The sequence below is a fragment of the Vidua macroura genome, chromosome 2 (assembly GCF_024509145.1).
Source record: "Vidua macroura isolate BioBank_ID:100142 chromosome 2, ASM2450914v1, whole genome shotgun sequence".
In the NCBI taxonomy this organism is placed as follows: Eukaryota; Metazoa; Chordata; class Aves; order Passeriformes; family Viduidae; genus Vidua; species Vidua macroura.
In genome coordinates this window covers 8506684-9660116 of record NC_071572.1, presented here as the reverse complement: position 1 = coordinate 9660116, position 1153433 = coordinate 8506684, and the positions used below count along the sequence as shown (strand labels likewise).

Genomic DNA, 1153433 nt, shown 5'->3' with positions numbered 1-1153433 from the left:
AACATCCTAGGGGATCACTAAATTTTCTATCTTTTCTTAAATCATCTATTTGCTACCTTTTTTCTTTAGCCAGAAATTCTCACTCATACACTCAAAAATTGCAAACGAAAAATTGCTCACCTGAGAATTTCTCCCCATGTGAGATCTTGTATTGTTTACTTTAGAACACAAACTGGAGAGAATCAGATGTATTTTCCACCATTTTTAATTCACATCATGTCTAGAATAGCTTTCCTTAAAATATTGTGCAAATATCCAAGTAAGCCTGATGTTTGTTCTCATTTTTCCCTCATTTTCACACTTTGCTCTGTAAGTCCCTTCAGCCCATGACCCCTAGAATGCAACTGCATCCCCTTCCCAGTCAAGCACTGCTTTTTTTCCTAAGGGAATTGATCAAAAGCTGCTCTCAATCAGCAGGCACGTTCCATGCCCAAAAAATGTTCATCTGCTCAGGAATATTAAGAATGCACCACAAAGGAGGATTAAAGAACCAACTACCTGTAACATGAGTAGCAGGAGTCATCATGACTGAAAAGTGATCAGTGAAATGAAAACAGAGCCTGGAGAGTGATTCCAGCTTACAGCAGAGAGCAGAAACACCCACCGAGGGAAGCTCAACCCCATCTGGTGTTAACACGACCTGGGTGCTGCAGGGTGCAGGGTGCACTCAGGAGCTGTCTGAGAAGGCAGAATTGCACTCCAGGGGCACAGCTTTCAGTGGATGACTGGCAGACAAAATCCTGAGAGAAAAGCAAGTCAGGCAAATCTTACCAGGCAATCCCTTAGAAAGATAAAGGTGTTTTGGTTTTTTTTTTTCAAGAAGGTTATGTAAATATGTTGAGCTAGTACTCCCTGTTGAGCTATTACTCACTGTACAATTGGCTTAAGGCAATTACAATCCAACACAAAAGCTAATCTGCATGTAGACTCAATTCAACAATCCAAAATCATGTTCAACAACATTTTTTTTCCATACAGTCCCTCTGAAAATCACTGAGAAATTACTGTACAACTTACACTGTACCTTTGTGTCATAAAAATGTGCAAGAAAGCACTCTAAGCACAAAATAACTTACAATAAGCCATTTGAAGTATTTAGAATTTATTTTCTTTAGGGGAGAGTTATGAGAAAAACACTATTTAAAAAACATTCCCTCAGTGGCCATGTGTCTCACCTTTACAGAAAAACCTCCACAATATAGTGGAAAAACTATTGGACTATTCACCAGTAGAAGACCATAAACTTTTATTTTCTTTCAGCTCCAGTGGTATTTACAATGTCACAAACATTGTTGGTGTCTGTACTAAAAGGTCAAGGAATAAGATTAATGCACTTGGAAAGATCCTTAAATAGTGTTGTAGCCTCATGAAATGTCACCTTTTTATAGCTAGCTTTTATTTTCAATTCTTGGATTTAATGTGATTTTCTATAATTGAGCTTTAAGAAAAAATAAATTGTTGTTTTCATTTTCATCATTAGTAAATGATATTAAAGCACTAGAAATAACCTGGAGATAAAAAATGATGTCATGAAAGCTCGACTTGTTCTCATGATAACCAAGTGCAACACACAGCTTCAGTTTCAGCAGTCCCTCTGTAGCAATCCGAATTCAGAAATCCTGGTTATCATTGAAATATCTGTTCAGCTTCTGCTGTCTCTCTGAAACAACACAAACTAAAGAGCCTGGACCATTTAAGAAATAAATTATTGCTTTAAACTTTCAAATGGAATACATTAGTTGAACAATTTATTTCTCGCATTCTTACACAGTTTAAGCACATTGTAAAGGAACTTCCATCAAGAACTGCTTAAGATTTAAACCAAGTAATTGTGCAAATGCCACAAAGATCAGAGTAGGAGGAAAAAGGAGACAGTATGATTGATCACTCAAAGTCAGCAGTGTTCATATCCTGAGCAAGGCACATGCCTACTGCTCAGTGGAAGGGAAAGAAAGCCAATGGGATGAAGGAAGCAGGGAGTTATTTTTGCTTTCTTTTTATATCACTCATAATTTTGAAGACATCTATCATGCTTCTCTCATCCATCTCTTTTGTAAACTACATGCTTTCAGTCTCTTCAGTGTTCCTTACTGTGAAAGTTCAACCAAATCTGCAATTATTTGCCCTCCATCCTATTTTTTGCTATATTCTTTCCTGGTAAGTTAACAGGAACAATTAAAAAGAACTATGTTAGAACATCAATATTGTATTAGAGAAGCAATCATTATCAATATTTATAAATTATTTAGTATGCGTGTGTACACGTGTGGGAATATATCCCTAATACAATATATTCTGGTTTAATTTACATTGAAGCCTTGATTACATCTTATTATGAGAAAAGAAGCAGTTGGACCCAGGAGATGTTGCAGACCACAGTCCTTTATGCCATTGTGGAAAACAGGAGACAAAGGCAGCAACATAACTTGGTGCTTTGTGTTTGTCAGCAGGAACTGTGCAGAAGCCATTTTGACACTGGAATAAATGGCTATGAAATACCAAGTATATCACTGATTGTCTTCAACTGTGCTCCTGCAGAATGAGAGCTGTGTCCTCGAGCTTCACTTACCTCTTCTTGCCCATACTGGCATAAAATACTTTGGGCTGGAAACTCCTGTCAGGGTCTCCTGTGCATCTCACATGAAATCAAATCTCATGAACTCTCAAAGGATCTGTACCTGTCACCCCCAACAGCATATGCCTGAAATTTTGTTATTTCATTGGTCCCTATTCAGTTTTTTTAGGCAGACTGCCATCCAGGAATTTTTGGTGATGCATGTAATAAGCTTCAACACTGATCCTTTGCCCAAGCAATACCTCATTGCCTGATAGCCTTTTCTGACATACAGAGAAACAAAACAAAGGGATTTCCTGTCTCAGTATTTCCATAGGTGGTAGAACTACTGAAACGTCATAAATTCCCCACATTTGCTTCACATTTCAAAACAGCAAAAATGGGTTAGGAAAACTAATTTCTAAAATCAGATGTAAGGAATCTATATTGGCCAGACTTACTATCAATTTCCAAGATTTTGTCTCCTGGTGCAGGTGTCTGTGAGGTTATTTCCCTGTCTGTGATTACTCTCAGGGGATGGATAGAGTGTGCACATGACCTCAGGCTGAGTGAATTAGAGAAATGGCAATGTTTACAAGTGGAACAGCCACATTTCATGTCATCCTACAGCAATAAAGTTCACAAAATATCATAGTGGGATATACAGCTGTAGAAACCAGTCAGGCCAGACTGCAAAGCTATGGCAAACTCAGCAAACAGATCACTCTGGGACAAAGAATATGCCAGATGTCATTACAGGAACTGTCAGAATGTCCATCTCTAAATACAAATAAACTACTACCAATAATAATTCATAAATTAATTATGAGAATAATTATAAGCAGTTTGATTAAATAAGAGATGAGCTAGCAGGAAGATTGGCAAATCAGTTTCCTTTGGAAGCAGCAAATGAATCGAGACAGATATTCATTTTACTGTCAAAGCACACCATGATAAAGACAATACACGTCAGCCTTTCACAAGATTCCTCATGAGAATCCTAAAGAATATGTTCTTTAAAAGAATTTATACAGACTCCTAGCACAGACACCATATTCCACATGTAAAGAACAAAACCTAATTTTCTCTTGGACTAATATTGATAAAAGTTACTGCTATTTGAAAGAATCCTGGTGCTGAAAAGAATTTGAACAAGGCAATTTTTGCTATTATGGGCAAAGCACGATTCTTTTCTGTTTGGCTTTTGATTCACTTTGCAAAGCTCAAAAATGATGTGTTTGTTGGATAGATATCTAAATGTTAATCCTGTGAAAGAGATCCAGAAAGAAACTTTGATTTCTATGCCTTCTGACCCAGTATTTCTCATAATCCAAAGTTGTAAAGGGAGATTAAAGTCTCTCCTGCCTGTTTGTGCCCATGCATAGCTATCAATAATTACATCCTTGCCCTCATTCATCCATCTAAATTTACTTTTACCTATCTGAATATACGTAGGTCTTTTAAAAACTGCTGTGGTCCACCCCTGCATTATACATCCTTTAGGACATTCACACACATACCTACTTTTGTGTGAGTCTAACTATAAAAATATAGTAAGTTGCCTTAGATGTCAGTCATAAGTATTGCAGAAAATGCTCATAAGTGTCCCAGGAAATTCACATAGCTATTTAAAGATAGGTCTTACTCCTAGCAGAGTCACTGGGAGACTTTTGCTAAGTGTCTGGTTGGGTTTTGAACATCTCCAGTGGTGGATATCCCACAATATCTCAGGATATCCAGTGCTTGAGTGTTCTCTTAGGAAAAAGGTTTTTATATTCAGACTTCCTATGTTTCATTTTGTGCCCATTGCCTGTTGTGCTTTGCTGGGATGCACTGAGAAGAGTCTGACTCTCTTATGTCCCCTCATCAACCTATGCGTTGGTAAGATCCCAAAGCCTTCCCTTCTCCTGCTGAGCAGTCCCAGCTCTCTCAATCTCCCCTCACCTGAAAGGTACTCCAGCCCCTCAGTCATCTCTGGGCACTTTGCTGGCTCACTCCAGTATGCCCATGGCCCTTGGTGTTGGTTGAGTAGATCCATGGAAGGATCATTTCTCTTGCCCTGCATGTGCTGCTCCGCCCCATGAAGCCCAAGGTGCTGTTGGGCTTTGCTACAAGATCACGTTGCTGCCTTGTGTCCAGCTAGGTGTCCTCTGGGACATTTTCTGCAGAGTTGCTTCCCAGCTGGTCAGCCTTCCACCTGTGCTGGTGCCTGGTGTTGTACTGGTGTGTGCTGTTATTCCACCCCCAGTGCAGGACTGGGCACCTCCCTTTGTTTGTCTTCATAAGGATCCTGTAGGGTCACTTCAGCCTGCCGAGGTCCCCCTGAGCAGCAGCACACCCATCTCTGGATCAACCACTCCTCCCAGTTTTGCATCACCTGCAGACTTGCTGAGGGTACACTCAGCCCCTTTTTTAAGTCGCTGCTGCAGCGGTTGTTTTACCTTGAGCTTGGCTATTAGGTTTGGTGATCTGGTCAGTATTACTTTTCATGAATCGCATCCAGAGGATACAAATCCTGGGTATAACTATAATCATGCACTATCCCTGCACCCCTGAGAAAATCTTTCTTGTGTGAAGTACAAAACTTCCCCAGCTACTCTGTTCCCCAAATTCCCCAAATTCCCCAAATTCTCTGTGTTTGATGAGAATATGAAACCAAGATTTGGCAACTGTGTTTGTATGGCATGGTTCCAAATAATTCACTGATTTCCCACAAATTTATAGTCTGGACTGGGGGAAGAAGTCAGCATTTTCAAATCTAAGGTCCTGGTAATGAGTATTTAGCATGATATTAAAGTCTTTGATGAAGCTAATGGAGTCTTAGATGTGTTGAGCATTTCCTGTCCCCTGTGAAGGCTGCAAAGATTAAGACCAGGCTACTTACTAAGATACAGAAATATGAAGATAACTGTCAGTCTTAGTAATTTTTGTATATTTAAATAGAGCCACGATTAATATTAAAAGGATGTGATGTTCCCATGTTTAGCTCATTTTAGCTGAAGGCTGCCAAAACAGCACTGTAAATGGGATGAACTTTCTACACTGCATATCTCAATGGGACATGAGCTTCAAAGGCTGTTCAGGCATCTGAAAACCTAATGCAATTAGTTAACCAGTTTATTGTTCCTTTGATTGTAGGCAAGAATATATTGATTTTTTTTCCTCCTTTATTAATTCTACATTTAGAGTTCTATATTTGAAGGACACAAAAAGGGGGAAATGAGTATCTGCAGCTCACCCTATGTCACAAATATTGCATGTTTTGTAAAGCATTTTTAATATGACATTTCTTTCAGCGCAATGAAAGATGTTTCTGTGGCATACTTAATTTCTTATTTCCTGCCTGTCACATTTTTGTCATTAATATAGCTTACTGAGTATTTAACTAAATGATAATGAAAAGTAAAATGTCTGATTTCCTTCATAGTGTATTTCTGGGAAAATGGCACTGTGCTTTACCCTACCTGAGCATTTGCCTATAGTTCTAGTGGAGAACCCATTTCAGAGTGGATTTTGCATAGTTCTTGTATTCCTGAGATAGTTTCTTAGAACCACTAGGCCACCTGAAATCATTATTCAATCTTACTATGAATAGTTATTACTGTTATTACTATTATTTACATGTAAGGGAAATATTGAATCTCTACTTTTGCAGACAGTGGCAACAAACAATACTTAAAGTCTTCAAAGAGAAGCAATTGCCATCTGGCAATTATTGTTACTCTCCTCTCACATACCACATATTTTCATAAGGATTTTTTATTTAATTAGAGTTTTCAAATTTAAACAGAAATGTGCTTCCACTTCTGAACTCAACCCCTTGCTCCATGTTCTGCAGGTGAACATGTGAAGTTTTCTGTACTAACAAAGGGAAAATCTGTCATTTGCTTCACATCACATCATTAGAATCATGCATCATAAAATATTTAAGACTCATACTTTTGTTTATTTCTGTTGGAAAAACAAAATACATCTACAAAAAATGGATGGAGCAGCATGTTAATCACTAGATAGAGTGGAAAAAAAATAGATAAATGCTTTCAAAGCCAGCATGTTGACTGGCAACTTCCAATATTTCTGTGAAGAATTTGTAGTCAGTGTGATGTCAACTCAAAAGATCATGTGACATGTTAGAAAAAGTGCATTTAAAAATTCATATTTCCTGCAATTTATATGGCTATCAAATCTAGAATCTTTTGGTCTTGAAAATTAATTACCACATGAATAAGTCATTATAAAGATGAATAAGCTTGTAACCAATCACAGAAATGTCTTGCTAGTGAAATTCAATTTTGAGGACCTCTTCACACATTGTCAGTGTTTTCATTTATGCAAGCTTGATCACAAGAAATGATGAAAGAACAGTTTTTATAATTTCCGGGTGACTGCCAAAACTTCAAATCCAAATCCAAGTCTGTGAGAGTGAACAAAACTCTTCACAAGCTAATGGAATTGAACCCCATTATGTCAGGCTGAATTTGGTCCAGAGACCAAATTGTTAACTCTGTGCAGAAGCAACTTTCCCTTCAGGTTAGGGAGAGCTGTACAAAACATTTATGACTGTAGGCGAAAGCAACAATCATCTCTAGAAGATTTAATCCTATCTTTGTCTCCTTTTAACAATTTTCTCCAAGTACTATAATAATGCACATGTGAATTCTTACTCTGTCTTCCCATCTTCCCACACATACCCCCAAGCCAAAGTCTTGAAATATTTTCTAAGTCATTGCAGTAATAACATTGCTAGATAATTTACAGAATATTTCTTTCAAGAAGAACAGCAATTTTTATTTAAGTATGTGTCATGTCCTGTGCTCTGCTATTGGCTAGGAAAATACTACCATCTCCTTTGCAACACTGATTAACTTTCATGGGATTATTTTTGTGGAATTTTTCCTACTGATAATTTACTAAAAAAACCAGAATCACATAAATTGATAAAATACAGAAACACAAAGTGCACTTTAATTTGCAGTATTGACATAATTGTAGATCAATTAGTTTCTGTTAATGATGAGTGATGCTCCTTAAGAATACTGTAATAAAGATTAGCCAGAACTGGTTTTGTTCTTTGCTGCAAGACCTTCAAAGTTCAGATTTTTCAAACTGAAGAAACATAAAAAGAAGCTACAAAGGATATGAAATCTTGCTATCAGCAGAAGACATAAATTTTGTAGAAACTACTTTTACATTATTTTATGGCATTTCTAAGGGATCTTGATTTTCCTTTATTCTGTTGCTTCACTCATCTATTTGCAAGCATTCAATTCAATTAAGGCAAAAAATTCATGGATTAATATTCCTCAGTTTTCTACCACAGGCATATTAACACCTTAATCACTTAGAGCAGAACCACCCAGTTTATGCTTCCATTAAAATATGGACTAAGAAGACATCCTCCTTTGCTGTGAGAATAGTTTAGTTCAGGTACTTGTCATAAATAGTATCAGCTTTTTTCCTAATGAAAAAGGTACTCACTTCGCCTCTCATATGTCCTCCTATTAAATCAACATATATTTTAGAATATTTGAATAAATAGTGAAGATAATTTATTCTTAACAGCAGTGCTGGTGACCTTTCTCTTCTACCATGCAAAACCAAACAATCAAACAAGAGCAAATCCAAAGGGAAGTCAACAGAAAAAGTGTGCCTAGCTCTTTTTCCATGAACAATCTGTCCTAGGCTTCAGCTTTCCTGTCCACAGAACTATTGTGACTAACATGCTCTCCTCCCACAATGGGGTTACATGGTGGCAGCATGGCAACAGCAGCAATTAATGCTAATTGGAATCCTTGCATTTATAGGAAATCAGCTGTGTGTCAGAGCAAGGACACACTTTGGCACAAGGAATGGTAGAACCCAAAAGTACAGACACACATAGTTATGTTGGCAATGGACTGCCCAGCTACGTTTGTACCAGGATATTTCTCTGGCAACAACCTAGATCTGATCATCTGAACTAATCATTACATTATTTTTATTAGACATGTCAAATTTGCCATGTTTAGTTTCCAGATGAAGAGGCTGTAGAGATTCTTAACAGAATCTTGTAAAGATTCTAAGTAAAGAATTTTCTTTTTCCCACCTCTCCCAATCTGCTTTTGGCCTTCATACTTCAAGTCAGCTCATCTGATGCCTTCCTGAGCATGAACACAGACAAACTATGCAACTGGCTGAGGTTTTAAAACTACATATCCTCTCTTCAAGGATTCCCAGTTAATTATTGACTAAGGCTGCTGGAGAAAGGCCAGTGTTCCATTTCAGAAAAGCTGTACCTTCAACTCACTGGAGGAAGCAGAACCATGTAGGCACTGAGTACCTCAGACCTGCCTTGATGCTTTCCAGCACTTGGACTGTGCCCTTGCAGGGCAGACACGAAGGTAGAAGCAAAGACTCCTCATTTCATTACAGAAAAAAGGAACTAAAATTAATGAAAGGTGATGCTCTTTCCTCTGGTTGATAGTGGGAGGGGTGGGATATGCAACCACTCATTTGGGGGGATTAATACCCACCCATCCCTGCTCCAGTGTTACCCTGGTGCCTTTGTCTGTGGCACTGAGACCACTGAACTGGACCTCTCAGTACTCTCTTGAAAGCCCACTGCAGAGAAGAGTCATTAATCATTTTGCTCCCCAAGATACTTTGCCTCTGTCAAGAGCAGCTCCTCATTACTTGAAGGATGCTCATGGAATTAAATGAAATTACCCAAGTCAAAATGAACAATCTTATTATATAATAATGAATAATATTATCATACAGGACAGGGGGTAATGGTTTTAAACTGAAGTAGAGCATGTTAGATTAAATATTAGGAAGAAATTCTCCATTGTGAGGGTGGTGAGGCACAGGAACAGAGAAGCTGTGGCTGCCCCACCCCTGGAAGTGTTCAAGGCCAGGTTGGATGGGGATTTGAGCAACCTGGTTTGGTGGAAGATGTCCCTGTCCACAGCAGTGGGGCTGGAATGAGGTGGTCTTTAAGGCAGCTTCCAACTCAAGTGATTCTATGATTCTATGATAACAAACTGGTTTGAAACATTAGTTTCATCCATGCCTTCCTATTAATCCATGTATTTGAAAACACTTTGTATTTTTGAAAAGCGTTAAAGTCTGACAATATAAAGGAGTGGGTGGGCTTTCAGTCCCCCTCTACAAAAACCACACAATAAAGTGATATATTCAACACACTTATTCACATTAACAGGCACACTTGAAAGCACAGGAAAACCATTTGCCCAATAAACTACCTATAAACAGCTAAATCAATAGATGACCAGTCTGAGGAAAAGCTATGTTTGGGCCTGCATGTAAGCACCTGTAAGTAATTTGCATTATTTTTCAAATTAATAAAATATATATTGATGAATTAATGGGATTTTATGTTTCATATGTCTAATTATAAATTAAGTATTGATATAGGAAATTATATCAATATATTTGAATGAAAATTGAAAAAAAACCTTAATTATTATTTAAGTGGTTTTAAGTGCTGTTGAGTCAAATGTGATTCAGTTATTTGCCCCACTGCCAAAGCAGTAGGGTTTTCAGCATGACACTAAGGATTTCTTACTGACAGCACACAGCACTTTGCACCCACTCATCCTACCTCCTTCTATCTTCGTCAGCTGAGACAAAAAAATTCACATGCATTAAATCTGAAGGCCGCTTATTAAGTTTAATTCATTGATCACTACAAAATTTAATTTGCTGGTTTTTATGGGAAAAAAGACTCAACGCCTATACAAGTATAATACCAATTTCCAACATTTTGTAATACTTCCTGATCTATCTACAGATTTTAGAATTGGTTTGTCAAACTGCTGAAATTTAAAAGACTGGGAATTTCTAGTTCTTCAAGTCAAATAAGAATGAATATTCGTGATGGTCAGTAACTATTAGTCAAGTAGAAAAAAAATATTGTTAAAGTCATCGTCATCATTTTTTTAAGGTAGCTTTAAAAGAAAAAAAATCTCTGGAGGTTGGCCAGGCTGCCTTTGTGTGTTTATAACTGTGTTATCAGGCCTCTCAAGCTAAATTGTCTCAATGAATGGATTTAGAAAGATCACCTCTCCTTTCTACACTGCTCTGGATAATAATGGTATTTATCTCTCCCAGGAAAGTATTTAAGGATCTGGTTAATTATCCATTATCTGGCATCCAAAGGCAGGGTAGAACTGTAAAACATTAATAGAAGCAAGCAATACTGACCACTTAACTATTTAAGGCATAGATTTACCTCTCAAGGTGTGGAATTTAGACACCGTTATTTGAAAACCCTGTATGTTTGCCAGCACAACCAGAAACTGAACATAATTACAAGAGGCTTGGGTGACTCACTAATAGTGCTTCACATTAAGTAAAGACAACAGCTGGCATTATCAGGGCTACATTTCCATGTTCACCGTGTTTTGAGAGAAAATGGCCACAGCCATGGAGAGCATATCATCAACACCCTAGCTAAGTAATTAATTTCTCATTTAATATTACCACTGTTGTGAAAAGCCAGCATGTGCTTGGATGGCCACAGAAGAGAGCAACAGCAGCATTTAAAATGTTGTGGGTTTTTTTGGTTTGGGTTTTCCTTGCAAATCATTCAATTTGTAGATTAAAAGACTGGCTATGCAGCTAAATGACCAGTTTTCTGATTTACCTACCAGCAACAGAAACATTCTATTCTGTTAAGAGAATGAATTTAGATGCTGTAGCATTTTCATTAATTTCTCTTCTTAAAGTAGCTGTCTGCCAGGGACCTAAAAATCTAGAGAAAAGCTTGCTATCTCTAAACAATTCATCCTGGAATTTTAAAAGTAAAGGTAAGCTCCTCACAGACTAATGGAAAATAAAGCCACGGTTTAAAAACACAGTATAAAGTTTAGCTAGCTTCTAACCAATGCCCAGATTCACAAAAGGATTTCAGCTATTTCAGCTTCCACACGGGCACTCAACACCTAAATCCTCAAGTGTTCTCCACAGAAGTTGCCACTTAAACATTGGGCCTCCTTGGATGATGACAAATAAGAAGCATGTCTGCTTATCCTCTGTGGATGTTGCAGCTTCCAGCTCTGCTTCCCTCCTCCAACCAGGGCCTGGCAGGGCTGGGAATGCAGGCAGTGGTCTTGGCAGGGGTTTGGTGCTGGTCTAGCAGGTGGGAGGTCCCAGTGCTTCAGTTGCTGCAGTGAGAAAACTGCGTGGAAGCTGTGGTTCAAAGAGGTGCCTGACACTTCAGATGCTTCCTGCTTTGTTTTCCAGGGCTGACACATTTCCAGGGCTGCAATACCAAAATCGATGGCTTATCCATAAGCAAAGAAATAATGCTTCTGATAGTTCTGATGATTTTCAGCAGGGGGGGAAGGAAGTAAAAGGAAGAAACATTTGCAAAACACTGCTCTTGCTGTAATTGATGGCACACCCCCTTTGACTGAAGAAGGAGTGAAATGAGATTAAGAAAGCTGACGTGATGTGCAATCAGAAAAGAAAGAGAGGTGAAAATACAATCCCAGACACAGATGCCAGTTCAAGCTTTTTCCCTGGCATCACTTTTCTGTTAGAATGTATGGGGACATTGTACAAGATTAGTAGCTCCTGGTAGTTATTCCAAAGTACTTACCAAGGGCCAGATTTCTGATCTCTGTTAGCATGAAATGATATTCAAACCAGTGCATTGTTTTTTAATATACACTGAATAGTATTTTAATGTGTTTCAATATATAGTTTATTGTTACAAGACCCTTTCATTCTGTATGAAGGTAAAAACTCAAAGTTGGAGAGGGAGAAGATGGTAAGGCTATATATATTTTGAAGAACAAAATGAGGAAAATGGAAATGGATGTTAGAGTGAGATAGGAGACTAAAAGTGAAAATTAAATTACTGCAGCTACATGACTCTTTATGGGAATTCCTTTCTCATTTGCCACCTAACTTTAATGTTAACATTAGGATCTGCCATAACTGTTGCATATAGTAATTAGACACATTTTTTAAATTTTGGGCAATACCTACAGCTTCCTTCCTCCTCTTGTGAAATGTAGTTGTTGGCAATATTTTAAGAGCTGCAGCTTCTACAAGAACATCATTCCCTGTCTTAGATCCAGGGTTTCCTAGCACTCAAAAATTCAGAGATTGCTCAAACTGAAGTATTTACTTTAGGTTCTAAGGGACATGAGGAACAAGAAGGTTGTTTGCCAGAGACATGGAGATACCTGAAGATGTAGCTCTCACCACACTGTTTGGTCCAAGCAACAGGAAGGTGATGTTCAACAGAGAAACAAGCAAAGGAGATAACAAAGAGGAAAAGAATATTTAAAACATCACAGTAGAAGTAAAACTAGGAAAATCTTTCAAAAATCTTCAATAGCATTCCACCATCCAATTTGACATGTCAGTTTCAATTTTTAAATACTTAGGACAAAAGTTTTTAGATATTTGTTATTTCACTTCTTATTTTTCTTTTGAAACATGCACAGGAAATTTTCAGCTCATCTCTGTCATCAGCCAAGTAACAGAGTCCCAGCTAAGGCCATCTGAACAAGAAAACTAATCAGAGCTGGAGCTCCAGACTGTCTCTGCTAGAAGCAGCATTTTAAAAGAGTAAGTGAAGCTCAAGGAACTTGAAGCTGCCCAAGGCAGCTAATTTATTTTTTTTAATGTACTACTATTCATCTCCATACATGAAAACAGTCATTACTGATGATATCATGTACTACTGAGTTCTCTAAATGCACAATGCACAAAAAACTGTTTTGGTTCTGACCATATAAAGTCTACTTTAGTACTTTTTTGTTCATTTTAGTTCGTATTACGGCACCAGACCTGTGTAAAACATGACCATAACCAGAATATGTTTTTCCTGACCTAGATTTCAGTTGTTTTTATCTCTCCCCCTTTTAAAATGGTATTTACATAGCACTTAAATTAACCTCTGAACACTGCAGGTTTACCTCTTCTGTTATGGATAATTTGTTATGATCAAAAAATAAACTTCCATTTCAGTTTTGGTGAAATAGTGGCATCATTTGCATCTGTCCCTCAGCCATGTTGATGTTAGTCTAACTGGAAGCTTTCACCATGAAGGTGGCTGCTGTGATTACATTTGATCAGCTGTAAAAGGGATTTCCCAGAAAAAGGAATAGAAATGCTTTTATAGCCTTTTAGGTAATGTCAGAACTTTTTTTTTGTTTTGTTAATATAAGCTTTTGCCAATCTCTATCAGCATGATCCAAATCCCATTTGAAGGCAATGGAATGTCTCCCATTGAGTTTGATGGCCTTTGGATCAGTCCCTAAGTGCATCTAGACTTAATGAGATGTTAATGTGAATTTTATGCTGCTGTGTATAGGAATAGATTCTCCAACCTTTCTTTTTCCCACTAATGCAAAAAGAGTGATCTGCCTTTAAATTTTTAAATTTTATTTTCCTGCTGTAATCGGTATGCACGCAGAAGGAGGATTTATGCAGCTCATTGTGTTCCCTACCTCCTCCCCCTCCCACCACCCTCTATCGCTGACACGTTGCAAACTGCAGAGAGCATCACCCGCTCTCGGGGGCGTCTAAAGGAGAAGTAAATCCCGGCCTCTCCTTTCGCCTCAGCATCGCCCTGAAACCCCGGGTTGAGAAAAAGGCAAAATTAAGGGCGGTGGTGGGCGGGAGTGGGGGGGGGGGGGGGGGGGGGGGGGAGAGAGGGAGGGACACACGACACCATCAATAAAATAAAAGAAAATCAAAAAAGGAGCAACTAAAAAGCACCAAACCTCGGGGAAATTGGGAAAGTCTAATCCTGGTTTCTTGCTCCACCTTGCGGGAGACGCGCGCGGGGCCAGCGCGTCCACCCCGCACCTGAAGCGACATCCCGGGCGAGGGAGGGGGGAGGAACCCGCCTCCTTCTCCGGTGGGCTTTGGGGTGTTTTACGGAGCCCGGGGGAGGCAGCCGGTGCTGCTGTGGGGTGTCGTGGAGCGGGTCTCGGCTCACGCACAGGTTTCTCCATTCGGGAGGTTCCTTTTTTTTGGGTGCCAAAAGGGACTGATGCTTGTTCTGCAGCTCCTCAGGGTTGTCACGCGAGTTTGGCTTCCCTAGGGACGCGGGGACCTTGTGTGGCTCACAAGATTAACCCGTTCCTTTCTGTGGCCTGGTACCCGACCGGAGGGCCGTGCACAAGCTTGCAGGGCTGTTGTCTGTTGGACAAGAATTCCATGTACAAATACACAGAAATTCTCAGAAGAGAGAAAGTGTATCCTGTGGGAATGTCTCAGTCACTCTAAGAAGAATAAAAAACCATCTGCTTCGGGTCAGTGACATTGCTGACCTGGTCAGGAACACTCACTGAGTGTGGGAAGTTGGAGCCGAAGCACAACATGTACCTTAGGAAGTGATTTTGATCAGTGTGAGCAATTCCAATAGTTCTCAGAAGCTGTTAGCACATCTTAAATCTAGTCTTTTATAAATATTTGGAACACAGACAGGCGTTAATGGCAACATTTTCATGCCCTTAGGTACAAAGTGAGCTTTCTCTGGAACACTCTGCTCTGCATCTTTGCAAGCCTCAGCGGAGGATTCACGCCAAGCTGAAGCACAAGGGAAGCCACAGCTCCACACCAAGGCAGGCTGCAGGAGGAGCAGCTGAAATCCCATCCTCCCGAGGACAGCTGTCCCAGCAGGAGGGGGGAAGCAGACTCCAGACTAATACTGGGTTGTTCTGGTTACTCAAAACCTAATGACCTGGCGACTTTCTTGGGGCTACCTTGAACGTGGCACTGTGAGGAGGTCCAGGGTCTCAGACTCTCTGCCAGAGAGGAGGCATTTTGTCTGTCAGTGCTAACAGGTGATGGTGACATGTCAGGAAAGCCAAGGACTGCACTGTGAGCTGAAGAACAAGCAGAGAGAGAGATCTGCACCTGGCCATGCGAGGGAGGATATCCAGCTATGGACAGCCCGAGCACTGGCAGCCAGGGCTGCACAACAACGACTTTGGACATACAATTAGACACAGGGAAAGAGGGTTTTCCATGGATTCATAGCCAAACTCTGGCAGAAGTGGCAAGCCCTGATCTTGATATTTGACACCTCTGGGATGGAAGTAGCTGCAGAGTTTCACTGTTTATTAGATTTCTCAAGAGCCCATGAAGGAAAAAAAAAAAAAAAGTGTTACCAGTAGAGAATATTTATAACAGCCATTAGTTATTTTCTCTCCATTCCTTCAATAACTGCTTCTGCAGTAAAGGCCAGCTATTTGACAGGCGGCAGAACATAGATTCTCATTGTGTTGATTGATAATTGAGGTATTTGTAAGTCAACCTTGATTATGTAAAAAATTCTTGGCATGTCTGACTTTTAAATAGAAACTTTCCTCAAACAAACATCTTGGGAGACCATTAGAAACCCTCTTTCCCCAAAAAGCCTGAAAAGAGATATGCTATCTATCTTCCTTTAAATGTCATCAAACCAAGCCTATTTATTACACATTTCAGATCCAACTTAACAGTTTCAGTGTGATGTATTTTAGGAAAGTGGTAATCTCTTAGATTGCTTGAAAACATGCTGTTCTTCAGTGAAAAGAAAGAAAGATACATACTGCATTAAAAACCAAACCAGGAAAACTTGCATTTACCAGAGAATATGTCCTCTGGCCAAGAATTTTCTGATCTAGCTAAGACCAAGTAGCTTTCAACATTAACCATTTTCAAAGCATACTAGAATATGGCCATGGGTATCCAAAGTAAATTTTAGATCTGAAATCACATCATCAAATAGATAATTTCTGCAATTGGCTGGTTGCAATAGCTCTATCAATTCAAACATTTATCCCACCTGGACTGTATGGATATGTCCAATACTTGGTTCATGAATCCTGCCAGCAGTGAAGGAACAGCAATTGTGCATCAGGTGAGCTGGAGCAGATGACATCTTTTATCTGGATTCACAAGCTGATCACCCCAGCTGTTTGGTACAGTTTGTTTACTCCCTGAATTCCCCCTTGTGCTTCCCCTCTTTGCCCTCATCTGCATTGAGCAAAACAAGTATATAAATGAAAAGGAACTCAGGCTGACAAACCACAGGTTCACTGCCAAAGGAAGATTAGACATGTATAACCACAAGACATTACATATATTGTCATAGCTGCACTCAGTGTGCAGAGATTATTTACCAGGTCCAGGGTTTAAGTGTGGCAGATGGATTCAGGCTAGCAGCTCCCACGAACAAAGATGCTGTTTCAGAAAAAAGGTGTGTTCAGCTTCTGGAAAAGAAATTTACTTCTCAGCAGGCACTGGCAACTCTAATCTTATTTGCATTTCTCAAAACAGCAGCACGCATCTCCCTTTCTCAGCCCTAAGTCTCCCTGCCAGCTGAAGCTGTGCTATACAGATAGGTACTAAATAATGTAGGATTGTGCAGGTTGTCATGAGGCCTTTTCCTTCTCCTGTGCTGCAAGCGCCTTTTCAGAAGCAATAGTTAAGTTGTCAGCAGAGGGGGATTACAAATCTGATATTCAGCACAGTTTTGGACAGTTTGAGCTTTCAGGCATTTTCCATCAATGGGTACCAATCATTTCACTGCCATGCTGGTGAGGTGCTCTATTGGGTCAGGTGTTTTTTAGATGGGGATCAGAGAAACAAGCACAGGAGGGTGAAAATAGATATAATTTTGTAGATTCATGCAAGGTACCAAAAAAACTAAGGTTAGCAGATAATGGCATTTTACTCCTAGACTAAATTTTACTCCTAGACTTTGAATGTCCTAGACTTTGTGTCTTTTAACTTTATTTAAGGGATTTGCATTGTCAAAGCAAAATTCCTGAACATAAACACTTGTTGCTATAAATATTTAAAATTCTCCTCAGTGAAAATACAAATGAGACATATTAGCAAACACAGCATTGTGTCTCATTATGACTTCTATGCATAATGAAAATGTTAAAAGCAATATGGTTTCTTTTAAAATAATACTAGCACTTAGAGTATAATGGTACACCCTTGAAGATGTTGTTATTTCACAAATATTCAGCGTGCAGACTCTCATACTAATGCTTGTTGTAATACAGTAGAAACCTGTACTGCTATAAATTCTCACTAATGCAAATTACTTAGAGGGATGGAAAAACCTGCCTTTATGTTATGTTGTCCATTTTAATGAACATTTAACATTTTTAACAGAGATATTTCTCTGTTAGGTGGAGATGAGGAAACAGCCCAGATTAAAAACACTTAAGGTGCAGGCAACTGCACAACCTGTGCTTCTGGGCAGCCACCTCTGCTTGAGAGACTTCAGCTCACGCCCTGCAGGCATGAATAAGGTTGGGAATCTCAGGTACAGTAATAAGGGAGGAGTTCCCAGGTTTTGAAGGGCCTTAGGCTCCGTTCCACCTCTCAACAGCTGCTCCTGGTGCAGTTCCAGCATTGCCCTGTGATGGAAAAGGACTAACCCTCTTCCATAGGTCAGAGGCTGGAATTTCTGGGGCTCAGGTATATCACAGGGCAACATTTTTCCTGCCAGTAGCCTGCACAGAGCCACCAGCCATCCCTACACACCAATAGGATCTGGGCCCACAGAGCTCCCTCTCCATGCTGTGGTGCTTTGAAGTAGAAACAAGAGATGTTACAGGCTTCATGACAAAAACCTGAAATTTGGCAACAAAGTGCCTCCTTTTGGTTTTGATCAACAGCATGAACAGCAGGTACGAGCACAGAAGGTGGAACTCTGGCTTGTGCTAAGAGGTCACACAGTTTCTCCTTAGCTCCAAATAAAAACGCTACAAGGATGGAGATGAAAAAACAGAAAAACAAAGCAAAACACACATATGCATTAAATAAGTAAACAAACAAAAATTAACAAAAAGAGGAACCATGAAAGTTTGAAGCCAGGTATAATCAGAATTTGTGGGGTTTTCCCCCATCATAATGCAATCAGATTCACTTACCATCTACCCTATTACCTTATATCCTGAATAGTTCAGCATAATATTTACAGAGAGAAAAAAGTTGGGGGACGTGATATGTCATATTCCAACAATCTAATCAATTTTGTTCTGCTTTTGCTGAATTAGAAAGTCTGCATTTGATTTTGTTAAATATTGCCATTAAATGAGTTTTCTAAAATAATGTAGACAATTTCCTGGGAAAGACATTCCATAGTTTCTATAGTGAAAATGCCCCAAAGAGAGCAGTCTTTCTCTCTATTATGCTTTTCAAAAGAAAAGCTTCCCTAAGGCTCTGTGCAGAAGATGATAGTGAAGAGAATGTATCTTCTAATGTTTGATTGGTTACCACAGAGAAAATGTGAATTCCAGTGAAAGTGAATCAAAGTTACAGTTAAAGGAAAACATGTTTCTGCTTCTTTGTCCTTAGTGCCATATATGGGAATGTAACACTGAAGTGGAAATGTGGAATGTTGCAATAATTTTAACCAAATATTTTCTCCTCCACATCAATCACATTCTCTTTTGCTAGTGAACTACTACTCATTTTTCTGCACCTTTTCTTCACACCCATGCACTATGGTAGAATTCTCAAAACATTGCCTCTTGTCTTTAATGATCTGGAAGAAGAGTTTTCACAGAAATACTCTGAGTTGGAAGGGACCCACAAGGATCAATTACAGTATGCCATGTTTTTTGAATTACATGGGAAACATTTTTTCTTCAGTGTCTCTGTGCATGCATTTCTACAAATAGTGAATTATATCTGTATTCAGTTTTCAACTCCTGATAGTAATGACAACTCCTTTGGCAACTCCTGACAGTAATGACATTTCCATTATGTTCAGGCCATGATGGGATTCCATCCACTCCATCATTTCTTAAAGCTACCAGCCATACCACACAATCAAAGCCATAAAAAACCAAAGCCTTTCTACTTATTTTTGGTTTTGTTATATGTGGGAGCCATTCTAACTGCAGGTGTGCTGCATCCCGTCCCAACTTCGCAAGAGCAGATCCCTTGCTAGCCCCAGCTAGCTCTCCATGGGGCGATAGGGCAGCGAGAGGCACTCCCTGCTGAACCCAGCTGGGCTTTAGAGAGTGCCTTCGTGGGTCCAAGGACACTGCTGATCCCACCGGCAAGGAAGGAGGCGACACTCTTCTGGGGGTACGTCCAAGATTTATTGTGACTCCGAGGAGAGCCCCAGAGCTCAACACCACTCAAAGAGGTCCCAGAAGAGAGTGAGCTCTGGGCCTCGAGCAGGCCCTGATATAGGGTGGGCGGGAAACCTGATCAGCCAAAGGGAGAAGACACGGGAGTGGCCCCCCGAGGGAAGGACAGCCGGGGTATCCACTGAGCAGGGAGCAGGGGAGGGACCCCAGGCCATTCTCCGGTCACCCAGAGACCCCGGCAGGAGGCTCCAGACAGAGGGGAAGGATGGACAAGTCAGCTGGGAGGGGTCAGGGGCCTGAGTCAGGGTTTTGGGATTGATGGACACACAGGTGCTGATGGGAAAACCTGGGATGAACCAAAAAGGCACAAGGGGGGTACAGAGGGATAAACCATCTTGAACATACATACAGTGGAACCTAAAAACACAACTCCACACAGGTGTTCCCTTGAAATCTCTGGCAAAAATAAAAATGCAATCACATAACTCTGGAGCTTCTTTAGAAAGTACTTTAGTCACGGAGAAGTTTGAGCCTTGTCCATATTCAAGATTTAAAATATAAAAAAACATTATTACTAGACTCTTCCCTTTTCATATTATAAACTTTTTACTGCTACAAAATTAGTGCTGAAACTGATGAAAATGCTACATCATGGAGAACTTTCTGCATATGCATGCCTGGGAGAAAAAGGAAACCTTTGAGCAAAGGAGGTACTGACTGACAGCACAGAGCAGAAGTGTGAGAGAAATTGGTGAATATCAAATAGCAAAAGCTTGTGTTTTTACTACCTCAGAGTTCTGGATTTTTTTCTTCTTCTTTTTACCATGTATCTTCTCATTTTTTAATCACCCAAGATCTTCTGACTGACAGAAGAAATCAATCTCTATGCCACTATTATGGGTTATTTTATTATGGGGAATTATTTAATAACAGGGTATGTCTTATCTCTACCTATGTCTAGGTGATCTCAGTGAGAAGCTTGCAAAACTCAAAGCAACGTAAAGAAAATGCAAAGGTAAGTGTCAAGGGAGAATGAAGTTAAACTACAAACACTCCTTGGAGGAATGTGAGTGTATTAATACATTCCTTCTAAACACAAAAATGAGACATGACCATGATGTCAGAATTAGTGGATGTACACAATGTTTCAGGAGTGAGTAGTAGAAACAAGACTGCATTTTGTTTTTCTATAACAGAAAAAAAAAAAAATAGAAAAGGTAAGAACAGTGTTCTAAAATCTGTTCTCTATAGACTGATGAAAACTGCAGAAGAAAAAAACCCCACATTATTGAGCTGAATTATATTTCCACGACATGTTTGAGGAGTGAATGAAGAATTTTTGCAGTTAAGTTCCTAAATTCACTCTCACTGCAAGCATATGTTTGCCAACATGTCAGTGCTGCCTCAGCTCTCTTTGTCAGCTACTTTTCTTCCAGGGCTGTGTCTGATATTCTTCCTTTCCATTACCATTTATCACCTGGCAGATAAAACTCTTGATTTCTGAGCTTGATAGGCTAAATTCAATGCCAAATATCCTGCTGGTCAGAGCAGTGAACTATGGCAGGCTGAACAGCAACATTATATTAGTTAACCAGTCTGGGTTTTTCCCTAATTCAAAGATAATCACTATAAATCTAAATTAAAATATTTCTGGCTTGTAAGTGTGATAACATGGACTTTTTTTTTTTTGTTTGGCTGGGTTTGTTTTTTTTTCCCAGGTTATTAATCATATTAATGATATTAATCTCCACCGTAATTTTCATCTTGAAAAGTTCAGTAACGTATATTAGTAGCTTGTATTTCTGTAACTTGAAAATAACTTATTCTATGCTTTCAAATGTAGAAAACACATTGATTTGGCCTATACATGCTAAGTATGCCAGACTTTTATAACTGAAATAATCGATTTCTTTGTTCTCTGCTGCATTCCCTTCCTCTGTCTAACCACTATGGTGGCAGCAGGATTGACTGCATTCTTATGACATAATGGGTTTGGGTTTCTTTAGCTTCCTGTCAGGAGAAATAAAACCCAGAAGGAAAAACTGGCTACTGGAATGACTTTGTTAGGGCTGCCTAGTAGTTACTTCTATGGATTTGTTTGTTTTTATGTCAAGAATTTGTGAAAATATTAGTGAAAATGAGAAATTGCCTCATATATCATGACTCTGTGAAGGGCCTTCATTCAGCTTCTCTGAGATTCATTCCCTGTTTCGTGTGATCCTGCTGGGCAGTGTGTGTGATTCCATTTGCAGCTCTGCAAGGATCACACACTGCAAAATAATCACACAGGTAACAGAATATCACTCTTAAATAGAAACAACCACCCATAATCCTACCTATTAATTTCATCAGACATTTCAGTCTGCTCCTGATGTTTCAAAAGATGTAACTAGAAACAATTAGAAATGTTAAGCACAAACATAGTGGGTTTAGTCACATTTTTTGAAGCCAAATAATGCAAGATAAAATTAAAAGATGGAGTTTCAGCACAAAAGAAATGTGCTTAGTGGAAAAATATGAGAAATTTCCTCCTGGTAAAGTGTTGTGACTGTACAGCTGCCATGTGCCTGTGCACACATTTCCTAGAAGTGTTGAGGCCTTGATTTTTTTTTCTCTCAAGCAGCAGAACTCTTGGGAAACTGCAGCTAATAGAGAATGCAACCACACGTCTCCTTGGCAGCACTGCTACTGGGAGCACATTAAGCTCATCCTTTGCTCTTTACAATTGCTTCCCATAGAATATCAAATAAAATTCAAGGTTTCAGCACTTATCTGCAGTGCTTAGATACCCAAGGCTGTAACCAGAGTGGTGAGCACAAAGCACACAGGAGCTTTCATGTCCTGAAAAGACCCTGTCTCCACACTTGGGTAACATCAGGGCATGCAGAAAATCTCACTCACCATTTTGTCTAGGTCTCCATAGCAAAGAAACTGCTTTGGATGAAAAACAAAGCAAGACAAGGGGTGTAACTATGTACAGACACAGGACTGAAATTCTGGATATCTTATTCTGGAGCTAAACAAGATATCTGACAGATACTTTATTCTGAGCCTGGCCTGGATCAGCAATAGTGTGGCAGCAGGACCAGGGCAGGGATTGTCCCCTGTACTCGGCACTGGTGAGGTCACGCCTCAAATCCTGTATCCAGTTTTGGGCCTCTCATTACAAGAAATGGGCTTGGAGTGAGTCCAGAGAAGGCTGGGGGAGAGTCTGGAGCACAGGTCCTGTGAGGAATAGCTGGGGGTGCTCAGCCTGGGGAAAAGGAGGCTCCAGGGAGCCTTATCCCCTCTCCACAATTCCCTGAGCAGAGGTTAAAGCAAGGTGGGGGTCGGGCTCTGCTCCCAGGCAACCTGACAGGATGACAGGAGATGGACTCAAGCCACACCAGGAAAGTTCAGGCTGGACATCAGGAAGAATTTCTCCACTGAAAAAGCAGTTAAGCATTGGAACAGGCTGGCCAGGGAAGTGGTGGAGCCACCATCCCTGGAAGTGTTCAAGAAACTACTGGAGGTGGCACTTAGCGCTGTGGTTTGCTGGACATGATGATGTTTGGTCAGAAGTTGGACTCAATAATCTTGAAGGTCTTTTCCAAGCTATTATTTTGAAGACCACATAAATAATGCCCCCATTAACTAAGGAGCATCACAAAAATGTCAGCCCAATACAAAAGACATAATTCCATGCCATCTTTAACACAATTGCTGACACAGATAAATGCTTGTTAAAAAAAAAAAAAAAAAAAAAAAGAAAGAAAAAAAAAGAAAATATATTGCAACAAAAAGTCCTTTTGGAAAGACTAAGTGATTGAACACTGTAGGCACTGAGGCTGCCTTGCTCTTCAGTGTAGTGTGCAGAACTCATTATATATTTCATACAATTTCAAGCTACTTTTTCATTACAGACAACATAATAGATATGTGTTATAACTGCGGACTAATTATTCCTGATGTACTAGATACTGTTTGATTTTAATTAAAAATATTTAAAATTGCTTAATAATGAAATGTAACAGGGCCATGTACTTCTCCAATCTTAATTGTTAACACATTTTTAACTCCAAGAAATAACATTATAACACAGTTTAAAATGCTTCTTAGAAAATTAAAATACAGTTTGGAAAATTTTTCAGATTCCTAACCCACAATTTAAATGAGCTTTCATCATTGTGACCTGTAATATCCAAGTCATGAGATTCTTAATTCTATGAGTAGTTCCACTAAACTTAGTCAAAGCTACTTGTGTGAATGGAAAAAATAAAGAGTCAATCTCTTAAAGCTGTTTGCAATTTTTGTTCTGGCAGAATTCGAAATAGGTCTGGTTTAAAGGATAAGCATTTTTTTCTGCTGAATATAAAAGTTTAATTTAGGCCATTAAACCCAGACATATAGAAATGAAAATGAAAATGTGAATCTTGAACAAAAAGTTACAACCAGAAAAAAGACTTGGGTTTTGAAGAGTTGTGTTTAACTTTATAATACTAATTAGTGCAGATAATAATTCCTGGAACCAAAATTGTGAGTTCTTCATTTGATTGCAAAATTGGGCTACAAATATCTCGGGTAGACTTGGGCAACTGGGAGTTGGATAAGTACCAATATTTTGTGATTCTTTGATTTTCCGTTTGCAATAATGAATGAATGGAGTTCTTGAGTAGTTTCTAAGTTTCTTTGTGTAGATGTTAAAGTGAAACATTAATTTTGCAAAAGATCACCCAGTTGGGTAAGAAGAAATCAGTGATTTGAATGAATTACTTTTTCAATGCCACTTTTGTGGAAAATCACAAATGAAGAAAATAAGATAATTTTAACTAAGGACAAAATTTTTTCTTTCTCTTTCTGAATGAAATGTTGCAATAACAGGTACAGATCTGCAGCCAGAAAACAAGATATGCCCTGTCATTTTTGGACCACTCAAAATTGTATCACAGCCTGAATACCTTTCACAGATGCTTCCTTATTTTGACTTCCTTTAAAATCATAGATCCATTAGCAAACTTTTGCCACTCTGCTTGTAATGCCATGGGAAGTGAAAGGTGCTTTCTCCCACTTGGATCTGACTGGGGCTGTGTCAGACCCAGTGCAGCCCCTGCTCCTGATTCCTTGTGAAGGCTGACCTAGAACAGAGGCTAGATGGAGTTAAAGAATAAAATAGATCTTTATTAGGAGGCCTCAATAGATCCATCGTGGGCAGCATAAGAGCCCAGCCAGGGCTACAGCCAAGATGAACCAGAATGGTCACAAAATGGACAACTGGTCATGGGATGTCACTCTTTTATAAATTTTGGTCCATTCGCATATTGGAGTTAATTGTCCAATTACAGCTTTAGCCCATTAAGTCCCATCCTTCTTGTTTTCTCTCTTCAGTCCACGTTGTTTATGCTCTTGGGCCTGAGATCTGGATCCCCAGCTAGAGAAGGAATTGTTTTGTCTCCCTGCTCTGTGAAGAGAGCTCACCATCCCCTAACATGGAGCCTAGATCCACATACTAAAGCACCACAGAATCTGAAAAATATAAAAGCTAAAACCTGAGGCATCACTCCCTTCCCACAGAGGCCACCCTTGCAGCTCCTCCTCTGCCCTTATCCTTGCCACCTACATCTCACACACTTTGTAAAACAACAAAACCTTTTCAAACAAACTGAGGACATTCTCAGCTCTGGCATCACAGTATTATGTGATCAGGTAATGCAAATTGTAGAAAGATTAAAAGATTCTGGGAAACTAACAATAAGTGATTCAATGATGTCCTTTAATCTTTTTTATGCTTATATTGGTGGTTTTTTTTTTTTGTTTCCTTTCTATAAACTTGTCATAGGAAAAATTAAATGCATAAAGCAATTCAATCTTTTATGATTAATGCCTCAAGCAAGAAGAGATGTTCATCAGCAGCCATTCTATTTCAATCCTAATTGTACATATGAACAGGTTTCATATTTAATTTCAATGTAAACTATTGAGCTAACACTTCTCCATGCATTTTCTCTTGTTTTCCTTCAACAGTCTGTCTGCAAAATTTGTGTTGTTTTTTTTTTTTTTTTTTAATTGCTGAAGGCTCTAAAACAAATCAACTTCCTCCCTGAATCATGAATCTGAAGATAATGAACACCCCTCGCCCCTTGTCAATTCTCTACCCTTTGTAGACAACTGCCACAATTTCTGCTTTATGTAGGATCTTAATTTTCTTAAGAAAGCCTCTGGACAGTGGCTACACATAAGGTTGGATTTCCCTCTCTCTGGGGAAATGCAGTTCCTACTGAACACACCTGTGTGACCCAGTAGGGGCTGCAGCAAAGTCAGTGTGAGTGAGTCTCTGTTATCTGGATTAACGTTGCCTTTAGAGGTGGGGGATTTGGGGAACTCCTTATTTAAATTCTGAGAGCTCACAACCAGCCCAATACTTGGGTTGTATATACCCTTCAATTAGCTAGCTTTCCAAAATGCTTAAAAACCCCAAATTAAAACCATATAGGAGGGGAACTGTGGCAGAGAGAGAAGATAGGTAAGGTCATGTCTGCTGCCAGTTGCCTCTGGCAACAGTGTTCAGTGACAATACTGAAGGGCACAAAAGCTAGAAGTGAGCTAATGTAAAATTAACATAACTTCCAACATCAGTAAATATTATCAAAAGCCCACAGGATTTGTATTTTCACTCTCACCTATCTCCTTATAAATAAAAATGCAACTATATCATGTTCCCTACAAGCAGCTTTAAAAGTGCTGCTTACAGCCTGCAGAATTTTTAAATCTTTACTTTCTGTCTTTTTGCTAAGCCTGAGATCACTATCATCAGGTCATGTTTAAACACAAGGGTCAAAAGTTGAAACAGGAGAAGTCAAATATAACACCAGAAGTCTGACATTTTCTCATTTTTTTGGATTAGTACATGTTTTTGCATGGGAAAAACATGCACGGGAAGATACCCTTACATTATTTCACTTACAAATTCTGTTTGTAGACAAGAATGTAATACAGCACTGAGGACAGAAATACTGGTGATAGCCAACAATTGCTTTCCATAACAATTTACTCAGTGAAAAACATTTCTAGGAAGCTGTTGCATAATTAGATTGAATTACAAAAATAGGCAGATATTTTAATGCACATGCCATAAGGGAACGGATAATGGAGTGGATGACACTATACAACAAAGTTTTGGCTATTATCTTGTCTTTGTTAGATTTTTATTTTGACACATTTTAAAAAGGACACAACCTAGGGGTTTATTCTATTAAAATAAAGCTATCTAAAAATATTAAGTGAAATACTTCTTGTTTTCCAAAGATAAGATTGAAAATCTTAGGATTTGTCATGAAATTAAAATGCTTACAATATTTTTGAAAACCTAACCTATTGCCCAGAAGAATAAGCAGTCTTTAAGAGTGCTTTAAACAGTTAGAGTGTTTTACATTAATATAAATAGTTCTGTCTAAAACTATGCATAAATTCTATATCTTCAGGGTAGGGAAGATATAACACTTTTTTTTTTTTTTTTTTTTTGGAAAATACATGTTGGCTAGGCACAGAAGGATCAGCTAAATAAAAAAATCCAGAAAAATCTTCAGGAGGATTAACCACCTGCATCAAAAAGAAAAAAAAAATCCATATACCCTGCTAATCCCTGGGACATAAGCTCCTTGTTTGTAAAACACATGAAATTATAACGGCATCATCAGAATCCATCAGTGCTAAATATATCAGTGTTTATCCAGGCAAGTGTACACAAGGCAGATGTTGGACTGACCCTTGTCTGATGGTTTAATTGCTCTTCTCTACTTGTTTGAAATATCCATGATGGAGAAAAATGTCAGTGGTGAACCCTTAAATTTCAGGAAAAGAGCTGCTCACACACCTCCTTGGGAAGACACCAGATCCAGTCTGAGACAATGCCATGACAGCATTAGTTTAGAGCATGTCTCAGACTTCTGCAAAGAGTGAAGATTAAGGAAAAAGAATTTGAGAACAGTGGGGTTATAACATTGTTTTTCAAATACCTAAGGCTTGCTGTTTCAGGCATGGTTCAGGAAGAGATAATGGGAGATCTTGTTATCCTAAAGATTTCCTTCTCAAACTGAAATCAATGATGGCTAGATGAACAGGGTTAGTGAAGGAGGAGAGGAAAGTAAGAAACAAAAGTTTAAAAATGTCCCAAAATCTCTACTGCTGAAAAAACAACATGTACTCCCAAAGGACTGCTGCTCCATGTCACTTCAGGTATTACTGGTGAGAAAACAATGCTGGAGAGTAACAGGCAGGCTATGGGAAAGGAGTAAATGTGTCGAGAAAGCAATCCAAAAACTAAAATCACCAGAAAGTGTTATAAAGGACAAGGAGAGGAGAAGGGTGGGTGAGGTTGGCCTCTTGAGTTTGATGTATCTCTGAGTGAACAGCACCGTGTGTGTTTGGAGCAGTGTACATAGCAGGCCTTGGGGCATTTCTGGGCTATCCATTGTTTGCCACACCAGTCAAATGTGGCATTCAATAATAATCCTTGAGGCAAAAGTATCACTATATGCCAGTTAAATTATCATGGGTCAGTGAGCAACAGTCAACTGCCTACCAGTTTTCTATTCTTAACATGAAGGAAGCATTTAATTCTCTGGCAACTCCGTTATTTGCCTAATGTATAAGAAACGTATCTTGTAATTGCCATTTATTAAACTTTGCCTCTGTAAGTATACACAACATAAGCAAGGTCCATAAATGAAAGTAGTGTGCCATATCTTCCACTTTGCCTGAGAAATTACCTTTCTCCAGAAAACAGGGAAAACATGCACCCAAAACAATGGCAGGTACAGGCTATCTACCTCTCTGGTGATTTGCAACACCATGAGGGGAAAACCAGAAACACACAGCTTCATTTTTTATTTAAGTGATAAGAAAGAGGCAGTGGAAGAATGACTGTGAACTCTATGAAGCAGCCAATAGTTGCATGGAATTATTATGGAAATAATTTTAAGAGGAAGCTGAAAGCATCAGAGAAGCTGTTGAAGACAAGCACAACTACAGAATACAGCTTATGTTTTCCAGATACAGTTTTATTTCACTGCTCCATTTATGCTCTTAGCAGATGGTGTTTTCTTCTGAAAGCTCAAGAGAGCCAAAGTAAAAATAATATCATATAGGAGTAGTGCTTCAAGGGAATTTTTAGAAGGTTGTCTTTTCCTTCACCTGTATATTTCCTCATTTGTCTGAATTCATTGTTAGCTTTCAGCTCTCAGCAGCACATTCCCATAATTACCCTAATGTTCATATGGTCACTTCTGACATATTCACTGGAGTTGGTTTTCAGAAGTTCAGGAAAAAATCTGACTTGAGACCTTAGAGAGCAATTTAATTTCTTCTACCTTCCTTACTTTCCCACCTTCTCACTGCAAAGCAACAGTGTCTTCCCATTTCTCCTTTTCATTTTGATGAAAAACTTGTTTATAAAATGTTCTATTGCCTACGTATCTTGCAAATAGATAGATGAGAGTGTGAGTTATATGAATACCAATGACTGGTGGCACTTGAAATAAAAAAAAATACAGAAAGGATAGAGAAAGTAAAACAAACATGGTACAAATACAGTTTATTTTCTTATTTCTTTACAACAGAAGAACCTATGTCTTCCCCCTCTATTTTAGCATTGTCTATAATAAAATATTGCCTGCACTATGAATCAATACAGAATGGAATGGTTATCCATTAAACACTAATTTAAAAATTCTCTTGCATTATGTTTGTATTACTGCACCAGCACTATCACAGCAAAGACTGCATAAGTTTCCAATAATAACAACTTACTGAATTTGGAAGAGATCTCAGCCAGTGGAAGTCAGAGGAATGGTTCACAGGTCAGCAACATAAAAGCATGAAGGGGGTTTTTGAAGGCAATATTCTCAGCCAGAAGCATCCAAATAGCTATCAGTCTCAGCTTTCTGCTTCACTTTTTTCACTCTATTCCTGAACAGGCACTGAAGAATTTAGTGGCATAGGAAAGAGCTCTTTTACAATCACAGAAATGTGATCCTTGGTTGAACATAATACTCTGCTCATTGCAGAAGTGGGATACAGCATTCTTTTCAAAGCTTGTTGTGTCATTTCCCATTGTCTTTTCCAAGGAAAGCACAGTTTTCTTATCGACAATATAGAATGTAAGAGACCATACGCAAAGCTATGCGAAATGGGGCTCTGTTAACTCTCCAAAATGTTCTCTCTGAACACCCTGCCCTTCATGGTACTGCAGTTATTATGGGGAAAATCTACACATCTCCACTCTCTTGCAGGAGCTCTGGAGGTCTTTGAAATCTTTATGTGCTTGGGGCTGCCTGTTCAACAGCAGAGTTAGTAAAAATGTGCTCATTCCTTCAGTATATGGGAATGTTACCTCTGTGAATCTCACTGATTTGGCAGAGTTTTTCACTGCGGTTTTGTCTCGAGATTAATCTACATCACATGAGGTCTGAGACAACCTGGAGCTGGAGGGAGTAGTCAGAACTGTCCTGTAAAGCCAAGGCCCTTTTCTATATCCCTTTTCTTCTTAAGCTGATGAGTCCCCCTTGAAAAATTAAGTTAATTTTTCACCTCAGTGCTGTTTCCAAAATTACATCTCCAGAAGTTCCAAATAGGACAAGTCTTTGAGGAAACAAAAACCCATTCTTTAACCTGAAGTTTCTATTAATGATGGAACATAATTAATTCTCTATTTTTTCATACATACACAGACACATGCATGGATTTGATTAATAAAAACTACTGCTAGATTTTTAGAAAATACACAGGTGATATTAATAGTGAAATTCATAATGGAACATGGGCTAAATTCTGTCTCCAGGTGATAGGCTTTGAGAGAGCTGTGCTGTCAGTGAGGATTCTGGATTCTGGCATACTTCCAGGAGATGCTGGGATAGATGAGGGCTGCTCTACCTTCTAACTATAATTCATTTATTCCTTTAAATTAAGTGGTTCTATGGAACACAGCTTACCTCTCCAACATCAGAGAGCAAGAAAAATTTGAAGGTAATAATGCTAGAAATTATTTTGATTTTTACACTGAGTTTGCTGTTTTCATACTTAAAAAAGAGTTTTTTCTCACACCCTTCTGCTTTTTGACCATGACAACATAGACTTGTTTTAGTAATATTACAAAAAGCAGAAAAAAGATATAGTAGCCAAATGTCCAACACCTTAATCAATAAACATCCTAATTCACTAAGACTTAAGGCACATTCATTACTTCAACCACGTTGAACAATTACTTGTGTTTTAAAGGATACCAGATATTTTGATCATTTTCATACCTCTCCACCTGCCCAATACACCCCTTGAAAAGTTAGGTCTTTTGAACCTGAAAGAGCTCAGGATCTGAGTGAGAGAAAAAAAAAATCCTCACATATAATATTTCCAGACTTTTAAGTTCTACTTTCTGCTAAGGTCTTAAGAAGATTTATATAAAGCCTACAAGTTGTTCCCAGTTCAGGTCCTTGGCAGCATGCTTTAATTTTAAATCTGCTCATTATTTTTTGGGGGTTTATCTGCTGGGCTGGGAGGTGGGAAATGGTGACACACTTCTTAAACTCCTGCTTCTGCCCTTCCCTGTCAGAATTATATGTAGCTCTGTAGTCTTCCTGAGAGCCATCTGCTTCATTACTTGACAAACCTTATCCTTGCATTCTCTCTGGCTAATCTTCTGTCTTTCTTCTTTCATGTATCCCTAATGCTCTTAGGAACCCTTCTCAACCTTACAAATCTCACTAAGAGGCAGAAGTAGCCCACAGTGAAACATATGAAACATATGAAACCCTGTTTTCATATTCATCCTTACTACCAAGAGTGCCAAACTCTGGAGCTAATATTGCTCTGACAGGGCTATTAAGAGTCTTTGAATGGAATTTTCACTTGCAAAGGGTTTGTTTAAAAAAAAAAAAAAGAAAATATTTTAATAAAAATATGAGTAAGAACATTTTAAAACACAAAGTAGGAGAAGCAGCCAAAAAAGAGTAATGTTTTGTTCCACTGCTTTTCACTTTTCAATGCTTCCAACATAGGATTTCAATAGTTTATTCCAAATTATTCCATATTGAGAAGATTCTTGCTTATTTGAGGGTTGTTTCTTTGACGTTTCTTTGGCTTTTTTTTTACATATTTCCTTTTTTTCACCTGCTCATCTTTTTTGTCCTTCTAATATTACAAATTGCCAGCACATCAAACTTCCAGCTGGACATCATGTGCATCTAATTAAGATGACTTAAGGTGACCTCATGTAGAAAAGAGTGCTGCACATGAGTCTTCCTGTTGATATACTGCATGGTATTCTAGGTTTTAGGCATTACCACCATCATCTCTGGATGCAAGAGACACTTTCTGGATGCAAAAAGCACTTCAACATGTTGATGTTAAAGGAGTCACCAGAGGGTGCTTTTCCCTCTAGTTTTACAGGGTATATCTTTTCCATATCTCTTGGAACAAAAAATAATCTGTGTTGACAATATTTCTCAGTTGGACTTTCATACAAGGCAGATTTGAAAAATAAGCACTTTTTTTTTTTTTTTTTCTAATTGCTATTTTAATCCTGGACCTTTTCTCTGACTTGTTTTCCACTATGGCCGAAGAGAGATTGGCAATTCCTCAGTCAGGGATGCAAGACTTGATTTGATAGAGAACTTTTTTCTAAATGCTTTCACAAAGGCTGGAAACTGAACTGGTCCTGTACCCAGGACAAACAATTGAAAACTGTATAATAAAATATTGTTTAGAAATATAAGTCATTAACCAATAACTACTTTTATAGAGATAGTCTATCATGCCAGAAGCCAAGAGCTTTTTGTTCTACTGGTCAATCACAGCGTGATTTTCTGTGTTTTAGAATTCAGTCTCATCAGTCAATAAATTGAGATGCAAAGATAATGTGTTCATTTTTAAGCTATTATTGCTATAAAAAAACCCAAAACCTTCAGAAGATCCAGCAAAACCCAGTTTCCAGTCAGAACCCAAAATATTCAATATCTAGATTGAGATGGGTGTCCTGAATATGTGATGTATGGCTTCAGCATCATGTTTACCTTTTCTAACCAGAGTTGGAGTTATGATCCAGAAATTTTCCTTTTTCCCTTGATATATTGTCTACTGCAGTCTGTCAGACTCTGTTCCTTTACAGCCCCCTTTTCAGGCATAATCCTCAGGTTAGTGCTGTTTTTTTTCTTCCAGAACATCATGCAGTTCAGTAGCTTGTCATTCCTTGAAAAATAATTGTGCAATTGCCTGTAAACTGAGAGGGATTTTCTACCTGTCAACATACGAGACTTACTGAGATAGTGTGTTGACAATGTGCTTTTGAAGTAATGCATGCTCCCAGCTTTTTTGGCATTTGCTTTCTCTCACCAGGCTGACTTTGTACTTGTTTGCATCTGATTCTCCTAGAAGCTCTTTTCAAAGAAAAGTGATATCTTACACAGCATTTTCATGTCTAAAGAGGTCATGAAGCTGAGATAAGGGCAGATGTGACAGCCACCATATTGCCAGATACTGGGAACAGAACTAAAAAGCAACAATTTCTAAAGCATTTACTAAAGTGCAAAGTTGAATAGGTAGGACTGTTGCAGAATTTCATCTCTGATGAAATGGGCACAGAGGTGAGTATGTAACACTGTCATTTTAAAAGATGAAAAATCTCACCCCATATGTTTATTCTAATCATAGATTCACAGAATGGTTTGGGTTGGAAGTGACCTTAAAGATCATCTCATTCCAACCCCCTACCATAGACAGGGACACTTTCCACCTCACCAGGATGCTCAGCGCTGCATCCAACCTGATCTTAAACACACCCATGGATGAGGCATCCACATCTTCTCTGGGCAACCTGTTCCATAATATATTGCTAGATCAGGATGCTTAATGAGGGTGCCAAAATTTATTATGCAGCCTGTTGAGCTGCATGAGCAGACTACAAGAAACGTTAAACTTTTCACCTCCAAGTTCCCAGCAATTTAGAAAACCTTCATATATTTTTGTTTAGTAAAATAAATGCATACCTGGGCATACGTATCTATTTTTCCCTTTCCACATAAAAAATAAATTGGCCAAACTATTCCAAGAAACACTAGTATGTTTCTTTCTCCTGCTGCAAGAAACTTGTTTCTCTATTCCACAATACTGCTTTCCTAGGGTGTTATGATGTGCATTTTCTTAAAAGAGTCTTATGATTTTCCTGTACTATGTTATGTTCCTCATCACTCTCCTTAAAGCCAGCAGGTTGTAGACCAGCAGCCTTATTAATATATTAAAAAAAAAAAAAAAGCAACAATATTAGAAATAACTTTTCTCTGGTCATTTGAAACAAACATTAATGCCCAGATATTGCTGACTGCCTGAAATCCATATGATAAAATCTATACCACTGAAAATCAAAAAATATTCTAAAGTGACAGCAGAATATTGTCAATGAAATATGTTTTTAATAGCTTGGGAACTTCAAAAGGAAACAAAAAAATGTTCTATTGAGTTTTGAAAGTTTTCCAGACCAAAACTTTGTATCAGCATATGCACAGAGCACATTAGTACAGAACTGTCAAAGCCACAGGATGTTCATAGACCCAGCTAGGTAGGTGACTGTCTTATTTACATTATCTCATTTGTTCAGAAAAATGAAAGACACTGCATCAACTCCAAGAGTGACTGAGCAGAAATATGTATATATAGGATGAATACCCTCCACACTTTTTGTGGGACATGAGCAGCTTTGTTGTAGATAGAGGGAGATGAAGTTAATTAGATGAGTTGAGATGCAGTGGTTTACAAGTTTCACATGGAAGATTCTTTTACATGCTACAAAGGAAATAGACCATGCTTTGTTATATACTGTTATGTGCCCTATTATGTGTATGGCTCTATGTATAACACTATAAATTATTTTTTATGCTAAAGAAACTTTCAGTTTGAGTCCACTTTAAATGTACCAACACAGAGCTCACAAACCCAAGTGCCCAACCTGTGGCATTTAGGAGCAGAGATCCATACATGTGATGGCAGCATGGGAGAGGTGAATCACAGAAACTGGCTGTTGCAGTCTCTGAAGTTTCTACTTGGTCAGCATCAATGCAGTAGATGATCCATAACAGCCAGTCTTTCATCACTAGCAACATCCTTCACCCTTTCCTGCAGAAAAAAGAATTGTATCTGCTTAGCAATACAAAATGAAAGGAGAAAGGCTGCTTGTATCACTTTTTATGAGACAGATGTTAGATGTCCCATCTGCTGCATGCCCTGTCCATGTCAGATATCCTGGAGAAAGGACTATGTCTTCCCTGATGTTTTTTACTGCAGCAAAGTAGTCATGGATGGAAAATTAAAATAATAACTAAATTAGATGCAACCTTAAAGTACCTTCTCTGGTGTGGAAAGGATTTTGGGACCTGCTATCAGAAGATATAAAATAATTATTTTAATTTGGATAGGTACATTCTGGCCAAACTTGAACTTCTAATAGGGATTATTTGGGGGGAGGAGGGAAGGGGTGGAAAGTGGGGAGAAAACATAAGTCTCCATGCAAGGCTAACAAGAATCTGCTTTGCAGACACTCCAGACACAAAAGTTGACTTGTTCAGTAGGCAGTGGGAGTAGCTCCCACCAACATAACTGAGAAATAAGGGTGCAGAAGAGAGCTGCTCTGTCTCTGCAGCAGCAGTCAGAGCTGGTTTATCACTGTCTGCTCAACCCAGGGAACATTAGAACAGTATTACCCAGATTTCCTCTGATTGGGGAACTGTAAATCTGTCACAGCAGGATACCTCCTTAAAATCCCTGTGGTATGGTGAGACTCCACTCACATTCCTACTCCCTGGGTCTTACAAATAAAAGTAAGAATCCAGTCCTGATAACAATTCATCCTCAGCTGCTGGGTATTTTTCTAAGTGCTTCTATATTCTTTTTAGTGTTAGGAATGGTAGTCAGTCCTCAGTACCATTTTAAAGACACAAGAGTTTTCCATCTTCCTTCATCTGCCTGTAGGAAATCAGTCCTGTATCACCAATGAGTTACATTCAAAGTCTACTCTGAACAAATTTCCTGGTGAGGAATTTTGTCTAGCTGAACCTTAGTATAGTCTTGGTACAGATAACCTATGTAATGCTGTCATCTGAACATCTGTCTTTTCCTGGGGAGGACAGGGAATATCTGTTTTGAACTGTGAGCATTTCCACAGCCTGTGAAAGCTGTGCCATTTTGTCTTCACCCTGATGCAGTGCTGAGTGAGCGCTGGTGATGAGTGCATTGCCCTCCATCATGTTTTGGGAGAGGATCATCACTCAGGTGCACTCACTAATGTCTCTCTGGAGTTGATGACAAGCCCTGTGTGGTCAGACTTAATGAGTCAATTAGAGTATTTGAACAGGCAGCATAGTTCTGAGATGCAGGGACTTGGCCCTGTCTCATTACAAGCTAGTGGAAAATAGCCTCTGATGCAAAGGAATTAATTTTCTGACTCATGTAGGTGGACTACCTGACAGCTTTCTCCTGTTTGCTTCTGAAATGGCTTGACTTAGAGGGAGAAATGTCACTCGATAAAGTGGTGAACTGTTGTTTTTGGGTAGCAATTTCCACAGAAATGTAGATTCCTTTGATTTTCTTCACTACTTTGGTTAAAGGAGGGTTGACCAAAGGTCTGGCACAGCAATCTTTTGTCATGCAGACAGACCTGATAACTAATTCCAAAGTGTTGGAGGCAGTCAAACTGTGGTTAGATAACAGAATTCTGAGAATGAGATTAATCACTACATCTTCATTGACAGCAGAACAAGTCTTTGACATGCTCTGGTTTCTTCAGTTCTTGTGCTCATGTCTAATATTAACTACTCAAATTCATGTTTTTATTTTTTAAAGAAGGTCTTATTAATTGGAAATAAAAACCCAGTCCACATTCAAGTCATAAACTATCGGTAGTGATTTACCTCTTTATCTAACCTTCTTCATTTTAAAAGAGAATTCTTTCTTTCATCTTTGGAGGCAAAAATTAAAGTTAAATTACTACCTGAACAAATTTTGGAGTTTTAATCTTTAGTGACACCTCCAATCATAATATATGAAAGATTTCTTGCCAAGCTGAACTAGCCTTTCATCAAAAGAAAATCCTGTCTACAGAGCTGCACTTAAAGCATAGGAATGTTATATGCTTTTTGTCAGCAGACCAATACAGTCTTTTTAAATGAACTACCATTATTATGGTAGCTGACAGGCTAGCAGACAAAACCACAAACATTGCTACCTGTCTGAATTTGTTGGTCACAGTTTTCAGTCACATCTACCTAAATAAATAAACAGTTAACTGCCCTCTTCATTGCCGCTTTGATTACAATTAGAGCAACAGAAAGCCACTGTTCAAATGGACTTCTTGAGGCTATTTGTCTTTGGAATTTAAGGGATTTCTCAGGAGCCTGTAAAAAACCACCAGAGCAGGGCTTTGACTTCATCAAAACAAGGCATCAACAGGACTAGAAACAGCAGTGAAAGAGACACAGGAACCACAGAAGAAGATGAGTTGGAAGGGACCCCCAAGGATCATTGAGTCCATCTCCTGTCCCTGCACAGGACAGCCCAAGAGTCACACCGTGTGCCTGAGAGCATTGTCCAAGTGTTTCATGAACTCCCTCAGGCTGGTGCTGTGACCACTTCCCTGGAGACCCTGTTCCAGTGCCCAACCACCCTCTGGGGGAAGAACCTTCTTCTAATATTCAAACTAAACTTTCCCCTGACACAACTTCAGGCCATTCCCTCGGGTCCTGTCCCTGGTCACAGAGCAGAGATCAGTGCCTGCCCCTTCTGTTCCCCTCACGAGGAAGTTGTGACTGCAGTGAGGTCTCCCCTCAGTTTCCTCCAGGCTGAACAGACCAAGTGCCCCCAGCCCCTCCTTGTACGGCTTCCCCTCAAGGCCCTTCTCCATCCTCACTGCCCTCCTTTGGATGTTTTCTAACAACTTCATGTCTTTTTTATATCATGGCACCCAAAGCTGCCCCCAGCACTGGAGGTGAGGCTGCCCCAGGGCAGAGCAGAGCAGGACAATCCCCTCCCCTCCCTGGCTGGCCATGCTGGGCCTGATGCCCCCAGGACAGGGATGTCCCTCCTGGCTGCCAGGGCCCTGCTGGCTCACATCCAACTTTCCATCAACCAGGACCTCCAGGTCCCTTTCCCTGGTGCTGCTTTCCAGTCTCTCATTCCCCAGTCTGTACATCCAGGGTTGCCCCATCCCAGGTGCAGAATCCAGCACCTTCCCTTGTTGAATTTCACATGGTTGGTGACTGCCCTGGCCTCTCATTTGTCCAGGTCTCTCTGCAGGGCCTCCCTGCCTCTGAGGGAGTCAACAGCTCCTCCCAGTTGTGTATCTCCTGCAAACTTGCTCAGTATCCCTTCCAGTTCTGTGTTGAGGTCCTTTATGAAGATGTTGGAAGAGCACAGGGCTGAGGATGGAGCCCTGTGGAGTCCCCTTAGTGACAGCTCACCACTCTGATGTCCCCCTGTTCACTGTAACCTTTTGTGCCCCATCTGTGAGTCAGCTGCTCACCCATCACACGGTGTGTTTTTCCAGCTGGGGGCTGGACATTTTGTCCAGGTTACTGAGAGAGACACTATCAAAAGCTTTACTGAAATTAAAAAAAAATATATTACATCAACTGGCTTTCCTTGATTAGTTAGGCAGGTTACCTTGTCATAAAAGAAAATCAGGTTTGATAAGTAGGACTTTCCTCTCATGAAGCTGTGCTGACTATGATGAACGACTGTGTTGGCTTTCCTGTGTTTTTAATACCTCCCAAAACAATCTTCTCCATAACTTTAGTCACTGAAGTGAGACTGACAGACCTGTAGTTTCCAGGGTCCTGATTCCTGCCCTTCTTGAAAATCATGAAAACATTCATGAGTGTCCAGCTGAGACCTCTATGGATTCCCAAGACCTCTCAAAGATCATGGAGAGAGGTTTAACAATGAAAATAGGCAGAAAAACACTTTCAATCTGAGAAAAAAAGAATTCAGAAATATTTTTTATTAAAATGGAGACCACCTTGTAGAGGGAAAAAAAAAAACATTTCTGGTGTTGCTTCTTCTTCCTTCCATTTTTCTAACTTCAGTGAGGCAGTGATAAGTTGTACCTCTGTTACCTGTCACAGACAGGACAACTGCATCAAAGAAGTCCCTCATCAATTTATTTTCCTAATGGATACTGCACAAGAACTGAATTTTGGTTAATGATTTGTGTCAGAAGAGGTAGAGCTGGATGCATTCACAGCCTGTATATGTGCTGTGACTCAGAGACAGATGGCCCCAAGGTACTATCCAGGGTAATGAAATGTTGTTCCCCTCCTCCTAATAAATTGTGAGGAGAAAGGTTTGCATTCAGCATTCAGCATCAAATTCCTTCCACATCTCCTTGTTATTTTTGGGGGGGGACAAATTTTGCAGCTCCTGTGAATAGGAAAGTCCAAAGGCTTGTGTTTAACAACAACAAAATGTATTTTTCAGCAACACTGAGACAATAGTTTCAGGCATCAATGCTTCTGGGGTTTTCATGTCTCCAGCATTCTTTTAACTTTAATGAATAGATACAGAGCAGAGAGCCTGAGAAATAAGTAATTTGGAGAACCTCTGAGTGTCAGATCCAGGCCAGAGAAAAAATAAAGGAGTTTTGCAAGAATCTGTGTAGAAATTCAGAGCACCCCAGTGACAGCTGAACTTGGAAGGTGCTTGGGCACCATCACAGCCTCTCACACTGATCGTGGGTGGAACTGGAGGGTACTTGTTCCATCTATGAAGAGCCAGAAGATAAAATCTGCTCAAAGGAAGCCTTGTTAAGGCAAAGGAGAGTTTCACACTCGATTCAGGGTGTATTCACCTTCTTTTGTCCCACTTCTGCTCTGATTTCAGTTTGGAAATCCAAAGGCCAAATGAATATCATGTTTACCTAGCATTAAAATGCTAATTGAAATGGGCCCATGGTGTCTTTTAACATTTGTCCACCAAATGTTCACTAAAATATTTCTAAGCAATGCGCAATTCTTCCCCAGCTCAATTGATTTTTATTGTTGAACAAACACATATTGTGTTCCCCATCTCACATTTCAAATTTGGTCACATATGGGTTTAAGATTCCAGCCCTGAGTAATAGCCAACACATGAAAACGTATTTAATTTCATTGCCTATGCTTCTTTGTGAAATGACATTTGAAATGTTTTTTTCTCTTTTCTATTCCTTTCGTGATGACACATTTATTTGATGGGAGACCAGTGGATACAAAAACAATCCCAACAAATATGACACTTAACTGCAGTTAATGTACCTATTTCTTAATCAGTATATGTTGGGCCACCTATTCTTTAGCTTTTTAATATATTCTCCTCTTCTCACTCTACCTGCACCTGGGTGGAACACACCCTTTTGTTGTTGTTATTGTTGTTTTTATTTTATTTTTCAAATAAGTTACACTTTTTTTCCTGAAAACATACTAGGTTCTCCTTTACTTAAAAGTGATAGCATAAATTTTGAAAAATACAGAAAAATACACTCAGTGAGGTGATTATATTACGAGAGCACTAAGGCTTTTTAGGCAGTGTGGGTTACATATGACCATACATGCAGAATTCTTCAAGCAAGACAACATACAAGTCAACTCTGTTTCTGTACTCTTTTATTCTTTTTTGCTTGCTTGAAAATCATACTGATTGCCCATAAAATTTTTGTCAAGGAATGTAACCAATAGTTTAATACAGCTTTTTTCTGTAAACTTTTTTTTTTTTAAGAGACAGCCCATTATTTTGCATTAATAAAGGTTCTGTTCCAGTTCTGCTTTGCCACAGGGCACTGCTCTCCACACACAGCAGAGAATCAGCCCCTGACATGTGCCATTCTGCTCCTTCATTAACCACCATTGACCATGAATGTCATCTATGAGGTTATAAAGGAAACTAAATGAAAACTTCATTCCTTTCCCTGTGGCAGCAAAGAGGGGTGGGGAGGGGAGGATTTTTTGAAAGAGCTTGACTGTCATTCCATGAGAAATTTTGCTTTGCTAATAAAAATCCCTCCACTTCATAAATGCATATCATCTTAACAGATGTAAGATGATCAAGAGGATTCTCATCATTAAAGCCTTTCCAGGGGTTTCAAAGGCAGATGGCCACCACTGCTGCTGCATCTTGCATTCTTTCCTGCTGACTCCAGGATACCAACTTGCAGAGCTGAGTAACCTTCTGCTCCACATATAGGGTGTTTGAAACTTTTAGGGGTTTGGGGCTTTGTTTTGTTTTGTTTTGGTTTTGTTTTATTTTTTAAAAATTAATTTTATTTTTGTTTGTTTGTTTTGTGTTTTGATTTTTATTTCAGTTTGGGTTTTTTTAAGATCATAAAAACTGGCAAAAAAAATTCTCTTTTAAAAATCGCAGGGGCCTGCCTTATACAAAATGCAGTGTTAAGAGAGTAATACTACTTCCAAAGGATTTTAAGTTTTCCACATTGTGTTTTGGTCTAGTAACAGAAAATACATCCCCTCCAACCCCAAATTTGAAATTAACTGAAGAATCCACCCACAGCTTTTAAAAAAAGCCAAAATAAAATCATTTTACATGCATCAAACCATTTAACTTCAAAAAAGCTAAAATGTGCACTGAGTTTTAACTGATATTCTTTAAACCAATTTGAAAGGAAATTTCAGTTTGATCAATATACTCTTTTTGTTAGTGCCTTTAAGAGAAAGCCAACGCACAGCATTTCAACAACACTGAGAAAAATATAGAAGTAGTCACATAGGAATGGATTCACTGTACTCTATTAATATGTTTGTCAGCTAAAGAAGTACTTCACTAGTACATCACTAAGAAGTAAAATGTATAATACGTATTGGTCATAAGTGTTTATTCCTATACTAAATCATTTTAGATTTATTTCCAGAAGAGAGGGCTCAGAATTACTCTTTAGATGGTACCAGATACATAACTGCAGCCTGAACACATTTCAGTGTCTGTTTTAAGAGGGATGGATTGGGATGGTGATCTCCAGCCTAGATCTTCATTTTTCTTTATTTATTGTCAAATCCTGCTCATCTGATGGAAGAGTACTATTGGAAAATCAATCCTTACAGCTTTAAAATACCTTCTTCACTGGTAAATTTATATTTGCATCTCAGGGATAGTAACACATGTTACAGGATGCTTTTGAGACCCAGGTTATTTGCTTGAATGCATAATAGACTGGCCTTGAATAAGTACAGTTAATGACAGATCCTTGTTGAAATTAAGTAACAAATTACCCATAAATGGGTTTTAAACAGGTTTGTACATACATTTAATGACAGGAATGTGACAAATTTCTTTTTGTCTTATGTCTTTATCACAGTTTCTAATGATATTGCATCCATTTTTAAAAGTTGCCATTTAGTTTTAGTGTGCCAACCTAATGGAGTTCACATCATGTCTCAGGGCTGCTGAACCAGCAGAGGCAGCACTCGATATGATATGTATGCTTAAGCTTTAGGGTGCATAATAAACATGAGAGCTTCATGACCTGAAAAATAATCACTGGCAACACAGTGCATAAACTGTGAGCTAGAAATTGCAAGCTAGAGACATGTTTTCTTTTGGGCTATTTCCCAAAAGAGGCATCAAACAATAATACAGAATATAGTGTACCTAAGTGCTTATTACTTGAACTTTAGATTTACTTTTAAGAATAAAATATTTACACTCAGTTTCATAGTATTTTTTTTTCTTTTCCTTCTCCCATCCATGTGATTTAATATAGCAGACTTGATTACAGAGGAAAAAAATCCCCACTGCATTTTTCTCTTTGACAGGAATATCATTCTCTTTCTAGTGACGATTCTTTTCCTTACAGCACTTTCAGAGAAATTATGCACATGGGACACCAAACACTCTTGAAGTAGCAATGAAGTCCTTTAAAAATACGACCAGAAAACCATGCAAGGTTACAGCAGGACACGAGTAATTCCCAGCCCTTGCCCTGGCCTTCCTGAAGGTGTGAATTTCCTCTCTCAGGATGCTGCAGAGGAGCTGTATGTTTGTGCCCAGGCTGCAGACACGCAGCCTGCCCATGCCTGAGCCCTCTCTGGGGAGTGGTGGCTCTGCCTGAGTTACCTGCACTATCGTGAATCAGAGCGTGTCTGACAGAAACGAGACAATTTAACAAGCACCCATTCCTCACATTAAGCCACTAACATCTGAATAGTGGCTATCTTCTCACTTTATTTCCTATTCTCCTTACCAGTCTCACTCCCCTGTCCCCAGTGCTTTTGTAGTTCCCATACCAGAAGCTTTCCTCTCCATGACTCAGCCTGCACACCTCCACATTCCCTGTCGATAACTCCCCATTCCTCTCCAATAAAAGTTACCTTGTGCTTGCCTTTCTTTGTTGTTCCTTGCTTTTTAAGAGCTTGTATTTGGGGACAAGCACCGCTTGATAACCATTCATTTACATCTACCCTCAAAACCTAAATGCAGACATATTCCTTTCTAATACTTGTCTTTAACAACAATTTCTTACTCTGTTGTTCTTACCAGAAAGTATTTTATTTAAAGAGTGTCGAGAAAAAGAAAAAAAAAAAAATATTGGTTTAACAACTCTGGAGTTGACTCCAGAGGCAGCAAACAAGTATTGGAGGCATTGCTAGGGAGGAAAAAAGAGACCACAGACAATTTGAATAAGATCCTGTACTATTTCTTTTGTGTTCATCAGATCATACTGATGCCTAGAGAGGCTACCTGGAATAGCCTGGAAGAGTTAAATGAATAAAGTAGGTATTTATTAAAAGGCCTTCAAAGGATACACCTTGGGCAGTACAAGAGCCCGGTCATGGTTCCACCCAAGATGGATCCAAGATGGACCCCAAGTCACAAGTTTTCACACTTTTGTAAGTTTTGGTCTGCTTACATATTGGGGTTAATTGTCAAATTACAGCTTCAGGTTATGAAGTTCCATCCTCCCAGTTTGCTCTCCTCAGTTCTCTGTTGTTTATACTTTTTGGGCCCAAAGCTACAACGGTGTCCTTGGTTCTCAGGCTGGAAAAGGATTTTTTTGTCTGACTAAACTGTGAAGAGAACTTGCTAACACTTTATATGAAGTTCAGAGTCACACACTAAGGCAGTACAGAATCTGAAAAATGTGAAAGCAAAAACTTAAGGCATCATTACTAACAAATGCTGTTCATTGACAAAGGGTGAATTCATTTCCTGGGCATTTCACTCATCTCCTAACAGATGAAGCACAGAGAGGACAAAATCTCTTTAGCAAGTAAATAAAAAACAAACCAAAACAAACTGAATAAAAACTAGTTAGATAATTGTGCTGTTCACATTCACAACAAAACCCCCAGCAGAGTATAAATGTGTATACTGCACAATGCCAGTCCTGTCCTCTGCAGGCCTGTTTCACGCAGCACAACATCATTTCCTCCCTAATGCAGCCGTGCTGTGTCTAATATGTGGGGAAGCACAACCTCCTCTCCCATTCCTCAATTTGCCTGATTCTTCAGATACCCTGTCAGAGGGTGCCTGTCATGCATGCTAAGGCACAAAGAGTAGTCACACATTTGTCTTCAAAACAGAAACTGATACTGTTTAATCACTGTGCCCGAGCTTTTGAAATAAAACAGGACAGTGTTGGGCCATTTTCCTTGTAATCCACTCACTTTTGCCTCAGTTGGCTTCACAAACTGTTGCTTGGTTATTTGACTTAACGAATCCCCAGAATGTACTGTTTTACTTGAGTGTGAAGTTTTATGTACTGCCATAATTATTATGGTCTCAGGATAACTGTGTGTCCAATTAGTCATTGAAAATCTATCTACATAAATATTTGAAGAGGTGCTTCTAGTAAGCTTGAAGGGAAAGGGCCAGCCAGCTTCTCTGAGTCTAAAGCTCCTTGGAGAGGCTAATTACTAACATGTCTCACCTCAAAAAAGCTGGTAATGAGATCTTCCATTTATATGTTTTTACTGGGTTCTGTGAACTACAAGATTCAGGGTTTCACCCTTGGTACTAAACCTGAGACTCTTCTGTTAGAAACAGAGGGAGGAGGAGAGATCGTTATTATTTCTCACTGTAACAGGGGGTCAAACACAGGAGAAACACGGCTGAAATTCTAACAGGGTAATGCTGATATTAGCAAATGAAATGAACAGTTTGTCTGGGGTCTTTTAACTAATAAATGCAATAACTTTATCTCCTCCTTGAGAAAAATAAATACATTTAAAGGTGAAAAATTAAATCCACCTATAAAAGTTCAGTCATGGAGAGACATTGTGTAATAGGTGCCAAAATACACGGCCCCTTGTGTGACAAACAAGTTACGTAAAAAGGAGAGAGACATTTCCAATTATTTTCATTCTCAATAACAGTCAATTACGCATCATCACCTTTCATAAACATTTGTAACTGTTATCCATTTTGGATATTGCAAATAAATAATGCCACTTGCATGTTACCTTAGTCTGGTTGAGGTAAGAGAAATTTCAATGTAACTGAACAGCAACAAGTTACCTGCTATCCAAGACATCAATAAAACAATAACTGGGAGGCCTTAAGTGTTCTGGTTCCTCACCATACTCTCCCGAGTATTCTAATGTGGCACAATCAATCCCTTTAGAAGTGCATGACAGGAGAAAATATAATTTTATAATGCTCAGGAAGAGAAGAAGGAGGAGAGCGACCTTACAGTTGCAGATGATAACCAAGAAGTCCTTCCAGCATGCAGTGAGGTGCTGAGGAGCATCCTGGAAACAACCTGCACCAGGAGCATGGCCAGCACATCTTTCCAGCCTTTTCTATTCCTCTTCGTGCCAAGAACAGCACACAAGCTGAAAAGGAGAAAGCATGATGTCATTTGATGGGCGCTTATTAAAAAAAAAAACAAAACATAAAGAACAGCTGTCAAAACATGGAAAATTGCATGTGTGCAACACCAAAGTATTTGTGAGATTCTTGTTGCACAGGGGATTGTAAGAGGTGTAACGAAGGAACAAGAGCAAAAAATGCTTGATGTTACCAGTGAAAATTGTTATTAGTTCAGGACTGTAAACTGAGCTACTCTTTATACCTGTAGCTATCTACTGATATAGCTCAATTGAGCCTTGTGGTCTTATTAGCAGGACAAAAGGGAACTCTGCTTTTTCAAATCACAGCCTCTGACTGACTGAAGCAGAATAGCTGCAGCCTGCAATGTTTGGGTGGTTAAACACTTAGAGTTGAGAGGAAAACTGCTGAATTCTCACACTTTCTTTTTATTTTGACCTTTATGAAACAGCCACAGTGTGATCAAAGGCAGCCTCCTATCTTCTCAGACCAACAGTCAGAGCAGCTTTATTTGCTCAAGAGAATATATTTACTTGCCAATATAGAGCATTTGACAACAGCTGAACTAACACATGCAGCAAAGTTTGGCAGCTGAAGGGCAAATAACTGATTAGCAAAGATGAATGGAAAAGTTTTATTTTTGTGGTTGTTGTTGTTGTTACCAAACAATGCCAGCTGCTCATGACAATACTATTTATGAAACTGGAGATTTTTCTCTGCAATTTTTAGTGTGTATTTTTTTTAATGGGAAAGTTGGATGGTATGCAATCAAAATAACCTTTTGATATAAAAAGGAGACAATTAAGCTCCAAATAGTTTCCAATAGCAGCTCAGAAAAAGATGATATTTTGGTTCTGTCATGATATTAAAAAAAAAGGTATAAATAAAACAAAATTCACTTAAGCTTATGAAGTATAGACAAATAGTTTTCTTCTGTGATTTCCTGCATTATCAAAAGTAAATAGTATAATTAATCAATCATGTTAAAAGTGCATGGAATAAAGCTTTTTTAAAGCCTAGAAAGGTGTTTTATAGCTTGTGTGTTTCCATGGTAAGACAAAAATGCTACCAGACAGATATCCAAGGCTCTCTCAGAAATACTTTTAGCAGGACTTTAAACTTCTAGAAGGAGTACAAAATAGATTGAAACACTGTCAGAAATTTCCCTTCTCTCCTCTGTGAGAACACTTGTATCAGCCTTTAGTACAGGGCTGGCTTTTAAGGGTGGCACTGGCCCAGCACTCAAACCAGCAGTAGTCTGGATCCTCCAGAGACTTCCCAGCAAGGAACACTGGACCAGGCTTAAGGTACAGAATATTCTTGAAAATTAAGTGTACTTGCCTTCACTTTGAAAAAATTAGTTCGCTGCAGAAACAAATATTTGTCAAAGCCATAAAACCACTCAAACTTACATCCTATTATTATTATTTGCAGCTCTAGATGCAAACACCCCCAATAGAAAGAGCAACAGTTTTATTCCAAGATATTCAGGACACATTTTGAAAGTTTTAATAAACTAAGTCCCTGGCCATGCAAGGAAAAGGAATTTATTTGAGTGGTACCTTTGATGCAATGTTACAGGCAGCAGAGCTTGTTAAAACATAAAAGTTTTTACTTGAAAGGGAGATCTGATGAAATATCCTTTTAACTTCAAATCAAAAGTAAATAAGTAAAAAAAAAAAAAAGAAAAAAAAGAGAGAAGTCATAGCTTTCCAAGAACAGAGTCTTTACAAGTGGGGCGTTCAGACAAATTAAGGTACTTATTATAAAAAGAGCATTAAGAAATCCAAGTTCCTTAGGTAGGTTTGATAATTAACTTTTCAAACAATATTCTAAAAATAGCCTTCTCTTCTCATGTAGCATTAGATTTTGTTGAACTGACATTTTCTAGTGAAATACCATTCTTTCACAGTTTTCAATTGGTGTTCTGAAATAGCTCTGTCAGACCCTGTACATGTTGGCTTAAAAAGCAAAGCCCACAGTGATGAGCTATTGTTGAACTCTCTTTCCTGTGAAGCAGCTGCTGAATTTTCCCTCTTATTAACACTGCTGTCTGTGCAGGGGGAGGTAAAGGATTTTGCAGTGCCTCCTTTTACAAAACTCATAAGGCATTCCTATTTTGGGGTGGGGTGTCCTTTTTTTTAAAGGCTGTAATGTCCATGTTAGACCAAGAGAGGCACTGGGGAATTTCATGAGGCACTTCACAGCACTTCACCTACTGATTCAACCTGGGTGCTCCTGTCAGCAGTGACAGAGGAGGGGACCTTCCAGAGGGTGCCTCAGAGCCAGACCCTACTGCAAGCATTTACCCTTGGTGGTTCTCCACTCACTGCAGTGGGAATCAAGGGGAACAAGACAAACTACATTATCTGACTTTTTAAGTACTGGAATTTGGGTAGTGTGGATGTTAGAGCTGTAAAAACCATTGTTAAGTGGCAATTGTGCAATCCAAAAGACCCTGGAGCTCTATGCTAAGACTTTAGGACCATCTTGTGGAAATCCAGGCTTTATTCAGGGTAATTTTTAGGGATGTAAGAGAGACTAAATAAGTTTTTGCTGTGTTTCTTTTTTATATAAACAAGCTTTTCTCTTTTCCCCTTTGTTAGGAACAGAACAGTATTTTCATCTTTCAAAAAAACTCCTCTACTTCTTTGTTCCCAGTCCTGATGGCTAATTCCTGCTGGTAAGAAACTCTTCTGCCTTGTCTCATAGTGTCAGAACTATTCCTGGCCACTGAGTAGAGCTTTATCCTTGAGACCTTTGGGGTCCAAGTTTGAGGTAGAATGCTTGGCACAGCAAAGCATGCCAGCACTTAGGAATAAGAAGCCTGAATGGTTTTGGGGTAGATTACAGAGCTTTTGGGACACTAGTCAGACTGAAATAAAAGTGTAAGACAAAACCAGCTTCAAGCTTCCTCTTGGTCTCTTTTTACTTTCTATCAGTTTCTCAATTTTGTTCAAACACCAGATTTTCAAGGCAAGTTAAACAAGAAGCATTTTCATTCTGCCTCTACAATCATCTCACAAATAATGGCCTTAGATTTCTACTTCCTTGAAAGTAGATTTCTACTTCCTTAGGTGAAAATTGCTCTTACGCTCACTTTATTAAGGCTTCTATTGAGTGTTAATTCATCTGGAGAGATACCAAGGCACAACACCATTTCAAGCAGAGGAGTAGCTCATGTCTCAGATCAGAGGCTCAGAGTGTTCTCAACATAACCGAGCCAAACAGTGTCAGAAATATCTTGGGAATGGTCTTTCCTGGTGCTGGGCTCATCCCTTTGCAGCCACTGTCAGTGAGCCACGTTTTCCTTCAGTGGGTGCTCCAGGAGCACTCCTTTAACCAGCAGCAAAGCCAGCTCACACGTTCCTGCCTTCCCCATGCACCTCTGCTGCAACTGCTCATTTTTACCCATCCACCAGAGCTTCCCTCTGCTGTGCTTGCACAACAGTGTTCTGCTGCTGGGAAGAACACCCTGAGCTACACTCCCAACATCACTGCAAAAAGCACAGTGCCAGCCACTGTGTTTGGTGGCAAAAGTTTACCTTCACCGAGCATTCCTCTTCCAACTATCTGTGAAAAAGGACAGATTTCTGAACTTTTAGGTTAAACCTTGCTATGAATTAGGTAACACAGTGGAAATTAATTTTATGTGACACAAACAAGAAAAACAATCAAAGCTGGTCACTAGCTCAGTTTAGAAGCTATTTTTACATGCAAACAAATTTGGAGATGAAAAGTCTGGAGGATGACACTCCAAAGCCTGCTTGCAGGAATTGGGAGAAAGTGTTTCAGATTGCTAATGAACTTGCAATTCTTAGCAGGTGCTTGCACCATTTCAGAATTTAATTATTACAAGTTATTATTAATTTAATTATTATTTAAATTGCGCTGACACGTTGAAAACTACATTTGAGAATCAAGTGTTCAGTTCTCACCAAGATGAAAGAGTGAAGCAGTAACACTTTGCATAAATACTGCAGGATAAGCAAAGAGGCCTGTGAATGGGGTGAGCAGAGCAGGGGAGAGCAGCAGAATATGCCTGACAATACAACAGTGACAATAATAATATTGGTATAGTTTGACACAGATAATTTGCTAGAAAGTGTTAACATTTGACCCAACAAACACAGCAGAAACAAGGATTCCTTATGAAGAGACTGCACAACCATTTTTAAATTGGATTCACCATTGGCTTAATTGTCAAGAGCAGAATTTGCTTGGTAATCATTTAAATTTGGAATTCAGCTATATGTCACATTGCTTAAACATTTATGACACACTTCTTCAGGTGCTTAGGCCTGAAATAGACTTGCATGAGGCCTGAATTATTAAATACTGAAGTAATGTTCCTGTATAATAAATAAGTGTTTTCAAAAAGTATTTTAATCATGCCTAACATTAGAAATATCATGAAATCATGGAATGGTTGAGATTGGAGGGTACTTTAAAGGTAATCTAGTTCCAGTCCCCTGCAGGGACACCTTCCGCTAGACCAGGTTGCTCGAAATTCCATCCGGGCTTTTTGTTTTCCAGTTTATACACAGATCAGAACTCAGTGTAGTCAAGTTCCTTTTATAATTTTTGTTTTTTCTTTTGCTGCAAACAACAGTAGGTCCAAGTCCTTCCTCGGGGATTGCCCTCTGCCCTCGGTGCTCTCTGGTGAGCCGGCAGAGCCGCCGCCCCGCGCTGCCGCTGCCGCAGCTCCCGCTACCCCCGGGGAAACGCTCCGTGCCTTTTCCACGAAACACTCGTAGATCCCGGCTGCAGAAGCTCTACTTGGCCGCGGGATGGGGCTCTCCACACACAGGTGACATCTCCGCACAAAAGTGACATCCCCTCCGCACACAAGTGACATCCCCTCCGCACACAAGTGACATCCCAAAGTCGCCGTGCCCACGAAGCGCTCCCCAGGCAGGGGCGGCCCGGGAGCGCTTCGGGGACAGCGGGGAGGGTACGGGGAGCGATCCAGGTCTGCAAGAGGCAAAAACAATGCAGAGAGAGAGCTGCTCGCATTTAATCCTTCAAAACGGGCAGATCTATTAGAGCTTGTGTTAGCCACAGAGAAATGAACGGGGTGGTGACACTGAAAGTATGTACTACATGTGTTCATGGCCCAAAGCAACACCACACGCCTACTAATATCTAGGAACTCACCAAAAGGACTCAAAAGCAGAAAAACCATAAATAGTTCAGAAGTAAGGGATGTTGAAATTCTGCTCCTTCACCTTTTTTTTTTTTCTTTTCTTTTTAAATCTGTATCACTGAGTCACAGAATATGATGAGTTGAAAGGGACCTCCAAGGATCAAATTCATCAAGTTCAACTCCCAGCCCAGCACAGAACAGCCCCAGGAGTCACACCATGTGCCTGAGAGCATTGTCCCAACACTTCTCAAGCTCTGTCAGGCTGGTGCTGTGACCACTGCCCTGGGGAGCCTGTTGCAGTGCCCAACCACCCTCTGGGGAAAGAACCTTTTCCTGATATCCAACCTAAACCTCCTCTGACACAACTTTAGGCCATTCCCTTAGATCCTATCAATTTGTACAGTTTATAAAACCATAAAAATCGAGACCCATATGGCTTTTATTTTACCTCGGGAAATAACTTACTTCCATTTTACACTTGCTGAACAGACACACAAAGGGAGTCTTTTGGTAAAGGTCACAGAGGAAGTTCATGATAGAAAAGCAAACAGTGTGAGCCTGCCATGCATCAGGCCTGTGTGTGCACCACTGAAACACCCTCGTTCCTAATGGTTTTCTCAGTATTCATCTCTCGTGTAAAAAGAAGTCCTTTTTGCCCCTGCTGTTCAATACCACTCATATGCACTGTTTATTAAAAATAAAGAAGTTGCAATTCCAGTTTGACCATCGAATGCTGTATGTGGGATAACTCAAGGCTGCAAATGTACCAAGCAGGCTGAGCTTGTGAGAGAGGAATAAACACATGGGGGAGCTGCATGGCCTGTGATGGTTTCTAACTTTAATAGAAGCAAACATAAAAGCAGCTGAAAAAATTGTCTGATACACATTTTACCTGTGGCTTCTATTTCTTTTACTTTTGCTATGAACTAATATGGAGGAGTTTATTTTAGTTTTTTTTTTTTTTCTGATGAATGTTAGGTTCTTCATCCACCCCAACCCAATCAATTACTTTTTTTATATAGTTGTTCTTCAGCCTCTGTTTCCACTCATTTTTCCTTGTACAACCTTGTCTATTTTCTGATACAGCAAGTTTAACTCTATTATATAGGATGCCACACACTCATTCCTTTTTATATTGCTAAAATGTCATTTCTATATGTTGTCCTCTCTGAATCTTCTTCCTTTCTCAAGTCTGCCATAAACTCCTGCCATTTTGGGAAAAAAAAAATCAAAATAAATCTGTCATATTTTAACCCTAGCCAAGAACCAAACACCATGAAGATACTCACTCACCACCCCCCACCTCCAGCAGTAGGATGGGGAGGACAATCAGAAAAAAAAAAAAAAAGTAAAACTCACGGGTGGAGATAAGACTAGTTTAAGACTTGAAGTAAAGTAAAATAGTTCTAACAATACAGTGACAGTAATAATATTAATAATAACTCTAATGGAAGATAAGAGAGATAAATAAAACCCAAGAGAAACAAATGATGCACAATACAATTGCTCAGCACACACTGACCAATGCCCAGACTTTCCCCAGGTAGTCAGCCCCTGATGGCCAGCTCCTCCCAGTTCATGCACTGGGCAAGATGTTCTGTGGTGTGGAATATCCCTTTGGACAGTTCAGGTCACCTGTCCTGGCTTTGCTCCCCTGTGTTCCGGCTCACTGGCAGAGCATGAGACACTGAGATGTCCTTGACTTAGGGTAAGCACTGCTCAGCAACAACTGAAACATCACTGGGCTATCAACATTACTCTCACACTGAATATGAAACACAGCACAATATCACACACTGAGAAGACAACTAGCTCTATTCCAGCCAAGACCAGCACAAAATCTCATTTCACTGAATCTAGAAATTAAATTTAGTTCCTGAAAATGTAGCTAATTAAAAACTGGAGGCAAAAGAAAGACAGATGCATATAAGCTTTTTCTCAGCTCTCTCTGTGGAGTTGATTTTACCTTGTGACTGCTCAGTAGACTTCTGTTTTCCCCATCTGTACCCTCAAAATGCACAATTCCCCTCACCAGCAGCGTAGTCTTCCCTTCTAAACTGTCCTTTCCATACAGAAATTTCCTGTGACAGACCTATGTACCATTAGAAACCTGTATACTTTGGGGCTGGAAACGTAAAATCCCACAAATCACATATTCATAGTAATTAGGAGCTTAAGGTTGATCTGTTAGCACAGAAATATTTCCTGAGAGAAAAACTTAAGAGTCAAGGGCAATGACTGCTATTGGAGAGCCAAGACCCACTGTCACAGTGGGGAATCATAGGATGGTTTGGGTTGGATGGGATCTTAAAGATCATCTAGTCCCAGTCCTCCCATCATCAGCAAAGACAGCAGGTATTTCTTTTAGAAGAGAGAAAAAAAAAAAAAAAAAAAGAAACTACAAAAATTTTCAGCTTTCAAAATTGTTTTAGGTTTACTTATACCTTCAGTAATTCAGCTTCAACAACCAAAATATACTTGCTCTGGGAAAGTACCACCATTCCAATTAATGGAAATGGACTGCCTAAGACCCAAGGGCAGCCTGGGGCATCCACAGCCCCACTATGGACATGCTGCCAGAACTCCAAGTTGTATTTGCCTGTGGGCAAATACAAGGACTGGATCTTCTGGGAAGCCTGGGAAAATGCTTGGTAGGTGATCTGCAGGGAGCCAAGAGTGCAAAGGAGCAGCATCTCTTTACCAAGCGAGCCCTCGAAACAATGAGGAGTCACCAACCACTGTTAGGCACTACCCTCCCAATTCTTGAGCGTTGTGAAAATTACTTTTGTGGTCAGAGACCCATTGCTTTAGGCAGCGGTTAGTATGATTCCTTAAAATATTATCCCTTCCACAGACTCTATAGAAAAAAACCTAGTTTTTTTCTGGTCTGCTTAAATTCTTATTGGAAGCCTCATACAGAATCTTGCTGTATCTTGAAACTTATTTCTGATGTTCAAACTGACCTTATGAATGGTCACTGTATAGGCAGCGTCTTGTACCATCCTTTCCTCAGCAAGGAACACCTGACAGTAATTTACCATTAGTTAAACTGTTGCTATTTAGACTAAACTTACTGCTTTTATGCCTAGCATAAGTTAATTACTTACTAATTTCTCTTTTAATCCCCAGAAGGTCTAAATTGGTGAAAATTTTCAGAATTACAGAAGTCTTCTATACAGTGCAAACTGTTTGAAACTGCTGGATCATAGGCAATACAAAATAAGTTGTACAAAACCTGTTGTACTTCTGGTCAATGCAATATTCTAACTAACCCATTTCCAAGGAGTTCTTTATTTAGGTTTTGTTTGGGTTTTTTTTTCCTCTCAGAAGTGCTGCATACTACTGATACCATAATAAGTCTGGTATTCGGCCAGATTTATTTCCCCTTTCTTAAAAGTATTGACCACATTTTTTGTTTTTCAGCAGTGCAGTACCACTCTGATTTGGATTTGCTGAAAGCTCTCTTGCCAGCTTTGTGTGCCAGCTCCTCTAGCTTTCTGTGGTAGAGGTTCCCTGACACATTCCTAGTAAATGCAATGCATGGACCACGGAATTTTGCTTCTTTTCAAGCTGATCATTTTTGTTTCCACATCCTCCTTTTAGCTAGCTGTCCTGCCTTATCAAAACATCCTTTGAAAACCAAGGCAGTATTTGTGCTTGTTTATAGGAAATAGTAACTGGGCTCAATTAGAGACTGAACACGTTTTCCCCCCTTCACTGTTAAAAAGTTACAGAATTCCAGGCCTGTTATGACTTATTTTCTTTACATTGGCAAAAGAAAAGTGAAAACTTCCTTGTAAAAGGGAATATTGGATTTCTGAAGCTTTTGTTTAGTTTTGCCTGGCTATAAATAAAAATAAGTGCTCACACAATATCCACAGAAAAACAGCTGGATCAAATGTCTTGTTCAGCCACATCAGAACTCTGCCATGACTTGTGCCAGCGGATCACGTACACTGCTCGATAGAGAAGGATTTGACATCTGAAAGGTGCATTTTTAGTGGCAGAGTGTTTGGAATAGTTCAATTACGAACAGTACTTTTCAAGGATACAGCCACTCAGTGTAATGATTTCATCTGTTTCCTTGGGGGAATTATGTGCTGAATCCACACAGAGCATTTGATTGCATTTACCACCTGCAGGTGTTTTTAAAGTCTGTTCCTGGGTTTAGGAACTTTAGAGCTTCACACATCCAATGGGTCTGATTATGGGTTTCAGAGCGGGTAGCAAATTATTTCTCCTTTCTAGGTATTACTTCACCAAAGTCTATTGATGTATCAGATGGCACATCAATTCTGTACATAGTTTACTACAAAGCTCTACCAATAGAGAAATATTTGTACTGTGGATCCATTATTATAACACAATGCTGAGTTTCTCAGTGAGCCCAAATCTACTTTTTAAACAGAGTCTGTGGAACCAGCTGTATGGTAATAAACCTCTCAGCAGAATATTTTGGGCTTTCTAAGAATTCCGTAACACATTTTGGAAGAGGTTTATTTGCACTTCTGCATCATGTCTGCTCACATTTAAGTGAAGGAAGCTCTTTCCTTGGTACTACAAGATACATTTCCATCTGTTACTGTACACTCGAACCATTATATATTATGCAGTCAAGAAGTAGAGCTCCATTCTAACATTTTACACTTTTACATTAGGCTATGGTCTTTGAGCACAAGTATTGCTTCAGTATTAAGATCTGTGACTTAACTTGTTTACTTAGATTAAAGAACAAGTATTATGAGCACAACTCTTAGAGACTTATTTTAATAACCATTAGGGTGTATTGTGTACCTACAAATAAATACTTTAAGCCACTGATTAAATCCCTGCAGGCGCTGTAGTTGAAATTTACTTGTGGACTTCTGCAGAGCCTGTAGAAGCAGCTGAGCAGGCCTTCACAAGAAAAAACTTCACTTTTGAACACTATCCTTCCTTTGTTTTGACTCCATACAGACAGTATCCTTATGATTGTGCAGATTGCAAATGTGCAAACACAAAGGAGCACAGAAACATCTAGAAACTCTGAACCCTACAGAACCTTTCTAGATCATGAGTCTGGCAATACGTTTTAGAGCCCTTTTGGGAACTTTCAGTACTGTAATCCTCCAAAGACAGAACAGGTCTCTTGTAAGGATGACATTTAAGTCAGAGCTCTTTTAGCAGAAATGCTTATAAATTTGAGCATTATGAAATATCACAGAAAAAGAATTGTGATGAACAGTCTATATCCCCATTAAGCTGCTCATTGTAAGAGGCACTAAAATAGCTGTGATTGGGGGTCACTCTGCTACTAAGCAAAGAATTTAATTCTTGATTTGCTAGATTCTGCAAATATGAATTCTCAAATTACCAAATCAGCTTTATTCCACTTTTCTAACAAGAGCAATTTAACAGAACACTTCTGCCCATCAGACCTTCAAAATGTCTCTCATGCACAGCAATGTACTGGGTACTTCACAAAACTTACAATTATTAAAGTCTCCTTTTTTGTGCTTTTATAATGGATGACCTCATATAGCATATTTTATTACCAACTGCATTACATTTGAAGATGTTAATGTATTTCAGTTGATTTTTTTCTTCCCATTCAGGAGCCTGGAAAAATGTGGAAGTGAGAAGAATGGGCTTATGTGTCTCCTCTCTGTAACAGACAGAACCACAGGAAACCTGTACTTTGGTATCCTTGATACCCACCTACTCATACAAACAGCCAGTCAACCAGTCTAGACTCAGTAAATCCCTATGCAAGTGTGCAACCAGCTGTTCTGACACTGGGGGACAAAAACTCATTCTGAAATATGAGTGGAAATGAGAGTAGGTTCCTTCATATTCTGCCTGGGATTTTCCACATACTGTAAGTCACCGTTTCCCTCCCATGTCTGTTATCTCTCTCAGCTCTGTGTCACCTATAAGGCTTCCCTTCTTAGATGGGACTATTGAAAAAAAAAAATCAGGGAAATTGGTTCCAACTCCCTCTGCAAGTTCCTCTCTAATTCCTGTTAATTGTATTAGTGTGTAACATGGATGGGGCTTGTTTTATTGAAAGTAAAATTGAGCAGATTCTGCATGGATGTATGATATCTGCTACATCAACAAGTAAACTGCTTCAACTACTTCATGGCTACATTCATTTTTCATTTTCATAACTTTAGGGTACAGCTCAGAGGGTGAGCTATTCCAGGAGCTGGACCTCAGCTTGGCTCCAGCTCCTTTTTTGAGTGGCCTGTGAGGCTGCAGTGGCACCTCCAAGCATGAAGGAACAGGTCATGTGCCTGTGAAACAGAAGTGTCCCAAGTCCCATGCACCCAGCCATGGGCACAGCTGCAGCCTGGCAGCTTTTCGCTGTCTTCTCCAAAGCAGAATTCACAATCTGGTCTTGACAGCCTGACACAGCTTCTGGGAGAGACTGAGAATGACAGAATACAGATACCTGTGCCTGACTTTAACCCCCAAAAGCAGTTTGGAATGACAATGGAGGGAAAGACAACCCTTCAGGACATGATCTGTGTTATCTAAAAGATGTGGGAGTTGCTGACTGAAAAAACAGCTAAGGATGAACTGTGCTCAGATGCAGACAAAGCACTGTAACTGTCTAAAGTTACTGAAGATGAGTTCCCCTTCATTTCTTGTACTTTTTTGAAAACCAGGGGCCTAAATAGAGGAGACACACCCAAGCTGACTTTCCCACAGGTAGAAAAGTAGGAACATAAAGTCAGCAATCACTGACTGATAGCTGAAAGCCTGAGCTGTGGCCAGGGTTTACTACTGCTTGTGGTACATAGTTTGAGTGAACATTTACAGTGACTGGCCCCGGTCTCAGCAGGTAAACTTACTTACTTTCTTTTTTTAAAGTCATATTTGGAATATAATACACGAATTATACATCTTCCCTTGAAATTAATTTCAGTAGCACTCAGACCTTTAATCATGATCTGTAAGATTTACTGGACCATGAAATTCTTTCTACTTACTGAGCTGTGTCAGGCTATTTTTATTTTATATTTCCCAAGAGAGGCTATAGTGGGATATACCTCCTTATGTAGCAGTAGACAATTTGTCCACTGCTAATTCCAGTTTCTACAATCCAACATCTAGGACTACATAAGTTAAATAGCTTCAAGAAGAAATTAACTATTAAAATGCAGCTCATGTTGTGTTATAAAGATGTTATACAGATAATAGGTTAGAGTCTTGGTTCTTTATTTCCACATAATATGTTTCATATTTCTAAAATTCTTATTCTTGCCATGACCTAGCTTGGTGCATGGAACCAGTCTATATATGAGTCATAAAACTTATCCATGTGTCTAAAAAATAAGCAAAATATCCTTAAAATATTTTATTCCTCTCTAAGCAAAATCACATATATCTAAATAAATATCTTCCATGTAATAGAGATTGAATCAGAAAATTTAATAACAACATATTTGGACATGATATTGCTATTTAATGTATATTGCCAGGTTATTCAAAGTTCTTATCAACCCACTCTGTATTCAAAATTCACCATTTTTCATGCAACTTTACATTTTTATGAGTAACAATTTCAAGTCCAAATTTCCTCCAAAACTGAAGTTATCTTAGATATTAATTCCAGGCTCTTGTTTTATCTGCTCACATTCACGTGTCTTCCTCTTAAGTGAGTTGGAATAAACAGATTTTTTCAAACTGAAAGATGAAGTTGATGCAAGAAGGTCGACTGGTTTGTAGAATTTGCAAAGCCCAACTTTTTCAAGAACCAGCAAGGCTTAAGAGTAAAGGAACAATGTTGTGTGTTCAACAAAACTTAAAATCAAATATTTAACTAAGGATTAGTGGAAAAAGTTTACAAGCCAAGAAAGGGGCCTATAATAGAACTTTCACCTCAATTTAGCAGTACATTTTTTGTACTCTTGCCTGTGAGAAGCTATCAGAGAAAGAAAGACTCAGGTTACACAGTTTGACCTCTTTTTAGATTCTCAGTTTTACAACTCTTTTCTTTACTCTGAATTTTTCAAATATCTTTGAGTTCAAAAACTAAATTACAAATGTAAAGGCCTCTGCAGTCGCCCAACTGCTTTACAGCCTAATCTGCAATTTCTATCCTCCCTATTCTACTTATTCTGCTGGATAAATATAATATGCAAGCTATTGTAAACATTATGAAGTATTTGGGTGTCTCAAGAATTTAAGCCCAAACTTTTTCCTCTCTGCACTTTCTCTTCCTGTAGTTACCACCATGTTCTTCAGAACATGAAATGTGATTCCAGTCACATGCACACATGGTGGAGTTCAGCATCTTCAGTACGTCATCAGTTTTGTTCAATACATGACGCATTTTCTTCAGTCCCATTTCCAAATATGCACTGAAATTTTTAGGGGTCTGTTGTCAGACACAGTGAAGTGAATTAGCTATTCTGAGCTATTTGTTACTCAAACACTTAAGTTGTTTTTCCCTAGCTGTTTGTTGCAAAGGCTTTTTCAGAGTCCTCCTGAATTGTTTGACTGAAATGAAATTATTTTTCCTCTAGATCACACAAAATAAGTAGAAGATGTGATATATTACAACACCTTGGAAAATAAATTGAATTTCATTCCTTTCACCCCCTATTTCTCCTTGTAATCTCATCACAGCCAGCCATTATAGTAAAATTTTATTTCATGGGAAATTAAACATGATCTTTTTTACACAAAGAACAATCTGGGCAGAAGAACTTGCAGGCATTACCTGAATTCTGGAGTGGCTGAGTTTCTCTGATGATTCAAGTAGAAGTATGGAACTAATATTTTAAATGTCCAATGGATTAAAGGGCTTGTTTCACTGACATCTAAAGCTGTGATAGTCAGAACAGATGCTTTAAAGTGGTCCCAAAATCTGTTGTACAATTAGAAGGAATACATAAACTAGTTAAGGAGAGACCTAAATAAAGCTTTCAAAGAAATTTAAAAAATAAACCATGCCTTTTTTTTTCTTTCTTTAGGTTTATAGGATTTCTGAAATTATTTTGCCAGTATTCAATATTTTGTGTCTCAATATCTGGAAATAAACTGAATGACAGTTGGCAGTAATTGTATAGTACATCACATCAACTCATTTAATCACCAAGGAAAAAGTGCCAATAAACACAAGTGAGAAATCTACTAGCAACAATTGTAATTCATGAAATTCACTAGCAATTACTGTAATTCGTGTGTTTGTAACCCTGTGCAGCCTAAGAAATCAGTTCATACCTTCTACCATGAATATTATCTTCTAATAGTGTTGGATAAGAAAGGTCATATATGATTGTGAATCCACACCTCAGAATGAAAACCAGTAACTACCACTTTTCCCTCAGACTCTTATTCAGAGCTTGTAGGCCTTCCTAAAAAATTTCCAAAAATGAAAAAAAATATTAAAAAACAGGGAAAATTTAACAACAGTATTTGTATATTTAAAATTTAGCAATCTCATCAAGATCAGGCTGCAGTCTACTGAAAACATGAACCATCAGAAGCCCAGCAACTCACCTTCCAACTGGTTTACATTCAGCTGGTCAACTCCTGTTATTTTAACCAACTACAAATGGTGCTGCCCAGAAAAATGTCAACCTGTTAAAAAACCCCAAAATTCTATTATATGCCAATTTCAGTAACAGCACAGTTCCAACACCTCTTATTAGAATTTGGTATGATAGATTTCCAAAGCTCAGCAGTACCAAAGGTAAGGCAGAGAGTTAGGAAAAGATAAGCAGAAGAGTTGAGTGAGTTTCAGTTACATACTCTGCATCTCCATCTCATAATTCTGCTTCTATTTTGTCATCATTAGAGAGCATTGACCTACATGATTCACTGAATAAAAATAAAAATCCTCTGAGCGTGGCTACTTCCCTGTCTTACTGAGGTGAGCTCCTGCTGCAGTCACTTTCTTAAGAAAAGATGGTAATGATGGCTGTCTTGTGCCCTCTCTCCTTTTTAACTACACCCTCATAATATCTATAAAAATGTAGCCCCTCTGGAACCTGTGCTGTCAGGTTAAACATATGGCAAATGTGTCAATGTTTGCAAACTGGGGAAGAAAACTGAGGAAAGAGGATGACTGGAGACCAGCAATGTAAATGTCCATCTCTGTTTTCCTTTAGAAGATGAACTAGATGGGAGAGAAGTAACAAACAGATGTAGTCAAAGATGAACCAATTTATACAGTAGTCTTAATATTAGTAAAAAAAAATGATTTTATGACTGCTGAAAGATCTTCATCTGTACTGAACCTACTTTGGAAGCAGAAAAGCTTTCTGTGTTTTTTCACTGTGGCATATAATAGTATCTTGGAAAAAAAAAAAAAGAAAATGAAAAGGAGCAGGGAATTTTTATTTCTTTCTGTTCTCCAGAGGTCAGGTAGTCCTTAAAACACCCCATAAAACAAATACCCCCATCTGCCCTTCCCCCAAAGAAAAAAATCATCAGGCCAAAGAAAGCATACTACCCAAAACACAGAACTGCAACTTTTCCCATGCTCATAATCCTGATATAAGAGGGAATTTTTCTTCCTGTATTTTCTGGCTGTATTTTTGCTTTTCTTTTTAAGAGATATTTAGATTAAAAACTCCTTTGAAATTACACTCATTTGTATGCTTTGACAACAGAAAGAAGTAGCTGAAATCAAAGAATACAAGACAATCTCCAGCTCAGCCTTCTAGAGAATGTTGTTAATAACCTACCACTTATTTCACTGAAAATAAAATAGACACATATTCTAAATAGTAAGACTGAGGCCAGATTTTGCGCAGCTTGGTATAAATTCTTTTCAAAGCCTTATTCTGGGTTGTGGGGGGAAAAAAGGAATTTGTGTTTACTTTAAATGAGCTCATTGCAGCAACAAAACTTAAAAACATTATCAAGCCAATAATCCAAATTAAATTCAGAGTGCTATATTCACCATCCAAAAGTTTCCACAAGCCTAATAGTAAATCACTGTAATCTAATTTTTAACCTGTGGCAGCATTATAATAAAAAGAAGGGCTGCAAGACCAGCTCTTTAAGTACTACTATAAAATCACGAAGATTTGAAAAGAGCTCTAACTCCAACCCTTAGCCTAACACTGCCAAATCTAACACTAAACCATGCCCTAAGCACCACATCTACATGTATTCTAAATACCTTCAGGGATGATGACTCCACCCCTTCCCTGAGCAGCCTGTTCCAATACCTGGCAACACTTTCTGTGAAGGAATTTTTCCTAATATTCAAACTGAAAGAAACAGAAAAAATAGTTAAAACTGATTATTAAATAATTTTAATTTGAAGAAAATATTTGGTATATATATCACAGAAAAGGTGCAAGAATTCACATATTATGTTCATTCAGAAAATAAAACAACAATCACCATTTTCCCCCTATAGTTTCTTTTCTACATTAGAAAAGAATTTTGCTGTTTCATACATAGCAGGGGACCATTTCTATGCCTCAGGAAACATAAAAATGGGCTCGCAGGTTACATCTTTGAACTCAGCATTTAAGGTACAAAATGCACACAAAACAAATCTTGAACTCAGACATATATTTAAGAGGATTCCTTCATAATAGAAGGCTGAGGTGTGACAGAGAATGACGTTTACTTTTTAAGAGGTTAAAGAGAAATGAAGAAAGCGATTTACTTAGATACTATAGACCTACATGAAATAACAAAAGGAGAGCCTGAAAAATAGCACACACCAGAAAAAAACAGATTATGGTGTCAGCATTGGTAGCCATATTCCAAGGGTCTAAATTCCTCCCAGGTCTTTCAGGGAGTCAGCATTTCCAGTACTGCTTAGCATTTCCAGTATTGCTTAGCTGGCTGCAGATCTTCACAGAGACCTGGCCAACAGCTGGTACCATGCCACAATGATTAGACAACCTCAAGATGTCACAAGTATCATCAAAGTTTGCATACTGTGAATCTGCTTTTAATATAATGACAGCATAATGAGACAAATCACTGTTGTCCTCCAGAGCTCGCAGACTGACTGAAGCAGTATCTCAGGTAAGCTGTGACACACCCCAACACACTTTACTCCAAAATAATCTGCTTTCCCCAGAAGAATACTCTTCCAGGGATTGTAAACAAAATTTATCAATTCTGAGTCCCAAAATCAGGGGAAAAAAACTTGGTATCCTAGTTGTGCCTGTAGTAATAGAAACAAAATTAGACTCTATCTGAGCTAGTGAAGAGGGGGGAAAGACCAGAGGGCACAGAAAAGGCTGCAGATGGCTCTACTGCCACAAATGACAAGCTCAGATGGCTTACCAAAAAGTTAAATTGCTACTCTAACAAGGATAGAAAAGGCAGGTTTATAATGAACTTCCTGAGTTACCTTGGAATAGGCCTTTTGAAGGAGCAGGGAACAGAGTTAATTACTTGCCTTTTTCTTGGTCTCTTTTTTTCCCCTATGCAAACTTCATATGCAAAATGCACCTGTGAAATAACAAACCTCCTGTTAAGTATAGTTGTGGCATATGTGCTCACAGCCTATCAGTATGCTTTTAGTGTGCAAACTAATTCCAAACAGCTTTAGGCTTAAACAGGTTGCTCCTCTCAACTCAGGAGCAAAAGAGCAAAAGAGAAATCCCTTCTCAGTCTCATTTTGCAGACTTCTAAATAAGGTGAGCAGAACCAAACTTTCACATCTTCCCTCTTTGTATGCAAGCGATCACAAATCAACAGTTGTTGATGTTGCAACCCCAACAGTAAGAATCATAAATGCTGTAGGAACAACCAAATACAGCTTTGGAGGGGGAGGAAGGGGGAGCAGGATAAAGGTGACCTTCAGAAAGGTCCATCTGGGCTGAGCTGCTCCTGGCACCTCCTCCTGCCTGCTGAGACCCCCAGGCACTGCAGAAGCAGGGCAGGCAAACTCCAGTGAACATTTCTTTATATGGTCTTATATGCCTGAAGCAAGGGGACCTATTTTATTTCATTCTCTGGGCCTCTTTTCAGCAGAGACTGCTGCTTTTGCCAAACTGATGAACTATAAAATGATTCTGCAATATCCACCAATGGGATGGAATGAGCCACTCCAGCTTTATTTTCACATGATGGGGCTTAAATACTGAGCATAACTACTTAGAAATCAAAGACTGATACTAACTCTCTTTGCTACAATTTTCCCTGCCATATGTGGAATTCCTGTATTGACACTTCCTTTTCAGGATTGAATTAGGAATTTAAATTGGGTGCACTTCAAAACAGGTGAAAATTGTGTTTGCAAAGAGACAATCGTAACATAATTAGGTTGTCTGTTGAGATCCAACTTTATTTTCTTTTTTATTCTGAGACTGACAACAGAAGTAACTGCACAAAAATTTATTTTCTCTGTCTTGGAAAGTAACAAACATTAACTGGCTATAAAGTAAACTGTGTACATTACTTTACAAATATATTTAATCTTGTTAAAATAAATATGTGTTCTATGTGCAAGGCTACTTATCCTTTCAAATAATGTTCTATTTTAGAGTTAAAAAATGTTATGCAAGCTGTTCCTTGTCTATGTGCTTCTCATAATTTCTTCAGTTTTTATGTAATTAAAGTTCACTCCCTTAAAAAAAAGCAAACACCTAAGCACTGCAGTCCAAAAAACCCCAAAAACTTTGGATGAGTCTGTATGTGCTATAGTTTTTCCATTCAGACAGAATGATAAAGCATTTTTCTGTTGAATAAACAAGATGCTACTGTTTTATGAGGACATAATTTAACTCTTAATGTTTTCCAGCTAACAATTAAACAAGAGAACATGACCCAGAGACCAACAGTTTGTGTCGACAGAAGCAATCATGGGATAGTACCCACATATTATGTCAAGAGTCCCTTACAAATTATATGAGAAGAAAAAAAGATACCTCACCAAGATACGCATCAGGCATTTTTGCTTTTTTTCACTCCTTTAAAACTGTTGTGGTTTCACAGGTTACCTTTCACTCCTTTGAAAAACAAGATTACTAACACAGCTTTTGGTAGTTTACCCAAGCATTAGATCTGTTTCTATGTTTATCCTGGAATTGGAAAGTCAGATATATTGCATTTAAAGAGTGAATGAAAGAAGAATATTGGAGGAGCTGGAAAAAGAAAAGGCTTCTTTAGCTCTAAAAGATACTGTGGGAAGGTCAGGAATGTATCAACCCCCTGCTTCATTACTCTGTTAGCTGGCATTGCTGATGACATCAGTGGAACAGTCTCTCTTTTAATGTGAGGATGGGATAATTTTGGTAAAGCTGTCTCAAGAAATTTTAATTCTATTCAAAGGAAAGGCTGCATTAATGCATTCATCTCAGAAAAAAAAATCTCATTCCTAAGGTCACTGTTTTGTGTTAGAGGGGGAAAGATCTGGAAGCTCAGACTTTGCTTTATTAAGCATTTGGAAACAGCTGCAGATGTTGGTGCCACGTCTGTGCAGCCAAATTTGGTACAAAATTTGGGTTGTACCCATAGCTGAAAAGACTGACAGGTAAGAATTCATCTTCCAATTGGTTCAGTTCTGTTAGTTTGATTGTATTAATTATCAGCCTACTTGCAGAAATTTTACATTGGATTTTCTAGAAGAGTAAAATTATCCAAATTATTAAATACATAACACAAAGCGTGGTACAGACACAAATATTCAATTCCACTGTTTACATTGTATTTGATTACTCCAATTCTATTTCTTTTGTAACTCTACTACATGGTTACTCTGGTTAGAATTTAGTTCAGGATTCAGTAGAGCTGGCCCTAGTCTGTTTCTCTGAAAGAACATCCAGCAGCCCCTTTTCTGGAGACTTTTCTCCTGGAGGATATGAACGGATACCTATTTTAAGACTGTGAAAGCATTTCCACGTAAAAGTGGGGTTTTTTGGAGGGGTGGGTCAGTAAAGCTTTGCAAAAGCAGAACACATTTTTTTAAGAACTTAACGTTACTGCATTATTCACTACTATCACTTCAAGTACCAGCAAAACAATCAGACTGCTATGACGTGATTGTATAACATTGATAAATCCTGATATTTTCCCTCATTTTCCCCCACTCTCATCCTTCTTCCCCCAAAAAATTACCATAGGTCAGGATAACAGTTGTTCTGCACAGGCATACACTGTACTTCAGTTCTTATTATTTGCAACTACAATACTTGATTTGAAGATCATTAAAATAGTTATTGTCCTGTAAACACACACACAAAACCACAAAATCAGTAATTACATTTTACAACATATGTCTGAGAATACACTTTTAATAAAAATATATTTAACATGGCAAATACCGTGGTCAAGGAGGCATTGTCAGAGTTCGACTGCACAACAGTTTCAGGCAACTGGAAACTACTTGGCAGTAGTCCCACACATGTACAATAAGCATATAAGGGTAAATTTAGTGGAACAGTACAGCTTCAGCAGCATCTCAAGAATTCCAGTAAAAAGTACAGTTTGGAAATCCCTTGAGCTGCTTGGGTAAAGTTAAAGGGTTGCAGAGCAGCGTTTCTGGCACCATTCTGCATGAGCTCACACGTTTAGAGTGCCGTGTGAACAGGATCAGCATTGCACACAACGGGTGTCTCAAAAAGTTGCAGTGCCAGTGTCCTTATGCTTTTGGGTCTCTGCCTCGTGCTCCTTCCCAAGAACCTCTGGTGCCATTTGCATTTAAGGCAGAACTGAGAGGTTAAAGTCATGGAAATCTTTCAGGAGGTGATGCACTTGTAGAGCCTTCACAGCAGGAGCTGAGCAGCTAATCCAGGTAATGCACCGACAGGAGCCCTTAGGTGCATTTGTATCTCTGTATTCAATACTATTATCAAGTCACCAAGTTATTGTTGAAACAGAATTATAAACTGGTATAATAAAAAATAACAACGACTTGAGTTCTATGGAGCATATTCAGTTAAGGTGATCCTATGTCTGTTTTATTTGCTTTATTAATGAGTCTATTCATAACCTATATGAACAGCAAGAAGCAATTGTTAATAATGTAGGTTAATTGGATCCTACTTTTAGCCAAATAACCTTTGCAAAGAATTGCAGATAGCCTTCTGTCTCCAAAAAGTGTGACATGTCAGAATTATTCAGCTAGTTCAGAGAAATAAGTAATTGAGTTACTGAATTTCTTCAAAGGATCTAAAATTTTAGTAATTTAAATCAAGACTGATGAATAAAATTGGAAATGTTGAGAAAATTAATTTTTTACACAAAGAATAAATGCCAGTGAGCCAGAATGATATGCTGGATTTCTGCATAGATTTAAATGAAAATATATTTAAATGAAAATTTTAATGAAATTTCTGGAAAAATTAGATGAGTTTAAAATTACATGCAATGTGAATACAAACAGATTGAAGGGCAAACTCAGAACAATTTACTTGCAATGGTAATCTCTCATAACATTTTACATTCTCACATTTGCCAACCTTCAACTTTCATGTCTTTTGCTATGAACTTTGCAGAATATAGCAGCTGTGTGCTCATAAATAATTACTAGGGAGAAAAGAGCAAAGTAATCTGAGCCTTTATGCAGTTCATCTATTTCTTCTTTAGGCATAAGTTCACCATGGAGAAATGGAAAATAAAAACCTGTTTAAAAAATGATAAATCAATATTATGCACACTTAGACTTCTAGAGGAAATGCAGCATGCACCTGACTTGATTCAAGATGAAGGGATGATATTAAAAATCTTCAGTAGCCATGAGTCCAGCAAGAGCTCATCAGTCCACAGAATGACCCAGGGATGGGCAGCACCAGTGCAAAATGAAACTATAAATTGTTCCTTAAAACTTAACTATGTGCCAATGGTTCAGTTGTGGTTTTATATAATTCAAGACAGATTCTTACTGGCAGGATTTTATTCTAAAGTGTAACCAACTGGGAGAGCTGCAAGATGCCCCAAAACACAGTCAAAATGATATTTACTGATGTAATTAAAAAAAGAAAACAATTTAAAATCTGTCCTTCCAGGGCAATTGAAGATATGTCCTAGAATCTTGACTAATTTATAAAGACTGACTTTGAAATAGGAACTGACTCAGAAGGACAAAGGAAATTCAAGCAAAACACCTGCATTTAACCTTACACCTAAAAAAACAGAGTGTGTGAAATGTAAATATGAACTTCAAATTTGACTCTCAGTGTGGTGACTCCCATAAAACACATCAGAAGCAAGCAGGCTTTTATCCACATACCTACAAACAAATTCTGTACCAAGATTATGACTCAGCAGGCTTTAAAGAGTTTGTGTTTTTTTTGCTGAAACTTTCAGATATATTTCTTTCTCTTGCAATAAAGGGAGGCTAAAGCTCATTTTATTTTCCTTTAATTTATATATATATTGATTGCAGAAACAAAAGCACGGCAAAACAAACAATATCCACATGATTTTCTGAATGAGATTGTTCATTTGATGAGCACAAATCAATATAGGGGTCAGGAAGCAAATGTTAGTTCTGCTTTATATTGTTGTCTGAACCTGCTCCACATTGTTATAATACAGCGTTAAAACACTCTAAGAGATAAGGCTATATATTTCCCTTAAGGCAGTTGGAAGCTGACCCACTTCTGGGATAAGGAAATTCAGGTCTATTTTGCTGCAAGATTTTCTTAATCCATATCTACATCTTGAGACATACTGCCCAGTGCTGCATCCCTGCCTTTTTCTGCTTTTGATGTTTAGACCAAATTCCATGGGGTAAAGCTAGGACTCTCTCCCAGTTTTCTTTCTGGAAATGCCAATTCTTTTGGCTTCACAGAAACATTCACTGAATGGGAGTTTTTGATACCTCTTTTAGACTTATTTATAAAAAATCTGGGATACCACACCATCTTTATTCCCTGTGGACTGTTTTCAGTTCCTTTGCTGCAGTGCTTGTGTCCAGGGTAACAACTGCCCAGGCAAAAACTGGTGAAGGGCAACAGTTGATGCAGTAAGTGTTAAAAAAACCCAAAAAAATGAAAAAAACAAAAAACCCCACAACAACACCATACCCACATGCAAACAGAACCAGTAATAGGCTCTCTCAAAATAAGCAAGAGCAATTATCTGTCCTGACTAATTAGTAAATTCACCGTGTAATGCTCAGGAAAAGAGGAATGCAGTTGTTTCCCACAAGGAGGATCTCTCTGAAGCCCTATTCTTTGACCATTTAAACAGCACATTAGAGAGAGAAACAGAATTTCTTTATTTTGCAATTTAATTAGGTGCATGTTTAAGAAAAACTAATTATTTGGCAGACCCTCGATTTGCAGTCCTCTCATATGAGTGCATAACTGCCAGACAGGTTCCTAATTACATCCTATCTACTGTTCAATCTATTTCATGTCCAAAAGAGAGAGGTGAATATGTAGTTCCTTCAGAGCTGTTATCCTCCATTCTTTCTATTTCTTCTGGAAGTTTGCTAGAGTAGAAATGCTAAATAAAGCAGTTCAGCATAGCAGACCAGAGTAGCTTATTGTGCTTCCATGCTTTAATTTTTTTGTTCTTTTCCAGGCACCTTATGTCACTTTTGATAGTGGTTCTTACTATATTGCTTGAATAACCAAGGAGGCCTCCTGCTCTGCTGTGAAAAAGAAGTGTTAATAAAGCTACCTCTGTAACATTTGTAGTGTCGGTCACTGGAAAACTGACAGAGTAATTGGAGCTGGGAGTGACATCTTTTCAGTGAAAAAAGTCAAATGCTACAAACATTAAGTGATTTCTTCCAGGCTTTGGTTTTACTCTGAAATATGCAAGATAATTTCTCCTATAGTATTTTAAAGCCAGAAATGAATCATAATATCTATAATGTTCAGACACACACTGTAATTTAACTGGTCTTTAGTACAATGAATCTCTAGTGTGAAATTTTCCTTGCTAATGATCAACATAAGATATGGCTCTTAAAGTAATTATGAATCCAAGCCTTGCCATCTATAGGCAACTGAGTAGCAAGACTCATTATACAGATATCATTAGACCTCCCATTTCATTCACTCATACCTATAGGGAAAAAGCAACCATTATTATAAGCAACTCACTTTTTCTATCACCAGAAGGGACCCTAGCATACACTGAATCACATATTATAGGCTCTACATTCTCCTGGGTAAGTAAATAAACTGTTCCAGCTCTGGCAGTTTCTCTTTTAAATGGGTTTTTTCTTTTGAATAACATTAAAGAAAAATAAGGCATCCTAGATGAGGAAAGAACCTTTCTTGATGTCAGAAGCAAGCAAGTCTTTCAGTCCCTTTGGAGAAATTCCTCCCTTTGAGGTGCCAACCTATCCCCCCATCAGTTACCTGAGGATCCTTTCCCAGCCCTGGGCTGTTTCACTAAGGTCTGGGAGCTGGCTCCATCCCATAGAGTTTTACAAACAGCTTGAGCAGCTGCTTTCCAGAGCCTCCAAGGTCCCCAGAGATGCTGTGGGATGATTTCCCACATCACCTGACCCAGTCACTTGGCGGGAAAGGTGTTAAATCTTTCCCATCAGCAGGAATGTGCAGCACTTCCTTGGGGTGAGCCCTGGGCTGATAAGTCTGTGAAGGCCTAGAATAGAAGCATCAGCTACTGATTGTCACATAATCCCACAGTCAGCAGCAGAAAGTCTGTCCAAAAAGTGGGCCCTCTCTAAAAGATTTCAGAAATTCACTCTATAGACAAGCACCCTTTCTCTGTTGGGTGGAAAGTGGGTGGTTTTGCCCCTGGAAGGAACTTAGAAGGGGTAGTGTGTTTCCTGTCCACACCCTCTTCCCAGAGAGCCAAACCAGAAGTTCCTGCACAGCTCAGACATCTTCAGGACTGACAGGTTTAAGAGCCAACAGCTCTACAAGATGGGCAGTGTGGGCAGCACGTGTGTGTGCTTTGGAAATCAAAGGGAGTGTAATCAAAGTGGGAAAATAAACACTGTTCTGTCTACTCAACCTTGCTCTATACCATGTGTCAAGACTACAGTTTAAAAAAACTAAAACCCCAAAATATGTGTATAAAATACGTATACACCAGGAATATTTTGCCTATCCGAACAGACTGCAGAGTATTTGTTAGTAGTTCTGCCTGACAATCCCTGTGTGACAGAGGTCAGTCCTGTGATGGCATTTCATCACCCCTATGATGGCATTTCATTACACCACACAGCACTTCTAGAAAAAAAAAAAAAAAGTTATTTCTTTACCTTTTTTTTTTTAATCTCCATAACCATACTTTTATGTTTCATAAGAGGACAACTGACCCGCTTAGCAGCTAATACCTCACACCTAGGAGGTTCCCTGCAACTGCTTTAATGATTCACCTGAAAGTGAGAGTAGCTTCCTCTAGCAGAGATGGTATTATAAAGGTCTGCTTGAGAGACTGTGCAGTGGGAGTTTTGGATTAAGGGTTCTTTAATATAACAGCGAAAAGAAGAATGTTATTAAAGAGAAGCCAGAAGCTGGATGGATATGTTCTTACCTATTGACATTCTTATCCCAAAGTAAAATTAATCCTAAAGATTCACTCCAAAGATCTGGTGGTTGGCTTTTGGGGGGAAGTTGTGTTTTGTTGATTTTGAGGGTGGGCTTTTTCCCCATCAGAACATTGGGATTGGCATTTTGCATAATCTTTTTCTTAAGACCAGTTGGACTGGGAAAGTCACTCACTGCTGATTCAATAGAGCAGTCCTCATTGCTCTACTGTTCAGATGGAAAATCTGTGTTGCTGGTTTGTTTTGTTTTGGTTTGGTTTTTTTTCAGTTTTCACAGAAGACAAAATTTGAGGTGTGGGGTATATTTTTCTGGACTGTCTCCCTGAATCCAACATTTCTAAATCAGAAGCTGAGTAAATACAGAAGGATCTTCAGATGACTTTTAGCCAACTAAATGTCAGGTAACTGGTGGATGATTGCTTAAGCTTTTCTGTACAATCTCCAGTGATTTAGACTCTGTCACCTTGTCACCTGTTTATCCTCACCCTTATAGTCAGCACATTTTTTTTCCTGTCATCTAATCTACATCTTTGCTGCAAGTTAAGTCTGTTAGTTCCTGTCCTATCCTTTGGAAAAGTTTATTGCCTTTGAACTTGTAACAACCATGGCTTTATATAATTGAAGATTATTATTACAGTTTTCTTTGTGCATTGTCCTCTAAGTTAACAACTCTTTCTATCTTTCTTTAAACATTTTTCCAGGACGTCGGATCCACTTTTTTTTTGTCTGTTCAGAATTCTTTAAAAGGTCACAAATAACCCAAACACAATACTTCAGCTGCAGCCTTATTAAAATGGAAATACTTTGCACTTTACACACTCTATAGACAGTAATATTTGGGTTTTTGCAAGCAACATGACCCTATTGATTACTACTCAGTCTGTGATTCACCTTATTCATTCCATCTCTTCTTGTATTTAAGGATCTTACACTTTGTACATGTTCTTAATAAATTTTTTTTGTATTGTTTACAGACAGTTTATGCAGTTCATGACTGGACCTCATGTATAGAAAAATTGCCTGTAAAGTCAACATGTAAGCTGACCACAGTGTGGCTGAAAAAGGGAGTGCTTGCCAAGTGACCTGTTTGAAACCTCATAAAGTCAAGCTGCTGGGAATAGGATATTCAATTTAATAGAATATTGTTATCTCTGGGTGACTTCTTCATAAAGTCAAGTTTGAAAAACAGAAGGTACCACTGGTGCACTAAAGTGACCAAAATTTATACAGTACTCTGTTAAACTAAGGGAAGAATGCTGTAAGCACTAACTAACACCACTAACATATGAATTTTCTCAAAACATTCATCTAGCATCTCATATATAAATTTACTAAGGATAAAGACATTTTACCCCAGTACCATGAGGCTAAGTAAAGAAATAAACAGAGTGAGTGTACCATAATAATTTCTGGCTTTGCACAAAGTATAAACCCTTTCATGTTTACAGCACCTAATGACTGATGCTCTCAAAATCTGCTTTAATATCCTCCTTGTAGCATCTTTCTGTTATTTAATTTGTCGTTTTAATTTTTTTCAGCTAGGTGCATACAATGTGCTTCTTTTCCACCAGTACTTGAAAGAGTAAATGTAGATCTATTAAAAAGTTGTTAATTTAAAATAAATTGCACACTTCCATAAAGAATGCTCTGCTACTATGCTTTTACATTAAATGAGATGAGGTGACTGAAAGCTATTATCACAGACCGAAGGCAGCATCTTGTAATGTGTTAAATAAAAATATTCTGGGTCTGCTGACTCAGACATACTGAATTCCTGCAGACGACGCTTCATGCTATAGTGAAGCACCAAGGATTTGCAAGATGGTGTTGGGATTTGAACATATCTGAAAGCAAAGGGCACAGTCGGTGTTACAGAGCCGATATGATAATGGTGTGTGGTGTGAACACCCCAAACTTGAGCCTCTGGGGTTTTGGCATGTGAAATGAATGGGTTCAGTTAACATTTCCATCAGTAGGAAACAAGGATACAAGATATCCAACAGAATTAGAATCATGTCATCACACTGGTAATTGTCCTAGGGCTGAGAAATTATTCTAGGAACATTTTTATTGAAACTTATATCAATTTCTCAAAATAAATAAAAAGTAAGTACTGTTTTTTATTTTAAAGTGTTTTCTCAAAGAACCTTTAACCAGTACCTTATTTGGTTTGCTTCCAGGGATGGCCCATCCCCAGCTTCTCTGGGCAAACTGTCCAATGCCTCACTGCCCTCACAGTGAAGAAACTCTTCCTAATATTCAATCTAATATGAAATACTATCAATAACTCCTTGCTGGTAACACTTTTCATGTTAAATTCATCATTTAGCAACACTATGACTATGTAAGCTGTAGTAAAACTGTTAATAATCTTCCTACCTGAAGAGTAAATACCACACCCCATTAATACATTATAAGAAATGTAAAGACTACAAAACATCTTGAGAGAAAGCTCTGAAATTGCTAGTAAGTCTTTTGAGTAGTGAAGTGACCTCCTAAGTTCAGAAGTTCTCTAAGACATCCTGGATTAAAAAATTATAGATTGACTTTGTCAATTGGAAGGACTGCCTTGAATATATACAACCAAAATTAGCCATTTTGTTAGTCATGTTTGAACTGTTTTAGGAGGAGCCAGGAGAATCCCTGAGACAGAAAATAAGTAATGTAAATAATGCATGGGAAACATTTACACCGATGCTCTCAACTGAAGATATGTGATTAGCATTTCACTCCTCAGTTGGCAGTTTTAGGTCATTGGCCTAGTCTAGCATGAATAAAATCAGAGAATGGAAAATGACAATCATGAAGCAAAAATTAAAGAAAGGCGATTTGGAAAAGGAACTTTTGCTACATCAAGTAAAGAAGATTAAATTTAATACCTCATTTAATGTCACCATTAATCTGTCATTGCACTGGATCAATATGTGCAGAGGCAAATGGAGACAAAGAAGACACCAAGGGCAATAGGACTTATGTGCATTCCCTTCATTTAGAAAGTTTGACTTGGTAAAGGTTAAACAGACAAAAAAGGATTATTCTTGCCCTATGTGGTGCCCTTCAGCTCTGGAGTCCTCCTCAAAATAACTGAGTAATCGCAGGTTATGTCATCAGGCTCAGAAGCAAAACTCTCAGAGAAACATCACCTTAGTACAGAGAAACCCTCTTGCCAGTGGTTTCCAGGTTCTGGCAGAGCTGAGGATATGAAGCAGCCCTCCAGGTTATATATTAAGCCAAAAACCAGAAATAGCTTTTCATTATCAATGACTTGATGTGCTCTTAGTTTGTACTGTGACTTAACTCCCTGCAAGTCCATGTGTTCCATCTATAGATAGGTATAAACACACACGTATGTATACACACAAATATCCCCACTTATAAATACAATTTAACAAAGAACATCTGCCCACTCAAAATCAGGCACATCTTTAGATCACAATGTCTTAAGTGTGTGCATAAAAATGATTTCTAGAACAGGGCCATGCTGTGACTTCCAACCCAAACCATTCAGTGATTCTGATTCTATGCTACCTTAGCCTGTAGATGTTGCTGAGTAGCTTCCAGTGTTAATAATAGTATTTGTAGTAATTATTTATAGTAACAACAAATCTTTTCCTATATCTTAGAATAGCGTACTTTAATATCATTAGTTCCTGAAAATGCAAACTTGGGTCGTATTTTCCATTATTTTTCATATGGAATAGCTATTTGAAGTTTTATTTCATGTTTGATTATAAATATAAATGAATATACTCTAGCAGCACAAAAGGTCGCCCTAAATACACATTTAAATGGGATTTTTTAGCATGTGATGGCAATAACGATAAATTCTGTTTTACATAGAGCTGCAGATACAGAAAGAAAAAGATTTTCTGGAAGTAACTGCAATAAATTGGAGGTAATTGTGGGGAAATAATGGTAGTAAGCAGTTTGTAACAAAGAGACCTCAGTAATTTTTAATGGCTTATCACTTGAATTTTTGAGTATTTGTAAATATTGTTACATGTGTTTGGTCTTGGACATCCTGACCTCTTGGACTTTGTAGAGTTAGAACTAAGTTCTCCAAAGAAACAAAAGATGCTACTTCTAAACCTTTATTGATTCATTTACCATTAAGGGTTGCTGCATTCTTCTTCTAGTATAAAAGGGATTAGGTGAATAATAAAAGTCACATTCTACAGATAAAAAATTTGAAGACAAGGTGTCCTGGTTTGGGACAAATTTGGAAAGGAACTTCCAAAGGGATGTCTCCTTATGGGACAGAATTCAGTGGCCCTTCCCCCCACCTGTCTGGGAGATAAACCTCCTTCGAGAAAAGTGGAAAAAACTGTTTAACAAGCAAAATACTCACAAACATAAAAAAATTGAATTGTATTAAACAATGGAACCTCTCATTGTTCTGAAGAGATGGCAAATTAAGAGAGAGAATCCTTTTCATGGGGTGTAACTTGGTTTTTCAGTCTCTTATCAGTCCCTGCTGTGCTGGAAAATGCCACATCCTGGGCCCTGGTGGCCACAGGCATGAGCTCCTGGTGTTTTTCTGGGGTTTCAGTCCAGAGCAGGGCTGATCAGTTCCAAGAAAAAGAAAAGCCACAGTCTGGGGAACTTCTCTGCCTCAGCTAGCTAAAAAAATGAGCTAAAAGCAAAGGAGAGCTCTCTCCTGCTCCCTGTCCGAACTGCAGACAACACACACCAAGGGAGAGCTGAAGCTCTTATCTCTATATTTTTGGATACATCCACCTCAGACATTCCATTGCTCCTTCTTCTCCCCATCTTTGCTCTTAGATCTAGGTTTAAGGGTGCAGAATTTACTTCTGGGTTAAACAAATGTATGGGGATACAAATACAGTACAGCATCATAAAATCACCCTAGGACACAAGGGAAAACTTTTTTTCTTACATTAGAGAGGTAACAGATATACACATATGAAATACAGGAGCACAAAGGAATTTTTTTTAGGTCCCAGTTCCCTCAATTAAACCATTTTCTTGAATCAAATTAGAGAGATATATTAACACAGTGTTAGAGAGTGTCAAATTCCATTATTATCATCCACTGATTTTCTGAAAACTGGCCAGAAAAGTTTTAGAATCAGTGTCTTCTGTTTGTTTATTACACTGTTTGAAAAATTTGTTGGAGAATCTAAAGGCAAAAGAGGCATTAGGAACATATACCTTTGTTGTTCCTCTTTTCAGAACAGAGTGCTTTCCTGTGTATGAAAAAAGGTAATAGAAAACACCACAGGCAAAGTAGAAAAAAGGATACTAAGAATCAGTGGTTACACAAAAGATTAGACTTGAATAGGTAAAAAAAGCTATTTTTTTAAAGATAAATGAGTAGTTTTTTCACTAGAAAATGTGGTTTCACTGATGTGTGTGTGGAGCAAAGTAGAGAGGAAGTCTAGAAGTATATAACTTTCTAGGTAATTATAGTGAGTCAGCACCTTTGACCTCTATGGGCACTTGATTGAGAGATTCTCCCAAGAATTTGTGGACAACTTTCTATATCTTCTGTGGAAAGGCAGAGACAGTCTTACACCTTGATTTTACTTGACAAATGCTCTTAGTCTGTATGGCTGATGTTTTGACGTGATCCAATACAGCCAACAGCACTGAAAGGCACAGACATTTACGTACTGCACCTCCCTATAAACTGGTACAGGTTGGTATGGGGTGGCAAATTAACAAATCTACAGTGATAATACAGGGTCAAAATATTCATTCTCAGCTTGCATTTCCAGGGGTGTTTCCTCCTCAAACCTACATCTGTTGTGCCAAAACCATCAAGGCCTGCTTCTTTCCAAAAAGCTACATTTTTTCTTTCAGTTATTATATTAAGAAATTGTTCTCTGTTGTTGCTTGTTTTGTTTTTACTGCGACCTATTTTTCCCCAGTTAGTGCCAAATGAATCAATAGACAGAAGTGAAAATTTAGGGCCTGATTGGCCTGTGCTGGTGCAGCAACCTGGCTCTGTCCTCTTGTAACCCTCCCTTCAGACATTTCTATACCCTGATCAAATTCCCTCAAAGACTTCTGTAGCCACACTCCACCATTTCCTCCAGCCCTTCTTCTTCTGAGAGCTGCTCCAGCCTGTGAATCATCTCCACAGCCTTTCAGTGGCCTCTCTCCAGTGGAGACACAGCACTTCAGATGTGTCCTCACCATTGATGAGGAGGGGACAAGGATTCCTTCCCTCAGCCTGCTGGCAACACTCCTCCTAATACAGCCCAAGCTGCCCTTAGCCTTTTAGCTGGAAGATCATGTTGTTGGCTTGTATGAAGATTGCTGTTGACCAAAACCTCCAGGTCCTGAAACTGTGTGGGTTCCCAGAGCAGACAGCAAATGTTTGTTTGCTGGACATTTTCAAGCACGTTCCCAGCTTGAAGCAGAGGGAAGTGAGAAGCTGACAATCATAGAATTCTTGCAGCTGGAAGGGACCCCATGGAGGTGTTATGATCCCATTAGGGAGAGGTGTCTCTGCCCGAATGAAGGTGCAAATGAGAGCACATGACAACAACATATAGATTTCATTTAACCTGGATTTTATTTAACAAGAAAGGGGAGGTAGAGAGATAGAAAGAATTAGGAAAGAGGTCTCAGAGAGAGAGAAGGAGAAAAAGATAATAATTTGGAACTAGGTGATCTTTAAGGCCCTTTCCACAGAATCATTCTATGATTCTAGATGTGTGGATGTGTATTTTATTTTTATATTATTTGCTACTCCTACTATTTCATCTTCTTCTTCATTTTATTCTTCTTCTTCTTCCTATTTACTACTACTACGACTATTTATTTTTCTTCATATTAGACATTCTTATTTTTCTTATGGTTTTTCTTATTCTATTTCATATTATTAATTACTACTATTATTTCTTTTTCTTCTTCTTCTTTTCCTTTTATTTGCCACTATTATCTCTTCGTCTTCATCATTATCTTCTCCTTCTTCATTTATTACTACTGCAACTACTAGGATTCGTTCTTTGTCTTATTCTTCTTATTCTTATTCAACTTACTATTTTTACTATTATACTTTTTCTTATTATTATTACTTACTACTACTATTTCTTCATTATCTTAATCCTATTTCTGTTCTTTTTTTGGGGTGGCCTTTTTTTTTTTTTTTCTTGGGGGAGGGGGGTTTAGCATTTTTCTTTCTTACTACTAATGTTTCCTAAACCAAACTTTTATTGTAATGGGAGAGTGGTTTTTGTTGCAGTTCTGCTCTGCCTGGAGAGCAGAACTGCAACAACATCCAGGCAAAGGTAGCCCGTGTGGCTCGCTCAGGACGCTGGGCAGGCTCCGGGCCAGCCACCACCAGCAGGGCCCGGCCTGGCGCAGGCAGTGGGCGCTCCTCGTCCGGCTGTGGCCTCAGGTGTGGCGGTTTGTTGTTTTACAATTGTTTTCTGTTAATAAGTTTATAATGGTTTGTTCCATGTGCCCTGTTCTGTTCCCCTAATGGTTTAGCCCTAAGATGTTTACCTCAACAATTTCCGCCAAGTGCCTGTCAGTCCTTATGTCAGCCTCCCCAGTCCCTCCTTTGTACCTCCCTTGTCTCCTTATATGCCCATGTCAATCCCCAGTTCTCTGCCCCCTACCCCTGCCTGTCAAGTTAGACACACCCTGGTTGTTCTGGAAAGTTCCTTGTCTGTTACCCCTTGCACAGTTTCCCATTGGATTGTTAAGCCTGCTCCCTCCCCTGTGCTGTCTCTATTGGATTACCCCAGTTGTGTTCTCCTCCCCTAATGTCCCCTCATTGGATGTCAGTTGTTTCCACCCCTTGTACCCTCCCCTCTTTAAAAGGTGATTCCCCCTTCATTCCTGTGCCTTACTTGTCCCTGAACCATCCTTGGGAATAAAGTACTTTGGAATTCATACAAGTGGCCCCTTCCTGTTTCTTCACCTCAGCCCTTTGTTTCTGCTTCGGAGCTGTGCAACCCACTCCACAGCCAGCCACAGGGAGCAGCAACTCCCTGTGAGAACTGCCACCCGGGAGGTCTCGGAAGAGATCTGGGGGCAGCCCCTCCTGTTGTGCCCTCCAGCCATAGGGAGTGTGCTAGCCGGGAGATCTCCATACCGTGGCCGCAACTGGGCAGAAACAATTGGCATGCCACTGTGGGGCTTTTCTGACGCTTCTCCATCTTCGTCGCCATGGGGGACGCCGTCACCTTCACGGAGAGAAGCCCCCCAGCTGAACAGTTCCTGTGGCATCGGCCTTTGGATTTTACAGTCTTGGCAGCACCAACGCCTCCGTGTGAGCACACCAAGTTTTATTTGGTGGTGCTCCCAGAGGAGGAAGACACAACCTTCCACCAGGTGCCCGGGAAGGCGTCTCCAGGACTGAGGACCCCCTCTGCAGCCTTTGTTCTGGGACCCGACAGTCTGGTGAGTGCCCTGGTGGCTGGGGTGGACCCGGCCAGGGACTTGGGTGTTGGGCAGGCACATCCTGAGGGAGGGGGCACACTGCGCATGGCGTGAGTGGTCTGCCCCCATCAGCTTCCTGGGCCCTTTTTCTTTTACTTTTCTTGCTTTCCCTGCAGAGGGTGGGTGAAATAACACTGAGTGGCCAGGATGGGCGCTAAGCTGTCTACTCAGCAAAGGGAAGTTTATCTCCAAGTTCGGGATATCCTAAGGGAGAGGGGTGTGAGTTTTTCAAAGGGTGTTTGTAAAAGGTTTATTAGGTGGTTGTTTTTCAGATTCCCAAATGTTACACTATCTGAGGTACAAAAAATTGGGTTTTGGTAATTAGTAGGAGTCAAACTAAAGGATGACACCAAGAGGGGTAACCCCTCAGTTAAAGATGGTTTCATGCAATTATTTCTTCTGATCTGGGATGTCATCAAAGAAAAGGAGCAGGGAACTAAAACACAGCCAACAAGTTTGTCCCCAGTTATACCCAAACCCTTTCGTTCCACACCTTCTTCCCCCACTCCCTCTTTCCCTACACCAGGTGGGCAGGGGGGATCAGCCTGTCAAAAGATTCAGGGCTGCTACCAGCACCCTGGCTCTCCCATACCCCCTCGGTACCCTCACCCTGACAGTGCTGGCCACACTGTCAGGGATCTTATCCCAGACCATCAAACCAATCCCTTTGCCCCAGCTGTAAATCCCAGTTTTGAGTTCCAAGGCAGTTTTGTCTCCCAAGATGGTTCCCCTTTCTATCCTGGAGAAGCACCACAAAATGGCCACTGCCTCATGGCACTTCACCGTGTAATGGCCGACGCCTCAGGGCGGGTGCTTTTCCTTCCCAAAATCCTTTCCTCCCTCTTCCCTCTCAATCCCTAGACCATTCCCCTTCCCTCTCAATCCCTAGACCATTCCCCTTGCTCTTCCTCTGCAGCGGGCGGCCTTCCCCCCTCCTATGGTTCCACCCAGGGTTCTGCCCACAGCTCTGCCCCCCAATGTTACATCAGTTACCTCCTCCCCATCAGTTACTACCTCTCCCATGTCACCCCCTGCCTCCGCCCCCAACCAACTTCCTGTTTCCCACGCCCTGGCTTCCGGTTCCCACGGTGATGTGGGACCTGGGGGTGTGGGGCCTGGGGAAGCGGAAGTCCCTGAAGACAACAACCCACTGTTCCTGGCCCCGGTCACCTATAATGCGAGGGGGGATCACCCTAGGTGGGAACCCCTCTCATATCAAAATGTCAGAGAACTTTGCAGAGCTAAGCGTGAATTTGGCCAAAAATGCAATTTTTTCCGGAGCCTTTTGAAAGCAACGTTTACATCGAACACCTTGGTCTCCACAGATTTAAAGTGTTTGTTCAGTTGCTTGCTTCCTCCATTGGAATATAAATTATGGGAATGCACGTGGAAGAGATAAGCAGGGGACCTCCTTCCACAACTCTTGCAGAGTTCGGATTATTCCATCAATGCTGAGGGTAACAACCTCACACTTGATCATTTAATCAGTGAGGGTGACTGGGAACAAGCCAGGAAACAAGCGGGAGGTCTTTCTAGGGTGGTTCTGGATAACATCAAAGACATTGCAGAAAGAGCTTTTCTAAGTATGCCATCAAAGGAGCCTATTCAATCATATATTTCTCTAAGACAATCTGTTGCAGAACCTTTCATAGACTTTGTAGATCATGTGCGGGCAGTGGTGGAAAAAAGGGTTGAGGATTCCAGCTTCCAAGAACAATTAATCTTAGAAGTCATCTCCACCAATGCAAGTGAAGCGTGCAGGAAAGTGATCTTAGTGCTGCCATCTGCTCCTACACCAACACTGGACCTGCTAATAGAAGAATGCACATGCAAAGCAATGACACCTGCAGAAGAAACAACAAAGAAGATTGTCGCAAGAGAGAGGGCAGTGGCTCCTGCAGTTACTCCACTGAGGAGCCAGTTCCCGAAAAGATGTTTTCACTTTCAGTGAAAGGCACTTTGCTAACCAATGCCCTTTCCTGGGGAGGGTGCCACCCAGTGGGGGAGGAGCAGGGGAAGGGGAAACTCCCCCTCAACAAAAAAACTGAAGGCGGAGCACGGGTCTATTCCGCATGTGGACAAAAATGGGGCAGACTGCAGTGGGGCTGCTAGTGTCGCCATTAGCAGCACTGTTGACACCCATGACAAATGTTTTCCATATCGGCTGAGACTTATTGACCCACTTTTCTTTCCCAATCAGGACTGGCAAGTTATCACTGCTGCGCCTGGACTTCTTCCCCATATCCATCAGGCAGAAGGACGCGAGAACACCACTTCATCAAACTGCAAGTGCCTTGTAGTTGCAGACACTAAACACACTCCCCTTGAGACTGAGATCGCCTCAGGGATCCTGTCACCCGTCCCTGGGCGATTCAGTCTCATCGCGCGCTGTGTCCACCCCCCCCGTTCCTGCCAAAGGGCCAGGTCATTGTCCAGGCTATTCCAGTGCCTTATGCCACCAGTGATGACCTGGACCTTTCCATTTATTTCACAGAAGTGCTGGGAGAGGGCAAGCCCCTCGTATGGTGTGGCCTTAAGAGTGGGGGGCATTCCATCCAGTTGCAGGGGATGATGGACATGGGGGCAGATGTGATGGTCATTCTTCTACAAAAATGGCTGTCACAATGGGAGCTGCAAAGCGTGAGCAGCAAGGTTCTGGGTGTTGGGGGTTCCAAATTGGCGAAACGTTCTAAGAGCATTGTGCAAATTGAGGGACCGAATGGGCAATTGGCTTCAGTGCGCCCATTCGTTTTAAATTCCAAATTTACTCTCTGGGGGAGAGAATGCCATATCCCAATGGGGGGCCAAATTGGAGCTTCCGGTCCCTCAGGATTTTTAGGCGCGGCCACTGAGGAGCGCCCTACCCAAAAGCTGAATTGGCTCACAGATACACCAGTGTGGGTAGAACAGTGGCCGCTAAACAAACAAAAATTGAGTGCGCTCACTCAAATTGTGGAGGAGGAGTTGGTCAAAGGCCACATTGTTGAGACCAATAGCCCCTGGAACTCTCCGGTATTCGTCATCAAAAAGCTGGGGAAGGACAGGTGGCACCTTCTCCACGATTTGAGAAAAATAAACAATGTCATTAAGGACATGAGGTTCCTCCAGCCAGGGATGCTGTCCCCTTCAATGCTCCCCCAAAATTGGTCTATTACTTCACTGCACAACCTGTGTGTGTGAATTTTAAATTATTCCACTGCCAGAATAACATCCTGGCCAGAATAAAGTGATGCCTGATTCTCTGTCATTTAAAAGATGTTGTTGGAAATATGCTTTTTCTACAGTTTTGGTGACAGCTCCGTGTCTAGCAGCAGGTCTGAGTCGATAGTGTCCCTTTAGGGCTCCCTTTGGCCCCAGGGGCTCTTTAGTGGCTTCCTCAATGGCACAGACACTGGATTGGGCTCAGCACGTTTGCAGGGGACGGGAAGCTGAGCAGGGCAGAGGCACCACGGAAGAAGAGAGCGGTGTACAGGATACTGGACAAGCTTGACAAGTGGGACCATGAAAACCTCACCAGTTTCAACAAACTGGCCTGGGGCAATCCCCAAGTCCCGGATTCGTCAAGGTCGGAAGAGACGTTCAAATGCCTCAAGTTAGCACTGCCTCCCTGGCCACTCTCAGCACCTCCAGAAGCAGTGCTTCCTTGGGCCTCGGGGCTCTGCCCTGCCCTTGCCCACTTCCAGCAGGGCTGGCCCGAGGGGAGCAGCCGCAGCCTTTTCCTCCGCCCCACAGCCCCTCTGGGCAGGCTGTCGCCGGCATGCGCGGGTTCCACTGGGGAGTGTCCTTCCAGGAGAAAATGCCGGAGAAGGCCAAGGGTGAGAGTCTGCCCTGCAGGCATGGCTGCTTCAGGGCTGAGCAACAGCTGGAGCCCGGCACTTCCTTGCAGCAGGCAGGGGCGAGCCCCGCGCTGGATGGAAATGGGGACTCAGAGCTGAGGGCGATGGCGCTGAGGCCCCTCCCGCGGTGTCCCGTTGCCTGCGCGGCGCCCCGGGGCCAGAGCCGGGGCTGGGCTCCATCCCGGCTGTCACAAGGGTGCTGCCGAGAGCTCCCTGCCCGCCGGGGCCGGGCTGGGGCTGAGGGGCGGCCACTGCCCGCTCTGCGCCCCTGTCCCTTCCCCATCTGGAGCAGGGCCCCGCCGAGCTGGTTGTGCAGGACCACGTCCACACTGATGGCTTCTGAACATCTCTCTGGGCTCTACAACCTCTCTGAGCAACCTGTTCCTGTTCCTGGTCATCCTCCCAGAGAAAAGCTGCTTTTCCTCCTGCTCAGAGGGAGCCTCCTGTGTTTCAGTTTGTGCCCGTTGTGTCTTGTTCTGTTTCTTGGGCACCAGTGTAGCAACTGCAGAGAGCAGATTTTTTTTAAGTCACAGCAAGAGAGAACACTCAGCCACGGTCAGGAAAAACAAACTGTGTCAGACACTGGAGTCAACTGGATCAGTGTGGCCACAGAGGACCGGGTTCACTGTAACTGAGTTGGGACACTTTCCTTCTGCAATACTCTTTAAGCCAGTTTTAAATGAGAATAACAATAAATGTCACTTTTGAGACAGAAAGAGCTACTTTCTAGGGGAAATAATACTGGATCTTTGCCATTTCTGAATATTTGAGTGGTTAAAGGTCAACTAGATAGTCTTGAATTTTAAACAAATCCCTAAAAATAAGTGAGAAAACTAAAAAAAAAATCTATTAAAATTAACTTTGTGTATGATATAGTTAAAGAAAGCCAGAAATTTTAACAGTCTTATCTTCTTAATTCAACTTTTTATGTAAATGCATACCTTTTAGCAGATCCCATTTTATTGGCCAGAATTGAAACCATGGGGTGGTTGGGACCTTGGGACCCTCTCTACTGAGAAGCCAGGGGTGAAGGGCCAGTGAGATGCTGCTGGATCCACAGGTGGTGCCTATCTTCTGCTTGTTGTCTCTCTCTCCTCCACTTTCTAATTTTTTCTCTCTACCTCACATTTTGTTGTTAAATAACATCTGTATTATTGACTTCATTATGTGCCTTTGTTTGCATTAATTTGGGCAGAGGCAGGGTCTTAGCAGGGCTGTGAAGAATCCACATGTTGCAGTGCTTTTACCAACCTGCTCAGGGAACAGGCCACCCACCACGAGGGTCAGTGTTCATAGTACACCCAAGTCTGTCTCAGATTGTGAACCAATGAAAGCTGCATCTGCAATAAAATTTTGAGAACCCGCTGAAATACATACCTTGGCTCAACTAATTCCTCCTGTGCTTAGCTGTGTCACAATGAATGGCTTCAGGCTCCCAGAAGGAGCCAAGCAATCCTCCTCATAAATGTTTCATCATTTTGGCCCCAGTAGCTGAAGTTAATAATATTGGTATTAAAGGTTTTGAATTGAAGTGCTTTAACTAAAAACTCAAACAAATGCCTGTTAGCTGTCTGCATCTGAGGATATTGCAACCCAGTGTTACCCAAGCAGCTGAAACACAGTCCTAGGGGCTGCAGTTATGACAAAAAATACTAGAGAATACATCCAGATTTGGGGTTGAATCTGACAACAAGAAAACAAGACTAGAAGCTTCCTGTGGATTTAACAGCATCTTTATTCAAAGAAAATGTCTTTCCTGAAAGAAAGGTGAAATAAATTAAAGACAGGATAATTTGGAGTATAATCAGCTAAATGTCAGTAGGCAACAGGTATTTAACAAGCACTGTGTGACTCTCAAGTAGCTGATTCTTTGTTCTGAAAATGGACAGAAGAGAATGAATAATCCCAGGTAAGTCTGTTAAGAAGCCCAAAGAAATATCTTGGGGAAAAAAAAAGAAATGTAGCAACAAATTAGGAAAAAAGAGCAAAGAAGGGAACAGTCAGATGGGCTCAGTTGCTGTGAGCTGGAGTTTCTCATTCATCTCCTGTGGATCATGAAATATGGGGAATTTTTGATAGAGGAAGTGAAAACTGTCAAACATAAATGTTGGAAGCTAGGTTCTAAGTGCTAAATATTTAAAATATTTCCACAATACGTGAGGCTAATAAAGGTTGTAAATTCTTAATTTTTAGGCCTGTTTAAAACATGTATATCTCCAACTTGCATTTGCTATGCAAATTTGTACTGTTATCAAAAAAGCAGAAATATTTCCAGTTAAATTGCCATTATTGCAAGAACTCAGTTCTCTACTTCAAATATTAAAAGTGAAGAAAAACCCTATAGCAAATATATTATGCTTTACCTGGTGTAAAACTGAGGGTCAAAAAAGCTTCTAGGAGCTTAAGTCTCATTGAATTTGTTGACACCTGGGCTCCAAAATGTCCTGTGCCTTTGTGTGTCAGCAGATACTATCTTCTACAAGACATGCTGCCAAAATAAGAACTGCAACATGCTTTTAATAGTTTAGGTAAAAAAATTCTTTACTCCCAGTAGATTATTGTCCAGGAGAACCTGGACATAAACCTTTCAATGTGACTTACTATTGGAAATAGTGTATATTTCAAAGTTTCTCCCGCAGAAGCCTACCTTTTCCCACATTAAAGACCATGCTGTATAAGAGAGGTTCTCTTAATTTTTTCCATTTTGGGCAGAGTAGACATTATGAAGGTATATTCTGTGCTTCACAAAGTCCTCATGGCCCATGTTACTTTTTCTATACGCAAAATCATAATTATTTTTCAACAACTATCTCATGCAGGATTCTCTGTGAAGTTCATAGTGGGATTTATAAGAGCCTCTGAGTCTGTCCACAGAGGCCTTTGCTGACCTGCCCAAGAACCTCGTTCATTGCCCAGTGCAGCAAATCCTCTGTGAGCAGGTACTGAGTGGAGAGGAAATTTATTATACATGCTAGAAATGGTGCAGTCTCACCTCAGACAAAAGACTTGAGGAAAGGTCAAGTAAACACAGTAAGGTACTTTATATATAGTGTTTTTCATTGTCTTGGTAAATTTTAGAGCATAACAATGAGAATATGGCTTTTTGGTTAAGGCCCCAACCAACTGCATTCTTCAAAATTTCCATTTTTAAGTATCAACAGTCTCATGTTTGACAAGATGCTGTCCAACTTACATCTCCTTTTATGTGGGGAAAGTAAATTTTTGTGGCCTTGTACTTGGTTCAAAAGGAAAGCAAATATAAGATTCATAATGGAACTCTCTTTATCTCAAATGTGTCTTTTTATTGAGCAGCTCTGAGAAGGGACTTGAGTACGAGGATGAAAAGATTAATTCATGCATATGACCTCCTGTCTCCCACCTACATCTTGTCTGCATGACTGCAAAAGCCAAAAATGCTTTATCTTCTAAACCCAAGAGGAGTTTCACAATTAAAAGCTTTACTCTCAAGTTTCCCATTACTTTTTAATTTGATACTTTCCCTTCACCTTGTCCATAAAAGTTCTCTCTGCTTCAAATTTAGTCAGTCACTTGTCCATTCATTGATATCTTCATTGCTATTTTATTAGCCATTACAGAAACACAGTAACTTAGCTAAACTCCTTAGGTGAATTGCATAGGGCTGCTGTGATATAAAAATGCAGAGAAATCATAATTCTTGCATATTCTGCCTTTTACACATCACCAGAACTACACTGTTGATCAAATGAAATAGTATATTCAGCAAAATTAGTATCAAAAGAGACAGAAGCAACTCCACTTGTTCTGCTGGCCAAATAAAGCAGACAAATTTCAGTGTCAGTTTTAAACTGTCTTCTTCAGGCCTGCCTGTCAGCTTGTCTCTAGCATTCTGTGAAGAAAACCTCTAATTTGTTCTAAAATTATACTCAATAAGCATCAAAGTTGCTGAGATACAGTGTCTAAATGCATAAAGACCATTAGCATCACTCAGTAAGCCTCTCTTGCTCCAGCCATGGTGTCTTGTTGGACAAAATAAATCATAGTTCAGGCACTGCGAGAGTTACAACAGCTCATTTTTCCAGCAGGGGCTATTACTGCCCATTTATCCATATGTGTGATAAGTCTTTTCTGAGCAGGAGTTATCTCCTCTTCTGGAGTCTTAAGGAACCATCATAAAGCCATCTGGCTTTGCACCAGCTCTCGGGCTCTGAACAGCCTTTTCTACTTCAATGCACACAAGCAATTCCTCTCCGGTCTCAGCCTCACTTGTGACATGTTTGGGAAATGTTAACTCTGTCTTGCAATTTTGTAGTAATGTTTTTCAGTCTCTTTATTGAGATAAATACAAGTTAGGACAGAATGCTTGGGGTGGTTTTTTAGGATCTCTTGGGTCCATATCTGATATTCCTGCTGATCTTTGTGCTGACAGATGGCCTGCTTCTCAGTTCCTTTTCAAAGCTTCTATGTCAATATTATAGTAGCTGTATACCCTTCCTTCTCCCTCCTTCCCAGAATTCATTTTTGGGAGTTTCATCTATAACCTGTTTTCGTCTGTTAAGCCTACAAAATTTTAATTTTTGCATTAATTAATCTTACACATATGTCGTATTCCCTGTGTATTCATGGATACTGTTTATCGTAATGATTTTTTACTGTAAATGTATCTGAACAGAGGCATCATGCTGACCTGCAAATACCACCCACATTAGTGGCCTGTGCAATTTGTTTTTACTAAGAAAGAAGTGAACATCAAAATCATAGTCTCTCTTCAGTCTTGACTGTTTCTGGCATTCCTTCTTTGCTCTTCATCCCACCCTCCTGTTTTTCATAACAAGCTTCTGACTTATTTTTGCCTGTAAGAACCAGCAAAATCCATGTATCTTTTTTGTTATCTTCTGATTTATCAAGGAAATAGATTTAATCCCATATTTTTCCACTCATGCCACAGGTCCTTTGAACATGCTGCTTCTTTGTTTCTGTCAAAGGCAGCACTTTTCACTTCTGCTGAAATCCTTGCTGGATTCAAATTGCAACAATTTACCACTTATTTATGCAAAACTTACTGACATAGCAATAATTTCAATTATTTTATTAATCTCACACTGTATTTGCAATGCACTTGTAAAATACACTTGGATTTTCTATGAGAACAATTAGATTGCAGTGTAAAATTCTATATCTCAAATCCCCTTTTAATGTGCTTCTTGGTAATACTATTATTTCAAGGCACATATTTTGAAATTTTGAGTCACAGTTCTTTGATTTCTTCCTTTATCAGCATGAAGTAGATAAACTGAAAACAGTAGAATTACTCAGTAACAGCCTAAATTTAGGAGAAATATAGTCTTTGACTAATGGTGAGAAATCAAAAGATACCATTGAACTGTGTTCATTCTACTTTCATGAAGTAACAAACAATATTAAGATTATTAGGCACAAAAATCAGCACTGTGTCTTGCAAACATATTTTGCCCTGCTCTGTGCTCCTTTCTGTGTCCCTGTCCACCCTTGTTCTGTGTTGTCTGGTCTAGCATTACCTCTGTGTGTTCACCTCTACCCCCTCTTGACCTAACTTCCATGGAGATGTTAAGGGTTTGGATGTATTCTGCACTTTAAATCCCATGACAGATCAGACTGGCTGAATCATGAAGGTACAAAGCCACCCTGAGAAATGCTTAGGAAAACAAACATCATATACAAATATTAAACACAGACATATTTGATAAACTATAAATATGGGAAATATTTGTGCTGCATTTCTAGAGCATTGGTTCCATTAACATAGATATTGAACTTAAAAAAACAGATTCTGAAAACAACCTGCAGCAATACTACCAGAAAGTCAGGTACAACAGTTACATGTGTACACTGAGATAACACTTTAAAAAAAGCCCCAAAACCTTAATAATTTTTTTTCTTATGGAGGAGGTTGTCATTGTTTATTTTCTTTTCAAAATTGACTCCTACATGAGAGACATGATTTTAAAAGCTTTTATCGGGCCTTCTGAATTAATAGAAATGTGTACTACCTAACATAATTAGTATTTTTCACTTATCTGCTTTGCCATTAATTTTTTTATTATGGTGGCAAACTAAGGATTTACTGGCTGTACTGAAATTTTAGAGCATCATTAAATCATGGTCTATGTTACACAAGTTATTTGCAACCTCCAGTACAAAAAAAAAAATGTTTTCCTAAATCTTGAAAAAGATGACATGTAAATTAGTGTTTTGCTCCCTTTGAAGGCATAGGGTGAATACTCCTGCAAGCACAGTATTGAAATGTTAGAACTCAATGGTAGCATGTGTCAAAGAACTGTACCCTGCACACTTCTCACTTTTCCTTTTCATTCTGTCCAACTTCTTCTTTTCTTCCTTATATGTTTCTTTATGATTTTCTCGACTCCAGGATTCACTTCCAATCCAAAAAAACGCAACCCAATAAACACACCACATTTAAAGTAAAATATGGAAGCAAAATTAAAGTCAATGCTTCTCTTTTCGGTCCACAGGAGTAATTGCCTAGAAGCACCTTATGTCAGCATGGGCACTTTTGACACTCTCCCCTATTAATTTCCAATCTCCCTGATGTAGGTCAATCATATCAGTGCTGCCCTTTAGCCAGTATTAGCAGAAATAGTCCTTACTTCTGTTTCACATTTGCTGGTTTGTTTTTTGCTAATCATTTCTTCTCTCCCTGTTAGGCAGAAGTCTATTTTTCTATCTTCATATAGATTTTTAGTGAAGGACTATGTAAGGAATGGACAGAACGCAGGTTCTGAATATGGTTTAGGATTTAAAGAGTGCAAATGAAATGGATAAGGTCCACTAGTGCTGGGCTAAATGTAATACAAAGCACACATTTTGCAAAAGTCTGGTATTATTACTGATAACATTAAGCTCCCCTTAGGGAAAAAAGAAAGTATTCAGGTTGATGCCATGTTTCTGCAACAATCTATTTTGGCCAACAGAAGTGAAATACTGCTGGACTTGTATTGGAGGACAAGTCCATGCTTTCAAGGGATGGGTAGTTTTCACTGAGTTATAGGGAATGAAGTTTCATTCCAGAATGTATTGTAGAGACCTACAAAATATAGGAGACCCCATACAGTGAGCTTGCACACTGATGACAGAGACATCATCATGTTGATAGTAATGGAAAGAAAGCAAGAGAAGTAAAAAAATAGCCCCTAATTTCTATAGGGATAGTAAAGCTAAAGAACTTAGAAAAAGTGATAGGTTTGTTCTATAAAGAAAAGTGTGGTCTATTTATAAAAATCGAGATATAAATTCTGAGTTGCCAAAATTCACTGCATGGAATCTTCATCCTGAAATTTTACTAAAGGAAAATTGGAAGAAGAATTGGGTCTGAAATTTAAAAAAGGTGTGAGGCAGTAAGGGAAGAAAGACCAAAAAAGACAGTCATGGAGATAGGAATTGTGAAAAAGAAAGGGAAAAATATTCAAAGACAATTATGAAATATAAAATGAAAAAGAACTTTAAAAAATCTTTTAACCTCTCTGGACATTTTGGAGAGTGAGACTGCATAGCTCTTGAATATAAAATTCTGATTCATTTTTGCAGTTCTCCAGGGAAACTGTTCTGATGCTGTAGTCTTCTTACATTCAAAGGACAGCTGTCAAGAGAAGCTCTTTACTTTTAGTATGAGCAGACATATATTGTATAGATCTCAGAAGTTAATTTTATATAAAACCAGCATCTGATTGTACTGCAGGAGCAGTAGGTCTTTTCATGGGATTGCATTATTAACAAAATAACCCATTTCCTATAAGAGAAGTGAATTTTTTTTTAATCTTCTAGCTAGCTAGCAATTTTTTTTTTTGAGTTTTACTCAAAACTCCATTTTGAGTCCCATAAATTCCCTATTGGCAGTGATTAAGATTTGTCCACTGTTAATTTTTTTGTTACTTAGTAGACCCCTTTTCTTCACAGATGTTTGAATTGTCTTTGTTACTGGTGGTCTGACTGGGAGCTGTGTGGCCCAAGAGCTGCTGCTGTTGCTCAGGACTGACTTCATGCTCATTTTACTAATGTTACTTCTTTACTTTTCAGCTTAGAAAGCATCCCTATTCAACTAAAGGCTATAATGCCCTCGCCTTACGAATTATGATTTCTATGGAAGGATTTAGAGTGGACAGAGAGCATTAGAGAGCCATGAGCTGTTGTGCTGAGATGCTGATCCCTGAAAGCAGCCAGCAACACAGCTCCAGACACCTGGCTCCCAGGAGCTGCACTGGCTGCTCATCAGCACTGCCTGCCTCACACACTTCATGCTACTGAACTGGTAAGGGGTGAGTAAAAGTATTGGATGAGCAAAAGTTCTGAAAGAGAAATGAGAATGGCCTTTACAGTGGTCACGTTACTCCGAGCTGAGAAGTGAGCTGTTTACTGTGGCCCAGCAGTACCATTCAGCCACCTGGAAGTCAATTGTCTTCCCCACATAATTCTTACAGAGGCTGAAGTTGAAAAATAGAAAAACCAAAGACTAGAAAACTGCATTTTGCAACTAACTCTATAAGGCAGTGTAAGAAATATTTCTGTGCCTGATGCAATGAAATGGTTGGCCAGAATTTGCTATTGTAACCAGTCACAAGCCAAGCCAAGACTCTTCTTAGAAGCTCAAATCCTGCCTTCGAAGAAGTATAAATGAAAAAAATGGTGTCATATTCCCTAAACTTCTAAGATCTCTAGAACCCAACCTGGATTTCTGGTAGATATGCACATTTCTTTCCCTACATATACTTCCCAAACAGGACCAAGAATGTTATGAAAGAGTGTTCTTAGCAGCATTTTTCCTGAGACCAGAGCTAGTAAGCACTCATGCTAGAAATCTCATGTGAAAAATCTGTCTCTGAAAGCTTTCCAGCTCATTCCTCCAGATTCAAATGACTTGGATGGTCTTCACATAGTCATCTAAGCTTTCAGCTGTTTATCCAAAGCAAACAGAAATTATGAAAATTCTGAAGTTGTCCAATGATACTTGCATGATACAAGCACATGTGGCTAATCCTTGCCCCACTTAGCATTGCTCTGGTCAATTCCCACGAGAAATTTCATTCTTGACATGATTTATGAGCATTTAATCTGATCTGACAATGCTCAGTCCTCTTTCCAAGTCTTTGAATGATTTATTTTGATTTGCTTTAGTAATATGTCCACTGTTTTTTTATTAAGACACCAGTATTGTATGTGACCTACATACTTCCTCTTCCTTTTTCATTTCAATATCCACAGACCATTTGAGAATCCTATCTATCTTAAACAGATCAAATACTATAGTAGCTGTTCCTGGCAGTTGCTGTTGGAAGCAACATTTGAGATTTAGTGCACTATAATGACTGGTTTTTTTCAAATTACTTCAGTGACTTATACACTGAAAAGTTAGATGTAATCTAGCATACTAATAATTTTCCAATAATAATTTCATTTGGATTCTAGCACACTAAAGAGTTTTAAGCAAAAATAGGTGTAGAATTCAAAACGGTTGATGGTTGAGATCTATGAACTAAGGATTGTTTTCATAATCAATTTTCTGCTTTGAAATCTTTAAAGCTCATCATGTACAGTTCATAGGAAGCCTGAACCTGACCCTTGGTTCCACCCAAGTTAGCAATATTACCAATCTTGCACTACAAGCATTACTTTCTGATGCTAAGCTCAGTAGACATAACTCCTTAATGGCAAAAGCCCAGTTGTTGAAAAATGATGTATATCCTTCAATCTTTGTAGTAGAGATATAACTGAAGCATCACAATCTCGAGACACATTTGTAGTAGAGCAGAGTTCATAAATTAATCTATTAGTGCATGACTGCAGAATTTAACATCTTTTTAAACAATGTAGCTATGTGAGAGCTTGTGTTCACACTGAAATCTGCTCTTCAGTGCATGAGCATACAGCAATATAGTACAGCAGGAATAAACACGTTGTTGTCCAACCTAATTAAACTAAAGATGGTCAACAACTCTGTTGGCACATAAAGAATAAAAATTAACATTACTGAACCTTCCAAGCCCTTTGTGGCCTTCTGTGTGCTCCATAATTTAAACACATACTCATACACAGCTTTTTTGCCCTGGTGGGTGTGGTGCTGATTAAAAAAGGTAAACTCAAGCCAAATACATCATTGAGTTTGGCTTTAATTTTCTAATGCATTGCAGAAGGCCATAGGTAATTTCTACTGAACAGGATTAAAGAGGTTAATCTGTGCCAGCAGTCAATGACAGGCTTGTAAGGAGAAAAATCCAATGATGCTAAGCCTTCAAAAAGCTCCTTATTAACTGCATTGATGACTGACTTCTCATTAAAGATTACTAATTCTGTCTTTCTTGCATTTTCCCTTTGACCTGAGTAGTTAGTGAGTTTTTAGAACTTCCATGGTTTTTCCCACAAAGAGAAGAAAGCTCTCTGCAAGGCAGGCAACATCCAAGATGGTTTTCAGCTGGAGACTTGAAGAGAAGTCCTCCAAATTAACAAAATTAACATATTCAGAACAATACATTTGGCTCTAAATAAATCAAAGTCTCATAAAATAATTGTTTCCATGTTGGGTTTGGCAACCGAAAAAAATAAGATACCTAAAACAACCTTAATGAAACTGCCCAAAAATTGAATACTCCCACATTAATCATGATCCCCTCACTGTGCCCTTAGCGACAGCTGCTACTTCTCTGTGCCAGCTTCTCTTTGCCACTGGTTGCATGTCTCAGGCCAGCTCCTCTGCTGAGGGCTGCACTGGAGGGGCAGCAAAGCCTCCTTCTCACAGGAGTCTCTGCATATATGGACAAATATCCCCATAACCTTCTGTGGCCAAGCTTACAACTCACACATTTTCCCAGTTTTCATTCTCCAAAAGTATGTATTACTGAGACATGAATGGAGAAGGACTAAAGAATACATGGGAATTCTTGGCAGGGGGGACGAGTTCAGAATGATTTTGCATCTACAAGAGGGCTTCAGTACTTGTTTTAAATGATAGAAATGTTAGAAAATGATAGAACAGACTAGGAGAGAGCAATAGGTCCCTGCAGTGGGGAGGGCTAGCCAGGCTGGTCTGCTGCAGAAATATTTCACTGACAGTTCAGCCCAGGAAGGATAGAAAAGTGGCAGTGAATGCCCTTGTTAATAGCATGTTTTGTCAGGACTGTTTTCTGAAGGCAATTATCTGAAGGCTGATCTGCATTGGCATTCGTGGATGGAAAGAAAAATACTTTCAGCTGAGACTAGAGCCAAATCTATCCTCTTCTGCCACTGCTTTGAAAGACAGCTGCCAGCTTGAGTACCAAGAAGTGAAATACGCACCAAAAGCCAGGACAGCCCCATGCTGTAGGTCAGAGCAGCAGCATAATCAGGAATTTGTGAGTTGATGCATGGTTTTGAGAACGGTCACAAAGGGAAAAATACATCTGATCTATTAAATAAATTGCAGTTCCAAAATATTTTCTCAGTCCTAAAATTTTCTCTGTCTGAAACAGTGCCTACAGACAAGCAATTCACTCGAGGAGCACAAATGTGCTGGACACACCATGGGCTTGTGGAATATTTTTCAGTGTTAATGTTGGTTCAATAAAAAAGTGCATAGCCTTAGAAATAGTTGATTAAACTGCATTGACACTGCACTTTCTAGAGACCCTTTTCCCCATTTTGTTGCAATTCTGTGCTCATTGCTATGGTATCCTAGTACCTGTGAGAATAATTATAACACGGTTCCATTTAGCACAATGTTCAGAAGTATTTCACTGAGATTTTTATTTGTGTTTCAAGCCTCTAGCTTTCTCCACTCACTCCTTTTATCAGGAGAAATTGATATCAACCTGCTGTGAGCCGGCTTAGCATTTGTTCTTTCTGAATAGTATTATTTGATTTTCTCTATTTACATTAATTAGGTTTATGCATGATTTTAGCTTAGCAGATCATGAAAAATAAGTGGAAATTGAGGGCTTCTCTCCTCTGTTTTCTTTTTAAATGTTTAGCACTTTACTTCTAAAATTAATTGACAGTCTGCACAGAATAAAATATATTCTTTAATATCTGCTCTTTTAGGTTGATCCAAATACATTGTATCTTCAACATCGTCCATATATATCCAAAAACTGCTAACAGAAAAATTCTTTCTTATTGAGCCCAGCCCATTTCTCTTGAGATAATGAAGGCATCTTATTGAATAATGACAAATCACATTAGAATAAATGGTGCAGCTCACTAAAGTATCTACTAAATTCTCTTCTGTCTGCTTTTATCAATTTCATTGATAAAATTCATAAACAAAGTCTCCATTTGTTTATCTTGAATTATATCTTTTAATACCTAAAACAGAAACAGTGAAAGATTTTTCCAATTTTCCCATACTAATTTTCATTAAGCACTACTTAGAGGGATGGGATTGATTAATTCTCTGATAGCAGCTTTCTTTAGAGAGATTTCGATCCAGCTGAAGGATAACTGCCTTTCCCTTGTTTGATGATACTAAAATCATATTATTTTCACTAAGCCTTCCCAATCTATTGTTCACAACCATGCCTCCTTCTGCCCCTCTGGTTTTGAAAGCAAAAGTCCCTTTTAGGAAGTAAATTTTTAATGGGGTTTTTTGTTGGTTTTTTTGTGGATTTTTTTTTTTTTCTGGTACATTTTCTTATTTAGAGGGAACTGTAAAAAGAGGAAAAAATGGATCTGAGACTTCCACAGACCTTCTAAGATTATGTTGATGATACTTACTCAATCACCATCATTGCCAGAATGTTCAGAAAAAAGGTTAAAGTAGGTGAGAAAAAAAGCAATTAGTCTCTCTGCTCTAGGATGATTAAAACACTCATGAAATAGATGAGATTACAGAAGTGGAATGAAAGTGAATGAATGAACATGTAGTAACAATACACAGATTATTTAAAAGAGCATTTATGGAAGACAATGCCAACATCATGAGTTTTCTAAAGCTGTCCATGGCATTTAGCTTGCTTATATATAGAAATAGACAATGCTTTATTCCTCACTGTTAGATTTCAACTCTCCAAGGCTTCGTACTGTTTTCAAACATGCCATGATGCATCTGCTCCATGTCTCTCACAGAGAAGCTGTGCTCCATGACATGCAGTTAAAACGAACTTTTTTTTCTAACTGATATTTCACAGTCAACTGTATGGCCAAAGGGCAATTCAGATCTTGTCTGAACTCTTAAGCAGGCAAAAAAATACCATTTTTTTCTTCTCACCAGTACTGTGTGGCCTTCTTCCCCCTCAGCTTGTTTAAGCTCCACTCAGAGAATCACAAATTACTAAGCTCCACTGCTGCTTTCCAGCTTGAGGCACACATTCTGTAGTTTGCCCTTCCTCTTAATGTGAGAGGTCTATCCCTGCACTCATGATGAGTGAAAGACAATGAAACCTTGTAGTTGAATATCAGAGCTGGGAAAATTGGAGAAAACCGGTGTTAAGTTTGAAATTTGAAAATAGTCCAATAGGTGAAATGTCAGGTTGAAACAAATAGCATCTTATAAATATTCATAGCCCTGCTCAGAACGAAAAGGAAAGTAAACGGTTAACATCAAGACATTATCTCCAAGAAAAGCAACATGTGTCATGGAGGCCCATTTTGTTAAATTGTTTTCACAGAGTCTAAGTTCTCTTTTCAGACCCTATAATAAATGCTTTTTCTTACAACTAAAAATGACCACAGGAATCAGAATATATGGAAGCAGAGAGCTCTTGTTCCCAACAAAAGGAAACTTCTGAGGGAAAAAAATGACTTGCACAACAGGAATTTGTGGACTTGCTAGAGACCATCATACTGACCTTAAGTTGGCTCTCTTTTCTTTCTGGCCTATGATTGCCATTCTTGTGTAATTATCAGAGATATTTTAAGTTATGCTAGAATTTTTTAAAGTTATTGCATTGATAACAGCAAAAGTGTTCTTCTGCAAGCTTTGCAAATGAATCAGGGGATAATAGCACAAAGAACTTTTCACCACCATGTCATCATTAACTTGATCTGGTCAAAAACATAATGACAGAAAAATGTTGACATCCAATTAAGAGTGCATCATGGCATATATACTACAAGTATCTGGTTTTAGCCCAGATCCTTTTCACAAGATGAGAAACAATCAATTTAATTGGACACCCAGTTTGCCAGCCTTGATAATCTTTAGCACATAATTTTTTATTTTGATTGCAAGCGCTTTAGGGGAGACACTGTTTGTTACTGTGCTTGAAAAATTCTGCACCATCATCCTGGTGAGTACTGTGTCTCTCACAATCTTGAAACAACTTACTGTGCTATACTTATAATTGGAGACAAACAAAAGAGCTGGTTTTAACAACTATCAAACTACTGCCTTTGAAGAAGTATATGATGTGTAACTGTTATACCTAAATTATTAAATACTCATACTAAGTGCAGAAGTTCAGCTTTTGATTCACACAGATTCTGAGTTTGTTCAAAACAGTTTGCTTGTCTGCTGTTTTCATGTTATACAAAGTTTTTTTTGGAAGCAAACAAGTCTGTCTCTAACAGAGCAGGAAGAATGAAGTAAAATAGCCAATTTCTAAGCCTTAGAGGTCTAACAGTATTTTTGTACTAATGGGAGATAATGCAAGACTTTGAGCAGATTCTTACAGCATTCCAGTCTGTGAGGCAGAAAATTGGTGGCTCACAGTGACTAATCCCATGAGCACTAACCAAACTGCATACATGACCAAATGCTTAATTCAACATAATTAAAATAAGTAAGTAGCAGAAATTAGAGAAACTGAAAGAAATTATCTAATGCATGCATGGGAATTTTCTCAGATAATGTTTGTTTTCATCTCCACAGTAACATACCTTATTAACTCACCCTCTGTGTTACTCTTAGGTTTGCTGGGCACAAGAGGGCTAATAAGACTAAATGGTCTAAGCCTTGTTTGACCTGTGCAAAGAATTTTTTCTCAGAAGATCTGATGAAAAAAAACTACATCTGATAAACATCAGATAAACATGGCTTTGGTTTTATGGCTCTCACAATGAGCTAGAGAATGAGGGCACTGATCAGACTTTGGGCACTATATGAATTTGACAGTGACTGAGAGAGAAACAGAGGGGGAAAAAAGGAGGGGATTAAAAAAGCAGTGACCAAGTAACAGTGAGCCAGGGGAAAGGAACAACCATTTTCAACATAAATTTGTGACTGCAGGGGTCTTTAATTTTGGAAAGTGAGTAACAACTGGGTGAAGGAGGGAAGTCAAAGCAGTGGTGAGATGAGAAGGGCCGGGCTACCTACTGCAAACACAGAGGGAACACAGTTGGAGGGAGGAGTGGTTAGCTGTGCTGGCAGGCACAGGAGCTGGGACTGCAGAATACTTCAAAATCTTTTTCTTTTTGAAATCCGTCTTTTGATGATTCTACCAGTAATTAAGGTCACCACACTAGGGCACTTAGTGTTTGCCATGAGGAAAATCATCCTGAATTTGACAAATAGTGTTTGTGTTTGTCTCAACTCCTCATCAAACAAGATCTAGAATTTTTACTCAGCTGCAGGAACAACTTTTCTTACCTCTCTGAAAAATCAGAAGAGCGAATGGTCTCACAAGATTTCCAACATATATACGCCTTCAGAAATATCAGCAGAGACTATTTCCAAAGATTCCATTTCAGTACCGGAGGTTTAACTTCAGAAAGAAGAAAGTATACGTATGAGATGGAGGATATGATTACAAAAACCCCATGCTCTTTATAAGCTTAATCATTTAAATACATGGTTGGAACAGAGTTTTCACCACCCAGCCTAAAGCATGAGTAAAAACTTTTATCTGCTACAAAATACTTGTTAGATATGCCTTAAATGGCATCTGTGTACACAATACTTTTTTAAATGTAACTTTTTGTCTACTAGATTACTGTTCTGATTCAGAAGAGACAGGAGAGGAAGATGGCACCAGAGAACAAATGAAGTGCTATCCATGGAAAATAACATACAACTCAGTTTCTCTTAAGATAAGATGGAAAATTCTTGAGCTGAGTAGGTGGAGCACCTTCAACTTGTTAGAGCCACTGGCATTTCATTTCTTTCTAATCATCTCTTCTCCCAGCACCTCCATTGGCAGCAGAGCGGGTTCACAGCTCAGCAGCTCCATGTAAAGCATGATTGGCTCCTCAGAAGTCCACTGGAAATAGGGGTCAGCCTGGGCTCTTAAGAGAAATATCCCTTGAAAAGAAAATGGTTTCAAATGATGTATTGGCAGTGTTCATGTTAGAAGCCAACAGAACAAAAAATTGCTTTTAAATAAGAACAGGCTCCAGACTACAGATTCAACTAGATCCTTATTCACAGCTTCAGCTTCAATGTGTGATTTTGCTAAGCACACAGAGGATCTCCAGAAGACATCTCTAGGTAGGACATGCAGGGTACATTTTTAAAGCTGATTCTACAAAGGAAAGCACAGCTCCTGGGAGGGAACAGATTTTGCAACCACAGAAGTACTTTCTCTATTTTTAATGAAAAAGAAGACAAGAATGTAGGACAGTAGCTTTGCATTAAATACAGCTTTTAAAAATATTTCTTTCTCTGAGCATCAATAGCAATTAAACATTACTATAGCCTCACTTGAACTCACAGTTCATATATCCTACTTTTCAATGCATTAGGAGCTTTTCTTTTCTCACTGTCTTGACAACCCAGAGCCTAATGAAGTTTTAGTCCATGACCTAGGCTCCTGGATATTACCTGCTGATGACAGATATTGTCGGCTAGGTGTATATTTCTATCCAGCAGAGTATTTTAATAAACATAATGTTCCAGTTTAAGAATATTGGCAGAAAAACTGAAACTTATCATTTGAAACACTTTATAAGCAAGATAGTTGTGAGGATGGAGAGGTGAAAAGTTGCATATTCGTATTTGTTACTGAAGAAGAATCTTCAATAGATGGCTTTACTCACTAGATTAAAGTTGTGATATGAGGACATGACAAAGGAGGGGCAAAAGGATTTTTAGTTAAATGGCAAGAACCAACTGAAAATGATTATATCCTTTGAATAGGATTGGAAGGAGTCCACAGATTCTTGGGCTGACTAGACAGTGAAACTGACGTCTCTGTCGGTTATCATTCCTGCAAGAATTTTCCCATTTTCTAAAGAAATCCATCCTAAATATTTCAGATCTCTTTTATAACTGTGAACTGTAGCTCTTTGGTTGGGTAGAGCTTGGCTGAAGCCCTGACCTTGTCCTGCTGTGCCCTGCCCAATGCTGGTTTTCACCCCATCCTGGGGTCGTCTGCTGGTCCTCTGATTTTTCCTCTGCTCTGCTGCTCCTCTGCTTTTTCCAGCTCTCCCAGGAAATAAGATGTAGACACTTACTCAGCACTACTTTTTATCCTATGCTTTCTGCCACCTTCTTATCATCCATTCTTTCTTCCCTCTCTCCTCTCACTCTTTTGTCTGGGATTTTTTGAACACAAGGAAAAACTTGCAGATGCAACAAAATACTGGATGTACCCAGAGGAGCCAAAAGGTTGGAGAGTCAATATAACAAAATTTTGGCCAATCAAAACTCATTGCTGCAATTTTGAACTACCTGTACAGGCTTCATTGCTTTGTTTAGAGTCTGTGGGAAGTATTTAACAAGCAAGGGTGCTCAGACAGCTATTCCCTCCTCTTTTTCGTGTTCCTCTGAAAGTGGCTTAAATAGATTTCTCAAAACAGCACTGGTGTCAGGCACCCACTCACCATTTATCTTCCCAAGCAATTAATCACAATCATGTGCAGTTTAAAGCAGTTCCTGCTCTTTTTCCCTGAAATTAAAAAGTCAGTCTTTTCATGAATATTATTGGTCATGAATCACAGTGATTTCCAGCCATGCCATCAATTATAAACACAGCTGATTGAAGTGCCGATAGAGCTGCCTCTCTTCAGTGAGAATCCTGCCATGAGTTTCACTGGCCATCAATCACTGTGTCATCAAAGAAGTGACTCCCCTTCATCCCCCTCCACTGATCTGAAGCCAAGGTACCAGTATTGGCTTCTTGATGTTACCAAGCTATATGATGTCATAAATACATCTCTAATCAGTTAACCAAGTCAAATGCTGCCTCTCCCTGTGCCTATATTGCTTTCAAATCTCAGATCTTTGCATTAAACTTTGCATTATCAGATCTTTGCATCATCAGGGAAATCAGCAGATCTTCCTCTTGAGCCTTAAGATCTCATGCCAAGTCAATGTTCTCCATACTTTTTACGGGGGAGAGACATGGATTCAGCTGTCTAAAATGTGATTCTGTTTTCTCTCCTCGGACACACGAAAAGTGCTGCCTCCAAGCTGTTAGTGAGTGCTTTTGGGATGTACACTGCTGCACACATGATAAGTAGTAGCCAAAATCTATCACTTTTGTTTCTCAGAGATAGCAGTCAAGGGAAATGAATCTTGTGCTGGACTGTGTGCAAGGAAGAGGAAGACTGGGAATTTGAATCATTCCTAGCAAAAGAGCAAGAAAATGGATTGCCTCTGCTGCCTGTAACTTTAAACACAAAGCAGTGTGAGAGCAGAGAATTCAGTAATTCTTCTGGATGTTGTGTAAGGGAAACCACAGTAAAAAAAAAAAAAAAAAAGAGGCTGAATTTGTTTCCTCTTTAGATGGTGAAGTATCAATCTACAAGTGATGGAGGAAATCTGCACTAATATGAATGAATTCATCAACTATTACAACATCCACTTGTCACCCACACAAACACATTAATCACAATGCAACAAATTTTACTTTCATAAATTGCGTTGATACATGATCAGCCTGTCACTTTCAGAACCAAGGCTACCCAATAATGTTACTTCCTACCCAGTTTACTGCTTCTGGCACCTATGGTCGCTTCCATCACTTTCAGCTGTGATCTTCAGGCAGATGTGAATGATCCCTTCCCCTATTTCAGGTGCCATTGATTGTTCCACATAGAACCAGCCATCACCATCTCTATTAACCAGCCAAGCATGACCTTTACTCATCACCTCTGGTTTTCACTGACCAAGAATTCTTCCTCGTGACTTCCTGATATTACCATTGATTCCTTCAACTACAGCAGTTCTCTAAATCATTCTTTCAATAGCTGGAAATCTGAGGCTTGGCCCTCATCCATCTAGGGTATCTAGTCCTTACAGGTACCAAGAGAACTGCAAGAGACCTGTGGTGTATCTCTAATGCCACCTCTGCATGATGAGACATGGCATGAGTGGTCTGGCAAAGCCAGGCGCCCTGGAGTCTGAAGGATGCTTAGAGATGCACCTGCTCAAGAACCATCCCACCAGGGCCTCCCTTGAGGTAGACAACACTAATTACAGGTTTTAAAAAAGCTGGAGTAGCTGGTTTATACAGACAGCTGGAGAGCTGTCTACAGCCTGCTGTTTTGTCCTGTCTTTAGAGGCCTCCCTGTGAATCCCTCCTTCCCCCTGCAAAGCTCATCCAAACACAGTTCACTTCTGGTCCTTAGTGTTCTACTGAGTAAACTTGGACTTGCCTGGTCCACAAATCCCCATACCAGCCCAGTGACTCACAAACCACATTCTAACTACTGGCCCTGTCAACTAGCAGAGCAAGTGATCTCAGCTGAGTTAAACACAACAGTCAGCAACTAACAAAATTCTAACTCTCGCTACTGCAGTAGACCCACCAGAGCAGCATGAGAGAGCACTTCCCTCTGTGCTATCAGTACCTCATCCTTCTTGGTTGGTGTTAGGTGGGGAAAGGGACTGGGAAGAGATTTGACAAAAATATTTTTTGAGCCATTTTCTTGGGTGAATGGGAGTAATTACCTTATGTGAACTTGAAAGATGATCAGGCAAGTACAAGTCAACTTCACATGCATGTAGGAAACACTCTGTACTGACAGGACCAAAAATGCCAGTATTTCCAGTAAGCTGAGCAGAGTGAGTTATGACTGTCTGTTATGAACAAAAGAACTCTCTGGTCAGCTAAAACATTTTCCAGTACCTATTTTAACCATTTTCCATACCTTCCAAAGTGATTGAGGTAGTAAATTGTTCTCTTTCCCCAGAGAAGTTCATGGGAAGTACTATAACTATATCAGAATACAGATTCAGAAATGACAATTCATGTGACCTTTTCCTTCATTCGCCTCGTGAATAAATACCCATTAGTTTAACAATAATGCAGATGATCACAGGCTATTGCCTGTTTTCAATTCGCCTGAAGCATTAAGCTTACTGGAAAAAAATATTCTGAACATTTTAACATAAGAGATATGAAAAAAACAAATCACTATTAGTCTAGGAATAACCTAAGTCCCATACCTGAAATATTTTGCCAAAGAAAGAACTCTTGACTCAGTCTCAACAAAGGGTGAATGACCTTATACTTAATTTCAAATAGATAAGGTCTGTCAAGATTAGAATAAGATTATTGAATGTCTCCTTTCTTTTTCCTTGAATTGATATAGTACATCGCACGACACAAAATCAATAGTGTCTAAAAAATGTAGACTGAACAGTCTCCAAGAAAATAAGAGCACAAGGAATTATGAATGCATCACACAGAACTCCCAGTACACGTAATTTAGAAGTGAAAGACAATGTGCTTTGGTGCAGAACCCAGTGGATTACATTCCTCTGATGGGGAAAGCTGCAAAATATTGGACTATGACAACTCCACTGAAAGCCTGGGAAGGAGAAGCACTGAGACCTCTCTTCCCACTGTTATTGCTATCACATATAGTGCCCATCCCCTTAAGTCTCATCTGCAGTGATCCCAAAAACCAACTCTATTTCTCCACTATCCACCTGCTGCAAGGTTTGAACACATGAAAATTAATAATAAATGGTAGGCAATGGCCACTCATTTAGAAGTAAAGAATACCTTGTCCAATCTGCTTGAGTCTACACAGAAAACTTTCAATGATTACTTAGAGTATATAGATTTATATAAATTATAAACATACCCATATAATCTTCTTTGTAGAAGTGCAATGGAAGGATATCAGATTTGAGTGTGACAGATTAAAATCCTATTTTTGGTACTACCAAGTTAAATATCCCATCAGGTTCTTTCTGATGGATGCAGATAACTGTTTTCTGTGTTTGGGAACTAAAAGCTGAAATTGCTCTTCTGTTACTTTTTGTTTCTTTTCTTCTTTGTACACATGTGCACTTTATTTCCTTTGCTCATCAAATGACTTTAGAAAAAAGATTATGCAATCAGAGCTGATTTAAGGTGAAGAAGGGTGATTTAAAACTTTAAAAAAATGGTCTGTATAATATTCAGTCTGATCACTGTTCAGTAGGTGTGCCATAACAAAATATCTACACTCATAAAGAAATCCTCTATCTCCAGCTAGGTCCTGGGCCCTTCTGGGTTTCTGATGATGCCAGACTGTGATTCAGCCTTGGTTTAGTATTATTTTTTTTGCTTGTTATTACTCTCCCCTATTCCCTTTGGCTTAGTTCACCTACCCAGGAAACCCTGAACCCTCAAAGACATTTCCTTGCCTCCCACTAACCAGGCAGTCCCATTACATGGCTTTAAGCTTTTCCAAGGTCGGAGCTTTTGGTTACACATTTGAATCAGGGGAGGCCCTTTTGTAGGTAAGACAGCCTGCACAACAGGCTGTGATCCCAGCCTGCAGCTCCTCACAGCACTGTAAGGCGGATAAATAATAGTCACAGCACAAAAGAAATACCTTCCAAGCAAAGACAAAATGCACAGAAGACTGCATTCCTGCACAGAAGACTGATTTAGCAGCTGGTTTCCCCTTATAGCAAGAAAAGGCATATAACAGATAAGAAGCTGTAGAAAAATAACTTCACTTACTATATGCACCATTGGAACTTGTTGCAGATGTACGTTTTTAGGAAATTATGTCCTTAGCATTCCTATTCTTGCCAGTGTTTGTATAAAGGGGTATTGTGTTCTAATTTATTTTTAATGTGCAACTTACCCCTCACCGCCAGCCATTCTTTGAATGAAATGTTGCTTCTCCATGAGTATTTCTGCATAAATATTTCATAACTGAACTAAATAAAAAATCACCTTATAACTACTTGAGGTTAAACTTGCTGAAAAATTGCAAGGATTCCATTCAATTTTCCCGTTTATTCATTTTTTCACATTATTTAACATAACATTATATGTTATTTTGTAAGGAAATCTCATTGAGGCAAACACTTCAGTTTTGCCCCAGTTTCCACTAAATGACAAGACCATAAGTTCATTTTCAACATGAAATGGAATGAAACAAATCTGTTACTGATACAGGGCACTTGTGTTATAATTTAAATTATGGAGTAATGGCTGCAGACCTATTTAAACCTTATATTAAAAAAAGCAAACAGCTTTCTACACTGTACAGACTCTCTAGTCCCTGAGTCCCTTTGAAATCAGTGTGATAAAAAACCAAACACATATAGAAAATTTTTATTTTTAATGCAAGAGAAATTACCAGCACAGAAAATCATCAAGAATCCATTTTTTGATCAAACTGAATGCTGCTTCAACATACTGTGAAAAAAAAAAAAAATCAATTTTGTGTCAATAATGTTTATTTGTATTTGGTTTTAAACAGGTATTTGAAAAGTGGCCCACTTACCATCTGAAATCTTGTTAAATCAACACAAAAGAAGAAAAAGAAAATTATGAAGATGCAGAGGTGTTTAGGGAATACACCTGTGAGGACCTTATTCCTCATTTATTTATCTTTGTGATTGAGAAAGTCCAAATAAAATTATTTCCATCAAATTAATAAGATAATTGGGAGTTATAAAAAAGTTTCATTACAGACTGTAAACAAACTCTGGAAGTACAAGCACACAAACTGTCACCAATATAAAAGTACAAAAGAAAAAAGAGAATTGCTGCTAATCACAACTAATGCCAATTGAGGAAGTCTGTTGCTACTGCTGAATGAGATCCTTTTTCTTCGTCTGTCATCAGAATCAAAATCTCATAACTAGTGTCTTTAATCAGTTTTGCCACAAAGAGTAAATGCCTCAAGGGTCTACACAGCAAATCCTTTTCACAGGAAAGATTTACTAGAAGTGTGATTAAATTGAACTGAAATATATTTGTTTTGCTCTAAACTACAGGATGAGAGCACCATCCTCTTCAGAAGCCAGGAGCATCTGGGCCTCAGCCCCTGTAGACAAGGTCAACTACATCTCATGATAAATAATTGTAACAAACTCAGGGTACTTTGGCAAATTTGCAGAAGCAAAGATCTGCTTAATGTAAGAAATCCACTTATGAAGAAATGTCAGTAAAGATCATCATGAGTTCACTGTCTTGAGGAATACAAATCTCTCTAATCAGAGCAGAAAGCCTAACTGGCATGATGAAGACTCACAGTATAGTTTGGAGTGCTACTTAATATTATGCAGACACACAAGCAGTGAAATGAAGCAGCTTTTCTTCACTGTCTGCCCTGTTAATGAGCATCTTCCTCCATCTTGAATAACTACAGCCCCTGCCAGGTCTTGGATGACCGGGGTCTGGGTTCAGTGAGTCTTCCCTGAAATGCTCAAGCATCTGTCAAAGGAAATAGAAAATCATGTCCTGTGTTTAGAAGGTGCTGAACTGAGTAGGTGGGCAATGAATTGCACTGCATCTTTCCAACTAATGAATAACATAGGTTTAACCAGGCAGGAGAGGAGCTTTGCTCCTCAAAGAGAGAAACATCACCAACAGGAAAACCAGTGTCCCCTCTCAGACTAAATATATATGAATTAATCCCCTTGCCTTGTTACAGGAAAGTATATTTGCTGTGTGTCAGCCCAAGCACATTTCACCCTGAAGCTGTATTGCCTATCTACCAATGCCAGCTTGGGCTTCTGGGCAGGGAGGCCTCACTGGATTTAAACTGGACTTGATGACGCTCAAACTGAAAGTATTTACTCTACTTACTCCTTCTGCCTTCCTTGCTAGGTGTCCTCATCCCCGTTGCTGCCACTGGTTCCTCATGTGAGGCCCTTTCTACAAGTTATTTCTGCTTCTTTATCTATCCCTGTTGCCCATTGATGCTTGTGCTGCTGTGCTGTGATACTGACTTTTCAAGGCAAGTGCAGCAATCCACAGATGCTTTTGTCATGTGAACTCTCCTTTGTCATCTTCGAAAGGAATTAGCAAGCATTAGATTAACTGTTTAGCCCAGGCCCTCCAGAAATAGTGGGGTTTAATCAGTGTTTTGCCACAGCAAGAATAATTCATCCAAATGTTTAACTTTCTTTAAAAGCACAATAATTTTGTGTGAAATGCACATGAAATTTCTTTAGGTTAGTTAATTATTATTAATTTTATTCATACTCCTTTATCCCAACCACATATCCCTAGCATGTAGACTGCCTCTCTGTGGGATTTTTCTAGGATTCTTTTTAATCCTGACACATAAAAACATACATGTACATTTGCAATAATTAATGTTAAAATGCAGCCTTGTATGCAGTTAGCACAACAAAACACAGGGTAACCTGGGGTGCAGGTGTTGCAATATGTGGCCAGTGGGGAAAACAATGAGACCCTCACAAAACAGCTTTCTCAAAGAAAAAAATGCTTGAAGGTACACTCTCTCTCCATATTCTGTACCTGAGTGTTTCAGAAATTGCCCTGGACTCAGAGCACCACTAAGCAATTACGGCCATAAAGCAGTTTCCAGACAACTTTCCAGACGCATGTCAGACTTGAACATGCTTTGAATTTATCTCCAGACCTTCACACCTACTTTGAAAACATTTTGGAGAAGAGGTGTGCAGAAGTGGATCTTTTCCATAAATAATCTCCTGGACCCTGTACATATACAGAATTTTAACGCTCTCTGAATTAGTTTCATGTGTAGCTGCAAGGATTTAGGGGCAGACACTAATAGAAGCACCACTGGCACAGGGGAAGCTGTCTGGCCTTCAGAGTAGCTGGAAACTCCAGAACTCACTGAGCAGGATTAGCACAAATCTAGATGTTAACAGACTTGAAAGACAAGGCTCATTTGCTGCCCCTTTAGGCTCCCAGAGCTTCTCGTTGGTGAGGAGGAGCTTGTGAAATGAGGCTTGCACTTCTGAGGAAAATATATCCATAGGCTGCTGCACTGAGGAAAGCAGAAATTAACTCAACAGCTGTAGAGCTGTTTAGAGCTGTAGGTACTGGAACAGTTTATGATACTGCTGGCACTTGAATGGAGGTATTCACACAGCAGTTTCAAAGCACCTGCCCTGTTCTGTGTGCATCAGTTCCTGCTCTGAATGGCTCAGTGTCCCTCCAGTCACTGCAGAGACTTGTCTGGGTACTGCTGTAGGTACTGCACTGTTACAGCAAGGAACTCTCACGTTCAGGTCTAGGTCTTCACTCCTGATCAGCCACACCACTGCATGGTCTGGCTTCATTTTGGCACTACAGCTGGCCCTCTGGGTGGAGGAACAGGTCATGGGTATTTGAATCCACGTACAGTTGCAATGTGGATGCACCTTCACTCTTCCAGTGTCCAGCTGGCTGCCCCGAGGTACCTGAGCATGTCACTAATCTAAACAAAGCTGTCACACCTACCCTGAGAAACAAGATGTTCAGCTCTATGCCACCCTTGCCATCCTACCACAAGCCAGACATGACATGCTGAAAGCAGCCCTTTCATGTCATAAACTACTCAGTTATCACATGCATAGAGCAGAGTTCATGAATTATGTGTAAGGCAAACACATTGCTGTGCAGTGCACATATCTGAAAAACTCTGCAGACTGCTCTTTTGTATGGCCACATCCCTTCCCAGCCCACCAGTAACATATTGCCTCTGACACAGCAAAAAAGACCAGCTTCTCCTCACTATATTGAAATGACAAAAGGTTTCTACTCTTCTCCATTAGTCTAATCAGTGAGCTGATCATTTGGGTATATTTCAGAGCAATGCAATTTCTTTCAGAATCCTGAACAGACTCATTCAAAGTTCTGAAATAGCTGATTTGTTATCTGTTTCCAAACAGATGTTTTGGGAACTCATTTTACAAAGTATGGTTTCAGTCCATTTTTTATTTTAGCCTAGTTAAGCCATTATTTGAAACAGATCTAATAAAGGTAATGCTTTATTAATATTTTGGGGGCACTGAGTTTTTTTCTTGTCTCTTTTTCAGAAGGTGTCAGTGCTTCAGTTTGCTTTGGATCAATTGTTGTTCCCAACAATTTTTCATTCAGGCTTTGTAATAAATAGAAAGGTGGCGCAGTCATTGCAAGGAAAATCACCGAACAGCATAAGGAAGGCTTTGAGACATATTTTATCAGAGGCATACCTAATCCAGAGGACCAGTAGGAGTCTTTTAGTAAGTGTTTGTGTTCCCAGGATTTAAGAGGTCAGTTCTCTGGCTTGAAATCAACTAGTGTGCTGTGGAGAAATTTGAAAGAAAAGAGAAGAGACTTAACCAGGGCACTGTGGATAATCCCCTTCATTCTGGTGTTTTACAAGTCTTTGGTCATCTTGAATGTGATGTCTATTGGCTGCCTGTGCCCCTTGTCAAAAATCTTTTAGCTGAGAGTGAGCCATGGTCATGAGCTTACTACCCTGAAACTCCTGCCCAAATGAGATATAGACTAATTTTATTTTAGGTTGGAAAAGACCTCTAATATCATCAAGTCCAATCATTAACCCAGCACCACTGTGTTCACCACTAAACCACGTCCCCAGATGCCAGATCCACATGTCTTTTGAACGCCTGCAGGGCTGGTGACTCCACTGCTTCCTGTTCCAAAGCCCGGCCACCCTTTCAGTGAAGATGTTTTTCCTAATGTCCAATCTAAACCTCATCTGGCACAACTTGAAGCTGTGTCCTCCTGTTCTACCTCTTGTTACCTGGGAAGAAAGACTGACCTCCTTTGCTACAGCCTCCTTTCAGGGAGTTGTCGAGTGCAATGAGGACCTTCCTGAGCCTCCTCTTCTCCAGACTGAGCACTCCCAGCTCCTTCAGCTGCTCCACATCAGGGCTGTGCTCAAGCCACTCCCAGCTCCATTGCCCTTCTCTGGACACACTCCAGCCTCTGATGTTTTTCTTGTAGTCACAGGCCCAAAACTGAGCCCAGGCTTTGAGGTGTGGCCTCAGCAGTGCCCAGCACAGAGGGACAATCACTGCCCTGGTATGTGCTGCCTGACTGATCAACTCCACATTCAGGTTGGTGCCAAGAGCAGTAGTGACTTGCCTTATGTTCATGTACATTACCAACGTAAAAGACTTTTAAAGACTATTTAAATACAGAATATTTAATCGCTGAATAAGTGAAAGTTATCTGAAGTTTAATGTGAATTTCAAAATCTTTTTCCTACTTATTTTATGCTTTCTCAAACTTCAATATTTTGTCAAACTAGAAAGTATGCTTTGAGTGCTGGAAGTTGGCGCAGAAAAGTGGTACAGGCAGTTTTGCTGTAAGGCAGATCTGAAATGTAGAGCAGTAAATTTAAAGGGAAAAAAAAATTCTCACCAGAGACTGTCTACCCATCCTTTTCAATTGTAGCCATGCCATTGAGCAGAGAAAGAATAAAATTCACTCTATTACTATCTCAAAGAGCTCCAATTTTCAAGGCACACCAAAAAAAAAAAAAAAAAAAAAAAAAAGACAAAACCAATATTTTCCTTTTTTTCTTGCAATTCTCTCCCATGCTTATCTCCAGCTAACTGATGCTTTTCTTTCTCCCTCCACAGTAGCAGAAATATATATATTAGCATTATATAAATATATATATCTTAGCATAAATATTTTCCATAACGCAACTTTGTTTAAACCAGAGTTTTCTCTCAGATTTTGAAGCAAAGTGAGCATCAACCATCATCCAGAACTCTTCAGTACCTCCACAGTACTGCCAGCACTGCAGCTTGCTCCGCTTTGCAGAGATTTGCTTGGTCACAGTCCTGCCAGAGTGGACCAAATTGTTGCTGAAGTTCCACTTCTTAAAGTAAACAACTGTCTTAGTGACAGGATTGACACTGAATTTACCTAAGGATGAAAAAGCAAGCCACAACCTATCCTTCTCTCCCTCAAGGAGCATTCCCAACTTCAATCCAGGCACTCTGCAGCTCCTTTGGGCATCAGGAGCCCCATGCCTGCTGCCTGAACCCACAGGCACAATTTCCTGGCACTGCTTGTTCATCAATTCCCCAGATAGGGATGTATTTTTAGTGAGCACCCAGCATGTTCAAAAGAAGTACGTTAGTTTCTTTTTGCTAGTTTAATCTCCCTATCTGAAATGATTCCTTAATCCTGGAATACAGTGTGATTTATGTGGCAATGCAGTTTTAGCAGTTTTGCTTGAAATTAGCCCTATGTATACCAGTGATAATTATGTGTATTAGCTGCTGTTTACACTGGTACAAGCTAAACCCAAGTAAATTCTATCAAAGCTGCTCCAGAAGTTTCCAAATGAGACTATACATCAGTTTAATTTTTTTTAAGCAAGTGCAAAAATATATACCATCTAAACTGGTAGCATTCGTGTTTACAAAGAAGGTAAACATGTAAAGCAGATATCTGTAGTCTTTTATCAACAAAAAAAAAATTACAAAAAACCTTCCTCAGTCTTTGATACAGATTCTCTTTTATTCAGGTTTTACCATACCACCAGAGCATTACCTACTAAGAGATGAGGAAGACAACAGTTGGAAAAAAAATTACAAAACAAGCAGGGTGATTCCAGAATTCCTCGAGTATGCTAGTAGCCATCTTTTGTCTTGAACTGGACTGAAAATTATTTTTAATACATATTTCCAGGGACATTTCACAAAATACTATAGATCCTGGAAGAAACTTCAGAAAGCCAGTCTTGAGTCCCTTAAACAATTCAAAAAGCAGGTAACATTATTTATAAAATACAATATATAATGATCATATTCACAATAATACATATTCACATCTTCACAATAAATTATCCATTGAACTTTCCTTACAGAGCAAAAAGACACTACTTAATGTGGTATGAGGTCAAATTTCTCCCTGCACAATGTCAAACATGTCAAAAATGTCAAAAATAGTGAAAGCAAATGAGCCCAGTTATAAAGAGGATTATTTGTGCTATGAGGCCAGTACTAATAATAAACAGCAAAACTATGGCAACTACAGTTCTTTTACAGGATCAGTCCTTGACTTTTGCTGAGCCATAACTCAACCCTGTGGAGTAGAGAGCCAGCTTCGTACAGGACTGAATCTGACTCTATGACCAGATAAAAGCAGAGCTCTGGATATTGACACAGCATTCAAAAGGTTAATTCGCAGCATAATTTACCATCAGAGGAATAGATACATGTGCCAGGCCTGTTACCAGAAAGACAACTTTCAGACTAAACCAACCTCAAATAACAAATTAAGAATTGGAAATATGAATCTTATTTGCAGCAAAGTTGCTTTTCATTTGAGTGACAGTGCAAAAGCATTCAAGTGTGTATGAATTACATTTCCTACACTTTGAAAGCTTTTCATCTTGTCAAAATGGTATTAAGAAATTTCCATATAAATATGGATCCAATGACTTAACCAAGCACCCTGCCTAAGTGGGTCACCTGATTTTTTTCCTACTCAAGTGATACAAGAATGAGAAGGTCCAAATGGCTGGTTTTTTGCCTCTAAAATTAATATTGTTAAATGTTTTCCTTTCTTTTTTATCCATCCTTCTATCTCCTGTGAGAAGGGGAAGAGGGAAGGAGAGGACCATGTTCTAGTATATTCAATAGAGTAATAACTTTCTGCATACAAGGTTTGTGGCTTGTTATTCTCTTTTCTCGCTTAACAAAGAGTCAAACTGTGTTTTTATTTTCTTCATAATCAACCAAATTAAACTGCTTTAAAAACATTTAGGAAGCAAATGGTTTCAATGAAACCTTAAGAGGTTTGGGGACTGTCTGACCTCAGGCTGTCTGGCCCAATAGGACAGAAAAGAGAGAGATCCTTTGAAGATTTTGTGTGTGGGTTTTCTCAGGCAAGAGGCAAAAGTGGCTGTTTGGAAAGATCTGATTTCCAAGCACTGCCAAAGGGGAACTGTCAGGCTGAGTCTCCACCTTGGTACTGCCACTTTTTAAAGGTAGAAAATTGGCATGCACATTTGGCTGGCTGAACTTTATAAGAAGGGCTATTTACCTTAAAAAGAACTAGAGCTTATGTCTACAAAGATTGAATCTTTGCAAATACTTACATGCATGCATATTTAAAATTGTGTTTGAAGTCAATTGCACTGCTTTTATGCGTACTGCTGAGTGTGTATCCATGAATTTGCAGTTACACAAGCATTTGTTGGTAGAGAGCAAGACATATATTTGAGAATATTTCTCATGAATCATATAGATGTGCTTTAGCTATTTCTTGGGAAAGGCAGTATACTGCCTATTTTAAGATATTCTTTCTCCTAATTACAGTTCCAGGCATAGTGCCCTTATCAGAAGAGCAGCAAGTGGAAGCACTATCAAGACACATAATTTTTAGAAGGTCACTTAAGTAACAAGAAGGCAAAACAGTCCTCTACAGTTTCAGTAACTTATTATTCAGTTATCTCTTAAGGGAAGAAAAAGAGCACACTTTATCCTTTCATATCCCCAAATATGCAAGATTCATAATTCTCCTAAGGTTCAAAGACTTATTAATTATTTGTATTTCTAGTTCACTAAATTTTTTTGCCCTGAGACACTTCATCACCAGAATGACAGTCAATCCCAAGAGTGCTGCAGGGCAGTCAGTCTGTTTTGTCTGGTAACCAAACTATTGGCATTAAAGCAGTGCCCCAGTACCAGAGTATTAGGATAGAAGCATAGGATTAGAGAATATTCTGACTTGGAAGGCACTCTAAAAATCAGAGTCCAACTCCTGGCCCTGCATAGGACAATCCTACATGCATGATAGGATGTGTGAGAACACATGTGCAAAAAGGACAGAGGGACAAAATACCCTGCTGGAGGTACTGAGTTAATGATGAGGTACTTGTTTTATCCATGGCTCGTCTTCAACAGCACTATCCACACCCTTCCAGGCTGAGAGCAACATCTGCAGACCTAGGTGGAGAGAGGAAGCAAAGTGTGTTGGTTCTACCTGTCCTCTTACAAGAATGGCAGATATTCCTGTTTTCTGTTCCTCTTGTACTTTTAGCCAGATGTCTTAGCTGGCCATCAGCAAAACAACTCAGAAAATGTCCTAATGTACCCCACTCTTATACGGTGCAAAAACCAGAACGTACCATTTTTACAACACCTAGAAGATGTAAACAATGTATGAAATGGTAGTAAGGCTTAATATTTCTTGGAAGAGATTCAGGAAATTCGAAGTTTAGATTTCCTCACACCTTATGAAACTAAAGACCATACATACCTTTTGTGCATTTGAGCAGCACTCCCCTCTTGCAGAAAACTCACATTTTGAATGACTGAATAAATAATAGCTGCAAAATTAAAGCAGAATATGGATATAAAATTATTGCAAGTTTTGGAAAATGGTGTCATGAGTTTTAAAGTTTAACTTAAAGTTTGGCATTAAGTCTAGCATTGCATAAAGTTTTGTATTTTTGCCTACTTTTTGTCTGCAGTTGCACTTGTCATAGGCTCGCCACCATTTCGGATTAAGTCAAAATGCTGACTGTAGAACAGTATTTGTTCTTTTTAGGAGGAAAATGAAGGAGTTAGCAATATTCTGAGAAGCTTGTCACTGCTGATGACACACTACATAAGCTTACACAAAACAAAAAGGACTGGAGATAACAAGGCTCCTTCCAAATAATGACTAGCTGGCCATTGCCATCCTGCAAGAGTGAGGCATTGCTTCACTAGGAAACAAATAGCAGTTAACAGTGTCAATAGAACAGAATCTATCTTCTGAGATAATGTAATGTGTCTGCTGAGATAATGCCACTTGAGTGAAATGAAATATCCCACATATTTTCCTGCATTTCTTATCACTTGGCTACTCTTGAAATGTTAATTTCCATTTAACCACTTGCTTTTACCTCAGTGAAGCAAATAGCAAGTAAATCTGTAGCATGTTGAAGAGTCTACATTCCTTTAGAAAGTGTAGTGAACGGTGTCTTACTGCTTGCAGAGATATCACAAAAATATTTTAATTTCCTTAGAACTTGTTTATAATTTGAAATTACTCAGCAGTTTAGAAACTACTTGTATGAGTTTCCCAAATGAATAGTGCTGAAGTTTTTGATACTCCAAAGAGAAAATGAGGACCTAAGACTGAAAAAACGTTTTGATTTATCTAACTAGAAAATAAGGTAAGCTACTGGATAGAAATTTTCTTTTAAACAATTGAAAAGGGCAAATTATGTTTTTGTTTTTTTTTTAATGGTCAATTTTCATTCATGGGTTTTGAAAGAAAAGTTTGAACTTGTTTCTTTTGGAAGCCTAATATGCCATGTTGTTCCCCAAAAATGAAACTAAGTTTAAGAGCCAGTAGTGTCTGGAAGATTTGTAAACAACTGATATGGAGACCAAATAGCTTCCATGCATGGGCTATTCACAATTTCCAAAACAATTTAAGGAAAAGTTACCATGTGAAATCAGTACATTAGTCCAAAAGTTTATATTCTGCGATTTTTAAAGCTTGAACAAACGAAAAGGAGTGAAGCAGAGCTTTTTCCAGATTGACTAACCCAAGCCAAGAATTTGGCTTTTACTAGGTGTGTTGCTTTGAAGATCAGTTGCTGAAGTTTTCTGCTGAGATTCGTCTCCTAAGCAGCTTTTATTACTGGCCCTGTGGCTACACTAAATAGATATTTCTTTAGCTGAAATTCATGTTGAGTACATCTTTCAAAGGTTCCTATGAAAAAAATTTTGTTCACTGTAAAATGTTTACTGAGTTGCACTCTAAAAGTTAAAACAAACCCCCAAAGATTTGGTGCTAATGATGTAGTGGAAAAGTCTAGATTTTAAATCAGAGCAAAATATTTGAGGAATAATGAGGCTGAATGGTTTTGTTGAGTTTTGTCGTTGTTGTTGTTGCTTTTAATCTATTCACCAGTCATCTTAGCACTTCAATTTTTCATTTGTTTGATCTTATATACAGTATTTCAATAGAAATTAACATAGTACTATTACTGTCACAATGTCTTTTGCCTTTTGTGTTTTGTTCCTTCCTTTTACTTTTAAACTTGTGAGCATAAAATAATCATTTTCTGTGTACCCGGAGAAAGTAGAAAAGGGGAATGAGTAAGGCTATTTTTGTACTTCTTGACTTCTCTCTCTGTATTCTCTTTCCTAAGAATACAGTAAATGATTTAGAAAATATTACATGAACACTGTATTCACAACTTCTGAAAAAAAAAAGGGGGCTTTATTGCTTTCTGCAGTGTTCTGTTATTTTGTTATATTATTTACATTATTTTAATATGTGTTGTGAAACTGATAAAATGGCTTATAATCTACCCTAGACTTATTTAAACTTCAACAATGGTATGAAAGAGGGCAGAAAGATATATATGACATAGTGTTTTCCATCTGGACAACATTTTTCTGGATTCTCCCTTCTCTTGTGGACTGCCTGTGGGGGGAAAACAAACAAACAAGCAAACTTGGTCCAGTTCTATTGGCTTCATGTGAAAAACCCTTCCTGGTAAAGAAAGTGCAAGTTTACCTTTTTTTTTCATTTAGCAAATGTCAGTATCTTCTTTGGTGCTTTCTTGCATTTCTTCAATGCTAAAATGTCTGCATAACATGAAATGCAGCATTAGATTTCTACACATTCATTCTTGAAGGGACTATCACAAACATTTTAATCATTCTTAATAATCAGTGCATGAAACAGCAAATTGTGAGCATGACCAGTCAGGGAAAGCTACTGTGAAGCTTATCCATGTGTGAGTTTATATATATTAATTTCCTTCTTACTCTTAGTAGGAAAGTGGACTCTTAGGGAGAATGTCATACCTGAAAGCTGATGAATATTTTCCAGTCATTGCTGAGTATCTGTCAGAAGACAGAAAAGGGAAATGAGAATGAGGAATTATAATCAGATTTTTTTTTTCTTCCAGAAGAGGTTGAGTTCACTAGTTTTTGCTGTGAAAGCATTTGATGTTGCTGTATGAACATGACCTTTTTGAACATCCTCCTTTAAATTTGAGGACTGCCCACCTGTCTTATCTTCTTTTGTAGTCAAGGTTAGAAGTGGATACTTTTGTTTTTTCATACTATTTCTACATAAATGTAATATAACAAAAAGCAGAAGTCTATGACCAGTTCTCATTTTCTTCCATGCAAACCAGTTGCCAAGTGATGTGAAGGACCCAGTTGTGCCATAGGAGGAAAGGTGAGATATTTTCATTACAAGAAAAACTGTGGGTAGAAATTCCTGGTACTTCCTCCTGTTCCTAATAAAAAAAGGGATACCAAAGGGATATTGTTTGTATACTAAAGCATGACTGATTTAAATTATGACAATGTGTTCATGCTACCTGTATTATCATGTTTTTGTAAGACTTCAAAGCTATGAGTAAATCCTTGCATACTCAAAAATATGAAGGATACTGAGGGCTAAAAAACCTGTGTATGCCTCTCCTCTCAGCTCTGTCCTTGGATATGATTTGAACAAGCTTTAACAAGAGCTTCAGAAGTAGATTCCTATGACTTATTGTTATTTTTTTTGCCAGAAAAAAAGTGATGGATTTTTCACAGTGAGCTAAAGCAAATACCAGAGACTTCCCTTACATTTGTAAGTGCAATTTTTGACATTTATTAATTTTCTGAATAAAGTTGAAAGAAGCAAGGAAAAAAACAGTTATGAAACTGAGTCCTGCTTCACAGTAAGTTCAAAATGGTTGATGCTTTCCTGAAACTCTTTATACATGCATGTATTTTTAAAATTTATGATTATATAAAAGTGTTTACTGTTTTATATTACATTCATACATGTGTATTAATATTCCTACCAGAATTGGCATACATTGATTATCTACCTTCTCTTTTTAAAGAAGGGCAAGCAGTATTTAAAGGACTAGATAAGCAAGTAGGCTCCAGGTAGGGCAGGATACCTCTTCTTTCAGCAGCAGAAATGATATGCAGACAATATTAAGGGTAATTCCACTTACCTCTCAGTCCAGGCTACAAAGGAAAGTCTGTTTATTCCCTGATCCTCCCAGATGTCCCTACAGAAAAATTACTGAAACTGCTGAAGACATGATTTTGAAATCAAATTACCCAAACAATATGTTAACATACAATACATGTTAATACTACTAAAGATAGAGTGGAGTTTCAGTTTAAGTAACCATTAACATCTTACATTTTAGGAAACTGGGTGTAATTAAATGCATATAAGCCATGCAGGTATACTACATGATAAATATTTTTATTAAGATCAGTATAAAAACTTTTGCATCAGTTAAAATGAACTAAGATATTGCATGTGAAATTTGGAAATCCCTTTCATAAAGGACAGGGTACTTGGGTTTGGAAAAATTAATTATAGATAGATTTTACAGGCAGCATTAAGTATTTTGCCCCTTTTTAAGCCAAACAAGCAAGGTGGCCTATTAAAATAATTTTAACGCTATTGTAAGCTATTTGGACAAACTTTTCCATGATTTAGGTGTGTTAAGTCATAAGTTGGACTTGATGGTCTCAAATTATCTTTTCCAACCTAGTTAATTTTCTAATTCTATGATTCTGAGTAAGAAAATTTCCACATTATCAGTTAAAGAGACACACTAATATTGCTAAGATTTGGAAGGAGATATATGAGCACAAAGGAAGAGCAATTACAGTCCAGTCAGACAGATACCTGCAAAGCTGTGAGGGAACTGGAGATTTTGAAATGGCAGAAGTCACTTCAGCACAGGTCACTGATGGGATGTACAGAGTTACTCTGCACTGGTGGGAACCCCAAAATGGCACAAAAAAAGTTGTGTAATGGGTGTGTGGGCTGCACACTGACCAGAGGAATCACCACTGTCCAGCTCAGCCTGCAGTTAGACTGATTTCAGTGCAAAGTGGAACTGAAATGTTTTGTAGCTGTCGTTACCACGGCATCTCCAAACTTCAGTTGCTTGAAGTGTTAATTTTCTCAGTGTTAGCATGAGATGAAGAAGGGTCAGTTCAGTTTTATGAGAGGAGAGTTGGGGCACAAAGCATTTTCCCTAACTCTCAGCTTCTAAGAGTCCAATAAAGTACACTACAGCCAGAAAGGAGGCTACTGGTAAAGCAATATCTGCGAGCACTCCTATTGCAAAAGCAGCCTTTACTGACGCAAGGCATCACAGTTCCCCAGCTAAATAATACATAGCAGTGGAATTTTCCTCTTTTTGGTATCACTGATACCAAAAATATATAAATATATATATATGCTGATATAAAACCAATAGTTGACAAAACACACTAAACATAAGCAACAGGAATGTGTGGTTTTCACTGGTGCCGATTTAGCCTCTGCCTATCGTGCGAATCAAACCCTCCCTTTCCCATATTCTTTGTGTACATATTCCCATCACCTGCTTTGTGTCACACTGTGTCATCCCAGACCCTGAGGGCCCTAGCTCATTTCACTGGCTTAGAAGAACTCATTTTGCTTGTCCTCAGGGCCAGCTTTCCCCTGACCCCCATCATGGCAGTAGGAAGAGAGCCATGGATTGAAGGGATGGGGATGATATGAGGGAAGGGTGACTTTTTAAAAAGTAGTACAAGCTTATTTCTTAACCTATCATATAACAGCACCACTGCTTTTATAGCACAAGGTGTTTCTTTAGCCATCCCTCATTCTTCTGAATATAGCAACTGGCAAGTCTACGGGATACACTTTTCTCCAGAGAAATAAAACACCTTGTCCAAGATCCCACAGGATACCTGTGGACCACTTCAGTGATTGAGACATGCTCTGCAGAGGGCTTAAACTTCTTATGCTGTATGTGAAACATTTATCACCCTCCACTGCAGTGTGTAGAACATTTTGGTAGGGTTTTTTTTTAGAATGTTTGTCTGTGAACAGATCTATTTGTAGTAAATAATAATAATACACCTGGGGAACTTCAATGGCATATCTCCATCACACTCCTTACTGAAATACTGAAAGCTCTCTGGTGATAACTTTTGGGTTTATTGGCACTCTGACCTAATTTTGATGCCTAATAATTTTTTGAATTATAATTTTTTAATTGTTAGAAGATTGAATGGCAAACAGGAAACTCATTCAGCTACTGTGTAATGTAGGATGCATTTCTCACATGTGGTGATGAATCACTTGGGGGAAGAACAGCTGCATATGACTCCTCTAACATAATAAACAAAGGGTTCATCAATTCCAAGTGCAACAACTTACAGTGTTAATATGTAATAGAACAGAGAGCTGATTTTGATTATCAAGGACTCCCTGAATTGCCTAGGAGGAGAATAAGTGGCAACAGAATTGAGAATTTATTTTTGAAACCAGCTGACCAAAGAAGTCCAGATTGCTCTGTAAATTACATGGCTTGCTTCTCAGACAGCAAAGGAGTGCTCCGTGTGTAATCACCTCCTTTACTAAAAATGCACCATGGCCTTTCTTTTAATCTTGTGCTCAGTGAGTATGGAGCTAAAATGTTTTCCATCTGCTCCTACTTTCCTCAGATAATGTCAATGAAGTTTCACAGATGGAGGTACAGACATCAGGCAAAATTTATTTGGGCAAAGTAATAAAACCAACCCATTACCAACAAGTTTGAGAAGAAAACAATGGTAGAGCAACTTTGAATATTTATTTATGACTTCTTAGTTCAGATGCTAACAGTCACTGTAACATATCATAGAATAATTAAGGTTGAAAAAGAACTCCAGGATCATCAAGTCTAACCATTAACCTAGTCATGTTCTCCAGGTATCATTAGTTTTCCAGCAATAATGATATTTTTTCTCCTTAGATTTTGCTTTTCTTGAAAGTAATTTCTAGGACTTACAATATATAGTAAACACACTCTGGTAGAAGGCAGTGAGCTTGAGAAGATACGCAGCATCTGTGATCATACAAACAAATTACCTTCAATATACTTAAAATGTGAAAAATCACAGGAAGAAAACAATTAATCACCATTTAAGAGCAAGTACTGCCAGCAGTAATTGCTGAAAGAACTGCAATTGAGGCAACTGGTGTCCAAGTCTCTTGAGAGCAACGGAAGCTGGATTTTAAAATAAAAGAGCACTCAAAAGATGCTTTGAGTTAGAAGGATGGCACTGGTTTTGGAGACTCACATCATTCCACTAACCACATATCAACTTTCTCTCCTATTAAGGCTTGACAGCCTAGAGAAGATGAGGCTGTGCAGTCAGAAATTGGCACATTGGGCTGATATGGGGGAAATGTGGGTTCAGATATCCTCAGAAACAGCTCCTGCCAAGTGCAAACCCCAGTGCTAGGGCTTGGGGCAAGGAGTCAACTATCAGCTCTTCCTTTTCTGGTGCTGTAAATGAAGAACATTTTTCTAAACTTTCAGAGTTCAGCAGAACAGAAAGCTTTTTTTCTTGCCGCTGCTGCTATTCTTGGCTCCTACAGATGCAGAAAAGATCTTTGGGTATCTTTCAGATTAAGACTTAAGACTTCAGTTTCTGGGACAAAAATAGATAAGGTATTTTAACACTGTAATTCCATGTAGCAAATGCTCTTGCTGGAAGCTTATGGCATTGTAAGAAGTGAGAAGCAATCTACTCTGTATAAGGTGGCCACAACTTTATGCCTTCCAAATGATAACACCACCTGCTAATTTGAATAGATGGCTGTGGATCTGATGGACCACATGCAGTTCCAGATGGTGTCTCGTGCTAGACAGCACAGAGATCACAAAGGAGGAAGGGGTAGCAGCTCCATGTGCTGGCACCTGTGAATGAGAGGGAGCAGCATCAGTGGTGGAGCTGCAGGTTGTCTTCTCAACAGAGCATCCTGCAAAGCTGAAAAAGGCTGGCTGCTCTGCTGGAATAGCTATCACTGTTTCTCCACAAGAAGCTTCTAAAAAAAAGAGGGTTTTTTTACTTTTTAATTATTTTTTTTTTTTTCAGAAAAGCACCCACCAGTCCTGCCTCTGACTTTTCCACCAAATCCCAGAAAGCAGGTCAGGAGCACTGGCCACCAGCCCAGGCTGGGCTGCCATGGTTGTGCGGGCTGTGGTGTGGCTCACGGCTGGGGATGCTCCCTTCTCCACTCTCCACTCTAGCCAGGGGCAGAGCTGGAGTCACAGGGCTGCAGACTAGCCCAGAAGGACTTATACCCTCAAAGGGTACCTTTTTAAACTCAAAACCCAAGACACTCTCATAGTGATATTTTTAAGGCCTGATGATCATCACTTTTCCCCATTTCTGCTGGCAAATCTCCCCTCACATCACCCAACACCAAGTGCAAATGAGCTGCACTCTTCTGTCTCTCCTCACTTCATGTCTGCCTTGGTGTGACTGATTGGTAAAGAAGGTGGGTAAACAAACTGCATTCCAGCTGAAATTTCCCTTTCATTAGGAATACTCCCAGCTGGACAGATGCGGCCAAAGGCTGACTCCTTTATGCTGCCTAAGCAAAATAATGGAACTGATTCAGTTGAAAGGATATAGCCCTACATACTTGATATTTAAATAGCTTGCAAATTTAAAAGCAGTCTCTTGTTAATTTTTAAAGTGCTCAATGGACATGAAGTAAGTAATGCAAAAATAATTTCATCTTATTAGGGGATTTCGGTATGCACCGGGGATAGTGGGCATTTAGTAAATTCACTTGGCAAAGAACATTCAAAAACAAGACAAATAATAAAATATGGTGTCTGCAATTCCCAGACTTCACTGTAAGACATTGTTTTGATAAACAATAGTGCTTAGATAAACTATTGTCTGTTTTAAGTTCAATATCTAGAAGATATTACTGGTAGATACTTAATTTTATAGGTTTTTTTTGTTTCAAAAAGACAGGACATTGTTAGATAGAATGGAATGCTTTATGGGGACATCTAATGTTCAGACTGTTAAAGAATAAAGGCATTTTTATGGTTATATTTTTACATATACTTTAGGTCCCCACTTTTATATTCATGTTAAGAAAATGTAATGGATAAATTATCCTGATTATAACTGAAAAATTCCACTGCTATCTCCGTCCATTTGTTATTCAGCAAGTTTGCAATAACTAAGATTCATCTTAAATCCAACCTCCCAAAGCACAACGTGTGAACATTCTCAGTACCTGGCAGTCAGTTTTTATTACTGCATCTTTTCTCAATGTGGAAGCAAATCAACCCCACCTTCCACAGCTTCTTTGCAAGTACATTGATGTAAAAACTTCAACTTGAGCTTATCTATCATGTCCTAAAATTAGTAAATGTCAGTTTTGAAGTAGCCTAAACAATGGCATTGCTTCCAACACATAGAAGATAGAATTCAACAAAAAAGGGTCTATGAGAAATTTTATCAGTAAAAAAAAAGTCATGCATGAGTTGAACAGTGTTTAGACAAAGAGTTGGAGAGAAGACGGAGCTATAACCTAAATATTTATATTGAATAGAAAACTTTGGTTCTAACTTCTGACCTAAATTTTCTTCTGAAAGGCTATTCACAAGGGTAGGGACACCACAATGGAGAGACATGTAAGAATACCAAGAGGAAGCCACATGTGGAAAAGGGAAAAAATATTCATTCCATGATAATTGAATGTTGCGTAATCAAAGGGAAAACCCCAGTATATTTATCTTTGGCAAGGAACACATCTTCTTGTGTTTCCAAGGCAGGACTTTGCTCAGTGCCTTTCTCCACACAGACCCTCTTCTCTTCCACAAGCATGAAGGGAACATGCCAGCACACCTCACAGCTCCCCTCTGCTTCCAGCCAGGCCACCTCGCTTCAGCTGGGAGCTGTGAGTTTGGGCTGCAGTGGCTGCTTTAGGCACACCTCACCCCCCTTCCCCAGCTCTTGCAGTGTCCCCTGGCCACTCCTGTGACAGTGGCTGCAGCCCTGTCCCTTAGAGCTGCCCTCCTTGCACTGGCCCCCTGTCAGCCAGCAGCTCCCAGCACAGCTCAGCACCAGGGGTGCAGGCACACAGGATCCTGGCAAAACCCAGATTCTGGGGCTAAGGTGGCTGAAAGGCTCCCTGGCCTGCAACAGGCACTGCTGCCCTGCTCTTTCTCCTGCACTGCCAGTGCACTAAATGGACTTCCTTACTGAGCCACCTGCAGTGCCAGCCTCAGCTCTCACGTGCCCTCCAGCCCTCTCTGAGCCAGGAGCAGCTCCAGGCTCACTCTGCTTCCACAGGCAATTTAATTCATGAAAAGGGTGAATTCCACCATACTAAAAAAAAAATAGGAAATAAATAGGAACAGTAGCTCTAATGTCCACATGAGTGATTAGTTCATTGCTTAGCTCAATTTTAGATGATTCCTTTACCTTTCTCACATCTCAAGCACAGCTTAGTTTATTTCTTACCTCATTGATTCTTTAGTTAACATAACTCCACTTTGCAGGTATTTCCTAGCACACTGAGGCATAATGAAGTGGTTCACTGCAATCAAATATGATTAACTACAACAGTCCAGACACCCTGAAAATGTGAGTATGCTTGTTTTTGAAAGGATTGAATTAAAGAATCGTAGAATAACATGGATTGAAAGTGACCTCAAAAGATATCTCATCCAACCTTTTGTGGAAAAGTCCGCCTAGCTGAGATTATCTAGCACCTTGTTCATTTGTCCCTTAAAAAACTCCACCATGTCCCATGGGGTTATTCTGAATGACTGTTGTCACTGTAAAAAATTCTCTTGTATCGAGATGAAACCTCTCCCAGTTCAACTTGCACCCACACCCCCTTGTCTTCTCCATGTGATTTATGGTGAAGGGAGAGCCTCAGCCGTCCTTGTAGATGACCTTAAAGTACTGGGAAACTGTGATAAGGTCCCCTTATCTTCACTTCTCCAGAAGGAGAAGACCTTTTGCCTTCACTCATTACTCACAGGGCAGGTCCTCCAGCCTGCCTTTGGACCCTGTCCAGTCTGTCCACCTCTTCCTGAATTGTGGGGACCAGAACTGGACACAGCACTTCAGGGGCAGCCTGACAGGTGCTGAGCAGAGAGGGATGCTCCCATCTCTATCTCAGCCAGCTGTGCCCCGTGGGTGCAGCCCAGGATCTGCTTTTTCTCATTGCTGTAGCCCTGCTCTGCTGGCTCAGGGACCCCTTGTTGTGCACCAGGGTCCCCAGGTCCCTCTCAGCAAGGCTCCCCAGGCACACGGGGCCTGTGCTGGGCTCTTTGGTTGTGTCATCCAGTGCAGGAGCTGCTACTTGCCTTTGTTAAACCTGATGCTGTTATTGCTGGCCCACCTTCCAGCCTGTGCAGGTCCCTCAGGATTAGGAGGCTTAGCTCTGAGAACAGAGAGGTTGCTCTGAATTCCAGCAGCACTAGAGGCATGGAGTTGAGCTGGGATCAAGCTCTCAGGGTAGCACAGCTTTCCAGAGTAGCCCTTGTTTTACACTGAGATCGAGCAGCAAAATGAACTTTTAGTGCTCTCCCTCGATGAACCCCACTGGCATGTGGTATGTTCACAGCATCAGTCTGCAGAATGGAAAAAAGATTAATTTATCAAATTTAAAAGCAGTGTAAATCAATGCCTGTATTGTTTTAATTCCTTTTACACTCTGTGATCTCCAAAGGGAGGATCTTAAACATCTGTAGTGTGTTGAGCTCTCTTTGACAGGAGGAACTTTGCAGGAAATTTAAGGGTTAAGTCATCTTGCCTCTGTTTTATCTGAAGCATAAACAATAAAGTAGAAATCTGAGGTACCTAATGCAAATAAAATAACTTAGTCACAACATTATAAAACTTCTCTGCTCCTTCCAAAGCATAGCAGGATAAAAAAAAACAAAACCAAAAAAACCCCAATGTTTCAGACTCTGTAAAATGAAATTCAGACTCTGTAAAATGAAAACTTATCAGATTTATGCTTTAAGTCATAATAATTTAGAAAGAATAATGAACCTACAATGAGACACACCATCTCCAGAAATAGTATTATTCTTACTTGTCCTAGAAACTGGCAGGGTGTCATCTAATTTTTCCATTCTGGTACAAGACAGAGGATTAAAACAAGGCAAAAGCCAATCTTAAGTAAAACAGATATGGCTCAAGACTTAAACCAGAGACAGATCAGTTATCTTGTGTCTCCATGCTCAAAAAGCCTGGTAAACAGAAGCATGTTAAATCACTGTTTAGTGCACAAACCTTGGGCTTGCAAAAACTGTTTTCAAAGATTTCTGTTTCAGCCTTTTATTTTCCTTATAAGTTGTGCTATTCTTATCTCTTTTAGGTATATGAAATATCCTTCATCATCAGTTTATGTACATGCAGCCCTTCCATCTAAGCTGGGAAGGATGAACTTTTCAGTTATTCAAATGGTTTGCAAGCACTGACATCCTGTTTACTGTTCAAGTCAGTTCAGATGCAGTGCTGAATTTTAGGATTAAATGTGTCCATTACAGAGGTCACCATGGCAACAACTATACTTTAAAACAGAAATGTTAGTTTCATTACAGACTCCCTTTTCTTTTTCTGGTCATATGTGGCTTTTACCCGCTACAACCTCAAGCAGTTGAAAAGCCCCGACTAGAGCTGCCTTTGCGAAATCGTAGCCTCCACGTGAACGGGCACTCCAGGGTTCTGAGTGTCCCAGCGTGGGTAGCACAGCTTCGGTAGCTTCACGCTGAGAGGAAGCAAAGGGACAAGAGAAGGACGCTTTGCCTGTGAAACTGAGAACTTTTATTCCATGCATGGTCGCAGCGATGGTCGGAGCGACCGTTCCCGGCGCGGTGCAAGGCAAAATGGCAACGGGACAAAGAAAGCATTGGGTTAAGTAGGGGATGGGTGGACAGGGGTGGAAAACCCCCTCGCCCAATAGGGACAGACAACAGGGGAGTGGCATAGATTATAACAACCTGTGGGAACATAATAGAGGTGGGTACAGTGTTCTGGGACAAATAGCATTGCAAAGGTGGGGTGATTGATGCAGAATTTTCATGAAGAAGCAGGGAGTGGTTACAATATTGGCACCCCAACAAGGAGTGACAAACCTTGACTAACAGAACCACATAAGGAGAAAACTGTGTGAGGTGAGGAGATTGACATGTCCGAGTGACAAGAGCTCCTGTGGTAAACAACTTGGAGCAAACCATTGTGAGGGGAAAATAGGGGTACAGAGAACCAACTTAACTAACATTAATAAAATCCCTAACTAAACCAACCCAACCTACAACAGTCATAGCCAATAACCAGCTCATCATGCCACTTGTTTGGGATATGCCAAGTCAACTGATTTAATTTTGGTCATTTGCACAGCATCCACCCAAGCATCCCTGAATTCTGTGCTTTGTTTTGAACACAATGCAATACACCCCTCGCCTGTGCATACCAACCTCATTTGTGTTATGTATTTTGATACAATGTTCCATGCAGAGTCCAAAATTTAAGCTCAGGTTGTTTTATAGGCCTCAATTCAAGCAAAAGGCTTGGAAAACTTTGAAAAAGAAGAACCAAACAATTCTGAACCAATTTTTTCTTCTGACTTTAGTGTTCTAGCTGTTTCAGAGGCCTCTGAGAAAATCAGATAGGCAGCTACTGCTTGGACTTCAGGCACTGTTGATTATCTCTGCATCATAATTCAGTGCTTTTGCTGCTTGGCAATCTCTTGGTATTATTTGCACTCATGTGTTTCCCCTTTCCCTCCCAAATCACTTGAACTCAAACAACTGCCCTTGGTTTCCAGCTGCTAAATCAAACAGTTTGTCTAGGGTGGCTAACTGGGAATTGCAGCATTTAGTAGAGTTTAGTGGCATTTAAAACTATCAAAATCCTGGTGAAGAGAACTGCAGCAACTCCCTGAGACTTTCCAAGTAAAGGCTGGCACAGGCAGTCCATGGTGTGCCAGCAGGATTGGGTTATAACCCATCATCCTCTCTACATTATCTGTTCCCACTCTCTCTTTCCATTCCATTCCATTCCCTTCCCTCTCCCCTCTCCCCTCTCTGGCTGCCAGGAAAGCACCAGTTCAGGCCAGCACAGCCAGTTCTGCAGCTGCTGCAGCTCCTGGGAGCGTTGCAGGGCCAGCAAGGGTTTGGCACCCAGGCAGCAGCGAGGAGGCAGCGCCTGCAGCATCCTGAGAGCCAGGCCAGCTCCATCTGTGAGCTCCTGGGACCCCTCTGCCAGCACAGCTCTGCCACTACTGGTGTTGGTAACACCTGGGCAGAGGGAGAGCCAATAGCATTCCATGCTGTGTCCCCCTGAGCAGCATCAGTGCCATTAATTCTTTGTCAATGAGACAATCTTTAGGAAAAATCAACCCACCCATCTTAATTAATTTGCCAATCTTTGTATTAAATTTTTAATCATACTTATTCCAAGTGCCTTTTGTTTCAGATTGAGTGTTATTTTTAAAATGGTCACATTCTGCTGATAAAAATAACAATGTGTTTCTTCAAGATGACCTGCTATGGCAGTTCTATTAATAACTTCTTAATGAAGTGCAAGGTTTTTAATATGTCTTAATCTAAGCTGTGCTAACATTTCAGTGTAAGTGGAATTAATTCAGGAACTTCAGATATGGCTTTCATTTAAACAAGATTCAGTGAGTGATCCAAGATTCGTGCATCAACACAGATTTCTACCTAAAAAGGAATTTTACAAGAGAAGACTTCTGTTTTATTGTTTCTTTACTTTGAAGAAACAAAAGCTATCCATTAAAAGGATAAATTCATATTTTTTGTCAGGAGCCTGAACACAATGTTCTCACATTCCTTCCGTTTCCTTCCCCCAAACAATGCTCTAGACATTGCTGATACACAGCCATGGCATTCACAACCATATTAAAGTTATTTACAAAATTGTTGGAGGCAGAGAAAGTCTCGAGTACATGTCCCAGAACATATTGCCTTCAGAAACTCTAGTTATAAAGTCATTTCCTCTAGTTTAATCAGAGCCCTGAAATATTTCAAATGACACTGTATAAACAAAGCAAAATATTAAACAACATCCTCCCTGTTTCCCTCAGCAAATGAATAACTGTATTTCCCAAGGCTTCATAAAACCTGAAAGAAAATGATGCTCAAAGATTACAGTAGGACCTTGAGAGAATTACTGCAATCAGAGTATTGCCACCCTGCATTTCAGTTGCAATTAAAAACACCTTAAAAACTGAAAAAAAATATAAATTTGTGGCTTACAGATGAGCGCTTGCAACTTAAAAATACTGCTGCATCTAATTTCGACCTGTTCAATGGAAATATTATCAGCACTATCTATTAATTCATATATCTAATCTGTTCTGTGACAGGAAAACCCAGTTTCCTTTCTCCTTGTAAGCTGGTTTCTTAGATGATAGAGGAAATGCCAAGGGAAGAAAAGAAAACTATATAGATAAATAGAAAGAGCTCATGTGTAAAAATAGTTTCAGGAAAAAGCAAACTCCACAGGTTTCAGTTTGTTCAATGGATCCAGCCTGAAACACACTTACATCAATTCAAGCAAAAGAAAAAAAAAAATAACCAACCAAAAAAAAAAAAAAAAAAAAAAAAGAAAAAAAGACAACCCCCCCCAACAACCAACCTACCAAAAAACCACCAACCCCTTTCCCTCCCCAAACCACATAACAAACAAGCAAGCAACAAAAAGCCTCAGCTGAGGTGTGACCCATAAATTCAGTTTTTATGCAACCAGGATAGCTCCAAAGCCATTTTTTTGCATTAAGAAAATCCTGAATATGTTGCTTTCATATTCTTGAGCATAATTCAAATGTGTGTCAAAAATGGAAGGGAAATGGTCACATGGTGCAGTATAGATAACATTAATGAAACCTCTTAATGTTTACTTTTTATTCCTTTTTTTAATTTTTTTTTTTTTTTCTGAAGGGAAATTCTGCCAGAAAATTACAAGGAAAATTGTAAAGGAAAGTTATCGTTTGCCTTATCCTTCACCAAAATGTGTCTCTTCTTGTGGCTGGGAAAGAACTTTCAATGGTGAACTGGGCAAATAAAGGCAAAATATAAAACCACAATTCCTTGCTATTTTTTGTGTTTCTTCTTCAGGCAGAGACAACTTAATTTTTCCATATTAAAATAAAATTAAGTCTACTGTTAGAGAAAAGTAAATAAGCCAGTGCCAAAATAGAAAGTCCCAGCTTGACGACCACTGATCTCAGCCAGAAGCCTTGACTTGGTCAGTAAGATTTTGTTCTCACCAAAACTCAGCAAGGAAGTAGCAGTACACATGAAAGATGATCATGTTCAGATGCAAGACCAGAGCTTTCTGATGGCACAGAATTTTGACCCACAACTACTATCACAATAGCTGACTATAATTATTTTAGTACTGCTCACGGCCTCAAAGGTGAGCTATATAGTTACTCCTTTGCATCCCACCTAAGGATGTGTAAATGCAGTGCAATTATTCATGGAATAACTTATTAAATGGTCGTTTTTGTTTGGGAGAGTAGTAAATAGTCACCTTTGACAGTATGTCTGAAAAAAAAAATTATGGAAATCATGCTTTCCTCTTTAAGAAAACTAGCCAATTCCATAATCCAAAATAATCTGGATGTGAGGAAGTGAAATAGTTCAAACAACTTCATATTCTGAGGTATGAACCTATTTACTGTTTTCCTTACAGCCAGCTGAAAGAACTGCAGGGTAAGGGCGTCTGCCATGCTCCTTGTGGGGGTTCAGGCAGCCTTAGGGAGATAGAGCAGGATGGGGCAGCCTCACCTCCAGCACTGTGTGCAGTTTTGGCCTCCACAATATAAGAAAGATATTTAGCCCTTAGAGAGCATCCAGAGGAGAGCAGTGAGGATGGTGAAGGGCCTTGAGGGGAAGGCATGTGAGGGGCAGCTGGGGGCACTTGGTCTGTTCAGGATGGAGGAGACTGAGGGGAGACCTCACTGCAGTCACAACTTCCTCATGAGGGGAAGAGGAGGGGCAGGCACTGATCTCTGCTCTGTGGTGACAGTGACAGTACCCAAGGGAATGGCCTGGAGTTGTGTCAGGGGAGGTTTAGGTTGGATATTAGGAAAAGGTTCTTCCCGCAGAAGGTGGCTGGGCATGGAACAGGCTCCCCGAAGCAGTGGTTATAGAAACAAACCTGAGAGTTCAGAAAATGCTTGGAATCTTGGGGATGGTCTTGTTCAGGGCCAGGACTTGGACTCAATAATCCTTGTGAGTCCCTTCCAACTCAGGACATTCTATGATTCTATGATTCAGGCATGCACATTAAATACAGCCACTTTTTCAAAGGGAATAACTCTGAATGGTTTCTTCTGAACACGAGTAGGCACTCAAGGAACAAAAAGAAGACTCTGTGCTGCAGACTCCTGTCTCAGACAGCCCTGGAGAGCTAAGTAAACGTTCACTTTTTTATGTAATTTGAAGAAAAAATAGCTGGGATTCTACAGAGAAAAGCTCACCTCCCCTGCTCCATCTACCCATTCACATCTGTAGAGGCACCAGTGACTCACACAGCTGTTCCCTACATAGTGCAGAGCACCTCACAAAATCTTTTAGCCCAGTTACAGGAGAAACTGTGTTCTTCCTGCTGTCTAGAGAGAGGATTTCAATATATTCAACTCATTTCAATATATTTGCACATGTAAAAGACCTTTTCTGTGCTGTCATCTTCCAAAAGCTTCTGTCCAGTGACAGTGACATGATAAATCTTGTAAAGTGACTGTGTGCACATCCACAAACAGGCAACACAAAGCATCACTTAGTGGTATGTACTCAGTTAAACCTTTTTATATGGGTTTCCAGAAAATCTATTGTGTGAAAGTGAAAGCTGTCTGTGTCCTGACAGATATTCACTGGGCTTGGAGCACCAACACGTAGGACAGATGTGAGCAGGGCTACACTCAGGATTAATGAGCTGCCTCAGAAGCTGTGCAGTGACAGGTGACTCACTCAGTATTTAGGTGTTTACAGGTGGGATGCATCAAATTAAATGTAGAGCTTTACAGCTGAGCTTTTAGGGCATGAGTTCTCAAGTAAGAGCCTGAAGTAAATGACAGCAATTGGTCGCCAAAATTGTCATTTATTTCCTTTTACTAGAAAGTTGATCTATTTTGTAAAGCTCTCAAATAAACCCTGAGTGATTGCAGTAATATACGGGGTGGGGGGGGTGGGGAAAGGGGCTTGGAAGAACCTATCTTTAGATAGGTAAGACACTTGTCTTTACAGATAACCTGGGTGTGATGTTTAGCTGCCTCTGGATACCATTGATTGAGTACTGGAGACAGAGCATCTTCATTAGCCTTGTCCTCTTCCAGAGATAATCAGCCCAGGTGATTCAAAAACATAAACTACAAACATAGCCTTCAGGTCAGCAGTTTCAGTGGCTGTTTCAGAATCTCCCAGGCAACTAAGAATTTCATAAATGTGGTCTTGAAGCCATTTTAAATCCTTCTGGTTACTGCTAGAGTAAAATATTAACTTTCTTAATATAATTACTATAAGGGATAAGGGGAAGTAGTAGCTGCTTTTAGTAAAACACAAAACAAGGAGCCAATTTTTATTAATGTTTTGTGTGTGAAAATTATGATAGTTGAAATTATCCTTAGCCTGCCTTTGAGGATAATAAAAAGCACTACAGCAAATGCTGAGTACTTGAGATATTCTCTCTCTACTCTGTGATTTTTCATTTCACAGACACTTATGAATTACCACAGTTATTTCACAGCCTCAGTACCTGTTCTCAGCAGCATTATGGAAGGAATATAATTTCCAACCCTTTTAGTATCATGGTGGATGTGCACTTAGCATGAAGAGCATTCTAGGTATTCCTTAATATATTTGTATAGGGTTAACTTGAAGTGGAAAAGAGTTTGAGAAACTGTTGGCATGCAATAATGCAGCACAACAGTAGAGGATGTCCTTCCCATCAGAAGTGGGCAAGTGTCAGATCTAACAAAGAAACACCATGATCTTCTCAAATCAACCCAGGTCACTTCAGCAGTCTTCTGGTGAAATTCTCAGCTGGAATAAATGGGTAGGATCTACCAAACCTCCTTCTTTTTTTTTTTTTTTTTTTCCCTTAGCAGTGGAGTGGAGCCTCGCTTCTAAATTAATGTTGGATTGTGTAATCAAATCTGTTGTAGGAGTTAATCCTTTACCCAGAGGGAATGCATAAATCTCACAGCATACCACTGTCACAAGGAGAAAAGTTTGTCCCATAACATCTCAAGTAGAATACCAGCATCCCTGCACTGACACCAGGAGGGAGTTCACAGCAGGGCAAGACACATAAAAAGGAGGAATATTGCTAGGATGAGATTTCTGCCCAGGGTTCACTTCTGCTGCATGACTGTATTGCAGCAGAATAGAAAGAAAGACTCACTCATGTATTCACAGGAATTTCTTTTTAATCTGTGGTTAGGGAGCCAATGGTCAAGCATCTTTCCCCCAGTCTACGAGATGGGTTTTGGTAGCTGTGAAATTTCTGTCAGAGGTGAGGGAGGGGAGCAGGATCTGTTCACCACTGCTGGTTAAATGAAAGCCCAACAGCACACTAGCTCACACTATGAAGTTTGCTTGTGGAGCTACTCTCTTTTATCTTGGACATCAGTAAAGCTTCACACATTCTGACTCAGAGGCCTCCCTAATGCTTGGAATCTGGTTTTTCAGATGAACCTAGTATTCAAGAAAATATACATTCCAACACCATGGAATATGAAACAGTAATTATATTACGTTTTTATTTGGTGAGAAATAGTTGTGGGAATTTGATAACTTAAGGCACAATCTTATGTCTTCATTTATCCAGCACTGGTTACCATAACTCCTGCTTCCACCACCTCAAACAATGTCTTATTTCAGAGCTACAACTGGCAAAAAAATTCTGCAGAAATTGTTTGTAGATGACTGCTATGATGATACTTTTCTAAAAGACACTGGAACTTCACAGTTGTGTAAAAAGAATAAAATAAAAGAAAAATATCCACAGAAGTCAGGGAAACTTTCAGCAATACACGAATGTGCTAAGTGAGCCTAGTTGTATAGAACCAAAAAAGTGCTTTTCAGCTACATTGTTTTCAAACATGTCTTACTTAAAAGTCACTGGGACAGAGATTCCTAAACCATTACAAGAATGAGAAATTTAAAAATTACAAAACCTAAGAAAAGAGGCAAGAAATACCTAAAGCAAACAGTAAAACTGATGGAGCAATTAAAGCTTTTCACCTATGCCAAATTATAGGCCAAGCTGAGAAAATAAGATCTTGTTTTCAATATGGAAAAATAGGCACCCTGGAGCCAGTCAATGGATTTTAGTCAGTTAATTGGAGCAATTCCCATACAACATTTTTTATTTCCTGAGATTTCTTTATGAAAATATTGCAGAACTAGAAATCTTCATAGAGCATAACAAAATCAACTTTAGTAGGTATTGCTTGAGGATGGCCCCTTGAGAAACATTACTTCACATTTAAATGAAGCTCAGGAGAACTTTTGTTCATTAAAAGCTCAATTAATTTCTTAAAATATGACATTTATTTCAAAAGCACAACTAGCACTGGAATCAACAAGTTGGCAATTAAGTACTTACACCTTTGTCAATACAATGATAAATTATAGTTTATTTTTCTAACAAAGGGATATTTTCAATAAACATGAAAAACAGCATGCTAAGTGCTATGAGAAAAACATAATTCTGAAGAAGATTAGTCAATAAGTAATCATCAAGGCTAATTTTCTTTCCTAAACATGAGCTCCATATATATTTCTTGTTTCAAAAAGGTAGCTGATTTGTACCAAAGCCTGACAATTTTGAAAGAAGTGTCTTTTGATGACATAACAACTTTCCAGATCAAAGGCCTGATGATTTCTATTGCAAAAAAACTGGACCATGCTCATTTCCCAAAACACTGCATTATAAATGGAGGTATAGCAAATTTGAAGCATATTAAAACAAACTCCATTCAAAAGGGACAGGGGAGGAAGTATTCCTCCTCATCATTATCCTTCGTATCAACATGGTGATGTTGGTTCTGAGCCTCTCAAAAACAGACCACAGAAAAAATGTCATCAGGGAGGCCCCCCTGAACAGCTAACAAATTAAAGAGCAACTACTATATGAATTATGGACCCCAGCAACATCTCTACCACCAACCATTAGTTGCAAAAAAAACCATTGTGTAACTGATACAGAGAAGGGGAAAATTCAAAATGCAGTCTGATTTTCTGCTGGTTTTCCTAACAAAGTGCATGTGTTAATCACCTTTTTAATAGTCTCATAAAGAAAACATCAAATTGTCTGCACTAAGGTAGACTCCATGCCATATTTAGTGCATTTAAATTACAGAAGCAAAAATGTCTGGGTTGTCACTGGCAGGTATTTTGTTCAACAGAAAGCTGAACACAAGGACATCTGCTATCCAAAACCTGGCATCAGTCAGTGACCCTTGCAGACATGCAAAGACATGCAAGTGATAGATAAGGCAAAGAAATTATGGTGGGAATTGGCATCACTTCGTGGCACTTACATTGCACATTTTAGGGTGAGAAGCAGCACTGCTGCAGCAGCCAAACAGATCATTTTTTCTCCATTTGCATAAAGTCAAAATAACCACACTCCCATGGGGAGCAGGTGATGTGCCAAAACAGGGGGGAGATCAAGGGCAACAAGTTTGACATTTTTGCCTCCAGACAAGCTCAGGCAGACAAGAGGCAGCAAATCAGGGAGACATCCTGGGACACAGCAACAGCAGGTCCCAGGTGACAGCACATCACAGTGATGCTTGTCAGGGTCCTGCAGCAGTTGGCAGTCTCAGGCCTGTCACACAGTGTCACCTGCTGCTCCTTTTGTCTTTCTTCACAATATTTGGTCACCCCAGATCCAGCCAACATTACTGCTGCTATTATGTTGGCCTGGCTACAAGAAGGCTGTGTGCTTAGCAGGTGAGAAAAAATCTTGTGCCAAGTCAGATCCCAAACCACAAAGCAGACTCCTAGCTTTGGAATAAGGTGTCACTTTTGGAATAATGGGTGTAATATGTCTCACATCAAATCCATGTCAACATCTAAATCATGTTAGGCAAACTTCCAAAATTCACTAGTGATTTTTCAAGATTTGTAATAAATCCAAGCTCTGTACCAACAACAGCCAACAGTAATTGTTTGAAAAATGCAGTGACTGGGGAAGGGTAAAGCTGAAATGTCTCTTGTTACTAAATAATGGAATTTTGCATGTTATAATTTCAATAGTTCAGTGCTGTAACAGAAGTCTAATGTAAAGATGGGGGGAAATTCTCTCTTTTCCTTCACCCTCATTAGACTGAATTGCCAGTCTTGCTCTTGTTTTGGACCCCTAATGACATAAGCAGGGCGGGTAAATAAAAGTGAAGTATATGCAACAGCTAAAAGTTGGCTTGGATGGTTTTAGGCCTAAGAGAATTATTTAACAGTGACTCAACACATCTCTTCCCCGAGAAGGAATAGTATAACAATTACAATGGGTACTGGCTTTTTTTTTTTTTTTTTTTTTTTTTTTTTAATTCCTGATTAAGATAATATTCTGGTTTTGGCTGGGATGGAGTTAATTTTCTTTACAGTAGCCAGTAAAGGGCTGTGTTTTGGATTTGTGCTGCAAACAATGACAACACAGGCTTGTTTTCACAACAGATAAACAAGTAAGAAACAAAGTTACTGCCTACTTCCAAAGCTGTGAATAAATCTGCGAATTAACATCTACTGACAATATCCCTTGAAGATACTTTTAGATGGCTTTTACTCTCTTATTCAAAATGAAATGCATTCTACTGCAGTCAAGAATACAAAAGGGTTAATAGCAGTATCTTTCTTTGTTTCCTCATGTCATATTTCTATTTCTGGGTACGAGTAAGACTGAGTAGGGATATCACACTTAACATGTTGTAGAAAAATAATGGATAATCTCAGAACAAAAGTTAATTTGAATTTTTTATTGCTTTCCCTTATAATGCTCTGGATGAAGATAGAGTAGCAAAAAAGGATACAGATTCTCCAATACAAGTCATTCCTTTTCTAAGTTAAATTGGAAGAATTTTATATCATTAAGAATTATGGAGGGTTTTGACACATGGTTTCTTGTATGAGCAATTATTCCCTATGTACTCAGATATAGCACTTGGCCTTCCATGCCTAGAATTTATATGAGATTTTAAAATCCTTAAAAATGGACAAAGCTGCTTCTGTTCTATCATTTGCTTCAAGACAAAAGCAAAAACCTCAAAACACTGGCTTTGCATTTTTTTAATCGTGTAACACAGGTACAGGACAGTAAAATGAGAAGTTCAAGAGACTTTCCTGCTACAGAATGGCAAGTAAGGAACTTGCCTGAGCTCACACATTTTGCACTGTGGTAGTTTCTTTCCATGGATCAGGTGGTCAGCAGGGTGTGGCTAAGTATGAGAGCTTATTTCTGCTCTTACCTCAGAGGGCATTCAGATGAATTCACATGGGGGTGCAAAAAGAAGTGGAACATATGAGGAATCTTTGCTGAAGGGTTCCCAAAGTTGTTGAAAAGAGCCAGATTATAGGAAGAGCAGATATTTTATATTCCCACCTGGCCCTAGATGCAGACATACAGAATAAGCTCCTGTTCATGGGAACAAAAGGGCAAAGAGGAAAATGTAGAGTTGGGAAGTGCCCACATCCTCCATCACCCTTCCAGAGCACCATTTCCTTGGGATGGGTTATGTAAACCTATCCAAAAAAGCACATATTTTTCATGATAAACTCATAATCTAAAAAGTCAAGACAAAGACAGGAAGAATAAAAGATAGAGGATAAATTATTTACACAAGGAATTAGCAATACTGTTGTTCCCACCATATTTCAAGCTTGCTGGTTTTGTTTTTGACCCAAGGAAACCCTTTCATGCTCAGAGTTGTCTCTTTTCTGGTTTAATAAAATCTGATTTTGTACAGGTATGCAGACTTTTCCATTCACATTTTGCACTAACCAATTAGCTGAAACAATCCAGTAATGTCAGGAAGGGATCAAAAACATTTTTGGGATACATTCTAACACTGTATCCATATCTTCCCATATTAATGGCGTGTCTTTTAAGACTCTGGACAGATATTTCTGGGGGATGAATTCATACTATTGTTTGGACCTCTTTTTCCAACTAACCTTTCAGGGGACTCTGGGTGTGGGGGTGAAGGCTGTTAACAACTGTTAGTGTCTGAATTGTAGTGAATTGTATCCCTAAAGCAACCCAAAATGGAAGGACAGAAGAGAAAGCAGAGCTAAGCTCTCATGTGAGAGATAAATAAATGAGTATGACACGCTCAAAGCAGGCAGGGATTACATCTGTTTGCAGCCCGGGCTTTCTTGCTGTAGCACAGGGTGGTCCTGCACCTTGTCAGAAACCTTCAAGGAGCTCCAAATTAGCTCTTGAATGCCTGGTGTGCTGCATAAAAAAAAAACCCAACAAAACCCAAACCTAAACAAGTAAGGACACCAATAAAATTCCTACTTGGATTTTATGGAATTTGTTTAAAGTGAAACAGCATCAACCCCCAAAACTGTCATGCAGGACAACAATAAACTGAAAGTATCAGGAGAGTTGAACCATCCAGACAGAAACTATGACTCACTACAGAAAAGTCAAGGCTTAAACCAATTAATCAAAAACTTAATGGGTTACTTTGCACAGGATAAAGAAAAATAAGAACAAAATGGGGAAATTGCTAATTTTAAAGCAATATTTGGGATCTGAGGCAGGTATCCATAATTAGGCAAGTTCTTTAAGTAATTGCCCATTAAGCCTTGTGAAAGAAAGGCAAGACTGATAATCTAACAGAGTGAATTTTGTAAGAATTTCTGGATAAAAATCAAAGGCAATCAGTGTTGAAAGAGATTCACAAAGAAAATGTGTTTTGGGGGGGATCATTTTTTTCATTATTGTTGTGTCTTAAGTGCAGAAGAACCAACACACAATAATGGAAGGAAAAAATGCCTATTAGGTGATCATAGCAAGTGCCACTGGCTTGGAGGATACCTTTGTATTGGTGTACTGCATATCACTTTCTGTTTTAAGAGCCAGTTTAAAAAATCTTTACACAAGATGCTTTAGGATCTACCCTGAATTAGGATTGATTTCTTTAATGGCAACAGCAGAGCAAGAGAAAGAGAATGATTCAGACAAAGGGGAGTCCACACAACCAGAATTATATTTTATAATACCACTCTGTAGCTGCAGAGTACTCCAACTTGCAGGCAAAGCCAGTGCTAGCTATCAATTGATTTTTGTATGCTGAAATGCAACTTAACTTCTACGGGCACCACACTGCACTGTAGCAGACTGAGAGATTTGTAACCCTCCCAGTTAAGTGAACTGTACTGCATAGAAAACCCTGAGAAGTCATCATAAATCACCCATAAACAAAAAAAAATCTTAGATAGTAAAGCTCAAGATAATTTGCTATGATGCATTAATTTATAATAAGTCATAATTCTAACACAATGAATGAACAAACATTCATTACGGACAAACAACTCACCTTATCAGACAAGACACAAAACCCCATAATTCCATAATACATTTCCTCATCCTCCCTTAAGTCCCATTAAGTGTATACATTTTACAGGATAACTGTAATAACCAAATATTCAAGGGCATGCAAGAAAATAATTAGTTTTTAACAGAGGGAGGCAGAAAAAGCTTCTATTTTAAAAGAAGAGTTAAGGGAAAAGGAAGCTGGACAAAGCTGAGTTTACTTTATTGTGTTCACAGTCAGTGGTTGCGGTCCTTTAACATCATCTCCCCCATTTGGGAATTACAAGGAGGAAAAAGCAAACAAGTGCATTTCCCTCAGGCAGTGGTGTTTGTTCAGCATTTTGAAAGTGCATAAGATTGCATCTATCTTCTATAGATCCAAATAAGTGTCTTAAGAATGAAATTTTATCCCAGCAACTGCATGGCAAAAGCAAAAAAAAAAAAAAGCTGTTGAAAAGAAAATGTGCCCTTTAAAAAACATATCTGCCTGGGGATATTGTTTGAAACAATGAAAGCTTTATCAGAATCCCAGAACCACAGAACTTTCTGAGTGGGGAGGGCCCCATTGGTGCTTTTAGGGAAGCCAGGAGCATGTGTGCCCTGTGTCAGGAAAGCAGGTCTGTAGTCTGAGAACTCACTGGAAGGCCACAATCAACACATTTCCTTCAACAGAGGTGACACAGAGCATGCTGGAGGCATTGTAAGGACTGCAGTGGAGAAAAGCACAGGGAGGATATGTAATAGAGAAGAGTATAAATACAAGTCACACATAAAGATGTTCACAATGGGTATTTATAGTAGCTAGCAAAGGTTCCTCTACCTCTATGACACTGTGTTCACCTTAAAACAAAACAAAGGTAGAGATTAAGCATTTAATTAAATTTACATAGAGTATTTCATCAAGTTGCTTCATTAGCAGCTACCCAGTTTTGTTTGTGGTTTTAATCTGATTGTCCAGCCCACCCCCATACTTCTAGCAGTACCTGGAAGTGTGCCTTACATAGCTGTGATGTTTCTGACTGCAGAATGATCACAAGACCACTGCCACCACTAGTAAATATAAAGAAAGCTTTCAGTTAGTGAGGCATCTGAGTAAAACTTTACTTGATGTATTGAGAAACTCTTAATGAATCATGGCCAGGTGTTTTCATTTTCAGCTCCTTAGAGGAGCTGTCCACACTAGAGCTTTGCTAATGGTTTGTCAAGCCAGAGTGCTATTCCTGGATATTACATCAACAGCAGCCCTTCTGTGTATCACCACTTCCATAAAATCCTTTACATCACAACAAAGAGTTTTCACAGTGACTGGTCCTAATACTCTTGAGCTATATTTGGTACTCAGCTTGAGGTCAGTCAGAGGTTTTCATGGAAAGCCATATGTCACTTTCTAAAGAATGGCGTTTCTTCAGATCTCTTCAGGTGGAATTATAAGCTTTTATACCTGGAGCCACTTATGAAAAACTGTAATCCCAAATTTTTAATAATGGGTACCTACAGAGAGAATGTCCCCATATTAACAGACCTACATGAGCAGATCTAGGAACTATGTTGTTAGTTCCTTGGACATGAGGAAAATTGACCCTCCTACAGGAGCAGACCATCACATCAGCTAACATGGCTTAACAGAAACTCCAAGAAACAAGAAACTTCAAGAAACACCACCTGCACTTCTGATAGTAAGGTTCATGGCCCACAGTTCTGGATTACTCTCCTTCTTAAATACCTCTTCTTGCACCTAAAGAAAGGGAGGGAAAAGTAAGGATTTGTACTCATGGCAAGATGTGATTAATTTAACACCTGTTCACTGGAAATTACACAGTAGATGGATTTGTTTTATTGAGGCTGCTGCATGGCCATCTGAACATAAAGATTTTTTACCACCTCTGACTTGAGTGTGGTATAATCAGCTGGCCTAGAACAGAATGACTCCACTTTACTGAATGAACACACCTTTGAAACATATAGATGCCTCCTGCCTGCATTTCCTTTTTCTAACATTTTCTACCTGGAGGTGCTTAGAGAAGTAGCAGCAGAGTTATTTTTACTTCGGAGACATTCTAGAAATATATTAAAAAAAAAAAAAAAAAGAAACAACAATCTAAAAAAAAGAGTCATTTTCCAATAATAAAACTAAACAATTGCTCCCTAACTGCACACACTGTTCTCTGGAAAGAACAGTGAAACCATTCGCTGCTATTTCCTAGGTAACAATCATATATACAGAAATAAAACCCCCTGAATTCTTGTGAGTTAGCCTTAAAAAATAGATTACACATAAATACAATCCATAGCATAAGTCATGCCATGCAAAAGCTGAAGGAATTAATAAGGTGTTCTCCGTACTTTTGATAAGGTACAGCAGCAGCCTGTGCCACTTAGCAACTTAGAGGGAAAGGAAGGATTTTTATTCCCCTCAGTCTCCTTCAAGTATACTTGCTGCAGAAATGGGGATTTGTTAACCTTATAACACTGACATTTTAAAAGTACAGATAATTATAAACAAGGTGAGAAAACCCTACCAAACGGGTTTAAGTGGAATACTTATAAGGTTTCTTTTTTTTTTTTTTAACAGCTAAATATGTACTAGACAACTTTAATGAGGCAGCACACACAGGAACTATCTCAAAAGACATTCACCCAGAGATAACACAATCCAATTTCTGTTTGGTTCAGAATTTAACTCACAGTAATAAACACTTATCCTGTTTAATTAAAAGAAACATTCATATAAGGAACATGAAGTTCTTGAATATGAATTTAAATATAACTGCCTAAGAAAACAGTTAAGATTAAGAATGGACTACAATTACAAGTTAAATTATCTGCAATCCTTACACTTCAGAAAATTCAATAGCCGTACAAATATTATAAGCTTTGAATACAAGGTATCAGATCTCAGCTAATGCAATCTGTTCAGATCAGTTGATAGCATATCTTTGGCTCTGTGTGTATAAGAAGCCTAAAATTATTCCTGCTGGAATTGTTGCCAAATCCTTCAGTTACCTCTGTAGTTATGTGACTCTTTCTACCATAAAGCAAAATATGGTTCTACTCAGAAATAGCTCAGAGGATTTGCTCTGTCAATGTTTAACCAGATTTTGTAACTTTGGTACCAAAGTTATTATTAGACTTCACTAAAACTAAGGCTTAAAAATAAAGCTTAAATTTTTGGTTCCTTCCAGGCATATCAAGAAAGTATCTGGGAACAACCAGACAGATTTATTGGAAATGAATCATACTTTACCAACCTGATTGTCTTCTACCAGTCATCTATCCCTGGGATGACTGGTAGCATGGATGATGGGAGAGCTGTGGATTTTGTTTATCATGGATCTATTAAGGTGGTGTATTCTCCAGCAGCCCTAGAGCAAAATTAGAGAGACATAGGTTTGAAAACCAGACAGTAAATAGACTTGAAAATTGGCTGGACAGCACAGCTCAAAGGTTCATCTCCAGACTTCAAAGTCCACCTAGTGGCCATTAACCAGTCAAACTAATTCTTCAGGACCCAGAACTGGAACCAATAATGTCCATTAGTTTTATAAATTACCTGGATTATAGGACAGAAGGCGCTCTCAGCAAGTTTTCAGGTGACACAAAACTGGGAAGAACAGTAAAATACAGTGGGGAGCAGGGCTTTCATTCAGAAGGACCTCAATAAGGTAGAGAATCTCACTAAGTTCAACAAAATCAAAAGCAAATCCGTGCACCTGGGATGGGACAGCCCAATACAGAAGATTCAGGATAGGAATGACTCATCAGGGAGTAGCTTTGCTAAAAAAAAACCTTTGAGTCCTGGTGGACAAATTCAACATGACCCTGAAATGGGTCCTTGAAGACTAACAGCACCTTGGGCTAGTGGAAATGCAACCAGGAGGTCCAGGAGGGTGATCCTTCACCTCTGCTCAACACTTGTGAGAGCACAACTGGAGCTCTGTGTAGTTTTGGGCTCCCCAATAGAGGACAGGGAAATCCCAGAGCAAGTCCAGCACAGGCCAGCCAGGGTGGTCCAGGGGATGGAGCACTTGGCAGAGGGGACGAGCTGAGAGATGTGGGTTTGTTAAACCCAGACAGAAGACAGGTGAAGGGACCTACTGCAGTCTAAAGCTAATTTATTGCAGGATATGAAGACAGAATGTTCTCAAAGATGAACACTGGAAAGATGCAAGACACCATGGACACACTGGAATACAGGAAATTAGACACAAGTTAAATGGGTGGTCAGACACTGGAACAGAGATCCAGAACTCCATCCTTGAAGTTATTCAAATTTTATCAGGGCAGCCTTGTCTAGCTGACTCTTTTATGAGTAAGGACTGGACCAGTAGCCTTCCAGAAGACCCTCCAAACCCCATTACGACCATGATTCTGTGATTCTAGCTGTGGATTCTGCAAACAAAAGAAGTAAATGAGGTATTTCTCAGCATATCAGCACCTTGGTGTTTCTACCTAAACTGTCTACAGAATTGTTTTATAAAATTCTGGTTTGTGTTACCCTTAGAAATGTGCTCTGTCTGCTGAAATTATCATTGAGCCTCTTTACTTTGCTTATGGTCATGTGGCGTATATCCTCTTACTGCTGCCTCCTAAAATAATTAATAAAAAACCATCACCCCATCACAAGAATGAGGAAGACAAATGTAAAAAGATCCAGAGATGCTCACAGAACCACAGAAGAAATTTTTGGGAAATCTTGGAATTCCACATATGCTCCCTGAATCTTTAGTGTAACCCTAAACTTACAGGTGTTCTTTCTTCTTCAGGAGGTGGACATAATTTTGCAAAGGTAAAGCAACTTCTGAAAATCCACAGGTGTCTCAAAAAGCAGGCAATTTAGTGGCAGATTATTGTAGGTGACATTGTGTGACTACCATGGCCAGGATGTAGGACTAGAAAATGAAGGTAGGAATGGAAGCAATGCAAAAGCAAAGTGGAGAAAATACCACAGGACACTGCACATATGGCAAGTCCCCATCATATACTTTTATAGCATTTCCGGAGTCCAGTCTCATTTTAAGCTCTGTATGTTGAATCAGCCAACCAGTCAAGGATGCCCCTAGACTGAGTGCATCTGTTTCAAAACAGAACCCATGGGTTTTGGCTCTGCCTTTCAAAGGGGTGACTGGCCCAGCCAAATGCCTGTGTAGCCTCATCCCTTTCACTATACCAGGTAATGTGGAAAGCTCTTTAAGGTAAGCTTGCAGCTGTTAGCTAGCAATGATAAATGCTTTGAGTGCATTAGCATGAATATATTATCCTCACCCTCTGATTCCCACAATAAATTAAAAACTGGATCTGTTCAAATTGTATGCATGTGGGGAGAAAGTCCAAAATCAGCGAAGTGTGACTGTATTGTAAAGTTAAATTTGTAGGTAGTTCTCATTTAAAGTTTTATGGGCTTGCAAAGATTGGATAATATGTCAGAACAGTGAGGAGGGGATTGGGAATCCTATTTGCAGTTCTCCAGCAGGCTCAGCCCTCAGGCTGATCTGCTAATAAAGGCAGCCCTTGGACCATGGAAGAACTACTGAAGCAAAGCAAGGTGTAATGGCCAGATGCAGTATTAATACCAATTGTGAATTACATATCATTTAGGCCAAGTAGTGATATAAAAAAGGATATTGCCAGTGCTGGCTAAATGAGGAGAGAGAAGAGGAAACTGCTGACTTCAATCATTACTTGGTATGCTTGGTTTCTCTGTTTATGAACAACAGGAAAAAATATACATTTCTCACTTAAACTTATTCATACAAAAAAGAAAGGCCAATAATATCAGGGTGATACATGAAAGACTGCTGAATTGTTTCAAAAAAGATGATGTACTACTAGGAATTCAGTTAGAGCAAGGCAGAGACAAAGAATGGTGGGGAGTGGAACCAGGACAAAGAGGACAAAGCTTAGAACTGTATTATCAGTCAAGTACCTGTAGTATCTGTTCTATGTACTAAATATATGTGACATTAAGGTTAATTATCAGTGTGGGGGCTTGTAATGAATCCCTTGACACTCACAGAGGGACCTGTCCAGCCTGTGGTTGGAGACAGAGGAAACATCCTAAACGAAGGCAATTCACCTCAGTGTGCTGTACTCTGGTGTTTCACTTCACCCAGGAAACATCAGGCTCCTCTAAACACTGTAGCCTTTGTATTGTGCTGTAGGAGAAAACTTATAAGACTCTACCTGTGCACAAAAAGGAATTTGCACCAGACTTTTATGAAAAAAAATATTCCCAGCTCTAAGCAAGCAAGATAGGAGAAACGCTATGGGATAAAGATTTGAAACAGTGCACAAAGCGCCAAAGCTATAAAATCCTAGTTAATATACATGAAAAAATAATTAGTATGCATTGAAGCCTTGGGAAGAAAGCAGATGCACAAGCATTTTTACTGTAGATAAACACAGTGTGGCTGCTGCTGAATGTAAAATACAGAAGACAACTTTTTTTCTTCTTATTCCTCGTCATGCTTGATGATCTTGCAGCAGTTTGGGATGATAATTAAGTAACAAACTCATGGAAATTAATATTTTACCTAGTCCATTTAATCTCGTTCCTAGGATGTGAATGTACGGGATGAAATCAAGCATCCCTGTGGTGTCCCTGTTGTCTGAAAGATACTGTTGCTCTATGCTGGGAAAAGATGCAGATATAAAGATTCTCCACATTTAGGATATAAAAAATTTCAGTGAAGTGTGTGGAGAGGTTCTGTACTAAAGGTCTGTAATTAACTCTGGCAGTCTTCATCACTTTTATAAAAAGTAATAAGAGGTAATAGTTTTAATAAAAGGTAATAATAATAATGATTTCCTTTGTTTTCTCTTCTTTCCTTGTTCAGTCTTTTTCTTGTTCTTCATTGCTCACATTATTCGTTGGTCCTTCGAGGGTGGTTGAAGACCATCCTTACAAACTTCCAGCCACTTGAAAGAAAATTCACTCTAGCCCCAGAAAATTCTATGGAGAAAACAATTTTCTTTACCTTTCCCAGAAAATTAATGTGCAGACTACACCAGAAATAGATACTCTGAGAAGCTGCTATTATCTTGGTATTTGAGCTTATTACAGATTTTCACAACATATGGGGTCAAATATAATCTTTCTCACTTCTCTTGACTGTTACTATTGGATCCATAACTAAAAAGGGGTTAAGCTATAATAGCTGCCTTATCTCACATGCTAAGCAGAAGCAGGATTTGGCTTGTTTCAAGACTTGAAGTGCAAGACATTCATTATATGCCATAGTAGTGGGAAATTTTAAAAGTAGATAGAGATCAAAAGATGCAGCCTATGGCATATTGGAATACTCAAGAAGTATTGAAAAGCAAAAAAGGGAATTAAAGGTTTGGTCTATTCTCTGTGTCATTGCTGAAGTTACATCAAAGAGAAAGGAAATTTAGGGTCAGACTGTAGCTTACACTGGGAATTAAGGTGATTGATTTTATATCGTTTGCAAGTGCTCATGTTTGAAGCCCAAATTAAGTCTTGAGGTAAGGAGCTTTCATCGACTCTCTTGTCTGATGAGGCTGCCCAGCATCCAACACACCCAGAGCTCAGCTTCCCCCACTCATGCCTGATGGCAGTGCACTGTGAGAAAGGTACAAACCAGCAGAGACAAAGGGCTTTGGTGTGGAGAAAAGAAAGAGACAAAATGTGATTCTCTGACAGACTGTATAAATCTGACCATATCTCTAATTCCTTAGCAGCCCTGGCAAGGGGAGCGGCATCAGAGTCTGAAGAGAGGATATTGCCCAGTCTCCTGTGAAAAGCTTTGCCTGTGCCACCCACAGTCCTGCTGAAAACCAGCTCTGAAATGCAATCACTCGTCTTGCCAAAAGCATCCTCTTCCCTGCAGGAGTCCAAACCTTCCTTCTCTCTCCCCGTGTCATTAAGCAAACATTACAAACCCATTCAGCACTTTCTATTGTTGCCAGAAGAGCATTTCTGCTACTGACTTATACAGCAGAAGAGGTACAAGTAGCCACATGTTCATCAGACACCTTAATTTACACTCCTTCCAAAACCAGCACATATCTGAGAGCTCATCAGTTTCTAAAACAAATTATACATCACTTATGACTTATATCAAAACTGAAGCAAAGATCAGCAGGACTTATTAATTCTCAGCAAAGACTAAATAGCGTGGTGAGAGATTTCTAATGCCTGTTTAAAGGGCTTTTTTAAAATATGCATATGGATACCTTTAGCTAGAACATTTCATCATCATGAGTATCTAGAGACAAACTGCAGCTCTCGAAATCAGAGGACAAAAAACACCATTGTGATTTTTATTGTTTTGTGATAAATTTATCAATTGCACACAGAACACCATATCTATCTTATCTTACTGGTATTTCAGAGGACATTATTGTACCATATAGGAGCTGAATTCCACATTCTTTGTGACCCTTCAAGTATCAAGACAAATTTGGGGTACAAAGAATTTTCCAATACCTTGAAATAAAAATGGAAAAAAAAAAACCCAGCAGGTGAAAGAGGAAAAGAGCTATCTCATGGTCTTTGTGTATGTATTACAAAGAAGAATCTGCAATTTTGATTCAAATTGCTGTTAGTATCAGATGCAACTGGAAGTGAAGTTCAGCAGCTCTTCCAAATATTAACTAATGTGCATTTGCTCTGGAAAAAACATCTACCTCAAAATATCAGTGTAATAAAAATGTAATAGAACACAAATATTTAAAATCAATGTCTCTGCAGACAGCATCCATTACCCATTGTCTGCACTTTGTCTTGGGAAGTCTCTGTTTTCCTCAGTGTTAGGCTTACTTTCAGATTCTTCAAACACTGGGGAAGATGGCTGAGAAAATAAACTTCTGCCTCTTGGAGATGTTCGAACCAGACTCAGTCATAGGGGCAAAGGATACCTCTTCTGATGAGCCTCATGTCTTTTCCAGCATCCAGTGACTGGTCTCCCAAATACCATGTTTTTTTCTTCAACTGTATCCTGAATGCTGTTAGTCCAGTCACAACCCATTTGGTATAATTGAGATTAGCATTTAAGGTTCATTTTAGGGTTACACCAATATCTGGGAAGTCTCATTCTAAGATGATAGATAAAATTTTCCTCTAGCCTCTCTTTCTGCCACAGATTTTTTTTTTTTTTTTTTTTTTAAGCCCATGTTCTACAGGCAGCCATGGAAGTCAAGGTAGGAGGATACATGCATGCATCTCTGAAATTAAAGACTGTAGTTTTGTTCTATGTGATTAGGTTCATAGAAGAAAAGGGTAGGAAATTGCTACAGGTCATTTGGGCCAGAGAAACTATTCTTCACTTTGTTGCAGGATTGTGTAACCAGTTTACATGGACTGGGCAACTTTCACTTCACAGATGTTTGCTGCTCTAAAGCCCCTAAAACCAAAAGAAATCTTTTCATTGACTTCAGTGGTTTTGTATCCAGTTCATACCCTACAGTACAATCTGTATTTCCCACTCAGATCAATAAAACACACAGCATAATATTCACTATGTCGTGTAATCCATCCTGTTCCAACTCTGTAGCAGACAAATGAGATGTCCTTTATTGAAGCTCACAATGAATAAATGAGACTTTCTGCAAATTTTATATGTTCATCAATGATCATTACTTCTCAATTGATTTTCTAAGGTCTGAGATATTATTCTACCTGCATTTAAGACATGCCCTTGCTTTAGTTTTTTTGACTGCAGTTGAAAGTCTCTTGGCTCTGATTCCAGGCTGAAAGTTCCCTATTTTTTTTATGACTACAAGATGAAATAGAACTAATTGCATCCTTCACTAAAGAAGAGTGGATACCTTGTAACTCATCAACAATGCCCATTTTATAGGCAAATGAATGAGCTTACTGAACAGAATATCTCTCCCAGCAAAAAAAATTCAAATTACTATTACAGAATATTCACAGAAAACAAAAAATTACATCCACCCATAGGATTGAAATTGAGAAATCCTTTTTTATTAATCTTGTGCATTGAATCAGGGAACAAAAATGGTGGCACCGTGAGTCACACAGATAATTTAAATTACCTTAAAATTTCAAAGCCAAACATTCAGGATGGCTATCTGACTTGCATTTTTCAGACCAAAAGTTGCAAGAATTATTAACTAAGTATTTTTAAATATAAGCTAGCTTCCACATTTTTATCCATGGTACAGTTTGTTGAGGCCACTGATGCAATAGCATATCAGTAAAAAAAATGACAGGTTTCCATAAAAAGTGAACCTTTGGGGAGAGTTTCTAGTGGCCTGTTGGGTCAGACTGTGTCAGAATATCTGATTCTTGTTTCAGACTCTCTGATTTTTGCTTTTTTAACATTTTCCACCCTGGGAAACAGGGACAATCTGGGACTTGCAAGAGCAGCAGTGAAGGATACTGATGTCTGCAGTGAGGGGTCACAGCCGAGGCTGGGGGTGTGACAAGGTGGTGCAGGGACAGGGCCCCCTGCCCAGCAGTGCAGCTGGGGCCAGTTCTCCCCTGCCCCTTGCTGCTGCCCACCCCTCCTCGTGTGCTGCAATGGTCAGAGCTGAGGACACCTCCCAACCACTTCACTGTGCAGTGGATCACTGAAATTATTCGAATTTACCATGCAGTCCTGGAAAAATATTGTATTAGAACAACAGAGGTTGTGGACATGGGATGGTAGGCAGGAACAAGAAGCCAGAGGAAAATATGGCATTTCAGCCTTGAAAACAAAATCTGTCTTAAGAAATCAGGAAAGACCAGAGGCCCCTTTTCTATATTCTCTCTTTTAGCTTGAAATGAATTTTTGCCTCCAGATGGTAACTAATTAATCCCAAGTAAATGTCAATGAAGGTGGCTAAAACACTTTTTGGAGCAGCCATTCCTCACACAAGTCACCCTTTTCTCTTTGACCAGCGCTGCCCTACTTAGAGAACAAATCTCACTGTCATCTGAATTATGAATTTGACTGGAAACTCCACAGTATAGCGGGACTGGACATTTTCAGGGGCTCTCCTTTGGTGTTGGTTTGATTCTAGCACAACAGAGTCTTAGTCTCAGATGGAATGCCTAGCTATGATGAATTTACCAGTAACTAAAAAAATATTAATTTCAGTAATAATAGGACCCTTATTCTGATTGACCTCAATCCAAGAATACAAGTCCCAAAGATACCAGAGGAAAATTTAAACACTCTTTTTTTAAACAGTGCTGTTTTTTGTCCTGAAAATAGACTCTTACAGATGCTATAAATACATTCAGCATAATGGTCAACAGTTTCTAGCACTGCTCTGTGAATCCTTTTAGCTATGCTGCTGACTCCTAAAATGGAAACCAATTTAATTGTAATTTTACTTCATTTTGCTTGGAAAGATTTTTCAACATAGGATTTGGAGTTTTCTTTTTTGGTTTCGGTTTTTTTTTTTTTTTTTGTTTTTTTTTTTTTTTGTTTTTTTTTGTTTTTTTGTTTTCTTTTCTTTTTTTCTAAAGCACTGCTGTTTCAGGTTTTGCTGGCAAATAGTGCTGAACTCATTCAGTCTGTTTGCCAGAGTTAAGGTCACTGCAGCTTTAGTTTTACAAAGAACACCATTTCTCTGTTTCTCTGTTAATCTTGGCCTGAAAAGACCACACAGTACCCTTCCCAACTGAACAGTTTAGCCTTTGTTCCTTTGTTTGGGTTATACTATTAATCTGCTAGGTCGATAGCAAAAACGTGTGAACGGCTGGTGTAGCAGATGATTGACAGGCAATTAGCAGCTTCTAGAGAGCCCTGCTTTCAATTCCCCAGATATGTGACTGTTGGGAGGCACAGGCTGCTGATCTGACTTTTTTTGTAAACTTTCGCTGCAGCGCTAAAAACGAGATCTTTGACAGAACTAGTGTAACTATTATCAGGAGCTTCCGCTGCATGAGACCCACAAAACCGAACCAGAGGTGTGAAAAGCTTAACTGTAAGCAAATAATTAAACTGTATCCCGATTTCTCAGAAAATAAGGTTTGTCAAGCAGCATTAGTTTTAATCTTCGTCCAAAGAGCAAGTAAAATTCCTCTTTAAAACCCAAATCTGAGGAAACATTCTTCTCCAAATGTCTCTATGTGGGAAAAGGTGTGTAGCTCATGTACAATTAAACTTTTACGTTTTCTAGTTGTTTGTGAAGTTCTCATTTTTTTTTCTTCCTGTTGTTAATTTCTTATTAAGATGATCACCCACTTTATGTTCTGTTAAGCTCTGCTAAAAACTAATAGTGTGAATAACATTATATAATGGCATTTCTGTACGCTCTGCTGATATATATTCTGATTTTTTAAAGTTTATACATTTGAAAGCATGTATATGTGTTCAATGCTATTCCATTTCTCTGTATGTAGAATAAGTCTAAGACATGAGAGTTCCATATCCTTCTCTGCCAACATTATAAAATATTTTATTTCCTCGGAAGATTTTTCATGCGTATAAAGCTTCATCAACTGAAATGTGTGAGTGTAGGTTATTTCTTACAGACACATATGCCCCGAGAATAGCCAAGTGACAATTTCATCATTTTTTGATGGGGTTTGAACTTGGTCAGTCACCACCAGAAGAGCTGGTTACATCTTTACCAATTCACAGTTAATGTGCACAAATCTTCACTGAGCCATGCAGGTGAAAATCTGACAATCTGTGAGAGCTGCTGGCCAAAGCTCTCCAGGAGCAGAGGTCCACAGACATGCACAGCTCTGCAAATCACTGCAGGGCCACAGTGGGAATTTGTGATGTGAGAAATGCTGCTCACTTCCAAAAATTTAGAAAGGTTTATTAAAACCTTTTCAAAAATACAGCAGAAGACTGAATGTAGAAAGTCATACGGTGCCAGTGCCGCCGGGAGCAAAGGATTTTCCCCACCATGTGCTCGCCCACACAATGGAGGTTTCACCTTTTAACCCTTTAGCCCCTCCCAAAGTTCTGTCCATTGACCCCTTCTCTGCTGTCCAGTGGTGGAGATCACTTCCTTAAATCTTCATTGGAGGTCAGCTGTTGCCATAGTAGCAAGCTGACCCTCCCAGGTCTCCCAAACCCAGGCTGTCCCCTGATAAAACATAACCATAAATCGATAAAACTTTTTTTTTAACATACATACACGATATTTGCCTTTTAATTGTGAGGGTCAATCATCGCATTACTCATCTATCACAGTGAGAAGGTTGGAATGGTTCCCCCCAAGCCCCCTCCCACTGCTGCAATGGCTGCTTTTGTGCAGACCCACAACAGCCGAACTCCTGGGGGTTTAGCTTCAGTCCATGAGGCTCGAGAACCAGAAGGTGCAAAGAGCATCAAATCTACTTTGCCAGGATGAAGGCAGGAGCTGAGGGAAGTTCGGTTCCCAAGAGAAATGGCATTTTAAAACCTGAGGCCTAAACCTCCACATTGTCTCATTCTTACAGCTTTAAAAACAGCCATAAAAATAAGCTGTGTTAGAATTACAAGATGTTTGGAAGGGAGTATAATAGCACTGCACTTCAGGTGAGGGTTGTTTTCACACAAATGGAGCACAATCTGTTCACTCTTACGCTTCTCAGAATATCTTTGCCTGTTCCTTTTGTGAGCTGCATGATATTTTATGTTAAAATGCCCCTGTGTTAAAAGATTCAGAAAAATTCAGCAGTGTTTCTTTTAATCCAACATCTGCAAAGCTTTTCAGATGTTCTACAGTGAAAATAATTTTCTCTTTCTATTTCATTACATGAATCCCTTTTGGCTTTCCCTCAAGCAAATTTTATTGATGTAATAATTTAAGTTGTTTCCAATTAGGCCTCGGAAATTAGGTATTCTAAACATTTTCATTAGAAATTCTTGATATTAGTTTAACAACTACTTTGTTATACAGCTTTGCAGCAAGCACACTTACTTCAAAAGATAACCAGGACAAATCCTGAAATAAATTCTTCTTTTCTTGTAGCATCAAGGGAAGAAATAGGAACAGATAGAAACAAAGTGTGTGTGCTTAGGAAAGAGAGGCCTTTTTTTCTCAGCTGCTATTCATTTCACCTATTTTTCAGACATTTATATTACTGAGCTATCTGCTGATACAGCTGAAATTAGTCCCCCCACACTCCTGTTATTCCAAGATAAGTATACTGTTCAGCCTTGCCCTCCTATTCTCTTAACTTACGAGTGGCTAAAATGTTTCAGCTTTATTTTTCTGACTGATGTGAAAAATAGATAAGTAGTAGAAAGGGAAAAGAGAAACCAAAACCTAAAACAGATGTACCAGCCAAGAAATTATTTTAGAAGAGATGAAGTTTCACAACCTGAATACATTTAAGTATTTTAAATAATTCCAATGTTATTAAATTTCCTGAGGAAAAAAATTTGACTTGCTCTCAATGAAAAAACTTTAAGAAATGGCTCAGATTCTGCCTCTTGTGACACCAACCTGAAGACAAAGGTATTTTAAGCCCACAGCAGCTCTGAGTCAGAAAGTACTCATATTGAGGAGGGCATTTATGAATCCATTCATCATTGTTATGTACCAAGGCTTGTCTTGCTGAAGAAATTCCTGTGTACCTCACGTACCCTTACAATTTATCTCAGTTACAGCTGGTTTCACATTCACCAAGAGTCACAGCTGTCTGCATCTAATCTTCATCTCTGGGATCTTGATCTGTGGCAGGACTGAGGAGCATCCCAGACCCCTCCATGTCCTGCCAGCCTCAGTGTCCCAGCACAGTGGGCACATCTCCCCTCAGGACAGGGTTCTATCAGTGGTGCACAGTGCAGGGCAGAGAGCTGCTCACAAGATCCACAGTGACCAATGGCACCCACAAGGGCAAAAGCACCACAGGAAGCTCACATTCAGTGGGAATGCATCAAGGGTTTGAGCTCACAAAAGCCTCCAAAGCTGCTTTGTCGTCCAGTTCCTCTCAGGGGATTGAAACTAAGATCTTTGGTGTGTCTTTGTCAGCCTTGAGGCTCAGCTCCACAGGCAGGAAGGTCACTTACTTCTTTCAGGTGTCTGTCACCTTGATCTGAGCCAGTGGGCTCCCTGTTTAACACTCACTTGTGCTCCTGCTGTTCACTGTACCCCAACTCCAAAACCTTATCCATGTCTGGCTGACTGCAGGGAAGGGCAGTGTCCTTTCAGCCGAGGATTAGATCCCTTCCAGAGTGCAGAAGGTAAAAACTTCTCTCCCTGCTATCCTATTTTACAGACCCTTTAGTGTGATATAACATACATGGTACCACAAAGTAACCACAGTCAGGTACCCAAAACAGCTCAGCTGCCTGTCCCAATACTCCCACTCCAGGTGTTTTAAGTTATACCACATTCAGCAGCTTTGATAGAGAAGTGCTGAATTATTACCTCCCTTCTCATTGGAGAGAGGGAGGAGGCTGCAAGATCTTGTGCCAACAAATTACCTAAAATTTGGGCATTAAAACAAGGTCAGATCCTTGGGTAATATATCCACTAAAGCCACAACTACAAGAATTTTAATGACTTGATCCCTCAATCCCAGTGGATTCACAGTTCCCTATGAACATCCTCTCTCAATGCATTTCAGAAGAAAACAAAGCTTCAGACACCTCCCATCCTTGTTCACTCCCATCATGCTTGTTCCCTGCTCCGAGTTCCTTTCCTGAGTTGATTTCCATTCTGGGCACCCATCCTTGTGCCTGTACTCACTCAGCACTCATCTGCTGCAGTCAACCAAGGCTTTGTCTCCCATTCTCCTCCTGGTTTCTGCTGGCAGCCTCAGGTTGCTGCCCACCCACTTGGGGGATATCCAGCAATGCAGTGGATACATTACCCAATAGTATTAAAAACACAGTATCATGTCTTTAGTGCTTTAAACAGCTTTTCCTTTTTTGCAACACCACCTTTCAGGTTCAAAGCATCTGTGTTTTTCCACAATGAAGAGCAACAGAGCTTTCAGAATCAAAATAGACAAAAATATTAGTTATTGGAAAATCAAAAATGAAACCTGTATATTATGAATAAATTCTCCCACTGGAACAAGGTGCTCGGTACAGATTCCCATTTCAACACATGGCCTTGTTATTTACATTTAAAGCATTTGGTTTTCTGATGTTACAATACTTTCATCTTTATAAAGGCAGTGTGGGCTCTGTGACACTCAGAAACTCACCCTGTGCTACTGCTTTATGGCCAAGTGAGATATAGGAACCTGCCAATGACACCCCTACATCTCTCCCTCTCAGAATTCCCTTAGTGTATTTTGATAAGACTCCTTTAACATGGAATTAAATGAATATCAGGAAGATTCATTAACCTAAGGAGCCTGTTCCGCCTCAGAAAACCACACCACCTGAGCTGCATACATCTTCTACCCAGAGCAAAACAGGCACATTTTCTTAGTGTAACAATTTTTTTTTTATTTCAGTTACTTTTTCACATAAAACTTTATGTAAGCTACAAAAATTGTGAAATGCAGAAATGTATTAAAACTGCAAACTTAAAAGTTTAGATTAAAAAAAATCAGTCTTTCCCTGCTAACAATGACCATTTAAAACAAACCATATTTTGATGGATTCATTTAATAAACATACCATACACTTCTCAAAAATAAATAAAGAACAACATCAGAAAAACCAATACTATCAACAACATGAAGCATTTAATCATCTTTTTTCTTTTCTTTGAAAGACATAAATGAAATTTCTAGGCACAGTTTTAGGCATTATAGAGGACACAGAGGCAATAGGTTAGTGTGCACTGCGCTGTACAAAAATACAGTCTGAATAAATTACATTGCTAGCCATAAGATTAGACTTCACTTACCAGTCAGTTCATTGCATGTTTAATAATATACAGTTACATGCTAATCCATAGATATCATTTATATTTCAAACACATAGGTCTCTCTATATTTGTTTTTAAAATTTACAAAAGCTAAACGAAGGTTGTGCAAGAAATCCAGAAGAGGTGCTGGGTATTTGTCAGCACCGGACGGTATACTTTAAGCTTAAAAAATACAAATAACTAGCCCTGCTTGCAAGTTTCCTATATATATATATTTATTCATATATATTTGGAAGAAAAAAATGGATTTGTTGTGGGAGAGAATCATTCTGCCAGTGAGATAAAGTCAAATAACTGAAATAATGGTGACATGACACAAGTACAACATACAAAATTATTAATTTGTCGTACATACACTCAGGACACAGACTTGCATCTTTTTTGTGGCTAAAAAAACCCCAAGAATCAGCACAAAGTTGCATTTCCCTTTAGTTCTGTTCTGAGAAACAGAATGATTGCCAACATTTGCAATGGTAAAGAGATAAAAGAAGACACTGCAGTAGCAACCTAAGCTAAAGGTAGGTACCTAAATCCACATACTAAATGCCCAAACACAAAGGTCCTGAGGAGTCTGAGGTGGGTCCTAGTAGAATGCATCACCTTCAAGAGAAAAATCAGATGTTGGGACTGAAAATCAGATCTCTGACTCAACTGTGAATCAAGAACTTTGTCTTTAGGCATTCACGTTTGTAAATTGTTGTGCCTGAACACTTTTCACATTAACAGCCAGTGACTTGCAGAGCACACACCATTCATTTGCATCTGCCTTAGGCCTGGCAGCTGCTTTCACTCAAACTCTACATCAAGAAAAACAATTTGATAAATTAGTGGCTACGGTGTGGGTTCAGCATTGTACCTTCTTGTCAGCACAGACCAAGTGCCACAATGCCAGCCCCAAAACACCATCTTAGAAAGGTACAGACATCTTCTCACAGTGGGCTTCTCTGCACTAATCTAATTCCCATGCCAAACTACAATGTTCTCCATGCTGCTAAATAAAAGCAGAACTACACAGCTGTTCAAAAAGATACTGGGTGAACTATATACTGAATATCTGCCTTAAGTCAGGAAATAAAGCAGAGTTACAAATGCTCTCTTGGTGCTTGTGAAATAACTGGATCCAAGTTTTCCTCCCATCTTTTTTGTTCTCCAGGCATTGCCATGCAGTCCCTTCCATGTCAAGCTGTCATTTTGCTCCATCTAATCTAATTAATCACTGCTAGTTCTGCAAGTTCTATTCTGCCACGGTAGTAAAGACTGAACTCCAGAGTGCCAGAGTTTTATAAACCACCTCCACAAGCCAGCAATATTTGCACAGTGACCTCCTAAAGGCAGCCCTGTGGTCATTGCAGACCCTCAGCACCCTGGAGATGGTGGCCCAGTAGAAACACAAGAGATGCCACCTTAACACCCAGTAATTCAGGAACCTTCTCTGTGGAACCAGCAAAACCATTTGTGTAGAGGTGGATGTGCAACCCCAGCATATCAGCTTGTGCAGAGGTCCACATAGAATATATTTTAAACTTCTCCATTAAAAAAAATAGTTATTTCTAAAGATTACTATTGTATAAAAATATGCTTATAATTAATTGAAAATATCCAAATAAGCAAATTGTAAACAAAAATAAAAGTGATGCGGATTTAATTCATGTGAAGGTTCTCCCTATTTTATCTTGGGTTTCATTTCATGAGTACAGTCTCTGGATGTTTTAAGTGGGAAACATACCAAGCAAGGAGTAATCAGATGTACATAATCACCAAAAAGTCCATTAGAAACTCAGTTTTTAAAAACAAGAGATTACCTCCTGAAGTGCTAATGTTTTAATATGGACATGATGGGGTCTCAGCTGCATTCTTGATGATCAGAGACACTCACAACCTAACCAGATTTTTAAAAAATGGCAGTTTTTTAATTTGCAACACCCTTAGAAAAGAATTTTTAGCAAGTAAAATATTACACATGGAATAGCAAGAAGTTATTTTTGTCCAGTTCTACCTTAACTTGATGTGAGCTTTTAAGCATTTCCCATAACACGGAGTCTGTACAAGGGCATATACAGAAGACAAACCATTGTGTGTTTATTTTGTAACACCAATCAAAATTGGGGGTACCAATCCAAGACTTTCAAGAATGTATACAAAGTTAGTATTTTAACCACTGCATCACAGCTCATATTACAATTTTAGGATGAATCATTTCTCTCCCTCTGCATATATATTTGCATTATATATATTCATTTATACTAACAAATACCTTTCAAAAATATAACTGAACTTGTTCCATATGCATTCTTTTCATGACAATGTTTGCAAGCTAAATGGTTACTCAGGACAACTGCAATTCATTCACACATTTTAGATGTCTCAGGGACAGAACAGGTCTTTTTCTATTCCCCTTTATCTTCACCCCTCCAGCAAAACACTGAGAGCTGAGACAACTTCCAACTACACAGTCAGAAGCACATGTCTCTGGGTTTGGACTTCCTTCAACAATCTGCTACAGCTGGCATGGTGATGTGGATTACTAATTCATGAAATCCTGTGTGGGTTGGTGGCTTGTTTGGGTTTTTCTTTTTTTTAATTATTCTACCAGCACACTGTTGAATGCAGATATTAGACAAGTCATTAACCAGCTACATTCACTGCCCTCAACACAGTCCCTTGCAACTAATTCCTTAAGAGTGCTTTTGAGCAAGTAACAAGGGCCCAAGTCAGCCTATTGTACAAGATGCCATTGCCAGCTTATCAGACATCTGAATCCTCTATGATACAGGGAAACTTCTAAATGGAGCCCATACCAGCTGCTCCCCTGAAGGCAATAGCAGATGCTGGCATTGCATTCTCATTCCAACTACTTTTCTTACAATGATCGCTGTCACGTAGATCCTTTTGCTTGTTGTCAGGAAAAATGAAGTTTATGTATCAGCAGCTTGCAGCATCTGCCTATGTAAGATCAGCAATCCTAGTGTTTGCAGTCCTTCTAAATGGTTGTAAAAGCTGGTTACAGTGTTCACACCCAAAAGGCAAAGGCTATTTTATCAACAGAGCAGACTGTTTGGTGCTCCACAAGTGTTCTAAAAAAACTGTGAGCTAGAAAAGATGGGGTAATCCTTTTTTTTGTTTTTTCTTTTCATTAAATGATTCTAGTAATAGTCTTCATAGTTCTTAGGGTTCAGGCAATAAAGAATGGCACCCCCAAATGAAAATATAGTTGCACCCCACGCCAGGCCATAGCCCCAGTTGAATTCATGGTATATTTTCAAGCTGACCGTTTCGATGAACTTGATTGGGTAAAGGACTAAGCTGCAGACCTGGAGAACAACTGAAAGAGAAAAAAAAAATACAAATGTCAGAAAAAGCTTTAGTTTGTTTCCCTAGAACAAAGAAAATATCAAATAACTGAAATTAACATTCAAAATGCTTTTGGTGATTTTTAGTTTGTAAGTGCTGCTCTTTTTAAATCACCTTCATTTCATTCACAGAGAACAGAGCAGCTCTTCCATATTCCCTCACTGATGAACAAATAATATTGCTGTGATATAATGATGACCCTTCAAATGTTTACAATATAAACAGTTAGTGTTTTCCAAATTATTTTCTGTTTCTCCTTTATATTTTAGTTTGCAGTCATTACTCCTTCCATAACAGCAAAATTTGTTCTATTGCCATTATAAATAAGTCAAAACAAGAAGCGAGAATACATATTAAGAAATGTTGCTGAGAATCAAATAATATACTTAGCCTAGAAATAATTCATTGTCATAGGTGATGTATACTTGTGCTCAATAGAGACTCAGTGAATCACATATTTCATATTCATTACTGTGTTCTGTAAGCAGAATTAATGACATTCTCGCACAGAATACCAAGGAATCTATAAAATTTGATCAGTTACTAAACTTCAAACTGGCAAACTAGTATGAATTTAGGGGGTGGGTCAGAAATACTGTGTGATGAAAGAAGATAATAAAATAGGTCAAATCCAAGACATCAAAAAGCTTCAAAATCATTACTTCCTATAGCACTGTCTCTGAGATCCACAGACATACATTGGCCATTTCACTCCCACACACACCCTTGTCCAACTGGCCCCTTTCATTAGCCCTGGAGAGAAACGCTCACCTGTCCTGAGGACATGACTGATATGGGGAGATCATATCCCATGTTCATCAGAACCTCAGTGATAAAACTCTTAGGTAAGACTCGCAATGGAAATTTCAGCTCATCCACCTGAGCCTACAGAGTAAGTCTTTGGACCCTTACTTGAGACTGACAATCTGAACAATGTTTGCACAGTGGATTTTCTGATGTGGGTATCAAAATCCACAGGACTTTTTTTTTTAATTCTACAGTTATTGAAGTGTTACTTAATGTTATTCCATTTGAATATAATTTTTTGTCTGTCAGCTCACAAAATACTGTGCAACATTTGAGAAACTCTGGCAGGGTACTCTGGGAAAAGCACCTACTCTTATGAAAAGATTATGTATTCCAGTTCTGTAAAATTAGACCATCTTTACATCCAAAAGCACCTCAACATATGCTCAGCTTTCAGAAACATCTTTAAGACCATTCAAGGTCAAAAAGGAAAGAAAATGTATGAGTTTTTCTTTAGTGCCTTCCTGCACTGGGAATGCAGCATCTCTGCTGAGTCAGTGCAGAAACTGCTTCATGTGTGCCTGTGTCAAGTGCAAACCAAGGAAGTCTCCACCTTCCCCAGTGTAACATATGAAGTATGCTTAATTTCAATCTACAGATTGTACTTGTCAAAACACAACCAAAAAAAAAAGTGATTCTCTTGGAAGAGGAACATGTTGCTAAAGCAGCAACACACACAAGAGGGTTTTTGACATTTCCATAGTGAGGGTTCCAGCTTTTCCTACTATTGATCCAGATACACTATTGTAGAACTCAGAGGAAGTGCTGGCAGCAATTGGCTGGTGGGAGCAGCCACCCTACATAGCACTGTCATCATTTTGCATTGATTTTGCCTTCTGTCATTGTTTTTCCCTGTAGAGCAGGAAGGGAGCCGTGTAAGCTTGAGGCAGCAGTCAGCAAAGTTATGAGAAATGACCAGCATGACCCCAAAAGATGTTGAAAGCAATGCCTGCAACTACTGTTTCTAATGAATTTAAAGGAACTCCATGCTATGCTGATCTGCTTAAGGGAAGTGTGTACTATCTTTCTTCAGAAGCACAAGTCTTTTCCTGTAGAAAAAACAGGCTGCAAAGGAAATCTTAAAAAATCTGCTACTCAAATGCTGTTCAGAAAAGACTAATCATCTCAAACTTCATTGTTCACTTCAAATGTAGACATGTTTTTATGAAGCACTATGATGCCTGCAGTATGGGAACAGGAATACTAGTTTTATGCCATTCACATGAAATATAAGCAATTATACATACTCATCAATATTAACCATGCAGAAATTGTAAGAAATGCTTTAAAAGTAGGAAAGTATAATTTCAATCATCTTTTTTTTCTTTGTACAAATGTTTGACTATAAGTTTTGACATCAAAAAAAACTCCACTTATGATGTGGCTTTCTAATTTATCTGTAATTATGAAAATGCTGGTGCTGGCTAGTAAGTTCTGCACTTCTGTTCTCTACCTCCTGCTCATTTCAGATGAGTAAAGCACTTCATTAATAAGTTTCAAAGATTACCTGAAAATGTAGCTGCAACAATGATAGAAAAAAAAATTCCTCTTTGCAGTGCCAAGCAAGCTGGCAGTAATGAGAGTGGACACTAATCTCAGAGATTCAGGATGGACATCAACAAAGAAAAAAGTATCATAAGGAGGGTAGTATGGGCCCAGGACAACATGCTTGGAAAGGCTGCAACATCTTCATCTTTGAATTTCTTCAAAACTGGACTAGACAAAGCTGTCACTGTTAGTGATCATCCTGCCTCAACAAGGAGATTGGAGCACATAACCTACAGAGTATTTTCCCCAGTAGTATTTCTTTGATATTATGACTCTTTTTGCTGCCCTGTAGCAACCTGCACTACATTCTACTGAAGTCAGTCCTACTTTTTCAGACCATTCCATCAACTTCACAAAATCAAATCCTGGCTTTCAATGTTTCCACATTTTTTTCTACTTCCACTGTAAAATTTGACAAGTAAACTTTCATTTCTATCTTCCACATCATTATGAAAATAGGCAATAACACAGAACTGAGGATGCAGTCCAGCTGGATTGTGCTCGCTCTATCAGAATTAAAAGATACCTCCCTAAGTATTCTCCAATTATTACCTGCCACCATTTTATATTACTCTCTTACCTTATCTAGCATGTAAAAGCATCTTGTGAAATGCACTAAAAGCTCACTAATGTCAACAGGTTATTCTTCCAAACACTGTCACAATTGTTAAAACAGCACCAAAAGGCAAGCAGCCTTAATTTTTCTTTTGTTTCTTTTATGGACTTTCAGCAAGCACACTTTCTCTTTCTGCCCCTAAATTAGACTTGGTTAGCACTTTGTTGAACAGTAAGTGTATCATGAAACTTCTGCACTCACAAGTTTGTGAGCCTGCACTTTGAGGATGCAGTTTCCAGGGCCAGTTTTGTCCATGAGCTCTAAGACATCCCAGCAGGTTCATGAGCTGGAGACCTCCACTAGACCAAAGAGCCACACGAGCCAAGGTGGCTCCATGCAAGATTTCCTGCAACTGCCTCCCTGTCTGCTCCATATTTTTCCATGACCTGAGGCATTCTTCTACCTCTCAACATTAAAGTACATACTGTCAGCTCAATGAAAACACATTCACATCTTTTCATTACTTGCTGGCTTATTCTCAGCATCTAGGTTGAATTTTGTTTTTTTTGGTCCTTTTCTTTCTCATCTCTTCCAGTCCTAGTCAGTCAATCTTCTCCCTCACCTACAGAGTTGCTAACTGAAACCTGAAGCTGAGGAAAAAAAAAAAATCAAAACTTGAAGGAAAAAAAAAATAGCCTGGAGCCAACTGTTTAGACTCTTATAAAGCACCTGGAAATAACTTTTCCATTTTGTCCTTTCTTCCACACAGAGACCTTTTCTACCCAACACCCACACATCATTAAATGTCTCTGGGCAATTCATACTTTGCCCTTTTTCCAGAGGCAGCTGATAGACTCCCAGCCAGAGTTACACAGAATATTTGGTCTTGCCAGCACATTCACAGGTCAGGGTGGTGTTTATCCTGACAGATTTGTGAAATCCACAGATGAAAGCTTGAATCCACAGAAAGCTGCATAAGGCACAAACTGCTACAGTCTTAACTTTCCCCTCTTCAGTGGGGGATTCTTTCCATAATTCTTTCAAGATATGCCATCCATATTCATCTCTACAAATTGCTGACATCAAAGATAAAATCTGTAGGAAAGAAATGTCTTTTAACAACGTAAGTGTCAAATCCTGAAAGGATTCTCCTCAGATTTGCTAGATAATGAAGAAGAATGGGGCAGGTTGTCTTGGCCTCATCATCTCTCCTCTCATATGCTTCAGGTTATGGCTGTTCAAAATGCACATGCATACACACAGAGGCAAAGGGAAGATGTAAACACCACCATAAGCTAAAGAACCAATTTAATTTCCTCTTAGATTTAAGTAAGCATTAAACCCCTTCACCATCAACCTTTTGTAGTAAAGACTAGAAGCAATCTTATGCAGAGAAGAGCACATGAAGACAAACAGTAGGATTTGAGGAAATCTTTTCTTGTGGAAAGCTATTTCTTTTTTTAGTACAAACTTAACTACTAAATGAGCGACACAGCAAGACAGGCATGTATGGCTGAATAATTACCAAGTTACTACACGATGTTATGAGAAACGTAGCCAAAAGCCAAACAAGAAACCACTACAAAAATTAAATAACCCCATTTCCTTCAAAGTTAAATGCCCAGCATACCTTATAAACCTCAGAATTAACACTAAATTTTAAAACAATGGCACCAGTACCTTTATTCATTTAACCAAGCAAGCAATGACAACAAAACCAGACGATTTCCACTCAGGGAACCTGATCCTAGGTTGCTTTAATTTCCTAAAAGCAAATGAAATGTAATCTAGGAATATGTCTTGAGCACATAAAAGTGCATCTTGAAGGGCTTGGTTCCATCAAGGCAATGTTATCAGCAGGGGGCAGCAGGAGCCTTCCCGGAGTTCTGCTTCATCCCAAACTGCTTCATCCCAAACTCCCTCCAATTCCACGCTCTCATCCTCTCATATCCTCCTAAGTGGCTTTTTTTAATACATCCCAAAGGTTCTGTCATCCTCTTCATTATGGGCTATCAGAAGGGGCTTAAGCTGCTGGCTCCAATGCAGATGTGAGTGACAGGACGAAGGCAAACCATGGTTGGTGAGTCTCAGGAGAATCTGAAACATCCATGCTGACGAAGCCCCAGGGCACCAGAATATATAAAAGGAGATGATTTGATATTGTAATTGTACCTCACTGGACCAGTCTTACAGACAACTCAGATTCTTAGGTCTCCCTTAAGATTTTGTGATAGTTTATATAAACTGTTCCATTTTTGTGGTTTTAAAACCAAATAGGGACTACACTGTGACAGCTTGTTAAATTAATAACCAAGCGAGATGACACAACAAAATTAATTCCTTATGGCACAGGGGCACATATAAACACCTTGAAAGATAATCCTATTTATTTTCACATGTAGAGCTTCCAGGGTTCACCTTTGGGTATTAATTTCCCTGTTTTAAAATTGCAAAAGAGAGAACATTAAAATAAAAATGGCTTTGCATGAAGAATAAAAATGGGGACATCAAGCATCACAAAGTCACAGATTAAAAATGGTATTTTGAGATTTATCCTCTTTAGTTTCCCCTGCTGCATGTACTTCATAAATATAATGCAAATAAATAATTGTTTATGAACTAATAATGCAACTGCAAAAATGATTAATGCTGTGCAGAACTTACAGCCTGAGAAACCTCACTGGAGTTAAGACAGAAGTAACCAAACACCTCTGAATTAGTATGCAGAACGAGGCATATCTCCCTCCATGAAAGTTCAGCTGCTCTCAGGAAACCTTTTTAATGATGCCAGAGCTTACCTGCAGCAAAGAGCATGACTGCAACTGGTCTGTAGAACCGCCTCCGAGATCCCACGCAGATGGAGATCAGCCCAACCAGGAAAGCTATGAGAATAATGGCAGCACCACCCAGTAGCAGAGCCAGAGTAGCTATCTGCCAGTCTAAAGGGAAAAAAAACAAAGAGGGGAAAAAAATAATAATACGATTTCAGTAAAACAAGCCCACAGGCCTGACAGAAACAAGAGAATATGAGGAACACAGAGGCTGCATGAAGGCTTGAGTAAATAAAGAGCTGTGCCTTGAATTTCTTTTTCCCCTAATTAGTGAATCACCTTCATAAAACAGATGTAACTCAGAAGCAAAGTGCCACAACCTCCCACGCTTACTCAAGCCTCAGCTGGCTTCGTTGGGATTTTGTCTCAAGTAAAACTGAGTCATTTGGTCCCCTGGTTTTTATCCAATTCACAATGAGAAATTGAGGCTGGCTCAGATTTAGCTGGTGTTGTGTTAGCTGCCCCTCAGTCTGCTGTAACTTTCTCACAAAAGAGAGTGAAACTCAAACCTCTGCTTGAGCTGATTGGGATGACACAGCAAGGGAAATGCACAGAGCCTCATCACTCACCTGTCCCTTGGGAAATACCAAGGCCACACAGTATGAATAACAAAACTGAGGAGATACTCAAAGGTTCAAAATATTTTTTTTTTCAACACTAAAAGACAGCTGGAAATCAAGAATTTCTAAAGGCAGTAACAATCATTAGCCTCAGACCCAGTCAAATCTCAAGCCCATTTTAAAATGTCAGTTATCCTCAAGCGTCAGGTTTTCTTCTCCCAAAAGCAACCTCTGCACTTGGCCCAGGGTATTTTCTAGCTATTCTCATATATAATGGATGCAGTTATAAACAACATATTTGCAGTCTTAAATCACATAAATCACAATCCATTTGTAAGCTGATGGCCATGATGCATGTATACAACATCCAAAATCTAACTTAAGAGCTTCTGTGGGACTTTAGAAAGGCACAGGCTTTGGGTTGTCTCTTTTCCCAAAAGAATATTTAAGACCTTTCATCTCTCCAGTAGCAGGCATCAAGAAAAAGAATCAGATCACTATTTACTGCTTGTCACTACTATTTACTAGGTCAAGGAAGATGATATAAATTCAGCATATGGGAAAAGGACCTATGAATCCTTTGCATCTCACTACTTTGAAAATACTACCAGTCACGTGAAACTCAGAATAAAATGTCCAAGTTCAAAGAAAATAAGATTATTATTTCAAAATTCAATTTAGATATCTTAAGTTTTCTAAAACAACAACAACAATGAACATCTTCTTTTGGGAATGAGTAAAAAGCACTGTTTTAAATTAACAATGGATGCAGTTTCAAGAGGATTCTAATCAGCTGAAGATACAGACAGTGCAGCTGTGGAGTTTGGGAATGCAATGCTGGCAGCTGTTATTACCAAAAAGCCTTCACATATTACATGAAAAAGGATGAAGGAGATTAAAAGAAGAAAGTGGGTAGAAGAGCTATAAAAGCATTGCTTGAAAAGAAAGTGATTTTAAAGGTGTGTTTGTACAAGTACACACATTTATTTTCATTCTTTTCAGAAATCCAGGCATGTTTTTTACTAATAATTTGATTACTAAGTACTCAACCTTCCAAGATATTTTACTCCTTGTTTTCTTACTGGACTAAACCCCAAGGCTGGGAACAATCTTTCATTCTATCATCAGCATGCAATCTCTAATGCCAGTTTGCTGTGTGTCCCACTGCTACACTACCATTATTGGCATGGGAATATGATTTTAGTACTAGACAGAGATGTTTCAGTGAGTGGTTTTTAATATTAACATGAGCCTTCAGAAACACCAAGAGGTTAGCGTACTGATGATTTAGAAAGGATTTTTCCAATATCAGAGTGCATTACAGATATAAAACTGAGAAATAAATACACAGAATGGACCACTTTGGAACAATATGAAAGGAATCCTTGCAGTAGAAAACTACACAGATACAAAAACCAGCCACATAAATCCATATCACACCAAAGCTAAAAGGCACATAAAATTGATGAAATAAATCAAAGGGCCAGACAGGAAAACTCAGAAACTAAGATTTTTTGAAAGTCACCACAAATAATTAAATATTTAATGTTATCTTTGCATTGATCAGGTGCCAAACTCTAATGCAAAGGGAATGTGTTCAACACTGGAGTAGCAGCTAAATGAAAAAAAAAAGGTTAAGCATCCTAGTGCTTTCCAAAACCACACTGGAAAAATCACCAAACAACTGACAATAAATTAGGCAAAGATGATATAAATGTGGGGATAGAATATAGTTAAACTTCCAGGACAAATATACAGATTTTGGAAAGGTTAAAAAATAAACAAACTACCTTACTATAGTACTGATGTAGGAGGTAAAAGGACAAATGAGTGTTGGGAGACACCTACACTCCCAACTAAAAAAGAACTGCCTTGGATAAACAAAATTAATTTCTTGAGTAAGACAACCTACTCAGCGATGCTGACAGCAGGACAAAATCAGGGCTCTTACTGCTCCTCACTACCAGCTGGGGAGCAGGTACTGAATGCTGTGCTCTGGGCCACATCTGGAATTGCCTATTTATTTTGGTCCCTTTCACGGGAGCATACAATGCTACCAGCCTTTGCCTTGAGCTGCAGGGACTTTGGTTGAAGAACATCATGAAGGTCAGACATTAGTGCTCAAAGAATACAGGACTAAACTTTCCTATAGTGGCTACCACAGTAACTACATGTTTAAGTCTCCTTGTCATCTTGGAAAAATGTTAACTTTCAATTCCAAAAGCCATTTGATCTGGTGACAAAATAAAGCTTATGGTGGACTAAGAAAGCAAAATCTTCTGGGTCTTCTACTTAAAAGCATTTTTTTTTTTTAAATCCATGCCATTGGACTTCACACAAAATAAAAGAAAGATCCAAAGAAAATAGAACCACTACCTCTGGAGGCAGAGCACACTGTAAATCAGAGAGCTACAATATAAACACATACAGCAAACAGAGTTTTTCTGCAATAAAGATCTGTAGTGCTTCTCAGACTACCCAAGAGTGATTTACAGGACACAGCACCAGAATGGGATCAGGAGATTGTTCTGTTACACAGTGCTACTGGTTCACAGAACATAAACATCATAAACCTACTTCAGAGCATCCAAAATATGCTTGTACCTTTTCTAGGCATGCACCAATCTTGCAAATAAGTTACTAATAAGAACTGTAAGTTCAGGAGCCTCAGCAGTTCAGTGAGAACTGCTTGTTCTCATGGAGATAGAAATATTCAAAAACACAAGTAAAATGGGGCCTTATAGATGATAATTATTAGTTTTCTGCATTCAAAACACAATTGGTTACACTTGAAGAGTACATAGCAGTCTTTTTTGCTTTACACCATTACAGTTTTTTGAACTACACATCCAAGAAAAATATTAGTAACTAGTAAAAAAAAACTAGTAAAGCTCACAGAAATGTTAATAAACTTTTAGACTTTAAAAAGTACTGTGACCTAGTGTCATGCCCAAGTAAAATTCCCTTTATTGGCTTAGATAACTTTAGATTTTTTCAGTGTTCCACCATTTTAGCAATTCATTAAGAACTACACTAATAGTGCCACCTATCCCATCCAAACTAAAATTAAGACATTTTTGACAATTTTTAAGTAACTCGAGAGATTTCTTAAGGCTCACTTAATGTATCCTATTTTTAAGTCTGAAAACCCCCAGGAAGCATCCCAATGTCTATAACCATGAGAAAGATACACTGCAGTTCTGACAGCGATTACAGTGTTTGCATATTTTTAACTATAACAATCTGTCCATTAGTTTGGAGATGTGGGCTTCAGTATTTGGAAATATATATAAATATGAAGCTAGGCACCTAAGATATATTTTCAATATGTGTTTGGTGAAAAATTTATTAAAATTACCATCTTCAGTTAAAAAAAAAAAAAAAAGCTACGAAATCATAATGATACGGTTTCTTTTCAGTTAGTTCCTCATACAACAGTCAGTGCCTTTCTTGCCAGTCAGTGCTTGATCTCCTTGCTATTTGGAAATTCTGCCTGTTTCTTAGTGACCCAGAGGCACAGTGCCAGCTGTACATTGACATTTCTAACTCTCCTCCCTTCTTTCCCCAAAAGAAATGACCCAAGGCTTTAAGCTGTAATTTTTAATTAAGAACAGCACTATTTCCTCAACTTCTTGGATAAAATAATACTTCACTACTAGGAAAAAATCAGGGAAAGCCATAAAAGAAGAAGAAATCACATCAAAGTCCTGAAATGTGTATTTTAATAACTAGGTCCTTTTTTTAATACGAGAAAGATCAATGCAAAAGGCTAGTATAGATGTCATGTCTTCAGTAAGGTACCCCATAATTAAATTTTTTCAACATGGTATTCAACCAAGTAAAAGAAGTAGAAGAAGTGGTGGGCATAGAAACATACTGTGGAATATGTGAAGCATTTGTGTATAGGGCTCTTCCAGACAGTGCATGTGAACTGAATTAATTTCTTAAGAAGCAATCAAATATTCCTTTCTTCCATACAACAGCTCTTCAACAAGTCTTCTCATAAAGGCTGAAGTACCAAAATGCATGCAGCTATTACATGATGAAGACAATGCCTGACCTTCTAAACAAAACAAAATCTTGGTAAGAAACAAAACCACAACACTCAAGTAAGTTGTTTTGAGTCATTGCAATGCTTCTATTTATAAAGTACCTGCCCTCAGACAAAAAAATACTCTAAGAAATTGCAATATAGCATTTAAAATCAAGAATAATGATTTTGAAAGAATGTGTGAAGCAGAGAAACTTGAGGCACCCACACATAAGAAACTAAATGTAACCCACTGAGTATCATAAAAATCAACTTAAATAAATATGATAGCTAGAGATATTCCGAATTGCTTCATATTCAAATTTAGATATCAAATAGCCAACAAAGGTTTAAGAAGTGTAGTGTATATATAAAAACATAAAGGCAAACTCTAGTTCCTAAAAGTGCTTTGGTTGCATGATCAATGAGATTTCTTCTTTCTTCAGCAGGATCATGAGCACAGGCCTCTGTGCAAGGCAAAGGTCCACTGAATTCTGTGGAAAAGCTGAGGAACAGCGGGGGCCATTAAGTTCTCACATCAAATTACTCCACAGAGGTCTCCTCTGGAGACTCAACTTGAGGCAAAATGATAGTTCTCAAAGAGCTGCTCAGAATTCTGCCCTGGGTGAAGGGGATGTTGGCTAAAGCTGGGAAGCCCAGTGCCTGCAAGTTCCTGGGTCCACACTCCTCTGCTCCTGTACAGCCAGCCTGCAAGTGTAGCCCTTTGGGATCCCACAATGGACGTTTCTGCACGCTGCAGGCACAAGTGCTTCCTGGCAAGATCCACACCAAACCTCCATAAATTGCTCTAGCCACAGCTTTTCACAGTGGAGCCTTGTACTAAAATGACAATAAATATTTTCTGCTCATTGATTAGTATACTATGTTTACTAGTGCTGGCTGCTGCACAGACATACTCTGGCTTTTATATTTTCTTTTTATTTTATGGGTTGAGAATAAGATTTTTCTGAAGTAGGAAAATTACTTGTGCATGTGGCTACTCTCAAGTCACTCAGACACTTGAAAAGCATTACCAGAGCTACAGGAACCAGCCAGCTCTGGCTGAAAGCATAATTTCCTTAAAAGAGAACTCACTTTACACCAAGGCTTTATTTTAAACCCATAAATTTAAACAAATGAAATAACTATGTTAAGTCACAGATATGTTAAAAAGCAGGACAGGACATTTTCCCTAAGAAATCTGTCTTTATCCACACACAGCAGCACATGGGACAAAGCCCTGGATAACCCGAGTGCTGCACAACACCTGTGGGACTAACAGGAAGACTTTCCCAGAGCTCCAATTCACCAGGACACTGACAACACCCAAAGAGAAATTTAAGCATTTTATGTTGGGTGCCAAAATCCCTAAGTGCCTCCTAAGGATAATTCAGAGGCTCCACATAAGGCATAAGTCATTCTGCATTTACTGTACAAGAGGCTTGCAGGATGATTTAGTGCTCCTGATGCTGAGTGGAGAGTCACTTAGAATCAGTCAAAGAAAAAGAGAACAAGCAGAGAGATATCCAAAAAACAGCTTTCTGGTGCAGAGCCTATGTCTTACAGAGATGCAGAATGCTAATGGAGAACAAGGGTAGCTGACCAGTGCAGGAGGAAAGGCAGATAACTCCTTAGCTGCCATACACCAGGGGCTAGAGAGCTTCTCAAAAGCTGCAAGGCCTTTGCTTCCCAGTTCTGGCTCCAGACTCCAAACTCACACCTCTGCTCCCTTTTCCCAGTGGGATTTCTTGATTGCTAGGATAGACTGTAACTGCCCTCCTCCATCTGCTAGACCCAAGGCACAAAAAGATTTATGAGGTCCATGAACAAACAGGTACAAGGAAATCCAGATCTGAGTCTTGCTCCAGAGAGCCTCTTATTTAACTGGTCCCTTCTGTTGCTGTTGATGCACCTTTCCCCTGATGCACAGGAATGCTGACCATTACTGGATGATGGCCCAGACTCAGGGCTCTCTCACCTTTGAGGGAAAAAGGCCTTAGCAGCCCCCTACAGAGCTGCAACCCTCTCACCTGGGCTCCTCCTATGGCCTTCCTCTTCTCAAGAGCAAGGTAACTGAGATGAGAGAGGAAGAGGTTGACAATTCCAGGCAAGAAAACAGCCCACTGGCAGGGTGCTCCAGGCAGACGATGCTCTCCCAGCTACTCTCCTCAGCCTGAAAAGTCTGGGAGAAAAACTAGGCAGCCACTATGCAGACTGCTCACCTCGCCATGGAAAGCAGTGCCCCTCACCTTCCACCCAAAGATGCCATTGGGAGTGCAGGGGACAATTTGGTTAGATCTGTAAAAATATGGTAAGCAACTTTACTGCTGTGTGAAAGAGACGGCAAGACAACAAAATGGTCTAAATGCCTGGGGGGAGTGCAGATGCATGAGCAACTTGAAACGCAGCAGCTGCTTGCTCATCTGCCCACGGACACACACCTCTCCTGAAGAATAAAGCTTGTATTCCTTATTTATATGAAATATATACACTTTGCAGAGGTGTGGGTTGGGGTAAGGTATGTTGTATGTGTGCTCTGTGGCCCGCCTTTATTTCTAAAATCACCAAGTCCTTTAAACACAGAACTTCAAATAAAAAAATAAATGGTGCCATTAAATAGATCTTTATTTTACCATTTATAAACAACACACATTGCACACTGCTTTTGCCAACAGAGGACTTCAAGACAAGCACAGCATTACAGAAAATCATGTAATCTATAATTCATTCACAGAATAGTACAGCATGTACTCAGGCATTTCCTCTATTGGATACACAGCATTCTACTGAGATTAGCTTGCTACTATGTAATTTTAATTATTGGATATTCATTCATTCAATAAAAATAATTAAAAAAACTCAAACAACTGCACACCCCCACAACTTTGAGAACTTCACAAAAACCTGGAACTCTTAGAACTCTGCCATTAGGAAAGAAGTGTGGGAGATGTGTTATACAAGCTTTCCACAGTAAGCTCACTATTTCTGACCTCTTCTATAAAAGCTACTACTTTTTAGCAATCTGAAATACTATGTTTTGCATTGGAACTGGAATGTAACTATTTTCCACAGTTATCAATGTTCTTCCAGAAAACTGGCAATCTTCTGCAACTTTCAAAATACATTCCATTCTTCCTTGAGAAAAACAAGTAGCATTTAAAAGAGTTTGAGGTGTACTTCCCATCAGAACAATGACTTTAAGGAGAACAAGCGAAATACATAAAGCAATACAGTTGGTTGGACTTTTACCACTCCTCCTGTTAGCCTGAATCTTATGTGGTCATCTTGGGCCACAAATCAGTAGCAGAGGCAAGGCCACTCTCTATGCAATTCTAAATATAAAAATCTCATCAAATATTAAAACTTCTTGCACTATGCCTAACTCCAGGGACATAATATTTAACAGACAAAACTTAAAGCAACAGGATACATTATTGATTTTAAAATTGCAATGAACAACAGCAGTAGCAATAACCCACTATAGCTACAAGTCTTTATTTTTTTTTAAGAGTATTATCACGGATAAGGTGTGTGGTGCTCTTGTCCTGATCAGATGAACTCACACAAACATCACAGATGTGCTCTAACCATGTCTCTTACTGCTTGGAGAAGGGTGACTGCAATGGTAGCCGCCAACATACTAAAAGGTTCAGACTGCTGAAAAAGGATCTGCTGCTCCCATGGCCTTGGGAAGTCTGAGGCTAAAATAACTGGTCCATCTGTAAGACAAGGAGCATTCATTCCTTAAAATACTCTATCAGGGGCTGTTGTGAGAGGTAGTTAAGCCAATTCAAGGCATTCTGTCTTCTCAGTTTGAAGAAGCCAGATAGACATCAGGCATAAACAGAGTATCAGTCATCACAGAATCACAAGAATAATTTATGTTGGGAAGGGCATCTGGAAGTCACCTAGTTCAGCTCCCCATGGAAAGTAGTGCTAACCTTCAAGTCAGACTCAACTTCAAAATTAGATCAGCCTGCTCAGAGTCTTAGGCACTGAGTGTGAAGTAGTATGGCTTTTGATTTTATATCCATCTTCAGATACAGTGCTGGGGATGATTATTAGAGTTAATACACAAAAAGACAGACTACAGTATTCAAAACCAGAAGGAATGTTTTATTAATTCTTCCTTAGATTGTATGAGCCACTTTTTTCAGGTAAGTAAAATCACATTCATTTTTCTGTTATTTTATAGCAAACTACCAGCCTTGCTGAGCTTTTCACAAATACATGTCAACATCAAATCTGAGCAATGATCCAGATCTTCTAATGAGGAAGCTGCTTTTGAGCTAGCAATTTCCCCTTGGAACAGCTCCTTAGATTCTGAACAAGGAGAGACCATCCAAGACTATTCTGGCATATCAATTCAGATATCTGCATCCAGTGTGTAATTAAGGTTAAGCCCCTTGAAATGCTACTGAATGAACAGCCTCTGATGCTGTTTTTATTTTAAGAACAAATTAGAACAAAATTACAAGCATAAAACTAGACTCAAGTTGTTTTCTGCACTATGCTATAGGCTAAGCTTACCTTCATTGTTTGCTCATCACAAAGTTTAATACACATTCAGAGACTCTGCTGCATGTATTTCCTGGAGATGCTTTGTTTTTCAAGTACTCATGGGCAGTTCTAAAAGAGCATAATATTCTTGAAGAAAACTGAATGTTGCATAAAGAAATCCACAGGTTGTAAAGTAACAAAGCCATATACCCCACATTCACAAAAATGAATACAGTTAATCAAAACCATTCAAATGTATTTTTATATGCTGTTTTCACAATAAATTGAAAGGCTGCAAAGGAACAATTGTTTTCTATGAATAGCATATACACATAGTTAAGTCAAAATAGACAATGTTCACCTGCAGGTCAGATTCTATGGAGCCCTTTATTTCTTCTACATTACTTTTGTGTATCTTTGATTTAAAGAGCCATATTTGCTGCAGTCTATTGCACAAATTCAAATTTACCGTTATTAATCTGCAGGAAGAAGACAAGTACCTGTGCAGGTATAGATACACTAGGCAGTTATACACAGGATGCATTTAATTTTAATTTTGTGACAGGAATAAATATCCATATATAACTCTTGATAAATCTGTAAATGAGCCATCACAAACTAGATATAATGCATTTCAAATAAGGTCTAAAAAATAAATTTGTTTAAAGACACACAAGTTTAAAATACAGTTGATCTAAAGTCAACTTGTGCATTAGCCAAGATAGGCTTTGACAACAGAAAATAGCTACATGCCAAGACAGGTGGTGAAACTTCAAAGTTTTACAACTGCATTTCTGAATTTCAAGATTTTGTAATGAGGCTTTCCACACTGGCAACTTTGTTATTCATCTCCTGAAGTTGCTGCTAGTAAAAGATTTATACAGATCCGAAAAAAAAAAAAAAAGAAATGCAATTTAAGATGAGATAGTTTATAATTTTCATATGTCAAAAAATTAATTAAATTAATTTGATTCACTATTTTACATACTTGAACCATAATTATGGTGAAGTACTTACACAAGTTTAAAAGTAGTATATGACCAAACAGTATTTGCAAGTTACAAAAAAGCCATTGGAATAGTGAAAGAACAAATGTGAACACATGCTCCAAGTACTAGCAATGCTCCAGGAAAAATGAGATTATTCCCTGCTACAACAGCCAATGCAATCATGCTCTGTGCACTTCCTTCCGCTCTCCACTACCAAGTTGCCCTTCTGACAGCAGTCAGGGGTCCTACATCTAATTACAACAGAAGTTTTTAATTAAACCTCGAATATGCTTTAACAGCTTCTAGTATGAGCTTGCCCTTGATGGTGCCACTTGAGGTGCTCTCCTTCAAGAGATGATGAAGTAAATCTCTTAAAACCACGGGTGAAGATACCTTTTTTCCTGTGTGTGCTGCCGCTTCTCACAGCTAGCTGCAAAGCTGCCTGCACCAGTATCAAGCTAGAAGAGCTTTCCCTGTGGGAGCTCTCCACTATCTGCAAAATGCTGCTTGCTGGATTCACAATGTAGGCGGGAAGTGCACTTAAAATATTAATGCCAGCACACATAATGGTCTCAAATATGAGCCCAATCCTACTTGGTGAACTTAGTGGCAGTCCTCCTATTGCCTTTAATGGCAATTGCACCACACTAGCAGAAGGCAAGAGGAAAACAGTGCAGTTTCTCATATTTCAGGTCTGGTCAGAATGCAGTGCTCTGTGCTGAACACAAGGAAAGTGAAGGGTTTATCCCAGTCACCTCAAGTAAAACAATCATTCACCTCTTCCACAGTAGCTTGTGAAACTTGGCTCTACTAGGCTGGAAAGTATTTGAGGAAAATGGGTAAAGCTCATTCAAGGAACTTGAATAAAACTGGATAGGCAGGAATTTGTGCACATGATAGAAGGCACCAGCAGAGGACAGATCAGATTTTCAACACACAGCATCCAATGAAAAATACATCTCATTCCTATCTATCTTCACCCATTCACCTTTGACATACCCACAGACAGAGAGGTGATGAATAGAGGAACAAGAGAGATCAGTGTCCTTTTATGCTGTTCCATAAGCTGTCCTGCTTCTCTCCCCGTCCCACTTTTGTGTGCATGTGTGTGTACACACGCATGCGTGACGGGGAGATGGATGGAGAGGGGAGCCCAGTAAAGTGTGTGGAGCTGGGGGGGATTGGAAGCAGGTTCTCATTCAAGCCATCTGAAAAGTCTTTCTGTAATCAAGGGGATACTATTTCAGGAGACAGGGAGAAGGGGCAAAGGATTCACGTTGCTAAGGAGACATGCAGAAGCTGACATTCCTACATAAATTTCCATTTATACCAGGGAAGGAAAAGAAAGCACTCCAAACTTTGTGCAGATACCCTGGTAACTGACTGACACCGGCATTTCTTTACAATTCATTTTATGTTACTTAAAACAAAATCCCAAACAACATTTAAACCCTCAAATATTACTGCGCATGACAGAAAAAACAAAATAAGCACGGTAGCAAAGGAACATGTGTAATTCCAAGTCAAACTGAGAACAGTTATTTCCCAGAACCTATAGAAGGACTTCAGAGAAGAGAGGAAAACAAAACACACCAAGAATATAGTCAGTCCTTTGCTTTCCCTCCCAAATCACACATCTTGTCCCTGCACGATTTACCCAACCAAAGAGCACAGCAATCCAAACAGATGATTTATCAATGCAAGAGTGTGTGTGTGGACAGGAACGGGGATGAAAACGATGTTGGGGGGGGGAGGCTGGCTGCATTTGTCAGTGTTTCTGTTGGGGCTCCAGAAGTTGCTATCAGGCATAAAGTAAATAAAACCACCCATGAAAACCAAAACAATTATCACACTACAAAAGAATTTACTGAAAAATATTCAACAGGCAGCCTGTTTTTATCATTCACAACCCGTTTTTGAAGTACTCCAAGTAATAGTGAAATGACGGTAAAAAAAAAACAAACAATCTCTGATCAAAGACCTAAAAAGGTGAAGAACGAATGAGCATCACGAAATCACAACGGGGAGTGTGGCATGAAGGCAAAGGAGCGTGAAAGACGATGGGGAGATCAGTACGTGCTAGAGAAAGACACACACACGCACACCCGGCGTGATGGAGAGAGTCCAAGCCCAGGCGTCCCCACTCTGGACAAAGTAGCAACCGGTTCTGGTTTAGGAAGCCCCAACTTTCCAGAACCAGAGACTTCTCAGATGGGGGCGGAGGGGAAGTATAAGATACTCGATCCCAAACAGTTTCTCACTCTTTGGGGAAGCCGCCACACGGAAAAAATAATCAAAACTAATTCAAACTCGGGATCTTTTATGACAACACTACAGCATATACGGAACCAGTCACCATACGTGACTCGCTTCGCTCACTGAAGCCTCACACCTCCCGCACCCTCCGAACACGATCCGCACGGGCGCTCGGCGCTGCCCCTCCCGCACACGCCGCTCGCTGGGAGCGCCGCCGCCTCCACCCCAGCCCGACCGCCGGCGAGATGCGGGTCGGGGAGGCTGGGGGAGGACGGGGAGGAGTAGGGAGAAGAGACTCGGGAAGGGAAGGGAAGGGAAGGGAAGGGAAGGGAAGGGAAGGGAAGGGAAGGGAAGGGACGCGGAGGACCGGCGGGCGGACAAAGGTGCAAGGGACTCTTCGCGGCGGTAACGGCGGCCGGCGCTGGGAGCCGGGCGGGGACCAGGGGCGGCAGCGGGCGAGGCGGGGAACCGGCGGCGGCAGCGGGGCACAGCCCCGGGCACTGCTCCGGTCCGGGGGGACTGGCCCCAGGAAGGACTGGCATACAGTCCCGAAGGAGACAAGGGTGAAGGAGAGGCAACTTGAGGGATGCTGGTGGGTCAGCCAGGGCACGGCGAGGGGAAGGAATTCTCATTGCCCGGGTTGCGGCCAAGGGAGCGGGAGGCGGACGAGGAGGGGGGAAGCAGCAAGGGCAAGCGGCGGAGGGGAGCGGGGCAGCGGGGGCAGCCAAATCTCACCGCTGTGCAGCGTCGACTCGCAGAGCCAGCTGTCCAAGTTGCCGGGCTTCCGGCAGGACTCCCAAAGGGACAGGTAGTACTGGTGGTCCGCCGTCACCCAAGCGGGGCTCAGCACAGCTCCCAGGTCCAGGCACAGCGCCAGAAAGATGCACACCAGCCCCACCAGCTTCAGCGGGGTCAGCACCGAGACGCGCACCTCCTCCATGCCGCTGCCGGCCGAAGCCATGGGGCCCAGGGGAGACGAGGAGGAGGACACGCTGCTGCCGGCCCCGAGGGGAACAGGAGCGAGAGCCCAGCTCCGCGCAGAAGGGGCGGGCGGAGGGAGAAGCGGCGAGACCAGCGCTGTCTAACGGCGGCGAGAGGCGTTCGCAGGCGGCGGCAGCGCCGCTCCCTCCCGCCCTCCTCCGCTGCGCTCCCGCCCCGGTGTATCAGGTGCAGCAGCTCCCCCGGCCCTCCGGCGCCGCCCGGCCCGGCCCGGCCCGGCCCGGCGCGGCGCGCTCCGCCCCGTGCCCGCCCCTGCCGGGGAGGCCGGGCCGCGCTCCGCGGGGAAGGGGCGGGGGCGCGGCCCCTGCCGGCCCCGCTCCGCCCCGCCGGGGGCGACTTTGGGGAACTTTGAGCCGCCGCAGGCGGCGCGCGGAGCCGTTCGCATCGCCTCGTGTCGATTCCCGCTGCCCCCGAGCGGCCTCCCCGGGGGCCTCGGCCGCGCCGGGAGCGGGAGAGACGCCGGCTGTGCCCGGCGGCCCCGCGATCGCGCCGCAGCCGCCGGGTGCGGCCGGGCAGTGAGGGGGGCCCCGGCCGGCTCCCCCGGCCCCGCCGCGGCATCGCTGCGGCCAGGAAGCGGGCGAAAGGAAAGGCCGCCTCGGATGCACGATTAGCCGTGCCTGACCTTGATTCTTCTTCTGGAGTGACCTTTAAATCACAAGATATTAGTGGAGGGTTTAAAAAAAATAATTCAGCGGTTCATTATTCGTGTGTGGACTTACCTGCGATTCGTGCTTCTGTCTCCCGTCAGCGGCGTTGCTGATACCAAATTAAATCTTTGAGGAAGGATAAGTACTTTGCCCGGTTTCCATTGAGTCTCTGTTTATTTTGTTTAATTAGCACTGAGGTGCTGAGAATGTCAAGGGCAAATGTTTAGGTTAGTTATTAAACTAGGTACTAGTGTAATTCACTGAAGCAGCTCTTCCTCAAGATACAAATACACACAGGCACGAAGGTGGAGTGTAATGCCCATAAAGGATTATTAAAAAAAGAAGAGCAGGAAGATTCAACCTGCGGATTTTAAAGTGAATGTTGCTACTTACGTTTGAGGGAGAATTAGAGAGTGGGAAGAGAAAAGTTAAGCCAGAAAAGCCATTATCTAGTCAAGAAACAGGGGAAATCTTGTCCATAAGTGCTAATTATTATATCCCTATTAATAGTATTTAGAGGGTTTTTTACCTTCTAACTATAGGAATGGTCACATTAATTTCAAAAGGTGCAGGATTAAAACCTAGTGGTTTGCACAGCTTCCTTCCAAGTTTAATTTCATTCTGTTCACAGTTTAAGGCTGAAACAGAAAGAAAAAATATTATTTACATGATGAATTTCTCAGAGCACAAACAGCTTTGCTCTTACAGCTGCTCGTAGGAGTTGGCATATGAGGTCTAGTCCTGGTTTCTCAGTGGTGTTATGTTAGAGAACACTTACACAGCATATTTCTCCCTTTCATTTGGATGTCTCTTCTGCTAGAAGCGCAACCACCAAAGCTCAGTACCCTGATTCCATAGCAGGTGGATCACAGTGCATATAAGGACTATGATGTTAGCAGAAGTTTGGTGTATTTCTAACGGGCTCTTGGCCATAGGTATCTGTAAATTCAATTACCTCCAGTCTGTCACTAATCCTGAAAAATAAATGCATTTCCTTGACCTGTTGCTGCTAGAACTTGGAAAGAAATTAGAAATTTGGGGGTGGAATTTTGTGTAGTTTGTTGTTTTTTGAATTGTTTTTAATGTGTGGTCTTACTTCACTAGGTATGTACCAAACACTAATATGTTAACCTCTTTGTTTGAGTCATGTTTCTATTGCCCCCCAAACATAAAGTGTTAAGAATTGGAAGAACATAGCAAAAATAATTAAAAAAAATGAGAAAGGAGTTAAACAGTAATTGATAAAGAACATAGACATGCCAAGCTAAAGACTTCAAAACCACATGAAGTACAGGATCATAGTTCTGATCTAGTATTTCAAATAAAAGATAGGAAAAAAGTACATAATTTGCTAGAATATATGAAAACTTGTGGTATTATATACAGAATAACACTGGCACCTATAGTTAATATTGCCAGTACTTTCTGGTGGCAAAAACTCAGTTTTTACTTAATTAAACCTTTGCTGTTTGGGCTGGAGTTGCCTCTAAAAAATACCTGCCTCAGGTTGATTTTCTTGTTTAAGAGTTACAGCTAAAATTCAGTCATATGCAGTCTGAAAAATAGACATTTTCACCATCTACCAAAAAAAACGTCCCAAAGACTTCAACATTTTACTCAGTGAGAAGCAGAAGGTTGATATACAGCCTCCCCCAAAAACAAAACCCAAAGGTACAAACACTGTACCTCAGTACAGTGTGCTGCGCTCGAGAGAAATGCTTTGGTATCTTACAGTCTCCAAAGAATTCATCTGAGGTGAGTGTCTTGCATCCATTTACAGCTTCTCTGTGTCAATGAACGATGTATCAGCAAGTGGATGCTTGGACAGGCTCCAGCCTCCACCTTCTGGCCGCCCACTGTTCCCAAAGTACCTCAGAGAGTGCTGGAGCCCACCCCGGGAGTGGAAAGGAACAGGGACGTGTCAGCCCACCTCAAACACACTCTGTTCACAGAGTTTATTAAAAACAGCCCACGTGGTGCGACCACTTGTCCTAAAGCACCATGCAACACTGGGGGTTCAAGGGTTAGGAAAGCCTGGGCTTCACAAAGGGCAAGGAGGGCTGGAAAGAAGGCAGAGGCAGTATAAATGTACAAGGAAGGTTAAGTGAATAGAGGCAAAATGGGAAAAGACAGAGAGAAAGCTAAAGTAGCAGAGTTCATAACAAAGTAACAAGCACCGTTGCTTCAGAAATTTCTCTTTGACTTAAGTATTGTGACTCTCTCTTTTCCTACGGCCAATGGATGTGAAATCAACCGCAAAAGTCTGCCCTGCCTCCCTGGGCGGTCAGTCCAGAGAAGGAACAGCCACTGAAGCTATTAGTTCAAGTGATAAGGATCTCCTCTGTGTCCCCAGGAAGACCTGACCTTTGCTGATGACATAAGTTGTGGTTCAGTGCAATTTCACACAGTGTGCCTTTCATCTGTACAAATAAGTAATTTTTTGAAACATCTGAATGACTCACCTGGTTTCATTTTCAAAGCTCAAACTGGAAAATGAAATCAATTACAAGGATGTTTCTAACATATAAGATATTAAAAGCTTGTTGAATATTTCCAAATACCAGGTGCAAAGCACTGCCCACTCTTACCATCAGTGCGCAGTTCCAATGAATCTCAGTAAGTCTGTACATGGAATCTTTCTCAGGAAACAGGGAAAAATACACTAAATCTTAACAGAGTTGTTCATTGCTGTTTATGAGAAGCCATATGCTAAAGTCAGAAAAACCATCAAAGTATTTCAAGATAATTAATACCGTTGTATTCAATAAAAAGTCAGTATAGAGATAAAATGCAATGAATTAATAGTAAAGGTTCTAAGACCTACTGTCTGCCTGCTTCATTTCCTTGGAGAGGCAGGGATCCTCGGGAAACATAGCTCATGCTCATGTATTAATTAGTATGCCACCATTTACGTTAGTCACAGCACATGTAGAAACAGCTGAATTAAATCCATCTAAATCTTGTCATTCCCATACTTCTAAGTGCCACACTTTGGAGCAACAATATCTTTTGAAGTACAGACTGTTATTCTGCATATAACTTGAAATTGAACAATTCTAATTTAAAGCACTTCCAATGAGTACTATTTTTCCAAGATACATAAAGATGTTATGAAAGTGAGCTGCTACTACTATTACTGTGGTACTAGTTCATGTGTCTGGCACCACCATTTTTGTGTCTTCAGGTAAGGAAATAGTGAGATGTTCTTAAGCCTTTACTTCTCCAGGCTCAACAATCCCACCTCTCTCAGCTTCTCTTATATAGAGTGCTCTGACCATCCTCATTGCCATCAGCAGGACTCATTCAGCATGACTGTACCTTTCCTTCACTGGGCAGCCAAAATTCTGGACAGAGCTATCCAGAAATGGTCTTACAAATCCTGAATAGAAGTGGTGAATCACCTTCCTGGACCTACAGGTTGCATTTTTACCAAGGCAACCCAGGATGCTGTTGGCCTTCTTTGTTCCAAGGGCACATTGGTGGTGCTTGTTGACCTCGCTGCCCATCTTGATCACCAGGTCATTTTTATTCAGAGCTGATCCCAGCTGTTCATACCCCAGCCTGTACTGGTGTGTGATATAACACTCTCTAAGGTGCAAGGTTTGCATTTGCATCCTTGACCTTTGTGAGGTTCCTGCCAGACCATTACTGCATCCTGAGCAGCTCCTTCAGAATCCCAGTCCTGCCCTCCATTGCATTGGCTGCTCCTCCTCTGGCTCAGTGCCACCTGCAAGTTTGTGGAGAGCTGCTCTTCATGCCATCCTAAGTCACACACCTTGTCAAGGGTCCTTCCAAGTCACAGAGCTGAAGGAATTGGCCTGAATATGATGGGCACTGCATAAGGAAAAGTGAGGGATTTAAGCTTTTCCCTCTCCTGTCACGAACATGACTCTTACAGGAGAGCAGTAGCAAGCAGTCAAAGCCCAGTCCTACAGCTGCCTCTATTATCAGTTTTTTGCAGCCTCAATAGGAAAAGCTGTGTGATAGAGGTCCCCTGAGATGGTTCCAGCCTTGCAACCTTTAAACAAGGATCCAAGCAAGCAAGATGTTGGTTTCTGTGGGACTTCTGTTCTGCATAGTGTCTTAGCACCAGACTCTGTGTTAATATCAGGAGCACTGAGGCAGCAGTTCAGTTCTTTTTCTCTGAAGTGGGGTGGGGTCTGAATTATGGATGGGCTGAGGTCACTGCTGCTGACATGCTTGGTTTTAAATTAGACTCCAAAGCCAAATAGCACCCAAACTGGGAAGTACAGCACCACCTAAGAGCTGCTGCATTTCCCTTATCCATGGTGAACCTGTCACTACGCGGCAGAAGAAAACCTTGGGTGGTTTAGTACTGGCTGTGACACAAAATGCACAGTCACTATGAAAAAAATGCGGCAGATACTGAAAAAGCATGTGAAAACTTTATCTTAGCAGGAATGGAAAATAGTGTTATGTCCATGCAAGAAAACAAAATGTGTTTTGAAAACTGTGATGAAATGGAATATGACATATCAAAGAAAATAAAAAAGGTAAGTAGAAACTACTCTTTGCACCAGGTGGTAGACTCATACCAAGGGGAAATATATGGTTAAGCTAGTGACAAACAGAAAATTCAATGTGACTGATTCATCCAAAACTAAGAAGAAGAGCATCATTGCTACAAATTTTAATATCCTTTTCATTTCTTTTTTCTTATTTTTTTCTTTTCTGCAGAGGCTGGCATTGTAGGAACATTATCTCCTGATACACTGTCACCTCATATGGCCAAATGAGCTACTGTGCAACCTCCCAGACATCATATCTGGGAAAGTATATTTGTTCTGCTTGTTGATGCCTGTTGGAATTTCTTTCACAATGTTTTGAATCTTTCCCCAAATCGTTGTCATTTGTACATCTGACTGAGTGCATTTCCTCACTCATATATTTTAACACTTTTCATATGCCCTCGAGCATCAACAGAAATGTATTTTTCATTGGCTGAATTGATGTTGCTGGTTTTTTCTGCATTTGTAATGTTACATTCGTTTTTGTTTTGTTTTGTGTTTTGTTTTGTTTGTTTTTTTTTCTCCTAGTACTCCACTTTAAATGACAAGGTATTTAAAGAGAGCAAGCTGGTTCATTTCATTCTGCTGTATTAAGAGGATGCTTCTAATTCTTCAATGTTAGAGCTAATCTAATTAAAATTAATGACAAAACTCAGCATTTGAAAAAAGGGATATATTGCTGTGCTCTTTGATTACTTTGGTTAACATGAAGGTCACCTAGAAAACCAGTTCCCCCCATCATCCATCCTGTGGTTCTAGGTTTCCTGCTAGTGGGAAGGACAGCCAAACCTGGAAGTTTTGCTGCAGTTCCAGGTGTGACCGTGCCAGTGCTGTGCTCCCTCAGGTTTTTGTTTTTTTTTTTTTCCTTCCTGTGGTCCACTTGGCATTTGACAAAGGCACCAGGCCTGTCCTCCAGCAGCAGTCCTGCAGTTCCCTCTCCCTAAACTCCAGCCCTTCTGTGCCCTTGCATTTCCTCTCTTTCTGCATTGCCCTTAGTAGAAATGCAGATGAGGAAGGGGAAGGTTGATTGTTAAGGACAACCCTATTACTAATCTAGCAAGGCTATTGTATTATTATAATATGTCAGAATTTCAGTTATAGTCTTTGTGCTGCATTCAAATCAAATTGTTCAGATCTTTCTCCTAAATGAGGGAAAGGACAGTCACCTGGCTGTGTTTTTTTAAAACTCTGGCATTTTTTGGATACCCTGAGAATCTATAAAAAGTGTTTTACACCCATTTCTTGTAATCTCCTCTTCTGTCAGACTAACTTCATGCATGTTTAACATTTAAGAAAAAGAAAATTGAGACCTGGCAGTTCCCTTTCCTCTTTCTCCCTCCTCCACACTGTACACTCACCACTTGTTTTTAGCCAAGAATTGGTGCTTCACAGCTCCAATTGCTTTGTTATTCATATTAAGACTGCCAGTAAAAGAGTTTCATTTGGCTTCTGTCAGTCATACAAGAAGTAATGAAAATAAAAGTGAAGGGAAGCTTGCAATCAGAAATACAGACAAGAAAGTTTTGCATTGAGAAGTCTCAAAACTTCATTTCTTGACAAAATTGAATGCAAAGCAAATAAGGTAATAAATTTTTAGACAATTGAGAAAATAATGGATATTTGCCAAGACTTTTCTCTAGATCAATTTTAAGTGTTTTTTTTCTCAAAATGCTTTGTTTCACAAGGAAAACAAAAACAAACAAAAAAAACCAAAACAAAACAAAAAAAACAAACAAAAAACAAAAACAAAAGAAACCAAAACAAAAAAAAAAAAAAAAAAAAAAAAAAAAACCACAAGACCAAGATTCAGAATGAAACCAGAAAAAATACTTTGACTCAAAAAATCAATTTTAGACAAAGAAAATAAATTTAAACTCTGTGATGGAAGGCAACTTAAATTTTCCTTTAACATGTGTATCTCTCCACTGGCTGGCCAGGTAAATTGCTCAATCCCCTAGTCCACTTAATCTGGACAGTGAAATTCCACTCTTGAAATCACTGAAAAAACAGTGACTCACTTTTCCTAAGTCTGTTTACCACAGTCCTGTGTTTCTTCCTTTTCTAGATGTCTCCACGTTAAGAAATATGGAGAATGAAAGAGGCTGTCATGATCTGTTGAGATATGTTACAGCACCTTTGATGTTTTCAGGATTCTTGTTCACTTGAAGGAAAACATTAGTTATGAAATGATGGGCCAAAGAGCTGGTGAAGAATGTGAAATTAGTAGAAAAAATAGTACAATACATCTTACAAAAATTAAATTTGTCATTCAAAAGACAAAAATAATTCATTCTGATGTCCACTGTATCAAATCTACCTTCACTGGAGCACAAAGCATGTACCAGTCAATTACTGATTAAGGGAAAAGCCATGTGTCAAATACAGTATATGATAGATTGAAGAAAAATCACTTTGACTAGCATAAAAATTCAACCCAGTCCCAGATTCTTTGCATACCCCAATCTCTTACTGAGTTGAGTAGATGAATACATTAGGAATGCACACTAGTTGGGAACAAGCACTGGTAATAAATAACCCTTCTGCAGTAGCAGTTCATTCCTCTTTCTCCCCTCTTATCCCGTTACAGGGGCAAACATTTGTTTGGGTGTTGCTTTTTATAAATTGATACATTTTTAAAAAATCAACTTCCCTTTTGGTTTCAGGAGTGCAGGGTTGCAGCGAAGTTTTCCCTTTTCATTTATCACTTACAGACACTTTATATAATCCCCCAGCTTTCTGTCCTTATGGGACCACAGTGGGATGGCAGCCAGCTGCTGGCAGCGGCGTGGCTGGTGTTGCCCCGCTGCTGGAGCCTTGGCTGTGAGCAGAGCCTGCACAGGCACACACAGAACAGATGTCTGTGGCACGCTGCTCATTTGGAGATGAACCATTATAGACCTTTCACACTGCTCTTCCAAAATGTGGGTTGGAAATTGCCTCTCTGTTTTGAGTGGGATTCATCTATCTGAAGAGCCCCACTGGTGCAAAGAATGAAGGGACTGATTCACAAGCAGATGCAGCCTGAATGTACAAGGAGCATTAGGAAGCCAGGGAGCCAAGTGCTGAGGGCCTGCCTCTGCCTGAAGGCAGCTGCAGCTCTGGGGGCTGAGAAGGAAAGGTTCCATGACCCTGTTGCATTGCATGTCTGGCTCTCTAAAAATGGCATTTGGGATCCAAAAACCCACTAGAAACAGTGGCACGATACTGAAAGCAAATTGATTCCCACCACTGTGAAGTAAGGATGTGAGATGGGAGTTGGTTGGAAGAGTTAGGTCTTCTTTTCAGCCTACATCACACCTATCCCACTGCCCTCCCACTGAAACAGCGTGCCTGACAGGGAATTCTCTGTGGGAATGCCAATGATTTTACATCAGTGTTGGGTCATCCTCTCATCGATAGCAATTCACTTTGTTTTGGTAGAGAAGAAAATACTATCTAGCCTCTTCCTGTGCTTTACAGCACCAATTCCCACTCTGGAAGGAGTACTCACATACTTTAGGTTAGATGTGTCTTCAGTGCCCCAGCAGACAGAGTCAGATGTTTCCCTCCTTGTGCTCCATCTGCCAGGAGAACAGGGCTGGAACCAGTCTCACAAGCTGCCAGAAGAAAGCTAGCAGAGAGCAGGAACTTTTAAATGCTGCAGATTTGGGCCTCACTATTACCAAAGAAAACAAAAATGTATTTCAAAATATTTTCCCATAAGTCTCCATTCCTTGCTATTTTAAGCAAGCTACGCTGTTTTGTTGTGTATGACCACACAAGGTTTTAAATTTATGGGGTTGTTTTTTCTGTTTTTTTTTTTTTTTTTTTTTTTCTTTTTTAATAAGTTTCAGCTTTATGGAAATTCTGTGACATCCTTGAAGGCTGGGATCAGATCCAAATTGTCTGTGCCATAATTATTTTCAAAACTTGCTGAATTTTGTGTCAACTTTAACTCAACGCCAATATTTCTGTTTCACACAAAAGCATCAGATGGTGCTGTGTATGAACAAGTGCATGTGGACATGATAAACTAGCACCTCCATAATGACTTGGAGTGACTCCATGTCCCTCACTTCAAAAATATGCAAATTTGGGTTTGTCATAGTGAATTTTTCTCTTCTTCCCACTCCAAGAAAGAAGCAAGAATGTGAATTTCAAAATGTAGTAGCAAAATGTGTTGTTTTTACAAATTGACTACTTAATTAAAATGGATTAATTTTATGGCAAGAAAAATACTTCCCAGTGTGAGGAAGACACAAAGGACTGTTGTGAAAATTAGAAATGGATATGCAATTTGGAGACAATAATTTCTGTCCAATATTCAAGAGTCTTCCTATCTCACATCCCTTTTTGAAATGATGACTCTAACTCTATGCATTGGTTTATTTTTTGTACTAATGAGCCATATGGATTTGTTCATGCCTTTGGTAGCTGTTATATTTGCATTTGGGAACCTTAAAAACAACCTAATGTGTAGCAGGAGTTTAATAAGATTTTATGAAAGCTCCTGGATCAGGCTGACCTTTCCTACTCAGGTGTCTGGGAGCTCTGCCTTTTTTCCATGCTTCAGAACAATGTGGTTTTTCTTTGGAAAGAGTCTACAGAGAAATTAAAAGAAAATACAACAACCTTCCAAATCCCTTTGCACTGCTAGCTGTGAGGAAAGCTGATGAAATGTTGGGGAGATAACAGGGAGAAATGCAATGAAAAGTTAAGAAGCTGAAGATGGGTGGGGACTGAATGTCAAGGGTACTGTTAGAAACTGTAAAAATGAAAAAAAAAAATAGAACACCAGAAATACCTTCAAAGTGATGAAAAGAATTATTATGTTCAAGGAGGTATTCAGACTGTGCAAGAAGTGGCAGCAAAGTTGAAGTGCTAACATGAAACTACAGAAATGTCACTGCAGTACAATGGGATTTGTAATCCCTATCACAATGGTAAGAGTAGTCAGTTGTGGAAACTCAGATACACACAGATGTTATAGAATTCAAAGGTTTGGACACCTGGTAGTCTGTATTCTCTCTATCACTGACATGGAAAATATGGATTACTCATAAAGATGCAAAAATTAGTGCTCATTTAATAGGCATATCATATTAAACATGTAATGTTCAAATGAGATGGAATGAGCAAAAACCACATGGATTTTTTTCAATGCAGTTCACAGTGAAATCAAACTGTGAGTATAAGGCTTTAAGAATAACATGGCTAGGATAGATAATAAACGAAAGGCATCCTAAGTTGTCAAAGTCTAATACTAGTGAAAGCTGTAATTCAATTGAAAGTATAAAATAAACCAAAACAACATAAAAAAGCAGCACAGGATTGTAAATGGGACCATCAGAGGAGATACCTCATCTGATAACAGTGAGGCTGTAAAATATGAGGATGACAGAACTGAGAGAAGCAATGGGACTAAGCTCATACCATGGCAATGAAAAGCCATAAAGTGGGAGGGCAAAGAATATTTATGGGAGGAAAGACATTGAAAACTGAAAAATATATGGGAAGACACCAGCCTATATTTTAAATAATAGATATGTCATGCAAAAGAGGCAGAATGAAGGAGATGAAATATTGTGCAATAACACATCCAGGTTACCCAGAAACCCATGGAACTGCTGTGAATTAAATGCTGTTACTGGGGGATTATTCTATATTTCTTTATGTGGTACCAGCAACAAAGAAGAATGACAAAAAATGAGTCTGCATTTAGGTAAAGGTCATTAAATTTGATTTAAAATATAAAATTGCAATCTGAACAGCTGTTAACCACTATCAAAAATACCAGCACACAATGTAAAACCACATGGAAGAAAATATGTGACTATTCATTAGGGCATTAACAAATTAATTTTTTTTTGTCAAGCTTTCAGAATACTAGGCAATGTGGCATTGTCTGTAAGATCACTACCCATATTCTTCACATATCCCCTGAAGAATCTACAAGACAGTATAAAGCAAAATATCTAAGTGATGTATGTGCAAATCTTTCATGGGTTTGAAAGAAGTGAAAAAAGAAAGGTGATACTATCAGCACTGTCTTTACTTTAAGCTTCCTTGATTTCTATAATAAAGGTGCTTAAAATAGAATTTTAGTACTAAGAAAGAAAATATCCTTTAAAATATTGTATTAAAAACTGAAAATTATTTTTTTCCATTTGCATAACTGAGGAACTAAAACAAAAGGTAAAAAATGTTTGTAGAATTAAAATGAAATTACAAAATTAAAGGGTCTTCAAGTCCTTGAAAGATAATTTAGGATTGATGGACATAGATAGAGCAAGGGACAGGAAGGAACCTTTTACAAAAATAGGAAGTTTCTTTCTCAGGGGAACAAGAGCTACAGACTATTTCCAGTAACTTCTTATCTTACTAGAATGAGGCCAAGAAATAAGGACTAACCTCTTACCAGACGACTCACCTCTCTGTTTGAGGCAGCCAAAGAAGACGAAAAAGGAGCAGAACGATAGGAAGAGAGGAAAATTACTATTAGCTGCATATGCCAAATTTCTGGGAGGCACATTTAGGCTCCCTTTCTGTATGGTGAAGAGATCAATATAATGAATTCTTGATTTCCTTTCAGAGGGACTATGAAGTCTAAATGACATTGTCAGCCATCCTATATATCTAGGTCATAAAGCTTCTGACAATAGCCATCTAGAAGATGATGAATTGATAGATTCCAAAATATTGTAATTGAAATTATATACATCCTATACAGAAGAGAAGAGGATAATGCAGCAGGAGCTTTTAATTAGAATTGCTTTTATTGCATTAACAACTTGTTTAAAGAACTCTGGTGTCTTACATTTCATAAAATGAGACCTCTATATTATGCATATTTTGCTGTATTTAAAGAGTGATAATATAGGGACAAAAACCAGTGCTAATTTGTTAGTCCAAAGTCTTTCCACAGCAGATAATGATGTGTCCTTCCTAAGAGCTGAATGTTGATTCTGCTCTGAAAACAGACTTGCAAAAGCCCTCAGTAAATAAGTAATTCTTCTATTGACTCTATGCCCTAAGAAGCTTCTGTTTGCTATTTACTGCTACCTGCATACTGAATAATTACACTCAATGAATTCCTTCCTGCTATGCCTTTCTCAGATGGTTGGATAAGATTAGTCACAGCAGAAGGTACCTTCATCCTTTTAAAAAGGCAATCTATTTTTTTCCAGTAACACAGGCATTCATTTAGATGTCGGAACTGCCTTATAATTTATTTTAAATTACAGTGAGTTTTTAAATCACCATTTCACATACTTATTGTTGTGGAAAACAGTGTAAATAAATGAAAAAAATCATATTTTATAGTTTTACTTTACTTTTTAATGTATGTATGCATATATATATAAAATACAACATTTATGTAATATACTTATAAACTGTGTATATATATGTATACCACACATTTTCAGTGGAGGAAGAAAAGAGTCAGAAATTCATGTTCTCCTCTCTTGGTTAAAGCCCCAGATGTATGCATAATGTAGAAATAATTTAAATAGCATTGATGTCCACTATTCCTTTCAATTTTACTTCATTGTGGTTCAGAATCCAACATTTCATTAAACACTGATAAAAATGAATGTCTGCACTTCAACAGGGAGGTTCTAATAGAGCAATGTGTACCCAGCAGCAGGACCTGCTAATAGTCCCTGTTTAACTACATGTCAATTTTTTAGTAATTATATTCATAGGCAATGAGACTTGCTATAATTCTATTAACCTTTATAAATAAGATAAACAAATCAAGATATATGGGCCTGTATATAAATGGCAGAAATTTTCACAATTGACTATTAACTTTGTAACTTTGTGCATTTTTATGGAACTCCTAAAACAAGATCAGATATCTTAGGCTCTCTAAAAAAGCTCACTTGGAATGAAAGTGAACTTCAGTTTTCTTGAAAGTGGGATTATCATTGAGTAGTTACTATCCCTGTTCATTTTAAAGGTGTGGGATGGAAAGTACATCCCACAGGACAAACTGAGAGGAACTTCAGTCCCTTAAATGAATCATTAATATATCTTCTTGTGACCACCTTGGTGCTCTGGTCCCACTCAGATAAGTTTAGCCACAGGAAGTACAACTATTAGTAGGGATCCTGGTATTGTTATCTTCTATCAGACTTTGTCTGTCAGCCAAAGTTCTTTTATAATAGTTGAACTAATAATTTTAGACCTGAACATTTTGCATAGATTGCTATCAAATGGTTACAATGAAGAAATAGATTGCAGTGCTTAGCTATGATACTTGGCATGGCAAAAGTTAATCATCATTTCTGCTAAGCATGAGTCTCTAAAAGCGTAGTGGCTCTCAGATCAGAGTCCTTTCTAAGTGTTTTTTCCCTATGCTGGAATCCAGTATGCCAGAGAAATAACAAAAAGTACTTTGAGCACAGGTAAAGAGGGTCACAACATTGGTTCATCTGGACTTTTTTTGTTTGTAGTGGCAGTAATTTTGTACAGATAAGAGAAAATACATATATTCTTATTTACCTGTGGTAGTCATACATACCAGCAATGGTAGGCTCATTAATGCATCTCTTTTCAAGATTTTTACGTTCTAAATCTTTTTACAGCTTCACACATCTTCTAGTTAATTAAAAACAACTACTTAGCAGAGGCTTGGAAGGTCTCTGGGTATCTCACTTTAAAAACATTTGTTTGGGTGTCAGAGAGGCTTAAGAATATTATTTATTTAAATGCTTTCTTGTAGATGTTTAGAATCAGACTCATCATGATTAGGGGTCTAAGTCTGCTAATTTTCATGGAAAAACCCAATTAAACTCCTTTTTAAACTTGGAAAGAATACCAAGTCCTGGTGGCTTCACTACAGCTTATGTATACACACACAGAAATTGCTTCATCCATCACTGATGCTCAACTGTCAATGTCTGTCTAGAGCTGACATCATCAACAGCAAATCAGGGTTTTATTATTTGTCTTTAAGGACAATCCCCAGACTTCTTGCTGGATTAGTGGTTGCTGTATTATTTCCAGTGTTACAATGTCTTTAAGTGTACATCTTCCAATTTGAGATATGATACTTTCTCTCAAAAAAAAAACAAAACCAAAACAACAACAACAACAAACGAAAATAAAATTAATCTCTTCTGGAAAAAGAATGGATTTTTTTTTCACTGTATAAAATAAGTACAAAGAAAGTAACCATGTCTGATTATGTGAATACTAACACTGGCAGGCAAGTGCTCTATTTAGTTCCCCACAGAATGAGGATAAAAAGAATTTGCTCTAAGCATCATTTACACATTGGGCTTCTCCTTAAAGAGTGCAAGAAGCAATTCTCAACCAACTCTCTGGGCAGCTTTAAAATTATGGGTTAGGCTTGTGCTGAAGGGAAAGGAGAGAATTGGCCCTAAAATACTGCTGGGTGAAGACATACCCAGCCAGCCATGCAGAGAGGAGGAGATGCAGATGCTGGATATGGAGCTGGTGGCTGTGGCTGCAGCCCCTGCTGAGGCTCACATGTGGGAAGGAAGCAGAAATCCACTTTGCACTTGCTGGTGACAAGTGTTGGAGGGACAGAGCATTTTGCCCCAGCAGGAATACAACAGCACATCTCCTCAGAGAGGTGTCTCTCAGATTAAAGCTCCAGCCCAGGGCTCTCAGACAAACATCCCCAGCTCCAGGAAGGCAACTCCTGGGGATGCATCCAGTGGCACATGGGGTGCAGGATTGAACCCCTCACAGCAGCAGGCAGGGCTTTCACTCCTTGGAAAGGAAGATCTGTTTTATAAATCCAACTGTGACCAAAACAAAAGGGCTGTTTCTCTGTAATCACTTGTCTGTTTTCTCAGTTCTCATGTCGCAGCATTTACTGTGGGTTTTTTATCTTTTTTGCTGTGTAATAATTATCATTCATCTGAAAATTAGAAACAAGCTTCTTAAGCTCTCAACCTCAGCTCCACAGGATTAGATATTATCACTAAGTTTTCTGACATCTATGTTCAAATGTTTCCTTTATTTGTTTTTTTTTTAAGCTTTTCTTCTTTGAAACCAAAGGAGACATTCTTGACTTCATTTTCTCCTTCACTAAATGAAGAGTAATACACTTAAGATTAATGGCCTGTTGGGTCAGGCAGAGCAGACAACATTCCCATGACTTTGGACACCAGATGGTCTCTAGGAAAATGTTGTGACTTATAGGCACATTTTAGTCCTAACTATTATGAGTTTAGAGAAAATACTGTGATATAAGCCTGGGACCTGAAAGGAGAGCCGAGCAGGGTATAATCAACCACACTGGCAGTTGACATCAGGCAATGCTCATAATCACTCAGTGAGATGGGAATTTGTAGTGTTCTACAGCAGAAAACCTTCATTTCCTGCCTGTCATTTAAAAGGTTTCCTGCAAAAGTTGCTTCACAATGAAAACCAGTAATAAAAGATACTTATTGTTTCCTGATTTGATATCGTCTTTAATTTGCAACTTAGAACACACATTTCAAAGACACAGCTCAGGACTTGAATTAGAGGTTGGTTATGCATTTTCTAATTCCTGCTTTTGTGAATTATAATAGTTACAGGGAGAATTCAAATGAATTTGACAGCTTATCACAGGATATTGTGCTAATAAATGTATTTTAGTAGTATGTTCTTCAGTACAAATACGTAATTGAGATTTCCAATATTTGTTCTGCCAGAGTATTTTGAAAGTACCCATTCAGATCTAACAAAAACTACATGTATCCCTCAATTCAGCAGAAAATGCATTATTTATAAAAGGTTGGGTTTGGTTCCTATGTCTAATACTTTCATTTTGACTACTTGGGAGATTTTTTTAAAATCAAATACCTATCCAGATTGCCCTTTTTTTTTTGGTCTCAATTAAATCTCAGCCATGGCAAAGGTGATTATCACATATCATGGAGCTGGAGCACTAAGTTGGCATTACTTAATAGTCTTTGAAGCTATTTACCAGTTCCTTACATCTGAAGAGAAAGCTAAAGGAATAACTGCTTGCTTTCTTTTTTTAGAAATAAAATTGGAATTAACTGTTTAAAAATAAAAGGTCAGAATTAGAAAAAAGCACACATTTCTTAGCAGACAAGCAATTAGATGATGGAAAAATGCTTTCTACTGATGAACCTGAGTCACTTTCACTAATGGTGTTCAGAAATAAGTTAGGTGCATTTCTTTTTGGCTTTCTGTACAGGAACATTGTGCTCCACATAGGAGGTGGTACCGTGTGATCTGAAGGATCTTCTCCAGCTCAATAATCAAAGCTTCTGCAAGAAACAGGAATCATTACAGATCAGTGAGTTTTCTACATTTTTTGTTCAAATGAAATATAGTGATTTGCCACAAATACTACTTGGAATAATCTCAGCATCTGTCATTTGGCTAATTAAAAGCTTTTGCAGTCCTATATACATTCACTTCTTTCAGCTAAGTTCCTGATGTAAATTTAGGGTCATAACCTGTGGTGTGTGTATAGTACTTGTGGCACAGAGGTGATTAGCTGATTCAGAAATGGAATAAGGCCTAACATGAAAACCATCACCCTGCTGTATGCTGCCTGCTGCCATCACTACTTCTAATGGTGAGAGTTTGCAAAAAAAAAAAAAAAAAATCTGCAAAGAGGTTACAGTTGGAAATTAATATGCTAATGTGCTGATTTTGGCTGGGGTGAAGTGAATTTTCTTCCAGTGACTGGTGTAGGGCAGTGGTTATGATTTGTGCTGAACACAGCATTGATAGTGTAGAGATATTTTCATTATTGCTGATCAGTGCTTACACAGAGCCAAGGCCTTTGTGGCTTTTCACACTGTCACACTGCTGAGGAATTGAGGGTGATTGGGAATTTGGGAGGAGTCACAACTGGGACAAGTGACCCAGCTGACCAAAGGGATATTCCAGACTGTGTGGCATCCTGCTCAGTGTAAAAGGTGGGACCTGTTCGGTGTTCAGAAGTGGGGGCCTGGCACTGGGCAGCGGGTCGTGAGCAGATGTATTGTGCATCACTTATTTTTCCCTTTTTCATCATTCTTATTATCATTTACCATTATTACTGTGTTTTGTTTCTGATTATTAAACTCTTCTTATCTCGAGGGAAAAGTTTTACTTTGATTCTCCTCCCCATTCCAGGGGGCTCAGGGGAAGAGATGGCTGAGCAAGTGGCTGAATGTAGCTTAGTTTCCAGCAGGGCTTAAGCCATGACAGCTGACAATTTCTGTTACTGACATCTCCTGCATTGTAAAAAGTACATTATAAAAGTGATATTTCCTAACATCCTGTGCATTTATAAGTTGAAAAAAAAATGAAGTATTGGAGACTCAAGAAGTTCTAATCTTTTTGTTAACTTGTGTTCTACACTAGTGACTTAAAGCCTGTCTGTCAGGAAGAGTGATGGAATTAAACAGAATAACAACATTTCTTTGTGATAATTCTGTCACTGGGGTTTTTTGTGTTACAGTAATACAACAGAGTTACATTTCTAAAATGTTATATATCTGCTTTTCTTTCCTCAGTCTTTTGTATTTATAATTTTACAGCCAGATACAGTGCTTAGAAAAACAAATTGTGTGTACTAGCCTGATTACTTATTATTTTTTGCTACTTGGTAAGCAAGAATTCCAGCTTGGAACTGTGAACACGCAGTTTTTGTCTTTGGATCAGAGGGAATAATTTTTACACACTTTCCTCTGGTACTGGGTGTTTATATAAATCTAGATATATCTGCAAAAATATGAACTTTTTTCAGCATTTTATAAGACATCAATTATGTCATTTTGCATGACAACCTAATCTTCTCACGTTCACTTATTGTATGTGGTAAGCTACAACTCCATTAACTCTTACATTAGATACAACATGAGTACTCAGAAAAATAAGAGATATAAATAGAGCTAAGTTTTCACTGAAAACAGGATTATAAATTTAGCAACTCAAGGAAAAAACAGCAGCCTTCCTCAGTTCTGATTTTTAAATTAAAGATTGTCTTCCTGAGTTTGTCTTCCTTTGTGAATTATAGGAGAGTAGAATATAGAGAAAGAGAGATATAGATACAGATATTCTCACTTTTGCTTAACTATGGACTGGAAGACTTGTCCCATTTAAAAACTGAGAAAGTGCATTGAAGCTTCAGAAAGCTTTCATTTCTGTTTCTTAAAAAAATGTTGGTCTGTGTCCACTGCTGGAACTGAGTAGCCAGTTCCCACTGAACTGAACAGAAAGTCAAGGCACTGAAAGGAAAGTCAGGACAAAGTGAAAAACTAGATTTACTCAGCAGGAAAATCAATTCCGGGGAAATCAGGAAATAATTTGATCTCAGGAACTGAAGGAGACTTGGAACCTCCTCATGCTGGCTGCCAGAACAGGTGGGAGACAGGGCCCTGCTGCAGCTACCCTGGAACTCGTCCTCCTTCCAAGTCCTGCATCCCCTACACTGGCTTCCCACTCAGCCTCTCCTTTCTCAGCACAGCCATGGCTCCTTGCTGAGGGAAGGCTGCTGCCCCGGGCATTGGTCTGGCAGTAGAAGTCTCTTTCCTTTTTCTAGATCAGCCCCAGGTTAAGAAGTTGCTCAAGGCAATGAATCCCCCATCAGATATTCGGTGCCTCCTGTGCAGTACCTGCAGTCCATTCTGTTTGCACAGCAGAGGAGACTGCCCCAAAACACAAATCGATGTTGTTCAGTTGCTCATAAAATGTGGCTTGTTAATGCACATATAATATTTTTACAGACAAATGTATTATTTACATGGTCCTGAGAGTGAGCTGCATTATTTGATCTATACCATGCATGCTGCCTTGCAATACCTGGTGTTGCAGACTTTAGCATCTCTGCTGAATCTGTAGTTGAACACAGTTACTTCTGCTTTCTTTTCAATCTGAGGAAGATTTTAGGATAAGAATTACATATGATTTCTTCAGCTGGAGTAGCAGTTCACCCAAGTCAGCCCTAGAAAACAGACACAAACTGTGCAGCCTTTAAAGCCGAAGGCTTAAAACAGAATAGCTTGACAAGCAAGCATTCCAAATAAAAATCAAAACCAAAAACCACAAGAAACCAAATCAATCTGAACAATATTGGCTGGTTTTGGCTGGTTTTACATGAAACCTGTGCAAAAATAATTCATTATTTGAGTGTTATGAAATTGCTATAACAGGAAGGCTAGGAGCAAGGGGAGGAATTAATTGTAATGTTAAACCCTATAGCCTGGCCCAAAATGATCAGGGGTGGAGATTGTATTGGATATGCCTTTAAATTGTTGGATAGTGTAGAATGTGAGCATGACATAAATGGCACAGAATAAAGGGTGGAGAACTTTATTCCAACCAAAAGCAGCCCAACACATTTGCTGAGCCAAAATGTTTTAAGCTAGCTGTGTTTCTAAGGGCAAATCTGAATTATTTTTTGCTAAACACATGTAAGGATTTTTTAAATTTCTTTTACCCAGATTATGCTGGGGCTGGATGATAAGATCAAACAAAAAAACTATTCATATACACATGGGAGATTAATCTCTGAATACAAATCTTTAGCTCCGTATTTAGAATAGAATCAACATTTTCAGATTTTCTTCATATGCATAGATAGAGACACAGTCATGTGTACACATGTGCATGCACACAATTAGTACCCATAAATATTTAAGAATTTCTATATTTAGATGAGGATTTTTCATATAACAACGCTTTGCAAGCCATGTTTATAGAATTACATCTACAGTGTAACCTGCAGCAGGCCTGCTAATCAAGCAGGAGAAGAAACCATCTAATATTTGGTGATGAAAATTGCTTTAGAGTGACTGATTGTGCTAATCAATCTTTGCCAAGTAAATAACCACTAAAAGATAGTCAATAATTATAAGATCTTTCCCTGCAACTGGGGAAGAAGAGGAATAAAAATAAACTTGCACAGGAAAGCTGTCCTCTTCAGTAAACACAGTAGTTTGCTTTGCTTCCAACATGTTGGAAAGAAATTTGGAAAATGTGTCCAAGTTGTCTTAGCTTCAGAAATATAATTCTTGTGTTGATTGAGCTAACAGTGGTAAAAATGGCCATTAAAAATAATGTATGCAATGATCCACACGAGACATCTACAAACAGGTTGCAATCTTACTAATTTCTTCATGATTCACAAAACTTTGACAGCTTTTATAAAAATGAGGCCACTTATCACATTTTACAGCTTAAAAGAAAGAATTTTTCCTTTCTCCACTCTTCACAAAATTCTTAGATAAAAGTAATTGTTGGAGACCAGTTCCAGTAGGAAGTAAATACTTTTTTAAAAATTATTATGCAGATTAAGATTAATAAGTATATATAAATAAATCAGTGAGGTGATAAACTCAGAAAAACAAATTCACAGGCTTCAGCCACAAAAGATGCCCTAAGCAAAAGAATTAGTTGGATTGCCATTAAAAGTACAGGACACCAACGAATTGTAAGAACTTATGCAGACCAGAGCAGAACCTCATGTGGGCAGGACAGAAACACTAAGAGTTGCAACAGGGCAGTGGTCTGAAGGAATTGTGCCTGGGCTCTGTGACTGGTGACAGACACAGCTCTGGGGCTCTCTCACTCTTACACTTAGCACAGACAGAAGTCTCTTGGCCCAGGCACCTGGGAGTGCCCCACAGATCCCCATTCATGCCCATATCCCAGCACAAGAAGTTCCAGTCTGGGTGGTGACATTTACCACATCAGGGATGGGAATGGAAGGAAGGTCATACATGGCTTATTAATGATCCAGGAGAGCTGCTGTGTTGATTGCTCTGTGAGCTTCCTGCAGACTTTTATGCCAACCTAAGGTTCACTTTCAACAACTTCAGCAAACTAGACAAGTCTTTGACTATATGTGTCAAGGTGGTTGCAATCTTGTGGGAAAAGTTAAGCTAAAGAGCCTGTTTCAAAGTATGCAAGAGAGGAATATGTATTATTTCAGCTGAAATATTTAGTTGATAAATGAACTTCCAGACTAATGATGACATTCAGGAGGTACTGCAGGATTCTCTCTGGAGCAGCTTTTTCCCCATTGTTAAATTAATGGGGGATGAAGAAGAGTAAAAATGCCATATTTACCCAAAGCAAAACCTGCTTAATTGGGAAGCAGGCTCCCAGTAAGGAGCTTACTGTGCATATATAATTACCCAGAGAATGTCACAAAAATTCTAGGAAAAGCAAAAGCTCAGAGAAACCTGCAAGCTGTATTGGCCCAACTTCATGGAAGTGTCACTACTCTTTTGTAGTAGTAGTAGTAGTACTCTTTTGATACAGTAACAGGTCTGACTTTATTGCATAGTCATCCATCACAGCAAAGAAACAAAACTTCCAAAACTTATATTCTTAAACCAGCTTCAAAGGTGGCTATCACCCATAGCATTAAAATGCAGATAACATTTTTCTGGATGAATAGCTCACACTGCATTTTTGTGTTGCTCCATTAGCCCACTTCACTTATCTATCATTCCTAGAGATGACAGGGAGGTCATATATCTTATTCCCAGCTTCAGAACAAATGCTGCCTTGGCATTTTTGAACATTTCCTGTCTCTCCTTGTAATTTGTAGCTCCTGAATTCCATTGTGAAGATACTACCTTGCTATGTGAGGGGAAATTTCAAGTAGCAATGAGAAATATTTTCCACAGGTGAACCATCTGTGGTGAAAATCTTGAAGATCATGGTCCCCTTCAGCCATTTGAACATTTTGAAGCATATTGAACATGAAAGAGCTTAGCATGTGTCTGACTCTTAGATTAAAGAGCTATTTTAATAGGTGGGTGCAAAAAATTGTGCCAGTTTCTTTTTTCTAAGACTATTGTATTGGTCTTTCAAGTTTCTATTTGTGAAGGTGAGAAAAAAATGCGCAGTTACTCTTTTATTTTGCTGTACTGGAGTTGAAAGCCTGCATTTTCCCTTCAAAAAGTAGCAAAATTTCCCATTTCTGTTCAGCTTTGGATATGAGCAATGATGCATATTTCCCCTTTGTCCTTGTGGAACAAGGCAAACATCATGTTTAAAAGCAATTCCAGTGCTGACAAGACTTTTTTTTTCCCCCATACTGCCTTTTCAACTGTCATCAGACACAAGATCCTGGTTACTGCTTTTGGATGACAGCACTGACACTTTCTTGGAAGCACCTGCTCTGCTCTTGAGTTTCCATTGCTGCTCACTGTCCTTTGTCAAAGCTGCTGCTGAAAACTGGGTCTGCAGAAAAGGTATTTTGCCAGAAATTTATAGCTAGATTGCAGCTCAGATTTAATTTTCTTCAATGGACCCTTTTTTCCCTCCTTCAGCTAGCCCTTGACTGTGCCTCAAAGTCCAAATTTCAGCCCTCAAAGCCAAAATTATTTATATTTTTAGAGATCAAACCCCACCATCTCTGGAGGCTCTTTTCTCAGTGTACACTTTACTAAGTGGTACATTTCCACCTGTGACAATCAATTACATGCCCTTGTCAATTATCAAGCTCATCCTGCTGATATTGGCAACTAAGTAGAAAAGACCATTAAACAGGGCATCATTGGCTGCATTAAAATTAAAATTCTTAATGTGCAACAGATGGTTGATGTTGACTTGTTGTTGTTATTTATGCATCAAAGAAGTACATGAAAAGAGTTTTAAAATCCTGTTTGACAAAAAAAAAAAAAAAAAAAAAAAAAAATAAAGATGAAAGAAATTAATAGCTAAGCGTGGGTCTTTCAAATGTGAAGCATTCTCGACATAATTCTCCACATGCCTCAATTTATTTGCATGATCAGATTTTAACTCCAAGTCTTCAACATTCTTTGTATCTTGTGCCACGTCCTTATATGATTGCATAAAATATAATCCCAGGTAAACAAATTTCCTTGCAGGCAATAACACAATCACTTCAGAGCAGTCTAAAACATTTCCTTTCTCAAGGGCTGAGCAAAACCTGAGTGTTCTTAACAAGATCAAGAGACAAAGACCTGTCTGTCTTATGGCTGCTGGGAGCAGCAATCATCCAGGCACTAGAGGAATCTCCTAGGTTTTATGCTATGCATCAGATTCAATAAGAGGCTATATTTTGCCTTATGAAAGATAACCATATTGCCTCTGAGTTCTTTAGGTCTTTGTCAGGGAATTTACTTCAGCCCTGGTCTTCTCTATTTTCAGATTGCATTCTATTTTCTCAACACAATTCACATAATTCCCAGATAAATTTTTCCATTCTTCCTCTGACTGTTTCCTTCTCTCTTAATATACTGACAGATGAAAATAATTCAAATGCTGCAAGTGAAACAATGAATAAACATTCAAGAGCTATTTTAAATCAAAAATTAATAATTTATAATTGTATATTTGAACATATATAATAATAATAGATTTGCAAATTGAAAAGCTGAGTAATATCTGAAATTTCTTAATCTTTTGCATTCAGATTAAGAATCCAAAGCTAGGCTCTCATCTTTGTGCTTAAAAAAGCAAAGGCAAGAGGTTTCCAAAATCAGTGGTTTACTAGAATTTTCAGTTAAAGTGAGCAAAGCATTCATCCACAGGACTATAACAACTTCTGTAGACAGATTCCAGTGCTTGTGAAATGGAAAGAACTGGCTATCTGACAAGGAATTCTAGTCCCTGCAGAGCTGTGAGCTTTTGCACAATACCCTCTCCACATGACCATTCCTTCGTTTGACGGCTGAAAAGGCCATGTAGCCCACAGCCCACAGCAGGTTTGTGCCAAGGGACCTGCATGGTGCCTTTGCAGAGAGCTGGGAGCCTGCTGAGGACACACAAGGTGTGCCCACAGCCAGGGAGCAGGTGGCACATTCCTGAGAGGAGCACCACGAGCCAGTGCCAGTGTCCTCACTGGATGGTCACTGTCACGCCGTTAGCTGGAATTTCATAAATGGTCTTTCATCCAGGGATCCCTGCAGCTGTTACTGAACTACCCTGAAATTTACTTCTAAATGTTTTTCTGCTTGATAGGCATGTCTTTTAATCTGCTTTAACCCAGCCGGGCTGTGCAATGCTTCCCTCCAGTTTTGGGATGGGGCGTTTCTGAAGAGCAGCCATTGCAAGAGGAATGGCTTCAGTTTATATGGAAGCTGATAGCTTTTAATTTATGAATAAAATTACAGATTTTAAAAATATATTCAGTATGGAAAATATACTGGCAAAAATATCTAAAGTGATGTTGACTTAACCAAAGCTTGCCTATATATATTTAGCTGTCTTTTCTTAATGCATTCTGCTCTTTCTAAATCCATAGCTTCTGCTGTGCTGTCTCTCCTGTCTTTCTCATTGTGCTTTTACTCTGCAGTCTAAAAGAAATCAAGGTATCTACCCACCAACAAATCACCCTGCTTCTGTGTAGAAATATTTGCATTCTAATAAAAATATGGAGAAATTAATTACATTTATACAGCTTCCAGACATGTAATCACAATTTGGCAGCGTGAGGGATATATAATGTGTTAATATGTGATAATAACAAGCTAATTTATTTTGCAGGGAATGTCTGAATTTGCTGGTCTACTCTGTTATCTGTCCTTTGGAGGTCACTTAAACACTAAACAGCCTAATAAGCCTTTTTTCACTTAAACCTTTTAAATACTCAAACAGCTTAATATCTTATTTACATTTTTAATTCCAAAGCTTATAGAAATAATATTAATAGTAATAAGTACAGAAAGTAATTAATAGCTCCACTAAGTTCATCCAAACACAGCTTTTGAGATGTCATAATAAACTATTTAACAACCAATATGTAATCCTTTAGAGCTTAGATTTTACCTACCTTGAAGATGTTATTTGAATGCTAAATCCACTGAATTAATTCTAGAAAATTACCAAAAATAGTGCCAAAAGTAGAAGACTACAAGTTACAGTGGTCAAAATATCAGACTTGATAGACAGAGCATAAATGCTTACTGCCCCTTGGCTTTCAGAGTTCTTTTAGCATCATATCCTTCAACAGTGGTACCTTTTGTGCATATCATGCATTTGTGTGAAAACAAAAACCAAAAAATACCCCCCAAACCCAGTACTTCACCAAGAAACACACAACATATTTCAGTTTTCTACATGCTGAGAGCTGCATGGCTGCTGTTTCAATTTTCAGGCTTCTACAAGAAAGAAAAGCTTTCTCTATGAATAATGACTCCTTTAAAACTGTAGGTTTTACAGGTGCTGATTAAAGACAAATGAGCTTAGAGGCCTGAACCAAGCACCTCAGACTGAAGAACAGAAACCAACTATTGCAAATTATCTTTATTACTATTGTAGTATTTCATATTTATGGATCAGAGCATATCCTAGCCTGGACATTTTCACAGTCTGTACCTGTAAGTAACTCTCTGTCAACTTGAACATATTTTAAACAAAAAAAAAGAAGGTGAGATTTTGCTTTGTTTTATATAACCATGACTGGATTTTTTTTTTTCTCCCAAAAATATTACCTCTAGTACATATATACTAAAATGAAACAACCAGTAGGGAGATAAGCCAACAAAATTATCCTGGAACACTTCAAACCTCTGTGGAAATGAACTAGGACACAGTACAAGAGACGACACCATGGCATAAATAGTTTTGTGGCTACAGGATTAAAAAATCTTGACCTTCAGTCTCCACAACAAGATGAATAATAATAAATTAGCTACAACCAACAATAACTAACATGATCTTCTCACCAAACTTGCTAAGTGTGTTAGAAAGCAATATGCTTATTAAAAAAAGGTAAGAAAAATAAAAAGCAGCAGAAGAGAGATGAAGCCAGTAAATAGTGCTGCCAGGCAGATATCAGAGCATGAGAAGATGACAGCTACACCCTGCAGTGAGGTACACTTGAAATATGCTTTTGTAATAATTTGTGTATTTCATTGTTTTAGTATTCTTGTCTTAAGGCTTCTTAATAACACCAGAATTGAATAGAACCCAGGATTCTTCACATCTAATGCACATGATAAATTGGCCAGTATTCTACTTGCTTTAGGGGACAACACGAAGACCAGGTTCCAATTTTTTGAGGTAGGATACATGCAAATAAGCCCTTGCCACATCTCATTTCAGAAACAAAGCTTTTTTAAACAAACTAATTCAGCCAAAGCCCTTAAATGCATGTTTAATTTTCAGTCAATGCAACTCCAGTAGGAAGCAAACACATACCTAAATAAGTAATGAAATGCAGCCTTTATGTGAACCAGTTGCAAAACTACTGGCCAGCTAATGCCTCAGAAAACCATAAAGTGACAGCTGATTGTTTATATTTTCCCTCCCACTCCAAAAGCACCTGGAAATATGCAAGTAATGTTCACCTTAATGTCACTTATTACTAACAACAAAATGAACAAAAACTAACCACCACCTCTCAAGCTAATTTCTCAGTTAACTTCTAAAGGCAAAAGTTAATGTTCTATGAACTTGGTGTTATCCTGTGTAATGGCTGGCTTCATGCAGATTATTGCTATTATAAACCATACTCAACTGTTAAAAAAATCAATAGCATATTAAAAATACTCCCAAAAAAAAACCAAACCAAAACCAACAGTGATATGTCTGGAGCAGCTCCCATGGCAAATTGATTGTTTTCCCAGACACTAAAGGTGGTATTTGTTTAACTTCCTTTACAATGTAACATTTACTACTTGTATTTCTAATTTTTATGTTTTCCTGCTATCAAAATACCATTAGACACACTGTGAGGTCATATTCTTTCAGGTAGCAAAATCAATTTGAAGTAATGGACTTTAGAATAATTGCAGAAAATTACAATAACAGAAAATTACAATAGCAGAGACAAATTACAAAAATCTATGTGAAACATTTTTTCCCCAAGAGAAAAATCTGTCCAATGCCAATCAAAGGCAGAAAAACATTGTCAGCAATCTAATGGTTAATCAGAACTCCATGTACTTATTTAATGCAACATTTAGAAAGAGTGCAGGGCTGGGTAGGTTACTAATTATCCAGCAGGGTGTGGGATTTGCATTTTCTTCCCTTGTACTGCTTCAGTTGTGTGCTGAAGCATTTTGCCTCTAAGTTAGGTTAAAGTGTTGTCTAAAAGCGATTGCATCTCCTGCCTTCCGTGTTAAAAAAATTATGAGAACTGTATTTCACCATCTATCAATGTAGTTTTTCAGCCAGGCAGATGTGAGAAGCTCAGTACAGGGGAATTTGTTTCTTCCCTCTGCCTTTTAAACCACTCAGAAACAGAAGAGGCATTAGGGAAGTGCAAAGCACGTGCAGCTGGCTCTCATGGACATGATGAAATCTTGGCCCTTCTAAAAATTACTGAGCCTTCAGTCAACAATTAAAATTATTTTTTGTTATTGATTCATAAAATGCAAATACTCCACTAATGAGGGACAGTGATAGCACAGTGTATATGCCCTTACTGGGGCTATTATTTATGATGCTGTTTACACAGTTGTCTCAGAGCTGTCAGTTGTGGAAATGCAGGCTCGAAAAATATCTGGTAATGATGGTTTCAGTGTGACAATACAAGCCATGTTTTGTCAGAGAACATTGAATCCCTCATCTTTAAAAGAAAATAATGCAATTTCTTTCCTGTCACTAGATGAGTAGTCACAGTTAGATGAAATTAGAATAATTGTTCTCTTCCAGTTAACCTGTTAAATTAATGGCCTAATGAATATATAAGCATCTGTAAATCGTGAATTGAACTGACTAGTTAGAAAAGTAACATTACCTGCATACGTGTTATGATAAGCAGATTGTAGGTGTATCTGTATTTCTACATTTAGTAAATGTGCCTATGTATTTTAAAATAACACTTCCAGCATAGTATAGCTTACTCATGTTTTCTTCATAAGTTTTGATTTCTGCCTTTGATAAAAGGTGACAGTAAAATTGATCTGAGTCAGCTGGAATTGCAACCTTCCCCTAAAACCTGCTGTCTCTGAGGCACATTCACTCACTTGCTCATTCAAGAAGATTCACATGGGAGCCTGTGACAGTGGCTGATCAAAGAGGCAGGCATCAGGTAATGGCAAATAGCAAACAGAACATACTGCGAGTTCTGATGCTCCAGGCTGAGACATCTCACTCCCAGTCAGGGATGCTCTCAGCACGTATGCACGGCTGGGAGTAGAAAAGACGTGGGTACCACACAGGGAGGGAGAGATGGGAATCAAACAGGGATTCTGCCTGGCTCTCACAGCCTCTGAATTCACACCTGAGTGAGCAACTTCTGGGAGGCTGGGCGTGCTGCTGGTTGCACGCCATGGTTTCACAGCGCTGCAACCGCAGCTCTGCTTTCCCGGGGTAAAGAAGGGATCGGTTCCCACCGCGGCTCCCCCGGCTCGGAGGCTGCCTGCTCGCTTCTCACCCTGCGCAGCTTGTCTGCAGGTGATTTAGAAGCCTCTAGATCTATTGCAAAGAGAGGTTACAGGAGGGATTAGGGTCCTGTGACCAGCGCTGAGGCAGATGGCTCAGATAGTGCAGGGTGAACAGAGTGGGAGGGACATCCCTACTAACAGCTCTGTGATGCCACTGAGCACCGAGGAGGGACTCTCTGAGCGTGAGGGTGGCCGAGCCCCATCCAGCCCCTCTCCTCCATCTCCCTGTCTTCCCCTGGGCTGCTGGAGGAGCTCCAGGTAGGAATACCTGGACAGTGCTGCCCCCAGCTCCAGCTGACACCTGTGTCCCACGTGGGATTTGGCTGGACCAGAGCCAGAGCCACCCCAAACAGGATTAGACATAGGGATTGCCGTTGTGGAAAGTGCTCTTTATGTGCCTGTCTACCAGGGGAAAAAAACTGGGAGAATGAGGGTGGGAAGGTGATGCAGATATTCCTATTCCAGTCTCCGTGTAGGGTTTCAATGCAAATGTATTTAAGCAACTAAATTTCAAGTGCAGCATATGTTCAACAGTCAGTAACACTAAAAGCCTTCATTGGAGACAAATAAATAATCACCAACTATTTATCATGTTAACTTGACCAGGAACTTTGCTTTTGGTTTTCATGTCTTTTTGATCAGAATACATCAGTTGACAGGGTTGATTTAATCAAATTAACATTTGGTAAAAATGTCAGAGCTGTCAAAGTACATTGATTTGTCATTTTTGGAAAAAAGTTGGATTAATTGAAAATCAAATTATCTTTTATTTTTAAGTTTATTTATACTGAGAATTAAATCAAAGCTGAGAAAATATGACTGAGAGATCCTTATATTTAAAAACAGTAGACATCTACTGATCTTGTTTTATTATATTGTTTCACTATTTGTAGCCCAGAGAGAAAAATCAGGTGATAGGTATCATATTCTCAGTGACAGGTAAAGATGAAAACAGAATATACATTTATTAATTTTGGTAGGTCACCACTCAGCCCCTTGCATCCTCCTGACTCATTGTACAAATAGGTCTATGCCTGTTCATGGGTTTCTACTAGATAAACCTAAACCAGTTTCTAACATAAATTAAAAAATACAAATTAGAAATCCACCACTTCCAGATTAAATAAATCTAGAGCTGAAAGGAATGTTTTTTCAAACCCAGACATCTGTACTGGCATTGGAGTCCTGGGGTTTGCTCAAGTTCTCTGCATGATTGCTGATTCTTATGAGGTGCAAAAATATATATCAAAAGGCATAAAATCTGAATTTTAAGACTCCTAGTATTACTTATGTAAAGTAAGTGAAAAATGATTCATGACTATGCCTTAATGTAATCCCCCAAAAGAAAAGAAAAGCCCTATTCACTGATTCCCCAAATTGCTGCCTGCGTGCTTAGGCTTAGTGGCTGGTGTTCAGCGCCTGTGGACACAGAGATAACCTTCTCTCAGCCCTCCAAACATGTTATGTCAGGTTGCATCACGTCATACGTGAAATGACTTAATGGGATGTGACACGGTGTAGACCAGCACTGCTCCTGGCCTTGAGAGCTGGGGAGGGAGTGGGAGCGACTCTCAGCCACACCTGGGGCAATTTGAACCCCCGGGTCTGGAGGCAATGTGTGCCTAAAATGTGACACTGATTTTAACCAGGTTTCTCTACTCCTGTCTTATTGTCCTGATGGAAGTCAATGGTACTACCTCCAGCTGGTGATGGAGCTCCTCGTGAGCTTGGCCACATCATCTTCTCCACTGCAGAAACCAGAGAATAAAGGGAAATCACTACATCACTTCTGTAGCAAAACATTCTGGGCACAACATTTCACTGCTTGCTGAAGCAGCAGTACTGTGACCCTATAGAGGAAGCTGAAGGTTCTACCTTGGATGCAGTAGCACTTTAATTGCATCAAAACTGTCATGATTACAGTTTTAGCATTTGCATATGATGTTGTAAGATGGTCTGACTCCAGGGATTTGAGTTGTGCTGCTATTGCAGTATTAGCTCCCATTTTTGACTAGTACCTATCAGAGTGTTTTACCAATCTCTGCTGGAGAAGGGCTAAACTAGAGGTCCATCCCAAGTGCATCAAATAACCTGTTTTGCCAGATAACATTTACCCAAATGTAAATCTGGCAACAATTTGCAGATTGATAGAAAAAAAAAAATCACTTTCTCTCCTCAATTTCTTCTCCTCAATCCTCCTACTTTATTTTTTTTTCTTTTCTTCTTATTTTTTTATATTTTGCTTGAAATGTTGAACTATGCAGTGTCAGCTATGGGGTTGTTAATTTTCTCCACTTCCCTTTTCATTTTTGACCCTTCCACAGGGGATCCAGAAAGAGAGAGATCACATATTCCTCCAAAAACCTGTCTTTTCATTTGGATTACCAGAACTGGGGAAGTTTTGTAAGGTTCAGATGCTGACACATCACTACAGACTTAACAGCACCAGTATACACCAGCAGTCACCTTGGCTGCCCCCCTCACAGAGAGAAGTAGGAAATATAAAGCTCCCATCCTTTTGCTCCGTAATTAGCTAAATTAGGGATGCATGGCTCTCCCAGTAAAGTGAGGCCACTGTGCTTGTAGACAGCACATCTCCTGCTGCCTGAACAGGGACACTTATCCATGTGTGCTGATTACATAAATGTAAATGGGAACTATTCCAGTGTGGTTCCTCACCCATGGCTGCCCAGAAATCTTTATATTAAGGGTACTATCCATTTTCATAGGTGAAATACAGAAACTGAAAGTAACACAATCAGCTTCATAGAGGAAAGAAAAAACATCCATCTATGTATAATCTTATATGATTTACTACAATTTAAATAATAGTAACAACATAGAATATTAACATATATATAATAAAATAAAAGTAAATAGCATTCTTAAAAATAAAATATTTTCAACTATTTTCTGTTTCTAGTGGATAATTCTCTGTACATGTACAGCCTTTTTTTTTTTTTTTTTCTCCCCAAGACTCTGTTCCCTAGAGTCCAACAAACTGTTGAAGTTTGTGTTCAAAATAACTTACTGAAACTACTTTCAATGATTAGGGCAATTTGTCATATGCTAACTGTGCTCATCCAAACCTCAAATGAGCTGACTGGTACATGAGAGTGATATTGTAGGACTGACATCTAGGAAACCTGGTTAATAATCAGGGTTGGCATTTTATACTCTATCCTATAAAAGACAAATAGCAAATCCTAGTTTAGGAGATGGAGACCCTGGAGATGGTTAGGATACAGCAAAGGAGTAAAAGAAGCAAAATTTTGACAGAAATTGAACCTTTCATTTTGCTACTGTTGCATTTCTTTCTAATTCTGGTCAGATATTCACCTGGTATTTGGTTCTCTGTGTAACAGCAACCAATCCCTGGCTGGGTATATAAGCGGGTGCTTCTAAATTTTTATAGGGTGAATAATTTGCAGAAAAATTCTTCCTCATTGTGTGGACTATGAAGTATGAAAATACTGCATTGCAGGTCTCAGAGGCTGGTAATCAGTGACACAGGGTCCAGTTGGAGGCCTGCCAGCAGTGGTGTTCCCCAAGATGTCACGCTGGGCCCAGCACTATTTCACTTATTCATCAATGACCTGGCTGAGGGCAGATGCCTCCTCAGCGAGTTCTCTGGTGACACAGGGCTGGGAGGAGGGGCCAATACCCCAGAGAGCCCTGCAGCCCTTGGGAAGGACCTCGACAGGATGGAGAGATGGGCAGAGAACCTCCTGAAATCCAGCAAGGGCAAACGCAGGCTCCTGCACTGGGGAAGAACAACCCCAGGCACCAGGACGGGCTGGGACTGACCTGCTGGGAAGCAGCTCTGGGGAGAAGGACCTGGGGGTCCTGGTGGACAATGAGCTGTCCCTGAGCCAGCACCGTGTCCCTGTGGCCAAGAGGGTCAATGGGATCCTGGGGTGCATTAGGAAGAGCACTGCCAGCAGGTCAGGGAGGTGGTGCTGCCACTCTGCTCAGCCCTGGCGAGAATCACCTGGAGTGCTGTGCCCAGTTCTGGGCTCCTCATGACAGGAGAGACATGGAGCTCCTGGAGCAGATCCAGTGGAAGATGACAGAGATGATGGAGGAACTGGAGCATTTCAGTGAGGAAAGGCTTGAGGGAGCTGGGCCTGTCCAGCCTCGAGAAGAGAGGGCAGAGAGGGGCCCTCATCCCTGTCTGTCAGTGTCTGCAGGGAGAGTCAGGGGATGGACCAGGCTCTGCTCCGTGGGGTCCAGCAATGGGACAGGAACTGATGGCCAGGAAGTTCCACCTGAACATGAGGAAGAATTTCTTTCCTGTGCAATGACCAAGCACTGGGACAGATACCAGAGGGGGTGTGGAGCCTCCCTCACTGGAGATATCCAAGAGCTGTCTGGACACAATCCTGTGCCATTTGTTCTAGAGTAACCCTGCTTGAGCAGGGAGGCTGGATCAGATGACCTCTCATGGTCCTTTCCAACCTGACCCATTCTGTATTTCTTTACAATCTTAAAGCTCTCATGCTAAGTGGAGGTTTTCCTTCAGAAAGGAGTATTGGTTTCAGTAGCAAGAGAGAAGAGAGTGAGCTCGAGTGCTGACACAGCTGCATTTCCAGCCTTCCCCAATCCATGACCTCATTTTCAAAAGAAACCATTGATTTATGTTGCTGTTATGTTCCTGTTTTCAGCTTGGAGCCCAGCATGTATTTGTCCAGTCAAGCACTCAAAATTGGTGGCTCCTGATGAATTACTTGTTTTCAGCCTCCTTAAGGCTGAGGTTTCTCCACCTGTTAACCCAGGATTTTGTTTAGGCATTTGACTTGGAGTTTGCAAAATTTATTTTACTAGAACTACTAAAGTGCTTTGAAGTTCAGGCTCATGTCTACAGTCACCTGTTTTGATTGCTTTGTTTTCTCATTCTGGCCTAAAATTCATTTTCCCAATTAAATGAATCTCTTCATCAGGCCTTCTCACAGCTGAAAAAATTACACAGAGACAGAAGGTGGGAAAGGCTCCCAAGTCCCATATGTTCTACAGCATGTTTCTTGCATAAATATGTCATGGGTATTTTAGTAACCTGCTGCCTTCTGGCATGAGACGTATTCAGCTTTCCATTGTTTGCACAGACAGAGCACAGGAGGGGAAGGATGAAAATCCACAGAGGAAAGTCTGATACTCTTCTGTCTTGTCAGGTCATGTTCATGTTTTGGAGAAAAACATTCTCCTACTTGCAGATATGCTTAATAGTATGAACCACTGTCTTACAGCAAATCATACAGCAGTGTATCTCTTGCTGCAAATCTTGCAGAGAAAGCAGAACAAAAGCTGGTATTGTGGCCATTTAAATAGGAGAATCTAGTCATGCTTCTCTCAGTCTTTACTATGTACTCTATTTGTATGCTAAAGAGGAGACAATTTAAATTCAATGCTTTTCTCTTTTTCTTTAGGATGGGCTTTCTGAAACATGAACATCTGAGGAGAAAAACATTATTTACAGCTTTGATTTATAATAGTTAACTATCATCTAATCGAGGAATGTAAATTTGTTGTAAATTTGTTTGTTTGGTTACCTCCAACACTTGTAAATCCTTATTTATCATCAGAAACCACACACTTTTAATTTAGTGTGTTAATTTATAGATCTTGCTCAAATCTTATTTAACAGACTGATTTATAAACATTAGACAAAATGATCCAAATTATAAGCGTTAACTTTGCCATCAGATTTATGCATTCCAGCTAAGAACATGGATGTATTTCTTTGGTTGGTTTACAAATTATAGCATTAATTAGTTCTCTAGTTGACTGATTAGAAAATATCTTCTATCCTGGCCATTAAGTTCTGATTTATCTTTTTTACGTATAACTATGCCTCATAATTTGTTTTCACAGGGTTCTGATTTATTAATGCAATGTGCTAAACTTTAAAACATAAATTTCAAAAGCTCTGAAAAAAAATGTAAAAAAAAAAATTCTGACTGAAAAATAATCCTTGGGAACATAGAGTAGACTTTTTTCCGCACTTTTGCTCAAAACTTAGGGAAGATATTGAGAGAGTTTTCCAGCAAAATTTTCCTCTTTTATTCTTTTTGCATAAAAAGACTCTGCATTTCAAAGCACTGGCAACTTCTAGAGACAGACACACAATTCCAGTGTTACAAGCAATGACATTCCAGTACTGGATCTGACTGAACGGAGACAATTAGAGGCTACTGGGCTCAATTTAGGGAACTGGGTCACAGTTTGTTTTCAATATACCAGCACCTCCAGTGTTTTCCTTCTTTAGGAGAATAACAACCAAAGTGTTTTTTGACTTAGCAAGAGCTGTGTATTTTTTCCCCAGACACCTGGTGCAGATTTATGTTTATCAGTACCGTGCTCTCACCTACTGAGCACTGAGTTACTGTTTTCTCCAAAGGCACCTGCTGCTCTAGGAATCCTGGGCAGTGCTGGAGAGCACTGGGCAGGGATTAGCCCAGCAGACCCCCTTTCTAAGCTGTTTTATTTTAATTCTTCTTTTAATTGAAGCTACAGAAAAATGCTGGTCTGCACTTAATTTTTTTTTCTGAAAATTCTGACTTGTATAGTGTTTCTATGCTTTTGGTTTTCACACTTGGCAGAGGACGGATGGTGCTGCTTTGTGCATCTGGTATGTGCTTAGATAGAAAATTTTAATGCAAATATTAATACAGATGTAACTATATAAAAATACAACTCCCCATACATGACTGATGGAAACTCTTACAGCTTTGCTACTCCATGATTGGAAAGCTAATGTTGATTCAAGTAGTAGAACAAATTAGTAAGTTCCCAGTTTTATGCTTAAATAACTACACAGTTTTTTATGCTTGAGCTAGCACATTTAGAAAGAATTTGAGATTTCTGTGGGTATATCTATATTTCTAAATTAAAGAAGAAAGAGGAGGAAGGCTGAATACTGCATTCCAATCCTCCAGATTGACCTCCCAAAACATGATATAAAATTTGGTAGACTGTTCATTCCCAGAGCTGGTTCAAAAAGATACTGTTGAGCAGATGATTACACTGTTTGGTCTTGTTCACCTAAAAAAGTCTTCTAACATGTCTCCAGGCTTTGTGTCCTTAAATACACCTGTATATCCTTTTGTCATGTCCTACAGCATGCAATTCATACCCTCCTTTACATGTTATAAAGAGAACTCTCCAAAGACCTGTAGTAGAGACCAATTCCTTGCAAGCCTTTGGTCTGCAAAGAGCCACACACAAAATAATCCCTTTGTTTTAGGACCACATGAGTCTCAGATGAGATGTGGAGCCTCAGGACAGGTCAGAGATTCAAACTATCTGCTCTAGTGGGATTTGGTCTTGTGGCCACAAGCCTGCCCATGGTACTTGGACCTTGGGAGCCAGAAATCAGTCCCTGTTCCGCTTTTATTCAGCAGTGTAGGCAAAGTCAAGATGTGTTATGCAGTACTGTGACCACTGCCCTGGGGAGCCTGTTCCAGTGCCCAACCACCCTCTGGGGGAAGAACCTTTTCCTAACATCCAACCTAAACCTGCCCTGGCACAACTTCAGGCCATTCTCTCAGATTCTGTCACTGTCACCACAGAACAGAGATCAGTGCCTGCCCCTCCTCTTCCCCTCACGAGGAAGTTGTGACTGCAGTGAGGTCTCCCCTCAGTCTCCTCTTCTCCAGGCTGAACTGACCAAGGGCCCTCAGCCTCTCCTCATAGGGCTACTTCTCCTCAAGGGTCTTTACCATCCTTGTGCAAAGAAAAACACATGAGGGCAGAGAAAGAAAGGCAGGAAGAGGAGAAAGATCAGGTACCAATCAAATGGATTTGTTGAATGCCAGGCTATCACTGATCAGAAATTGAATAAAGGAAAACATTGAAGAGCTGATGCTTGGAGAAGATGCAGTAGAAAAAGAGAAGAAGCTCACTTGTTCTGGAATTGGGGTAGCTGGTAGTTATTTCAATTAAACCATGTAGGTCCTTTAAGACACTAGCAAAGCACAATACATCTCAGCCTAAAATAGATGTTTTTTAAATAGGTTAAACACATACTGTCCTATACTGGATTATAAGAGGCTTTTAGACATAGACATAGACATTTGCATTGCATTTCCTCCCCTTTTACAAAAAAAAACTGGCCACAAAAACCCCAATATAATGTCATTGATTGAGATGAACCCCACGTCTATGGACCACCAAGGAGATGGTTCAGGACTAACACCTGGGAAAGATCAACCGCAACAGCTTAGAAAGTGTGGGTTGGGAAAGGAGCAATGAGAGAAATGTCTGTCCCCTGGAATGTATCACCCCTTGTGGAGACAGAACCACAAGTTCAGAGTCCCAAGTCTCACTGTTTCTTTGCTGTCCAATAAATGTTTATGAAAAGCACTGGCAAAGCTATTGTAGGCTCACACCAATATTGCTGCTGGCAGTGGTAAATACTTCATTAGCTTAAAGTGACACTTTCTGCTGCTTTAATGATTCCCAGTCTACTGCTGACCTATGCAAATATCAATATGAATCCCTGAGATGAAAATAGTTTCGAGAAACAAAATACCAAGTAAATTGCACACATGCACAGAAATGCATTAAAGAACATTATTCATCTCCACAAGGTTAATAAAGTCCTTTTAATGTTGTTTGTGTGCACAGTAATGGTTTAAATTTCTCTGGCTCTTGAGCATGGAATTATAAGTATCCAAAATAAAATTGGGATTTCAATATCTATCACTTCAAAAACTATATAATGGGATTCAAATCCAAAAACTGAACAGAGCTGCAGAATTCATTATTAGCAACGTTCTAATACTGCTGCACAAGGTTATAAACCGGTTCCTTCCCCTCCTCCTCCTCCAGTGATCTGTCCTCTCTGCCCCCGTGTCCAGATGGCTTTATCAAGAATCTTGTACTGTGCTCCAATCCTTCAGCACTGTCCATGTACTCATTAAGGTAACTGTCTTTGCCTGCAAAACCTGCTACGTTTTACTTGTCCTCAGCCTCTCAACTCCTTAGAGCCAAAATTGTCTCAAACTCCAATGAGTGTAAGCGCAGCGGCTGACTGTCATCCTTCTCCGATGCTAATGAAGCTTTTTAATTCCTTTGTTAACCCTTCGAAAGCGCCAAGTAAAGATTTACAATCTCCTTGTCCCTGCAGGGCCTCTGGAAAGGAAACCATCCAGATGGCAAAATGCAGTTCTGCCTAACCCTCTCCCACAACTGCCAAAGGCAGGAATGTGCTCAAGGCACTGAATGCTCAGCACAAGACATTTCACAACTCATTAGCAATGCCACATCAAAATAATAAAGAACAAAACCCACACTGAAACCCAGCAGGCTGCAATCCCAGAGGTTAGCTGGCAGCAGCCTAGATGAGAATTTGATCTCACAATTTGGTTTCTTGACCACTGTTTTGCACTTCAACAATGTTACCAGTGTAAATATGCAAAAAAAAGTTTCCAAAATTATTGACTCAGTCATCTTTTGAGGATGCAGCAGCTGAAGGATTTAGAACTCCCATGGTATCTTTTTAAGAATTGGAAGCCAAATAATTTGATTATTTTTTCCCAAAGTGAAGGTACAGCTGCTTTTGCCACCCTAATTTTTACATTACTCTTCCATGAAAGAATGCTGGGGGAGTGTGAAACTGATTTTAAACTCCTTTTGGCAAAAAGAAGTAGCAACTGAGCTCTGGGAAATCTGAAATTCTTTCCCCTAGAAGTCCACACTGTAGTCTGACCTTTTTTGTATTGAGCACTGAGGACACCATGCTATCCAGTGGTTACCCACAACAAACCTGTTTTTCCCACCTCTCCAGATTTTCTGAAGGGAGAGAAATGAGTATATTTTAAAACAAGCCAGAATATTTACCATTTATCATTTGTATTAACTACTTGTACTTCAAACTTCAGATTTCTGAACTCAATTGGGATTGAACTGGAGTCAATAAATACCTTCTGCAAATGTATTTCAGAAAGTGGGGGGCTCTTCAGCTGCTCAGTACAGTCATTTCTTGTAGAATGCATACAATTATAATTTGATTTTCTCACTAAAGGGTTAGGGACCCACTCACAAATCACCATCCCTGATGTTTGAGTGATTATAGGCTTGACAGTTGGCCAGTTTCCAGTTATTCATCTGAGCCAATGTATGCACACAGCTGATTAGCACGGAGCCATGGACCTGCACATCTCCTGGTACCCTCTGATTATTATTTATTTGATTTGTGAGGTAGCAGCTTTAACTGGCTAACCAATAAAACATTTTTTTGAGCACAAGACAAAGTTATTGGTAGCACAGAAATGCTTGTCTGACATATTTTAAAACAGTAGTTACACACTGAAGTTTGTATTTACACATTGCTTCCCTGGTTTCTCAGAGGATTACCTGAGGAAAGCAGAGCACTCCAGGTGCTTCAGAGTCAGTGGGTGGTTTGCATCACTATGGAATTTATATGGCACTTAACTTGCATGAATTGAGGATGCTGTCACTTTTTTCTTGTTCTCCTACTTTGGTCCCCATCCTCCTCTGGTTCTCTCTGTTATCCTCTTCTCACTTGCTGCCTCTCTCCATCCCTGACTCCTTTACTCTCACTTCTGATGCATCCCCAGGATGCATTATCATCTTTCCCCTCTAGGTCCTGCCTCTGTCACTGGCACAGAGATACCATGAGCAGAAGTCAGCTCCTGTTTCATTCTGAAAAGTGTGAGCCCAGGTTCCTGGGGATTCCAGTCATTACAGACTCTATGGCTAACTTCATTATATGAATCAATTACTAACAAAAATTCCTTGTGGGAGCATGGGCTGGTTTGGGCTGGGGTAGAGTTAATTTTCTTCATGGCAGTGTGTATGGGGCTGTGTTTTGGGTGTGCTGGAACCAGCACTAATAACACAGGGATGTTTCTGTTACTGCTGATCAGTCCTTGCACAGTGTGGAAGGGTGGCCAAGAAGCTGGGAGGGGACACAGCTGAGACAGCAGAACCTAGCTGACCAAAGGGATATTCCACACCAAATGGCATCATGTTCAGCATACAGTGCTGGGAGAAGAATAAGGAAATGTTTGGAGAATTGGTACTTGCCTTTCCAAGTCGCCGTCACAGGGGACAGAGCCCTGCTTTCCTTGGGGTGGCTGAACACCTGCCTGCCCATGGGAAGTGGTGAATGAACTACCTGTTTTTCTTTGCTGGTACACAGGACTTTTATTTTACCTGTTAAATTGACTTTATCTCATTCACCCTTCCAATTTCCTCACTCATCCTGTCAGGGGAGAGAATGGGTGGCTCTGTGGGACTTAGCTGCTGGATGGGATTAAACCTTGACAGAGCATCGGAGCTGATTTCCATGATGGATAAAGGAGTAATTCCTACACTGCTCTGTGAAAATCAGCTTCTCACAACTTCTAAGTGAGTCCTCTTGTGTGAAAGTTGGCATTTGATTGCTGTCTGTAGTTTCACGGGTGCCTCCTTGGGGAATTCCTAAATTACCCTAATATTTTGGCAGGCATGACAAGGACATCCTCGAGGTAGAGTTTTAATTAGGTCATGTAACAGGACCAACAGTAGATTATACAACAGGAGGGCTGCACCTTTTAATATAGGTACGTGATCATAATGTTAGAGTAAGATTATAAATCTTATTTATATTTCCATTATAAATCTTATTAATGTTTGGGGTTGCTATCTCGGTTGCAAATATTTTCTTCAGACTAAAATCTGACTGACAAACCTACAGCTTGGAAGCAAATATTTACACTGTATGGAAAAAAAAAAAACCTGCAGCAAGGTGCTTTGTTTTTTCATTCATTGCATTCACAGACAAAGAAAATCAGCTTCCATTTAAAACAGTGATCTGAAATGATGTCTCTCTGGGGAAGCAAAGAAAGATATTCATAAAGGTTAACATTAGCCTTGGGAAGAAAGTCTGCTGTATTCTCTTTAAGACCTGAAGTAATGAAGGCTTCTCCACAGGATGATTTGGAGCAAGAGACTAACTTTAGGAATGCTGAATCCACCCCCCTGGAGTAATCTCCCTCTCTGCTGCCTGTAGGCACTTGAAGGCTGCAGGGAGTGTCTCTGAATATGCTTCTTAATGTTCTAATAATGCACTAATAAAAGACAACATCCAGTGTTGGAAGAATTAAGCCATTGCAGCAGTTACAAGGGTTTAAGGAATAAAAAAAAATCACCCCTTTTTCTTCCTTTGTCTCAGGTGTGGGCTGAGAACCTGCCTCACACAGCACTTGCCATGCTCTTACTCCCAACAGAGCAGGCAGTGAGGACTTGCTAGGTTATTGATCCTCAAACACTCATTTCCATTAGCAAGCTGGGTATTTTGGGGGAGAGCAAATGTATCCCAAAGTTAATCACATCTGCCAGCTTGCTTACCTATAAAACCTTAAATGACAAAAACGGTGGCTCAATTTTTAGTATTCTTAAAGGAAGAGCAATATCCCAGAGGACTGGAGCTTATCATGGCAGCACACACTGAGGTCCTTTTGAGGAAATGCCCTGAAAGCTCTTTCTAAGCCGACTTACAGAGTGTGACTAGTATTAATTCGTGGGGATGTTTTGTTCAAGAGAAGTATCTATTCAAGGAACTCTGCACTTCAGAGGCAGGAGCAGACTAAGCTTCCTTCAAAGCACTCTGCTGGGCTGTAGAACATAACAGCAGGGCTTGTGACACACGTGCATTTTCAATTCCAGTCTCATAATTGTAGGAAAGGACTCGCTTTTAATTCTTTGAAGGTAAAGCAGAACAGAGCCCAACCCATGTATTTTCCAGCTTCAAGGTGCTTAAGAGCTTCCTCTTTTTCATGTATTGTTTTTATTACTGAAACCATCAATTCTCCCTTAGCCCTAAACCACTGATGCTTTGTGCTTTGAATGTAAAATAAGGGAAACTCATCAAATTATTTTGACTGGTTGATCAAAATTTCATTTCCCTGAGTCCTGAAGTCTTTTCCTGACATTAAATTGCATATAAAAAAGATTCTAATATCCCTCATTTTCAGATATGGTTACACAAATAGTTTTAGGTTAATACAGATGGCAAACAAATGCTACAAATAATAAGATCTTGAACCATTTTATGAGATTAGTGTTCCTCTAACAAGGCAGAACACAAGTATTGCACAGCACTAACAAGTAAAGCTGAAAGACGTAATCAAACATTCGGGGCTATAATTGAGGATTTGGGCAAAACAGGATTAACACATACTTTTCTGGTGAGTTGCGGGACTGGAGGAATCTCTAGACCCATGGAGAACTGTAGGATTTCATGACACCTTAGCTACACTGAAACTGTGAAAATCCAAGGATAAGCAGAATTCACATGACCATTTTTTTTTTCTCTGCAGCTTTAGCAAATCCCCAGTGAGAGAATGCTGATAGTACTGGGTCATGCAGAAGATCTGCCCTGGATCAGACCTGAGGTCACACCTGGCTCTGTTTCCAACAATATACATGCTGATTTCTGAAAGAGAATAAAAAGCATATTTTGCTACTCCCCCATTTCAGTCTGGCAGTTTCAGACAGTTTTCAAATCAAAGGTGATTTGTATTTTTTTTTTTTTAATTCAGATGTGGATTCCAGTAAGCTCAGTAAGACTGGAGGAGTTGTCTGGACTCCTTGACTTCATTTAAACATTTGGGGTTTCTTTGATAGCGAGGCCACTGGTATTGTTACAAATTGTACATCTGTGGGAAAAAACTTACTTGCTCAGCTTAGGTCTCTTCATTATCTTATGCAGGCACTGACATCCCTTCATTGACCCCTTCTCTGATGCCCCAAACTAACTTTGGCACCTGTAGTTAAAAGCATAAAAACAGAATAAAGTTTGTAGTGTGAATACCCACTTTATGTAGAAACAAAACTAGTTTGTGTGAAAATAAAACTAGGAGTTTAGTTCATTTTCCCTTGATGTATGGTGGGATATGGCAGCCTGGAGTCCCGGGGGTCCGTCCAGCCCCCGGGGCAGCAGCCGCCGTAGGTGTCCCGGATAGCGCTGTGCTGGTGAGGCGCAGCCTGCCTGGGCCCCCCGGCTAGCTCCGAGCCGCTGGCTACTTTAGCGAGCACTTGTGGAGTGATTTCAGCTCTAGTGAGTTCAGCTCTCAGTGATTTCAGCTCTGTGCTCGCAAAGTGCCTCAGCAGACACAGGGAAGGAGAGAGGTGAAGGCTGTGTGGAGTTCTGCGGAGATGTCTTTATTGGCAGCTTCTGCAAAGGGTTCCAGTGACAGCTCTTCCACTGAACTGGGCAATGGTATGGGTTTATATAGGCTATGGAGGGATCAGGATTTGTCCTATGGCTGAGGTCGAGGAGAATACGACCTATAGCCTTACAGAGAGATAACAGGGGTCTGAGTGCGGAAGAGGGGCAGCTCTGGTCCACTCATCATGACTCTGCATTTCTTCTCTTAGGTGAGTGACCACCATGGAGGCCTTGCAGGGCCTCTGACTGCTACAGTGGGAAGGGAGGAAAATTGGAAGGTAAAGGAAGATGATGAAAATAATTTCTCAGAGTTGTGGTGAGCTAACCACAGGTGAAATGCCCTACACAAGGTGTGCAAAGGTTGGGAGAACAGCTCACCCAACCCAAGCCTCATTAGCAGCAATATCCATCCCTGGCTGGCCTCTCAGCACTTGGGCTCAGGAGCTCACCTCTTCCTGGATGTTGGTTACAGCAAGGAAATTTCTGGCCTAGCACCACAGTCACCAGCCAAAATCTGTGCTGGAATCTATATTGCAGCACATAGCCTTATAGCTCTATATTGCAGCACAGTTGCTTAGGAAGGGAAGGGTGAAGAGATTATCTTTGTTTTTTTCATAGACACTGAATGTATATGAAGAGTTGACATTATTGCCTGGAGTTATTAGTTTTATAAGAAACTGTGAATAAGCCTTAGTAATTTTTATATTTTGCTTTCTATATTGTATGATGAACTGAGCTGTATTAGTTGGAAAACAACATACTTTGTAAATATACATAAGCTCTAATAATTACAGATCCTTCTCAATGTTTTTTCAGTAAAAACCAGTGAATCAATAAAAATAAATTTAGAAACATCCTTTAATTTCATTTTTCAAAAAAAAAAATATATTTCTACTGTACCAAAAAAAGAAAGAAGCATACACCACATCTAATTTTGTTGCAGTGAAATCAATTCCACAAACCACATTTAGATTGTTCCTTTAGTTTGTGGATTTAAATTGCTTCCAAAATCTCATTAACCAAACCTCTGTATGGAAAGATTCTGGCTTTGCTATGACAATAGGAGGCTGTTCCCCACCCATATACACCGTTCACAATCATTTTCACACCTCATGCTGCAGAGATAAAAATGTCCTATTTTTGGCAGACATGATCTGAACGTTGTGATGACCTTAAATTTTGGGACAGCTTTAAAATCAAAACATGCAATTTTACATTAAATAAAGTGTACTAGAATCATAAAATCATGTATGCAAGTGGTTATTTAGGATTACTATTAAATTTTCAGGAATCCCTGTAGGTGGATTAACTCTACTTGTATGTTTCTTACCTTAAAGATTTCTCATGTGGCTTCTTTACAATTTCAGTGTTGGTTTCTGTTTTTAACTTGTCTGAGATATTAAAATTATGGGAAAATTTATATAAACCTTGCACTTTTAAAATTGGTATATCCTTATTCTAATTGTAGAAGGCAAAGACTTCAAAATCCAGTACACATTTAACCTTCATACATGTAACTAGCAATATAAATGTCTGAAGTATTGCAGAAATTCTCCTTAGGAGGACAATTATTTTCAGTTGTGCCCCCCACCTCCCAAAATAATTATTTGCTACATGAAAGTGTCAGCTTTAAAATATAAGTAATTTGGAAGATTCAATCTGATTCAAACCAAATCTCTGCCTTTTCTTGTTTTGCTTCTGCTGGATTGTAGTCAATCCTGGATGGTAGTCAATCATACAATCAGATGGTCACAGTGTCTTTCCTGATGGTTTGTTGCCTTCGGTATTTATTCCTGTATTGACATGATTTAAAATTGCTGAAGAACAACCAGGTGCCTTATGCCTAGACTGAGCAAATCTACAAACCTGAAATCTGAGAGATTATCATCATGCCTTCTTAAGATTCTACACTTGCAGTTGTATACTAACAAGAAAAAATGGTTACCTTTAGAATAGCAGTACTGGGTCACAAATGTGTGATTTCTAATAACTTTATTTTCACAAAAGGTAAAAGATAATATTTGTACTTTAAAGATAACATAACCCTGGACCTTCCTATAAATATATTAAAAGTTCTTTGCTTATAGTGATAATTTACCCTTGATTCATCTATTTTAAATAGTAATAGAACATGCAGAGCTGTATTTAGGGAGAAGACATCAAGAACTAAAGCAAAGGCAGAAGAGTTCTGTCTATGATCTCTGCAGGAGTAGTATGTCAAAACTGAAATGACTATTTAATGAATAATTCCATGAAGTATTTTTAGTCTTTAAAATATTGCTTTGATAAATGAATGCAGCTCACTCTAGGTGTGCACCAAGAAATAGGTTCCATTCATCTGCTCTTTCATCTTTTCTATCTGGTGTTCACACGCCAGATTCACGTAGCATTTGAACATAAATTAACTCCGTGCTTCCTGACAGTCTCTCTTGTGTTACTGCTGGGCTCCATCTTCCCATTCTTCTCTGGAAGCTGCTAATTTCAGTTCTCTTCTCACATTCCTGTCACTCCAGGTCAACGTGGATCTCAGCTGTCAAGTTCTGCCTTGGCCATCCTTGATATCCCCTTTCAGAACGGAGCCATGAACATTGAGTTCTCTTAAGGTCCTAACCCTTACTACAAGATTTCTTATCCTACTGCAAAGTCAGATCCTACCTCTGACTTAAGAAACAGATGAAAATCTGTCTTACACAGTATTATTGATGACCTAGCAACAAGAGAGAATGGGTCCCTTAACACTGCTTTAAAAAATGGCTTCACATAGCAGAACCAGTGGTGATGGATTGCATTTTAAAGAAGCAGGAATTTTAGAACTGGAGGAAGTTTTAGATGTTGTCAGAATGATTTTTGACATAAGGATCAGGGGTTACAAAACTGAGTTAAATCCTGTGCAGGGCAAGGAGCTGGACTGAATGATCCTTTTGGGTCCCTTCTAATTTAAGAGATTCTATGACTCTACGAATGGTTAACAAAAGGATGGTGTGGAATTGTGAGGGCTGTTCTCTCTGTCCCCTCTACCTGCTTAAGAACTGGATCCTGAATATGTGCCCTGATGAAACCACACAGCTCTGATGACAGAGGTGGTGAGAGACAAATCTCTGGGAAACACGCAGGAGTGGTCAAATTATCTCCAGGTCTAACACAGTTGTCTGGTAATCCTGCAGGTTATTGCATGAACTACTGGGCTCAATCTGAGCATGGGAGGGGGTGGGCTGAGCCCAGGAAGAAAGAGCTGTAACACAGCTCTACAAGTAGCAGAAATTAGATGAATTGTAGAAAATTATAAGGGGGGAAAATTGCCAGAAATAGTCAAAATAGTTTCCCAAGGTACTGGCTGAAGACCTACAGGTTTAAACATAGTGAGGTAAAATATATAAATTTAAATACACAGTGCTGGGTTCTCCTACCATTCTGATCCTTCCTTCTGTTCCTCTTCTGTCCCTAAACCCACTGCACACCCTCACTTGCCATTTGAAAGCCCTCCAATGAACACCAAGTACCACCAGCACCTGCCATGTTTTGTTTCTTTTGTCTTCTTTTCCAGAATGGGAAGATCTCTTTCAATTTATGCCTTTTCCATCTAAAACTAATGACTTGCAACATTCTTATTCCCTCCTAAGTTTGAAAATGTAGAATAGGAAGGATGTTATTTTTTTCTCATTTTGCATAAACACATGCATATTTATGACGACAAAAGTGAACCAAAAGAACAAATAAACGAGAAAACAGAAGAGGAAGAAGGAGGAACAATTGTTCTATTACACTGACACTTGCTTTCTGCAGCCACAACATTAGCAATTGCTGTAATAAGGGTCTCTCTGCCTGTATAGGAGCCTTGCTCTGATAGATGTAAAAGCATGAAAAACCTCAGAGAACAGGATTCTCAGGATGATGTCCCAAATAAAGAACTAGTTTCAGATATCTGAAATGGGGTTTTTCTTCTTTTAGGACTTTCAGATCTCTACATCTATTTAACTCATATTGATGGTTCCACATTTTCTTTCCACTGCCTAAATGAGATTTTCCACTGATACAACATTCAGAGAAGCCCATTTTATCTGTGCATATAGAATCTCTTTTGCATTTGAAAAACTGTGCTAATGTGCACAGGATGTATTATTCATATCACGCCTGCTGTAATTTACATACCTCAGGAAAAAGTATTCACATTCTGGGGTTTTATTGGTTGCACAGACAATACTGATAATGCTCACTAGACTTGTGTGACTATCTTAAAGCACAGTTGTTGGTCACCATGGAAATTTAATGTAACTAAATAATCTCAATACACAGTTCACATGTCTGTATACATTAGTAGAGCATTCCTTATACTTAGCAGCAATATTTCCTGAGCACTTGGCAAATGCTGTGGTAATGGTATCCACTTACTCAGAAAGAGAGAGCAAAAGGGTATCATTTTGAGAGCAGACATTTGCAGCAGGTATTGTAGGGCTCCATGCATATTTCCATAATGGATCAAAGATTCATAGTTTGAAAGCAAAAGAATATTTGCCTTCTACCTTCCTAATTATGAATTCTGCAAATTAAATCTGAAATTTGAAATTCAAGATGACTGTTTCCAGCCTTAATTATGAAAAATGGTGCCACAAGAATTTAATAGGGTTTTCCACAAGAACTACAAGACAATACAACTCTGTAGCCCTAATGAAGTTCCACTAAATTATAAAAATTACAAGACTAAATTTTTGTCTTTTAAAGTGAGTAAAGCAAATAAAAAATTGCCATCATAACCTGAAAATGAAACCAAGAGAAAATACTCTTGGGCCAGAAATAATCTTCCACTTTTTCTGTAGCCATATAAATAAATTCCAAAGGAAAAAACTGTCATAGCTCTTCCTCTTCCTTCTCTTTTGATTAGTGAAGAGTACAAAGCTGCTCTTGGGCTTTAAAATTCTATAGAGAAAGATACTGGGACTCATGATAAGGGTTTCTGGTATTCCTCACCGCAAGAGTTCCTTTGCCATTAGAGATTTTGTTTCTCCTTTCCAGTGCTGAGGTGGCTCTAAAATGCTGGAATAGCAAGGACCTTTCTCTCTGTGGGCTTAGCTCGAGCCACAGATGATGTGCACTCCTCTTCTGCATCCCACTAGATACCTTCAGGTCAGAACCTTTCCCTGGAAGTTTGTAGCAACTCTGTCAGATGTGAGGAGTTGCTGCTGCTTCCTCTTCTTACACATCAACACCTGCTTTTCCTGTCAGGAGTTGGTTTGTGCCTTTTTCTGCCCCTTGGCAGACTGACAGACACTCATTTTCCTCAAGGCATATTCATTAAAGAGGGCTCCAGGCCTGCTTCTGCTGCATATCAGCAGCTCTGTGGCTTACACTGTTCTCTGCTTATGCCAGGTTTCCTCATCCCTGCCTTCCATGCCCCTCTTTCCCCATTTCCTTCCCTCCATCCATCCCTAACTCTGTCTGCTATTCTGGAGTCTGATTTTGAAATCTACACTTAGTTATATTTTTTCAAGAAGTATGCAACCATGACATTCTGAACTCAACCCTTTTGTGCATTCAAACTAAGCCCAAAAATCCATCCCACAAACTGCATATCTGTCACCCAAGCTGCTGCTGCTTGCTGAACACTCCTCTGCTGTCTTTGTTATTCTATTGGACCTCAGAAACAATCTGGTCACTATCAATCAAATGCACTTTAAATGCAGATTTTGCTGTTCTGCTTTAGAAAACCAGCTAATATCTTTAATACCACTGGAGGCTTATCTCTTTTGCCTGAATTCACACTCTATTTGATGAGAGGTAGATGAGATCTGAGCTCCCTGTTTCCTGATACTATTCTTGGCTCAATAGATTCTCTTTTTGCCAGGACCTGTAAGTGTGAAACCAGATGTTCCCTGACTAGAAACTAATGTCTTTTAGCAAGAATTGTTTCAGGCAGTAATATAAAAAAAAAAAAAAAAAAGAAAAAAAAAAAAAGAGCAAAATGTTCTTCTGCAACGACATTTAAACAAGAACTCATCTAAGTCAGAAATCCTTCCCCTAAACCACCTGGCCCTGTTCACTTGAAAAAGTTTCTCTTTCACACATAGTTTTTAAGGTACCATTTATGTCATTTAAGGGTTTTCAAAGATCAGGCACAAAGATCAGGCTGTCCTTAATCAGTGTTGACGCTGAAGACAATGGATACAGACTGTTCCTGCAGCTTCCTGTGGCTGCACAGCTTTGTGGGGAAGGAGCCCTTGGTCAGAAAGCAGGTGCTTGTCATTTACCAAATTCTTCTTCATTTAGGGGATGAGCAAGCTACTAAGCAAATCCAGCTGTAAACTTAAATCTATGCACATTGACAAATATTAATACAGCCTCGTAGAAAGTACTTGCCAGATTTGTTCTCGGACAGAATATGTAGAACTGTCTCCCATCATTTGTTATTCTGGCATAAATAATTATGGATATTTGTGAGTTGTTTTCCATTCCCAATCCATTTAGAAGAAAAACTATCACAGTTTAAATTAAAGAAAATACAGGCCTCATGTGAATTTCATTCATTGCACTGCAGAAGAGTTTATAGAAGTTTATACTGCAATAGGGTCTTGCTTTGCACCAATGACCAGAGTCTACTAATAAACTATTTAAAGCCAATACCTAAAGAGCATCAATAGAACCTTTTAATGAACCCATTCAGATTACTTTTTTCCCAGTTATCTTGACAGATGAGCTGAGTTTAAGCAATTTACACCATGTAATACTATAAAGGAAATGTGCTGTAGCATATCTTGTAGGACTAACAATCTCAGTAAGATCAGCCTTCCCTAAGCACACTGCTGTCAAATATATGCTGCTATTTTTAAAGTGTGTTTCCACGTTACAGAAGAAACATGGTAAAGAGAAGCATCCAAATTTCCACATTACAGAAGATGACCTAGGAAATTCCATTGCAATAAACAAATATTGCTCCCATTGACATAATCAAGTTCCTCTCGGTGCAATCATGTTATTCCAGTTTTATACCTGTTTAGCCAAAAAGGGAATTGGTCTGTTTATCTTCTTCAGGCTGATATTCCTGCAAACTGCACTATGCCCCTGTATAAAGCTGGGATATTCATAGCAATTTTCATAAACACTCGCTACACTGAAACTTACAAATCCTTTAGAAAGTGCTGGTGTCGCCTTATATTTACAGTTAATGCTTGTGCCATTGGAGTGCAGTTTTTTTTCTAATCATTACTGCAAAACTGGTGAGCCAATGAAGAACCCATATGATCAGTTTTTTCCACACCATGATTTTCCCACTGCCTGTTTAAGATCATGAGGAATATTTTTGCTACAACCTCTGGATGCTTTCAAGCAACATTAAAATGAGGGCTTAAAAGTGATTGCTCTAAAGTCCTGTATATTCAGCAGAGAAATGGTGAATACACTACTTTTTCAGTATCCCTAGTTTTAGTCACAATGTGATGGCAAACAAAGCAAAAGAAACTTGGAGGAAAATAAAGGAAATGTGGATTTATTTCTCAAACTATCCACAAGTTCTGCCCTATGGAGGCCTTGGAAGGAGCACACATTCTTGGGAATTTGAATCTAAATTATGGGAAATAGGGAAAGGTACATCTCTTGTATCTTAAGTCCATTAGCAGCAACTATCCTGCCTTTCTGATCCACTGTAGGTACAAGTTCCTATTTTGCAGGGAAGCTGGTACAGACTCTCATGCCATATTTCCATCACAGTTTTTATTTATGCAGATAAATCCTAGTACTAAAGGGGAAAAATTTATGTCAGCTTTAAGTTTTTCTAAACAAGCCTGAATAACAGGCTGTTTTTGTTACTTATTTTGAATTCATGCAGCCTTGGTGAAAGATGTATTGCCATGACACATGAGGAGACAAACACTGCGGAGTACCAGAAGGAACAAAAGCAATGAGACCTCGCAGTATCATTTTTGCACCCTGGTGAAGGATCCTGACAGCAATCTAAGGACTGAAGCATTCCCAAGTTATGTCAGGGACCAGCAGAATCAGGTGGCTCTGAATAGGATCTCAACAGACACTGTCATGGAGTTTAGCAACAGATTTATCTCAAGGACAGGTGTTTCTGATCACTTCTAGAAGCATCTGTGTTCTGTTTTCCTGGCAGAAATTTATCAAATAATTATTTCACAGGTTCCCCAAAAGGCTTTGTATCATCCTGAAAGAATTAATGTAGACCAAAGCATTAGTTCAGAATGAAAAATTGACTATGATAAATGATTATGCAACAAAGTAGTAATGACTTGCAATGCACTGCAGTAACAGTTTAGGTGCCTTTATCTCTTTGATTCATCTCAAATTGGGCACTGAACTAACCACTACTAATTTGTGTTGTATCCTTGTGGATGTCATGTACAATCTCAGGAGACTTCTACTGCAGCTAAGCAGTAATTTGACTAATCTTTAGAAAGAATATCTTAGCCTAGTGAAATTCTTTCATATTCATCATAATAATACAGATCATAATGGATTCATGTGATATTACTGTCACTGTCATATGTATTGATATAAAAATTCCATTAAAATTTTGTTATACCATAATATTATAATAAATTATCTGTAGTAGGAGGGTGAGATGGCATTTTGAATCTGTAGGACATTGTATTTTCATACAGTATCATTATACCCTGAAAAAGCACAGAAGTGCTTATTTTCAGAGAGCACCAGCTGTAAAGCAGCACCTATAGGTAAAATATTTATTAAAATAGGATCTCTATTACACCAAGATGAAATCTGAGAAAGAACAAGTTTTGCATTTGTTTTACTTTTGCTAAAGAGGAAAGAGAGTGCTTGGAGAAACTATTAACCTGTTATTCAGAAAAGGTTTGAATCTCATGTCAAACCATTCAGAAATTTTTATATTCATATTGTAGCAAGTAACTGTAGTCCTGAGAGTGTAGCTCAATAAAGCCCAATCTGTCCAGAGGCTAAAAAAATCCTTCCCTGAGTCATGAACTGCAAGCCTATGTGTTAGGTCAATAACCTTATCTCCTTTTTATGTTTTTACCATTGGTAAGGTTTCCTTCTCTTTGTTGTCAACACTACAGTGACTTTGCAGTTTAGTTTTGTACTTACAGCTATGAAAGTAGAGCCTGTTGCCACCTACGTTCTTTTACTCAGGCCTGGACAGCTGTCATCTCACTGCAGATGACAAGGACTTGAAAACAAAATCCAATTAATTCCCAGGTAAATCACTGTGAACTTTTAGTAGTGAGTAACTGTAATTAGTGAGCAACTGGTTAAAGCATAAGGAATTCTAAGCCAAACAATTCAAAACACTATTTACTGATATGTATTAAAAGATTAGTCAGTGGAAAATAAATTATTAAGTGCATATAAAATAGGGTAGGAATCTGCCTGATGCACAAAGGAGAGTGCTCCACTTTAGCATTGTGCCTGTTGCAGTCTCCTGTCAGGTGTCCCTTGATCTTCTGCCACGGGATATTAACTTTCCATTCCTCACCACTGACCTTACTACTACTCTCTGACCTCTCTCTTTCTTTATACTTAACCATTTCTCCATTTGTTCTCCTCCACTTTCTCCTGTTGCCAAGAAATATCTTATTTCTGTCCTGGCTATTAATTCCCTTTTTCTCCACCTCTTCTCTAGTAGCTCATTTTTCTTTGTTCAATTATCCCCTTCATCACTGTCTTGCCACAAGTAGCTACAATCTTTCTTATTTTTGAGACTATGCCACCTTGGCAAGCCTGAGAAGGATCAGGGCTGTGATATTTCTCATTTTCTTCTTCACTGATCGCAGAGGAGTTGAAGTTGTTGAGGGGGGGGGATTTCTTTAGCTGGAACTCAGACAGGCAGCTGCCATGACTGTGGTGATCCTGCAGGGACAGGTTTCAGTGATGCAAGTGACAGCTCCAGCCACCATGCCAGCACAAGTCAGTACAGGTCACACTGGGAGGAAGAAGACCGAATTTTACTGTCGTTGCTGAAACTCTCATTAGCCAGCCTGGTTATCAGTGCAGGCAGACACCAGTGGGGTGGAGAGAGACACCATCTACCACAGGCTGTGGACTTTTTTGGGAGATCTGCCTGCACTGCTGCCTCACTCTACTTTTCTGAAGTATTATGAGCAAGGAAAAAAATGTCTTGAGGCTGCAAGAATGCAGAAGGAAAGGCAGAGGTATCTGGCTCCCAGTGTCTGGCTGCAGTCCGAATGTTGGGTCAGAGATTGTAAGGCCAGGTTAGGAGAGCCTGCTGGTATATAAAAGGAGAATCAGGTGGATATCAGACAACCATTACCTCCAGGAAGAGGGGATTTGAAGCTTGAGAAGTCTTCCAAAGACTGATACTGATAAGACGTGCTGTAAGAGAGAAGCTGCAAAATCCTAGTGGGATCTCTAGCCAGAGATTCACAAGTTTTAAAGGTCACTGGGTGACTTAGTTTGTAAATCCCTGGCAAAAGTATATAAAGATATGTCAGAGAAATGATCCAAACAGCATTTGTGTGCTGAAGTGAGTCATGTGATGACATGGGTTACAGCAGCAGCCAGAGGCACCAGCCAGAGCAGGGTGATGTGTTGGTGCAAGTGCTACTGGCTCTGAAGGGCAAAGACCAGCACTGCAAGCCCTGCAGCTCCAGAGGTGTACCTGACCTTCCAAAGTCACACCCCTGACAGGTGAGAGCTAGGGATAGCAGCCCTCAGGTGGGATAACTCCTTGGTCAGAGCCCTACCTGCTAGACCATATTTCCCAACCACAGTCACACTCTAATTAGTCTTGTTTCCTTGGAAACCCACAGACCCAATTACGGCTTTGTTGAAGCTCTCTAAGGCCAGCTCTTGGGATGGCAAAAATATTCAAAGCCACCAATAGCCCACCAACTAATGTTTCTTTTTTTTTTCCTCCCCTCTCCTAATTTCCTTTTTTAAGAAACATAAACAGCTGAGGACACTTAGGTATTTTTTCCCTTCAAAAATCAAGAGAAAAAACATTTTGCTTTTTGCTGTTGCCTTTTCTGGACAGATGATTCAGACATGGTCAGTAGGTAAGACCCTTTCCATAAGATCTGCCTTCTGTGGCATCTCAGTGTCAACATAAATGCAATTTGTAAGCTGAAGCGGGATAAAATTTATAGAGAAAGAGAAAATGACCCCTGCCTCCCTTGAGTCAACCCCCTCCCAAATATTAAGCTTCCATAATGCTTCTGTGGATGCTACAGACAAGACATTTGAAGAAAATCATTGCTGGCATAAAGATATGGTTTTGATTTGACTAAATTTATTCTGCAAGTCAAACAGTTTACACTGATCTTGGCAGCATTGTAAACAAGACATTAACTAAGAAACAAAGGCAGGATGTAAATGTTGCATGCCTTGAGACTCTCAGGACTCTGGACCCACAAATCCTATTCTTGATAACACACACTAATACAGTTTATTTGAAAAATTCTAGTAGATATTACTAATATGCACAAAATGTCAGTGTGTTGGGATTCAAGGTTTTTGCTTGGAGCCTATTATATTAAAAAAAATTCAAAACCAAACCTGGCACTTTAATCTTTTGTAAACAGATTTTTCAGGAATGTTATTTTGATTTAGAATGTTTACAAACTGCAGGCTTTTCAGCCATTACACAAAGTATTGGACATTGTCATGTTCAGAGCAGTTACAAGTCACATCTGTTTAGGGTGCCAGAGGACAGGAAATTTGCACTGTAATTTTGCAGAAGATAAGAAGCTATGCTAAAAAAACAAACAAACAAACAAAAAAACCATACTGTTCCTTTTGGTTTTCTTGCTTTTCTCCTCCTGTTTTTCAATAGGAATTGGGGCACAGTGTTACTTAACTGATTCTGACACATTGTGGGTAGCATAAACTTGCAACTTTTTCTATTCCAGGCAAATTTTACAGGCAGAAGAGAGTCATATACAGTATCTGAGAGGTGAGTGTTTGAGATTACTTTCAGGAATAGCATCCTCATGTTTAAGGCCCATGACTTCAGATAAGTTACCTGAAACAGAAAGCAGAGGCAGAGCAGAATGAACAAACTATACTGAATTGAGAGTGCTGCCAATAGGGTGTGAAGGTCTGGAATAAAATTTCTAGCATGGTTTTTACACATACATTTAACCTGTAACAGTAGCAGTAGTAGCAGAAACCCTGCAGCTACTTTTTTTTTTTTTTTTTTTTTTTTTTTTTTTTTTTTCTTTTTTTTTTTTTTTTTTCCCCAATAAGGAATAAGGAATGCTTCAGATTAGACAGGGAAAGCAAGTCCCTTTTGGGAAGGACCATCTTTCATTTTGATGTTCCTTTGAACACTGCTTTAGAGAGTCTCCACATTTATTTTTCTAGCAAGCAATAATAGCCAACTAAATAGCCCTGTCTATTCCATTGTAAGTCACTAATTTTTACATAATTTTTCCCTATTTCTATTCAAGATATCACTAGGCAAGGGTACACCCCAGTTATGTACTTATCTTTTTCCTGTTTTCGCTCTCACTCTGCGCTTTGCAGACACACCATCCCTGCACAGCACTGCAGACTCAGCAGTGCCTTTAAACAACCAGTCAAGCATTGAGAAGGTGGAATTCCATCTGGGCAGGCTGTTTCACACTGACACCTCCTAAAAGATGCACTAACCAAGAAAAGAACAGCTGAAGTAGCTAAAGACATGTTTCATTTTCACTTAAGACAACACAGACATTAAAATTCTGTAATTTATCCTGTCAGCCCCCTTATACCCCACATGACAGAGGCAAAATCCCCTTCCTTGATAGGAATGCTGAAGGTACTGATGAAGATGCACATGAGGAGAAGGCTTGTCTCTGGTATTTCTGTTAGGCTTTTTGCCAAGACATGAATTTCAGCATGACAAATTTCTAACATAAACACATATTTTCTCTCACACGGCTGTCTTCCAACAATGGAACTGACCATGTACCCAAACCCATTCCAGAATATATGCACACCATAACTCTGAATCACATCACTGCAGTGTCACCCAAACAGACTATTGTTGTATAAACATTCAGGTAACAGCTCCCTGAAACACAGCAAAATTGGTATCAAACTAATTATTGTAATGTGAGTGTGCATTAAACAGGAGATTGGAAAAGTACTTCAACATGTATTTCTATTTATTCTGCAGGCACACAAGAGAGCCCAAGGGGTGTGCAAAACTCCTTATTTTCTAGTCCAATGCACATCTATATTAGGCAGAAAGAAAGACTGGAAAGGAATACATGGCAGAGGGAGAAAATAGCTGAGTAATGAAAAGTAATGCCTAAAGTAGATAGATAGATAGATAGATAGATAGATAGATAGATAGACAGAGGAATGACAAAGCAAGAAAGCAAAAAAAAAAAATCAAGAAGGAAAAAGAGGGAAGAAATATGAGCAAAGAAGAGAAGCTGTCTTATGGCATCCCCTGCCTTAATATGCTCTTAGGAAGGCTGGCCTGAAAGAACAACCAAAATTTCCCATGGAATCATGCCATGAGAAATGAAGCAGAGATGTTCACTCTCACCCCCAGTTCCAGTATTCATTAACAATTTTGCACAAGAATGATGAATGTGTATTGACAATGTCCCTTTGGGATAGGGAGGCATCACCCTCAGTCCCCAAAGTAACACACAGTGAGGCTAAGCAGCTTGTTATAGGTCATCCAGGACACCTGTGACAAAGCTGGAAACTGGCCCAATCTCCTGGGTTTCATGTAATGCTCTTAACAAAAAAATCAACTGTGGGGGAAGCACATCAGCTTGGGGACAACAGTCACAGCATTGCACACTCCAGTGCACTGCAAAGACACATATTTCTAGAAGATTGTTTTGTTAATGTCTGCACATCCCTAAATCAAACAAACTTTTTCTGAAACACCTAGAGTTAAAATTTTCCAAACTTACCTTGCTCCTTCACAGGTGCTGGAGCCAGTGGGGGAGATGTGGATTTGGCAGACAGTGTAACAACTTTGTCCAACAGGAAGCACTGGCCCAGGTGCAGTGACATTCTGGCTGAGCTCCTGCAGTGCAAGAGGGACAGCAGTGAGCACTTGTCACAGGCTGTGCCCAGGGCTGAGCCTGCCTTCTGGTAGTCCCATAATTACCCTTCCAGTAGACTTCCCTTATTCTTCTGAAAATGGGCTCACATCATTGACTCTGAACTCTTCTCTCCCAAAAGGCTGAATCAAAGCAATTGCTGATGGAGTTGTTTTTCTGGGATCCTCTTCAGGATCTGGCTCAAATCAAACATCAAAGGTTTGAAAAACCACCAAGGCTTTTCCAAATTCTTCAAAGCTAGAGCTTTCCCCTCTCACCATCATCAAGCTTTTATTCTCCCCAAATGATTTCTTTGCTTCAAACAGCAATACCCCTTCCTCTGTTGTGCTGTTCTTGTGGGGAAAACATAGGCAGACTCCTGCTTTTCCATGTAACTGGGTTTCATCCATGGACAGGCCTGTAGGCACAGGATGCTTTATTGGTCAGTTCATGTACCATCCTCTAGGACTGATCCCACTACTGCACACTCTATTTTTGCTAGGGCAAAGCCTCCAGTCTGAATGAAGGGCCAGACCTTCAGGCATCAAATCAGGTGTTTTGGAGATACTGAATTATTGTCTACACCTGCTATATAGCTACTACAAATAAGGTGATTCATCTTATTCTGAATGAACTCTTTTGAACAAAAACCAGTTTCAATCTGTAGAGGAAGAGGCTTCCTTAGACTGATACCTGTTCAGATTGTTTGCCAGAGGGGGTTAATGAAAGAAAGGAAAGACCATGATGCTGCTGCATTTTGATTAAGGAAGTGGTACTTATAGTGAGATATGTTTTAGTGGAGTGTTGGACTTCATTACCAGAATGTAGGAGAAAAATAATTTGAATGTAGACTTTTCAATATCTGTTTTTTTGAAAGGGGATACAAATGCCTTGTTTTTAATGAAATATGCTTCCTACATTTTGATCTATCCCCCCTACTCTTCATGCTACCAAATCCTCAATCCTATCACAAACCATCCTAGTGCTTTACAGTTTTAAACTACTTAATGGAGAATTACAAAATACATAAAAATTGTGCAGTGATAGCTTACAGGACTAAATTTCAGATTTCACAATGGTCAGTGGTCAGACTGACTTTTTTTTTTTTTTTTTTTTTTTTAGTTTGTTTTGGTTTTAGAAAGCAGTATTTCAGGGAGGAAAGCCTCAGAGCAAGTAAAACTTGCAGGGAAACTGAATCTGTAGTCTGCCAGCCAATGATTCTTTACTGGCACTTCTAAGTTTATATAAACCTCTCCCTCTATTTCACAGTAAAATCTGGCGACACAGGTTTAAAGACAAGCCAGTATTACAGTCAGCCAACAGTTTGTAGCAGCCTTGTGCCTTTACCCAAAGAATATCTAGCTAGCTATGACTTATCTAATTTAGGAGTGATATGAACTGTTATTTTAGTCTGCAGTTACGAACAACAGCAACTAAAGAAATAGAAAGCAGGCAAGAAACCAGATTTATATTGAGATCACTGTAGCAACAAGAGCATATTTCTAAGTATCTGGAGCCAAATAGCAGTTGGTACTTCAGGAGATAGGATTTTGTCCCAGTGAAGGCTGGCATTGTGTCAAACCACAGAAAAGTGCTGTGGTAGATAGGGAAAAAATACCTCTCCCTGAGAACAGTAACTCTGTCTCATTCTGCATTTATGAATTCCTTCGCTTAGCCAAGAGGGAGGAACTCTTGTCACCCTAAAACCTCTTCCCACCCTAAAACCTAGCAGTGGCTTTACATAAATTGTTCTTTGTATCTCTCCATCAAACATAAAAGAAAAATCAAGTACTTTAAACCAGGCGAGATTGGTTTAATTTTTTGCCCCTAACATTAGTCAAAATAAATATCCCTCAGGAAATAGTTTTGGCATGTAACTGAACAGCTTAGCTATTTTTTTTCCTTTAATATGGATGTAATTATGGACAATATAGTATGTTCTTATTGCAATCATTGTGATAGAACTGCATTTGCACAGTAAGCTGCTCTGAGACAGATTTTTTTTGTATCACAGCTGCAGTAAATGTCTTCTTGCTTAAAAAGAATGACTTTTCAAATAATTTCTAATACTGGCTTTTGACCCAGAAGCATCTAAGGAAACTGACAGCAACCAAAACCTCTAGCTGCTGGAATGTGAAAACTGAAAAGATAAAAAATAAAAATAAAGGAATTTCAAGGTCCCTTCTCCCTTAGCCCAGCTACCAAGTGGTTTAGCTGTGGATGTGTGTTCATGGAGCTGTGTGGTTACAGAAAATAACAGACAAAGGTTGCATTAATCACCCCTCAATCCAAGCTGAAATTAGACTTGTGGAAATTTTTGGCTGTAGCTGTGTTTCTGCCTCTGTCTTTTTAGTACTTGTCAGGATATGGCACTTAAAATAGTTTTACTGCATCAGTGATCTGTTCTCCATGAATCTGGATACACTTCCTCCACTGTGTGATGTCTCCACCTTGTGAAGGCCTCCTCTTCAGTTTCCAAACATATAGATGGCAGCTAAAAGGTACAGAACATTGGCAACATTTTTGGCTATTAATTCAGTCATGTAATGAATTTTACCCTTTCAGTACATAACACTTCAAGTTTTCATTTCAGTAAAAGACGTAGGGGAAAATTGTTTGAAGAAGTGCTTTGGACTCAGTTCTTGTTGGATGAATGAGTCCTGGGATAAACCATGTCATCCCCATGATTACATTACCTGTGCTAAGCAAATCCCTGGCTGATAGTGCCCTCATGGCAGGGGAGAAGTTGAGCTTGGAAGAGCTGGACAATCCTCTCTGAGATCAGCAGTACTGCAAGGCAGCCAGCCCCGAGGCCAGCCCCGAGATGAAGAGTGTGTGATGGCATCGGGTTCAATGCTTCTCTTCTCTCATACCTTCATATCTGGCAGCAAGGCAGCTCACACTCTCCTTGCTGAAATGAGTCACAGCCAGGGAATGACCCTTGTATACAGAGGATTTCTGGCCCCAGAAGAAACTGTTGTTTCATTCTCAATGTTTTGGCTGCTTGTCAGATGACAAGGCCTAGGAGGAATGAGGTCAGACCAGCTGTGGCTGAGTTGTGTCATGATTTTTCAATGAGTCCCAGCTGACTGATAAGGAACCATGAAAACAGCCAGACCTTTTCCATCTCCTTCTCTGAGGCATGACCCCTTTGCACTTCAATCTGAGCCCAATGACCAGTGAGTTCCTGCTGGAGATGTCATCTCTGGCAGCAGGAGCAAAGGAATCTCAAGACAGAAGCACAAGTCCTTACCTCAGCTGTGTTGTTGGATCTGATGGAGTATTTGGGTTATGCTAAAGATGCTTATAATGACAATACCTAATGACTCCTCCATTATATATGAACATGGAAAAAGCAAGATTCATTCTATTTCTCCCTGGTCACCTAAGCTCATTAAGTCCAGAGTTCCATGCATTCTGATTTTTCATTAGAGGTACAGTGATGATGGCTTTAGGCTCCTGCTTCAGACTGATGAGTATTATGTGAACCTTCAACCAAAGGTTAAAGCCTTGCAGTCTGAGATGGGAGCTGGTAAATCAGCCCAAACAGAGAAAGAAGCCAGGACAGCGACCAGCCTGGCCTCAGGTCCAGCTGACTGAACTAATGTGGGAAATTGGGATGTGAGAAATTGCTGGATGTGACAGATAACAATGACAGGAGCTACTGACAGCACCATGAAGAATGGCTCAGTTTCACAGGTGGTTCAGAGGGAGTGATGTGAGAGATGGACAAATCTCCCTGAAAAGGAGCTTTGGGACCTTGGCCAAGACAACAGCAGCTTGATGCCCTCATGAGCCAAAGGATATAAAGCTGAGATTAAATGTGCACTAATGGGGCCAGGAATACTGACAAGGACTATGGATGTAGTAACAACAGAACCAATAGTAAAAAAGTAAATGAGGCTGGGTTGTTTATCTGGAGAGGGACAACGATGGTGAAAGAAAACAAGTGGAAAATAAGGTGACAAGATATTTAAAAGGTGTCATTGTTGTTATCCAAGGGTACCTGCCAGGCACCCCTGTGCTTCCTCACTGCAAATACAGCAGAACACCACAGGTGTCAGGCATGCTTCCATGGCCTGGTGGACCAGGGGATGTGGTGGATGCCTTCCCTTGCTGGCCAGGGTACGGCCAGAATGGCTGTCTAGGGTATCGTGGTGTCAACTGAGTCTATTCCCATTTCAGGCCTGAGAGCATCATAACACCATCCTCAAGGGAATAAGGTGAATAAAAATGAGGTGAGCCCTGCACTTGAGACAGGCAGCTGTGGGGAGTGGCAGGGTTTCAGGATTCAGTCCCTTCAGAAGATGAGAGATGAGCACTGCAGGTGAGTGAGAGAGCCATGGGCTAAACTGCTGGGTTATGAAGTGAGAGTGGGGAATTGTCACAACCTTGATCCTCTTAAAGAATTAATGGCTGTAACTGCAGTTTCTGCAAGCCAGACTTTGTTGGAATCTTTCAGGCAAGCTTTGAGAATTAAATTTTAATTTAGTTCCCTCCAGGATTTTATGATTCTTCTGATCCCATCTGGACTAAGGATGACTCTACACAGCAGTTTATTGAGCTGAATCTCTGCATTGTCTCCACTTACTGAGCTTTACTTCAACTCATGGAGAGCCCTCAGGGAAAACCAAATTGGATTCTCTTCAGTTAACACCAAAGAAGGACTTAATTGAGGGGCAGCTGGGAGGGTTTCACAGTTTATTTTTACAGGCAATTAAACCCCTCTGTCCAAAAGTATAATGTAAGCTGCACAAGTCCTTTCAGGTCCCTTTTTGACTGTCAGCCATTTTTCTAAGGTGGGTTTCTTCCTTGTGGAAGGGATGCTCATCTCCTGAGTTAGTGAATTCCTCTGTGCACCTCCATTTTTCGTTCTCATCCCACTGAAAAAGTTCAAAGAGCAGTGGTGTGAATCCGTGAAGCTTCAAGCAAGGTACTTGAAATAATAACACAGAAAAATTTTAGAGCAGGTGTGCAAGGAGATTACAGAGAATATGGGGAGCATAAATGTAAAATATCAGCATTCTTCTATTTTCTTATAAAAATTGTTTTTATGAATCAACATAAAAAGTGAGTTTAATAAAGTGATATTTCTCTAAAAATGTTATATATCATCACTGAGGGCAGAATGTTTCAAATTTTTTTTTCATATTCTTTTTTTCCTCTTTATTGCACAGAATAAATATATGGGCCTTCCCAATTGAAAAATTTCTCAAACATGATTTCAGGGGAGTCTTTTTTCAGAAATATACCACAATTCTGCAGTGTCTGTTACTCTAAAAATGTAAACAAAGCCAACTTGTTAGTTTTAAATTTTGTCAGCTTCTGTTTCAGACATCATTGAGGAAACACATATCTCTAAGCCCACGTTGAAATAAATGGTCAATAATGTATTTTAATTTAATTTAGTTTTTATTTAATTTTATTGTTTTCTATCTATTTCCCTGGGTTCGATTAAGCCTCTCTGGATGAAATTAGAACTTCTTCCAGAAAGCCCTCTTTTCCCCACTTTGAGTGCTACAAGAGAATCTTAGTCACTTACTGGATTCTTAGGTACTGCAATTCCCAGCCATAGAACAACAGAACCCACAAAGGTAGAACCCAGAGGGTTCAAAGCTGATCCTTTTCACATTCAGCAAGTCCAGATTAATCTGCAGCACTGACTCAAGGGTGCAGCAGCCTCTTTTCACAAGCCCTACACTATGCCAGACCGTGTCTTTCTCAGTCATAAACAGAAAGAAGAAATATGGGAGCCATGCAAAGACCTTACAAACTGTGTATAGAACGAGCTACAGCAGAATGAGATGGACATATGGGGGACTACAAGATGGATGGTGGTCTCTGCACACCTGCAGTTCTTACTGAGTGGGCCCTGACAGACTGGCTGAGAAATGGTTATTGTAAATGCAGGTGAACCCAAGTGGGAAGAAATGATGATGTCTGACTCCAGTTCAGAAGGCTGAATGATTTCTTTATTATAACTATACTATAATACATTAATATACTATTTAAAGGAGATACTAAAACTACAAACCTACTTTTTCTAACTACCCTAACTAACCAACCCACAACTCGTGACCCTCTCGAGAGTCCAGACACAGGTGGATTGGATCGGCCTCATCAGGCTCAAACAATCTTCACCAGAATCCAATCAAGCAATCGCCCCAGGTAAACAATTCTCCAAACACATTCCACATGGGAAAAACAAGGAGCAGAAATAGAAATTGTTTTCTCTTTCTTCTCTCTGTAGTCCTCTATGAAAAAATCCTGAGAGAGAGAAGAATGTACCTGCCACAATTGGTGATGATGAAATCTTTTCCTAAAGATCATCAACTAGAGGGTAATCCAGCTTGGAAAGTCAGAGCTCCACTGAAGAATACATTCTTTATGTGGAAAAAGACAAGCAGAGTAGCTGGAGGAGCCTAAAGAAGAAAGGAAACCTTTCACTGAATCTTTTAAACAGCAGAAGAATTTACAAAGAAACAAACCATGACTATGCAGGAAGCATGAACTGTGTACTGTGAGCAAATCAAAAGCAGAAAAATATTTTCACAGTGAAAACTATTTAGTAGGTATCTTGCCCTTCGAGTGACTAATACTGATTGTTGTGCTCTGGTAACATGTAATTTGCTGGATCAACTCTTGGTTGGCAAAACTGGAGTGAAGGTGGAAAGAATGTTTCCTCTTGACATGTTCAGCAGCTGAAATTGCTCAGAAAATTTAGAAATACAGGATTATTTCTTGTGGAGAAGTAGATAAGAACATTTCAAAAAATAGACTGAGAGGCCAATATTTTTTTTTTTTGTATTATAAGTTTTAGAATCCAGAAAGAAGGGTTTTTTTTTGGTCTTTTCTTTTGATTTTTTTTTTAATGAGGAAATCCTCCCCTAATCCTTTGTGTTAGAAACAGAAATAGGTGAAGCAAATTTATCAACAAATCTGGTACACTGAAAAAAAACCCACATGTAATTATAATTACTGTCTGATTCCTGAGAGATAAGTGATTCTTTGCCTCTGTCTCTTCTTGTAGTCTTAGACTCATTAAAAAGCATCTGATTGATCACACTGACACATTTAAAATCCATCTCTCCACAGCAGAGATTTGAAACAGAAGGAGAAGGATTTTAATCTAACACATGATCTCATGTTCTCCAAGCACATACCACAAAGCAACCAACTGGGGGAAAAGGGGGAGAACTCAGCATTCCACAGGTTGGGGGTCACTCTCAGCCCCACAGGCACAGCAGGCAGGAGAGTCCTGACCCCCAACCACCACAGCACACACAGAAATAATAACTGAACTACAATATCCCAGACCAGCTCTATATATGAGATATGGACCAAAAAGATGCCAGTCCCAAGTAGTAGCCAGCAAAATGATTCTGCTTTGGACACTGAAGTTCTAAAAACCTTTAGGAAAGGCCAGACCCTCACCATTTAGCACGGCTGTTCTGAATATATACAATATTAAAAAAAAAAATACTCATTAAGATTCATTCTTTCAGCCCCTCCTGGCAAAAGGCTAAAAATGAGCCAAGTTGGAGGAGATGTGGGTGGGAGGAACTCATGTGCTGGGAATTGCAGCTGTAGCTTAGGTGAACCTCTAAAGCTGCAGGACCCAGGGAGTGCTTTCACTCATCCAGAGATGACAGAAGACCATCTATGTATGCTATGGCCTTGTCAAGGTTTCTGACTGTTAGGTTTCTTCAAAGGATTTTTCTGCCTGGAGTAGCTGTCCCTGTTTCAGTCTGATTCACAACTCCTTTGCTACAGTTTTATGCTGATATAACCCTTCTGAAAGTCAATCAGCCAGACTGGCGCCGGTATAAAAGTGGAGTGATGCAGTGGTGAATCAGACCTATGGTTACAAAACAGTGTTTGTAGGAAATTACATAACTGGATTGGGAATATTTTGAAGAAATTAATCACTTAAAAAAAACCCAAACCAAACCAAAACAAAAACCCCAATAACAACAACAAAAAAAACAACAACCCAGATATGATTATGTTAAACTTTCCTGACAACAAAACCATAAGTATATTGCCCCTTACATAATCACACACTGACCTGTTTTAAAAAAGAACTAGTTTTGTTATAAAGTTGAACAAACCCAACAGATATGAAGAAGTACTACTCTGTCTAGCATTCTCTCACACTGGAAGGCAAGGCCTTGCCCTTGCAGCACATTTAAGAGGGGAAATCAACACTTTCCTCAGTAAGTGAGGATACAAAATGCATCAGGAGGAGACTTAGTGCTGAGTTGAGCTAGTTGCAATGAAATAAACACCCATTTGTGTCTCTGTGATGAGATCTACTTTGTATGACTGAATTGAAAAGTGATATCCTGCTTCATCTCATCCACTCCATCCTTCTGGCTCTCCCTTAGCAACAGGTGTTGATCACCAGCAGAATTCGATCTGCACCACTCTCTGCTCTCACGAGTAGAAACCTGGGGCAGGATTCAGTTCAAATCCTTTTGTTAAGGGAGGGTTTGCTGTCTTATCTGCACACATGGGAGGATGTTCATCACATCAGTTGGTACTGCTGAGCAGAAGTCCAATCTAGTCCAGCCTTCTGAAAGTCACCAGTCATCAGCTCAAAAGCTTTGTTATCTATTCAAAATGAGATCAGAGAGAGGGTGGATGTAATCCTGTATTAAGCATAACTGAAATGATTACATCACAGGTGCTTTGGCACAACGTGTCAAAGTGCCCAGCTTTTTTCTTCAGGATGGGTCTGTCCTCTCACACATGGGTGTCTCAGGACACAGCAACATTCCAACACAGCAATGGTGGTTATTTGGGCCCTATACAGCTGCTGTGTCTTCAGGTATCGCAAGGGGGTATTTCTACATTGCAGTATTAAAATGTCTCAGATATCTGTGTGATTGTAGTATTTGCTGCTTTTTCAAACTGAAAACCCAAATCTGGATCTCCATACCCCCCTTTTGCTGAGGCTGTACTTTACCAAGGGCTCATGATCCATGTTCAGTCTAGCTCACCTCCCAAACTGACAAGAAGTGACAAGTTTTACTTTCCTATTATACTGACAATTATTTTTTTAGCTGCATTAGGTACTTTTTAGTTATAAATCCTGGAGCACCCTGAAAGTGCTTATCTTACTAACTCCTTGTGAGTGCCCACAGTAATTTTCTCAGCTGTCTTAACCTATGATGAAATTGAAGAAGGGGTTTTGCTCTTTTTGCCATAGAGTGAATTCCCAACTTTAGGCTTGGAAGTGAACATGGAGCTCTTGCACATGGAACCCTTCAATATTACAACTAAGGTATTTTTGAGGTAACTTGGAAGTAGTAAAAGATTGGTTTAAACCATTAAATTAAGTCCTTTTGTTTTGCAGAGAAAATAGGCATTTCCTGGACTATATTGCCATGGGGGTTGCAGATAGAGATATTTTTATCAAAAACTCAGGAAGGATTAGACAAATTTATGGACATTAGGTCTGCAAAAAGACATGAAAAATGACATGAAAAAGGCAGCATTGCATTCTCAAATATCCCTAGTATAATTGTTATGGATTCTAGAAGAGAATGATGGACCAAAAAGCCTTCTCTTGCTGTTTGTTGAAGATAAATTCCTGGGTTAATAATTCTAACAGGAATTATTCCAGTTCCTGTTGGTCTGACTCTACAGGACATTTTTTCTGGTTTTATAGAACCTGTTTACTTTCACCAGTTCCATTTTCACCATGAACACAAACACCATGAACTTTGGACTTATGACCCCTCGCCCCAAAAATTTTCAGAATGAAAGCCTGTATTAGCTTTAAATACAGCAAGACTGTCTCACCTTCTTTGCTAAACTTCAGCCCAAGAATTTCACTGTAAGCTGGATATTTTGCTTTTTATCCCATGTGAACAATATCCAGGCTACTGCTCTACTGCAGTCTGAAAGGGAGTGTGTTTTCCATCCGCTTAGCCTTTGTACTGTGTGTTCTGTTCTCATCTGCAGTTAGTTTTTAAAAGATTTCTTTTCCTTTCTTTTTATAAATTCCTACTCTTTGTCCTGTCTGATCTCCATGTTTCTCAAATCCACTGATTTACTCAGAAAGTACTTTAGAAATCAATATACAGTGGTTGCTGCAGAAACTTGCTAAGTTGTTCGTAAAACATCATCTGGGACCAGGCACGGAAAGACAGGGCTTTTGTCAATCATATTCTTTTATTATTGATTGTCCTCAGATCAAAGTAAATATGTTGTAAGATGTACTAAAATACACTCTCCCTCTCCAGCTGCTGGGAGAGGGAGAGTCCTTAAATGCTTGACAGGTAAATGTGAAGGCCAGGAGCTGAAGGCTGCTCTGGTGGGTGGCACACAAGCATGCAGAAAGTGGTCTTTCCAAAAATATTTCTGCCATTGCTGATGAATGCATCATTTCACTAGTTCTAAAACTGTCCTCATGTGCTAATAAATACTTGCTTACTTGGAATACTTGCCCTTCATTCTTGCAGGCCCTAATGATTTTAATTCACTCCCTCGTTTGCCCTTTTCTTCCTTCTCTCTGAATAGGCATGGGAGGAGCCCCTGCATATTAATCTTGTTAAGTGTGCTGGAGCTGATGGTCTAAAATCTAAACTGCTTGATTTAGCTGCCAGAGGTAAGTTTCCTCTTTATTTAATCTTTCTCCAAAGACTGATGAACTGCTCTGAAAACACAACAAGGTCATACCTTTGCATAACAGTGAAAGCAAATTAAATGTATCCTTTTACAGATCTAGTTCAGGATTTCTTATAATTTCTAAATCCCATGGAAAAAAATATTTCTCAGAGAAGTGTGTTTTGGGTTTTTTGGGTTGCTTTTGTTTTTCTTTTTTTGACTCAGTGAGTTGTTTTCACTACTTAAGACATTAAATCTTTCCTTTGTGGTACATCTGTCACAAGTATCCTGCCACTTGTTGGCTGTGGCTGTCATCCCAGGGTAATAGGCTGCAGCTGTTTTTAATAACTTATAGCTGAAATCCTCAATATGTTAAATCACCAACTCATTTCATGAGAAAACACTCAAAAATGCAAACACTTACTCATTGTTACAACTAATAATTCAGTATTCACACATAGCATTCCATATCAACATGACTATATTTTGGGTTTGCTCTGAAGGAAAGGAACAAGTGTTTGTTACAGGATCAATTCTAGGATGGCTCATTCTTGAGAATAATTTATCCCACGGTGATGAGTCATGGATGTGTTCACAAGTTTACCATGATGCCCAAGCTGAAACAATTACAAACTTCTTGTATCCCTTGCCTCCCTGCCTCTCTTCAAAAAAAAAGAGCATATTTTTCAAAACCAAAAAAGACATTGCTTTGGGGTGAGATCTTGCTTCATTTACTCTGTCCATGAGCACTTCTTTATATTCATTCATTCATTCATATATTCATTTCATTGTTTCTGTTGTATAATGGTACTGAAACACCTCTTTATTTTGACTGATTGTAGCAGCAGGGGACAAAATTAAAATCTCTGTATGTATTTACATGTATACATATATATACACGTATACCTTTATATGTCCATGCATATGGGCATATATCCATATATATGCCAATGTGAAAAATCCCAAACTGGACAGGAAAAGTGCAGGCACAGGTGTAGAATTGGAAGCCACTACACAGGGGTAACTATATAAATCCCAGTGAGCTTGTAAGACAGAAAAGCCCCTTCATCTTACTTTTTGCTCTAAACGTAGAGAAGACAACTTATCCTGCTCTTTATTCTCCCCACTAACTATAATATTGATACTCTGCACAAAAGCATTCCTCAGTATCTAAATTTCCCTAGATAAAACAGAGTCATTTTCTTTCAACTCATCCTGTTGTGATCTCTGTCCCTTTGTTCAACCAGGAAAAAATATTCTGTAAGTGCAAATGTATATTTTTTATAGGAGTTCTACAAGAAGGCTATTTTATATAAGTAGTGATACAACCAGCTCTCCATTTCCCATCCTTGCCAGTCTGCTGTTCCCTTGGCTGCAGGCACAGGGGGCAGGTGAGTGTTTACTCTGCTGGCAGCTCATAGGCAGGGCCATTATGCAGCTCTCTTGGATGGTTAATGGGGAATATTATCCAAAATTGACCTTGTTTAGACATTGAGTGCCTTTGGCCTCACTTCGAGACACTTAACATGAACAAGTATCTGATTATATGCTTTTAAAAGACTGTTGCTTAAGCAATATCTCACTGCAAGAAGCCCTAGTGTGCACCAGAGTTTTCCTTTCAAAAGGTTGCATGAAGTATAAGTTCATGTCATTTAGTTCATATTTGTCAGACTGATGAGAATTGAGGCCCAGGAATTTAGACCCAATAAGTGCATTTTAATCTAGGGCAGAAAGAGCTACTCAGTGTCTCTGTTTCTATTGCCCAGCTTTCTTAGCACACAAGCAAGTTTTACTTTTTTGGCAGACATGCTGTGCTGAAATTTCAGATTATGCAATGGTTTGGACAAAAACAGAGATGAGACCACATGAGCACACAAAAAGGCTGCTCCCTGTCTCAGGTACATTTTGTATCTTTTTCTAGAGGCACAAGTATCTGCTGTCAACAGTACATTCTCATGGGGCTCCATTTCTTAGACACAGGAATTACCAAGCAAGCTGTTTGAACATCTTGTTTCAGGACTGATATTCAGATATCTAAATAAAGTGGCTCTTCTTAGAAGAGACTCATGACAAAAGAGAGGATGATAGTAATTCTAGTATATTATCATTTCACCTGTCTTAACTAAAAAAAGCTATATCAGGGCTGTCAGTAACTGAGACACATTAGGCTGATAGAAGTTATTATTACTTGAAAAAAATAAATATGCAAACAGTAGATTAAATTTTCTCTACAATATGTAATTATCAATTGTGACAGGTGAGATGGTGCTAAGTATGGTGAAAGTACATGCATTTAGACCATTGATGGAAAAACAGGAATCTGAATATTCTTTGTAGCTGAAGCAAAGAGAGCAGTGCAACCCCAAGCTTCTCCTATAGGAATATTGAACTCACCTCAGAACATAATTACAGTATAAATCAAAAGCCTGAAAAATGTTGTTCTGGGATCCAAAATAAAAAGAGAATCTCCTAGACTTTCAGCTTACCAAATGAAGATTGCAGATTTTTTTAGAAATGCACATAAACATGCTTGAATTCCTCTACCACAGGGAAATATAAAGTATATGGTGCCTATGTTCTTTCAGCAGTGTGCTTCACCTGGGATAAGCTACAGGTCTTAGTTGCCCCATCATTCTTTTCTGTCAGGCATTGCTTTGCCCCTCTATAATGTTTGGGTTTCAGTTTCAAGCAATGTGGATTTATTTAATTGTAGTTTTTCTGTAGCACAGCTTCCTTGTGCTTAGCATTTTTTCAGGCTCTCTCCAGAACATGAATGATCTGGGGTAATATACCCTCAAGAACCTCTCTTACTCAATTTAAAAGGCCAGCATATCTCATTGCAGAAGTGGTCATGTCTTCCTAATCATTAATGATTTTTTTAAATAATAATTTATTCACCTTTCCAGGCTATTACAACTACAGTTCATAAAGTCTCCAGTAAAGAGCTAATTCCCATTTCTCTAACCACATACAGTATTTGACTGCAGGATGGTCAGGATCTAAGTAATAAGAAAAATATTGGGCTGAAGAAATGTCCATCATGTCTGGCACAAGAAGAGCTAAAGGCAGATAAGTTGTTCAGTCAAAAGACTACGGGAAAACTGATAATTGAAAGTGGACTTTTCAAATCCCAGGCCTGTGCCTTAAACAAAATTGCTGCCTTCTTCTAAAATATCAGTGCTTCATTTCAGTTTTATCTCATGATTCCGTATCAGAAAGGTGAAGCAGCTTTCACATACTTGTACTGAAAATAAATTTGCCACACAGCAAAACCAAATTATTTAAACCCATTTTTACAGTTTTTATTTCTTCCATCATTATTTTAAAAACAATTAAACTGCCTGATTATGTCAGTCATCAATTAAACACTTATGGCCTGTCCAGTGCCTCTTTACTCATGTGCTGTGCTAAAGTACATGCAAGAGAGGTATGACACAATGCTACATACAGACCCAGCAAAGAGCCATTACTCTTGTCTCTACCTGGCATTTGGGAAGGATTAAAAAAAGGGGGAAATTGTAACTCATTAATTCAACTGTATTTACAACATCACAAGCTCTAGTAGATGAAGAATTGCAATCATTACCTAGGAACCTAACAGCCCATGAAACCAAGAGCCAAGGTTAAACAGGCTGTCTAAACAACAGGGTTTTATTGTCTAGTACATCAGATTTGCTAAAAAAAAAAATAGGAATACAGTTTATGTGAATTATGTGTTCATCAAAAGGCAGTTGCTAGCAGAGCATGGGGTGCATTACTCCCAGTGCAACCTAAACAGATAAACATCTACTCTGCCTTTTGGGGACAATTTAAATGTCTGCTGAAACATACACTCAGGCACTGGGGAGACTAAATTATTCCAATTCATTTCACATGTTCCACCAATAGCAATTTTATTTCATTAAGAGTGTGGACAGACCCTAGAGATCTGAAATGAACTTCAGTTATAGCTCAAGGTGTTCTTCAAAACTTGCACATAAAAAGGAACACAAAACAGAAAGAAATTAAGTACAAGGTAGGAATAAGGTTAAAGAAAGAAACAATGCTTCTGACAACAAAAATAACTACATCAGAAAGAATTTGTGCAGAACGTTAGAAAATTGTTACATGTTTATAATATGGGTACTGGAGAAAGGATCAGGGGGCCATGGTGCAAGGTACCACACAGGTTTTTTTTAATAGCCAGTTCCTCCCTGTAGCATTCTTATCTTCATTTGTTTGCTTTTTCTCTCTCCATCCATACCCTAGTCTCTGAGGGCCAGACTGCCATCTGTCTGATGCTCTGCCCTTGATGGGACTCCTCAGCATAACATTCTTTTAAATACAAGTTAGTTTGGGATAAGGAGGTGAAGCCAGGTAACACGTAGCTTGCTGCACAGTGAGTCAGAGAAAGGCTCATGTCCTTGGCTGAGCTGAAAGCTCCAGGCTACCTGGCCAGCCTGATCCCTCTGCACAAGACTGAATTCCACCCTGAGAGAACTTGGGTAGCAGGATACACTGCTGATAGGACATGGGGCTGGTCCATCTGTTTGCATTTCTACCTGAAATATCTGAAATTTATCATCAGTTGGGAAAAAATATACTACAGTTTGCTCAAATGAAAACATACACCTGAGCTTAAAAGGAGGAAACAAACTCAGATGTTCAGCTGAACCCTGAGTCTCTAAGTCTTGAGGGTCAAGATGAGAGATCTTGGGAAATATGTTTGTGGCTGGTCATTCTCTAGCATCTCTTCCCTGTGACTGACAATGCATTTTCAATATCATTTTGTCTGCTTCCTGCTAGAGAAAAAATAAATCTGTGCCTATGCAGAAGAATTACCATGGATAATTCTTTATTCCTGTGACTGACATGATCTAAAGAACACCTTAAAAGTAGCTAGAGAAGCAGGAAGCCTCTTACTTTTTGACATGGCTATAGAAGTTTAGATATTTTTAATCGAGCATAAATAGCTGACAGAACTCAAATTACCATGACACATCTCAGCTGTCTGATCCAGTGGGCTAATGCCAACTTACAGCAGTTTAAAAACTATGCCAATGATACAGGAACTGAATATAGCTCCTTTTTGCAAACCAGGATATAGTTCTAGATCTACTTAGATGACACTTAGTGCATCTACTTATGCTCACTTAGTGAGCATACTTATTTTAATATTAACAAACGAGACATTTCAAATGAGGCTTTTTTATAGGAAAACCCATGACTCACTAAGAAGCCAGTGTAATCACTGCTGTTCTTGAAATAATGAAAAAAAACTTTGATTTAATGTGTTGATTCACCTCAAGAACAAAACCACACACTTAAATTGAATGAGTCCAATCCAGACCTCATGATTCTGAGGATTTGTCTCTCCACAGAGATCACTAATTGTGAAATTCCTCACAGGCATACCTGTGCTTTACAGGAGAGTAGCCTGATCTGCCCAGCCAGTGTTGTTAAGATCATCACAGACAGAACACTATTCATGTAAAATAATAGGCTCAGAAAGAAATAGCCAAGAATTTTAGCAAACAATATCGTTATAAGCAACTAACAATTATCTTCAAGCATTTCAAAGCAAATGAATCACCCTCTTGTGATTTCTCTTTCAGAAATGCAGGCAAATTGTCATGGTTATTGTGGTTGTTTCTGTAATTGATCTAGTTAAGACTGTAACAGTGGAATGGATATATGGGTTTAAATCAGCTGCTAAGGAGGGCTGATTAACCTACTGGGTTTGTTGAAGCAATTTGGAAGGCTGGAGGCAGCAGGTTTGCCAAGAGAGTGCTACGACACAGAGTTGCTTTACTTCTTGTTCTTCTTGACACAACCCCCAAATGCACTCAATACCAAGGCAATGGAAAATAAGCTGGTTACTAATGAAGGGGTTAATGCTTTAGGCCTCCTGCAGCAGTGTCCTACCTGTCCTTCTGCAGTGGCACCTCTCCCAAAAGTCCCCAAGGAAGGTGGACACTGAGGAGAACAGGCTCTATTCCCTATGTTCACAGCCTGGCTTTCTGCTCCATAACCAGGAGCTGAAAACTGCATTTTGGAGTCAGAACGAAGCCCTCTGTAATTCCGTATTTTCCAGAAAAGGCTCTAAGAACACCAGGAACAGAAATGGGTATGGGTGCAATTCACCACTTTTATATCTTATTTCTCCTGTTTCTACTCAACAGAACTGCAAATAAAGAACTGGATAACTTAGTCCCTGGCTTAATCAGCCTCAAACTCAGTATTCCACCAAATTTTTTGCTGTGTGGAAAAATGCTGGGTTTTTTATTGCAATGTTTTCCAACATTTTCCCGTGTAAAAAGCCTTCTTTTTACACTGTGGTACAGGAAAATCCAGGTTCTCAGGAATCTTGCTTTCTTTTATTTTCCTCAGTAATTCACAGAGAGCTTATCAGATGTCTATATTATTTGTCACCTCCTTTTCACAGTTAAAAAAGCGCCCATTTTGAATCTCTTTTTAGGAAGAGTTTTCCATAGCCCCAGTTATCTTCCTGACCTGCTTTGGTGCCTGTGTTATTCTGAATTCAGAGGCATTATGAACATCTATATGTACATTTTTACATTCCTATTCTATGCTTCATTTCATTAGTTAAGTGTCTACAACTCAGCAAATCAACCTGTGTTTAACAGTGCTTCAGTCCCTTTAGTAAGGCTCAGTATAACTTACTTTTCTATGATAATTTTATTAATTCCTGGTTTAGTCATCTACATATCATCTTGTGTTCATCAAGTCCTAAGTTTTACCCATGGAATGCTGAAGTTTCTCTTGTGCCACCCCTCAGAGGCTGAAAACAAAGGAAGGTATTTGTCCCATCTGCTTAAAGAAAATTCAGATGCCTAAAGGACAGTTCAAAATGTCAGAGTTTAATATTCATGTCTCTCTCATGCAGGCAAGAAAGAAAAGTAAATTCTCACCTGGTGGTTCTTAAGGGCAGACCAATAAAATGTCTTAAGCATAATTATTTGCCAACCTGAATAATTTTATCAGATGCATAATGTTCTATTTGATTCCCTTCTTCCAAATTAGCACATACTTTAAATAGAGAAATTAATATAGAAATAATTATATTTCTTGATGGAGGGTTCTTAAATTTTGTTTTAATTTTCTGTTGCTTGTGGTTGATTTCCTGTTGCAACTGAGTTTCAAGGAACTCAGTTGAAGGTTCTTGGATGCCCTAAATAAAGTATTGCCAGTTATTTCCCCTTTTTCAAAAGGGATGATTACAGAACCATAGAACCACAGAATGGCTTGGGTTGCAAGGGCCTTAAAGATCATCTAGTGCCAACCCCTTGACATGGGCAGAGACACCTCCCACCAGACCAACCTTCAGCTTTCAGGGACGATGCATCCACAACTTCTCTGAGAAATGTATTCCAGCGCCTCAACACCTTCACAGTGAAGAGTTTATTCCTGATAGCTAAGCCAAATCTACCTCTTTTCAGTTTAAAGTGCTATCCCTACATGCCCATGTCAAAAGTCCCTCTCCAGCTTTCTTGTAGGTCCCCTTTAGGAGCCATGAGGCTGCTGTAAAGTAGATGCATACAAACAATCTAAAATGTTAAAAGTTTAGCCATGATTTCAGAAAACATCAGAGAAACTAGCTGATTTGAGAGTGACACAGTGATGCTTTTAGATAAAAATGGTTGTTTGCTATTTTGGTGGGGAGGTTTGCCTTTACTGTAATTCTCATTCAGTCAGGCAGAACAAACAACAGTATTTTCAATGAGCAGCCCCACGATTTGAGCTGTTCAGTGTGTATAGGATTTGAGGGGAAAAGCAGAAGCTGCAGAAGGGAAAATTCCAGAAGGAATTGGATTGCTGTGTGTGCACCCAGGTAGCTGCTGTGGTGTGCTGAACCAGATCTGCAACACAGTCATTTCAACAGCCAGTCTGTGGCACAAGAGTGAGCCTGTGAGGGCAAACTGAGTCATTCCACAACAGGTGAAATACAGCTTGAAAGCTGTTGGGAACTTCAGGGGACTTGATGTGAACAGCACAGAAATCCATGTGCAGAAGACTCAACAGCAGTTTCTGAAAAAAAAGGGGAGGGGCAGAATTTTATCTTATTTTCCTTATTGCATTAATTGAATGGATTTTTCTATTAGCTCAATTCTAACTCTGTATTGCTGATCAGGAAATCTGAGAGTCTCTTGGTATTTTGTGAGCGTAGCTATCCATGATGTGTATAACTCGATGACTAAAATGTAAGTTTTGTTGGTTAAGGATTATTAGATTTCATTTTCATTAGGGTTTGCAAGGATATAATGTTACAGCATATAGGGAGTTTTGTGTCTCATCACAGCTCCAAACACTCAGGTAGCAGGTGCCCCAAGACTCAGAGCACATCCATGTTCAAAGCCTTCAGTCCTACTCTGAGAGTAGCTAGGAATCAAAGTTTTTGTGCACTTGATACATTCAGTGGCCATAAACCCAGGGAATTAAACTCTTGTGTGAACGCCATAGTGGTGCCTTTTTTCCACAGAAGGAAGAATTAATAATGTGAGGTTTTATTTAACATAGTTATTTCTGGTAGTAATTCCAGTACATTAAATGATACGAAACATAAACCAGTCCCATTGTGTTCCAGGAGCAGCCAATTCATACAGCAGCTGGGAATGAGACCAAAGTAGTTTTTTCTGTCTGACCAACAAAGCCACAGGACACACAGACTGTATGCTGGCTGCTGCCACAGCACTGTGTATGGAACAGCAATACAGAGAAAAAAAAGGTTACAATGCACATATTTTGGGAGGGTTTGTGCTCGTATTGCAGCACAGATGCTTTTGTTCACTGTAGGCTGAATGAGTGGAAAAGATGACAAAGCTGCATTGCAATGGCAAATTTGCACCAGAGCACCACTGCAACTGAGTACTCAGAGTCAGAAGATGCAAGTGGTGAAGCTCTCACAGTCACTGCTCCAGAGTACAAGATGCCTGAGGCTGCAGATTTGGCAGTGCTCTCCAATGCCAGTGAAAAAGGACCCATGAAAATTATCTGTTTCAGCTTCTTGGTTTGGAATGCTCACACTGGACATTTTGGATTCTTATAATCTGTGTATTTCAAAAGTCCATCTGCCATGTAAAATTTCTGATTCTCTCAGGAACCATGTTCAAAATTACAAGGAGACTATAAAGAGAGGTTCAAGTGCAAGCAGATGCAATTTCCTTTCTTTTAGCAAAACCAAGAAGTGTAGTTGCAGTTATTAATAAATCAAGTAGGATTTGGAGAACTGCTCTTATGTGTACCCTCTGTTCTTTTAGTTGGAGCACCTGCAAAGGGGAGAGAGCATCAAGAGGTGTAAAGGGGATAGAATTAAACCCAAATTTTCCAAACTGAAAAAAGCTGTCAACACCTAATTGCTTCACATTACGGCACTGAAAGGTGGGCATGTGGGACAGGTTGTCATTGCCTGGGTGCAAAATTGAACTCAGGGTTTGTTTCATTTCCCTCGAGTCACTGAGGGAAACAACGAGAGGAATTCTTGTGTTACCTCTCTGTACTGTCTTGTGAGCCCATGCTTAGCATGAAATAAGAAAGAAAAAGGCACTGCAATTAAATTTGTTTGAGTTGGCAAGCTCTTAAATAGCAACCTCTTGGGGAGGCAAGGAGAAGGTGGCTGCAGATACAAAAGACTGAATTTCATTAACAGTTACACCTACAACAGTTCAAAAATAATTACCACGCAAAATGCATTTTTGTTAGAAACAATTATTTAATAGTCCTGGAACAAAATTTGCTACTTAATTGGGAATAATGACAGGTAAAATAGGGAGAAAATATTTCAGCAGTGTGACCCTGCACACATATGCCCTCTACTTAAATGCTTCCCAGCCTTCTCTTATAACCACAGAGTGGCTATAAGCTAATTTAACATGTATTGCTCAAATTCATATCAGATCATAACATGCTAGCATCCAAACCCAGCACAAACCTTTTGAACTGTCCCTACATCCATTTCTACTCCTGCAGAGCAGATCCTTTGGATGGGTCAGCAGTGCTGATCCCACTGTACTGGCAAGACCAGGACCTCCATTCCTCCTCCCCTGCTGCAGTGGTTTCTGCTCCGTGTGAGCTCAGGAAAGGAGAGAGGCTATGCTGGGAGGCCACGGGACATTTGTCAGCCAAGCTCATTCAGAATTCATGGTATGGACATTATGAACAGCAGAATCCAGTAAAAGGCACCAGTGACACTGAAAGAGTGAGAAAAGACCACACAGGTAGAAAATAGAGTACAAACGCCATCCATACTAAAATGCTTAGAATTTTTAAGAAGTGTATAACTATAGCATTTGAGCACTTTAATTGAAATATTTTTTATATTAAAAGCATATTTCATCCCTTCTTTAGAATCACAGACTTTGAAATAAATGGGTTCTTTTATTATCAAGTTCACTTCATGTTATAGCAAATTAACATTCAGTGGTTTAATTACCCATAATATATTCAGTTTTAAAGAAAAGAGCATCCATTTTGCCTAGCACAGCAAATCATAAGTTCTCATAGAAATGGACTGCTTAATGCAGAGAGAATTCATAATTTTCTAGCAGTGAAACCAGTTATCCATGGTAGTAATACAAAATATTTCTGGCAGTATTGGAGCAGATTAAATGGACCAGATTAAATACACCTGATTCTAGCAATTTCTGTGAAGCACTGAAGAAGCACTGAAGATAGAAGAGTAGCCCCATTCCTAATCCTCCCACCACAGGGGAAAATCATGCTCATCTATTTCCCTTCTTTCTGTTCACTGAATATTTAGGATGCCTGCAGTGTTTCTAGTCCACTTAATTCCTGACTTCAGTTAATTGTAAGGCTCTAGTCATCAAATCTTAATATGCTCAAGACAAAATTAAACTGTGGATGATGTCTCCACAGAATGCCTTTTCTGGCAGTTTTTCTTTGGAAAAAGAGGGGGTTTAAATCCTAATATTAAAAGCACTTCCCAGATTGTGAAGGGGGGGAAAAAAACCCCACAATAAAATCCCTCAGAGACAGAAACAAATATGTGGAGAAATTTGGTAAAAAAAAAAAAAGTTAAAGAGGGATAAAATAGGGCACCATGGATCTCTGAAAGTATTTTGCATAAAGACTTGGACATACTGAGGAAGGAAAACAGATATCACAGAGATCCTGACTCTCCCTGTGAATATGATGAAGAGGCCACTTCTTTGCTGCCCCAGAGTGAAATGAAAAAGGAAGATGTTGGGAAGTGCTGTTGCTAAGTTCCCTCTTGGAAGCAAAGCATTTCTATCAAACATGCAACTGACTTCAGGTTCACATAGAAGTGTCTGAATTACTTTTGTCTGACTTCAAACTGTTACAGTGTCAGAAAAGAACACGTTACTCAAATTGTAAACAGAAAATGTAAATAGAAATGGAAACTGCTTTTATTTTAAAATAAATCAAAAGGTTTTCAATTAAAACTGGAATTCAGTTCTTCATTGTTTCTTCTCCAGCTAATCATTAAATTCCCAGCATATTTCACACAAGCCTCCAAGAAATACTTTATTTAGTTTGAATAGGTTAGGGAGTTACTGGTATGAAACTTATGGAGATGCTTATGACTTCTTTCTCTGAATTAGTATGGATAAATACACTCCAAGTGACATAAAAGTCTTCTCAGGTTTCTCCTGAGACAGGTGAGCTCATGCAGGAAGTAACACAGAAATTTCATTCCTATTTATTTGCATTTAAGCACCGCTCCACGCATAGGCTCAGGTTTCTGTTGCCGTGGCCCTTTGTGGATGTCCCAGTGTCCCTGAATCCTGTGCACTCATCTGCTGTATCCAGAGGGGAGCACACTAACATGCTCCATGGTTGGTGTGGTTTGACTCCCTATCAATATTAACTCTTTGTTGTGTCCTATGCTGCATGATAATAATTATTAATATTCTCCAAGACCCCAGATATTTGTATTCACTGTTCTTCTATTATACTAAAAAGTAATATAGTTCATTATGATATTTTAAATATTAATAATAGTATTAATATAATTAAAATAATGAAAATGCATATGCACTTCAGAATTTATTTATTTGGAAAAAAAAAATCTACTTTTGTCTGGAGCTTGTTGGATGACTGCATCTACAGTGAAGTTCCAAAATGCAGTCTTTTCATTCTTCCCTCCAGAGACCAAAAAACAAAGCAGGACTCGGTTATTTCAACCACACTGAGCAATCATGTTGAGCTGTACCAGGACAAAATAATTTTGTGGTTATAGGAATTGTGAGCCAGCCCTACAGTACATACTTATTTGCTCCCTGTAGACAGACAAGAGCAGTTCAAAAGTGCTGATTTCATTGTATCAGTCAAAACAGAGTCCTCACACTAAGAGTTACACAAACATCAGTGAGGTGTGAAGGATTGCCTATACCAGTGACTCTCTTCTCCCTCTTCATCATATACAACAGCTAAACAGAGACAGTTAAAGTGATGGAAAAATATTGGGGGGTGGGAGAGCATTTCAACTCATTTAAACTTTAAAAAAATATTACTGAAAGCTTGAGTTTCAAACATATCTATGTCAAAGCAGGTAGTAATTATTAAATATATATCATGTCTTTGATGGTCATCAGATGGAGCTCTGTATGTATGAATCATTTTTTTCCTGGGTTGTGTTCAAAAGTGGAGAGGTCAGTGACTAGATGAAACTCCAGAACATTCAGATCAAATATAAAGAAAGAGCTAAGATATATAGGATCAATTAATACTTTTTGGTTTTCCTACGGTCAAGCAAGTAGTGTCCAAACACAAATGTCTAAATGGGGACACAGATTTAGGGATATGAGAATTACAGCTGGTTCTAAATTTCCCACATCTACTACCTATAAATATATTCTTCAAAATTATGTACAAGAAGTAAGTTTTTGCTACCATGTGAAGCACAAGAAGTGTCCTTTCTCATCATAAAGGAGCTCCAAAAGAACTCTGCTTACTGTTCTGCTGCTCAAAAATTAAAATTTTTGCACTTTACGCTTTTTAGAAAGATCAAATTCAAGCCTGGTTGTAAAAGGAAAAAGAATTGTATAAGTTAGATAATAATCTTATTTTATATTCCTTAAAATGGCATAAAATCTTGCATCCTGCACATTTTAAATCTAAATGTTAATGGAGGTGCACTGAAAACATTCTCTCAGAAATCATCATCTATAAAACACCATTTAAACAATTCCAAAATATTGTATTAGACAATTTTAAACCTCTTTTTAGGATAATAGGATGATTCAAATAGCTGTCACTGAAGTAAATATAAATCACAACTTGACTAATCATAAACAAGCATTGATATTAAAAAAAAAGTACTTTTTTTCTAAGTGAACCTTCCAATGCAGTGCTGAGGTTGTTTTTTTGTTTTTTTGTTTTTTTTTTCTTTTTTAATTCTGCACTGGGAGAAGTGCTGGTGGCTTTATCTTTCATTCAAAGTTGAATGGAATCTAAAGGTTATCTTGAACATTCAGGCTTTAAAGGGGCTTATATTTTCCAAATATTTTATTTAGACAAAAACCATGCTTTTCCTCAGTCACAACAGCTGACACGTCTTTCACATTTATAAGGTGACCTTCCAAACAGACACTTGAAATCTGTGTAGGTGAAGTCCCCATCTGGAGAATTTTGTTTGCTTGGGTTTCTTGCTTTCCAGAACAAGAATGTATCTCTTCTCCCTGCTTTTATTTCCTGATTTGTGACTTGATCCCTTGTTAACAACTGGTTTAAACAGCCCCAGCCCAGTAACAGCTGTGTGTTTATGCCACTGCCAGTGCTGATGTGTGTGTGTGTGCGCACAGAGGGGAAGATGGAGGAGAAAGCAGTGAGGAGATAAAACCAGGATATAGCCTTATAAAACTTTTACAGTTAAAGACTCAACAGAATTCCCATTTCAAATGGCTTCCACCCAAAAGAGCTTCTCTTCTCCTACCCGCAATGTGATGGATTGTTATAAGCCCATGATTTACTCACAAGAGAGTATTTACAGCTTTCCACAGAAAACAGGGTAATTTCAGCTAATGGAGTCATCTTATTTCTGAGAGTAAGAAAGGAGAACTAGTTAAGAAACTCTGTATAGCAGCAGCCCCCATGCCTTCAGCTGAGAATTACTAATTTGCACATCAGTATTGACTTTGAAAGTCAGTTCACTACCAGATTTATTACAGGATGTAATCAAACTCTCACTCATCTGCACGTTCCACTGGTGACATGACATAATCCATTTTCTGTGTGTTAGCACCAGAGCAAGCTCTTTCTAGTGTTGAAATGTCAACTGTGCAGCCTGACACATGTTTTGATTGAGTTTGGACGTCCTGTTGGGCCACCAGAGAAACTGACTTTTAAAGCGGCGCTTATGAGGAACCTTTGGTACTTTTATCTTTGCAACCGTTCCTTTGTTCTGCTCACACAGCATGCTGCAAAGGGAATTTATTCATCTCAGTTCATAAAGTAAAGCCAACCAAACATGTTTCTATGTAAAATTTAAAAATAAAGTCCATAATTAGATAAGAATCAAATTAAAAACTGACAAAGGATGTTCTGCAGCTCGTTCCATTAGACACCGCAAAGGAGCAGAACAGCAGGACAGATCAGAAAAAGATAAGACATGAAGGGACTTGGGAAGAGTGAATGAATAGGAAGAACTGATTATGAGATGAGACAACAAATTGCAATGGAATTGATGGACAAGGATTTGAGAAGACATAAAAAGTAAAAAGAAAGACTGAATGGAGACTGGTATTGTTCAACATACAAAGCTAAAAAAAAGGTGGGGAGGAATTTTTTGAGTTCTTACAGTTACAGTTCTGGCCATCTGATTTCCTAAAAAGACAAAAAAAAAAGGTGGAGGGGGTGATCTACTTGTAAAATCTTAACCATTGCTATGGCTTACTTTGTAAGGGTAACTGTAAATGGCTGGGAATTAAGGACAAATATTTAATTTTATGCATTACATATTGTCGCAGTGTAATTTTTCTTTAGAAATTTTCACTTGTGTATTTATCTTATTCTGGATTAAGATGCAATCAACTTTCCTTTTCTTTTTCCATGTAGAGACCATTCAATTATAAAATAATCAGCAACAGGAGTTCTATCATAACAAAAACATCATAAAGGATTCATCATTCAGAACAATACAAATTTCTATGATGTACAGCAAAAGATTTTGCACTATATTCAAAGGAGATGCAGGAGGAATTTGTAGCAGAATTGGACATTCTAGCTTGCAGTATATAAAAACTGGGACAAAGTTTGTCAGGGTCTCTTTCACAAGCCTGTTAAGAGTCTTGTTTAGTTTCAGAAAGACTTTGGGAAGGTTAGTTTCTACACAGTACTCTTCTTTTCGCTTTTTGTTTGTATTCCTGCATTGTCTTTACAATAATTCAGTGGATTTTGAATAAATCTTCTTACTAAATACCTATAACCTGTGAATGCTGCAGCAGGTCAGGCTGGTTTCTGTGGTCATTGAAACATGGACACAACTGCCATCATCCCAAAGCAGAGCTAAGGTTAAACACGATCATCTCTGCTCTTACAAGACTTGCATTGGTAGCTCTGTGACCTAGGACTGTGTTTGGTTGGCATATACAACATCTATTCTTGTGGTACAGGAAAAGAATTTCATCTTCTTTTGCGGTGAAGTCCTTCATTGTACGTCTAAGCATAGTGATTTTCATCCTCAGACAGATATCCTGCCTCCTGCAAGAAGACAGAATTTAACCAAGTGTGTCACTGAGTCTGGTAACACAGACTGAAAGCTCAAATATTTATGATGAACAACTCTTTGAATGCTTAGATGTATTAACCTACTCCAAGGTACTACAAGTATGAAGAGATATTCATAAATTTGTAAGCCATTCCAATGATTCTTCCTGTAATTCAAATAAAAAAATCTTTTATCATTTACACTTGTAATGAATCAAAAGATCATAAAGGGGTTGGTGTTGGATAGGACCTTAAATGTCATCTTGTTCCAACGCCCCTGCCATGGGCAGGGACACCTTCCTCTAGACCAGGTTGCTCAGAGCCTGATCCAAACTGAACCACACTAACTCTCTTGAGTAAGTTTACAAGTTACCCTGAGTGCTGAGGAGGGGCTTCCTTAGAATCCCACAGCCCAATCGAATGCCATCAGAAATCCTGTTCAGCAAAGGAGGCTATGGAAGAACACTGCCACTTCCTCTTGTTTTCTCACAATTATGCAGTGAAAATGAACTTTTAGTTCTCTGTAGGTGTATTGACTGAACTTGTTTTGATTTTAAGTAAACAAGCAGGATCCCCAGACATACTAGGATAAGATTATTTGGTTATATTTTAATAAATTAAGGGTTTGATTCTATTTTTTAACTAGTCAAATAAGAGTAAAACTGGCAGCTTGGAAAAAATGCTAATGCATAACAAAATTTGGGCTGTATCCCGAGTGACTAAATCCTATCTAATTAATGCTAGAATAAATCCAGAGGAATTATATGGAAATAAAATTATTTACACATTCTTTCTTTGGCCTAGTGGACTGCAACATTCAGTCCACATTGTTTAATGTAATAGAATTTACTTTTGATATGTAAAATATTACAACTGGCAGCACTCTCCTGCAAGAAGGAAGGAAGAATCTGAATAGCTGCCAATATGAACTCTGAATGCAGTATATTTTCATCACATAGTCTCAACAAACACTTCTTCCATTAACTTTACTCCTCAATGAGAATAAATATTTCTCACAGTTTCATCAGATCAGAGGAATTCATTCATTTGGAGCAAGCATAATGATATTTAATGGGAAGCTTGAACTATTTGTGTCATAGTATACTTTTTGCAAATGTTACAAAAGAGACAGGTGAAAATATTTTGAATTTTCACTGATTGTGCCTATCTATTGAAGCATGAGCTTATTTCATGAGCAGGCCATTTCTGCATGATCCATCACATATAAAAATAACACAAGCTTAAAAGACATTGTGTCAGTAGTAAAAAAATAAGGAAAAAAATCATTATTCAAGACCATATATATGTGATAGAACTGATAATATTGTAATTTTTCCCATACAAAACAACAAAAAATCACAATCATTCAGATATGAGCAAAGATTTCACTATGCTGTTTCTAAAATTCACATGAACAACAGTTAAACCTAAAAGACAATGAACCCAATACCTCAGGCTTGCATATATATTCAGATTAAATTCTATTTTCTACAGCCAAGCTTGGTATTTGACCATTTTAATGATTCAATCATGTGTAATGAACTAATTTGCCACAACATCTCATTGAATTCCTTGCTGATGTGTGTCTGCTGCTGCCCTCTTCTTGCCCCAAAGAATTTTTAATACAGATTATGAAGACAAATAAAAATACACACCCAAAATAAATGAGGAAAAGTTATTTCTTTGTCATTGTGTCCTGACATCACCATCATCCACCCCTTAGAGAAGTCCAGAGGTGTATGTGGAACTTTGCATCAGGTCCCTTGCTCCAGACTAACACATTCCAATGATCAGAGCAGTGTTTCCAGCTGGAAGGGCCAGTGTTAAACTGTAGTTGATGTGAAATCTTGGTCATGAGGAAGACTCTCAGAAGCTCAAGGTTTCCAAGGGGGCTAGGCAGGGAATCTGCCTGCACAGAGCCAGAGCTGCTACAGCAGCCAGAGCAGGAGATAACAAACAGGCCAAGGATTTACAAGTAGAGAAGCACGTGGGTGAAGGTAACAGAACTGCATGACTGCTTGGATAAACCACCTCCCATTGTACAAAAAGTCTGGTTGATTGTAATAGGTGTTAATAAAAATGGAAAACTATATTCTGAGACATCCTTGGAGGCTTTTTTTCCTCCCCAGTCATTCTGCCTTTGGTCAATAGGATCTGTTCTTCTCCTGCTAATGTTCTAGATAAGCTACCTGTGCAAACCTAGCAAAGAAGATGTTAAAGTAAGACCTGACTGCTGTGCATTTCCACAACTCAGGAAAATAAAATGGGTTCCCATTAATGAGAACTTTCCATTTATAGGAAAAAAATATAAACACTAAAGAAAGGGAGCTGATTAGATTTCATGACAGACAAGGTGAGAAAGTTAATAACACCATGAAGCACTTATATACCCAATTAATGAAATTAATATCCCCTCAGATAACACTCTTTTGTCATGTGAATTATGAGCAGTCTCTTCACATCTATTTTGCTGAAAGTAAATTGGTTTTGTGAGGCTTGAAGGTCTAGAGATTTACTATAAACAGTGATCACCACCATCCTGATTACTTTACTGAACATTGACTATGAGAACTAATCTTGAAGCTAGTAAGATGGTCTAGCAAGTGCCCAAAGTAGATTCTTATGTAAAATACATGGTTGCAGATAAGTCAAATGAGTAATTGTAGATGGAGAAGTGACCACCCAGAAAAGCAGTATTTTTTTCATAAAGAAATAAAAATTAATAAATAATCACAACTTATTTTTCTCCATCTGCGCCTTCCTTATGAGCAGAGCATGGTTTATTTAGCTGCAAGTCTGAACTGTCTTGTCATTGGAGTATCAAAAACAAAGAGTTTATTAGTAGTAGGTGCAGTCATGCTCTGAATGGGGATACATGTGTGGAAGAAGAAAGAAGTAGGTTTTGCTTATGATGCCAAGATACCAGGTGAAGACACCTGGGCACCCTGTGCATGCTTTGTTCTTAGACAAGAGCTCACTGGTTTTGGAGCCTTATTTGGCTCCCTCCTCCACTATGCAAAAAGGGTTAGTGGGTGCTTCTTTTATGAAACACACAAGACAAATCTAAAAATTAGGACTCTTGATTTTAATAGCCACTGCACAAATACAGAGCTAGGGATAGTCTCTGTGCTAAAGGGATTATTTGAAAAATAGATTAAATAAAGATTACTGTATCCTTCTTATTTAAGAAGGTAGAGGAGTTAAATTCTTCCAGTCATAAAAAAAAAATGAAATAGAGGAACACAGATTTAACCCTAGATGCCTTGAATATTGCTCTCCTCATTTTTATTGACAATATTTTTCATTAGGTTTGTGGAGGTTATGTGTTCATGAGACTTCCTCTCACCACAGCCTCCTCACTGCCAGAGACTCACAACTCAATTTTATGCAGAAATCTGCAGAAAATAATGCCTCGTGTGTAAAAGAAGAAACCACTGAAAGCTTAAAAAAACCCCTTGTTGCTCTCCAGATATATCTTTCATACACTGCCCAGTCATACATATTCACATGTGTGTTAAAAATAACACATGTGTGTGTTAAAAATAAAATCATATGAGTCACTAGATGGCATTTCTGCAGGAAAGGTACACCAGGGAAAGGCAGGTCAAGGATTTGAACTGTAATGCAGAAAATGGGCTGAAAGCAAAACTGAAGCATTTGTTACAAAGCTACATCATTGGCTCTGTGGATGTGGGAGCAGCACACCAGGGGCTATTTCTATACATGAGACCTTACAGGAAGCAAAAAAAAAAAAAAAATCTGACATTCCTCAAGATAACTATAAAGAGGAAGAAGTGATCAGAGGGTCTGGCCTTTAGCCATGTACATGAAAAACTAGGTGGGGGTGACCTTCCTCACAGGAAAAGAAAGTTGCTACTGAACTTATGTGCCTAAAAAAATGAGTGAATTAAAATGCTAAATCTCACATATCATCCATAAAAACATGCCTTTACCAGGCAGATGCAATCTAAGCCTTGAAAAAAAAAAAAACAGTAAGGGTAAAATCTTCAGCTGAGTTGAAGAAAATAAGTATACTAGCAGGCAGTCAAGAATTTTAACTCTGCCTTAAGATAAAGGTCTGAAAAAATACTCTTGCAAGAAAACAATCCCCTTCCTCTCTTGCACCAAAGCTGCCTGCATTAGAAGAAAATGAAGTGAAAGGAACATTCACCGGGAGGGAAGGTACCAACGTGTCACCATCTAGTTCATCAGGGATTAATTTATCCAACTTACTCCTTGATGATAAAAAATTTGGAAGCTGCAGGTGCTAAAACGCAGAGTTATGATGCTGTCACTGTAGAGAAGTAAACATTTAAATCTCTGGATGCTCAAAGGAAAGCTACTGAGCAGTGTCCTGGTTGTAACGTGTGACACTCGGCAGCGTGAGCGGCGTCGTGGCTGCTCGTGCCTGCCTGGATGTTGTGATCAGGAGTGGAACACCCACACACAGGTGAGCCTACACCTTCAAACACCTGTGATATTCTCAGCACCCATGTGGGGCAAGAAAAAGGCAGTCTGTGGAGCACTGGGTCTCAGGAAGGTGAGACTACTGTTCCCTTGGGAGGCCAAGAGCCTCACAGTGCAAAAATGGACCATGCCCCTGCTGCCACAGCAAATCTCTAGAGAGGGGAGAAGGGAAGCAGGGTACAAAATGCCCTGTACCCTGACTGCAAAAGGGAGGATTTTATTAAAGCTCTTAGTAATCTGTAAAAGAAATATAATGATACAGAGAGACCTCTTTCAATTCCGAAAGAAGGAAGGAAATACAATGCTTAAGAGAATGCGGATTTATCAGGCCCACCACTACTAAAGAGGAAATTTTGCTTCTGCAGGTTGGCTAATGTGTGTTTGGTGTTTTCTTATAGAAAAGAAAAGCAAATACACACCCCAAAGAACAGACTAGGTGGAGATAGGTGGAAGAAATTTCAAGTACTGACAATTTCAAGAAATCACATGGGAGTTTCCCTAATGCAGTGTAAAACTTTTCCTGCAACCTAGTGAGCAATATATTTTTAACATTTCTTCCACAAGTTTTCAAGCCCAATACAGACAAGACACAGCTGTACTGCCATGAATTATAATGTTGTGGTTATCCACTTGAATTAACAGCAACACCCCTCAAAAGCAACTTGCACTTCACACAGCTTCAACAGCAGCAAAGCAAATAAACTATACAGCACTTAAGGAGAGCACTGCTGATTGCAGCCAATGTATGAGAAAAAACATGTGCCTACTACCCAATTTCTCATTGAGAACATGGAGAACAAACACAATGAAACCAAAAAAGCCAAATTACATTAGAAAAATACAGTTTGTTGTGTGACTGCATGCAAAATAAACATGTGAAAAAAGTTATTCTGGGGCATAATAGTAGTAATAGTAGTCCCTTTAGTCTGGCTGTAAAGTATAGACCTTTTATCTTTGCAGAAGCACAGGAACTTACTCACTGCATTCCTTCCAGTGTGTCTGTGCTATCACCATCACCCCCAGCTATTCAGATGGCCAAGATCTTCAAACTCTTCATGTCTTCTAAGACCTCCTCTTTTAAAATGTGGTACGGAGAAAGAACAAGTGAAAAAGAGACTGTTCAAGCTGAACAGGAAGCACCTTTGCGTTTCATGAAGTAAAATCTAGATTAAAATCCTGGTGCTTGACAGTCTAAAAAAAAAGACCTAGAAGCATTTTGAGTGTCTGAGCTCACATTGCTTGTACATTTGCATAGTATATTCACTGCAAGCTTAGAGATAACAGAAACCAAATGTGGTTTATGTCTGGAGTCAAAATGAATTATGGACTGTTAAGAAATAAGCATTTTTAAAAGAAGAGAAAATACACAATCATGTTATTTGTAGATTACAAAGGATTGTCCACAGTATCTGTAGAACAACAGAACAACAACTGTTTACAGTTCTGACTTTTGCACCAGCCTCTCCACACTGATATGGGGCAGTCAGTGATACGTGTGCAGCACGAGGTGGTTGCACTGGTCTGGTTTATCTCAAAGTACTGCACAGCTGCTGTGGCTATGGGACCATGAATTGGCAGGTAAAAGGGAAATGGAAGAACAAAACACTTTTGCTTAACAAGCAGAAGTTGTTAGACAGAGCTATTAACACCAGTGTCTGATGCAAAGAACTTTCCCTTTCTCAGGAGTATTTTAAAAATCACATTTAGAATAGACAAAATGCTATGCAATAGGATCTCTGTCAGCCAGAATGTTCTGATGGGTCTGTCTAGAGGGAACCAAACCCAAATAACTTTATTACCAGCTTTCTGATTCTGAGGTCTTTGCTCTCTGGTTTGCTTTCAGCCAATTCATTGGCTTCTGACTTGCAGCAAACTCTGTAGTCTCCTCTCTTTGTCTTTAGAAATTTCTCTCTCCAGCCTTTCAGAGACCTCAAATTCCTTTCACTCTTAGCTCCAGAAGTTGTCACTCCCCAACCAGGCCCTATCCTCCTGTAGAAGGCTTCTGAGAAAACACCCACTGTTTGACTGTCACTGTTCATCACAAATAATTTTAGAAACTAAAGTATTCTGGCTGAGAACCAAAGGAAATGAAAGTTTCTCATGAAATTTTATCATTTTGGGTAGAAAACATTCCTGCATCAGAAATTCAGTTTAGCACCAGGAGGTTTGATGGACACATTCTGACAAATTCTCATAAGGGAGAGTGTCTTCAGAAGAGAAAATTTCTGTTTTAAGCAAAGTTACTCATTTTACTTGATATTACTAGTGCTGCTTTGGAAAAACAGTATGTCCATCTTTAATGCTAACATATAGAAGGAAATTTGCATTGCATGTGAATATTCTTTTCAAGTTTCGCAACTACCCAAAAGCAGAAAAGTTAAATGTGACTCAGCTAAACAAGTTGCAAACCATAAGCATGAAGACTGCAAATGAAAAAGGGAAGAATATTGATTTAACCAGGTACTTATCCAATACATTTGTATTAATTGCTCACTGCAGTTGTAGAGCACAACTCAAGGCAGCTCAGTTATTATCCCAGGATCCTGAGGCATATCAGAATTTCACCCCTATTAAATAAAAGGAAAAGTCCAAATTTTAAGGCATACATTCATTTTATTGACTCCAGGGCAGACACCTCTGAATCTGGGTCATTATGAAGAAGACAACACAGAAGTTATGATGCCAGGAGGAAGAAAGAAGTTTGAGTGGCTGAGTGCTGATCTCTCCTTGTGAAATTCTCATATCCTTCATCCAGCAACTTGTTCATGCATGAGCAATGCAAGGAAGAGGAAGATAAATCTCAACCCTTCTGAAGTCTCTGTTCTCTTCTCTAGGCTGGGGACTCCTGTTCCTTTGTCTTGGTTTCAGTGGGGATAGAGTTAATTTCCTTTACATTCTCTGGTATGGTGCTGTATTTTTTTATCTGTGACCAAAGCAGTGTTGATAACACACTGGTATTTTAGCTGTTACTGAGCAGTGTTTGCACAGCATCAAGGCATTTTCTGCTTCTAAGACTGCCCTGACAGTGAGCAGGCTGGGTGTGCCAAAAAACTGGGAGAGGACACAGAGGGAACAGCTGACCCCAACTGGCCAAAGGGATATGCTATGCTGCATAACCTTTTGCTCAGAAATAAAAGCTGTCAGGAAGAAGGAGGAATGGGGGTATCTGAAGTTATGGTGTTTGTCTTCCCAAGTCACTGTTACGCACGAGGGAGTCCTACTTTTCTACCAGTTTCCTGGCTGCCATTTGAAAGTAGTGAATTAATTCCTTATTTTGATTTGCTTATGTGTGCAGCTTTGCTTTACCAATTAAACTGCTTTTATCTCAACCTTCTAATTTCTCACTTTTGCCCTTCAGAATCTTTTCTCCGCTGAGTGGCTGTGGGGGACTTAGCTGTCTACTGGGGTTAAACTAGAGCATCCTTCAAGCTTATTTATCATTAGGGTCCAGAAATTTCCTAGCAACAGCAAGCAGAGAATGCCTGATTATTTTAGCCTTCTTACCAGTTTGCTGTCTTGGGAAGACAGGCTACTTATATTGATAATCTCATGCTCAGGAAAATGTAAGTCTGTTTTCTTAGAAAGAGCTTTAACATCTAGGCTGTAATATGAAAGCTGGGTTCATGCTGCCGTCATCAACTTCTTTATAGCAAAGGGAGGATACACAGTTAGTTGTTGTACCCTAACAAGGCAAATTTTATGGGCAAATCTGTGTACCCTTTAAGAGCAGATGCAACATTACACTGCAGTGAATACCCTAAGCCACACACGTGGAATCCCTTTGCGATCCAGGGCTTGGTAGAAAGGACTGGACATGCTGAGTTCATGTAGCTGCCCTATGTGTGTCATTTACCCATCAGCTTGAATCAGATTTGGTACTTACATAGGAGTTGAATACCAAAGTGCCAGTGTAGACTGCATCCTTTCTGTCACTTAACAAGTGTGTAAATCATATCCCAAGTTCTGGCTGTTATATTTTATAATCAATTGTATGAGTATCCAATAAAATACCATCAGTGTTTACACTAGGTGTCTTTATCCCATATAATGTTTCCAATGTAACCAAAATAGAATCAATTCAGTTAATAAACACTATTATTCCTGTCAGTGATAAGAGATAAACATGAGGGTGGGTAGAAAGGATAGAAAAATAACCTCATCCACTCCTTTTCAGTTGAAGATCATGTACCTGCAACTTTATGATTTTTTACTGCTGGAAGTAAACTAAAACTAAGTATCCATACAATCATCTCAAAATTATTCTTTTCAGTTTGAACTAATAACTATTTAATTAAAATTAACTGTGTGAAAGTAAGATCAACTTTAAATAATAAAACAAAAAAGCAGAATTCTAAAAGCCATAAGTAATCTAGGTACATTCTGTCCTCTGTTCATTCATTAGATCAAAACTAATGACGGTGTTCAGTCTAGGGGCAGTGAACTGTAAAACAGCACAGCATTAAAGCTCATATACTTCCTGGCAGGGTGTTTGCTTCCCATCCTGGGTTCCCCAGGCAGGATTGCTTCTCTGGCCTCAACACAGGAAAGATGCAGCCATGGATCCTTGTGGGCACTCTGTCCTTGGGAGCTTCTCAGTGTTTGATATGTCCTGCTCCCTCGAGACATTCACTCAGAAGGTTCCCTGTGCCATGGCAGGAATGCAAACCAATTACACAGAGCTGGTGACACTGGCCTCAGAGAAACAAAGCTCTGTCTGTGAGGAGAGCTGTCACTCAGCTCCTGACAACAAGTGGGTTTCCTGACCAATCTACATCTTTCCAGCAATAACAAGAATAGACACACACACACACACACACACACACACACACAGACACAAAGTATATACACATTGTATGGTCAAACAGAAATACACACACACACTACACATCTATATTTAGATACAGATACACAGGCAAATGTATATCTCTCTTTTAATTCTAGAAATGAGAGTCCCTGAAGTCACAGATGATCTTATGATCTGCATATGGATGTGAGAGGATGGGAATGGATAGAGAACATTTATGGCAATTTCAGAAGTTACCCACCTGATTTTCTGTGAAAAAATAATACAGTATTTATGAAGTTTCAAAAATGGGTGGAAAGAATTGTAAAAAACACGGTCTCAGACTGTCTTATTATAGATGGCCACAGGGTGTCTAGACTTTATAAACAATCAATAGTCGTGGCGATAAAGAAGTGAGTCAGTTTTTGAATTGTAACCTTGTTAGACAAATTCAGCGTGCTGCAGAGTATAGCTTTTTGACCAGTCTTTCCTTGGGGGCCATTTCTGGTACAATTACAGAATCACAGAATCAACTATGTTGGAAAAGACCTTTGAGATCATCGAGTCCAACCTATGACCTAATTGACATTGTCAGTTAAAGAGTTTGCATCTCCTCCTCCCCTCCAGCCAAGAGTTTCTCCCTCTTGCCTCTGGCAGTGGGTTTTTCATTTAACACTCCAGTGCCTCACCAATGATAAAAAAACCCAAATCACCCAGACCACTGAACAGGCGATGTGTTTTTTTATCCAGGATGTGACCTTCAAGCTGTTAAATTTACAAAGCAAATTGAAGTTTTCTCTTTCAGGTTTACAGTTTCAAATAGCAGGTTGTTATGTGGTGTATTCCACTCAGGAGCCACACACACCACTAAGGCCTACCAAGCTACTTCCATTTGTACCTAAGTATGTGAACATTCTCTATGATTGTTATGGGATGAGGCATCCTTAGGTGAACAGGGATGGAGTCAAGTACATACCTAAAATGAGCTGGCACTTAATCTTTTTTAAGCTTTGGCTAAACATGGGAACTATGAATATCTGCATTGTTCCAGAGATATTTAATGGACTGAGAGCTTTCCACTGTTGTTTTACAACTCGTGATAATTCACAACTTTAGCAAAGTTTGGCAGGTTTAGCTCTATAGAAAGTTAATTTGCCTGACAGATCATAAAAATGCTTCTGATATGCAAAATCCTCTTTCCCTACATCACAAATTCTAATGCAACTTACCACAACCCAGTGGTTTTTTATTTACTTTGCAAAATGTACTTTTGATCTGGGTAAATTTCACTATGGTCAAACATCCATATGGGAACACATCAGTACCTTTTCCAGCAATAACTTTAGAAAGGCATGTCCAGAGTGACTAATGAGCTGCCTCATTAGATGAGGGTACTTCACCTCAGAGTCAAGAGCATCAGCATAGAAATGAGGAAGAAGCTGGTGGTGGTGATGGTGGTGGTAGTGCTAGGCAGGTCTCCCAGAAAAATAAACTATTCTGCATTATCAGCCCAGCATCTTTTAAAACACTATATTCACTCAAGGAAAAACCCAGCAAGGAGGATTTTTCTATTTTTCGTTGTGAGACATTTCAGATTTTGGTGTCATCATCTACAAAATTCATATTTCACATATTACAAGATTTATATAAAAATGTCATGTAATAATGCTTATCATAAACCAAACCCAGACTACATTTAGGGAAAAATATATACAGAAAATGAGGATTTAGTATTGAATGAATCAAAAAGCTAACTGAGAGGCACAACTTCAAACTGAACTAGAAGTAACTGGTTTAATTTTTATTCAGATGAGTGTTTTTACCAATTGCTAAGGTATTGAAATCCATGACTGTAATCAGTAAGCAAGAATAAAAAAATGAGCAAGTCAATCTGTTTCTGAAGCAATCAATATAAAAACAACAAAGCAAAAGCCCAGGTAAATAGTTGTTGAAGACACTAAATGTGTGGATCCTATGTCACTGTTGAGTTACTTAATTTATGTTCAAAGAGGAATGAAAATATAATAAATATATTTTAGCTTCATCTCTGAATTAATGTTATTTAGTGTTCCTTTTATTTCTATCTACATCATAAGAATTTTTGTGTAGATATATTAGAGTCTGATTAGATATATGCCCGTCTCACAGGAAACAGCTTTAGGTGCCAAATATTATGAAACATTTTCCAAGCTAGACAGCTTGGTAGGGAACCAAGAACTTCAGTTCTTAGAAATGCTGGATTTTACTTGCAGGGTGTCTCTGCAAGTGATGGGAACTCAGTACATACTAAAGGCAATCCTATTAAAAAAAAATATTTTCACTGCCACACTGAAGTAATTTAGACTAGGAACCATTTTTAAAATCCCAAACACTATCTGAAATTATCCAGTGATGCATAAATAATTCCATTGCACCAGGAAAAATAAAGAGAGAAAGAGAATGGTAGGAGGAAGCTTGAATGCATTCTTAGCTGAAATCAATTCTTGAGAAAAACACAAACCAATATTCAAAGGGTCATGAGCTAAGTATACAAAAATTTACAGACTAGCTACAATAATTGTGCCAAAATCAGCAACAGCTAAAAAATTGCATAATAAAACAAACACAACTAAAGAAGACACACATTTTAAAGGCCATATCTATCATCACTTTCTCTTCTTTGTTTTATGATCTGTCTCTAATGTTCCTCATTATTTGTTCACCAAAAATATACCCTTTCCTTTTTTGGTATTGTTAGCTTTCTGGGGAAGAAATTACAAATCTTTGTACCCATGATGTCTTTTCCAGATGTTACCTACTGCAAAATTAACACGCAACTTAAGAAAAGGAAAAAAGAAAGATAGTTTTGCTCCAGCCATGTCTCACCACTAGTATGTCAACTATTCTTGCAGAGGGGGCGTTCTAGGAGCTTTGTGAAATGAAAAGATTTGTGCAGAAAATAATTTATTTACTTTGACATTCCTAAGAAGCAGCCTTTGTTGTCCATCCAACATAAAATTCTGGCAGAGTTTCTCTGCTCATCTTACCCAAAATTAGAGTTTAGAGCAAGATTTCTTTGTACAAGGTGACATCTGAGACTGTGTTATGCTGTGACAATGAGACCCCACTACCTAGACTATGAAACCATTGCTTCCTGTGGGTGTGGAAATGGATTTCCAGGGGTACTGCAGGGATGGCAGATGCAGCCAAGAGGCGCAGATATCCCCGAAGCCATGTCAAGTGCTGCGAGAACAGCTCGTTATCACACAGCAGTACACACGCCCCGACACACATTTCTATTCCCACTGTGATTTTAAATGCCTCCTTACAAATAAGCTTCTCAGAGGATTAATAGTCAGATTTTTCTGCTATATAGAACAAGTTCAAATGAGGCAACCTCAAAAGTCCCTGAAAGTCTTGTGCTCTGGCATTTGTTTGTCAGACAGGACAAGGAAACCCTAGTGGCACTTCCTGAGTACCAGTGTGGGCATGTTCCTTGTAGTCAGAATTTGATTTCTTGGCCTAGTGAGGCCAAGACATCAAAACTTATGGGGATGCTCCATCCCTCTATCCACTGGTGGGTTTTGTTGACAATGCCTGTTTCTCATTCCATGGGACAATGGTTCTGCTGGTGGAAGATTAAACCAGAGTGGGTTACTGAGTTCTGCAAGGTTCAGAGTGCTCACCCAGAAAAGCTCATATGAAGCACTTTTCATATTATTATGTCTGGTGAAATCAGCTTTGAAAAGTGAAATACATCTTGTTAAACTAAATTTTGATAGCAGGATGATATTCAACACACAGTGTCTCCATCTCCTTTTGAGCTTCCCTTTGGGACGACAAAGTATTTCTAAGTACTCTTTGTTTGCTTCATTTGTTGTATGTACAGTTATTTGGTCAGGTTACCTCACCATGGGCAAACCCATCATATAATAAAACAATTATTTTGTGCTTCAGTTCATAGATAAATAACATATATATTTATACAGATACTTGCAAACACTTAAGTGAGTTAAGTGCTCAGTGTGACAGAAGTTTTGTGTGCTCTGGACAGAAAACAAATACCAGGGCCCTATGGAGATTCCTGATTTAGAAGTCTTCCAGAATTAAATTTACTGGGAATGTAACTTCTACTCTAAGAATTATATTTTCAAAGCTGTCTATGTAAAGCTGACCAACAAAACAAATGACTTAAGAAATGCTGTGTGTTAGTGCTGCTGATTTATAGCAAAGAAAGCATGTGTGAAAATCAAAGACTCATTACCATAAGCTTCTTGCCAGTTTTTCCCAGATGTCCTATTCGATATACAATAAGTTGGGTCAGGCAAATTCTAATTTATTTGAAGGTATCTTTGGCCTTAGCAGTTTGTGAAAAGACAATACCTTGTAGGCCCAACACACTGACCTTGAGTAATGAAGCTGAAGAGATATATTTATATAAATGTATACAAGCATACCTATATGCCTATATTCATGCAAATGTCTGATTTAAAAGAAAGAGTAACAATGATCTTTCCTAACTTTTACTTTCGCAAACCATTTAATCAATCAATAAACCTGCCAATCTATATCTGCCTGTGTGTGGGGAAAGTTCAAGACATTTAAGCCAACTAGGAATACTCAATCTAGCAGCTGTGGCACTGCAAAACCGCGTGCACTCTATAAATTAAAAGAAAACAAGAAAAGAGCATTAGCTAAAGCAAGCAATCTCAGCCTTTTTGCTGGGAGTCTTAATTTAGAAAATCTACTCGGGAAGAATAATTGTTCCCATTCATTATTTTGCTTGGATGACTTTTACAGAACTGTTTTTGCCGTCAACTGGTAAATTCAGTGGTAGAAACAAATTACCCTATTATTAAAACATATTTGAAGCAAACAATAGATATTCCATATAAGATGTGCTTATCCAGCCATTTTTCCTAACAACTTCTAAGAGCATTATGCCTTCATCCCAATATGCCTTTGGTGTTTCATGACAGGGTAGATTTCCAGCAGAACACGGCTCTGCTCACTCCACATGTACCCCACTGGGCTTGGCTCTGTTCCAGGCCAGGGCAGCCTCACTGACTGAAACTTGTGACCTTCTCAGTGGGTTTCCTGCATTGTTCACAGTTTCTCTGCACCTTGATTCCAGCCTCTCTCACTTCTTCTGCTAGGGTTGTTTTCTGTCAGCAGGCCTGTTACAGGCTGACCCTGTTTTCACAGGTGGCAATATAAGAATGTTTGAAAGTTTCTTCTGGGCTAATATTTTGCTACTTTTCCCTATTAATGACAGTTTGATTTTTATTTCACTTCAGTGTTTAAAAAGTTTATAAGAAAAGCTGACTTGGGAATTAACATGAGTATAATTTTCAAAGTCAAGTATTTAGAATTAAATTAATCTTGCTTAATTTTTGGCATGTATGTGTCAGTTAAGTTACTTGTGTACAATACCTCCACACTTAGTGGAAAAAAAAATAATTATCTTTTGGGCTTGCAGCTTTTTCTTCCACTGGTGGTCAAAGTAGTCAAGATTAAAAGAAACCATGAACATCTAAATAGGAGTCTTTGAAAAATAGGGAGTTAAAATCCAAACCTGTAGTGCATTCACCTCATTCATCTTGTTTTCCTTGCAAAATCTTATACCTTTCATTCAACTTTCAAAGGAGATGTTGAAATGCAGGTCGCAACACAATATTTATTCCTCTCATTTAAAATGAAAAAGTTTTAGTAGATCAATAACCAATGGATTAATGAGTCACTGATGATAATAACAGCAATTTACATCAGCAACACCTATTATCAAGAGCAATCACTCTTGCTTGGGAAGCAAATTAACAAACTATTTCTGCTTAAGTGGTGCCGGAAGCCAACTTCCTTTGGAAGCCAGATAAAGAAGGATAGAAAGTAATGACCATCAAAGCAAATATTGAACTACAGTTGCCACACAATTGTGTAGAAGACAACTCATTGCTCGCTTCAAGAATGTAAAAATAGCACTATTTCAGCTGCCTGAGCATGGCTGTTCCCTGTCACAAAACAGGCTGGGCACTGAAGTTTACTTTGTGCCCCAAATGCCACCAAAGAAGAGGCGTGTTTGCACACAGTGTGTTCCTAATTTGAAAGGCCCTCACATGGAAGATGTGACCAGTCTGTGAACCAGCCTCCACGTCCTATGTCATGCCAAGCCTCATCAGTTGAAAAATGAGCCTTGCAGTCTTTAGGGATGCTTAGAACTGCAAGCAAATAGGCACCATATCTTTCCATAATGGTCTAAAGTACCAAGAGTTCTTTATATTTCCTACCAGAAGCAGCAAAGAAAAAAGACAAAGCAATTCAACACTGGCATGCATTTGAATTTTCTCTATCATCTGATCATTTTTGGATCACCTTAGCAGATCAGGAGTTTTTCTCTCTGTGAAACTGAAGGTCTCCCTGCTCTATTCTCCACCTCTTTTATGGCTTGCAGACCATGTTTTTCCTACACACTATATCCAGAATTAGGCTACATTCCCTTGTTGTGAAAGCACTGTGCTGATATTCTCCTTGTTCATAGTTCTTTTACTTCTGTGAAGGCAAGCTTCCTTGTTTTTCAGACCCAATGCATGTACTGACCTCCTCATTCTGGTTTTTTTTTTTTGTAAATCCCCCAGTTCCAACTCCCCTCAGCTGTAGTCTCAGCACTGGTATCCCTTCATGCCATGTGAACAGTGAAGACTTACACCTTCCCTTGTCACTAGCCTGGAAGTGGCACCCCATGACCCCAGCTGCAGGCAGCTGGCTCTTGGTACCCTGATAAACTCTGTAACACAGCAATTCCATGAACACAGGTGGTATTCCCAAGATTCATTTAAATATTCTTCACACACAAATAAGTATTAGTCATTGCTGCTTGTCATAATTGTGAAAGTATTCAAGATGCTAAGTTTGGTAACAAGTGATGATCAGAAAGGCAATCATCCACCTTGACTGGAAAACATGGATAGTAAATTCAGTATGGTCAGGCCATGTAGGTCTCATGTCCTCTGACAGTCATTGAACATATATGGCAGTGATCTTCAAACTAAAATTTGTTTTTAAGTGGCTGAAGGATAAAGAAATGGTCCCCTACATTTTTTTTCCCATTTCCACTGGAAACATGAAGTGCCCTTGTTCATAGTTTCACAGGGAATAAGAAATGCAAGTTCACTTCCATAAAGCAAAGATACAAGAAAAGAGACAAACACAGTACAAAAAACAATGAAGAAAATGCTGTGAAATGCATAAACTTTTATAGTCTGTCTAGGTTGGGAAAAAATAAAAGCAAACAGACAAAATATTTGCAAGGAAACCTTCCATGCCATAGTTTTTTTTCCAGAAACAGCATGACTGGCAAACTGTGACCTGCAGTGACCAAGAGTTTGCATAAAGGTGTGGATGGACTGCAAGCTAACAAACTGTACTCACTGAAGCTAACAGAAATTTTGCCACTGAAATTGACTGAGTTTCATATATCCTTGTAATGCAATGCAGTTACATGTAAATGTAAGACACCGAGAACATCTGCATAATTTTGCCTGTAATTCCACAGATCTTGAAGAAAACTGTCTCAGAAAAGACAATCTTTTAAATATAAGCCCTTTGGAATTTCACAGGAGAGATTCTTACCTTTAGAATGTATTCACTTACCACCACCAAAGACTTAAATACAAAACAATAATGACAAGATGCCCATAAAAAAAATAGCTTAAGGCCTATAACACCATATAAGAAACAACTCTTAATTTCCCCTGTGGTTTTCTGTAATCTTTGACACTACATTTACATTCTGCATAGCTCTCCAATGTGTGCTGGAATCCCAGCACAGCAGTATAAAAGTAAAACAGTTCCAAGGGGTTATATTAGGATACTAAGGATCTCAAAGACAAGACATGAGCTATTGACAAGTTTCATGAATAATTTTAGTGCATTTTTATTACTTTGTAGTAAAAATATCTGTACAAGATGCAATATCATTATTCTTTTCCCTCTACTTGCAAATGATTTTTTGATATGTCTAAAAAAATTCCCTTTTCACTTATAGGTCTAAAATTCACACTTCTAGTTTGCATCTGAAATGTAATTAAAATGCACACTTCTCTGTTAGAGCTGGATGGGCATGAAAATAAGAAATTTCTTTTTACTCCCTTTCATAAGTTAACATTGCTTTAATTTTTAAAAGGCTTTTCTTTAAAAAAAAAGCAAGAATATTTTAGTTAATAATTTAGTACTCACTTCAATTAGAATAGTTATTAAAACCTTCAATGATGTTACAATTAAAAGTTTGAAAATAGTTCTATAATTTCTAGCTTGATACAATTTTCTGCTCTGAAAATAAAGCTAATGCAAAATCACTTTTATAATCTTGGTACTGTTTCAATATAAAACTACCAAGGAGGACTTATAACTGACAGTGTATTTCAAAATATCTGAAGATGCTCTGCTTACAACGGGTCAGTTTTTCAGTGGCTGCAAACTGAGCCAACCCTATTGCCTGAAGGAAAGGCACTTGTTCAGGATCTTGTTCATGCCACTCAGCAGAGAAGGGACAGCTTGTCAACACAAGAAAACCTTTGTCTAATTTGTATGTTCCATCTTAATATAATTTGCCATGAGGCCAATCATGCCTAATTGCCTTAAAATTGTAAGCCCAGCATGTCCTGCCTTAAGAAAGTCTGGGAACAGGACCAGATGCAGATGGGAAGCAGGATTTCCCCATGCTCAGCATCCAGGTATGCACATTTTTTCAGGGTAAACACTGAGAAGTGATGTGATATTGTTAAGAGGGAAGAGCAGCACTTTACAGAAATCTTCTGGATTAGACAAGAAGCCAGGCAGGAGTGAGGTTGACTTAGAGAGCAGCACAGCAGCTCTGACAGCCTTCAGAAAGCTAAGCCTACCACCAGCCTGGTACAGCATCAGCTGTGCTGAATATGTCTGAGGTACTCTAACCAAGGCAAGACAAGAATATCTCATGTATATTGCAGTGTTTAAACAGCTGCATGTACTAATCTAATTTTACTAATGCCACTAATAATAGTAGCTACAATAACATACAAACCACACTCAGTCCCTAAGGTTCATTAAAAGGTTGTCTAGTACTGCCTTTTAGCCCTTTCTACCTGTACCTTGTTTTACATGGTACTTTTAATTTAAATCTGCAAGATTTTGCTTGGCCATTTTGGACTGAAATTTCCCATGTCATTGTCTGTCTCACACTTCATTTCCTCTTTGTTGGAAAGTCTCAGCTAGCACAAAGTTAGTTATTCCTGAGAAAGAAGCCGGGAAAAATTTTATTCTGAACTTTGTAAGGACTGGATGTCTCCACTGTGCTGAAGTTGAATCACAAAGAGGGCAGGAAGGACTGGTTTTGTACTATGAATGAGAGTTCTCCAAAAGATGCCAGGTTGTCAGGTACCCTATACTTTTTAGAGACATGAAAGCTAAAATCTCTTGACAATTTTCCTAGACTAAGGGTCTCCAGGCTTAAGCTTTGAGGTATTGAATTGGGACTTTCCCTGCAGTTATGGGTCCAAGCTGTTGCCTGTGGGCAGCAGTGCAGCCATGAAGTGGATAAATAATTTGTGTGGGATTTCTCCCTTACTCCTTGTAAAATTGTATTGAAAGAAACAAGCAGAAAATTTCAGGAGAAGCAAGGACATTCTCAAGGAAGTCAAATGTTGAATGGAAGAGCTGGCTTTTAGCCCTGCCTGATCCCCACAGTTCTTCTCTGATGCTAATCAAGTCACTAAACCAACCAGACTTGTCATAATGCTTGATTTTATATGGGTTTAATGCACAGAAATGCATAACCTTCCCAGATGCAATTGAAGCCTCTGGGTGCTAAGCTTTGAGAAAAAGCTGAAATACAACATGAAATACTCTGCAATATCAATTTCTACAGAGAGACTCATCTAAAAGAAGTGTATAAATTCTTAGCTCAATGCCTCTACATAATAGAAAAATTCAAATAATCTCATGCATATTTTGTGCAAATATATGGATTGGTTTTTCCTGCAGTCAGATGATGTGGTGATAAACCCTACAGAATTTCACTTTCAGTGCAGTTTGACTGATTTGAAGTAATGGGATATAGAGATATATTGAGAAATGAAGGTGTTAAAAAAAAAAAAAAAAAAGATTGATTAGTTATTCTCATCCAGCCATGAAAAAGAGTTAAGCTACGCTTGCACTGTTAACTTTAATTATAACACTTCTCAGTTTCTTACCTTGCAAATTCTGTAACATTTTCAGGTGTTCTTAGTTTGTGTTGATTACAATATTTGCAACACTTATGTGTACCTTGTGGAATTTGCCACATCTGGTCTGCCATTGTTTGGTTTTTCTCCTTGAAAATAGAACTTTTAAAAAAATCTGTTATGTTGCTTCCTTGTTTGTAAAGTTTCTCTTTACCCTTCCTTAGATGGAAAAACAGACCATGCTTAGCTTAATTCAGCGTGGCCTCTACATTCCTGGGCACATATCTGAACATCAGATAAAAGAACAGTAACTTGGCACTTTTCCACTGTATCTTGAAAAAAAGCCCAAAACAAAATGCTGAAAGCTTAAGCATTTGCAAACCTTTCTGTTCAGCTTTGAAATGAGATTTCCACTTATTTGGTCTGAAGACAGGAATATAAAGCAGTTAAAGTCCCTGAAACATTTGTTAACTGTGTTGTTTCCATAAAGCACAATGGAAAATGTGAATTTCAGATACTGTATTAAGAGGTGCAGTATTCTTCCCCTGGTCAGGATCTGCTAGAACAGGCTGCTCAAAGCCCCATCCAACCTGGCTCTGAACACTGCCAAGGTTGGGGCATCATATGGAGTAGGTAAGAATGATTTGCAAAAATTTAAACTGTTACAGGATGAGTTTCAAGCTACAGCACTGCAAAAGTGTTTTACACTTCAGCATGAATGTTCCTCATGCCTTTGCAGAAAACAGCTGCTTCAGGCTTTTTAAGTTTGACCTGACCCAGCATTATCTCCCTCTTGGGAAGCCCCCTCAGACAGTGGTACTCTGCATAAGAACAAAAGTTGATTTGCATACACCTCTTTTCAGGAGTGCAGGCTTAATTAAAGGACCACAAACATGAAAATAAAGCACTTTTTTTTTTTTTTAATTTTAACATTTAATTACACACAAAGTAGACACTTGGATACAGAGCAATAGGTGCCTAACACTAGAAATAAAGCTTCCACATATTTTCTTGCCACAAGTAAGCATGAGTTGAGGTTAGATCCTCTTGCTGGATTTTAGAGAAAGGCTGGAGAGAGTTTTGGTAACTGATGAAATCTCTTAAGGAAACAAGTATTTGATATCTGTAATAAAATCTCTTATTTCACAGCTTCTGTCCAGGGGATCAGGAAAGAATATCTCATATCTTTAGAACATCTTGTATGTTTGGTTTCCTCCATTATAGATTTTTTTCAACTTCTTCAGCTCTGCAAGATGTAGGGGTTTGGAACTGGAGCCCAGTGTCTATGGGAGCTGCAGACATAAACTGCAGAGCTCTGCCTGGATGTTTTCTTCTTGTCCTGCAGCACACAGGGAAACCAGAGAGCTGCTGGTGCAGCTGGACTTGTTGTGGCTTTCCCGTGGCTGTTCATGACACAGCTGCCCATTTGGCAGCTTGACCACCACATAAATTTTAACAGGTTGTGAACTGAACCCAGGGGCAATAGGCTTGCTCTATCATGACAATGCTTTCTAGATTTTTATTTTCTGATGTATAGCTTTATAAATATTAGATTGCTGAATGCTTGCTTTCCCAAGCTGCATATAGATGATTTTATTTTCTTTATTTTTTGTTGCTAACTGAGACTGTCTCGCAAACATATGACTATGAAAATGTGCTAATTATGGAATTCGTTCCAATTTAATGTCTGGTTTATCATGGACCTATTTATGGATAGGCCAAAAGCTGTTCTGGCAAATTAGCAGGAAATGGGAAAAAAGAATATCAGTATGAGCTTCATAACTGTTGGCACTAACTGTGCCTTACTTATGCTCTACTTTAATGATGTTGTTTTATTTTTCTCAACAAAAAAGCTGGTATAAGAGGCCTCTAAATTTGTAGAACTATTAAGTTCATGATGAAAATAACATTAAGCTAATGTTCCCTGCTTATTTCAGCAATAGAGTATTGGTGTTATTGCATCATTAAAATGTTTTAGTAAGTTTATCAAAGAAATAATGGTGACAAAACATCTTTAGTGCCTGTGGAATCTTCTTCACCATCTTATAAAAACCCAAATTACAGCATCATCCCAGCCTGGAAAGCCCACAGCTCCCTTCTACATTGTAGATGCATTTTAAGACAGTAATTCAAGCTACCTGTGTCTTTTAAATAATGTGTGAATTAGTATTATACAAAGTTTGGAAAAACTGATTTTTCTTCCATGAGATATTTAGAATGCATTTCTTATCTCTCATTTACTACTGTGTTGGGTAAAAGCAATTAAGAATTTCAAACCTACCAGAGGCTAGATAATTTAGCATTGTCTTGCCAGCTGTGGCCAGTACTTGGTCACACACTTTCTGTTGGCTCCCATCAAGATGAAATATCTTATCCATTTTCTTTTGCATTAATATTAATGTTCACTCTTATTTAGAACTGGCTGTGTTTTGCTGAATTTTCTGTTGTATCCACAATGCAGACTAATTGTGCTCAGCTGCACTCTCCCCGGTTGCTGCCAGCCTGCATGCAGGGGTTTGCATTTCATGCAAACCAGACAGCAGAGGTGTGGGGGGACCTGTGCCATGCTGTCAGGCTGCAGTCGTGGCAGGTACCCAGATCTGGAACCTGCAGAGCTCTCCCAGGATCTGCCATCTAGATAAGGCCTGCATGGACATTCTGAACAGATCTGAAAGTGAAAAAAAAAAAATAAAAATCACTAGCTCAAGACTTGGAACTTCAAAATAGTAAATAAATAAATTGACCAATCTTCAAAGCACATGTGGTTAGCTCTCTGATTGAGGTATTTTGCCCTATAGATTCAGAGGTGGGAAAATGCCTTTACGCAGTATTTAAATGGCTTCTTTTGCTTTTCTAGTGGAAGCTGGCTGCAATGCACAATGTCTTTAGGGAAGGAAGAGTCACTCCCTCATGGCTGGCCAAGAAAAAGTGAAGACAACAGCTGCAGAGGCAGCTGGAGTTACCACCCTCACAGATGGAGCATAAGTGCTGGGCTGTAGCTGAAACAGGAGGGAATGAATGAAACCAGAAGGAAGGTAAAAATGGGGAAATAGCAAACCAGATAATGTGTCTTAATAAGATCTGAATATTTCTGCATATTCTTGTGTAACACAGCCTGGAAGAATTCTAGGCTCTTAATAAAGGCTGTATGCACCACTGTTGGACAATACTCTTTTCCGCCCTAGAGATGGGGTAACTGAGAGGCATTTTAAAAACTTTTACTCTGTTTTCAGTTTCATGAGAAGGGTGAGACAACACAGATGTTATAATTCATGCTATCACAACCAGAAGCCAATTATTTCCTAATTACAAAGCACTCTAAGTGTTTCTTAGCCTATCAGCTTTTGCCACACATGCTGCAGATGTCTTAAAGCCAATCATCTAAAACTGCCCCTCGTGGGTCCTACTACAATGCATCTTTCATAGTTCTGTTTCTCCAAAGTATCTAGTCTTATTTGCAAGGCCATCCTTTGAACCTTTTTTCTAGTTCCATTTCTCTCTCAACAATATCTGTCCTATTCCATGGCATTTCTAAGTCAGCATTTCTTATCTCAAAGTTTGCATACAGATGCAGAGTGTGTGGGTCTTCTGTCAGGCCCTGAGAACTCTCTACAAATCCATTTCCTACACACCACAAACTCTGTAGAAAGTGTAGTTTCTCTGGACAGGACTGTACAGAGACAGAAAAATCTTTAATTATCCAAACTGGAAGAGGCTGTGGATGCCCTATCCCAGGAAGCTGTAAGCCTTTGCTAGGCAGCAGGCTGAGTTCTAACAGCACAACCTATGTTGGTTAAATTCGAGAGAGATCAGTGGCTGTTCTCAGACAGTGGCCAGCAGCACAAACAGGAAAATATAAAATGATCTGGTCCCAAGCACAGTCTTGTAGCATTCAGTAATTTAAGGCCTACTGGTCTTACATAACTTGTTCATTTTCCTTGATATCCAAGATCTGACAAGATCTAAGCACTATAACAGAGTGGAAATTGGAACCTCTTATTTTTTCTTATTTTTATTCTAGTGAAAACTCAAATAAAATGTATTTTAAGAAATTGGTTTTAAGCAGAAATTTGAACTAATAATTTGGGGTAGCCCATTAAGTAGAAATGGCTATTTGTGTAAACTCAGATCATTTTAACAGAAGGAAATAACCCATTGAATAAACATCAAAATAAGGATAGTCTTTTCTATTTTAGACTTTCTTCATACTTTCTTAAAAATGCTGTAAGGAAACAAATTTCATGCCAAAGAATTTAAGTCTAACAATAGTAGGTACACACACTTATGTGCTTATGAGAAAGCTGCTGAGGGAAAAGGAAAAAAGAGAAATATGAATATGTAAGCACACACCAAGAGAATGTGCTTTTTGGGGGGACAGAAAATATTAAAAACAACATGAAAAATACCATTTCTGCATCTGGGCATAGCTAGGATTTAAACATTTAGTCAAGGTTTGAATACAAAGAGTTATTTTCTTTCTTAGTTCACTGGTTTCCATGTCAGTAGGCTCTCCTCAGAAAAAAAGTTTCAAACAAAAATCTATACATGGACTCACAGAATGAAATGCACATTGAAGTAAGCAATGAAAATGATATCTTCTTTGTATAAGTGACCTATATTAAAAATTGTGTTTGATCATGAATATCATGTTTTTAAATATAAAAAAAATACATGTTTTAAAATTATAAGTACTAGTTTTTTTATCAAAGGAATCTAAAAATAATTACAAAATGGTGATTTTGGTGAACAAGTATACATGGGAGTCAAGTGGTCCCCCAAATGCTTGTGAATCAATTTCACTGAAGGTGAAAATCCATTTCAGAGATCCAGAATCTCACAACTGAGAATGTTTCATCTCATTATAGGACTTGACAGATAATCTGCATCTTCCAAATACCATCTGCAACAAAACTGATACCAGATGCCAAGCACTAAATCTTTATGAGCTGGGTGACCCTTGTTAGGAAAAATGTTACACAGACCTGGACCTGTGAAAAAATATACACTGTGGAGGGTAACTGTCTCTGTGGAGGGTAACTGTCTTAACTTCAAGGATTAATTAGTCACCAGCTGATCCTTCCTAACTGCTCTCATCAATCTCCAGTTTAATTTCTTCCTAGAACTCCTGCTATTCTGTAGGGTTGATAATGGATATTAGCATTCTAAGTTCCCATAAGAGAGCGTTTGTTTTATGGGTTTAGTTCAGTTAGACTCAAATTTCTGTACATCAGTCCTCAATCAGGCCTTTTAAGAAGTCCTAACTTTAGGCCATAGCTCTGCATAAAATGGATTGTGGATGAATGTCAGAGCTCACAAGGATATCCTCTTCCTATTGACTGAAGCAGCAGGTTGACAGATATAGTTGAGCCCTCGGTCCCATATGAAATAATCACATGTTCCAGTACTTCACTATGTGGAGCTCATTCTCAGATCAGGTCTCCCAGATAGGAAACCTGTCAGGTTTACATCTTTAGACAGGCAGAAAAGTCTGGCAGCCTGAAGTGAGGCAGCCAAAACCTCCCTTGTATCCCCAGAGGTACAAATAGGCTTCAAAATCAGTCTTGAAGAAATAGGTGAATAGGAATTCCAGTGTGTTCCATGGTTTTGAAGGAGAAACAAAAGCGTGTATGGTTGTCTTTTCCAGACTTGCTCTAATACTAGATTAGAAGCTAATTTTAGACTGTGTTTACTTTAAATAAAAAACAGTCCCTGGTAAATGAGAAAACGGGGATTTCATTTCCCTGGAATACTAAACTACCAACCATGACAAAATGCAGTTACAAGTGACAGTGAGACAGACAGCAGAATCCATGGTATTTACAATTTTGTCAAATGAGTCCCCTTCTGCAAATGTTTTGGCCTTTGCATATTTACATTCCTTGTGCTTGGTGCATTGATATGCCTCATGTAGCACAGCTTCTGCACCCCGTCACTGCTGCTCTTCCTGCTTTCCAGTCTGCAGGTTCCCATCACTCCTTTGTTTCCTTTTTGAATGCAATACATACTCATTTTACAGTAAATGCCAGTTTACATTAGCTCAGCTGTCCTCATGACATAATTTGACTTGAAGTTATGCAAATTACTTCTTTCCAGATACCTCTGATTAGCTGTAAAAAACACTCCCTAATTAGTCCAGGGATAATCAGGGAGAAATCACACTTGATTACATATATTGAATTTGCTACTCCAGTCTGAACTGCCTTATTTCCTGCCACAGGACCTGTGAGCATTCTTTGGAGTTTGCACCTTCCCTTCCCTTGAAAAATACTCCAACTACTCCCTCCCAGTTCCATCAAATCAAACATTTCTTTTCATACTGACTCTAACCAGACAGCGAGAGATCCCTGCTGACAGCTGAGAGAAATTGGCCAGCCAGGTGCAGTGCAAATTCTGCCTATTGCTGGAGACACAGGCTGCTAAATCTTACTGGGAATACACAAGTGTCAGAAAGTTTTACAACTGGCAGCAAAGAGACAGGGCACAAAAGCAGATCTTCTGATAAAAATGACATTGTCAGCTGCTATTAAAGTGACAATTTTAGAGGTCAGTAATTTATACTGAATTTCCAGTGGAGATTGGCTGGCTTGCCTCACGCTGAACTCTTGTCCCTTAGTGATGGCTCAGTAATTTATCCTAATCCATTTTTCAAATAAACAGGGACAAGTGAACTTCAGAAGGCTCAACATTCAGGTTCAATTTGAGTAAACAGTTCAAAGGTTTATTCAGAGTTTGTTTTCAATTACCCAATACATCTCAAGTCTTTGAGTAAGGAGGGCTGGTAACCTTTTCTGCATGATCCCTAAACTCTTCCCTATACAAAGTGCCTTGACAAGGTGAAGAGTAGGTCATGTGCCTCTTAACAAAACCTCTTTTTTCAGAAACAAGGCCACAGGCTGATATTCTCTGTAAGGAAAGGGGGAGTTGAGCTTCAGGTCTTTTATTGAGTAAAAACTCCAGACACAAACACAGATGAAAAAGACACCAGATTTTGGGTTTAACTTGTGTAAGTTCTTGATGATGCTAGGAATTCAGACTTGAATCTGAAGTTTCTAAAGCATGTCCATCCACAAGGGATGTGATTTGAACTTTGGATTTGTATCTCTTTCAGATGGAGTCTAAAACTTCCCCTAAAGTGAAGTACTTTTTCAAAATTCAAGGAAATTGTAGCAATACAAGGGTGAAAATGGAGATATTTCAACTTAAAGTTGAAATGAACTGCAGATTTGATGAGCTTGAGGGACCCAAAAAGGAATTTTCAGCATGTATCATGAGCAAGAGGAGGATTTTGCCCCTTAATGAACCTTGCAATGCATGAAAAATCTCTGCAAGACAAAAAGAAAGAAACCCAGAACTTTCAGTTACCTTAAACTCCCTGAGATCTATGGAATAAAGAGATAGGACTAAGTTCTTCCCTGATTTGTGACAATGTCAGTCTGAAGCAGCGATTCAAGACTGAATCTTACATAAACCTGACATCAAGATGTTATACTACTACTAAAAGGAGTTGTGATCAATTTTTCTTTCTGAGAAAAAAAATGGTGAAGTTTCTTTGGGGTACTGGTAGGAATTCTGTTCTTTCAATGAGGAATTCCTTTGTCTCCTTGTTGCTGGGAGATGTTCTGGAGAAACTAAGGTCTACCCTGAAGATTTCTGTGTCAAAAAAGGCAATACAAAGTGTTTAGAATGGCACTGTATCCTTCCACATACTGCCTCTGGGTTCTCAGGGCCACTGCTCTGCAGAGAACAGCAATGGCAAGGACAGAATATGACCATGAAATGGATTCCACAACAGTATGGAACATAATCATTCTGGGATTCCTTTGCACACTTTTTATTACAACCATGAAACCACGGTAGCATAAATTAAAGTATTCTGTAGACGTAGTAATTTCACATGGAAATAAAGAAAAATCACATGGAAAAAAAGAAAAATCTGAACAGGAAGAGGAATTATCCAAGCAGGTATTTTGTTAATATTTGAGTTAGAATTTTAATACATATATCAACATTTAAAATTATTCACATTTTTTACACTTTTTTTTTTTTCACCTAACCTTTTGTCAACAGCCTTTTTACAGTTTTTACAACAAAACCATCCCATCAGAACAACCACTACAGCCACAGTTTTACCTCTGCTGATTTTTTCATGGGCAGCTGGGGCATAGTCACAGAAGGGGGTGCAGGTCACACAAATCATTCTAGACCTGCAGATTCCCTTCTCCATGGCTAAATTTCCTGTCAGAATCAGAAGTAAACTTTTATGACAAATTTCCTCACCTGGCAGAGCACGTAGAGTAATTGAAAGTGATGATAAGTGACAGTTTCTATGACTTTATTACAATCTAAACGTATGTAATACCAAACAACACCAAATTATTACATGCTCACACTGTGATGTAGCCAACACTGCAACACTTGCTTTGTGTCCTTTCCTGTCAGAGCCTGCACAATAATTTCTGGTCCATTTCTCTGCTGTACAGCTCTCCTGTGCTTCTGCCAGAGCTGCTGTTTCTCATCCGCAGAGTCAGGGCGCAGTTGGAGGGAAGGCTGAGCTCCCAGCCCCTTTTCACCACTCTGCTCTTCCTCCCTTTTCTCCCAGGGATGCTACAGCACATGCATGATTAGTGGAGAAGCTGTCCAAGGGGAGGAGAAAGGACAGGCGACATACTCCACACCCATGGGATTAAAGAAGGAGGAAAATGTTTCCACACCCCTTTGGTGTTTTAGAATCTATCACAAGTTGAAGCCTTTCAGGGACACAGCCCAGTCACAGAAAGGGAGATAGTTGTGAAAGAAAGGTTAGGTGGGTACAAAAACAACAACAACAAAAAAATCTTATTATTTCCAGACACCACTGACTCTTTTCTAAAGTCTCCACATGTGGAGGTGCAATACAGATTTGGGTTTGGTATTAGAAATTATTCAGAGTTGTCTCTCAGTGGGAGGTGGAACATTGTGGAGGCTCTATAAAGTTGTGTCATGTCAGTCCCAGTCACTTGCAGGTGCAACATGCACAGTTATCCTTCATGGCAATGTTCACCTTTGACAGTGAGAATCTGTACCTTGTCTATAAAGTCCTAGTGGTGCTTATACATCTCTACCCTGGTAACTAAATAAACTCTACAAGGGATTTTTTTACTGTTTTCTTTGCTTTCCATGAAAGAGTGGAGGGAATTTTACTTTTGAATGAATTCATCTCCATGATGCCTTTATTGTTAATACAGGATTTCACAAAGGACCCATTTGCAGGCAGATCAAATATACAAGTTCTATGGCCTCAGACTTGAGCTATACAAAGGAAATCCCACTCTGCCTTTTAAAAGCCACATTTGACCCTATCACAAAATAATTCATTCTAATAACATGGACATTTTCACAGCATAGCAATCTGTTTTTCTAAAAAATCCAAGACCTTTTTCCATCTTACCTTATGAAATAAATGGTGAAGTGAAGCCAAAACCCTTGATGTCAAGGCAAGAAATATTAATCTATGAAAATGTTTTGCAATGTGATGACTTTTTTGCCATTATACTAAATGCTTGTGATGTAGACATTATTTATTACAGATTTTTAGGGGAAAGAGAAGCATCTGATCGTTGCAGTCTTGACTATATGGAAACTAAACTGCTGCTGAAATATAAAACTGCATGTTAATGGTCACTGAGGTCAACAGGAAAACTCAAATAGAATTTAGTAATGCAGAATCAGGATTTCAGCATTGAAATGTTCCTTTTTTTTTCTCCTGATGGATTGTTAAAGGTACTGCTTTGCATAATATTTGACTGGCTGTTGGGTTACCAGGACAGAGATAGGTGCATAAGAAATGAGAAAATTCTCATGAGCAAAAGTAGCCACTTTCCTCAGCTTGATCATGCAAAAGCCATCCATTCAAATGCAAATATTTTCAATTGTTCTTTTATAATTTACGCTTTTAGTCTCTCCCAGTGGTAATATAAACACTACTGAATGATAGCAGCATTACTGGCCACTTACACTAATAGTCTTGGCATTGGTACACTATACCCTTAAATAAAAGCAATTGACCAGACTGGCTTATTATTACAAAGTGAGCATATTTTAATGATCACACTTAATTATTTTCTGTTTAGGTCAGAAATGTTCCTGTTTTGTTGTCAGCAATATTCATATCCACCAGCTAGTTATGTTTTAAGTGAGTTCCTAAATAGAATTACACAAGTATTTAAATAATTTCATATGATGAGAAAAGTCTTATAAAATCCAAACTGCTTCCTCTTAAATAAGGCTTATAAATATGTAAAGTGTGAATTGGAGATATTAATAATCTGCATTTTTTGCTTATTCTTGACTGATGAGTACGTTGCAGTTAAATCTTTGCATGAGACAATGCAGGATTTGATCAAAAGAAAGAGTAGAGAAAACACTGCTATCACAAATACTTTGCATGATGTCACTGGAAGAAAATACAAAGTTGGTTTCTTAATTGTGAATTCATCTTCATATAAGCATTATTTGACTGGAGTTTTCCTCAGTAATTTCAGTACAGAAATGAGCAAAGGACAGGCCTGGCTGCTACTGAACTTTGATGATGCCTTCACAAAAATTAGGGTTTTTTTCTCTGTACCTCACAGTATCGGCAACATTATGCTGTTGGATTTGTTTTGAGCAGCTGACAGAAGTTCAGCTTAACCTTACACTCAGATGGAAGGACTGACTTGCCCATGAGACTGAGTTAAGTCCATGAGAAACACTGAAATAAAACATGTTCTGTAGTGGCCAAAATGCCTGGTCCAACAAGGCAGGTCACCTCAAAGTCACTGGACTCATCAGGTACCTGACTTCATCAAATGCTGAAAGAATATTGAATTATGTGATCTCCTAAGCTATTAGCTAAGCTGAAGGACTAGGAACTCTGAAATTAGAGGTGGTAAGTTCAAGAAGGAGGAAAGAAAATTCCTCTGCTTGTCTGTATGAAGAGGAATAGTTTCAGATTGGTGAAAGAGACAAGATGAAAGACATTTAAATAAGATTTTTTCTCTCCAGCATGTTGAAATACACATTAGGGAGCTGCAAAACCAGAGCAATTTCTTTAACAAGATTCATTTTTGAATGACTTCTATCAGGGAAATTAAAATTACCTGTGTAGAAATCATAAATTACTTGAGATTTGGAAAAATATTATCTGCTCTCAATCTTGATTTTCTACTTGATGAAATGAGAAACAAATAATTTGAGAGACATTGAAATATTTAATAACAGTAAGATGTTATTAAATATAATTCTGAAGAAATCCTTAAATAATTCTGGATAAAGCTTGCAGTTGACAAAGCTGATCCAAAGATGTCTATCTAGATAATTTGGTAAATTGACTCCCAATATACAAGCATTTGATACAGCTAAAATTCATAATGTTATTGCAGCTGTTGTGGCTTAGTTGTATAAAATGGAGGCAAGGTTTGTAAGAGGAGGCACTGTTTTTATATTGGATCAATGGATTTAAGTGGAAAAGCACTCCAACCACAAATATAATGCACAAAGGCTTCTTTAGCTGAAGGACAACTCTTAGTAAGAGAATGTAAAAAAAGAGCAAGCTGGAAATGAGGGAGAAAAGCTGCCACAGAACAGACAATATGCCCCAATAATTAAATATGTTACCAGGGACATGAGAGATACATCCCTTCCTGTTTTGAAATATATGAGTGCCTCAGTGTCTGGGCTTTTCAATATTCAGGCCCATATCTGTCTGATTTTGATCAGTTTCCACACAGAAATGAAGAGAGGTTTTTTTTTTTTTTTTTTTTTACCTTTTCTGAGTATATATGCTGATCTCAAAAGAGATATTTCTCCTTACAAAACTTACCTGAAGTTAAGCTAAGTGCATTATTGACACAGAACAGAGCTAAAGGAAGTGGGACTTTATCCTGAAAAGCAGAAATTCTGGCAAGGTACTGGGAATTGTGGGTATTTGCAGTTCAAAGCTGTGACAAGCAGGACTCTGGCACTCCTTGAATGTGAAACAGGATTGTTTTCAGGAAGGAGGGAATGGGCACAGTCTCCATAGACAGGGCTGAAGAGGCCACCACTGGTGAGCTGTATGTAGTTCTGACGTGCTTCAAAGAGAACATTGCAAATATAGCAGCTTCAGAAATGATTCAAAAAGGTCATTGCAGAAATATATCTCTGAATGAAACTGTTTCCTACAGAGAAGGAGTATATGTGATTTTGAAACAATCTATATGTAGACTTGACAAAAGAAAACCATCATTAACTTTTAAAAATAAACAAAACACAGCAAGAATCACTGACTGGCAGTTAAGGCTAGAGTAATTCAGGCTGAAATGAAGGTATAAGCTTTAATAGCAGACTGTTAACCATTGGAATCATTGACAAAGAACAAAGAAAAAATATTCTATTGTTTTATTAAATGTGTGTTCTTAAAAAGATATCCTTTGCTTCAGCTGTGAGGTATGGGGCTTGAAAAAAGAATTTTTTTACAAAATTACTTGGACTGCTTTGTGCAGGGATTCTCCAGGCTTCAGAAGCTGTTAATCTAGGAACCCTGCAACCACATGCACACTGAAAATAACATCTCATAATAGCATTCCTTTTGCAGGCTTTAACTCTGAAAGGCACTCAGCAATGAGCAGAAAAACAAACAAACAAAAAAACAAACAAAAGAGGAAAGTTCACAGACTGATGGGTCAGGGAGCTGGTGAAGGAGGAAGTGGCCACAGCAGTCCCTGGCCTCAAGGATGGTGTCAATGGGCACAGCACCAGGAATGAGCTCAGCTCACTGAACTGATCATTAGCAATGCTCAGGAGCTGGGGGTCACTGACAGCATTCTGCAAGCTCTGACAGAGAATGCAGGGTGGCTCTTCCACACCCTTGCTCAAAATGGGTATTACAGAGTTATTAAATGTGTGATCTGTCAGACATTGCTGCATCCACCTTTATCAGAAAGAATTAGTAAGGACTGACACAGGGGAAAGGGACTGAGCTATGCAGCCATATGCTTTTCTGCTCCTTATTACAGCTGTGCAGTTTCATTAGCCCTAAACTAACTTCATTAGTTTTGCTGTAAGTATAACAATTGGTATTACCCATGATTCAGTGAGAGAGTCAAGGGGACGAATAATCCAAATTATATGTTTGAACCTGAGCACCTGTTGATACCCTTTGCTGAATGAGTGTCATACAAATGAATTTAGGCAGGAAGCAGCCATGGTCAAAAGGAAAGATAGAATAACAGCCTCAAGTCCCTTTCAGATTTTCATTTTTTAATATAATTTTAGCAAAGTTTTAGGGATTGCTGGAGCCCTGAGCTTTCATTTTTTTGCAGATTTGGCCTAAATGTCCTTGCAGTTTACATGCCAAACTCTCCCTCCCCCTCAATGTTGCAATAAGAGCTGATGCTGTACACAGTCTTTCCTATCCTAAGCCATTATTAGCACATGGAATTTCCGCCTCCTCCTCTGCTTGAAAGCCAAGAATTTATACTAGAAAAGAAAATCCCAACCCCATCCTACAACCCTTCTTTGTTATTTAATCTCAACAGAGCTATTTGCCAAGAACTCTTTTTTCTTTTTCTAATGTCTCCAGGTCAACCTTAGTCTTCAGCTTGCAGAGCCTGCTTTGATTTTATGACCAGGAGCTGCTCCAAAGGCATCATTCATTCCAGTGCCTGTTGCCCCTCTTAGCCTCAGGAGCTTCCAGCTTCTTTCCTTTGCTGTCTTCTGATGGTGCCTTATTCAGTGGAAGACAGTTTCTCACAAAACTCATAGAGATCTTAGACCTTTTGCACTGAAAATATTAGTACTTTTGTTCCTTGTGTGGTGACATCTGTCTTTCACATATGACCTGGTATTATGTTTGATTGCAGAATCTTTTTATATTTAGAAATAGACTGTCCTTACACTTGGTGAACATTGAAAGCAACACACTGTGATAAAACATTTTAAAAAACCCCCACCTCACTGAAAATTATTTTAGCAATATAAACAGCAGGAACAAAAAAAAAAATCTCCTACAATTGTTTAAGTACAAGCCCTCATATTTGTTCTCAATTTCAATGACTCCTGAATAAGCCTAAAGGCACAGTTCAAAGATTTTAGGTATTGGGCTGCCCAAAAATTAAGGGTCTGGCCCAGCAAGATCATTCAAAGAGTGAGTCAGGTGTCTTTGCTCTAAGCACTACTAATGGCTCTGAGCTCTAAAGGCTTCCCAAGGATAATGCACAGGGACTGGTGAGAGTTTCATGCCTCAAAAGGATAACAGAGTAATAATACACTGAGCAAGTTACTGAAAAACTATAGAAGCAGCATGAGAGGGTGCTGAGCTCTGCCCTTTTGCTGAAGCTCTGAATGCAAGGTTTATCTCTTCATGGGTCCATACACCCACCAAGACTTTTGAAGGGGATTCATCAGGGAGAAGGGTAAGCTGCCTAGATAAATCTGTGACCTGATTCTTTATCTGCCATCAGCAGATCTTCATCTCCTCTGCTTCCTGTCTAAGATTTTTGTACAGCAAAGAGGAGTGGATTATGACTGGGCACAGATGCAGCCTTTGAAGTCAGCTCCCTCTTCTCACATTCTCAGCCTTCTTTTACAGGCTGTGGGTAGACTCCTAAATCCTCTACAATTTCAGAAATGCCTGTTTCTTACCATGGCTGTGAAATAATATTCGGAAATTTTTAAGGTATCCTATTAGCTTTAAAGGAAGCCAGCTTGCTTCATTACAGATTTTTGCATCACCCCAGCAGAGACAAACACAATTTTAAGCACTGATATAGCACAGCTAGGAAGGCCAAATTGATGTCTCTGAATTTTCTATCCTATATGAGGAATTGTGATTTTGTTCTTCAGGTGCTATTGTGATAATGATGTCAGCAATGCTGGTAAGATGGTTCCTTTTCAAACAGGACTGTGGAAAAAATGGATAATTGAAATTAATTGTAAGCTATATTTACATTAACATTATTACACTATGGTAATATAAAATATAAACAAGGAGTCCCAAAACTAGGACAATTCAACAAAAATTCACCTCTTCCACTGGTTTTAACCCAGAAGGAACAATCAAACAGAGCATTCATAATTCCTTCCACAGTAATAATAAATAATGTATCTTCTTCACAACCAAAGTCCATTTTGATACATCTTTCCCATGAAAACAATACAAGAATAAAAGTCCCACTGCATTTAGCAGCTCTCTTGCCTGCCTTCTCTAAAGCAACAAAACTCCTTGTAGAGAAGGCTGTCAGAAAGAAAAAAAGTGGATTAAAGCAACAATGAAGCCACTCTAATGTCAAGATAGCTAATTTGTAATTTTGGAATGAAGATGCATAGCCCTTTGCATAATTTACACAATTTGGGAGATATATTGCAATTTTTTTTTCTTTTTGTGCCTAGCAGTACATAAATACTAGGCCTTAAAGGCCACTCCTTTGAGTGCTGGCAGTTATACAAGTAGATTTTCTTAACAAAAAATAGACCTCACTTAGGAGACCTTGTATGGAGTTATACTTCGGAATGATAATCTTCATATTAGTTGATCTCAGTACAACAGGGAACGTGACTCATACTCATTTATTCTTTATTCTGATGTTAACAGCTGAGAAAATGTCCATTCATGGCCCATTTGCATAACTCTGATTTTGGATAATAATATTATAAAGTGTGATCTATAAAAGTAAATTATTTAATATTTGTACTATAACAACAACAGCTGAAGAATTTAGACCCAATCCATATTTGAAAAATAAAGAGGGCAAAACCCTTTTTAATCATGCTTTTCTTTAGCTTCAGCTTTCCATATTCCCAATCGTATTCTTTCTTCCTAAGGACTTCCTATTTTTCTATTATATTAGTGTGTTCACAGAGCTGATATCACATATTGTGGTATCTGAATTGAAGTTATGAAGTTTGCTATTTATACAAAGCATTGCTAATGTGCTTCCCTCACATTTTAAAGCATCTCAAAAGAGTAATGATTTCCTAAACTGCAGAATGGACTGACACTGAAATTCTGTGGAATATGTATCTCCACAAAACATGTGTCTTAAAATTTGTCTTTGTTATCAATGATGAGGTTGCCATTAATTTTTGTTTTGCATAATCCACAGAAAATCAAAGTCCCCAGATTCCCCTTATCTTTGCAGTGAAGTGTGAGGTGTGTACATTGCAGTAGTCCTTGGTGCGTCTTCCTTCTCAAAACCACATTGTACAAAGTTCATCAGATCCATCAGAGAAGTCCTGCACAGACCAAAACAGAGGAGCACTGGAGGGACTCAGGGACCCTGCAGGGAGAATTAAGATGTTTCATCTTTTCCTTTCAGCTTCCTCAGCGAGACTTGCTCTACCAGCCTTGAGATTCTGCTCATACCACTTTGCAAACTGACGACCTCTAAATATGTTTCATGCTGACAGGCATTCCTAATGAAAGAGGCAAGTTTCATTCCAGAGACCTTATGCAGAGCCTCACAAAGGAATTTTGGCACTTCAATTTCATTTTAAGCTTCATTCACCTACTTTGCTCTGAGGGGATTCACACACACACACACAAAAAAAAAAAAAAAAAAAAAAAAAGTGCTTTTCTGTTAGAGTTCTTGAGCATGCACAAGCACCAAAGTTTTCAACACAAAACTTAAGTAGGTACTTTAGGTTTTGCTACTGTGCATGCTGAGATAGGCCACCAAGCTGGCTGAGCTGCATGATTCAGTGCCTAAGGCTGTGAGGAATTCACAGCTTAGGCATCCCTCGACCACAGTCCCCTGAGTTCTGGTCTGGTAAACTTCACAGTACACCTAATACATTCTGACAGCATGAAGGTCACACCACAGCACAGGAGCCACAGTTATTTCTATTCAAAAAAAGAGATTATTTCAGGTTCCTGTCCTTTCCAGAACTGCTCAGTCTTTTAAGGAGCTTACCAAAGAAGGGAGCTGTGCTAGTTCAATCATGGTCACTGATACACAATGCAATTTCTGTCCAGTTTCAGGGATTTTGTATACTTTGGAATTAAAGAAATGAACAGATTGATCCAGCCCTATCTGGCAAAAAGGATAAATTGAAAAATATTCTCCAGTCCAAGTTGTAAGTTTATACAAGGCATTTAACTTCCTGGCAATTCTGTATGACTCAGCTTACCTGTTAGAAGTCATGTTAAGGAACATAATTCTCCTCAGTCTGTGTAGGTATATGCCTACCTACATATATAAATTCCTTAATATGTGACTGTGAACAGGTGTTGATTAAACCATACCTTAATTGTAGGCTCTACAACACTCACCAGGACAACTCCTAATAGGATTTCTGAGCCTGAACCTTCATGTCTGTTCCATGAATGGGAACAAAGATTGTGGTTGATATGTAGTCTCAAGGAGCCTTTGCTTGCAATGGGAGTGAAATTTCATGATATTTCTTTTGTGATATATTTGGTCTGCAGCATTCAAGTCACATAACACTGGGTCACTCAACTAGATTCAATATCTCCTTCCCAATTAAAGACAAAACATCTATGAAATTAGATTTTGGTGAACTAAATGCAGGTGATGATCCCTGGACTGACCCTACTACATACAGATATGTATCATTATTTTTATTGGAAAGAGTCTGAAATCCTGATGTGCACAATGACCTGTGAAATTTATACTTTGCTTCCACTGAATTGCTTGAAACCTGCTTTTGCAGTGATATCTTCTAACCATGCACAGCTCTGTGTTGTCTACCATAGCAGTCAGACATCACTGAATATTTATGCTTGGAAAACACAAGATTCAGCTCACTTTGCAATCTCAGCTGAGCTGAAATTGTTATTATGCGAATTTAAACATACAGAATCATACAGTCTCACTCTATTAGATGTCTTCTGCAATCTATTTCTACCTGTTAACAGTTTTAGTGCTCTCTCTAAATTTCATCATTTACCTCATGTATTTTTTAGTTATTTGGTGGTGCAGCTAACCCAACAGTAATTTTCATTTTTATCTGAAACTTTTTCTCAGGATATCTTGTACTGACTTTTCACAGTCTTATTCTGTGAAGTAGATGAGAGTCCTGCTTGCTCCTGCATGCTGTCTACCTTTTAATTTAGCTTCCTCTAGGACAGCATTAGCAAACAACAAGCAGAGCCACAAAGACTAACAGCTATTAAAAGTTTGTCTAACTGTCATTGGTACCATAAAGAATAGAAAATAATGTGAAGAAATTCTTTGCCCATTGTCACTGCTTTACCTAGAAAGACAGGATTCTTGTGTAAAAATTTCTTACACATTGTTTGCACTGAGAACAAAGAGTACCAGATATGATTTGCTTTAGAAACTATTGAATGCTGAGTAAAATCCTCTCCCCCTTCCCAGGCTGCAAGTTGTTCAGATGTAGGTCAGGCAGTACACAACAACATCTTTCAAACCAGTCAGCATTATTACCCACAACTCAGCTGCTTGTTCATCAGTCAGTCCTTTGTTGCCTGCAAACAACTTATCTGACGTCTACAAGAAAAAAAAAAAAAATTTTTCCCAGGATATAATGACAATATCTCATTCTTGTTTTCTTTCTTTTTTTTTTTTTTTTTTTTTAGGAGGTCAGTGAGACCTGGGAACTCATATTCTTAAATTTGCATAATAAACCTGCATGTAAGTAAATTTAATCCCCAGGTATGCAGTGAGACCTGGCTAAAGGATTTAAGAAGATGCAGCTTTTAAAATGTCATTCACATACTTATTCCATATATACAGTCTTTGGGTTTGCCCTTTTACTGCCAGTAACTTGATTTTATTTGTCAAATGTTAGTCCAGCGTACATTTTTTTTTATTGTACCAGCCACATTAAAAGGGAAAATATAAAGCTTCACAATAGTGAAGTTCAATGACTTCAATAGTCATTCTTAACTCAATGTCTCTCTTTCTCCAAGGAGTGTGGGAGCTGGAGGGACTCCTGAATGTTCCCCATGGATTCCAAACAGAGACTGTTAAATCTCACTTGTACAGAAATCACTCAGGAGAAAAAATTTTAAAAATCCACAGACAATCCAAAGATGTATGTACTGTGAGGTAAGTCTTCATCTTCCTAGGTTTTTGACTTAAGAAAGATATCTTGCTGTCTGCAGAGTGGCAAATCAGTCAAGAAATTGTTGCTATTTTATTGTTTTCTGCCTTCTTCTGCTTAACAAGTATCTTGATCTTCTGGTATATGCTATAATGTGCAATTATTTTTTATATGAGCCATAAAGACTGTTTCATGTATCACACCTTTATTTTAAAAAACGAAAGAAGAAATAAAAGGAAGAGAGAAATTGAAGACACTAATTGGAAGGGGCAGTTTGCAAAGTGATTGGAAGATCGCCAGAAACTGAATCTCCAAAAGTTGCCTAACTGGTCCCAGGTCTTTATACAAAGAGCTATCCTGGGTCTGGTCCCTACTCTTTTAAAAAATGTAGTTTCTTCCACTACAATTTCAATGCAGACTTCTTTGGTTTAGCACTGCTTAAATCAGTGATTCAGGATTAGCCCATTTCAAACAGGAGCGGTGCTAGCTCACAAAATGATGCTGAATTCTGTGGACTCTTGCTGGAAGTCACATGCAGAGGCTGGAAAAAACTGTTGAAATGGCCTTATTTCCTCCAGCAGTTCTACACAGTGAAGGCCTCTTGAAAAAAGACACAATAAAAATCATCTGTCAAGCTGCTGGTGTTTATCATGGGTGACCACAAAATGAGTGGTCTGGAAACAGGACAGAGAGCTCACAGTCCTACTGCCCGTACATCTTTTCCCTGTGGGCTCGCTGGAAGGTCCTTTTGCTGTTTTCTGTTCTGCTGAAGCAGTACACAAAAACAAGGGGTGGTTGGGGGGTCTTCTGTGACTGTGCCCTTGGAGAAATTCTCCTGCAGTCATGTGTTGCGGTTGCAGCAGTTAAATCGAGTTTGGGGCATCATTATGATACCATTGTGCCATTAGCAGTCCAAGCCCACACCTAAGTCTGCATTCTGCTTCAATTTATCAATTACCTTCAAAAATGCTTATATTAAATCTGTTCTGCTTCTGCACTATCATTGGGTGGAAGGACATTCCCTGTCTGATGCAGAGAAGGTTTTTTTCTACCAGACTGGATTATTTCCCCACTCCCAAAGGCAGATTTTATCATAGCTTTCAGCAGAGGATCTGCCTGGATAAGCATGGTCAGGAAAAATGATGTGGAAGTGATGGGAATCAGAGGGGTTGCAGGGAGGGGAATGCTACAAAACTGAAACTAGGTACAAGGAGGCTCAGGGAAGGTTTCCAGGAGGCAAAAAGAAGTAAGATAAGAAGCTGCTCGCATAGGTCACCCTTTCTGACACAGTCTGAAATAGCAACAATTATCAAGACAAAAACATGAGTGTGAGAATGTGTGTAAATCAACATTTCAAACTGCCTGAAAGCACACTTAGTCCCACACTTTTAATCCTGTTAAAAGGAAAGCAATCATCAGTCAGATTAAATAGTAACCAAGTAATGTGCTGGCCATCAGCTTCTCCTGATGGAAGGGACAGTGGCAATGTGTGTGAGCACATACACGTGTGTGGTTGTGACTTTTAGACATCAGCTCTGGCAAGGTATTTAGAAATGTGCAGGTGTATATCAACATTTGTACCTGTCTAGAACTATGTTATTGACCTTGATCTTGAGTGTATAGTTCCTGACCTGTCATTAACAAATCAATAAATCACTTTGATCATAATTTGTTTTAAACTATGTGAACTGGGTTTTTTCCCCTGAGACAGAGAGTAGGACTAGCAGCAGATGTGAGAGACATAGAAGATGAACTGAATAGAGAACAAGGACAGGTTTGGCAAGAAAACTGAGAAAAGAATCAGAAAAGGCAAGGCATACTGGAGGGAGGAGGTCAATAAAAGGTAAAAGGTGTTTGGAGGTGATGTGAAAGATTGTGCAACCTTTTTACTCAGTCTGAAATAAAATCTTTGATTCCCATAACTCATACCTGCTGTTTAAGGAAATGTATATCTCATCCATTTTGATGTTGGTCCAGGAGGAAAACATCCTGCTGCTGCTGTCCTTTACTTAGTTAATTCATGGAGAAGAGAAACAAACACTTAAGGTCCCGATTCTGTTCGTGCATGAAGTAGGTGACAAGACCACACCACTGATTTGGTTTTGCTTCTATTACATTCACACACCATTTTCTTTCAGAAGAATATGGTCATGACTGTGAGGCTGCCAAAAATTAGAAATGGACAGAATCCAGGTTAGCAGTATGACCTTAATTTGGCCACCTTTTTCATATGGAATGTAGTTTTTAATTACAGGATCACACATTCAGTTCTCTCAAGAATACTCCTACTTAGTGCATCAAAAGGACTTAATTAGCAGCTGTTCAATATTTTCCTTGGCCTCATTGTTCAATATGTTGCCCTGGTTCTAATTTAAAAAAAAAAAAACACTGTTCAAGCCCTGCTCTGAAAATAAAATTATTAATTTCCTCCGGGGCTTTTCTATGATGCTCATCACCCCAGAATCTGAGTGCTTTGCAGACAATTAATCCATCATTTTAAAAATCATGTGAAATTTGAGGGCATTATCTCCATTTAGGAAATAGAGAGCTGAGATATAGGCAACCCACAGATGTTGAGTGTCCAATCTGAAATACTTCAGACTGTTGAAATGTTGTAGCGTTACAGAAGATCTTACATATTGATGGATTAGTTCTCATGGACTTTGCAGCAACTGAACCTTTCAACATTTTGCAGAGCAGACCTACAGGTACAGACCAGGCAGTCAAAGATGAAGTCTATCAGAGTCTCAAATCATTGCATACTGAGCTCTCAGAAGGGACAGGTATAGAACTAATTTTCTGAGGAAAAATGTCACATTTCTATTCCTACAGTTCCCTGCCTCAGCCACTATCCATCTGTCAGTTCTGAAATGAACAAGGAAAAAGGATTTATTTAAAAAAAATGCCATTCTTCCACTTCATTATTGAGGCATCTGTGTGTTAGCTGAGGCCAAAGTCCTGTAGAGGAAATATTAATTGATCTTTGGTTAATTTTTTTTTTTTTTAATATTCAGACACAGGGTGACAGGGTTGCTTGAAGGCTGGGGGGTACAATGTCAATGGAGGTGTTCTGCCATTTCCAAATTTTAGATATTTTAATTGTATTTCCTTATATAAATTCATGTATGAATGAGTGTATGGCCATTTACATATGCAATATAAAGTAGATTATTGTTGATTTACCAACACTGAAAAATATGAGATGTAACCAGGAAAAAGTCACTACCAAGTGCTCACTCTTTGGAGATAGAAAAAAGCTTTTGATTATTTTGCATATGATAAGCAGTAATATGCAAAGCTAAAGATCCATTTTCTATTGCTTTCAGGCACAATTAATCTTGAGCAGCCTGGACAGGCAGCTCTTCTGGATTACAGAACTGACAGAAAAATATGAAAGCTCCACAGATTTCTTGCTAAGGCTCTCTGCTATTCCAGCTGTGCACTCACTAAGAACATCAGCAAACTTTGTAGCCTGGAATTTGATTAAATTAGTCCCCACATATATACAAGAAAAAAATACAATTTCTGTTTCCAGCTAAGCAATATAAACCTGCTCAGTTTTACTATATCTTCTCAGTAATTGTTAAAAACAATAATTAGGGACTGTAAAGAAGTTACCCCACTGTTCTAATGTAGTGTATAGGTCCCCTAAGATAATTAAATTAAAATAATATAATTGTTTTCAGTATCTGTTTTGTCTCAGGGTGTCTCCCATGTTGACTGCCCTCAGTTTATTCATCCTTTGATTCAGGAATTTTCTTCTCAAAAAGTCTGTAGGAGAGATCTAATGTGCTTTCTTGATCCAATGGCCTAACTCAGTTAATTAATTTATCAGCAATTAATTTAATATCACTTTATTGAAACAATCTTTAAAGGGAGCGGAGACATCTATGAAGGGACTCAGTTCTCAGGTCTTTAAAGAAATTTGTAGCACTGAGGGGACAGGAATCACCAAACATGCAACCTGTCTGTCTGGTCTAGCACAGATATACACGTTTCCTCCCACACTGTCTATTGGTACTGGGATCCCTGACGTGGGAAGAATGATGCACAGAATTCCATGCTATCAGATGGCTAATTAATTACTTTATTATTAATATAATAACTATTATATAGTTATACTATAACTATATTACACTAACAAGAACTATCACTAACTAACTAACTAGAAAACCCATGACTCTCTCTGCCGAGAGTCCTGACGCAGCTGTGGATCCAATTGGTGAATCAATCCAAAACACCATCACCAGAATCCAATCAAGCAATCACCTTGGGGAAACAATCACCATACCACATTCCACATGGGCACAACAACCAGCAGCAGCAAGTGAGATTAGAATTGTTTTGACCATTCTTTTCTCTGCTTCTCTCACAGCTTCTCTCAGGAGAAATCCTGAGAAAGCTAAGCCTCTCTCTGTTCAGAGGATATTTGAATACCACACAGTGTCTACAAAGGTCTTTCAAAATGAGGCCCCAGTCAGGCCGCAGCCTTGTTCTCTCCAGGAAGGTAAAAAGCACTCCCCTACTACCCCCAGTACTTCCTCAGAGTGTAAAACAGGCCCTGAGTAGGGCCGTGGTGTCCAGGTGTGCCAAAGCAAGCAGTGGGAAGGGGAATGTTCCTCCCAGTCACAGACATTCCATGCACCCATCAGTGTCCACACACATCAGCCTGAATAATACTGCAATGGTTCAAAGGTTTATTCTCAAATAAAGGAGTGGCACCAACACCGAGGCACCACAATAAATAATGCAATTTTCAAAGCTGCCATTTTACAGCGTGTCTAGGCCAAGCCAGCAGCTGAAATCTGGAAAAACCCTGTAAAAGGCAGCCCTTCAGACAGCCCTTGCAGCATTTCAACATTTAATTGAATAGAACACCAACCATAACTCAGATTTCAGAATTTTGGGCTTTTCTGATGCAAATTACCTCCAGTGAGCTGAAACAGTTATGGACAAAATTAAGCAAAAAATTTAAGTGAAGTCTTCCAAACTATTGTCTATGCTTTGGATTATCATCAAAATTGACGTCCATGCACAAAATTTCAGAATGTTTTTTGCTTGCTTCCTAAGAATAGTTAATTTTAAAATCTGTTTATGGGTGTATAAATTAAGATTATTAATAAAACAGCATTATTTTGCTAGTGTTTTCTTTATTTAGAACTCTTAAATTCTTTTACTTGAGTTGTTACTTTGTCTTTTTTTCCTTGCTTTCACAACAGTGCAGGTCATGTACTTGTCTTAGGCACTCAATATAACAGCTTAAAATATCTACTAGCTATAATTAATTTTTAAGAAAAAATGTGATGCCTTTTTGTCATTTCTTCAATTAATTATTCACCACTGTTACTAAATAAAAAGCACCCATGGTGCATTTGCTTGTTTCTCATTCCATTTTGACTCGATGCTGAGGTGTCTCAGTTGATTAAAAGAAGAGCAATCCACTAATAAAGGCATTAATCTGGTTCATGAGACATCAGAGCATAATTCTGTGCTCTGCCACAAACACTTTGTGTGTTCTGGTGCTGGTCATTTATCGTTCAATCTGATGACTCCAAGATGAAGATTAAAACCCTCTCTAGTTCTCTGTTCCTGCTGGAAATAATACAAACCCTGACTATCCAAGCCCCTGGATGTACAAGGCACGGCATTACAGTGCCCTGATCTCCCTGCACAAACAGGAGAAGGGTCACAGAGCTGTGCACACCTCTGGCACTGCATGACAATCCCAGTGCTGCTGGGATTCTGTCCTGCTGTCCCCTGCATGTGCAGCCACCAGTGCAGTGTTTATAATTCTGGTTAATAGCTGGTGTTGTGACTCATAAATGTGTCAGTTAGGCACAACAGCAGGTGCAGAAGTGTTTGAAAGGGTATGAAGAGGATAAATTGTAGGAATCACTGTTTACCAAGAGCAGACAAACTGCAAAGCCCCTTTTTTTTTTTTTTTTTTTTTTCCTGAGATGCTGCCAATGGGGGTGTACTAACACATTTCCAGAACTTTTTTGCATCTCCTATTTCTGCTGAAGGAGAGAGCTGTGGCTGCTGCCCCCACCCCCCAATATATACTATTTTATTGAGCCTTCCTTATAGCTTGTCCATTTTTCCATGTGTTGGTAAATCTTTTGGGAACAGGGAGACAAGGAAGATTTTCTAGCCTTGTGCCACCACAATATTGGATCAAGTATTTAATAAATTAATTCAGTAGCAAGTGTCCATAACTACTCAGATATCCAACACAGTTTGACTCTCTCTGAAATTATCTTTGCAAGGGACCCAGATACATTTTCAAAGAGTCTGAACATAAGTTTTGTGAAGTATATTTTTGAAAGAGTGTAAATGTATTTTTGGCCAGTGATTTGGAGAGCTAAAGTTAAATCTCAGTCTCTCAGAAGGACCTAGGAGTCACAATCACATAAGCATAACTGAAAATATGCCCTTCTTATTATTATAAATTGTTGCTACTTCCAGGGTAATTAATCTCCTCTTTAGCCAGAAATACCAAGCACTCCAGCTAACTCAAAGTGATCCAGCAGCTGTTCTTAGGCACTTTCTACTCATCAGCGAAACATATGACTGAGTCTTAAAAATATTGCTGGAGATACTGTAACAAAATTCTATTATAGCTGGATTCCATTTATCCAGGAACTTCTTACATGCATCTAAAGACTGACCAGAGTGGCAACAGCAGGTATGGGGTTGATCACTGAGTCATAGAACCTCTATGCATGCTGCAGAAAAAAATCAACAACAAAACAAACCAACAAAACCAGACTGGAGAGCTGTTTCTTGAACATGTACGTCCAGAAATTTCTGAAACCAATTCTGGCAGTAACACTGGCTGTGATGGGCTAGCCCTGGCTAACCAAGGTTCACCCACCTGCTCACTCTCTCTGGTGTGATGGGAAGAAAACAGAAGGAAATTGAGAAGATATGTAGATCAAGTTAATGACAGTTTAACAAGGAAAGCAAAAGCTGCACGCAGAAGCAAAGAAGTGGAATTAATTCAATGTTTCCCACTTGCTGGAAAGTTCAGCTTCAGCACATCCAATAGGGAAGAAAAACACCCTTTCCCCTCACCCTTTTCACTGAGCTTTTCTTGTAGAGCATGACATCATCTGGTATGGACTATCCCTTTGTCAGTTTGGGTGGAGTGCTCCAGCTGTGTCCCCTCCAAACCCCTCATCCACCCCCAGCCTATGCAGTGGATGTGCATAAGGAGAGCAGGGCAGACAGAGACGTGATGCTGTGCCAGCACAGTTTGGCAACAGCCAAAGCCTTGGTGTGGTACCAGCCCTGCTCTGGCCACTCAGCCAAAGCACAGCACCTCATGGGCTGCCATGAGGAAAGTTCACTCCATCCCAGCCAGACCCAGCACCCTTACAAAAGGTCTGAGAAACCTTCTTCTGACCAGGCAAGACATTATTTACATTGAAGCCTGAGTCATACTGAAAGAGTTTGCTATTCCCTTTTGGTTTGAAGACATTTATAAATGTCAAATTTTGTTTGTAGGGACTAACCCTGTGGTGAGATGTTTCTGTTAGATATTTCTGTTTCTGAGATGTTTCTGTTAGATAAAACTGAGATCAGGGAGTCCCATGCAGAAAGAAGCTGCCTGTATTGGAAGGAATAAGTGGGTCAAATATATAACTTTGCTACTGTTTCTGCCCATTAGTATGCTTATTTTACTTTTTTGGCCATAGAAATAAATTGAAATACTGGTCTTTTTCTTTCTGGCTTAAATGCTACTCATATTTAGTACAAAATATCCCAATTTCTGCAAAATATACCATTTCTAAGAATGTTAAGGATAGGAAAATAATGCATTCTCCATTATAAATAATGAAGCTGAATAAAGAGAAACACATTTTTCAAGATGCAGTGGATGAGTCAGAACAAAAAGTAGTGTGAGAAGCTTATGCCTGCATCTCTGTGGGTGGGTACCATAGTGAAAGGGTGCTTTTAAATTGCTGCTGGTCTGCAACCTGAAGCCTTGATAACAGGAAGAAAATTCTGATAATGAGAAAATTAAAGCTTTAAAGAAAATGAGAGATGATCTTTTCATTGACTTGACAAAGACCCTTCTTTAGATCTTCTTTGCAAGTGTAGGGGAAAGAACTAAGCAATAATTTCTCTGCCCTTTATCTGTATTATTAGGTTGAGAACAGTTTTAATGAGCATATAGAATTGAGAGTTTTATTTTGAATCCTATTTTGTCAAACTAGACACAGGGCAGAGGGTTCTATGGCTCAACTCTATGTCACTGCAAAGAAAATCTTACCAAAAAAAGTACACTAATTACCTATTTCAGATGCTGACATTAAAAGCATTTACAAAATGCAAAATTTTTTTTAAAACTCTGCAAAAAAATTTAAAGTGCCTTCTTAACCTTTTCTTCCAAACTAAATGTTATTTGTTCTTTAGTTGATTGCCATGTAGTAAACAACTAAATGGCAACTACTGAGGGTGTGTACTGACATGGTCTGAAGCTATCCTAGGATATCACTGCTAGAGTATAACAGCAACCAGCAACCAACCAAAAGAGACATGCAAAAGGTCCAAGGAAAGGAAAATCCAGCATATTGCATAAAGAGGGAAGATTCCAGAACTAGTGTAGGAAGGAATTTCATTTAAAAAAAATGAAAATCCTATTTGTAACTGAGAAGGAATCTTGGCTGGTTGCTCATTTGGGGGACCCACTGGCAAAAAGGGGAAGCATTCAATTTCCTGCACCACTATGCTCACACTTATTTTAATAAGTTGCTGATCCCAGCCAATGAACTCATGCTTATATTTCATATTTAAGACTGATTTTGTGTGTAGGAATAATCCCTCATGGGATTCCCGTGATCCTGAGAGTGTTGCACTGGAGTGTCTGAGAGCTGACTATAACCAGGAGCAGAACAAGCTGACCTGGGCTGTGTCCTGCTCTACTTTCAAATATATGAAGCTGAGAAGAAATGATAGGACCATGATTTCTATGGTCCCAGTGTTCCTCTATAGATTACCCTCTGCCTTTACCTGTATCAAAGTCTATCCCAGCACTATTCCAGACACTTAAGCTTAGTTTAGAATGACTCTGCCCTAAGTCCTGAGCAGAATCAATCAATCTATCTATCTATCTATCTATCTATCTATCTATCTATCTATCTATCTATCTATCTCTATATCTATCTATATCTATATAATCTATATCTATATATCTATATAGATATATATCTATATATCTGTATCTATATCATCTATATCTGTATCCCTCAGCAGGAATCCACCTGCAGAGCCCTTTCAGAAGCCTGGCTTTTCTCGTTCAGCAGACCTCATGTTGCAATGCAGAGACAATTCTGTGCTCCCCCAGCCTGGGGCAGGGTGCCAGTCAGGGATGCAGCTCTCTGTCACTAGAGAAGAGGCCAGGAGAGGCACTGTCCAGCCTGCTGCTTCTCTGAAATGTCACTGGTGGGCGAGGGTGCGAGGCTGAGGATGGGAACTGAACTGACAGAGCCCTGGCTCACAGGCACAAAAGCTCCAAACTGAGCTGGAAGGGTAACAGAGCAGCTTTGTAGAGCTGAAAAGAGCTGGAAAGGCGTTATTTAAGGTTCAGCATATAACCACCTCTGAAAAAGAGAGCTGAGAGAGGAATATTACAAGTAGGGCAAGGGATCAGGGACACTATTGCTTTCATGTACATACACTCACACGGTTAATAAACTATCAAGAGAAGACAGACACTAGAGCACAGCAGAAAATAAAAGCCATAAGGAGAACATTATTTTTAATATTCATGTCTGCCAATCAAACACTGTACTGGTAGTTTCAAAAGGTGACCTGATTGCTTGGCCATTAGCACAGCAGACTGCCTTGTGGGGAAAATGAATCCAAGTCCAGTTGTTGAATATAATAGAAACTTGGCAGGGGAGAGCTAATAATGACTGTAACTATGTTAGGAGAAACAAGGGGGAAAAGAATACAGTCTCCCAGCGCATTTTGGAAGACCAGATGATTTTATATGGTTAAAAAAATGAATGCAGAGATCATGTTTGTGAATTAAGAATATTGAGACAAACAGCTAAAAGAAGTATTGATGGGATCTTAGTATCTTCCAATTTTACTATAGCTCGAAGCATCTAATATCAATATGTGCCTTTATTTTTCCCATTTGTTGAACCTTTTGCACTGCTACTCCATGACTGCAAAGCTTCTAAGTACACCAGGCTAAAGTAAATGTGTCACTTACGCAATCAAAAGAAGGATTAAAATTGCATTGCACAGCCTCCATGTAAAAGATTTAGGTTGCTTTCTGATTTTAACCAAATTGTGCTATAAAGTCTTTCTTTTTATATGGCACATTAATAACATGATAACATTAAGAGTTGATGAAGAACAATGCCCTATATACCAGAATAATGCCTGCATTAATTACACAAGAAAAAAAATTAATTTCAAAATAAAGGCTTCTCAAACTGAACTTTTCTTTATCTTCAAGAGGTTTGTGGGTGGAATATCTTGCTAATACTTTGCCTAGGTTAGAAAAACTTTCTTACTTTGATTAGTTTTCCTAAGTTCTCATTCATGATTTTAACTCCTATATCTTGACTGGAAAAAAGACTTCATAATTAATTTCTGATAAGAAAACACCATATGCTAGTGTTACTGATGAAAGGTACAGAAAACACATTAAAAGTTATTTGCTGCTCAGTTTCATGTAATAAACTCAATTCAACTGTCTAAATTGAATTTATGGTCTAAATAATATTCCCCAATAAAATTAAAGACCCCTGCATACCAAAAGAAATGGGAACAATAATATAAACCAATTTTTGTTATATTGACTACATGGGAAGAATGCTACTAAAATATATATAAATATATTTAAAACATCTCTCCTTTTGCTTTCCCACTTAATGACCCTAGAAGTTTTACTACTAGAAAATAGATTATGTACCAACCCATATTGTTCGGACATTGTCATAATATTGAAGTTCTTGGCAGGTAGAGAATTATTTTTATAGACAAGATGTTAAATTCAATTGGGACACTGGATTTCCTTGGTATAACAGGACAATTACATGAAACTGTGCAACTCTTACTGCTATCTCTATCTCTTGGGCCTTAATCTCAAGTTTATATATGAACCCACTGAGCTTTTGTGATGAAGTTTTGAGTGAACTGGAATGAAAATCAACACAGAAATACTACAGAAAACTAAGAATGTAAAATATAAATCTCTTAGGCTATTTCAGTTTCCAAGCTCCAGAAGGAAAAATAAATTTTATATATATATATATATATATATATATATATATATATATATTCATATCTATTAAACTGTTAAACCACACAGGCATTTGGATTTTAACTTCTAGGACAGCAGTAGAGAACAGAGATTTTAGGAAGGCAGAGAAGCAATTTAACCTTTATGAGCACAAGGCAGTACTTTCTAGATAAAACACAGCTGACAGATTTGCTGGCACAGTTATGATTAGCTATGCATCACCTACCATTCAAACTGGCAGAAAAAAATTTATTCAGACTCAGTGTGGGGTTTGTGGTGTTCAGTTTTTGTTAGATTTCTTTTGTGGGTTTTTTTTTTTTTGGTTGTGTGTTTGCTGGGTTGGTTGTTGTTGTTTGGTTTATTTTGTGGGGGTGTTTTGTTTTGTTTTGTTTTGTTATTAGCATCTAGACTCATCCTGGAGGCCATCAGGATCTCTTTAATGCTGCACCACTTGCTCCACAAAACATCAGTCTTTCCTGCTTTAGGTCATCACTGTTCAGCACAGGGTTTATAACAAGGGCTTGATAAATACTTTAAGAGTTTAATAAGCAAGATGAACATTACAGGACTTACCATATTGAAAACTAAAAAAGCAAGTTCCCCTTCTTTATTTTGTTCTGTCAGTGTGGTTTAGAATTTAGACCATTGAGAAATCAAAAAAACATGCAAAAAAGATGGAGAGTTGTACAAGCAACAGCACCGGTAACCCCCTGCCAGTGGTGCAGATCTAATTTCAGTGCCAGCTTGAGTTGTTACAGCAAACTAGACTCATCATTCCCTGGTCCTCTGCTGATCATAAGAACTGGTCCCAATTTATTGCCTCCTCAGTGCCATGAACACCATCACTATGACTGCATGTTTGTAACATCCCATCCTCTTTTGAAGGATACACTTCCATATGTATGCACCATGGTTGAAAATCAATGTGGTCTTTTGTAGAGGATGAGGAACAGCAAAAAATGGAAAACGTGATGGCAAACAACTGAAAACATACAGAGAAGCTTGAAAAGAGAGAAAAAAAAAAAAAAGCCTGCATCAGACTTGGATAGCAACTAAGCAGGGAATCCTTCTAGATCCAGACTCCTCCTGGGCTGTGTATGAGTGCAGAGAGGAAAGGACTAAAATGAAGAACCCAAGCCACGGATTTCACTCACCCTGAAGAACCAACACCCATGCAGGAGCTGTGAGCCAGGCCCACAAGGGATCTGCAGAGCATTCAGAAGCTGGAGGCTTTTGCAAGTGAGAGATAAGGCACAAACCACAAATTACAGCCTTAGCTGTGCCCTTTCTTCCCTTGAAGAGGAAGGGAGCTCTTGTAAGAGGAGGTGAGTTCTGTAAGAAAGGAAAAAAGAAAAACCACAGGGATTAACAACTGAGATTTGGAGTAATGAGACATTGTGTCTGCTCTCTATATGTCCATGAGAGAGGAGACTCAGTGCCACTGGAGAGGAGGCACAGTGCCCCTGGAGTGGGGACGCAGTGCCACATGGAAGGAATGGCAGCATTCACGTGTCCCTGCTGGGGACACAACTGGCAGGCACCATAAAAAGCAAATTCTGCAAGATTGCAGCATAACTTTTAATTGTGACTCAGAGATTCTGGCACGAGGCCTGCCTGCATTCTTTCTTCTCCTCCCCACCCCACATAATGAGAAAAATATTATTAGTCTATTAGCTAATAGCTCTCATTATTACTCACGAGCTTTTTTTCATTGCATCCCACTGTTTTCATGGGAATAGTACACAGGTTCCTCTCACTCCGCAGCAGCACATTTCCAGGGCAGAAATATGAATGCTGTTTAGAATATTCTCAGAAAATTGCAGACATTAAAATCAGAGATTCATTGATCATGAAGCCCATTTCTCTGCTAAGGGAGGCTTAGTCCCAAAAGCACATTTTCTAGAGTTTCATACAGAATAATGTTAAAAATACTGGTGGTGAATCATCCTCCAGGTTATCTCAGGAGGCAATTCCTCTAGTAGAACACACTTTAGTGTTTTGCGGTTTTGTTTTTTGGCAGACTAAATTTTAATTTCTTTATTTTATTCTTCTCTGTATCTTTGCACAAAAACATTAAATACTTCTCTCTGCATGCAGCTAACAATCTTAACACTTTTCTCACCCATCAAGTCTTGCACACTCACTGTAGGACTCATGTTGCTCCCCCCTTTCATGCTCTCCCTTGGCTGAGCTCTTACTGTGGGGCCATTTGTGGTGCAGCATCAGAACCACAGGAAGCTCTGAGCAGGTGACAGGGGTGTCCCAGAGCAGGAGGGACACATCCTGTTTTATATGACCCACGTAGCACCACCTCAGGCACTGAACCTGAGCAAATCTGGGAGATTTATCTGAACACAATTTCTTGCTTTCCTTAATCATCACAGACCTAATTTAGTACCATTAATCCATCTCCTAAATCCTCATTCTCCCCATAAATTAATTTTGTTGTTCTTCACTAAATTCTCTCTAATTGATCAATATCTTTCTAGTTAGCATAGTGCTGAATGCTGCCCCGTATTTCATGAGAAAAGAACTGTTATTGTTTATTGGACCTGTGCCTGGCTATTTTTATCAGCTACTATTCTCTTAAAAATACCCAGGGATCTTGGCTTCAGCCCACTGAATTATGCCCATATCCAAATTTTTAACAAACAGGTGCCCTGTATTACAGACAGGATGAGCAAATAACAGGTGAAGGCTCACGGTGAATGCTAAAACCTGCTTATGTTGCTATAGTTATTTTGAGTGTGATGACTAGAAAACCTCTGCCAGCTCAGAGAGGGCATTCTCACTTTATTGTCAGGACACAAAAGCACCAAGTGCTTTTTGCTTCCTTAACTTTTTTAATTTTCTCCCACCACTTCCTCTGGACACACTTCATGGTGCTTCGATTCTTTAGGATTTCACTGAAGAAATTAAAAAATACTGTGACACAAAAATACTAGTTAAACAATACTGGGTTTTTTCCCCTTGGTCCAGTTCTATGTGCTTTTGTAAAAGTTCATACATATTTATCACAGGTTTGGTCCTTTTTTTACATTAATAATTACATAATTAACAGAAATACGTGAATACTCAAATCTGGGAGGATATTGGGCATCTGTCAATAATTACTGCCTCTAAACTGGAGTGTGTATTTTACAAATCACTGAAGCTCTTTTCCAGACATTCTTGCTGCTTGCTATAAATATTTCCTATCTTGTACCACTCAGATTTATTCACCCAGGGGGGTGTGTGCACATGCATACACACATATATTTATCCATCCTTGTATTCACATAAATACATTCATCTGTGTGTGTGTCTGCATGTGGGTGTGCATGCATGTATGTTTAAATTCACAGTGTATGCTACCAAGGTGTGTGTTACTTCTGCATTTTTTTCTAGGTAAGTGATTAGAAGATTTAATTTGCAGCAATTTTCTTACAGCTTCAGGTGCTACGATTATGATCTCACTCGAGAAGCTCATTTTTCAATTGCAAAGATTTAAAAAAGCAGATTTCTAACCCTTGTGGTGAAAACCTTGAAGACATGAAGCAACTCTGAAGACATGAAGTAAATGAGCATCAAAGACAAAAATAAAACCCCACACATGAGAAGAATATAGCATTTTTTAAAATATCAGAATATTTACTATCTTTTAATTTTGATTAATGCTTGGTTTTCCTTGCATTCTGATCAGTGTCCATGATAGCAGAAAGCTAGTCTCACATGGGGAACTTCCTTTGTTTCCAAAACATGCAAAAATAACAGTTGTCATCAAATACAATGTAATCCACCTTGCCCTTTCTGCAATAGGCAGGGGTCTGATGTCTTCTGTGAACGATATACATGTAAAGTAGTGCACATTTACCTCGGTGAAATTTACATCTATGGGACATGCCAAAAAGATAATTATTTTTTCTTTCTTGGATTAATTAATACCTGACTTTCCAGTAATTTGGTGTTTCTGCTATTTGATGAATAACATATCTAAAAGTATATCTGGAAGGATACTCACCAAGTTTTTAAACAGTATAAATTAGTTTCCTGTGAACCAGGAATTTCATCAGCTGATGACCTTTAGGTAAATAAATACATCATCTAAATCCTCCTTTCTAAACAGAGCTGTCAAAATGGGACCTAGAGATCAGACAAGTAAATTTAAAAATGATCTAATCAATCTTTACAGATATTTTTTCTCAGTCTACCTAGTCCTGTCCTTCCACAAGCCTCCCTACCTCCAATATTTTTCTATTTAGTTAGACTATTATCCATTTATACCTTTGCATATAGTAAACCATAGAGAAAATATAGAGAAGGAAGAGAACAAATTGCCTGCAATCAAATAACAGCACTGAAAATTGCAAGTAGCACCATAGGGAATTTGAACTTGCTGCTTCAGAGGTTTGGGGAACACGACAGTGAGATAAATCTTTGCGTAGTTTCAAGGGAAATATTGCACAGTTGAACCAAGGTGTGCTGATTCCAATGTTCTGACCTTCCCACCCATCCCTGGGTCAAAGTCCATGACTGAAGGGCAGATACAGCTCCATGGTTCTCCAGAGGCAGCACATGGCTGATGTGTCACCTCGCCATCAAGTGGGACAGCTTCCTCTGACTTGTGTAGAAATATCATCAATACCTTGTTGTGCCAATGGCCCCTTCATGTGGAATGTGATGCTGTGACAAAATGTTCCATTGTTTTGTGCTTTAGCAAGGTGCTCAGTAGCCCCCAAGGATATCTGAAGGTACTCTGTGTGCTGGAAGCAGTCACTTGAGTAATAACAATAAAGTCTATAGGATTTTTATGGGTTTTACTTTGGAATATTGAAATCTGTGACAGGGCATCAATGCTGAAGCCCTATGGCTGTGGGTATTGAGAACTGTGGGTGATTAGTAGAGAATAGGAGAGTGCTTTGTACACTTTATAAGAGGTTTTCAAAAAATATGGCAAATAATCTAATTCTAGAATTCATAACCTTTGCAAGGTGAAAAGAGAGTCTGACACAACATATTTCCACATGCTGAACTGGGAGCTGGACCAGAACCGATTAATTAGAAATTAAATAGAGAACACCTGCACTTAGTTATTTATATAATTTTGAGTTCAGCTAAAATCCAGGGCTCAATTTTTGATACTCTTATATTTTCCAAGTCATAGAATCATAGAATCATTTAGGTTGCAAAAAGGCTGTTAAGATCTTCAAGCCCAGTTGTTAACCCAGCACTGCCAAGTTCACCTCTAAACCAGGTGCCCAAGTGTCACACCTACACATCTCTTAAATACCTCCAAGGTGGTATTCAACCACTTCCCAGGGCAGCCTGCTCATGTTTGAAAATCCTGTCCATGAAAATATGTTTCCCAATATCTAATCTAAATTTCCCCTACCGCGACCTGAGGCTATTTCTTCTTGTCCTATTGTTTGTAACTTGGAAGAAGAGAGCAATCCCCACCTCATTACAACTTCCTTTCAGAGAGTTGTAGGAGGGGAACAATCTTTCCTGAGCTTCATTTTCCCCAGAATAAACACCCTCATCTCCCTCAGCTGCTCCTCATATAACAGGACTGGCCCCAAGGCTGAGCCCTGGGGAACATCCCTGGTGTCTGTCCCCAGCTGGATGTGGCTCCATTCCCCACCCCTCTCTGGGCCGGGCCCCACAGCCAGTGTTTCACCCAGCAAAGAGCACACCCATCCAGGCCATGAGCCATCTCCAGGAGAATGCTGTGGGAAACGGTGTCTAAGGCTTTACTAAACTCCAGGGAATCAGGACCAACAGCCTCTCTCCCACTCATGTGAGTATCTCACCATGGAAGGAGGTCAGGGTAGTCAAGCAGGACCTGCCTTTCATAAACCCATTCACAGCAGCAGACAGAATCACACTGGTGAACTACAGGTGAAGGAGCAGAATCAGAACATAAGAGCAAAATTTTGCCAAAAATATTTAAAATTGAGACAAAAGTGAATGGACTGACTGGGCAGACATCTCCAGTGTCACAAAGAAGAAGGATTTTTTAATATGCATATTAAACACTCCAAGCCTCAGAGAAATGCTACATCAATAACATCATGACTTGTTTTGACAGTCTTTGTAAAAATCAATGTAAAATGCTTGATGTAGGTTTCTTTTTTTTTTATATAACATTTGTACCATGCTATTTGAGATAACATTAGATTGGGAATAGACTGGTAGGTTGACTGGTAGATCTGGGCACAAGAAAACATGATTATGAATACATTAACATTTGTGAAACCGATATATTGAATTACCAGGCACAACAGCTTGACATACTAGACCTCAGCAAAAATTAAAACATTAGCAGAAATTAAATCTTACTAGCTTTGGGGAAATAAACAACCCACCTGGTCTACAGATGATACTAAACAAAATAAAATCATGCTAACTTCTTTTTTTAGGTCAATAGCTGAATTTTCAATGTACATTTGGGCCTCCAGAAGCAATTTTTTTAGCCTAAAATTCTGTATCAAAAAAGTTCCCTTAAAATCAGGAAACATCATACACACAAATATAAATTTTCCTTCCTATGCTCAGAATCATCATGTATAAAAGAAACATTGTTTTTACTGCAGTTAAGATATTTATTTTTGGAAAACAAATCATAAAAGCTAAACATTTCAAATTTGTGGCCTTAAATTCCATAGGTAGGAAGGTATAAATACATATGTTTAGGTCTAATCTGTCTTGTAAAGAAAACTTTCAAAATGCAAGTAGTCACTGATGTACCTGATAATTAAAATTATGACTGCATCTTACTTCCTGTTAAGTGTTCACCTCGGAATGGTTTCAAACTTCAGTGTGATTTGCCAGCCCCCTGGAATGCTGATATTTCTCCTTCAGAAGCCAAAGGGAGTGACACATTGCCCATCTGTGCTTGTGGACAAGGACTTCTGGCAGAACTCCTGTGTGAGCTGCTCTGCCCGGCTGTCCAGGGCAGGCCACTGGCACCGCACAGCTCCAGCCGGGCAGGGGCATGTCCAGAACTCCCATGGAAATTCATGACCATACTCTCAAGTCAGACTTTGTCTTCCAGGGACATTGAGTGGATGCCACCAACACAGTGTGGCCATGGGTGAAGCTGAATAAGTTATGGCATCTGAGAGGGAGAGCTAGAAGGTTTCGTCAGAAATACTCGATTTCTCTCTCTCTCCTTCTATTCCCCTCCCGTGAACAGAAGATACCATATTACTGAGATCCTCAAAAGCAAAGGTGCAGCTGACATTCCTCCTTCTGAGAACACACTGTTACTTTGATGTTGGAGGCAAAGTTTTGCATGTAGATTTTGAGCCACGCTGCCTTAAGCAGGGGGCAGTCAGGGCAGTACAGCAGCACCTCTGCTAAAAACCCTGAATATGACTTCTAGATGTTAGAAAATGAACTGCCCTTCTTTCTTTGTCTGTCATGGACACATTGATTTTTCTGAATGTGGTAGTGTCTATTATTCAGTGTTTTCCTAAGAAATGGGGTGAGAAAAAGGACAGTACTTTTGTGTTTTGAAGAGGAAAAAGTTCTTTCCTGAAGACTTAGTCATTTTAACATCCTACCTTCCTTGTTAAAGAATGAAGTGAGATGCCATAATATCTGAGCAAAAGAAAAAATTAATAAATATATCATTACACACTCACATGCATGCACACAGATATGAAGATGCCACACTAGAGAACAGTTAGAAAGCTGACACTTTTATTTATTATAAGTGCTTATTTTAGTAATTCAAATGATGTAACATCAACTGATTCCTTTATGCACTCTCGCATCTTCCTATCAATCACACATATGAACAAAAGAAAAAGTATAAATAAATAATTGTAGGCAAAATAAATAATTTTATATTAATTAAAAATATATGTAGAAAGTAGATAAGTAAGAGATAGTTCTGAGTCATCTGGTCAAGGTCCTAATTTGTCTCCAAAGTTCTCCAAAGTTCAGAACTTGGTTTTTGGTAATGTAAATCTGATGCATTTGCAGTTACAACAATTCTTTGCCCTTGACCAATAAAGCATGAATAGGCATAAATAATTAAAACTAAGTAGCAAATAAATTAGGGGTAGATTTGTGATACATTATCCTGAATTTTAAAATTGTAGTTGCTCATTTATAAGCTTAGTAGTAGATCAACCAACTAATACAATAAATTAGAGAGTTTCAGTTAATTAATGGCCACCAGATGTCTCCCATATTGTTTTCTCTATACAATAGAAAAACACTCACAATCATGGAAAAATCAATGCAAACAAATGAATAAGAGCTAAAGAGTTCAGCCAGTGCATTCCCCTTGATTCATGCCCAAATCTACAGTATGTTCTTTAAAAATCAAACACAAATTACTGTGATTTGTACTGTTCCTTGAACAAAAAAGCAACAGTTGCACATAATTACATTCTGTCGACACCATATCTCTGAAAGAAGACATCCATTGAAATATTTACTTTTAGAGCTATTAGCTTTTTTAGTCTCTGAAAAAAAAAGTTCAATCCAGAATTATTGTCTATGTTTCTTTGGTCTCTGTGTCAGTAGCTAAGTATAAACCACTTTTTGGTGCTTTCTCATAAATTTCTTGCTTTTAAAGTGAAGAATGAAGGGGGAGTAGGCTGTAGGCTTGTTCTTGTTTTCTGTTCTTTACACAAACTGGTGAAAGGATGAAGGGAGTAGATCTGTAGATTGAAAGTGCTGGCATGGAGGATCAAAGGCAAGTGAGAGTCATACATACCTCCTTTAGACTGGCTCCAGTTTGATCCTGTGGGCTCATTTCCCATTTGCAGTTAGCACTCATTTGGTGCTTTCCCAGAGTAGTTTTCTTCACGTTATTTTAATCCAACTAAATATCGTGCAAACCCTCTGAAACCACTCAGTAGTACAAATCACATGAAGGCAAGCATGAGCAGTCAGGATATTAACTTCAGAAGAGTAAGGAACCGAACTAAAATACTCATGTAGTTGCATGTCTCCCTGTAGAGATCCTATAAACCCATGTTTAGTACAGAATGATCGTGTTCTGGGCATGTTCCCAGGTACATAACATCATATGGGCTATGTTTAAACAGTCTGAGAATGTGAAGGAGCTGCAGAGCCTCCATCCAAAGCAGCCCATGATGGTTTGGAATTTCTGTTCCTACTGTGGCTGATTGCTCAGTGCTACTTGTGTGGGTGTAAGTGCATGGTCAGTTCATAAAGTGGTTGCTAACAGAGGAAGAGTGATAAACTTCCCAAACATGAAAATTACATTCTACCTTGGGGCTGTTCTGACCCAACCAGTGCTAAAAACAAGGAATAGTTCACAATTTTGGCAGTGTTGTCCCATGGTTTGTTCTCAGGATTGCACATTATCAGTCACAGCAACTTGGCCAGGTGAGCTGACCTCCCCATTCAGAATGCCAAAGTGATTTCTGGCTTTGGTCAGGAGGGAAAAGAGCTTCAGTATGAATGCATAATGTATTCTCATCCAAATCCCTGGGATGAATTTCACCAGAGCCTTAAGTTCTGAGGGAATTTTCTTCCATAGCTCTCTTCACTAACACTGTTGCTGCTTTAGCATCAGAGAATTCCCTCAGGCCACAATCTCATGTATCTTTGTGTGCTTTCTACTTCACCACTTATTTATCAGTAAGCATCTTTGTCTACAGGTGATGGACATTCGGTTTCCGAAAAAGAAAACAAAGAGTTGTTATACTTTTTAAGCAAAATGAGACAATTTTCAGAAAAATATTTAAGTGCAAGAGTAAAATTGTTCAGTGTGCTTATTTCAAATGTTAGCAGCAGCAATTTTCCTTTTAGCTTGCACAGTGAACCCAAAGTTAACCTTTCCTTGGAGGTTGCTCTAAGTCTGTTCAGCTCTTTTGCACTTAATGGATTCATTCCTGTCATCTGAATTTTGCTCTAGAAGCAAAATACCTAGCTTAAGCAGGTACTGTGTAACTTGTCCACTTGTTGGGGAGGGGAAAAAAGGGAATTACTTCTGTGTTAAACCATATCCAATTAGAAAACTATTCAAATTCAAATCAAGAGGAAAACTGGGGGGGAAATTATGTCTCTCCATTGTAAACATTATCTACCAAATTTAAAGTGAATCAAAGATGCTGACCTACAAAGACAGCTTGGTATTAAACTACAATCAATATTACGCTGTTGAATTTTAGACCAAATTGCAGCTGAGAGTTGATTTTTTTTTATTTTTAAAAATGAAATGTTTACAAATTTTGAAGAAATGATGCAAAATTTTACAAATTTTGAGAAAATTATGCAAAATTTAAAAAATAAACTTATTGAAGAATGTATATAACTAACTTCATGAAAAAAAAATCATATTTTCTCCAAGTAAGGAATATGGATTCCTTCAGTGTGTCTGCCAAACGCATGAATTTCTGATAACATACTGAAGTTTTAATGAAGCTGAAAGTTCCTGGCATAATAATACTTACTGCTTGGCAGGCTTGCAAGAGGGTAAAAGCTAAAGTTTAATGCCCAAATTGATCTTGCCATGCACTACTGAAGCAGGAACACCCAGAGCAGCAGTCATCCTTTCCTCTTCAAATGACTTGCAGAAATCAAAGGCTTGGTTTAAAAAAATTAAAGGGGAAAAATAAGAAAAAGCATAAACCAATATTATCAAGTGATGTTTGTGTAGGATATAAGAGAATCTAAAAGTAACATTGAAGACAGAAATTAAATTACCGTTTCAGTTAAAAATACAGCATACTATGCTTGAAATAACCCTCTCCTGGAGATAGCACAGTGTATCACAATTATTACAGCATCTTAATAAAACTACAAAATTACCAGTGAAAAGCTGCAAAGAGGACAGGTTAAATTCATGCTATTCCCTATTCACGTTATATCCTCAGTATAGAAGTGGTTTGACCGGAGAAAATCATGGCTTGTTCTTTTCATCTTTCTCAGTTTACACAACAAAGTGGATTGTTTTCTGTCTCACAGTTTACAGTTGGTTTGTTTTCAAATTAGGAAGAAATAAATCTTTCCATTACACTTCAGCAAAAGCTACAGATGGAAAAAAAAGATTCAATACTGAAATGCCCACAATTTTAGAATTCCAAAATTTCAAGCATCATGTATCACATGGAAATCATGCCTGTCTGTATGCAATCATAACCCAGGGCTAGGTACTGGAGATAGAGTTATCCATAGGCCGTTTACTCTTAGAAGAGCTGGGGTCTTATTTTCTTCTGGTGACTTTTGTTGCAATCTGGTGTCCTCAATATCAGCATTAATGTATAGAAAATCATGGCAGCTGAAGACAGAACATTGCACAGTTTTTTTATTTTCATGTTTTGGCTGTAATGCACTTGATTGTGTGAGGTGGTGGATTGGGGTGATTAAAGAGCAAAAAATCTGCTTGAGACACCACTTCACCCTAATTTGACTGAAAGAGGCTTTTTGTCATCCATTTCCATTTCCTGAAATGCACCATGCTGAGCTTCAGTATCTATAGCATTGCCCAAATATAGAATCATAGAGTCACAGAGTAGTTTGGGTTTGAAGGGTTATTTAAAGATTATCTAGTTCGACCTGGGCAGGGACATCTATCACTAGGTCAGGTTTTTCAGAGCCCCTTCCAATCTGGCCTTGAACACTTCCATGTACAACTTCTCTGGGCAATCCATTCCAGTGTCTCAACACCTCACCTTAAAAATTTCTTCCTCATGTGCAATCTATATCTAGCCTCTTTCAGTTCAAAAGCATAACCCCTTGTCCTGTCACTACAGACTTTGATTAAATTCTTTCTCCGTCTTCCTTATACTCCTCTTTAGGTATTGAAAGGCTGCTATAAGGTCTCCCTCGAGCCTTCTCTGTCCAAGCTGAACAACCACAGCTCCCTCCGCTTCTCTTCATAGGAGAGGTGTTCCATCCCTCTGACGATTCTTTTTTTCCCTTCCTCTGGACCCTCTAACATTTCATGTCTTGCTCTGGATGAAGACACCAGAACTGGAGCCAGCACTCTGGGTGGGCACCTCACAAGAACAGAGTAGGGGATGAAACCACCTCCCTTAACCTGTAGATTACATGTCTGAGCTACAGTGACTGAGACCTAGGAACAACAAATCATGAAACCCAGAGAATGTGAACATACAAATATGCAGGGGCATAGAAAGTGGCAGGGAAAATAGAAAACACTGGGAGACTGAACTAAATTTATCCCATTCCAACTAATGCTTCCACATACACCAGTTTTAAGCATTACTGTAAGTTATCTCACTCCTATTCCTCAATTTCAGATAGATTCAGCAAGTTTCCAATCCTCAAAACTGAGTTTTCATTTAGCTTTAGAATATTTTTTTCAGTTTATATATATATATATACACACACACACACACACACATATATATATAAGAAAACAGTATTTTTCATATTTTTTACAGACTGTATCCAAGGTAGCACATCTGCTTGCTATGTATGCTATCTGGGTTCTTTATCCTTCATATTTTCATAGGGAAAAAAAAGGAAAACATGACCATTCATCCATTAATTAAGTTTATCTTATTATAAGCTAAACTAACATCAGCCATTTCCCATTTATCACCACTTCTGATATCTTGCTAATCATTTGTTCTTCTCTGGCCCAGCAGTGATCAGTACTAGCATGGCAGAGGGAAAGACAAAGACTGAGCTTGACTCTCCACACCCATGAAAATCAGATTGCCACTGCTCTGACACGTACACCAGTTCTTCTTCAAGTGATAAAAAATCCAGTCACAAATAATATTTTCCCATTATTCTACCAAATAAATGGAGGAAGATATGAAAAAAGGCTTGTGCGTATAGACTACAGTTTTCATATTAGCATGGTATTTTTTCTTATTTAATGAAAGTCATGCTCGTGTTCAATCTGCCACAGCAGAATTCTGTGCCTGCCCCCTGCCCTCAGGCTGTAAACAGACTAAGAAAACAGTAACTCTACTCTCATCTGCAGGTGACCTGTTCAAATTCTTTTCTCTTTAGCAAAACCAAAGATCCCAGATAGAAACAGATGCAACAGCTATTCCATGCAGTGGGAAAGAGCAGAATGGCCAAGGTTGTATTTCCTGGGTTTTGTGTCTGGTTGGCACAAGTTCTGTTCATAAAACTGTCATGTGAGCAGCCCCTCGGAGTATGCAGTTTGAAAGAAAGTGGGTGGCCCCCTGCAGCAGTTTTAAACAAAACTGAGAGGAAAAATAGATATTTAAAAGTTACTCCTTTATAATTTCACTGTCTTGGAGCCCTGCACCAGCTTCTAGGTTTTTGTTTTGTAAGTTTAAGTCATGGTAGGATGCTGAAAAAGTATGATTCATTATTTCTATCTGAATAAGTAGCTATGAATGTAGCCAAAGTGATGGTCTATACAGTCAATTGGCCAAGTGAAAAGCATAATATTTCAATGTGAAAAATAAAATATTCAGGTTTACTTGAGCCTACTGTGAAAATGTAGACTCAACAACACCTTGCAAAATCCAAATAACTAGAGCCCTAGAGAGCCAAGATCAAGCTCAGAGGATCACACGTATTGAATACAGCTTTGAGTTTTTCAGAATGGATTAAACTTTCCCCTTACAATATGTTCTTCCCTATTAGAGCAGGTTTGAACAGAGCTCCATCTGAAGGAAATTCCTCATTACTGGGTTTCTCTGAGATGATCTTCTGCTATTTGGAACAGTTCTATCAGCAGGTGGACACTACTTATTAGCTGTCAATCTGAATATTTTCAAGAATAAATGTGAAAAGTCTATTTCAGGGTCCCCTAATTAGGCTTCAAGTGAGAAAGTTTCATTGGGTGAAACAGACAGGCTGCTTCTGCAGAACTGGAGGCATCACTGGCCTTACAATGGCCTTCAGCTACTTCTGCCTTCCTCAGAACCTGCTGAGTAAAATTACACCAGTAAAACCTTAGAAGGGAGGCTTATTTCATAACACCTGACAAGGGGACACAGGACCAGACATTCTTTCCACTGCATGAAAAAAAAATCAACAACTACTAAAGGCTGAAGAAAAGCATTGTTGGATTCATAGCAGCTTGCTGTCACTCTGGATCTAAAAGCTTGAGGCAAATCATCTCCACATCAAAAAATAAGAGTGCCATTAATATAGAGATTTAGTTGTCAGTAATTTCAGTTTGTGCTTTCTGGCTAAACAAAACCTTATCCATCTATTCTTTTGAACTTCCTTTGCATCATGTATTGTGTGTTCCCACAAAACCCCACAGGCAAGTCTCCCCACCAGCTCTGTGTTTTGAAGCACCAGTGATGTTAATTGCCACATGGCATCACATTTGTTTTATGGCTTCTAGACACACTATGCATGCTCTGACAGTGTGTCAGGATTTCAGATCCCACACAAGATGACAAGTGTAAGAATGCTATCAATAGTTCTGTTACTGTGGGCTATCCCTGGCAGCTGGCTCAGTAAGTCTTGGAGCCCACTCCACAAGGCTGTGATCAGATGGTGAGCTGGCACTGCAGTTCTGTCCCAGGTTCACTTAAATGTACAGTTCTTAGTGACAGCAGAAGCTGCGATTTCATGTTTGGCAGGGAAAGAGCATTAATATTGATCTGGTATCCATGCAACTCAAGTACACAGGACTGGTATGAAAGTGAAGGACCCGTTTTTCAGAGATGGTACTAAAATAAAGACAGTGATAATGATGCAATAAAATGCTTGAAAAGTAGAGCTGAGCGTGGCTTTACTAGAAGAACAGTGTTGTTCTGCTTTTCATACATCTAAATGAGTATTAGTTCTGAATCTCATCCTGCAGTCTTTGGATTCAACATGGATCTAAAGAGATTGTGTATAGCATAAAACATTTTCCATTTTTTAACTCAGGCTTCTCTTCACTGCCATTTCTAAACTGTGGGGGGTTTTTTTCCCCATTGTAGCTGAGGCATTGCATATGTGACTGGAGAGAGCACAGTTTAGTACCTCTCTCCCTATTAGAACAGCACAGCACTCAGCTGTCCCCTACAAGCAGCATCTCACAGGGAGCTGTGATGTGAGCTAAGCCCAGGAGGGCAAGCAAATGAAGATGACAAGGGAAACAAGGGAAAGCACAGAGAGAAAAAGCAACATTAGAATCTTCTCTGTGCTTTTCTTCATATTTTTTTTTTTCATATTCGTTTTTTGGCATTAAAAACATACAAAATCTAGGAGGTAATCAAGTTGTTTTGCAGAACAACTTGAAGAGTGCATCAAACCAGGCAAAACTAGAGCAATGGCAAGTGAAGCACTGGCTCTACTGAGTCAATGGTCATTTCAGCATGCTCCAAACTACCCCACATCTTATCAAATTAGGCTAATTGTTAGGATTTCAGTTGGATTTAATTGACTTACTTATTTCATTTGTTGAGATTAGAACTACTGCTGAGGAGGAAAAATAATTCCTGGGGAACATGTAGAATGAACCCCAACACCCCGTGCATTACATTACATTCTGGGAGATATGGCAAGTATGGATTACACCTCTACACCAGAAAAGGTTCCCATCTCTTTTTGTGCTGGGTTAGTCAATGTGAGCTGCAAATTATAGCCACTCCTCTTCCCTGTTCCCCACTTTGCCTCCTGGACCTTCATGCATGAATTCATCTCCATTGGCTAAAGGAAAAGAGCAAGGAAATGATTAAAACCTTTCTCCCTGTCCAGCCACATGCTCTGTTCCCAAGCACGCTGCATAGAAACAGCATCTCTGTCAGGCATCAGTGGCAAGGAACAGCCAAGCCCTTTCACCTTGAATTCCAGACTATTCATCTCCTGCTTTTTAATTTTAGTTCTATTTTCCTTGTAGCTGTGATATGAAAAGAGAGTAAAAATCTGAACTCAAGGATTTTGAGTTAATACCTATTAATAAAAAGAGAATAACTAATATTATTAAATTTTCATTTTTTCCTTGTGAAAAAATTCTCAAATAATTAAATAATTCTCACCATTTCCAAGTTTTGATTTACTAACAGTAAATTGCTATTTACAGTTTACTTAAACAGTAGAAATTTGATGTGGCAGAATTGTGTCCATACTTGCTGTTATTTATTTTAGACTAATATGAAGTGTGAGAGCTGTTAATGCATTTTCCCCACTAAATACTTGCAGACTTTTCTTTAATCTTAATACAGTAGTCTTGCCTTTGTTCAATTTTTTTTTCTTGAACTTGGTGAAAATGGCCATAAATCTAAAACCCAGGAGAAATCAGGCAAGCTGTCTCAGTGACCTTCAACATTTTTAGAGTTGTCTTTCTTACTGAAATATAGGAGAAGGTAGTGATACTGGAAGTGTTATTTTGAGGCTAACAACTTGAAATTATGAATAGGCATGACAGAATATGAAGAAAACTCTTCTGATTTGTTCCAGAGAAATATGTTTTTCTTGAATACTCTATTCACAGTGGTATTTTTGAGACCTCTACACATAAAAATGTGAGGCATACTTTGACTCTGAAACTATTATGATTTCCCGTATTTATTTCATAGAATGGCCTTGTGCAGCATGTAGAAAACTGAAAAATACTCTATTTGCTGTTTTTCACATGGCAGATATTTTCTAGTACTGGAAGTATAATAACAGAGCTATCAGAAATAGATATTTTGATTGCTATGTTTTAAAATTATTTTGGAGGGAATTTCTTTTAACAAACAATAATATAAATAAGTCAATGATTCTGGCTCTCATTGTTTTTCCCCCTTCTTCAGATATCTTTCAATAATATGAAAAAAGGCAGTTCCTCAAAAACGGAGATTAAAAAAAATAAGTGAATGAAATTTTGATCTTCCTAAAAAAAAAAAAAAGTCTATATCTCCTCATCTTGCAATGCAATAAAACATTTAAAACATTTTGATATTCAAGATGATGCTTCCTATTAAAGAAAAAAGACCCTGCAAGTAGAGAAAAAAAGAGGGCAAATACTTCTAGCAATGACTTCACAGCACTGGAACATCTGATGCTAATATCCCAAGCTCCCTCCAGATCGCTAACTGGGGAAATAATTGCTCTGAATTCAAATCAATTAATAAACGAGCAACAAGCTAATGGCAACCATGGAGTTACTGGGCAGCCTATGGAGGTTACCAGGAGTTTGTCTAATTCTGACTGTGTCACCTGATGTAGTAAAAACTTAGAAATGAAAAGTATTGGTCCATCTATACAATTTACCAACATATCTACTATAATAATAATGTTAGGGCAGGATACTTGTCTTTCATGTTTTTAAGAAATCTCTCTTTCCTCTGCCTGTTCACTAAATAAGTGATTTAGCCTCCATAATGACGCAGGCAATGGGATTTATGGCTAAAAATTAGAAAAAATAGACTTGTGAAGGGAGTAATTGAAACTATGGCTCATAAAGAAAAAAATATCTCCAAAAACATTTCCTTAAGATACTTTCCTAGAATCCGTTGGTGCAGATACAGATGTAGAGCTTATCAACTGGAATAACATGTTGCCTGCTCTGGTACTAACCTTGCCTAACTACTAATTTCTCCAGAATGTCTGAATACGTGCATGTTTGCAGCTATTATTTAAAGAAATTCTGACTGACAGACACTGAAGGATACCCAGATGTTGCAGGTTTGTCATCCTGATCCAAAAGGATCTGGAGTGGGCTGAAAATTTAGTTCAAGTTCCTTCTCTTCTCTTTTCTTTTTTTTTTTTTTTAATTTCTATTTTTAATTGTATTTTTTTTTTAATTGCATGAATGCAGTTTGACCATAGTGGAAAAAAACAACAACAAAAAAAAAAAAAAAACAAACACCAAAAAAAAACAACCAAAAAAAAAACCCTAATAATTTCCTCATAGTTGAGCTGGTTCACATTGAGATGTATTCCTCCAAAGAACTGAATGTAAGTGTGGGTAGGGTACAGTGGTGATGGATGGTGGGGGTTTAGCATTTGTGTACAGGGATGCTCGAGTGGTCCATTAATGGGGCATTGCCTGCTGTGCTCTGGTTCTTTTATGATCCGTGAGCAGCAGTAGTGAAGAATTCCGCTCTAGGATATAATGAAATGGGAATCAACTGAATAACCTGGAAAACATTCCAGGTTTGACAATCAGGTCTGTGGGATAAAATATTTATTGTATAAGGTAGGAAAAAGGGAGACAGCTATAGTCTGCAAAAAGTGCATCCAAAATGCAAGATGCAAATTAACTCCTTATGTCATCCACATTAAATCCAAAATGTTGTGATGGCATTTCTTCACTACAGCATCTATTATTAGTATTATTTATTTGGATACCCCCAAAATGAGCTTGTTTTTCAATGGATAGATACTAAAAAGTGTCTCTGCTCAAAAGATCTCTGAAGGGAAGAAAATACAGGGAGAATATTGCTTTAGAGTGCTTGTCTTTGCAACCTTAATGCTTTTTAACATAATAGTTTGTGTGTAATAAAAAGCAAAGCTTGAAAATATGTTTCAGTGACTTCATTGAAAGTCCTCAAAATATTATCCCAATTTTATGGTTAATATCCACAGAGAGAGCTGTACAGCTTTATGTTAGAAATGCTAAGTTGCAAGAAGCTGAGGTGTGGAATGAAATGGTGAAGTATTCACCAAATCCCAAATGACATTAAAAATCAATCCCCTCAATGTCTCTCTACCTGACTCAAAAAATTCACCCAGCCCTAACTTTATGTCTGTTTGGTCCTGTGAACCCTGTGAATGGAACCCTGAATTTTGTGCTGAATCACTCCAGGATCAATACTCAGCTCTAGCATCCGAAAACTAACGCATTTTGGAAAGAAGGGCCAAAAGGGAACACTCACCAGAAAGTTAAGCAGGGATCATGAGAATTTGAAAAAACGAAATGCAAATTATCTCTGATTTCTGTGCAGAATCTCTGATACCTTTACAGAGGTCATAGCAAGGAATTATTTTACAAATATTTGTACAATATTCTCTTCAGAAAAGTGAGGTTTAATAGAGTTACAGAGGGGTTTGGCTTGGAACAGACTTTCAAAGAGCATCTAGCTCAAACTTCCTCCAATGGGCAGGGACACCTTTCACTAGACTGAGTTGCTGAGAGCTCCATCCAACCTGACCTTAAACATTTTCAGGTATGGGTCATCCACAACTTCTCTGGCCAACTGGTTCCAATATTTGAACACCCTCACCTTAAAAAAAGTCTTCCTCATGGCCAATCCAAATCTACTCTCTTTTTGTTTAAAAGCATTATTCCTTGTCATGTCACTGCCTGTTTACAAGCCTTGGTAAAAAAAAAATCTTTCTCCAGCTTTCTTCTAATTCTCCTTTAACTACAGCAAATCTGCAATAAGGTTTTTCCCCACCCATCTCTTTTCCAGGCTGAATAACCTCAACTCTCTCAGTTTTAATTTGTGAGAGAGGTGCTCCAGGTCTCTGACCATTTTTGTGGCACTCCTCTGGACCTGCTCTAACAGGTCCATGATTTATGCTGGGACCTCCCAACTCTGTCAAGGTCCCTCTTGATGGCAACCTTTCTTCAAATGTGAAAATCACACCACTCACTTGCTTTTTCTGGGATAATTTCTCAATTACTCTTTCAGGAGGGAAAAAATATAAGGAAATCCTTACTGTAAAGTGGCCATCTGAGAGGCATAATTATTGCTGAGCTTCTGGGGTATTTGCATTTTCTTTAGTGATTTCATGTAAATTTAGTATTTACATTAAAAATCTTATTGTACATTAACTGTGTTAGCATCAAAGACTACAGCCCATGTAATTCTGAGAAATGGCACTTATGCTCTGGCAATTTATTTCTAAGTATTTTTCCATTGCCTGTAGGAGAGAAATGCAAGTGAGAATAATTCTCTGCCATCATGCTTTGTAGTTTATCAAGCAAAGTAAATAATAGTGTGGGAGGTGAGTAGAATTAAAATTTCAAGGACTATCTGAAAAGGTTGACCACAGTACCAGTATAACTCAGCTTTTCAGTAAGCCTTTACTTGGTTTTCCATTTTTGACAAACCACCTAGGCAGGGTACTCCCTTGGGCTCCTTCTGTGCAGCCAAAGGTACTCACAAAAAGCTGATCAGAATGTGCAGCCTCGTAAGGTGTTTTTGAGAGTCTACCAAATGAATGCTAGAGTGAGAGCATGGCTCAACAGAGCTCAGTATTTTCTGTTACAAGGAAATATATACAGATGTTCCATGCATAGCAGCTGCAGATTGCTCAACTTGACTGAAAGTGGATATCATGTCCTATATTAGCAGCCTAGCAAAGGCTTAAGATATCTGAAGACAAATTGGAGACTGCAGAAAATAAATTATATTGCAACCCAGGACAGTGTTCCATAAAAAATAATAAATTGAATTATTTTTAGTCCTGATTTTTTGTCAGTCATTTTTCCTTGTATTTTCTGGGTTTTTCCTATATACCGTAGATCAAACTAGGAAGAGGATTAATTACTTTTAAAATTACATTTGGAATATATTAATAAAATACATGTAATACTCTTACAGCTGAACTATAAATTACTTAAAAAGTTTTAAACCATAGCATTTTCTTAAGAATTTTATATATAATACCAGGTTTATGATGCCATTTATAGGTGAAACGTTACATTGTAGTAGATCTAATAGTTTCATCATGAAACTAGTTGCAGAAACAAATGTACATGCTTCAGCTTTAGGAATAATGTTTTATTAGTAAATCAACATTATTTCTCTTGTTGAAGTTCAGCTGCCTCTTCCCCTGGCATCTACCCATGCAATGACAAATACACCATGCTTGTTGTTGGCCTCAGATATCAGTAGTCCCCTCTATGACAAGACATGCTCAAAAATGACAGAGGACACAATGGCGATTATATCTTTGTAAAAGTGTGTGTGCTTTTTCACAGCATGGGTTTGGCTTTTGCAGTTACTATTGATCCATTTTCTTGCATAATCAAACCAGTTCTTTACACCTTGTTTTCTGTCCAGTGCCCAGACTTGCAGCCAGAGAGTTTGTGTACATATATGTGAGAAGATAAAAAGACAGTATATAACTCCTTTCAGTTCGTTCCCCAGAACAAGACTGCTTTACTGGAAACTCTCCATCAGGAAGAGAGATTTCTCCATCTTTCTCCCCTTTCTCCCCTCCACTCAACACTGCTTCAGTAGAACCCCATGCTGCCATGCAGAAATTTAGCTCAAGATTCAGTTTTGGACCAAATGAATGAAGGAGATTCTTTCTCTTTGCTGCATCCACTCTGACAGGGAAACCAGAATTTGTCATTCCCTCAGGTTTGCTCCAGGGCATCCTCTTCTCTTGTCTCATGTTAAGGCTTCAGTCATTTCCTGAGCCTGGAAAGCAGGAAGAGGTGAGATGAGACCATCACCCACCACTGAGTTAAACAACAGAATTAAGAGACACATTTAACCATCTTAATGCAATTTTAAAAGACCTGCTTTTGTTTTACATTAATCTCAGTCTTGAAAGCTTTTTCAGTCAGGCAGATATCACTGAGCTTCATAACCTAGCTCTCACTGATGGATTGTATCACACCACTTCCAAAAAGGGACATAACTTCAATTAACTTCCTATCTGTTTGCAATAACATGAAAGTAGATAAAAGCAAATTATTCTTTTTATTTTCCACTATCATCTTCATTATAACTGCAGAGACATCTTCTATGTGTCAGTACTGTGAGTCACACTGAAAAACTAAATGCACCCATTTAAATTTTCTCAATTAAGTTTATTAAGCAGAAAAAATAGTTTCAAGACTGTGTTAAGAGGTAAAAGTAGCAGCAGAGATACTTTCCAAAAATTCTCTAAGTGAATCCAGGATAGTACAAAAATAATTTTCTAGTTAAAATGAATTTTCATTAGACACAGAAATCACAAAACAATCACCTGTCAATGGCAGAAGACAATTATAATCAGTAGCAGCATGACAACTCAGTTTAGCAAGTATGTGAAGTTCTTGGTGTGAAATAATTAGAATCTTTGCTTCTGGCTTAAACACTTTCCTACATTCATTTCTACCCATTTCCTCTTGATGGATTGAGACACACCATGTCTGACACAAGAGCAATGTAATATATTCCGTTCAAGGCTGCTGATTATATGCACATGTGCACAGTGACAAACAATTAGTGTAATGATGCAGTGATTGCAAAGCTTATCACAACATTGTATAAGATCTCATGCACCAGAAATTACCCTGACCACCTTTTCATGCTTTCCATTCTACACTGCTGTGAAACACAAATTTGTACATCGAACCTGAAAGGCTGCAAAGGGATTGATCTATATGAAGCCTGTGCTGAGGAAACATTGCCTTCCAGCAAATCTGGAAAAATAAATTAAAAGTGATTAGGATGAAGGGATGGAAATACAGAGGCAGGGTTAAGAGTTAGTGCTCTGCTCAGTATTGATTGAAGCAAGATGTTTCCAATGTAACCTCACTGCAGGAAGGCTGATGGTGAGGAGTTTGTTCAGCCCACATCACCAGGTACTGCTGCCTGCCCAGACAGCCCCTCCTCAGCCAGAGGCAGGCTCCATCCATGCCTAGAGAGCCAGCCTGCTGCTGGCACAGGCACCTTCAGTCAGGAGCACTCACCAGCTGCACTTCACCCATTGGCACGGGCTGTTTGTGGTACTACAACATCTCTGAATGTGCTATTTATACCCCCAAAATCCTCCAGCAAAGGTAAAAGAGGAACAGTGCTCTGTGTGTGCTCATTTCTGTCTCAGGAGTAATGTGCAGAGGCATGTGAAACAAGAGCTGTGAGGAGTGCAAGCTGATTTCTCCCCTCCCCTCTCCTTTTCTCTCAGGACTGTGAGCTCACAAAGCCAAAAAAGGTGGGGAGAAGATTTTTCTCCTCACCCCCTGCTTGAGAGGGCAGCCAGAGCATGGGGCACACAGGCCAGCAGCAGAGGTTTGTGTCCCCAAGGCTGCAGGTCTCCCTGGCAGGGAGGAAGTACAGCTAGGAGCAAAAGTATCATTGTCATAGAATGGCCTGGGTTGGAAGGGACCTTAAAGATCATCCAGCTCCTACCCCTGTGCCATGGACAGGGACACCTGGCACTGGATGAGGTCTCTCTGAGCTCCAGGCATCCACTTGATGTGCCCACAATGGGAAAGGACACATGCAAATAAGGTCACAGCAGCTCCCCACATATTCCAGACATGGACTTTTCCATTTTTCTTCTATAAATTCTCCCATTTAGCATTTCTCTCATTCCTTCCTGAGCTTTTTTACCTTTTGCTGAACTTAGTTTCTCATGCAGAGCCCAGCAAGGAAAGATGAGCCCATGTTTTAAGGGGCACAAGTCTCAAGGTGATGCAGCTGGGAGCATCAGTGCTGCCCTGGGCAGGAGGTCACCTGGCCCGAGATGGTTGCAGCTGGCTATAGCCAGCTCAGAGGCTGAGGCAAACCCCTCCCAATTTGGGGGAGCAAAGCTGAGGAGCATGTGGTGCTCCTACACAAGCATATTTTGGAAAAAAACTGTCACCTGAAGGGGAGAGGCTGGAGGAAGACATGTGGAGCCAAAAGGGACAGGGAGTCCCCTTAGGGACCACAGCTGTGGGCAACAGTGCTGGTTCTAACTGAGATTGAGTTAATTTTTTCATACTAGATTGTATGGGGCTGTGTTTTGGATTTGTGCTGCAAAACTGTGATGTTATCACAGGGATGAGCTGAGCAGGACTTACACAGAGCCAGGCCTTGGTCAAGCAGGCTGGAGGTGCACAAGAAACTGGGAGGGGACCCAGCCAGGAGAGCTGACCCCAGCTGATCACAGGGATATCCCAGAGCATATGGAATCATGCTCAGCATGCAGAGCTGGGAGAAGGAGGAGGGAAGGGGGTATTTTTAGACTTACGGCATTTTTCTTCCCAAGTCACCATTACCTGTGATGGAGCCCGGCTGTCCTGGAGGTGGCTGAACACCTGCTTGCCCATGGGAAGTGGTGCATGAATTTCTTGTTTTGCTTTTCTTGTGAGCAGGGTTTTTGCTTTATCTGTTAAACTATCTTTATCTGAGCCCATGAGGTTTTTTTTTTTTTTACTTTTACCCTTCGTATTCTCTCTTGCACTCCAACACGGAGTGAGTGAGCAGCCATGTGGGGTGAGCTGCCAGCAGAGGTGAAGCCAGGGCAGAGACACTGAGGAACTGTGTAGGAGGGAGATAAGTGAGAAGGAAAGAGTGGAAAAAGCATCACATGCACAACAACCTCAGTCTATTCACTGTCTGTTTTCTCAGTGGGAACGAGAATGTGGTTTTGAGGATTGGTGCAGAGTGAATTGATGTGTAATTGTGCACTTCTTTCCTCACTATTCAAATTAGTGATCAGAAGTTTTATTTGGATTGGCTACAAACTAGGCTTCCTGGACTTGAAACTTTTTTGTCCATGATAGTGCATAAGTAAATTTTTTTTGGACTATAAAGTGTATTATTGTGATCCCTGGGTATACTTAATGGTGCACTTCATCTTTCTTCCTTTTGTTCTCCTCCCTCTCTTATGATTCTTTCCGCAAATCCTCTGGAAATGAATAATAAACCACCCCAGTTGCTTCTGGATCCAAAGTTTTTTTGCAGTGGAAGGACTGTGGGCAGTGACTCCTGGCTTGTAACTATATGAAAATATCACATGCTGCTTTTTTAGGGGGATGTTATTGAGAAATATAAGTTGCAGTTTCTTTCCTTACTGAGTAAGCAAACAGAAGAGAGAAAAGCATAATCTTTGCCTTCAAATACAAAGGTTCTGTGCCATCTCTTCCCTGTTCCAAGCTCACACTGCCTTGTGGAGCAGAATTGACACAGGTAGGATCAGAGTATGCACCAACTGTATGCACAACCAACCCACTAATTGCAAGTCCCTATTTGTGTGTCAGAGATCTCAGTTCCTGAACCATCTCCCTGCAGAACGTAGCTCTGCTCTGTTGGAGGAAGGCTGGCTCCACAGCTGATGTGTCAATCTGTGCAGCAGAAAGAAAGGTCTAGTTCAGGAAATCTGTTCTTGGTGTTTTCCTGCTAAAAAGCATTGCTCAGTATATTGCTCAGCTCTCCTTTGTCCCTGCATGGAAAAGTAGAGAACACTAGTCACAAGGAGGTTATGATTTTAGATTCTCAACCATCATTCACAGTTCAGGCATTACTTTTTAAAAACTATTGTATCAGACTCAGTCTATCATTCAGGTAGAAAGTTCTTTTCTCCCTTTCTAATAGATAGCCCAATTGGCAGCGATGGGCAAACAGTTAAAATAAGTTCTTTAGCATTCTGCCAAAGCAGAGATGGGACAACAGATGCTTTCAGACAGTCAGGGGAGGACAAGGTAAGAACAAGACATGTTTGGGCAGTATGACACGACAGCTGTCTTTGTCAAATGTTTTGCATGCATACTTGGAAATGTAAATTTTAAAATAATATATTGCACACAGATCTTTGAAGGTGTTTACTATAAATCTCTTCTGAGTTTGAGAAACTGAATAGGGGAAAAACCCAACCAGCATTGATATTCAGGTATTAGCTGACATGGAGGAGCTTGCAGGAGCAAAGGAGAGGCAACAGATAAACGACTGCCAAAGCAAAAGGGTCATCTCCAGACTGAGCATGTCAGGGCTGTGCATGTTCCAGGAACAGTAACAGAAGAATACCAAAACCACAAATGGAAAATAGGTGGTGTGCCTTTGAATGGGACATTAAATGGGAGAATTACATGGTATTAACCTTTATTGTTATATGGGGATGGTACAAAAAACCACCAGTGTGTTCTGCAGGAGGACAAGAACAGAACAATAGGTCTTGCTTCATCTCACTTCACTTTTAAGTTACTTTTCTGTCAGCATTGTGATATACACAGATGGTGCTGTTTGAGGAGTATTTGTGTGGTTGAGTACTTTGCAGCACATTCTTATATTAAAGCACTAGCTGAATTTTCTTTCTGAAAGCTCACTCAAAACTTCATTATTGCTGAAGTGACCACGGGAGTCACGGGTCTGAAAAGAACTGTGCTCTGCACCTCACTGACATAATCTTCCATCTAGCTCCTACTGCTCAGTAAGTTCAAGAGAAAAAAACAACTAATAATTTAAAGGCCATATCATGTGGTATTGCCTAAATTGCTCCTAGTGCTATTTATAAATAATTCAAAATAAAATGAAAGCCACAGCAAACACAGCTGTCGTTTATTTGCCGTCACCTTCCTGCTGGTGAATCTAGCATTGAGCTGTAGCAGTTGCTTCTCAGCTTCAAGCTAAAAAAGAAATCTATTATTGTTGTTTATTATTGTCACTACTAAACCCTCACCTGGATACCTGCAATTTGCAAAGCCTGGTTCTTGACGTGTTTTTGTTAAGTGTCACACCAGAATTTTCTTCACTGCCAGTCAGGACACTCATCTACAGTGTGACTCAAACCTTCCTGGCATTGCATATCTTTCAGAGGCAGCCTAAAGTAGGCTACCATGCAGTGGAGTGTGCAGAGTTACTTGAGTAGAAAAGATTAGGGATGAAAATTCTTTAAATTCAACATTAATAGAATATTCTTGTCTTTACATGTCCTTGTATATGCCATCCTTTGAAACACAAACTTATGAAGATTATATATTTGACCTTATTCTGTGCCTGTCCCAACACAAATTTCTTGCCACCACTAATTAAACACAATACTCCCACTAGTAACCCACCCATTTGTTCTTAAAATACTCCTGATAATATGAATTTTTTTCCTCACATTTCTGATCTGTATGGATTTGTAGGTAAATATCCAGGTGGCTTTGTTCCCTGACTCATTAAACTCCTTTTCTAACTATGTACCCTGACTATCTGTTTGATCTCCTTGTAAACCCACCTTAGGATGCATGATGACTTCTGGAGTGAGTCACTATAAAGAGAACATTCTTTGGTCCTATGGGACTTTCTAACTACATGAGCAGAATGAAAAAAAGAAATCCACTTATCAACACAAAATAAAATGTTGTGAAAAAGTATCTTGTCCAAAAGCAGGAATAAGTAAGGGATAAAGGAACTACCCTTTGACACCTATTGTAAGGAAGTTTTAATAGCCAGGTCTGCCGTGTTGGTTGTCAAGGATGTCACTTGTCTGTACATCAAATCCTCACTCCACTACAAAAGCCACACCTAATCCATAAGCCTTTCCTGCTGGTCTCTCTAGTTCTTCCTCCTACAACTTCCTTTTCCTCAAACACAAGGATTAGATCAATTATTTACATTGGCTACTTGATTTTATCTGGCCGCATACACAGAATTTCAAAGGAAAGGTTAAATGAAAGTGTGCTTTCCCCAGGCTCAACTGTTAGAGAAGGAAAATGGGAGCAGGAAGGCTCTGCCATGCTGTGGGGAGAGCTGCTCTGGAAACAGTCATGGAATGGGTACAAAGATGAACAAATGTTAGTGTTAAAAATAAAATATTCCAAGGAACAGCTTTAAAGAGCTGTGGAAGGAATTTGTTTTTCCCTTGGTTTTGTCCAAGAAATTAAGAGACTAGGGGGAGGTGAGCTGCAATAAATCACACAAAGTGGTTTCCTATCGGAATGGGAGCGAACTGTCCCAACTGGTGGCAAGAGTTCACTTTTTATTCTGTTTATGGAACATATCTTGCTAATAGACCAAACAGAATAAACAGACTCTTCATACAAATAAGAAGGGCTGGGAAGGAGGAATACCAGGCAAAAGGGGAGAAGTGAATTGAAGCCTTACATGCTTTTGAAGGCTTCTCTATTTATAATCACATCCAATTTAACTGAAATACTTGGCAAAAATGCACATAATTTCTAAAAAAAAGCTGCATCTTTGTAAGAAGTGTTTTCCCTGAGAAATTTTAGGAATATTTCTCTTAAAACACAAAAACTTGTATTACTGTGCTAGCAGACCATGCCAGCATTATGAAATCAAAGCTCACTTTGAACAGTAAAATATAGGTTACGGAATGCACAGTAGGGTTTCCTGGTTTAGATCTATTGCTCCAAACTATGGAGTAACTTGCAATTATTTGACGTATTTCTGGAAGATATCTTCTTCCCTCAGCAGCAGAGAAGGGGGTGTTTGCTTAATGTGTCAAGGTTTCAACTCCAGGTTTTTTAGTTCTCTCTCTCCTATGAGCAACAACTGTGTCTACAATCACTGATTTCCCCCAACATCTCACATTAATATATTCAAATCCAGTAAAAGTCACTTCCAACTGTGTGTGATTAAAAGAAGAAAGAGGAGGATGTTTGAAGTGAGAGAACTAAATGTGTTAAATCACTTATATTGCTAAAAGAGTAGCCAAGAAAAATTATAATTTTTCTTTTATACTGACATTAGATACCTTTACAGATTTCAGGATACTTTTTTTTTAATATGAAGTGATAATATTTTACTACAACCGTTACTATTTATTGAGTGCATTGGAAATATTATGAATTACTGAGTTTTGAATCACTGCCACACAACTCACTGCTTGGCATTGGAAATGCATGTCTTATTTCAAAGGAAATTTCAAAGAGAATGTTCCCTTCCACAGGAACTGGAAAGGAGAGGACTTTGGAGGGTTCCCTAGAGATCAGAGGTGGGGGAGGACCCTGTACAATAGGATTTTCCTAGTAATCATTGATGGGAGTAGGACTGCTGCATCATGTTTATCAGGCTGGCTGCCTGGGGAACAGGGGATCAAATAATGGAGCTTCAGGGATTCCAAGCAGGGCAGTGCAAAACGTTCATGTGAATTCTTCCAGAAGTAGTCAAATGGATGTTTTACTGCAACTCTGTGTGCAGCACCATGATACTGAGACACAGTAAGAGGAATGAAGAAGGATAGAGCAAAAAGAAGGCAGTTTCAGTTCCCATGAAATGCCAGGTGGTAACTTCATGAGAGAAGCTGGTGGTCTTAACATTCTGTTTTAAAAACAGAACTCAGTGTTGCTGTGTCTGAGATTTTTTTGGGAAATGTTCCTCACTTTGCAGACTTTGGACAAATCACAGAGCTTTCCTGTAGTGGAAAAAGCCGTGTTGTTTGTGCTCTTGCTCATTCCTGTGGTTGTAAAGTGAAGAATCATGCTGGGCTACCCTTGCACCCAAACTTTGTTAGTGCCCTCATCGTATAAACAAGATATCAAAATGTTCACAGCACACACATCAGAGAGCAGCACCATTAATGCAGCACCACAAGCCCTTTGCACTGTGTGATTCACTCTCGGAATTCTGATGATCTGAACTGTCAGGTGTGAACCACTCCCACATTGTTAGGAGTGGAAAATTGCATAATTGAAGAGTAATTATTCCCTAGTATGCAATAAGACACCGACTCAAATATTTAAAAGTTTTTCTTTGCCTTTGAAACTGAAGTGCTGTTTCAAATCAAGGAATTTCTATTCCTAAATCATTTTGTATTTTGTGAAAATTTATGCATGGAAATAATATACTATTTTAGCTACGAAAATTTTTAATATATTCTATTCCTAAAAAAAAAAAATTAACTTACATTTCAGTTATTGTCATTTATAATAATATCAGCAATGTTCCTTCTACAGTTCTGAAAATGTTCTGCAGTGTTCAGTTTCTGCTTCTACTTTTGTAGTTCTCTTCTGATGGAAATGAACATCATGATGCTTCATTTTCATGACAAAGACCATAGCAGAAAATAATACAGACCAAGTCTTCTCCTGACATTGACTGAGGCAAGTAAGGAGATTAGGATGAAAATAAAACATTTCTCACTCACATTTTAGCACTGTTATAAACAGGAATCCACAGAAACCAGTTACAGAGGAGATATTTATATGCAACATGTTCAGCATTGCAAGCATTGCATGAATTATATTTTAAGGGTGTTTTTCACATCCTGAAGTACTGACATGTATTTCAGGAAGTATCAAGCGTTCTTCTGCAGAGAACACTGAAATATGATTACATTTGTCATAACTGCAATATACCCTACCACCACAAATTAACAGAAAAGGTTCCTCATACTTTTTCCTTCTGTTGAATTTTGTGAAACTGCCATTTTTACAGCAAAAATTACTGTCGCAATTCTGTGTGCAAACCACTTGTAACAGGTTCAAGTTCAGCAGATTAATTTTCAAGGTTGTGCTGCTGCTTTTACAAGTACAGTGACTTCTTTGAGGCCAGAGAGAAAGAATAGGAGCTTTTCTGCTTTCCATTAATTATTTTTACTTAACAGTTTTAGGAAAGAAGCAAAAGTTTCAGTACCAAGATGAGTTTATTTGTTGATTACTCTGTTTTTCTCTTTACCATTCTCATTGGTTTATATTCAGTTAATAGTATGTGCTTCAAAGATTGTGGAGTTTTCTTCATTCTACAAAGAATGATATTGAGACTATGACTGCATTTATTTTTTGCCACTAAATTCTTGTGTACATGTAGAAACTGAAATGCATTTCTAAATAGGAAAATAGCTAGATACTGATCAAGTGTATAGTATATTAATGTCCATTAGAGATCATTTAAGGAGTCTCTGAGAAGTAACAGAATTCTTTCTGTTCAGATTCTTTTTGAGTATTCTTTCTCTTTACCTTTTCTCATAATTTTGCCACATCTCACATTTGGAATTTGTAGATAGGAAAAAGATTGTCCAAGGAGGACACTAATCAGTGACAGAAATTTTGAATTTATATGTAAAGAAACCAAGTTTCTCTTTGAGCAGGGAAGACTGAGCAAATGAAGCAGAAGTGTTGTTGCCAAAACGGATATCAGCAGCTGTCAGGCAGGAAAGAAAAACCTTGTAGCTGAGGCAACAGAGTAAATGGATGATCGCCCAGAAACAACAGAAGGATCTGGCAGCAGAGCAAATGCTGCAAACATCTGCCTGGTATCTGTGATACATCAGGGCTCTGCAGTGTTTCCATCAGTTCCTTTTATCGCCTGAGCACTGATCTTATGCTCTGTCACTCTGTGCCCACAAGGATCCTTCGTCCCTCCTATGCTTTCATGGTTTGTGTGCTGCAGCCTACTTCTCTTCACTTTGCTTTGCTCAGAAGGCATCACAAGGACTTGTTCCTGTGTCCTAATGACTGGAAAATAGTTGGGGAAAAAGGAATCTTCCTCTGTGAGGCAAGAGGCAGATCAATGTCCCAAGAGGCACTGTATGTTCTTGTGAACTTGCAGCAGCCCATTTGTGTTGGTAGTGCTCATCCCTTTCAAGACTCCAGACTAGCAAGTGAGTCTGAAAGTCACACAGCATTTGACCTCCAGATGAGCCAGTGACACTGAGAAAAACTGCATCACTGGAACAGGAACTTTTAAAAGAAGGCAAAATTCGCATTCATCATAATGCCTGCCTTTCAGTAGAAATCAACAAGCCTTCCCTGAGTGAGTTATATTCTCTCATTGCACTAGAAAATTGCTAAAGCAATTCTTCAGTTGTCTCTTTCATGTAGTTTACATAAGCTGAACACAAGTCTTTTGGTATTTCTAAACATGAACACACAAGGTCAATCCATCTTATTCAGCTAGCATTAGGATAAAGCCACTTCCAGAAGTGCTGCAATAAACTGGCACGTATTAGCAATGCTCCAGTTTGCTTTCTTGCCCTTTTTTTGTCTCCTGAAAGAAGTGTCAAGCAGGGGTTCCTGCTGATGGAACAAATAGGTCTTCAAAGTCTAGGTACAATGAGAAATTCTTTCAGAGGGATTTTCCATTCATACAAATTATTAGAAATTTCTAAGCTTCATAGAAATAAGTGTTCAGTGTGTTCTATTAAATCCAGATTTTCTCTTAGCCTCATGTTACAATTTCTCATTCAGTGATTCATGCATCTCTCTTCTGCATCCTCACATACTGAACTCAGTTAACAGAGTTAGGAGACTGCTGAACTTTAAAACTCAAGATTAGCACTACAGAAAACAACAAAAAAAATTATTTACCTAAATCAGGTGTAGGCTTTCTTTTTTGATGTGTACAGCACTGTCCTTTCTGCTAAGCAGCCAAGTTCCTTATAATTCTCCAGATCAGTACCTGTTTAGTGCATATAATGGCATTCCCCTTGAGCACTGGTTTTATGTACAAAATAAGATTTGTGGAAGGAAAGATGTTGCAAATCTGTGCCTTGTCCTCACAGAGAACAATGATATGACCAGAGAATTCTTCAGATTCAAGATCTGGGAATCACTTCTAGGAGCCATAAAGCAAAAGTAGCATCAGTATTGCACCTATAATTCACATCAGAAGACCAACATGTAACATCTGTTGCCCAAAATGGATCCATAATTCTTTAGCATCTTGTGTAGAATATAAGCAGTCAGGCTGAGTGAGCCAAGATCAAAAGGGTGGAGTACACTGCAGACTAATAGTAGAACAATATTCTCTCTAAAAGTCTTTCAAATTAAAACAGCAGGCACTTGTACTTGAAGTCTTGAGAACATGTGGAGGAAGGGATGAATTTTTTTTTAATGCAGCTGGTCCTAGGAGCTGCAGAATTTCTAGTAGGGGGAAATTTTTTGATGTTACCTTCCATGAAAGAAAAAATCCAGTTAAAAATTTTGCAGTAAAAGAAATGGAAGGAAATTATGTTTTTTTTCTAGAGAATAACTATGCTGCTACTGAAGCTAACATCTACTGGAATGTAGATACCAGAATGCAGAATATAGGGGTTTGAACAAGAAGGTATGTTCCTATACCACCAATTTGCTATACATATATCCCCCACCAATGTGTGTGAAATTCTTATACAGGTAAAGTGTGTATTAATTTGCTCTTGGATGGAATCAGGCCTGTACTAAAATACTTATGTTTTTCTTCTTTGGACAAATACCTTAGCACTCATGTCAGACTCAGGCATCAAACTGGACCTTTTTGTTTCAGCCTGTGAGTTCCATCCCTTTGGCTGGTCTATATTTTTTTGTAGATCTAACAGAAACCAAGCTGGCAAAGCTTAGAAAAGGTCAGTGTTTGCAGTGTCCTTGCTGGCCAAGACCAAGAAACAAGATTCAGCTCTCACATAAGGTGTCTGTTCAATGAAACCCGAAACTTTTATTTTACTTCCAGAAAATGGATCAAACATTTTTTTTTTCTTTCTATCTCAGACTGATTAGCACAAGGGGGGAGGTCTGTGAGTTGAATAAACTTGGTGTTAAGTACTCTTCAGTACTGGAGATTTTTCATAATCACACTAGCAACAAAAAAACTTCACATAAACTCTTGTGGAATCCTGGAACATGCAAGGACATTTTACTGGGTATTTTTGCTTCTTTCCACTCATAGTCTTGAACTTCTAAAAATACGTGGAAGAATATAATGAAGAGACTTAATTCCCTAGTCAGGCACTTATGTGTTTGAGCACTTAATGATGTCACTGAGGAAGCCTCATTTGCTCAAGTTCCTTACCCTCACTTCAATTCACAGGCTGAATGAGATATCATTTTTATGTATAAACATGCAAATTTTTTATCTTTCTCGGTCTTCTGCTTATTTGGGACCATTGAGATTATCAAATTCTGAAGAATCCACCAGACTAGCAAAAAGATTGATTTACAGTTTGTATTTTCTACTGTGTTTTTAAATATTGAATAAGCAAAGTTTGTGCAACTTGATTGTTGTTGATAATAATGATAATAATTTTTAGAAACACTTTTTTTCAGTGTCAGCTTCATGGTGTCCTATGCCTGTAAGTCAGACAGAAGACAAAGAGCAGGCTTAGCTGTGTAGGGCAGGGTGGCAGCTCTGGCAATTAGGCAGAGAAGCCCTGCTGGTTGGAAGAGGCAGCTTCACAGTAGAGCCTACTCCTGGAGCTTTCTTTCTGCCATTTCCCTGCCTTGAACCAGATCAGGTTAAAGGATAAGGACAAGGAAATAAATTATCAACCTCACCACTGCTTCCCCACACCTACCACTAGATCAGGGTACTCAAATGCCTAGACCAGGTTGCTTCTCCATACAGATGGGCAAATTTTTCCTATTCAAATTTAATTTTCCCCCTTATATTCTTTTCCCCTCACAAGCAGCACTATAAATCAGTGGAATGCTGGCTTCACTAGTGATCCACAGCACCACGAGGTGGCCACTTGACCTGAGGGGTCACAGTGACTGTAAGGCCTGTTTTCTATTCCAGAGCAGAGGGAAAAGACGTCAAATAGTGGCTGGTATTGGATTGCTAGAGAAGATATAAAATAATAAAAGCATAGATGTGGCAATCCTTTATCTATCAGACTCCTTGTTTTCAGCAATCTGTTGTTCAGTGGGTAGCCTGGACTTCTCATTGGATTAAGATGGCATATTTCCTTCAAAAATCGGTGAAAATTTGTGCTTATACATATACTGTGGCCAACACCAGTCACTGTTTCAAAGAAATAGACATTTATACTCATCAGTACTCCCAATAGCTATAAATTATACAAAATACTTGCAGATTTCTAAGTGTTTTTAGGCAACTTGTGTGCTTGTGTTGAGTAGGTGGGTGGAATCAAGGTAGAAAATCATATACCAAATTGCCATGTACAGTTTCAAGCTGTAGAAACCATCCTGTGTAAAGTAATGTGATGTGAGGGGAAAGACATAGTCTGGTATCATAAATCTGAACAGGGTCAGCAGTGGAGAGGGGAATAAAGCAAAGCACTTTCCTGAAAACAGAACTGAAATCTGCCCTTTTGATTTCTTTTCTTCTTATTACAATAACCTGATTATAGTAGTAGATATCTGACACAATTCATTACAGGACAGTAAAACAACTAACTATAGGTGCAGGAACGGAGTCTTCTGTGCTTGGCCTTCACTAAAACTTTGTGATTGATTTGTATTTAGCAAAAACACTCAGTTGCATTCTAACTGCCACTCCAGAAACACTCAAATTAGGGACAGGACATAAGGGAGAGTTCTGCTCTTCATGTCTAGAAAAAGACCACTCTGCTGTCTGACAAATCAAGTGGCTGACATGCCAGGGGGAATTTGGGTTTCTGCTGCTCTGGGAGGCTGGAATGCAGAAAAGGAGAAGTCTGGGCCATGGCTGAACTCCTGCTGCCACTGCCAATGATAGCTTCAAGACTGTAAAGATCCAAACCAAGGCACGTGCACCACTGAACTACAGTGTTTCTTTTGGATAAAGGCAAATCTTCTCATTATTGTTAAAATAAGAAGACCTCGGAATGGTCATGTTAGTCCAATTTATATCATAGCCACTTGAGCATAAACACTTTGAAATCACTGCATATTGGTATTAAATTCACATAAGCTGTAATATTAGTTGTGGTTTTTGTTCAACAGAATGGAGAGCAAATTACCTGAAATTTTTCTGGGGAGAATCCTGTTAATGTGCACTGTATTTCTTCTTTGTTGCATTTTAAGAAAATATCCTAATTTCAGCTTCTAGCAAATTTAAAAGTTTTATTTCTCACTTGACCCAAACCAACAAAATTAAACACATTTCATTTATAAGATGCACTGTGAAGTCATTTGGCTTCTCTCTCAGAAAGTAAAAATTTTATGGGGAGGTGTCACATTTTCCTCTTTCTTAAGGCTTTCACAACATAATGTAAAACTGTTTGAGGGAGGTGATTCTCCCTGTCTACTCTGCCCTTGTGAAACCCCACCTGGAGTGCTGCACCCAGCTCTGGGGCCCCCAATACAAAAAAGGTGTGGACCTTTTGGAATGAGCTCATAGGAGGCCCCAAGGATGATCAAAGGACCAGAGGAACTCCCCTGTAAGGACAGACTGAGAGAGATGGGCTTGTCAGCCTGGAGAAGAGAAGACTCTGGAGAGACCTTAGAGCAGCATTCCAGTACTGAAAGGGGCCTTACAGGAAAGCTGAGTGGGACTTTTGACGAGGGCATGTACTGGTTAGATGAGAGGGAATTGATTTAAACTGAAAAAAAAAAAATGTTTAGACCAGATGTAAGAAAAATTCTTTACTGAGAGGATGTTGAAGTACTGGAACAGGTTGCCCATAGAAGTTGTGGATGCCCCATCCCTGGAAATGTCCAAAGCCAGGCTGGATGAAACTCTGAGCAACCTGATCTAGTGGGAGGTGTCCCTAACATGTCCAAGACAGGGGCTGTTGGAACTAGATGATCTTTAAGGTCCTTTCCAAACCAAACTGTTTCATAATTTTATGAGTTATGAGTTAATTAGGCAGAAAATGTCCACGGGTTTGCTGTGCTTTTGATGCTTCTCATAATGATGTCTCTCACTCCTTTCTGTGTCTTAAATTTCAGTAAGTAATAGCTATATGCAAAGGTTTGAGAAGACTTAGTAGGTTTTTGTGTTTTATTCAGTCACTAAAGTTTTGGGTTTTTCCTTTTTCTTTTACCACTGAGAGTGCCTGACATGTTTGAGCTCTGTTCCCTGTAGTAGTTCTGTGACTACCTCCTGTCTAGACAGAAATATCAACATATTCTGACCATAAAGGCCAGGAAAGAGCAATAGAAAGCAGAAGACAAAGAGTTCTGGGGTTTGAGGAGGTCTCTCAGCAAATGTTCATACCTATATTTATTGTGTTTATCCAGATAAAAAAATCCTCCCAAGAGTGTGTTGGAAAGCATATAGTGCTTACATAAATTTCTGCTTTCACTAGGTTCTGTGATACTGTCTTTGCATTTTAGATGTTTCTTCCTTGAAGAAACTGATCAGCATCAAACTCAGGATTTAAGTAATTTCAAAGGATTAAAATGCGAACAACGAAAGAAAAGTTACCACTGGTATATACAAAACCTTTGTATGCACAAAATAATAAAACAATCAAAGTTGAATGCAAAAAATGTCACCAGACTACTACCCCTACTACAGAAGTTTGTAGACTGAAAGTAGAGCTCTGGTGTAACTACATGGTGCAGATGTTCTTCATTGATATCTTCAAATAAATGTATTTTTTATACTGTCTTTTCTTTCAATTCTGGACCACATTAATGAAGCCAACATTTTGAAAAAAATCCATATCATAAGTAGAAAATGTCAATATTAGGAAATTTATTGAATCTCAAAGATATTCTGTTTGTGTTTGTTCTATTTTTGCTTTTATTATATTGTGTCTCTTGATTTTGAAATTTATTTGGGAAACTACTCATGAGAAAACAAAAAAAATGATGATGTGGATGAAAATTTGGCAGCTATTACTGAGGCAATTTAGTAGTCTGTGACATTCACAAAATATATGAAAATGCTCTTCAAGAGAATAGTAATTACTGACCTAAATATGTATTGGCAGTCACATTTATCTGTGTTTATATATGCATTATTTTATTTTGTAGTTCCTATATGAAAAAAATGCATATAAACATTAGTTCTATTAAGTACTTTGAAGTAGAAATGTATCCAGGAAAACAGTGAAAACTTTAGAGGAAATAAAAATTTTGAAAATCCAAGTCCACAGAAGACAAGTTTTTTTTCTTTTTTAACTATTCATCTTTTCCCTTCTAAGAAAGTCAATCAAATGTTTGAAGAATTCACATTTCTACATTTACAATTTTCATTACTGGTTATACAGACTTCTGATACTTTTAAAATGCTGACAAACAATTGATAAAGCACTGAAATATTGGTGTTAAAAGATCACTGGGTGAAGAGATGTCTGTGTGTTCTAGCACGTACTCATACTGAAATTATTTTTTTCATTCCAATAATACTTTACTGTTTCATACACAAAGAGAAAACAAGTATCTGCTCCCTTTTTCTACCTATTGAAGGACTCACTTAAAGTCTTTGAGGAAGGCATTTGAAAAGAAAAATAAAAAAGTGTAAGGACTTTAGGTTTGGCTCTGAGTAGAAGAATGGGTCATAATTGACTCTCCCCATATAATTCCAATGGGCTGGTTCAATCCATTCTTTTGCAAAGATCATCTTTCCTGCCCCTTCAGGTTTACTATTACTTTTAAAATTGCAAGTCTTGGATTTTTCCTGAAATAATTTCCCTTATTCCCCGTCACAATTCCTGCTTTTGGTAGCTGGTTTAAAGTACTGTGACATCATCCTGCACCATCTGAAATTGCACAGCAGCCTGTTAAGACAGTTTAGCTCTGTGGGAATTTTTATAGAGCTGCCTGTGCATTGAAATCCTGCCATGAACAAAACAGGCACTAATCTTTTGGGGATCTACATGATCAAGTCAAATGCCAGCACTGACACTGGTTGTGATTAGCCAGGCTGCTGTGCCTTTATGAACTGATTATACAGTGCTGCAGGTGTTCTGATGGAGAGAGGTGGCATTACTGCTAACACTGAGCCTCAAAACAATTTTTTTTTTTATCTCTAAGGTCAGGTTTGCTATGACACTGATGTCAAAGGGAAAGCTGACACTACCACAGATCCTCAAACTACATGAACATATCACTACTAATTTAATCCCTCATAGTGTTGATGCCGGTTGAATTTGCCTGACATCCTGTGATACATCACAGAAAGAGCCATCCTCAACCAAACTCTTTCTGCAACAGGAACAATGGCAGTCATGACAAGACTATTCAGGAAAATGAATTGAATTAATATTTTGTATCTGATAACGTTGACATCTACATTGATGCTTGATGCAGGTGGAAAAAAGCTTTCTAAAAAGCAAAAGAGTGAAGAATTTCAAGAATTAGTCTAGATTTTTATTAGGATTAAATGGTTTCTGATACTAATTACATACAATTTCTTTTCACTGCATTTCTCAAGAACAAAAAGTCATCTGTTAGAGGACAGCATTTGAGGGTAAAAACTAGGAGAAGTTAGAAATATTTTATATTCAGGTCACAGGAGCAGGGTCTGGTTTGCCTTATTTTTCTGACTTGCACAGCCTGTAAGCTCCTGGACATCATTTCAATGCTCCTCCATAAAATGTGTCCCTTTTCTACAGGTTTTTCTGTGTCTCCTTATTTCTCCTCTCTGCTTTGCCTGGCTGATCATTTTCTGGAGTCCAACAGCCACCCCTTCAAACATGGATTCAGCAGGTGGTTTGAGAAACCCAGAGACTTCACGTGCAGGCTCTCAATACACAACAAGTTGGTGATTTTTATTCAGTAAGACCTGGGAAAATCAATAGCAGAGAAATCACTGGGCAGTGCTACGGTAGTGCTGTGAATCCTATGTAATCTGTAGGTTGCTGGGTCTGGCCTAGCACATTTCAATGTCACCCTTTTGTTTATTAAAACTCTCCTGCTACAAAAAACCTATCGTAATACTGGTATTTGGCATGACTTGTCATAGGGTGTTTACATATAATAAAAATATATATAGTTTAAGTTCTCAAATATGCAGAGAACATGCAAGCACTAAGATCAGAGGGTCTCATGAAAGTTTTGGCAGATGTTAAGACTACTCTTGAAATATGACATGGTGAGCTTGAAATGGAATTTCAAGTCATTCTGTTAGTTCTGATGCAAAATAATAAAATTTTTTTTTGGGAGGGACTTTTATTGTTAAATTTTAATTACAGTCTCACTGTAATAGGTTTTTTAGCTACTCTTGAATTACTGCTCTTGACAGTTATAAAACAACTTATACAGTTTCAAAACTGTTTATATTAGCAGAGAGATTTCCAATTTAAAAAGTGAAGAAGTACAGAAAATGAATTAGTTCTTGAGCCTTTTAAATTTCAGGCAACTTATGTAACCAGGAATTAAAAGTTTTGTAGAATGTTTATGTTCTGTCATTTTCCCTTATGAGGAAAAAAATATATATCTTCCTCCCTGCTTATCTTCAGCTATTTGGTAACCATAATTACATCCCAGCATTGGCTACTTAATAGAAAAAAAAAAATTCTTCGGGACATCTGGTTTACATGCCTGTTCTTTTAATATCTTTGAATATATCTGCAAGAATTCCCAAGAACTTACTTAAAATTAGCAAAAATGAAATAATTTCCCAGTTCACAATTTTTGGCCTCATCATGTTCAGCCAAGAACCATTTCTGAGAACTTCTTTTGTCCCATGCAGACAAGTGCTGAATTCAGTGATCTTCCTGGGATGTCTGCAACAACAGATCCTGAACACTGACCCAAACAGAAAATGGGTACCTCTCCTTGCCACCACGGTTTAAATCCTTACTAATGCATCTCTGAAACACCAAGGGTTGAGGTTAGGCCTTGAGGTTGGGTCATCCAGTCCAACCCACATGTTCAAGGGCTGCCCATACATCATCAGTCACCAAGACATCACAAAATCAAGTCCAGCATGATCTCTTACACAAAGGCTTTCTCTGTTCCATGTGAGAAGCCAATTCAGTTTTCAAGTCAATACTGACATGAAATATTGTTGACATTTTTAGATGAGTAGATAGGGTCTTAAAGGGATTTAAGATTTAAAAAATCCAACAAATCTGAGTCTGTAGTCGTAGCAGTCGCATTTAGAGTAGGTTCCCAAGGGTGAATAAAAGTGTCTGTTTAGAAACTTGTGGCATTGGATCTACAGGCATCAAGTTTTCATTTCTACATGCTCGTAACTCCCATAAAAACTGAGCTCTTGGAAACTGAGTCCCCCATTTTGCATTTCTTTCTTAACATGCCCTTCATTTTAAAACAACATAAACTGGGGTTTGATATTCTCCAGTTTAAAACCAGCAAGAAACCTTCAAACTGATCTCTGATGTCTAATTCTTGTTCATTAGCCTAACTACAAAAGTTTCACTCTTGGGAGAGTTTTTGATGCAGATGTCCAGCTGTTCTGAAGTATGTCCCAGTGAACTTTGTATGAGGAATGTAATTCTGAATTTTGCATTTAGACAAATGAAGAAAGTCAGCTGTTAATTTAGTTGCATACTGCTGTAACTGGCATCAACAGGAAACCAAGTCAGGCTGCCATCTTCCATCTTCATGTGCTCTTAGATGACAGCACCACTTTTTATTCTATTCAACTTCTCCTTCTCTTTACTTCAACTCCCTATTCCACAAATGTCTTCTATCTATAGAATGTCTCCTGTTTTACTTCTTCTTCCTGTGCTGCTCTAAACACATCTGTCTCTGTCACACTCCAGACTCAGCTCCTTTTTGACATACCTGTCAGCCAAGAAAAGTAATCACAACCCATGGGGATGTGGTATTTGAGAAAACATGCTATCAATTAAGATAAGGATCTGTGTCAGGAAGGAAATTTGATAAGAAGTCTTGTCTAAACAGCTGAGGGTGAGAATGACAGAAGATGTCTGAAATGTTTGAGAGCTGTATTGGGTTACACTAAAATAGGAAATTCAGTCTAGGAAAAATAAGAGGAAGGAGATGTGCATTGGGGGCTGTTTGGGGTTGTTCAAAACACAGGTAACTATTACAGTCATCCCTGCTATTGTGGAAGGATTACATTAGGACATTTGGGGGTTTAAAACTTGTCTTTACATTATACAATATTTAATCTCTACGAAGGAAAATGCAGGAGAGGCAGGGGTTAATATTTGTTTGTTCTATCAGACTCCCTCAACCAGCCAATATGTCATCCCAAACTCAATCCAAATTTACATCAACAATAGATAACAGCAATGGACAATTTCTATGCTTTTTTAATTTTTTTTAACATGGCAACATTTGAGTCAATCAGATTCTTAACTTACAGTACTACAATTAAATTCCTATTGATTAGCCAGAATTATTGCTGCACAGTAGCTACTGTTTTTAAGCCCTTATAGTAATTTTCTCAAGAATAAGTGTATCTGGTTTTATTTTTTAGTTCCTGATTGCTAGTATAACAACATGATGATGAGTGAAACATTTAAATTAGTTTATTTCTTTGAGATAATTTAACAATCTTGTCTTTGTTCAGGTCCTCAAGTCCATCGTTAAGCACCAAAATATTAGTAACATTTTCTTCAGAAAATATTCAAACTATGCTACTAACATTTGCAGGAGCTCAGAAAACCTTCAGATAGACAGCCTCTATTCTAAATTAAAATCCAAGTAAGAAACAAAACATTAAGCACAAAAAACTCAAATAAATTCTAAATATACGAGCTATGAAATTTAAAATTTTCCCATTAAAGTCATACCTTTTTTTAACAGAGAGAGAGAAAACATTAGAAGTTAAATTTTCAAACAGCCCTATATTGAGTAAACCATGAACACTATAAAGAATGCTATACTAAGGAATAGAGTTTATTAATGAATTCAGTCTTCAGTATTTTGGCTTAGAATATGCTCATTTATTTTATATCACCAACTGTACTGACGGATGGAAGATTAACAAGGTTCTTTCTCTGCAATCTACAGAACCTCTAACATTTTTGTTTTTATTTAAGTATGGTTTTAGTTTATTTCTCCTTAGCAGTACTTGCAGTATTTTCATCCCTGCCAGACAAAGCAATCACCTTTATTTTTCCTCATAGCAGCAACAGCTATACTTCTCCATTACATCCTGTAAATACTTAGATTTTTCCTTTCTTGACTTTTGTTTTTATCAGGGAATTAACTTGATGGCATTCTGAAAAGATCTTAGGATTGGAAAGTAATAGAAGTGTTTCCATAGGATTCCTTAACAAGAATGTTGCCTTCTTTTGATTTTCGCTGTGTCTGACAGGGCATAGAAAAGTCTCTGTGTACAATACCATAGCATCTTGGATGAAGCAAAATTCAAAATTCTCATAAACAAAATATATATTAAAAAAACCCCATACTTAGGAGTGTGCAGTGGCAAGTATATATATCACTGAGCTGTCATGATCCTCAGTAACTGACAGAGTTTTTGCAACTTTTTACATCAAGAAATCTCTTGATCAGCACTTTAAAAATTAAAATAATGCCAAATTGACAAGATTCAGTCAAAAAATCAATAGAGATGTGTTACATATTCCTTGGTTAATACTAGCTGTCAGTTGAAGCCTTCGTTTCCATCTCCCCTAAGTGTTGGTACTTCTCTGTGTCCTCAGAGAAATTCCAGCTATGAACAATTTTTTCTCTTTGCTACTCTGCCACTCAAAAGCTGAACTGTGGTTTCTAAAAATAACTGGTAAGTGGTAATAAAACTGTGTCTAATATAGCTGCCATTCCACCACAAGTTCGTGAGCTTAGTGTTATTTTTACATGAAAGCCTAGCTGAGTCAGAAAGACACCAGTAATGAGGGGAAGATTCTTTTTTTTGCGACAAGATCAGTGAGAAAGCTTTCTATTGAACACATAATGATGTTCCTCATTAAATTCCTTCTATTACTGCATCACATTTTGGAAAATGGGTTTTAAATAAATCTGTAGTATTTTTTAAAATGTTGGAATCCTTCCAGAAATAGGGAGTTGTGGGAGAATAAGGAACTGAAGTGAATAAAGATTACTGGATTATTGTAAATAGAGCGCAGGCATCTTCAAATGGATTTGAGTCAAAAATCTATGGCTTGGTACAACCAAGATTCTTCACTAGCTGTATTAGCAACTATTATTCCAAGATTAGCAGTGATTTTTTTTTTTTTAAGGCATGATGAGTCACATGTTTGGTTTTGAAAATCTTTGCCTGAAACCCTGGATTCCTTTGTTTGTGCAGCACAATCTTAATTAAGTGCAACTTCCTCAAAAATCTGTCAATAGAGTATTTTGTTTTGCATCCACTTGGCATCACTGCCACCTTTTCTATACTTTTGTATCATAAAACATGTCAACAGTTACTTGATTTCCTCGTGCAACTCTTTAATAATTATTAGAGTACCATTAGGGATCACTGTTGGATTTTACTTCCAGTGCCTTTCTTAGCACAAAAAGTACCTGAACACTGCTGACAAAATAGGTGTCCATGACTAAGCACAGTGTGAGAAACAGGGATATACAAACTGCTTCATGGAACTGAAACACAAACACCTTTGTAATGATTAGGGGAAATAGAAATTTCAGGAAGAAATTACATAGCAATGAAAAATAATGGAAGCATCAATGAGAACTAATAATGTTCACCTATAAAAAATACCTTTAAAAAGTAAATACAGGCCAATCCTCTATTTTTACTTTCACTGCAACCTTCTGATAACTTCTAAATCTGGATTGAGGTTCACTGCTTGCTAAAATTATGATTTTTTTTATACTTTACTCCTATATATTATATAGTCTTTTCTGTACTTATTGGTTATAGTCAGCATCTGTTTTCTCTACACATACATTCTATAGCTTATAAAATAATTAAATAAACCAGCTACTGAAGGTTTTCTTTGAAGAATATAATTCTTCATCTTTGTGGTCATTAGCAATTACTCAAGTTTTAATTGGGCATAATTTGTATATTTTAGTATTTTCAAAATGCAAAACCTGCAAAATATATTAAGCACTGGATTATACAAACTACTTTTCCCTTATATTAATGTTAAAGTAATGAAGGGACATATTTGTTAATGTATGGTGTGATGTCATGATCAGTCATTTTGCTTGTAAAGTCTTAATATTTTGCTCTGCCAGTATTAAAATTGCCGGTTAAGACAGAAAACAGGCTTATAAAATATATCCAAAATTTAATTTTGTCACCCTGATTGGACAAGGGTGTGTGTTAGTATGACATTACTTGCATCACACAGAACATCTCAGTCACAGCTCTAAACATAAGAATGACTGCAAGGTGATTTCCCTAAAGTCACTTAACAAGCCTCTGGCAGTAGTTAGAGTAGATCCGAAGACTACTGAAACACATCCCACGCTGCCCTGACTGACTAGGAATGTTCCCTGTGTGTAGAGAAATTAAACTTAAGGGGCATTTATGCATTAGAACCAAACTGCAATAACCTTGCATGATGGAAGTGATTTATCTTCGTCAGTGAAGAAAAGGGGTTTTCTTCGTCCACACAAGAACATTCTTAAATGGAAGCTAGGCAAAGTACTTAAAGTTATGAGAACCATCCTAAAAATCTACAGACTGCTTAGATATGCACCATATGTGCACCTCACCATAACATCCTCTCTTCCTTCATTTAAAAGGAATGAGTCTGTTAATGTAATTCCCTCTTGCCTTTACCTTAAAATCCCTCTTAGAATTAAGCAACCACTGATTCAGTGCTTGCATTTGAGCTTTTAAGTCAAGTCACAGGTCTCATTGGTGTATTAAAACCTCAGCTTTACCATTTTCACCCTTTTCCTTTCACTGATTCTTGACACAAAATGTCATCTCTCTCATCTGTCTCCAATTTTTAGTACATAAGGATTTTTTTACCATCACTGTCATGATCATTGCTTCAGATCACATATAAATGTGTAGTTTTGTACAGACAGTGATGTCACTACATCCTTTTTCCTGGTCCTAAAAGACTAAATAAAACAAAAGTAACAGCAATTAAAACAAACCCTACTGAACTCCAAGTGCAGGCTGGAGACAGCATATGTAAGGGCAATATGATGTAGGTATCTGGCTATGTTCTGTTTGTATGTAGGATTCCCCAGTACTGTGGGAATATCTGCACTTCATTTTGAGAACTCTAAGGGTGCCTCTTGACCAAAGTTGCTGGGATGTGCTCTTCAGAACATGAGGCAGAATTTCCCACACTCAAGTTTACTTTCAAAATAGCTCTTTGTAAGTGATAGGCACATAACAAACCATTTGATCTCCTTCGAGGGTAAGAAAGACAGCTAAAACCAAGTGTTATTTTAATAATGCCTGTTAGACCTAACACAGATGAAAGTCTTACAGTACTAAGTGCTGAGTAGAGCTCTGATCTGTTACTGAAATGTGTGACAAGAAGTTTTCATATCACCATTCTCTAGAGGAAGAAATAAAACATCACGTCTAAAAGCAGGGCCCAACCTCAAAATTCCTGCCTATAGGACCCAATGTTTAGCCACAAAAATTTCTCCTAATCACATTATTTTAATGGATGGAGTATCTTTTTCCTGATAAATATGTATCTATAAAAAATACTTTTTTATATATCACAAATAGGATCTGTTTGGGATAGATGTGCCCTCTCACAGAAAATTAAGTCACATGGAACCCTCTGGACTTCTGAACTCAATCCATCCCACAGCACAAGTGTAATCTGAATCCCTTCCACACAAGCACTGTTATTACCTGCAATTCTCAGCTCACCAAGAATAAGCCCTTATAACCCCATGCAGTCCCCAGATTTTACCTGTGCAATAAAATGATCTGTCAAATAGCAAGAATTAATTACCTTAACTATAGATTTGGTTCAGGTGCTGATAAAAAGTGTTAATTTTTCATGAGTTTCAGCACAGGTGATAAAACAGCACAGAGTTTTCAAAGTACTGATCATCTCAAAAACTCCATGTGCTCTAGTCCTGTGATACAAAGAACAAACAAAACCTCTTGCAGGGGAAAGGAATCATCATTTTCTTCTAGATTTTCTGAAAACTCATAACAGCCCAAAAGTCCATCAAGTACAGTAAAGCAGACATCAACAGAAGGATTAACAGTATCCACAATTACAAAAGATGTTTCCCTGGGGAACTTCAATAATTTTTGAAAATACTTCTGGAAATTTACGTAGCTGAAGTTTCTTTTTGCAAAATGTAGATATTTTATTCCAGCAATTTTGAACTGTAAAACTGTTAAGTGGTATCCTGCATGGAAAAAAAAAATCAATCATAATACAATTCTGTACTTTATACTGTATTCTGTGTTACAGCTTGCAGTGAGGTATAAAAAAATCTTCCCTGTAAATAATTTTCAGACACAAATACACTTTTATTTGTACAACTGAAGTTCTACAGTAAATATTATCTCTAGATGTCCATTTTCTACTTAGCTCCTATCCCATTTAGTAGTCTTAATAAAAAAAAAAGCCCACTGTTCTCTCTCAAATATACTTTCATTGTATTAGATAATATTTTAACAAATAGATGAACATCATGACTTATTTGGTGACTTATTTGATAACTTATTTGGCAGATTTGGATCTACTGCTGAAAGGTGAAATTAGTCAACTAAAGCAAAGAAGACTAATTAGAATTTGTAAAAAAGTTTTATTGAATGCTTTTAAGGTCTCAGCTTGCCAACAATTAACACTCCTTACTGTTCCAGAGCAACCACTTTGTGCATTCCTGCTCCCTACCAACAGCTCCTTCCTATGGAAGCAAAGGACACAACCTTTGAATGTCTATTCAGAGATGGAATTCCTATTCGAAATCATACTGGTGCAGCCCACATTTAGATCTTTGTTTCAGAACTGAGCACAGAATCCAGAAGAGGACCTGAAGGAAATTAATTTTAAGGTGAGCTCATCCTTTCCAGAGGGAAAATAATGTTTTAAAACTCTTCATTGTCACTGAGAGCTAAAATAAGTAGGCAACAAAAAAAATAGGACCTTTAACATCCAACAATAGAGAATTAGAAAATTATTTAATTATTCACTTAAAAAACAGAGGCAAAACGATTGACATTACAATGAGATTCTGGAGTAGGAGCTGGGAATAGAATTTCAATTATTTTCATTGACTGTGACTTTACAGATCTTCTTTCCTCCTAAAATGTCAACATATTAATTATGGAAGAAATTCAATTTGGGAGTATTTATGCAGATTACTGCATATAAATCTTATTTCATGAGACCAGTGTTCATAACTGTATTTCCTCAAAATGAAAAGATATTTTGAAAATTAATTTAGTCCTCAAGTAACATCTCTCAAGAAGATGCATTACTGAGAAGTTGCCCCAGAAATTTGTTTCATTCATACAGCAGCGAGGGACACAACAACATAACAAAAGAAACCAAGAAATTCTGTGACTCTTGAAAAGGAAAACAAAACAAAACAAAACAAAACAAAACAAAAAGAGCACATCTACAGGAACACAGTTTGAAAAGAAAAACTAATCTGAAGACCTAACAAAAAGGCAGAGTTTTATTAATGAGTGTACTGAAAGCAGCAAATGGTACCTACATTGCTTAACAAACTCTTGCTGTTCTTGTTGAGAAAGACTCTTTCAGCTCAGAACCATGGCGTGGAAAAGCTTTGTACTGTGTTTACAGCTTTCCAACTTGGTTACTCATTTTGTTGTCTGTCACACTAATCTACAAAACTGTACCAAGGACTCTTCACTTCCCCCTCACGAGAGACATTTCAGTGCCAGCGAGCTCTTTGGCTCTAGCAGTGTTTCCATTCCACAGAAGTTGCCAGTGTTGCTAATTGAACTGTCACTGCTCCTGCTGTTCAGATTATTTCATCCTGACCCTAAAAGCAGTGAGACAGGTTCTCCTTGTGCAATTTAACTATGAAGAATTGTTCTGCAAGTCAACAGAAAGAAGCTAATGAAGAGTTGAAAGAAATTTACTAATAATGGATAAAACTTGTTGAAATAAAACACCTAAAAGCATTCAATGTTTTAACTGAAGAGTGCAAACTCTATTCCCTTTAGTGTGTTTGTGTTTGGCCTGTTTTATATAGACAAAGAATGGAAGAAAACCTGCAGTTTTTCCCAGAGAGTTTGAAATAGTTTGCTCCTAAGTGAATAATGAGTGCCACAGCTTCCCCCTAAAGAACAACACAACTTGTTCTGCCAACCCAGCCTCGCTCCCTTTTTCTGTGCTGTCAAACACGGCATTCACACATCCCATGAAAACGATGAGACCTCCCTTTTATAACTGTTCTCTTCTCGGTTCCAGCTTCAAGCCAAGCAGTTCTCTGGCAGAATGGCATTTTAAAGATATTGCTTCTCCACCACCTTCCTGAACTGTAATTTCACACAATTATCCAACCAGGACCTGGGGAATCTGAACTAAGATTGCATCCTCAGTGAAGAGGGGACAGACATTCACAGTAGCATGGGGCATAAAAATCACACCAAGGTTCAAGGCTGGACTTCATAACACATTTTTAGCAGCTGTTGGATTGGGTATCAAGCCTTTCCCAAGACATCCCAAAATATATTAAACACATAAACATATTTAGTTCCACTAATGGAATTGTCCTGACTACCATCATGTGGAATCACCTTAAAATATCAGAGGAAAGAGTTTTTCTGGCAGCGTGCTTACTGTAATTTGTTGATTTTTATTTGAATAAGAGATCTAGGAAGATTGCTCCTGGCTGAAATATTTTCCTGGAATATCAGACATGACATGATTGTATATTTAATTATCTCTTATTTCCCCTAAGTATTTATAGAATTATACAAGGCAAGCTGGTGCATATCTATTAATATCCATATCTATCTATATATTTATCTTTTTATCTATTCAAATACACCTATTTTATCATAAAGTAACTCAATAAATCACTTACCTAAGGATATCCTATGAGACTACCTAAGAGACTGAGTTGTGAATCAAGGACAAATGCTGAGCTCAACTGAAGTGAATAATAACTGAAAGAAATGCTGAAGAGAATGCTGAAACAGCAGGTGAAATGGAATACTCATGAGGCCGGGGTGGTGCATGGGAAAGAGGCCACTGTCTGGGGAGCTGTCACCATGCAGAGTTACTGAAAGAGAATCTCTGCCTTCTGCTCTTAGTGTGGAAAAGTTTAGGCAGAGCCTCTCAGGGAAAACATGTCATACTTATAAACTTAGGTCCAGTTTAGAGGAGTGAATCATTTGCTACTTGCTGAGTAAAAGGTCCCCTTATAATAGCAAGGCTAATCTGACAGTATTTATTTTCCCCTGGGAATAGAGGTAAGACAAAATCTTATCAAACTTGGCCTTTCTTAGACCAATAACAGCAAAGGGCATGATTGCAAAATATTGTCTTCTGGGTTTCTTGCCAGCATTTATTTAACGTTTTGCCCTACCTATCTACAAAGTTCCTTTGCCTTCCCTTCACATAGCATAACTAACACAGAATAGGTAATTTAAAGTATTTAAAATGTGAGTTTCCTGGACCTAGTTAGCTTAGGAGTGGTTGGCACTTTACCAGCAGTGACAGCCATGCCTGACTTTCTGACAGGTGAAATAATAAAAATAAAATGGTGCTCACTAAAGCAAAACCTCCCAACAGTGGATGTTTATGGGAAGGTGACCATAACTTGTGTGATCATCCAGTGTGACCTCTTGAATATTGTAGAATATTAAAGAACTAAATGTAATCCAGAATATGGCATTCACTTGATTCCTCAATGTTTCCCACTGTTGTTTCACTAGCAAGTGGTAGTGTAAAAGAATGATTCGTCTTATTCCTGTGAATTAAAACTGCAGGAAAAATGCAGCATTGATGAAAAGTAGTAAAGAAATCAAACAGCTTGAGCTGAAGCATGAAACAATGTGTGTAAAACGATCACTTTAAATAAAACGGGAGAGAACAAAAATATTCCAAAATAATTGGACAGCAATAAAAATCAACATATTAATACAACATCACCAGTTCTTTCATCCACCCCATCACTTAAAAAGCATTAAAAGTATCAGCTTAAAGTCTATAGTACAATGGTAATCTTTATTCTGACAAAAAAAAAAAAAAAAAAGTCTTTGAGAACCCTTCATTTCTTCAGATTTACTAGGGACAATTTTCACTTGTGGTTCCTGCAAGCACCTTCTCTATCTGGAGGATTCCTTATGCTTGGATATGCAGTGCAAGTGTTAGCTTGATACCACTGGAAAGTCATTCAAAGATTTAAAGGAAAATTTCCAGAGTAACATTTGGAAATAATTTCTTCTCTTTGAGAGGATTATTTAGGACAGCATGAAAACAGGTATTTAAGAAATATAGTCAGCAGGATGACATGATACAATGCTGGTCTTTGGCTAAGAAAACTAGAAGGCAGAACATAAAAAATGTCCTTTGTAATGTGAGCATTTTGGACCAATGTGATAAATGGGTTTGTGGAGCTCCCCATGTTTCTTAAAGGCATCACACTCCACAAGAAACAGCATGTCTGTCAAACAAAGCTGAAATGAATCAGACCCCAACAAACAGAAAGAAAGACATAAATCTGTAGTTGCAGTTTTTCTATCTTTTTTGTAATTTCTTTTTTTTGTCTGTGATAAATTAAGATGTATACAAGAAAAATATATATAATAAAAACAAATATATTTTACTGTTAGAAGAGATTTTAAAATCCATTTAAAATTATTTAATCTGCTAAATAAATTATCAAGATTTATCCACTGCTGAAGATCAGACCCTAGAGCTTCCAAGAGAACTTTGTACCAATTTGAGACAAAACCAGTTTAGCCTACTTTTTCATACTCCTTAAAGTGTTGCCTTTAAAAGGTTTGTCTGAAAAATTGTGTCCAGCTGTTGCAGAATCCCTGTTGTCAAATAAATTAAGTGCAACTACTTCAAAACTTCTTTTGCAATTCTTCACTGCCTGGACATAGACTGTATTTCTGTGTAGCTTAAAGATATATCTCCTCTGCTTTTCTGAGTATTGTGACAAAAGCAAAGTGAATCTTTTATGCTTTCTTTTTCCAAAACCTTAAGCTTACAGCTCTCCATATTTGTTCCACTTACTGTGGCATAACTGCTTATGCTAAGGAGTGATCAAGGTATTTCTCAATGTGTTTCTCTTAACAACGTGTTCTTTGTCCAGAGATAACAGCAGGTTGATAACAATACTGAAAAAGGAGATAAGAATTCCTTTAAAAAAAAATTGGCTGATTGGTGTACAAAATGAAAAGAAAGAAAAGAATGACAGCTGAGCAGAGCAGTTCAAACTTCAAAGCATAAAATTTTATTATTTTTGTAATATTTATAAATTCTTTCATGTTATGTTATAAGCTCAAATCCTACAAGTTCTTCAAATATCCACAGTCCCATTAAATACTTTCTCAGAAAGGAAAAGCTTACTAAAGTGGCACACAAACGTTGGAAATCATCTATCTTTTCAGCTTATTTTATTTACTTTCCTAATGCAGTATTATTGGTTTCACCATATTTTTGTGAACTATCAGCAAAAGAAACAAGCAAATTATCAAACACAATACTTTTCTACAAAAAAAAAAAACCTTGAGAGACAGATAAATATTCTGCCACAGCACAGGAATTTTCTGCCTGTTAAACTCCACTCACCACAAGCAATAGTTTTGCACTTCAAGGTCACCTCTCTCTTTTCTTCAGGAGTCTCAAGTTTCTTCCAGTTAGTAGCTTGGCAACCCTGTCCATCTTCCTTTCCTTACTTACTGGCAATAAAAGCAGTGTTGGACAGTTTGAAAAAATACCCAAAAACCAAACCAAATCAAAGCACACAGCCCTCCAAAACACACTGAAAATATTATTTAAAAGATAACTGTTGCTCATTTCCATAAATCCTGGATGTTTTTAAATGCCAGCTTGAAAGAGGATGAAACGCCTTTCTTTTATTCTTCATTTTCTAAATGAAAACATTCAAAATTACTGGAAGCATAGGGAAAATCCCAAGTGTGATGTGTGGAGCAAGCCCCACCAGCTGGCTTTTTTGGCCACTATGTTGTCCTTAATGTTTAAATGGATCTCAAAATTAATCATGTTGCTAGATTTGCACACAATCTGTAACAGGGAGGTTTTCTGGTTTTTTGGGAGGTATTCACCCCATTGCATTAGAATCTGGAGAGGGACTAATTGACAGGTAATATTAGGAAAAGAAAGCCTGAGAGAGAGTGCTCAGCCGACACGGCCAATTAATGTGAGACAAACTGGCAATAGACCAGGAGATGGTACCTACTTTGGGAAGTTTAATTTAAATTAATTAACAGTTTCCTATAGGAAGGATGAAAAAAGTAAACTTGCTGTACTGTTTCTTCACCTGAGGCTCCTACAAAGTTATCTAACCTACAGATCTTCATTGCTGAGAGAATTGCACCTTCCTTTATTTTCACTGTTTGTCTGTTTCTCTGTTTTTTCTGTGTCTGGCCTATTGGCTTAGTTGTTGATACGTTTCATGGTTATTTTTCCTTTTTTTTTTTTTTTTCTGTTTGCTTCTTAAAAACTACCCCGCTTAATTTTTATCCTTTCTGCTCTGAACTTTGCAATCCTTGCTCCAAGTTTTCTGCTTCCTGGCTGGGGATCACATATGTTTCTTTTCTGCCATGCAAAGAGCCATGGGAATATACAACTTGGACTGGTTATGTCCTATCTGAGTGCCCAACACATAAGCCACTCCAGCAACTGCCTGCACGAAGTGCTGCTGTGGAATCAGGATTATGGTAGGTGACTTTCAGGGAGCAGAGGATAGCTTTGCCAGCAGCTGCTGGAGCACATTACAGGGTGGTAGCTGGAATGTGTCCAGGGTCATGCAGATTTATCCACTCCCATGGCATTTCTCCACTGCTCTGCACATTACTCTCATCTTTCAACCCTCCCTGGGAATGCTGAACCAGCCTGGGGAGGAAAGATATTAAACATATATTTAGTGCTGCTGGAAGTGAAAATTACAATTGGGAAGTTCATTTCTGTGCAAGTGCATTTTGTTCAAGCTTTGCTAAATTTTTGCTGGGACCACCCCCCCCCCCCCCCAAACACAAACAGTTAAAACCTTCCTGTATCTTTATGCAAAGTAATAAATGGATTTTATATTAATTCAATACTTGTACACTATGGATTTATACATGCCCATATACACCTATATGTATGGATCACTTAGTCACTGAAACACAGGCACTTGTGTAATAGAGCACAGTAACTCTTTAAAAGAACTGAAACATTTTGAAATAATATTTTAGAATTGAAAACTAAGGCAGAAGGGAAACTGCTAAGAGAGTTACAGGCAGAAGACCTCCATTTTGTTATCTAACCTGAAATCAGTGAAGGGTGTGAAGAGCAGCATCTCTGCTCCTAGGTATGATGGCCTTTTAAAAGAGAAAAACTAAAGAAAATATGAAACCAAACTGATTTTCAAAAAATAAAAATAAAAAAAAAAAAAAAAAAAATAAAAAAAAAAATAAAAAAAAAAACCAAACAAAACTCTGCAGTTCTTTCTCTTTATTCTATTTCTTTAGTTTCAATTTCTAATTAAAAATAAAGTGAGCCAGAACTTGAGCAAAATAACAGGAGTGAAAAAGGATAATATAAGAGATTGGAAGGCAGAGGGAGAAGGCAGGAAGGTTTTCACATACATATATATATGGACAGGGAAAATAAAAATGATTAACATTCTAAACCCATAGCCTATTTCACAATCAGCTATCTAGAGTGACTGCAAGGTGAAATGCAAATTAACACTACTTGTATCTCCTACCTCATCATTACTGATGTGTTGGAAAGACAGGACAATAACTATGCCTTGTCCTAAGGTAGGAATCCTGTGCTGTCACCCACAGATGCTCCCTGCATTTTTGGTCTTAATCAGCAACACACACTGATGCAAGTATCATCACCTGCAATGCATTAAAAGCACTTCTGTTCCTGACATAGGTTTCTGTATATCCATTACTTTCTTGTATATCCCCCTTTTCCCTGTATCAATTTCCATCCTCACTTTTAATGTCTTCCCTGCAAGACTTTATCCCATCTTTCATTTATATTTTAAATTAAATAGGCAATAAATCAAACTGATTTCCTTAACTGCCATTAAATAAATGACTTTTCAGATGTGCTTTAGTTAAGGGAGAGGGGTAGAACAGTTCAAAACATGCAGTCACTCTGCAAATGCCATCTAGAAATTGGGATGGTGCCAGTGCCAAGGTACAAGTGAGCTAGAGGACGATAGGTTTGAAAAATAATAGGGTGAAAATAATGTAAGACAGCTGTGGTGATGTTGAAAAAGTTCATTTGATAGCATTCAGGAAAGGAAAAAATGCAGGGTGATATAATTAGCAATGGTTACTGGGACTCTGTCCTAAGACACTGAGACTACTGTTTCTGTATATGGGATCAAATTATTTAAATGTTGGGTTTGGGGATTTTTTTCAGGAAACAAAATTAATTGATAAATTAACAAAATTCCACATATCTTTTTCTGCCTTTAGCAATATAAACAAAAATAAGTTCAACAAAAAAACCCATTGTGTCAATGGTTTGGGCAGGGAAGGATACAGAAGTTACATTCATTGTTGTTTCAAATGAGAAAGTGTAGTTAACATGGTACACCAGATGAAAATAAAATTCAAATTATAGTAAATAGAGAAACAAAGAGACACTTAATACCACTCACTTTGCAGCACAAATATATGTAAAAATAATGCATAATAATACAAAAAATGTAAAAATAGTGTATAATCCCATTACATCTCAAGAACATTTATCAGGGACATATTAACTATCATATAAGTCTTATTTTCCTGCATGAAGATATTGAAATGGATAGGTTTGAAAATTGTAGTTTCTAATTTTCTAAGGAAATTAAGGTTTTGGGCAGAATTCCATCAAGAAAGAACGATAACATGGAAGGCAGAGGAGGATGGTATGACTGTTAACACTAGAGAAATTAAAGTAACTACTATGTAAGGGTTGAGGAAACATTCCTGAATGTGCGTGGTTGCAGGATGTTCCTACCTAGGCAGCTCAGTAATCACTTCTATTTCTATATTTATGTTTTTTTAAAATCCTTCAAACCATTTCTTTGAACTATATGTAGTAATAATGTTGTTACTACCAATATAAAAAGTAATTAATATATATGTTACATGCTTATGTTAGAATGTGGGTTATTGAGAAAGCATGCTTGGTATCAAATGTGTGGAATTACATGTTAAGGTAATATACTCTATTTTTAAATTATTTAAATAAAATTTAATAATTTTCTTTTTCTCCAAAGATTAGTATTTCATAGCCTCTTTCTAGTAGAGAGAGTGAGTATATAGGAAGAAAAATATTTCTAATGTCAGAGGGAATCAATCTCCGTGACTCGTAGCTCCACTGGCATTCCCCCTCAATCTTCTTGCTTCTCCAGATGATTATAGATCAGTTTGGATTTGTTAATAATTTCCATGCATAAAACTTTATTCATTATTGGATTTTAGCCACCAGTGATGCATCACCTAATTCCACCTTTACTACACAAAGAATAGTGTACAAACCCTCCATGCTGTATATCTAGAACCAAAAAAAAGCAAACTAGAAAATCTATAAATAGAGTTTTGGTTTTCAGACATTATCCCCAGTTCTTTGATTATTTATATTGACTATAATTTCTCTCATTTCACACAAATCAAATAAAGATACATATCTTTAAATAAAACATTTCTCTATTTTGACTAAGAAAAATGGAATAAGGCTGGTGGCTTTTATCAACTTGTTTCTGAAAAATTCAGCAAAGCATCAATCAAATGCTGGCAAACTGGTAAATCTCCCTTAACTTTTTGCAAGTTCCTTCATTATTTCTTGTTCTTGAGCTGAGCAATGAAATAGTGCACATCTTCCCCAGGCTTCATTTCACGTCTCTGCTCTATTAAGCCCCACCCTAAGTCACCAGCTTCTTATATTACTGTGATTTGTTTATAATTTCCACAACAGGTAGACTGAATTTAGCAATTTGGTGCAAATGTGTGGATCAATAGATCAAAGCAGTACGTGCTGAGCACTCTCTCCCACTACTGGGGAACTGGCAGTTTATTTCCAATTGGATTTCTTATTACAAGGGAAACATTTTGTGATGGAAAACTGAAGGAAAGAGGCAGTATCCCACACCAGAGGCCTAAGTCAGAGCAAAAACCATGGTTTGGGTCTAAAGTTCCTCTCTCAGAGTTGGAGCGCTTTTTGAAAAGAACTTCTGTTGATTTTCCTCCAAAATGAACCAACTTCTGGCATAAAAATCTACAGTGGAAACCAAGGCTGCTGTTACCAAAAGGGTTTAATTTCTAAGCAGCACCACAGCTCTGAACCAGCTCACTAATGGAAACACAGCTAAAGTCTACACAAAGAGCCTCTGAAAAAATTTCTGCCAAGGCCATGAAGTAGACCCAAAATTCAGTGGAATATATCTTCCCTTATCAACATCTCAACCTACTCTTCCCTTTCATATGATTCTATGATTCTATGATAGGCAGCATTCACTCTCAGTATCTCTTTAGACAGCACAAAATCGGGCAGGGTGCTTGACAGAGCATATGAGTGTCCTGCCATTGAAGGACCCTCTCACAGACAGGAAAAATGGGTCAGCAGAGAGCTCACTAAACTGAGGAATTGCCAAGTCTTGCATCCTTTTTTTCCTTTGTAGTTACAATCAAAAATCAAGTGCTCCATATATAATTTAAAAGTAAACAAAAAAAAAAATAGAATTAAGTCTGAATTTGCAGAGATTTAAGAACTGAATTAGAAAAAAACTAAAGTAATAGAGTTTGATTTTTTTAATCATAGGTATTTTAAGCAAAATAAAAGATAGGACATAACAAACATATGTTATAATATACTGTGATTAAAATATAGCTAGGTACTGCAATTTGCCCTGGACAGAAGCAGCCCAGCAAGTTCAGAGTCAGCAGAAGGGAGATGGTGAGGGGAAGAACAGCACCCTAAACCCCTGCAGTGATTTCCTGTGGTAATTGGTAAATTTTAATCAATAATCTTAAAATGTTTTCCTGATATGAAAAATGTTTAGGTATCTTTTGACTGATGCCACCCTACAGATTTTTCACAAAATATAAACACAGTGATATTTCTCCTGTTATTTCCAGATGCAGAACACATACAAAAAGTCAAATATGCCATGTATCATGCATGATTACAGCAAGTATAACAGATCCCCTTTTACAATAAAAGGTACTAATGAAACACTATTTTTGAAAGGGACTGTAAAATCATCCAGTACTGAAGGAATGGAGAAAGGAAAAAAACAAGGATGGCTTTTAATGAACTGGAATAAACTGTTCTGACATGGCTTTCAGCTGCAGGTGGGTCTCAGAGTGGGCAAGTTTATCAGTGATTATATCAGGCACAACTGAATCAAATGAAAGGTGGGAGGAAATAACAGGCATGTCAGAGATCAGACTGGATTGATAAAGTCATCCCAAAATCTGGATAAAGACATGAAAAGGAAGGAGTATTTTAGAATAATGTTATAGGAACATGAAGTCTAAGTCAGAAGCAATCATTTCACTGCATAGCATGACCTTCTTCATGGCTCAGATTGCCAGTGTCTTACACTTCTTATGGGGTCGATGCATAAAGTAATGGTAGAAAATTAAGAGATTGCTTTCCAGCAAAGCAGTTAAATATGTTTGATGAGCAAGACTGATTTCAAAACACACTTCTGTGAAGCAATGGAAATGTACAGATGTAGACACACTTCATGGTAACCTGACCTCAGGCTCCTTTTCATGCTGTTTTGCTGTACTCTCTCTGAAAGCAGCACTGAAATAAATTTTTCCCTAAACCTACCAATTAGCATGATAAAATGTCCCCAGATTTTGTACTCTTGGCCATCAAAACCAGCACATGGTCAGAGTGGGCTCTCATGTGGAACATATTCCCCTGTTCACTTAGCACGGAAACATGAGCGAGAGTGCAGAAGAGCCAGTATGTGTCAAGTCTTGCCTGATATGAAGGTATGAGGTGGCCAGGGACAGCAGTAAGGGCATCACAAAGTACTCTTTGGCTGTGTTTTATGGACACAGTGGAAAAGACTTGTTTGTTCTCTCTGGAATTTTTCACACTTTCACAAACAGAGTATGTCCTACCCAATCTTTTTCCAAAAAGCCCTTGAAAGTTTATATCTGAAATAGAATATAATGAGAAAATACCCATGCAACAGCCAGCTGTCTTGGATGTGTCACTGATGCCCCAAACTACCTGTGTGCTGTATATCACCTTGATATGTTCATGAAGCACTGGCCTCCCAGTTTCTCATGGGCTCACACCAGTCCTTTCCATACAGTAGTTTACTAAAAAAATAGCAGATTTATTGGTCACCACTGGTCTATTATCTGGTGGGGTTTTTCTAATGCTCTTTGATGCTCTGAATTAACACATTTCCTCTGCAGCATCCTTAAGAGTCAGAACCTAACAGACTGTAACTTGTCACCACCGTACTAAAAGCCTACCTAGTTTCTGCACTTGCATGTGTAATTAGGACTATCAGTCTCTTTAATTGCCCTCCACTAAATAACCCCTTCTCACTTGAGCTGGTATTTTTCTTCTGGGACTTTCTGCCTGCTGGTATTGACAATGTGCAGCCATCTCATCAGGCTGATGTACCAGAGCTGCAGGAATATCACTGGTGACTGCCATTTCATGCTTCATTACAGCTGTGCATCTGAAATCATAACACTAATTAGCAAACAAGTCTCTTCTACACCTGCCTGCATGATGCAGAATAAGAATACTTATTCACACAGCCAAATCAAAGCACTTTACCATACAATAGGATGGTCAGTACGGTGGCCTTATTCTGTCTGTAGCAACTGTACCATTTTGCTCTTGTAAACTCATCATTTTAGATGATGTTAGGACAAGATTTATCCTGCTCCTGTTTTCCCTTAATAATACCTTTGCAACAGGTATTTTACATGTGAATTGAGTATTAGTTATTGTAACATGATCATTTCAACAACCCGCTCCTATAGTCATGTATTCACCAGTATCTGTGTATTTTCACTAATTTTTAGTCAAAAGCAGTTCAAATAAGATCACAAGTATCTCATGCCTATTCATACACCAGAGAAGGAAACCATTTATATAATATTTTTACTTTGTACATTCACTGGAGAAGAGTAAGAGACTTTCCCCACATTTGTATATATTAAAAGTGATTTCTCTGTTAATTCCATTTGTAAATTAATATCACCCATTAATAAAAAAATATGAACTGTATCCTACAATCTCATATAATTTAACCTCAGCATGGCTGTGGAAAATAGCACAAGTCATCACTGCCATTTTTCATGTTAGCATTGGGGTACAGAGTCTCTATGACTTGCCTTAGGTATCAAAGTCAGGCTGAGACAGAGCAGGGAATAGACCTTAGATTTACAGTCTCACAGCCCAGTGCTCTGACTGAATAAATCTCTACTTCTCCTTTATCCAGAGTGGTTAAAACTGCAGTGCCCTAGCCTACAAAAGGAACTTTCAGGAAAAGATGTATCTATTAATTATTATCTGTTAGGTGGGGTTTTTTTTACAACATCTGTGTAACAAGTAATTTCTGTTATGAGCACTTTCACAAAAGACTGCTTCTAGAAACCTTTTTGTCCCACAGTGCTTATAATGATGATACTAAAAGGGAAACAGGTGAATCTAAAATTTCAAATCATTCCAAAATCCAAAGCCTAATTTTCTTGACTTCTGAAGAAATATCTTCATCTTAGAATGCAGCAAATACATGAGCAGTTATCATGTAGTCCTGGGAAAAAGAAGTCATTCCAAGTGAAATTGTTGTTGGATTTCCTTTAATATTAAAAAAAAAAAATTAAAAGAGTAAAAAGTCCCCATCACCAACCAAAACAAACAAAACAAAACTAAACTCTGAAGAAATACAGTTTTCTGCAGAACTTGAAGACTGAGAAATTTGTCCATCCTCCAAAAATGGAGGAGACTTTATACCTCCAAAACACTAATGAAGTCCTTTCCAGTAGCCTTTCTAAGGACACATTTCTTTCTCTGTAACTCCACTGAGTTTTCTTGCCATACAGAGAAGAAGCAGCCACAGTTTTGCCCTCCTCTACCTCTTGGAGCTGTTGCTCTCATCTGTGGCAGGACTCAGCCACACCAATATATCTGCCCTGCCTCAGTGCACAAGACAACAGAGGGAAGCAAAGTCTTTTGTATGAACTCATTAAGACCCCACAGAACTGAAACAAACACAAGAACTCTGTCACAGCACTGAGGCTATAGCAATGTACATTGTCAGTGGCAATTGTCAGGATATTGCCCTGCTGTAACTTCTGGCTGCCATGAGAGGAGGTTGTGGTTTTGTCATTTCATCACCCTAAGAATGTTGACATTTTAAAGCTAAGCAAAAATACCCACATTTTAGAAAAAGCGGGCTTCTCATTCATGAAGTAATTTTCCAGCCAGAGAAATCCATGCATTTCACTAAGGGATATATCAAGAAACCAATGGGTATGGTGGCATTTGTTGTCTTTTTGTACTTTCAAAGGGAAATATATCCATATTTGTACACCATGGACGCACTTAAATTTGGATCCACATCAGCCAGAAAAAATAAAGTAAGAAAATAAAGGAGCCAGGAGTGAATTCTTATGAAGGAAGTCAAATTATTATATAAATCAAATTATTTCAGGTAGACTGTACAATCCCTCTCTTAACTGGCTTTTCTCCTTGAAGGATTTTTGATGGCAGTCTTCTTCTATTTCAGAAATACCAAAGAAAAGTTGTCCAAAACCCAAGTCCCTCATTTCACAAGAGCCATACTACATGACAGCAAGGGAGGATGGGGGTTTACTTGCTAATGGGGCACTTTGAGTTCTTTGAGTGGAAGCCACAAGGGAACTGTTGTTCTCCTGAAGGTCTCTGAAGCCTGGGCCTAGCTCAGGTGCTTTTGCATCTCAGTGAAATCGCTGCAAGTCCCTGGGATGTGGTGAAGTACATTCCTGCCACCACACCAGTGAATCAAGCCACACAAGGAAGTCTCACAGCCCTGACCCTACATGTGTGTCCCCACTGCCCCTGCTCTGGGTCAGGACAGTGACAGCTGAACAGCCAGGACAGCACAGCTGTGTGTCCAGGACCCTGACACATGACCACAGCATGACTGCAGGGGCCAATATTGGGAAATTAGGGAAGTTACTCTTCTTTGGCAGTTTTTATGAACAATTATCTTCCCTTTTTGCCCCAGCACAACAGCTGGATCCAGCCAAACAATATTTAGGGTGAGCAGCCCCACAGTCCCAGTGCACCAAAGTGACATTGGGCGCTGTTAGCAGTCTCCATAACTGCTCTACTCTCCAGGCATACGTGGGTGTGTTGTCAGAATATGACAGCAATAACAACTTCACCATAAAGTTTTCAGTATGAGGACACCTCCACTAATGTGATACAGGAAGCAATTCATTATCCTCAGCCTGCTGCTCAAGGGGCCAGAGACCGGTGCTGGAGGCACTCTCTGCTCAAGCTGTGTGCAGAGAGGAGCAACAGCATTTTACATTTGTAATTCTGCCCCGGGAAACGGATCCACGGGAGGCTGGTGAGTCAATCCCCATAAATATGTCTTTGAGAAGAGCTACATTTGGGGGTTTTATGCTGGAAAAAAGCGCTTGATTTTCCTATGCCATACAGAGTTTAATCCTGCATTCAAAAGTCTTGCTCTACTCACCTGTAACATAAAAAATACCAGCTAATGCAGTGGCGCCTGATAAATGATGACAGCGATTAGACTGCTTACACATTTGTTCTCCTGAGGAGACTCCAATGCTGCAATAGACTCTCCCTGAGACCTCTTTGTAGAAAGCCAACTTGCCAGACTTAATCAAATCTATTGATTATCTGCAGCAATATAATAAATAAAATTTAAAATAACTTGGCTCTAAGAGAAACAAGTCAAGAAAAAAAAAGTAAAAGATTTCTCTTGCAAATGTTTTTGAATTTCCTGTGGATGAAAGAAAATTTGGTATAAACTTTAGATTTTTGACCAAAACATTATTTGTTTCTAAATGACTTTATACTATTTTAGGCTTCTATAATTTTTAAATTGTCTCACTATCATTGAAGCTGAAATAAGACATACAATATTTTGGTGTTCCTTACAGTTTCTGGGATGTCTTTAATGAGCCAAATATATTGCAAAGATTTTAGGGATGCAAGACAGCCCTTTCTATCCACAGATCATTTACCAGAGTTATTCAGCATATTCTGTACTTTGAAAATATAAGGTCACTGCTGGATAAAGGAATGGTACTCAAATGATTTAGCTGATTCTGAGACATGACCACAAATGTCATCAGTTAGATTGTGAAATGGCTCCTAAGGGATTTTAAATCTGTGAATATAGAAGAAATTTATATACCAGAAATCTGTAATTGACTCAATATTCATTCCTTTCTGATGGTTTTATGCAAAGCACAAAACTACTGTAAAAGTGAAAACTTGTTTTATTTGAAAGGAAGCCCACATATTAAAAAAATCTATGCCTACATAATGTGAGAAATATTATATTTGCAGAAGAAGTATAAGTTGCTTTTGTAACCTGCGAAAAGGAATTAAGTTATTTCCTAAAGCAGAATTCATTAATGTCATTTGCGTAGTTTACACAGAGAGACAACATTGAGACTTTGGAAGCAGAAAAATTTCAGACTTGTTTCTTTAATAGTTTTTGTTTCCATTTGCCTGAGCTCATTTTTATTAAAGCCTTTGAAGCAGATTGCCTATGAAAAACTGATCTAAATTTCTTTAAAACTATCAGTTGGTCCATTCCAGTAAATTTCAGGTTTGCATATTTGTCGATCTAAAAGGTGAAGGACCCGACAGAAGCAATGAGTTGATTCATCCTGTGATACACAAGGCTGCTGACACAGGCAAACCCTCTGGATGCTGGAGAAATGCAAGCATGCCTCATTCTACAGAAGCTCCAGCTCATCCCAGCAGGGTGAGTTAAGGATATTGTTTATTCAATAATTCACTGCTTTAATTGCACTAAGCATGTTATGCAGCATGGATTTTAACTTGGGGTTTATTCGCGTGCTCATGCTACCGGCAAAGCACATCAAGATCTCTGCAAAAACTGAGTAGGAAATGTCAGGTGCTGCCTATCAGCTATTTGGAAATACCTAGCCACTGCTTCTCCTCCATTTGCCTGCTCGCCTATAGAACTTTATTCACTGAAGCAGAAGCAAATAAGACCTATTAGGGCACTCATAAATAAAAACAGCACTCCAGTGACTGGACAAGCTGCTGGAATTTTTTTTCTCCACAGTATATATAAATTTTTTTGTCAAGGGAAAATATTTCAGAACATGAATGCATTTTTCCTTAGGTCAGTAGCACTGGGTTCTCCCCCATCTTCCCAGCCTTGCATTTAATAGCTTCAGTGGATCTGGGACAGGTCCCCAGTGCACATGTGCTGTAACCTGATGTAGAGCTGCTTCAGCTGCTTGCCTGTACATTTTTCTCTGGATTGTGCCTGTCAACTTGTCACTCTTTAATTACATCCTTTATAATTATTCTATCTTCATCCTCAGTCCCAAAGACGCTATTTTGCTTTTTCAAAACTTGCAGAGATGTAATTGGAACTTATAATACTCAGAATGGAATAGTAAAAGTGCATCTTCTAGGAAAATCTCTCCACTGTTTTCAGTAAGCAGCTACCTCTCCTTGTTGACTCAAAAACTGACTGTCAGGCAATATCTTTGACTGAGGACCAGATCTGTACTTTCACATCTCTGGATCTTTCATATTTTTTGTTTTCTTCTCTCCTTATTCCCCCTCTCCTACAAAAGTAACAATATTCTCTGAAATGGATGGAAAGTGAGTCCAGATTCTTGATATTTTAATCTAGATAAGTTCTTCACATGGCATATGGTGATACTTTGAAAAGGTGTTGTAAGCAAATGTTTTATTGAACTACTTTTGTATCAGCTACACAAAGTGGCAAGTTTTAAGGAAAATGAAATACTAAATTAAACCCATTTTTTGCTTCTTAACAGATACCACAAACTTCTTAAGTGCAAACCAGTCTTGGCTTTGCCCCACAGAATATTTCAGTTTGCATACTTGTTTTCGTTCTTTTGTTTTGATCATCTCTTTTCTCCTTCAATAATTTTTGCATTATTCCATAAAAATACTCATCTGGATACCCAAAATGTCTTACTTTTCTAACTCATCAACTCACACTTCACAAATAATGGTTTTCAGCTCCATCGGTCATGCTGAATTGCTGTAAGTCTACAACGTTCATGGCTGTGGCATCAAAATATATTTGCTCATTTGTTATATATTTCATGAAATAAATTAGACTGCTGAATAATGCAATATATCTGGTTTATTTATCATTGTGTTCTTTATACAGATTGAACTTCTCTGAATATGGAGAGATTTGGTTAGTTAACAGCCTCAGTATCTGAAAGCCTGCAAACTCATTTTTATATGAGTTTCACTGAAGTAATATGAAATGGCAATGAGCAGAAAAAGAACAACGGGGCACAGCTCTAAGAGAAAGAAATGAAGTTCTGAGAGCTTCTTGAATCTTTAACTGAAGACTTTAGGGTTTGATTTCTATTTTTTCCTTCTTTTCTGCTTTCTGAAAAATGGGAATATGGAGTTTCTTGAATCTGCGGAAACTTAAATTGCTGCAGATTTGCTTTAATATTTGTGAGGGAACAGCTCTACCCAGCACATGACAGTCTCAAAGGTTCATTTAACAATACTATAGCAACCAGTAAATAATTAAACACAGTACTCTATCTCAAACACCAAAGCTAAAGAGACAGGGATAATGAGAGGGTCCTTGGGCAAAGGACACAGGTTACATTAAATCATTGTTATATAATTTTATAAGGGGATTTTTCTTGCTTTCTCTCATTTCAGCTGTTCTCTTTTAACTAAGGCACAGAAACACACATGTAGGAGGTACATCCTAATGTCAGTGAAATAAGAAAGGCTGAATTCTGCACGCAGAGAGATGTTGAGCATTGACACCAGCTGGGGGAAGCTTGAGGGCAGACATGCCAAGGCTGGCTCAACTGACAGGTGGAAAATGTTTTAGCTGAACTAAATTAATTCAATGCAAAATTAACCCTCTAGATGATCCCCTGCAAATATTATGCAAATATGCAAATATGATCCTTTGCTGTTGTGAGAAGACAAGAGCTACACACATACCTGTAGTAACTCCTTGTATCTGAATTGGCTTCTGTTCAGTTGGTGACACCAGCCACAATGATTTACTTTATCTACAGAATGAACAGCAGTGAATCAGAAGGAAAATGCATTTTGGTAGGGGCTTTGGCCCCTTTCTTTGTGAAGATGGAGTGCAATCACATAACAGTTGGTTTACTTCAAGAGGGAAGCTGGCAGCTCATGAATGCAGAGGTTTCTCCTCGAGGCCATCCAGTGAAGTGCCACTGGGAACATCACAAGAGTTTGCACCTGTCCTGAAGGAAGGGGACCTTCTCTGCACCTGCCTGGAAGGAGGGGGGTATGGATAGCACCAACACCTAGACTGCTGGTTTAGAAGGAATTTTTAAAAGAACTGAGCAATTATTAAATACTTAAATAGCTTTCCCCGGGGTTTTTACCCTACATAAATATGCTATTACAATGTTATCAAGAAAGATAGAGGTGAGGGGATTGAGTTCCCAAACACACAGGGTGTCAGGCAATGAACATTAGTGCTGCTGACAGAAAGAGAGATGAGTCACAGAGATGCAGCTGAGAAGATTTTTAGAAAGAAGATATGAAGATTTGTAAGGTACATGACTTTTACATCTAACAGGCTGAATTAGACAAGAGAAAGAAGTTCAAAAAGCAATCCAATTCTTATTTCTCTCACAACTATCTGCTAAAATGTATGATTTTCTCTAAGACATTTGGCCTGCAGGACCTAATTTTTCATCCAGCAAATCAAAAATAAAATAAAAATAAGAGAAAGAATAAAACTTTTTAAAAATACTATGTAAGGGCAGGCTATTAAGGTTTAGTGCAGGCTCACACAATTTTTTCCCATAGATTATCTGTTTTCCTTCCTCTTCAGCAGATAGAATTTGTCAAACATTTGCAGTGGGATGAGGTGTTCTGACTATGTCAAGAATCTAGGAGTGTAAGGCAGAATTATACTTTTTACCCCCAGTGTAATTGGAAAGGGATGATGGACTCTGCCTTCAGAGGCACATGCTATTTGCCATAAACAACAGAGCATCCTGCCTGTGTGCTGTGGGTTTGGAATGATGAAGGAGGTGCCCTGCTGCTGCTGAAGGAACAAAGCAGCTATCCTTGTTTATGGGTGACAACCAGCAACTTATCCACAATGTTAGAATCTTGCTCCTCTGGAAAAACATGTTATAGTGGCTGCTGACTTCTGATTTCCTGTAATTTACTTCACCAAAAGGTGACAGATTGATTGCTTAGCATTGGTTATTAACGTTTACAATTCCAGCAGCTGTCATGGACAGTCAAGTAATTCAGAAATTTTGAATACTTCAGGGTTCTTTTGGTCTTTGAGGGAAGAAAAAGCATATATAATTTGTCCCATAAGGTAATGACATGTTAACAGTGTGACATCTTGCAACTGAGTGCAGGGTGTAATGGATGGGACTGGCATTCTTAACAACATGGTCATTGTGAGAGCACTGATGTCTCTGAAAAGAAGTCCATGTAGCCACACATAAATGGAAGCCACTTCCAGAATTACCTGTCCATCCTGGTAATTTATAAGTCAGGCTTTCTACTGATGGCACGAATTGAGTTGTCTCCTCTGTTTACAAATGTTACAATAACCTGAGCCTTGGGGTTTAACTAAACCTGATTTAGTAGACTTCAACTTCAAAAGCAAGACATTAGACATCTGTTTCTGCAATTCAGAAGGTCTTTATTATGCTCAAATGCTGTTGATTCTTTTGTTTTTTCAGCCTTTACAAGAATCCTAAGTCAAAGGGATGCAGGGAAGTATTGCTGAAATGCAGAGATTTCACGCAAGAAGCTTCTTGAACTACCAGAGTCTAGGTATTAACAGCCAAATTGGAGAGGAGAGTATTTCCTCTCAGATTTCATGCCTTGGTCTCACCTTGTTTTTAAATTCCTTTTTGTATTACAGAGCAAATTTTTTTTTTTCTATTTGTTTTCCTTTCAGGTAATTCACGAGCAGTTTGTCTTTGCTCTGCAGATAGAATAGACCAATATGCTGCACACAACGAAATAAGAAACATATCAGGGAAAATGTAGACTAAACATGGACAGAAAACCTGAGGGAAAACTTGTCTATTGTAAAGTATTCCCACCAGATATCATTAAACTGTACAATGCAAATCTCTTTTACGAGCCTTGCAATGTGGAATATTGCTTAAAAAAGAAGAGCTAACATTTTCTTAGATTAAGATCTTATCTAAATCTTAAAGCCTGAGCTCAGGGTATGGAGCTGTCTACTCATTCAGGTGCCTGCAAAGGAAGTCTTGATCACAGTGGGGAATAGTGGAACGAGAGGAGGAATGAAACATTTAAGATGATCTTCACTAAAAAATTGAATTAATTCTTCATTACATTATTAATTCACTACTAAGCATAATTAATTTATTGGCCATTAATACTGCTATTTGCATTACCATTGGGTTCTCTGGATAGAAGCACAATGTGACTTTCCTAACACATTTCAAATGCTGTAATCAGACAGTGAATTGCTCTTCAACAGTGCTATCCAGATTTAACTCATGGATTATTTGGTCTCTCTAAACTGCTTTCTGAGACTGGTAACAACTTAAGAGACTGCATGAATTATTTTGAACAGGTCTGATACATGGCAATAGCAAAAAAAAAAAAAATCACATTCTAAACACATCTCTGTTTATAGGATACCTGAGGCTGTTTCTAAGTCATTTGCCCTTTCTCCATTGTTCCACTACTTAGAAGATCCCACATTAAAATACCTCTTAAGCTCTATGTCCACTGTTCAAGATGTGGACAGATGTGTGTGAGACCTCTGCACACAGACAAAGTCCTCACTTAGAAAAGAAAAACACGAATTGTAAATTATGCAGAGAAGTTTGAGAACCTGCATTTGTTTGACAACACCATTTCTCAACACTTATGTTCCTATTTTCATTACCAGTATTATTATGGCATTTCACATGTTCCCCCACTGTTATAAGGATTTCCATATATGCACTTGGAGGTGGAAGAATAGAAATGTCAACCAGAAGAACTTTCCATTTGGGTCTCAAGTATTTACTTGTGCTCCTTCTTTCCCCAGATAGTAATAAAGCACTCTCAAGTCTTAAATATAATCACTGTTGTTTTCTTGATACTGGAGTACGCTAATGTTACACCTCTACAGTCTTATCTAAATGAGCTCACTGAACTGCATAAATAATATTGGCAATGGCATGTAAGAAAAAAATTCAAAGGAAAGGTATTTTTTTCCACAGTCTAGACTTTCAAAAATGAGCACTCATATTTTAAAAACCTTAAGGTGTGGTGGATAAAGTTTCATAGGAGAAAGGGACCAGGCCACAATAAGATGAAAAATGTGGGGGAGAAATACGTTTAGCTTATAAATAGGTGTATTTTTGTTTAAAACTTTGTTGCTCGTGAAAGCTATTTTAAAATTGCAGCATACATTATTTTACTATATTTCATTAGATGCCAAAAGGCAGAGTTAGAGGCCAGATGATAGCTGTCAGGTGATTAGTCTGTCTTTCAGTGTCTGGCTCAACTCTGTTTCTTATAAAGGCATTTGAGAAATGTGACCGTAAACATTTGACATAATATCTAAAATGACAGACTAAAATTGCTTATGCTTGTCTTCCACCTTCTGTTTGAATGCACAAATCTTCAAGAAATAAGAGTAGACTGCTTCCCCCAAGGATTCTCTTCAAGTGTTGCTTTTGTGCTATGACAGAATGCAAGAAAAAATGAAAGATTCCTCCCAGGACCAAGACCATTAATGACACAGGGAAGCACTCGACTCTGAGTCACTTTTTGAAACACGACACAGAATCAGGGCTCAAGTGTTTCTACAAAACTGATGTTCATTCCCTGACACTTGTGAAATGAGGCGCTGCCTCAGCCCAGCAAGCTGCTTTGATGTGCATCAGCTAACTTTTGCCATAGAGTCTGATCCTACTGCTCACTTGCCTGCTTTTAGGGGTGCCTTCACCCCCCTTCCAGACCAGAGGCCTGATACACTCTGTGATCACAAGTGACATGATTTGTCTGTAGTCTTTTGAAGGAAAATATTCATCCAAATCTGAGGCAAATGAAAGTTATTCTTGAAAGAATTGTGAGGGAAGTGCACAGCTACAACTCCACAATCATAAAGACATCTGATATTGGCACTGCCATTGTAGAGGGCTTTGCCCTTTTGACCCATCCTTTCCTAGATAGCAAATCCATTCCTGGATTAGACTAATAGTAGCTCACATTAGTGGAAGATGTCTGTTCTGCAGTTGAACACCGGTTTGGAGATTCTAGATTGTACCTAGAATACTTTCCCTAGTACCAAATCAAGTTTTGGTCTAAAAGAATGATATTTCCACATGCAGAGGAGCCAACCTAGTATCCCATTTTCAGCTGCTTGCAAAGTACCAGCTGAACCAGTATGACCCAAGCCTTTTTATGTAGTGGCAGATCGTATCAGCAGTCCTAGGAAGGGCCACAAAAACACATTTTGCCCATGAATGGACAAAGAGGAGGAAAACAGGCTTTGCAGATATTCCCCACATGAAGTGGAAGTGTAAAGGGTAAAAGAGCATAAGTGGTAAAGGGAGTAGGAAAAATCACATAGAGAATAAGTACTAATAAGACAATATAGCAATGATATAATGAGAGAGAGAAAGACAAAACGAGGAGCCAGAGGGAGCTGAAATAATGAGAAATTAGTAATTCAGAGCTAAAAAGATGGACAAGAGAAGAAAAGCAGCAACTAGATGTGAGACAGGATCCCACCAGAAGCACAGCAATGTGTAAACATTGAATGACTTAAACCACAGTTACAAACTGAGTTCCAGGTCTTTCTCTTTTCTCTTCCTATGTTCAGCAAGCAGGCATGGAACTCAAAGGCTAAGTGTGCATGTCTCCAGTGATGATGATGATGAATCCAGAAAATCCACTTTGATAATATTGCAAATTACCAGCTTTGTATCATTAAACTAATAATCACAGCTACATAAGACAACAGAATTACAGAATTTGAAGGATTTCTTATATGAAGTGAAATAATTGATAAGTTTAGGAAATCATTTTAAAGCACAGGCTCAAAAGCAATCTTATGTCTGCTAAATCAAGCATTCAGATGATACCTCATATATCCAGCTTGTAAATTATTAAATAGTATTTATTTATATGATCACATAATGTTTTTCTCTTCCACTTTATCCATACCTCCTCCAGAAGCCAAGTGTGCTTTTTTCAACATAATGATGGAATGCACAAACAAAAAAAAGCTCTCCTGGGTCAGAGGAGCAGTCTGTCCTGCTGAGCCTTGGGCACACTGAGTGCTGGTGAGATGAGCAGCAGAAGGAAAGCTGTGAGCCTGGTCACCCTCCACTCCCCCATTGCTTGGTGCACTAGGGATAGTTGGGGACACATCCTTGCCTTTCCTATTTAATATTCAGGTATGGACTTGCTGTCTACAGAGTGGAATAGACATCTGGAAGTAATCTGTCTCTGTCTGAGGGCAGGATTAGCTATCCTTGACAGATAGATATCCAATGTATTCAAAAAATCCCTGGTGAAGAGCTCTCCTGAGCCTTTTCTAATATGATCTACTTGCTCTGCTTACCTTCAGAAATATTTTCTTCGTAACCTAACCCTCCTTTCTTGTATTTTAAGTCAATATTTCTTAACCTTCACAGCATCAACACAGCAGTAAACTTTTCTGCCTTTCCCAGAACGCTTATGGAAGTAATTTGCAGCAAGCTAAATAAACTGTTTTAATGTGATAGGTGAAGTGAGCATCAGCAGCAACAACAACAAAAAACTGTGCTTTAAGCTGTCTGCAGCATTGGCACTGTGCCTATATTCACGTGAGTGTACCATGGAATGTTCTCTGGGACTGGGGCCAACAGGGATGGAATGGCCTGGGTGTGCTAAACACTCTCTACAGCATCATGGCCAGCAGCAAAAACAATGCTGCCTACTGCTGTAATACCTGATCAGCACAGGAGTTGTATTCCTTGCCCTGGTGGTCTAACCTATGCAAATCAAAACAGGATAAGGAGGCCAGCAGTGGTACAGCTGACTGAAGTATTGCATTTTTAAATTTTTGGTTTACTTTATTGATTACAGAATGCTACTTGTTCTCATACTGAGCCTCTAAGTACCTCATGGAAAAAGTAGCATTATTACACATGCACAAATATATATTTTGTGTGCTTTCTTTTCTCCCAGTTCATTACTCACAACACAGCTTTTATGTATGCCTCCAGTCTCCCTTTGGTTTTGAACTCGTTTTCAATCACTTTGCAGTCCCAACCTCATATAATTTTTATTTCTTATTTTTCAGGATTTTTAAGAATTGATCTGACCTTTCCACTGAATCCATGCAACATGCCTATAGTACTTCCACAATGGACCTTTGACCCTTTTATATCTTCTGAAATGCAGCAGCATATATGGTCTGAATGCTGTTTTCACCAGTATTTTTTGTATGAACACAGGTCCAGTTTGATCCAGCAGCCTCATTTAGTATGCCCTGTTCCAGTGGCACAGGAGCCTGTAGATAGTTCTCTTCTGTTTCTTTTGGAGGAGTATTTCCTCCTCCATGTTCACAGCAAAGCCTCTCTGCCTCTATATCAGTGGTAATCCTCTACCCTTTTCCATTCACTTGCTCTACCAAAAGTAATTTCCTTTCCCAATCATCAGATAATATTTATGCATTAAAATCTGTGAACAAAAATAGAAATACCCCATTTCAAAAGCAGAGAGGCCAAATAGACAAAATTAAGCTGTTTTGCTTGATAGGAACTTCTTTCTGTACTGTCTTTTCCTTCAAATATAATTTCAGCCCTGGTTTAGCTTTTCTCACTGAACAAGAGTTTGTCTATCAACTGATAATGTGAAAGTTTGAAACTTTTCATATCCAGCCTAGATAGTACCTTAGAAGCAGTCCTTTGGCTTATAGGAAGAAAACATCAATAGAAATACAATTTATCTTGTGCACATCACCCAGAGGGGTTCTCAAGCACTCTGGAGCAGATCTGTAGCTCACACGTGGGCAGAGCACCAGCACACAGCCCAAGGTGTGTGTCTGCAGGAAGAGGGATTGGTCAGGCACAGACAGACACTCGTGCAGCTCTGCACATATGCCTCTTCTCCAGTTTAAATCTGAACCTTACATTCTGGTAGAACATTTTAATCAGGGCAAAAGTCAAGGAAATGTGTTATTGCCTCCCCATTTCCATTACCTGGACTGTTGTGACTGAAAGATTTTATTTGCTGGGCTCCCCTAATCCATGGGCCCCTCTTCCTCCTCTCTGCTCAAGCCCACTGAGCTCAGGAGCCCAGCTGACACTTATCACTCCATTTCCTTATCAGGCTCGAGGTAGCATGGGCATTTCTTCTCATCACTTACACAGATTTAAGAAGCAAACTAGATCACATTCCACTTTCATGTTTCCTTCCTAATGTAAGTTATTTCATTAACACTCTCATGTCCACTTCAGACGATTTCACAGGCCAAAATACTCTCACACATCAAAGTAAAACTCTCCAGGCTGCTCATAAATAACTCCACAAGCATACACAACCATATTATGCAACTATGAAAACACTTTTTCTGTACAAAATCTTCAGAAGATTAACATCCTTTCATATTTGTTTCATCTTTTGTATCTCACAGAAGATGATCTAGGAGTACAGACATGTTATGATGCAGAAAATGCAGGAAAAGTCTCTTGGCTGATCAGGTTACCAAGGCACTGTTCGTTATGAGGAAGAATCATTGATTCAGAAGAATCAATTTTTCTGGAAAAGGTTATATATGTATTGAGAAATAAAATAAAAGGAAGAGATGGGGAAATCACAACACAGGCAAAAATAGCTTTCGATAAGCTGCCCTTGGTTGCCATGGTTCCTTACTTGCCTTGTCAATAAAAATTATGAATAATAATACCTATATGAAAGTCAGACATAATCACATTTCTATTGCTGCCCTCAGAAACATACAGAAATTGTTACTCCTACACTATATTGATTCTTTCTCCACAGTGGAACCACTTCAAACAGGTCTTGAAGTTCCCAAAGACTTTGACACCTCAGAGTACAAAGCTATGGGATCCTTTTCCCCCATACTCAGTGATGCTCTTCCTCTGTCCCCTTCAGAGGCCACATGGTGTCTGCCACCCAGCACAGGTCCCCACTCAGGGCTGTGTCCCCAGTGCTCCCACAGGGGCTCTCCAGACATTCCCTGCAGGGATGCAGCACAGGCATAGAAAGAACAAGGAAAAACAAAGGTTGAAATTTGTCCTCCTCAGGACAAAATTTTCTGTGGCAGAAAAGAGGGACACAGAAAATACTCCTTTTCTGGGGCAAGCACCTGAGGCTGTCACACCTGGTCAGACACAGATCTCTCCCTGCATTGCAGTGAATCCACACCCCAGCATTCTCAAGAACAGGTTCGCAGCTGCTAGATTTCAGTTGCTTCAGAAATTAAATGCCACAACAAAAGCACTTTCTTGGTTGTGGGAAATTGTGCTTACCACTAATCTAGGGCTCAACTCCTTTCCTTCACACACCCCTACACACTCACCCCCTTCAATTTCCCTCACCTTTCTCCTCCCAGGTTTAGCAGGTATGACCTCAGAGGCAGGTGTCATGCTCAGCAGTAGCTGGCTTTTGACATAATCTCCCATTTTCCTCTGAGTTCTGAGCTATAAAATGATCCAGAAGTCACTGCATTGCAAGCAAGAGGTACTAACTTGAACCTTTGAGAAGGGAGGTACATACCTGCCAAAGAAACTGCTTTTTGAATGTCAAATTACCCTTTTTTTAAATGGAAATTTATTAATAAAATTAGTAAGCACTCCTAGGCTATGTTTGCCTTCTGAAAATATTTAATTTGGAATTGTATTTTAATTGTCAAATAATAAAATATTTAGTTAGGTATTCCTCCAGAATACCAAAGAATTCCAGACTGTTCTGCAAAGATCTCAAAAAGCTCTGTAAGGCAGGATACTAAGGGAGTACATGGAGACTTGACTACCAGACTCAAACTAGAAAGTATTTTCTTTGGCAATCTTGGATGAGTTTGGGATTTTCCAGAGTAACTTGTGATATTTGGTTGCCTTTTTTTTGCAATTTTCTTTTTTTTTTTTTTTTTTTTTTTTTTTTGGCAAATATTTAATGACTTTATCCTCTAAAAGCAGTGTGCTTTACAGTAACTGTAGTTTAGGCATTTGCAAAATTAAAATGTGCCCCTTTCTAGATCTGTTCTGAAAGAGAAAGCTCTTCTCATCTTTCACCATACAGAGCAAGGAAGTATTTTAGTATAGCATAAGAAGACAAAGACTGAGACAAAGCCCAAACATTATGGATAAAGCAATTCGAAGCCTTTGATCCTGAACAGATTTTAGACATTGTCAGTTGCACATTTATGAGAGGAGATGGGAGCAGGAGAGATTCGAAGAGCAAAATACTGGGATAGAAAAAACATGATGTTCTGCTTATGCTTTAACAACATAACCACTCTCATTCTGATTTATAAACTCCCTTGATTTGCAAGAATCATTGAAAGTGGCAGCCAGTCACCAAAAAGAAGTTGTTTTTCAGAAAACACATTTTCAGGCAGCTGAGGAACATGTACCTCTATAAGAACTTGGGTCTATACTCACTATCAGATTTTTTGATACTCATTACACTCTCCATAATATTCAGTTTCATTGTGATTACTCTAATTGCAATACTAATAATTAATAGTTGACTTTATATCTTGCTTGCAAAGTACTCAGGGGAATTTAACACAATAAGCACAAATACGACATAGATGCATATGCTTTCAAATTCATAATCAGAGGGAAATTATACATAATTTAGTATTTGAAGGATATTATTAGAAGGATGAGATCACCAGCTTGTTTCCAGATCAGAGCTCTTACTTCAGGAACAAAAGTGTTAGATATGCACTCAACTAGATGTGAATTTTTTAAGGAACACTGAAGATGATCGCTCCCCACAGCTGATAAGGAAACAAGGACATCACGTACACTCTGAGGTAAAAAGAGATGTTCCTCTGTTTTTCCAGATGAAGAATTTGACTTCACCTTTCTGTTTTCTAATTGTCAGAAAATGCTGAAAAATACATTCATTTACAATGAGTCTGTTCTAAAAGCTTGGTTTCTAAGGTATTCTTTATAACCTGCTTTTTCAGCTCAAGGTTTTTTATATATCATGTGTTTTTCCAATTCCAGAAAGTTTTCTTACCACATATCTGAAAAAAAAATCATGTCAAGACCACTTGAAAAAGAACGAACAACAAAAGTGGACACCAGATAACCTGCCAATGTCTATATTTCTGCCCTTTGACTTTATCTATTCCAACATAGCATTTTACTTTTTGTGCATGACAGGGAGGTATTTTTACACTAGGAAACAGTATTCTTCATTGTCATCTTAAATTGCTACTACATAGATATGTTTTTTTAAAGATTTTTAGGGCCTTATTCTGCCTAATATGTTCTGTTCCACTTATAGCAAAAGAGCCTGCTGGAGAACAATTGGTTGCATAGTACACATCACAAACTGAATTGCATTCCATTTTATCAGAATTTTTTAAAGCTGTAGCCATCTATCCTATAGGCTTCTTGTTGGTATTTTGTTTCTGACCTTGCACTGGCAGAAGTCTTACAAATAAAAATCTGTCCAATATGTTGTTATGGCCAGGTTACTGCCACCACCCCACACCTCTGGTGCCACTGTGTGTGCTCTTTTTGCATTGGAATTGCCTGTCAGGTGGAATACTCTGCAGCCATTGAGAGCTCTTCTTGGCAATCAATCTTCAGGAAAAAAACCAGACCCTGATATTTCTGCTATAACTGAAATTAGAAGAAGCCTCAGCAACCAGAAGTAGTGACAGAACTGCACAATACACCAGCAATGCTCACTGGGGAACTGGGGAGTTTGATGGTTCTGTTATTTTTCTCCTGCAGCAGACTTTTCGGGTTATGCACAATGATGAATAAGAACTTTGAAGAGATGGAGGATATCAGAAGATTACCCCCAGGAAGTTTGCAGAACGCAAATGCACATTACTGTAGTTATTTTTAATAATAAATAACATTTCTGTGATATTGTAGGAAACTTGCACAGTTTGCTAGAAATAACCCTTTCTATTATATCAGGTGTTGTTGACCTTACTGTGTCACCAAGGATAATAATTTTTCCCATTCTGCTTGCATGCAACAAATTCAGATCCTAAGTAATTTTTTCTACTAAACCTAATATAGAAGAGAAAAGTTGGGACAAAAGCGCACTGAAACTTTTTTTCTTTATTTATATAAATTTCAAATTATCTATACAGGCATCAGACCAAGACACTAAAGCAGCAGCTCACAGATAGCAGAATGAAACAAAGGAAAAAACACAGGTTTCTTCTGAAGGGATTTGCATGTGTCCTTCATGGAATAATTCAATTTTGTATAATACATTTAAATACTAAATAGTTAAACTGCACAAAATTTAAATCAGAGACAGACTTCAGAAAAAAATGTGAATAACTTTTCAGTTATGGAGTCAAGATTATGACCTTCACATAGCAAAGGGAGCATATTCATTTCTGTTCCTTTGGTAAATAATGTTTTTCTACTTGTAGAAATTAAAATGCCATTAACAGAAAAATCTTGTGTATTCTCTTTCTCATGACTTTCAGGGCATAGTGCACAGAATGCAAGCTACAGCCCTCTGAAAAATGTACAAAATACAGGAAGGAACAAGCAAGAAGAAATTTAAACACCAGTGATTATTTTTTGGATGCTCAGAACAAGTAGTGAATTCACATTTATGTACAGGCTTCAATACAGTCAGCTGAAATGAGTTTTGAGCAGGAGTCACAAGTCTTTCAAGACTGTCCAGTTTGCAGCATGCAGGTTAAACAGGAGCAGCACACCTTTTCAGTAAAATGCTGCTGAATCAACCCCACCATGAAATGCAGCTGCACCTCTGCAACGAGAGGCATTTGCATGAGCAATAAATGCCAAATGACAGAATAATAAAATGCACTTATTGCAGAAGGCTGGCTTTCTGTCACACCTCTGAACAGGGGGCTTTAGATTCTTGAGGGATCACACTGAGTAAGGAATTAGAAGAAATATGCAGCAGAAATGGTGTGGGAATCTTATTAGGTACCACTCTAGTGTCTTATGTCCTGATAGAAGAGGATTAATATCCTTTTCCAAAACGCTATCATCATACCCTTGATACCTATACACCTTTACTGATTGCTTCAGGAGAGCCTGTGGCCTTAATTTCCTGTGGTAATGGTTCCCTACTCTAGTTGCATACTGTATGGAGATGAGTTTGCTTTATCATGCTGAAATGTCCTGCTTCTCATCTAACAGCCTTTCACCTTTTTTTTGCATAGCAAAAGAAGAAGAAAGGAAGCCCCTACTTTCCTTTCACTAAGTCATTTGTCATTTTATATGTATTTTTTCAGGCTTGTTATTGGGTTTTTTTCCAAGTAATCAATCCTAATCTAAAACTCCTCTCTGGCTGTTTTCATTGACTCATTTTTCATTTTCTTTGACATGCACAAATGTACTCCAATTCTGCTATATTATTTTCCAGGTGGAAAAGCAGCAGCAAATGCATGAACAAAGACTGCACCACTGATTTATCTAACATTTCTGAGCTTATCTAATGTGCTCCTTTTTCTTGTACTTAAAGGTTTTTTCTTCTCTGCACACTGGAAGATGTACATAGTACCAATGCTCATATAAAGCCCAAGGTCTCCAGCTGAACCGTGACACTCACACAGGAAGAGGGAGCCCTTTGTGCAAAAGCTGGGAAGGGCAAAACAAGGCAAAGAGCAATCGATTGATTTATTAGCATTGCCTGTTTAGGTTACAGTGCATTGTCCATTAGATTTCAATAATGCTTACATATGTTCCATACACCTGCACAATTGCTAACACAGCTGCACATTTCTGAGATACAGTTTGTGGAACTGCACAACCCTTAGGGCATTCCTTATGACACCAGAGATTAAAGAAGGTATTACACCAGACACATAATAGTGTATTTATATTGTGCTGTACAGTCAAAGCTGTGCCATATTTAATGTCCTATTGCACAACATCATTAGCTATTGATTTTATAAATACACTAACTTGCAAGCTTTATTAGCAAGCAGATTGATGAAAATATTTTTTTAGAGCTGAGTTTCGGCTGTTTGTATTCAAGATGATAACAAAAGAGACATATAAATGATGTCTTGATGAATTCTCTGTGATGTGAAGACATCACAATGAAAATAGATTGTCTCTGAATCTGGGCCATTTGATCACTTTATATTCACTATGTTTTCTAGGGGGAAAAAAGTCAATGTGAAACAACAGGAATACAGGCAATGTGGACCAGACTTGCAACTACTTAACGGATTAACTTCCAGTGATTTAGGCCCCGAATGAGTTTGAGAATCTGAGTTAACTCTTATTTTAATTGGTATTTCAACAAAATGCATCCAAGATGGTGAGAGCACAAAATAGCAGGGAGAACTGGAAGCATATGCAAAGCCAGAGGGAAGGATTGCATAAAGCCTGCAGCGCCTGTCATGCAAGCTAGAGCAGACAACTACCATATCATTTACTTCAGAAAACTTCACACTTCAATTTTTATTTATATTATCTTATATTTCAATGCAAAGCGAATATGAGGAAATTATCAAGCTTATGAAATTGTATTATCTGTATCAGAAGCTTTCCATTAATTTAATCTGCATATTTCTAAGTTACTGTAATGGATATGCACAAGTTCCTTTAAGAAATTCAGATCTGTTGATTATACAAAATACATGAGCTCTCATTTTCTGAATCTCTACATAAGTGGGATAAGACATGCCAAAGGCCCACAGACCTCTCTTCTCAGAGAACAGCACTGCAAAAGACTACTTTGTATTAGGAATTAGGTCAAGATGCAAACTGAGATGCCATATTCATTCATTATCTGTAATTACTTTCAGTGACTTGCTGAGCATTGTAATGTGTTTAGTACAAGGTTTGGTTCAGGATTTTTTGAACAAAAGAGCATGACCATGAATATATCCATTAGAAACTATTCTGTTACTTCCTCACTGTGTTCCATTTAATTTGTTTTGTCAGTGAAGTTGTATCTTTTGTCACTTCAGGTATCTACTGCCTCATTTCAGGTTTTTTTTCTTTATTATTTTACAAAGAGTACAGATATTTGGTAGAGAGACTTGCAAAAGAAACATTTTTAACAAAAACTAAAGTCTTATCAAGACTATGCTTATATTAGGGAATCATCAACCTCATAGGAATGGATTAGCAAACAGATGTTGGTGTTGAGAACGCGATGTCATCACTATACACAGTCTTCCAAACTTTACTTCAGACTAGGCTTAGTTTGGCCATCAAGACTGAATGTCCTCTCTCCATGCATCAGTCAAGCAGCAGTGCAAAGTAGCAGTGGTTGGAACATTTCTATCTAAAGGAGAGCTAGAAGTGCAGTGGGATGCACACCTGAGGCAGGATTTGTTTAGTTCCTGTAAAGAGGCTCATTCCCAGACACCAGGAGAGCAAAGCAGGTAATGGGGGATAGTTAAGGAACTTGATTTGAAACTGCACTGCCACTTCAAAGGAAAATGTGGATTCAACCAGGTATTCTTCTGCCTAGAATGACATCTGCCTGAATATGTTCCAGATTTAAGAATTGAATAATCCCTCTGTTTGCAATTCTGCACTAGTGCTGGTGACAAGGCTAACTGATGCACACTTCAGGTCTTGCAGGTTCATGCCATAATATGTTTCTACATTCAGTAGGATCATAGAAAGTGTTTATTCACTCTGTCAAAGGAGGTTTTCATTGACAGCATTGGATTTTTGATCTAGTCATGACAAAGTCATGGTTATAGTGTTGCACTAATATCTGAAATACATTTTAAAAAGCATTTATGTAAAGATTAGGTTAACAAAGAACAGAGAATTATCAAGAAATATGTTAATTTGGAATAGTCTTCAAGATTTTTAGCCTGAAAGTAGAGGTAATAATCCAGGGAACCAGCAGAACAAAGACACAATACTGCTCACAATTATTTTCCATTTATATGAGTGATAGGCAGAACTGCTCCTGTAGCTTCCACTATAAAAACAAAATGTTGTCATATTTTAAAGTAATAGCCCAAGATTATATAGCTGCATAAGCATAGAGTAGCTTTCTGCAGTGTTTCAAGCTATTTCTGTAATATTTTCATACACAATTAAGAGTTGTCTCCTACCCTACTTCAGTCAATAAGAAATTTGCATTCAAGAAGGATTAGGAACAGAGGCCCCAAATCAAAGCTCTTAAGAATTTCTGTCTCATTGAGGTCAATGTAAAGCAAGCTTGCACTCGAGTGCTTTGCTTGGAAGAGGAAAATCACTTTTTGTTTTTATGTTTTGCCTGTTTGTCTAAGTAAACAAAAAAGGCAGTGGAAGCTGATTTTTAATTTCTGCCATCACGGCTCTGAAATTGAATGGCTCAGCTGGAAGACATGGAAATTAGCCTGTGGCAGGAAGCTATAGAGACACAACAACAAGTGAAAATGCAGCACAGTATTTATCTTCCTTATAAGTTAATGTTCTACTTCTGGCAGTGAGTAATGTCAACTGACTCTAAGTTTCTGTGTTGCCTCATATATACATCCAGGGTATTTAAATATGCTGGCAGCATAAAGATGTTTATGCATTAATACTTTTTAAATGCAAAGTTGTCTTTACCTAGAGCCTGATAAATGATGACACATGTCAGTCTACCAAACCTAACATGGAAAAATTGTAAAATGTCATTATGAATGAGAAAAATTTCTATTAGAGAATCAACAGAAACTGTTCAATTCATACTGGCACATGAAGATAAACAAAAACTTCTGCAACAAAGCAAAGATACCAATCCCTGATTCTTGTAAGAGAAAGGTCAACATCATTATAAATCTCCATCCTTTATTGGATGTGGTGAAAAACATAGTGACAAAACATGAGGATGAGGTACTTAATGTCTTTGCCCCACTATTCAATAGAAAAACCAGTTGTTCTCTGGGTGCCCAGCCACCCTGGCCTGGAAGGCAGGGATGGGGAGTGGAATGAAGCCTCCATAATCCCAGGGGAAGTGGTTACCTTTTAACAACTACTTAGACACACACACGAGTCTGTGGGGCCAGATGGGATCCACCCAAGGGTACTGAGGGATCTGGCAGAAGAGCTCACTGAGCCACTTTCCATCATTTACCAGCAGTCCTGGCTAACCAGGGAGGCCCCACGTGACAGGAATTCAACATGATGCCCATCTACAAGGGTTAGAAGGAAGATCCAAGGAATTAAGCCCTGTCTGTCTGACCTTGGTGCCAGTGAAGGTCATGGAGCAGATCTGAGTGTCATCACAAACAAGTATGGGACACCAGGGGATCAGGTCCAGACAGCATGGATTTGGGAAGGGCAGGCCCTGCTTAACCAACCTGATATCATTCTGAGACAAGATGAACTGGTTACTGGACAAGGAAAAGGCTGTGGATGTCATATACAGAGATTTTAGTAAAGCTTCTGACACCATTTCCCACAACATTGTCCTGGAGAATCCAACTGCCTGTGGCTTGGACAGGTGTGGTTTTGGCTTGGTGAAGAACTGACTGCATGTCCAGGCCCAGAGAGGGGTGGGGAATGGAGTCACATCCAGCTGGGGCTGGACACCAGAGGTGTCCCCTGACTGAGGAGCTGGGGGTGTTTTTTCTGGAGAGGAGACTCAGGGGAGACCTTACTGCTTTCCACAACTCCCTGAAATTAGGGTGTAGCTGGGTGGGGATTGGCCTACTTTCTCAATCAGCAATTGACATGACAAGAGGAAATGGTCTCAAATTGCACCAAGGGAAGTTTAGATTGGATATTACAAAAAATTTCTTTCGAGAAAAGAGTTGTCAAGCATTGGCACAGGCTGCCCAGGGAAGTGGTTGAGTCACCATCCCCAAAGGTTTTTCAAAGATGTCCCTAAGCACTTGTAGTGCTTAAGGACACGGCTTAGTGGTGAGCTAGGCAAACAGTTGGACCTGATGATGTAAAATGTATTTTCTACCCCAAATTATTCTACAATTATAAAGATTAAAACTGAAGTTTCTATATTACAATGTACAAATATTTTATGTGATAATGTAATGACCTAAAATGTGATAACTTAGAATACCTGCCTTGGGCTGTACAATGATCTTTATATCTATCATAAATCCATTCCATATCTTTCTCTGATAAGGGTGTTTTCTCACTGCTCACCTTAGACTCAGAACAAGAATGCTTACATTTCTTCTGCTTACAAAGGGACCACAAGAGAGACTATACCAAATTTATGATATTTTCCTTTAAAAACAAAATATTGTGGAATATCATTGGAATGATATTGACAGATCATTTCGTTTTGAGTCAGTTTACGCTTACAATTTTGTGCATTTGATCTTTAGAGAGTGAAAATCTTATCAGGAGAGTAAATCAAGACCCAATTCTCAGTCCACATTTTAGCAGAAGATAACACACTCCTGAGAAGACACAGGCACTTCTTAAGCTTTGATAGAAACGGAACAAGTGAGATTGGACAGAATTAATTACTGTACTTCAAAGCAATCTGCTATTTCTGGACTCATTGACTGACTTCGATTTTACTGATTGCAAACCTTCAAATGCTTAGCACCACTTAAACTTTTGCCTGCTGTGTTAATGCCTTTGTGCACAGCCTGAGGAACTGACCAAGGCTCCTTGTAGAACTCAGCAGTGGCAAGTCAATTCCATTAAGAAATGAAAAAGGAAAAAAAAAAAAAAAAAAGGAAAAAAAATCAAGAAAGGAAAATTTAAACAAAAAGAAAGGGACTAAAAGACATAAGTGGAATTTTTCTTCTGTTTTGCAATTAAATAGTTTGTAAAATGCAAATACGGTGATTTTTAACTAAAAGTAGTTTCTGCTTGCTATGAAAAAGCTGGTTGGAATTTCTCTGAAAATATATGTTCCATGTGAAAGTGAATTTCCTGATCAGTACATACACATCAGCAAGCTATCCTGATCATATGAATATTGAAATAGTTATCTCTGACAAAGGAACTATTGTACAGTTAATTTATCTTTCTCCTGAAAGATTTTTCAGAGATAAAACCATTTAAACACAATTTACATACCTGCTGCCCAAGTTATCTTAGGGGACAGAAAAATGTAACTGTTAAAGAAATCTGGCCTAGGCATAAGGTATCAGATTTTCAGCTAAAATTTCACCAAAATAAATGGTGATAAATCAGCTTGCTGACTTCTGACAAACAAGTAGACTGGATTACAGAATTGCACAGTTGTGAATAACTAGATTGCACAGAGACAAAGCAAAGACTAGCAGCAAAATATAGCATTTCCTTTCTCCATTCTCTACAGGAGAGCCTTTCATTCATTTTGTCCATTTCAGCATAACAAACTCTTTTCAATCACAATTCCAACTCATTCCAGTAAAAAAAAAAAAAAAAAAAAAAAAAAAGCTACCAATCTGCTGCACAACTAGACCATTGTATCATTAAAGAACTCAAAAATCTTATTCTTCTTTCCATTAACCAACCCATTTCCTAGGGTGGTAATGAAAGCAGTTCCCCACACAAATTTGTCATTGTATTTCTGCTCCCCAAATACCAAACAATTTTACTCATCAAGAAGAGGCAGCATAGCAAGAAAACTTCAAAAGCTCCCTTAAATACATAAGTAAAATTGCTGATTTTTGTTGTGAACTCCTGAGGAACTGATTTCTCAAGCAAAGACACAGAACCAAGGAATGAGGGAATGCAGAGGACAACAGATAAGGGAAGTAATATTTTCTCAAGCAAAGCCAGAGAACCCAAAACTGACTCTTGCTGGCCAAATCCACCCCATCTCAACAACCTTCTACCAAAGCTATGTGGCCTTTGTTTCTCGTGTGTTTAAAATCATCCAGGTGGTGTCAAAGCTGGTCTTGGCAGGATCTTGGCCATCCACTGTGGGTGCAGGATCTGGACAGCATTTTCAATGCCTTCCTTCTTTTCCTTCATGTTTTCCAGCTGCAGGCTCCCATCCTACCTCCTCCAAAGCAAAAGGTGGTTTTGCATTCCCTGCTTTTGGGCAGAAACACCCATTCTTAAGGCTACTTTTCCTCCTTTGCACTCTTATCAAGGATCCTCCTGGCTCAAAAAAGCAAACACCAAAATCCCCATCATTTATGCAGAGCAATAGCCTACATCAGCCATTCTGACTGCAACTGCAAATCCACACAGTGAAATGCTACCTACCTTTAAGTCAAGAGAACCCCTCATGTTGACAGAATAAGGACAAAAGTGCACTCAGGTGTAGTAGCAGCCACAGAAATGTGTGGGGCTGATCTCCAAGTAATTTGGAATAATCCATATCTCCTTTAAATTGTCAACATAGTTCAAGTGAACAAGTCAACTGGCAGTAGGTACTGAATTGCTTAAAAGGATTAATATTTTATTTAATTTCCAAGCAAATCAATCCATCCACCAGCAGTGTTTCAGAAAGGTAATTCTATATTCACCACAAAGCCAAACAGCTGGATTCTGCCTCCATATATTTAAGTCAAATGAGCTTACAAAGGAAAGTGATGGTGCCACAATGTAAAAAATCCCCACATCAGAGCTTTAAACCATAAATGCAACATACATCCCAAAATCTGCTGGACTGAAGGCAACTCCTGTCTTTTGCCAAAGCCATACTACTTGTAAATGCTCAAGAGACAGATGCTAGCTTAATATTTTTGTGTTCAAATCACTGCTTAGGCCAAGTCCAAAGCACAAAAAAGGCTAGTAGGTATGAATCAGATCCAGTGCAATCCTCTCTCCCTCCAGACAATTACACAGTCCAGGAAACTATTGCGTACATAACTTAAAATTATTTCCACCTCCTATTCCCTTCCTCCATTATCTCATATCTTCTCACCTTTCTTACCTCCTATTATTTTCTCAGGAGTCAATAAATTGCTTCACAGCAATTTTACTGTATCTTCTACTATTCCCTTGTTTCTTTAGCAAGACATAAATAACTCTGCTTATTCTGAAAGTGTCCTACAGAGACCCATCACACAGGCTCAGGTTAGAGTTTCAGTCCTGTCTTAAAATCTGGAGGTCTATAGCCACATTATCTCTGTTCTGGAGAAAAGTGCTGTGGTGCTTCTTTCTCCCATGATTTGGGGAAGCAATATAAGACAGGATTGTTCAGTAATGAAACTCAGTGGAAAGCTAAAGCTTTCATCTTAATACCATCAAAAATAGCAAATAAAAAAGTGTGATACTCACAAGTAACGTTACTGATTCCAAAGTCATGGTCCCAAATTTGCATTTGTGTAGAAGAAGTTCATTTCTCAGTCTTGTGAATTTTTTATGGTGGTCATTGTATTACACATAGAATGATTGCAGGTTGTAGATATTTAAGTAGGACAAATATTTTAATTTCTCTGTCTCTGTGAACCAGACATCAGAGCTGTATATACAGGTGTATTTGTTAATAAATAAGACTTTATTGAAAAATTTTACTAAATTTGGAACAGCTTTTAAAAATGAGTATTCCATTCACCCAAGCCGTTATATATAACTGACACATCAATCTAGTGGTTCTGAAACAGCTTAAGTAACTTTAAAATATAGCAGTAGATGTGGGTTTCAATGTAACATAAAGCTCTGCACAGAAAGTGTTGGAGAACCTGGAATATAGTTTATTTTGAGCTATTTCCCCCACTCCTGTGCAACTATATATTTTACTACATTTTTTGAACTAAAACTAGTAGAGATTTATTAGTTCTGTTTTTATAACATTGCCTATTAGCACTCTGTGGAGGCCAGAAAAGGCAACTTTCCGAAGGCTACTTCCAGCAGACTGAAACGACCTCATGATGAGCAGAGAAAAATGCATGTAAGATAAACATAAAATAAAAGCCTATTTTTAAGCTCCCCACCTTGTTTAGAAGACTTACAAAATGGCAACGTCTAGCCCACATCTCCTGGTGGCTTTATGTTGTTGTGGGGTTGTTTTTTTTTTTTTTGTTTGTTTTTTTTTCTGTGCTACACAATAAAGTTATTTACTTGTGAGAAATACTAGTCTATGTTAGCCCCAGCCTAAGAGACCAACAACTTACTCTGTCCTTGGCAACATGACAGTCCCTGCCACTATATCATCCTGAACTGCTCCTGAATGTCTCCAGCATATTATGTACAAATGTGCTTTCCTTTAGTGCTGGGCCTGTAGCCTTCCTTGGCTCCTCTTTTGTTATCCCTGAAACACACACACTGTTCTTGCACCTTGTAGACAGCACCAAGATTGCTTTCATAGAAAATGGGATTGTTACTTTGACAGCTGATGAAGTTCTGGGCCATGTTCTCTCTCAGTAATAACTGCAATGCTTTATTTTTCTCCCGATTTCCTACAAAAATTATTTATGGTGGCAGGAGGGATAAAGGTACACAGTTAACCAAATCCAGCTTTAACCAACTTTTTTACTTGCTAAGATTTTGAGCACACATAGCTCACACATTCATCCCTGAATAGTGCTTGTGTTTCTGGGAATGGTAGAGTTGGCAGTGGGTAGGTCCCAGCAATGTCTCAGTAGTGCTGCATTTGCAGACACATTTAAAACACAATCAGATTTGAGAAATTTCCTGCCTTTCTCTCTCTGATATATCCCGGAGCATTAACCTGGACAGCCACACTGGGAAATCTTCCAGCACCAAGTGAGATGGACTCTGTAAAGATGAGGAAGACTCTGGGAAAGGAAAAATTGCAAAGAAAATTGGTGAACTTGGGACGGCTTACTGTCTTACTGGTTTATGTGTATCTCTAGTCACACCAAGGTGTGGTGAGAGGTCTACACCTGGCCTCCTTACATTCCCATCTTTTCCTACCTAACACTTTACTTTCTATCAAATGACAATATGATGGCAAACTTCAGCCACATCCTGCAGGCAGAGGAGAAGAGACACAGCAAAACCTGAAGCATCCCACTGTAATGTAGAAATGCAGTTGTATTTCTATTTCTGGTACGCACCTGCTCAGCTCTCACAGGCAGAGGAGCTCAGCCCTGTGTGCCCCCTACTGCAGTTTGCCTTTCTGTGCCATTCACTTTAAGAACTGAGATAACTGTGCATATATATATACATATATATACACATATATATATGTGTGTGTGTGTGTGTAAGCAAGTGTGTGTTCAAATGTACAGACACACATGTAGAACTTCACACAATGGCCACCAACCCCTGCTAAGAGTGCTGGTTACCACTCCAGTGCAAAAGCTCACGATTTGGAGAGGGGAAGGGTGTTTTTTAAATTTTTCAATGTTATTTTTTTTTGAAAGCAGTGTTAGCTTTTCAGGATAGCCTGTGGCTGCATGCAGGGGTGTTTCTAACACTTCTTAAGCTGGTGAGAGCCCATCTCAGACATAGTGAGGGTTATTGCATGGACACTGCATGCTACACCCATGTTTCAGTGGGCCATTCTGGGTCTATTTGTGCTCACATCAAGCACGATGTGAACCTAGGCACCACCCATGCTTAATGCAGCAGAACAATAATATTCTGAAAGTGTTTTCAGATAGTTTTTAGAACTCTGCTGGATCTAGACCCACACTATCCCAAGGTGTGTGTGGAAAGAGGAATAAATACAGTGAAGCACTTGGAACAGCCAGCAAGATCAGGGGAGTTTTTCCCATGTGTCTGTATTCCTCTAGCATTCTTCATTGCAGTTATTAAACAACAATTAAAGGAAATCTCTTTGGAGCAAGGACACTGTTAAAATGAGCATTTGTTTAGGACTTTGGGTCCTTGGTGCTGAAAGAGAATTTGAAGTGTTATGATGTATTTAAAGAAATGCTATTGCAAGAGCTGAAGTTGCCCATTTAACAGCCTGTGTTTTATTCTTTGCAGCATCCTTTCAGGATGAAACTCTTTCATACAGGGCTTATATATATATATGGGTGTGTGTGTATATTTATATAAGGGGTTTGTGCATGGGTAACATATTTCTTTAATAAATTCTTTCTTCCAAACCATTTTTTCTGAAAAATTTGCCAGTAACTATATATACCAATAGAAATTTTTCAGGGAGATAAACCCCATGCAGAAAGATACTTGAGCTTTCCAGTGAAAAACTGTCACAGCTGAAACAGGGAGAAGGCTTAAAATCTGGTTTTGAATGATCACAATAAGAAGGGATGGATGAAATTTTAACAATATTCATTAAAACAAAAAAAAAGGTAGCTTTATTGAGGCTGACAACCAAATAGCTTCACTGCACAGTAAGAGTGTGAGCAGCTCACTGTGAGAACAGAGACATGGCTCATTCATTACTGCCTTCTTCTCTTTAATGGAGTGAGTCTGACCCCTGTGCATTGAACAGGTTGCAAAATGAAAGACAAAAGAGTGTCTGTCATGACAATTTCTCCTCTGTTTTGATGTGACAATGCAGCAGCCATCTTATTTTGTTCTCCCTAATCATTATAAAACACAAGACGTGATTTTTTTCCCCCATTCTTTATTTTGTAAATACATTTAAAATTATTATGATGGATTGGAGAAAAAAATCTTTGATTCCCAAACTGACTATAATATGAGTATTGGATATGGCTGGAAAAAGAGGCAGGATTTCAGCCCTCAGGTGAAATGGTTGGATAAGAACTATATTTAATATCTGCTTATTATGATGAACTTCACCCTTGGTTTGCCTCCAAAGCTGGATGTGGGAACCTCACAAGTCATCAGTAATTATCATGTTGAATTTGCAAAAGATGGGTGAATGCCAGACCCTTAAAGAAGGAAAATGCAGTGCCCATACTTCAGAAAGGAGGGAGAAAGAGACTTGCAAAGGTGAGACTTGCAAAGAGTTGCAAAGGTGTCAGCTTAGTTTCAATTTCAGAAAAATCATAGGTTAAGAAATCATCAAGCCAACTATTTTTAGGCACCGAGAATTAGAGGGGGGAAAAAGCAAAAGGAAACATGGATTAGTCTGAGAAATCTTTCTTTTGCCAATCCTAATTGCCTCATGTGACATGGAAACACTTTGGTAGAAGGGAAGCAAAAGATGTCAGATCTTGGCTTCTAGCAGTGTTTTGAATGACATGTTCATCATCCAGCTGGGAGCCACAAGAGGCTGAGAGCAAAGATAGCTGGAGGAGTGTAATCAAACCACAGTTATTCATGAGCTATTGCCAAAAGGAAAGACTCGAGCAGACTCTTTGGAGTCTGGAAATACTTAATATTTTCTTTACTGTTCTAGATGTCTCGACAGGGTATTCAAATTAAATTTGCAGACAATACCAAAAATAGGGATTAATGGGACTAAATGGGGACCAGCCACTCTCCTGAATGCAAGATTTAGAGATCAAAATATTCTTGAGACTTTTATATGAAAAAGTATGATTCAGGGTCTTACATTTTGAGAAAATAGATACATAAATACACATAAGTGAATTGCAAAATGGTAGGATTTGGTGATTTTTGACTCAAATTTCAAATTCTGTCTGATATGCAACCTCAGGTTGCTGCAATAGTTGACTGGGATGCAGAGAAAAATGCCAAGCTGGCATGTCAGGTGAAATGAGTCTCCTGGTACTGTGACAGCCACAGCTCAGTTATTTCAGATTTTCAGCTTCACATTTCTGAGCAGTTGTCCAAGATTAGAGGAGAGATTAACCAGAGAGTTGAAGAAGGTTTGCTCTGAGGAAAGAAGAAAAATCACATGAAGGACAGAAGTCTTTATAGGTGTAAAAGGCAACTTCAGAGGAGTGGAGAATCACCTCCACATTCAGACAGGGAAGGTAAAGCAACAAGTTAAATGGCAAGAGGTCATGTTCCCAAGTGAAAGAGGATATGTTCCCAAGCAACACCTAGGAAGGTTTCTAAGGGTGAAAGTTAGAACCAGTTGCTTGAGAAAGTTGTGGAAACTCCTTTAAAAGAATTGGTGAGACAACACCCTGCCAGGACTAACAGAGGCACTGCTGATTTTCCTTGGGCAGCGGGAGGGTCTATGATTTTAGGCAGGCCCAGTGGGACTGTTAGCAACCACTGATCCCACCTGGCCCTTCCTGGGGGAAATAACTGATCTGTGCTCCCTGCCTGGAGTCCCTGCTCTGTGCAGGGATGGGCAAATCTCTGGTGGTGGGTCTCAGAAGGGCAACAGAGCAGGAGTTGCCAACATTGCAACTTGCCATTGCTTTAATTCAGGATGAGTCTCTCCAAACAGGATTTTACTTGTTAAAACTCTGCATTAGCTCTTTGTGTGTCTCTCCTTTTCCTGACTCATATTTATTCAACTGCTTAAATCAAGTTCTTTGGGTTCTTCCATTCCTAAGATAAATAACACTTATTGCTTTCTGACTTCAATAGCCAAGCTAATAAAAATCCAGTTGGTAGACTTAATTCTTTTTAAGCTTTTATGAACTGAAACAAGAGAGCAGACAGTTTTATGCTGATGCACAGTCATTGGTGGTACATGAGCATAACCTGTATCACATCCTGCCAGACGATGCTTTATTGTTGTTATTGTCATTTATTGTTTAGACTAACAGGAAGTGCTGCCACTGTTTGTTTAAAATCAAATTTAGTAATTCTGCATTGATCTGAAAGAAAACTGTTTAGAAGAAAAACATGGCATTTACAGAAACAGTAAAGAATTTATAAGCTATGCTAACAACCTTGCCTAGACTATGCCACTTTCAATGCTGTTATTTAGTTACATTATTTTATTGTAAAACACGTGAAGAAACTATTCTGAAGCTTAGAAGAAAGCTCTAAAGTATCATTAAAAATACTGCTCTGAGGTATCATTGCATATATCTACTCATATCCAGAGGAATAAAAAATGTAGATGGTTACCAGAAGCTTAAAATCTAGCCGCTATATAATTTCTTAGATAAACAAAAGTCAGCAGCATATGGCTCAAAGTGATAATTCTCAGAAACCAGGACCTCCCTACACCACTAATACCAATCTAAGCTCAAAAGTAGCATTTCTGGTATGAGAATCCCCCATTCAGCCTCCTCTTTATTGCTCTTTCGACATCATGGCAAAAGCATAGAGGCCATCCACCCTTTGCTTGCATTCCCCAGATTAGTTTTCTTGGAAGCCCTAAAGCTACAGTAAACTTTGCCCAAAACAAGAAGAGTTTGGTGGGGCTGGGACAGCCTTGTCTGTCCTGCTGCCATGACAGACCAAGGTCTTAGACCTTCTTATCTGAAATGTGGGTGACTTCACATTAACTTGAGAGGATGCTTCATCCATTTGAATATGGGATCTAGGGAATGTGAGCAAGTATAGAGGGAAGGAGGCAAAAAGCCAACCCTGCTATAGCCATACTCCCCAGTACAGCTCCCAGTCAGAAAAGCATTAATAGCTCCACAGCCTCAAATGCCAGAGGGTTTCAGAGTCACAGCAGAGGACTGGATAACATTTAATGATATGTTAAATTTTCTACCATTATCATGCACCTTCAACAAGTAAGTCCTTTAGCCTGTAGCCAGTGTACCTCTGTCTTTTTAGATCTTGTGAGACTGCAAGGTCTTTGGGGTAGAAATTTTATCTCCATGGTAAAATATCCTGTACATTTTAACATATGATTTAAAAATAATTATATGGCCAAAGGACTTCAGTGTCCTCTTAGCTGCACACATTTAGAACTGCTAAGTTTTAACTGGCATTTTTCAAATCAGAATTTAATCCACACTTCACATTCCTATTCTGGGAAAGTTTAAGGGCTATTGCAGAAAAGTATGGCTAGTTAATTATGAATCTAATTGTCACATAGGAAAAAGGGACACTACACACCTTTTGGCTGATTAAGACAAATAACACTGCAAGGGAGAGCAACAAACTTGTAATAAAGGGGAGGGCAATGGGTGCAAGGTTAGGTCTCTAGCAGCCTCTGGTGGCTGTTCAAATAGAGATTTATTATTTTTTATGTTCATGGTTATGCAAAGGTTTTTTGTTTTTTTTTCCAATTTTGATTTCATGCAGTAATATGAACAACTTTTGTGTTATGAAAAAAGTGTCTTTGCTTGTAAACTCTTTGGTTATCTCTGAAAGTCTATTGTTGGAAGCTTTTTAATAGAAGAGGTCACCTAAATACATTGGTTAAGCTAGCAGCATCTAGGTGAGAGGTAGTCATGGTAAGTGACTAATTACAAAGGTTCATTCAAATGGTTTTGAGCACAGATTTTTGGGTTGACTATTATCAATGTAAGCTATATCAACACACTACCTTGTAAATTAACAGTCCTGCCCTTTAATTTTATTGAATAATATTGTTTCATAGTAGCAGTAGATTCCTATAGTATGATTTATCAGCTTTATGTCTCATGTCACCCCAGTGATTCCTATAGTATGATTTATCAGCTTTACAGGCAGTAGATTCCTATAGTATGATTTATCAGCTTTATGTTTCATGTCACCCCTGGAAAATGCAGTAATTTTTGTCAGGCTGTATTTCTTAAACATTGCAGCTGTCATCCACTGCAACTGCTGCAGTAAAGACTGCAAACTACTAACACTTGCAGCTCCCTATTTTCACAGACTCCTAATTTTCTAGCGCAGTCTCGTTTTAGTAGTCAAATTTTCCATGTTAGGTCTATGAACACAGGAGTGAGTGTCTGGAACAGAACACCCCATTAAGATATTTTTTCCAAGGAAAAGACCCTAGAGAAGGTTACAACACTCTTTTGTGCACATAAACTGATCCAAGTGTTTAGACACATAATTGCTTGCACAAAACTCTGCCTGTGACTCCTGTGTACTGCCCCAACACGTTCACACTGCTGCACTGCTCATTTCAAGGGAAATTAGAAAGGTGAAAGTCTGTTCACTTAAACAGTGCCTTTCTGTATCTTGGAATATCATCAAGATCCTACCTTGAGTGGAATGCATGCAGGGCTGGGTCAAGGCAATGTGGCAAGGGTCATGTCCTTTTCATCTTAGCCCTAAAACCTAATCCTAACACGTGGTCTAATTCCTCCTCTGTCCTCTAAAAGAGGCATATGTCACTCCTCCTTACAAACTGAATTTGTTCTGCTCTACCCAGATATAAAGAGTGGCTCATGTTTTGTTGACTAAGTCAACCTGACCTCACAGTTAGATATTTATAATCAATGTATTTCAATGAATGCTTTTCCCTAAAACTGTACATCAGATGATTAACAAAGAAGTCTTTAAGGACTTCCTAAAATATCATCTTCTGATCTGTTTTTTTTCTTTGCCTCCAAAGATAGGGTATTTTTAAAAGTGGCCAAGCATTTCAAACTGACCTTTTCTTTACATTCATGGGTCATTGAACGGTAAGCCTTTCAGACAATCCTAAAAATGCTTGTTTATAAAGCAGTAAAGTTGTGTCACTTAGAAAACATGCATTCTATATGAATAGAAGAAAGCCATGTGTGATTTTAAATAGGAACCATAAATTCAAATTTACCTGCTGATGTATGTTCTTAAAATTTCTGCTAACATAGATCAATATGGCAAAAAACATCATTAGAACAAGTCAGGAAGATTAGAGCTCTGCAACATAGAGCTAGAGAGACTCAAACCTCCCTTTCTGTAACGTGGCCCAAGAGGAATTCCACTCTACAGAGCAGTTTGGCATTTATCAAATCTTTCACAAGATTGTAACAGCAGGTGTAGAACCACAATGAGACAGAAGCAACCTTTAGCATCCCAGATTAGAAGAAAATGACCTGCCTGGTTTTAGGTTGGAAGTGTTTAGCCTATGGGCATGCCTGCAGCATCACTGCAACAGCACGTGGAAGGAAAAGCTTGGAATATTATCCTGTGGCTGACATATTTATTAAAGGAACTTTCCTTTTTAGACACTGGTGGAGGATGAGATTTCCAGTAAGAGTCTGTAATGAGTTTTACGTGCACAAGGTCACCCTGTGTGCTGTGCAGTGCTGGAGAATTAAGGGCAGTGGTGTTTGCACAGGGAGGAAGGACAGTGAAATTCTAGCAGAGATCTTTGGGCAGGACAAAGGCCAGAGTTAGCACCAGCTGTGTGCCTGAAAGAAACCATTATTTTAAGAGCTACTGAAGTACTTTATTCTTACTAATCTAGGTGATATAATGGGGATCTATGGTGATCTAGCAGTCAAAATCTTACAAGAAAACCACTAATCCTACACCTTACTCCCAGTCACACAACTTGTCTGTCATTGTTCTGCTTCCCAAAGCTATTTTTATTATTGCCTAGAGCCTATGTAAAATTATTTTCTGCTTCTTTTGTTTCTTTAAAGAAGGAAAGGTAGACACCACTGACTTCTCAGTCCTATTAATGGTTTGTCCAATGGACGATATGAAACCATTGTTTAAAATATGTATCTGCATAGGAGCATTTTGTTTTGAAACAGCTTGATTTTAAGTGTGGCCTGAGAAAAGAGCCTTAGCAATTAAATATTATGGAGCACAATGGTGGGAACAACTAAATTACATTTTCTTGACAGGAAAAATTTTCATCAAAAGCATGTTTACCCACTCAAAATACAAGCTAGAAGTGTGAAAACCACTTGCAGGCAGCTGTGGGTGTTGTAAAGATCTATGCACAAAGGACCTGCTCTCGTTGCAGCGTTGTCCTGCCAGCCACTGAAATCACTGCTCAGGGAAGCAGCCCCTCCAGAAGACTGTCACAAAAGGCCTCGCTGTGCAAGCAAACATGAGCAAGCTTGTCTGCTCTGCCATCTGTTACTGAGACCTGCTGTGACTGCTGAATCATTCGCTTCTCTCAGCTTATTTGAGGTTCTTAGCTGGCATCTTCAGAAAGGAGGGCTTGCTCGTCTCTCTGTCTTGGCTCGGGGTGTGAGTGAGGATTACAAAATGGCATTTTCTGTCACAGTCAGACTGGAAGAGAGATACAAGAAGACAAATGTGTCAAGCCTTGGTTGTTGAAAGTTTGGGACAGAGAAAGAAGAGACTGAATTTAATGTGAATCTTAATCTTGAAGAAGAGGGGAAACAGGAGCAAGAGTTGAAAGGCTCCAGCCTGCTGTTCTGCAGGCAGAGAGAGGAAAATCTAAGCAGCAGCTGATTGAGACAGCTGAGTAAAGAGGCTACAAGGTAAAAATAGCAGCAGGTTGTCAATTAATCTGCCAGTGTTTGGCATGAGTGAGAAAACAGCACGAGGCTTTGGGAGAAGCCGAGTCAGGAGTCAGGAATGCTGTGTGGGGAAGGGAAGCTCTGCTGTGAGCCATGAGCAGGAGCTCGCAGAGGAGGAGCAGGCTGGGGGCTGGGCTTCTACGCTCAGATTTAAGTCTGGAGAGACAACCCAAGTCTCACTTTATCACAACTTCAAATTGAATATTTGTGTGAAAGGGACCCTTTTATCACTGAGATATCCACAGTTATTTTATGCACTTCCTTAGAAGGGACACTTGCAGATTTCTGAAGTGCCCTCACGAGCACAGTCTGTCTACCCCAAGGAACAGGGATGTCACCTGCCACTGCCCCACCACAGCCACTGAAACACATCACTTCTAAACGAGATGTGTAGCACAGGAGGTGCTAAACCCCCTGGAGTACTGTCGGTGCCATAGGGCTGGGTGTCATGGATTTTTTTGTAAATGCTTTTGCTCATTGAGTAATGACTACAGTGCACAGGCATATCTGATGGATGGCCTGCTCAGCATGCTGATGGGCCAAGGATGGAGCTCTATGTTTTGTTTGTTCTTTCCTGAATGCCAATGCTAGTGAAGGGTTTTGCAGCGAGAGTCTCAAGCTGTTTATTTACGCAGTCAGAATAACATAAATATTTTGAAGTGTGGCTCAAACCAGCCTTCAGCAGAGACAGTAGACAGGCTCAGCAGAAAAAGCTTGGTATGAGCAACTAGGGTGTCATCTGTGATTGACTCCAATTGCAGCTGCTGTGAACTGGGGCATTTGAACCCGTGATCTTAATTGTGCTGCACACATTCTTGGATAAAAAGTGCTATAAAAATGCCAGGAGTAGCTATTCTGTATTTTTAATAGTATTTTATCTGTATCTTTTCACTCTCCCTGTTCCTGAACTACCTGAGGTGAAAAAGTCAGCCAGTGCCTGTTCAGAGGAAAAGGTACAGCTGTGGTTGTTGTTAAGCTCAAGTTTGTCATTTCAGAACAGGAGGCAGGGATGGAGTGGGCAGGTCACTTCCTAAGCCTGCAGCTCTGCACAGGCACTGCCTTTGAGGCTCAGTGCTCTCTAATTCACTGTGCAGCAGTCTGGCTCACATTGGCTCTGTACCAGCTTCTCTAAACCCCCCACTGGAGCAGAGCCAGCCTGGCACCAACACTGGCTTCTGGGTTGGTAGGGAATGTGGGTACCCACCCACAGCACAACATCCACAGATGAGAGCTGGGCATTGCAATCCCCTGTTCTGCAGCAGGCAGAAACGGCTCTCAGAAAAGAGGCCCTGACCCCCAGGCAGGGGGGTCTGACAGAATGAATTTGGGCACACCTCAGGAAAGCAACTATCCCAGTGCTGCCAGACATTCTGCACCAGTGCTGAGGACTGGGCTCAGAAGCTCAGAAGGAAAGCAGCAGCATCCCCCAGTACCACAGCTCAGCCTGCAGGCAGGGCATGTTTAGCTCCATGAGCACAACTCTGCTCCTGGCTTGGGACAGCTCCCCTGGTACCACCAGCTCTGGCAGCAGCTCTGCTCTGCCCATGACTTCTGTCAGCCAGGACGTGGGGACTGGCTTAGCAGGGGTCTCCTCCATTCATGCAAACCCATCCATCCTACTCCTTTGGGAGATGGATTCATTTCTGCTGTTTAAAAGGCAGAAGCAAAAGCAGGCTGTGCTGGGCTGTGAAGATGGACAGCTTTTTAGAGATATCTGTAATAACAAAATCCATTTCACCCAAAACAGCTGAGACACTGTGGCCAAGCAAGAGGCTAGCAAGGCAGATGGTCCCCACCCTTCAGACACCTTGCAGCACAGAGCAGGGGAGCACATTTCTCTAGTCCAGAGATCAAAGCAGTTTTCACCTCTCCTTGAGATTTTATTCCATGGCCATTTAAGAGCTGGGCCAAGTGGCATCATTTGCAAGCACATGCCTTTGCTGTTTAGGGATCCAGCCCAGAGGTGTGGAGAGCTTGCCTTAGGTTGGCTGTCAGAGTGACAGGCTCTCCCTTCCTGGCTGTGCCCAGCTGCCTTCACAGGAGAGCTCATCTACTGGTGGGGTGTCTCCTGAACTTGACAGAGAACATTCTGCAGCAGACAGCAATCAGTGGCCAAGTTATCCCAAAACATTGAGCTCTGATACCCAAAATCCTTGCAGCACTGAAGGGAGTGCTCACTACATTTGTGTATTCTGGCTGTCTCATGGGCTGTGTACAAAAACTAGAGAGATTTAAGTGTTAAGCATTTCAGTAATTAAGCAAAAATCACACTTTTATTCACTGGCTTGTTGCAACAATCTCAAAAAAGAGTTCTTCCTATCTCTTACTCGTCCTTATGGAAGACCTATAATGTGAAACTTGAGCTATTTCTATTTCATATTAATTAGGAGAAGTACCAAATGCAGAGAAAAGATGCCTTGCTCAGAGCTTAGAGATGTTGGGAGGGGAATGGTCCCAGACACGCAATTATCTCCATGACACAAATACCCTGTTAGAAACCTTTCATCACCAATGTATTAGGATCAGCTGCCCTCATAACCACTAACTATATCACTACCTGTTACATCAAGGGTACATATGGAGTGGCTGCTCAACTATTAAAATTGGTGTGGCCACCATGGCTTAAAATCTAGAAGTTTTGGGTGCATTTCAGAGCACATCTTTGTCTTGAACTTTGAGAGCTGCAGTGTCCATGATCCCTGTTCAACCCTGAATAAAGACTCATGCAAAGATGTGCCAGAAAGATGAGGGCCTCAGCTGGTGTTAAATTACCAGTGCAGAGTGCCCCATCTGCCACTGAAATACAGCTGCATGGTGCAAAGTGACAAGCACTTGGTGGCTGCTTCCTCTCAGAGGTGTCCACAGGATTTCAATCCCAAAAAAAAAAAAATAAATAAAAAAAAAAAAAAAAAAAAAAAAAAAAAAAAAATCTGTCCTGTCCACATGGCTATAATTCATTGGCCATTAATCTCCCAGTGTTTACATGTTGATTCCTCCAGAGCCTAATCTTAGCCTGTAGCTGTCAAGCCACTGCTTGGAGAAAAAACAGGACTGATCCTGCACTTGCAAGGACTCTCTCAGTGTGTAGGCAATAAACAAGTGTGAGGCCATATGTCAGACATGTCAAGTCATAAGAACTGTGTCATTTTTACCAGCTTCCCACATGTCTGCCTTGACATCCAAAGGCATCCTCACAGCAGTTCTTCCTCTGCTTCACTTGTAGGTGCCACTTAACAGGGACTGAAGAGGAAGAGCTTCCAGCTCTACCCCATTTATCTCCTTCACAATCAGGCACTTAACTAAAACACGGAGGCTTGCAGGTTTTTTTCTGATAAGGAGAAATTGATGATGAAAAGGGCATCTGTGACATGAAATCCAATTTTCCTGAAGACAACAGGAGAGAGGATATAGGTACTCACTCCCTGTTTCAGCCAGAACTCCCATCCCCAAGGATTCACTCCACATTGCCCAGCCAACCAAACTCTGATATCAGCATTTGCCATTTCATGCTTTTACTTCATGAGTGGTGTCAAGGAAGGCTCAGACTAGATATTTGGGAAAATTTCTTCACCAAAAGGGAAGCCAAGCATCCCAATAGGCTGCACCTGGGCAGTTGATTTACCATCCCTAGAGGTATTTCAAAGACCTGTGGATGTGGCACTCACAGACAAGGTTTAGTGGCACTGTTGGGTTAATGAGTCCAACCTAAATAATTTTGTGATTCTCGATGGTTTATGGGCTTTTCTCAGGCAGGTATGCCTTTAGTGTGAAAACTCTTACACAGAGTAATGGTGACACTGCATAAAATAAAGGTTTTTTACAGTTACTTAATAAATTAAGGATAATGGTTCTTCCTGACCCCTGAGCTCCAGTTTTAACAGGTTTCCCATTTGCAGTCAGGTGTTGGTCAGTCATTTGAGCTCAGTAGTTTCATCCCAGCTTGTACATGAGACAAATTACTCCACAGCAGCCTGTATTGCCTCACTGGGGTTTTGTAGGAGGGAACCACATATGCACAACCCTTTTATGCCTCCCTGTTCTCAGAACTCTTCCACTTTTTTTCCTCAGCCTCTTCAGAAAACTAGTTTGGTTTTGCTTTCTTAATTTAAAATTTCAGTTCTTTCAAAAGGGAAAATATTCAGGGATTCTGAGGGGGAAAGTGGGCAGATACCTGTTAAGTCTCCCGGCTCAGACCTGTCTTTTTTCTATGTTGCTGGTTAGTTTGCAAGCTGAACAATTGTATTTTAGATGCTTGGAAACATATCTAGTTTGCCAGAAGAGCTGATCAGCATGGCTCTACATGTGACCTAGTGCTTTTCCCAGCAGCAAAAATCAGGTGTAGCTCAGGCTCCTTCTTAAAACATACATGACCTGTGTCACCAAAGGTGTTTTACCAACAAGCAAAATGTAATTATCACTTTTCCAAAGCTGAAATGCTTCTTTGGCATCGTTTGACCTTCTAATGAGAATAAATATGTTACTAAACATTGCATTCTTTGGAGATAAGAGTCAAAATATTAAGCACTTGCTGGTGAGCATAAATTAAGCACTTGCAAAGGGGGTGTCTCTACTCTTACGGTGTTATTTTTTTCTTATGTGACACTGAAAAGTGAATCACTCATCAAATCCTACAGAAATCTGGGTACTGAATTCTGACAAACTCTAGGGTGGTTTCATTTCTTTCCTCTAGTGCGAAACCATACCTGTGCTCTGCACACCCACCCAAGCAGAAACTACTACAAGATGACTCCAGGCATCCTCTCCAGCACCCACAGCTGATGGTCCTCTTCACTGGGCACATTAATTATTTGCTAGAGTAATTAACTGGAAGCCATATAATCAATGCCAGATGTTTTAGAGTTGTTTCATGTTGGATTGCAACAGCTACTGGGTTCCCAAGCTTATAATCCTGAATGTTTTTCCCAGGGAAGGCCAAACTCTTCATCATCCAGTCAGAGCCCTCCATCAGCAGCTGCTCGTATTCTTCCAGCCCAAAGCTGGGGAGGTATGACCTCACCAGCCCCACACCCCACTGCTGGCTGGACTTGGGTGAGATTGGAAACTGCTGTTAACTTTCTATTTCCCTGTGCATCTTCCTCAAGGAGATGTTTCTGCCTTGGGAAGAAGCATTGAACTATGTCAGAGTTGGTGTATTTACATGCTAATGTTTAGATCCATGTGACATTTATAAAGGAGAACAGTGAGGGATGGAAGGAGGTACTTGTGTCAGTACTGTGGTGGCTTTCTGGGGAGAAAGCTCTGTGGCTTCTTCAGGTTCTACTAAACATTGCAGAGTGGAGATGTCTCTTTTTTCACTTATTGAAATTATGATCATTATCTGCTCATGAGTTCAACACCAGGTTTGTGGTTTTTTTTGTTTTTTTTTTTTTTTTTAAATGTTACCTTCAGACTATATTAAAAATGGTAAATTTTCACTGGTCTTGAACTACTTTTCATAGACATAATTATATAGTGTGCCAAGATATGGCCTTGCTAATTTTATCCTGATATGGGCTTTAATTATGTTGTATACTTACCACAAATTAACCAAATGCAGTGGAATTTTGCTGGGGAACTGATTTCTTCTTAACATCCTGACTGTCTATAGCCCATCAAAGACATTGATAGAAGTTTATCAGATACAGGTGTGTTTGATTTAATGGAGAGGGGAGCATTTGTTCTTTTAATTGTGTCTCTTCAACATTGTGAATGCAGTGTGGTTTCTTTAGAGCCAGCAGCTGTTGGTGTCACACTGTTAATGTGCTTTCCCTCTCACAAGCCATTTGTTCTTGCACCCTCATCCTTCCTGGCTCTCCTCACTGGCCTCCTCCCCACCAAACACTCTCTCAATCTATTTTTATGGAAATGCCATGGCATTGCACTGCATTTAAGGAATATTCTGTCTTTACTTTACAGACAGAATTACAACACTCCTCTCAAGGTACTGTTCCTTGGTGATACGGTTTTTATGTTGTTTCTATCAGTTCTATTTGAACTGTTTGGTATTTATTTCTTGTTATTGTTAGACTATTTCTTGGGCTGATTTTCCTTGATGGACTTCTGGGATCTGCACTGGTCCTTCCCCTAGTTTTACCATAATTTTTCATACTTATTACATTGTGACAGAGACACTTGTCATAGGATTGACAGTCCTGGCAGATGTCTGTGACTGGCTCAAGTGTTCCTCAACACCTGCTGAATTTTTTCCTCCTGTTTCTACTTTAAATAATCCCCCATAACCTTGTCAGCTTTCTGTGCCAGTTGATTTGTACTACTTTCTTTAAGGTAGAACTATTCCTCACTTAAAAATTTTTCTCTTCCCAAATAATTCTAGTAAGGCCCTTACATTCATGTTTTTTCTTCTTCATGCTGCTTTTAATTCATTAATTCAGACACCAGTAATCTATCTGATTTGGTTATTTATCCTCTCTGTTAATAATCAAGTGATTTATTTTCTTTTACATTTTGAAAAGTGATAGGAACTGCACCCAACCATCATTCTCAATGCATTAGATAATAAGTAAAATCTTCCAAAAGCAACATCACAATTCACTATCAGCTATCATGAACAAGCTAAGTAAGCTAAATGCAAATTTCCTCTTTGTAATTTATTCCTTTTAACACAAACCTGGGGAAATGTGCAGAGATAATTTGCAGCTTACTCTGAAAGTTATGGATTATATCAGTCCATGAACTGATTATATTTAAAGCTATGGGACCCCCACTGGCAATATCCCCCAGCTGTTCCTTCTTATTTACAGCAGCACAGCTCTGGCTTCAGCACTGCAGCTGATCTGGGCAGCTGAAGCCTCACAGCACAAGGGGAGAGTGAGGGGGAGGGAACTCCAGGCAGCTCCAGTGCTCCTTTCGTCCTCCATGGTCCGAGGGAGGAGCATGGGGATGTCCCAATTCCAGCCACCTCCCACCCTGGAACTCGGGCACTTTGTCTTCTGTGACCTGCAAATGACCAAACAATTCTTACAGATGTTGAACCCCTAATTAATGACATTTTTTAATGAGCTAATCCAATGTTTCTGCAGCTGATTTGTGTTTCAGTACAGTGACATGCCATCTAGCAATTAATTCCTTATAGGGCAGTGATCACAGCCACTGTGTCTAGATACTGTCCTCTAACTGAAAGGAAGGTTCCTTAGAAAATATTTCTATGCAATAAGATTTCTTTGCCATGAGGATTTACTTAATTTTGTAGCTCTGAGTTCGCTTGTCTGTGTCTCCCCTTCACACTATCTACTCTGTGTAATTTAGATTCAGGTTCAATAGGAAGGAACTGCTTCAAAATGAATAACTGGTAGCTGAGCACAAGAAAGCTCAGATCTAGGCAGGATAGCCTTGTTATTGGTTTGATGTTGCCTTTTTAATTACCTTTTATTATTGTTTGTTTACTTATTTTTTAAATAGCAAATATTAGGACAGAAGTAAGGCAACAATAAATGGAATGGAAGTACCAATTAACACTCGCCATGCGGCTGCATGGCTCAGAAAAGCATTTTAAAGTCAAAAGTTTTCAATGCATTTGAAAAGTTTTGAATCATATTTGAATGCAACAGTTCATGCCAGGAGCAATGCAAGGCTGCTGAGTCAGTGCTGTTCACATATTTACTATGTATTTGACCCAAAACTCACAGGTATGCTCTGAACTCAGAAGCACACATCTGACTGCCTGCACATTCAGCTTGACTTTCCAAGTGCAGAGTTACACAAATACAAGTTTATTTTGCATTCCAAGGAATAAAAATAATCACGATTTTATTTTTACTTAATATGTATATTTGTTAACTCTGTAATATGCCACACGCTTCAGAAAGCTATTCCTAAATGGAGTTAGTGTGCTGGCAGTACAGTTTGTTGACATAGTGGATTTGGATTTGTTTTCTCCATTGATATTAAACAGTCAACAATGTTTCAGATTGTTGACAGGAGTCCCCAGTACACTAAATGCTGTATCCCAGGTATCAGTCAGGATATTTATGGGGGAATTGACTGATTGTCCATCTCTGGAGTTCTGAGGAGAGACACAGACCTGCTGGTGTGAGTCTGGAGAAGGGCCATAGAAACGATCAGAGGAATGAAACATTTCTCAGGTATGGAAGGGCTGAGGAGCTGGTGTTGTTCCACATGGAAAAGGCTCCAGGGAGATCTTACTGAAGCCTTCCAATACTTAAAGGGCATTTACATGAAAGATGGGGACAGACTTTTTAATAGGGCCTGTTGCAATAGGACAAAGAGTAATGGTTTTAAACGAAAAGAGATTTAGACTAGATAAAGGGAAGAAATCTTTTACAAAGAGGGTGGTGAAACACCAGAACAGGCTGTCCAGAGAGGTGGCAGATCACTGTATCTGGAAACATTCAAGGTCAGGTTAAATGGGGCTGTGAGCAAACTGATCGAGTTGAAGATGTCCCTGATCATCGAAGGGGATTAGATGACCTTTAAATGTCCCTTCCAACCCAAACTGTCCTATGATTCTATGATACTTAAACCTAAACAATATTAGAAAAATGGATACTATACTCATCAAGAATGTGGAAGTTTCACACCTCACCCTGAAGTCTGTTTGTTTATTAATAGATCATCAGGAATCTTCCTTTTCATAGGCTAGTTTACGCTTCTTTTAGAGAAGCGTGTGAGTGGAGAAAATTGTTTCTTATGTATTTTTTTCTTTTTTTTGGTTGTTGTTTTGTTTGGGTTTGTTTTGGGTTTTTTGTTTGTTTGTTTTTTCTTTTTGAATGACAATTGCAGGTTTTATTGATTTGCAATGTATATTTTGCACTTCAGTGTTATATATATGAAAACACTGAGGAGTGGGAGAGGTGAAGTCAGGACACAGCCACCCTTCCCACCCCACACTGACAATGTCAGGCCAATGCTGTGGGCTACAGCAAAGGCACCCTTGGATACCTGTTCCAGTGAATGGGAAAACCGGGCCTTCCATTTTTGTAGAGATTGGTGAATTGGATCTATACATTTAATAAACGGAAGGATTTTACTTTGTTGCTTTACCCTTCTTGATACCTCTGATTTTATTTTTCCACTTAAGACTTGGGCTAGACTGGTTTGTTGGCATCTGCTGTGTACTACTATGGTGGGATGAGCAGTGAGTTGCCAAGTTTTCCACTGACAGGTTTATTTAATTTTTTTTACCAGGAGAAGCTGGGTACTTTGAAGAAGGGAGGTTAATCATGTAATAATGAGGGAAATAGAAGGTCAAAGACAGTCCTTGCCCCATATGTCTTTAGTTCCCTAGTCACCAAGCAGTGATTTTTAGACACATTTCTGTGCAGTGACCTTGGCATCAATTCCTGCCACGACTTCACCACATTGGCATCATGTCATGGTCTCAAAATGTAAAATATCCTTCTACAGGAAATCTGACACCAATATTACAATAACTGCAGTAAACTGTAGAAAAATATGTTTCATGACAGTGGAAGCAGAAAAGCTGGTAGATAAATTGGATTCCTTTTTAGATGAATATTCTATGGATCAGTAGGTTTATTCAGAGTTACTTAAAAAGCAGTTAACATTCCATTAGCAACAAACTGTGATCTGTGTCAGCAGTAAAGCACTGTTCAGTCATTTATTTTAGAATGAGCAGTCGCTGCAGGGAGAAATAAAATTATGAAATGCCTCAGAAGCAAATAAATAGTAAGGCAAAGCCAGGGATTTTCTCTCTTATTCTAAATATTAAGCCTTCCTCCTAGGAATATCTATTGCAGTCTATTCATATACAGCAATTCTTTCCCTGATGATTGCAATGTTCAGGGTGAGTCAGAACTTTCTATATCTTCTCCTAGTTTGGGTTTGTGATCAAAGAGGAAAAAAGTGCATGCTCAGATTTGGCTGCTGCTATGGTATTTCACCAAAGTAAGAGCATTGTTGGTTCAGCATTTTGTCCTCTGCTAACCTGGCTTCAGTCCCAAAGAGCTGCATGGAAAGAATCCCTTTCCTTGCAGAAGGAAAGGATAGGGCACCGTGCCCCCGAGGGCTCTTTAGCTGATCATGATTGCCTCCTGTGCTTAAAGCAGCCTTTATCTCCCATTCTCCTGACTCACACAAAACCTGCACTGGCACAGAAGTTAATGTTTGACTCCTATTATTTTCGATGGGCAGTTTTGATACTTCCAAACCTTTTTATATCTTGTGAGAGAGATCAGGTATAAAACAACCTTCAAGTGTCACGGTGAAGCCAGACATGAATAGAACAAGCATTACTGAAATTTGTGCAAAACCCTCTCCAAGCTGAGCTGCTAATGGCAGCCATCCTAAAGACATCTCCACATTACCCTGGTGTCATTCTCCTGTGTGCATTGTGCCAAATAAAGCTCAGCCAAACATCAAACAATTAGAAGGCCGATTGCTTTGTACTGCTTTGAAGCCATTGCTCTGGCTGTACAATGCTGAAACCTGCCCACGGCAGATTGTCCCCACTACTGGACATGTCAGATAAAACCAGGAGATCAACAGCTGCAAAAGCTCCACTGTATTTTAACAAATTTAAACGTAGACCTCATTCCCAAAGTAACAAATTCTGTGCTACACAATAATGTTGCCTAAGGTTTTAGTTCCTTGTTTTAATTACCCTGTTAGATGGATCATTACAGTGAGGCATCGAGAGAGAAGGGAGGAAGAAATATAAATAAGCACATGGTGACTACACTGGTTAGACAATCAGCATTTCTGCTAAGCCACTAACAAGAGATGCACAGCTGACTCGTGTGTGGCATGTGAGACTATGATTAAAACATTTGGCCATAAATGCCATAGTGACTTTGAAAAACTTCTTGTGTTTTATGAATTAGGTATTTCTATAAATCAAAATATATAACTGGGGTCAGTAGAAGTAATTCTAGATCACTAATTGATATTAGCATTGAGAAATTAGGAGGTATTAGTTACAGTAATAACCAGTACCTCCTCATTTCCCTGAGATTCTGCTGTGCTTACACAGATTAATGTGAGGAGAAAAACTCCTTTTTTTTAATCCTTTTCAGAAGAAAAGGATCCTGATGAGTGTTTTAATGTGGAGAAACAAAGTTTTGCGTTTTTTCCCTACCAGTTTCTGATAGTGGCTGTTCTGATGTGGCATGAGGGCACAGAAATCATTGTGAGGGCATCTTCAGAAGCCATAACTTGAGGCTGTGTTCATTCTCTCCCATTGCCTTTTAAGATTACGATAATGAATAGTAATTTAGAATGAATTCAAAGCTAAATGATTTGGGCTGCTTTTTTCCAGACCTGAGCCCTGACTGCAACAGTTGTGTTTAGGTCTATCATCTACAAGAGCTGAATTTTTCTGCAGATTACATTTTTAGGGTGCAGGGTGATGGTGAGCTTGCCCAGCTCTTCTGAAGTTCACATTTAATGTTCAAAAGCTTTGAAGTGAAATCTTTAAGTAAAAAAACCCAGCATTTTGTAATCTTTTCCCATGTCAGACCTTTTCTTCCAGGAGTTGAAACACTAATATTTTCAAAATGGCTCAGTAATTCTATTAAAAAGGAGGAAGCAAGTAATGAATACAAGTTATCATTCTGGAAATCTTCCAGTGCTGCTGCTTAGAAACAGTTTTTAAGATATATACTTGGAATTAGTCCTAGCATTACAAATAATACAGTCACCTCAGTGATGGAAGTGAAAATTATCAAGCTAAGAAGCAAAAATGAATTTATTTTTAACAGTTTATATAGTCACTGTAATCCATAGATGCATGCAGATATTACCTAAAACACTATGTAAGTTACAACCACATAGCTAAAATGGTCTTTCTTTAAATCATCTTTGCAAGTGTATTCTTAATAGCAGAAGAAATATGCTTAGATCTGTTTAAATGATAAGAAACTAGAAAAATACATTTTTAATATTACTTCCAAATCCTGACAATGGCCTATATTGCATAGCTCAGAAGTGACCTTGTACACATTGAAAAAAAACCATAATTTTGTCCCGCAAGAACAGATTATGCATTCATCCCTTTTAAAACAGGTAATATAAATGGTTCCTTTGCAAACACCCCTCTGGTACTATTTTATTGCACATTTACCCATGGATGTTTAAAATGTTTAGATGTATGACAGAATTTGAAATCTAATACATATAACAGCAAGTGCAGGCAAGTAAATCGGGCATAACATTTCTGGAGTGAGCACCATGTAATTTTTAGATGATTCACCTCTACGCTACCTGCTAATCCATTTCTGAGAGAATTAGAAAATTTTGTGCATCTTGCAAGAAGTGCCATTTTAAATAGGAAAGCATAACTTTAAAGGAGTGAATCAAGGATAAAAATGCTCTTACAAAAAGATAGTCAATTAAATTTTTCCTGAACACCAATCATTAGTTGTGAAACCATTACTGATCCATAAATTCTGCTTTCTTACAGTCAGATAAACACTTGCTTCATTCATATATGCAGATAGAGCCTTCCTATGAAATCCAGCTGCATTTGTGTCTCAGCAGCATTTAAGGTAAATATTACAACAGCTTCTTTCTCAGTGTCTTCTAAAGATATCAATATGGACAGTATCTTTCCAGTGTTGTACATTGAATTTATAAAGCTGATTTTATTCTCACTTCAGATTACCTGGTTTCTGACCAAAATGGGGCACCCTGCATTTAGAAGAGGTATTAAACAGCACCATTGCTGTTTTATGTGTTCCCAACATTTTCTGTAATTGCTTCTCTAAAAATGTGCGGCATAAACAAAATCCTCAAGCACATTGCAGTAAAAGGGTTTTATTGGTGCTCATTTGCACTGACCTACATAGGTTGTTCTCAGACTCCCCATTCCTGAGTAGTGATGCTCATTCTGTATTGGAGCCAAGAAGGCACTTAGTCTGTGCCAAGCCATCTTTTTGTCAAAGTACATTTCGCTATCAAAATAAAGACACAAATACAATTTATGTTCTGTTAGTAAAATCAGGAAAAATTATCTCAATGAAGAAAGGAGTCAGGAGTTACCCATCCAATGATCTTACAAAGCATGTCTGCATAGACCTAACTTTCCACATTATATGAAGAGCAGAGAAAGCCTGAATTCCCATCTAAAGAATGGAAATACAAACACACTAGGAACAGCACCTCTGATTTGTTTATTCTAGGAAAAAAAGGAAAATCTGTCTTCATTCCTCACTGAATTCTCATAACTTTCTATATGTTAATATTCTGAAGCACTCTATAAAATATACCTGACATAAAATTACTGCAGCAGGACATTTTATTTCACTTCTGTGCTATGTATATTTATCAAAGATTTGAAATGTTATGGGATGAATAAAACAAGATCGTTATTTTATATGCAGCAAAGATGTCCTAATTAATGAAATTTGCCAAAGCAAGAAAAGGTAAGGATTTTCTTGTGGAAGAGAACAGGGATTGTTTTTTCTTGCTTGTTTTGCATGGGTGTGATGTGCTGAACATCACACACAATGTTCATTGAAACTTCCTATTAGAGTCTTATTAAACCAACATCCTCTAGAAAGCAAGGCATTAGTCTGAGTTACCCAATCTTCAGATATATATTTTTTTTTTTAATTAAAGCTTTTTCTCTGAACTTGCTGACATCTGCATGACATAAATAAACTGTTAGATACCAAAATCCCTTATAGAAAAACAGGAATATTACTAGGGTTGAGGTGCTCTGAATCTTCCATACAGAACATATAATCTATGCATACCATATCTGTTCAAAAAAATTTAATAAACCATATTTACTTTTTATCTTCAGAATTTATTTGTTCTCTCACTAAAAATGAACAGATTATAACTTTCTCTGTTTATTCCTAAGGACTAAAGGTGTTCCTTTGATTGGTGAGGATGCTCCAGTGGTTATAAGTTTCAGATTTTCACGTATAAAATTGCGCTGTCGGACGGTGAATGATCCTGTGTAGCTGCTGGTGCAAACTACTTTTGCTGCCACTGTAGGTGGTACAGTCTGTGGAGGAAGTCCATTGATTACATATGTCCACTGCATTGATTGTGTCTGAAAATAATGAACAGAGAAAGGAAAAAAAAAATCAGTGATCAAATACCTTGAAAGTTCATCCGTGATTTAAGACGCAACATTGATTTCAAAAGATATTTGTCCTTTTCCATGTAATGCACTGGAATAACACAGAATGAGAATTGCACTCCTGGAACAGAGAACTGAATCAAATTCAGCTTTATTCAGGACCAGGCATAACAAAGATGAGAAATTTACCTTCCCTGGCTGATCTAAAATTCCTTTTTTATTTAAAAATCACAGAGGTCTGTACATTTTTCAAAGAGCTCTGTATGTTTTTCAAAGGTGACTATTCCTTGGCTATTAAAGCATAAATGCCTCAAGTTTGTACCGTAGGATTCACTTGCAGCTCTGCTATCTGTAACAATTAAAGTATCAAATGGTGGGATTTTCACATTAAAACAATGAACAAAACTAAGACAAAAAGACTCAGAGTATGCACAAGAGAATTGAAGCATCATGTTGGAATCTCTAGTTTGAGGCATATTTATATGGATTGAAAATGACACTCTTCATTTGCTCTCTGTTTATAACTGGTCTCTAGGAATGGAACATATGTTTCCATGTCATGTCTTGTAATGCTTGAATACTTGATTCTCCCCGAGTACATGATCCTTATTCTTACTACACATCCCATCTACCCATGCTTAAAGAGTTTTATTCCTATGAATATTAGGATATCCTGCTGTCTATTTCCCATGCTTCATGTGTGTCCTGAAACAGAATTTTGATTGTTAAAAACTCATGTGTAATTTTTGCAGATCTTCCAATACATTTCCTTTCATAACATATCACTTTAATTTTTGAAAGCAGGTCTTTATTCTAAGTCTCTAGCACTTTCCTGTCATTACATCTGGAAAAAGGTATATTCCTGGGTTTTAGTTTTCTATTCTCCTTTCCTTTAAAAAAAACCAACAGAAATATTACAAACCTAGAAGATATTACAAATTCTCAAATGATGTTTCATTATGCCCAGCTTTGTACTGTGCAAAAGGACAAAGTGTTGCATGACCCCTTTAGGCATAGACTGTCATAAATTCCCTCACATTTAGTGACCAAAAATCCCAGTTTTACATTTGGGGCTTTTTTTTCTCCTTCTGAGATAAAACTAATAGAGGAAGACTGAGTAAAAATATGATAATATATTCATACAAGTGAAATTTGGCTTTTATACAGAACACAGAGCATGAACATAGTACACAGAACATAGCAGATTCTTTGGCTTTGCAGTCTCAGAGCAGGGAAGTCACATTAAATGAGTGGTATTTCCAAATTCCCAAGGTCTGCCTTTCCTCAGGACACAGCAGTGCAATCACGCAGCTGTGCTGGCTGTGGTTCCAGAGCAGGTTTTGGTATTCTCCTGCTGTGTTGTACTACAGGGGCACAGCTCATAGGGTCACCTTTCCCTGCTGCTTCCAGTTTTAGCATTATAGCAGGAGTTGTACTTCATGGAATTCATCACCCATTTAAAACTAACTTAATCCTTAGAACAATCAATTGTAGATAGAAACATTACACCTAACACCAGTGTCATTCTTCATCTGAGGAAACAAAAGGTCAGAAAGGCTGATATGGTCTCAAATTGCTCTGGAAAGCAGTGCTACAGTCAAGCCTCAAAGCTCAAGGGTCTTTCCCTCAGCTGGCAGTCCAGTTTCCCACATGGCTGGATTTGTGACCCATTCGCTCATTCCAGTGTGAGCTCTCTGCTCCTGGGCATGTCAGTAACCCAACCAGATTTGGCATGTAGAGAGGTGCCACAACACCCACACAAATTGTGTTAGATTCTTGCACACCTTAAATACTATCAACCATCTCCAAAGCACAGTGTATATATTTGTCTTACTATTTATTGCATTCTGTCATTTAATTATACTCTAGGTAAAGCACTACAAAAGCCACAGAGATGAACACTGAACCTTCTCCACCTCCAGCCTTCTGTGGAGGCATCCCATATTTACAGCAACATACAGAAGAAGGAAAAAAGCATGATAAAATGTTTCTTGACTTTACTAAGTTTTGTTATGTCAGTTTTATACTTGCCACTGAAAAAGTTTGAATCTGTTATGTTTATCTTTGTTATCTTTCATATGCTTCTTCCTACCATTCTAATTGCTACCCTGTTCAGTGATAAATTATATTTAAGGAGTATCATTACAAGCAGTTTTGAATTTATAATACAGATATTCAACAAAAAGAAGTTTCAGAACATTAAACCATAAACTCTTTGGCTCAGGATTTGTTCTCTGCTGTGCACTTTTATAGAGCATTTACATTATTTTACAGATATACTGCATACACTTACAGCTCCTAAATGCCATCATCCTAAGACTCTATAATTGTAATTTTAACCAGCATTTTGGCTACTGAATTATACTTTTCTACCCCAATGCAGAAAGAATAGATGAGGTTCTTTTTCTGTGGATTTTTAAAGAAACCTCTGCTTGAAAATGGGCAGTACTGATTTTACATGGTGTCTGCTGAATACCTTGTCTTATTCCAGTAAGATTAATAAATGAGAACTCAGTAGATATTTCACCATGCATGCTTAGTTTTTAAAAAATTTTGTTACTATCCTACTAAAATCAAAATCTAATTTAAATTTGATATTATTTTGTGTAAAACAGGCAGATTAACTCATCCTTATTCTCAACCTTACTTAATACTGCAAAATGAACTAGTAACTCTACTGTTTGTAAAGGTAACAGCCAACAAAAGCAGGTGTGACATGAACCACCATCAATATCTTATGTCCAAAGATAAAGCTGTCATTTAAGACAAGTAAGTGGCTCTCCAAAATTAGCTCATTCTTTTATTAGCTTCAGTACAAAATTAAATAGTTTATCTTTATTTAATAAAGCAGATGAACAATTTAGTTTAAAGGTAATTTAACCTCACTGTCTTATTCACTGTGTGAAAGTCTCATGGATTATTTCAAGGTCAGAGAAAAGATCTGAAAGGTGTTTCAGCCAGTGATTTAAACCAATTAGCAAGTTAATAAAAAAAAATAATTTTGTTCATTAAATCCACACATATTGTGACTTGATTGTCTGTAGTATTAGTAATAGTATGATTTAAATAAAAATGGTGGGCTATTCCATCTCTCCACTTATCATCAGCATCAAACAATAGATATAGACTTCTGGGTAGTAATAACTTTATGTTAATTTCCTGTTTGCCACAGAAATATCCTGGATTGTGAGTCCAGTGGTAAAAAATGGATTATGGCTTGAGTTGTTGAAAAAAGTTGCCTATTCTGTTGCTGTGTCAGGTGTTCTGTAGCAGGAGACATTGCAAATCCACCCTAATATCTTGAACTATGGTGTTTCACCTATTGTAAATCATGTGCTATCATCCAAGACTACTGGAAACAATCATCAAGAAAAAATTGTGCATTTATGTACACATTAAATGAAAAAACTACTGTTGTGTAAGGTAAGCTCAGCATTTGCTGCTAAAGGGAAATGAGTGTCACACACATGGAAAAGTTACTGCAATTGTCAGCATAACTTGGGGCTCTTTGTTTAGCATTAGAACCACCCAGAAATCAGTAATTTTCAATGCAACCTAGATTTAAGTAATTTTCAGTAAAACTTAGGCAACCACAAATGTCTATTTTACTACAATACTTAATTTCCAAGGGCACAATATTAGTTGCTCAAGCTGCAAGTAATTTTTTTGGGGATAAGCCTGTAAAGATTAACTTCAGTAATTATTTTAACCAATATGAAAACTGCAGCAAGAGCAAGTCTATCATTTACAAAATTCATGCAAGTGCCTCAAAGCTTCTGCTTTGGGTTTCCAGGCCAGACATGTCACAGCAAAGGAAAACACGGATCATCACAGTTTCAGACTTTCCTGAAATGGTGGAGAGGAAGAAGAGAGACTTTCAAAGCTCATCCACATATGACCATAGAATTATGACAGAATATTTGATTTACAAGCAGCATTTACTTGCCTCCAAAGTGGGCCAAAATTTCCCAAATCAGAGGAACACTTCTTCCTATTTTTAAGGCAATGCAGTTTATTGTATCAAATCTGGAATAATTCCAATACTAGCTCTGGTAGTAGCAAAGTCTAAAGATGAAGGTATCAAATCTGCTGCAATCTGTACTATGACTAGAACACAATTCCAAAAGAGAATCTCTATTAAGAAGATATATCTGATATAAACATAGGTAGTTAAGAATCCAGGCTCCCTGTGATGCATATCTAGGCCTATTTCACACACAATTTAAAAAGAAAGACCAGATCATATTCTGAATGTCCTTGACAATCTGAGGGAGGATTTCTTGTTGAAATGAATGACTTTCTTTTTTCAAAACCTCAGTATTCCTGAATCAAAATGTGAAGAGAATAACAATTTGTCTCACCTAACTGGAGTAATGGCCATACACTGAGCTAAATCTCTCTGAAAAATGTTTTTAACAATTAAAAATGAGACACAAACTGCCAGTTCTTATTACATAACCTAAGTTATTCAAGTAAGTCATTCAATCATCTTGATGGCTGATTGAGTAATGTTCATGAAGCAAATTATTCAGCCAATACTGGTAACAGTCACCAAATAATTTATATAAAAGTCTATTTGTTTGGTATCTAACCCATTTTTACTGATGCCTTATGATTCATAGGATTAATTTGCAAAACACAGATTATCCATGGGTGTTCACTGTAGGCTGGAAGTGCTACTGAAGGACATGGTAAATAATTGCCAAATCAGTCTGTTAGGAAAGTGGATTGGGAGCAAGGATCAGGATTTTCAAGGAATATTGTATTCCAGTTAGCTTCCAAATACTGTTAACTCAGAAAAATCAAAATACAATTCACAAGACTTCCTAAAAAGTTAAAACCACAGGAAATTACAGATATTGCATCAAATATTTCCTGGCTGTTAATTCATACTGCCAGGTTTTGTTATACAAACAAAAAAGACCAATTGCAATCAGTGTATACAGAACGAAATTAAAGCAAACCTTTATGTGAACAGTGTAAGGGAAGAGCAAAGGCAAGAAAACTCGTGGATCAAGACAATGATAGTTTAGTAAGTGATGGAAAGAAGGGAGAAAAAACACAAAACAGTAAGAACCACCTCCCACAAGCAGACAAATGCCCATCCAGGCTCTGAACAATTTCTCGTGAACAAGATGGATAAGACTAATTTTCTTAGTTTAAAGAACACTTCCAGATATAATTAAAATTTACTTAATTGGTTTCTGCACTTCAAATATTAGGTGTTTCACAACATTGCTTAGACATTACACAATCAAAATCCTCCAGGACCGACAGTGTTCTGAATGCCCTTTTACATCAATGATTCCCACATTATTAGCACTATTAGCATTATTAGCAGAATGATAAGCAAAGTAACCTTTCCTCATGCTTGTGAATCAAAAATGTTGAGTACTGATTCTGCACTCTGCTTCTAATCCTACAACTCAAGCCAGCACCAATGTGTATCTTATTTAATGGGAAACTATTTCAATTATTCTAGTAAGTTAGTTACATTTTTCCTTGCTCATTCTTTTCAAAAGATAAAATTTAAAATAACATTGAACTATGGTAATTAAGAAATCCACCAGGAACAAGGCAGTTTCAGCAAGCTGCTGAATATGTAACAGTACTGTTTGCTGTTAAGATATGCAAGTTTGCATAGACAAGTTTAGAGAAGCCACACCTGGGTACTGTGGCTGGCACACTGCATCATTTATTTGCAGAACAGCATGACAAATGGTTTTGATATGCTATCTTCCATAGGCTAAGTTAGTGATTATTCAGTAATAAAGGTGCACAAGCCTGACTTCTGGAGGGCTTGATAATGTTACCTGCAATCTGGTTCACTCTGACACCTATTTTATCATTTAAGACTTATTGTGTGTGCCTTCTCCTTTAGAATATCTCAGAAGTCTCACGCATGAATTACAAAGCAATTGCTCTGGTCTCCAGCTGAATTCAGTACCGTGGAAGGAAATTAACTGCAAGCCTACAGGAATATGCCCTTTGCCAAGGATTCCCAGCCTCCTGGCTGCTCCACCTTGTGCCTGGCTGTGATTCCTGCCCCAGCTGCACCTTGACATCCCTCAGCTCTGTCAGTTTTCTATTCAGCCTGACTGGCACACCAGAGCTCTGGGATGTCACTGTGGCTCAGGAAATCCCTTCTGTCCTCAGAGCACTTTACAGCTCATCTAAGTAGTGTGCTCTCTTCACTTATTTATCATTAGGGATAATTATTTTTGTTTTTCATTCAGAACTGCACTGTTTATGAAGGCAATTCTAAATTTAGAAGTTTGATTATGGAAAAATAGCTATTTAAAAATGCTGTTCAGGCACAGTTTCACTGTTTCTTACCTGTAGCTCAATTAGGTTGTGATGTCCTCATTCAAAGCTACAAGCTTTTTCAAAGAAACGAGCATGATTATTTTCCTTACTGCCTTTTTGTAATAGTTCATTCTTTGATCTACATAAAATTTTAAAGTAATTTTCTATGTCACTTCTGCAAAATTAAGATTCCTGGCAGCTATTTAAATAATTATCTAACTTCAATTGTTTTGAGATGTAGTTGACTGAGAACAGAAGTTTTAATGATGGTTAAAGAGCTTTAACTGCGTCAGCAAAGTAATTAAGGTTTCTTGCCATTAATAAAATCTACTGTAAGTATTCATGAATATTAAGTCTCAAAGAATTCATACCATATCCCACAAAAATTGTGTGCAGAAATATAAACTAGTCAATATGATTTCAATTATACATACATATATATACGTTCAGTTAGTAAGATGTGCACACTAAGTTCTGGCAGAGACAGACTATTACATATATGTTAATGTTAATTAGCTTCTCAGCATTGGGTTCTCAGCAGGATAATAAAATAAAAAAATTGCACATACAATACTTGGGTTTAAAATTTAAAAACAAATGAGAAAAAGATGACTGTAGGATCTTCCTCCATAATCCGAACCTCCCATTTTCCATTACAACACAATTGTAATGATGAACATAAACAAAAGAACTTACACTGCTATCTCTGCTACTTTACAGCTTAATTATCACTGTTCATTGAAACACACAAAAATTATAAATCTGATACTCACTGTTCAAAGAATTTAATAATAAAAATATGTTCGTGTTAGGACTATGAGTTTACCCTTGGAAATGCAAAAGACATTTTAAAGCAAGAGCACTGTAATCTTTTATTACAGCAGCAGCAGAAGAGAGGCACTGCAAAAGAAAAGAAGCTCCTTCAACATTTCTAAAAATAGCCCAAAGCCTCAGCCAATATATTGGCTAGAGAGGATACATGTAAGAAAAGTTCTTCAGTGTTAGGTCAAACACTAATTGCATTTCACCACCTCCACTCTTATTCCCCAAATAAGAATGATTTAATACAGCTTTTATTTAATATATCTTCCTAAGTCTGTCTCCCTCAGGTTACTAATGGAAATGATTTCAACAAACACAAAAGGCAGAAATGAGTATCAGGTATTCTCAGCATCTCATCAAATCTTACATCAGGTCAGTGCTGAGAGAACAGCAGCTGAATCACACACAGCCACAGATGCTCTGCCTTCCATCAGAAGTGCAGGAATTAAAGCTTGTGTGGAGCAGAAAGGGGGAAGTCTGGAGTACAAAAAAAGGGCTACCAAGAAGAGCAAAGAGAACACAAGCCTCATCAAAACATTACTGAAACCACTTAATTCTGCAATTTGAGTGAGAATGTTAGAAAAATCTCTAAAAGACTGTGATGGAGATAACTCCAACTGGTCCAGAATGTGCTTATGAGCATCAAGAATCCTTCATGCATTTTTAAATGTCCAGAAATAGATCCTGATATATATATATATATATATATATATATATGTAATATGTATGAATGAGTGACTTACTGCAGCCACACACAGTATCAAAGGTGGAAATGAAGAGCTGTCTGCCTGGATCATAACCAGAGACTGAGGTGTGCGTGCATGTAGCTTAAAAATCCAATTAGAAACCAGCCATCTATACTGAAAAATTCCTAAAGGGAAATTCTGAATTACTGCCTGAGTTCTTTAAGAGCTAATAATAACCTTTGATCATTGTGTTTGTCCCATTCCAGACAGATTTATGGTAAAATCTCCTTGTTAGTGATGAAAGCTAAGCCAAGGACAAGCATAGCTACTGCATTTGTATGTGCCATGCCTAAAAACAGCAGTTCAGTTCCAAAACTTCAAGTTTCTGAGCTCTGTAGCTGTGTCATACAGTACTTTGTAAACACAAAATAGCACAGAATATATTCAGTAAGCTATCTTATTTTTCAAATGGAAGAGTGATAAGCATTATTGCTGTTTATGTAAAGAGATTCTATTAATCAGACATCTAAAAGAAAACAAGTAGGAGGGATTGAAGGACCTTGTTTTTTCCAGGATTTGAATTTCTTATTCACTGTTATACAAGTTGTCACTTATAGAGATAAAACACTTTAGTGATTTGCCATGCGTCTTTTTATCAACTTTGTTCTGACCATCTTATTTCTGAAATCAATATTGCTGTTTCACTTCTAATACAGAGGTCTGAAAACGCTACCAGCATGCAGTGAATAGAGTGAAAGTACAAACCATGATTTATAGAGAATGTGGGGTTTTGCTCCTGCTGTGTGTTTTCAACATATTTCTTCTAAAGAATAACTTAAAATTTGAAAATTGGTTTCTGAGAGCATTTTTACTGCTGAAGGAATACATGCCTTCAAATGTTTCCTGACCTTCACACTTACACAGGCTACTTGGTTGCAAATAATTTTTGTTTATTTTGCATCTTGCTTCGAAAGAGCTATTCCTGGCTTTGTGCTCTGAAATTCTCTCCTCCACAGTTTGGCACCTGCCATCTTGGAGCCTTTGATCATATAAGATGTATAATACAATTAAAATCAGTAACTTAGGCTTCACAACTTCAATTACTTTTATATTCTCCACCAGTTCTTAACAGGATAATATTGATTCTCTGTGAAAGTCATGTTGTCTATGGAGTTGGGGCAAACATATCAAGATTAAGTATCTGCCTCTGGTGCTGATGGCAAAAGGATAATTATAATATAGTGCAAAATACAGTGTAAAATACAGTATGTTTTTCCAGCTTGTCATCAGTCAATTCTCCAAATTTAGTTTTATTCTTGTCCATTGTGAGGAGTAGCAAAACCATCACAGCACATGCATGGTGTGTTCCAGTGCTGCTCTTTGGTGCAGGATTTCTCTTCCTGCCGGCACTCCTTCAGGAGTATTTGTGGATTTGTGGATTGCCCTGGGGAAGGCTTACCTCGATGACCAGTGTTGCTGTGTGCTTCTTGCCATACATCCTTGGCTTGTATCCCACTGTTATGTGGGTTCCCACAGTGCCTGCTGGGAGAAGCTCTCCAGCTTGTGGCATCACATGGAAATCAGGATCACTGCCCGCCAGGAAATGTGCAGTGAATGGCTCTGGGTACCTGCAGAAAAGCACAGGAGACTGTTGTGCCTTTTACAGCTTCTGCAATCTAATTTATCTGCAATCTAACACTTAGACCACCATGTGCCATGACTCAGGAAACATGGCATGGAATGAATATGGAATAGTAACAGCATTCTTACTTACAGAATAATTATTCTGTAATAATTTTTTATTTATACACAGGGACCTGCATACTGGTATTCAATTTCAAACACATTTACATGCTATTATAAATATTATATTAACTATGGAATAATGATAACATTTGCCACTAGGAAAAAAAATAATAATTTGACTTGTAAAGATATCATAATAGTGATAGAAGTAAATTCCGTATCAGACTGAAAATCCATTTCTCCTATTAAAAGTACTCCCTTTTCCAGTCCCTAATCAAATAAAACTGACAAGCTACCCATTTTATTAAGGTTTATGACTAGAACTGAATTTGCATTCTGGCAGAGTGTTACTAGATTAGGAGGGAGTTCTGAAAGCCTTGAAATGAAGATATGAAAAATAATAATTTTTATCATTGTTTTCACATTTTTCATATACCATAGACTGAACATTTTAAGATTTTGCAGTAACATAATTAGGTTCCTGTATTGATAATATTGTGTATCTCTTATCTCAAAGAATTTCTGTCACAGGTACTGCAGATCTTGCCTAATGCCTTGGTTCACAGCAGAGCTGTTGGACCCAAAGAAAATCCCTAGTCCTGGTGAAGACAGTGGCTGAGCACTATAAAACAATCCTAGGCCAATCCCAAACTAAATCCTGTCCATCACAGTTCCTCAGGGACTCCTTGCCATAAACATTCTCAGCATGAAAAGAATGTACATTTTTCTATTTTCTGGTGAGGCATTCTCCTTTTAGTCTTTATATCTGTTGCTGAGGACAACTCTATCACTCTCTGAACAAAAGGAGAACACAGGAAATTGGAAGTAGAAATTCAATGGGATGGTCAAAATTTAATCCACAACACCCTGGCACTGTACAGCAGGGCAAGTATTGTGCATGCTTAGGGGGAATACATTTTCCTGTATTGAAAATGTATTGAAAATTTTCATTCCTGAAGAATGAAAAACTAACAGCATCTCAAAGAAAAGCTGTTCAAATCCACTTATTCATGGGCTGTCACACCAGAAATAACACTTTTCAAAGAAAACACCCACAAAGAAATGAAACTTAATATTTTATGGCAAGTTATATCTCTGCGGAAGTGTTCCGCGCTTCCTGGGCAAGCAATATCCTATGGGTGGCACGCTGGGCCTGTGTCATTTTGTTGAAAAATAGCCCTCTCTTGGAATATGTTCTCATGAAAGGTTGTTCTATATTCAAAATGCTCTTGTGAAAAAAAGGTCATGCCACCAGTTTATAGAAACAAACAGTGAGAGTGCAGAAAACAGAATCCAAAAAGCTTCTGTTGCCTCCAAAAAATTAACTGATACTTAGCAGTGCTGTTGGACTTGGGTGCATTAGCAGATTTAGCCTGGCTCTTCCTTTAGGTGACAGCATGGTGGGCAGAAGTACTGAATGTCTGAAACTACATTTCCAGTCTTCCAGTCTTGACATCAAACTTATGCTAACAACCTTTTTTTATGGTGCCTAAAGCTGTGCCGCTGAGTTTATAGCCCTGGGCCATAAGCACTAATCCTGCTGGGCCTGAGCTCCCATTCATGTGCCTTGAATTTTCACATCTTTGTTTCCCAAAAGGAGTGCTCAGCTGTGAATGCCTAGAGCACACCTACTACACACAGACAGCAGGTATGGGATCAAAGAGAAGTGAGGCATCTAGACTGAGCAGCAGAGCAGAGCACTCATCAAAAATGCCTGAGATAAATATTCAAACCCTCATGCTGAAAACAGACCTGGACACAGGTCTTCATTTCCAGCATCACTGCTCTATTGACTAGCTTCAGGAACATTGCAAGGCAGCTCTTTCTGTGTCTCCCGTGCTCCGGCTGTTCTCCAGTGAACAGTTAGGGATGAGAACTCCTAGTGCGTGCTTGGTGTCTTTGTAAAACATCCAAGAGCATGACTTGGACCACAGATGTGATGATGAAGTGCTAGGGGAGATGAGACAGGGGAGAGGCTGCTAACATAGCAGACACAGGAAAATACAGATTTCATTCCTGCAGAAATTGCCTCTTAGCAGGGAGTTATGCAACAGTAGCTTGCTTTGGAATTTTTCAGAGACACCGAACAGTCAGAAAACACAGAGGAGAAAAAGACACAGTTTTTGTCCAGACAAGGGAACCAGACAGTTTAAAGTGAAACTGTCAAAAAACTCCCCTATAATTATTTACCAAGATATAATGCCACAAGATATTTACCAAGTTAGAGAATAAATAATGTTATTACATCACTCTTGTCAGATTTTAAAAATGGAAAGGAAAAAAGTAAAAATCTTTAAATAAAATCTGCACACTTCTCAACAGCATTATCACAAGGTACTAGAGGCTGCTATAATTTTTGAGTAAAATGCATAAAGGCATATGAACTTGCATAAACATATAAAATCAAAGCTAAAACATCCCTGTTTCCAAAGCCTGTCAGTTTTAAACAAAAGAGTCAGAGTGTCTACTGGATGCCAAATGTTTCTCAGAGTAGAAACTATGTCCAAGTAAGGAAAATAAAAATCCTGACAAATTAAATGTATAGCCATAATATGACAGGCCAGCAGGGATTGTGATGAAGATAGTACAAAAACCAGCAATTAAAAAATTATACATAATCAGAAACAGAAACCTTTCACTGATAGATCTTGCATTGTTTTAAAAATAAATCTAAAGATGCCCCCTGACACAAAAGAAGCAGTGCTTTCACTGCTGTTCACATTTGGGAAATGAACTGGCATGCTGGGTACCTCACAAGCACAAGTAAATTGCTTTCACTTTCTCATTTTTTAGAATAAAGAGAAATCTGGAGATGAAATTCCCAGAATATCACCTGAATTTCAGACATTACAATTTTCTGTGTCTGTATATTTAGTGTATAATTAGTAATTATGTTTTTTAAAATTAAAATTTAATTCCTCCTTTTTGATAACTCCTTCAGGTGAAGCAGCTCTGGAGTCAATGTTTGGATTGTCATTTCTCAGCCATGAAGGTCGGTTGTGAGGCAGTCTGCACTTTTTCAAGAAGGGTGGCAGATATGAACATACTTTATAAAGCTTAATGATGTGTAGAGTTTTGAAAACACACAAATTAATTAGAAAATGTAAGGGCAGAGGCCTTATAAAACAAAGAAAATAAATGTGTTTTCCCATTTGTCTTTCCTTAACTCCTCTCATAATGGTTTGATACTGCCATCAGACAACATGAACTCTGTCCTTACTCAAATAATGAACAAGAGTAAACAATAACTTGAATTTAAATAATAATTGGACAATCAAATCATGGCAACCTGGAAAAGAGGAAACTGAGCTGGTCTTACATAGACATTTTCATAATTACTCCTTTAACCTTGTCCTTATATAGAAGTCTATGTTTTTCAGTGTTCTCATGCTAACAATTTTCAAATTATTAAACTAAAATATAATAGCAGCAACAATACATCTTCAACTAAAGAAGAACTTAAAATTTATATCCCTGTAGCAATCACACTCCAAATCTTATAAAATACTCAACAAAACTAAAAATATTTATTAAATTTTATTAAATTACGGCTCAAAATGTTTCTCTTCCCAAAACTACTGAAGCAGTAAATTATTCCTGTAGAAATGCATTCCTTTACAAAACTCAGCATTCTGAAAAGCCATGCATAAAAATACCAGCATGTAGTCCTTTTGGTCTAACACTTGGGTATTTTTTGCTAATAAAAGAAGAGTAACAAAATGCCTTAATCTGTAAAGTACGTAACTGCTGCAAGAAATAAGGGATATGAAAACGTTAGAACAGCTGTAATTGGAAACATTTTTTGTTGTTGTCTTCCCTTCAAAATAAGGGAGGGCACAGAAACAAAATGGGTGACCCACTAATTCCTCAGAATTAAAATCAATTTTGTGTGACCAAGGAATGTTTTTACTTGAACATTTATTCTATGCACTATGAAATGTGCAAGGAAGAAACAAGGAAAATCTCCAATGAAAAGTAGGTTAAGAAAACTAAATCTGCATGTGCAGTTGTTTTAAAGCCAAATTTCATCTTTATTCTCATCTCCCCAGTCCACAGTTTGAGGCTTTTCTTCCTCTTTATTCTAGCTCTGTTTCCATAATCAGGTGGAGTCTTAGATTTTGCAGATGCCCCTCTGTGGAGATCACATCAACATGAGGCTGTTTGCTTTTTTTGGAGGCTGTGATAACAGGTGCCACATTTTTTGGAGGGGCAGTTTGAGTTTATCCAAGAAGCTGCCTTATTGTAACGAATATCCTGCTTGTGATAAACAAAGGATTGGAGTGACAGGGCAGGATGGAAAGATGGAAAAAAATCTACTGTATATGGGAAGCTATCCATGATTGTAACAATCACTAACAGCTATGTGGGAAGACAGAACTAAACTGGTGAAAGGAAATTCTGTGTATGAGAAAAAAGCAGACAGAACAAATAGGAGAGAATTATCCCCCAGCTTGACTAAACCTTCAAATGTAGTGTAGTTTACAAAAGAATTCCAAGTGAATATAGTGTTCACAAATATCTATCTATCTATCTATCTATCTATCTATCTATCTAATCTATCTATCTCACACATCTCATGTTGGCTACTGAAGTATTTGCCCTGGAAAACATAAGGTAACATTCTGCTGTAGCTGGATATCAGTATTTTAATGTGAAGAAATAAATCCAACATCAAAATAACTCTGTACAGGAAGATAGAGCAGTAAATAAGCTCCAAAACCCACTTCTGTATTAATGTAAATGTCCTGATCCCAAACTTAATTGATTAAAAATACATTGTCTTCAGTGTGCCAAATATAGAAATGGCTAGTTTTCTTAAGCAAAGTATCATTTTGAGAGTTTTTGTTTTATGTTTCAGTTACAGATTTCAACATAAAATAAGAGACCAATAATTTAAGATCGATATCAAATAAATTTCTCTAAGTTTTATTTCCAAGGATAATATTCTATCCTTTTTGGCTAACACTGCTGTCATTCTGTAAAACATTGGCATTCAATAATGCATTTGGTATTAAAACAAGCATTAATATTATCTCAAACATTAGAGGTTTATACTAAAACAAATTACTCCAGTGGAAATGCTGCCAATGATTTCAGCTGGTGTTGAATTAATCCCACATTTATGATAAAACCCAGAAAAGGTCATCCATGAATGTTAAGAAGTAGTAGATTTTTCTTATTTAGGAAGTGAAATCTGCTGTTTTGACTCTAATCAAGCTTAATGCCAATACAACAAACCCTTCTACAACACGTCCCTTTGGAATTTTTAGAGCTGAGTAAAATACTGGTCTACTCTATTCCAGCTGACATAGGTGCATATAGTTTTAAAAATACACTTGTTTTCTTCATACAATAAAACTGTTTAGCTGCATTCTCAGTATCTCCCATTTTCTGGAGCAGATATTGGGCTATTTCTCATTGTGTGAACTTTAAATGTATTGAAAGGGTGCTTTACATGTTTTCATGAACTGCTGGAGCTTTCATTATTGCAGGTCATTGGGAAGTGTAGCAATGACCTCCCATTTGTAACTGATCATCCTTCCAAAATCATTAATTCATTCTGAGATATCCTGTACACACTGAGGATTTTTTTTTGGGGGGGGGGGCAAGGAAGGGAGGGGAGGAGTGTGGAATTTAAGGAGGAAGGCCACATTTGAGTTGCACTAGCTCTAAAGAAAAAGAAAGCTAAACCCATTGATTTCACAGATTTATTGTGGAGCACTGAAGATCCTCATTCAATGTGGGGTGTATATATATCATCAAGTCATCAAGTATCTGTACATGCAAGGAGTAAAAAAAACCCATCTCTCTTAAAGTGACAGAACTGAGTCTTTATGGATTGTGCTGCTAATTGATTACCAAGAAAATTCCAAAGGGCTGATCATTTTTTTTTTTTTCAGGGAGTATCTATAGGATGGCACTTCTATCCTATTCAAAAATTTTAAACCATGTTTTAATATTTCATTGTTTTGTTTTTAATCAAAATAATTTGAGTTATTCAGACATTAAATTATACCTGTTATATAATGTTTTTCTTATGTAATTGCTTTTAATCTGAAGGTCCACTATCCTATGTGTTGGTTGGCTGAGTGTTCTATTTCTATACAAAACCTCCACCACCAAAATCTCCTAAGCAAATCACAGGTAAGATAAAGCAATATATAACTTATAGAGCAATTCACAGAATCACAGAATGGGTCAGGTTGGAAGAGATCACAGAGGGTCATCAGGTCCAGCCTCCCTGCTCAGGTGATGTCATCCAGAGCACATGGCACAGGATTGTGTCCAACAGTTCTTGGATATCTCCACTGAGAGAGACTCCACAGCCTCTCTGGACAATCTGGTCCAGTGTTTGGTCATTAAACAGGAAAGAAATTATTACTAATGTTCAGGTGGAACTTCCTGGCCATCAGTTCCTGTCCCATTGTTGGACCCCACGGAGCAGAGCCTGGTCCATCCCCTGACCCTCCCTGCAGACACTGGCAGACAGGGATGAGGGCCCCTCTCTGCCCTCTCTTCTCGAGGCTGGACAGGCCCAGCTCCCTCAGCCTTTCCTCACTGAGATGCTCCAGTCCCTCCATCATCTTTGTCACCCTCCGCTGGATCTGCTCCAGCTCCGTGTCTGTGCTGTCTGAGGAGCCCAGAACTGGGCACAGCACTCCAGGTGATCCTCACCAGGGCTGAGGAGCAGGATCCCCTCCCTGCCCTGATGGCAGTGCTCTTCCCAAGGCACCCTCATGAATGGAGTTCCTGGTACTGTTTATAACACAGAGCTTTTTTACTAATGTAATGCAAATGTTACATTTTTATTTGAAATGTATGGGGGGAGCAGCTGCTATATAAAATAAAGTTGGAATTTGTTTAAGGGCAAAAGAGAATTTATTTTCCATCACAGCCCTTCCTTTATATAACTATAATGACTCAGGTTTTATAACACCTTTCTGGAGAACATCAGGTATCTTCACTGCTATCAAACACCTACCAGGAGATTACAGCATTGCCAGAGCAATTGCTTCACTTTTGTTCCTGAAACAGCCATTCTGTTGAAGCTGTTAACTTGAACACTGTGATAGCAGTCTTTGTCAGAGTCCTCAATAATTAACATCACTGACAGACATCTAAAACCTGGAACAACTGTCCATCTTAGAGACACAGCTTTTGGAAATAAGCTTAAAAAAATCAGTTGTAACCAAATATGCTTCCTGATGAGGATGAAACCAAAGGATGTATCCACAATGGAAGTGTCAATCTGCGTATCTGGCACACTTTCTAGATATATAGTAAATATCATTAATTTAAAAGAAAATAAAATAAATTTTAAAAATTCCATAAGCTACATGGGTTGTAAACATTATGATTCATTCCGATTCCCTGTTTAACATTTTAAAACTTATCTATCACTATGACACAATTTATTCCTTGACTTCCTGCTGTATACAAATGACATTGTAAGTTTACTATAATATTGTAAAACTCTGGGAAAATAACTGAAATATGTGAATAATATATATTAACAGAGGTTTCTGCAGGAATTTAAAAAAGGAGAGTAACAAAAAAAGGAGATTAACAAAATACTGAAGCATTAGACCATTATTTTAGCAAATGGAAGTAGAGATGAATTCATAGCATATTACGTAATACAATAAGAGTACTTTAAAAAGAATGGCACATATAAAAATTTTTAAAGCACAATGTGAAGGAATGTTTTTAACTTGGTGTAAGCATAAAGTACCTTGAAAAAAAATCTCCTAGTAAAAGCATTAGCTTTTAAAGCTTTACTAGTGAGCCTTTAATATGACAAAATTGTTATCATTCCTTAACATTGAATTACACATTTTAACATCCTCCAAAGCCTTTTAGGGCAAAAAAAAAAAAATCATAACATAAACATCTGTATCTATTCCACAGATTTTCTCTTAAGCCAAAGCCTAAATGTAGAATGCTTCTGTTTTCTACAACAGAGCTTCAAAATCACATTTGTTACTTAAACAATGCAGCTCTTGAAAATAATGATGAAATAGCTGCATCCCAGTTATGTGTCTGTTGCCCAAATTTATTCTAACCAATGTGCTTGAGTAGGAGTTGTACCCTCAGAAAATGGCATAAATTCTTGAGCATAAGTGTTTTTACCTTGTCTGGCTTGTGAGCTTAAAGCTAACTATGGATTCCTTATTCAGGCCAACTGCTTCAATGTTGATCACGTCATCCACTTCTGGCTCTGTGGCAATGAACACCAATGGAAACTTCCAAAGGCCTCCTGCATTACACTGAATTACAACAGTTGCCTCATTCCTTAAAATTTCAGATAAAAACAGTCAATACATGGAAAAAATTATAAAACAAGAACTGATTAATGTAAAAAAAAAAAAATCTTTGAGTGTGTAGCAGTAAACTGCAGTAAAATGAAAATACGAATTACTTTAAACCAGAATACATCCTTAATTTTGCCTGGCACAGTTTATGTGAAGTAAACTTGACTGGAATTTAGATTAAATAGCACTAGATATTTACACAAATTACAAGAAAGAACATAATATGCAAGTAACTAGTAACAAGTGCTATTCCTAGCACAGCCATGAGATTTTATTTTTCTGCTTGCTCTCTTTGGAATAAAAAAAAAAACAAAACAAAAAAAACCTAAATTTATTTTACTCATTATTTTGTATTTACTGTGATGTTAGAGCAGAATTTCACCCAGAACATATTAGCAGTTCATATTAGGATCAAGATCTGACAAAGGTGTATGTATTTAAGGAAAGGCTGGACTCTGATGCCTTCAGACTGTCTAAGAGAGTTGGTGCTGTAGATTCTGAAGATAACAAAACTAATTAATTGCAGTCACTGAGTCCACTGCAGGAAGCCTAAGTCTCAAGTACACAAAGATAAAAAAATCCAAACCAAATTAAAAAATAATAAAATAAAAATGAGTAGAAATGAAAAGGCTTTCTAAATTCCCCTCCCTCTGGCACAATGACACTGAATCAGGTGGGCGGATCATTCTTCCTAAAGGTTTGTTCTTTGTTTATTTCATTAATCTTCTGGACTACTGCAAATAAAGAGTAATCTCCTGCCTCCTAAAGATATCTCTTTTCATGCAATCCATGATACTCAGGAGTGACTGTTCCCTAACAGTCCTGGTATTGTCAGGATTCTGGATTTACTTTGTGCCAGCAGGTCACAAAAGCTTCTTTTCAGCCTCCTCCTGACCCACATCTGACTGTACCCAAAGGAAGGGGCAACTTCCCTCTCTCCAAAAGGATCTCCCTTCAGCAGTTTCTTTTTAAAGAAGGGGGATGTTCTTACATTAATCAAAGCACATCCATCATTTGTTACATCAAAATAATAAAAAAGGAGAATAATTTCCTGTGGATCATTGTTACTGGGGCAATAGAAACTAATTTCAAATTCAACTACCCCACCCAGTCAAAGAATATGTACATATGCTTGTCTAGGAAAAGTTTTCCACGACTGATAGACCATCTTGTTTGTATGCTTTTTATGAATTATGAGAACAAATAATTTTAGTTGGAAGTCTTTCAATACTCCAATGTTTAGAAGTAAAACTATGCACACACAGGCTATGGAAGTAACTCAACAGAACCATCTCAGAGGCACTAAAAAGAAAAACTGTCAGTTTTAACATCAAAGATATCATACTGAGAAGCAGCAAGGGAGAAAATCTAAACCAACAGATCTCAGAGGTGAAAACAAACGAGGAAAATAATACAGGGAAATAATTATATAAGTAAGAGTGACCCGACAGGATTTCATTATGCATTCTTTTGGTAGTAAGGAACAGGACCTTACCTCATTGGTTTGCTAGGTGCAAACACTACATTAAAGATCAGTGTTACAATTCTGGATACTGTATCCCATTCTTTTTCAACCAGCTCCATACCAATCAAAGATTCAAGCTGAGATCTAATTTCATCTGATTGATATTGCAATTCATACAGAAACTCCAGTGTTGAAGAGGAACCTAAATGATACAGAAGAAAAATATCAGCCTGTGTGCACTGCAATTTCACACAGTTGGTTGGCTCCGTGTTACAATTCTTCCATTTGTTAATAAAAATGACAAATAAGTAAAACTAGCAATTATCTGAAACTTAAGTGATTTCCTTCTGACTCCATAACAAAATCTTCCAATTTCATATGACAGGCTATACAGTTTCCAGAAAAATAGAAGCTGGAAAACTTCCTTGGGATATGTGAACAGTAATAGCAATATTGCTCTGGCTGGTGAGATGCCTTCTAGTTCATCAGCCAAATGAAACTTTCATAATACTCTTCTTGAGTAATACCATTGGGACAATTGGGAAAAAAACCCAAAAAACATCATTAAGGACATCAATGACATTGATGGCTGCAAGCCCAAGACACAGAATGCAGAGAAATAGTGAAGATGTCACCAATAGCCTCTTCTCTCATTCCCTGAAGTAGCTATGAAAAGGCCAAGTAGTAATGACATAAAAATAAACAGCTGAGATTCTTGAATCAAATGTCTCCTCCAACTGTAATAAAGGAAACTGAGATATTCAGTATACAATAGTAATTTGTGCACAGGAGGGAACATTTCTATGAGGAAAAGAATCTCAAGCTGCTATCTATTTAAAAATTTTACACATTTCATGGATGAGAAGTGTTTTAACACAACCACTAACTCCTAGAGGGGATTTCATTTTACTATGACCACCTATCTCAGGGCACATTTTGAATTTGCACAGCTGAGTACAAATGTACAGAACTGCTATGTGTGCATCCCTGTACACATATCCTGGCTTCATAGTGCCAAGAGCTGCAGAGTTAATTCCCAAGGCCTTCTGACCCAGAATTCTAAAATACAGATGACAGATTTGTTTATATAAAAAGTTCAAGTGACAATGTTGAAGAAAAGCTTATTTTGTTGCTGCCAATCTGTAAAATCACCCAAATTTAAGTGAGTGTGGAGATGCCTCCTCACACTTCTAGTCCTTTGGCCTTCTCTGAATTGCACAATTTCCTCTTCCAACTTCAGCAGCTAACAGGAGGCATGACCTTTTGCTGCTTCATTTTTACAACACAAAGATTAAGAAATGTAGCAGCTTATACTGAACCATTTGTAACTCTTTAAAGTAGACTGTTCACAGACCTCTGTACCATATATATCAGATTAGAGTCACACAGATGTAAAGTATTATGACCAGGGATTATTAATCATAGTAGATTAGATACATACCGGGTACCAAAAGACAGGATTTCCATTTATTGATCCATATATGCTGGGACTTCCTTACAATAAATGTAATTTTTATGAACACTATGAATATTTTCTCCTACAGTCTATAAAATTTAGGACCCTACAGTCAATAAAACTTAGGAACCTCCTACATTTGTTTCAACCCTGCTGTTTTTCCATTTGAAAAATGTAATGTTTATGTAATGCATTCAGATTCCAACACAGCCCAAGGGTGACTTTTGGGAGTCACCCTTGACAAATGTTAGAAAATGAAGATTCAGATGCTGACAATGGAAGAGAAAGGATGACACAGTTTGGAGCATTTCACAGTGAAAAAAAATTGCAGATGTTGAGCAGATGCTTCTTTCAGCAGTTATATCACACAATGTTACTCAGGAAAAGCTTATTTTATAGTTCAGATGCTACAAAGACAATGTTGGGAACTGCATGCTGCTTTTAATATCCAAAGACATTTGGGTTTGGTTTGACATATCCATACATATACATATATATACATATACATATATACATATACATATATATATATATATATATATATATATATATATGTAAAAAAATTTTCAGTCAGAAGCAATGAAGCAATTAAATATTTCTTTTCTGTTCCAGGCTGATTTGCAACCTGTTCTATGCTTATATTAAGTAATTAGTTAAAATATTTTATACTTCCAACACTTAAGGAAAAAATGATGCATTTATGAATGCCAATATTTGCTATAATGTCCCTTCAGCTCATTTCGATCTAGACTACTGATCTAGTTTAGCACTGCTAAAAAATGTAAAACAGTTATATTTTTCATCACAGCTGCCCTGAAGACTCCTATATTATCGTGCTGTGGGAATTCTCTGTGGAATGTTAATTTTTGATTTTAGCACTCCTGTAATACACTACCTAAACAAACTGGCAGAACCTAGAAGAAAAAAAAAAAAGTTATGAAACGGCTAGGAAATTGTCCAATTCTTCATATATTCGAAGTTCTCTTGACTCTTAGAATTCCTAGTTTCAATTAAAATGGCACAAGATATAAAACATGGAGATAGCACTAACACTTTCTTTAAAGCAAAGTCAAATACAAGATAACATACTGCTCAAATAGGCCTTGACCCTTTAGGCCAGGTTCTTTGTATGCTTTCATTCAATTTTCTCTTCATTTCAGTTCAGTTTTCTGAATCACCACTTTCAATACAGGTAAAATTCTTGTTTTATCTAATGCAAAATGTAAAATACACATGCAAATATAAAAGTATACCCAAATTAATCCACTCGTGTTCTGTAAATAGAGAGCAGCAGGGAGAGCTTTAGCCACATCTGACTCAACATAGAGATATTTATCAATCTAAACACTGGGAAGATATAAGCATGCTATTTACATACAGCTAGTTAAATCTAGGGAATAGAAATTCTGATTATAAAAATTATTGCTTCTTCCTATTTTCTGAATAATATTTTGCCTTATTTAAGAAGAGAAAATATATTCTGAGGTAATAATTTCAAAACAATTTTTTGAATCATTAAACATTTCTTCTTTTGAAAGGCAATTAATCTCAGTCTTCAAGCATTTTCATTTGTGCAAATAAAGATATCTAAAAAGGTAGTGTGCATTTAAGCAACACTTGTGTATACAGAGCTACTGAAGCACCTATGTTAAAAACCAACCAGGCTTTTCAGCTATACACTACTATGACATGGCTGTCATTTATTTGCAGACGCTAGTAAGGACAATGGAATAAAAGTGTTGGGGTTTGTTTAAATAGCCTCAAAGAAGATGAAAGGATATAGATCACTTAAAAAAATATTTTATGACTCATAAGACTTACAGCATGAAAACTCCAAGGATTTTACACTCTGGGCATACAAATTGGGGAAATGTGAATTTTTGTGACTGCTAGATTTACTGTAAAACTAATAAGCAGATGCATGCATCTAAAATTAATGCATCTAAAATTTATAGAACTATTCCAACACATTCACAAAATAGGAATCTTAGACATTTTAATAATATTTTAGTGGGAAAGAACCTGTATTCAAGGTTCAAAAGAATGAATAACAAAGACATTCGTAGATGGGTCTATTGCCTACAGAAGGCAGTGAAAGTCCCACTAGATATTACTGACCTCAGAGTTTCACAGTGTCAGGAGAGAAGTGTTTGTGCCTCCCTCCTGTTTCAGAAAAGTGAGTGCTTGATTTCACTGAGGACCAGCTCATTATACACTGCATTTCCTGATGATAAAAATGTCATGGCCACTGGCCTGGGAGGCTGCAGTGCCCTGTGGACACCCAGGGGAGATCTGGCTCTGACCTCTCCACAAACAGCGCTTAACTCGCGGCACACTTGGTGACACAAACGTGGCAAAGGGGAGAACCTCCCTAAGGGACCCCCTTCACTTTCACACTGTCTCCCATTTCCAGTGAGACAGATGGAAATTAAAAGTGTGATGGAAACATGCTCAGACTGCAAAAGTGCTTGTCCTCACTGCAGAGGCTTTTCCTTGGATGGACGCAGTAAAACAGAGATACAAGTGAATTCATTTTAGCTGCTCTTATTTGTAGTCATTTCATAAAGGAGGAAAGCACCATCACCAAATATAAACATGTAATTAAAGCACAGGAATTCATAAATTTGCAGTTTCATGCTTTGCATAAACCAGATTAATGATTTTCACTTGGTGCTGAATGTAACACACTGCACTCACACTGATTTTTTCTGCTGGTTCTGATAATTTTCCAAGGCTGTGTCCACTGTGGCCCTGACACCCAACAAAGATTTCTTCCCCTCTTGATCTAACAATCCCCAAACTGCTAACACAGAAACTACAAAACCAAATGTTAACTACTCATTTCTACCAGGTATCTGGCATCTGATCTTCACCTTCCAAATATTTTGAAATATCTTCCTACATAGTCCCTTTCAGGTCTCATCTGACATTTGTCCCTTTCCTGCTTCTCCATTGTCTTCAAGAGTTTTCACACAGATACTCAGCAGGCAGTGGGGAATGAACATTAAATATGCAGTTCTGCCTTTCCAGCAAAAGTAGAGGCAGACAGAACACATTATTGTACAGCAGATTCAATAATTATAATACTGTTTTCAAGTACATATTCAAATACATATTCAAATAAAAAGCAAAGAATGAATTGTGCGAGGAATAAAGGAAACAAGTAAAAAAAGTTTAGTGGTCAAGAACATCCTAACACTTAAGTAGACATCATGTGGGTAGTAAGACATGAGATCTCAGCTGAAAATTATGCATCTGTTTCTCACTGTAAAATGTCACAACTATGGGACAATAGCAGTAGAATAAGTAAATTGCACAAACCACCCCCAAAGACCTGGCTGTAGTTAAATATGCCTTTCACCAGATTTCTTCATACAGGTACAAAAGAGCTGCATGTGGAGCATTAGGAATATAAGTAAAGATAACATAACTTTACTAGATACCAAATTAAACTCATAGAAATTAATGAATAAAAAAGCTGATCTCCTTCTGTTGATAATGAAATTATTGATCCTCATAGAAATTCAAGCAAATTCTCAATATAGTTCTGCGTATATATATTTGTATCTCTTCTCTGCAAGTTTTTCTCTTTCCATATCCAGCCAAAAACTTTCATCTGTATCTTCAAGGCTCTACAAAATTCCACTCTTATCCACATCTTTTACCCTGCATCCCACTGCCTATTTCCTTAGCAACTAATTGGAATGCTTCTTTCTTAAATTTTCTCTTAGATTAAATTTTTCTGTTTCCTAATTTTTCTCTTTCAAAACACTTATTTGAAAAAGGTGTCTACTTCTAAACCAAGTTTCTACAGAAGCAAAGAAGCAGCAAAAAGCAAAAAGCATTGTTCCCACTTTTTTTTTTTTTTGTTTTGAGAATGTATTTCTTCAAAACACTGCATAGTTTAGTGAATGAAAGGGAAGCTTGTGAATCCATTTTATGTATATGAAACACATGGTGTGCATCCAGTATTGTTCCTTGCATATTGTTTCCATAAATTCTCTCTCCCTGAATCCCTTTTTCACTAATTCTCTTTTTACTCTGCCTCCATACATCCCTTTCAATGCTTTCTTTATTCTCATATTACTTGCATAATAGAGTAGAAACAAAAACCTCAGAAAAATCAAAAGGATTCTCTTCAGCCCAAAGGATCTCACATTATTTGCCTTTGATCTGGCATTCTACTCAGATTTGCATGCTACCTACAAATGCATGCTATGAAGGAAACAATTAAAATTTATTTCTTCATAACCATTATAATAATCCTTTTTTAACAAGTTCCTTTTTTTATTTAGCTGTGTCTTCATTTAGCAAGAAACTTTGGCAGATAAAGATCACATCTGTACCTTGGCATAGAAACATCAAAGCAGCTTCTTCAGGAACATATCTCATGATTTAGTCTTAATTCACACAGACATTATTTTTTCCATGACATCCAGAGTAATTTGCCTCACTTTCAATGTTGCCCAGAGAAATCAGTAACAACTCAAGTTGACTTTTAACCTGACCATTCTATTTGAACTGGCACACAACGGAGGCTCAACTGAAAACCCACGTCACCATTTTTTCAATAGTTCTTGACAGTTTTACACTATACTATGGTCTATTACAAAAGCATGCACTTCTTATCTTCTGGCTTTTTTAATATACAAAACTGAGCTACAGAGAGTGGAACACAGCACCTGATCACTAGGGTCACATTCATTTGCTTCCTTTTCCTTACCCAACAGATTGCATTCAGTTACACGTACAACAGAACATTTATCACACAGGGTAGTGTAAATTCCTCTACTATAAGACATTTCATCTCATGGGAGGTACCCACTTGTGTTATTTTTTGGATACAAATCAAGTTTCAGAATTAATAACAGTTTTATGTAGTAAATTTACAAGTTTTCACTCTTGTCTTCCTCAGCTGGCTTGAAGAAAGAGTGATGGTTCAAGGTTATCACTTCATTCAAAGTTCTGTGGTGATTCTATGTAACTTCTATTTACTTGTCTTATAGTTTTAATATCTTCCTGTGTCTCCAAAGCTTCAGATCAAATTGTTCTTAAACTGTCAAAACAACAGGTCTGATGCAGTAATTTACGAAACATAAAGTTTTATACGTTCTACAAAACAACAGGGGAAGTTTGTTGGGGAATTTTTGTATCATGCTCTCTTGGAAATGTGTAGTGTGGGAGAGATGAAGGAGATCTAGAGATAATAACTTCATTTTCTGTAAAAACAACAAAACTTGAGCATTGTAACTTCAAAGACAGAAGATAAGGATAAAGAATTTTATTACAGAAATGACAATAGGATGTAATAACCTGGAAATGGAAGAGCATTTGGGATAAGCTTGTTGAATGCATGTGGTTTTTTACTACGGTGACTGTCCGATAAATTTTCTGAGCCAAATTTAGGTGCATAAATCCTCTGCTTCTCTATGACAAAAAGCAATCACACACAGCTGAGAGGCACAGAGCCACTGTCCCAGAAAAATCAAAGAAGTTTGCATCTTATGGGGTTGGACCAGCAATGCTTTGTTGGTGTCCCATAAATAATGAGAAAATAATTCAGAAAAAAGTGGAAATTAATGCAGACAGATCATTGTTAGGTATTATGATGTTCCAGAAGAACAGTTAAGGTCCTATAGAGCTGTGTTGGTCACGGCTCTGATTTACAGAAGCTTCCCCAAAATATCTTTACAAAACAAGGGTGTAGTGGTTCTGTTTCTATTGGAAGTAATACTTCCTTATCACCCAACCAAAGAGATTACAGGAAATTCTGTGAGCAAGAAAGGGGAGAAACAGCAATCACAAACACAGAGCAATTAAATTATAATTGCTACAGCTAATTATATTGTCTAGATTTGTCTTATCCACTAGCTCAAATAATTTTAAGGGATATCTATTTGTGTGTTCTTGTTTCAGACATTTGGGTTAGTCAACCAGTTCTTTTGCACTTCTCATATTCCCTGGATCTATATCATACTGAAGAGCAGCACATGGAAGAATTTCATTATTTCTGGTTTTGTATTATTTATTATTTTTGCAATTTTATGAAGCTGAAAAAAATAACTTCAGATTAGGTTCTAATAGATCCGGTTCCCTTTAAGTGTTGACTATTTAAAGTGAGCATGATTTTGCATAAATATCAGAAAGTAATTTTGATTAACATCATGATGATTCTCATTCCTAAGGCTTACAGATTTTAACATTTTATAAAATGGCAAGGAAATAGAAATAAGTAACAACTAAACAGAAATAAAAGCAGTTCCCAATTGCCTGCTCACAATTAATGAGATCTTTTTTTTACCAGAATTTGTGGTTATTGTTCTAGTTACATTCAGAAATGGCAGTAGGAGGGTTTACTTATGAGATAAAAATTGTGCTGTTTTTTTTTCTCTTCTTTAATGGACCCAGTGATATCCCTGTATATCAACAAGAACTATTTGACCTTCTTCATTAAAATGCCTGGCATTATTTCAATTCAATAACGGAAATAAACAATACATCAAATCTCTTCCATGCTTCACTCATAAATAAACAAACAGGCAGATGTAAACAAAAATTATGTAGATGACAAAATAACCCATCTAAGACTTTCAGTTCTCCTCTGATGTTTTATACTTTGACTTCTACTAGTTCTCTGTTTTACATCAGGAATTGTCACCCCTAACAACAAAGCAATAATTCATAACCAAGTTTCTCAATTATTGGTTCACCCCCTTGTCAACAATTTCATTTTGCCATTGATCACTGCTTTCATCAACTCTTAATCCAAAACAAACACTTTGTTATCCTTTCTCTTATTTCTTGCATAGGAAAAAAAACTAATTTATATAGTTATAATTTTTTCATCCTCAAGGATAATTTCAAAAATAATGCCACAGTTATTCTGACAATACAGAAATGGCTTAAGTAGGATATAGGGCCATCTTCATCATTATTATCCTCTTCATACTGCTTTCAATATTAACCTGCTACACTTTATCAGCAATCACATTAACATCTCTGGATGAGTGATCAAGTCTATAAAGATACCTTGTCTCCAAAGATTTCTTTGGTCATAACCAATTTTATTGACCTTTTATCTTAAAGGTGAGCCTCCTGATTCAGATCTATCACATTAAATGGGAATTTAGTGTAATCCATACCACTGGCTAACACAAAATCCTGCTGGGGATGGAAAATAGTTTTTTAATGTGTGTTTGGATATGTTTTTATTCTTTGCTGGTTTCAAAGAGCGGCTTTAGTGAAATGAAAGAAAACAGAGCTTTTTACATATTCTGATGAGTTTCAGAAATATTAGGTATTTGCTATAAAGTTTTTATTAACAGTGAAACAAAGGGTACAGATACACTTTGTATAATGATGCCAATGTACATTATGGATTAGCATATCTGGAGAATGTTGTTTCACTCTCAGAATGTTCAGAATGGCTCTAAACTTGGTCATAACATAAACCAACCTCGTACCTGTGCTACCCTGCAGAACCTGGGCAGCACTATTCCCCTCAAGGTAACTGTCATGAAGCCTTCCCAGAAATTAGAACTCAGGAGCAAGGAGCTAAGACCAGCTGCTGGGCTGTGAGGAGAGTTATGAATTAATAAAGATGAGGGAAGTTAATGAGAAACATTCAGCCCCCATGGTTGGCATATGAGATAAATTGAAGCAATTGAAAGGGAAAGGTTATAAAGTTGTGAATGTCAAATGTCAAACATCCACAACTGATTCATGAATGTTTGGGGTTTTTTTTTTAGAAGATTGTGGAAAATTAAATGTGTTTGTATTCCCCACTGAATACTTAAACTAAAAAATAGCGTCACACTTGTTTGGGTGAATCTCAGGTCTTAAATTTCCTTTAGTGAAAGAGATATCTTTAGAGCCATATGTAAGAAAACAGATGAAAAATACATTTAAGGTGAAAATATGCATTTAATGCAAGTGAAAATTATTTTTAAAAGGGCCATACTATATTTGCTATGTCTAAAATATTAAGCTTTCATTATTTGATCACTGGAACTTTGCTGACTTCTGAAGAAACTATGTCATTGGAGCTAGACAATATTTAGATTGCATTTTCTTTCTTAAAAAATTGTAGTAGCTTTCTGTGTCAAGTGCACTCCTCTGTATTGGATGAAATTGAATTTTTATGTAAAAGATGTGTTTGAAGATTTTTCACTTTAAAAGAATTTATACCTGTCCAAATAATTTAAATACTGAAGCACAGTATTAGCTGTTTAAATCTGATCTGCCAGTAATTATCATCATTTATCCTTGGGTGTAAAAACTGCTTACTACACATCACATAGGCACTCTGATGAATCACTCTTTCACAAGAGAAAAAAATGAAGAACAGTGTGCCAGACTGTTATCTTAAAGGTTTAAGCTTTTATTTATGTTACTACTGGTAGACTGCAGAAAGTTCAGATAGTATCCTTTAATTTGCTTCCTAACAGGCCTCAAATTCATCTATCAATAATGGCATTAAAATGTCATTGAAAACGATGAAAAGCACAGTGTTAAAAATGATTTTACAACCTATGGTGCAAAGCATTTCATTACCAGACTTCTTACTTAAAAAGATGCAATGCCCCAAATCAATGTCTTGTAGCATGTGCAGAAGCCAGTGTTAATAAATTATTCCTATGAATAAAACAAGAACTAGACATCATGAATCTGCAAGACTCTCAAAATGCTGCCTCAGCTTGCTCACTGCATGTTTTTCTTGTCAATTCACATGCCACCATTTTGGAGGGAAATAGCCCAGCTGTGTTTAAGGCAGCTCACTCATACGTGACCAGACAATAATGAGCTAAATCTGTTACTCTATGATAAAAAAAAAGTGCCTTTGTATCTTGATGGACAGCTGTCCTCAAAAAGCTGAACAAGTTTTTATAATAGTATTTAGAATTCTTCGAAGAGGAAAGAATGTACACTGACAACTTCACATCTTTTTGCTTTACTGGATTTACCACTATCACTTTGTAATATGGTTGTGTAAGATTATAACATGCCCAGGAAATAAGTTATCTTTGACACTGCAATATGAGTAAATATAACATTTTAAAAATTAATTATGTATATTAGCCAATCAGTAAGCATATGCTCTTAAAGCTCTCTTTAACAGCTCCACTTCAGATCTCCTATTTTAAAAGCTTTCAGAAATAAAATCTCTTTAAAGATCTGGACAGTAATTGTTGATATGACATTACACTGATCAATGTGCAGAGCATATGCACGTTTGCATGAAATTTGGCCTTCTAGGAAAGATGTAATGCATCTTGATTTACCTTTTACAGCTATTCACTTTCTCTGTTATTTGGCAGGATATTTTCTGTAACATGGTATTCCTGCACAGCCTCTGTTGGAACAGACTGTAAATGGCAGAAATGGGACACAAAAGCCAAGTTTGCCTGCCCTTACAACTGATTACCTGATAGTCTGCAATTATAGCAACATCTGTAAACTCATCTTTTACCACTTTGAACAAAGTCAGAGTACAGGTTAAATCCCTTCCCTCATCTACAGCTAAGTTAAACACACATTAGTCTGTCTCATGTTATGTGTCATAATTTTTAAATAACATTTTCCTTATAAAGGATGATGACTTTGAACCCAAAATGGAATGTTAAGTTTCCAAGGTGCACAATTTTAAAATCTGTTGTAGTGACTATGACTGATAACAGAAATACTGGTGTTACAGCAGTAACAAGCATTCTTTCCTTACTACTTATATGTTGTGCCATTCTGTTTCAAGGAGAGGCATATTTTGAACAGCTGCTGTATCTGAATAAATTGATTTTCACTGTGTTCTCAGCAGATTAACAGTAAGTGGAAGCTATCCTTTTACAAAGCTTTATCACTTGTTTCAAAAAGTCCTCCTTCTTCAATCCATTATGATACCAATATTGACCTGCTGATGGGAATGCATCTTATAAACCTGCAGATAAATGTCTCCTGGCAATGCTTACACAGATGTATTTTTTCTAGCTGAAGACTTTGTGCAGGCTCTCTTTTAAAGGAGAGATTGTGTGTATGCAAGCCTAATATCCAGGAAAATTTAAAAAAAGGGAAGGTTCAGGTTTATAGGTGCCTATAGCTGCAGACAAAAAGTTAAACAAATACCCTATACTTGCAAAATGATAGAAATATGGACTGGGACAATTTGCCTAAACCTCACTTAGTGTCATGGCAGAGCTGCACATCTGGTAAAGTAATTATTTGAAATTTTCCTAAAATAGTATGACATCAAAACTATTCTCACCATCAGCGACTTCTGGGGTGTTGGACGACTCTTCCGTGTCGACCACGGCAGAGTTCCCTGCATCAGGCAGAGCAGTGGCACCAGGCATGACACCAATCAGCAGCAGCTCTACTCTCTGCTCCAGCCTCTGCCTGGCTTGACAGCGTAACACAACTACAGAAGAGCAAAAACATCTTATTTGCAAAGCTCTGGCATCTTGACCTTAACAAAGAAATTAAACATAGAAGCTAAATGTGCTTAGAGGAAGACAGAATTCCAATAAGGAGTAAGACAACTAAAAGCTTTTCCCAACCTTCACTTTCTATTGTTCTGTTGTGGTGAAGTAGTAGAAAATATTGATAAACAAACAAAAATCTGTTCAATTAGTTCCCAACAGCACTTTCAAGTTTCTCTTATTTCTAATCATGAAATGTATCTTCATTTCAGTTCAACTGCTAATAGGAGTTATGGCATAGTTTGAAATATGCCAGTAAAAAGAAGACTGAAGCAAAACCAAAAAAATAAAAGGTTTTATGATTAATGAAAGAATATTAAGTTACTCTTTGCTTTCTTAGTTTAAGAATACTGTTGCTGAAACTTCAACTTTAATTGCTGAAACTTCAACTTTAATTGAAATATGCCAGAATAAGAAGCATTCTAGAATGAGTTTCTCTTTGAAGCATCATAGAACTTCTTTCAGTTCAGTAAGTGATTTTAATTTACTGCTTTCAAAATATGTCTTTTTCATTACAAAGTTGTTAGGTTTTAGCTTTTACACTTGTTTTTATAAAACCTATTTCAATAGGTATTTTTTCTGGTTCTTTCATATTTATTGGCACAGAAAAATGAGAGAATTACATAAAAGCACTGAAAAAATTGTTTTCCCAAAGAAAAGACCTAGAACTTCCTAGAGTTCTGGGAATCAACATGAAAAAGAACACCTGACCATGTACTTTTCAGTTTCAAGGTCTAAAAGTAACTTTCATCAGAGTTAAACCCAATGTTTCTTCAAAAATTAACTCTGAAGTTAACATCAGGAATTAATGATCAACAATTTGGAACCATATTGTGGTGAATCATTATGCAGTGTTTAAAAAAAGAAGGAAACTCCTTTTTTGATATTTTGATATTTATTTTATTTAACTTTAACTTTCAGTTCTGCCACTTTATCCACTATCGTTACTCTGCAAAATAGACAATTACACAAATTCAGGTAATTTCCTTTCTCCCTTTGTCTTTCCCTTTTTAACAGGGTGTAAGTAATTTCTAGAGATCTCTTAGAATTTCCATGAGGGAGAGTTCCTGAAATAGGTTAAACACACATCTTTTTGTTTAAATGTATGACCTTATATATAAAAATAGATTACATTCTCTATATTCCACTAGTTTACCAAATGTTTCAGATTACTGTGTGCACATTGTGTCATGTTCTATTCTACAGTTCATCTTGCTACCAAAATTGATTTTACATTTTCTTTTTCCAAATGGCTATGTAATATTTATGAATAAAATTCAGATATGTCTAGGATTTGACTGGACAAGTCCCTAAGCAAGCTGCCCTTGAGCAGGTGGTTGGATTAGAGGACCCCCAGGGGTCCCCTCCAATTAAAATTGCTGTATGCTTCTTTGACTCTATACTCTACAAGAATTAAAAGAATATTCCTAATGACCCTCCATTTGTAATCACTTCTATAAGATAGCCAAGGTATCATCTACTTAACATGTACTACATGGGTTGTGACCACTGATCATTTTAATTGGTCTCATGAGATAGAAAGCTAAGTGACTTCTAGAAGTTTAAGTATATTAAGATGCAAATAAGAATGACCCAAAGATGAACTCCTTAATAATACCAGCAAAACAGCTTGGGTTTTTAACACAGAAACTTGTAGCCTCCGGGCAATTCTAATAAATGTCTGCATTTAGAGCATTTAGAGAGATGACAATACTCTTGATCTTTTTTTTTTTTTTTTTTTTTTTTTTTTAAAGTAGATTTCTTGTTATTACCTGCTTTGGATTTATACCTTACAATGTAAGTTTTCTAAATGCCCAATTATAACTGAAAACCATAGGCTTTCAGAATCAAAGCAGGAATAGAAAATTCCATAAACACACTTACAAACACCTGTGTCTATTTTCTGGGACATTCTTGAAAGACCTAGTTTTTCCTTGAGAAAAAAATATTAGCCCAACATAACATAGTGATGGCCAAAGAACGATATGTATTCAAAATCTGAATGCTTTTTTATGTATTACAAACATTTATTGAACATAAACTAATGGGTAACATAGTTATAAATATGCTACAATTTAGTTTTGCTCTTTTAAAAAAGCATTTAGGAATTTGAAATTATGTAAGAGTTGATAGTATGTGAGCTTCTGATCATATACAGAAGTGATGTCACTTAAGCAATTCATGAATGTTAAACATTTTAATTCATAACTTATACAGAAAGTATTGGGTCCTGCACTTGGGGCACAAAAACCCCAGGCAATGCCCCAGGCTTGGGCAAGAATGGCTGGAAAGTTGCCCAGTGGAGAAGGCCTTGGGGATGTTGATGAAAAATAGGCTGAACATGAGCTCAGGTGTGCCCAGGTAGCCAAGAAGGCCAGTGGGACCTGGCCTGGATCAGCAATAGTGTGGCCAGCAGGACCAGGGCAGTGATTGCCCCCTGTACTGGGCACTGGTGAGGCCACACCTCAAATGCTGTGTCCAGCTCTGGGCCCCTCAGTTCAGGAGGGACATTGAGGGGCTGGAGCGAGCCCAGAGAAGGACAGTGGAGCTAGGGAAGAGTCTCGAGATTAAGAAGAGTGACTGAGGGAGCTGGGGGTGCCTAGTCTGGAGAAAAGAAGGTTCAGGAGAGACCATCTCCATCTCTAGAACCACCTGGAAGGAGGGTGTAGCCAGGTTGGGGTCAATCTCTTCTCCCAAGTAACAAGTGACAGGACAAGAGGAAATGGCCTCAAGTTGTGCCAAGGGAGGTTTAGATTGGATACTGGGAAAAAATTTCTTAATGGAAACGGTGGCCAGGTGACGGAACAAGGTGCCCAGAGGACTGGGGAATCTTCACACCTAAAAATATTCAGAAACCACAGAGATGTGGTACTTAGGAATGTGGTTTAGTGGTTAATGGTTGGACTCAATGATCATAGAGGTCTTTTCCAATCTTAATGATTCTGTGATTTTAATGAAAGCAACAGATCAATAAAAGGGAGATTTATCTTGAAGAGTGCCACTGAACAAAACAGCTTTAAATAACACAACAGACATCCACATTAACATACATAGTTCTAATGCTAATAAGACTCATTAAAGCCATCATTTTGGGCAACAGTTGATTACATGATAATACTCTGTTTCATTCCTTAAGGTATTAAAGTGCAAATTAAAGAGATGAAAGCTCTAATTAATTCCACATCATTGGCATTTGTCTACAAGTAAAGAGTGCTTAAGCAATATAAATTAATGACAATACAAATATCTATTTCTATGTTTTTTTTCAGAAATTATTCCTATACCTTAATACATTTAATGTAGAAAGGTATTATATTCACTTATTCAGTCAACAAAAGGTAAGCTAAAAGGACAAGCTGGTATAGAGCTGGTCCCTCGTGTACACATTGAGCTGTAGTTTCAGGGTTTCAGATTTAAAAAGCTGTTGACAACTTCCTGTTTCATAGCTCTGGAATTATACCACACCTTAAAAATACAGATGGTCAAATATATAAGCATTTACTATCCCCAAAATAAGCAAGAAACCTCCAAGAATGTCTTCATCTTTTAATGCAAGTTTACTTCTAAGGAGCAAGGGGAAAGCTTACTGCTGTTCACACTACTTTATATTCTGGTTTTGATTAAGAGATGAAATTCAAGGCTGGGAGAAGCAGTGATTTTTACTCCAATATTCTGCACCCTGTAGACTCTCCAGAAGGGTGTTCTGGGTATGCAAGAAGTCTTCCCCTGAGTCAGTCCTTTCCTCAGCTTCCCTTCAGTTCTGCTCAGTTCTCAGGATTAATTGGGACACTGAAGGGCACAGGCCTTAAGATTTACAACTGCCCCCAATTCCTTTTATCCAAAGTAAGAACAAAGTAATGATCTATATTTGCTTTGGAAGTGGGAGAAGATTTTAATATGTGATTTTATCTTTTTTTAAGATCTAGCCAAGTACTGCTGCAAATTCTTGTGATCAAGCAAGTGAGAATATAACTGACTATTTGATTTTCTTAAATATTCTTAAATATACTGTTCAAGCTTTTTTCAAGCATTACCTACCTGATTTCTGCTGTGGTGCTTCAGATGTTCCACTAATGGGATAGATCCAGAGTATTCCCCGAGTTTCCCCATTCTCTGCTACAATAACATTTCTAGAAAAATGTGAGTATCAATTAGACTGTTGAAAATCCTGTTTCCAAAGTAATCTAGACTTAAGAGTTGTTGGAAATATTAGATTCTATTCTATTGTATGCTGTAATGCTAAACATATCTGAGAAAAATATGAAATAAAATCCAGCTAAATATATCAGCTATAAATTGTATCAGTTATAACTTAGATCCACTTAGTGTATTGAAATATTATAGATCTGAAAACATTTGGCCTGATCTGCATTTTGTCAGGTTATGTTTACACTGAGATAAAATTTCTGCAATTTATGAATTACATTAAAATATTGGGATGAGAATCATTATTACCCCAAATATATTGAAAAAAACAGAGGTACTAAGAGCTTTCATTTGCTCAATATCCATAACTGCACCAGCAGCTAGTTCTTTACATTTTCTTTATTTAAAACAAAAATAGATAGGTATTAAAACAGACAGATATCTTACTCCAAATCTGCATACTTTACAGGGTACATTGATGGATACCCACTGGTAAAAATCAGACACTGGACTGCCCTTGGGAGCTTCACATGAATAGTCAATGGGATAAATGGTGACAGGATTGAGCATCTCAACTACTTTTTCCTTTCCTATTAGAATAAATTACCTGTTTAAATCTGTATTTGATTCAGCATAAGGCCAGTTCTCACCGTCTTCCCTCATTACATGAATTACTACCACTGCTTTATACATTTTCATTTCAGCTGGCATGAATAACACAGGGATTTCCAGTTTTTCTTTTGGAGCTAAATGGATTCCTGCAAGACGAAACAGATTGTTGTGGTATTTTGAAAGTTTTCAAAATATTTTCTATTATTTTATCCATATCTTTCCCTTTTTCTTTTTTAATCACTGTTTAACTTTTTATCATATTGTATGATTGTCCCTGTAAAAAATTCCATTTTACCTTGCCTTTGCTGCAAAACACAACAAAACAAAACAAAACAAAAAAAAAACAAAAAAACAAAACAAAACAAACAAAAAAAAAACCCACATTAAGTGAATGTCCCACATTTATATTCAGAGATCATGTGTAACATATGCATGTCAGTCTCATGATTTTGTAAGGCCTAAGTTGTGTTATTTTCAGCTGTGAGTTACATCTGTGAGTAACACTGTATTAAAAAGATCAATCCAAAAACAAATGCTCACATTCAAGACAACTATAATATATTTAAAAGAATCTCCATTATTATTATACAAACCATGCCTTTTCCATATGATTTTTTATCTGATTGATTTTGCTGTTTAAAAAAAAAACAAACTAAACTTATGTTGTCTGTAATGAAGGTAGCCTGATATTTTCAATCTTTAAGAGCCTTTTCCCAGTGACTTGCCAATCTGCCAAGTGTAAGAACATACACCTCAGTTATTTCAGAAATAATCGAAAGATTATACAGAGTAGAACAAGTAAATCAGTCTTTTAACTAGAAAGCTCTTTGTTTGAAAAGAATTTTTGGAATTTGCAGGAAATGACACCTCAGGGTTAGGGTTTCAGCTTTAATTCTATCTGCAGAAAATCCTCTTAGTTATGAGTAACTACTTCTGTATTAGGCTTTGAATCAGTTTTTGTGATAATATTTCACACTTTCTACAATGGATACAATCACTCCCTGAGAATGACTGGATCTGCTGGGACATGCAGAACCCTCCTGGGGATTGCTTCTTTGATCACCACAGGTGGCTTCACGCTCAAAAAATGTCAGCAGGGAAGCTTTACCTGGTGCTACAAATGGTCACCTTCCTACAGCCAGAATTCCTCAAGGGTGAAGACCTCAGTGCTGACAGCTGTAGAAGAATGGGTGGTAGGGAAATTGTAATGCAGTCGTGGGAAGGATGAAATGAAAAAAAAGGCAGATGCACAGAAGTTTGGGAATGAAGGTGGAAGTGTTGGGAGAATAAGTAAAATTATTTCAGACAGGAATACAGGAATAGCCAGAAAGACAAAAAAAGTTCAAGTCATATCAGAGGATAGAGAAGGATTTGAAAAACAGCTCTCCAAATCACAGAACATGAGTCTGGACTCCTCATCTGCACTAATTCCTTACCAGCATTTAATTATAAAGTCTATGGATGTTAAACTTTTTGCTAGAAACACTCTTAAAATAAACTAACCAAATTAAGATGGGAAAATCAATTTTAAATTAGGAAAATTGTGAGTATTTAAAATCACACAAGGATTCCTACTTCTCCCAGTTAAAAAGACCTCAGGACATCAAATAGAGACCTCTGCCTCACTTTATTATGAATGTGAAAAGCCATAGGAAATTCTTACCTAAACGTATTTGTATTTCTGTGTGTAAGAGGTTTATCATATGCTAATTATGAAAATTAACCAGCTGCTTTGCATTTGTGATTGCTTAATTTTTGTGTATTTGTAGAAGTTCATCATGGCAAGAGCAATTTGCCTTTGGAATAATTATTTGAAAAGTTTTGTATCATGAAAGAGCTTGAAAATATCTTAATTAAAAATCCATTAACATGCTAATATCTAAATGAAAAAAACAAACTATTTTTTTTCTCATTTTGATGAAGATTTAAGATTTTTCTTTAGATCTTTGAGGCATTATCTATCAAGCCCATACCCAAATTTAAAAGGTATACCAGACATACATGTATTATTGGCAACTACATGGTCAAAGTGAAAATCTTTTAAAATTAGCAACTCATTTTTAATCCAGTATCTGAAATAAATAAGCTGGTATCAGGCAATACTTGGAATACTTCTGAAGACATCTGGACTGGGATCAACCCCACTGGATTAGAAACTCACCACAGCACTGACACTATTCTCCCCCAGTGAGAGAAGAGTCAGCTCTCTGCTGGGATTTGCCCACTTTGGGCTTACTTTGGTCTAGTTAAGACAAAGGCATGTAATATCTTTAAAAGAGAAGAGTATACTTCAGGATATGTTTGCAATTAGATTGCCTTGAATCTACACATACATGGATACCAAAATAACGTAAACACTTTGTAACACCATTACAGCACATCCTTAAGTTTCATTTGCAAAGCTCTTAACAGATGGCAAATAGAACAGACTGTAAACTTAAAACTAGTTATATACATTACATTACATATTTTGAACTGTAGCTTAATGATGCCTGTTACAGGACAGAGCCCCTTGGTTTTTTAAATAGATTTTCATACAGAATCCATATGATAGCATTCTGGGTCATTCTGGCAGAAAATTGGTTATTAAAGATCATGAAAAGACAAATTTTATAATATTGCTGTTGAAACAGATTGTATTCACATTTCTATTAAAAAAATCTTCTTATTAGAAGACGTTCATAATAATGATAATTTTTATATCACCAGGCTTGCATGCAGCTGTCAACTAACCAAGTGATCATTAACTGCTAATACAGATTAATTTCATTATGATTTTGGCTAGTTAATAAGATAGATAAAATAGGCATAATGGTAAATGTAATTTGCTTTTATTTTTTCTTTCCCATTTAGAGAATGTGGGCTAGCATACAGAAAATAGCTCTGTGTACAACTTTAGTAAAAATCAGTGTTACCTGCTCCTATTTGTCTGGGGACCTGAAGTACTCTGCCAGGGATACCAAAAACTAATACCCATGGCTGATCCCTTGCCTTCATGTAATTATTTTACTGCAATGAGTATCCACAAATTCCACATATCCACAAATGTGTAAGAAATCCACAGTAAGTCCCTTTTCTGAACACAGGTACATCACATTTGGTAAAAAGCTTTGGGCCAGATTTTGGTAATACCTCACTCCTCTTTCACTGCCCTACAGCCCATTAGGAAACAGTTAAATTTAGCAGAGTAAGCTCAGTGACCCTTTAAAGACTGAAGGCATCTGACTCAAACCAAGGGCTGCAGTTTGAGCCAACTGCTTTACAAAGAAGTGTTTGGAGCTCTGCACCCTCCATCATTTCATTTTTAGGTAACCTTTTGTTAAGTCTTGCCTCTAGCCTCCCCAGAGGCTGCTGGAGAACACTGATTCTGTAAAAGATTCCTCAGGCACTGAGCCTAGAACTCAGAACTGGATTAGATAATATATCAAAAGTAGTGTATTTCAAATTCCTGGCTACAATTCTTTGGGACACTGCACTGTGGTTGAGTTCTGTGTAGCTTTTGTGTCAGCCCTAGAAAGCTCAGCACTGTGAGAGCTAAAATTCAAGCAGCAGTGGATGACAATAGCTGGGATGTTATTTGGAAAGAATACAGATGAATAAAAATGCATTTTTTTGCCTCTACAGTAGATTAGGAAAAATGTCAAGAGCAAGCATACCAGGCAGTGCTATGGTAATAAAACTGTGATGGCAAGGAACAAAATATTCTGCAATGTGTCATCTTCCCACTGAATTTTAACCTAAAGCCATGTATTTTTCGTATTAGTAAGTGCTTTGCAGGTAGATTTTCTAGATGTTGAAGTGCATCTCCCTGATTCACTGCTCTTAATTCTATAGCATCTGAGTGCCTCCCATTGATTTTACCCAGAAGAAGAACACTCAGTTCAGTCTCCTCTAATTGAAAAAGAGAGATGAGACAGAGCTCCGAATATCTTGCTGAAGTCTCATGGAGAATCATTTAGGAGGGGGTACTTTTACTTGTTTGTTTTCTTGATCGTTTCTCCATTAAAATTACTATAGCAGCATTTTGATTAAACCCACAGACAGCTGTGCTAAAATTAGCACTGGCCATGTAAATGTCAACTCACTGTAATTAGGTCTGTTTTCTCCTATTATCCTCAGAATCTGGCAAGGGCAACCTCCAAAATATTCATACACAGCAGCTGCTGGTGAGGAATTATTGCTAATTCCTTCTCAAGGAACTCATCCAGAAAAGAACTGATATCAGATAGCAAAGAGTGACATATTGCCAGCACACCAGTATCCAAATGCATTGAAAAAGTCAGACCTAGGCACTAATTTCTTTTCATCTGCTGCAAGAGATAAAATCCTGGTTCACATATGAAAACTAAGATCTTTTATAGCACCTCTCCCAGAAGTGTTTCATTGCTAAATCCCAAGAGTCTAATAAAGAACAGACAACATTTCTACCTTGACTCTTATCAAGTGTGGGTCCATTTCTGTTTGCATATTTTTCTTTTTTTTTTAGTGTTTCCAATGAGGCTGCTTGAATTTTTTATTCCTTTTCATTAAAACACGATCACAATCCCTTGTTATGGATTCTAATTAAAAAACTGTGAGAGTAGCAGCCTGTTAGTTTTGCTACATCAGTATTATAATTATTCAGTCTCAATGAGTAAATACAAATAAAGTTTTCTGAATTGGCAGTAATCATAAAACAACCAACAGCCTCCATCTGTGGAGATATTCAAAATTTGACTGGACATGGTCCTGGACAACCTGACAACTTGAGCCACAGAGGGTTTGGATGGACAAGATGATCTCAAGAGGTTCCTTACCACCTAAACAGTTCTGTGATTCTGGAATTCTGAGGTCATGATAGATCACTAGGCTTTGTCGTATTTCTGGTTTTCAGAATTAATATAAAATGCATCCTTCTTTGCAAAACCAGACACAGATACTTTTCTCAGTGAATTGCAGGTGATATGAAAAACAGTGCACCCTACAAAGGGAAAGGACAAAGGCAAAAACAAGAGATCACCCTGACATAACAACTAGATTTTGGGTGCAATTAAAGGCAAAGAAGCGGGATGCTTCTAATTGCATCTTCTCTGGGACAAATAAAATGGAACATAAGGCACTTCAAGGTATTTCAAGTTCCATACATATAGGTAAGTAAAAGAACTAATAAAATAACCATGCAAAATGTCAAAAATGAAATTCACCTCATCCTATGTTTTAATATTTACATCATCATTTTACTTCCTTCAGTAAAGTTCACTTAGGTAAGTGGGGTACAAGAGAGGTTCCTTGCACAGATGGTCCACAATGATTGCATTTCTAGGGGACTCTCTGTTTCATGAATTATGGATACTTACACCAAGAGGTAGTGTTGTGTTTGCCCTTTCCTCTGGCAGTTTCATAAAACCCCAGAATGCCTGAAGCTGGAATGGACCTCTGACACAAATGTCCCAATACTTCTCTCGCAGCAGAGTCATCTACCTGGACCACGTCCAGAAAGGCTTTGGACATCTCCAAGGATGGAGACTCCGTAATTTTTCTGGGCAACCTGTTCCAGCGCTCAATCTTCCTCACAGTAAAAAAAGCATTCCCTTTGCTCAGATGAGAATTTCTCTGTTGCCTGTCATTGGGCACCACTGAAAAGAGCCTTTTTCCAACCTTTTTGCACCCTCCCTTCTGGTACTTATACAGAATAATAAAATCTCTCTGAGCTGATGAATTACTTAGTTGTAGAAGTTAAGTCATGAATATGCAGCTCAGATGCTAATAAACAATTTCACAAATGACTGGTTAAAACTTTATAAGTTGCTTCAAGAAAGACATGGCACAAATAAAGGCTTCACAACATCACTACCAGAAGCACACAATAAAATGTATTAGAGCATGTTTATAAGATTTGTTCACCACTTCATGGATCTTGTATTAATACAATTTTGCATACTTCTGGCAGAGACTTTCTGGATTATTTAATTAAGATTTTTCATTTAGAATAATTTCTGGTACAAAATAATGGATACAAGTTAAACACTTGCTATTTAGATTAAAATAAATGGATTGAGAACAGGGCTCAGTAATTAAATATGTTGTATCATTTAATGCAATTTATTTTGTTTTTAAATGAAGCATGTCTGAAAGGCCAAGTATAAAGTTTTCCTTCCATTTATAAAATTATCCTTCTCTAACTAATAGCTTACATTGCAGTTTCAGTAAAAATCAAAACAATTATTTTGACAGATATTATATTTTGACCTATTATATTTATTTATTGTTGAAGTGCAGTAACAACTATGCTTACAATGGTTAAACACACTGAGGAAAAAAAATGTTGCCAAGCAGAGTAATTCATTTCTCTGCTGACAACCAAAACAAGCAAAATCATATTTAAGATCTTTAACTCTGAGAAAACTTAAAAACATACATGAAACTGAGATCATGAAAGTCACATTCTCTTATTGAGAATAAAGTTTTTTAAACACCAATATAAAATTGTCACTTAATATATTTCACAACAAAGTCTCCATCACTTCCCAATCACACCTGATTATAAATTTTTATGTAATAATCTTCTGCAGTAATACACAAATCATGTAAAACCCCAAACTGATTTATCATAGATCACTCCTCTTATCTCTGAACTCTGATACCTGCAGCTTTGACTTCAGACCTTACTACAGACCTGTCTAAAAATCAAACAGAAAATGGACCAACATTCATATAGGTGCCAATTATATTTTCAGTTATATTTTACATCTATGCTGTTACCTTAAGCCCTTGTCTTGACACTATGGGCTATCTTTGCAATTTTCCTTCAGAGGTGCTAGGGTGATGGGATTGGGGTTCATTTGACAGAAATCCAGTGGGTGGCACATCAGGAAAGCCACATTCAAATGAAGGACATGAAAACAGCAAGGAAGCAAGGTTGAACTAAGCAGTACAGAGCAATACAAGGCAAATGTGAGAGAAGGAAAATCATTGTAAAGCCAGGGAATAGTTCAGCAATAGGGATGGAAAAATGAACAAACAAAGCACTTGAAGAACCAGCAAAAGGGTAACAGTCATAGACAGTAACTTGCAAAATGAAGTCATGCCAGACAGGGAGCAGAATGTGTGGAGAAGGCCAGAATATTACACTGAAGTTATTTCGCAGAGGCAATGCCAAAAAAAATAAGAGTAAGGAGTGAAGAATAATAAGGAATGAAAGTAGTAAATTTTCTATTTATCCTATGGTCCAACACTTGTCTTAAAACTTCATGGTATAGTGACAGTTTCTCTTGTTTTCTCCTTCCAAATCTATTTTTTCCCCCAATAATCTGACAGTTGGTAGATCTACCCCATCCTTCTTTGACCAGTTGATATATTTAAAAATTGTTTATCATCCTCATTTTCCTGATGACAATTTTACATTGATAAAACTCTGTAGATCATTCTGTAGATCATTTAAATGTCTGCAGCATAGTAATGCCTTAGATCCAGAGCCACTGAAAACAGGAGGCAAACTTCAAAGTTGAAGAAAAAGATGCAAAACCTCTTCCAAATCAACACTGTAAAAAGATGCAATAATACACCTCTTCTCTGAGTGATTCTTTTTGTGACAGACTAAACAAGAGAAAAGTAAAAACTCAGTTATGTTAGGTCAATTTTCCTTTCCTAAACTAAATATTAATTTTAGTTCTGCACTAAAGTAAGTATAATTGACACTCTCAGGAGAGATGAATTGATAAGTAATTATATAGAAGAAAGACCATAAACTCAGTGTGGATGGAGAATGCTGAGCTGAGTGGAGTGATAAGATTGCCATATTTTTTAAATTAGGATCTTACATCCTCTACTTCAGTAACAGAAAATTTCTCAACCCACTCAACCTCTCTGCTACAGTGCGCTAGTTGTGTTCTGTGTACAAAAGACCACTCTACAAGCACAACCTGCCTACAATCTCAACAAAGTAGACAATCACCACACAAATATTTTGAAAATGCAAGAGCCATACTAGAAATGCCATATGCTTCTTAACCAAGTAAAAATGCGGGTGTTGGAATAGTGGTTGCTGCTGCCTATAATCTGTCCCCACCAAGCCTTTCCTGTAGAAAAGCAAGTTGAGATAATCTTCAGGCAAGGCAGTCAGACCCTCACTCAGCACTAACTGCAGCTGGCTCAGAAAGGCTCTTTTTGCAGGGTTTTATTCCGGTGAAGAATAACACATGTGGCTGAAGGGAACCCAGCAAGGTAAAAAAAGAGGACGACCACATGGAGGAGACAGCTTAAGAAGGGGAAGGGGTGGGGGGCAGAGCTAAGGGTTGGGCAGAGGGGGTTGTTCTCCAGGAAAAACCCTGGTCTCCAGGGTTTTGGCCTCCAGGGTGGCCACCAGGGATACCAATCCAGTGAGAGCACAGGGAAAGGAGAAACCGGGGGAAGTTACACAGAGGAAGTTGTAGCACAGAAGTCCAAATGGGAGTCTGCTTTTCTCCCCAGGAGGACTGACTCTGTGGTGAGTAGTTACTGCTGTTGCCAGGGCCAAGGACTTGGGAATTGACCGAGGTAGGAGAGTTCATGAGATGCTACAACTCCACCTTTTCTTCTTACTAAGAAGACCTCCCCAATGGACTTCTGCAAACACCTAACTGGACAGGGAAACATGACCAACACGATAAAAACAACTATTACAATAGGTAAAACCAACAAAAAAAAGGGGTTCATGGGATGCTACAAACAAGTGTGACTTTCAATTCAGTTCCCAGCCACAAAAAATACCACCAAACTTTGGCCTTTGTCTCTTAAGTAAAGTTCATGTCACCCTAAGATAAAGTAATAGCAAGTAAATTACAAATATGACAACTTGCCTATTTCTTAATCTTTTTCTGGATTGAAGCATACACAAAAGTATCTTGAGTTCATGCCTGGAAGGAAACTGTAATTGGTTGAGTTCAGATGTAATTGCATTTCTGACATACATCAAATATCTGATTACTTTTGACAGATGTGTTTTTACTTTCACTTTGAACTTCATGGATATACGTATCTCTTCGTTTGATCTCTGAAAGCACAGTCAAATTCTGAAGCTATGGCAGATTTTAATCAAAATCTGCAAAGTGTTGTGAAATCACTAATGTCACCAGTGCTGTTACATCCTTCTACTTCTTACATACAACCAAAAATTGTACTGCTTGCTACAAGTATTCAAAAGACATATCACACTTCTTACAGCAGACAGCAACTGAAAACAGTGTGACTGTGAGCCATGTTTTATATATATATACACCAAGTTATGCATTTTTATAATCCTGGTAAGTACACTCTTCATCATTTGAGGTCTTACAGATTTCTGTAGTAAGGTAGAATTGATTTCTGCAATTTTTTTTTTTTGGTCTCTTCATACTCAATAAAATAGATAAAGATGGTAAGAGGAATCCCTCTTTAAAAGTAACATTTGCCCATGAATTTGACTTGTGTCGTAAAACAGTAGTTCAGTGAATGACAGAGCCCACCACATGCTACATGTTATTTCATAGCTATGAACAGCAGTATTATTGTAAGTGGACTAACAGTAACTTCTTCTTAGCCTATCAAATTAGACAAATATTTTTATTGCTCCAGTTTTGTATCCTTTTGACCCACTCTGCTTTGTGTGCAACATGCTAAAATCTAACATGTGGCAATGACCGCCTCAATGTTAAACCATGACACTTGACAGCAGGTAATCTCCAGATTCCAAAATTCTGAAGAAATTAGTTACATTTATTATTCCTTTTGAAAATAAATCTGGCTTAAATGAGAATATATATCAAGCTCCTACCTACAAAGAAGAACAGCAAATAAAATACAAAAGAAAATTCTTTTATTTCATAAACAATCCCTATGCAGAACACCAGTTTTTAGAGCTGCAGGTTAAGTCTTTAACTATTCTAAACGTTGGTGCCTTAAATGAAACTTTTCTCCTATTCACAGTTTTTCAGCAAGAGTTCTTTGTCCTTGTCCTTACAGGTAAAATATTCAAAGGTCAGCCAGGATATTGCTGCAATGTAACTGAAGCATTCGGGGCTTAGCTAGGAGCTGATGTCTTCAGAGAATGTGGACTTCACACAGAAAATAGCCCAAGACATTAACAACAGCAATACACAACTTGGTACTTAAACCAAGCATTCTTCTCTTCCTAATGCCAGTTACAAGTTCAAGATGTTTCCTGTGGTCTATGGAGGTGAAAAGGAAAAGATAAAAATCATGGGCTCAGAAAACAAGGTTGCAGGACTCAATTCATAAAACTTTATGTATGAATAGAAAATCCCTGAGAGCAGATGAAGACCTTTCTTTTTTTTTTTGCTATTTATTAGGGTGTCATCTTGATTACTCCCTTGGTCAGGAGAAAATGCGGTCAAAAATAGCCTAGATGTCACTGCTGTTGGATTTTATTTTTAGGAACGTGTACTGACTTGACTGCAGTGGCCTCATACAGCGGCTAGCAATCATACCTCTAGATGACAATTTATAGAATACATCTTATGTTCTGACTGCTCTCATTGACATGCAAAACCTGCTCCAGAGTTTATCAAGACCATCACAGAACAATAATTTGTCCCTAGAGGAAGTACAGAAAAAAACCATCAGCAATATTCTCTAGCACGAAACTCTGTTGAGCTGTCAAGTGCCTTTCTACTTCAGCAACATTTTTATGGACAAACTTATGACTCACATTGACTTGTTCTTTTTTTGACAAGTAATGATTTCTGACAGAATCCATTTTTTCAAACTCTGAAAATTCACATGCCTACACAATATCATCTTTTATTGTCAGTGTAATCTCACATGCTGGTTATGTACATTCCTGCTACTCAATCATTACACCATGTCAGGACACATCAGTTTAGAAATATCCAGAAATATTTTAACCCTGCTACAAAGATCTGGGAGATGCTGGATCAGTGAATGTGACACATGGCTACTCACCTGTCAGACTCAGGTATAGCTGCAGATCATATTTAAATTTCATTAAGACTTCATTCAAGTAACACAATATTTTATCCCTTGAATTTCTGTAGTTAATATGATAATTATTACAATTCTCTTGGTCCCCTGAGGGGCAGCTGAAATGTGGTATGAGTTTCCAGCCATAAAGACAATTAGCAGCTCATGGCTGGGGACTGTGCATTGATTCCTGTTGTGTGAACAAGGTTAAAATCACCCCTGCAGCTGTAATTTAGAGCAAACAGTAATCAAATATCCAATATATATACAAGCTGGTGACCTCTGAAATTCAGAGATTAATATAAAGGGATATACTTCAGGGCCTCATGAAAAAGAACAAAATGTTCAGAAGCAAACATGTAGGAAATGAACTAGATTGAAAAACCAAGTAAAATTAAGCCTAAAAGTGGGAATTAATATTAAGATATTCTGGAAGGGATCAAGGACCCAAATTACTTGACAGTGTCAGGATGATTCTGAATCATACAGAAGACAGGCTTTGGATGACTCAATGGTAATTGGGAGCTGCAGTTTTTCTGAACAGGGGCGGCTGCTGCAGATCCTGTACCGCTGTGTGAATCCAGAAATGAAACCATACACTATCAGCCACAATTCGGAAGGCAAGAGGACTACTTCATTTTCACATGAAATACAAAACAAATGTCTAAAATTTAGCTTTTACTTATTTTTTTGCACAAACGGTTCGAGTTCCCAGTAAGAGACCAGTTTCCTTTGGATTCAGGAAGGAAGAAAACAGATAATTTCTGATTCTTTTCTAAAACTTAGTTAAAATATAGCCATAGATAAAACTACAATACCTTTCTGGAATAGAGAGGAGACATTTTAGGTCAGTAACTGTAACTTCCTCTGACAACAACCTGTGGTGAGATAACTGGGAATGAAAATTTTCATGCAAGTAACTTAATAGAGATAATCCATTTAAAATCTGTCAAAACAAGAAGCTGCCAGCCTTCAAATCTAAGACATGTTTTCTCTCCATATGGTTTAGTCTCTAAAGCAGCTCAAGGCACAAGTGATTTGCAGCCAAACACTGAACAAATGTAGGGACAAATGCATTTCCCAACAGCTGTTTGTCATAGGTGTGAACTGAAGAAAAGGCAGAGGAAAAAAATCCTGTATATAAAGATGACAAGGAACAGATCTTTATAAACTGTCATTTGGTATCAATCTAAAGGCAAAAAAAAAAATTCTGATACATGGCAGCAAGGAGTTGGAGAAGAGCAGAAAAAAAGAGTTAAAAAAATAGTTCATTTTCCTACAATCTATAGCTCTTTCTGGTTGAATATATTGAGTCTCAAAATTTAATTTCAGTTTTAGATATCTTCCTTTTGTATGTAGACTAATGAAGAAAAAGCTTAAAATGCTGAGGCAATAGGTTACAATGGTAAAGAAAAGAAAGCTTGTACAGTTTGTATCTATTGATGGTACTTGACTTCTTGACCCTGTTTTCATGCTGATGTCATAAAAGAATAAGAAAAATAATATGGAAATTCTGAAAATGTTAATTCAGAAACTTCAAAGTACTTTTTTTTCCTTTTTGGGTTGTATTTTTAAAGCATGTTGAAAGCATATTTGATTATGCAGAACTCTGCAGAGATCTTTTTTTGTTTCTTCACTGCTAAACATTTCAGTCACTATGATTACCTAACTTGAGTTAAATACATAGAAAAAACTCATTTGAAAAAATCAAGGTTCAGTCTCAATAAGTCTTTTTGAACAAGAGAATTTAATTAGGAAGAAACCACAGCCACTTGATTTAAAACTTGTCAGCGATAGTGAATCCGCCATGTTTCATTGAGAATTGTTCTGAGAGTTAATTAAGCTCATTGCTAAAAATACGTTTCACTTTTAATCTGTCTACTGAATAACACTGATTTGTTTTCAGTCCCTGCTTTTTACTGTGACACTAAATGCTTCATGACCAACATTCAGCTTTTTGGAGAGACAGGACAGACAAATTTCCACCAAAATTCTCTTTGGTCAGTTAAGTAATTAAGGATCACTGAATCTCTCACTCACATCTTGAATCATTTCAACATGCTTTTATTGCAAAGACAAATAACAACTGCAGAAGGCAACCCAGGCTAATTAACATTGTATATCAAATAGAAGGACTCTAGAAGTAAATAGGCTTCAAGAAGTTTGGGGAAAAAACCCTGTATTTCTTCAATCAATAAGACTGGCATCAAAAGGCAGAGGTACCAAAAAGCAGGAAAAAAGCCATTTCCACTTAATTCAGAGTTGGGAGAACTGGGTAAATCTATAGATCAAAGAAAGAAAAATAACACAAAAATTAATTCTTGATTTGGAAAAGGGATAAATCAGTAAGAAGAAAATATTAACAGGATACAGCTTGTGATTTTTCATTTGAAAGGATGTAAAGTAAGCTGGAAAGATAAAGATTATCCAAAATTTCCTCAACAGGTACTGACAAGCTATTATATTGTCTAGTGTCATTTGCTATTATGTGTGATAAAACTGATTTGCTTGTTTGTGCACGTAGAAAACATGTTGTTGACACAGGTCTGAAAAACAATTGTTTTCAGCAATCAAATTCTTATTTTCCTATTTAATGGAAAAGAGAAAATTGTATACAATGGCTAGAAATAAAGAAATTGGAACAGCCCCTAAGAAGAAAGCATGTAATTCAAGTTTTGGGTTCTGCTGAGGTAATAAAAAAAGGTAACAAGCCTCAGGCACTTATTGTGAAAAAGGCAGTGCTACCTGTAATTAATAGATATCAATCTTTAAGGGCATATAATCTTTGTTTTATCTTAGTATGTTTCTGAAGGAGAAAATTACATAATTTACAAGGGATTTTCAGTGCTTGTGAAGAAATCAGATAAAAGACAATTCAACATCAGAAATTGTTGCAATACTATAGTTTTCACCTCAGTGTAAAAGCATTTTTATAACACAAGCAGGCAAACAAGGCAATCAGAAAACATGATTTGCATTCTTTAAGTTCATCTATTACCAAAAAACCTCTCAACTTAATTACACTGAATTTAACACCTTAAAGAGACAGTTAATAGCTCCAATTTAGAGATAAAAGAAACAGTCACATCACGAAGTTTCACAGACCTCTTGATGGTTGCAATGGATAATTTTCATTTTACATCTCCTTTAGGACTGTGTGAAAATTTGTTTTCTCAATGCTTCACCAAATGATTATGAGAAAGAGGATCTTCTTACCTTTCAAGCCTCTGGGTTTTATTTTGAAACAACCATGGCTTTAGTAGGGGAAAACCTTTATTACACTTATACCACTTTTCCCCTGGTTTAAAATGAAAAAAAAAGCTAAATTCCTTCTCTCAAGTAAGAGAAGATTTGTGAAAATAAAATTATTAAGTACCTTAAGAAGATGTGAATGCAGAAAGTACTTAAGGTTCAGTCCACTTTCACTACCCACCTAAATTTCAGAGGTTTTAACTATTTTTTGCAAACACACGTTTTACCTAATGTAGTAAACAGTAAAAAGAATAAAATCCTTGAACATAAACTACTGCATGGTAAAAATAATGTCCTAGCAAGAGGAGTCTGAGAAAGAAAAACCCTCTTCCAACGTTCTCATGACCCTTTAAATGTGCTGTCATCTCAAAAGATGCCATTACTGTGCAAAGAAGTAAGCTTAATTTCCCTCCATTCAACAGATGATACTAGACCAAGTATGTGGTACTAGACTATAAGTGTACTAAAGCATCTTATGTACATTGTTAAGATAAACTTTGATGTTCAATGAAGAATTTTGTGCTGCATGCTTCAGTGGTTGTGAGGTATTACTCCTTCATATAGTAAAGGTTGCGATTCAAACACTTTTCAGCTATTTGCAATTTCAGTCCTGGTTCTGCATTTCTCTACGAACACACAAATGTTGTTCAGTACTTAATACCAAAATCCCCTCTGTTGACTGACAGAAAAAGCATCACATTGAAAAATAGGCAAAGTCTGGGTTACAGTTACAGCACATCCTCATCTTTCACACACAGCCAAAACAGCAGAAGTGCCCACATTCTCTTTTTCCTGTGTTGGTTTGGGGCTTGCATGGGTTTTCTGAGCTTGGTATCAACGTGCATTCAAAGAAATAAATATTGTTTAAACCTAAATAGTATTGTAAGATGCAAGATTGTTAGTAATGTTGATGACTGAAGGTATCAACCTGATCTTCAGGTAAACAAGAAGGATTTCACATAAATATTATAAAAGCTGAAAGTAAGATCCCGTATCCAACATAAAAGGCAGGGAAGAGAAAGATAAATTTTTGCTGAGACATATGAAGAGAGAAGTGGTACTAGTGATATGCATTCTTTTTGCAAATACACTCAGGCAGGTACAATCCCAATGGCTTTATCAAAACAAAACGGTCTCTGCCTAATCATTCAGGCTTTGTGATAGAAAAGTAAATCAGGGAATCCAAATTCCCTCTGGTAACTGAAAGATATAAATTTTAATGAGATTGTGAATAATTTATTATCTTTCCCATAAAAAATATTTTGAATAATTTGTTAATCTTAGTAATAGTATGGCAAAATATCTAGGGAAGAATGAAAGCAGCAGAGTACAAAGAGTATGATGTTCATTTTAATTAAATTATTCCCCCCCTTCAGAGAACAGCTTTAAAGACCCCATTTGGCAAGAAATTGAGCTATAGCATTATCAATCCTGGTTATATCTTAAAAGCAAGGAGAAATATATAATTTTGAGGTGAACATATAGATTATGGGCAAACCAAATTATTTATCGAAACAATTAACCACACAAATAATCGCACCTCTATTCACACCACAGCAGTTACAATAGATGCCTGAAATACACATTTACATTTCCTGTAATTAAAGTGCAAGTGAGGCAGATGTTTAAAATTTAAATTCTTTGCTATCTGGGGATTGTCTTACCTACCTGAAATTCATCAGATTCAAATATGCTACTGAGCTGAGACTGAACAACCCAAATGCATCTTTCCCTGTAATGAATAATCTGACTTGTGAATCCAACTGCTAGCAGCTCTTATTTCAAATAATCACATATCCTACCACAAAACCAAATATATTCTTTAAGAGTGTATAAACTTTACTATGGAATGTTTAGGGGAGAGAACACAGACCCTCTTAAATGTTAAATCTCCTTATTCAGCAGGACCTTTTCTGCTACTTGTAAAAAATATTGGCTCTAGCTATCACATACAGTGCAAAACTAAAGCTCAGACAACACTGACTTTACCAAGAAGGAGAAAATGCACATCTGCATGCCCAGAACATTCTGACAGCTTTCCTAACCAAGTCAACTAGTCCTGACAATTTTGTAACTAAAATAATGAATAAAAAATAATACTTAAAAAACACCCTCTTCTTTCCTTTCAATTAGTTCCTGACTGCAATTCAGATTGAGATTTCACATAATTACAACTCAGAACATTTTCAGACAGCAACAGAAATATGTATCTATTGAAGGGTTGTAGAACTCTGAGTAGAGAAGGTAGACAAAAGAATTTATAGAGCTGTGGGAAATTTGTAGAAGCAAGTTAATTGTCTGGCAGGACACTTACGGAATGACCAGATTGTATAAATTTGACTTGTGTGATTGGGTTTTACAGAAATACAAGATAAAAAAAAGACACTCCTGTGTAACACACCTGAGTCTATGCTACGTTGCACAGAATTCCAAAAGAGATTCCAGGCACATCCTGCTGCTCACAGCACTTAAAGACTTTGAGTACCAAGGGTTTGCAAAAACATCTCACCCTTATCTTCTAAATACCTGTGCCCAGTGACTCCTCACACTGCACTGGAGCATGGACTTCTAAGAACATCTCATGCTACTTGGAATGAGAAAAAAGGGTTAGGACAGGGACTATCATAGATATGCAAAAAGCTTAACACTTGGGAAATAAGACCTTTAAAATCAAGCTGAAGTACACAATGTTCTACAAGTCAAATGCTGATTAAGAAAAACCTTAATTGTTTCCTGACTTTAAAGTGTGTGCCACTATATTGAGAATTCTGTTACCACTGTGGGTAAAAAATTGTTTAACTACTGAATGCATACTACATATATATATGTATATATATAATTTTATTTTCTCTTAGCTTCTGTCTTATACTTGACACCCATTCTTCATTGACTAAAAGAAAAAAACAACCAATGAAAACATTTGACAAAAAATGTTCTAGACAAACTCAGTAAATGAAAAAAAGAACATTAGTTCAACAGTGTAATTATTATGTGCTTTTAAGGCATAAAACATCAAGTTTTCAAAGTTGAAAGATCAGTTTCAATAATGCCTTCTAGCATTTATGCTTTAAAACAAAATCTGTGCTTTGGACAGTTACTTAATAAGGTAAGTTTAAATTGGCTTCTCTCTTGGAAAGTATACAGTAATTAAAACAAACAAAAAAGCCAACTAGCTCTTCTTTCCCTCAAACCCTGAGACATACTTTTGAAAAACTTAAAATTTTATCATGATCTTTCACCTCCAAATATTTTTTTCCCAAACATACCTCCCCTCCTCATTTTAAAATGTTAAGGGAGTATTTTCAAGAATTCTGTAATTGTTTTCAACCTGTATAGGAAAAAAAATCTGTAATTTTCAAAATTTCCATACATTTTTTCTGTTAATACCAATGCCAGTTAGGATGGGGTGGGTTTTTTGTTGTTTCTTTCCTTTTTAATCTTTTATCCTCTCTCAGTAAGGTTAGATGAGCATCTCCAACATACCTTCAATGTTTCTCAGAACTCAACAGCTGGATAAAGAAGGAAAGTCAACTCAGAAACACAAATTAAGAAAAGCTACAGCAAAATCAATGATTATAGTTCTCAGTCAGCAAATTAGCTAGTTTAGGAGAGGAGGGAAACCTACTCCTCACTGTATGTTTGGAGTCCAGCATGGATGTGGAAGCATCTTGCACAGATGAATTAATGAGAGACAGAGATGTCATTGTTCCAAGAGCAGAGGATGACGGGGAAAATGGAAATAAAACAGACATACAGAAAATTCTCTGAATTCACTCAAGAAACAACTGATCAATACTTCTGGTAATTTCCCCACTGTGCATGTGCTGCTGGAAACAAAAGATTAGTGCAGATAATTTTTATAGGCAATTTAGAGCTAGACATAGATTTACTGAGTAATTTACAGGTTGAAACAAATCTGTATCTCTGGAGTTTTCACTGGGTTTATAACCTAAACAGGTGAAGGCTAGAATCAAGAATCAGGAAGCTGGGAGGAATTAAGCAGTTCTGTCTTATTCAAGGGCACATCCTGACTCCATCTTGTCCATCAACAGCTGTTATCAAATAGATTACCAGCAATATGCTATTCTAAGTCAAAATTAATCATCTTTTCATTTTCTACTTCTATTGAAATTGAAGGAGATAACTTCTTATCAAGTTATAAAACAGAGCAGATATTTTTAAATAGAGAAATAGGCCAAGATAATGTGAAATAACAGCCTCCCCTGAGGCTGATCTGCATAGTTTAAATGCTCTGAAGTACTGTACTCTGGATGTTCAGTAACAAATCATGATATTCTGAAGGCAAAATACTGCACGGCCTAGCTAAAACCTGTGAGGCAATTGCAGCCTGAAAATCTGTTTTTCATGATAAATCCACATGGGAAGTCTTCTGTGCATCTGCGTGAGACTATGCAAAATCTGGCTTTCTGATGTCTTCTCTTCTTTTATTTGCATCCTGAATATCTTTTTTCTTTTCTCTTTTTTTGCAACAGCAGGAGGGCATGCTGAAATAGGTAAATCATTTCCTTACCCAGCCAAGGGAATGCACTGTTCTACTCCTTCAACTCACAGGATTGTTTTTAAGAGAACAGTAACTGATAATTTTTGCTTATTGTTACAGTGCTGCCTTTTGCTTCCTTAACTTATTTCACTAGAATGGATTCCTGGCAAACACATATAAAGATTTGTCTACAACATATAATCCAAAAAGAAAGTAAAATTCAAAGGTAAAAAGAGGGCACAAAACAGGCCAAATAAACATATGTAAAGCATGTATGGCCTGAAGAGATTGCAGAGAAATACAAAGAAAAATCTTTAAGCTTTGTCCTTCTTTATACAAGAAGGCATGAGTGCCTTAAAATGACAGAAAAATTTCCCTACTGATTTTCCCTATGTGAGGGCAGCCTCAGGTGTGCTGTGGCTTTAGAGAGCTCTCTAAGGTTTTCCTTGCTGACAGCAGAGACAACCAGCACTCAGGAACGCCACCAGCTTCAACTCATTGATGTCACCAGAGGACACAAGGAAAAACAACGCACCACAGCCTTGGTCACGATGAAGAGACTAATTTATTTCTTCTGACTCCAACATTTATAGTTTTCAAAAGGTGCCAGTGGATTGGAAGGTGAACGTGCCACCTCTCCAACGACACTGGACAAACTACCTGTACATCAAATTTCTCCGCCTCTATGAAGGAATGCAAAACAATAGGTTATTTACAGAAAGTTGTGTGAGAAAGTTTTCTACAAGAATGTAAACTCAGAAGGCTTTAGAAGATCTTAAAAAATCAGGACGATATATTGATTTTGTCAGCACATCTCTCTAGAGAAAAATATGGCTTAGACCACATCATCGGTGCTGTCACGTCCCAGGACTGAGTAATTACACCCTGTTTCTCTGTCAGCTATAACATGAGGACACTGCTCTTTCAGAATGGTTTCACAGGGGAGAGGCAAGCCAGGGTGATTCAGCAATCAGGAAAATGCCATGTACATGGATTAGGCAGGGATCCCACCTTCCTTTCTGCTGGAAATTTCACAAAGCCAATCTACATCTGTACAAGCTTCCAGGTACCATGATAGTACATCAGAGAAAAATGAATGAGGGAAAATGCCAGCTGGAGGTTTAAAGAAGGAACAGGCATACAGACAAATACCCAAATAGGGCCAGGAAGGGAAGTCATTGTGTCTTGCACAGACTAGGTTCAAGAAAGCTATTTTGTGGGGAGCATAAACAGCAATTTCTTCAAAAGCACATGTAATCATTTGAGTAGCAGTTCAGCTGTCAGTGGTGCAGAGTCTAACTAGGTACAGCAGAGCACCACTACTTTGGATTGATTCTACTGAGAAAAGTCATAAAGTATGAGAAAATAGTTAAGAAACAACTCAAGGAGTCAGTAAAAAAGTTCTGAAATGATAAGCTATAAAAATATCTATGGAAAGAAAACAAAGAATCAGAAGGTGGCAAGACAGCAATATCCTGGATGAACCCATTCCAAGACAAAGGCTGACCTGGCCTCAAATGACTGATGACAACCTGGGCAGCAAAGACACATCCCAAGTCTCACTGGGAATACTGCCCATGGTAATACCTACCCTAACAGTGTGCTAGTCCTGGTTATCTATTGCAGGTATCAGACCATAAAACCAATCTGTGTATTCTGAAATTACACAAATCCTGCTTGCAAAGTCTCCCTCTACACAGCAAAAGATGCCCACACCAAAACTGAACCCAGAAGAAAGGAATCTCATACTCTAAGGAGGAGAACAGGTAGGTTTCTCACCCAGAGGGCAAATCCAGTGAAGATGGTATTAAAATATTCTCAGGAAGCTCCTGGTTAAGTGATCACCAACTCCATGGCACCTCCAACCACCAATTCACAGCAGAAAACCTTTCTCTGACAGACTGGTGCTGAGGACATACGGATCATAAATTTTTCTACCAGATATCCAACAGCCAGTAATTCCCCATCTAGATGCAGTCTCCAACCAGCCAGTCTCTGTTCAATACTCATAGTAACATAACAGAACTGAAGTTAAGCCTGACTTTGTGCACTGAATTGACCCTGGAGTTAATCCTGGACCTTCTCACAAAGCCAGCCCTAACAGCACCTCAGGAGCAGGGACAAAAGTAGTAGGAGGGTGTAAGAAAAAATTGAGATATTAAAGGCAACCTAACCTAGCAAACTGTGCCCCTTTCCAAAAATGACAGACAGTAGAATAGAAAGAAAAGATGATTTGCCGTCCTAAGAACTGAATATACCCACAGATGGAGGAACACTATCAGCAGGAGCCACTGATGTTGGCCTTCACCACCTTCAGCACCTCTGATGAAACTTATAAAGTGTAAAATTATTTCTGCTTGTTGTGAGGGACCAAACCTTGGTCATAAAATGCAGTAAAAACACAGAAGAGGAAAGAATACTTAGTGTTTTCCAACATATTTTCAAAATAGTCTGCTAGAATGGAGAAATATTTCTCACAGCTCTTTATCTTTTTTTCCTTTTCTCTGGCTCTTCAAGTCATTTGGAGATAATGAAAGCATAATAAAAGAAACAGAGAGGAACTAAGGACAACCAGGGTGACCACGTATGTCAGTTTTGATATTTTTTTGAAAGAAATAATAGGAAAAAACAGACTGTGCACGCAAAATTACTGAAAGAAAAACACAGATGCAAATAAGTATAGGATTCAAGAAGCAAATCTTGAAATCTAAAGTTTTGGGGAAATGGCCTGAGACCTGAACAAAATTTATGCCATTTCTTAGGTGAAAGTAGTTTAAAAGCTAAATTATCTGTAATCACAGTGGACTGTACATGACATTAAAAGTATGCTAAAAGGCTTTCTGAAAGAATGTTGAATGAAATATGAAACTGCAATAGTAACATGCTTCCATAGAGCATACACAGAATTTTAGTATCTCAAATTTGATTGTCATCAACTGGTTTTACACTGCAGGCAGCTTTTTGGAAAATAAATTTCTCACATTAAATACATTTATCAAATATATTTCTTCTTTCCTTCCTAAGTGGTCAGCAAAGTTAACAAATACATATATTTTAGACAAAGTTAGAAGAAAAAAATTAAGGAGTTAATCACAGAGTTCTCCATGGGGAAAGAGACAAACATGCTACAGATAACATGGCAGCTTAAAATATAGAAGTTTTAAAATATGAAACTTGTGCTGAAATATGGAGAGAGATAGCTAAAAAGCATGTTCAGCCAACTGCCCTGTTTACTGCTCCTGTTTATGCTGCACCAAGTGGTTACAACAGAGAGGCTTATTGATCACCCAGAACAGCAGCTAAGCCATAAAATGTGATGACTGGAGGTTGAATGCAAAATGAGATCAAACCTTCACTCTGAGGACTGGGTGAAGTAACAGAGTTTGTGTTACTGGGAAGCCAGGGCAGGAAAAAGGATACTCTGCTCTGAGTACCAATTCCACAGCAGGGCTAGTATTTTGGATTTCTTGTGAAAGGATGATGAAAAAATGTCTCCTAGGTTCTCAGACTATCTCAGTATCTCTGAATTTCTAGCCCCAGCTTTTAGAGTGAGTGAGGAAAAAACAAGCAATTAATTAGCAACAAGCACAGGTTTTCCATGAGTGAATTTTGCTCATAAAATGATGTAGCAATCATATTCCAGTGAGTCTATCAAGAATATTTAGTTCGAACACATTTTCAAAGTATTGTTTCTTTTTTTATAGAGAATAATGGTAAGCAGTAACACCTGCATCTAATCTGATCTTCATCTACTGATCACATCATTAAGATATTTCAGACATAAAAGATGAGGAAAAGTACAACTTTTAAAGATTCACTGCTTTATATTTCTTATATTTGTGAAGGGATTGCACTTTCAGTTTTACTGTGTACATGAACTAGATTGTTTTGCACAGTTCTTCACTGCTTCTGTGGAAAAAAATATATATTTAACGTAATGGCAAATGTTACAGCTTTTGTATTTGTCTGTATAAAATGTGCTGGTTTCAGCTGGCATAGAATTAACTTTCTTCTCAGTGGCTGGTATGGGGCAGTGCTTTGGATTTCTGCTGAACACAGTGATGATAATATAGGGATGTTTTTGTTACTGCTGAGCAGGGTTTACACAGAGCCAAGGCCTTTTCTGCTTTTCCTGCTGCCATGCTGATGAGGAGACTGGTGTGCATGGGAGGCTGGGAGGAGACACAGCCAGGACAGGTGACCCAAACTGACCAAAGGGATATTCCAGATGTGTGACATCATGGATCAGAGTGTGAAGTGGCAGAAAGAAGGAGCAAGGGGGGATGTTTGGCATGATGGGGTTTGTTTGCCCAAGTCACTGTTAGATGTGATGGGGTCCTGGAGATGGTTGAACACCTGCCTGCCCTTGGTGTGAACGAGACGTGGCACCTTGGGAAGCAGTGAATGAATTCCTTGTTTTCCTTTGCTTTGCTTATGTGGCTTTTACTTCCCATATCAAACTGTCTTTATCTCAGCCCACGAGTTTTCCACCTTTTACCCTTCCAATTCTCTCCCTGACCCTGCTCCTGGGGGAGTGAGTGAGTGGCTGCCTGGGGCTTGGCTGCTGGCTGGGATGAAACCACGAAAAATGTATATATATAAAAATGACATGACATGCAGATCAATTCTTACAACTCTTTTTCTTCCAAATCCTTCTTTCTATAACCTCTAGAAATGTTTTGAGGCATAGTAAGCTTCCAGAAGGAAAATCAAAAATAGTTCCTTGCTGGGAACAGTAAGGTCTGCAATATCCTTTACAAAATAAAAGTACAAGTCAAGTACATCTACAGGAAAATCATAGCATATGGCAATTGTTTTTTGAACAAAATTGTAAATAAGTGATCCTCATTTCCTATTTCTAAACAAGGTCTTTAATGTGAGATAGACAGTATTCTTCAAGGAAAATGGTATGGCTTATTCTGATATCTATATTAACATGAAACAGATTCTCACACATATTTCTGGGGGATATGAGCAAAGAAAATTAATTTATTTCATAAATAATTGAAGATATAAATAATTTAACCGTGTGTTCTGAAATTAGAAAGCATATCTGAGAAGTAATCAATAGAAATAATTAGTAGGAAAAATATTTAAAATAGGTACAGAAATCTACTTATCTTCTATACTTCATCAATGAATCATTTTAAGTCATTGAAATATCCAATTTCTGTGATAATCCAAGCCTTATAATAACATTAGATAAATCAAATAAATCAATTATTCCCACATACAAGTCAAAAATAAATTTTGCTAAAATTAAAGCACTAAAGGCAATTAATTCCTTTCATATTCCATCTCAGATCAGATATGACCAGCAATGACATCTAAAATTTGATTCAGGATAATAAGCCAAATAGTTTAATTGTTTTCAGATAGCTTTTTAATTGAAAAGTACTGTTTTCTGTATTTTCCTATGAAAATTTTCCCAAAAAATATAGACCAGAATTATCTTAAAAAACCCCAGACAAACAACAAATAAACAGAACCAAAAAACAATTCACAATCTCCCCGAATAAAACAAAAATGAGTTAAAGTGACTGAAAAGGCTGAAGAGAAACATACATGTATTTAGAATTAAATAGTTTTCTTTTTTGTTTTCTGTTAATTTGGTAAAAAATTAAAAGTAGTTACAATTGTCCAACTCTTTCATTTTGGAATTTCTTTCCTCCTCTTTTTCTTCTTAACTGATCCTTCCAACTACAGAAATTTCATTTTAAAACAATTTTATTTAAAATTGCATATTTTTTCCACTCTGCTACTTCATGTTTTAGGAAACTGTGACTTGTTGCAGGTTAAGTCAATAAAATAAGTAACAATAATAGTTTAAATATATATTAAGGGTTAAGAAGCTACACACCTTGTGGCTGTTTAACCAGAAGTTGAAAAACAGATTCCTCATACGTGGCCTGGGACAGGACAGATGCACTCAGATGCTGATTCAACAGCCCCTGATCTAAAAAAAAAAAAAAAAAAATATTTTTGGAAACCCATTTAGAATTCAAAACTGATGGAACAATTTCCCCAAGAAAACAGCTTCACAGACAGGTTTTATAAAATACATCCTTGAATGAGAGCACATGGCCCCTTTTTTCCATGCTCTGCTTACAGGTTCTCTCAGTATTTTCCTCATTGTGAAGTATAGATACAATATCAATATGGATATCTTTTTAAATAGAATGAAAAGGAAATAACACAGCATCAAGAAAACACAAAGTTTAAAACTTTTTCAATTAAATAACAATTGGAGATTACAAAATAAACTGTTTTCTAAATGAAAAAATCAAGTAGCAATGAGAGCCAATGGTGACATGAAATGTAAAAGACACAGGTTCAGGACCAGCAGTACAGATACAGCTGCAGACAAGAGCTGCTTTCATGTCAGCAAGTTACTGGATCAACCAACAGATCACTTCATAAAGACAGAGGATTTAGACATTATTTAGATTGTTTCAATGATCATTGTCAATACTGTGGATAAATGAAAAATGAGATTAAAAAAACTGGTATGAAGTCCAATTTTATAAACCAGTTTTGCAACCAAAGGAAATTCCGTGCAGGAAATATGTCTAGCAGCTAACTCAAAGAACGTGAGACCAATAGATAGCCCATATTTGTCATATCAAAGTGTGGTAACACTACATGATGAAGTGCTGACAGGAAGATGGGATACACAGGACTCATCCAACAGCCAGGGAAGACTGTCATTTGGGGTTATGGAACAAAGTAAAGATAGCTTTAAGAAAAAGAATAATGATCAAAGGCATTAAGGAAGGTAGAGAACAGCTCTCTTGGCACTCTTATTCTTGGTTCTTAGAAGAAGAGAAACAATCCCAAAATTATTTCATCTCAAGAGCAAGGTTTCAGGTTTCAGAAACCAGCTGGAGGTTCAAAGATTTGCAAACTGTGAGGAAATAAAAAAAGAATTGAAGGGCCCTTGCCAAATATTAAATGATAGGTGCATAAGAAAAGCTAACACACTCATTTCAATATGTCAATAAAACAACTGTATCATCTTTCCTGACCTGAGAAACTGCAGTGGCAAAAACATGGCTATAGTGAAATCTTCCTCTATAATGCTAATTATTCTGTAAGAATTATTTTCTATCTTATTTTTCAGGATGCTAATAAGCTGAATACTTTAAATTTCCCCTACTAGAAGATTTTTTCAAACCTTAAAATATATGGTATTTATTTTTAGTTTATATCCTTCTACACATTCAGCTAAAAAGTAATTTTCACACAACTAGCTAACTAATCTCAAGATCTTTTTTTATCTGAAATATATCGTTTCACTGTATGAAATTAAAGGCACTAGGTTATTCTTCATGATGCTTCAAAATTGCATTTATCAGTTCAGAGCTGCATTTATACATTGCATGTTATCCTTTTAATCAGTAGCTAAAATAATGATTTGAATTATGTCAGAATGAGCACAAAGTGATGCTAGCACTTGTATTCTAAATTGACTAGATGACTAAAAATAGTATTTCTTCACATCTTTACTATTTCACTCTAACACTGACATATATATATACATATATATATGCAAGAATACTTAGTCCAGTATATTTTGTCTGAACAAAAAATGACCAAATAGCAGACTTGTCTTTGAGTACTTAGTTGAATTGCATAAAGTCCCAGAAAGCAGTTTGAAAATATTTTGCAAAGTACATTTAAAAGGTTGCAATTCCAGTTTGGAAATCTTTGAATGGGAAAAGACACAGCCAACCTACTGTGAATTCAGCCTTATCTTGGACATAGGGTAAGTTTTAATAAGCAATCTTATACACTGCCACAGATATCAGTTTTACTGCTGCAGGTAACACTGGATTCCAGAGGAACCAATTCACCTCCCTTATCCAATTCCTAATTACAGCTGTAGCTTTAATCTTTTCTTTGAGCACAGCCCTTCAAACTCTGAAATTAATACCCTCTACAAAAGCTGTTGAATTTTTTTTTCTTGAGCGATGTATTTCAACCAGTGAAAATATGAAATAAATTGTCCACACTGACTGAAATAAAGCATTATGGTGTTGCCCTGATTTTTAAAAGTGTTTTCTTTTATAGTTCTTTTGAAAGTGTTAAAGTTCTCATAAAACTTCTTTAGCCTTCTGATGTTTACATATTTGAGAGTCAGAGTTCCCACACAATTTCATGTCTAAATAGAATAGTTTACATATTTCTCTGTGGGTAGAGAGAAATGATTGATTGATCTTTAGACCAGTGCGGTTAGAGAGGTGGTAATTCCATCCTCCAATCCACGGTCACCTTTGGAATTCTATAAATACAAGATGTTCGAATAAAACTTCCTCTTTTTCTCCTTTGAACTTACCTAGCTTCTGTGCACTCATTTCGTGTCCAATAGCAACAATTACAGTATTAACAAACCATTAATACTTAGGGATAATTCTTATTATCCCTAGATAATAGGGATAATAGATCCCACAGGTTAACTCTGTGGACTCTGGTTTACACTGGAGATTTCAGTAGTTTCAATTACTTATATCATTTCTGTTGCTTCCAAAAAAAACTCTTAGTAGAAATACCATACAGTGGTATTTACAGAAAAGCAGTATCATTCAATCTGAAAGAGCTGAAGTAGTGCAGGTTGCTAAACCATCTGTGACAAGAGTCTGCATACTCTGCAGTTCTGGTCACTGGCTCATTTTGGGGAAAATCACCTGCTGTTAAATAAACATTACTCACATGACTATTCTTAATGTAGCTGTGAATGCCAATGTGAATTAGTGTTGCACATTTAAGCATCCATGTGTCTAAATCCTGGGAAGAAAACTTATTGGTATTAAATTCAGTAAGAAAATACTTAGTTTAAAGAGGTCCAGGGTGGTAGTAGTAGTAGTTTTACTTTCTCTGTAATTTTCCCAAATACAGAACTGTTTATACTATAACAGCAGTCAAAATTCACAGAAAGAAACATTTCTGAGGAATAATGCTCTTAGGTCTGACAAAGCCTCAGAAATGCAAATGGGAGCTTCAGAAATGGTCCAGATAGGACAATTCCCAATTAATGTCTATTTTAATTCCTGAACTCTGCCATTCTAAACATAATTTCACATCTATATAGGGCTAAAATTGCCTGTGGAATGTTACTTGAAAATAAGAGAGATAACTTGTGTAATTTTCTCTAAAGCATGAAGTAAATCTATAAATGTCGATGCCTATTGCTGTTACACCTTAATCAAGATGGCCTATGTTCAATGTTGACAAGCTGAATTCTCATAAGGGGCCCAAGGTCTGAAATACAATTTCTAAAGATCAAGATCAGTCAGGCATGTCACTCTGATTTCTGAGTTGCTGCCTTCTGTTGACTTCCCCATTCCACCCTCTTTCTGGCCTCCAGTAACACCAGCAATAAGCCTGACATACTTCTCAAGATATGTAAGGGTCAGGAACGCTAAACTGAACTTGTGTATACAAAATTTTGCTTATAAGACTAGATTTCTCTTCCTCTGGAAAGAAGGAAATAAGAATTAAATATTCTTATACAAAGCAAATAATAGAATTAACAATATCTAAATACAGCTTGAATCAACTATCTTGTTGTAATTAAAACAAAGCAAGCTTTATGTACAGGTCACCAAGAGCAACTGAATTAGAAAATTAACATTACAATTAATCTGATTTAAAAAAAATCAAGATAGATTTTAAAGGACAGGTATTATTACCCTTTCATAAAGTTTGCAGTATAGAATTTATTTTTTCAAAGATGACCTTTTGTAATTCTACGGATCACAGAAACATTAGACGATCGTGATGCCAGGTCTACTGATGGGTAATGAAAAATGAAGACTGAAAATTTCTGATGCATAAAAACAAATATTAATCCTTCATTGTCAAAGCAGATACTTCTGTCTCTGTCACTATTTCTGAACAATTTCCTGGGACAAGTTCACGCTCAATAGAAAGATGACTTTTCACTAGAACAATTAAAAATGCAGTTTCTCTTGTTTCTCAGAATATCACAATATACTAGGCTTTAGTTGCAATATTTAAGCTCTATAAATAATTTTTTTTATTAAGTTGCATCACAGATAAATTTGATTATTCTTCTCCATTATTTTGTGAACAGCACTCTGGATTAGCATTCTTACAAATTACACCTCATAGTAATGGAATACTATCTGAGCTGTCTGGCACTAGATTTATTCTCAATAAGATAAGCAGTTTGCTTATCTCTGAATTGAAAATCTCTGCAAATCTCTGAATTGCTCTTTTGTACAAATCAGAATCCCAGACTGCAATTTCCGCTAGAATAAAGCTTTCTGCATTTATGATATGCAACAGGAATCTTTATACCACAGATGTAATACTCTCCTACACTTCAAAAGTTTACATAACTAGTTATTTCCTAGTCAAATAGGGTGGATTGCACAGCTAATAATTCACAACACATCTAATTCACACAGGCTGGGCTAAGATAAGCACACAGGGTAGATGGAGTGAGGGAAAAATACAAAGGGTTAACATTTTAGCAAGAAAATTGCATTACTAATAATGCAAAAGCTCACTTTGTCTTCAGCTGTTCCAGGAATGATGTGTTGATGAACAAAGCAATTCAAAACTGAGGTACACCAACAATTTATCAAGGTACCTCTGAACTGAAGCTCTACTATCCATCATGTCAGTTCCTCTCCCTAATTTGCATTGCAATCTCTATCATCATCCATGTCGTTAATAAAGGTCTTGAATAATACGGGCCCCAAGGCTGACCCCTGGGGTGCAACACTCATTACCAGCCAGCAGCTGAATGCCAAGATGCTGATCACTATCATTTGAGACCAACAGTTCAGCCAAGTTTCCAATTCACTCAGCAGTCTGTTTATCAGGCCTAGACTTCCTTAGCTTCCAAACAAGAATGTTACAGGATTCAATGACAAAGTCTTACTAAATCATAGTATATTACATTCACTGCTCCTCCTTTATTTGCATAATCACTCATTTCCATACAGAAGGCAATCACATTTGTCAATCATGATTTGCACTTAAGAAATCCATTTGACTACTCCTGATTACCTTCTTGACCTTCATGGGCTTGGACATGGACTGTAAGATAACGTGCAAATCATGGGCTACCCACACTGCAAAAGGAAGTGTCCAACTCCCACCAGGAGTTCAGGTGAGGCTGATCATCCTACTGCTCCTCCAGTCTTCCTTCTATCACTTTTCAAAGGAAGAAACAAGCCTTTTCCCAGTCAACAGAAAAATCTGATCAACGTGAACCTTCATAGAAAACAACAGTCTCACAATCATATTGGCCAACTGTTTTATTATGTTGTGAATTTCACCTGGATTTGTGGATATGAAAACCTCCAGCTGCTCTAAGTCCACAGCCTGTCGCTCCCCTACAGGCTGCTCATTTCCCTCTCCAAACAGGAAGGTCACCTACCACAGCATTCATCCAACTGGTGAGCTCCTGCCATTCACACTGCAAGGCCAGGGTGTGAGAAATGGCTACTCACTTTTCATAATTTTACAAAGGTTTATCAAACCATACCAAAAGTACCACAGAAGACTGAACAGAGAAAATGTTAACGGCGCCGGGAGCAAAGGATTTTCCCCACCATGTGCTCACCCACACAATGGAAGTTTCGCCTTTTAACCCTTTAACCCCTCCCAAGGTTCTGTCCATTGACCCCTTCTCCGCTGTCCAGTGGAGATCACTTCCTCAAATTCTGACTGGAGGTCAGATGTCACCACAGTGACAAGCTGGCCCTCCCAGATGTCCCAACCCTGGCTGTCTCTTGATAGCAACGCGAGAGGGTGAAACATAATTATAAATCTGTAAAACTTTTCTTAACCTATATACATGATAATTGTGAGAGTCAATCATTACTCATCTATCACAAGGGAGAAACTTTTACAGCTCCTGACTGCCTCAGACCAGAGTTGCAGCTTCCACCCTCCCACCTTCCATTTGGATTACGGAAGCAATGGCTGCACAATCAGAATGACTGCCCAAGAGCAGCTCCTGTGGTGTGCAGTCAACATTTACCTTCCTTTTCTAACTGTGAGAAGCACTTTGGAGCCTTGTGTACGTGCCCTGAAAGCCACCTGCTGCAGCAACTGCCCTGTCTCTGTGTGCAGAGCCAGTGTGCAGTGCCCCTTGTCACTTAAGGACACCTAGATGCCAGATAAGTAGGAAGCTGGACAAGATTCTGTTTCTTTTGATTCCAGGATCCCTCCCTCTCTGCCAGCTGTCCTGCTCAGCACCTGAGGTGTGGTGAAGTCCCCAAGATCCTGGCCATTATTCACTTGGCCTGTAAGCACTGAATATTTTGCATGCTGTTGCTTCTTTCAATGTTTTCCAGAAGAGAACATCAACTGAAATTCACAAGAGATCTGCTCACTTACAAATGGAACTCTCTTTTGTGACAGTCATAAATGAAAATATTTCAGCAGTTAAACAGGGGAAACTGCATTGAAGTCTGACAAAAAATCCTGGTCAGCAAAAGTAAAGTGTTTAGTCACAAGAACAAGATACTCCTGACCTTTTAGGTAAACATACTTCCCAGATTCCCCATATATGAACGGTGGGCATGGACAAAGCTGAATTTGTTTATTTCTAATGCATATCCAGAAAGTAGGATATGGCATGAGTTTAATACAACAAACATACATGAATCTACAGATTTTAAAAAGCGTATTTCTTTACTTACTCTATATGCCTCAAACCCTGAATCACAGCACAAGTATGTTTGAGGCATATTTAAGCAAACATGGCTTAAAACTTACCTTTGAACAGACTTGATTTTACTTTTCTCTTATGGTTTGGTTGCTATTTCTCTTTTATTTATTTATTTATGAAGATAGAACTGGAAGGTTTATCTTCAATTTTTGTTATTTGCAGATGCCAAGACATGCTTTGGCACCTGTTTTCTTATGCTACCTACATGTTATGTTCAAGTAGGCAGAGATTCAGAGAATCTTTTAAAGCCTTCTGATGTACTTGAAGTGAAATTTCCTTTTTGACTGAGTAAATTTTAGTCATTAATGAGATTGAGAACCTGAGTTTTTACAGCATTTATGAAATCCCAGTAGGGACAGTTAGTTGTTGATCTCTGATAATTCTGGATCTCATATTATCCTTTAAAGCATGTTTGAAAATATTGATGAAACATACTTGCTTGGAAGGTCATCAGAAAAAAAAAAACAAAAAATCCCAAAGAAAACCTTAAAAATGTTTTGCCCTTGCTCTCTTACTAACTCCTTTAGTTATACAGAATCTGACCAAATAATATAAAATATTTGAAGGTAATTGAGGAACAAAAGCAAATCAAAGCATTAGCTATGTGGCTTAGGCACAGCTACCAAAACACATCCCAGGAGTCTCCTGTTGCCAAAGTGCTGCAGTGCAGTACACAGCCAGCCAGCAGCTGCACGTCCACATGAGGCTGCATGACTTGAGAAGTCTGTGAAAAGTTGTTACAGGTTTGTGTTCTTTCCTATCTCTCACAGCACACCTTACAGAGTTTTCAGGGTGGATGTGGACAATACACAAGAACTCTATTGCCAAAAAATGGAACAAGGAAAATTTAATCACATCCCTTTCACACTTCTAATGAAACCCAAGGAGCTTAAATTCCTTCCCCCACTCCAAAAAAAAAAAAAACAAAACCAAAAACTTCCAAATCCCTGTACCTGCCAGCACGATATCTACTACCACATTCTCAGCAGTTGGATTTTTGAAGGATATGATGGCAGAAGAGTACTTTCCAATGCAGGCACTTATGGTGGTGGTTTCCATGTGCTCAGGAGGAACCCCAGACCCCGTCAGGTGGAATATCCGCTCTCCAAACTGTGAATGGAACATGCCATTATTTATTATTTGATGAGTCAGAGCTGTAGATTTTAAAGTAATTTGCCTACTTCTTTCTTCTGCTGTTCTGTGTCTCTGCTACAGTGAACTTTAATTTTTGCTTTCTTTTTTCCTTCTTCAAGCTGCTGTTACTCTAAGTATTGCAATCTGAAAATCAACAGCTTCATTCTGGAAGCTGTTCACATCTCCTTTTTGTGTTTAATTTCTGTCCTATTTCAAGCACACAGTATTTAACTTCCATTCAGCTACTCAGAGCTTTCAGTGTAGGGAACGGAAAGATGTAGGTAGTTGCAAAAACAAAATTCAAAGCACATATATTAAAACCTGAAAGCAGAGGAAGTGAGAAGTTCTCTCCGGCAGACAAAGGAAGAAAGAAAATAATTTTTTGATGGGACAGCAGTAGAATCACACAACAAGCTCCAAAGATAATAATGAACATTAACCTTTAGACACAGAAAAATCAAGAATATTGGAAAGGAAATAGTAGATCTAAAATTTCTGTGGACCATCAGGTTTCAGAGAAGATAATGACATTGTGTCCTCTTGAACTAACCTTGGATACTATTCATATTAGAATTGCTGTCTCCTTGTTTTTATCCTTACTAAATATTTAAGAGAGATTCTGAAAAGAAATGCTGTGCCAATACCATCTGCAAATAACCTGTCTGTTCAGCATACTTCAGGATAAAAAAATTGTCACATGACTTCCTTCAGTATTTGTTTTCTTCATATAAAAGAATATTTGCTTTTTTAGTATTACTTAAAACACTAGTGAAAGGTGCTGGTAGCACTCAACTGGAATAATTCACAGGTCAGCAGTCTTTTAGGATATCTGAAACTAAAAAAAAAAAAAATACAGAGAGGAAATTGCACAGAAAGCAAAGGCTTCATTTAACCACATCTTGCATGATGAAATATTACCATTTACATTGTACTCTCAGTTTCTCTTTTTTATTCCAGCTGTAATTTAAGAAAAGTTAGTAGGTCATGTTGATGACTCATGTCTCTTTATTTACCTGTTGCTTGTTCAACTTCAGGAAAATTCACAGAGAAAAAAGAAGTCAACAATTCTAAGGTGTTCAAAATAAAAAACATTTTCAGATCTAAAATGAAAGGAAGAATTCACTTTTTCAAGTGTGTGATCTAAAGTTCAGATTGGATAAAAAAAATGAAACAATTTAATTTTTTGGAAATTACACAGAATAAATTCTGTGTAAAACTAAGGATAAAATAAATTACAAGTTTTTAACATCTTCACATTTGCTCCTTCATTATGCATCCAGTCACTAAACTTCACCTTGACCTACAGGCTGAATCGTTTATTTCCTTGCCTATCATAAATAGTATCTAATCTGAATCCCAAGTGTTGTGGGTACAAGCACATTATCATACCTTTGGGCATTTGAAGGTTATTGTTGCCTTGTGATTGCGTCTTCCAAGGGCAGAGGGACAGAATCTCACAGGCAGCTGAGTGGTGGAATGAGGAGGAATCATCAGCTGTACAAACACAAGAAAGAAGCAAAAGAAAGGAGGGGTAAGGGAGAGGAAATCCATTTTTTTGAGTCTCTGTTTTGTGCTTTGCACCAGCAGTGCTGATGTGTATGTGATTAATGTGTTCCACCAGATGTATTTTCCCCCTCAGCCAGCACGGGCTGCGAAGGCAGCGAGTTACTGCAGCAAACAATGCCAGAGGCAGTCCCTGCACATCCACTGCCCAGCAGCTCCAGGGCTGGGGCTAGAACTGCTCCAAGGACATGGGCAGCAGCTCTCCAACACCATTCCAACAGCGCTGCGGTGTCTGATGGCACTGAAGGGTTATCACAGTGACCCCCAGGGACACAAACTGCCTTAGAAAGGAAATACATGCTAGGTTTTAATAAACCAGTGCTTTGTCTCTCTTCTGCTTACCTTTAGCAAAACCAAAACTGTAAATAACACTTTTGCAGGTTTTCTCTTCACCTCAAGTATTCTACTTGAGCCTCAATTGCATAGGCAAAAGCAAAGTAGCTGACTACAATGGATTAATTTCTGTTTTCAAGAACCAGATAAGCAGTAAATTAATTGAATTATGAAGAATTAAAAATACAATGAATTTACTGTTATCAGCCAGAATCACTGAATACACAATTGCTAGGACTATTTCTTTAATAAAAAACAGGTATTTTAATAGTATACATGTATAAACTGCGTTTGCATAAGCAACGTTCTCTTGTAAGAAGAGATAAAAAGGTAATAATTGATTGATATCATGAGCAGTTAACCTGTGTTGCATAAAATGAATATAATTTGCAATAAATGAAGGTCAAAACAACATGTTACAACAGCTGGGACTGACAAAACACACATAAAACTGCTAACTCCTACTGTTCAGCATGACCGCCATAGAAACTCCAGCAGAAGGCACTGTCCCCCTGTGCGCCATCTTTTAATCTCCAAGGCCTTCCTTGGCCCAGCCCCCCAGGTGGGCCTTCCAGCCAGTTGGCCAATCAGAGTGCAAATAGCCCTGCCCAGTGTGTGATTGATGGATAACTCTGCCAATCAGAGGCTGGGTTAGCACCACCCCTGAATGTGATTGATTGATTGATTGATTGATTGATGGATTGACAGCTCAGCCAGGCTGAGGGGTCTGGGGTCACTGTCCCCCCACAAAGCAAGGCCTGGCTCATTCCCAGCCCCCCTACACTGGCATTGTCTTGGGACATTGACCTCATCCAATCTCTGTTGAGATGGATGAATCCCATCCATCATCCAAGCCTTTGCTGCTTTTCCTCACTGCCCCATGGCTTTCCCTGCCATCCCAGAGCTGCGCTCAGGCAGGAGCCACGCTGGTCCTGGTCTTGCCAGTCATCCCCCTGGGTGCATTTATAGGGTAGAGTTTCCTGGAATAAAACACAGATCCTTCCAACCACTGTTCAAATGATAACATAGAAAAGGAAATCTTTAATTGAAAGGCCTTCAGGGTGCACCATATGACAATATGCACATACAGTAGTTCTACAATTTTTATAAGGCTATTTGATTAGGATAGCTATCAAATATTGTCCAATTAGAAGAGCAGTTGCTTATGTAATTTTACCCCAGCTACTGCCCCACTGGAATTAGTCCAGGGGCTTCTTTGCTCCATTTCTTGTGTCTTCTCAGATTCTGGTTGGAAAACAAAACGTCATTGTTGTAGGTTGTCTTCTTGAAAATAAGACTAAACAGTATATCAGGAATGTGTTAGAAGGTTAGCTTATTGTTCTAAAACGTAGGGATAAAAGGGTAGGAAAAGTACTAGAAGCTACAACCAGAGCCACAAATATATGAAAATATATAAAAAGCTAAAAATCTTTAGTCATCAGTAAAGATGATTCAACGAGGGACAAGGGTGCTCATGTGCCTCGAACAGATATTCCTACTGATGGCAGTGGGAGGCAAGTTGTGCAGAAGAGAGGACAGAGCTCAGGTGTGCTCAACTAACACACCAAACTTGAAATGTTATTTTCTTTTTTTGTGGGAGAAAGTTTTAAAGTAATTCATCAGACTACTGCTGTAACACTTAATTATACTTTTATTTGCAGTCCAGTTCCTACCTACTTGTCAGACTCATTTATCAAATGAAGACCTACAAAATGGTGAAAGAAACATAGTAGAAAACAACCCCTCCCAAATACTTTTTATTAAAATGAAAAAGTAAGTAAAACACAATGGCCTAGACCAAGACTACATCATTAAATTAACACTAAGATTTTAAAATATTGAGTAATTTCAGTATAAAACATCCACATTATTCAGAATTAATAACTCTTCCACAGAGATGCAAACAGGCAGGAATTCAATTTCCAATAAGTATTACTCCACATATTATCATTACTCAGAAAATGCACTGCCACAATGAATCAAAATAATCAACATGGAGCTATGATAATCTAGCAGACTGCCTGCTCTGAAAGCAGAAAGGATTTGTAATTTTTACACTATGGATTTGGTTTTAAAAATTCATTTTCAATTTTACAGTATGATGTTCTGTGAATCCAAAAAGTAATTTGTTTTGAAGTAAGCTAGGCAAAAAAACCTACTTACTTTCTACTGAAATCCAAAAAAATAAATTGCTTCTAAAACTAGAATTGAGAAATAATGCTAAGCAGTATATTTTAAGAAGGTCATAGAATTATACAATTAAATATGCTGATGCTAACACATCTCCTGCCTTTCACTTTATTTACATAAACAAATGCCTTCCACAATAGTCATGTGAAAAGGAATTGATATCATTGCTCTTCATAAGATCTCAGATATAACAGTTCAAATACAGAAACTGAGTCTGAAGTTAACTACAAATACATTATTTCTGTTATAAAATGAAGAAAGGAGGGGAAATATTCATTAAATGTAAAAGCTTGTTCCCTACTCTGTACAAAACAATACTCGTGGTCATTAAGAAAATTCTTAAAGCTTGCACACAGAGATTGCACTCCTCTCTGCCAGCCCTTTTCTATTAAGTTATTTGTCCTCAATAAAAATTGTGTTTCAAAGCCAATCAGGAAAAAATACGGCTTAATGGAAAAGGTTTAGGCTAATTATAAGCCAGGAGAATAGCAAACTGAAGAGTTAAAGTGAAAATATGTTTGGTTTTGGCCATGGAGATGATCCTGTTTTTAAGACTTTTTTGTACATTGTAAATATATGTGTATGTCAATATAATACACATATATGTGAAATACATCAATGTATTTATATAGAGGAAAAGTAGTAAATTGGGGAAAATATTATTGATGATTGAAAATTTTCAGCTGTTAAATGCTGAACCTGAATCCTTTCCTGCTAAAGACAAAGAAAGCTGCAGTCAGGACGGAAACACAAAACTCAACATCCCAATGACTTTTTCCCCAGATACTCCTAATACCCAATATGCTAATAAAAAATAAGATGGAATTTTACAGTAAACTTATGAAAATTCACTTTCATTCTGGCTTTTAGATAATTTGGCAGCATTTATAAAGTTATTAAGTTAGTTTAAGGTTTACAAGAAGGGAAACAAAAATTAAACGTAGCTTGTTAAAAAAAAAAAAAATCAAATCCAAATCCCATTACTGAAAATCCTTGAAAACTTTTATCAAAATTTTGAAAGAAATCCAAGATGTTATATTCCATTTAAACTGACTTAGGCTACAATTGCAAAGCCACCAGTAAGATATGCAGTATTTCTCATTTTTATGACTTTACAAAGGGTAACAGAGCTGCTTCTAATTGATATGAAGCTGATGAAGGATTTAAAGCCTTTGAATTTCATTTAGACTTTATTATACACCCTGAAGTTCAGGAATACTTGAACCTAATCCAACTGGACCTCAGGAAAGCATGTTATTAATGATGTCCATACTTGAGGTTGAATCAGATCTATAGAAAATAATCCTTTGTGATATTTCAGTAAAGCCCTTTGTTCCAAACTGAAATGGAACAAACAAACTTCCACACACATGGAAGTATGATAACAATATTGGATTTTTTTTCTGAAATATTAGTCAAAATTTTGGTTATTAATTTTAGGCAAATATCTTAAGAGAAGAAAAAAAATTCTTTGATACCACTGTTTAATCTGATTTATTTAACATAACTTTGGGACTGAAGAAATCGATTTGAGACATTTTCTAATCAACAAGCCAGTACATTCAAAAGTCCTACATCTTAGATGGCGTTAAAAAAAATGGAAATTTACATGAAATATCAATGTCTGTACTAACTGCCTTCAAATATAATGTATCTTCATTGGACAACCCCATCTTCAATCTACTGTTCTAATAGTTTGCTTTTTTCTGTTGCCTTTCATCTGAGGGTCACACAAGTCATAATCTTTCTGCTGACAAGAAAGCATTATTTGCTTTAAAGAGAACAGAAACTTGAATGATTAAGATGGGAAACTTCTTCCACACATAGCAAAGGCTTTGAAATGGTTTTTTTATTAATATAAACCAATACGTGAAACACGGAGCATGGTTTATAAGTAGTAATCTTCTGGAAGCTGAATGCAGTGTTGTGTGGAGGTACTAAGCCTAGGATGCAAAATATTCAGCAGAAGCAAGAAAACATGGAGTGCTGTGTCCAGTTCTGGGCTCCCCTGTCCAAGAAAGACAAGGAATTACTGGAGAGGGTCCAGCAGAGGCCACAAATGATTGGGGGTCTGGAGCATGTCTAATGAGGAGAGACTGCAGGAGCTGGGCCTGTTCAGTCTGAAGAAGAGACAGCTGAGAGGGGACCTCATCAATGTATACAAGTATCTTAAAGGCAAATGCCAAACTCCTTCCAGTGTTTCCCAGTGACAGGAAGTTCCATCTCAATATGTAGAAAAACTTCTTTCCTGTGAGGGTGAGCACTAGAACAGGTTGCCCAGAGAAGCTATGGAGCCTCCATCTCTGGAGATATTCAGAACCTGCCTGGAGGTGATCCTGTGCAACCTCCTCTGGGTGAACCTGTTTTACCAAAGGGGTTGGACCAGATGGTCTCCACCCCAATCATTCTGTGATTCTGTGATATAAATGCCACTCCCTGACTTTGTCACCAAAACTGAAGGAAATCACATAACCTTTCCAAAGATGGATCTGTAATGGAAGAAATAGGTTCAAAAAGGGACAGCTACATGAAATAAATATTAAGTAGTTGTATTTAGCAACCAAAGTTATCTTGTAACTGGAAGAACTACTGCAATTAACAAGGAACGGTTCAGAATCCAATCCATAATGATATACAGGACTGAGGATTATAATAAAAAGGAAAGAGAGAAAATTACTGCAGTTAGTGTTGAATGTGTCTTTTCCGACACAATGTAATGTAGCTATTGTTGATGTGTGAATCTCTGATTATAAATTATGAGAGCAGAGAGATTTTTTTCTTGTTAATTTCCTGCACAAGGTAATATGCAATCTGCAGCAGCCAAAAGCCACTACAGTTAAATCTAACCCGTTTCTGTGGCCATGACCCAAACATAATACGTATATAATAACTCCCAGACAATTAATATAGTTTGCACCATTATGCTTCTAAACTCCTATTCAAATACCAATTCATTAAATAATTAGTAATAGCACTTATCAAGGTTTAACATAGTGTATGAAGATGTGTTATTGTGCATGACAGAGAGGACAGATTAGAAAAAACTTCATGTTTTATACTTTTAATTTAATGGAATCCTATGTAGCAATATATAGGGAAGCTGAGTAAATAAGTTTGATCTCCTTTAGCTGTTACCATCAGAGCCCCTTTTAGGAACATTTAGTCTGGCTGTACTGCTTTATTTGAGGCTGAAAGCTGTTTAGTTTCTTAAAACTGAACCTATAATGACTATGTATCATTCCTCTATTTTCCCCATATGGCCTTTTGTGTCTTTTTAGCTTTATCTTATTACAATATTCCTCTCCCCTCTCTCTGACTCTTAAACCATTTTGCAGGAATAGAATCATAAAGTTGTGGAATAGTTTGTTTTGGAAGGGACCAACCAATTTGGGTGCCTTCCCTGGATTACCTTCTTCATGTCTAGAAAAGGCATCATTTCCTTTCTGTCCAGCACAAGTTTCTTTTTTTTTTTTTCTTTTTTTTCTTTGTTTTTTGTGTTAAAGGTTCTGAATTCATATCCTAAGAGGCTGTGATGGAGGCACTCAGTGCCACTCATTCAGATGTAGAATTTCCATGCATTTGCCCTTCCTTTTCTCATCTCCCCATCAAGAAAAGGTCACATATCTCAAAGAATTAACTAAATAATACTCAAAGAATTGCTTGTGGGGCCTGTACTATTAACTGACTTAATTGACAGTGATCAATAACAAATATTTTTCTGAAGCCTGATCATCTAAAACTCTAGCAAATCTCAATCAACATACAAAAGTTGAGCCAACCTACACCGTTGTTATTCCTAGAAAGGACATAAATGTTAGGCAGCAAGATGGAAGGGCTTCTGTGATGGAGGAGGAAAAAGTGGAGTACATAATAACAAGAGGATTAAGAGAAATCAGTCTCAAGGTAACTGTGAGTTTGCAGAATAAAATGATTCTAGGTATTTGCTTGAAGCTTCTTTGCAGCTATATTTTTTGTTATTATTATTGTTATTATTGATTATTATTATTATTACTTGCAAGTTGCTTATAAGATTAGATATTCTTGTATTCTTCCATTAATCATTTATCTACTAACAAAAATATTTATCTACTAACAAAAATATTTACCTAGTTATTTTGTTGATTATTAGATACTTATGAAGCTTCTACCCAGCTGGTTTGTTTACAACTTCTCCTTCTAATATCTCCTGAATTATTTACAACCTACGTTGCAGTCCTGCTCAAAACCATTCCACAAAGCATTCCAGGAAAGAAAAAAACATCTGTACTTCAGCTTGAGTTGCTTTTCAAGTTTAATTGTTTTCTTCCTCAGGCTATAAAATCTCTAAACTATGTACTTAAAATGTCTAAAAGATTGTATATTCTGAACCCACAATACAATACATTATTCAATTTGTTTTAAAAAGAAGACTATCTTCTATCTTTTTTGTGAAAACACAGAAATCTTACTTACAGGTTGTTTTGGGTCAGTCTCAACTGCGAAATGGCTGGGATCACTGTTAACCATTTGTAGCACCAGAGTTTCATGAGTAGGATTAGCAAGAGGTATGTGTATGTAAGCCCATCTGGAAAAAATCACAATGATGACTTATTACAAAGCTCCTTCCATTACACATCATTATGCATAGGGGTTTTTTTTAATTTCCTGAAAAATTCTGGATTTTTTATTTTAAAAATGATAATTAAAAATAATTACGTTTTATTGCATTAGCACTTCCCCACTAGTGTGGAAACATATTTAGTCACTTCAATTATTATTAATAGTCATTATGAATAAAAATAAATCCTGAATTCATTCAACATTTCATTGTGTTAATTTGTTGTGTTGTTTATTACAGCATAATCATAGAATCATTATATTGCATATGTAGATTATATATATTAATGAGAATAGTGACCCTCCCAGAACAAAGATTAGAGAATGCTGATTGCTTAAATCAGCTGGCCCTCTATTTTACAGACTTTCCTTCTTTATTTTCCAGTTAAAGAATATTCATTAGATACTTTCAATAGGGAGAAAATTTTTGAAATCATTCATAAGACTCCCAAAATTTTTTACATTTTTTATTTTCAGAGAAGTTATATGACCATAAATCACACTCTTGTTGTAATACCAATGGACACAGAGAAGAAGTTCAAGGTGAACAAGTGAAAACAGTAAATAAGAAAAGTTTGAAAAATGAGATAGATATATTGGTTTTGCTGTAATTTATCTCCTAATGGATATTCCCTCTAGTCAAAGCAGTGGCAGGTCATCTGCCAGATTGCTCCACATATTTATCATCTGGAAAAAATTAGTCCATTAATCCTGGCTAAATGAGTAAGGAAAAAGAATATAAAAAGCAACATTTCAGCTATTTCAGTCCAGCTTTATGACTGTAACTTCAGACCCTAAAACCTGTTCACAGGTGGACTCCTTCCAACCCATGCAGTGACAAAAATCCTCAGCAGTGAGCACCAGACTTGTTTCTAACACTGTCAAAGCATTGAATCATTGAGATCTCAAAACCTGAGAGTAAAGAAATATTAGGAAACTTCCACACAGGAGCTTCAGACTTACTTGGTAATTCCCATTTTTCACATTTACCCTCTCTACTCTTTTTTTTGGTCTGGTCTCTTTCATTAGTAATACTTTGTCAAAGGGAAAACTAAGTTGGAATATCTGAAATTTCAGTAAGGATTTACTGGACTGTTAGAGGTTCTTCAAGTCATCAAAATCCTGCCACCCCACACAGATCGACTATCATGGTTATGCTGGAAAAATTGTTGCATGTGGCAGTAAATTCCAGATCACTGTGAACATCATTCAACTGACTCATCTTCACTGGAGCCCACTGTGGAGATGGGTAAGGAAAGATGAAAAGTTTCAGGGAGAAGGTTTCTCTCCTTAGAGACATATGCTAAGGGATGTGTTAAATCTACCTTGACACAAACAAAAAGTAGATCTGACTGTGACAGCCCCAGAATTTTAGGGAATCTGAAGAAGGATTGAAGGATAAATTGTTCGAATTTTTTTTTTTTTCCTCTTTCAAGAATTGGTTAGAAATTGATTCTAAGTTATCAGTGGGGTCTTGGCCCTAATCCAATTCTAGGTAATGTTTCAAGGACACAAATACCTACATTTTTCAGATCAATAGAAAAAAGAATACAGCGAGGACACAATGAAAAACATTATTCTTATATTCATATGCTAATGCTTCTTCTGCATTCAAGGAAAAGGTGGTAGAATAGAAGGTAGTCTGTTAAATAACTACAAATCTTCACCAACCAGAAATGCTTCAAACACTTGATGTTTACAGTTCACATCTCTGGGTACATAGCAAGGAAGTACATACTTTCAAAAAACTCCCAAACTGATATCATTCTTATACAACAAACAGATGTCTATCTACCTGCATTGCTTTTACATGTTCAACATGCATTAATGCAGCCAATTTACTTGGACTATCTCACTTTTCATGAGGCAGAGAAGTTCCCAGTAACTGAACTGTAACCTCAATGCCATCACTGACTGCCATTGTCCAGCAGTATTGCTGGACTTTGCACTTCAAGAAGAGTGCTGATGACATTATGCTGACACTGCTGGACACCACCGAAAAGAGCCTGGCACCCACATTTGTGCTATTTATATGTATTGATGTGATCCCCTCCCAGCCTTCTCCTTTCCAGACTAAAGGCACAGCTCTCACAGTCTCTCATCAGAGAGATGCTCCGGACCGCTCCTCATTCCTGTGGCCTTTGCTGGACCCTCTCCAGAAGTTCCTTGTCTTTCTTGTACCAAGGAGTCCAGAACTGTCCAGAATGGGACACAGTATTCCTCCACATATTTACAGATACACAGGAACTACAATATGTATGTACTTGTAAAGGGAAAAGAAATCTCATTTGAAAAAATAAAACATGGGCTTTGAGGAGTTTTAGATAAGAGTTTTGACAAGAAGAGTTAATGGAGCTAATCTTTTCCAACATTCATTTTACTTGCAGTAGGAAAGGATGACTTGCCATTTTCCACTAGACCATTTGTGCATGTAGTTTTCAGGCAGTGCATGTCAGAGAAAATTATGAGTGCCAGAAAGTCTGAATAAAAGGGTTTTAAGTAATTCCTAACTCCTAATAGCAAAAGCCTACATAGTAGAGAAAAAATATGGTTTTTACTCCAGTCAGCCCAGAATTTTAAAATAAAAGCCAGGAAATAGCACAGGTTTTTTCTTGAGAACATAATAACAAAGACATTATCAGTTATCTCCAGTCTGTGCATCATTTGAACAGCAAAATATATTCACTTACAAAAAATTAATCGGGTAAAATTTCATGTTGTGCTCTCTAACATTTCTGCTCAGTCTGTAATGTATGTTAACTACAGATTTAGTGAAAGATACACAGAAGTAAGTGGAATTTAGCATGCAGAAAAGCAGTGTGTCCACAGAAATTATTAGGAAGTGGAGGTAATATATGGAAAAGCACTACTGAAATTTTGACATTCTTCAAAGTCTTATCCTCAAAGTTTTAGTTTATGTCTTGAAAGTCAGAACTGAACTGAACATTATGCTGTCAAAATGCACATTGAAATTTTGTTGAAGGATGGTAATAATTGGGTTAATTTCTCTAAGGCATTCATTTTTTTAACACTTGCAGTGTTTCAACCATGTCTACCCCCAGGACCTGCAGGACAGAAGTTGCACTATTTTGCCATGTCTTGAGAGGTTAAAAGATACTGCTAACTGGTATACAAGCATTTGTAAAGAAGGATTGTCAGTAAATTCCTAGTTCAGAGAGAAAGAAAGAAACAGAAAATAAAGCAAACCTACAGAGCTCTGTACAATGGATCTTGGTGCTTAAATTCTGCAGTATTGTCAAAATGATTTCTACAAAAAGAATTCAAAGGAAGTTTACATAGAGGCTAAAATTGCTTTTCAATTGCTTTTCTGTAAGGCATATTTCACCCACCTGCAAATATATCTAAAAAAATATTCTGCAATCTACTACAGCAGACATAGAGCACTATTCTGAGTTTAAACTCTTCATATGTTTTCCATGATACCTAAAAGCAGAGACCCAGTCCAGCAGGATGAACTACTCACTTTCCAAGCTCACATCCTATATCAGGCAGCCCGGCTGGCGATGGCTTCTCTACATTGAACTTCAGGGCATACCAAAATTCTCCAATCATATCTGACTGGAACATGACACTAAAAACAGATACATGAGCTTAACATGACAGCTGTTTTTTTCAGGTCATTAAAAAAACCCAGATTAAAATTCAGGAGAAACCTAATAAGTTCAACACAGTGACTTCTTTAATTAGGTCATATTTTTCTTCTAACACTTTTCACTGGTATCTGAATTCAGCCAGCAAGTCTAATCATATTTAGAATTACTGATGCAACAAAATCTCTTAATTTTTCTTAAATTCTACCAATAAAATCCATTTATTGCTTGTAGTTTTTGTTTGTTAGCTTGCTTTTATCAAAAATACATCCCAAACATATTTCAGCTTATAAGAGTAATCTTTAATTTCATTTCAATATCCCAGTATTTTCTTTTTAGTCATTTTGAAGGGCAAAATACTATACACTATAGTATTACTATACACTCATTTTAAAAAGGAATTTTTTTTCAAATCTAGTGATAAAGTGAGAAATAGATATTGACACATTCCTATGAGCATGGCAAAGAGATACACTTCAAGTAATATTAAATCTATTGTTTTGATATACAATCAAGGATTGTCATGATTGAAAATTGTGTCCGGCTAGGTGAGATATCCACAGAAATATATTTCAGTTACAGACATTCTAATACAGTCCTTTCCTACTGCAGAATTTCTTTTCTATTTTTTTGAGGATTTTTGAGTAGATGAGTCATAACAACATTAAACCAAAGCACTGGAAGCATATAAAAACTTAGAAATGCACTGCACAAACCCATGACCCTCTAAGGATGAGTTCTTTTTCTAAACTATAGATAACTATGTCTATTCCATGACTTTATGGTTCCAGACCATCCCCTGTGCCAACAGAGCTGTTAAAGTGAGCATAAAACAGCTCTAGGAAAGAATCAACCATTTGAAAAGGTACACCTGCCACAATCCCTTCTTCCAACAGTTCTTCCCAGCTGCTAACATAGCAAAGGAAACAGACCATGGCTTCAGAAAAAGAACTTAATAGTGTGGATGTAATGTGCAAGTAGCTCTGTCCAGCTGTAACTGCAGCCTGTGGGAGCTACTAAAATTTAAAAGAGCTATTACACACTTCTGGAACAAAACTGCAAAACCATTTTGAGAATGTCCACATGTATTTATTTCACCTCTGCATATATCCCCTAAGCCCCAGCCCACCAAAGCTGAGCCCAAAATTTTGTCCTGTTAAAACAAACATTTATCTTATTATTTGGAAATTCTGCACTTGAAAAATACCACAAATATTACCTGGTATGAAAAAAAAAAAAAATGAGCTCTTTACTCATCTTCAGTTTAAGATAGCATAAATTCTATATAAAAAAAAGATACTTACTAGAGTTTTTTATAAAACTCTAGTTTTATAAAACTTCATTTTTATAAAACAGTATTATAATTGAATCTGTATCACTCAATGCTACCTGACATTATTCTGGTCTTTGAAAAAATCAATACAAGCAAATTGAATAAATCTCTGAATGGATTTTGACTTTGTAAATATTATTTCAAAACTGGTCAGATGTCTCTGCCCTCATTTTAAATTACCACCCCACACTCCACCCCATCCTCATATTTTTGCCAGTCAGTTGAGACAACTGAAAAACAGGGAATTGTTTTTAGACTTTAGACTAAATAATGCTTTGGTAACCAAATTCCAGGAAAACAAGCTTTGCAATTCTACATGGTTCAATTACTTGCTGACCTGTTTTAGTTGAAACTAAGACCAAGAGGTCATCTGACTTTTTATTGCTAATTATCATACCTGCATGTTTTCGCTGTGATTTCCATTGTAAGGGAAAAAATTAATTTAAAACCTCTCCATATTAATTTAGTGGATCATGGTTAAGTAATGGAAGATCATGAAGGTAAATAGATTTAAGTGAAGACAGTTAAAGGGTTCTCCCCCTGCTTTAGTTATGTTTTTTACAATTTCATTCCTTCTCAGAAAAAAAAAAAAAAAAAGAAATTGTGCTATTTCCTGTACAGAACTTAAAAATTCACAAAACTAATTATTAATCAAAAGTTTTCAAGGGGGGCTTCTAACATTAAGTAAGTTTCTAAAACATTGTTCATTAAATTGTAGTGAACTAGAATAGCAAGGAGTTATTCTATTGCCTGTCAATAATGCTTTTCCCCTGAGAGGAAAGCTACTGTTAGGGACACAATACATTTAAAGCTGGAAATTTTCTTAATTCCATTTATTAACTTTTGTGGGAGTTTTTAGGGCAATATTTTCATCAAGGGACGTAGGTTTCAATGAAATTAGTTAATTTATTACAAAAACAGCCACAATCACAAGTATCAAAACTGTACAACATACCTTCCAGCAAAAGAGCCAAGAGCAGCGGCAGAAAACTGTAGGTGATATGAAAATGTTTGTTTGGGCTTGAGAATGAAAGACTTTTCTCCAAATAGGGATGGATGGTCCAGCAGCACACTCATCTTGAGAACTTTATTGGTAGGATTAGTGATGGGAATATTAATTCCAACAGTATCCTAGAAAGAATTAAAAAAATCCCAAAATCACAAAATTAATTATGAGCGATTACACTTAAAAGATATTTCTCAAAAATCTGTAAGGTGCATTGGCTGCACCTTTGTTTGATGTGTGAACTAACCAAAAAAAAAAAAAAAAGCCAATTTGCAGCAAGACACATTTCAGACAACCTTCAAACTGCAAACTATTTAATTCCATAAATATGGAAAAATTCAAATCTTCCTGGCTGGTCTGCATTCTAACAGCCCACTTCACCTTCCAAGGTATGTCCAAGGCGTGCCAAAATACACCTTTCAAGCCCATCTGCTGTAATCCCAAGCAGGTAAAAACTCCAAGACATCTCCCAACAGCCAAGCATATTTAACTGGAAATATCCACTTTGCAAGCTGGCAGATGATTAGGCTGAATTCTGCTGGATCTGGTCCCTTAATTGATTAATTAAGTTACATCATAATACTTGACATTAAAACAACACCACCACAATAAATTATTATTATCTTATTCCTTTAGGCCATTTCCCTCACTACTGATCTCTGTATCTTTGTTTAAAGTCTAAGGTAAGGACCTATGGGAAGGGACCATCTTTCCTTGATCACCTGGAAAACATTGATACAATTAAAGATGCATAAAAAAACTCCAGTTGCTGTAATAAAACAGAGCCAAAATATGGCCTCATTAGAAAAATCTGCATATTTTACACATGGAACACCTTTAGGATGAGCAGGAATTGGGCAGAGACAGCTCACTCTGCACAGCTCCTACATTTCAGCAGAGTTCCCTTGGCTGTAAAGTTAGAAATGGTGTCAGTTCATCCCATGTGCCCTGTGTGCATCAATATCAATACACTTTATGAAACAAAGCACTTTGATAGACCAGAAGGAATTTACTTATGAAGGCAGCACACTGTGATAATCCAGGAGGCATATCTGCAGCTTAAAATATATATGTTCTATTTATATATATTCATCCATAGAAAAGACACAAAATCCAAAAATAAAGATACGTATTTATTTCTCTGTACCTATATTTGTGTCTACTCTTATTTTGGTCTCTTTTCTTTGCTCTAACCAAGCAGTTTATTTCAAAATCCATGTTGGTTTGGATTCTTAACATATAGTGATTTGTTTCTCACAGCAAAATTATTCCACATAGCTTTTTTTTTTTTGAAAAAGTAAATAATTCATGTTGCAATACGAAAGGAGAAAAATATAAAATGCCTATTAAAATTAATAACACACTAAAAATGAATATGAAATACATTTATGACCCCATACAGAGCTGCCTCCCACTGATTTCAATCTGCCTATGATTTGGTAAATTTCTATACATTTCCATTTATAGACAATGACTACTGGAATATATATAAAACACATTTAATGTTCTACAGATGGCAAGATTACACCAACAATTTAAATCATTTAAGTGCCTTGCATCAGTAAAATGGGATTTAAATTTGCCATAAAATATTTTAAAGCTCAGATTAATAGTTTTTACTGGTGTAAACAAGTTTCTAAATCTATCTACCATTTTATTGCCAAAGGGTTCATAACAATTTCATAGTAGAACATCTACATGCTGTGTTGAAGAAATACTTTTACAGTAAAAAGGAAATATGGGACAGCTGATTTAGGAAAAAAGCAGCAACTATGAAAGAAATCTTTTTAATTTTGTACACAAAGGCAATTTTACATTGCCAGTATTATGATAAAACACTTTTCTCTTGCCAATATAAAATGAATGCTTAAAATTATGTATTTCTCTGGAATTTCCCAGGAAGTTTGCCTGGAATTACCATACACATTTCAATGATCTGCTACTTCATATATGGTAATAAGAGCAGATGTATATTTATCAGTAGAATATATATATATATATTATATATATATAATATATATATATTTTTTTTTTAACATTTCTAGGCCTTATTGGATTGTTATGGAAGCATAGAATTAGGATAAATAACAAAATACCCATCCAATTGCTAAGAGTCTTATATTTCTTGAAAGTGCCATTTTATCAGACCTAATGTAAAAGAGGAACATCACAGGCAATTTCCAAACACATTTATAGTCATTAATTTAGTTCCACATTCCAGTGCTGAGTATTTTATAAACATTTTGACAGAGGAGAAATGTAAAAGTTGAGAAAAGAAGGAAATTAATCTCTTTCCTCAAACATTTCTTATATCACGGCTGCCAGTCACCAAAATAGAGCCACTTTTGTGCAATATGTCACACTATTATTCCTTTAGAACTTTCAATTACCCACTTCTTGTCCAGTGCAGGTTATTTAAAATAATCTCACCAGAGTTAAAATTAAATAAAATGAAATGCAAATATGAGATAACATTTATTCTCTATGGAAATTGAAAAAAACAATGGACTGCTAATCCTCAATCCTATGTTAATAGCGTAAGTCTATGCACACGTTTAATACTCTGTAAACCAGATTCTTGTTTCAAAAGATGCTCACCATCAGCAGTTGATCATTTGTGATATTATACTTGTTTGCTGAAATATTTTCCTGACGTATGTTTTGCCAAAGACTTTCTCATCATTCCTCTCTCTATTTCCTTCTTTGAGCAACTGGATCTAATTTATTTAAGTCCATAATATGCAATTTTACTTTTATTAATGTATACACAGCACTGAGCTATCAACTAATCCTCTTCTAAGTTGGACAGGGTAATTTGCAGGAAGATGGACACATTCTACAATTAATTTGCATAACAATATTCTGCATTCCATCTTCAGTAATAATCCTATTCTCACCATCAGCAGGTGTCAATAAAAGCCCTACCTGGCCAAAGTGTCTAAGAGACTGACTACAATTCTTATTCTTTAGAAGAATGGTTTTCAATTAAAATCCAGTTTCATTAAGGAGATGGCATTCATTCCACATTGTTTGAAGTTTTTTCAATCCATAGACCTTGAGGTGAAAGCATTTCTATTTGCTCCCACGTTTGCCAGGCTGTGGCTATAGAAGCAAATTTTCACGTTGAGTAAGCAGTAAGAAAGTTATTTTTATAGGCCTGGTGAGATAATGCAGCAGAAATTCTTCCCTTTGTAGGTCCTTGTCCAAATCATGGTTCTTCCAGATGGACAAGTAACAAGTGCCTTCTTTCTCTGTGCTGCATCTGACAAGCAGGAATGTTGCTCACACAAGGACTGAACTTGAAATGGTGGCAATATTGTTAAAAAAATTGATCTTGGCTTCTCTCTTCCATAGGCTCAAAACAATCAGATCTTTCAACATTCCCATCAGGGTCTACATGTCAGTAGCAGGAGTTAGAGCCTCCTGCTGTATTATTATTAACTCATTTTTGTTTCTTGGAACAAAAGAGGCTCCAGTGAGTTGAGCAGCAGCAGTTGATAAAGCAGCTGATAAAGTTTCGGGGCTATGCTGAACAGAGCTCAGCCCAGTTTGGTCAGACTCCTTCTAGAAATCAGTTCTGGCTCTGGAACTGCTTGGTGCCAAGTGTCCCCAAGTCACACCTCACTGCCCTTTTCCACACACACTCCCAACCCAGACACGCACATCCACGTTCAGCTGGGCCTTTCTGGCACTCATCATTCACACAGAACTCCTGACCTCCTCTGTCCTGAGGGGCTGAGTCCTTCAGCCTTCCTATTCACTCCTGAGTCAATGAGGAAGATCTTTATGAAGTGAACCATTGTCCTCACTGTGCAAGCTCCTTAAGCTCCTTTTTTTGGTTTGCTTTTTTTTTTCCTCTCTGAGACGCAAATGAATTTCCAAGATAATCCTCTCCTTTCCATGTAGGGTTATGAGGCTAGAGAACCACAACATTGCTATTCTCTTGATACTGTATTATTTTCCCATTTTACTTGGCATATTTTGCCTTACAAAATATCAGCTCTCAAAAAGACACCAACTGTTCATCAGCAGTGAAGTCTATCAGAACAGCAGATTGAACTGCTTGAATTTTAGGACTAAACACCTTAAGCAAATTATATATTTGTAAAATCTGCTTAGCAAGGAATCCATTCTTATTGCAGCACAGGAAATTAACTAGAAGGGGAAAAATTTGCACAGAACATTTAATATCAGAAGCTAAAAGGGCAGTGAGTTTCAGGTTTAAATTTACATAGAAAAATCACACCGAATTGAATTTCTTTTAGCTGAAATGTGCATTAGTGTCTAAGTAATAATGCCCTGAGACAGAATACAACATGATTAGTTCATAAGTTATTACAATAATTCTAAGTTCCCTGACTAAAAATTACAACATTGTTAACCTCTTAATGGGGTCTACATATTGTACCAAGCAAACTAGGAAAATAATATTTTGCAGGAGGTGATTACAAAAAATATTTTTCTGAAATGGAAGGAAAGAAATAGACTGGAAAAGCCTTACATTTAATGACTGAATCGATCTATGATGTCCTGAGGTCCACCAAAAGATACCACAACCCACACTAAACTGATATTACAATTATTTATACACATATGGGAAAACTAATGAACTAAATAATAGACATATATTTGGATTTCCATGTAAAGACAGATAGAAAAAGATGCATCAAAGATGAGTTGAATGCTAAGTGAAGTACTATTTTAAGATAATTATAAGTATACCTGACAAGGGGATACAGACTGAGTTGAAGTAAAATTAACATCCCAAATTCCCACAACTGGGAAAGTAATAACTATGCTCACATCTTAATGAATACTTCTTTGAATTTGAAATCAAGGGCACCTCTGCATCCATGGAGACTGAAGCTCAATAACTCTCCATACTCCTGAGATACAAATCGTGAGGAAGATTTTCTTCTCAGATTCAGCAGTGTTAGAAGAAATTACCAATTACAGCTACTTTTTGCCAATGTCTATACTGAAGATTGGCACTTCCAGTGATCAGCTCAGTTGCCTAAATCACTTCATACAGTAAACTGGCTTATCAAAGCTCAGTTGGGTTTGACAGCCCTACTAAAATATGTAGAAGTCAATCTTTTTCATTACCAGAATCAATGGAGAAGGAGATGACAGAATCATAGAACTGTTTGGGCTGGAAGAGACCTTAAAGATCATCTCGTTCCATGGGCAGGGACACCTTCCACTAGACCAGATTGCTCAGAGCTCCATCCATCCTGGCCTTGAACACTTCCAGGGATGGGCATCTACAGCTTCTCCAGGGAACCTGTGCCAGGGCCTCACCACTCCCACAGTAAGAAACTTCCTTTAATATCCAATCTAAATCTACTCTCTGTCAGTTTGACATCATTCTCCCCTGTCCTATCACTGCATGCTCTTGTAGAAAGTTTCTCTCTGTGTTCCCTGGAGGCTCCTTTCAGGCACTGGAAAGCCACAATTAGGTCACCCTGCAGCCTTCTCTTCTCCAGGCTGAACAATCCCAATTCTCTCAGCCTTTCCTCATAGGAGAGATGCTCCCTCTAATCATCCTGGTGGCCTCTTCTGGGCTTTTTCCCAGAGGTCCCTGTCCTTTCTCTGCTGAGGACCCCAGAGCTGGACTCAGCACTGCAGGTGGGGTCTCACCAGAGGAGAGCAGAGGAACAGAATCCCCTCCCTCACCTGCTGCCCACGCTGCTGTTGATGCAGCCAAGGACACATTTGGCATTCCAGACTGCAGAAAGATGGGCTGCTTCTGATATCTGACACTGAATTAATGTAACAAAGGACCAAATTAATCTTCAGAGGATTTTACAGGAAAATCATTTACACCTACTTTGTCAACAACATTTTTGGAAAGCATGACTCAGCAAGTGACAGATTTCAATACAGCTCCTATTCATCATTTTTATGGGTCACTTTGCTGTGCAGATGCATGCACACAATATATGAGTTGCCAATGACAGAAAACAGTTTGAATCAAATCAATAGATGTATTTACACTCCTTGGATGATAGGACTAGTTTGTGTGATGTAAATCCAGGCTGCATCTCTCAAAAACAGACATTTCTCTTCCTTTTCAGATTGTCCTTTCTCCTTCAGAGACTGTCATATCCACAACAGCAGAACAAAATACTTAAGGTCAGTATCACTCAATAAAAATCACTAGAAAGTGCAACATTTCCAAGTGAGAAATGTACTGTTCTTAGATAATGAAGTCAAGAGAGATATTAGTGACCACTGTATTTTCAGAGTCACTTATGTCTCATGGGATTATAATATGCAAACTCTGCTGCAATCATGTCATCACACTGAGATACCTGCCCAAAATCAGCCTCAAAATATTGAAAATCAGCATTTGTGAGCCTTTCTTTCAGGGAAGTTAAGGAGATGTAAAATTTAGGATACTTTGAATTTCCAAATAGATTCTGATATATCAGGTAGACAGTTTGCAAAACCTGTCTTTTTCAATCATTTCTCTCTGTTCTAGGCTAAATCTCAGAGATCTTTTTGAGTGTAATTCAGGTTAAATGTTTAAGTAAATCTGTGTCCTTTATTTACCTCAGAACTGCACTATTATCCCTGGACTCTGCTGTGTACAGCACTTCAAGGTTTAGTTCCTGAACTAATTTTATCTGCCCATGTAATGCTACAACACCTAGCTGTAATTATTTTCTGCTGGTCTCACTGATTTGTTTTCAAGTGCTACATAAAGTCACAATAATGCCATAAATTCACAAATCCAATAGACTGGAACATACTTTGGAAGGCTTGGTGACTGCTGATGATTTCTGCATATTTATAAAGAAGTCAGTAACTGAAACCACAGAATTGCTTCCAGGAATTTAATCTAATTTAATTAGTCTATTAGTTTAATACTGGATAAATATTTAGATCCAACTGTCTTGGATTGAAAATTTGATGTGATGAGGTTAGATATCTCTGACATGCAACTACAAACATGACAAAGTCTGAATCAGTGAAATGCTGAATACAGCTCGCTCAGAACTGACCGGGAAAAGGCAATGACCAGCACTGCCCATGCTCCAGTGCTTCAAAGACTTTCCAAAATACTTGGTAAAAATAAACTTAAAATCACCTATCAGAATCCAAATCTAGAATAGCAGCAGGACTAATTATTACATTATTTTCACCAACTTTAAGGACTCCTGATAAATGTGGAAGCAAATATTCTACTATGTGCCTCTACTCACAGCTCATGCTGGTATGAGCTAACTAAAAGCATTTCTTTACTTTAAAAGTAGTAACCAACTCCAATAATATCTAATTTTACTGAATTTTTATGACCATACTAATGAGGTGCATTACATCTCAGCTACACCACCTACCATCAAGTTACTCAATCAGTGGAGGTAAAATGCTAATTAATTTGACTGTCTTAGATCTTGGACCTACTGTGACTCTCTCATTCTGTAGGTCTAAAAATTGATTTTTAAAGAAGCATTTCTTCACAATTTTAAAGACTGATACCATAATTATCACTGGGACAAAATATGTAGAGGTAGAGATAATTCTAATAGAAAGCTGAAATTGTCAGAGTTTCTGCTGAGAAAAACTTTTTCTCCTGAATTTTCTATAGTAAAATTCCTCTGGTAAAATCTTTCTCTCCTAGATTCTAGACACTTGGTTTTTTTAAATCCAACTTTTATTTTTGGCACATCTCTGCAGGTTCAGGAGCCAGACAGTGTTATGATATGAAGAGAACTTCTTAAATGTGCATAGCTTTTCTGAAAAAAGAATTATATATAAATCAAAAGGAACAATCTCTATAAGAGTTATCTCATTTTCTGTTCTGTACTATGACTCATAAGATCAGATAAACTTTGAAAAAAGCCTCATTGCTAGTTGTTGCTCCAAGAAAAGTTAACTTTTAAGCCCTTGAGGTTTGCTCACAGATTACTGTCTCACATGAAACAATAAATTCTGCATTATAAATACTGACATGTGTGACATGCTAGAGGTATCTGCAGTTTGTCCCACACTTTCCCTTAGCAGTTACTCTACAAAAGTAATGCAAACTCACAACATCACAAGCAATGCTTATTAATAATATTAACATCTAGATATATATATTCTTACTGATGTTATCTGTTACTAGAACCTCTTAAAAAGCAAAAATTAGAGCAGTCTGAAGCAAGGCCCGCACTTGCATTTCCCTGGGTCTGTGCAGTCTGACTACTTCTGCTGTCAATCAGAAAGAAGCCTCTCTGTCTGTATGGGGAAGAAGTTGAAGAAAATAATACAGATCATCATGAATCCATGAATCATGGACTGATTTAAATACTGATTTCTCCACATTTCTGTCTGCTCAGTTTTGACCACCTGGCAGATCATTTTGTGAGGGAAAAAATTGCTACTATATTCACCTGAAATATACTTTTTTTTTGGCATATCCACATATTTGTACATTAGCCATTATTTCATCCTTTAACTTTTATACAGTAAAAGCTATCCCCCGAGGCTGCAGCTTCAAAACATGGATAAGTATCAATGAAATGCTTTTCAACTGTTATAGTCATCCTACAGTCACTGTGTGTCATCTGCTGTGCAGGGCTCACACAGAAAAGATCTGCTGCATTCATTTTTCTAGACTGCCAAAACCAAGAAGATTTGAAGGCTGGAATCAATAATGGGAATACCCTGCCTCTGCTTAGATCTGCATGTGAACAGCAACACTGTGCCAGTGACCTTTTAAAAGCACCACAAAGGGCTCAGAAGCAGTGTGTGAGGTGGTTGGGAGCCTTCACAAACAGCAACAGCAGCACAAGTTTCAACTCACAAGAACAAGTCTCGTGGAAGTGTGGGTGGGCAACATGTTTCAGAGATACACTACCAACTTTGGGGTACTCATGTGGTTCTAAAGGACTTGAGAGAGAGAGGAAAAAAAGACAGATTCGGCAGAGAAGAGACAAAAGTATTGTCTCCACACTTATGAGGAAACCAAACTCAATCCCTTGCAGGCTTTGGTTTTATTAAAGCAGAAACTAATAATTCACTGCTCGAAACAGACCTTTCCCTCTGGCTTATCTCCCGCTGTACAGATCCTGCTTGGAGCTCACATATTAGATATTTCCTCTCAAGAGAGAAAATACTACTTTTCAAGTGCATGGATGGATTAAAAAGTCTCTTGACATAGTGACCCAGTGATGTACACTTAGAAATTTCCCCATGAAATAGACAACTGCTAATGAGTAAGTGCTTAAAGCAATAACAAACAGCCTTTTAGACACCTGACATCAAAATGCAAGAATCACCTTCCGTCTTGACCTCTACATTCACCCTGAATAAATCCATTAGAATATTTGCAAGGCAAAGTAACTACTGCAGTTCATTTTTCTAAACAATTTGAGATAATGGACCTGAATTTATCAACCTAAATTCAGGTTTTAGGTTGATAAACCTAATACCGAAATAATTGTAACAGTATTACAGAGGTGTAATACTGTTACAATGGAGGAAATTGTAATTTCCTGTAATACTCTGTAATACTGTTACAATTTAGGAAATAAAAGTAAACAGCAAAATAAAATACAGTAACAAAAGTTTTAATTGTAAATTGTAACAATGTTTAAATGGTTGAAGATACTAATAATTATCAATTGATAAAATTTATAAAATTAAAATATAAATATGGTTGTTTTCTCTGCATTTAGAACTAAAAATATGTGCCAATGTACAAACGACTCACAATAACTGAAAGCGTTATATAATTAATGAATAATGAACATGAAATAAATTTTAATTTGACTTGAAACTTCCTGCTTTCACAGATGATTCCTTTGAACAGTTAAAGTTCTTTGTAAATTATCCTTTCCAAATCCCAGAGAAATAAATAAATGATTATTGAGTAAATATTCACTACCTCCTTCCATGTAAAATGAGTAGTGTTAATTTTTAGTCCCCATTTCTCTCAAATAGCTTTAGCTGGATATTTTCAGTAGAAATATTTGCACAGGGAATCAATTTAATGGCCTTCAGGTTAGATAGTTTTATACAAAGAGGTCTGCAGATTCAGCTGAGGTAGTCTCTATGACCCCTGAGACTTTAGCTTTTCTTTAGTCTCCTAAAATTTCAGTTAGAATGATTTTCATCTACCTTTACACCAGGAATTCAAATCAAGCAGCAAATTCATTTTTACAAGGCTGGAGAAAAGTCTTCAGACTGTAACAGACACTGGGCCCTCCTTTCTGCTGAGGGTGATGACTTGAGCAAGTGCCAAAGATTGTCACATTTACACAGTCATTCCTTACGCTGATTTGAATAGAAGAGGAAAAATCTTGATTGCTTTTTCAGTAGGCCAAACCACCTAAAATAGGTAGGGCTGTAGCCTAAAGTCAAAACATCCAGTAAAACTGTATAACTTAAACCAAGTAATTCCTGACTTAATGGCATTTTTCAAACTTCAACACAGCACCTCTTTTCAAATGAAATCCTTACTCAACTAGCTTTATGTACCTACTTGAAGTTCCTAATTCAGATGTTATGGATATTTGTATGTGTGCATTAACTTGTTGCTCATTGCAATGATCTAATTTAATTATCAATGGCTGCTTCAGAAGCTGTGCATACTGTCCATAGAAATCCAGCAGAAAAGAAAAACTAGCTGCTTTAACCCATGTTCCAGAGATGCAGAAAAATTTTATTTGAATAAATGTTATTTGATTTGAATAAAAAAATTATGCTAAATATTTGCTATTATAAAATTTTATTTGACTTTCACTCCATATTTTTTAAATAGTATTCTGATCATGGGAACACAGCAATACTATTTTAGAGAAGCAGGGATATTTGTACACTTTTTAAGAGCAGTAGTACCCCTGCCAAAACACTCTTAAAGATAGAGCTTTCTGTTATACAGATGGACAAGCTTCATAGGAATTGAATGAATAATAAAGATCCCTTCCTCCTATTCCCTTCATCTTACACAAGGAAAACAGAGATTTCTCACCAAGTCACATTAATCACTGCTGGGGGAAAACAGTGCAGTAGCACCAGTTTTCTTGGCATCTCTAAAGAATAACAGGACAGGTTTTAAAGATCAGACTTCTGCAGAAAAAAATCACAGGTCACTTTTAAGAGCCTCCAAACATAGTTGGAAAATTTACACAACTACATCTTTTGGACAAATTCTCACTGTTCTCTTTCATGTTCCTCTCACTGTTATTTATTAAAAAAAAAAAAAATCAAAAAGCAAACCCAAACAGAAATAAAAAAATACCCCACCCAAATCTAAGACTGTACATACAACCTACATTTTGTCTTGAGCCAAAAACCTAGCATAAGTTCCTAGCCTTGACAGAATGACAGAGAACAGAGTTCAAACATTACATTTTCCTTTCAATAATGTTACTTTACTACCTAGTTTAATCTGTACTCCAGGCCATCAGTGAGCATTTTTTTCTTGAAAAGAACTTTCTCCATGGACTTGCTGTGTGCAATGGTTGAGAAAAAAACCCTCTTGTTTTGATTGCTAAGCCCCAGGGGAGCAACAGCAGTTATGGACTAAGGGAATTGGTAGCTTCGTTATTCAGAGCCATTCTCTTTCCTCACATAACAATTATTTTTCATAGATCGGACCACTTGTCCAGATGAAACATCCCCTCTAATTATTTGGTTTAGATCTAACCTCACATTTTTGTTCCATAGCAGTTAGTGACAGTTCAGATGTCATTTTGTGATCTACATTAGCTCCCTGCTCTTATATCAAAGAACTGATTATTCATCTGTAGGGACAAGAGGAGGGGGTTGGCAGCTGCTAAATATTTATCCAAAAAAATCACTCACATTTTTATACTTCTAATAATTTTCCTTTGGTTTTTTTAATTTATTTTTTAAAATGAGCTATACAAATATGCTCTGGTCTCAGTTTTTTGCTAACTGCTTTTAGTTAGAGTGATTAATAATTACTACCTTCTCAAATTTGGTTTCCTTCCCACCAACCATGATGCCATGGTTCTTTTTATACTACCAACTGTCATGAAAGCATATGATAGAATTTAAAAAATCTTAAGGCATGATTCATAACTTCAGGTTACTCAGTTTCTGAGAACATGATCCAAGTTTGAGCCATATATGACAATATTCGGACTACAGTTTTGCTTAGGATTTATGAAAAATTAATGTCCCACAGCTATGAAAACAGGGTGCTACTGTCTTCTATCGCCAAGTAACATTACAAAACATTCTTAATTATACGCTTTTTACTTTTAAATAAATAATGAAAAACTTAATATGGGAGACACTGACACATAATTTAGATTCTAAGCTGGTTTTGCTCTAACACTAGTGACACTTGTAACAAGATCTCTGCATTATACCTGTGAATTGACATAATGCAGCTGCCACAAAATACAAATTCCTGCTAGAATAAGCACGATGCGTTGCTTTTTGACAGCTTTTTAAATATCCATCAGTGGTTGAAGAACATCAGATGAGCACGTGGAAGATATTCTCCAGTTAAATTATACCCAAAACAGACAGATTTCATCCACTCCAGGACGGCTGTGTGATACAGATGAAGGAGTGGTAAGTGGGGGCAATCAGGAGAGACAGCCTAAAAACACACTATTTCTGTCTACTGAGAGTTTAACACCAATGCATATTTTCTTGCGAGTTCCCTTCAAGTAATTAAACAGAAGAAGGAAAGGTGCTGAAAAGAGGCATGGCCTGGGGAAAATTAACACATATTTTCTGAGATTTCTTACTGCTGTGCCTCTCTGTAAAAAAACTATAGGTTTAAAACAGAAAGCCATCTCCCACTGATAAGTTCTATTTCTGCAGTCCCCAAAGCATGATTCCCAGATTCTAAAGATCTACCAAGGCTTTTGTGGGGAACTATTCCTTCAGCCAATAAATCCTATGAGAAGAAACACATCACAGAGCTGGCAAAGGTGAAACTTCTGATCTACAACTTACAAATCCATTAGAAGGCAAATTTATTTCTGTATGAGAAGAGTTTGAGGAGTATCACAGAGTTGTTTGGGTTGGACAAAACATTAAAGAGCACCTAATTCCAAACCCCCTGCCTTGGGCAAGGACATCTTCCACCAGACCAGGTTGTTCAAAACCCCATCCAGTCTGGCCTTGGACAATTCCTGGGATGGGGCAGCCACAGTTTCTCTGGGCAACCTGTGCCAGGGCCTCACCACCCTCACAGGAAAGAATCGTTTCCTTACATCTGATCTAGACCTACTCTCTCTCAGTTTACAGTCACTACCCCTTGACTAACCACTACCTGCCCTGTCCTCCAGCTCTCTTGTATCTCCCTTTAGGTACTAGAAGGCTGTTCAAGCTCCAACTCTCTCTGTCCTCACAGGGGAGGTGCTCCAGGCCTTCTGTGGACTCTTTCCAACATGTTCATATTCTTCCTATTTTGAGGACCCCAGAGCTGGACCCAGCACTGCAGGTGGGGCCTCACCAGAGCAGAGGGGCAGAATCCCCTCCCTCACCTGTGCTGCCCAAGCTGCTCTTGATGCAGCCCAGGACACGTTTGGCTTTGTGGGCTGCAGATGCTCACAGCTGGGTCTTATGCATAAACACCCCCAAGTCTTCTCCTCAGAGCAGCTCCCAGTCCATGTATTTGTGCTTGGGAGTGCCCTGAGCCCAGTGCAGGACCTTGCTCTTGGCCTTCTGAACTTGATGAGGTTTGTGCAGGCAATTCTTAGAATTCATAATGAATTTGAAAATCTGTCAGCTACTAATGAACAACAGTTTAGATGGCTTGTGCTATCTAGATGTCACTAACAGAGTAAAACCCACAGAACTACTCAAATATACTTCAGAATTTTTAAAAAATAAAATATACATGTGAAAATACATTTCTGCATCCTATACCACCCACACTCTTACAAGTTTCTCCCTTTGCTTTTGTGATTTATTAGACTGCCACAGGTTGGTCTAGACAAGACAAAATTAAATAAAAATATGTTAATACTTTCATAAGAGAAAAATGAATAAATTCCTGAGCAGACTGTGATCACAGAGCATACTTTCTCCCTTTTTCCCTGAACTACTTTTCAGCTGATCTCTTTTAATAGACTTGAAGATCTTTGTCAGGGTGAAATGAAACCTGAAATTTGCATTGGTGGAAGGAAAGCCAAAGCTGACAAGTCTCCAACATCATTCTCCTTTACATCATGCAGTTCAAAACAGAATGATTTTCTAAAATGATAGAATAGAAATGATGCCTAACAAATCTGAAATTTCTTTACTGGAATTAATTCCAGGACAGGGCTATGGAAATGCTTCTACATATAGAAAAACTGATGGGGTATTTAATAACTGTGAGGAAATGTTCTTTACAGGCCAGCAGTTCCAATTGCCCAAACTGGTTATCCAGGTGGACTAGATGGACTAGACAGAGGACACCAAAAAAAGACAAACATCCTTAGAATTTAGATTGGTTTCTTTCATTATGACAGCTGGCAAAAAAGGAGGTTGAACCTGGGCAGTGACTGCTGAAGTTGTAAGGTAGAGTTGGAGGTGTTCATTATAAGCAGCACTAGGACTGACTGGCTTATTTCAGTATTACCAACACTTGATAATATCCCTCCTCTGAAATACAGGTTTATCCTTGACACACTTGTAAGGGTTCCCCTGTTTACTAAGCTTTAGCAATCATTCACAGCTGGAATGCATCCTTACAGCCCTTCCAGGCTTCACTAATTATCTCTTTTCTCTTAATATATACAGAACTTAGAAAGTAAACCTGCAGCTGGATACTCTCCCATTTTTCAGTCGGGTTATTCTTATTTCTGCAATGGTTGAGCACTGGATTTCAGAGCATTCAAGGCTTGGATTAGAAAAAATATCCAGATCAGCAGGCTATAGGCTTTAAAAAATCATTCCTTTTAAATGAGAATCAGAAATCATGTACTAATCTGTCCAAGTTGGAAAAAAAAAAAACCCAGCCAAACATGAGAACACCCAGCCTTCCCCCCTTTAACCCAAAAAAACAAACCACCAACAACAAACACCACCACCACACCATAATAACAAAAACAAAACAAAAACACAAACTCCAAAAACCTGGACAAGAAAATGAGAAATAAATCTACCTTCAAGAAGTTTAACTGAACACTGAAAAACAGACTTGGAAATAGAAGCATGTGGAATTATCACAAGGAAAGTTAAAATCAATATTTTATTCTGCTATTTGCAAAGTAATGGCACTAAGCATTTATCCAACACAGGAGATACCCATGAGTACTAATGACCAGGGAGAAAAAGTGAAGTGAAACTGCTTCTCTGTCCCAAAACTTCTAAACATAACAATATTAAACAGCACCAGCACTAGTAAGAGCCAAGTTTGTGGCAATTTTTCCTTTTTTACTATCATTTTCCACACATAGAAAATGAGATTACAATATTTTTCTTATTCAAATGCTGTATTGACCTTTAAAGCATTTTATTATACCAAACAACTTGTGGTGGGCATTCTGTTGACCACATGGACCAAAAAAATTAAATCTAATTCAATTTAGAGACATTTAGAGGTGTGCCTCAAAATGGGGGAACTACTGTGCTTCTAAAAAATTAAGAAGAAACTACTATATTTTGTGGCAGGCACATCCTTCTCCCTCTCAGGATTTTTTCACAGAGGAGCATAGAGAGAAGAAAGAGAAAACTATTTCTATTTCTGCTCCTTGTTTTTCTCATGTGGAATGTGTTTGGAGAATTGTTTACCTGGGCTGATTGCTTGGTTGGATTCTGGTGAGGATTGTTTGAGCCTGATGAGGCCGATCCAATCCACCTGTGTCTGGACTCTTGCGAGGGTCAAGAGTTATGGTAGTTAGAAAAAGTAGGTTTGTAGTTTTAGTATCTCCTTTAAATAGTATATTAATATATTATAGTATAGTTATAATAAAGAAGTCATTCAACTTTCTAAACTAGAGTCAGACATCATCATTTCTTCACACTGGGTTCACCTGCATTTACAATAATATTTTAATTTATTTCCTTTACTTCCTTTAATTTATGGTTCAGTTTTTAGGAGGTCTTCATTGAAATCCATTTCATAGGATCATAGGATATGCTGAGTTGGAAGGGACCAATGAGGATCACTGAGTACAACTCCTGGCCCTGCACAGGACACCCCAAGAGTCACCCCATGTGCCTGAGGGCACTGTCCCAACACTTCTTGAGCTCTGCCAGGCTGGTGCTGTGAGCACTGTCCTGGGGAGCCTGTGCCAGTGCCCAGCCAGAAACCCATACTGGCTGCTGAGGAGTAAGAACTACAATAGGATTTGACTCTGAATTTCCAGTTAGATAACTTCTTCTATTCAAACAAGGATATTTCTTTTACTGATATACAGTGATTAAAATAATTGAAATTAGACTAGAGCTTAAAATTAATGACTTTTTCAATACAGATTATGGCTTTCAATATTGACTTATTCAATATTTTTATTTCCATAAACACCTTAATCATAATCTGGTTAATAGCAAAGTACAAGCTTAAACAATTTCAGCTATAACAGGTCAAAATAATTTTAACAAAACTTGGGCAACATAAAACTGGGCTTGGTTCATTTAACTAATCAATCTCCACTTTGAATTTTAGGTTGAGAGAAAAAAAACATACCCAGAAACAATATGTAGTGAGATGGGTCTCAACAATGTAGAAATGCAAATTTAAAGTATTTTATTAAAAATTTGAGTCAAACCAAATTATCTCTAAGTCTTTCAGATACATATCTGCAGATACACTTTGATATTGAAATTTTCAGCTTAAGGATGTCAAGACATGGAAGTAACAAAGCGAACTAAAGGTAAATGTAACTGAAAAATCCTGTGTTATTCCAATTCAAGATCACTGATCTAATCAGAATTAAGCATTATGCAAAAGATAGATGAAAGGACATGCAATAACATTTACCACAGAAAATTATGAGCTAATTAAACAAGGATGGCAACACAATGCATGAGTTTGGGGTGGGGGCAGTACAGACCTAACTGTGGTATTTCTTTTTAGCTGATTTTATGCACTGAAAACAGAAGACAGCAACTCTATGCTGACACCAAGATGAGAGCTACAGACAATTTCATGGTGCTGCCAGGTAGAACTTCTTGTTTCTTCAGAGTCTTCTGCACTCTTCAACAGAGGAGCAGCATCAGCTGATGGCCAGTGCCTCAGGCCATCCATCAGGGTCAGAACATTCACAAAATCAGAAACTCAGCCTGAATCCTGACACCCTGGCGTTGCATTTCACCCTGGCGTTGCATTTCAGACAGATGCCCATGTAAGAAGTGCAAAAGGCTGAGTCAACCTAAAGCATTTCCAAACCTCCAACACAAAACTGGAATCTGCAAGCAAATATACTCATTATCTATAACAGGAGATGTGCCAAGATGTGCCACACTGTCCCTGTTTCTGGGGTACCCTCTCAGCTCCCTGGGCCCACCCTCGCTGCCTGCAGGCTGGTGTCACCGTGGCCACCATCAAGAACAGCATGATGCTACACCTGGCTCATTTAACATCTCCATCCTGCCAACTTTACCTCTGCAGAAGCCAATTTCAGATGTTTCAGAAGTCTGAACACTTGTGTAAGATAGAACAGTGCTTTTGACATGCTGAGGATAAATTTGAATTGCATTTAATGATGAGATTCAGCTATAACTACCATACAAAAGCAGTGTTATTAGTATTTTAAATTAAATGTTGCTAATCCTCTTCGTTCCAAGGGCCAGGAAGGAAGAAGACTCTAAGGTCAAAAAGAGATCAATGTATTCATTAAATCTGACTCACTGATGTAGCAGATGTACCAGGTGTCTATGCTTTTTAAATATTTATCAGATTCTGAAGCAATTTCAGGCTCTCACCTTCACAAGACTCTGTCTATTGTTTTCACTAGTAAGATCTTCCAATGTTTTATTGTTCTCATTACTGGAACATTCCATGCAAGATTAAATGAATCTCAGCTGCATGTCTTTGGCCATTAGCTCTTGATGCACGTTGGTCAGCAAAACTGAGACGTCATCACTAAATATTCTTTAGCGAATGATCACATTTCTTCTCCATTTTTTTTTGGCAAACTAAGTTGATTGAGCTATTTAACATTCATATGACAAGGCTTGCTCTTGCAGTCCCCCATGCTTCTAGGAGATTTCTTTGATTTTCTTCTAATATTTCAAAATCTTTTTTAACCTTCAAGAACCAGACGTGTGCACCTTTTAATAACAGTACCACCAGCATTATTTGCTTTCTGTTCATGTCTGACCATTCTTCAGCAGTCAAGGACTGCATTGGTTCTCTTCCCTTGTGTCACACTGACAGTTCTACTGAGACATTAGCTAGGATAATCCCCTTCCCTTACATTAGAGGCAGAAAGCTCCCACACTTCAAAATTAAGTGCCTGGCATGTAACCAGTAAATTCAGCAATTACAATTCCATAATAGTAACTCCATGTTATTATTTGCTAGTCAGAAATATTCATCTCATCTTCCAAATTTATCAATAAAAAAATTTATTACATTTTTCATAGATCTGAAGAAGAGATATAGCTACTTCTTTACCTCCTTTATCTTCCTTTAAAGAAAATATCCAAACTTTAAGGTCAATCATTTCAGTGCCCTAAACATCGCAGAAGTATGTTGTACTTTAATGTTTTGGTTTTTTTTCAAGTTTTCACATTGAATTTGCTTAAAATTTATAGGAATAGTTCAAATGCACCTTGAGAATTTCTCATACAATAGGAGCCATTAGTGTACTTCAAATCTAGTTTTCCCTTTTACCACTTCAGAGAATTTTCAGATCAGAAAATGATACAAGGCAATGAAAGATCCTGTGGGACAAAAATCTACACTACTCTTTTCAAGGTCTCAAATCACAAACTCTTTTAGTCTAGCTTTTATGTTTCTTACTAGCAGCAGACACCTCCCAGCATACTCATCCAACACCAAGACTTTGAAAACATCAGTGTCTGTTTCTCTTCCCTAAAGAAGTTCACAGTCAGGACACTGAACTTCAAGGAAAGAAGAGCAAACCTGAAGTCATATATGGACAAGGATATTTAAATATTTTAAGAAGTGCTTACTGGTTTGGATTTTTAACGCCCCCAACCCCACCCCCCCCCTTTGAACACATGTAAAATCAACTGAGGGGACTCTTCTCCCTTCCCAGCATCTGTGACTGCAAGAGATATTCCCCTAGCACTTCCATCACATATTTTTACTTGCAAAAATGTTCCTGCAGAAAAATACCATTCCAGTCATTTCTACTCACACAATCTGCTACCAGCACCTGTTATTACAATGCATGCAGAAAGCAGGATGTCTAGACAATAAAGCAAAAATCCATTTATAGAAGTTAGGAAAAATATTAACTCTGAAAACAAACACCTTACAAATGATAATTCAAAGACAAATAAAATTACAAATCAGTGGGAAACAAAACCACTGTTTATTAAGCAAACATACTAAAAATTATTTTGTCTTTACATAGTTAAGTGACTTAAAGGATACTTATTTAATATGATGCAATTGTTCTTCTAGTATGACTAATATAATTTAATTTTTTTAAGAGCAACAGTATGTATTCCTTTAGTAATACCAACATGATTAAATACATCCCAATGATTAAAGAAATTTAAATTACAATAATAATTTGGCATGCATTAAGAAGTAAAGTACCAAAAGAGACATATTCTGTTGTGGACAAGAGATACTGAAGTTTTTGAGAATTCAGGCTTATTTGAGATCCAAAATTAAAAGCAGATGCCAGAAGAATAAAAGTGTAATTTTTCCAACAGGATAAAGATAGTTTTATTCAAGCATTTATTTTAGTTCATATCACTGAGCTTAAATGACATCTTAAGTACTGAATTTTATTACTCAAAAAATGATTATGTGTTCACTTAATAAAATTGCTTAATCCCCTGTGACAGCAGCCAGAACAACAATAAAAATTAAATTTTTCTTCTAATGCAGTAGAACAAAATTAGACATTTAGAGTAATCTTACCAGAGCTCTGCAGTCCACATCTATCGTTCTTTCCGCTGCTGCAGGTGTGCTGTAAATCTTCAAGGAGAACCACACTTTGCAATTTGTAGAACTTCCTTCTATGTTAGAAAAACAAAAATGCCTTGTAAATTATCCTATGAGGTGATCAATCCTAGCAGCCTTCAAATCAATGAGAACTTTGAACTTTTAGCAGGAATGCCAGTCACTGTTCATGCTGAGACAAAGCAAATCCTGAACTGATTTAGACACTGTCAACAAACTATATTATCTAGTCCCTTCTTGTCAGGATTCAAAATAGTAACAAAATTTATATACACACTAATGGAAATAGCAATTCGGCAAATTAGCTTCCTAGACTACCACATTGTCTCTGGGTTTTAAATATCACTGATTTGTAACTAAAACTTCAGAGCAAATTGACAGTGCTTTTGTGATTTTATATCAGGAAATCAAAATTAGTTCCTCTCACACAATAGTTTTTGTAGCTAGCATTTTCCTGGTTTTAGAACACAGCCATGAATGTTAATAAAATTATCTCATCAATCTCATTCAGGTAGATGAAATAACTTTAGCCTGAAATCTCTACCATAAGGCCTGATTTTCACAGCACAAATATTTCATGTGGTAGTATTTTTTCATCTATAAAGAGCTGTTCAGCACCTTTTAATAATGCCTACCCAAGAACTACTTGCACTATTCCTGTTTGTCAGTATATTGTATGAGATGAAAATAGCCTTAATCCTCCTACTCACACTTTCCTGAATTATACACTAGAGAGTTCCATTAGCACTCCTGTTTTACCACAGCATTAGTCTTGGGAGCTCCTACTGGTTTTCTCTTCTGCTGTGACCCTAGTTCTTCTCAGAGTCACCATCTTCCTTGCTGCAGTTCCTTATTCCACATATACGACTTTATTTCCAAACCCTGTTTCCAATAAGACTGTTTCTGACAGGATTTATTTGCATTATTTTCTTACAATTTCCACCAAGTATGTTCTGTATTAACTTACCCATTTTCTTTGGGTTAATTTGATATGCATACAATTTACAGGGTTTTAATACCAGAATTCCAGGCTTACACTGTCTGGAATACCCTCAGTGTCTTACAATCTATAAAAATTAGCATCATTGAACTAAAGAGATCCTCTGAATGTCCATTAAAGGATTCTGGCATGTACAGGATCCTGAATTTAATCAATTACAAAAGGTAAAAAAAAAAAAAAACAATACACAGAAGAGACATAACTTGCGCAAGAAGGGAGGAACACCTTACACCAAAACAGAACATACTGCCTTGGAAGCTGAAATAAAAGTTCTTAATTAAAAGACTAAAAGAAAATTAAAGAGTACCCATAGCTTGGGACATCACATTCTTCAAGAATGCAGTCAAACTGTAGGAAAAGCTCTGAAATTCAGGTAGGAAACAAAAGAGGAAAGCATGAACAGCAAAGTTCCATTTACCAAGGATATGTGATTAATTTGCAGGACAAAGGGATTTATTAAAGTACAGCAAGACATCCATGAATGAAAGTCTGTACAGTTAAGGAAAACATAAAAGAGCATAAGCTGCTGTTTAAACAAAAAATCAACAAGGCTGCCACCCTCTCCTCAAACCTCCAAGAACACTCCTACCAAAAAAACTCCACCCTCAAGTGACAACTTGCTAAGGATTTACAAAAGCAGTAGCACAACCTTTTCAAACACATCTGAAGCTGGTAGCCTGACAAACTCAGAAAGGCTGATCAATGATCAGAGTGGAAATTGAATGCTCAAGGAAGATAAGGCTGTAGCAGAAAATCTAAATTAATTCTTTGCAGTAGTGTTCATTACAGTGGAGTTCAGGGACTTTCTAAACTCTAGAGCTTCTTTTGAGGGGAATGGTCAGAGAGACTCTTCCGAATTGAGGTTTCAGCAGAAAAGGTTTCCAAGCAGACTGATAAAAAAGAAAGTAATAAATCACCTTTGCAAGAAAGTGTCTGCCCAAAAATTGTGCTTTAATGAAAGGTGTCCCTGTCCATGGCAGGAGGGGTGAAAATAGGTTTTTAGGTCTTTTCTTTAAGGTCCCTTCCAACCCAAATCACTCTAGGATTCTGCAAGATTGTGAATTCAAAATGACCTCATGTATTAAATTATGGTGGTGCAAACCAGTATGTGACCCCTTGCTTAAGTCAGCTTGGGATATGAAGAAATGAAAAGGCAGAGAATGTGTTGCCAATTTTAGACAGGTCTCCTGCATAAATTCAGAAATTACAGATGTGAGTTTGTTTATATATTCCAAAGAAAATTATTAAGCACCACAATAAGGGAGGGAAGCCACAACACACAAAACTATTTGAATTCTTTGACAAAATCAGCAGCTGTGTGAATAAGGGAAATGTGGTTTACGTAGTACCCTGCATTGTTACTTGTCATTACAATATTAGATCTTCCAGCAGTTCCTATACACTGCAACCAAGTTATTTTTCCATATACACTTAGAGCCTTCATTTTCTCTCTGACCACACATTCCTCCTCGGTATTCATAACTTTCCTGAATCACATTTCTGTTCTTCATAACTGCAGTAATATAAAACTTCTTGTCTACTTCCCTTCTCTCTTCTTCCTTTAATATACAAAGTAATTTATTCTGTTCAATTTGTTTAAAAAACACTCTAAAATTTCTGATATTTCTCAAAAGCAAAGCTTTCAGGTCAAGTTGATTTCTTTTTAGTTTTAACTTCAAGTATTTTGAGCTATTAAAACCTATTTCTATGTTAGAAATTCTTGATTTCTTTTTTCTATTTCTTATACATTTGGATTCCTAGATTCATTTCTCTTTAATTTTTTTCTAAGTTTTGAAAAATCATATATTTTTTTCTGGAGACTCTAAATAAATTTCAGTACTTCCAGATTACCTTTCTGGGAAACAGCTATCATGTTTGGGAGGGAATACCTTGTATGTATTTAGATATTTTCAATGATTATATTATTTGCATAACACTTGGCATTTCCCTAAAAATTTAAAAATACTTTCATGGAAACAGTTTTCTTAATGTATGGTATGAACCTGGCAATTTTCTGCTGAAGGAGCATTTTTTTATTTTTGCAGCTGAACCTTTGATTGAAAGTTTCTGCAATTTCTGCTTAGTATTAAGCCTTGAAGTTGTATAAACTTTGATGTTCTGTCAACTTTTACTCAGTGAAAACAAAGCTGAACTGTTGTTTGCTGCCCACTTGCATTGTTCAAAACATAAAACTCAGGGCTTTATCCTCACTTAGCTGAAAACCTGATATCAAATAGTGACTTTAAAGGTAAGTCCCTGCTCATGTCTTTACCCATATAATGTATTTGAACAGGCTACATCAAGGCCAATTTATTGCAAGTATTCTCATCCCCAAGTAATTATAGACTAATTTTACTCCAAATTTATTCTCTTCCTAAGGCAACCCACAAGACAGAAGCTAGTTCTTACTCTCAAGAATACTCAAAAGTCACATCTAAAGCTACAAAGCTTAAGCTCCCCGGAAAAAATAAAATTCCTTAAACAGATCAAAATAACAGCAAATGCTTTTGGAATTTCCTTTACTTCTAGCTCAGCATTCATACTCAAAAAACAACTTACATGGCTGAAGTGCAGTATTAGAAATTCATTTTCTAATGTACAGAGCAGAAGGTCAGGAGTTTGGGGATTTCTTTCACCATTTTTTGTTAGAGTTTTTCAAAGAGTTTTACTTTATCAGACAGTAGCTGGGAAAGGCTCAATGATCAAGGGCAATGGAGATAAACTCAATATACTCAGGCTGAAACTCAGAGATGGCTCTTTCTCTAAATACAGAACAAGGTTATATTTCTCTGTTTCTGTTTTCTGCACACATTTCAAAAGCAGGGAGAAAAAAACAAGTATCAAAGTATGCACTCTTCCTTTTCCCTCTACTTTTCTAAACTTCCACTGACATTTTTAATGCATTTTAAGTCTTTTCTTAGGGCCTGAGCACCGTACTTTGATTTCTTGTGAGATAAACTCCATTTGACTTTAGGCTTGGGTCTCTTATCTCCTCACTATGGGCCGCCGATGACAAATAAAAATCCTTAGCATGCTTTATGCAACCACCAGGTCATGATCTTGTCAGATCTCATGAAACAAACAAAACAAATTGCAGTCAGTGCTTCAGATGGAAATCACCACTAGAGAGGAGCGAGCACATATCTTCTGAACATAAAAATGCATCTACTTCAATATTTAATCCCCACCACCTTCTCTTCTAGTCTCTACCTTGGTCAGCAGGCTTTCACCCTGACTAGCTAAGGTCAAGCAACTGTCACTAATGGTTAGTGCAAACCAGCATCTTCCATATGTCAGCTGCTGCATATTCAGTTAGCACCACTGTAAAAGATCTTCCTAATTTTAAGTTTTTAGAACTTTCCCAAATTACTTTGTAATTTTTTGTTTTACTATGGAATCACTGGAAACATAGAAAGCTGTGTGATTCCTGTTTCATGTAGTTATCCTGAGCTGGGGGAACAACAAAACCAAAAATTTTTGGCATTATTTCTGTATCCATTCCTTAATAACAAGTCAATTTCTTCAACTAGTATTTATCTACAGTAATTACATTTGTCAACAGACAGTTCTGTATTTAAAACACAGGACTACTAAATTACAATTTACATGAAAATTAAACTTGAACCTTCAACAAACATTCCAAGTTAAAACCTCAAACTTCCCTTCCAAACCTCATTCCAGCTTGTATGATATAACAAAATTATTGGTTTTTCTTCCTGAGCTGAATATCCTTTTGTTATCAAATCAGTCTGGTGCCTTGTCCTACTTCTCTTCAGTGGTACAAATAAGCTGTTTCTCCTTTGCCTGATCTCTTCATTTATTGTGCAATTTAAAAAGATGTCATAAAATCTTTCTTAGTATATCTGTATTTTTAGCCCTACACTTTTAATCTTCTATTTTGTATCACATCCCGAAGAGTTTTCAATTCTGAAATCCTCTTCCTTCTACTCACAAGATGCTCCTCTCTATTCCCTTGGATAAGAATACCTTATTACCATATCAGCCACAAGCTGAAATTTCTGATCTCTCTTGTCCTCTTTCCTTAAATTTACTTTTCATCCTATGTCTGCTACACCAGCCGTTAAATGTGCTGTCAGCTATAAAAAGAAAAGATCCTTCTCTCCTGATGGAGACAGGGCTGTCCATCAGTCACCTGAATGACACATCACTGATGATGAAGGAAGTTTTGCCTTGGTGTCCTGAAAATTGTAGAATTCCAGGGGTTTTGGGAGGGGTTGTGTGTGTGATATGGACTCAATGGAGAAACTTGAATTGTACTGCTAAATAACATTAATTTATTTGAAATACTTCATCCTAATTTTATTGGCTCCTCGCATTGGCATCAGAAATATGATTATTTAAGGAAAAAGCTGAATTTAAGTGATATTGTCAAATATAATGTGAGTTCTTTCTACAGCATTTTTGTTTAATATTTGCAGAGTTAATATAGCAAAAAAATTGAATAAAGTACATTCAATTCTATTTTTAGATAAAACACTCTTAGATAGGGATGTTTAAGGGTATGGGTTTATTTTGGGATAGCAGGCAGAGAAATAATAAAGCATGATTTCTTAATTCTCAAAAAAACCTTCCTAGGCTGGAAGCTATGAACATTCTCATTGAGTGAGCATCCTTAATATTGTGGTCACAGATATACTGCTGTACTTTACAGAATGTAAGACATAAATTAAAAATGATATTTTGTCTAGTTTCCTACAATATATAAACACGTCACAGCTTTTAATATGTAAAGAGCTCATGTGGGAAAAAAACAAAATTTAAACCTTTTTGATTTAGAATAAATGATTTTCATATAAATTATGTGAAACTGACTACCTGTTAAGCCATGACTATTTACATTCCTTATTTTTCTAACTGACCTTAACCATCTAAGAATTACTATAAAAAGACCTGACATTTCTTTTGCAAACTTCTACTGACAATTCTAGTTTCCTTATAATGCTAAATTCAGAACAAAATTATTTTTTACAGAATTTTAGGGGATTACTTCAGACTCACTTTCCATAAACCTCCAAATTCATTCCAAATACAAAACTAATTGCAATAATCAGTCCTAAAACATGTAAACCTTTTAGAAAAATGTTTTGGATACTTTTGACAGTGTCACTACATAAATCTAATCAGGTCACATACTGAAGGAAAAACCTGAGTTTTTTTTTTTGTATAGGCAGACCCACTACTCAACTGAAAAAGAAGTTAAATCTTGTTTTAACTGGCTCTAGGTACCTCTCTGCACTTTTAGTTTCCAAGTATAAAAAAGCTGCACTGGATTTATGATGGAAAGCTCCAAAACATTAACTCATTAAGAAAATGTTGCAACCCTATTATATAAATAGCTCAAAATTATGCAAAAAGTCAGACATTTATATTCATTTTTACTACATGAGGAATAACATCCTTGGAAAGGCAACATTTCTACACCTTCCTCTTCTAGGGAAGTTATTAGTGTAGGGGTTTCACCTTTAGGCTTGAGCTCGTGAGTTTTCTCACCTAAGGGTTATACTTTTTCAATAAAAGTAATAAATATCTACAGCTTTAAAAATGCTTTTGCATAACATGGCAAGATAAACTTTGCTCTCAGCTGCCATTTTACGTACATGAACATATCTGAGAGACCTGAACATTTAAATGAATATTCATGTCATGCATTCCATACAACACTACTTGGAAAAATATTTTAATATTCATCAGTCATTAATCTTGTTCTTAAAGGATATGATGTTATAATTCCCCAAGAGCAACTTTCATAAATTTAGAGTGTGCCTTACATTCTGTATCCATAAGTCATGCAGAGGGACAGTCCTTAAAGTGACTTAGTGACTGAGGATGGAAGATTCCATTAGTTTGCACATGTAAATTGGAACTGATGTATGAAAGTGATGCCTTTGAAATGCTGCAATTTAAAATTAAATTATGATATGCAAATATGTACTTAATATTAAATAATTAAATACTTAATATTAAATTTTTTCAGAATTTTCAAGTTAATATAGTACCTATAGGCAAGCTTGGTGAAGAAGGGTATTCCACAAAAGGAAAATCTGAAAGATGGATTAAGGTTCCTTTTCTTCAGGACTTGTCCTAAACCAGGCAAGGGCTGTATCTCCAGAGCCTTTTCCACTCAGGAAAATTTGGAAATGGAAATTAGAACATTTTTTTTAAATGCAAAATCAAAATCTTGTTTTGGCCCTCAGAATTATCTGTGATTTACACAACACAAAGCCCTGAAAAAGTGTCTGACCTTTTAAAAGGCAGAAATCCAGAACCTCTCTTTTTAAAATTCTGGCTTCAAATCCATCTTTTCAAATGAACATCACTGCCTTATGGTGGAAACTGAGATACCACTAGCCCATGAAAGACATTCCTTTTCCTTAAACTTCTTCAAAACTGTAAGAAGAGAGAATTTTAACACTAGACAGCTCATTTCAATGAAATGGAAGACTAATGCTGTTGGTATCTTCCATTTTTGAAGTTCAGTCTTCCATACTATTAATACCACCACAGCAGGATGTTCTAACACCATTTTTCAGTCAGACACCTTTATTCTATAGACACTTTCTCATCTCCATCTCCCAGGTAACAACTTCAAAAAAATCACCCAGCAGATCTGCTGTGTCTATGGGATGTGAAAATGGAAGATGGAAAATATCTCTTTAACTCAGAATATTCTTGATGTCCTTCATAAACTCTCAGTACCTTAATATGATGATGTCACAGCTCTCCCTTCTCCCTTGCAGTTGAGTGATGAAAATGTAAATATGGCAAGCATGGTTATTCACCTTGTAGAGGGCCTTTTTTCACTCTTCATTTGGGTTGTGTCCTACACTTATGACACATATCCTTCACGACATTTAGCCTAGCCTGTCTGCTGGTGACAGAATATCTACCTGCTGGTACACACAGAGACAGAAATCAGGATCTGATCTTATTAACATGTTAAACTCTTTCTGATGAAATTGTGGCATGGGAATTAACTCAGGGCATGTGACAGTATGTCATCCATGCACTTGTGACATTAGTAAATACAGATCTAAAACAAGAGATAAAAATCAATAAGAACACAGATAATATATTTGGCATTAGAATCCAACTCCCCTCACCTTTGTGAGCTCTGCAGGCAGCATGACATAGGTGAACACAAAGTATGCAAAGAGTAAGAAATTTTCAAATACTGAAATGAAATCCAGCAAATTTTAGCAATAAAGGAGTCAAAACTTCACTGTTTTGGTAGTTTTGGGAGGGAGTGGGGGGAATTGGGGCAGAGGGGTAGGGAAGGGAATATTCTGCCTTAGTAAAAGTTTGAGGAATTATTCTGGGAGAATTAGTTCAAAGGATTATCACAAATCTTACCAATGTAGGTCCAATGTCTCAGTTACATTTCTTATTGTGCCTTCCTAAGACCATAAAGCCACACACTAAGAACCCCGGACTTTCATAACAAGCCACTGAATACTCACTGAAGAGGTGGGACGGCAGGGACATTTAACAATCTGCTACATAAGGAATCTGCCATGAATAGACCCTTGAAAATAAAGTTGGTAGGTTTCAAGTGCAATGGTCTGTGTGTTCAGGAGTGACCTGAACCTCACACATATTATGTCACATGGATTCCTCAAAACTCTCCCTTTAAGGTGTTATTTTGTCTTTTATTGCCTGCCTCTATTATTCTTAGTGATGATTAACTTGTCTCAAGTGGTCACCTCAAAATCAGACTGCCATCACAAGCAGAATCTTTGTGGTAATTTACGGGAAGATTATACTTTTTCAGTTACTGCAGTATGGTTTTAGAAGTTTGAATGGCAAGGAAAAAGAGCTAGAACTCTTCACTCAGCATAAATTTATATAATTGGAGATTATATAGTGAAGTGATTGTTTAGAATATTAACACTTTAAAAGTACTGTTTAACTTCTAAGTGAAGATAAATGATATTTGCTTTAAGATTCACAGTTATTTGGTTATTATAATTACCTTAGTTCAAAGACCTGGCAAAGAAAGAAGCTGAGATTAAGTGAAGATACTTAGAATAATCTAGTCTAAGAGTTAAATAAGGAAATAATTCCAAAGGGCAAAGAGACAAGAATAACTCAAGAAGTAAAGCAATAAAAAACCCCACAAAGTAGCTGATTTCTTAGGCGATTATGAAAAGACACAAAACCACAGAAAAACTTGTACAACCAATAAGAATTTGAAGTTCAGAAAACAACTATTGTTTAATAAATTATTTTATTTTATTTTCCTTAGAGAAGATTTTTGAGGAAAGACAATGCTCACAATTTTCATAGGCACAAAAGGCTGCTACTTGGAGTGACCTTTTTGATGGAGAGAGTAACAAATGGTGACTTTAGAGAATGCAAAAAGTATCAAGGAAACTTTGCAGCGGTGAGGGTGGAGAAGAAACAGGACAGATTACCTAGGTAATGAAGTTTTTATTAGTAAATATCTTTGAAGAGTATCCTAGAGTAATTTTTGTCAAAATCCACCAGGAAACAAGTTACTCTTACCAAGTTATACCTAACACTCTCATATTCCATAAAACGTCTCAAAACACCTTCATTCACAGTCAAAATCTTTAGCTCACATAAATTGAATTGTGATACTTTGTTAACAAACAGAGTCAGGACTGTGTTAAACTAATGAACCCAAATGCTGTACTAACCCTCCCTGCTTCCTCTTACTAAACGCAACTTTTAAATGACTTAAATTAAGAGGGATTTTTCCCCCAAGGACTACTGCTTTTTCACAGAAAACTACTGTTTTTTTCCCCATTTGCCATATCTGTCTTTATTTCTACTGACACCATTTTTCTATCTTTGTCTACCTATGCCTTAACTTTGGAAAAATCCAAAGAGAACATTGTTTCTGGCTATAAACTTATAAGGTCTCAGATAAGAAACAGAAAAAATATTGCTCATTCCTGTTATGCTGGCATATAAAGCTACAAGTGATCATGGACATAAGGATCTTACATTTCCCAGTAGGCTTTCTGGAAGGTTGGGAAGATCATCAGTAATACTGAAGGACACACAAACCCAATATAAAGCATGTAACAAGGAAAAGAACAGGAAAGAGAACAGAAGGGAAAGACATTTTGTGTCAAAAGAGTCACCAATATAAATTGCTTGAAAAAAAAATTTAAAAGTATGTAGTAAAATAACCTAGAACTTTTTATTCTGTCTCTTGGCAGAAACAGCATCCACTGGCCAGGTTTTGCATAGAGCTGCACATTTTAAGCGTGTGTAAACTGTGACTTATGTGAGGAAATCACTTGCAGGTGAACAGCTTGGGCTGTTTGTATCACACAATCTCCCTTGCAACTGTAAAATCAATTGCACAATTTCCCTAAAAGTTTTATATCCCACAGCTTGCAATTCAGCGTTTTCAAAAAAGAAAAAAAAAAAAAAAAAAAAAAAGGACCCCAGAAATGCTGAGTATAACATATCTCCATTTCTATTATAGAATGTAATTAGTATTCAAAGATTTTACCCCTTCTAGCTACCAGGAAAGTAAATTGACAACATTTCCTTGAATATACATGATTTTTTAACTGAATCCTTAATTTTAATTAGATTTGATTTTATGATATAAATCTACATGAGACTTCAGTGAGAAGCCAGCTCGCTTCCAGACAGAGTTCACTTTTAAATTCTCTACCATACTCAGGCAGGCTCAGTGTATGCAGTTTCCTCTTAAAAACATGCTAAATATTAAAGCTAAAAGTGCCTATTTCCTATGTGAAGATAGCCCAGAATTACAAATTTTATACCCCAATGAGTGATTCCTGACTGCCATTATTAGAAAAAAAAAAAAATTCTGTATTTACAGATCAAAAATATTTTTTTCCAAAATACTGGGGGTTTGCTAAAGATATCAAAGTAACCAAAAGCATTTTATCAACAGCAATACAGTCTTACTGCAGTGTTTCATAGGAACACAGCTAGGCAAATGCAAAGGCATTAAAACTGACAAATGTCTATTTTGCTTTTTCAGTATAACCCTTTTACTTTAAAATGAACCTTTCAAGTTCATTGGGATTTGGATAACTTTCCATTCTAAACTCTGTCACAGAGTAGTCATTTCATCTTATTCCCCTAAGGAAAGGCAAAAAGGCAACACAAAGCAACCCCACACACACAGAAAAGGCAACATTTTTTCTGGGATAAAAAATATGTCTTCCCTGAAAGAGGTATTAAGGATTTCTGCTGAGCACCCAGGTCATTTTAGGAAAATGACATTTATTTCTCTACACATCCATAAAATACAAAATCACTTCTTGAAATAGCATCCTGAGCACACTGATGAATGGATAGATTTTCATTAGATTTCAGAAAATGTATTGTGGAGTTGTGTGAGCAATTTATGTCTTCAATAATAAAAAGAAACTATGAAGTAAAATTCCATTAATTTTCAAGCAGAAGATCTTTATGCTTATGTAATTCCATGCTAATAAAATCAACCCTTCATTAATTTAATGGATATTGTCTGCCATATTTACAGTAGATGAACTTTATAAGGTTGTTCTAAGTAATTTCTCAATATATTGCTGGGCAAATAAGGTGTAGATAACCAATAAATCCAGAGAAGTTAGTGAAAGCAATCCTGCAATTCTTTCTAACATTCAATAATAATTAATGTATATATCACATTATGAAAGAAGATACATTCTTCCTAAATAACACAACTTTAATATATTACCAGAAATACTAATTTCTGGTACACATTTTTACAATTAATTCCAAATTTCAAAAAACTTCTTGCACACACACACACTCATTTTCTGACGACAGTGTATAAAATATCATCTGTCTTTTGCCAGAGTGGGAAACAATAGTTCCCTAATACTTAATATTTCATAGTTGTACCAAAACTATTAGGACTCTACACACAGAGAAAGCAAAATAAATATTTTGAGAGAGACAATACAGACTATAACAAATAAAGCACTGCAATGGACAAGAAATATCTATTGCCTGCTCTGTAAAAATATGAGTGGTCCTTTGCTAGTTAGTTCAGCAAACCTACCCCATAAGTGAATGTGTGAGAATGCAGGAGTGCCCAGTGTCTGGATAAATTAAAAACCAGAATTCTGTGTGGGAAATTTATTTTGCAGCTGTTACAGAAATAAAATTCCTCACAAATTCCAGGAGCACGTTATGGAGGGGACATGAGGATCTAAGATAGGCATGAAACTCACCATGAGAAAACATTGAGATGAACTGAGACTTTACTAACCAAAAAAAATTACTTTTACAACTATAATGGCCTAATGACAAATAATCTTCAAGAATAACCTACTTCTAGCTTCAGAGGCAGACATTGGCAGTAGCACATGGTGCAAGCTTGTCTAGTTACCAAAGCCTAGCACGACTTGTAATAATAATAGCAACAAGAAGAAAAATTTATATCGGAAGGAGAAATGTACTTTATTTTCTTCTCCTGTTGAAAATTATACTCTCCGTCATCTTAAAAACATAATTTGGACTCAATCGAATGTTTTAATTGATATTTCTGAATGGCATAGTTTTCAGAAACTTGAAAGAAATAAATATGTGTATTATTATTAATATATATATATATATATATATATATATAAACTTTGCTCTGGATTTGCAAATCTATTTGTAATTACTTAACTGTTGAATTTTCCAAACAGGCTCTGAGAATGCTTATTCAATTATTTTCTCTGCTTGAGGGACTGAACATAAACCTTGAAGGAAGCTGTTCTCACCATTAGACAATATTGTCAATGTTGCAGTAATTTGAATGTCAAATATCTTGGGGAGAATGTAATATTTTTTTGTGAAAGATTAATTTGAATGTTTCATAATATTTAGATTAATGTAAAAGATTCAATTCATTATTCAGCTAGGAAAAAAAAAAAAAACTCCACACTGTAAGACTTTTTAAAAAATCCCATATTTGATTTGAACTCTACTTCCTATGAACTGTCCCATCTATTAGGCCATAAAGTTTGAATTTTTCCTGTTTCCTGGCTCAGTGAATACTTTCACAGGTCACAACAATTGGAATAGGATGATAGAGGAGACTGATGGGGACCTTCCCTCTATCCTCTCCTCACCTCATTATCTCCGGCCCCAGACATGCTTACACGACTGTGAGGAACTGGTAAATATTAGTGCTCTTTTGCATTACCATTATGTACTCTCTGTGTGTTTATAATTCATTACTTGCTAAAGGGTAAAATAATAATTGTTTGTAAGCATGACAAGGTAGGAAAGGCAAAATGATGACCTAGAAAGAGCATGTCAAACACTCCAGCACAACAACAAGGGCACTGCTGCTCTGTTGCTCATTTCCTCTTAAGTTTCAAAAATGTTATTTTTTTATATCACTCTAAATGTTTTCTGTCTCAGACAACTAGTACACCTGGACCTGTCATGTGAGCCCCACTCATTATTTCTGCTAGGGATTTCATTTTTCAGAATATTTTTTAATTAAATGGGCTATTAATTGAAAAAAATCCATGCATACACATTTGAGGTCTACCAGGCATGACAGAATGATGTATTTCTCAGTAATGCAGTTTATAGCATATACAGACTTTCAAAACAAGCGTAATGCACATCACAGACATTTAAATTGGGTAATAAAATTTAATCTCTTTATATGCAAATGCAATCCTACATGCTATGATATCCAAAAATATGCAGATGTACAGGTTTACAAGAGGAGTGACTAATTTGTGGTTAGTGCAGATGCAGCACTACCTGCCTTCTCAGCACAACAATATTACAACATCTGCTGCAGGATGGGTGATGCAACCTGAAGTTCAGCAGCAGCCTTACTCTGTGAGCAATTACAGATTGCTCTTGTTATTAATTTTAAGTGGGCTACCATGCATTGTTTGCACAAATTTTTAATTGCACACAGTACCATGCCCCACGAAATTCCATGTAGGCCATAGGTCCTTTGAGCACTGCTGTATCTGAATTGTTTCAAAACTACATGTCAGTTTACTGGGAGGATCAAGCTGTTCTGAGTCTCAGAAGGGCACAGGAAAATTCATAACAACCAGAAGACTGCAGTACTGCAGAAGGGCACCTACTGAGAAAGCCAGCAATAATTGAACAACCTTTTTGACAAAGGAAAAAAGCATAAAACAGTCTAATACTTAATGTTCTACATATACTATACCATTCCCCAAAGCTTGTAAGCATTGGTGTAAGTATAGCTGCAAATGTGAAAATGCTATTAAAAATCACTAAAAAAACAAGCAAACAAACCAAAAACCAAAACAAACTAACAAAAACCCAAAACTAACAAGAAACCCACAAACAAGCGAAACCGTGTTTGGTATTTTACATTTGCAAATATGCATGCAATTTACATGGGAATTATTTTCTCTGCATAGCTCTTTACTTCTTCCCTGAAGAGGGAGACTTAAACTAATCTGAAGCTGGAGTACACCATGCATGAACATACAGAATGTAGATTGGACTAAAAAATAGCTTAACTACCCAATCAAAATTTATGGGCTGGTAACTCAAATTGACTTTAAAGAACAGTCCTCTTAAAAAGACATTAATTCCAGAAATAAATATGCATGTGAGATGTATCAATTATATTTTAATATATTAAAGGTACATGAAACATCTTACTGCATTAATACTGAATAAATCCTATAATTTACCATTGCATCCTCAGGTCTTATGATCTTTTAAAAAAATTATAATGAACAAATGCTAAACTTTTTTACATTTTTGCCATCCTGAGTACTGTTTACCTCTTAATCATTTCAACAGTTGCTAGAACAAAGTCATTATTTTACTGTCTTCCTTACATGAACACCCTACAGTGCTTCCACAGATGTTCAGCCCTCAGGGATTGATTTCAAGCTTGGAAGTCCAGGAGAGCCACATGTGCAAGAACCATTACCTTCCAAAGGATTCAGATGCTCGAAGAATCACTTGGAAGAAGTTTTTAAACTCAACAGGAAAGACACTTAACTCAGAGACATCTCATAAGAACTAGAATGACAACTTAGGCTAGAAAACATTGCCTGCCATTGAAAGCCTGGTTGAAACATAAATTAGTTTTAAAAAGACAATTAAACCAGGCTTTGCCAACATGAGTGTCTGGCTTGGCCCCTCTGACTGTGCTTCTTCATCATGGCCTATTTACAAGTAGTGTATCTTTCTGGTGTTTAGCCTTTCAAGTACAAGGAAATTCAAAAATCTGGCAATGACATAAAAACCTAAATGCATTCCATAAGAAAAACAAAGTGGGAAGTACAATCTGTGGGTAAAGGCAATGCTTACGACAGCCACCATAAGACAACAGCCCATGCAAAATTCCCCAATCTTGTACAAACAAACACTGAGGGACATCACTGCTGGCAGGAACACTGAAAGCTGTGGCTGAAGTGCCAGGTCTGTGCTGAGTCCTGCTGCTGGACAGAGTGTGAGGAATGCTGAAGAGGAGAGGGGGATTTGCAGCTGCAGGGCAGGCTTTAGCCATTGCAGCAACCACAGCAACATCACACACTCAGCTCCCATTTCCAGGGGATGATTCCTGGGAGCAGAGTGGGTCTGGCAGAGGCTGAGCCAAGCACCCTCCCTGTGCACAGCAAAGAGCACAACACAGGGGGATTTGGCCAGTGTGGTTCAAGAAGTTACCATGAACTCCAGAGTAGAAAAATTTCCTCTATTTGAGAGTTTAGGAGGAAGGGGAGGAGTGTAGCATTTATTGAGACTGTGAAACAACCACCTATTAATAGCTAATATATATTTCTGATTTCAGCACTTTATAATACAGGAATATCTATAGATAAATCTTACATGAAAGACAAGGAGCATTCTTTCAGTCTTAGCAACCACTTAGCCTTGTTTTACTTTTGGCTGCCATGAGAAACCCTAGGATCTCCTTTCTTCAAAGACAGAAATAAGTTTTGGAAAGAACTAAAACCCCACATCAGTTTAGAAAGGGACAAGCCCCTGTCACTATGCCTGCTCTGCAGACATTTTTCTGTTTGGGTTTTGGTTTGTTTTCTCTTTTTTTCCTTCTTGTACAAGGCAGCATAACAATGATTCATCATGAGGAATTGCTGTGTTTCTTACAGCAAGAACTAAATGTGGTTTTACTTAAATACATCTAAAGAAGAAAAAAAATACAAATGGATTTCAGAATCCTTAGGTTTTTGGAAAAGCATAATGAGTGATTTTGATAAAAATTATAAAAAGAATGTATGAAAGCTCATCTAGAAATTATTGTCTTCTTCTGCATTTCCACCTACAATGTAATTTGAAGAAGGAAAAAAATGAAAAAGGTAAATAAGAACATCTCTATCTACATAATGCATAAGTGTGGGTACCTGAGATGTGTATAACAAGGTAGGAGTTTCTAGTATGTTTAAAAGGAATAATTTTCCCTGAATAACAGCAAGACACAAAAGTTTGGTGTATATGTGTTTATTCCTAATCTTATTCAGCTATGGAAAACCTCAAACTTGTTTTGAGCTACACTGATTCCAGTCTGTATATTCATTTTCTCTACATCAAAAGTCCAGTATTTTTTGTTACAGTTCTCTGGGGATTCTCACTTCCAAGATTCACTTCATTGTGTGATGTCTCTGGTCAAATGCAAGGGGTTTGCATTCCACTACTGGTGTACACTTTGCAATTCAAAAATCCTAAATCGTAAATCTTGGAAACATCCATCAGTCATTCTACTAAGAAAAGTCATACAATAAAAAATAAAATTAATTTTAATGTAAAACTAACATAAAAAATATTAGTGTAAAAGAAATCTGTGCAGGATAAAGTTAAGACTTTGTTAGTTCCTCTTTGAAGTAAGTTCAGAAGAGGACTATCATGTATTTTAGACCAGATCTTGTTGCATAACATCTCTATTTAGCTATTTTCAGCAGGTATCTTCCACAGCTGCAGAAGTGACAGATGTCTTGTACAAGTGAATGCTTGTGATGACAGATAATATTTTGTAAAATGACTAAATGCAGTTGGTGGGTTTAAAGGTGAGATAGAAGCTTGGGATGTGAGCATTGAAAGGGTATATCCTCTGCACTGAAGAAGAAAAAAAATCTTTTATTAAGTGACACAGAACTAGGGAAAGGTCATGTCATGTCCTACTTTAAGTCCACTTAGGAAAGCAATCCTAATGATGCCCTAAACATTGCCAGCAGTCCTGCAGCTTGAGTCAGTACAGTTTACTAGAAACACACAGGTCACAATAAGACAAAGATAAAACACTAGAGTTGCACAAAAATAGCAAAAAATGGCAACTGAAAGAGAAAATGAAGAAAATTGAGGCAGCCACATAGGAATACGGTGTGCAGACTGCTCCAATTACCAATGGGATTCTCTGGGAGGATGTGGTTATTTCCATGTAAATTAGTGTGCAACAAAAGAGGGAGCTGATTTGGGGCTGATTACCTGGCTCCTCTCAGCAAGTTATTAGACTGATATTTTATGGTATTATTTATTGTCTTTTAATGTATCAAACATGTTGGAAAAATGAAATGCATAAATAGACCAATCAGTCTCACATTGTAATTAGGGAATCACATGAAGCAAAAGTATTGCCAGTAATGATAATAGCAAACCATGAAGTTACACTGGATTTTCTACCTAAGAAGAACACCCTCCATTCATATCAGTGACAGGGACAGCACTGAGACATCCACTCTCCTAAACTATTTTCTTGCCTAACCTTCTATGTTCAGTTACTTTCAGTTACAGCCTTTACTAGTTTTGGACTGATAATTCCTAAATTTGCAAATATCTCATAAGAAAAAAATGTTTCATTTGGGCAATTGAAGCTTAACTAAATTCATTAATATTCTCAGGCTTTCAGTAGAGATTTGAAAATTATCTCCCGTTTACCTGGCATCACCAGGTATATAACAATATAAATATAACAAATTAATATAAAAATATAACAATATTTTTATTATTAATTCCACTTAATATCTGGAAAATTTATAATTCTTGTCTCTACTGTATTATCTGCATATATAATCTTAATTTAATCCTTTTTAAAATCCTTCTTCTGTAAATTTCCAACGAGATGTTGCATGAGTCTTAATGTTAACCAACTTCCATGTTGCTGTACAGATTATTAATAGACTATAGAAGAACAGACTTTCTGATATTCACATTGACTTGACTCAAATTATTTCTAATTTATTGATAAAATTAGCTTCTAATTCTTTTTAGAACTTGATAAATTCTAGTTTTAATTTATCTAGAAAATACAGTTATAAAGACAAAGAGCCAATCTGCCAGCCCTTCTTAATTGCCTAAAAACTCCGTATTGACTAAACCAACTTTTTTAGTTTAAAACTTTCCTTGATAGCTTTCCTTGCAAGAAATATTCTTTAATTAATTTTTAAAAATGCTTGATAATTTAAATATATATACCAAATTAGATATTAAAGCATAAACAATATGGTTCTGTAGGCAAAGTTATACTTGCAAATATAAATAGGAAAGTGGAGAAATTAATCTAAAAGCAAACAAAATACCTGGCTTTGTCTATTTGGTGTAACCACAAAAATGTTCATCTGGAACACTTGAAATCTCCAAACTAATGCAGATACTGCTTAGAATAAAGCAGGTGGTGACAATATGAATGTAAATAGGTATTCTGGAATCTTCTCTTTTTGATTTTATTGTACCAAAGGAGTATCTATGTCTGACTGTTATAAGAAAGTTTTTTCCACAGTGGAAAGAAGTAGAGCAATATGAATTTCAGAAAAGGCCTGCTTTGACATCAGCACTCACAGTATTATTGGAGAGTTAAAAAGAAAGCATTAAAAACATTCAGCCCCTCTCCAACAACAACCAGCAGTCAGTGATGTTGTAAAAAGAGGGGGGAAAAAAAAGAAAAGAAAAAACTCAGCTTAACAATGCATTAAAATGTTTCAGAAAGCACAAAAGGATGATTTCATACACCTTTGTAGGCTGTGCATACTAAATATTAATTTAATTTTAAACCACATTATGATGTAACTGTATGAAAATTGACAACAAATGCATCCATAATAACAAACATACCAATGTTATCTGCATCAAGAGCTGGTGGAATCCTCGCTGGCTTTTTCTGAAGGGCCTTTTTACCATATGTCCTCTGTGGTGAGCTGCTGCCTTGAGGCTGCTGCTGGTCTTCATCTTGAGCAACAAATGAAATTACACCTAAAACAAATAGATACCAGGTGTTGTATTACCCAGGAATTAACTTCATAAAAACAGACTGCCAGACATGTACAAGTATTTCCTCTGTTCAAAACTAATACAAAACGAAGTAAAGCTTCCATTCCAGGTGTCAGCCATCCAATTATAATTTATGATATTAAAAAATACGTCTTGAGTGAGTGCAAGAAAATTAACCATTTTCTGTCCCCAAAGAGCTCTTCTACTTGCCTGAAGAGATCCATAATAAGCACCTGGAAAAGATCAGTAGTAGGAAACACAATACAAACAAGGACTTCATAAAAGTTACAAAATCTGATGATCAATAATTGTATTTTTCCCAGCTCAATTTTCTGTGCACAATCTTGATTGTTTCTTTTATTTGTTTTTCAATCACAGTGTCTCATTCTCGTGCTATAAGAGAATAATTGTAATAGTTAAAATATTCCTGTGATACATTTTTGTATTGTATGTTAAATTGTAATCAAATATGACAAGAAAATAAAATACAGAGACTATAAACCCTGAATTTATAAATTTCCAGACCTCTATTTAATAACATAAAATCTAGTATGTACAGGGTGCCTTTAAATAATATTAATGTTATTCTGGAAGATTTGATATACTGGCTTTAAATTAGCAGGTTTAATTTCTTCTACTTTGTGCCTCCAAGAATTTTAAATCTACACAAACTTTTGAAAATACCATATAACATTCTTCTTGCATCTAAATTATTGTCCTTCAATGTTTGAATACATTTTGGAGAGTTTCTAAGCCAAAATAAATACATTTTGCAGGTTTAATCCATGCTTCATAGAAAATCTAAGGAGGTAATTTATTTTATGCTATTATATAATAAGAAATGTTCTCATTGTGATTTTTAGAATTTATGTGAAACATCTCCAAAAGGGAATTTGTTTGTTGTGTCTTACCAAGGACTTGGAAAAACTATTATCAATGGAACTTTTAAAATTTGAAATGGGGAATTCTTATGAGAGTCCCACAACAATTTGATTTGAAAATACCTACATCTAATGGTATCCTTTGTTTCAGCAGCTTTGAGTGGGGCAGAGGTGTGACACAACAAACACTGATTAACTATTCCTACTAAGAAGCATTACATTAAATGATTATAAGGAAGAATCTCTTTTTCTTTGAGAGACAGCAACTGAGAAGCACAAGTATAAAACACTGAAGTTAAAAACAAAATTAAAAAAATTGAATAGGTTTCAATATAATATATAACTTCAAACTTAAAAAAAATAATCCCAAATTTTCTTTCATTAAGAATAGTCTACTTAAATACAAATAAACTAAACTAAACTAAATTAAAAACAAACCAAAAGAATTTCAAATGAAAAAGTTTAAAAAACTACTGAAATTACTCTCAGTAAGTCAGATCTTGCATCTAAATAGGCAGAGGAGTGACTACAATTTCAGGAAATTATTGAATTTTTTTTTTTTAATCTTAAAGATAAGGTAGATGTGCAAGAAGGAAAAATAATAAAACCATTCTGGAAAGGATAATGAAGACTGAAAAAAATACTCAAGGTATATAAATCTTGATGTAAGAGAACACATGGAATGGCACTAATAGGTAATGGATCATTGGATAAATGACTAATTAATGACTATTGACCATAGGATACTAACTACTTAATCTGATTTTATGTCTCAATATAAAATCCTAGTATTATTTTTTTCTATTTAATCACAATATTAGAGAGAAGCAAAGTGTAAGAGTGAATTCATTAATTTTAAATACCAATCCTTGCCATCAATATGCTTAAAAGTTGTCAACAATTAGAAGAAAATGAGTCAAATATGCAAAATTATAACTTTGAAGTTGATAAAAAAGTCTTGGCTAAATGCTAATCAATACATCCATAAATTCTATCAAATTCTTACAGTAAAGAATATTTTGTTACACTTAATTTTAAAATGTTAGCAATTTTTCCTTATTGTTTTTCCTTCCATTGACCATGGAGGATTTTCTTTACCAATTTTCTGTATTTCAGAATCTCGAATTATCTGTATGTGAGCATGGGAGTAAGAGGGTCATAACAGGAGCAATCACAGGAGCAATTTAAGTAATGAGATGGTAAAACAAAGAGTGACTTTTGTTCTCTCCACAAAATATGGCCTCAAAAGCATCAAAATAATTTGCTGAAGAACTTGAATAATTAATTTTTATTTGCAGCAAATATTGGAACGCTTGAAAAGTTCCAAAAGAATAAATTACTAATGCTCAAGAATATTTCAAGAGCTATGAGAGGAACTATGGTAACTAAAAACTACTTGAATTGCTAAACCACTGTGCTCATAATCCACCACTTGCATGATCAAAAAATCAGTGAAGAATTGCAGTATAAGTGCTGACACTCCATCTTCCTCCTTTATGAAAATCAGAGCTCAAACAAACAGAGTTAATAACAATGAGGTTATAATGTTGATCAATAAAGGTGAATGAATTGATGTGGTGAATACAGATCTCTACAATGCTCTCAGTTAAATCTGTCAAAATACTTCTAGAAAAAGTAATGAGTTTTACTACAGATAGCATACATTTTGTAACTCAGTTTATCTGCTTAATCTTAAAATATTCATAAATCGTCTTTCGTAATTTTCATGGGCATCAAAGTATCAACTACTGGCTCAAAGCTATTTGAATTTTTTATTAGGAGAAAATAAAAGAAAATCATTGCTGGCAAGAACTGCAAATAACAAAAGAAAAAAAGTGTATTAATTTTATGTCAAATCTAAAATGCAGAATCCTTATCACTGAGGACAGCACATAGTATGATCTGCATGACTTGAGTATATAAATTAAGGCAGAACATTTTCCTAGGAAGTATTCCTAATTAGAATGCTCTCCTGGTTTGGTAGTAAATGGTGCAACCCACTGATCCTTATTGGATCCTAAGATAGCAGATGATGCATAAATATATTAATTTATTCAAATTAGGGGCTACAAAAATATTCCTGTCAAGAGATGTCTTGCAGGATGGGAAAAAGAGCTTTATACAAGGAAGAGTAATAAAAAGTACTTTGTGCTCTATGAAGTCATAAATAATACATCGGAAATGTGCATGAACACTGCATCAAAAAATGACAGATTTCAAATAACAAATACAAAAAGCAATTTTATATTTTTCATTTGGTTCTGCTGAGCTTGGCTCCTATGCTTTTGAAGAGCTTTGACACAGAAAGTTCTGGTCTTCTGGCTGTGAATGCACAGCCATCTTACAGAATTTTTACTTATCAGTGCATCTCACTTTTCATTATTGATGCTACAAAACAAATGACAAATGATAATCTTTTCATGCACAACAGTCCTCAGTGTTTGGTTTTGTTTTTTTTTTAATCCAGTTGCTCAGTTCTGACTTCTCTGTCACACGTTACACAGCAGTGTAACTTGCCAAAATGTCATGGCTGACAATTTTTAGAGCATACATTCAAGACCAAACCAGACTTCACTTACATCCCAGAGACAGAATTCCCACTGATTCAACTGGCCACAGAATTATGGCATCATTATCATCTATTTTAGAAAATGACTCCTTAGCTGTACTTTTGCATATATATATGTAAGACACTAAACTTGCATATATGATCCTATATGTAGGATTGTAGAAGCAATAATACAAGTATTTCTAGGATTCCACTGAAAATTAATAATTAAAATTTACATAACTTGAGGACATTATCTTTTTGCTGATACATCATTGATTTAAAAACTTTCTTGGTCAAAACATCATTGCATATTTTCAAGCTTTACTAGCCAGTGTTGAAGCATTTTATAAAACTACAGTCCAAATATTAATACCAAAGCCTTGCTTTCTATTGCTTCAGAGAAGATGCATCCCTTTAAAAGGAGGCAGGCTGTTTTATTTCTCAATAAAATTGCAATTACAACACCCCATGTTAGACTGACTCACTGGCTATATACTACACACCCCCTGTATCCCTGAATACAAGTAAGAAAGTAAGAAGTGCTCAATGCTTTCCTTTCTGTATAACTTAAATGGAATATTTGAAAAATACATAGTGGGCATGATTACTTTCTGCTGCAGAGAGATGATAAAAGTCCACAATATCCCAATATTTTAACTGGGAAAAAAGCCCTGAAGGCAATATGGCCACAGAATTCATCACACAAATCTGAAAAGATATAGAAACATTTGGTTTGTGGTTTAAATATACCAACATGAACTTAATAAGGTCTTGGGAGTAGGAAGAGAGGTTTTCTTGTTTTTCCTGGTTATTTTCTGGACAATGAAATCTATGTACAGTTGCTGCAAAAGAAAAGTTCCACAGAAGAGATAAATTAACAAGATGAGTGTAATTTATGTAGCTATTTGGCCAATTTTTTGTTCTTGTAGTTTTTCTATTGACAAAAAAAAAAAGGATATCTATTGTAGATTAGTACAAAAATTTACAATCTCTATTTTTCCTAGGAAAATGTCTGTTATGAGACCTGTAAATCCTAAACAGTTTCTGTAAATCCTACTACTTGTTTGTATACTAGGATTAAATGAATTGCTCCCTACAACAAAAAATGAGAATAAACTTTAAGACTCATACCAAGGAGAAATGAGCGAGTGGCAAAAATGAGCGAGTGGCAAATCCTGCTATCAGCTGTCATTCCTATTTGGCTTTGTGGAATTTAATAAAGAGGTGAATTGCTTTGTTTATAAAGCTCACTGCCTCTTCTTAATGTGACAATGAAACCACAATATGGAAGGGCACAAGAGCCTGCAGCTCCTACTGCATGTGTGGATGGATGGATGGATGAATGGATGGATGGATGGATGGATGGATGGATGGATGGATGGATGGATGGATGGATGGAAGGATGGATGGAAGGATGGATGGATGGATGGATGGATGGATGGATGGATGGATGGATGGATGGATGGATGGATGGAAGGATGGTTGGATGGATGGATGGAAGGATGGATGGATGGATGGAAGGATGGATGGATGGATGGATGGAAGGATGGATGGAAGGATGGATGGATGGATGGATGGATGGATGGATGGATGGATGGATGGAAGGATGGTTGGATGGATGGATGGAAGGATGGATGGATGGATGGAAGGATGGATGGATGGATGGATGGATGGATGGATGGATGGATGGATGGATGGATGGATGGATGAATGGATGGATGGAAGGATGGATGGATGGATGGATGGATGGATGGATGGATGGATGGATGGATGGATGGATGGAGGGTGTGTGCCAGGATCATTTGCTGGGCCATGCCAGCAGCTCCTGAAGCGCACTCTGGTGATCCAGCAGAGCCATTCATAATAATCAAGCAACCAGAAGAGCCTTCAAGCTTTGTCTTTGCCACCAATGAATTAGACTCCATTTGTCAGGGTGATGTGGGTGAAGAGGAAGTGCTCAAGGCAAACAGGGAGGTGCTGAAATACAGCTTAGGCTACAAGAAACTACAAAGATCAACTTTCTCCCTCACAGGTGTTTATGATTCCATTGAAATTACAGTGATCAGTAGATCAATTTGCAGAATTCCAGCAAAGAAATGGACTCTTTTTTTTCTTAATGCTAGTGTCAAATAAATAATAATGATAAACAAGTTCAATCAACTCATTTACAGGCCAGAATGTATTGGCATGATCTTCACCACCTCAAAACTGTCCTACAGCTGCATCTGACAGGCCTGGAAATAATACTAAATAATATTAATAATTAAAAATAATTAATTATTATGAATTAATATATAATTAAAATAATTTAATTAATTATTAAAAATAATTAATATTATTTAAAGGCCTGGAACATGCTGCCTGTTTTTCCTCAGTTTAAGTTTCTAAGCAGCATAGAAAAGCACTGCCTAGTAAACATAGATTCAGTAAAAATATTGAAAGGTGAGACATAAAGTTAGAAAGCTCCTTTCCAAATGCTAGGGGTTGTATGAATAAAAAGGCACTGACTATGAAAGGTTTGTGGGTTTTTTGCACAAGACATATTCAAGTATTATGAGTTTTGCTGTATTCTGGAAAAATTCTGGTCTATTCTGTGGAAAGCAGAAATAAAAATTTGATAAAATATAAAGCAATCTGAAGAAGATGCTTTATCAAACCTAAAGAAAATTGCTCAATTACTCAGAAAACAGACTGCTGAAGAATTTTATGTAGTGATAGAATCTTGAGGTGTTTATTTGCTATTATTTCTGTGTTAAAGCTGTCACGCACCTAAAAACTAGCTGAAGCATGTAATATTAGCACTCTATTGGAATGCTTCCAAATGGGCTTTAGAAAATAACTGGGCCCATTTTTAGCTTAGCAACCATAAAACAGCAAGACAGAAAGCAAAAGCAGCATAATTTGGCAGCTATATAATTTTGGAAATAAAAGGACTTTGAAACTAAATGAAAAATGCAAGCCATTTGCTCAGTACAATTTACATGGTAAAAGTTCTTTCATTAAAATTCATTTTAATATGAAAAAAACAGTATTAGAACACCAAGGCTATGAAGTTTTACACTTATAAGTTAGTAAGTTCTAGACTTGAAATTATTCATCAGCACTAGGACAGAGTCCTCAGCTAAGTATCAAAATAGTTGTTCTTTTTTCCTTGCAGAATAAAATTTACTCCCTCTGCAGATAACTTTGGAGCATTGGTTTTTATTTTGTCATTCAAACTGTTCACCCCATGGATTATTTTCTTCCTTCTAAACAAATTCACCAGACTGAATAAAGAATACTTTTTTTTTTTTTTTTTTTTTTTTTTTTTTTGTGGGGGGGCGGGGGGCAGAAGGCATGTGTTTAAATTCTACTTTTCTTGTAGTATCTTGAACCTAGAAAGGATTAAGATTCCTGAGTATTGCCTAATTCCCACTTGAATCACCTACATTTTATATATATATATATATATATATATATATATATCTTTGACATTGAATTTTCTCAGGGCCTGGAAATTCTGCTCTGGAGAACAAATATTACTTCCCAGCCTTGCACAGTCTGATGCAGACAGACTTCCATTCTCCTTGAAGCCACAAAGAAAGCAGTTCCTAACACGTTACCTTAGATAGGACACTTGGTAGTCAGGTTTCCATCAAACCTAACATCAGACAGCAAAATCAGCTGCTGCTTTTCAGACCTGTAATAGTGGCCTCTCTTCCCTCCACCCCTCTCCCTGCTACAGCAGCTGAATGATTAGAGAGTGTGCACAGATTTCTGTGAGAGAGCCAAACCTATCTCTGTTGCAGGGGAAGAATGAACATGATTTCCTGAGGTAGTGATTAAAGCAAGCCCCGAGCCAGGGGGTGGATTGCAGATAACTGGGCCCTGTCCTTTTCAAAGGATAACTTTACCCTTCTATCAAGTTATTTTAAAGTGTAAAATAAATGAACCTTTCTGAGAAAAAGGGCAGATGTGGCTTCCCAGCATTTGAGCCAGTAACTTTTTGTTGGGTTAGAGAACCTGACTGTTCTCTCTTTTTTCGCTCAGTGAACAAATAATACTTCAAAACATAAAGGAAACCATTGTGATAGAAGTCAAGGGAAGGAGAGAACATTGGAGATGTAGATCTGAACATGCCATCTATATCCCTTTGAAGGCATGGCTTTTATCACCTGGTATTAATTTGCTATCTGATAGATTCCCTTGGAGCCTCTTCTACTGAAACTTTCATTATATATAAAAGAACTGGGGATTTTCTAAGGCAGCAGAAGAGACTATTCTTAAATCTTTTATGCTTAAAAAAAAAGCCATGTTAAAATACAGTACATCCTCAATATTTCCTGGTGCACATTTTTGATGGTTACAATTTTATTGAAAGCTGATTCCTGTTCATATAGCGTGATTTTTTTTCCAGAGCTAGAGATCAGGGCACTGAAGTCTTCCTATTGCACTAGGCCAAGCCTTGTTACAAGTATTAATTTCTTTGCACAAGTCACTGTGAATTGAGATGGCATTATTAGTTATGTTTTACATATCAGGTCCCAAAAACAAAATGGCCAAAGGAGCAAAGTAGATTGACATCTTCAGGGACAAGATTTAATAGCTTTTTAATGCTAAGAAAACAGCTGTCATTAATCTCAATTGTCCAACAATGTAGCAGAATCAAGTGCTTGGAGTTAAGAACAGACAAATTTGAAACTACACACAGTAAGCATTTTGTATTGAGAGATTTATCCACTTTTGGGAAGTTCAAATCTTTTCCTGAATGCTACTCAGTTCCTTTAGGAAGGTCTCCTCTGTTTCCATAATTCCATCCCAAACACCTTTGTACTCTTCTCTGCTGAGAGTTACTACAATAGTTACCCTACAGGGAAGACAGAGACTGATTGTACAGTTTCATTCTCAAAACCTTGCTTTTTACATGATGAGCTAAATAATGAGCACCATGGAATTTTAGAACCATTACCAAACATATAAAAATTATGAAATCTGAATTATGGGATGATGACAGTGGTTAAAACAATCAAGAGTTCTGGTATTGCATTATAAGAATACCATTATAAACATAGATGGATGCAAATTATGTACAATTAATTATAGATCTCCCTAGCCTCCACATATGTCAAAGAAAGAACTGAGTTCACTGCATTCTAGTTATACTCTTGCCTTGTGGTCAACAGATTGAACATTAATTAAGGGAAAAAATAAAATTCTGGTCTCTGCCATTACATTTTTTGTTCTGTTAGTGCTAACATATCTAAAGGGATTCAACGGTTTTGGAAAATTAAATTTAGATCCACAAACTTAGTGATAACTCAAAAATCGTTATCTCCTATTTAGTCAACTTTCATGAGACCAATTAAAAGCATAAAGTTCTTCATATGCTGGCATTTTTGAAGAACCTGACCACACATTTAGCAGTAAGATAGCTTTAAAAATAAAAATATGAGCCAGCTTAAAAACCTGGATCACCAGTAATGACAACCTTATTTCCAGAAGGTCATGCAGAAAAAATGCAAGCATTAGGTGTAAGGAGATTTAACCCGCTAATTTATGGGGATATTTTATGTATTTGACTTCTAAACAGTACCTTGAAAGACTCCTCGTCTGCAGGGAGATATGCTCAAAGTGTAAGCAGCAGTGTCCTCTGGGTTGACAGTTATATCAGGGGCACCACTCAGCATTGAGAGATTGGAATACACCTGGGGAAGACAAATCACATAGAGGAAAACTCATCAAAAGCAAGTAACTTGCAAGAACACCATAGAGACAATATCCATTCTACCTGCTTTGCAGAGTAGAATAGAAAATATGGTATCAGTAAATCCTAAATTTTATGCAAATATACATAAGAATATACACTATAAGACAAATGCTAGTATATACAGATCATAGCAAGCACAAATTTTGAAGTCATTGCTCAAGATGATCAAAAGTATATTGCTCAGACCATGGAACTGCTTACATATGCAGAGATTTGTACAGTTAGGCCCTTAATATTTTACATACATTTTCATTAGAAAAATAACAAAGAGATTCAGCAGTACTGATCCACCTAAATAGACAGAGCAAAGAAAAATCTGAAGTGGCATTTTAACATCAATTGCTATACCTCAGCTGATATAAACTGTTCTTTTTGATATGTCATATTTTGTAAATGACACATACACATGGCATGCATGGTAACTCTCAGGGCAATGTAGAGACCAATAGAATTTTCACATGCAGAACTTCAGATTTTGCAAACTGTAAACCTCATTGCAAGAATATAGGGTGAGTATTTTTTAATTGCATCTAATTTATTTCTCTCTTGTGCAGAGTTGCTACAGAGGAATTCTCTGAGCAGCTGCTCATGGTGATGCCTTAGGATTTTAGCTTTTATATTTTTCAAATCCTGTAGTGCATCAGTATATGACTCTAAACTCCATATAGAGTGTTAGTTAACTGTCTTCACTTTTGGTCAGACAAAGCAATCCTTCTAGGCCTGAAATTCAAGGACACCCTATTGCCTCAGACCCTGAAAAGTATAAATAAAGTGAATTTTATTTATTGTCCAGGGGGACAAACTGGGGGAATATGACTTGATTACCTGAAGCTGTAATTGGAGGATTAACCCCTGATATGTAAATGGACCAAACTGAAAAACTCATGACCATGGTCCATTTTGTGTGTAGCCCCTTGGGGAGGCTTCGTCTGCCCTTAATGTACCTGAAGGCCCTTCATCAAATACATCTGATTTTATTCTCTTAATTCTGTCTGGCCTCTGTTTTTAGGTAAGCCAGGAAAAGGCATCAGTGGAAGATGCAGAGCTGGCCTGTCAAGCATCCAAGTGGATACTTGAATTCTACAAAGATTTCTTTTGCAACACTCACAGCATTAGCTGCACATCCATTTTTAAAGTGAACATATTTTCTTATTATTTTCTGTAGAAAATAAGCCAGTTCTTAATCCTTCTTTTCTTCAGATACAGATAATCATTGCCTACAATGCATTCTCTCTCTGTGGTATTTATGTTACTGTAATTCTTTTTTCAGGTGGTTGTTCTTTTAATCTAGAATTTCTATACAAAGTAACAGATAAAAAATCCTGTAAAGCAACAGTCTTCATCTTCCCCAATAAATCTACATTTCAAACTGGATATTAAAAGTCCAGCAACCAGAAAGAATAAGAAAAGACTACTTGGCAAGAGGAAACAAAAGGCTAAAAAAGAGACAGATGAAAAGACTTGTTGAATTGGCACTTGGAGAAAAATAACTGGAAAAAAAATCTTTAGGTTGTCAACAAAGAGCAAAACATAGGAAAGGTGGGGCTGTTTCAAACTGCAGATGGCGAAGACTCATTTATTAAGATATAAACAATAAATTAGTCACACTCCTACATTTATAGACTCTTCCATTTCAGTTTACAATGAATGTACACAAGAGTAAAGGATAAATACCTAAAAATACAGCTAGGATAATAGAAATGACTGCAAATTACCAGGGATAGAAATAAGATTAGTTAAAATGAGTTTTCTATTTAAGGAAAAAGTTACATGGAGACAGAAACAGAAGTAGGATAAATGTGATTAATTTAAATTGGATAAAAAGCAGAAGGGTAGGGTAATACAGTTCTATCAAAGACTGGACATATCAGACAAATTTCTACCAAAAGATGTCAAAGTAAAAGGAACACTACTGGCATGGTTGAGTATAATAAACATTAAATACTTATGGATTGCTGATGAGTAAATATGGACTGGAATTTTGATTTTCAGTCATTCAAGAGACATTTTGGACACTTTTTCATAGCAGTGAACTAACAGAAGCTTAATTATTTTAAAGTGAAGTATTTAATCTTAAGGAAGCAACTATATAACCAAATAGGAAAAAGTTGAGTAGAAGCAATGAAATGATGTCAGTACACACATGGCCACTGTTCCAGTGCTTGAATCCAGATCCTGTATCAAGAGACATGAAGGAATTCTCCCTTCCCTGTCCTGCATCAGATTAAATCTTTTGGGATCAGATGCTCACTAAAACTCGTACATAACTGATGCTGACCTCAGTCTGCTGTCACCTTTTCAACTGCAGTCATTAAACTTGTGTTCCTCAAGCTGCTCGCTATTCCAGAGCTATAACATAAATATTCACCATCTTATTAAGGAATCGCCCCATTCATTTACCAACCCTATTTGTCTCTGTTATTTAAGTTAGTCACACCTCAGCCAATCTCCAAGCACAAGTGGTCACAACAAAACAGTCTCCTACTTCCAACCTCCTGAGAAGGTTTATGGTTGTGACAGACATCACTCACCAGGTACTGCTCATGTGTTCCTTAAATAGAATTTTGCCTTGCTCCAATGGCCACGTGATTTATCAGCTGTTACTGAGACTAATTAAATGATCAACCACAGATGACAAATGGATACTAAAAGTGCATGCCCACGCTTGCCCATGCACCAGGCAATTTATCCTAATATCAGAATTCATACAGAGAATCATTCTCATTTGTTCACAGACATTTGGAATTCTAATATGGCATAATGTTGCATAACATGTCTCTGCTAACTGCAGGTCTATTACAAAATATATCCAGGAATACTCAGAAAAAGTTGGAGAATTTAAAAGTACACATAGGGGAAAGTCCAGAAATTGCAGATTTATACAACAATAAGTAGTTGCAAAGATTTTGTAAGTTTAGAGGAAAGCTTTGAGTGAAGCAACAAAAGAATTTATACATAGTAAGCTTTAAGTTAACTTTGTCCTGAATATCAGAGAGAGAGCTATGTCTTATTAAAATTCATTTTTATGAGGATTCTATGTAAGAACAGGACACATTTTTAGTCACAGATGTAGCACTGAATAACCTTATATCCTGTAATAATCTAAAATACTGTGTTCCTAAAGGTACCTTAATATACATAACAAAATCTTCTATGAATCACTATTGTTAGGCAAATACATTTTGAAGGAAGAAAATAGGGCATAAATTGGGGTGCTTTTATCAATAACAAAAATAATATTGATTTATGAGCTATTCAGCCTTAGTCAATATATGGAATTACTTCTCCCAGTTAGTGGGAGAGGCAGTTTGTCAGCATCTGTCCTGATGTGCAACCAGAGAATGATGAACAATTACAGGCAGATTAACCAGAAGCCACACCAAGGGTGGGGTTGCAGATATTTGTACTTCCACACAGCATTTATACTGAGAGAAACAGGCAGATCAGCAGATAAACACTGAGGAACACACAAAATTTATCAGGCATAAATAATTGCATAAATAATAAATAATAGTTTCTTAAAATATGTTACATCACTATCACTCAGGAAACTAGAATTGCAGAATAACTCAATGGAGCCAAAATGTAAATTATTATTAAAGTTATCATTGTGACCCTGCACAACATTTGCTCAATTCAATCCATACCCAAGGATTTGGTTTTTAAATTTTAGTATTCTCCATTTTCTTATATATCAAGTCATTATTTATGCACAGCCAGAAAGTATAAATGGAGTATATGTATAAAATGCTGCAATTAAAAACAAATTTATCAGTCACTGGTTTGAAAACTCATTCTGCAGAACTCTAATATGGCTATTTAACATGAACAGAAATGGAAAACCAAATTTCAAAATTACAGTAACTTTTTCCAGAGCTGAATAACCAAATAAGCAGAACTCGAAAACCTTCAAGGCAAAGTGATGAATGGATGTAAGAATATAATCAAATATACTTAAGCTTCATTGTGTCTTAGTATAACAAAGTTAGACAGTAATATGTTCAAGGTTTCCATTTAAAAATTGTTTCTCAGGTCTGTTTAACAATATTGAGAAGTTCTACGTAGCAAAAAGCTAATGCTCTTTGACCCTAGGCCAGAACCCGATCTGTAGGAGTCCCTGATCAATCTGATAACCAGACTCTTTACAAAACTCTCCAGAATAGCAGTTTTCCAAAACAAGCCCCCATTACTTTCCCTCACCCACATTTCAGTGCAAACTTTCCAAATTCCTGAGTCACTAGGAACACATTTAATTCTTGCAATCACTCTTATTTTGCCATCAGCATGTTATCACACTGAAGTAAAACATCTTTGCATTGCACTGAGGATATTCCCCAAATATTTCCTGCCTGTTGAGCAGCAGTCTGGAGTTCTACATAATGAAGAATGCTACATAATCCAGATTTGTTCCTAAACCAGGCCACTTGTCAAGACCACTAACACATTCCAAGTAACAAATTTGACCTAAGACCTTACTATGCCTTTAATTGATCTAAAAAATTCACAACTAGTCATCAAAAAAACACCTGGCAACAACTACAGTTATTCTTAAATTCTGTAGACCTTTGAACCATTCATTATTGCTATGAAGATTGCCTTTTCTTTAGTGAAAAGAGCCCTGTTACAGAAATTCTGGTTTATCAACCATTCCACTGGTTGATACAGTGGAAGCCACAGGAATTGAAATTGGAAGGACAGATAAAAATTGAAGCATTATGGAATACACAGATCCACTTGTTGTTAAAGAATATAAACTTGACCTTGAACAATCAGGTTACTGCACTTGCACAGAATTTATTCTCAGAAAAGCTCAGATACATTACCAAACAAGGGTTAGGCTAAACAGGAAAGCCCCTCATTAAAGGTTTATGGCAAATAATTTTATTACTGTGAGGCATTTTTCACAAATAGCTAACCTTCATGACATTGTCTTGGTGACATTGTAAAAACTCAGAATAGATATATAGAGAATAGATGTAAACACACTGAAAAACAGGGGATTTCAATTTTTTTTCATTATGTATTTATTCTACAATTTTATAAAATACTAATGCCTGAAAGGTAATTTAACTGGGTCTTGAGATTCCTCCAGAGAGTTTACTTTAATGACATCTATTTTGAACAGCCATGAGGAAAACAGTTGCACAGTTTTATATTTTTATTGCAAAACCATGCCTTGAAAGAATTAGGCACCTTTATAGCTAAAGTTTCTATCAAAGGTATCATTAGAAGGAGCCTTCAACACATCAGACAATTATTTATATCCAGTTGAAAGAGATTTATATAAATAAACAAGAAAATTGCATAAAAAGTTTTGTCATGAGACCGAGAGATTGGATTTTCATAAAAATGCTTTACACTTCCCCCCTTGTCGGAGGAATTTAATGTAATTTTACAGACATAAAAATCCATTTACACTGCAGTCACTTACCTTCTATTAATTCACCACCAGAGAAGATGTGCTCTCTGGCTGATGCTATATATGCACAAATTCTTTATGTATTCTGTTGTGATTTTTTTTTTCATATGCAGGAGTAAGTTAATCACAAGGAAGACTATTTTTTGTAAGATCCCCTAAAACCAACCATGAAGACCACAGTGGCAGCAGTTCCCTAAGGTTTACACATTAATCAGTAGAGAAGAATTCATAAAACCATTCACATTTTTCAAGGGAATTTATGGAAATTGCCTTTTTAATCACAGAAAGCTTTGTGAGCACTGAAAGTGTTTTGCTTAGAAGTTTTAAAAGCAGACTGATGGAGTCATGCACATGATCTCCACTGAATTGCAAAGGCACTTCTTCCCTCCCCAGCTCCAGCTCCACACTAATGGTTGCACAGACAATCAAACCACATATATAAAAATTATTGCTGCCCCAGACATAAACCCTCTGTATATGATTGAAAAGGCAAAAAACAATATTCAGCTGGAAGAGGGCTGTCTTCCTGCAGTAAAGGCAAGGATTATTTCCCTCTTCTTCCTTCCAGACTTAAATTTCATTTTAAATAGTCACTATTGCAGCAGTACCCTCATTTTGGCTTAGGCTATTAGAAAAATACAGCAAATATGAGAATCAGAGTAGCATATATATAACGTAATTTTATTTTTTAATGAAATTAGGTTTTTTGTTAAGTTTATAGTTTAATATATTCAATAGTGAAGCTAAATTTACACTTCCAAGACAAAATTACCCAAGTATTAGTTCAGCTAAATTACTTCATCGTGCAGTAAATCGTTTATGGACGTGCCTGTAAATTATTATGTTTGTCAGCTACTGGCACATCTCATACCATTCTTGATATAGGTTGAGCTTTATTACTTCAGTAAATGAAATTCTTGTGTTCTTTTTTTTTTATATATCATGTGCATCCCAGTTAATCTATGAGAAATTATTTTATATGGTGGAGATATACTCCAGCAATGCAGGGTGTATGGGGCATATCAACCAACCAATTCAATAATGAAGATACTCATTGGCCCACAAAATTATAAAATATCCCATCAACAACACATCCAAAACTATTACTTCCTGTATTATCTTTGCTCTGTCTGCTAGGACTGACAACATTGCCTCTATCTAACCACCAACTTAGCTACAGCACAATATAGAAAACTGTCAAAGATGCTGGATTAAACAGGAGGAGTTACTGGGCTGCCAGCAACTGCTCCCAGGGGAAACACAAACAAAGACGAAACCAGTGTTCTGCTTCACAACAGACTACCCAGATATTACAGTAATCAGGCAGCATGGAATGAACAACAGCAACAAAATTATAGTAACTTCTTTTTCCTGTTGCCATTTGTGCTATACACATCTGAGTAAGTAAAGTTTATTTGGCATTTCCAACAAGGCTGTGGGTCACAATTCCCTCTTAGAGGAGGTTTTCTGCGTTCCTCTAATAACTACAGATACTTGTGATCATGTTCTGGATTTAGTGATTAAATCCTTATTTACAGGCAGACTGTTTTGGAAATAAAAGCAAGCAAACTATCTTTGCTCACTCCAATAGCACAAGACAGTACATGACATCTGCTGGAGAGTGCTGGAATTGATTGTTTGCTTTGTGGAGGGGACAGCTTCCAGACTCCAGCAGGCTTTGTAACCATGCCTTTCCCAGCAATTCCAGCCCACCTTGCTTCAACAACTGTTCTGCAACTGCTCCTGGGTAAGAACCTTGCACAGAGAAAATGCATTGTTCACACTGAGTAATTTATTATATGCACACATGCATGAAATAGCTGACCTTACTATTTCTCTCCCAAAGGTCCCATAGCAAAAAGAGCACACACAGTTGGAGTGTCAAGCAGTATTTCACAGAGATGAAAAAAGCACATCACAAACCAACCAAAACTAGATTTCAAGGCCCAGAGAACACCCTCAAGGAGATCAAAGTTCAGTCAGACAGAGCTCACCCTGATATAGTTCCAACTATCATAAATTCATTTAATGCAATATTTCTGAAAAATACATACAATGAATAATTTTAATGTATTCATTTTGAAGTTTGTTATTTCTGTACCTTTCACTTACATTGGCACAAAAAAAAAATTGAGTTCACACAAAATAGGAAAGCAGAAAAAATAGTTCTGTTGCCAAAAACATTCACTTCTTCCAGAGATAAAAGTACAAATATATCAGAAATGCAAATGCATTCACATCTAAAAAACTCAACTTTTGAAAATAAAAATGTCAAAGCTGGTGATGCCCAAAGAATTAATTTCTTACTTTGTTTTGGGGATGATAGCGAGGCAAAAAAAAATAGGAATATGAACCCAGACCTTTCTGTGATATATGAAGTTACTAAATGTAGACTGACCTGTGTAAGTGGAAACCTGGAAAACTGGAGACTAGCAAGAAGACATCCAAGGAAGGATTTTCACACTGGTATGAATTATCATTACTTAATTAGTAATTTCTTAATTACTTCACTGCTGCTGGTATATACATGATCTCTCTTTATATCATATGGTCAAATCATTCATTACCATTACCTTTCTATTTGAATAAAGCATCATTTGGACCTACTGGCACCAAGACAGAGAACAAAATCACTCAGTTTGCAATTCCACACTAGTCAGCCAGTCAGATTTTATCTTCTAGCATATACACTGTCCCATTTTCAACCCTTGCACAGAAGAAAAACTAAATATATATATTTACGAATGCTGAAAATTGTTAGCTGGCACTCCCCTGCATTGCTTCAATAGATGGAGCCATCCTGGCAAACATTGTATGGTCATAATGTCTGGATGCTAGCTACTCTAGATTTAAATGCCATGATAGAGTCACAAATATGGATTTTCTTGAGCAAAGTCCAAGATGTTCCTGCTCTAGGAACTTCTCTGCAGCTGAGAAGAAAAGCAGAATTTCATCTTCATTGCCCTAATGTACCTTCTGCCTCTGCTGGCACAGGACATGGGATCCAAGACACAGGTACAGAAGGTGAGGAATGCTAGAGGAATAGTTTTATCACTTCAAAATTAAACATACAGACAAGATAAATAGTAGCAAAATTATGCTATTTCAGTAATACAACAGTGTTTTTAAATAGGAAAATGTGTTTGTGTAAACACTGTTATAAAATGTAGTTATTGGAAAGTATGAAAAATAATTATTATATTTAATAGTAAAAATATGTTCTTGAGCAAGGAAATCAATAAAATTGTATTCCTTAAGAATTTTTATTAACTTCCTCAGTGACCCATTGCCTTTCAACAACTCCAGTGATTACTTCTGGATTTTCTACCACCACACAAAGCATTCCCACAAAGCAACTTCCTCCAACACTGCTGAAACAACAGCTGGGCAATAGACAGTAACTGGGCCAGGCCACTGGAAATTCATGTATAGTGAGCTCAAGCTGAAATCCTTCCCTTAGGAGGATATAATTTTCATCCTTTTCATATAATATTCAATATTTTATGAAGAGTTTAGGAACCCAGTCATTCTCAGGCCCCTGCTCTGATTTCAAAACTGATGGACTTGGCCACAGGTTTCAAATCATTGGAGAAGGAAAGACTTGCAAATGAACACAGAACAACTGTATGAGTGTTGTCCCCTCAGACTAAAACATGAATAAATCTTTTTTCCCATCAAGCATACAGTAAAATCATACACTATCTCACAGATTTCCTGACTATAAACATATCCATATACTATGAACTATTGAAAATTTTCTCATGGATACATGAATTTTATTAGTCTGCAATTACCGTAATTGTTGCTACCATAATACATAATGTATCAGTCCTTGTCAGAAAAATATTTGTCAAATTGTTGCAAAAAATTACCTTGTATTTTAGCATCTTCTTGGTATAATTGTGCACCCATAAGATTTTATGAGCGACTTTTCCCACTTGGCACTCTACCACAATGGAATCCTGAGGCAGAGGTTTCTTCCCTATTCCCTTAAGACTAAAGATGTTCTGAGTTCCAGCTGTAACATTTCTCAGAATAAGCCTTCCCTATGACAAAGAAAGGAGAAAAAAGAAGTTGTTTCATTACTGTACAAGTCCCCTTTGGCTGCCAAAGGAACTCCTTTAGTTTATTTATCTCAAACCTAGGTGGCTCAGAGTGCTTACAAGAAAGGGCTCCTATTGACTTTCCTAGTTCTTTAATAAACCCATTGCTAAACAGAGAAGTAAACCAGAGAAACAAAACCTTTTATTTTAAATTTTTCTAAACTACAAAATTCAACAACATATAGTTTTCATATTTCTAGGTTTTCTACTTTTTGGCTTCTTCTTGAAAAACAAACTCTCAGAGAACATATGATCTCATGCCTCCTTGTCTCCCATATAATATTTAACTTTGCTCATTGAGTGTTTCCACCTTCACCTGTCCTATGAGCACAGGGCTGAGCCTGGAGAAAGGGAGACTCAAGGAAACTGCATTGCTCTCTACAAACACCTGGAAGGAGCTTGTAGTGAGGTGGGGACAGGTCTCTTCTCTATGTCTCAAGTGAAAGGTTGAAAGGAAATGGCCTTAAGTTGTGCCAGGAGAGGTTCAGATTAGACTTCAGAAAGAGGTTTTTACTGAAAGAGTGGTTGGGCATTGGAATAAGTTTTCAAGGGAAGTGGTGGAGTCACCATCTCAAGAGGCATCTGGATGTGACACTTGGGACATGGTTGAGGGGTGACTATGGTGATGTTGGGTTGACAGCTGGACTAGATAATCTTGGAGGTCTCTTCCAACCTGGATGATTTTGTGATTCAGCTAAAATGTTCTCCATAATCATTTGTCATCAAAGGATTCAGGGCTTTTTTCTTTTAATAATTTTATAATACTGGCTGCCTAAACTGCATTATATTTGGTTGGTAACACACGCAGGAGGGTTACTTGTGCTTCAAAGAACATTTTCTTCATCTTTGGCAGTTCACATATTTCAACTTGCAGTCAAAATCTCTCAGCTGGGACACAGACAAAACCACAAATACAGCTTCTTGCTAAAGGTGTTATAGCCTTTGCTCTGCTTGTCATTTTAGCATTTGGAATAGTGATTACTCTGATGGCAAAAGCAGCTGTGAAATGGTGGCTTAACTTGTAAATAAAGTACTCATCACATAAATTAATTTGTGATGTAGGCATGCAATGAGAAATACTACCCAATTATTTAGGTAATTAAATACAATTTAAGTATTTGAATTCAGAATAACAACGTATATTTTTGTGTTAAAACTTTTACAGAATAACTGTAGGATTGAAGGATTTTGTAGAAATGAATAGAATTGAAGAATATAATAGAAAATTAAATAAAGAAGACCTGAAAAAATGTGGTGGGGAAATCTATCATACCTAATCATAAGCTTTACAAAGTTAGTTCATTTGTGTTTTTACTTCAGATAGTAGTAAATCTTACCCTTTATTTCTCTCAAGCAGATGCTTTAATATTAGCAACTGCTTAAACACTTTCATAATTTGGATACTGGGGATAATTTTATTGGTGAAAGCATCCTTTTCCAATGTTGAAACTCATTTCTCTCTTACCATTATTACACACTCAGCAACCGGCTTGAACGTGATTGGATATGGAACTGTTCCACCTACGGGCACATTTATTACACGAGGGCCATGAAAACACTGTCCTTCCAAAACTGCTTCAAACCTCCAGTCCGCACTGGATATGTTACTCTGAAAGATGTAAATCAAAGATGTCAATTAGATTGTGCATTTAAATTTTTTTTAATGTTCATTTCAGCTTTCATTTGCAGCTATCACTGCATCAGAGGACAATACTCATTTGCTCCAAGTACTGGCTCAGAGTGCCTTTGGGAAGAATAAAAGCAGTGTATTTTAAAAATGAAATAAGCTAATAATAAATCTGTTATTCCTAGCAGCCAGAGGTACAGAACCCCTGTTTTCAGTAGCAATACTGTCAGCAGGAATACTGATTAGAAAACATGAGCATGATCTAGCAAATGGTCAAGATGGAATTTTTAAGTATCATTATAAACATTTACAAGTATCTGTATGATGCTGTTTAATGCTTGGCAAAATTCTGTTCCTATACCATCTGTAAAAAATCTTGGTGCATCCCTTTTAATTGCTGATGTGGTATGCTGGCACATATTGCCTCATTTGGCCACTGCAGTGTCAGTCAGGATCAGTCTTCTGAATTGAGAATTCCATCTCCAAAGGAGAATTTACAGTCCTGTATTCTCAGAATCTGGTCCTTCAAGAGACTAAGCTACTTTAAAGAATGCCTATCCTGACCAATATGAGCCTGAGCCTATTTAAGACACATGTTTATCTTGCACCCAGATGTATCACAAGACTGCTTGATTATTGTAAAAAGTGGGATATTTCATAATACGTGCTTAGAGGCTGCCTAAAAGTAGTAAAACTAAAATAATGCTATTCAGCCTCCTACTATTTGAAAGAACCAGATGACCAAACATCCAGTCTGGAAAAAAGAAAATTAACACTCATCTGAAAGATAAAATAAACTGCCACTCATGAGCTAATTTATGCCTTGTCAAATAGAGAAGATTAATCTCATCTGATCTATAAAAAAGGAGGTAATCTTTTGACCTATAATGGTCTTCATCCATGGAAAATTGTATACAAACATCAGAGATAAAGAATGGATTTCAGGGAATAGAGATGATACTCCTGTCTTTGTTTCTGTCTATGAAAGTCTCAGGAACAAAGAACCTGTGGTCATAAGAGGTAAGCCAGAGCTAACCACATCTACAGTACCATATAGCTAAGGTTTGATCAATATTTGTGATTAATGCTTCAATGTTAGCTGTTAAATTTCCCAGTAGCTGAGCATATATGCCTGCATGGAATGTTGAGGTTTGTGTAGTGCCTCAGTTTTACCAAAAACTTGCATCATCACGTCTCCAATTCTGTAATAACAATGACATCATCTCTGGTAGAAAACACAAAAGAAAAAAGTATGATGTCCTTGTGCCAAGGATAAAATGAAAAGGAAAACAAGACAACAAAAGGAGGTTTTTTTTTTTTACTATCATGCTTTTTTATCTCCACAATATTCAAAAGCTTTATCCTTTTGAAAACCAGCTGGCCAGGTGTAAAATTGACAAGTCATCACTTGCTGCTAATCTAACATTTTAAAACTTGGGATAGAGGAAAAACATCATCAGGATTGGTCTAGGTTTTAGAGGAGGGCCATGAAAATTTGGGTGCTTAAGTTGTTTTATTTTCAGTGATTTCTAGTACAATCGGTATCAGATGTTTCCTTTATCCAAAGAGTGATGATTACATCAATATGTAACACAAATATTTCTTATTAATCTCTAACACAAAAATTTGTCATCTGGAGAAATGTAGTTGACAAACATGGTCATTGTGATATTCTTTTGTAACAAATCTTTCTAACAGCATGAATTTGTCTACAAGTGTTTTCTAAAGAAAGACATTAAGGACAATCATCAACATTAGGAAGTTAAAATAAAATATTTGTTAAATTCTACTCCCTTATACTTGTTCATTAATGGCTTTAATTAATTAATTAATCATCTAATTCCTACAAGATCTCTGCTTAATGTAAAATCTCATCCAAAGCCTGTCAAGTGAATTAATTTAAACACAATTAATGTTAAGGGAGTCAGAATCTCCTCACAGGATTGTAGGTGATTAAACCCAAGGTACCTAATAATTGTATTGGACCTATACCTGGAGAGTTTGAAAGGCAGAGATGGAGCAGTTACATTCATCTCATGCTTGAGAAAATCATGGAAACTCCAAAAGAAACCAATCACAGATCTCAGATTCAGCTGGGTTCTTATTCTGTTCCTGTCACTAATTCACAGTGTGGCTTTAAGCTGACCAGCTGACCATTTAATTTGTTCCATTTATAAAGTGTTCCACCTAACAGACATTATGACTGTTTGCTTGTGTCTGTAAGAAGTGCTTTGAGCACTAAATATTTGGTTCAAGAAACTAATTTTAGCAGATTGAATAACTCCATCTTTAGTTCCACAATGAGCATATCTTTTTCCACTGAATATATAAGAAAATTTAAATGACAAATACAATACTGCTAATAAAAATATAAAAATATGGGAAATTTTCTGGTAGATAGAGAAGCTCCAAGTAGAAGGAGTGTATATAGAAATGTAAAGTATCTAACTCCTAAAAAGTGAACTCTGAAGTGAAAAATAAATCCATCAGAAGAATAAAGCAAATCTGTTTAGGAAGTGTCTGTTTAAACAAGGTAGGAAATCCCCTTACCTTTCTCTGTTATGTATCAGTTCTTTTTAGGCTAATGTAACACTCAAAAAAATCAGTGTTTAATACATAAATTATTAATATATTAAAACTTGTGTGCAAGAAGAGATAGCATTGTAATATGGTTTCCTTTAATTTTCTTTTTTCCTTTCTGATGTACTAGTTTTTGTATACTCTCAATATTTGACAGAGCATTCAGCATGGTCTTTCCCAGATATTCAGTCTTCTTGTTTGAATCTGCCCCCACTCTTTTGACTACAAAATCTCAGAATAATTTCTCTATAAATTAGCTCACTAGTATTCCTTAGTGGCTCTACAATCAAAAGGACATAGACGAAACTGTAGTTCAGCTCTCAGGAAATCTTTTCCTGGTTCTATCTCTTAAAGAATCTTTATTCCTTCTCTCACAGCTTAAGTTTCTTCCCTATAATTTTTGTAATTTTTTTCTGTTTTATTTTAAAGTTCTCTAAAATTTGACCAATAATTTTCTGAGAGGGATGATATTGCACCCATCTTCTCTCTCCGATCTTACTTCTCATGTGGCAAGGGTTTCATATACAAAGCAGATATGATAAAACTATACACTATATATTGGTTATGCTTGCCACATTTTTTAACTGTATGTAATCTAGCTCTTCTATTTTATTCCTCAGTATCTCTCCTTTTTTTTCTTCAGAAATAGTGTATTTATTCCCTAGATTAAAAAACTACTTTTTTCACTTTCATTGTGATAACATTATTAAATAACAGACTAACAATTTTGAAGAAAAACATCAAAATTCAGCCCATCAAACTATTAATTAACTTGAAGTAAATTATTTCTCCCAACAGTTTTTATATTATCTATGACATGGACTTTGGGAAATCCTCATGTTAGTATTTACATGCATTTCAGGACTGAAAATTTTAACAGTATTGATCAGAAATACACCTTTTTTAAAATCCTGAATCTTAGTTTAGTTAGCAGCAGAGGAGTGAGCTTACAATTGGAATTTCCTGAGTCACTGTCTGGTAAGCTGGAGTTAGAAATTCGAGCTGTGCATCAGCCTGCTCTGCATTCACCACACATTCAATCTCATAGACACGAATATCACAGGATGACTTCAGAAGAATCTGACAGTGGTAGCAACCAGCTCTCTTAGGAGTGAATTTTATAGGAAACTCAACTGTATCACTTCCACCTAACAAAACAAAACAAAATAAAACAAACAAAAAAAATTGTGCTGTTGTAAAGCTTTTCAGGAATATTGAATTCACAAGCAGAATCTGAAGAGATTTCCAATAAAGTGTAGGAGAGTCTTCCCAGCAGTACATGCAAAAATTTCCAAGAAACAACAGAGTGTTACCATGTAAGTTAGTTTCCTAAAAATCACATATTGAGGCATGCAAACAATATTATATATAGATTTTAGTAGTGCACAGATAAAGGTATTTTAAAATATCTCTTAAATCTAGCAGAAGAATTTAACATATATGTATTTCTGTAAATATTTTTAAAACTACACAAGCTACTACACATTTTCAACAGCTACCATCAGAGATACCAGTGACAGTGCAGTATATTTGGCTGAGTATACCCAACAACTACTGAAATTCTATTAAATGCAGTAGCTCTCGTGACAGCTCATTAGACCTTTTTCTATGCCACATTTTGTACTCAAAGTATGAAAGTATGTCAATTCCAAAATTGACAGGGGTGTCCAAGCTGAAATAGATTCATGCAAAGTCCCATTTTCCCAATCTGCAGCACACAGGAAAATTCCCCACTGTAATCTCCAGAGCAAGGAAGAAGCAACACAAATGCTGTCCATCTCTGCACAAAGCCAGGTCTAACAAGTCTGCTGCAAAGATTTCCTCCTCTGTGCTTGCTTACAGAAAAGATCAGACTCTTCCACAGGATTTTAAGTAGCCCTTTTAGGTCACGTTTCCAAAGGAGAAAAGAAAGTACATGAGAAACTCCAGTGATGGCCATAAAGAGTTCCCCAGTCCCAGCGTCTCTAAGAAACCTGAAAAACCACATGAAGACTGTAGCTGTAAAAACTGTAGTTTTACATGTAACAAAGACCAATTCTCTGCACTGTTTTCCAAGGTTAGAAAACAATGCCTAAAGCTGGAAAAAGATGATAAGTCAGAGACAAGGTTCTGTTGTACTTGAAGAAATATAATACAGTGTACACAAAGATCCAATGTATTTCTGCGTGAGTTTTACTCTTGCACTAAATGGAAATTTTAATTAGTAATAACTAGGGTTATTTTTCCCCGAGTTGGACCCATATTTGAAAGACACATTTTCAAACAGAAATGCTTCATATAGAAAAATTTAAAAGAAAAATCATAAAAGGTACATTCCATAATTATACTGTTTAGTACGGCATTACTTTATTTTAAAAAAATTGTTTCTTATGCATTTAGAAAATATATTTTAGAATAAGTCATTTGAATAACTTAAGTATTATGTTCAATTACAATAAATCAAAAGGAAAGCAAGTAAATTGGTTATATTTATTCAAACTGATAAATATCTTCTGCAATGATACATGGATCCTCCAAATCAAAATAACTACAGAAATCATTTGTCTTCAAATTATAGGTGAAGATTGACATTTTTTTCCTTCAAAATGTTTTTAAATACCATAAAGTAAACTGGGCTTAAAAATGTCTCAGCTTAGCATGTTTTGTTCTCTCAGTCTCATAAGACATTCAACAAAGATTAATTTAGGGATATATTCAAAGATTTAGTGAACATAACCCATGGGGCCACAACTGACTTACCTAACAATTTCTGAGAAAAGAGTGTCAACAGTAAGCCATGGGCATCATTTATTTAATTCCCATGTAGCAGGAAGCAGAGCCTGCATCCATCAAAAAGAATGAGGCTGCAAGCATTTCTTCAACAGTGAAAAGTCAGGCAGAGCAATACAGGGGTTTGCTACAGCTTCCATCCCTACTCAGGATTTTTATTGTTTCACAGGGAAGCATTCCATGTGAAATAAGCTGACAGTTTTATTTTCTAGATTTATGTCTGACAAATGCCTACAGGAAACATTCACTTGATCATATTGGGTTTTGTTGTGAGACAGTTGTCAAAACAGGGGTATTTGCAAAAGCTAAACTTTCAGTGTGCAATTTCACCATGCATTGTTGGAAAACTAAATTATAGCACATAGGCACTGATCATATCCTCTGGCAACTGCCTGGCCTTTTGTGCCATTTATTTATTGCAAAATACAATCTGATCACCAAAACTAACAAAGTTCATGTCCTCTGGTTCTTAAAAATCTTATAACTCATCATTTTAGATCTGCTTAAATTCAAATTAAGTCCTCTAACTGCATTAGCCTACAAACAGTACCTTACAAAAAAGAAAAGTAATGGCAGTTGTTTTGACATTAAAATGTAAGAAAAAACATATTCTGTAAGGTAGTAATAATGGCCCTTAGTGGTCACTGTTTAGCCATATTACAAATTGTGGGAGGATGAAATGAGTAAAAATAGAAATGCTACTCTTCCACACCACAATCTATTGTCATAATTGTGAAGGTAGGAAAGTATGTGCCTTCAGCATTCATCAAATAATTGCACATTATATTAGCTTTTGTTCAGCAATGGTGATTCTATCTATTCAGAATTTCAAAGCTAAATTTCTCACTGAATTTATCTCAGTCTCTGACACTATGCATGTGTCACAAACAACTGTTTAAATTAACTTCGAGACTGAATTTGCAGGTATGGACTCCTAGAAGGTTAAATAAGCAACCATAATTAAGAATCCAGACTCTTCTGACTTTTGCTTACATATAAGATCTTCAAATGGGCTCATCTAAATTAGAACATCACTCAGTAGTCTCAGAAAAAGCAACTACTCTTTTATATCCCCTACTGAGTGTTTAAAAGTTTTGAAATTATTTGCTGCCACTGTGTATGTTTATTTATTATTTCTTTTCACTTTATCTTAATCAAACAGATTTGTAGAAGGGCTTCTACAAAAACCTAACAACTGGTTATTTGTTCCTTTTTCTGTTTAGATACAGCATACCATTATACACCTAAACAAAAAGTTAAATACACTTAATCAGAAAATGAAGATATACTGGGAAACAAGAATGAAAGCAGGTTTTCCTTAATTGATCTAAAAATAAAAATGGGAGACACTTTTTTTTAATGTCTTGTTATGAATATTCAGCAAATGTGCTTGTGTATCATTCAGAAGCCAGTGAGGAGCTGTGTGGCACTACAGTAAAGCAGTTGTAGGGGGCTGGTTGTTTAATAATCATTGAGCCTAATATTTATGAAAAATACTCACAGCACTCTAGAAACAAGTGGTCACTACATCAGTGAGCAGTGCTGCCAAGGTTACCTAATACAGCTTTAAGAACCACGACATGAAGGTGTTTTCTTAAGCCATTTGATGAGTAGCCACGGCTGGAAGGGATTAGCCAAATTATAAAGAATTACACTGATAAAATAGATCAAAGACTCTTGATCTAAAAACACAACAAAGAGCTAAGGTTTCTCTAAAACACACACTCAAAACTTACAAAAGTATTTCAAAACTGATTCTTTGTGAATGGAAGACTGAACAAAATTTCCCACAAACAAGGAAGAAAGCTCAGAACTATTACAAAGACTGCACTGAATGCATAAGGAAATATTACATGGAGAGAGGATCAAAACCAAGTCTTTTTTATCACTTACTACAAAATAATAATTTAATGCATAATTAGTAATGAAGGCTTATAGTGAAAAGATATAATAAGAGCTAGCTAGAGACTTCTGTGGTGTCGTTCCTTTCTTTTTGTGATCTAGATTTCTCTGAAGAAAGGTTTTCTTTGTTTAAAAAAGAGAAAAAAGTAAGTCACTAGTAGCTTTACCAGAAACCACAAAGAAGTCAGAACAATACAAATAAAGTAACTGTAGGAACAATTACTGAGAAAGTAGAAAATATCTAGCAATTCTTAATAGTTCTGTAGACAAAGATTTTTCATCATTCACTGGGTAGAAAGGGGGGGAAAAAAAGAAAAACAAGACAACTCTTCTTGGATATTCTTTGTAAGTGTAACAGCAGGGAGCCAACATTGTCAAATCCTGTAGGAAGAGGCAACAGAACTCCAATATTAGCTTTTGATACTGAATCTAAATTAGATAGCAAGGTGGAACAACTTTTATTCATTGAAAATTAGTTGTAAGCTTTACTTATTTATAAGGGCAATTTTGATGTGAAATAGTACAACCTAGCCATCAGAAAAAGGCTTTAGTTTTATATTCATGCCTAGGTTTTCCACGTTTATTTTTATAAATATAGGAAAAACTCTAAACCATATGGAATGACAAAAAGCATTCCATAGCAAGCAGTGTATGCTTGCCTTAGAAAAGTTCAATAATTCACATGCTAATAAACTACAGAAATTGCTAATCAGGGCACACTTGCTTAGGTGCATATCCATTTGAAGATTAAAATCTACCACTACCTTATAGAACTGCACAAATCTATCATTACTGATGGAATATATTTGTGTATTTATCATTCCATGATGGAATTTGGTTATTATTAAAAGGTATAAAAGAAGGTATTCATATGCTGGTACTGACATGTGCTGCTGCAATGTTTAGAACAGCAATTGCTATCAGCCATTTACTCCCATATATTTTCTTTCCTTTAAAAAATGTCTAGTCCAATTGCTATCAGGTTTTCTGCTAATAGCACAAGTGGCAATCTAAAGTCATTTCGAGGCAGAAGATTGCAAACAAAAAAACAGTTTGAAAAAAAGAAAATCAAATTAACAGGAAGCCCTTCTTATAAAGTACTCAGATGGTTCAGTATCGATGAACTGTCACAGGCAGCTCTGTGAGGTGCTCTGTCCCAGGAACTTTTATGTTTCCATTACTCAAAGGAATTGTCAGTGTCATGTTACAATGTATAAAGGCATAGCCTATTCCAGAAAATTCCAGAACTTCCTAATTCTGGGATAAATCCTTATTTAATACCAAAACACATATTTTGGATGTTTCTTTTAGCATTAGAATTTCACCAAACAATTCTTATATTAAACCTTAACCTGACAATTGGAGCAAAAGTGTGTATCCTAGGAAAGCTCTCACTTTCTTTGTCAAAAGACTGAGTGATAGAAAGATTTTTGTTTCTCTTGAGTTTGTTCCCATTTGATAAACCTCTCATTCACATATTTTTACAGAAATCATAAATTGCTTCATTACAAATCTCTGTCTTATGTAGAAGTGCTGTACTTTCTGCATAGAGCACTTAACAGTCTTCACAGTCAGACATATTTTCCCTTTTTAAATAATTACAGGTAACCTGAAAGGAACCTCTTTCCCTCAGAGATCATGGAGTCATCAAGGTATTCAATCTTTCAAAACCTTGAAAATTACTATAGAACTTGGCTGACCCCTTCCTCATTTGCAACCTTCTGTCTGAAGTGTGGAACAAGAACTGGATGTGCTGTTCCAGTATTATGTTCTCTTTCATAATACAATAACAGCACTTTTCTATACCTGCACTGTATTTTTTAAGTTATGCATTCAAGGACCCTTGTTTTTCAAAATTTTACAAAAAATCCTTTGATGAAAGAACAATGGAGCTGATGTCAGAAAAAAAGAAAGTGGGAAGTAAGGCTGACAGCTTTAGTTCACACTGTGAGAGAAGTTCTCTGCTGCTTTGCACATTTCTCAAACATTCTGGGAGACATCACTGCAAAACAAAGCCTCCCCTTTCTACCTACGTTATTTCATCTTTGATCAGTATCATTATTTAGCATAAAAACCATGTTGTTCAAAGAAACCCAACTGCCTAAGAAGTTGTTCTGCTTAGTTAAAACTCAGTCAAAGCTGATTTTCAGTGGATTGACTGCAGAAAAGACAAATAGCACTGACTTTTGCACTGGTTTTCACAGTTCTGCTTGAAAATTCACAGCTATTTCCTTATTTCCTAAACACAGTGGGTGTTGTGCTGCTGGACAGGACCAGCAAATATTCAGCAGAAAAAACGCTTATAAAAGCTATTCAACAGAGATAATATAATAGCTCTGACTTACCAAACATGGTCCTCACCTGCAGGAAGAGCATGCTCACTTACACAGATACAGCTTTGTAAAATAAGACTGCATGGCAGGAAATCTTAAATAATTATAGAGATTATAAACATATATATGCATTACAAAGTCAGTGGTGACACAGGTAAACAAAGTTACAACTCAAGTTACAAGTCTGAGCCATAAAGCCTCTCTATTCAAAGTTTCTCATCCTTTCACCTTTAAAAGGAACTTGTTAGTTTGGTGAATCATGGAGCTGGTTTTGCATGCTATTTCTCTGTTGCTAAAATTTGGAGCCATTATTTTAGTCCCACTTGATATCTTATACTTTGAATTCTTTCACAGCATCCCTCTAAGAAAAAGGCAACATATTTCAATGTTGCAACATTTTTCAATTATGCCTAACATGACTTTCTTAATGTTCAATCTATCATTCTTTAGTTTGTAAAGCACTGCAGTTTTACTGTCAATTATGTTTCCCTGAGCTAATAATAACTCCTTAATATGGGAATTGAATTATTTCCCAGGTTATTTTTAATGAGAGAGGGAAACTAAAGCTCTTAAAGATCCCATTTGAGACAAAGGTGAACAACCACCATGGTGTGGTTAAACCCTACCAAATGATTTAGCATGCAGACTTTGTTCCAAATATATAATTACATATTTGCTTGCACTAAAATTCATAGCTTATAACTATGTAAGAATTCCAACTAACTTCTTTCACAAAATCTGTGTCATTCCTAACTCAACAAAGTCTTTGTATAATCTTCACAATTAGTGAAACTGGTTCCTAAGGACCCCCTTTCTGATGACTTTCCAATATTGAATTAACATTTGCTAAAGGTTTTCAATCTTGGAAATGTATTATTTTAGATCCATACAAGTATGAAGTATGGGTTTTGATCAAGATATTACACTTTAAGTAAGGTAAGCATGTTGTACTCTTTTTATCTATTTGATCTGTAAATAGTGCCAAAAATGTGATAAAATCATTTAACAAGATCTATTTTACAAGAAAATGCTTTGAGTGGCATTGATTTTTTTTTACCTTCTAATGCCCTGTTGGCAGAGTTCTTAAAACACTGGTTGCACACTTCCTGCTACTGCAATCTAAGAAATTCTGGTCCAAAGATTGATTTTAGTCAGCTTGCTTCCACTGTTGTTTTTCTTCATAAATATAAGCACTGTCATTTCTTCAGAGAACCAGCTACTCCCACCCTAGGGAAAACCACCACCATGCCTAAAATACTGCTGCTTTCTTAGACAATGATGTCAAAATTTTCAGATGAGACCAATGGTTTATCCAGGACCACCAGCTGGGGACTTCTGTCACAATATTGTGTTTTCTAAGAGCCTGTAAATCCTCCTGCATTTCCTCATTAGTGCAATAAATACACTGAATCAGTTGGCACTGTCTTCCTATTGAAGAAGGAAGACAGTTGTTTTCATGCTATTCAGTTGGTTATATTAGCTTCCCTTTCTGGATGTTCTTTATCTCATCACCTCTCTGAATTCACTACAAAAGCCCCATTTATTTTTCTGCATCATCTTGACATTTCCACTTCCTCCTGTAACTATTACCCATTCTAGAAAGAAAAAATATATATCAAAAAATTGTGTACACTGCCATATGTATACACTGATTTTACATTGATTACTCTCCTCTTTCAAGTATTTGTTTAATATCATTTGATGAATAAAGAAGCAGCATGATATAAGAGTAAAATAACTACTTCCTTACTGTAATTTATAATAGTATATCATTTATTATAGTATATGTTATTGAAGTCGTTCATTTCCTACATTCTTTACTATAATGTCATTTATTCACTATGTTTTTTTAGTGAAAACAATGCAATTAATATTCTAAATTTTTCAGTTATATCCATTCACATTTAAAATAATTTTTTAAAAACATTTGAGCAGTTGCGAAGCAACAGTGATCTGCCAACTGGTCAGTTAAGAACCTTTGTTGTGAGACCATGATGGAGTTCCTGTCAGGACATCAGATCTGTGTGTGCAGAGTTGGCTCTCTTTCCCCCAGCTGTTATTCTGCTCTTCTACAGTGTAATCCAAAGAATCTCCTAAAACACTCAACAAAGCCATTGACTATTTTTAGTTCACCTCTACAGTAATTATGACACAAACATATTGTTATTAACTTGACAATGAAAGATTTTAGGATTTAAATATCCCGCCACACGTGACATGTTCCAGCCTTCAGTGTCACATCTATTCTGCAGCTTCTACTGACTGCTCATCCTGTAGTCCCTCACCAATCCTGCTTCTAATACTGCCATAACTATTGCTGCCATCTTCCTAAAAACACACCCTAAAATGTTTTATAGCAGGTAAATTCTACTTCAATTAAAGTATCAATAATAAAGACTCCTCAGAAAAAAATAGAGATTCTTTTTATTATTCCAGAATAGAATAGACAAAACCAAGATATACATTGAGTGTCAAAACAAAGACCAAGAAAGTACAACTTGGAAAAGTGAACTGCAAAAATATGCAGAAGGACTCCATTGATTAAGAACTGGTGAAACAAAACTAGATATGGACTGTGTATAATTCAAGCTTCTACAAATTTGCATGAAGCTCACCTCTGAGATTCCTTTTCCCCAGACTCCAGTTCTCTCAATGGCTCAAGCTGCTTGTGAGGTTTTTAAGAAATGCAACCTAGAGTGCTTTAAAGGTTTAAATAAAGCATTTTTTAAAAAAACAACAAGATTTCTGTATAAAATTTAAGATACTAGAAAAATTAGAGACAACAGACTGACTAAAGATGGCAAGATCACTCTGAAAGGTAATGCAGAACTGTTCATTAATGAGGGACACCATTAGCTGAAATCTCCCTCTGGCTGACTGAGGAGGGCAAACAAGAGATGTGATATGAGTAGCACAATTTGAACACAGATCCGTGCTGGATGAGAAGTGGAAAGGAGAAATGGGAAGGGAGCATAAATTCAGGATCTGTCAGGCAAACAGATCACATTAATTTGTCTTTTAGAGCAAGTCTCCCGTGCTTGTGTGCCTTTGAGAAAACCAATAAACCAATGGCAAGTGGAAGGCACTGGTTTGAGCTAATATTTAGAACTTGGGTAGTGACAAGAAAGGCAAAGTTCATCAATAGTATCAACTATAATCAAAGGAAATAATCGAAGGAAAGAAAGATAATTTTCTGAATCTACTCAGGAAAACCTTAAAGATTATCTTGGCAAAAGAATACAGTCAAATTCATCACCTTTAAGACTATTACCTGTTTTCTGAGATGCAGGGCATGAGGCTGATGAAGTGTTCAAATTAAGTCTGGCTGAAGATAACACCGGAATAGAGAACTTTTTAGGAACTTCAAAGAGGTGTTTTATGCTCACTTCTACACTGTAATGCACGTACTTCAGCTCGGGGGGGTGCCTGCGAGGTTTCAGAAGTGCATGTCTCTGCAAGTGAAGCAATAATGTAGACAGCTGAGCAATCATACTCAATTTTCAGGTTGAGAAATACGAAACTGTACAGGCTCAATTCTAAAACTGAATTGGTAATTAAGAAACTTACATAGCAATTTTGAGTGATCCTTCCAAATAAAAACTGACTTGTAAGATATTTTTAGCATCTGAAACATTTGTTTAAGAATAATGCATTTTGAAATTTACAGTAAAACCATAGCCTACCCAGAAATAATCTCTGCTAGCCTTTATGCATATGCAGGAAAGGCAAGAATGGGGAAAAAAACATAAAAAGAAAAATATTTTGTATCAGTAGTAGAAAGATGCTTCTTCTCCTACTTCATAATGTTTCTGAGTAATAAGAGGCATGAAAAAGAAAAGTTATGTTGCTTTTTGGCAAGGGATAACTATTAGCTAACTGATATTTTAATGTTGAACATGTATTTTAGAAATATTGGCATTTAGAATCAATTCTAGAGACAATTTAGCTCCTCCTCTTGGTAAAAAGCATTGCTAATCAACAGCATGAAACATATTAGTAAAGGATTAGCACAGCATTACAGGCATCTGAACCTCTTAAGGAACTTAATTTGACTCCTGTAGGATAACATTACAAAAATACTGCAATGATTTAATACACTACTTGCTCAAAATTGCCATTTTCAATCCAATAACACACCATAATTGCAATGCTCAAGAGTAATTGTAAGCTGGACAAGTTTTAAACCAAGTAATGTCTTTGTTACAGACAAGACTTTGAATTAATGACTGCTGTGAATTATCTTGAAGCAAATCTAGGACAGAGATAAATATGGACATATGCATGTTTTGCTAAGAAAACTGGTTTATTCTCAAAGTCTTTTGCTTTAAAATACTGCCAGGACTGCAGGTATCACAGTACATATTTCAGTAGGCCAAGGAATGCAAATCCATTGTGTGAATTCAAAAACTCAATTTAAAAGGAAAAGGAGTGGTTCTGAAAGATATCCATTAGGTGTAAGATGGTCAAATTACTGTTTAAATCAAATAAACTTGGGTTCTGCATTGGGTTGGTGATGGGTTTTTTTTTGGTTTGCTTTTTTTCCCCACATTCCCTTGCTGGTTTTAGAAATCAGACCCACACTCTGCCATTGCTTTGTTTTGACCATTAATCTATCCTTCCATAGTGACAATACAGTGTTAAACAAAAAGTACAAAAGGACATTGGCAGCCTGTTAAGATTTGGTTATTAATATAGGGTTTTTTGCACAATAAATATAGAAACAGTTAATTATTCAAAATTCTTGTTCTATGAAGAGCAATTGGACAGATGTATTTGCCTAAAAAATTCACATCAAACCAAATTCTTAGGATAGTTCTTGTACTACTGTATTTGCACAACCTTGTGCAAATATAATTTACAGAAGGGACAGGAAAAATTGTTATGTGAGTTGAAAATCTGAGCTCACTATTCACTCATTTCTATCATACAAGACTGGGCTCTGACATTACTCCCTCTCAAACGCACACAAAATTAATTAAAAAATCATTAGGTACAAATAATTCAATTGCCATATTAATTGCAAATTCCACTTCTCTCTGATAGGAATGAAATGCCAGAATATTTTGTAGTGGAAAAAAAAAATTCATTCTAACTTGTAATGGGAGGTTCCCAACCAAAAGAAATACATACATTTACCAGTTTACATTTGACTTGCTCTTCTACGTAATCAAATATAAATTTATACCTAAAAATTATTTTTATAACTAGACTATTTTCCAACATTGAAATAAAAATCCAATATGACTACTCAGTTTTGTTAAATTTTAATTGACAGTATAATTGTAAGATGACCTTTCCTGGAGTACTGAACACATTTGAATTATAATTATCTTGAAGAAATGTCTTATTATTTAAAAACTCACTGAAAGACTTTTTTTTAAATCCTTGTTCATGTCATCTCATTTTTAAATATAGGTTAGGGAAAAAACCCAGTTGGTTAGTATTACACAGTATATGAACATTTCAAATATTTCCTGGCACCTTGTAAACAAGTAAAGGATGAAAACATGTTTAATGAGACCTAGTGTAAAAAGAAAATTCTGCAACCATACACAAGACTAGACTTTGCTGCCTCATAGGCTAACATTTCCAAGAGAAAATGTCAACACAATTCAGATGAATGTTGCAACTGCTCCAATTTTTAACATTTTTGTGGGCAGTGAGAATTAAATGGAATTTAATATTTTTTAACTCTCATGATCAATGCAGATCTAAGACCTCCCTACTGCAAAAAGAAAGACTCCAAGCACTTTTACTTCATCAACCTGATGGTTCATGATATTCCAAGTGTGGAAGTCTTATCACCAGCTAATAGTATTTGCATTCAGTTCCCAGGATTAATTATTTTCTTCGAATAATTTTTTTTGAAATCAATGGAGGGTATATAAAGCATCAGAATTAAACTTGATCTTGAAAGTCTCAAGGAATTTTTGATTTTCCAAGGTATTTTCTTAGATGTGCCACCTGCACTTTCTATGTGTAAAGGGTGGCAGATTCTGTTACAGGGTTCTGAGGTACTTCTCTCCTTCCTTGCATATTACTGCTCTTCAAGTCCTAATTTAGAACCATTTCTTCCTTCCAGAAATTAACTTCTAAAACTGCTTCTCATTAATAAAGAAATTTATTATCTTGGTCTCTCAGAACCCCTGTGATCAATTGTGTTTGCCACCTCCCTTAATCCCATATCAAAAGATAAGTGATGTAATAGAAAAGACATCGGTCTCGCTTGCAAATTCAGCAAATTGAAATCTGACCGCAGGTCCTTTTCTGAAAAGTTCATTCCCACTCAAATGTATCTAATGCATTTTTTTTATTTCCAGTACCTTCTCTGCTCAAGGACACCATGATTCTTCCTCAAAAAAAACCCACACCAGTTTTTAAAAAAGCAGTTCTTTACACTGAGCTTACAAATTTCCATAATCATACAGGAGAACACAAAAAATCCTTCTTGATCTCTGGGTGTCTATGAAGAGAACAAACTCTGAAGATCCAAGCTGGACAGGTGTAGGATGAGACTTTGCCACGTCAGCTGAACAGCAGAAGCCACAACCCCAAGTGCACAAGGTCTCCATCCATTTTTCCTTGATCAAAACTCAAACTCACCAACACCACTGTGGTGTACTAAAATTAAAACGCTCCATGTTGCTCAGTCACATGGACAGCAGGATAGAAAGGAAATCACAATGTCCTAACATCTGGAGTATGGCAAACGTGGTGTCCACACTCAGATGAGACACGTTCAAAAGGAAGCAAAATGGCCTAAGTAAATACTTTTTACAGCTTAACAATGAGGGCACACCTGGACACAGCACAAAGTTAAAGCTTTAGCTCTGGGATTCTTGTACAACAGGACTTTTCCTATCATAATGTCTAGTTACACAAGGAGATTATCGGCAGATATGAAGAAAAAGCCCTGTATCTAGCAATTGGGTCTAAAACTAGGCGTGTCATTTTGAATCTCACTTCACTGACTGCAGCATCCTTTCCCTCACAGTCCCAAGTAAACGAATTCTCATATTGTTATTGCTTTTTTCTTCACTTTCCTCTATTTACTACATTTAGTAACCTTAGTCTAAACATGTTCTTCTTCCACAGTCTCTTATCTTTTTTCCAATACCCTCTTCCTTCCCTTGTTATCTCTGTTCACCTAAACACCCCCCTTTCACCCTTCTCTTATTCATCATTACTAATTACTCACAAAACAGCCTTTGTTAATTATTCACTATAATGCCAAACCCAACATTAACACTGTCTGAGAGTTCCATCCTATATTATCTTTACTACTACCCAAAAATGTTTTAGGAGGAATTAAAGAAACTCACAAAGTAAGAGAGTAACACAATTTTATGGAAAAAATATTTTAAAAATCATTATTTGTTGTCGCTGTCGAGCAGGACGGGAACAGAGAACTCCAGATCAGAAGGCAAAGAAAATGAGCTCTGATTTATTTCAAATATACCGCTCTATATATAGAGAACATCGAGAGGACTAATTTCATTGGTCTTAGAGTAAAAACATCTCACACCATTGGTGGGCAGTGAATGACGCACAGTGGCAGAGCATATCTATAAACAATGTGAATAACAAGATAGATTAGAGAATTATTTACATTCTTTCCCAACTGTTTCCCAGGCTCTTGCCTGGTTAGAAAACCTTTCTCTTTCTCTCTGACTGAGCTGAGAATATCCACAATTTGTTATTAATTCCAATAATTTAAACAATCAATATACATGTTTGTTCCTTATGGCAAAAAAAAAAAAAAAACCAAAAACAAAAAAAACCAACAACAACAAAAAAAAAACAAACCAGTAAAAACATAGTAAAAAAGTACCTAGGACTTTTAGGTGTGTATAGATGGGTTGAGTAAAAAATTATACCTCTAGTTACTGATTATGGATATCCAGTTTGACTCCAAAAACACAGCCCACCTTTACTGCTGTTTTCCGTGTGACTTAAGTAAACATGACAAAAAATTGCAGTTTAGAGAGACTGGAAATCATGCAATTATTTAGTTATTTATTCTTCAATTTGACATGATAAAATTGGACCAAGTAGTACTAATGTAAGGGTATTTTCTCTTCTGTCCATCTATTGTCTAACATGATTCTACCTGCAGGAAGCAAGTAGAAAGGTGGAACAGAAATCCAAAAGAGAAGAACAGATTTCTAAAGACTCTGGATTTCTCTATAACCTAAAACATGTGCCCCAAAGAAGTTTGGGAGCCCAAATAATTCATTGAACTGTGGGTGCTGTAGATTGGCTTTTTTTCTTTTTTGCCTTTTTATTGTGGGGAAAGGGGAGAATTTAGACCACCCAAAACAAATTTCAGCTCCAATTTTCACTGCAGAATATCAACCCCCTCAAAAAAGGTTTCTCCAGTTAATGCAACCAGAATTTCTATGCTAGCACCTTTAAAAAGATAGATGGAGAGAATTTATTACAAAAAGTTTTTAGGAATATGTTTCATATTTTAGTCCGCATAGTGGATATTGAGATTTTTTTTAATGTGCAAACTCTTTGCTATGCCAGTAGAAGAACTTCTCCCCTGTATTTGTCATAAGCAAGTATAAGACTTTGTGTACATGGAACAAAATACTTCTTTCTGCAAATTAGTTTCATTTCTCACATGATAATTCATTCAGTGCTAGTATCCACCATTATGTGTTTTATAAGGTAATTAAACTAATTATCATCCAGTCTTCCACAATACATGTGGTTTTAGAACTCATATTGCATCTTAGCATGTCTGGTGGTGCAAGAAGTGTTCCTATTATGTTCAGTCTTGATCCCACACACAGCTTCAGAACAGTTAGACTTTTCATCAAGTATTTGCTAAGTTACTGTGATATTAAGGGACTTGAATTATGAAAACTCAATAAAAGTTTATCACAGCAGTGGATTTGCCATGATGCCAAAGGAGATTGCTTGAGTCTAGATGACATGATTACAATTGCTGTCCCACTCCAAACACACAACAGATAAAAGTTACAATGTAATTTTCCCTCATTTTGTTTGTTTTCTATTACTTTTCAAACAAAAGGCATAAATTCAGGAACATCAAAGCACAAGGGAAAATTCTTTTCCTCTTACTTGGGGAACTGTCTAACTGGAAAGTTGGTATAACATTGCTGCCCAGCAATTGGTCTGAGGCAAGGCACCATCAGGACACAAGGGAAATTAAAACCCAGAGTGTGGCCATCATCCTCAGAAGGCTACACTTGAATTCTTCATGAGGAAAAGCCTTGTTTATTTGGCAATAATACTATTATAAATTTATTCACAAGTAATAACTGATTGTTTAATTGACTGCCTTGAGAGAACTTTTTGTTTCTAGATATTGAAATCTTAGGACAATATGTATAGGTTCAATGAGGCATAAGAGGAGAGCTGTATCTTATTAGAAAAACTTGAAGGCTTTTCAAAACTATTTTGCATTGATTGCAAGACAAGGAAACATCTGTCCTGCTCCTTCATTTATTATCAAAGTTTATTGGGTTGGGGGAAAAAAAATCCATTTCTTACAAAAATATGCATAGTGAATGTTACTAATACAGATACCTATTACATAGAATATGAAAGCTTTTTTAATCAACAGGTATTTTTCAGAAGTAAACTAAATTGTTAGTACTTTTCTTAACTGCAGTCAAGTTTTCTTAAAGGAAGGACATCATAATAGCATGGGGTGACAAAGTAGCTTCAGAATGAACATGCAAAATATTGCAGTGCCTGAGGGGGAACTGGGATTAGTAACTGTCAGATTACAAATGTGTGAAAAAAATCTAACTTCACACTATTACCTGAAACATAAAAAAAAATTCAGTCCTATAAATCAAGGACAACTAAACTTAATTGCAGCACCAGATAATTGTGTTTCTCACCTCCACTCTGGACAGCCCCAGCAATGCAGTTGCAACACGAACGCTGCTGCTCTGCAGAGTCCCAGTCATCGATCTCCTTTCATACTCAACAGATGACATCTGCTGCTGTGCAGCGAGAGCCAGGGCCCTCTCTCTTGACTCATTGATCAATGGAATCCTCAGATTCTCCTCCAGAGTCTGACCAAGTCCACATTTCAAATATAAAACTGGCTGTGCTGTGCTTGCATCTGTTAAAAAAGCCCGAAGAAATGAAAGAGCAAAACAAAACCACACACCATATTTATCAGCTGGTAGAATTGCAGAGAGTATTTAAAATTTCTAATTTCCAAAGAAAATAAGAGTACAAAATTCCTTCAAGGTTTAATTTCATGCTATTAACCTAGTACATGCCATTTATTACCTATAATACTTTATTTTTCAACATAATAGGGAAGTAAAAATTAGCAGACTGAAATGCAGCCCAAAATTTAGCTAATAGGGCTAACAAATAACTAATAAATAAGCTAATAAAAAAAGTCCCAGACTTTAGTGCTACTATCATTATGACAGTATTAAAAGTTTACCGAAGTCTTTCTGCTACCTACACAACACAGCCATGCTTTTACCACTCTAGATGATGTTTCATCTCCTCTAAAAGAAACTATCAGAAATTATTTCAAGTAGCAGCTACACTGATTCTGAAATAGGATGGACAGGACTTTATCCCTGGCTGTTTGAAGACAAAAGGAATATCATTGGAAAATCACATCACTGCACAAAAAACTCATATTTTAAAGCTAGAAAAATTCTAGATAAAGATGACTTGTCCTGGTTCATATGGCTAGCAACCTATATTTAGAAGAAGAAAATAAGAAAAATTATGAAAAAGTATGCAGACTATGTTAAAAACAATATAAGACAAAGATCACCAACAACCAGCTGATGCTCTGAAGAGAATGGACTGGAAAACATTAGAAAAACTATTGCATATATTCATTACAATGTATTTTTTACACTTCACTATAAACAACTTATTTTTTACCACATGTACTTAATGATTTTAAGAAAAATCCATATAAATAAAAGAATATTTGCAAAAAAAATTATTTGCTCTATTTTACTCTTCTCCCTTCTATTCACTGTACCTTCTGAGGTAGCCTGCAAAACATTTGGATTATCCAAGGCAGGCAATTCTGAAGGCAGAGGTAAATCACCTGTTCCCTCAATCAGGTATACAAACTCTCCAATCTGAAACACAAGGACACACATCCACACACTTCAGAGAGCAACTCATGCAGAACAGGAGGCAAAGTATTACAACCAACAGCAAAGATATCCTAGTAACATCTCAAATCTGACCTGAGCAATAATTTAGATATTCAAGAGAACTGTTTTTTTTAAACTGTGCCTAAATATAAGAAAATTAGTATTTCAAGCCATGTGGTGATAATAAAGTAACTTTAATTGATAATATTAAATCTGAAAAGTCAAGAAATTTCAAAAAGCAGAATCCTTTCAAACTCATCATATATTTTAACTGAATAAGGCTACCCTGACCCATAAATACAGCAAAAATTTGAATTCTAACTACCTACTACAGTTACATATAATTAAACATGTTCTTGAGCAACCTGCATTTCTCTTCAACATTTGGATTTTTTTTTTAAAAATGTTTACAATAGTTTTGAGCCAGAAACATTTCTCTAGAAAGCAAAAAAAAAGAAATGGAAGTCAAAGCAGGTTAGCGTCATGTACAAATTCTCCTTAAAAAAATAAAGTTAGTAAATCTTAATTATTTCATTACAAAATGGAAAATCTACAGAAGATTGAAAGTAAATATAAAGATGACTGAGAACAAAGCAAGACAGTAATTTTTAATAGTGGAAAGGATAACTTAATTAGCAGAGAAATAACAGTTTGAATTATAGATGGAATAAAAAAAATAAGGTACAAATGAAAGACAGAGAAGGATTTTTGAAGAAAAGAAAACTCACTGAAAGTACTCCAAATTAAAGACCACAATCAGAATGGCCCAAACTAAAAGGATATCTAAGTTAGGATATCTTAGTTACCATATACCTATCTGAACTAGGCAGGAGATTTAACATATATACTGCATATATTGCTTTGATAACTTCTTTGTGTTTACCACAATTTTTTTCAGACAATTTTAGCTTCTACTGATTGCAAGATAAAGAATTAAATGCCTCTGCAACAACTAATACTTTGCACATTCTGTCTCTCTTTATTTCCATAAACCATATTCTGTAAAACTCCACCCTAAAAACATGTATTCTGTCTTTTACTCTTCATTCCAGATATAAAGGAAATAATTTATTTATATAATTTAGTGCATCTGCCAACCAACACAATGTTTTCCCGTTAATACTGCTCAATAGTATAGGAAAACCCAAAGGTTTTTCCTTTGCCTTCATTTGTAGTTTCATCAGATATTTATGTTAAGGCTGAAAACACTGCAATTATATTTCTAACCCAGCAGAAGGAAAGCTATTCAACTTTGATGGTATTTTCTCCCCTTCCTTGATTCAAGAGCTCACACAAGTCTTCCTTGAGAAGGATTAAAGAAACCTCCAGCAAAATTGGATTCTCACACACAAACAGCCACTCCTGGGAACCAATTTAAACTGGAATTATTCCTGTTTGACACAGTGATTTGGCTCCATAAGGGTCCTTAACAAGCTCACAGCACACACAACTGATTTTATGAAGGTGCTGGTTGCTGGGATGCCATTCTGCTATCAGCTACTTTTCCTGTCCTTGCTGAAATCAATATGCTTATAGGAAGCAACAAAATTCCCAATTTCCTCTTTGCTTTGAAGAATTCTGGGGTTTTGACCTCCACAGAATGCAAATCCTGTGATTTTCTAGCTGAACTTTTTTCCTGATGCTTTGGAACAGAATGGCTGTTTCACTGAACTTGGAGAGTTTCGCTTGTATGCCCACAGTTTTAATGATTTATATTTCCATTTTCCATCAGCTGCAAACAGGACAGCATCAGCATGCTGCAGGGTTTACTGTTAATGAAAATAGTTAATAAAAGAATGTTGAACTTTCTCTCCAATCCCATTGCTATCTGATGTTTTAAAAGAATGTAGGGCTACTAGGAGTTTGTAGTTGCCTGTGCAAGGCAGTTAGTAACAGCAACTGATAGAAAGGGTTCTTTCAATAAACAATTTACTTTTATACTAGACACTAAGCTGTAAAAGTCTGGATTGACACTCTTAAATTATGATTTAATAAATTATTATCATTAAAAATTCCACATTGTTCACATTTAAATTACCTCCTGGAAACAAAAATATATTTTTTAAAAAGCAACACTGTTATGTTTTAACAATATTTAATATCTTCTATCAAAGATCTATGCTAAAAGTCTGAAAAATGTGTTTCAATTTTTCCTAAAGAACAATGAAATACTGAAACAAATCCTTGAGAAATGTGCTAAATGGCTTGTTCTGTCATTTCAAACCTTAGGAAAGTTAACGTAAAGATTATTTCAAAATAAGGAACATCCTTGAAGCCAGAAGCCTTGAATCAGTGTATCCTTTTGCTGTTATTTCAAATATATAACTGCTGCAGCAATGGATAGGATTCCCAATGAGATTCAAGTACAGTGATTTAAATCTCAATACTTTCTTCATTGATTGTAAGGAAGGAGCAGATCTGCTCTGATTACTATCTTGGTCTATTTGTAGGGTAGGGAAAAAAAAACAGAGGAAAGGTAGGTAGTAAAAAAAAATCACAGAAATGCTAAATAAAATTATTTATTAGATTTTATATACAGCACAAGTCCATATTTGTATGATACAAGACTCCTCAGTGTGTAAAGTCATTTGATCATCATACAACATGGTGGCTGCACTTCTTTGTCAGTTAGATAATGGTATGACTGAAATATTGCAGCCATATACAAAATATTTAAGAAAGCCAAATTCTTCCTGTGCCATTACTATACGGCCCTAAAATCATGTTATCTACCTTGCAGTTTCATCTTTACCTAGGAGATTTAATTCCTCACAAATTATGCAATTAAGTAGATGGAGCTAATTTTTCTAACCTGAGGTTCTGCATATCAAAAACTCTGCACTTTGAGGAGCCTTTAAATGCATCACACCTACTCAGCTAAGCTGGAAGGACTAGGTGATCCAAAAAGTTACCATACAGGATTAACAGCAGCTTCTCTGAGGCATTAATGCTTCCTGCTGTGAAAAGGTCAACTAAACCTTTGTTAAGAACAGTGAGTTGTAGCTAGGTGTCTAAATTTATTTCTACATCACCACTGGAAGCAACACAGGGGCTGTCAGAAGTGTACTTTTCCCTTTCCACCTGAGCTATGACCACCCTACAGCTCTGACCACATCTCTTATATTAACACTCTTTCCTTAACATGTCTAAATTTCCCTTCACTTCTTCATGTAGCTTTCAGGCTCTATTCCTTGTGCAGCATGAGCCTACTCTTCTCAGCCAGGGTGTGAACTACTGCTTCTGATAAAAATACAATAAACGGTAAATTGCCAGTAGCAGAGATTTATAGGGTATAAAATAATAACAGATAAAAAGAGATTCTTCTCAGATTTACTCCCAGACAGAAGTAGGCCAGCTTCTTCCTTGTCTAGAGACTGCATCTAGATATTTCATTGAATTAAACGGATGGACCTAAAATTCTTTTATGAATGTACTGCTGTTGATGTGTATTTCTTCCCTAATAATTTCTCTCTCTGAATGATGCTGAGCATTGGATTGATTTTCCACTGAACCATCCACAAAGACTGTTAACCTCTGGTATGGGGACTCTTTGTGGGTGATTACCTGCTGTCAATAAGGTGTGAGCTCACTATTTCAATGTGTATTCTACAGAAATTCCTCTTCTATCTCAGCTAATTTCAAGAAAATCAAGAGAACTGTACACTCTTTAAGATGTCCAGTCACATGGTTTGCTTCCTTTAAAAATAGCCAGTATTTTCAAATACTGGACATACTCAGAAAGACAGACTTGGGCATCATTGCATCAGTCTTATTTTCCTTTATGAACAAGATAAAAAAATCAAGCTGGCCATGTGGCATAGCCAAAGTCATGTTTAAGCAATAAAAAAAATCCCATCAAACACCCAAACACCAAACACCAGAAGTTCCATGTCCTATAGAAGGTAAAAATATGGAAGCTGAGAATGTGCAGGAGAAAAAGTCATTTAGCTTTAGATGCATTGTTACAAATCATCAAATTCTCTGGCGGCAGAGAGAAAGGCAGAGGTATGTGATTGCACAGAAGGGAAGCTGAAACACAGAGGCATTGTTAGGAAAGTAAGAAGCAGAATCCAAGCCTTGAGTTCAGCCACACATAAAAGAAGATTATAGAAACAACAGGGTTTTGAAAAACATTGACAGTCAGAGACAAAACACAGCAGACAGGTTAAAGAGGTGAAAAGATGGACTAAAAGATGGTCATAAGATTATGACCACTGAGATAAAGTATTACAGGAACATCAAAAACCTGGGTTGCAAGGTTTGAAGTTCTGAAATTTTATTAAAATCAGATCTTGGTGATTTGATTGAATTTCAATTAAGGATATAGGGCAAAACCCAGGCTCTCAGTCAAGAGAGACTGAAAGGTGTGGAGTCAGTATTCATGTACAGTCTTTTCTGAATGGAACTCTGATTGAGAGAAAAATTTAAAAAGAGACAGCAAGGAAAATTATTATTCTACTTCGACAGCATACCCTAAATATAGAGATGAATACATGGAGAAGTACTGAACAGTAAAGTCTTTATCCAATCCCTGCCTATGTATTATTCTTGTACCCACGTCAAGACAAATTATTTAAATTTCTTTTCTTTCTGAAGCTCTGCTGCCTAGAAAAGCCACCAAAATAATATTCCCTGCAGTATTACTTCTTATTACCTAGTGGTTTTAAAGTGAAAAGTTGCCTGCAGCATTTAATATAATTCTAAATTATGTGTAAAAGGACAGTAAACAGATGCCCTTGATCGGGACCCCCAAGTCCCTTTTCACAGCACTGCTCTCATTTACCCTACTTATGCACAATTGGCAAAAGTTTCTTACCTGACATGATAAACACAGAACACACACTTTATTCTTACCTTTTCATTAACCAGAATGACAGTGCAGTAACGCTTTTCCTGATGAAAGGGAAGGAAGTGAATATCTAAGGCTGCAGACCCTTTCCCTTTCAAGAACAGTTTTTCCATTGGACTGAAGAACTCATGCAGGAGGCCAGATTGATCAGCTGTTAAAATAAATTTAAGTGAATGTTTAGCTACAACAGCACAGGCTGTAAAATAAAGTAGTTGCATGAGTTTAAAAAAAAAAAGATACTGTATACAGCCTCCTGTAGCAATCAGTATTTAAGGCACACCTGTAACCAGTAATCAGTATTTACAGTTACAGTTGTGTAGATGTGCTGCAATATTGCATGCTGTATTATTTAAATACATTTTGCTAATTACCTGTGTTCTTATTCTGTACACTGAAACAAAACTGGGGAAAACAGACAGTTCTCACTATTAAAAATTCCTTAAGGAGGTACAGCCTCTAAGAAAAAGTCTAGTCACATCAGAAGGAAAAGTATAATTTACTGCTATTTGAACAAAGATTCTCACTCTCAATGCAGCAACTATGTACCCAAGAATATGTGTGAAAGTGAAAACAACAGAAACAAGTGAGATCACATAAGAAAATTATGCCAAACTCTGGCCAAATAGATAGAACAGGGATGGACATCCATAGCTTCTGTGAGTAACCTGTTCCAGTGCCTCACCACTCTCACAGTAAGAATTTCTTCCTCATTTCTAATCTAAATCTGCCTTCCTACAGTTTAAAGACATCACCTCTTGTTCTATCCCTACATATCCTTGTAAAAAGTCCCTCTCCAGCTCTCTTGTAACTCCTCCAGGTATTGGAAAGCCACAATAAGATCACCCCAGAACCTTCTCTTCTCCAGGCTGAATTTTTGACTGTGATGCACAATTTGAGGCCAACATTTTACGAAAACTATAAATAATAGTTACTCAGCCTATCCATAAATAATATTTATTGAATATACTTAGATGTCAAAATCTTGCTTCTGTAGATAATTTAATTTCTACTGTAGTAAGACATGAGGTATTGCATAGGTACTTACAGGAAGTCTCTTTCTTTGAATCTTCAAGCAGTCCACCATTTTTTGAATTTAATATGGTATTTTCAGAACTAAAAGGAAAAAAAATTTAAAACAATATTCTAAAGCTGGACATTTTTATTATCAATGGATAGCTTAGTTCCCCTTTTTATGAATAAATACCAGAAAAGCAAATGTTTTCAACATTTCAACAACAAAAAAAACCCCACCAAAATAGACCACTACATTTTGGAACCAATAATGTTAAAAATCACCCTATCCACTTGAGGTGGCTACAGGAATGACCTATATTAATTAACATTGCAGTTAATCATTCAAAAGAAACCTAACATAATCAAGGCTTTGTCTAAAAAAAGAAGAAAGGGATGAATCTTAACCTAATCACCTGAACTCTCTCATTACAATATTGCCTTTCAAGCGTATTTGAAAAGAACAGTTATACTAGAAAAAAACAGCTTCAAACAAAATCCCCTTTGAACTTCCATCCTCCCAAAGCAAACTGTGCTCCTCACCATCACATTTTCTTAATGTGACTTTATGTAGTTTTCTATTCTTCTTACAAGTAATTCCCACCATTGTTGGCAGGTGTTAAGATTGTTAAGGCATTAAGACTGCAGTTACACTTATGGAAGGAGATTTTTGCTTAATTTACGACATGCACAGAGCTCAAAGATGCTGAAAACAATACTGTAATGTATCAAAAAATACTGCAAGTATCAACTCAAAACTCTGATTTTAAATTATCCATACATAAAAGTTTTTTTCCCCCAGCAGTAAAATTTGGTGAACCAGCATACAGCAAACAATTACTACATACAATGTTTGATGTTGTGTCTCTCTTAAAATAAATAGTTAATCTTGCTGGGCTAAGAAAAAATCACAGCCTTAAACAAATGGACATGCAAAACTCTCAGAATATGTTACCCTGGAGATTTGTTTTAATACTTATACTTAAAGACCATTTTTCAGAAAGGAAAATGATCTCTGAGTATATACAACATACTATTTATACTATACTTTACAAATAAGTATCTCACATTGAAAAAAATACTAATTTCATATAAAAAATTATTTCTCTCAATGCTTTATCTTTGAATGAGAATGCCAAGTCCTGCTTGCAAAAACAGAGACTACAGCAGAAGAATCACTGTAAAAGTAACAAATAGCTGAAGAGCTGTATGAAAAAATAATAAGAATAGTATAACAAAATACATTACATTTTTTCCACTGGTTAGAATTATACATTGAATAAGTCTTATTTTCAGATCTGAACAACTGAGAAACTCATTAGACTGATTTAACATGGTATTGAACTGCTCTCAATAGCAATTTTTTTCTCTACTTCAGTGAACAAAGCACTTGCAGGTAAGTGATGGGAAAAGAAAACAAACCTGTGTTGTGGAAGACATGAACATTATGTCTCATTCTTCCATAACAAAAAGAAATAGCATCTTGCTCAATAATAAAACTGAAAGGAATAAAGTTCAGAAGGTATAAGAAGCTTGGTTATGTTCAAAGTCTGGTTCAATACATCCTCTTTCAATACACAGAGAAATAAGGAAAAGGATTAGGGAGAAGAGCTTAAAGCTGCCATAAAATAAGTCTACACAAACTGTTCACTGCACCTGGGTCAGGCAAATCCCTGGGATCAAGAGAGAATGTGGAATGAATGGCTCAAAAGCAGCCCTGTGGAGGAGGATTTGGGCATATTGGTAAATGAAGATTACAGATGAGCTGGCAATATCCACTCTCAGCCCAGAAAGCCAAACATGTCCTGGGCTGCATCCAGAGCCCCGTGGGCAGCAGGGCAGGGAGGGGATTCTGCCCCTCTGCTCTGCTCTGGTGGCACCTGCAGAGCCACCTCCAGCTCCGGGGTCCCCAGCACAAGAAAGAGAGAAGCTGCTAGAGGAGGGCCACAGAAGGGTTCAGAGTGCTGGAGCACTTCTCCTACAAAGATATCCTGGAGGAGATAAGGCTCCAGGAAGATCTCACTGTGGTCTTTCAATATTTAAGGCCACGGCAGAGGGAGCTGGGGACTGGGGGGAAACGAGAGCAGCTCATGAGAGAGACCAAGCAACTTCCCCAACTGCCCCTCATTTGGTTTGGGGGGTTTTGCTGACAGAGTAAGACAATTTTACTGCTCATTAAAGGAACAAAAAGTTCAAGATTATGTTACAGGTGAGGATGAGTTAATGAGGGCACCTTTCAGTTGCCTGGTTGAGGTGTGAATACTTCCAATTCATTATTGCTGTGGTTATTCTAAACAGTTCAGATTAAAATCACAGCCTGGATAGGAAGAGACCTTGAAGATCATCTAATTCCAGCCTACTTCCATACTTGTGCACCAGTAAGAGTCCAGTATCTGCTACCTGAGTTGTCAGATACTGGTTCCAACATAACACCACAAAGCCACTGGGCTTGCCACATTATCAGGTATTCCAAAAACCCAGATCAAAAGGAAAATCATCTTTGCAGTCAACACAGAGAGTGTTCATACATCATCTTGGCATATGAGCTATTTTTTTGTCATGGTGTGCCTTTACTCTTCATGCCAGGCTCCAAACACGCCAATAACTGTTTTCCATCCAACAAATGCTCAGGAAAAAAAAAAAAAAAACAACTTCCCTATATGTATTTGGAGAAGAATTTACTAGCTTATAGCTCCAGATTCTATATATTACCAAGGGGGTAAAAAAAAGTGCCAGACACCATAAGGAAATCTTAAATTCACAGAGCAACATCTTAATCAATGAACTTTAGGATGTTTAGCAAACAAAGATCTTATTAGAGAGAAGGGATACAACAAACTGCTTAGAAACGCATTGAAAACTGAAGCATTTGAACACAAAATTCACATCTAAGATACTCACCAGTTTCCATACTCTGTGGAACAGTTTATGATCTCAGAACAAAGGGTAGGATAGAAACTAAAACAGGAGCTGCCCAAAATAGGTACTAAGATTTAGAGGAGCTGGATTTCTTTGATATCAAATATTACCCAGAATTGTAATGACTCCTGATAACATATTTGTAAACTGTATTTTCTGAAACAACAGGTATAAATGCTGTATCTCAAATTACAAAGAGACACCATTTTTAGATCCTAATTTTTTCTTTATTCTTCCAGTAAGTAAATACAGGTATTCTGCATAACACAATTCTTTCCTTGGCACATGAAACAGCTTAGAACAAAAAGTGTAAGAATAAAATTTAGAAAATTGAAATTGTTTGGAATTCCTGACATTATCTCCAGTTTTAAAAAAAGGAGTAATTAATTTAACAGTAAGAAGTTATACACAATGTAGAGCTTGATTTTAAATTAATTCATTAATTTTTCATTTTTTTGGTTTAGAATATGTTTTTTAATGTAAAAATATTTATCAAAATTCACAACTTGTTTTGTAAATCTGTGTTTTTGCACAGCTCCAGATCTAGCCTTATGGGCACTACTGCGTATGATAATCTGCTTAGTCATGGTCTTAGAATAGGACTATTAGTGAAACATTGGTCTATCTTTACCACTTTCTAGCTTTACAGCAGAAAATTTATGAAGGAAAATTTAGCTATTAAATGTAACCTTGAATTTTACAGTCATTTGATACTTTTTTTTCTAGTGGACATAATTTAGAAATACCAACATGCTTGAAAGCTATGGATATTTTACATTACACAGAATTTCTGGGCCATGTGGTGTGCTTCTCTCCACCTGATTTTCCTCCTCCCACAGGGAGTAGACCATGCTGGCACACAGATGTAGACCAAAGATAATAATTGAAGTGTCAAGGGCTTGGAAAAGCACAGAGAAGTGGATAACTTGAAAAGTCTTGTCCCAGTATACTTAAAAGAAAAACTATGTCAAGTGGATTAAAAAAAAATACATAAAGCACTGTGCTTCTCACTAAACACCATCCAGTTCTGCATGAATAAAGAAGTCTTGCCTGCAACCACTGAAAGACATGGGCTATGGTGAGAGTTTTGGGCTTAGACAGTGCTGTGTCCAGCAAGGGCATAGGGGTTCCTCAGGCTCCAGCTCCAGGCTGGGATCGTTCCAGTCACGCTGTGATGGATCCACATCACAATGACAGAAGGGTTGGTCTCCTCTCCAGCCTGAATGGCACCATTTTGGGTGTCTGTGACACTGCCAGAGGGGAAAGCTGGGAGGTAGAAGGGTCACCTGCCAGGCAAAGCTTCCTACAGGGAGGTTTAAAGTGGATCTGATATATCTGGAGGCACAGGATGAGGATGCAGATGGAGCTCTGAGCCCAGCTGTTCGTGCTGGGATGATGAAGTTGTCATGCACATGCCTTGGTCCTGACATCAGTCTCACAGACACCATCAGCCAAAGGGCAAGCACTGACTTCACAGCTGTTTTATGCTGACAGAGCACTTAGAGAATTGGCCTTAATTTGTACACGGCTTTTTCTGGATTTACCCAAAGAATAAAAATGATTGGGGGCAAAATCGTCTTACTGATCAGTCATGAAATGTACACACACTACTTTTTTAACACAAATTTCTGAAGTTTGTTCCATTCAAGAAAAAAGATCTTCTGAAAGGAGGCATTTAAGTGGCTTCAGTTACCATAGATGACAGAAACATCTAAATGTAGAGCAAATCAGTACTAGAAATTTCTAAAGACCTAAGGTGCCCTGAAATCAATTTCTGTAAAAATGAGATCTGGATGTGTGACGAAAATTACACTATTTAGACTGATTGTCTAGGGATAAATTAAGCTGAAATATGCAAGATGATTAAAAAATCCTTCTATATCAGCAATTATTATACACTTTTTAAATTTAGTAGAAAGTGTAGTATAAATTACACTGTAGAAAACTATTTCCACTTAAAATATGTGTATATTTTTTCTTAATAATAAAATGTTCATTATTTTTCTGCTTTTAATTTTTTTCTTTTTTTCTTCTAATTTTTTAAAAAGGAATTTGAAAAACAGTCTGCATTTCATGACATGACTGTGGAACATCCTTATAATTACAATTCAACCTAAAGTATTGATGAGTTTATGATATTTCTCAATAATCCTTGGATAAGTGTTTCAGGATTTTGAATGTTTACATGAGCTTTAAAAATTACATTTCCCAACTATGGAAAATATTTTAAATTATTAAATGAAGGATTATTGAATTATTGAAGAATATTTTTTTTATCTGTTTATAATTTTTTTTGCAGTACTGTCCTGGTTTCAGCTGGGTAGAATTCATTCTTTTTTCTTAGTAGCTGGCACAGTGCTCTGTTTTAGAATAGGATGAGAATAATGTTGATAATACTGATATTTTAGTTGCTGCTGAGCAGTGCTTACTCTAAGTCAAGGAATTTCCAGCTTCCCATGCTCTGCCAGGGAGCAGAGTCACAAGAACCTGCGAGGGAGCATGGCCAGGGTGGCTGAGCTAGAGTGGCCAAAGGGACATCACAGAACATCAAGCTCAGCACGACACCCCAGAGCTGACCAGGGTGCCCCCCACTGCCCAGGGACTGGTTGGGCATCTTCTGTGTATTTCCATGTCCCAAACTGTAATTCTTTACAACAGGTAGCACACAGCATGCACAAACAGGTAATATTAACAGAAATGTGTGCCATAGTTAGCAATTGTTATCTGGAACTTACCTAAACTTTTGCTCTTGCTTTACTTGCCTGGCTTGATACACTTTCTCTGGGTGGAGCAAATGTGTGGATTCCAGCAAGATTACCCTGGAGTATGACAAGCACACATAATGACTGCATTTTTAACTTGCAGAATGATGAGGAACCTCAATTTATTCTAACTTTTAAATGCAGGCTTAGTAAAGAAGCTTATTATTTTCAATTAAAGATACTTTAAAAGTATTTGTTGTGGTTTAACCCCAGTTTTTCTGTAAAAGATCTTCTCCCTTGGTATCAAACTAGCATTTCCTTGTGTTATTTGCAAGTAAATAATATACCCCCTAATGAAACACTAGATTGTTCAAAACACTGGAAGCCTGATACAAAGATTTTTAACTTTAGATTACTGGTTCAAATATTGCCCAAATTGATAATGACTTAATGTAATTGTCAAGTAGCTTTTGAATTGTATAAAACTAAATTACATAAAAATAAATTGCTTCATCACTTCATTGATAATTTCCAAGGGAGTTATCCAAATCACAAGACTAATTCAGCCTCATTGACCACCTCAAGGACTTAAAAATAAAAGACAGAAGCTAATTTAAGTCATATGATTCCTACACATAAGGCTTGGAGCAGTGGAAACAGTCCTGTTATAGGATTGTTATTGTTGTTGCTGTTATTATTACTATTTGTATACACCAATCCTATTCTGTGGAGGAAAGACAAATTTAATTTGCAGCTTTTGCTACATGTATATTCATGCTGCATAAAATAACAAGTTAAAAATGTTGTGAAAGATGGTTCTTCCAAATAAATGAATGAGATGAACCAATGCTTATTTCTAAAGACTAAAGACAAAATATGGAGTCTGATCACATAAACAGATTTTAAAGGGGTATAACAATCTATTTCCTTTGTACTAAGGAAAGCAACATTTATAACTCTGCAGTTCTTGCAGCTATGATGAATACAAATTAAAAATTAGACTAACTGATAATGATGCAAGCCCCAAGGCAAAAGCATTTTTTTTTCCTTTTGCATGCTTAATAACTTAAACAGCAGAATAAAGCAGATCGGGGGAAAATAACCAGCTATTAATTAACATGGCTTGTTTCTCTTTGTAATTCTGCTGGACCTCAGCCAAACACAAAAATACAAACAAGGTTCATGAACTCTGTTTGATTAAAGCTTCAGCTTTACTGCTTACACTGAGATGGATTTCAATTAAGGCTTATTTATCTTCTTTATTCATTATGATAGCTTCCACTTCATAGTCCTTATAACAATTTTAGGAATGTAAATCCCTATCATTTAACTTCCAGGTTTCACATTTTTAAGAAGAAGAAGAAAATTATGGAAAAGAGTGGATAAAACAGCATGATCATTAAAGAATTGTCTTTATATCATTGTCTACCTGAATATGCCATCAGTTCTGAAGGGATTGGTAACATTTAGGTTAAATTTCTTCAGCTCATAACATGGGGATCTGCACTTTATCATACCCTAAAAGAGAAAAAAAACACAAGGCCAAGAATCAAGTTATCATTGTTTTTTCCTTCTTAACTTTGCCTGCCCTCTATTTTTTCTCTTGTCCCAGCCTTCTCTTGCCCTAACACAGTCAAGGGGCTAAAAAAATGAGTGGATCACATAAACACCATCTAAGTTCACAAGTCTATCCAGATGTGCTTGATGAATGTGGATTACAAAAACAGAACTACCTGCCCTGACCTGACAACTACAGAGTCTCTGGTTAAAAAGCACAAATAAACGCAGAAACATCTAACAAAGGCTTGTGGTCCCTCTACATGTGACATCAGAAATCACTAGGCTGAAGCACATCAACACCCCCATAACAGGATTTCCAATAGCATTCATATGCTGAAAGGGTTCCAGGTTTATTTTCAGAGCAATCAGTGCAAATTGTTACAATTTATTCAGGATCCAAATGTGATTTATGTCCTTAGGAATCTTATATATTCCTCTAGGGTTTTTGCTGCATGTACACAGTCTAATATTGGAAATCTGAAAATTCATAGGTCAAAGGTGAATGCTGATGGTAACTCACATTTTCATTTTCATCTCAGTCCCCTTTTGTTTGACATATTGTACAGAATTGTTATTGTTATATTTTTTGTGACAATATTAATCATACACACATAAACTTACAAGAGGCTCAATACTCGTAACTTCAGATTTCAGAGAGAATGTCAGTGTGGCACCATCTGTTTTATCAACTTTATTTGAGACCAGTAGCAATACTGCTTCAGCAGGGTGCAGGAAACGAATTGTGAATTCCACATTTAAAAAGCCTTGTCTCCTAGGAAAAAAAAAGCACAAAACCAGGGCTCAGAAATTACTCAGAAATGTAACTTCAGGAGCACACTTCAGAGTCTTTGTAAGGGAAGGGTTCTAGAAAAGAAAGCAATTTGTTTCCTCTGAAATACTTTGTTGTAGTATAATCTTCGGCCTAAGAGTATCTTAAAACTTTCTAATAAAAGAACTACCTAGATAAAGAACAATACTAAATCCTTATTGCTTTTTACACCAGCACAAAGCTTAATTTTTCTTCACACACACACACACTAGCACAGGAAGTTCTCTTTCATTAGAGTATCACCCTAAGTTAACAACTGATCCAATTCATGCTCCTCTATCTGAATGGGCTTTTCTGAGTTAAGCAGTCAGACAGCTGTTATGTATTTTGTGGGGCAGATCTGGATAGTCTTAATGAAGAGTGAGAAAGAAATTAGTTTAAAAACCCTTCAGAATAATTAGTAAGGCTGAGTAATTAAGTTCTCTTGTACAAGCAACAGCTTCTCTCTAATGGGAAAACTGGAGAAGACCACACAGAACAAGAGTTTAGACTAGGTACACTTTTAGACTTTATCTGCAGCAGCCCTTCTGTCATGGTTTGACATGGAAGTGAATTTTTTCCAGGAAGTTGGGTCAAACCAATCAGTGGTCAGGTTTGGATATTGGCACCTGGAGTGACCACTGAAAGTATGGACACGCCTCTGAGAACACAGGGGGTTAAAAGCAAGAACTCCCAGGAGAACTGTCTCTTTTGGTTCCGGTCGTCAGAGAGTGCAGACCTCCCCTGCCCGGCCTCAGGCTGGGTGGGGAAGGGGAAGCCACGCGGCCTTGCCCAGGTAGGCCGAGGGGCTGAGGGTCTGGAGCCAAGCCAGCTCCTGTGGACGGAAGGGTGGAGAGAAGCGGAGATGCCTTTGCCCCCCCCCCCCCCCCCCCCCCAAAGAGGGAAAGAGACAGAGAGCCTGGCGGCACCTGGAAATTTGCCGGCAGAGGAGAAGGAGAGGGGGGGGGAATGCCCAGCGTGGGAGGCGGAACGCTGGACTGAGATATCAGCCGTCCAGGGAGTCTGAACTTTTAACCCTTTCCAGGAAATGAGGGCTTTTTAAAAGTATTACTCCTCCTTGATTCGTAGTGGAAGAGAGATAGTCCGGGAACTGAGATGTTAGAAGAAGAAATATTTAGGTGGGAGGAGATGATGAAGTAGCTTTGGCTGGACTTTTCTTGTTAGCCATGGACTGAACCAAAATCTCCTGCAATAGAGACTGCATTTTAGGGGGATGCAGTGGTGACCCAGGGAGACCTGTTTCAGCTTCGAACAGCACAAGAATGGCGAGAAACGAAGAGAGCTGAAGAGGGAATGGTGATGCCCTCTGTCTTCGGGAAGAAGATGAGTCCTGTTTTTGGACCCCTCGGCCCCAGGGGAAAATGGGGGGGACTGTAGTCCCAGGATGAGAAACTGAACTGTTGTATCTTTGGGTCTGTGGCAAAGCATCCTTAAAGGAGCCCTATGAGCAGTCTGTCCATGCACGGTGGTGACAGCACTGTGACATGGAATGGAGAGTGTCACACTGGCAGATTTTTTCCGGGCGGTTGCCATGTGTGACAGGGAAACACAGGGGGGCAGCTGTGTTTCCTGGGGGTCTGTGGTACAAGAGAGACTTCTCTCTCCCTTGATAGTTTGAGTATAGATTACCTGAAGGGTGGTAATTTGATCAAGAATCCCGGGTGATGTTTCATGACTGGGTGTTTTTGGAATTGGGAGGAGGAGGGGTGGTTTAAAAGGTCTTCATCCTGGATTTAGTTTATGTGTTTTCTGTATTAGTAGTAGTTTAATAAAGTTTTTTTTCCTTTGTTATTAAACTTGAGCCTGCTCTGCTCTGTTCCTGATAACATCTCACAGCATTTATTTAGAAAAGGTGCATTTTCATGGGGACGCTGGCATTGCGCCAGTGTCCAACCATGACACCTTCAATGAAGCAAGAAAAAGAAAACTTCAGAGCCTGAAGCTCTCACTTTGAAGCTTTCCAAATGTCTCTCTGATTTTGAGATTAGTCTTAAGAAGGCAGTAAGTCTCCAATTGTCAATTCTGAATATTGATGATGAAATCCTGGAAATTCTGTAAACCTGGCTTTCAAGTTCCTATTGCAGAGCCCCCAGATAATTCCATTTATGACACTGAAGAGTGGCCAAGTCTCCCAGAGTCTGAGGCTCCTAGGTCACCACACCATTCAAAATGTTCTGAAAAAGCATGCTGTGATGCAGGCACCCAGAGGAATCAACTGCCTGAGACACACACTCCCAAAGCCATTTTAAGGATAAGTTTTAAGAAGTCTGCTCTGGTCACAAATAAGAAGGACAGGCAACAGCAGTGTACAGCACTTTCTGCCTGATCTTTGCCCTCTGACTCATGCAACAGCTGAGAATTTGGATTTGAATTGCTGCCTTCTGTGGCAAAACCACAAAGTTGCTTAGTTTTTATCTCTATTAATCCATGTTGTGGTCAATGTAAAGTGAGGGCAAATTCATCTCATGGAATTGTTCTATAACCTTGGGGGTTTATGCTATTCCTGTTGTTTATGCTATTCCTGCAGTGCCCTGGAGAGTGGGAATCTCAGATCAAGAATTGATGATGCCATATGCAACATAAGACACTCAGCTACACTGAGAATGTCATTCACATTACTAAAATTTCCAAACCCACCTACAACATGATGATCTAACATAAAGAACCTGCAAGACTCCCATATGTCTCATCAATTCTTGGAGTCTTTTAAACACTTGCACCAGAATATTAAGAAAGCTATTAATTTCAAAGAACCTATTTTTCATTTAATGATCATAACATTATGATAAACTCTGCAGGGGTTACTGTGCATGACTGGCATTTCTACAGGTTTTTATTTCTATGCAATTTTTCATATATTTGCTTGTATATATAATGCCAAGCAGCTCAACAACAAGGTTTTGCACATTTTCTTCTGTCTTCATTTTCCTTTGTGGTTTGTTCTGGGTGTTTAATTTTAAAGGTGAAGTGAAAAACAGCCATGGTATTGACCTTTCATAGAAACACATGGTATTTTCAAGGATTACATTTATATGATAACTCATATTTGAAGTAATTGCAAAGAAAATGGAATCAAATCAGCCTCACAGCTTGCTGAAAACAAAGCATTATTTGTGGTTCCCTTTCCATATATTTATAATAGGCATGTAATTTAATACTGACATATTGATGGTCCTCAAAGAGCACTGTATTTATGTTAAGTCTTCTTGAATTTGATCATTTATATTTTAATTTTTTTCTCCTTCACGTTTTATTTTCATACAAGTGTTGACCTTTTATTTCCTTTTTACAATCTCTAATCCATTTTATCTGTAAATGGATATCTTGCAGATATACTTAAAAACTGCTAACTGACAGCCAGAGTTACCACTACATCCCTCCTTTCTTCACTAGTTAAACAGGGATTAATGAAATTCCTGCATTTATTCATAAAGCTGCATAGCACAGAAAGACCAAAATGTACTTAGTGAACAAAAACAATGAGATGGTGATATACCATGAGTATTTCTGCTACCAGAAATTATAACTAATGCTTTCCCAAAATTAAATCTCAAATCCCCATATGTCTCTCAGACATGTAAGATGAACAAGTAACGACATCACATCCATCTTGGTGGGGAGGAAGGATGGGGCAAAAAGATGCAGTGTTATACTACTCAAACCTGTGTCATGGTCTCTTTATTTCCCAGTGATGCTTAAATTAAGAATAAGAGCGAAAATCTCAGACTTCAGAAGAAAAGAAATCTACCTGCTCATGCTTTTACAATGCATTGATGTACAAAATGTGAATCAAGTCTCGATAAATAGGAAAAAAAATATACATTGGAGACAGATGACTCCTGTAATGATCTGAAGGCTTATATATTGCTCTTAAAGCTCTGTTGAGCTCAACTGCAAGAGTCTCACTGAAATATTAGTCTAGATTTGTTCCAGGTTAAGGAGACAAACCTGACCCTTATACCAACTAATTTTGCCTTGCTTGTAGTTGAACACATTTCTAGTGTTCCACCACTCTTAAATTAGTAAGTTTCTATTTCTGTAATGCTACAAATAAAACCACAAACATTTCATTACTTACATAGAAGGAATGGTAACAGTGTTTCCTTTAGGTAAAGAGAAATCCTCAGCATCTCTTCCCACAAGAATAGCGCTGTAGGCCAAATGGTACTTGCTCGGGTTCTTCAGGTGCACCTACCGAAACAAAAACCAAGAAATCAGCCTTTTTTTACTCATTTCTTAGACTATAAAAGGTGTGTTCTGCAGGTAAGTTCCAAAATACAAAGTAAGGATATCACAAAATAAGAAAGTACTTCAAATAACTGGGTAGATAATTTTCATTCCAAAGGGGTGCAGATTTCCCATGGACTATCCAAACTTCATTTTTGAGAGTACAGTGTACACTGCATTCCCATGCCTGTGAATCTCTCATTCCCCTCTTCCATCTCAGATTTGTCAAATTTGTAGATTTTTTCATGTGCTTTCAAGCACAGGGAAAAAACAGAAGTGAAATCCCAATACTGAAGAGAACAACAACAGAAAATGCACACTTTCATCTCCTACATTTACTAGCCAAATGACAAGAAACCTATTAATTCTTTGTTGTAGCTCATACATAATATAAACACATATATACAAACAGTGCTCTAACCTTGCATTACTATGAATCTCAATTCAATGGTATCAATACCTGCTTCACAATAGTTGCATGGAGAGCACCTGCAAATTCTATAGTGTTATTGGGTAAGTAGTGAGGCAGAGAGTCATACAGGTGGACACACAAAATAAGCATCATGACAGGATTCGGATCACAGATATCAGTAGCCTAATATTGAAAACAAAACAAAACAAAAAAAAAACAGACCTTCAGTTAAAATTTTGCCTGTATAGTCTAAAGATAAGAAGAAAAAAAATCTTATTATACAGATATTTTATTCTAACCTGGAATGACTGCATTATTCTCATGGCTAATATGAATATGAATCTTGTCACTGCATGAAAAATACCCTAATGAATGAAAACCACTGACATGTTCTGGGGATAAACCCAGGGTAAAAATTAAGCTCAACTTTTTTTCCCAAAGGTTCAGCAGAAACAAATATTAATTTTATTAAATGCAGCATAACAGAAAAAGCATGGAAACTTTACTGTCTGCAAAAACATGTCTTTACTACCTTAAAAAAAACATTAAAATCTTTTAGTTTATGTAAAAGGCCATCCCAAATACTCCTACATACAGTACGAGTTTACAACAATAATTTCACCTTCCAAATAAAAAAAACAAAGTTGTTTCTATTGCAGATACTTTTATACTTTTGTAAGTTGATTTATAAATGGTAGAAATTATTCCTCCAGGTTAAATATTTCATTTACAGAAATGATTTTTAGTGGCAACTGCAAAACATATCAAACTTTAGTCCTCAGCAATTTGGGTAAGTCACTGAGGAGAGTGGTAAAATTATTTGCCACAGAGTATGAAAAAGGGAGTAAAAAACCATTTACTCTTCTGGACTGTCTTTAGTGTAAGAGAGATGTATAGACATATTTATCATGTTAACCATCTGAGTTAATTTTTATTTTCAAGTTAGAGTTTAAAGTTTTTAAGGTAAGTTTTCTCTTGCTCTGTGCCCAGCCAAGCAGCTCATCCTACTCCCAGCAGTTCTCACACAGCTCCTCCTCTAACCTTCCAAGAGAGTGAGGACATAACTGGGCACTGATCTGAAGCTCCCCTGCAAGCTCCCCTGCAACAATGGCTTCCTAGATAACGTTTTTCCTTGTAATTCTTAAGATTAATTTCATAATTAATTCCATAGTAAGATTAACTTCATGCAATGATGTAATCATACACATCTCATCTCATATTTCTATTTAATTCCATCACCACCAGTCGAAGATTTGAACTTTAGGATGCATTCACTATGCAAAGTAAGAAAGATTCTTCTGTGCCAAAAGCTTTAAACCTGAAGTCTGAAAAGTATTTTGGTTTTTCCATTTATTTATCTCAGCAATGGCTATTGAATGTTAACCATTATTCCAATATGGTTATGGTTTTACACCCCTACTTTCCACTCTTCCTGTATTTTCATTTAAGATAGAAAAGATGACAGAGTAGATTATCTGATGAAGACTTTCTTCTGCCATTTACTTCTTTCTACCCATTTCCAGTTAGATCAGAATTTATTCCATGAGAAAATACAATTCTGCCCTGTGATGAACTCAGAAAACTCCATTTATGCCATTTATCTACTACTCTAAGAACTAAATTTAAAAAAACACATTTCTTAACAAGATTCATCAGAAAAAATCACAGTAAATATTATTTGCTTTTAAAAATATGTATTAGCAAACAATAGCAATAATTATAAATTAATAATAAAAAATAATAATGTCTGAAAAAAAGTTTCTTTACTGGCTACTTCCAATCACTGCACCTTCTATCCTAATCTCTTTGTCACACACATTTCCTGCATGTTGATGCTATCTACCATCCTATCTTACAATCTTTTATTTTAGCCTTTCAGCTGAATCTTCTTCAAATCAAAGCATTTTAAAACTTAAAAATATCAACCACAAGTTAAAAACATGTAGAAAGCCACCACTAATACTCTGGGCTTGAATTGTAAGTCATGATCAGAAAGTGGAAACCATTTTCTGCCTGAAGTACTCCATCTTAAATCTACACATTAATCCTTAAAAGGATTTCAGAGCCTTCAACTCCATTAAATGTCATTTAAACCTGATGCTGAAGACTAGCAGACAGTTGAACTTCTTTATTATTACAGATTCTTAGATTTTTGGATTGAATATGCCAGCTGTAACAGACTTAACACGTCTCAGCTTGTGTTAATTAATGCAAATGTCCTGAGAGTTCAAAAGCAGTGACTGCCTGAGTCACGAACTTTGCCAATACTATTAGAACATTTTAGCCTGCTAAATTTCAGACAAGGTTATCAGAAAATTCCCAAATTAAGAGATTTCAGCAAAGGGATTCATGTATTTTGCCATTTTTATCACTGCAGAACAAGATAGTTCAGATGTTTCTACAATAGCCTTAGAAAAATATATATGAATTTAAATGAATCTATGTAAATTTGAACTAAAATATAGACCTTGAAGATCCAAAATCTGTTCCTTTTTCTGGTACTGTGTACATTTGTTTAAATTGTTAGTCTGTACAGAAGTGGATTATCCTATTTATTGTAAACAATTCAGTCTTAAAACAGGTACATTAGTGAGAATATCCTAGAATTCTGTTTCCACATCTAAAGTGTTTAACACCCTTTTCATACTGGCATCAAGCCACTGCCTTCATGTGCTGAACTGCCTGATTTTCTTAATAAAACTGAGGCAGAATATACCTTTGTTTTGAGGGTTATACCCAGATTACTTTTTTGCTTCCTGCCATTCACAAGTATGGGAAGCAGTAGATTTTGTCATAACAAAGTCATTTCTAAAAGAGTAATCTGTATCAGGAAACAACAGCAGGACAGCAGCTGATAAAATTGAAACAGCAGGGTTAATTTTTCCCTGTAATCATAACACAACTAAATGGAAAAGGGAAAAAAAAATGTAATTGAGCATCTTTTTATACTACTTTGTTCACACAAATAAGCTCTACCTCTGATTCCTAATGCCATTAATTCCTTTGGAAAGTTTCCTCCTACACTTTCAAATACCATGTCTATTCTACTGCATCTTCTGCTCTTCCAGCCAGCCCAATATGCTCCCAGAGATATAAATAACTCACAAATGGACAGTGAAAGAAATGCAGATTAGGAGCAGGAGCAAACTGGGTTTGGAGACAACAAAAAGAACAAAGGAATGATATCTAACCTATCTAAGGTCACCATATATAGAAAATTTGGAGCCATAGGTCAATAAATCCATGGAGATGTAAAGCACATTTACTAAACATATAAAAGAGATCCCAAGCAGATCCTTGATGGAAGAAATTATCAACAATTACCAACATTGTATTCCTCCCCCAAAAAAAAGGACACCAGAAGTTGATGGGTTTGAGTGAGTGTTACTCTCACCAGCATCCAAAGCTGCTGACTTCTGCATGCACCAAACCTGGGACAGAACTCTCATGGGCCTTCATGGTTAGATGCATCTGCCACTAGACATTTGTATATTTTTTTTCACCTTTTATTTTTATGGTTAACTGCATGATGTTTGTTCTTAAACATATTTTTCTAAATTGCCTTCCAATAGTAATAATGAATTCCATTTGAGTTTTCACTGTGTGATTTAGGTTGCTAAAATCTAATCTGAATTAATTTATGTTCAGCTAGTTGTGCATGCATGATTCTACAAAGCAAGGAATTATGGAAATTGCTTCCAATTAAGTCTATTAATATGAAGCAGTATTTTGGTTTCCATCATATAGTAACACATCCTGAAACAAAACTGTTTCACTACAGTCTCACCTTAATTGGATGTCCAAGACTACTATACAAAAAATCAAAATAAAAATATTAATATATACAAGAGCTGCTAGTATAAAATCACCTACCTTTATGTCCATATCCAGACTGATAGCACGCAGAGCCTTCACAAGTATCAAGGAGTTGTGCATAAACTGTTCATGAGTTCTTGGATTAGTATACATTTTTATGAAGTGAGTGGGAATCTAGACAAGACAGAAAAATCAAACTCAGCCTTCTACTAGGCAAAATTATTGATTTTGTAGTTTTGCTATTCAGTAATCAATAAGATCTAAATTTTGAACTGAAATTCCCTTAAGAATAAACCAAAAAAAAAAAAAAAAAAACTAATACTGAAATAATCCCCCATGATTTGCTAAATATTGGGGTGTTTTTTCTTTCCTTTTTAAGGATCCCATAGGCCCAGAATTGCTGTTGGGGAAACTTCTCTGTCCAAGCAGCCAGGAGCCACTGGCAGCCACCTGAGCTGGGACTGAAGGGCCCCTGCAGTGGGAGGCTGCAGCAAGTGATGGATGCCCTGCCTGACTCCCCACACCCCCCACTCTGACACTCTCAGACAGGGTTTCCTTACTGTCTTAACCCCAGGCTTCCCACAGCAGAGTCTCAGCCATCTGGATCCTTAAAATAATTTAATCTGAGTGCAAACACAGAAGAACATCTCGAGCTGGTCCTCTGAGGAGGGACCTTGTGCCAAGGAAACCCTGGGCTTTTCCACACCTCAGCCTGAGTGTGACCAAGTCTGGGGTGTTCCTGCTGGATCCTCGCTCCTGCCGTGTCCCTCTGGTCACCTGGCTGTGCCCCAGGTCCCCAGACCTTCCTTAGGCAAAGGGTCAGTGCCAGGTCTCTCTCCTTGGGCTCCCAGCACCCAGAGCTCCAGCTGCAGCTCCCACCACAGCCACAGCCCAGTGCCTGCCCTCAATGCACTCCTCAGCACTGGAAAGCAAAATAAGGCCTGAACAAACACACTGGCATTAATAAACTGCATAAAACTTGCACAATATTAAAAAACCTGCTTACCAAATATGGACAATAAGCTGCCATCTGTGCTGCCAACACCAGACCATCCAGAAGATCTTTGTCAAAATTCACTACCCATCTCATGGGTGGTATTCCACCTGATTAAAAGACAAAGCAAGATTCATGAGCCTTTCTTTCATTCAGGATGCCTACTTTGTTCTGCATAGATATGGTAACTATTTGAAATCACTGAATAGAGGAAATAAAATAAGAAGGAAACATCCATTCACATGCAGAATTTCACTGGCATATTTCTATTTCAGACCTGTTGCTGAAAACTTGAAAAATCTCCCCTAGAATATTGTAACTGTTATTCACTCTGCTGCAGCATGTAAGAGTATTCATCACAGCAGAATGGAAAACAAATAATCTAAACTTAACTCACAGATTAGGAGCCTAAATATGTAAACTTTTTATTACTATAGGCCTAACAATAATAGAGCCACTGAAACTCAGAAAACATGCAGAAATCCTTTCAAGTTGAAATGCTTAAGACACAAAAAGGAAAGGTTATTGATTTTCTTTAAGGTCATATTGAATTATTTGGCATAAATGGAATATAAATGAGAACCAACAGCTCAATTGTTACAACACAAATCACCACTTCTACAACTGTTGTAAACACCAATGCCTAAGAAGGTTAGATAATTCTTTTATATTTCTAATGTTTTTATTAAAATAAAAGCGATTATTAAGACATTAAATGTAGTTTATTTATAATTTCATATTTGAAGTATCCATATCTTAAAATATTTAACACAGCATTTACACAACTTTACTCTCTCAGGTCCAAGCTCCTAAATTTAGGAAACACTTTGGATTTCAGCCAATGGCAAGGTTTTCAGATAGACTGGGATCAAGCTTTCTCACATGGGACAAATTATATAGGTTTCATTTCACTATTACACTTAAATTAGTTCATCCCAAAATAAACCCCTGTACCAGATCCTTAGCAAAATCTATCTGTCATTATGCAGAAAAAGAGTAGACATTTATAGACTACAGTTGAGGTATCATCTAAAAACTTAAAATGTCTGTGGCTTCACATCAATTTGCAGATGCTTCAGCATACTCATACAGCTTTAGTAAGAAAAAACTGGAGCAGATGCTGCACAAACTTAAGAACAAAGGTCTGTAAATCCATCTGAGCTTAACTCTGTGACATCAGTAATGATTTTAGCTTGCCACTGCTTCAGTGTGGTGATGTTTGGGCTTGGCCCAAAATCCCTTACTTTTTTCTATTCATGCTGTGAATCAATTTTGGTAACACTATTCTAAATAGTCATTACATATATTTATTAAATATATTTAAAAAAACAACAAACAGTGTTTAAAAGAGTATCTGCATGAATATTTCATTAAGTTTTCAAAACAAAATTAAAACTTGCATTAATCTCACTGTGTCAAAACTGCTTTTTCCTTATTGTTTAACTGAAAGAACTTTTTGAAGCAGAAAACTCAGCTCTCAAGTCTTGAAAACTCCATATTGCAAGGTGCCAGAGATGGAGGATATATAACTGACTGGATACATAACATCTTCCTGTTACTTATGACAGGAAGAGATTATAGTAATATGGGCCTCAATATCTAAATTACAACAGTATTAATTTTAACTCAATTCAGACATCAATTATAAAAATATTTATAGTAAGAGACACTTGTTTCATCCCATCTTCTTGGTAACCTGCTCGCAATGATTTATAAAATATTTAATGTAGTCACTGCAAGAACAAATACTTTAAAGATAGCAAGATACATTTTTGAAAGCATACTTTCTTCCAAAAAAGTCAGTGTTTCTAACATAAATTCATCATTTTATTGATCATAGTTGGGACTTATAAAAATCAATAAACTGTCTACTTTTTTTATTAACAGAGTTCAGACTCAATCTCAACACGTTATATCAGCATTTTTAATAAATCGCCATTTTCAAATTTTTATTTTTAACTTTTTAAGATTAACTATTTCTGCTTTAGTAAGTCCAATATTCAATTATTCTTCTGGCTAGTAATCTAGATTGATTTGCTGAGCACAGTTACAGAAACTTACTAAACCATTTTCTTTGATCAAAAAAGTAACTTTATTTTTTATCCTACTTTATATTTTATTTTAAATATACCATTTGCTGCTTTTAGTCTTCTGGTGGGAATATTACTTGAGCACATGTAAGCAGTAGCAATTGTGCCTGTATCACAGAATCACAGAATGGTTTGTGCTGGAAGGGACATTAAAGATCATCCAAGCCCCTGCCATGGCCAGGGACACCACACACAACACTTTTTTACTTTGTTGTGTTCTCACTAATCCTTGCTTTCATGCTGGTAGGATTGTCTGTGTGCCAACAAAGTAGCTGGGGAACAAAGCTGGCTTAAAAAGAAGGAGTGAAAAATTCATTTACTGCTTAATCTGGATCACCCAATCCAGTTTTGCCATGCAGCCCCATAAATGTGCCAGTGGAAATGAAACATGGTAGGACTATTTTTTAAAACACCACTTATTGAACTATAGCTTTATAGTTGAGTAAATGGGTGCATAAAGGAAAAGAAAAAACCTTTAAGCGGAATATTTTCGCATCTTAGCTAATTAAATACTTCTATAAGCATTTTTGTTGTTTTTCAGTTAATCCTTCTCCTATCAATCAACCTACTTAACTCAAAGGCTTGTGAATAAATTAGTCAGAAAACAAAATGTATTTTTCCTAATTACATCAAATCTAGCAGAACATCTGCCAGCTAACCACTCTACAGTAATTAAGTTTTTAAATAGAATTAGTCAATTTTAGTAGAAAGAAACAATAGAAATCAGAATTATTAATCAGGATACCTCTAAGCATGTAAATATATTGAATTTCATTTGTACTGGTATTTCTTGCAAAAAAAGAAAAAATCAAGTGGAGCTTTAAGACAAAGATTTTCATCCAATGTGATGATAAAAACCCAGCAAAAAAAATAGTTTCAAAGCTATATGGTAACAGGTAACAAACAACTCTGTGTGACTGGAGGCAGGGGGAGAGAAAATTGTCCAAACTTTCACTTCTGAATTGAGACAGATTCCTGCTACTTGCTACCTGCATCCCAAAAGGGCTGGCTGCAAATTTTGATAACACCAAGACTGAAATTCTAAATCTCCCATTAATGAAGAGGAGTGAGACAGAAGCCCCAATTAGGCAGATAATGAACTGTGCTCTGCATATAGACTAATGAGATTGGGAAAACTGGGGAATTGGAGTTATGAAAAGAAGAAGAGGCAAAAAAAGAAGCATTTCCAAAAAGAATCTGTGGTTTTGATGAGACAACAGGGGACTGGAAAGAAGGTGAAAATAATTCATAATTGGAGGAAAGATTTTGGAAGTGGGAGAAGATTCTGAAAATCAGAGAGGTGCATAGAGGCAAATGCCACTGCATGTCCAGGGACTTTGGAGAGACACAGGACTGGTGTCTCTGAGCAGCAGCAAAGCAGGAACTGACTTTTCCCTGATGCTCCAGTGGCCTCCCTGGCACTGAGGGAATGTGAACAGAGTGCTGTGGGAAGCAAGTGGATGTGTGAAATTATCAAACAGGGCAAGAGCTGGTTCTACAACACACCCAGGATCATGTTCCACCACAGGGTATTCTGTACTCTGTCTCACCCACAACAAGAGGTGAAAATACTTGGTAAATAAAAATAACTAAGCAGGGTTAGCTTGAAGTGGATGTGCAGCCACTTTTGAGTGCACTCAAACACTTGTTATGGTTATAGAAACCTAAAAATATACTGCAAAAGTCCTCTGCAAGGGATCTGAAATGAGAGTAGTTCTGTTTCACTTGCTGATTGCATTCAGCACTAAAGGAAGTAGCATGCAGTCAATTCAGTGATTTGGGACCAACTTAACTCTTGAATGCATTTACTGTTAATAGGTTTGTTGGGTATTTTTTTAACATGTGCTGGTATCATGTTGCATGCATGTAGCAACCAAGCATTACAGCATTGTCTCCATCTTTGTTGTGACAGGTTAAGCCAACTCTTGAAGACACACTGCTTTCTTCATTCATGAAGCATTTCTACACAGAAGCAGCAGAGTTTTGCCATGGCACTCTAATTATTCACCACTTTTTTCAAAATTTCTTTCAATGTTAAGTCCAGATTCATTGAGTTTTTTAAAACTTGATGTTCTTACCCTGATGAATCAATAGAAAGTCTACAATGTTTTGCAATAGGTTTTTTTTGCCCACATTCTATTTTTCACACAAAAAAAACCCAAACCAAAACAAACAACAAAAAAACCCCACACCCACCAAAATTAAATATTTGTTTATATTTATTATTATATTTGAAGCCTCAACATTTTTTGTGGGATTTGAAAACTATTTTCCATACTGAGATAATCAAGGGAATACCTACAACAATTCTACACAAAAATGACAAACCACTTATTTATTGTCAGAATACCAAGCAACAGTCATCATAAACTCCTCCAGGTCAATTTATTTTTATTTCTTTGATATGTAAATGATACAATAGACCAAGGAAAAATACTACACATTTTAACTTCAATAAAATTTTGATTACATTCTTTGTCATAGAAAAGCAATGAAAATGTATTCTAGGAAAAAGGTCCTATAAAGTGAAGCACAAACTTCACTGAAAAACAGTAACAATTTTTAAAAATTGCACAAAATTATCTTACTCCTACCTGGAGATAATATAAAACAGATTAAAGAATTGGCTTTGAGAAGAAAAATTGTTTGCAAGTATTCATGAGGAAAGGACTATAATTTAAGCTCTCGAACAACTGGGGTAATGATCTGAAACAAATGGGATGAAATCCAATAATGATGCTTGCAGCATACTACAATTAATTAAGAATAATTCAATACACAAGTGCTAGATAGAAAATTGGATAGAGAGAACTTCTCTCTCCAGAAAAGAATCTGGAGAAAACAGAAAATCCAATTTTGTGGCAGGAAAAGCAAATACTGTGTTAGCATGCATTAACAGGAGAGTTGCATCTTAGGCACACAGACTGATCTTTTTATTTCTGTTCATTTCTAGTAAAGTCTACCTGGTACAGAAACCAGCAATGGCACCAAACTTCAAGAGAAGGAACAACTAAAAGGATTTACAACAAAAAACCCTGAGCTGAGTACAGTGAAAGACTGGAAAAATGGAAATGTTTTGCCAAGGTGGAGAGAGAGAAACTGGAGGAGAAGGTAACAATCTGCAACTGTATAAAGTTAATAGAAAAGCAAAGATTCATTACACATCATATTTTAAAAGAGAAAGGATGGACTTAAGCCAAAATTTCCCATGCTAGAGTTCATGTCAGACAATAGGAAGCTCTTTTAAATGGAAATGAGAGGGAAATTCTGGCAGATATTGCCGTAAGTGGATTGTGGAATCTCCTTTTTCAGAGATTTTTATAACAGCAAATACCTGTTTAGTACAGGTAAATAAATACTAAATATACTAGGTATATTCAGATTAGTCTTTGTACATGAGAGTAAAGCAGATTATTTCTGGTCTCATTCTCCATTTCTGGGATTTACTGTGGGTTCTTTTTAAGTTTCACTTTTTTTAACTGATCCATCATCTGGATAAGCAGAAATATGATGTATTGGAATTATCTGGATAAGAATAACCTGTGTCACCACTGTGACACTGCACTGTATAAAAACTGGTCTTATACTAAGGATTAAAATACTCAAAGGATCAAATTTTTGTTGAATCTACTGTTTCAAAACTATTTTACATAAAAAAGTAAGAACTACAATAAATCTTTATTTAAAGTACTGTATTTCTTGTGAAGCTTGTTCTGCATTTTCACAAATAATAAAAAATTTAAATTTTTGCCATCACTTGAAAAATCCTTATATCTAAAGAGACACAAGAAATACTGATGATAATCTTCTGTTACATAGCCACAAGCAAAATTTTCAAATTCTGAGTTACTGAAAAACAGGGAAAAATACAGAGAGCTAGGCTACTATTACATGAGAATTTTCAAATACACCAAATACATTCTTACAAAAAACTTGAAACTGATGGCTTTTTGTGATTAAAGGTATGAAATAGGGTTTTATAAGAAAATAAATTGGACTATGTTACTAAGAGCAGCAATGGAATGGAGTAGTCTGTATAAGCAGGCAGGACACCAAGAGTAGGAACTAGATGTTGTTAAACAGTTTAGTGGAATACACAAATTTGTCAGCAAATGAAGAACCAAGTCACAGTATTAAGCAGCAAACTTAAAGTATTTTACACAGAATAGAGATTTTAAATTTACTTTCTGCTTCAGAATACTGTGATATTACAAGTCTGCACAAGTTGAAAATACAATTAAATTCTCAGAATGGAAATCTAGTACAACATTACAGGTGTGCCTCTATCCTAAGGAGTCCTGAACTTCAAAGCAGGAAGTTTCAGAGTGTAAAACTATATGTATAAGGTATTTCTGTACATTTTCAGTATTATTCATCTCTAAGCAACTTCTGTTGAAGGTAGAATTAATATATCACAGTATGTCCTTTCAATGTTATCTAGTGCAGTAATAATGGTTCACATTATTATACAGCAAATTCTTACTCTGGAATCTGAAAATCTCTGGAGGTGAAACTAATCTATAGCTATAATAATACCTATAATCCTGTTTCAGTAGCTTAAATCTGACACTGAATAATACAAACAGCAATAACCTTTCCAGTACATGCTAACATTAAAACCAGAACAAGTTTTGAAATGGTAGTACTGAAGGATTCAATGCAGAGCATAAGAAAGATGAGATGAAATATGCCTTTGAATAATTTTTAAAAAGGTTATTATTTATTACTTAAAACTTAAGATTAAGAGATTGATAGCATATCTGCCTTCAGAACATATAGTATGTGTAGCTACATTCATCTTAACATGGCAAACAATTCTAATTTTATTAGAGATGAAAGAAAAATTACAGTTCCTGCTTCAGGCAGAATGCAGGATACAACTCTTGCTCATCAAAACTGATAATTATTCATCTAAGAATGCGTGAAATATCACTGACAGATCAACTCAATACCACTGTCAATTCACAATTCTAAGCAGAAAAGTTCAAGAAGCACCACATGGGGCAATATCAGAAAAACAGAGATGCTGGGGATATGTCTCATTTATTCCCATCTGTTGCAGAACACTTTTACCCTGAGGCACATTCATCTTTCTGTTCCTAAAAAAAATTTCCTATAGTCTTTCACTCTCTATGCACTTTTATTTTCACTGACTCTTATCCTAAACAATATTTTAAACTGCAAATTTCTGAGGGTTTTATGTATCACATAAGAACAGCATTACTTTATATCAGTCTCCATTTCTTTGGCCTTCAACAGAAAACTTCCCCCACCAGGGTGAGAAAGCCCCACCAAGCCTGTGTGCCCCCCCCCCCAAGAGCCTGAACATCCCAACAGCTGGACCAGTGCTGGAACCAGGGCTGGTGACAACTTGCTTTCCTCATTCATTTCTTTTTCTTCTTTTTCTCTTTTCATCTCACCTCTTTATCCAAAACCCACTGTCACATCCTTACAAAGTAGATCAGGGACTAACATATCAACTTCCACCCCAAGTGTGTGATTTACTACCCAAACTTTGTGAGTTTTTGCAGCCCCTGACTTTTGTCCTTCCTTTCAGTCGTGAGTATTTATGAATTTTGGGTGCTCCTTTCGCCTTAAGGGTGGGACCTCACATCATGGCACTTCACTTAGACATCATTTAGATTTAAAATGCTACAAATCACAGCAATTCCTTACAGCATTGCTGGCTTCTAGACTGGCTTCACAATGATTACTGTAATTCCTGTGTTTTGTTATCTAATAAAACAAAAGTTAAATACTGCTCTCAATGAAATTTATTGTTTAATACTTAAAATGAATTAACAGAATCTTTCTCAAACTTCACAGGCTGAAATATGTTTTCTCCTCAAAATATATCTGACGTTGTATTACTAAATCCTCAGCTATACCACACTCAATATATATATTTCCCATGCATTGCAGAAGTGGCATTAATTACACAAATAATCAGAATCCTTATTTATTCCAATTATCAAAAAACACTGCCAAGTTGCTTGTTTGGCTGAAAGCAGAATTGCTATTTAGAAATCTTACAGTGTATTGCAAGTAAGGAAACAAAATTTCTTTCTAAACATTTGTCTGATTGTTTCTCTTTAGAAAATAATGTTTTTGAGAGCCAGCATATATTTATATACATACATGCATTTTTTTATATAAGCATACATATCTAGGAACACACATAGGTATGTATATGTATGCATATATGTACACACAAGCATATACAAAAAATATAAATAGGCCTAAGAGTTTAGGCTTTACTTTCTTAAGATCTTTTTGACAGGTTTTCAAATATGAACCCTTTGAATGTTTTAAGTACAGAACTCCAAGGATTACCCTTCTTCACACTTTTATTTCCCTGAAGCAGCATAATGCCAGACAGTATAAATAGTACAAAACAATTTTTATACTACTCAAAAATCTAAAAAGTTAAATGGAACATGAAGTTCTGCTTACTTCTCAATGGCATATGGACTTTAAACTCAGAAAATAGTTATTTTTCTCTTTTTTGCTAAATAAAATTCTGATATGATCGTGTGGGTTTTTCAGGTATAGGAAACAAACACGGAGCGTTCAAATCAACAAAGAAAGGCAAGCAGGACTGGAAAGCCTATTTATTGGATTCCATATTTACATCTTATGTTTCATTCTTATGTTATGCTGTGCAGATCAAGAAATATAACACAGAAAAATGGTTTAAAACTTTGCAATTTATATTTCAGGAAATATTTTCCAGGATTTATCACTCAAGAACAATGTTCTCTTTTTTTCTTTGTTTCAAGTCAGACTTTTTATAATCATGATAGCAGTTCATTAGATAGTATTTTCTTCTCCTTTAATTCAGCCTTTTATTAAGTGTGTAAAAAGCAAGATTCATTATTTTGGAAAATACTGTTTTGCAGTGATTCTAAATGAAAAAACAATTACATTAAATTAAACAAGATTCTTCCCTTCCACCCTGCAAAGGCTGGAAGTATTCTTTAACTCTAGTTTCTCAATTTTCTCTGAGAACTATTAAATTGAGAAGCAAAAATCAATGGACTCCCTAAATATCCTTCCTAAAATTAGGAAAGAAAGGAGAGGACAAAGGACAAAGAAAAATTCATGAAAACTTAGGAAAGAAAAAAATATATTACTGAATTCTTATGTCAGAAACAACCTTAAATAAAAGTTCTACAAAATCAGTTTTAAAACAAGAATTCTACGTAACTCTCATACAATTTTTGAAGAACTGTAGTAACACACTAAAATATCTCCTCCCCTAACATTTTAACACAGATGTCATACTGAATTGATATTAAAATTAGAAAATATATAAATTAAAACCACAAAACCCCCAAGCTCACTAACAGTGAAGTGAATAAAATGCATAAAACTTTCCTATTTGGAAGTAAGAATCTTGCAAGATGCCACTTTGCCTAAGATTGCCAGACACACCTAGGCTGGCAATGGATTAGAATTTCTCTCCCCTCTTAAGCAGATTTTCCCAGTTAAGTGAAGATGTATCTGCTCTGGGGACAGCTCTTGAATCTCAGCCATAGATTGACTCTTCAGGTATTGCTGATATTTACTGGCTGTCATCTTCTCTAACAATTTTATATGAAATATAGAATTATCTTATTCTTTTCAAAATCTTCCTGGAACACACTGAAGAAAATTCTCTATTTCCAAAAACATAATTTATCTTTTTTACTTTGGTAAGAGTCATAATTAATAAGGAAGAGACATACAGCTTCTCAGGAGACAATTTAATTCACCAATCTGCAAGATTTTCTACTGTTCAGGGACTACAGGATTTGAGTTACAATATCCCAATACTCTAGCAACTCTTCAAGGGTTTTTCCTGACTGTTACTTTTTCATGTTATTCACAGTTAGTCTTTCAGAGAGAAATGTTGAAAAGAAACATGAAGATAAGGAACACTAGAAGGTAAACTGAAAATTTATTATGCTAAAATAATTAATAGAATTAATTATTTCTCTGTTATCATTATTATTGTTCATAGAATGCCTTAAGTGGGTACTGAATCTTATATTTAATGCATAATTATAGTCTCAGCATAACAGGCATAGCTGCATTTCACAGTTTTATGGCATTTGGACTCAAGTTTCAACCTTGCTTTCCAGTTTGTGGTCAATAAGACATAGTACAAAGCCTGCCCTTCCAAAACACATGCCAAGATGCTTTTAAAATGTATTTATTTTTCAGTAGCAGTAAGGAGAGAAGATGTGGAGACACTAATCTCCTTGCTAATGTTCTCTCTAAGCTATTAAAGTCTTAATTCTTGCAAGAGGAGAGTTCTGATGAATGACATAGTTATCTCCAACTTCAAAAGATTGTAATAAAGATGAATATTTGAAACCTCTCTGCACTGCAGTAGCTTAGGCTTTTCTCACTGTCACATTTCACTTTAAGGAGCTTAGGTATCAAAGGAAAGACTAAGAAATGTAGCCTGGATAGATCTTCATTTATTTTGTGGAAATTGATCACCCAACAGACTGTTTTGAGCTGAAAACAACAGGTCAATACATTTTGCTAGTCAGGGCTAAGTATTCAAAGCAGAGTGTTTGGATTGTAATGTTCAGGAACAGAAATGTTAAACAAAAAGTGGTAATTACTCTCTGATCTGGACTGTAGTAAGAATTGGGAAAAAAAAAATGTAACAAAACAACCAATCCTTCTCTTAAAATAAGCAAATAACAACAATCAAAAATCAAAACTGAGGATATTTGAGACTTCCAGCTGAGATGCATGAACACTTAATATACTCTGACATTTTTCCTTATGACACTTAATTTCCTCTGGAAAAGCCTGCTTAAATGCTTAGTTTAAAGCTAACATAAATTAAAATGTCAAAATATGTGAGTAAAAATTTAAAGATTGATCTTAACATCATAAAACTTAAGGGACCAAAAGTATATCAGATTATTAAACCTGCCCAGGTATATAAACTCTTCTCCAGTGCATGATCTTAATAAACAAGTTCAGATGAATGACCCCTGGGGTGTATTACTGGTCACCAGACTCCAGCCAGACTTCGTGCCACTGACCATAACCCTTTAAGGCTGGCAGTTCAGTCTCATTTCAGTCCACTTCACTGGGCTCTTAACTGGCCTGTACTTCACCACTTTGATTTTGAGGATGTTACAGGAGGCTGTTGAAAACTTTTCCCAAGCTGAGATGAAAAACATCCACGCTCTCCCCCTGTCCACTGAGGTGGCCATATCATCATGGAAGGTAATTAGGTTGATCCAGCATGATTTTACCTCTGGAAATTCATGGCAGCTACTCACAAAAATGTTCCTGTACTCTGTATACTTGGTAATGTTTGGAAAGATTATTTACTCCATCAGCATCCCAAAAGACAAGGTGAAGGTGACTGGCTTTGAAGCTTCCTGGATTCTCTCTCCAGATGGGAATGACACCTCTTCCCAACTTGCCCCCCTCAGATTGTCCTGACCTTGGAGAGGCTGTTGAATGTGACATTGGCCTCTCAGCACTTGGTGAACCCCATTGGGACCCCTGGGCTTATGTTTGTCCAGTGGCTCCCCACTCTGATCCTCCTCCACCAAGGCTAAATCTTCCTTGTTCCAGACTTCCCTGTTCATCTCAAGGGCCTGGGATTGCTCAGTGCTCAATCTTAAACAGCAGTGACTAAGGCAAAAAAGAAGGCACTGAGTCTCTCAAGTCTCTTCTGTGCTCTTTGCCTTCAGATTCGTTGCCTCATTTGGCAGAAAGAACAGCACAGGAGAAGACACCAATTCATTCTGAGGCAGCAAAAGCAAAACAAGCTAGAGGAAAGTGAAGGTTAAACAGAGGATTCAAAGAGATATTAAGGCAGGTCATCTCTGAAACAAAACAGTGTAAGATTGCACTACTAGACGCTTTCACAACGCAAAGGTATAACAGCAAGACTATGAATTTCACAATTTTTCAGATTTTTCTCTCTTTATTTTGGATTATTAGATCTTTCCCAATGCTCATTTATGCAGTTTGGGGAGAGAAATGGAAATAGAAGCAAAGAAAAGGGCATGCTTATGTGCATACATCAAGTTTTTGTGTGCCCTACAGAAAAGAGAATACAGAATGCATGAACCAAAAAACCTATAAAGAAGTTGATATATCAAGGCATTATCTGTAACTTCCCATATGCAGGAAGTATATATAAACTCTGCCTTTTCGTTCTGATCTTGAACCTCTCTGAAAGCAGAAAAGTGTAATTAAGTGAAATTGTAGGTGGGAACTGTAATGCAGATAAATGTCCCCTGGCAGTAACCACAGAATTCATCTTCACCTGTGACCCAGAGTCAAAGCTACAGTCAAATTTGCAATAATTAATATATCAACCTAGTGAGTTATCTGTACTGACAGCATGATTTAGCAGAAGTTATTATTATTTTCTGAGAATACCAATATTGTAATTAAATTGTTCTTCTTGGGTGCCAATTTTGGGGACCCTTTAGAACTAAATAATTGTAAAAAAAAAACTTACTTTACAATTGCTGATAACTATATGATGACTTATTAAAAACAGACCCCTCATTTTTTAATTATAATTCATTACCTACTCTTAGGAATCTAAAATAACACTTTCAATAATTGGCTCCTTCAATGCATCCTTAGTACATATTCCACTTGGACATCTACAGCTTTTTAATCTGGTAATATCCACTATATCTGCACTTTAGGATTCAGATTCACTCCTTAGAGACTATAACTCAATTAAAAGTTTAATGTTAAATAAGATATATTTTGGCACTCAGATTCTCCCCACTGAGCTCCCACAGACCAGAACAAGGCCAGCCACACCTCTACACCCAGGTATTACTGGAGCCTGCAGTCCAGAGAACATTTGGGGATGAGGAATTTATCCATGCAGCATTTACAGTGAGCCACAACCCTGGCCAGACAGAGCCATTCTCTCTGCAAGTTGTCATCTACACAGAGGGGCTCAGAAAAGCCCAGTCGAGCAGTGCTGGCAGCTGTAAGAAAGCTGCACTAAAGCAGGCATAGATAATAAAAAATAACGTATTGCAAGTACACCCAGGGCATGTTATTTAGCTAGGGAACTCCCTGAGTTAATCATAAGACCAGGCCCAGATTATGCAAAACCAACTAGTTAATGTTGGATGCAGGAGGTACAAACTAACATTTCAATCTTACCAGCAGAAGTATTAAAAGTATTTAAGAATAGCCATTACAATTTGCTTCTACACAGTAAAATGAGAAAAGCAAAAGAGAGTCAAAACATATGCAAGATAGAGATTCTGCCCAAATGAGACTTATGGAAGATGGCATCCAAATAGATTATCCATAATTGAGAGAGGTCAGAAATCGCTTGAGGCATAAAATGATACTAGGAAATTTTTTTCCATAAGTGGGTTGTGAGCCATTCTGGAGGTCATCCCTGCTTATCACCAGACTGGCCTTTCTTGGTGTTCACCACACACCCAAAATTACTGCTGAAAAAGGCAATTAAGTTAGGGTCAAAAAGCAAAAGGAAAAAGTCATGAAAGAAAATAGAAGTAATAATTGCTAGTGGTTGAACAGTTCATCAGATTTGAATACCAGAACTGCCTAGATCTGTCTTTAATGGAAAGGGTAAATTTATCAAGCCTTAGTCAAGCAACCATGGGAGTCAACCCGCTGTTGCAAGTAGGACAGGATTTGTAATCTGGAACCTTGGTCTCTACTGCCTTCCCAAATGTCACTGAATAAAGGACATACAAAAATATTCTAAAAACTCTGAAAAGCTAGGTCTCAAACATGTCACTATAAGCACACATAGTAACAACTGTGTCTGACTAGAAACAGGAATATGAAGACAAAGTAATTACTGTTAGCACTTCCTGGCAACATTAATGGAAAGAAGAAAGTGAGAAGGCTCACATCACCCTTTATGCCTCGTTAAAAACTGTAAGAAAACACAGAAGAACCACCATGAAGAGTGCTGATCAAAAGATGCTGATCTTGGAACATAGAAACACAAGGAAAGGAAATACATATGGGTAGGCAATACCTTATACCAGAAAATACTTTCAGTGGCAAGTTGTCACAATAACTTTGTGAGTAACAATTGCAAAAGTCTACAAAAGGAGCATTAGAAGAAAGAACATAGTGAAAGAATTATCTCACCTCTTTGACTATCTTTCCACACAATTTTTCGATTTTTCTCATAATGTTTATTCAACCAGATGAGGATGGTTCGTTCATATCGAGAATATATATTACTGCATAAAGGTTCTGGTTTTATTCCTGGCATGTTCTGCAAGCTTTCCAAGCTCGACGGGTCAGGAACAATACGGGAAGAAACGCGTGGAAGAACAAACACCTGAAATGATAAAAAATGTTTTAAAGCATGAACTGTAAAAAAGAATTTCGAGCTGACAGATAAAGAAAAAAACCAAACACTTCAAACTCAAAAGGTTTTCTAATTTAGGAAAGGTTTAGGAGATTGCACTTAGCACCCACATAACCACTATACAGGATGGTGAAAGGTCTCAAGGGCAAGACAAACAAGAAGCCACTGCGATCATTTGGTTTGTTCAGCTTGGAGAAGGTTGAAGAGTGACCTCACCACAGTCTACAAGTTCCTCAAGGAGGGCAGAGGAGAGGAAGGTGCCCATCTTCTCTCTCTGATGATCAGCAATATGGACACAAGGAAATGGAATGAAGCTGCAATAGGGCAAGTTTAGATCTTAGGAAAAGGTTCTGCACAGTGGTTTGTCACTGGACCAGGGAAGCGGTCATGGCACCAACTCAGTCAGAGTTCAGGGAGCATCTGGAGAATGCTCTTAGTTATATGGTTTAGCTTAGGTAGTCCTGTGAGGAGCTGGGAGTTGGACTCAATGCTCCATATGGGTCCCTTCCAACTTGAGATATTCTCTAAGTATTTTTTGTTTTCAACTTTTCTCCAAGTTTTGCTGAACCCTGTGAATCCATTAGGTCATCTGTATTCCAAGAATTACTGTGCATATTCTACCCAAAGCTCTAATTGCTGAACTACTTACTCTGATGTCCAGCACAATCTATAGAAACATTCAAATTGTATCTTTCATGACCCAGTTGCTTATTTAGGTCCAAATTACACTGATTGTTTCTCCTGAAAAGATTCTAAAAGGTCTAAAATAATATTCAGGGCAGAATTGGTTTCCTGGGCTGCAAGTGTACATGGGTGGCTCATGTAGCCTCTCATTCACCAGCACCTCCAAGTCCTTCTCAGCAGAGCTGCTCATAATCTGTTCATCCCTTATCCTGGATTGATGCTGGAGATTTCTTCAACCTGACTGATATAAAACCTGATTGAATCAAGGCATTTCAAGCTACCTAACCTTTAGGATTTCATTTCATCAAGAGAAAAAATTCTAAACCCAAATAACAAAACACACACGCATACTATTAATTTTGGTGGGGTTTTGCTCTGTGCAAGTCTGTCATGTACCTATGAATACTACAGCACATTGAAAGAACAGCAAAATTACTTGCTTTCTGGTAACTATGATTGCATTTTTCCAAACCCGTGTTCCCATGTGTCCTTAAGTCATCTGTGTCAGCCCATGTACACATGCTGTTTCATCTCTATGTTTAATTGTGCTTTCCCAATCAATAATCACATAGAGAATAGCTGAGGTTGGAAGGGGTCTCTGGAGACTGCCTGGTCCAAACCTCCTGCTCCAAGAACAATCAGAGTGTTTTTCCAGGATAGCATTCCACTGGGCTTTGGATATTTCCAAGGACAGTAACTCCACAACCCCCTCAGGGTATCCATCCTAGTGTGTGACCACTGTAATAGGAAAAAAGGTTTCTTAAGTTTAAAGGCATTTCCTACATCTCAGTTTGTGCCTGGTGCCTCTTACCATGTCATGAAGTACGACTGAGGAGTCTGGCACTGTCCTCTTTACAACCAACCTCCCCTCAGGTACTGAAACCCATTTCTTAGATACACCCCTCCACCCGAGCCTTCTCTTCTGGCTGAACTCTCAGCTCTTTCAGTCTCTCCCTAAATAACAGATGCTCCAGTCTCTTAAATCATCAGTGGGATCCTTCACTGAAGTCACACGCCCGTACATTCTTGTCTGACTTGTACTGGGAAGCCCAAATATTAGCTATATTTTTAATCTCTTCTCCATCCCTTGGAACAGAAAGAAATAATTTTCTCTCTTAGGCACATAAATGCACTGATCATTGATGTGCACATAAGTTTTACTTTGGAAAACATGACAAGATGATTTTTCTCAACCATCAGTAAAAATAAAATTGAACAAAATCTGACAAATCTTTACTGACCAAGTTGATCATATTTATAAAAGATTATAAAAAAATGCTTAGTTGTTCAAAAATTCCATTCAATATAAGGTGATAAATGTTACAGTTTTACGTCTAGGTAATTATGTCCAACAAACATAATTACACTGCTTCTAAGCAGGGTAACACAAAAGCATGACAGAATTTTCTTTACTTACACTAATATTTATATAACATTTAATTCTATAAAATGCAGACTGTTCTAACGTAACATTTCCTAGCTGAAACATATTAACACACTTATAAAGTTTTTAAGAAAATTAAAATATTCTCACTCTCTCTTTTTTCCTTCTCTATTAGAGAGAAATACTTACAACTATTTCATTTTAAAGGTGTGTTTGGAAAAAAATTAAACCTCCAATATACCACAGATCTTTTTCAAAATAAAGCTTTTGGCCATCAGTTCCCCAAAATCTGGTAGTAAACATATCTACAGTTTACCTTGTACATCTGCAGCAGCACATCTGTCCAAGCTCGTTTGCTCATTGTCTCAAACGTTCTGCTGTCCAGAACAAAAATACGCCTGCCACTTAACTTGCCCGAGCTTCTCATGCTTCCTCTCTTCACTTCAGGTACAAAACACTTCAGATAAGAGATGGTAATTTTTTTTCAATATTCATTTCATCAGTTTGGAGAGGAAATTCACAAGAGGACAATAATGAATCAATGACCAAAATGGGTGATAACTCTACTATAGTGCAGTAGTGACCAACATTAGAACCATCTGCAGTTTGCTGTTATCACCGGAATAAGAACCATAATAAAGAATTGACAGGAGCTGAAAGCAGCAATCAGGAAACAGGGAAAACACACTAAATACTTTACTTAAAAATGGTAAAATCTGTATGATAATCTGATCTCTACTTTAAAACATACCTATTGGACATTAATATCAGGTATTTACAGTATCAGAAGGAATTGAAAAAAACCAGGGAGACCAATTTAAATGTTGGAGTGAGTTTAAATTCCTACTTAGTCTCATACAGGTGCTTAGAGTTATGCAGTCCAAAACAGTCACCACAGTAAGAACACTCATAGTCCACCAAGAACTTCCACTAGTATTCAAAGGACTGAAACTAAGCACATGGGCTTTGTTAAAAAGACAAAAACCACCAAATCTACCTACCCTTAGTCCAGTATTCACTTCAGTCCATATCTCGTAATCTTCAGGTGCAAGCAGAAATTCTGGCATAACATGAGAAAGATATGCTCCTTTGCTTCTGAAATCACAAAGCAGGAAAGTTAATAGGAAACATTATTATTCTAAGAGAAATCAAATTTTTTCAAGATGCTAAATCTTTGTGTAATCTCCTCTATCTGAATAGCCTCTGGAGTAGTGATCCAGCTCCATTAATTGCTTAGAGGATCTTCATGGATAGAAACTCCTGTTCAAATCCTATGGCTACAACTACACACTTAACGAGCATATAAATCTGGACAGATTGGCTTCGTTTTGAGCACTGCTCCTCCATGAAACATTTATTATAACACAAAACATCAAAACAAATACTATCCATTTCCATGTGAAAGCCAAATGAGTCATCAGGTTCCACCAAGAGCATCAGCGGAATGGCAAGATCATGAATGAAAAACTTGATCTGTCCACTGAGCCTGTCTAAGAAGAAAGGTTACAAGTCATCTTTTGCAATTAAAGAACCAGAGTTCCTGTAGAATTCCTGTGTTGGATATAACCCTACCAAAGGACACTCTGATTAGTGCAAACTGCAGATAACCTTGGTAAAAATAGATTAAAGGTTATAATACATACATCTTATCTTGCAAAAAGTAGAAAGGAAACCCTAAACCCACTGTATACCATCCAGTTAGAACTAGGCTTGAGGAATACTAATTTTAGAAATTGGAAAGAAAAGGTGCACACATTGGTATCTCATCATATTTGCACTTACTTAAGGAAGGCGAGCAATTCAGAATGCTGCCAGTGGAGTTGGAACGTTCTTTCTACTGGATCATGGGGCAATGACTGGCTTGCAGCAATGCCTCGTATTGGTTGTCCATTCAGATTCAAGAGCATATCATAAAAATACTTATCTTTGTCAAACTTCCATTTAAAAGTATTTTCTTGTGCAAGAGTTAGCTGGACTATGCACACATCACTAGGAAAGAAAAATTTTTGATATTGTATTGATATATAATTTGATATTATTCTTCTAAATGCACAAAATGAGCTACAATTACATGTATCACAAGGTTAATTTAACAAACCATGAATTAAAAACAGCAGAAGGAAAGTTGAAAAGTACAGCACTTTTTCATTTTTACAGAACTTTCATAATAATGTAAGCATTTTGAACTGCATGGAATATTTATTCCTTCATAAATAAAAGCTTTCTGACAAATATAATTTGGATTTTTATCATGTTTATAAATGTCTATGTGATTGTTTCCCAGGAGAGTGGCTTCTTCACTATTTAGAACAAAGCTAGATAAAATCAAATAAGTGAGGCCACCACAACTGATATATTTCCAGGGTGCTTGCAAGGTTCTCGATTATAAAATACTATTTCTCATTTGTTTCTTGATCTTTAAATTATGTGGGGGAAAAAGACATATTGTTAAAGAACTTACTTATGCCACCGAAGAAAGGACAAAGGCTAGAACTGTTTTCAGTCTCAGAGGAGAATCAATTTCAGTTAAGGTGACATATAGTTTGAACTGCACATTCAACATACACTGCATTATGATACACAGTGTCACAGTTGAAAATGTATTTTAGAAAGTAAAAACTAACACCTGGATAAAATTTTCATATAAGCACCACATAGAAGCTATAATTTTGATAGAAAACTGCATTAGAGTGTGTTCATATTCCTTAGATCATACCCAAACCCCTTGAGTAGGTCTGTTAGCCTGAGACAGACAGGAGTTAGCTCTAAGCAGGCATGAATTACCATCTCAATGAATAAGGTATTGAAATGGGATTTTGTCCCTTAGACCAGCCAAAGAGTGTGAACCAACTCTTGACAGCATTTAGGGTCTTTTGAAAGAAGAGGTACTCCTCCTTATCTTCATCAGGAAAAAATGATAATTCACGCTTATTTCCTTTCCCATCATTTTCACAGTGAGGTTCACTCTCTTCATTTTTTTCTTCGTCCTCTTCACTTTCATATGCATCACTCTCACTTTCATCAGTGGTACTCTCTGAAGGATACACACAAAATAAAACATCCAGAAAGATTTCTTATTTCCTCATTTTTGTCTAGTACAAAAAAATACTTTAACACACAATTGTTTCCAAAGAACAAAATCTGCCAGACAATAAACGACCAACTTATTTTAGGAAAAAAAAAATTAAATTACATATACACATCTTAGGAATAGAACAAATGATATATTGAAGTCTAATTTCACTTTCAAAAAAAAACGATTATTCAACCAGCAAAAAATAAATTCAGGTATGGCCAAAAAAACTATAGCCAGAATCTTAAAAGGATCAGTCTGACACACAGTTCCAACAGACACAGCTTTGCCTGTCAGTCACTGCAAATTCACTTTAACAGTTATTGTATAGGTATAACTCCCACTACATCTATAAGCCTTTGGACTTTTCTCCCCTGTTAGGCTTTTCACTCCTAAATTCTGATCTGTTCATAACTTACATATTTTAAAAACTGTTAGTTGATAACATCAACAACATCATTGCACAAAAAGGTAACTAAGAAAACAAACAATAGTTTTCCTTATAACATAACTAACTTAGGTGACTCCATCCTTGAAGGTGTATTTTAATACCACTGTTGAAGTTTTATTAATGATGCAAAAATAAAATTAATTGATACCCTTGTGAATAAAAAAAAATCTTTCTGGGATTTAGTAGGAAAAAACAATACAATGTGGAGAAAAGATGCTTATTCTTTATAAGATCATTGATTTTATGTGCTGTATTATACCTGATTGAGAATCTTCACGGGTTGAGCCACTATCTGCACCTAAAGAACTTGTGGAATAGCTATGAGAAGGTGATGGTGGTGTAAAACATGGCTGTAAAACAACTTCTCCAGTGCTGAAGTCTTTATTGTCTGTAAAAAAAGATTGAAGTTGCAGCTGAGAAAACATATTTTACTGTCTGTGCTCTAACACATTATAAATATCTACTTCTATATTTTTCTAATTCATGCTTCAATTAATCAAGTAACAGTTTTTATTTGACTCATAAAATCTTACTTTGGTCGTGTTGTAGTTTGACATAAAAGTGAATTTTTTTTTCAAGAAGTTAGGTCAAACCAATCAGTAATCAAGTTTAGATATTGGCACCTAGAGTGACCACTAAAAATATAGACACGCCTCTGAGAACACAGGGGGTTAAAAGCAAAAACTCTTAGGGGAACTGTCTCTTTAGTTCTGGTCAGAGAGTGCAGACTCTCCCCTGCCCAGCCACAGGCTGGGTGGGGAGGGGAAGCCATGCGGCCTTGTCCAGGTAGGCGGAGGGGGCTGAAGGTCTGGAACCGAGCCAGCTCCTGCAGACAGAAGAGTAAAAAGAAGCAGAAATGCCTTTGTTCCCCCCCTCAGAGAGAAAGAGACAGAGAGCCTGAGGGCACCTGGAGATTTACCGGCAGAGGAGAAGGAGAAAGGGGGGGATGATGCCCAGTGTGGGAGTTGAGAATTCTGGGCAGAGATTTTAGCCGTCCAGGGAGTCTGAACTTTTAACCCTTTCCTGAGAAATGAGGGCTTTGTAAAATATTACTCCTCCTCCATTTATAGTAGAAGAGAGACAGTCCGGGACCTGAGATGCTAGAAGAAGAAATTTTTAAGTAAAAAGAAATAATAGAGTAGCTTTTAGCTAGACTTTTCTTGTTAGCCATAGTCTAAACCAAATTCTCCTGCAATAGAGACTGCATTTTAGGGGGATGCAATGGTGAGCCAAGAGACCTGCTTCAGCAGCTGAGAGTGACAGGAGTGGAGTGAACAGAAAAAAGTTAAGGAGGATGTGGTGATACCCTCTGTCTCCAGAGAAGAAGAAGAAAAGAAGATCTCTGTTCTTAGACCCTCAGCCCCAGGGGAGGAAGAAAATGTTGTCCCAAAAAGGAGAAGCTGTTAGACCCTCGGCCCCAGAGAGAAATAGGGGGGGGACTGTGGTCCCAAAATGAGAAACTAAACTGTTATTTTTCTTTGGTCCTTTGCAAAGCATCCTTAAAAAGAAACCCTATGAGCAGTCTGTCCATACACAGTAGTGACAGCACTGTGACATAAAAAAGAGAGTGTCACACTAGCAGATTTTCTACAAGCAGTTACCATGTGTGACATAGAAACTCAAAAAGTAGCAACTGTGTTTCCTGGGGCGGGGGGGGGGGGGTCTATGGCACAAGAGAGACTTCTCTCTCCCTTAATAGACTGAGTATTGATTATCTGAAAGGTAGTAATTTGATCAAGAATCCCGGGTGATGTTTCATGGTAGTTGTTTTAATAATTGGGAGGAGGAGGGGTGTTTTAGAGAGTCTTCATCCTAAATTTAGTGTGTGTGTCCTCTGTAGTAATAGTTTAATAAAGTTTTTTTTTCCTTTATTATTAAGCTTGGGCCTGCTCTGCTCTGTTCCTGATAACATCTCAAAACATTTATTTTAAAAAGTGTATTTTCATAAGGACGCTGGCATTGCGCCAGTGTCAAACTATGACAGGTCATTAGACTGGGGTCCAGAAAAAAATTCATGGATTTTTGGGGTTTTTTCCCCATTAACTGTATATTTTACAGGATGCAACTTCCTGCTTGTTGAAAATCCCCTATCAGAACAATGCTAGTACAAGAATTCTGTGTCATGAACAAAATACTCTTAAGGACTTCTTGTTCATAGCTGTGAACATTATCAAGCTCTTTCAGACTTGACAACACATATTTTACAAACAAAACTCAGAAGTAAACTTTATCAATCCATCAGTTCTGAAATAGTAGATGTTCTGACATTCTCATGCTAGCCTAAGATAGGATTAAAGGACTCTCTGTTGTCAGTCCAAAACTAAAGAGGCACCAAGTGTGGTTTCCAGAGAAACAAACACACCACTAAGAGAAGCAAGAGCTCTCTATGATTATCTTTTAACTTTTGATTGCTGGCACTGTTATTTTTATCATCTGTAGGAAGTAAAACAAAAGCATAGTGTCAAAGTGGAGGCAAAGCCTTCCTGGATACCTTTCAAAGACACTGTGTTGTATAGATATGGTTTGGTCACACTAAACAGCATTCAACACCAACACAGTCTATACAAAATCACATAAAAAAAGACTCAAGGGATATAGCAGTAATGACTTGCTTCAAAACTACCACAAATTGATGTGTGAACAAACCAATAAGCAATCATTGCAGGACAGAAATATCCCAATATTAATGGGAGATAATTTATTATAAAACCATCACTCCATTTTTGGCTTAATCCTCAATGGAAATCTACAAAGCCTCTTTAAAAAAAAACAAGTTTGCAAAAATGGTATATTGGTCACAAAAAAATAAAGAAAATAAACAAAAAATTACACATTAATAAGAAATAATATTTTCCCCCTTCCTATCTTAATTTAATTGTACTATGATCCCTGAATGATGTGGTACTTATACCTATCTTTTTCCATTTGGGTGAAAAAGACCAAAACATTACCTGTCTTCTTGCTAATCCCTTTCTCAATTTCCCAAGTATCAATTCTCTTTTCTCTTAAATACTCTGACACACTTACTTTAAGTTAATGTAGTCTTAGAATTCAGTCTTGGATGTTAAATCTGTCTCAGATCTAAGGACTTAACTTGCTTACCTGAAAAACTTCTCTATTTCATCAAAATACATCAGATCACATATACAGCTATAAAAAACAATCATTTACCCCACATTGAACCTGCTTTAAGCAGGTCTAGATGGCCCCCAGGGATCCCTTCCAACCTGAATTATACAGTGATCCCAATCTTGCCATGAGCACAGCCACACACAGAGATCACAGATCACTGAGGCAGCAGAGATGGGTTCAGGAGCAGGGACACAGGCAGAGATTTAGAGACAGAGACAGGCAGAAGGAGGCAGGGAGACTTATTGCAGATAAAAATATTTCTGCTCTCTGACCACAGGTTTTTATTAGGCCTTAAAAGATAGCTGTGCCCTTCTCCCTTCAAGGACAGGAGTTAAAAAACCCTGAAAACTATTCCAACAGGCAAATAATGATCACATTTTAAAATAACATCATGTGGTTTCTCTTTTGCTTTCTTCAAAACATGTGATCACTGTCTATCAATAAAATTCAAATTAAATTAGCTTATTCTCTAATGTTTTGGCTGTTCTCCCTATTCATATTTAAAATGCTTCACAAACATTCTGTAAGATTTTGGTTTGTTCAATATTTTTCAATAAATATGACCTAATCACTTATATAACTTGTCCTCATTTTCAACAAGAAAACTGAAGCTATTAAAAAGTTTAATTGCAGTGTTCCACTGCAATAAATGAGGGAAAATGCTATCTTGACAATCACATTCCTGTTATCACCCTGAACACACTGATAATACTAATGGACATAATATAATTTCAGAGGTAGAGTTTTGACTGCTTACTGCTTTTCCAGATAATTTTTTGATCAGAGCAGTGCAATGCCAGGTATGGGTATAAAGTGAGAAGACAATTGTCTGCTGTTCCAGCAACCTGAAATGAGAACCTGTTAAAAACAAAACACAGAAGTTACCATTTTCTTTTTACCAATGGTAATCAAGATATTTTTCGGCACAAGAACAAAAGACAGAGTGAAGGTATCAGAACTCCTTCATTCGTCTCTAGTGGCTGAACAGATTACACAGGTGGGACTGCACCTTTCAAAATGCTGAAGTTTGGTAGAGTATTTTCACTTCTTAGTTTTACTGTGAGCATGGGTGTATCATCAGTCTGAAAGAGTCAGCAGAGATTTAATGAAATAAATTAACTCTGTATTTCTAAAAAGAAAAATTAAAACTACTAAAATTACACCTGACATTTAGTAAGTCTCCTAAAGATGCCTGCTAACTTGCTAAAAATATGTCCTACAACTTTTGTAAATAGAAGTTTTCTTGAAAAGGAACTTTTATTTTGATGCAGCATTTATTCTATAAGACTTCACAGAAATGTCAAAATAAATATTTAAAATTAAATAGATTCAATTTAAAAACAATAAGATATTGACCGCAGTTGCTTGAATATAATAGAAATTGATGTCCATGCTCTAATGTTCACTGGAGTGTCTGCTCTACCTGCAGCAACTTTATTGATGTACAGCAATCCACCTTTTAACCCTCTTCTTATACTTCACCTCAGTCTCAGTGTGTAGTCAACAAGCAAATTATTGCCATCAATGCAATGCTGGGAGGCATCTGTATTTATGTTCTGAGCTCATTGCAACTGACAGGTAATTAAACTGAGCCTAGTCCTATGTTATTAAATAGCTTGGTTTGTAGTCCTTATTTACTTATTAACTAACATTAATTTTAATTAATTGTTTTGACTAAACTGTCAGAAGTAAAAAGAAAAATGTGTTTTAATTATTCAAACAGCATGCCGATTCAAACAGCATCCATCTTGCTTTAATAAATTGAGAATTATGCATATTGAAAGTATACCTTGCACAGAATAAATGAATATATTTTCCATTGCCTTGAAACAACCTAAAAGAAATCTATATTTATTGCAGATTTAGAGTAATCTTAAAAGCTATGACAAGACCTCTCAGATTAATTTATTTATAATATGACATAATTAGATTTTACTGCTATTTTTTTGTGGAATAACATAATCAAGGAAAAAAGAAATGTTCTAAAAGTACCAGAAAGTAGTTTTGTTTCCTCCTTCATACTTCACTCTCCAAACACAACATTCTTGGACATTTCTGTCAAGGCAACTTTAATAAATAGAGAAAGGTTCCAACAAAATCCATAGCAAACTTTCTCACAGGTAAATATTCTCATTGGGATTTCAATTTGATATCTAACAGTCATTTAAGTAAATAATCCAGCTCTGCAATGATTTGGTTTGCTCTTAGGAAATGTTAATCCTACTGGAACTTGGCTGGGGGCAAGGCAAGGGCTCTGGCCACTTGCACTGTGCAGAATAATATTTCTTTCAGCAAATGTAATTTCTTTCCGCTTTTATTCAGCAAATACTCGCAGCAGCAGAGCATCAGCAGGACAGATGGCTGTGGGAGATACATCCACACCTACCTATGTGCACAAAATGTACAACTGTACATGCTCAAAACAAGTGTCAGGGCTTGTTTGTTCAACCTTCTCCAACCATTTAAAGACACACAGAATCAATAACTGCAACACAGAAAGGTTTGCAACTTCCAACTCATGACTTTACTGTGATAAATGACAACTGTCAATACTCTGCAGGCACTCAGGTGAACTTCAGACAACTGAGTGAGAGGCAGGAGGGGAAGAAAGCTGTACAGAGCTTTAAGAAAGACAGCTCTCAAGTCACATGAAAGCAACTCAGATGTCTGTATTAGCACACTCAGCCAACTTCCTGATTTCTCAGTTTGAGGTGAGCACCTCAGCCATTTCCATCCTAAATACCAGTTTGGAATTCGGGGAAATCTTCATTCATGCTCAGATTTGCACAGTAATGTAACACAGAAAAGCGTGCTTGAGAACAACTGCAGTACATCTGAACCACTTACACAAATTCCATGAGTGAAACTACTCAGAGCAAAGGAAGTAACTGCACAATGTAGAATATAAAGAACAGCCCCACAACAGAACACCTGTGTACAAATAAACCCCTCAGAGCTCGTGGTGCTGCCACAAGCAAAATTCCTGCTCCTTGGATGTGCCTCGTTGGCTGCTGTGGTAACACAGAGACATGAACACGGCCAGCCAACAGCAAACACAATGCACATATTGAGGAGGAGGGGATGAATCCTGCAAGTCAGCAACTGATTCTGCAGCTGATATTGATCATAAGGATTTAAATTCCATGACTGTGGCTGCAGTGAGCACGAGATGGTGGAGGTCAGGACTGAAGGATGTAGAAGGGACTGAAGAAGCTGCTGTGTGGGGAGAAACTGAGCGGCATGAGTGTTCAGCTGTGAGAAAAGAAGGCTCAGGGGGATCTTGTCTATGTGCACAAATATCTGAGGAGGGAGTAAGGAAGAAGGAGACTCTTCTCAGTGATGCTCAGTGAGATCATAAAATGTCAGAGAGTACAAATTTAAATACAGGAAATTCTATCTCATCATAAGAGAAAAAAAAAACAAACCAAAACCAAAATCATGAGAGTGGCTAAACACTAGAAAAGTCTGCCCAGAGAAGTTATGGAGTCTCATCCTTGAAGATACTAAAAAAATTAACCGGGCAATAGAGTTGATTCTTTGAAGAGAGGACGAGATGATCTCTGGAAGGTCTTTCCAACCTGAGGCATTCTGTGATAATAAATATCAACTCACTTATTGGCCACCTGTCCACTTATTATCAGTTAGTACTTATTACAGCTTTTTCCCAGAAATGCTATTTGAAATAAAATTCAAGAATGAGTCCATAGCTAAAAATTTCATCTGAGATTCAAATAACACCACTCCAATCACAGGGACATGTGGCAGAAAAGCGAAGGTGCTAGAAATTAAGTATTTATCATATGCCTTTGAGGAACTGAGTCAGAGGGCACTAGATAGAAGAGCATTCACTATAGCATACAAATGCAGAAGAGAGATTACAAAGACATGTGCATTCTGTATATGTAAAAGCATCTTGTACCACTGACTTCTACTTACAACATCATTAATGAAACGATGGCACAAAACTACAAGCCTTGCACAACATATTTATTTTGTATTTGCAGCAGAATTTAATTAAATATTAGAAAAGTCTGTATTATTCTACTGGAATGAAAGGCACTTGTACTGCTAGCAAATGTGAAGTCACTAAATATGTTAAATTATTCAGTGTATTTGGTTTTATAATGCTCACTAAAGCAAGTAAAAAAATTGTTATCTACATGAACCATCATTGTCACTGCTACTCCAGTGTTTATTCCCTAATGTATATTTCCAAAGAACACAAAACAGGAGAATGGACATTAAATATATTGTGTTTACCAACATCTGAAACCTGCTGATAACCAAAAGTAAAGCTCCAACTGTGATGACAAAATAATACCATTCAACACTCTAAAACAAAGCTTATATAGAAGTTCTTTCACTTCTCTTAAAGAAACTATGGGGTTTTTTTCATTACTTTTTTTGTTTAATGTTTGTGGAAAGACAAAAGAACCCAAATCAAAATATATTTATCCATTTTAATTTCAAATGTTTCCTAAATACAAACAAATGGTTTGTTTTGTATCAGTGTGCCCCAATGTTCTAATCTGTCAGCATAGTTAAATAACCCTTCTTCAATAGTATTCATTAAGAGATGCAGAATATCACTAAATTTCTAATGAGAAAAAAATCCAAATCCATTAGCATCTAACTGACAAATTCCTGTAGCAATATAATTTGCGTAAACTTAAGAAAATATTTAAGAGAAACTCACACTGCCAGTTTAGGAAACAATACAAATTTCTTGCAGAACTCATTAGTGACAAAAGAAAACTTTACCTAAGAGTGTGGCATTTTACAGATCTTTAAGAATAAAGAACAAGTTAGATGCTGGGAAGTTGCAATTTAAATATCAATAAACACCTGCCCTCCTCCCTCCCTTGAAAAATCCTAGAACAGATCCAGAGATGATGGAACTGGAAGAGGAAAAGATGACCCATGCCAGCTCTGCCATTACTATTCACAAATAAGCAGTTCCCCATGCTGAAGGGTCCTTATCCTTTGTAGCAGAAGCTCAGGCTTCCCCAGCAACCAACATAATACAACAATGAATAGTGGCTGACACATTATTTCATGCTATATGTAAGACTTATAGCTGGGAAAGCATCCACATTTTTTTCTAGTAGCAGCAGTGACGTTAGCGCTTAATTCCTGAATAAGAGATGCTTCAGCTGTCAGGGACCATCACAATGGCAGAAAGCCACAAGCACAGAAAAGAACAGAGTGATTAATGGGTTTGGACCATCCTTGTTTTCAAAAGCACTCCAAACTATCTGAGGTAAAATGCCAACATATTCTTAGGTCAGATGAACGCTGAAAAGCAGCATGCAAATATCAAGAACTCCAATGTTTCCTAGCTCCCTGCTTTCCCATGAAATGTGAACGACATTGAAAGAAATTGACAGCTCCTGCTCTCCCAGGCATGCCAGCAGAATACATGGATTTGACATTTGCCAGCAGTGCCTATTAAAGAGCTGGATGGTTTGGGCACGCTTCCCAAGAGCAAAGGGAATGTTTTCCCCTGTGAGACACTGAGATCTGAGGGACTATCAAAACAACTGGAACCAATCCATAATTGGGTTAGTGACTGTGTCTCAGTGCTATCATATTGTTATTAGAGGCTACATTCCCTGACATTCTCTCTTCCTGAAGTTCCAGCCATGAATAATGTGAATAAATTCAGAAATTTCATGAGTTTCCATAGCTTCCCAGTGCAAGAGGGAGAGGGAAGAGAGATCTGTAGGAATGGGAGAAAAAGACCTCAGCACACTTGTGTCATCAATGACATACCAACTCATCTACACATGTGGGGATTTTAGCATATTTTGCAGCCCAGAGCACCATTTTCTTTGATTGTTTCTTTACTTATTTTCAGAAATAGTAAATTAAGTTTTATTTCAATCAAGATGGCAGAAAAAAATATTTTCTGCAAAACTCTTTATATAATCATCAAATTAAAATATATAATAACAATAATCAGAGAACAAATACATAAACATGCCATGTTTGCAGAGGGTTTTTTTGCAAAATATTTGTCATAGCTAAATATTTCTCCCATTTATTAAATACTTGCTCAAGACAGTCTTAGATTTTATGTTAACTTTTAATTCTGAATTCCTATCAGTCCTATGTAAGGAAGAGTCATTTCTTCTGCTTTGGATTCAAAGGAGCAAAAAGAAAGCATAAAGATTTAAAGTAATATTAGAAATTAACTGCAAATTCTCATTTAAGGCAGTCATTAAAAGAACATTAATGCACTTTCGTATGTTCCATTTAATGGAATCTGTGCACACAGTAAATTATTGCATAAATGACAACCAGTTTTCTTTTACAGTTACATTGAATATTGCTTTATTATAAAAAATGATTGTCCTTCACCTTTCAAATGTTTTCTGTAAAGCAGCCAAATCCAACATTATCTATTCTCTAGCCAACGTTCACTCTGTTTTAAAGTAAAAAAGTCCTGCTTATTTAGGACTAAGTATGGCTATGTGAATCAGTCCTACTGACATTTTAGACCTGAATTTAGAAACGCAAAATACAACAGAGTCTAAGTAAAGTGCATTGGGTTTGTATGGCCAGGTTTTGGTAGTGGGGGTTGCTACAGGGGTGGCTTTGAGAAGCTGCTGGAAGCTTCCTCCACCTCCATCAGAGCCCAACAGCAGCCAGACTGATGTGCCACTGGCCAAGGCTGGGCCAACTAGAAATGGTGGCAAGACCTCTGCAATAATATCCTTAAGAATTAAAAAAAAAAGTTATGGCACAGATGTAATTGCAGGCAGAGAAGAGGAGAGTGAGAATCAGTGAGAGAAGCAGCTCTGCAGACACCAAGGTCAGTGCAGAAAGAGGAGCAGGAGGTGCTTAAGGTAGCAGAGCCGGGATTCCCCTGCAGCCCATGCTGAGACCATGGTGAGGCAGCCCAGGGAGGGCACGGGTATGCAGAGATCCACCTGCAGCCCAAGGAGGGCACAGGGATGCAGAGAACCACCTGCAGCCCAAGGAGGGCACAGGGATGCAGAGAACCACTTGTAGCCCAGGGAGGAGACCCAAAATGGAGCACGAGGATGCTGAGAGGAGGCTGTGAACCCATGGGAGGCCTGTGCTGGAGCAGGCTCCTGGCTGGGACCTGCAGACCTGTGGAGAGGGGAGCCCACCCTGGAGCAGGTTTCCTGGTAAGACTTGTGACCCCATGGGGGACCCAGGCTGGAGCAGGCTGTCCTTGAAGGACTGCACCCCATGGCAGAGGGACCCATGCTGCAGCAGTGTGGGGAGGACTGCTGCCCATGGGATGGACTCACATTGGAGAAGTTCATGGAGAACTCTCTCCCATGGTGGAGCAGGGGAAGGACTCCTCTCCCTAAGCAGAAGCAGAAATAATGGGAGGTGAATTGACCACAACCCCCATTCCCTGTTTCCCTCCACTGCTGGCAAAGAGGTAGAGCTAGGAAGGAGGGAGGGGTGAAGGAAAGGTGGTTTTAAGTTTTTAGTTCTCATTATCTTGCTTTGATTTTTTTAGTAATAAATTTAATTAATATCTCTAATTCAAGTCAGTTTTGCCTATGAGAGTATTTGGTGAGTGATGTCTCTTCTGTTCTTATCTCAACTCATGAACCTTTTATTATTTTTTTTTCTCCCCTTTCCAGCTGCAGAGGGGATTGACAGAGGCTTTGGTGGGCACCTGACATCCAGCCAGGGTCAACCCCGATGGAGTGTTTTTCTCCTCAACACTCCTGCTTTGAAATACGCCTAGAACTAGTTCTGCTTAGAAGTTAAGGGGTTTTTTTCTAAGTAGCTGTAGAATACAATATTTTACCAACCTCTGAAAATCTTGACTTGCTTGTTTTAATAATATCCCAGAACACAGAATAGGAGTTGAAGTTCAAAAGTTTAGTTCAAATCATTTTAAAGTACATATTATCACTTTGGAAATGGAAATATAAAGAGAGAACACCTGACAAATTAATACATCTTCAGCAACTGATACTGTGAGATTTCACGGCCTATTAAACAGTCCAGGAACTTTTTCAAGACCAGTTAGCTTTTATAGGTGTTATAAAAGGCTATAGGTTTCATTGTTTTATTATTACAGATCAAGAAGACCCTGAAATCTTGTCTTTCTAAAATACTCAAATTAAAAAAGCAGTTTAAATTCATTAGATACACCGTCTGAAACAAATTATTCAAATGCTTAGATAATTAGTTGAATCAGTTTTGAAGTTTGAACATGTTGCACAGGGCTCCCACGGGGGCTGGCAGGAATGAGGGAAAGATATGCAGAGAACAAGAAATTCCAGCTACCCATTATTACAGAGTGCAATATCAAAGCACATAATACTAGCAGTGTTATCCAGACTTGGATTTATCATGGAATTATCATGGAGTTTATTAGAAGAAGAAGGAAGCAATCAGCATTACAGAACTGGGTGCATACTCAGACTTTTCTAAGTGAAGGAAAGAATTATTTCTGGTTACAATAAAATAATTTCATCTGAAAGCCAATATGAATAATATTCCCACACTGACCAAAGACACACACATAATTCTTTTATTTCTCCTCAGGTTTTATATCACCTGCTCCTAAAGCCCACCCACAACTCAACTGCCTGTTAGAAAATCCCATATACATTAGCAAACTGCTGTTAGAACTTCTGTCCTTTAACAAATCCTTTAGTTCTACATTTTAAAACCGAGCAACAATTCTGAGATTATTTGAAATTCTGGAGCACAAATTTTTTCACCCTCATGAACAGGAATGGCTGTTAAGGTTACTTAGATGACTTTTATTTGCTATCTTTTTTTTAAAAAATACATTCAGTTTGCATTTAAATTGAGGGTCATATTCTTTATCTCCTTTTAATAGCAAATATAGAACAAATTTTATTACACAGGAGGAATTTTTATTTCTCTATAACAAGGTTTGAGAAGCTGCTAGTGCATCATATAAAAAGTTATTAAAACTAAATATTGTGCCTGCTCAGAAGCTACATTTCAGACTTGATCATAAGCTTAAAATATCCTTTTCTTGTAATTACAGAAAACTTTAACACAGATTTATGAATCACACCCCACACAACTATTAAATACTAGAATTAATTAAAATTAATAACAAATAGATTACTGGCTGACAATCTATACAGAAAAATATGAACTATTAACCCAGAGAGCAGCAATAACTTAAAGATCCATAATCCTTGCATCAAAATAATATAAAATTTAGTTTTATATTTAGAAAAAGCCTATTCAAAGCTGCAGGGTGGAATTATTTATTCCTCAAAATAGTTGCTTTAGTGAAAATATTAAATACAGGAATGACTTTAATAGCAACAGCGCCCATCTTTCTTCCCCTTGCATTCACCCCCTCATCCCCTCCCTGGCAGATCTGAACAAGAGATAAGTTACCAGTAGATACAAATGAGATCTTGAAACAAGAACTTAAGACGGACACTTAGATGAATTTTACCTTAGAAATCAAAGCTGACTTTTTTAGTTCTGAATATTAATTCAATTGGAAAAAAGAAATTAATAGCTATCTTCCATTTTCTTCAGAGGATTCTTGTGCTCCTTTACCCAACCCTTATGAGTTCTGTGTCTTATATCCAACTTGGTCAGTCTGGAACCTTCCCCCAGGTGAATATGAATTGCACACATTACCTGTTGTCTTCTTGATCGATGAAGAGCATTTCCCCTAAAAATGATATTGGCTTAGATGATCTGAAGCTGACATGGCAGGTCAGTTCATTATTTGTGCCATCTGATGAAAGAACAATATTTTGTCCCTCTGGGAACTGCACAGAAAAAGGGCAAGTCCTGGTACCATCTGCAAGTTCAAGCTCAGGAAGTCTAACTCTAATTCGTGATTGCCTGTGTCAAACATAAATAGTAGGTGTTTGTGGTCACAGGATTGCAGTAATAAAGTTAATTCATAGATTCTCACATTCATAAAACTCATTCACAGTTGAATACAGAATAACAACTTTAGTTCTCAAGTGCAAATCAAATGAGACTAATTTTAAAAATAAAATTCTTCCATCATTTAGATGCTAGTTTGTTTTCTTTGTATGTATCTGAACATTTCATGCTGACTCACAATATCTGAACATCCAAACAAAATTTCTACTAACTGTGCTACAAAAGGCATAAAGAGTTTTCTGAAACTTAAAACTTGCATTAGTGTTCATTAAGCTGCACTAGTGCACAAATAAGTTAAAGCAAGTTATAAAATAGAAATATTAAGGGTAAATTTGTGAAGATGCTGAAGATACTTCAGTATGTAGTTATGTAGTTACAGGTTTCAGCTCTGAAATAAGAACAGCAGTCACTCCAGGCCCATGTGGAATCCCTTCAGTTCCAACCACCGAGCTACTGACAACAGACAAATCACTTGATAAATCAGCACAACTCAGACAAGACAAGACAAGACGTGACAATAAAAATTTGAAGGCAATTTAATTAACTTACAACAAAAGAGAATTTTTGCTGTAATTCTAGTATCTAAATGATACCTACATAAGCATAGCAAAAAAATATTACTGCTCTTTACTAATTACAAACAGAAAAGCTAAATCTTAAGAACTTGAATAGTTGCAATGCTAACTTATACTATATTATATAAAGATTACAAAAGGTCTCTCTTTTACATTCAAGTACCAGGATGAAGTGAGTGATCCACAGATAAATGAAAATATATAGATTTCTTATTGAAACAAGTGGCAGGATTGAAACATTTCTGATGCCCTTTTCAATAAAACCTCACATGGAAAGAAGGAAAAAAAAAAACCACCAAAAACTATAACCTCACCAACTGTTCAATTAGCTAAACCTCAAACCAGTGGAGTAGAAAAAATAAAATAACAGAAAGATTTTATGCTATCACAATGTGAAAAAATAGAAATAAGACTTAAAACCTTAGTATCTGGCAAAAAGCAACAAAAATTCTGGTAGAGTATCTGATTTTACTTTTTTTGCTATCCACAGTAATTTTATATTTCTGATATAAATTAATAGAGTGAAGATATCAGAAATCAGACACTTCATGAAGCAGGTACATTTGAGGAAAAAACATGGGCTTGTTGAATATTCAACAATATTAATTAGATTAATTTTCTCTTAAATATACAGATTCTTCTGCTGAGCATAAAATTAATACTAACATTCACAAACAAATATTAATTGACTTTTTCAGAAGTGAATGAAACAACAACAATTCAGGATTTCTGTAATAAATATACTTTGAGATTTTTACCTTATAAAATCCCGTGGAATGATAGTGATGACTCCTTCAGTTTCCACACCCAGAGGAACTGGCATCAACATTAAAAAGGGGGGATGAAAATCTATTTCTGGTGACCTCAGCGTGCCAGATAATGTTAGAATGGATCGTGATGTATCATTTAGATACATGGGTATTTCAGATGTGTATGTCCCAGGATAAGCTGTTGAAAAGATTAAAAATGTATATATATTACCATAAATGCAGGAATGTAAAAGAGTTATAGTAAGAGGTTTGGGGTTGGAATTTTGTTTATTAATAATTTTTTTTTTAATTTAGTACTGTTTTGTTTCTCAAAATGTAGTTTAACATAACATAATTATTGTATGAGAAGAGTATTTATTAAGGAAGCTCAGAATACTTGCCTTTAGCAAACCAGAAATTCACATTTTTGTAACTTGTCAGAATTTTTTCTAACTTCAATAAATGAGTTTATTTCATTAATATTCCATTATACATAATATCAATACAACAGCAGAATTATAAGAATTGTAGTCATACTTTGAATTACGCTAATTGACACAGTGAATGCTTATTTCATAAAAACAGTAACTATTGGAAGCATCTGACTGCCAAGACAAGGAAAAGTTGGTACCTTTTAAGAGTGCAATTATACCACTTCAAAGATGGCCCCAAAACCTACAGAGTGGCCAAGCAGCCTCACACAAGCCAGCAGGAGGTTCTACCCTCCACTCAGAGCATCTCCCGTTTCACAGAATCATTTAGCTTGGAGAAAATCTTACGGATCAAGTCCAACTGCAACCTTAATATTGCCACATCCACCAAAAAAAAAAAGGGAAGGGATGACCAAATATCCTTCTCCAGGTGCTCTCTACAGCACAACTGGGAATGACAGCGGCAGGGATAAAGATTTCCTTGTGTTCTGCCCCTTCTCAGGCACCTCATTTCTTGCTGGAAGGCAGTTCTCTCTAGGATGGAAAAACACTTTTTTTTCACTGATACAGGGAACAAAGTACTTCCTTCTACAGCTGTTAAACTATGAAAATGACATTCCAAACCATGCAGTGTCATTTACCCAACCCTCAGTCATACATTCTCACCTGCTGAAGAGCTAACAAAATGAGCAATTTTCAGGGCAAGCTAATGAACAGCTCCTGGATTTAGAAATAAATCTGCAATAATGTGTTATAAAACAACCCAAAAAGTTTAGTCTTTGAATCTTTGAGAAAAAACACCTTTTCCTTTGATTTCCCTCAATTAGATCAGTAGTATGGAAACATTCTTACCTAATACTTAAGATAGCAAAAAAAATTATATTTTATGTGTCTGCATGAACATATACATGTCACAGAACAAAATACACTACAGGGTCTTCTGAGATTATATCAGATCATTACTTCCACAGCCGGAGAAAGAGCTGTCACTGTTTAACAAAAAGAAGAAAATCTAGTGTCTTCAAAATACTTTGTCTTTTTCCCTTCCTGTAAGAGCTAATTTCCTAATGGAGGTGATAGTAGAAGAGCTTCATGGACACTGTTATGTCACCAGAATATGACCTGTGGATCCTTTCATTTCAAACCAGCAAAAATGAAAATGGCAAACTGAAAACCAGCTCTAAGGGGAATCTGCTGCCCTGTTTGCAACATCTGACTAATTCTGTGTTAAATGTAAATCAGCTTGTAAATCAGAGACAATACTGCTGAGAAGGCTAAAAAGATTCTGCCTGTAGGTTTTGACACAACAGGAACACATCTTCCTCTGGCACTTTGTCCTTTCATGAAGGAAAGCATCAGAAAAAAGTCATGGAGATGGATGAAGAGACAGAGGATCTCTTAAAACCTTGCAAGAAATGATGTTCTATACAAGTTCCTCCCCTGTAACAAAACCATATTTCTGGTGTCCTCTTTTCATCCATAAGTATGACAAGGTGAAGTGAAAGGGCATAACCAATAAATATCATAGGGATGGAGCACAATGAAGGAAGAAAGTACAGGAGCATATGTCAGTACTAAAGAATGTGCAATTTTCACTAACGCACATTTTTAAATATTTGCATTAACCATAGTTTCAAAGTTAGATAATAGTAGTGTTAAGCTTTTCTCACACAAACTTTCCATTTACACTTTCCATGCCAGAGAATCCCTGGCTCACCCAAAGAGCAGAACAGACAGTGTCTATCCTGCCTCACTGATCATTCTGTGTGTGGATCCACACATTTACTAACACCAAAATTCAGCATAGTATGTAAACCAAGAAATTATTCCTCATGTCAGAAACACCAGGATAATGCAATACCATGATCATTTTAAACAGACACAAAGACAAAAAAACATGAATTCTGTCATTTATTAAAATTAGTTCATTAGTCTGGAATGTCTAGGAACAGTGATTTCAGTATATTTCATGTTCAATAAATTGCTTAGAAATTAATGAGAATTATGTCCTGAACTGATAGCTGAAGCCAAGAATTTATCCTACTCCTCACACCTTTCATGACCACTGTCAAAGCTGGGCTGCTGTTACCATTCTGATATACCACCATTAATTTCTAGTTCAGCAGATGTGAACATTTTACTTATAACATTTACTTATAAGGATATTTGATGGTATTTAAAATTTTATCAATCAAAATCTGCCAAGGACTAACAAAATCTGTGGAATTATATGGAAAATATTTTCTCTTCTCCAGGAATATTAACTCTATAATATATTTTCAGAGTTTATGAGAAGAAAGTAAAAACACCCTCTGTTCTTCTCACCCTCTTAAGTTTCTGTTATATAGTTATGCATTTCCTACATTTGTCTGCCAAAAGCACATTTGTAGTTTAGTTGCCTTGGACCTTATGACAATTCAGGTGTTATTGCATCTATATCCTTTCAACATTAATAGGTACCATTGAGCAATTTGCAGCCAGTGAAATACAGACTTTGAAGCAGAAAAGCCACAAACAGCTAGAACTTACATGTATCCTAAAAAAAAAAAATGAAAAAGAAAGAAAAGAAAAACTCAGAAGTAAACTAATAGTTTCTTTACAGAATTTTTTAAAGGTCACAGCTATTTAATATCTTGCTGTTGCAGAAAAAAAATAAAAAACAAAAAAACACACAATCAAAGTATCAAAGTTGTCATTTGTGCCCATTACACAATCAACACATCTTCCAGCACCTCTGAACTCCCAGTAAGGGAACCCAAGAGCACAAATTCCTTGCAATTTCCTTTGCTGCAGATAAGTTTTTTCATATCAAAATTAGATATAGTGAAAAAAAATTTAGATTGTTATGCATTATACTATAAAACAGCAGAAGAGGATCATATGAGTCTTCAATTCTTCAAAATCTCTATTTTTAGAGTACTATTTTAACAGTTAGCATGATTTTACCATCAACATAAGCTCTTCCATTTAATTAAACATTGTAGTTTATTACAGCATTTTGTACTCTATCATAACTGCTGCAGCATATTTAATTAAATTACCCTAATGCACACTCAAAGTTCATTTTACAGTTTGTTCACCCCCCCCCCCAAACTACAGCCTTACAGCACAAGCCTATGAAAGTGATTAGCACCCCATGTCCATTAACTAGGTCTCCTGTGTGGGTTTTGATGTATCTAATGCTCTCTTACAAGAGAGTAATGATATGCACTGAAGGTACAGCATAAATAATGCGAAAATACTTAGAACATTGAATAAAGGGTAATTGATCATTACAGTTATTTATGATTTTCTGTAAACAAAAGATATGGGAACACAGCAAAAATACAGATAACTTCAAATTACAGTAATTTATCAGTCATATTTATGTATATATACACATCTGCATTTACACATACAATTTATCCAGTAATTCGAAATACTGGCTTTTATTTTTATGCTGTTCTCTGCTTCACAGTCTGCAACAAACAACCTCAAGTAACATGTGCAATTAAATACTGCTCTTGCATATTCATAACATTTACAGAACAATACTGAATGCAGTCCTCTCAATTTATCATCAGAGCCATGGCAAGAGTCTTATATCTCTATTTTTCTTCATTTATATTAAATTGTTTCCAGTGCTTAATTGTGGTTAGAGATTTCAGTGCTATGATGAAGAACAACAGCAACATCTTTCTTTAGGACAGGGATGCACACTTGCTGACTCAGCATCAGATCCAACTGACACAACTTTTCTTAACCTTGACAATGCTGTAGCCCCAAAAGTACTGCACTGAAACTGCCAACAGGATGGGGTTCTGTGTGCATCAGTTGCATTTGCTGGTGGGATTTATCAGCTCAAGTACAGTGTTACATCCTATGAATCTATGAATCTTCTATATCACTGTCTATTCTATACACCTGGCTGGGAAAAAAGTAGAATCTTAATTTTCCTGATCTTCTATTCCTTTTCTAGAGTTATGTGGTTGATTATAATCTTCCTTTATTTTTTCAAGTTTTGTTAGAAATCTGTTTTACATATTTTTTCTTAGGGACTGGTTGTCTGACCAGTCTACTCCAAAAAATACCACAGACAAGTGATTTTATATCTTACTGAAGCAGGAAATTTCTATTCTTACCTAAATTATGGCTATTTAAAGTTTAAAAGCATTCCAAGTACCTTGGAAAGCTTTACTACCTAAGTCAGTCAACCCAAATGCACCTGAAGTAGCAGCATTGAAAATTATACACCTATCCCAGTCCTTGATGCTTTATGTCTGAAAAACCTGATGCTTTCTATGTGCAAAGCAGACTTTTCAAACAATGCAATTTCAAAAACAGTGATTCCATATTTTTTGTTAGGTCTGCCAGAAAAAAAAAAAAAAAAAAAAAAAACTTTGGTTGATCAAAATAAGTACAAGTATTGATTCCTCACAAAACCTCATTTAAACAACCCTATGCAAATGGCCAATCTACAGAAGAATTCATAAAATTACTTACGAGGCCAGAAGGACACAGAAATACTGACTTCTTCTTTTTCATGAAGACATCCACTCTTCAGACTAAATCTGAAAATACCATCTTCTATATTTTTGTCTGCTTCATCAAAATTCAATTTCCATGTTACAGACTTTTCTGAGAAACACTTCAGGACAAGGTTCTATAAATATTTTCAGAAAAGGAGTGATGTTGAAAGAGGGAAAGCAGCAAACACTGTGATACTTTTCACATTGCTTTGTCCTAAGCATTCTTTGTGCAAACACACCAGAGGGAAAGCAAGAACTCAGTTTATTATATCTGTGGGGTGCAAAGGTGAGTATGCCTACCTGCAAAGACTAGATGCTTTCCAGTCATTCACCACATTCACAAAGAGAATACTTTCTTTCCAGAATGGAAAAAACTCATTTAAGTGAGGTAAATAGATCAAAGCATCACAGTGGGAGTGCTTAGACAAACAGAACGAGAACTTATTCCTGATAAAAATGAAGCACAGTAAGCACTAAACACATGGCTCACATGGTTTAGACTTACAGGTGGAGATGTCGAAAATGGAAGAAGTTCAGAATAGATTTTCAAAACCCATTCTTTCAATTCAGTAAGATGACAATGGGAACAAGAAAATAAAATTAAATTCCTTTATCTCAGAGTTACTCTCTCAGCTTTTGAAACATACCTAGCTAGGAAAATGCCTTGACTTCACATTATCATTGTTTCTCGAATGCACTTGAAAAAGCATTTCAAGTGTTTTCATCATTGCCAAAAATATTTTTTTGTAATTTCTAACCAAAGCCCTCAGGAATTAGAAACAATAAATTATGTTATGGTATGTTTTGCATTCATACAAATTACCTGTGTTGCAAATATTAAATTATTATACTATTAAGCTGTAAGTCATGACAAGGAATTTTTTGGGAGAGTGTCAGTTGGCACAGTCAGTACCATACAAAGGCACTGGGATAGCAGTTTCACTGTTTGGCCCATCATGGCACAAATCAGTTGCATCCTGGCACCATCACTGTCTCATTTACTGGTATAGGCAGATGCAGAAAAACTTCAGAATTATAGTACACATATCTACTTCTTACACAATTCATGGTCAATTTCTCATAGTGCCCTTATTTTCATATTGTCAGAGTTAGTACAAACTCAATTTTAAATTTTGGAAAAAAATTATAGTGATTAAAAGACAAACATAAAATCAAAAGCTGAACAAAATGACAATGACAATATCATTACCTGAGAATTCATGCTCCCATCAGCAGTACTGGAATGCATGTTACTCGAATGTAGTTCAAATTTCAATTCCATTGAGGAGAACTCCAAGAATGGTTGAAGTACTATTGAAAAAAAAACAATTTAAAATGTTTATACAGCATCATTTGACAAATATTTTCTCAAAGTACCTTCATAAAATCATTGTTTCTGTACATGTTTAGGGAAAATGTTTCTCCCCTTTTTGATGCTCCCATACTATATACACGATCACTGTAATTTAACTTGGTCTTATTATGACTCTTTAGTCACATTAGAATTATTTAAATTTTATATCTACCAGAGTTATAGTACCTGTCTTTCATATCACAAGAGCCACATGATCTCTTCTGATGAGAAGATGAATGCACTTACATTTCTGATAGTAACCATGAGACAAGACTTGGAGTATTTTATATAAAATATAAAATATATTTTTATATAAAAGAGTATTTCTCCTAATTTCATACAGCTTTAACAAAAAATCACCACAACATATGAATTTTTAAAGTGGGAGTTTAGAAAAACAGAGGGATGTGTTTCCACAGCCTCATCTTACTTCTTGGAAACCGCACTGGAAATGAACCTAGCAAGCACAAAGAATCCTTTTACTAAAATCTGCACATCTGCTCCATTTCCAGTGTTGATCAATTCTCTTCTCCCCCTAAAAAAACCCAAAGAATTTCCTAATCACATATATCACATAATGTAAACAACAATATTATCTGTATTTCTCTAAATCATAGGCACATAAACACTATAAAGTAATATTATTTCAAAGTAGGAACAGAATTTACTGGAAGTCTTCCACCAACACACAACTACATCACACACAAAGTCTTCAGCTCTCTCACAAACTGCCTGTACCAGGAGAACACAGCACAACTTAAACTGTCAGGTAAAGGAAATTATCTACCCAACCAAAAAAACTCTGACTTGGAGTATTAAAATATATATCAGCTCCCACGAGGCCATTACTTTGATAGTACAAACTTCTCCTTTGTATCAGGCTTAGATTAGACTTGTGTCTTCTGTTGAATTTTCTGTCCCAGTCTGTTTGAGATTTTTCTCTTTCAGTTCTATCTTACACATACATAAACACTTTAGAAGGGAAAATTCCTGCAAGTATTTAAGAGACCTGCTGTCCTTCCCAAGTGCTGAAACAGTTTACACTCTCTTTAAAAAAAAAATCAAAGAATAGATTCCTGATGGATTGAAAACATATGGACTACACTGAAGTTAAAAGACGGGGCTCACTACCCCAAGATCAGAGTGATTATTTTCTCAGGGTGGACAACCCTGAGTATAAACAGCAAATATAAGATATTGATTTAAGTACCAACCACACTGCACCAGCAGTCTGAATCCCAGTCAACCACAACAGCTATCCCAGGAAAACAGAAATTGCAAAACCAGAAAACTAATGTACCATAAAGCATCCAGCAGTGAGAATTAGGCATATTTGCCAAATCAAAACTTAGAACTTGCAAGATACTTCTTACTCAATTTAGTTTTTAACGTGATAATCTGAAATTATTTAATAACAGATATCATTTTAAAGTTGTCAGAATGCAATCAAATCACCAAGTTCTTCTTTTAACAGTAAAAATAATCTGGCTATTTGCCTACACCCATATGATTATCTGAAATACTGAGTTCCCAATAAACTTATTTAGACTTCTCTGCCTCCTCCCAGACCAGTAAGATTCTCAGTAAGTATTTAATTTCAATACTCAAATTTTAATAAAAGTCACACTTCATTTTTTCAAATATTTCTTAGACTTTAAAGTATTATATATTCACTTTTCTATTATGTTACTTGGCTGATACATGTACTTTGAAGAAATTCTACATAGCAGAAATATAAATTTGTGATAAAATTTGGATAAGATTGTCAATTATCCATGAAATTTAGTGATTGCATCTATTTCACAAAGAAAGGGGAAAGGAAATAAATATTTTCTCTTCACATCACTTAAATCACTTCTACACTATACATTTGTGACTTGGATTCATATTTTCACTTAGTGATGTGTTTCCTAACAATCTCAGATACATATGTACATTCATCTTTATTCTATATGTTCTCCAATAACACTTATTTTAGAAAAATTTAATATGAATTTACTTTCATGACAAGATCTAAAGAAGGTCGCTCAGATTTCTTTGATATTTTAAAAGATCTCAAAAGACTTAAGAGAAAAACAAAGGGAAAAAATCAAATATAGACAAATCCTAATAAACTGGAGATGCTTTTACCCCACTTTACATATTTAATTGGCCAAGCCTTCTTAAGTGCTCCCAAGAGGTTTAAACATTTCACAAACATCATTCTATGAAGACACTCTGTACTTCACTCCCATCTCAAATAAAAAGTGGTTATAAATTTAAAACTGAGATTAGAAAAGCCAGTGTATTCAAATATTCACAATTTATAGATCTACATGACAGTAAGAATAAGACAGGAGACTAAAGAGAACCACAAATTATTTCTAAGAAAAGCAGACAAGAATTATATAAGATATCAATTTCTTTGCTGCAGGTAAATGGCCTGTAACTTTGGCTATTAACAACCTCTGACAAGCCAGATAGCATGAGGGCCATTCAGAGGGATTTTAAAGGAGTTTTAAATACAGCTAGAGATCCTAGTTTTGACAGAATTCTACAAAAGAGTATGACTGACATTCTGCTTTTCTACACTTTTCAGAGGAACTGCTGTAATTACTGGGATTTACATGATATAGTCTAGAAATACTAATAAATGGACAGACACAAAAAAGAGTTTTGGTAAGCTATTTTTATACCAAAAAATATTTTCTCCACATCATGATTAGGTATAGAAAGCTCAGCTTCAAGCATATTTAAAAACACGAATCAAAAGTTTCCAAGAAATGTACAAATCATACAAATTCCAATTAAGCAGCCACTCTCTGCAAAGCAAAAGTATCACTCCAAATATATGTATCCAGCAGGTGTTTAAAGGCCTGGCTCACCCACCTGTAGCTCTGACTTTACAGATGGGCAGAGCTGGGATCACTGGGGGTGGCAGAGGCACGGGGCCACTGCACTTCAGAGGCGCGTCAGGAACTGGAGGTGGGGAACAGGCCCAAGGAACAGCAATTGGGAGAATGAAGTCATATATTGCCATCTAAAGGGAAAGAAAATATTGTGGTCATTTTCCAAAAAAAAACACAGGTACCTCCTGAACCATCCGAGTCTTTTGCTGTTTTGGCAGAATTATTGCAATTTTGGACCTGCCTGATATTAACAGGATGTTCATTTACTGGAACTCAGAATCAGTTCTCTAAGTAAATACAACCCAGGTATTTTCCCCCATTAAGGAAAAGCTCTATGACCAAAGTATCAGGGTTATCAACAGAGCTACAGACAAGGCTTCTGGTAAATCTGTGTCATGTTCCACTCCTGCCACCCTCATGAGTGAAAAACAATTGGAGCCATGGCCCAAATGCAGAAGCTCATGTGAGCAAAGAGGAGGGAAAACAAAGCTACATCAGCGATGGAAGCCTTTCTCAAAGGCTGAAGAGCAAAGGTCAACCATTACAGTATACCCAGCATAAAGAAAATGGGCTCTGAGATCAAAGGTGAAACATGAGCTTAAATTGAGAAACCTTGGGGAAAAGAATAAGTCTTAAAGCTTTTGTCATGAAATGCCACTGAATTCTAGGAGTCTAAATTCCAGTTATTTTGATCCTCATTTTATCTGTGCTATCACATTCCCAAGTGGGGTTTTGAACTTAAGAAATGGTGTGTTTTGTACAGAATCTTCTTTTTTGACAGACTGTGCATCAGAAAGGCCAAATTTATTTCAAAAAGCACTTTCAAAGAGATATTTCTTGCCTGTTGCTCTGTCTTTCCAAGGACCAACACACTAAGGTAGTGTGCTCTCCAGACAAAAGGTAAGAATAACCTTAATAAAGGTAATGGAAAAAAACCCCAAAACTTCTGCACTAAAACCAATGTTAGAGTCCTTCAAATCCTGTTTTCACCTTGAAGGCCACTGAAATCTTAGAAAGGAATTAAACCTATAAAATCTTCATACTGCTTAGAAAAAGCAGTAAAACCAGCAATATAAAGATGTTATGAATCGTTTAAAAGCTTTCAAAACCTGCAGAAAACAGTGCATCATTCTTCACTTTCAGATCTGTGGTAGCAAGCAGAATATATAAATGACAAGAAAGAAAACCAAAAGTGCCCTAAGCCAGGGCATGAGGCACAAATCCATCTGTAACACTTACTGAGACGCAAGCACACATCACTGGGAGTGTGTGGAGTTCCAGCAGGGTCTGTGACACACAATTACAGACTTCTGGAGAGTGAGGTGTGTGCTGAGCCTTGTGGAATGGTTTGTCTTTTTGTGCTCAGCTCACAGGGAAATTGTGGAATGAGGGCAAGCTTTTGCAGCAAGATTACCACAGTCCCTTGTTTTATATTGATACTTCAAATCTGATTAGATTTTATAACATATAACTGGCTTTTCAAAACTGACATTTAATATTTTTAGTAACTGAAGCTCAAGATATGTAAAAAAAATTGAGTAAAAATTTCCTGCTTTGAATTATATACTCCTCTATTTTTAGTACCTCAAGTCACCCACATAAAACACTTCATCAAGTTACATCTTTAAAATATGTTCTTGTAACAAAACTGATTTTGTTTAAATTTGGTGAGATTAAAATGTTAATCTACTATAGAGTTCATGACACCACTGGCTGTGCAAAGGAGTGCAGTTTTGCACTGCAATTTTTACTCATCAATGCTAGTATGTTTAGGCCAGACAGCAAAAAATGGAATCCCTTTTCCCCTCTACCAAAGCAGTAAATCAAAACCTGTTTTTCATTCCAACTAAGAGGAAAATTTTGTTTTTTCTTACTATACAACAAAGGGGTTATTTTCTAAGAACTGGCAAGCATAAGCAAAAATGTGAAAGACTCAATTCACTACATGAAGATCATGATGTTCACTGAAAACCTACTTTTGCTATGAAGTACAATGGTACAAATTCAAGGCCAACATAACTCATAGAAATGTATTTATATAATTGAGAACAAATCATAGATCTTTTATTTTATTCATACATTAACTGCACATTATGTAAACTACATTACAAATGAAAAATCTTTTAAAAATTCTATGTAAGTAGAAATGAGATTATAATACATACACATATTACTGAAACAGAATTAAAAATTCATTTCAGTTATTAGGACTTCACTTTGCAAGTAGAATCATTATGTTTCTTTCTAGAAGTATTTTAAAAACTCTTTATGATTAATTTTTCATTTTTCAAACTCCATAATAGAAAATTCCCTCTTTTGCAAGATTACATACTTTAAAGAGTAATTAGAACATTTAAAAAAAAAAAAATCCTTAGACTATTACTGGACTTATCCTTGCTTTTTAGATAATTTATGACTACTTTATAGTTACTTATCTATTGAGATATTTTCCTGAAGCTGCATTTAACTTCACACACTAGAGAACATGGAAGGGCAGGAAGGAAGCAGCCTAGAGAGAGTTCTTTCACAAACACTCCTGTTTGTTAATATCATTATAAGAAACATTTTTCCTCTCCTGATGTACACTGATTATGCATGTTGTTTGGAAAGGAGGAATTATCTACAAAGTCAGAGTCTTAGAATCAAAATACTTCAAAGGAAGCTTTAAAAGGACAGTTGAGACAAAGGAGCTTTTTGTTGCGTGTTCACATGGAAAACCTCCAAAGGATGCCAGAAGAAGGATGCTGGTCAGGTTGCCACCAGAAGTTAACTCTTCAAATACAAATAACATTCTTGGAAACTTTTATTCAGATGGTATCTTAAAATACTGTCAATTTTTTTTTCACTAGAATTAATAAACAAGTAGAAGCTGTTGGTCATAAAGAATCTGTGAGATAAGAAATCTGCTACCAAAACACATTTCAATTTATGAGATAGGTTTGATATGAACCTATCTCATAGAGTTTGGTAGCTCTGAGCTCAACACCAGGGATCAAACATGGGTGAATGGCTTCCTGCCTTGGCCCTAAATACCTGGTATAAGACAAGAAACAAAAGGGGGAGAAAACCACCCCATGAAACATTACAAGTAAAATAGTATTTTACATAAAATTCATGGACCAAAAATAAACTGAAGCACAGCCATCAGGTGGCAATCTGAGAGTAGAAAAAAAAAAAAGTATTGTTATTTTCAAAAAACACTTGCAAATCAGTTACTTCATCTCTGTCTTTACTAAGTATTCCAAGGCAATAGTATATCTTAGAAAGTATAAAATCTATTTCTCTAATTATTATTCTAATAGAGCATGTATTCTCAAGGTTGAATAAAATTTTTGCTAATTCAGAAATCATATGTAACATCTCTCTAAAATTACAGTGTTTTCTTTCACAGTAAAACTTCCCAGGGAACTGCATATAAATCAATAAGCTAATTTATTACTTAGAATTGCATTAAAACATCTGCAAAAGATAATAATACTCTTGTATTTATCATATAATACCATGCAGATTGTTCAAGTATCCTGAAGCATTTGTAAAAAGGTTGACCTTAAATTTTCTTTATTTATACCTCTAATATACAAGTTCAGCAGGGATACAAGTAGACAAAATGCATTGTACATTAGAAAAGAATCACTTCGATTCAAATTTAAACCTAACCTCAAAGGCAAGGGTTTATGTCCTGCAAGTGAATCCAATATATACTCACAGCCTTCCCACAAATTTAAATGAGGTTTTCCTTAAGATATACTGAAATCTTTAATTCCCCTTGTTTTACATCACAGAAAAGCAGCTTCCACAATGAATAATGGAACTGCTGTTCAAAGTCATCATTCAAAGCACTGCAATAAAATTAAATCTTTCCTTTGTATATGGTCAGAGATGATGCAACAACAATACCCTGTAATTTCACAGCTGCAGATTTTCCATAGAATTCACTTCTTATACAACAAATCTGTTCTTTCATTTAAAAAGACAAAAACCCCACCAAAACACCTGCCACCTCCCTACCACAAGCCTAAGCAATAAGCTCTGACAGGTGTGACTTGTTCTATTTATCTCAATCAAAGGCACTGGAAGGCTTCATTATTACCCAGATGTGTATTCTGTCCTTTTTCCAAGATGCTGGAATTTGTTATTTTCCAATGGGTTTAAAAAAAAAAACCATCTCATTTTGAATCACTACACTCCTGCACTTTGCTTTGCATGCTTTCCCCAGCAGACCCTGCAGGAACTCTGTGAGCAGGGGATCATTCTTCCTGGAGAAACACAGACAGATAGATATAGATACAGATATAGATTATAAAGATATAGATGAGATCAATACTGCTTTCATTGACAGCTCTGACTTCCACAGCCACCAAATACTAAGGTTAAACTCTCTGCAGTGAGGTGCAGAGCCCTGTCACCTCTAACACCTTCAAAGACACTGGAATAACAGCAAGACACAGCCACACTGTCTGAGCAACATCTCAGCCTTATCTATAATGCATGGACTCGATTTTCTCACTCAGAATACTGAAGGAACTGCCTGAACATTTTTTAAGGTTTATTTTTTAAGCATGCCAAGACACTTCATCTCTAAGGGCATCTTCTGATGTCCTATGTATTAATACATATATTTTAGTGAGAATTTTAGCAGCTCTTCAAAGTTCCTGTATATGTACTACATTTGTTGATCTGAAGGGGGTTTTTAGCAGAATTCAAGACTGCATTCAAGCCTAAATTACTTGCAACCTTACATTAATAATTCAGGTAGCTTTAATAAATTTTTTAACTACATTAAAATAATTTCATGCTTTTTTATGTTTTTAGCAGTGCTCCTGAATTATTTTTTACTTTTCCTTAGGCCTAGTATCCACTTTGTTAAAGAAAACATCACTATAGAGGGGATTTGTTGGTTTATAGGGTAGTGTTGTCAGTAATGACTACAACAGCAGGAAGTTCTAGTAAAACCAGAAAGCAGACAGAAAGGAATGTGACCTGATGGGATACAGAAGGTTTGTAGCAGCTGGGAGGTAAGCTGGGGAAGAGCAGTTATCAAAAAAACAGAGATGAGATCAGAAACAGCTGTTGAAGTGCACAGAGGCAGGAAACAGCACTTGCAACTGTGAAACCTGAATAGGGAAGCTCAACATAGAGAAATTAGAGATTTGGAGTTTTTTTCAAAACTGGAAAATCAGGAAAGAAATCTGGTGATAAAATGGGGACTTCTAGAAGAAGCAGAATAATAAAGAGCTCAGATCCAAAGGAAAATGGTGTAAGAATCAGTAACTACTGAGAGTTCCTGATTGCAGTAAGAGATGCTGGTACCTCAACCACTTTCTCAAGAGAACTGTTTTTAATTAGTATTGTACATTGCAGGAGCTAAATGAAAGAAAAGCTACAGCATCCAGGGGGCTACATATACTTCAGATGCTGCCTGTAGTCATGCCACACTGGGTAACTTCATTTAACATTAGTCAGTGTTCAGGGGCCAGCTGTGACAGTGCTGCAGCAGCTCAGAAGTGCTCACCTGTGAGTACCAGTGGGCTGGAAGCTGTCAGGGTCCTTGGGCATGTCTTGCCCAGCACTGAGCTGCTCCTGACAGGCAGGAACACGCTGGAAGTAAAAGGGCAGCACTGGCTGCACCCAGCAGCAAGGGCAAAGAGAGACAGAAGGACTCTGAGCACACAAGGAGAAGGGAAACTGAAGTAAAAACATGTAATGAAAGCAACACATTAGTTGGCTATGACGGGCCCCAAGAAATTTTCCTTTTTGAAGTATTTATTTCCTTATTTCTGAAGGAAGTTATTTCTGTTTGCCAAAAATTATGCTTAAGACTTGAAAAACACTTAGAGTTTGAAAAATGAAAAATAAAATCTGTACTCAATAAGGTGCAATGTTCTACAGCCATTTTTTATTTGTTTTGCTTTTTAGGGGTTGTTTGGGTGGTTTTTTTTTTTTGCAAGAACAGTCAGAAAACTGATCCCGTCAAACATAAAAATAGTTTTTCCAAATTTATACCACAATTAAAGCAGACTTCCAACTGGCATAACCTTATCTTCACTTAAGCCAATGTAAACCAGTACCCAATGACAGCAGGACATTGCTCATCAATAGTGAACAGCAATCCTGAACATCATGTTCAAGAGACAAGCTAAAAATTAAACATAGAGAGCAAGCTATTATTTCAGCATTCTTCAGAGATATTGTTAGTCACTTCAATTTACAGCAGTGTCAGTAGCAACATTTCTACTTTTATTCTATCCTGCAGCTTGACAAGGAAAGGAAATAGTAATAGAGCTCAAATGTCAAAATGGGAAATAGAGTTCTCTTTTCCATTGCTTTCTTTTGGACTTTCTTTCCAAGTGGAATTCTCCCACTTCTTTCTTTAAACATGGCATCCCACGTGGGAAAAGTGTGCAGCTGAAGTATTATCAGCCCTGATTAGAATAACTATTTTATTTGCTTTATTAATATTATTCCTATTGGTATGGTATCTGCTCTTAATTCTTGTTCACCTTGTGGTCTCCAATGCCATACACACAGATTATTCCAAAAGCATTATCTACTCCTATGTAGAGGATGTATGTATTCCCATTACAGACCCTTCTTATAGGAAAATGCCAGCATTTTCCTTTGCTGAGTTTGTCCAGTTTGATTAGAGGTCACTCATGATATTCTGTAGGTACCATTTTGCAAACAATTAGATACTTTCCTGAAACTTAAAAACATATGACAACTATTCATTTTCCCTTAATTCAAGGCCTGCCATATTACAGAAGGAATCTTTCATAAATCTATTGACTCATATTCTGTCAGGAAAAATTATTTCAGGGTAGTGTATGGGCTATAAGCTCAATCCAATAGCTTCCATATGTACACAGAAGAAAATCACAATGTTATCAGACACAGCCTGTAATATACAAATATTATTTGAATGATGCTTTGAACAAAGGAATTCCATTTTATACTGCTGGGAAGGCAGGAGTGGGAGGTGGGTGGTAGTGGAAAAAAATACTCCTGACCCTTTCAAGATGCATAATATCTGTTATTCATTTTTAAGGTAGAAGTGCAGATAATGCAACGGATTTATATGCTGTGGAAGTGATCCCCAGCTGCTTGTTCTGAAGCTGGTTTATGATATCATACACTTAGTTTTTGCAGTTCATTGTTCTCCAAATATGTGGAAAATCCAAACCTTCAATTTCCAAAGCATTTTTCTATGGGGTTGGATTTAAAATTCACTTCAGTAGTCTCTATTGACAGTTATTGCCAATAAAATGCTAATTTTCAGATGTAAAAGCAGCTTAAAGTCTCATATCTTCAATTTTTTTCCACTCAAATAGCTCAACCAGACAGCAACTTTTCCAATCTTTATTATACATAAAACTCATGTACATTTGCAGTTTCTTGGTCATCTGGGAATTCAGGCAAGAAAAGCTGCAAAAAGAAGGTGGCTGCTGGTTTGTTGAATGGTTTCGTGAATGTGTGGTATGACGTTTCAGTATGAGTTTACATCTTTTTTAATCCACTGAGAAAGTATTTTCTTTGTGTATGCAAACACTTAAGGTTATAAAAAGATTGTTTAAGAACTTTTTTTCTTAAGAATTGCATTACTAATTATAAAACTATTGCACAGACTAAAATTTTCATCAAAAGTCTCTATTCTCCCACCACAGAAATATCACAGAGCATGATTTTAATTAAATTAATCACCACTGTTCCAAAAACCTACCTCTTTTGGTGTGAAGGTCAAGAAGCATTTCAAAGATGCCCCTTCCTCTAAGTACACTGAATAGAGATAAGGCTTTGAACGACAATGGTCAATCACTGCCAAACAAAATTCAGAATCAAATCACAGATGTTTCTGCATGAAATATCAACTTTATAATAGCTGCAGTATTTCAAAGTGATTTCCAGTATCAAGTATCTACATATTTGCATGGTAAGAATTTCTCACAAAGTTACAATGGAATATAGTATCCCTCATAGGGATCCTGAAGGTAATTTTGGGCAGTATTAATCACCAGCAATTTTCATGGGACTTATTCATTTGGGAGAAGACAATATTTCAGACAAAAAAAAACCCAAAACAATATTGTCCTTTACCTTTGAATAAAAGTGCTATGCTAAAACAGTTAATTACATAATAAACTAATACCACAGGGATAAAAATAGTTGGCTGAAACTGGTTTGTGGGGTTTTTTTCTAATTACTTTTAGGCATAATCTATATTTCCAATAAGGCTTGCTTCATTTTTCAGACCTCCATGTTCAATTTTAAGGCACTGGCAGAAGCAGAGGTTTCCAGCAAAGATAATATTCCTCCAAGATCACTATCCATCATGAAACACCAGGAGTTTTCATCCAGTATTCACAATATGAGTACTGAATCTGACTGGATGTCACATGAGTGGTTTCAAGCACAAACTCTGATCCAGAGATCATGTGCAATGAGTCTGATCCTCTGCTGGCTGCTTGCCTGTTGTAAAGAGCCTTACAGCTCTTTTGGAAGTTAAGACTGACTAGGAGCCCTCACCTTCCCTTCCCTTTTAAGTGCACAATATCTCTAATTTTGGATGACCATTTTTTTGCATCATCCATATATGCATCATTCAACACAAAGATAAAACTAAATTTTATAATACTGTCTTGCAAAAGAAAGAGTCTTAATTTCCTGAGTTTGCAGCTTTGCTTATAAGGCCTCTTATCCCTGCAAAATTCTCTTGTGAATAATGATGGTGGAAACATCCAAGAAGATGCCATGAGTGAAGTAGGAAAGCCATGAGCAACAATGTGCAGGATAAGAATCTGCACTAGTTCTCCCAAGTAAAAAAGAATTCAATTCTGCAGCTGCCCCAATACCTTCCTGAGCTGAGCATTCATGCATAACAGAGGCCCTGTCATTAACCTGCAGACACTCTGTCCCTCTGGGAAGAAGAAAAAACCCTTATACTGGTGATGAAATAATCAAAGGGTAAATATTGTCAAAAAAGTGGGTACAATTCCATGAATAGGAAAGTAATACAGTTGTTTGGCTTTCTTTGTTTGAGTTTTTTAATATTTTAACTGGTGAGAGGGTATTAAAATTTTTTATTATACCTTACCAGCTTTGGGGAGGAAAAACTGGGGAAAAAATCTACAGGCAACCTGACATTTTGCAAATATTTATTTTTTGTCAAATGTCATCTTATAGGCAAACCAAAATGTCTCCTCTTATTTTATATTAAGCAACAGTTTTAAAATAAATGCTTTAGGTCTTTAGGTTTTTTTATATCAGAAACTTTGGCTACCAGTAATGGTCTGACAGATTTTCTCTCAGCATTATTCATTCTTTATTTAATGAAAATTCTGCTATAGCAAAAGCAAATACCTGACTTGTTTTCAGCATCCAATTTAAAATCGCTATACTTATTAAAATCAAACTGCAGTCTGGTACAAGATTGTCCTCTGTTCTGCAGCAAAAATGGAATTGATCTTTTAGTGCCAAAATGAACACCTTGATATTCAAGTATTTCCTGTAAGTTTAAAGAAGAAAAATGGGTCAAAGCACTGTGAAGTCAAATTTATAATTGAACATAATGTGGGAAAATATAATTGTGCAATATTCTTAATTTATAACACAATAATAGTGTTAGTTAATCAATAGTCTCACATAACCCTGATCTTATGTACATTTGAGTTTTAGTATCTCTTCCTAAGTTCATCTCTTTCATTATTTTCTTGGGATGTTAGTTTAGGAAGAAATGAAAAATATTAAGAAGAGAGGAGCCACTGACATCTAGATAAAGCAAAATACTTAACCAATCTTACCAATTGCTACAATTTCTTCACACTTACCACATCAATGCCTATTTCAGGGATCTCTGAAAATCCACTGACCCTAAGTGTGAGTTCTGCTGCATTCCTCACTGCTACCTAAGTGAAAGGACAGCACTGGGACTGTGAAAAATGTCATTTTAACATAAATATCTCACCAAATCCGCCATAATTACATGAAAAAAACTTTAACACAAAAAATCCAACCCAACCCTATCCCACAGATCAGAACTGAGAGAGACAGTATAAACTGCACTGAAAATATGAAAATAACTCTGCCCTTATAATGCATTTTTGCTGCAGAAATATGAAAAGATAAAGTAAATGCCTTCAGTTTCTAGAACATATATATATACAGATTCCTGTGACATGTGGCTTCAAATCATGCCTTTGTGGCATACCACATCTGGGACAGATATAGCTAGATAGATACAGTTGTTAATTAAAAATCCAGAAAAACAAAACCAAACCAAAAAAAAAAAACAAAACCAAACCAAACCAAACAAAACAAAACAACAACAAAAAAACAAAAAAAAAAAAAAAAAAAAACAAAAAAAAAAAAAAAAAACAAAAAAAAAAAAAAAAAAAAAAACCAAATCTGTAAAAAAGACCAGTGACCAGTCTTCCCCAGTTCTGCAGACAAAAATAATGTGACAGGAAGTTCTGTCACTAGAATGAGTATTTTTTTCCAACAGGAAAAATCTGTGTTCAGCAGCTGTGAGGATTGGAATGTGTATCACAACACATATTGCTTGACAGAGGTGCTGGTACAAGGTAGACACTATTGTTCTGGGGAATATTAAATTTGTTGTAAAAATGGAAAAAATAAATTAATACTAGATTTAACAAGCATAATATATGCAGCCCCAGAAGATGGTGAATCCAAGATCAGTCAGAAATGGTACCAAAATTCAGGCCCTTGATAATATCTTTCTTTCCCAATCTCACTTATCTCAGGAAGCAGGCATGCAGAAAACAAAATATCCTACATATTTATTGCATACCTAGTATCACAGTAAATCTACTAGTAGAGCCATCTCTGAGAAAACCACAAAAAGAAGTCAAGAAATTAAAAACATTAGAGTATTCCAATCCTGCCTGTCTATAGATTACAGAAACTGCAGGTATGTCTACATTCTCTTGTAAAGAACAATCACCCATTACTTCCAACAGCTTGTCAGTGGTATAATATGAATCAGCTCAAACTGAGAGGCTGCTTTGATACTTCTGAGCAGGACTGAGACAAAAAAAAAATAAACAAAAAAACCAAACAAAACAAAACAAACAAACAAACAAAAAAAAAAAAAAAAAAAAAAAAAACACTAGAATAGGTTACAGCAGTAATGATCTGCTGCAAGAAAAGCTTATTCTTAAAAAGCATTAGGGACATTGGAAATAAAATCCAAAAGATGAATGAATGTACACACATAAACACACAGGATAACACTCAAGCCAAAGTTCTTCCCATTTTGAAATACCTCCACTTTTTTATCAAAACTCATGTGTGCCTTTGGAGTGAAAGAGATTTTGAAATTAATATGGCCTCCCACAGGTATCACTCCTTCAGTGGGTGTGATTTTCATTCCAGGCACTGGGTTGGAGTCAAAAACCTTCACAAACACAAACAAGAAACATATTGAAAAAGGTGTTTGCATTCATTTGTTTTGTTGTTGTTGTTTTATTTATACCAATGTATCTATCATAAAGTTTCATATTTTTACAATGAGAACCTTCATAGCACATAATGCTAACTTGGATGTAGAAGTTTGGGGGAAAATGCAAGTAAATAAAATAAAATAACAGATTTTTAAACATAACTGTCATTTTCTACTATGATACAATTCTTGCCATCAATTGGAAACTTGGAGTTCTGAGTTCTGAGTTGTTTTCACTAAGTTATTAAAATTAAGACTTGCTACCTAGCAAGTCTTCAAGATATATTACAAAACATTTTTTCAGTGACAAATAAATTCATCACTTCTTTTTTGACATTCACAGTAAGATGGGACACAGAACCCCAGTTCTGTATAGCTTAGTAATAATATTAGAAGTAAATAATCTGTTTACCCATGGTTAGCAAAGACAAAAAGGAATCTGTTCTCTTCTAATGCACTCCTAAAGGATAGTTTTTTAAAGGATAGCTACACAAGTGATAGTGACCAAGACCAACCAGCTAGGTCTTGGCTTAAGAATAATTCTGGAGGCTAAAAAGTCTGGGTATGTTTGTTTGTCTTACTGGCTATGCTGATTTTATTCTTTCAGGCCCAGCCTCCAACACTATGGTGCTACTTGTTATTCAATGCTCAGTTGATAAAAGAGAAATCTGGTACAAATCAAAATAAATTAATCATGTTTCTCAGTACTGTAATAATGCAGTAACAAAAACTGAGGATTTTAATGAAAATTATCTTCCTTCACTAAATACAGCAATCCTCCTGTGATCAGCAAAACGAATAAGGTTAGGTTTCCCATTAATTTGTGTATTATGTCTCTACCCACTCTGGCATCCATCTCATCCCTTCCTCAATTCATTGCAGAGTCCCTCTTGTCCCTGGTTGTGCTGTGACTGCTCTGGGTCCCTGCATGCACTGCCTGGGCAGCAAGGCTATGATGACCAGCCAGTTTGCTCTGTCTCTCAACGCAGGAAAACATCCAACAAATGCTTTTCCATAGGGTACCCCAGTATGGGGTTCTACCCTCACCCCTGGCTCTCAGGAATCTGCCAGAATCATTTAGGCCATCACCACTTTGCTTTTGTCCCATCTACCCATCAGTGCAAATTTGAGAGAGGGACAGAATTCCTATTTACATCAATTTCGTTTCTCCAAAAAACATCACAAAAACCTTAATAAGTTCATATTTAATAACTAAAAACACAAAACCACAACATGATCAGGTAAAATTAACTCCCTTCTTCTCCCCAGCCCAAGGAATTAAGTGTGTTAGAAATACTTTTCTCTTACTTGGAGGTATGCATGGTTGTATCCTGTGTTTAGAAGAGTGGCTGTCTTACAGGTAGTGAAACCAATTGGACTGTGAGCAAAGGATATACTTTGAGCCACAAACTGAACTTGAGTAGTACCAATCTATTAAAAAAAAGAGACAGATAAAACAAGCAAACCATATAACAGATTTCTAAGTACAAATAAATAATTCACCCTAATTTTTTTTCCCATTATGATCTAATAGGGTTGTGCAAATACATAAATTGCAAGTATTCAAATAGAAAAACAGCTTAAGTGTGAGAAAAGATTTACTCAATGTACTGAACTTATCTAGATTCAAATTGAACAGACTCAACCCTACAGATATTTCCAGACTAATTTCAAGACCAATAAAAATATTTTAATTAAATTTAATTTAACAGCACAAACTCCATTAACTCTAAATGTGTGATCAGGACAAGATATTTCAAAGATATTAACAGTAGTAGAAATGCAAATATTCTAATTTACACACAACCTGGTTTACACATGGCAAACTTCCAAGACTTCAAAAGAAGAGGAAGAAAAGAAAAATAGCTACTGGGAAAAAAAAAAAAACAAAAACAAAACCAAAAACAGGCTCATCAAAAGAAAGGGAAAAGTTTTCTTGGTTCCCAGTAAAATTTCTAGAACATGTAGCCAGTAGAATATAGTAAAAAAAAAAAAGAAAAAAAAAAAGAAAAACTCTCTTCTTCATACTCCCTGGTATGCAATGTAAGATAACAAATAACTAACCAAAGCTGAATGTCTCTGTTTAGAAGACTACCCAGAACATTGCTTCTCAAATACCATGTTCAAATAACAACACAAAATTAAATTGTCTGTTATTACCTTGAAACTCTAAAACATACCTTCCCATGCACACCTAGATTTTTATTCCTTTAATACATAATAGATATATAAAAAACTGTTGTATCATCTGTCAACATTTGTTGAGATTACTAGCCCATAATACATAAGGACCACTAAGCTGTGATGCCAAAGGAAGAATATCATCAAAAGCAAGGAAAAGGTAAATTGTCTTTGCCTTGCCTTCTCCATCATGTCTTTGGAGCATACTCTTTAGTTAAACATGTAAAGTAAAAGCTATAGGAAATTAAAATATTCTAATAAAAAACAGATTATACTAGAAATATGTTAAGGTATTACTTGTTTAAAGAAATCCACATATTTTCCTTCTCTAAAGTTGTTACATGAATTGTTACCTTTGCAAAACATTTCAAGTGAATTGAATTTCCTTTGTGCACACACAAGGTGAATTGTCCTGTTTCTGGAGCGTTGAACCCTGGATGCCAAACAACTTCACACTCCACATCACTATAGGCCTCCACATACCCTAAATATATGTACATAATTTAGATGTTATAGCATACACATGGACAACTGTCAAATTTCATTTTGTAATTAGAAATAACATAGGCACGTAAAAGTGAAATGACCTATTACTGAATGTAAGCCTATATTTCTTAGGTGTTGAACAATCTGATGAATTAAGTAAAATTAGGTCTTGGATTCTCATGAGCATTGAATAATTTATTAGTATCTTGCAGTAAAACACACTCAAAGTTCACTGGTATTTTTAGCCATGAATTATTCTAATAGTCAACATTGAAAAGAAAAATAAAAGATACTATCTTCCTTGCAGAATAGCAACTTGAAGGAAGATCATATACACTTTTTCGCTTGCAACTGAGTCTGAATTTGTATTAGCAGAAATATCTTTTCTCAATAATCATATCACACCTAATCCAATACAGTTAGCAGTTTGTTCTTTAATAATGGAGCTCCAACATACCCCTGCAGAATATTATTTTTTAAAGAGAAGACGGTAAAAGCTATACACACATCTAACAAATACTGATCCATGTTGCAAATGCAGACTAATCCCGGATTGAATTCCATTTATGTTACTCAACCTTCATCAACATTTCAGCCAGCTTCATTCATTGCTTTTGGAAAATTTCCTATTCTGATGAGCTGTATGATGGTGCTGCCCCACTCTTGAAATGTCAGCAATCTGTGCTGAGAAAAATGTTTACGCAGCACTGCTGGCTGGGCATGAAAGCAGGGAACTGGACTGAGTGTGCATTCAGGGCAGGGCTTACACAGAGAATGCTGCTGTGGTGCTAAGCTGTGACCTGATACTGCTTTTGGGACACACTGATATTGACAGAAATCTAAAAATATAGTTTATAGCATCAGCTAAAAGTTAATCTTACTTAATAGTGTTGATATATAAGATACATACACACACTGTATTTGCATAGCATACCTCTGGTTGGCTTTATAGTAAATGCAGATTTTCTATCTCCAGTTACAGGTTTCCAAGTAAAGCTTGCAGGATGGTTTCTGGGATTGCATACCCTGACAGTTCTTCTAAACTCTGTCCCTGCTAGGCAGCCAGGAATAGGAGTCAAAATCAGTTCCCTTTTGGACAGGTGAAGTTCAAGAGGCATTGCATGTGCAACCACCAGCACATGTCCAATGTGTTGGTTGTTTATTTTGTAACTGAAACAGCTGTAACACAAAAAGATGTCTCAGTATTTTATGCACTTGTTCTGTTACAGTCAGAGTAAAATTTGCCTGAAATATAACCACTAGCAAGAAAATACTTAACAATTGAGTGTGAACATAAGACTGACAAGAGAAAGGTTTCCAATTGGTGTGCATACTACTTAAATCATGTCAGAAGTGAAGATCATCCTAAAGGATCATCAGCCTCACACAGTCATTTTGACATTAGAAAACACAGAGTTCATACTAGCAGGCTAGAGAACAGGTTTTTTTATACATTTTCCCATTATCTGCATCAAAACACCTGAGCATGGATGCGAGTGATGGAATTCTAGGCTGGAAAGAGAACAGTATTTTCCATAAAAACTTCTCTTAGCAAATACAGCATAATAACAAACTTTTTTCCCTGATGCACCTCTAGCTATATAAGGCTTTTCACAGGACAGATTCTTGTTTGTGGTGTAAAATCAAAAACAAGGAACAGTATTGTACTAGGAAAATTTTGCAACATAAAACTGCATTGATTATTGCAACGTCACCATAGATGAGTGTACAACATTAAGAATTATCATGACTACACTTTAAAATCAGCCAGGTAGTTTTTAAAAAAAAATTTACTACTGCCAAGAAATTGTGTAAATCAAGACAAATATAAAAAGCCTTACCTTTTAAACACTCCAACAGTGCTTGTCTCAAACACAACTGGAATATGAGTTTTTGTAAGAGGAGGCACCACCTGAGACAACGGAGATGTCTCCTGCAATGCTGCAGCTTCAATCTCAATTTGTATCCAAATATGAACTGACAAGTTATTGATGATGTGCAGTTCTTTGGTTGTTGTAGAATACACACAAACATCACCAAAATCTATAGTAGAAGGACCTGAATTATATAAGAAATAAGATCCTCAACATTCAAAGGTAAAAGCTAATGCAAGGAAACATAACTACTCAAATACTATGAATAAATGCTCTAGTTCTTCTAATTACAAACTTAGTCAGCTACAAAAATCCTGTAGTGGAACAAATTATCACTAAAATGTGGAAGTAAATATCATCCATTTTCTGTGAGTATTTTCAGCAGTACAAGTCAAAAGCCAGCAACATTTATTTTTTAATTGCGCTTATTTTAGTCAATTGGTAAAATAGGAAATCAGTGTGCTCACTACTAACAGGACTATTAATAACCATAAATACTTATTTTTGTTAAGCAGATATTTAAAAGGAAAAATTGCCACCAATTCACTGAAATTTTATGTATACAACCTGTTGATTTTCTCCCTAATGTGCAACCATTTGGTTTGATAACTCACATCATGTGATAATCACAGAATTATTTCAATACCTAGTTTACTGATATCACCAGTCTTTAGGTTGGTTTATTAACTTCAGTGCTCATGGCACCAATCAAACCTCTTAAAAAACTCTCAGTACTTTTTGTATTATGATGTTTATCTTGTTCTTCTTTTCCACAAGTATATCAGTTTACACTGTTACACAATTCAAGTTCTGGCTTGATCAAAATTTAAAAAAGCCCAGGAAGTACTGAAAATTTACTTTTTGCTGCAAAAAAAAAAATTACTGAAGAAAAGCTGTCTTTAAAATAGACCTCTAGCAGTAACAAGTGTTGTTAATAAGTCACTTAGAAGTTTTAGAAGGTGTTACTCCCCATCAAGAACATTATCCTGAATTTTTTTTGATGAAGGATCCTAAAGTTTTAGTTTTTGGGAGCATCAATTTTCACTGTTAATTCACAGAAATATTCTGAGTACTTCCATGAATCTTGCTGATATTAATGCTGGTCCAGGTGCTACCCACTAACAAGGCCTAAGGGGATGAGTAACTCCCACACTATGCTGTGATGATTTCTCTGTAAGAGGTTGTGATATGAGCAGTCTTCAAAGGAAACTCTTCTTCTACATGTTCATACCTAATCATATCTCAGTATTTGCTGAGAATTACAAAGCTTTAGTGAAATACTACTGTAGGTCTCAAGCTGCCTACCAAATTAAACTGTTTTCTGTTTAGGGTAAACAAGTATATTCATAAAATGTGTTACTATACATAAGTGCTTTTATAACAACTATATGCAATTCGCAACCAAATTAAAAATCTTACCAATAAATACTTGATGAAGCTGTTTGTGTGTCAAAGTTCGACTACAGTCTTCCTTCTCCTGGGCAGAAGATGGCATAGGACTAAACCAGCTCCAAACCTGTGATAAGCACAAGACACTTCCTCAGAGCAGGATCAAAATTCTTAAGATTTTTTTTATATGGTAAGCACATTATGCTCACATATTACGCAAGCATTTAACTTACTCCTTCGTTTGTAGATTTGGAAACAATTGCTGCCAATTTTCGACTAGTTAACATGCCATTGTCATCTAAAGGAAGCATTTTGGGCTGTGGCTTCTCGATGGGAAGCTCTTTGATTGAGATGTTTGGTGACTTAAGACCTTCAGCTGGTTTAATGCCTATGCTCACAGGATTGTTATAAATACAAAACTGCCTACAGGGAAGGAAAAAAAAGAATGTGGAAATCTAAAAGTATGAGCATTCCATGATCTAAATATTAAATTATTTAATATTTTTAAACAAAACAATTAATATTTTAAGTAGGAATATTTCATTATTTAAAAAACCCTCAAGCACAGAAAATACCTTGAAAATACTTTTATTGTTTTGGTTTTTACTGTAAGGTAAGTCTAGAGGACCAGTCAGATTAAAGAATTGAATCTGCTTCAGTGCACAGAATATATAGTAAGTTACATACTGAATCTGTTACTTGGGGTGAGCTAGCAATCCTAGTTGGAAATACATACTTATTATATAAAGAAAATCCAAAATAATCAATGTTATTTTTTTCCTATTAACCATAACCAAGTATTCTTAAAACGTCACATTTTAATTTAAGATCACTTTAAGATTAACTTCAAGTGCCCTGACTCTATCCCTACATTTCACCCTACATTTAGACACTTTTTATGTGTCTAAATACTTGAAACAAACAGGTTTTGAATGCATTATAAATGAAAGTCCCAAGATCATAAGCATATTGGCATGGGATAAATTTATGTATATAATCAGTGACACTAAATTAATTCTGCACATATGTTCATATATTTTGTGTATGAGCCTAAAGAATTTATTTACCCTTTAAACTAAGTCTTACCTAGCAGCCTTTTTTTCTAAACGACGCTGTCTTAAACGAGAAATGAAGTGTACATAGTGTTTCTTATTTTCTTCTCTTAACAGTCGTTCAGAGTCAGTATAAGCAAATTCTGGGTCTACGTAATTATATCTTTCAGTCTTTGTGAAAATAGTCCTAAATATTTAAAGAGAACTGTAGTTTCATTATACATGTATAATGATACTGGGTCTTGTTAGAATGAAAACATAATTGATTTTGATACATATATATTTCATTCCATTCTTTTAATCCCAGCTGATTATTAATACTTGACTTTGTAAAGGCAACCATAAAAATGAAATATTGCAAGTGTAATAGCTACATTTGTAGCTTCACATAAGAAAACTCAATAAATTTATGTGCAAGAGACTCAAGAATGCAATGAATTTTAAAGTACTTTCAGTCTGTAAAAAACTCAGCAAAATGTCATATGAGTAACCAATCTTGATCTACTATATGATATATATAAATGTGTGTATTTAAATATTAGATTCACGTAATTTTTACCTGTACTTTTTATTCCATTCACTAGGCCTAAGGCTGGCTGCACGATCATTGGGAAAGGCTATAAGCGCGTCATCCTCACAATTCCTGTTTTTCCGATGAGTATGTATTTGTGTTTGGGTTGATTTAAGGATTGCCACAGGTGCTGTATCACTGAGCTGTCCTGTGCCACGAACTACAAACTGTCCAGTTGCATTGGAAATCAAGGGTGTTAGACCTTGAAATTAAAAAAAACAAAACAAAACAAAACAAAACAAACTTAAACTAATATTTTCTAAACAAAATTCAAAGTATTAGAAAATATATCTAATTTACAATGGTCTACCCATACCCAGCAGCACAACAGTCAGTCACCCATCCCACAGTGTTTTCCTCAGACAAGAGGGAAGAAGCCATTCACATCATGCCAAGAGCCAAATGCTTCCCTTGGCCTGGATCACAGAAACAAACACCAGAGCTCAAACCAACTGTGTCCAGCTGTGATGCTGTCTTGCACAGACACATCATCAGACACTCAGAGCTGCCTGTCACAACAGCAATCACAGTGTCCCAAAGCCATCTTAAGGGCTGCAAACAGAGGCATGAATTTTGACAAAACCTCCCAAGCTGGAACTACTAAAAAGACAGGTCAGTTCTTTTTCACTCTAGTTTTAGAAAAGCATATATACATGAACATTAAAAAGTAAACTATGGCAGAAATAAGGTCAAACTTCAACTGCCCTTTCCTTCCTCACTTGCAAAAAAAAAAAAAAAATTGATCATTAAACATATTTTTAACCCACTTTAGTCTTACTTTAATCCACCAACAAAAAATCAAAAAGTACTTTCCATCTTCTAAGTCATAAGAGTGATTACAACTTTCACTGGCCAGAAAGGCACAGCTTGCAAGAAGCTTCATTCTAGTCTCTCCCCTAGCTTCACCTGAATACAGAGACACAACTACACATACTCATCCACAGACACTGGGAGAAGGTAACAGGAAGATATAGAACCATCTAGAAAAGGATCTTAAAAAAAAACAAAAACATTTTTCCTCCAAACTTCAATGAAGCTTAAAAGCAAAATGCAGATATCCCTCGTGAAGTTTTTATAAACCTGTAAATAGGACCAGAACTGGGACATCAATAGAGCAAATGGTAGACAAGAGCATGTACAAAGCCTGAAAAAAAACTGAAAAGTACATTAAGTCTTTGATCCAAAAAATACACTTCTTCTAATTGGATTTCTGAAGCAGGAAAACTAAAGGAGCTCTGGATTTCAAAAATAAAACAAAGAAATTGCCAAACTTCATTTTTTCATCAAACCGTGGTTGATAGCCATGGATTGGAAATACTTTCCTGAAAGTAGGAGGAATGCCCACTGGTTTATCAAACATTCTAGTACTTGTAGGCAGAACGGTATCTTATAATTTCTTTCCAGTAACTTTCAGTTTTTACTCCCCCACAATGGAAAAAATGGGTATTGCCTTCCTGTTTCTCATTAGGGAGTACGTCTCAAGGTGGCAGCAGCAAAAGAGAATTCAAGTTCCCCTCCTGCTCTACACACAGCCACCACATGCACCAGTGCACAGATCAGGAGATTGCACTGGTGCTGCAGAGGCTGCAGCACATTTGATGTTAGAAAAAAATCACGTTTGCAATGACAGGTTTATAATCCAGTGACAGCTGAGTCAATCTACCACAAAGTGGCTGTTCATGGAAAACATTTGGAACACAAAGAACAAACTACAGAATAATTATTGGATATCCTGAAAGACTCTTTATGCTGGCACATGAGGCTTCACGGGATGGGAAGAGTCAGTGGACACAGGAGCTTTAGCAGGCTGTATGAACTGGCAAATTCATCTGGCAGTAGCAACTTTGAATCAATGAAGAATTTTCTGTTATCTTTCCTAGTTCTTCCTGTGTTTTACATATCTCTCAATTTACTCCTGAAACATCTTAGCACTGTGCAGAGGCATCACTTGCAAAAACTGAACCTTATAAATGTCAGATAACCATATGATGAAAACTTATGCTTTAATAGTTCAATTTTTTGATAAAATTATGGGAGGGTGTACCATTATTTTAGCCGTTGTTTTGCAGTCTTATGGGACATATAACTGAGACATACTACTGTATGGGACATACAACTGAGCATTCCCTCCAGTCCCAAAGAGATATTACTTTTCACAAGCAAACTAAAAATAGTAAAAAATTCACTTTTAAAATGCTAAAAATGTGCTTTTAGAACACTTTATCACTTGTCACTTACGTTTTTAGCATCTTACCAGGATTAACTGTGAATACAATGCTTGTGTGTTTAGATTTGCACACACCATGTAAGGTCAAATATATTTGATGAAAGGGTTTTGTCTTCAAAACAGCTACATTATTTTTATCTACTCCTGTACCCATGATATCAATAATTTGCTTCATGTCAAATGTTCCTATTTGATGTGGAGAAAATGAAATGATCACTTCCTGGAAAAGAAAACTCATTATGAGACATATGAAACAATAAAGAGTCAAGTTTTATGTAATTCTCTATATGATTGAGTCCCTAAGCCACTTCTCTCCACACTTACCTCTAAGACAAGTATTCAAAATAGAGTTTCCAGAATATGCCAAGAGGCACGCAAAAATTAGCAATATAAGGTAACATAAAAATGTGACAGATCAAAACGCAACGAAGTCTTATTTGTTCACTTCTGAGAGATATCTTGTGCCCTGACTTATTGGTTTGGGAAATTGTAAATGTTTCCATATTTGACTTACTATTTAGCAAAATTTCTTCCATTAAAAGAAATTTTATCTTACTTGAGTATTTGTGATTTACTGAAACAAATTAAAAGTATCTTTCAAAAATACCTGCGTATAAATCAATCTTCTCAAATGAGTAAAATAAAAAAAAATTACAGATAGGAAAACCCATGTAAAGTTGCCAATCTTATTTCCTAATTTAAAACAGTATTTGTTGCTTCCAGGAGTAGGGAAAGAACATTAAGGGACTGTAAAAAAAATGTATTTGGCTGATATTAAAAGCCATTGCTACTGAAATGAAATTCCTCTGGTTTACTTTCAAGAAATTCCATTGCTAAACACTGTGAAATAATCTGCACTGTTACATAACCTAAGAGAAAAGAGGGAGTTACCTTTTCAGAATTTTTTTTAAGTTTTCCTCTTGCAGGAGAAATACTGAAGTGAGCAGTCTTGTGGAATCTGAACGTTACTGGAAGGAACTTGGATTCATTTTTCATTGTGCACACAACTTGTGCTTGTTCCCCCAAATAACAGTCCTCAAAATTAATTACTGTTCCTGGCTTAAAAGTTAATATCACAGGAAACCCAGAACCAGTCAAAGCTAAGTCCACGTGATGAGAATGACTCCCTGCATTAGACAAACACAAAAATGAGCAAACAAACAAAATCCCTCTCACACCCATTATCTCACTAACAGGAAAGTCATGCTGTAGTTGTACAGTCACAAAAACAAAATAATGCTACAAACCAGTATGTTTTATAATGCAGTTTTTAAAAACCTAACACAGAGATCCTTACTTCTGTTAGATAATGCATTCCCTCAGTAAGAAAGTTGAGGATGAACAAACATGGACTTGAAAATGCACAAAACTGGTATTACAAAAGTGTTAGTGACTTGCAAATTACCGGGGGTGCTTTATTTCCTTCAAATATTTACATTTATAATTATTATAATTTTTATTAAAGTGATAGGTGTTCATTCATGACATATATAAATCCCTCCTTTCTACTCACTGTTCACAAAGGTTTTAGTGCTGAAGCATTCAAGATGCAAGTTAATTTGTGTTGATATAAACAAACAAACAAAGCAAGTGTACCATAAAACTATTAAGATAACCAAGAATTTTTTTTTAAGTTTAAGAAGTCAAGATATACAGTTTTATCATCCTTGTATACATTTCTGACGGTGACTATCCATTTCTAACATACTTGTGGTTGCTGTGGCACCACCACTGATGTTCTGCAGCCAGCTACCTCTCTTCCCAACAGTTTCAAATCTCAGAAACAGGACATAATCTTGAACCAGTGATGCATCATTCACTTCAAAGTCTCTTTCAAACTTTCTGTAAGAGTCACAATCTCAAGTTAAAAGATGGTAAAAAAAAAAATAAACCTCCAAACCCAACCCACAAGAAATCAAGACGTATTTTTAACATCCATTCTGGCTTCTTTGTTGTCAGTAATCGCTTGAATAAATTATGTTTATACTTCCTTTCAGAAAATGCAAATAATAACAAATTTAAGCTCATCAGTATTTCTGTGCTTATTTATACTGCTAATTTGATATCTTTTCCAGTCTATAACAGTTTTCTAAACTAATATCACATGCATAATAACTACCTGCATTGGATTTAAGTAAGGGAAAATGGCAAAAGTGCGTTTGCTTTTTCTTTTCCTTATCCAAGAAGAAATGTTTCTTTATGTTTAGTTTTGGATTTTGTTTTAAGGTTTTTTTTAAATGAGATGACAGCTCTCCAAATGCTTCACTCTCTTGATGCAAAATCAAGAGAGTAGCAAAATCTAATAAAATTCTTTTTCTCACAAAACCATCTTAACAATTCTTGGTCCAAATACACCCTTAGGGTATTATAAAACATAAAATCATAGAAACACTTCAGGCTTTACTTTCTTATCAGAATCACAAAAAGAAACTTCTTTTAACACACATAAATACATAAGAAGTTACTCAAATATTTTGCAGACATACTATCTCAAAATTTTCTCTAACACAGCTCTTGCAAAACAGTATAGACCAACCAACTTGTGCGTGCATTTAATTGGTATCACTCACTCACTTTGGACTAAAGCAGAGTGTAATCAAAGATTTTTCATAAGGCTGCAAAGTTCCTTGATTTGGAACACAGAAGATCATGGTGGAAACATCTACATCTTTAGTTTTCAGGCCTAAGTCATGTAAAACAGCATCTGTAGTCCCCTGAAGATCTGTCCCCTAAAAAAAAAAATCAAAATATGGAATAATTCAGCTTGTTCTGCTTTCCCTTTTGTGTTTTTTTTTTCCTACACATACATTTTCACATATAACAAATAGAAAGACATAATATAGGAAATAGCAGTCACATAGTTACACAGCATATGGCTAATTAACCAATTTTTAAATCAATTTCATGTCAATGTCTTGAATTCTCTTTTTTAAACACGATTCCCAGATTATTTCACTATCTGAGAAAAACAAGTGAAATCACAGATTATTAATATCTTAGAACTCAAATTGTATTTTGATAAGTCCTAGTAAATAATAATTGAAAAACTCAATTCCAGGGTTAAATTGAAATTAAAAGCGTGTTGGTTGGACACACATTTCAGAAAGCCCATTGACCAGGAAATAGTATGACATAGTAAACAATACTAGAAGATGAATGTTGAGAAAAAAAAACGCAAAAGCAGAAATGAAAACAAGTTTTTGACTAAAATAAAAACTAGAGGAGTTTCTTACCATCTCTCCTCCAATGGCATTGTCTTCCAGTACTGCTACCCAGTCCATACACTCAGGGCTTTCATTGTATAAATATATTTGTTCTGTCTTTGAAGTCCCAAAGTAAAGAGGTCCAAAGTTAATGCACTTCAGTACTTTTCCACAATTTACTCCAAGAACTTTAAGAACTTGTTCAACCACAACACCTTTGATCCAAACTTCAGTGCAGCCACGACTTTCCAACTCCACTCTGCCAGTTAGATCAGCAAGCAGCAACAGAAAACACAGAGAAGAGTTAGAAATAATCCATTTGGTTAATTTGTTTTAATTAGTATCTCTGCCAAAAAAGAAAAAATTACCCAGTCCAAGCATTCAAATCACTATTTCCATAGATAAATGAAGTGGGAGAGCAGGGCAAGTGAGCATGTCCTTGATAATGCCCTACAGGAATATCACCAATCAGGAAAAATCACACATGACATGGAGGAGTTTTGGGTTTGATTTGGTTTTCCAACTTTTTTAAATGTTGGAAACTATAGGAGTAACAACTGCAAAGAATCAGGAGGTGTCCACAGACAACTTACATGCCTCTTATCCCTCAGAGTCTTTGCATCTAAATATCAATTTTAGCATATAATACCTAATTTTCTTGTAGGGAACAGGAGCTAGAAGTTCATCTGAAGAAGCATGAAAGAACTGCAGCTATTCCTACCTGGAAGCTTGATTTTGATGATTCCAAAAATCACCAAAACAAAACACCCAACAAATCAACCTCTCCCTAGTCCCACACTGCCCAGAGAGGTTGTGGACTCCCCACCACTGGAAGTGTTCAGGGACAGACTGGATGGGCTGTGAGCAACCTGGGCTGGTGGAAAGTCCCAGCCCATGGCAGAGGGGTTGGAAATACAGGATTTTAGAGTCCCTTCCAAGCCAAACCATGCTGGGATTCTAGGATTCTGTAAGATATGTATTTAAAAGCAATCTGCTCCAGTGTCGCAAATACATTCCATTCAGTGAAAGTAAGATAATCCAAAGAACACCAAAAATTTTCTGAGACTCCTGAAACACACAGAGTTAACAGAAAACATGCACTTACTGAAGGTAAGAAAATTAAGGAATACAGGATGTGCAGGAAAGTAAAAGATACAAAAGCTCCTGGTTATTTTTATTCTGAGAAATGTGCAAACATCCCAGAGCATTACAAATTATAACAGATTTTTATTAACACAGCCAGGTATACAATTTATCACTTTTCTGTGGAGGTAATATAAAAATCAAATTAATTTAATAAAACTAAATACTGAAGACAGCAACTGACAGTTAGGAACTTTATTTTTTTAGATAAACAGTCATAGTAAAGATAAGAATTAATAACAGACAAAAATAGAATTTATAGAGCTGTATTTCTTCAGTCATACACTCACTTCATCATTTCTTTGATGGCTCCAGGTACATCTGTGCAGATATCCACTTCAATTTTCCTTACAGATTTTGGCTTTACAACTCCTCTGGCAGGTTTAATGTTAAGCAGGACAACCCCATCATATAATATTCTAAATACACCTAAAAAAACCCAGAGCAATCAACAGAATGCTATACAATATAAAGCTGTAGATTTAGATGCTTCTATTACACACTTGAAATTATACAACACATAATGCAAATATTCAAAAGCAGTGTATCTTTCTATGAAAACAGGAAACATAGACAATCTTTTTACAAGCTATTTCTAAGCATCATCATTTCCAGGATTTCTTTAATTATTACACCCATATGTCCAATTTGATTTTGCAAGCTGAGATTGTAACAGGAAAGGTACTCATATTCCAAACAAAAGTGACTGTATCATGAAGTAGCTGTAAATAACACCTTCAAGATATACAAAACTCTAAGAGGCTACAGTAGCTAAAAAGTTAAGGGCATACTGCAGGGTAACAACAGCTCCTATGATTTGGTCCATACCAAACACAAGTTACTGCAGAAGGGAACAGTATATATTTCTAGGTTATACAAGTATTTTTTAAACTGTGAAAAAACCCAGTATTTAACCAACAACATTAATTATCTGACATTATATAATAAAAACAAAGAAATTGTTTCAAATGTACAAAAAATGCACTCTTTGATTTAATATGAAAGATTATCTCTGTTATGAGATGAGAAGCAGGAACAAAGGACTCCTCTAGTGCATGGAATGACAGATGAAATGCAATCCTTGAGCCTCAGGCCAGCACAGAGCACTTCCTGTTCACAGAGTTTACATGCTGCCTGTTACTGTGACCTGCTGTGTTATGATTCACAGACCCTACAAAAACACAGATTCAGCTGCTCTTCCCTTGTCTGTCCCCAAGACATCCTCTACTAATCATCACCTTCTTTCTAATTTTCACCCAATCCTATAAAACTCCACCATGCAGCCTGCATGTACCATGCAACAGAGTTTGTAACTGGAAATAGTTCCCTACACAATATGAAAAGAATAATTATCATACAACCTAGTTGTAGAACTGTGTGTATATATGTATATATACACTACATCTTTAAGATTAACTGGCTAGGAAAAACACCCACAATAATTTCTCCTTTTACTTCATGGAAAAAAAAATTAAAATATTTGCTTCTGAAAAGATTCTTCTTCATCTATACAGAAATTTGTCCTTTTTTTTTTTTAACATTGCAACTCTGTGTTTCTGTAATCATGTATTTTCTCTTGTTAAAATATCTCATATGAAAATCTAGGAGAGAAATCTTTCCACAATTTTGGCCTAACGCAAAAAAAAGATAGCCTTTAATGTAAAAAGCAGCAGTACAAATGAGGAACAAAAATAATTAAATGCCTTAAATTTCTTGTTTGAAACTCAGCATAGTTGCTACACTGCCTCTGGAGAAAGGAGTCTGCAACTTTGTCCAGTGCAAAAGGCAGTCAAACAGGTTATTTGGATCATGCAAGCATTCTTAAACTCCTTTGTCCATGTTTCTTGCTCTCCTTGGAACAGCTGCCAACAGAAATTTAAGGATGTGCCTGTTGTAAAAGCTGCAGGATTTCAAAAGCTATGGCAGCAAGATAAAAGGCCTCTCATTATCTTCTAGCAACAAATACAATTCAATTCCCATCACAGAGGACTTCAGCTCGGGAAGTTCAGGGCACTTGCAGTTGTTTATTCAAGAGACAGGTCTGGGGATCACAGAAGCACAAAGCAAGAGCAGACGTGATTTGCTGCTCTCTATGCTGGGCACACTAAGGCAATGAGCAACTATTATTTTTGCATCTTCCAAATGGGACTCAAAAGTAGAGAACTCATAAAATTTTCAATGTTCTGAAGTATTTTTTCTTTCCTAAATGGAAATACAGTACTGGCTATATAAAAAATGGGCCACGTACAACACCTGCAGCTACAATACTCATAATCCGCATGACCCAAAATCCCAGTTAATTGCTACTTGGTCACTGAAGTGTTAACTTGTATAAAATTACTTTTTCAATAAAGTATAATATTTGTATGATTTAATGCATATTAAATATTTACCTGAAATTGTTCCATGGTTAGAAATACTAATCTCTTTAGTAACTAGTTTATTGTTTGCAGTCATTTCACCAAAATTAACCTCTGACTCTATCTCCAGATCACAGTATGGAATCAATCTGCAGAGAAAAGACAACATAATATTTCCCAAAACTTGAAAATACCTTTGCATTTTAAAAGAAATTTGATTAAGCACTCCAGTGGAAGAGAGTTCTCCTTTTGTATTAGTTCTCCTGTCAAGGTTTTGGCAATTTACTTCAGCACTACAGCAGACACAGGGGAGATCTAAAAGATAGGTACTTATCTACCAGACTGTTTAATGGCTCAGTATTCTAACTTTAAAACCATACAGCTATAAACTATATAAACAATTAATCAAAACTGAATGCACACATTTCTACTTCATTTTAAATACTTAATTACAGTACTTGAAGTAAAACTATACTGAGTTAGTTGCATCACAAAATAAGACCAAATAATTCACCATAATTCATTATGAGCTGCCTGAACTAAAAGCAGAGTTTACACTTTTTTGTTTGATACATACTTTATGTGACTTCAACAATAGACAGAAGTGGGTAATGACACAAGCCATGAGCTATTTCTATTATTTAAGAACCTCAGCCAGTGAGATGACATCACTGTATTGAGTACTTTTTAGCCGTAATGAAGAGATCACGTCTCAGGAAACTTGTATTTTAAAAGTCTCCAATTTTTAATACAATGACATCTGTGATCTCACATAAACTGTGTTTCAAATCAATTGGAATTTTACATCAGCACAGCAGTCTATCTCCTCTTAACCACAAATAGGAACATGCAGGAACAATTCCATCTCCTGATCTGTGTCACAACACTGTGCAGAAGAAATAAGGGAGAAGAAAAATAAATATATTTGATCAAGTGAGGTAGATCCTGCCCAAATACTCTACTGCATAAAGGGGAGGGGGAAGGAACAGAGAAAAAAATTAATCAAGAAATGCCACAGCAGAATTTGCTTTCAGGAGTTTCAATACACTTTTTCATTCTCTTTGATAATTAATTGTAATGTAAAAAATAGTTTAGTAAATTCTTGAAAGACATGATGCTAGACCAACAGGATGTCGCAAGAAAAGAAAATAAATTAAAAATAGGAGTCAGCTATTAAAGCTAGAATACACTCAAAAAATTGTAAAAATTTTATTTTCCAAGTATCCAGATAGTCTTACAAGAAGCTTTACTGGAAGAATGAAACAGAAGTATTTCTCCTCTCAAGATCCAAGTATCTCCTTTCCCAAGTGGACAGAAATAAGCATATATTCAAAATGCAATGAGATTTTCTAATAGATACAGACCTGCAAAAAGCAGGTAGTCAAGTTAAAAGGTTGGGGGCTAGTGTTGTAATACAGTGGGAGGTTTATTTGTTTGCTTTGGTTTGCTGGTTGGGGTTTTTCCATGAAGCTGGAATTTACTGCTTTTGCATGACACAATATACATTTTGGAAAGCACTGATTGAAAGGAATCAAAGTATACTTGTTTTTCCAAACACACACACACAAAAAAAAAATTATTAAAGCATGTCAACATTTCCCCCACAAAAGACATTTAAACATGAAGATGTGAAATACTTTAATCTGTTGCAAGTCCTTTTCAGAAAGGAGTCACCAGTAGCATTATCATCCTAAGTGGTTTTTACCTTCACAATAACAGTCTGATAAAAATTTTCAAAAATCCTTGAACAAGTGACATTGCTCTAAAACATGCACCTTATTTTTAGAATTAGGCAAGATATGTTTCATTGTAATCCAGATTTGCAACTGTTATTAACAATTACTGTAAAATCTTATATATCAGTGGTTCAGAATGAACAGAGCACATTAAGAGTAGTTGTTGACTTAATTGTCTAGTAATACAGCATTCAAAATTATCATAACAAAGTTAGAATAAGGCAAAACTAAAAATCCAGACTCTCTGTGGTTTTAGAGAGATATCACCCCAATGAATTTCTTACCCGTGTGCTGCTCTGCAAAAAAAAAAAGAAAAATCTTTCTTTTGTAAGAAAGCTTACTGTTTGCTTTCCATGCAATTGTCAGACTAATTACAAAGCCATAACTGACATGTAGAAGTAAACTTCCCACAAGATTAAACTGTAAATATTAACAGCAGTTCATGAGCTTTTGAATATCATACCCAAGCACAGGGATATGAACTACGTCATCATCTATTAAAAGAGTTAGTTTATCCTGAAGATCTTCTGCACACTTGGGAGTATATTCCACAACAGCTTTAACCTGAAGTCCAGATGCAATGGGTTTTTCTGGATTTTCCACAATCAATTTAAACTGCAATTAAAAAAAAAAAAAAGGGTTTTAATTGTTATGCATTTCTAGATTAAGAAGGATTAACATGTAGTTTATTTTCAGTACAATACAAAGTTTGATTTAAAACTTACCATGAACTTAAATGCAGGACTTTATAATTTCACTTCCCTATTTACTGAAGTTCAGACTTTTACAGAAAAAGAGAAAGACAGAATGAATTAGCAAAATTTTCTGGTCTTTCCAAGAGATCTCCAGATTTTCCTACTATTGCAAAAAAACCTTCTGAAGCAACACAAAATTAAATCAGCTATTACTCAGTTAAGAATACTTTTAGTGCCTGAGAAAGTAACAAGGATTAAGTTTCAGTTCAAAGCAGCAACAAAAGGGGACAGGTAAGAGTTTCCTCTAGGTCTGACTGACATCAACAGAAAGTCTCACTGCTCATTGAAAATCTGCTTGAAAAGCCCAAGGCACCTCCAGTGCTGGGAGTCAAATGAAAGAGAAAAAATCCAGAAGGACTGAAAATACTCTTTCCTCTCTCAAAAAAAATTATATTGGACTTGTTGTCAGGAAGCATCTGTTTAAATGAAACACCTCCCACACCTTTCCTTGAACAGAAGACACAACCCACTAGCACACAGAGGAAAATCCAGCATTTCCCACATTCCTCAGAAAGCCTCAAAGTAAAGTCTAGAGCTTCTCTGGTGCTTCAGTCTCCTTAAAATTCACATTACCCCATGCACAGTGGGCTTCTGCTCTTTATGTCCAATTTAAATATGTTTTATTTCCAAAAGACAGTCTTCCCAGTATTCTTTAAGTTTTCTGTTCTAGTTTATGCTTTGAATATGCAAACATAATTTAATTTGCTGTTTCTGATGCCTGAGCATCTCCTCCTATTCCTTTAGAATCCTCATAGCAGTATGAATTCTCAGCTGAAGGAAATTTATATCATGTACATCATGATTATGGGCTTGATATTGAAAGAGTAGCCATGTTTTAATTCTGAGGTGTGTAGAATCTATCTGTTCTCCACAAAGAATTAAACATCTAAGCATATGCATTTTATACAAGGCAAAATAATTATTTTATACTAGGAATATTCAATGAAGCCTATGGAAAACTGTTTGTGAACTTTATTCCTTGGAAGGTGTTTCTTGGACACGCACTATGACAGCTGAAGGAAGGTTATTTTTCAGTGCTTGCACTTTATGCATGAAATGCACCAGAATGTATTTAAGAGGAATCATACACTTCAGAGCCTTGTAATCACAGATAGCATCACAAGGTCTGGGAATGAGAAGGGGCAACACAACAGACCTTTCTGGAACTGAGGGTGTGAAGTGGAATCTTGTCCCCTAGCTGTCATCTTGGTCATCTCTCATGTATAGTGCCATAAAAATAGACAGCAAAAGGCTAAAGTTAATCACAGAGGGAAACACGACAAAACTATGATTTAGTAACCTTTTCTCTTTTCTAAAACTGACTCTGCCTTTCTGCTTCTGGAGCACATGAAAAATTGATAAGGCTGATGAAAAGTAACAAAACAGAATAAGCACAGCCCTACCAAATCAAGCACTCTCGACACTTTCCAGCTCACACCAAAAGTCTTCAGCTACAGTTTAGTAAGAATCAAGCTGCCACTCTTGCTCTCAAAAAGAAAAGAAACGCTCACTACTCAAATAGTGAAATTAGTCAAAGTACTTCAATTGTCTGAAAATCAGATTGATGACTACCCTGAATAATTCATAGTTCAAGCTGCTATGAACAAAAAAGCAACATCAGCTTCTGTTCAACCCCTGATGCAGTTCAGCCCAACCTTTTTATCTGAATTTTGGCATAATTTACCAACAATAAACCACTAACCACAGCAGGCTTTTGCTGGAGCCACACACATTACAAAGGCTCAACTGGTTAGAACTGTAGTGATGCATTTGCCTTTAAAAAGCCTGGCAACGCAATGACTTTTCCAGAACTTATCAGATGTTATTAATAGCAATCATACTATCTTGAGAAAAGATTGCAAATGTCCTCTTTTCTGAGAAAGCTCTCAGCAAGCAAGCGCCACAAGGGGGCTATTCCAGTCAAAAAACTTAAAAGCATGCAAACTTCGAAATGAGGTAAGAGAGCAGTCACTTCCCAGATTTGGTGTTCACAGCACAGCAAAGTGACCCATTTTTACAGAATGTTCCCTGGAGTCGCGAGGAACTCATGCACTTCTTGCCGGATGAATTCTGGAGTGCACAAAGCCAACAACGGACCTGATCACAGAACCGCTAAGGTTGGAAAAGACCTCCACCATCATCAAGTCCAACTGCTAATGGGTGATGTAGTAAGGACAGCCTGTTTCTTTCTACTGAAACTATGGATTTAAGAAAGAAGGAAGCTATCTCTAAACTGCCCACAGCCTCGGCAGAATTAAGAACCGGGAAGCTCAGGGTTCTCTTCGTTCAGCCGCTGTTCTCGGCTGGAGGAGCAGCCCCAGGCCAACGCAGCGCGGCCGCTGTTCGCAGAGATGGCGGCCGCGGGCACGCCCCGCCGCCTCCCTCGCGGCCGGCCCTCACCTGGGGCTCGTGTGGCGGCAGCAGCCGCAGGTGGCAGGCGCCTGCCCGCAGGTTCTGCACGGTGAGCGCGGCGCGGTAGCGGCTCCCCGGCACCGTGTCGCTGAAGCGCAGCTCGGCCGGGGCGATGCGCACCCCGCACACGTCCCGCCACCGCTCCGCCATGGCCCGGCCGGCCGCCAGCGGCCGCTTAGCAACGGACGCGGGGCGCTGATTGGCGGAAAAGCCGCGGCGAGGCCAAAACCCACCAATCGGAGCAGGAGACGCGTCCGCGCTCGGGTGAACTCGGCTGGGTTCGACTCGGACCGGCTGGGCCCGGCCCGGCCCGACCCGACCCGACCCGATCCGATCCGATCCGATCCGATCCGATCCGATCCGATCCGATCCGACCCGACCCGACCCGACCCGACCCGATCCGATCCGATCTGACCCGGCCCGGCTGGGCTCGGAGCAGGTGACGCAGGAACGTGTTCAGGTGGAGTTTCAGTGTCTACAGACACAAGGGGACTTCTTGACCTCCCTGGGCAGCCTGTTCCAATGCTCTGGCATCTTCAACATAAAGTTTTTCCTCATGCTGTGGTGGAACTTCTTTTGTTTTAGTTATGGCCGGTGCTCCTCGTTCTGTTATTGTGTACCACTGAAGAGTCTGTGACCACCCTATTGGCACCTACTTTGAGATATTTATATGCATAAATGAGATCTCCTCTAAGTCTTCTGTCCAGACTAACCAGACCCCTCAGTCTCTCCTCATAAGAGATGCTCCAGACCTCTCCTCACCTTTGTGGCCTCTGCTGGGCCCTGTCCAAGAGCTCCTTTGTCTTCCTTGTGCTGAGGAGCCCAGAACTGGACACTGCAGATGTGTCACCAGGGCCAAGTAGAGGGGGAGGATCCCCTCCCTCGATGTGCTGGCCACACTCTTCCCAGGATGGGATTTACCACTCAAGAGAGCCCTGAGCCAATGCCCACCTTGGGGCTCAGGCTCAGGGCTGTCCAGCTCGTCCCCTCTGTCACCCCAGGTGTTCCCTGCCATGGGTCCCACTCCAACAGCAGTGTGAGACAGTGATGGGTGATACAGACATGAGTGCCCTGGGTTTCCTAAGGTAAAGATGGAGTGCACTGAAATAAAAACAGCCTGATCACTCTTTTGGGCCTCCATGTGAATCACAGACACGGCCTGCACAGAACTAAAGCAGGCACTAACACTGCTGAGTGCTGGTGGGAGCTCAGTTCTGCAGTGCCAGCAACCACACTAATAATTCATAGCACACTTTTACTGAGTGGTGGAAGATGTATTCCTGCTCTGATCCTTCCTGTGCTCTAATTTAAGTGGTAAAATGAGGTTGACAAGATTCCAGCACTTAGACTTGGAGTGTTATGGGCCACTCCCAAAATTTGCCCTAAACCAGGCCAGCCACCTTGTTCTTGCCTTCAAAGTAGGAGAATAAAGGAGGGAGAACAGCATGCACAGCAGGTACACAGAACCTCAGACATCAGTTCTGATTAACTCAAAATGCTTTGCCTCGGATTACTTCATCTCTTGAAAGTGCATAAGGACTGAAATTATGTATGTTTTAAAATTCAGATATGAGGAGCTGCAAACATGGATTGCATAGATAAGAACTACAAAGTACAAAAAGAAAAAAAAACTTATTTTTTATAGGTCAAGAAACCTAGAGGGAAAGAGGAGAGTGAAAAGCCTTTGTTTCTTTTGCTGGGGAAGGATGCTAATGGGTCTTTTTTTCCCTCTTAAAAGATTCAAATTATAGCTACCCATCTGTAGATCACTAAAGAATGTGCTAGAATGTGGCATTGCAAGCACTAAGAATAAAAGCATCTGGAGGGAGTTCTTTGAGAAGACTTCTTGAATCTATTTTATGATAACATGGTTGTACTTAATGGAAACACACACAAAAAAAAAAAAAAAAAGTAAAAAATTAGAAGATTACCTTATCAAAGAGTTAAATTCTCTCTTCTTTTTCAATACAAAGAGGAGAACACTCCTACATAGTTTCTCTGGTCCTTTGATGCTAATTCTTTCAAGGCAGAATTGATTTTTAAAGATTTCTGTCTCTGCTGCTTGCTCCAGCCCTCACTGACAAAGTTACCACTCCACAAGAGAATTAGTATCAAACAACACTAATCTATTTTCCCTTGATTTGACATATGTCCATACAAAATTTTTATCAATTTAACTACATTTTCAAAAAACAAATTTAAACTGATATTTCGCTTGTGCATAGAGGAGTCAAGTTCAGCATTAAAAGAATCCTTAACTCTCTGAAATAGTTTGGCTAGGCTCTCCTCCTCTTCTGCAGACTATTATATCCAAATGCTTATTATTACCACCATTACGATAGCTCATTATGCAACACCATTAGATAATGGACTCTTCTCCTTCCTTTTATCAGCTTAGTCTGGATTCATGAGTGTTTTTTTCTTGGTCAGCTAATAATCATCCCCAAAGTCAAGACTATTGTAAAGGAACAGGTGTACTTTGTTGAATCCTTGGATGGTAAAGGATGACAGAATCCTTTATACCTGATGTTAGGGTATAGATTATGTATTGTCATTCTCTTTATCATCTGATCACATTAAGAGTGATTTTAGTTCTACTGAAATTTTACAGTAATCAGAAATTTTACAGTACAGAAATTGTGCAGTAATCTCTGCAATTCACATTACATTCACCTTAGCAGTATCAGATGATGAATAAAAAAGCTTCACAGCAAACTTCTCACTATTGTATTATAGTCATCAGAGAGAAGAATACAGTCTTATATAAAGCCCCACCGCACCTCATATCAGAATCACTTCCAACTTCTCTAAGCCAGACTTTCAGATCTGAAAGTTCCTTGACTATCCACTGATCTGACTATCCTCACAGCTTTCAGGCAGAAAACTGGAATATCATCATTAGGTTTTTCCCATTTAATAAAAAAGGCCAATATGTTTAACATTTAATAGCTCCTATCTTGTTCAGATCAATGCTGGGGCCATGGCCAGTGTAAAACAAGATGCAGAATCAGAAAGCCATCTCCAGTCTGTTTTCTCTAGCTGCACAGGGGAAGGTTTTATTAGAAAATATGTAAAAAGCAAGTAAAAGTTAGTAAAAGCAAGATCTGAGACACTGGTCCTACCTGTCCTATGTTCTAAACACAGGTCAAAGATGCCTGGAGAGCATGTGAGTCTTCTATTAGATCAGAAGTAGTTCTCATTTATCCAGGAATCTCTAAAAGCACAGAGAAATTCCTTCAGAAAGCATTCCAAAGGATAAAATGGGGGCAGCTAAACTGATATAAGGGTGGTTTATTTGACAGTAATCCAGCAACAAGAAATGACAGTGATATGTGCAAGGATTGAATTAATTTGAAGAAACTGCCCTTCCTTGCTGGAATCTGAATCCAGGTTTGAACTGTGAATGTTGACCTATTTATTCTACTTTGGGAGGAAATATATAATAATATATAAAAAGGAAATACAGCCACTTACTGGTTAAACAAACAAAGGGTGTATACTTTGATATCAGCTTTTAGGAATCAGAAAGAGATAAAGTCCAAATAATGAGGACTACTAAGATATTCCTTTGCATTTAATCTTGCAAATTGCTCTGCTTAATGGAAAACGAGGATGTTCAAAATGACAGATTAGAGCTCTAATTCTCTCTAAAGGTCTCTTCACTCAGCAAAGCATTTTGTGAGATGCAGAACTAATGAAGATTTTATTGGGTCTTTTTTGCTGAATGAAACCATCAGTCTTCACAAAACATGTAAGAATTGCCAATCTCTGAGGTGTCCCTCCATTTCAGACTGGGCTGAAAGAAGCGTGACCAGAATTGTTAACAAAAGTAAGAGGCAGAGAGGTTCTTAGTTAGACAAGGCAATCACAAATGCCTTCCCTTTTTAGAGTGACTCTGTAGGAATTGGTGAAGGAGAAACCTGGATCATAAATACAAACAGTCGCCATTATTTGACAATATAGCTTAGGGCCCCCTGAGCCACACACTGAGTTATTATATTTGTCATGGAGCAGAATCAGAGTGGTTTTATCAGGACAATCAGTCGGTTTAGCTAAACAGGAGGTCAGCCACAGTACAGCTGGAACATGACAATACTGATCTGGGGATCAAGGCTGCTCCCAGCACTCACTGCTGAGCTGAACATTTTGATCTTATGAGCTCACAGCAGTTAATCCAAAGATTTCGGCACCAAAGTACAAATGTGCCCTTTGTTTCCTGCAGTCTGCAACACTGGAAATGCTTCCTGCATCTGGCATAATTTTTAGTCACAATTTGTGGAAACATCCTTGTTCATTAAGAATTTAGCAACTCTAAAAGCATCCATATCCACTCCCAGATTTCATGTATTAGACAAATATAAAAATTGCAGGGTAGAAAGAAAAACCCTTGAACCACACTGAGAAACACGATGAACATATTTTTGGGCAGATCATCTCTGATCAAAACAGAACACAGCTGTGGAGAAACTGCATAAATGTAGGTAATAAGAAATTCAGGTAAAGGATGGTTCTGAAAATCTCACATGCACATTAGTGCTTCTTTAACAGCTGTCTGTGGTTTTCAAATACTCCCATAAAATCTCAAAATTACCATGCTGAACTAGAACAGGAGACTTTCTAGGTATCAAGATGTCAACAGGTATTGGCATCAATGAATCAATATTAAATCTCAGCTATACACAACTAAGATCTGATTTTCTATAGTTGTTCATGGTGAGATTCATCTCACCGCACTTCACTGATTGAAAATCAGTGTACACTCCAAGCTTCCACTGTGGTTAGGAGTGAGATAAATACCTCCAAAGGATGATCATTCTCCTCCCCTTACACAAGTATTTGAAATAGAGTTCCATATATCACACTGGCTTTGTGTGGGTCTCTGGGTATCTACACAATTTCAAGAATCTTTTTCTTAGGCAGAAATAATAAGATTATTGAAAAGCATGTTCATTTATTAGTATTTTTTCCCAAAAATTACTGCTTAATCATTGTGTGGTAGAATTATATGTAGTTTTATTTTACATATATCTTACACAGTTTATATGAAATTTATCTGACTTCCTTAGAATCCAAGTGCTTAGCAAGATAATTAAATTTGCATTCTGACCATTTAGAGTATTGCATTGCTCCCTGGTTTTCAGGTTTTTAGGTACTGGTCCTTCTGAGCTGCTTGACATTTTTACCTCCTTGATTTCAATTACAGTTGGAAGCCATTACCAAGGAGATGTGTCTATTTACTGTAAATGCTATCAGGCTGTAGTTCAGTACACCCTCTTTCTGTTTAAAGCCACCAAAAAGCCCCTCTCCAGCCTTCTTGTAGCCGGCTGCTCTGTATCAATCCACTTCACTTCAAACACTATCTCTGGTCCTGATGAATGTCATCAGAGCTCTTGCATTACACTAGGAGAGCTCATCTGTCTTCATAAGTTCCAGATGAAAGGCTATTACCTAATTTAGCTGGGCCCTTATCCAATGGTGGCCTTGAAGATCAATAGAGAAGTTTCAGAATTGCATTAAATGGTAATTAGGATAGAACATATCTTGCAGAGCATGGAACATACAGACTCTGGGGAATTTGTGCTACTCAGTGGGTTAATGATGCATTAATGAAGGCACATGTCAACATGTGCCTTCTCTTATGAAATTTACACTGTCTTTTTCAGATTACTATTTTAATGTTTTGTCTCACACTAGGAATAAATATGGGCATTCAATTGACCTTCACTATTTCGTTCACCATTTAATACATCTCCTTCCTAATATTTCTTGCTTAACTAAGTCCTGTGTTAATATATTTTTTTTCACTTGAGAATTTCTCCACACTGTTTTCCCTTTTCTAGTCCCCTGATACTTTCGAATTATGCAGTCCCACCTGTAAATCTATCTATAGATACGTCTCCTAATGCCGTTTACTGTCCTATGTGTATTGATGTTTTGTATAATGCAGACATTAAATTGATTTCTCCTCGCTGACACACATTTTTCTTTCTGATTAGTCATATGAACATAACACAGGTCTTCATTTCCTCCTTTCATCATACAGTGCTCTCACCTTATCTACATTTCACCTGCCATCATATGGCCTAATTTATCAGCTACGGATACAGCATGTCTGTTCATTATGGTACTGGAAGGTATGTCTGAATTTAGGCTATGTATGATGGGCTTTTTGCCCTTTCTAATATTTCTAGCTATAGTGAAAAATATTTAATATATTTGGGGGAAAAAAAGGCAGGTTTGAAGGTAAGACCCTTACTGAGACTCAAGAGCTGACATCATTTTTTTAGCTTGGCAATGAACTTTCTTTTGGCAATTTCATTAGGCACCTATATAGTATACAACTAAATTACATCCATCAGTGCTGTAGGACAAGAACAGAAAATAGAAATGCATAATAAAAGCAATTATCCAGTGGGAATGGGGATCACCAGTATTAGCAAAACTATTCTCAAAGAGCTATTAGTTTGGGAAACTATTGAGAGCTGAATCTCATTTCTTCAGTACTTATTACTTTCTATTAACTGAGGAGGAATCACATTCCTGAAATTACAATTACTAGCCTGTGTTCTCATGGAGTACTTTGAATTACCAGATATCTGCTGGAAATAGAGTACAGTAGAGAAAAACTGTCTAGGAGGTTCCTGGACAGTCTGGAGGGTGACTGCCAGACACAGCTGGTGAGGGAACCAGCAAAGGAAAATGACCCACTGGATCTCTTGTTTGTGGGCAGAGAGGGGACAGATGGGTGATGTGATGGTGAGAGACAGTCTTGGGCACAGCCATCAGAAAATCACATTCACTCATGGAGAAGGAAGGGGGTCAGCAAAACTGTGCTTTGATATCCATAGGGTAGACGTTTCCCTTGATATCCATAGGGTAGACATTGCCCTCTTAAGGAGCCTGCTGGAGTGCCTGGGGACAAAGCCCTGAGTGAGGGGGAGACTGGATCTTCTTCAAGAGGGAAATCTTCAAGGCACATGAGCAGGCTAACCCCATGTGCCAGTTTGGTGGAGAGACTCTCAGCTGAGCCCATCATCCACAGGGATAGTGATGCATTGGGGATCTGTCTGCATGACTTGGTTCTCACTTGTCTTCCCTTGCAGGCCTCCAGTACTGAGAACAGCTGTGCCCTGAGCTGCACACATGAAGCAAGTTACTGTATTTATGGCAGTGCTCTTCTTCCCTCTGTTGCCAAGAGAGTGGTCAGACGTAGCACAGCAGAATTCTATTATCTCAGTATTTTTATATCTTCGACCAAACTCTGAAAATAAATTAATCTGCCTAATGCCATTATTTGTATATTATTTGTATAATATTATTTGTATAATATTATTTTAATGTTGATTTTAAATTCCTTATATTTCTTATATAGCTGCTCATATTTCCACAGTGGCATCATTTAATTCAAATTTGGCTTTCACCAACCACTGGAACATTTCCCCACGAGTTCTTACCCACAGGGCTATAAGCCAGCTTGCAAAGTTTTTCAAGTTTCTAGCTAAGGACATGATTCTTTTTAGTAACATCATGAGGGCAGCACTCCTCCATCGTCCTTTATAGCTTCAGGGGTCCAGCTAACCACAGTATTTAATACATCTCTTGCTACATCTTGCCAGGGGTTGTGAAGCATTTCCTGGCAGTGGCCAAGTTGGGGTTTCATAGTCATCAGTGATTTTTTATAACATTTAAGATGAAAAAGGTCCTATGATCATCTAATCAGACTTTCAGCAATATAAATGCCTTGTGATTTACCAAGATCTAATTGCTTTTTTAATTCCAGCAGCTGGAGTTGTACTAAAACTTATCCTTCAGATATCTTGGTATAAAGATCTTCAGTTCTGATGTACTTGTATTCTTTAATTGGTTCCAATTGCTAATTATCCTCTTTATTCTCTGTACTGTCATAGATCTGCATCCATCATCTATGGATGAACTCACTATGTCTCTAAATCCAACATCTATGGCTGAAAATAAAGATTCTCTCACATCTGCAGAAGTAATCAAGGACACCAGGAGAAGTTTTATTGACACTTTGAATAGCAGACTGTTGTTCTGGCATTTTAAATACATTACTGCCATTACAGAAATCTCTGATTAGCCTCATCTTAGTTATATTCAGTCACCATTTACAGAGGCATAAAAACAGTATATTAACATGTAGATAAAAATTTACAAACACCTATTCTAGATATGAAGAACAGAAAAAAAAAATCTTAAAATCTAAAAGGATAGATATTTAAGGTCTTTGTTATTTCTGAAGAATTTAAATGCTATGGATAGATGAAAGATAAATTAATATAAATGTGAATAAAAAAAAAGTAACAAGAGTATCTGTATACATAACATTTTTTCCCCACTCTCACACTGCAAAGATCACAAACGAAGCACTGTTCAGGCTGGTTTCAAGTGAGCATATTAATGAAGTTTGGTACATAGTTCTTCACATCTGAAGGAAACCTTAAGATTGAGAAACAGCTAGAAAACATTTCACACATTGCTAGAACAAAATAACTAGTGAATAATTTTTTTTCCAGATAACCATGTATGTTTTTTTAATGGTGAAAAAAATTGAGGATGGTGGTGGCCAAAACCTTGCTGGCCATTGACAATTCACAGCTGTTTGGGAGCAAACCCTTTACAGCAAAGGTTGTTAGTGCTGGAGGTAGCCGAGCATCCTGATCCAGGGCTCTGGCTGCTCCAGGGACACCTGAGAGGCAGCTGGAGAAAGGACAGGGGTCCAAAAAGGCACGGATAGACAGTCAGGTACTGATCTTGTATTATGCTGAGCCTCTGCTTGCAGATCCTAAACAGATTTTAGCAAAACCCCAACTCAAGTAAATAATATGTAAAAGAACAGAAAGGGTAAAATTGCAGAAATGCTGCCACATTCAGCTAAAAGGGACTGAGGAATACAATCTAGAACTATAGTTTTTCTTCTCTGTTGAAAATATGTAGGGGCTGTACACAGCATTTAGTCTCTGAATAAGGGCAATTTTCTATAGCTGTTCTGTGCCCTTGCTCTCTGTGAGTCACTTTTAGGAGGGGAGATCAAGCATATGGTTTGACAACAAGCTTCTGAAGACAGCAGTTCTTTCATGTCAGCTATATCCTGTTAGATCAGTAGATTTGACTAACCCATCATGGTCATTTAGTAACACTAAAGGTTTTCCAGTGAGTTAAAAAAACACAGGGCAACCTCTTTCCCATCTAGATTCTAAGAAGGAGTCCTGGAATTGGCATTATTTCTTTAAAAACATGAGCTTGTATTTTAAAACTGAAGGAATAAACACAACCCATACTTCAAAAGGCTCTTTTGTAACTCCCTAGAAAGGGAATGTTACAAACAAAAGGCAAACAAAGAACCCTCAGATATCTCAATTTACTCTTCTACAAATGAGGAAAACAATTTCAGAAAGGCATGGACTTACATTTAAAAGTCTCTCTACTTTTCCAGGCCATCCTGTCATTACCTACAGAGGAATCAGGAACTGCAGCACACACTGAGCTTTCACAAATATGAAAGAACAATTATTCTTCCTTCTGTTTGTCCTTATTCTTTATCTTTGTTACCTAACAAAACTTGTTATTTCATTCTCAACATGACCATTTGAAAATTGTCTTTGTTAGTCATGGCCCTCTCTTAGCTAGGACCCTCTTTATCTCTCTTTAACCAACTCTCTCCTTTTATATCTCTCTGAGTCACTTTTTTAATTTACCTTTTTGAAGTTGACTTTCTTTCTGCCTAAGTTAATCTGTATCTTGTTTCTTCTTTCAGATTTTTTCTTGTTGCAAGATTTAGTATTTGTCTGGTTTGCTGTTCTGTGTTCACCTATTATCATTATTTCTGATTGACATTATTTTACCACTTTTCTTTTTCATTATGGTGATTTATTTCATATCCCAGCCTGCCCAGAGAAACTTTCTTTTTATTCATTCATTTCCCATTTATTTAAAATATTTTCTTCTCTTCCCCTTCCATGACTCAGCCCATGTCTCCCATACTTTGTGCTTTTATTGTATTTGTAGTTCTTTTTTGTTTGTTCAGCATCAGCTACTGGAACTTTCAAAGGGCATGAATACACAGAGGCAGTTTCTGTGCTGATTGAGATGATGTCAGCAAGATGTCAGCAATGTAGCTTCTGAAAGCACATTTCATCCCACTGACTTGCTAGCAATTAGGAATCACAAAACAAATTGTTCTGTTGTATCTGGAAGATACAGCTCTTGTAATGTGTCGCCTGCACTTTGCTTCAACTGTATTCCACTTAGATCCTGCAATTATATGGAAAATTGTTGTAGCTGTTTCAAACAAACACACTGCATGATCCTGCAAGAAGCAATTTATGGCAACCAGTAATCATGAAATCACCACTTTAAATTAATTAGTAAGTCAATATCACTGCAGTCTGCAAAGCAATCGTTTTTACTTTCAGTTTTGAAAATATCTTTCATGCTTTAAGTAAATACTGGTTAATTTCAAAGTATTGCAAGAGTAACTACTGTTTGACTTTAGAGTAATTCAGCTTTCATCTCAAGGGTCAGAGAAACAAGAATATTAACTCTCCATTGTTTCTCTCTATTGCAAGTATCATTTAATAAAGGATAGATATCCTCTTTTTCTGTTCTATTCAACCTCTTTGATCTTAGTAGGGTTTTTTCCAGCTCTAACAATCCCATCCTATGGCACTGAGTTCAGCTTTCCATATATGACACTATATATGTAAGACAGACCCATGTTTCATGGCAACTCAAGCTTAAATACTTAAGCCTTAGTAGTAGCAAATTAAAAAGAATATTCTGTCCCAGAATTTCAAGAAAGGATCACAGCCATTGGTCTGATTTATAAGATAATTGAATGCTGCTTTCAAATCCAATTTTCCATGTAATACTTCCACTACAGTTCATTCATAGATTGTTGCCTTTGGGGCCAGTATTAGATCCTGTAGTCTGATTTCCCTTATAGCACAGGCTATTAAACTTTACATGGTACTTTTGCAGAGGCCAGTAATTCCTAAAGACAATTTCTATCCTGATTTCCAAGAGATATCCTTAGTTTTATAAATCCACTGATTTTATAATACTAGCAGTGGAAACCACAACCTTTTTGGACTTTTTTTGTCGTTACTGTTTATCAGCCTTGCTTTTGAAAAGCAACAAAATAAAAAACGTGTCAATATGTATTTTGAACATTTTAGGCTTTAATAACTAAGCCCAGATTATTGTTTTGCCTGGTTCCACTGAGAAGCCTTTATTATTTATTATATTTTTCATTTTAAAGTGTTTATAACCTCTTATAATTCTGCCTTCTATTTAATAAGTTTAACAATTTCAACTTTTTTCAGCATCTGAGAGTGCATTGGGCTATTGGATGGGCAATTTCTGATGAACAGCATTTATTTAACACTGTCCACAAGTTAACAATCAGATTGTAAAACTCTGCCAAGTGTTCACTGCTCAACTCAGTGGTTTAATGCACAATGGCTTCTGGACATACTCTTCATGTCCTTTGCGTTGCTGTAAGGTAAGACAATCTCTCATTGCCTCCAGGCAAACACACAGGGGTCACAGTGGCTAATACGTTCCTTAAAAATGTGAGAGTAGCAAAGCAAAATATCTGGCCTTTATCCTCTATAGGTCAAAAATATATAATAAATATATAAGTATATATATATACATGTGTGTGTGTGTGTGTGTATATCTAATTTGAGGGCACCATTATAAAATCTTAAGAGTTTGTATAAATATATATAAATATATATAAATATGTTGTTGGTGCTCTTTGAGTGCACCAAAAACTGACAGAACTACAGTACTGAAGGACTGGTTTTTAAGGACCTTGATGCATTAATGATGCAACAAAAATATCTGCTGCATTAAAACATTTTCCTTAACCTTGGAGTAATTCCTTGGAGTAATCATTCTTCTCTGTCCCCCTCTGTTCTTTCAGTCATATTTTTTAAAGTGTTGCTATCACAGCTTCATGGCTGAGGAATTTTGTGTAGAGAGGTGATATCATGTCCATATTCCCTGCTTACAGTTCTGGGGTTTATGCACCATCAACTCTTTGTTATAGCACTTTAAATGGGGAGACCACGCTACCTCTCTACTAAACCTCTCACTGTTTCCCAGGAGACAGCCTCTGTCCTCCTCAGTAAGATCTTATTCCTTGCCCTATGTTCTCCCAGCAGTTCAATGTAAAGTTAAATGTGTTTCAGGGAGCTCAACTTTCTCCCTTGTAATCCAGAACACTCTGTTTGGGTGACTTGTTTTTCACATCCTTTGGATCAAATCAAATCAGTCACAACTTTGGACCATTCACAAGGGCTAACACCACTGAATTTATTTTTCACTTATTTCTGCCAATCGACTGAAAATTATGAAGAACACAGAGCTGATGAAAATGAAGCTGATTTAGAGTAATCACGACAGAACCTTCCTAAAAATGTCATAATCAGTAATAACTCCCTGCTGAGAAGTACTATTTTAGTCCTGTGAACCAGTTCTTAATCCATTTAAGATGTATTTTATTGATATTGCATAGTCCTAATTTTCTTATCAACATGTCATTTATAATAAATCAAATGCTTTACAGAAGTCAATTATGTACTTACTTCTATCAACTATAATTCTAAGAAAGAAATCAAATATATTTGACAAAGCCTATTTTTCATACATTTACCAAGCTTAATTATAAACCCTCCTCTTTTTACCAATGGAATCTTTATAATTTTCCAGGATTTTGCCAAGAACTGCTGTTATCTAGCAAGCCTCGGATTACCTTCTCTTCCCCTTGAACATTTTGGATACTCATAAAATATGATTATGTTATTGGTCTTCAGAATCACCCACATGCAAATACTTATTCAAAACTGACATTTTCAGGAGGCAATCTGAAAACTCATTGCTTTTAGGAGTCCTGGTGTCAGGATTGCCTATGTGAAATATTCTTCTGCTCATACGTCCATTTAACATCCACATTTGCTACTAATAGGGTGATTTGTCTCACCTAAATGTGTCTAAAATTAGCTGAGTTACCTGGGATTCCCACAATAAAGAAAGAAAAATAAGATTCCCATACAGCCATTTGATTCCAATTATCCTGAAGAGAATCAAATAAATTTAAACATGTATCAATTACATTGCTGTAAATATACAGATATTAATAGCACTAGGCTAAAACAGACACTTATATTCTTGCATACTGTTCCGCATGAAGGGAATTTTCAAGAACTCTAAAATGGGAATGTGTTTGTGACCAAAAAAACACTGTTCATGCCTTTTGGGACTATTATCTTGATGCCTGCTAAAGAAAAGCAGACAGTGGGGTTCTAATCAAAAGACAAAGAATGCTTTCCATGGGCCATTAGGAAATGCAAAACATATTTCTGCAGGCATGGATATTAATGAGAACCAAGGAAAGGGTATCCAAAGAACTTATTGGATGAGCAGTTTGGGCATTGCTTGCATTGTTTGAGGAAGAAAGCAGAAGAGAGGATCAAAGCCCAGGAGCAGTTTGGAATGTGATACAATCACAGAAGGATTAAGGACAGCAGTTATGTTAAGGAGTTTCCAGGAAAAGGACAATATGGAACACAGTGAACACTTCCCAGAAAAGGGAGTGAGTTAAGCCAAAAATTCTGTGAGAACCAGGGTGCTGTTTGGATTAGAATGTGAAATAAAAGGGGACATAAAAAATATTTCATCTAAAAAAAAAAATATTAGCTGTAATAGCAGACATAGTACAAATCATGGTCAAAGCAGAATTAGATGGCATTGAGTTTAGAGCAATAACAAAGGAATTAAGTCGCTCAGTGGCAAGATTTATATGGTGTTATATGAACCCACACCCACAATTATTGACTATCTGGGTCTTCCTTTTAACATTCAAAATTAATTGGATTTTGTATGATACCTTCAGGTCGTTAGGCCACTTCTTTTAGCTTTCAAACACTTAAAGATATTTCCATGGGCACCTTGATTGGAAATCACATAAATAAAAATATATCTATGTGATAAAATTTTGTTCTTCAAACTCTGCAACAAACTATTTATAGAGTTTGCTAGTTAGGTTGAAATTTTTCAAGATTTCAGCAGTGTTGTGCTGTTTACAGCTCTCTTCAAATCAAAATCCCAAGAAACATGTACCAACCAAACTACAATGGCTGTTCTTCTGACCATGAGTCCAGAGACAGCTCTTCATCCCAATCTTTATCACTGCCTTTTAATAATTTTCTAAATTTTCTTGCTTGTCCTGCAGGAATATTTCACTTGTCCAGAACTTTGAGGTTGTTCTGCTCTATGAGATTCATTTTTGCTTGATTCCTAAGATTGTGCACAACTCTTGTTTTTTGCTCTTGGCATGGTTTTCTTGGGAATTCTTCATTGATAAAGTGCCACACTATATAACTGCACCACAGCTAACTGTGTGACAGATTCCACCCCCTTTGTAAACGGGTGAAGAACGACTAAACAGTGCTGGTTCCCACAAGTGGGGATCTGCAGGGGCTCTGTGGAGATAGTCTGTACCCTGGCCCAAAACCCTCCCACACACTGCAGCTGGATTTGGGGTATTAGAGTATTCACAGCTTGTCCTGCCAGCCAGCTCTGTACCCACTGCTGTGCATCACAGAATCACTGAATCAAAGAATCACAGATTTGTTAGCGTTGGAAGGAACCTCTGGGGATCACCCAGTCCAACCTCCCTGCCAAGCCTGGGTCACCTAGAGCAGTGACACAGGAACATGTCCAGGAGGGGCTGGAATGTCTGCAGTGAGAGAGACTCCACAGCCTCCCTGGGCAGCCTGGAATCCTTCCTGTGATCAGCCAGCATCACACAGCATTAACTCTATCTAATGTTTCACTTTCCCAGAATAAATTTCTCCATGAAAGATCAGGTCAGACTTCTCTGTGCCACTGCTGGACCTGCCCATGCTCACAGAATGTTTCCATCTGCTCATCTTGTTTCCTTTTATTGGGGAAATGCCAGCTACTGTTGGAATCGAAGTCCCCAGAACCCAAACTTTCCAAAGACAATATGGAAAGTCAGAAGGTCTTTAAAATATGGAATAGAGTTACATATGGTTCAAATTAACTCAAGTAACTGTTCCATTAAACTTCCTAATTATTCAACTGGAATGTATGCTGAGCAAAGCCTGTTTAAGCAATGTATTGAGAAATATTTGAAAGTGAAAGGGAGACGTAGCATTTTAAGTACTTTATTAGGAAATTTAGGTGTAGTGAATGGAACACTGAATACTGTAGACCTTGAATCCAGTTGGGATAAATTATCACTGATAGGCAATGATGTGATTAAGGCCTCCCTACAGTTTTCAGTACATAATCAGGGTGGATTATTTCTCCTTGAAAAAGTTGTGCTCTCATTAGCTTCAAATGCTAGAATAATTGCAGATTATTCTGATTGCAATATTATCAGGTCCATGTGGTTTACTGATATTAAAATATACTCTCACTGCAGAGATTAATAGAAGGCAAGTCGACCTAATTAAGTGTAGAAAAGTCCACCATCTTAACCATATGTTAGAAGACTGTAAAGCAGTGGCTATATTTAGTTCCTCTATGGAGCTGTATCACAGATCTGTGAAAGGACCACACATAAACTAACAATCCTTGGACTGGTAAACTCCATCCCTACTGGAAACCCAGCATTCCCCAAGAAGAAGCTGTCTGTGTAGTTGCAGGAATTTTTTAGGATTCATTCTTGCTGTAGAGAAATGGAAGTAAATACTCTCCATAAAGAATTATTCTGATCCAAGGCTCAACTGGTAGGACCCAAAACTAAAATCACTTATCATGGTGTCTTCAATGTAAGACTGCATTTTAAAATTAAAACACACATTTTGCAATGATCTTGTGGTCATTACATACCAGGTTTTAGGTGTACAACCAAATCATTCTCCAGTCAGAATGACTGAAAACAACTCCTCCCCAGGGCAAGACAAGCACTCTTGTAGCAGGAAAAACAGGAGCTGAATGTAAAAAGTTGTGAAAGAAAGGGTTCTTATTATGAATCCATTGTAAACCAATCAGTGACAATGTCTCAACAAACCAAGGAGAAAACTGAATATAATCAGCAAGAAATTACAATATGGGCATCAGAGATTAAGAGAGTATTTACTAAGTCTCAGTGGGACTGGCCGTTCTAAAGCCCTACAACATCTAGTTTTGTTATGTGTCTTATTTCAGCCAGTGCTGAACTATTACCAGTGGAGATTATGGTATTACATGCTACAGTGGTAATTCATTGCATGTGTTTTCTCATGGTTATTTTCAAAAAAGCAATGAAAAATCAATACATTATGGAGCAACCCCCAAATTCCTCAGAAGGCCAGTGATATGACTGGGAACTGAATGGTCTGACCAGCTGCACTTTTAGGGAAATTGTGATTTGAACAGGTCATCATGAAGAAGAGAATCATTGTAGTCCAAAGAGAAGCAAAAAAATTAGAGCACATGGCAGTAGCATTGCTGTAAGCACACATGGGTGACAAAGCATATATATATATATGTATATATAAAATATGCCTGTATTCTTGAGAAAATGCTGTGCACAGGGAGTTTTCAGGAATCCTGAAACAAGTATGTGTACATGACCGAGTCACTGACCCTGGAATAAGTGCTGAGGCTACCACAAAGCCACACCTGGAAAACTGCCAGAACATTTTAAAGAATGATAAGCTCTGCCTGAATGGACAATGGTTGTGCTGTCACACACTCTTATCTTGACAGCTTCTAAAAAAAGGCCACCTTCAGGGCAAGGCCAAATTATTGCTTCTGTAGGTGGGGTCATGAATTTAGCCATGAACAGAACCTGTTGAGGCTGTCCCTAACCAGCTGCTCAGGTGGAGCTATCAAAGGTGGCATCAAGGGCTACCAGCTGTGTGTGTAATTTTATTGTCATTAACAATAAAATGTAACTTAACATGCACAGCTGGCCTGGTTCCTCATGAGCCTGGTGGTCATTTGGATGCTGCAGTCCCCCACACAGAGTGGAATAAACTCCCCTCTGGACTACCTGCCCTTAACTGGGGAGAATCATAGGGTCCTTTAGGGTGGAAAAGACCTCTAAGATCAAGTCCAGCTGGTAATCACCACTAAACCTTATCCCCAAGTGCCACAGCCACGCACTGTTTCAACACTTCCAGGGATGGTGACTCCACCACTTCCCTGGGCAGCCTATTCCAATGTCTGACCACTCCTTCAGTAAAGAATTTTTTCCTAGTACTTGTTTTCCTGGGAGAAGAGACCAACCCCCACCTTGCTACAACCTTCTTTCAGGTGGTTGTAGAGAGGGATAAGGTGCAGCTGATTAGCACAGCTTAGATCACTGGACTCAAACTGGGGTTAGTGGGATTCCTTTCACTCAAGCACACTAGAAAGCACTTTTCCATCCTCATGTGCTATGACTAGATTTCTCTGTTTCTTTGCAAATGAAAGACAAAACCATTTATTGAATGAACAGTTTTTCCTGTTGCTCTTCAAAAATTTCCATCTCCTTGTGGCAACGGATACCAGTTACATTTTATATTCTCCTAATACCCTTGAGAAGGTGTTATTTTTGTCTTCAGAACTTCCAGTCTCTTTTCTATCTTTATCTCTCCTTATTGACATTCCTTTTTTTTGTTATCGCTTGTAATTCATACTCACTTACATTGGCATTTTAGTTTTTTCCCTTCCTTTAATTTCTTTCTCAAATTTTCCTTTAATTTCTTTGTTCACTAACTCCTGAACAAAAATTAACTACCAAACACTTAACTTCTTACTTGACTGTGACATCAATCTGGTAATGGGTTTATTTCACAAATTTCAGGGTTATATTTTGTCTTAATCTAGTTTATTTCAGAAAGTGTTTCTACTTTGGAAATTTATTTGCTATTTGAAGCTTAGATAAATATATACACTGAATATATAATGGAGAATGAAACTACCAATGATGAGCATAACCCTGCTGGTCCCAAGGTAACCATCAGCTTAAAGCCCAGAGATTTTCATTTACTTTTAAGTGCCACACGAGTTCAAAATAGATCTGTGATTAAGAAATTAGGTAACTCACCCTGAGGATACTGGATCAGATACTGGATTTCACTTAGATCATAGCTAAAATTAGCTACTGCCTGTAAACAGGCAGCAGGTAGGGGGATCAGCTCCCTTCCACCACAGCCAGGTGAAGCTTTCTCAGACCAACTGACTGCAGGACACCACAATTGCTGTGGGACATCCACCAAACTGAAGGAAATCTCACCCAGAGGAGCAGCTGCCTTACTTGCAGGACAAGGAAAAGCTGCCCAGGATAATACCATGGTCAGTGAAAAAGTGCTTCACACTCCTGACTGGCCTCGTGCCTTTGGGTCTGAAGTGAACAGGAAAAAGAAACAAGTGTTTTGAGCATAGCCTTTATTCCAAAGGTGCTCCTTTGAGTTTTGTGGGGAGGATATAAAAGGCATCTCAAAGGCCTACAAATATAAATCCCCAAGTGTACCAAGTCAGATATACTCAAATGAGACAGAAGTCACTAGCTAAATTATTTAACAGTATGAGTAATGTTTTGACTTTGTGCTGCCACTTTTTATGGCATCTAAATCAATTTATTTCTCTAAATAGATCCTGGTGCTTTGCTGCAGTAACTGGAAATTACGTTTGCCTCTTCCACTCTGTCAGTAAAAAATAAAATTAGCTGTACCACTTCATTATAAGTTATAGCAAATTACATAATTAAGAGAGAATAAATCATTTTAATCTATGAAAGGACCAAAGGTATGCTCATTTCTCTGAGGCATTATACAGAAGCATTCTTTAACTTGTAAATAAGGAAGGTTATTATTTTTTTCCTAGAGTCCTAAATATGGCTTTTGTAATTCACAGAATAGTAAAGAAATAACAAGTGAGCAGTAACTTCTATTTCTGAAAACCTGGTGTCCACAGTGACTGTTTTCCCAGAACACCTAGAATGTGGGTTTTACATCAGAAAAATATATTGTCATTGTACATAAAATGGGACTTTATTCTCCTTCCTACAAAAGTCTGCAGGACTCCTCCACATCAGTACCACAGAGGGCTTTACAGAAGAGCTGCAGGCAGTCCTGCCAAAGCACTTTACAATAACATCTGTCTCAAAACTCTCTTCTTTTCTGCCAGAGGCTATTTTCCTCAGAGAAGAGTTGGCAGACTGCAGTATGTGCACATACTTCAGCTCCTCCAGAGCAAATCCTTAAGCCATCAACAAAGATGGGCTTGAGCCACAGCACCAGGCTGCTGGGGGATGGAGCTAAAGAGCTCTCACATCTGTCTGCTGTGCAACAGGGTGGCAACCTCAGGCAGGCTGAGGGAGCCCGTGTGTGGTGTCAGCAATACTTGCCCCAGCCAGACTCTGGCCACATCCCTCCAGAGGCTGTGCATCACATCCCTCAGATGCAGCAGAACTGCTTGGACAAGTACACAGGTCCCTGAAGTGCACAGAAAGGCACCTGGAACTACCAGTCCAAAGGCAATTTGCCTTTGATTAGAGAAGAGAGATCCTGCTGGAGGCTGACAGAGGGAATTGTGAGGCCCTGAGCAATGCTGGCTGAGGCTGTGGTTTCACTGCTGGTGTGTGTGTGCTGCTGTCATATCCCTGAGTCAGTGCAGGCTCCCCGTGCACACCTTTGCAGAGCAGCTGTGCAGCATCAGTGCAACAGCTGATGGTCCTGCATCAGTCTTCAAGGCTGCCAAACATCTGGAAAAGCAATTGACAGAAAAATGAAGGGAAAGCCATCTTCTATCTATTTTAAGGTGACAGAGTACAGAGTCCAAAAGGATTCCCAAGACCCTTGAGGGACTTGGAACTCAACAAGGCAGCTGTGAAATTCTTCCTTCTTGCATCCTAAGAGTGAAGAAGTCATTACTGTGATCCACATGCACTGACTCTGCTAGGATAGAAAAGATGCAGAGATCTTTTCTATGATGGTCCTCCTGTTACCAGTACACCACTGATGAAGCATCACATCCAGAAATATGATGGCAGCTCAGGAAGTGTGGAGAAGGGAGGAATTGTGTACGTGTGTCCCTTGGGAGGCACCACTGCTGCCTCCTGCTTGATGTCCTGGGGATGTGAAGAACACAACCTCTGCATGAGCAGCTATGTCAGTACCTCTTGCAAGTATAGGTTGACATTTACTCCACAATCATACCTGAAACACCTGTGCTTCAGGTCTTCCCAGAAATAAACCAGGTTTATTATGGACTCATATAATTGGTAAAATGCACATTCAGGTTCACTTACTTTAACCAGTATGTGTCCTCATCAACACAGAGGAACCGACATGACACTAGAATCACAAATGCTTTTTTCCTTGATCAACTTCATCCCTTTTATATTTGTTTAAGCAGCTTAAGATTCTTCTATATACAGAGCAGTATTTACTCAATTGGCAAGACCGCTTTAGACAAGCTGTGTAAATACACATTTTTACTTGGGGAAGAATGAAACTCTGTAGTAGAGAGTTAAAAATACTATAAATTCTAAAAGAATTTACTTGTCAGCAGTGTGAGTCAAAAAATGTGACTAGTCAGCTTTCAGCATAGTTTCCCAGAACCAGAAAAAAAAAAGAATGGAAATGCAGAGAACAGCTTGACACACAGCTGAATTTATTTTAGAATAGGACCCTCATGCAAGACTGAACTCAGAATGTGTTGATGCTACTGGCATTTGACAGAAGATTACAGATTGTTCACATGGAAAATTATGGTAATAAAAGGTAAGCTGTGATTTTAAAGTGCTACAAGGCATTAATACAAATTCATATGTGGACACTTTCATCTAATTATGAGAGGCCTTTTTTTCCCAGTTTTGGCAGCATTCCTTTAGAACTGATTCAGCTGGAGCAGAGAAAACCACTCTCATGCTGGAATATGCATTTATATAGACAGTTAGATTAGTACAGCTAGGTTTGCTTAATTATGCTTCTGCAATTTCCAGGAAAAATTTGTTGGACAGAAAGCAGTTGTAGTTTTTGTTATTTTTTTATGATTTACTTTTGAGTACAGAATTGGTATATTAGATGACATCCAACTACCTTTGCATTTGACTAATGTGTGAGTATATAAATAGCACTTGCTTGTTTTTCTCACATCTCAGTTCATATCCAAATAGTAGTATCTCACTCTTAAAAGAACAGGCTTTTAACATCTCTAGGAATAAACTGGTGTAATTAATTGAATTTTGAATAATTTCCTCTAATGAACTTTTGAACAGATAAGAAGTTTATTTTTTTCCTAGTCAGTGATCCTTGGCAATAGGTATGTAAAAATTTAAAGGATACAATTCAAATGGTTATTATTCAAATGACAGATGACAGATAAAGTATAGTGAGGTAGATAAATTACCTTTGATGGTTCCTCATGAAAGGCCAGTGTTCAAAATTGAGACTTCTTCTGTATTCAATCCTACTTATCCTCTACCACTCTGCAATACAAAATACATCACTCACCCAGTGGGCTACATGTATTTACCTGTATGATACGATTATGAATCTAACAGAAACATAAGCTATTATCATTGTACCACTCCTATTTCATATAAACACAGTAAAAGTGGCAAAATATTATTATCATTATTCCAAACTCATGTGGAGTTATTTGGGGATTAAAATCCAGCCCCACATCACTGTCATAGCTAACCAGCTTCTACCTGGAACCCAGACTTCCAGCACTTAAGACCTTAATGGGTGTTTTGAAATACTCACTATCCTTCAGGTTTCAGTACATGTATCTACCCTTTGAATAGTGTATTTTCATCACTATTATTTAGACTACAATATGGAGGACTGGGGTAGGCAGGAGATAGACATGTGAAGAGGTTTCCTCAAAAAGAAAGATAAACTTTGTGTGGCCCTGAGGTGGTTCAATCTCCCAGCTCTGTGTGCTTTATCTTCTGATTTGTGAGCTGCATGACCCTGAGAGATCAGCTGGCTTAGTAGCTAATTGACTGAAATTCAGCCTTTAATAGAGTTTGGTCTTGATTTTTTTAATCACTTTAAAGGTTTGGCTCTGAGGCCCTCAAGCAACACAAGGAGTACCGTGGGACTGTGTGAAGGCATTAAACACTGACTTGACACATGCACAGATGACAAAACCACTGAGAAAAGGAACCTTTGCATGTTGCACCAGGAGGGAGACAAACACACTTTCTAGAGCTCAGGAAATCAGTTTTAATGAAGACTGCAGTGCACTGCAACGAGCTGCAGACAGGACTTGGGGGAAGTTCTCTGCAAAGCATATTCCAAACTTCTGCTCTGTTCTTTGTGTTCACTCTGCACAGCAATGTTCTTCTTGGAATGTTTATTTTACTCTTCTGCCTTCATCTAACCCTCAGCCCGTTCCCTCAGTCCGTTAATCTTAAACCCTGAATTAAAAGCAAACTCTCAAAGGATAAGGAAGATGATAAATGCCTACAAGCTCACAGTTCTTCATGGATATTGTGCTAACGATTTCCATTATAACAATGCATTAATAAAGCAGCAATAAGAGAGAGTATTGGCATTCCAGTAAACAGAAATGAAAAGTAATTATTACAGTTCAGTATATTAAAGAATTAAATACTGGGATTCTTTTGGAAAACAAGAAAGATGTAATAGGAAGAGATAAACAGGTTAGTTCTGTTGGACCTGCCTGAGCTAAAGAATAAATTTCATCCTGAACCCTGCATTTAATTCTGTGCCTATAAGGACAAGGCCTTTGCTACTGAATTCAGCATATCCAGGGATTCACAGAATGTATAACCCTCTCTAATGAGCAAATGAGCCTAATAAGCAAAACTATTATTCCTTCTTTTACATTAGTTTCCATTTTGACTGTTTTTTTAAGATTGTTTATCTCTGACAGATATCTCAACTCTCCTACAGAGCCTCTATGGACACCCCAGTTTGAGCACGGCTATTCTGACACAGCAGCCTGGTGAAGATGCAGTGTGAATTCGTTCAAGAGGGAGTTTCTGTCAAGTTGGGTGTTGTTTCATTTTCGCCTGCAACATTAATCAAGCCAACAAATGGTCTCTCCTGCAGCACAGTTCTATCAGCAAGGGAGCACCATTATTTTCACACTTGCAGCTGAAACAACTGCTGGCAAATCTCTGCAGTGCAGGTCAAATCTGAATAACAGCTGAGGGAGAATATATGACTGATAATAAATAATACATGCTCTGAAAGCCAATTTAAGTTATTTCGTTTGTCGGATTTAAAGGGACACAGCTGTCTCATGATGGGTTTTCACTCTTCATGATAATCTGGTTTCTGTGCACTGTGCATAATTGTGCCTGGTAGTAAAAAAAATAGAAACCATTAGAATGAGTTAATACAGCAGAATTCACACAGTGTGCATTTTTGATTGCAGCCAGCTCTCTCAGAGCGGCCAAAGAGAAATCTCACAGCTGTAAGCAAGTTTACTGTTCACATTACAAGCACCATCTCAGCAGCCTCCCCTGTGTACAAGACAGGCAGCACTTCTTAAACTTCTTTCCCAAGGGTGCCTCTACACAGATTCTGCAGGCAGACATGGTCTGGGGAGACTGGAGACAAGCCATGTCCCAGCAGCAGCTATGCAAAGCTAATAAACCCTGTGAGGGTATGTCAGCTTGGGCTCAACAGCGTGCTGAAACGTCAGCAGAGCTCCCAAGTGACTTGGAGTGTGATGACAATGGGTTTGCATCTGCCTGTAAAAGACTGAAGGGTGTTTAAAACTCTGGAGAGCTGGAAAACTAAAACTTTCTCAATACATTTTGAATATTTAGGACATAATGAAAATTAGGAGGTCTGCCATTATTACTGGGATAATGCTTTGCATATTTAGGGATTCACTAGAATACAAGCAGCTGGAATATATTTTATTACAGACTGGGCTATATATGCTACTAAAAAACTTTGGGGTTTTTATCTTAAGAGTAGGCAAAATTCAGTTGCTTATGAGGAAATTTCCCCATATCCAGTGCTTTCAAAATGCTATTTATTTGCAAAAATTTCAGCACGGATTAGTCACACATATGTGAAAATACAGCTAGGGAAACACATTCATTTGCCTAAGTCATAAAACAGTCCTGTCAGCCTTTTCATTGGATCTTGTGTTTTCTCCAGGTTTTAGAGCAGGAGCTTGACTTTTATTTGTGGGTTAATATTTTTTTTCAGGGAGAAGTCTTTTGCAACCTCATGAAAATCTGTTCAACTGTCCAGTGAGGACAAAAATATATCTCAGATTTCACATACTTGTAAAGCCTCATTATAAAACTAATTAAAGCCCATAAAGAACCTAACATTTCTTAATTGCTGTAGAGCTCCTCAGATTGACCAAATCACACATCTATGCTATCTATGGGAGATTGTATTTCAGAAAGATTTTGTACCTTCTGTTCCTCTGGATTTGGTGTGCAGCCAGGGACTGCAACACAGCGAAGGAAACTTGTGTTTCCTTCCTGCAGAAACCTCTGCACTTCAGAGGGCATTGACCTCATCTAATTTTAGTGATTTAAATCTTACTGTTCTAAGCTACCAAAAAAACCAAAAAACCCTCACCCAAAAAATACAACAAAACAAAACAAAACAAAACAAAACAAAAACACCACAAAAAAACACAGCAAAGTTCAATGTATGAAGACACTGCTGAAAATTTTGACTTTCTGAATACCCCCTGGGGATAACGACTTTCCTTAAATGACTAGAAATATAAAATCACAGACTAGATGCCTAACTTCTAAATAGCTATGGAAAACCAAGAAGAAACACACTTTAGATAAGTCTTGCTTATTCTGTCATTTGCATGGGATGGTGATGTAACTAAATATAACATTATAACATTATAACACAAGTATAACACAAGTATAAGAGTCCAACTCATTTCTGCCTTCTTGACTTCTGGGCCCTTGGCACTGATCTCAGTAGTGTTCCCCTAACTGCTGTTGTGTAGGTAATGTAGTTCTCACTGCTGAGCACATTTACCTGCTGTGTGATCAGTCACAATGTTTAAGATTATAAATCTATTAAAGCAAATCTTTTCTTCCTAATAGTGTTCTTTTTAATCTTTGTTCAGTTACTAGTACAATGGAATTGGGCGATGCATTACCTCAGCTCGTGGAGCTCTGCTATGTCAAAAAAAATCCCTTTTCCACCATCTGTTGCTGCTGATCCACTACTTGAAAAACCAAATTCTCAATTCATCACAATTGTTATTTCATCCCTTTTGCAAGGCATGCAATGCACTTATTTTATGACAGACTCGCTCATAGCAACTTTGTGACTTCAGAGATTTTGCTTAACTTCCATAATGTATTTTGTATTTAATGTAATACAGAAAAGAGCAATCAACACTTTACCTGTAAACAACTACACTACAAGATGTAGATGTTTTGCCATGCCACTGATTTCCTGGAAGTCCAAAACAAGTGAGGAAAAAAAGTAGTTTATTCCCATGTAAAAAGCCATGATGATCTGAACCTTGGACTGTGCTCAACCCAGTAAACACAACTGTGAAAAGATGCCTACTGACCATCAAAGGAAAACCCAAACCTATTTAGAAAAGCCCTGAGTGCATTAATAAGCCTTACTGGCCCTGCCCAGCACCCTCAGGGCCTCCCTCAACCCCACCCATGGCTCAGAAGCCCCATTTCAGCCCAGTCCCAGGGTGCCAGTCCTTACTCCAGTGGTGCCACCATCTCACTGGTCTCCAGTGGAAATTTGGGTTTTTTTGAGTTGAAAAAGGTGTTTTTTCAGACCACCAGTTCAACAGAAAAAAAAAATTATTTAGGTTTTAAATAATAAAATAATAAAATGATGCCAAATGGAGGGAAAAATAATGGTGCTGATTTAAACCAAACGTTATGTGTTTGTTTCTTAATTTGTTTTCTTTGGGAAGAAAAAATCCTCATTTTACATTCATTAATATTGCTAGGAAGGAACTTAATCTTTCCGAAGGGTTATTAATGTTTCTATGTGTGCAGAATAAATATAACACCACCCTCAATCACAGCCTCTCAGCCTCATTAGTGAGACATGCTGGGGATAGCATCTTGGCAAACTCATTAGGAGTTTCTTGTTGCAATCAAATTTGTCCTGACTTAGTTGCCAGGGACATTATAATAGGGAGAACAAAACCTTGTAACAGCTCTTCCCCATTTATTAAATTCTGGAATGAACGCACTGTCTTTGTTTCACAGCAGACTATCCACGAAGGCTGATGGAGTGTAGAAATGTTTATGCTGAAATGAATTTCATTAGTCAGTGCTGGACATAGATTAGCATTATTTATTTCTTTGAAGTTTCCATGGTGTAACTCTAAGTGACAAACCAAGGATGCAGGAGGATTTCTGTGTCCTATGATGTGCAGAAAACCACAATTCTGTGCTTTCTCAGAACTCAGGGCCTTCTGTCAGTAGCACAGCTAACCTCTAAGTTTAAGTAATTTCTGTGTTATTGGAGAAAAAATGCTCCCAAAACCTTTGTCACTTCTATTGATGCCAATGTACAGAGTTTATTTCCACAAGGTGAGTCACTAAAAATTCACTGCTGCCAGGATGGGCGAGGTCCTGAGGTGGTGCACATCAAAAATTAATTAAACCCAACAACTTTCTGTCTGTATGTGTGTAAAACCTAAAGACAGTTGAGAAGAAACAGATCATTTTGTAGATATTCACATTCATATTGTGTGGCACAAAGTGAACATAGGGATAAATAATGGAAAGAGATATAGTTAATATCTTCCATTGCAATAACTTCAGAAGCTGTCTGAAACAAATAAATCTTTTTCTTTAATAATATGAATTTTAATCTGATAGCTTTCAGCACTAATGATTTGCATGACTTGAACTGAAATCATTAGTCACATGCAGCTACAATATAAATTCATAAAGACCTCCCAAAAGAAATCACAGATGTTTTATATAATCTAAACCAGGTAATACAAACATTCTTATGAATTTCAAAAGAGTCAAACCTAAGGAAAAATTCATTGACTTTGATTTAGTATTCAACAGCCAAATAAATTACTTCCTATTTGCATATTTTAAATCTTTCATTTAATAACCAGCATATGATGGAAAGCAACACAACACAATAGTAATACAAACCATTTTTAACTTGAAAATTGAATATGAAAGCAAGAAATTAAATTTTTTTTGTACAACTGTGGCTTGCTTAGTGGACATACAAAATACACCATTTCAGACGACAATGCAAATCTGTTTCTTTCCAAGCCAAATATGAACTTGTGGCCCTGCATTGCACTATTGCTGACAAATTGGCCACAATGTGATATAAAGGCAACTATGGAAATATTCAGATTCCTGCTTACTTGGCCTGCCTTCAGACTTTCAAAACAAATTCTAAATATGAAAGCTGCTATACATACTATTGCTCACTCACTATTTCAAATCAGATTTCAAAGACATATTCCGAGCATTCTGTTGGCAAAAATTAGGATAAAAATGTGATCTTTTTGGTGTAGTGAACTTGGTAAAATCTCCTTAGTCATTAACTATTAAGTAACTGAATGTATAATGACACAAGTTTTGTGACAATTTTCCTTGGAGAAACAAGAAATGCCGTCACTTATCAAATATGTTTGATAAAATACTCTTACTAACTATGAAGACTATGATAACACTTCTCTGTTTGTTAAAAAATTTTGGTATTTTACTAGCCCTGAGCTGGCAAGGGCCACCTCAGCTGAAATGTAACAGTTGACAACACACATACTGCTGAAGGGCTGGAAAGCAAAATAAAATGTGTTTGGACAAAATTGCCACTGAATGTTTATAAAAACTTGTTTCCTTTGGCACCACAACAGATAAGAAAAGTGCTACAGTAAACCACTAAAGTTGCACTGGGGGATTGATGTGTAACAGCAAGGGGTTAGAAAAATGCAGCTGCTCCTTTTGAATGCTGCCAGTGGAATTGCTCCAGGTCCTCAAAGTCCATTTCTTGGCAGGAAGCTGTACAGGAAATCTCAGAGCTCCCAAAGAGAAAACAGAAGCAGAAGCTGTTAATAAAGTTTATTGGGTATCTAATTCATTGGGACTGCACAAATCAACAGCTAAAGACAAAACACTGTGTACCTTTATAACAGATCTGTTTTTTCCCCATCCTGCTCTGAACACCTCATTACACAATGCAGTGGCATTAAAGAGAGTGCTGGGGTTGCACTTTGGGAGCCCTTTCTTCTAACAGGTAAGCATCAGGGATACCTCACAGAATCATAAAATATCCTGAGTTGGAAGGAACCCACAAGTACAATCAAATCCATCTCCTGGCCCTGCACAGAACAGGCCCAAGAGTCACACCATGTGCCTGAGAGCATTGTCCCAACAGTCCTTGGGCTCTGTCAGGGTGCTGTGACCACCCTGGGGAGCCTGTTCCATGCTCAGCCACCCTCTGGGTGATGAACCTTATCCTCATACCCAACCTAAACCTCCCCTAGCACAACTTCAGGCCATTCCCTTGGGTCCTGTCACTGTCACCACAGAGCAGAGATCAGTGCCTGCCCCTCCTCTTCCCCTCACAAGGAAGTTGTGACTGCAGTGAGGTCTCCCCTCAGTCTCCTCCAGACCAAGGGACCTCAGTCACTCCTCATACAACCTCTCCTCAGGGCCCTTTTCCATCCTCATTGCCCTCCTTTGGATGCTTTCTAATATCTTTATATCTTTCTTATATTATGGTGCCACAATAGGCATTATTAAAAGATCTCCAAACAGTCTGTGTAATTTAGGGCTTCTGAATGTTTATCTATCCCTAGAAAGTAGTTTGAGTTCACATATAAAATATATGTATGTAAACTGCCCAATATACTACTTTTCGTTTGTTCCTGTACAGCCTCACCTTCTATTTTTTTTCAGTTTAGCAAGACTGTTGTTCATTTGAATCCTATCCTCAAGCATACTTGCAATTTCTCCACATATTATCTAACAAAGAAATAAGTTGTTCTTTTTTTCATTTTATTGCTCCCTGAATGGACCAAGACAACAGACAAATACACAAGAAACTCTTGTGACATTGAAATTTTGATCACTGCTTTTCATGCCTCTCTTGCCCTTCCCTTTCACTAAATAGTAGAGAAACCATTCCCAAATCTTCCTCTAAGAATTAACATGGTTACATTTTTTGTTGTTTGCACTCTGCATATTGCTGCTCTATAACCTTTTGGTTAGATCCCTTACACACACCATTGCTTCATACTCATCTCTCATCTGACAGTGTTTCCTATTTCTGTACTATTTTTTCTTCTCTTTATGAGCTCATGATTTTGTTAAGGTGGTTTCTTACCAGTTTTCTAAATCAATTGTGGAGATGCAAACTGTGGAATGCTTATCAGAACAGCTTGTAGCACTGACCATTGGATCCAGCTCCAGTGAAAAAAGAATGACCTTTCTCAGGGTTGCTGGATACTGCAAAGTTAAAACAAGGTGAGGAGGGTGCATCTTTAGCTTGAAGGTTAAACTACCTTTCCTCCTGCCCCTGACCACGCATCAGTTATTTGCTAATATGCTCTTAGCTATGTAGAAACAGCGATACTGAAACTGCAGTAACCCCCCAGGGTCAGCTTATAAATCCCCCTGGCTATCCAGAAACAATACTTAAGCCATTTCAAAACAGAAAGAACATGTGAAAGTCACTTGCTCTTTGCAGTGCTAAGTAGGATAAGCCAAAGGTGAATGTTTACATCACTGATGCTGATAGAGAAGCTCAATCCTTATGATTCCATGCAGGCCTGGGTACAGTCCATGGGAAGCTTCTCACTCCCTAACATGTTTCTAACACGTGTCATCCAACTTGGTTCAGAACACAGGACCTGGCCCAGCCCACTGCTATTGTCCTAACCCTTACAAAACTCACATTTGCATGGAGGTGGTCTGGAGAAAGAGGCACAAACCAGATGATGCAGGGAGGTGATGCTGGAGATCTTCTAGACCAAAACTCTGCTCAGAGCAGGTTGGTCAAGGTCATGTCAAAACAGATTTTTAATCTCTCAAGGATTGAGCCTCTAGAGTTTCTCTGGGCAGCCTGTTCCAGTGTTTGACCCTCATTACAAAAAAATAAATTCAATTAAATTTGCCATATTTCAGTTTGCACCTTTGCCTTTTGTCCTGTTCCTAGGCATATTTGACAGGAGTCTGGCTTTGTCCTCTAGGGGAAAAACACCCCTTGGATATTTGTACCCATGGATAAGATCTTCCTGAGCACTCTCTTCTCCAGGCTGAATGGTCCCAGCTCTCCCAGCCTCTCCAGGCCCTCAGTTGTCTCCATGGCCCTTCTTCAGCTGTGTCTCACCAGGGCTCAGCAGAGGGGAAGGATCACCCTCCACCAGCTGCTGTGGACACTGCCTGATGCAGACCAGGATGTTTTGCCACAAGGGCACATGGCACGGTCAGCTTGGTATTCACCAGGACTCCCAGATGCTTTTCTGCCAAGATGCTTTCCAGGAGGTGAGTTGTACAGGGTAATTCCTCCTGAGGGGCAGGAATTGTCACTTCCCATTGTTCAGCTTCATGAGACTTCTGCTGACCCATCCCCCCAGCCTGCCAAGGTCCCTCTGAGTTGCAGGACACTCATCTGGTCTGTCAGTCACTCACCTCAAGAGACCAGAAAAGAACTGGGGCCTTTTAATCACATCTCTCAATTAACAGAATTATAGCACAACAGCCCATTACTAATTATGTCACCATTGTGTTGTGAGAAATTCAAGATATGTACTTGAGGATTGTACAGAATTAATGTATTTCTCTTTAGATATTTCTTTACAATCAGAAAGCACAAAGGTCTGCATCTTATAAGATCATGTCAGTGGAATTCTCACAGCATGAAGTAACAAACCAAAGAAATCAATTTCCAGTCACATTTTGTTGCCTTTTATACTTGGGATACTTGCTCTTTTTGTATATGCGTGCTGTGTCACTAAATGTGTGTATCAGCTTTATACTGTCAACAGCAGAACAGACTTTAAGAAAAAAAAATATGTAGCAAGGATTCTATTTTTGTTAAGATGTTCTGGAAAGACATTACAAACCACAGAAAGGAAATCTGAGTTGCTTGTGATGTTACAGGGATGTTGAGATTGCTAGAACAGCCCTATTAAATGTAGTTGCTTATTCATCTTTTATATCAAATGGGTTTTCAAAAGCTTTGCACATTATTATAAAATAAAAAGTCACTCATCTATCTCCTACTCTTCTACTCTTAAAGTATGGAAATACATTCCAAAGTCACAGGGCAGAGTTTAAGCAGTGAATGCAAATCACTTATTTCCACAACTATTATGGGAACTGGAATTTCCCTAACAGTTTTCAGGCTCTCTTTTAAGGATGGTATTATTTTATCAGCTATTTGTTTTTCTTCTAGATGTTAGGAACATTCTGAATATTTTAACATTTTTATTCAGTGAGAAACAAAGCTACTTGCAAGCCCTGATTAGAAAGTTGCTTATTTTGTTGCCCCAGCCAGGACCTGGGCACATAATCTTCAGTTTCAAGGTCTACAACTGTCTTAAATAACTTGCAGGTTCATGTCATACTGGGGGTTTGTGGTTGCTAATCTGTAGGGAAGAACTGTGCAGCTGAAAGACCTAGCTTGTTCTTAAATCTTTCTATTTATTTGTTTTTCTTTTTCCTGTTATTTTTTTTCTCAACACAGAAAAATTTATGAGATACAGGATTAATCAGGATCAGAAAAATAATCATGGCAGTTTCCCAAGTGTCATATCAAACTAAATCAATCAAACTAAATCAAACTAAAATATACATTATAAAAACAATGGCATAGGACTTATATGCAGCCTGCTCTTCATATCAAAGTTACAGAACAGAAATAAGTTTGCAATTACTTTGTAATATTTGGCTCAGATCAATTGCATACTTGTGTGTTCCACAGTGATTCAGGTGAATACCTTCACAGATGCAAAATGATGCCTTCTGAGCAATTCACAAAACAACTGAAACACACATCAAATCCTGTCTGTGTTTGGGGAGGGAGTGGAGTGAATCATAAATTAATTTTTGAAGGAACAAAGCCATTTAGATGTGAGGAGTCATTCAGAAAACTAAACATTACTATGTTGCTTTGCTGGAATAATGAAGGATTATTAAAAAAACCTAAATATTTGAATCAAGTTAATGTATTACACAGTGATATTTAAATGGCTGCACTTGAAAACAGCCCAAGAGTGTAGAATTAGTGTGTGTGGTGTTAAGTTCCCAGAGTGCAGTAGGAGCTGCTTGGTGCAGCAGCAGCATTGGGATCATGATGAGACATTGAGAACATCACTCACTAGGGACCAGCTGCCCCCCTAATTAAAAGGGACCTTTAATGGACTCTAAAACCCAGCTGATTTAGCTTTGTGTGGTTGAGAGGATACTGGTCCAGTCCAGATCCCAGGGCAGAGGGACTGGAGGGGGGAAATGAATATGCTGGAAAATATAGTGCTGTTCCCCACAGCAGTCATTGTTTCTTTGCATCCTGCATTCTTGCATTGAAACATCAGAAATTTCAAAACTGGACAGCAAACTAAAATGAAGGGATAAAAGGAGGATAGAAAATCTGTGTTGTTTTTTTGTCATCAGACTAACCCCTTCAGTGCTGAAGTTTTTCTTTTGTCAGAAGAGAAAAAGTCACAGAGCAGGAAATACCAAGTAGTGAGGACATTGGATCTGCGTGTGACACGGCACTTTAGAAGCCTCTTGGCTTAATATTTGTTTGCTTTGCTTGATGGCAAAGAAACAATAAACCAGTTACATTCTCATACTGAGAAATGGTCTAGTACAGGGTACACATTATCTGTGCAAACACAATGCATAGCATAAACAGGAGAACTCATATGTAAGTTTGAAAGGCTGCATTTGTAATAATCCTTGGCAGTAAATCACATTTTATATTAATTTCCCCCTTTGCCCATTTCAAGCAAGTTCTGTAAGTATCTTTACTCTTAAAATATTGCTCACACAAAAAATAAGGCGACTTTGTAAGGCACATTTCCTTTTACATGTACTCTGTGCCTAAATTTAGGATATATACAACAATATATTGTTCTAGAAAACAGTAGAGCATCCCAGCTATTGCGCTGGTACACAATTCTGCTTCTTTCCATTTTTTAAGTCTTGTCAGTTCTTTTACTGCAATACTTTTGAACATTCATCTCTCTTCAGCCAAAATCCTTTTTTCTCCCACTCCTTGTCCTGGTCTTGGGCTGCATTATAAAGATAACTTTTTCACCCCAGAAAAGTCTGGCTGAATCCTTACTTTTGTATCTATTTCTTCATATTTTAGGAGTGGACCCCTGCAGGTACCCTGGAGTTAGAAGCAAATGTGTAATTGTCTATGACAATCTTTTAAAAATCAAATGACTGTTTACTCTTAGAGATGAAGGCAGATTTGACCTAAAAATTGTATTTTAATATTAATTGTATTAAAATTATTTCTGCACCATGACAGAATTTGGGGAAGAAATGAGGTTTAAGACTGTGAAAACTGAGAGTCAATCAAACTCTCTAGATTGGAGAGAAATGGATTTGAAGAGTGGACTGTTAGATGGATAAGAAAGTTGTTGGATGGTTGCACCCAGAGAATAGTGGTCAGTGGCTCAGAGTCCCAATGACATCACTGACAAGTAGTGTTCCTCAGGGGTTGGTTTTGGGATCAGTGTTATTTGATATCTTCATTAATGTCATAGACAAAGCCTTCAAGTGTACCCTCAGCAGCAGGATGTTAGGGCTTTCCAGTGGGCTTGCTATTGCTGTTCTCGTGGATGTTTAAGTATTGCTATGGAGTAACATCTCCAAGAAGTGCGACCCAAACATTCCTCCCATGTATGCAAAGTAGAAGAGTTGGGATTTGAACTAATTTTCAAAAATCCAAGGGAAATACTTACACAGCAAAAACCAATGGGCTTCTTTCTGTTCAGAAATTCCACCTTGGACAAATAGTTCACATTTTATTAAACTATATCCTTAAAAACTGGCAACAGTAAGGTTCCCCAATGAGTTTTAGTCAAGTATTGGTCTGTTTTTATGCCTCCACTCCTTTCAGCAGGCTCAGTGCCAGTTTTCTCTCTTCCAATATAGCCGTGACATTCCTTGTCCTCTGTTCCCAGTGTTTTCTAACTTTTTCATTGCCTTTTTGAGCTTTTGGCCCTAAGCCTTCACAAACAAACTGTGCAATGCACCTGGAATCAAGGAAGAAAGTGCTGCATAATTATTAAGTTAAATATTGTCTCCTGACCCTTATAAAGGAATTTTTCATCTATTGCTTTTCCTGGTTATTTCCCAACCACCTGCTATTAAGTTAAAGAGATATGGTTGAATACTGCATATTCAAACAACCTGTAGCAAGTATTCATAAATTATTACAGGAAAACTGTAATGCCTTCCAAAGAAAAGCAGATGTAAATTCAATTCTCTTGGAAAGTCAGCCTCTGATGTTGCGTGCCTCTCTCCATGGTCACTGCTGACCATTTGTTGTTAGGGCCTCAACAAACTTTCAAAGAGCAGAAGTATTTTGTCTCCCATTGATTCAAGGCATTGGAGTTTCTAGAAAATTCTGTCAAAGAACTGTCAGACACATGAATGTAATTTATTTTGTTTAAAACTGGATGGTCTCAGCATCAGTTCTCAGCTAACATATATGGAAGCATTAACTTTTATTATAGGTCAGGATTCATTAAAGTAGCTGAGACACAGCCTGAACTATTGCAAACTGTCTTATCTTTCCATTCCCTCAGCTTCTCTGTGACTGTAGTGCTACCTTATTTGTTTTCTGCTCATTGTCAGTTGTCTCAATATAAAATGAAATTTAAAAGATCTGGTACACAGCATAGAAACCCACCAAAAATCTGAGCCACAAAAATTCATTTTATTTTTCATATTCATTGAATCTGAAGATATCAGCAATGTAAACTTAAAAAAAAAAAAAAAAAAAAAAAGCCACTGCATATTTATAGGGAACTTCATTTTCACAGAATAAATGGTATTTTACGCTCCACACCATTTAGACCTCAATATCTCTTCTGGCAAGCCAAGCTGTTATTTTTTGTAGATTGTTCCTAAGCCATTTATAATCAGGCCACAGCATGACTGACAACAGCACCTTTGAAGTCAGGTAGGGATTATTAATTTGCTGTGAATTTTCTGAGTCTTTTATGAATCTTCTTTCCGTACACATCCATTAAAAGTCATAGAGGCAAAAATGAAGGTCCCAGGCACAAACAAAATTAAGCTATCAAACTCTCTGGTTTCAGATTAATTCTGGACAGTGCAAAAATCCAACCAACCTTTACTTTTTAATGTGGAAACATGACATTTTGGTGTTCCTGAAATGTACCTTCCAGGGGATGAGGTCTGAGAGCACTCAAAGGCTCAGAACTCTGAGCAATGAACCCCACAGCTCCATTCAGCCACCCTTGGGAGCACAGAAGGGGAAAATCATTACTTGTGGCACCATTTTTAGCTCTCCATCAAAGACCACAATCACCAGTGTGCCTGTGTGTGTGTCTGTCTATCTATGTCTTCCCTAAAACAAAAGACTGCATCTATCTATACAGGTTGGATACTGAGGAATTTCTTCACAGGAAGAGTGATTAAATATTGGAACACGCTGCCCAGGGAGGTGCTGAAGTCACTGTCCCTGGAGGTGTTAAAGGAAAGACTGGACGTGGCCACGGTCTGGCTGACACGCTCGTGTTCAGTCCCAGCTTGGACTCGATGATCTCTGAGGTCTTTTCCGACCCAACTGATTCTGTAATTCCGGGATACAACCGATACAAACTTTAAAACTGGTAACACCTAGGCGGAGAGGCTCCGTGAGGCCACGGCGGCCGCACCCCTGTTCCTGATGACCGGGGAGTGCTGAGGCCAGGGCTGCTACCCCGTGGGGCTCTCGACCGGCAGGTGACTGAAAGGATGACCCTGCCCCGGGGAGGGTGCCAATGGCCACCCTGCGGGGCCCCCGATCCCCGGGCCAGTTCTGAACAGAGACAACGGGGCAATGAACAGCGGGGCACGGGCGGGCGCGCCGAGTCGCCCCCAGTCGCTCCCCGCCTCACAGCCGCCCTCGGGCTGCCGGGCGCATGCGCGGAGGCGCCGCCTGCTCCGCCGAGCGCGCAGCGGGCGTTGGGGCAGCGCGGGGCGGCAGCGCTGGCCCTGCTCCGCACCCGGGCGGCGGCGGAGAGTGCGGGCAGTGCAGGTGAGGAGCGGGCTGGAGCGGAGAGTGCGGGCAGCGCGGGATGCGGGCGGGGGCCGCCGGCGGGAAGGGGCTGCCCGGCGCGGGGACGGCGGGAGCGGTGCCCGCAGGGAGCGCCCGGGGCGGGGGTCCCGCACGGGGAGCCCTGAGGGGAGTGAGGGTGGAACGCGCCCCGCTGCCCTCCGGCGGCCAGCAGCCTCTCAGTAAATTCCTCTCCAAGGATTTGTGCCATTTCCAGTTAAGCCGGGGGAGAAAATGTGTGGCGTGTGTTGAACAAAGGAAGAATCCTGCGGGATTTCTCTTTTGGAAGAGCTTAGCGACTCTCTCCAAATAGGCAGCTGATACGTTTTTCTCCGAAGTTTTAAAAAACACCATCCCCCAAAACAAACCCGCAGAGCACAGCCGCAGCCATCCGAGGCTCTCGTATTCCTGTCAGAACTTTTTCCACTGTCGGCAGGGTCACCCAGAGGTCCCGTCTGTGCTGGAGCTGCGGTGGCCAGGACGGCTGAGGCTGTGGCTGCTGGGGTGGGAAGGTGTGTTTGGGAATGAGCCCGACCCTCCGGGCGCTGGGGGACTTTTCTTAGGCCTGGTGCTGGCGAGGGAACAATTCATCCACATCCACAGGAAACAGGAGGGGCAGAGGGAGCCTCAGTGCTACCACGGTTGAAGCTGGGATTCAGTGTTGCATTGGTTGAGGAGTGAGAGAGCAGGCAGTGATTTGGCTTGTTGGGAACAAAACAGAGAGGAATGGAGCCAGTGAGTAAAAGGAAGAAGACTATAAGCACAGTAAAACACTTGAAAGAATTTCAAGTTCTCATAGAAAAGTTTGTGAAGGGAAGAGGGACAGTTATGCGGATGTTGGTGTTCTAGATTAAAGTTAAGACCTTCAATTTATTATTACTATTGACTGCAACTGAAAAAAAACCCTAATTGTACTTTTTCTGCTCATTACCACCTCCTTTACCACCTTCTCCCCGTGGCACCATTGTTGATACAGCACTGGGGGGAGTGGCACAGAGCATTACCACCAGACTCAAACTTTTAAACATTTTTTCTGATTAACCTAGTTAGTAATCACATCTGTTTCCCTGCACTGCCACAGGGATGCTTATACTGGCTCAAGGATATGTGGCTGGGAGGAAAAGAGTTTTTTTAGTTGTACATAAATAATTAGGTATGCACGTAGAAGCCCTGCTTTTTAATATGCGTGTGTGTATTATGCACATAGATACACACACCTGTGTAAAGGGATTGTGCAACTGGGAGGTTGAACATTCTGGCCCTTGTGTTGAACAGAGGGAGTGCCATTGATAAAGCAGCGTGGGGGAGGTTTACAAGTGCAAGAGGTGATGAGCAGTCTGAGGAGACTTACCTAGTAAAGGTGACTGAGATTGCAAGAGTAGTTCTTGCTGAACCAGGGCAGTGAGATTAGAATCCAGAGAAAAGGGGACAGGGAACTTGTGTGTGAAAATACTGCATGGAAAGAGAAGTGAGATTTTTACTTATCTGTTCAGTTTCAGCCATCTCACTTTACCCTCTTTTAGACTAGAAACCTTTATTTTCCGGAACAGATTAGGCTGGAACCTGGCATCCTGAGTAACTCAGTATTCTTGGAACTAGCAAATATCAGGAAATCCCTGGATGACACTTAGATTATCCTTTTCTTACACAAGTTCATCCAGAAATTTGTGTCCAACTAGTGTACTCAAAAGAGCAAAGCATTGCATCTGGTTGTAATATATGCTGGTGTTGAGATTTTAACTTGTTATCAGTTTTCTTTTGAGAGAAGTGGATAGTTACACACAGAGTAACTGTACTAATAGTGTCATTTCCAGAAACACAAATGGAGAACTGAAGTTTTGAAGTTAGCTTTAGTTCAGTCTCTTCAAGCATCTAGAATGAGCTACAGTTTTCTATTAAGTAATAGCATATTGTTTCTTGCATAAAAACATCCTGTTGTACTCAGGGTATTAAAGAGATGAAGTATTTTGATCTCATCCTCCTTACTTTGGTTGTGTGATGTCAGGACGTTTCCTCGATGTGACTCAAATCTGCATAAAATTCTGCTTTGACTATGGAATTACAAATTTCCGTTATCTTCAATTGTGCTTATCACCTTATATCTCAGTAGTCAACTAATTCTGCCCTTAACTGACAAAACTCTCCTAAGACAAGGAAATCATCCTCCCATTCCACATGAAGAGTGAAAGATAAAACTATGGACACCAAATGTGGTCCAGGTAGGATCTGATTTTTTTCAGGGTATTGAGTTCCGTTGTCCTCATTTATGTTAAGTTGCACAGGTTCAAATAAATTGAATGTCTGTTCTAAACCTATTCTGATTTTGCAAATCAAGCAGTCAGATTTTGGGAGATGCATCCCTAAAATGAAATGTATGTAGTTAGTGTCCACATTGGAACAGCATTTTTAGGCCATTTATCTAGAGTCACAAATTCTGTGTCAAAAGCAGGATAAAATATAATTCAGGACTGTGCTAACTTACTATAGACTACAGCAGTGTGAACCATTTTTGTTTGCTCTGTCATTTAAAACAGCTCCCTTTTCCCGTCATCCTCTTGTCCATCATTTTGTTCACCCTGCCTCTGTGACCTCCCTCACTTGTGATAGTGTTACAATTTCCATATTCTTTTGGTGAGGCAGATCACAGAATCAATCAGGTTGAAAACAAAGACTTCTCTGACTTACTTTTGGCTCTTACCTGTCTAGGAACAGCTGGACAGGCAGGGAACAAGAGATGTGGTTGGTAGCACATGAGTACTGGGGAAAAAATGAACCCATTTTGCCCCTCTGCTTCCCTCTTACATTATTTCACTAAGTCTTATATGTGTCCTTCCCATTTACTCAACAAATGACACCAGATTCCTGTAGGCAAGAATTCTAAATTTTTTGCACCATCCTGTTAAGAGCTTTTGCTTTCAGTTTGTCAGCTCAATCCTGAATTTTGTTGCTCGTTTTCATCTCACTCTTTCATGAATTCCCATCAGCTGTGTTTCCAGGATGCTATCTGGTCTGGCTGGTGTTTCTTTAATGGTTGTTTTGCTTCAGCCTCCAAAGACAATCTACTTTCTTGCCCTCACCATTGCTTCCTCTCCTCTTCCACATTATAAACAAAAGCACTTGGAGTGTGCAGTGGAGAACCCTACAGAGCTGGCAAAGGTGTGGCTTGAATGACCTAATCTCTCATCTGTTCTCTTGCCAGCTGAGTTCAGATGTTGGTAACTATTTGACCTTTTAAAATCTAATCTGGCCATACCCAGACCTTTTCTTGTTTACCTTTGCTTGTCTTACTGATTCTTGTTAAGTAAAATTTGATACACATTTGTGTGGTTTGAAATACACTTAACCCATTCTTTTCTTGCTGACATTTTTGAAGGTGCTGATTGTCAAGTAATCGGTGTTTTAATCAAGGTTGCTGAATACTATTATTAGAATAGTTACATTTCAAAAGCAAAGTCTCTCTTCATACTGACAGTTAAAGAAATTCCATGCTAACCACCTAAAATCACACCATGGATTTTGGCTTGCTAAGTAAACACATCTGTTGAGAGCTCTTTTGTGCCTATTTCAGGCTATTTTTAATAATACATAATTGCTATGTAAAATAACTTTGACTAAAAGGCATCTTTTCAGAACTGCATTTATCAAATCAGACAAGAAATACATTTACACACCCAGGATACTGGAGTTAGCATCCCAGGCTGAGACATGCACACTGTAGTAGCACAAGAAGTGTTGCCCATTTTCAAATCAGGAATGCTGCTTTGTGCAAATACATTACTTCTTTGACTGCAGATATCTTTGCATGATGGAGAGACAGACTATCCTGCAGTTGCATCTTGAAAGATCTTTGAGATCCCTTGCATTTTACACATTTCTTACCTGCTCAGTGGGGTGTTTCATTTTAAGCATTTGAATCAGCCTTCCCACATTGCTTCCGAAATTACTTTTGAAAGCTGGTATCTCATATTTGAAGACCACATACTCAACATTCTTCCAGTTTTTTATCTTAGTGGTCAGTCTGTACCAATATGATTACTCCAAGAGTGATCGAATCAAGTGATGCTAAAATCCAGAGACACCATGTGAAGTGTAGGATGGGAGTTATTTGTCATACATATGACTTAATCCCAGTGAAGTATTCATTTTGTCACCTGAAACTGTAGAAATCTATATTTGCCAGAACTTCAGGATGGGTGATATTTTTTTGTTTGTTTGTTTACACCAAGAATTGTGGTAATTCTGGGTATTCCTATTTTGCTGAACTCTTTGTTTTCCCGTAGTATAACAATGGATGGACCAGTTTCATGATTTACTTTACAGCAATTCTTCATTAAAATCCCAATCACTAAATTAACCGTTTAACATAACTGTCTAATCTGTAATATTTATTATAATCAGCTTTATTTGTAAATATTTCCTACTTGGCATTGAAGGATGGCTCAGAATGTGTGAATTTGTTAGCTCACTGGTGTGAAGGCAGTTTATGGAATCCTAGCAGGAAAAATCATAAGTAGTGGCTTCAATAGACGTGAACTTTTGCACCTGGCTGTTTCTCTAGGTTTATCAGTGAGTTGTTACTGACCTTGTGTTTATTCTTCAGCTTTTATTTGCAGACTGTAACTCTTACTATTTACTAAATAAACCTGGGAGGAAAAACAACTTTCTGTTTGTCTTTCTGTCCCTAGTCTCCATTCTCATGGCTATGGGGAATTGGGAAGGGTTAAATGAGGTTTCAGTTAAATCTCCTGCTGGTTTTCGTATAGATTTCTCCCGTGGCAGCTGAAACCAGCACAGTCTGTGATATTTTATTTCAAATCTGCTGAGCACTTCTGAGTATCAGGAATGGAATGGACTCCTTGTTCTATTTGCTGTTTGCTGCTGTTGGTTGTCAGAGCTGTGGGCAGCAGTGAAATGAAGGCATGGCCTTTGAGTGTGTGGCTGCGTAAGCGGCTTAATTCATCTAAGCTTCCCCCTCTGCCTGAAAACAGGAGTTCTTCCTTTTCCACTCCATCCTTGCTGGGTTTTGCATTTTGACTGCTTCCCTCGTGTTCTGCAGTCAGCTGCAGCAGGGACCTGATCTGTTTTATTTTAAAATAAGTGAGAAGATGAACAAACTTGTCTTTTATGGAAAGGCCACTTAGGATGAACTGTAAAGAAGTGCCCAACTGCAAGCTCATCAGATCTGCAGTTCTCAAAAATGGAAGAGGTATCAAAGCACTTTCACTGTGGCTGTTTGTTAGGAACTCTTGCCAAAAGATTTCATCAAAGTTTTCATCTCAATGTAAGAAAGAAGTTTTTTACAGTGAGATCAATCATTCACTGGAACAACCTCCCCAAGAACATGGAGGAGTCCCCATAACTAGAGGGGATGTTTTTGCAGTTGGACAGGGTGCTAGATAACCTCATCAGGTCTGCCTTCCACACAAAAGGTTGGATCAGACAATCTTTTGACATTCTTTGGCTGCTCTATGGTTCTATGAAACTGTTTGTATGGGTGGAGCAATCTACACCAGAAATACACAGGGTGGAGATGCACCTGCTGATGGACAGCACATCTAGGATCTCCCCAGTGACTGCTGCAGTGTATTACGTATGTGAATGAGTTACCAGACCTAGAAAGTATCAGTTGTATATTTTTTGCATTAGAATACTCCTCCACATTTTCTGTATCCTGGAGTAGGTGTTCAGCTTTGTGGGGGAATAGGGGAACGCCCTTTTAAGTCTTCCAAGAACAAAATGTTATCCATGTTAGATTCTGTAGAGGATCTGTCAGTTACGAATGAAGTTTTCAAGAGCTAACTTTATTTTATTCTATGTATGCTTTTGACACAACTAAGATAAATTACATCTTCAAACACAGTTAATTGCACACAAAATTTGACACATCAATTTGGCATGTTGAGTTTTAGGAACTTCAATATGAACATCCTCTGAATTGTTTTCGTTACATACATTTTTGTGCTTCCTACTCAGGCAGAATGGGTTTTACTGACTCCCTTTATGAGGAGTAGATGAGCAACAGTAGAATTATTTTAGTTTTGGAAGCTGCTCTAGTGTTTTTACAGTGCTGGAAAGTGCAAAAAATTGTTTATAAGTATGACCTGATATTGGTAGGTATGGATTTATGCTGTGTGATTGATCAGCTGTGACTTAGAGCCTCACTGTGATCCTTATTTCCTCACAAATGACAGCTTGAATCAGATGTTAGTTCACCTTCCAGTGTTTTCTCCAGTTATGATGCTGAGAATGCCTCCGTCCTCTAGGTCAGTGTTCTTCCTCTAGGAAAACTGCCATGAATTTAAGGTCTTCTACTGCTTGGCAGTAGTTGATTGGAAGGGACCGTGAGTAAAACTGTTGGACTAGAGGTCACAAGGGATGCCAAACTAGCTCCCTGGGAGGTTGCCTTTGGTGGCAGATAGAGTCTGGAAAGTTCACACTTCCTTTCTGTGGCTGTCCTGGGGAGCAGAGAGCAGAGGGAGGTCAGTGGGAGAGGGACAAAGCTGAAGTGCAGAGCACAGAACTGCATCAGCCACGTCAGGGGGCTGATCCCCAGAGAAGGGTGGGTGGCAGTGGCAGCAAAGGAGAAATTATTTTACTTCTCTTCAAGGCTGAAGTCAAAACATGTTTTGCTATACCCTAAATGTGTAAATGAGCTTTGTGGGTAGGTTTGTTCAAATCCTACTCAGAAAAAAAAAAAAATTAGGTGCAATGCAGTAAAATAATGTGTGCATCTTCATGTGTTTGGAAATTCAGGTAAAGTTATGTGAGAAATAATGGACGTGGGTGTTGAGAGAGGGGAATAAGAGTATTTAGTATTTAAAATTTACCTTTTTATTCCCCTGATTTGTAGGGCTCTTTACCCTTCTGTTTTACTGCAGCTGCTCTGTGGATTCTGATAGTGTACAACTTTCTGTATGCTCTCTTTATGCAATTCCCCAGTGTGATAGAAAACTTAATAAAATCTCTAAAGGATTTGTGCCTCATTATCTTTTGCCTAGTTACCATATAATTCAATAAGATGAAATATGTGTTTATGACTCTTTCATAACTTCTCTGCAATTTGATTTTTGGTTGACTGGAAAATCCCATTAAAACATGCTCTGAAGTGTTGTCATATATGCATTGCTTCAGGGGAGGACAGGCAGGGTGGAAATTTATATTAAAGCATGCTGACGGTGTGTAAAGACTTGGAAGAGAAGGCTTTGTTTGCACATTTCACAAGCTTAGTTTAGCACTTCACAAAGGAATTACTTTTTATTGGTTTGGGGTTAATTTTTTCTAAATTAAATGGGGTGTTAGACATTGGCCTACCAAACAAGTGCTAAATATAGTTTCTGTATGGGGCAGAATGTTGCCTCGTCACAGAAAAACAAAGTAAACTTCATTAAGTAGTAATCTTATGTTTGCTGTAAAATTATTACACACAAAGATACCAATGTGAAATTACCCAGGTTCCTTTTTACTGCAAAAATTGACATTCTGAGATCTAGAATCTTTCTGGGGTTTCTTAACAGCTACTTGAAAAATACTGGTAGTTTAGAGGTAGTCTGATTTTTAAAAGTAGCTGTTGCTGCTTGCCTTTCACAATATTGTAATAATTACAAAAAAAACTTCAGTGAGTTGTGGAAAACCTTTTTCAAATGTATGGAATTGTCAGGTATCTCTTTTTCTGTGGAAAGGGCAGACTTGAATATTGGATACAGATTAATAGAGTTGGAGGCTGTATCTTGTACAGCCAGTTTGTGTTATTGGAAAATCTGTAAAGGTATTATTTGTGACACTTGGGTCATGGTTTTGCTTTATAAGCTGTGTTGGGGAAGAAAGTACCTGTAGGAGTTTCAGAGCAGGATAAATGGTACATCCTTAGCTTTGATCTTGTGACCTTTTCTGAGCAGACAAACACTGTATCTGTAATGAAATGACATTTTTGTGAATGGACTGTGCCCAGAGACTGTTCCTTGGCCCTTCTCTCTCATGTCTAGAAAGGTATAATCTAACATAAAGGTAGTACTCTTTAGGTTTTTTTTTCCTTCCCTACCTAACCCATATATGCTTTTAAAAGGCAGAAAGCACTGTTGTACTCTGCTGTCTACTTAGTATGAATGCCTTGATGTATTGATTTGGGAGACCAGAGGCAATGAAAAAGAGAGATTGTAGGTAGTGAGTAGGACCTTTAAAGAGACCACATGCCATCTACCAACTTGATTTCTGGTTGTGTCATGGTGTTATGTGCTGATATTTACTCCTCTGGTCCTAATCCAGTTTTAAACCACTTTGGAGAGGAACTGGATGTGGTTACCCATTTCATACTGAGCACTGGGCTCCTCTCCTTTCACAGCCAGGTAGTTACCAATAACAGCTACATCGGAGAATTGCGTAATCACCAAATCTCACCCTCACTTATTGATTTCTTGTTTAGTTTAATAGTTTTAATCTATTTCTACTTTTGTCCTGAGCAGCATCCTATGGTAGCAAGTTCCATGAATTATGCATTGTGTGAAATTTCAGGTCCTTTGGCTGATTTACATCCATGTCAGCTGTCAGTTGGTACCCTCCAGTTTCTCACATTGTGAGAAGTAATGGTTGGCTGCAATGTGTTGCATGTGTTACAGTTAGATCAGCTGAATGTCTGCCTTCTCTGAACTGAGTGGTTTGTTATACAGCGATGATTTAAACAAGAAGGATATTTTCCTTCTTTCCAAATAAATAGCAACATGTAATTTTTCATCCATATACAATGCAGTTTTCAGCTGAAGTTGAGAGCTGCTGACTATTTCTCAGTTTGTTGTCTGTAAAACATCAGGAGATGGTCTGAACTACAAAATCAAAGCTGGCTTGTTTGTAAACTAGAGAACAGATGCAAATGTTTCGTTTGTATGAAAACAGGGACAGAATAGAGGAGGAAAATAAAATAAGTGCACGTTCAAAGCTCCTAATTTAGGGAAGCTGTGAGTGAAAACATTCTGCAGTATTCTGATACAGTTCATGTGAGATTTTTTCTTAAAAAGTGCTAGCAGGTCCATTGATTATTTTATATTACTATAAATTTAAAAAATACATTATAGATATTCAATAAGCAGCTGTCACTATACTAGTATAACACAAGATTTTATCAATGCATTATGTAACACTTCAACCACCTGTAAATGTGTGCCAAAGGGATCATGTACATTCTCTGGCTTATTATGTATTGACTTTATGTGTTACTTTTTTATTTTAGAATCTGGTAACATTTTGGAGAGGAAGTTGCAGAAAGTATCAGTAATGCTGATCATAAACTGGCTGTTAATTTTGTAATCTGCAATTGTGAGTTTCCACTCCTTAGGGGGTGTGGGAAGAATGTGCTTTTGCGGGGGGAGGTTAGGGCTGGCTAGGTTCTCTCATAGTTCCTGGATTAGCTGTCTCTGTGTGTCTCTTTTTCTGGCATTTCTGAGAAACTACTCCAGTATTTCAGAGTTGTAGCCTTAGACTGGGCCCTGTGGTGTCCTGTGTATTAGGAGGATATAATTTCCGCTTCAAGAACATAATTTTTGAAGACAGAAGACAAGCACATAGACTGCTTCAGAAATCTCTTTGACTGTGGTGAGATTTTTTTTTGAAAGGTTTTATTGTTTCATTTGTTTGTTTTTTAGTTTGATGGAGAGCCTCACATTACCTTTGTCAACTTATTCATCAGAGTAATTTTGTAGCCTCACAGAAAGCTTTTTCCAAACATTTACTATCACCCCATAATAACCTTTGACTCTTTCCTGAGACATCATTTTTACAGAGGTTCCTTCCTCCACTACTTACTGCTGTGAGTGTGGTCATACAGTGCACATTGGGTGTATCTGCAGTAGCATTTTTGTTCAGATTAGGATTCTTCCAATTGTTACTACCACTTACTATGCTTTGGTTTGCACTGCAGAAACATTTCAAAACACTCAGACTGAGATATTTTTGAATGAAGGTAAACCAGAAGATAAACTCTAAGAGCTGCAGTCCCACTGCCAGACAGTGCTCAGCTCATGGAAGCAAATTAGAGCCACCCCAAAGTAGAATTCTTGACCTGTGTTGTGTAAGCGTTGGGTCCTCAGCACCAGCTGTTTAGCTCTGCAGGTGCACTCCTAGTGCTCTGCATTCCTAACTAATGTGAGTGTAGTCAGGATAGAGATCATTATTATGCACTTAGAGGTTATTATTCATGGCCACTGTAATTGCTTCAGATAGAGTCCAGCTATTCAAGCCTAAGTTAGAATAGATGATATCCAAGTGGCTGACAAGTTCGATTTGTCAGCTGGCACTCAAACACTAATTAGGGCAGGGAGCACTAGATCTAGAGTCAAGCTGTGTTCCTGTCTCTGTTACCTTTTCACCTTTCCCACTATTAATCTGACTTCCCCTCCATTCCCTAACGTGCTTACCCTTGTTATCCAGCTGCTACCCCAAATCACAATATTCTAAGACCTCACATGTGCTGGTAGTGCTCTTTCCCTGTTCTTATCTCTTTAACCTACTTGAGTTGCCCCCTTGCAAAGGGCTGTGGGGCTGTGCCTGGTCCTGGACACGGTGTTTGCTTCCTGACTGCTGACTTCCTGCTGGCAAAATAGATAATGGTTTCCAGCTGCCAAAGGCACCGTGACTGCTGAGATAACTGCTGCAACTGGAAATCCCATCTTCATTCACTGAGAGCATTAATGGGTTTTCTCTGTGCTTCTTGGTCATTGATTTTCATGGAAAATGTGTGGGAGCACGGAAAAAATCTCAGTGTCAGATTCAGTTAAAAGGTACTGGCAGAGGAACAGAGTGTGGAATAGATAATTGACATAGCATCAGTTTTGTGTCCAAACAAAATCAGGATAAAAACACATCCTACTGTGAATGCTTTGTTTAATTGGTCATCATTCTCACTTGAAAAAGGAGAGTAATTGGTTATTGTTATATCAGCATTTCAATGGATTATCAAGTTAAATGCTCTAAATTTGAATTCCTAAGGCATAGGAGATTGTATAACCTAAAGCAATGTCTCCTGACAGTAGCTTGCAGAAGAGTGAGGTATCTGAAATTCTACAAGCTGCTCAGAAAGGTATGGTCTCTTGAGGATTTGTGGAATTCTGATTTCCACACAGATGATTATGTAAGTGTTCAGTTATGCCTCCCAGGAACTGCCTCATGTGGTCCCCAGGAGTTTTAAAACAATGCAATCCACCAAAATTCTCCCTCTCTGTAAAGAATTTTGTTACTTCTCCTGCCAAATGTCCTGCTTGCCAAGATGTATCAGGAGAATGTTCTTGTTTGGTTTTTAAAGGGAGGGGAAGGAAGAGATAGCTTACCTTATAGCAATTCCCCCTTTGAACCTCTGGAACTATCCAGAAAATAACCAGCCAGAATATTGCCACAGCTTAAACAGAACAAAAAACACTGAGTGAAGAAGGGGCAGAAGCTCAGACTCAGTCTCTCCAGCTGCAGTTCTGTCCAGCTGCAGTGCTGAGGAGCTTCCTTCTCTCTGCTCACAGGGTGGTGTTGTGCCCTGTGCGTGCTCATTCTGTGAGTAATGATGTTTCACTGGGTTTAGGGTGCAGTGGCAGTCTGCTAAGTACAGGTTCCTCTTAGTGATCTGGTCTGTGGTTCTGGGTGCTTAAATTAATGATGATGTTTTATAATGCTGTGATCAAATAGCATATACAAAGCAGAAGGTTTTTCAGATCTCTGTTTTACTCTTGTCCCATGTAGTGTGAGGTGGGATAAATCTTTTGCATCCTCATCTGACAGAGTACTTTCCAAAGTGTTCCCTCCCTCTCTATTCCCACTAAATTCCCTGGAAAACCTTGCATTTGCAAGCAAACTGATCTCAATAATGCAGGATTCTCCCATATCCTATGGAATTCCTGTTGAGAGAAAAATTAATCTATTTTTCCAGCATTTGAATCAATGTAAATTCTTTGGTACACTTTTCCTGGGGAGAAAGCTCTTTGGAAGTATATAACTGTAAATGAAATTGTACTCTTTCCAAGCATGTAAAAGACATGGTGCCAGTGGGATTTTTAGGTAGGCACATGATACATTCTGTATAAATGACTGTCAGATAATTAAATAGCTACACAGGAAGTCAGATTGATAATGTTTTACTATTTCTTCTAAACAGACCTCCCCAGGTGTGTTCCAGGTGTTGCATTGCAGCTGGTTTGGGACTGAGGAGCTAGAACAGGACTGTTTATTTTTAGACTGAATGTCTACTGATGTTTTAGTTAAGTGTCCCTGGAATGGACCTGGTTTCATTAAAAGCACCAGAAGAACCTAAATATTGATAGCTTTAAGAAACTATGTAGCTCTTGGGCTTCATGAATTGTACAGATTACAAAACTAAAGTTAACATCTGTACCACTTGTCAGAGTTCTGTTGCGGAATGGAAAAAAGCCACTTGCCCCTTCCATACCTGGATACTGTCATGCACATCCCTCCCCAACTGGGAGAGGAGCAGGGGGCCTTGCAGTATTTTAAGTCCTTTTTAATACAGCAGGTAAGAAATTAGGTGAGGGAAAATATTGCAGCTGCTTTACATTAGCCTTACTTTCCCTTCCCCTTCTCCTCCCTTCCCTTAAGGACTTGCTTTGTTCTCTATGTTCTGTATCCTTGGAACACAGGACAGTGAGGGAGAACAGTGCAGGCAGACTGTGTGCCCTCAGTCAGATCCTCTGTCCTTTAATGGTATGTGCTGCACACAAGTTGCCATTAAGCTGGAAGTCAGGAAATGTACTCAGAAGAGGTGTGTTCCTGCCAGCCAAACATGGTTATCCTAATAAATGCAACAAAATCCTGCAGAAACACTGTCTTAAGACAGCAGCTTTTAATGCTGAAATTAGTTACCTTCCCAATTTGAGAGATTGTCGCTGCTAGAATATGATTGCCACCTTTGGAATTATGTATACAAATATTCTATGCTTTATGCTTATAAATAGTGTATGCAAGATTTGGGTACTTGCAGAATTGAGAAGAAGAATATTTAGGTTAGTTGTGGAAAGAAATGTATAGCTTGGTTTGTTATTTCAGTATTAATTCTTCTTTTGTGCAGGATGTTTCTCTTGGTTAGAGGCTGCAGCGTGTTGGTGATGAGCAGGGTACTGCTGGCAAATAGCAGGGGTGGTGTTGGTGTGTCTCTTGGAGTATCTCACAGGCTTTAGAATTCAGTGTTTCCCACTGGGTCATTATAATTCCTACTAGAAGTGTGTGGTCCATTGTTTTTTGTTTTGTTTTTTAAGCATTCTACAAGCAGGCAGTCAGGAAAGGTCACATGTTGGTTGGATCAGCTGCCATTAACTCAGAATTGGACATTCAGCATGGGTATAGAGCTGTACAGCTGTCCACTGTGTTGTCACATATCTAAGGTGATATATAACCTCATAGAAGATGGATAGAAGAGGGATTCATGAAACAACAAATTTTGGTGTTTCAGTAAGGTTTGTGAAGACTTAAAAGCAGGAAACTAAGTAAAGAGTTGGACAGAGGAATAAATGAGTCAGTAAGTCAGGATGCTTCTGTGGTGTGACCAGCCCTCTTCTGCTTTATTAGCTGGCTTCTGATGGTAAAAAAGGTTTTTGTACTTGTCTTTGTTCAATCCCTTCTTCCAAGTCACCTTTGAACTATTTCGTCAGTTTGAACCAAGAGTGTCACAGTAGAGGACTAAAGTGTAATTAAGCTCCTTTCCTTTAGGGGAAGGGACTGTTAATAGAGGGTAAAGTTGTGATTTGTGGGAGCTTGGAAATGAAGAAGTCTGAGAGTAAAGTCAGGAGAGCACAAAAAAAGCCACGTTTGTCGGAGAATGGGCAGAATTAGTTCCAGGGAGCTCTGAATACTTGTAACTGCTGTAAAAATCTAATGTGGATTGATGAAGGGAAGTTTCTGCACTACAGCCATTGACTGAAAAGCTATATTTGATATTTCCTGGAGAAGGACATACAATTTCCTTCTGTAATGAAGGAGGTAAGTGTAAGTAATGTAAGTAATGAAGGAGGTAAAGTGAAACATAATTTGTGTTCTGCAGTCACTTCAGCAACTATTTTGTCACTAGCCCCTAATAAAATTGCCTCTGAACAAATTAAAAAGGTATTTTACCTTCTCTGTTTTCTTTTTTCTTTTCCCTTTGTTTTCCTCAGTTTCCCAACCTGTGAGTCAGTGTTCTGGTGTTCATTCCCAGAGAATATGATATGCCAAGTACCAAGTGCTAAGTGCCAAGGCAGAGGCAGTGACTTGCACTGCTCCTGGTGGAAAACATCCCGTAGCAGGGGGGGAGGCACAAAGTCCCCTTTTTCCCAACACATTTCCAAGTAGGCAGAGCCAACAGAGAGGTTGTGACTCATGGATGTGGGTGCTTGTGTTCTGTCTTGGGTTATTTTTTTTTTGATTTTGAATGTTGTATCACTCCACACTCTAGTTCTGTTAAAAGGGTGAAACATTAAAGACTAACTGAAAGTTATTACAAAAAAATGACCCCATTCAAGAGGGGAAGCATAGGAAAAGTATATTTAATTCACTGCATTGCTGCCACTTCACAGAACAAGGGAGCACTCATGGCTGCTGCCTCTTCTATTGATGTGTGTGTGTTTATTTGGGGGGCTGTTGCTAAACCAGCTATCTGAAACTGGTGGGTAATAAATGGTGAAAGAAAATAATAACGTAACGGGTGAAGAAAATAGACCACTAGCCAAATCTTTCATGACCTGTTTCTTTTAATAAGTTTAGCGGTTTCTTCATCACAGGTATTTGGGTTGTCACAATGTGACTAATCATTAAATTACACTAATTTTATTTTTATTCAAGAAGCAAAGGGCAATGATCACTTGTTTTGGCATAGAGTAGTCTGCTAAGATAAATTCTGGCTATTAAAAGAGGTTTTATATACATTCTGAAAAAAAAAATTTATCCCTCTGCTTCTGTCAACCTACAATACTTAGTAGCAACAAGCTGAAAACTATGGTGGTGAGATTTCAGAGTGCCTTAATGTCTGCTCTTTATTCACATTTATTCACCTTTACAGAGGTTTGATGAACTTGCTTTAAAATCAGTTTGCTCCTTCATCCCTCGTCTTGCAGTGCCACTCCTACAGTTTAGTTAGCAGGCTGGGATGTCTTCATGGAGCACCATTCCCCTCAGCATGCAAGTACTGCAGTCTGCTCTTGCATGACAAGTTATGGTGTTGGGCAGGCCAGGCTGGGAACATTAACTTTCCCTCTTTGTTTATTACAACAGCCATAGCCAACCTTTTTTACAGAAAGGTTTGCTTATGAGGGTTTGGATTTATGGAAAGTGAGGACATCTGGGTGCTGTGATATGTTGATGTGTAACCTGGCCTCTGAAGAATGGTGCTAACCCTTAGGAGTAGGTAATTTATTAATTAAAAAAACTCTTTAACCTTGTAGTGTTCTACTTACTTGGTTAGGCAGTTGCACCTTTCTCTTACTTTGCTGAAAGCTTTTCTTTCCCTGACTTTTCCCATACCAAAAAAGACTCCAAGGAGCTGCACTACTCTTGCTTCCTCCAGATGCAGTTCTTATTGGCTCTCTGCCTGGTGGGTGCAATGAGCTTCAGGCACTTTCTCAACTGAGAGCATCTCCTTTCTGTTCTCTTTCCAATTTACAAAGAACATGCAAGTTCTTGTAGGGCAGGTTGGGATCCTCTCATGTAGTGCAAGTTCCTTTGCCAAATCGCAGGTCTTATTCTGCCCTTGAACTTTATGCAGGCATCGTGTTTTAATCAGTACCTGACTCGAATGAATTTCCATATGTTCACTCTGATTTCAAAAACCTGATCTATAATGAGTTGACTTGATGATCTCTGCAGAGTGAATTTAAATTTTAGTTAAGATATAAGTAATTACAGTGGAGAATGTAATGCCTTTAAAGTTCAATTAGGCAAAACAAGTTGCATTTTGTTTGAAATGATACACACCCTCTTATTTCATATTAACATTTTTGATATTCTGAATTTGAAAAGCCTTGAAAACTGTTAAGGCATTCACCAATTCAAAGGTTATCTTTTTCTTGGATAGTGTTCCTATACTACTGAAATCAGCCTGCATACAGTACTGGTACAACTCAAAAGAGGGGTTGATTTTGATCATGGAGTTTCGAATACTGATGTATTCTTACCAGTATTTGGGAATGAAGAGAAACTTGTCCGAGTTGATTGTAATTTGCAAACTCATCAGGATATTTACTCTTTGTTTACAGACTTGATATTTGCAAGTTCCCTGCCTTGACAGCAATCACCATGGATAGTGGTAAGTTTAACCTAAGATGAGTGTACATTCTCTGTTATTTTCTGTTAAGGAGACAGTAACACACCCCAAAACTGCCTTCTGCTCATAAACTCAGTCTCTTTGCACAAAAGATGCCCTCTGGCATTGAACTGGCTTTGGTATTGCAGATGATGCAGAACTTTGCCCACACTGAGCTGGAGTCATGCAACTGTTCTGACAGAGATATTATTTGCAGACCATAAAAATCATCACAAACTTACTGTTGCCCTTTAAAAGCTGGCTGCAGAATGAAGACCACAGAGCTGAATTTCCAGCACTGAGTACTTTAGTTTTAACTGGTTTTAAGCTTGTCTCTGTAACTCCCGATTCTCAGAGCAGGAGTCACTTTTTAAACTTTGTAGGTAAAAGCACAAATTAAACCAAATGGATTTATTAAGATGACCTACAGAAAGATTTAATAGCAGCAGCAGCTTCAAATTTAGAGCTAAAATGTTTAGTTTTACTATTTAGTGGTGATTTTAGTCTGCTTAGATGTTGGTGAGGAGTCAGAAAAGAAAGCTCAATACTAGTCTCAATAGAGCTGGTTTTGGTGTCCAGGCTGCCCCGGGCTTTGCTTCGGCAGCACTTCAGTGTCTCAGAATACTTTTCCCACACTGCTGCTCCCTGTTCCCTCTGTCACTACAGACCTAAAGCCTTTTTCTTTTTCATGTGACAGCTTCAGCTGGCAGGCTGCAAAATATTTATCCTCTTGTGTCTGTGCCTGGCTCCAGTTTTGATTGAATTTCACCTTGGTAGAGTATCCATTCACTACTAGGATAGCAGGCAGGCTTTCCAGAGGATGTGTAATAAATTGATCTGTGTTTTTCTCTTCAATAATAATAAGTGAAACTAAGTCTTTGGAAGCTTTCTGATACATAAAAACTTGGTAAAAGCCAATTATTACAGTTACATCCAGAGCACCAGCATGTCTGAAGAAGTGATGTATTCAAATTAATTAAATATGGTAGTTGTATAACTTCATCTATATCCTACAAAAATTGGGGAAGTAGAAGAGACTTTGGATGACTTGTGTCTTATATAATGCCAAAATAATGATTTTGACTTTTCTTTTATCTTTTACCTGCTAGTTAATCTCCTTAACAAAGTGAAAAAGTGACTTATCTTGCTTCATTCCATTATTCTTACACATGCAAGTCTTCCCTGATTATGTTGTGCTCCACAGTAATATCTGCAGTGAATTCAGCCATGCTGTGACTTAGCTAGGTGGGCATCCAGCCCAAGTGGGCTTTTTGCACACTCTTATCCTACTATAGCTGAGTATCTACATGATTATGTTCCTGGAATACTAAGAAGTCAGAATGGGTTCTGCAACATGGTTCCATTATGTTTCTTTTTAAAGATTCATCAGGCAATGCCTGATTCTCATTAAATCCCTGTATTTCAATTGCAGGTTTTTATTTCCTTGATACATTTGTATTGACTTCTCAATAGGATTTGAAGTCACTAGGATTATGCAAAGCATTAAAAATTTCACATCCAAACAAACAAGTTAATATACTTCATTTTTATTTCCAGCCTTGCAGGGTCAAAAGGTATTCCTGGTCTAGACTAGCCAGAGATTATTTGTCAGATACATTCATAATTAAGATGGGATGCAGTTTATTTTCCTCAGCAGGCTTTTTTTGTCTCTGTAGCATGTGCATTTTGTATACTGTATTGTGAGAGAAGACAGACCTTCTGAATATGAGTTGTTAAATAAAATGAGTTGTTTGGGGGTTTAGATATTCATATATTTTCCATTCTTGGACTGAATTAACATTTTGTTGTTCTTCAGTAATGCATTTCAGAAATGTATGGTTATTTCCTTTTGGAAAACTAAAGTATTACCTAAAAACTCATACCAATATATATCAAATGGAATATTTCTTAACATACCAGTTTTTAAACCTTTTTTATCTTTGGAAATTGGAAAGTGCACACAGAAATAAGTATTTGTATCTTGTTTCTGAGAGCCAGAATCTGTAAATCAGGGTATTTACAGCTACCTGCATTTGCCTGTGTTTCTTTTCCTTCTGATACAAAGCTGTCGTCATTTCCCTCATTGCTCTTTTTGTGGATGGATTCCAGCCATGAAATGAAATTCCCTAAGTTTTATCTGCTGGAGGAAGGGAAACTTAATTTATAGTGCATTATCTACTCTTCAGTGCCTCTACATATGGACACTCTCAAGAGAGTCTGGCCTGACACTTGTTCCCTTCAGGAACGCCCATGAGGAGTTGGGAGAAGTAGGAAAAGCACTTGCAGTCCATCCCCGGGCATGGCTGTGTGCTGCATTCCTGATATGGATGAATCGTTCAGCTCATCACCTTGAGGTGATCACTGAGACATGAGGCTGAAAGAAACCAAATTATTCAGGCCTAGAGAGAAGTGAGGGGAATTGTGTGGAAAAAAGCCATCTCTTTTTCTTCCCTTTTTGAAAAGATTTCTGAGTATTAGTTTCTGTGTTACGTAGTTAATGAACTTGCACTATAGGAGATGTCCATGTGCTCACCTGTGGTGCTGAAGAAAACCAAATTTGCAGTAGGTGCAGTTGCAGGGCTGGATGCACTGAGCCCCTAGCATCATCTTGAGCAGGGTAATTTGTGTGATGCATGCATGTATGTAATGTATTCAGCTGGAAGCTTAGGAGTCAGTGGTGTTTTGGAATTCAATCTTCATAGCTTATAATCCTTTGCAAAAGGAAGATCACTGTCTAATGATTTGTAACCAAGCTGTGACTGACTGACTCTGGCTGGATGCCAGGTGCCCCCAAAGCTGCTCTGTCACCCCCCTCCACCATGGTCTGCACCTTGGGCTCCAGGAGAATCTCAGCTCTGGCACCTGGAGCCCCTCTTCCCCTTCCTTCTTCACTGGCACAGAGTAATTTTCTAGCAGCTTCTCACAGAAGCCACCCCTGTAGCCTGGCCATGGATATCCATTACAGTAGTATACCACAGACATTAAACAAGTTGAGATTAGTTATGCCTAATTATGTTAATCAGTGCTGGCAAATACCACCACATGTTTCTAAAGCAAAAACACAGTTTCCTTGCTGCCCTCCTTTTATAACATTAAAAACCTGATGATTAAGGGGAAAAAAAACCCCTTCAGACTAACTGCAAATGAAGCAATGCACAAATGATTGTGTAGGCCAAGAAAGTGCTACAAATGCATTAGTGTGGCAGTGCATTGAATCATTATCCCCTCTTGCTGGCACTCGGAGCCCAAGAACAGTGCAGCACTGACTTGATGTTCCTGCTTCCTGACCTGAAATACCTGGAGAATTTCTGCATCATTCACTGCAGATGTACCTCCTGGGTAATTCAGGCTGATGGAATCCAAACTGTTCCCAGTTACTGCATATGCAAAAATCCTTGGATTTGATGGAAAGCTGGAACATCAGAAGAAAAGACATTGCTTCCAGCTTTCCTCCTTGGACAGCAAACTAAGGGGAGCCAATAAAGAATACCTGTGTGAGAACATTGGTTGCCTTTTAGGATTGCTTCATTTGATTCATCAAATAAGATGAGGTTTTCTGTATGGTTCAAAAAATAGAGAGAGGCTACTTCCCCTCACACCCTCAAAAGAGCTCCCATTTCATGGTTGAGAGTTCTGGAGTGAAGGGAGCAAGTCTGCTTCAAAGTTGCTTAAGAAAACTTACAGACCTAAACATTGATAAATGCAGCTGTCTGGTGTTTGTGACTCTGGGTAATAGTCATAAATATTTATATCAAAAACTTTAGAGCATTCTGGCTGTGATGCCCTCAGGCAGTTGCAAATATCATTTTGGATGTTGACAAGCAGGATTTGTTTGTTCTGTGTCAACTTGAGCTGAGCATGTGTCTGTCTCTTCCAAAGACTCTTCTTGGGCACCAGCTTCAGTCTTGTTTCACCACGCATGACTATGATGCTGAACTGAGGTCTGTGCATTCATGACATTTTAGCAATAACTACTGAAATTGTAGGTCCAGCTACTTACCACAGTGAGCAAAACTAGGAAAAGCCTTTTATCAAATCAAATAAAGGGGAAGACTTTGAAAAAACTTTTTCTCAAAGGCATGTTTTCTTGGAGCAATTCTAGCATGAGGTTTTGGGTGTCTGTTTTAGAAGTGACCTTTGTTGACTCTCCTCTTCTTATTCAGTGTTCTTAACAGAGGACAAAGCCAACTCTGTGTTAAAAAGATACCCAAGAGCCAACACCTTTCTGGAAGAAATAAAGCAAGGTGACATAGAACATGAATGCAAAGAAGAAATCTGTAGCTATGAAGAAGCAAGAGAGGCGTTTGAAAACGAGGAAAAAACGGTATGTTTTGCTGTGTATGTAAAGATGGGTGGGGTGTACTTACTAAACTTTTGGGTGCGCTGAGTGCTTGTGTGTTTTTCAATGTTGCATTAGATTTGGTTTTTGCACAAGGAAATTGTACTGGCGAGGCCAGTGATTTAGTGTCCAGAGTGGCACTGGGAGCCTTGCAGGTTTCTTCTGAAATTTACACAGGTGACACATTCCACTAGTCAATGGCTGAGCTCTACATCAAAAAATAACAGTGTATTAAGGCATACTGGACATTTTAAGTTCTTGGCATCTTTTTGGTGGTGTTGATGTGTATCTCACACATAGCTAGGGAGATGGGTAAGGCTGGCATGAGAATTTTCTGGTTCATTAAAATGAAGTTGTAGGACATGTGGTGTCCCTTCAAAGCTGCTTCTTTCTGAAGCTGTGAAGTGCCTGCACACATGTGTTTTTACCTCTCAAACTTGACTTGGCATGACTATTCCTACCTAATGATAGTTCATTGTGCAATTAAAAATAATGTGTACAATGAGAAAATTTGTATAAACTTCTAACACCATATCACTTCTGCTTTTTGTTCCAGTCAATAGAGAAAACATAACCTAAACATGTTGTCTCTCAGCTTCTCTCTCCCATTTAGGAACATTTTATGATATGGTAATTAGCATTTCCCTTGCAGAGGTATTTGGGAAGTAGTAAAATAGAAATAATTACATTTCTTTTCTGCCACAAGTGTTGAAGGAGCTTTCAATAAGGTCCTGACCTTTTATCCATTTCCATTACAGTATCCTTTTTCCCTGGCTGCTGTATTCTGCTGTGGGGAGTTGCTAATGGGTCAGGCTCTGCTAATGTGCAGTGGTGCCTGACCAGCCTCATGTACTTGGGCTTTATTTAGTGCATTGTCCCCCAGCAGTATCCATCCACACAGCCACTTAGTGATACTTAACATCCGTGTCCCAGGGGAAGGGAATGGATGCAGGAGACTGGGAACATGATATAGTGTATGTAGAGAAATACAGGATCAAAGCTTTCATAGTATAGATAGACTGGAATTCAAATAGGGGCTGTAGCTTATTTATCTCATTATAACTTTTTGTCTAATCTGTGTATTTTTTATCTTGTCTGATTGCTTCTTTGTTTTTCTGCAGTCTTCTGGGCAGGTTTGCAACATGCAGATTTGCAATATTAAAAGAATATTGAGCAGTTCCCTCAAGTTATTTTTGGCACATGAGTTTTTAATTAGCATTGTATGTCAAGTGTGCATACATGCCATTCATTATTTTCAAGACAGGCTTGGGGATTTTGACAGATTCAGAATTATTATTTAAAACTATAAAGGTAGTTATAAAGATAAAACTATTACGTTAGGCTAGAGCCAACAGGGAAGAATTTGCAGGACTTTGTGGGTAAAATAGAATATGAAATTCTGTGTTGACAAATGTAAATGCATGTGGAGGAATTGAGGACATTCATTATAATATGTGATTGGCTCTGAACAGAATTTGGGAACAAGATCTGAATTTCAATCTATGAAGACTTCAATTTAATGCTGAGCAGTTAAACAAAGTCAAAACAAAGAACCCTGAGTTCTAAGAATGTGAAATAAAGGAAAAGGGATTAAATAAAGAGCTTACCCACATCTTGAATGTGTCCAACTCTCATCTCCCTATCTCTTTAAAAGTAAATTAGTAGGTGAGGAAGGACCAGAGAAGTGTGACAATTGATCAAAGATATGGAAAGACTTGTATAACAACAACAGATTATAAAATAATTGAATCAGGGAATATGTGATGATGTCTGTGAGATGAAGGCTGAGCTGAGGTCAGTCACTTGCCATCTTTCTGATAGCACAGCTGAGAGGACCTCAAAGGAAACTGGAAAGGTGCAGGTTCAAAGCAAATAGAAGTCTCTCCTCACCACAGGTAATGGAGCTGTGGACTGCCTTGCCACAGGATGTCTCAGATCCTAAAAGCTTGTTTAGGTTCAGAGAACAGTGATGTGAATGAAGGGAAGTTAAATCAGTCTGGAACCATTAATTAAAAGGAATCAACTTTGGCTAGTGGAAGCTCTTGAGGCACAAATACCTGAAATCTGGGAGAGTATCCCTGCCTGCTTGTGTTTGAACTCTTTCAGCAGTCTCTAATGATTACTGTCAGAGAAGTTAACAGATAAGGTGAGCCCTAGGTGTGACCTTGTAAAGCTGTTCATTGGTGGTGCCTGTAGCCTGCAGGCAGCACTGCATGTGGTCACTGGTCAGGTGTCAGAGGTTGTTGGGAGGCTCAAAGATTTATTCAAAGGTTACTGTGCTAAGTATCTGAGTGCGATGGTAGCACTGATATTAATTTAATTTCCATTAAGTCATTTTTTTAAAATTAAACTGCATGAAGATTTTAAAAGCTGGAAGTCAGAGATTTTCATTCCTATTGCAAATTTCCAGTGAATTTTAAATATTGCAAAAATTGCCAGGTTCTCTTTGTTGCTTTATTCAAGCAAAACAAATTAACTACTGCTAAAAAGCTTAGTAAGCAACTCAAAATTTGTCAACACCAGATCTAAAATTATATGATCGAGTAGGACTTCCATTGTCACTCTGTGTAATTATGGATGCTGGATAAATATTCATAAGAGAATCTTTTCCTGCTACTTGAAACTGGGGGCAGACCAGAAAGGAAGAGTGTAGCAGGTGGACTCACTTCCCCTTATTGGCTTGTTCTCACCCTCTGCATGGTGAATACCAAGCAGTCTTCTGACTGGCTTATTATCAGTCTACCTTTAAAACAAGTCAGGCAATTGACAAAGAATCATTTGAGGATGACAATGCTGCCAAATGTAGTAAAGGCCTCCCCTGAGTTTCTCAAGAGAGTGCAGGTCTTGACTTCCTTGTGGATCCCTTATTTGATTCAGCATTCAGATCCAACTAATTGATACTGACTCTGTTCTGAGAAGTATTACAAATGAAGGGGAAACAGAATTCTGGAAAATTTTGCTGTAACTGTCTTTGGGATGCCTTTGAGAATTCCTTTTCATTATTTCAAACTGGATTTTCCAAAGCACTAAGGTACATTCAGAAAAATAGCTCTTGGCAGGAATATATGTTAGATGTTTTCTAAGTCTTTTCCATTGCAGTTATCTGATTCTGTGGCCCGCTTAAGTTTTTCAGCCTTATAAGGCTTTTACACCTGGTATTCCCAGTTGTACAGCACTCAGGGATAAATGATTACTGAAGTGCCCTTTTCATTAATCACAAGTTAGTAATTTTGTCAAGCAGAAAGTCCTTTCTGTTGTTAGTTAAAGAGACCAGTAATTGTGGGAGGGATGTTTGTGCTGGGAGTTTTCCAGCTTATAAGTTACTCTTTAACTTTGTGTATGAATTTTACAGATACTTTGTAAATTTTCAGTCTTCCCCCTCTTGGTCTTTTTCAAACAGTAGTTTTTTACAAACAACAGTTTGTACAAATCCTCACACTGTGTAAACTCATCAAAGTTGTCTGTGGCTTTGTTGGGCAGGATTTGACTCTGACCAGATGTCTTGTCCTCCTCCTGCACCATCCCTTTACTCTGCAGTGTAGCTGTGGGTGGCAGAGCAGAGGGAGAGCTTGGCAGCTGTGCAACTGAGACATGAAGGATGCATTTCCTGCAGTTCTTGTCAATTGTGGCAGTCTGGGGCTAAAAGTCTTTCTGCTTCTCTAGGAGAGCTGACTTGCAAAAATGCAAGCTGGAAACCCAGGATCTAGTATGCTAACAAGGTTGTTTCTTGTGGGGTGTTGTGGAGTTGTTTTTTTTGGTTGGTTGTTTTTTCATTTCCCATGAAGAAGAACATTTAAAGATTTCTTTTTTTTTAATGACTAAACAAGTGTTTCTTTCTTAGTGTTTTTCACCTGTGTGCAGAAAAGTATTCTTCTGTCTATGTAAGATAGTATTAGACCTAAAGTAATTTCTGACCAGGGAGTGGGGAGTGTCTGAACTGTCTTGAGTTTTCTTTGCCTTGCACGTAAATGAAAGAGGACATTAAACTACTTTCATCCTTAAGGCAGTTTACACTCTTTTACCTCTTTATGCATCACCAAGTCAAACATCCCCAAAGCAACAGACCCTATTCTGCTCTTAAGTGCCTGCCTCTCTGGGAGAACAGAACAGATTTTCTGCTGCTTTGCTGAGTAGCAGAGTGCCAAGGAGAGATGCTCTTTCTGCTTTCTGAAGATACAGAGATATTTTCTACAGCAGATAGATCTGACCTAGAAGTAACATGGAAACAATATTCAAAGACCAGTCACTATTTACTACCCTTCTATTGGAGAACGTGCATTTTCTCTGCAGTCTGCACCACATAATAAATTGTTAGGGAGAAGTGTGATTTCTTCTTTTTCATCAAAACTACCTTTCTCCTCCAGAGAGTCTGTAAAATGACATATCCTTGCACTGTATATGTAATGACTTTCAGTAAATCTTTAAAACAAACATTGTATAGTTTTATTTCTTTGCTGCCATTGAGGCCACAGAACAGTGATGTGGGAAGTTTGGTCCCAGTACATACAGCAGGATTTCATAATCCTAATTAATCCTTTTCTGGTTTTTTTTAGTTAACAATATATTATTTATTCCACTAAGTAATCTAGTTAGCTGTATTCTTATCAAATGCAAAAGTAATAGGTATTCTTAATTCCCTGTCAGTCTGGTGGGGGGAGGGTGAGGTGTTTGGTTCTGCCAGGTTTTATCATGCAGAGATCCCAAAAGCCTTCAGTTGTGCAGCTGATGGCATTTTTCAGTGTTAGTTCCCCCCAAAATGCATTATTCTGAACTCAGAACTGTTCGTTTGGGGTTCACTGTGGAACACATGTCAAGGAGGGCCCTTGTAGAGAAGTATTTAGAGTCCATCTTTCCAGTCTTTCTTGCTTTGTTTGAAGCCAATGCCACCTGACACAGCTTAGATTATTTGGACCTGAGTTCACATCAGAGATGGGCATTGTGACAATCTGCTTGTGGTGTCAAGCCTTAAAACTTAGGGAAAATGCCTGATCCTGGATTGGTGTAGGAGTTGAAATTGTTTTAGTTTTTGAATTCGCACATAGATGTAAGAACAATTGAATTTATATTTGGAAAGAAAAATTTACAGGAGAGTCAATTGTTTTATGTACATGGCATTGCTCTTAACCTGAGTAAATCCTGATCCAGAAGTGTTGATAGTGTGTGTTTTGGCCGTGGTATCCTAGTCCTGCGTTTGCACAGGGAAAACTTGACCTCCATGCTAGAGGGATTGTGCTGCTTCTGGACTCAAGCTGCCTCTGGGGTCAGTTTGGTGCCATTTTCTGTTTAATGCTTATCATGTGGCATCAGGCCTGAGCTAAAAAAAAAGATGAATCTGATTTGTCTGTGCACAAAGTCAGTCTGCAACCTAAATAAATCATTTACTAACAACTGAACAATAACAATTTCAATTCTACCTGGTGACTACTTTATAAATAGTTGCATGAAATGTGTGCTGTCATTTAAAATTAATGTGATGCTGGCAGAAGGATGAGAGGGTCAAGTCTGTGCATTTTTAAAGAAAGCTAGAGTTCAGATATTCTGGCATTGACTGGGGGGGTGTCATTAATTACAGGTTTTTGGGGTTTGGGTTTTTAATTATACTACAAAATACTAAAATGTTCTAAATTATGACTATAAAACTCATAGTACGAGAGACATTAAAGGCAAGAATGGCTACTCTTTTGAGGCAGGGTATGTTTTTCTTTTGTACTGTTTCTTCGCAGCATTCACTGCAGAAGAAATTTGATGGTAACACAATATTTGTGCTCCCATTTACTCATATTAATATGGCAAAGAGGACTTTCAATATTGGTGTCCCCCCCCTTCATCTTTATTTTTGCTTGTTCATATTTTCACTTTATGTTCCATTTATCTGTAGCTCTGTTGTCAAGGTTTCTAGAATATAATAACCCGTGTAATAGTCTCATAGTTATGGGGCTATTTTTAACTGTAAACAGAGGATCTGGATCAACTCAAACTAAGCTGACAGTGATTGCTGTATGAGCCAGAGGGTGGGGCATATCTAAATTATGATAAGACAGTGCAGCGTAGTTGTGCTTAGCCACAGTGGTCTGTCACTGTGAGTTAGTGTTTCTTTGTCAAATTTTACTAGTGGATTATTTCAATTTTAAAACAAACAAACTCTAAACTTATGCCTTGAGTGGTGCTGACAGATTCTGATCCACCGGATGGCTGATGTGCATGCTGATTAGGCAGGGGCTTTTGAGATATTTTTTCCTAGTTTGTTTTGTGGTTGGTTTTTTTTTTTTCTTTTCTGAGTGTATTATTGCTTAGTCCTGTCTCTGCTGCATGTTTGTAAACATTGAGTGCAGATATAAGAATGTTAAAAGTGGTGAGGAGTTTGCAAAACCAAATCCCTTTTGTATCACTAATCACATAAGAAGAAAAATTGAAAGTTTGTGTATGCTTTTCCATGCCAGTTCTTATTTTAATCATCAGTATTTGAAATGCCTTTTTTTTTGTCCTCATTCTTTAAAACAACTTGCTTACATTGCTTGGTTTTTATTAACTGTGTTATAGTTTCTGACATGTTGTGTCTTGCTCTTCTAGAAGGAGTTCTGGAAAGGCTACAAAAATGGACTCCAGGGAGAAAGTAACACAGGACATAACTGGTATTCATTTTACCTTGCATTTCCATTAATCATTGGCCTCTTTATTATCCTCATTGTCATTTTTGTCATCTGGAGATGCCTGTTTAAAAAGAAAATGCGCAGGCAGTCGGTGTACGTGCACAGGGGAGCCCATGGAGCGCTGGGCGATGGTGCTGATGGCAGAGGGCCCCTCCCACCGCCGCTCAGCATTGTTCATTCCCCGCAGGAGGAAATGGATGAAGTCAGTGGGCTCTCTCCAGGAGGTCTGAGCTATTCGGATGCACGGTCAGACTCAATATCCACAAGGCTCTCAAACTGTGATCCTCCTCCTTCCTATGAGGAAGCCACTGGGGAAATCAGTGTGAGAAGAAGTGAAACTGAACAGCATTTAGATCCACCCCCACAGTACGAAGACATTGTGAATTCCAGTTCAGCCAGTGCCATTGCACTAACCCCCATTGTCACCAGTACTAAGTAAAACAAGAAGAATGCCATGGACCTTTTAAAAATCATTAATCATTTTGTAGCACTTTATCTTGGCTTATTATGCATTTCTGTAATTTAACGGACTTGTATACGATGAATTTCACCTTTTTTAGGTTCACTCGTTCTTTGGGTTTGGGATTTTTTTTTTTCCCCCATCGAATATCTTAAAAGATAAGGAATCTGTATTGAGAGTGTAGTGCAGATACAGATGTGGTGCTCTGTCATACTTCTCAAAAGTACCTCTGTTTTGAAGGATGTCACTTGTTTTATTTCATACACTGTCCACATTCCCCACAAGATTTGTGGGATCCTCCTCCCCTTTCTTACTGCAGACTGTCAGAATTCCCTGCAATAGGGAATCCTTAAGCAACAATTTAATAGTTATTTAAGCTAGAGGGGACTGATTTTGCAGTATTGCCTCTTGTCTGGTTTGTTCCTTTTTCTCATTTTGATTTTTGTTACATGCTGCATCCTCTCCTGGCCCTCAGGAGGCTGGGAGCCTTTGTGTTCAAACCAGGATCTCATGTAGAGAATGCTGGTGTAACAGCAATAATTCCAGAGTCCTAGCAGGAGAGGTGTATTCTAAAGCTTTTGCTATAACAGCTCAAAATTCTGTAAATGCTTAGAAGCTGACAATTCACGACACTACTTGGTGAATTTAATGGTGTAAATTTTTGTCTGTGTTCTGCCTTTTCTGTTTTCCTATCTGGTTTCACTTTTATATTCTAGAAGTGAGAAGTGTGCATATGTTAACTTCAGAACTTGAAAGTTCATGCAACAGTAATAGTGGAATACTCAAGAGTGGATAAAATCCTGATTATGGACTTCCTACTGTGATTTTCACTGGGACCAGGATGTAATCTATGAGCACATACAACCAAAGGCATTACTTTCCTTTTTAAAGGGAGAAAAAGGAAAGAAATTCAGTGTCTGTGACTTCCTTTTTTCCCCAAATATTAAAACCTTCCTCAAGGTTTTGCCACCTATAAATATAAACCCTTTCCTCAAGTTCTGATACTCCCTTGCCTACTGACGTGTACCTTGTGTGCACCTTGTAGTGGTGCCTGTGGAAATTCTCTGCAGAGAATATAAATATCTTTTTTCAACAACAACCAAATGTATTGTGCATCCATTCAAACAAGGAATTCTAAGAACATACAGGCATAACCCCAAGCATTAGTGTGGAGTGATTTTTTGAGGCTGAAGAGATGGATGCAAGTTACATACGGGCTTGTACAGAATTTCATCCACTTGGTTTAGGTGGTACAAATTCTAGTGTGGTGATTCTTCTATTACAGGTTAATTTAAAAGTTAATTGCTCTGTTTAATTTCTGAGTATTAAGTTTCAGTTTTCTTTCTTCCCACATAAAGTAGCATGGCATTAGCTTAGTACTCTTCTGTGTTCTACTAATCAATTAACACCAATGTGTTGAGCCCTGAAGGACTAAATTGTTATGTTGGCTTTCTTACAACAGAAACCCAAACTGTTTTGTTTCAAGCAACCCAGATGAAATGCCAGTGCCATGTGTTGGAAATTGCTCTTAATGTCCCTCTCATGGGGGATTGACCCTGCTGTTCCCAAAGGATTTTTGGGGAAGGAGACTGGAGGGAAATGGACAGTTATAGATGGGTGTGTAAATGCACACTTTGATAAGAATATGATCTAATCTATTGACAAGTGCAGTCAGGAGTTCTCATTTTTGGCAAAGAGCAAGTTGCCTTTCTTGCCTGCTGGGGATCTTCAGCTGCTAAGGCAATTTGTATTGGAGATGAACTCCTGGCCAAACTCCTGACTCCATTGTCAAAACTATAATTTGTATTTATATTCATTATATATAATAGATATATTAAGATAAATAGGTAAGTTCAGTATATTTTGGTCACTTGTAGTAAAAATTGCCTGGGTTTTGTTTGTGGACTGTCAGGCCTTTTCTTTTGGAGTGGTTTTAGCTCTTGTGAATCCTGAATTGCCACTTGTGGAAGTTAAAGCTCCTTTCAAACCGAGCAAGAGTTAATAAATAAACTGCTTTAGGCAGATTCAGCAGAACAAAGTGCCTCATCCCAGCGTGCAGGAACCACCTCAGAAAGAGCTGGTACTTCAGTGTCTGTGCCATTTTGGCATCTCCTGTGCCTGCCAGCACAGATAGGAGTTTTAGCAGTAACTTCCTTGTCAGGATATAGGACTTTCCTGTAGGAAATAAATGGAGATGACCCATGTTGCATTAGGTTGTTAAGCAGCTGTCATCATCCCTGAACATGGGCAGTCTGCTTTGGCAATTTAGAGATGAGCTGGCTTTTCTCTTTTTTTCTGTGGTTTTTTTTTTTACTCTGTGTTACACTACCACTTTTGAAGGGTTTCTTCCTGGCTCCTAAGTGGAGTATGTTACTTTATCCTACTTTACTGTGTCCTGTAGATACTCTTACGTGTAGTCCAAAATTTATGCTTGCCATTCTAAAAAAAAAGTCACAATCAAAAACTTAGTGATCTATGAGTTAAATTAATTGGACAATGCCTTTTCCACCAGTACATGAAAGCCATTGTGGGCTATAAATTTATGTCTTGGTGAATAAATTTAATATTTAAACAAAACCTGTGTGGGACAGTTGTGCAAATGCATTTCCTCTAAAACATTAACAGTTTTCTCCATATTGGAATAGTGTCAACTTACAAATTGTTTGTTCTGTTTTGTGAAATGTGGGAAAATAGCTTAGTTTTGTGGTTGGCTTTTCTAACCTGATTGAAAAATAAAATTTTATTTGTACTGGGGTTTTTAACAGCTTTTTTTTCCTTTTTGTTTTACCTGTCCTGTAATTGCATTGTGATGCAATAAATAGAAATTTATAGTCGTACCTCTCTAAGGTTTTGCAACTCTGAATGCAGTGCTGTCTTGACTGATGACATAAATAGTCAGGATACTGCCTTTCCCAGTTCTGAATGTAACATTGAATTGCATCTTGTATTGGGACTGAAATGATTTAAAACTAAATACTCAAACTAACTTAAAGGTGGCACTGTTTTAAGAAATTATGGAAATTAATGATTTGCTTAGATGATATTAACATTAGTGAAGGTTGTTCTCTCTTCACTGGATGTAAATAACCTCTGATTACAGTATTGTATATTTTAAAGGGGTTTGGTTTACATTAAATTATCCTATTTAAACATTTTTCCTATGTTTATAGAAAAATTTTTGTAACACTTGTTTTTCAATATGCTAAATAAAAATTTTTAAGATGCCTCTAATGTTTCAAAATATCAATTTTACACAACTACAGTGAGTATTATTTCTGTGTATTTAAATGGTCTTTTAATTTCCATTGTTCTGTGGACTTAGTTTAATGAATCAGTTGTTTTGATTATATAAAATACAATTATAATTTTGTATGTGGGTAGGCAATTCTATTGTTTTAAAATTCAGGCTTAATTTTTATCAGAGTTGGGAATTTCTGTTATTTCCTATTTAAAAAAAAAAAAAAGCGTTTAACAGTGAGATGAGCTCATTTGCTTAGAGTCTGGTGTTAATAACACCAAGGTTGTGGTTCAATCCCTGTATGGGCTGTTCACTTAAGAGTTGGACCTGATGATCCTTCTTGGTCCCTTCCAACTCAGAATATTCTGTGATTTGTTGTAGCCATAGCTAAATAAGTCACAGGCTGAGGGAAAGGAAACTAGCAAAAAATGTTGAAGTTGGAGGACTTAATTTCAAATTTCCCTTTAGCCACTTGAAAGTGGTTACAACATGTCATGTCAGCTCTAGGAATGATGAATTAACAGAGAACAAAACCAAACCCAACCTTGTGTAATGATCCCTGCTGGAAACTGAAGGTCTCCATTCCAGGCAACACAAACTGGATGTCGTCCCTTCCTGCTCTGGTAATCAGGATAAAGTGTCCCTGGGATTGTTCACCAGGGCAGGGTCTGTGGGAGAGGCTGGAGAAGCCCAGGGCGAGGTTTGTGTCTCAGAGCTGTGCACTCCAGTGCAGTTTTGTGCTGCTCTTAACAAAAGGGCAAAGAAAGGTTCTTGAAGTGGCAAAGGGCAGTGACTCCCCAGGCTGCCCTGGGTTAGGTGGGGCTTGCTCTGCACACACACATTTGTGTCCTGCCACACATCCATCAGCACGGGCTGTGTGCCCATGGCTCAGGCCCCTGCAGGCCTGGCTTCCAGCTGTGGGAACAGGGGAGGGAGGGATACGGTGCTGAACTGGTGTCATGAATCTTAGTGTCGATAAAAATCAGATCATTGTGCAGGTTACCAGTGATGAATGCTCATTATTTATTATTTCTCATGCCCAGAGCACTGTGCTGTGCTGCTCTAAATCACACTGATCTATTTCTTTTTATTTTCTGCATAATGTGAGCTTTGTAAATGTCTCCTAGTGCCACTTGCTGATTTTTAAAAAGAAGGAAAACCATGTTCAGCTGAAAGCACTGAGGTGACATCTGTAGTTTTTCATTGCTTGCTGCACGCACATTTGATTGATTTGCTACAGGGTAATTGAACTTTGAATTTGCCAGAAAGTTGAAGTACACTTTTCTTCTGCAGGGGTATCTCAGTAATTGTATTTTTCTTTTGGCACTGAGTTATTGAGTGCTAAGTAACAAGTCAGTGCAGGAAAGGTCTTGCTTATGTTATCTTGACCATATCTATCTGTAGATAGATACAGATATCTCCAGCACTTATATTATGCAGCATATTATACAGGACTTTCTTAGCAATTAAAATCTGTGCAAATGTTTGCTGTAATGTCAGATCTGTGTCCTCTTGCCTGTCCTCTCTCTGTGTATCATGCAGTAAAGACACACTGCTGTGCTGTTTTCCCCTTCAGAAACAAAGCCTAAGAATCAAAATGACAATTTTCGGTGTGCTCTGCTGTTTCCTTCTCCACTTGGAAGCATTGTGCATAACTGTGTGGCTCCCAGAGTTAGCTGAGGAGCTTAAAGCAAGAAGGAAACAAGTATTTAAAAAATTCATTTTGATACTGCCAGCAATGAAATCTCTGCATAAGGAATAATCTGTACCAGATTGTCTCCCTGGCCTTTCCTGTGGTGTGGGATGTGTTTTCCCACACAACAGACCCTGGATCAATTCCATGGGTCAGAGGCTCCCAATTTGATTTTTCTTTATTTTCTCACTCAGCTCTTGCCACTGGCAGTGGCCCAGCAGCCACTCTTGGCTGTGCTCAGGGACTCTTGAGTTGTTTGTTTGGTGACACACATCTGTACATAGGTGGCTCTGGGACCCAGGCTTCCCTGCTTTCTTCCCCTGGCCTTGCTGGTCTGCTCACACCCACACCAGGCAGTATTTCTGTGCTGGACAAAGAGCTGAGGGGATGAACAGCATGTGGGACCAGAGGTAGGTGTCACCCTGCTGTGACACACAGTGAGGCACAGTCTGTTATCAGCTGTGGCCTTTTCACTACCAGTCTGAATGCAGCTACCTCATGTGGCTTGTTTCCAAGATTAAAACCACTCCAGGCAGCATTTCTTACCAGAACTTTCTGTGAAAAATGGTCCTGTCAAAGAAAAGCAAGGGCGTTGGGACCAGCTCAAACATTTTCCCCAGCCAGTACCCCTAAACTCTCTTAGCACAAGTAATTTATTGCCATTTACTATTAGAATTACTAGTTTTATTCTTTTCCTTATGCTTTTGTTGTGTCTGCTTTTCTGTTCCTGGTTATATTCTAACCATACCTTTTTCCTTACAGATGGGTGAAGGTGAAATATACATGTAATCATGAAAAGCTATGTTTCATTTTTTTTATTCATTTTTCTGTTTCTGGGTGAGTTGGGTTTTTTCCTCTTAGCTTGCTGGTTTTTGCATTTTGTTTAATAAAAGTGATGAATAATGATACCTCCCTTTTCTGCTCCCCCTAAAATCTTTCACATGCTCTTTTAGTGAGGTGCATAACAGTTGATATTTTTATTGTGCAGATTCTCTAGAAGAAATGTAGCTTTGAAAAATAATTTCTAATGTTATTTTCTCTTCAATCACTTTTTTTCAGCCTTATGAAGTGTTACTTGTAGCTTAGTTTCCCTTTTCTTGCCTAATTGTGCTTCTACCCTCATTACCTTCCAGCCTTTCCACACAGGCAGCTTGGCTCCATGAAAACACTACCATCTCCTCCATTGACAGGAATGTTTAAAAAAGGGGGTTTCTGCTCTGCACATTGCTTTCAGATTTCAGCATTTACTGTTCTGCATAACCCAGCATTGACTTCCTGAAAATTGTTCACAAAGTCCTGATCCCAGTGCCAAGCTGTCAGCAAACCCCCAGCCCGTGAGGAAGGCTGGCTCTCACCCTGACCTTCACCCACAGCCCTGGAGCAAGGATTTGAACTTGTGTTGCCTCCATTGCAGGGCATTAGGCTGCACTGAACATTAGACTAAGCTTGCAGTCTTTATCTTTCTCAAGCTTCAAAATCCTTTCTAATTCTCTATACTATATGCAGATCCCTGGGTATAGTGAATTTAAACTACTTAACATAGACTTAATTTACTTCCTAACTTCTTATGGATTGTTGGAAAGAAGACCAGTATATTTCTATTATGGGATATCATAGGATGTGGGTTTGAGCTGCTCTCTTGATTTTTTTGTATGCTGGTGACACCAACCTTGGTATTACACTTTATGGATCACAAATTTCATCTGTAACCTGAGAAATCTTCACAAGTGTACATTTTGTTGCTTGTTTTTGTCAAAACTGGCATGGTCCCATATGCAATTTTAGCTTCAGTGAATTACTTTTCAGTGTAGAAGTGTTTATTAAGAAAATTCCTGAGTAGCAGCAGTTGATGGTTTTATGATTGACTACAGTGATGTCTCCTAGCAACGTGACTGAAAAAAGATCATCCCATGTTGCTCATTTGTCCAGAGATTTCCAGATTGCTGTATTTATCTTGATGAGGCTAAGTCATCTCACTTCACCAGTACTCCCTGCACCACATTTTGTACCCATTTTGTGTTGAAAAGGGTTCTCCAAAGTCACACCAAAGGTGTAAGGCCTTTTCCCACAGTCCTCTTGGGGTGTGCAAAATCCCCCCCAGGCAGCTGAGTAGTGCTGCCCCACATCCCCAGAGCATCCACTTCCCTTGGCCTACCCTTTCCCAGATCTCTGGTGTGCCAGGGCTTGCAAAGGTTGGAGGCCTGTGGAGTTCACTTTGTTGTCTGACACAGGATTTCAGAGCCAGGTGCAGCCTGTGGGCCTTTCATCTGGCACCTCCTCTGTGCTGGTGACGATGACAAATGAGTAACTTGCTCATAGGCATCATCATTTATGATAATCCTTTCTTTTAAAGAGATTGCTGCTGTTGGAAGTGAACAAATGCTTCTCTTCCACGAGATGTCACAGGTGAGATTCTGCAAGAGGCTGCCCTGCATTCCCCCACCTCCTCATGGCACTTCCCTCTGCTTTCCCAGGGTCTCCTCAGGAGGGAGGACACTGTGTCTCCCCCACAGCTGCTGTGTTGGCCTCAGTCTGGTGAGCACTCTGAGATGGAGGCACTGCTGGCTGGGAGGTGCTGCCTTTCCCCACTCCTGGAGGTGCCCAGCACTGAGGGAGATGTGCCATGTGCCATATCCCAGCAGCTCCTCAGCTGGATTTGTGCTGCAAAGGAGGCTGGGTGAGCATCAGAAGTTTTCCAGGTCATGCCTCTGTCTCTTACTTGCATGGCCTTAATTTTAATTTCTTTGGGGCAAGTTCTAAAAGCTGCTGGTTTTTTACAAGGCTTTAAAGGCAGTTTAAATAAATCCTGTGAAGGTACCTTAGGAGTGTTCCTGCCATCACTGTCCAGTGCCTGATACAAATCGTGCTCTTCACTTTGTTATTTAGACTGCAGGCAGGTGAGTTAGTTAATTTTAATAGAATGCTACAGGATGAGTTTTGCAAATCTAATTATTTGAAGGGCACTCAGAAATGTTAAAAGGTTTCTTTTAAGGCCAAATCTGAAGAAAGTGGTGCAATTAAATTATAGTCTAGTATTTTTCCTTAAAAGAAAGAGAGAAAAAGAAAAGGAACAGGCCAGTTCAACTGAAGTAATTACTTTTGTAGTAGTTGTTTAAAAGTCTCCAAAGCCCTTGGTTTTGCTCATGCACACAAGTCTCTGATGCCTTTATGGGTTTATTTGGATCAAATTAATACATGCTTCTCTGTTCTGCCTTGGTGCTGTAGTTGGTATCAAGATACACAGCAAATCCACAGCAGGGAGATGAAAATGGGGATACTGAACCAGACACACAGAACCAGCCACCCTGCAGAGCAACCAGAGATGCAGGTCTGCTAAACTGGATTGGCCAGTGCAGGCACTGGTGGAATCTGTGTGAAAGAGTCAACTTCCAGAGAGGGTTAATCAGAGGCCGCTTGGTGAGGAGGGAGTCGTGCAGGAATGCTGAGGTTATCCCAGCAATCTTGCAGTGATTGTCTCACCTGATAGGTGTTTTCATTCCTTAGGATCTTTTTAAGTCACCTCTCTGCTCCCTTGGTGGTGTGAATAAGGTTACATCTACAGGTTATGCAGACAAAGTGTCCCCTAGAGCCAAGAGATTTGCAATATTTTTCTTGTCATTTCCCTTTTAAGCCTCTGTCACTAACAACTGAGTTTGGCCTGCTGTATTCACCTTAAGAAATCAAGGGAGTGGATTTCTATGAATGTTTCTGTATTCATGTATCAACTCCATCCTCCCTGGGTATGGGAATCCCTCCAAGGGGAGGGTAGCAAGTTCCTGTAGCTGCCTCTGGCTGTAAACCATTACATGTGTTGAACAGCTGACTCTTGCTGTGCTTGAAAAGCACTGATGAAGGACTGTAAGGAGTTAAATCCTGCTGTATTTCAGGCTTTTTCCCTTTAGTCATGTTCCTCTTGAAGTGAACACTCTTCAGAACACCTCTTCACAGATTAGACTCTTTTTTATTCATGCCCGTGACAAGCTAAATTTGTAAGTTTTATTTCACTTGTGTAAGACCTTGAGAAAGATTCTTTCAGCCACTAGTTTGACCAGCATCACAGAGAAAAGAATTGAGCAATTTTGTCTAATCTCATCATAATTCAAAAGACATACTAAAAACCAAAAATATTAAAAATGCAGTGGTTGTGCACAAGTCCATTCTCATTACATTTTTCCAAGTAACCATTTCAAGCTTTTATCTGTTGTTGAGCTTTGTTTCTATTGCTAATAAACCTGTATGAGACAAATAATGAAATATAGATTTGCCAACTTGAAACTTTTTCAGCTGCTATTTTATTCAGTGAATTCAGCAGAATGGAGCTTTTATTGTGGACTGAATGAACCCATTGGTTTGAGCATGACACGGTGAAATTGTAACATAGCAATAAAATCGCAGGGCACATTTATGCCATCTGTTTCATAGTGGAAAAACAAAGAACATTTTTGTAATGGCTTCAAAGAATAAATCTGGATTTAGAAAAGAAAAATAATTAGAGCTTGTAATGTTAGGAACAGCCTAAGATGTTGTACAGCCTCCTTCCCCCACTGTTGCTCAGCTGCAAAGTTCCCCAGGTGTTCCTTGGTTTAGGCATCCTTAGCTGTTATCCTTAGCCTGCTGGGTTAAGGGCTCAAAAAAATATCTCTAAGTCATAAAACAATGATTCAACAGATGTTTGCCTCCTCCTATCTCATCTATAAGAATCAGCTTTCCAGTTTTGGAGTGGGCAGACATGAAAGCAGTCAGGTTGTGTTGCTCCACCATCAATCAATGATAGGAAACAAAGTTAAAAGGTCACAATTGATGAGCAAGAGGCAAATATGAAAGAGTTTTGTTCAGTCTTTCATCAAAACAATGTAAAATCTAAGACATGAGCCCTGTGTTAACAGAAAAAGAAGGAATTATTGTAATAAACATAGAATGTGTAGAAAAGGTTTTTTCCTTGGGAAATGTGTGATATAAGATAAGAGGGTTCTCTTATTCGGTTCTGTCATCAAATATTTGATATTGTGGTCCTTGTGTTTTTAAGTAAATTGTGACCTGAAAGAATGGTCCAAAAAGTAATGTCCCTGTAGCTGTTGAAATCTGTAGGTATTGAATGTGCTTAAGATGTATTAATTATATTTGTTGAAAAGTTATAAATGTTACAGTTTATCTACCCAATAAGAAATAAAACAATGTCTTTCTTCATGTTCAAACTGAAAGAGAGTAGGTTTAGATTACATATTAGGAAGTTCTTTACTGTGAGGGTGGTGAGGCCCTGGCACAGGTTGTTCAGAGGAGCTGTGGAAGTGTTCAAGGGCAGGCTGGATGGAGCTCTGAGCAGCCTGGTCTAGTGAAAGTGTCTCTGCCCATGGCAGGGGGCTTGGAACTGGATCGTCTTTGAGGTCCCTTCCAACCAAAGCCATTCTGTGATTTTATTCTATGATTCTTTGATGGATGAGATCTCTTGCAGGGAGTTTGTCTACAGTTACTTTTTGTTTTCTATGTCCTCTTTCCCAGTCCTCTCTGATGTACCTGGATGACCTTTTGTGATGGTATCTGTCCTAAGTCTGCATAGTCTCTTATGGAAGAGGAAAGGAGAAGACAAAAGATGTCAGGAGTGTTGAATCCACTACTTTCTGGTCCAGCTACAGCACTCTGGTGCCTCAGGGCATCTGTGAGTGTCAAAAATCCTCACTGGCAAGTCCTGCTCTGTTCAACCACCTCATCCCCAGTGCCTAGTCCTGGTTCCTTACCTGCCAAAACTTGGGACTTTCCTACAGCCCCCACCACAAAATGCTGCTTCACAGGGTAACACTTTCAGAGCTGATTGCCCTGAGTCTACCACCAACTTCTGTGAAGGAGGTTTGCATCCTCACCCAGCTCTCCTGTGAAGGAGATGTACGTCCTCATCCAGCTCTCTCCTGTAGGCACCTGGTTACCTGCCTGGCACAAATCAGTGCCTGGCAGATATTCAATTAGAAGGACAGAAGCAACTGGGTTTGTTTGTGTTTAAGCCACAGAAGGCACAGTTTTCTTTTTTTTTTTTTTTTAGTAGTGTTTGCCAGTTTTAGGATGAGAGCTGGAAAAATGTCATTAAAATGAAGAATGGTCAAAAGGTAATAAAGAAACAATCTTCTTGCTTTAATGACTTGAGCTAAAAGCTAAATGACTGTAGCAGCTCAGATTGTAAAAGCAGTGGGAAATTTAATGAACAGTGACCCCACAGGAAAGTCAAACTGTTAATGTTTAGTTTTGTCATTTCTTCTGAAAAGTAATAAACCTCTATTATATAATCTATTGGTTACAGAACCTGGGGTCAGGCTCCCATTGATCTCAACTCTGCCAATCTTTCTCAGCTGAAATTACTGACCTTCCCCAAGAAATAGATAAACATCCCAAGCAGGAAATAACTGGAAGGTACTTGGGGAAACAGCTTTGGTTGTGGGAAGAGGAAATTGTCATGAACTTGACTGCGAAAGCTTTAAATGGTTTGCAAATTCCCTTAATGATAAGCTGATTCAGCCAGTAAAATTATGTAAAATTAAACTGTCATTAGTCAGTAGTGGCTGATGCCCCAGTTCTGTAACATGTCATTCATCTGGGTGCTGTGGAATACTCACTACAAATCTTGAAGCAAAGGTAGTAATCAAATAAGAGATAAAAATGTGAACCTCTTTGCTTAAGTTTGGCTACTGAGAATATCTATTTACTTAACGAAAGAGTGGGAAGAGGCGTGTTGAAAGTTGGGTGATCTAGAGAAGTGTATTCTAACTGCAGCAAACTTTGGATAGCACCATCCACACAGGTTGCTGCTGTGAGCACAGCCCTGGAAGAGGCTGGAGCAGTCTGCCTCTGTTCCCTGCCACAAGACAAAACCAGCCCTGTCCTGTAAAGTTCTTCATTTGAGCTAAAGTTTCAACTTGGCTTTACTTTAGTCTTATCTACTTCTTAAATCAGAAACTGATCCTGTTTGTTTGTGTTTTGTGACCAGCACGTTTCATTGGCTTTGCACAGCAGCTCGCGTTGTGAGAATGGGACTGTGCGTGGGTGGGAGGTCACTTTGGAAGTGGCTGAGTTGACGAAACTCTTCAGGCTTTGCCTCTCATCTTTTTTTCATCAGTTAAACAGTGGTAATTATCCAAAATCCAACATCTGCATGTGCACATCCATGGCAGTGTTTAAATTTAACTGGAGATTTGTGAATTATTTACAAACTGCACGTCACACTAAATCTGTACTTTCTTCTTTATGTTGCTTTAAAAAAAAATGTGTAGTCCTATTTACATATGTGTCTTGCAGGTAACAATTCCTGTAAGTCCACTCAAGTTTATTTTTGCTTAAAAGTCTATTGCAATTTGCTGTCAAATATTTAACAAAAGTAAAGAATCACATTTTAAAAGTCACTGAACTTCTTATAATTTTCATATTTTTTTCCCTCTTTTCTCTTTTTTGTTGCTGACTGGCATTTGGTTCTCAGGGCTTTTCTCAATGGTAATGTCCTTTCCCATTAAGCAAATCTTGTTGATGTAAAGGAATTTTCCATCCAGTGGTTTGTTAGTGCTGAAGTACACTGAAAAGTTGGTGCAAATTAATCTGGAGAAGGCCACTGTGTTTTCATGAAAAGAAAATTAACTTATAAATGGTCATACTGGTCCCCAAGCTGTCCTGTCACCACGGCAGCCCCAGGGCAGAGCCAGGATGGGAAACATGACCAGGGACCACCCCAGAGCCAAGGATGGCCAGCCATGGCTGTGGCTATAGGGCAGCTCTGTGGCTGAGCCAGAGGCCCAGCAGGTGAAGCTGGGACAGCAGGATCTGCCCCCAGACCAGGACAGAAGCCCCCAGTGCTCTTCCTCACTGGCTTTTCCTACTGGAGCTGGCCCTGGGCAGGGGCTGCAGAGCCCCAGGCACCCTGGCCCTGGGCTGGGCAATGGTTTGGTCCCCATAACCAGCAGGACGGATCCTCTTTTTGGTGCTGCCTGTTGCCTTCTGCGGCCTCTACAGGGGCATGATGGGGCAGACGGGAGGATGGCAGCCTGCCAGCCTGGCCCCAGTGTGCCCTTTGCCCCTTTGGCATGCCTCATGTGTGACTGTTTCCACTCATGCTTTAATCTGCCTCGCATTCTCATCAGAAATATTTTGTCTCTCCTGGCAGCGCTGAGTGTGTTCCATGTGTGCAGCCAGCAGCAGCTTCTCAGTGCCCTCCACACTGGGCTGTGCCCAGCCTGGGCTGCACTGCTCCCACCTCACCTTCTTCTGGGCACAGCTTCCTGGTGTCTTTCCCAAAGCCACTTTGGAAACTACAGATTTATTAAAGAACACTTTCAAATACACCTTGTGGGGAAAGCTACCACATCAGTCTTCTTCATGAGACTATGGTGTCTCTCCAGCCAGCAGGAAAGTTTTGTGAGGTAACAGTGCTCCCTGACCACCTGTAGTGTCCAAAAGGAAGGAAAACAAAACAAAGAGTAAATTAATTTTTAATTTTTCATGATAGCAGCACAGCCACTTCTCACAGCAGGGCACAGAATCATTAGGGACTGATCTGTCCTCATCAATATGGAAGTTCTTCATCCCGGCAATTTTCTGAGTACAGTTGTTTCCAGTCTTTTAAGGCTCGCTCCCCTTTCCACCCCAGCACTGCTGCAATCCCTGTGGCATAAATGACTCTGCTTTCCAGCATCCTCACTCCTGACCTGGGAGGGTGGCAGCTCATCTCCACGGTAATGACGGCCTCGTGCGCCAGCCTGACACGGGCTGTGCAGGGCACATGCACCAGCCCCGATTGCACAAACAGTGACTAATCCAGCTACTTAATTGCTCCATTCCACAGAGCTGCCCAACTGTTTATAGTAATTAAATAGCAAGAGACGTGGGAGAAGCACACGCAGTAATGGCTGTGTCATGCAAAAAATGCTGACCCTTTTGTGGCCGTGGGCCTGGCAGAACCTGCAGCCCAGTGGCTGCTCAGGCTGGCACAGTTGGCTGCAGGGTGACACTGGGGGAGCCAGGGCTGCCAGGCCTCCCTGCCTTCCTGCCTTCCCGTCCTCATCCTCTGCTGCTCGTTCTGCTGCAAACAGCGCAGTCACCGCCGGCAAGGTCCTTTATCGCACCTTACTTATTCACTCATTTTAAGCAGTTGCTTGTAAGAATGTTTTTCCTCCTTCCCACAGCGCTCCTCACAGCATTGCTGACGTGGTTCTTCTCTCATTTACCTGTCAAGATGTGCTAAACGACTCTGCATTATCCTTTCTAATGGCTGGTGACACTGCAAATCATTACCAGAGCCTGCAGCTGGCCAGTAACTTGTGTGTAATGCAAAGCAAAGAGAAATCACTCGTGTAAAACTGAGTCACTCAGAACAAAATATTTCAGCTGCATCTGATAAGACAGCTGCAACATATGCACCGTCTTTTGGAATATAAGCTAGAATATGAAATCTGTGGGGAAAAAAGCATTTTTGGTTGGCATTATCAACAGCATTTAGCACATGGTAAGCAATTTCCAGTCAAGTGGAAGATAAACCTTTTATAGGCCACAGTGATTTGCTGTCAGTGCCACTTTCAAAAAGCTCATTTGGATCAACCAGGTTAGGAGGTGACACAGACATTTGTCAGCCAAACAAAAGAGATTACAGACCCAGAGTGAGATACAAAATAAGGTATTTAATTGCATAAAGGTCAGTGAAAGTAACACAAAAACCTATAGTATTGTACTCAAACTGTCAGTCCTATTAAAACAGCTGATAAATAGCCTACCCCCTGAGGATGAGTTGTAGCACTGAGCCTCCAGTTTAATTGTCTGATAGAGTGTCCAAGATATGGGAAGAAAATGGTTTTCTTTGGATGTTTAGGTGTCCTAGATTGCCTAGCAGCAGAGGGCCATATTAGCTTCTGCTAGATGAAATTTAATGCACACTGATTACATTTTACCGCTATAAGCAACCCTTTAAAAGAGTAAACGCTCTTTCTATAAATACCACAGATACATTTTAGCACGGAATTCCCGGGTGCAGAGCGGGTCCTTCCCTACGAGGGAGGCGGTGCGATGGATGTTGCTGCATTGCCCTCTCGTGGGACGAGCCTGCAAACAGCAGCGGAACGCGCCGGAGCTGCCACCCGGCGTCACCCACGGGTTCCAGCGGCCCGAGCTGCCAGCCAAGGGCTGCCCTGCCTGGGGGCAGAGTGCTCAGACATCTGCACGTGGTAAATATTTACTCAAAGAAGTAAATATTTCATCTGCCTCGCTTTACACTTAGCGGGATTAAAATATTCACCTCCCAAAACACTGTTCACATACTCTAAAAAATATTTAAAATACAGTTTTTCATTAGAAAATAAAATACTCCATTTCCCCCTAAATCTTCTGTTCCTGCATTTCTGAAGGACACAGCTCCGAGGCTATGTCCCTGCTGGAATTGCAAAGATTGTCCCGTAACATCACAACAATAAGCAGCATAAATACAGTCCCACTCCTATCCCAAATCTCTTTCTGCAGGACTTGATGTCCCAAACAGGAATTAAAGAGCAGGAGGAGGAACAGCACCATTTGGTGGCACAGAGTGAGGATGAAGCCCGTGCCAGAAGTGGAGGGAGCGTACCAGGGATGAAAGTCGATGCATGGATCCATTTTAGTGTGCTGGGAATGATGCCATCTATCACACAGAGTGCTGCAATTGCCTCCCACAATGCTGGATCTCATCTCTATTCTGTCCTGCTCTTCTGGGAATTTTAAAGAAGCATTTTCCTGTCTAGCCAAAGCACTTTTGTCACCCTCACTGAGTTGTCTGAGTACTTCATAGTCTCTGAAATATTTATCCTCTCACTTTTCTTGTCAGGTAAGAAAATTCTCCATTTTGCTGATGACAAAGTGAGCACAGGGATTAATCCTCACTTCCAAAAAGAGATTTATGTATGCAAAGTAGTGCTTGGAAGAATTTAAGAGTCTATATCCAAAATGTACATTGTGAAAAGCCCTGTTCAAGGACTGGAGGTGCCTGATGGCATGCAAGGAAGCTGTCAGGGAGTTCGCTTCTCTGCCTGAGGGAGAGGCAAAGTGACAGCAGTTCAATTCCTTGTTATGAGCCATTTATTTCTGTATTATGAAATAAAATTTTCTAAAAACTCCATTCAGGTAGGACTTCACATGCAGGCTGTGCTACTTGTAAACACCTTGGCATGGAGGAGGAGGGGGAACAGTTTACAACATTCCCAGCAGGGAAGGAATCAAGGTAAGATCTTATCCTACCTTGCTGTAAGGAGCTGAGGGAAATGCTGCTTCTCTTGTTTTATGCATCTAAATCCCCAGGGAAAATCTCCCCTGAGAGCCTGCTGCAGCACCACCAGGCCCAGCACAGGCCCTGGCTGAGCTGAGCTGAGCAGCTGGGCTTATGTTGAATTTGTGAGGCTGTCTGGGGCCTGACCAAATTCAGGATTCATTCTAAGTCTGAACTATCCTGGAGCTCACTTAAGAAGACCTTATCACAAAACACAATGCCCTACCTCTGACTGATAACAGAGAGCACTGCTGTGGGAAACACCAAACCTGCATCCTAGGTTCTTCTAATCCCATGAAAAGTTGAGCCTCCACCTCCCTGAGATTAGAAAAATGCCCTGAACATCAGGTGCTGCATATTTGGGGTGGGAATGGTCCTCATTACTCTTGGGCCAGTGAGAAAGGCAGGACTGCAGCAGCAGCAGAGAACGGCCATGGCTCAGGGCTCAGTGGCTCTGTGTTTTCAGGGGGCAGAACTATGGCTCCCACTCTAGGGCATTTTTCTCTGCTTTATAAGTGCTGTGTTTCAAGTTTCTCAGCAGCCTAAGGAAGCTCACAGTGCCCCTCCCCAGGCTAAGTGCCTACTGCCAAGGCTACTGATCCAGTCCCCTGCAGGGACCCTTGCCTTCTGCTTTAACAAATTCACACTTCTGACTAAGAGCAGTCTGAGTTCAGTAAGGGGTGACAATCACCTCTGTGAAAAATGCCCCTTAGTGAACTGGCAGCTTTTCCTGTAATGCAGAGCCATTTGTTCAAATGACAGGAAGGGTGATGCTGGTTTGGGAATCAGCCTCTTGGGCACGTTTTGTAATCCCTGGTTATGGAAGACAGCAGGCAAGGCACTGCAGACACCGAATCCCTCTTTCTCCAGGGAAACATCAAAGACCAGTGTTTAGTTCCCTTGGTGTCTCTCAATGACTAGTTTGAAACTCTCCTGTACTCAGCAGTTTGGCTTTTGGACATTCCCACCTGAAGCCTGATTTTCCTGTCTTTGGTGTGGGTGATTGTCACCCCACCAAGTCACCCCTGCAGATGGCATGGCAGGGCAGGTGTGACAAGAGCTGTGCCACAGCTGCTCCTCTGGATTCCTACAGCCCATTGCTGGGCGCCTGCTGAAGTGCTCTCAGCTGCTGAAAGCAAACAGCCACAGTGGACAGAGAGCTTTGCTTTCTTGCATTTGGGACAATTAGTGACTATAGAAACCATTCCCCTAAAAAATTCTGTCTGACAAAGGTTATTCATGTGGTTTACTATCAGCACTTAAAATTAGGCAGCTAATTTAGACATCTAAACTGGGAGACTGTCCTACTTAATTTCCTTTGTCTGGCGTGTTTCACCCAGAAACTTTTCAAAGCTGGAACTAGAAGTCAGGGGCTGTTTAAAAGTCAGTGTTGAGTTGCATTAAAATGCAGTGGAACATCTGGATTTGCTGATTTCTCCTCTAAAGGACTCTTTCCTCTGCAATGGCAGGATTAGGCACATACAAGACTAGGCAGGTCCTTCCAGTAAGAATTGTATCAATCTCCAAAATGGGGCCTTGTGAAGAGGAATAGCATTAGCACTTTTCTACTTGATATTGCAACTCAGCAGGAAGGGGAAATGTTACATTAGAAAACAGATACTGATTTTATGTAGACTGTAGGTATCTTCTTTGGAAGCTTCATGCAGCAAATCACTTGGAAGTTGATTCAAAGCCCACAAAAACAAGATCACTTCTTCCTATGTGCATGTCTTACTATGTGCATGCCTTACTATGTATATATCTTTAAGGAAATGTTTAAGGACATCTCTATTCAGCACAGCACATAATGTGCATTTAGATTCCACTGAAGGCCAATATTCCCCCATAAGCTTATTACTAAACTGCAATTTTGAAATACATCATCACCTCTGAGATCTTTCCTCACTTTGGAACTCTGTTGTTTCAGAGAGAAAAGCCATATGGAACTAATCATGCACATTTTGTGTAGCAGATAGGCATTACAGCAGATTGTGTTTCCCTTCAAGTGCTTGACCATATGAGCATGCAAACTGTGGTGTGCATACAGCTGAACATGCAAGACAAGATTTTTAGCCCCAAAACATCCATACTGATGTACCTCCTGCTTAGCTGCATAATTATGAGATGAGCACTCATCACTGCCTATTGGCCAGCCACAGGAAGCTTCTTTTCTTTCTTCTTTTCCTTTTAATTTTCCTTTTCCTGCCCTCACAAGACTCTACTAGTTTTTAGCTTGTTTTCTCCTTATTTGCTTTCATTTAATGATTGGTCTTTCCCCCTTTCCTGCTGGCTCCTCACTCAGAAACATAGAGTTCAGACTACCGGAGAGAGATTTCTCTTTCTGGCAGATATTCCATACATCACTGCATTGCCTCACAGAAAAGTACATTCCTGGGAAGTAAAAGATCTGAAACTTCAGTGTTGGCTAACAGAGCACAAAGAGAGGATGAACACTGCAGGATTTCTACCAACCACAACCCCAGAACTGGGAAGGAGGCATCAGTCACCACTAATCCTTATATGTTGAACTGTGTAAGTCAGATGCCAGTAAAGACCAAATAGTAAAGTTTAATCAGCTCACGAAGTACTGTGGTTCTTTCTCTTTAAAAGGTGATACCTATAGTTCCAACTCAAATCTGCAAAAAGTCTGACATTGTGTCATTTTTGTTCATGTCACAGCACTGGGCCTACAAGGCAAAATCATCTCAGCTCTTTTCACTTAGGGCTTTTTAGCATGAGGCATTCTGAGCATTTTTGTTCAGTTGTTTGGACTCTAAAGACAAGACATCCATCCCAACTCTTGCAAATAGCCCTAAGCACTGTATCATGACACAAATTCACACTCAGAGAAACACATCTGGTACAGATAGGTGTGTATATTATTTCCTAATGAAAAACTGTATTTTAAATATTTTTTAGAATAAGTGAACAGTGTTTTGGGAGGTGAATATTTGAATCCTGCTAAGTGTAAAGATTTGTATTAATCATTCTCTGTAAAACAAAGGAGAAAGAAAATTCAAGATCAAGACAGGTAAAATTTCTCAAATATGTCCTAAAATATTATTCTATGCACTGGCTCCTCTGTGATTAAAGCTGTATATCTGAGCACTCTCCAGTTCTCTAAACTAGTGGATATACAATCTGGGAGACTCCAAAGCTCTTTGCTCATTAGCATTTTATCTCTGAATTGCATTGCATTAATAAATACTTGTCCAACATGGAATATTGACTGCCAAGAGAAGGTAATATGGAGGAACTCAAATTTCCCACAGGGCAGATGGATATGAAGGGAGAAGGTAGAAATTTATAACAGGGTAAAATCTGAAATATTTTTGTAATGGCTACCATTTGGATTAGACAGAGGATTGTAGTGTCAAATGGGCTTCCAGCAGAGTGAGATGGAGAAGTCTGGGGGGTTTTAGAGCACTAATTTATCATATAGCTGTACCTGTGAGTGGTGTATAGCTATTTCCCTTATACATATGTAAGAGAATGAAAAGGGTGTGCTACCAACATCATAACCAAGCATTCATATTTTACAGTCCCAGCTGGGACTGAATGAATATTTTATGAACTGAAAAGGTAGTTAGGGTTCACTTGGCACAATTCACATGGCAAATGATTGGGAGCTGGCCTCAATTTGAGCTGTGAGGTTTGCAGTGAGTGAGAAAGGAATCAAAGGCGGTAGGTGTGTTCTTCCACATTCACTGCTGCAGAACCTGGCCTTGAAAATTCTCACTGAGGCTGCCAAGTTTATATAAAATACCTTAAAACTAATTGACATAATGACTCAAACTCATGTTTTCTGCCAACAGGTCAGCTGTAGGTGTGCTTAGGCCCTAATTCTGGCCAAAGAATTTATTTATTTCACCAGGAACAAGCAGCAATGATGATGCTTGCCATTGCTTCATAACTTGTACAAGGGAGGGGAGTAAACAGTCCTTTGAGAGAGAACAAGCACTGACTCAAACCTGAATCAGCTCTATTAATCAAGTAATGAAAAGTGCCTGAAAGGAAACTGTGTTTCCATTTTTCAGTAGTCTAAAATACAGGGAGGTCAGGTTGATTTGCAGTATTTTCATTGTCTGGCCACTTCAGTGAGAAATCAATCATTTGAAAAACATGAGTGATTAGAAACTCTCAGCTAGTTTTCAATTAATAGAGAATAGGAATTTGGCAAAAAATTTCTTTTATATTTTTCAGGTGACTTATGTTATATTTTTTTTGCTGTTGAATTTGATCATTCTGATGACTTTCTCCATAGGATGCAGAACTCTTCTTGAAGAAGAAATATTAGTTCATCTCCCTTATACCGAATAAAAAGAACAGCAATGGTTCAGCTTATGCCTTAAAAAATGTGCTGCACTCTCTGAGATGTGAAGAGAACAATGTCTAAAGGAATTATTCTGGAGTGATTAAATAATTGTAAAAGATGTGAAAATTATTATTTTATCTTAGTTCTTTTGTTGACCTTTGCCTCATTTTTCAAACTGGTTGCTGCATTTATTCAGCACCACAGAAATTTATTCAGTACCACAGAAATTTTAAACAGCCAGTTTGCATATGGGTGTATGTGTTTGACAAACATGATAAATAAAATTTTTATAAAATATAAAATTTATATTATAAATTTATAAATAAAATTTTATTTAAAGTTCATTTATAGTTCTAATTCTCAATATTTGCATTCCTTGCAATAAATACATAAAATAGAAGTGTGACATCTCATTCTTTGGTTGCTTCAGCCATTACTCAGTGATGTTAAAAAAGTCAAATATGCAACTGAAAGTGGTAGATTTATATCTCATTTGAAAAAGCTCAATACCAAGCCAGAGGAATTCAAATAAGCCCTAGTTTAACTTGCAAAAAATAAAATATTGCTTTCATATATCTCGATAATATTTCACTTTTAATTTAGAGATATCATTGCTCTTTATCATGGGAAATTAAAATATAACAAAATCCCAGCAAGATTTCAGAATATTTTCCACCTGAGCAGCTGTCAGGTCCCATCAGGGAGATGCTGGGCTTCCTGCTCTGGGATAGCAAAATGATGAATGTGGAGAAGGCAGGCCTGGACTGCCTCCTCGGGGACAGCTGATGTTGAGGATACCCTTGGGCTAAACTAAGGCAAAACAATGCCAAACAACCAATTAGAAAGCTTTAGCTATGGAAGCATCAATTTAAACATTTAAACCTTATGATAGGCTGAACAGTCCATGTCAGCAACAACTTAAAATTTCTGAACAGCCCACAGCATCCAGTTAAGCTCCATGGAACAGGCTGTAGCAGCAACACATTAAAGTTTTAAGGAGAGGAAGAAAAGAAGAAGGAAAGATATGAAAATTAGAGGTCAAGGATCTGTGCCACCACCCAGGGTTCCAGCACCATCTCTGGTCAGTTCCTGTTGATGTTGGGTGCACACACAGCCCCCTCAGCAGTGCTATTTACAGAACAGTCCTTGTGCAGTCACATTTTGTTATTCTCAAACTTTTCAGAATGGGGTTGGGTTTTCTCATAGTTTCAATTCCCCTGTCAGAGACACAACTGCAATGCTCACCAAATCTGGTTTTAAAGATAGTTATTCAAGACAAGGAGGGTGGTATCCTGCCTCCAAGACCCTCTATCCTAACATCACCTTACCTCATTGGCATGGTAACATTCCTTTTCTCCTCTGCCCAGTGTTTGAGACATGAAGTCTTTCAGGTTTACATTAACTCTTTCAGGATTTCAGCCTCTCACAGCAGCTTTCCTCTTTAGGATGAAAAACACGTCCTACTCTCCCTACCCTGTAACTGAGAAGTTGCCACAAACACTGAAGGCACACAGCAGACCATTGGCTAAGGCAAGAACTGAGATGAGATTCTCCAATTTGTGAATCTGTGTCCCAACCATCTGATTAGGTATCTTTCATTCCAGGAGCAAATATTCAATCTTTATGATGTGCACTGCAGTACAATCTAGGAAGTTACAAGCAGAGGGCTGAAACCTATTGTTTTAGGCACTCTGACAACACAAGCCAAAAATACAGTATAGCAGGGTGAAATTGATGATGGAAGAGCAGTGCACAGAAGCATATTTGTTTCTGTGGGCATTTTTCCTTGGTTTGCAATATATCCTAACCATACCATAGCCTTAAGATGAATTTGACAGACTTGAAGTTTGTTTGGACAAATTTTGGTTGATGAAATAACAACTTTGAAAGTAATCAGCAGCCACACAGAAGACACACAATGGTTTGGGGGTTTTTTGACTTAGGAAGATATATGGAAAATGACTGGAGCTCTCAAATGAAAATCAAATGAGGATTTGCATTGCGCCTAGTTATCACATTAGACTGCTACAATAAAATCACAGACTCAGAGAATTGTTTAGGTTGGAAAAACCCCTAAGATCCAGCCATTAACCCAGGCCAGCTGCCAAGGCCAGCACTACACCATGTCCCTAAGTGAAATATCTACATGTATTTTATTTACCTTCAGGGATGGTGACTCAGCCTCTTCCCTGGGCTCTTCGTGTTCTAATGCTTGACAACACTTTTGGTGAAGAAAATTTTCCTGATATCCAATCTAAATGTCCCCTAGCACAACCTGAGGCCATCTCATTTTGTCCAGTCGCTGTTACTTTGGAGAAGATACGACATCCCACCTGCCTAAAGCCTCCTTATAGGTAACTGTAGAGAGTGACAAGGTCTGCCCCAAGCCCTATTTCTCCAGAATAAACACCCCCATCTCCCTCAGTTGCTTCTCATAAAACAGGCTGAGCCCTGGGGAACATCCCTGGTGTCTGTCCCCAGCTGGATGTGGCTCCATTCCCCACCCCTCTCTGGGCCGGGCCCCACAGCCAGTGTTTCACCCAGCAAAGAGCACACCCATCCAGGCCATGAGCCATCTCCAGGAGAATGCTGTGGGAAACGGTGTCTAAGGCTTTACTAAACTCCAGGGAATCAGGACCCACAAGCTCTCTCTCATCTGCTCAGTGGGTCATCTTGTCCTGGGAGGGGATCAGGGTAGAGTTACAGGCCTTACATTAAGTACTTCAGATCTTCCTTCTCCTCCTTTGTCACGGTGTTTCTCCCCATCCATTAAAGGCTGGAGATTCTCCTGAGCCCTCCTTTTGTTACCAATGTACTTATGGAATCATCTTTTAGGGCACTTTTAGGGCCAAATTAACTTCCAGTCTGGCTTTGGCCATTCTGATTTTCCCTCTGCACAACCGCATGAAGGCTGTGCAGTGCTCCAGAGTGGCTGCCCCTTCTCCAAAGGTCATAAACTCCCTGGTTCCATCTGAGTTCCACCTGAGCTCCATCCAAGGCCCCGCTGGCTGGGCAGGGTGTGGCCATGGAGCCCTGGTGTCTGTGACATCAGGGGGGACGCGTCCCCAGACACCGCACATTGCAGACACCACAGCGCGGCTCGAGGCAGCGGTGAGGGCGGCAGGCAGGGGCAAGGCTGGGCTGAGCGAGGGCCAGGCCAGGAGCACCAGCACCCGGGGAGCACCCAGGGCTGGGGAGAGGCTGCAGGGGCTCTGCAGAGCTCCTCGGGCAGGGACGGTGCCGCCTCTGGGGCGAGTGCCCTGTCCCTGGGCCCTGCGCTTCCTGGCCCCGCTGCCCCAGCCACCCTCTCCCTGCTACCCCACCCCACTGAGCCTCTTCTCTCCCTCCTGCTCCTCCAGGCCATGGCTGGAAAGATCACCAAAATCCTGCTGGTGCTGGCCATCCTTCAGTACGGGCTGAGGGCAGATGCCCAGGCAGTGAAGGTCATGGAAAAGGTTCTGACACAACATGAGGAACAGTGCAACCAGGAGATGACTTGGCTGGTGAGAAAGATTGTAAATCACTCAAGTGACTGGGCAGCTGGGAATAACTCTGGTTAATCTGTGAACAGAGCAGTGATCCTCTAGCATGGGCTGAGTTTAACTGTGCCTGCATCCTGCTTGGGTGCCTCTGCCCAGGTGCTGTTTCCTGCCTGCTCCTCATCTCTGTTTTCCAGTTCAGGGGCCTGGGTACATGTAGAACAACTGGCCTTACTCTAAAGATTGAGGCAAAGAAGGCATTAAATATCTCGGTCTCTTCCTCATTTGTTGTATTGTGTTTTTATATCTCTGTAACAGTTCTGTAATGGTTTTCCCTTCACCCCCCATTTTCTCCCAGTGGTTCCACCCCGAGCTTTCCCGCCTTTCCTTCAATGCCAATGTCCCTGAAAATGCTCAGTCATTTCCATCCCCTCCCTGGTACCCTGTCCATCACTCGGCTCCCAATCCCACTCTCCCAGAATCTTCCACCTTGGGCATCAAGTGAGTGGACGAGGGCCAGGGGTCCCTCCCTTGACCTTCCCCCATTGGTTTGTCTGTCTGTCTGTCCCTCTGCCTTCCACTCCCCCAAATCCCCCCATTGGGTGGTGGGCGTCCCTTCCCCCTTGTCACCGCCCTATTTATATTATTTATATTTATATATTTATATATTATCTAATACCACCGGTATTTAAGATGATTGCGAAAGCCACGAGAGCACTTTCGGCTGTCGGGACAATGGCATTCAGGGCTCCCCAGAGCTTGCATTAAACCTGAGACTTTTCCCCGGCCTTGAGTCGACTCCCTCATTACCTCCTCGGACGCCGCCTCTCCTCCTTCCAGGACAGACAGCGCAGCGCTCTGTCTTAGCCGCTCCCCGAATCTCCTCGAGACTCAGGGGAGTGTCCCCTGCTGCTGACCGTGCCTCGGCCGGGCAGGCGAAGCCAGGGAGCTTCAGGGCAGGCACGGCGGCACTCATTCTATCTCACTATATTTCATCCCTATCCAGTAAAGGATGGAGATTCTTCTGAGCCTTCCTTTTGTTGCTAATGAATTTATAGAAACATTTTTTATTCTCTTATATGGCAGTTAACATATAACCAGATAAAGTTCTGTTTGGGCTTTGGCCCTTCTGGTTTTCTTCCTGCACAGCCCCACCACAGCTGTGCAGTGCTCCTGAGTGGCTGCCCCTTCTTCCAAATGTAATAAAGTCTCTGGCTGCATGTGAGTTCCATCCAAAGCTCCAGCTGGCTGGGCAGGGTTTTCCTGTGGGGCTCCAGTGTCTCTGACATGAGAGGAGGGGGACACATCCCTAGATACCCCATGTGGCAGTGTCACTGCTTGAGGCAGCAGGGAGTGGGGCAGGCAGGGGAAAGGCTGGATTGAGGGGCAGACAAGAAGCACCAGCACCCAGGGAAACTTTTAAGGCTGGGGAAAAGGTGCAGGGGCTGTGGAGATAGTTTTGGGAAGGGCAGGTGCAAAGGGGCACAGGGCTGCCAGAAACAGCCAGTGCCTATCCCCACAGGGGGACGTGTCTCCATCCCCAAGGAATTCCCCAACCTTCTATTTGCCTCCAGGCTCCTGCACTCCCTTTCCCACCCATGCCTGCGTTCTCCATCTCCTGCCCCCACTGCCCCAGCCACCAAATCTCCATCACCCAGCCCTGTTGAGCTCCTTCTCTCCCTCCTCCTCCTCTTCCTCCAGGCCATGGCTGAAAGCATCACCGAAGTCCTGATGGTGGCAGGCATCTTCCAATATGCACTGAGCGTGGATCTCCCAGCACTGAAGGTCACGGAAGAGCTCCTGAAGCAGCACGAGGAGCAGCACAGCCAGGAGATGGCCAAGCTGGAGAAGATGGAGCAGAGGATGCAGGAGCAGAGCAGACCCACCCAGGAAAGAGTGCTCTGCTCAGTCTGCCAGCAGTGGTGGTTCTGGAATTGTGCCGAAATTATCCTCATGCTCTTTGGGATCTACTGGCTGCCCATTCAGAAGAGAGCAGGTTCTGGCAGTGGCAGCCAGGAGAAAACCACCTGCAGTGCCCAAGAACAGATGGAGGAGGACAAGCCCTTGGATAAGGTAGGGACCTCCACTGCTTTTGCCTTTTCCTTCCCACAAACAATGTTCTGACAGCTGCACCCAGCCATGGGAGCTGGCAGCGCCTACGAAGTCCTGAGCACCTGCAAGGACAACATCATCGACCACCCTGAGACCAGCCATTGTGCACTTTTTCCACCAGAGCTGGACACTGGGCAAAATCTGCTGATACCACTGCAGCCATGGAAAGCAGCAGCCACAGAATGTGCTTCCTCCTCTCCCACCTGAGGGGGCAGAGTCCAAGTCCCTGCTTCTTCCACAGCCTCGGCAAATGGTCCCAGTTGTGATGCTCCCCCTGCCAGAAGATGGAGAAGTGATTTCACCCTTGTCCATCTGTTAATAAAATTGTTGATTTGCTTTGAGAAATCCCATGTCTGTGAGGGACTGGGCAAGACTGTGTTGGGGGATGGCTCCATTTCCCCTCTGTAACAAAGACATGAAGTTTGCTCCCATGGACGTTTGCAGTGGTTACACTTGTGCTTAGACACTTGGCACCTCCCTGTCTTCTCTTCTCCTGGGGTTCTTGCTGTTTCCTCCTCCCAGCATCCTTTCCCATGCCTTGGAATACCTCTGAACTTGCTTCAAAAGATTCTACTGAAATCAGCAGTTCCATCATAGGGTCTTTTCCTCAAGCTGTTCTTTACAGGACAGCTGTTCCTTAAATTGGAATACCCAAAGGCCTGCAGAGGCCATTGTGTCATCTATTTCTGATCATCAGATCTTGACCCACAGCTGAAGCCTCAGCCACCTCTGGACACAGTTTGATGGGTGCTGGGTGACAGCCCTATGCACACAGACCTCCTGCTTTTCTTCCTGCACTCCCCTTCCAAAGTGGGAGCACTGCCTGTGTCCCCCAGGCCGCTGAGAGTCACTCTTGGCACAGGCAGAGCTGTCTTTGGCCCTGGTGTCCAAGCCTGGCAGTGGTGGAGCTGCAGGAGAGGCCTGGGAGAAGAGGGAAAATGCTGCAAGGGGGAGAAGGGAGGGAGGAAAGAACTGCGAGGGACAGTGAGGAGGAGGAGGAGGAGGAGGAGGAGGAAGAATCCAGGAGGAGTGGCCCAGGGACAAAATGAGGAGCAATGGCCACAAACTAAAACACAATGAGTTCTATCTCAACAGAGGAAGAAGTTTATGTCAAAGCTGGCAGGGCACTGAAACAGGCTGCCCGAGATGGTCATGGAGTCTCCCTCTCAGGAGACATTCAAAACCCACCTGGATGCGTTCCCGTGTCACCTGCTGCAGGTGACAAAGCTTTGGGCAGGAGGATTGGAGTGGGTGATTTCCAGAGGTCCCTCCCAACCCTAACGATTCTTTGATTCTGTGAACTTGTAAAATGTATAAGAAACTGCTTGTGTGTGCAAATGTCAAAGAGAAGCATAAAATGTAATATATAAATCATCTTTTTTTCCCTCTTTATTGCTTTTTCTTTCCCTGTTCCCTTGCCTCTTCCCTTCCTCAGTTCTCTACGTCCCTTAGGCCAATAGTAGAAATACTCCAATACTCAATTGCCGAGGGAGCAGCCGGGCTTTCCCCAGGTTTTTCCCGAGGATTTTCCAGGTTCCTTGAGGAACCGCAGGGCGGGCGCCGGCCGGCCATGGCGGGGCCTGACCGCGAGAGGTCGCCCTTGTACCGGAGCCTGCGGCGCGCCGTGCGCCGCTGGATCGGGGAAATCCCGCCAGTTCCCTTTGACAGGCGCTTTCGATGACTGCGCAAATATCGCTGCATCATCATTCCTTCGCTAAAGAAGACACTTTTAATGTAGTTTCTCCATTTTGAAATTATGATGTTCCTTAGAAGGACATAATTTGCTGATTAGAGATATGTTTGCTTAGCTGCAGTGCCTCGAGTTTCAAATTTGATTGCATTCATTTTAATCACGTAACTGATCTCATTTTCAATAACACAGACTTGTTTGTTCCAAATGCATTTATGAATTCTTATCTCAGTTACATCACGTGCCAAAAGGGATATTACTAATTCCTAAAATCATAAAACCCCAACTTACACAGAGGAGAGAGTGCTGGAAGAGGGAAGCATATTTTGATTTTTTTTTTTTAAGGGCTCAATTTTAAGTCTTTAATCCTGCTTATGCTGCCCTAAGGGATAGGCTCCAAAACCACACACGATCCTTGTGCCTCTGATGTGAAAGACCTGTCAAATGTCACACACTGGGTGTGACACAGATACACTTGGCTCATGTCACATTGTTCCTGCCCGTGGCTACATGTCTTTTGTCTGCCATGCTTTACCATGTCTTCCTTTTTTCTAGATGCAACCTACCCCAGAAACTGCCAGCTGCTCCAGCTGCCAACCCTTATTCTTCCACCCTACAGGACGGAAGGGAGGAGAAAATAAACTAATTGAGGCAGTGGTACTTCACAGCACAATTTCCTGGCTCCTGTCCCACCCCTTCTGCCCTGTGATCAGAGCACCTGCTCATCCTCTGCTTGGAACTTTTTGGGAGAAGAAAAACCTGAGCTTTCTGGGCCTGCAAGGCAAGCACCAAAGAGGGTAAACTTTTAAAAACGCAAGGCAGGGAGAGGTTTTGGTGATGGAATAAATTTCACCTGGCAAGTCACCTTTAATCCAGAGATGGATTTTCAGAAACCTTAATTTTCAGCCAAGGATTAAAATGGTACCTACAAAGAAATAACGAATAACATTACAGCCACATGTAATCATCTGTCCCAACCTCACATGTTTAACAGTCACGTCTGTGGGCCACAGGGTGAAGAACAGGGATCCAAGGACATACAATGTCAGCAGCAAAATGTTGCTCGAGTTCCACAGAGCTCCTTTCCCAGCCCACTTCCAGCCTGCCACCGAGGAGTGTCCACGATCTCCAGGATGTGTGTGCCAGGGATATGGGGCTGGAAGAGTAGGAGGCTCATTACCTTGTTCTAGAAGCTACTTAGGTGCTATTTTAGGAAGAGGTCATCGCTGGGCCATAAAGTGCTTGGAAAATGTCTTCTCTCACTATTTCTCCATGGCAATGGCAGGGAGAATGCCAGTGGAAAATTCCTGTGTATAATGAGGTCAGACATACTAGTTTTTCCATCTTTTTTAACTACCCAAGCAATGAAAAGCAACCGGAGTGACAGTCAAGGCTGATCCAGACACAGCTCCAGGAAACATTATGCAAGAACAGGACCTTGATGTAAACAGGAGTTCAGGACCTTAATGCAAATGGGAGTCACTGAAAACATCAGGCTGATCGCCTGCTGAGACGGGGTTTTTCTAATCAGAAGAAGTATTTGAAAGCTAACTCCATCTCCTGAGCACAACAATGCCTAAACCCAAGAGTGGATATGGGAACATGTGACTGAGCACCCCAACTGGGCCTTGGAGCCTCAGAGCCAGCGTGGGCTGGAAGGGAAGTGACATAAAGAGAGGGAACAGTTTGTACACCGGCCAACATGCAGAGGTTTAATTTCTCCCCAGCAGGTAACAAACACTGACATCTGTGAAAGTCACTGTGCAGTGAATAACAAACACCCAAATGTGGGGCATCCAGAGAGGCGGCCAGTCCAGCCCTGCCAGCATCAGCAGCTGCACTCCAAGCACAAAGCTTTTACTGCAGTGACTATTGACCGAGCCCAGCAGCCCTTCGGAAGGAGAGGCTTCTCATCCAACTGTGTATCAGTGCCTGACTCGAAGAGCTGATGGCTTTGCTTCATAATTTGGCTCTGACACAGGGGAACAGAGCAGCAAGAGAAGGCAGCAAATGCAGACAAACCCTTCTGAACTAGTTGTGGTGCTAAAAAGTACTTTTGAGCCTCTTCTTTGCACAAATGATGAAAACAACACTGTGGCATGGAAAAGGCTGGCTTTACAAACAGCACGGTGGAAACCTGCAAGTAAACCAAGCAAATAAGTATGCCAAGTAAACCAAGTCAATAAGTATGCATAACTGGATTCATTTGTTTTTAATGAGGTGCAATAATTAAAGTAATAATTAGAGAAAGGAAGGGCTCCACTTTAAAATTCTTTTCAGACTCACCACAAGTTTTGTTTTCAAATTTGAGCTTATACATACATATCTACCTATATGTATAAAGGTAAGTTTCTGTATAAATATTACATACATATAATTTACTTTATCTACATTGCCTTTTTCATCATTAAAGAATTTGAATCATCTGCCTTACACAGAGAAGTTATAATAGCCATGTTTTTATGGGAAATACAGTGGGTTTTTTCAGCCACTCACTACTATCACTTTGTGAAGCCTTAAATGGCTTAAAATGCCCTTTAAACAGTCTTAATTCTGCTTACTTCAGAGGAATCTCAACTTAGAGAAAGCTGAAAGAGGGGAATCTTGCTCCAGAACAGTATTGGTCTGATCCATTCAAGCATGAGGTTTTATATGTAAGCAATAATTCTGACCCATATGGTTTACTGAATCAGAGCCTAATTTTTTAATATCCCAACCAAATTTATATCTCAGTACCTGAACATTTTGCCTTACCAACTAGAATGTTGCCCTGCATAATTCATGGAGCTGTAAATTATTTTTATATATCCTCTGCCTCTATTTTTTTAAGAAAGCTGTTTGAAAACCAAACCGTAGGAAAACAAAAATGCATATCAGTGTTCTGAAACAGACTTAGACCATGATGTTGTGAAAAATACTGACAATAGTGAGGGATTATTCACACATACAAGATAAATCCTATATGTAAATATTTCCTTGATCATAGCTTACACACTTAAACAAAGCGAAAATTTTTGTACCAATTCCAATAAAAACACTTCACATTATATTAATTTATAACTTGAAAATACCCATAGAACTTGCTCCTACTAAAAAAAACCAAATCAAAGTACAGTACCTGTAATATTTCTGTTACCTCCCTCTTGGATGCTTAACAAGCAAAATAGCATAAACTTCTACAGATGGATCTTTAGCACAGTTTAGCAGAGCTCTATGCATCCCATCAGGGTAGTACAGAGCAGTGAAATGAAGACAGACGGTGCAATAAGTGCAAGAGCTGTAAATGAATGTGAACAGAAATTGATTTTGAAATGTTCTTGGCACTTTCCCAAGAAAATATTATCACTGTGTTTAAAGAGAAGCATTCCATGCATTGTTTCAGGACTATTAAGAATAAACTCTGGCCTCCTTAATTATTTTCTCTTCTGAGACCTATTTTCAGTGCAGCTGCAACATTTACATAAAAACCAAGTAAACTTGTCTGGATTGTCAAACTTAAGTAGAACAAGAATTGTACTTGAGCACCATGTCTAGTTCTGGGCTCCCCAGGACAGGACAGATATGGAGCTGCTGGAGAGAGTTCAGCAAAGGGTCACTGTGATTTTAAAGGGCCTGAAACACCTCTCCCACAAGGAAAGGCTGAAAGATGTGTGACTGCTTGGCCTGGAGAAGAGAAGAATCAGGGAGGGACCTCATCAGTGCAGAGGAGCACCTGGAGGGAAAGTGCAAACAGGACAGAGCCAGGACTGCCTAAGTAGTGCCCAGTGACAGCACAGGATGCAAAAGGCACAAACTGAAACACGAAGTTCTATCTGAACATCAGGAAACTCTTTTTTACTGTGAGGGTGTCTGAGCACTGGCACAGGAATCAAAAGGCACAAACTGAAACACAAAGTTCTATCTGAACATCAGGAAACACTTTTTTACTGTGAGGGTGTCTGAGCACTGGCACAGGTTGTCCAGGGATGTCATGGAGTCTCTGTGCTCAGATATTCCAGAGCCACCCAGACACAGTTCTGGGCAACTCACCCTAAGTGAGAAGGGGAGGGGAGTTGGACCAGAGTGAGGCTGGACCACTTCCAACCTCAGCCATTTTGTCATCCTATAAAGGGAACTGAGCTTTAAAATGTGTCAAAAAAAAAAAAAAATCTTAGGGAGACTGCAGTATATTGAGTATCAACCTCATTCCTTTTCAATGTTAGTCAAGCCAACTGTTTCATTCTTTGAGTGGACAAGAACTTTGAGTGGACAACTTTGTGTGCAAAGTCAGGTTATTTTATGCTTTCCTAGTTTGCAGCTGTAAGTGATAATGCATTAGCCTCCTACAGAGAGCAGTCAGTATTCTGCAGATTTCTAAAAGCATCTAGACCAGGCTGCTCTCAGGTGCACAAAGCTGGGCCTGTGTCAATTTGCACGACTCTGTGTTCCCTAACCTAGGCTGCTTACTTCTTAGGAAAAACTGAAAACAGCTGGGCTAGAAGGTTCTCAGGAAAAGTCTCATATGAAAGTTTTCATTTTTGTAAAGCCAGCCTTGTCTTACAGTTTTGTTAATCTGGCAAAAAAAAAAAAAATCCCCCAAAAACCAAAAGAAGCCCCCAATCAAACAAAAAAACCCACCCCACCAAAACAAACAATCAAGCCAAAACACACCAAAACACCTGGGAGAGGTTTTGCTGATGGACAATGTTGTATTTGTGTGTGTCTGTGTGTGAGTACACATCTTGTAACACACACCATTATCACAGGGCACTATGAAATATGTCAAACTAAGAGACCCAGACCTGGCCAAAGCATGGCCAAGATGGAAATTTTAAAGAAGGTCAAACGCTGCACTAGTTTTGATGATTCAGAAGTTGGAAATCTTCCATTTCCATTATCATGTATCTAACTTCCTTAGCATATCATTAAAGGATAACTTGTTTCTGCAGGTGCTAGCTTTCCTCAAGGACATAAAACCATTGTTATATTATCATCATTAGTTGTGTGTAAGACTCCATGACATTTTCTTATCACGCTCAGTGTTACAGCCTGAAATCCCAGCAATTTGCATCATTCCTCAGTGCCTGTGGCTGTGCCCAAGGCCCAGTCACTGTTTCCAGCTCCCTTCATCACCAGGCAGGGACTCCTCCTGGTGAGGTCCCTGCCCTGGCAAGTAGAAGCATGGTTTGTTAATACAAGTCTATAATTTCCATCACAGCAATTACTGAGATCAGCTAACACCAAAGCAATAGCAAAATGTACTAGTTGACTTCCGATATTGATTTTTGTTCCTGTACTTTGAAATGCTTCCAAATTCTGGCTGTGACAAAAATGTTACAATTAAAATCTTGGATATCACACTGACATCTATTATAGAAAAGATGCACTTAAGGAAATTTAGAATTTACAATATATTTTGTACTGACAGACTAATTAATGACACAAAAAGAAGTATTTGGTTTAAATATCAACAGTGGAGTGCCCAGTGGGATTCTTTGCTTCCCTATTCTATCAGACAATGCCAGAGCCATGCAGAGAACTGCAGATGAACCACTGCTCTCCAGGCATACAAGAGTAATTGTGTTCAGTAGAATTCAATTTGAACATTAAAATAATGGGACAACCTGCTGGACAAAGAAACTGTTCATTTTGACAGACATGTCTGAGAAGAGTTCCACCATCCTGTTAATCTGAACAGGCTCGAGCCAAGGGAATAAAAACCGGGCATAACAAAGCCTATGGAAAAAAGTTCCAGATAGGGTCAAGGTACTGCTATTTTAAAGTTAGATTTTTACCAGCTAATCCAAAACTCCGAATTTCAAACTTCCTGCTCTACAGAAAGCCCTGACATTTGTGAACAGCTGAAAAGTGATTCACTCATCACAGGTAGTTCTACATAAAGATACTGAAAAATGCAATATTCTCTTCAAAGACTCTGTAACAGCTGTTAAGTTTCTATGTAAGCTGAAACCCTTACCAAAATCATCCTACCTCTCCAAATGGAAAATGTGAAATTTTGTAATAAAAATCAGTTCTGTAAGCAATGAGTACATCTACCCATGCTTTGTAACAGTACCTTGTTACAAAAAATCTGTAAGTTGCCACAAAACAACAAACAAACCCCAAAAACTTCTATTCTTGTCTCTTAAGGAAGAGACATGCATGACTGTACAAGTACATATTCAGCATTTTCCACTATCCCATAATTTCTCATGTTGGCTGATTTCTACCATATTTGGTAATTAAGACAGAGTCTCAAAGAGATTCAACTCCTGTTAAATTACCAAATTTTATTAATCTGAGTAGTGGACAAAAATTCAGTGTGCTCTTGAAGCAAAAGGTAATTCAGTGCAGCCCTGTCTTCCAATGTGTAATTTTCATTGTGATGAAATGGCAATGCATGCACCAAAACTTAGGTTATGCAGAAATTGTATTTGTATTATCACCTACACACAAGTAACAGGAGAAAAGGTTGACTCAGGAAAAGAGATTCTGTTGAGCAATGCCAAGAACATTTCATTTTCAAAACAGGTGTTCATATCACTGCCAAATGATCGTTATGGAACAAAATCCACAAAACCTTTTGTGTAGTTTTCTAAGTGGAGTCCATACAGGACAGGGTAGCTCAATCTGAGAAATAAAAAAATACTTATGGTAAGAAACCAAAATATATTGAGCAACCAGAAACTGCTGGGACAATTTGGCTACCAAATAACAATGAAACCCTTGGGGTTGCCTCCACTGCATGACTACTGGTCAGACTATTCCAAATATTGGCTACTAGCATGGTCTGTGCAGTGCAGTGATAATTCCACCCACCCCCCCCCAGCCCCGCCTTGCCCCACAAAGAACCCTCAACAGAGAATACTGGAAATATAAATACTTATTTTCTGATGTGGGCATGAAACAGCTCAGCCTAATTCATTCCTTTCTGCCAATGCCGCAGAGCCAGCTGCCCATCAAAAGTGAACTGACTGCAGTAGGCTGGGCTGTAAACCCAGAGCCTCTTGGATAGGAGTGTAGATTCCTGGGACAAAGCCCAACCTGGCAGGAAAGGAGCTAACTGCAAAGCTGACCTGCAGTGGCAAAACTCTCTGGGGAGGGAAGAGCAGCACTGGGCAGTAAAGAACCAAGGGCTGATACTGATAGGTAGGATAGGAACTGAGTTTGGATTTAATAGCAAGTTTGCTCAAACTAGCCTTGAAAAGCCTGTAGCACAACCCTGCTGATGTGTTCACACTGTTTAATACAACTCTGTTGCTGAAGCTCAGCCTGTGCATGGAGCCCAGTGCTCACCTTCAGCTCAGGAGACATGTGGAATAGTGTGTGAGAACAAAACTGCAGCCACATGGCTATCCCAAAATCCTGAAGGCGTACAAAACTGGTACATTACTAAAAAGTATAAAAGACAAATGACAGATCAATCCATAAGACATTTGTTTGGAGACACCTCCAGTCCCTACGAGACAACCGAAGAGAGGCTATTGTGTTCTCTTGGAAATATCAGACACCTGGATTCCTGAAGGAATCTATAAATAAACAAGTAGAAATGAACCAGCATCCATGAACAAGTACACCAATAGGTACCACTTTGAGCATGGGTTGAGCTAGATCTTAAAGTTCCTCCCAAGCCTATTTATTCTATGGTTAGACATTTTATCAATATGTACAACAAGCAAATCTCCAGAATATGTGTTCTAGAATAGTGGATTTACTAATACAGAACAAACAGCTTCAAGGCTTCAGCTCCCTCCTCTACCCATCACACCAGGATCATATCCTTTCCTTGTACAATCCATACTTTTTTCATGACACTTGGCTTGTGGCATCAGATTTACAGAGCAAAGAGGAGGCACAGCATGCCCAAGGCAAACAAACCAGGGAGATGCAGAAATGCAGAGGAGTGAGGGGGGGAATTCACATTTTTTGTCAAGCTGAAGACCCTCACTGGAGGTCCACTTTTGCTCTGAAAAGGAAGGAAAATCTCAAATGATCGTGAGGACTACATATGATCTACATTAAATACACCAGAGAATCGGCCCAGCTTCTCCTCCAGTTGTATTGGGACTGCACTTGTGCTTGTTTGAGAGAAAAAGATACAGAGCACAACCTGAAAGCATAAAACTCTTGTACATGAACAGTTCAAGATTTGGGAGGTGTGCAGCTACAAAAAGCACGTGTTTTTTCAATGTATCTCTCCCTTTGACTTCGGTGGTTTAATACTCATACAAAAGAAGTACAGCAGAAACTGTCATCCTCATTTCTTGCTCGATTGCTCTGTGGCATTTGCTAAGCTCTCTTTATTTCAACAGAAGACTCCCCAGAGCACAGAAGGTGTTCCTTCTTGGCATGTCATTACTGACTCCCTTTTGACTCTTATGTAGAAAAATGTTGCTAACTCAGCTCATTTTCTTATAAAATCTATATTTTTCTTAAATCCTTTGCTGCTGAAACTGGCAAAGATCCAGTTCCCTTTGCTGAGGTTCTCAAAATGAGAGAACCTTTTTAATGTGAAAAGAAAACTGAATAGATGAAGCAAGCACCCCCAAAATGTAAAATAAATTATGTCAGAATGAAAAATAAAGCTCCCAAATTTTAACTTAAAAAAGCATTTAGGGAATACACTTTTCTAGAATCAACAGAAATTCTGCTGGAAAATCTTTAGCTACACTATTAACCCTATCAATGGGCACCAACAGAAGCCAGTTTATGACAGAAAATAAGATGTGAATGAGATGTCCTAGCCATTTACAGGGCATTTTCACATTTTCAGTGCTCTGGACTGCCAAGGTCTGTGTGGTAGAAACCACATATGGTACAACTGTGAATAAGCCAGAAAATGGGGCTTTAAGTAACACGGCACAAACACAGACTAGTATGTGGGTATCTGGAATGTAAACATGGCAAAATGGCACTGAAGAGAAGTGAAGAAACCAAAATCAGGGGGTGAAAACAAATATCTCTGAGCAGATCATAAACCACATAAAAAAGAAGGAGAGAGAAAGGACAGATCAGCTGAATCCAAAACAAGGTGTGAAAGTGCAAGTGAGGACCTGCACAGGGTTGAAGGAAGTTGGCTGAAACAAGTAGCCATCACGAAGCTGAAAGAAGCCAACCACAGCTTCAGAGGTCTTTCAACATCCAAAGGACAGTGTTCTGGTGCTTAACGACTGCTGTGCCAGCGGATGGTTACTGCCTGGAGCCTCCAGCAAGCTGCATCTTCCACCTCTCTTTGGGAAGGTCCTCAGTTACTGAGACTGCATGTCCAGAGAAAGTACCAGAGATTACCAGGTGCCCATAAGTCACAGGTCTTTGACGAGAAATTCACTTATGGTGCAGAAGTTCACATCATCAGGGGCAGAAGTGACAACAGTGTATTTGTATCATGAAAGAGTTGCTCTTAATCTCTATTTCAAGATTTTCCTTTTTTTTTTTTTTTCTTTCTTTCTTTTAACTGGACTCTATTCACTGACCTAAATTTTCTGCTCCTCCTAAGCTCTGCTTGGCTCATGCATGAAGGAAAGGGGCCAATGATGGCCTTGTGCCACCACTGGTCTGCTGGGGACTTGCTTAGCTTCCCATGTAAATTGGCCTCGCGCTGCCCTCGTTTGGATTTGGCTCCATCCTTCAGCTTTGGCTGCAGCAGCCCCCGAGGGGCCGTTCCACAGCCAGGAATAACTCAGCAGCTCTCCGGCCACCCTTCCAGCCCCCGGATCTCTCCAGCAGACCAATTAACCCCTGTTCCTCGGGGATGCAGAGCCGGGTCGGGCAAAGGTGATGCATCGGCTTCCCTGCGTGAAGGAAGAGCCCCACGGCAGGAGGTGCCGAACACCAGAACGGAGTCAGCCCCTCGCGTGTCTCAGCCCGGCGGTCCGGAGATCCGGGCGGCCGGCGAGAAGCGCTCGCCGAGCGCTGGTCGGGCGGCGGCGGGCGAGGGGCGCTGGGCGGGTGCTGAACGCGCTGTGCCGGACCCGGACCGGCTCCACCAGGGCTCCGGGCTGGCATCGCCCATCGCTCCCGGCCCGCATCGCCCTCGCCTCGGCAGCAGCGCCTCGCCCGCCCCGTCGGCAGCCGCGGGCGGCGGGAGCGCCCCTTGCCCGCCTCTCCGCTGCCTCCCCGCCCGCCTCCCCCGCGCTCCCTCCGCCCCCTCGGCCGGCAGCTCCCGCCCGCCGCTCCCCGCTGCGCAGAGCGGCCGCGCCGGCGGGGGATGGAGAGCCAGCGCTGCTTCGCCAACCGCTTCGATGACTACCCGGGCAGCCCCGCGGCGGCGCCGGACAGGGAGGCGGCGGTGCCGCTGGTGACGGCCACCATCGAGCGCATCCTGCGGGAGCTGCCGCCCCTGGGCGGCCCCCGCGGCTGCCCGGGCGGGCTGTACGGCGGCGTGGCCGGCGTGGCCTACATGCTGTACCACGTCGCGCAGTGCCCGCTGTTCGCGCCGTCGCGGGACTCGTACCTGCGGGCCGCCCGCCGCGTCGTGGACGCCTGCCTGCGCTACCAGGAGGGATGCGGCGAGGCCGACGCCGACACCCGCGCCGCCTTCCTGCTGGGCGGCGCCGGGGTGTACGCGGTGGCCGCGCTGGTCTACCGCGCCCTGGGGCTGCCCGACTACGCGCGGCCGCTGGGCAAGTTCAGGGAGCTGAGCGAGGTCTGCGCCCCGCTCTCCTTCCTCGAGTGCGGCTCGGACGAGCTGTTCGTGGGCCGCGCCGGGTACCTGTGCGCCGCGCTGGTGCTGAAGCAGCGGCTGGGCATCGAGGTAAGGGCGGGCCGGGGGCGGTCACCCGGGCGGCTTTCCGCGCCGCTGCCGGGCCGGGACGGTGCCCTCGGTGCTAGAGGGGGATGCGGCGGTGCCGCGGCTGTCTGCAGCTTGAACTTTCGGGGGCCAGCTTCAGAGCCCCCGGGGAGCGAGTCCCTGGTAGCCGTTCTCATCAGCGCTCCTCCCCGAAGTGAAAAGATGCGGCTTTGGCCAGAGGGAGCGGGATGGGGTCCCGGCTGTGGAGCGGAGCGCTGCATCCCGGGGCACGCCGAGAGCATCAGCTGTTGCTTGCCGGGTGGTGAATTAGTTGGCAGAAGCCACCCCGGGCTTTTCAAGAGTATTTCCGTAAAATGAAGTGGATGAGAGAAGAAGTAGTTTTGAGTAAAACAGAATGAGGAACCCTGTAATACTAAGCGGTGCTGCGCTGTAATTTGTAAGCAGGGAGCCTGATTTTCAGAGGCATTTGGTCTTGCTAACCCCAGCATACAGACTTTCGGAAATCTGGCCCTGTATTTTGGTGCTTTTCATGAATGAGAGCAGGGATTTTTTGCTGGAAGCGTGAGATGTGGTTATGGTTCAGCACAGTATTGGTTTCAGTAGTCGGGACTTTACCCCAGGATATTGTCATTGTCAGTACAATTCAACTGACAATTCAGAGCTTCCACTGATTATGGCATAATAATTATTGCAACCGATTGTGTTTGCTGTGGTGATTGTTACTAAGTGGCCAGTGTGGTATCTGAGCAAGCAGTTGGTAGATTTTTTCCCCGTCCTCTTGTCAGGTCCAATCTGTGTTTCCTCTGTTAATCACTGATTTGTAAGTTCATATGCTTCTGGCTTTCTTCCCTCCCAGGAGAGGAAGCAAGATTTATTTATAAGTAAATAAATGATGTAAAAACTAGTGGCTCTGCCCCATCCAATACCAGTCACTGCAGTTGGAGTCTGAGGAGATTCACTTAATGGAGGTCTCAGGAGGCTCCGGGGTATCCAGAGAAGCCAGGAAGAATGTTAAATACTGTGATTGCCTTGAACTAGAATTCCTAACCACACTAAGCATTTCAAGTAGCATACCAACCCTGCTGTTTCTTTGTACATGATTGTCTGACAATCATAACCATAAACATGTTTATGTTATTTGTAACCATAACATAACCAATTTTTTCATTTGATGGCCTTCCCTATGACAGGAAAGTTTTGTAGACACGTCACAATCCATTGTGCAGCAGTGCCTGCCTTGAAGGGATGGTTTCTCATGGAGAAATAAGCCATCCCTGTTGGTTCAGTTTGCACTGGGGGAGTGTGTCCAGCACCCATGTCAGTGCTTATGATGGTGTTGTGACATTCCAGCAGAAGGAGGTGGCACCCTGCAGTCTACTGCTTTATTTAATGCTATTTCCATTTGCCTTACATCCCTGAGAGCAATTGCTGAACAGTTGGGAGAGTGAGTGCAGTCACCTCTCACAGGCAGCGTGAGAGCTCTCCTCTATTTGCTTGCTTGGTGAAAAATTGTACTAAAGGCAGCTGTAAAGAGCTGCCATCCCCACAGATAAGCACAGGTGTGCACTTACTGTGGAATCTATTTAGCAGGTGGGTTAATTGCTATTTTGCCAATAAAACTTATCCTGTGACCCCTTGCTGATGTTCTCATTGACGAGCGAACGTCCTTCTATAGTATTATTTCTTTTGTCAAATACATTGTAATTTTAAATGCATAGTGCAAGAAGAAAAGCACATCACTAATAATTAATAAAATCAAAATAATTTTTAAAATTTTAACAAAGATTAAAAAAACTTGCAACTGAAATATTTTGCTTCTTTGTGAGGAGAATTATGATTTCTAGTCTATATGTACTCAAGTTTGAGCAAAATTTGTGTCGTTCAATAAATATTCCAAGCCTAGTACAGAATTATTTTAATTAGTACATTGCCAGACCAAACCTTGCTTTTTACAAATGAAGAAAGGGATGCCCAGAGAGAGTGCATGTCATTTATTACCCAAGGTCAAATTGTAAGCCAGGTACATCCCAGAATAGAAGCAATATCTTGTGATTCGAACCGCTGGAAAATGCTACCTCCTGTAATTTGATTGTGCACAGCCTCACATGGCTCATTGCAGCATGTTTTCTTGTTACCCACGTTCTTTTTTTTTCTTTTTTTTTTTTTTTTTTTTTTGAGGACACTGTGCAAATATTTCCAGCACAAAGTGAAATACATTCCTTATGTTGAAACACAGCCACTGCTGCCGCATGTTTTTTTTCCTCTGAAGGAGTCAAACAGTGACCTACATACGAGAAATCACTTGTCCTTGAAAAAGGCCTTTTGAGGGAATTTTATAATTTATGTCTTGTATTTGTTTTTTGTTTAATCCAAGCAGGGATGGAAGGTGACAGCTTCATTTCAGCAGACACGTGTTTAGCTCAGCTGCTGTGCCCCCATACTTCAATTTCTTGCTAAAGAGTCCCGGTGTCTTTAAGCTCCACATGTTCTTCATGAAGTTAATGGACTGTCCTGAAGGATCCAGTCTGTTGGATAACGCTGACCTCATGTGAAGAAGGCATTTGCATTCAGCTGGTTTTCAGATTTTTAGGCTAATACAGCATTTTCCCCTGATTAATTTATTGGGATTTTTTGCATGAGTAAGGATTACTTGAACAGTCAAGGCTTAACAGGATTTGACTTTCATGATGTACTGTGCATTAGGAAAAATGTTTATTTTCATCCCTTCTTTAATTTCCATTATATTGCAGTCAGTGCTTCCCAGACAGAGAAAGGTAAAATATTGTTTTGGCAGAAACAGTGTGCCATTTGTATAAGGTGCATGTACTTTAGCTGTCCTTAACTGCTGTGTTTTCACCATTCGGGGGGAAAAATTGTTTTATTCTCTCTTAAGTACATCTTTTTCTAATGCTTGTAGTGTTGGTTCATTTTGTGTCCTTGGGGAAATCTGTCAGTCCTGCTTTTAATTACCTTCACTCACTCTGTGTTTGCCCGAACAAACAGCAGTAAGACACCATTAAAATGGTGGTCCCATCCCTCTGGATGATATCTTATCCTATCCTCAATTTTTCTCCATGATGCTTCTGTCCCATTTCGTGGTTGATGGAGCATGGTATGCCTGGGTCGATGCACTCCCTTCTGGCAATGTAACTGTCAGATGACGGGAAAGGTACAGAAGTTCAAGTGGCTCCTTGTATTACCATCTGCTAAAGATGTTGCTGCCTTTTAGCACAGCTTGGGTTATCTTTTAATAACTGACTCTATGGATGGGCTCCACTGACTTCCACTGGCTCAGGGTTGCAGCAGCACAGACAGCAGTGGTGCCCTGTAGGAGACAGGGCAGCATTTGGCACAGCCTGGGGCTGTGATTTCATTGGAGACCCTGGTTTCAAAAGACTTTGGGGACCCTGTGAGAGACCCTTGCTGCAGTTGCAGGGGTGACAAGGTGAACCAGCACACTGTGGCAGCAACGTGGCCAAACGTGTTTCCTCAGGGACTGAGGCACTGGGGAGTCTTGAGAGCCTGTTGAGGCTCTCCAGTGCCACAGTGGTTCCTGTCTCTGTGGCAGAGGGACATCTCAGTTTCCTTTTCCAGCCAGTGCTAGGTCACCACTTGGTGTGCATTTCCAGGGGTGTTATCCTGTCAGAGCGTGCACAAGTCTGATATTCTGTCAGGGCCTGCCCAGAAAGGGCCATGGTCTTTCCCGCAGGACCTTGTTGAGTGTAAATGGTGAATGGTGAAAACCATTCTTATCCTGGCTGCCTTCTATCACCAGAGCCTCTTTTGTCCTGGACCTCAGGAGATTGCAAATCAAGCTGAATGAATCACCTGGTATGTGGAAAGCAGGAATAGCTCTGCTGTGGGATGTCTGGGATCTGGGTGCCAGAGCAAGGCAAGTGTCAGGCGTTATTTTAAGAGGCAGTGGAATGGATGGACGTGCAGTGTGTGGAACCTGACGGGTCTAACCAGTGTGTGTTTTGTAATGTTCTGGGAGAGAAGATACAAATACATGAAAACTATTTTCTTTCAGCTTCTCAGACAATTCTAGATGGTGTTATTGGTTCCTTAGAGCCTCCCCTCCAGATAGTCAGTGAGTGTTTAAAGACTCCTGTAGACTACTTTGCTCCACTTTTTTCTTTTTTTTTAATCTCTTAGGAAAAAAATGGAAAGTATGAGAGGAAGAATCTTCCTGAGAACTGCCTAGAACATGTTCATTTGCAACTCTTTAACTTGGAATGTAGGTGTATTAATGCTGAGCATAGTGTTTCTGAAAGACATACAAATTAAAGGTCTTTGAAGGGAGATCTGCAAAATACCCACAAAACTGATGCTTCTCCAAGTGCTGTAGTGCAGAATCCCCATGTCAGGCTTTAATTCTTAGCTGTGCCTGAAAGGGGAGGCTTGGCCTTTGAGGTAGCATTTCATTCCTCCACTGTGGCCATTAAAGTCCTTTCTCTCTGTGGAGGAATTTGCCAGTTTATGTGAAACGCTGTGGTGTTTTAAATGTCAGATATCATAGTGCTAGCTGGGACTGTGCTGATTTCATTATTTCATTTCACACAGGCCACTACATAGCCAGGATCTCTTTTTTTGCCAGAGGATTAAAATGAGTTAACAGTAAAGATAAAATCTTTTCATCCTAGCCTGCCTCTTTTAAATGTACAGTCTCCTAGCCGTGTTTTTTAAAATTACACACAGGGGATACATTTTGCATTAGTTTGCTTAAATTGATGAATTTAAACCAGGATTTGAAAACTGGCTTTTTCTAAAGTAAACAGTAAAACAAAGGGAATTATTTGCATCTGGATTTTTTTTAAGGAATCTAAAATAATTTGGGTATACATTTCAGCATTTTCCTGTTTCTCTTCAGCAAGGCAATGCAAATCCTTTTTATTTTAACAGCCTTCAGAGTGAGAGATGGGAACATCTTGATAATGGCTGGATTCAGTTCAATGCAGTGTACCCTGAATATTCAGCTGTAGAGTCAAAGTAGAAAACTGGAGGTTCAAAATGTTGAATTTCAAGTGCACTGTTTACCAGCCAGCAAAAAAAGCACTGTAATACAGACTGGATCCTGCTGGAATTGGAGGTTTGATTGACAGAAGTTTAGTGACATAAGTTCTGTATTCTGCTGCAGAAATACGGATTTCAACCGCTTATAGCTAAAGTGTGGTATTAAAAAGACAGTTCTGTACAAAAGCAGTGCTGTATCTCTGTGCCTCTTTGTGCTGTTGGAAGAACATTTGCCTATGAAGCAGCATCTTTATGCTGAAAAAGCAGCCCAAGAAGTAATACTGATGTTATAATAAGAGATTTTAACAAAAAAAAAAAAAGGAACTATATTTATGTGAGGCACCTCTTGTATCCAGGATGGGTCTCTACTTCTCCATCCTTCTCCTGACTCCTTTAAATTTCATATGCCAGCATTTAACTCTTAAACTTTGTCAGTTCAATCACCTTCCTCATTATGCCCATGGAGAGCTTTGAGGTCACCCTTTGGAGGCTGTCGGTGCTGCCTGGGAGCAGAGGTGATCCAGGCAGTGTCCCTGCCCTCTGCAGGGCTGCCTCTGCCTCGAAGGTGAGAGCTGCAGGACAAAGCACAGGAGCTGAAATGAGGACATGCTTGTGGAAAGGTGCTGGGCAGTTCCTTGGACCTGTGGAGCGTGTCTGGTGACTGAATCTCTGGGAGCATCTGGAGCCATCAGTGTTTGAAGCAGAGGAGCAGGGGATCTCTGGCAGAGGGTGCAGGGCTGGGCTGGGAGCTGCTGTTTTTCACAGCATTACTTACTTGGGGTCCCTTTGGTGGCACAGGGTCCTTAAATCTGGGTTTTCAGATTTTTGTGTGTTGTGTTTTACGTGTACACCAAAGACCTTTATTACCATGCTGTGCTTCTACAGGTAGCAATATTTGATATTGATGTTTTTCCCTCGTGATTTTTTGGCCTGGTTCTTACACAGGACCAAAAGCCACAGTTAACTGTGTTAACTCACAGGTGGCACTGGATGACACAGCAGAAAGCAAGAGTGTGCATATCAAACATGCTTATGTGGTGTAGTGTGTGGAGGCAGAGACTGGCAGGCATGGGGAAAAAGGACATTTGACAGAGGCTGAACAGAGAGGCAGAGAGAGAGACAATTTAAAAATTATTTAAAAAGCAAAATAATTAGTTGCTGGCAAAAGTAGAAAAATGGAAAGGTGCAGGGGGTAGCAGAACTCAAGGATGAAGGGAAAAAGGAAAGAAATAATGTAGTCCCTGGAGCAGGGGAGATTTAAAACTAAAATCAGGTTCTTTGACAGACTGGTGGAGATCTGATGGCCAATATACTCAATTTAGTAGAAGGTAAAAGTTCAACAGAACACTAAACACAGGGAGAAGAAGACAGACAGAGGAGTAAGCTACATTTTGTTGAGGAAAATTACTCTTTTTGTCTGCTTGTTTTTTGTCGCCCATTCTGTCCCCATATTCTCTTTGCATACACTCTTACATTTACAAAAATAGCTGTCATCACATTCAGTGCTTGCAAATCAGAGCCTTATGTGTTATATTCCATATTTTCCTTAAGGAATAACTGAGACAACTGCTGATGTCTGGAAGCAAATACAGGCTTTTTCGTGAACACTGCTGTACTTCTGACACTGACATTTTCCTGTTACGTGCATATAATGCTATAGATCAGTGTGTAAGCTGAACAGTAATGCTATTAGTAAACTTTGCTTTGGTACCAGGCTAAAGAAGGAGGACTATGAAGGACTGAGCTGCTCCAGGGAGAAAGAAAAGAGCACCAGGATGACAAACAATTACTCTGTAAAAGTGTAGCATTCTCAGCACTTCACAGCACTGAAATGGAGGGCTAAAAGTAAGCTGTGAGTTCCTCCGTAGCCATTTAATACACACTGTTAGAATGTTAGATTTTTACATAAAGATGTAGCACAGCTATGCGCCACAACTGTCAGGGTGCAGACGTAAAAAAGATCCTCTTCTTTTGTCTCACCTCCATTAAATCAGTAGATCCTACTTTTCTCTGTTAATTAAAATCAACCTAGAGCCCCACTGGCAGGCTGTGTAAAGATTGCAGATAGGTTCTCAGCCTTGCCTCTGAGCAGTATTAAAGCTCTGTTGAGAGGATCCATTGAAATGGGCAAGTCCCATGGTCCTGCTGTCACCCAACTTCTCTATTCCACCCCTTTTTTAAAAGAAAAAAACTGAACTCAGTATATACAATCAGGTCACTATTTTTGATGAGATGATCTGTCAAAACATGTCTTTGTGTCTGTCATGGCAGGGAGTTCTTTGACCATTGACAAGCATGAGATTAAGCACCGAGTCATGTTGTGTAACCTTCTGTCCACTCCATTACAGCAGAGTTCAGGGACAATATCCTGTCAAAACCAGTTATTTCTTATCTATGTTGTAGGCTTATTTTCAATTGATAGTTAGTGAGCTGGAGTACCAAGGCAAAATAATTAAAATAGCTGCTTCATTTTAGGCAAACACGATCAAAAAGTATTTTAATAGCAGTCCAGGCTGTGGCTGAGTCATTTGGTGTTTCTCAACTCAGTATATTTTGATGTCTGAGAGAAGAACCATAAATCTATTTTTGCAGTAATTCAGCATTACTGAATTCTTCATTTTAATGGCTTGGTATCTCTTGTTGAAGAACAGTGGATCATGAGTGAGATGGAAGGGATGTCTGATAGCATTGAATTATCTGGGAGGAAAAAGAATGTGGCAGATAAATACACCTTCTATCTGTCCAATACATTGAGTTATTTTGTGTGGCTAATCTTCTTTGCAGGATGCTTCTAGTCCCTCATTGGTACAATGTTATAAATTTGGGATGTGCTGGTCATATTTAAGCTGCTCTTAAATGAAGGCTACTCTTAAAAGTGTGTGGGCCTGGGTCTAGAAGCAGCACAGGACAAAGCAGCTCTGTGCTGGTGGGTCAGTGCCAAACTGGAAGATGGTAATTACTGCTTATTCCATCCTGGTGGCATTCTGCAGTTTGTCTCAGTCCTGACAACCAAATAATATCCCTACTACAATCAGAGAGCTGACAGGGACCTTGAGAGGTAATTTAGGCTGCCATCTAGCCCACAGGAAGGTGTACCTGTGCCTGTCATTCCTTACAGCCCCTCCCTGACTTGCTCTTCATACCCCCAGTCCGTGGTGAGGGATCTGCAGTCTGCCCTGGATGTCTGACACACTGCTTTGTTAGAAAGTCCAGCCTAATGACTAAGCTGAATCTTGCTGTAATTTTAGCCTGATTTCCTTGTCCTCTCTATTGAGAAATTGCAAGAAACTTTGTTCCTCTCTGCAGAAACTCTTTAGATTATAATTTCAGGACTGTTACAGTTTTTTACCCTTGTTTTTTTTTCTTCTCTAAACAAACCTAATCCTTCCAGTCTTCCCATGTGTGTCATGTTTTCCTACATCTCTGGTCATTCCTATTGCACTCTGCCAGTCTCCCTCCAACCTTTCCTGAAGAGGGCCAGAAGTTGGACACATAGTTCTGGCAAAGGCCTTTCTAGTTTAGCAAAGAGATAACTCTGTTTCTTCCAGGTCTTTTTCCCATATACACAGCTGAGTAAAGCGTTTGCATCTCACACCAGCCTGACACTGACTCACCTCCAGCTCATGACCTGCTATTATCCAGCAGCCTTTTAATGGGCTGCAGCTCATGGACAGGTATTCTTTAGGAAAATCTCTGAACAAGTGAAGTAGGTAGGGGTCATGTGGTGACAGGGAATCCTTGAACTGTGCTGTGATATGCAAGATGAGAAGCTTCTTCACCTGAAGGAGCATTGTGTCATTAATATCAACTAGAGAATCTCTTTTCCTTTGTTCCCTGAATAAAGCTGGGAATATTCTGTGTTGTAACTTGAGGTGTGCCAGTACATATCCAGGGGACGTCTGTGAAGTGTTGAGAGTTCTTTTGTGGAAGTACACTTGGAGCAATTTATCTGAGAGGGCTGTATTAAGTCAATTATTTTGTCCGCATTAGAAATCAAGGAGTAAGTGAAATCTGAAGCGTCTGGAGGTTAAATTTAGTCTGTTCTTGTGATTTACTTTGGTTGCTAATGTAAAGATAAGGCTCAGTGTTGTCTCTTCTTTTTGCCATCTGTGAAATGGCTAATGCTATACTTGCTTTAGTTTTCTGGGACTAAGCCAGCGATTAAGTAGTCAAAATTCCAGTTATAATAGCAATGGACTGCAAGATACACATTCCACATGGAGCTGGTTAAATTTGATCAGAGCTAAGTTGGTCAAATATGAACTTGGGGAAAATTCTTAGCAGTAGAACAGAAAATGAAACTTATTCAGGCTCTTTAAATAAATATTGATTTGTTTGATTTTGTTCTTGCAGAGCTGAATCAATCATGAGCTTTCTTATGCCAGGCTGCCATTTTCATCCATACATGGTTTTTTATTATGCCATCAAAAATGCCTGGAAATAATCCTCATTTGGCTGCTGCACATCTAGGAGACAAAACATAGACAGAGTTGTAGTGTGAATGCACTTGTCCTATTTTGATTTTATTCTCTAAGCACTGTGGGACTCCTAGCTTATTTTGGTAAAACAAATATTTAAAAAAAAAACAACACACAGGTAAGCTGAGTCAATCTTGGACTTGAATCTAAGGGTCTCTAAATGAATAAAATCTACACCATCTATCTGAGCAGTGGATGAGCGTACTCAGATTTGGATTTGGCACAGTTATAGAGTCAAAGCATGGCCACAGCTGGAAGGCACCTCTGGAGATGTTCTGGTCCAGCCCCCTGCTCAGAGCAGGGTCCACAAGAGCAGATTTCTCAGGGCTGTGCCCACTTGGTTTTGAATATGTCTGCTCTATGCCTTTCCTAGCCAACCCGTTCCTGTGCTTGGCTACCCTTACAGTAAAAAGGCTTTATTTTTATATTTAAGTAGAATTTTCTGTCAGGGGCACTGTTAGGAAGATCCCGGCTCTGTCTCCTCTGCTCTTTTCTATCAGGTATATATTAGTTTATGCACATAGATGAAATCTCCACAGAGCCTTCTCTCCTCCAGGCTGAGCTCTCCTGGAGTTAGTACATAGAAAACACGCGGTCATTTCTGCTCCATTTGCCTCTCTTCCCCAAAGGCAGCCTCACAATGCCATTCCACCTCCTCTGACTTCCTCTAGTACCTTGAATGGGTGAAGAATTGTAATTTTTTTTCTCTTGCACTGGCAAGCAGGGAAATTCAGAAGGGTCAAAAGGACCCACTCAGCACCATGGTCTTCTTGTCAGTCTTTGCTGTATCAAGGAAGGGCAGAATTTTCTCTTAGTAGCTAAATATTAAGGTTTGACAAAATCGTTCCTGGTTCTGGCAGGTAGTTGGGAAGGTTGGGGATCTGAAAAGTTTTGGTATAAATATTCCTTTTTTCTCTGGTTTAGTGCATGCTGCAGCTTGAAGGCTTCTCAAGGGCCTCACAGCCCTGCAGCTCTGAGTGTCTGTCAGAGAAAATGCCTGGATGATTTTAGGAGGTAGACCGTGCCCCACCATTGAAAGAAGACAAAAAAAAAATCCTAGAAGTGCCTGTGCCCCTGCACTGCAGGAACATTATCTCCTGACTGTGTTAATCAAACTCCTCAGGTGCTGTTTGCCAGTGGAGGAGGAGAGGTCCCTGGCCCATGTGATGTGTGAGCAGCCACGGATGCATCAGGGGAAAAAGACAAAACCTTTTTCTGAAAGCTGAATTACAGGCCAGGGGGTAATAAAACATTCTTTCCAGTGTCTGCAGATGGCCAGGACACCCCTCAAGCACGGGGGCTATGAGGGAGGGTCTTTTCCTGTGGGAACCCAGGGCAAGGGGAATATCCCCCTGTCTGCCTTAGGGTTCTCTGACTCCCAGGAAAACACTGACTTTGACCCTCATTCACGGAGAAGGCCTCCTAAGCCTCAAAGTAAACTAGAAACCACAAAAGTGTGAAATAGATTGTAGAGATTGTAGATAGTAGTATAGTATGTCACATGGGTGAGAAACTTAGGTTTTAGGACTTTTAGTATGTTATAGATGGGTTCAAGATGGAGGATACAAGGTGTTGTCTCAGGTTCCTTTCTTCTCCTTCCTTCTTCTTCTTGGGTTTGGGTGGTATCTTGTAATTGGGTAGAAAAATCTGCATTGCGAGTTTTTAGGGGTCAGTTAGTGGGTTAGAAAGGGAAATAATCTAGGTGTCACTTCTTAATTGGGTAGTTTAGTTTTTGATTAGACTTAAAAAGACCTTGCAGCACGAGGCTGTTAGCCATTTTTGTGCTGTTTTCATGCATGCAAGGTCTGGGCACAGACAATGTGCTGAAGTTTTGATAAGATAACAATAAACAGAAGTTGAAGACGGAAAAAGTCCAGTGTGTCTCTCGTTCCTGACACAGAGCTGCTCCAGGAGGGTCTCCCCTACCAGGGGAGCCCCCAGGGAGTTGCCCAACTTGGGGCCAGCAAACTCACATTTTCCTGTTGTTATTTTTGTGGAATCTCTTTCAGATTCTGCATGACAGACATCAGAGAACTTCAGTGTCCTTCTGGGCCCTTGAAGTGAAGCTGTTTTATTCCAAGGACATCAGAATATTAAGTACACAAAATAGGGTATGAAAGGCATCCAGTAAAGAGTTTTAAATGCATGTATTTTGACTTAACAAGCTTGCCTTGGAAAACACACTTTGTGAGCTGTAGGTCCAGAAATAGCTGTGTGGGGCCCTCCTGTCTCACCTTGCTCAGTTCCTCCTGTGGGGCTGCAGGGAACAGTCATGTAAAATGGACAAATCCAGCAAAAGAGAAGAAGGCATTGAGTGCTCCCAGGGCACCGTGTGTCATCTGTAACATGAGGAATTGTATTTCCTGTTAGTTAATTACATGCAAGCTAATGGTCAAGTGCTGTGACTATTTCTTTATTACTGATGGCAGTGGTGTGATTTGTCTCATGGCTCTTATTCTTCCTCCTTGCTGTGTGAGGGTTGAACTCTTAGAGTAATATGAACTGATACAGCAATCTCTTTTTCCCAAAGTCTGCTTGGTTTACTGAGAACTGAGGAAAAAGTAGCACAAAGGGAAGATAGACAAAATGTTCCTAATTCTATTATAGTACCAAATGGCAATCTTGCAACTAGGAGAAAAATACAGATAGTAATCCCATTACTTACCAAGTAAGCTACGTTTTAAAGAGCACAGTATTCCATACTTCCTCAAATAAATCCCATGACTCTTACTCTGCCCTTGAAACGTGGCAGTGTTGAATTATAAGTGACTGTCTGTATTTGAAATATGACTTGGATTGTGTTTGGAGTTGTGGGCATATTTCCAGGCAACGCTAATGGCACTGTATGCCCCTGGAAACTCTTTTGTTACTGTCCTTTGCTTCAGAGCCATCTTGTCAATGTGCCCTGGAGTATGTGGGAGCCACATACAGAACATCAGGATTTTTACTACATCAGGCTGCTTCCACAGTCTAAGGATAGAGTAAAATTCAGATGACTCAGAGGACTTGATCACCTTCATCTGGTTTTCCTGCATTATGTTGTCAGCATTCTTCCTGTAGCTTAAGTTGATATTTCTATTCAGTGGCTTATTGGCATGGCACAAATTGCAGATCATCACACAGAGTAAAAGTGGCGTGATGCCAGCATGGAATTCTCTAGAATTCCCCCTGCTTGAAGGTAGTGCTGGTGCTACTTTCAAGTGACTAATTTATGCCTTAGTTAGCCTGTGAATGATGCTGTTGTGTTGTTTACCTCATTTAATTAATGTCACAGGTAGCCAAATTGTTCCTCAGCAGCAAATATTTAGACACACTTCCAGGTGGCACAGGCCTCATAAAGATCTGCATAGTAGAACTGTGCACATTAGGCAGCATGACATGGAATAAAGAAGTCTTTTGAGACAAGCAAGATCACTTGTTGTAAACAACAGAATCATAAAATTAGTGGCTGATGAAAGTAACCAATACCTTGTTTACATTTGAATAGGCCTTTTGATGCAGTGTCAAAGATAATCTTCTTTGAAAACTTAATTCATGCTGGCTTGGATGGGACATTGTGGATTTGGATTTGGCTGAAAGAACCACAAGCAAAGCTAATCATAAGTACTAATAAGGGACTGATGTAGCAACCAGCCTTATTTATTATATTCATTAATGATCCAGAAGAGGCAGATATCTGGATAAGAATTGCTTTGGCATTTAAACTGAAGCAAGTGCCAGACATTATGCACAGGCAGAGGGAAAGTATGAGAACAGCTCAAGAGATTAAAAAATGAGCTAAAACAAGGTTTATTTTTATTTTTTAGTGTAAGCACATGTATCTGCGAAGAAATATCTGTAACACCTATCCTGTATGCTAGGAAGAAAGTGAGATTCAAGCAAGGTGGACACGACAGGGCCTGAGTACATCAGAGTTCAGCACTTACTTTAATGTAAATTCTCCTTACATTCCTTTGCATTTATTCTCCATGGGAATCAACAGCTAATATCAATGAAAAGCCATAACCAGTTCTCGTTATCACAACATGGAATCCACAAGGTGAGTGCCATTTTGGACTCCTTACACAGCTGTAACATCCAACAGAAATATTATGTATTCACTCTGTGACTCCTCAGACCTTTCCATTGCCTAAAACTCACCCTGGATGCCAAAACATCAAAAGTTTTGTAATCAAAACTTTCCTTGGTGGGCTGGTGAATAAGGTTGGATACTCTTAAGTATCCAAGGCACCTGATTTATGCCCTGGAAATCTTCTGGGCATCTTTTGATAGGCGTGCAAATCCTGAAAGTGCTGTGTTGAGGGTCACATAAGCCATGCCAAAATTCATAGGCCGACACTACCTCACTCACCATCTGTGGAGCTCCGGTACAGATTTATGGTGCTGTCTTTTCTGCATGGTATTTATGCAATTCCTTCCAGTTTTCCCACAGGTAGTGGCAGTTTGCACTCCATCTCACCTGCCATAACTCATCTCTACACCCTCCAAAGGAGGCTGTAAAGCTGCAGCTGGGGAGCACATCCCACATCGCTCATCCCTCCCAGTTTGCTGGAAGTGCTCTTCTCACAGAGCCCCAAGGGTCTGACCTGCTGCAGAGTAAAAGCAAATTTGGCATCACATCTTTTCCCAGTAGCAAGGGCAGAATATGTTCACCTCTTGTCACCCTTACAGATTTTAAGACCAAATGGGCTCTGAGCAAATTACAGTACAAGTGGGGGTCTTCCTTTTTATATGCAATAACCTTGAGATTTCATCACAGACCTGGCAATTCAAATTCACCTTCCCTTCTCTTTCTGACACAGTGCAGTGATTTAAGCTGATGCCTCTCAGCAGAGTGTGCTGATGGCTGGAGCATCTTATTGCACCTCTGATTGAAATTACTCCTGTTCAATACTCAAACATTCTTCAGAGCACAGCCTGGAGGGAAGTGCTCCAAACACTGTCTTTGTCACCTGAAGTGGCAGCAGGGGATGAAACTGTTGCTTGCAGCATGGCAGAGGCACAGTAACTGCACAACAGGTTTAAATAACAGTTTTCAAACTGTTTCACACACAGCACAGCATGGACAGTTGGATGCTTCCACTTGATTGCAGTGAGGAGCACTATAGTGTATAAACAAATCTTTCTCCTTCAAGATTTGTTTCTAGTGTTCCATCTGGTTTAATGTCTTGTACCAGTGCTAGATGACTCAGCTACACAAACGTCTGTGGAAGGTGGTTCTGAAATGTGTTGTCTGTAGCATGCCTAACCTGCTTTCATTAAGGACTGGCATGCTTTGAAACACAAGGGTTCATTTTTCTTCCAGAATTGATGGGCTAAGTTCTGGGAGTTGATTCTATGGCTCGGCCTTGCAACATCTGCCAGTGTTGTGACCCATCCCTGAAGGCAAGAGTAAACCAGGTTCTTGTTAATAGATCCCTTGGGGCAGATTAGAATGAAACAACTTTGAATGATTGGTGTTTGTAAATATATATACATAGGGTTTATTTTGGAACAGTTTGGCCATAAAATAATAATTTTGGTTACTATTATCTTTAGTAATATAGCAATATAAAAGCATTAAAATAACACTCAAGGAAATGAACAAGGGAAAAGAAAAAAAAAGCATAAGAGTGGAAAGATATCCCACCAATGGATCCTGCAGTGAGACTTGATGCAATTTTGATGTCCATTGGTCAAAGTGATGGTCACACATTGGTCTTGATGCACTGGGGGTGGGGGAAGCCCCCAAAACACAAAGTTCAATGGGTTAATGTATGCTTAGGCTTGGAGAGAATGCCCAGGTACCTTCCCTGGGGGAACTTTCAGTCCTTTGGAGGAAAGACTCAGAAATTAGTCTGGGGGTATTTTGGGGGTCTTTGGTGGTTTATGAGCCCTTCTTGCCTCTCATGTTAACCCAGTTGAGCCAGTTATGCCCCATCAGAGGGGATGAGCACCCTCAGGACCTTTCCCTGGGGTAGCAGGGGGAGTTTTACAACTGAGGGAGGACAGCTGGCATGATAAAAAGCACCATCCCACCTTGCAGGATACGCTTCTTACCTGGCTCAAAGCCTGGCTTGTAGCCCTGGTGCTGCGTGCTGATACCCTCGGTCTTATGGGGACCAGAGGCTTCACCACCACACCCCCAAAAACTCACTCATTGCCCCTCAGGGGGTGCAAAGCACAAATGGGAAATTGTTTGAATCATTAACCATTAACATTCCAGTCTCTCACAGTCAGTAATCACTGTTCTTACATTGTAATGATGGATGAATTGAAAGGTCATAAATTATTTATTTACACAACATGGGCTCTGAAGAATTAAAATTTAATTCAGTTGGAGCACTTCCAGCAGCCAAGCCAAAGATCTTTCTAAAAATTCTCAATTATGGAAAAGTTCAGTTGGTTTGTTAAAATTGCACAGTGTGAGTGGACTCAGCTAAATTTTGCAGAAATAATTTCCCTAGCTTACTTGAGTCTTGGGGGAGCAGAGAGATATTTTGCCTTTAAATTTGCAGCTTCTCATAAACCACCATTTTCTTCGTACATTGCAAGATAAAGTAAATTTTTATGTTCTTTAACACATTATCTTCTTTGACACATTATTTCCTGTCCAGAAAAAAGATGTTAGCTTCACTTAGAAGAATTTCTTAATTAACCTTAAAGCACTTGTTTCTGCTTGACTTCTTGTTTTGTTTATTTCAATAATGGGAGAACAGACCCAGAGAATTATCGGAAGAAAGAACAAAGCAATCAGTGCTAAAGTAGCTGTTAAATAATCATTTCAGTGTTACTCTCATGCATCCTAACACTTTCTGTTTGCTTTCCACAGTGCTGCAATACATAGAGCAGAGACAGCAGACCTGCTCACAGCACTGAGAGAATTGTCACACATAGTTTAGGTCCTTCTCCTCCCTGAGTGTCAGACTGGGAGCAGGTCAGGGACTCCTGAGGTGTTGAGCTGTTACAACTCCACCTGTATTATACAGCCCCTGTTGGGGCATTCCATGCATCCCTAGGCAGCATGTTATCATGGAAGCCCAAGCTTTTATTTATTTTAAATGTGGAAAAAAATCCCAGTGCAATGAAGGCGTTGTAGTTAGGAGCCTCTGATGCTGACAGCAACTGTGTTCTCTTTCTGAGCCTTAATTTGAAACAAATGAAGGAATGAGTAGTCGTTAATTTTTGCAAGTTTTAACAGTTACAAGCTGTACAGTCTTTTATGGATAGTTTTCCAAATGCTACTTTCTGCAGCCTCTCCTCCTCCATCATTTTTTTTTGGTTCCAACACTTCTGCCACGAGGCTTTGAGGAATGTATCTGGTTTTTTATTTAGTTTGGTGAGCCTGTGAATGACGCACGGTCACTTGTACAGGAGGAGGAGGTCTGAACACTCAATAAAGAAGCCTGCAGGCACTAGAAGTAGACTGGGAATTCTTGCATGAGGAAGATGAAAGGACTGGATGATAGTGACAGATATGGAGTGCAGTATTTTTAATGTAAAGGGGAAAATAATATAAGGCTGCCTAATAATGCATAGAATGAAGTCTCTGGTTTCTGACTTTCAAATGTCCCTGATATGTTTTTTGAGTTGCAACTGTGTCAACAATGCTGAACAAAACTCCAAAGGAGCCAAAAAAAGAAGAAAGAACAAACCTATAACACCCAGCAACACACTTTATATGTAAAATTAACTGGATGTACAACTGCTTACATTGTAATATTTGATTAGTTGAAAAGTGGTAAAATGTTTTTGACAGGTGTAGTCCAGGCCAAATCCTGTAGTACTGATGGAAAAAAAATCCTCCATGGAAAACTGTAAATGTCTGACAGTCTCAGCTGCATCTGTAAACCTTGACCTAGGATATTAGTTTGAAAGGCAATTGAATTCCTGTTAAACTGACTATCAAGCAAGATGAGAGATAATTTGATCCAATGCAATTTGCTGGTGTGTATATAAACTGCAATCCTTTATTTTATTTTTCCAAACTTCTTAATTTTATTAATTTTATTTTAATTCTTCAAACAATGCATTTGTGGTAGCAAAGATCTATATATAGCAGGAGTAGAGCTTGAGCTCTGCCTCCACAGAAAATACATTATTTGGAATTCTGGCTTCAGGGAAGTGGTGCCTCATACCTCAACTGAAATTTTTAGTCTCTTTCATTTAGATGCAGAAGACATGTTACCTGGCTCATCCAGGAGACAGTCTGCTTGAGAATATTTGTTGACAGTTCTTTGAGAGTCTGAGGGAGAACTACTGGTTATCAATGCAGCTTTTTTCAATAGGCATGAAGTATGCACAGCCTTGGAAAAAAGTGATTTAAAAAGCCCAAATAGTTTTTATTGCCTCGAAGTCATGCACTCCACATTGTTTTAGAGCAATGAATGACAGTGCACATGCTAGTCAGTTCCCTCCAAACTGACTGAAATGAGAGTAGGATCAATATTTGAAGAGTTGGACATTTGCTCAACTGTATCTCTTAATTGTCTCTACTCAGCTTCTGCAAATGAGGTCAGCATTTTACTCTGTCAAGTCATTCATGTTCCTGAAGTCTCAGTCTTTAAGGGCTAACTTGGACAGAATTATCAGTCCCAACCATGAGCTAGCCCTTTGGTGCTACTAGCAAGACAAAGAAACCCTAACAAACTTGTAAAAATTTCAGCATTTCTTACATGATACTTGCCAGGAGTAACAGTCTCCACAGTTAAGACCCATTCAGGTCAATGAGGACTTTGATATTAAAAGCCATAAGGATGATCTAATAGTTGAAGTGACTTTGACAAATTGAAAAAATAAAGTGCTGCATGAGGCTGAGAAGGCTCTTTTCCATTACTGTGAGTGATTAAGATATGGCGTTACTTAAGATGAATTGAATGATGAGCTTCCTTAGAGATATTCTCAAGGAAGTAGCAATCAATCTTTCTCTGTCCTCATCCTGTACTTTTAATTTGTTGTATTACATAGTTGCTTTTAAGTATAATCTCTTAGTTTTATTTGGGGTTTTTTTTGGGATCTCACATCTCCTACTGATAAAGTAAAAGAATGAGGAGAAAGAAGTGTCTGGTTCTTTCTGGAGACCTTCAAGTAATCTTCAAATATGGCTCATCAACTTTCTTTGGTTTCTAGATACAGTTGTCATTTTCATTTGTAGAACTCTAAGCCTAGGTCAGTTTCCTTTTGACTAATGTTAGCCTTTACTGACACACTCGAAATCAAGTTCTGCCCATCTCCTGCTGACCTGCAGATGTGTACAAACAATAATAAATTCCTTTTCCCAAGAAGCAGCCTACCTGAGTTCCTAGTAGCAAATGACGGTGCCCAAATGAACTGGACTTGTATAATTTTTAAATTCAGACTGAAGCCACAGGTTAATGCAGTGTTTGAGGAGGGGTCTCTCATTCCTTCAAAGATTTTGTCTCTTTCAAGGACTGTTTCATGAATCCTGTTTCCTGTTGCTCTGGAGCTGGAACAATGGGTAGTACTTCTTATGGCTCTGCATAGATTGCATTCATGAACCAGTCCAAGCACCAGGACAGCTTTGCTACCACAGGAAATATCTGTGGAACAGATGAAAGCGTGGAATCACTTCCAGAGAACCAGCAGACCCGCTGTTAAGGGGAAGTAAGCTGATCCAGTATACACAGCAGAGCAGATGTTCCTTGCTTGGTAGTGTTATAAATGGGATGGGATCCTGGCGCAGCACAGCTACAACACACTGTTACCCCAACGAGAGTGCAAGGTGCCCAGCTTGGAAGGTGTTTGTCATCATCATGCAGCACTGTCAGGGACACCTATCTGGAGTGCAGAAGGATAAATCTCCCATCAGGAATTGACAACTCTGCTGTGTTTTTGCCGTGAGCCAATTACAGAACTCAAGCACTGATTTACTTTCTGGCTGAGACTAAACAGAGTCAAAAGATTCCCCACTGATGAAGTTTATACATGAATAATCTTCTTCCTACTTGTGAGGGGAGAATGGGAAGGAAAGCAGTATCTATGCAGCAATCTGCTTATTTGCAGCTCTCATAAACTACTCCTGTGTCTGGTGAAGGAGTGGTTGATACACAGGAGCTCCAAACAAGGATCTAGATTGCAGAAAGGTGATCTCTGATACAAAGATTTTTGCCAGTTCCCAGGGTCTGTAGCCCCATAATTGCTCAGCCATGCATTATGTGGCTAGTCAGTAATGACAGTGAAAAAGGGAAAAAAAAGATTTTACATGCCTGTTGAAAAATGTTGGGGTAGAATTCTGTAATGTAAGAAAAAACCTCTCCAAGCAGTGCTGGGTTTGTTTCTCACTTAATTTGCAAATCTTTTTAATGTTTTTAAACACGCTTTTCAATTCATGCTCTTGAATTTGGGTGCAATTCTAGGGAGAGATGCTTGAAATTAAATTGTTGGCTCTCTGTGCTCTGTGGTAACTCTAACCCTCGACTAGGCAGCAGAGAACATGCAGCTGGGGTGCAGACAGCTGCTGTTCAAAAGCCTCAACACAGGAGTGCATCCCGGGATACCTCACTTCTCCTGTGATTGGACTTGTCCTCCTGAGAAATGCCCTGCTGGCTTTGCTGCTGACCAGGACCTCAGCTCTCAGTGGGCAGACTGATACCTCCTTAATCATGGTGATTATCTGAACTGCTCTGATCTGGGATCTGTTCCATGGCATCCTCCCTGCTTCATTTTCCAGCAGCAGAGAGCAGGGCGGTGGTGCTTCCCTACTTTCTTCAAGTAATGATAGTGATGGAGAACTGTTCTTTCCTTCCCAAGACCTGGGAGAGCCAATATGCAACAACTGGATAGGTGTATCCAGCCACACCCTGGTGCAGCAGAGTAAGAGGTGTTGGGAGCCTGAGTGTAACTAAGAAAAACTCATGTTTCCCTCTCTCTTCATTGACCCAGGGTAGGAGGAGCTTGAAGAAAAGTGCAGCAGCAACAAAAGATACTCAGATCTTCTTGTGCTTCCTCCCCCTTCACACATACCCTCTCCCTTCCCCTTGTCTCTGCTGGGCATTGTGATTTGTCCTCAGATGAGAACACCTAGGGAGAATTGTCCTAACAAAAAAATACCATACAGGAGGAAATATATAATTCCTTGCATAACCACAGAACCCAGAAACAATTAGGTTGGAAAAGACCTCTGGGATCATCAGATCCAACCTGTGACTGAACACCAATGTGTCAGTCAGACCATGGCACTGCATCCAGTCTTTCCTTAAACACCTCCAGGGACAATGACTCCCTGGCAGTCCATTCCAATGTCTAATATTCCTTTCTGTGAAGAAATTCTTCCTAATGTCCAAGCTAAACCTCTCCTGGCACAGCTTCAGACTCTGTCCTCTTGTCCTGTCTCTGGTTACCTGAGAGAAGAGGCCAATGCCCACCTGGCTACACCCTCCTGCCAGGGAGCTGAATGCATTCCAGGCGTGGGGGAAGCTGTGATTATTGCCACTGACTTTGGTACACATCAGCCTGCAAAAGGGTGTAAAATGCTGCTGGAGGTTGGGCCAGCTGGGCACTCCTCCAATTTCTGCCTGGTGTTCTTCCCTTAGGACAAATCAAAATGCCCATCAGTGACAATCACAAGGGAGAAAAGTGTGTGTGGACAGTGCACAAGAAGACTCTGAATGTTGTCACCCACCACAAAGGGCCAGTTGTTTTTCTTTGAAACTCTCAATTTTTAAGTGAAGACATAAGGAATTGAGATGCTCATTGCATTTGAGCAACTGTGTAGCAGCACCAGCTGCTCTGAGCCAGCCACCTGTCTACAGTGACAGTTGTGCTCCATCCTTTTCTGCAACACTTCATGTTCCCCTTCTGAAGGACAGTTTTAACAGCAGAATTCAATGGGTTTAGTGCTACACAGTCCTGGCAGGCAGGACCTGTGGAAGTTTTGTACTCTTAATGTAACAAAACTTCTGTATGGTCTTATTTACCAGTAATCCGATTCATCAGGAATAAAGGCAACCTTCAGTTTCTGAAGGTTCAGTCGTGATTAGTGACCCACAAAATAGGACAGGACTGGCTTTTCTGGTCCATGGTGCTGAGGCAAAGAGCAAGCCTCAAAACCACCCAAATTCACATGTTAAGCCATGCCAATGGGATCTATAGGGAAGTCTGACTTACTCAGGATTGCAGTCAAGTGCCATTTTCCAGTGAACTGGCTGAACCATAGCAGTAGTTGTTCTGAGTCTGACGACACTGTCACTGCCAGTTGTGTTACTGTGAGAAATCTGGGGAAGTACACTCTCAAGACAATACACGGTGCTGTTACAGCATCAAGCAGACTGCATTAGGAACAATATTTCTGAAACTGATCTAATTTATTGACCAAAGTTTTCAGGAGACTTAAAACCATATATTTTTTATCTTTAAAAGAAGGGTGTACTTGGCAGTGCTCATGAGGGAAGCAGACTCATGAGCTCCTGTGTCTGTGTACTTGGAGCTGGGTTTCTCACTGTGCCAAAGGAGAGGTACATCAATCAAACTGGAATAACACTAAGGGGAGGCAGACCCTGTTGTTGTACCTGCTGCTCTTCCATGGCTTCAGGTGTTATCATCATCTGAAAGGGAAAAACCTGGCTGTGACATTGCATGGAAAGGTTCCTGAACAATGCCAGTCCCTGTCTTTGGCAGGAAAAGATCAAGCTTAAAGAATGAACTGAAATACCATGTGGTGCAATAAGTATCATGAAATTACCAGTGTCTGCTCTCTTGCTGAACACAAATGTGTGTATCATTTTTTGCAGCATTTTGAGTTATTATAACTAATTCACATGCTCCCTCTGCTGGGCTACCAGCATAGGAGAGCAACGGCAAAGCTCCTGTTATGTTATTTGCAGACTGACCAATTTTCTTCAGCTTATTTTCACACTATGTACAGCATCAGAAGAAGTGTACGATCAAATTCATGTAAGTGCCTTGTTAGAAGTGTAACAGAGAGAGATTTGATGTGTTAGGTGCATAATAAAATGTTTTTATGTGCATAGAAGGTTTTTCCACAATAATGTAATTGTAGCTGTTACCTCCTGAAAGTGCTCATATATCTATCAAAAGATCATGATACTTGGTTTCAGTAATGCCTTCTGTCACAGGAAAGAACTCTAAGGAAATAAATTCAGACCTGTTATAAGAATTAAAAGCTTACAGTCATCAAATACACTCCATACAGTATGCAGTTTGATGTAGCAGTGGTTTTCAGAATGAGCCAAGGGGTTTGTACAAGCATTCAGAGGAATGAAAACGTGCTGAAAACGTTACTCTAACGTAACGTTAGAAGAGCTCATCCTGCTGCTTTCTGCCTAATCCTCAAGGTCAAGATTTCTGTCTACAGTTTTCAAAACACATACATGGGCCTTGGCACTGTCATAACCAATAATTGCAAAATCTCTTTTAGCAGATTAAAAGGAGTCGTGAAATTATTGACTTGCAACTAAACAATCTCAGGGTGAGAGATTGCTAACAAAAACCAGAATGATGCTCTGTGATTGCTGTAGACATAGCATTTCCTGGCTGCCTTTTAACAGGGATTTACTGAAAAAAGACCTGTCTTAAATAATTCACAAAATTGTGGAGTGCCTTTATGGGAAAAGGCATATTGTCTGCAGTGACAGCAGAAAAAAAATGGAGAGGCTTTATGAACAATCACAGTGTCTTATTTACTGCAAGTCAGGCTCCTAGACACAGACAGTAGTACAAACAGAAAGTATTAAAGTGCTGCCTATGTGTTGTGTTTAAAGTAACAGGTATATGGGGATGTAGCTGTCACCACTGTGAGTGGAACACTTATTTGGCAGCATTCAGCATCACTGGACAATGATGTAAAACAGAAAATAGAAAATAAAGAACGCCAGTGACCAATTGATACAGAAATTGCAGGGAGAATGTGGGATGCATGTATTCCAAGCTTCAGTCTAGTGAGAAGACTAAAATAAACATTTCTAACATCAACTGAGACAAAATCACCTCTTTTGACTAAAGGGGGCAGGCCACCTCTATTTAACCAGGAAAAGGAACATGTATGATGTGTGTGTCTGATAAATAGCTGGAAGATTAAGAGGGGCTTTTTACATGGGCATGTAGTGACAGGACAACAGAGAGTGGCTTTAGACTGCAAGAAGGCAACTTACATCTAAATATTAGGAAGAAATTCCTTGCTGAGAGGGTGGTAAGACACTGGAAGAGGTTGTTGTGGAGAAGTTGTTCAAAGCCAGGGTGGACAGGGCTTTGAGCAACCTGGTCTCATAGAAAATGTCCCTATCCATGGTGGGGGACTTGGAACTAAATGGTCTTTAAGGTGCCTTCCAACCCAAACTATTCTGTAATTCTGTGGTAGAACAGGTTGTGATGTCTTCAAGAATACAAAAAGGAATTAGGTGAAATTTTAAAGCATTAGCAATATATCTCTTTGTGTCATTAGTCTTCCATTCAAGTACTGACACGATAAAGAATGATTTTACCTATGCTCATATTAAGTGACATTCAAGAATTTTCTCAAAATATGTATCTTATCTCAAGTATGAATTTTTTTTCTAGGTAGCATATTCTCATACTGGCTTTTTTCTGCATCAAAACATCTGATGGCACTAGAGGACATGATATCAATATACAATTTATCTCTTCAATGCCTTGAGGATGATCAGTCTGTTTCTCTTCTGTCTCTAATTAAACATTACTTCAGTAATTCCCAGGGGCAAGGAAGCATTGTGACTACACTGAAATGAAAATGAAGTTTGTCGGACCACAGTTGCACTGTCTGTGGTTATGATTAATGTATTTTGTGATTGTTGTTTTGGTCATAAGATTTAGCTGGTTTTCTAAAGATACTGTGAGGGAGCATACAGAGACAAACCACAGATTTTTTTTTTTTTTTTTTTTTTTTTTTTTTTTTTTTTTTTTTTTTGGTAAGGTGACAGAAATCTAAGGAAATTTTAACACAAAACTGGTTGAAGTAAAATGTATCAAACCAATGGAGATCTTAAATGTGAGTGCTCATTATTCAGCCTTTGGCAGGCCACTAATAGTGATGGTAAGTGAGAGTTTCTGTCCCAGTCAACCATTTCCCAGAATAAGGAGCAAATGCAAATCCTTAATGCTTAAGTGTTTTGGGAAACAGGCAGCAACCCTACAATGACTGTGAATTGAGTGACTTGGTAAGAGGTGTTTGTAGTCAACATAAAGACTTATTTATTTAGTTGTTAGTTAGGACACATCTACCTGGTATAAGCCCACAGATCAGTCCAAGAGGCCAGAAAGAACAGGTCATTTTCTTTCCCATTTTCTTTGGTCATGTAGAAGTGGATCGGTTGGGTTGATTTCTACCATTCATTCATGCTTTTAATAGCATTTTTCATCTGTCTTTGCATATGGGCTGCTTTTGCATTCTGAAAAAGAGGTGACATTCATTAGCTTATTTCATTATGCCAGCAAAAAGGGTATACTATGTATAGGCTTAGGTATTCAGAGTGCTCAAGTGTTTTGACTTTTTACACTTACTTTACATTAAAAAATAGTGAATGGTGCATTCTTATCTAGCTGATACTTCTTTATGCAGCACCATGGAAGGCTGAATTTGGATAGAAGTTTATATCCATTTAAAATACACAACCAGCATCCTAAAACAGTTATTAGTTCAATTTAAAAATTAAATGTGCTGAACATAAAAATAAGCTTAGCAAAACATGATTTGTATTGAAAGCTAGTTGTTAATATTAAGTGAAGGAATCATTACATACAGAAAATGAACTGATTAAGATTTTTCTAACCCACATGCCTTTGCCTTTCAGAATTACAATTAGTAGAACTTATCCTTCACATTTATTTTTAAGGGATGATCTTACTAATGCTTTTACAAGGTAAGGAATTTGGAGGAGTAGGTCCCAAATTTCAAGCCAGTAAAATGAGAGCTCTGGAGAGAATTCAGTGTTTCTCACCGTGTCTTTGCTCTCCTCATTTGCTTAAGATTCAAACCATCTCTTTAAATTCTGTGATGCTAAAACAATTAATTTAAAAATGACTGGAAATGAGTGAAGTCTCCAGATGTTAATGGCTTATTTAATTCTGCTGCGGTGACATTAAAGAACGCTAATCAAGATGAGAACTAGGTTGTTCTCCAGGTTATACAAATACCAGAGTCATTTAGAGCAGCTGTAATAAAATCCCTTGTTATCATGGAGCAAGGGGAGACACACAAACAAGATCTTTCAGCCATTATTTTTCAGTTTTAAGTGACATTAATTATCTGTAGCATCTTTTATGGTGCAAATGAGAAAATATAGTTTATAACAGATGTTGTCTCCATATTAAACCTATCAGTATTTGTTAAACTTGAAATAATTGTAAATCCTATGGTAATACAAATTATAGCAAACACAAATGTGTTCAGAAACAATTAAAAGACATTATTCTGATATTCTAGTTAATTTTAGGATTGCTGTTTATCTTATCAGGACTATTTGTACAGCCTTTTCCTTTTTTTTTTTCTATGTCATTTTTCCTTTTTGCTTTCTCAGTTCTCTTTTCAGAAGTTGAAACATTTTTCTTCAAAGTACTGCTGCCATATGGGCTTTCCCCTAAAGCTAAAACAGTACTTTGGTTAAATTATTTAATTGGCCTAGGTATTGGTCAGTAATGTCCAGGTGTGGCTGACACAGGACATTGCTGGTGTTTGCAGTGAATTGCATGTAATTAGAGTTGTAATTAAACCCTGTAAAACTGATGTCTCACTGAATGCTTTAGATCATTAACATGGAAAAGTTCATGTCTGGTGAAATGTTAACAAATGGTGATTTGTCAGTCTTACTTCTGACACCTCTAAGAGTAAGGCATTAGTCCTTTTTAGGGACTGCATTAACCTGTTTGTGATGCTGAAGTCCCACAAGCATAGAGCTAGCCTATCTTCATAGAAGCCTGTCTTGCACTTCATTTTTCTTAGCATTTCCTTGTGTTAAGAAAGTCTGACTCTTTTATTAAGATGTTTCTGAACTCTCATATATAGTAGTGATTTAGTAACAATTAAGTAACTCTTCCTTGTTTCCTTTTTTTAAAAATTTTGTCTGTAGAAAAATCTGTCTAGGTCTGTGTGTCCCAATGAAGCCTGTAACATTTACTTCTTTCATCTTTTCCTTTGTCTTCTCCTAATGCTTCTTACCCCAGTCTGCAGACTGCTGTTCTGCAGCTTGCCTGCTGCTTGTTGTCAGCTTCCATCAGACTGAAGGATTTCTGGGAAGGAAAGACTCTTACACGGCCTCTTTTCACCTCATCTGTGCAGCTAAGATTTGACATTCACTTCCTGAGACAGGATGAAACTCTGGTTTTGAGAAACATTATGTAAATCAACTGTGTTATGTAAGGAACTCCTAATAATGATGTACATTACAGCATATTTATAAGATTAAAGGCAGTACTGCATCCTGTGCACTGGCAAAAAAAGCAGACTCCTGAAAAATGTCTTAAAAAATGAAATAATTATAATAGACTTGATGTTTGTTTGATGTTTCTGTTTAGGTGCTGACTGCAGCACAAATTAAATCAATTTGCCTGGCCATACTAGAATCAGGAAAACAGTATGCAGTGAAGAAGAGGAAACCAGTCCCACTGATGTATTCCTACTATGGAACAGAGTATCTAGGTGAGTAAAACACACCAACACCTCTGAGAGTGTGCCTTGTGGAGATGCTGAGCTAGTAGTAGGCACTTCAGGAATAAAATACATAAAATCTACAGTGTGGGATTTCTCCTGAACCAGTTGGGACCATCCATCCTCCTCCTTCTCATCACAGGCAGCTGGGATGGGGCTCACCTGAAGCAGTGGTGAAAGGCCACTGAGCAGGGCCCTTGTGGGCTTCTCAAGGCACAGAATCACTGCAGAAAGTGTGAGATTAGTTTGCAGTTCCCTGGCAGGGGAGCACAGAGAGCAGTCACTGAGTCACTGAGACCCTGGCGGGTACAGACAGTTCTTGCACTGAAATTTAGGAGGAAGCTCACTGATAATGTCAGTCAGTAACTGGAAATACACATTTATGGCCCAGTTTCAGTTTGCATTCATCAAATGCAAATATATGGCCCAGATTCAGCAGTGTGTTAAGAGTAACACCTTGAAACAGAATTCAGTTCAGGTTCAGTTTAACTTCATACAGTGAGTTTCAGTCATATCAGAGTGAGAGCAGAAGGAATTCATACATTTTTTTTTGCAAAGCTAGAGGAACTAGAAGTGACAGAAGTAGTAAAATATGGTATTATGCACCTAGCAATCTTTTATTCCAAGCACTATTCCAGCATGCATGAAGAAAATGAAGGAGCCATGCTCTTGACAAGGAAATCTGTCCCAAGGGAAAGTTGCAGTGAGGTGCAGACAGGACCTAAACCCACCCTTTAATTCAATTTTTTCTCTTCTTTCCAGGTGCAGCACATGGGCTTTCCTCAATCCTGCAGATGTTGCTCTCCTATTATGAGTACCTGCAGCCAGCAGATCAGGAGCTGGTGTGGCAGAGTGTGGATTTCCTGATGGACCAGGAGCAGAACAGCAACTGGCCCCCTGAGCTGGGGGAGACCATCGAGCGGGAGAACGAGCTGGTGCACTGGTGCCATGGAGCTCCAGGTTCTGTTCCCACTGATGCTATGCACAGCCAGATGCTGATCACATTGCTTTTCCACATTAGGTGATTCCATGTAGAAGATAATCTCAGGTTAAATTCGACCAAAGTGAAAAAAAACCAAAGGACATAAAGAAGTTACACTTTGAGATGGGGAAATTCATTCATTGCTATTTTTCTTCCCCAGAAAAACCTGTATCCCATCACTGTTCTTGGGTAATAACACAGATGTAGCTTACAAGAACACTTCAGCTACTCCAGTGTTTGTTAAATTCAGACCACAAGTCAGCTAAACATTTCCTTAGGCACTTGAGTTGGTTATGTGTCATGTGCATTCCCATAAGATTACCATGAACTGAAGTGTGCAGTGCTCTGATGAAGATTATGATTAATTTCTTTAAATCCCCTCTAAAAATAAGCCAAATAGCTTTTTTTTTTAGCAGAAGTTAGTATGCATAATTGTGTATAACTAGAATAAAGCAGTGTAAGCCTCATTGGGAAAAAACAAAGTGAGTATCTTTTTCTCATTTAGTAAAAGTTTGTATCTGTTGCCAGTGTAAGAAATTATCTTGTCTATCCTTGTCTTTCTGTCAGTGTAAGCAGGTGAGGTTAATGGGGATTTGGAGCCAATAGAAGACAGTGCTAAGAGTTTAGTGTTTAAAGGCAAAAACTGCTCTTTTAAAATTATGAAAATCTGGGAATGTCGGGGTAAACCCTGAAATTCAATAATGCCTTGAAAAGATTGAAAGTGGCATTGTCACAGGGGGTGGATAATTACATTTACTGTGTGTTTTTAGCATAGCAGATACTCCCCCCTCATGGAGCATTTAGAGGCTACACTGACATGTGTAGAGCCTGAGCCTGCAGGTTCTTAGTGTATTAATCTTTATTTTCTTAAGTGTTCTTTGAAACCCTTGGTGTGCTCATTACAAAATAGAATACAATACAATCAAAATGCAATTACAATACAATCTCCCTACTCTTTTCCTAGGCATTGCATATCTGTTTGCCAAAGCTTACCTGGTTTCCAAGAAGCCTCAATATCTGGACACTTGTATCCGCTGTGGAGAGCTCACCTGGCAGAAAGGCCTTCTGAAGAAGGGCCCTGGAATATGCCACGGGGTGGCTGGTAGTGCTTATGTGTTCCTGCTGCTTTATAGGCTCACTGGGAACTCCAAATACATATACAGGGCACAAAGGTGAGCATTCCTGTCTTCTGGATTTAGCTAATACCGCAAAGTTTCAGGAACATTTATAAAGCAGAGTTTGTGATCACCACCCGTGGAGGTAACGTGAGTATTTAAGCTTCAGGATCAATTCTGGCTGTGAGTTCTGGGGTGGATGCACTCTGTGGGAGCTCTGCAGTCTCATTCCAGGCGGCCTGGGTTCTCCCAGGCTCCCTCCCTGCCCAGGAGCCTGTGTTCCTTCAGAGGGAACTGGGCTGGATGTGGAGGGGTCATGTGCATCCAGGTCTCATCCTGATGTGATGGCAGAACTCCGACAAGCTGTGTACCCAAGTCCAGGAGTAGAGTAAAACGTGATTTGTAACGATTTTTTTCAGAGCTTTTAATAGTATTCCATATTAATAGAAGTGGGAAGTAAGTATAGGATGTGGTGTGCAGTTATTTTATGTTTTTTTAATTTATCATTCCCACCTTTAGCTTAGCTAGTGGGGTTAATTCTGTTTTATCTGAGTGCAAGCACATGTGGTCCAGTGAAAATTCTGTCACAGTGCTGCAGTTATCTTTAACTATGTCTCTCTAATTTACTGTACCTGTTTAAAAACATACTAACAATATGTTAGTAACATACTAACAAAAACATAACAATTGTTACTGTTTTCCTTCCAGCACAGAATAACAAGGGGAAGTGGTATAGTAATTAAGATGACTGATTTTCAGCCCTTTGCTTATTTTTTTAATTTGAGTAGCTATTTCAGCATTACAGCATTTGTTGCATTGATGTGAAACATTGCTTGTATCCTAAAAGTTATCAAAAAGTATTTGTTTAATGATACCTTACAGAAATCAGAAAAAGTTTATAGCTCTTAAACAAGCATAATGCACACACAGATTGCAAAGGTTTGTCTCTTCTGGATCTAATGAACCTCAGTTTCTTGTGGAAATTGGATAGTGTAGAATTTGCAGAAAAGGTTAAATACTGATCATTCTACTTTCTTTAATTACTGAGTGTTATTAAAATGATGCTTCCAAATAAGTAGACAGAGGGGAACACAAAGTAATAACAAACTTTTTTTTTCTCTCTTAGGTTTGCAGAGTTCTTATTTACAGAAGAATTTAAGTCTGGCTCCCGGGCACTAGAAAGTGTATATAGTCTGTATGAAGGTTTTTCAGGAACTGTGTGTTTCCTGACTGACTTGCTGCAACCCAACCAAGCTGAGTTTCCTCTCTTCAGTGTCTTTGTGTAAAGACTGATGTTCTCCAGGGCCACATCCTGGAGGTGGTGGGAGAGGGCACCTGCAGTTCCACTTACTTTTCAAGACAGGCTATGTACAAAACGAGCCGGGGTACCACTAATGCTAGCCTTAATGTAGCTGGGAGTCAGATCAAAACCAACACACACTGGGGCTTGGGGGGTGGGGAAGTGTGTGGTCAAATAAGTGGGTCAGTGGAAAAAAAAATGGGGGAGCTGATTGAATCTGATGTTGTAGATATTTATCTAATTATTCAAGTAAGAGAGAAAGGGGCATTATCAAACTTTTAATTTGGTGAAAAAAAAGGCAAGCTAGAATTGCAGGGACATGCAAAGAAGAAACAGTGATGCATCCAGTCAGTTTTAAAAAGAATCCTGCAAAAACATTCATGGAGCAATGCACTAATTGGGGAGGGTGTTGTAGACATGTCACTGCACTGCACAAAGGCAAAATCTGGGATTTTTTTTACCTAAACCACATCTGCTAGTTTTAGTAACATCTATTAGGAAAATCTGTATCTTTAAGCTCTTTGGTCCTCATATAATGGCAGTTCTGTAGATAGCTGTGTGTTCAGGCTGCAGTTTCACAGTTCATTTCAGCAACTGGGGTCTCGTGTGTAAATGAGCACTGAATTGGACCCTTCCTTCTAGAGCTCAGTCTGTGGCAAGGAGCTGGTCTCCTTTCTGATCTACTGTAACTGTGTCACGTCTTGTCAGTATTTTCCCAGTCACATGGAAGATGGGTGGAGCCATGGAGAAGACTTGGATGGAAAAGTTCTGTAGCAAAGATACAGCAGGCAGATGCTTTCTTCATGATAGAGCATTGCTAGATAAGTATTGTTCAGTGATACAAAAGCTTCAGTTAAAAATTAATTACTTATAGCAGCATTTCTGAACAGTACTCGTGTAAGTTTTTCAAATGATGGAAAATCTATTTTCCTTGATGAATTCTTCAGTACAAACCCTGCAAAGTGAATACAATCATGGGTGGCATACTGATCACTGATCCTCAGAAATAACCTGATAACAAAACTCAAAATTGCTTTTTTTCCTAGTTAGCAAAATAATGTATATGCCCAAATGATTTTTATCTAGGAAATAATTTAGATACAAATAAATGGGTTGCTGAATACTAGTTGCACTAGCACATATAGTTGCAATTATATGCTGTTTTCTATGTATTATAGATATGATGACATGGTACTTGAAAGCTAAAGAAAACACTAACATAGATTTGTACTAAAAATAGAAAATGAATATATGTGTTTAAAATCTATTTACTGTTTATTTATTTTTATTTATACGGGAATAATATCTGTAAAGACAAATCAGGAAGACCAATATGTCAAAAACTGAAGTTAGAGAAAAAAAGCTGCTGTACATGCACTGCCAAACAATGCAGTCCCTCTTCCTGCATTCTCAGCTGGAGGAGATTACAATTTCTTTTTTTTTTTTTAATGCCTAATGGATTAAAGTTCCCATTTCATTTCAGTGGGCTTTGATCAGGCTATAAGTTGGAGCTGGGTCTTGCAATCCTTCCACATTTTAATATAATAATCCCTTCCTGCTCTTGCCACTGTTATTTTAATGAGATGGCTTACATTATTATGAGCTGCAGATAAGGATTTCTGTTACTCTGTCTTGCAGTGTGTGGCTCTAATTAATTACTTAATCATAGAAATAACTATATTTCACTGGTGAATAAAGCAATGCAGTTCTGTATCAGTTTGTCAAAAATTTAGGTATCTTTTAGTGAATGTAAATGTTAAAACTCAATATACATTTGTTATGTGTTTATTAAAACACATAAGTGAAAAGGTTAAATGGTCTTTTAAGAAATCCACTAATGTCACTTACTTGGTTACTCTGAGCAATGAGATGTGTGCACACAGAGGGATGAATTCCATAGGGAGGGTATACATATGAAGCTGAGTCAAAAAGTCAGTGGATATGGGAATGTGCTCTGTCCAGCCCTGTGGAAATGCTCCCGTTGGACAGAGCAAAGCCAACTGTCAGTAGTGAACATCCCAAACTAGGATTTTTATCTAATTGGTTCCTGTAATGCATTTGGCTCCTCTATTTCAGAACTGGAACCTTCTTAAAGAAAAGTTTAAGGAAGGTAAAACTTGGTCTATCCACTTCTTTTAGATGTGATTCTTCACAAATGCCAGGAAATAAACATTGAGCTCAGTGTCAGTTTTCTAGTGGTTTTTCCTGTGTGTCTCCCTTTGTAGAATTTCTTCCAGTTTACATTCAGAGGAGACTGATCTTTTCTGTGTTGTGATCAACAGCACGCTAAAAACAGATCTCCTGTCCCTACAACCATTCTCTGTATATGAAGCCACATGTTTTGGAGAGACAAAACAGTTATTTAAGTAAGAGTTAGTCCATTCAACAGTGAGAAAATGTGTGGAACCACCCAGTTTTTGAAATCTAGGTCCCAAACATTTCTGCAGATTATGTTAGTTCAGCACTGACTCTGGCAAGGGCAGCACATAAACATCCAGTCTCATGGGATACATGTGGTAAAAATTTTGGCACATATTTGTTCATCTCTTTCATCAGACATGGCAGTTTGAGCTCACTCTCAGAGATTTGTGGCTTTTCTTACCTGACCTGGCTGGGTTAAGGAGGCTTCTAGATGTGCTGCAGTCACAGCTTCTGAACAAAGTGCAAATACACCCCAGGGCTCTGTGGAAAACGCAACTCATTAAAGCAGGGTTTTTTCATCTTTACACTCTTTATTGTCTTATCTGATTTTTTCTCTGTAATATATATGCTGTTACAAACGTGCTGTTGCAATCTTTATTTGTTGCTTTTAAGACATTGACAGAACAGCAACCTGAGCTACCCTGAGTAGAGCTGTCAGCACTTTGCAGTGTAATAAAAAGTAAGGTCCTCTGTGTACCCTTCTTCCTGCTTTGAGAAATCAACCTTGCAACCTTTGTTAGATATTCTCCATGGAATGCTGTCTCCTCCTGCTCCCAAATTGGGCCTTTATGGACTGGAAAATGTTTTCCTGAACAGATTCTGCCCTGGTGCTGTGAGAAAAGACTGTGTTGTGGGAAACTCGAGCAGCCTCTTTCAGGGTGTAAAACACAGTAACTACATCATGTTTGCACATTAGTTTCTCGATTGTGTTTAGTTTCTAAAGTGTAGGCAATAGGAATTTAAGTGATATAATAGTATTTCTGATTATGCTGTTAAAGCAAAGAGGATGCATTATGTGGGTATTGGTGCTTATTTGTGATGTGCCTGTGTTTGTGTGGTGCTATTTGTGAGTAAAGCTGTAGATTACATATCAGTTTAAGGAGCTATATACTGTTCATGACTTTCAGCCTGCCACCCATAGATTACTGTCAGGGAATAATTTTGAGGGAAGCTAGATCCGTAGTGTCCAGATTTATTGATTTCAGGATTCATAGAACCAGATGCTGTAAGTTTTATCAGCAGTACAGTTCTAACAAATATATCTTTATTTTTAATTACTACTCATAACTCCTCATCATAATAACATGTTTATTTTGTGCCACTGCTTTCAATATCTGCTTTGATTGCATCATTGTTGCCTTCAATTTCCCTGCCTTTGTTTCCCAACCTTTGAATAACTTGAGGAGGCTGAAGAAGCAGCCCAGGTCTTTTGTTCCTGAAAATAAGATTGATTGATTGTGCTTAAGCAGGGTGTTCTACTAACTTGCATTACATTACTTTATGCTCTCAGATGGTCTCTACTCTATGGCTGTGCCATTTCCCACCTGCTAAGGAAAAATTATTATCCTTTATAACAACTGTCACTGGTGTTTTACATCATTAAATAAAACAGAGACTTTCTAGGGAGCATGGTCACCTCTCCATGCTTCAGTGTTTCAGTTCTGTTAGGACAATTGAAACCAAGTGAAATGGATTTCAAAATGCACCTTTAAATAGTTCTGGGAAATATACATAAGGGAATGCAAGTAAAGGGATCACCTTTATTGCTACTCTGTCAAATTAAGTAATGCCACTTTGATGTTCTAATACTGATTATATATGGACATGGAAAGAATATTATAAGAATACTGATTGGTTTTTTTTTAATACTGTGGAAAAAAACGAACCACAGGTATCTGCTGTATTCAGAAACATGGAGGGGCAATATGTACAAATGGAAATTTTGATAAGCAATCAAGTTTTTGTACTCATATAGTTTTCTTCATATACAGTTCCAGCATCTGCCAACATATTGCATGTTTTATGCCAACAGTGACCTATTTTAGTGTATGCATGCATTTTGAGAATATATCCTTGTTCTTTGGATCTCTGAGGTCTGCCAAGTAAATCTCAGGTGCAGTAATCTTCTACATACCTTGAATATTCACTGGCATGAGTGCATATTCTAATCTGTAGGAAGATTAGTATATCAGGACTAAAATTGCCCGATTGATTTTCAAAGAGTAATCTTGCTCTGAAGAACTAAAAGTTGCTCGCTGGCAGCACAGCCTGGACTCCTCTGAGAAGACATTTCAGTTTATATAAATATGTCTAAGACTAAGTAGTAGCAGCAGAAAGCTAAATTGAAAAGAAATAAGAAAATGACCAAAAATCCCACTATGAGGGGAACAACGTACTTCAAAGCCATAAGCCAAAAATGCTCAGGGCCCACAAAATAATACAGCAATTTAGGGATATGAATAAGATTTTCCAAAGGAATAGCACAGTGTTTCATGGCACAGGTAGTGGTACAGTAAGCATTGTGCAGCTTTCAGCTGCCTTGAACAGCACTCCATTGCCATTATAGCAAAGTCATCAAATGTTAAAAAACATTTGCCTTTGAAGGAGTTGCCTGTAGCTGAACTTACTGCCTACTTCTATCTTTTAATGGAACAGAAGTGATGTGCACTATCCATGATGAGGCAGTTTAAAAACATACATACAAGAAGCCAATAGCACCAACTTTTCAATCTGCCTTTGAATTATTAAACTTGACTAATTTGTACTGTCACCATTGGTCCTACACCTCGTATATTGGAAATTCTACATCATGCTCTCAAAAAATTTATAAATACAAGTTTATAAATAGCAATCTGCTTGAAAATACATAAGGCCATATTTCTTTTTAATGCTTAGAATGGAGTCCCTTGATTTTGTTCATGGCATGACTCAAAGAAGAGATGGAGGCATTTAGGTCAAGTACAGCAATACCAACTAGAGTGGCAGAAAATTAATTAAAAACTTATTTTTCCCAGTGGTATAATGATATTTGAATACAAGAGATTTTATAGTGTACTGATATCCAGCAACAGCATTGTATCACTATGTAGAAGTTCTTAAATCAATTATATCCTATAGAGAATAGAAAACAGATTCTAGTCCAACTTACATTTTTACATCATACAGAAGAGAAAGGCTGTCTGACCAGAAATTTAACTTCTGCTTCTGTCTTCATTACCATGACCACACAGGAGAGAAGGATTTCCTTTAACAATGGTCTGGTTTTGCCACTGATTTGGCCTCCTGCACTCATTTTAAGAGCCTGACAGGCCACCTGCTGATGTCCATGGTGAACCTCTGCTTGATTCCAGGCATGTAAGGTAGCTCCTTCCACATGTGTGAAACAGGGGTAAAACTATGTCATTCCAGACCCCAGGCTACGAATTTCCTTTACACATGAGTCCCATGGAATTAGTAAGGCTTGTTTGCATAGTATGAGGAAAGCACAGATGTTTGCATATGCAGGGCTCTGATTGACAGCAATTTATACACATTTTATCTCAATATCTCTGCAATATACGTGAATACCAATACAAGTACAGGGAACTTAAATGGCATTATTTAATGTCTAGTTTGTGTTGGTGACACTTGATTATTCAGTATATTCCAGTGTGTGATGTTCATTCCTTGAGTACGTGCCACACCCTAGATTGGTTTCTCAGTGTTACAGCCATTCATAGCCATGATGTGGTACAGGCCTGTAGAATCAAGGCTGGTTTGATTCTTTAGAGATGCACCTTATTGTTTGAAAGCAGGACCCCTGCTTTTCTAATATTTTAAACACTGTGATCTTTCAGAATGTGTTTATTGTATTAGTTTTATATTGTAGATTATGATAGAAAATAGATTTTATAGCTTTTTAAAAGCAGTGATAATACTAAGCTTCATAGTGGCAGAACAAACTGTGTATATCCATAGTATGAATATTAAAGCTGTGATTATATTTTGCCTTAAATAAAAGTCCAACCTTGAACAGTATGATTTTGCATTGGCTTATTTATTTCTGTAGTTATCTTTCATAGTGCTGGCAGCACTTCCTTCCAGAATAGTCATGATTCGGTGCCCCAAAAGCTTTTCAGTGGTTATCAAAAGTAAAATAAATCATTTTAGAATGAGATAAATCATCCAGGCTGCACACAGTGCTTAGGTAAAACACCTTATGGTAGTTTGCCACAAGACAAGACAGGTTGCTTTTGATCTGTAGATTAAAGTTTCCCACTCTAGGTATTACTGTCAGTCTTCTTAAATCTCAGTTTCCATAGCCTCTTCCCTTTCCAGAAATACTCTCCATTCCCAGTGAATAACACAAGCATTAAATTCACCTTGGCCTGCCCACAACAAGGTTTCCATCTTTATCATCATGAGCTTAGCTCAACTTGAGCTGAGCAGTGGGACTCCAGATTTGCCAGTGCAGTAGTTAAAGAAATGGCCAAGTGTTTATTGGCACTTTTTGTGTAAATCTGGTGACAGCCTAACTTGCATTAAAGAACAGTTGCAGATAAGCAGAGGTAGCCAGTAGTGTTACCCCATTAATAATATCTCAGACTTTTTATCTTGCCTTCCTCTTGTGCTCCTATAGGTCCTAGGTGCTGGTCACCACAAGGTGATCAGCAGTTACCTGGGAACAGGCAGGAAGAAACAAGATCTATGACCAGAGCCAGGTGAGCATGAGCCAAGTACCTGCACCAAGAGGAGGAGAGAAGCGATGACTGGGGACTCCTGTGCAGGACAGAGGCACCATCTGCCAACTTGGCTTGGTACCTCAGCTTTGTTCCTTGCCAGGTGCTCAGGTTCAGGATTTCATGGAGGGATTACAAAGGCTTGTCTTCTCCTCAGGCTGTCACCTTGTGCTGCTCATCCATGCAGGCATTGGTGATACTGCTGGGGTGACCGTACATATCTGCAGGACTCCAGAATGTTAGTGGTGTGGGAGGAAGGCTGGTGAGGGGGAAGGGCTCAGGGACAGCAGGCAAATGCTGCAGGTCAACAGCTGGTGTCACAGCATGGTTTAGGGTTCTGTGGCCCAAGGAACCTTTGAAGGAAAAAGTCTGGCAAGCAAGAGGAGAGCCACCTGGCAAGGAGCTAAAAGGGCACCTCTGACACTGCCACACTGCCCTGATCAGGGAGTCTGAGCTGGGAGCATCAGCAGAGCCTCTCCTGCACTCACAACTCCTTTTCTGCCTTTGTTTGGTTTTGTTGTGGGGTTTGTTTTTTTGTTTATTAATAAATCATCTCTCAGCCTTTATTGTTGCACAGCGTTATTTTCTTCCTGGTACAGACTTTGCCCTTGCCTCTTCCTTTCGGATCTCTATTTTGTCACCCTCTACAAGTCTCTGGTGTAGCCAGGCGGTCTCTTCTCACAGGCAAACAGTGATAGGACTAGTGGGCATGATCTTAAGCTGCACCAGGGGAAGTTTAGGTTGGACATTAGGAGGAATTTCTTCACAGAAAGGAGGATTAGACATAGGAACGGGCTGCCCAGGGAAGTGTCCCTGGAGATGTTTCAGGAAAGCCTGGACGTGGCACTCAGTGCCATGGTGTGGTTGTCTTTTCCAGCCTAAGCGATCCCGCGGCTGACGAAGCGCCCTGAGGGGCACACGCTCGCCCCTTCCCACCAACCCCCAGTTCAGTTCTGTGTCTGACGGCTGAAGGACACGATGAGGGGGAGCTCCCCGCGCACCGCCGGGGAACCTTCCTCCGCTTCCAGCTCAGCCAGGGTCCAGCCCCGGCCAGCATCCGGAGCCAGGCAGGATCCAAACCCGGTCAGGATCGAGCCCGGGCCCGGACCCAGCCCCAGGCTGCAGAGGCCGCGGGCCGGCGGCGAGCGCGGCGCTCCCTCTGGCGGGGACTGGGCCCTAGTGCGCGTCGGCGGCGGCGGGGCGGGCCAGGCTGGGGCGGCCGCTGCGATGAAATTCCCGGGCTCCGTCCTCATCTCCCTCGTCCTCTTCGTGTCCGAGACGGCGGCCGCGCTGTGCCTGAGCGCGGGGTACCGCGACACGGGGGACCGCATGTGGCAGACGCTGACGCTGCTCTTCGCCCTCGTGCCCTGCGCGCTGGTGCAGCTCAGCCTGGTGTTCATCCACCGCGACGTGAGCCGCGACCGCCCGCTGGTGCTGCTGCTGCACCTGCTGCAGCTGGGGCCGCTCGTCAGGTCGGTGAGTCCGCGCCGCCTCCAGCGGGCCGGGGCCGGGGCCGAGCCCGGGGGCGCCCGGAGCCCCCCGGCCTTTGTGCGGTGCGGGCGGGGCCGCTCCCGCCCTGCACCGCCGGCAGCCGCGAGCGCGTCCTGCCGCAGCTGCGGGAGGAGCCGTCCTTTGGGAATGCCTGGGGCACACACCTGCGGGTGACCCCGGGGGAAAGGGGCTCAGCCCTGCCGGGCCGCGGGGAGCCGCGAGAGCCCCTCCGCGTCCCGCTCTGCGCTGGCTCTCCGTCCCTGTGGCTTCTTGCAGATGGTTGTGTCTGTTCGCTGCTGCCTCATCCACAGCGCTTTGCTCTCGGATCACTCCCAAGAGAGAACGGGAGATTCTTCACTCAGTTGCGAGTTAAAACCAACGATAGTTCCCATCCCATCCGTGCGTCTTCATCAGTGATGCTCTAGTCTGTCTTTTCCTTCCAAACGTGAGCTTCCTGCCCCAAATTGCTTTGGAGATTTTTTCTATTCCAGTTCAATGTCTTGCTGAAAATACCCATAGAAAAAAAAAAAAAAAAAAAACAAAACAAGTTACAGCAGTGTGCAACTCCAAGACAAAATGTTTCTGGGGGGCATTAATTTTAAATTTATACTCAAAGCTTTTATTTAAAAAGAAAGGGAATTAAATGCTGTGTGTATGTAGTAGAGGCTAGGAGAAGTATCACCAACTTTTTGAAATTCCTGAATAGTGTGTAAAAGAAAGATTTGTTCACACTAAGGAAAGGTGAACAGTTTGGATGTTACAAAATATCTTACACTTCAAAAACACTGACTTCTTTTATAACTATGCATGGATTTTTTTGCTTGCTGTGTTAATATTTTAAAGATGTTTAAGTTGTGGCATAACAGTTCTGACAAAGCTCTGATTTTCTAAAAGCTAAGAACAAAATACTTCCATATTTTTGGAAAATAAGAGAGGAACCAAAGAGAAAGAAACCATCAGAAATTAAGTACATGACTTTTGTTATTCTAAATCAATATATTGAGGTAAGATGAGGAAAGAATCTAGTGTCAATCTATGTGAAGAAGTAGAGAAAGGATTTGAGCAACAAGAAGAAATTGAAGGATTTTCTTTTTAATTATACAAAAGAAACATAGATTTATATTTTGATCTCAACCACCAAGCATTACTTGACTTTCTGTTTCTTTCTCAACATCAGGTTTTTTGTTTACAGCACAAGTCTTATCTTGTGCAGAACGCAGTTCCTGCTCTCTGGTGAACTCCCAGCTGCAGCCACTGCTGTAAAATAAGTGAGCATATGGAAGCCCTCTCCTCTGCTCTAGTGGTTTGCCAACTCTGCACTTCTTCCTTTCTCAAAGATTTACAAACTGAGCATTTCCAGGAGGTTTGGAGATGTGCTGTGCCATAGTCCCCATGGCATCATTTAGGCATGACAAATTGATGTATGTTGACCTCTGTTATACCCAGGATAACTGGAATTATAATTATTAATTAAATACAGTAGTACATTCATGCTACCTGAAAAACTTATTTTCTGCTAAAGGCTGGAAGGACTCTACAAATTAAAAGTTTAATACAAACAAAACTCTCTTTACTTTAGGGAAATGTGTCAGTTTGTAGGATACAGCACAAATGTCTGGGAAGGCAAAGTGATCTGAGACAGTAATGGTTTTGGGGTTTGTTTTTTTTTTTCCTTCCTTGCCTTCCTGCAACTAAAGATTGCTGTATCTGTCAGAAGAGGAAACTGATTGCTTCCTGTCAGATATAGCTCTGCACTGTAAATGTTGTTGTGTTTTCAGCACACAAAATACCATCCCTTTCCCTGCTTTCTACATGAGGTTTTCTACCCTGTGTGGATTGGCATACACACAAGGTTTAAGTGACAGCTAGAAGGCAAAGTATATTTTGGTTGTATCATCACTGCACTGTGGCTTTTACTTTTTGTAAGCTGAAAAGGACCGTTGTCCTTTGAGGCATTTTACTCCATCCTTGTAGGCAAGCCTCTGCTCCTTTGCTCCAGAGAATCCTGCTGCTCTCAGTCATCTGCTTCCCTCGTGTGAAGCCTGGCTCCAACCTCCCTGCTGGGACTCTTGTGCCTCACTGTCACAGCCCAGGGCTGCTTAGGGAGGGCTGGGTCAAATTAGGTCAAATAGGACACAGACAGTAGAGTCTCCCCAGGCTCTGTCTGCTTGTGGCATGGGAATGAAACATTTAAGAACCTTGAGGCTGTGTGTGATGACATGCTGCAACAGAGAGCTGGCAGCTTTGGCGGGCTTTAAAAGAAACTTAATAAGTTTTTTACTATCTCTCTTTGATATAGAATAGTCAGGGTTTCTCTGTTCAGACTTAAATACTCAGATATCAGTGCACTGCTTTACCATCAGCCCATATGTGTTGTGTGAGTTTTTCTTCATCATCTTAAAATCTTTTTCCCCCTTACATTTTTCCTTAAAAAAAATTCTTTAGATTTGGGGAATGGTTTAGGAATATCTTGGCAGAGAAGGAGAGTATTTAGCCTTGCAAGCCAAATGATTCAGCCTATTTTGAATCATCAGAGTGATGGAAAAAAAGTACTTTCTCTCACAGAACCTTCTTGCATGCCACCACCTTCCCCAAACACCCACACTCCACCTGCTCGGGAGGCACTTGCTGTCCTGCTGCTGCCACTGGAAGGACTAAAATTAGGTAGCATCCCTCTTCCTGGAGAGGACTTTTGGTGTACTGTTAATGTACCCTTTTTTAATTTCTTCTCCCACTCCCAAGGAGTTTCTCTATAAATTCAGAGCAATTTGTAGAGCAAAATCCTATCCCCCTTAGTGGCCTGGCTATGATCCTTAGGATGCAGGCGTGCCAGAGGCTCTGCAGAGACTTGGCTGGAGCAAAGTGACTGCAGGTTTCTGGGCATCATGGGGATTCCTGCAGCATTTCAGGTCAATACCACTCCTTATGAATGCAATAATTTGTCTGGATGCTTAGAAGATGTATTCAGGTAGGTTTGGTTTTGGGGTTTTGAGGTTTTTTTGTAAAAGGAGATTATTTTACCACACTAAGTAAATTAACACAGAAAAAAATTACTTAAAAGAGTAGCCGGTGTCAATGAGAGGATTATTACTTTTGTCTTTTCTCTAGGGAAGGTCATGATGAACTTTGGCTCAGGCTGCTCTTGTGCTAGGGTCTGTCTCTTTGTTCCCTTCATTTGGGTGGCACTTGTAGCACCAAGGTCACCTTGAGATTTTAAGCGCTGCTACAATTCCAGTACATATTTACTGCATGTAGTTTTGCTGGTGTACTGCACTGCACTTAAGGATTTCTTCTAAGTGTAAATAATCCCTCAGAGAATCAGAAAATTATTTAGGTTGGGAAAGACCTCTAAGACCACTGAGTTCAACTCACCTAGCACCGCTTTGTTCACCACTAAACCATGTCAATAAACACCATATGCCTTTTGAACATTTCTAGGCATGGTGATTACACCACTTCCCTGGGCAGTGCCTGACTGCCATTTCAGTGAAAAAATCTTCACTAATATCCACCTGAACCTCCCCTGGACCAACTTAACCCAGTTCTTCTTGCCCTGTCTCTTGTTACCTTAGGAGAAGAGACTGATTCCCACCTCACTGCAACCTCTTGAGGACTTGCAGAGAGCAGTAATGTTCCCCCTGAGCCTCCTTTTGTCCTTACCCTTCATGATAGGCACCAGAGAACCCCCTGTTAACTTGCTTGCCCTTTTCAATTCTTCAAGTAATAACAAGGTCAAGAGCTGAAGAGCAGATTTCCAACAAACTGACTTGGCCAGTCAGGGCTTACAGTCACACACTGGGGATGTTGGTGGTGCTGGGACCATGAGTCTGCTGGATGCAGGGACTCCCACCACCTGATTTACTGAGGACTGTACTGAAGAGGCATCATCAAAACCAGCTGGTGTGAACCTGGCAGTGCTTCCTTCTCGTACCAACTTCATGGAGAGGGAAGTTTGAGTGACTTTGTAACTCTGTTCCCCGGTGCTCTGTTAGTACAGTGTGAGCCCAGCCTGTTCTGTATGAGGAGATGCAATCATGGGAGGGCTGGGTCAGCAGAAGGATAAACTCTTGCCAAAAAAATCTCAAATAAATATAACAGGCCTCCTATATAGAACACTAATGACTGTTTTCCTCAGGTTATAATAGGACAAGGATATAAACAATAGACTTTTTTTTTAATGGGATCAGGCTTTGTTTCTCAAGGCATAAGGAGAAACAATTACATGTCTCTCTGTACCATGTAGACAACAGCACAGCAGATGCAGGAGGAAGCTTGCATCAAACTGCCAGAGGAGTTGCTGTTATGGCCAAAGTTTGATTCTGTGAGCTGCAGGAAGTAAAAAAAAGGAAAAAAAAAACAAAATCCCCATTTTTTTTACAATCATTCATGTTTTGGGCATCTAATTCTGCAGTTTGAAATCTAATAAGCTCTAATGGTGCAGCTACTGTTTCAGTGACATTGTGCAGAAACCTTGTCTCTTGTGGGTAGTTTCTCTTTGCTAGTGACCTGCTTAATAGTTCAAAATAGAACAGGTCTCAAAACCTCCCTTCCTTGTAGGACTTCATTGGCAGACCTCACTGTAGGAGATTCTCCTAGCTTTAAACTTAACAGCCTCCCTCTTTTCCAGATGGAAAGAATATGTTTAGACTCTCTTCAGGCTATTTTATTTCCTTTATTCTTGAGCAGATGTGTTAGCTGTCCATGGTGAGGTGAACAGGAAATCAGTGCAGGTAAAAGGTAGAACAATGAGTGAGGAGCAGATCTTTGCCTGATGCAGATAAGTAAACCTGCAGGACTGATAAGTATTTTACATACTCCTCTAAAGAGAGGGAATTAGTAAAAAATACTATCAGCAGATATTACTATCAGAGATATCTACTTATACATTTACAGAGGGTGTGTGTGGATACATCTCAAATAGACATTTGTTCTTGGAGTGCTGGTTGGGTGTGGAAAGTTCCTGTTTTCATTGCCTTCTCCCTCTTCACACCACCATTATTTTGCCTGTGTTCCAATCCCACGCATACATGATTAAAAGAAGGAATGAGGTGCTCACTCTCAGCAAGCATATAAGGGTAGGATTATTCCTCCTACTTACTGTGTAGAAGACAAATGTATTGTGGCTGAATCACTCTTTGTAGGCACCATCAGGATCCCTGAAAAAGTATGGCTCTTATTTCTGCCAAGATATGGCAGCAGGGAAGTAAGCAGTACCATCCTTTTCTTACCTCTTAACTTTCAGTGTAGAAAGTGGATCTGACTTTCTTTCCTCAGAGCAATTTTAGTTCCTTCAGAGCCTGTGCTTAGGTTGTCAGTGCCTTACATGCAAAGGAAACAGCTAGCTGCTTGCCTTGCTCTTGACACCATGTGAAGGGCTCTTGAAGTGGCCCTAAACATCATTGCAGGAAATGGAAATAGATTGTGCAGAAGTTGGGATCTCTCACTCCTGTCCCTCTGGAGCAGAGCAGCAATGAGGGCTTCTGTGGAATTCACCATGCTGCAGGAGCTTGTAACTGTGGGGCAAAGCTGCCATAAAGCAATCCCCTTCTTGCATTGTCTCTTAGTTGTATTTCATGCCAAAAAAGAGCAAGCCAGGTAGTTCATTTAAAGACAAGATGCCCAGCCCCTCAGCATGTACTTCATAGGCAAAGTCACAGTCTGACACAGCAACATCATCTGCATTGATTCTTCATCACAGTTCTGGATCCTTCTCACCTACATGGTCATTCAAGTGCCTGTGCCCCTCCCACACTCTATTCCTTAAGCTTTTAGATTGGTGCTTGTTCTTTCTAGTGTGTCAGCTGCCAGTCTGTTCCTGCAGGAAGCAGTTGCTTGGGCTGTGGCACCAGCTGGAATCCTGAGTGCATTTGTTATTGGCCCCAGAAGGCTTGACTTCCAGACACACTCTTGCATGGGACTGGCAGGGCTTGGGAGAAAATGGGCACCATTATCAGTGTAATCTGAATGCTTGCATATAGCATTTTTTATTACTCTGTTGTAGTGGTAAAAGCCCCATTTACCTCTAAGATTTGCTCATCAGACCATTTCATGTTATGTTTGCTTTTCTGTATGGACAAAGAATCCCCATCACAAACAATATACTGCTGCTTAATACCCAGGTAATAAATAAAAATCAAATGCTTTCTCCAAAACTCAGTGTTTGGTTGATTATAATGTTTGCTATTGTCACTAGTCTCATAAATCTGATCTCTTTAATGGGATCATTATATATTTTTTAGATGGGTCACTAGACTATATCTGCTTCTATTCACACATGGCAAGAGTTCAGAGCCTGATGCTGAGATCCAGTTTTCCACAATATACTCAGACTTGCCCTCAACTCAGGGTGAATGCATGGCTGTGAATAATAAATGAGACAAAAATGATCTGGGATCTTTCTTTTTGGAATAAAATTGATTTGTTGGTTTCAGAATCTATGCTGGCTTCATAAAGCCACAGTGCTTTATTAATTTTTCACACTTTATTTTTGGCTGTATGGATTCTTTCATGTGGAACAAGATTGACAGGGAGTGAAAAGATTAACGAGGGGAAGACAGAAAGTCACCTCTGTGGATGGAGCATCCAGAGCAGCAGGAATGTTGAATAGCTTTAGTCATAATGATAGCTGAAGCCTAGTGAATCAGGAATAGTACTACACAATCCCAAAACTGCTCTTCATCTAGAGTGTTTGCAACTTGCTAGTGGTCCAATTAGAGCAAAAAATGAAATAAAGTTTATTAAAATAAAGAGAAGTAATTTTTTTTCTTCTCCCTTCCCACTCATCTTGTGATTTCATCTGTTCCTTGCTTTTTATTACTTCCTAGACAAGGGTTGTTTTGGGGCCTGCTTGATGGCCAAGCCTGCCCTTGACACCTTCATACCCAAGTAGTTCTCTTAGAAGAGAACTACTCTTCATGAGTAAACTTTATGAAAACTATGAACTAGTTTTCATAAAGTTTTAGCTAGTTAAAAAACAATCATTGGAAGGAAGTGGCAGAAGCTGTGCTTTCCTTGCAGATATCTCTCTGGGGCTGTTACCTTCTTTTATACTCCAGGAGCTAGATTGTCCTTGTTGCTGCAGCATTTTCTGGAGGCAACCTTTTCTGTTCTCTCCCAAATGTATGGATTTGTCTCTGTGTGTGGGTGAAGGCAGAAAATAGTGTAACAATATGTAATTTATTAGTAGAAGTGTATGTGCTGGCACCAGTTTGTTCCTTGGAAGTTAGCTGGCAGTAAGTTAGACCTGTATAAACAAGAGTTTGGCTCCCACTGTGTTTAAAGTATGAAGAGCTGCAGCAACTGGAAACACTGCATCTTCTTAGTTAGAATCTTTTTTGCCAGATTATGTTTAATATTTCTTTAACAGTACAATAAATGGAAGCCCACTTAAGAACTAAAGCTCCTATTCTTGTGCCTTTTTTTAAAAAAAAAACTTGACTTCAAGGATTGTGAGGCTCAAAACTGCTCCTTTTCCCTGCTCTGGCATGTTATTGGTGTTTTGAACCATTGCTTGGCAAAGTTTTGAGGTGTGTGCACCTGCTTGTACCCTGAGCTTCTCTCTTCAGATGTTTTAAGGCAAAGGTATGAAAAGTGGGTTTATTGTCATGTCCCATTAGCATGTCATAGATGTATCGATAACAAGAAAAACACATGAGAATCTGAAGAAACACACTTCCAATTTGGGTCCTGGATTTGGCATCCTTGTAGTGGATGAGCAGCTTTAAGGACTTTAATGGGACACTGGAGAGAAGGGCAGCTCATAGAAAATAATTAAACCTCCTCCCAAGTCTGAGTACTACAAGCAGCCCAAGGGGCACTGCCAGGTTCCTGCCCTCTAGTAACATGTAGTTCATGTTTTAAAGAATAAAATCTGTCATATTCCAAGTTTACCAGGAGGAGAAAACCTACAGGCTTTGCTTTATGAATGGCTTAGGACTTACTACTGCTTAGAATACCAGGAAGTGGGGAGACCTTTCATTCTTTCACTTTTCCCTGTTACTCTATCTACTTGTTTGCTTGTAGGTGTGTGGAAGCCTTTTATATTTACTTCCGTGCTGGCAGAGTTGAAGATCCCTATGTCAGCATCACAAAGAAGAGGCAGATGCCCAAGGATGGGTACTCAGAAGAAATAGAGAAGGAAGTGGGACAGGCTGAAGGCAAGCTGTGCACACACAGGTCTGCGTTCAGCAGGGCCTCTGTGATCCAAGCGTTCCTCGGCTCAGCGCCCCAGCTCACGCTCCAGCTCTACATCTGTGTCCTGCAGCAGGAGGTCACGGCTGCCAGAAGTAGGTGGAGCTGTTGCTATGGCCTTTTTGGTGTTTGGGTGGGAGGGCAGTCAGTTATAGCTGCCCTGCACAAGAACCAAGCATTCTGCAATGGGTTTCATCTCCCTGATAGCTTTTGATGGTGATGTTGCTTTCAAGTTTATATTGTCATGTTTTAGACTGTGGCACCTTCTGTAGCACACTTGGGTTGCTGTAAAAACACTGATTTGATAAAGTGACTATTATGGTATGAGAGGGAGGCAACTGGAGGGATCGAGCTGTCTACATGAAGAATTTTTAAAATTACCTCTATTCCATTTTGTTTTTTGAGCAAAACTTTCTGGAAAATTCCTTGAGGTACACTGCAGAGCATGTTTTGTCATGCTGCCTCAGGGAAGACGTACTTTCAGGAATGCAGTTTTAAATATGAACTGAGAACATTAAGTATCTTTACTTGTGCCAGACTCTGATTCTGGAATCAAAAGGCAGGAATCAGCTGCTATGCAACTGTGGTCATCTTATCTCTGGACCCAAGCTGTTAAGCCTTCACCAAGCACAACATGGACTTACCAGGACACATCTCTCTTACTGTGGAGCTCTGCATCTTGCTTCCATTCCTTGATTTTCTGGCTCACTGCAAATTGGAGAACCATCTCCAGCTGGTCATGGGACAAACAGTTTCTCAGTGTAAGAAAGGACTTTGGCACCTGCATTTCCACTGAAACAGTAAATAGCTCTTGTTTTATCTCTCAGGCCGTGAGAGAGGATCTTTACCAGCTTCACAGCTAGGAAAGCTGAGGCTAAGGTGACAAGTTAATAATTGAAATAAAGACAATAATAATAATAATAATAATTAGCAATGAAGGGGATAGAGAGGGGCGGAGGGAGAGAAAGGGAGAAGAATGCCCAGGAAAGACAAGTGATGCACAAACCATCCCCCAGCACCAATCGGCTCCTCCCAGACAACTCTTCCCCAGTTCATACACTGAGCATGATACCAATGGTATGGAATATCCCTCTGGATAGTTTGGATCATCTGTTCTGGCTGTGCTGCCTCACAGCTTCTTGTGTACTTCTTCACTGTCAGAGCATGGGAAACTGAAAAGTCCTTGACTTAAAGCACTGCTGAGCAAAAACTAAAACAGTGTGTTATCAACATTATTCTCATACTGAATCCAAACTCAGCACTGTATCAGCTACTAGAAAAAAAAAAAAATAACTCTACTCCAGCCAAAACCAGAATATCATAGCAGTAGATTCTTGGAAGACATTACTCCTTCCAGTCCCTGAGTTAGACATTACTCCTTCATAATTACTCTTCATAACTAAGGTAGATCTTTCAAATAATCGTGGCGTTTGTGATATGGGATGGGGACAACATGATTGAATCCTTTGCTGAATGGTGCAAATAGCAAAATCTCCAGTCACTTTGCTGTAGATGGTATTTACTTGAGAAAGATCACCTTTTTATTGTCTTTATTACTGGTTATGATTTCCAAAGAGAAGTCCTGTGTTCTAGATGAGGACAGAATTGCATATTTAATAATAATTTTGTAATGCTCTATTGCTTCTAGCTTATCTCTGCTGAGATAAGTTGTAATCACAAACTGATAAGTGATATTCCTTGGGTGAAATGACCAGAGATAAGCTGGCTCACCAGAGAGTTTGGTGAACCCACTTGCCAATGCAGCAGTTATTTCATGCTTCCCAGGAGCATCTCCATACAGATGTAATTCTAAAATACAGAAATGCAAAGAAAAAAAAAATGTTAGGAATGGGGAGGTCAATGTCTGTTAGAGCTCATTCATCAGCAAAACAAGAGTCCTAACCATATTCTTGTTTTGTGTATCTTAGCTGCTGATATACTGAAACCTTCTGCAGTCTCTTTATCCAGCCAGTCCAGTTCTTACTCAAATGTCTGCAGCTTCCCTGTTCTTTGACACTGGTCTGCCAAATTTCAGGCTCTCTTCCATTTGCATCTGTTATAATCATCACTGTCTTATATTTTGATTTCCATGTGTTTTGTCTTGTCTCCTCATCAGTCTGTTATTTTTCTGGATTCCTACATACCCTGTCATTCTGTGTAAATTCTGCTTGTTCAGAGGTAATGAGGTCGGTATCACCTGAGAACCTGAAGCTGTTTGCCATCATGCTGGGGGCATGGCTTGTCCCTTTCAAATCTGTTGGAAACTCCTTATTGCTTCCAGTGTTGGTTTGAACACTTCTGAAAAGAGCATGCATCCTTGCCTAGCCCTTTGTCAGCCAGAGCCATGCTGCAAATTTCTTGTGTATTTCATGGTATTCATTAATTTCTCTGGATGTTTTCTTCTGGATTATGGGGATCTTGCCAGTGACTGGCATTCTTCAAAACTGTCATTTCAAAGTCTGCCAAGAATGTAAAATCAAGAGAACCAGAAAGCTGCAAAAGCAGGACCAACTCTTGAAGTTAGTTATGAGCAACTGTTTATCATGAAAAGTGTAAAAATATTGGAGGTAATACAACATTGGAAACACACATGTATTAGACTAATCTGAGTCCTAGTTCTATTTTGCATACATATAACTATAGTATCTATAATAGATTGCATTGGTACTTGTGAGGTAGCTCATCTAGAGCACAATTAGCTGTCTTAGCAGTTTCTGAAGTGGGAAGTACCAGGTTGTGGAAGGATTTCAGATATTATAGCAAAACACAACAAAGTAAATTAGTGCCTCCCCGGATGACTTTGTGAGTGTCCACCTCTGATTTGTAAGAAAAAGACAGCCTTTTGGGAAGAGGAAGGAAGAAGAGAAATGCCACCTTTATAAGGACTGTTAGAGCATTTGGAAATGTTCCAGGGGAAGATATTTTGCCTTTTAAATTTACATTTCTTTGTCTGCTCAGGATGAGTAAAAGCAACAGTGTCACCGTCTGGTATTTCCCTTTGTGGTTGCTTCAAACCATCTTTCTCACAGAGTTAAAAATTAAGTTTGAACTGAAGGTTTGGTGACAATGATGAGCTTTTAGGAAAGGAGTAGAGTCAGCATGACTTATTTTCTATCAATGGAGAAATGCCTCTTTTGAAGGCTTGAGTTTATAAGATAGGTTTGAGATTAAAATGGATTCCCTAAAGTGAAAACGGGGAATAAGGTCAATGTTTCAGCTTGCCAAAGCAGAAGGCAAGCAGAGTTCCAGCACAGAAGCACTCAGTCCCCAGTGGGTACATCTTTATGTTCCTTTAACTCTGAGAACATTCTTTTGCTTCATTAGCTGCTGGAATTTATGTTCTTTCGCAGCTCAAAACTACAGGAAAGATTTTGTAAAAAGCCGTAAGACATCAAGCAATATTCTTGACTGAACTCACCCGCTCTTTTGCTTTCAGATGATGTTTTTCCAAGACATAACAATTAAAAATGCTCAGCTCTATGTGTCTTTTACATATAGGTTTACTGTCACATGGTTATTTTAAGTCTTTATCAGAGACATTATTCAGTGCTGTAAGAAAGATGTAAAAACTACTGACTACCTACTAACAATTTCAACATAAACATTTTCAGAGAATATATGCACCACCAATCTGGCATGTACAAAATTACCATATAAAATGATAAATGCTTTTCACCTTACTGAGTGCCTTGAAAAATTAGATATAAAGACTTAACTATTTTCCAAAGTAATTCAGAGGTGTTTGTGGGTCATAATGGAAAAGAGATTAGCTGAAATGAAAGAGAAAATTCTCTTAGAAAGTTATTAGAGGTCTTAAAATACACTTGTTTTTTCCAAAGGATTGCTTAGAAATTAATGACTTATAATTAGAAAAAAAAGCCCAAACCCTGACAATTTTGGCCATATAGTTATAGCAAAACAGGGAATCCAGTTTATTTGTAGGATACAAATTTTTATTTGTAGGATATTGGCACACAAACTAATTGAAGGCTGCAGAAAACACTGGTTGCTAAGCATTGCAAATGTAATTGACATAATTAAAAATTCAGAACTCTGATTATTTTATCTGATGCAATATCAGCTATTCAGCATGTTGATAAAAATTGTGAATAATTTTTTTTATAATTGTGTATGCAAATACTAAAAAACCTGTGGGCAGTTAGCACTTTGTTTATTCTCTGTGTCCAGTATTCATGTACATTTGTACCTACTTAATATGGCAAGACAGGACACCCTCTTGCAGTACCAGGTAACATCTGGTCTCTGCCTTCACTTTCTACAGAATTTAAATGTGAAACCTTCCTTTCAGGGATTCTGGGTAAGTGGGAGTTAATGAAAATTGATCTGAATTTAAAGACATTTTTAATAGGAGTGTTTTTTTGAATGCATGATACAGATGGGTGTATAAAGAAAATTGATGTATAGGAAAACACAGTACAGGCAGGTGAGTAAATATCTCTCTACACAGTCAGAGACAATATGGACTGTGCTGGGTTTAAATTCCTTCAGATTTCAATTTTGAGCTGTATCACATACCTTTTTTATTGCTTCAATGCAGAACTTCACAAGCACCAAGTTATCTCCATGTCCAAGTTACTTCACAGTTTCAGCTTCTACTTTGCAGTTTTTCATTTGTATGGAAAGGGAGTAGCACCCTTGTGCCTTGAGGAGTGCTGTAGGATATGGGAGCAAGTTGGATACTGTAATGTCTGAGCTGTGAAATTACCAAGGACAGCCGGTGGGCAGGGGGAGGAGGGACAGACACTTACGACTGCTAAGTGCCTTCTTTTTCTTACCAGCTTCCTGAATAAGTATCAAACAGGGACCAAAAAAGGAGGTAGGATTAGTATCATGTGCTAGGTTTGGCTGGGGTAGAGTTCATTTCCTTCACACAAGCATGGACTGGGAATGGCTCCCGTGGCATTACACCCTGCTGGGAATCCCCAGGAGTGCAGTGACAATGACCGCACCTGCACTCCCTAATGCAGTGTCTGCTGCTGAGCCGAAGGTCCTGATTTGTCTTTTCTCTTTGTAGGTATTTTTATGGTGCTTTCTCTCCTGTCGATCGTTTACGGCGCCTTACGCTGCAACATCCTGGCCATTAAGATAAAGTATGATGATTACAATATCCGTGTGAAGCCTGCTGCCTACCTCTGCATATTCATGTGGAGGAGCTTTGAGATCGCCACACGGGTCACGGTCTTGGTGCTTTTCGGTTCAGTCCTTCGAATCTGGGTTTTCGTCGTCGTGCTGCTGAATTTCTTAGGTTTCTTCCTCTACCCATGGATTCTCTTCTGGCTTAGCAAGTCGCCATTTCCTGAGAACATAGAGAAGGAATTGAGCAGAGTGGGCACTACCATCGTCCTGTGCCTTCTCACGTTCCTGTACGCTGGCATTAACATGTTCTGCTGGTCGGCAGCGCAGGTGGAGCTCAGTGACCCTGACTTGATCAGCAAATCCCAGAACTGGTACCGCATGACCGTGTACTACATCGTGCGGCTGATGGAGAATGCCTTCCTCCTGCTGATGTGGTACATTTACAGAACAGACTTCTACATCTATGTCTGTGCCCCAATGTTGTTCCTGCAGCTCCTGATAGGTTACTGCATGGGCATCTTCTTCATGTTGGTGTTCTACCAGTTCTGTCACCCGTGCAAAAAACTTTTCTCCTCCAGCATTACTGAAGCTTTGCTGTCCTGTTTCAAGATCCTCTATTTTATTTGCCAGCATCACAAATCCACTCTACTGACAAGCAAGGTGGCGATGAAATCTCCTGAAAATACTGATGAAGCACGGGGCAGTAGCAAGACAATAGATTCTCAAAACAGGGGTATTCATCAAAGTGTTTCTTCCAATGCCTAGTCCAACTGAAAGCAAGTAGGTGCCTTTGGAAGGTGGCAGATCACCTGCTGGGAACATTGTGTACCTTAGACATTGTGTCTTGTGGGCAGGATTTCTTTCTTGCAGATGTAGCACTGCATGATGACTGACATGCCTGTATGAGTATTTGTGTTTGTGTACGGAGAGCAATTGTTGTTTGTAGATTTCTATTTCAGAGCATTTTTGCACATAGGTTTATTGTCACATGCTTATTTTATGTCATTATCAGAGACATCATTCAGAAACTGTCCTGATGCTCACCTTACTCAGGAACTCTGAGGATGGAAGGCAATGAATTTTATTTCAGACAGGATGTCCCATGGCATGCCACCCACAGAAGCAGAGCTTAGACCTGGACTGTGTATAGATTGTAGCTGTAGTCTGCTTTGATCAAATTGCAGACTATTTTACACTCTAATCAGTGTAATAAGATAATACTTCTCTCAGTGGTAGAAGAATTGGACTTGCAGAATGCACTGTAGTCTGGGCTGCCATGAAACAGCCAATTAGCCAGCACCGACACAGAAATGTGACTGTTACTGTGGATGGACAGAGGGGTTATTGGCTTTGCACTGTTTCACCCTTCATGTTTACTGCTTGTTAGCAAGGGAATTAAATTTAACACATTAATTGTGATGTTCTGGAATAACTCATTTTTCTTTCATTATCATTTCTTTAATACTTTGTGATGTTCTGGTGTCAGGTGGTGTTCACTTCATATAAATATCTAGAGGCTGGGCAGACAGTGTGTACCAGTCATGTAGGTGCTCTCCAGTGCGCATCTCCGGGGAGTGACTCACCCCATCTCAAAATGTAGGTGATATGAATCACTCTCTGGAGACCTGTTACTCAGTGTTAACCAGATGCCTTCACAATTAGTTCTGACTATCCATCTGACTTTTAGATGGCTGAAGTTAGAGAGATGAGCACTACCCTGATCATCAGGGGTTTGGTAGTGCACCATGTAGGCAGCTTATTGACTTTTTGTACTGGGATAGAAGACACTGATTCCTTCTTTTTGAGCTGTGATTTGTTATGATTAGTTTAATATCATTAATTCAAAACCCGCTGACTTCTTTACCTCAGAAGTATCACAAACCTGATACTGAAGTCTGAAAGAGAAAATGGAAGTCATTGACTTTTTGTTCTGAGCAATACATCACCACAAATAAAAATGTTCCTGTATTTTGCAAGTTTCTGAGAAAGCTTTAGCAGATGAACACACAAGAATTTAGTGAAAATTCACAGACTCATTTGTATTTTCACAAATTAAGTGAAAGCTTTTGCACTTTGTTTGCTTAGCACCTTCCTAACATTTCTTTTGAGTGTTACACATAATGGCTGCTCATGGAAGCAAATGATTGATGACCAAAGCATCTCCCAGTGCTTGAAGCTTAGCCTCCATTCTGTCATCATACAGGATGTGAAGCTCTTAATAGGGATGACATCATCATAATTGTTTTAGAAGTGTCTCAAACTCAGGTCTGGCATCATTTATAATGAAATGTGTCACCTGCAGTGCTGCAAAGACATAACCTGCTTTTATTTTTTCTTTACTGCAGTGTAAATGAATGTCTTCCTATTTCAGTTTTATTATGGAGTTACATTTTCATTTTGCTTAATATGTGTCTATGTATGATATGTGTATGTAGATGTCATTAAATTATTGGTGGGTGGTAATGGGATTTTTGGCCTGATTTTGCCATTGGAATGTACCTCATATCTGGGGAAGACACTAAACACCTCCATTCTAATTTCTCTGAGGAGAGGAGAATAGATTAGTGAAGTGACTCCTTGAAGACGCGGCTGTGTTTCTCTGTACCTCTGTATGTAAAAGTACAGGATAGGATTTCTCTGTGCTTTTCTAGTTGTAAAAGACTACTGCCTTTTGTTTTTCAGTAGTGAGTTAAAGGAGCAAGGGAGAACGTAACCTTTTCTTCCAACCCTGTGGAGTTCAGCCCACAGGCCCAAATTTTCTGATGTTCTTAGCCAAAACTGAGTATCTGTCTTTATAGCTGGACACTCATCAATAATCAGGGAATTACAGTGGCTGCCTATCTACAGACGTACCCAGGTCAGAAATGTTAGTCTTTGGGGGAAAACTTAAAAAGTAACTTCATATGTAGGAATAGTTCGTATCTAGAGAGAGAACTTAAAGCAGAGTTTGGACACTGTAAGTGGTGGTGCAGTTGTGATTGTGCCATTTGGAAACGGTGAAAGCTTCACAAACCTCAGCCAGGTTGGTGCTACAGCGAAACGTTGGTGCTGCAGTGAAGGCAAAAGTAGGATAGTTACAGAGCCAGGAGCCCAGGATGAATGCACAGTGAGTACCATTAAACCTCACAGACTACTGTATATTCATATTTAGAGTGTGTGTCATATTACATCTTATTTTTATACCAGTCTCCTGAAGTGCATGCATAGGGAGCTGAATATTTAAATCACTGTTATGAGAGGAAAAAAAAAACCGCTAGTTTATATGGGTTCTGTTACTGTCCTGTGGTTTTGCCTTAGTTGTGCAGAATAACCAAATACAGTTCAAACACTCGACCAGCACGAGGGGCTGTTGCCTGTGCAGTGCCTGGTGTCACCAAGGCATGGGGTGGTTTATCCACCTGTGCTGCCACTGCTGGTGGAAAGGTGCAGGAGGGAGTTGTAGACACAACGATACTGTAGACCAGGGTTTGAAGGGAGCAGCTGATTTTTCTGCAGTGTGCTGTAAAGCTGGGAGAGGCATTTTTTTCTCCAGATAATGACAGTCTGGAGGGCGGTGATTTCAGTGCACCCAGTAGCTGCATGGAGAAGACAGTATGAGTACAGGGTCTGTCTGTGTGTGGATGAGTGATCTCTTGCTGCAAGTTCGCTGTGCTTTTACTCTCCTCTGTGAATGTTAGAGGGGCCGGTAGGTTCCATGGAAGGGTTTAGGGCTACTGCTGAAAACTCTACTCTTTTGAGTAGTCCTGAGTCACACAAAGGATGGCTCAGCAAGGGTTATTTGTGTGTATAAGAATATACAAGATCTGACACATGGGTTTTCTTTTATACTTGTAAAACAGCACCAATTAAAATGTTGAAACTATCCCTCAAGTTGTGTTGGTGTCAGTTCTTAGTGTGCTATTTTCAAGAAATCTGAAGTAAAGGTAACAGAGCACATTGTCATCTGTCACCACACAGCAACAGAAATGCTGCAAACAGAAGATCTGACAAAAGAATTAATTTGTGATTGATTTAGGAGCTCTTTACCCCCACACTTCCATTGCTGTTTAGAAGAACATTTTGTAAGAGGGGAGCAGTTTAAGAGGCCAGTGTTGTATGGAACAAGATAGGTATAGCTTATTCATTGTCAGTGTGAGAATATTTACTGGTTTGCATTGAGAACTGGAAGGAAATTGTTACCTTATAAAGAATATTTTAACTTCTTCTCTGCACACTTGTTTTACATTCATCTGGATTTACCATATCTAACCCTGGGAGTATCTAGCAAAATCAGTGCTGAGGACTTTTGTGGAGGGACAGAAATACACAAAAACTTTGCAACACATGTAAGTGTTTCTAAATTTAAATAGATGAAATAGACACACTCTTTTTTTAATATGGGTGTAATTAGATACATTGTAACAAGTTGTAATGTGTGTACATCGCTTACATGAGCATTGAGAAAAGATTTTAGAAATGGTGGTTATTGACACTACTGTGTGCTAGTAAGAGCTGCACTCCCTAAGACATAGAATTGGTGGATACTTGGGACTGTTAAACTGTAATTTGAATTTTTTTTTTTTTCATTTACAAGTAGTTCCTTTATTTTTTTCCCATAATAGCTGATAATATCTAGCCTAAAACAATGAACCTTTTTCTATCACTTTTTACCTATTTGAAGGTCTTATGTAGCAAAGAGAACAGGGCTTTGAACTCAGATGTTTGCAAGCCAAACACTATAATAATCTTGTATTTTAAAATGAAGTTGTGGTGAGCGCCTCAACTCAATTGGGAATCATCACAGAAACATGAACATACAGTAATATGGCAGAGATGGTAAGTTTGATTTACCAGAGAGAGAAGACTTGAAAAGTAAGATGTATTAAAGATCATGTAATTTCCTACTGGCCAAGAAAAAAAAGTATCATAAAACTGTTAGGTCTTGGGGTCACCCCAAAATTAGACTAAGAAGGAAAGGTAAGTGTTTCAAAATTACAAATATAAAAGCTTACTGAATCTCTGCCCTGAATGAACAACTTCATATCCTGGAAAAAAAAGGACAATTTTATACTTTTTTTTTTTTTTTTTTTTTTTTTTTTTTTTTTTTTTTTTTTTATTACATGCAGTTACAAGGAAAACCTCTTGCCACTGAAATAAAGTTTTATGGAAATGGTGAATGTATTCAGGTATGAAAATTTTGCCTTTCAGGTGGGAAATTCAGAAGTGAATGCATCTGTATGTAAAGGCTTCTAATCACAGACTAGCATTAATGGGAAAAACACACCTAAGCAAACGATGGATGCTAATTTGTTGGATGTTGCTTACTGAGATCCTTCTGGAATAACATCAAAGTTGTAATGTTTTGGCCCTGAATGTGAGACCTGATTGATTTAACGATCTAGAAACAGCCTGTCTTAAATAGGGTATGTGCCTTCATGTTCATAATTGCTGAAATTCCTATTTTGACAGAGCACACAAAATGACAGCAGATAAATGTTACATATTTTAACTTCTGAAATGTCTCTCATCAGCTACTTGTTTCATCTGATTAATGTGCCTTGTCAGTACAGAGCTTTAATCAGCCACAGACACTTTTTGGAAAATGATCAGGAGCAGATTTCGATAGAGAGCGATGCTGGAGGTAGTCAAGGTGAAGATTAATTCACATCTGCCTTCTAGAGTGGGAAGTAAATGTCAAAAACAATAGCGCAGCATCTTACAGACAAGGTGGCAGCATTGCATTTTGGTGTGTTTATGCATGGATTTGCAGTTCTTGTGAATGGGGTAAGTTGTGTGCTGGACTTGACAGCAAACAGAAGAGAGGTGCTTGTGATTGCTTCAGTTCTGCCTTTGCTGGCCCTCACAGCACCAGTTACATTCTTCAGAATGGGAGTCCTGGCTACTCCTCCTCACTCTCTGCTGCTTCATGGGAGTCATTTTAATGGAGAAACGGAGAAACGGAGAAATGGAGAAACAAGGCACAATGAAATGCTCAGGCAGATTTTTCAGTAGGGCTGCTCTTTTGGAAACAAGCATTCCTACCAATAAAAAGGGCTGAACTCATGGAATGCATCAATACTTCATTGCCATTTTAAATATTTTAATAATGGTGGGCAGTGCAGTACCTCAAAAGCATCCAGGTGTCATTTAAAAAAATAGAGGGGAAATGGAATTTTCTAAAAGAAGTAGCTTCAACTTTGGAGTTACAAGGGAAGTAAGAGAGCCCTACAAAAGCACAATAATTAGGTGTTTAAACTTTTTTTCATCATGCTTATTGTGGTCTTCCCTGCCCTTATTTTTTTAAGCATCAAGAAGAAAAAATACCAAACAGGAGAAAGAGAAAAATTTTATGAAAAAAAAAGAGTCACTGCAAACCTATGGAAATGTGTGTAGTAACTCACAAACATGTTGCATTGAGGGTAAGCCTAGATTTCTCCACTGATGCTCTTGGAGAGGCATAGTGAAAATCCCAGAAAGGAGTCCAGGCACAGTGAGGCAGAAACTGTGAAGGTTGTCCTGATCTAGGACATAGCATCATGCTAAAAAAATCATTATTCTTTTTTGTCTGATTACTTTAATACCAGCAGTCTTAATTATATGTATTTGTATGTATGTAATACATATAAATATAGAAATATGTAATTATATGTGTATTTTATGTATGATATGTGTTGTAGTACACACATTAGTCTGATTCTGCATCTGAGCACAAATAGGCAATTTCAGTGCTAATGGTCAGAACAGAAATGTTACCACTGACATATTATGTGCAGTTTGCTTACACAATTCCACCTTCCTTATGCGTGGGAAGAAAAACAATGGACCGTGCAATATGTCAGGTAGTTTTTTTAACCACAGCTGGATGGTTCCTGCTTTGATCTTTTCTTCATCAGCTGAAAAGATGTGATGTGCTTGCTGAAAAAACCTTTCTGTTCTTTTACAGTAAGATAAAAGACAATTGATTGGAGAAACCTGAGACACTGCCTGTGCTATTGGCTGTGTGAATCAGAAATGAGCCAAGCTTCCTCAGATTCAGAGGAAAGGAAAAGGGAAAACTTTGCAGGAGACAGGTTATCAGGTGGGAACAGGCAAGGAATGTAATAAGTGAAAAATTACTCCTGCCTAGCCATGAAATCTGGGCCTCAGCAAGGATGTTGGTGTTGTGCCAGGAGGAGTTGGCCAGTTTGGCGAATTCAGGGAGGGCTGCAGAGCGCTGTAGCATTAACTCATCAGACAACTCAAATGCCTGTGACAGCTGACTCTTCACTGTAATTTACCATTGGCCCAAAATGCAACGGAAGCCCCCAAGGGCAGCAAGCAGGAATCCATTAGCCATCAACTATAGATCACTTGCCCTGTAGTGTCCTAAAGCAGTCAAGGGCTTATGTGTTTAAGCTGCTATCTTAATAACCCATACATCACTGTTCTTCCCAGGGCACAACAGCAAGTGAGCAGTTGTCTCTTCAAGCAAGAAAAGAAAAAAAAAAATCACCAGGGAAAGGGAAGTTTTCCTAGTGGGAGATTTAAAATTAAAAACAACAAACCGTTTATAGTCTTAAGTGTATCACTCATTCAAAAGAAGTTCTAGTGTAATAGAGAACTAAATGCAATTTTAGCATGTGTAGGAGTGTATTTGTATGAGGAGAAAAAATACTGACACAGGACTGGAGTATGATTTGGCAGACTCTCCCTGCCAGGTAGCAAAATCTCAGTGAGATGACATTGTGTCCCTTAATGCAAAAGAAAGTGTCATAAGTCACTGTAATTAGCAGTAAACAGCTGTGATTTTGATCAAGGTGGACACAGCTCCTCGAGCTTTGGCAGAAGAATGTGTGAGAGGATCTCTAAGTCCAGCTGAGAAAGAAATGAGGTACCTCCAGCCTATTGCTGCTCCCCTGAAAGCCTGAGCAGTGAAAATAGCAGAATGTTATTAAACCATCAAAACTTAAGAAGTCATAAATACAAGAAATCAAATTAATAAATAATATTGTGGAAATTGTAGTCCATAATCTAACCCACTTGTTGAAATTTTGTTTTTCATAGTGATTTCTCTGGAAGTGCTAAAAATGCCAGGAGGGAGGGGGTTGTGTATATGAATAAACTGCTGTAAACAATTTAAAACAGGAGGCTTTAATAACTACTCATCCAGTGGTAATTTAACCTGGAAGAAATTCATCCCAGTTCAAATCCTAAATTATGGACACACTAATTATCAGACACTTGTGTCTTCATTGAGTTTCATTGGATGCTTCCAAACTTCTCTTGAGTGTAACTTAAGCCAGATAGGGATTTGTGAGATAGTCTCAGGCAAGTGTCCAAGTTTTCAGGGAAAATCCAGAAGAAAAAAACTTTATCAAGACAAATGATGGAAGGGATACATATAAATCCAGCAATTGTGTGGCTGGAGCAGTGTAATTCTATAATAAGAGGCAATTTAGGTATGATTTAGCAGCATATAGGCTTCATGCTGAATCTTGGCACAGGGCTGAACTCTCTTAGTGAAGGATAATTTTAAAGCAAAAGCCTCTTCCTTGGTGCCGTAACTTATTGTATTATGTTATCTTGCTTAGACACATCCATTAAACATGACATCGTTCCTCAGTGTTTCCTCTGTTGATATTACTGAAAATTAACATAAAACATAGGCTGTGTCAGTCAGGTGTCTGTTGTGGACAATCATCTGCTGACAGAGCTGGGTCACCCCCACACCTCCACACTGAGGACTGGGAGGTAGAAAAATCAGCAAAAGAATTATCACAGCATTCATTTGTATTTCACAAGACAAACTGCAGCATTGTAAAGACCTGTAGTGTTGTCCTGTGTTGCAGGGTTTGGGCATTGTGTTGTTCACACCTGGGGGCTGTTCCTGGGCATGAAGGGGGATGCTGGAAAACTTCTGTGGATGTGGAGCTCTACTGATACCACGGCATGAGCTACCACAGCGCAGCTCTAGCAGGCTGGGAGGCACCTCCTTTATTTCCGGTTGTGCAATGGGGATGCAAACGTGTTCCAGGAGTAATATAGCTGCAGCAGATCCTATTAGGAAGAACGAAGTGAGCTAAGGAGCTCTGGAAGTCCTTTCCCAGACTTTGATTAGGAGCTGCTAATTAGAAATGGGATTTGACAGCGCAGCGCTGAAAGAGAGAAGGAAAACAGGAGAGTGTTTTTGAGCAGGGATGCAGCAGGGAAGGAGACACGAGGGCAGGTGTCGGGACGGGACTGAGCGGGATTGCCGCTCCTTCCCCCGTGAGCGGCGCGGGGCCGGCGCTGCCAGCGGGTGGCACCGCGGGGCTGCTGAACCACCGACCCGGGCGAGATGGGCACAGGAGAGACTGCTGTCCCTCTTCTCACATCTTCCGAGATGTTTTCTTGAGCGGGAGATCGCTGGTGGAGTCCCTCTCTCCAGGCAGAAAAAAGTTACCCTGGGCTATGACTAGCACGTGTAAACAAAGTGGATCTGCAGCCCTGGGAAGAGAAGTCTCGCAAATAGATGATGGTTGTGTTCCAGAGCCACATTAGCAGATGATAAAACTGGTACCCTGCCCAAAGGATGCCATCTGGACTCCCCCTCCCTCAGACCTATGCAAAGGCAGATTAATTTTACCTCTGCCTTTATACATGGGAGGTTACGCTGTTGCAGCTTTAGTCCAGCTCTTCCTGGAAACTACTGCCTTCTTACTGAGATGAAATTTCTGTCTGTACCTAGGACATGTTGCTGGTGGTGTCTCTGCCTTCCAATAACACAGCAGTGTGCAGCCATTCCATTTTGTGTTGGTGCTGCTAGGACTTGTTTTTTTGTTTTTTTTTAATACAGCACATGGGCCTCTCATGATGACTGCAAGTCAGTGTGAGGAAGCACTGGAGCAGGGAATTGCATTGAGAGTTACAGTGTAAAGCAAGGACCTAGAAGATCTGCCAGTCATTGGAGTCTCATTGACATGTTTTTCCTTGGCTCATATCTTTCCCCTTTTCTGCTCTCTCAGCTTGGAATCATTTATTTTGTAAACAAAACAGAAAGAGCAGAAGTTTCAGGCTATGTCATTCCCTGGAGTGAAGGCAAGCACAAAGAGTGAGAGCCTCAGGCTGCGTGTGAAGAGTCTTTTCAGGGAAGACAACTTGACAAGCTCCTTATTTGCTTCTTCCTCTTTGGTGTAGAATCAAGAGAAGGTTGTTAAACAATGATTGCACAGCATTCAAAATAAAGACTTCAGGCTTCAAAATAGAAGAGGTTAATCAAGGTTTCTACTTGGCTTTCCCCCTGCTGCATGAGAAAGAGGAGCTGGATCTCTCACTCTGTTCTTCACTTTTGGGGTTTTTACTTGCAGAATTTTTCATTGTCCCTTTTAGGGACATGTGTGAAACCCCTAGGCCTATTGCAAACACCTGGCCTGGAATTACATTTGTGCAGCAATACACAGACCCTTATTGTGCAGAACAGGAGAGGAGCTAAACTAATTCCTAAGCAATGAGTTAAAATTACTGTGAGGAAAGGAAGAACCCTGAGACATTAATACTTTTACAATACTGTCATGCTGCAAAAAGATCAGTGTTGACTGAACTTTTGAGCACAAAGAAGGATGAAAAATGCTTTGTGTAATCAAGTAGCTTGAAACAGATTTTATAAACAGAGTAAGATAGCATTTAATTTTTTTCCATACATAATTAATACACAGCTGACAACATGTTTTTTCTTGTACAGGATGCATTTTCCAAATAAGTACACAGTATAAAACATTCAGGTTTTTGTAATAGCAAAAATGTTTCATTCACTTAGAAAGTGAAACAGTCAGAATTAAATCAGGGGTGATGAGTAGGTGGTTTTGGTACCATTTTTAGTCAAATTTGTCACTTGCAGCAAGAGGCAAAGTTTGCTGTGCTTGTCATGTCGTTTTCAGAGGTAACAGAAAACTCACAAGCATCAGGGAGCAGCAGAACTCGCCAGCTGTGGAAGGGCCCAGCACTTCTGCCCTTTCTTTTGAGTTCAGGCAGTGAGATCAGCTACTGCATTAGATAATTGCTAGGCTGGGGGCAGCTGAAATATACTCTATTTCATAGTCTGTGTTCAGGCTGTCAAAAGGACCTCAGACTTTGCAACTGTTGTGACTGATCCAAGATCAGCCCCTTCTGGGTTTGTAGCCTGACAGAAATCTCCTGAGCAATAAATCCATGTTTCAGGGGCTGTGGTGCCTGAGGAGCTTCCAGGCAAGGTAAAGATGCTGAAGCTCAAAATATCCTGGAAACCTGCACTGGCTTACCCTGGAGAGGGCACAAGTAACTTACCCTGAGCTAGGGAGAAGAAAAAGGCAGTGAGAACACTGCCATTCCTGGGCAGGGAGAGAAGGCTTGTCTTCACTGCAATAATGGACATCCATGAATCAGAACTGCCCTCCTCCTTTCCTTCCCTAGCCACTCCGTATGTTTAACTTCCAGAGGCTACCTCCATAAACAAAAATATGGGCACCAGACCCTCTGATGACATCCAGCATCCCTGGAAGTCTTACCCCATCCCTGAAAGCATCCAAGGTCAGGTTGGCTGGGGCCCTGAGCAACTTGAGTTAGTGGGTGGCCTCCCTGCCCATGGCAGGGGTTTGGAAGTATATGATCTTTCAAGTTCCTTCCAGCCCAAGCACTCTATCATTCTATAATTCTGTGATCCATTTGGGATGGACATCAAAGGGGATTCTGTGAGACTCAAAACCATGAAAAAAAGCTTATCCAAGTGCCATATGTCCTCAGTTTTGGCCAGAACAGAGAGAATTTTGGAAGGAATTTAGTGAGGTTTGAATGTACCAGACAAAGAGGAATGTTAGATTACTCTTTGAAGTTTCCATGGACATTGAATGACTGGAAGAGAAATAGTACTAGTGATTTTTTATCAACAAAGATCAGCATGACCTGCATCTCAGTCCTGAGGTGATTAAAGAGACAGGTCTGGGCAGAGGTAACTCCTCTGTTCTTTCTATGTTACACTTCAGCTTTAAAAGTTATATAAAGTGGCAATACATTTTTTAGCAGAAAACCTGACCAGTTGTAGAATTTATTCTATCCTTTATATCACAATGAAAAAGTCTGTTTCAACAGTTTATATGTATTTGAGTTATGAAACCTTATATGTAGAGATGGTAGAAACCTATTTGAAAGAGAACTGGGGTCATGATTAAATGGTTAACTTATTTCCCAAATGAACGAGAAAGGAAACAGGGTGCTGCAACCTTTTGCTCTCACTTCCTCATGAGAGAAGCCGTAGAGGCTGTCCCCGAGAGAGCAGGGCTGCTCTGCACACACATCTCAGGCAGCCATGGGGAACTGGGTGGAGAATGAAGGACTGTCCATCTTCGTCGTTGTAAGTCCAACTTTTATTGTGATTTGTATCTAGTGAAAAGTTCTACGGAAAGCTGTGCTGAGCAGTTCTCACTGTGCCAGTGAAAGATGCACCTGATTATGCTAAAACTGGGGCAGCAAATGCAGGGAAATGCTTCAAGGGAATCATTTTTAAGGAGCTCTCTGGTATTTCAGTTGCTGTAGGCTTCATTGTTAACTGAGAAATGATCATGTATTAACTTTGCTTTGTTAGAAATACTTTAGTTAAGCAACAACTTTAAAACTCGCTTAACTATGTGCACTTCAACAGAGAAAGCAATTTAAACAATCACCCTCTCTTGCATTTTTATGAACAGAAGTGGGTGCAACTGAAAGCACAGTCTCTTGATATTGTAAAATTTTTATTAATGTCAGATTCAAGAATTTAGAGCAGAGATTCATGAATCCTTCATTAAGACAGCTACTATTTTAATTGAATTTGTTTACACTTTGCATAGAGGGGCTGTAAAAGTAGGTTAAATAATTCTGATCAAGATTTTAAAGTATGGAAAATCCCAGTTGCATTTACAAGTGTTAAAGAGTAAGCAGGGCAGTTCTCCTTGTAGAAAACTGAGTTTATAGTCTAGTGTTTTTTTTTTTTTTATGTCACGGTGTAAAGGTATATCACTAGACATATAGTATGTACATATACATATATGTATTAAAAACATATACAAAACCAAAATGTAAGAGCAGTTCAGATGTTGCGGTTACCTTTTGTTAGTAGATGTAAATTTAGAGAGGAAGAAAAAGAAGGTGTAGAGTTTGTATATTTTTGGTGACTGAAATGTGAGCATCTTTATTCCAAGGAGTATTTCTGCTGCTATGAGCAGTCAGTACTTGCACATGACCTTGTAATTTAGGAACATAATCCCAGAGCTGTGGCACTTCAGTGGTTTGAAAGGGAGTGACTGTGTTTGCTGTCACCTTCAGTGACTTGAGGAAGTTGAAATTGCCATGAGGTGAATTCTGGCTTTTTTTTTTTTTTCCCCACCGGAACTGAAATATTAAAAGAATTAATTAAGGGGCCTCTATTTTGCTCAAATAAGGAATTTGGTTTTTGAACCTCAAAGCTATAACAAGGTGAGGGTAATAGGGAAGGAAACTAACAGACATAAAGAAACCAGCTAAAAGGACAGACCACTGGAAACCCTACCCAAGTGTTCTGCTTTAGCCTCTACATCTTTACAGTACACTGAACAGGCAGAGGGTTGTCCAGTGCTTGACAGAAACAGGTCAGACACAATTCCTACTGATGTACTTCAACAAAACAGAAACACGCTGCCAGAGTGTGCCACTGTCACTTTCAATAAGTGTCCTAAGCACTTAATCCTGAGATGAGCTTGGTGTTTTAATGAGGACTTGGGGATTTCCTATATACTGCCTTACCTTGATGGAAGTCCCTTCATTTCCCAGTATTTATTTACATTTTCAGTATTTGAAAGAATCCCAAGTTTTTTTACAGTGTTATTTGAGCCAAAGAACTAGCAAAATGTATGAGTTAGGAGGGGCAAGGAACACTAATGCCACCTTTTCTGGGGTTTCTCCCAGTTCTCAGACTTTCCCTCTGTTTCCATACACCACTTAGTAAAACTACTTAGACTGAGTGCAGTGATATAGATATGTTTAAATATGGGATGTGAAATCAGCCAACCAGCTCCAGGAGGGCAAATATCCAGATTCATTATGACCTTTTTTGCCAGGTGGACTTGTAGCTGCCTAAGAGTTAACAACATGTCTTTCCCTAAAAAGCCTGCACCTCAGGATGTGTAAGTGTGAGAAAATTCTGCAGTACAGCTACACAGAAGCCTGCTTTGGGGTAGTCTACATGCTACCAAAGGGCCTGTGTTGAATATTCCCTGCTGGCTGATTTTAGACCCTCTTCTTGAATTCAGCCTTATGTGTAATTTAGCCTATCTAAATTAGATGTCAAGCTTCTTTGTCACAGCTTCCAAGTCTTCCTCTCACATAGGTTAATGTGCCTATGGAACTGCCATTTGGAAGAGTCTCTAACCTTCAATGGTATTTAGAGATTTAACTGGACTCAGAATTAAACACTTGTAATATGTCAGTCCTGATACAACCAACCCTAAACTCCTTGACCTGTGAAAACATTTCAGCTGCACATTGCTGTGTTTTGGTCTATTGCCACTCCTGTTCCCCGTCTTCACAAATCAGAGCCTGTTTATACCAGAAAGATTTCTATCAACCTTGCTGAAAACTTTATACCCTGCAGTACATCTCTCTGTACAAACAGGAGCACAGGGAAGTAACTGACTCTTGTCTGAACTGTGTAAATTCAGATGGAATATTTTCTAACAACAAACTGTAAGCCTCTTGTTTAATTCTCTTTCAGCTTGTGTGGCTGGGCTTAAATGTCTTCCTCTTTTGGTGGTACTATCTTGTATATGATGTCCCACCAAAATTCTTCTACACCAGAGTGCTCCTTGGCGTAAGTACAAGACATTATTATTCTGTCACAGACAATAACACAGCAGTTTTGAATAGTTTTAGCTGATCAAAACTGGATCTAGTGGCTGGAGCAGCAGGCTCATGTAGAAGTCACATGCAAGCAGGTAACTGCAGGCAGATGTTCAGTGCTTCTGAACAGAAAGCTGGCACACAAAATAGAGAGATCCCACTCTAAAGATGTTTTCAGTTAACGATTATGCTCCTAGTAATTAAATTAAGCATTAATTGTGGCTACTTTATTAAGCAAAAGATGAATGAAATATTGCCGTTGAACTGTTGTGCAGTCATTTCTCCTTGCAATTATTTTTCAGAGCATGAATAGTTTATAAAGACATTGGCTCTGAAAAGCAATCATCATTCATATATTCATCAAGAATGTGAGTGGTAGTCAGGTAGTGAAGTGATCCTGGATCCTGGGCTATTCCATGTGATCCAGCTGGTTAGTGCAGCATTATGTGTCCTACTACAAACTTGCTTCCAAAGCTACCACAGGTCACAGCCAATTGACAGGGAAAATCAATTTGTTCACATATTTTAAAACTCTGATCTGAGGCATAAAAAGCAGCCAAAGCTTCAGATTACAGAGCACAGCATTTTGCCGAAGGTTTGCAAAGCCATGGTTTAATTCTACAAAGCATGAAATCCCATTCTACATATGGCTTCTGGTCTGTGGATCAAATCCTGTGCTTTGCAATCATGATGCAGTTGCCTTTGAAGTCACAGAGACTCGTGCTTGGATAAGCAGAGCTCAGTGTAAAACCAAACAGCTGTGCTCTAAAACCTAAAAGGTCTCAATCCATGCAAGGAGAGCAAATATTATTTTTCTACCCTTCATTGCATTTTGATTAATATGGTCATTTTTTTCTTCATTTTGAACAATTCAAAATTTTTAAATAAGGGTGTAAAGACTAACATTAAGGAGACAGATTCCTAAAAGCTGAGAAAACAAATTTCCCAAGATTTCTTTACTGACAGAGAACTTAAACCACAGATTCCTTTACTGACAGAGAACTTCTCTTATAAGCTGTCCATAACCCCCACCAAGTGAAACCACAGACTCTTTACAGCCTTGGGACACAAAACCTCTACTAATGGCTTAGGTTTACACCTGTGTTTGCCTGTTGAATGCCAGACATGACAGGGAGCTTTTTATACAACCATATTCATTCAAAACTGAAGACAGGAGGTGTCTGTCTGCAGGAGTGTGTTCTGCCTGCACATGTGTTTCTGACTTGACCAGAGTCAAGTCAATTCCTTTGAACATTCACAGTGTAAATGTGAACTCCAGATCTCACACTCTTTACCTCTTTACACTCAGTTATGATATAATACATAAATGAAATCTGTGCCTGTCCATGCCCAGGATAATGTCTTAGGTAATGCAATTAATAACAGCTTCTCTCTAATTACAGCGTGCTCTGGCTCTTGCAAGAGCCCCTGCAGCCTGCCTGAATTTCAATTGCATGCTGATTCTGCTGCCAGTATGTCGAAACCTGCTCTCCTTCCTCAGAGGATCAAGTGCGGTAAGATGAAGAAAGAATTTCAAAATTTATGAAAGATATTATCTTTCATACCTAAACAGACTTGCAAATACACCCAGAAACTTTGTCCAAGTTCCCCAAATACACCATATTTTGAGGATGTCCTTTTATGAGAAGCAGATAAGCCTGGAGTTTTGCTATGAGCAAGACTGAGGTCTAATGTCCATGGAGTATCTAGAGCTCTGTTGAGAGTTTAGCTTTGAATTAGTCTCCTTCCCTTTGCAGCTGCCTCCTGGGCATGGTCCTGCCCTGGATGCAAAGTCCATCTTTTGGCTGGCAGAAGCTGTTGTGCTTGCACACATCCATTGTTTGTCACTGATGCTGCACCCACTTAGAGAGGGAAATTCTTGCCCCTGTCTGTCTTTGCATGCTCAGTCCTTAAGGTAAATGTAGTCTTTTATAGACTTTCAGAATGGGACTTTTTTTCAGCTGGCTCAAAATGACATTCTTTCTTGTCTCAATTGCATTTCCATCTCAGATGAAATAGTTCACAGGCCTTTTGACTTTTTCTAGCTCCCAAATCCAGATGTTATAGACAGTACTGAGGAGCTGACACTGAGGAAGGGACAACTTATCCTAAGTGACAGCTGGAGAGGCTTCCTATGATAGTACTGACTCTATCACACTGCCAAAATCTAGATTTCTGGCTATTACAGCAGAAATAATACAAAAATGCAGGCCATGGTCCAGGGAAAAAGCAATATTCTCCTCAAGTTCATTAATTGTCCTTCCAAATGTATAATGATTTTTCCTTTCCTTCTGGACACTGTTAACATAAACATGATCAACAAACCAGTTCCCAGAAGTTGCTTTTCATCTCTAAACCCAGTATAAATTTCTCAATGCAAATGAGACAGCCTGCAGGGGCTGAAAACACAGAGCAGAAGAGGAAGTGATAAAATAGATGCAGTGTTTCAACAGTCCTTCATAAGGGAAGAAAGTGGGATATGAAGCAATAAGAAAAAAACCAGAGACACAATAGGCTGTACTTCCATCTAGTACATGCATCCTCACAATAAGTGTGAATAAATGAGATGTGCCTGCCACATTAAGCTCTTAAATTACATTTATGAGCAAGGCCAGTGCTCTAGCCTTTCTAAGGAATAACACTTAGGAATATAAATTTAGAAATACATGTTAGGCTTTCAGTCTTTTCCTGTAGTCCTTCAGATCCTGAAATGCTACAAAACAGACAGCCATACCCTCCATTCATGTAAAAGGAGAAAGGATAGTAAATAAAACTGTAGGGTTAAAGTTGTTATTCCCCAGGCAGATCAGCAAATATCAGCCAAAATCCAGAGCTGACTCCTCTGGCTGCAGAAGTCAATAATGAACATAAATTTAGAAAGAATTAATGTTGCTATGGATGAATGCGACTGGAAAATAATGATGAGCCACTCATCATATGAGGCATTTTTGAGATTGCACAGGTGAAAGCAGGCTGGGCATAGGTCTTCTGAGCTCAAAGCAGAGAAAGAGCTGGGGATACATATGGACACTACTGGAAGGCCAAAACCTGATTCTGAGTTGAGAATTGTATTCCAGCTGAGACTTCGTGCTACTTATCCTGAATTGCTCCTCTCCTAGCATGCATAACCTAACTTTTCCAACCAAGATCTTGGGAAACTGTCCCTCTTTGTATTCAAACTACAGGGTCAGATCTTCTGCCTTGGGCACTGTGGTAGAGTCACTCAGGCTACACCCAGATAAAAGTGAGTTCCAGGCAGGGAGATACAGCTCCATTCCTGCTGGCAGCACACTCTCCTGCTGATAGCTGGGAATGAGGAAGCAAAGGGCTCTGAGGGTGAGCAAGGAGAGCAGGGAGGGGCATCGAATAGGACTCTTAGGCAGCTGGTGTTTGTTTAGCTCCAGTTGCTTTTTTGCAGTAAATTACACCTCAGGAAGGATGTAATTTTAGATCTTAAGCAAAACACACATGGCCCAGTGAGCCACTGGCAGTGGCAGTGCTGTGGTGGCCTTGGCACAGGGGGACAGCTGCTTATTCCTGTTGTGCTGCTGTCTCTAGTTAGCTATGCTCTGCAGGCAACAACTGTGAGGGTCTATAAGAAAAATCATTTAAATGTCAAATAACTTATTGGAAGAGTAGTGATCTTCCTGATGCATTGGGGTCAAGAAGAAGAAAGAATTGTTCGAACACAGCATTCAAAGGAAATGTACTAAGTCTTGCCCTCTCCATCCTGCCACCCAGAAATCACATGTTACAAAGTTATTTGGTTTTAATTGAAAAGGGAGCTGTGTTGTGTTTTGCATGCCCATCATTGCTGTGTTCACTGTTGACAGTGAGCCCCATGACTGAGGGCGGCTGGAGCCCTCTGCCATTGCTTGGCCTCACTTCTTAGATCAAGTGGTTTTTGCAAGGGAGTCAAGCCCTGCCTCTCTATGCTACGTTTTATTCTACAACCTTTTTTTATTGTTTCTCAATATAGGTGATACAAAAAGGCCAAATTTCTCCTGCTCGTTATTGTAGTCTGAAGTGATTGTGGCAGCCCCAGAGTGTTTGCCTCTTGTGAGGAAATACTTGTGGTAGTTTGCACAGTGTTTTGTTCCCTTATCTGGTCAGCAAATGCAATGCAAACATACAGCACATGACAATCATGCCTTTTATTGTGTGGAGACAGCAAATATCAGGTTTACAGGGACTTAAGGTTTTAGGAAAACTCCCTGCAGCAGAATTCATATGGGGTCTGTTAGGAACCCATCATCATTAGTAATGAAATATTATTGTTTTTCTTGAGAATTAATTTCTTTGGTTTGTATCTGCAGAGACTTTTGCTGGGTTTTTCTGGGGTAACTCCAAAATCAAGTTGTAAGTGAATGCCTGGGAAGTAAACCCAGTATTTCGGGGAAGGAATGCCTTCATATCACTGCCATAGGTGATGTGATTTGGGGTGGGAGCTCCCTGAGACAGTTACACCCAAACTTTGCAGCCTGTTTCTAGATTGTGAACCACAATAGGATCCTGGTGCTGCCAAAGCAGTCACTCTGCCATGGCAGACTGATCCCTTATTTTGTTTAAAATATGACATTTAAAACAGATAAGATGTATTCCTTTGTAATACCGGATGTTAATTTTTTTCTCCTTATCAAATACTTTGTTTCAGGGGGATGTATTAAAACAAAATCTGGAATTCCTGTTTTCTGAAAGACAGGGTGAAATATTTTTGTCTATATTCTGGAATTCTAAATTTTTCCTAGCAATGCCACCAATTTTCTCAGGCCTTCTGGTTTTGTCCCTACCTTTAAAATGTGTGCACAGACAACACAAATAGTCTTTAAATACCTTTTTCTTTCTACCCAAAGTGCTGCTCTACCCGTATCAGGCGACAGCTGGACAGAAACCTCACCTTTCACAAAATGGTGGCCTGGATGATCGCCCTTCACACTGGTTGGTACTCTAATGTTTCTTTGTTTATTGCTTTCTTGTGTATTTCACGTGGAATCCAGGTGGCATCAAAGTTCTTAAGGATATGGGCAGAGACCTGATTTCATTAAAGGAGTCAGTGTGTGCCAAGGCTTAAATCCATTTCCAGATATGTGCCAACTGTCAGAGAGTAAAAAATAAGAAAGAATACTTTTATTTTGAACAGTCAGTACCATTTATGATAGTTTAATAAAGGGTGATTAGCAATGTCCTGAGAACTGGATATGCTGGATTTAATTCTTGTTTAGACTTACTTCTTATCTGGCAGGTCTGAAACAAATAATATAAATTATTTTTTAAAAAGTATATAAAAAGCTTGGACCTGTTTTGAAGATAAATAAGTATCTGCTTATAGGGGGTGGTTCAAATTTTGAAAAGCATTGTACAATTTTACCCTACAAAAACATATAGTGGAATTCATGTGAACACTTTAGGTGGTTTAGGTTTTTGGATGCATTCAGCCCAGCAAGAATATTATTAATGATTATTAGCAAAACTACAGAACAAAGCAGCACTAACAAATATGACTCCAAATAAATCCAGATTCAGTTCTTGGCTCTTTTACAGAAGTCCTGGATGAGGATGATCCTGACAAATAGTTTAAGCCATTCCATGTTTCAGTATCCCATATGTCAGGGTACTACTGCTTGAATTTTTGAAAGCCTTTGTTGAACAAAAATATACTGAAAATTTCCCTTTACTTCTTTCCCTCCCTCACCCAAAAACTGTAAAATTCAGGTGGTAAAATTTTAGCAGTAAAACACATGAGTGATCTGCAATTGTGATGAAGATGGCAAGAGCAGCAGAGCTCTTAAGCAGCAGTCGACAAATGTGACAGAGTTTCAAATGTTACCCAGAACTACAGAGAACTTGTGGTCAATGCTGATTACTCCTTTCCTGTCACTCCTAGCAATTCACACCATTGCACACTTATTCAACGTCGAGTGGAGTGTGCAAGCCCGTGTTGAAGAGAAAGGCACCCTGGCAGCTGCACTTTCTGGCCTTGGAGACAAACCAAAGGAAAGCTATGTCAACTTCTTCAGACAAACCATTGCTGTAAGTGACATCAGACTCTGAAGGGTCATCATGACATTTGTGTAGGTGATCATATAAGAGCATTTGAGCAGAGTGCCTATTTCTGGTGTCCACAGTCTGGGTTTGGGCCATCTTGCAGAAAAACCTTGTCGATTCCATTCTTCTATATTTGCCAGTAGTATCATTGCTGAATTTTGGTAGTTGCTGAACTTTGGTAGCACTTTAAACTTTTCTGCCTGAGGATTTCAGAGTAGTTCTAAAACATTATAAGCTACCTATTATAAAACATCTAAAAACATACCCTGTAAAGCAGTGTTCTGACTTACACATGGCACTCAGAAAGGTACACAAAAGTAAAGGGAAAAGTTTTGAAGTTGGGTGGTTTAAGCTCTGGTCAGTGGGGAAAAAGAAAAGAAGGGACTTCCCTACTTATCAGAAGAGCACTGAGCATCCAAACTCTGTGTGAGTTATGAGTTCCACAGCTGTACAACACCAGAGGAAAGGAGAGTTTTCATTTAGCTCCCAAAATATGGACGTAGGACTCCAGCTCTGAACACCAGAGCTGTGCAAATGTATTCACCTTCCCCAAAGCAGTCCTGCTGAGCCATGGCAGAGTAAGAAACCATGTTTGGTGTGTTAATTAACAGGAAACACACTCTCTCTACTTCCAATTACCTTAGTAAAGGTAAATGTGCAGTGCAACAAAAATGAAGTGGGATTTTGGCATCAGATGACTTAAAGACTTATAACAAGGTAAAGGTTTTAGTGAGGGATGGTTCAACTGGCTGTGTGTTGGTGCAACCCCTTCCTTATACCTTAGGTGTGCAATTATTTCACAGAATCCCGTTGGGGGCCTCTATGTGGCTTTCACGTACTTGGCTGGCATCACTGGGGTTGTCATCACACTGGCCCTCATCCTCATCATCACCTCATCCACCAAAACCATCCGGAGGTCATATTTTGAAGTATTTTGGTACACCCATCATCTCTTTGTCATCTTCTTTATTGGCCTTGTCATCCACGGTGCTGGGTGAGTATTTGCACTTATCACAAAATATCTGATAACTACTGAATCTTTATTAAAAGGCCCCCCATGAGTACAGGGACTTGTGTCACTGAGCAGCAGTTGTTTTTGAAGGCACTGATGGGCCAGTAGAGGCTCTGAGAGTCAAGAGGCTCTCACTGGTACTTGTAACAAGCTGTCCTCGCACAGGAGATTTCATGTGACTTTGGCACACTTAAGCTTGCTATCACTCAACTTCTTCTGATATCTTAATTGCAAAGCTCTTTTCCAAGGTTTCTGTTTCTAACTGTGAATTTACCTTTCTCTCCTAAAAGGAATTGCATCACACACATGCATGTAAGGAGATCTCAGTATAAAAATTACATAGTGTCTAGAATTTTATTGGATAATGAAAACTAAAATAATATAGATTTATGTTTCAGGCTTGGATGAACTTATAATATCAGCAGCATTTAAGAATAGATTTTTAGGTGTTTCAACTTAGAAATAGGCATTTGTAAAGTTTTCTAGCTTTCAAATGCCAAACATCTTTTTCTGCTGTTGCTTCATTCCATATCTTCTTCTGAAAGAGCTGAAAAGGCTAATGAAACAGTTTTAGCACTACACAATCACAATTTTAGCACTTAGAAAAATGAACTTTAGATCCATTTTATAAAACCAAAGAACTGGTGAATAAAGAAAAAAGACTCAAGTATCCAAGCTACATTTAAATAGTTCATAATTACACTACATTACTCATTTTAAAGTTCTACATGCAATAGAAAGTGTGCTTTAAAAATGCCCAGCAAAAATGACTATTCAAAACCACTTCCTTACAGTCCATTAGTGCCATTAACAAAACAGAAATCAAAGTAAAACAGGAAGAACAAAAATAGAAGGCAGATGGGCATCACCCCCAGCATATTTGTCCATTCCAACTTTCATAACAAGGAAACAGTTTGAGCAAAACTTGTGGAAGGAAACAAACAAGTGGTTCATGTTTTCTGCAGCAAACATTGTATAGTTACTGACACAATGTCCAAACTTGCCAGTAATTACTACACAATGCTATCAGAAAGCAAGCATTGCCCTTTCCAGAGATCAGTGGAGAGCATATATTTTATAAAAGTTTAATTTATATTTACTTCAGTGTTCACTGTACTCCCACCATCTTAATTGTACTGGAATCAAAAGGCAAAGTTTGGGCAGCAGTGGTTGTCAGTGAAGTTCAGCTATCCTTTGGAAGCAGATATACATAGGAATATTCTCATCTGTAGAGGGAAGGATGCTTTCCAGCTGTGAGCTCAGTGACCTCACTTATTTGGCCTTCAAGGTAATAATGACATTTTGAGTTCAGAGAAAATATGAGATGGGCTTGTTACAATCATGGAAGGTATCTCAAGGGTGCAGAGATGGATGCCATGGAATGAGTATGAACTGACAGTCTCAAAGCAACGTGTTAGGAAGAGGCATAAATACCAGTTTATCTCAGGGGACAGAAGGCTGTCACACATATTCTCATTAATCTCTATGAACATACATCCTTGTATACACAGAAAGCTGAGTCAAAGGTTAGTGATAGCATCAAAGGGGCTGATTCAAGAAAGATGGAGAGAGACTTTTTACAAGAGCACAGAGTAAAAGACAAGGGGGAATGGCTTCAAACTGAGAGTAGGTTTAGATCAGACATTAGGAAGAAATTCTTTGCTGTGAGGGTGTTTGAGGCACTGGCAAAGGTTGTCCAGAGAAGCTATGGCTGCCCCATCCCTGGAATTGTTCAAGGCCAGGCTGGCCTGGACTCTGAGCAGCCTGGTCCAGTGAAAGCTGTCCATGCTCATGGCAGGGGGGTTGGAACTGGATAATCTTTAAGGTCCCTTCCAACCCAAGCCGTTGTGTGATTTAATTCTGTAACTCTACAATAATTCTTGTCTGTTACAAGCTGTTACGGCACTTTTGAAGCACTGATGATGTTTTGTGCATGAGCTCTGCGTCACAGACAAATGTCCCAAATTTCCCAACACAGTAAATGTAAAGAGGAGAGGGTACAGAGGTGCAGTTCACTCTTTGGGACTTAAAGGAAAACCTTCAGCCAAAAAAGCAGTAATTACAAGGCTATACTGCTGAAAGCTTAATTACAGTACTAGAAAGAGCATCTACACTGACTGATAAGGGGAAATAAACTTTTTCTTTCTCTTCTACAGGGCACTGACATTGTCAAACCTTGAACAGAGCATAGGGCAAGGCAAAAACCCCCAGGCCCCCTTTCCCTTAAGCAATGGGGTGGGCAGTGGAGGAAATGGGCTCCTCCTATTCCTGTAACTCATCCCAGAGGTGGCTCAGCTGAACTCGTTGTCATTAGTGGGGAAGTGAAGTGTAACTGCTGATGTTCCTGCAAATTGCAACTCGTGATGCTGCTGGGACAGTGTCACTGCTTCCCTTTATTTTTCAGACAGGATATTAATCAAACATTTAATGAAGAAGAGGTTCATTAGTAATATTTATGAGCAATATCTCTCAACCCTGTGCAGAGGTTTTGTAAAAATCCTCTGAAAAATCTGTCACACAAAGCTAGGCATGCATATGGCTTAGGTACCATGGGGGTTTTGAAATATCAGAAATGTAGTCTAGTCCACAGAAACTGAGCTAGAAAAGAGAAAGAGAAGTCATGGGGAGAAGATATCAAAGAATCATGTTGGCATAAAACTGAACAGCCTGATCAGAAGCAGACTGTCTCTAGATCCAGCAGATCTTAATCTGAATTTTTCTACTAAGATCCTGAGGTTGGCAGAACTCCAGACAGAGGCAGGAAATAGTGAAAAAGAACAAGCTTTTGCCCCTTGAAACTGAAAGTACCTCTCTGCACCAGTTCTGCTACTGGAAATACAGCTGTACTAGATCATTCAGGATTCTTTATTTGTTACTAAAACAAACAACAACAAACTAATAAACAAAGAACCAACCAAGCAAGAAAATTGAGGCCAGATAATCAGCTGATGCAGGCTGCTATAGCTGCAATAACTGCTTGTGTCAAAAGCATCTGTATTCATTCACAGCACCTGAACAGCTGCTCCACAGCATTAGAGGGAGAGGAGGGGCCAAAGGAAGAATGTGTGTTGGAAAGGGATCTCCAAATTTCTAAAATAAACAGCAGAAATGGTCTCTGTAGTGGTCAGTAGCAAATTGATTACTTGTCCATTCCAGATTTTGGTTGTTTTGGTTGTTTTATTTCTTTTGATCAGGTTTTGTTTTTTTTTTTTTAATTGAAGAAAAAAGTAGGCTAACTCAGAAAAGAATGAAGCTTTCTATTTGTGACCACATCCTGGAAGTGGTAATGGACATAACTCTCAGTTCTTCACCTAATCTTGAAATCAGGATTTTATCCCACAAACTTCCCTCCCCATTTTTATTTCTTTAATGGTAATTTTGTGGGTAGATTAGAGCAGTAAATCTGTATCAAATCTGTAGCAGTGCAGAAATCGACAACTCCATATAAATAGAGTAGTACATAAATAGAATAACAATAAGGAACAGATACTTTCATTTTAATTTTAATTGCTTTAATGATCTTTACTTTTTCCCCAGTCGTATTGTACGGGGACAGACAGCTGAAAGTCTGGCTGAACACAACCCAGAGATCTGCTACAAGAACTTCAGTCACTGGGGCAAGAGTGAGGCTTGTCCAATCCCCCAGTTTTCAGGGAATCCTCCTATGGTAAGAACAGCTGGCTTGTGTGTGAATTCAATTGAAAATATTTACAGTTTTCTATTTTTTCTTAATAGAAAACCAGTAATATAACCCTCAGCACTTTTCAGTGGCTGCTTTCTTTGCATGAAGCAAGAGATTTGGACACAGTGGGTTGCAAGCTGAAATGGACTCCAGACAGACTACACACTTCCAGTGTGCTGTAAAATAAGCACAGTTCACAGACAAAGCAAAAGAGCAATTGGTATCTGAGAACTTTTTATCCAAAAAGTAAACTGCAAAGTAATGGCTCCTGGAGATATCTAGAAAGTGCTATAATTCTCATAATAAATAGTTTAATATTATTAATGGACTAATGGTCATTGGCAAGAAAATAAGCCCTGGAATTCACCCCTGGAAATGTGAATTTGAAACTTCAGCTTTTATTGACTAACCAGGCTGTTTTTTCTTTCACATTTCAGAATGACCTGTTAACAGAAACCACATCTTTTCCTGTAGTAACACAGACCTGAGTCAATAATACCTTAATACCACATTTCACTTCGTTACATTCTTCTTTAGACAGAGACAAAACTACTTGCAGGAAAATACCTTGCTGTAACTCTAGTAGAAACTAAAAAGCCAGCTGCAACACTCAACAGAGAAAGAAATTCCCTCTCTGACCAGAATTCTGAAGCTGTCATATAGCTTAAGGATTCCCAAATCTGGTTATTAAAGAACACAGATTACTTGAACTTCACCTCTGCTTATAGAATTTCCAGGATTTGATTTGATCTAAGTTGCCATCTTGGCTAGTGAAAGGTGTCCCTGTCCACAGCAGGGGGTTGGAACTAGATGATCTCTTCCAACCCAAACCTTTCTATGATTCTGTGATCTTCACCAGCTGACTTGTTTTCTTCTGCTTACAGACATGGAAGTGGGTGGTAGGTCCCATGTTTCTGTACCTGTGTGAGCGGCTGGTGCGGTTTTGGAGGTCACAGCAGAAGGTTGTTATCACAAAGGTAAGTGCTGATGCTGCACTTAATACCAGGCAAAGCATCACCTTCTTCTCCAAATGCTGCAGCAAAGGCAGAGGCTCCTACATACCCAAGTTATCAGTGGAAGGAATGTTCTGACTGCTGTCATGATGCCAACATCTAACATCCAAATGTAGCCTCTAAAAGTGAGAAAGAGGAGGAAGTTAGCTAAGGCACAGGACTGAATCTTAGGAAAGAAATGGATTTTCTTTGTATTGGGTGAAAAAATCCACAGTGTAGAAATTCTACAGACTTGAGACTAATTTAAGACACAGAACAAATGACCCCTGAAAACAAGTTAAGAACATGTTTTCTATGTATCCAAATCTAATGTTGAGCTTCCATTCCCACGGTGTGTTGCAGAGATATAAACACTGATCCTGAAATTCTGACAGCTGAATTAGAACAGAACTAAGCTCAAACATATGATAACTATCCTGGCTTTTCCCAGTTCAAATCATAGCAGGGTTTGGGGGATGACATTAGGTGTTTCTACTGTGCTCTATAATGATGCTGACACATTGGAAGGCTCCCAAATATCTGTGTGCTTTTGATAATTTTGCCAAAATCTCCTGTGAGCCACTTCTAGACTATATTTCTATGGTGTCTGTTTTGTGCCCTGTTGGCAGAAAATTTCCTTCACAGTCCTAAACACCACAGTTAATACCTAAATTAAGAGATAGAGAGACTTGATTCTCCCTCTTGCAAATCTCTTTTGAAAAATGAAAATAATTTTGGCAGACAACTTAGGATTAAAAATTAGAGTGACAGAATTACTGTTTTTACTTCTAGAAGATTGTTTCTAAAGGATAGCCAAGGTCCCACCCAACTAGAACAAGAAAACATCCATTTTCAATGGTACTACCTATCCAATATCTGTAGGATAGCCTGTGCTTTTGCCCCTGTATTTACAATCAGGCCCATTAATTCTGTGCTCTGTGCCACTGGGTAAGGTCCATCTGGAATTAACAATGTGCTCACAGAGATCTGGTGATGTGTTACAAGATGTGCCAGCCTGGCTTGTCCCCTTTGGAGTGACTGCAAGTATGGTGTGAGAAAACACTTCAACCAAAATATCAGCATCCTCTGCAGGTTTTCATCTGCCTGCCAGGTGCTGTTGCTCACTCTCTCTCTGCTGGGAAGAAGGTTTCACCTGCTTTCCTTGCTCTCATAGCAGAAATGATGTTAGTGATGGTGGATGTAAATACATCAGTGAGATACATCAGTGAAGACAGACATTTTCTTTTCCTTATTTTTCCCTTTGCCCTTCTCACTGTAGGTGGTCATTCATCCCTTCAAGACAATTGAACTCCAGATGATGAAAAAAGGCTTCAAGATGGAGGTTGGACAATACATTTTTGTCAAATGTCCAGCAGTCTCTAAACTGGAATGGCATCCATTTACACTGACTTCTGCTCCAGAAGAGGATTACTTCAGCATTCACGTCCGTATCGTAGGAGACTGGACAGAGGGCTTGTTCAATGCCTGTGGGTGTGATAAACAAGAATTCCAGGAGGCGTGGAAGTTGCCCAAGTATGTACAAAGAGTCTCCATGGTAAAATCAAAAAACAGCTATGGCAGTTTAAATATTGCTCAAGCAAATACAAACATTAAATGGTGACACAGATGTGGGTCTTAGGTGCTCTTTGCAGTTTTTTTTCTATCAACTCCACCTCTCCATTTGTTGACTAGTATTCAGTCCAAATATGCATGACAGCAGAAAAATACCTTTTAACTGTAATTTTAAATGGTGTTCATAAATATTCACTACTGATTTAATTTACTTTCAATTCCAGGATAGCTGTGGATGGCCCCTTTGGAACAGCAAGTGAGGACGTGTTCAGTTATGAAACTGTGATGCTGGTTGGAGCTGGAATAGGGGTCACCCCCTTTGCATCTGTCCTCAAGTCTGTCTGGTACAAATACTGCCATGATGCCACCAACCTAAAGCTCAAGAAGGTATTGTGTCCTCTTTCTCAGACCCCTGTAACTGTTCAAAGGCCAAGAGCCCAAATCAAAGCAGGCACAGCAAAGGTGATCTGGCTCCAGGCATGCATGAGTCCTAAAACAAGGAAGAGTCCTGTTGCCTCTCAAGGTTAGAAGGAGGAAAAACAGGAGGATCTAAAGCAAAAATATAATGAAAGGAGAAATCGTCTACAAACCAAATCACACATGCTAATCCTGACTGTGGCCCTGGGGATTTCCAGTTGCAGTGGAAATGGTGTTCATCTACTTGAGAAACACAAAGTTCAAGGCACTAATACAGCCCGGGCAAATATTGCATTCCTTCCCCCAGCACAAAGAGAAAGTTTTTTTGTAAGAAGAAGAGCAATGGCAGCATCCTCCTCTCCCCTCCTGCCCTTGGAAACTCCCTGTGCAGAGGTGTGGGGTCACACTTTGCAGTTATGGTCTTATTCAGAGAACAGAACTGGTTTTTTTACCTACTTTATCTTGCTTGCCAGCAGACAGAAAGCAAGTTCACCTCTAAATCATTTATTTATGTCCTAACAAACTGTTTTACAAGGAGATAAGTGGGGAAACATTGCAAATTAAAATTGTGGGAAAGAAACAGGAAGATATTTCCTTGATCTTGCAGTCAGTCATTCAGCTTTATAACCCTCTCAGCACCAAAATTCCTGATTAGCTTCAATAGCATCCTACCCATCTACTGAAGTGTTCAGGACATTTTTTACAAGAAGTCTATAATCCTCACTCTGTCAGCAGACATAAACCTGGAAAACATAAGTGCCTGTATTCCCTGACAGCTCGTTCTTGTCTCTTCCAGATTTATTTTTACTGGCTTTGCAGGGACACTCATGCCTTTGAATGGTTTGCTGACCTCTTGCAATCTCTGGAGGCTCAAATGCAGGAGAGGAATAACGCAGAGTTTCTGAGCTATAACATCTACCTTACAGGCTGGGATGAAACTCAGGTAACCACACAGTGGAGGATATCACTGCCATAAAACTGAGGTTAATGTCAGAAAATTTGTTTTCATAACTATTCAAATGGTCTTTTATCCTGGGCATCCATCTGGCTCTCAGAGGTTTTGTGTGCAGACAGGTGTTATCCATCAGGAGTTACATGGGATCAGCTGTTTATGTGCACTGATTTCCTTTCTGGTTTCCTCTGGTTGTGCTCTGTGGGAAGCAGGCTTTGTTCACAGGAGGAACCTCAGCTGACCATGTACAAGTCTCTAAAACGGCTGATGCTGCCTAAAGCATGTAACTAAGACCTTTAGGAACCAGGGAAGCCAATGCACAGAGCTTGAACCATAGCAGCATATTTATTTCAGGGCTCATGAGTTCTCTGGTCCTGTGCTGGTAGGTTTCTGTGGGGATGCAAAGGAGCAGACACTTGAGAATGTGGGATTGAGTCAGGAAAGGCTCTCACTCTTACTTTTAGTGATGCTTTATATTACATTTATCTCACAATTGCAAAATTCACCATGTGCCCAAAGTGCTGTAGCTCAACTAGAGAGACAGGGAGGGGGAGCAGCAAGAAGTTATCACATATGCAGTGTCAAAAAAAAGGAAGGAAAGAAGAAAAGTCCCACAATTTTTTCCTTGGGGATAAAGTTACTTGGAATTTTTTTTGTCTCATATAAAAGGGCTACAGAACTCTGTAAGGCCTGAGCTTATTCCTTTAACCACATCTTCTCTCCTGTGCTTTACCTAACTTAGCTGGTCTAGCTGGAAGTTACACAGGCAAGACCTCCTCATATGGATCAAACCTTCCAGAGAACAAACTGGCAGGATTTCATTATGGTCAGGAGAGTCCTGTTATTGTATTTGAAGGGAAAGGATTTTTTAATTTGCAGTCCTGTCTTAGAGTTCTTAGACTAAACCTGTTAATTGGGAAAAAAACCCTACCATTAATTGCTGTGTTCAGTGTTTCATAGCTTTAACTCTTGAGATCACCCAGTCTGGGGAGAAGGAAGGGGTAGACACTGATAGTCAGGATTTTATCAGTCTTAGCTTTCCTTGCAAAACACCATAAATTCCATAATCTCATTAGGGAAATAATTCAGTCAGTATTGACATTATTATTTTTTAACCAGAACACAATGCTGCTGTATTTATCTGTCCTTTGTCTTTCATTTCCCACAGGCCACTCACTTCGTAGTGCATCATGAAGAAGAGAAAGATGTGATTACAGGACTGAAACAGAAAACCTTGTATGGAAGACCTAACTGGGAAAATGAGTTCAAAACAATTGCGGGGAAGCATCCTGGGTAAACCTTTGCAAATTTATAGTGTCTGGGACTTCCTCTATCTAATGGCCATACACACCATACAGCACAATCTTGTTCCTTTGGCTGATAAAGTTTGAGGAGCATTTTTTTTCCCCTACTATCTCCAGGTGTTTTCTGTTCTTTTTTCAGCCGTGGACATGACCTATGATCTTGAACAAATTATTTTGACCTACAGTTTTTTTGAAAATCATTCCTTTTTCACAAGATACTTCTTGGATTGTCTAATTACTAGCAGAAGATATAGGAAAAAACGAACCCTATTCTTCTAGCTGAAGTAAATAGGAATATCAGATGGTGTCTAAACACCTCCAAAACCACTTTCTACCTCTAGAAACCAAACCTGAACATGGATAACCTTTAGCTAGCTACCCAAAATTTGCAGGAAAAAAACCAGAACAGCTCCTCTCAAGAATTTGTGCTGTAAGCTCTTTGAATCTCTATTTCTTTGATTCAGTGAGGTCAATAAACCTGTCTTCACTGACTAAGGCTGAGCTGAGATTTAGCCCAGCGTTTGTTTTAGAAGCAGCAATAAGTTTGAAGGGGTTATAAGGTTTAGGGGATAGACATTCACTTCTACTTCAGTTCCTGTAATTGGGAAAAAACCTTGCATCTATAGAACATAAAAATGATTTACATGGAGAATATCCAGCTGCTCCATACCTAGTTCCTGACCATATTTTCATTTTCTTAACAGCTCCAGAATAGGTGTTTTTCTCTGTGGCCCTGAGGGCCTGGCTGACACACTCAACAAGCAGAGCATCAGCAACTCAGAAGCTGATCCACGAGGAGTACACTTCATTTTTAACAAAGAAAATTTCTAACTCCCAAGCAGGTGGGAGTCATTAAAAGCAAAGTCTAAAGACTGAATCTATGTTTCTGTTTGGAGTCTGGGAAGGACAGCCCAGCTTCTAAATTTCAGCTACACTAACGCAGGTCCCTTTGTTTCTTGGGAATTATTTTGGCTCTGTGGTAGAATAAAAGAGTCAAGTTCTACCTTTGGGAAGTTTTCACTGCCCTCCATGTGCTGGCTATTTAGTAGAAATCTGTTTTCTTTGTGTGAGGGGATTTCCCCTCAATTAACTGCCTTTATCCTCCTATTATTTGCCACACTGCTGAAGAGTGGAAGCTGCCATTTGCTTTTGGGAGCCAATTCACACCCATAAAGCTTAGTGCTATTAAATAATAAAGCATTCTGGCATAATGCTTGCTATTAGGAAGCAGCTTCTCCTGGCTGCAGCCAGTCCTTGGAACAAGGGGAGCTGGAAAAGGGTGACTGGAAGAGGAAAACTCCTTACAAGAGGAAAACTCCTTTGTACACCAACACCTTCCAGGCTTCCAACATAAGTCGTAAACATCCTCTCCAAGAGAGAACGCATGCAGCTGAAAAGAAGCTGCTTCTCCTCAGGAAAATGAAGAACTGAAAAGGAACCACATGGGCTTCTGAGAACCAGCCCAGCTGCAGAGGGGTGACAAGGACAGGTTCAGTCCAAGTCCTGCACCTGGTGTGTGGGTCACTGCTCGGCTGCTTTGGACATCCTCACTTCCACATCTTCAGGCTCATGGTGCAGGGAGCCATGCAAGAAGGGGTTCTGTGTTTCCAAGGCTGCCATTTCTGGTTTTCAAGGCTGAAAAAAGCTGTTGCTGAATGGTTTTAATGGGTACTTTCTGAAGCACTCTTAGATGCAAACTGTGCCTTTGGCCCTGTTGCTCAGCTGTTCCTTTTTGATGGTGAAACAGGCTTTGAGAAAGCAATGGTCACTTCATTCACAGTTATGGAATAGCTGTGAGTAAAGTTTCTGATGTGCACAAGACTCCCATACACAGCACAGTGCCTCTGTGTGGACATTACAGGTAGCAGGTTCTTAAAAACAAAACAAAACAAAAAAACAAAACAAAAAAACAAAACACAAAAAAAACCCACAAAAAAAACCAAAACAAAACAAAAAAACACAAAAAAAAAAAAAAAAAAAAAAAAAAAGGAACCAAAACTTTTAATACTGGCAAGAGAAGAAAAAAAAAGGTATTAAAGCCGGCAGCATAGGAAAAAAAAATTGAAAAAGCAGGTGCAAAAGCCTTTGAAAAAGCCACAGTTCAGTATACCATGTCTTCTGTTCATCCCAGTTGCCTGCTTTGTGACTTTTAAACTCCACAGCCAAGCCCTGCAATAGCTCCTGCACAGCACAAGACCTTCCTGGCAGGTTCTTGCAGCCACAGAAGAAAGCTGTGGTCTCCTGCAATTTCAGACAGCTTTGTGCAGCCATCTGGTTGCATGTAGCATATTTTACACCTCAGCTTGCCAGACAGGATATGTGTTCTCCCTTTACAGCATTTAAAAATGTTATTCAGGCTCTGAATGCTACTTCAGAAAGACAGCCAACCATTTCCTATTTATTAATATCAGTTATCAACAAATGTTGGCAAAGACCAGCTCTTGGTGGGGAATTTTACAGTTCTTTCCCTTAGAAAAGCCATATTCAAATCCACATAATTCTGTCTGAAACACATCTATTAAATCATAACAGAACATAAGTATAGCCAAAGAAACTTCTTCTGTGGAGTAAATATTGCTACTAAAATATAATTAGGGTCTCATGCTGTGCAAGGAGCACTGAAATATTTGCCTTTGATTTTAATGGAAATGCGATCAGGCTTTTATAATCGTATAAAGTGGCCAAAGAGGAATTGCAAGGGGTCACATGGAGACAGTATATTTATCATAAGAAGAGTCTTGGAGAGGTGTATTTTAATTCACCTTAGCTTTTCTATACATTGCCATGTTTCTTCTTAAAATGTCAAGGATCTTTCCTTATTCAGTCAGTTGCAGTGGCATTTCCTGACCAGCTGCACACTTGTACCAGGGTCTGTCAACTTGAACTCAGAAATAGTAATTCTGTGTTTATTAATAAATCATTGTCTTCCTACAACATATGAAAGAATAAGTGAGAGTTTCTCAGGTTTTTTTCAAAAGTTAGTTATATTAATCCTGCTAAAATAGCAAGCCATGCACAATCAGTTATGGTCTGAACATGAACATTTTCTTAAATCTAGGGTACAAGAGTGAAATAAATAGCAGTGAAATACAAATATAAGAAACAAACTAGTTTGAGTCCTAAGGGCAGTGGGCTACAGGTGAGCTTAAAGAACTCTCCTTTTTTGTGGCCAAATGCCATTGGTTGCAGTCTGACCATTGCTATCAGCTCGGCCTCTGGCTGAAAAAATCCTTCTTCTGTGTATTACAAAGTGTACTGAAGTCTGATCTCTGCTTCAGTGCCAAAAAATTACCTACTCAAATGACAAATGTTCTGCTGAGGGCAAGAAAAGCCAGTTGTTGGATTATTAAAATAACTGTTTCAACTAATGGAAGCAATTAGGAATTAAATTCAAAGTTCACTTATGGCTTCAGCCTAGGACATTTTCCTTCCCTTCTTATACAATATTTTCTCTGTCTTCCCATATGTAGTCATCTGAAATAAGCAGTTAGTTAATTCCTCAATATCCTCACTCTCCAATCCACTAAGTTAGGCTTACATTTAAAGATCGTGACCCCCTGGGGCACTGAGCAGCTCTGGCTCCCACTGGCCTCACCTTTTCTTTGGAAACTGGAAGGGGCTTTGGAGAGGACGTGGAACTGGGCCATACTCAGATGATGTATTCAAGCAAGAACTTGGGTCTCATCTCTCACACCCCAACTTCCTTCTCTGCTCCCTACTTGCCAAATGTAAATATGGGCAAATGAAATCCAAGTTTTCCTCAGTTTCAGGCTACAAAAAAAGTGCTACTGTGCCTGACCACCATAATGGAGGAAACCAACCCAGCTGTAAAACAGGTCTTCCTCTTCAAAGTCTTGTAAGACTTTCCCTGCTGGGTGGGGATTTTCTGCCTTTCAGTTCTCAGGTGGTGGGTTAAACTAAATTAGAAACAGAAAAAAACAAAAACTAACAAAAAGCTGCCTGTGAAACACGAGGTATTTTTGAACAAAAAAAAAATAATGTTCAGGTCTCATATGGCACTTTTTCTGAGGACCCTGCTCTCTTTTGGAGTGCTCTTAGCAAGTTGACGTTGACTGCTTATATTTTTTAATGTTTCAATGAGTTTCTTGTAGAATGCAGAGCCAAGTGCCTGAACACATAGTTATATCTGCTCAAAGGAATTTAGGAGCCTATATTAAGATACTACAGTTGTAAACGTTGGCAGGATCATGATCCTCATGCCTGACTGTGTAAAACAGCATCAGTTGCACATTCACAAGCCAGAGCAGTTACTTGTCGTGAACCAGACATTCAATTTTGCATTTGGTACAGACCTTAACAACCTACTGGTCTCATTTACATTCACCACACACAGACCAGCCCAGACTAACAGCAAAATTAATCACAGTGGAGTGGAAAATTGTGGAAAGACTCGCTGAAAGATTACAAATGCTTTCCAGTCCCATTGTGCACCTCCACTGGCCCCATTCCCTCCCTCTCCTGTGGTACTCTTCTGCCTGGCAAACTGGTGACTTTCTGCCTAAAGAGATTCCACTGATTTCTCTCTGTCCATTTCTTCCACCAATTGCTGCTGCCCCAGCTTCACCTCTCATTCCTTCCTTCTCTCAATCTCTGCAAATTTCCTTTAAAGCTCCAGCTCCCAGAATGTTTTTGCCAATGCTTTAAGTGCTTGTGCCCAATGCAAGTTCAGGGAGAGGCATGAGGGCTTCACCCCAAACCACTGCAGTGCTCATCTCACAAAACATGGTTCTGCTGCAATCTCTCCTGTCACTAAAAACAGACCAGGGCAGTAGCCACCTCTGGATTGACAAACCAGACTGCTTTGGACCTCTCCAATAATATTTTCTCCTAGTGCTTAATGATTTTAATGTTAAATTCTAAAATGAAAGAAACTTATGAGCTGTTGTATTCTAGATTTTCCAGCATGTGTGAGTCAATTTTTGTACATTGATCCTGTAAAAAAAGCCTTGCATTTGACTTGATATTTAATATTCATTGTTCAGAAATGAGGGAAATGGCCATAAAAACCATCTCACTGCCCCCCAAAATACTGAGCCACCTTGCAAATAGTTATCATAGCTGGAGGAAGGGAAGTAGGAAGGAAAGGCCAGTGAAGGGAGAATCAGACCATGTGTCTCCTTTAGAAGAGATTTTTTCTTATTCTAGAAGCAATCTATAAAGCAAAGTGTCCTGCAAGTAACTCTTTTTTTGATTTTGTTTTATACTTATAGGTCAACTGTGTTTAGGGCCAGAAAATATGCAAATACCATTCAGCCTAGGTTTTTTGACCTTCAGAACCAACAAATTGCAGAGACGTGTTTGGCCAAGTCATCTTTGAAGTGTAGATACTTCCTGTGTTGGTTTTGTCTTTTTATGCTGCTGTGAGTTAGACTGGGCTGTGCAGAGGTCTGGGATCCGCACTGTGGCTCTGTAAGATTCTCTTTGAATGATGGAGAACACTCATAAAATTCAGGTGGAATTTTCCTGGGTGCAGAAATGGCATAGGGAAGAGCTGGAACAAGGCAATTGCTGTAATCTCCTTGTAGTTAACAGGCCAAAATGTAGCTGTCAGTACCAGAGTAAATAGCAGGGCATTTTGGCACAGAAATTGTTCAATTTCATATCACAGACTCTTCGCCTCTATACACCAAAGGCTTTTCTGCCCTGCAATGCCATGGAGCCAGGGCATAAGTGAATATCCCTGCAGGACAACCCAAGGCTGTACTTGTTCCCATGAGCAGTTAATGAAGGCAATTGCTGCTGAGGTTTTATCCCCCTCTCTGCTTTTTTCTCATACTTCTCTTTCATCTGAGGCAACCTATGCTAGCTCAAGCCTCTCTGCAGGTGGTGAATTCACTCAAGCCCTCTGAAACCTTACCCTTGCTCAGACAGCAGAAAGGAAATAATCAGCAAAGACTGCAAACCAACTGTGAGAAACAGTTTCTAAAGTGAATTCCCCTGAGGAGACAGAAAAAGAACCGCGTGGGCTGTGAGCAGCCATCTTCTGACTCAAAATGATGAAAGTTCTCTCAACAACTGTTAGCAATTCATGCAATACTCTCACTGTAATAGGGCTGCAAATGGTTAAGTTAATAAGTGGATCACTGTCCATCACTCTTGTTCATCTCACATGCATAAATTAATGACTTGATACCAAAAACCTATAGCTACAAGCCAAAGGAAATGATGATAAAACCTGTGTACAGAACAGCAACACAAGTTGCAGTGAAATTCTGCTTACAGAGGACAAACTGATGCTCAGTGTCCCAATTTTATCTTGTATTCACTTTACAGGAAACCTCTGAAGATTATAGTCTCTGCTGCAGTTGTTGCTGCACCTGGAAAGAGCCACTTCCCTGGCATTTCACATCCTCTGAGGCAGGCAGCTGAGTCTGTGTTGCAAACTTAGCCAGGGAATCTTGCATCAAGTTAGTAATTGTTGTTGGCAATGTAATGAATGTCCCATTGCCTGTGCTTGCATGAATCTGTCAGATGATCAGCTGGTACCACTGTAAAAGCCATCACACTGAATGAACTGACTGTCTGGGGACTGCAGGTTTGTTGTGTAGCCTCACACCACTGCCTGGGACATTCCAGCAGCTGTTCCCCAAGCAAACACTCTGAACCCCCCAAGCTCTCCTCCTGGGTAACCACAGTGATGTGAGTGGTGGCCTGAGCATTGCAGTACAGAGCCAATGTATCAGTGTATTTACAGCATTTCCCACTGTTCCTTGTTTATAGCCTGCAAAAAGACAATATCCTATAAAAGCCCTTTATGCACTGCTGCCCTCTGTAAGCGCTTTATGCTCTAAAACCTCCTGTGGTGGTGGGGTGGTTAACTGTGAGTGAGCAGGGTACAGCTAGCAGTGACAGATTAGAGAGGAGATCTTTGTAGAAACATCTGAGGAAGGACCTTGAAGTGAGATGATCACAGAATTATTTGGGTTGGAAGAGGACCTTGAAGATGATCTCATTCTGCCATGGTCAAGGACAGCTTTCACTGGACCAGGTTGCTCAAAATCCAGTCCAGCCTTGCCTTGAACACTACCAGGGATGGGGCAGTCACAGCTTCTCTGACAACTTGTCCCAGTATCTTACTACCCTCACTGTAAAGAGTTTCTCCTTTATGTCTAATCTAAACCTACTGTCTGTCAGTTTGAACCCATTCTCCTTGTCCAGTCACTCCAGGCTCTTGTTAAGAGTCTTGCTCCATCTTTTTTGTGAGCTCCCTACAGGTACAGGAAGGCCACAATTAGGTCACCCCAAAGCCTTCTCCTCTACAGGCTGAACAATCCCAGTTCTCTCAGCCTTTCCTCACAGCAGAGGTGCTCCATCCCCCTGGATCATCTTGGTGGCCTCCTCTAGGCTCTCTCCAAGGTCGATGTGTGTGCCCTGGTGGCCAAGAAGGCCAGTGGCTCCTGGCCTGGATCAGAAATGGTGTGGCCAGCAGGAGCAGGGAGGTCATTCTCCCCCTGTACTTGGCACTGGTGAGGCCACACCTGGAGTGCTGTGTCCAGTTCTGGCCCCTCAGTTTGGGAAGGACCTTGAGACACTCGAGTGCGTCCAGAGGAGACAACAAGGCTGGAGAGGGGCTGGGAACACAAACACTGTGAGGAACGACTGAGGGAGCTGGGGGTGTTCAGCCTGGAGAAAAGGAGACTCAGGGTGACCTTATCACTCTCTACAGCTCCCTGAAAGGCGTCTGTGGTCAGGTGGGGTTGGTCTCTTTCTTCAGGCAGCAACTGACAGAACCAGAGATCACAGTCTCAAGCTGTGCCAAGGGAGATACAGGTTGGATATTAGGAGAAGGTTTTTTACAGAAAGGGTGATAAAATGCTGGAATGGTCTGCCCAGGGAGGTGGTAGAGTCACCATCCCTGGATGTGTTTAAGAAAAGACTGGATGTGGCATTCAGTGTCATGGTTTAGTTGAGGTGTTAGGACTGGGTTGGACTCGGTCTTGAAGGTCTCTTCCAACCCAGTGACTCTATGAATTCTGTCATGTCCTTCCTGTGCTGGAACCCCCTGTGCTGGACTCAGCACTGCAGGTGGGGTCTCAGCACTGCAGAGCAGAGGGGCTGAATCCCCCCCCTCACCTGCTGCCCACGGTGCTGCTGATGCAGCCCAGGCTATGGCTGGCATGATGTCAGACACTGTATGAGTCTGAGCTTCTGAGACTGGGTAGAAAAAACCAGCATCCCCCAACTGTTCATACTGCATGAAAAATCTGCATTTCTCAGATGAGTCAGAGGATGATAGATACAGGCAACTGACTACCAGGAAAATTTACAGACACACTTGTATTTATGTAAGCAACAGAAACCAGCCCCAAACCCAAGAAAATTATGAAAGCCCTCATGTAACTTTCAAGTCATTTGCAAAGACTAAGCTGTAACCCATTAAGATGACACTTCCTCTTTGGAAGTAACAGATGTTCCCTCCTTATTTAGGTAATGCCCGCAGCCCTTTAATTTCTGTCAGGCTACTGGGCCTTCCCCTACCAAAGGATGAAAACACTGTTCATTGCCAGCTAATGGGACAGCTTTTGCATTTTGTAACTGCATAAGGAACAGTGTCAGCAGAGAAAATACTGGCAGGGCAAGCTGGCAAAGAGCTGCCTTACATGCCAAGTAGGTATTTACTCCTGCTGAGGAAAGTGTCTGTGGGAAAGGTTGCCCAGGACTTTGCATACCTTGTAAATGTCACACATGCTACAAAGGGAACCTCACCTTGTTTTCTTGTTCTCCACCCAACTCAAGAATGCTTTCATTTTTAAAAAGCGAATAGAAACAATTTTTTGCTAATACAACTATGAAAATTTCTCCTCTTCCATCCAAACCCGAAAAATTATTTTATAATGTTGTTGACTCACCCATTTTCATCTTAAACTTTCTTCTGTCTGACTTGTAGCTCGGTGTTACTCTCAGTGCTGTGAGTAAAGTTCCTAAGTAGAAAAGTCCCTACCCCTCAGTTATTTTGCTCCCAACAGCCAGCATCAACGTGTTCAGCAATGACCTTCTTCAGAGACTTCATCTCTGTCCTCATCCTGAGACAACTGCTGGGCACAAATTCCATTCTAGGACCACTGGGTTTGGAGTGCCTGATATTTGTGTTCCTAGGACTTCTTATGTCCATCCATTTCAGTTTTCTCTCCACAGTCAAACTGAATGGCTTTGAGACTGTAGTTGAGATTTTCTTCAATGTTCGAATAACATCTAGCATAGCTGGGCATTGTTCCAAACTTAGTGCTTCTGAATGATACAGTAATAATACTGTGAGAATAACAATACTACTACTGCTGCTACTACTGTTCTGGAGACCCAGAAACACACATTCCAGTGGCTACAGTCTGAGCAATGCTTAACATTGATTTCCAAGCTAGGCTTATTTGTTTGATATGTTTTCCTAAAGAAATGAGACAGGAGCTGAGGGAACAAATTGGTTACTGAAAAAGGGAGGGATAGAGACTAGGTGTTATAAATCCAGATCCATGTCAGGGTTGGCTCTATGAGTTGGAGTGTGGAAAATAAGAAGTAAATTGGAAGCTCAAGTCTTTCTTCAGTTTCTGTTTCAGCTGTTGGTGTTTTCCTTGCCCCTTTCACACAGCCTCTCTGCTTTGCTTTTCTCAGTTTCAAGTTTGCTTATAAAGAAGAAAGTATTTAGGAGATTGTACAGCCCCTTGACCAGCTGCAGTGGGTGAATGAAGGAGGTTGGCAATATGCAACAACAACTTTAATTCACTGACATCTCTTCAGTTTCAATAGGTATCATTATTCTTGTGATCCAACACATGAATGTCAGTCCTGCTTCTCTTCTCAAGGGACAGCATTTTAAATAGTTGCAACGCTGATATTAAAAGTATGTCACATCTGTAGTTAAGCATGAGTACCACAACTTACTTTGCCTGGGCCCAACAGGTAATGCCAAACCAGCCCAAGTCAGAAGATGGGTGGGTGACTGTCACAGCCAGCTCACAGCTGTGTCCTGACTCTGCAATTCCCAATGGGGAAAGAAGAGGAGCATGTGTGGGGTATCTGCCAGCCAGCAAAGACAGGCAGTTGGCAGCCTAGTGTTTCCTGGAGGCTGTGACAGTTTCACAGAAAATAAGGGTTTCAAGAGGAATGGCACAACCATAACTGCCCCTGGCTGTTGTGTAACAAATTTCTGTTATGTGCCATAACTATGACTTCTAAGCCTGCAGGCAGGGCATTTCCTCCTTGGCCACCCCAGCCCACTGCTCTCCTGCTGCAGCTGTCCCTGGAACCAGCAGCAGCAGAACTGCCTGTTCAGAGAGGTCTGGGCTTGTTTCATGTGGAGCAACCCTTGGAGAGCAAACAAAAGCATGCATTTTCCAGGTGCTATTCAAACGAAACCTAAACTTCACACAGACACACACACACCCCAAAGGCAGCTGTGTAAGTTGCTTATGATAGCAAAGCAATGCTACAAAGAGATGAGCTTGGAAGATCTCAGCTCTGATCCCTAAGCCTCAGCTGATCCAGATACAAACATTAAATTAAATCTTCTCAATTCTTTCCTTTCTAAAGCCAGCTTTTGCAAAGTTTTTCCCTACAAAAAAAAATCATTTCAACTACTACTCAGAGGACCTGTAATGAGAGCCATGAAATAGGGAACTATAATTTGCTCACATCACCAGACCACCCAGCTACTACTTTACCTACTGTTTAAGATTAATTTCCTTAAACATTTAACTCAGGCATGAGCACTTTACAGCTATTACAGCATTCATCTGTGAGGTTATTACATAGTCATGAATATATTCCAGACTAACAAATGACCTGACTTGAAACCCTGAAGTAGATTCTTGTGAGATTTGGCCAGACCACTTTCAACAGCTCCTGTAGAAGCCCACACAGGGGGAAAAAAAAAGCCCCCAGAGTTATTGACAGAGGTTGGGTAAAGTCATGACTGCTTGGAGTAGAGTGCTGTGAGCATCAGTAAAGGCTGTCACAAACTTGCTGTTATCCTCTCAGTTTTGCTGGCTAGTATCTAAATGCTGAATTTATTATCTCTGTTTGGATATTTGTTGGTATGAACACTGTTGGAGTCCTTGTCTTGACACCTAGACATTAGTGAAGTGGAAATAAGCAACAAGAGATGAAATTTTAAATTTTAAAAAATTGTCTCTGACTCAAAATTGTTTGAAATATGGATAAATAAAAAGGGATGAACACATTTAGAAATACATATGTGTGTGTATGAAAGTTCCATAGAAAGATCATACTAATTTTTTGTCAAATAAGGACTTAATTTTATTCATCCCCTTCCCCCAACCTCTAATTTTACCCTGCTGGTTGTGAATAAACACAGATATAACAGATGCCTCAACAACTGCAGTAAACTCCACAAAATCATAGAACAGGGAATATTTGATTTCTTCCTAAGGTGATTACACATGTGTGGATGTTTTGCAGTTAGGATGATAATGTTTCATACTCTAGGAGGTGCTGTTCAGAATTTGTTTTAATTACATCCAATATAGGCCTATGAGGAGGAGAACCTGCTGACTAGAAAGCAGTTTGAATGTGTTGCAGCTGAGCCAGTTAAGTCCATCTCACCACCTTCCCCTCTGCATGGGGGATTTTGATGGCTTTGATTCTGAACTCTGTCATCTCTGTGCTGTGAAGCCTCATAAGCATAGATTACAAACTCTGTTAGTAATTTAAATATTGGTAAAATTGTACCTATAGTAAAATTGTAAAATTTCAAAATGTTAGTGTCATTAAAAAACTTGTCTTTCCATCTCTTTTGCTTCAAGTACTTGTGCTCTGTGACCCCAGTAGCTTCTTTGCATGAGGGTAAGTGCAAACACAAACCATAATGATCAGGGAGGTGTTTCTGTGACTCTTATTCCCCTTTTGAAGTAATTTTAGATTAGACATTGGATGGTAGTTTCAGGGGTGTTTGCAGCTGTCATTCTAGCACAACCCTGTTTCTTTTTAGAAAACTTTTATGTAACAAATACAGCTGCTACCACATATGCTTCCTGTGTCTGAAAACAGATGCTTGGTGGAACATGGGAGCTAAAACCTCCAGTTACTCAATGGTGATTTTGATTCATCAAAATAGAAGAATGACCCTCAGTGGGCATGTGGTGTTTGGCTGCAGCTTTCTTCGAGGAGTGGAAAGAGAGAAACCATTCCATACACGACCAATGGCGACAGACCCCTCACCTGGCAGAGACCCAGCAGGCAGAGCAGCTCACAGGCAGCACAATATAAATGTGATTGCATGGCTTTGGAGCCACAGTACTACTGGGTTTACTGCTGCATTTACAGATATCACCTCTGAGCTGATACTCCTTGAGAGACAAACTGGTGCTGGCTTTGAGCTGGGAAGGTCCTGCAGCACACAGACAGAACTTCCTGACTCAGGATACCCTGATGGGGGTGTCGACTGGCTCTGTGCTTTTATCAACACCATGACTGTGCTAAAAAACTCCCTCTCCAAATTAAATGGGAACAAAATGCCCTGGTCAGACTGCAGAGGCAGCAAGGCACATCCCAATAATCAGGCAGGAATTGCTCATTACAGGAACTGCTCTCTGTATTAGAACAAAGCCTGTCTCTATATGGCAGCCACTGTACTGATGCATGCAGGCTACTAGGAGCTAACAGTTTCTTTTACGGTGTATATAAAATATCAGTGTGCTGACATTCACATCCAGCTCTACATGGCTTAGCTGCAAGCTGGGATTTCAGTGGCTTCTGTGAGTGCTTTAGGTTGCATGAATCTGAGCTGAACACACCAGACTTTGTCCTGGTGGCACAAATCGAGTGTAATGGGATCACAGCCATCAGAAAGGTAACGAGTGACTGGCAGACATCCAGCAGGCAATAAGGAAAGTAACAAATCTGCTCCCTTACTTCCACTTTCACACTTCTCTGTTATCAACAAAACCTGCGTGGGAAGAACAGCAGGTGTCTTTCATCACGAAATCATACATGGGAACACACAGCACCCTCTACATGGGCTGTACCTTAATACAAACCCTTCTGTCCTGTTAATAAGATCCCCATTGTTAACCATAACTCAAACCCCTGATTGCCACAACAAAGAAAATATGCACTGCTAGAAAATACCAGTGAAATTTTGTGGGCTTTCATAGTCTGCAATTCATAGATTTATCCTTGAAATGAACTACTTGGAAAAGCAGATAATAATGCTCAGCATTTGTTAGGAGAGTTAAAAGTAGCTCTGTGTACCCACAGAGGATAGAGAAAAGAAAGATGGAAAACAAGTTTACTAGGACATGATGCAGAATGAAAATATTTTTCCCAGAGCTTCATAATAATCTTTCTGTAGTAAAAAAGCTTTAACTTGTACCATCAAGATTTGCAATAGGGGAAAGGTGGCAGAAATAGAGGTGTAAGAAATTAGGCCAAACCTGGAACAAGATTTCTACAAGATCTTGTCTCTAAAATGCATCTTCAGTGCATTTCCCAAGTTCTCACTATTGTAGACAAGTGAAAGTAAGTAAGAGGAATATTTTTTCTATTACTTTTTATATTGATCAAGAACACAAAGCAAAAATACAACTAAGGCAAAACTTTATTTTTTTTTTTGGTAGAAAGAAAATTAAACAGTCATATAATTAAGCAGTATTTCCTAGGGTTCTTCTGCAGGAGGACCTTCACCAAGCCTCATTAAACTGATAGTCTTACTCAGTGCACCTGGTTTTCAAGTAAAGCAAAAATACCAAATGAGATTACAAGTAGCTATGTGGAATATTTCTTCTGATCATTGCACCTCAATACCCATGACAGGGGCACAACAGCCACCACTGTTTTTACTCACCCACTTCTTTAACCATACTCATCATACCACACCTTCTAGTTGCTGCCTCACATTTTTTTCACATTGCACAACCCCAAATATGAGTGAAACTAATGCATTTTTGTCAGTTCCACAATTTGGCTCTTGGATGCTGGAACCTAATTCATACATTTCTATCCTAACCCAAATAATGCTTAATTATTAATCTACATTTGAAAGTCAGTACAACAAACACACACATTTTCACACAACACTTGCCTTTGGCAAATGCAGTATTACAGTATTCATTTTACTTGCACTTCGGTAAAAGCAGAATTTTATTTGTCTGCAAAGCAAGACATTTTGAACATTACTGTAAACTACACATACACAGGGCTCCTTCTGTAGTGTCACACTAGCCACACGTACACACAATTTAAGCAGTACAATATTCTTTAGCTTGCTCTTTCCACAGGACTCTTGTTTCATACCCTAATACTTAGTTACCTCAAAAACAACCCAAACCAAACAAAAATGCATAACAGCGCTTTAATATTCATTTTTTAAAATTCAGAACAGCCCTACAGTACTGTTAGGCTGTTACCAGTCTCTTTCAAAGACATACAGTATAAACAAAAAATTCTATCCTTAAGCAGCATCTGAGAAAACAACTTAATGCAGCTGCCACTTAGTGGCAGCAATCATTTAGGCATTTTTGGTATTGATACATCTCTTTATCATATAATTTGTGCATTTATCAACAAAAATGTAGGCCCCAATCCAGCAAATACTTGCAGGTGTGCAAATGCTTTTCTTCCACGAGGAATATTTCAAGTTAAGACTCATTAGATGAGCAAAGTTAAGAACTTGCATAAATCTTTAAAGGAGGGGAATTCTTAGTGCTGAAAATGTAACTGTTTTATTTCACAGGACTAAGATCCAATTCTAGACTTAGAGAACATAGGAGAACTCTTATAAAGAACAGATATGTTACTTTGATAAATACTTTCAAAGCTAACAAGAGCCTCTAGAAATGTGTGTGCCTTTCCACTGATCCCTTTAATCCTACCTGAAGTATGGGTGCAGTCAGATTGCCCTGGCTCCTAGCTACTGCATGAGGAATCAATAAAGTGCTTGTCACAAATTCTGTAATCATGGAATAAAATCAAATTTAAGTACCTTCAGAATGTTTTCAGATTTATAAATTATGAATTAAAGACTGGTGTCAGATCCCCAGCATGTTTCCCTGAATTGCTAACAAATATTATGCTCTTAATTTGAAGACAAATTAGAATTCTGCTAGGACTGGGTATATTTCACCTCTGTCCCAGCAAAGTCCTCCTCTGCCTCCAGGGGGAAAGCTTACCTGGATTTAGTGTCCATGTAAATGTTCATGCTTGACCAAAAAGTGATGCTCATCAATTTCACAAGTACCTGCATTCCAAGGGAGAGTTTGCTTTGTTTAGCCAAGCATGAAGAACCAGTATTGTTTATAGTATAGCCACTCTGAATTGTGTTCATAATTTGTTCCCAAAGGCACCATAATCCTGAGAGGTCTTGCTTGCCCTTTGACATTTCCTTTGATGTGTTTTGTTCCTCTGGAATAAAATATCTTTGATATTAGCTTTGACATAAATTCTACTGATCTTTGTGGCAACTTCTCATTAACATACTTCTAAATATTTAAATTACTAAAATTTTCTCTTCAGATAGATAGATATTATATATATATATTAAATTTCTTTGCTAGCTTTCAGATAACTAATCTATGAGAACTGGCTTAGACTGTATGCTCTCTGTAGAGAACTTCTGTATGCTGCTCATACAGAAACAAATAATAGTTTGAAATATTTAGCTATTGGTTAGGATGATTTATCTTTTTAAAGGCTTCGGTGTTGCTTCTATTTCTCTTCCAGTCAGCTACAGGATAATAGCAACAGCAAACACATTGACAATGCAGTTCATGGTTCGGTTTTCCCATCTCACTGTGCAGGTTCCTGGAAGAGATTATTACAAAATTAAAATAGAATTCCATTGTCTTTACTACAGTCACTTTATTGAAGTGTAAATGATGCCAGATTAGTATGAATATTTAGGTTGTAATTTAAGGGAAATAGTAGTATGTCAGCTTGACTATAAAAAAACTAAAATCCTCAAAACATTTTTATTAACTTATACATTGTTTGCTACCTAATGTGAGACTTGTAAGCTTAAAAAAGTTAACAGAAAAACAGCATTCCAGTATCTTCCTTTAAAAGCTGGACTTGCAAAAATCCTTGGAATTCCCATACTGAAACTAGCATGACAATCAGACAAGAAATCAGAAAAGGGACTGGATCAAATATATTCCAGTGTATTTACTTTATGCTGCTCTTCCTCTTCTGTTGTATCAATGCCTCACAAGCAAAAGAAATATGAAGATATTTATATTATGATTTCTTTTTAAGCTTGGTTAACTTTTTGAGGCTCTCTCTGTTTTTTAAACTCAAACCTTGGCACAGTCTTCTAAACAGACATTTCTGAATCTGTGACAGACAACAAATTATTTTAATACTGTTTCCCTGTGATATTCTCAACCTTTGAACAAATCTATTTAGAACTAATTTTGAAGCAACATAATGCATCCAAAGCCTTGCTGACAGTTACACAACTGAAGAACATACTGTAAGTCAAACTATTTCTATTTTCCACTAAGTTATTTTCTCCTCTAAAGTAGCTGTCCCCTCACAGCAGGCAGATATGTTTAGGGCTACCCACGTGTATTTACTGTGAGCAATGTTTTCTGCCTCTTCAGCTGAGAGAATTAAATGTTTTGACTCATTTCAAAATGAAAGGCTTTTCTATTCCTGCTCTTCATAATTTATAAAGCAACTGCTCTTAATGTCTGCACTGACTGATAACATTTTTGCTGGGATTATAAACAAGCACCTCATTCTCAAAATTACTGCTTCCACAGCCATTCCCAAACATGTTCAACCCAACTACCACAACTGAGCAAGAAGTAGCATTTCCCTTGTTACAAATTTTCTGTTTGGATGGGGATACTTACCATCAGTTGTGGTATCCCAGAAGCATGAGCTTGCTGTGTGAAGACCAGCTCCACTCCTCTGCATCACTGCACAGGTAACTGCAAGATACAGACATAAAACCAGGGAATTAAAGCAGAAGAGGTGAATCATTCAGCATTTACAAACTCGAGCCTGTATTACATTTCCAAAGGGCTGGCACGTGGCATTCAGCTAAGACAGAACCTTTTTTGACAACCCCTTTGACCCCAGTATTTTCCTCAAGAACTTGTTACTCATTTCATGATTATTTTTATGCACATGAAGACAATGGCTTCAACAAAACACTGGCTAATATGATTATGGTTTTTATCTTTTAAACTACTTAAATATGGCTTGTGCCCCTCAGAATGGGATTGCAGGTGCTGTCCTCACAGGTACAGTAGAAGTCACACTTGATGAGAGTTGTTTCCCAAAAATATTTGTTGACCCCTCTCTGAAACCACACTCCAATAACAAGCAGCTTATCTAGACTGACCTGCAATGGTCCTAAAACCACTGACAACCTGAGTCCAAGACTTTCAAAACAGAACAGAGTGCAAATACTTGCTATTACACTTGCTATCAACACTCCACAAAAGGAACAAAATGGGTTAAACTTTACTATTTACCTTTTTCCTTCCACATGTAGTCACATAAATATAACGGGACATGACTTTGCACACAGGACTCCCAGATGCCTCTATTTAGAGGAGGCTTAATCTGATTGAAAATTTTATTAAAGATAGCAATTTTTTTCCTGATCTGATACTAAAAGGTTGATACAATTGTCTTAGGGTTGCTTGACTATCAGGAAAGACCACGTAACATGTAACCTTTTGTGTTAAGTGTTGCCAGCATGATCAGCCCAGGTAAAACACCCACAGCTTTACCACAGGTATTACTAAAAATCTCTGAAACAGAAGAGTTCAGGTGCCCGCTCTCTTTTTCCCCTGAACCTTTCAGCAATTATTTATTGCAACTGCCTGTGCTACAAGTACAGCTGCTTGTACTTACCAATGTACTTATAGGTTTTCCCAAGTTTCACCAGATGGGTCAGTGACTGTTCTACTATAGCAGCAGTCCATTGGTTGACTTTGTTGTGATTATAATCTGCCTTGCCTAAAACATTTTCTATGCACTAGAACAGAAGGGGGAAAATAGTTACAGTAAACACACTTCAAAATGAGGAATTATAAAATGTTTTGCACAATCTGAGGGATATTTTTCTGGCAATTAGGTTACTTTGAATAAATTGAGTTTATTAGGATCAGCTGCTGAATGGGAAGTAAAATGACCCTTCTTGGAAATTTATTTTTAGTACATATTTACCACAATATTACAGGTATAAAAATGGCTAAATATTTCTTGCAGGAAAGGCCTTAGCCATATGCTTTGGATACCAAGTGAATGGATCTATTTGCCAGTGAAGATCCTAACACATCCCACTGTTCCTAATGACTGCCAGCTCCAGTTTGGCTTTCAGAAGCTGCTGTAATGGGGATGGCACTGCTCAAATCAATAATATCAGCTTGGACTGGCCAGCCTTCCAGAGCATATAGCCAAAATTCCAAAACCTTCAGAGATAGAGTGACAACAGTGAAATGCACAAGCCTGCTTAAAAGATGGGGAAGAAACTCAAGAGTCATATCTTGCAGTATAAGAAACATCTGAACTGGTGGAAAATTGAATGTTCTCCCACAGCTACAGATTGGCCAACTTTTGCTTAAACTTAAAATGATTGAAGAAAAATCCTTCTCTCACACAGTAACTCTTAAATTGGATTCTCTGCTCCTGAGAAATTCAGAATTATGTGCTGATGGATACTTCTTAAAGGTGAGGAATTCACTTAAGAAACACACACCTGGAAAAGGTAAGGGAAGTAAAACTGTGTTCTCCTGTGATTCAGTAAGATGTATCCCATGCACTAATCCCCCACTAACAGGCTATGTAAGAGACCTGTGTCCCAGATTTTGAAAAGCCCAGTTAATTCTGGCCACACACTGTACAAAGCTGGCCAAAGGAGTCAGTGGAAACAAACAGTCACAAAACACAATAGAAGACAGAAGAGGGACAAGACCCCTCAGGGATTTTGGTCCTTCCAGAGATGTACCCAGTGCTGGAGCTCCTGGTTAAGGTTCCAAGCATAAACACTTGGCTTTACTCCCAGTGTCTGGAGACCATGTCACACCGTATTGGCTTTACAAGGCAGGGGCAGTTACATAAAGGGCTGAACTGTTGTTTATCTAACATCCAAGAGCTTGCTGTTGTGTACTGGAGCAGCTTCAAAAAGTGCAGGTGGAAAAGGACCTGCAGAGGCCCTCTAGAAAGCCCTGTCTCAAAACACTATTTCCTTGCAAAACCTGAGAGCATCTGCGAGCCACAGGCCTCTCATTAATCACTGTCTAGTTACCAGGTATTTAATTTAGACTATCAGACTACTCACTTTCATCGTGTTCTTTCTCTGCAAAAAACGTACTTTAAAAGCTAGAACAAGGAGCTCATAGAGTGCAACCTCCCACACATGCCAAGGTTAACTTCCAAGTCTGATAACATTGTTCATGGCCTTGTCCAGTCAAGTTTTAAAAATCTCTAAGGATGGAGACTCCACAAGCTGTCCCTGCAACCTCTCCAGTGATTAGCTTCTCTCTAGCTGGATAAGGGGGAAAAAACAAATTGGAGTCAATTTCCCTTGCAGCTTGTGACTGTCACCCTCTTGCCACTGTAATGCAAATCTGGCTCCCCTCTCATCTACCTTCTCCTCTTTAGGTAGTTGAAGATAGTAATTAGATGAAGCTTTAAAACAGCTCCAAATTAAACTCTGTCTTTATATAAATACTAATTCTATATAATTTTATATTTATCTGGGGTGGTCAATGAAAATAACTGCTTTCACTACTGTGCAAGGTATGGTAAAGCATTTCTTCAAAACACAGCTGTTAGCTAAAACCTACCTCCTTAACTATGTTGTGGGCCTCATCAGCATTGAAGATCATCTGCAATAGAACAGAATTATTATTATTTCTGCCAGAAAAGTAAACAAATTATAACTTTACTTTACAGCACATATAATGATTAGGCCTTGTGTCTGGTTATTTGCATTGTGGTCTGTTAGTATAATTTTAAAATCTTACTTTTTTTCCTCAGCTCCATACATTTGTTATTTATCACTGCATTTCTGGTGATGTTTGAGTGGGGCCAAAAAACTCAGACCTCAGTGAACTTTGAAACAGGTTCACTTTATGTTTTCTGTAAAGATTAAACTCCAACATGTCTATGCTTGTCACAGGAATATTCTCCATGAAAAATTAAATGACAATTTTTTTCCTCTGGGTTTTAATCTGTGTTTTTATTGGAGTCACAAACTTGCTAACCCACAGGTTACATCTTGCTTCCCAAGGGCAACACACGGTTTTGCAAACCTAATATGTGAAACACTGGCTTGCACAGTCATTACCTTACCTGAGCACCTTTCTCAAGCACAGAAAAAGCTTGCAGGTTTTAATTCCTCCTATTTTGTACTCCTTCCTGCTCATGGGCACTTGGCTTGGCTCACAAAGGAATCGTGGCGCGTTCCCTTGAGCCACCCGCCTCTTCACAGCCGTGAACTTCAAACACTCGGGCAGGGGCAGAAACCTCAAGGGCACTAATGTTTAAGTTGCTTGGAGTTTTGGTTTATTTTTAAATTGAAACTGGTGGCCAGAGCCCTGAAGCGGCCTCCGGGGGGGGGGGGCATCGGCTCCTCTGCTGAACTGGCAGGACCAGCCCGCGGCGCTGCCGGGGCCCGGCACTTCCTGGGATTTTCCCATGGAAATGGGTTTTTTCCCAGGAAAAATGGCCGCGGTCAGACAGCCCCAGCGGCAGCGCCCCGCGCCGCGGCTCCTTCCCGGAGGGAACATCCACCCCGCGGCCCCGGCCCGCTCCGGGCAGCGCCGCTCGGCCCCGGCCCCTCAGCCACGGCGGGGTCGGGCGGGCGGAGGGCCCCGGGCACAGCGCCGGGCGAGGCGGCGACCCTACCTCATCGTTGTGGGGGTGAAACTCCTCCATGGCAGCGGTTCCGGCAGCGGCGGCAGCGGCGAGTCCTGCGCGGCTCCGCCTCCGCCGGGCGGGCCGGGCCGGGCCGGGCTGGGCCGGGCGGAGCTCCCGCCGAGGGCCGGACCCGCCCGCGCCGCGGGGCCGAGAGCGGCCCTGCCGAGAGCGGCCCTGCTGAGCCGGGAAGGGCTGGAGTGGAAAGGTCCCCAGAGCAGCAAGGGCAGGGACGTGTTGGAGCCAGTCCAGAGGTTGATCCAAGTTGATCAGAGGGATGGAGGAAAGGATGAGAGAGATGAGATTGTTCAGCCTGGAGAAGAGAAGGCTTGGGGTGACCCAACTGCGGCCTTCCAGTGCCTGAAGGGAGCCTAAAGGAAAGACTATTTACAGAGCATGGAGGACAAGGAGGAATGATTTCAAACTCAGAGTGTGGTTTAGATTAGATATTAGGAAAAAATTCTTCCCTGTGCGGCTGGTGAGGCACTGGCACAGGCTGCCCAGAGAGGCTGTGGATGCCGCATCCCTGGCAGTGTTCAGGGCCAGGTTGGATGGGGCTCCCAACAACCTGGTGGAGTGGAAGGTGTCCCTGCCCATGGCAGGGTGGTTGGAACAAGTCGGTGTTTAATGTCCCTTCCAACCCAAACCATTTCATGATTCTGTGCCTCTCTGAGCGAGTGCTTCTCCCTGAGTTCGACAGCCGGGCACAAGGGACAGCCGGGCGGCCGCTCCTGCGGCTCTCGGCATTGCCGGACAGCCCGGCACAGGCACTGCCACTGCCCACTGTGTGAGCACAGTCCCTCCCAAGAGCAGAGAATTTTCTTCTGTTCTGTTGCTGCTGTTGGGAAGTCCTTTGCTGGGCATACAAAGCTCCCCCTGGAGCGGCTTCTCCAGAGGAGCTGTCACAACCCTCTGCCTTCCTGTGTTCCCCTTTTCCCTCTGCTTGGAATGAATTGGGGTCAATTATCCAGCACAAAGTTGCCATTAGTTACCAATAATATTACCACCAAAGTTACAGAAAAGGCTTATTTATGTTCTGGTTTCTTAAATTCTATTTCATTATAGAGAATTGATCCTGAGTTTTATTTCACTTAATACACACTCACACATATATATATATATATATATATATATATATATATAAATACATCATATCTTTGCTGTCTCTGAAGTTGCCTGGGAAACAGGAAAGGCACCTCATACAAAACTGCAGAATTTTCAAAGGGTGGGGATTTTGTTGTTGTTTCAGCGTAGTTTTTTAAAAATTATTACTATTATTTTTATTGGAAGAGATCTAGGAATCTTGTGTAGGTTTCTCTGCTGTGATTTCTCCTGCATTTTCTCCAGATTTCTCTTATACTTCTAAATCAAATTAAACATGACAGAGAAGACCAAGGCTTCTGGTTTCAGCATCAGTGGAATATGTTTGGACATATAGATACCTATTTTACAAAAAGGTTTCTTGTCCAGTCTTAATTGTACATTCATTGGAAAAAATTGTATTTGAAAAACCTGAAAGTACAGAGGGAAGTAAAACAAAGTGGTTTTTATTGCCCTGCTCTCAACATAGCTTTCATGTTTAGTATTTGCTAATGGTCTGGAAGGAGAAAATTGAAGGTGAAGACTAAACCTCTTCAAAAGCAGGTCTCTATGAGCAAGTGCAGAGGGATCTCTTCATAGGAAAACATGAAAGAAAATCTTCTGCAGTATAAAGGTTTCTCTTTTTTTCTGTGACCTTTGCAGTATTTTTGTGAGCTAAGCTAGGGATGAAATTACATGCTGGTTTTTAGTGAAATAAAAGCTAGTGGAAGCATTTGTTGTATATGCATTGGCATCCTGTAGACAAAGCTAACAATGCTTAAATAACTTATCCTTGCATCCTGGATTTTTTTATCCTTTGGATAAAGGATTTTTTTATCCTTTGTATCCTTCAGAGATCTCACATCTTTACATCTGTATCTTTGGATTCAGTATAGTATTAAACAAAAATAAATCCTAGCCTGTTTTTCTGTTCTGTTTAGAAATATTCAAATAAATAGATTAAAAAAAAATATTAGCAATAATTATGTCACTGAATCACATGGGAAATAAAAAAGGGTTCCTGAATGACTGATGAATGTGTGTGTGAATGTGTATGGGAGTAAGTTTGTAATTTCTAATGCAAAAAATTTATCTTTCTTCTCCAGCTACCCTTTGTAGATAGGAGGACAGCAGGAAATCCAAGGAAATGCTGAGTCCATCAGGCTTAGCTCAGCATCCAGAAAGCCACTAGGAAAAATAACAAAATGACAAAACAATATTGACCCAGGAAGTGTTTACAAATAAACACTCAGCATCACCCATGAGCACCCAACAGAGATGTGTCAAGAGTATATGTCAAATAATCTGATTTTATTCTTTGGTAGGACAGCTGGTATAAAGGATGAAGAGGAAATGCAGAATAGATATGTTATTTTGTAGTAAATTTGTCTTTTTATGTTCTCCCACATAAGTATGTGTAATCCAGGGAAAAACTAACCAATCATTCCTAATAAAGGTTTATAAAAGTAGGAGGAATAAGTGAAAGAAGATGGGTGGGTTTTTGGTCTGCTGGCTAATTAGTATTAGTCACAATAACTTGAATAATGGAATAAAAAGTGTGCTTATAAAAGCTTGTTATTGACAGCATTTTGAAAGAAGTTGAAAGTATGCTGAATGACAGGATCAAAACTGAAAATACTGAATAGGTTGGAGAAAACAACAACAAGAGATTTCATAAAAACCAGGACATCAAATGCACAACTACAAAATGGGGCCTAATTGTCTAGGCAGCAGTGCTGCAGAGAAAAACATGTAATTACAACAAATAGGAACCCAAGTATGATGTTATAAATAACTAAATAAATTGAAAGATACCATGAAGGGCACAGAAAGCAGTCATTTTGTTCTGCTTGGTGTTTATCAGGCATTGAATGTAACTCTCAGCCCAGTGTGATGGTGAGACAGACAGAAGAGTAATTCTTCCTGAAGGCAGCACCAAAAGGAAGCTTAGAGAATGTGATTTGTGGAGGAACTGCATTTATTTTATCACCCTTGCCCAGACTTCTTTATAGATGTCTCTGACTGCATAGTGATTTACTGGAAAAGGTGATTAAGGAGCCAATGTGCAATGAAAGGTAGGATCAGAAATAATGCCTTTAATTAGAACTCAGGGAGATTTATGTTAAATATTAAGAAAAAAAAAAATCAAAGGATAAGAATAATAAAGCACTGAAGCAGACCTGCTTTTGAAATCACCTCCTCTGGATCAATAACATATTGTTAACATCTGCCAAGCATCTAGGTGGCCTTTAGAGAGGAGGAAGTATTAAGTAATACTTGAGCTAATTTTGGACACAGATTTATTCAACTTTCACAACTATTGAGGGGTTATTTTACTTTCTTTCCTAATAAATTCACTATTTTTTAATCTAAATTCAATCACCTAAATCACCATTATTTTTCCTTTTTTTTTTTTCCTGAGAATGACTAATGCTTATTGATTTCACAAGAGAAATACAAAATTTTAACAAGGAGCCAGCATACTTGAGGAGGAATTACCTGATAATATTGCTTAATTCTTTATGACACTACTGCAAATTTCAAACTGGAAGATGTAAATGGGTTGGCAGTATAATAAGTTCTGAGAACTGTGAGAGGAAATGTGAAAAGTGCTGAAAGTGGTGGCTCAGAAATACAAATGTGAAAGAACTGTAGGCTTTCAAATGCAGATCAGGAACTTTTAACAAGAAAGAGAACAAACAGTGAGGTTGAAATTACTTGTTGATTAAAAAGCAAATATTTGAAGAGGATTTGGTGCTCTGGAGAGGTGGCAGTCTGTGCGGGCTGTGCAGAACCTACACTGTCTGAGCGCAGCCAGGAAAAAATATGAATACTAAAGCAGCTAAAATCGTCTGCCTCCTTTCTCCATTTTTCCTTTATATTGTAGCAAACATTTAAACCTCCACATTAAACTGTGGAATACAAAAGCAGTAGAATTCTGTTTAATTTTTCTGACTTAGTTCCTGAGCTACACGTGGCTGGGTGCTGGAGGAAGAATCACAGTGTGCTGCTCTTGTTCTTGTTCTCTTCCTATTCACTCATTGCTCGATACCACAGGGATTGGAAGAGGGGATCAGATGGACTCTTATATGGCACCTCTTTTGCTGGCCAGGTCAGGAATGCTTGACCCCAGCAGAAGTTTTAATTATTTGCTTTTCTGAGTTTTGGTTTGTTTGTTTTTCAGAGAGTTGTTTAATGTTAGTGCAGTGACTTACTAGAAATTCTTTGAAGAGCTGATAGGCCACTGAACAATTATTTTAAAAAATTCTTGGTTCTAACACAGCAGGTCAGAAGCACTATTGCTACACAACATGACAACTCAGACAGAAACCACTGAGCTGGAGGGGGAGAAGAGCATGGCCACCTTCACTTCCTAAGCTTTGAAACTTGCTGTAGTAGGAAGTGGATGGAGCAGTGTCTTGTCCTTTTGTCCAGGAAACTGTACAAACATACTGGGATGTACAATGTGTACAAACACTTGGGGTAAAAACTGATGGACATTTTAAATTTATATTTCATGGGAAATGCTGACATTTCAGATCTTAGAGTTTCAGCAGAAATTTGAATGAAATGCCATTTGTGGGAACTGCTCACCTGCTTACTGAAGGCAAGATGTTTGTTGTGGCTTTCATGACAGGACAAAACAAGCCATGATAAGAATAACGTGCAATTTTTCACACTGCATGCACACACTGGAACTAGAGCCACCTGGCACCAACAAGCAAATAAGGCAATGAAGAAGAAAAGGTGTTTGATGAAGGTAGGACAGGGTACTAACATGATGTAGAAAGAAATTGTCAAAAGAACTGATTTCTGCTGTGCATGGCAGGGATTAACCAGTGCAATGAACTATCTCAGGAGAAGCTGTTACTTGTCATTAAGGATGTTTTCAGGATTTTTATGTCCATATAAACTTCCAGTATCTTCAAAACTAAAGCTGAGGAGAAGAAAAAAAAAAAAAAAAAAAGGAAAAAAAGTCAGAAAGGATATGAAGAAGAGCTGTCCTGGGAACCAGGTCTTCATTATTTACCTTGACACCAAACAGAAGAAAAGTTAGTGATGTATCTAGTTATATCTTTCCAGTTATTAAATATAAATATTAGTCTTAAATAAGTAAAGGGTCTTAGACTTATTGCTAATACCAGTGGTGGTCCTTGAGAACAGTTTTCTCTGTTGCTTTTAGGAAATAAGCAAACTTGATTACAGAGAGAACAGGTTTATGGCTTAACACAGGGAGGTGATTTCCCACTTTGTTCCCTTCTGTGCTGGCATAGAGGTCCCAAACAATGGCACAAGCCTCCTGTACTGGGTGTACATGGGAATGTGCAGGCAGTGGCTGGGGGGCTGCAGTGGTGGGCTCTGTGAGAAGACACCAGGAGCTGTCTCCACATCAGGCACAGCTGAAGTTCCAGCTTCCTTGAAAATGGATCCAGCGCTGCCCAAGGCTGGGCCCATCAGCCAAACTGCTGCCTTAGCCCAGCACACCAGCAGATTACAGCTCCCTCTGCACATCCCAGCTGAAAGCAGCACTTTTATCCAAGCTGCTGGCTGTCAGCATCACTTTATTCAGTGATATGTTGAGGATTTTTTGCAGGACAATGGACACATTCAGCAGATGCACAATCCAGCCTTCTGGTAACAAAGTAACCAGTTCAAGGAATGGGGACAGTGAATCCTTGAAGACAGAAAAAAGAAGAAGAGTCAGCGAGAATCAGCAAAGTTGTCAGCAAAGTTTGGGAAAATTAAAAAAAAAGAGGACTAAGGGTGGGCCAGACGACCACAGCAATACACATGAAGAATTGGGTGATCCAATCAGCATTTAGTCTTAGATGCGTGGACAGTTAGGATTAACCAATTATGTATTAGCTAGAGGAGCGTGGACAGCAGAATATATTATAAATATAGGCTTCTGTATAATGAAGTTGGCTTCACTTGATCATATTGATCATGGCGTGATGTCCCATTTCTGATGCTCTGCACCGCATTTCTGGTGACCCAAGTGACGTGGTACCATCCACATCCAAGGGACCCAAAGATGGCAACTTGGCTGCTGTGCAGAGGATCGGCGACAGTCTTTGAGAAGTGGGGAAGCTGGTCGAAAGTATCCTCGCTGCCCCGACGAGAGGAAAAGGGTAGCAGTCTGGAGCTCCAGATCCATGTGAAGACGACTTGAATCTCGCCCTGATCAGGTGAGCGGCCGGGGAGGAGATGGGGTTGGACCATGAGAGAGATGGGGTCCAGAAACTCCTCCAACATATCCTCTCTAAGAGAGACCAAAAATATGATGCTTCCACTCTGAAGGGACTTACTCACTGGGCTTGGGACCGTAACCTCATAGCAGGAGCAGAGGTCACCTTTGAGGTTTTGACATGGGAAGCTGTGGGGCAAATGTTATGGGACTGTGTTGCGTCTGGGGGTAGTGAAGCAAAAGAGGCTTCTAAGTATGCTACCTTGTGGAAAACTATCATAGAAGTGCTGCGGGCTATGAAGGCAGAGAGAAAGGCTTCAGGGGCAGCTTGTGCAGCTATTGCTTCTGATTTAAATCCAAATCCTCAAGCATTTCCAGTCAGTTCAGTCCAGCAACTGTTCTCTACGACCCTAGATATCCCGTTGTGCAGTCCACAACCCCTCAGCTCAGTTTCCACTCCCGAATCGAGCGTTATACCAACCGTGCCCCCAGCTCTGAAGGAGAATGAGGGATCTGGAGCCTCCCACGGAGGCTTGGACTGTAAATCAAGGGAAAATTACATTCAAAGCGAAGAAACAGTCAGTGGCAGTAACTTAGAAGAGAAACATACGTTGGGTAAAAAAGATGAGGATGGTGATGTTGTTATGAGTGGTGCTTCTATTGAGGAGGATTTAAAATCCTTAGTTAACAATTTAAAAAAATTAGTGATTCAACAAAAAGACTCAGTTGTCCCCAAAAGGGATTATTCTTTTGAGAAAAGGGATCTGCCAATAATAGTACGCTCGGACAGGCAAAAAGGAAGGCGAATACCACCCCCACATTCTGTTGCTGGGACAGGTTTGGAGCTGGTTAGATGAAAGCCTCCGTCTTATGCTGTTGTGGATGAGGAGTTAGAGCTGGAATGCAACCCTGAAATAGAAGCAGCTTAGAAACGGAAATGGAGGGGAGTTATAACTGAAGCTATTGAGGAAGGGACTTTCCTCCCAAATTATATTGAAGCATTCCCTGTGATTACTAATCCTACAGGTCAAACCTGGGAGCCATTTGACTGGAAAATTCTAGAGAAATTGAAGGCTGCAGTTTCACAATATGGCTTAAAATCCTAAATTGCACAGTCACTTCTGCAGTATGTTTTTTCTGCTAAGACATTAATTCCAGCCACTATTCAAATGCTTGTAAGACTGATAATGCCCCCCCACCAACAAGTTCAGTTTCATAAAAGTTGGGAAAGCAAAATGCAATCAGGAGGCAGCAAAACCTCGAGTTCAGGGAGACCCTCTGTATGGCTTAACAGAACAATTGCTTGGCAATGGACCCTGGGCTACTACAACTGTTCAAGCTAGAAGTATTGATAAAGTCTTGCATATGAGCCAACAATTAGCATATAATGCCATTCTTGCACTCCCAGATGGGTTACACACTAAGTCCTTTGCACAAATTCGTCAAGGAGCAAATGAGGACTTTGATAAATTTGTAGATGGATTACATGAAGCTACTTATGAGCATCCTGATCTGGATTCAGATACAAAGGTACAATTATTTAATATGCTGGCTTTTGATAATGCCAGTGATAAAACTCAGCAGATTTTGGGTACCTTAAAAAAGGGAGCAGATGTTGTGGAAATATTGGAGCTGATGGCTAGAACTACAGAAAGCCAGAAAGCAGCTTATGTAGCAGCTGCTGTACAGGGTGCAGTAAAACCGTTGCTTTTTAAACTGCAAAAGAAAGCAGAAGGGAAGAACATTAAGTGCTTTGGGTGCGGTAAAATCAGACATGTTAGGAGTCAGTGCTGCTCTGTAACAATGAAAAAGTTTTGTTCCATCTGCAGAAAAGATAACCACAATAATAAAGAATGTTGGTTCCAGGGAAACGGACAGCAGAGCACAGCCCCGCGCACCAAGACACAAGCTCGGGGAGCTGCATGGATGGCTCAGCAGCCACAGGAGGACTTTACTCACTCCAGTCAGCAACTTCTGGAAGCGCCGGAGTGGATGTGGAAACTGCAATAGATGTCACCATCACAGACTCTGCCATACATCTGATAGAGACTAATGTAAAGCAACTCTTGGGAAATGGGCTTAGTGCTTTCCTGTTAGGGAGATCATCTGCTAGCAAAAAAGGACTGGATATAATTCCCGGGGTTATTGATGCAGACTATCAAGGGGTTATCAAAATTATGGTTAGGACATTTTTCCCTCCTGTATCTATTCCTAAAGGTTCATGAATTGTTCAACTTTAAGTCTTGTGTCCCCTGTACAGGCTTCAAGGAGTGGGGGACAGGCGGCTTTGGCTCTGCAGGTAATCCAGAAGTATATTGGGCCATGGACATCACAAGAGGTAAACCAGATAAACAGGTAACCTTGACACATCCCAGTGGTAATTCTATTACTAAGAGGCTCACAATTGATACCAGAGCAGATGTAGCCATCATTTCAAACACAATATGGCCTAAAAATTGGCCAGTGGTCAGTCCTGTTTTAGGCATTGCAGGAATTGGAGGGTGACCATTATGTTAAACATCCTTTCGCCTTAATTTGTCAGTGGACACAGACTCAGGCTAACCCTTTAACTATTTTAAAATGGGTATTTTTACCTGTGAAACAGCCTAGAACTATTACCACTCGCCTAGAACTTATTTGCTCAATTAATCATGAAAGGCCGAGGAAGGGTCTTAGTAATTTGGGGTCAGGAACCATATACACTTGCAGTACCGTTAGCTAATTGGTATTTGGAATAGGGAATTAGGCATTCTGTACCCTTACAAATAGCTCTTATTGATTATGGTGGAAAGGTTCACAATACGTATTCACAACACCAGGTGTTATCCTTGTTGGAGCATCAACGTCTGGAGGACAGACCATGGAGATCTGAGAGTCCAGTGTCTGGGCTGACAATATTTACTGATTCAGGTAAAAGGTCAAAAAGGGCTGCCTGCACATGGCAGCAAGACAAATTTTGGAAACAACATACTATTTTTGGGGAAGTAAAAGATACATTGCAAACATTGGAATTGAAAGCTGTCATTTGGGCTTTTGAAAATTGGGATAATGAGGCCATTAACATTGTTTCTGGTTCACTTTATGTAGTTGGCTGTGTACAACGCCTTGAGAGGGCAGTACTTAAGGAGGTGAGTAATAAACACTTATATTCTCTTCTCAGCTGATTGCTCAGAACCTTAAATCAGCATCAGCAGGACTACTTTATTACTCATGTTTGGAGTCATCAAAATCTCCCTGGTCTATCTGAAGGTAACGCTCGAGCTGATCAATTTGTAGCTGCTGTCTGGCCAATGCCAACCTCTGATAAATTTCAACAAGCAAAACATTCTCATGCCTTTTTACATCATCTGGAAAACTGTTGGTTAAACAATTTGTTATTCCCCTTACTGATGCCACTGGCATTGTATGATCTTGTCGAGATGGTCAAAAGGATGGCATTGGTTTAGGCACTGGTGTCAATCCAAGAGGTACTCAACCTTTGCAATTATGGCAAATGGATGTAACTCATGTATCAGAATTTGCTCAAAAGAAATTTGTACATGTTTGTATAGATACTTTTCTCACCCTTTGACAGGTGAAACAGCACGACATGTTGAAAAGCATTTGTACAATTGTTTTGCAGTATTGGGAGTTTGTTTAGCCATTAAGACTGACAACGGCCCAGCTTACTGTTCCTTAAGGTTTCTGTAGTTTGTGGGGTATTCAACATGGCACTGGTATTCCACACAGCCCTATGGGTCAGGCAATTATTGAGCAAACCCATCAGACATTCAAGGGAATGATGCAAAAACAAAAGGGGGGAACTATAGGGTTATCTCCAGGAGAGAGAGCAGCTAAAGCCATTTTTGTGTTTAATTACCTCAGAACAACAGGTGGTAGGGGTGAACCACCTATTCTTGTGCATCATGCCCTTATACGTAGACCAAGTGAGGAATTGCCTGATGGTATTCAAGTCATGTTCAAAAGCCCAGAAACAGGGATGTGGGGATGGACCAGCTACAGTGAAGCTAATAGGAAGAGGTTATATGTGCTTACTTACAGCTAGAGGTATTTGCTGGGTGCCAGCTAAGTGGGTAAAGCCCTACTTTAAAACACAGTCATCAGCCCATGCTATCCCCAGAGGTGGAACGTCAGCAATCGCACTGAATCCGGATACATCTGGATCCACTTATCCAGCACCTGACGGCAGATCAACGCTCGGAATTTTTCCCACAGCTGCTGGAGATTGCAGGAGCAGGACGGCTGCCTGGACCTAAAGTAACTGTAACCGGTACTGATGCTTTACCACCACTTCCATCACAGATTGTAAGTCAGATTGAAAACACTTGTCCTGTGCATGGCTATGCATGTAACCATGGCTTCAGGTTCATTGTATAAAGTGTAATTTGAAAACTTGGCGACAAATTCATCAAGAAAACGATCTAACCTTAGCTCAAAAGAAAAAGCAGAAATTTAGCTCTACTAACTTAGCATGCAATAGATGCTTTAACATACTTAACATACTTACCCCAGAAAGTGCACTAGCGATATTTTTAGGGCCTAATTATCAAAGACAGCCTCCACCTGCCCCTCTTAGAGGACTGCTTTTATAGCAGTGGAATTTTAGCCAGGATTTATCTTTGATAGAAACACAAAACCAAAGGGGGCTGTTTTGGGTTCAATTGCACTTGGCTAAACAAGCCATAGCAAATCAGATTATATTGCAGGGTCAGATAACAGCTACTGAGTGTGGAGGAGGAATAGCAATACCACAAGTACAGTACATTTCTGACAATCAGTGGGACGAGGCCAAAGACTACTGGGCAAGGCGTAGGCGTGATCAACAGCGATGGCGATGGCAATGGCAATAATTTGGCAGGTAATAACAATGATAATCTGTGCAATGATCAGGGAAACACAGGCATTATATAACATTGAACATTGAACTAACATGTGGGTCACATGGGCCAACAAAACAGGGTAGAAATCCTTTTGCTTATCATTGGCTACACCCTCTGATCCATTTTGCACATGTTTAATTGGTGTTCCTTTAGACTCCTTTGAAGAATTTGGATATTGGACCAGAGCCACAATTTATAACAATTTAAGTAAGGCCTGGTCGAGTTGGTGTGTCAGTCAAAATGGGATCATTACTGAAAATTGATGTGAAAATCTAGGGGTCCTCAGAAACCCTCTAGGAGTTCAAGCACTCACAATTGCTCAAGAGTTAAATATTACAGGTATGGAACCACAGGAATTGGATATTTTAGGATCAATGCCTGGGAATTATTGGGGTTTTTTTGGGGAATTACAAAAGCAAGAACGTGGTTAGTGAGAAATTGGGAAAAGCAAAAAATGATAGCACCTCGATATCACCTATTTCTTCGTGGTATTACAATACCACGGCATACTGTGCCAATTGGGTATGGCCTATACCCCCAAAGCAAAAATCAGTAAGGATGCTACCTCCTGGAGTTTTCTTATTTGTTGGGATAGATCCTGGCCTGCTGTACCTCAGAAAGCATTGGGAGGACTGTGTTATTTTGGAAAACTAACATTATTTGCCCCTAGTATCTGACAGATGCTTAACATCAGTCACAAGTTCCAGCGTTCAAAACATAGTGTGCATCAATTGGGCCCTGAATGTAGAGATAATGTACAATTGTGGGGACCTCCATCAGTTATTCTAGCCTCAATTTTTTCACCAGGAGTAGCCTCGTCAAAGGCCCTTACACAGCTGAGATGATTGGCATGTTGGGCAGGGAACAACATTACATCCGCAGTACTGAATGAACTCACCACTGATGTAGGGAGCATACACCACGCTGTGTTACAAGATAGAGCTGCCATAGATTTTTTATTGCTAGCACAAGGACATGGGTGTGAAGATTTTGAAGGAATGTGTTGTATGAATCTTTCTGATCACTCTGAATCCATTCACAAGAAGCTTTCACAGCTTAAAGAGAATATGAAAAAGCTCACAGTTGTTGAGAACTCTTTTGATGAATGGCTAAAATCTTGGGATATAACAGGCTGGCTTAAAGACTTAGTACGCTTTGGCATTATGGTGCTTTGTATTCTTTTAGCAATTTTGCTTATAGCGCCTTGCTTATTGCAATGTGTACACAGAATAACTGAATGAGCTATTAAGTCAGTCTGGCTTGTGCAAAAACAAGCATGGGGAGCTGTTGAGGATTTTTTGCAGGGCAATGGACACATTCAGCAGATGCACAATCCAGCCTTCTGGTAACAAAGTAACCAGTTCAAGGAATGGGGACAGTGAATCCTTGAAGACAGAAAAAAGAAGAAGAGTCAGCGAGAATCAGCAAAGTTGTCAGCAAAGTTTGGGAAAATTATAAAAAAAGAGGACTAAGGGTGGGCCAGACGACCACAGCAATACACATGAAGAATTGGGTGATCCAATCAGCATTTAGTCTTAGACATGTGGACAGTTAGGATTAACCAATTATGTATTAGCTAGAGGAGCGTGGACAGCAGAATATATTATAAATATAGGCTTCTGTATAATAAAGTTGGCTTCACTTGATCATATTGATCATGGCGTGATGTCCCATTTCTGATCCTCCGCACTGCAGTGATACTCAGCAATTAGAGACACAAAAAGACAGCAGGGTGGCAGGTATTACTTGAAGGCCTTTGATTATCAACTTTCTTAGAGCGGGAGAGGAAGATGCATTGTTTATCATTTGCTCCACTTCAGTTGTTTTCCTCATTATGTGATAAATGCAGAACAGGAACAGCAGGAACAGCTCAGGAGCAGAATGCTGAAGGAAAATCCTAGCACATATCTCAGGACTAGGCATTCTCCATTCTATTGCTTGGGTTTTTTTCTGAAAGTCTCATCTTTGTTCCAGAAAGATAAAGAAATGAGAATACATCTAACCAAAGCAAGGAACACTGCATTTGGGACATATTACTAGTTTTTACATCTATGATAAAGTGTTATAGTGCATTAATATTTTTAGACCAATTATAGCTGTAACTTGGGATTCAGAACTCAATATAAATTGCATGTGTGGCTGGAAAAGATTTTATTTCCCAAGTAGAACAAATGAGTGTTATAGAATATATTTTACTTTTCCAAAGCCATTAGCAAAGCAATGTGCAAAGCAATTTAGTGGGAATTTCTAGTGATCAAAATTTTTAAATAAATGCCGTAAAGCAAATAAATTCCATGAATTTATACACCTTTTTTTTTTAAATCAGAAATTGGCTGATTTCAACTGAGAGTGGTTCCAGACCTATTTGTTAGAAATGTGATTACTTCCTCCTACAAATCAAAATTCACCACAAATGGTCCTGGAAAAAAATTGTGATTTCTATATTGAAATCTCAATTAATTTTATTTACTTAAATACAAGAGTAACCTCCCAGGTCAGAGAACCAGAAATAAGGTAAGTCTTATTGAGGATATGAATAAGGATATGATATGATATGAATATATGACTATGAAGGCTCTGAAATTTGAATGATTTCTGAGACAGCTGTTTTGTTTGTCAGGATTTCTGTAAATAGTCATGTGTGGTAAAGAAAATTACCTTCAGTGACCTTATTGTGCAAACATCAAAATGTACCAAAGCTGCCTATTCACATGTTTGTAACTCTTCATTTGCTTCTGGTAAATAATATTAGATAATATGTTAAAATGCATGGAATATGGTGTTGTTTTAAATGCCATTCAAACAGTCATCATAATGCTGTTGTAAGATTAAAAATTTTGAGAGCTTGTGCCCAAATACTCCCACAACATGTGTGTTTGAAGATGACAGATTTCATGATGTATAAACATTTAAGTGAAAATAAGAAGCGTTTTTAAAAGGTTGCATTTAAATACATCCAGCCTGTGAATTTTGTTATAGTATGCTGTGCATATAAACATCTTAATCTCATTCTTAATCTCAATCTTTTAAAATTTAGAGATGCTTCAGTATCAGCATTAAAAGCAGGCACACTGCTATCCCTTTCTGGAATGCAAGAATTTAATTGCATGAAAGTTAAATAAAACACGTGACTCTTTACCATGGCCATTGCACTTATCTTTTGTACTATTATTTGCTTTACTGAAGTGAAAATAAATAGAATTGGGGTGCACTCCTGACATTTTCTTGTTATACATGATACAAAATGCCATACCATTAGATGTTGAATTAGCACTGGCAAGAATGTTACATGGATGGATGTGCTTACATTTCGGTGATCTTGTTTTTCCCTTGTGGTTTGGGAAAAACCCCAAACACGTGCTATTTTTAAAGTGGAGTAAACACCACAAGAAGATGAGCTGATATGAAGGCTTAGTGCCAGCAGACAGAGTGGCCCAGCCCCTATTCCCTGCCTGTGCTGCTCAGGAGGGAAGGAGGTAGTCAAATTAGGGAGTGAATTTAAGCCTTGGAAAAAGGGATCAATGGGAGGAAGATATTTTTAAGATCTGGTTTTATTTCTCATTACCTACTCTGATTTGTTTGGAAATAAATTCATTTCCCCAGTTAGAGGCTGCTTTTCCTGTGACAGTAACTGGTGAGTGATCTATCCCTGTCTTCCTCTCTACCCATGAGCCTTTTGTTATATTTTCTGTCCCTGTCCAGCTCAGGAGGGAAGTGACAGAGACTTTCATGGGTAACTTGCATCCCCTACAATGTTCAAGGCAACACATTTGGGCTGTGTTTATAAGTCACTTAAACCATATTGAAGAAGCACTTGATTCAAGATCATAGAATCACAGAGTTATGGGATGGCTTTGGCTGGGAAGGGACCTTGAAGACCATCCATCTCCAACCCCCTGTTGGGGACAGAGACACCTTCAACTACATCAGGTTTCTCAGAGCCCCTTCTAAGTTTACAGCATTTCTCTTAGCAATGATCACCTCATAAGAGTACTACTGTGAACAAGTGCATTTAGCAAAACATCATGCAAATGTAATAAAAACAAATTAGAGACTTTTTCCATGTCATTGAGCTTTCTAAATGGTGAAGAATTACTTTATAAAATAAAGGGAAGTACTTTTTGCTGTGCAGATGTAAGTTTGTCACCCTAGTTATTTTTCCAAACCCTGTTTTAAATGCAGAATGCATCTTCTCTGTTCCTAAGCAGGGTTTCTTGTCAAGGACAAGTTGAACCAATTTGTTTGAGCTAAAATGCCCTTTCAGTTTCTGACCAGAATGAGAAGCATTGATGAATAAAGCCTGCCTTATATGTTTGTTGCTGCTCTTAACAAGTACCTTTGCTTGCAGCAGGATAATTCCATAGAAAGACAAATTTGGGGTTCAAAGAGTTGGTACACCATGTTAATTCAATAAAACCCTGCAGTTTTAAAGACTCATTTTCTGGCTGGCTTATAACAAAGTATTATAGTGAGTCAGGATGATGCAAAGACATTGGTGAAATATCTTGGCTTTAGAGTAGTTCAGTGGCAGAAAACAGGAAAATTAAGAGTTTTGCCTGAATCCCCAGAAATGTTTGCAATCCATATATAATTGACAGGCTCCAAGGGTCTGTGTCTGCATTTTCAGCTAAGTAACTGTAATTGTCTTGTAGAGTTTTAGGGAGGTTCTATTAGAAGAAATTACATAACTCTTCACAGATCCAGCAAAAATGTTGAGATTAAGTGTTAAAAATAATAATTAGGGAGCTAGAAGAAGACTGTTTCTCTTCATTCTCTATTGTGTGGAATTTTAGGGGTATTCTGTTTTTTTTTCCTCTGCATCTTCTAAAAAGTCCCAAATCTTGTCAACTGACAGTTAGAAGACAACTAAAATTTAAGTGTCTTGAACTATATTCTTGATGAACCTTACAGGAGTATATTTTATATGCGGGAAATCAACTGGCTTCATTAAATATTTCTGAAGTTTGTAGAGGCCATTAAAATTATTTGCAATAAAATATATGTGAAAAACACAATTATTTTACTGATTAATTTGCTAATTAGTAAAATTGTAGCTAGCTATTTTGAAGTAAAATGGTAATTCTATGGTACATTTAGGATGAAATGATATGTTTCATGCTTTGCAGATGCATCATAAATGTTCAAGTTCTTTTAGTGTTTTTTTCAGTGTTGCCTGGAGAAATATTTTTCAACATGGAACACCAGGTACCTGGATATGAACTGAATTCTTTATGCAGCATTCTTTATGCAGCACTTCATTCTACAGCTCTGACTCACTTTGCACAACTCTTTCTTGTGCAAAACATGGCATAGCTGACACCAAAATAATTGTCTAAATAAATCGTACACACAGTAATGGGGTTTGTAAGAGCATTCCCTTAGCTTGCATGAGTCCATTCTAGGCAGTAATTCAAATACTGGTTTCATACAGCACAGTGAGGCACTAATTAGTGCCTTCTCTTATTCTTGTTCTTTTAAATGTACTAAAGAAAAGCAGGGGAAAGTAAATAAATTCCTCATTTTATGATGTGAGAAAGGGAAGTACAAATGTGTAGCTGCACTTGATATTTCTCTGCTTTTAACTTCTCCTTTTGAAGGAACGAGAGATGCTGTAGTTACTCTGAAAAGCTTTTTGTAAATACCTGCTTTTCTAAATCTTTTCAGTGGCTGAAACAGGAATGGCCTTGTCTCAGAAAGGCTAATGTCACCCATACTCCCTTTTTCATTTCTAAGTCTGTGACATGTAATTTTTCTGTTGGTGTAGCAACTAACATTAAGAAAACCTTTGCAAAGGTTTGCTCTCTTGTACAAGAGGCTTCATTCTTCTTGTATAACATTTCCTGCATCTTAGTTTTGACAATGCTTATTTAGTATGGAGATGGAGAGAGGGCTGAGGTGACAGTGAATAATTGGAATGAAGCTTGGAAAATGCTACTTTTCTCCCAGAGGGAAGCTTGGTTTTGTAATAGGAAAACCTCTTCATGTCACGTAAGTAAAAACAGTGGGTCAAGTAAGCTCAGGGACAAGAACCTCTGACCCCACTGACTTGCAGCCCAGTGCCATTGTTACAAAGACAAAATCCAAGTGCTAAGAAAAGCAGGTGGGTCTGGATCACAATTCCACTCACTTGTGCTGATCACATGAAGATACATGATGTACACTGAAAAGAAGATTGTTGGGGTTACGTCAAATTTCAACAAACCCTGTATGTCATACACTCACGAAGAAGAAATTGTGAAGGGACAGTGTCAAATGAAATTAAATGTATTTTTAAGCAAAATTAACTCAGTAGGCATAATAATATTGTTTAAATTAAATTGGCTTTTGTCAATAAGGAACTCTGAGTGAACTGATGAATAGTAAGAAGCATGATGTTATTGCTCCTGAAGCATTCACTGTATTTCTTTTTGAAATATTATCTTGCCTGTTTATTAGTGCCTTATTAGTGCATCAAACCAGGCATTTCTTCCAAACATAAATTTGAGGTTTTTCTCCTTTTAGCTGGAAGTGCAAAGAAGCACATCAGAATCACAGGCCACATTAAAATTTTAACAGAGCGCCTTTTTTACAGAAATGCCAAAAAGCCCTTAATTTAAAATGCAGAATATACAAGATCTCAAACCAGTGGAAAATAAAATTTAAAAAACACAGAAAGAGGACACTTTCATTGAAATATCTTCCTTAATTTTTTGACTGCTAGAAGGTACTTCTGAGGTCTCTATTTTTTATGAATATCTCCAGAAAGTGATAGCACAACCCCTTGAGCACAGAGTTGGCAAAATGCACACTCCTCTCTCTATGATGACTGCAATTACACTTTTGGAAAATAGCCCAGGGAGTGCTCAACTGGACGATGAGAACTTGCATATCTCAGCTTCCTCCACAAAGGCGTTATTTTTTTTTTTTTTTAATTTTGTTTCCAAATTCTGCTCCTAGCACATGTATTATCCAGGAGAAAAATGTAAATAGCTGTTCCAGAGTAGCTCTCGCTGTTAACAGCTATGGGTGTTTATCAAAAATCTCAATTTTATGCACAAGATCTCTTACTCAAAACCTTTAAGTTTAGAAAATTGCATTGATAGCCTATTTTTCTGATATTTACTGGTAGATTAGATTAAGGTGAAGAGAAATAAAGCTTGCAGAGCACTCAATGTTACCTGAAATGGAAGCAAACTAGGTTTTGTTCATAAATGTTATTGAACTGAACTCTGTAATCTGCACAAGTTCTTCCCTTTTGGAAGAATTTGTGGCTGTGTGAAGCAGGCTATCAATAAACTGTGAAGTTTCTTGATTTCTGGTGCATGGAATTAGTAGTTCTGTATCCAGAGAAGAAAATTGACTGCAAAACTTCTGTCCCAGAGGACAAGAGAATTGTCACAGTACTCTGGAAAAGGGCCACAAGCACTGCAATTCATCCTTAATGAAACTGCAGTCTGGGACCACAGCTGGCTAATGCTTCACAGCACTGCAAGTGTTACTGATGGAGATTGGAGTCACCAAAGAAATAGCAACAAGAACATTTTATATTGATTCTAAATAGGCCACAGATTTCTGTAATCCTGGTTTACACATCACTTGGTTCATGTGGTCTGTTATGAATCACAAAGTGTCATTAATAAATATGGGCTGGTATGGGCAGTGCTATCTAAATTATATGGGACCTCCAGTTTCTATGAGTGGCTGCTTTCTGTCCCAAGAGAAACACAAAAGTTCTGTGATGTTCCTCAGAAATTCTCCATGTACTTGGATATCTGGTAATGCTGTACCTGAGCTCTGGGTGTGCAAACAGCTGTCAGCCCTTCATTTCACCAGCCCCCCAAACAACATTTATAAGATGAAACTGTAAAAAACCCAACGTAAATCTGGAGTTGTTGTTTTAATACTTTCAATTAAATCATGCATTACAGAATATATTCACTTGGGTATCTTTTAGATAATGATTCACACTGTTATAGAGAGCAATGTGTTATTCTAATAAATGCAGGCAGAGGATGTACCTGAGCATTTAATTTAGAGCAGGTCCCTTCAATAACTTTGCCTGATAAAGTTAAAAAAAATGTTGTGAGTATAACATGTAGCAAACTCAAATTATACTTTAAAGGTGGCATATTTATATACTAGCCAAATAAATATTTTATCTCCCAATAATAATTTTTTCCAACTCATGCATTATTTGGAATAACCCAGCAATTTTTAAAAAATACTTTGAGAGTAATGAGTAGCATTACATTGCTATTGTACATAAACTGCAAATTTCATGCTAATTTTTTTTATGTCAAAGCTGAGCAGGAGATTCTGGTTGTATGCATCAGAATTTTTTGAAAGTGATAAAATTTCACAGCTGCGAAAAAGAAAGGCTCAACTATTTTCATGTGGCCTACCTCTGTTTATTCCACCAATTCCAGAATAGTATTTTAACATGTAGGGAAGTGTTAAATTAGTTTCCTTATCTTTCTTAGGTGCCTGCTATATGAGCTCTTCAGGTACCTGAGGGTGAATGAATCATTCAATTCGTCTGGATGAATCGAGATGCAGTTTTCACTGTGTTGCTTTTGAATTTTGAAATATTTTGTAATGCTTGTAGCTGTTTGATAAATCCAGCTCACTTGAACCATTGATGGTCATAAAGCTTAATAAGTGTTGCCCATGGGTGTAAGGACAGCCATGACAAGTGCCTTTTATTATACTCTGAAATACAGTTTTACTTTTTGGGTGCTTCCTTCACCTGGTGCAGATACACCTGTTCAATAAAAGTTGAAAACCCGTAAAACTGTAAAGCAAATACTGGGGTTTTTTTCCCTTTCCAAACCCATCTTGAGAAAACACAGAATCGCCCCCTGAGCTGCCAGTTCCGCACTACTAAACCCCCGCTGAAAACTAGGAGATGATACTGACGGGATCCGCACCCTTCCCAACCCCGCTGGAAGGATGGGGTGACGTGACCTGGGTCCGCACTGTCCCCCCTGCATGGGACGGCGCTGGCACCCCCGGACGGGCGGCGAAGGGGCAGCGGGAAGGGAGAGGAGAAGGAGGGGAAGGGGAGCGGGAGGAGAGAGGAGAAGAAGGGGAAGGGAGGAGAGGTGCGCTGCGGAGGCGCTCCCGCCCGGCCCCGCTCCTCCGGCTGCTCCGCCCCGCTGCCGGCAGGTCGGGACGGCGGCCCCAGCTCCCGCATCCCGGCCCGGCTCCCGCATCCCGGCCCTGCTCCCAGCCGGTGAGAGGCGCTGCGGGAGCGCGGCCGCGGGGCCGGATCGGCAGCGGGAGAGGTGCGGGGGGACGCGGCGGAGGCGGCTCCGCTCCCGGCTGGAGCCAGCCCCGGGAGCCCCGGCAGGAGCGCGGTGGCGCGGGCGGGGAGGGGTGACAGCTTGGCTGTGGCAGGGCTGCACCTGCGGGGTCGCTGCCAGCCTGCCCGCGTCCCGTCGGAGTGCGGGGCTCCCCGTGCTCGGTGCGGGCTGTGCGCTCCGTGCCCGAGCCAGGAGCGGAGCCCGCGGGAGAGCGACTTCACCTCCCAGCCCCACCGGGCTGCCGAGTTGGCAGCGGCAGCCCTCGGCGGCGGCAGCGATGGTGCTGCTTGTACGTGATTTTCCTCTCCTGCCGAGGTTCCTGGTGAGTCCTTCATTCTTATTAGCAACTGGTTTGAGGGGGTTATTTTTGTTTAGCTCTCTTTTCCCCCCTTTTCTTTACTCCGAGAGCAGAAGCCGAGGAGGGAGCCTGCGGCACCGAGGCCCTGTCCGGAGCGGGGGCTGCGCTGGCCTGGCTCCCCCCGCGGAGACCGGGTGCTTTGGTGCGAATAACCTGATAGGAGATGGCTGCATATTTGGTTGGGGTTTTATTTTTTAACAGTGCTTTCTACAATGTGTTAATGTGAAAATCCCAGGTGGCGGATCTTGCCCGTCAGTGATGCCGTCTGGGGTTGCTGTGCAGTGGGAGGGATGGTAAAGAACGGGCTCGCAGTTCTCCGCTGAGCAGGTGAGCGGCTCTGTGGCGTCCAGGTGAAGTTCGGCTCTTGCCGTGTGCTGTCTATATTTTTCTTCCTTTAAAAAGTATAGTTACTTATTCTTAAATACAGTAATGTATAACTTCAATTTTATTTTATGGCTATACAAAGAAAAGAATAAATGATGAAGGCTGAGGACCAATTACACAGTAGTTTTGGATACTTGATAGCTGCTGAATGCAGCTAATCACCACTCATTTCAGTGTTCCAAGTGTGGAGTCATAGCACTGGAATAGTAAGGGATTCTGCACCCCAGAGTTAGTGATTTTTGGAATGTCTTGGCAGGAAACATTTAATATGACTGCCAGGGAAATAGCCCTTTCAATGAATTTGAGATGATAGAGGAGAAGGTGAAGTGCACTCCTGAAGTGCACTGTTTTGCTGTGTGCACTTTACCTGGGAGATCTGTCCAAGGTGCAGCCCATTAAGCCCTTTAAAGACCCTTGCAGTAGAGATGCTTGGAGCATATGTTGTTTTTGGTGGATCCAAAAGGGAGAAGTGTTTGGATTCTTGCTTAAAAAGGTTGAGGTGAGGAATGGCCTCCTTACTGAAGGAAAAAAGGGTTTAAGAACAGCCAGTGCTGAAATTTGAACATCTTGGGACTAGACAGAGGGGGAAGTTTTTTAAAATAAAAGCATTCATTAGACTAATAAGTTCTTAGAGGTTTTCATCAATAAAAAAACTAAATCAGGGATGGTTTTTCTAAAGGCAAGTTTATTTCTAGCAAGTCTTAGAATGGGGAAATCTTATGGGCTATATGTAGCGGCAGCCAGAACAAGTTATTATAAAGAACCCTTGTTGCCTTGATTAGGCATATAATCAGGAAAACTCCATCATCTCCAAGAGCACACTCTCCATGCATTCTCTTTCTTTTACTTCCCAACTTCCTTGATGTAAAAGGGCTCAATAATACTGACAGCAGCCCTGAGGAGAACTTGAGGGTGTTGGTGGATGACAAGCTCAGTGTGACCTGACCACGTGCCCTTGCATCCCACAGAGCCAAACATGTCCTGGGCTCCACCAACAGCAGCGTGGGCAGCAGGTCCAGGGAGGGGATTTTGCCCCTCTGCTCTGGTGAGACCCCACCTGAAGTGCTGCACCCAGCTCTGGGGCCCCCAACATGGCAAGAACGTGAACCTGCTGGTGAGAGTTCAGAGGAGACCACAAAGATAATCAGGGGTTGGATCACCTCTGATATGAGGGCAGGCCGAGAGGGTTGGGGTTGTTCAGCCTGGAGAAGACTCTGAGGGGACCTTGCAGCACCTTTCAGTACCTAAAGGGGGCTGCAAGGAAGCTGGAGGGAGACTTCTGACAAGGACATATAGTGATAGGACAAGGGCTAATGCTTTTAAGCTGAAAGAGAGTTGATTTAGCTTGAATATTAGGAAGAAATTCTTCACCATAAGGTTGGTGAGGTACTGGAGCAGATGGCCAGAGAAACTGTGAATGACCCGTTCCTGGAAGTGTTGAAGACTGTGTTGGGTGGGGCTTTGAGTGACCTGATCCAGTGGAAGCTGTCTCTGCCTGTGGCAGGTGGGATGGAACTGCATGAACTTTTAGGTCCCTTTCAACCCAAGCCATTCTGTGTTTCTGTGACATCGATGGTTAGACTTTCACTATATGTTTTTCTGTGTATCTTTAATATAAATTATTCCCCAAGTGAAATTAGATCCAGGGGTCTCCATGTTTCTGTTTTCCAGCTAAGCAATTACAGAAGACGAGAGTTGCTATTCTGAGATCCGAGTAAGGTTTGAGGAATGTGGTTTGTAAGGCTCAGGTGTGGGTACAATTTCCAGACACTATCAAAGTGTTTAAACACCGGAAGTTATTTAACATGTTAACATTTCTAAGCAGCCTTCAGCACTATGTTTACCCTTAAGAAATACTTAGTAGCATGTTTGACTTTTTTAGATTTCATGGTTGTTGAAATCTTAAGTTCTTTAGGGATGAAGAAATGCTTATTTAACCAAAATTCTATGTTAATTTTGGGTTGTAGCTGTACTTTTTACAGTGGAAAGACAGTAGGCATGAAGTATCTTACTAAACAATTTTCAGTGTGATGGTGTAGTCACCCAGTCATTTGCCCTGTCTGCAAAACATGTTCATATTACATAATGTTCAAAGTCTCCTTATCAAGAGAAATAAATTTAATATCTGGTGGTTAACTACCATCTCTTAGTGAGACATTTGGTCTTGTGGGGCGGAGGGAGGAATGGCATCTGTTTGCCAGAATGATGGCTGAAGACATCTGCAGTGCAGGACTGTGTTGTGACTGAGCACTGTTTCCCAGTGTTTTATTGCTCTTTGCCTTGCCTACATTTGCCCTGCCTTCTAATCAAACTTTGTTCATAGCAGGGATGAGCACACTCGTGGAGCTCTTCACCCAGAGCCTGGAAACAGGAAAGTAGAATAGGCAAGAACAGTGGGAAGAATAGACCTTGAAGACCAGCATAGATTTTGTTCTAATGGTGGTAGGTAAGGGGTAGTTTTTGGTAGGCACAGGAAGCTCTTTTGTGTGTGTTTCTTTGAATTTCACATTAACTTTTCTCAACTCTTTGAAGGAATGTATAAACATATATATACAAAATATAACAAAGCTTTCTGTATTCTTTTTGTTCCAAACACCCTGGGTCTGCTGTTAAAAAAAAAAAAAAAATTTAAAAAAAATCTGTTTTAAGCTCGTGTCTTTGTCTGTCCTAGGTGTGACTGTGTCCCCTGGTTTTGTTGGGCTTTCCATGTGCTGGAGCACAGCTTCAGCACAGAACCAATTGCTTGGGAACTGAATTTGTCTGGTTGCTTTTTTTTTTTTTAATCTTTCTCTGCCTGCACTGAAATTTCTACATTCAATTACTCTAATCTGGACCTTTTTATTTGCTTCATAACTTTTCCCTGGGTATGCTTTGTATTGCTTAGAAACAGAAATGGAATCAGAAATGAAACAAAATTCCATTGTGGTTTGAACTGTATTCCACAAACAAGTATTAACAGGAAGCTCCTTAAATAAGCATTTTATTTATTTTGAAGGGAGTTGCTCTTCACCTTCACTTAAATACACCTCTGGGATACTTAAATTACCTGGGGCATCCCTCATTGTGGGCATATAACTTTTATCCTTTTTTTTTTTTTTTGTGTGAGAGGTTATCTTTCACCACAGCCTGTGCTTTTTAGGAGTGGTTTCATTCTGTGTAGGGCTGACTTGTGATCTGCATGCAGCTGGACATAATTGTGTGTCTGACCTGGGGCTCCAGTGATTTTCAGATCACTCTGCCACCTTTCACCTGTACAAGCTGTGCCTGGCAAGCTGTGTAAGTAGCAGTGCATCCACAGGTGGGAGAAAAACATGTTCACAGGATGTGGGTCTCCAAGTTTTTATATAATTTATAAATTGTCTCCATCTTTATACCAAGGTGGAGACATTATAGGAATTGTGTACAGCAACACTGTGTTTCCAGGGTTTGAACAGGAGTGGAGCTCAGGGGAGATGTTTGGGTATGGGGGTTTTTTGTGTGTATGATAAAAAAGTTGCAAGTGTTACCTGAATAATGTGGAAGCAAATGTCCATGGCCACAGGAACATTGTTTCCAAGGATTCTGCTATTGAATGTCTGAGAAAAAGAGGTGTTTGAAAGCAAACCATTTGTCACTTGAAGATGATATTTTTCATTTGCTGTTACTGCATGACACAGCTGATGGCTTTTTGAGCAGTTTTATGTGCTTTGAATCTGAGCTTGCCTCCTTACTTCTGCAGCCATTGCAGAGCTCAAGAGAAGCTCAGTCTCAGGAAGAGTTCTGCTTATTATTGGTTCTAAAACATCATTCATTTTCCTGAGTCTTTGCACTAAATGCCTGGTGAGTCAGGGAAGAGAAAAATGGAGGAAATAAGGATCCAAATTCCCATTCTCACAATATTAAGAAAATAAGTAGCCTAATAATGCCAGGATTAACAGGTGCTTAAGCACACATGCAAATCTGGAAGGCCTCAATAAATAAATATTCAGTTAAAGGCCTCAGTTAAATAAATATTCAATTAAATAAAGATATGGTGTAAGAATTAGCATCCCTTCACTGTAGGCATTAGTGCAGCAATGGCACAGCTGCATCACGGAATGTGTTAACATCAACAGCCATATATGTTATCAACAGCCAAGAACATGAGATTTGTGTGGGGAATGGAGAGTCTTAATCCTGTCTAAACTAATCCAGAAGACTGAAATATAAGAAAAGTGAGTGTTCTTGAAACCTGTAGGTTTCAAACATATTTGAGTTTTGCCCTGAATATTAATAGTAAAAAAAAAAAAAAAAAAAAAAGCAGCAACACGGCTGTCTGTATGGAAATGTTGCATTGCAGAAGCCACTTTTCCTAACAGCATTTTCTAAACTAGTTGTTTTTTTCTGTAACATTTTTCACAGTTGCCAACTCAAAAATATCTTCCTTGATTCTAGTCGTGCTCTGGCTCTGGAGTAGAGGTGCAAGTATATTTGTCTCTCAAAGAGCATTTCTATTCTTTTTTTCTACAGATGCATTTTAAACCTCTTAAATATTTTAAAATTCAGAAGCTACAGTAGTGAAGATGTCTATTAACTGTTGGCATCTTTATCCAGATTAGAGCTCTCTTTATTGTTGCTACCAATGTGAAGTTTTAGAGGGGAAAAAATAACGAGTTTTTAATGGGAATGTAGTTCTTAACTCTGTCTAGCTTTGAAACCCTCACTGTCAGAACAATATGGATGAGTAGGAAGCAGTTAGGAGGAGAACAGCGATTAATGCACTGAAGAATAATGATTTTTTAGGTAAGACTGAAAATGAATAAGGGAGAAGGTTGTACCTTCTTGGTATTTTGTCTCTGCTGGGGAATTATGGCAGCAAAGAAAGGTGAAGTTTGAGAAACCTGTGCAAACACAAGTGTCACCTGGCTGGTGATGTGTAAGTGAGGAGTGCCCTGGAAGAGGGACTGGAATTTCTGTGTGCTGTGGTGTGTTTGTAAACCCTGTGCTGCCTTTAGGGAGTGCTTCTTTGGCTTTGGCCTTCCTAGATGCAGATGCAGAACCTGAATGGAGTTTATTCATTTAACCATGCATTCTCCCCTTATCTGGGGGAGCATTGGGCACTACAAATAATATTCCTTTGGATTTCCTCTTTTTCCTGAATGTATTTTGGCAGGGGTTTGTTTTGGTTATGGTTTTGAGAATCTATAATGAAATTGTTTAAATGGTATTATCCATGATAAAGTACAAGTCCCCCCAATCAAGTTTTTTTCTTACAAACCTTTTTTGAGACAACCTCCAACTTTGCAGGAATTTGCTGTTTGCCATGAAATCACTCTAAACCATGACCTTGCCTGAGACATTTCACTTTCATTGTGGAAGAGAGCAGAAACACATCAACATGATTTGTGGTAAGCTAGTTTTGAAAGTGCACATTCTCAATTAAGTGTCTAAATAATTAATGCCATAGTCCTTGTATTTGAATTGAAATAATGAGCTCACTTCTGATTCATTTTGTGAAAATTCTTTAATGCTAGTTTATCACACCATGTTTCCAAATATGGAAAGACTGTGTTTGGGGGAAAAAAAAACAGTTAAGAATTCACTGTCAGGCTTGGTGAAGACTTGGACCATTGATACCTGTAAAAGTCTTCTCTCTGAACAATGCAGCCTGTCTTCTGTGCCATTCCTGTGCCTGCTGAGATCATGGAGGTTCTGGGTTTCAGCACTGAACCTTGCACTCATTCACATCTTGGCTTCTGATGGGATTGATCTGAGCCAGTTCTGTTACTAAACACAGAATAATTTCATTAAAATAATTTTAAACATACCATAGATTGATTCAGAGGCTCACTATGTCTGTAGCGGGCCACCTTAAAATGCAGTATTACAATAAATAGCAATATTACAAATATTAAATAGCAATATTACAAAGAATGGGGTTTTTTTCTGACCTATCTCCATGAAAAAGTAATGATTAAACAGCATTAACTGTTTCTGAACTTTAAATCTGTGCAATACCATATTTGATTTGATACCAAAACCAGCCATCAGACAATATGTCATGGATGATTGCAAGTTTGCTTGGAGTGTGTCAATGTGTATCACTAGCATACAAACAGCTGATCTCAACTCTGAAAAGCCCATGAGTTCAGCAAAAATGAGGGCACTTCAATTGCAAAAGGGGGTTATGGTGGAATAGTTTATTGTACATGCTGTGTGTAGGACATGTGTTTTGATTGCCCAAGGCTCAAAAAGCAAAAAGTACTTCAAGTCTTTTTTGATACCCTTGCCTTCTGATTTGATATGATTCTACTAATTCTCCTTGGCAGTAGACCATACCTCATGTATAAACTTGCACTTTTTTCAAACTGAGTTTATTTTTAGCATTCTCGAAAAAGCCCCTTTTGAAATTCTGGCTTTTATTAATGGGGAGGGAATGAGACCAGGGTTGAAGGTTTTCACTGTGACATTCAAGGAACAGAGGAATGGCAAGAAGGATAGAATAATGTATCATCATGTGGCAGCCTCACGCATCCAGGAATGCAAGATTTTTGTTTCAGGTTGTTTTTTGTTGTTGTTGGTTAATCAGTAATTCTAATAAAAAAATAACCAGTAACAAGAATAAGCAGGAGGCCAGTGACAATAGCAACCTGTGTTTGTGGTTTAGAGTTTCTTTCCTCCCAGTGGGTTTCTGCTGAGTTTTGAAGGACCTTGTATACCTGATCAGTTTGTGGTTAGTTTTAAAAGCATGGACAGAAACGTGCTCTTTTGAAAGAGTACTTAAAAATAGCAGTGGAAAATACCTCTAATATTGAAATGTATTCCCTATGGTTTGATGTATTTTGTTTACCAGTGCCTATGGATAGTGCAAAAAGAAAATAGGCCAACTGCACAGCAATCTAAAAATTAAATTCTTTCAATTGGTCATTTACAAGTCAAGCAAATGTTTTTGGATTAGCCAAACGTAATTACTTTTTATACTATAAAATGTCTACATCCTTAAATTAAGATTGTGACCATATTCTTTGACTATTAATACATTACCACTTTTCTTGTTATTTAAGGAATTCTATTGCATTGATCCACCCAGCTTATTACTTCTGCATCTCCAGCTAATACCTGATGGAATCTGAGCATGTTGATTTGATAAATACACAGTATGGTACAGCATAATTTTGGCTTTCCATCTGTGGGTTTTGTGCACTGCAGTATATAATCCTCAGCAGCAGACGTTGACTTCTCCCATTGTGCTTTGAAGCCCTGGCATAAAATGCAGTGTAAATATGAGGTCAGCATGGTCATGATGGTGTCATAATGAAGTGCTGTGTGGCACTTGAGATGTTTTTGATTATTGAGAAATAAATATAAATTCTACAAATTATGCTTTTTGGATGAAAACGTGTCCAGTGATCCTACCAGAGGAAGAGTATGCTTTAATGTACTCAGGAGCTGTGCTGGTTTTGCTGCAGTGCCCTGGCTACCTGAGACCATTTGGTTTTTCTCCAACATCTGTAACACAACATTGCATTAAAAGTTTTGGGTTTGAGGGAAACTAAAAATGGAGCTGAAGCCAACTGAACAATATAATGACAATTTAATTTCTTCAGCAGAGCTGTATCAGTTTATATTAGAGGTTTTAATCTGTATTTAAAGTACTTCAAACTGGGCTCTTCGTTCTTGTGGACAATTCTGTCTGGCACAATGGATGGGGAGAGTCCTTTTAGTGTCCTTCCAGACACAAATTTAAATGATTCATTCTCTCACACGTGGAGACTCTGTTTATATGTGGGAACCTCTGCACATCTGGAGGTCTGCTGGAGGCTGGTAGTTCTCAATCTTTAATGAAAACCCAAAACTGAGATACGCATGTTCATGAGGACAGATTTTAATGTCAATCTTGACAATCAAATTAGGCTTTCCAAGGTTTGTGGCACCTCTGCATTGGAAAAACATTTAAACTGAATTGGCTTGAGTAGGTTTTAGTCTAGAGTGAGAGTGAACAGAATGATTGTTGCAGTCATGATGGCTGAAACATGAAGAAAATAATAGCTTTGAGCTCTAACAAAACCAGATAGTTTTTCACAGGTCTAATTATTTCACCCTCAGAGTCCCTTTTCCAACCCCTGGTACAATTGCTCTTCAATCCTTTATTCCTGTGGAGCACTACAGACAGAATGACTACCTTGCCAAAATGCTGCCACGCCTTCCCCACATTAAATAACTTTAATGATTTATGTGTCTACAGACCTCAAGTAGGGTGAGGGTGAGAGAAGCTGTGACAAAATGGAGAAACAAAAAAAAAAAAAGGAGAGAAGTTAGCCAAGTGGAAAGCATCAAAACCATGTTTAAGGCTCACAGCCATTAACTGTGATGCATTACAGTGATGTTTCATGACCTGTGCTAGTGCAGTTTTTCTTGCTCTCTGAGACCAAAACATAAGAGCATTTACATTATGCCAGAAAGTACCAAAGGAAAGGACCAAGGAATATTTTCTTTCTCCTTCCCACAATTATTCATAAATCCAGACTTAAATGAAACTGTGTCCCTGTGCTTCCTTAGTTAAATTTGTGTCTGGATTGTTGCAATTAATAGTCCTGATAGTCTAAAAATCAAAACCAGCTTTCTAAATTCTGAAACCTCCCAAACTGAGTTGTTTCTATACTGATGCCCCAGGGTATTAGTCTTAGCTTTCAGTGCCCTGTTCTCTCAATCTACAGTTTAATAAACTTTTGCATTATGTATAGTATTGGTTTAGATGAGAAAGTCATCAAAGGAATTGTTTTGGTGTGTAGTGTTCCTTCTTCTAACTGAGCAAATAGTCTCAGCTGTCCCAGAAGTTTGAATTTCTTTAGGGATGACAAAGGGATGGCTATAGAAGGATATAGATGGTTATAGAAGGACAAAGATGGATAGAGAAGTCTTGAAAGAACCTCCCTTCTGTTAAGAGTGAGAACAGATGGAATTGACTCTTTTGGATGCGCTGTGGCATAACCAGCAAGTCTTACAGATCACGTTGCCCAATACCTCTTGCACATAGTATATTTTTCATTTTGTATTTATTTTATTTTGTGCTTATGGTTGTTTTTTGTTAATTTTTTGGGTTTTTGTCCCTTCACTTTCTTCCAAAATTTCCTGAATTTGACCATTGGGAAGTTTGTTTTCATGTACTTGGTAGCTTTTGCAAGACTTATTGAACTTGTATGAGCTATGGCTTCCTCCACAAGCTTAAAATATAGTTTTAACCAGAAAAATTTTAGCAGCATCTGCAAAAAAATGTTCCCTGACAGAAAACATTTCCTATCCTTTTAAATCTGAAGTCCCTGTCCTAAGACTTGTGTATGAATTTGTAAAAATGCAAATGGTGTACACCTATGACAAAGTGAAGCAATGTGGTGGGTTTATTCCCATGCTCTTTTCAGAATGTTCATCTAGAATATGCCCCTAAGCATCAGTGAGAGTATTGCAAAACACCTAATTTTTGATAGGTAACATGACAGAGTTATTAGGAAATTGATCTTTTATAATGGAAAAAAAAAAAACAAACCTGTTAGTTTTTAATGGAGAGGCTTCCTGGCCCACCTGGTGTTATATGCCAGGCAGGAAAGGAGGGATCCTATTTCCCACAGAAAATAAAAGGAGGATTTTAGCAATTTGATATAATGTGTGCATTTCAGTGCAATGTCTGGTATGCCCATAGTATCAGTGAGTCTCGTGGCCCTTGATGTGTTTTTCCTTGGCATAATCTCTTGGACCAGGAGATGGGGTTCTCTGTGCTGGCTGCAAGCAGAAGCAGAGAGAAGTTGAGAGATTTGCTGTGGTATACTTGTGTTTCCTCTTTTCCTGCTGCTCCTCTTGGAGGATTATCCCTTTCCGTATTTTTGCATAGGTTTAGGAGTTCTCATGAGCAGAGGTGAACTGATAATTTGCATGACAAAGTATCACAGAACAAAAGCATTCAAGAAACTTCCCAAGAATTTGGAGGTTTTATAATAACATACATGAAAATTACTTGTTTAGATGGAACTTTTATTTTAGAAATCTCTGTAATACATTACTGAGGAGACACAATCCAGCTAAAGAGTTGAAGAGAGTCAAATAATACTAAATTTGCCTTTAAATGCCTTTAAATGAATTGTAGTGAGCTTTGCCTGCTACTACAGCAGAAGTGAATACATTAAAAGCTGATGAAAATTTCAGAGCTCAGTACAAGAAAGATGTCAGAGCAGATAAATTGGTGCATGGATTTGGGGAATAGTTTCATGGGATATTATATATATAAGCACATATAAAGTGAAATATCATGTATTCCCCAGAATTTTGCTGAATCTGACAGTCTAAATCCTTACCCAATTCTTTGGCAGCAGGAAAATGAGAAGTCTGAGTAATCTGTGTTAAAGTGGTCAGCTAATCTTCCTTCAGGAGGTTGGAGGGAATTTTGCAGAATCTAAAAGCATTCATACATTTCATATTCAATGAAATCTTTCCTTTGTCTCCTCAGCAAGTCATGAGTAATCTTCTTGTCAACTGGTTTGTAACAGCAGTAAGGCCTGCATTTAGTACATCTAGAGGCAATTAATTCATTTATTAAACCAATTTTAGTCCACACCTAAGTGACCTGGAAATCTAATTGTGCCTCTCCTTTTGCCTTCATGGGTAGGACATCCCTGTTCCCAAACATTTGGACTGTGTATAAGTAATTAATCTTTTTATTGTTTTTTTAAATTTAAACAGAGTATTTTTTGAGTGTCCTGGCTTACTCACTTCACAAACAATTGAGGAGAACATCCCACATGTGAGATCATCTCCATACAGCTCCTCAGTGATTAGACAGAGACAGCCTCTCCTTTTTCTGCCAAGAATGCCAGGGAGACTCTAATCTGGCAAATCAGATTTTGTTCACACGTGGGTAAGGTATCCTTGGCCCACATCTCCAAACCTCTTGTTTCTCCTCCTCTGATGTGCAGACTTGTATCCCTTGCTGTATCATGGGAACACCTCTGCCCTCAGCTGTGGGATGGGTTATTTGGAAGAGTTGGATCTGCACAGGGAAACTGCACCTGGGAATTGGGCTCCGTGGTGGGCTCCCAGGAGAGATGTTCAGGTGTGGTGCTGCAAAGAAGATTTTATTCTCCCCTTACCTCATCTGACAGGTGTGTGGTGAGCTGACCAGATGTGTTTGTTCACAACTGGGGAAAAGCATTTGGGTCGCTCTGAGGGAAACTGAACAATAAAGGAGCTTAAGGTGGGAGTTGAGTGAATCTTAGAGATGAGATTTGATAGCTCTGCATCTCTGCTGGTAAAATTCCTCTTGAGAATGGAAGAATGGAATGTTGAGAAATGAAGTCATTTCTATAGTGTGTCTGTTTATCAGTTTGCCAAATCCATTGAGTAACATTACCAGAACATATTAAAGTTGATAATGTCTTGGTTGGAAAATCCAGTGATCTAAAGGTTGATCCTTTCTGTAGAAAAGCACAGTTCAACCTGCAATCCCTTTCCCTCACTATGCACCAAAACAAAGTGCTCAAGCTTTAATTTAATTCAAGGAAAGCTTAAATTGTTGTTGTTTTTATTAATGGAGTAATGTTCCCTGCTTGAGCACCACATGTGTCCTTGTGGCAGGAGACCTTACTGAGGATGTTGTGTGCAAACAGCTCAGCATCCTGTGGTCTCTCTGCGAGTGCTGGAGTTCATACTGTGTTTGACCTATGGGCTGGCACAGCTGCACTGCAGAGTTGTGCCATCAAACAGGCTGCTAAACAATGCTGAGTTCAACCAGAAAGTTCTTCCATCTGCCATCCTGAATTGTTTCGTAATGTACTGTGCTGTAATGCTGCAGGTAGCTTATTTATAAATATAAGAGATGAAGAAGTGGAGGGAGAGGCTGAGAATAAACTGAATACATTTGTTAAAACGTGTCTTGGAGTTTGTAGGACTCATTATTTAAGAGAAGTAATTGCCCTTTCTAAGGGTGATCTATTATTTCAGAAATGTCCTGCAGTTTTCTCAGTAACAGATTAAATATTACAGATTAATGTTGTCTTCAGATTTTATTTTCAAAAAATATATAACACTGAATTATCCCTACAGAGAGATTGCAGGTTGATAAAGGGATCAGGTTAGCCTCTCTTGTTTTGGGTTTGGTCTGTAGGTTTTTGGGGTAATTATGAAGTGGTTGAGAAATTTCAATGATCTCTTTCCAAGTACAATCCCCTCACACTGGAGGAGGATATTTTATTCTTTGAACATGCTTTTAATAGCCTGAGGTGTGTTCTTTACAAGGCTGTGTTTCTCATTCAATAAATCATGTGTGGCAAATACAAAGCTATGTTAGTTCTGTTTAGCTTGTTATATTTTCAGCTTTTGAACAGCAGTTTGTAATGCAGGCTTTTCCTGGATTTTACTGCTTCTCCTCGTGCATTATACAGCCCTAATACCATTCTCTGACTTCAACATTTTTGTTTCCTTTTTGCATATTTTTAAAATCTTACATGAGAAAAAGCTATAGAAATATAAATCCTGTAGTTCTTCTAAGAAGATGCTGTCTCACAGCTGGAAAGGACATTTAGCTTCCGTGACAGACTTTCTCAGTGTATCTTACTAATCTTCTGTGTGGGAATTATTCTGTTTAGAATAGTGCTGATGCTTGTAAATGAATATTGTAGAGAAGGGTTTCAGATTTTCAGTTGATTTTAGATGCTTTGTTGAATAGGAATATGGAAATAAAATGTTATTACTTGTAACTGGTTTTCCAGTTGATCAGTTTTCCTGTTCACAATCACTTTTTATTAAACACAGTCATTGCTCTACAGTTCTGCACCGGTGTGTATATATTTAAATATATGTAAAAGATAAATATGGCGCGGGGGAGTTCCCCTTTAAAAAAATAGGTTTTGTGGCTTGTTGTGACTGGATGGAAGAAGAAAGGGAGGAAAAGGATGAGTGAAGGATTTCTGTTCCCTATAACAAGGTGAAGAATTTTGTACTTCACGGCATGACACTCAAACTGCTGTGTATCCATGAGTTTCTTGAAAATAATGCGGGATTATGGATACACTATACACTTCAAAAATCAGGCTGTCTGTAACTAGAGTGTCCAGACATCAAGATATTTTGATTACCAAAGTGTTTCCCTTCCTATCCTGCTATTAACCTATAGGATTTTTGTTTTCTAAATAAAAAATAATATATCAAAATTGTTATATAAAGATCAGTGTTTGTACACATGGATACACGTGTACAAGTAAGATGTAGAAGCTCCATTAATGAGACATGTGCTTTATGCTGAATGGTGGAACTTGGAAGAAATTTTGGGCAGCTGCCTTGCCATTATCTTTCTTGATTGTTGAATGGAACAGAAATCCTGTGGAAAACAAGATTTGTGGTTGTGTATTTTAAAAATTTTTTCATACTGCCAAGTGAGCGGAATAAAAATTGACAACTTTTTAAGATGTTGAACAGCTGAAAGCCTGATGTAGTACCAAAAGTTGTACCTAAGACCTTGTGACTTACAGGTTTTGTTTTGTTTCCTGAAGAATTCCAGGAATATCATTCTCAATAGACCAACAATTAATTGCTTAGGGGCATTGTGCACACACACACACACACAAGCTTAATTGCTGAGAGCTGGAATATTACTGATATTCACAAGTGGTAAAGGTAAGAGTTGCTAGAGACTGTTCACTTAGGATAATCAGAAAGTGTTTTTGTTAAGATGTATTTTTTGTTTGTGTTTATTTACTCTGGTTTCTGGAAACATTCCTTTAGGGACTTTAAATTAAAGAGGAAAAGTGTGTTTGAACTTGCTGGTTTGCAGTAATCATAGAGGAAGGACTAAAGATGTAGATAGAGTCAACCATGGGCTTTTTTAAAACTGGGGAGGCTTATTCTTCTGTCATAAAAATAACAGATTTCTAGTCCTGACAGGTTCTTCCCCTTCAGTCTCTGAAGGGACCCAAATGGTTGTCTGTCCCCAAAAGGCTGCTTGTAGGAACACAGGGCAGTATCCACTGGGGAGTGGTGTTCCAAAACCAACAGACTGGAAAGATCACTTGATCTATTATGGAATAAATAACCGAAAAGTCAGTCTTTTTCTCTTCTTTAGCCATCTCTGTTTATCATGTAAGGAGGTATTTTTACCAGAGTATCTTGGAATACAAGGTAATCTGTGCCTGATAAGGCGCATTTAGGAAGCCTTTGAGAGGAATCCCTGCTATTCTGAGAACATGAGCTGTGTGCATAAGCAAGCTGGTACACTGACTGGGCAAATAACAAAGCCTACCCCAAATCTCTGCTCTGAATGAGTCAGTGATTGAATAGATACATCTTATTAACCTTTCAATAGTCCCAAGCTAAAACTTGTGTCCTTATCACTCCTATGCACCCCTGAAGGCATCTATTAAACTATAGCTGCTGCACATGCTATGTAAGGAGAAATGCTCAGCTGTGGAATATGGGTATCTAGCATTGGATCATTGGAAAAAATGTAGCCCTATTCACACTGAAAATTATTAACCAGGCTTCCATAAATATATCTTCAGCACTTAAAACCTGTACTGGTAAATGAGGAAGTTGGCTTTACAGTCCAGTTGTGATGGGATGACTGCTGTGGGGTAGCAAAAGGCAGCACCAGTGGCAAAAGACCCCACTATTAGCAGCCCCTGACTGTGTCCCAGCCATCCTGGAGGTGTTCTTTCCAGGTGAGGACATGGGGCCACCATCCCTTCTGGGCTGTCAGACTTTGGTTGCCTTCTCTGTGCACACTGACCATCTCAGAGAATTTGTTCTGCTCTGCAAGATTTTTCTAGATTTTCTACTGGAAGTGTCCATCCACTGTGCTTTCTGTCTCAAACCTTGACCACTGAGTAGTTTGACCCTCACATAATGATAAATTTTGGTATCATTTCAAGTGGCATAAGCTCTCTGTATTGCAAATGCAATTAAAAGGCTGAAACACTTATTATGCAGAGAGCTGCAGTAAATCTTGGCCAAAAGGAGGCAGAAAGATGCTGCAGAAAGGTCAAGTTGTGATTAATATCCTGTGAATGCAGCTCTGTGCAGTCTTTCTCCTGAATAATTTCTCTTTTCCCATTTCACCTAAAAGCTGGTGACCCATGCATGTTGTCTGTGCCCAGTATCTGTTCTTCTGGAAATTTGGACAAGTAGCCCTAGGATGGGCAGAAAGTCTGGAAGTTCACTTCCAGGTTCTTGAACTCTTTTGCTTCTGGTGCCACTGGAATTACACATCTAGCTGGAAAGAGGGAGATGTGTATGGTATGTATGATATGGCAAAAAAAGCAACCTGTAGTGAAGAGACATGATTAAAGGTCTGAGCTGGAGGAGGAGCTGCTTCTTGAGAGCTTCTGTATCTTCCTGCTGTTGGTACAGCACCCACTACTATTATGTTATAGAATTGCCTTGGCAGATCACAGCCAGAAGGGTAGAGAAGAAAGCTTCTGATCCTTTTCTTACAGTTATCAAAAACTATCAGAGTATTGTGTATATTAGATGTTGTTTACTTGAAAAATTCAGATTGCTGACAGAGACTGGTCGAGGCCCCAGGTCTCATAAGGTATTTCTGCAATGGAATCTGGCCTCTCTTGTCATGTTCTCTAAAGTGATCTTTAGCAGTTGTACCCAGTTCCTTCTGGCTTGGAGCACTTCCCACACACTGATCCCTTGTGCAGCTCTGAACTTCACTCCTCCAGCCCTGTCCCTGGCTGCTGCTCAGTGACCACTGTTGGAAACTGTGCTGCCAAAGAGTTGTGGTTGCTTTTTGTGCAAAGTAGACAGAAACCAGACTGTTTGTCCAGCACTGGCAGCTTCAGCTGCATGGCTTTGCCTCAGGAGACTTCCATTTGAGGCACTGGGTGGGCTGCACTGCACAGGCAGGGCTTCAAAATGGCAATGAAAGCCACCCCAGATGTTCTTCAGGTTTGAATAACAGTGTTTTCAGAGGAATCTGCCACCTCTCTTTGTCATACAGTGAGTGAAAAAGGATGCTGTTCCTGCGCCTGGCAGACAGTCCATGCAGGCTGCTGCTGAAAGGGCTCCATGGATTCATTTGGGTCCAAAGGAGATCCAAGAGCAGAGTCCAGCTCCTTTCTCACTGATCCAACTCTGCTCCTCAGCCATAAATCACACATGGCTGCTCCCCACAGACCATCTCCTGTTACTTTGGGCTGTTCTGGATAGACATTTTGTTGAAAATCTCACCTTGGGAAGCAGAAGGAAGCTCTACATAGTCCACTACCTCCTGTGCCCAGCTGAAGGGGATCCTCAGGGCTCTGATTGCTGATGCACAGCCCAGACTTCAGACGGACAGCAGTGCAACCTGTGAGAACACATTTTCTAACTAGATTTTTGTGGGTTTTTTCCTTGCCTGCCACAAGAATTTTAGAAAATTATATTCTTATATATGCAGACTTTCAAACCATGTTCATTTTTAGGCACATTCTCTGGAGGAACACAGTGATGCATTTCATGGAAGATTTAACAAACCTGTTAGTTTTATTTGCTGTTTGTAGAGAAAAACATTGTAGCATTGTATTTAATGTAAAACAAGGCAACACTCCAAGCTCATCCCACTCTCTGATTAAACTGTTTATATCCTCTGGGAGATGTCTGGACAAGTGTCCTTGTGAACAGTCCATTTTATGCTGGAAATGAGGAGTAGGACACATTTGCTCACATGTTTTGCATGCCGGTGTTTGAGGTAGTCGTGCTTCATCCCCGTCACAGTCAGTGGAGGGAAATGGATGCTACCAGACAAGGGCTCCTCTGACCTTTGTAAAATGCTGCTATGAAGGGGAGATGAGTCATGCCCTGGAAATGCCTATTTCTCTCTGTTGCTTATAGAGAGGGACTGGAATGATTAGGTCAGGAGAAATCATAGAATAGAGTCATGGTTTGAATTAGAAGGGACCTTTAAAGATTACTCAAAATCCACAAACCATCCTGATCTCCACCCCTACCCTGCACAGGTGAATCTCCTAAGGACTTTTCACACCTCTTCAGAGAGAAGTCATATAATGCATGATGAGATACCTTTGGTATGCATGGAGATCAAACTTAGTTCTTTTCATTAAAATGCAAATCCAGTTGCTCTGTTAGATCAAATAGAAAGTCACTGTCAAGAACAGTGTAAAATGAGTGTTACTACACCACACTGTTGTGGCAGGAAGACAAATGAGCACTTGGCATCAAACAGGCTGAATCCATGGAGAATAGGGTTTTTCATCTCCTACAGACACACACCTTTCCTCATTCAAAGCACTCACACACCAGGTCTGTGTTACCTTCTCCCCAAGCCCAGAGTGGGTTTCACTGTTTTGGTGGATGTCTTCCCAAATGGCTCCTCTTGTAGATTCTACTTTCCTCTTCTCTGACTCTGCAGCAGTTCCTCAGCAATCTTCCTGCAGCCCTCTTGCAGAGCTCAGAGAGAATTTCATTTTGGTTTGTTCATGAAGAAAGCAAAATCAATAACAGATTTTTTTTCAAGTGGACTAAACATCAGATGAGTCATGAGTTTTTCTGCAAAATGGAATGTTTACTGAAGTGAAGGCACTTCCTTTGGAGTACTCTTAGTTCAGCAAATTAATGAAAATATTTTAATTTGAAGACACATATAGATTTCTATTGTATGTTTGAAGAACCATCATCCATTTCTGTGCAACACATCTGCTGCTGGTTTTTTGGTGAGAAAATTCTGCTGGGGGAAAAATAATCAAATAAACCCATTGATATTTCAGCCAATCACTTGCTGCAGTTAAAAGAAACAGATACTCTTATGAGGGGGTCTTGTTAAGTAATGAAAATAGTCCACTTGTTCTACCATGCGTTTTCTACTTCATGTCAGATGAAGCTTCCTGTAACAGTGCTGCAGTACAGACCACTGCCCCAGGGATCTCACAGCACCTGATGGTGACTGCAGCCTCAAGTCCCAGTGAACAGGAGTCAGGGAACTTAAGGATGGTGAATAAAGGTTGTGACCAGATCGCTAATGGACATGAGAGGGGTTTTCAGGTGTCCTGTGTGAGCTACTCCATTCCTGTGACCCTGGTGTCAAATGCAATCATGTCATATACGCACAATATGTATCAATTTAACTTCCCCTAAACTGTGTTGACATTGTAAAGAAACTACTGCTGGTAGTTAAAAAGAAGAATTACGAATCTTGCTGGCATTGTACTTGCTTTCAATTTCTACAAGAATTCAATGCCAACAAGTTTTTTCCTGCTCCCAAAACACCATGTCTATTTAAATGTGGGGAAAGGGAGACACAGATTTTTAGAAGTACATAACTGATACATTTTCTTGTCTTAGTTAAATTTCATAATGGTGAGTCTTGGTTAAACTCATAATTTATGCATTAAGCAAAATGTGTAAGGTCAATATTAGAACTTGTTTTACACCTGTGTATAAATCCATTCTATTCTAGACCTCACTTTACTGCTTCTCTTTCCATTTCATCATGGAAAGTTTAAAGATCCCCGGATTGACTTAAGCGTATTAAGGTAAAGTTCAGTGCTGAATGAATTGCTGCCTTCACACACACTGTGACTAAGTAATAAGACTGAGATGACTCAAGCCCCAAGTCATATTTTCATGGCTGATTTAACATTGCACAGATGCTATTTGCTTAACAATAGCAGAAATATTTTTCCTTCATTCTTTGGTTCAGATCTGTTTGGTTTCTTTGATTTGGCAAATGGACACACTGAATTTTCTTTCCATTCTTGCCCTGGGAAGTGTCTTCTTTTCTGGCTGAATACTCAGCCAGGAAGGTAAACCATATTTACCCAATGATGAGCAAAACAAAAGAAAAAGGTTGCCACCTGATTGTGTCATTTTTCCCACTCCTTGCCTCCTGTTTGTAAAGAAATTATTTTAAACATGACAGATTCCCCCGAATCTTCTCTTAATACAGAAAAGATTCTTAGATATTTGTTTATTCCAAAGCATCTCTGAAGGAGTTAAATTATTTTATTGTTTTGTAGGACCTCTAGGGAGTATAGTCTTATATTCATGAACGAACTGCCTGGTGTTCTCTCTACCTGTGGTTTGTTCTGCACTTGATCCCCTGCCTGAATGGCTGCAGCATTTTTCCCAGTTTGAAAAATCAGCCAAGCTTGTTGGGATGGCAGCCAGCAGTGTCTCTAGTGAGCTTTCTGTGGGCAGTGCTGTTCATGAGGGTTGTAACCTGACTGCGCAGTTCCATGAGCCTAAATACCTACAGCAGGAAAACAGAAACTGTAATTTATTATTTGAAAAATGCTTTTTTTGTGTGTTACTTTATGTTTTTTTCTCAGGGCTAAAAAACAATCAGAGGGAGACCTGTAGAAGGAGCAATGTTTAATGAATGATCAGGTTGTCAGTGCTGAGCTTAGTCCTAGCTCTTCTATTTGTACAGTCAGGCAAGTTAATTTACTGCTTTCTTACACAGCAAGGTCTGCTCCATAGACTTAATGAGCTTTAACATTATTGCTTTAGTCTTTAAACACTCATGATTTTGGTTCTGAAATATTATCACAGTAATTGTAGAAATTAGATATAGCTCGCAGGCATTGCCCGTGGTTGCAGAGATCTGCAGTCCTGTAGGTAGGGACACGACAGCTCTGCCAAGACATTTCCAGACAGCTGGAATTGTGCCCAACCTAAAAAAATTAACTGCTTCTGAATCCATTGTGTTTGTTTGATTAACAAATCTGAGTTTTTCTAATTACTCTGAAGTCAAACACACTCATCCTACACCAGTTAGAAAGAAGTAGACATAAGGAATCATATTTTCAGCTCCTCTCTCAGCCTATGTTCATTCCAGTGTACTGATAGCAATTTGTGCTTTAAATGACTCTTCAAACAGTGTTGCTGTCACTCAGACATGATCCTTCCTTCATTGCAATACGTGACTTCCCAGTTCATAAGTCTTCCAGCTCTTACCTCTAAAGGTCTTTGAAGATTGCTCAAAGAATCTGCTTACTGTTTACACTGTAATACTGACCAGAGCTCTCACTCAGTTTAATCCATGTGCAATTAACCAAGATCACATTCAACAAGTGTGGCTTGGTTTTCCTTTCTTGCCAGTTGACTCTGGTGTCTTGACTGGCTCTTTCTCATGTTACAAATTTGTTGATTTTGTGCAATGAGCATTTCCTGGTCCTTCAGTACCTTCTGACACTTGGTTTGCTCACCTGGGCGTGTGCCCTCTGCAAATACATTGCTGGGAAGTGAAGCTGGTTTTTCTTGCTCCTGTTCATGGCATTCTGCAAGCAGCATGCTTAAGTGAGAGTAGGAGAAACCAAGCTGGACACTACAGTTTCAGCATGGTAAGCTTTACATTTGTGCATTTTTATGTCTTCCTGCCATTTTATTAGAATTAACGTGGTCAGCCCTTCCCCTCCTTCCTCCATCATTGGCTTATGTATGGCTGCAGGCCTCAGAAAAGAGAAAAATAGCTGTGGATGTGGACCATGCTTTGGTGGCTGCCTACTGATGTCACCTTAGTTTTGAGTTTTACTTCAGACCCCCATGTGAACAAACTCAGCATACAGAGGATTTGTGTGTTTTAAGCAGCACCTATATGATATGTGCCTCTTTTCATTTGAGTGTTGAAGCTGTGTGTACTGGATTTAGATTCACCATGCTGTGATCTACAGTGCCAGGACTGAGCTGGGAGGTGGAACCTGTGGTCTCCTGAAGCATAGGGAAGAGTCAGTAATGCCATTAATCCTGTTCCTGCAGAGTTTCCAGCTAGGCTGTCATACTTCATGCAGCTTTGGTTCAAGCAGTGATTGGTGCCTTGTCAGGAGATGATCTATCTCAGCTTCTTAAGTGGCAAAAACTAATTACAGTCACTACACCATGCTGCATTCAGATACTCTTGTTAGGAATTTCCTTACCAGTGTGAAGATACAGTTTATGCCTATCCTAAACACACCCATGCTAGTAAATATATGTAGTGCAAATAATATTTCTCTGCTGGCAAAGAATTTCCTGCCAGCACTAGGTGAAGGCTCTATCACTCAAGCAGTGTGAGGCAATGCTGTGGTTCCTGTGCCACTGCAGTCAGTGAGTGTGGAAAATGTTGCCTCTGTTGCTGAGTCACTAAATTGTTCCATGTCCTGGCTTCCAGCTAAGTAAACAAAATGGTTCAGCTGTGGAAGCAATTTCTTGCATCAGGCAATTTGATGGCAGAGCCATTGAGGAAAAGAGGATAATTCCTCTCCCTTCATCTTGCTTCCTTTCAGCTCTGACTCTAGAGAGCAGGAAACTTCTCTTCCTTCCCATGAAGATGGGGGAGAGATGAAGTAAAAGTATTTTGGAGTGCAGATGACTGTTGTCTTGCTGGGCTTGGAAGGATGCCCATAGCAGGAACATTCTTGGTCACTGTGCCTGTGGTAACTGCAAATCTCACTGAATGAAGTGGATTCACCATAATTCCTGTGGCTCTGAACTGATGACCCTCAGGGAGGTTCAGTTTTGGGGGTGCTATAATTGTCACAAACAACTGTGTGGCTAGAGCTAGCAAGAATAAATGGTGTGTTCTTCCACACTGTAAAGCTTTTTTTTTTTTTTTTTTTTTTTTTTTGTGCTTTTGTTCTTTATTTTTTAGGCAATCCTTAATTCTTTTGTCTTGGAAGGGTGAGCAAATGCTTTCTGGATAGACATGGTACCTGTGTGCAGTGGATGCAGTTATATACAGGATAAACAGTAACTTTTTATTAATTTTTGTCTAACTTTTCTAATTTTATTAACTTTTGTCTTATGCTCATAAGTGCATGTTATTTCTAATGTATCTTCCCACAACAATAGCTCCAGAGAGTAAAACTCCATTCTAGAGATACATTTCTCTGGAGGTAAAAGAATGGGCAAAAGCATGGAGGATAGTCTCATTGAACATCTTTTCTACCCTTCCCATGAGGCAGGGGATAACAATCACCTGCTTGAGAAGCTCACTTAGATACAGCCTTGGGATTATGTCACAGTGGAGCAGGAATGAAAGAAGTGTCTCCATCCTCTGCATGTCTAATATCAGATCTTTGCTTTACTCTGGCTTAAGAAATTAATGTTCTCTCTACATATTGTATGTAGATTAGAACAAAGCCCATCCTTTTAGGGGAGGTTTGCATTTTTACCAGTGTCCTAATTCACATTTTAGTTCTCCTCAAATGCTCTGTTGTGTGAAATCCTCACTCACTTTAGGATGAAAACAACTACATTTCCTAATCAGCCACAGGGTTGCTTAATAAAACATCACAAGTCAGTTAAAAGGAGCATTGTCACCTTTTAAAGGCTGGCTGACTGGTTTTGTTTTTAAGCCCTAGGTTGATTCACGATTCAGCTTTTGTCAGCTAATTTATTCTTGACCATTTAGATAGAGAGGAAAAGTAGCGCTGGAAAGGAGAAGAGCAAATTTTCCTATTAAGTCTTAGTGTGAAATACAGGCCTGGTGTCTAATAATGTGTTGTTTAAAGCAGGGAAGTCTTAAGTGGTAGATTATTAAAAACAGTATCTCTTTACTCATTAGTCTCCTTTCCAAATAGAGCAAATGTTTCTGCAGGCTGTGATGTCATTGTTCTCCTGTTTAACAGCTGCGTGTGCCACAGAGGTGCCCAGCACTTACCACAGAGGACAGGGGGCCAGACCAGGTGATCTCCATCTCTGAGGTGGGGGAGGTTTTGGCACATCTTGTACCAGCACAAGGCAGAACAAGTGGCAGTCTTTAGAGCTTCCACACAGAATCTGTCTAATTAGGCAGGAGTGATGGAGGATACAGGACCAAGGATTTTTTACTAGATCTGCTTCCTTAGGGGTAAAAGTATCTGCAGTGTCTTCAGTCCTAAAAGTTAGCCTGGCAAGGGTAATATTGTCTAAGAATTATAAAAGAATTGGAAAAACCTGTTTTATACAAAGTTAACTGCTGCCACTACTTCAGCTAGCCTGGGGTACAGAACATTACCTAGGCAGAGCTCATGAGTGTAGCATACTTAGAAGGAAGCCTGTCTGAGCAAAGAGGAGCTTCTCTTGAGGAAGTTTCATCAGGGAGGGAGTATCTGGGTAGGAAATCATATTTTTGAGTGGCAATTTCATAGTGCAGAAGAAAATCTGGAAGGTGGGGTGAGTCTGAATCTTATTGTCAATTATCTGGTAGGTGCACATGTATTGGACAGGTGGCAGAGAGGAAAACTGGGCTGCTCCAGCATCAGGTCTGTTACTGCAGCCTGTACACAAAACCTGCATTGCTGATGTGCTTGGGGTGCTGGAGCTGTTCCTCCACCACAGCAATAAGATAATTGGAGAATGCTGCTTTTTAAGACTCTCACTGGTGAGGCTTACAGCTTGCTAATACTGAGTATGAGATCATTAAACAGGCAGCCATCCTGGTTCTGTAGTAAGATTCTGTTGCTAATTGACAATGTATTTTAATCTACAAAAAACTGTTTGAACACATAGCCAGGTAAAATTTTATTTCCTGATAGCTGACAAATGCCTCTGTTAGGTGATAAGGACAGTTAAAATCCACAAGATTTTTGTCATAGATGTGACTGAAGGATAAATTCCAAGGAATGTTTAGTAAAAACCAGAAAGAAGTCCACACAAATCATTGTGAATTAAACTGCAGTTGATTATAGTCATTCTATAAGAATAGACTCTACTACAAACATATTTCTCTTAATGTGGGTAACATGAATGTAATTTATGTCTATCTGTCCATCTCATAAACTTCATAATACTCTGTATTATTCCTTATGTTGCAAACTCTGATGTAGTTTCTGTTGTCTTTAAAACAAAACTGTAATGATTTCTAGTCAAGATTCACAGACTTCACCATAATACAGTTGTCAGCAAGAGATATCAGCATTTTGTTGAATAGACCAGTGTGTTTTAGGATTTCTTCCCTGTAAGAAACTAAATGGAATGATCTTTCAGCTGATTTACATCTGGCCAGGAGTGTGTAGCACTCTTAAATTTTGTCTGACTTATCTGACAGTTCTTGGTCTCATCACTCTTAACAGTGCTTAGCTCTGCTCTGGGCTCTGTGTATTTGACCCTCCAGGTGGCCAATGTAATAACTGCATTCCCAATTATGTCTTTAGAAATTTTGGATGTCATGTGTGCCTCCCTGCACTGAGAGAAAAATCTCTCAGGACATTCAAGGATCAGCCACACACTTAGTCCAAGGGAATATTTGAGGCTTTTGTATGGCGTGGTAGAAATACTAATCTCTTTAGAGTTAAAAGAAAAGCTGAGAAGAAATTACCAGATGTCAAGTTAACCTTATCAAGCGGTTTTTATCTTCCCTGAATTCCCAGTGCCAGAATATCTCACCAGGTAGAATGTTCTTGGCTGCCTGCTTGCCATCCCATTGCACTGGGGTTCTGCAAGAACCCTGCTTACCTGGGTAATGCACATCATCAACCCAATAATGGGTTAATAAAGGGTCAGAGAAAGTTTTTAATACTTTTGTTGTCCCGAATTTCTAATTGTTTCACTCAGTCTTTCCCCTTTACCTCTTGGCTTTCCATTTCCAATAAAACCTGGTCCCTTTTTTCCCCAGTTAAAAATAATAAGTGCCTTTGAGAATAATGTTTCATGTCACCCATGCTGCCCATGCAAGGAAAAACAGCAAACAGAATTTCAGAGCTCCTTGACCAGACAAACAATGACTCTGTGAGATTTGTGCTGATGCCCTATGCTCCCCAGTCTGCTGATGTTAGGATCTGGTTGGGTTAAAAGTGCTTTCACCAGGCACTTCTCTAAGCAATTCAAGGAAGAACCTGACCTTCTTGATAACAAAGAACAGTTCACATGTTGGATTTCTTCCTTTTGCTTCCAAGTAACTTGGTGCTATGGTATGAAAAGAAACACCTTTTTCAAGAATTGAAGAACAAACTTAATGGTCCAGCATTGGGATTTTTTTTTTTTTGGGGGGGGGGGTTGTTTTTTCCTATTCAAATAAATGCAGAAAAAAGTTTTTTTTCCCATGTGTTTTTTTTATTACTTAGCTGTTGTATGTCTAAGACAGCAATCTAACCAAAAGTATTTGTCTATGGTTTGCTTGTTTCCCAATTTTCAGTGATAAGAAGCTCAAAACTGGCACTCCTGACTTGTATTTCTGCCTTGCAATGACTTGTGTGCTTCAGTTTGTGTATCATGTTCCTGTCCCGTTTTCTTCCTGATGGAAGTGACCTGATAGTTGGATCTGTATTGCAGAAACAATGATTTTTTTTTTTTACTCTTTTCTTAGGAAAAAACACCAAACTTTTATGACAGTTGTGTATAAGTAGCCCCTGAGGCAACCTCTTAAGTCTGTATGCCATTCTTCAGTGGCTTCCAAACCATTGCTAGATTTAGCTTTTGTCAAATCAGACTCTGATGGTAATTTCAAAATCACCCACACAATTTGTTTTGACTTTCAGGTAGTTTGATATAAATATACCCAGTGACTTTGTGGCTCCAAACTACAATTATTCAGGAAGCTGATTCTGCAGCTGTGGTGGATGCATCGGCCAAGACCCAAGGGTCTTTAATAACCAGGAACATACATGACTGCCTTTCCCAAGGAAGAAACAAAGGAGAAACCTTTATTTCTTGTGGAGCTGGAAGGAAAAGCAATACAATCTTGACACCCAGTTAATTTAAAGAAGCATTTTTCAAAATACCTCTTGACTGTGTGGATCTTGTAACTCTGCCACAAACGTGCCTTTGGACTTGTGCAAATAAATCATTGGAGAATTGATTGGGCAAAGTGGTCATTGCTGGAGTGACTGTGGAAGGATCATGTCGAAGCACTTGGAGATCATCAATTTGTCATTTTTGTTGGAACACGAAAGGGAAACAATATTGGGAGTATTGAAGAGAGATGAGTACTTGAAAAAAGTTGAAGATAAAAGAATCAGGTAACCCTTTTTATTATTTCTTTTGCATATATGGTTGGTAGATGTTTTTGTGGTACCCAGTGAAAGTTTTCTGTATGCCTCATACAATGATGAGTGCTGAGAAATGACACAGTTAATTGTAAGTTCAAGTGTGTTAAAAAGAAAATTGCTTGCTAGTATGGTTCTCAGTAAACAAAAATCATGCCCATTGCTTCAAGACAAAAGTATAAGAAAGATAACAAGTGCAAAAATATGTACCAGTGTTTTTTAAATTTCAGATTGTTTAGTCTGATTTGGCTGAATTTCCCCCTGTAAATGGAAAGTTTTAGTAAGGCTCTTCCTCTGAGAGAGGCTGCACAGAGCCTGCCTTCAGAGCTGACTGAGGGACAGAAGTTTGGAAGGTGTCAGAGAGACAGAAAGTTGGCATCTGCCTCTGTTCAGGACTTCCTACAGTATGGGACAAAGGCATGATGGTGTCCTTCTTTCTGTTGTGGGGCTTACAGAATAGAGAGGAAGGACACTTCATTTTTCAAATTACTTAGATTTATTAATAAATAAAATTTTAAATCTCAGGTATTTATCTCAAAAGTCACTGTTGGGAGAAGTAGAGTCTCAGAGTATTAATAGAGCCCATGTGTTCTTTTTCTACCCAGAAAAGTAAAAACCAAAGTCCAGAGAACAATGTGCGGAGGCAGGCTGAGTCAGCAGTTTTAGAAGGCTCAGTTTGAGTTAGTTCAGCTAAGTATCAGTTCTGGAAAGGTTCCTATGCTTTTCAAGGATAGTTTGGCTGCTTTATTTCACTTCCCCCCATTGCTCTTTTGAAGTTTCATACAGTGTTGGTTCTGAGAAAGAGGCTAGTGGGGAAGGATGCAGCACTGGGTGTTGGCGAGGTTGCTGAATATAACAAGTGACAGATGGAAAATTTCCAGCCTTTGCTGGTTTCTGTCCATGAATCCCAAGGCCAGGCTGCATTGTTCTTCCCTTTGATTTTCTAAAAACATTTTAGGCATTGTGCAAAAACATTTTAGACATTGCAAAGGTGTATGTTCTGCACCTTCAGAAGATTCTACTGTTTAAAATCATTATTTGAAAATTAATGGAAATTTAATAATTTGAAAATAAATGAAAATTTAATTAATTTCTATTATTTGGAAATCTATGCAGAGTTAGCCACAGGTTTTGAAAGCTTTTCTCCTTCAACTGAACCCAGTCTGAGTGCAATGCCCCTGTTGGTGTGCAACCCATTTACCTGGGGGAGCACAGTGGCTCATCTGAAAGGAGGGGTGAGAACTGGCTGCTTCTGCTGCTGCCAGGCTGGAAAGAAAGGTGTTTCTTTTAGGTGGTGTGGGCAAATTAATCATTTTGTCTCCTTAATGGTTTGTGAGATGAAAAAGAAAACAGATGGAGCACTGTTTGTTCCAGAGCATTCTGCTCTGTTTAGTAATAAAATAAAAATTTCAAATAAATTATTTTGGTTTCCTGAGGTGATGGCCTTGGAAATGTGTGATGTGCCAATAATCATCTGTCAAAGGCATCAGTATGGAGTGTATCAGATCACTGGATTCCTAAAGCCCCTGAAAGTTTTTTTCTGCTATTGTCATTTCCCAATCTCAAATGGAAATTTGAAACTCCTGAGGTTTTGTGGGGTTTTTTTGTTTTGCTTCATTTTGTAGCTTGAGGTTTCTTTTGTTGCTGTTTTTTTTTTTTTTTTTTTTGGTTTTGTTCTTTGTTTTTTTTTTTAATGTCTTAACCCCCCAAATTTTCTGCTTCTTATGGCATTGCTGGAATTCACTCTGCCAAATCTGCTGAGTCTGGAATTTGCAGAATCCCTAGAGGGAACAGTTCAGCACAGTTCAGTGAAGTGGCAGGTGGTATTGGCTTATCAGTATTTTGGTAAAAAAAATACTCTAAGAAAATACTCAAAACCAAGCTAATCTGAAATAAAATGCTAATTAGAATAACTAATGATGCAATGTGGTGCTAATGCATACTTCTAGCACCTGTGTATGAACCAATGGGCTTTGTATTTATTTTCACTACACCATACTTTGTCTGATAACAGTGGAATGTGGTCTATAAAAGATTTCCAGAATATAAAAACTATAAAGAATTAGACAGTTAACTGCTTCCTATGAGACTTTTTAATTTTTTTTTTCTCAGTACAACTTGGCAAGAATCTATAATCATGGCTTATAAGCACACTTCAGGGGAACATTTGTTCTCTTTAAAATTCCATTTGGTACAATCTGTTATATACTTTTTGAAATACTTTGTTGAAGAGCAAGTCCTTTTTTATTTATTTTCAAGGCATTTTCCACTCTGGGAAGATGCTTACTTGTACATTGTACTGAGGAATTCTTATTATCCTGTTCCACTCTTTCTGAATCTATCTTGATAATTGTTTTTTTTTTTTTCTCCTCCTATTAGTTTTTAAAAGCCTTTGTAACTTAAAAATACCTTTCTATTCATTGTGAAAGCAATGGTAAATGTGGGAGGATGTTCTAATAGTGAAATTGTTAAGCGTTGTTTTTACTATGGCTGCTCATACTCGTTTTCTGGAGAGCAGGTGGCTCTTCTGGTGGTTTTGTTTGATGCACAATTATTTCACCCACATGAGAGAGAAACACAGACGTCATCAAGTTCTTTTTCTGAGTTCTAATTTTGATAATACAAATAACCTCCTTAATAAAAATTATGATTTATATTCTTAACCCTAAGTGTGCATCTTGCATGACTGGATGTTTTCTTTGAATATTGATTTGAAGCTGTTAATAGATTAGTTGTACAAAAAACCTGCAGTGCTCTAAACATTGCTTTATAATGTTTTTGATGTCAGTTGAATTACCATCATTTTTTTTTAAATTGCTAAGGTTATTTGAATAAAATCAGTAATTTTTACCTTAACTATTTTCTTAGGGTTTAAATTACAAAGTTCCTTTCCATTCTATATGGAGCACAGCTACGAATGCTATGCTTGTAGAGGAGGTAGAGTAATAATTGCTGTGCTGAGAAAATTGCAGTTTTGTCCAAAAAAAAGGTTTTAATGGGTTGTTGTTTGAACCCCTCTGTCAGCATTTAGGTTGCCAGAGGTTGTGTAATAATTGCACCAGTCCCAGATCTGTATTGACAGGGAAAGTTAGCATTCCTGTCTTTTCATCTGACTAAAATGACATCTTCTTATCAGTCCAAAGAGATCCATGGAAACCATTTATGGTATTAACTTCATTATAATACAGGAGAAATTGTTAGCGTGGATACCACCATGTGGTAGCTACAGGCAAGTACTTTAGAAAAGCAGAAGTTTGAGGACTGGGAATGGGAAGTGATTTATCTGCTGAGTATACATTTGGACTTGTTTATAAGCACAGAATGGTAGCAGGATAACATATGTAATATGGTGCATGGTCTGTGTTCCTGTAAAACTGCTTATAAATATTTGAAGGAGAGAGGCCTCATGTTAAAGCACATTGGCCATCTGTACCTGGAAGCTGCAAAGTTCCTGTCTGGCAGCCCTGTCATTTGTGAGGTGTATTTAACACAGTTTAACACATTGCTATTTTTGAATCAGAGACTTTTCCATCAAGGGGAGTTACTATTGCCAGTGCTCTAAGGGCAGAGGTGCCTGTTTTGCTGTCCTGTGTTCTTTGAAAACCATGATCCTGCAGTGGTGAAAGACTTTCTCATGATGATTAATTTTCATGTGCTGGGAGAATCTGTTTTAGTGAGGACTAGCAAGAAACCAACAGGGGATCTGTGGGGTTTTTGGTTTTTTTTTTTTTTTTTTGGGGGGGGGGGGGGGGGGGTTTGGTCTTGTGGGGTGTTTGTTTGTTTGTTTCTGTTTTGTTTGTTAGTGTTTTTTCCCAATCTTTCTTTCCAATCTTTCCAATCAGTAGCCATTTTTATTTGACAGGACAAGTAAGTTACCCAGAAAAAGTTTCATCCATGGAAGTCTGCCATCATTATGATTGCCAGTATAATTTCAGTTCCCATGCCTCCTTCCCTTCTTTTCACTGGGCTCTGTTCTATCACTCCTCATTTCAGACCTCTTTTTCTTTGCATATTCATTCTTTGCTTGTTTTCTTGTGTTGTCATCAATGTGCCTCCCTACTTGGGTGCTCTTAACACAGTTTTTATCATGTTAATCTGTTACTTAAACAAAATTTGAACACCTGTGCTTATTAAGTAAATATAAAAAATACTTCAGGTACTCGTATTTTACAATCCAAGGAGACTTCAATGGAAGTTGGTAATAGCCCAGTTCTTTTTGTGAACTTTCAGCAATATTTACTGCATACTGTGCTGGACAGTGAAGGGAATCTGAATTTGGAGAAAGTACTGAGAATCAGTCTGGAAAGAAAATTGCCTTTCTTCCTCATACTCAAGTATGTTGATGCCAGTTCCTGCACAGAAAAATTCTCTAGTACCTAAGTTAGCAGCTGCACACAGGATATTTCTATTCATCTGTGCAAAAGCAATTAATTTTTTTTCTCTGCCAAACTCTTTAATTATAATTGACTGAGGGAGGGAGAGGGTTGACCTTTTTATTTTTAATTCAATTTTTTATGACCCATTGAACTCTGGAAATTTAGAATGGCAAAATAAAATTAGGCATACTTGGATTCTGCTGCTCTACATCTTCAGCGGAATAAAGGTTTTGAAATGGGGAGAAAGAAGATCCAGGAAAAATTTGAAAATCAAACTCAGGAATTATGTATGCTATTACATTTAACAGTTTGTTTGATTTGGGCTTTTTTTAGAAATAAAGAAGAGATGAGGTAGAAAAAAATTCAAAATAAAACTTCCTAAAATCCTACTGAAATAGAAAAAAAAAACATCCAAACCAGTCAGTTTGGTATTAAAGGGAAAGTTATCTAACTTAAAGTAAGTGGATAATGCTTACAGAGTTAAAGGGAATTATGGCATTTTTTTAAGTGAATGGCTTGGGCACAGAATGTCTTTCCTCTTGCAGCAGTATAGCTATTTTACTTTTGAGGGATAAATATTCTCCAGGGCAAAGTTTACTTTTAATAAGAAATGGATCTGTTAAGACTTCTTATTGCTTCCTCTTTGCAGTGTTATAGGGGTTTGAGAATATTTCATCTCCTGAGGCTGCATTTGTGAAGGAACAAGGACCTTTGCCTCATTGCTTTCAGCATCCATAGGGAAGGACCTGACTTCTTTAGGGATTCCTGTGCCTCTGGCAACTGTGCCAACAGCTATGAATTCTGGAGTTGGTTTATTTTTGTTTGGTTTTTTTTGTTTTGTTTTGTTTTGTTTTGATTCCTGCTGTATTTTACATTGGCCTTTTAAGCCACCTTTGGAAAGGGTCAGGTTGAGACGTTCATTGTTACTTGGAGTCCTGATTACAACAGAGCACTTCTCCAAAGTGCTTAACATATTTTCTCAGACAGTAGAGGGATCTTAATATAAATCCATAGTTTAGGAAAATGGCTACATATTCTGTTATAGTTGGCAGAATCAAATTTATTTTTAATAGCTATCTTTCATCAAACAGCCATTGTAATAAAAGGTTTAGAAACTTCAATGGATGATAGGATTCTTTTTCTCAGAAGCCTATTAAATTGGCTTCTGCTGAGTTTTATTTTCCCTTTCATATTACTAGGAGAAGATTTATAAAGATTAATTCTTGTTTAATATTTGTGATTAAAAATATCTAACTCTGTCTTTAAATGTATTACTTTAAATTTATGGAGAGTGCAAATGTTAGACTGGCACAAGGAAATTGGGTGTTTATAATCCAACTGGTTCCTGCCCTGGGAAATAAATGTTAGTGGTAAGCCAGTGCAGCTACAGGCTGCACTTGTTATCCCTTTTCAGTACAGTGAAAGAGTGCAGCTCAGCTGTGCTTGGTTAGGGACTGTTATGATGATGGATTTTTTCAAATTACTCACCCACCTCCTCCTGCTTTTCCTGGCCCTTGAGACAGTCCATTTTTTATTTTCTTAAGATATGAATATATTTGTTGCAGTCAATCAGAAATTCAGCTCAATAAATAATATAGGGAATCTCAAATAAATGTTCATATCCAGTGCATCTGTCCATGCACTCTTTGCTTCTTTTTTTAATTTTTCTTTCTTATTTGTTTAATTGAGTGGACTAACTGTGGGTTGATTTATTTTCTCTCAGTTCCCTGGAAGTCATCAAAGACAATTTATATTCAAAAATAAGAAAACAATAATTAGGATTAGAATTAGAATTAGAATTAATTAGAATTAGAATTTCTCCTGTTAGCAGATCAGCTATTAGCTGATAAGAATTTTAGATTATGTTTCACATAAGTACTGGGAAATACTGTTGCAATTACCACTACTGAATAGTAGGAATAATGTCTTTTTAATGTCACAAGAACATTGATAAGTTTTTCAACATGTTGTTCTCTAAGCAAACTATTAAAAAAATGCTCTGATTATTGTTTTGGGCCTATAGACATTTCCCAATTTTAAATTGGAACTATTTAAAACAGATTTTGTATTGAATAGTACTTCTAACTAAGCACAAAAGGGCCTGAAAGTTGCAGTGAGGAGGGAGAAGGCTGGAGTGGAAGGAGTTCAGTGGAGGCTCTGTTTCACCATTAGACACCTGGATGCAGTGCACAGGACACAGTGATTATTGCCAAAAAGATGGCAACTTCCAATAACTGCGTGTCAGGTTCCTGAAATGCGTGGGTCAGGATTAATTTAATTTTTTTCAGTAAAAATAAGCCACTGGGAATAAATCTGTTATGAAAAAATATCCTTGGGTAAGGATCAGGTGCTTGGTTTGCTTGCAGATACTGAAGTGCCAAAAGAAACTGGAACTAAATTATTTGTGTCTCTTTAATTCTTTGGTATGAGATTGACCAAATCTTTGCAAACCTGAATAAAAAGTGAAAACACAGTTGTCTCTCAAAGACTGTCTGTTGAACATTCCTTGGTGGTTCTGCTGTATAAAAAGTCACAGTTTTGACAGGAGACCATGGAAAAAGTGAGATAGATAGAGAATGACCAGTGATCAGGTAAAGAAGTGGTGGTCCAGTTTGGCAATCAGATTAGATGAGATGAACAGGAGAACATTGTAATTGAGAAAATGGAGGCTAAGGGAGTACAAGAAGAGGTGTGGGCCTGCTGCTGGGTGGAATAGAGGACCCAGTGACAAAGCATGTGGAAAAGGCCAATGTGCACAACGTCTTCTTGGCCTCAGTCCTCACAGGTCAGACAGGTCTTCTGGAATTCCAGCTCCTGAGGTCATTGCAAAAGTCTAGGGCAAGGTGAATTTGAAGGAAATGCTGCAATACCTCTCACTGTGTGAAAGCACAATCAATCTTAACAAATTTCCCTAAGGTCATCTGGTACTCAAAGTGGCCATGTGGCAGAGCACTTTATCTCTGACAACTTCACATTGCTGGAGGGGTGACAGTAAATCATTAAACATTTGTGAATGTTGTTTGATGTTTAGTGAGATGTGAGTGACCATAAACTCAGTGGTAATTCAGGTCTTCACAAGCACCTAAAGGTGTATTTGTTATTCAGGCAGATAGATGTTGTGTCTCTTTTGAAAATGGTGTGGTCAAGAACATGCTGCTGGTGGGTTGCCTTTAGTCCTCAGTCCAGAAGAAGCAGATGAGTTTTGACATTTGGAAAGTAGATCCAAGGATGAGACTGGCAAAAATAGGGATTGTCTCCCTTCTCTGTGCAGAGTGGCAACACCCAGCACCACTGGCAATTTTCACAGCACAGCACAACACTGTTTGCATTTGGAGCTGACTCACAGAAGGAAATGGACACGTGCCTGGCACCAAAAGCATCTCTGCAGGAAGTGAAGAGATGTAAGATGCAATCAATGAACTGCAAGAACAGTTAGCAAAGTACCAAGAAAGCACGTGAAGCCTGGACAGACTTTTGAAAGCTCAGGAATGAGAGAAAGGCTGTTTGGATTGGATATGGGGAAGGGTCCAAAGCTGGATGAAGCACTCACTTCTGGATAGAGGCCAGCAGAGGAAAGCCCTTGACTGGGATTTGCAGTTGCTGCCTGGAGGGATTGGACATGCCCTTTTCTAGAGCTGTCAGAGGCTGAGCAGCCACAGGTCAGGTGGCTGCAGAGCAGCTGCTGTTCATGGGATCCCAGTGGGAAGCAAAATGCTGGCCAATCTTTTAGCAAGGCAGTGCATCCACAAATAACCTAATTCTGTCAGAGCTGACTCCCTGGTGGCCCAAGCAATGTTCCTGGCCTCCTTTACTGGGCTGCAACCTGCAATCTTTCATTGATTTTATTTTCCATGTGGTTTTCTTCTGGCACAATTTTTCTGATCTTTAGGTGAAGGTGGCAGCAGGTTTTTAAATCCTCCCGTTAGGCATCTGTGTGTGTACAGAGATAGTGATTTCAGTGAGCTGGAGTGCTTCATGATTGAGGGACTTTGGGGGCTCCTGGCTGATGATGGGCATGAAAGATAGCACAGGGAATGGTGGGGTAATGGGGAGACAGCAACACCCACGCATGTAAAACTGAAAGAATTTAGCAGCCACTGAGCTTAGTTCCATCTCACAGTTGTTTTCTTAAGGATCCAGCTCATTGGCCATTGAAACTGCAGACTTCAAAATTTAGTCTCAAACACAAAAATTTTTATTCTGTAGAGTCAGCAGAGTCAGTCTGTAGAGTCAGCTCTGTAGAACTGGTAAGATCTGGAAGTCACACTATTTAAACAGGCATTCGCCTTTTTTACTTTGATTGTGGCATCACAGCATAACACCACTTCCTATTTAGATCTTTTGGTTTGGGCTCTTTTAAGAATAACTTTGAATAACTGGTACAGAATTGCATATATACTCCTACCTAACTCTGCACTGGCATATTATTAAATGGACACTAATTGCAGAAATTTTTCGCAATTAGCAATCGCAGCACTTTTCCTTCTGTGCATGCACTGGATAGTCTCAGTTCTGAGTTGCTGTCAACCTGGGCTCAGCATGACTTGAATTATTGATGGAGGACAAGCAAAGATGGTTTATCAGTTGTCCAGAACTGCTCAGCTCCCTGCATTTACTCATAGTGATCTACCAGATTTTCCTCTTGACTGCATGTCTGACAGCTGGGAAATAGATTTATTCTGTGTCCTCTGTGTCAAGAAATACAGCAAATGCAACCAAAAAAACCCCTGCAATTACTCACATCTGTATTTTTAGCATAAAATGTTAATCTGTTAATAAGTTCTTACAGATCATTGAGTTGAATCTCCAGATTAAAAGATTTAATTTTTTTACTTCTAGGAAACTGAAAAATGAGCTTCTGGAAGTGAGAAGGAAAGGCGGAAACCGCCACTCTCAACAGGACAACAGCAGGGTCTGTGTTCGCTGCCAGAAGAGCCTGGGTTTCATTTTTGACAGGGGAGACCTGTGCCAGAGCTGCAAACTGCGGGTGTGCAGCACGTGCCGTGTGCTGGGAGCTGAGGGGCACTGGAAGTGCTCGGTGTGTGCCAAGATTGCGTAAGTTGGGCAGTTTTTATAACCACGTGTGGAGGTTCCAGCCCTGGCAGTGATTTTGTGCTACCATTGTACATCCCCTTACAGAGAATGCACAAGGGGAGAGGCTGATCTGGGGGTTTTATTTGCTGCAATATCTCTTTTCCCAATTCCATGCCAGTTTTAACTAGCTTGTTTTCCAAAGACTTGGAAGAATAATTCACTTGATTAGTTTGGTAATGTGGGATTTTTTTTTTTTTGCTTGATTTGGTAAGATAACCATGAAGGACAGGAGAAATGTGTTGGGCAACAAAACTCAGTTATGTATCCTGATGTAAGGACTGGATAATGTAAGAAAGAGACGTGATAAAAAAAGAATTGGAGGGATTTTTTTTTGACAGGCCTTCGAACTAATGGGATCAGGAAGGGAAGGCTTTCTGTAAAGTGTTTCAGGAAGTGAACCCAAATCACTAGTTCTGTCAAGATTTTGGCCACTTAGACAGTCAGTGAAAAATTACCACAGTAGGGCATGGAGTTTAGGGTTTGTGTCTTCAAACTTTAGCTTTAGAAGGTTGCATCCATTGTTAAGTAGGAGCCTTAACCCCCTCTGCATCCAGTGGGGCACATCCAAAGGAGAGTGACTCAGCTCTTAAAACAAAAAATGTTTACGTGTTTGATTTGTGAAATGATTTTAAATTGGTAGAGGCCTGGCTGAGGTCCTTGTACTTTGCCTCAGGCAGTTCCTGAGATAATGTCAGTGCTGTGCCTTTCAGAAGTGATGGGGTGCAAGTGAGGTGACAGCATGGAGGACAGCAAACACAATGCTGTGTTCATTTAAAAATGAAGAAAAGAAAAAGGGATCTGTTGAACCTGCCACATTACCTCTAATTTCTCTAAAAACACTGAAACAAACGGTAGCTGTGTTGTTTGAAAGCTGAGACAAGGTGACAGGATGAGGAGTAAGAGCTGGCTCAAGAACAAATAATGTCAAAATCAATTTAATTTCCACCTTTGATAGGCGACAGAGGAAGATTGGTTGCTGTCTTATAACTTGACTGAAGTTAACCTTTTGATACTCTCTCTTGTTCCTTTCTAATAGGCTGACAAATTAGGGTAGCTGTGCCCTGGAATAAATTCTGCCAGTGTGACTGCAGACCTGCCTGGAAAATTGTAAAGCTCTGTTCTCAGCATAGTTATGGACATTTCACTGTCAAAAAACTAAAGAAAACAAACCCCAAAAAACCCCAAACAAACAAAAATAACCTCAAAAAAAGTGCCACACATACAAACCAAAAAACCTTTTTAAAAACCCCAGTGATATAGAGCAGAATATTTCCTGGCTTATTACTGTTAAATATTTTAGTTAAGGACCTTGATGCAGCAGATGAATTTGCCAGTTACACCTGCAGGAGACATAAAACTGAGAGGTGCTCCAGGCATGCTCAAGGACAAGACTGGGTTTCAAAGTGATGCTTAGAATTTAGAGAAGTGGTTTGAAGGTAAAACAAGTGATGGCTCCCTATGGGCACTTGGAAGTGCTGCATTAGGGAAAAAAATGCAGCTGCAGAAACATAAAATGAGAATAACAACAACTTCTGCAGCTGTTCCTTAGGAAAGGATCTGGGTATTGTACTGGATAAAAGCTGAACATGAATCAACAGAATTTTCCACTGCAAAAAAATTGAGCATCACACAATGATGCACAAGCCAAATTATGGCCTGTAAAATACATGATAAGATCCTATTTTATGTAGAGTACCTTGATTCTTTGTATCAGAATTCATATTGGCCACCTGGAGAAAGTTCAGCAGAAAGTAATGAGACTTAGCACACAGGATGTCCAGAGCAATAGAAGGAGTCACAAGTGTTCAGCCTAGGCAAGAGAAGACTGAAAATACCCGAGTTTTAAATCTACAGAATGCGGCTTACAGCTTGTTCTAAGACGCCTCTTTGGGTAAGAAAAGTAATGTGATACTTAAATTGCAGTGAAAAGATGTAATTTAGATGGCATGAACATTGACATAACTTGGAAGGGTTGCAGAATGTTGTTTTACAACAGGTTGGATAAACCTCCCTTGGGGTGATGACATCACCAAAGATGGTCCTGTTCTGGGGCTGAGAGATGAGTGAGGCCATTTCTCAAAACCTGTGTGACCTCTGCTTCTGCTGATTGTGCTGCAGTTCTGTGTTCCAAGCAGTGGTCTTAGCAACCACCTTGACAATTAATTCTGGCTGAAGCCTGCCTTTAGGTTGTTACAAACCATGGTGTAATTTGCTTGCAAATTTTCAAGTGCTTTTCAAGTGCTTTTGTCCATGTTGAGAATCTTCATTAAATTGAAAGTTCTCTCTCCCCTTTATTTTTGTTCATATGCAGTGTTTCTGCAAGACTTCATGACAGCTAATGATATGTAAAATGTCTTTTACATTGCTGGGAGTACACAGAGAGATAATCTTCTGTGTGGGCAGTGTGGAGATGGAAGTTTGGGAAAGGCATTTCAGTTACATCATTGTGCATAGTTCTCATTTAAATTATTTCAGTTCTGCTTTTCTACCAAGTGAGAAATGCAGGGGGAATCAGGATTTTTAGGCTTTTTTAATTACTTTTGACGGAGGAGCTGATTAATTTAATAGGGCCTTTGACAAGAAGAAAAGGCAGAAGGAAAGGAAGAGAAAATAATACACTGTTAAGAGACATTTATGCTTTATAAGTAGCAAACAAAAGGCAGGAAGAGGAGAAAAATCTTTTAGCTCTGTAGCATTGACCTGCATGCAGTGTTTGTGTCTGTCAAATTGGACTGTTTTACCATGTTTTCCAAAGAGTGTTGGAAAACTATTATATTTGTCCCTCTCTGTTGTCCCTTTTTCAGCAGCCTTGATTATGTTGATATCTGTACAGACTCTAGCCCCTGCTGAGCTGATCCATTAGCAGAGCCTGGTTAAACTGTTGTTGTGATGTGATGTCTGTTGTCATACAGACTATGAGACCCTTAAAAGTCAGGGAGAAGTGTTTATGGCCTTTGTGAACCCTTAACAATTTTGGTGCTGTACTGGTTCATGCCTGTGCTCCCCAAACTCTGCTCAAGAATGTCCTTTAAGTGCTATTTAAGGTTATAGCAGTAGCTCGTACAAGCCTTCTTCATAGTCATGAATTACACCTGCAGGAATGTGTCCAGAAGTTTTTCAGAACTGTTGGAAAACCTAATTAGCACATTTGGTGTCAGAAAGAAGGTCTGGTACTGGGTGGGAAGTGTGTTCATTCAAAGAGACAACTACAGCACAAATTACTGCAGAAATACCTTGAATGACACAGATAATCCAAAATGGTTGCAGAAACAAATAACTGATGTCAATAAAAAGAATGTAGGTAATATCAGCCACCTTCTGCCTGTTGCTTCATTTAATACATTTTGACATTAATTTCCTTATGAGCTTTTTGAATCCTGCGTGTCCAGTCCTAACACTGGAGTTTGGGATGCTTTCAGTACAGTGAAAGGACATTTTCTCATGTGGCCTGGGATAAAATGTTGTTATTGCTTTAAGAGTTATGGTGGATTTATGACCAGCTACCAAAAAAAAAAAAAAAAACCAAGGGTGGCAAACTGCAAGCACTCTCACTTTGATTTAAAGAACAGTCATTTCAAGGTGCTGATTTTATGAGTATGTGTTAAAACTTAATATTATTATCTGAACAAATTAAAAAGCCCTAAGCACAACATAGTAACATGATGGTGGCTGTAGGGGTGAGATACCAGTTCATTTAATAATACAGTCTCTTTGTTCATCTGTCAGTCAGAACATCATCTGGCAGCAAGAGAATCTGACTTCTATACAATAATACTTAGAGCATTTCATCTGCCATTTCTCCAGAGACAGACTTGCCTGAAAAACAGCTTATGGAGATGGAGAAGCTTGTTACAATACAATAATTACATTCTAAAAAGCTCTCAAAAAAGAAGATTTAGTGAATTTGAGGAAAGACATTTGAATGTGAATAGTGGCAGAGGTTCATCAGTATTTTTAAGTATAACAAACAGGTTTATATGCAAGTTGTCTTACAGTTTAGAGTTACTGTCAAAGGAGATCTCTCTTGAATGTCCATAAAGAGGAAATTATTTAGTTGGATTTTGCCCTTATGGGTGTTATTACCTGGGAAAATATAAAGTCACAAGACAAAGCATTTACAGAAGCATTACAAGAAGGATTAGAGCTAAGTGTTTAGCCAAACTCTTAGTTCTTCAGCCAAGGTCAGAGAACAAGACAGTCCTTATCCATGTGATTTTGTTTGATAGTTGTGTTGTTGCACTAATTAATGAGGTAAATCAAGCCTGTATGTAGTGATGCTCTTGAAAGAGGAAGATTTCTGCTCCATTCCCTCCATACAAGGAACTGAGGTCATCAGGAGCTTTCAAACATGGGTGTTAAAAGAGAAACTTTCCATTAAAGTCTCTTTTTCCCCCCTGTATTTTCTTAAATTATGATCACTTTGTGTTTTAAATTTGGCAGACAAAATTATCAATAGATTGAGGGAAATAAAGTTCTTCCAGCTGTCTTCTGAAAGTCTTATTTCACACCTTGATACTGTCTGTACTTCTCATTGCAAGTGTGTCTAGGTATCTGAGAGCACTGCCTTTATATATCAAATGTCTAGTTAGCCCAAGTTATTACAGCAGAACAAAGCAGTAATGGAAAATTTATCTTAATCTCTGAAATAATTGTGCTGTCTTAACATGTCATGAAAATTCACTGGAATCTCTTAGTAACATTTATTCCCATTAGGAGCCTAAAAATAGAGGTATTTCCAATTTTTTAGCATGCAAATTCTTTTCAAATTTCTTTTAATTTTAGTAACTTCTAGGCAAATTTGCTTTCTTTTGACAGGGTCAAAAATTCTGTTTAATAGCCTCACAGCATAATAAAACTTAGAGTGGAATTAATTTATGTTGTAGAAAATACTCTGTGAAATCAAATACATACAAAGATGATGGTATGTGAGGGTATATGATAAGGGCTTTGCTGTCTTCCAACATGGACTACATTTTATCCAGCCTTTGGTTTTGCCTTTTTTCCCACATTTTCTTCCTGAGGAGGAAGTAAAATAACTTGAGGAATAGGGGATGGAAAGGAGGATAGGCTGAATCTCTTGCATCTACTGTGGATGTGAGTTAGACAAGATGATCAAATGGAGATGAAACTGTTTTACCAATGTGGGGGTTTTCCCTAAAAAAAGAATTGAAAGTAACAATTGGGACTTTCCATCTGAAATTGATTTTTTTTTTATTAACTGGGACATTTAACCATGAAGTGCCTTGCAAAAATGAGAGTGGAAAATCTGAGTTTTTGAGGGGCAGGCCATAGGTTATGTTCTGTTTCTAAACTGAGCAGAGTGTCATTAATTTGTTTAGTGGGAGATCACAGAGGGGGAAGAAGCACGGAACCGTAACCTGCTCCCTCTCCCATGATGATGTGAGTTGGTGGATTAGTAATTAATGTAGAAGGACTTTAGCAGATACCTAAAGGATTTGGTACTCAACTCAACTGCCTGAATGTTAGTTTTCCTAGCTGTTCTGAGTGTAGGAAAGAGCAATCATGCAAAAATTACTGTTATTACAATTTGCAGCAGTTTTCCTTTTTTCTAAAGCTACTGACTTCAGCATCGGTTGAACACCTTGGAAGACCAGTCTAAATCCTGTTTTAGCAGAAATTATGCATGTTGTTTAGATCATGAGCTACACCTAACCAAAAAAGTAAAGAAAACACATGCACATAGCATGATCTGCAGTCAGCATGGACCTTGGGCCCATTTTGCAAACAACAAAGGCAAACCTGCAAGCACTGATTCAATGTGCTATTGAGTAAAACCTTTGTTTCTTTTCACCTGAAACAGTTCTTTAGACAGAAAGGGTTCATTTTATCCTGTATCTGAAATAGTGCATCTTTTTTCTGTCTCAGTAGGAGAGAGACTCCCCTTGTCATAATTGCATGAATATAACATTATTATTATTATTATAAGATTGTTTAGCTCTTGCTCTTCATTTTTTTTTTATTCAGAATGTCAAATGCAATTATTAAATTCAAACTTCAAGTCAGAGACTTAGGCAATCATTTGATCTGAAGTAATTTCTATTTATGTGTAGAACAAAAATTCTTTTAATAGGTACTCCTGACATGTGTGAGTGATAAAGATAACATGAACATGAAGTCTTTGCATACATGGAAAATACATCCAATACTAGTGCACTAGAAATTCAAATCTGCAAAGCATGGGGATTTTCCCTTTATTTCATTAGAAAGTGCTGTTTTTGTGGAAATGATCTGTTGGGTAAGGACATTTTTGCAAAAAAAAAAAAAAAAAATAGGTCTGCCAGCTGAATTCAGGATCTCAAGACAGACAGTAACACTGATGGAAATAAGGATGAAGGTCTGAAGTGAGGGTTGAGGCCTCTTGTTTCATGCAGCACTCACAAGGGCTGGATGGCTTTTTCCCTTTCACTGTGGATAAACAGGGCTGGCCAGAGGGGTGAAGCACCTGACTGAAGCAAGGCAGCTCTCACTCTCTTTGCCATGTTTTGTGCCTCAGTTGAGGGAGTTGTCTGTGTTTTGCCTCAGACCTCATTCATCTGGTGAAGCCAGAGCAAAATGGGTGTGAGCCTGTTCAGAGTATCCCTGTCAAGGAGTTGGCACCTCATTGAAAAGGTGGATCTTAACAACATCAGTCTAATGAAGAAGGTGGGCAGTTCAGTTTGGGGCCATTACCTGAATGGGCACACGTTCAGCTCTGCCACTGTAGTGACTGTCACACTCCTTTGCCTGCTCAGGCCTGAAAAAGGGATTTGCACCCTCCTCTTTCCTTGGGGCCCAATTTGTGTTTGCCAGCAATGTCCAGGAACATCCTTGGCTAAGCAAGAGGTCACAAGCTGGGTAATTTGGGGCTGTTTGATAGTGGCAGGTTGCAGATTACAGAGAGAGTTATTAAGAGAAGTAGATTTCTTAGTTATCCTTTGCCAGAAGATAAAGGGATCAACCATTGTTGCCCAAATAAACGGATCTGTCCCTTCCCTGCAAAGCTTATGTTTTGAGGAAGATGAGTATTGGGTCAGTAGTTACACAGGGATGGCAAGAGGAAGAGAAAGTCCTGTACAATTCTCCTTCCTCACTTCCAGCCTGGTGCCAGCCTTTCCCATCTTGTAGGCTGCTTTACTGCCAGAGAGAGAAGCAGCAGAGGCTCTGGGATGGAGTGGGGACAGAGAGAGGGGGTCTGATGGTAGCTCTAAGGTCCCATACCACAATGGAATGGAGGAGAGGAGGGCCCTCCTGGAGGATCCTTCCTTGCACAGCCCAAAGTCCTCCATCTGCTCCCTTCGCTGTCTCCTTCCACAGCTGCCCCAACCATCCTTCCCTTGTCTGCAGCTCCTTTGGTCTCTCCAGCCCCCAGGACTCTCCCCGAGCTCTTGGTCCTGCTATTGTTGGGTCAAATCTCCACATCAGATCACAAATCTAGTGGACAGCAAAACAAGCAGACACTCTGGTCTCAGCCACCCTTCCACCCAGGCACCTGTGATGCAGGAGGCACCAGAGGTTTTCTCTCCCTCATCACTCTTCACATCTGGCCAGAAAATGTAGGGGATGGCTCTCCAGGGGCTCTGTGGCAAAGAGCTGCCCCTCCATGAGCCACAGCAACCCACCCAGGTGGGTGTCACTATCAGGGCTGTGTGTGGAAATAATTGCAGGGTTTGGTTGTAAAAGCCTGGAGCTTCGTGTGCAGCAGCCTCCAACTCTGCTGGAACCCAACTCTGCTGGGTGAAGGTCACAACTCCTTTAAGTTGTCAGAGCTTGGAGAAGGGTGAAGATGCTTCTCTGGATAAGGATGTGGGCAGTGTTCTGTCTGACCTTAATCAAGTTAAGCATTTCTGGTAAGATATCAGGGATGGGTGAAATCTCCATCCAAGGGGAAAGCAGCACTTTTGGAGTTTTATGGTCAAAGTTGTTAGTAACTGAGGAAAAAACCAAATTTACTATATAGATCATACTGCAGTGTGATATGTCATTCACATTGCAATGGAATTTGATGGTGTAGTGAAAAGTCTGGAGGGATTATGGTTTGATATAAAACATTAAACATGCCATAAGTCTTGGAATAAAATAACTGCACAGAGAAGTTCATGCTATAAGGGAATTGTGAAAATACACATTCAAAAAAACCCCATTTTTTACACCAGCCAGGCCAGGCATAGTTTGTAATGAAGTGGATCCTTTTCAGTGTTTGGAACCAACAGAAGTAATTTTAAAATTCCTGGTTGAGGCATAAAGATTTTATTTAATAGCTTTCATAATGACTGAGTGATCATGTTGATGAATTATGGAGGGCTTTTTCACTAGGAGTCTGCAACAACAAGATAAGGCAATAATCTATTTCCATGCTTGTGGACATGTATTTGGGATTTTGATTTTTCTAATTTCTTTTAGAGAGTCAGGAAAGATGCACGATTCATTAATAGGTTAGGACAAACTAATAATATTAGGTCTTTTCACCAGTGTCAGGATATTATTCTTAGTAACATTCTCTAAGTAATATTCTCTGTAATTTTTAGTATTTTCTCAAGTAAGACTGAATTCAGGCATGACTCAGAAATAACTTAATAGTGAAGATATTGATCAGTGCTCTAAATCCATCTGTAGTAATTTTCATGCCCAAGAGACTGGATGATTTCTTTTCCGGTAGAGGTTTGAAAGTTTTCTTATTGAACAGTAAGCAGGAACACGTCTGGAGCTAAATCAGATTTTAATGTTTGGGAGTTATTAGCTTGTTTATTAGTTTTTTATTAGAGTATTCATGATTAGTAGCTTTTTGCCATCAATTGTGTGTAGTGAGGCAGTAGAAATGGTGATGCTATGCCATAATGAAATGAATTCAGAAAAAGGCCAACAACTAGCATAAAAATATACCCAGCAAAAAAACCCAGCAACGCCGGTACAGGTTTTCTTAATCGCTAGTACAGGTAAAAGAATTTGAAACCAGAAAAAAACAGCTTTATCCAGAACAGCCGCAAATACAAATTTTCACTGCTCTGAACTGCTGACACACAGCTAATTCATAGCAACACTGCCATGTGAAGAAACTGCACATAGTGTCAGCATATAAAACTAGAAATGAAAATATGTATGGGCATGCAGCAACCTCTCAATAACCACACAGGGTCCATGAACTGCTGACTCCTCTGGCAGGAGCTTCGGTGGGGGATTTTCTCCCTCAGTCCAGTGTTGCTGTTTCTATGTCTCTTGTCATTTTGGAGATATTGGAAACTGTGACTCTGAGTAGTTCACAAAAGACTAACACAACAGAATCTTCTGTATATTTTACAGAAATCTTGTAAACGTGGTTGAAACTCTTTTTTGCTGAGCAAATTTCCATCTACTAAAAATTCCTTTCCATTCACAAAGGTGATATTTTTCTGCTAAATGTTCTATTATTCCAAGCTCTACAATCAATCTCTTTACACTTTATTTTGAATTGTGCAAATGTTGTCCAGAATTTGTGAGTGTGACAGTTGATTGATGAACTGCAGTAGCTTTAGTTGGCCAAGTTTGTTCATGTGTATGTGTCTCTGGCTTTTCTCATTTTTCTCGTACAGAGAGCTACGGATAGTGACAGGAGAATGGTTTTTTGAAGAGAGAGCAAAGCGCTTCAAACAATCAAATCTTGGAACTGATGTTGTCAGACAGTCCATCCTTCACAAATTCCCAGGTAGGGACCTAAAGAGGGAGTTTTTCTTATGCTTTATATGTTCAAAACCTTGTTTCCTGAATGTTTGGCTTGTATTTTATTCCTGACTGAAGTATTTAATCCTAATTCTTTATTTGTGGCTATACAGTGATTTATGAATGAGTAATATTCAGGAAATGTAAGGCCTATATGAAAGAAGTATCTCTGTGGAGATAGGGAGCTGCTGAAAAACTCACTGTACAAACAGGTGAACGGTGTTATTCAGCTGCAAAGCCCAGCAGAGACTCTGAAAGTTCATTCTCAGTTCCTGCCAGGAAATTTGGCTGTATGGAGAGATCTCAGCCCAGTCATTTTCTGCCTTTGGCTCTCTTATTTGTGACAGTGGTGTGTAAAAATCACTCACATTTTCTTTTTCAACTCTGAAGAAGAAAAGTAAATTTGAGCTCCTGTGCTGTCTGCTAGATCATGGGCTATATCCAGGCCATCTGGTATTCAGACTTTCCTTTTGCCCAGGTGTCTCAAACAAGCTGCACCTGCACTTTTAGGTACAGTAAATTGTCTGTCTGTCTTGGCCAAGCACAGCTCGGTGTGTGTGAGCTGCTCTGGTACCTTGCAGGGTACCACCGGACCACTGGTATGAGAAATTGGAGATTTTCCTGAATGCTGGTGGTTTGTACTCACTCTGAACTCAGAGGCTGTTAGGTAGTGTGTTTCAGATGTAGCATTTATGCCCAGTTTTATCCCCTAGCTTGTAAGGGGAGGGACTGGTTTACTGCCACGGGAAAAATACATGGTTCAAACTTGCTCCTTGCCAATATCACTGTGCTTCAGAAACTGTAAAACTGGCAAATGTATAAGTTCTTGATATTATGTCAGTGGTCAGATTGGGTGTTTCATTATTTGCTACTTGATAGATATATTGAAAATATATCTAAATATATTTAAGCCATTTTCCCCATACCTTGCTCCTAATTGAACAAACATTTTAATTATTAAAACATTCTTTCATTCAACGCAGAAGATACTGTACATTTCAAAATTTAATTTCAGGTCCTTTGGTTATTAAATATGGTCACTGATAAATCTGGAAGTGTAGTTCAAGACAAGAGCTAATAATGAGGAACATCTCAAGCTTAAGTTTTATTTTACTACGAAGATCCTCCAAGGTTTTTTTCATTATCTCTTTTTGGTTGTTTGACATGCTGTGTTATTTGTGCAGAAGTTCACTTTTTATTTTCTTTCTCCCTCCACTGCAGACACAGTTTCCAACACAGATGATGAAAGAACATTCAAAGATCAACCCCAAGAGAATGAAGAAAAAAAGCCAGATGTACCAGTCTGCTCCACAAATGGGCACAAATCTGTCTTTGGCAGACCTAGAAAGATTGGGTAAATCCTTTGGTTTTGTAGTTGTTGTTTTTTGATTTGGTTTCTGGGTTTTTGTTTTTTTTTGAAATCTGATCAATCTAAAAACAGCTGTATATGGTTGGATAGATTTTCTTTTGGATTTTTCCAGTCTTCCACATCAGCCTCAAGCTTCCGAGGATTAGAAACTGCCTTCATTTAAAGGCATATTTACTGTAATTGGATTGCTGTTTCCTGGGAAATGCAGCAGTAATTATCCTTCAGCTATAAAGGCAGCAGAAAAAAAGTCTATTTTACTTTTGGATTTTTCTTGTTTCTACTCAGAAGTAACAGAGTGTCCTAAAAGGCAGGCTTGCTGGAGAAGCAAATGCAAAAAAAAGTTTGTAGGACCTGTTTTTTTTCATGTCTAGTGGTCAGTTTGGCTCCCAAGACAAGTTTTCCTTGGAGCTTCCAGCTGTGCAAGTACAGCCTAAGAGTGTGTGTGTGACAGTGAATAAAGAGAGCTGCTGCTGCTCGTCTTGCAGGGTTTAATCCTAGTTTGCCTGTGGCCTTTGGGGGCCACAGGGGCATTCACTCTCAGGGGACACAGGCAGATGCATTGACTATGTGGTTACACAAGTGGTGTCTGGACCTAGCTTGATGCTGTTGGGTGACTGGGAAGAAAACCTGAATGGAAGTTCATATCACAGCTAGAGCCTCAGCGGTATTTGGAAAACTTTGTTTCTCTTGAAAGGAAGAACACATTTTTATCAGAGTCCTAAAGATAGGGCAGGTGGATGCTTTCCACGTTTTTTTACTTCTAAGGAGAGATGAGCACAGAATTACCTGCTCCAGCAACTCCAGAAATTAACACCAGTGATTTATCTCTCTTTAATATAGGGAAAAAGAGCATCAGAATTGCTCTGACCTCTCAAGCTATGATGAAGAAAGAACCAGCCTAAGGAATCCTCTGTAATAGATCTAGATTTTGCTCTGAGTCATGCTGAGTGGTAGCTACAGTAAGAGGGCATTAAAATTTACTTTTCTAATCCTCCTTCCATTTAAACCCTTTAAGCAAACCAGTTAGTCATATCCCCTTACAAGAAACAATTGTTTTTATAATTGTTATTTATCTTAGTGCTGCTGTTTCTGTTTGTGGACAGAAATGTTTTCAGTGGTGACATTCCCCATAACAGAAATTTAATCCTACAAAAATTTGGCTTGCTTTTCCTAGTATATTTGGTGGCCTCTTTTGGAAATATTTCATTATTGTTCCTCTTCCTTGCTTGCTTCTTCCTCCCTCAGGTTCTACATTCGTGTATCTCATGAGTGGATTTGTTTTAGCAAGGCTCTTTTGGGGCCAGCTGCTACTGACAGTGTAATGGGATATTTTTTCAGGCTGTTGCGGTTTGTAAGGTCATGAGGACCATTACTTTGAAAAATTTAATTTCATTCATTTCTGTCCCATTAGGCCATGTTTTGCAGGATAAGGGGGTGATGTTATGTTTTTTAGGAATGGCATGTTTAGGGCATTTGATGCATATAATTCTAGAAATATCTAAAGAGAAAATACATATAGAATAATTTTCTAGAGGAAAATACACACACTTAGTCAAAAATACTTTCCTAACTATAAACTCCCCCCCGCCGGAAAAAAAAAAAAGAATTTTCACAAAAGGCAGTTCTGGTTCTAAGCGTGAATAGAAGGGATGCTTTAGTGTTTTGGTGTCTTAAAATTAAGTTTGTATTAAATACAAGCATACATAAATACAAAATGTTTTTTCCCCCAGAAACCAGTTTCATAACCAGATTTGGTGCTCTGTTGACCTTTATATCCAGAGTTGTCCATGGATTAGATGAAATTACTGGACTGTGCACATCACAACTTTAAAAATCTTTTATTCCCTGTTTTCAACAGGAGGGTTATCAGGGCAGTTACCAAAGGAGAAATTCCATATGGAAAGGATGAAGGTGAAAGGAGCACAGGCTCAGAGGCTGAAAGCCCAGCTCTGCGTGGAGGCAAATCAGCTCCGTGCTCCGAGAGGTGAGCAGAGGCTGGGACAGCTCCTGCTGGGACGTGTGCCAGTGCCCTGGGCTGCTCTGTCTCTTTGGATGCTGTCTGAGAAACAGAGCTTATGTTCATAAAACAAACAAAAAACAGCAAAAAACACCTGACAAAGCAAAAAATTATCTCCACTCATCTTATCTTACTCTCCTCGTGTTCAGCTGGTGACCAGTGTCAGTACATTGTTTTTGTTCTCTGGCTTTTAATTGATGAGATGTGTCCATGTTACAGAACTGAGGCTCTTTGGTTTTCTTTACTAATGAAATGTTAATTGATTGTAATTTATGTTTTCTTCTTCAAAGGCTGTTTGCCTTTCTCTTTCCATGCCTGTTATCCCAGTTATTTTATTAATCTTCTGGGCTTAAGAGATCTCTGCTAGTGCCTCTGATGGCATTATAAAATTCCAAGAGCAACATTCCTGTCATGCCCTACCTTCAAAATGAAGCCAAAAAGCAGCTCACTGTTCCCTTGTTCAGTAGAACAGCCTACACTGGATCTAGACCCACATTCTTTTCACAGATGCACGCACCTAGAAATTTTACAATTTGGATTGACAAAATATTAACAATTTGCTATAAGTTCTAATAGCAATTTCCTGTCTCTAAACTAGTGTTTCCAAAGAGATATGCAGGAACAAAGGGTAGCAGGCACAAGGAATATCATGGAGTTTAGTAAGCACATAGATAAACCTTGTTCAAGCAAGAACTTGCTTCTCTTTGTTACCTACAATGCAAATCCCAATTTCTAGATGTTCTTCAGTATGCCTTAAGCTGATGGTGACAATCTGCTTGACTTCTTGTTGATAATTTGATTTCTTTTTCCCCCCACAGGGTGCTGCAGCACCTACCAGCCAATCCAGCTTTCAAGATAGCTGTGTTCTTTAATCCTTCCAGTTCACTATTTTTTTTCACCAAGCTTATTAGACCTTCTATATCTCACCAGACTCATACCTGACTTCTATGAGACCAGAAGTAGAATTTTTGCTGATTTTCTGCATTTTCATTGAATAGAGATGAGGGAAGGATCTAAGAGACAAAACCTTGGGAATCTGGTGTCCATGCTGCTTAATACAGAGGTTATGCAATATTAGTGGCTTTCTCTGAGAGTTTACCAGGAGAAGGACAAAGGGATGCTTGTGAGAGGTCTGTGCAGCTCTTTTTGTGTGCCAAACTACAAGGAAGTTATCATGCAGTTAACCATAAATGAAGCAAAATAATTTTATTTGGGTGGTGGAATTCAGCACTGGATAAACTCTCTGTACAGATTTAGGAGTGAAGTAGTCTATAAAGACAGTTTTTATGTTTGATTGCCTTGCTTCACTTTCACATAAATAATCATTTTCTATCTGTTTCCCAGAGTCAGAGTGCAAGACTTGTTAAATTAGGGGTATTGGCAACTTTTTCTCTACTTGTCATCTCATCCTCACCTACTGAATTTGGTGTCCTGTGCCAAAGCCCAGGGCAACACTGTCAAAATTGGTAGCATTTCACCTACCAGCAGGGAAACCAAGAGAGAATTCTTCTTTTTTAATGTTTCTGTTTAAGAGAAGATGTATTGAGCTGGGAATAGGGAAACTCAGGCCATGAGTTCACCTCTTCTCCTGGTTTATTTCTACTCCAGCAAAAATATTTACTGCTGAATGCTGTACATGTTTTTGCTGCTGAATGAATTGGGAGGCTGCATCAGGTCAGGATGCTTCTAGGAGAAATAGTGTGGGAATTTCAGGCTCATTTACACAGGCACTCCACCCCACTGCGCTCAGGTCTTGTCTATCAGGAGGAGAAGCCTGGCACAGTCACAACACCATTTTTCTGTTGTCTGCTTAACATGTATAAAATGTGTCAAATCTCTCTCTAGTAGCAGACTGATAGAAGAACTAAGGACACATTTTAAAATATTTTTTGCTGTTTAAAAAGTTTTAAAAAGGGCAACAGATTTCCCTTTCTAACCCTCAGTGTTCACATGAGTTTACCAGTATTATCTAACAGAAAATGTTCCATGGAAAAATTTTCACCTGTTGTGATGTTAGACAGAAACTGATGTCTGGTGTGCTGGTCACAGATGATTTTTTTGTCACTTTTACTAATGTAAAACTTCCAAGAAGACCTGTCCAACCTTCCTAAATTTCTACACTGGTTGAAAGAATCAACTGGTTAGGGTCTAGAGTCATAACTGGACACCAAAAAACCACATATAAACAAGACAGTGAATAAGTGGGTGCTTTTCTGGAGATAGATGGATAGATAGATGGATAGAAAGATAGATGGATGGGATAGATGCATGAGATAGATAGATAGATAGATAGATAGATAGATAGATAGATAGATAGATGATAGATGGGATAGATAGATGATAGATGGATGGGATAGATAGATAGATAGATAGATAGATAGATAGATAGATAGATAGATAGATAGATAGATATACACAAGGGTTTTAGAGTTTCTGGAGGTAGTGCTGGCATTAAATTGGTGGTGGAAGTGTCCAGAGGTGTCATGTTACTGCAGTTTCCCTTGACACCAGTGGAGCAGCCTGGTAGGAATGGCTGCATGAGTTGTCCCTCCTCCTGCTGGATGTGAATGCAGTGTGGAATGAACAGAGACAAACACAGCTCCTGCAGCCTGGCCAAGAGCTGCCCATTTGGGTCATCTGCAGTTCTGCTAGAAGCACTGACAATACCTGTATGACTTGTATGTGTAAAGCAATTGTAATTCATCTTTGCCTGTGTTTTTTTCTTTCCAGGTGATCCCCCAGCCCATCAGGGCTCTGTTACTCTCATAAAGTTAGCACAGCCCTTTCCTTGCAGCTGAATGGGCTGCCTTGCTTTGCTCAGAGCAATAACCCTTCTCTCCTCTGTCTCCACCGCAGAGGGAGCACGCTTTCCCTGGGCAGCAGCAGTGCAGGGGCTGCTGCAGGACATGCAAGGGGCAGAGGCAGCGCTGCCAAGGCTTCCCTGCCACGCTTTCCCCAGCGCAGCATGACCACGGATTGCAGCGGGGTAAGGGCGGCACGGCTGGCACCAAGCAGGGGCACTGCGCTGGATCTGCCCTGGGAGATTGGTTTGCAACACAGCGAGGATGAGCCTGACAGAGAAAGTCTGATTTCTGCCTCACTTCTGCTGTGGAGATCCCTGCCAGGGCACAGCTCCTCGTGCTCTTATCAGTGACGTGGTTTTTGGTTTGGCAGGCGTTTCTCTTTTGCCTAAAAATTGCTGTGGATGTCCAGCATTAGATAATGAGTTACAGATTCTGAACTAGGAGGCACAAGGGATAGGAATAAGCATTTTTTTGGCACTTTGGAGCCTTGAGTAAGTGCTGTAAAATAAGGATGTGACTTTCAAGCACGCACAATCTAGCATTCTCCCACTGACTTCTAAGGGGAATTTTGCAATTCCAGCACTTACAGAAAATCAGGCCAAACTGATTTTAGTTTTTTCTGGGTTTGGACACTGGGCTCTGCAAAAATTGTTCCATAACACAAAATGTGTGAAAAACATGTTATCAGAACAATTCCTCTCATGTGCTGTTAGGCCTCTTGGGGGGTATTTACCATTAAAGTTTGGAAAAAAAGGTAGATGAGTCAGAGCCCTGTTGAACACATCAATTTTCTTTCTGACTTCCAGATACTTGGTCTAATATGTTGTCTTTCCTAATAAAAAAAATAAGTTAGTGTATATGAAGAGAAGTTTTGGGAGCTGTAAATAAATGAATACTTGTTTTATTGATGTTCTTGTCGGCACATAGACTGACTTGTTTTCAAGTGCATTAGATTTGTTTGAAAAATCCATTTAATTTAGATGGAGTTATGTTATTAGCTTTTCTTTTACAGGTAGGCAAGAGGTCATAATGATATCAAGGATATTGGCATTATTTAAGGGGTTTTACTGGCATAATCAGTTCAAGTGCATTTGGTTTTACCCTGGCTGAAATCATTATGCTAGTACAAAACCCATAGGTTTTGTCTTTTTTTCTCTTTTTTTTTTTTTTTTCTGATTTCTGAGCTGAGTGAGCTTCTAATAGATTTGAGTGCTTCTTTTCCCTGATACTTTACTCAGATTCTTCAGCTGCAAACTCAGAATGTAAGCAAGAATTGCATCTTCGTGCTAATTTTATGCATCATCAGGGCTAAGCAAAGCAGATTAGACTGGAATCTAAATATATTCAGAAATGGACTGGATGTTAAAGGAACTTTGGGGTTCTGGAATCTAATAGAAATTATGCTTTTATAAACTAATAGTGAATAAACTTAGATTTTGTATTTATGGCTTGTGCATTTTTCCTCTTGGGCAGGACACAGGCTTGGAAAACGACATGATTATTCCAGCAAGTGAAAGTGTACCTGAAGATTTAGTAAAGAAGAACTGCAGGAAACCTTCTGGAACACCTTCCATTGCAGTTTCTAGGATATCTTTGTCATCAGGCAAGTATTAAGTATTTTTATTCTTTCTGGCAGCCTTTATTATCAGAGGATTATGCCTATTCTTGTGACCCTGCTCCTTTTGTTCTTAAAACACGTTGAAAGACCAAATGTTAGTTTCGTAAACTTGCTCATTCTGAAAACACTTCCCTTTTACTAATCAAGTTCATACCCCTTCACAAGTTTTACATTAAAAAATGGGAATCTTTACCCCAGAAACATTGGTACAATGATATTATTAGGTAAATCACATTCTCTTAGAGTTGTTACAAGATTTAATTCACAAATGCACATTGTTCAATCATTCTCTTCGTGCTCCCCTGTTTGAAATACTACCTGTATATAATATCACTCTGCTGCTGCCATTACATTTCACACCCACCCCAGAAGCAAATTTGGGAAACAATGTTTGGTCAGAGAACAAGCCTCTCACAGACTTCTTATCTGTTAATTTTTATATGTGATGCTCTGAACAAGTCAATCCATCTGTAATTTCATTGGAGGAAGGGCTCACACAGGAAGGTGCTGTCACAGCCACTTTGCAGTAGTGGATGGAGATCCTTCCTCTGTTTCCTCTCTGAAATTGGAGGCAGGAGCATCCTGCACTCTTCTGCTTCCCCCAGGCACTCAGCTCCCTGCAGGGCTGATGGAGTGGGTTTGGGCTTACAGCCTTCTCTCTGAAACACAGCAGGGCTCACTCTGTTGTAGCTTGATTTGGCCCCAAGCAGAAACCCAGAGGTGTATCCCACAGAGCTAATCCAAGGAGGCAATGTTCTTTACCTCAGACATTTCAGCTTGAAAGTGTCAGAGTTTCCTGGAGAATATTGTTCAGTGCAACTCCAGGCAGAGATGTTACAGATGGCTACTTATTTAGGAAGCAAAATTTCTCCTGTTCCTGCTACCTTACAAAATAAAAGCTTTCCTGGTAGGTAAGAACTGACCTCATGTTACCAAAGCAGGTGGATGCTGAGCAAAACTGTAGGAAACTTGGGAATAGGCCTCAGACTCTGCATTTGTCTCTTTGGCAAAACTCAAAGGACATTAAGCTCAGGAGGGTGTCCTTTCCTGCCACATCAGCTGTAGAGCTGGTAGATGAACAGTTAAAAACCTTTCCGATTCCTACTCGCAGGATCTAAAAGTACTCTCTTCTCCCTCTTCTCTTTCTAAATATATTGAAACAGTCACACAAAAGACTTGTATGGGGAGGACTAGGAGGCCTTGGAGAAAGATTTTCTATATCTTATCCTATAGGGTGGATGAGAGACCTGTAGCACTGAGAGAAACTGCTAGAGCTCTTGAGACTATTTGTTTCCTCCTAATTTCTGCACCAGGAACACTGTTAATGACAGAAGCACTTTCTACATCCATCTGTACCCCCAGCTGTTTGATTCTGATGCAGATGCTGGGGAGATTGTAGTGGTGGTGGTGGTAGATGTGACAATCATTGTGAACACTTGGACAGTGAGTGTTGCAACATTCCAGGCTAGCAGGCCTACCAGAGAAAGTCAAAATCTTGATGATCTATGGTATCATCCACAGAAGACATTCAGAGTAGATAAATAAATAGTAAAATTATTGCCCAGAAGGCTGAGCACCACCAGAAAGCAGATTTCTTTCTCCATTTATCATAGTGATGTTCAGTTGCCATAGATTTGACAGATAATTAAAATATTGTTTTAATTTTTTTTTTTGTTAAAAAAACATTGGTGTTGGGAGAATACTTGTATGGAAGATAAAATGGAATATTTCTGTACAAACTATAGTAAACATTTAAATTGCTTTTGTTTCCCAGACCGTAGCAGATCTGAGATAGATTTGAGTGAATCTTTCTCTGAAGGAAATGAAGATACCCTGAGCATAAGAAGCAAATCTGTACCTAGTGCCTTAGATCAGGAATTGGTGAGTTATAAATATGTAAATGTTCATCTGGTGGAAATTCTGTTTGTTTGGACCAATAAAATCTAGACTATGTGTATCTACATAAAATATGGGAAAGGCAAGACATTCTTTCAGGGATATTTAATGAGTTTTTTAATAGTGTCATCTTCTGAGCATGTTTGCTGTAGAGTGATTTCAATGAATAGTCATGGTTCCAATTTGTTGTTAATTTGCTGGGTGTTTAAGTTCACAGATGAAAGAAACCTAGCCTGAAAATAAATTCCAGGCACTAAATTGCACATGCTCTAGAATTCTGTTAATTCATATTTGCATAAGTTTTAATTTTGATGCTGAGAAAGTTCATAGTTTAAGGGCTTTAATCTTTGTCTAGTTTGGTTTTCTACTTATCTGTATTTCTAGCAGGAAGACACAACTTTCTCTTCTAGCAATGTTGCTTACCTCATGTTCCTGTTGACTTCCATACATCTCCATGTCTTTTCTTGTGTATTCTATGGACTGCTTTTCCTGAAGTGATTCACAACTTCCATCTCCTCTGATGCACATATCCAACACAGGCAATCTGCAGATGTGCAGCAATGCTATAAAAGAACATCCAAGCTTATTAAATATGCATGGGGGGGAAGTTATTTAAATAACCCTTCATCTAATCACAGTTTATTCTAAAGTTTCCAAATGTGTGCTGGTAGCTTGTGCATTTTGCCTGTTGTCATAGTCCCACCCTTCTATCTGCTCTTTCCAGAAGAGCATTGGCCATGGCAGATGTCTCCCCTTCCTGTGGTGTTGAAATTTGAGCCTTGATGGAAAAGCATGTGTTGGGATTTCCATCTTTTCTTGGATAAGTAGCAGTCAGAGAATGTGCCTGCAACATTGCTTTGGGTTGATCTTTGAGGAATTAACAAAAGACCTTCCTGTGTGTCAGGTGTTGGTGGAAGAAAAACTTCAAAAATAAGTGGTTTATTTTTAAATTGTCATAAGGAAAAATAATGCATTCTTTTTTAAGAAGCTGGAAAATAATGCAGAAGAAAAGCACAAAATTAAAAAATGCAGACTTTTTATATTTCTTTATGTCTGTTCTCTGCTCTAATTGAGTTACAACTTAGATATTTCTCTGAGGCAGCTGCCAGAGATGACAAATCCAGAGAAAACTCAAAGAACTCCCTTCTCTGAATTTTCTCTTCTTAACCAGAGATTTTGTTTTGTATTTCTTTCTTGCTGACTCTGAATGAAATTTCAGATTGCATCTCTGCAACTCTGTAGCTTCTTTGCTAGCACAGGAGACTTCTCTTGTGGCATAAACTTGATTTAGCTGCTCTGAGATCTGATGCTAATTCTCCTTTAAAATTCCTTCATAACAGGAGTCACAGATCTCTGATTTTACCCATATCCTCACTTTCTCTGCCTTATGAAATGAACTGATTGCATTCATCAGCTTTTGTGTTACCATATTCATTTAGGGTAGTTTGTCTCACAGGAGTCCTTCAGAGTCTTGTCCCATATTCATTATGGATGCAGTGGTTTGAGGTAAAAGCTGTACACCAGCTGGAATTTATTTGATATTTGCATGTAAGAGACAAAAGGAAAAGTATCTGATGATGGTAACAACATCTCCTGCAGCCTGAGAAAAGCTGGAGTTTCACCTCCTTTTCTTCTAGCTGAGGTCCTTCAATCTCATTCCTGGGTGAGGGAGCTGACAGCAGTGGTATGGGAGACGTCACATGTCAATAGGATATGCAGATTTCTGGAATTTATCAGCTGAAAGCATGGGAAAAAGCTTTTAGTCACTTTTCTCCCACCTTTGTCAGGGAAACCCATTATCCATACAGAGAAATCAGCAGGAAAATTGAATGGATATTTTGCTTCTCTGACTTAGTATTGCTTTTGATAATGAAAAGGGACAAGTCCCAAAACCTACATGGTGTGGCACAGATTTATCAAGGAGCATGGGGAACCAGCTAAATCCAGTGTTGTGTTCAAATGTGAGCACCTTTTCTAGAGAGGTGTGTGTAGAATTCCTGACCAAGTAGTGTTCATTTCATGCTCAGCTGCTTTTTTTAGGAGTAATTGGATGATGTGCACTTTATAGCCCCCACTGGAGACCATGAGATTAATATCCTGCTAGCTCCTACTTTAAAAAGCTAATAACAGCAACCAATTACATAGTTGCAATTCTGTAACAACTCCTGAGAAATCTAATGGTTGTGGTGCAATATGAATTAAGAGAGTAAGTTAAATATTAACCTTTCTTTTTAAGTTTTAGATTTCTTCTTGCAGGCAAAAATTCAGCAGTTGTTAGGACTCCGTGAAGCAATGTTAGAATTTGAGTGTCTACACCTGAAACATCCAAATCTGAAAATGTTGCCTTACTTTTCCCCCCCTCTTTAATTATTTTGCAGTAAAAATGTAGCATTGTTTATTCTCAAGTTCACTGATATGCATATAAGAGTGTAAAGAGTTTTTCATGTATAGAATTTCATCTTCCTGTTCCATAGGCAAGTAAGAAAATTGTATTCTTGTCCCAAATTTAGAACTAGACTACATCACCTGACATCTGATCTTAATGAGGGGAATAGAAATTACAGGTGGAGTGGTTTGTTGGGCTTTTTTGTTTGTTTCATTTCAGGTTTTTGGGAGATTTTACTTTTGAATGATTCAGCTGTCTTTCTGAAATAGTTTGCTCTGTTGTGCCTAGGTCTCCAAGGGTTTCTCCTTTCATTTAGTATAAGGTATCTATTACTTCCTTTTTTTTTTTCCTGTGGGGTACTAACAGTGCCCCACAACACTGTGGGGCACTGTTAGAAAGATAAGAGACCAGCAGAGCAATCTCATGGTAAGAACATGAAAATTGTTTTCTTCAGTATGTAAATTTCGGTGATAGCTTGTTCTGATTTCCCTCTGCTCAATATTATATGTGCAGCAACAATTGAAAACCAGTAACAGAAAATCACTTTTAGGTGGTTTCATATCAGTTCAGTCACTGGAGCAAAGGAGAAAAGCCACTTTTAGGTAAAATATGGCAAATGTGCTACAAGTTTTTAAATGTAAATTGTGAATTCAACTCTCCAGCAGCATTTCTCCCTGCTCTGTTTTTGCTGATTAGCACAGAAGTCTTTGAGACTCCTGAATTTGAATACAGTATTTCTTTGTTTAGTTTCAAAGAGTGAAAGCAACTGAGCAATAGAGAATGAGGTGGGTTAAAAGGTGAGGTTTTTATAGCTGCAAAGCAGGTATAAGGAACTTGAAAATCTGACTTCCATTAAAATTAAAAACAAAGTCTTTCAAAATATGCCTGCCATAAGGCTTAGGGAAACACTGAGATTTCCAAGCTCTGCCTAATTGGATTATAATTGTCTACTGGCATTTTTTCCTGTTATTTTGAGTAAAGTTAAGAGTCCCATTAGGACCATCAATCACATCTAAAGATTTAGTTTAGATTTTACTTCATTGCTGTGTTTAAATGAAGAATTTTTTTTTCTGTATATAGGTTAAAGGTGCTAAACTTCAGTCTTGCTTATTAAAACTCAAGCATATATATGAAGCTCTGCGATTACTGATTTTCCACCTTTTTATTATTAATACAATACAGAAATTTAATTACTTTTTAAAATGCTTATGAACTGGCTTTGATATAAGACATGAAGTGTATGTGTGAAGATTTTCAGTGCTTAAACAATTGAATCCTGAAACTACAGCTGTCTCTTCTATGCTCTGTATCTGTGCCAAGATGTGGAAAATGAGAAACAAAATTCCTTTAGAGAACAGAATTTGAGTGCATCCAGCACCATCTTCCTAAAGTGGAAAACTTGTGAACCAAAATTAAGTGACAGAGGTTGACAAAATACAGTGCAGAACATAACAACTAAAACGCCTGTTTGTCATTTAGGGCTATCTGGATGAAACAGAAGAAGATATTGATGACATAGTGGCCTCTTGTTATCCAAGAAAGCATGAACATATGACAAGTGGATTATCAACAGTAAGATCTTGGGTAGAAAACATGCATTGTCCTTCCACAAAAGACCATATTTCCTCCAGAAAGGAATTTTTTTCATATCACTTATCACATTCATCTTTCATTCTGCACTTGAGGAGCATCTTCTAACATTCAGGCAGACTTTCTATTATATTATTAACGCTACTCAAAGCTAAAATGCTGTTCTCTGCAGGGCATGGAAAGACAAAACTATTTTGCATACTTATTAGCAGACTTCCTCATATGCTGGGGTTATTATCCAGTTTACATGTGGAGAAGGCAAGCCTGAGGGGTTTGCAGTGTGTGACTGCTCAGCTTTGCAGAGGAGCACTTGATCTTAATTAAATTGAAACAAAGAGAGCAAGACTGTGAGGGAGGGGGTTCCTTCTCAAACTACTCTCTGATTTTTTAGGTTCTTGGGACACAAACATTTGTCTGTGTGTTTGCCCACATCTCACTTCCATGGAATCATTGTCCATCCCCCAGCTCAGTTTCTCTCATTCTTCATGGCATGATTGCTACCCACATCTGGAAAATATTTCCCTTTACTGCAGGGGAGAGGTTCTTGGGGATTGGGTTGGTGAAAATGAAGGGGTAGCTGCACCTGATGGTAGCAACAAAATTGGCATAAGAAGGTTCTGCTGCTCATTATGCAGTCTGTTATTCACTGGGAAAGAAAATAGATAATAAAAGCAGCCTTTAGCCTGTCTAGTTTATTACTATCTGCTGTGTACTTCATTTTTGGGATCTGTGGGCAACTGATAATATCTTCAGAGAGTCCTCTCTGGCCACTCTTCTTTATGGTTTGTGTGTAATAGCTTTGGACTGCACAAAGCTGCAACAAACTCTATGTAGAGTGTGTGAGTGCTGAAGAGGATGAAGAAAGATGAGTCTGAATAACAAAAGAGAGGAGAAAATTAGGTCTATGACAATAACCAAAGAACTGTCTTTTCTAGACCTGCACCCCCATTAGTCTCTGTGCAAGCAAGGCCAAGGGAATCCCCAGTGAAGCTCTTGACCCAAAGAAATGGAGTTGGCTGAACTTGAGCTTGGCTCTCACAGGGAGGAGAAAGGGCTGAGAATATTAACATCACAGAGCATTTTGAAGTTTTAGATCTGGCCATGTCAGACTACTTTTCCCTCTGATTTTTGTAGTTCACAGAAGCAGACACAGCAGAGAGTGCAGCTTGCACCAGGTCAGACCTGAGCACCTGTAGCCTGTGCACACTGGGCTAATTACACCCACTTAGCCCAGGCTGGCAGTAACTCACAGCCTCCAATGCTTGCTGGTCCCAGGGATTTTATAGACAGAATAATTTTCATTTCCTCTGAATATTGATAGGAGATTGCAGGGGCTTAAGTGTTTTCTCTGTTAGGCCACTAATTAAGGAGCTGCATTTAGAGATCCTTCCCTCTGTGCTTCAGGCAGCATTCTGTCCATGTGTTGGGTTTTGGCCTTTGCTGTAGACTTCCCTCTGACCTTTCTCTTAAGCAAAGTGCAGCTTTTCCAGGGCTGTAGGTTTGAGACAATCTCACATCTCAATGCTCCCATTTCTCTTATTCACCATGACATGTTTTTTAATGTCACTGCATGCAATGTTAATGGCAAAGTTGTGAATGGCCAGCTGCTTCTCCCTGCAAGAGAAGGGCAATTTTACAGGTTCATTTCTTTATTCCCCTTAAGTGTGTTGCTAACATTTCCCCATCGTATTTTTACCTTCACTTTGATTGTTTTAAGCCTTTGAGCCTCCTTGCACAGTATGTTTTTTATCCTGTGCTATCAAATGACTATTAACTATTAAGTCACATTGAAATAATGTTATTAATGAACAGTAGACTCATAACTGTATGATTTGTTTTCTCTCCTCTCCTCTCCTCTCCTCTCCTCTCCTCTCCTCTCCTCTCCTCTCCTCTCCTCTCCTCTCCTCTCCTCTCCTCTCCTCTCCTCTCCTCTCCTCTCCTCTCCTCTCCTCTCCTCTCCTCTCCTCTCCTCTCCTCTCCTCTCCTCTCCTCTCCTCTCCTCTCCTCTCCTCTCCTCTCCTCTCCTCTCCTCTCCTCTCCTCTCCTCTCCTCTCCTCCCCTCTCCTCTCCTCCCCTCCCCTCCCCTCCCCTCCCCTCCCCTCCCCTCCCCTCCCCTCCCCTCCCCTCCCCTCCCCTCCCCTCCCCTCCCCTCCCCTCCCCTCCCCTCCCCTCCCCTCCCCTCCCCTCCCCTCCCCTCCCCTTCCCTTCCCTTCCCTTCCCTTCCCTTCCCTTCCCTTCCCTTCCCTTCCCTTCCCTTCCCTTCCCTTCCCTTCCCTTCCCTTCCCTTCCCTTCCCTTCCCTTCCCTTCCCTTCCCTTCCCTTCCCTTCCCTTCCCTTCCCTTCCCTTCCCTTCCCTTCCCTCCCCTTCCCTCCCCTTCCCTCCCCTTCCCTCCCCTTCCCCTTCCCCTTCCCCTTCCCCTTCCCCTTCCCCTTCCCCTTCCCCTCTCCCTCTCCCTCTCCCTCTCCCTCTCCCTCTCCCTCTCCCTCTCCCTCTCCCTCTCCCTCTCCCTCCTTTCCCTCTCCCTTTTCCTCCTTTCCCTTTTCCTTTTCTTTTTTCTTTCCATTTTGTTTCTTTTAGTTTCTTTTCTTTCTTGAATTTGAAATAAGTATGGCTAGTCTTACAATGAATATTTGGGGAAAAGAAAGAAATATCACAAAGGATAAAAGACGCTTGAAATCTACCTGCAACACAAATGAGCAAAAATGGAAATGGAAAGTAACATTGAAGAGAAACTGTATCTCAGTGTCAGTCTTTTATTTTGTGTTTTCCCAATGCTATTGCATGAACTGTGAGCTTAGTTTTCTCTTCATCCTTCATCCTCCACATATTTATGTGGTGCTGTCAAAACCCACCACATCAGTGAGACTAAAATGTTCCACTGCTTTACTGCAGCAATAAGATATGATGCAAAACAAATATAATTCTTAGTGAGGTATGAAAATGAGACTCTGTGTCCTTCATATGTTGTTTGCTACTTACTAAACATGAATATGAATATTTTTCTTTGGGATTTTACATTTAGTGTATGCAATGTCCAGTGTAAATTCTACAGAACAGAGTCCAGGAGTAGGGGGCAAAAAGTGAAGTTTATCAACATTTACTAAATTTGTATACTTTTCTTCATGGTTGGCAAGCAATTCAGAAATTGTGTTTGCATAAGTTCAAGGGTCAGGTGCCATCTATTTGTTTCAGACCTTCTATCATGGCTTTTTTTTTTTAACCCCAGCCATTTATCCCTTCCTGCCTGCTTACATAAAGATTGAGGAAAAAAGTATTTAGATTAGAGAGAGAAGCGTTTGGAGTAGGAAACCTCATCCACCTCCTTGTATTGGTATAACCTTGGGGTTTTATCTGAAGTGGGCATACAAATCATTGCAGGATAATTTATACATTTTTTAGCACATACTGGACTGGTTAAGTTCCCTAACAGTGTAAAAGGATATTTTTATGTATTTTAGAGGTGGAAATGTATAAATGGTAAAGGCTGGAATTTAGCTCAAGACATGTTAGAAATTGGAGGAAATGTGTCCCATTGATTGGTATGTGTTGATAATTCTCCAGTAATTTTAACCAGTCCAGTTAATGGAATTTCAGACAATTATAAAAATGATTAAAAGGACAAGCATTTTTCTTTATTTTTTTTTCTTAATTAAGGATAAAGCCAGCCAGCATAAATATATCAAAACCATTTTTTCCTGTTTATTTTTCCTACATGGGATATAAAATTAAATGCATGGGTAATAATTGCTTATGTAAATAACACTTTTTCCTGTCTGTTGTTGTTTATAACACTGACACAGAACTGTTTATCCCTCGAGCCTCCTGTGCTGCAGGGGCCTTAGGCAGGGTGCTTGGAGAGCTGGGTTTTGTCACAAACCAATTCCTTCTCTGTGGCCCTTTCCCTGGACTGTGCTCTTCCCTGCAGCTGGCAGGGAAGGAGATAGATCAAGACACAGTTCATGAGATCCTGATCTGGCAAGCAATCTGATAATGAATTACCATTTTTTTTCCCCAGAGAGTGACATGTTTCAACATTTTAGTGCAATTGTCATCTATTCTTACAAACTCCAGAGAAACTGCCCCTTCTTACAAAGGCACTGATGCTGCAAATAGAGGAATGCTTGGCTTTTGACTGGCTTCAGGGAGGAGTGACATGCACATGGACATGTGAATGAGAACAAATCCAATGTAATCCAGTATGAATCCAAACCTGCTGAGCTACTGTTCTAAAATATAACTTGTTTATTTTGATACAGAGATGACCTCATTTCTATCTAATTACTTTGAGGCATGCATCCTTCAATACTTGAAGTGTCTGGAGAACACAGCATTTCTCTGATTTGGTGACACCTTTTTCTTTCTTTCTTTCTCACTCTGGCTTTGCAATACAAACTTCCTTTACCTTTCTGTATAGATAAAGATTTCTCACTGCACTTACTCTTTCTTGTTGCAGCCGTTTAATGTTCTTTTCTCTTGATCTTTTGCACTGCCTTCTTTAAAGAACTCCCCAGAAGGTTCTGACAGAAAATGGACATATTTAAATGTTCCCGAAGCAGATGGTGATACTGTGAGTTCTCCTGAATCCTCTGCCCTAGATTACTTTTAAGGTTTCTCTCTCCTTTCTCCCTTTTTGTTGAAGGATGTACCTGGGTGTCTTGCAAGGTTCCTGTGTGTCAGAATTTAGGTGGTTGTATGTGTTTTGGAGCAATCTTGTTCAATGACTCAAAAGGAAATGCACACCAGATTTCTCAAATGTTTTTGAGAAAGTGTGGATATTTCTCCAGTTTTCTTTAAAAATATTCAGTTCTTTCCTAATTGTAAACATTTGAAAGAGGGAATCCTCATAGCAGTACACTGCATTTTATGACTGTGAAGGAACAGGGATTGAGTATTGATATATTATGCTGTAGAAGAAAAAATGGTGGTATTATTATTTTTTTTTAATTTACAAAATATGCAGAAATGGGGTGGGGGTTGAATTTTGCTCCTTCTTTTAGAATTGTTAATGAGAGACAGGTGCCACTTTAAATAAATATGGTTTTATGCTATCTCCATTATGGGAAGCATCCCTGTAAGTTTTCCTAAGGGCTCTGTCAGCAGTTGTCTTATGAGACGCAGTAAAAATGAGGTGACCAGTTGGCCAGAGAAGTATTTTTACTTCTTTTAAAGGAAGACTTTTAAATTATTTTTTTTCTGTTTGGAACTTACATAAGCTTAAAATTCATGTAGCCTGTCTGCTCTTCAGTCCATATATTAATTAAAAGGTGGTAATTTGGATTCAGTCATTTATAAATAGGTTTCAGTCTTGCATGGAAAAACATCTGTCTAGACATTTAAACTACTATTAACTACAGTTCTTATTCCCTTCATATCAAATCATGGCAATTCTATTCTATGATATATCTGTTTCCATAGCAAGTCCTAAAAAGTGTGACAATATTGACAGGCTGTAGCTTTATGAAAAAAAACAAACAAAAAACAAACAAACAAAAAAAAAAAAAAAAAAAACCAAAAAAAAAACCAAAACAAAACAAACCAAAAGCAGATAGATTTTGGGAAAGAGTAAAGTGTTTCAGCCTCTGAGCCCTTTTTCTGTTCCCCTCCAGACGAGCATAAACAGCATGGTGAGTGTTTACAGTGAAACAGGTGACTATGGCAACGTGAAGGTCAGCGGGGAAATCCTCCTCAATATCAGCTACATCTACAAAACAGGAGCCCTCAACATCCTGGTGAGGAGCTGCAGGAACCTGGCCATTGCAGACGAGAGGAAGCAAAGGACCGACCCGTAAGCACTGAGAATTTCCTTCAGCTCTGCTGGGGTGTCCCCAGCACATCCCACCCTGGATGTAACCAGGGCTTGGCATTCAAGCCTGGGAATTCACAGCATCCAGTTGGTACAAGCAGCATTTTGGTTTGGGTTCCCTGTGGGAAGGGCATCTCCTGTGTGCTTCTTAAGGCAACATGTACCCTTTCTGGGGAAACAGTAAGATTATTTAAATTACCAACCTATTTGATACTAAAAGGGAAAAAAAAGTATGAAGGAATAGACAGGCAGCATCGAGTTTCTTTTACTTCCATAATCAAATCTGAAGTATATGAGAGGAGTGATGTTCTGGAGGCAAGGATTAATGGAAATGACTTTGTTTTCATGGGCCCATACTCTCACTTTGCAAGTCCCACGTTTTCTGAGTTTTTCATCATAGTTTTCAGTATAATATGTAAACTCTCTCATCAGAAAGTAACGATCAGTATCTCTAATCATGGTTAATCTATGGTATATAAATTATGAAGTTTTTAATTCTCTTGTATTTTTAATGTTTATTTTGTCATGTGACCAGTTGGTAATCATATATGACAAAAGAGAAATTGTTAGGAAAGCTTTTTGTTTTATTTGAACATATTTGAAATATGTTGCATTTCAGAGAATAAACAAATTAATTTAGCTCTGCCTTTTGTTATTCTGATCTTATCTGACTTACACCACTATGTTTGTAGGTAAGGGCCATACATCTCCATGTTTTCCATATTCTCTGTTATGTGTTTACACTCTTTATACTGCAAAAATTAATTTCCTCATATGTGTTGCTGATGCAGCAATGTCAGGCCTTTGCCCACACTGGTCATTTTATTTTCCCTGCTAACCCTTTGCTCCTTGCTCTGCAGATATGTCAAAGCCTACCTTCTGCCTGATAAGTCCCGCCAAAGTAAGCGCAAGACCAAAATTAAAAGTAACAGCACCAACCCAGAATTTAATGAGATACTGAAGGTGAGAAGAGTCTCTCTCAGGCTCTGATGAATGTTTCACTTGTGCTCACAGGTATTTTCCATATGTGTTCCAGTACAGGGATTAGAACTTGGGAGAAATGCCTCAAAAGGGAAGGTGTTTAAGCAAAAGCATCTAGCAAACCTATGAGTTGCAAATTGTGGCTTTCAGCATTAGGGAAGTGGTTTTGTTTGGTTCTCTCCTTTACGGTTAAAAATTCCATTAGTTTCCATAGATCTCTTTCAAAACTGTTGATTTTCCCATCTAGTCTGAGCTTAGAGTTGTTAAAAGCACCTTAAAGATTTTATATGCCTGATGCTGAAACAAAGCTAGATTAGAACTTCCTGTCTAACTGATTTAGAAGAAAAAATAAAATTTTGCAGTTAGATCTGAATTCTTCTGGGAGGTTTAACTTATTTCTAAAGCAGAACTAACTTTGATGAGAAAATGTTAGCATCTGCTTCACTATTTGTCTTCTTAAAAACCTGTGGTGAAGTTCATTTTTTGTTGCAATGGGCTGGATGTGTTTGAGGACACAGTGCCCACAGCTCTCTCTTTCCTTGCCCTTTACCCACCCCCACCAGGGAGGCTGAACTCTTCTGAGCCCCTCACAGGCTGCTTATTCACCTCCTTGCCTCTGTGGTGCAGGTGGGAATGGGGGGTTGCTGCCCCTTCACTGCCTCTCTGGCATCTTGACCTCAAGGCTCCTGATGATTCCCTTTTCTACAAACTGAAAGGAGTTACCCAGCAGGCTACCATGAAACCAGAAACTCCTTTTAGTTTCTCCTGATTTTTTTTGGTTTTTTTTTTTTTTTTTTTAATTTCAGCTACATTTTAAATAAGTTTCTTATAATAGCAGCAAATAGATGTTCCCTGGCTGGTGGACTTGGCTTAGCCTGGCTACAAAACCATTTTGCAGGCGCACACACTCGGTCTGCTTGCCAAGGGAGAGACTTTTTATAGCCTCATTTTTAAATGGTATAGAGTAAAATTAAGGCTTGCCTGAACTGGGAAAAAATAGGCTTTATTTATCAAGTAATATAGCACTAAACATAATTGCTTCTAGGACATAGAATTTTCTCAAAAATACTGATTGTAACAAAAGGAGGTTACCTGAAATGTGCGTAGGTAAGGAAGTATTGCTCATCCCAACTGAAAATCCCATTAAAAAAAAGAAAATAAAAAGAATTAAATCTGTCTTGTATCTTCCCCCTTTGACTTTTACTCCATTGTTGCAGAACATGAGGTTTCTCACAGTGGGACAGTTGGCATCTAGGGTTAGGCATTGTAGAGAAATCTGTACATAATTAGCCAACTGACTTGAGATGTTCAGTTTTTGAAGAGTGTTTGTTCATGTCCAGATATTGCTCCTGATGCAAAAATAGGACATCTGGGTTTCTTTAGCTAATACTAGAAGAGTGAGTGTTGGGGAAATAATGGGCTTTTGCTAAAAGTAGAGCGTGCAGAGCCAGAATTCCAGATGTTTATAATTTTCTGTGTATTTGCTAGACTACAATGCTAGTTTTTTAATAGCTTTGGTATATTAATAGCTAGACAAGAGTTTTTTAATAGCTTCCAAACCCAACAAGGGTTACTGATAGGCTCAGTGCATGCCTTGCAGATGCTGCTGTATGTGTTCGCAGAACAATTTTTTGTAAGCTACAAAGAAAAAATTGGAAATGAGAGGTTGCTTTCTGGAAAGCAGTGTTAAGCAGATTCTCTTTAGGGATGAAAGAACCAGTGGGGCTTCTTTTTATCAACCTAGATGTTGATCTGCTTCTTTTACATAAACTTGGAGGGAATTAACTTGTAGGATCATATTTTTAAGCATCATAATTTACTTTATAGTCATAAATACTCAGTAAATAATGCAAAAAAAAAAAAGCCATAATAGTGATAGAATTTATGTATAGATAAATTATCACTGGATGTATACAGCAAAGAAAGATTTCATATTAAAATTATGAGCTTTCTGGCTAGATCAATCTTGCTTGCAAGGAACACAAATCTCTTTCATGCTCCATTTGTTAACTGCTCTGGGCTTGGTGCGACTGAGCTAGAGCCATAAAAGGCTCTGTGGAAAATATTATTTCTGCTTATTCTGAGAGTTTCTTTTTCTCTTTTTCTATTGGTAGTATGTCATCAGTCACTCACAGCTGGAAACCAGGACACTGCAGGTTTCTGTCTGGCACTATGACAGATTTGGACGCAACAGCTTCCTTGGGGAAGTGGAAATTCCATTCGATTCCTGGAACTTTGAAAATCAGGGTGATGAGTGGTTTGTGCTCCAGCCCAAGGTAAGGGTTTCCAGGACTGGTGAAAGTGATGTGAAGCAAATTTAGCAAGAGTTAGTTATTTTTTCCCTTTGGAACTTTTTTTATAAAGCAGGACTTTATAAGTGTCTAATACGACAAAAAAAAAACCCACTTAGTCTTAATTCAGTAAAAGCTTACTGGTTTTAGAGTCTTCATGAAATTTTCACATATGATTGGCTATTTAAAAACAATAACAAAAAAAAAGCTTTTAAATGAACTGTAAGTTCATCCTGTAACAAACTCCAATTAAAAAATGACTTAGTAAGTACATTAATCTTTTAAAATAACACATAAAACAAAGAACTTCCCTACCATTCCCTTTACCCAACCCTTAAGAGGTTATTCAAGAAACAAGCTTTATTTTTTTCAGTTCAAAGTGATTTATACCTTTCAGATGTGACAAAACAACTTCTCATTCACCTTAACTGCAGAGGCACAAGATAAACCAGCAGATTGGTCTGTGAGCAGAGCACGCCCTGCACTCAGAAAAGGGCACGGGGACTTCTGTGCCCAGGGCTCCCCTGCTTTGGCAAAGGGGCTCATTTTTGGAAGAGATTCAAAGAGCTGTTGTAAACTAGAGGATTAAAGGCTTCTCTCTTGCTTGCTCCTGCAGCAGCCATAATCCCCAGGAATTCCAGGGGTTTAGATTGACATTTAAGAAAGTGCATCTTTCTAATTGCAAAAAAATATAAGGTGTGCAGCTAATATTTTCAGGGTTGACTGGATGATTTGGTTTTTCTATGTTCATTAAGTTTAAGGAAATCATATTATCTTTTGGGTTTCAGGAGAGAGTGTTTATTTTTTGCCCTTCTATCAGGTGGGAGATGGATCTGTTTGCTCTGTAATTAATTTCTAGGTAATTTCTTTTAATCCTAATGGGAAAATAACTAAAAGAGTCATGAAGCTCTGCTGCCTAGGAAAATAAATAATGAGGCACTAAGCATTTCAGCCAGTCCAGCTGGAAGGTGGTATCTGATTATTTCCAAACCCATTAAAAATATTTTTAAATTACTTCTTTTACTGTCAAAGAAAGCAAACACAGAATTGGTCTTGTCTGCCTCCTGAGCTGTTACCAGTAATGTTTCTAAACTTAGAACACTGCTAAAGTTTTTGATCAGCAAGGATGATTTTTAAAATAAAATTTAAAAAAATCAATTAGTACTTTTGGAATTAACAAAAAAGAAGCACTAGTTAATATCCATACAAAATACACACTCTTCTCCTGTATGGACTCCTGATAGAGAGACAGGAATGGAGGAATGGCAATCAAACATTTTCTGGGATTTATTACAGTGCTTTGTTTGTTTTATCATGATTCATTTAGCTGCTTCAGTGAAAATGTTGGAGACTTGAAGATGTGTTTCTTCTATGAGCATTGAGAGATCTGTTTTCCAGAGAGTGTGATTAAGTCAGAAAAAGTAGAGAAAATAGTTCTGTGGCTAAAGAGAGGACAGAGTATAGAGTCATGCGGGTTTGAGGGAGAGGCTGATAATTTTTTTCTGACATTAGGACTTACACCATTGATTGTCCACCAGTAGAACTAAATTAAAAAATAACCTTTGATGCCTTTATGGGAAAGTTATCCTAAACTTGCTTAATTTAGGCCATAAGTGAGCTGCCTGACTGGCAAAATGTAGATGTGTAAATTATTCCACAGCCATTTCCTACAGGTTTTCTTTAGTCCTTTGTTGTAGCAGCTGGCATTGGACGCTGGTGTCAGACAAGACTGTTTTTCTCAGTCAGTGCAGCAGTGCCTGTGCTGCTCTAAAAATGCTTCAAAGACACAAAAGGGCCCTGTTGCTGTACTAAAATTGCTTTGTTCTCTGTCCCATGCTTGGGTGCAGACTTAGCCCAGTGAAGGTGGTCAGTGCCTCAGCCTGCAGTCTGTGAGGTGGGGGCAATGCTGGCTCTCTGCACATGCCTTAGGAATTCCTGGTAGAGTTTTTTTTTCTTGTTTTCTCTTGGCAATAGAATTTTGACCTTCGTGGGTGTCAGGAAACAAGCTGAATACATCTCACAGAAATCCATTCACAGGTCAGACATTCCTCCATAAACAGTCCTTTAAAGGCTTCTGCGGTGCCTCGTGTGCCTCCAGCAGTGTTGGAGGATCCTCTCCCTTTATCCACGTCCTTCATCCCTCTGAAGAAATCAGGAAGATTTGTTCATTTGTACCCAAACCTAAGCACTGAAGCATGTACAGAAATCATATCACAGAATGGTTTGGGTTTGAAGGGGCCTTAAAGATCATCCCATTGCAATCTCCTGCCATGGGCAGGGACAGCTCTCACTGGACCAGGCTGCTGAGAGCATCTGAGTAGTTCCAGCTCCACCAGTGAAGTTAGAGCTCTCTGTGTTGCATCCACTGTTTTTAAAATGTAGTTTACAACTTCTTTCAACATCAGTGGAAGTTCAGTACCAGTGAAGGCCTGATATTATTTTAAGAAGGATGCACTGAAGAGAACTGATTGTGTTCTTCTGGGTAAGATTTAAAAATTTTAAAAAAAATGTAGAAATGAAGGAATAGTAGCTGTGTAGAAAAGAAAGAGGACACAGGGAATAACAGTTTTTGAGAAGTTTTTCTGTTTCAAAGCTGCACTCTGCTCTCCCTCACCTTTGTTCCCTACACATCTAGTCAAAGAGTGACTCGTGAGTGGCTTCTCTAAAATACATGAAACTAATTACATTTTAAATCCTGACTAGTGCAAATAAGGGCTGTCTATCAGCTTAAATCAGTTATAGTTTATATACTCAGAAATAAGTTTGAGGGTTTTTTTTGCTGTTGGTTTTTTTTACTTACTCATGTTACATAACTCTGTGTGTTCACTGAACAGTGTCTAATGCCAGATGGGTTTATTTTTCTGAGAGCTTGCATTCCCTAGCTCAGAAAGTTTTCTAAAATGTGATTGCCTCCAATTTGGAATGCCTTATTATCTGAAAGTGGGCTGGTACATCTTGAGGCATTTAAGAAGTGTTTAAAACACTCTATGGATGTATTGCTATATTTCAACAGAATTATAATCAAAAGAAGGTGGTGAATGATTAATCTTGGCTGGATTTCTGGTTGGTTTGTTTGTTTTCTCTTCAGGTGGAGGCTGTGACAGATTTTGGGCTTCAATACAAAGGAGAACTGACAGTAGTTTTACGTTATATTCCCCCAGACAGAAACCTAATGCTTCCTCTGGGGCAGTTTCAAGGTAAAACAAACGTTAATAAGGAGTATCTTAAAAGTCATGTGATGATGATGATGTATTAAAAATCCTCACGTAGGGTGAAGTAATGGTACTGGTGAAGATTGAAATGGTACTTTAATATGCTCATTTGTAGAATCACAGAATGTTAAGGGCTTAGAATGGACCTGAAAGACCATCTAGTCCCAAGCCCCCTGCCACGAGCAGGGACACCTTCCACTAGACCAGGTTGCTCGAGGCCTTATCCAACCTGGCTTCAATAGTTATGTGTGGAAATTATGAAACATGTGTATGTTTCTTTTGCTTCATCCTTTACTCTTACACTGAACTTAAGGAAAGAGAAAGGAAGAGGAATATGCAGTCAATGTTTGATGCATGGCTCTGACTTAATTAAAAAAAAAAAAAGCCAGACATTAGGTAACATGATCAAGGGCAGCCACAGAGAAATAAATTGTCTGCATTGTAGCCTGAGAGTTCTTTTTTCAGCTAGCTATATACAGTGTTTAGCTGATCAAGGAAGAAACTTCACTTAATTCTTCATGCTTAATTCACCTTAATCTGCCTCCTCATTTTCTCCCATTTTTCACACTGCTTTTCCTCTGCTCACTTTACTGTATTACTGCTGCAATTTAGTCCTGTAAAATCTTATTTGAGTTCTTTAGGGTGAGCCATTATTTTCATCAGCAATGAACAAGGGAGAAGAGTTGCTATCTCTTTGCATTGTATTAGCATGAGGAACAGCAATCCTTTGAAGGGAGAGCAATCACTGGGTAGCACCTGAGTGCACATGGATATACCAGATGCAGGTATATCACTGTCTCAGTGACAGTATTGCTTGTTAGCATTTGCATTTGATGGATTAGATTTCTTTATTCTCCTTTCTTCTTTTTTTTTTTTTCAGACAGATGATATTCCCTCTTACTAGTAGTAAGGTTTCCTCAAGGTTTGCTCTCTTAAAAGCTCCATGTTATCAGCTCAGTCCAGATACAGTCTGCATTTTTTAAAATTAGTACATTTAACATCACTCCTGATGATTACTTTTAAAAATCTAGCCAAGACAATATACATTTTAAAATCAGTCTTACAGTGTATGCGTAATTTCTGATTGTAATTTTGCAACTTTGTTCTATGCTTAGGAAAGAGAGGCTTCAAAAAAGGAAAGAAAGGAGATTCTCATCTGCCAACTGGAGGCATATTAGAAGTCCTCATCAAAGAAGCAAAGAATTTAACAGCAGTGAAATCAGGAGGCACATCTGATACTTTTGTTAAAGGGTTTGTGGGGTTTTTTCCTCTCCTTTTTTTAATGACTGCACTGGATCTAATTTAAGATTTGTGTCACATGCCTGTAAGCATGTGGGTACACAAAAATTTTACATAGTACGACAACATATGTGTGTTTTTTAGACATGTAGTATTTTGTGTTGGACAGTCAAAATCCAAACTGCGCAGAATGCTTGTGTTTGAAAAAAATTAACCAAATCCTGCATCTCTCATTATAATGGATTCCTCATAAATGTAGGATATGCATTATAAATGTTACATTTAGGAAGTAATAGATACCTTAAAACATTTTTCTTTGCCATATTTTGCTCTGAATGCTAGTTTTCAGGCTTGCTGATTTCTAGATATGTTCTAATTCACAGTAATGGGTTGAGTGTTGTTACTAAACAAGGTCCACAGAAACATCCTGTCTTTAATTCCCTGGTGGAACTTAGATTTTATCTTGATCTTCTGCTGTGATCTTCTACTTCTGCTGAAGTAATTTTCATTTCTTTCTGGACAATCTCTTGTTGCACTTTGAGCTAGACACTGGACAAGACTCCAGAGAGATCCCTTCTAGCCAATCTTTTTATGACTCTGTCTGTATTTAGCCTCACTGAAACAAAAAGGTTATGGTTGAGACTTGGGGGCAAGGAGACTGAATTCCAATTTCTGCTTGTGGTAACTGACACTGTAGGTATGAGAACAAATGGAGCACAAATGCAAAATAAGCACTTGAGGTAGATGCTTAACATAATACCAGTGGGGAGACTGGATCCTGATCCCATTTGAGCCTCTACATCATTGTTATATATTTTGAATACTACGTGAAAATCCATTTCCATATTCATTTTCCATTATCTCCCAGATACCTGCTCCCAGACGACAGCAAAGCTACAAAACACAAGACTCCCATAGTAAAAAGGAGCGTGAACCCCCAGTGGAATCACACCTTTGCCTTCGGTGGCTTGAATTCAGGGGACATACGGAATGTCTGCCTGGAACTGACTGTGTGGGACAAGGAGTCGCTTTCCAGTAATATTTTTTTGGGAGGTGTCCGCTTGAGCACTGGAAATGGTAAGGTCCCATCTGACTCAGGTTGTTTTTCTTACTCTGCTCTCCTCTTTCCTTACTCCATGTGATTCATGAAGAACAGAAATGCTACTGAGTGTTTTGAAAATACACGGGAATCTGTGGAATTTGAAAATGGAGAAAAGCATGTAGATAATCTGTAGATGATTTAGTTCTTTCCTCCACTGAATGAGACACAAAAATTATGCGCCCATTTGTATTTCTGTACAATCTAGAAGAACTGTGAATACCTTGGGAAGCATTCCTTAGCATCCCAGTGAGAAGGAGTCAACTACTACTGTGCAGCAGCAGCCTTTCTGCCGACCATGGTGTGAGCTGGAAGAGGTGTGAATCCATTCCTCCTGTGCTGGGAAAAAGTTGTTTGTGGTGCAGTGTGGGGAGGTTTTTGAGCCTCTGCCCGTGTGCCTGAGGGTGTTCAATAACAAACTGGTGCTCTCCAGGAGCTGCCTGTTTTCAGTACAACTCCCTGTACAGGTGGAAGTGTAAAGTGCTTGTCATTTCTCGTGTACACTGTTGTAAATGAGGAGTGATGGTATCCAACTGCTTCCTAAAAGGCAAATTCCCTTGTTTTTACCATTGTCAGGTGTAAGCAATGGCAAGGAGGTTGACTGGATGGACTCTCAAGGGGAAGAGCAGCACCTCTGGCAGAAGATGATTGACAGTCCAGGAGCTGCAGTGGAAGGGGTGTTAATGCTGAGATCCAGCATGGGGAAACGCAGACTCTGAAAGACTTTAACTCCTGGGGGTGCCACAGGTACTCCTGGCTTCAGGGGTGTCCAGGCTCTTGTCACTTTGCCCATGTGAACATGAGAAGGGTTGTACCCTTTGCCTTGGATATTAAGGCTCTGAGTGAGATTTTAATGCATTCTGCACTTTCATGCACACATTCTTTACCCAGGCTTCTTGTGTGAATTGTTTCTCCTGAAGCCAGTGAGAACTGGAGCTTGCACAGAGATCAGACTGGCTTTCTCTGTCCCCTCTGGTGGCTGGTGTGCAGCTGATGAGCACTCTGCCTGAGGGCTGCTCAGAGTGAGCAGATTCTCTCGCTGGTCATTTAGTGAGTAATGCCAGGTTTATGAATCTCCTTCTGGCTCAGGGATGGCCCAGAAGGCAGCAGTGGCACACAATAGGCAGATTCAGAGTCAGTCTGTGCTTTGGTGTTTCTAAGTTAAGAAGCCATAATGTTATGAAGGACAACAGTGTTCCTTCATCATGTTTGCTTGTTGGGATGTGCAGAAGGCTTGGGACCAAAGCCCACCCAAGCAGGGCCAATGCAGAGTGTTGCATTGCCCTAGAAACAGGCAGCAGTGAGCTGGTGGGCAGGGCTGGTGTCCTGGCATCCTCTGGGTATTTTAATGCACGTGTAGAAAAGGCAGACTTGGTCCAATGTAAATCAAAGAGCCTCCAATGAAAATAAATCATAACAAATCCTCAAAGAGTTTCCAGAACTACGTGATGCTACTGTGTTTGTCATGCAGTTGACAGCTCTAGCCAAGACCTTCTGATGTCATTGAACAGAGGGAATATGTCCACATGCTAGTCCCCATCTGTGTTGCTGAGATGAGACACATGCCAGGTTTGGACAGCTAAAACTTGATTCAACAGATTGTATAGAACAGAATGGGATTAAAGCACATGCCAAAATGATTTGCATAACTGTAAAATCTCCTCTGAATGGGCTGGGGTCCCATTCAGGCCCATGCACATTATTTATAGTTCAAGTAGGACATTTTTTGTCCTGAATATCCCCCAGTGGATTTAATGGTGAGCAGGTCTTGGCCAATACGGTCATTAATCTTATTAACCATGACAATTGTTCAACAGTAATTTTGTGATTCATCAAAGTGTAAGACAAAGGAAGATCAGGAAACTGAGTGAACAGCATTTCTTCTGAACTTTCCACAATTAGAACACAACTTTATATTTGCACTGGTAAATTACTTTATAGCTATTCCTACATTTTTTCCCCCCAAAGTTTATTGCAAGAAATCTATATTGAACAACAGAATATAATCTGATAGCTAAGCAAATACAGCTGGAGATTTTGACATCTGTAGTTGTCATAGTGTACAATTAAGTACAAGTATTTAGAGCTGAATTCAAAACTTTAAAATGTAACATTAATTCTTCTCTTTTTAAGATATTTTATGCTGTTTTTTGCTGGAGTGGCTGAAAACTGCAGGGAAGTTTACAGCCAATCTTTTAAAATCATAATATTATTGAATAAAAAAAAAGTATTTATTCATGTTGAAAACAGCAGTTTTAATAAAATTTTTTGTTTCATTATGCATAAGTTATTTCAAAATTCTGATATGACTTTTAAAAGTCACTGGAGGTACTGCTTGCCCAGTTGGAGACTCACCATTTTCAGCAATTACCAAGTCATCTTTGAAAATGATAATTCTCCTACAGAATCTCAGATTGGGAACCAAATGTCAGTGGTTACTCAAGAAAACTGACTTCATTTTCCTTCTTTATCTTTTCTTCATTTTCTTCTGAAGTTCAGCTCAAATTGGGCAGTGAGGGAAGTCTAGTCTGGTTTTAGCTTTTAATTTTTCCAACCTAAATGATTCTGTCATTCTACAATTCTGTGCTGCAGATGCTGTGAGCTGATAAATTAGAGCACAAATATCAAGCACACAACATTTTATGACCTTATTCTTATCACCATAGTCCGTCTTTAATATCAGATTATTTTTTATCAGTATCTTCTAAAGTGACCAAACCTAACTTTTGACACCTAAACTACCTCTCTTTTTAACAGAATTGTTTTGAGTTGTCTTGGTTGTTTGTACTACAAATCTGAATTTATTTTGGAAATAATAATATTACATTGACATGTAGGCACAAACTTGTTTTTTTTTTTTTCTTTTGCTAGAAGTTGTTTCAAATGGATAAACTTGTTGAATGTAAAGAAAATGGTTCTTCAAGATAAAATTCCAGCTTGAGTTGTAGAGGAATATTGGACTGTTGAATGGTTTGCTTTGATTAATTTTGATGGTGAAAATGGCAAAAATAACAACAAAAAAATTCCTCCAAGTTGGACCTTGAAATGAGCATTTTTTCATTTGCCAAACTGAAAAAACTTAAAAGAATTTTAAATTTAATTTACTTTTGCATGGAGCACAAGCATTTGCCCAATTTTTGAATGGTACTTCGTAATCTCCTAAGCATGAACATTTTAGCTAAATCACATCTTGCTTTGAAACAAAAAAAAAATATATTTTACTGCTCCAACTTCTGCCCATTTTGGACATAAAGCAGATTTTGTGATGAATGGTTGCATCTGGGAAGTGTCACCCAGCACATACATGGGCTTTAAGCTCTGCCTTTTCCTTCCAAAGGGCCAAAATGTCACTCTGGGCCCACACCTGAAATTCCAGGCTGGGCTATGAACAGGCTGCAGTTCAGCCTATGGAGGGAACAGTTTCACCTGGGAAGGAATTCTGGCCAAGGTGGTGGGGATTGCCATTGGTGGGGGTTGGGGTAGAAGAGCGAAGTGACCTGCTGGGTATAGCAGGGACAGTTCTGCAGCATGGTGTCACACTCACCAGAGCCTCGGAGAGACCATGAGCATCAGATAAACACCAGAGCAATTTGGAAAGTTTTGCTGCTCTCTGATGTTATCAGCCCATTTGTAGGAATCATCTGATTTATGGAAAATGTCACATTTAATTATGTCTCTCATCTCTTTGTTCTCGTCTTCTGTAAAGATGGTTTATGGTTTGGAAAAAGCACAAGATGATTAACTGCAGATGTGATTTCTTGTTTCCCGGATATTTGAATTAATTGCCCATAATTGTGCGTCATCATGCACTGTGTGTTACCAGGCTGAACAAAAAAGACAGAAAGCCAGGAATTAGACCAAAGCCTTCCTTTTCTATCTGTATTGATAATATTGAAGGTGCATGAATGGTTTATTCAAAGCTAATTTTTAGGAGGAAATGGGCACAATTTTCACACTGATTCATAAACTCCTGCCCTGAGTAAACAGACAGAGCAGAGATGATGTTTCTGAAGTCTTTTTCTACACAGACCTGGACAACTGAAGCTGCATCAGTGAAGAAGAAATCTGCTCTATGGTGGGTGCAGAAAACGTGTTACAAAACACATTTTACTCTGCTACATATTTTTCTAGCAGGGTTTGTGATTAAATTTTGAGGGTTCAACCGATTAAAGAAGAATAAAAGTGCAACATTTGCTGTAAAAGGTCAAGTTGGGCCAGTAAACACATCTATAGACAGCGCCAATAACTATCAAAAAGAGCTGATGCTGAGGGCTTTCCAAGCCCTGCCAGCAGATTTTGGTTTCCAGCCCTGCTCTCTGGTGATTTTCTCTATCAGCTGAATGGGGACTTCAGGCTTCTAAACCTGCTTACATGCTGAGATACTAAAACCAGGATGCAATTATTCCTATCTCCTCTACCTCCACCATGTTACACTTGAGATGAGAGGAAAGCTGCAAAGTCTGGGAGCTGCTGTTGCCATCTTCCTGTGCTAATCCAAGTGCTACTGCCCTCCTTGGATACCTTTCAGATACCACATTTTCACCTTTCTTTTCAGCTGTAATGGTTTCAGAGAGAAAGCATTGGGAGGGTGAGCATGTTTTGATCATGGTACATTAGACTGGAAGCTTTTTCTCCTGTGCCTCTCCAATGCAGATTATGCTGAGGCAGCATGAATGAAGCATTTTTATATGTTAATTTTTGATTTTTCTTTTCCTGATTGGTTAAGCCCTGCTAAATGCAATTATTCTAAGTTGTATTCTGCAAAATGTCAACTCAACTATAACAGCAGAGCAGCCTTTGAGCATCCACTGGTCCTAATTGATAAGGAGAAGTAACAGCAGGGTTACATTTTAGTCTGATGTAATTTTGACTTCTTGATGGCTCTGCACATTGCCCAACTTCAGGAGTGTAAAGTTTGCAGTTTGTTTTATAGCATCAATGAAGAGAAAAGCTGCTTGGATCTCTGACACCTTTGGAGAAGAGATCAGAGTCCTGTTTCCACAGCTGTCTGGTTTGTGGGCTCACACAAGATAATAAGAGTTGTACCTGAACCTTTGGAAGGGTCTCTCTTCCCTTTGGTTCAGCAGCCATGACCAGAAGGCTCTCCCTGGACACTGATCCCCAGAATCTGGGAGGGGGCAGCATGCAGAAGTGATGGGAGAGCCCCACTTATTTTCTTCTATATGAAGTTAAGACTGAAATTTTCCTTTGCTAATATACAGTTTTTTCAGCACTTTTCCACCATGACATAAACAAGTATCATCTGAGAGCTGACCCATGCACTTTATAAACTTTTTTTTCAACTAATTAGTTAGTATTTTTTTCTACCCCCAGAAATGTTAACCTTTGAGAACCCTAGAGAAATTATGGTGAATTCCAGAACAGGATGCAGACTATTATTTGCAGTGATGCCCTTTACCATGGCTCAGCAGGAGCTGCTGAGAAGCATCCTAACAGAACCTTTACCACTGTGCCCATGAATTTCCTCCCTGATTTCATGTTTTCAAATGCTGTTTAATAAGTGATTATACAGTGTTAATTATACTGTGTATATTGACACTGGAAACTGAATCTCAGCTTGCTTTTTAGGTGACTTTTTAGGTTGCTTTTGAAACTCACCCTGGCTGCATCTTGACCTTTTATTTACATTATTTATATCAACAACCCTACTTTGTGGCAATAACATTTACATGGCTGTGTGCTACTGCTGCTGACAGCTCTCTGTATATTTTTGAGAATAGTTCTAATTGTTGAGGTTTGCCTAAAGCCAAGCATAGTCATTTGTTGCAGCAATTAGAGAATGTCACATATCCCTCATACCGCCTTTGTTCTGCTTAAAATCTGTTGCTAGCAATTTGTTTAATTATTCTAGTGGACATGAACAGTAGTAGCAGTAAATGGCATTGCAGTATGTTAAGCTCTGCCCAAATTGAGACAAAGCAATGTTTTCTGCTGAGAACATTTTTGTACTGTGCATTGTACATTGTTTTGTGGACAAAGATGGCTGGTAAGCCATTTTCAGCTCTTGTCAAGATTTCTGTTATGTCTTCTAAATTAAAATACTGAAATGCTGTTGTGTCTTTGTCTCTCCTAAAATGAATTACAGGAAACTATGTCTCCCAGGAGTATCCCATATTATCTCACTGAGGTACAGACATCACATATATGTGATGCAAGGGGCCTGGCATGTTTTCAGAGGTGGGACTCGATTGATGGTGTCTCTGTCTCTCCTTTTTTTTTTTGTCTTAAAAGCACTTAAAGTGTAGAAATTAAGCTATATTTGATTTCATAAGCATTAAATCTGATTTCTTTTAAATATGTAATTCTAAGGAAAAGGGAAATACAGCATTCTCTTCCTCCTTGCAATAAAATTATTTTAAATGTATATTAACTCTGCCTGTTCACCAGGTCTTCCCCTCCATCTCTGAATCTCCTGCCCCTTCCCTAGTTCAAGGTCCTGCCCACTTGAACATCCAGGTATGTTCAAAATGTATTTTTCTGTAATTTCTGGTACTGATTTCTTTTTTAATTATAAGAAAAATCAACAAGCATTCGACCCCTCAATTTACACTTTCAGCAGAGTCGTGTTCAGTTCAACTTACCTCAGAGCTGAGGGCTCTCTTACATCTTGTGGTTCTCCAGTGCCCTAGGCTGTTGTGTCTTGCTGCGCCTTCCCAGCGAGAAAGGAGGCAAACCCCACTCCTGGGCTCTGGGCTTGTGCTGCCTCTGCTCACTCTGAAAGCCTGGCTCAGTTCCTGTGCCCAGCCCAGCAGGGCTCAGTGGTCTCAGTGTGGTTTGAGCACAGGGTCTTCTGCCCTCACACCACTCTTGCTGGCTCTGGCCTTTATGGGCAGGTCAGACACCCAAAAACTGGAAAGCAGCTGCAGGCAGGGGAAGAGCCCTCCTGCCATTTCTCTGCTCTCTGCACCTTTGCTCAGGACTGTACTCAAGGACTTGCTTGAGGGTCTGGAAGACACCTCTGTCACTCCTGTACAACTGAACATTAGTTCCTCCTCCCCTTCTCTTGGAGGTGAGAGATGACAAATTCTCCTTGTAAATTTGAAGTTTGGGCCATCCTAATTATTGAAATTCAGGTTTTGGTTACTTTCTGGCTGCATGGGAGACATGTTGGTAACTAGATATGCACTATTCTGCATGGACACAGGCATTCCCATTTGTTCCCTCTATGTTTCACAGGGCATGCAGCAGCTGGGTCACTGCTTGAAAGAGGCCAGAGAAAAAACACATGTCCTCTCCTCAGCTGCCCATGTCCTCACTGGCTCCTCTAGCTGAGGCAGCCTTGCTGCTCTCTGCCTTCCAGCACCTGCACTTCCCACTCTTCCCTTCACCAAGCTGCCATAAAAATATCCTTCAGCCACAAATGGAGAAATGGGCAGCAACTACATGGCCAAGAGGAGCTGTGCCACCCCCTGACAGTGTGAAGCACTTTTCACTTCCTGGGGATGTACAGCAGGAACAGAGACTGTGGTGAGTGGCTGGAAGCGATCAAGCACTGAGATTGCACAGCCTGAGCTCTATTATTCCCCCACCTCAATTTAAAAAGTGAGTTGTGATTGTAAGAGTATTTAAATACACTCCAGGTTACTCTTTAGGCTCTGCATTTTCATTAATTACGTGATGCAGTCTGACTCATGCTCTTATGTAAGTACTGAGCTGTAATGAAGTCCCATGTTGTGATCGTTTAATGCAGAGCTGTGAAGGATCATTGGTGTTTTCATTAAAACACAACACTTTCTGTCCCAGAGGGCTTTGGACTTCAAGAATAGGGATGTGCAACTTCAAATTTGTCTCTCTTCTGCAGCTGTAGAGGAGGTGTGTGACAGCAGGGGTTGTTCTCATCTAATTAGGTGGATTATTGGGTAGAATCTGGGGAAAATCAGGCCATTTACAAAATTTGTTTTTGCTGAGAAACTGCTGCCTCTCACAATTTATCTCAATAGTTTTGTTTGTAAAAGATGCTGCAAGTCAGGAACAGTAATTCTTTTCTCATCTGAAATAATTGAAGTCTTCTGGTTCATGCTCAGAACCTCCAGATTGATGTAGGAACCTCCAGCCCATGACTGTATCCACACGCTGTGATGTGTCACATCTCCTGCAATGAACAGCCTGGAGGTGGGATGGAAAGGGTAAGACTTATGGCAGGTCTAATATTCATGTTTTCAATCAGATTTGCATTCTGACAGCAGTGGTAGGATTGGAGCTATGGTTAAGAAGAGCTGTGTTGATAGTATGAAAGAGACTCCAGCCAGCATAACTTTGAGGGAGCAGAATTTTTTTGTGAAACCTTTAATAAAAAAAAGTGCACTGGTGTAGATACTTATAGAACCTTGTAGAACCTTGCTTATGCAGTGTTATTTTTCTGGGACCAGAAGTGTACAGGATGAGTTACTGAAATATATTTGCATATATAATTGCTGGGCTAAAGCCAGAACTAGTTCTAGTAAATCCCTTGTTCAAACACTCCCAAAGGCAATTTTACCAAATCCCTGCATACCATACATGCAGACTAATTTGACTCCGAAACAGAGATGGTACATGGTATTTTTCACTGTTCCCCACAAAAACATACAACAGAAAATGTCAGAAACCTTGTATTACTAATCAAGAGCAGCTTTTCTTAATCACAGGATTTTAACAGATGTTCTGTGCAGAATATAACTAGTAATCCAATCACTCATGCACTCTCCTCCACTTAATTCAATTTCCTGTAACAGCCTAGTGATTGCAATCACTTCCCTGATTGTAGCAATTGTAAAGCTTTGCTCCTGTTCACCCAGTCGTGAAAGATGACTGGATGCAGTGACTCTGTACCTAAATCAAACTGGAGCAGCAGCAGATTGCAATTGCAGCAATACAGGAGAAAAATCAGACCCATCTGAGATCTTTATTTTTGTATTTTTTAAATCATTGGAAATCATTTGCTCTCCTTTTTCAGTGAGGAAAGTGAGGGAACAAACCCCCCTAAACCCGTCCACTTGTGATTCATGCTCTAAGCACGTGCATGCAAAAGAACCTGAGCCAGAACTGGGGCCACAGCAGTCTGTGTGTGGATGTGTCCTTGGGCTGCCTCTGTGGCACAGGCACAGAATCACGGAGTGGTTTGGGTTGGAAGGGACCTAAGAGATCTTGTTCCAATCTCCCTGCTGTGGGCATGTTCCACAAGACATGCTCCAGAGAGCCCCATCCAACCTGGCCCTGAAAACCTCCAGATTCCTGGCCCTCATCACCCTCAGAATTTCTTCTTCCATCTAATCTAAACCTGTCCTCCTTCAGCTTAAGGCCTTTTCAATCACTCCTGCTCTCTTGCAGCTCCTTCAGGCTGCTCTAAGGTCTCCCTGGAGCCTTCTCTTCCCAGGCTGAGCAGCCCCAGTGCTCTCAGCCTGTCTCCATGGGAGAGGTGCTCCAGCCCTTGGGCCACCTCAGTGACTCTTCCCTGGTCTCCTTCCACAGCTCCATGTCCTTGGTGTTCCCAGCCCTGATTTCCTTAACCACTGACTGCTGTTAGGCAGCAGAGGGAAGGCAGATTGGGGTACAGCTGTGTCTACCAGTCCACAGGCTCTTACCCTCCTTGCTCCTTTACAGTGAGTTCAGCATTTACTTTATTGTTTGTTTGGTCAGGTCTGGAAAAGAAATGGTATTTCTGTGATTTTTGTCACCAATCCTGACCTCGCCCCTTACTCCTAACACCAACATTTGGAAAACCCAGGGCTTGCTTGCCCCTCAGCTGCTCATCCTGGCAAACTTGGCACCACCATCGGCAGAATTCAGGGTGTGTCCTCAACTCCTTGGCCATTGGCACCAGCTCTGCAGGGCCAAGCCATGCTTTCACAGCTGCTCTTGGGTGTTCAGCAACACCCTCCCAACACTGGGAAGCAGATCATCCTGTTCAGAAGGATGGCATACCCCCACACAGCTCCTCCTTGGCGCTGTCACGCTTCAGCCCACAAATTAGCTTTTGCTAGCTGGTGTCAAGGCTGACTTACCTCACTCTGCATCCACTCCCTCATATATTCACTTGCAGGACCAATCTTTTTAAAAAGAGTTTCCTTTCATTTTTTTCTTTTTGTCATTTCAGAGGATGCAAGAGACCAAATTCTGGTAAGGATTGCTTTAAAGATGGTGCTAAAACTGTTCTTCTGCAGACACCACTGTAAAATTTAAAACTCTACCTTATGGTCAAAGTCAAACAAGCATTTGGCTGAAGAAAAGACTGTGCTCTTGAGGGGCAAGAATGAACAGCACAGATGCTGGGTGCTAGCTCAGACAGTCAAATCATGCATCATACCCAGTGAACAGGCATCCAAACTGTAACTCAACAGTTTTCACTCCTCTGATACTTGTATTCTTTATGCATTATGTGTATTCTTTGCAGTGGATTGTCAAAGATTGTGGGCTGTAATAAAACAAATGAAAATTTTTTCCTGTTCTGATTGCCTCCTGATATTTTTTTATTAAACAGGGAACTTTTTTTGTTAATTTCCAAGTGATGACTTGCAAACAAGTATTTTCACAGCTCTGGAAGTGACAAATCCTTGACGAGGTTTCCCTGGAGTAATGTTTCCCTGCCATCAAATCAACAGCCTGGTCTGTCTCCAAAGTGAAGGGGGGGGGGAGGGAAGCCTGCTACTCCAAGACTGTTGGACATTAAAGCCAGAAGCAGAAGTGTAGCAGGTAAGAACATATGTTCCTATTAAGAACTGCAGTACATGGGCCTTAGTAATTACTGCCCATCCTCTACACTGATCACTGCTCCTTCTTCATGTTCCCTGTGGCAATGACTTCCATGCTCCTGCTATCACCAATTTTCTCCTTGCTGCTGCTGAAAATCAGTGCTTGTGTTGCCTTTGGCTCATGCTTTTTGTTTGTGATTGACACTTTTTTTAGTGGAACTAAAAGTCACCAGTGGATTCTTTATACACTTTCAATGTGAGGCTAATGTCTTTTATAACTGTTTGTAGAAAGATATTTTGAACCAACTTTTGTATCCATAGACCAACTTTAACCCCAAGAGGAATTTAAGACAACTATCTGTTTGCAAAACAATATTTTATTAATAAAAAGAATTATAAACAGTAAGAAAGAAACCCCAATTTTACACTGAATGAAAAATCCAAAATAAACTCCTCAGTTCTTCACTATCTGTACAAGAAATTCCATTAGGTAGTAAATCCTACATCCACATTCATCCAGCTGCGGGGTCTCCAGCAGGAGGAAGGACATCAACCTGTCAGAGCAAATCCAGAGAAGGCCACCAAGGTGATCACAGGGACAGAGCACCTCTCCTGTGAGGAAAGGCTGAGAAAATGGGGATTGCTCAGCCTGGAAAAGAGAAGGCTTAGGGGTGACCTAATTGTGGCCTTCCAGTCCCTGAACAGAGCCTACAGGAAAGATGGAGAGGGATTTTTTTACAAGAATCTGGAGTGACAGACAAGGGGGAATGGCTTGAACTTGTAAAAGGACAGGTTCAGATTAGATATTAGGTGAAAATTCTTCACTGTGCAGGTGGTGAGGCACTGGCACAGGCTGCCCAGAGAAGCTGTGGCTGCCCCATCCCTGGAAGTGTTCAAGGCCAGGTTGGATGGGGCTTTGGGCAACCTGATCCAGTGCAAGATGTCCATGACAGCAGGGTTGGAACTCAATGATATTTAAAGTCACTTCCAATCCAGGCCATTCTATGATCTAAAGATGACTGAAAGTACAAAAGAGCATTGTGCACCCTTCTATGCAGAGCAGCTGCATGGCTGGACAGATTTACCAATACACACAAAAAAATCACATCAGTGATTAAAAAGCCATGCTTTGTGTAGCACCAAGGGGAGAATTCTGTAGATCAAAAAAAAAATTCACCGACAACTGCAGGCCCTGAAATGCTGAATTAGGGACATGACTGACCAATTTCTGCTTGCAGTTTCATCTCATCTTTTCTCAAGGGGAATTTGTCAATCAGGGCAAATAGCTCAGCTGGTGTTGCTGGGAAAGGGTAGCGTTCCTTGTCCATGCCGTGCTTGTCCATCACCACGATGTTGAAATTATAATGGGGGATCCTCAGCAGCAGCCTGCAAAGTAAGGAACTGGTTTTGTTAAAGGGCAGCACCAGCCTCTTGGGTCTGAGCAGAGGAAGGTGGGCATGGTCACAGGGGCTACACAGAGTGTAGGTTTGGTTTCAGCATTAACAAGGAGCCAGATGAAGAGCAGATGCCTGCACATGCTGCAGGCTCTGCCTCTGCATTAGAGGAGTGTCAAGGTGACTGCACCCAGCTCTGTTCTCTGCCATTACTCATTGCTGTCACAGGAGTGAAACAATGTTAGACAAAAGAGGTAGTATGAACATTGCCTAAACAAACCCTTGTGATGAAGCTTGAGTTACAAGTAAGACTATTCCCTTTCTTGGCTTCCATTTCTTGGCTTTCCTTGGAACAAAAAGTCACAGTAAGAAAAACCAGGACAAAATTATTGGAGTCTGCTTTCACTACTACCTAATAATAACAATCATCTGTGACTCCAATTTTAGAGGAACAAAAGCCACTGCTAATCATGGAGGAGTCCTTCTTCCAAAGTGGTGGAAGTGGTCATTTAAGCTCCTCTAGTAGCAAAAGCTACATAAGTAACAAAAGTTTATCTGTGATGCTCTTTTCACCTTTTGCTTGAAGGAGTAATGTACTAGAAGATGCTTGGATATGCAGTCAACATCATTAGTGTGGGGTAAATAAATTCAGGCAGCCATGAGAGAATGAGAGAAAGCTGCCATGAAGAAGAATCTGAGGGGATTTTAGAAAGGTATGAAGCATCAAAATTTGTCTTCCTCAGCCTCCTAACAAGTCTGAGTGCTCTAGGCACAGTCTTGTTGCAATTAGGGAGCTTGGCCATTACATTCAAACTAAAATAAAGATTAAAGCTAAGCAATAGTGATAGGAAACTACATTCATCTTGTGCCATATATTACCTAAGAAAAAATGCTTCTAAAAATCCAAATGCTAAACTTCTGTGCTTTCCAAAGTTTTAACTGGGGCACCTGTGCTCATTAGCTTACTGAAATGTCAATTCTGGACAACACCTTTATTCTTAAGAGTGCATTTCATATTGATTTGAGCACCTTGCAGAACTGGAAAGCTGTAATTCACACACTAAGCAACAACAAAGACAAAATCAATGGAAAACTAACTTTGACTGAGTGCAGGGCAGGTCACACTATACCAATTTCTGAAATGTAGCTTCATTAAAGGTTGCATGGGATCAGGAAATGTGATGTTAAGAGAGCTTATTATTTTCTACAGAGCCACAAGAAAACCATTTAAACTTTAGTAAAAGCGTCTTTATTAAAAAAAAAGTGGTTTTGTGCTCTCATTTTTATTTATTGAGAACAGGGGTTTTTTTATGCTTTTTAAAAATCCCCTCTCTGCTGTGTCAGCAATTTTCATTGTCTCCAATTAAAACTTACTCCCTTTCCTCAGGCATATCATAGATTATGTTGCTTAAAATGCTCCTTGACTTTTTTCTAAACAACTCTTTCTTTTCCTGCCATTGAGGCCTTCACTTTTGGCTTTTTTTCCTCTTCCAGTCCTTAGGAAATGCTGGCACTTGAAGTCTTCCTTTCAAGTGAAAACCAATCCTCTGCCAGTCTAAACCCAAGTCAAAACAGTTTAGGCACCTCAGTAAAACTGCTGATGCTGCAGTCAGGCTGGGGAGGCTGAGATAATTTCCTCTTTGAAATACTGCCCATCTCATTCCTACATATGGGACTTCAAAGAGTTTCCCCTTTAGCCTGGCCACAACCACCACCAGCCCTGGTGCAGAGGATGAGCTGTCTCTGCCATTTGGGGCTGTCCTTGCAAAGGAGCAACTCCAATACAAATACAGACAGACTCTGAAGTATTTTCAGTGGCAGCACCCAAAAATACAGACTTATATGCCTATAAGCACAGTCATATTAAATATATAATTAAATACATTTGTTATTGTGTTTTAATTTGCTGTAGCTATTACACAGACAGCAAATTAATCCTGAAGTGTGCTCACCAATATCTACTTTCCAGTGTCTAGCTGTGTACATTAGAATAGAAGACGTGGTGTTTGGAGAGTAAGTTGCAGGGATCAAAAACAATGCAACTTGTAGGATAAGGTGCAAACACAACAGCAGTGAGAGCTTCCTTTACCTGAGCTGCAAGGCAAGTGATGGGGGCAGCAGCTTCACTCCTATTCTTCCTATCTGTGCTGGGAAGACACCAACCAGCTCCACCACGGTGACGTGTCGCAGGTCTAACCCACACTGCGCCGGCTGCAAGGGTTCACAGGAGAAAGAGGGGGGTTGGTTATCCCTGAGAGAACAGGGGGGATGTTTTGAGTGTGCAGCAAGGGTTCACAGAGCCCCCTCTTCTTAAGTTAATTAAATGTTTTAAACTGATTTGAGAGCATGTTTTGCAAACACTCAAATTCTCACAGCAAAGAACTGGAGCTTCGTGACTCCAGGGGAGGTTAAATAACAGATTTTCAGACACTCTAAGAAACCCAACACACAGGGACCACCTAGGAGAATTATCAACTTGTCTCTGTAGTTATATGCGAAGATGCCAGGACACTAAGCATTGTACCAATAATCTAATTTGGCAATCAAAGCAAAATATGTGAAACAGAAGTTGACTGCAGAAAGTTTTCTTCCATGCCAACTCATTTGCCTGCTGCCAAGGAGTGGAAAATGTACTATAGCCATTAAATTCAGTTTGATCAATATATTGAATTTTCTTGCCAGGTTTATCTAATAGGGAAAAGGAGCTGCTTTGTTTGTTTGGTTGGGTTTTTTCCTTAAATACAAGTGTAATTTAAGCCAACAGTAAAAAAACAACATCACATTCATCTATCAGTGATTATTTATACTGCATTTTGTTACAATTTGTGAGAAGAAAAAAAAAGATAGGAGTGCTTGTAGCTGTGAAAGAATACAGGACTGGGTCCTTTCCTTCCTCTCCCTGAGGACACAGATACATTTTTGAGATCTATCCCTAAGACTAGCAAAAAGTCAACAAGGGCATCACACTTACAACACATAAGAAGGAAAATTACCAGGTGTTTTGGGTTTTTTGGAACAAAATACCCCAGTGTTACCTCCAGCACTCTGGATGATTTCTGTGCTGTGTCTCTGGTCCTTTGTTTGCTGATGCACTTTTTATTTCTGAAGCTATTCACACTTCCTTGCATTGTAGTTGCAAATTCTGTAAGCCTGGTCTGCATGAGCTGCTTAAGAGCTGGAAGGTTGGGTTTGTGGGTTTTTTTTAAACTTCTTTAGCAGCTGAGATAGGGAATTATTATTGAGCATGAGTTAAATTAATCTGGGGAGGATGGAAGGGCCAGAACTGCCTGGGATTCAGTGACTGGTCAGAGGCAGCACAATCCAGAATGGAGCTGAGTTAGAGACTGGGGGGATACTTCAACTCAAACCCCTGTGAAAATGATTAATCTGGGACCATGACTGCTTGAGCCAGATCTTCCAGTGGCTACAATATAAAAGCTGAAGTTTTTGGATTTATATAAAACAGTGGAGCTTGCTCTCTTGTGTCTTTCCTTAAAGAAAAAAAATAGTTGCACATCCCTCTTAAATGTGTTTTACCTGCAGCATCCCCAACTGCATCCTGTAGAAGAAATTAGCTGCAGTAGGAGTTGAAATAATTAGCAGTCTCCGCTTCTCATAAAACTGATCCAGAAGTGCAGCTGCAGTCCTCACATTCACATTTATATTCATGGCTGGAATAAAATTAAAACAAAAGTTATGGAGCATACTGAAAACAAATCTATTTCTAGAGGCAGAGGTCAACAGCAGAAACATAAGAACAAATAATAAAGAAGACATGAGTGAAATGCTGGCCTCATTGAAGCCAACAATTTTACTGTAGACTGTTCTAGCTTGCACGTGGATTGACTCCAGAATGTGACGTTTTGTAGAAAGCTTTGAGCTGAAACAAACTCTAGGAAAGAGCAGTCAAAGATGTCAAAGGCTTCAGCTGTTAAGTGCAAACTGGCAGAGGAGACAAAAACGATGCAAAGTTTCCTACCTCTGGGACACTGCAGCTGTATTCCACCCTCCCACCCCCTTTCCAAATTCTCACTGCCCTAAGAACCACTGTGCTGGATTCCTCCTGGTAGAGTGGTCAAATACTCACTTACGTGCACAGGTTGGCTCCACTCCTGACCACCCCAAATTGTACTGGCAGACTCGAGCTGGGCTTCCTTGCAGCTCGTAGCCACCAATGCAGGAGAACTCACAGGTAGCACCATAGTTATTTCCATCACCTGAGCACTTGATGTAGCCATTATCTGGGGCATTTAACTTCACACAGCGCCTGACTTTGAGCAAGAGGAAAAAAAACCAAAATGAAAGACACAGCATGAATCACCATTTGTTACTAAGGTAGCACAGGTCAGTTGAATACCAGTACCAAAGACATTTTTCTGTTTGCTTTCTGTGTTATTAGTCATGCACTTAAAAACCCCAAACTCCCCCACCTCTCAACTCTTACGTAAAATGAAACAGATGTGTAGGTGTATGCACGTGACAAAAGGTCACGGAGCACAAAGGGCTGAAGCTGAAAACTATAGGTCACCTCTGTATATTCAACTCCAGAGGTTAACATCTGGACCTGTGAAAGGGCAGCCCTGCTTGGGAGATGTGAGCCTCAGCAGAAAAAAATGCCTTCACCTCCTTGTTTCAGCAGCTCACAGGCTATGTACCATGAAGAAGCTGGCAGGAGGGAAGGGGTGTGGAGCTGGAGGCAGGGCTGGTCAAAGCAGCTCTTCCTGGATGTACAAGAATGCTGCAGACCTGGCCCCCAGGGTTGTGGTATTCATGTTCTCTGAACAGAGAGAGACATAATTCTCTCTCCCAAGATTTTTGCTAAGAAGTTGTGAGACACAACGAGAAAGCTCAGAGAAAGAAGAAAACAATTCTTATCTCTATTCACTACTCCTGTTGTTTGGCACATGTAGAATGTGTTATAAAGATTGTTTACCAAAGAGTGATTTGTTAATTACACACCAGTGATAGTAGTTTAGATTGACCAATTGAGTCAAAGCTGTGTCGTGACTGTCTGGAGACAGTCACGAGTTTTTCTTTAGTATCTTTTTAGTATAATATAGTTCTAGTATAGTATAGTATTATTATAATATAATTTAGCTTAATAAAAGCAATTTATTCAGCCTTCTCCAACATGAAACCAGAACACATTATTCCCCACACAAAGAAGTCACACTACTGCGATATAGGGTCTTCAGCAAGACTCTGTTCTCCCTTTCAGCATCATCACAGGAGTTTATATACACAGACATACGCAGATAAATACAGAAATGAGGACATTTTCAAACTGCCTACTAAGCCAGGTGCAAATCAGTGTCTGTATTTACAGAGTAAAACATCATCTTTACCTCTGACTTTAACAAGAAATTTGCAAGTGCCTTTGTTTTCAGCTCTGTCGTACACAGTATATTGGATTTTGTGGTCGCCTTCTGGAAAATGTGACCCTGGTGGCAGGCCTTTCAAAATAACACTAAACCAAGAGATAAAACAGGACAGACATTCATAAATTCACCAGTATTTATTTATTCATTCACAATGCTGTAAAAGCCTGAAGAGGGAGGTTTGTGGCATATTAGGATTGTCTGGCTGCCTGCAGGACCAGAAGACTTGAAAGTAAGCAAAGGAAGAACCTGAGCAGCAGCAACCAAAGTATTTAAATTTGCTACCTACAGCACACCCTGCTGAGACAAGGGGGTTGGAGTGGGCAGGGTCTGCTCCCTTCCTATAAAACAATCCATAGTGTAGCCAAGCTCATCATGCCCAGAGGAGCTCAAGCTTTCCTCACATAAGAAAAAGTCAACATTAAGAAAGAAAATTTCCAACCTCTTACAGTGGGGATGTATTCCCAACTGGCTGCTCTGAACTGCTCCTATGATTGTAATTTGTGATTGTTAATATGTACAGAAATGGAACAGAAAGTGAGATTCAGTGTCATGGCAGAAGGGCGTGGGGATCCACAGCAGCATTTTCACCTGGAATTTGCCCTGTCCTGCAAACAAGGTGGGAGAATTCAGATGTGAAAAACATAATCTAAGTATTGAAGCAGAGCATGTAACCAAAGAGGCTTCCGTGTAATGGAAAAGCTTTTGTACTCCTGAAACTGAAGGACTGTGCATTTAAGAAAAGCACTGCATACTCTAAAACAGCACAGTTTAGCAACATTTTATAAAAATAGAGATGTGGTTTATGGAAAAGATTCCACTGAACCAAGAGCTTGACTCTTTTGAACTGAGTAACAACAGTTACTTGTATGACAAAGTCTACATGGGATACTCCCCATTTTTTAATGCCTATCAGATATTCCTTTGTAAAAAAGACTTAGGAATGTCTTCATTCTGACATTTTCCAAGTTTTTACTTTACCAGGTGCAGTTTTTGATGTTGTTAATAGTAACCAAATTGTTACATCAGACCTCAATGGCAATTAAGTTTTTAATTATGTAAGGAATTCTTCTTTATGAAATTATTAAATTATAGCAATAAAAGGGCAATATCATTGTCTTTCATTAGTTTTTTGTATTCACATAAAACTGTAAACATCTTCAAGCTTAAGAACTTTGAGCTTTTAAGCTTTACCAGTCCACTAATGTAATGATGTAACTTGCTTACTGAAAGAAACAGATTTTCCATGCTCCCACCATCACAGTAATCCAGATATACTGACCTAAATCCTGCATGATAAAAATGGGCAAGTCAGAAACAGCAGTACCACCAGAAGTATACCCTGCTCTTCTGGAAAATGGGACTGTGAAACCATAGAAACTGACAAAGAAATTTTTGAACTGTAATGTCTAAATCCAATGTTTAAATCCATCAAGGTTACAAACAAGAAATGTTACTTTAAAGGTAACTGCAGAATCCTGGAACATCAGTAGCCAGCACTACCTTAGGAGAAAACCTAAAGACGATTGCAGATATCATTTTGTGACACATCTTGTTTTTTTTCCAACACAGTCAAGCTTACCTCTTCTGTTACCTCCAATGCACTACTCTATGTACAAAAGGTTACTTGGTGTAAGAAAACTTGTTAATTACAAGACCTGCAAAGAAGCTCAGCAGCACTTCATAGGTGCAGTAAAAATGCTTCTGTTGTTTATTCCACCAACTCTAAATACCCAAAACTGGGTAACCAGTTCCTGAACAACTCACCTCCAAACATGCAGTTCTTTATAGAGCAGTGATATGTGACAGCTATAAAAAAGCATCTTGGATGAATGAAGGGAAAAGGGTACCTGGCCTGCTGAATTGCTAACAGAAGAGTAAGAAGGAGAAAAAGCACACATGTAGAGATTTTCACCCACTCGGTGAGAATCCCGTCCGCGGTGTCCCGTCCCTCCGGGGTGTCCCAGAACACTCTGGCTGTCAGCTTGTTGGGCTCCGCGCTTTTCTCCTTCACGCTCGGGCACTGGATCCTCGGAGGCTCAGTATCTGTTGAAATGTCACAGGAAAGGGCACTGGAGCATCTGCCAGAGCTGTGCATTTTCTCCACAGCTCCCTCCCTGCTGTAATGGTAGCCCAGGACCACCTCCAGCTGGCTTCCTCAGCCCTGGATTCATCCCAGCCAAGGCAGGGGGAGCCTTTACTTCTCACCTTTTTCCAAGGTGAGAAGCTCTTTTTGCAAGAGCTGACAATGATCAGCCCCTTGCAATGCAGAAACCCAAGTAAAAGTAGTTACTGTAAATTTCTGTACATAGTTCAGTTAAAAAGTCACGTTGACAAATGGATGGCTTTGAACTCCAAGGAGGGATGTCCAAGATCACACACAAGGAGCCTGGATGTTCTGTTTATCTGCATCCTTTTCTTTGTCCATCTGTGCAGTAGTTGATGTGATTAGGAGCATTTTTAAAGCACACTGAACATCAATCTATCTCTGCACAATAACTCTACATGTTACTCTTAACATGCTGGTTATTTTTCCTGCAGTAATGGCATAATGAGAAACAACAGAAGACTGGTACAATTACCATTTTGTGGAGAATCAATGCTGCATTTGATTTTTTTCCTAGTAACTCTTATAATAATGTCTTACATCAGTAGCCAGCACTACTAGGACAAGCATCCTATCAATACAGCCTCAGGATGTTACAAAAGGATGACTTAGCTTGGTGACAGCCATTTACTACAACCTCTGTTAGACAATCTGCAGGAAAAAGCCATCTTTCCAGAAGAAAAGACAGGGACATTTTTCAATCTTCTAGAGGAAAGTATCTATTCCAATACATGTTACAGTGCATTAAAGATATAATGGAAATATTATTCAAATGAGTATTGGCATTTTTAGCTAACTGATAACCAAAACCAGCTGTACATTGATTTTTATTTTAATCAAAATTATTTCAGCAACATGAGGGATATCTTTCCTCTTACAGGGTGGGGGCAGGAGACAGTCTGCTTTGTTAGGCAGAATACTCACCAACTATAAGGACTTCTGTAAGTCACTGCTAGAACATATCTAATTTTAAGAAATATATCTTTTTTCCCCTTTTTAATTAATACATGTTTGACTACTGAAAGGCCTTATGCCTTTCCTACATGGATCTTCACTGCTCTACTGCAAAGCCCACATAATTTAGTGCAAAAATGCTACACAGTGCAACTGCAGTATAAAAGGGTAGAGAAAAGCCCCGTGTTTTCAAGAGCACTTCAAATTCAGGTCTGAAGTAATTTTAGCCATACTCAATACCAGAAGGTGTGGAATCCCCAGGAGACTTCTATGACATGAAATTTACCAGCCCATGCCTCTGATCACATCTGATTTAGCATCCCTACTGTGCACAGCACAACTAACTGTTTGTATATCAAAGTTAAGAAATTAAGCAGCCTTTTTGCCTTTGTATTTCATTCATAAAGTGCTCTCCTCAATTTCACTCCTCAGCTGAAAGTGAGCTGTTCAGCCAGTCCTCTGGCCACTATGTAGACTGCAGCTCTGTAACTTCTGCATTACACTAAGGAACAAGTGTTCAATTGCAAATGTTATTGTACTGTTAGAATTATGCCTGGCCACAATTATGTCTGTGATGTCTCGTCACAAAAAAATCTCTATCCTGCCTATCAAGAGGTCAAAATATAATCATTTTGAACATTCTGCTAACAGCAGATTTCACTATGTGCATATAGGAACTCTGTGCACACAAGATTTGAAGGGATCTTCTCCAAACTATGCAGTATAACCACAACTTAAATCTTAGCATTACTTTTACTGGGTTACTTGGGACTTGTAATCCTAGGCAACAACTGGGACTTGAAACCCTGTGCAACAACTACCCTTCATTTTTGGAATAAAAAAGAAGTGTTAGTGCTAACTTAGCCTCTTTTTTTGCTGCTTAAGGTACTTGCTTACTTTACTCTGCAAGACAGCATCCTTTGTAATAAGTATACCATCTCTGCAAACAGATGAGTTTTTGAAAGTACCAGGAAATACAGAGGACAATATTTTATCATTGCCAAACTTAAAAGGTTTGTTTTCCTTCCTCTGCCCACTGAGAAGGACAAAGGACAAAGCTTGTTTTTGCAAATAAAAACAAGAGACACCACAAACGGTCTAGACCCAAGCAGCTCATTTCTACATTTGTACAACACCAAATAACAGGAAACCTGAAAAATATTTTATGAACATCAGGCCACAGTGGAGAGGCTCCAAAGCCATTTGCCAACCTAGACTGAGCCACAGGCATTCTGAGGAAAACCAAGTTATCATACACACAAGACACTAAGCACAAACACTCTACCACCCACATGCTTTAAATTACTGGTAGCCATTTCAGATGGCCAAAAAATATTTTTCCTTTGTGGGTGGCTGCTGAAGCTTTTATCAGAGGCTTCCCAGAAACAGGGGCAGCATGCTGAGACTTCACTATGTGCTGAAATTTCATTAGTAGTCAAGAAAGTTAAATCTCAATATTTGTTTATCTCTCTTCTGATTTATGTATATAGAAATACTTCTTCCAGCTGAGGTTCCCAGGAGACCACTGACTACGTGATGAAAATTGCTGGCATAACAAGAGTGAACTAGGCTGAAAATTAAATTAGCTCACTGCAACCATGCTGGTAACTACAATCCATGCACATTCTCTGGATATATTTGAAGACTATGATCCCAAGGAAGAAAAGCAGTTCAGACAATGGGTTAACTTTCAAACCTGTTTTTAATCATTAAGCAGAAGAGAATGTGACAGACTCCAGCATAGAGAACATGCTGGAAGAGCAACACAGTAACCACAGGCTACCAATGAGTCACTCAGGAATCACCAAAGGCTATTACAAGCATTGTAAAGTGCTGGCCATTTACACCAGATTCATCTCTATTAAAGTGGCAATGCTTGGATACTCGCTTTGGAAGTACTGAGTGACAGAACCTTGCACCCTTGGAAAACTCTTCTCTGCTTCCTTCAGAGGGACAGTAGCTTTTTCCCCCGTGAACCGGATAAAAAAGGCCTTTTGGAGCTGATGTGTGCAGGACTTGGGCAGCGACAGGTGCCTCGGGATGAGACCAAAGAGCCCAGCACCGCACTTACCGACGCAGGCCGCCGGCCGGCCGCTCCAGGCTTTGCTGTCCATGCAGGTGACAATGCGGTCCCCCTTCAGCTGGTAGCCCGGGGAGCAGTAGTACTCACACCTCGAGCCAAAGTAGGCACCATCCAAGCACTTGAAGCCCCCGTTGGTCGGCATGGACAGGGTAGGGCAACGCTTTTCTGGAAAAGGAAACAGACTTCTGGAAACCTGTTACCCTCCCTTTACAGTAATGCACACATGGGGTATTACACAGAAATAAAGACACAGCTGGCAAACAAGTGGGAGAAAGGCTTGTTGCACGTGAGGTTTTTCCACACTGTTCACATTAGCTGCATTTCAAATTTAACTGTACATGAGAGTTTCTCATTTAATGAGAAAAGGGATGACAAGTGCATATTCATCCTTCTCAGAAAATGTTTTACTGTTAAGAGCCCATTTAGACACCTGGTACAAATTGTGTCAACTTAGAAAGTCTAAGATGGGCAATATTTTAAAACAGCTTTATGTCTCTGTCATAAAACTATTCCCACAATCAAAATCTCACATTGAAAAAATATTCCCTATCTGCCAAGTGTGTTTGTATCACTGAGAGGCTTATCATGTCATGCACCCCTGTGAGATTCTCAACATCAAACTAATCTACCTATCCAAGCATACTGTCAAACTTTAAAGTAAAAAAAAAAAACCCAAAACAATCCAAAGACCAGTTTCAATGGCAAATAAGAATTTATTGTCTGAACCTGGAGCACAAGTGACACACAAAGAGATTTTGCAACCACTTACGTTTGCACAGCACCTTCCCAGACCAGCGTTTGCTTGACTGACAAATTAGCTGGTGAGGGCCATGCAGCTCGTAGCCTTTCTGACAGCGAATATCACATCTTGTGCCCAACACATTCTTGTAATATTCCCCTTGAGGTGTCCTGCAGTTTGCATAACCATGTTTCACTTTAATGGGGGAGCACCACGGTGTTTCTGACACAGAGAAGAAAAAAGTCCCACACATAGCAATTAGAAAAATGTAAAAGTTCAGACACAAATATAAAATCACTTTGCTTAATCAAGGTCACAGAGAAGAAAAGAAAAAACCCTCATTTAAAAAGCCACCAATCTTTAAACTGGAGAACACTGCAGAGGTGCACTTGCTCTTTTTTTTATGACAAACATTAAAGATTGTAGCCATTATATTGGAGGGGTTGTGAGGGCAGATGGGGTTTTATTATGCTTTTTGTCTGTGGAATAAGTGTGCCACCATGTGGGCAGTTTGATGACAACTGGGCCATTTTTCCCTCTTGTTTTTAAGCAGACACATCTAACTGCTCTTTGATAAGAGAAGTTTGCATTAGGAACATCTTGGTCTAGCTGCAGTTGTCAGCTTTCCACATTTAGCTTAGTGCTCATTAAAAGAAAAATTAAGTTCTGCTTCCATAATAATCTGTGCCTCGCAAAACTCAGTGATGGTTCAAGCTCTCCCACAGTTAGAAGACACCACTTACATAAATCATATTACCAATATGTCACATTGAACCTGCTTGAATTGAACCTTTATCAACTGGCCAGGGCTATGCTGTAAAATATTCAGGACATGGGTACTCCCACCTTGTGAAGATTTACCACCACACTGTAGTGCTGATGAGAAGAGTACCAAGTAGAGACCTCCCTTCCCAGCCAAAGTTTCACATCCTTTGTTTAGCTTTGACAACAGGGAGCACCAAGAAAACAGGCAGCTCCTCAGTAGGAGGTTCTTACGCCAGGAATGACTAAGCCTGCCCCTTTCTCAGATCCAAGATTTGAAAAGCACGTACTGGGAGAGAAGAGAAGGAGGGAGGGATTGCAAAGCAAAAAGGAAAGATGACAAATCCTGAAATCCTGTGTGACAATGTGTGACATGAGGGAGGGGCATGAAAAAACATGTGAATTTTGCAAGAAAGATGGAAAAAAAACCCTAAACAAACAAAGCACAGGATTTTTTGCCTTCATACTTACAAAGTCACCAACAACATTAAAAAAAATTTCTAGATCATGTTTGGCAGATGTTCACTTCTAGCTCAATTCCCATAGTTATTAAGTGCATTTTCCTATACTAGTTGGATCAGGTCCATACATAAACAAACAACAATCAATACAGCATTTCTCGTACATGGAATACTTATATTCAGCATGCTATGTCCCTAGGACATATTTACACTTTCTCAATGGAAACTACACTTTACATCTGTATTTTTCAGTGCTGGTCCTGAATAAACACAAGTAGCATCTGCAGACTAAAATCAGAGAGTAACTATCAATCCTTTGCCTAGACCAAGGGTGCATTTCCTCTAGACTAGTTCATTTCTGAAGCAGTTGTACTGTGATATGCTTATTTTTGTCTTTCACCGACACAAGTAAAAACTCTTTACGAAGATGTGTAGGTGAAATTATTCCCAGTGTCACCAAACACACACTAACTGAGGCACAGGACACAAGCAGGCCAGTCTAACAGCACCCCTCAGGTTAAGGGTAAAGTATAGTTCAGCTTTTTGGCTCAGCCACACAATCATCCCAGCTCTGTTTCTTCCCACCTATAAGCCTGTTTTCTGAATGTCAAATGCATCCTCTGCTATTTACCTTACAATTATGCAAAGTGCTTTGGCAGAGAGTGGGTTTTGATGTTTTTTTTAGAACTATTTCCTGTCCTTCACTCTAATCTCTATCCCACAGCTCCCACAACACATTTTAAAAAACCCCACATCCACTGCCTTGGGCCATTTTGTTGAGGGGTTGTATCACAGTGGCTCCCATTTTTCATGTTTGTTGTCCACCAAATTAAAACTGAGACAACAGATGAGGAGTGTGAGCTAATGGGAACAAAAGTCAACTGCTGAAAAATGAGTGATGCCAACACCCAGCTTTGCTTCCTTAACTGCTACCCCAGGGCTGCTGGTGCAGTCTCAGGCACCACCTCTGACCACTCTCTGGGGGAAGCCAAACATCTTGGATTCACAGCCTCTGTCTCATTCAGCTGCTGGAGAAATCCTCCTACTCCTGAGCTTTCCCATAATCTCTGCTTCAGTGGTCTCATGCCCAAACTCTCCAGCTATTCTGTCCCACTTGTTCTTCCCATGCCCTGAGACCTTAAACTTCCATTTATTTACATACCCAAGCTTGTACAATCTCCTTAACTAAGAACTAGGCCTCAGTTTTTCTGCAGAAGGGCTTTAACCTGAAGTTACTAAGACAACACTGTCTGCAAGGACACGACTGTGTGGATGAAAACTCATTTGGGCTGAGCTTTCACCCCAGCCAGTTATATAATCCTTCAGCAAACCAGTTCAAGACATTTATGACTTGGGTTCTCCACATGTATAAACTCCAAATACACAATGCTGACTTCCTTTGTAAAGGGTATTAAGACAAATATGCTTTGCAACATGATCAAGAGGCTAATAAAAATAAAAAAAGGCAAAGAAGCTGCTTCAGGTAATGCAAATTGCCTGAGTTTTTCTGCAAATTTTTGTGGTTTTACAAACACACCTGACTTGAGTAAAGAGCTAACCATATATATATTTTAAAAAGGTAACTAATAGATTAAAAATGCAGTTTAATGCACAAACACAACACTGAAAAAGTAAAAGCTTTTCCTGTAGTATCGTTGCAGCTACAGTGGTTTCCAGAGAGAAACAAAACAAGGCTCCTAGACAGGGGCAAAATGCATCTTACACTGGACCAAATGATTCTGCCAGAAAGAAAAACAAAAGCAAACATGCTTTTGGATACAGATAACTTGAAGAGCCTAGGAGGAACATCTGTCTGATTTAAAACAGTACAGTGCTTACTCTAGAACTGATTAGAAGAAAGTGGGTGAGATGGGGTTTACAAGCCATTTACAAATATTGGGGTTAGACCAAGCAATACTGCTGGAAAAAAAACAGCTAACTTGAAAAGCACATCAAACAATACAACAAAGTTTTAGATCAAAGTTTGTTTATATTGAAGTGAAGGCACATATTGGTTTTCAAAGGCTAAGCAGTTACATAGAGCACTTGTGGAATATTAGATTTGAGTGAGGCCCCAAGGGGTTACACAAGCTGTTCCCTGCCTCAAGGCAAGATCAGCCATGTTCCTGAAGGCTTTGGGGATTATAGAAGCTAGTGATTTCCTAGACACCTTTAATGGAACTTCACCATCTATACCAGGCTCTGTTCACTCAACTGAAATGTGAGTTTTTAGGTACCAGGACCTACTGATCTTTTGTTTATTAGAAAGTTTGTACCTCAGCACAAAAAAGAACTAAAAAGTCCCTCAGCAATACAATAGTCTGAATTTTCACTTAGTAGTAGAACAATCCAGAGACTCAATCCTCTGTTTCAAACCACTGGAAAACAGGCAGCAAACAGAAAAGGTTGAAGCCTCAATGTTGCCTTTAAAGCTATGGGTACTGCTTGATCATTACAGTATCTGAGAAAAAATATTAGGAATGAGGATTGCCAGAGCTGTGATGAACACAGGAACTGCTGTATTCAGGAAACCTTTCCTCATGAAATATGATCAGAGATGCCAAGAGGCAGGAAGGAAAGCACTTTCTAGAGCATCATCTCCCCCAGCCCCTTGGTCCTGTTTGAACACCTTGAGCCCTTCCTTCACAAACAGCATGCAAAGTGACCAGCTGAACTGCTGCTTGCTGCTACACCAGCCAACAGAGCTGATGGTTCACCAGGGAGGAAGGGAAAAACTCCTTAAAAATGCTGTAGGCACAGAAAATCTTGGCCATGTTTCTCTGGAAAGCTGAGCAAGTGGGAAAACATCCAGATGAAGACAAAAGGGTTTACTAGGAGGTCGATTTTCACCCCTCCCAGTAAACTGCAATGTTTTGTTTGCAGATGCCAAAAAGGATGAATCTGTGTGCTTGCGTAGAAAGAAAAGTCCAGTGCTGCTTACATATGTGAACATCATTTACAAAAATCCATTCGGTTTCTGTTATTGGTAAGTTTTATTTGCTAAGAAATGGGCCACACCCAAAATGCTGGACGGCACATCTGAGGAGAAGCTCTGAAGACTGCTACACAGCCTGTCTTTCCTTGCTTTGTCTTTCTCCATCCCCTTCCCCCCAAAACCAACATAAAGAAGTATGCTAATGAAGAATCAGCCTTTTCTGTTCCAATGCTTTATACTCTTAGATTCACATTGTGTGTTCCTCAACATTTGGCAGTAGTGCTTCCAAACTTGGGGCAGTTTTTAATATCTGTGTGAATGAGTCATTATGTTTCACTTACCCTGGTGACATTTTGGCTGACATGAGTATAATCCATTTTGGATCACCATACAAAACTAATTTACACAGAATCCACATTTTAAATATTGCCTGCCCTGGCATGAATTGGCATTGATTTATCTTCATGATCTCTCAGTTCTTTTTCTATGTGTCTGCAGAGGATCACATGTTAGAAGGCAAAGAAAAATTACTTAACCTAAATAAACCTTTAGAGAATTATTTGTGCACATTTGAAAGCAAAATTTTATACTTGAGTATTTTACTGGGAGGAAGATGAGACATTTATGAAAACAGCAACATAGCCATAAAAGCTGTGTCTTTGCTTGGCTGTTCATAAATTTCTGAATTATTTTATGACTTACCTCTTATATGGCCCCTTGATTCTTTGCAGAGAATTAATAATGTACAACAAGACACCAATGACCAGTATTTTTAAGTAATCAAAATGATGACAACTCTAGTCATCATCTAGTATATCCACAGATTAATTTACTAAAAAGAAACACAGTTACCATTCAAGTGACAAATGAAATGCTACATTTCTTTAATGTCTAGGCTTCTGAGGAATTTCGGCAGAGGAGAGTGATATTAAGACAAAAGCAGACTTTTTAGAAAATGGATACAGCAAATGGAAGATTAACTGGTAGTGGCAAAAAATTTTTCACTCTTGCTGAATGGCAAAGTCTTCCAGAATAGGGAAGAAAACTTGAATTTGCTTTATAAACATGCCCATCCCGTTCACTCATCCAGCTACATAATTTGGTTTTGGAATGCACACATGCGTTTGTTAAACAAACTTCACTTGGCACTTCAGGTAGCAGGTTAACCTGAAATGCAAGCAATTTAATGGAAAGAAAAAAGTCATGAAAATCAAGTTCTCTTGCCTTCTATACATTACCATCAGTAAGCCTAGATTTTGAGTCAGCTTAATCATTGATGGTTTTGTTAGCATGTATGGATAAGAAAGAGAAGCTCTTCCTGATTTTCATCATTCAACAACCTGATCTTCCAGTTGCAAAGGCAATGTAAAAGTTACTTACTCGGGTGCATGAAAGAGTTGTGATCAATATTTGGTCTAATTTCCATTGTTAAAAACAGCAGAAATTAAATCTTGATCTAAATATCCATGAGAAACAACATGGAGCTGGATCACCAAGATTGTATAATCCATGGAAAGAAAAAAGAACGAAGCTTTCTGTCAGCAAGCAGTTGATCCTCTTTAGCACATAAGCAAAGCATTCACCTTTGTATCTACTGCGTGCATAAACATCCTCATCATCTTCAAGGGGTGAATATCCCGATCCTACAATACAAAATAAGAGAAAAAAAAAACTGCAGCAAGAAAGGAAATATAAATTAAAAATAAAAGAAAGCTTTGAGAAAAGACATGCAAGATTAGGATGCAATAATCTATGCAATGTCATCAGCATGGGCTTCTCTGAAGCTCAGAGTCATAGCAGACCCACTTTATAGTGAATTTGGAAGGGGCAAATGGATTTGATAATCAAGTGAAATAGTAGATTTCTCTCGGTGCTCCTAGTGCAATGTTAAGTGGCACGTGCCAAGTCACAGCTCCTCTGTTACAGATACCATGTAGGTGATCTACTGAGCAGAGAGAGCAGAGCAGGTACAGGTGAAGGGGCTCATCAGAGGTTTCACTATAAAGTGGTTCCATAGCATCAATGGCAGTTAACAGCCATCAGACCAAACAGCAAAAGTAAAATGTAAATAATTTAAGTACAACCATACTTAATGACCTGTAAGATCCTGACACCAAGAACAAGACACTGAGGTACATGACCTGAAAACACAAGTTACACTCAAATCAAAAACACAGTTTGTTTTCAAGCATTCTTCTGACATTGTTCAAATAAAGAGACGACAAAGCTCCATACTTTTAAAACTCTGTGCAATGGCTGAAAACTTAAAATAAAGGTAGAAGCTGGTTTCTAAAAACCAGAAACCAGCTGGAGCACTACTACTCAAATAATCCACCAATAAAACAAAGCAGTTGACAAGAAAGCCTTCAGAATCCTAAACAACACTTACTTAAAATTAGTAACTTCAGAGCATTAAGCCTAGTATATCCACAGATTAATTTACTAAAAAGAAACACAGTTACCATTCAGGTGACAAATGAAATGCTACATTTCTTTAATGTCTAGGCTTCTGAGGAATTTTGGCAGAGGGGAGTGATATTAAGACAAAAGCAGACTTTTTAAAGATCAAACCCAAGAGTTTGATTTCTGTCAACATCTGTCAACAGATTCCATTTCTTATTAAAAAAAAAAAAATCTGATCAGGAAATGGTGAAACATGATTTCTTACTCTACCAAACTCAAGAAAACCCAGCCCATGTATCTGCAGCTGGTTCATAGGAGCACTTCCCCAGCACTGGATCACTGGGAATCCCTCCACCAGTTTCAGCTGGGACCTGAAGTGAATCTCCAAACAACTTCTCCTCTGAAATGGAGGGATTTGTACACAATGAAGTCTTATAACTTAGAATAATTTCTCTGGACTTTTTATATTTATTGTTGAGGTTCAATTTTGATACCTAAACACTGACATCTGCCAGACTTCTGAACATAAAACCAAACTTTTTTGCACTTGAAATCTGACTGCATAGCAAAAAGAGCAAGCTGTGATCCCTAAGGGCTTCAGGAAGACCTTGATATGTAAATGAGAACCTCTCTAAGCATCAATTTTTGTGCCAGAAATTAGAACACTCTTAGCTAGTTACTCACTTTCAGGGTTATAAAACTGTTACTTCAGTGTTATCACTAATAATTGTCCAAATTTAAGTGTGCAGTGACTTGAGCATTTAAAATTAGTAAATCTTAGAATTATGTGAGCTTTTATGCATTTGCCTTACCTTCGACAAAGAACAATCAAGTGCTTTTGAAAATTTTCTAAGAAAAACTGGCCTTAAAGAGTTATTCACTACTTTTGCCCTGAAACAAGGCTCCCTTGATGGAACTCGACATCTTCCATTTCCAGCTCATCTTCTACCTCAAAATGAGAAGTGAGTCTGATCTCTTTCCTAACAATCAATGTTTTCTTAATAACCACAACAGGCTTGGCTTGGGGAGCCATGGAAGAGGTGTTGCCATTTCATCTACGTTTTCCCAGCCACAAATCAAAGTGTTTCTGCTTCACATACATTCAAAACTAGCTACCAGGCCATGTAAGGAAAAAGCATTGTTCTGTGTTGGACATGCTAAAATTATCACAGTTCACAGTATAGCAGTTTCCTGCCAAAAACAGGTGTGGACTTCGTCCTGGCAGATGTCAAGCAAAACACATGAAATAACACTTTCATTTTAAGATTAATCTATGGATTTACATGATTCTGTTTATGTCAGGAAAAAAAGATTTCTTCATTCACAAAATAAAATTCTGTCCCCATTGCAGAGGTTCACTTCTACAGGTCTGATGGCAAGATCAGGGCACAAGAACATAGGCACTGCACACACAGGAACAACACTTCACATGCTATAATTCCTTTGTAACAGAGAAAAAGAAGGAATGTGACATAGAAGAGGCAGAAGAGGTACTTGTTTTCTCAGGACTAAAGAAAAGAGTTATAAAAAGAATTATAAAATAATTATTTACCACTTTGAGTTTAAATGAAAGTAAGCCATAGACAACTACAGTGTAGCACATTAAACCAACCTGAAACTTTTCAGTTTACTGCCCTGAAACAGCACAAGTTCTATAAGGAATTGCTGAGGGAGCTAAGGCTGTTAAGCCTGGAGAAAAGGAGGCTCATCACTCTCTCTAACGCCCTGAAAAGATGCTGTAGCCAGGTGGGGTGTGTCTCTTCTCCCAGGTAATAACCAACAGGATGAGAGAGAGGAAATAGCCTCAGGCTGGGCCAGGGGAAGTTTAAAATAGCTATTAGGAAACATTTCTTCACTGAAAGAGTTATCAAAAGCATTGGAACAGGCTGCCCCGGGAAGTGGTTGAGTCAGTATCCCCGTAGGTATCTAGAAGATACCAAGATTTGGCACTTAGAGACATGGCTTAGTGGAGTATTAAGAAGAGACATTTTGGAAAATCATTATAAAACCATCATTTTTTGGGGTATAAGCCCATACCTTCAGCTTCTGTAAACTGACCTTACCCCAGGGAGCACTTCAAGAAAGTGTGTCAGGAAACAGCGCTAGTACTCATCACTTTGTCTTCCTTAGTGCACCTTTTATGCTGCTAAACGAACGGAAAATTTGGCTTCTAATATTCCTGGTAAGTACCATGAAGGGAGATTCTGAGAAAGCACTTACGCCGCTGCAAAGTTCTGGCACGGAAGACGGCGGTGAGCACGACGCGTGGGGAAAGCAAAGCTCGGTGCTGTCATTTCTATCCTACCATTCAGTGCAGCGGCCCCGGCCCGGCCCCGCTCCCCGGCCCGGCTCTGCCCCGGCCCCGCCGCCCTTTCCTCCCCTTCCTCACCCTCGTACTCCAGGCTGGCCCGGGCGCCCAGGGCGAGCAGCGCGGCGAGGCGCAGCCAGCAGCTCCCCATGCTCCACACGGCGGCTCTGCCCGGCCCGGGGCTGCGCGGCCGACGGGCAGCAGCAGGAGGAGGAGGAGGAGGAGGAGGAGGAGGAGGAGGAGGAGGAGGAGGGGGACGGGGACATTCTCTGAGCAGCTCCCGGGCGCCACCGCAGTCTCCTCCTCCCCCTGCCCGGCCCCGCCTCACCTCCCGGGAAGGCGCTCCGGGACTCCGGTGTCGCCTCCCGGGAAGGCGCTCCGGGACTCCGGTGTCGCCTCCCGGGAAGGCGCTCCGGGACTCCGGTGTCGCCTCCCGGGAAGGCGCTCCGGGACTCCGGTGTCGCCTCCGGGACTCGCCCGGCGGTGCCCTGGCCCGCAGAGATGTGCGGGTTCCCCGCTTGGTCCGTGACCCGGACTTGCTGCGCCGGCCCTGCCTCAGCCAGGGCACCGAGGGGCCGGGACAGCGTGCCTGTCCAGGTGTCTTCCCATAGGATCACAGAATCAACTGGGTTGGAAAAGACACCTGAGATCACCGAGTCTAACCTGTGACCACCATGTCAACTATAACATGGCACTGTGTGCCACGTCCAGTCGTTCCTTAAATACCTACAGGGAGAGTGACTCCGCCACCTCCCTGGACTGCCCATTCCGATGTGTCATCACCCTTCCTGTGAAAAAAAAAAAAAAATCTTCCTCATACCCTCCCCTGGTGCAGCTTAAGACCACGTCCTCTCATCCGACCGCTTGTACCTGGTGGAAGAGACCAACCCTCATTTTGCTACACCCTCCTTTCAGGGAGTCCTAGAGAGCAACACGGGGCCCACTGAGTTCCTTTATTCCAGGCTAAACCCAGCTCCCTGAGCCCCTCCTCACAGCACCTGTGTTCCAGATCCTTCCCAGCTCAGTTCCCCTTCTCTGGACATGCTCCAGCCCCTCAATGTCCTTGCTGAATTGAAGGGTCCAGAACTGGACACAGCACTGGTGGTGTGGCCTCACCAGTGCCCAGTACAGGGGGACAATCACTGCCCTGGTCCTGCTGGCCACACTATTGGTGACACAGGCCAGGTGCCATCGGCCTCCTTGGCCCCCTGGGCACACCTGGATTATGTTCAGCCACTGCTGACCAGCACCTCCAGGTCCTTTACCACCAGAAACCTTTCCAGGCACTCTGCCCCTAGCCTATAATGCAAAGATCACTGCATTTCCAACTTCTTTAATGCTGCTGGGAAATGGAGAACAGCAAAAAAAAACTAAAAATACAGCAATAATAGCCAATTTCAGCTGCATGGCAGAATTTACAGAATAACAATAGAAGAGAGCAAAATGAAAAGCAACAAAAAACCAAAAAGCCACCTCAAAACCATAATGACTGTGTCTTAAGCACACAGAAACAACATTAATTTAACGAACCTAGGTGGCATCTTCTGTAGTGTGCAGGCACTGGCTACTCTTGTTACTAGGAGGAAAGAGAAAACTCCTTTCATATTTAACCTATCCTTCAAATCAGAGAAAAAGTGCTTGGGAATTCCTCCCATTTTCAAAAAGTTCATCAGTTTAAGCATTTGTAAGAAGAGAATGACCAGTAAGTCCGCAACATCTGGATTTAGTTCCTCCAGTGTTTTGCCTCAGAGTTTTACATTCCACAGTACCTGAAGGCATACCAAATATGTGCCATACCAAATATGTGAATTTAAAACCTTAGCTTCACTACAGCAAACTGAAGAGCTTCTTGGAGTATGGCAGGGCTAAGGTCACTCTAAGACCTCAGAAGTTTGGAAGAAGCACATGATGGAGCAGAAAAGGCACAAAATGGTCATGATGTACACATTTTGTGCGTAAAAATACTTGCACTCATCTTTATGATGGTACTAAAAATGGAAAGCTGGGCTTTTCATCTCATTCTTTACTGGCTGAACATTACACCCCAGAGGTCTGCAAAGTTCATGTTTAAAAACCATTAATTTGTTTAAAAACTGCCTGCACAATTAGGTGTTTTGTTGCATCTGGTCTATGAAGCCTTATATATCTACTTTGTTGTTGTTTTGTTAGAAATCCTACAATCATAGAATGCTTTGGGTTGGAATGGACCTTAAAGCATTGAAACACAACCATCTTGTATTCAGCAATAACTGTGCTTATCTGAGAAGCAGAGGAGATCAAGAAAATCATGGCATGTTCCTGGATCCCAACCAAGCTAATAATCCTGTGTGCAGTTTATTAGCCCCAATGAATAACTTCCAGAGATATTCAGGCATTTCCCTGCTCATATATATGGAAATACACAGGTGTATAGCACAGATTTGAGTTTCCACGCACAGCCACAATCTCCAGTCCATTGTTGTGCTCTATTCCTTGCAGGTGTGCAGTCTTTCAGGCACAGAAAATAATCCTGCACCAAGAAGATCCCCCCTCAGGGCTGTACACAGATTAATTCACTGTGTCTCAGTATTGATTAAGATGCAAACACCATGTATTAGTGCACAGGTTTTAACTCGCTTCAAGAGAGATGCCTCATACAAGATCCCATCAAAGAACAGCTCTTTCGAAGTCACAATCAAAGCACAGCTGAAACACAGAACAGAAATCTTCAGAATTATCAAACTCAAAAAAGGTCAGAGATGCCTGAAGTTTGCACACCAGCAGTATCTTATGCTTTGTGAAGCAAAATCACCCAATTGCACAGAAATCATGAACTGGATTAGGAAAATGTAGGCATGGGTTCTTCTCCCAAAAGACAACCTCTTTCCTCCTCCCTTGCCATCTGTGACCCAATGTGACTATGAGAAACACTGTAGCTGACACCAAGCCCTGAAGATGTTTCCAAATAGATTACTTACATATTGAGAGAGCTATTGCTTTGCATAGAAGGCAGATAACGAAGCAAAGTTTGTTTCATGTGTTGGCAAATACTGTGCAACAAAAAAAGCACTACTCCTGGCTCAAGGAGTTTCCTTCACTTCAACGAAGTCCCATATCCAGAAGCGGGTAGCCATGCTCATGCAGTTTTCTCTCAGAAAAATCAGTGATGGGATGGAAACTGCATGGATACAGAAGTCAGTGCTAGTCCAGAAAAGCTCTGTAAAATACAACTGAACTCTGCTTCCTTTTATAGACACACATAGATATCTCAGATACAACAAAACCAAAGCAAAACACTTTCCACCATTGATTTTGGTTTATTTTTCCCACTCCAGACTGGCAATAAAAAGTGGAAGTGGCTCAAGTGGCTCTGACTCAATGCAGGCAGAAGTCCTGTAACACAGCTGCAGTCAAGGGAAAGCTGGCAGACATAACAAGAAGCTACAAACCCCTTTGCCAACACATCCATAAGATCCAGGAACCTTAGTGCAGTCCCAGGCTGCTCCTGGATACCTTGCTTCATTGCAAATGAATTTGCTTTCACTGTAATCAGGTGTCTGGTGTTAGAATGAACAGTATGTTCAAATGCTGCCTGCAGTTTACACAACTAAATGGCCAAAGTTGGGTTTTTAAATACTATTCACTTGAAGCTGTTAAAAAAAAAAAATCCTTCATGAAAATGGTGTCCTTATATTCAATGGTGTCCTTATATTCAGTGAAAACAAACAAGGATTTCCAGAATACCAGTTCTGGAAATTCTAAAGAAAATTCCACAGTCCTAATTCTGGAAATTCTGGTTTGCCCTGAACTGCTCTTGTGATGTGACATTTTGGGTGATTCAATGGAAAGTGATGTTTTAATTTAATTTCAAGTTATCAAATGTGTATACATCTACATTTGGGTTTTCAACAGAAAATTAAGGAAAATGTAGACCTAAAAAAAGTGCAATATATGCATGAAAGGCCTCTGCTATTGGAATAAAATGTTGATTACTATGGGGGGAAAAAAGGAAGCTCAAAAAGCCAGTAAGGATACATTTGGGAGTTAACATTGGTACAACTTCAAGAAAAGTATCAGTCATCTCCTTTGTTGATCCATGTTTCCCACATAAGCCATGTTCCTTTGGTGGCTGAGCAGTATGAGCCACAAGGTGCCACAATGATTCACCAAGAAGATGAGATCAAGCTGGGAGCTTGGCTCAAAGGGAAAAATCTGAATATTACATACATGAATAGTGCCCTCAAGTGATAAGTGATTTGCAGCACGACCAGTGAGTTGGTTTTTGCTTGTTTTGGCTCATTGCCCAAAGTTGTAAATAATGAGGAGCAGAGGAAAAAGAAGAGTTAGCTTCCATGATTTTTTAAGCTGTCAAGAGAAGGTCCAAAAGCCTCTTTCCTCCCTTTTAAAGGGCTCCACCTGAAAAAGGAACTTTCAATAAAGTGAAATACAGCAAAACAAAATAAAAACTTTGAAAAGACAGGCAAACAAAAGAAGTCACTGATCATTTGGAAAGGCACTTAGTTATGCCAGCAGGAGACTAACAGGGAGGAGACTGGAGAAAAATGTTTCCCTTGTTCAGGCTGTGAGAAATTCAAAGTTTACTCCTCAATAAATAATGCTAAAAAATTTAGTGGCAGCATCTCTCTTTATGATCAGAAACTGTCACAGGCTGTTACCAGATAGAGGATGAAAAGTGTCAAAACACTAAAATGCAAATCAATTCAGCTGAACAAAATGTACATCCATAATCGATAGGTTTAAGGAAGCTATGTGCTGCATTACATCTACACAAAACAAAGCTATTTAGCTGCATACTGCAAAATATATTTGTTATCCTGAACACAGATGTGTCTGTGCTTTCCTGTTATGCCTAAACTCTGGCTAAGCCTTCAAGAGGCACTGCAGCTATGGGGTTGTCCATGAATATAGAAGAATGTTCCATACAGAAGAATTTGCACTCTGTGTCTGATAAACTACAAGAGGCTCTGCAAAGGCTGTTTCTCGTGAGGGGTAAGAGCCTGGAGCAGTGTCTCAGTGGTTATTCCATACCATGAGATGGTGCTTAATCCATGTACACATCATCACTGCAGTTAGGAGTAAGGGACTCTCCCTTCTGGGAAGAAGGGAGTGACTTTGAGTGGAAAACAGAGAAATAATTCCTGTGAACATACTTCAATATGTTTTGGTTTTTTTTTTTTCCCTTACATTAAGATATTAAGAGTCTTTAACATAGGCTTACATTTTAGGAGCACATTTAAACACAGAAAAACAGGAAATCACCTACTGAACGCCAATAGGAGACTGAAAAGAGGTAGAATTACCAGTAACTGTTTAATTAAATAAAGACATTTAAGCTGAAAGTCTCTCTAATGACAAGTTCCAGTGGACTCTGGATAACTTTCCAAAGGAGGAGATTGAAAACTAATCCCGATCTATTCTGAATTGGTGGCAGATGGAAGAAATTTTTTTTGTTTTTTCTTTTTAGTGCTGACACTGGAAACTGGCACATCTCAGTTTCTAACTTTTAATACTACAGTACCAGATACACTGGTTTTTTTTTATCCTTCAGACACGTTATTTCTGAAGCTCTGCCATTTTAAAGAGGTTGTTCAGATTTTATGAGCAGACTAAAAGAAAGGCTCCCTTTCTTTTAGGCAAAAAATCTCAGCTTCAAGTGTCAGACACTACACCAACACTTGAAAACTAGCATCAGGAGCTGCCTGTAATCCATAGGAAACTCTCCAAGAAGTTCCTAGAAAACAGAAGGGGAGTGGAAAAATGTGATGTTACTGACAGTGATCTCCTCCTGCTCTTTAGTAAGTGGAGTCACAGAGTGTCAGAAGCAACACAGAAGTACTATAAACCTAAGCTGGCAGTGAGCACCCTTCTGTGAAGAAAATAGGGACTTTAAGGACTCCAGGACTACTTCTGCTCATGCTTTTATAGTGCTTTGCAAGGGTTTTAAAAAAGCAGGCATTACACCAGTGAGGAACAGCTGAAGGAACAAGAGAAGTAGGGCAGTCAAGAGGACAAAAACTGAGCAAAGACAACAGATGGTGGAACTCAAAATCCAAAAGAAGATGTAAAGGAGTTTCAAATTTAATAGCAAACCAGTAATTGAAGGAAAAAGTAAGCAACTGCTGCCAAGACTCAGGAGATAGGAATTTAAATTTTTTAGTAAGAATAGCATTAAAAACAGCCTCACAACAAACAGTATTTAATATAGCCAAAAGCACAGAAGTTGTATAACCAATTTATGAGAAGCAGCTTGCTCCTTTTGTTTAAAATAATCAGTGTTAATCACATCCTAAGGTAGAGTCAGAAGTTCTTTTCACAGAGACAGCAAAAAATAATGCTGATTAGATTTTAAAGGAATATTTGAGACAGTCCCTCCAAACCCTTGCTCTTTTTTCATTAATATTCATGTCAGTGGTAAATCCCCATCAGGAGAATGTTCTCACTCCCATCAAAATCAAGAGGATAAACAAATTTTCTTCTGAAGGAGTGGTTACCCAGGTCATGTGAGAGGATACTGGCTTTGAAGATCCAGCTTCACTGATGATACACACTGTTTGGGGCACCACAATATAAACAAGATACAAAGCTATTAGAGAGCATCCAGTGGAGGCTACAAAGATGGAGAGGGGCCTTGAGGAGAATCCATGTGAGGAGAGGCTGAGGACATGAGGAGCGGCAGGCACTGATCTCTGCTCTGTGGTGACAGTGACAGGACCCAAGGGAATGGCCTGAAGTTGTGTCAGGGGAGGTTTAGGTTGGATATCAGGAAAAGGTTCTTCCCCCAGAGGGTGGATGGGCACTGGAACAGGCTCCCAAGGGCAGTGGTCACAGCACCAAACCTGGCAGAGCTCAAGAAGCATTTGGACAATGCTGTCAGGTGTGGCTCTTTGGGCTGCCCTGTGCAGAGCCAGGAGCTGAACTTTGATGATCCTATTGGGTCTTTTCCAATTCAGGATATTCTATGATTCTTTATCTATATACATCTGTGTATACACACACACACACACACACACACACACACAGAGCTGTAGTGCCAAAGACAATGCTCAGAACCTGCAAATGCCCCAATCTAGAAAGTAAGTAAATAAAAGGAAATCAAAATAATATTCAATTTCCTCTGCCTTTGGAACCCTAACTGCTGGTTTAAGGCAAAAGGAGACCTGGCAACACCAATATAATAACTTAAACAAACACAATGACCTCAACACTCTGAGGCCATGTTTCCAGAATTACACCCTGCTTCTTCAGGAGAGGGAAAAGGGCTATGGAAAATCCACTGCCACTACCAGAAACTGTGGCAGTGACTGAAGCACCTAAAATGGAACCCTAAAAGAAAACTGTTCGGAAAGAAGAGGAACACAGACATTGCCAACTTGTAGGTTTTAAATACAAAAAATACAAAAGGTAAGGCCAGCTCCATGGTCCTCAGCAAGAAGGATGATGATGCCCTGTTTCCTTCAGCTCCTAAAAATGCAGTGGCAGGTCCAGGCCCAGCCTCCTGACATCAGAACAGAGTGTGCTGGGAAGCTGCAGGGCTAAGCAGGGAATTATGAAGTTGTGCTGTGTTTGGTGTAGCTACGATACCTAAGGATGGCCATGCTCTGGGTCCCTTTCATTAAGGGCAGGCTGATATGTAGGGATTGATGAACAACATCTGGCAGGAATGACCAGCTGCAGCAAGCAAAGCTGGCAAACAGCTTCAAATTACCAAGGTCAAGGTTCACTTAGCATAATTAGGATACTATCCTTTAATAGTCAGTTCTATGAATTTTAGTTTCTACAAAATCAGTTTAGTGCTGAAAAAATTCTCAAGTTTCATAAACATCCTTAAGATGACAACTAAAGACTGTCAGAAAAAAAAAAAAACAAACCAAAAACAAAACAAGAGAAACTTGTAGCAGAACAGATATTTTAAAATAACAGATGTATAGACTTGTTGGTATTCTTGTTACACCAGTTTCTTCTGAGTGTCAAAATATTACACTAGTCAAAGACACTAAAACCATACACCAAAGATCAGGTGTTTGCCTCAGAATGGCAGGACTGAGATGCCATTGTATTTCTCACGGTTTCCTCTTCACAGAAGCACTGAAGTCTGAGAAACTGACTTGTGAGGTTTCAGGACTTGCCATTAAAAGCAGACTGATAACCTTCAAATCTGCCATGTGGACTAGAGATGGATGTAAAAAGGGAGCATGTGAAACACACTGGGGGGAAAATAATCCACAGAAAAGGTACAAAGCTAGTAATAGTTCTCATGGAAAAATGAAACCACTGCTTAATTGTTACAGAGAGTTAATACACTGGAAATAATGTGGAATTTTCCCCAAACATGTGATATGTATCACTAGCCATAATGCTCACAGCAGCTCCAGCGCTGACAGGGGCTTGGCCTCAGGGTGCCCCTGTCCCTGCAGCCAGAGCTGATCCCTGTCCCAGCTCTGCTCGTGCCTCTGGCTGCTCTCCCACTACCAGCCCTCACAGAACCAGGACAGACCACACCCTGAAGTCTTCTGTGTAGAAAAGAGAAATTTGAATCCTCCCCCTTTATTTTTTAAATAATTGAAAAATATCAATTCTGCAGTTTCCTATGTATCAAACCAGGTACAACATTTCATAGAAAAATGACCTCTTCAACTGAGGAACCTACATAGGTCTTGCAAAAAGCCGTAATGATTTGGACCACTCAGACACAAAAATAAAATCAAGTGCTCATGTTCCTGGGTGCAATGCTCTCACCTTCCCTTTGCAAATCTGAACCCATGTCATTAAAAATGCTCAAAGATTTGACATGGATTTCCATTGCAGACAGAACAAATAACCAAAGAATACATAGAGTTGCCTATGTAAAAATGTGATTCTGAGTTGATTCCTTTCCATGATTTCAAGTTTCCCCTCTTTCAAAACTTTACTATAACACACAAAAAAATTAGAAACATACTGTACAGTCAGTTCCACAGTGTAGTGTGTCTTGTGTGCAACAATCAGCATCACTCCCTGGCTATTATCACAGACCTGTACTGGCCTCATTGCATCGAGGAAAATGGGATGTTGTGTTTGGCAGGAAATCCTGGCAGAAGGCAAAGGGTCAGACAAGCTGCACTGGCAGCTCCCCGGGCAGTTGTCTCTTGCTACTCTGCCCCTATGCAGTCACAGGCTCTTATTTGTAAGGATTTAACAGCAACCTGAGACAAAATCAACATTTGACACTAAAAAACCAGCCGAAGGGCAACCTCCAGCAACACCTGACAGTAACCCAGCTCACTCTGGGAACAGGAAACATTTTCTGGGAAAAAGCAGATATAGTACAGCTTGTTTCAACCATCCCTCAACAACCCTCTGCCTTGGCAAGGAGCTGTCAGCAGGAGCAGTCCATCAGCCAGCTGCCTGATGTGAGCCTGCTCCAGCTGTCAGAGTTTGTCAGGAGCCTGTTACAGGGCTGGAACACTCTCACTGCAGGTGGCTGACAAGTAAAAGCCCAGAAGAGCTGCAGTCCTGTCTGAACTTGTGAGTTGCTGTGCACTGTGGTGCCTGCCAAGCTTTCCCTTCCCCTGCTCAAACACACACAGAAAGTGCCCCTGTGCAAGGGCAGGGATTCCTCACAGCTCTTTCCACACTGGAAATGAGAGGTGACCAGGAATTGAATAGCATGGTTTTAAAAGCAATGTTTATAATACAAAACATGAGTTGCTGCATCAGCTCTGAAAAGGGCTTGGGAAGAGGGTGAGGAGTTTGTTGAATGGAACTGGTGCCCAAGGCTTGCCAGCTGAACTTTACTTACATTACTGATCTTTGCAGCCATTAGGTTTTACTTTTGTTTTCATTTTGTGCACTTCTGTTGCCATTTGTCAGTCCCACTTCATACAAGAAAGGCCAAGACCATTTTGGAGAGCATGGCTTCCTGTGAACTGGAACCTTGAACACCATCTACATCACAAAATCCATTATTAATACTTTATTCTATTCTCATGTGTCACATATGACAAGTTTGATCTTTTTCTGTTCCCTGTCCTGCCTTCTCATGGTCTATGCAGTAAGAGAAGCTTTGTTAATGGCAGAAGAGTAAACAGAGGCCAGGACTGTACTTTAGAGACAACATTCACCCACTGCAAATAAATCTATGCCCATACTCCTTGTGATGGGTTTACAAATAGGGAAATATTTTCTAACTCAGATGGAGTTACTTTCAGTTCCTTTGGACTGACATGTTTTGGCAAACCAATTTACTCCTCCAATAGGGAAATGAGCTATAAATCAATATTATCTTTCTGCAGAGCTAAAAGTTGCCTTTTATTACACACAAAATATTTATGGCTTTTAATGCATATTATTGCTAAAATTAGTGATTTTATAAGTATGACACATTAATAATTAGCCTACAATATGGCAGACAAAAATATTGCAAAAGAATGGGTTTGGATAAGAATAAAACAAAAGAACTTAAAGGGCTGCAGTGCATGTCTCATGCTGTTACTGGTATCTAAGGGGTCTGAAATGCCTTGGAGACATCTAAAGGTACAGTTTAATATTCTTGGTTTTGACATGCAGTTGGAGAGAGGTACAGAATCCCCAATTAGAAACACTTCTCCTAAAAACAGAGCCAAAACACAATTCAGGTGTTCTAATTTCCAAAAAGATGACAAGCTGTCAGACAGTCAAACACTGCAAGCTTCCAGAGTGCAGGTGAAACAGAGGCATCAGTTTCACCAACAGCACTGCTGGCATTCCTACAAATGCTGCCTTCCCTTATTAAAAACACTCAGGCTTTGATGTATTTGACTGGAAATTTCCCTAAACTCTAAGTCAAAGTAAATTTCCAATTATAGTTATCTCCTGTTCCTCCCAGACATGTATTTCCTACCTCATTATAATAAATGTCAAGTACCAACAAGAAACTCAAAATATTGTTCCCAACATCCACCAAAATGGATGCACATCCAGAAGCATTAACTGAAGCAGTAAGGACAGCAATGGAAAGACAAGCCAAAATAACACACAGGAATGCCCAGAGCCACAGCCAGGTCCAGGTCACCCCTTTTCAGCTCCAAAGAGATATAAAAGCCACGTGTAGCATTCCCATAATACACACACATGGTGTTACTCAATATGGTGCACTGCACGTGCAATGGCAATAACTGCAGCTGAGTGAATGTTTTCAGTCAAAGCTCTCTGGATAAACCATATTATAAAGGGGATGGAGACACAGGCCAACCAACTCTTTCAATGTGACAAAAAAGAAATCAGTGCTGCAAAGCTGAAGCAAATTACCAGTCAGATGTCTTCACAAGAAACACCTTCAGCAAGTAATCTGGGTTTTTTTCTTACTATAGAAATAGGAAAGGTACCTGCTTTCAGCACAGGGCACTCACATCCACTCCTTTCCCAGAAAAGTATGGGAAACACCTTTTTATTATTTGCTGGGGTGGTTTTCTTATTTACACATTTCACTATGACTGTAACTCAGTGCCAGGTGTAATGTTTCTGGTATCTGTCCCTGGGCAGCTTAAAACAGGGAACATCTACAAAGCAACATGATTTTAATCTTCAGGAATAACTGTACAGAGGCATGTTAATTTTGGGCTCTTTTACTAACAAATCACACAGGATATATAACTAGAAAGCCACAATGGATGGACTCAAGACAGGCAGACTCGAATCGAGTGATTATATTTGAGTGCATTGCCCTGAAGTTGACAACTCTAAAGAAAACTCCAACAGGCACAGGATCACAATTTAACTGAGGCAGGAGCTGGAAGCAGCATCTTCCCCCATCTGGCCAGTCAGCATCAGGAAGCCTGACAAAAGACCTCTGAGGGACACCAGGATAGACCACAGATTCTGGCAGGTTAAAACTCTCTTGACACAGCCTAAAAGGAGACAGACTGAGTGAATCGTGTTACCAGCCCATGCTGGTCAAGTGTAGGCTTTGGGTAAACCATGCAGCACGGCATGGCATGGCTGCCAAAGCCTGAATACAGCACTACTTCCAAACTGCAGTGCTAATCTTAGTGAATGTGTGGGCAAAACATCTCAATCCAGTACCCCAAATAACAATGGCATTTCCTCAAAATAACAAGAAGAGGGAGAGAAGTAGGGAAGAAAAAATCAGATGTCTTCATCACACTGCTCAAATTATAAGGAAATGTGTCTACTCAGAGTTGTGACAAATTTTAAATTTTGCACAACAGGAAAGAGTTTCCTTCCATATCAACACCACAGTAATTTCAGAATCTTCAAAACAAGATTAACTTATAAAACTTCTAAATCATCCAATCTACACATATGCAGTACTCTCACACATGCATATTTTTATCTACTGCAAGATCAGAAGCAAGTGATAGCACTAACATAAAATTTCATGTTATATACCTTACTGCAAAGCTGCAGAAGTTACTTCTGTGTTTCCCTGAAGGACACAGCTGCACAACACAAATCAAAGACTATACAAATCAAAGATGTACACACACATATTCACCAGTTTCAAACAAATGAATGCAATCAAGAATCTTTATGATACACATCCTGCATGTTTCAGTTGTGGGTCTTCTTTTCTATCCTCAAAAACAGTTCATAATGGCCTGCTAGTGTCCCACAAGAAGAACCCAAAATACACAAAATTTCAAGCATTCTTTGTTTTTCAGACCTATGCATCAGGCAGCAAAACTTGGGTCTTTTAGAGCAGCCCACCTGAACTCCAGAGATGTCATTTGTCCTTAGCTGAAGACATATTTTCATTGAGCAAGCAAAAAAGCATGAAGTTATACAAACTCTGTCTTCTCAAATGGCAAAAATCTTTGCCAAAAAATGTCCAGGCAGCCCCAGCCTGAGCTGCACAGGCTGGCAGAAGCTCAGCCCTCTGACATGGCTGGAGGTGTTTCCCTCTCCCAGCCTATAATTTGCCCTGCACGCTGCCAGGAGGGGACAGCAGCTCTTCCCAAATACTAAGCCCATGTTCAACAGCCAAAACGAGGGCAGTGAAGACGTGCAGAAGGCTGGAAGAGACAGCAAGATGGGTCCCACCCTCAGTGCTTATTTCACATCAAATAGCACAAGAGGGCACAGGAGAAGATCCAAGACAAATTCATGTGAATAATGTCCTGATTTAGCTCACTAGCAGGCCTCCCTCTCCCCAGAGGCTTGTGATCCCATGGAACCCACCCTGTTAACCCACAGTCAGGGATGCTCACCCAGGGGAAGGCAGGACAGCTGGACAGCCCACCTCAGAGGCCAGGGGTTAAGTTAAAACACACAAGCAGGAGAGAAGCAAAGAGCTGAAAACTGCTGCCCAGGGTGAGAGAAGAGGAGATGCTTCCAGCAGTGCAAAATAGGTTTGGGAGAAAGGGATTTTGGAAATCTCCCCCACACTGCAGACACGCCTGGGAGCCCTGGCCAAGGTCCGGACCTGAACAGAGACTGAGGCAAAGGATCCTGCCCAAGGTTTTGTAAGCCTGGAATGAGGCAGCAGGGATGGGTAGGAGGAGCCCAGGACAGCCATGGGGAGAATACAGAGTCCACCAGGACCAGCAACAGGCCAGAGCTGCCTAATGTTTCTTGGAGGGAATGCACAGCTCCCAAAAGCAATCAAATTAAGAGATACTGCTGAGAAGAATGACAGGGTGAAGGAAGGCAAAGTAGCTGCTTTTTCAATGTATCATATGCTAAGTCCTAGAGGAAAAGCACAAAATCAGCACTAAAAATAAAATTAAGAGAGCTGATGATAAGGGCCAGCCAGCCAGTCCAGTAACTTGTGTTTAGGAAACAAACCAAAAATTGTGGGCAACACTTTCTCTCCAAATAAGCCTTTTAGCAGAAAAAATTCATTTTAACAGTAGTCCAGCACCAGGGTATTTGGACAGATTCACTTTTGCAAGCTACTAGCAGGCTCTTAACGTGCCCCCAATCCAAACGCATTCTCCCTCCATCTTCAGAGAAATGAAGAAGTGCAATTTTAGACATTTCTCTCAGGAAAAATTCCTGCAGCTGCCAAGAAACACCATTTAGAGGTAATGGTGGACTGGGGAAGGATTTCTTATCATCCTGATGCTGTATTTGACAGAGCTTTACTCTCTGTGTAAATACTTCTTCCACATTTCTGTTTTATGTACATGCCAGAGATACCACTTATTTCCTCAGGCACAACAAAATCTGGTCAAGATTGTTCAGGCATATCAATGGAAAATATTGGCAAAGTTGTGCTTTCAAAATGTATTAACTTGGGGAAACCTAATTTTTTCCTTGGATCTCTCAAGAAATACAAAAATCCTTTCTCTCTGCCTGTGAAGATGTGCCAAATGACAAGTCAAAGAGACAAAGTGGTTTCAAACTCAGGCAGAGATCTTAAGTGGCTATTTCAAGTTACAGGAAAGATCAAAATAGTTAAATTTAAAACCCTCAATTTGGAGCTGTTTTCAAGGTACTGCAGCACAAATTTTCAGTTTGAACAAACTTAACAGTAGCCTTTGGATACAATCAATAGTTAGAAATAGTGCCAGGGAAGTGCCAGCCATGTCCTGTATGCTGAGATGTTCATTTACTACATTAAAAAAAATTAAGTGAATGCCTTGTGAATTGGGTGATACAAACACATTGTGATTTTTCACATAACTTGAAACAGGAAATTCAAAGGGAAAAAAAAAACTCAAAACAACCAAAACACAGCCATTTTGGAAGCTGAAAAATTAGCCAAGTATTTAGAGGAACAGGTAACTTTTTACCCCAGTCAGGGAGAACACACAGTTTCAGAAGTTTCACGTAAGTACCAGGAAAGATTGACAATATTAAATTAGAGTCTGTATTACAATGCACTACACATTAGGATTTCATGAAGTATTAGATTACTGATATGTTTTTGGGACAAAAAATTAGTGTGATGGGGGTGCAGGGAGGGAGGGATGGGTTTTGGTTGCCTCTTCACTGCTTTCCACAATCACAATGCTGGACTGTGGATCCGTTCCTTGGGAGCAGTCTCTCCCAACAAAGATACTCCTGCTTAGCAACAAACATCAGAACAGCTCAGTGTGGACTTAAGCCCATGCCCATCTCCAAACTCTGCTAAGTAAGTCTAAGTAGCTTGCCTAAGGCTATATGTAAAATGTGTATGGAGTGTGAATTTTCAGACCAGTGGCTTATTCAACTGAATGCCAACACAAGAACTTGCCAAATCTTGGTCCCTTCATCTTCATCTGCCACAAATTTGACCATCAGTACCCATTCTGGTCATAGCTTTAGAGTGAGAGAATAAAACCAGCTTTCAGTGATGTTCATTTCTAACTACTCATTTCAACTGCCAGACAAGGAGACAAAGGTAAAATACAAATCAACATTTCCAAACTATTTTCAGAATCAATGTTTTTGATAAACCAAATTATAAGCACATTCATACTTTTCACAGAAAGGACCTCACATATATCTCAAGTGCAAGCTTTTATAAACACTCTGGTTTTTACACTGTAGATGTTTGGCAAGCCCTTGTCATGCCAGCATTTCCTGCTGCAGTGGATAAGGGGTACAGCAGCTTGTAGGCATGAAAACTGTCACTGATGGTTCTATGGCACCTCCTGTACCACCTCCAATGCTTGTCCAGACCTGGCTACCCAAGGCATTAAACGCAGTTAATTTGTCTGTGCTTTGTGGCAAGGTGTATTCCACTGTGAGAGAAAGGACAGTTCAACAACTCATTGAAATATCCTCAATTTCACTCTCTCTTAATGTGATCTCACCCTGGAGATTTCAGTTGCACTGAAGCCCCCAGGTGCTGCTGAAGAGTGAGCAGGCTGAGCAGGGAGGATGCAATGACCTGATTATTTAAGGACCACTCAGGAAGAAATGTACTGTCTTGGTAACACTTATAAGCCACAAGGAGTTTTCAGCAGGGAATTACTACAGCTCATGAAAATGCTCCACTTCACACAGGAATATATGAAAGCAGTGTCAGGAGATGAGTTAACATTATCGATTGATATTAGCATGACATATCTGTTATGCCTGAGGTCACCTGTGAATGCAATTTCTGTTAAGCTTCTCTGCTGCTGGAAGTCTTATTCGTATGCAACTATCCAGGTAACTGGAGTGTGTTTAGACAGAGCCAGCCCATCCGAAGCACAACCCTTAGAATACCTGCTTGTATTCAGAACATCACAGAATCACAGAATGGCTTGGATTGGAAGGGATCTTAAAGCTGATCTAATTCCAAGCCCCCTGCTGTGGACGGGGACACCTTTCCTTAGACTATTCATTCCCATGCTGGGTTTTGTGCTGTATTTGGCCAGCACACAACACGCCCAGGTCTGTGCCCACGACGGGTCACAAGCGGCGCCCGCAGCTCCACACTGGATCCTGTACATACAAATTGTCACCCAGAATTGGCAAGGCAGCCAGCAAACTGTATTTAAAAGAAAAACACAACAAAAGAACTCTCAGCTGACACAACAGGCCCCACCCTTGGCACTGCAGAGCACCAGCTGCTCAGGGCCCTGGAGATTGCTTCTTGACCATTCTGCAGTTTGGTCTGATGGAGAGGAGCTAGGAGTAGGAATCAAATTATTGTGGTGCCAGATTTTTTTAAAGCCTGCCATTTGACTTTAAGCAATCTTAAATACTTTCTTCCTTCAGTTTTGTCCTCCTATCCTTTATTTATAGTATAAACACTACTGGGTGAGAACTGCCTCTCCCTGAAGGGCTGAGGCACTCAGAAGTCTCACTCACAGATGCTTGATCTAGCACCCAGCTTTGAGAACTACCATTTCCAAACCCTGACTTCCACCTACTCATATTTAATCCAGAATATACATAGGTTATAAGTATACGGTGTTTATGTAGATATTGCTTTCTTTGAATTAAATCTCACACAGCTTTTGAAAATAGTTCCATAACGTTACATGGTTTTCAAGTAATTTTAGTGACATCTCTCTCAAGGTTCATGGCCCCTTCACACCAGTACCCTCTTCCAATGCACAGTTCCCATTCATTCTATCATAGATAAACTTTTCATCTACCAAAAGTGTAAGACACAAATACCACAGTCTTACATCATACAGTGCCACTTGATTTCACCTTCACACTCCCCAAAAACTGAACAAGTGATCCCCATACATACGTACATATGGACAGCTGTACTCTCCCCAACACCACAGAAAATCACTGAAGAGTTCCAAGGGCACATCTCCCTCTTCAGCCCTTAGGGAAAAGGTTTTATGCTTGTTTTAACTTCTAAAAGGTGTATCTCTAAACTGTTTTGGAAGAGAAAACAGACTTTCCTCTGAGTAGTGACACCAGAGAGATTTTGTCAGTGTCTTATTAGCTTTGAATGTACCAATGTAAGAATCCACAGCATCCTTTCAAAACTTGAAAATACACTTACAGTTAAAACAGCTGCTGCTTCAAAGCCTTTTAAGTATTTTAAGAATTTTAATTATTTGGATATTTTTCAGTTTTCTTTCTTATGCGAAGCAGGTAATTAGTTCAATTACATTTTCCCAGGTGGAATACTGGCTTGATTTCTACTTGCCTGCCATCAAAAAATCGATAGCAGAATTCTTAGGGCACGAAAATTGCACCTATTTAGTGTGGTGTTTAACAGAGTCTATGGAATTGTGGAACACAAATGTCCTACACCAGAACCTTCAGTGTTACCAAATTATGAGTTCAAGAGCTGATTAGACTATTTCTGATATTTAAAGAACAATCTACTATTGAGTTACAAGCATTTTGCATGAATCCAAAACAGACTGCTTGGCTTTTCCTACAAAGTAGACCAGTGTCAACATCTTGGAAAAGGTTCAATAGGGTTGTTCCTGTACAATCAAGGGGGCCCCATACACACGTGCTGTAGAGATTTTTTAAAGTCTATTTTCGTTTACTTAATGGCATTCTGTACCTAATGTGCATGGTTATACACCAACACAGTACCATTAGAGAAGAACCTATTAACAGTTTCACTACTGGGAATAAAGATCTGAAAGAATACCACATTTCTCTACTAAAAATAAACAGAAGAAAAGTAACATGAAACATTAACTTAATATTAGGGTTTACAATTACAGCTGCTGATGATTTAAGCTCTTTGGAGCCTTTGACAGTAAGCATAAGGAGGAAATTGGACTTTCAAATGAGTGAAAGACAAAACAAGCAGGCTTTTGTGCAGCCAACTTGAAGATTACATGCAAAAATTAGACTTTTGAGATTAAAGAGGTTACATTTGGCCTTTTAGGAAAACAGAGGATAGGACATTAGCATCCTCTGTAAACTACTCGAAGACTAACATTCCCATGAACCGCAAACGAAAGCATTCACTCATCTTCCTAAGAAAATAAAGAGAATTTGGCAGTACAATAATCCTCAGAGAAATGCCAGGACAGGAACTTCTGTCGTCCTTGTTGATTTAGCAACTGTTGTGTCCAATACCTTAGTGTTTGGTAAAGAAAGAGCATAAATGTGTGTTCCAACATCTTTCCTCTTGGAAAGAAGCCACTTGTAACCCGCCAACGAAAATAAGGAAAGCTAAACCTCAACTCAGAAATACCACCACTATGCCATTTTACACCCCTCCATGGACAGAACTAGATATTAGGTAGGGATAGATCCAGGGAAAAAAAAAATGGGTATCAACACCATGCAGCTGCGAGTTGTGTGCGACACCTTTCTCGCCTGTCCACTGCCTCCCTTCCCTTTCGACCCAGTAACACACCTCAGTTTGAAGCCATACCCACTTACGTGGAAGGCTCTCTTCTGACCACAAATTCTCACGGACTACACCTGTTAAACCACAATCAGGGCATGCCACTTTACACTGGCTTTGCTTGCCATGTCTGCCAAATCAGAAGTGTTTAACCAGACAAGACACAGCTGCTTTAGAACAGGCAGAAACCACATACCCCTTTCCTTTTGCCTGGAAATGGAACGTAAATTTGAGCTCATTTCAAATTTTGCTACAGGAAATGCAAACAATTAGAAGTGAAATAGCATCAGCGTGCATTTTCTTTATTTACTAGGTGCCTAAGCCCAGGCAGACTGACCCATTCATTTTTCACATTAAAAACTGAGATTCCCTTGCTGCATGCAGTCTCACCCGGGCACCAAAAACTCCTGAAAGGCTCCGACGTGCCACGGTCCAAGAGGCAGGGCTGGCCCATCGGACTTACATTTACACTTAGGGACAACACAGAGCCTTGTTCAGCAGCTCTGAGCGGGTGTCACCTCCCCTCTCCGAGCGCCCAGGGGGTGGCACGGCGGTGCAGATGTGACACCCGGTGTGAGCAGGCGCCGGACTGCCACCGACCCGCACCGGCAGTGCTCAAACCCGGCACGGCTGGAAGCTCTGCAGGCACCCACTCCAGCAACAACCCGGCACTCCAGGATGCGGCTTCATCCGCGCTGGCGGGACACAGAACGAGACACAAAGCGCTGCGGGCGGGCAGCGAGCGAGCAGGACGGGCCCCGGCCCCTCGGGCTGCCGCGGACACCGCGGCGCTCCCGCCGTCCCCGGCCCGGCCCGGCCCCGCTCCGCGGCCCGGCTCTGCCCCGGCCCCGCCGCCCCTTCCTCCCCTTCCTCACCCTCGTACTCCAGGCTGGCCCGGGCGCCCAGGGCGAGCAGCGCGGCGAGGCGCAGCCAGCAGCTCCCCATGCTCCACACGGCGGCTCTGCCCGGCCCGGGGCTGCGCGGCCGACGGGCAGCAGGAGGAGGAGGAGGAGGAGGAGGAGGAGGAGGGGGACGGGGACATTCTCCGAGCGGCTCCCGGGCGCCGACGGAGTCTCCTCCTCCCGCTGCCCCGCCCCGCCTCGCGTCCCGGGAAGGTTTGGGGTCCGCCGTGGCTCCGGTGTCGCTTGTGCCGCGTGTTGTCCCCCGCAGGGGCTCCTGCTGCCCGCTGCCCTCCGACGTGGCCTCCGGGAATCGCCCGGTGGTGCTCTGGCCGAGAAGGGTCACAGAATGATAGGATCACGATGGTTTGTGTTGGAAGGGACCGTAAAGATCACCTCGTTCCACCCCCACCCCTCTGGACTCACTGCAGCAGCTTCACGGCCTTGCTGTGCTGGGCTCCCCAGAGCTGGATGCACTATCCAGGGTGGGGTCTGAGCAGAGCACAGGGGCAGAACCCCCTCCCTGGACCTGCTGCCCACGCTGCTGTTGTGGCAGCCCGAGTGTGGAGCCCCGAGCTGGCTGTGTCTGTCTGTCCTCCCATCTGTCCTTCCAAGGCAGGGAGGGAGGCAGGGAGGCTCCCAGTGAACAAGGGGATGAGCCCCTCCTGCTCCTTCCGGTAACTTTTCTGGCACGGTAGGACTTCTCTAGGGAGGTGTCATGCTGGCAGCTCCCATCCCATCCCATCCCATCCCATCCCATCCCATCCCATCCCATCCCATCCCATCCCATCCCATCCCATCCCATCCCATCCCCATCCCATCCCATACCAGGTGGCAGTGCCCTGCCCACGCAGGCCTGGGGTTTTGCAGGCAGCAGTCCAAGGAAACAGACTTCAAGATGAACTGCTCTGGTTGCTCAGCAGTTTGGAAATGGCCAGCTTTAAATGTTAAAAAAAAAAAAATCCCTAAGTCATGAAAGTAAGAAAAGAAAGCTTGGAGTTATCACATTTCTCATTAACTTTTTGAGCTGCCACGGTATTGTGGAGTTACATTTTCAGGCTTTGTTCCATAACCACAAAGACTAGAGGCTTTTCTTCCTGCCATTCACATGAAAGCAAATTTCCCAGACACTCCAAGCCCACGGAGGCAGAGGCTTCAGGCAGAGCATCATATGTTCCAACACTTTTGATTTGACATCTGTCAACCCTGCAGATTGACTACAGGTAGATTCGGGGTTTCTTTCTTTTTGTACTTCCTACCATGAGCATTTAATATGCAATCTAAACTGGTGAAGGTGCGGGAAAAGCTCTAGCCTCAGCCAGAGTTTGTGTGCTGGAGTAGTACAGGGGAGCAAGCCCAGGGAATTCTGAGGGTCCCTCCCACTGTTTCCTGGACAAATAGGGAAATACCATCTAGTCAGGAAAGGAATACTTCTTTAAAAAATAAGGGACACAGAATTGAAGAGGAAGGAGAGTCATCTCAAGGGAAAATGTTAATCTGGAAACAGAAGAAGGTGACAATTTTGCCACACTTTGAGGCTGTCTTTACCAAAGTGGCCTAAGAAAAATGTAATCTTGCTGGTAATTAAAATAAAAATCTGTGTGGGTGCTGTGTTTGGCAGCTTTCTCCAAAGCATTTTCTTTTTATCTGACTTTTCCTTTTAATCAGGAGTGCCCCTGGATACCTCCCCACTTGGATCCCCTAATTTGCTCTCTGAGACTGAGTGAGTGCACCTCCTGCATCCCCAGGGCCAAGGTAGAGCTCCTCTGGAGTAAAATACCTGGTGGGATTGGGTGGGTACTGGAGCCTCAGCACAAACTTTTCTCCAAATTGCTCTGCCCAGTACTGATGGAGTCTGAGTATGCTTGGGCTCAATAATCCATTTTGAACTTGTTTGCCAAAAAATGAAAAAGATGGTAACAAAACAATGGCAGTTTCATCAGAGTAACTGCAATTTAACACCCTAAGGAATTAGTAGATTTCCACATGTGAAGAGATTAAAATACTAACATTACTCTGTTTAAAAAAGAACATCAGGAAAAGGAGTGCTTTAATCTGATAGTGATAATTGCTGTAGTTTATCTGTGCTGCAGCTTTGGTAAGAGCTCAGCCCAATGTACTGGAACAATAAAGGCACCTGAAGCAGATCTTAATGGGCCAGGTATCTCTTGCTTTCCCTTTGTGTATTGTCCTTGTAGCTGCCCATTTCCAAAACACTGGCTTTCATTTAGGTATTTCTGTGAGCATAAGGTCTGTACTGGTATGAGAGCATTGTACAAGAAGCCACTGCCAGCAGAAGTGTGAATGCAGCTGCAGCTTTTTCATCTGCAGCTGCAGCTGTCCCAACACCACCCTGCCATAGGTCACAGCCTCTCTCCTGGGCAGCCTTTTTGGCCTTTTCAGGTGCAGAAATGTAGTGATTGTGGTGACAAACCCTCCTTGCTGGGTTGTGTCCTCAGTGTGAGAGACAAATGTGTCAGTAGTAGGTGCCATCAGTGACTGCAGCTGTAGTGTCCGAGTTAGTACAGGCAAGAATCCTGTTTGATTCCCTGGAGTCAGTGGGACCTCTGACTGCTTTCCTGTTGCCCCTGATTGTGCATGTGCAATTCCATCTGCTCAAACAACATAACCACTGGTGTTTGCAGAATTTTTACTCTGTCTTGCCTGTCCACTGAGCAGGGTTCTTACAGTGGGCACTGTGAGCGGTCGTGCCTGTGATGCTGCTTTTCCTCTGACATCCAGCTCCTGGAGTGTCCTAACTGCCCTGAGAAAGGCAAGAGATTTAAGAGCTAACACAGTCTGCAACTTGCAGCTCAATTTTAGACACAAGTGTGAGCATAAGTAGCAGTGGGAATGCATCCTTCATGGCCCGTTTGAAAGGAGCCTTGGGAAAACACCAGTGCCAAGGTGTGCCTTCATCCAGACTCCAGTTTGCTCTGGAGTTTCTCTGTGCAATGTAACACTCATTCTCCGTGTTTGATAGAATGACAGCAATGTGAAATCACTCAAAAGACTGGGGCTTGAAAAGCAAATTCAAAGCAACTTTAAAAAAAAGTTGAGTTCCTAATAACAAATTAGATTTTTGTAGTTTTCTTAAGGGATCTTTTAACAGGAGGAAGCATGTGGAACTATGAATTAATTAAACAAATCTCACATATATTGAATTTGAAGGCACAGTTCATTTTTTTTCTCCCAGTTCAGCTTTTATTTTTTATATAAAAAAATTCCAATTATTTAAGCTTGTGGTTAGCTGGAGTTCCTGGCACTCCTGGTATTACACAAGAATTATTCAGTCTGCTTTTCGTGGAAAATGCAGGTTTTGACTATACAGAGGTAAAAGAACATTTTGAAGACTGAAATCAAGAGGACTGAAAACTAGAGGACTGAAATGTGTGAAAATGTCTTGGTTGAATAGAAAAATAAATCCCAAAGCAAAGTGCTCTTGGAGACTAAAAAAAATATTCTTGTTATGTCAAAGAGTAAATATAAAGACATAATTTTTCTTTTCTGCTTCTTTTAATAGCAGTTCAGAAGTATAATTTTATTACTTTGTGCCAGAATAGCTGTAACAACTGCAGTTACAGTGATAATAAAAATACAACTTTTGATGGAGAGGAGAAATTAATTAAAACCAAATTTTAATAATGTTTAACAATCTAATATTTTTTCTCCAAATAGTAAAGAATGATAAGGAAATAAAAACAATACCTAAACAACCCACATGTGTGTAATGAAGTTTTGGAACCCCTGAGTGAGGTCTAATTAATCACAAGAGGATGACAAATAGGGCCCCAATCCAAACCACACAGTTTTTGTCCAGTGAATTGTCTGACTGAATGCAAATGCTCTGATACTTAGAATTACTCTTGTAAATATCTGGAGAAATAGACAGTCTTAAAATAAAATAATAATCATAATCATGCATTTCTTCTGTACAATTCCTAGAATTCTTGGAGCTTAATATTACTTTGTCATCATGTTTAGTGGCAGCAACAGTTAAAAATACTCATTTGTAACTGAACATTTGCTGTTACTAGACCCTCCTTCCAGCTGCTGGTCACTGCCAGCTCCTGTGGCCAAATTTTCCCCTCTGGATGTCAGCCTGTTGCACATGGGCTGTGCTTGTCCTTTGGGATCCCACTCAGAGTCATTCTGTGGGGTGCACTCCAGTGTTGGGACATTTCAGAAATGTGGGAATCGGAAAAACAGAAACTTCCACAGACACTAAAGAGTTTGATCTTCAGCCTTAGAAGAAGCTTGGATTGTTGTAAATATACAATACGCAGACATTAAGTAGAAAAATCTTAAACTTTCTGCAGTTTCTGTAGTTGTAAGTAAGAATATACCTTAAGTAAGTAAGAGACTGTATTGGGTAAGATGGTGAAGGGTCTATAGTATAGTAATGTGACTGTATAAAGTAAGTAAAGAGTTTAAAAGTTATAATAGAAGCATATGTGTGTATGTGTGATAATAACCTATTGGGTAAAAATATCCACAGTGCAGTAGAAGTGAGTAAAGGTGATAGGTTAGAAAAGCAAAATAAACCTTGTAGTGACTGTCCATTGGATTAGAAAGTTATATATTGTCTTGTAACAAAGAACTTGTGACTACTCTTAAGCTATGGCCAGATACTTGCTCCTTTAAAATCTCATGGCCTCTGAGGCTGATGTTTATCTGAGCAATAAACTGTTCTTAGCCCACAGATAATCCCATCCCTTCATTACTAGCGGCGATAACGATACAGAAACTGACAGAGTCTGGGAGAGGGAGGCTGAAATGGAAGCGAAGTTTGGGGCTGACCTGTGGAGACAGCAGGCAGGAAGAACAGATCTCCCATAGGTGCTGCTGTGGTGAAGCACACAAGAGGAAAATAGGCAAAAATATTCAGAGGAAGACATGGGCAGAAAGAGGCAGGTGGGTGAGTATCACGTACGGTGCTCTCTGAGGAATGAATGACAAAATTCCTCACACACTGTGCTGCTGCTGTCAGCTCATGAGTGGAACCCCAGTGCTAGCCCATGAAACCCCAGTGCTAGCCAAGAAACACGACTGCTAGCCCAAGATCATCCCTTCATGCAGAGTTGGTACTTCACTAAGTGCAGTTTTCAAAAGGCATCTCCCCTGCCCATGGGCATGCCTGTCAAAGGCACTTGGCTCACTTTGCATTTTAAGTGACATATTCATGTTTTTTAATAGGAAGCCACTTTTCCTAAAATGACAGACAGGAAAGAAACACTAGAGGCCAGCCTTAGAGAGGACAGCATTGGCTAAAAATGTCAGGAAGATGTTTTCCAATGGAATTCTTGTTCTGGGAGCTTAAATAACAGAGATGATGATCACACAGTTTCTTCACTTATATCCTAATAACTTTCTTTCCTAGGTCACACCTAAAGATCAATGGCACACTCCTTGTCAAAAATATAAAAGAAGATACTGCCCTGACTGTAAAAATAGCATATTTTAGGGAAGTGAAATGTTCTTCAGGGCAGCAGTCTCTGGCTGTGTGTCCCATCCCTGAGCACTTTCCTGCTCCCTATGCCAGTGATCTGAAGAAATCTCCTTGGCTCTTCCCAATTAAAGGTGGCCTCCTAAAAATGGCACAAAGGAGATGGTAAGAGAAACATTCCCTCAACTTCTCCACTGCCACAACCCTTGCTGGAAAATGGAAATGGAAAATTTCAGTACAAAAGTCTGGGTCAGGCACAGAGAAAGGACATACACGGAGTACACATGTAGCAAGTCTTGGAGAACACCAAGTTGCCTTTTTCCATTCTATCTGGCAGGGTCGATGTGTCTTAGGCAGCCAGCAAAACAGAAAATTTTGTGGGGAAGACAATATTTCTTTCCCAGTTAGACACTGACTGGATGCAGCAGTATGTTGTAAATCAGCATGGTAAATGGTAAATTATGGTCTCATGTATAATAAATGTATTGAAGAATAAAATGTCTGTATTTTTTATTTTCTGGATGCTGTTAACATCCCTTAAAATTCTAACTTAATAGCTCTTCAGTTTTTTATGAATGTGATTGGAAACAGCTGTGTCTAAACTGTTTTCACATTGAGAATGGTCTTGAAAAGAAAAGACTTCTATGTGTACAAATTAAAGAACTACAGTTTAGCCAGATTTAGATTTTGCAAGGCTTTTGCTGAGTCATTACAATCTGTTCCTGAAAAAGAAAGTGGTAATTACATAGCATGAATAAAATGTAATTCCAGAACAGTCTTGAAAGGCAGATAGGTGTGAACTTCAGAGCTCATCACTATGAGATACTGAGCAAACCATATTTACTACCAAAGCATTAATATCTCCAATTCTTGCCACTGATGGTTGTCTCATTACACTTAATAAAAATTATTTAGGTCCTTAAAGGAATTTAGACATAACAGAGTGTGCAAATGTTTTAAAGTCCCCTAAGTAGTGAGCAGTATAAATATTATAGCTCCTAAAAGCACTGTGAGGGAATGTAGAGAAAGAATATTTATATTTATAGTTATAGTTATAGTTATAGTTATTATTTTGTTTATATATATTTTTTAAAGAGCTAATGTAGTTTGAATACATAAGTATGTTTTAAGTGAACCCATACTTAGTCTCTCAATAGTCATGCAAGATTAGCTTCTGTATTCTTGATTATCAGGATTTACAGTGGTTTACCATCATGATATAAATTCAGTTTACTTCAACTACCCCAATGTCAACAGTATGACATAAAATATTCCTCAAGGACAAAGACTGGATCTATTTTGTATACTGTACAAGTAATACTTAGAAGAAAAAGGAAAAGGTTGCACAAAGTTAATTATGATTACTAACTTTGGGTGTATAAAAATAGTGTCTAAACAGCATGTTCTGTCCTTTTTTAATTTCAGTCACCACAAACTTGCATAGGAACAGCAACTGCATAAATGAATCCTGTGCTTCTAGAAATCAGTAAACTGGCATATGTAAATATATGGATTAAATGGAAATTTCAGGAGGCCAGGCTCACGTTTGATCATCCATGTGCACACACACACACATGCACACATATATCTGTATATCTGTCTCTTTGTCTATAAATATACACATATATGTTTCAGTGCACATATATGTATATTTGTGTATGCACCAATACCACTTCAGTTTAAATAAAACGTGCATCTAGACTTTATTTATTTATCAGAACTTGACCACTGTCCATCTATGTATACTTAGAAATAAATGACTAACTGTATTTTTTAATCTTTATATTTTTACAAAGACATACAGTTTAAAACTTTCAAAATGCACTATATAAATACACTGGGGTACCAGAGTACTTTAATGCCAAAAGCAATATGCCAGAAAACATAAAGTTTTCTGAGAATTTGGAAACAGAAAATTTGATACAGAATGAGTATCTTTAGCTTTTTTCAGGGGCCGTGAGAAGGAGAATTTCTGGCTCCAGGGGCTGGTTACACCTTTGAAGAGCACAAACTCCACCTAGTGAATAGGTTTAGTGGTGAAATTTTAGAAACCCAACACTTCTAAAGCAGAATCTCAGCTGTATGGCAGGACTATAAAAATGAGAAATAGAGACTTAAGTTGATACACTTAATCTTTGGAAAAGTAAGAAGAAAACAGAGAAAGATGAACTAGAAATGTTTATAGAATTTTTTGCTACTCATCTGTTTATGAAAACATTTCAGTAATAAAAAACTCTTCACATTTTTATCATAAATATTGTGAACCTGTTAAAAGACCCTATAAGTTAATACACGTACACATGTAAGTTGTTTTATTTGTTTAATCTTTTTTATTAAAAATGAACACATGTAGAAAAGACATTGGAATGGATTAATATGTTCCTGCTTCTTGTTGAGCAAAGTGCGCGGACAAGATAAATGTACCAGTCCCTGAAACTGTTCAGACATACAACAGTTCACAGTCCATTACATAAACTTTTGTAGTGTTAGATTTAAGGGCAATTCCCATTTTAAAGTAATATTTCTCACTAAATTAGTTCACTTAAAAAAAAAAAGAAATTGTTCTTACAGTAACAATTTCTGTGACTAATCTCCCCTTAAAAAAATAATTAAAGCTTATTTAAAGTAATGAGGGCACCATTTACTTTATTCCTCCTTTTCCACTTTACTCTTCTCAACAGTATCCAAGGAGAACAGAAACCACATGTGCATTCAGAAAAATAAGGAAATATGTGAATATAATGGAGAAAAAAACCTCTTATGTAAGGTTCACTGCAGAAACCAGGAGTAGCCCAAAGAAAAATAAAAGACACAAAAGGATCCTAATTAGCTCTGGCAAAGGATGACCCAAGCATCCAGGTTTTTAGTATGATGATTATGGTAGCACAGAGGAAGCCCCATGAAAGACTCTGGGCACCTGCCATACTTATAAGGACAAAGCATTTAGGTGAACCCACTCCTGGGATGAAATCAATTCTGGACACTTCTGACCTATTATATAAAATTTAAGCAATTCTGAAACTAGGAAAACTGAAGGAAGAATGGGAAAGCAACCAGCCCAGCTGTCCCACCTTTCACCAGTTCGCTGTGTGGTCAGGGATCACTTTGGGGTCACTGACCACCAGGGACCAGCAAAGAGACCTCCAGGACAGAAGAACGTGTGTAAATGGCAGGGGAAATATGTTAATGATTTCAGGGAAATTATTTATCATGTGTATGCTTATTCTGGAAAAATCAATGACTATGTATGTAAAATACAGTATATAAACAGGAGCTTTTTCTGTACTCAGCCTGCACAATATTTTGGCGGAGATACCCACTTGAGCATCTGGCTGAATAAAGAATTCAGGCTTCTTAATGCTACAGTGGTGTTAAGGAGATTTTATTTGTACTGATTTTTGGCTCCTCCTGCTAAGTGTCCATCTGAAGAAAAGCCAGTCTGCCTGAGAAAAACATGAATATTTACCCCATAATGATCAGTTTGTCATACTGATGCCACAGTATCTCAGATTGCATTATTTTCCTTTGAGAAAAGCCTCACTGGAGACTCATGAAGGTGTGGATGTTCAGAGAATACAGGATTAGAATCCAAGTGAAACAAGAGTGAGGGTATCCAGTTTTCACTGGGCCTGATTCAGTGAGGAGAGAGGCCCATCAGCTTATGCCAATTTCAGCAGGAGCAAAGGCTTTCAGCACCTCTCAGAAATAAAAGCTTTCTCCCTGTCCCAGTTTGGCAGGATACTTCCATCCTCACACTGTTTCCACTGGGACTGCTGCCATGTGTGAAATTAGGCACATACTCAAGCACCTTCTTCCATAATGGCCTACAAGTTAACTTGAAGGTTTTACTGCTATTTTTTCTATGTCAAAACAGAAAGAAACATGTATATTTCTAAGTGAGTACCTTCAATATTCTTAACTAGGTTGTTAAACCAAATAATATCTTACATCAATATTATAATTTTGCAAGAGTATCATACTGAAAGTAGTATTCTGTAGACTGAAAGAGAATAAAAATATTTAGCAAAAGCCATAAAATGCCTGTATTCAACTTTTCACATAAAAAAACCCCATATTTTGCTTTAGAACATCAACAGGTAAGGCCACAGATCTCCAGGAAGGTGCTGATAAGCATATAATTTCGAACTATTAAAATTACCAATAAATACCAAGAAAATAATCTGCCTATTTAAAATTACAGCAATCCAATCAATCAAAAAAAGCAGCCGTCAACATCTCGAGTCATAACTGTTTTCAAGTAAAAATTGCACTATATGCTTTAAGACTGTCACATTCTCATATATTATAACAGTGTTACAGCAATATACATGTATTAACTTTCATCCTTCTGTCCTGGTTAGTCACAGTTTCACTGGAATTCTCCAGTGTATGATTCTGATTTTCATCCTTACTGCCTTCACCAGTTAAATCTTCCTTTTCCTTTTCTTCACTCTGCAATGGCTTTTCAGAGCTGTCTTCCTTTCTGCTACATACATTCTTCTGGCTTGTCAGTGGCTTTCGCTTAAAGAGGGAAAACTGGAGTGAAAAAAACAGGTAAATGGTATGACTGAAATAGTTAGCAGTGAAATTCAAGATAAAAAAAAACACCACAAACCCCTTTGTATATATCAAAGTTAAATGAGGTTGGCAGATTTCTCCTTGGTAAAATATTTTTTTTTCAAAACAAAATCACTAAAAAACGTTAGCGAGAAACATTTGTAATATTTAAAATGTGTTAATATAGCACATGGGAATCAGAAAAGTTAAAGTGATTGCATTTTGTCAAATTACACATTGTACAGTTTGTACAAAATGCTGTAAGTGGTGCATTTATTTGGGTTTCTTTCAAATAAGAGCCTGAGGCAAGGTCCAAAAATGAAGTCCCAGAGCAGAAAGTGCTTACTATGCCTCCTGATAAACGTGTGTACTGCCATAAAATGACAGTGCCTGTGCTCAGTGAGATCACACTCTGTCAAAGTTAACTACTGCTTAGTGTCTTTGGTCAACAGGAAACTCAGCAGCCTCTGCAGGAGCCTCTGGATCCTAAAAACTGCAAGAAATTCTGTATCAGGTCCTCATCAACATCTCATACACCTCTGTAGAGAGATATACAGGATCACAAAATCAGTGCATGTTGCAAATAGATGCAAGGTCAGTGAGCTCAGCTGCTGCTTTCAGAGACAAACAGGGGGGGAAATCTTTTTAGATAATGTCCCATAGGAATGAAGTCCTAAGTTTTCATGTCACCAGTACATGATGTGATAAACAATCTCTTTTTCAGTGACATGCCATCCATGAAGAGGTCATAATGGACTTTAACTGATTTCTATTATTTGGACAATTTAAAGTTATTTTATCAAAAAATAAAATCAAGTCTTAAACAGAAGGAACAGGTTGCCCAGCAATTTAATTATCTATTCAGATATGTGAGTTGAGGTATTTGCTTTGGTAACTGCCCACTGGCTCCTTGGTCACTGACAAAACTAGAAAGAAACATCAGGCCACAAACCTTTTTTCTCCCCACAATTCCTCCGGTTTTTTGGTCATCAGTGTTCTCTGAAGAACTGTTCACAGTGTGATTGTCAGTGCTTTCCTTCTCTACAATAATAATTTAATATAATTGTTCATATTAATTTCTTCTGATTCATGCAAATCAGAAAAATATCACATGAAAAGCAGAAAAAATTTACTATTCAGATTATTTTTGAAGTAGAGGTCACTGAATAAAACTGAAAAAGCAATCAGAATATTCAGTAAAACTTGATGCCCAGCCTGAAAAGACTATTGTTATTTTTTAATCTCTCCATATAATGTCTTGATATTACTCTCCAGATGCTCAATTTCTAAGAACAGAATGCTTACAGGAGTGACAATATGTAAAATACTTTGACTTGACACTCACAGTTTCCTCTTGCAGATAGAAGACAATGTCTTGCACACTTATATGCAATTATATTCTAATTTGGCAAAGCTGATTTTAGGGCAGGAGTTACGGTTCAGCATGAATTTTATTCCATAGAAACAATTCTGGGAAAGGAAAAACTTTCCATCTCAGTTGATGTTCCTGTGTTTAAATTTTCCTATACTGTCTGTATGAATCATAAAAATATCAAACTTAATATCAAAACTTCCAGATCACTGGATAATGGAAAAATATTTAAGCACCCCTTCTGTACAAGCTATTTGCATTATAATATTGAAAATAAATGGCATAACTTCTTCTTTATAAAGTCTGTGGTGTGTTTTATACCACATTTGTTATTTTCTTTCAAGGGAACCATTCTAGATTATTCCAGATTTCTAAAATAAAAGAAGTCCTACACATATAGGGCACCCAACTTCATGTTCCCCAGCTTTTCTAAAGGAATATACAGATCACATAAACTGCCATCAAAACTGCAAGGAGCTTCTAGACTTACATCTTCAGCATCCTGAACAGTGTTCAGCAATTATCACATTTCACCTAAAATAATCTCTCTGTGAATAGAATGAAGAAATGTCAGCTGAAAAAGATGGGGAAGAATTCTGAGAAGCTTCTTGATTGAAGTGAGGCACAGGGCACCTCACCTCAAGAAGTTGCCTGGAAGATAACAAAATTACCATGACTTTGGCACTGCACAGCCAGAACTGCTCTTAGCAGGATACAGTCCTGCAACATGTAACTGGGAAAAATATTTATTTCTTTCAAATTATTTGCAATTAATAATGGGGGTTTGCCCCTCAAATTTCATCACCTCTCAAGAACTGCTTTGCCAACTATGAACAAGAACTGTGTTGTCCAGTATCTTTATAATATTGTTTAGAAAACATTTGTCTGTCTTTAGAATGTCCAATTCTTAGGAATTGTATTCTTACCCTGTTGAATGATGGTCTCTTTCTGAGTAGTCTCCTCTGTCTATAGACCAAAAGAAAAAAATAAAACAACCAAAAAAACAACTCTTTCAAAATTGTTTAAATTAGAAAAGTTGTTTAACTATTAACATCTACATGTGTTTCTTCCTCTACCAAAACCACCCCAAACAACAACTTTGCATTTACAGGATAGGTACACATGTATCAAACTGAAGTCAGTTATAGAACCAAATTCTTTCAGAGACCAATAACTTAATAGGAGTAAATGCCTTTACCTCTCCAGTTTCCACAGTGCTACTACTACTGCTTGTCTCTCCCTCGGGTGATTTACGATCCTTCTCTTTTTCATTTTTTTCCTCTTTTTCTTCTTCTTTGTCTGTTCCTTCTTTTGTTTCATCTCCTTCTGTTTCTTCTTTTCCTTCTACGTCTTCTACTTCTTCTACTTCTTCTGCTTCTTCTTCTTCTTCTTCTTCCTCTTCCTCATCATCATCTATTTCTTCATCTCCAGACAAGTTTTGTTCCTTGGACAAAATTGCCAAAATATAATTTTGAAACTCAAGGTGTATAATGATCATGATCCTCATCCTACATCAGTTCATCACACATCAGAATTTGACTAAGAACAAGAAAACTCAAAAGGGAATGTTCTAAGGAGATAGAATAAGGACACAGGAGACCTCAATCAAAGTTTGCTAATTTTAATATGTTTTTAAAAAACTGACCTCCAGGGAACATTAGTAGCACAGCTGACTTATGTTTTGCCAACATGTGCTTTCTTAAAGAAAAAACAATGACTTTTTGGAAAGAAAATATTTCTTTTAAGTGTTTGAAATGAGCATAATAGACACAAGCAGTAATAATTCCAACACCAAAAAAAAATTAAAATCTATTTCTCAAGAAAATGAAGAAATGCCAGATACAAAGCTTTGGTTCATGTGATTCAATACAGACATTATAATTTGAATTTAAATTATTTTCAGCCTAAGAGAAAACTTCAATATAGTAAAAATAAAATGGCCAAGGGCATTATAAAATAAATATTTAAAAGCATGAATGCTATTTTTGTAAAATGTGTAGAAAAATGAATCAATTATATCCTTCTTACTCCCTTCAATCAGATTGTCATTATTATGCCAGTATGTACTTATAACAGCATAAAATGCAATATTTAAATAAGAAGCATTCTCCTTCCCAGTGCAGAAATATAAGGGCCTAAACCAAGGGCTTCCAAGGTCAAATCAAGTGAAGGCACATCACTGCCCAGAGGAGAACATTTCTGTTCCACTGCAGCCAATGTCACAGTGGAAGCTGGTGGGAAGTATCTGCACACCCTTTTGGAAGTGTGGTGGAGGAGAGAGCCTTACATCGAACTCCTTCCTACACCTGGTTCCAAGTGTTGTCTCCTATTGTTGGTAATGTTTTCCCTGTTCTCTCTTACTTTGGATTTTTGCCTGTTGTCTCCCCAGCTGCTCTCATGGTCATTAGAAGGTAACTTGCTGGTGAGGAGGAAACCACCAGTGAATATTTCCAGAAGTTGGAACACAGAAATCTGCTTTGCTAAGCCCAGCTCACATATCCCAGGAATCTGAGACATCCTTACAGGGGACTTACGGAGACCTGCATCATTCTGGAGCCCAGCTCACAGCCTACAGCACCTAAAATCACACTAGATTAATTTATTTCAGCAACTGAGCCATGCTCCTCACCCAAAATAAAAAAGGTAGAGGAGAGAGACACTCCTCTTACTCCAAGGAAGCCACCTGTTTAACTGAACAGCTTCCCAGACTGACCCCATTTCCATTTACTGCAGCTTTTCACAGGTGTCTCTGGCTGTCACCTCCTCTGTTCAACTCCTAAAATAGCACATTTTGCATCATAACTCTGATAACACAGTTCTGTTACTGTTACTTCTGCTTGCCCATTTGTAGGCATGGTTTAGAGATTTACCAATGGTAGGGAATGATCTGAGAATGTCATATTACAGACATGCTTTTATCTTGAAGGATGAGTCACCTGATCATTCAAACTTATACCAGAAGAATTTAATAATCTAAGAATCTAGGCTACTAATTAAAGTACATATATGTGTGCATACATGTATTATATGTATATGTCAAATGTATATTTTATATATATACACCTATAATCTCTTTATTATTCTCTTTCATCATGCTTTAGGGGGTTTATTTTCTTATTTGACTCTAAATTCCTTTTTCCTAGAAAGATAATGGTGAAAGAATACCTTCAATACCTCTAAAGTTCAGACAGAGAGAGAAGCTGTCTGGGCCAAGGTCACACACAGAAAGTCAAAAGCAGTAGAGAGCATACAAGTGAAATATTTCAAAATTATTTAATTTAGGCTTGAGGTTCCAGTTTCTTCAAGGACAAAACCATGGTTGTTACTATGAAAGAGCCTTAAACATTTTGCACCTATAGTATAATAAATCAGTGCAGCAGAACAGCAATCTAGAAAATATAACCTTGCAGATTTAACATACAGATTTAACATACAGATTTTTGTAGAGCTGTCTTTGCTGATTTATTTTCACACATTTATTCTGGATTTCCTGTAAATCCAGACCTTCGTAACTAGACAAATGTAAATTTGCTGTTTCCAGCTTATGGGGACAAATGACTTTACTTGCACTGGTTTGGGCAAAAGTATTGCCTTAATGGGAATAACTCAGTGTGCATAGCTGTCTTCTGCTAAAATGGCTGCAGCTGGCTCTTGTTTGGACAGATTAATACAGAATAAAGACATTTCTTTTCAGAATGCTCTATAAAAATGTGGTCCTATGTCCACAGGAGAGAGGGGAAAAAACTTTACTCTGTTCTGTACTGTTGTCTCACCCGGTGCCACGCTCTGGCTAAAAGTCTCACTGAAGACTGAGACTCATGGTAGACCTTGCTCAAATGACAGCTGCAAACTAAGTTTCTCTGTATTTCTGTAATTGTTTCATTGTGGACCCCTCCTGCTTAGTTTATGGAAACAGCTCTGGCAGATGGGCTGCTCATAATTAGCATTTCAGAAGGGAAGGCTTATGGTATTTTTCCACATCTCCTCAAGAAGTCAAAATAATGTTTGCCATGACCATTTTATATTTTTAGGGAAGAAAGTCTCAAAGCCACTGATGAGACAATTTTAGTTGCAGATCTCTTAAAAATCTGGTGAAAACTCAGTGATTAAAAGAAAGCTGTAATTACTATGGGTACCACTTGAAGTGGAGAGTTCTAGAAAGCTCTGGTTTACAGAGATGTTTCTGTTTCCAGTTGCCTTGGAAACGGTTAAAAATCCACAGAGAAGGTTATTAAAAAGAGTTGAGAATGAGCTAGGTAGCTACATGTCTGTTGCTGTGTGGTGTTCTGCCAAGCAGCCATAAACCAGCAATTGCTTAGCAGAGTTTTTAATCATTTAAGGAACAGATTTCTCCATTACCTGCCCAGCTCATTAGCTTGACATGCCCCAAAGCATTCTCATGGCCCTTTTACATGTCGACAGGATAAATGAATGGTACAAATACCAAGCAGGAATTTCCCTATGAAGCAGAAGACTTTGAGTAGATGGGTATTAGGTCCAAGGATGTTGGGCAAAGGGCATAATGCTTCATGTGGGCCTGAACTTTCTGGAGCACTAGTAAAGAGGAATACAAAACACATTCTACACACTATCTTTTTGCTTTGATGCAGGATTGAAGAGGAATAGGTAGAGGAATCATATCCTATGCTAGTTGTCATTCTGCTCTCCAAAAACCTAGTGCACATCCACGTCACTCCTGAACCGTCCATGCTGGGAAAATGCACTGGGTTACCATTTTACTAGAACAGCATTGAAAGTAACAATACCAAGCCTGATCTTACATACAGATAAGTGAAAAAAACCCCAAAAACAAACAGCTCAGTTTACCATTTGTGGGTTGGAGGTACATGGATGGGTAGACATGTAACATTTTCTTCATACTGATCAGGGTGTCAAGGCATCTGATATGAAGTGACTGGAAATACTCCCTGACAAAACTGCTGGAAAAGCTAAGATTCATATCATGTAGTTTCTTACTAAGCAGTTCCAGAGACAGCTTAACACCTTAAAGTCCACTCAGTGCTAGCCCCTTGTCATCAGGTATTTGAATTGGCTTTCATTTTGTAGCTATTAATATAGAGGAGTTATTAGCTCATCTATTCTAAGCCTTAGAGAAATATCCTTCACTTTAATGATTATTAAAGAAAGCTGTCCAGTTTAAAGACTGACAAAATTCAAAGACATGAGTACTCAAATGAGAAATTTAGCAGCTTATCCTTCCACTTACAAGCAGCAAGGCAGCCAAACTAAGCTTTCCTTATATATTGTCACAGAGACAAACAGAAAAGCTCAGCTAAATAAACTTAGAAGGATTTCCAACAAAAAGCTGAGCCTGCCACCATAACTTGTCTAAAACCTAACACCTAGGCTTCTACTAGATTATATTGGTTTCCCAATTACACAATTTTATGTTAAGAGCACTTAACATGGTATTTATAGCGACACTGGCATTGCGCCAGTGTCCAACCATGACATCTTTATTACCTGATACTTATTGCACTCCCTTAATGCTGCTGTCATGTGTGTGCCCTGGAAAACAAAAGCAATGCTGCACTTGTTATTTCAGGCACACTGTGAAGTGAAACCACTGGAAACCAGTTTTATGTCGGATGGGAGTTTCCATTGTTAAATGTCAAAAACTGAACTTTAAAGATAATTATGCCTTCTTGTAAATATAATGGAAAAAATAGTTTTGAAGCAGCAGTTGCCCCGTAGTGATACACTGATTACCCTGGACATGTGGTGACTAATTACCACAACAGTGCCCTCCACCAGGATGGCATCACCCTGGGATAAAACAGTGAATACACAGCTGAAAATGATGTTGGTAGAGACTGACTGAACAGATTCATTTTCCATTAAGTTTTTTTCAGCCCACACTTTGCTATGCAACATATTTTATTTACTAAAAGCCAAACACAACGATCTACAAGTCTCCAAAGACATGTGCACTTCTGTCACAGGCTGGCAGTGCACATACTTTGCATTAAGAGGATTAATCAGATTACATTTATTAACCAAGGCTTTAGGTGTCATCCTGAGACTGCACACTGGCATTGATTACACAGAGTAGCCAGTAATTTTAGAGGCATTTTCTTAATGATTATTTCAGTTGGCTTTGGTGTTACTATTCTGTGGTTTGCCAGCTTGCTGCTGTAGCTGTACCTGGAGAAAGATGTATATCTGCATTCTTCTGTGCATAAAAATAACTACTTACCAATGTATAAAATTGCAATTTAAAACTACATTCTGAGGAAGTATTTGTTTTTCACTTTCACTTTTCACTTTCAGAAAAACTTTCAGTTTTTCACTAGAAACTTAAATAGAGTTATCTAAAGTTTTATTCTCCCAGCAACTCAAAAGATATTTTTTGTTTATTCCCCAAGATAAATCAACATCTGAAATGGCTCAGATGTACTACAACTTTCATATACAAAACAGTTATCTTCTCATAAAAGTTTTTTTTCTTTGGACAACAAACAGAAAATATAAATTTCCAAGCAAAAAGGGAGAAAAAAAAAACTTCTATAGAGCTAGAAGGAATTTTTAAGGTGTTTTGTGAAAACCATAAAACAAGTTAGAGACTGTTTACATCAAGTATAATAACTTATGAAGTATTTTACACAGTAAAATACTCTAATATTCAGTCACTCAGAAATAGCATACCAAAATAACTCCTGGGTACTTGAGCAAAACAGGAGAAATATAATCAGCAACTCCAGAATATGTTGGTGTTGTCTGAAAAACTCACTGTGTCTGTGGAAGATATTATGCTGTATAAAATGAATTCTTAATGCTAACAGACAGAAAAAAATTACTTGGGAATATTGGCCCAAACTTGAATGCAGATTGTGCATATTTTTCCAAATCCTTATAGAAAAAAAATTAGTATCTGGAGTTTGTCAGTTCCCATATATTGCAAGTGAATGAGGACAGTCACTACTTCTGCTTTTATTGTGCACATAGCTTAGATACTGCATGTCACTCCCAAATCCTGTACTTTTCATTAAAATCCTGCTGTAATCATGATGGGTTTTATTCAGTGCTTTGATAAAAATACTGGTGAAGGCAAATTTTTGCCAAAGCACCAAAGCAGGCAGGAAGGTTTTTTGGGATTCTCTGGCTTTGTACATTCCTCAAAGAGCCTCCATGAGTCACTGCTAAAACCTCCACAGACTGCAAGACTGGGTCTCAGGGAAGCGTCCCCACTTCAAAATTCTCTCATGTAAAAGTGGTAATTTTTACACAACCATCAATAATCTTTAAACCCATTCTCATTTCCCAGATTTTTCAAGGCACACCCAGCTCAGTAACACAAGTGCCACCAGCTTCCCCATGGAATTGTTCTCCAGGTCATGGCAGAACTTGTGGAAGTTCTCACTCAGCCACTGCAAGGCTGGCTTTAAAGCACAGCTTGACTTATTTCTGTACCCTTGATACAGAACACGTTCAGGTTTGCTTTGTTCTTTTTCTCCATACAGATGATAATGAAGTGCCTTATAAAAGAGGTTAAATTTTGCAGCAGTTCTGCTGCTGTGTTTCTAATTATAAAAGTAGTTTTGTGCCTTGGATAGATGCTGGATAGAATGAAATCTGGATAGAATGAAAGTGAAGTATTTTATACTTCCTGTAAGAAAGCCAGGCTCTGCCAGGGTGGCTCACAAGCTCCTTTTAGGAGGTATTTAGGTTGGTATTTATTGCTCATTTTTAGGTGAGTATTTATTGCTCACTTTCCAGTTGAACAGCACAGGCTCTTATACTAACAACATTACACAGGGGCGTTGAAATATTACTCTTCAATACTACTGTGATCTATATCCTTACAAAAGAGGTGCAGATAAAGGCTTTGTTTAATGTAAAATTCTTCTTTGAGCCACCTTTGTTTTTCTCTCTCACACTCTCCATATGACAGCACAAATACTTTACATTTCATACAAATCACAAATGAGACTCTATGTGAAAGGTATGCCAGTCGTGACAAATTATAAGGCTCAAAATCCATACCATTGAACCTGGGCACTCCAGCAGACAGCTCTGCAACACACCACAGACCAAAAGATTAATTTCTGAGTTTTCAATGCTGAAGAAATAAGAAAGCCAGAATGGTAAATATTTTTACACTAGACATTTCAGGGCCCTGATAAGAATTATTTTCATAACTAAGCATGGGAGTTTGAGATAACAGTATTAATATTTGTTTAAATTATTATAACATAGGTTGACAAGCAACAAGCACTATGATAAATCCTTAAAAAAAGAGAGTGATTAAGTGTACTTGCTTCTTCTTTTGGCAATAGAAAAATAAAACCTCCGTTTCTCTCTGCAATGCAATTTTCTGATGCCAAAGCCGTCTCTCCAAAATCCTTTAAATCCTCTCCCGTCTCCATTAAAACACAAATAAGTGTATAAGAATGTTACAGCTCAGTGAGTGACTTTGGATCCCAAACATTCTCAGAACTTTACTGAGCACAATACCATGGGTTTGCCATTTGTGCAAGGAAAGAATTTGCTCAGGTGCTCATAGAATGCTACAGTACTAAACACTGTCACTTCTACAGTTGGATGAAAAATTACCCTTTCACATTTACTTTGCCCTTTTTTGGCCTTTTTATAGATCCTTAATGTTATATGAGAGATAGGTAGTGGGAGAAAATAAGCTAAAATTTATAGTAAAAGATGTCTAAAGGTAAGAAAAACTAGGAGGGGAAAAAAACTAAGAGCAATGAAAACAAAAACTAAATGTCCTTTCAGCATAATTCTGAAAGGCCCTGTTCTAAAGAATATCCATGTTGTTATCCAGATAAGAAACTGGAACAAAAAATAATGAGTGAAACCTAGATATTTTTTGCAGCTTGGAGAAGGACGTTTTTGTTATTCAGCATCAATTATGCAAAGAGATCTACTATCTGAATAAATGGTTTGGTATGTTCAGCTATAATGGAAAAACTTATCTGCTGGAATTTTGCAGGCACAAGAGAAAAGCTGTGCTACAGAATATTCCAAAGTCACCCAGAGCATCCTCACCTCTAAGCAGAGCTGTGAGGCAGCAGCAGACCTGCACCCCACCCTCTGAAAGTGCCAGAGGTGTTTGTATTGGATACCCACTGTAAAAGGCAGCATCTGTAATTCTGTGAATGTCTGTGAGACCGTGCAGGGGATTGAAACCTCTGAGATGAGCTGCAGGGAATGCCTAGAAATTTCCACATGCTTTTAACACTTTGAGGATGTTCAATGTTGCTGCTCTTGAATTAAACATGTAGGTGGTTGATTGATGGTTAACTGTAATTAATTAATCAATAAACCACTTATTCTTGACTTAAACTGAACTGCACACATTTTCCACATGATAATCATTAGGGAATAAATAATGAAGAGAGAATAAGTGCTCTTTTTTATAGTACAAGAATACAAAGACATCAAATGATGCAAATAAAAAAGAGGAGTTACTTCTCCAAACAATATGTAAAGAAATCTAAGAATTCTTTTCCAAAATATGCTAAACAGGTTAAAAATTGATTGAAAGAAATTCAATGAAGTGAAGAAAATGGATGTTAAATGTAATGTTAATGTAATACATATATCTGCTAAATGTAATACATATATCTGCTAAACCACAAATTATTGAAAATATATATTCATTTATTGAATGATTACAGGGGCAAAGTAACACTACATGTTTGTGCTATTCTAATATTCTAATTTATTTTTTTCCCAGGCGCTCACCAGTAGCCAGTGGTAGAAAAAAGATGGATAGATCTTTGGTGTGGGCAATTGTCTGTTGTTTTCTCTAACACAGGATTTCTTTTCTCTATTGAAAACTAATTCAGGACTATTTCTGCCATACTTCTTCAGTACTGCATGTAAATCTCTTTGTATGCCATAATAAATACCAGGGATATACTGAATTTTCACAAAACCACAAGCAGCAAACTTTATAAACCAGAATGAGTCAAACCAAATAAAATTCCATTCGTTATGCTAATGGAGTTCCAAAGTCCCCTCAAAGCCCAGAAATGCTGGAACAGAGCACAATTTATGTAACAAGTCTGTGGAAAACCCTTAGAAGTGCTGGAATAAAGCTCTGCTTTTCCCCCACCACAGGAATGATCCACAAAGCTACATAAAATCAGTTCTCAAATCAATGAATTTTCATCCAGACAAAACAAAGACGAGGAGATGCCCATAAGCTGGCTTCCTTCACTCTCTTGGAAAGCTTTCTGCTATCAGCATATGTTAAGAGAGAAACAACAAATAGTCCTCATTCTCCTAAGAATTTACATTAAATGCTGCAACCAAACAGTAAATGAAGGGCCATTCCTATGTGGAATTGGAAACCACTTGCTTTAAAATGCTCTCTTTTTCTTTTTTTTTTTTCCTCTCTCTCTCTAGGAAATATCTTTCACTAGAAATAACAGCGTTGTTTCGTTTTTCACAGCCCAGTTTTCTTCAATGATGAATTCCAGAACCACAAAGAAGTAGATGGCATATCCAAGAAACCCAGTTTTAGGCCTATAAAAATACTTTTCAATACTACTCTAAATTTAATCACAGTAACATCCTCATCTTTCCTAAGATAAAATAACATATCACAGCTCCACTTAGGGGGTGAGTGTTTTCAGAGGAGTTCAGTGATAGCACAGCACACTGACAAAATATCTGATGGCTCCATTGTTAGAGAGAGCTGATTTCTTGGGAAAGGCATTTAACTGCTAAAATATTCTCTAACAGAATATGAGGATACTTACCCTGCTCCAAAGACACATGCTGATGTCAAGACAATGTGTTCCAGAGAATTCCAAAGTTTGAAACAAATTTCACAGGGACAAAATAAAGCCCTGAGGTAACTTTTTGCTGTAGTCAGGTACAGCAGGTGACTGAAGTGATCTTACCTTGAAATGCAGCATATGGAAGGGGTGAGTGAGGCAGGAAGGTTGGACCTAGCCTAGGATTTCCTGGCAAACTACTGATCTGCTACAGGCTTTATAGAAAATAAATTCTGGAGACATTGTGCCAAAGATTGTTTAATGCCAGCATCTTAAAAAACAATATTAAAATATTTCATAATCTTAACATAAGTATTGATTCCATTCACATTTTTATTGAATGACATTTACTCATTTTGATTCCTTTCTTCTTCTCTCCTCCTTTTCAAGCAGGGCTTAAACAACTATTTTTCTACAGAATGTCAATACTGAGATCTGTTTGCAAAAATTTCCCAGACCACCCATTGGCATAATATTCAAGTAACAATGATACATGATGAGTCCCTACCTCTTCATTTGCCAGTTCAGTGCCAAATGGTTGAAAGAGTAATGCATTATCTTACAAAAGTAATTTGCAAGTTTCGTTTGTGTATTTTAAGGAAATTCTAAAAGTATTAACTTTGTCTTTTCGAAAAAAAAAAAAAAAATCAGACTTTCTTACCACTTTCTTTATTATTCTATCTGGCTTGTTGGTTTACCTCTTTTTGGAGATTACAGATAGGGTTTTTTAAGACCATAAATCTACTCAAATTAAGAGAAGCTTTGGCTCTGATCCTGGAAACATATGCATTTCACACAGCAACAATATATATTCCCCCTCCTGGAGTGCCTCAGAGTTAGAGGACTAATGTGATGTAGTCTTTTGTAGGCAGATATAGCATCTTTTATATATTCCACAGTATAAACAAATAAAAATGTTTTAGAGGTATATGTTTCAAATTCTTAGTTCTATCCAATCACCAAGTGTGATATTCCAAAAATTATCCCTGAACTCTAAGGTAATCCAGGCCAGATTCTGAGATCTGTGTGTGTCTTTTTGCACAGAATTGTGTGCTGACACCAAAATAAGAAGTCAGCCTTAAGGCCGTTGGAAAGTCCCAGGCCATCACTTTTCCAGGCCTGCATTTCCATTTACCTCCCATCTGCTGACCCATGTAGATTTGGCAACTTGTCCTTTCTTTAATTTAGGTACTTGAACATTTTACCAATGTATGAACAGAATAAAAGTAGGGGGGCATAAATTATGGAGTGATGTGGAAGTTTTACAACTTCTTCATAGCAATTTCTGTGAGCCAGAGAGAAAAGGATTCATGTTTACCCTGAAAGAATTTTCTACCAAGGTCATTGACATAGAAACCAAGAAAGAAAGAAGGATAAATAAGAGAAACCTGCAACTGTCTGTTCCAATAAACACTTCGTCTCTCGTGACCAAAGAGTAAAGTGTAAACCTATGAGTTTTGTAAGAACGTATAAAAAGCATGCATGCTATAATAAAAAACAGGTTTGAAGCCTTCTGAAAATGGAGTGTGTTGCTTTGTATTGTGTCAATTACGACAGAGTGATACCAAAATTTTAAAATAGTTACCTTTGCTAATTTACTGCAACTCCTTTCATGTAAGGCACATTATCAAGTAAACTGCTCTGCAACTAAAATTGGTGTGTTGCTGATTCAAAGGCAAAGATTACACTGTTACAATGTAAAATTGATTTGTCAGCATGACATTACACTTTGATTAAGAGGCAAACACAGTTTACCTCCTCAGCAATTAATTTTTTATATATCATACATGATAAACATGATTGTGGAAATGATTGTATCAATAAAGTATGATTTCTCTCATAAAAGTATCCTACATCTAAACATTTTCTTCAGTCTTTTTCAAAAAATTGGCACTTAAATTATATGCATAATATTATGCTTTGATTCCATGAGAAGTTTCTTTCAAGTAATAAAAATCAATCTGTTTCCTGAGTAGGTTTAAAATGCATCTGCAGTAGTCTATGCTACTTTAATGTTAAATAATGAGGTAGCACATTGTTCCAAAATTGTTCTGGATTATGTAAACCATTTGGTACATGATGTTTGGATTTCATGTTTTGTTTAGACCTGTTTGGTAAAGCAGTACTTTCTGTCTTTTCTGGCTTCCTGGGTTTGCTTTTCTTTTCTGGAAGTTTATTACTATAATTTTTCCTTTTAGCTTTTGCTTTTTCCTCTTCTTCTTCCTCCTCATCCTCATCTCCTTCTCCCTCATCCTCTTCTTCCTTGTCTACTAAATCCCCTTTCTCCTCATCTCCTTCTTCTCCCTCTTCCTCTTCACCTTCTCCCCCCTCTCCCTCTTCCCCTTCTTCTTCTTCCTCCTCGCTCTCTTCTCCCTTTTCTTCTTCCCCCTCTTCTTCTTCCTCCTCACCCTCTTCCTCTTTTTCTTCTTCCCCCTCTTCTTCCTCTTCTTCTTTCTCTTCACCCTCTTCCTCCTCTTCTTCCTCTTTTTCCTCTTCCTCCTCCCCTTCTCCTTCATCTTCTTCTCCTTCATCTTCTTCTCCTTCTTCTTGTTCTCCCTCTTCCCCCTCCTCTACTGCTTCTTCTTCCTCTCCTGTTTCCTCATCTCTCCCTTCTTCCACTCCTTCTTCTTCCTCCTCATCTTCCTCTTCTTCCTCCACTGTCTCTTTTCCCTCATCTTCTCTGACACTCTCTTCTTCCTCCCCTACTCCCTCAACTTCTTCCACTCCTTCTCCCTCTTCTTTATCTTCCCCTTTCTCTTCATTTTCCCCCTCCTCTTCTTCCTTTTCATCTTCTTCCTCCTCATCCCCTTCTGCTTCTGCCTCTGTTCCTTCCTCTTTCTCATCTTCTCTTTCCTCTTCCACTTCATCCTCCCCATCTTCTCCTTTTTCCACTCCATCTTCACCCACTTCCTTAGTTTTTGTATTTGCATCTTCCTCATCCTGCTCTTCTTCAGATACCTCTTCTTCCCTCCCTGCCAATGATTCTCCCAACTCCTCCTCTTCACCCTCTTTGTCTTTTTCATTCTCCCCGTCTTTTTCCTCTTCATCTTCCTTTTCATCTTCTCCTTCCTCTTCTGCCTCTACCTCTTTTTCTTCCTCTTCCTCTGTATCTTCCTCTCCTTCCTCACTCTCATCTTTCCCCTCACTTTTAACCTGCTCTTTTTCTTTTTCAGTACCTTCCTCTTTCTGATACTTCTCCTCCATATCCTCCTTTTCTCCCTCACTCACCATTTCTACTTCCTCCATCAACCTGCCTTGCTCATCTCTTTGCTCTTTGCCTTCTTGCTGGCTGACCTCTTCAGTCTCCTCTGCACCCTCATTCCCACTGTCTCTTTCAGCCTGTGATTCTTCTTTTTCACTTTCTTCCTCATTATCTTTTCCCTCTTCATCTTTTTCTACTGAAACTTCATCTCTGTCTTTTTTAACCTCACTCTCTTCTTCCTCCCCGTCACTGTCAACTGTTTCATCTAGTTTTTCTTTTTCACTTTCACCCTTTTCACTGCTTTCATTCTCCTGCTCTTGATCAGATTCCTCCTCATTCTTAATTTCTAATGGCCTGTCTTCATCAGGTTTAGCATCAGAGCTTGTTTCTTCCTCATTCAGGCTTTTTAAATCAGTCTGTTCTACACGTTCTTTCTCATTGTTTGTAGCACGTATCTCCTCAATCTCACTGTCTTTTTCTAAGTCTAGATGTGTCACTGTCCTCCTTGCCCCCTGGACAACTCTGTGTTCATAGCAGACCTCTTCCTTAAGTATGCATTTTTGGAGATCATTAGTAATTTCCTCAGTTGAAGATGATGATGAAGTTACAGATACTTGTTTCAAAAACTGATGCTTTTTTTTAAGCTCCTTCAGTTCTGCACTACTTTCTTCTCCTGTGACATTTATTCTTTCACACTTGTCAGATTTTTCAACACCATCCTTTATTTCGTTTTGACTCTCTGTAGTTTTTTGACTCCCTTGCTTTTTAACAGGACTGTATTCTTGTACACTTAATGAATCAGTCTGGGGCTGATCCCTGGGAGCAGAAGGAAGTACCTCTATTTTAAGGGATTGCTTAGATTTAACAGCTTTTGGCTTTTTATTGGAAGAATTTATTTTTTCAGTGGGAAGATTATATGTTGCATCCTCTCTGAAAAATTCAGGATTTTCCACACACTCTTTTTCCCTTTTCACTAATATGCTTTTGTCCTCAGTAATTTCTTCAGCACCACTTTTCAAAGTACTATTACTTTCTGCATGTTCAGATTTACCTTTCTTAATACTTTTTCTGGCCACAGGCTTCCCTACAAAGGCACTACTCTTTTCTAAATCTTGTCCAGTTGACTCTGAAAGTGAAGACTGCTTTTGTAAAGAGCCAGACGCTAACTTTGAGCCCTTCTTTGTGAAATCAGAATCCTTGTTTTTCAGCCCACCCTTACCATCTCTTTTCAGTTTCACATTTTTATTGTTCTTCTATTCCACATGAGAAGCAGAAAATTAAAAAGAAAGAAAAAAAGCATTAAAGACAAATGGCAGCGAAAGAAAAAGGTTACAAAAGCATCTGAACAAGAAAAGAAACAATTTGTGAGAGGGGATTAAAAGACAGCATAAAAGGTAGAATATTTCACATGAAATGAATTTAGAAGTGCACATATTAGAAGAATGTAACATCCTGGTAATGATCAGTGTAATGCTACACCTTTCTCACTATCCAAGGAAATGCAGTAAGAATTGTGCAGCCAGTGCCACATCCCACAAACCAGAACAGGGGCAATGCATGAGGCTGTGCAAGAAGAAGGAAATTAATACAGTCCTCTTACACCTTCCTCCTTTGGAAATCTTCTGATATACTCATTGTTATGCACTTTCTAAGAAGTTTGAAAATCTGTTGTCTTTCTGTCTTTCTAATTTTACACTTATTTAATAAATTATAAACTTAAAAATCTAAAATAAAATTTTAATGGAATATAACGAAGTGCTGAAAAGCTGGGATCACTTTAGGAGTGAAATAGAAAGTACTACAAAGTACTTTAATTTCATAATTAAGACCAGTATTATTGCTCCTTAAAATATACTTCAAGGTGAATATCTGTAAATAAAATCTTTATTTACACTGTGTCCCAAAATATTTTCTTAGCAACAAACCAGTAGAAATGTATGTTATCACATGAAGTTACAAGATGTATATAATAGTCTCTTGCTTCTTTAGTTGGTGAAATATTAGACACTCATCTCAAACTGCACTGGATATGTGGAGTTCTAGATGCCTGCCCAAATTCTCTCTGCCTTCATGCAGCTTCTTAGAATTTTAGGCCATGGATATTCAGAATATTAGCAAGAGGAGGTCTATAAAATTTGCCTGACTTTTTAAAAACTCAAAGCAAAATAATGGACAATACAAGAATTGCAATAATGGACTAGGACAATACAAGAACTGCAGATTTTTAAACATCAGTATCAACATACAAATATGTAATTAGTTACAGTACCTTCTGTTTTTGGAGTGGTGATAATTTTAAGGACCAGTCACCAGGATTAAATTTCATTGCATGTGTCTGCAAAAAATAAGATCTCTATTAAAAAATAAATATATTTAATACAGAAAGCAGCATCAAAGCCCAGTTTTACTAAACTGAGCTAGTTTATGAACATTTTAATATTATTGCACAGTCAGGGTGAGACAAACCTGTATGATCATTCAGCTCAACTATTTCACTTCCACTCCATCATTTTCTGCTTCTAAAGAGAGGGGTGAACAAATGTCAACACCTAAACTGTCTGTAGAGGCTGAACACTACCCTGACCCTTCTTAGAGTCCATGGGCACGTTTGAGATCCACCTTCCACTCACTATGAGGTTACAAATAGAACCTTACTCCATTATCATCACAACCTTCAACTCAACATCCAGTTTGACACCACAGCCTTGAAAGAACATCTTCAAAGAAACATTGCACAGCAGAATTGTTCCTTGGAATCTAATGCCTTTATCTCTTCCACATGAAGCAAGAAACCAAAAGTCAACATAGAATACTACTAGGTGGGAATATATAATGAAATTTTTCTCATCCCTTGCCATATATTCCAAATGACAATATAATTATATTGTCTGCTGTTGAATATTATCTGCTCATGGTTTAACCACTACATTGTTTTTCAACACAGTGAGCATGAACAGTTCTGGTTTCAGACTTCCAATAATTTGTATCATCAATATAACATTAAAGTCTTTCCTCATTTTGTCACAGGTGTCAAAAAGATGTATGTTGCCACAGTCTAGAAAAATTGAAAAAAACTATGCTATAGCAGATTGTTTTCATTCGGATCTAAGAACAACAACCATTTATATTGTATTTTGACAAGTTTTTCTGATAGGCTTTTTTTCAAATTTATGTTTAAATTTTTTTTTAATGTTTTAAAATTGATTCAGGATAGGTATAAAACTGAAAAAGATAAGGAAGTCTAACACATAAAGTGTGAAATATGTAAATAATGCTTCAGTAAATTAATGGAGGCCATGCTGTGCATTGGATCTGATCACATTTTTTTCTTGAAAATCAAAATGAAGTTTTATAATAAATAAATGGCATGCACAGACTGTTAAATTACTAAGTACTTTTAAATGCAAACAGATAATAATTCCTGTAGATGTTCAATCCCTCCAGCATAACTGTGGCTGCATTAAGGCCAGGACATGTCCTTTCTGCTGAGAGAACAATATGTTTTGGAAAGTTGTACAAGTGATAAGGTGAACATGTTTTTTAAATAAAAGAAATATGTAGGAACAAGCTGGGGGATTCACCAAATAATCAAAATGTCTGGATTTTTGCCTTCCCTTTAATATGTTCCACCTGTATTAAAAAAAACTCTTCTCAAAACAGGAAAAGATGCTCTTCTGCTTCATTTCCTGCAATTCTCTGTTGGAAATTACCAAAAAAAGCAAGGTCAGACATAGTGATCACCATGTGGCCTCCAGCACCCTTTTCCTTTTCTTTCTGATTTCCAGAGGTAAAGTGTGGGGAGGCACAGCACTATTTGGACTGCTTCATATCACAATACTACTTTGAAAATTAAAACATATTTTAGCATTGGGTAATGATGATGCAAAATGCATGCTCATTTAACAGTGTGCCAGTATTTCTCGGATTCACATGTGATGTTCTGGTAGTCAGGAATTCTGCATTAGAACCTGAAACACAATTCAGCTTCTTTGTCTCCCCCTGCAAAATATTACTGAATTACAGATCCATTATTGGAATATATTACCATATTTAGGATGTCAGTTGTGTCTCCAAGGTTTCTGTCAATATTTTCATTATCTGAATCTTGTTCTGAAGAGACTTCACTAGGTTTATCTTTTTGATGATTATTTTCTACAAGGTAAAATAGGGGCAAATGAACAAATGTCATAGGAACAAGCACTGTATAGCAAACAGTACACCCCACACTTATAAAATAGAGATTATTCCTATTTTACTAACATAGAACTGAAGTCCTCAGATTCTTCATTCCCCCAGCCCAAGACACAGCAAAACCACTTCCATCTCCTTTCATCACTAACAACAGAGGTAGCTCAGCAATCTGGTCTCAGTACAGTGTAGATCTCAGACCATTTCTGCAGGCTTTCAAAGCCTAAACATTACATGGGACAAAGACTCTATATTTATACAAATAATGGTGTAACAATTAGATCAAAGTAGCTGCAGTGGTGTTATCTCCATTGGACTTTATCTGTGTAATGGATGGAGAGACAGTGAGTTTCATGCAGCATTATAAAAATGTCCCTACATCATTAAGCTCATCAGGTCTATGACCATTTTGTACAACACAAAACCTGAAGTTTTAGGTCTAAGAAGACTCTAAAGGAAATTCAAATTTCACTGTATTGCTTTCCTGGAACCAGCAATGCTAATGGAGATGCTGGCAGGTTTAAAAATAATCATATTCATTCTATGAATGAATTACTTTCAAATTTGATTTGGCTGTCCAGTAAATCTGAGCTAACAATTACACAAAAGCTCTGCATTCTGCACTCTTCAGCACTGTTCTTTCTAGGAAATCACACAGGCCCAGGATTCCAGACAAGTCCAGAACTGCTCTAGAGAATCTGTGCCAAAGTCCAGTGCTGTGTTATGGTTATCCAGACTTTTCCATCAGCTATAATATTATAAATCCTTATTATCTTAGATAAGAAAGAGTGAAGGGTACTTCTGCATTTCCAAGTGAAGAAGAAAGGTGCTGTAAGAATTAGTAGACCTCTTATGTTTTCTTATCCAAGTTCCTTGTAGGCTTACCTATGTCCTTAAGACTGTTCCTAACTTTTTTTCTGTAATTCCTTTTTTTGATGTGAAAACAAAGTAAGTAGTTAATGTTCTTACAGTATTTTTGTGAACCTTATTTCTAAAGGCTTAAGGAATCACAGGTACAATTTATAAATTGTTTTTCTTTCACTCGAGTCTCCTCTTAATCTTTAAACTTGTTTTGTAAACATGAACAGTGTGAGGCAATTTTTGTCTGCATTTCCCAGCTTTCATGCCTGTTTGCTGCCAGACCATCCTAAGACTGAGCCTGAACCTCTGCACATTTATTTATGAATGATGAGAGTCAAACCATTCTTATCAGAAAACAACAGCAAGATGTGGGGACACTTCACCTTTATCATGATCTCCATCCCTCCCAGATTCAGCTTTAGGATGACTTGTTGCAGAAAACCAGAATGGGCTGGTGTTGCTTGTCACAGGCAATGAAGATTTTAAGAAGCCTTCCCCCATTGCAGGCAGAGTTTGTGCCATTCGAGCAAATTGCTCTGGTGACCTTTCCTTTAGAAGATTGAAAAATAATAAATTGAGAAAAAGGGTAGAAGAACAAAATGTAAGCAATCTCATATACTTATCAGTGGTATTTGCTGTTAGCTTGGGATACAGTATTGCAACTTAATAAGCAGAAACAAATATCTTTAAAAATTTTACTTATTTATAGTCCTAGAAAGTGGACAGGTACATAGTGGGATTTTTAAGATCATCTCTATGCAATGATTTCAAGCAATCCTAAAATATAAACAAAGGAGAAAAAGAACTTTGTTCTTTTTATCTAAAATAAAAAACGAATCTCTCAAATAACATCAAGGCATTTAATCCACAACATTAATACCTTTTTATAGAATAAATTCAGGTTTTGGTAGAGCTAGTTCTCAGACAGGTAAGTGAAATGATCCAATTCATTGTGCTGTTTAAGGAAATCACGTGGAATGTGTAGTGGAGACAACAGAGCAGAAAGCAATATTTTAAGTAGCTACATCTAATATTCTCCTTTGATATTTTATAAACTATGAAATTGTTTAATATATTCAAGGATTCAGAGGGAACAGCAAGAGAGTCAGGTTCTTGCTATTTTTTACAAAATATTTCTAAGGTGGTTTAAAAAATGCAAAGGGGCAGGTTCTACATTTTATAACAAAAAGATTACAAACCAAATTTTAATCTCTTTCACCAAAATAATTAAGCAACATCTGACTAATACCTACTTTTTTTTTCTCCTGCATCAATTTTTGGGACCAGAGTAAATGTCTGTTTTTCATATTATACATTAAAATTAAACCCTTAGTTTAAGAAGATATATTTAACTGCTTGGCATATGCTGTGATTTTCGCTTTAAAAGTGATTTTGATTCCGGAAAGAAGCACGACAACTCTAAATATCTCTGAGCTTACCCTCTCTCGACGTCGCATTCGTGCTGCTGATAACTGTAAAGTGTTTGCCAGCACAAAGTCCCCTCTTGTTTGAGAGGTAGCAGCAGTCAAACGAGGCTCATATAAATCTTCCAAGGGTATTTCAGATCCTTTAGGTCTTGGAGCAGCAAAAACCAACATGTGACAACCCCCACAAGCAACCTACAGCTCAAAAAAAAGTCTGATTACTTCGTTTATGTAAGTATCAAGGATGCACTTTTCTTACAATCATCTCTAGGGATTTGGATGATAAGAAAGAAATGTAGTAGAAGTAAGACACAGCAAGTGGCTTAAAATTTAGTTCCCAATTACACCAGCAAGATAAAAGTACTTAATTACATTTATTAATGACTAGTGATCTATGTTCACTTCTTCTTACTTAAATACAATGTATTTGTACTGAACAGAACAAAAGACAGGACTATCACATTTTTTATATAAAAGATAGCAAACATATTTCCACTGATTTTCAAGAGACTTTAGCTATTTATTTTGATACAAGTCACTTGAGAGGAATACTGATAGTTTCAAACCTAATTGTTTTATCACAAAATCAGCAAAATGTAAAATAAATTCAACACCCTCCCGTAGACACAATATTTTTACATAAAAAATCAGAGGTTTCACTTTTTAAAAGGCTTAAAACACTCACTGCTTCCAATAAAACTTCTTTCACCTCTAATTCCAGTAAACAAACAGAAGTGATCAATAGACTTTAGTTGCAAATTTTGTTCAATCCTGAGTCATGTTAATATTTTTGATGCTGACAATTCTCTGACATTTCTTCCACACCTCAAGAAGCAGATGAAAAAACTTCCCTTACACAATTCTCAAAAGAAAAGACTATTCTTGCTTTCTTGTCTGGTTTGGATTGAAAAAACCTACCACCTCACATTTTCTTGAGGCTTAAAAATATCCTACTGTACAAAAATTGTCAAAATTGAAAAGATTAGTCTCTGGTGTTTACAGAAAAGATATACATTTCCCCATACTTCCAACCATCCAAGAGTAATAAATAATTCAGTTTATAAGCTACCACAGCTCTGAAGACCAAAACACCACAGCACAAGAGTACTGAATAAAACCCTAAAGAGCATTCTGTATGTGTAGCCCAAGTCAAAGACACTCTAAACTAAATGAACACTGTGCTAAGCATATATAATATCCTCTTTCCTTCAGTTGGTGTTGTCCACTAATTAAATGTTATAGAAAGAAATAGTTCTATAATGATATTTCAGCTCTCATTAATAATGTGTTTCATAAAAAGATAAATATTGTGATGTCTGAGAGGAATGAACAAAAGTTTTACCAAAAGGACTGTGAACTTCAAGAAATTGTAACACAGAGTGGGATCAAACAGATTTGTAAAACTCTCTTCTCCAAATCCTAACTTGCCATGTCGTCCATCTCCAAAAGTAAACATGAGGCCATTCTCTGCATATGGGAATAAAAAGGATGTTAAAACAAAGACTCAACACACAGCCAGGACAGAACCATTAAAAAGCAATAGGCTATGAAAGTAAGAAATATTTCCCTTCCAAAAACAAAATCTGAACAATTATTTTTAGATCTTCAACAGATGAATATTATTTGAAAATACACACATTTTCAGACAAAGTACTGCCTGAGATGTTGGTCTAGACAATTTGTAAAAAAAAACAACACAACAAAATAAAATATTTAAACTATACAGAAAAACAATGGCTTCTAAATAAGAATATTTGTTAGCAAGGCATAATTAGGTGGTTATAATTCCACAGGAGATACAGAGTTACGCACGGCATGGCTGTGAGTCAGAAATTCCTGTTGAATTCACCTTTCTCACTGGCTCGTTTCACTCTTAGAACCAGTAATGGATATGTCTGCTACTGTTCATTGTATAAGGAAAGCTTTTACAGCATAAGAGAGAGTTGCTAGAAGTGGTTCCAGAATTTTGCACTCCCATACCTGCTATCACAGCAGTGTGATTTTCCCCGCATGCAATGTTACAAATTTTATGCCTCTTCAAGCGTTTCACAGGCTTCGGTACTGAACTTTCAAAGACAAAAGTTCCATGTCCCAACTGCCCATATTGTCCAAGTCCAAAAGTATAAACATCTGTTTCTGAAATTATACAGGCAAAGTTAACAGCAAATATGCTAATATGTATATTTATTTATTTATATGATAACCTATGTTCTATTTGCCAAATGGAAGGCTACTGACATGAACATCATGAAACACTACTTAATCAATTAAAAATGTGCCAAATAATCCATTACATTTATCAATTATTAATATACAGCAAAATAAGAAAAACAGGGATTGAAGCACTGAAGTATATGCAGAGAATTTTAAATGGTTCGATGTGTGATATATTTTCTAATATAAATGCAAAATAATCCACTGATCATATGTACACAGAGCAAAGTTTAAAAAATGTACGGGAATTTACATACTGCAATCAATTCAAGACTACAATGTCTATACATTTATATGCATTTTCACAATAGCCTCATCTTAATTACTCATTAGCTTCATGAACACTAAATGACCCTAAATTTAATAGACAAGACCTCATAATTTGTATGTAAGAAGAGCTAGGAACAGTAACTGAATAGGTTTCAGTATTCTGTTCAGCTGCCAAATCAGCCCTGCAATAAATACAGAGAACACTGTAACTGTGTTATCTTGTGACAGAATAATCATCTTTCCACATTTATATTTTGTCTGTTTAATGGACTGTGTGTGCCAGGAAAAAGAATGAGAGCTTCTCCGAAGCAATAAAGATTCTTGGTGTATCCATCCTTGGCACTCCATCACAACAGGGGAAGACTGTGAAGCTTGGAAATCTTGATGAGGTCATGCTTGAACGGAGAAGTTTTTTGGGAAAAAAGGAGAAATTTTTCTAGAATTTAGTTTCCTGCCCCTTTTTCTTTTGCATGTAGGCAACAAAGGAAAAGTGAGAGAAATTCTACTTAAAGTACTTGAAAAATTATTATGAAAAAGAGAGAAAGATTATTAATTGAGAAAAAATATTTCATGTTAAGTTAAAAGAACTTTCCAATTTCAAAGGAACTGTGATGAAATAGTAACACAACATATGGAAATGTTCTTTCTAGGAAAGTCTTTTCCTTTCTGTTCCTTATAAATTGTTCCATAATAAGATGTCATGAATTCACGCCATAAAAAAAAAAAGCACAATGGTCTCACATTTTTATAAATTGTAGATGAAAAGTATTAAGCAAACCTGGGTTTTTTACTAAATGTAATGGTAAAGCTCCCTCTGCTGGAAATTTTAGTGCAAGAAAGTAAAACCTTCTTGGGAGCCTCATAAAGTAAAAGTAGTAAGAATTTTCCTGTAATATTTAGACTTCCTGCATAAGAATCAAGAAACTACACCTGAGAGACAGGAGCTTTCTCTAAGCAAACAAGAGTCTCATCTTTATTTTAGTAAACAGCTTTCTCAGGATGGCTGATTTAAAAAATTCTGTTTAGAAGTACTGCATTTCTTTTAACAATTCTTTGGAAACTGGCAGATATTTTAACTACATGGTTTTATCTGATTAACATAATTACTTTGCATGAACTACAAGGTTTTTTTTTTTCTTTAATCCTAGCATGAAACATGCAAAGTCTTCTGCATTTGTGTTGAGATGTTCTCAAATACTAACATTAAAAGTGCAGGGAATTTTTTCTTTCCTGTGTTTCCACTGAAAATGAGGAAAAAGGCCAATCCCAAGCCAGGTCAGAGTGCCTTGATATGATGAATAATTTCTTCTGCTGCCCTTATAGACCAGTGGCACCTAAATGTTGCTCCTCCTAAATTTGCTTCTTAGTGAATTATCAGGGTAGAGGAAGAAAAAAACCTTTCACCTTTCTTAAATGATTCACCACTGTGGTGCAGAAGTGAGGTCACACCTCACTAATAACCCCCTTTAGGAGAAATGAGGTATTTCCTCCCATCTGTCTTTATAAATGTGTGGAAAGAGAAGTGTATGGAAAAGCACCCTCACACACTTGATAAAATGACAGGGGTGAATTTCATCATTCTGAACACAGCAGCAGTCCATGAGAGGGCCCTTGAAGGATAAAGAGAAATGGTTTCAGAGTTTGCACAGAAGACAATGGCTTTGCTGTTCCAAGTGACCTCCAGCACTCGAGTGCTGGAAAAGCTGCTTCTTTACATCCTATTTCCCTCTTTAGAAGAACAGGGATATTTCCCTGTAGCTGTGTTATCTTCCATCTTTGCAGGCATCCTTTGTAATCTCTGTGACCATTTTCACTATCAATAAAACAGTTCTAGGCAAAAAGCTATATAGTTTTCATACTATTTTTTTAAAATATTCCATTTGTGTGAGCTCAGAGAATGTTTTTCAGAACCATGCATTCCCTGCTAGGTATCTAAGGCCACAGATGAAGTTAAAAAGTCCTCAGGACTAAAAAGGAAGCAGACAGGTAAGATTATATCATAGCCACATAGAATGGTTTGGGCTGGAAGAGACCTTAAAGATCATCTGGTTCCAACCTCTTGCAATGGGCAGGGATAATTTCAACTAGACCAACTTGCTCCCATCCAGCCTGGCTTTGAACACAGCCAGGAATGGGACACCCACAACTTCTCTAGGCCAGGGCCTCAACACTCTTCACAGTAAAGAATTTCTTCCTAATATCCAATCTAAACCTACTCTCTGTCAGTTTGAAGCCATTCCCCCTTGTCCTGTCACTTCAGGCTCTTGTAAATGGTCCCTCTGCATTATTTCTTGTAGGCTCTGTTCAAGCACTGGAAGACTGCCATTAGATCAGCCCAGAACCTTCTCTTTTCCAGGCAGAACAATCCCAATTCTCTCAGCCTTTCCTCATAGGGGAGGTTCTGCATCCCTCTAATCATCCTGGTGGCCTGTCCACATAAATTCATTTCCTTGAACATTATCATTATTACTATAACTACTATGCCAATGAACTATTCACTCTCACAAGAGCTTTATTTTTAAACAGCTTATGCTGAAAAATGTTACTGTAAAAAATCAACTGTCAACACAATGTTCAGTATTCAGAATTAGTAACTGGATTTGTGGATTTCAGTATAAATAGTATACAGACTTAAGAACAGTTTAAAAAATCTAATAATCCTATACGATCTGAATTGTGAGTTCTGACAGGAAAAGGTAGAGTTTTTACACTCTTTTTGTCCTCTTTCAAGAGGGTGACTTGGCTTTCTTTTCTTTGTATAAGACCTTGAGACAGAAGATGAAAAATCCAACATTTCACACACTACTGCACTAATGTTCTTATGTCAAACATTCTATTCTCAAAGGTCTGTTTCACTTTTTCCTTTGAAGAGCCATCTTTGCTTTCCTTCCTTTCAGAGAATGAAAAGAAGTAATATACCCTTCTATGGAAAAAATTATTCCCAGAGGATCTGAAAAAAACTGCAAGATATTAAGGTCACTCCAAATAATCCGTTTCTTCTTTTCCAATTTCTAGATTCAGATTCATTATTTTTCTACCTTTTAAAACACCTTATTGAAAAAAGCACACAAATTGGTATTGCTGTTCTCCCATATTTAATTTGAAAGTGATGACACCAGCAGCTTTCATTTGCAGCAGGAAGTACCTGCAAGCATTGGGGGTAGTCAGTGCAATTTTTTAAGTCTCTGAGAGAATGAATCTGGGAGGAGGACAGGATCTTCTCAGACTGGCTGACTGACTGCCATGAAATGAAAAGCTTTGTGCTCTCAAGATTTTGCACTACAGAATTATTAAATGCAATTCTGTTTATTGTCTAAAAAAATTGCAAATATTAAAGGCAGAGGTAAAAATAGAGCTTGTAAAGATGATCGTTTCCAATACCACACTCAACACTTCTAAAACCAATCTTTTAAAAATTGGGCTTTTTCCTAAATTATTGCTCTCAACAATTTAATTCTTGTTCTCTGGGAAAAAGAATTGAGTTTCTCATTTTAGAATTTCAGAGGAAAAAAAACCAAATAATTATTTTAATATATACTTTCTACATTTTACTCTGTTTGTAGAGATTCCAAGTAGTACCTTGATTTAATAACCCAGATAAGAGTGGTTCTCACCAGACAAAATTGCCAATAGAAGAGATAACAGTCATAAAAAAGAAATCATATGAAGTGCTTTGGAATAGACTAATTACACATGAGAGTCAGGAAGAAACTTGCCTTATACTCTGTAAGATAACTGAATTATGCTGTCTTCTAATTTGATCAACTCTAAGTAGAAATGATGTCAAGAAATGAGCCAAGATGAGCAACAGTTTTTCCATGACATTTTCTCTTGTATTTTTGCTATGCTAAATGAGATAGATGAAGCAGGGGAATATTCAATAGTCACATACTCAATTCTTGTTTCCTGAGACTGAAATGTCACATCCTTAAAAACTGGAAAGGCCCTGAAAGGATTAAAACCACACCAGTATGTATTGTGTTCCTAAAGGCAAGCAGCATCCATTTTCATGGAGGATGACACTTGAAATTCAGAATTTCTTCAAAATTGTATTACTTTCTTAATTCATGAAAATGAGCTTAAAAGAGGTGTAAATATTTCTGTCCCTCTTTAAAGATATCTCATCAGAATTCTCAGTTTCTGGCCACACCACTTCACCTCAAGATGTAATTTAAGACCGATTTCAAATGACGTTCCTGGTGCAAAGCCATTAATGAACGTATGTCACAGTCACTTAAAATTTTTAGTATCCATATCTACCTCTTTTCACAACTTTTTCTCAAATTCTCCTTTGAGTCAGAAAATTTTCTCCATGTTAACACTTCTGACTAAGTATCTTTCCTTTGAGACAGTATTGCCACTATTCTCTACTGTTTCACTCAAAGTGTCTTACTCAGAAGTTCACATTTGTCACCTATTTAATAATAGCTGAATCACATTAAAAAACATCTATCTGATTTTTCATTCTTATCACAACTATTAATCTTTAGGAAATGTATTTTGTTGGGGAATACAGTTTTCCTCTTTTTGTGACTCAGCTAGGTCCTCTGGCACTCAACACTTTGATCATCGATTGCCAGATCAGCTAGCACTGAATTTCTTACTTACCTTCTACTAAAAATTTATTTCCATAAGCAAGTAAATCTTACGTACATGCATAATTATTACAGTATTTTCTTCACTGCATTTTTTCTGTGGCATTTATATTTCCCTCTTTGTTCTAGCTCTTACACAGATTTCACTATAATGATGATGGCATCCAGGTCTGTATCTTTCTTCTAAATCTCTATAACAGCCATTGGTTATAATGATTTTTTATCACATGAAACACCATTAAGTCAAAATATCTATTAGTTGAATTCAGATTTATGGTTTAAAAGATAATCAATTATGATAATCAAATTCTTTCTACAAGACTTCATTTTATAATGCATAAAATAATGCTATGATTTATGCATTTGTTGGTCCCAAATTTATGGCAGTTTTTTCACTAATAATGATAATTTGATTTCACATAAAGAAATTTATTTTGTGACATAGAATATTGCCAGGGTAAGACTGTATCTTGGAGGAAGAAGGGAGACAAAGGCATTGAAATGTAGACAAATGTTTACATTACTTCCTGGATTAGCTACTGCCATTTCCTCTTTATAATTTTCCCAAAGGAATTTTAACCTATCCAGAATCTTGCAGCTTGACTCACTACACATGATCTTTCCCAGGATTCTGCTCAAAGGCACAAGGAAATTCTGTATCACAATAAGAGATATTTAATCCATTCAGGAATGCAGTAGATTGTGAAGCTACTTGAAAAGTAACTTCCTACATACCTTCCTAAATATTCAAGAGCATTTAAATTTACTACAGAATGGAAGCTTCCCTCTAGAATTTCCCTCTCACTGCAATAACAATTTCAAGCTCCTTAGAGGAAAGAGACATCAATCATCTGTGTTGCACCAGGTGGTGCTGGCTTATTACAATTCCAGGAAGAAAGGCACTCAGCTTATGCAAAGTTCTCTTCAAATGTTATTTATTGGAGCTAAGAATATAAAGAAAAAGAAGACAGGACCAATAACCTTCTGGCCCTTCAGAGGCTGGGAGTCCCAAGCTGTGTGGAACTGAAGAGGACCCCAGCATACTGTGTAGATCCTATGCATGGAAGGTTACCTCAGTTTGAGCTCTTACAGGATCTTCTTACATCCAAAACCACTCTATACATCATTTATACTGATAAATTCAGCATTTTATATGGAATAAAAAGGACATTCACATGGGAACTTGCTGCTGAAGTTTCAGATAAAGCAAGAACAGGCAAGTGGTGTCAACCAGGAGCTGCCTGGAAGCCCCTCCATTAAAATCACCTGGCCAAGTTCATCCTGCAGCCAAGGGACATGGGCAGTGCATCACAGGCCTGCCTTAGCTGGGTGGTACATGGATTTCTACCTCTTTGGTGGACAATGACCTTCCAGTTAGGATCAGCATCCAGCATTTCAGTGGGATGTAAATTCTTTAGAGTTACTAGAGTTTAAATTACAGGGCTGTAAGAAAAGCCAGTTAAATTGCATACCTGTCAGTACCACGGTGTGTTCTCCACCACAAGCAACCTTATGAACCTTTTCCATAATTCCCAGTACAGGCTGTGGGACTCTATTGTTCTTGAGCTGTTCAGGGAATAATCCCAGTTTCCCATTCACAGGCTCTCCAAAAGTATAGAGCTCACCATCTCCTGTGAAAATACAGAATAGAGAATGGTTTCTAGCACACACTCAGGAGCAAGGATGGGTTGTCAAGACTGCTGCAGACAAATTATAAAGACAGAAAAGTGTATGAACATTACAGAATAGCTGAGCATATTTGTATAATGCCCAAATAGCTGTGAAAAGTACAGAATTCACAGAATCACTGGGTTGGAAGAGACCTTAAAGATCATCGAGTCCAACCCATGTCCTAACACCTCAAGTAAACCCTGGCACCCAGTGCCACATCCAGTCTTTTTTAAAACATGTCCAGGGATGGTGACTCCACCACCTCCCCAGGCAGACAATTCCAGTACTTTATTATTCTTTCTGCAAAAAACTTTTTCCTAATATCCAACCTGTATCTCCCTTGGCACACTTGAGAATGTGGCCTCTGGTTCTGTCAGTTGCTGCCTGGAGAAAGAGACCAACCCCACCTGACCACAGACACCTTTCAGGGAGCTGTAGAGAGTGATAAGGTCACCCCAGAGTCGCCTTTTCTCCAGGCTGAACACCCCCAGCTCCTTCAGCTGTTCCTCACAGGGCTTGTGTTCCAAGCCCCCCATCCTCACTCTGCTTTGATAAGACAAAGGTGCTAGATTTGAGTCCCCTGCAAATTCCAAATCACAATATTTAGCCTGCAAGGGAAATGTAGCCACAGGAAAAACAAAACCATATACCTCAGCTTCTGAGAGGTGGTAATTCTCTCTGTAATCAGTATTTAAGTCAACTGAAGAATTGCTTGTAAGAATCTGAACTGAAACAGAAAATAATTCTGTGTGGAATTTTGATGAAAAAATCAACCTGCTTAAGCAGGGCCATCCCAGAGCACACAGCACAGGACTGTGTCCAGACAATTTCTGGAATATCTCCAGTGAGGGAGGCTCCACACGCTCTCTGGGCAATCTGTTCAGTGCTTGGTCACTGCACAGGAAAGAAATTCTTCCTCGTGTTCAGGTGGAACTTCCTGGCCATCAGTTCCTGCCCGTTCCTCCTGTCCCATTGCTGGGCACCACGGAGCAGAGCCTGGTCCATCCCCTGAGCCCTCCCTGACAGACAGGGATGAGATCCCTCCTCAGCCTCACCTTCTCAAGGCTCTCTTACATTCTTCTACACCTCTTTAAGAATTTTTGCAGTCATTTCCATCTGTCTGTGCTTCTTAAGAACCAGCAAATCATCTCAGCTGCAAAAAAGTGTATTTCATTTCATTTTGGACCTATGGACTGTGTTTAGTCTTCTCTGTTTAGTTTGATTTCCTGTTTTAATTCTGATTTTGTTCTTATATCTATGTGCAGAAATACTCTGAACAGGCTGATACTTTGCTGTTATTTGCATCAGCATCAATTTTCTGTTCTAAAACAGTAGCCCAATTAAAAAGATAAAAATCAACTGCAATGTGCGGTTTTCTGCAACCAAAACATTCTGCTGACAAAAAGAGATTTTAAGCATTCTAAGTGGAAAGGAAAAAAAAAGGGCAACAAAAAGAATCCTATACTTTTTGGAAGGTAAGTACTTTTTCAGTACTCTTAGATCAGCCATATATTTCTAAAAACAAGTTTGAAAAACCGCAAAATCATTTGGGAGATAACTACTTATGCAGTTCTCTTTGAAGAGACCAGCAGTTCTTTTTAAACATTATTGCACTGAAAAAATTAATCCAATCACTAACTAATTAAGAGGATTAGAGATTCAAATGGCCAAGTCTCCCAAACTCATCAAGTTTATTACATTTTTTCCACTTAATAATCCAGCTAACAAAGATAAAACCATTTACCAAAGCAATTTTTGAATACATTACACATCCCTTTTAGGCAAATAGTGGTCTAAAAACTATGAAAAATAGCAATCAAGCATGAACAGAACCCAGTCAAACCCAGATAAATTTTGAGTGCAGTATGTGTGCAGTACATCTGCATGCTGAGGACATGATGTACTGTGTGGAGTACACCTGAATTTTAAGGACACTCTGTTCACAACAAAACCTGGTTATTTAATTTGTTCCTCTCATATGAGTCACACTCTCACATGTTGAACTTTCCCTAATGTGATTTTCTGTATCACTAAACTTAAAATCACAGGAGCATATAAAGAAAATGGACAAGTGAATGGAAAATGTTCCTCAAAGGAAAATGTGCATTTGAGTGCATAGATAAGAGACCTGGCTGGTGGCAAATGAGGGACAAAAATAAGTGGACAAAAGAATTGGATAACTCTAAGATTTCTTGAATAAATGAAGAAGAAAAAGAAAAGAAATATCTATTAAGACCAAATTGGTTAAAAGTGTCTCAAACACTGAAATCCAGAGCATGGAAGTGTTTGTGGGATGAATGATTCTTAAACCAGTCCTTAAAAATAATGACAAAATATATTAAAAAAAATAATCCAAGGAACCTGCAAAACTCTTTATGAAAAGACATCCTCTCAATAAGAATTTATCTTGACCTTGATTACAGTTACAATTCAGGCAGAGGAAACACTAGAAGGGGTCTAGTACATTCAATTCCTTTCTGTCTCCAGAAATCTAATTCTGCTGTAGAAGCCAGAGCAGTAGTGAGATACATCAGCTTTTCCTGCTCTCCATCTCCTGCAGTGGACAAATGCTTTGTACATGCTTGCCAATCTTAATGCTTCCTGAAAAATTGTCCCCTCCTGAGTGTGAGATCAAAAGAAAGTAAAGATCTGTATAAGTGCTCAAAATTGTTGGTACAATCTCCCAGCAGTTTACTTCTCTGTTGATTTGCTTGAGACATAACCCTAATACTGGGACACAATGTCCAAAGCCTGTGAAAAGGGAGGAAAGAAAACACACTGAAAAAATCCTGAAGAGAGCTGGAAGCTACAGACTAAGAACTTCTTTTCAGTGGAACTCTTTGACAAATGCAAAGGAGGGGAAAAGGGAGCAAACACTAGTTCCTAATTTGCATATGGAACTGAGTTAGCCATTGCCTGTGCATGTGCCTAGTCTAAATTTCAGAAGTGGTTTTTTTTTACTTGAAAATATTCAGGATTTATTATGTTCTTCTATTCTACAACCGCTTTGGCATTAGTGGAGTCCACATGTACATGGCAGAATACAGGCAACACATGTTCAGCAGTTAAATTGTCTGCAAAGAAGGCCTTCTAGAAAGCAGAAGGAAGAAGGGTGACATCATCTTTTTGGAACTATAAGAGACATTGCTTCTGTCTTTATAGCAGTTTAACACCCTAAAGTTAAAAGTCTACTAAAAAAAACCTAAAACCCAGCAATTTCAAAAAAATAAGAACTTCATTTTAAAAGGAAAAAAAAAAAAAAAGCTGGAATGCATACTTCACCACTATTTTATTCAATACTCTCTTATTAATGAACATCCTGCCCTGGAGAGGGCACTGTGTGTCCACACTATATTTTCTAATGTCCTCATGAGCCCCTTTCAGTTTTAACCCAGATATACCTGTGTTCCCCACAGGTTTTTCAGCCAGCACACACCTTATGTCAAATGTAAACATATTAAGAAAGGGAGCCATATGGTGCCATGCTCATCAGTTCAGTCTGACAGCATTTACCAAGTCTTAAATCCTGCAAGTATGTTACACTATTAGTGTATTGTTTGATGTCTAAAAATCAAAATGTGATAATTCTATAGTATTCTAATAACTGGTAAGTAACACATCCTAAGACTGTGGTAGACTCAGGAAAAATGCATAAAGTTAATTTTTAAACACTGTGTAGATACACCCTGACAGTAGTGCAACAGAAAATCAATTCTGCAAAAGTACTTGGATGCCAAATACTAAATTTTTATGGTAGCTGAAGTATCAGTCAAATAAAACTGTTGGCAAGGGTCCAAAAGAAAGTAATAAAAGAATTTATCTTTTCACCACAAAGAAGGCCATGTGTGTGTCAGTAGCTTCAGTGACACAGACTGAATTCATGCAGGACTTGCAGATATTAAGGCTGAAAATTAAGATTTTCCACCTCATACTCAGGCCTGTTTAAGTAGTAATAGGTTCACCAACTCCTCATTTTCACAGGTAATAACCAGTTCATTCTTCCTATCAATATTTTAAGAAGCTCCATTTTTCTTAGGTACAAGCCTAAGCCTTTTTTTCTTATCCCCTTCCATCATAAGTTTCTACTTCCTTAGGACACTTGGCACACACTGTTCTCTCTTTACTCTCAGATATTTGTCCTCAACCCTTCTACTAATAAGAACTTTTGTGGCATTCTGCTGCACTCCTGGACCTTCAGCCCTTGGCTCAAAGGCAGACATACACACATTACTACTACATCCTTGAAGCAAGTATTTCTCCCCCCACCCGCACCCCCCCAATTTATTCTGAGTCCAGGAAACTGTATTTTTCCTAACAGGTACTGAGGTCCTGACCAGTCCCAGACACTTAATTCACTTTACTGTAATACAGTAAAAATACTACTTTGTAATAAAAAGTTGCAGACTACCAGCCTAACACCTAATTAATATTTGTCCACTGTAGCAAGCTCTCATTCTGTTAACAGCATGCTCTCAGAGAGCAATAAAGATGTTGTATGTGGAACAGTAACATTCATCAAGTAATTTGGGAAAGGTATCTGATGGAATAGCTTTACAATCAAAACTATTGATCCTTTAAAATCTTTAATTACTCTAAGGGGACCAAACTGTGAAGTTTAATAATGTAAATCTATATGGCTGAGAGGAATTCATAGCTGCTTATACATAATGCCATCAATACTGGCTGATAATTCATCCATACTGGCATTATTACAAGATGAGTAATAATCACTTTGGAAACCAGTGGACAGTTGGGAAGAGAGAGGTGGAAAGCAATAGGGAGGTGGTTTGGTTTGGAGATCAGACAACAGCTCACTGCACCATTGCTTCTCCTCATATCACGTACTGCCAGTTTAACTTACTTCAAAACTTAAATTTTAAGACCGAACAACAAATCTAGACAACAATCTTTTACTTCTAACAAGATTAATTTTTTCTCATAACATAGCATCTCAGTTCAATATTGGTATTTCTAGAGAAGATAAAGTTTATTATTTGATCATCAAAACAAAAACTCAAAAAAAAAATTGGATTTTTGAAACCATAGTTTTAATCCACAATATATGCAATAACCTTTACGAAAACAAACAGTGATATTTCGTTTTTTCTAATATACTTTCTCACAACAATGTGCAAATGCAGAAAATTAACTGCAAGTTTTTTCTCTCTGTGTGATACAGAACTACATAGGAGGCTTTCTGTCACATGAAAATTTTTAAAAACTATAGGGTATCAAGTTTCAAACAACTATTTGAAAACCGCTGTCTTGTCTCCACTAACCTCTATTCCCATTCTCTTACCTGTAATCAAGGCAGAATGATAATATCCACAGGATACAAAGGAAACAGGTTTTCCAATATCCACTTTGCAGGGGACACTGGCAGAGGCTTCACTGGCCAGGCCAATCTGACCTTCTGAATTATCACCCCACACAAAGAGCTGCCCATCCTCTAAAATGAAGACACAGATAGTTAATAGATTTAAAAAAAAAACTAATAAAAAGTTAATCTATTTATTGAAGAGTACTTCAGAAACTCTGTATATGATACTACTGAATGTCATGATCTCAGGGATATAAATTATAATTTAGCTCAAGGCAAAAAGGAGTTGGAAATAAGAGGGTTTTTCTTAGGCTTTTTCAAAAGTGACCCAGAACACTTACACATCAACCAACGTTAGGCCATAAATACCAACTGAAAAAATACTGTGTAAAAAACATTCCTTCAGAAAGAGGAAGACTGAGTAAGACAATTCACTTGCCAGAGGTCAGTATGTAAATATTACAGTGAATTTAAGACATCTTCTCATTCCTAGGTATAAGTCATCCCTTTCTCATTCTTCCAAACTTATTCTCTGTTCTGACTTTGGTAGGCATCCCACTTATTCATGCCTTATCTTTCAGCTCTCCTCACAGGTGGTTATATTGACCAGCTTCATTTTGTTCTCCTTAAACTACAACAGTAGATGCTCCAGGTTTATTAAAACCAGCTTCTATTGAAGCAAAGAAGGCAGTGAACAATATGAAAAGTCTGTAGATTCTTCTAGAAGAGATAGAGTCTTCCCTCTGCATATTTCTTATTGGTAGGAAATAAGTTGTGAATAAAAACGTACCACCTACAGTACTACTGAGGTGGTGTTAGGAGTCAAAATAATTCAAAATTGTTCTAAAAATCTAAAAAAACTCAGGAGAATGTCAGCAATTGGCATAAAAAAAACCCCAAACACCAAACAAGCAGGCTAGCATCTCTCTCAAGTTCTAAAACTACAGCCTCAATAACTTACCCTAAATGGGTAAACAAAAAATTGCTTTAGAGCAAGACTTGAAAAATTGCATTAGAGGGTAATAAAGGAGCACCCATCCACTTTTTGACTGGAAGTATTAAAACTGTGTGGATTTCAGCATGTTGTGATGTATAATTGGTATAATTCTGCCACCTGGGAAACAGGTGAGGGGCTCAGCCTCTTCCTGAATTAGTAAGGAATGACACAGCTGTGCAGCCTGAACCAATGGACTGCAATAGCTGCAGTAAGAAGTGGAATTAGAGATGCTTAGTTTTCATAGGATTCATGTTTTGTAGCTGCTTTCCCTGGAAATAAACTGAAGATTTTTATCCATTTGGAAGGTATTCATACCATTCCTCCTCTGTAAGTATTTCTACTAAACTTTCACAAAAACTCTAAGAAGTTAATGAGGCACACACCCCTTACCAGACTGTTAAAACAGGCAATTGACTGTCAAAAAATGACTGTGGCTACCAAGGAAAGAAGATAGTGAGGATAGAAAATGCACCCACTTATGCAGATAGAATGCTGGATTAAATGTCTTCCTGGAGCCATGTTGGACACACATAAACAGATTTTATTAGCAGTTGGTCTCACCAGTTACTGCTGCTGAGGTGTATGATCCAGCTGATAGCTGCTTGATCTTGTGCTGGTTGGTGAAAAAGCTGATTAAATGAAACGTGGTCCTTTCCTCTGTGTCACCTAATCCCAACTGGCCTTCACTGTTACCTCCAGCAGCATAGACATTTCCTTTTTCTGCATACAGAAAAGCACAGGTGATACACAGAAGGAAGAAACCAGAGCAAGTAATTTAATTTTCAATGGAGAAAACATCACAAAAACATTAGGGTCTGTTGCCCCGAAACACCCTCCAGATGAAATTAGCAGTTTCTGTTGTAGCTAGCAAGGTTTTCCTGCACACACTTAGAGCAGAACTTCCTAAAGACCTTATTTCATTTCCAACTATTCTGGAGACTGATGTAAAAATAAATGTGGTTGGAAGTTCTGCAAGAGCTCTGAGAAAATGACTACCAGTAGCCCTGGCAACCAGAAGCAGCTCCTTCCACAAATAATGTATATTTTGAGATTAAGTGGGAGGAAAAGGGTGCATGATGTCACACACATGAAAAACTGAAGCTGTATTAGTACGTAAATTAAAGAAATTAATAACTTGATAGTTTTGAGTACTGTGAATGAAATATATTTGTACTTAGCTTTTTATTAGAAATATTTTACTTATTTTAATATTTAAGTAACTTCCAATTTAATTAACCAGGGTTTTTTTTTTTTTTTGGTATCATGAATTTAACACTGATGACAGATTTCTTCAACTTTAGAGAACTTTAAGATTTATACTTTTAATTTTAGTATGTTTCACATCTAAGGTGCTCATCTATGAAAAAACAGATGCATCCTGTTATTAACAGAAACCCAGACAGAAATGTGATAAATAAACTGACATACAATGGCCACAAATTATCTAGCCAGTGTGTACACCAAAGGTGACTAATATTTACCCTGTGCAGTCTTGCATTCTTGGTTTTTATTAATATGTTCTATTTTATTCTAACAATCTTATTTACAGTGTTCAGGGTCTCCATGTATATAAACCTCCTAATAATCAAACAATCCTCTTTACAACATTACTGAAAGCTAAAGGATTGCAACCACAGAGATGGCTATTCCATTACATAAATTATAGAAGCATGTCAAGAACCTTAATAAATTCTCTGTATACTGTGTCTCTACAAATTTATTTTTAAGTTTAAATTTACAGTTTATTTATTTATAGCTTAATAAAGCAACTTGTCATTGAAATAGAAGGCTATGTTGTGTAACCAAAAATGCAGGAAAATTTGAAGAGTTGAAAACATTTAGTTCTGTTATATTTATTCAAATATATAACTTCACACTAATAAAGATTATTTATCATAGGTAAATTTGAGTACAGATGTATATAAAAATAACAATATATCTTTACAAGGCTTAAAGAAAATATTCATAATTGTTAACCACACCTCAAATGCCAGTAAGAAATTTTTCCATGTGTCCATTACTAGGAAACTTCTATCTAACATTAGTTTATAAATGCAATTGCTCAGAATAAATGTTAAAATTCTAAAAAAAAAAATCAGAATTCTAAGAACTGGATGTCAAACCCCTAAGTTTTAGAAGGCCCATTTTCAATTTTTTTTCCTTCTTCAACACTTCTGAGGTTCCTAATATAATTTTGCATGAAAGCAAATGAAGAAATGCATCTTGAATGAAATAGAGGTTACATACCTGTGTAAACTAAAGTGTGGTTTCTTCCACAAACAGCAAGTTTTGGTTTTTCTGGTTTTAAAGCTAAGAATTAAAACCAAAGAGGAGAGAAAGTTTTAAAAAAGCTGATAGCTGTGTCAACAAAACGTTCTATGCTCTAGAGGGAGCTCTGATTTCTTCTTTTCACATTTTTATGAACAGAATTATTACAAAATTCATTGCCCATTTGAATCTAGCACATGACTTATCGAATCAGTATTCCCCCAAGATAAGAGAATAGGTCAAACCTTAAAAACTTTAAACACTCAAGTTAGCTTGATGATGGTTACTTCATCCCAGTGCCACAGCCCCTGGAATTTGCCATTTACGGGATACGCCTCAAAGAATATATTAAGTTGCAGGAATAGAATTAATGATTTAAGCTGTCTTCAGTTTTCATTAACAGTGCTATTGTTACTTCCCTCTTAGACTTTTTCCACTATTGTAAATCTTTGAAACCATCCTGTTCCTTTGTCTTACCATCCCTACCTCCCTTTGTTGTGCTCAGATCCCTTTTCTGCTCTGTTCTGATCACTTCCTGACCACGGATCTCAATTGCCAAGGGCAGTCCTACCTGAACAAGTGCCTACATTTTTTGCATGTGTCATCCTGTCTCAATTTCAGCTGAGTTACCACCAATGAGAGTGCCATGGCATGCACTTCTCTGCAGTCTGGTCACTTTGAAAGACTGGGAATGTATGTGAGGGGAGTCAGGAGTTGTTTTGGTGGGAAAGAGAGAATACAGAAGCTCCTCTTCTCTTATGACAATTGTACTCCATTTCAGAAATAGAGAGGAAAAATGTCTCCCTGACTTTTCCATCCTTGCTCCAGTTACTGTTCATTGTCAACAAATTATCTTCTCTCAGTCATGTCCATGTACCCTATACAATGCTCTAAACAAGGATTATTTTTACATAATAAATCTTTAATTGCTTTTCCACTGCCCTAGTCCGTAACAAAGCCAACAACAATCATCCCTTTCACAAACCTTTTTTCAGCCCTTACAGATCAACTTTCATCAGCTCTTTAACATCCAGATTAAGATGCCATCTACCAAGTCACCAAAGAAATCTATCAACTTAAGCATGAACTGCCCCTGGTCTGTCGCACAGACACAAACTTAATTCATCCAAATTCAGGTTCCTGCCTCTTCTATCCAACACCTACCACTACCACCAGGCTGGAACCATAACATTTCCAATGGTGGTTTCTTCCTACAGTCTTTATATCCCAACACTCTTCAATTTCAGAGATGATCTTAATCAGCTCTTCAGAAGCCTCTGCTTCCTAAACTTCCTCCCACTTAGGCTAACCAATTCTATGTTATGAGACATGCTGTATTTATAATGTTGCTGGTGATTTTTCATAACCAATGTCATTAATCTCTAACCAAGTCCCAGAAAATATTTTTTTCAGAAAACATGCAGACACAAGCATTTGGCTCCAAGCAGAAACTGAAAAGTGTCCTTACAACCCCATTCCCAAAGCCAAGTGATCGCCCAAGGCTAGTGAGAAAAGCTCCAGGAATTCCTCCTGCTGTCTACTGCCAAGAGAAAAAAGACACCCCCCTTGTGACTTTTTTCAGTGGATACCAGGTCTGCTTTGAATTGCTGTCATCTGCTCTTCATCTTTTATTCTCCATTGCAATTCAACAGAAAACCCAAAACTTGAAACCAAATCTATTTAAGCCAAGGTAGGAATCAGTCTCTCACATGGCTGACAGAAGATGTGTACCTGAGAGTAGCTGCATTCTCCATCTGAAGAGAGATGGAGGCAGGAGCAAATAAAGGACAGTAGAGTAAACTAAATCAGGAAGAACAGAGTTTGAACAAGCAAGATAATTTGTTTTTAACAATAAGCTAACAGATCGATCTGCTGGCAGAAAGAGCGAAGATAAACATTTAATAGTGAAAAGAAATGTGTTAATGGGATAGATCTGACTTGACATAAGTAAAGTGATAAGAAAAAGTATTGACTCAGCTTTGTTTGACAAGATAAAAACAGCTAGGAAAGATCAAAAAGATCACAGTGCAATGAAAACATATTTTCCAAGACATAAAAGAATACAGGAATTTATTTTACTGCCTCATAAAAATGTATTAACATTTATGTACCCTGGGGCATTTCTTACACTTGTTAAAAATGTAGCAGTACTTGTGAAAAGTTTCTGATAGATTTTTTTTCATTTACAAAGTTGCAATGAAAATAGTGACACAGAGGTTACACAATGCTGTTGAAACTATGGCTTCTAACACATAGACCATGCAGAGACCAAGCATCTGATTATTGTCTGCAGTAAAAAATGAAGATGTGGTTTGTCAGAATAGGCAAGTATTACATGAAGTCAGAGCTCTCAAAAATGACAGGATTCTATGTATCTGAAGTAATCCTCAGATGCAAAAGGACTCGGAATCTGAAGTAATAGAAAATCAATAAGGGATCCTTTTGAGCTATCTTCCTGATTTTGTGTAGTAATGTGCACATGTGATGAAGAATAAGAAAGAATCAGTTATTTTGGAATTGCATCCTATGACGTACATTTTCACAAGGGTCTTGTTTCAAAAAGACAAAAAAAAAAAAAAAAAATTTAAAATTCCACAGACCTTTAACACAGGTTGGTTTGCTGACAGTGCTCTTTGATCCTAGTCCTAACTGGCCCCAGTCGTTACTGCCGAACATGTATAGTTTACCTTTCCCTGAAAAAAAATCATAGACAGAATCCATACAAGTGTTTGAATACCTCATTGGAGACAAGATGGTCATTCACTCACAATGAACTTATTACTTCCTTTTTGATGTAAGGTTTAAGTTTAGGCAATTCAGTACATAAGTGTAAACAATAATTAATATCCTTGTGATTCAAAAATAGTAATTGCATTGTTTAAGTAAGAAATCCCCAGCCAGAAGAAGAAACATCCCCATCTTTAATTACAGCACAGATGAAATGCTCTTGAGAAAACAAGATGTACTTTTGGGCAGATCCTGCAGTTCAGAAAGCACAGTATCTATAAGCCTCCTTATAAAATAACAGCACACCTAACTGAGCACCCACATCTTTTACTCCAAAGACATGAATGAATAATGCAGCTATTTGATAAATACAAGTACAGATTTTTAATATTTGGCTTATTTGGTTTTATAGGGTGGGATATTTCTTTTGCTGCTAAATATCTTCTCTTAAAATGATTTACAAATATGCATTTATATCAAATGCAGTTTCTGATAAATTTTCACAAACTGTATTAATTTGTTATTCTGCATCATAAGACAGAATGTATAAACCCACCACACAGTCAGAGTTATTTAAACCTAAATGCAAACATTAGGTTACAACTGTTCAACAGAGACAATGTTAGAATCACCATTCAGAAATTCCTATGATGTGTCATTGGACTTGCATATTTGACCATTGCAAACAATGAACTGTTACAATTCTGAACAACCAGTGCTTTTTCTGAGGATGGTATATGAACAGATGAGAATTTTGTCATCTGGGATGGAAATTAGCCAAAAGTGATTCCTGGCAGTACCTTAAAATGAATTCATTTAATTTCAATTTTTTAAACTATCACATCTTGTAAAGCTGTAAAGTTCCCACTGGAAAAAAAAAAAACCTTGTTCCAACAGAAATCTTTGCAAAACAATAGAAACTGATTTAGCAAAAAGCCCCACAACAAAACAACATCTCCCACCCTTTCACAACAATTAAAAGGACTTTGTTTACTTCTGAAGGTCTGCAGAGCTTTGTGCATTAGACTCCTATCTTCATGCTGTCACCCTCATCAGAAATTTGGTCATAGAGCTTGTCACCCTCATCATCTACAGTTACCACAACCACAATTCATAACTGCAATTCCATAAAATAATGCCAAAATAATGTGGCTGTTCCCAGTGAAGGTTCTGATTGTGATTTACAGAGACTTTGAAATATGATATTGCAATGTTTGAAATATTACCCAAAAAAAAATCATATTCTAATAAAAATATCCATTCATTTTCTTAAATATAACCACATAGTTAAAAAGAAAAAAAAAAAAACACACCAGTGCTTAACTATAACTAGTATCTAAAATCCTGATTGTTAGATTTTACAATTCTTGGCACGTGGGACTATGTGTCAATATTATGTCTTTCCAAGAAAGCTGGAAGGGAAGAAAGACAGAGGTCAAATTCATGCTCACAGTGTTCTACTAACAGCATTTATATCTCCATCCTAATTTTGATAATGCAATCATGTCAAACACATGCAGAGCTGTCCCTGACAGCAAATACACCTTAACAGAATGGATTGTTATCAGCAAATGACATCTATCCTGTATTGGTATGGCTTCCTTGTATCCTTGCTTTACACTTTCCAACTGCTTTCCCAAGACAGCAGTGCTTTTGTGAGAGTATGATGCCAAGCTGCCCTAATTCAATTTAAGCACATTCTCTTTTATCCATGCAAAATTCAAACAAGGTCATGCTTTTCATCCTATAATCTGCTGGGTTTTATATCAATCTTTAAATTCTCAGGCATTGCTTTGTAAGTCAAGAAGCTTAATAGATGAGAGGAATTTTTCCACATTCTTTTACAACTGAGTGACAGCCTTTTATCATTTCAGGTTTCCTAGGAGTATAACAGAAAATAAGAAATCTGGGAAGCAGTTAATTTAGAAAGAGAATGAGAATTACTAGGCACTACAGAGGAACCTAAACAAATGCCTGTAATGAAGCAACATTTCTCAGTCTGTACAGCAAATCAAGTTTCAGAAGAGACATGATTCAATCTAAGCTGGCCAAGAAATCCAATATAATTTTGCATGCAAAAGGCACAATTTTCATAACTGCATACTGAGATATCCCAGCCATCACACAGATGCACTCAATCCAACAGCAGAAAAATAGGCAAGAATCAAATTTCAATATTTCATAAACTCAGATTGCTCTTGGTTTTTTTGCTTCCACTTTGGTGCCATCATCCAGATTGTGCCCACCTGCCAGGTGGAATGGCTGGCACAAGACCAGTCCAGCAGTGTAAGACTATGACTCTGGGCAGAAGGGAAACAACAGGATATAATGAAAAGGTCTACTCAGACTGTTTTGGTGATGAAAACACACTTCCAACAGCAGATGTTTCACCAACAGCAATTCAGGGCTACCAGGGAAGCCACAAGACACTTCCATGTGTAGCAACAGAGGTTTTGGGGGACACTTCAGTAAGAGATTGTCTCCCACCTCATTTCTCATGAATAGTTGCTATCACAGCTGTGATTCCTGGCAACACCATCAGTCTTGTGCACTTCTGGTTCATGAAGTGCTTTTAAAGGCAATCATTGGGCAGCTGGGAAACATCAGCTGAAGTCCCATGTGCTTTGTCATGGCAGGCAGCCAAGTACTCTAATCACCTATGTTTAAAGGTATGTTTTACATATCCCCCCCCACTTTCTTTTTAAATTATATGAGTGTGGGAGAGAAATAATATGGGGAGGCGATGTACAGACCTTAAATATTTACTACAAGATCCTTCTGAGATATTATATCTTAATAAAACATAGAAGGTAGTATTTTGTACAGAGTAGCAAATGCCAAGACACCAAGATTATTTTTAAAATTATTTTTATTTGAGCTATTTAGTGAATAAATTATGTTAACAGTTGATTTAAAACTCATATAGAAGTCAAATAAATCCCAGGAAAATAGGGGTGGCATCAGATTTGTTAGACAAGTCATGATATTTTCAGAAACTTTATTGAGCAACAAGAACAGTCATGCTTAGGACATTTGGCATCACACAGGCAAAACCAGCACTGTACATTGCTTGCTCACATACATCAACACAAACGTGTACCAATCTTTCTCATCCTCCTCTTGCAGTTAATGCAAAAGATATTGTGCCATGTTCTGTTGACCTACTGGTAAGCAGAAAGAATAGAAGAAATCTGGTGACAAAACACCTGGAGGGCTTTCAAGATCTCTGTTGAATGTTTAATGCCTTACAAAATCTGAAATTATGAATATGCTATCTTCTTGTGGTTTCATATGCACATCTTTTCACTCCCACTTTTACAATTGATACTTCTTTCTTTCCTTCTGCTTTCTCGTGTTGGGGGCTTGAATTCTCTCCAGGGCACTGAGTTCAGAAAAGGTGTCTTCATTCACCAGCATTTCCCCCTTGTGAACAGGATCAGTCTCTTTGATTAAATGTGGTTAAGCTGCCTAGGATACTCTAATCAAGGCAAATCAACAATAAGATAGCTGTTAAGTTTGAGAGTTTTGTAGGAAACAAAATTTAATACACAAGCATTGGAAGGAGATTCTTAAAAGTATGTATATTCATACTTCTTCACACCAGCTCCCATGAGGATGAATTAATTGCTTTCCAAACCTGCAGTTATAGAAGATGCAGGTGACTACCAGTATTCTTGGGCCAAAAAATACAGAAATGAAGCAAGAACCATTATGAAACATGTTACAAGTCATGCTGGAATACATATTGCTCATGACTGCATTAAAGACGTAAAGAAGACCACTGCTTAAAAAAATTCCTGCTTGGACATTTTAATCAAGATTATGCCAGTGGTAGACAGCAAAAGAATAAAGAAACACTTTAAATTTCAAACCTAATCTTACTTCCTGGAGAAGAAAACATTTCTTCAACTAACTCAGCAAGCCAACTCAAAGTCAGCAAGTAACTATTACTGGTCCCATCAATTCCAACATGCAGCCACTACATGTGAATAAAATTTTGGACTCTTAACTCCTGACCTAGAAATGCAAAGGATGGAGTGTTTTGTATTTATTTTACACTTGTCTTTATAAAAGTCATATGGGAATATTGATGCTGGATTAGATGAAAGTTTGAAAGGTTTTGAATATTTTGTCTGAATGCTAAATATCAGTTCTTGTACATTTTCTTCATTAGTATTCAGTCAAGATTTGTTGCTAGTTGTAGCCATCTCTCCTGCCCAAATCCAGCATTAAGGAATGATTTGTATCAGTTTGGGTGATTGTTTTACTTACAATTGTTGAGCCACGTTAACTGTAAAATTGGTATATTTCTTAATTTTCATCTACCTCATCGTCCTACTGTCCCCTACAAATATACCTCCCTCTCTCTCTTTCAAGGTGTGGGGAAAAAAAAGGAGGGGGGAAATTTTGTGACCTGTAAATAAAGACTGAAAGTAAAATGAAGCATGCATTAACACACACCTGCTTGAGATACTTTTCCTCCTTTGGTGATGTTTGCCTTTTATCTCTTCCAGGTCAGGTTCAGCTGAAGAATCTGTTGGTTTCCCACAAGGTCTGTGCCCTTCTCAGTAAACTCATTATCAGCATGAGCTTCTGAACCATTTATTCCAGGTGTTACTGCAGCTCAGAGTCATTCCCAAGACCTGTATCATCCAATTCCATCTAACTGCAGAAATGTGAGGTGCACATGGGCATGCACTGGTGTGAAGAACAAATGAGGGAGAAGAGCTTTTCCCTTCCCTTCTTCACTTTTTTTGTACGAATCTTGGAGTTTCTCTACCTTTGCTTGTTGTTGATCCACCTTTACTCTCACTTTTGCCTTTCCTTTACAATGACCCAGAAAGCCTTTTGCTACCAAAGAAGTCTTTTTCTCATGCTTCTACAGTTCCTTGACAGCAAAAGCTTTGAGGAAATAAAAGATCTGATCATCTAGAAGCCTCCCTGGTGATGTACCTGCCCACTACCACAGCTAGGGCAAGCTACAGAGACACTTCTGAAACAAGCTGCATATACTAAAATAATGGAGAGAAGGGGAAATTATACAGAAATGGTGCTGCATGAAAATCTCTGCAAGATGACTTCTTCAAAAGCTTTATCTCAGTGGTCACTATTACAGTGATGTGGGAATTAGGGGATTGTTGCTGACTGGGGCTAACAGTGCTGGCCTGGGCACATGCTGGGAGGCAATTCAAATTTACTGGTTTAAACACAGAACTGTACCTGTGTTATTTCAAACTGGGTGTGGGCATATAAAAGTATATGTAAAAAGAAAATGCAAAAGGAAAATGCCACCGTGCCCCAGGTTACATCTGGATTAATTTAATGCAACAGGTAATTTAATATTATTGGTTCAATCCAAGAAAAAGTGTCAAGCTTTGTTCAAAATAAACTATTAATGTATATTTCATCTGCTGTGAAGTTAGGCTTGAAAAATTCATCGTGTAATTTCACCTCAGGGTGTTCTGCAGCCCATGAAATCTATAGTCTTTTTTATCATGCCTGGAATAATTCTTTCTGAAAATTCAACATCTTCAATGTTGCTTGTGAACATTGCAAGAAACCCTCAGGAAATTATTTAATAAGCAACAGCCAATTGGATATTGATGAGTAATAACTACATTCCAATTTAAAAAGTCGTGAAAATATACATATATTTTTTTCAACAACAAAGTCTTATTATCTGTCAGCAGTTGATTGTCAATACAAATCATCACACATGCTCATCCACAGAAGAGTAGTCCCTTCCATATAAAATAAAATTAACAAATTCTTTAATGAGTATTGTCTCCATCATTTCAAAGAAAAGAAAAAAACATTAATAATGCTGCCTCTATTACACCAGTTTCTTTGAACACTTTTTTCCATTTGTTTCTGATTTTCGTAAGATTTTCTGAAATCCTTTTATTGAGTTGCTCTTGCAAGGGTTCTTTTCGTTTGACGGTAATTCCAAGCTTAATTTGAGAGACACAATTGTATTTATTGTTTCAAGGAGATTTCTAGTGAACTTGTGGCATTCAGCAGCTATCGTTACTTCCATGATACAATAAATGTAACATAGTAAACATTGTCAGATTCACGAGTAACATTCAGCCTAAACTAAGTTATGCTTACTTTAAACTCTGTCATACACTCAGTTATTACAAACTTCCTCCTGACAGTTCTTGGGCATGTCCCGTGAAAACCTTGAGCAACCTCACACTAACTCCAAAGGCATCCAACAGTTCGCACAAAGCAGTCCTCTGTCCTCTCCCCAGCCTCAGTTAATGTATTACCTCAGGATGCAAGTAAGATTCCTAACTTTCAAAGGTGTCCAAATATTTTATAATATAGGCCAGCTTCACTGCAAGAAAGACATTGAGGGGCTGGAATGTGTCCACAGAAGGGTCTGGAGCACAAGTCCTGTCAGGGAAGCTGTGGGAGAAGTGGCTCAAAGACCTTATTACCCTACAACTTCCTGAAAGACTTTGTAGCCAGGTGGGGTTTGGCCTCTTGTCCCATGTAACAAGTAAGAGGATGAGAGGAAATGGCCTCAAATTGTGACAGGGAGGTTTAGACCAGAGATTGAGAAAAATTTCTTCATGAAGCAGGATACCCAGGGAAGTGGCTGAGTCATCATCCCTGGAGGTGTTTAAAAGATGTACAGATGTGGCACTTGGGGACATGGTTTGGTGGCGAACTTGGCAGTGCTGCGTTAATGGTTGGACTTGATAATCTTAAAGGTCTCTTCCAACCTAAACAATTCTGATTCTATATCCTCTATTTCCAATACTGACCTGTAATAATAGCTGTATGTTCATCTCCACATGATATAAGTACAGGCTTGTCATTTTTGAACCAGAACTTGCTGGGAATATCTTCTGCAAATTTGCTTTTTCCAAATGTGAAAACAGCACCTGACTCTGAAACACAAAAATATGTCAATTTTAGTGAAAGCAAAATTTTGCCTCACAGATTCTGAAGTAGGTATGTTCTATCAATTCAGTGGCACATTTTATTTTCTTATCTTTCTCCTCTTTCTTCTCTCAGCCTTCAAAACATGAGTTTGCAAAACTCTCATTTCACCCAAATAGGAGGAAGAACTTTCCTGTGCGAGTGGCAGAGCACTGGAACAGGCTGCCCAGAGAAACTGTGGAGTCTCCATCTCTGGAGATATTCAAAACCTGCCTGGAGGTGATCCAGTGCAACCTCCTCTGAGTGAACCTGCTTTAAGAAGGGGGATGGACCAGATGGTCTCCAGGGATTTCTTCCAAGCCCATCCATTCTGTGACTCAGTGATAAGACCAAAAAATCCAAACAAAGCCATCCCAAAATAAAGTCCAAGCAGCTCTTCAGACTTCAGTAGTCCGCCTGCTTTCTCAGCTCTTCACATTTTCAAAAGTGTTAGCAACATTGTTTCAAATACAGAATGTTAACTATATGCTCAGCTTTTGGTTAGGCATGCGGTTTGATAGAAAATACTAATTCTACAGAAAAATAAATGAACTTACAAGTTAAACAATTTGTCAAAATTCTTGCAGGCAACGTCAGCTCAATTAGACCTCCTATTTTAAAATGTCAAAGCCTGTGCTATAAAACATAGATTTTTTTAAAAACAAAACCAAGAATAAACCAAACATTTTCCTTGTAAATTTTGTTAGCATGTAACACATGTTAGGAAATACACACAATAACAGTAGACTGTTTCTGAAAATTACATTGAGACATCTTAGTGCATTTACTTTCAATGAAAACAATCTCATCAACAATATGCATCCCAGCTCCAAAACCTAAAAGTTCTTTCTTAAAGTGTATGTTTGATTTGCATTTAAAATAATTATTTAATGCAAAAGCTTCCCCTATTTCCAAATACGTTATTTTATGTATCAGATGGAGCAGACATGTATAAATTGTACTTATTACCTCATTAGATGTCTTTTTCACTTTCACTTGCTCAACAAGCTTTGTGCAAACTCAAGCCTTTTTAAAGAAAGAGTTGAGTTTTTTCCTTATTTTGCATAGACACACCTACAACTGCAGACAAGCTAAACAGCATCTGAAAACTCTGAAGTTTTCATCTCCAGCCGGCCAGCCATGCACTTCTGAACTTTCTTAGCAATCTCTGGCAGGTAGAGAGCTGTCTGGTTCATTTATTTTCCCTTCAGAAGGATTAACATGAAAACATTTTATGTTCCTTATTCAATGTATACAAAAAGCTGATACATTTTCCAATGCCTTTTGTATCTCATTCATTTGACTAAGCCACAACATTTCACAACTGGACACAACTACTGTGCCCGGTTCTGGGCTCCTCAGTACAAGTGAGACAAGGAGCTCACAAAGTGGGTCCGGGGGGGCAACAAGGATGTTTGGGGGACTGGAGCATCTCTCTTATGAGGAAAGGCTGAGGGATTTGGGCCTGTTCAGCCTCGAGAAGAGACAGCTTACAGGGAACCTTACTAATGTGAGTAAATATCTAAACCCAGGGGGTGCCAAGAAGATACAGCCAGGCTCTGCTCGGTGGTGCTGAGCAATAGGGCAAGAGGCAGTGGGCAGAAACTGATGCTCGGGAAGTTCCACCTGAACAAGAGGAAGAAATTCTTTTCTGTGTGTTGTGCAGTCTCCATCACTGGACATAGCCCAGAAGCGCCTGGACACAATCCTGGGACATGTGCTGTGGGATGACCCTGCTTGAGCAGGGAGGTGGGACCACAAAACACGCGGCGGTCCCTCCCAGCCTGACCCATTCTGTGCTTCAGCGCTGCCATCAGTTTGGAAACTGAATCCCACCAACTCAGTAAATTAAATCCCACAGGACGTACACGAGGCGTTTGTTATCCCAGCAACGAGCCAAGGTTTGAACATTACCCTGGGCCAAACCGCGACGCAAAGTAACCATTAATGCTCGGAATTAACCGCGCCCCCCCGAGCGCCCGGCGCTGCCCCCCGTCCCCGCCGCGCGCGGGGCTGCCCCGTCCGAGCTCTGACGGCAGCGGACGCGTTTCTGCCCAGACGCTCCGAGGCACCGGCCCGGAGCGGGGCCCGCAGCCGGGGGAGACCTGCGGGGGTGAGGCGGGCAGGGGCCGGCACAGGCAGCCGCACTTTCCCCCGGGTGCCTCGAGGAGCGGCCGCACTCACCGGGCACGGGCAGCTCGGTCCCCGCGGCGGGAGCGGCCATGGCGGCCGGGAGGAAACCCCGCCGGGCCGCGGGGGCCGGGCCGCCGGCAGCGCCGCCTGGCGGCCGGCGGGGGCCGCACCGGGCCCGGCCGGGCCCTGAGGGCGGGCGGGGGAAAGGCACAGGGCTGTGGGCACGGCATCACCACAGGATGGGCTGTGCTGGGCACGGGGAAAGGCACAGGGCAGTGGGCACGGCATCACCACAGGATGGGCTGTGCTGGGCACGGGGAAAGGCACAGGGCAGTGGGCACGGCATCACCACAGGATGGGCTGTGCTGGGCACGGGGAAAGGCCTGGCACAGGGCTGTGGGCACGGCATCACCACAGGACGGGCTGTGCTGGGCACGGGTAAAGGCACAGGGCTGTGGGCACGGCATCACCACAGGATGGGCTGTGCTGGGCACGGGGAAAGGCCTGGCACAGGGCTGTGGGCACGGCATCAGAGGATGGGCTGTGCTGAGCACGGGGAAAGGCCTGGCACAGGGCTGTGGGCATGGCATCACAGGATCGGCTGTGCTTTGAGGGGGGAAAGGCCTGGCACAGGGCTGTGGGCATGGCATCACAGGATCAGCTGTGCTGGAAACGACCTCTGGGATCACTGGGTACAACCTACAGCCAGCGCCACCATGGCACTCAGTGCCACATCCAGTCTTCCCTTAAACACATCCAGGGACGGTGGCTCCAGCACCTCCCTGGGCAGCCAGTGGTGGGGCAGCACCGGGCCTGGCACAGTGCCCTGAGCTCCCAGGGAAAGCTTCTCTATGAAATCCACCCCCACAGTGCCCAGGCAGTGCCCCTGAGGACCCTGGACCTCTTGTTGGCCAGATCAATACTGGACCCAGGACCGATGATCTCCTTTTCTCTCTCCTCCCATCTTTTTAAAAATTATTCTTTTATTTCTCTTGCTACAAGGAGATAAGGGGCTAACTTATACCAATTAACATGCCACGTGTATAATTTACTAGTAAAACTTTAAAAGATTTTTCTGGACCCTCTGGCATTTGCTGTTCCTTTTCAACCACAGGCACCTGTAAAGCTTGGCTGTTCCCTTCCTCTTAGGTGACACTCATTCACAGGAGCTTGCTATGAAATTGGTCCATGTGGGAATTGGGGTCAGGCAGCCTCTGTATAGGGGTGTGGTGGACTGGCCTTCACTGGATACCAGGTGCCCACCAAGACTCTTCATCTCTACTCCTTCTCAGCTGGACAGAGGAGAGAAAATAAGACAGAAAGCGTAGACTGAGAGAAGGCAGTTTGCTAAAGCAAAAATGAAAGGTTGCATGCACAAAAGCAAAGCAAAAAAAACAAAGTTTTTTTTCTCTTCTTCCCATCAGCAAATGATGTCCAGCCAATTACCAGGAAGCAGGAGTTAAGCACCTCATCTTTGCTCCAGAAGGCACACATTGTAAAATAATGAATGTTCCCCCTTCTGCCTCCCGTCCTTAGCTTTTATATCTGAGCTGGCATCATATGATATAAAACATCCCTTTGGTTAATTTGGGTCAGCTGTCCTAGCTGTGTCCCCTCCCAAGATCTTGTCCACCCCCAACCTATGGGTGGGTGGCGGGAAGTTGGAGGGGCAGCATTGGTGCTGTGCCAGCGCTGCTCAGCAGTAGCCAAAACTCTTGGTGTGGCATCAGCACCTTTCCAGCTACCAGTGCAGAGCCCAGCCCTGGGAAGGCTGCTGTGGGAGAATGAGTCCAGCTCAGCCAGACCCAGTACAAGGTGTGACCTGACAAAGAGGCATTGGCACTGTCCCCTCCCTTTGAGGCTGCAGGGTGGGACTGCAGCCCTTGGCACCTCAACCACATCTGCTCTGTCTGCTGTCTTTTCTCCTGGGCATCACTAATGACACAAGCTCAGTCCCAGGAGTCAGGCTTGAAAGTCATGGGAGTCATTTGCCAGAGGACAATCAAGAGGGAAACCATGGCCTGGCATTCTTCATCTTCTTCTCTTTCTTCCTGTCCCAGATTGAAAGGCAAGATGTATTCCATTTGCCACCTGTATGGCTGTTGTCGTCTGTTAAGTGGGCAGTTTTCCTTATCTTTTTCACATCCAATTCTCCCTCTGGGGAGACATCTGTTGATAATGGGCTATTGAATGTCACTGCATGACTGATTTGAACTATAGCATCCCATTGTGAGATGCTCCACCCAGAGGGAGGAGCCAAGCATTCCTACCTGGATATAATCTGGGTTTTTGGGACACCAGACTCAGGATTTTCTGCTGGATTTCCAGGAGGACTGCAGCCATTCCAATTTGGATGGCTACCAACACCCTGACCAAAAAGGGTGTCAGGTTGTATTCTGACTCTGTCACTGGTTTTTCTTTTGTATTATTGCATGTATTTTGTTTTCTTCTTCACTTTTCCTAATAAATTGTATTTCTGACTTGGAGTCTCTCACTGGTTTTGTTTTCAAACCAGAACATTTCCCTTTCTTCTCTTTCTTCTCTTCCATTCCCTCACTACTCCTTTCTCTATGATTTTACTTCTGTTTGACATTTGCCCTGGCAACTGCTGCATTTCCCAAGCATCTCAGGGTTGGTTCAGCATGAGGGGTCTTGAGCAAATCCTACCAGGAGCTATTACCCTGTGTGATGTTTTCACAGCTGTCTGTCTTTCCCAGGAGTCCAACTTTTCTTCTGTGTGTTTTAATTATAAGTAACTTGCATTATAACTTCAAGGTTTCACCCTCTCTGACAGATATGGCATCACCTTGATTTACACTATTGCATCTCTCCTTACAGGGAGGAGAAAATGAGAAAGTAATGGTCATATTTCAAAACCACCTACAGTGCAGGTGGCATAAAATTTTATCTGACAATTATATTTGAAGGTAGAAACTTAAATTAAATCACTTTAGTATTTAGCAACTGACCTACTTCAGATTATACAGCAAGTAGTTTAGCCTATGGAGGTAGGCAGGCTGCAATATTTCACTTTCTTGGCCCCACACTGTTTAACACTACCACAGCATAATAGAAAACTTTGTACAAAACAAAAAAAAAAAAAAAAAAAAACAAAAAAAAAAAAAAAAAACCCAACAACAAAAACCAACCAACTAACCAAACAAAAACACCAAAGGAAAAAACTAAAAAACAAAAACTAGAAAAACAAACAAACAAACAAACAAAAAAAAAACCAAAAAAACAAGCAGAAAAATAAACCACCAAAAAATCCCAGAAAAATGTAGATTTCTTTAATGCAGACTACTTCATTATTGTCAGGGCCCCAAAAGCATGAATAAGTCTTTATTCCCTGTCCAGTTCCATAGCCATGGACCCAGAACCTTTATTTTGGCTCAGCTCAGGGCCAACAGTCCCTGCCTGGGCTGTCCTAGAGCCCTCATGGCCACAGTCCCATCCCTAGGGGGGCACCCTGCTCATGCTGATCCTGCAAGTCTTCTCTTGCCTCTTTCTATCAGCACATGCTCCTGTACAAATATTTAACACCAAGTAACTATGAAATAGTATTGACACAGGTATGATATGACGTGATGAGCCCACACAGAAGAACACAAACTGCGAGTGGCGCAATGGGCCCTGGGAGAAATCTCTGTACCTGTAGGGTTTGACCAAAGAAAAGGTTCAGGGTCAGCCCCAGCCTGGCCCAGCCCTGGCTGGGACAGCCGAAACAAGGACCTTGGTTCTTGGTTTTCTCTCATTTGCATGGCAGGACGGCTCACTCTCTGCTTCCTACACCTTCCTTCCTCATAACTTTATTTGTGGGTTAAGAGAAGTCTTAATGCAAAAAGAAGATGCTGTTTAATAGGAGGAATTTTGTCACTATTGCAAAACTAGCAGGAACCAGCAAGCAGCTGCTGCGACAGTTTTGGTGAGCTTATCCTTTAATTTTATCTGGTGTGAGGTGCTTGGTCAGAAACCCAGAGTCAAAAGCAGTGGAATCCTGTGAAGTAGTGAGTGTTTTAGAGAAAGGCTCTGGGGGGCTTTTCCCTGCAATTTTAGTGTCATTTTACCTCACCAGGCAGCAAGCTCTGTGATTTCAGGAGACTGGAGGATTATATGTTTTTAGTGTTTGTGGAATACCGTTAATTTGTTCTGTGGGATTTAGCTGCAAAGTCAAGAAGGAATGTTTGTTCTTGAGGTCAGTGTGTGCTGCAGGTACTGTAACCAGTAAATAACTATCTGAATAAAGTACAGGTAATCTATCTGCATTTAAACATATATTGTGGCCAGTTTGGGTGCTCCTTGAAGCTGCAAGGTGAATCTCTGCCTCATTATTTTGTGTCTCTATATACCCTGGAGGCATGCAGGAAATGCATGATGTGATGGGAGATTCAAAGTCAAACAGGCAGACCTGCCTCTGTGACCTGGCTTTGGGTTCTTTCTACACCCACATAACTGTGCCTGTCCCCCCTGATTTCAGGAAAGAACCTGTATGACAGTGTTTCACTAAGCTGCTTCTCAGGTTTGTCCCATCTCCAAAATCAGGTTAAAATTTTAGAAAACCATGTTTTCTCATGGTTTTAGGTCAGCTTCAATAAGAATAGAATTAACACTTGCTACGTAACAAGTGATTAATTCTAGAAAACAATATGCAGAAATTTCACATTCACAGGAATCCTCATATGCAATAAGTAATTTTTGTTTATAATTTCTACATTACATCATATGAAAACCAAATGTTTTTCGAACACTATGTTTTAGTTGCAACAGTTTTAGAATGGTCCTAAAGGCTGGGTGTTAATTTTTTAATGAATTTTGGATTTTTACTGCAGCCAGTTGGGAAATTTCTGCAGTTAACAGAGATGATGGAAAAAAAAGTTTGGAAAACAACTGTAGTAAATCTGGTTTTCCAAGGAAGTAATCTGATTTGTTAAGTTCCACACATAGCATTGTTATTTTTGGTGGGTTTTTTAACATTATAGCATAATGTTGGCATAAGCTATCACCACTGTCTGTGGGTATTCCCAGCTAAGCACACTGTGTTTGATACTGCAGGATAACCTAGTGCCTGTGAGCCTGTGCTAATAGTCCAAAGTTATGCTGTCCCTGCTCAGAATGAAGAAGCCAAAACTGCTTGACCTTGCAATTCTGCCTGTTACATTTTAACTTTGGTATGTTGTCTCATGCTCCTTCTCTGGAATTAATTTTTCCACTTCTGCCCCTCTTTCACATATGGATAACAGGGAAGGGAAGAAATTACTTGGAGGTCATAGCAATAAAACAGAATCTTCAAGAGGTCAGGAGCAGATCTCTAGTCCAACTTTCTGCTTGCAGCCTGTCAAACACCATATGACAGCAGCTATGCCTTTGCTTAGGCACCTCTTGAAAATACTTAAGGGTGGTAATTCCAAATCCTCTCTGGGTAATCAATTTAAGTGCTTCGCTATTTGCCAGTGGAGAAAATAGTGGTGAATATTTCTCAGTCCACTTCTAAATCATGCCAGATGGTGAAACACGACCAATGAACAGAAGTTGTTGTTTGGCAAGTTGAGATTAGATAATCTCTAAGTCCCTGGAAGGAATTGCAGGCTGAAATGAGAAAAACAAGGAGCAGCCCCAAAGCTGTTCTGGAAACAAGGAGGCAAAGGAGAGTAGGGAGCAATTGCATAGATTTTAAAGCAGGACTACTTTGGTTTTTTTCCCCACAAACAAGTTAAAAAAGCAAATCCCTGTTCTGAAAACTTAAAGAAATTAAAGAAATCCCACTTATAAAACTATTTTCCTTCAGAATATACACAATGAAAATTAAAGCCAATCCCATTATTATAAATTAAGTGTCTTGGTATTCAATAGTGGATTTCAGTAGCTTTTCTTGGTGGGCTGTTTTTTGTGGTGTGGTAGAAATTACCTGACCCATGAATGCCCCTACGCTTGCTTCTATTTTCTTCCTCCCTCTGCTTTGAGCTGCGAGTGTGATTGAAAATGTCCAGCAGACAAACATTTGCTGTCTGCTCTGGGAGCCCACACAGCTTTGGGACCTTGTCATCTGCACCTGGACACCTCCCTTTGGAGGCACAGCAGAAACAGCACCCCAGGAGCCTCAGTAATTCCCCTCTGTGATCCTTGGCACACACTGCAATGGTCTGCAATTCCAGTTTTCAGCAAGGAAAAGATTATTCCTGCTCTCTAAGGCAAAGCTCTGAAACCCAAGTGGAGCAAAATCTTACAATGACATTTCACTGCCAGCCTCCATAACTTATTCCAGGGCTGTTTTAGCACATGGACTGAGAAAAATGATGTGGTGAGAATCTTTGGCTGAGCTGCCACAGGGACAGACAGACACTAGGAAAGAAACAGAGCAGGCAAAGAAAGGCAGAAGAGAAAGGAGGACACAAAGAGCACTAAGCTGAGAAGGTGCCACTCTGAAAACCAAAGCGGAACCTACTGAAAAGGAATGGGACAGAAATAAAGAATTTTGAAAACCGTGAAGTGGCTTAAACCCAAGTGGAACAAGAGCCCTGAGGGACAGCCCTCATCCCTGGCCTGCAGCTGCACATGCAGCCTCTGCCCACAAGTCCCTGGCTGTGTCCATCTGGCCAGTGCTTTGTGCCCTGCCTAGCCCACCCTCCAAAGCCAGGGCTCTGCACTGTGGGGCTCAGGCTGTCATGTGGGATTGTGTCCAAAGCCTCACAGGGGTATATCTGGGCGTATTTTCCTAGCTGTGGACTTCAGGGCTTGACAATTAGCAGGCACTGCATCTGAGCCTAGTCTCAATGGTGAGCTAAAGGGAAATACAAAACAGAAATACAATTGGAAATAGAAAAGTATTAGCTGGACTCAGTCCACTTCTTTGCAATATTTCGTTCTCCATTTCATTAAATCAGTCTAAAAATGTTGACTTTAAATAAAATACATGTTTATCTCATACCCATCAAAACCTTAGCAAGAGCACAGTGTGGGCAGTGTAGAGCTAAGGAGTGCTGCAAGTACAAAGCCAGAGAAAGGGCTGAACTGCCACACTTCCCTGTTAACCTTCAGCCTGTGAAACATGGGCTTGGCCAAGACTTTCATTAAGATGCCTCATCTAATCTAGAGGAAATTTGATCATGTAACTTCTGTGGGTGATTATCAACATCCAATTTCATTCTGAAGTCCTAAATCTGGATGGAGGCCAGAATACACTGAATAAACACCACATGTCCAGAATGTCTCTTGTGTGGTACAGTAAGGCTGTTTTGTTGGGCTTTTTTTACCCTTTTCCCCCAGTGTAATGAAGAGATTTCATACACATTTATAGAAATGCCACCTTTTGTGAGAGTGGGGTTGGAATGTGGCAAGTGTCTAGTCATGCACAAAGCAAAAAGGAGGGAGAAACAGCACTGAGATCCATTTCTGTTATTCTGTCCCCTGAAAGGGAAGCTTTGTGGTCTACACATAAGTCATTTTTCTAAGTTCTGAATAGCTTTATTTGACAGGCAGCATGCAGTTGCCAAATGCATCTCAGAAGACAGAAGAAATTACATCTAATGTACATTTTATAACATAATTTGAAACATTGTCACAGTGGCCATCGATATAGTGCCTAGTGACATGCGGTGCCTGTCTGACAGAGCGAGTAATTTAAACTAATTAACAGGATGATCCAGCTGGCTCATGTGAGGGGAGTGGGAGAAATTTCAGGTGCTTGCTCACTGGCTTTAGCACATATATAATTTAGTATTGAATGGCAAAAAATCCATATTTTTTGCTCTTTTGACACAGGTATGGGACACCAGCTCAAATGAATGTTGATCTGAAAGGTCGGGACCTCCTTACTCTACAGAACTACACAGCTGATGAACTGAAGTATTTGCTGTGGATGGCATCAGATTTGAAACAAAGGATAAAGCATGAAGGAGAGGTAAAATGATTTAACTGTCATTTAAGTCCCTCAGATGTTGAAACAAATACTGTTCTGAAGGGTATTGTGAAAAAGCCTTTCAGCTGTCTTGTCCTAAACAAAATCTCCTGAGCTCTTAAATACTGTAAACCGTGTGCTACAAATCAAAGAACCTTCCTGTAAAGTGTCCAGAGATATTCCTTAAGCACTTCAGAGGACTTTGTGAGTGGAAAGGTTAAACAGGTTTGTGCAGCTAGCTCCCGGTTGTCAGCTAACCCCATCCATCCACACACGGTGTACATGCAGCACTAAATGCAGGAAACAGAAGACACTTCCCTGCATGGGATTAAATTAGTATCTGAGTTCTCCTAATGCTGGCTCAAATTGAGTGCCAAAATGCAGTTGCTTTTGGGCCTGGAATTATTTCTTTCCCTTTAACCTTTCCATTGCTAATAAATTTATTGAAGGGCAGGATAACAAAACCACAGGTAAAAAAACCCCACTTTTGCAAATTTTAATAGTGAATTAAAATGTGCAAGAAGTATTTCATACTTTAAAGAGTATAACAATTATAAAATTGAAATAACTTCATTTTTCATGTTTCAGAATTTGCCTTTGATGCAAGGCAAATCTTTGGCCATGATTTTTGAGAAGAGAAGCACAAGAACAAGATTATCTACAGAAACAGGTAGGTCTGAGCAATGGCACAGTAAGACTTCATATGAAACTGTACACATTGATTATGTACTGAAAAACACTGCATAATTTTGCATTTAGCATTTGTACTCAGGAGAAACCTAAACTTTGAAAGCAAAAATAAGAAAAGAATGGTGTCTGTGTTTCACCTTGCATATTAATTTCACAAGCATATGGCTTTGGTCACTGAAATTTTATCAAAATCTTCCAAAACACAGTAGATCAGAAATAAAGTAGCAGGCAGAAGTAAGCATTTCTGGTGTAAGCTCCCAGCTGTACTGGCAAGATGTACATTTCCTAACATGTACTTCAGTAAGCATCACAAATTTAATTTTGTTCAAGCTCTAATAAATATATTTCTAATGTAATATGGATTGCCATTGTTACATTTCAAAGTATGTGCTTAGGCTGGGAATCACAGTAATGCCTTGATATAAATTCGGGGAAAAATTAACATGATTACCTACAGGGGAAGATAACTTGATGGAGACTCAAGGATATTAGCCTAATAACATCAGGCACCGAAACATTTTTCTTTTAGGTTACAGTCCTGCAAACACTGAAACATGTACCTATGGCATCTTTATTTCTATGGTAGCTGTTCTGAATTCAATGGCAGTGCTGAAATAAATCACTCATCCATCAATCATTCATAGCAGAAATGAACTCTGATGCATATAGGAAGAACTTGCTCTTCTCTGATTTAAGTTGACCCAGCATCCCTCACTTCTCCCTAGTAAAGGAAAAATAAACCTGTTGAGTATTCAAATTTCTTTTCAAGAAATGTAAGAGAGAAGGTAAAAATAGTGGAAGGAAGAAGCAGATACATTAACTCCAAGCATTTCTGAATTTGCCTTTGTATTGTCTGGCACAGCCATTTGCCTGCTGATCCCGCTCTTTAAGCAGACTTGTTGTTGCTTTCTGTTTTCTCCTGATAATGAGGACTTACTAATGTGCATTCCCTCTCTGTGAAGACCACCCACCTTTTAATTCCTGAGTTTTTAGTCCAGTTTCTTGTTTCCTGCCATCCTGGTATGTGGCCAGATAATGAATTCTCTGGATCTGTTTATCCTTCATTCTTCTGTATTCTGAGGGAAACACTGCTTAGTCCTCAGCTTTTGAAGGCTTATGGAAGGGGGAAGCTCAGGAAAGTTCAAATGAATTAACTTAAGGATGGGAGTTAATGCACATAAATTCATCCAAGGGAGAATTAAGCTCCAGTGAAATAAAACAAACGTATTTCTGAGTGAGAGCTTCCACAAGAGAGTTTAATGCAGTTCAGCTTCTGTGCATTAACTTCACACCTTCAGTTAATTGGTCTTAAGTCTGTTAGACCTAAGGCTTTGCTTCAAAGGTAGACTCGAGTTTTTTCTGTCCACAAAAACTCTATACATTTCAGCTGCTTTTTTAACATAAATTATTCCCTCCTTGGAATTTCCAACTCGAAACAAATGTGGAGCCACATGTGTTCCTTTTAGCTAAACAAGATAATTTAATACCAATTTTCTAATGTCTAGTGAAAGTGGACAATTGCAGTGGACAGAAGTGTTTATTTATAAAGTTCCTGAGTCATCTCAAATAGCACTTCCCAAGAGTTGCCCCTTCAATAACTTGAGAGAGGTCACTTGTAGGGCAGGGTCCTGGGGATGAGATTAATATAAACAAACCTTGCATCTCTCAGGAACAGCTAATTCAGTGCATTTCATTACAGAGTAGAGACTTGGAAAGCACTGATTACAAAATCTTCTCTGTGCAGTGACTATGAGTTTGTTGGGACATAGTAACACCATGGAAGTGTTTTCAGAACTCCTACTGTCCCTGGCCTGTAAAGAACATTATTGAAAAATAAATAAACAGAATGGTTGAAGTTGGAAGTAATCTGTGAAGGTCACCTAGTCCAATCCCCTGCTCAAGCAAGGTCTTCTAGAGCCAGTTGTCCAGGACCATGTCCAGAAGCCTACTGAATATCTCCAAGGATGAAGATTCCACAATCTTCTGTGGAAACTTATGCCATTGCTCAGCCAGCTTTTCAGTAAATAGAATTTGCTATTCAGAGGGATCTTCCCAGTTTGTGTCCATTGCACTACTGAAAAACACCTGTCTCTGTCTTCTTTGCCTCCTTCCTTCAGGTGTTTATATACATTAGCAATATTCCCTCTGAGCCTTCTGTTCTCTAGGCTGTGCTGTCACGGTTTTCTCAGCTTTTCTTCTCATATAAAATATGCTTCAGTCCCCCAGACATCTTTGTGACCCTTTGTTAGAATGGCCATAACAACTGTAAACTGTATCCTATATGTCCATGTTTCTCATACTGAGGACCCCAAATCCAGACTCTTGAAATCACCAGTGCTGTATAAAGAGGAAAGATCACCTCCTCCACCTTCTTGCATTATTTGTCTGGTGCAGTCCAGGACACCACTCACCACCCTTGCTGGAAAGGTACACACACTGCTGGATCATGTTCAATTTGCTGTCCACCAGGACCCCCCCACAGTCCTTTTCTGCCAAGCTGCTCCCCAGCTGGGAGGCCCCCATCATGTCCTGGTGCAGGGGCTGTTCTTCCTCAGGTGCAGGACTTTGCATCTCTCCTTGCTGAACTTCATGGGGCTCCTGTCAGACCATTTTTTCCAGGCTGTCAAGATCCCTCTGGATAGCAACATGACCCTGTGATGTGCCAGCCACTCCTCCCAGTTTTGTGTCAACAGCAGAATTGCTGAAACCACACTCAGTCATCGAGACCCTGTTTAACACACAGGTGTTAAACAGGACTGGACACAAATGGACCCTGAGGGTACTGCTGGTCACTAGCTTCCAGCTGGGCTTTGTGCTGGTGGTCACCACTCTCAGGCCTGGCCATCTGGACAGTTCTGAGCCCATCCCATGCTCTGCTCATCCAGCCAGGCATCCTCAGCTTGGCTAGGAGGATCTCATGGGAGACACTGTCAATGGACACAATGAGGTCCAGGCAGACAAAACCCACTGCCCTCCCCTCATCTACCAGGCCAGTCATAGAATCATGGAGGTTGATTAAGCTGCTCAAGCATGACTTCCTCTTGGTCAAGCCATGCTGACTACTCCTGCCCTTAATTTTCTTGCCCTTAATCTGCCTAGAAATGGTTTCCAGGGTTAGCTGCTTCATCACTTTCCCATGCATTGAGGTGAGGTTGCTTGGCCTGTATTCTCTGGGCTCTCCTTGCCCTTTAACATAGGGATGACCTTTTTGCATTTCTCCCAGTTGTCCAGATCAATTGAAGATTATGAAAACATTAATTTATGATGCATTGTAATGGATCAGTTGATATTTAAGGTTTTCCAACGTCCTGTTTCTCTGAACTGTTTTATTCTAACGACATTGCAACTTAGGGTATAATTAATTGCCTCTTTAATCTTGTCCTAATGTGTATTTCTGAAACCCATATAGTTTTACCATTTCTAAGATAAGTACTGATGTTGTAAGTTTAATGCAGAACTATAAGTAACTTCCATAGAGTAGTGGCAGAATAAATCCAGTTCTGTAAGCCCAGGAGATTTATTTCTATCACTGGCTATTTTATTGGAAAATGTGACATATCTGCTATTACACTGGAAAATGTCATCTCTTCACAGTCAGAATCCCATACCCATTCTGCATAAAATTTTGTGTACTTTTTGAAAACAGAACTATTCACATGGTCATATATTACTTGTAAAATAAACATCCTCAGGCATGGCACAAAGGTGAATGCCCTCTTTTTGTTATAGCTTTGGTGTAAAATAATCTGATTGTCACTGTTGCTCTTAAAATACACAGCTGCAGTTATGTTTTAGTGAATAAGTCATAAATAAATCCAACCATCTCACAGACACTGAATGCAGACAATATTTCACAGGGTAGAAATAGAGAGGAAGCAGTGCAGGTAGGAACACTCAGCCTACCTTCTCTTGTTGTGCACTGGAATATAAAAGATCTTAACAGCCTTACAGGTGTTCAGTGCCACTGGCTTTAGTGGAATTACTCCCAACTCACTCCTCCTACACAATGGGGTGAGAGGAGCATGATGGCCATGCCTGAAGACTGCTACAGAGTCACAGAAATAATTGCATCATAGCATATGAACTATAGTGGGGATGGTATTACATGGTACAGGGTCTGTTTTCTGTTGGGGTGGCTAAGTGTTATTTAGCTTGGCCTCATTACAAAGGGCCCAAATGCACTCTTAGTTTACTCTCCACTTAAAAGGGTAGCTTAAAAATAACTTTTTAAAACTGCTTATCAGTTTTTAGCTTCTGCTTTAAAAATGTTCTCTAATTGCTGCCTAGGAGAGTTCTTTCTTTGTTATCAGTCTAAATGGAAAAATACTTCCTATTTTGTAAGTCTGGGCAGGCCATAAGGAAATTAATAAATGCAAATCCATATGTCATGAAATTCTGAAAAAATCCTTCCTTTGAGTCTGAGAAGATGACTGTGTGTGTCTCCTGGTGACAGCCCCAGAACTGTGTAGCCAACCTGTGAACTACAGGATTCATTTTGGCCTCCTTGCCCCATGCAGCCTGGGATGAAGATTTCACTCGTGTCCTGTCTGGAAGAGTCTGCATAAATGGGGTCAATAATGTGCCACAGCATGAGGCATGAAACTGTGTATTTTGAAAACTAACAGTAGTGAGAATTGTGGACATGAGGTAATAATCTATTCTGGATTTGCAGTATGAACATTTAGTAGTTTATTGAAGATATCACAATTCATATAAATATTTAGCATGTGGCCTCGGATATGACCAGGTTGTGACAACAAAGGATTAGATCTCCTAGTTTAACACAGCACTCCAATGTTTATTTGCTGAATTGGTGCCTGCATACCTTTGAAAGTCATCTTTTTTTTTTTTTTTTTCACTTTCTACTGGTAGATTGGATGAAAGAATCTGAAAAAAGATTCTGTCTCTGCAACTATATACAAAGCTAGAGCACAGAGCTCCTGGATTTCCAGATGGAAAGTTTTGTATGGAAATATGTTCCCAGGCCCTGCACAGATGGACAGTTCATGAGCAGAAAGCCCAACACATCAGGGCTCTGCTATGTACACAGACTCCAGGTGGCAGCTCTGACTGGGCTGCCTGACATCTGACAATTTGGAATAAATGTTCAGATTCCCATTTTTTTTACCTGGGCATCATTTCTAGAAAACAGAACATGTCCATTGGAGCCTGCCTAGACTGTGAATCATCTACCAAAGTGTATGCATTTAGAATCCTAAAAGCAGACCTGCTGTATTGTGTGGAACTTGCAGGAATAAATAACTGAAATAATTATATATGACTCCAAAAAAATCTACAAGAATTTGGGAAGGAAAAGTTACTGCCAATGACAGTTTATCCTTGAGGTCTTGACTTAAAAATTTGCATTGAATAAACAGGCTGTGATGTGTAGTTTGTCCTTTAAATATGGTGTTTGTGTCTGAGCTGCAGAGGGGAGGTGAAAAAAGTAATAGTAGAATAAATGGTGCTTCATCCTTAAAAGTTTGCTCTGTCTGACTTGCAACATTGTTAAGATTTGGAGCAATTCTTAATGAAAACAACAAGCAATTTAAAAGGGCCCATTCAATAAAATGAGTGTACACTGGCTAGGGGAGCAGAAATTTGCCCTTCAGGTGGGACCTGGAGCATCATTACTTTTAATCTGACATTTAAGGAAATTGAGGCAGTCCAAAGACAATGATTTTCCAGTATTGTTTTTATCTATTGTATTTTAAACTCCAGAGGCTGGCTGAAGTGATGCAAAGCAGAAAACCTCACCTCAACCCTGCTGCCAGCAGGAGATGGAAGTTAATAAGGTGTAAGGAGCCCAGTTGTGGGGCCCAGACCTGCTGCCTGTAGCTGTTGGTTTTATCTGTGAAAGCTTTTGAAATGAACAGGGCTAATGCCTTTATTAATGTTCAACTCTTTATTAAAAAGATCAGCTGGGCAGGGGGCTCGACGCAGAGCTCGCCCCCGCAGTCGTAGCTTTCCCAGGCAGCCGAAAGGAAGGCGGCATGCAGAGTCGGTCACTGGAGTCCAGAGCAGCAGCTGTCCTCGCTCCTTTCCTTTTGGCACACCGGTGGCCCGAGGATGAGGAGGCGTGGTGTGCAGAGTCTGTTATTGAAGTCCAGAACAACAGCTGTCCCCGCTCCTTCCGTGGTGGCAGCACCAGGGCTCTCTGTCTCTATCTCCCTGCTTCTCAGAGCCTAATATAGTCTGTTCTCTCTTAGGTGATGGCGACGGTTAAAAGCCAGTCAGGGGATGTGTTTCCCTCTTCCTCAGCTAGGGCATTTTTCTAGACTCCTCTATTGTGTTCAGTTTTTGATTTATATTCATTTTTATCTCCTAAAAATACTCCCATGATCCTAAGGGGTTTTTATTTGCATGTTAGTCCCAGAATGGCAGCGTGGAGGGGTGGGAGGCCAGGTAGTTTAGAGAAAACAAACAGAGCAATTAGCTAATTAGCATTTCAATATCGGTACTTAGCTAGAGTTAGTAGTTTTCTTTTAGTGTTGCTATGGGAACTAGGAAAGCCCTGCCCGTGTCTCTGGGGAACACCTGGAAACTGTTCATAACAGTTTTCAGTGCTCAGTCCTGGATTAATCCTCTTTTAAAGAGTTGCTGCGGGACGAAGTTTTTAATCCATGGCAGACCTGTACAACCACCGCGCTGAAGCTGCAGTGCTGAATCCGTCAGCAGTGCCATCTAATGGATACAGCCAGCTTGAGCAGCTTTTGACCTTCTAGTTTTTTCTTTCTTTTCCACCATTTTTTTCTCTCTCTTTTAATTTTTTTTTTTTTTTTTTCTAACAGCACGAAATTCATCAGCATCTCCACGACATCACAGTTTGGTAAACAAAGTGGGGATCTCTACTCTTCTGTGCTGTATGCAGCCTTTCTCTTCCTGTCAATATAAATATAAAAATGGGCTTCTTTCTAGATTTTTGTCACAATAAAAGACTCATACCCCCACAGTGTTGTCTCGACAACAAGGCTGGCTTGTCCATACTAAGATTCTCTGGAAATTTCCTCCATCAGAAATGCTAGTGACAGGGCAGGATCTGCCTGCAGAAAATCTCTGTACTGGAAGGGAGTGACATTTCACAAAACAGCCCCATCAGGCCCCATCCTCCCAGTGTGGCCATGAGGGACTTTACACTCAGATTCAGTAGAAAGAAGCCTCAGACTTAAACCAGGCAAAGGCAGAGAGACTCAGATGTCGGTGAAAAGAAGATGTTTTCTTCCCTGTCTGTGTTGGATGGTTGCTTGTGATAATTTTCTACTGGTGGTTAAAATAAAGCAGCAGAGAATCTGAGAGTTGCCCTTAACATGCAATTTGTCTTCATCCAAAACACTGTTCAGATACCTTTGAAGTTCCCCAAAGTGTTTTCTATTCTTAAATGATGCTCAGGTCTTTCCATGGTTTCCTGCTCAGGAATGAATTTTACTCTTCATAACTAATTCATCCAGTTCTTTGGACCTTTGTGCAAATTCCTAATTATTGTAGGGTAGAGGGATGCTGGCAGGGCCTGAGACCTTTCCTCTTCTCTCTCTCACATTATCATTTTTAAGGCACTTTGTAATTTGAGACCAAATTCAGGTTTGTTACAGTGTGTGAGGAGGGTTTTCTGTCTGAGTGACTTTACATGAAAGACAATGTTGATCCTTACAAGAATGTGAAAGTGCACCATGAGTCGGATGGTCCTTCTAGGATGCAAAGTTCCACGAAGCAGAAATGCAGCATGATGGATGGATTATCTGACTCTTAACAGGGAGCAATAGTGATGTTTGTGGCAATGTGTAGCTCTGGAGCTTGAATCACTGTTCCTGTGATCACAGATAGGAACTCATGGCTAAGGATTTCAGTAACACATACATTTGAGTGGGTTTATTCCAAAGCATATTTATTTGAAATTTTGTGTGTCAAATGCTAACCATTTTAACATTTTGATATCCTGATGAGTTCTACTTTTATTTTTGTAAATGTATTTTATATTAAGAAGATTTTTGAATCTTGGCTGTAAATATGACGTGCTGGTGTTTAATTTCTCTTCTATTTTTTTTTTTTAATTTTTCCTCACTGTAGGATTTGCTCTCCTTGGAGGACATCCTTCCTTCCTTACAACACAAGATATACATCTGGGCACTAATGAGAGTCTCACAGATACAGCAAGGTTGGCAAAATGTCACTTGATTGATCACTGCATTTGGTTATTGATTGGGCTGACACCTGTCTTCCAGAATTTTGGAAGCTGATATTTTCTTTCTGGAAAATGTCAGAAGGTAGTCAAAATTTCTTAAATATTTACAGATCAGCTCACAGAATCTGTAGCTCGGTAAACCTTTATTCCATCCTCTCAAGCTATCCTACACTTCCCATACTGAGAATTATTTTGGCATATAGAGTGTTAATTAGAGTTACATTTACAAATGGAATAATTTTATGAACCTCAGTAGTCATGTAATTCCACTGATGACAGCACATATATTCTAACAAGACTCAAACCTTATGGTTCTGCTGCCCTTGGAGCAAAATCAAAAAGCAAAGACACAATTTATGTTTGTTAGGTCAGCTGCTGGTGGGCCTTAGCCTGCTGTAGTAACGTCCCTGCAGTGACAGGGTGGCACTGAGGGCCTTTCTGATCCCCCCATTTCAGCAGCATGAAACTGGACCAACACTTTGTAGCCAGTTTCAGATTTCCTGCACCCTCCTTCCCAGCTGTACCCACTGCCAGGACTGCTGTGGAGGCTGGGCTGTGGCTCCCTTCTCTCACTGGCATCCCAGGAAGATGTCAGTCATGCCCAGAATCACGTGCAGGCAGGGGTGGGTAGCAGCCTGTCTCCATTGCAGTGGCAGGGACGACCTGAGCTCAGAGTTTTTCTACAGTGGACTGCCTCTGATGTCAAAGAAAGCTGGCAGAACATGAGGTCATGTTTTGCAGGTGCTCCTGCTGTTTTCCATAGCACTCCAGCCATTAAAGTTTCATCCAGCCTTAGCATTATCCTGCTTTCTAGGCAGCCCTTTTGCAGCCTGGGGTCGATTCAGTCAGGCCCAGCTGTTGGAAGTTTAGCAGTGTCTGACTGGTCCTTTTTGCTCTGGTGAAAGATATGCAGTGTCAAGGTCATAAGGCTCAATTCAAAATGTGCAAGCAGGCAGATGAGTTCCATTGCCTTTGCTTAATATCACAGTTCTCAGAAAGTCGGAGAGACTGAGAACTGTGTTGCTGTTCTCTGTGATGAAATCCAACAAAAATTAAAGAAAAAAGACCAAACATTTGAACATTTTACATTTTCCTTCCTTGTTTTTTTTTTTACTACTGAAATGGAAGACATATGGTGTTGATAGTAGAAAGTAAAAATCTCAGTCCCTTGAGGCCTGGAAGTACTTAACTCTCACTCTCTGCTAGATACATAAATCTGCCAGAATCAAAGTGAGTTGCAACAACAGAATCATAGAATATTTTGGGTTGGAAGAGACTTTACATATCATCTTGTTCCAACTCCCCTGTCATGGACAAGGACACTTTTCACTAGACCAGGTTGTTCAGAGTCTCATCCAGCCTGGCCCTGAACACAGCCAGGGATGGGGCATCCACAGCTTCTCTGGGAAACCTGTGCCAGGGCCTCACTATCCTCACAGTCAAGAATTTTTTCCTAATATCATCTAAACCTACTCTCTGTCAGTTTGAAGCCATTCCTCAGTCCAGGCTCTTGTAAATCATCCCTCTCCACCTTTTGTATGGGCTCTGTTCAGGTATTGGAAGGCTGCAATTAGGTCAGTCTGGAGCCTTCTCTTTTCCAGGCTGAATGCCAGTTCTCTCAGCCATTCCTTGTAGGTGAGGTGCTCCCTCCCTCTGATCACCTTGCAGCTCTCATCTGCACTACTGCAAAGCTGGCTGTAAACCCCAGCAGCCAAACCTTCAGGAAGGGGAAGGACCTTCCAAAGTGCTTCCCTGTAATAACCTTTACCAGCATTCTTCCACCAGCCATGCAGGACTATCACCTGGAGCCTCTCTGCCAGTCAGATGTCAAACCTACAGCAAATCTGACACAAAACCAGATATGCTTAATATAGGCTAGTTGTCATTTTTCCTTCTTGCCAAATGTGACAGTAAAGGGACATTAAATCTTTTGTTTACAGTGTCCTGAATGGCCTCTGTTTGCACAAGCAAAAAAGGAAAAAGGCAGACAATAAACTACAAGAAACAAGGCAATAAATAGAAGCAAGTACATCTTCCAGCTGTTCTGAAGGCATCCCCATTCTGTGGATAAAGTTCCTACAATATCCACTTTCCAAGCAAACCTTCAGCCCCCTTTTGTCTGTCACTGCTTGCTCTTCCAGGACAATTCCCTGTTTATGACTCTTACCTGGGGATTTTGCTCCTCTGCTGAGTCACAGCTCTCACCTGCCACAGTGGACAGGGTTTTCCCAAACCCTGTCCCAGTAAAGAGTCCCAGTGCTCTGCTCCACTCCTGCTGTCATTAGCAGAAATACTACTGACTGCATAATCAAGGCTGAGTAGTTTACCCAAAAGAACAACTGGAGTGTTAATTCCTTGGTGCTTCTTGTGAATGAAAGATGACATCCCAACCTCATTCAGTTAGTGTGAGAACAGAAAAAGAATGCCTGTATTAGACCCAGAGGGTATTTCAAATATTTACAGGAATGTGTCTGGGGCTCTGAAGGCCTTTGAAGTACTGGAGATTGAGACTTAAAGCAAAAGGGGCACAGATCTATAAAAGTCACAGTTTTTATTAGAACTGCTGCAGGTAAGGGTTGAAAGCATTGCTGCTGTGAACATACTTTTAGTGACTTATTACCTGCTCATAAATCAGTTCCTCCATGCTTCACAAGACATTTACATTTATGCTGACACTGTGGCAAAAAGTTACCACCCATTAAGGAGCTCTGAGCCTTTCAGTGCTGTTTAACATGTCTGATCTATTACCTGAAATGAAATATAAGTACTGTGTCTGTATTTCCCACTGTAGAGCAGTTCCACTGGGCACCACTAAAGCTCAGTGGCCATCAGGTTCAGTGGCAGCCCTGAAGTGCTCAAAGAGTGATTTAACCAGTCCACTGGAATTATTAGGGCATTAATCTCTGCATTTATGGGGAACGGGTTTATTTTGCTGAGAACACATCCACTGTCTGTCCCTGTGAGACTGTGAGTGAAAGTGAAGTTGTTTTGTGAGAATTTTAAAGCTTTTGAATGGATATAAAGTGTCAAAACAAAAGCAAAACTACCTTGCATAGCAGTACACAAAATATACATAATATATGCATATACAAAATATATGCAAATACCCCATTTTCAAATTCAGAGGTCTGCCATACCAAAAAGGAATATTCTGTGTTTCATTTTGGATTCCTCAGAGGATACAGTTGAGGAAAAAAAATCAGGTTTCCTCTGTAGAAATAAAAATTACTTTGAAAAGAGAGATATGCAGCATTTCAATGTACTCAGTATTCCAATATAACACATTTCTAGGCTCTGGGATTTTGAAGTTCATAGTCTCAAGGTTTTGAAAATGAATGAAAAGAGAGAAAGACTTGGTCATTGATAAAATAAGAACATTAAATGTAGTCACCTGATGAACTTGTGCTTACAGCCCTCAGCTTCCAAAACTTCACTTTGATAAGACTCCTATATATTCAGGACTTTTTTCTTTTCTGTGCAATTCCAGCCTTACACGGTTTCCTTTAAACTGATTAAATTACTGGAGACTTAATCATTCCCCTGTAATCACAGACCTCCAGGTGAGGGTTATTCATGTTTTATTCCCCCCAAGTTTAGTTTTATTTTGGTTGCACAAAGAATAAAGCCAGTTTACAGCTGATTTCCCTACTGTAAAACATGACATCTAGAAATGCTGGCAGAAGGACTGTCTAATGTCCTGCTGGTAGGTGTCTAATAAATCTGATATCTACTTCTAACAGACTAAAGATGAAAATCCAGCAGTTCTCACTAGTTGGTGATTATGACTCAATTTTCCCTAATGGCATACCCCATGAAGAAACCATCTTCTTTAATTTCTTGATCAGCTGTACCGAATAGAAATCAGCTGTCCTGGCATCCTAAAGGAAAAAAAGGCTATAAGGAAAATAAGCAATTCCCCAATGTGATTGCCCCTTTCCCTTGACTGATGGGGGACTGGCTGTGTCTTGTTTAGGGTGTCCACCAGTGAGATGGCTAACAAAAGGAACCATGCATCGCATCCCTGATGTTCAGAACAAAACAGGTTTCCCCCAGAGAAAGGAACTGGTGAGCTAAGAAGAAATAATGGTACCAACAGCAACTGTTCCAGTACTTTGTAATCACTAAATACCTTGTTCAGTTCCTCCTTTTCATTTGTAGTTTCTATTGACAGTCTATTCTTCAGAGAGAAGAAGAGAGAGCTCTACAGGCAATCTTGTAACATTTTATAAGAGCTTTGCTTGTGTGAGGAATGTCTGGTGTCAATAGAAAATACTTATTACTGACTTCATCAGGAGGCCTTGCTGATGATGGTACTAACAGCCTTATTTCCACAAGAGGAGATGCAAGAATTTTTATGGCTAATCAGGAAGGCAGATACTGCAAGGATTTTTTTCCACATATTTCTAATTCAGTCCTCCCTTGTTTTGTTTTAAAGTCCTATTTCAGATAACGTGAAAACACACAAAGTGCTACTTCAAAGTTAGGCTTCAGGGCCTGATTAAAACACAGAAATGCAGAGAAATTAAGAGCTCCAATCCATATTTAATTTATCTAAAAAATTCAGAGTATACTATGCTAATCTCTGTCTTTCACACTTCAGCAAATGAAGTTAATGCCAGAGTGGTACAGGGGCTTCTGCAACCCCTTCCCTTCTTCTGAGTTTGAAATTTGATCATTTTTTGAATGCTGATACCATGCGAGTCAATACACAGGTGTGTAGGTAGGAGAAAGCAGCCTGTTCTGTTTCTGTGTTTATTAAGATCAGTAAACAATTGTGGTAATCTAAAACAGATCTGTATTACTGACCCTCACAGAGTCAGGCTACCATACAGAGACTATAATATTCAGTCAATGCTGCATTTGTTCTTTGCTAAAAGACTGAAAAAAATCATATACCTTATCTCTTCTGAGGTTATCAAATTCTTCAACTGTTACAGTATCATGCAATCTCTTATCTTAGTTCAGAGAGCTTAACATGTATCAATGTTCCATCTACAATGAAATGCTAAAGAGAAAAGAATATAAACTAGAGCAATTTTCATTTACTTACTATAGTAGTGTTAGGAAGTGAAACTTCTTACTTATTAGTAGCTTGTTAAATGACTTCATTTGAGTCTGTTCTGCAGGCATGATAAATTATTCAGATAGCTGAAAAATATTGATTAATTACCATTTCTCATTAATATTTATGTGTTGCATGGTGAAGAGTGCAATAGGGGTATATTTATTATGACTTGAGTATTTTCTGCCATCTCTAGGGTGCTGTCCAGCATGACAAATGCAATTTTGGCTCGAGTTTATAACCATAATGATCTGCACCTAATGGCAAAAGAAGCCACGATCCCAATAATCAATGGATTGTCCGATTTATACCATCCTCTTCAGATTTTAGCTGATTACCTAACTCTTCAGGTAAAAATATAAACAATTCTTTTTTTTTTTTTTTCTGATTCTTAGTAAGTATTTGGGGAAGGCATCTGCAAAACCATTTTTCCCTCGGTTTTTCAAAGTAGTAATTGCATGGCACTTGTTGTTTAAAGAGATCTTCATCCAGCAATATAATCAAGGGCTTGTTTAATTTAAAACAATTACATAGTCCTATCAGCTGTAGTGGGACTGAAGTTAAGCATAAAATTAAGTATTTCATTGGAATTAGTCTGCAATTCAAAGAATTTACAGAGGGCTGTACATATTAAGACAAAGATGAGAATCTGGCTCAGGCAAAGCCAGCAAAAGTTTTTCCATTGGCTTAAAAACACTCAGTAGTTTGATTCCTCTTGATTCCTCCCTAATCTATAGACAACTTAAAAGGAATCACTATTTATGTATTAGGAAATTGGTTGAACAAATTTGTTTTGAAAAGCCAGTTAATGTTACCAGTACAAATGCTTAGTGTTCAGGCACTTTAACCAATTTAAACTTTGCTCACACCACAGAACAGTTATAGGAGATTGTATTTTTTATTTTTCATCTAATGTAACAGTGGATCTGACAATGGGATAACATTTTACACACAGAATACCAGAAATTTATCTGTGAACAGAAGGACTGTGTGGTTTTAAAATTAGTTGGGGATCTGGCTTATAAAAAATATTATTATACTGCAGGGCTGGTTGGCAACTATGATGAACTCCTCTGACCTTGTTTACTTTCTGAATGAATAAAAAACACACTGCTTGAAAATGGTAGGGCAGAATAATTTCCTGATTCATTCAGCCATGTTCCTCAGCTGTTGGGAACTTTGCTATGGGACATTCAGTGTGTGGGAAAGATCTAGTGAGAGTAATATTAAATTATTCATGCTTTAGGCCTTAAATACTGGAAGACTCATGCATCTGGTGAAAATCACTTTTTTACTTTAAGTATTTTTTTTGTAATTTTTTTACATTCATAGTGAAGAGACCAGCAAAAATTGGTGAACTTGAGACTAAAATGCTTACAGATCTCAGGATAAGGGAGATTAATGAGATCACACTGAGCCAGCCTCAATGTTCAAATTGCATAAGAGACAGTAAGCTGTAATGCGAACATCATCATTTTGTTGTAAACACTGTGTACAAATATAAGTCAGGAGAATCTTCTGGTTGTGTTTTGTGGGGTGTTCTGTCTTGGAAACACCTTATTAATTAGCATTTTATCACTAGTGAGTTACACTCTTCAGAATAATCTGTGACTCACAGCCCACACAACCAGGGCTATCTCTGCCCTAAACATGGTTTTATCTAGGCCACTGACTCCAGCACCCAGGCTCACAGTGCTGTTGCCCTCTACTCCACCTCCAGTTAATGAAGAGAGTCCAGTGAGCATCCCAGTCACCTTCTGGAGATGCACCTCTTTCTCCACTGATCTTAGGGGGAAGCCTGTGGAAAGCAGCAGGATGAGAGGTGCCCTGTTGATCAACCTCTGCTCCTCCTCCTTTGCATCCTCATACAGGACAGCTGTGGCAGAAGCTCTGGGTGAATATGAGCCCTCAGGCTGCATTCTTCCCTGGTTTGAATTCCAAGTGCAGCACCAACAGCTGCTGTGGGTGTCCTTGCTGCACCAAACATCAGGGAGGATGCCTTTGGTGATGAAGAAATGGGTCCACAGCAGTTGGTGTGCAAAAAAAAAGACATTTTTGACACGGACAGGTGCCATCACAAAGTGAGCACTTACAGAAATCACAAGGAATGGCTCAGCTTTTATACAGACATGGAAGCTTTTTTTTTAAATTTGCAGCACTTTCACACTCAACCCAATAAGCAGAGCACCATTTCCTCCATCTGCCCATCTCTCCCTGACTCTTTCCAGCATGTTCCTTCGCCCAAAATTTGTCAGGAGATCTTTATGGGGCACCTGGGTGGCCACCCCACTGTGCCAAGGGCATGTTGCACTGCTGACTCACTTTCCATTCCTGCTTTCTTATCCAGGAGAGAGGGGCAGGCAGGGGAGAGCTCTCAGCAGCTCTCTGTGGGTGATGGCACTGCCTGAACACTCTGTTCCTTTGCTCCCTTTTTTTCCTCTTTGCACTGTACAGTGAGTTGGAGAAGACTGGAGTGGCATGTAATGAAACAAGGTTTTAATCATATAATGAACTTTGCCAGGCCACAGAAGTGAGATTAACTTTTGAAGAGGTGTGAGCCACAAGGTCTAGTTGCTACTTACCCCATTCAAGCTTCTCATGGGATTTTAAGCAAGAAGTCATCCAAGTACTGCCTACAAGAAGATTAATACAGGGATGTGGAATGGTACCACTGATTCTTTAAATGAGTTGAAAGATCATATATAACATTTAGACTGTTTCTGTGTAATGCAAAAGCAATTTATTTGTTTTATACATATATGCAAATTACAGTAGTGGCACAGATTGCTAGCCTAATATTTAAATGTACCTACAGGTTTTGTGCAGCTTATTTCTCTTTAAAAAATGTCTCTTCCCTATCCCCATAAATATTTTCCTGCCTGGATCTGTTCCTCCCTGCTGTCAGTACATACCCAAAATGTAGTTTTTTTATTTTCTTTTTTTGTTCTTCTCTGTTTTCCAGTGGAGCTCTATATGCACGCTGGTCCTCTTCATGCTTAGCATATTTTACTATATCCTATTAAGTTTGTTGTGTGCCTTCTTGAACCCTCCTCAAGAACTTTCTCTTTGGTCTGAAACTACAAAATTGCATGGTTTGTTTTGAAAAACTGTTTTCTTGCTTATAGCTTCTATTCCCTTTTCACAGGTTCATTTTAGTATTGTTATTTTAGTATAGTCCATTGCATCCCCCAAACAATGCAGCTGGTTTCTTTTCAGGGCTGCCGATTCTCATTCTGTATTCAGGGCAAATTCTCATCCTGGAAATGTTCTTTTCAGATCATGCAGTGTGTTCCTGATATGGATACTGGGGTAAGATTCCTCAGGTTCAGCATCCTCCTGCCCAGTGCCTTCTTCCTGAGCAACCTGGATCCCCTCACGTGTTTGAAATCTAAGCTGGCTCTGTCCTTTAACATTGTGCTCAGGGTTAATACCCTCTATTAAGCCAAGAAAAATGTTTTTCTTAGCCTATATATACACCACTTTTCTTGTTAAAGGTTGTGTTGAGTTATAACTTGAAATGGTTGCAAATACATAAAGAACCCGTTTTTGAGGATTTGGGGATTTGGCCTTTAAAGAATGTGAGTTTGTGAGCACACACTGAGCCCCTTAACTCCTCTGCTTGTTCTGTAACAGCCACGAGCTGAGTCCACCCAGTGCCCCTCGGTGTCCTGGGCAGGAGCTGTGGCTCAGCTTCTGCTCTCCTCAGCGTGGCTGGAGGGCAGCATCACACAATTTGTATTCCAGAGACAGCCTGGGTATTGACATTGATTCAATTGATATTAATGTCACTGGGCAAATCAGCTCACTTGTAGCTGACTGCAGGATGGCCAGACTGGTAATTAGAGTGGATCCATATGCCACTAGCTTTTTATGTCGCTGGTCTGGGGGGAATTTGCTTTTTCAGAAAGCAACGGTTGGCATAAGAAATACATTGGTGATTTCTTTTGAAACAGCATAACAAATAATGTTGCCCAGCTTGAAAAGGGCTTCAATATATTCTCAAATTCTCCTTGCTGTGTGATCCCAAGACCTCAAATTATTACAATTTTCAAATTCATCACCATCATCATCCTTATTATTCTAACAGTTAGAAATCCCAACTAAGATCTGTCCTGATCCTCTAAAATATACTGTATCAATAACCATGACAAAAACCAGTGTGGGAGTAGGAAAGATAACTGACCCAGCATCTGCCTTAAGCCCAGTTTGAGGACCAGAAGATCCAAGTTTGCCCGGTTTCTCATTTACTGGATTGCACTGTCTCCCGAAGGGCTAAAGCTTTGATTAGTCCCTGGGATTACATTTTAAAATTTGACAGATTATTGATTCATTATTCAAAAGCTTGTTTTAATTGAAGGCTGTTATGACAGTTGTGGTCAAACATTTCAAAATTAATCTATAATGGTGTCAGAGTTTCAGTCTCGCTGGAAGCAAGTCCAGGCAGAGGCAGATACAAATGTCCGTAATTAGTTAACCCAGTCTTCTCCACACATACAGCAGGGTCAAATCACTGAGCATACTTAATTTTTCCCAGAGTTGCCTACACTAATACACTGCAGCCATGGATAAGAACAGAATGAAACATTGTAAAAGCAACAGGAGGGTGAGAAATTTGAATTACTACTTTATTACTTATTTAGCTGGGATTTTTCATGAGAATAACACAGGCAAGTTTTATGGCACTACAGCAGCAATAACTACTTTGCTGAAGAGGCTTCATAGGTGAGAAGGGCTCTAGACTTTCTAAATATGTTATTTTTTGTGTGGCTTTACTAGGAGTCGTGTTTTAAATGTAGAGTGAAACTGCAGAACACCTATGCAGGAGTAAAGCCTACATCAATATAACATAATTTGTAAAAACTGGGGAAGGATACAAAGGGGAAATATCTTCAGAGGTTCTGGAGATCAGGTATTGTAAAGGCTCTCATTTAATTTAGAGTGTTACTGTCATGGCAAAACACTTTTAGCAGGATTTCACCTGTGTGATTGTGTAAGCAATAAAAGAGGGAGTGGGCAGGAAAGGAAGTGTCTCATTTACTGTAGCTTTTGTGTTCTGGTTCTGACCAACAGAGTCACCTCATCTTTGCTGGAAGCTGAGGGTGTGTGTTTGCTTATAAGCAGTACAGTCACAGTCACAGTGATCTGGCTTTAGATGAAGAGGTTTGAATTACAGCAGCAGTGCACCAGTGGCAGCATAAAGCCTAACAGGATACAAAACAGGCTTCACTAGCACACACACAGCTTGATTCTGCCTTGCTATGACTCCTTCCATTAGCAAAACATCTTCATTAAAATCAGTTCAGCTATGTCCACTCTACACAGTAGTCACTGCAGATGTGGTTTGCAATTTGCAGTGTGCATCAGGGATCATTATACAGACACATCCAGTACTCCATATTTTATCTGAAACAGCTAGTAGTTTGGAAAAACAGAGGAAAGCACTTAGTATGCACTGTGCTTCTTTTAATGCAGAGTAGCAGCTGGCAATAAGGTGAAGTTGTTTAACATAGCAGTGTATTTGTGACTCTAGTCAATGCTTTGAGTATTAAGGCTGAGATGTCTATTTTTAAACTGTGAGATGAAAAGAATTCAGGACTGTCTCACTTGCTTCTGGCTGTGGGTACTGGTCTCAGCTATCACTGAGCCCTAAATGGAAACAACACCTTAAATAAGTGCTTCAGTTTGGTCTTCTCCTAGGAGCACCATTGCTAGGAGATGTGGAGGGACTTTGAAAGATCCTTGGAGACCTGCAGAATGGTTACCCTGAAATAACTTCCATGTCCACACAGTCCTGATTTGTTCTCCTGTAAATGCCCTTGGATCCAACCTCTGCCAATGAGCCTGCTGTTAACAAACTTTGGCTGAAAAAGCAATATTTTTGCAATACCATAGTTTTAGCCTTAAACCTGAACAGTCTAGAACAGTTTAGGTATTTACAGCACTTTTATATCATTCAATTTTCAAGTACTATTATTTTTGACTCAAAATTGTGGTCACTGAAAGAAATGCTAATAACTTTGTTCTGGAACAACTTCACAAACTATTTGTTTAGGAGAAGCTGCTGCCAGGAGAGGAGGGGGTGATCCCAGGCCTTTTCCTGTTCAGTCTTTTGGCATCTTTTCTGCATCTGCCTGCAGGGTTGCCACTTAGTACAGTGTGGATGCTTATCCTCTCTGACAAGCGCTGAATCATGTCACACAAAGTGTTGAAACACTGCCTGGCTTCCAGCTACTACAATGCTATTGTAGCATGGCCCAGATTTGAACTAAGAATAAAAGGCTCTCCAGAAATTGTTTCAAGTCATGAGATACAGTTTTACGGAGCAGGCTTATAGGAGAATTTGGTCATGTATTTGCAAAAATTTTGGTATCAGCTTAAGTGCCTATAAACATGCATATTTAAAACAAGGCTCATTAAGGAGCCTCAAATTGTAGTGCTCTGGAAATATGTAACCCCTGTTACTCTTGTTCCTCTTTAGGCCTTATCTGCTTGGGGTGGAGGAACAGAGTAACTGCACATGGCCAGGCTGTAAGTGCCATCAGGCACAGCCACAGTTAACTCTGTAATTCTGTTTCAAGTTTGGGTAATCCACATTTTTAAAAAATCCCTGCACTCTTTGGCTGAACAATAGAGAACAAATGCTGCAGGCCATGAGTGGCACAGCTCCTGTCAGAGTGCTGCTCTTTGCTGTCCCGTGCAGCTGGGGGATGAAGATGCACTCCCAGGACCTGGCCACTGCCATGGCCACAGGGAACAGCGTGCAGAGGCAACCGAGCCAGAGCAAACCTCAATAGGGATATTTTCACAATTTGGGGAAAATCTGGAAGGAGTTCTGCTCCAGGCATTAGGAGTGTCTCTATATTAAGAATTTCCAGCAGTCACTGATGTTTATGAGGCCCAAAGAACAGCTGTACATCAGTGATGCTAAAATCACTTTGTGTCTGGTGCTGAATCTCTCAGCCTGAGCCTCACCACGTGGCACATGTGCCAATGTGTCCTTCCCACATGTGCCAATGTGTCCTTCTCCAGGGGAAGCAGCGGCACTTGGGCCTTCTTGTAGGACACCGGGGGGCTTTCCTTCCGTGAGCATCCTGTAGGAGCAGCAATTCCAGGTGTGGTCCATGCAGGCAGCACTTGAATGCAGCCAGCTGCCTTTGCACAGACCCTTCTGATCATTCCCTCTTGTCCATCAGCCTGCCCAGCTCCTCTGGAATGTAACCCCAGAGCTTGTGATTGCTTTGGCAGGAGCACTATGGAGGCCTGAAGGGGCTCACCATCGCCTGGGTTGGGGATGGCAACAACGTCCTGCAGTCCTTCATGACGAGCGCTGCACAGCTGGGAATGCACCTGAGGATTGCCACTCCCAGGGTAAGAAAAACCAAACCCGTGGAGAAAGGAAGGCAAACTGCACCCAGGCTTGTCTCAAACTCTCAGGCATTGCTCAAGGGCCCCAGCTGGGGGTGCCTGCGTCTATCTTGAGTGCCTGTTTACAGAACCAAGGTACAAAATCCCAATCCAGTTATTTGGATGCAAAGCAGGAGTGATTCTACTGAGTCCAACATCAGAAATGGGAATACATGACAGGAGTATAAATCTAAATCATGGAGGATCACAGTTCCATTTGATAAAGCCTTACAAAGCCATCCAATGCACTCTCCTCATAAAAAAAAAAATAATCCTGTTTCAAATAGGTGGAAGTGCCGCATCTCATTTAATGTAAATTCGTGGTGCAGCATTTTAGAATGTTCATTGTAATACAATATAAAATATTTTTAAAAATCAGTTTAGAACAAAAAAAATAGATGGTGAATATGCATTTAATTCTGTAACTGTCAAAATACATTTTTCTTTTGTTTTTAGAACAATTTTCACCACTTTTCTCCAAAATAAACTTTCAATAAAACATAGTTTCCTCAAGTTTTACAGTTCTGAAAGGTATTCTTCTTCCATGGCCAATGGTTCAATATGTATTTTTCTAGCCATTCTTATTAATTAGTGAAGATCTTATCCATCTTCCATGATGTCTTACCCATCATCTCTTTTGTCAGGGCTTTGAACCAGACCTCAGGATAACTAAAATAACTGAACAGAACTTCAAAGAGGTAGGAGCCTAAGAAACAACCTAGTAGAATAGTTTGAATAGGGTTTATTTTCATTATAAATGAAGTTCCTTGTCTTAGTGTTCTTCCTTATTTTATTCACATTAGTATGGTACCAAGTTGCTTCTCACAACAGACCCTTTGGAAGCTGCAGACGGTGCCAATGTCTTAGTCACAGACACATGGATAAGCATGGGACAAGAAGAGGAGAAGAAAGAAAGACTAAAAGCCTTTCAAGGTTATCAGATTACAATGCAGGTAAAAACTGAGATTTTGGGTTTTATTTACGTTTTTACACTTTGTATTTATAAGAATGAACATCAACCAAGCATGAGTTTGGGGCGGGGGTTGAGTGGGACCATGGAAAAGCCACATGCAAACCTCCCTCCAGCTTAGAAAACACACAGAGATAACAAAGTTTGAGTTATGTCACCCACTCCACATGGCTTGGCCTCTTTCAGAGCTTCCCAATGAGATCCAGCTCCAGAACATGTGCAGCAGAGGGGTTTTCACTCCCCTTCTAAATAAATTGGAGTGACTTTTTGACTTTTGTGAAGTCAGCATTGAACTCTTACAGACTTGCATGGACGTATTCCCATCTTATTCACAGATGAGGAATTCTTTTGAAGTCTGTGGAATTCTTGAGTTCATCATGCAAGTAACCAGAGTGGGAGTTAATATAAAATTTGCTAACCTTTTTACTAGTTAAGGATTTTACTAATGTTCTCACATATGTCTTTATTTCATATGCTTTTTAATCTACAGACTGCAAAATCTGCTGCTTCCAACTGGACTTTTTTACACTGTTTACCCAGAAAGCCTGAAGAAGTTGATGATGAAGTATTTTATTCTCCACAGTCACTGGTTTTCCAGGAGGCTGAAAACAGAAAATGGACAATTATGGTAAGAAAAAAAGAAAAGAAGATAACAGTATTTGGAGGTTAGGGTTAATTCTATTCTGCTTTACATAACAGGTTTGAATTCAACCTGGTTCCACAATAAATAGTGAATGTTAAACCATATGTTTCAAATTTACCCCAGAGCACATCACAATTTTGACTATAGACAACATTAGTAGCACAAATGTGATCTATTTTGGTGATATTCTGCTGTTGCTTGACCCAGGTTTTATCACTAAGTGAAATATATAATATAAACTGTCACTTTTTTGGTAATTAAATCACTGGATTTACTGTAATGATTAACTCAACTTCTCAATTAAAACATGTTACAGTCCCAGGGTCTGGTCTTAGGAACTGCAGTTTCCCAAACACTTAAAACCAGTTATTTTCTCTCAGGAAAAGCTGCTGCTGACACCAATGGGAATTTTCCCTGAGAAAATGCTGGAAGAGCAAAGATTTGAAAGATCCTGAAAAGTTATAGTGTGGGTGACACTGTGTGATCATGGGAACCATGAGGGCACACTTGGCATTTAAGACAAACCATAACTCCCCTCTCAGCATTCCTGGAATTTCAGAAAATTACTGCCAGATCTCAGTAGCCTATTATTTATTTTTGGCTTTAGATCCACCAAGCTGACAAAAGCCAGTGAAAACTTTCAGAGGTGAAAAGAAAAACAGAGATGGCATTGTCAGAGTTCTGAGATGAAGTCTAGATGTGCTCCAAATGAATAAATAAGGGTTGAGTGTTGTGTTTGCTAAAAACTCAGACATTGAACACAGTCAAAATTACTAACAAATTTGTGTTAAATTCATAGTTTTGTCCTTAAAATACAACAAAATGCTTGTATTTTTTAGTTTAATTTTGCAATGCTTCTAATTGCTCTAAATATTATTTTTTAAAAAAGACAAGAAGCCCTTTGCTTTGGGTTCCAGATGCACTTTTTTGGGGGGCTTGAGGGGGGTGGTGAAAGGAAATGTAATTTTTGTATTTTATCAACCTATAAAAATAATGAATGTATGGGTCTTGTTTATATAATATTTTCTACCACTTGCAGCAAGCTGAAGAATAGATTATTTGCTCAGCTCTAGATGCAAGCAGGGCTGAGTGCAGCCAGGGCTGGGCAGCACTGAGGGGCTGCACAGCTGTAGTTCAGGCACCTCTGTGTGCCGGGGCTGACCCTGTCACAACGGGCAGTGATGAGGGGAAAGGAAGGACAGGCAGCAAGACCACAGCCCCTGGAGAGCCCTCACAAATCCAGTGCTGGCCAAAATAACAATGTGCAATCAGACCTTGCTGTGAAATCACAGCACCAGCTAAAGAACCAGGTAAAGCCTTGCCAAGGCAAGGCAAGTGTGGGGTTTGTTGTGAGCACAGGCGTGGGAGGGACAGCAGAGCTGCTGCAACCCACATTTCATTTAGCTGACTAAATCACTCCCATTTCACAGCTGTGCCCAAGGCTGGGCAGGCAGGGCAGGAGGGGTGGATGGCACACTCTTAACCTCAGTGAGGATTTTCCATGTTTCACTACAGAAAGTATAGTTAAACTGGGATAGATTTCAGAGTCCATATTCTAGCGTAGCTCTCGCTTATGCTAATGGAAAGTGCTGGAATCCACAAGCCAGCCCATGTGATGTCTGGGTACCTACAGCATCTCCTAGAAGTAGCTGAGAATACATCACAACATGCCAAGAAGGCCTCAGCGTTTGATCTAAATGCTTGTGTGAATTGCTCCTAAGCTGTCCATTAATATATTTTGTCCACACTGAGAAAATCTATCAGCTACAACATAGAGCATCCTAACTGATTTTCAGCTCTTGCCTGATTCATCATCAGAAATTCTAGCAAATAAATCTAAGTGTGCCTTTTTTTGTCAGGATAATAAGTTTCAACACAAGGCTTCAGAGCTGGAAAATATTTCCTCCTTATTTATTTTTATGGAGTATCTGTTTCCAATGTGATTGGATTTTTTTCTTCTCTTCCTCCTCTAGGCTGTCATGGTTTCCCTGCTGACAGATTACTCACCACAGCTACGAAAACCCACATTTTGATGCTTGGATTCCTTCCAGGAGAAAAATATTCCTCATCAGCAGAATATTCTGGTCTGCAAACACATAGATCTTCTTCAGAAAGGACAAAGGCAATGAGTGATTTTTTTAATAAAACCATATAGTTAGCTGTATAATATTGCATTACACTTCTGAAAATGTTCAAGACAATAAACACCATTGCAGAAGCTGCTTTTCATCTGGATGCTCCAAGCTGGCCCTCCTTTTTGGGGATCAGCATCATGGAAAACATTCCAGGGTTGTACCTTAATGGTTGGGTCTACCAGCAGCATAGCCATGGTATAATCTACATGTAGCTGTGGTGGGCCTTGCACTGTGTGATATTGATGCCTAAAGATTTTTAGCTTTCTCATATATTTGTAGCTTTGTAGATTTTTAATATATAGTTGTATAGTTTCTAGTGTTTTTCCTGCCTTCTCTCACATTTTAGAAAAATAAGATAACCCTCTGTAACACATTATTGAAATTCTGTTGAGTCTTATTCTCAGGAAGGGAATTTCTAACAAGGACACTTTGTTTTTCACCAGAATTTGAGAGACATAACAACATATAAGACAAACAACCCCCCTGGACCAGCTCCAGAGGGGCAGACACAAGGGTGGGTTACTGGGGCAACTGAACTCTGATTGGATGTACCTGCCAGATATCCTAATAAATTAACTTTGTAAAAATTGTAGAAATCCTGTACCACGCGTGCGCAGAGCCATTTTTGTGCTCCTGAAAGCTTTCATTAAAGAATTACTTTTTATCTTACTACTCTTAATATTGTTTGGAAAGTTTGGTCCTTTGATTCCAGGCAGCAATATGATAGACATAAACCTGTCCATTAAATTGCTGATCTTGGGAAGTGTGTGTGGAGCAGCAGTGCTGCAGTTTGCCTTGGCTGTCTGCATTTCCTGGGCACTCTGGCTCCTGTTTCTGTTCTTCAGCCAACCTCCAAATCCCACTCCTGTATGACACCAAAAATATAGAGAACTTGTGAGCGTTATCCTCCTCCAAGGCATTCCTGTGGGCTGGTGCAGGGGGATATTGCTGTGGAATTGGAGTAGAGCCGTTTCCACGGAGCTAGATGCAGCAAATAGAGACAGCAAGAAGGAACTGGTTCATTCTGTGCCTATCTCCCCTAGACCTTCATTCCTCAAACAGAATCTTGGCTAAAGAAGTGAATATTCCTTTTTTTTTTTTTCCTAAGCAAATACAAGGGGCACCACATGATGAAACTTGCACCGCTTCTTTGCAGAAATTGCTGTATTTTGCCTTTCACTGTAACACATTTCAGCTACTCTTTCTCAGTAGTAAACAAATTCATGACATTTGTAGTTTTTGTGATATCTGGGTATGTGCATGTAATATTTTGGGTAAAGCTTTGACTTAACTGTCAACAAACATCTTCTTTGTTGTTTCTGAAAAGTTTCATTTCTTCACTTCTCCCCCCCCCGCCCCGCCGTAATACTGGAACAATGTCTGTGATATTTAAAAAAAATCTGCAAATGGGTTTGCATTTTCTACCAGCTGCAAAACATTATTCAGTTCCTTTCTAAATTGGAGTTCACTGCAGGGCCATACATCACTGAAATGAAAATAAAGATACTTTTTTTTCTATCTATTTACAATTGATTTCTTGTTTTTGCAGGCATTTGTGTGTCTTGTTAAGATTAGCATTTTCCTTTACAACATTGCAAGGGTTTCAATAATTCAATGAACATTTACACTTCAGCAGAGAGATAGCTTCATCAATGATGTAGGAATAGGGTATGTGCTAGAAATCAATGTTTTACTTCCCAGTTCAGCATGTGGAGGAAAATGCATGGAATACAGTGTATTTCTAGTTGCAGTAAGTCCTGTTTTTTGAATTAGGTTCTGTTGTAGATGCCGGCAAACCCAATGGGAAGAATGATGATGTCCAACTCCAGTTCAGAAGGCTGAATGATTTCTTTATTATAACTATGCTATAATACATTAATATACTATATAAAAGAGGATACTAAAAACTACATACTACTTTCTCTAACTATCATATCTAACTAACTCACAACTTGTGACCTCTCGACAGTCCAGACACAGGTGGATTGGATTGGCCATCAGGCCCAAACAATCCACCATGATCCAACCAAGCAATCACTCTAGGTAAACAATTCTCCAAACACATTCCACAAGAGAAGAACAAGGAGCAGAAATAGAAATTGTTTTGTCTTCCATTTCTCTCTGTGCACCTTTATGAAAAATCTTGAGAGAGAGAGAGAAATGTGCTTGCCACAAGGTTCCAGTTCAGCAAGATGTAGAAGTATGATTGGTTTTCTAGGATCTGGAGAGCTGTTCATGTGCTCAAATCTGAAGATGTCTTTATTGACCTGATTTTAGTGCTGTCTGAGAGTAGGACAGCTCACTTTGCTAGTCCTTTCATAAAAGCCACATTAATATCAGTTTTATGGTGTTGCTCAATGTACTGTCAGTGAAGTCACACACATTTATAATACCAAAGCTGCATAGGTAAATGTTTCATGGTGAACATTTTAACAATCCTGCTCCTCTTTGGATTCTCAGTGCTCTGATTAGGGCTAACGTGCATTTTAGTTATTGCTGGCTCCTTTTTTACTCAGGAATCTGAACAGGATGCCAGGCAGCTGAATCCCCTTGACATTTTTATAACACATGCATAGACCTGCTGGCATAGCGTGTGAGTAAGAGGGTCCAACATTTCCAGAAGGGTAGTTTCACTCATTCTATTCCTCTGTGAACATATACAGCAAAGGATGGCAGTCCCTGCTCTGTCTTGCACAAACTGCTCACACCATGAGCTGTTCTGGTGCTTCATAGAAATACTGGATGGACTTTACATATCCTGAGCACTGGATTCCACTGTGTGGAATCACTGAACCTCCTGCACCCTCCTGCATGTGCAATACCCAGCCTGTGTGCTGGCAGCCAAAAACATCCCAGCAGGCAGATTTATGGAACATGTGTAGACTGTCTGCACAGTGCTCGCAGAGCAGATCTGACACTTCCTAGAGGCATTGGAATGCTACCAAATAGACTTTCTGCCCCATGGACCCTGAAACGTGGTGCCCTGAAGGGTTTCTGTTATGCCTGTAGGGACTTTCACTGCCTTGACATACAGCAGAAAAGCACTGCAAGGATTAATCCACTTGGGCAGGTTAAGCATCCTGGGATTGCTGTGTGGTAGCTGTGGTAGTGTGGAAGACAGCATTATGATGCCACCCAGATTCCTCATTAATTCATTACTTGAATTTACTAGTGATGACTGCAAATGTGGTGAATAAGGCAAACAGCAATAATGTAGGGAGTTTTTCTACAGGAGAAAACAATTTATCAGCATTCAAAGGGCTTAAACCAAATGCATAACAGGTAGCATAACTAATAGCTTGCAGTGTTTTTCATTTTTCATTACATTTATTATGCTTTAACCAGGAGTGCTGTTTTCATTGCTGAGTGTACTTGAAGGATAGGGTGTTGTTTTTTCTGTGTTTTTACAGAGATGCTCCTGCCTGGCTCCTGATAGCCTAGACCTTCCTTCCACAAAAGTCCTGCTCTTCTGTTCAACCCAGAGAACAGGCCTGGGTCAGTGCAGGTCTATCAAGTCTTACTCACATCTGACTCATTCAATAATCCCCTGGTCCAATACCTCACCCCACACATCCGCATGGCTGTGCTGGAGCCCCTCTCCAGGACCCTGCACTGCTGGGGGCAGCTGCCAGCCAAATCCATCTCCTGCTCAGAGGCACAAGGAGTGGACTGACCCCCCCTGTCCTGTTCCTCTTCCCTGCAGGGCTGGCTGTGGGCTCCTGCTTGTGCAGGCACACCCAGACCTCACACGCAGGCAGGCACTGAGGTTGTGCTGTGTCCCAAGAGGGAATGTTCATGCTAACTTTGGTGCTCAAAGTCCAGGTGCAGATCCAAAGTTAGTACTAAATCTGGGTCTGATCCTAGCTGAGGTCATGGGGACCACAGGGCCCCAGAGGTATTTAATGTCATTTTAGACAGCTGGGAGTCTTGGATCCACACAGATCCAGCAGATGGGACACAGGACCAGTGGGGCACTGAGGGCAGAAACTAGTGGCCAGCAAGGACATCCTACAGCACCTCATATGGCCCCAAATCCAGTGCTTTGGCAACCATTCCCTCATTATATTCATGGCCTGTAGAGGATTACTCCTATTCTATGCCTAGGAAGAAAAGTGCAGGATTGCTTATTAGCAGTTCACAGACTCTGTAAATACTTGTAATACTTGTAAATACTCTGCAGCACATTAACAGCAGTGGAGGGATTCTCTGATTATCTGTGTGTGATCTTCCAAAAGTGAGCTAACATTAACTAGAGATTTAGTAGACAAAGAGGGGCAGAAATCTTCTTTATAATTTTCTCAAGGAGGAAGAACAGCATTTTTTCCTGTGTACTACAAGGAAGAGAGCACAGTAACCACAGCAGGTATGAGGCCCGCAGAAAGAATTTGCAAATGATTAGTATAACTTAGGAAGGACTGAGTGGGGAGCCTGGACAACCAGGAGAGAGCAAAGCAAAAATTCTCAAACATAATTAAATATTTTATTTGAGCCAGCTTACATCAGGAATGACACCACGTACAGCAGATTTACTCATTGTCTGGTAGCGGAAGCAGTCGCCTGTGAAAGTCTGAGCTGCTAAAAGGGAAATACAAGAATAACTAAATAGCGAGGAAGCACCAAGGTTTGGTTGCCTGAAGTCCTCTAGAACTCCTGAATTAATGTTTGCCTCTCATAAGAAAGGGCTGTAAGTAATCCATAATTCTCTTGCTGCCTTTCAAATTTTGTGAGAGAAGGAACAAGAGCTGCACAAAGGTCTGAGCAGTGCAGTGAACTGATCATTCAGTCTGGGGAAAGATTTCATGGCTGAGCTGAGATATACTGAGCTTAGTTTTGATTTCCAGGAATGTGTAATACTGGTAGAAAGTCTGAAAAACAGATTTCACAAAAAGAGAAAGGTTTCTTCTTTCTTCTGTGTCTCCCATTTCTCAGTTAATCAGTTGATTAATCGAGAAAATAAACTATGCTTTTTTGATTATTTTGCCATGGCTATTTAGCCAGCTGCCTTTCAAATACAGAGCCCAGAATTTTTGGGTCTTGCCCAAGGTTATGTGTACAGAGACACTTCATAAGCCACAATCAACATTTAATTCAGCCCAGCATTTGTTCTCATGACTAATGGGATACAGCTATTTGCAAGGTTATTTGATTCTTGCTCAATCTTGTTACCAGCTTTTTGAAGAAATCCCAAACCTTTGTGGCCTCTGTAAAGGCTGATGATCTTTTCCATGTGTATGTGTGTAGAGGATTTTTCTCTAGGGGCAGGAAATCTGAGGTGCCTCCATTCAGACAACAAATCCTTCACAATCACAGTCAAAGCATTGCCTGTCCTTGCCAAATCCCTTGGAAAGTTCCTTGTGGTCTGCATTATATGCTAGAGGATTAATGAACGCTGTTGCTCTTTAATGGGCCTATTTTCAGGGGATTGGCACTCATGCAAAGTAGGCTCCAACACAAGCATATTATATCTAGAAAGAAGGATGAGCACCAAGATCCTCAATCTTTGCTGATCAAAGTTTACTTAGTTGAGCCAAAACTCAATTCCAACTCTAAGGAACAGCAGTGATAGCTGGAGAAGTGTACTGAAGAGTTGGCAGGGCAAATGCAGGTCATGCCTAGTGACTTAAGTGCAAAATAATATTAATTGAAGGGAGAAAGACAAATCACACAGGTTATAGAATCACAGAGTCACAGAATGGTTTGGGTTGGAAGGGACCTTAAAAGTCCTCTTGTTCCAACCATCCTGCCTCAGGCAGGGACACCTTCCACTAGGCCAGGCTGTTCAAGGCCTGATCCAACCTGGCCATGAACTCTCCCAGGGATGGGGCACCCACAAGTTCCCTGGACAACCTTTTCCAGTGCCCCAGGACCCCTGAAGTCATGAGACTTCACCGGTCCCTCTCCATCTCACAGGCAGCAAGTTCAATGCACCTGACTGACTTCTGTCTGTCCAGCAGCCTCACCTGATCTGCCCACCCACCATCTGTAGGTGAGGTGAATGCTCTCCCTGCTCCCACTCCTGGCCAGTTTGGACTCATGGAGGAGGAGCACTCCATGGCTCCCCGCTGCTCACGTGGCCAATTCCCTGCTGGTGGCAGCAGGGTGTGGGGTGGCTGTGTCCCAGCCCCGAGAGGTGGGAACCCCACCATGCCCCCAGGCTTGGCCCATGTGATCCACAGCCCCTCTGTAGTGTAGGACACCTGTTTCAGAAGGTGAAGACAGGACTCAGCACAGCAATGCCAACTCAGTGGTGTTAAAACACCTGTTTTGGGTGATGCAAACCGAATTCTGTTTGTGGCCCAAAATTGGGGCCAACTTTCCCATCCTGTTCCCAATTCTGTGCCCAGGTGAACTTGGCCTGGGTGTCACTGTGCCAAAGGTTTGTGTTTGACACACTTCCAGCCACTGCTGCCTGGGTTCTGTGCCACACACAGTGCTTGTGGCTGGTTGCTCTTGTTTGGGTAACAAAGAAAGAAAACCTTGAGCACCTGAAATAAGAAACGCTGTAGTGCAGACACTGAACTGAGTACAAGAACAGGCAGCTGCACAGAATCCTTGGCTTAGGATAGAAATGAGGGTGTGAGAGTGCTGTCCTGACATGTCCCTACTATCAGGGCAGCCTGCTGTGCTCTCTGGTGGTGTAAGGATGGGATCTGCACTGCTCTGGTTGCCCTGGAGGCTCTCCTGCATGTCCTGGGGTGTGCTCTCCCCATGGATGGGCTCCAGCCACAGCAGAGCCCTTGGGTTTTCTGCAAGACACTGTCCCACTGATGGGTGATCACATCCTGTGACCTCCTGCCCTGCTGGGCTGCCCCAGGAGCCCCTGCCCTGTGCCATGGGGCTGAACTGCCACCCCAGGGCAGCCTCAGTGGGGCAGGTTCTTCCCTGCAAACCCCAAGAATAGAGCCCCACAGATGGTGCACTGTTCTTGTCCTGAGGCAGACTGAAATGTTTGTAATTGGTATCACTTGAAATATATCTGCTTACTTTGGGAATTGAACTAATTGAAAAGAAATGTCTGCCAGCACCACAGGATCCCTGCATGATTCACCAGCAGGCTTATGAGACCCACTCCACAGCTCAGATTTATGACTTCAGTCCCAGAGCAGGTTTGGGGGATTCCTGAGGACAGGGTGCTAGAGGGGAAATAGCACAAGCACCTCTCTAGGGCATTTTCCTTGTGCAGAGCAGCCCTGTGGTCTCCTCTGGGGCACTGCCACCTGTGACAGGACACAGCCACCTCTGAAGGGAGCAGAGGCAGGATGTCTAAAACATTTCAAACTCAGACTGACTTCAAGCAATAAAATGGCTTAATCCCAGTCCAACAATTACAGAACATACCTCATGTGGTGATCTATGCATATGCCTTATAGGCATATAATCCTATAATGGAGAGCTATTGATAGCATGGTCTACAGAGAAAAAAGACAGAGCTTTCAGATCCCCCTGTCTTAATCCTCTGTGCTGTGACACAGCTGGGTCTTTCTTAAGTCCATTTGTAACCCTGAATTTCCTGTATTTTGTGTAATTTCAATGCCCCATCTTTTCCTTTAAATTTCTCACACATTCTTGCAATGGGAAGAACTTTTAAAAGTGTAGCTAAATAACTTGATTTTGAGAAGCACTGCAGAGGAGATAGGGGAAGATGTATATAATTTGTCTCCTACCAGCTTTATGAATGTATCTCTCTCAGGAAAGGTAACAATTCCATCCAGAAATAATTCCATTAGACGTGAAATATCAGAGCTGTGAATCACTGGGCATTACAGAGCATCTTCCCAGCAGGAGAGAATCCGAAAACTGCACCAGAGAGAGAAGTTTAATTCTTATTGTAACACTAGGGAGGACAGTGCAATCAAAAACAGCTATAGGAAGTTGCAGTACAGCTGAACTATCTATTTCACTAGTTGTCTTCCTGGGAAAAGGAAACCAGGGGATTATAGTTATTCTCCCAGTAATACAGTTGTTTTGCTCAGGGTAGTAACTAGAATTCACAAGACTGCAATTAAGGACTCAGGAAAGCATGTTAAATAAATTCCTCTGAAAGACTATTGTAGTGACTATGCACAAATTGCTTCTAGGTGTCCATGCAGCAGGAGTAACTGGGTCTGCCAAGGAAAAGCTTTTCTGATGTTCTGAGAGGGCAGTATGTCCAACCTGTATCAGAGGTTTTTAAAGGCAGGATGGATCCTGAATTGTGGGGGCAGTCAGTTATTGCCACTTGGAGGGGTTTAGCTCTGACTGTAGGAAAAAGGCATCAGTTCCTTGTTCTTGTCCCTGCAGCTCCACAGAACTCCACTGTTGCACTGTGGATGACTATGGGAGCATCCCTCCCACAGAGGTGGCCCTCTGAGATCATCATAATTAGGCAGAACATTTGTTTCACCTGTAACTTTTAGGACTTGCCCCATTCTGCAAAGGGACAAAGCTGTTTCCCAGGGCTCGCTGCTGATGCTCAGGACCACAGTGCGTTTCCCTACTCTTCCCCATTGCTGAGGTGGGCAGAAGAAGGATCACAAACATGTTTATTCTGAACATTGTGTATTGCAAGTAACAATAATCGGTGTCCTGCTGACTTGCAAGGTTAATTTATAGACATGGGACCTAAGCTTTGGGAGAAATAAATTCACAGAAATTGCATGGACCTTAAGCACTCAGCATCTCTGAAAGCAAGCCCATACTGCCTGTCTCAAGATTACTGCTGCCTGTGAGAAACAGGTGTCAAAGACACACAAAAAAAAAATAAAGGAGGTCCTTGTAGGTTGTTCGCTAGGCAGCTAAAAAGGTAATCTGCAGAGTGTTTGCCTTACATGGCTTAACTGGATTAGCCTCTACATATTAAATGTCTGGACTGTCTCCAAAAGAGGTAGCAAGTGCCTTTCCTTGCAGCAGTCCTCTTTTTCAACCAGTTATTGGAGAGCCATTGCTCACAGATTGCCTGGTTGTCTGATAGCAGGATGAAGATAACTTGTATTACAAGGGCTGCTTGCAGAAGCAAACACAGGACATGCTTAAGCAAATGCTTGAGCAGGAGAACACTCTTTGCAGCAAAACCTCTGCAAAAACTGGGGGCAGTTTTTCCAGCTGCAGTATCAGTATCAGCTTCCAGTGACAGTATCAAAACACTTTGCCATGCCAGTTTTTCACAGTAGAGCTCAGTTTTTTTCAGGAAATTTTACTCTGACTTTTTTCAGCAGGCTACTGAAGAGAATATGTATCCTTTAACCCAAGTGTTTACCTGGTGAGAGGCCCAAGTGCCTACCAGCTTTGGGGACCCTCCTATCCCAAACCTCTGAGTCCACGGCTGCCTGAAAACCTGGGCTCATGATCTGAATACCCTGGAGCCACTTCCAGTGTTTGGCACTCAGGTGCTTGGCAAGTGACTGCCCTGTAGCCAGGATCTTCATTCTGTTTTTCAGAGACTTTCAGCACAGTCAGAATTATCCAATTCATTTGCCCATTCCCTTCTGTCAGTCCTAGAACCCCCAATGCATCTCCCAGCTTACCAGGATGCAGGAACGTAAGACAGTGAGGCGCAAAGGCATGAAATGAGATTTTTTTTTACAAAGAAACACCCCCACTCCTAAATAACGAATGCAATGTGATGCTCCATTTATGTCATATATTGTCTGTAACCACAAAAATAAGAGTAAAGCAATCCTACATTTGTCTGAGAGGAAAAATTCTGGGACAGGATGAGAGCTGCCAGAGAAGTCTGGATCTGTAGAGAAATGCCTGCACAGCAAAGGGGTAGATGTCCAGTGTGGCAGAAGACCTTGCTGAAATAATTTATGATGTATTTCCTGCATCTGCCTTGAACTGTCAGGAGGCCTTCAATGTGTCCTTCGTAATTTCCCATCCTTTTTCTTCTTAAACTTCAGTCTCTGCATCCCCAATGGCATTGTGATCTCATGTGAAATACAAGGGTAATACCCTTCTGCGCTCTGAATGCCATTTTGCATTAAACTGGGTGCTGGCCATCAGCAAGTGAGATGAGCCACTCCACACATTGATTTAAACATTCTTGTGCACTAATCCACACAAAGTCATCAGCAGAGTGATTTATCATGTGTGTGCATAAGTGTAGGAAAAAAAAAAAAAGGGGGACAGTCTTGAAAACTGTGCTGAGATGATCTATGTCCTGTCTAGAAATATGTTAAGTTGGTAAGGGCTGGGCAAAAATAAATAGGAGGGGGATGATTCACTGATTCTCACCTGCCTTCTACCAAATAAATCACAAAGGCTGGCTATGCCTCCCTTGAGATTATTTTTTTTCCTTCTCTTCCCCCAGCCACAATGAAAGGGGCTTTTCTTCCACTTGAACTGACCTTTGGCAAATATTTCTCTTCAAATTAATATCTGAAATGTCCTTGTGGACTGCTGTTTCTGGAGACAGCAGGGAGGTGGCTCTGAAGCCACTCATGCAAGAGTCAGGGCAGAGAATAATTACCTGAATTCATAAGGTTAATTCCAGTCTAAATGAAGGCAGAGAGAAGTTAACTAGAGGTCTTCTTTGGAGAACAATATGTTTGTTTTTCTGGACTCTCTGGTCTCCCTGTGCTGGCTGCTATCTATACGCTGTGATTATTTCTCTTATGGACTGCTGAGCAATTACTGAGCACTGCGCTCACTGTCCTCATGTCATTATCAGTTTTATAGCCCAGTGTGAGCCTCCCAGGAATGAGGCTTTGACTGGGGCTTGACCTGGTTCACTGGACTAAATGGAAAGACAGCAGACTGGGCGGAGGTGTTTGGCAGCTGCTGCCTGACTAAACCAAAGAAATTTTATTAAAAACATTCATCAAAATCTTGCTGCATGCAAGTTTACAGGTAAAGCCTAGAATGACTTGATATATATAGTCTCATTAAAAAGGACCAGGATAACTAGAAGAGGTAAAAGAAAAACATCAGATTAATGACTGCAGGAAATTCAAGGGTTGCACTGAACATTTTCTTGTCCAGACCAAGTTCTCTGGATTTTGTATTTATTGCAGGCAAATTACTGGCTAGAGACTATGTGATGTGCTGTGAAACACTTGGGTTTTCATGGTACAATTATCCGGGTTTCATGGCACTGCCATGTCAAGCCACTGGTGTTAACAGTGGTGTCACTGTCAGGATGGATGAAGGACATGATGTAAGGTTGGTCAGTGAAAAGAGGTAAGATCCTTCAAGACAAAGTTTTTGCCACACAACTAAAGTTCTCTCATGTGCTCTCAGGCAAGGGTAAGTGAAATGGGATGAACAGTGGTCCACTGCTTGTGCAGTTTTTGGTGGGTGGCACATACACCGTTGTTGATCCCTTCTTTCCCAGCTAGTCCATATCTTTAGGTCATAAGCCTCCTTACTGGCTTAGGTGACATCAGTTTTATCCCCTTGCTGAAACCTTTTCTTTCTGTGGCTTTGTCAGTCCTGTGCCTCCTAAGACCTCTTTTTACTTCTCTGTTTATTCCTTTAATGCTTCTCATCAATGGCTTCCTCTGTTCTTCTCCTTGCTTCCTTTGAAACGTGAACCTCACAATACATTGCTCATCCTCTCTGCATTCCACCCACATACCCTGATAAGTTTATAAGAGCCATTCATTAACCTGGAAGTAATCTTTCTAGGCTAAAACATCAACATCCTTTGCATCTTCCTTCCCTTCCCTTCATCATCACCATTCTTCTTGACCTTGGAAGTCTCTCATTGACCATTCTCCCTGTCTTTCAGGTCCACTAGAAGATGAATTTTCACAGCCTGAGTTACTTGCTGTGCCCAACATGGTATTTGTAATAGTCCACTATGAGGGGAATATATGAATCCTTTCACTCTTGGCTTTCCTAGTATGAAATCCATTAAATCTAATGCATGTGCATTGATAAAGCAATTTCTTTCCCTGCTCTATCCCTTTCTGCTTCTGTCTTCCCTATAAATATATCAAACACAAATATTCTCTTTTCCCGTTCCTGACTTCTGTCCATTTATTTGCTTTGATGCCCTGTTGATTTCCATCCTCTGCAATGCCAGAAATCCCAGCCCCATTTGCCTGGATATCCAGTTTCCCACTGAGTGCACACATGCTTTCCTTCTCAGGGAAGGGGGGTCCTTCTCATACCAGTCTTTAAAATCTGCATTTTGAGGGCGTTTTCACCGTGCTGCCTACGCAGCAGTGCCAATTAAGCATGATGGCACAGGCGGGCAAGGAGATGAAAAGGCCTGTTCTGTGTGGTGTTTTGCCCCCACATTTACATGTGTGTGGCTGAGCTGTTCATAGGCATGACGTGATCTCCTTAAATGGGACCGAGTATGTGAGGAGGAGGCAGTGTGAAAGTGCGTGAAGGGCTGGCCTGTCACTGGGGTTTTGATGCCAGCTCTGTCACCGCTTTGGCATGCGCTGACAAGTCACCTGCTCATGCCTCTTTTCCCCACCTTTGAAACAGGGATAATTTTGCTTACCATGTTTTCCAAGCTTTGAGACCGAGTGATAAAATATGCTATGCAATAACCACACACTGTTGTTTTTCCCGTCCCATTCTTTCTCATTATGTGTCACTCCAACTGGTTTCATCTATGGCTAAATTAGTCCGTGGGCATCTGAAGGAATCCTACATTTTTTATTTTTCACAGCATGATGGCAGAGGCATTGCAGTGCTCTCTAACTTGCAGGTACTAATGCAGCACAAATAAAAATTATAATAAAAGCACCTCTCCTGGATCTGTGGACAATGCTACAAAAGGGAATGCTAAGTCTCTGCACTCAATAAAGGGGATCTAAAGTGACTTCTTGTGACATTTTCTAGTCGGACGGTTGCCTGACAAAGATCCCATCTGGCATGTAAATTGCATGAGTTGCTACCATATGCTTGGGGAAGAGAGATCCGTTTGTTCTGTTAGAAGAGAGGAGCCTGCTGAATCCAAAGCAGAAGTCAGGTACACATCGTCTTCATCCCAGCTTGTGTTAGAGCTGTAGCAGTTTTTTATTCTTTTTCTTTCGAGTGCTGCACAGAGCTCAGTTTGGTGAGGCTGAGCTTCTGTCACAGGGAATTTGTTTATTACTTCTGAAGGGATGTATCATATCCTGGTTGTAAACTGTATTTTCACTCCTAGGGAAAAAAAAAAAAAAACAAATGAGCTCCCCCATTTAACACAGGAAGCCAAATTCAGGCATAAGCCTGACTCCGTGAATTTCCTGACTTTATGAGTGTTCCAGTCATTTAAATGAGGGCTGATTTTGGCCTGAGATGCACATTAGGACACTGGATTGCTATTTAAAAAATAAGAAGGTTCTCTTTAATCTTTTCAAGATTCTTATATGCCAGGAAAGATAAGTAGAATGGGTAAGGAGTGTTGTCTGAATTTTCTCTATCCTCTATTTCTCTGTCCTGACACCTTATAATGTTTTAGGGATTCTTGTTTCTTATTTAAGACCTGTAACAGTTTTATGGCTATATATGAATACAGGAAACAATAACTTGGAAGACACAGAAACTGCCAGACTGAACACCTCCATTAGATGCTGATCTTACCTATCCCTTTCTGTAATTCTAAAAACAAGGCAATTTTTGATTAAGGAATTATGTTTTGAAAGGAACAGCACCATGGTTGAGGCTCTTAACAGTATCTGTGATTTTCTAATAGCACATTTCTCACTTGCTTTTTTTTTTTTTTTTTTAATTTGACTCTGACATTCAAGAATCTTGAAGCAGCATGATCCTGAGTCGATATTTTCCCTTAGGAAAAAAAAATCCAGGCTGTTAGATTTAATTTTTTTTACGAGATCCGTGCACAAGATCACAAGAAAATGGTTTTGCTTCCAATACACCTGTTGTACAGGTGTCCCCTGAGGTTAGGGGGTTTGCAACCACTCAGCAGCTGCATCAAACAAGATGCTGCAGGGCAGGTGCTGCAGCTTCTCACCTAACTCCAGGCCCTGCACTGCTGATAGCTGGGCATGGGTGAGCCACGTTGGCTCCCCATGTAGGCTGGGGGTAGAAATGGCATTTCTGAGAGCTGCATTTTGAACATTCAAAGCAGTCCAAGAGGTAAATATCTTTAGCCCAGCCACTGCTTTCTCCTGGCTGTAAATAGGGGATTTGTGACCAGCCCACATATGGACATCTCCAGCGAGAGAAATTCCTCTCACACTGTTTCAATTTGGTCTCCTGAAGTTAATGGCTGCTTTGAAAACGTGTAAATTGCTTTCCTTGGGTCACAAAGTAAAATCTGCACCACATCCCTCGGTGAGGCTTCAGATGACTCATTCCTACACCGGTCACATCCCAGTCTCTGCCTCTCTCCGCCGTGTTCCCATCTCTTTCTCATTGCTTATTTTTTGATACTATGTCCAAATGAACACTTTCACTGTGGACATTTGAAAGAGACACTCACTGTCTTTCATTTACATGCTGATAAAAGTCATATGCCATGAAATAGCTTAGTCATATATCATCCATGTTTCCACCTTCCTGCAGGGATTCAAGAAAGTCTCCCAGGAAGAAATTGTAGGCAGTTTAGCCATCCCTAGGCAAGGGCAAAGCATCTCTGCTCATTCTTTAACCTACATATGGGCTGCCAACAGAGAGCATCACACTCACCAAACCATTTAAGAGAGACAAAAAGAAAAATCGAGACGAGACTGTGAAAAAAGGCCCTGGAAGAGAAAAAGAGAGAAAAATACAAGGGAAAAAGCCCCACCAACAGTAAATAAGAAAAGAAAAAGCAACTAAAATGAGTTAAAAAGAAGTTTTCCAAGGATGCTGCTGAATGAAGCTTTTGTGGCACTTGGATGCTATGGTACAGAGCAAAGAGCTCAGGCCATGTCATGTGCTGCACCCCTTCAGTCCCATTTCTGTGCCATGATCAGACCAGAACTAGGGGTAGCCAGAAATCAGAAATCCCATCCTAGAGGAAAGCTGCAGGATTTCAAAATTTGGTTTCATTCTGGATCATAAATTAAAGTGACTTGCACTGATTTTTTATTTTTTTTTTCATGAGGGCAAACATTCAAGCACTAAAGTCAAATAGTTTCCTTTGGGCTCATTAAATTAGACTTCATTTTGCATTTATGTAAAATAACAGCATAATAGAAAAGCTGTAGCAAAAAGGTAGAATGGAATATTTCAACATATTTTGTAAATATTTTAATGAAAGCCATATGTACCAGTAAAAAAATTCAGTTTTGTCAAACCAGAATTTCCCACCTGAAGAAAAAGAATTCCTCTAATATATCTCTGCCTTGTGTTTCCAGTGCATTCACCTGTTGCTTAAAACTAAGTGTTAAACAATCAAAAATATGTATCTGTGGCGTTCCTCTTTCGATTTCCTTTCTGGAAGGAAGAAGGCTGTCCAGTGATTTATGGAGGCCTATGAACACCAGTAGAATTTTTTTTTATGGAGACCAACCTGAAGATTTTTCATCTCTGTGTCATGCCAGGATTTAGGCTTCAGAGGCAAAAAAAGAAAGTTGGTAGGAGAGGAAGAAGGGAGGGACCGTAAACCAGCTGTGCTGGATGGTTGTAGATGAGTAAAGGTTGACTCCACTATTTAAAACCAGGCCAAGATAAATGTCAGGAATTTATAACATCATTGCTTGTCATCATTCTCTTATCAATATGTTGTGGGACTTAGGGCCCAGGCATCCTTTGCATTCACACATGAGAGAAGCAGCACCACAGGCAGTAAGCAAGTGAAATACCAGATCATTCAGGAATGTAAATATTTTTCTGTCCCTCTATGGGTCATTTACCTTCTCCTTGGTGGTCTTTTCAGGTCAGTATAGTAGAATAATGCACGTGACTGAACATTTATGAAACTCCAATAACTTGCTTAGGCCAGAAAATGAGGTTGTGCATTGTTTGATACTCCAGCAATTACTAATGATCCTGCTAGTTTCCTTTGGGAAGAAACAATGATTTTCAGAGAGTCACTGCATGAACAAAGCATTCAAAATGCATTTATGAAGTGGATAACATTTTATAAGTAGTTCTGTAAAGATATCCCTGGGCAAGGAGATTCAAATCAAGACTTAAAACTAGGGAACACCTCCTTTTATGAAAAAAATATGTTCCTGAGAAGAGTTGGAGCCATTTGCTGAGATAAATCAGATGCTATGCTCCACTTTTATGGGTTGCTAAACCCCAGAAATATATGGTATGTCTAGGATCTATTGGCTGCATTCTTGTGCTGTGAACACAGATATTATAGTCCACTAACAAAGAAAAATGATGGACCCAGCAGGCAACTGCAAATATCTTCTTTTCTCATTCTTACTGATTAGAGCTGAGAGGAAGTGCTCTGGTGGAACCTCTGGAGATCTCTGACTTTTCCTATATTAGGCATGAGCTGAAAGCAGCCTGGGTCTCCTATTGCCACTTTTACCTCTAGGAAGGGAAGTAAAGAAAATATCACAAACCTTTTTTTTAAGGTAGAGCATTTTAACGCTCACTAGCTGTTACAAATACCTGGAAAGAATAATGGATTGTTAGGAATGCTGTCTCAAGAGACAGTCTTAGAGACCACTAAGTCACTCATGTCTCCAGCATCTCCAAGTTTATGATAAACACACCTTCTATTCTGGACACTATCAATTTATTTAAAGGGAAACTAAATTACTTATATTAACAATGAACAATGGGTTGCAAAAGCAACAATAGAGGAAATATATTACATGGTCTTTCCTCCTCCCCTCCCATGCAGGATGGGTTTTCTCCACAAAAGCATTTCTTACAAACAATTGCAGCTGAAGATTTTTAGCCAGGTAAGCCAGGGAGCCATGGGGACACAACCTGTTTGTAGGTAGAAATGATCAAGGATGAGGATGATGTGAGCAAAAAAACCACAGGTATAAATTAATAAATAGAGAAAGCAGATCTAAAAATACATGCAAGGCATTTCAAGTCTGTAATGAGGAGGCATCACAAAAGGGTAACAACAGCACAATAACAACAGCTTTGCTGTTTCTCAACATCAGTTCAGGAGGCAGAGAAAGGTCCACTTCCAAGCAACCCCAGAAAAGATGGGATGTGAATGATTTGCCCAGTTACATCTTGTCTCATTTTCCTGAAGCTTGTGTTTGTATTTCTTGGGTGTGGTGGCTGCAAAAGTAAGGGACAGACTGTTGTACTCCAGACACTTAATTGGCTGCCAGTGAGATGCACAGAGTTTTCTTATGGAGATGTTGTGTTTTCTCCCTCTATTGTTCTGTTTAGTCTGTGTTGCTATTTATGTTACAGTTGTTCTTCTGCTAATCAGTAAATGTCTTTGAAAATATCCCAGTTGAATTATCAGCCAAAACTCAAAGTGTTGCCTTTGTTGGCATCTAAGAGAGACATCACAACATTGCATCACTCAGAAGTGTTTAGCTTTCTATTCCCACTCTTTTTTTTCCCCTTCACTTTTCTTTGGCCTGGATAGAAAGCAATGGTAAATATGTTATTAGCACTTATTGGAAAATATTTCAATTGTGAAGTCTCCAGGACATATTCTATTAAATTTGTAATTTCACTTCTGAATTTTCAGGCTAATTCTCTTAGCAATTCCTCTGGCTCAGCCTCATAAGGAAGGGAATTTGTCTGCATTTTTTTCTATAGCCATTTTAGCCAGTTAACTATACACATATTTAAAAAGAAATTTGTTTCTTCCTTCCCTTCCCATTCTGCTTCAGCACTGACACTGCTGTAGCCTTTTGCTGTGGAAATGTGCACTTTCCTGGGGAGTGATTTAATAGAAGGTACCACAGGGAAGCTCCAACACACCTGCAGTGAGAAAACGCCTTCCTCCATTTTTTGCCAAACACAGAAAAATCACATTTTTAACTAATGACATTTTGGGGTGGCTTAGGGGTGCTTTTAGAAGTAGTGCCAATTAAGTTAGATAAAAATCCTGCAGTTATAGAACTCTCTGTCTGGAAGCCTGTGTTGGAGTCATTAGGGTAATTAAAGTTTTCAGAGAATATTCCGGTGCTTATGGCACCATGTAAGGTAAGTGTGGACCTGCCTGTTCCTGTGCAGGCCAAGAGACAAGGTGGAATGCATACAACAAACAGCATAAGGAAGATAAATTCACACCTCTCTATTGATATAATTTCTTTCCTCCACCCACTTGACCCCACTCTTACAAACCAGCACAGATATATCTTCTTCCACCCCTTTTTGCATCTTGCACATTGAGTTATGCTGATAGCTAAGAAAAGCATTTCTAAAGGTCAGAGAAGTGGTGCTTTTTTTCCACTTACTGGAACAAGGAAACTTGAAAAACACCATAGTGATCAATATTAACAGCAGCAAAGAGTAATAGGAACAAACTGTGTGCTCCAAAGAAAGATCAGGGCAAGGGGTGTGCTTTGAAGTGTGTATAAAAGAGAAGAAAAGGAGCATTTTGTTGTGGTCATTACAGAAAAGATATTTTTTCAAAAGTCTCTGAAACCAGGGAAGGGAAGATCTCCACACCCTTCCCACAGTTCCTCCTTCTAGACTGGAAAGAAAGCAGCATTTGACACAACTCTGAGGATGCAATGTGTGCAGTTGTTCTCACATGGGTACAGCAACACCACCAAAAAGCCTGAAGCAGATGACAGCACGTGGGATTGCAGAGTTTCCAGGAGTAACAAGGGAGAGCACTGGTTATTAGAATCATAAATGTGCAGGGACATGGCTTGACCCCTGTTTAGCCCCCTTTGCTGCACAAGCCTATGAGACACAAACACTCTGGAGGGGTGTCAGCCAGTGGGAGGAGTGTGCTGGGACAGCAATACTCTGAGATGATTAATAGCAGCATGGTGAGAGTTGCCATTTATATTTATTCTTCTCCTCTGTGTTATGAATCATCTGCCACACCAGAAACTGGGAACAGATTGTGCAGAGTTTGAAGTGCTCATGACAGGGTGCTGCTCAGGTAGCACAGGCCATGCTGGCCCTGGTGCTGAGCCCTGCAGGCCTGCTCTCTCTCCTCTTTTTTCAAAAAGAAGGACAGGGAGAGTGTGTCACTGCTCCTTCTCTGGACAGCTCATGCAAGCTTTTGGAAGGTGGAGACAGGGGACTGACAAATATCCAAGTCGTGATTCAGCCTCAGGTCTGGAAGTGGGAAGAAGGCACACACACACACATCTAGAAGCTGGGGAATACCCCTGGATCCCACAGAAGAGGCATGAATCTGAATCTGAAATTAGCAAACAGATTGGTGAACCAGTCCAGACAGTTTTTGAAAAGCCAGTGTTCTTCAGGAGCCTACTTTCCCACCAGTACCTTCATCAGAAACCTGTAGCACAGAGCAGCTTGGGATGCTCTGCAGAGCCTGCTGGAGAAAGATGCATTTGGAGCAAAAGAGTGGCCTGCAGCCAGTCTAGCAAAAGGGGCATGGAACCACATTACTGTCTCTTTCTGCATTCACATTGTTGAGATATTTTGCATGAGCATAAAAACAGAGGCATCACACAGAGACCAGGAGTTGTATCAGAGGTAATTATCTGGTGGAACAACTGGCAAGGAGATCATGTTGAGAACCTAATTCCATTTTATCCTCGTTTTTCTTTCCTCAATGTCTAAAGTATCTCATATGGGGACAGTAGGCAGTGTCAGTGTCATTCTGTCACTAGAGCCAGCGGGAGGTAGACAGAGACAAAGACCCAAAGAATGGGATCACAACATTCAGTGTTGTTGCACACACCCATGTTCAGATATCCACCCCTGAAAATAACACTGAACATGAAGAAGAAAGTTAATCCAAGTATGTGCCAGCTCCCAGTGATGTGAGGCCACTCAGGGCAGGATCTGCACTGCAAGGCCCTGGCTTTTCAGGACATGGGGCTCAGGGTAGGCTACCCTTATCCTGGAGCACAGAGTCATGTTCTGTAACATGAAATATACTTTTTTTTTTTAACTTGCAACACTTTTGCTAGATGAACTCCCACTTAGTACTGCAAATTCCTAACACCAGGAATTTGTCTGTTAATAAGTATTGGAGAAAGGCAGCTCTGAGCCCCCACAGGCACACTGCTTCTGACGATGCCATTTCAGAAGATCCAGGGACATGTGCAGTATGCAGAACATTATTCCAGGAATGTCGACAGCATCAGGGCCAAGAGGTCTCCTGAAACCACTTAGAAGAAAACAAAGGCAATCATTCATTTCCTCTCAGTGCTCATACCTAGGTTATATAACACGTCTTGGTCACTATTATTTTTGTCTTCCCATCCTATCTCCGTGGCAGATGGTTCACCTTGTGTTAATTTGATTCATAAGATTTCTGGGATAGAGAATGTATCTCGCTGTGCTTGCAGTGCGTACATCTGGCATTTCCTGGCTTTCAAGTGCTTGACTATGCAGCCTAAATAAATACAATGTTTGTACAGAGATATTTGTAATACATTTGAATTGCTATGTTTATATTAATAATGTATCATTAAACATAGGAGGAAAGTAATTTGAAATGCAAAATGAAGAGAGAGGTGGATACGAAAAAATTATAGTGCTGTAAAATGTGGAAAAATGCAATATATTCACAAGGTAACTGAATTAGGCTTTGCAGAATGATTTCTGCATACAGAACTTTTAATTTTCAAGTATCTGACTTTGCAACTTTTTTCTTAACATAATTTTTTTGCATACTTCTGTTTTTAAATGTAATTCTCCTTTTTTTCCTCTGCAGTAGAAAATGATGAAGAACAAATTATATGTAACTGTAGCAACGTGCTGTCGTCATGAGAAGGACCTGAACTCCAGACACAGACACAGAGGATGGGACTTGCCTCCAGACCCAGACACCAAAATTTGGGTGTTGCTGGAATAGCTGTCTACACGTGAAACTCTTACCTATCCTGCCACTATAGTCATTGGGGTCTACAGGACTCCCCTAAAATGGGATGTCTGGTGAATTCACAGCTCTCCAGGTCCCACTAAATGGCTCTCCAGCGACAGTAACAGGAGCTGAGACATTCACTCCACCTGCAGGTACCTGTAGTGGGGATAGGTGTGTTTAAGTGTCTGAAAGTGGAGATAAAGAGGAGCATCTGAATCTGTTCCCTAATCAGTATTAGGGAACACTGTATTACACACTCTAGGGAACCCCATTTACCCTCCAGCCACCTCTCCCGAAGATTGTGGGTCTCCTGCTTTTCCTTCAGCCTCAGAGAAATCTGCAGGAGAGAAGAGGGTGACTGAAATAGCACAGGCTGTCTTTGGACAGCAGAACTGAGTCCTGAGTGTCCCCTCCAGGCTGGGGAATGGGTACACCCAGCACTCCTTGGTCACCTTCTGGAGACAGGAGGGCCCTGCAGTGTGGGGAGGGAGGAGCTGGAGGGAGGAGAGGGAATTCGGCTGTTTAACATGGTGCCCCAGAAAAGAAGGTATTCTGCTGCTGTGTACAGGGTTCAGAATATTGTGTGATTGTACAGGGAGAGGGAAGGCCCCTGGCTTGTCTCTCTTCTCATCACTGACTGCTTCAGCAGAGATACTGAGGCCTCCCAAGAGGAGTAAGATCAGTGGTTTTGCTACAGCCACAGCCTATCCTCAGAAAGCTGATGGCTGGCAAGGAAGCAAGTCTTTCCCAAAGATTAAAATTAAGGGTGATATTTTGGGGACAATATACTTCTTCACAAAAACCTAGCAAGAATTTCACTCTTTCAGCTGAAAGGCTTTGCTGCTGATGAAAATCCAGCTCCCCTCACCCCGTGGCAAAACACTGAATATGTGAAAGTTTCTGGTGAAACGTCATGATGGTCTTTTGTAATGGAAAGCATTCAGCAATGTAAAATGACAGGGCCCTTATCCATTCCTCCTGAATTAATCAGAAAGTGGTTTAGGCTTTTAAGAGAGGATAATGAGGATAGAGTTGCTTATCACAGACACAATGCCATTTGCATGGGTGCCTGAAAGGCAAATCATCTTGGAAGTGGTGAGTATTGCTGTGCCAAGCCCCTGCGCTGGTTTGTGTGATCCCCACCGAGCCTGGAATGCACAATCAGCTGCTCTGATGGAAACCACAACTCTGTGAACTATTTTCAGAAGACACTAATGAGATTTTGCTTTGTGTTTATCAGTACAAAATGGAAAGCCCAAAGAAGATAGAAGAGACAATTGCTGTCTTGCAAAAATATAGCTACATCCACATAAACCAGAAGTTCGGGTTTACCAAGAACTAAAAAATTGGTTAAAAATTATTTTAAATGGGGCATCACATGATTTGATACAAGTCTGGCCCTGTCCTGAATTAGAATGTGCCAAGTTTGTCTATGGACATCCCTTCTTAGTCATGCTACAGGCATGTCTACAGCATCACATGTTGATGTTCTGTCACGTGCCCTCTTGGCTGACAAAGACCTGCTGCCACACTCCCAAAATGTGCACAGCTGACAGGTGGTCACTTCCATGACTGTGCCATCCAGGAACATATTCTGACACAGAGTCTTGCTTGTGTCCTGTTTAACTGCAGATGACATGCTCACCTAGTTATGTTCAGCCTGGAGATGAGACTGCAGTGAGGTGTCACACCCTCTCTATTAATGGCATCCTCAGCCACATGTCACCCCAGCAGCTGAAAGCCTGACTTGTTCTGAAAGGGGATATTAGAACACAGGCTTTGCTTTCTCCCAGGGTGCTAGGACTTGATCCCAGCTTCCTGCAATCAGAGGTTTTGTGTTTCCCTATGCTGCTTCCCAACTGCTGTGTTTAAGTGCTGCTAATGATAGCTTTTGGTAGCCTTGTTGCTGGGCATTTGCACCAGCAGCTGTGCAGGAGCTGGAACAGGCTCGTGGCTCTGCCATGGCAGGGGCAGAGCAGCCAGAGTCAGAGGGCTTGTCTTCCAAGCTTCCTCAGCGTGCCAGCTATGAATGGCTTTATTTTTCTTCATGTGTAGCCTCTACATGCTCAGGGCTAGAAAGCAGTTCAGAGGTGTCTGCAAAGTGGGCTGGACAGTGTGCTCCAGCTGGAGTGACCCATGAATCCATCTCTGTGTGG

At 38.8% G+C, this 1153433-nt stretch overlaps 12 protein-coding genes across 34 annotated transcripts; 7 read left to right on the top strand and 5 right to left on the bottom strand.

The window, feature by feature from the left end:
- Window positions 1–156451: 156451 nt before the first annotated feature.
- TMEM47 (transmembrane protein 47) lies at window positions 156452–178968 on the bottom strand. Of its 2 annotated transcripts, none has more exons than XM_053971558.1 (3): window positions 178535–178968; window positions 165432–165572; window positions 156452–159693 (listed from the first exon to the last, which is right to left on the bottom strand). In XM_053971558.1, the coding sequence occupies exons 1-3, from the start codon at window positions 178758–178760 to the stop codon at window positions 159515–159517; spliced, it is 546 nt and encodes a 181-aa protein (XP_053827533.1). In that variant the 5' UTR covers window positions 178761–178968; the 3' UTR covers window positions 156452–159514. The 2 variants fall into 2 exon arrangements, with proteins under 2 accessions (XP_053827533.1, XP_053827535.1); XM_053971560.1 differs by lacking the exon at window positions 156452–159693 and adding an exon at window positions 164600–164744.
- Window positions 178969–335358: 156390 nt separating this feature from the next.
- CFAP47 (cilia and flagella associated protein 47) lies at window positions 335359–684163 on the bottom strand. Of its 11 annotated transcripts, none has more exons than XM_053971830.1 (65): window positions 684002–684163; window positions 681310–681461; window positions 679144–679259; window positions 677041–677179; window positions 675638–675866; window positions 674979–675133; window positions 674113–674246; window positions 673296–673531; window positions 672432–672624; window positions 670166–670379; window positions 669641–669793; window positions 668788–668977; window positions 668585–668681; window positions 667133–667349; window positions 666226–666470; window positions 665159–665289; window positions 663933–664055; window positions 662448–662579; window positions 660991–661068; window positions 660524–660668; window positions 658887–658981; window positions 651150–651300; window positions 648138–648238; window positions 646902–647061; window positions 641998–642187; window positions 640407–640616; window positions 631531–631631; window positions 627901–628029; window positions 626902–627151; window positions 625900–626106; window positions 625119–625212; window positions 624434–624574; window positions 621824–622019; window positions 607614–607711; window positions 606665–606781; window positions 602840–602974; window positions 602231–602343; window positions 597945–598095; window positions 597193–597281; window positions 595797–595880; window positions 590177–590244; window positions 589137–589282; window positions 584162–584264; window positions 583038–583264; window positions 576431–576611; window positions 567107–567303; window positions 563414–563557; window positions 561718–561891; window positions 552253–552364; window positions 543093–543230; window positions 524000–524097; window positions 503974–504149; window positions 501559–501666; window positions 497931–498042; window positions 490782–490886; window positions 489212–489368; window positions 481410–481505; window positions 456857–457007; window positions 456142–456233; window positions 451890–452042; window positions 440209–440380; window positions 438532–438693; window positions 430115–430283; window positions 420544–420811; window positions 335359–335368 (listed from the first exon to the last, which is right to left on the bottom strand). In XM_053971830.1, exons 1-64 carry the CDS (start codon window positions 684161–684163, stop codon window positions 420590–420592), a joined length of 9516 nt encoding a protein of 3171 aa, XP_053827805.1. In that variant the 3' UTR covers window positions 335359–335368; window positions 420544–420589. The 11 variants fall into 11 exon arrangements, with proteins under 11 accessions (XP_053827805.1, XP_053827813.1, XP_053827810.1 ...); XM_053971835.1 differs by lacking the exons at window positions 335359–335368; window positions 684002–684163 and adding an exon at window positions 681572–681627 and having other exon boundaries at window positions 418494–420811; window positions 576431–576480; window positions 576568–576611; XM_053971829.1 differs by lacking the exon at window positions 335359–335368 and having other exon boundaries at window positions 418494–420811.
- XK (X-linked Kx blood group antigen, Kell and VPS13A binding protein) lies at window positions 562498–842504 on the top strand. Its single transcript, XM_053971846.1, has 4 exons — window positions 562498–562510; window positions 824668–825336; window positions 833378–833640; window positions 838581–842504. The coding sequence occupies exons 2-4, from the start codon at window positions 824843–824845 to the stop codon at window positions 839405–839407; spliced, it is 1584 nt and encodes a 527-aa protein (XP_053827821.1). The 5' UTR covers window positions 562498–562510; window positions 824668–824842; the 3' UTR covers window positions 839408–842504.
- On the top strand, window positions 720092–751157 carry PRRG1 (proline rich and Gla domain 1). Its single transcript, XM_054001944.1, has 4 exons — window positions 720092–720207; window positions 736431–736480; window positions 740641–740801; window positions 747387–751157. Exons 1-4 carry the CDS (start codon window positions 720092–720094, stop codon window positions 747903–747905), a joined length of 846 nt encoding a protein of 281 aa, XP_053857919.1. The 3' UTR covers window positions 747906–751157.
- LOC128804237 (uncharacterized) lies at window positions 771001–774229 on the top strand. Of its 3 annotated transcripts, none has more exons than XM_053971842.1 (4): window positions 771001–771123; window positions 771789–771932; window positions 773610–773981; window positions 774142–774229. In XM_053971842.1, exons 1-4 carry the CDS (start codon window positions 771016–771018, stop codon window positions 774166–774168), a joined length of 651 nt encoding a protein of 216 aa, XP_053827817.1. In that variant the 5' UTR covers window positions 771001–771015; the 3' UTR covers window positions 774169–774229. The 3 variants fall into 3 exon arrangements, with proteins under 3 accessions (XP_053827817.1, XP_053827818.1, XP_053827820.1); XM_053971843.1 differs by lacking the exon at window positions 771001–771123 and adding an exon at window positions 771250–771378; XM_053971845.1 differs by lacking the exon at window positions 771001–771123 and adding an exon at window positions 771531–771540.
- Window positions 785897–823163, top strand: LANCL3 (LanC like family member 3). Its single transcript, XM_053971841.1, has 5 exons — window positions 785897–786442; window positions 813415–813538; window positions 814310–814507; window positions 815494–815701; window positions 816771–823163. The coding sequence occupies exons 1-5, from the start codon at window positions 785897–785899 to the stop codon at window positions 816928–816930; spliced, it is 1236 nt and encodes a 411-aa protein (XP_053827816.1). The 3' UTR covers window positions 816931–823163.
- Window positions 842505–850918: 8414 nt separating the features above from the next.
- On the top strand, window positions 850919–871334 carry LOC128803351 (cytochrome b-245 heavy chain). The gene is made up of 13 exons (XM_053970228.1): window positions 850919–850964; window positions 853338–853433; window positions 854866–854976; window positions 858316–858400; window positions 859347–859492; window positions 860311–860501; window positions 864057–864186; window positions 865086–865178; window positions 866473–866726; window positions 866990–867152; window positions 867979–868125; window positions 869303–869427; window positions 870143–871334. Exons 1-13 carry the CDS (start codon window positions 850920–850922, stop codon window positions 870267–870269), a joined length of 1713 nt encoding a protein of 570 aa, XP_053826203.1. The 5' UTR covers window position 850919; the 3' UTR covers window positions 870270–871334.
- An 11656-nt stretch (window positions 871335–882990) lies between these two features.
- On the bottom strand, window positions 882991–890409 carry DYNLT3 (dynein light chain Tctex-type 3). Of its 7 annotated transcripts, XR_008435951.1 has the most exons (7): window positions 890274–890409; window positions 889211–889252; window positions 887274–887397; window positions 886262–886339; window positions 884579–885209; window positions 884282–884358; window positions 882991–883130 (listed from the first exon to the last, which is right to left on the bottom strand). XR_008435951.1 is itself a non-coding variant. In XM_053971680.1 (6 exons), exons 3-6 carry the CDS (start codon window positions 888706–888708, stop codon window positions 885133–885135), a joined length of 285 nt encoding a protein of 94 aa, XP_053827655.1. In that variant the 5' UTR covers window positions 888709–888909; window positions 889211–889252; window positions 890274–890399; the 3' UTR covers window positions 882991–885132. The 7 variants fall into 7 exon arrangements, 2 of the variants coding, with proteins under 2 accessions (XP_053827655.1, XP_053827653.1); XR_008435949.1 differs by having other exon boundaries at window positions 882991–883558; window positions 884282–885209; XR_008435950.1 differs by having other exon boundaries at window positions 884282–885209.
- A 46781-nt stretch (window positions 890410–937190) lies between these two features.
- On the top strand, window positions 937191–987771 carry SYTL5 (synaptotagmin like 5). Its single transcript, XM_054001920.1, has 17 exons — window positions 937191–937309; window positions 946552–946767; window positions 956373–956485; window positions 957721–957853; window positions 959727–959852; window positions 962742–962871; window positions 964163–964292; window positions 966082–966188; window positions 970069–970161; window positions 974682–974747; window positions 975787–975965; window positions 976844–976946; window positions 979079–979240; window positions 982344–982452; window positions 983583–983718; window positions 984575–984783; window positions 985382–987771. The coding sequence occupies exons 1-17, from the start codon at window positions 937191–937193 to the stop codon at window positions 985522–985524; spliced, it is 2274 nt and encodes a 757-aa protein (XP_053857895.1). The 3' UTR covers window positions 985525–987771.
- An 8084-nt stretch (window positions 987772–995855) lies between these two features.
- SRPX (sushi repeat containing protein X-linked) lies at window positions 995856–1017210 on the bottom strand. 4 transcript variants are annotated; one of them, XM_053971889.1, is made up of 10 exons: window positions 1017102–1017210; window positions 1013893–1013952; window positions 1008182–1008373; window positions 1007401–1007577; window positions 1004188–1004314; window positions 1002236–1002357; window positions 1000982–1001161; window positions 1000428–1000561; window positions 998980–999101; window positions 995856–996882 (listed from the first exon to the last, which is right to left on the bottom strand). In XM_053971889.1, the coding sequence occupies exons 1-10, from the start codon at window positions 1017169–1017171 to the stop codon at window positions 996702–996704; spliced, it is 1365 nt and encodes a 454-aa protein (XP_053827864.1). In that variant the 5' UTR covers window positions 1017172–1017210; the 3' UTR covers window positions 995856–996701. The 4 variants fall into 4 exon arrangements, with proteins under 4 accessions (XP_053827864.1, XP_053827865.1, XP_053827867.1 ...); XM_053971890.1 differs by lacking the exon at window positions 1013893–1013952 and having other exon boundaries at window positions 1017102–1017202; XM_053971892.1 differs by lacking the exons at window positions 1013893–1013952; window positions 1017102–1017210 and adding an exon at window positions 1013690–1013746.
- A 43331-nt stretch (window positions 1017211–1060541) lies between these two features.
- Window positions 1060542–1097645, bottom strand: RPGR (retinitis pigmentosa GTPase regulator). The gene is made up of 16 exons (XM_053971521.1): window positions 1097582–1097645; window positions 1095241–1095366; window positions 1088341–1088433; window positions 1085720–1085782; window positions 1084034–1084192; window positions 1082455–1082604; window positions 1076957–1077115; window positions 1070386–1070541; window positions 1069748–1069872; window positions 1068421–1068600; window positions 1067365–1067530; window positions 1065978–1066084; window positions 1064202–1064267; window positions 1063533–1063580; window positions 1061446–1063185; window positions 1060542–1061382 (listed from the first exon to the last, which is right to left on the bottom strand). The coding sequence occupies exons 1-16, from the start codon at window positions 1097619–1097621 to the stop codon at window positions 1060735–1060737; spliced, it is 4026 nt and encodes a 1341-aa protein (XP_053827496.1). The 5' UTR covers window positions 1097622–1097645; the 3' UTR covers window positions 1060542–1060734.
- Window positions 1097646–1105302: 7657 nt separating this feature from the next.
- Window positions 1105303–1130419, top strand: OTC (ornithine transcarbamylase). Its single transcript, XM_054001852.1, has 10 exons — window positions 1105303–1105427; window positions 1106013–1106094; window positions 1114179–1114266; window positions 1119552–1119705; window positions 1122632–1122664; window positions 1126601–1126723; window positions 1127404–1127457; window positions 1127563–1127712; window positions 1128220–1128357; window positions 1130346–1130419. Exons 1-10 carry the CDS (start codon window positions 1105308–1105310, stop codon window positions 1130403–1130405), a joined length of 1002 nt encoding a protein of 333 aa, XP_053857827.1. The 5' UTR covers window positions 1105303–1105307; the 3' UTR covers window positions 1130406–1130419.
- The last annotated feature ends 23014 nt before the right edge of the window (window positions 1130420–1153433 follow it).

Excerpts from the sequence above, each read along its gene's own strand:
- TMEM47 (XM_053971558.1), bottom strand. The coding sequence starts at position 178,760 with ATGGCTTCGGCCGGCAGCGGCATGGAGGAGGTGCGCGTCTCGGTGCTG. Across the intron at positions 165,573-178,534 it reads CGAGTCGACGCTGCACAGCG|ACTGGCAGATAGCTACTCTG; the intron begins GTGAGATTTGGC and ends TTTTCCCTTTAG. Across the intron at positions 159,694-165,431 it reads AGTCATGCTCTTTGCTGCAG|TTGTTCTCCAGGTCTGCAGC; the intron begins GTAAGCTCTGGC and ends TTTCTCTTTCAG.
- CFAP47 (XM_053971830.1), bottom strand. The coding sequence starts at position 684,163 with ATGGCGGAGCGGTGGCGGGACGTGTGCGGGGTGCGCATCGCCCCGGCC. Across the intron at positions 672,625-673,295 it reads TTAAAAAAAATTCTGAAAAG|GAAGTGATCATTTCATTTTC; the intron begins GTAACTCCCTCT and ends TTTCTTTTCCAG. Across the intron at positions 501,667-503,973 it reads CTTGGCTCTTTTGCTGGAAG|TGTCATGTTCCAGTCAGATA; the intron begins GTATGTTGTACA and ends ATCTGTTTTTAG.
- PRRG1 (XM_054001944.1), top strand. The coding sequence starts at position 720,092 with ATGCGCGGAGGCGCCGCCTGCTCCGCCGAGCGCGCAGCGGGCGTTGGG. Across the intron at positions 720,208-736,430 it reads GGAGAGTGCGGGCAGTGCAG|ACTTGATATTTGCAAGTTCC; the intron begins GTGAGGAGCGGG and ends CTTTGTTTACAG. Across the intron at positions 736,481-740,640 it reads AGCAATCACCATGGATAGTG|TGTTCTTAACAGAGGACAAA; the intron begins GTAAGTTTAACC and ends CTTCTTATTCAG.
- LOC128804237 (XM_053971842.1), top strand. The coding sequence starts at position 771,016 with ATGCTGTGGGAAACGGTGTCTAAGGCTTTACTAAACTCCAGGGAATCA. Across the intron at positions 771,124-771,788 it reads TGTCCTGGGAGGGGATCAGG|GCCATGGCTGGAAAGATCAC; the intron begins GTAGAGTTACAG and ends CTGCTCCTCCAG. Across the intron at positions 771,933-773,609 it reads ACCAGGAGATGACTTGGCTG|GCCATGGCTGAAAGCATCAC; the intron begins GTGAGAAAGATT and ends CTCTTCCTCCAG.
- LANCL3 (XM_053971841.1), top strand. The coding sequence starts at position 785,897 with ATGGAGAGCCAGCGCTGCTTCGCCAACCGCTTCGATGACTACCCGGGC. Across the intron at positions 786,443-813,414 it reads AGCAGCGGCTGGGCATCGAG|GTGCTGACTGCAGCACAAAT; the intron begins GTAAGGGCGGGC and ends GTTTCTGTTTAG. Across the intron at positions 814,508-815,493 it reads CTGGTGCCATGGAGCTCCAG|GCATTGCATATCTGTTTGCC; the intron begins GTTCTGTTCCCA and ends CTCTTTTCCTAG.
- XK (XM_053971846.1), top strand. The coding sequence starts at position 824,843 with ATGAGGGGGAGCTCCCCGCGCACCGCCGGGGAACCTTCCTCCGCTTCC. Across the intron at positions 825,337-833,377 it reads CAGCTGGGGCCGCTCGTCAG|GTGTGTGGAAGCCTTTTATA; the intron begins GTCGGTGAGTCC and ends GTTTGCTTGTAG. Across the intron at positions 833,641-838,580 it reads GGAGGTCACGGCTGCCAGAA|GTATTTTTATGGTGCTTTCT; the intron begins GTAGGTGGAGCT and ends TTCTCTTTGTAG.
- LOC128803351 (XM_053970228.1), top strand. The coding sequence starts at position 850,920 with ATGGGGAACTGGGTGGAGAATGAAGGACTGTCCATCTTCGTCGTT. Across the intron at positions 858,401-859,346 it reads GATGATCGCCCTTCACACTG|CAATTCACACCATTGCACAC; the intron begins GTTGGTACTCTA and ends TGTCACTCCTAG. Across the intron at positions 859,493-860,310 it reads TCTTCAGACAAACCATTGCT|AATCCCGTTGGGGGCCTCTA; the intron begins GTAAGTGACATC and ends ATTATTTCACAG.
- DYNLT3 (XM_053971678.1), bottom strand. The coding sequence starts at position 890,303 with ATGGAGGAGTTTCACCCCCACAACGATGAG. Across the intron at positions 887,398-889,210 it reads CCCACAACATAGTTAAGGAG|TGCATAGAAAATGTTTTAGG; the intron begins GTAGGTTTTAGC and ends CTTCTGTTCTAG. Across the intron at positions 885,210-886,261 it reads CTGGGATACCACAACTGATG|GAACCTGCACAGTGAGATGG; the intron begins GTAAGTATCCCC and ends AATCTCTTCCAG.
- SYTL5 (XM_054001920.1), top strand. The coding sequence starts at position 937,191 with ATGTCGAAGCACTTGGAGATCATCAATTTGTCATTTTTGTTGGAACAC. Across the intron at positions 966,189-970,068 it reads GTGCCTTAGATCAGGAATTG|GGCTATCTGGATGAAACAGA; the intron begins GTGAGTTATAAA and ends TTTGTCATTTAG. Across the intron at positions 976,947-979,078 it reads AATTTAATGAGATACTGAAG|TATGTCATCAGTCACTCACA; the intron begins GTGAGAAGAGTC and ends TTCTATTGGTAG.
- SRPX (XM_053971889.1), bottom strand. The coding sequence starts at position 1,017,171 with ATGGGGAGCTGCTGGCTGCGCCTCGCCGCGCTGCTCGCCCTGGGCGCC. Across the intron at positions 1,004,315-1,007,400 it reads CCGGCCGGCGGCCTGCGTCG|ATACTGAGCCTCCGAGGATC; the intron begins GTAAGTGCGGTG and ends ACATTTCAACAG. Across the intron at positions 1,000,562-1,000,981 it reads AGTGGAGCCAACCTGTGCAC|CCATGAATATAAATGTGAAT; the intron begins GTAAGTGAGTAT and ends ATTTTATTCCAG.
- RPGR (XM_053971521.1), bottom strand. The coding sequence starts at position 1,097,621 with ATGGCCGCTCCCGCCGCGGGGACCGAGCTGCCCGTGCCCG. Across the intron at positions 1,077,116-1,082,454 it reads TCATTCTGCCTTGATTACAG|GAGATGGTGAGCTCTATACT; the intron begins GTAAGAGAATGG and ends GTATTTTCACAG. Across the intron at positions 1,066,085-1,067,364 it reads GGATGGAGATCATGATAAAG|AAAATAATCATCAAAAAGAT; the intron begins GTGAAGTGTCCC and ends TTTACCTTGTAG.
- OTC (XM_054001852.1), top strand. The coding sequence starts at position 1,105,308 with ATGAATGTTGATCTGAAAGGTCGGGACCTCCTTACTCTACAGAACTAC. Across the intron at positions 1,105,428-1,106,012 it reads GGATAAAGCATGAAGGAGAG|AATTTGCCTTTGATGCAAGG; the intron begins GTAAAATGATTT and ends TTCATGTTTCAG. Across the intron at positions 1,122,665-1,126,600 it reads TTCCTGATATGGATACTGGG|GAGCACTATGGAGGCCTGAA; the intron begins GTAAGATTCCTC and ends TTGCTTTGGCAG.